The 1,153,433-nt window shown below is 42.3% G+C and overlaps 7 protein-coding genes, 1 non-coding gene and 1 pseudogene across 14 annotated transcripts; 3 read left to right on the plus strand and 6 right to left on the minus strand.

Moving 5' to 3' along the window:
• Window positions 1-37,755: 37,755 nt before the first annotated feature.
• Window positions 37,756-43,169, minus strand: Llph (LLP homolog, long-term synaptic facilitation factor). The gene is made up of 3 exons (XM_057758002.1): window positions 43,094-43,169; window positions 41,790-42,001; window positions 37,756-38,975 (listed from the first exon to the last, which is right to left on the minus strand). Exons 2-3 carry the CDS (start codon window positions 41,992-41,994, stop codon window positions 38,806-38,808), a joined length of 375 nt encoding a protein of 124 aa, XP_057613985.1. The 5' UTR covers window positions 41,995-42,001; window positions 43,094-43,169; the 3' UTR covers window positions 37,756-38,805.
• A 4,322-nt stretch (window positions 43,170-47,491) lies between these two features.
• Tmbim4 (transmembrane BAX inhibitor motif containing 4) lies at window positions 47,492-65,307 on the minus strand. Its single transcript, XM_057757794.1, has 7 exons — window positions 65,139-65,307; window positions 59,168-59,276; window positions 57,803-57,908; window positions 53,662-53,695; window positions 51,266-51,383; window positions 48,748-48,793; window positions 47,492-47,777 (listed from the first exon to the last, which is right to left on the minus strand). The coding sequence occupies exons 1-7, from the start codon at window positions 65,233-65,235 to the stop codon at window positions 47,571-47,573; spliced, it is 717 nt and encodes a 238-aa protein (XP_057613777.1). The 5' UTR covers window positions 65,236-65,307; the 3' UTR covers window positions 47,492-47,570.
• A 6,924-nt stretch (window positions 65,308-72,231) lies between these two features.
• Window positions 72,232-127,647, plus strand: Irak3 (interleukin 1 receptor associated kinase 3). The gene is made up of 12 exons (XM_057757817.1): window positions 72,232-72,436; window positions 87,272-87,454; window positions 93,391-93,506; window positions 94,068-94,122; window positions 95,520-95,671; window positions 99,495-99,559; window positions 102,346-102,460; window positions 103,272-103,390; window positions 122,095-122,293; window positions 122,975-123,037; window positions 123,126-123,290; window positions 125,417-127,647. The coding sequence occupies exons 1-12, from the start codon at window positions 72,304-72,306 to the stop codon at window positions 125,891-125,893; spliced, it is 1,842 nt and encodes a 613-aa protein (XP_057613800.1). The 5' UTR covers window positions 72,232-72,303; the 3' UTR covers window positions 125,894-127,647.
• Window positions 127,648-158,437: 30,790 nt separating this feature from the next.
• Window positions 158,438-190,908, plus strand: Helb (DNA helicase B). The gene is made up of 13 exons (XM_057757639.1): window positions 158,438-158,645; window positions 160,673-161,062; window positions 162,379-162,548; window positions 164,493-165,353; window positions 167,512-167,683; window positions 168,845-168,986; window positions 171,678-171,832; window positions 175,172-175,253; window positions 176,093-176,152; window positions 177,144-177,390; window positions 178,086-178,229; window positions 180,118-180,615; window positions 189,477-190,908. Exons 1-13 carry the CDS (start codon window positions 158,468-158,470, stop codon window positions 189,645-189,647), a joined length of 3,270 nt encoding a protein of 1,089 aa, XP_057613622.1. The 5' UTR covers window positions 158,438-158,467; the 3' UTR covers window positions 189,648-190,908.
• Window positions 190,909-196,732: 5,824 nt separating this feature from the next.
• Window positions 196,733-861,264, minus strand: Grip1 (glutamate receptor interacting protein 1). 7 transcript variants are annotated; one of them, XM_057757634.1, is made up of 25 exons: window positions 861,033-861,264; window positions 410,754-410,834; window positions 372,570-372,705; window positions 370,840-370,985; window positions 362,970-363,053; window positions 358,764-358,839; window positions 356,576-356,721; window positions 297,731-297,878; window positions 295,822-295,991; window positions 289,371-289,526; window positions 288,493-288,645; window positions 278,873-279,059; window positions 278,137-278,282; window positions 266,043-266,123; window positions 256,100-256,169; window positions 254,409-254,554; window positions 238,948-239,092; window positions 236,612-236,751; window positions 236,245-236,439; window positions 226,808-226,964; window positions 225,285-225,396; window positions 225,116-225,160; window positions 221,049-221,282; window positions 200,494-200,640; window positions 196,733-198,430 (listed from the first exon to the last, which is right to left on the minus strand). In XM_057757634.1, exons 1-25 carry the CDS (start codon window positions 861,088-861,090, stop codon window positions 198,203-198,205), a joined length of 3,387 nt encoding a protein of 1,128 aa, XP_057613617.1. In that variant the 5' UTR covers window positions 861,091-861,264; the 3' UTR covers window positions 196,733-198,202. The 7 variants fall into 7 exon arrangements, with proteins under 7 accessions (XP_057613617.1, XP_057613615.1, XP_057613620.1 ...); XM_057757632.1 differs by lacking the exon at window positions 861,033-861,264 and adding an exon at window positions 609,373-609,852; XM_057757637.1 differs by lacking the exon at window positions 410,754-410,834.
• Window positions 506,186-506,288, minus strand: LOC130866683 (U6 spliceosomal RNA). The gene has a single exon (XR_009056372.1). It is a non-coding gene; the product is annotated as a U6 spliceosomal RNA (small nuclear RNA).
• Window positions 861,265-975,706: 114,442 nt separating the features above from the next.
• On the minus strand, window positions 975,707-1,014,706 carry LOC130866217 (glycolipid transfer protein domain-containing protein 2-like; annotated as a pseudogene).
• A 57,499-nt stretch (window positions 1,014,707-1,072,205) lies between these two features.
• Cand1 (cullin associated and neddylation dissociated 1) lies at window positions 1,072,206-1,116,384 on the plus strand. Its single transcript, XM_057757581.1, has 15 exons — window positions 1,072,206-1,072,631; window positions 1,083,460-1,083,603; window positions 1,095,112-1,095,266; window positions 1,095,893-1,096,016; window positions 1,097,416-1,097,672; window positions 1,098,164-1,098,269; window positions 1,099,455-1,099,600; window positions 1,101,842-1,102,134; window positions 1,104,190-1,104,331; window positions 1,104,572-1,106,065; window positions 1,106,787-1,106,882; window positions 1,108,627-1,108,796; window positions 1,108,877-1,109,041; window positions 1,110,073-1,110,180; window positions 1,114,374-1,116,384. The coding sequence occupies exons 1-15, from the start codon at window positions 1,072,564-1,072,566 to the stop codon at window positions 1,114,596-1,114,598; spliced, it is 3,693 nt and encodes a 1,230-aa protein (XP_057613564.1). The 5' UTR covers window positions 1,072,206-1,072,563; the 3' UTR covers window positions 1,114,599-1,116,384.
• A 9,967-nt stretch (window positions 1,116,385-1,126,351) lies between these two features.
• Window positions 1,126,352-1,129,624, minus strand: LOC130866218 (bromodomain-containing protein 4-like). The gene is given in 4 exon segments (XM_057757437.1): window positions 1,126,352-1,126,825; window positions 1,126,828-1,128,122; window positions 1,128,242-1,128,503; window positions 1,129,607-1,129,624. Coding segments are annotated over 4 exon segments (2,049 nt in total).
• Window positions 1,129,625-1,153,433: the final 23,809 nt, after the last annotated feature.

The following is a 1,153,433-nucleotide window of genomic DNA, read 5'->3' on the forward strand; positions in this document are numbered from 1 at the left end:
CGCAGTGATGTAGTCATCCTCCACGAAAGGACTTCTCTCTGCCACAATGTCTTCGTGGCCATAGTGGACTAGAAGATCTTCCTGAAACCACAGACCGAAACAAACCTCTCATCTCTTAAATTGCTTCTGTTAGGTATTTTTTTTTTAATTTTTTTAAGACTTTATTTGTTTATTATGTACACAGTTTTCTGCCTGCATGCATGCCTGCAGGCCAGAAGAGGGCACCAGATCTCATTACAAATGGTTGTGAGCCACCATGTGGTTGCTGGGAATTGAACTCATGACCTCTGGAAGGACAGTCAGTGTTCTTAACCTCTGAGCCATCTCTCCAACACCTTCTGTTAGGTATTTTGGTCACTGTGAGACAAAAGTAACTGATACAGAAAACTGGTAGCAGAGATAAGGGATTGTTGCCTCAAGAAACCAGATCCTGTGCCTCCAAAGCCTTTAACAGTGATTTGTGGGAGAAATATAGAGGATATTAAAAGCTATGGGCTAGGAGAGCCCTAAAATGCTGTAAGTTTACTTCATGGTCAGCTTTGCTAACAGCGAGGAAGATCAGAATGCCGATAAACAGGCCACAGTAATGACTGTGCTCATGAGGCTGTGAGTGGGACATCTCTATTGGGAACTGGGAGGGCCTTTGTGCTACACCCTGCCAAAGACTATGTATCTATTCCATCCTTGCCTTAAAATACTGGGTGATGCTGAGTTCAAAAGTAAAGAACCAATTTCTTTGGTAGAGGACGCGTGCCTTCAGGCTGTGGCGTGGTTACGGATAGCTGCTTTTAACCAGATTTTCAGTGAGAACTGAGCGTGACTGGTAGAGTAGAAAGACATGAGAAACATGCAGGTTAATGAGAAAATTACTTCCAACAAGAAACAAGCCTCAGGTTGCCGACCCAAAAAAGAAAAAAAGGAAGCTCTGATGAAGTGGTTCTCATTATTGAAGACCCCAAGCCCATTAAAGTGAAGTTGGAGCAACAGGAAAGTCCCTTCGAGAGTGAAACTCCTCCCACTAATGGCGCCAGTGTCTAAACACCCAGTCTCTTAAAAGACTTTCATTAAAAAGAAAAAAAAAAACTAATCCATGTGTTGTGTTTGACAGAGAAGTGCCTTCTCACATTTGACTGGGCTCAGGGGCTGCTGCAGCCATGGCCAAGAAAGACGGCTACTTTTCAGGCTGACCAATGCCTTGTTGTCCACACAGAGTTCATTTTCCAAGTGTCAGAATTCAAGAGATACGGGATTATGAGGGCTTACACTAAGATTTTTCTTTTTTTTTTTTTTTCTTTTCAGGAAAGCTAGGTCAGACAGTGTGTAGCCAGACCAAGTCCCTTGCAGTGAGCTTGTGCTGACTAGCTTCATGTCAAATTGACACATACTAATGCCATTTTGGAAGCAAGAACCTGCCTTGAGAGAATGCTCGCGCCAGGCTGAATTGTGGGCAAGGCTGTGGTACATTTTCTTGATTAATGGGTGATGTCAGAGGGCAGCGCCATCTCTGAGCTGGTGGACCTGGGTGCCCTAAGGAAGCAGACCAGGGAAGCAAGCCAGTAAACAGCTCCCTTCCATGGTCTCTGCAGCAGCTCCTACCTCCAGGTCCCTGCCCTGCTTGCCTTCCTATCCTGATTTCCCTCAGTGATGGGCTGTTATCTGGGAGTGTAAGCAAAAAGAAACTTCCTCTCCACGTTGCTTTTGGTTGTGGTGTTTTATCACCTCAAAAGAAAAAAAAAACCCCAAGAAGAAACTTCTGAGTGGGCCATCCATGAAGCTCTGAGGGTAATGTCCATGCTGCGGTGGAGACCATGGGATGATGGATGGGATTGTCAGTAAAAGGAAGTCCCAGGCAGAGTAGCGCTGGCTCAGAAGAGAGGTGTAAGCTGCAGGGCAAGACTGTAGGGACAGGGCTGTCAGATCTATTGGCGCTCCCACGAGGACGCCACACGCCCACGTGCTGAGCATCAAATCACTGGATCCAATGTTGCTCTGGGATTTCAGGCTTGCTTTGGTTTAATCTTTTGCTATCTCTTACAGCTCCTTTGGGAACACAATGTTTACTCTGTGCCTAGCGTGTTGGAAGCAAGTAACTTGGTTTCGTGTTTTATAGGGGCTCACAGTTAAGAAATCGCCTTGAGTCTCAGCAGAGACTTTGGTCCTTAGCTCAGTGTTGCTGCTGTCTAGAACATGGAGAACGCTTGAAGTTGGATTCAGTGCATTTTCATTAGGAGACAATTATGAGCTTTTAGTGGTCTGGAGCAGAGTTTCGTGGTTTGATTCGGAGATGCTACCTTCAGACTTGTCTCTGCACACTTGGTCTGAGCTCAGCATGCTCTTTTGAAGGATTTGGAGCATTTAGGAGGTAGTGCCCAGATCAGTGATATGAGTCCCTAGGAGCCAGTGTTTAAGACCAAACCTGCCCCCTGTCCCGGCACTGTCGCCTTCCTCTTGGTCTCCTGTCGTGACAGGCGCTCCCACATTCTCCCATCATCTCGGTGTTTTCCCCATAGGTTAAATCTTTGAAACCATGAGCCAAAATAAACTTTCCCCCTCTCCTGTTTCTTTCATGGACTTAGGCCATGAATGCAAAAGGAACTGGTACATAGGGACGTGCGAGTTACAAGTCCGTGATCTTGAAGCCTGCTTCTCTGTGCATGTGTTTTGTTCATTTGCTAGCAGTAAATTCTAATGCAAGAGGGACGACGGCACAGAAATTCCTTCCTTACGTGGGTGCTTGAGCAAGCAGAAGTGTTCATGGACTACAAAAGGAGGCAGATGCTGGACCCTGTTACCAGTCGTGTGCCTTCGTCTCTGAGCAGCCCATAGTCACCTTTGGAAGCCCTGAAAGTGGTTTCCAACTCGTTTTATTCAGCCCCAGGGTTCATGTCGAATGTTAATTTTAATATATAAATCTTAATTTACATGTTTCTGGTGCACAGTTTTCATGTAAAAGAGCTCACACCTCAAACCGTGTTTGATCTTTCCACAGATTACCATGAGTTAGTCATCGCTGTCAATATCCCTCATCTCTGCCACTCTCAGCACCACTAAGCCGTTCTCCACAAATCGTGTCAGGGATAAGGGAAGGGTGGACAGAGGGAAGTGACTCAAGCCCATGTTCTCCTGCGAGGGCAAAGCTTTTGTTCCCTTTCGCTTCTGTGGCCACACCTGCAATACGTTCTCCAGCTTAGCGGAGAGGAACAGCAATATCCCATTTTGAAATCAGCTAGCTTATGGTAGTTTTTAAAATGAAATTTTGTGCAGAAAAGCTTTGTGGAGACTTAGGAGTTCCTTTTGAATTGGGAACATGGGAGCGATAGGAAAAAACGCGGGACCCGTTTCTGGAATCTTCAAGACAGTGGGAAATGTAGCTAGTGAGAAGACACAGCGGTTCATTGTCAATCAACAGAACCCTTTCTCCCCCAAGACATGACTAGGATGGATTAGACACTACCAGACTTGCAATTTAGTCATATAATTGACACCTGAAATTAACAAAGGTTTGGGAATGCTTACCACACTAACCAGAAATACGATCCCATCATTCAGGTAATTTCTATAAAAGGTGAGGGGTGGGCGTGGTAAGGTTTTGTGAAGCTCTGTGTATTGATGTCAGTTGCAGGTGAGAACAATTCAAAAGTTCATGTGAGCTGGGCAGAGGTGGCGCACACCTTTAATCCCAGCCCTTGGGAAGTGGAGGCAGATGGATCTCTGTGACTTCAAGGCCAGCCTGGTCTACAGAGTGAGTTCCAGGACAGCCAGGACTGTTGCACAAAGAAACCCTGTCTTGAAAAACAAACAAATAAACAAAAAAAGTTCATGTGAAGTTGAAACAACACTCAAAATTGTCCTTGCTTCCCCACAAATAAATATGAGAACACAAACATGATATTTGCCTTCATAGACCTGGTACTATTGGCATAAAAGAAAAAAATTACTTCAAGACTTCTCTGTGCCCAGCTAATATATACTGATGGGACAGTTTCTGGTGTGTTAAATTGAAAATTCAATCATTTATCCCTAAATGGTATACTTGGCCAATTTTTGTTTCAGTGAGAGACCCTGTCTCAAGGGAATAAGCTGGATAGTGGCAGAACAAGACACCTGATTCCCTCCTCTGGCCTCCACGTGTGTGCATGGGTGTGCATATCAGCACACACTCAAATGTACATAGACAACACATTTGCTCATAACACATGCACATGCACACACGCACACACAGGCACGCCCCCCAGTTACCTACTTTCTTCAAGCTGCCTTCCCATTTCCATCACCTTTCAACGATACTATCAGATTATGAATGCACTGGAGCCCTCAGGATTTAATTGCTCGCTGTTGTGGAATATGGCCCTCTGAGCACAGAAGCCATCACCATTTCAATCAGGGCAGCTGTGACAACCTGCACGCTCGAGACTGTTGATATTCCCTTGTGGAAGACACGGGTATGGAATTCGCTCAAAACTTGACATCACAGCCACTCCTTCGTCTGTGGTTCTGTCCTAAGTGCATGGGAGTGTAGAGTGTGGAAGGTTAACTGAAGCAGGGACTCTATCTTTAGTTATGGAGACCTTGTCATTCATGGAGGGATGAGGCTTTTGATTGAAGGTTAACTGAAGCAGGGACTCTATCTTTAGTTATGGAGACCTTGTCATTCATGGAGGGATGAGGCTTTTGATTTTGGGATCACCCCAAAGCAGTGCATCACCCATGCTATACGAGGAAGCCAAATAAACTCACTGGTTCACCAAGCTAGACTAAGGTTGGAAATGTGACTCCGAGCTGTCATTAGTGTCCTATTAGGGATGAGTACACATTCATCTGTGCCTCCTCGGGCACAACTCACACAATATCGGCCACAGGCTCCTCCCCAACCAGTTGGAAAGTTTTTGTTTGCACATGAGCCTTCAGGGAACATCTCAAGTTCAAATGATAACAATTCCCTATCTTTACACACACATACACACACACATACATATACACACATACACACACAGAGATGGAGACAGAGACAAAGACAGAGGAAAGCACACATATACATAATTAAAAGTTTAAAAATTGTGTCTATTAAACAAGTTTAGGCAGTTGTAGCAAAAAGGAGTAAATATCCTATATTATTATCAGTTGAGATAAATATCAATAAATATTATGCTTAAATAGAATGTTGTATACTGTCTGGAAGTACGTCTGCGCAAGGTCCTGTTATTGTGTGACAAGATGTTTCCTGGGGAGACATGACACACACACATCTACTCACCCCATTGGTAGAGCCCATTACAGACCACAGATACCCTCAAAGTCCAAGGTGATGAACCAATGAATTTTATTGGGGTTACTTACAAAAGTATGGGCGAGGGGTTACTTACAGGGGCAGAAATGACTCAAAGCCAGCTGCATCACCAAAGCCCACCCCAGCATGAGTGACAGCTCACAAAAGCAGCGGACCTGGAACACCCTGCACAGCCTGCAGTCAGCTCAACAGGTTGAAGAGTGTCCCTTAAAAGTGACTCTGAGCCGGGCGGTGGTGGCGCACGCCTTTAATCCCAGCACTTGGGAGGCAGAGGCAGGCGGATCTCTGTGAGTTCGAGACAAGAGCTAGTTCCAGGACAGGCTCCAAAACCACAGAGAAACCCTGTCTCGAAAAACCAAAAAAAAAAAAAAAAAAAAAAAAAAAAAAAGTGACTCTGGTCTGAGCCTCTCCCAGGCTGCCCGCTGGTTTCTGGCAAGGAGGGACCTAGTGAACCTGGTCAGTTTTAGGAACTTCCTGCAGCTATTTTGAGCTCACCTTCCTGTTTCCTCAGCTTCCAGCAGGATGACAAGTTTTAATCTTGGAGGGAACTATTAGGAAACACCTGGAACCCATGGAATAATCAGTACCCCCAAACAAAATTGCTGAGGGCTTTAAATTTCTTCCAAAATATTCGAGCTGTAGTTATTTAACTGCCTCCACTGTTAGCAGAGTGACCACGATGTCATCCAGCCCAGCCTCCTCACCTCCTCCGCCCCGAGTTCATAGGACAGACTGATAAAATAGCTGAGGTTTTATATCTCTAGTGAATGCTATAACAGAATTACTGCCTTGGATGAGAAAAGGACTCTTCAGTATAGAGAGGGACTTGTGGCTCCTGCCATGAGTCCTCTTACATCTTGACCTTGCAATATGAACGCTCCTGTGTTGCTTGGATGGAAATGAGTTCAACAAGTCTGCCTCCACTCTTGTGTCCTCTGCCCAAAGTCCTGCTGCCTCAAGGAATTCGCGAGGATGGCCTTCAGTGAATCACATTAGCGGCTCTTTGTACAACCATTTCATTCACATGCGATGTAGGTTTAAAAAGAATCACAACTACCAACCGTCTCATAAAAGTAGATTTCAAGGGACTTCCATGAAAGAACTCCAGAAGCCCTCTGCATAAAACAGCTACGCCACCAACAGGCCTGGGTCGTTGATTTCCCGCTGATTGGTTGACACTGTCCTGAGTGGAAGTCTGAGCCTCCCTGACCCTTCGGCTCTTTGATCTCTGACTGCCTCCATTACACACTGACCTTCAAAACAACTTTTTATCAAATAAGCAGAACTTTGTCCATGGGGTTTAAAATCATGTTAGCCTTCACCAAAAAATACATCACCTCCTCCAAACTCAGTAAGTTTGGCAGTTGGAATTCAAGATTTTCCTGACCTAAGAAACTTGAGAAAGATAAAGTGCCTTACTGGTAATTAAGCCTGTGGCAGAGTTGTTCAGCCTGGGAAGTACTATATCCCCTGGAAATCAATGCCAGAATGGAGAAAAATGTTGGTAAGTGTCTTGGGTGCTTTGCTTCATACAGCTAATAATCACTAATCGAAATAAATAGTATTGATTCTCTCAAAGATCTAACATGTTGGGGCTGAGAAGACGTTTCAGCTATTAAAGCAATTGCCACATAAGCAAGAGATCCTCAGAACCCATGTAAATGCTGGGTGGTCATGGCTGTCCCCCATAAATCCAGTCTTAGAAGAAAGGGACAGGAAATACTTGGAGCTTCTAAAGCTGACTGCATTTTATTCTGTGTATGTGTGTTTGTGTGTGGTGTGGTGGTGTGTGTGTGTGTGTATGTGTGCAGGGGTAACCATACATGTGATTGTGTGTGATGTGTGTATGTGTGCAGGGGTGTGCATACATGTGCGTGTGTGCAAGAGTGACCATACATGTGATTATGTGTGGTGTGTGTGTGGTGTGTATGTGTGCAGGGGTATGCATACATGTGTGTGTGTGCAAGAGTGACCATACATGTGATTTGTGTGGTGTGTATGTGTGTGGTGTGTATGTGTGCAGGGGTGTGCATACATGTGTGTGTGCAAGAGTGACCATACATGTGATTGTGTGTGGTGTGTATGTGTGCAGGGGTATGCATATATGTGTGTGTGTGCAAGAGTGACCATACATGTGATTGTGTGGTGTGTGTGTGGTGTGTATGTGTGCAGGGGTGTGCATAAATGTGTGTGTGCAGGAGTGTGCATACATGTGTGTGTACAGGGTACAGGGATTTACATATATGTATATACATACATGACAATGGCATGAGACAGCTCTTTCAGTCACTCCCCACCCTGTTTATTTTTTTGAGACCTAGAGCTCACAAGTTAGGCTAGTCTGCCTCTGAACTCTAGGAATCTGCCAAGTCTGCCTCCCCTCCATCTCAGTGCTGGAATTACAGGCACACAGCTCTGCATCTAGCTTTTATGTGGTACTGGGGATCTGAACTCGGGTCCTCCTGCTTGCATGGCAAGCACTTGGGTGACTGAACCATCTCTCCCCATTCCCTATCTTTTTCTATTGACTAGCCTACAAAAATTATGTGTGTCTCATGGGGCATGATGTGATACTTCTAGGAAAAAAAAATATATGTGTGTGTGTATATACACGTATACGCACATATATTTAGGAATATATGTGTATTTTCCTAAAATAAATACATATATTTAATTTTCTGATTAAAATGAACATAATTGACACTACCATCTTATCATTTATCTGTGTTTGAAGCCCAGAGTTATTCCTTATAATTTTTCATAAAATACCATTTGGATTGTTATGACCTCTAACTACTCCTATGTGGTATGAAATGGTAGTATTTAGTCTTTCTATTTCTATCTGGGGACCCATTATCCATCTTCCTGCTACTGCGCCTCCCCCAGTCTTCCCAGTCTCACTGTTTTACCTTCTAATCAAGCAGGCAACTGATCCTGTTTCCTGGTGCCAATTTCAGCGACATCTCCCTGGAATAGGCCTGTCTTCTTAGCTAGAGACTCCTCTGGCTGCCCACATAGAGCCTTGACCACGTGGGCTACGAGCCGCTCTCTCTGCAGCTCCTGTGCGTCACCCTCTCCCAGCCCACTCCTGGAGACATCTTACCAAACCAACTTGCAATCCAAATGGTTAAAATCTCTCCATACTCCCAACACCAGCTCACCTACCCTGGATATTCCCAGGATTCTTCTTCTGCCCCTTGAGGATCAATTTGTCTCAAACGATTTTATTCGCTTTTCTGCTAGGTCAGTGCCAACCATTAAATGTACCGAGAATGAATGATTTAAAGAAAATACTTGTGATTAAAAAGAAACCACTAGTCCTGTCAATGCCTCATACCAAAACGAACAGGAGCCTCTAGGTTGGCAAAGAAGCATCTTTGAAGACTTAACAACAGGCCTTCTATCTTCCACAGAATTATCAGCAACAGGATTCTTGCTAGAAAACCAGCCCTCATCTACCCCGCAGGTTTATTCACCCCACGGGTGCAACCTGACTCAAGTCTTGAAAGTTCCCCGTTTCCCTCCCTTCGTACTCCCTGGAACACTGGTGTGACTCGTTACCATCCTTCTAATCACCAGACCGGAGTTTTCTCTCTGCCTCAAATATGGTTTGGCCATTTGACCCGGATCTCTGATTCTCTTGTCTGTCCATCAGCTTTTGATTGCTCTCTGCCGTGGCCTATATTTTTGCCTGGTAAGAGAATATCCAGAATGACAGAGAAAGACTGCCTTCAGACTTCCCGCCCAGACAGGGACTTTGTAATGAAAGGGAAGCTTCTCCAACGGCTCTGTCTACAAAGTAAAGCTAACGGTCATTCTCTAGTCTAAAACATTTAGCATTAAGATTGGAATGGAATCTGAGCTGGACTGTGTTCTCATATATATTTTTTCTAAGCTTGAATAAATGCTGTACTTTTTGTATGTACTTCTGCACAGAGATGTGAAATTTCAATTTCAAAACGTACCGGGTTTCGTGGCGCATGCCTACAGTTCCCGCACTTGTAAGACAGAGGCAGGAAGATCACTACAGATCTGAGACGAGCCTGTTGTGCACAGCGAGCTGCTGACTAGCCAAGAGTATGTATTCTCAAGAAAACAAGACAAAACAAAATTGGCACTGTCTTTTTAAAATGCACACACAGAATATATCCCACAGAGCTTACAATCCACTCTGTAGGCATGTGCTTCTCTCAGAAGAATGCATAGATTAAGGAAACTGCTCTCCCGGGTTTTACTTAACAACAATATGACTAAATCATACATGAAGAGAACGTTAGCTTCAAGGAGAAATTGAAAATTCTGCCTGCAAATAATCCTGTAAAAGTTTACAGTCGGCCCTAACCATCAAGGATATTTTCCATAACTTTAGGGTCCGATAGTAAAAATACATCTACACACATCTGTGTGTTTCTAATCACAAAGTGCTGAAGTAAAATAAACATGCTTGTCCAAATACGGTTGTGTTTCGGTCAATGTTTTGCTTAATATTTTGAGAAGCGCTTTGTGAAGAGCAGTTCTCACCGCCTTGGACTTTATACAGATGCTCATGGCGCCATCTATTGGCCGTTTGTCGAATAACTCTTGATGGAGAGACCCGGCGGAAGAAATTTTGTTTGGGGCAGATTCAGAGGTATGAAAAGAACGTCCTTGTAATGAGCCGATTTCTTTTCTACAAAGATACATCCAAACTGCTGTTTCAGTTGACCAGCCGTCTTCGAGCAGAGCCGGTCCCCATGGCACAGGTGGGCCTTAGCAAGAGCGGAAGCGCGTTTACCTGCAGTTGGATGCCTTCTGCTGTCAGAATAGCGGAGTGAGGAAGCTGTGATGGACCTAGAGCTGCATCTCTGTGAACATCTCATCTAACCATCAGAGTGACTGGGTGAAGGTGGCGCACACCTTTAATCCCAGCACTCAGGACGCAGAGGCAGGCGGATCTCTGTGAGTTTGAAGCCAGGCTGGTCTACAAAGTGAGCTCCAGGACAGCCGTCTTGGAAAACAAAACAGGAAGAAAGCAAGAAAAAAGGAGGGAGAGAGGGAGGGAGGGAGGGAGGGAGGGAGGGAGGGAGGGAGGGAGGGAGGGAGGGAGGGAAGAAGATGGGAGTGTATTCTCAGCAGAGCGAGTATAATGTGAAAAGAGGCAAGAGTTGCTGATGTCGAATTAGCACCTCTCTACAGAGACTGCAAGGAGGACCTCAGGATCACAGGGCCTCTGCAGCTGCAGGAGATGTGTAGCACCGCAGAGTCTAGCAAGTTCTTTCTTGAGGACCACTCGCAATACCAGGTCCAAAGTCTCCCTCCTTCGTCTTCTCCTCATTCAGCATAAGCTCTTTTCACAGCGTCTTCTTAAACATTCACTTGCTTCCTCACAAGCAAAACTTGCCCCTTCCGTTTATTAATGTTTTCTGTGTCTCAGGCACAAAAGGCCCCTGTGGATGTTTTCCCAGCCACCTCTAACAAGTCCATTTGTCATCCTGCCCCGCCCCTTATGGCCCTCCTCTGAGTTTAGCACTGGGGGGAGGGGGTGCAGGACACTTCACACCTTAAGAATGTAAACCCCGCCTGGCAGTGGTGGCTCACGCCTTAAATCCCAGCACTCAGGGAGACAGACACAGGCAAATCTCTGTTAGTTCGAGGCCAGCCTGGTCTACAAAGCAAGTTCCAGGACAGTCAGAGATACACAGAGAAACCCTGACTTAAACAAAAACAAAAACAAAACGATACAAAAAGGAATGCAAACCCCTTTGACTGCAGAGAGCAAACTAGCTACCCCTGCTGCTGTCTAAGTCAGGAGGGAGCAACTGTGGTCTTTTTGCACACAGGGCTTGTCCACAAATCAGGAAGTTCACCAGAGGGCTCTGAGCAGAGATCACCTGGTTGTGCTTCTGAAATCTCTTTTTTATAGAAGAGGAAGAAGAGAAGAAAGAAAGAAGGAAGAAAGGAACGAAAGAAGAAAGGAGGGAGGAAGGGAGGGAAAGAGGGAGAAAGAGGAAGGAAGGAAGGAAGGAAGGAAGGAAGGAAGGAAGGAAGGAAGGAAGGAAAGAACTCTATGGAGAAATTATTTTTCCCAGAATTATATTAAATTCCAAACCTGGTGTATATGTTGAAGTTAAAATCCAAAATTCTGAGGAAGGAGAGGGTCTCTCTTGAAACAGATATCAGCTTAGCCCCTCGTAAGCACTATTATAATCTGAGGTCTCTAAAATAAAAATGATTGTATAGAGACACTGGGAGCAATTGGGTATCAAAGGTGATTCATACACTTTTGACATCAAATCCAGGATGATTTGCATATCCTTAAATACTCCTGTGACTTGTGAATGCAGTAAGACACTGATGGCTTCAACAGGACGTTGCTCCTTAGCGGTGAGAAGGCACACATGGAAAGGAGAGTCCTGGACCATGACAAAAATCTTCAGTGCGGGTCCTAGGGCCTGCAAGATGGCTGGAGAGGTAAAGGCATTGGTGTGCAAACCTGATGGCCCAGTTTTGATTCCCAGAACCCACATAAAAATGGAAGGAGAGAACCGATTCCTTGAAAGCTTTCCTCTGATTTCTACACGCACAACACGCGCTCCTTTATTCCCACTCTTGTACAAGCATGAGTGGGTGACGTAGGAGTGTCTCTATCTATCTGTTGCTTTCATTGGTTAATTAATAAAGAAAACTGCTTGGCCTGATAGGTCAGAACATAGGTAGGCGGGGAAGACAGAACAGAATTCTGGGAGAAAGAAAGCAGAGTCAGGCAGACGCCATGATTCTCCCACCCAAGAGGGACGCAGGTTAGGATCTTTCCCAGTAAGCCACCACCTCATGGTGCTACACAGATTACTAAATATGAATTAAAGCAAGGTATGAGAGTTAGCTAAGAAGAGGCTAGATATAATGGGCCAGGCAGTGCTTAAATGAATACAGTTTGTGTGTGGTTATTTCCGGGGCTAAGCTAGCCATGCAGGAGCCCGGCGGGATGGAAAGCAGGCCTGCTCGCCTCATCACTACAAGTGGGGATAATAAAACACCATGAATGAAAGCAACTCGGGGAGAAAGGGCTTCATTTAGCTTAGCTTCTACGTCACTGTTCATCATTAAGGGAAGTCAGGACAGGAACTCCAAACAGGGCAGAACTGATGCAGGGTGCTGCTTACTGGTTTGCTCAGCCTGCTTTCTTATAGAACTCAGGACCACCAGCCCAGGGCTGGTCTCACAAACAAGGAGCTGGGCCCTCCCCAGTCAATAACTAAGAAAATGGCCATAGATACCTCTCAGATGACTTTAGCTTGTGGTAAGTTGACTATCCAGGACACTCCATTGTATGAAATTTTTAAAGAATTGCCGGGCAGAGGTGGCGCACGCCTTTAATCCCAGTACTCAGGAGGCAGAGGCAGGCAGATCTCTGTGAGCTCAAGACCAGCCTAGTCTACAAGAGCTAGTTCCAGGACAGGCTCCAAAACCACAGAGAAACCCTGTCTCAAAAAACCAAAAAAAAAAAAAAAAAGAAATTTTCAAAGAATTAATAAAATGTTATATTTTTAAAAGATGGAAGCTTTTTAAGAGTAACAATTAATTCAAATAATAAAAATAGTATTTTTATAAGCATTGTTTTATTTTAATAATAAAATAGTTCCACTGGCAGAGAAGTGAGCTAAGAAGGAAACACACCAAGGCTCTGACTTTCCTCTGACTACCCGCTCCTGTTATAACCCAGGGTTCTGAATCTAAACAGTGAGGCATTTTAAACTCATTGAAGAAATAAAGAAAGTGGCAGGAAACACAAGAGGGCAAAGAACACCCAGAGGTGAGAGATTTTGAGGAGAGAAGGGGACAGAAGCAGGGGATCATGAGCAAAAAGAGCAAAAGGGACAGAGAAAGGAAATTAAAGGGAGGAGGGAGGAGAGGAGAGAACAGAGCAGGAGGGAGAAAGAGAGAAAAAGCCAGGGAGAAAGTATAGGGAGAGGAGCTGGGATGGCATACAGGAGAAGGGAAATTATGGGACAGGAGAAGCCTGCAGAGGCTGAGGATGGAAAATAATAATAATAAAAATAATTATTTGGCTATTTAGAAATTCAGTGGATCAGAGCTGGAGGAAAAAAGCCTAGGACATCTTATCTAAGTGTTTGGAGCAGATTCCAACACAGGAAAAGTAGCGAATAAACAGAGCTAAACAGAGCTCCACACTGCCCGGGAAAAAGGTACACAGAAATAAGACAAACGGACATCTAAGGGTGCCCTGGGAAGAAAGGACACAGAAATAAGACAAACGGACACCTCTAAGGGTGCCCCGGGAAGAAGGTACACAAAAAATAAGACAAACAGACACTTAAGGGTGCCTTTGAAGTAAAACGTTTGGCCAGCAAGACTGTGTCGCAGACTGCTGTCCTGCATTGGTCTTTGTGCCTGGAGTGGACGCGCGGTGTCAGGAAGTGGTCCGGGTCTAGGAAGAATTCGGAAGCGTTGCTGTTCGGCATCCTCTGATGTCATTGCTTGGCTTGAAGCGAATTCCCAGTGCAACTGACAGCTTCATAATCAAATACAAGTATCAAAAACAAAGGAGCAGTAATAACAAAACCTAAGCCCTCTGGTATTTAGAGGAGAATATGAGCCTGAACTCTAGGGTCAAGCCGCCTGCGGTGAGGGGAACCTCTGGACCCCTGGCTGTAGGGCCTGGCAGGAGCATTTCTTCAGTCCAGTTTCCTGGTCTGTAAGTCAAAATGATGAGTATTTCACAACCAGTAGTGTGGAGTAACCTGGGTAGTGTGCTGGGTCCAGGGGCTGGCACCCAAACATCAGTCTGTATGATCCTTGCTGGATTATGGGAGCATCAGTGCTACCCCAGCCTGCTTAAAGCAATGGCCTGTCTACATCATCTTTGTAAGCTTTCAATGGGGAGAAGCTCGTTATGAATGAAGAAAAAGAGACAGTAGGAGGCTGGCATTGGCAACTTCAACCTTCTCTCTTGAGAGCCACTCAACGGAGCTTTCCCAACATTGTTGACTTTTTTTTTTAAGACCTAAATATTTGTTACCAGTCTCAGGAAAGATCAACTTATGAGCAACCGGGCTTGGTTGCAGCCCCACTAAGTGCTGTTTCTAAATGAAGATAGAACATTTAAATGAAAGCCCAGCTTCTTAACTGACTCCTGGAAGACTGACTGCGCTTTTGTCCTTCTGAGGGAGGTGCTGCTCCCTCTGTGGCCACTCTGGTGGCTGTCATGTCACTTCAGAGTGTTCTTTTATGACAGGAAGTGAAGCACATCAGTGGGGAGGCTGATTAGAAGCCCTGTTAGAGCCAAATGGCTAGAAATCAGATTAGGGAATGTGAGCGCAAGTTTAAATCACTGCCCTTGACTGAACCAATTCCACACAAGTTCTGTTCCCAGTTCACAGCAGCGAGCAGAGAGCCAGAAAAACAGGTCCTTGCTCTGAGAGCTGTGAGCTTCTTCAAGACAGGTGTACAGGTACACGCACACACACATGCACACACACACACATGCACACACACATGCACACACACACATGCACACACACGGGTTCACTCTCACACACAGAGAGACACAAAAACAAGCACCCACAGGCTCTCTCTCTCACACACACACACACATACACACTCATAGGCACACACAGGCTCTCCCTCTCTTGCTCCCCCACCACACACACACACACACACACAGAGGCACAAATTGTATGCATGATCTCCCCCCCGCCCCACACGCACGCACGCTGGAAACGTGACATTTTGCATTCACAAACTTCTCCAGATGTCCTTGGGTCCGACTTGCAACAGCAGTATGCTATTGTGGTGAACTTTCTGAACGCCAGGCACTTGGCTGGCAGTTTTACATATGTAATTTCATTTAATTTTCACAGCAAGTGTGTGATGTGGATACTGTTGCCTTTTGTTCAGATGATAAAATGGAGGTCGGGGAATAATGCCAGTCGTAATCACTACATTCGGGGTACTTTGATGGAGGAAGGTCATTTGTCAATAAACAAACTGCCTTGGCCCATTTGATAGGCTACCCCTTAGGTGGGTGGAGTAAACAGAATAGAATGCTGGGAGGAAGAGGAAGTGAGCTCAGATGCAGGGCAGCTCCTCTGAGAAGCAGACGCCATGCTCTCCTCTCCAGAGCAGACGCGATGAAACTCCAACCCAGGATGGATGTAGGCTAGAATCTTCCCGGTAAGCGCACCTGGGGTGCTACATACATGAATAGAAATGGGCCAAGCAGTGTTTAAAAGAATAGAGTTTGTGTGTCATTATTTTGGGGCATAAGCTAGCCAGGCAACCATGAGCCGGGCTGTGGGAAGAGGCCCGCAGCCCCTACTACAGATGGCGCCCACGTGGATAACTGCATCTACAGAAAGCCTGAGAAAGCTTGGGAAAGAATAGAGTAAAGCGTGTTTTCTTGGTAGCAGCAATTTCTCGGGTCTGCTCTGCTTGCTAAAGGCAAGCAAGCGCTCTCATCTAAGAGAGGCTTCCTGACTCAGCTTCAGCTGTGAAACCTTGCAGCTCATTTAAAAGGTCCTGCCACGAAATACTTAAAACGGTATTGGTGAAAAGCTGAAGGCATGCTTTTCGGTTTTCAGCCGTAGCAGGAAAAAAGTTGTGCTGTTTTAAAATGCCGGCTTTGTGGGCCATCCTGCCAGGGCAAACTCTGACTCTTTGAGGCAGGAGGTCAGCTACAGAGAGAGCATTTGAGTGTTGTAGCTTGTGTGCTGGCAAGGACCTTGAAACGCCACAGAGTTGTGGTGATAAACATGGCTACAGCCGGTACCTCCGCCATGAAGCTGGAAAGCTAAGGAATGGCCTGGATTTAGCTGGCAAAGCCACGGCTTTAATCCTACCCATATTGCTCAGTAATTTAAAGGCTCGTGTGGTCAGAAAAAGAGAGAGATACAGTAAAGAGAGATTCAAAGACAAAGAAAATTTCTAAATTGTTTACAGTGTGTTAAAAGTATATGCAGGCTAAAAGTTCTTAAAAAAAATAAGGAAGAAAGCAGTTGGGTGTGGTAGTACACACCTTTAATCCCAACACTTAGGAGACAGAGGGAGATTGACCTCTGTGACTTCAAGGTGTGGTAGCACACGCCTTTAATCCCAGTGCCTAGAAGGTAGAGACAAACTGATCTCTGAGAGTTCAAGGACAGCCTGGCCTAAAGAGTTATTCCAGGACGAAGATATACAGAAAATATAAAATAAAAGTAAAAGTAAACGAAATAGAGGTTAAAATAAAGCTGCACAAAGATGGAAAATACAATGAGAATCTTGATACTGTATGCTATTATGCTCTCTTTGAATTGTTTTAATGCTGAGGAAGGAGCAACAGATGCTAAAAGATATTTGTTTATAAATGCTGCTGAATTAATCCAAGATAGATATTTTCAAAATACCTTGATTTCAGAATTTGGATCTAAGGATATGATACTTTGGAAAAGAGTTTCTTCTTTTGTTTTCACAGAGGATGAGACTCTTTGGATTGCTTCTTCGATCCCAATATGGTATGATAGACCACGTCCTCCTGAAGGGTTGCCGTGAACACCTTCAAAAAATTACTTTGCTCAACTGCCGACTGAGAGGAACCTAGCACACAGGTTATACCATGAAAGACTTGATTAACAGCGCCCCCATTCAGCAGGAAGCAGTTTGGAGAGAAATAACTGCGCCCATATTCCCAAATATTGTTTATAAATGTTCTTTTACATTTCAAGAGGGAGATGATATAGATGTGAATAATTTGCATTGATATGAATCTTGGTTTACTGATATTAATTTAAGGTCAATTTTATTATATGTATATGTATTTCTGATATTGATTAAGGTATTGTGATTGTGTAGTTCACTTAAAAATGTAATGTGTATAGGTTGTTAATGGATAATTATCAATAATAGTCAAGTTTGTAGTCATGTTAGTTAGATTTTCTAGATGTGCATGCATATATTTCAGATAGGCATTCATCATATCTTTCAAAGGCTAGAGAATATGGTATTTTAAATGTTTTAATAACTTAGGGTTTTTCATGACAATGAGACACTCTGCTCCTGGCAGCACCAATCTACTTCAAGAAGGAGATGGGCATCGAAGAGGATCCTTATGGAGTTTGATAGCCATTTGGGCAAGAAACTGCTCTTGCCTGGACTATTGTATAAACTGGACACAAAGAACCCGCAGAGAGAGGACTGCTGAACTTGCCTAAAGGTGAGATGATCTTTCGGGGTTCCTGATTTATGAAAGAGTCTGCGAGACGTTCTGTAGGACACAGCAGATAGTGACTGAACTGCCTTTGAAGTTTCCTGCTTCATGGAAAAGTCTGCTGGAAACTATGGGCCTCTAGGCCGAAGATGGATGCCCCAACGGTACAGAGAAACTTTGGGTGACTGTCCAGGCAGTGAGATGTCTCTGTCATTTCTAGAGTTTAGAAGTTGCTTACTTTTTGTTTGCTTAGGTAATATTATATCCTTCTGGAGTCTTTGAGGGAGTTAAAGAATATATAGATAGTTATTGTTTTCCTTAGTTATGATAAAGATAAAATAGATGTAAATATTGTAATTTTTACTTGATAACTGTTTTGTTATATGTAATTTTGCTATGTTAAAGTTAAAGCCTTCCTTTTTTTTTTTTGTTTAAACAGAAAAAAGGGAAATGATGGAGGAAGGTCATTTGTCAATAAACAAACTGCCTTGGCCCATTTGATAGGCTACCCCTTAGGTGGGTGGAGTAAACAGAATAGAATGCTGGGAGGAAGAGGAAGTGAGCTCAGATGCAGGGCAGCTCCTCTGAGAAGCAGACGCCATGCTCTCCTCTCCAGAGCAGACGCGATGAAACTCCAACCCAGGATGGATGTAGGCTAGAATCTTCCCGGTAAGCGCACCTGGGGTGCTACATACATGAATAGAAATGGGCCAAGCAGTGTTTAAAAGAATAGAGTTTGTGTGTCATTATTTTGGGGCATAAGCTAGCCAGGCAACCATGAGCCGGGCTGTGGGAAGAGGCCCGCAGCCCCTACTACAGTACTTCCACGTGCTAGTGGTTTTATACATGCTATTTCATTTGATCTTTGCAACAGTTTAGTTGGGGGTGTTTGTCCTCATTTCGGAGGTGAGAATATGGTTCATAACCATAAGTAGTTTGCAATAGCTACCACTTTGACACATTGTCTTTTGTAATTATTACAACCTCATGGATTAAATCTTATCCTGTACACTTTACAAGTAAAAAAAAAAAATGAGGGCACAGCAAGGCAGACAACTTGACCAATGTCATTCAAATAAGAAAAGATAGCCAAGATTTTACCCAAGAATTCAGTGGCCTGAGCACCACGTCTACATCAGACTATACCTACTTTCATTCTTTTTTTAAAATTTCTGCCTTTTTTTAAGCATACACCTAATTTTTTACTTAAATTAAACATAAATAGCAAATGCATTTATTTATTTATTTATTGGAGGATGGGGGGAGCTTGGGGGAATGGGATGATTGGGATAAAGGAAGGTGGATATGGGAGCAGGGAAGCATATATCCTAATCAAGGGAGCCATCTTAGGGTTGGCAAGAGACTTGACTCTAGAGGGGTCCCCAGGTGTCCATGGAGATGTCCCCAGTTACTTCCTTGGGCAGCGGAGGAGAGGGAACCTGAAATGACCCTATCCTATAGCCATACTGATGAATATCTTACATATCACCTTAGAACTTTCATCTGGCAATGGATCGAGATAGAGACAGAGACCCACATTGGAGCACCGGACTGAGCTCCCAAGGTCCAAATGAGGAGCAGAAGGAGAGAGAACATGAGCAAGGAACTCGGGACCGCGAGGGGTGCATCCACCCACTGAGACAGTGGGGCTGATCTGTTGGGAGCTCACCAAGGCCAGCTGGACTGGGTCTGAAAAAGCATGGGATAAAACCGGACTCTCTGAACATGGAGGACAATGAAGGCTGATGAGAAGCCAAGGACAATGGCACTGGGTTTTGATCCTACTGCATGAACTGGCTTTGTGGGAGCCTAGACAGTTTGGATGTTCACCTTCCTTGACCTGGATGGAGGGGGGAGGACCCTGGACTTCCCACAGGGCAGGGAACCCTGACTGCTCTTTGGACTGGAGAGGGAGGGAAAGGAATGGGGGGAGGGGTAGAGGGGTAGAGGGAGGGGGGAGGAGTGGGGAAGAGAAAGGGAAATGGGAGGCGGGGAGGAGGCGGAAATTCTTTCAATAAAATTTCTGCCTTTTTAACGGTAGTATAAATGATATAATGACAAAAAAACCCCAAATCTACAAGACATTGATTAAAAACCAATTAGAAAGGGGCTTCCAGCTGTTCAAATACAGCCATTGTGGCTACCCAAAGAAATAATAAGAGTGCCAGGTTATAACCCATTGGATAAATAACAATTCATGAGTCCACACAGATGTGGATGAATAAGAAGAAAAAAGTTGCTCCTTAAAGTGAAAAGCCGGTCAATAAATACGGAAAGAATAACACTATTAGAAAGCCACCATTTGGCAATCTCTAGAGCAATAATTAACTCTAAGAAGTAACCTCAAGGGAAGCCAAAACCAATGGGAGGAATTGGAATAAGATTTTTATAGACTCAACATCCTACAAAATATTTATTAATAACAAGAAAGGAAAGGATTTTATAGGGGAGAGACCAGGCAGGCACACGAGCCTTAATTCAAGAGGCTAAAGCTAACCCTCCAATAACAGGACAGACAGATACCACAGGCCCGCAATAAGACGTGATGTAAAGATGGCAACGCCCATGGTACTTCGTCCGAACTAGCACACTACACTCCAAACACACATTAGAGAAAACGGTGGAAAGGAAAAACTGAGAAACACTGTACAAAACAGCATGTGGAAAATGTTCAAAACGTCAAGTCAAGAAAAGACTGGGGACCTATTCCAAAGGACCCAAGAGACAGTGGAGCACAAGATGTGCCCGGAACTGGGTGTGTTGCTGGGGAGCTGGCAATGTGTGGACAGGATGTCTGGATAGAGTGGATGGCGCCTTTGTCCCACCCTTACAAGCTCTTGTTAAGTTTAAAGTTGGTCAAATCGGAGCATAACTCTGAAAACTCCAATCACTTCCCTTGTGACCTTGGTAGAAGAAACTGAACTTCCCTGCCTTTGTGCTTGGTTCTTTGAAAGGGACTGCAACAGTTTTGTGTGGGTATAAATGAGATACTAAAGCACCTGGCATCGATTAGGCAATCAACACACAGGAATTTCCTTTTGCTTTTCAACCTGCTTATCTACCACTCGGGGTTTGTTTCTTGAGATGAAGAAGTAACAGTGTTACCAACATTCCAGAAGCTTCCATTGTGGTGGTTTACTCGGGTAGCTTTGTAAGATGGCTGGGAACAGTCATTCTTCAAGGCAGGGCTTTTGACCACCAGGATCTAAAGATGTGTTCATGGAATTCTGTATGGTGATTTTGTGTATTCTCACTTAAGTTATAGGCTGCAGGCATCCATACCATGTGTCTGGTAACTGCAGTGCCTTCCCTCTGTGGGCGGAGATGCCATCCACCGAGCTTGGATATATCACCTGTCTTAGCAGAGTTGAAATGCAGAAGCCTGAAGGGGCCTTGCACAGCTAGCTTTAGTTTTGCATTCCTGGCATTTTCCCTGGGAAGTCTCAGTAGCTGCTGTTGTTGGAAGAATTAAAGGCTCAAGAGCACAATGGAAGGCAGCAGGTAGCTCACCATATCTGCCTCACCTAAGCTGAGACTGAATTCCTGTTGAGCATGAGGAGAGGCTGCCTGCTGCCCATCACTTGCTGTGCATTGTTGTTGTAGATGGAGTCTGGGCTGGCTGCTCTGTAGCTGCAAGTGAATGGACTTACCACACAACACCACGGCAACAATAGAAACAGCAAAGTCCCTGGGATCCTTCATAACCCCTGAGAGAAAAGCTTCCCTGTGATTTAGATAAATGCTAACACATTTCTTGCCCCAATATATAATATGACAATTCATTGCAGTGTGCGTGTGTGTGTGTGTGTGTGTGTGTAAGGGGGCGGGAAGATGAGTATTGGAAGTGACAGTGACTATTTTTAATGAACAAAACAATATTCTTTTAAAAATGCATCTGATAAGTCTCCCTGGGAGGCCATTGAAGTGTGGGGCATTTGTTTATAAAGAAGTTTTGAAAGCTGGCTACACTTTGAGATAATCTCTGTAAGGTTTCTCTCACCTAAATTTAAGTTAAGCCACTTGATTTTAGTTAGATAAAATCATGGCGTGCGCCTGAGAAAGTCTCCCCTGTTCCAGAGCTATTGCAGTTATTTGATTTAGTTTAAGAAACATATGAAGGGGCTGGAGAGACAGCTCGGGGATTAAGTGCCCCGGCTGCTCTTACAGAGACCCAGATGCAATTGCCAGCACCCACATAGGGGCTCATAACCATCTCTAACTCCAGATCCAAGGTTCTGACGCCCCCTTCTGGCCTCTGCGGGCACTTGATGCAAAGACTTACATGCAGGTAAAATACCTATACACATAAAATAAACAACTCTTAAAAGAAAAAAAAGAAAGAAACATTATCAACCACTTCTGTGTGAAAGAAAAGAACATATATGTACATGTTTATAAAAGTTCAAAATGCTTCTGAAAGAATACACAGAAGGCTATAAGATTGCATGAGAGAAAGTGGCCAGGGTCTCAGAATGGGAGGAAAGAAACCTACTGTGTATCTGAGGTTATTACATACACCTTTTGCATATTAAATAGAAAGGAAATGCCTCAGTGGGTGAAGTGGCAGGATCAGAAGCATGAGGACCTAGATATGATAACCAGAACCCTCAGAGTAAACCTACAGGGTAGTGTCTGCACCCCCTGCACTATGGGGAAGGGACTCCTGGAGGCTCACTGATCATCCAGCCAAATTGAGGTGTCAGGTTCATTTGGCAGGCCCCGTCTCAGAAAATAAAGGGGATTAATCCCAGCACTCGGGAGGCAGAGGCAGGTGGATCTCTGGGAGTTCGAGACCAGCCTGGTCTACAAGAGCTAGTTCCAGGACAGGCACCAAAGCTACAGAGAAACCCTGTCTCGAAAAACCAAAAAAAAAAAAAAGAAAAAAGAAAAAAAGAAAAAAAGAAAATAAAGGGGAGTTGGCTTAGTGGATAAAGGTGCTCGCTACCAATTATGACAGTCTGGGTTTAATCCCAGGAGTCCATGCGGTAAAAAGTAGACAACCCACTGCTATAAGTTGCCTTTGAACTCTTTTGATCTCCACACATGCGCCGTGGCACATGCAGACATTTATATATATATATATATATATATATATATGATAGATTTTGGATGCATGTGGAGAGCAATACAGGAAAGACACTAGATGCTCACCTGTGGTCTCCATACACAAACACACACCTGCACACAAGTCCACACCCATACATCTACACCAACAAGAATATATACCACACAAATGACATGCATACACTGAAAAAAATTAAAGACAAAAAGAAAGGAGGAGAGATCTCTCTTCTAGCCCCATTTTTAGAAGTGAGTGTCCTTCGCTGACGTGAAATTGATCCAAGCGGCTGAAGATTCTAATCCTTGTGCTAGTGGAAATGTCCTTCAGGTCCATGAACCTCCCTGACCAGCCATCAATCGGCAAGGTAGGGATCACTAACGCAGGCAATGGTCACCCTGGCTATTAATAAGGCCGACCTGGCTTTAAGAACCACTAAAAAGCGAACGGCCGGCAGCCTCTTCTCTGTCTCTGTCACATTCACAGGTTTCAGACAAACCTGGGATACAAAGTACATGATAGCCATGTCACAGGCAAGCAGGTCTTAGCAGAAGATCACAAACCAAGGTCCTAACTGGGGAATTGCCTCGGGACAGGGAATGAAAAGGAGAAGAAGAAGAAAGCTAACTCTGTCTTACTACTTGAAAGTTTGCCATTTAATTTCACTCTTTTATGTCTTGGTGGCTAGAAAATCCCTGGCAGTCTTAATATGGATGATATTTAAATCTCATCTGCTAACACTTTGTAGGAATTAGTTTAAGCAATTAAAATCTTCCCCTAACCCCCCCCCCCAAACACCACCGCCCATAAAACAGAGGGGCTGTGAAGGAGTAGGCCAACTAGTCTCTTCTAGTCTGGATGTAACTTGATGCAGTTTTTAGAAGTAATTGCTTCCTCCAGACCCTTTACTGCCACCTATGGGACATTTACCGGCATTACCACACAGGCTCTGCAGACAGCAAGACAATAGAGAATGGCGGGGAACCCATGGCCTTCAGATTGTGAGCCAAGCCTCCGAACGAGCTTCGGACAAAGGTTCCGAACAAGGGCTGACACTGCTCCCGCTGTCTGCACATCACTGATAAATGGCTGTGCCTTTCAGGTGTGCGTCTTTCCCTCCATAGCCTTCTTTGTAACTTTTGCTGCGTCCGTGGCCCGAGGTGGCGCGTTGCTGCCTGGGCCCAGAATCCATAGTTCGGCAATATCCCGAAGTCCCTGCAGACCGTGACCAGGATCCCTTCGGAAGTGCACGCCCTCCCTAGGGGAAACGGTTTTTAAAGGGTGCGAATTCATCCTTCCATCACTTCTGGTGGCAGGGCCGTAAATTCTAACAGTCGTGGGGGAGGTCCGGTGGAATGCAGCGTCTCAGACAAGCTCCAGCAATGGGAAACAGATCCGAGGAGGTGCCATCAAAGCCCCACAACTGGAGACTCAGCCGAGGTCTGAGGTGCTGGGGCTCAGGGAGAGGAGAGGACAAGAGAGAAATCCTGTGGGGCTCAGGCAGCCGGGCAGCCCCTCATCACAAAAACAGAAACGAGGTTTGGTTTCTTTCTTTGCAGCCCGCTGATTGCTTTATTTCGAATTATCCTAACTACTTAGCATGGTAAATTAAGTTGAAACCCCCAAAAGTTTGTGGAGGATGTCATCTAATCTGATTAAAAGGAATATTCCCCGTCACAGACTCGGGAGGAAATGGAAATTACTCAGAGTGCACTGCTATTAACTAATTTGCATAGACTTGCATATGCTATGCATCAGAAAAGCATATGCTCTTTAGACTTAATGAAATAAGTCCCCTCTCTAAAGACCGCTCCAGTCCCTGTCCTTTGCTATCTGCCTTTCTCCCTTCCCATCTGTCTCTTTTTGAATGTTAAAATTATTTCATGGGAAGGACGCATCAAATATACTAACAATCTTCCTGCTGGCAGGGCTGGGAGGTCCTGAAACTCCATCACCAAACTTCCCAAATGTCCCCCTTGTCAAGCTCACATAATTAAAGGCTCCCTTTGCAGCCCTTAAAAGGTTCAGCTTGCTTCATCTGAGGCTTCCATTGATGAGGGCAGGCGGTTTAAAACCAATCCTTTGCCTCTGCTTTGCATGACCCACAAGGAATAGCATCTGAATCAACAAGGATGTGTGTGTAAAATCTCCATCAATCTCACGCCACCCCAATCAGCGAAGTCTGTGACCCTGCCATTGTGGCTGCACACGCACCGTACCCATGTCTGAAAGGGTTTTGTGCTCCTCTCCTCCTCAAGGTTCAAAACCCTGGACAAACATTGCCTGCTGTTGAAGGGTTGCTCTCGTTTTATCAATGAAGATAAGAAAGTCCAGAGAGATGAGACGATGGGTTAGCGGCCGGAGTCTGGGGAGAGATAGGAAGGTTGAAATCTATCTATGCTTTGTATTCTCTGTGGGTATTCGCTCACTCTTGGTAATATTTTAGCAGATCTCATGTTTAGTTGTAATGTAGCCAACAGAGGAATTCTAGTGAATTCCCCAACAAAATTACATTAGGATCAAATGTGATCGTTATAAACACTATCCAGATGTTGGGGATGGACTGGATATAACTCTTTAAGCCCCAAATTACAGTATAATAAAGCAAGCATGGGGATCTGCCAATACATCTGAGCCTCGTGTCGGAAACCAGGCCTGACCTTAATTTAACTCTATAGGGAACCATGGGTGTCCTCACTGGAATGGGCAGGGCCACATCCCAAGGTCTCCCAGGGCTGCTGTCACAGGTTATAACACTTACTTGAAGAGGGATCGTATCAGATTCTGGAGCCTAGCCAATTCTAATGCGAGCATTTTATTAACACATTTAGAAAGGAAACGGAATCACAACTAGAAATAACTATTGAGGCTATAAAGCAAACCTGTGAGATGAAGGACAACATTAAGATTATATTCGTGCGTTGTAAATCTCGCGGAATTAAGATCCTTCAATAAGCACACATGAAAATATTTTGCACCTTAAACTAAAGGTGCCAACTGCACAGGCACACTGAGAGATAACATTTAGAGAGAAGAAAACGTCACACTCTACCCCTGGAGATCAACAGTTAAAATGAATTGATATATGTGTGTTATAACTTATATCAGCAGTGAGTATACATAATTACAGTATCAGCGGTCACAAGGGAGATACTATTTCAAATATTCCGGTATCAAATGTATTTTAAAAATAGCAGGCAGGTTGCAAAGCTGGAATTGATAGACTAACCAATTTGTTAGGCACTGAACGAAAGCATGGCTATGATCATATTCTGTTAGATGATTCTGGAAGAAACAGAAAGTAAAGGGAAACCTCTCAAGGACTGCCAAGTATGCCTTGAATTCTCTGAGACATGCGTATTCTTTATCTGATTTTAATGTAAGATATACCAAACCATAGAATGGTAGCCTTCCAGAGGAAACTGAAAATACAGTGCCAGGGAGAGGAAACATGCCACCCTTTCCAGTGTCGGAAGTCAAATCATCAGATTGCAAAAGGAGATCAGCATAAAAACGGCACCGACCTTCAGAGGAAGCGCGCGCGTGCGCGTTGCGTGCGGCAGCTGAAAGCAGCTACCAAACGTGAAGTCAATGGCACTGCAGCCATTTACCAAGAATATTTTTAAGGCACCAAAAAAGATCTGAGCCACAGCCAGAGTGTCTGTGAAACTCCCTTTGTCACCCCCCCCCCCCCCCAGTCATTTCTCATCACTGGGCGAATGACTTTGCGGCAGACATCGGGAGAGTTTTGGAAAAGTTTTCTCAGAATGGGGACGTTAGATGAGCTGACACTGGGCTTCTCAAGATGTGCTTAGGAGGACAGCCCAAGCATCCGTCAGCTGATGGAGCAACAATCAAAATGTGGTGTATTCGGGCAGCGGGGTATGATTTGAGGTTAGAAAGCAACGAAGTGTTGGCGTGCTATCAGCTGTCAGCGAGGAGATGGAAGTGAGAAACATGGGCTAAGTGAAAGGAGGCAGGCACAGAGGATGCGCACTACACGACACCTGGACCAGCGCATCTGGACACAGTAAGATTAGTGGGCACTGGCGGGTGAAGGACCGGGGGAAAGGGGAATCAGTGTTATTGGGTGCAGTTTCTCTTTCAGGTAAAGAAAAAGTTCTGGAAGTACATGACAATGATGGCTACACAACACTGTACAGACCTAGTGCCACCAGCTGTAGCCTTAAGTGGGAAAGTTCATTAGAAACATTTTAGCACAAATATATGTGTATATATACACATATATACAAGTGTGTTTATATATACATATATGTAAAAATATGTGGATATGTATACGTATATATTTGTGTGTACGTACAATGTTCATGTATATCTCTGTGTGTGTGTGTGTGTATTTATAGTATGTGTACCAGGCTTTTTTTTCAGGCCATCAAACAGCTCCCAAATCATGGCACAGAGATTTGCCATTAGTTCTGAATGCTCAGCCTAGCTCGGGCACATTTCTGCTAGCTCTTTTAGCTGAAATTAACTTGTTTCTCTTTACCTACATTTTGCTTCAGGATTTTTACCTTTTCTTATTTTCTCACTGTCTCTATTCTGACTGGTTGACAGCTGCCTGGCTTCTGATCGCAGGTGTGTCCCTCATTCCCTCCCCCTTCTTCTCTTGTTCTCTATTCTCGAGCCTAGATTTCTCCTCCTATTTATTATCGCTCCCTGCCAGCCCTGCCTGTCTTTTCTCCTGCCTAGCTATTGGCTGTTCAGCTCTTTATTAAGCCAATCAGGTGCCTTAGGCAGGCAAGGTGAAACAGATGAAACATATCCTTACATCATTAAACAATTGCGGCACAAACAAATGGAACACATCTTTACACAGCTAAAGTAATATTCCACAGCATAAACAAATGGAACACTTCTTTGCCTAGTTAAAATAATATTATAGAACATGTATATATATATGTGTGTGTGTGTGTTTGTATGTATGTTGGTATGTATATATGTATGTGTACAGTATATGTGTATGTCTATATGTGTGTATATATGTAGTGTATATGTCTGTATGTATATATATATATATTGTATGTTTGTGTATATGTGGGTTCCATTCCATGCTCTACTCACTACGCGCTACGGGAACTAGGCTGAAAATTTAAAAACATAAAGACACACAGAGATAGACAGACAGATGGAGCCATGGGGACATCCTTGAGACAAGAATGCCAAGAATGCCCACTTTATTGTGCCCAGGGGCAGCGAATATAGGGCTCTGGCCACGCCCCAGCTCTCGGGATCTTTCAGCTGCAGGCTCATCAGAACCCACTCCCCTGCCATCAGGGTCTCGTGCTCAGAGCAGCTGCAGGCTGCTCAGAGCAGAGGAAAACAAGTTGTTTACAAGAAATTCAGGGTCTGGTGGTCCACAGTTGTGTGTGTGTATGTGTGTAAGTGTACACATGTGTATGTGTGTCTCTCTCTTTGTGTATACCTTCTCAGAGAGAAAGGATTGAGTAGCCACTGCCCTACAGTGCTAACTCTGGAGTTGACCCAGCATAGATAGAGCAGATTTACTTGTAGCAGAAGACAATTCGTGAGAAAGACAATAAAGGGAGTGGGTGAAGTAGTATAGAAACAAGGAGCGAAGCCACAGTCATGCCTTGTGAAAGGGACAGTCCAGCAACCCAGTGACCTCCCTTTGAAGGAAAAGTCTGTTCCTTCTCAGTAGGAAAGGAATCCATCCCTTCTGTGGCTAATGTGGTTAGGAACATTCTGGCGATAAGCAAGGTCAGTCTGTGCACACGCACAGTGAGGCCTAACCTGTCCTTGAAGTGACTTCTGGGGGGGGGACATCCTTGTCGTCCCATCTGTACACCCTGGAGTATAAGGACGTTTAACGTCAACTGCAACAAAACAATCAGGCTAGAGTTTAGTGCAACCCAAGTCCCGTATCTGGGGGGGGTAAAGAAAGTCTAATTCATCTTCTAGTGCAGTTGGTGGGAACCTCTCGTCTTGGTTCAGCAGCAGCAGGAATCTCTATATTTTTTCTTCTCCATGGGTAGAAGCTACGCACGAGGCTGAAGAGGAAGGCCCAGTTCTGAAAAGAATCTGCCCTGTAGGATGCAGGCCCTATCTGTTCATGCTAAACTTGTCAAAGTCAGTGACAGGGCCACAGCCAGAGGAACAGGGTTGGGATGTAAAATTCAAGCAAGGGCATAAAAGGAATCAGAAATATTTGGTGGACAGCACTAATAATTCCCACACACACTACCCTCCAGAGGAGTCTCAATCACGGTACCACCCCCAGCGTGGTACGCAACAGATGAAAAGCAATTCTTACGTCTCTCCTGAGAGCCCCATACATCAAGGTCTCTTTCACTGGCTCCACTTTAAAGCTGGGGAAGCAGGCTCAAAGAAATTGACTTACTCACCCAAGGTCACATACTACTGGTTTCAGGGCTGGGATTTGAACCCCTGTTTCCTGACACTTGATCCCATCAAGGGCTATTTCTTTGAAGCCTCCAGGCGGGCAGATGGGGGCAGATGCCAGATTACAGTGGTTAGGATATCAATTGGAGAAAGGAAAGGAAAGAAAAAAGAATAGGAAGCAAATATATTCTGAAACTTAGGTCTGATTTTGCAGCCCTGGGAGTTGACTATCAAGACAGCACGGTGAGGAGAGGAATGTTTTCCAAGTCTTGACTGACAGCCCTTCAAGAGCGCCCTGATAGGCACTTACATTCCTGCAGGGATTTGGCTTCAGCCTTTCAGGAAACCAGTTTGGCGAAACAGATGAGAACTAAGTGTTCCCCTAGAGCTCTTCCACAAGAACATAAATAAGGATTAGTCTTCTACAGCGGGCTATCCATGTTACAGAGAAGGATTTTAATAGCAAAAATCAAAGACAACTTTAGGAGAAAACGTATGCATTCAAAAGTAGGCAAATAAAACGTACAGTCCCCATTCAAGACGAAACATGATGTAAGTTTTCAAACCAGTGTGTGTGTGTGTGTGTGTGTGTGTGTGTGTGTGTGTGTGTGTGTGCAGGCGCACATATGTGGAGGCCAGAGGAAAACCCCAAGTATTGTTCCATAGGCCCCCTCCACCTTTTCTTCTTCTCTTTTCTCTCTCCTTGAGACAGGGCTTCTCCCTTGCCTGGAGCTGCCAGACAGGCTAGTCTGGCTGGCCCCTTGAGTCTCATGCCTTCTCCACATTCCCCCCAGCACTGGGCTTGCAAACTTGCGCCATTCTGCCGACCAATTCTTAAACCTGGGTTCCGGGGATCGAACATATGTCCTCATGTTCTCAAGGTAACACTGTACGGATGAAGTTATTTCCTCAGCCCTCAGACAAGACTTCTGGAGAATTCCCTGTGGCATGGGGTGGGGATCGGGGGAGATCCTCAGAGTATATTAAGAAAGTGGGATATGAATATATGCAGTCTTAAAACAATCACAGGAGCTTAGACACAGATACACACCTGCAAATGGCTGGATTGCAAATGATTTTATTTCATTTTAGAGTTCTCTGCATTTTTATGTTGTTCGACAACGATATAGATGTGCTACATTTGTGAGAAAAATACCAGAAGTTATAAAAGAAACTGACAGGCAAAAAAGATAAATTGTAGGTAATGAAAAAAAAATTTAGCCTTTTATCTGGAGGCAGAGAGAGAGAGAGAGAGAGAGAGAGAGGTCATTTCTTACTGTTGCTTAGCTTATTTTAATTTCATTCAAATCAAAATCTGTTGTGCTGTCTGTGAGGCAAAGAGGCCAGGCACTTATGGGAAAAGGTCTCCCTGTTAACTGCAAAAAAGATTACTAGGTGCATGGTGCAGTTTCACCCAGGGCTGCTCGTTCTATGGAAACGAACACAATTAACTTTGACACTAGTCACAGTGTTCTTGTTGGTATGACCAGTTGTCACGGATTTATGGTTTCGAAAATGATTGGCCGGAAACTGCAGAGACCGGGGTCTCTGGACTTTCCCATGAACTACTAATATCTTGGGAAAATCAGCTTCCATTTCCCCATCTGTTAAAAAGTACAGGGTTAACATAGGTGATCTCAGAAGCGTTTCAAGCCCTTAGTGCTATGACTACTTTAGTCCATATTAATTTCATGCTAGCGAGAGCAGCCTGTAAGTGAATTTGTGTAAACTATTTCCACAAGACCACCCACTGAATCCGCTGCGTCGGAATGCTGTTACCCGCAACAACGTTCTAGGTGTCGTATTGAATTAAAACAGAGCCCTTCATCTGGCATTTCACATTTTCAAAAATGGTTTGTAAACGTACAGGAAAATTAGCTGTGGGATTTGTGAAAAGCTTACCTGCAAACCCTCTTTGTTGTCTGCTTGCTTAATTCAAAGGCTAAATGAAGTCCAGTCGGAGATGGTAGATGCGAACACGTCTAAACACAAACGCTCCTCGAAGGGCAGCTTCAGGGCCACCTCCTATTGGGTGAGCTTCTTTATCGTTTTCTCTATGGGACGCCTTTGCCTTGAAATAGGAAAGCTGGGCATCTAGGGAAAGGCAGGACTCCAAATGAGGAAAATGCAAGAATGGACACAGAACACATGCCCCACTCACCCCAATTTCCCAATAAGGAATAAAAAATCTTCATTTAATAAACACAGTAACTATTCTAAAGCGGGAATCAGCAAACCCTTTTTTTAAGGGCCAGATTGTAAGGTAAGCCTTACAGCCTACAGGAACGTCTCTATTCCAGCTCTTCAATTATCTTCATAGCACCACAATAGCCATAGATCTTTCTTTACATGAGGAAATGGGGAGCAACCAAGGGCCAATAAAACTTTATTTACAAATGCAGACAGCCAGTCAATTTGCCTACCCTTGTCGGAGTGTGTATTTTCTATTCGTACCGCATCTAGTTAGTGTTAGGAGCTGAGCCCCCTGAAGGAAAGGTAAGAAATAAACAGTGACTCGTGGAGAGATGGCGGTGGAAAGGGAAGTGGGAGTGGGGAAGCTGGGGCGGGGCATGCAACAAGGGCAGCCATTAAAGTACAGCCCAGAAGGGAAGCCGGCAAAGGGAAGGCAGGGCAACACAGCAAGGGGGTGGGGGCCACACAGAAACCAGAAACCTGTTTCCGTCAGGGTCACTGGGCCACGGGAAACAGGCTACGGGATATTTACAAATAAAGATACTTATAACTAAATTTGGTGGCTTAAAAAAAATGTTTGACTTGCAGTTTTACATCTATATTTTTAAAGATTAAAAAAAGCAATGTAAGGGCAACGGACTGAAGGAGGAAAAGGGAGATTAAAGGGATATTTAAAGCAAGGTGAAAATACAGGATCCAATGAGGGTAGAAATGGGCTCGCAATCAAATGCATAACATAAATCAAAGAGATAAATGAAAAGTTCTTGGAGCCCAGCCTTGAACCCTTCCGTCTAGCTGGGGACTTTGCAACAAGCTAAGCCACAACCTGCAGGGACAGAAGTGTTCCCAGACCACAGTAAGCCCCCACTCTAGTCAAGCACGTGGTCTAAGCCCGCCTGGCACAGTTGGTGCTTTGGTGTTTAATAGCAACGGTAGAAAGCGAAGGACAAGGTCATGTCTTCGTCTATTGGTCGCACCTTAGTGCTTCCTTTCAATGAAGCATCAGACGGGACATCCGGACCCGCAGTTCCAGCACGGAATTTCTCAGGACATGTAAAGGCCTCCGTTCCGATTTCTTTAAACTTCATAACCTGAGGTGTGGGTGTGTGAGAAAGGAGACCAGAGCCTCAGAAGCCTCGGGTAGGATTACAGGTGAGCCGTCTGATTAAATGAGGACCGAGCTCACCTTACCCCCCGGCTTCTTTCTCTCATCTTTTGGCATTCCTTCGGAGATAATCCAACTGCCTCTTTTCAAGACATACCTGGCTTTTAGTGGCACTCACGTTCAGAAACTTCTTTATATTTTACCCAAATCCTCTCCGCTCTAGTCGAAACCTGTTTCCTCAGTGGAGATTCGGAACAGCTGGTTCCCATTCCCTTCGTGACAACTCTTCTTAAAGATTCATAGCCTTATAAAGAACATTCACACCAACCTCACCTAAGGCACACATTCCCTTTTCAGGTTTCCCCCAATCACGTTCTCTTTTACACATGGCAATGACCAACTGCCCAGTGCGCAGATACCGGACACGGTGCAGACATCGGTACTCCGGAAAGACAACTGTCCCTATTTAATGACCCGAGGGACGAGGCACAAGGGTGAGTTGTACTATCTGCCTTGTCCGAAGACACTGCTAATTTGAAGTTTGGGGTGGAACAAAGCATGAAACAGCGTGGGGCTGAACAGGAAGTTATGAGGATGGCTGGTCTTTGGCCAACTGCCTCCAGCTCTGTTCGCGATCAGCACCTCTTTGCCAGAGCAAAGGGAGCCATCTTCTTCTTGACAAATAGCACCCCGTGTCGGACTCTTGATGAAATCTCTACCTGTCTTCTCCTCATCACACATCTCAAATGCTTTCTTCTTGAAAGCATTTTATTTTATTTTTTTAAATCTGGAACAATACAAAAAAATCTTCAGCTGACTTTTAAGAGAAAACAGCGTATGTTCCTGAACATCTGGGCCTTCCTGAGCTATTCTTTTTTCTCATTATTGTCAAGGGAAAAGAAGTTAAGTGGAAAGTTTCTCCGTAGGGACACAGGCTATAATACTCCCTGTTGATTACATATAAAAGACACAAAATATTAGTTTATTAAAAGCAGCTTCAAGCACTGCTGTACAAAGCAATCCTCCGATGGAGCAGATTTATGAAGTAACGGCTCAAAGGTATGCAGATCACAGGACCCATGACAAATGTACTTTATTACGCGGATCAGAGATTCCATATGTACTTGCAGTTACTGTACAGTGATACACAACACCCAGCTAAGACCACTCTGAGGTTCTGCTGATATTGCAAACTCTGAAGACGCACCGTGAGGCTGAGAAAGTGTTTCATAAGACAGCAGGATGCCAAGTCAATCCATCGCTTTAGGAGAAGCCAATACCTACGAGCCTAATATATCAGCAAGCTGCTCCCTTCTTCAGGTTAACCTTGGAGAGCCTGCACCCCATCCATTGTTTAAAGCAGATGTTTAGAGTGTTTTCCACACTTTAATTGGGAGCTTAGTTGAATGAGTACCAGATTTAACATTAACAAAATTAAGGAGATTTCAGATTTGTTATTATTATTATTTTTTTTTTACTATAGAGATATTGAAGTCTATAATCATGGAAGGCCAAAAGATGGGAGAGAACAAAATCAGTGTAAAATGTGCTAAGCACAGCTTTTTCCATGGTATTCCTAGGCTGGAAAACAACGGCTTTCAACCTGAAAGTCCAGTGTTTGAATCCTTCAACTACATTCCAGCCAAACAGCCACCCAGCCTCAGCTGGCCATTCATGCCAGGCATCCTAGATACAGACTTCTCAAGAGATGGGATCAGTCTGTCTCTATAATTTTCCATTCTAGATTCTCTACTACTGAGGACAGCATTGTGCTTGAATCTGCTCTAGCATGACTTTGGACGTTTTCTCTCCAAACCGCTCATTTGAAGAGGGACAAAAGTATTAACTTCTCTGCATTGTTTCACAGATCCAGTAAATGCGAGGTTCATTTGGCAGGATACACATTCTTTAAAAGTTTTGTTTTCACTATGATCCTATCAGCTGAGCTGTATTTGCTATCACACTGTAGTTTCCTCTGCTTTAAAGGAAAAGCAAAACTAAATCTTTTTGACAATCAGCTATGTACACATGTGCATGTGTCTGTGTGGTGTGCATGAGCAGAGGCCAGCAGAGGACACTGGGTACCTTGTTTTATCATCCTCTATCTCACTTCCTTGGGATGGGCCTGCCATTGAACATGGACTAGGCTGGCAGCCAGCAAGCCCCAGCTACCCATTGCTGGGCCTGTCTCCCACCCTACTGGGATCAACAGCACGAGACCATGCCTAGCTTTTTACCCAGGTGCCGAGGATTTGAACTCAGATCTTCATGTTTCACAGCAAATGTTCTTACCCATGGAGTCATCTCCCTTTCCGAACAATGTAAATCATATGGTTCCTTTTATAAACAGAACCAAACCTGACCTGACCTCTGTGAACCCTACAGGGTCCTGGGGATGCAGGGTGGTTTTTGATGTCATGTAAGTACCTGAAAGTCCCCTGTCATCTGCAAACATGACTTCTTATAAGAGTGGTGCGTGTCTGCTGCAATGAAGATTTTATGTGCTGGAAAACACAGGAAAAAATATGTGTGGCTAGCACAAGTTTGAATCACTCTGCTGATTGTCCTTCCCTAGTAAGATTAGTCAACAGCATCATATCTGCGTTATAGCTGGGGACGGCCTCCATTAGGCAGTTCTTGAGGTCTTCAGATCCCTGGATGTTCTTTCTGTCTGAGTGTTTCTCAACTCTAAGCTGCCTATCATCCTCTGCTCTCTCCTCCAGGACTTTCAAGGAGTTGAATCTAATCACTTAGAGATAACAAATTTCTCCTCTCCAACTCCTAAAATTCATCTCTCACATGGATATAAATTCTGAAGACACTCAGTTTTTACTTTTGTTTGTTTTTCAAGACAGGGTTTCTCTGTGTAGTCCTGGCTGTCCTGGAACTCGCTCTGTAGCCCAGGCTAGCCTTGAACTCACAGAGATCCTCCTGCCTCGGCCTCCTGAGTGCTGCGATTAAAGGCCTGTGCCACCACCACGTGGCTGCCAGTCAGTGTCTTTACAGTCTCTGTGTATTGGAAGTACTATGTGCACTGATGGGAACTAACGTATATCTGCATTCACGTGGTGTGGCAGCAGTCTAACAAAATGGCCAGTTTTCTGCCATGGTGGTATATGCCTGTGATTTCAGGGCTCCGGAGGCTGAGGCACTACTGCAAGCTTGAGGCCAGCTTGATCTATGATTACCAGACTAACCAGGGCTACAAGACCTTGTCTCAAACAACAAACAAATTAACAAAAGCCCTACTGGATTCTCCCTGAGAGCTTCAGCGGCCAGTCACGCGGCATCTGCTTAGCTGTCTGGTCACTAACAACCTTTGCTGACACATGCATTGGACCAGTAGGCACATTTCCTTAAAGAAATCCAGTCCATCTTCCACCCAGAGGTTTGAGAAGGGCTTTATAAATCATTTGGCTACTCAAGCATGTTCTTTATCTAATCCAAGCCTGCTTCAACCCAATCCCACCATGAATTAAACCAAGTTACAAGCATTCCGTACTAAGATCGCCGTTTCTCGTGGAGAAAGTTTTTGGGCAAGAATCCCTGTGAGGATGCATTCTGTGGAACAACTGTCCTGGTTTTAGCTACATGATCTCTGTGTCTCAGTTTCCTCGAGTACAGATATTAGCAGCAGAGTCATAGGCTCTGAATTAGATGAGCTAATAATATTAAATAATATTATTTAACATCAATAATTAATAATAAAATGTGTATTTTATTAGCCCTTTGTATATTTAATTTCTTTAAGAGCACAAAAATAGTTCCCTTCTGTTTCTCAAGCCTCAGGCTAATTCAAGTGATTCGCCGCTTGTCTTGAGCGCCCCCTGGTGGTATTCCCAGCAATTCTCCTGAAAGCATCAAAGACAAATTTGTACAAAGTTATTTACATGAAAGATTAAAGAACTACACCGTGCTTCTCCGTATATTTAAAGTGACAAAGAACTGATCACATTCCTGAATTGATTTTGGAATTTCATTCTAGATTTCCCGCCAAAATCTGAAATGGACGCAACACAGTCCAGAACTCGGGGGCTCAGGCCCGCTCACAATGGGGGAAGGTAATAATTTCTCTACAGCAGTCACCTATCCAAAAGTCATGATGTCATGACCTACTTGAAATGACTTCCAAGCGTTTTTGGTAAACTGAGGCTGGGGGATGCGGCCTCAACTGGCATTTTTTCGGCGACTGCTCTTTCATGTAACTTCTTTTAAAGGTAAGTCTCTCACTGAACCTAAGCCCACCATTTGCACAGACTGGGTGGCTCCAGCTGCCTGGTAACTGACCTTGGACTACTTACACCTTGGAATCCTCTTCTGTCTCCCCAGGAAGAGGGCACAGGCTCTGGAGCCTGGCTTTTTATGTGGGTGCTGGGAACGCAAATGTGGGTGCCTATACCTTTCTGGTAAGCATTTACCAACAGAGCCATCTCCCAGTCCCTACCTTTTAAGTTAAAACTGGCATGCCCAACTGTAGTGAACAGCCTCATATTGTGGAGAGGCTCTGGACGGGGGGGGCGGTCCCAAGCTTTTATCAGCCGAATCAAATTTGAGTTGTGAGCTGCAGGGAAAATGTGTAGACACCTGGCAGCGATGTCTTCAACTCCAGCAACCCGACAATGCTGCTAAACCAAATGACAATTAAGGGTGCAGCACGGACATGGACAGCGTCCATGAGAGGGCAGCTCTAGTGTCGGTGGCTTCAATGTCTGCAGCATTTTATCCCTTACTTCTGTATCTACTCTCCCCTCATAGTTCCTAACAGCTACGAATAGGAAAGAAAACCTTGAACACGGCCCACCTTCCAACCCTCTTTTCACCGTCAATACTGGGCGCAAACCCTGAGCTTTGTGGATGCTGGAGAGGAGTGCTCTATTCCCGAGCTACAGCCCTAGCCTTCTCTTGCCACCTTCAGAAAAATGTATTTTATTTTGAAATTATTCACTAACCTTCTGATGAACTGAGTAAATGGAGGACCTACTATACTAATTTTAAGCATCCAGCGTTATTTTGTGGCTTACTTGGTAGCACTTGGTCATATTCATGCTCAGCAGAGTGCTTGGCAGTTGATGGTTTCAGAGCCAAGCAATCATATTCTATTCCTTTCTTTCTTTCCATTGAAGTTAAATCTTTTCCTGAGCAGGTGAACGGCTCTCAGCATTCCTAATATTTGCAAAGTTCCTGGTTTTATTCAGCACATAATGCGGTGAATCTGAAGAGTGAAATTTCAGATGGAGGGCTAAACTTAAATGACCGGAATTAACGTAGTATGCTGAGACAGACTCAACCAAAACTCATCTCACTGGTATAGAGTTAGAGTAGTCATGCTAATGGCAGGTCTCTTCATTCTACAACACTAACACTAAGCTAGTTAACACCTATGTTTACATATAAGCCATTTCCCAGATGGATGGATGTGTAGGTGCACACGCGCACGCACTTGTACACACACACACACGCTCAAAACATCCAGAGTAATTGATTCTGAATAACACTTTATTATCTTAAGCTACATGATGTAACACTAAATTACACTGCCTGGTAGCAGTGGCACACACCTTTTATCCCAGCACTGTGGAAGCAGAGGGAGGCAGAGGCAGGTGGAACTCTATTGAGTTCAAGGCCAGCCTGGTTTACAGAGCTGGTTCTAGGCTACCCCATCTCACAATACCAAAAGAAGAAAAAAGCAAAACCTGAAGAACATTTGTTTTCAGAAAAAAACCCGTGCTGTTTTAATCACCTAGAAAGCAGACCACTCAGTACATGATACAGTCCACCTAAATGAGAGACATGGTCTTCTCAGTAGCTGGAAACCTTAAAGAAAATGTCAAACTCTAAGACCTACACATACAATATCTTTTATTACGAATTATAGAAAAAACATAAACAATACACTGCCATCCTTTTTCTCAAGACTTTTTAAAGTTAGATTGTGTGGGGAGCTTGTGCATGAGGGCAGGTGCCTGTGAAGGCCAGAAGAGGGGAACCCCGTGGAACTGGTTCTGAGTGGTTTTGAGCCATTCAACATGAAGCAGGAGTCCTCTGCAAGAGCAGTGTGCGGTCTTAACTGCTGAGCCCCTTGAGACGCTATTTTAAAATATTTCTGTGCAAATTTTGTTCGTATGAGCATGTTTAACCTGAGGCATTGATGATAATTACCACTTTGTAAGATCAAATAATTTTAACCACAGCAATGCTCTCAAGATTGTGGTCTGATAATACTCAAACATCAGGCAGCTTCCAATTTTCTTTTATCACAGAAAATAGTTTATTCAAATTTCCAAAACAAATGAATTATTCTGGTTTTGAATTACAGGTGTAAGATGAAAACAAAGAGCTTCCATTCAGAGAGCTACAATCAGTGAAGACAATCCTAACAACTCAACTTCTTCCATGACTACTTCCCAGTTTGTTTGTTTGGTTTTTGTGGATGTTGGGACAGGGTTTCTCCACATTAGCAGTCCTGGCTGTCCTGGCATCTGCTTTTTAGACCAGGCTGGCCTTGAACTCACAGAGATCCACCTGCCTCTGCCTCCAGAGTAATGGGATTAAAGGCGTGCGCCATCACCGCCAGCCTTCTTTCCAGTTTGTAAGGTCTACCAGGCCAGGCCCTTGGCTGCCTTGGCTCTGTTTTTCCCCCGTTTTTTCTCTCTCTTTGCCTTCAGTCTTTTTCTCTGCCTCTGGTTCATCCATATTGGGTACTGTCCATGTTCGTCTAGAAGAGTCTTTCTGTTTCTCTTAATTTCAGTCTCCATTTTCATGTCATCTAAATTAAAAACAACAAGAAAGTGAAAAGCTATTAGCATTCACACATCAAAACAACCCCATGAAAGCCCACGAATGCAGCATGAACATCCGAATGACAGGAAGTTTGAAATCAGAAGGAGACACTCTGTTACAGCCTTCCTCGGCTCCTCGCAGCAAGTCAGACAGGATCAACACTGCTGCTGCACGTTCCTGAGTCCACCTGAGTGTGCACGTATGCGCGGGTGCCCAGGGAGGAAAGAAGACTGTGCTGTCGGGTCCCCTGGAGCAGAAGTCACAGCAGTTGTGAACCCCTAAAGTAGGTGCTAGGGAATGAACTCTGTAAGAACTCTAAGCGCTGAGCCATCTCTTCAGTCAGGGAAGTTACATTTTAAGTAAGCAAGTGACCGAATCTGATTTGTATTTTTAAAAGATACAAAATGTTGACATATAGAAATAAGAAAGGAGGAAGAGGAGAGGAGAAAGTAAAAAGGCTAGTGTCAAGGATGGGCAAGCACTGTGGCCATGCAGTTCTGGTATAACCAGAAATGCTTTGGCTTAGACACAGGGGATAAAGGAGTCTAAGAAACTGGGTAGGCAGCGGCAAGAGGACACGAAGGGAAACATGTACATGAGGGTAGATGCATCCAGCTTTACTGACAGGTCTATAATAAACAAAGACTCCCCCACCTTCACTTCTATTCCTACTTAGCTTCTGAAATATTACAAAAATGAGTGTATCAACACATTCTCCAGGCAGGAAATGAGAGGCTTCTCCTCTACACCGCCTGGGCTTCTAATCGTGCCAGTGCCTGACTTAAATATCAACAACCCCCCAAGCATGTGAAGAGTGTTAGATAAGCATGAAGGGAAACAAGGGTGGAAGCAAGGGACTCTAAAGAAATAAACAATGCTCAAATTGCCGTTCAAATTCAGGAGCAAACAATACCCCCATGAGATAAAAAATATATCCCCAGTAAGAGCAGAAAGCTATAAAAAATAAGTCAAAATCAAAAATAAAACACGTTTGGAAGAAGAAAAGTGTACAGTATACTAAGATCCCACAAGATCAAATGTAGGGAACAGAGAACGCACACAAAGGAGAGAAAGACAAGGATCACCCCAGGAGTCAGGAGCGCATGGCACCTGATGCCCAGAGTTGAAGAAGAATCGTTTGGCTGGTGCAGAAAATAGCAAAGAATTAACATGACCCAGCATTCCATTTGTAAGTTCATATTCCAAAGCACTGAAAACAGCATTTAAAAAAAATTGGACATGAAGGTTTACTAGCATAAAAGTGATCCTGATGCCAACTAACAGGTATATAAAAAGTGGTATATACAGCACACGAGTATTCATCTTTACAAGTATTAGTATATACTAAAATGTGAAATTCAAAATGTGATACTAAGTTAGAAAAGTGAGGCACAAGATCCCACACTGTATGATTCCACTTACACGCCATAGCTCAAACAAGAAGAAATCTATACAGACAGGAAATCATTAGTGGCTGTCAGTCTTGGGGCTGGAGGGAAAGAGAGAGAAACAACTAAATGGGTACAGCACTTCTTTTTAGAGGGATGAAAATGTTTTGGAGCCAGAGGTGCTGGTTGTAAACATCGTGATTGTACTTAAATGCACTACCACACATATTAAAATGGTCACGGTCATGTAACTAAAACCGTGAAAAGAGCTGACGAGCAGAGGTGTAGACACATGATGGAAGGGACACGGCGCGCTAAACCAGGTTCTCTCAAGGGCAGCTGGAACAAAGCAAGAGAACAAAGAGAAGGGTTTTTTTATCTGGAAGAACAGGATGCGAATATGTAGGGTAAGGAGTATTAAGAACACTGTTCTTCCTGGCCTTGAAAACGGAGATACACCTCTGTCTTTAAGAGTGGCTATGGCGAGTGCCTCATTTAGCCTGCTGCCACACTGGGACATTAAGACCTGAAAAGCAACCAGCCTTTTCTCTGTAGAAACCATCATTATATATAGTTCCCAGATTTAAACCATGATTAAAAACACATAGAGGCCTCTAAAATATATCAACAAAAAGCGGGCATTTGTGATTTTCAGGGTAACAATACAAGTGCAAACAATCCACAGAATCGTTTCAGGCTCTTGTGAGGAACAGTGAAAACCTCTTTTCACCTGCCCAGACCCTTCCAACCTCTCCCAAGCTTGTTCCTATATTTCTGTCAGTTCCCGGGGCATTTGGGCTGCTACATAATTGCTGAAGATCCATTCAATAACCTAGATATGCTTATTCCCAAACACTGACTTAAAAACTGCTTAGCACAGGATCTCTAATAGACATAAAAGCTTTCAAAGAATAAAGATGTGAACATAACAGGTATGTTAGACGTATAAAGTGAGAACATAACCACTCCAAGGTGTGGTTGAAAAGAAATTTTTTATTGTTGATATGAGGGGGAGAAAAGCCAGAGGCATCTGGAAGAATCCAGAGCAGGGAAAGAAAGTAGCAGACTGAAACAGGCCATGAGAGGAGAGAGATGGAGAAAGGAGCAAGAGAACAGAAAGAGAGAGAGAATATGGCTGAAAAGGCAGGGCTCTACAGGAATGAGAAGCTGGGGGAAGGGAAGCCCATGAAGTGGAGAGCTTTAGGGAAGAGAAAGGGGTGAGAAGCCAGGATGCCAGCAAGTGCGCTGTTATCTAATAGGCACCACAGTTAGCCACTTGCCCCCAGTTTCTTTTGGATCTGACACCAGGGAGAAGTAGATATGGAAAGAAGACAGAGGATATAATAATAATAAAGGGGCGTAAGGAAAAGCTGATCCACTTTCTAAGATGAAAACAGAGCACATGAGCTCACCTTTTTCACCCTCCACCGCACACTGCATTTTCTCCTGGCACTGTTTGGGTACCACCACAGTCGCTATTTCTTCAACATCTTTCATTAAAGCATCCCCGTCAACTCTGAGAATACTCTTCAGTCTGTTGAGCTCCCTTGGGGCATTCTTCTTTCTCTTCTCAGCACGCATCTTCCTTTTCCACTTACTCCGTAAGCTTTTAGCCATGCTTTACCTGGTGGGCAACAAAAACACAAGAAGAAAGTTTAACACCAAGGAAATGGCCGGGCAGACGTCTTCAGTACTGGGATGAAGGGAGGCAATCTATGGCATCTTCACGCTTAGCTTATGTGAGGCTCAATGAAGAGCATACACTGGTTAAATATAAGGTCAAGCCCCCAGAGGCCAGTGACAAATTATAAACCAATCCATTCTCACAGCTCCTTCGTAGACACCAAGTTAATAAACCGCCTTCAAATTACCTACTGCTCTCCTGCCTTGCTCCACCTCTCAGCCCTAAATTCTTCACAAAGTGAACTTTACGCTCAGAGCATAGCTCTCTGCCTTTTAAAGAATTCTTTTTTGTAGTTATTGTTTGAGACTGTTTCTCTGCGCAGTCCTGGCTGTCCTGGAACTCACTCTGTAGACCAGGCTGGCCTCCAACTCACAGAGATCCGCCTGCCTCTGCCTCCCGAGCGCTGGGGTTAAAGACGTGCGCCATCACCGCCCAGCTTTTTAAAGACTTCTTGAATGACTTTCCCTCGTGTCTTCAGGTATCAAAGTTGCATCCCGCTACTCCCGAGCCTCCTTCAACTCTCCTCCCACCCCCACCCACAAGCTTCAGTGGCGCCGGCGGAAAGCCCACGCCACGCGCACTTCAGGTCCATCATTCACTGTTCGCTGCCTGGAAACTGCTCTCCCCGAGGCTTCTCTCCTCGGTACTTCACACTCTTCTGTCCCCCGCCCCTGCTCAGCACAGTCTCGCCCTGAAGCTCCTTCAGCTGCTCTCATTCACCGCTGGATCCCTCGAGAGCGCAGGTTGTGCGGACTGGGGGACGCGAGGTGAGCGTCCTGTGGACGCCAGCAATCGTCAGTCGTCTAAGGACCCACACTCCCCGTGGAGGGTCGCGGTGACCCACGCAGCCGGCCGAGCTCGGCCTGGGCTCCGCTAGCCACAGCCCGGGAGAGAGCGGCGCCGCCATCACGATCCCTGGCCTCGCTCTCTCGAGCCCCGCACCGCCAGGCCGACGCCAGGGGCGCGGCGGAGGGTCGATCTGAGACCTGCTCTCCACGCCGCAGAACTAAGCCCGGAGCCCACGCGACTCACCTGAGAAACACGACCGCACTGCACGCGTGGGACGCCAGCCGGAAGTCCCCGTACTTCCGCCTTCCGGCCAAGGCCGGAGAGCGGCATGCCGGGAATCCGGAGAGGCGTGGCGTTTGGAAGCCCGGCGTGGACTTGCTTAGAGAGTCTCTGGGTCTCCAGGTGAAGACGTTGTGCTTGGAGGAAGCAGAAGGAATTTCCTGCCGGGAGTGACAAATTATAAATCAAGCCATTCTCAAGGCCTCGGATAGGCCAAGCCCGGCCGGGGGCCCTGTCTGTGACAACCTCGGGATTGCTCAGCTTACCATCCTAGAACCCTTAGTGAGGTTTTTATTTGCAGCCTAGAAAATTTCTCATTCCGTTGAGGATCCCAGTATGTTCACGTATGTGGGGATATATTAAGTGTACGATTTAAATATAAAGATTGCTGCATGCCAGTTATATTTCTAAGCTGTCAGCCAAAGCAGAAAATAATCCTTCCCTATCCCAAAGAACGTAAAGGGTAACATGATCTGTTTCAACCAATGCTGATTTGTCCGAACAGGTCCATACCCGAGGCAAAGCTAAGGTTAGGATAGTTTTGCCGAGGCTATTGGGGATACACAGGTCTCTTACCATTTGTGACAGATGTGAGTGAGCAGTGGCCTAGGTAGTACCTCATTCACTGATCTTCAGTAGGTGATTAGGCAACACGTTAACTACTCAGTACTATCTGTAAGCAGGGTTTTATACAGATTACAGCATATATCGTTCAGGATTTATTTTGATGGTGTATGAGCGTTTTGTCTGACAGAAATGTGTCGTAGGATTTACTATTGCTGTCAAGAGACACCATGACCACGGCAACTCCCACAAAGAAAACATGTAATTGGGGTGGCTTGCTTACAGTTTCAGAAGTTCAGTCCATTATCATCATGACCCGGAACATGGCGGTGTGCAGCAGATGTGGTGCTGGAGCTGAGAGTCCTACATCTTGCAGGCAATAGGAAGACACACTGACTGAAGCGAGGGAAAAGAGACCTCGAAGCCCGCCCCCACAGTGACACACTTCCTCCAACAAGACCACACCTCCTAATAGTGCCACTTCTTTTGAGGACCATTTTCTTTCGAACCACCACAATATGTGTGTGTGCCACATGTGTGTCTGGTGTCAGGGGAGGCCGGAAGAGGGTATCTCATCCCCTCCAACTGCAGTTACCATGTGAGTCACCACGTGGGTGCTGGGAATCGAACCGAGGTCTTCTGCAAGAGCAGCGGGTACTCTTAATCATAGAACCATGTCTCCAGCCCCAAAAGTTTTATTTAATGATAGCCCATGAAATTCCTGTTTGGTTGCTAGTAGAATTGTGTCTTTTTGTAGAAACCATGCATAGTACAGCAATTTTTGAATTTTTTTTGCCACAGGCAAAACACACATGACCTTAAAAACCAAAGGAAGCAAGTGCACACTGGACTTTAAAGGCCCCCTTCAAGATGGTCTAAGTTGACAGCCTTTTGTTTCATGTACCCAAAGGCTGTGACTTTTGAACAGCAACTTGACAAAAGAAAATGTAGGGGCCTGAGAAAATGCTGAAGACCCAGACTCAAATAGGTTATTAAAGCAAAGAGTATTTACCAGCATGTGAGGTCACCATCTGTACAAAATGGTGACCCGGAACAAGGCCTGCAGGTCCTTTTCAGCACAGCTCGGTAAATTCCAGGAACAACTATGTCCTTTCTTTCTTTCTTTCTTTCTTTCTTTCTTTCTTTCTTTCTTTCTTTCTTTCTTTCTTTCTTTCTTTCCTTCCTTCCTTCCTTCCTTCCTTTCTTTTTCTTTTTCTTTTTCTTTCTTTCTTTTTTTAAAGATTTATTTATTTATTTATACAGTATCCTCCCTGTAGTCCAGAGAGGGCATCAGATCTCATTATAGGTGGTTGTGAGCCACCACGTGGTTGCTGGGAATTGAACTCAGGACCTCTGGAAGAGCAGTCAGTGCTCTTAACCACTGAGCCATCTCTCCAGCCCAACTATAGCATTTCTAACATGATTGCTCAAACAAGCAGCAGTTACATCAATACATTTCTAATTTTTGTTTTTCCATATTTGGCTTTCTTGGGCAAATCTGGGCCTGTATGGGGAGGGGTTACTATCCTTTTTTGGTCATTGCTTGGATATGTTGTGGGGCTGACTCAAGCCTTATAGTGCTCCCTCCCTAGTCCTTGTTATCAGGGGTGTTATTGATTAATAGCCCTTTGTTTAAGACACTGAAACTATGACCCAGCTTGTCAAATGGAAGTTTAGAACTCTCAAAAACAACCTACAATGGTATTAAAATACATTCCACAATTCAGTATTACAACATCCCTTTAAAAACTGAATTGGGAGCCGGGCGGTGGTGGCGCACGCCTTTAATCCCAGCACTCGGGAGGCAGAGGCAGGCAGATCTCTGTGAGTTCAAGTCCAGCCTGGTCTACAAGAGCTAGTTCCAGGACAGGCTCCAAAACCACAGAGAAACCCTGTCTCGAAAAACAACAACAACAAAAAACTGAATTGGGAACTAAATGATTGAAAGTTCTAGAGGGGAAACAGCATGGAGTTTTTTGTTGTTGTTGTTGACTTTGTTCTACATGGACATGGAGTGGCACCTACACACACAATCGCCTGTATACAAACATGCACACACACATAGAAAATCAGAAGAGCTGAACAAGCTTTTGGAACTACATGCACAACCAGGAATGCTGAGTGTTTGACAGGAAAACAACTGGTTTGTCATCTGAAAGGCGTGTGGCACAACTGAACTTGGCAGAAAGCGGGGCTCCAACAGCCAGGTCTTTCCATGGGATTCCTGAGTCCCCAAGAACAGAAAGAGTTCTGCAATTTAGACGGTGACTTCCGGTTCCCAGGATGGCTGAGCTATCAGGACTGTGTACTACAGAGATGAAAGCTGAGGCCTGACTGAAGCTTCCTGCTGATGCTAACCCACAGAAACTACATCAAGTGGACTGAAGCCAGGTCTCAGTTCTGCCGAAAACTTTGCTTTTCTGAGATGGGGTTTCTTTGTATAACAGTTCTGACTGTCCTGGAACCCACTTTGTAGACCAAGCTAGCTTCGAACTCGGAGATCTACTTCCCTCTGCCCCACCCCTCAGTCCTGGGATTAAAGCCATGCACCGCCCGGCCACACTGCACCACTTTGTCCACAAGATTTCAGCCATCAAACGCGCTCTGATCCCTCTGTCTGCCCCTCTTCCTTCCTCTGTCCCATGAATTGCCGTTTCTCTACACCTACTAGTTCTACGCCCTTGTGCACACAGCACAGGCTTACCTGTATGTGATATAAAAAACAATTAAGTTGAACACGTCCCATTCTTTGTGGGTATATTTCCTCTGGAAGCTCTGATTGCTTGGCATAGGCCACATACAGTGATGCGGATACCACTCCAACAGTAAAAACTAAAAACAAAAAGGCCTAACCAGACAAAATGTGCTGCCATTAAGACAAACACCTTTCACTTCTCAAGTAGATTTTCCATGATTTATTTATTTTATGTGTATTGGTGTGAAGGTGTCAGATCTTCTGGAACTGCATTTTCAGACAGTTGTGAGCTGCCATGTGGGTGTTGGGAATTGAACCCGGTTCCTCCGGAAGAGCAGTCAGTGCTCCTAACTGCTGAGCCCTCTCTCCAGCCCTAAACGAGGCATTTTTTTTTTGTTGTTGTTGTTTTTCGAAACAGGGTTTCTCTGTGTCTTTGGAGCCTGTCCTGGAACTAGCTCTGCAGATCAGGCTGGTCTTGAACTCACAGAGATCCGCCTGCCTCTGCCTCCCGCCCGGCTTTTTTTTTTTTTTTTTTTTTCCGAGACAGGGTTTCTCCGTAGCTTTTGGTTCCTGTCCTGGAACTAGCTCTCAGAGATCCGCCTGCCTCTGCCTCCCGAGTGCTGGGATTAAAGGCGTGCGCCACCATCGCCCGGCTTAAACGAGGCATCTTTAAGAGATGAACAACAGGGCAGTTTTCACATCACAACCACTTGTAACTCCAGTTCCGAGTGACACAGCACCTCCTGCGGGCCTCTGCTAACACCAGACATGCACAAAGTGCACATAATACGTGCATGCAAAATACTTATTAAAAGAAAAGCTAAATTTATTTATTATTTTGAATTATAGATGAACTGCTAGTTATGGCTAATTTAGGTCTAAAATATAATAAAGAAGCCAAACATGGTGATATATGCCTGTATTCCCAGAATGTAGGAAGCTGACATAGCAAGATCATGAGTTAGAAGCCACATTAGACTACACAGCGAGACCCTGCCTTAATTTACAAAAAAGTATAAAGCAATTTTAATATCTTGTCAAGAATCTGGAAATAACACAGAGAATAGTAAGATTCTAAAGTAGAGAAGAACACAGAATGCCAAGAAAGATCACAAATGATTTTAATCTCTAAGTGTAATTGACACTTTTCACATCGTAAAGCAGTCTCTGTCTACTGTTTAGTTACTTTTTACTAACTGCTTCCAGAAACCGCAGCAGGTACAGGAACAGGTTGATGACGTCCAAGTAGAGACTGATGGCAGCTAGCACATACTCTTCGGGAGACAGCTGGTACATCAGCGCGTGTGTATCATAGATGATAAAGCCACAGAAAAGAAGGGCGCCTAGGGACGCCAAGACCAATTCCACTGCTTCACTATGGAAAAAAACCTACAAGCAAGGGATGAAAGAAATATGTTCATATTTAGGGGTCATGTTAGATCAGTAGATCAGTATCAATTACTTTTCATACCAACCTACGGCTAGCTGTATGTGTAACAATGGCATACAATGCTGATGTGGAACACTGACGTATGACTCTATGGCTAGTTGCATATGTAAGCATGGCATACAGCACTGATGCATGAATTTTACAGAAAGAAGGCAGGCAGATCTAAAGTCGCGTTTGCTTGACGGAAGCATGTATGGAAAGATACCTTTCTTCCAGTTAAGTTTACTGCTTGACTATGAGTAGCAGCATTCTAGACATCAACTGCTTTAAATGTTACTTCTGTTGTTGTTGTTTGTTTTTTGAGACAGGGCTTCTCTATGTAGTCCTGGACGTCCTGGAACTTGCTCTGTAGCCCAGCCTGGTCTTGAGCTCACAGAAATCCACCTGACTCTGCCTCCTGAGTGCTGGGATTAAAGGCATGCACCACCATGGCCCTGCTAAAATGTTACTTTTTAAGAATGAATTTTTTATGATATTTACTTATTTATCGGAGACTGTGCATAGCACAGCAAGCAAGCAAGAATGTGGAGGTCAGAAGACAACTTTCCAGAGTTGGTCCCCACCTTTCACTCTGTGGGTTTCAGGGACAGAATTCAGGCCATCAGGTGTATAGGCTTTATTCTCATCAGCCCCCTCTTTTTCAGAATTAAATGTGGCACTTGGAGGTTGGCAGCTACAAGGAGGAGACTTTTTGTGTAACTTCATTTATTTGTGCAACCATCTTTTTCTCAATCAGCAATAATGATGAATATAAGACCATGATTTTTACTGAAATTATCCTATAAACCGTATATATAAGTCCTTTAGCTAATTCTAACTGTCCTCTATAGACAACTCTGCAGGAAGTTCAATTGGCTTACGTTGACATAGGCAGAACTGCATTTGAGTTAACTGTCCTAAAACACTTACCTTCAAAAATCCTGCCAAGCACAAAATCCACAAAACAGCAAACAGCCTGGAGAAAGCAAAATGTAAACACTTCACAATCCTGTTCATTATGAAAACACTTTTGTTTGTAAAGTTTATTTTTTTATTTTATGTGTATGAGTGCTCTGCCTGTATGTATGTATGTATGCCTGTATGTATGCCTGTATGTATGCATGTATGCATGTATGTATGCATGTATGTATGCATGTATGCCTGTATGCATGCATGTGTGCCATGCACCTACCTGACACTTGAAGATGTCAGAAGAGGGCATCATGTCCTCTGGAACTGGAAGTAGGGACTGTGGCAGTTTGAATGGCATTGGTCCCCAGAAGCTCATAGGGGACCATAAAAAGTGTGGCATTGTTAGAGCAGATATGACCTTGTTGGAGGAAGTATGTCACTATGTGGGCAGACTTTGAGGTCTCAGATATGCCCAAGCCACATCTAGGGTATCAGACCACTTCCTGTTGCCTACAAGATGTATGACTGTCAATACTTCTCCAGCACCACATCTGCCTGCATGCGGCCATGTCCCACCATGATGATAATGGACTGTAAATGGACCACCCCAATTAAATGTTTTCCTTCATAATAGTTACATGGTCATGGTGTCTCCTCACAGCAATAGACACCCTAATTAAAACAGAAGTTGGTACCAGGGACTGGGGTATTACTGTGACAGGTCTGACCTTGTTTTTGTTTTGTTTTTTTTTAATATTTATTTATTTATTATTTATATAATATTCTGTCTGTGCGTATGTCTGCAGGCCAGAAGAGGGCACTAGACCTCACTACAGATGGTTGTGAGCCACCACGTGGTTGCCGGGAATTGAACTCAGGACCTTTGGAAGAGCAGGCAATGCTCCTAACTGCTGCAGAGCCATCTCTCCAGCCCCCTGACCTTGTTTTTGTTTGAAGGAATCTGGACTTTGGTTGGGACTATGGATTAGAAGAGCTGTTGAAGGCTTTAATTGCCGCCTAATGGGCCGGACTAGTAGGAGCATGGAAAACAGTGGTTGAGTGTGATTTGATGAAGGGGGTGGGGGCACGACTTGCTCAAGAGGTTACAGTAGAGAAGATTAATATGTTGCCTAGAGATCATTCTTGTGATATTTTGGTGAAGAATGTGGCTGCTTTTTGACCTTGTCTGAAGAATCTGCCTGTGGCTAAAATGAAGAGCTTTGGATTAATTCTGTTGGCAGGGGAAACTCAAAATAGCCTAGTATAGACTCTGTTGTGTTGTTACTGGTGTTAACTCTCATGAAGATTTATAATGAAAAGGAGCAAGCTAAGCTGAGCAAATAAAAATACAAAATGTATAGATTGTGAGAAGGAGCACCAGGAAGTGTAACAGAGCTAAATCCTGCCTTCAAGGAGATAAAGGATTAAGAATTAAAATAAAGGGTGTGGTGACTGTAGGGCAAGGTCTCACCAACCTAAGTCTCCAACTTTTGAAAAGAGCTAAAGAAAAGTTTAGAGCCTGGTGTGGTGGTACACATCTTTAATTCCAGCAGAGGCTGGTGGATCTCTGAGTTTGAGGGCAGCCTGGTCTACAGAGCAAGTTCAAGGACAGCTAAGCTTTGGCAGTAAAACTAACAACCAAAAACAGAAAGCTGTTGAAGAGGTAACTGAACGAGGAAGCTACGCTCCAGTCTCAGCAAGCAGCAGAGCTTTGCAGTTCGTGGTTCTGGCTTTAGAGTTAAGGATGGATGAAAGGGTTTATGGAATTTGTGTCCACATCTAAGAAAGCCACCGAGGCCAGGTATGTGTCAGGGATGTCTAGAGAGGCTGTTGTATGAAGCTGTGACGTTGAAACCTGGACTGCCTTGGAGACCCCTGAAATGGTAGCGATGCCAGAGCTTTGGGGTAACTGCTGAGGAGAGCTGCCAACAGGGACTGGAACCAGCCCACGTGAAAGAAGTGTGCTGCAGTCAACAAAGCTGAACGGAATTGAAGATATGAAGAGTGTTTTGACATCAGACATGGAGATGTTGAGTCCGGAGTTTGGAGTTTGCCCAGCTGGTTTTCAGTCTTGCTTTGGTCCAGGGTTTCTTCACCATACTCCCTTCCCTACATTTTGGAATGGTAATACATATCCTGTGCTATGACATGTTGGAAGTATGTGATCTGCTTTTTTATTTTGTTTTAGAGGGGATTATGGTTAAGAGATTGTATGAATCTCAGAAAAGACTTTGAGCTTTGGACTTTTTTAAAAAAGATTTTTATTTATTTATTATGTATACAGTGTTCTATCTGTCTATATGATTGCGGCCAGATCTCATTACAGATGGCTGTGAGCCACCATGTGGTTGCTGGGAATTGAACTCAGAACCTCTGGAAGAGCAGTCAGTGCTCTTAACCTCTGAGCCATCTCTCCAGCCCGAGCTTTGGACTTTTAAACATTGTTGAGACTGTGATAAACTTTGTGGTATGGTGTATCAGAGAGTTGATAAAATCTAACTTAAGGGAAGCATATAAGACAAGACTTAGTACTTACCCTGCTCCAAATCTGCTGAAATCTCTCTTTGACTGTAGAGTATAGGCAGTCAAGCCAAAAAAGACCGCAGTAGTCAGTATAAAAGCTTGCAGAACCAGGTGTACATCATAGAAAGTAACTGTAAAATTAAGGTTGATTAAAACACACACAGACAGTCAATACCAAACAGCCTTGCCTACAGTAACAAAAAGTTTGCTTACATTTTAGCTTTTAAAAATGTTTTTGTTGCATTTACTGATTATATACACACAGTAATGGGCTTCACCGTAGCATTTTCATACATGTTCACAGTAGATTTAACCATGTCATTCCACTGCTCTCCTGTCCCCACTCACTCTCCCTTTCTTCCATTCCATTCACCAATAAAAACAATCAAACTTCTTCACCCAGTCTTAAATATATTGGTTCAGTGAACCCGTACTGATAACAAAATTAAAAGCTCAGAAATAGTTACTCATACAAATAAAGCAGGCCACATTATCTCACAGTTAACCACGTTCTAAAGATGTTCTATAGGCAAACAGGAGCGGCTCATTTGCAATTTATCAGGATCTCTGTAGCAGTCCCTCAGTCACGGATGACAGTGGCCTAGGTGCTGAGTCAGCTGAGCAGCCCACACCAAGGCAGAGGAGCAAGAAAGGGTACTAAGGCTGTCTAACGTCTGCCATTTCCCCACTCTCCAGGGTACAGGAACCAGTCACAGCTTGCTTTACAATTGCATCTGGACTCTCTTAGAGCACACTGCTGTGGGGGTCACCAAACTCCCTTCTGCAACAGAGTAAGGGTCTGAGCAGTGAGGGCCACTGTAATAGATATCTGCTACTCTTTTAACAGAAAGTTAAATTCAGCTTCTTTCAAGGGGATTAAGTGTTTTGAACCCCAACCACTTAAGTAATTCAAAGGCTTTTTTTGTTTTGCTTTTTTAAAAAATAATACAGTTTCTTTTATATTTTTTAAATATTTATTTGTTTACTTATTATGTATACAATATTATGTCTGTGTGTATGCCTGCAGGCCAGAAGAGGGCACCAGACCTCTTTACAGATGGTTGTGAGCCACCATGTGGTTGCAGGGAATTGAACTCAGGACCTCTGGAAGAGCAGGCAATGCTCTTAACTGCTGCAGAGCCATCTCTCCAGCCCAATTCAAAGTTTTTTCCAAGATGAATTGTACTTGTTATTTCTATTAATAAATCATTAAAATATTTACTTATGGCATTACAGAATTTGGCAGGTGAACACAGAAAAATATATAGTCATTTTACTTCTTGTCAATAATTTGGCATTCTGATCACATAGAATAGAATACTGCAATCCATAAGAAAAATAATCTTCTCAGATTACTTCATCTGTGTATTTTAACTCCACTTCTAGTAACCATATTTATTTTCACACTCCTTACAGTAATGGTATGGTGGCCCTGGGGGAGGGACAGATGACAACATTGTCATGACAACCACAAGGAATATTAGTAGCTCAAAGTACAGATAAGCCGATGGCACTTCCTTTCTATGCTGAAAAGCTTCCAGTCCACTTAGTTTGCTATTTCTTAGTATTTATCTGTATTCTGATTCTTCTAAAAAGAGTAGTAGATTACAAAAGATACAGATTCAATGAAACTGGAACCGAATGGATAGCGATAAATGTACTTCTCATAAGGATGAATGACTTGCTGGCCGTCAGTTAATGCTGACCTTTGTGACACACACTGTAAACCACTCAGGAGTTTTATTGTGATTTGCTTAATTTTTAATTTGAGACATTATTAGGGTACATCAGGTGATTACAGTAGCTCTTGGCCTGGAAACACACACACACACACACACACACACGGCATCAGAAATGGAAAAGACTGCGTATCCTGGGGTGCATTTGGGGGAACATGGGGTGAGGCCATCATAGCTCAGTGAGCAGTTTAGGGAGTGTGACAGAAGAGCCCTTGGGAGTGGGGAGATAAACCCCAGTGTCTCGTCTCAGTCACCGGGAAATCATAAATGAAAAGCTATTCTCAATTCCTTCTGCTTCCCTTCAACTTTTCCATGTCCTCTCGGCTCAGCTGAACTATGTAAAGTATAAATATTTGATTTTTGCTTATCAGAAATCTTCACCCTGTGCCACGTTTTTAATATAACATCCTACGATGTTAAACTTTAACCCCAAATACCTTGTTACCTAAAATATTTTTTTTTTTTTTTTTTTTTGGTTTTTCGAGACAGGGTTTCTCTGTGGCTTTGGAGCCTGTCCTGGAACTAGCTCTGTAGACCAGGCTGGTCTCGAACTCACAGAGATCCACCTGCCTCTGCCTCCCAAGTGCTGGGATTAAAGGCTTGCGCCACCATCGCCCGGCTACCTAAAATATTTTATCGACAGTAAAATGGTAACACATGAAAGACTTACCAACAGTTGCCACAGTCAGAGCTTCCAACAGTGTCTAAGAGAACAGACTGTAATTAGTGAACGCGTGAAGAATGGACACTGCCTCACGCACACGCTCACTTCTAGCAGTCCAGCACTGTCTCACGCACACGCTCACTTCTTGCAGTCCAGCACTGTCTCACGCACACGCTCACTTCTAGCAGTCCAGCACTGTCTCACGCACACGCTCACTTCTTGCAGTCCAGCACTGTCTCACGCACACGCTCACTTCTAGCAGTCCAGCACTGTCTGACGCACACGCTCACTTCTTGCAGTCCAGCACTGTCTCACGCACACGCTCACTTCTAGCAGTCCAGCACTGTCTCACGCACACACGCTCACTTCTAGCAGTCCAGTATGGTCCCATGAGAATGGTTCATGTTAGCTTCAGAGAAGCCTTGTGACATACATAGGGCAGGACAATACAATCCTACTCTAACAAAAATGGGCCCTCAATGCATCATGAAGATTTACATTCTCATTGTGGCTCTTTAAGCTTTAACAAGATTTTTCATCTGTAATAGGAAAGTCATAAAGTAGAATTAACAGAAAATTAAATTTTTTCAAGCTAGATAAAAATCAAGAAAATGATACTGTAAACCCTCAATACCTCACAAAATAAACATAAGAAACATAAAATATTTTGTTATGTACTTTGATGAAGTACCTTAAAACAGCCTTGCAATAAAAATGTCTTTCTTCTCCAGCAACAGATTTTGTACCTGGACACCTGGCTGTTCAGATGAAACAGCGTGTTTGTAGCCTCCCTTGCAGCTAGGTCTCACCACGTGACCGTATTCTAAGCCAAACTGACAGAGTGGGTGCACAGTCACTGGACTGTGCTCTAAGAGTACATGCCCCCCCCACACTTTATTCACTTAATTTAAACTGAATGCTATTCGGATAGGGCAACGTGCTATCTTATACTATACAATACTTCAGGAGTGCCTGAACTACACAGCTGGCTGAGCTCAGGATAACTCTCTTGTGTTATTTTGTATTGTTTAAGTCATGTTATAAGTAGCTGAAATCTTGCCAAAACAAAAGATTTGGAGATATTAAGCCTTATATTTTAGGCTCTCCTTGATTATATCATCTCTAGTTAGATTTGATCAACTGTCTGATACACTGTACCACAAAGGCAAAGGCAGAAGAAACAGCAATGGCTGTGTAATTACAATGGTAAGGAAGCAGTCATTGTACTCCATCCTACCTAGAGCCAACAGTCCTCAGACCCAGAAAAGAACAAAGATGCAGAGGCAATGAAACTAGCACCCCGCCTCAGTGGTTGCTAATTCCAAGAACTAAGTAACGGATCCCAGAAATGGAATACACTGTTGATATGTGTGGTTAGGTTGGGGCTGGAGGCTGGGGAGCTACAGTTAGGGTTGGGGTTGGGTTTAGGGTTAGAGTGCAGTGTGCAGTCCTCACATCACAGTGTAGATGCTGACACACTAGTGTGCAGTCCTCATATCACACTGTAGATGCTGACACACTAGAGTGTAATCCTCATATCACAGTATAGGTGACACACTAGTGTGCAGTCCTCACATCACAGTGTAGATGCTGACACACTAGAGTGTAATCCTCATATCACAGTGTAGGTGACACACTAGTGTGCAGTCCTCACATCACACTGTAGATGCTGACACACTAGTGTGCAGTCCTCACATCACAGTGTAGATGCTGACACACTAGTGTGCAGTCCTCACATCACACTGTAGATGCTGACACACTAGTGTGCAGTCCTCATGTCATAGTGTAGATGCTGACACACTAGTGTGCAGTCCTCATATCACAGTGTAGGTGACACACTAGTGTGCAGTCCTCATATCACAGTGTAGGTGACACACTAGTGTGCAGTCCTCACATCACACTGTAAATGCTGACACACTAGTGTGCAGTCCTCACATCACAGTGTAGATGCTGACACACTAGAGTGTAATCCTCATATCACAGTGTAGGTGACACACTAGTGTGCAGTCCTCACATCACACTGTAGATGCTGACACACTAGTGTGCAGTCCTCACATCACAGTGTAGATGCTGACACACTAGTGTGCAGTCCTCACATCACACTGTAGATGCTGACACACTAGTGTGCAGTCCTCATGTCATAGTGTAGATGCTGACACACTAGTGTGCAGTCCTCATATCACAGTGTAGGTGACACACTAGTGTGCAGTCCTCATATCACAGTGTAGGTGACACACTAGTGTGCAGTCCTCACATCATACTGTAAATGCTGACACACTAGTGTGCAGTCCTCACATCACAGTGTAGATGCTGACACACTAGTGTGCAGTCCTCATGTCACAGTGTAGATGCTGACACACTAGTGTGCAGTCCTCACATCACACTGTAAATGCTGACACACTAGAGTGCAGTCCTCATGTCACAGTGTAGATGCTGACACACTAGTGTGCAGTCCTCATGTCACAGTGTAGATGCTGACACACTTATGTGCAGGGTCCAGCCCTTAGGTTAGATTTCAATTTCCGCCTTATCTGCAGCAGGAGACAGGGAGGAGGCAAACACAAACAAACAAATAGAACAAAGCCAGCAAGATAACTCACTCCCTAAAAATGTTTACTGTACAAGTCCTACAACCCACATACAGTAGGAGTGACCCAACTGCACAGTGGTCCTCTGGCCTCCATTGGTATCCTGTGCCATGAACACCTCCACATACACGTATCAGGTACACACATAATAATATGTACAAACAAACAGCTCTGGGTGATGGTTCCGTGGTTGAGAGCACTGGCTACTCCTGTAGAGGATCAGCCATCAGCTCCCGGCACCCACAGGGTAGTTCACAGCTGTTTAAACTCTAGTTCATTTCTAGGGCACCCAACATCCTCTTCTGGTCTCCACATGCACAGGTGCACATACAAAAATAAATACATATAGGAAAACAGTTACACAGTAAGGTTAAAAATAAATCTTGAAAGAAAATTACGTCAATCTTCAAATCTGTTGCAACCCCCTTTCAGAAAGACGGGTGTCTCTGTAGAAAAGGACAGGCCCCTCTTCTGCTCAGCAGTGAGAGCACTCACTAGAAAACATCAGCCGAAGGTTGTTGAGGACCCTGTTCATCATATGCTTAGCTAACATGGTTTAACAAACAAGGAAGTCTGTAAAACACACTTTTGACGCTGGTTTTATTGTTGTAGATGATTTTGCTTTTTCTTTTGTCCTTCTACAGCAAAGTAAGAAAGGAAGGGGATTTTGTGTATACAAGCATGCACTTATATTTTTCAAAAAGCACTACTTCAGAGTGGTGCACTCGTTTCAGTGTGACACTGTGCTCTTCTCGACTGTATACTGTTTCCAGTGTCCTACTTCCTTCCTTATCTGTGAGAAAGATCAGGTACAAAAAGCCCAACTGCTTTGCCAAATGCCACATAAGCAGAAGGTAGACAATCATTAAAGGTTCTAAAAGAGCATATATTTATAAGTAATTTCCTAATATATTTTAGTTAAAACTTCAGGGCTGGGAAGATGGCTCAGTGGGTTAAGTGCTTGCTGTGCCAGCATGAGGACCTGAGTTCTGGTCCCCAGCACCAGATACAATGTCAGTGTGGTGGCACATGTTTGTGTCCCGACGGCTAGACGGCAGAGGATGGTGGATTGCTGCAGCTTACCACTTAGCAAGTCGAGCTGAAATGGCACATTCAAATTCTCAGAGACCTTGTCTCAGAAACTATGATGGGTCTGCATGGTGGTGGCACACGCCTTTAATCCCAGCACTCGGGAGGCAGAGGCAGGCGGATCTCTGTGAGTTTGAGGCCAGCTTGGTCTACAAGAGCTAGTTCCAGGACAGGCTCCAAAGGCACAGAGAAACTCTGTCTCGAAAAACAAAAAACAAACAACAACAACAACAACAACAAACCTAAGGTGGGGAATGAAAAAGAAACCCAGTGCCAAGCTCTGACCCCCATATACTCATGCATAGGCAAACACCTGTGGACACAGCTCGATTTTATTCTCCCATTGTTACACACGTACACACACACACACACATACACACACACACACACACACACATGCACACATTTTAACGAGTATTTTGGAAGCTCAGGTTAAATGCTAATGGCGGAGATAATATCAAAGTACTCACAAATGCAAAAAGCAGGTAGATGTTCAGAGGATGCTTGCGTCTGTGCAAAGTTAACGCGAAAATCAAGCCCAGAGAGCCGAGGGCAAACACCAAAATTAAAGCAGGGCTGAAAGACATAACATTAAAAGTATTTTAAGGTTAAAAATAACAGGGATAATAGTATATAATTTAGTAAAATCTATGATTTTCTATGTTCATAAAAGTACAAGAATAAAGTCTGGATCCATACGAAATAAAAAAAAAACTTACTTTCTATCTGGAAAAGTTGAGATGGGTGTGAGATGGGGAGTGACTTAAGAGAGTGGAAGGTGGTATAAGAGAGTGGGAGGAGCTGTGAGAGAGTGGGAGGGGCTGTGAGAGTGGGAGGGGCAGTAGGGAGTAGGAGGGGCTGTAAGAGAGTGGGAGGGGCCTGTCTATCCATCTTTTGTTTACTGATGTCCTTCACAGTGGAGTAACGTTTACAATTAGCATAGCATTTTATTAACTGAAATACAATAAATGAAACATATTATAGCCCTTTAATAAATCCCCTAAATTTAAATAATTACATCCCAGAGTAGCCAATTAACAGTTTAAGACTCTCCTTTGGTAGGAAGAGGAGAGACAATCTGTTTCTTAGAAAACAGTCACTTTTTAAATTTTTTTCTTTCAAATAAAACAACCATGTTATTTTTAGCCACTTAAATACTTATGCTGAGAGGAAGATCTTTATCAAGTCCTCCAGTTAGGTAGCTAAGTCTAGAGACCTCTCAGTAAAATTATTCTAGCAATGAAACAAGATTATCAGAACCACACATTCTTCACATAACTCTATTTTGCAGATATAGTCTTAGGCTTGGGAGACAATACAGTAACAAATACAACAAAAAAAAGTGACTATGACATATGCAGCAAAGTTCTTTATTTCTTTTCTTTTTTTAAATTGTGTGTGTCGTGGAGGAGGGACAGGAGTGTCTGAGTGCGGGCACACACGTGTGGAGTCAGAGGACAGCTACAGGAGCCAGTTTTTCCTTTCCGCCCGTGGGTCCCATGAGCGCTGGCACGCTTTTCCGGGCTGAGCCATTTCAGCAGCCAACAGTACAAACTCCTAACCCGGGAGATGATGGTTTGACCCTAGAAAACTATAAGCTAAAATGAGGGGAAATAGTGTGTTGTGAAATATTCTCCTTTGTCAAAAAATGAATCCGGCTCCTAGGAGTTAGATGATGGCCTTTTTAAAAGTTAACAGACACAACATCCTCAACAGATGAGCTATCTGGAGATGGCTCCGAACTGCTGCCTTCTCCTACCTGTCATGTTAACAGACACAACATCCTCAACAGATGAGCTATCTGGAGATGGCTCCGAACTGCTGCCTTCTCCTACCTGTCATGGACAAATGTCCGCACAGTCTCGAAGTACAGGAACACGGCAGAGGTCACCGTAGTTAGGAGAACTTGCAGAGAAAGGATGCTGTAGACTTTTCTGAGAAAGGCTGGAAGAGAGAGAAGTAAGACATATGATGATTTTCCAAAATATTTGTTCCCCCGTCAGGACCAAATTGCTTAGAAAAAATTGTTTCTTTTTTTGCATGTTTAGTTGTTTGTTCGGTGGATGAGAGGAGCATGTGCCATGGCTCACATGCAGAGGAGAGGAGACCATGCCAGGGTTAGAGTCCTCCTCCACCATGCCAGTCCAAAGACCTGCCTCACTCAAACAGGCAGGCTTGGTGGCAAACCCTATTACCCAATGAGCTATCATACTGTCTGAAAAACTATGTTTTCACAGACATTTTTCTTTAATCTTAATCTATATGCCTCATAAAGCTGGAAATATTACTTGGCCACTCCCTGATCTATCAGATTGACAGTTCAAAAGGTTTTGTGAAAGGATCTGTGAGGGTGCAAAGAAGGAAACCTCCTAGATTGCCTGCTGGGCAGTCAACGGTGATATCGCCAACCAAATTGAAAGTGCATTTAGCTTATTATTATTATTTGAAGGAAGGATGGTAACTCTCAAGAGATGATGGCGAAATCAATTATGGTGATATACACTACTGAAGATGACCACATTTTACAAGATTGTAATAAAGTGTACAACAGCTATTCTTAGATGTAAGATACAGTAAGTGAGCATATAAAATTGCAATGTGACCTGTGAATAATAAGGTTGTATTCATGAGTGTACAAGATAGTAGTATCTTAATTTTTCCAGGTTGTGCATGGCATACTGATAAGACAGACTAGTTTAACACACTAATATATAGGGGTGCACCACAGTGACTAGTTATATGGACCTACTCCATACTTAAGGTGGATACTACATTCAGAAATTGATTCTCATATAATTTTTCTATTATAACTTTAGGGTTCATTGCTTTCCACCAGTGACCCTGGATTAGAAGTACAGTATTCCAAAAGTATCTTCCAGAAAACGTGTACATTATAAACAGCTACTTTGCTTATATTTAAAGGAAGCATTTTGCTTAGCCTTTTGTTTTTGTCTTTGACATCGATATAGATGGCCCAGTTGGGGTTAGGATAGATAGATATCTATGGAAATTTTCAAAATTACATTTTCGTATTTATATGATTTATTTATTTATTTATTTTTATGTGTGTAAATGTGTGCAGGTTAGGGTGACACAAGGTAGGTAATTACAAAAGGAACAGCTGAGAATCTAATAAACACAGACGCGATCAGGTTCTGTTATCGGCCCAGTCTCCAGGGCTCCTAACTAAGATGTTCCTGCACACTCAGCTAGTCACACAAACACTCAGTACTGTTATAGTCACGTCAGCCACACAGAAGTAAATTAGATATAAAACTATTTTAAAAAACAAAACAGTTAACTTAAACAGAAATTGTGTGGTTCTTCTAGGGATTGTGAAACCTAGTTTCCAGTTCCATCCAAAATCCAGACTTGGTGCTTCTAGCCCAGATTAGAGAAGTTTCTATGTTTAAACACCTCTCTGATTCTTAAAGCATCCTGTTACAGTGCAGCAATTATGTTTACTTTAAAGATAAAGGGATCATAGTGACCAAGAAGCACGACTTTACATATACCAACAGACAGTATTTAATTTTCAGACCCTTCAGCCAAGGCTCTTCCCATGACACTACACTATTTCCTAGCACTGCTTTAAATGGGCACACTTTCCGCTGTGACATTTGGTGAGCGTTCCTAAACAGCTCATCAAAAATCTCCTCTTTCCCCATGAGCTCACCTCACATCTGAAGTGTGGGCACCACGGGATTCCCACTTCCTCTTGAAGCCTCCCCAGGTTATTCCCATTTTCAGACTGTTGAGGCCTCTCAAAAGCCCCTCCAAGTTGGCATTTGGCACATTAGAATTAAGTTATGCTGCCACAAGAAAGCTCTTTCAGGCGCTGGCCAAGTCAATGTTTTAGGACAGCAATGTGGCCTGCGAGACTTTTATTTATCTGCCTTTGTGTCTAGCACAGAGTTGCTGGAGAAAAATCAGGTACATTTATTAAACATACCGCCATGCTTTAAGTCTTTCCTCATGAAGGCCTCTCTACAGACGCTGCACTGACATCAGTACCATCTCTACAGACGCTGCTATAGACATCTCAGTACCATCTCTACAGATGCTGCACTGACATCTCAGTACCATCTCTACAGACGCTGCTATAGACATCTCAGTACCATCTCTACAGACGCTGCACTGACATCAGTACCATCTCTACAGACACTGCACTGACATCTCAGTACCATCTCTACAGATGCTGCACTGACATCAGTACCATCTCTACAGACGCTGCACTGACATCTCAGTACTATCTCTACAGACGCTGCTATAGACATCTCAGTACCATCTCTACAGACGCTGCACTGACATCTCAGTACCATCTCTACAGACGCTGCACTGACATCTCAGTACCATCTCTCCAGGAACTTCACTTCCTGCAATATCTGGCACCTTCTGTCCCTGGCCCTCCCTGAAGTGATCCATTGTCTCATTTTGTCATTTCTGGGACCAGCAGGAAGCTTTCAGTCCTATCCACTCCCAGTATCTGCTACACAGACTGGCTCTCTTCTTACTCCAAACACTTCTGAAAAGGCAGCAATGTCCTGACAGCAAAGTTATAAAGAGCCAACAAAATACAGCACAACCTGCCTGGTGAATACAGAAACAGTATCCCTGAACAACAACAACAACTAGCAAAGAAGATTCAGTGGTATATTAAATGCACTCCACGTGACTAAGTGGGATTTACTCCTGGAATGGCAGGATGGTTCAATACGTGAACACCAATCAAATGCTATATACCACATTTAGGAATGATAGACATGGAGGAAATGCAGTTGTTATTGACAGATACAGAAGATGCATTTGCCAAAATTCTACAATGATTTGTGACTTTAAAAGTTAACTAGGAACCCAAAAAGATAAAGGCCATATATGTAAAGGCCACTGTGTACTGAGAACATGTGAATGTTAAGTGCAAGCATTCTCTCCCCCTCTCCCCATCCCTTTCTCCCCTGAAAGGGACATCTCTTTCAATTCCCCTACCCCCTGCCAAGGCTCAGGAACATTAAAGGAGAGATGGAAAGTATGTAAGAGCGAGCAAGATGGGAGGAATGAATGCCATGGAACATTTTCTCCAGGACACAGCCCTGAAAACGGAGGCTGCTCGCTTGTTTCCCTGCTGCCTAAGCCCAAATAATCATGCAGAAACTATATTGATTACGACGCTGTTTAGCCAATGCCTCAGGAGTATTTCTAACTAGCTCTCTAATCTTAACCCATTTCTATTCATCTCTGTGAGATGAGATTCCTGTGGAGTCTTTCTCCTCTGGCAGCTACACGGCAGAATCTCTTTGACTCCACCTACTCTTCTTTATGTATCTCTGTTCAGATTTATGGTCTGGCTTTGCTCTGCTAAGCCATTGTTTATCAACTAATGAAAGCAACACATACAGAGAAGCACATCCCACATCCCAGCCCAGCTGCTGCACTCAGGAACTCCTAGTGTCTATGGCTCCCTGCATGAGACTTGCAGAAGATCAAGCCGGGCAAAATGGAATGTGGGAGCGAGGGGCTCATTACTGCCTGGCTCCAGTAAATGGCCCCATTCTCATGCAAATGTGGCAGCACTAACTAGATTCAGTAGATTAAAAAACAAAATGACAAGAAGATGAGAAAGGGGTGCTGAGGGTAGTGGGACTGAATAAGATATCGTATATGCATGTATGAAACTGTCAACGAATAAACTAAAAAACTGACTAAAAATGAAATATTGCAATTGAAAAGCAATGATTCAAATGGTGTATCATAGAAGCTACTGGCATTTGATGGCAACTAGGGGAGTGTGGTGGTGTGAATAAGAGTGGCCCACAGGCTCATATATTTTATGCTTAGTCACCAGGGAATGGCACTACCTGAAAGGACCAGAGGATTAGGAGGCGTGTCCTTGCTGGAGGAAGTGATTCACTGGGGGAGAACTTTAAGGTTTCAAAGGTCCGTGCCAGGACCAATGTCTCTCTGCCTATGGATCACTACTGCTCCAGCGCCTGCCTGCGCACTGCCACGCCCCCTGCCATGATAATGGGCCAAGTCTCTGGAACTGTCAGCAAGCCCCAATCAAATGCCTTTTCTTATAAGAGTTGCCTTAGTCATGGTGTCTCTGTGCAGCACTAGAACACGGACTAAGGCAGGGAGCAAGAGTCGGTTTTCTTCAGGGATGTGGCCACCCACGAGTCAGTACAGGCCCTACTCTCACGTACACACAGGAAGCACTTCTGGGTCCAGCGGGTCCTTTTAAAAAGGCACATATGAAGTTGAGAGGTAAAAGGAACCAATGGGGTTGGAAACTGGGGGTAGATTTGATCAAAACACATTATATGAAGGTATGAAACACACATACAATAGAGTATTTTTCCAGTGGGTGCCATCAAGAGAATGAAAGAGCAAGCTACAGACTGTGAGAAAACACTTGCAAAAGATATACCAGGAAGTAAAATAAGTGATGAAAAATCTATTAAAATGACCCAAATCCAAAATACTGACAAAACCAAATTCTAGCTGAGAACGGGAAGAACTTTCATTGTTTGCTGATAGCAAGGCAGGGTCACAGTCTCAGGGTTTCCTACAGTACAAAACACATTCTTGTGTATGGCCCAGCTATCAAGCACCTTGGTACTTATCCAAATGAGTTGAAACTATGTATACACAAAAACCTGCACATGGGTGTCGACCAGACAGTTTTATCTGGAATGGCCCAAACTTACAGGCAGATAAAGAAAGCACACTGGCACTACAGAAAGTGGAAGATGCTTCAGTAGCGAGAGCCAATGAGCTATCAGGCCATGGAAGGGAGGAGGAGGGGAATCAAATACACACTGTGGGACCACACAGGTAATGCCAAGCAGAGGGGTGAAAAAACCCCAATGTATCTTATGATCTCAACTACATGGCATTCTGGAGCAGGCACAAGAGAAAGGAAGAATGAAAGTCGGACAGACACACGCTACATGGATGCGCCCGGAAGACATTATTCCAACAGAAAGATGCCAGTTATGAAGCCGCAACTGTGTGATTTCTTTTTCCTGAGGCATGTCTAATAGTTTTATAAAGACTGGAAGTAAAACGGTGGTTGTCAAGGGCCGAGGAGGTAAGCAACGCCCAGTTATTGAATGGATACAGTTTCACTTTTGCTTTGAAAGACAAGAAAGTTCTGGGCAGGAAACACTTAAGACAACACACAACTTAACACTACGTCGCTGCACCTCAAAAGGGGCTAGGGTGGCATATTTTCTCCCACAAGCACTTTGTCATAATTAATACATTTTAAAAGCTGAGCTCACTTGTCAAAATAGTTTCAAAATTCATTTTAGGAATATCGTGCTAGGTGCCAAGATTCTTGATGCGCCAGAACCACCTTTTTTTTTTTTTTTTTCCAGAACCGGTTTCAGCTGCCCAGGCAGGTTAAATCCGGGACACCTTCTGTAAACAGCTGACCTGTAGTGGACAAGGAATTCCGCTTCCTTACACGACACCCAACAGTTTAAATGAAAAATCATAGCTTTGCAGAGGAAGGCTGCCAGGACATATGCATTGACCTGGGAAACTTCTGAGCCATCATTCAAAGGGATTCTGGGTTCTAGACCCCACGGAGAGAAATTAATGACTGAGGTGATAAAGTCTCGGTTGCCATCAGACAGCGGTTCTCAACCTGTGGGTCTCGACCCGTCGTCGTTGACCCTTCCACGGGAGAAAGTTGAGAAGCAAGCGAAGCACAGGCGACCCGGCCGGCCCGTGGGGACTGCGCTGCGCTCCGGTCACTTGGCAAACTCATTCTCACCCAGGTCCCCCTGGTCACCCGCCTCGTACCCATGCGGATGTGCACGCTGGCCGAGGCCACGCAGCTGCCGTAGTTGAAGTCATCCTCGATGGAGGAGCAGGGATAGCGCGGGTCCGTGTCGGCCATGTCGCCAGCAGCACCCGCACAGCCCGGCCGAGGGAGCCCGCACTGACCACAACCGCCGTCACCCACTTCCGGGATGACCGCCAGACAGAACTAGTCGAACTGCCTCGCCCGGGAGAGCGCCGAAGCAGTCGATCTCCCCCTCTCCCCACCCCGCCCGGAAAAATCCCCATTAGATAACAAGCGGTTGCTTCCCAGTCGGAGGAGATCGGCTGCTCCCTCCTGCGACAACGGAAGGGAAACTTTTCTTGGATTTCCCGCAAAATGTTTCTCTAGGCCTTTCCCAGAACAACTGCAAAACGTGATGGATGGATTCATGTAAGAATTCAGCAACCTCTCTCGTTTATCCTCTTCTTCAGTTATCACGCCAGCAATGCACTTTGATGCAATTATTTTAAAGCAATAATTAGACGTACACTTATTGAGCATTCTTTCAAAATAGACTTTTTGAGGGGCTGGGAGAGATGGCTCGGTAGTTAAGAGCCCTGGCTGCTCTTCCAGAGGACCTGGGTTCAATTCCCAGCATCCATGTGGCAGCTCACAACTGTCTGTAACTACAGTTCCTGGGAATCTGACCACCACACATAGACATGCTTGCAGGTACAACACCAATGCACATAAAAAAAAAAATAAATTATTTTAAAAAATAAAATAGGCCGGGCGGTGGTGGCGCACACCTTTAATCCCAGCACTTGGGAGGCAGAGGCAGGCGGATCTATGTGAGTTCGAGGCCAACCTGGTCTACAAGAGCTAGTTCCAGGACAGGCTCCAAAGCAACACTGAGAAACCCTGTCTCGAAAACCCAAAATAAAGTAACTAACTAAATAAATAAATAAAAATAAAAAATAAAATAGACTTTTTGAGCGAATTATGTTTATCTTGAAAGACAAGCAGGAACCCACAAGCGGGATGTGATGCAGGTTCTCAAAGAGCGGAGAGGTCAAAGTTCACATGGTACTGTAAAGGGACTGGTGCCAAAGAATGAGGCTGGACAGATAAAATAAAAAAAAAGTCCAGACCACCTTAGGCCAAAGGTAGAATTCAGGAAAAAGCCAGGGGGAAGAATGATGAATTAATCTCCAGCAAAGGCGGCAGCAGGAGCGCAGAGATACAAACTATCGTCATTACACTACAGACCTGAGGTGTACAATTGCGAAAAAACATTCCAGGACACCTGTAATTTTATTTATTTTTATTTTTTAAAAGAAAGAGTCTCAATATGTTGCTAAGCTGTCCTGAAACTTGTTGTGCAGACTAGGTGAGTCCTGAACTCACAGAGTTCCACCTGCCTCTGCCTCCTGAGTGCTGGAATTAAAGGCGTGTGCCATGACAAACTTGTAATTTTTAAAAATGGATTTACTTTGATTCATTCATATCCTCCAATTTTTTGTTTTAATAAACTCCCTCACCCCAAGAGTAGGCAAGTAGGGTTAAAAATAATGGAAGAGTAGGGGCTGGAAAGATGGCTCAGAGGTTAAGAGAACTAGCTATTCTTCCAGAGGTCATGAGTTCAATTCCCAACAACCACATGGTGCCTCCCAGGTACCTATAATGAGATCTGGTGTCCTCTTCTGGCATACAGGCATACAGGCATGCAGAACGCTGTATACATAATAAATAAATAAATCTTTAAATAAATAATTGAAGAATAGCCTCTTCTAAAACAAAATACTTAATGTTTTCAGGAATCTTTTCTCAAAAATACTCCATAGTCGCAAGAATAAAAAAATGCTTATCTTTTATTATTTTTAGACATTTTAGAAACATGTTATTCACTTCGATAATGTTGTAAGAATGGTATTTGTCGCAGAGGACACTGGAGATGAGCGGGGAACCTACCTTTGTGTCATCTCAAGCATCGCTAGCCTATCATTCAGAAAGATTAATTCTGGATGGATTGTCCCCTAAATGTGAAAGACAAAACAATAAAACTTAAAGTCATGTAAAATAATCTCTTTATAATTTGAAGTAAAGCAAAAATGTCTGAAAACTGTTAAAATATTATTTAATCTCAGAAGACTGGCAAACTATATGAACATTGAGAACACCTAGAAATTAAAATTTATCATGACCAAACAACAGACTAGGAAATATTTTAATATACATATCTATATAAAGCTCCATTTCATACCACAATAACAATGATCAGAAATCCAGACTCAGCCCCTACGGCAAGCAGCCAACAGAAAATGGGCAAGAGACCGGATTAGGTAGCATATGCCCATAGAATGGAGCCGAATAGGTTGCAGACACATGGGAGATGCTTACTCTCACTAGTGGTCAGAAAACGTGTAGCTAAATGTCAAAAGGAAAATACCGCTAAGCACTTATCCAGTGGTTAAAACTATGGGACTGGCAGTGTCAAGACTGAGGAGTAATGTGAGCTGCAACCGGCATGAGCTTCAAGGTGTTGTCTAGGATACTCAGACACCGCTTCAGATCCTGCAGAGACCATACATTCAGAAGGACCCTACACTTCATTAACTCTCAGTTGTTGCCATTCTAGAATTCTTGCTGGTGTTGCCCCAAGCTTGGGTTTAAAAGTGAACCCTGAAAGGACACTGGAGATGAGAAACTTGCGTGCTCACAGCGGTGGTGTCCGCCGTGTCAACACTTACACTTCAGGATGCCCAACAAGCAGAGAATTCGTTTGTGCCTATAACACGTGGGAGTTAAGCTAGACTCAAACGACGTCTGTTACTGAATACAAGAAGAAGGGAGGACAGTGGCCGGCCCTAGAAGCCAAGTTCTCCTTGCTAGACAGACCTCACTCTGAAAGGAGAGAGACATACATCGTTCTAAAAAATGTAAATAATCTTGTTGTATGCCTTTTTTCCACTGCTGTTCCTTTCTGGTAGCAGAAAAGCACTTACATGGAAGGGAGACACGGAAGGAAAGGGGAAGATAGATGTCTTACTGTGGCACCTCTTCCTGCAGTTCACCAACTCAACCAAGCCAGAGTGGAGAGTATTACTAACAGATCCGCTCAGGCAATAACCCTGGCTTACAGCCCCATATCAAAGAGCACGCCTTTAACAGGCAACTCTAGGGGGCAGGGCAGGGTCACAGCGAAGTTAAGACCTGGATTCCCTTCCCCCCTCCCCTCCCCCCACTTGTTTTGTTTTTGTTTGTTTGGTTTTGGTTTTGGTTTTACAAGACAGGGTTTTTCTGTGTAGCAGCTCCTAGAGCTTGCTTTGTAGACCAGGCTGGGCCTCGAACTCACTGAGATCTGCCTGCCACTGTCTCCTGCATTCTGGGATTAAAGGTGTGTAAAGAGCTAGTTCCAGGACTGGCCCAAAGCTACAGAGAAACTCTGTCTCATAAAATCACAAAATAAAAAGGTCTGTACCACCACATCCAGCCAAGTTCTCTTCTTGAGAAAAGCATAATTCTGCCAGGTGAGAACAATGAATGACTCTGGGTAACAGTATTTGAGAAAGAACAACACAGGAGCTCTTAAAGTAGTTGTACAACATGCAGAATCGTTGCTGTGTGCATCTCCTATGTGCCTTGGTGGCCAGGCTTGCAGTCTTCAGTTTCTGTTTTAATCATTCAAGGCATAACCTAGGGCCAGGACCTGAAGGAGGTTTCTAGATGGCAGCGTATGTGCAACCCGTACACCTAAGGTATACATAAATTAGCAAGATTTTCTATTCAAGCTAGCTTCTCTTTGGGCTTTAGCCAGAGTTGGACATGTGCTCTATTAAAGAGCTTTTTCTTTTATTAATCTCTAATTTTACAGAGTAATTTCTCATTGGAAAGGCATATTAATTCTAGAACAACACAACTAGAAAACACAAGCTTGACATCTGCATTCAATACTAAAAACAGTAAAGATTTAAGATGCAACTATTTTTGCATTTTTTTAGTTTTTTACTTTTTGTTTTCTTTCTCTTCCTTCCCCTCCTGTTCTTACTGCTATTCCTAGTCTTATTATTCTTTCACAGAGTCTCACTGTGTTTGTGTCTCTGTCTAGCCTAGAACTCACTATTCAAAACCACGCTGACTTCAATTCAAACTCACAGATACCTGCCTGCCTCTGCCTTCCGAGTGCTGGTTTAAAGGCATATGTCATCATGCCCAGCTTATATCCTTTTTAAACTTATGGAATTTTGTTGGCAGTTTGGCTTTAATGGGTACAACTGAAACTTTGTAAGACTGGTGGATTACTGTAAAAGCACCCAAACTTTTAGTCCAAGTAAATTCTTTTGTGGGTTTTTTTTGTTTTTTTTTTTTGTTTTTTTTTTTTGTTTTTTTTTTTGTTTTTTTTTTTTGTTTTTTTTTTTTGGTTTTTTGAGACAGGGTTTCTCTGTGGTTTTGGAGCCTGTCCTGGAACTAGCTCTTGTAGACCAGGCTGATCTCGAACTCACAGAGATCCGCCTACCTCTGCCTCCCAAGTGCTGGGATTAAAGGCGTGTGCCACCACCGCCCGGCCCCAAGGTAAATTCTTTAGGCATGAATTTTCTCCAGTGTTTACTAACCATTAGAATGCCCACACACTGGAGTTGCTAGGGAAGTCATAGTGACACTATATAAAGCTCACATATGCTCAGTAAAGGTCCCTCTTCACTGAATGTCACAGGAGAGGTCGGATTTGGTAGCTCTTGAGGAACTGTGACGATTGTCGGGGGAGGGGGGAAGTAAGTTATGAAACAGAGGAAAGAATGAACATAACCATCATAAAACAGACTCCTAAGAACTTTGACCAGTCAGACTCCCTTCTGTAATGGAGAGCTCCCAGTGATTTTTAACATGAATGTGTCTGGAGATAAGAACTGGAAGAAAACTGAGTAGGAAAAGTCCTATAGTTTTGTGGCTCAGTTTATAAAAAACAGTCAGCATTGATGCTTAAGTCCTGAAGTTTTCCTGCAGCTGTGAATGTAGGGTATAATAAACACCGCACCCCCCCCCCCCATTCCTGGGATTTTTGGAATGATTGGATTTTTTGTTGTTTATAATGAGCTCTTCTAATACATTTGAATCCAACTCCAGAGGTGGTCTGTAGTGTAGCAGGCAGTTTGAAAAACATGACAGTCGTGCCTGAAAGATTAAGACAATAACACACTGGAACAACCAACCGCACCCTCCTGCTCTTTAGTCCCATTTCACGCTCAATATCCGACCGAACCTTGGAACTAATCCCTGGCAAAAAATATTGAGGAATGGCTACATGAACCTCTCCTGAGTCTTGTGAATCATCCTAGCGAATCGGAAGATTTGGAGAGTGTGTTGTGTTTATAACTTGATGGAGAGGAGCCAGTAGAGGGACAAACAGTTAAAGTCACAGAGATAAATGATAACAGCCACCCTGGATGGTATTCATGGCGGCAGTCAAAGATGAGATTTAGGTAGGGGGATAGACGGTTCCCCGCTAGAGATGGAAGAAGAGTCTGTTATGTCTTGGACAGGAAGCACTAAAAGCTCACGTGTTGAACTCATGGTTCCCAGCTGGTGGCAGTGTTGAGAGGCTAATTAACTTAAAAGGGATGGATTGCGTCATCGGAGGCGTGACTTTGAAAGGTATATCTTGTCCCCAATCTCTTTCTCCTTGCCTCGTGGTGAATTAGAGGATCTGATGATACCGGTATTTCTGAGTGTTCCTATTATTGTTATGGAGAAGAGTTTAAATGTCCTCTGAAGGCTCATATACTAAAACTTGGTTGCTGGCCTAATAAACCAGGTCTCTTGAAGGGAATTTTGGCACTCTAGTGCTTACACATACACTCTCTCTTTATCTCTCTCCCCCCTCTCTCCAGTCCCCCCTCCCCCTCCCTGCTTTCCAGCTGCCAGGAAGTAAGCATCCTTCTGTACCAATACTCCCATCATAATGCTTTGACTTATCACAGGCTCCCAAAAGACACTGAGGTCAAGCAACCATGGACCGAAACTCTGAGTCCACATGGTGATTTCCTGTCCAGGCACATGCCTTACCCTAGGAAGCCAAAAGGTGCTCAGTACAGTAACTCCCTCTTTCCTCTTGTTGCTCAACATAGTAAGACAGAGACTTTTTTCAGTTTGTAGTTTGATAAAACCGTAGTCGTTAGAAAGAAGAGACCTCAGAAATTTCGCTCCAACCGTTCTAGCTACCAGTTTTCATGTGTGTTTTTACAGAATACTGCTGTTTTTTGAGAATTCACGCAGGGGTATCGCATGCCCCTGCAACACCTCCTCTGAACTCCAGGGGGAGCTGTTCCCAAAGAGGAAGACCTGAGAAGTTGTTTTTCAGTCGAGATGTCACTGTCCTGTCTCCCGCTTCGGAGATGACATTGCCCCCCCCCCCCCCCCAAGACCTCTTTTTTCAGTAGCATCCGTATCGTTCCTGTATAAACGGTTGAATATTTCAAAATAGCAGCCATGGTTACTTAAACTCCCTGTTGCAAGCTCGTTGAAGCACTTTGAGGAAGGAAAAGAAGAACGTAGTAAAATTCAAGTGGCACTGTGGCAGGGCTGCCTTCTGCCGCCGCAAGGATAAGCCGTTTTTGCCCTGGTTTGGCCTGTTTTGTTGTGGTTCAGTGGTTCATCCATCCCCATCCACCCCCACCCCCACCCCCCACCCCCCAGTGTGTACACGTTTTCTTCCGTCTAAATTTATTTGGTTAAAAAAGGAAAGGAAAACGAGTTTCTCAGTAAATCTGTATTTCTTTCCGGACGGGACAAAGAGAAACTTTAAAAGAAGTAACCAAGACCCCCCCATCCTGGCCAGGAGGCCGCCCATCCCGGGGCAGCAGAGGGTGGTGGCTTTCCCGGATTCCCGCCGCTGTCTCCCCCCTTCACTTTCTTGGCTGGTCTCATCGGTCGGTCACATCCCAAGCCGAGGATTGCTGGAACCATTCAAAACACGAGGACAGGAGGCGGGGCGCAGGGCCGGGGGTGGGGTGGTGGCCCAGGTCCTGCAGGGGCATCCCTGGGGAGCGGCTCCCCGCGTCATATGGGACCCGCCCTGCGAGGGCCGGGGCGAGGCGTGTTGCAAGCTCGGGGCAGCGGTCGAAGCGCTGGATTTCCGCGGTTGTGTAAGGAGGTGGCAGCTGCGGCGACAGCCCTGCTTCGCCGCGTGGGGTCCGGGGCTCGGCGATGGCCGGCCTGTGCGGGACCCGTGGCGCGCTGTCCGCGCACATGCTGCTGTTCGACCTGCCGCCCGCGCTGCTGGGCGAGCTGTGCGCGATCCTGGACAGCTGTGACGGTCCGCTGGGCTGGCGCGGCCTGGGTGAGTGCGACCCAGAACTGCCCGTCCTCCCCGCAAGGGACTCAGCTAACCCAGAGACCTGCCCCTCTCTCCTCTTCCCTTTCTGATACCTTGGGCGCTGCAGTATTAAGTTGGGAGTCGGGAAAATCAGATATGGAGAAGGCATCTCGCGCTTGTAAATTATTCCTGTTGCGCTCGCTTTGCAAAGTGCGCATAAATATGCAAATGTTATCACAGGTGAGTGATGTCACCTGGCTCTACAAAATGGCCCAAATTATTTTAATATTCAAACATTTTTAGAGAATTAGAGATGTAACTCAATTGTTAGAGTGATTATCTATGCATGAATGAAGCTGTAGGTTCAATTCCCTGGCATGGAATAAAACAGACCGTGGTGATGCCAACCGTGGACAGGTGAAGTAGGAGGGTCAGATATTCAAGGCCATTCTCTCCTATGTAGAGAGTTCTTGACTGGCTTGGGCAATGTGAGACTCTGTCTCAAAAATAAAAAGCAAACTATACTTTTTTTGAACTTTAAGATATCTATTCTTTGGTGTTTTCTTTTTAAAATTTATTTTCGTTTTATGTTCATTGGTGTTTTGCCTGCATGTATGTCTGGGTGAGGGTGTCAGGTCTCTTGGAACTGAAGTTACAGGTGGTTGTGATCTGCCATGTGGGTGCTGGGAATTGAACCCAGGTCCTCTGGAAGAGCAGCCAGTGCTCTTAACCACCATGCCATTTCTCAAACCCCTTTAGTGTTTTCTTTGCTCTCTCTGGCTCTTTCTGTCGCTCTATCTCCTTCTCTCTGTCTCTCTCCCTCTCTCCTCTCCCCCCCTACCCCCCAGCTCAAGGCGCATATACTCCTGTAGCAGCCAGAGGACAACTTTTGGGAGTCAGTTTTCTCTTCCACCACGGGATCCTGGGATGGAACTCAGGCTTGCAGAGCCTACTTTGGTGTTTTCAATGAGTCTTCAATAATTTACAAGGAAACACTATAGTTCACAGTGAATGTGATTCCCGGTTCTTTTAATTAAATGCATTTTGCTTATTTGCCAAATCTGGTGTAACAAAATTGTAAAGAAAGCCTCTTTATTTTTGACTAGAAAGTTATCTTTAAAAATCCATTTTATGCAGATTGAGCCACTGTGTGTTGGAAGCGGTAAGGTAATGACAAAAATCTCTGCTTTGCTATGGCAAGTGATCTCTTTGGGGTTAGATTTAATACCTCAGGCTGTCACAATTAATGTTAATTGGAAATAAATGTGAGTATTTTTAAACCACTTTAACTGAATCAGTGATTTTTCTTCCCGAGAACAGCAACCCTGTGAGCAGAAGACTTCGTTGTGGTTGGTAAACAGCATGCTTGCAGCCGCTGAAACTCTAGCATCTGTGTGAACTTGCTTTGGGAGTGGGCTAAGGATAGCAACCCAAAAGTAGAATTTGCTTTCTTAGCACGAGGAAGGGCTCGGTTCTGTCCCCAGTATCTACACAATTTATTCAGTGATTTAAAACTATAATTTCATATATATGATGCTCTATCTGCATGTATACCTGCATGCCAGAACTGAGCATCAGATTCCATTATAGATGGCTGTGAGCCATCATGTGGGTGCTGGGAACTGAACTTGGGACTCCTGGAAGAGCTGCCAGTGCTCTTAACTGGAGAGCCATCTCTCCAGTCCTAAACTATAATTTTAAATTAAGATCTTTCGGCAGACATCTCAGAAGAGGATACTTTGGCAAAACAGAGCAATCTCCAGCCTGCCATTGAGAGATAAGATCCCTTCCCTATCAGTTTGTTTCCCTATTTGAGCTAGAACATGGCATAGGCAGCATTTGTATCTATATATTTCTGAGGATTATTGCATTTTGAAAACAATTTTTTTTTGGTCCAGTGGGGCCAGATCATGTCATAGCTAATGAAGGCAGTCAGCGGAGGCCATGAAAATGTAAGAACGTGTGTCCTATTTAAAGGGAACAGTCAGCACTCAGGCCCTGCTTCCCGCTGCTTTTCGGGAAGTCCAGCTCTATGAACTGGCTTCTTTTCTCTCGCCTTCTCCCCACCTTTCTCTATAGCATTAAACTCCAAATAGTCAAACCTCATACCCCCCTCCACCCACCTGTGGCTCAGGTACTGTAGTCATTGCAAGCATTTCTATACATAAGGACACCAGGTTACAAATTTTGAGGTCACTTGCCCATGTCTGTGAGTTCGGAAGTAGCAGAGCCAGGACTCTGGCTAGGGGCGTCTGTATCCAAGGTTCCTGTTCACGTTGTTAACCACAAGTCACCCTGCCCACTTCCACCTGCTGTTATACCCTTCTCTTGTGCATCTCGCAGACCCCTAAAAGAAAGCATTTCTGACTTGGAAAAAAACCTTCAGTGTGCTGTTCACACACAGCTCTTTTACACAGTTCAGTGTGCTGGTTACACACACGGCTCTGTGTCACTGTTCAGTGTGCTGCTTACACACACGGCTCTGTGTTACACTTCAGTGTGCAGCTTATACACACAGTTCACTTTTTGCTCCTCAACTGGGATTTGTCTTTCTCACTGTTAGACTGAGGTTGATTCTGGGGGAGATCACAGAGGCAATGTTTAACCGGGGTCCATACTTCTGGTGTAAATCACCTCTGTCCCATTTACCATGGGCTAAGGCCGTATCTGTTGGGTACCCACATGCTAACGTTTCTCTTGGTCCTCCTCTTTCCACATTGTCCTCTTCAGAAGGAGTCACTGTGTCCTTCCCTTACTTCAGGAACAGCCAATGGGCTTCCCGTCCTGAAGACAGACTGCGGCTTGACATTGACCACTGTATTAACTCCTCCCAGCATGCAAGGCTGCCATTAGATCTCACTTCTACTCTAAGCTACCAACCCACTTATCTCGTCTCCCTCAAAGGGGCTATTTATTCTATTAGTCCATTGCTCTATCCTTTCTTGAACTTTCTCCATTTCAGCTTTCATCCCTCACTGATCCAGATGCTGAACCTCCACAGCATGGCTAAATGCACTGGTTGTCCCCAAGATTTCATCTTACTTGACACATTGGTTTGTCCTTTCTCCACAAAGCACTGTGTATTTATAGAACTGTACTCGGGTCTTATTTTATCCTTTTGTGACAGATGGCTCTTTATCTCTTATGATGCCTCTGGACTGTGCCCATGGCCCACAGCCACTACCTAGGAATTCTATTCAGATGTCACTAATCGCCAAGTTTCTAGCCTGGGTCTCTCTTAAACGTGAGCATCACCTTTCTGTTTACCTACTTGACCGATGTTTTCAAATTCACATTCCTCAAATGTCTCTCCTCTACTCCCCGAAGTTTTCCCATTTTAATAGCAATCTTATCTTTTATTTATTTAGGCCAAAAGATTAATATTTTGTGACTTCTCAGCTTTTTCTCCCCGCAAACGACATCCTGTCTCTAAGCAATTGTTATTATGGACTTTGCCTTTTAGATCTATGTAATAACATAACCACGTACCACGGTGACCACAGCTATCTTCAACCAAACCAACATGAGAGTTTTATGTGGATTATGTACCTGTCTTCTAGGTGAGATTTTCTCACCCTTCTTTTTAAAATGCCTCCAAAAAAGAGCAGTCAGTGGGCTTTTTACACATGAAATATCGCTGCTTCATTCATAACCCTGAGATAGTGTCCCATCTTGCCTCTGGAGCACCCACATAACATTTCTTCCTCCTCTCTCTCTATGTTGACTTTCTGTTTCTTGGACTTACAGGACAGTTGTCCTGCAGACAACCTTGAGGCCTCCCTCTTCACCTACTCTATGCTTTGGCATGCCTTGAAAGCACCTATAAAATTGACAACCCGGTGGGGCAGTCATGGCCCTGAGGCAGAGGTGGACAGATCTCTGAGTCTGAGGCTAGCCTGGACTACAGAGCAAGTTCCAGGGCAGCCAGGGCTACACAGAGAAACCCTGTAAATTGGTACCCTCCTTATGCTCCTTATCTCTCGTGTTTCACTTTCAGCTACACCACTTCCCCATTTTTACCTTCCATATTTGATATTGTTTATTGTCCATCTAGAAATATGCTTCCTACTGACGGTTATTCTTGACTGTCGACTTGATTGACTGGGACGGTGCCTAGGAGATTGGTAGAGCGTCTTCTGGGGGTGCTGAGAGTGTTTCTAGAGAGGGGTGATCATGAGAGGGAGGTTGCACTGAGAGTACACAGCACCGTGCCACAGCCTGGGCCTGGAATGGAATGAAAAAGATGGCGTAGCCCTAGTGCAGATATCCCCACTTGCTCTGCTTCTTGGCACCCCTAAACTTAGCTGCTAGACTCCTCCATATTCTACCACAGTGCTTCTCAATCCTCCTTGTGCTGACCCCAACCATAAAACTGTTTTTGTTAAATTTCATGACTGTGATTTTGCTAGTTATGAATTGTACTGTAAATATCCGTGTTTTCCAGTGGTCTTAGACCCCAAAGGGGTCATGACTCACAGGTTGAGAACCACTGTCCTGCCACAGTGGACTGAAACCTCTGAGCCTGTGAGCCAAAAATGTTTTCTCTCCTTAGGCTGGTTTATGCAGCCTTTTGTCGAAACCTTGCCAAGTCTAACCGACGCACCTCATGAAGGAAGCTATTCGGGTGTTACTGTTTGTTGTTCTTGTTTCTGATCTGCCTGTTTCACACTGATTCCTAGCATCTAAAACTAGAGATGGAACAGAGCCGCCGTTTACACCGTGAATCAGTTAATGAATAGTCAACTGAGACTTTTTTTTAGACATCCAAAATCTTACTAGGTAGAATGTTTAACGAAGACTACACTAGTAAGGTGCTGTAGTAACTGCTTGTAAAGATTCTCTGATTTTATAAAGAGCGAACTTATATAAATGCCCCAAGGAAGACTTTAGTGGGAGAGAGACATAGGGAAACAGTATTGGTCATTTTCAGTGAATGACATTACCACAGACTTTGTTGTTTTTAAGACAAGATCTCGTTGTGTGGTTCTAGTTACACTGGAACTTGCTACAAAGACCAGGCTAGCCTCAAACTGAAAAGGATCCATCTGCTTCTGCCTTCCAAGTACTAAGATTAAAGGCGTGCGCCACCTCACCTGACTGAAAGCTGCCTGGCCTCTAAGTTTAGGACTGAAGTGCTGGTGTTGAGAACAACTTGTTCTCATGCCAACGCCCAAGCGCTGTTAGCTTCAAGTCATTATCTGTGTCCGGGAAACATGTACATTGGGGAACATTTGAGAGATTGTCACAGTTTCTCCCACCCTTACTCTTATTATGTTATAGAAATCTTCCTCAAGTATGGAATAAAGACTTCACATGTGCATAAGTTTAGATAAGTATTATTTCTTGCAAATTGGCTTACTCATGGTGTTACCGCTGTCTAGTATGAGGAATACAGGCAACTTACACCTTTAATTGTGTTTTCTTGCTTTGGAATTTTAAAGTATCCTTCCTCATAAAGGATTTGCTATTGTTCTTGCCTTCTGAAATCAAACCTATTTCTTTTGTGAATTTTGTAGAAAAACAGAAAAGAATCAGCTTAGCTTTCCCATTATGTCACCCAGAAACAAACAGCAGGAGCGATGCCTTAACTTCCTAGGGCTTTGGCATGTGGTCACATGCAAATACAGAGATTGCAAACTGGGGAGTGTTGCGTTATTCTGAAAATCCCCCTCCAGAGACATATTTGCATATGGAGACAAGATTTCTGTCACTGAATTCCCCAGTGGTTAGCACTATCTAGACATTTGACCTGTTCAAAACAGCCTGCAAAGACTTCTGAGCATCTAGAGATATTGTCTGATTGTTACCTTCAGGTCAACAGATTTCTCAACTTCTCAGGTCTCCTTATTTTTAGATTTCTATTGTGAAGAGGTGTCTTTTAGTAAGATTTGCTTTCCAAACAATGTTTTTCTACAATGACAGCCCACTTTTCTTACTTTATCTTTTTATTTTACAGTCCTTTTTAACAATACAGTTAATTATTGGGAACTTTGCTCTTTGATTTATGAAGAAATAAAGCCCTATATTCTGGAAGAGAAAAAAGTAAGGAAAGTACTAGGGGAAACTAAGAATATGAACTGTAGCTAACTGGCCAAGAATTTACATTCCCATTGCACCAAACTGAAGTTATTGTTTTATAGAATTTTATGGTTGCAGATAATTAGTCTTTCTTTAGTGGTATTTCTATTCAAAATGCCTTATCCTTAGGGAAAATCCATTAAGGATGTACAGTGAACCACCAATAGGAGAAAGAGAAAACATTCAATTTCTAGTCCAGGAAGCCACCCACGCACGCAGGCAGTACCAATTCTAAGTGACTATTGGCGAGTCTCTTTCCAAGTTCTGCAGAAAAGCCCTCTCACCTAATCTAGCTTTCCTTCTACTCTTTTGTGCAGATCTGTGTTATGTAGCTAACGCAGCCAGCGCATTCGATGCCTGTCCACTCACACCACAGCTGGATCTCAGAAGTGTGGTTAAGCCGGGCTTCTCCTCCTCTGTAGTCTCTGGGGCACGTGGCAGGAGGGGACAGCACAGTTATGTCCTGCTGAGTTTTGAAAAGGGCAGTCCAGCAGCTGAAAAAAGAGAAAAGAAAAGAGGAAGGAGAATGAGGAATGGAATGTGGGACAGCTGACATCTCTGGGCTTTGGAAAGTTAATTGATTTCGTTAATCATTGCGAGTGGTTCCTTTGCTTCTTGTGAGAACTACGAGCATTAAAACAGTGCTTAGTCTCTGTATGTAAACTATCACCACCGGAGAGACCACCTGAAGCTACCAACTTTGTGCTCCTTTTAGAAGTGTGAGTCCGTCTCATAGCTGCTGGGATGAACTCTCAAGTTCCGTCTCATAGCTGCTGGGATGAACTCTCAAGTTCTTGTAATAAAATCACCGCTGCCGCCCCTCGTGGCACCAGCCTCGGATGGCCCGATTCATGAATGGTAACAACTTGTGCTGGTCCTCAGGGTCTCCGTGTGTCATTTGGCAAATGATCATTGGTGCTGGGTGTGTGACATACAAAGACAAGACGGATTTTCCTGGGCGGCTTCTCTTGAACATGAACCTACATTTGTTTGGTTTTTGTTTTTGTTTTCTGAGACAGGGTTTCTCTGTGTAGCCCTGGCTGTCTTGGAACTCTCTCTGTAGACCAGGCTGGCCTCGAACCCATGGAAACCCGCCTGCCTTCTGAGTGCTGGAATTAAAGGCGTGTGCCACCACTGCCTGGCGGAACCTCCGTTTTAAGGGTTGCCTTTTCTTTTTTTTTCTTTCTTTTTTTTTTTTTTTTTTTTTTGGTTTTTTGAGACAGGGTTTCTCTGTGGCTTTGGAGCCTGCCCTGGAACTAGCTCTTGTAGACCAGGCTGGTCTCGAACTCACAGAGATCCGCCTGCCTCTGCCTCCCGAGTGCTGGGACTAAAGGCGTGCGCCACCACTGCCTGGCTCATGGTTGCCTTTTCTTTACTCTACAATACCCTCCTCCTTTGTAAAACGAGTTTCCATCCCATACCATACACCTTCCCTTCTCCGTCAGTCCCAGCAAACCTTGCCCCTGGCTCAAGTCTGACATTCCCCATCTTCCCTCTCAGCCCCCAGGAAATCATATGTGTAAGGCTTATCCCAAAGATCCGAAGTTCAAAGGAACCAGCCTTATTTATTTAACAAATGCCAAAGCTGTCATGCGTTATAGAGATAATATTATTAATCCGTGTGGTGCATTTCGCCCAATACCCTGAAAATAGTAATAACTAGAAAATGTACTTTCTACTAGAAGAAAGCTAAACTTCCCTTACTGGAGAAAAAGCCCGGTGACACCGAGTGTTCTTTCTGCAGAGTGTGACTTTTGAGGGTAGAAAGTTTCCTAAAGATTAGAAATTGTGGGCTTTGGGGTTTTTGTTTTTTCTTTTTCAGAGCTAGGGACTTATCCCAGGGTCTTGGGTATGTCATACCAACGCTCTACCACTGACCAACAGCTTCAACTTCAAAAGACTAGGGGGATTTGAGAGTCAGTGTTCATTATTGTTAATATTCAGGCATCTGCACTGGCCTGCTTTTGGGATCCTGACAGGATGCTTCCTCAGCTACAGCCACTAAGAGCACCCACTGTGCACATTCGCTGTCGTCTCTCTTAAAAGGTGGTTCTTGCCCACTTCCGGTCTCATTCTCTATCTTTCTGCTTCCCTCCCTCCCTCTCTTCCTCTTTCTCTCCCTTCTTTCCTCCTTCCCTCCCTCCCTCTTTCCCTTCCTCTCTCTCTCTCTCTCTCTCTCTCTCTCTCTCTCTCTCCTTTTCTGCCATTCCTGTCTCCCTCCTCCCCTCCCCACTTTTCCCATTCTCTTTCCCACAAGAAAAAAAAAAACTCCACGTGAGCATTGTTGCAAGGTGTCTTTTTTTCGTGTGCGTCACTTTTTAAATAAATTACAACATTGGGGAAAAGGGAAATTATTCACAGTCTTCTACGCACCTCTCCAGAGGCTAATGGCACAGCCACCACTAAACACTCCTGGTCCTGTGTGAACCCAAGTGCACACAGCCATGCTCTATTTTGATTGGAGACTTTTCTTCCTGCAAGGCGGGATAGTCCGTAGAGTCCACAGTGATTTGTCATGTTTTCACATGGAAACTTCCCAGGACAGAAAACCCTAGCCAAGATGTGTTTAAGCCCTAACCACCATTTAGAAATATTAACTGCTTTAACCTTATATCAGGGGTCCAGAAACTCCGTGTACAGATTCATTCTTGGTGTCCCCATTTTTATTTAGGAACTTGTCTCCATGCCCTGTTCCTCCTTGGAGCCTGAAGTTACTATAAAAAGTTTCACAATGAAAACGTGAAGGAATGTTTAAAGGACAGTAGTTTGCTCTTAAGAACTTGTAAAAGTAGTCAAATAAAGTATTTAGGAAAAAATATACGTTAACCAAAAAGACAAAGTTTGAGAAAGAGATAAATCATCCATCAACTTCTGTATGCAAGATAACTTTGTATTTGTGTGTAAAGTACATAGACTTCTCATAGACTTTACATCGTTTTTAGACTATTAATAATATATAAATCAACACAAATAAGTAGATAATCACATTATATCATTTAGGGAAAGTAATAAGAACACACTGTACATGTTTTAATAGTGAATTTTTGTTGTAGGATTAGGGATCAAACCCAGGGCTTTTGAAAAGTAAGCTAACACTACCACTGGTGTATATCCCCAACTTCTGATAAAATTATTTTTTATTTGAGAATTTTTCAGTTTAGTTTTGTTTTTTTCTAGACAGGGTTTCTCTGTAGCTTTGGAGCCTGTCCTGGAACTCACTCTGTAGACCAGCCGGGCATCTAACTCACAAAGATCCGCCTGCCTCTGCTGCCCAAGTGCTGGTATTAAAGGTGTGTGCTACCACCGCCCGGTTTTTATTTGAGAATTTAATAATGCATATTATGTGTTTTCTTTTACCAAATCCCTCCTAATTTCCTCCTTTCTAATTTCACCCTTATTCCCTTATCCCAATTCCCTCCCAACTTCACGTGGGCTTATTTTTAAACCCAATGAGTTCCCTTACTGCTGTCATTGTACAAGTGGGTGAAGAGCCACCTACTGGTGGCTTCTTAGGGCCGCATCCCTCCCAGGATCCATCAGTTTCCCATAACTCTTCAGCTATGTGTGGGACTTCAGCTATGTGAGCTCCGCACTTGTCCATGCTGGGATTTTGTCTGGCTTGATCTTATGTAAGTCTTAAGCGTGCAGTCACAGCTGCTCTGAATTCTTAAGTTCAACTGCCTCGCTGTGTCCGGAATATAGTTTCACCATAGTTATTCACTATGTGTTACCATCTTCCCACCAGCTCTTCTGCGAAGAGCCCTAAGCCGTGGGAGAAGGGGGTTCACATGATATTAATAGACATTAATAGACACTTAGAGCTGAACAATTTCATAGTCTCTTATTCTTTGCATGTTGACCAATTGTGGTTTCTGTGTTAATCAGCATGTAGTGCACAAAGAAACCTTTCTGGTGGGGGCTGAGAGACATAATAATCTAAGGCTATACAGATAAGAACTTACAAAGTAAGAACTGTATAGATAAGAACTTACCATTATGTTCATTTAACAGAATAATAATAGCATTAGGCTCTTCCCTATGATCTATGGCTTACCCAGCCATGGGGTTCTTGGTCTGTTAATGGTACAAGGCATGAGTTCTGTCTTGTGGAGTGAATGTTAAATCCAATCAGAAACAGATTATTTACCCCTCCCCCCGACCATTCTTGTCACTCTTGATCCAGTAGACATGTCTTGTCACACTTGCTACTGTAGGTTACAAAGTTCCCAGCTGGGTAAGACTGTTGGTTGCTAGTCTGGTAGCATGCTTATCACCTTCCAGCACTGTGAAAGCTAGCTTGTAGGAATGAAGCTTCCAGATAAGCACCAGCTTAAGTCTTTTTAATGTTCTATGACTCAAGTATGGGATATATCAGCAACAGAGTCTTCCCAATGAAGTTATTAACATAGTTTTTAAAAAATATTTTTGTGTTTACTTAGTTGCATTCCTGGGGATGGGGCTCACAGATAGGAAGCGTCAACTGTATATTAAAATAGTATTGCAGCCTCTTGCCAAGAGTTTTGCCTTAAAGGCCTCTTTGTTTTTTGTAGTGGTCATACACCCGAAACACATATTTGGTATCTGTGTAGTTTCATTCTCTTTGTAAGACACTATCCCTTAAAAGACTTGAGGAATACAAACATTATCTGTGAAAGCTGAGAGAAGAAAGGGGAAGACACTTCAGGTCAGTGACGTCAGCTATCGAGTTGTGTATGTTTTCTTCTTGCAGACTATATATACCTCCAAACTGAACGTCTCCGTTACCTGCTCACTTACTATGTGATGACAAAGCTGCCACCACCTTTCACTCTATTTAGAAACAAGATGTCACTTAAACGACAGAAAATTCCAGGTGCAATTCTGTGTGCGTTCATCAGGATAGATGAAGCTATTCTGCAGTAGCAAGCGCTGCCGAAACCTCAATGGCTTGACACAGCACAATTGCTTTGTCCTCCTGAAAAGAGCATGGAGGGGCCATGGCGTGACCCAACATGCCAAGCTGCGTTGACTCTGAGTCACCCCATGTTGACATGTGCTTGTATCGTTCCATCACTGGGATACAATCCTTGTGACTTGTACTCTGGGTCTCCAGCATCTTGGTAGAATTGACATCTGGATGTCCAAGGCAGTGGAATTTACCCTTCAACAATGGAGTAGAGAATTGGGAATGTTGGTTGAGTAGTGTTGATACCTGCAAAGTCAATTTTGACTCAAAGAACAGGGAGGTGTAGTGAGGAGGTGAACAGGCCTGCTTTTCGTCCTGCCCGGCTTCTGCACAGCTAGCTTAGCCCCAGAAATAACACGGAAACTGGATTCTTTTAAACACTGTCTGGGCCATTAGTTCTAGCCTCTTATCGGCTAATTCTCACATCTTGATTAACCCATTTCTAATAATCTGTATAGCACCACGAGGTGGTGGCTTACCAGGAAAGATTCTAGCCTACGTCCGTCTCGGGTTGGAGAATCATCGCAACTGCATGAATCTGCTTCTTTCTCCCAGCATTCTGTTCTGTCTACTTCACCTATCTAAGCTGCTTTCCTATCAAAGGGCCAAGGCAGTTTCTTTATTAACCAATGAAAGTAACACATAGACAGAAGACCCTCCCACATCAGGGAGGCATTGTGGTTTTGCATTATCTCTTTCAACTTTGTGGTTTTACTGAGACTATTAAGATTATAAAACTGAAGTCAACTTTATGTTCTGGCCAAGCCTTACACAACTGGAAATGTGGGGGCAGAGGACGCTGTATTAAAGTAGAAACATCTGTCTTTTTAATATGATTTCAAACACTATAAATGAAAAAACAGCCCCCTAAGAATTTAACAGATCTGAGATTCTGAAGTCAATTTTAAACAGAAGAAAGACCTATACAGTTTACCGTTCTTATCAAATCTGAGCCCCGTTAGCCTTTTGAAGAATATCAGCAGCAGGCAACAGAATCTTTCAGTGGCATTCCCATGGTTCCTGCTGGAGGGTTTAGTCCATTTATTTATTTGAGCGTGGCAGAGGGAAGATGTGCTGAGCTCTAACAGCCAGTCACAGGAGTACACTAGTATTCTAGGGTGCCAATTGACTTATATATAGGACCCTACCGTTTACAGTCTTTCTTGGAGGGAAAGGCGCGGTGGGACGGTACCATGACCATCCATGACCCCCACATACACTGCTTACACTAGAGCTCAGTAGGACCGCTAACCTGGGGTGTTACCACAGGACCAAGTACGTTTTCCCTCTGTCATTGCCTTCTTTTTTCTTTCCTTTGCTTTACAGTGCACATTAACATTTTGTAGTTGTGTAGTGAGATGAGACAAATTTTCATTTGATAAATCCTGTTAACTCAGGCACCACAAAAGTCTTATATAACATTGGTTATATAACATTGGTACCGCTTTTAGGCAATTATACAGGACCCTAAACATTGTCCTGTTTAGTGCAATGAAAAGCCTAGCACCCCACTGACACTATTTTCTGGTCCTCCCCTGTTGTAGGAAGCCGCTTATGCATTTCCTGGCCGCCCAGACTCCGGAAATAATAACACAGAAACTATATTATTTAAAACACTGCTTGGCCAATGACTCTAGCGTATTTCCAGCAAGCTCTTACATATTGAATTAACCCATTTCTATTATTTTACATTTTATCATGAGGCTCATGCCCTACTGGCAATGTTCCAGCTGGCGGCTTGTGTCTTTCTCCTCTGGAGCTCCATGGTAGCTCCCGACTCTGCCTTCTTCCTCCCAGCATTCACTTTAGTTTTCGCTGCCTAGCTCTGTTCTGCCCTGCTATAAGTCCAAAGCAGTTTTTTTATTCATTAAATAATAAAAGCAACACATAGACAGAAGGACTTCATATACCACTACCCACCTATCAGCTTTTAGCTTACTCAAAAATGTTCAACACCAAGACATTACAGAACAAATATTTAAAAAACCATTGGATAAGAATAAGTATAATGTATTACAAATGAGTAATAGCCACAAAAAAAGAGGCAAGGAAGAAAAAAAATTAACCTAAGTGCTTGGTAAACAATGCCTTAACTGGAGGCTCCTAGGCCCAGGGCAGCAAGAACCATTGTACTTCAATTCAATTCATGTGTTTCTCACAAGGGTGGCTCAGCAATTCTGAATGTACTTGATGCTTACAGTAGGACGAAGCAAATAGAAATATTGTCAGTGACAAGAGCAAAATTTCTCACTGTTCAAGAAGAATAAAGTTACAAACGAGGAACAACATGTAACCTGCAATGCTAGATCCAATCCAGAGGCACTAGAATAGACTCTTGGTTTGTGATGTGCACCATGCAGGTTGATAAACACAGACACTGGACCAGCGCACGTGAAGGCATTGCCAGCTGTGCTTGCTTTGGGAGTCTGTAAGTGACGAAGCCTGCGTTCTATCTGGCAACTAGATCTTTGGAAAACCATTTCTGGTACAGAAACTAAAGCTCTTTGAGCAAGTGATTAATTGCAGCCTTGTAGAAGAGGGAAAAAAAAGACAAATAAACCAGAAGTACAATGTAGAGCCAGGAAATTAAGAAGTGCATATATATATATATATATATATATATATATATATATATATATATCTTTTCAAAACACAAGAGCCCACCTAGATGGACACAGCAAAATAACTTTAGCAGCAAAATAACAATATTAGATTTTACCCTTTGGAATAAAATAACCTTAAGTCCATAATGATAGACTCTAAAAGTTGAATGAATAAATAAATAAGAGTGCATGTTCTTTACTACAGAAAAATACTGTTAATAAATACTTAAGGAAAAAGTCATTATTAAGCAAATATATCATAGTAGTAATGGTGATAAACAAAATTCATTGAGTGGTGCAAAATAAATCCGAGCAGAAGAAGGATGGTTCCAGAATCTCCAAGTGTCTTCCCCATTGTAGTTAAAAGGATAACTTGTAGTAGAGAGAGCTTGCAGACAGCCCTGCAGCAAAGCCCTGAAGATAAGCATACACAGCCATCAGACATTTGCACTGCAGATAAGCATACACGGCCATCAGACATTTGCACTGCAGATAAGCACACACGGCCCTCAGACATTTGCACTGCAGATAAGCACACACGGCCATCAGACATTTGCACTGCAGATAAGCACACACGGCCATCAGACATTTGCACTGCAGATAAGCATACACAGCCATCAGACATTTGCACTGCAGATAAGCATACACAGCCATCAGACATTTGCACTGCAGATAAGCACACATGGCCATCAGACATTTGCACTGCAGATAAGCACACACGGCCCTCAGACATTTGCACTGCAGATAAGCACACACGGCCATCAGACATTTGCACTGCAGATAAGCACACATGGCCATCAGACATTTGCACTGCAGATAAGCACACATGGCCATCAGACATTTGCACCAAATCGCTGGACACTGCACACTGAGGACATACTGTTGTTCACCAACTGGAAGGATGAAGGGCCAGAGGGTAGGGCAGACTCAGAGACGAGCAAATGCAGTGCAGAAAGCCTTGGACAGGAGAGAAGACGGATCCACCAGTGAGACAGTTGAGGGAACTAGAGGAAGGCTAAGGTTCTATTGCATCTCATTCTGACACGTTTGTCCTGGTTAGTAATGTGACTATGGATGGAAGGGCAGGGTTTCTGAGAAATTAGCTCAAAATGAAAGAGCTTACAATGAGGTTACAATTCAAATGGTGTAAAATATGCAAGGTGACAAGACCAGTTCCAAGTATCTGAATAAAGGCAAACTATTCTTCTCTTCTTCCTCTTGCATTTTCCATAGCGGAGCGACTTTCAAACAGCTGGCTGGATGTTCGTCACATTGAAAAATACGTAGACCAAGGTAAAAGTGGAACAAGAGAATTGCTGTGGTCCTGGGCACAGAAAAACAAGACCATCGGTGACCTTTTACAGATTCTCCAGGAGATGGGGCATCAACGAGCTATCCATTTAATCACGAACTATGGTGAGTGTGTTCTCAGACTGTGGCTCTCTATCCGTCCTATAGGACTTGTCATTTCTGACTCAGACAGAGGCCTGTCTTGCTGTGGCTTGTGAACTTGACACTTTGTTTCCTCATTGTTTAGCAGTACAAAACATTCCTTGCTACAGCTTTTGCCTTTGTTTTTGAGACAGGAACTGGCTATATAACCTCGACTGACCTGGAACTTGATATGTATACCAGGTTGATATTGTGATGGAGGAAGGTCATTGGCTAATAAAGAAACTGCCTTGGCCCATTTGATTGGCCAGCCTTTAGGTGGGTGGAGTAAACAGAACAGAATGCTGGGAGGAAGAGGAAGTGAGCTCAGATGCAGGGCAGCTCTTCTCAGAGCAGACGCGATGAAGCAAGCCGTAAGGTCAGACATGCTGAATCTTTCCCGGTAAGACTGGTGCTACACAGATTATTAGAGATGGGTTGATCAGGATATGAGAATTAGTCAGTAAGGGCTAGAGCTAATGGGCAAAGCAGTGTTTAAAAGAATACAGTTTGTGTGTTGTTATTTCGGGGCATAAGCTAGCCAGGCAGCCGGGAGCTGGGTGGCAGGAACGCAGCCCGCAGCTCCCCACAACAGTATTGAACCCAGAGATCCGCCTGCTTCTCCCTCCTGAGGGCTGGCATTAAAGATTGAGCCACTCTCCTAGCAATTGTAGAATTTTAACTTTTCATTTAGCAACTAATTGCATCAGCTTCTTGTCTAAAGCTCAGAAGAAGAATCAAAATATTTAAATCAAAACATATAATGTAATTTTTCATTTCTTTATCTTATTGAAAATTAGCAACAACATTGGCTTTCCCAGTTATAGACAGTTATATAATTCGGTCCTCTCTGAATGTAAATTATGACTCCTGAATAAAGTTGTAATTCTCTACTACATTCCATATTACAGGGCTTTAATTATGCCATACTTATCTGTCACTCACTCTAGTTTGTCCTGTCTGTTTCTTTTCGTTCATGCCGCATGCACACAGCAGCACCAGCGTGGTGGTCAGAGGCTAACTTTTAGGAGTTGGTTCTGTTGTTTCTTTTGCGTGTTTCGGGCTAACTAGTATGTAAGCTTCTAGACGGGCTGCTCACTGACTTAGGAGGCAGAGTTCTTACCGAAGTCTCTGCCTGCTGCTTTCAAGACCAGGCTGTGCAGCTAAACGGGTGATCGTTTTTTGCTAACCTTTAACCCTTCTCCTCTTCTGGGCTGGATACTTTTATTTTTACGGTGTGTTCTACCTTTCCTATTTGGACCTCCAAACACCACTTAGATTTGAATTGTCTTTTGAGTCTCAATGAGAAAGGCCAGTTCCTTCCCAGGGACTATTCTGCAAGTCAGAATTCTGTCACTAGGTGGCAACATTACCACCATAAAACAATTCGTTAGAGCTTGCCACATAACCAACCTGTCCAACGAACCTAGTGTTTATTGTCATATTTCCAGCATGCAGATATGAACACACAGAATTTTGCATTTATAGTTTAAGGACCAGTTTGGTTTTATTTTCCTAGTTTTGCTTATCAGGCAAGACTGGATGGTTAGCGAGCTCCAGGGATCTGTCTGTCTGCCTCAGCAATGCTGGGGTTTATACGCATGCCTGTGCTTGACTGTTTGGTTTTTTGGTTGTTTGGGGTTTTCTTTTCTTTTTTTAAAAAAAGTGTTTTTATTGATCTATATTTTTTTCTGCTCCTCTTCCTCTTCTCCCTCCCTTTCTACTTTTTCTATGATCCCCAGGCTCCCAATTTACTCAGGAGATCTTGTCTTTTTCTACTTCCCATGTAGATTAGATCGACGTATATCTCTCTTAGGGTCCTCATTGTTGTCTAGGTTCTCTGGGGTTATAAACTGTAGACTGGCTTTTCTTTGCTTTATGTCTAAAAGCCATTTATGAGTGAGTACATATTATATTTGTCTCACTTAATATGGTGTTTTCTAGATTCATTCATTTGCCTGTAAATTTCAAGATGTCATTATTTTTTCCATTGTGTAAATGTACCACAGTTTCTTTATCCATTCTTCAGTTGAGGGCCATTTAGATTGTTTCCAGGTTCTGGCTCTTACAAATAATGCTGCTAAAAGCATAGTTGAACACATGTCCTTGAGGTATGGTTGAGCATCCTTTGGATATATACCTGAAAGTGGTATTGCTGGGTCTTGAGGAAGGTTGTTTCCTAATTTTCTGAGAAATTGCCACACTAACATCCAAAGGGGCTGTACCAGTTTGTACTCCCACCATCAATACAGGCGTGTTCCCTTTACCCCACATCCTTTTCAGCATAAATTGTCATTAGTGTTTTGGATCTTGGCCATTCTTACAGGTGTAAGATGGAATCTCAGAGTTGTTTTGATTTGCATTTCTCTGACGACTAAGGATGTTGAACATTTCCTTAAGTGCCTTTTTTTTTTTGGTTTTGTTTTGTTTTTTTGTTTTTCGAGACAGGGTTTCTCCGTAGCTTTTGGTTCCTGTCCTGGAACTAGCTCTTATAGACCAGGCTGGCCTTGAACTCACAGAGATTCGCCTGCCTCTGCCTCCCAAGTGCTGGGATTAAAGGCGTGCGCCACCACCGCCCAGCTTTTTAAGTGTCTTTCAGCCATTTTATATTCCTCTGTTGAGAGTTCTCTGTTTATGTCTGTACTCCATTTTTTTAAAAAATTGGATTATTTGTTCTTTTGATGACCAACTTCTTGAATGTATATTTTGGAAATTAGCCCTATGTCTGATTGGGGTTGGTGAAGATCTTTTCCCATTCTGTAGGCTCCCTTTGTGTCTTGTTGACCATGTCTTCTGCTTTACAGAAGCTTCTCAGTTTCAGGAAGTCCCGTGTATTTATTATATCTCTCAGTGTCTGTGCTACTGGGGTTATATTTAAGAAGTGGTCTCCTGTGCCAATGTGTTCAAGTGTACTTCCCACTTTCTCTTCTGTGCGGTTCAGTGTGGCTGGTTTTATGTTGAGGTCTTCGTACGGCTTCTGGGGATCGAACTCAGATCCTTACACTTGTGTAGAAAGCGCTGTTCCAGCTGAGCTAGCTCCCCAAATCAGTGCTTTCTTGTTTTCATTTTTAAGGGGCTTTGATACACAATACACAGCTTTCTACTGGCTTCTTAGAGGAACTATTCTATTTATTTATTTATTTATTGTTTTTTTTTTTTTTTTTTTGAGACAGGCTTTCTCTGTGGCTTTGGATTAAGGGTGTGCTCCACCACTGCCCGGCTTTAGAGAAACCATTTTAAAGCTGTCATTTCCTGACAAGGAAATCTTATCTTTGCTTTCTTTAATAACAAAAGAATGACAATTTTTAACACATTTATAGCTCCCAGACTTGAAACGTTGCATGTGGCAATACCTGATTCAGGGTGTATGCTAGCTCTTTACCTTGTCTGGTTGCTCTGGCTAGAATTCTTGATGTAGTAATGAGCAGATGTGGCCAGATCAAGCAGCCACCCTCTTCTTGACCCAAGGGGCAAACATCCCATCTTTTAGCATTAATTAATTATGACATTAATTATGTTTTTTCCATAGATATCTTATATCAGATTGAGGAAGTTACCTTCTGTTTCTAGGGTTTTTAATTTTGTATTATCATGACAGGGTATTGGAATTTGTCGCTTTATTTTTCACAGTCGTGGGGTGAACATATACTGTTGCATCCTTGATTCTGTTGTGTTGTATTAGTTGATTTTCAATTTTAAGCAAATCTTGGATTTCTAGGATAAATCCAGCTCAGTTGTGACATGTGATACATTGCATATTTGTAGACTTGGTTTGTTGGTGTCTTGTTGAGGATTTTTGCATCTGTATTCATAAGAGTTAGTGGTCTGCACTTTGCTGTGTTTGCTGGCATTGGCATCAATGTTGGTCCCTGGGAGTTCTTCTGTCGTCTTCTGCATTTGAGGAGTCTGTACAGGGTTTGTGTTACACCGTGTGTGGCTGGAAGACTTAATCAATGCCCAACCCTTTCTCTGTTGGAAGTTAGAAAACACTAACTCAATCACTTTTTAAGTTATTATAGGTCCACTTAGATTATCTTTTGAAATAATTTTAGTAGATAGAATCCTAGAAATCTATTCATATCATCTAATTTCTTGTGTATTCTATTTTCTTGATATCATAATATTCTTTTATAACAGTGATGATTCACTGAAATCATAAAATCAGTAGTGATTGCTCCTCTTTTGTTCTTAATTTCAGTAATTTGAGTCTCCTCTCTTCCCTCCTTCCTTCCTTTCTTCCTTCCCCTCCCTCTCCCCTCCCCCTTCTTTTCTACCCTCCCTCCTTCCCTCCCTCTCTCCCTCTTTCCCTTCTTCCTTTCCCCATCCCTTTTATCCTTCTCTCTGTTTCTCTTTCCATCCCTCCCTTCTCCCTATCTCTTCCCTCTCTCCCTCCCTCCGTCCCTCCCTCCCTCCTTCACTTCCTTTGTAATTCTTTCTAAACTGCTGCCAGTTTTGATGATCTTTTCAAAGAGCTGTCCTTGCTTTCTATGAATTTCTCTTTTGGGAAGCCTTCTACTTCCACTCTGACCTGAATTCTTTCCATTTGCTTTTGTCTACATTACCATATTTAATAGTTAATTACAATGAAAATTTGCCACTAGTTTGAGGTATTTTTCCTTCATAAGGTAGACATTTACAGTTAGAGGTTTTCCTCTAACCCCTCCCTACCTTAAGTTTGGTTATTTTAAAAATTTTTGATTCATCTCAAAGTATTTTCTGTGATACTGACACGCTGCCTACTGCACTAAGGAGGTATGTTCAAAGTGTTTTCTAACTTACTTTCTACCGTTGCCTTTGACTCATTAGTCATGATTTTTAACATTCCCGTTTCTGTAAGTTTTCTGAGTTTCCCTTTATAGTTGATTTCGACTTTCATTTCCCAGAGGTCAGAAAATATACTTTGTATGATTCAAACCTTCTAAATCTATTGAGGCTCATTTTATTGCCCAATATATGATCTGTTTTTTAAAAATGTTTGGTGTCTTCTGGAGGAAGATGTGTGAGTTTGTGTTGGGAAAAAAAAGTTCTATAGATTTTTTTTTTTTTTTTTTTTTGGTTTTTCGAGACAGGGTTTCTCTGTAGCTTTGGTGCCTGTCCTGGAACTAGCTCTTGTAGACCAGGCTGGCCTCGAACTCACAGAGATCCGCCTGCCTCTGCCTCCCGAATGCTGGGATTAAAGGCGTGCGCCACCACCGCCCGGCAAAAGTTCTATAGATATTGAGTAGGTTTAGTTGGTTAATAATATTGGTCAACCAGGGTTCTGAAAAATTAATTAATGGTTTTTTGTTGCGAGTTTTGTAAACAAATAATTGGATAAACACTAGAAAAAAAGAGTAACTAGACTACAAAAATAAAAAGTTTTCCAAAAGCTGAATCATAATGTTAGAAAGGACAAGAAAAATGAAAGTGTTTTTGTCTTTTATGGGAAGTTACATAGAACACCTTACTTGTGGCAGCATTCCAAAAGGTAAAATCACAACTTATATTTGGGAAGAGGCGTGAGTATTGGTAATTGATAATATGTGTATATGTGTGTGTGCCCGCAGAGAATTATCTGAGACTTTACTGTAGAAAGAGTGAATATAATAAACCAGCCCAAGGAAGTAAAACCTCACAACCTCGACATTTTACAACACCTGCAGAACCTAGTAATAACATTACATTTGCCTGTAAGCTTTCTGTTTGATGCTATGGTTTTTTTAATGACAACTAAGACTACCTGAAAGTAGCTAGCTGCCTTTTAAGTGGGAACAGGTATGTTTGGATCCTTCCCCCTTAGAAGACATTTCACAGGCGTGAATCCTAACCATTCCAGTTGAACAAAGGTAAACTTTAGAAATGGCCATCACTAGTGGCCTTGGGGTAAATGAACATTCGAGACACGGACATTTCTACATCCTGCTCCCTTACCTCTCTTCCAGGAGCGAGAGCTCATCCTTCAGCGCCTCCTCATCAAGAGCTTCGATTCCCCAACGTATTGCCCAACGCATTGCCCAGCGTACAGCACGTGTGCAAAGGAAACGACCCTGGACCTCTGGTGCAAATACTTTCTAGAGATTGGAATTCTCTGGTGGAAAGATGCTGAATGCACAGGCAGTTTGAAACTAGCGATGCTTTGCCTCTCCCTTTGTCTGTATTTAGTTGAAGTCTGCGAATAGTTGGGGAGTAGTCACTGTCTCCTAGGATCTACCAGAGCAGAGACTGAGAACTCCTAAGGTGCTGCGATTATTCACTCAGCCTAACTCAGTTTTTAATTTCCTTTTTCTAGTTGATGTTTTTATGGAGTTGCTATGTTTTTTATATCACAACGAATCATTAGTGACTCTTTTTTAAAGCATTACAATCCATCTAAAGGTGGCTCTGGCTGCCTGTGCTACTGTTACTTTGCTGTCTCCAGTGGGCATGGAAGCTGTGTCTGTAAGGCAACGAATGCTATTGAGTAGAGTGAGCTGACTTAGATTTACTCTAGCTTTCTTCTAGATCAGACTCTGCTCTGTGGCATTGTATAGCATTAGGGGGAGCGATCGGTGTCTGTCAGCACTCTGTTTTTTTCTAGGTTTATAAAGTAGAATTGCTTAATATACATTTTTTCTTTCAGGAACCAGCCAAAGTCACAGAGGATCATGTTCTTGCTCCTGAACGTAATGAAAAAGGTAACTAAAAAAAGAAAACACAAACAATTACACCACAATTTAATTAAATCACGCTCTAATATGAGTGAGTTTGTGGGAAAAATAATAAATAACCACACTGTTTATATTCCAATTTAATATAACATTTTCATAAGTATTAAATATTTTAAAATTTGATAGACACTTATAGTCATCATAGAGGACCTGTTGTTTTATAAGGATCCATTGGCTGAAGTTGTCTTTATAAAACACAACACTAGTGCATCAATTAAAGAAAAATAAGAAATGAGTTTGCCACAGGGATCCTCTGAAACAGAAGAAGAGGGGCCAGCACCATCACTACCACAATCATCATCTACGTCATCTGTTGACTAGGGAAGACCGTAGAGGGACGTGGTTAGCAGAATTTGCTGTTTCTGTTTACCATAAGAAAACATTTACAAACCTGTGTTGAGTTTTCCATACCTTTTCATAGATGCCCAGACCTTTTGAGATGGTTTTTAGGTAATGCCGAGGTCCCTATGGAAATCCATTTGTATCTCATATTAGCTTCTGGACTTTATCCTTAGACAAAATGATTTAGTTCCGCGTGAGAGTACTTCCGGTAAAATTGAAAGGTTACTGAAGGCCAGTTGGCTGATCATTTCTACCACGTGTGAAGATTCTCTGCTTATGTTGGGAAAGGCAGACCAGGTTTTGAGTCTTTAGCATTGTTATTGAAATTAAACTGTTACATCTGTAGAGAGTGTTTGTAGAAACATAGTTAAATGAAACTCTATTTCAACAATGCTATTTATTTATTTATTAAGGGAGATAGGGTTTGTTGCTTTTTATTTTTTATTTTTCTCCTTTGTAGTTCTGGGGATTGAACTTCTGGAGTAAGCCACACCTCTAGGCTCTCTGTCTTTTCAAATCTGCATTTGCTTATCTTTAAATATTTTTACCTAGCACCTACTCCGGCTGATCTTTTACTGGGTGAAGTATCTTCACTTACTCTGGGGAAACCAGCTAGGTGGGGAGAGCCTGTGGCTAAAGAAAAGCTTCTCTATTAGCAGTGCTTGAGGACACTGCTGAGTCATCCCAAGAGTCCACTAGGTCCAAAGCAAGGCATGACCTGAGGGCAAACAGATTTCTAGAGTCATGGCCTAGGCTAAGCTCTTCGGTTAACCTCTGCGAAGATAGCAATCATGCCACCTTTCAGATATCTGAAAAGCCCCACGCTGTATCGAGGGATGAGAGCCAGACCCAAGCAAATGCCCAGAGAACACGTGTGGGCTTTACCGTTGCCTCCTGGGACTTGCTGTCTCTCAGACCTTCTGCTCTGATGATTTGCTTTCAGAGCGTATGCCCTGCTTGTAACAGTGATGTTGATTCTTCAGAGAGATGGCCCATTGTCTCCGCTTTTTCTCCCTCCCAAGGAGCACTGCATAAACCCTCCATCAGCTTCCAAAGTATCATAGAAGGAACCAAACATTTCCACAAAGACTTCCTGATTGGCGAAGGGGAAATATTTGAAGTATACAGGGTGGAGATTCAAAACCAAACATATGCTGTTAAATTATTTAAACAGGTAAGGAACGAAGTTTTATCACAGACATCAATTCCACTTATTTGCTCCTATTTCATATTAAAATGTGTTATTTTTCATTAACATTGAAAGGGCATATATTTGAAAATAAAATTTTACAAATGGAAATGAGATACATGAGCTTAGGGTCGGGGTGGGGCTGAGAAATGAATAAGACACGAATGCCTGTCTTTAAGGGATGTGGTGAGGATGCAAAATCTCCCACAAGTGCTGCATGAGACAGACTTCTCCAAAAGTCTCTCATGGCCCCAGGAACTTGAAGGAAGATCAGATTGGCATTATTCCCTTAATCTCCACTCTAGGGAGGCAGAGGCAGGCAGATCTCTGTGAGTTAAGAGCTAGCCTGGTCTACAAAGAGATTTCTAGGCAAGCTAAGGCTGCACAGTGTGACCTTTTCTAAAAAACAAAAGAAGGGGGGGATCAGATTGTGCACACTTGCTTAGTTTCCAGCTGTGTCTTCGCCTCACAACCCTGGAGCTATGCTGAGGACTGTTATAGATGATCTTCTGTCAGAGCTCAGGAAGTGAAGAGGAACAGGCTCTGGCAGGACTACGTCAGTTTGCTGTTACCATGGCAGAGATCTGTAAGAGTTAACTGGAAGCAGGAAAGACTGTTTTGGCTACAGTTGGAGGGGTTTCAGTCCATGTTCCATTGGTGCCATTGTGTTCTGGCCTGTGGTGAGACAGAGCATTGCAGCAGAATTGGGCAAATACAGCTACTCAGCTCATGATGGCCAAGAAAGGGGCATAGGAAGAGCAGGGCCAGGGCATAGTCTTCTAGAACTCAGCCTCGGGGGTTTGACAAGGCCCCACAGCCGTGCATGCATGTGTGTGTGTGTATACACACATATTACACATACATATACAATATATATACACAATATATAATGTATACACCGTATATATATTTATGTGTATGTATACACATACTCTCTATCTATCTATCTATATAGATAGATAGATAGAGAGAGAGAGTGTTTGTGTGTGTGTGTGTGTGTGTGCATCTTCCTGAGGAGCTCAGAGGCTTTGTATCCTCCTCCGCTAAAGCTTTCTGCAGCTGTGAGCCGCCCGATGGATATGGACACAGGGAACCGAATCCCAGTCCTCTGAAAAGCAGTATGTGCCCCTAACTGCTAAATGCTTCCTGAGTCTTGAGGCAGCAACTGTTTTGTTGATGTATCCATTGGAACTGGGCTTTGCATTTTGACTGACTGTTTTTCTATAATGGTCCCCATCTGTTGGAAAGAGAAATTTCCTTGATGAGGGGTGAGAACTATACTTAACTGTGTCTGTAAGGATGCATATTTAGAATGTAGCCAAGGACTGTACTGATTTGGTGAAGTGGTGGTTGGAGGTTCTCCTCTAAACTCCAAGACTGCACTAGGTCTGGGCTTTCCAGTGCCAAGCGTGAATTTCCTCTTGTTGAGGTCTTAAGTCCAGTTAGAGAGTGGTTGGTCCCCACCAAGATATGTCTGCCACTACTGTGTCATGCTGGTCATTGTTGAGACACCAAACATTGTTGTAAAAGTTTCCCACATGTACCTGGCGTTGCGAACTGTTACTTAAGCTAAGGCAAAGTCCCTGGGGATGGTAAGAAGGAGCAAAATGCAATGGACCCAACCCAGTTACTGGTAGAGAGGACTGGGAGGTACAGAACGGAAGGAGTCTGAAGTGATTCCTGCTTGCGGCTTGTTTCAGACACTTTTATGTGATTATTAACTGAGTTCTTCAGTGCCCTTAAATTGCATTTTCTTTCAGTAATCTTACACAGATACGTTGAGATCGACTATCTACTAAAGACAATTGGATTGTAAAACCATTTCAACGTCAGAATATTGGCCCTTGGGACCCAGTTGAAGCCAGATGTTTTGTTTGTTTGTTTGTACTATTAACGAGTCCCTGGTCCCATTGGCATCCTCTCTCATGGATGAACCCTAAGACCACCTCCCTGAAGGGTCTCTCTCGTCTTCTCCCTGCAGTCGCTACCAACTGTGCATGCCCTATTGGACTTTGGGATGGCATGCTCTTGCCTCCAGGTTCCCTTTTTCCTCCATTCTTGATTGCATCCTACCGTCTAGCATGGCTTCCGAGACTACAGCATCATTTCCTCATTTCCTTGTCGTGAAGGCTTCAGCTGCATTTCCAACAAGAGGAACAGACTTCTGCTTGAGAACTTCCATTTCTTTGTGCATCCCAGAGCCTGTTACAAGGCTCTCTTTCGTACTTGCTCTATGGGTGTCTGTTGAGTAGTTTAAAGGAAGGCCATGCAGGTCATTTTCAAGAAGTTAGCAGCATGAAGTCCTGTTGTACCTGGTGGCGCTACAGTATAGCTCCCTCTTAAGGCGGGAAGTGGAAGTACATGGCTTTTGCCCCCCCTCTTTTTTTCCCCACCCCTTTTTTACCCAACAACACACACAAGAAAATGGAGGACATAACCATGCCAACACCCCTTAATGAGTTAACTACATACTTTCCTAAAGGAATGCATTCAAACACTGGGCTGATGCCTTTAATAACACTTCTCAAAAGCCTGGAAGTGGAGAATTTTATCAGATGGTCGGATCTGTGCTTCTCAGCTCCCTGTACTTCTAGTGACCGGGACATCATCTTACAATGGCTGATTTGGATTTGGCAGGTCTGGGCAGCAGCTCCGCAGGAGGGCTAGTGTTCCTCAGCAGTGCCCAGCCACATGAAGTCTTTTGTTCACAAATCCCGTTCAAGTTCCAGGTTTACAGAGACACAACCATGAGTCTCTTTGTTTACCAGATTAACCAACAACATACAAACAAAAAGCCTGTGACTGAGAAACAGCAAGTGAAAGGGAGTGATCTCATCTCCCTGAATAGACTTCCAGCACGTAGACGGTAATGAAGCAGTTCTTGTCAATGATTAGCAGGCCGGGTTTATTGGTTTTAATTCAACTTGGACAGTGGTACCCAGAATTCCCCTTGGATTTCAATGATGAGAGGACTCTAAACACTTCATTTTCTAGCAAATTGCAAATGAGGATATTATAGCTAGGACCTAGGAGCGGCTTAATGTAGGTTTTTAATGTTAGAAGCAAGGAGCTTGAGATACGGGGATGTACAGTGTTACAGAATTGAAGACACCAAGAATGTGCCATCTACATCCAAGTGCTCAGTACAATGTTATTGAAGTTATTAATTTATTCAGTACCTGCATCCCTGGATCTTGGCTAGATGATGGGGATGGTGGCTGTGCAGGGTCTTCCTGTGTAGACCCAGGGTGACCTCACACTCACAGAGATGTATCTGCCTCCTGATTGATCCTGAGATTAAAGCCCCACACCACTTTTCTAGATTTTGAGACATTTCAGCAAGAAGCCACAACTTCCTTTGGATAGTAGGCACATCTTTTCAAAATTAATGCCAAAATAAATCTGAATTGACATATGTAAATGAGCCAACTCATAAATGGTAGAAGTTTGCAAAGAATATAGGTACATATTTTGTGTGTGTGAGATGAGTGAGGCATTTCTATCATTGTGGAATTTTCTGTGAATATGTTATATTTTATAATTTATGTGTCTGAAACTGGTGAGTCTGAATATGAGATTTGCAACATGGCAGATTGCAGAAAAACTTTCAGTTCAAGAGTCTTGTAAGTCTTGCTTGGAAGTTAAAATGCTTTTGAAAATCGGATGAATGCTAAGAATTCTCTCCCTGGGGGTTTGCGGTGGGGGGACTCAATCTGTATCAAAAATGGAAACTCCCTAGACAAAGATTCTCAGAAGTAGAGAGCTAGCTCTTAAACCCTTTTCTTTTTCTTTCTTGTATGACATTCAGGAGAAAAAACTGCAATTTAAGAAGCACTGGAAGAGATTTCTATCAGAACTGGAAGTTTTGCTCCTGTGAGTGCATTTGTTTATCTCGGATCTTACAGCTGTGTTTGGCATGGCTGGCACTGAATTAGTGTGGGTTGGATGTTAGAATGTTGTGTATACTTTTGTCATCTGCTTTGGTGTATTCCCTAAAAGAGATTTTAAAATAGAGCCCTCCCTTCCGTGCTTCATTTGGACATCTTGGAACAGGAAAGTGTCTCAAGGAAGTGGGTTAAATTGCGTGTGACTAACACGGCTGAACAGCGATCCTTAGCATCACATGCGTGTCCCCTCTCCTGCCTTGAAGATGTTTCAGCTGAAAGACTTTTTCATCAGGGTGGCTCTCTTCGGAGAGAGAGTTTTAGACAAAGAAATCAAGGGCTTTTGATGTTCATATTATCTTCCAGGGAATTCATTCATGAATCTGGGGGTCCCTGGATGGTAAACTTAAATGGTTTCATTTTTATATGACTTCATAAGTACAGCTGTGCAGCCTTGCTCACTGGAAGCCCCTGACACTGGGGAACCCATCACCTGTCACAAAGAGAAGATGCTTTCCCTGAAGTTCTGGGAACAGATATGTGTGATAGGGTGGTGAGGGAAGTGGGGAGAGAAACGTTATGCTGCATCCTGTCCCTTTAGAGCCAGAGCCAGGGACTAGAATCTTTCAGTCCAGATGTTGTAATAGATTTTTATAGTTTCCCTTGTTTGTTTATTAAGGTCAGTTCCAGACATTTCAATGTCTGAGAAGCACAAAAGGGTAAATTTAGAGAAGCAGTGTCTTCTCCCACTGCCGAGTTGATTAGCAGCTGGGTGTATATATTCTTGGAGGTCTGTTACAGCCGCAGCTGGGTGTATGTATTCTTGGAGGTCTGTTACAGCCGCAGCTGGGTGTATGTATTCTTGGAGGTCTGTTACAGCCGCAGCTGGGTGTATGTATTCTTGGGGGTCTGTTACAGCCGCAGCTGGGTGTATGTATTCTTGGGGGTCTGTTACAGCCGCAGCTGGGTGTATGTATTCTTGGGGGTCTGTTACAGCCGCAGCTGGGTGTATGTATTCTTGGGGGTCTGTTACAGCCGCAGCTGGGTGTATGTATTCTTGGGGGTCTGTTACAGCCGCAGCTGGGTGTATGTATTCTTGGGGGTCTGTTACAGCCGCAGCTGGGTGTATGTATTCTTGGAGATCTGTTACAGCCGCACGAACACATTTGGTGTCTTAGTTTCACCCTTTCACACAAAAGGTAACATAGCACGTGGTTCACTTTGCTTATCCTTCTCCTGTTCTGTTCTGCGCTCTGCTGTTCCTTCCTTTTGTTGAGAGGTTTAAATCTCTAAATTTGTTTAACTCAAGAATCACGCACCATCTCAGGAAAAAAAAAAGGAACATTTCCAGCATTAAAGGAATTTTGTTTTAGGGTCTGTATGCTGCCAGATCTTTTATTTAAGTTTCTGATGCATGGGTCAAGTCAGTGTTATGTTTTTATTTGTGTTTTAAGATTCATTCTTTCCATCCCTCTCTCCTTGGTAAGAAGGGGCTATTTCTTTCCCCATTGTGTATTTTCCACCTCCCAGTCAGGGTTTTAGTCGATGATGTACATACGGATTGGGTTGTCTCTGGAGCCTCTGTTCTGTGCCACCCATCACTGGGACTACTTTCTGCCAATGCCGGCTGATTTGATTACTAAAACATCATGAATCTATAAATCAGGGTTCTGCTTTCTCATGTGACTTTGAATCTTTGAAGTCTTTCAAGGTTTCATATGGGCTTTAGGATTGCTCCTGTAGTGAAAAAAATGTCACAGTTTTGATAAAGATCACATCAAATCTGCAGCTTTCTTTGGGCAGCTTGGGCACTTTGGCAGGATTAATTCTTGCAATGTACGATGCCAGATGTATCTTCCTGTTTGCTTTTGTCTCCAATTCTTTTATCAATGTAGTTTTAAGTGTACAGATCATTTATCTCTGTGGTTAAATTTACACCTTAGGATTTTATTCTCTCTGTTGTCTTGGGAACGGATAATTTTCCTCATTCTTTATTCAGGTAGCTCATGGTGAATGTAGAAAAAAAACATTGATTTTATATGTTGATTTTGTATTGGAAGAATTTAGTGAACTCATCAGTTCTAGCCTTTTGTGTGTGCGTGAAGTCTTTCAGGCTTTCTACGTATGAAGTCATATAACAACCAAACTGGAGCTGGGCCATGGTGGTGCACGCCTTTAATCCTAGCACTTGGGAGGCAGAAGCAGGCGGATCTCTGTGAGTTCGAGACCAGCCTGGTCTACAGAGCTAGTTCCAGGACAGGCTCCAAAGCCACAGAGAAACCCTGTCTCGAAAAACCAAAAAAAAAAAAAAAAACCAACCCAACTGGGACACTTTGACTGTCTCCTTTCTAGCTCACATGCCTTTCTTTCTTCTCTGGCCTCCTTGCTCTAGTTAGCAGTGCTATGCTGCATAGGAGTATGGGCCCCAAGTCTCACTCCCACCCCCTAAGGAAAATACACTTATCATAATGAGTTATGTCATTAGGTAGGAGTTTATCATATGTAGCATTTATTGTACTGAGGTGCATTGTCTCCATAATTTATTGAGCGTTCTATCTTGAAGGGCTTTGACTTTTGATAAAAGCTTTCCCTGCATCTCTTGAGATGATCCCATGACCTTTTTGCCTTCACTAGGATGGTGTGGTGTATATATTATTGGCCTTCACTAGGATAGTGTGGTGTATTATTGGCCTTCACTAGGATAGTGTGGTGTATATATTATTGGCCTTCACTAAGATAGTGTGGATTTGACAGTTTCAAAATTTCTGGTTCAAGGTTCCGTCATCCTCACATACTAGAGTTGGCTGCATATTTCACTGAGATGGAGAAGCTTTGCCTGGTTCATCCGTATATGAGCAACGGGACACTTTTCGACAGACTGCAGTGTGCAGTAAGTCAGGGCTACCATTCCCTTGGATCCTTTGGCTGGGTAAAACCTGAGGTAAAGGGGAGTTGTTAACATTGGAGGGAACTGAGAGGTGGGGTGAGCTCACACATGGGAGATATTCAGGAATGTTTCCTGGGGAAGCAGAGACCCTCTCAAAGGTTGCCGGAACACACGAGTCACTGGGTTCTGTGTAATATTGTCAAATAAACAAGCTAGTTTATAATGTGTCTCAACTTCTCTTAACATGTGGTGTTTAGGTGGGTACAGGGCTGGGCCAACCAAAACCAGGGCCTTATGCATGCTAAGCAAGGATTCTACTGCTGAGCTGTACTCTCAGCCCACTGGCTACAGTTTAACTAAAGTTAAAAATTGTTAGGTATTTCTCTAGACCAGTGGTTCTCAACCTTCCTAATGCTGCGACCCTTTAATACAGTTCCTCGTGCTGTGGTGACCCCCAACTATAAAATTAATTTTCATTGCTACTTCACAACTGTAATTTCACTACTGTTATGAATCGTGTCGCTATCTGATATGCAGGGTATCTGATGTGTGAGCCCTGTGGGGGTCATGACCCAGAGGTTGAGAGACGCAGCTCTAGAAGCACAGAGGAAAACCCATTTGGGATTAAAACTTGGTTGTAGCAATCTGAAATAATGATTCACCTCCCACTCCACCTTGCCGTCTCCCGCTATGTAGCATGCACCCACATAGTGGATATATAGGTAATTTGTACTAAGAATATACCACCAAACCAACCTCTCTCTCTCTGTGTCTCTCTCTCTCTTTCTCTCTCTCTCTCTCCCTCTCTCTCTAGGATAACACGGCCCCACTTTCCTGGCACATTCGGATCAGTGTGTTAATAGGAACATCCAAAGCCATCCGATACTTACACAACACTCAGCCGTGCTCAGTCATTTGTGGCAATATTTCCAGGTAAATGATCTGGGAGTCTGAGGTTCCCCTGTAAGCCCCTTTCAGCGCCGCAGGTGAGTGACTCAAAAAATCCTGTCCTCTTCGGTCAATGCTCTTCCTGGAATGTACATAAGTGTAATGAGAAGTCTCACCTCAGTATTGAAATTCTTTTTTTTTTTTAAAGATTTTTATTTATTATGTATATAGGTTTCTTCCTTCATGTATCCTGCAGTACAGAAGAGGACACCAGATCTTATTACAGATGGTTGTGAGCCACCATGTGGTTGCTGGGAATTGAACTCAGGACCTCTGGAAGAGCAGCCAGTGCTCTATTCCTCTGAGCCATCTCTCCAGCCACCAGTATTGAAATTCTTAACGTTTTTCTCCATGAATATGTGTTGGCCAAGTGGAGACTTTATGTTATCTTTGTGAATTACTGTTGAAAAACCGTGTATTTTATTGTACCGGATATCCAGATGTGAAATTGAATGCATATTTAATCTTCCCACCTCCACCCCCCTTAAACTGAAGTCTAGAAAAGGATCCACGACTTATACAGGGATCCCCAGGAAGACAACAGTAGTGGGGCAAACCCAGGCTTTTGGTCCTCAAGTCACTAGTGTCCTGCCTGCCCGTCAGTCTGTGACGAGCCAAGTGATGAGCCAACGTGGAGTGCTATTTTTGAGACATGAGAAAATTAGAGGCGGTATTTATGTTCTATCTTCCATCTCTAGTTACACACACACACACACAAACGTCCAGAGTGGTCACCTGCAGCAAAATCCCTTGAAGCCTTTCTCCTCGTTCCCCTATGTTGAACTCATCCTGAAAGCCCTGGCCACACTCTTGCTGAATGCCTAGGTCAGCTGGGTTTGAAGGCTGCTGCCTCTTCTGGCCCTTTTCCTTGGTATCTTGAAGGGTTTTAGTGTACTTTTAACATGAACAGAAGTGGAGTGGACGGCTTCCTTTTCTGGAGAAATGAACATGAAACAACTCTAAATTCCTCCTCAGTCCTGGGGGAGCTGGAGAATGGCCAAGAGATGCCTGATCCTGCCGTAGTGTGGAACTGCTTCAGTGGTCAGCAGCTTCTCAGAGCCTGAGCAAAATCAAAGCCCCTCACAGGACCCAGGCGCAGGGCCAGTGATGGCTACAGGGGTCAGCGGAATCACCAGCAGGGTGCATTCCACAAGGCTGAGAAATCATCTTCTTTACCCAGATTATAACCACAAATGAATACAGTGATATTCAAATAGTGTTTTTACTGAGCGGGAGCAGTGTTTAGACTCTTGCTGTATACTTTCTTCACCTACTTTCTTCATCTGGTTTTAAGTAAGTGCTAGCTTATTTTAAACCTCACATGGTAAAACATTAACAGATGGTTCCCTGTGTGTGGTTTACCTCCTCTGTCCCTTTCCTGAAAGCAGGTTTGAAGAACAGATAGGAAAGAAGAAGTTCTTGATGGGCGAGAGGAACATGGGCAGCCATTAACTGCGGCAAAGGTAGTATCAGGGTGGGGAGCACAACAGATGCAGGCCCACCCACTCTCAGGAGATTTCCTTCATGTCTCACTAGGCGAGGTGGCTAGGAGGTGCCTATACAGCGCCTCCCCCACACTGTGGGACAGTCTGGGCAACTTAATGAGACCCTGTGTCTGGATAAACTAAAAAGAAGGCTAGAGATAGAGCTAAAGCATAGAGTACTTGCCCAGCATGTGTGGGCTCCAAAACTCACAGTAGGAATCAAGCATGCCGGTAGAGAAAAGGAGGAAGGCCAAAGTGAGCAGGGGGAGAGGTCCTCAGTCTACTGTTGCTGTTGCAGCCCTGATGTCATGGAAAAATTGCTGAAGCTGTGACTGTTATGCCCACATCCACAAAGTCCCCCCAAAACCAACAAGGAGACCAAGTCCCGTATGTAAAAGCAAAGAGCCTTTATTTTAAACAAGTATGCAAACTCGGTCTCTCCGCGTGTCCAACGTATTGGAACAAACGGAGAGCCCTGAGCTCAGTTAGAGTTGGGTTTTATAGTAGTAAAGGTGGGGGTGAGGGGTATCTGAGGTTCAGGACCCCTGATTGGCTGACATTTGTCTAGGGGTGTCCTGTGTCCTGGTGAATGTGTGCTGGCAGGTGGTCCATGTCCTGTGTTCTGGTGAATGTGTGCTGGCAGGTGGTCCTATCTACAGCGGTTGGAATATTAGGAATTTCCTCTGAATGGTCTGTTCTTGGGTGGAGGTTGGGTAATCTCAGCTTGTGGTTCTTCCTGCAACCAGATATTGCTACAGGGTAAACTACTGAGACTCAGGCCTCCATTTAAACTTTTCGATGGCCAGAGTCCTACTCTGGCAGGTGGTAATGGTTGGAAGTAAAGAACCCCCTTTGGTTGACCTGCCCATGCTTAGCTTGTAATGGCTGACTCCCACAGTGACGACTTTTCAAGACATCTGAACATCAGACAGGGCACGCAGGCGCTGCACTGTGGCCTGGCCTGGAGCAGGGCTGTAATTTGAGTGTTCACCTCCCTTCTACCCTGCACAGTGCCAGATGGGGACACGGTTGTGCTGCTGCGAGCCAGCATCAGCTAACCCTCCACGATAGGGAACAAGAGCATATCTGAGAGCTAGGCGGCAGGGATGGGAACACAGGGGACAGCTACCCAGGTGGTGTCAGCTTGAGGGAGCTCTGAAAAGGAGAGCCAGGAAGGCTTTTCATTCCTCCTCTGTCCTGCCACCTCCCAGCTCAAGCTTCCCTGAGTTTAAATCAGAAAACCTTAGGAACCAGAACTCCCTCTTAAACTGTGAGCCAAAGGGACTCATAAATTCTCTAAGCCTCAGTTTTTCTCTCTGAAAAAGGCTAATAATAGAGTAATAGTTTTGCTTCTTAGGGTTAAATGACATAAGGTATCTTGGTGCTGAGGAGAGGTACACTCATCCAATGCGGACTCCCTGGGGGCTTGGTCCAGAAGTGCTGGGCGTGGCCGCGACAGAGTTGAGTGATGTGAAGGACAGTCAGAATTCTTCCTCATCCCCCTTCCACATACTTCCATTGTCAGTTCTTTGTCTGCAAACAAGCTCTGCTTTGGAAAGAATAAGTGCTGTCTTACTACGTGTTGACTGAACTCCTTGGGAGTCCAATCCTTTTTTTGTTCCATGTTTGTTGTGTGTAAAAAATAATTGAGCCCATAGCGGGGAGACATCTTTTCCCATAAAGTTCAGCTGATTAGAGAGATAGCTCAAACACAAAAAGTATATTATATTAATACACACCCAGTGTGTGGCTGGCTGAGTTAGAGAAAGCTAAGCCACGCCCTAGAGGAAGTGTGTTTTTGACACAGACTGATTGAAAGTATTGGCGAGAATATTTCTGGTAGAGGTAGTAGATTTGCTCAAGGGGTAAAAGCAAAGAACTGCCACACATATAACAAAAGAAGGAAGGGAGGGGAGGGGAAGAGAAGGGAAGGGAAGGAAAAGGAAAGGAAAGGAAAGAAAAGGAAAGGAAAGGAAAGGAAAGGAAAGGAAAAAGGGAAGGGAAGGGAGGGGAAGAGAAGGGAAGGGAAGGGAAGGAAAGGAAAGGAAAAAGGGAAGGGAGGGGAGGGGAAGAGAAGGGAAGGAAAGGGAAGGGAAGGAAAAGGAAAGGAAAGGAAAGGAAAGGAAAAAGGGAAGGGAGGGGAGGGGAAGAGAAGGGAAGGAAAGGGAAGGGAAGGAAAAGGAAAGGAAAGGAAAGGAAAGGAAAGGAAAGGAAAAAGGGAAGGGAGGGGAGGGGAAGAGAAGGGAAGGAAAGGAAAGGAAAGGAAAGGAAAGGAAAAAGGGAAGGGAGGGGAGGGAAGAAAAGGGAAGGGAAGGAAAGGAAAAGAAGGGAAGAAGGAAGAAAGGCAGGCAAGCTGGAGGACAGATGAGGTCTGAAGATAAAATAAAATGAGATTACAAGAAAGGAGAACGTGATGGCTGAGGGCTTGGCGGGTCTTGAGTGACACGTACATTAGAGAACTGGGTTTGATAAGGCAAACCCGATGGAGAGGCTGAGACTTGTCTTGAGGACATGAGGGAGTAGAAGACTCCGGAGTCTCAGAATGTAACAGGAAGCCCAGGTACTTGCCTAGCTATGCAGAACTATAAAGTCATCTAATAGTCTAGCTAGACAGAATCCTCAGTAGGTAACAGACAGACAGACCATGATAAGAGATTGTTAAAGCAAAGTGTCACGGAAGAGGTGACACTTGAGCCAGAAATACAGCTAATCACATATTACTTTTTAGTTGGGGGAGCAGCTGGTGACTGCTCCCTGTCTGGCTGTTAGGGTTTGGATCTTAAGTGTAGCTGAATAAACCTAGCTTGGTGGTGGCTCATCCCAGCACTTGGGAGGCTGAGGCAGGAGGATCGCTATGGGTTTGGGGCCAGTATGAGTTGCAGAATGAGATCCTCTTGAACATCTCCCCAAGCCAGGAGTGGTGGTGCATGCCTCTGATCCCAGCAAAACAGGCCGGCAGAGCTCTGTAATTCAAGGCCAGCCTCATCTACAAAGTGAGGACAGACAAAGCGGTTACACAGAGAAACCCTGTCTCAAAAACCAAACAAAAACAAACAAAACCACTTCCCTCAAATTAGATATTTCTCAAAGGCTCGTATATTGAAGGTGTGGTCCCAACAGTGGTCCTATTAGTAGATGTTGAGACATTTAGGAAGTGGGCTCTGATACAGGAAGTGAGGTCCTTGTGAGCATCTCCTTGAAGGGGATATTAGGACCCTGGACCTTTCTCCTGATCTTTGTTTCTCAGTCCCCATGGGGAGAGAACACATATCTTCTGCGGTACTTTCTCACAATGATGTATTCTCCTGCCACAAACCCAGAGGAATGGGACCAACCAACCGTGGACTGAAGCCCTGAGTCAGAGTAAATCTCTCGTTCTTTCAAATTGTTTCTCTTGGGTACTTTTGCGAGTGAGAGAAAGCTGGCCACCAGGACGGTTTTCTGGAGTCTGAGTATTCTAGTGGAGTCCACCCGTAGACTGCACCTGCAGGGGTCTCTGCCCACCTCCGGGGTCAGCAGAGCAATGGGGTCTCTGTCACCTCCAGGGCCATGACTCATGGGAGGCAGTTCAGTTTGACATGACTAAGGAGCTTCAGGAGTATGACCTGGAGTGTTTGTTTTAGGCATATTTAAGCACAGCACAATTTGGTAAAAGCTTTCCTGGTGGTAATTAATTTGATCTGTGGTGCACCATAAAACATACACAAATCTCCCCGAGGACCATGAGAAACAAAGTAAGCTAAATGAAGATCAGATGTGACTACATTGAACCACTTTGTAAAATATATGTCACATCTTCCGTTAAGATGGGTTCTGAAGATTGACTAAGAAAGTAGCTTATGATAAAGGTCTGGGCGAGGAACTGGTATGGTCTTCTGCCACACAGAGGGTGCAAAGGTCATCGAGTTATTAACCACGTCCGTTCCCAGTCTTCTGGGAGGATTACAGGCTACGCATCCCTTCCTTTGAAGGAACAACCACGTGTCTAACATTCCAGGTTCACCTGGTGCTGATCTGTGTGCACAAGGACCTCCATGCCTTCTACATGCACACACACACACACACACACACACACACACACACACACACACACACACACACATATCCAAGATTGAAATGCCGGGACTGCGGACGTGTACTAGGGAATCACATGGCTTCATCATTGTCCTTGCCGGTTCCACCACAAATTAAGCCCTCTCACAGCCTCTGACTCATAACCCTTCCACTGAACTGTCAGCAAAGATATTAGATAGCACCAACTTCAGCCATAGGCATCTCCCTCTTCTTAGCAATGTGCCCACGCGTGATCTAGGAATCGGAATGAGGCCAGTTCCAGTCATTTGGGCCACCAAGTGTCTGTCTGATGGTAACAGCATCTGTCTGCAGGAGTCTCAGCCAAGTGTGAGTTGGCTGACCTAGGTCACCCTTCCTGCATCTCTGAAGGGGTCCCCCATTCCCTTCACTCACGTCGACCTCTCTGATGCTTAGCCCACTGCTCTTAGGAGGGTCCAAAGTCACTGACTCTTCTGTCTTTGCAATACAGTTTGAAAAGTTATAATTAGGGAAGGCAGCATCTAGCAGGGGGGCCGTATGCATTCTTGACAACAAGCTCAAAGATCAGTGTTGGACAGTATTATTTCCATGAAGAAATCAAGGCTGCATTTTTGCCAGAGGAGTGAAAAATGAACCATCTTCATTTTCTCTTCTGTATTGAACTTCAGACTAATAGACCACAGACTTTATCAGAGACCACTGACCTTAATTAATATTAGTAACATGAAGCAGCCTGGCAGGACAGATGTAAAGTGAGATTAGCCAGAAAAAGCAAAGTCTAAGTATTATGTAGCACATAATTGGAACATTGTAGAACTGCAAATTTATTATTTAAAAAATATTCGCAGCGAAGCCCACCAAACTATCGACAAGGCTTTCTCGCTATGGCTTATTTTTTGTAATGGCTTATGGTTTCTTCCATTTTATCTCTGACATATCTAAGCTAAGGCGAGAAAGATAGCTATGCTATGTTTTCTCTCATATGTTAAATCTATACTTTAAAAAAGTCATGAAAATGCAAGCAAGACTGCTTAGGTAGAGAAAGTCTACTTAGGAAGAGGAAGGGCTAGTAATTGAGGTATATGGGACTGAAGTAGATCATGTGCACCCAGGAAAATTTTGTAATAAATCCAATCTTTTGTAAACTTAATACATTCTAATAAGAACAAGTTACACAGGTATGTAAAAGATGATCTTCACATATATTATATATCATCAGATATCACTACATTTATCACACTATTTATTATATGTGTGTTAGTTAGGGTTTCTATTGCTGCGAAGAGACACCGTGATCACAGCAACTCTTCTGAAGGAAAACATTTAACTGGGGATAGGTCACAGTTTCAGAGGTTCAGTCCATCATCATCACGGCAGGACAAGGCAGCGTGTAGGCAGACGTGGTGATGGAGAAGGAGCTGAGAGTTCTACATCCTGACCTGCAACAAGAAGTGAACTGTCTTCCACACTGGGTGTAGCTGGAGCATAGCAGACCTCAACGCCCGCCACAGTGACACACCTCCTCCAACAAAGCCACACCTCCTAATAGTGCCACTCCCTGTGGGGACCATCTTCTTTCAAACCACCACAATATGATTATACATTTAAAGATTATATATCTATGATTTTAAATATCTAAAGTCCAAGTTCAATACAGTGCTACCAAACCTCTACATGTATAGAGTTCTCTTAAGTTACTATCTGTCCTTGGTAAAAGTTAAAAGTATTGGCTTAAAAGATTCATTTAAAAGTATTTGGCTTTTGTCCAAGCTTTATATGAATATCACACAGACATTAAAATCGCCAAACTGGTATAACTGACCATCTGGGTGTTGAGTAACCATTATTGAAAGGCTATAATGTGGATTGAGGGATTAAAAGAGTATGCCGGTTGGTGGTGGCACACGCGTTTAATTCCCAACACTTGGGAGGAAGAGGCAGGCAGGTCTCAGTGAGTTTGAGGCCAGCCTGGTCTATAAAGTGAGTTCCAGGACAGCCAGGACTGTTACACCGAGAAACCCTGTCTTCAAGAAACAAAGAGACCGGGGGGGGGGGGGAAGGAGGGGGAGAGAGAGAGAGACAGAGAGACAGAGAGACAGAGAAGGAGGGAGGGAAGGAGGGAAGGAGGGGGGGGGAGAGAGAGAGAGAGAGAGAGAGAGAGAGAGAGAGAGAGAGAGAGAGAGAGAGAGAGAATATTTTGCCCTTTAAGCTCAGTTAAGTCCCAAGGGTCTGTGGATCATGAATCATTTGTCCTCTTATTCATGTATGCCACGCAGACCCCACAGGGTGGACTCTAACCAGTGTTCATGTTACAGAGAGGAGGGTCAACACAGGAAAATTCCTTATGCTTCCAAACAAGCCATTGCAAGCACAGCCTTTGACTCGCTTCCACCTAGATGCAACAAAGGTAAAAAGATGGCTAGAAGAGCCAGAGGTTGTTGCCAAGCCTAAGTGACGCCTACAGACCAGTTCTTGACTCACCGTGACAGAAAAAAGGGTATAATCAGAGATAAAATGATTGATTGTTTCCTGTAATTGTCCAAGAAATCACACTCCCAGACATTAGGCTTAAGACTGTAGGGCAGGCCGGGCGGTGGTGGCGCACGCCTTTAATCCCAGCACTCGGGAGGCAGAGGCAGGCAGATCTCCTTGAGTTCGAGACCAGCCTGGTCTACAAGAGCTAGTTCCAGGACAGGCTCCAAAACCACAGAGAAACCCTGTCTCGAAACAAACAAACAAACAAACAAACAAAAAAAAAAGACTGTAGGGCAAGTGACTTAGACAGTTATTCTAATGATATCTTTCTAGATAAGAAAAATGCTGCCCAGATCTAAGACATCACAACCATGGCTCAACTCTGCACTCAGCATCTACCTGAAGGACAGATAGACAAACCCACTGTTGTAACCTAAAACTCAAATGGTAGTTAAATTGCTTCTTTCCCTTCTTCTCTAGAGACCATCTGCAAGGGACGTCATGCTATGATTTTTAAAATGTTTTTGGGAATGAAGAATGGGAGGGTTAGGATCATGGTCTAGAGTCAAAACTTTCATAAAGCCTCCCCAGCAGCTCTCAAAATTGCAAATCATGAAGTCATTGTTCAGCAGCCTGGTGTCCAGTTCCTGTTGTTTAAATGAAACGGACCAGTGTCCACCTAGTTCTTCAGAAGAAAGCCAAGATGATGGGATAGGCAGTACCTGGGACATCCGTGTTCACACTATCTGACCATTTCCCCCACTTCTGCATCTAGTCCCAGCCAAGTTGACTTTTTGCTTTCTATTTCTTTCCCTTTCTCTTTCCCTTTTTAAACTATCTACTTTTTTTTTCTTCTGTGCTCTGCCCACAAACCTGGAGATTGTGAAAGGAGAACGGTATGATCCCATAGTCTTTGAAATCCTCTGGCTCTGTAGTATGAGCAGTTCAGACGGATTGAGAGTGGTACCTCTGTCCTGCTGCCCGCCCCAGAGCCACTCTCGGGGACAGTTCTGAATGCCCGTTTCTACAAGCTCTCCTGTACTTTCCCATGCTCTTCCCCCTTTTTGCAGCCACCCACTGATCTTATTGCTTCTGCTTCTCGTCCCTAGTTAAGAGCGTGTCCTTTTAGGTCACATACCTCTTCCACCCCTTTCTAGTATTGTGACTTTGGGACAGTTCCTTAGTTCCCTAAAGCCTGTCTTCTTGCTCTCTGGAACTGGCCAGGATACCAGTACACTGCCTCCAAGGGTTCTAAGGACAAAGTGAGCTACTAAACAGAAAGGGGCCTACAGCCTGGGAGAAGCTATCACTGTGCGTGCGTGTGTGTGTGTGTGTACATATATCTCTATCTCACTATATATATAAAACATATACTCTATCCATGTGAGACTCAAGACTTCAATGCCCTATGTGCTTCCATCTGACTCACCTTGGACTCTGACTTTCCAGAAGGACCGTGAACTCCTCCGAGTATCAGAAACTTTTATACATTGACTTAAAATCTTGTGTCTTTTGGTTCACACACATATGTGAGTGTGCATGTACACTCTCACACACATAACACACACAGAGAGCACACACACACATAGTAAAAGAAAGAAAATAAAAAGAAAGAGGGAACACTTCATTTTTTCTCCTTGTAATCAACAGACTTTAATTTTCTGTTCATATATTTGAATGAAAAGGTTTTTTTTTTTTCCAGTTAATTGTTGTAAACCAGAACAGCACCCAACAGGGAAATAGGAGGCTAAGTTTTAGTCCTGGTTTACTACTTAGCTCTTTTTCAAATAATAAGTCAAAGAAGCAGTGTGCTATAACAACAATGGCAAGTCAGTTTTATTTCACATTTTATCTTGATTGATTAGCAATGACTTTCTAAGTACAGGGTGGAAAAAGCATCGTGGCTGAGTGCTTTTGGAACTCAATTAATGATGTCTGTCAGCAATATGAAGGACAGCATTTGGGCCATATATTTGTCATTCCCATGCTCAGTAATCTAAAACTACTCAAGAACTTAAAATCCTCTCTGGAAAATGATAAGATAAACAAATGTTTGGTGTCTTCTATGGGCTCAGCACTATGATTGTGTAAACAGAACAAGGTGGACTCAGTTAAGTACCATATGATATATTGTAGGCTCCAGTAGGAACTCAGAAGCATTGGGCTTCAGAGAGATGCAGGGGAAGCTTCATAGCAGAAGTGATTCTGGTGGCAAATAGAGGATCTGGATAAAAATAAGAGGAGGAGCCTTAGGAGGGCACAGCACAAGTTCATCCCGAGATAGTTATAGACAGTTTGTGTAGTTGGTTTCTTATTCTTTTCTATTTTCTCTTTGAGGGCCCACTACCTAGCTCCCAAATAAATACACAGAGACACATTCCTACTTATGAATGCCTGGCCTTAGCTTGGCTTGTTTCTAGTCAGCTTTTCTTAACTTAAATTATCCCATCTACCTTTTGCCTCTGGGATTTTATCTTTTTCTATCTCTATCCCTTTCTTTCCTTCTTACTCCATGGCTGACTGCGTGGCTGGGCCCTGGGATCCCCCTCTCCTCCTTTTCTCACTCCTACCTCTTCTTGTTCTCTTTTCTATTTATTGTCTTTGCCTGCCCACCCCTCCTATCCCTCTCCTGCCTAGTTAACTATTGACAGTTCAGCTCTTTATTAGACGAATCAGGTGTTTTAGGCAGACAAAGTAACACAGCTTCACAGAGTTAAACAAATGCAACATGAAAGAATGCAACCCATCTTTGCACCATTAAACAAATATTCCACAGCATCAAAGAATGTAACACATCTTTTATTTATTTATTTATTTATTTAAGATTTCTGCCTTCTCCCCGCCACCACCTCCCATTTCCCTCCTCCTCCCCCATCAAGTCCCCCTTCCTCCTCATCCCTAAGAGTAATCCGGGTTCCCTGCCCTGTGGGAAGTCCAAGGACCACCCAGCTCCATCCAGGTCTAGTAAGGTGAGCATCCAAACTGCCTAGGCTCCCACAAAGCCAGTACGTGCAGTAGGATCAAAAACCCATTGCCATTGTTCTTGAGTTCTCAATAGTCCTCATTGTCCGCTATGTTCAGCGAGTCCGGTTTTATCCCATGCTTTTTCAGACCCAGGTCAGCTGGCCTTGGTGAGTTCCTGATAGAACATCTCCATTGTCTCAGTGTGTGGGTGCACCCCTCACGGTCCTGAGTTCCTTGCTCGTGCTCTGTCTCCTGCTCTTGATTTGGACCTTGAGATTTCAGTCCGGTGCTCCAATGTGGGTCTTTGTCTCTGTCTAAATGTAACACATCTTTAACTAATATTGCACATCAAGTTTGTCCTATGGCATTGGTAATTAGCTATCCATGAAGGATGGTGGATAGACTACAGGAGGATCATGGTGTCCAGTCAACACGAAGGACGTTGGATCTTGTATGAGCTCCCATGGAAACACTTGCTAATCCTCCACACACCCAAGGGTAGGTGTGATCATTGTCACCTCTGGCCAACAAAAGAAAAGTTGGGGCTAAGAAAGGTCTGTAACTTGCCTGTCACATGGCTACAGATGCAAAAGGGGAGATGTGTTTCCACATCCGTGTATTCCCAATAACCGTGCTCTTGTTAGGGGATTTAAAGACCTGGGATGGCCAGGGACAATTTGGCTTCATCAGCAGACACAGGAATTGAGAAATGCTGATGTTAGATTCTTGAAGGGACAGAAGCAGGCAGCCTGTTTTGGGAGAGAGATTAGGTCCGTACATCTACACAGCCAACCTGGCTGTGCCGACAGAGACAGCGTCTTTCTAAGAAGGACAGTGTCTAGCGTACAGCTGAGGAACAGCCACGGGAGGAAGCAAAGCCCACATTTCTAAGGTATTTTCAGCAAGTCTGGTGGTTCATTTAGCCCAAAAATATCTTAGTAATTTGAACTCTTTAAGAGAATGTTATAAAAACAAAACTCACTGCCAGATGGGAGTTGAGACAGAAAGGATCTAAAGAAAGAATCCGGAGTGTGGTCTGCAGTCTTGGCAAAAGACTCACATTTTCCTTTGGGAAATGAAGCTGTTTTTAAATTACAAGATCTTGTAAAAGTGTCTGAAAGTGACAACCTTGGTATTTCCACCCACCTGTTAGAAGACTTCACTTTACGAAAATCAAAATTTCTCTTAACAATTCTTGTTGCCAACATCATCTTTAGGTACCACGGTGCTTTGAATGTGCAGTGCTCCCCATAGTCTTGGGTGTTCCATCACTGTTATGCATTTTGAGGTGCCCAGCTTGTGATGTTGTTTGCGGATATTTCTGCTGGAGGAAGTGTGTCACGGGGGATGGGTTTTGAGACAGTATTGCTTTATGCTACTTCCTGTTTGCTCGGGATGGAGATGCCATCTCTCAACTTTCTGCTCCTGCCTCTATGCCTGCTACTTGCTTCCAAGTAGCCTCTCACGGCTCTGGAATTTCAACTGCGCTTCTTGGGATTTTAAGATAATGGTAACGAATGGAATGGACAGTGGACAGCCCACATCATTCACGGTGCAGTTGGAGGTCTTCTTTATCTGTAATTCAGCTGGCATTATCTTACCCAGAAGCATCATCAGATCTCTTTATCTGGATGGAAACTGAGGCCCCGGGTGGTTCAGCTCTGCCCTGAAGTTGCATGGTTAGAGATCCAGCCCTGGGCCTTGGTGCAGTATGCCAAGACTCACAAATGAACAAACTTCCATTCCTTTTCTAAGACCTGCACAAATGCAGTGCAGACACAGAGGACTCCACAACGCCATGGGGAAATAGAGCAACCATATCTGACAGAACGGCAAGCATCATACAGCCGGCACAGCTGCTTGACAGAGATCCAGCAAAGCTAAGTCACATGGTGGCCGCTGGACCACTTTTGGTTTTGATCTCCAAGTGTTGCATACTTGGGGGACTTTTAATATTTGTACAAGTTGGTGATATTGGATTGATATTGGGAAATGTCTTATGGATCATTTATGCCCCTCCCAGGAGCATGTCTTCAAAGCTTCCCGGGACAGTCCTGAGCATCCTACCCCTGCCACTGTGAGGGAGATAGCCTTATGCCTGAAGGTCTTCCTTATGCCTTGCAGGTTGCGGCACACATAAAGAAGCGGGAGCTCTCTTTCTGAGGCTCCGAGATATTCTTAAAACATCTGCCCCTCAGGAACAAGATAATCGGAACAGAGTAAACTTTAAAAGGTTACCACGAGTCAGTGGACTGAGGAGTTGGCCGCAGATGAGCGTACAAGCTTCTTTCCGCTGTGCACTCAAGCAATTACGTGACATGGACAGCAACACAGTTAGGTTAGCTGGTCACCTCTGTCCTACACAGGGACTTTCACAGATGAGCAAAGAATGATGTAAAAAGATGATTTTAAAAATGAGGTGTCAGGACCTCCCTCTCTTAGAAAAGTTAGCTCGTGAAGAGCCAGTGCAGTCATGTAACCAAGGAGCGAAAGATTGCCAGGATTAGACATATAAACAAATTCTATAAAGATAAAATATAAACATTCAGTTATGCCAGAAATGGAATGATAATTGCAGCAGCTTTGGCCTAAAGATTTTCTTGGGCCTATTTGGCAGCTGGCACTCTGAGCTCTAACAGTTACTAATACACTGCTCGGGGCATGGCAGTCTGCCCGCTGGCTCACAGATTTTCTTTCTGTCTAGCGTCCTCGAAGCCCCAGAAGCTGGCAGCCTGAGAACCAGCTATCGTGTGCTTCTAGGATCTTAAAATTGGGTTATGAGGTTGATGAGTCAAAATGGCTATAAAAGATAAGTGTTTATTAATGAAGACTAAACTTGAAGGAAAATGATTATAAAAGACAACTCTTTAACACAGTTATCAGTGATGATTAAACTTATGGCCCCAGATGTGCAAGAGAAGAAGTTAAACACGTGTCCGGGAACAAAGACGATCCGATCTGTATTTTGGAACAACATGCTTACTGAGTTCTGTGTAAATGAAGAAGCATTCCAGCTGCTAGTCAGGGCCTCACTCCTATCTTCTCCTTGCCTCTGTTCTGAAACCTCTTAACTAAGGGGCATCACTGGTAGGGAAACACAGTTTGGCCTTGAACCATTCTTAAGTTGGAAGCTATACTTGCTCTGTGTGAGAAGTCTTGAGAGAGCCTACAGCTCTCCCAGAAAGCAGTGAGTCTGGGAAAACTGGGTTTTGCCACATCTGAGGAGGGGATCTGGGGGTTGTAACTGCCATGACAGTACACGTTCTTTGTGAAGGGTTTTGTGGTGAAAGAGTCTCTATGCAATCAGGGCCAAGGAATCCCACAGAAATCACACCACAAGAGATTTAGTGTGGCGATAGGGAGGGGCGCAAAATGACCGCCTTTGAGTGGGCGTGGACAAGAGAGACCAGACCACGGTGGAGAGCTCGCACATAAGCAAAATGGTGACGCCCTTGTGGGGCTTTAGGCACTGAGTCATTGCATGCAGAGGCAGGGAGAGCCTGTTTCAGGAATGTGGGCAGTTCTTGGTTGACTAACGCTTTGATCTTAAGATATCTTCGAGAAGCTCTTGAGTCCTTATGTCTGAGATCAAATGGGTAGAATCCCTGCCTTTCCTGAAGGTGGCCAGACACTTGACTGGGGCTAAATTAAGCCCTTTAAATATATGTAATGAGGGGGCTGGAGAGATGGCTCAGAGGTTAAGAGCATTGCCTGCTCTTCCAAAGGTCCTGAGTTCAATTCCCAGCAACCACATGGTGGCTCACAACCATCTGTAATGAGATCTGATGCCCTCTTCTGGCCTGCAGGCATACACACAGACAGAATATTGTATACATAATAAATAAATATTTAAAAATAAATAAATATATGTAATGTCTTTAACGAAAATTCAAATCCTGCATTTTAATCTATATATCATCTTTGTTTTTAAGACCTAACAGTTTCAACTAAACGAGGATACTTACTGATGAACCGAGAAAGTTGGTTCTCGCTCTAAAGTAGTATTATTTGGGGGAGCCGGTCCCTCAAAAAAAAAGTGTCATGGAAACTTTTCTTAGTACAGATATTAAGTCATTACCTCTAATTGGTACAAATTCACCACCTGTAGAGAATTGTCCCGTGTCCTCAGTCAGGGATCCTTCTATTAGAATTCTCTGAAGTCACGCTGGCCTCAAATACCTGTGAAGAGCATAGACACGAGCCAGGGTATGTGGACCACACCTGCTCCACTGCCCGCCTCTTCAGTGACCACCGTTACCTGCATGCTGCCCTTTCGCATTGCGCTGCTGCCGTTCCGCTCTCATGGAGTCTGGTTTTGCCAGTCCATTCTCACCCTGCAGAATAAACTTCCTCTGTTGACCTGCGTGATGGCCGAAGGCACTTTATGTTTGAAGTTTCCATTTAAAGCTGAAGCAGGGGAAAGAATCAGGGGAGAAATTGATCGTCGAAGGGCTTTTTGCAATCCCTGCTTTGCTAAAACCGAACATTTCTCTCTCTCAGCTCCCGTTAACCTTTCTTTAGAACCAAATAAATCACTCGGTTCAGAATTTATGCACTACTCTAAGGTCTGCCGGTAAGAACGTGCCTTTCCAGCAGAAGTTATTATTCAGTATGTAAGTGCGGTGTCCTCCAATAATCTTGCCTGGTGACCTCCCGCTGACCCCGTGTCCTCAAGGGGTTTATTGGGTAACAGGGTTTGTGGTTGCCCAGCTCATCTCTGCCTACCTCTGGCGGTCATGTGACTCTCCAGTTGCTGTCAGCTTCTACTTGTTCTGCAGCGGGGCAAGTAAATGGCTATGATTATAGGTTGATTGTTCTTGCTGTGTCCCCGCCCCCCCGAGTTCCCTACCGCCACACACACACACACACACACACACACACACACACACGTTCATATGTAGGAGTTCCTATGTGCTGTTTAGATTCAGTTTCAGCTTTGGCATTCTCAAGGCCCTAACATATTGATCAGGATGTCATGCCTTCTCGAGAACTGGGGTGGAGGAAGACATTGAAATGTGCCACTCGGACTTCCTCTGTACCAGGGCATGCAGAAGTGGCTCCCAGAGTAGACGAAACCGGAAGGGCAGTAACTCTTGATGATGGTGGATATCAGGGTTTGCTGGGCTTTTCTGGAGGGGTTTCACCGCCTTATGTCTGGGAACAAGGAACCGTACAGCGACATGTGGATAACAGTAAAGACAGTGTATGAGAAAAAGACCTATTTCCAAGAGAGGAAGCAGACTGGGAGAGGGGAAAGGTCAGTAGCTCCAATGACTGCCATGCAGAGTAGGGCTTTTATGTCATGTGCAATGGGCTGTTTAGCTTATTTGCATACAGTGAGCTTTTTCGGGCATGGTATGCTAATGTGATATAGGTTCATGTAATACATGTTGCTTCAGCATCTTAAATCTCTATCTAGGAGTGTGCATTTTAGTGTTACAGTGAACCACAGGTCACCTTCAGACACACCAGAGGGTCCCTGTGTATGGGCCTGTGCCAGAGATTTACTTGGCATAGGGCAGGGAGTTTCTACCCTTTCCTCTTCCTGTCTGGTTTCTATCATATTCAAATTTGGCAGCTGTTGCCCAAGGGATGCCATACTTCACTCTCTACCCTCCCCTGCCTCACATGAGCCCTGCTGTAAGAGACAGAGACTGTTTTTGCCCCCTTCATCTCCTGTCTGCTTTCATATTCCCCCAAATTCTAAGCGTCAGGGCTGGTCCAAGAGCCTCAGATTTGAGAAAGTGAAGTGTGCACCTTCAGGGGATTTAATTGTGTTTTCCTACGTAGTGCTGGAGAGAAGGTAGGACCTGACACTTGTCTGCTATGCAGTTTCAGAAAGTGGCAGGATGCTCAACGCTGTCCTCTAAGTGAGAAAAGGAAAGAATGGGTAGGGGATGGCACAGAGTTGGGTCATGTGACACATAGGCTGGCTCTGGCAGCCACTGGATGAGACAAGACAAGTGGGGAGAAAGTTAAGGACTATGCTCATTGACAAATCTTAGGGACACAGACATTGGCTTATTCCCCCATAGATGAAAAGATCACACCAAACAGACATGGCATAAGCTTGGCTCTTTGTACTTCACAGTTTTTTTTCCCACTCTGTGGCGCTAAAAGTCAAAGTTTAAAACTCTTTTTATCCTTAAAGGAACCTGGGTTCCTATGTGCTGTTTAGATTAAAGGAATCTTGGATGGCCCTTTATTTTATCTGTTGACAAAGTCTGGATTCAGACCTTAGTTTTGACATGGAACTAATGTGCTCAGATACTTGACATAGGAACGAATCCCAACATGGCCTTGTCTCTTTCTCTAGAGGTTCTCAATTCAGAACTAGCCCCACCTGTTTATGTATTGGTTCTGGGACAGCAGAGACCTTTGGGACATTTGTAAGAGTCGGTGTTTGTCCAGGCTTAAGAGCCTCTCACCCAGTGACTGCTAAGACAGATAACAGTGCACGCTACCACGATCTCTATCTCTCGACATTTGGATGAGTAAGCTAAGTAGAAAATGTTGCAGCTTCAGGACAATTGAAACAAGAGGTCACTTTGTTCATGGTCCTGCTCTCTGAGGACTGATTACCAGTCCCCATCCTTGCTACCCTGTATCAAGCCACTCCAGGCAGCCAATGGAGTTCATCTTCAGTCCCCATCCTTGCTACCCTGTATCAAGCCACTCCAGGGAGCCAATGGAGTTCATCTTCAGTCCCCATCCTTGCTACCCTGTATCTGGCCACTCCAGGCAGCCAATGGAGTTTATCTTCCCAGAGCACAACTACAGTGTTATCCATTCTCCTTGCCTCAAATGCAAGAGCACAGAACTGAAGGTCTCAGAACCAGGAAAAGGGACCCTGCTGTGTGAATTGCAAGTCCCTTTTGGCTTCTCTTTTCCTGTTGTTCCTATGGCGGGGTTTTGAAGCATAAAACACACCAACACTTACTCCCATGCAAGCTGTGACATGATTGTTTTTCATGTGATGGCTCCCTGAGCTGACTCTCTGCATGCTGCCTTTGCTCCTGCAATTGTTCATTCTCCAAAACCAGAAGGAGACCCGGAGAGATGGAACTGTGAGGTGGGACTACCATTAAAGTAGGGGCTACCAAAGACGCCCCAAGACATTCTAGAGTAGGGTCTCTAGTGAGTCTAGCCCTCCACAACACATCCCTCTGCACATAACAATTCCATTACTAGCTACTTAAAGCCAAACTCGTGGTCTCATGGAGAAGAGCACAAGTGAACTGCTGTGCTTGATGTTGGCTCGTCCTGTTGGTTCAACTTCCATGCATGTTTCAAAATCCAAAATAGCCACTGTTTATGGGTCAGGTTTTTATTTTAGGCTTCATATAAATTTTTGTTTATACTTTAATTTTTTATTTCATTTTATGTTCATTGGTGTTTTGCCTGCATGTATGTCAGTGTGAAGGTGTTGGGTCCCCTAGAATTGGAGTTATAGACAGTAGATAGTTGTGAGGCACCATGTGTGTGCTGGGAATTGAATCCAGGTCTTCTGGAAGAGCAAACAGGGCTCCTAACTGCTGAGCCATGTCTCCAACCCATGTTTACACTTTAAAAAAAACCTTTAGAATGCCCACTCATTCATGAATATTTATGTTTGGTTTCATGTTATCAGTGTTCTGAATTAATCAGCCACACTGTATTTCACTAAATGCTTCGGTGACATCTTGTCCTGTTTGTCTTTGATCACACTTTTAGTACAAACATACTTTTGGATGATCAGTTCCAACCCAGACTAACAGATTTTGTCATGGCGCACTTCCGACCTCACCTTGAACATCACAGTTCTACCATAAATACGACCGGCAGCGGCAGGAAACATCTGTGGTACATGCCAGAAGAATATATCAGGCAGGGAAGACTTTCCGTGAAAACCGATGTCTACAGCTTTGGAATTGTGAGTGTCACCTACTGGCTTGCTATGGAAAAGAATTCACTGCCAAGGCAATACTAAATCCCTAGAGAGTGGTTCTGAATCTGTGGGTTGCCACCCCCTGGTATAGGAGGTCCTTCTGTTTATGTATTGCTTTCATTGGTTAATCAATAAAGAAACGGCTTGGCCTGATAGGGCAGAACTTAGGTAGGCGGAGAAGACGGAACTGAATTCTGGGAGGAAGAAAGCAGAGTCAGAGAGCTGCCATGGAGATGCTAGGTCAGACAGGCTAACTCTTTCCCGGTAAGCCTGGAGATGAACGACCCTTTCACAGGCATTTCATATCAGACATCCTGCATATCAGATATTTACATTATGATTCATAACAGTAGCAAAATTACAGTTGCGAAGTAGCAACAAAATAATTTTATAGTTTGGGGAAGTCAACACAACATGAGGAACTGTATTAAAGGGTTGCAACCTTAGGAAGGTTGGGAACCTCTGGCTTAGAGCAAACATTTTAAGAGTTTTAACTTTTATACCTATTGAGTTTTCTGTTACTCGTTATCGATGCATTAACTTTCCATAAAGCAATAAGATACAAGAGCATTAATTTGAATGAAATCCATTGCCGTGTTAAACAGTTTAAACTCATGTTGTATCTGTTCTCACCTCTGTGGCTGACTTTGTGTGTGTTCCTCCGAGGTGATCATGGAAGTTCTGACAGGCTGTAAAGTGGTGCTGGATGACCCCAAACATGTCCAGCTGGTAAGAACCGCTCTCCCGCCAGCACCTGCTTGCCAATGAGCTGCCTGATGGTATTCCAAGAAGTAAGTTCATCTTCTCCTCTTTCTAGCGGGATCTCCTCGTGGAACTGATGGAGAAGAGGGGCCTCGATTCGTGCCTCTCCTTTCTGGACAGGAAAATACAGCCCTGTCCTCGGAACTTCTCAGCCAAGCTCTTCTCTCTGGCAGGCCAGTGTGCAGCAACTCGGGCCAAGTTAAGACCTACAATGGATGAGGTAAGATATACAAGGTTTTGTTCGAAAATGAGTTATAGAAAATCTAAGTCAGGTAATTTGTACATCTAAGTGAATTATTAATTACTGAGACAAATTCAGCCCCCCCCACAGAGAATTCTGGCCTAATAGATAAACTTTCCAGCTTAAAATGAACACCTCACACTATTGTAAAAGTCATTGCTAGGTAGATCCTGATTATTATAAAAATATTGAATACGGAGACAGCAAAGTAGCTTAGTAGGCAAAACAATGTTTGCCATGCAAGTCTGGTGCCCTGAGTTTGATTCCTGGAACTCATGGAAAGAAAATATTGTCCCCTGACCTTCATATGCTCTCGTCAGCACCCTCCAACCACCATCCCTAATAATAAATCAAAAATTAATTTATATCTAATGGGAAGTAGTTTGAAGGAGATATTTTATTCAACACCTATTAAGCTATCTGATCCATTAGAAAGCACACATTTGTTTTTATTGTTTTAACGATGTATTCATTTGTCATAGACGTAATCCATTCATTTATATAAGTCAGTATTAATTCAGTACCCATTTGGGATGCGTATTTGGGGGATACGTAGTGATCAAGACATGGTTCCTCTTCCAAACTTGCCAAGCAAAGAAGTCAGATTGATAGATATGGTACTTTGACCCTATAAACAGGCATGATGACAGTCACAATCCTAGGATGTCAGAACAGAGTGAGGTCGCCAGTCTGCGGCAACCAGGAGGTCCTTGCTGAAGGGGACAGCTTAGGTGCAGATTAGGTGTAGGCAGCAGTGTGGATGGGAGGACATCCTTGAAAGTCATCATCATCCTTAGCCATAAGACTTCGGCAGTCCAGCATCATGGAGTGAGCCGAGGTAAGGAGAGCTGGTGTGGTTAACACTACACACGCTCCCAGGAGATGGAGGGGCACTCACTCTATTCTTGGAGTTGGCTTTAGTCTACTGTAGAGCTGGGGGAGATCTCAACAGGAGTTGGTCTAATCACAGCGTAAGACCACTGGCCTGGGATTCAGGGAGACATAGAGGAGGCCTGACATGACTCTCAGCATAGAATCCTGTTCTAGTAAGGATCCATCAGTGGAGGACCAAGTTGAGATCCAGGAGGTTGAGGGTACAGCAGCAAAGCTTCATCTTTCTAGGTAGTTGTATGGATTTTCTCTTGATCCTCAGCTTTACCTATACAATCAGAATAATGTCATTTGTGGAGATGAAATACATATAAACAAACCACTTTGCAAATACTCAGGTTATTAAGTCATCAGTTTAAATATGACTGCATGTCCCAATCCTGTGTGAAGCTGCTTAAATACCTGGGGTCCCCAATATTTTATTATTTTTATGACTGTCTCTTGGTTATGGACAAGAGATCTATAGTTTTAGAAAGCTCCCCTTTTTGATCCTGGCATTTGAGAATTTTTTTTTATTTATTTTTATTCTTTTTTACTTAAAATTTCCAACTGCTCCCCATTTCCCATTTCCCTCCCCCTCCTCCCACATATTGCCCCCTCCCCCCGCTCCCCTCCCCCTATCCCCACTCCACTTCTCCTCCCCCTAGTCCACTCCCCCTCCCTCTCGATACTGAAGAGCAGTCCAAATTCCCTGCTCTACATGAAGACCAAGGTCCTCCCACTTCTATCTAGGTCCAGGAAGGTGAGCATCCAAACAGGCTACGCTCCCACAAAGCCAGTTCATGTATTAGGATCGAAACCTAGTGCCATTGTCCTTGGCTTCTCATCAGCCTTCATTGTCCGCCTTGTTCAGAGAGTCCAGTTGATGTGCTCCATGAGAATCGTCTACTTTCTGTGGTGGAAAACTCACAAAGACTCATCTGCAGCACAGAATGAGGGGGTGGCCAGTTCATGCCTGGGGCAGCTGTCTTAATAGACTATACTTTTATATTGTCCCTCAAGTCACTTGATGTGGCCCTTGAAATAAAGGGGCTTCTCCAATATCTAATATCCTTTCTAATTCAAAATTTTGTGTTTACACTTATTTTATTTTTTATTTTACTTATTTAGTTTCCTAAATGAAAATGAGAAAATACTCTTCACTAGGTAGAGAGGAAAACGTCAAAGGAAGTGTTGCTCAAGCTTCCCTCCATGTTTGCTTCCTTGCTAACCAGGTCCTGAACTCTCTGGAGAGCGCAGAGCCCAGCTTGTATTTTGCGGAAGACCCTCCCACATCTCTGAAGTCCTTCCGCTGTCCTTCCCCTCTGTTCTTGGACAACGTCCCAAGTATTCCAGTAGAAGATGATGAAAGCCAGAATATTCACCCAGGGCCTCATGAGAGAGCTCTGAGGACAGATAAAGTGACTCAGAGAACCCCTTTTGAGTGCAGTCAGTCTGAGGTGACCTTTCTGGGCTTAGACAGAAACGCGAGGAACGAGAGAGGTGAAGCGATTTGTGATATGCCCAGCTCTTCTTGTGAGGGATGTTGGCTCCCAGAGCTTGCAGTAGCATCCCAGGACTTAAGGCCTACTGAGATCACGTTGGGTTCCTCTTGGGAACTGCCAGACCATTCTTTTGGGAGCAAGCCAGTGGAGAAGAGGTACTCCTCTGGACTCTTCTGCAGTGAGTATGAACAGTCCGAAAAGCAGTAAATTCACTGGAAGATAAAAGAAAAACAAATGTCACGGAAGGCACCTGAATGATGAATGTCACCATGAAAGGATACGAACTCCATGAGCGAGGCCCAGGGAACTACTGGCGGTGAATTTGAGTAGTGAGAATAAGCAGCCAGGCCATTCTGGCTGGGAATTTCCATTTCCCCAAACAGAAGACTCAAAGAAATGTGTTATCAGGATGATGTAGGCAGACTTTTCCATCCTACCAGTCATTCCTAAATAACCACACAGAGACTTAATATTAATTATAAATGCTTGGCCAATAGCTCAGGTTTGTTACTAACTAACTCTCACATTTCAAATTAACTCACAATTCTTATCTACCCTCTGCCATGTGGGGATAACTTCTTTCAACATGACATGTTCATCTTGCTTCTCTCTGTTTGGAACTCCGGACACTCCACCCTTCTCCTTCCCAGCATCCTCCATGTCTGGCTGTCCCACCTATACCACCTACCTAGCTACCAGTCAGTCAGCTCTTTCATTAAACCAATCAGAAGTCACCTTGGCAAAGACACATCTTCACATTGTCCAAAATGATTATTCCATAACAGGGTGACTGCCTCTTGGTCAAACCCAAGCTAAATAGAGCCATTCAGAGTTACTCAAGATCCTGGGTACTGACAATCAGATCCAAACAAAGAGTGGCAGAATCCTGAAGTCCCTCTGTCATCATCCCATTGAGGCCTTGGTGTTGGTAAATTGAGAGTCACCCACATTCCAGAATCAGGTGTATGCCCCCTGCAACCTGCATTCAGTGACTCAATGACAATGGCCATGTCATAGCCAGCCCCAAATTCAACACATTTCCACTGTCACCTGGACTCGCAAGTTCTCCCTATGCACAGATGTCACACTCTTTATAAAGCACTAGGCTTGGTGGTCCCCCCTTTACTTTCCATCCTCACTCGGAAGCAGCCTTTTGTATTTCTCCCCCTGGCCCCATAAATCTCTTACATGAGGTCTCATGATGTGTCCTTGTGGCATTCCTTGGTTCTCCAATCACTGCAAAAGCAAAACAAAACAAAACAAAACAAAACAAAAAAAAACCAAACAAGCAAAAAGCTCACAAAATAAACTTACACGTAGTGCCGCTGTTTCTACTAGGGTTAGTCTATTGGATTCCACCAGCTTCCCCTGGTCATAGGAAATTCTGGAAACATTGTAGTAAATGTCTAATTTGCAAATATTAATGGACGTCTTTTCACTGTGATTGACACTTACTGCTCTTTTGTTCCTTGCTGGTTAACCTGCCTGTCTGGAAGGGAGTCACATTTGCCCTTGCTAGGGCATGATCTGTGTAGAGATCGAATTCTGGTCAAGTCTACATCTCTGTATTTAAACTCTTAGAAGACTTTCTCATATTAATCCAATTGTTATAAAAAATGACATAAAAATTACAGTATTTTGTTGTTGTTTCACTAACTCTGAGACCTACTACTACATCCTACTACATCCTCAGTAGGATGTGGGAAATTTTAATCCATCATTTTGGGTCCTGGGAAAAGAACTGACAACAAGGGTCTGGACCACCTGTTCTTTGGCCCTGCTCTGTGCCTTCCAGGGAAGGTTTCTTCCTGTTCTGTGCCTTCCAGGGTAACCTTTCTTCCTGTTGTTTCCAGAAGCCCCTTTGGAATACCAGGCTCAAGTGTGGGCTCTACAAAGCAGCCCCCCATCCACCTCCCCTTACCCCCTCCCCGTGTCCCCCCACCTTCATCTCCCTGCCCCCTTCCCCCAGCCTCTCTAATTCCCTCAGCAGGAAGGACTCACTGCCTAAATACCTGCTGCTCATCAGGGGCTCCTCACTCTGAATGGCATCAGAGTGGCTTGTGTCACCCTGTCTTTCTGGATTATGAGATCCCCAGTCCCAGTTGTTGCTGTTACAAATGAGCCCAAAGCTGATGGCTGAGCACGACATCATTCCATGCCTCTCCGGGTTAGAAGGCTTGTGTGGTTCCAGGAGAGAATCTGCCTTGTCTCTTTTAACTCCAGAAGTCACCTGCACTCCTGCCCCGCTCCTCTCTGCTTCCCTCTCTGTCACCTCCCTACCTCTTTCCCAAGGTCTTTCTCTTTACCTTTCTCTTACTCAGGACTCCCTGCTTCTTTCTTATAAAGAGCCCGGGAATTGGACTGGACCCATTTAAATGCTGATGAAAATTTCTTATTCTCAGATTATCACCTCCTCCAGCCCCCTGCTCTCATGGATGCCAGATAGGTGCAGGTTTCTGGCCTTTGGGATTTTGACTTCTTTGGGGGCCATTCTCCCGCACACTTCCTGAGTGTTAGGGGCTCTCCTTTCAGGATTTCTCACACTAGCCTCCACACAGCTGCTGTTTTCTTATAAGTTTAATTAAGCTGGGGCTGGAGAGATGGCTCAGCGGTTAAGAGCATTGCCTGCTCTTCCAAAGGTCCTGAGTTCAATTCCCAGCAACCACATGGTGGCTCACAACCATCTGTAATGGAGTCTAGTGCCCTCTTCTGGCCTGCAGGCATATACACAGACAGAATATTGTATACACAATAAATAAATCAAGTTTAATTAAGCTGTATCTACAGATTCACATAATCAAAAATCCAACCATAGTAAGTTAGCAAAGTATAAAGGCTGTTTTTATGGCAATGAATAGAAACACAGAAGAAACCATTTCTGGAAGATTTACAGGATCAGTCCTTCAGAGGATTGGGCGGTGCTTTTCTTTTCTTTTCTTTTTTCTGCCTTGTGACAGTCAGTATTGTTGGGTTTATCAGAGTCATTTTGGAGTCAAGTTTCAAGAGCAACAACTTGAAGAAAGAAGCCATCAGAAATCAGAAACAGGGCAGATAAACAGAGACGGTAAAAAGCGTGGAGCTACCGTTCTCTGAAAAGGTAGGAGTTGTGGTTAAAGCACACGAGAAACTTCAGTCTAATTGACAAGCCTGAACCAGACATCAGGAAGGAAGCTGGAGGAGCCCTTGCTCACGGACTGGTGTGAACAGACCTGGCTGCCCAGAGTACCCAGAGCTGTCTTCCCCACTGGCTTCTAAACTGCGTGAGTGCTAAGACTAGGAACTTTAACCCTTGTGTCTTGTGCTAGTTTAGCACTACAACCCCAAAGTATTGAGAATGAAATCCTGAGCCTGCACATGCTAGGCAAGCTCTCTTGCACATCTTCAGTGTAAGCTTTTATTACACACACACCACTGAGCCTGGTATCACAAGTCTGCAATCAGAGCCATTCAGGAGACGGAGGCCAAAGGACTCCAAAGCTCAAGGGTAGCTGGGGACATGGCTCAGTGGTAGATCACTCGCCCAGCATGTATAAGACTCTGCTCAATCCCCATTACTACCCACTTCCCCACAAGAAGCATCAGAAGCCTTCAGCGTTTGGCTTGTATATTACAAACCATTTTGAGCCTGATTTAGCTTCCCTCGGAGAAGTATGTGAAGGCAGAGAAGCTGAACAGACACAATTAGCCTGCAATTGCGTGAAATCGACACAATTCATGATAGAGCATGAAGAATCAACTCTGCAACAAAAATGACGTCGACTGATGTATTACTATGCCCATAGATTAGTGCTCTCTCAATTCTCCTTAGGGAAGCTTCATCTTGCAGTAGATGGCAGGTGACATAGAGATGGACAACTGGTCGACCTGCAGAGAGCAGGAGGTTGCAGAGTGCTCAGCAATGGGACACTCATATCAGAACCTCCCTTCCGAGGGAGGGGATCATTGTGGAGGAGGCTATGGAGAGATTGCCAGAGGCAGTGAACGGCTGACTACAGAGAAACAGTGGTCTCTGCACATGGCAGGGCAGTCGCACATATGAACTCACGGCAGTTGTGACAACATCCACAAGACCTGCAAAGCTCTAAGCCAGGCATAATCCCATCCCCAGCTGAAGAAACGCTGGTAATAGATGGTTTCTGAAGAGGAAGGGTCAGTTTTCTTTAAGGATGTGACCCAGATCTAACATGTCAACCAAGCTCCAGGGCGATCCTCACACCTCTGAGGAGGATTTGGGCAGCACAAATTGGGTATGTAGGAAAATAAGGGTGGATCTGCGAGGAGTTGGGGGAAGGGGTAAATATGGTCAAAATACAAACATTTCATACATCATCTGAAATTTTCAAAAATGAATAAAATGTTATTTTAAGAAAAAATTAACTATGCTTAAGCTGCTTTTGACTCCTCACCTAGCAATGGAACTACTGAAGAGATTCATCAGCTATCTTCTGGTTTTTTTTTTTTTTTTTGGTTTTTCGAGACAGGGTTTCTCTGTGGTTTTGGAGCCTGTCCTGGAACTAGCTCTTGTAGACCAAGCTGACCTCGAACTCACAGAGATCCGCCTGCCTCTGCCTCCCGAGTGCTGGGATTAAAGGCGTGCGCCACCACCGCCCGGCATCAGCTATCTTCTGAATAAGTTCAGAAAGGACACGTGAAGTTATTCAAGAAGCAAAACCGAGCAACTTGAAATATAAGAGAGCGGGCAGCAGCTAACAGTACGGCTGAGTCTTTTGTGACTGAGTGATAGTTCATTCTGACAGACCTTTTGTAGATGCCATCCAGAGCACGGCTGAGGCTATTGTGACTGAGTGATGGTTGGTTCTGACAGAGCCTTTGTAGATGCCGTCAAAAGTGTGCTTGCAGGTCCACGCTCCAAAGGGTTCCTCATGGCTAAGTGAAGAGAGCTTTGGGGAGATACATGTTCCAGCATAGAGCACCCATTCCTTAGACGTGTTCTCCACTGTCCTTTCTCAGTTGACATGAAATGTTTAGCTTGCTGGATTCAGTAGACTCTGGGCTGAAGTTACCAATCGGAATCAAGCTTACAACAGTCCAGAAGAGCTGTGAGCTCGTACCTTCTGTGCTGCAGGTAGTGATGGGGCCTGGAATATCGCTGATAGAGCCACAGTGGGACGGATGATAGGGGGAAGTGAAAGCTAAATTCCAGAGGAAAAAAAACAAACCTTCTAAGAAGTCCTGTCTGGAGAGCCATTTGTGGACTAAGTTACACAGTGTGAGACTGTGACCCGAACACTTCCTAGCTAAAAGAATAGTGCCTTCTAGTTTTAAAGAGTATAACACAGCCGCAAATTATGTTATTTTTTTCTTAAATGTTTTCATTTATTTTAAAAGCAAATTAACGTACCAGTGCTACTTTTTAACACTGTAACTTTGTAACAGCTTAAGTTGAAAGGGAACTATCCATGATACCCACTGCACCATTAAGTTAAAGATGTCCTCAAAACAGGAGTTAGGGGAACACAATTCATAAAGGCCATGCAAGTAGAAATAGTTTCAAATAGCATGTAGAAGCGGGGAATCAATAAACAGTCTCTGATTATCCTGCCGTGATGATGACAGTTTCATACCATTCTGGAAGTGGATACAGCTAATTCCAGTGGAAATACCAGGCTATCAGATACCGGGTCTGGCCATATTTCTCTTTTATGATTTTGACTTAAGACTTTTAAAAAGAGCTGCACTAACTTCAGCCTAGAGTAAATATTAATCTCTGACCTTTTACGGTTTCTATTTTATATTCCCTTCAGAAAAGATGTAAGATTGCGGTAGGGAACGGGTGTGAAGGCAGTGTGCCTGTTTCTATCATTCCCTGCTGGCGGTGCTGAGGCTGCGGATTGAGACAGGAGGCAGAGCAATTGCTGACATTTTCATTATGCGTTTGTCTCGCACTCTGAAGGCAGGAAAATAATTTCCGTGTTTACTCATAGCCTACATTGGCTATTAAATTGCATTTCCCTAATAAAAGGCAAGCACTGTCTTTTAGAAGGTCTTGCTGGTACTACCCCGTCTTTCTCCCTGCCTCACACCACATCATTGGAACAAACTAATGGAACATTGGAATGAACTAAATGGTACCATTCATTGCTTCACTGAGGACCCCTGATACCTTTCTTCTCCCTCCTATTCTAAATCTTCCTTTGCTGGAGTTGAGGTTTGCATTTGTCTGCATTAGTGGTTGGCCTTTTAAGGAAATAGAACGCCTTTGCAGTAATTCCAACAGGAAATATGAACTTGCCTGGGGACGAATGACCCCAGGAGTTGTTTTCACCTTTAGGGATGAAAGGCAAATTGCAGAACAAAGACCTGGGGACTCTTCTGTTGCTGAGAATATGATGCTGATGCTCCTAGATATTTCTTCTGAGGAGGAAGCAAGGCTCGAGCCGTTCTTTATGTTGCTCCAGTCACCGTGAGGGCTCATCTCAAAGCAGAGAAAGAGAAGGCATCTCCCTCCTCTCCATGTTGGTAAAATTCGCTGACAGGTTCATGCAGGAAATGGAATTTTTTCTTAAACTACAAAAGAAAACAGTACCAGGAATGACTGGAGTTGTGGTGTCCTGTCCTGACCCTGGGAAAAGCTCACAGACTAATTCAATTATAATCAAAGGATTTATTGATTAGCTGCTAGCAGGGTGACGGCCTTGAAGCCAGATCTCAGCATGTTGTGAAGGAGAGAAACAAGGAAGGGCTTTTAAAAGGCAATACCACAAAAGACCTTCAATGTCTAAACAAGCAAGCAAAAGCTGGTCTGTTCTGTCAAGTGAAGTGGTCAAGGTGACCCAAAATCATACTTGGGTGCCTGCATAAGCAAGTTACAGAAGCCAAAGAGGCAGTTGTCATATCGTAACAAGTAGATGGTCATAGTTGTTTAGCGCTGGGTGCGGGTAACTAAGTCTAGATACGGGGAACATATCTTCCAGACCGGGAGTCAGAGACAGATTGCTAGAGGTGCCAAGACGGATGGCTAGCATAAAATGGAGTTCCTTTAGCCACTGCATTTTCCCACCAGCTTTAGATCCTATGAAACAAATCATTGTTTCACACACAGACACACACAGACACAGACACACACAGACACACACAGACACAGACACACACAGACACACACACACACACACACACACGCTGGAATCCAGAAGTAGATTCTGTTGCTAGTTATGGAATGAATTGTGAGAGGGAGGGCAAGGAATAAACGCTTCATTCTTCCTTGTTCTTTGTACTATCTACCACCAGAAGGTGGGGCCCAGATATAAGGGGGGAGGGGTTATCTCATTTCAAGTTATCCACATTTAGGGTGGGTCTTCCTGTCTGGAATGAACCAGTAAAGAAACTGCCTCACAGGTATACCAGTAGCTTGGGTTTCAGTTAATCATAGATGTAGCAAAGCTGACAACCAAGAATAGCCACCACACGAGCCAACAGACAACTCCCCTCTTTAACTACTCAGCGTCCATTCTTGCCTGTCTACCATCTATTTAAACTGCCGGGAATGGTAACAGCATGAAGCAAACATACCTTGAATGAGGAAGAGGCTACCATTACCTTACAATTGGTGATAAGAGAGATGCTCAATAGATAAAAAAAACCTTGTAAACCTGAAGACTTGATTCCAAAATCCTTAAAAATACTTGAAACCCAGGCTGGCATGCTGGCTTCCCTATAATACTACTGGGAGGCAAAGACAGGAAAATCCTGGGCAAGCTGGCAAGCTATATTAGAAAATCAAATTGGGGACATCTGGGCTCAGCCTTAGTAAACAAATCGGAGAGCTTCGAGGAAGACATTCCATGTCAACATGACCTCCATATGCACGCATGTGCAATCATGTACATATAGCCATGTATGGGAACACACATACATACATATACACCACACAGATACACATAACAAATAAAATAAAAAAGAAGTGACATAAATTCCCATCAGTCATAATTTCCATCTCTAGATGGCATTAATTTTTCTTTCATTTTTAGTTACACCCACCCTAAATTTCCTAACAATAAAGATCATCATTTGCTACATTTCTTATATATGTAAAGGAAAAGGAGAAAGAAAAACAAGTTCCAGATTAATTTATGCAGATAAGTACAGGGACAATCAGAAGGGAATATGTATGGCTGGCTGCTATAGAGCATCAGGATGCTGTCATCGGCTGAGATTTACCTTTCCAGCTTGCTCCCTTCATCCTCCTCCCATGCTCCTTCTTGTCCTCAGCTGGAGAATCGATACTGTATTAGCCGGCGTTCTCCTGAGGAGCAGAACTGAGGATGGGATACTGGTACGTAAATAAGAGGAGATTTTTAGGCATTGGCCCCCATGATTAGGAAAGCGAAGAAGCCCCGTTATTTGCCACTGGCAAAGTGAGAAGTAGGAAAGCCAGGGGTTTGGTGGGACACTGAAGTCCGAAGGTGCAGCCCGAAGGCAGGAGAGAAGGCTGGCTGAGTCTGAAGGCGCACCAGGTAGAAATAAATGCCCAGTCCGAAGGCTGGCTGCCCCGCTGAGACAGTACCTTGCCCCTCCTCTTCCTTTCCTTCTGTTCCATCCAGCGCTCAACCTGACGATCATCTGGATTGGTGAGGGAAATCTCCTTTTCCCAGTGTCCTCATTCCGTTCTGGGATCTTCCGGAAATTCCCTCACAGGAGCAGCTGGAGGAGCCTGCCAGGCAGCAGGGGCCCAGCCCACACAAGATCAGCCTTCGCAGTTGTTTCCTCTTCTTCCCCTGTTGAAGGGCACCGACTTTTCTTTCTGAAAGGTCTGAGTGCTTTGTGGGGTGCTACAATTGGTTTTTTAAAATTAATTTCTGCCTTAGTCAGGGCTTCTATGGCCGTGACAAAATACCATGACCAAAAAGCAAGTTGGGGAGGAAAGGGTTTATGCGGCTTACACTTCCGCATTGCTGTTCATCACTGAAGGAAGTCAGGACAGGAACTCAAGCAGACCAGGACCCTGGAGATGGGAGCTGATGCTGAGGCCATGGAGGGATGGTGCCTACTGGCTTCCCTGACTTGCTCAACCTACTTTTTGTAGAACCCAGAGCCAGGCGCCCACCCCCACCCTGTGATCACTAATTGAGAAAATGCCTTACAGCCTCCACTGAGGCTCCTTCCTCTGATCACTCTAGCTTGAGTCAAGTTGACACACACGCGCGCACGCACACATACACACACCAAAACAAAACTAGCCAGTACGGCTTATGTTCCATTGCTGTGATCAAACACGAAAGATCGATGTAAATGACCAAGGCAATTTATGAGAATTTGCTTGGGTTTACAGTTTCAGAGGATTAGAGTCCATGCTGGTAGAGTGAGGCCTGGCAGCAGGAACAGCTGAGAGCTCACATCTCAAACAGCGACCAGGAGGCGGAGAGCATACTGGAAATGGCTCATGTCTTTGAAACCTCTAAGCCTGCCCCCACCCCCCCCACCCCATGTCATACTTTCTCCAAGAAGCCACAGCTTCTATCCCTTCCCAAAGAGTTTCAACCAACTGGGGACTAAGTATCCAAATATATGAGGCTATAACTACATGAACCACCCCCACAATATGCATGACTGTATAAGGAGCTATCATTAGCACCCACATCCCTTATAGATTATAAACTTCAGCATCCTTGGCTCCACCGTGTTCATGAATCTGTCATCTGCTTGGTGACTGGGTTCTGTAGGGATATAGCCCCACCCATTGCGGGCGTGTTCGCCTCGGGCTAATGTTTACGGATAAATCTGCCAGGCGTGAGCCCAGCAGCCCTTTTTTCTCTTGCTCCGCTGTGCTCCGCGGGAACCTGTGGTCCTGTAAGTCTATTTCCTTATTAAAGCTGTGTATATCTATATAATCTGTCTGCATTCATTTGCGCCGCCACAGGGTTCAGTATATAGACCACATAGTAACTTCTCTTCTCAGCTCAGCCCACAACGACAGTCTCTCAGCTTCAGGTTCGTGAAAGAATTCATTATTGTTTTAAAGATTTATTTATTTATTCAGTATACAATGGTCTGCCTGCCTGCATGTCTGCAGGCCAGAAGAGGGCACCAGATCTCATTACAGGTGGTTGTGAATTAAACTGGGAATTAAACTCAGGACCTTTGGAAGAGCAGGCAATGCTCTTAACCACTGAGCCATCTCTCCAGCCCAGAATTCATTTATATATGTACGGATCACCTCTCACTTGAGACCTGGGACCTTTAAATTAGCAGACATCAAAGTTGAAGAGCTGAGGAAGAAATGAGAAAAAATATCCTATCAAGGAAGTGTACTTAAGAGTAAGGGGACCCCATTCCCAAGTGGCCCTCTGACTGTCACACCTGTGTTTTGATCATGAGAGAAATAACTTTGTGAATTGACCTTTGATTTAAAGCCTGTTCCCTCAACGCCTGTGTTGACTCTTAGCTATAGCATAAGTGAACTCTCTGCAGGACATTTCGAAGATGCACAGAGACAGCTCATTGGGATAACGGAACACCTGCACCAGTAAGAATACTGAATTCTCGGGGTAATCATTCCCACAGTCGCCTCACTTATCTTACGGTAAAATGAGTTCTCTATCAAAGATACTATAAACCCACCAAACAGGGTCTTGGACATTGATTTCAGTGAGGGCAAATCATTGTTCCTGCCCTACTTTGAACCCAGATGGTCCAAAGCCATCGATCTCGCACCAGTAGCCAGTTGGAGGGCTCTCCTTACAATGGTGCCAAGTAATGAGCTCAGAACTGACTTGTACTCTGGGCAGCTTAGCCACTAAGCCGTAGGGGAATCACATTCAGCTTCGATGTGGAGAAGCCCACACATCCCTTCAAGCCTATTGCCATGACTACCATTACCACGGATGCCAGAATGGCTCAGACTGGCACGGGATCATGAATTGTTTTAAGAGGCATTGTTTTGTATGCCTTTGTATTCCCTGGTGCCTTGTATGAACATGGGACCTTCACTAAACATTCCATGCTGACCTAGAGGTTTAAGGAAAGGCAGGGCCAGTCCCTAGCGGGCTTCGCAGAGTTGGACAATGCAGAAGCCAAGGAGGTCTGGGTTGTTGATGGTTGGTTGTAGCACAAATTCTAATTGGTCCTGGTAATAAAAATCTGGAGTCAGATACAGGGTAAATGCTGAAATATCAGGTAAGCAGAGAAGCCAGCTACTAGTTCTAACCTAGATCAGATTGAGTAGGCAATTCTATCTCTACAAGTTCTCAGACTGAATGCCCTGATCTCCCGTCTCCTCCCACTTTATATGCCTCTCTCCGCCCAGTCATATTCCTTCCTGTCTTCATCTTCCTAGTGCTGGGATTAAGGGTGTGGGATCCCAAACGCTGGGATTAAAAGGTGAGCCACCACCTCCTGTCTCTGTTTCTCTTTTATATTGGATCAGTCTCGGGTAGCCCAGAGTGGCCTTGAGTCTACATGAGTTAGTTCCAGGACAACTAAAACTGCAGCACAGAGAAACCTTGTCTTGAAAAACAAAACAAACAAAAAAAAAAGAAGAAGAAGAAGGAGGAGGAGGAGGAGGAGGAGGAAGAGGAGGAGGAGGAGGAGGAGGAGGAGGAGGAGGAGGAGGAAGAAGAAGAAGAAGAAGAAGAAGAAGAAGAAGAAGAAGAAGAAGAAGAAGAAGAAGAAAGTGGGTTTAGTGATATCCTCTTTTTTGCTTATCTATACTTTCTACATTCTATATGATTGACATGCATCGCTTCTCCTTAAAATGACTGCCATTACTAGAATAATGTATAATTAATTCTGGTGATATTATTTGAAGGCATTTGAGGAGGCAGTAAGAACCATATTCAAAATCATGAAGCATTTCTCACTTTGTAGCTTTCCGTATAAGAAAGCTGGTTTGGTCTCCCTACTTAATATATTATTAATTCCCATAGTGATGGTCCGTGGCTATAACTCCTTACATTTATTAATTGCTGGTACCTCTAGCCGTAGAACTGCAGACAAGCCTTTTTTTTGTTGTTCTCTGGGAGAGATTATTATAAGATATTGAAGATAATGACCCCCAAGCAAATATTCGAGAAATTAGGCTTAATTTGTCACCGCACTTTCTGCGACAGGATAACCATTATGCCTGGTTCAGCGTGAGAGAGTAGGCTGTGCTTTTGTGCTATTGGGTGCACCTTGCACAGTCAACCTGCCACACACACCGGCCGCCAGCCACATATGCTGCACTGATTAGAACAGAGACTCTTCAAAGTCCTTCCAGGCTAAAGTAGCACTGTTCTGTCTACTAACCGTTAGAGGTCTGGGGAGAGCTTACAAACCCCTCTGCTCCTGTACCATTGATCTCCCACTCAGGAGCTAGGGCTCAGCTTCACATCACCACATCCAGCTCTTACGTGGGTGCTGGAGAACTGAACCTGGGTCCCCACGCTTTCAAAACAAACCCTGTTCCCATTGAGCCGTCTCCCCAACCGCAACCTTTTCTTCAGAGGATTCTGGGGACCCACTCGGTCTTCATGCGTGCAAAGAAAGCTCCTCCTGACACGGCTGTCTCCCTCTGCTTCTTTACTTCTTCCTCTACTGTGCTGCGCACAGAGGTTCGCACGCTCCAGGTGGTCACGTGGGGCTCTGTCCCCTCCCTAAGCTCTCCTCCTTGTCTTTCTTTTATGATTTCATTCTGTTTTGTGATTCTAACGACCTGTTTTCTGATGACTCCTGCAGTGTTGCGCATCTGGCCCATAGAGTCAGGAAGCAATGTGACTTCAGTAGCTCACAAAGCTCCCATTAGATGGACGTGGGAAATTTAATCTCTGTCCCTTCACTTGTACTGTGAGACCAAAGATACATACAGGTTGACTTTGGTTTATCCAACTTCTCTGTCACCATAGCCTTCCAAATAGAAAAAGAAAAAAAAAAGTCTGTTTTTTCAAAAACATGTTTTATTCGTTTTTTGAGAATTTCATCTAAGTAGTGTATGTACATCATTTCTCCCTGACCCCTCCTACCTCCAACTTCTCCTGTGCGCCCCCACCCCACTTCTCAAATGTACGGCCTCTTATTATTTAATTATTATTGTTACACATATGTGTATATAAATTTATGCTTACAATCTGCTGAGTTCAAACAGTCTGCTTTGAAAGTTCCCCGTGTGTAGGGAGTCATGCAAGGGCAATCTGGATGGAATTCTGTGCAGTGCCTGTAGACTCACAAATATCCAAAGGTCACATTTTGAAGAACATTGTTCTACGTGCTAAACCAAATCGAAGGGCCCGCAGATCGGTGGCAGCCCGTTCTTGCCTGTTTCTTGAGCCTTCTCCACTACCGTTAAGGGCTCCGCCTCACCGAATGAAACTGCTGGCCACGCTGGAAAGCACCTGCTTTCTGCACCTCTCTCCAGCCACTGGCACTCCCTCCTCCTTAGCCCATCGTCAAATCAGTTCCTTCCATTTGGTGAGTCTCCGAGGAGACTTTCTACCCTTGCTCACGTAGCAAACACCAGAATTGTCCTCAGTGCCCGGGCAGCACCTAAGCGTGCTGCTGACAGGCTGACTGGAGAAACGCTTCGCCAAAATTCCACCAGGGGGCGCCTTGTCTACGGTTTAAGAAGACACTTGGGCACAGGCATTTGGTGCATCAACTGCAAGAAAAATTCAGCCTCGTGTTTAAATTTTAAACTCATTTGTTGTTTATTTAATGGAAGCTGAAGTTTTGCCATGTCGTACAAGCCTGGAAGCGCTGTATGATTGTCAGCGCTGTCTGATTTTATGGATAATGTCAATACTCATGCTTGAGGAAAAGACAAGATGAAATTGAATGTGGCATTTAGTTTTGAACACTAAGAATTCAGATCACTGCCCACATTGGAAATATTCCATCTTATTTTTAGGTGGCTGCCCTAGATAAGTTAATATTTAATTAAATTAGATGATTGCAAACATATTTGTAGCTTGTCTTAAAGACCTGTTATTTCAAACCTTCATTTTTAGCACTGCCTCTCTTTGAAAGCCAGTAGCAAAATTAATGATATATTGGGACCGCTCATGTAGCTGTGTTTAATACCGTGGAGATCTTAACAAGGGGAGTGGAACAGTGAGGAGTTGATTTTAATAGCCATTAGTAGCCATTTTAATATAGTACAAATATACTTAGCAGAGGGTAATCCTTAACTAGTTTAGTTGCCAGTGCAGATGCAAGATTCTTGCCTGATTTCCAAAGTAGCCATGGCACCGAGATTCTGCTTTTAGGGAAAAGACCATTCTTTTTGACATCATTCTTGAAAAGGCAGAACACTGAGCTTCTCATGACCTGCTTTTTAGTACCAGAAACACTAGCCCATGGTTAAATACGACATAAGAACAAGAGGAGCAACTCCGTAAGGGATGCTTACCAGAATGACTGAGGAAGAGTGTTTCCCAGGGCGTGGGGACTCTCAGGACAGCTGTCTGCCCTCCTCAGAGACCTCCCTCACAACGAACTACGTGATGTCTGTTTGACTCTCCAGAGTGTGTAATGGAAACAATATCATTAAATAAGGGTTTTCTGTGTGAGGGACTTATTTGCGCAGAGACTTTCATAGTAGGGATGTTCTTGCTGCTTTCGGAAAACCTTTGTCTCTTAGATTTTCCTGCCTGCCTCAGAGTCACCAATTCTGGGGAGTTGGAGCCACTGTGAACAGCATGACTCCACTGTGAATTGTTGGAGCCTCTGTGGACAGCGTGAATGCCACGGTAAATTGTTGGAACCTCTGTGGACTGCGTGACTCCACTGTGAATTGTTGGAGCCTCTGTGGACTGAGTGAACACCACTGTGAATTGTTGGAGCCTCTGTGGACTGAGTGAATGCCACTGTGAATTGTTGGAGCCTCTGTGGACTGCGTGACTCCACTGTGAATTGTTGGAGTCTCTGTGGACAGCGTGACTCCACTGTGAATTGTTGGAGCCTCTGTGGACTGCGTGACTCCACTGTGAATTGTTGGAGCCTCTGTGGACTGCGTGACTCCACTGTGAATTGTTGGAGCCTCTGTGGACTGCGTGACTCCACTGTGAATTGTTGGAGCCACTGTGGACTGCGTGAACACCACTGTGAATTGTTGGAGCCACTGTGGACTGCGTGAATGCCACGGTGAATTGTTGGAACCTCTGTGGACTGCGTGACTCCACTGTGAATTGTTGGAGCCTCTGTGGACAGCGTGACTCCACTGTGAATTGTTGGAGCCTCTGTGGACAGCGTGAATGCCACAGTGAATTGTTGGAACCTCTGTGGACTGCGTGACTCCACTGTGAATTGTTGGAGCCTCTGTGGACTGAGTGAACACCACTGTGAATTGTTGGAGCCACTGTGAACAGCATGATTCCACTGTGAATTGTTGGAGCCTCTGTGGACTGAGTGAACACCACAGTGAATTGTTGGAACCTCTGTGGACAGCGTGACTCCACTGTGAATTGTTGGAGCCTCTGTGGACTGAGTGAACACCACTGTGAATTGTTGGAGCCATTGTGGACAGCGTGAACGCCACTGTGAGTTTCTAAGACATGGATTTTCTCACATAACAGGGAAACCATTTGTGTGTCCTGTGCCTGGACCACTCCAGCTGCACATGATAAGGGTCAACTTCCTCTTCCTTCGGACATAAATACAAGGGGAATTGTGTATTTTGGTTCTATCTTTCTTTGAGGTGAGCCTTCCTGTGCCTCTTGGATTAGGGTGAATTTATGGCAAGTACTCCTTCAGATCTGAACACTTTTTCTTTTAACTTTTATTCTTCTCTTGACTGCAGTTTCCCTTCACTCCACTCCTCCCAGTCCCTTCCACCACTTCCCTTCTCCCTCAGATCAACACACTCGTTCTTTGTTTACCTTAAAAAAAATGCAGGTCCTAGGGCTGTCCATCGAACATGGCCTAACAAGATGCAGTAAGACTGGGCACAAATACAATAAGTTGGGTACAAACCCTCATTCCAAGTCTGGACATGGCAATCTAGAAGAAGAAAAAGGGTCCCAAGAACAGGCACAAGAGTCGGAGACACCCCCACTCCCATGGTTGGGAGTCCCACAAGAACACCAAGCTACACAACCGTAAGGTATATGCAGAGGACCTAGCTCAGACCCATACAGAGCCCTGATTAGTTGATTCTGTGGGCTGTGTTCTTGTGGTGTCCTACACCCCTCTGGCTCCTACAGTCCTTCCTCCTCTTCCGTGAGGCAGGTCTGAACACCTTCATCATTCATTGCTTAGTTAGCTTTCCTGGAAACTCGTGGGCTAATGATGGTCCTTCAGACCCAAGTGAAACCCCCCAGAGAATTCCAACTGTAATTTCCAAGAAAGCTCTGGGCATCTTTGCTCACCCTGTGGAGCATCTGGCATGAGGCAGGCATTTAACAAATATTGTTGAATAATGTAAATGCATTGTACCAAAGAATAAATAAGGTATGTCTATGTTCCAACAGTCATGAGCTGTTATGCAGAAGGAAATAATAAATGTTTGCTTTTCACAGCAGGGTACAGTGAGGGGTGTGGGCCAGGGGCTCTGACTGTGAACTCTGCTTAGAGAGACTCACTCCTCAAAACTTCTGCCCATTGTTTCGGAACAGTGCTCCCTACTTGAGACGATAATTGTTCTTTCTCCCTCCTCTCTCTTCTAAACTTCTTTTTGAGACAGGGTCTCACATAGGCTGGGTTGGTTCAAACCTACTATGGACCTGAAATTGATTGTGACCCTCTCATCTTCCTATCTTTACCTCCTAAGTGCTAGGATTGTAGGTACACATCACCAGGATCAAAGCAAGGATGTGTGCATGCTACGTAGAGACTCTATCAATTGAGTCTAGCCCCAGACTGAGTTTAAGGTTCTTTATATTTGTGTGTGAGTGTGTGTGTATGTGTGTGTGTGCATGCATGAATGTGTTGTGTGTGTGCGTGCACGTGGTGTGTGTGTGTGTGTGTTTGTGATGTGTGATGCATGTGTGTGTGTAGCCTGATGACTGAGGTCAGGATGCCCTCCCCCGGGGACCTCTTCTTTTCTGAGGTAGGGTCACTCACTGAGCCTGGAGCCCACCACTTCCACTGAGCAGTGAGCTTTCAGGGTCAGCCCACCTCCACTCCGGTGCTGAGGTTACAAGCTTGAGTTGTCATATCTGTCATTTACAGGGGTGCCGGGGACCCAAACTCAGGTCCTCATTCTTATACAACACAGGCTTTACCCACTGAGCTGCTCCCCAGACCCAAGGACACTTTAGGAGTGCTTTTGTTATGAAACAAAATGTGTAGAAAGCTCCATAAATCACTGCAATAAAATGCCATCCAGAACACTAACTATTACACCTAAAAATACTAGGCAGTTAACAACCCGAGAGTCCCCGAGAGTCCCTTTCCATGCTGACCCCAAAGGAAAGGACTACTCTGTAGTAACTGATGGCTAATTTCAGCAGCTTTATTGAGATACAATTCAGACATCAGACAGTTCATCCGCTGACAGTTCGTAGTTGAGGGTTTCTAGTGTAGATCTGTGCACCCATCACCATGGGCACTGTAGAATATTTCTTTGCCCCTTTTCTTAGTCTGTGTGCTATTGCTGTGAAGAGAAAACATGACCACGACAACTCTTACAAAGAAAAAGATTTTACTGGGGTTGGTTTACAGTTCAGAGGCTTAGTCTGTTATCATCATGGTGGGAAGCACGAGGCACGCAGGCAGGCATGCTGGGAAGGTAGCTGAGAGTTCTACATCCAGACTGGCAGGCAGCGGGAAGACAGAGCGCCTTTGGGCCTGGCTTGAGCATTGGACACACTTCAGCAACAAGGCCACACCTCCTATTAGTGCCACTCCCTATGACCAAGCATTCAAAAATGTAAGCCTATGAGGGCCATTCCTATTCAAATGACCACGCTCCTACAAGAAGCCCTGCACATACTAACAATCACTCTCCAGTGCCTCTAAATCACGCGCAGGGCTGGGGAGCAAATTCCCTACTCTATGCCTAGCAAATTTGCTTATTCTGAGTATTTCACTTGGAATCATGCAGTGGATGATCTTCTGGGATGCCTTCTTCCACTGCGCATAGTTCTTGGTCTATGTTGCAGCATGAATGGGCACTTTATTTCTTCTTATTGCCGAGCAGTCTCTCCTCGCATAGCTGGACCACTATCTAGTCATCAGCTGATGGACACTTGTGTTGCTTTAGCCTTTGAGTGTTACAGGCAAGGCTGAGTTGAACAATCTATGTACAGGTGTTTGTGAGGGTATGTTTTCCATTCTCTCGGGCCTATACTTAGGGATACAGTTGCTGAGTTATCGTATCTCTGTGTTTAGCATTTTAAAGATTGGTCAAGCTGTTTTCATGCTGATTGTATCATTTGCAAACCAACCACCTGTGTGTGAGGGCTCTGGATTTTTGGGGTAGTTATGCTGTGTCTTTTCAAACTGGAGATTTTATTAGGTATGAGATGGCATTTGATTGTAGTTTTGATTGATACTTTCCTGGCCAATGATGTGAACACTTGAAGTGCTTGCTGGCTACTTGCACGTCTCTAGAGAAAGCCTGTTTGAGTCATCTGTCCTCAATCAGGTTATGATTTTTCTATTTTTGAGTTATAAAAATCTTTAGATTATTTGGAATACTAATTCCTTATTGATGACTGTGAAAGTTGTTTTCTCATCTGTTTTTTTTCTTTTTTCTGTTTTCTTGATGATACCTATTGACATTCATGCTTAAATGAGAATGAAGTTCTGTTTTTCTCTTCCTTTGTTTCTGTGTGTGTGTGTGTGCACGCGCGCACGCGCACGTGCAATCAAGGCTTACTTCTGTCTTTGTTCTGTGAGTTTTAAAGCCTCTCACTTTCTGGGTCTGGCCTTTGCACAGTCAAGGTGGCTACCCACAGTGATGGCTCGTTTAGAGCTCAAACAGCATCTTTCTTCCTGCTACCAACGTTCTTGTCTGACAAGAAAACATGAAGCCCTCTGTGCCCAGGGACCACAAAGTTGGATAGCTTGTTGGTGAGAGATTATAGAACAATTCCCTCATGAGATGTCCAGTCCAATATACTTGAGGTCCATGCCTTCAGCACTGTTAAGATGATGCCCCACCGTTGTTTGCAGAACGTGAGTTCTTCACACACATCTTTCAAAATTATTTTAAGAACAAGAAATGAGGCCTTTTCCCTGGAGCGCCAGTGACCAACTATGACCAGGAGAGGGCAGCAAAGGCCAAAAAGTACTCCTTACTGGGTCTAGTTTAAATAGGTAAAATCAAAACCAAAACCACCATGGAATAAAAAGTCAGGGAAACCAGGACATAGCTTGCTGAAGACAAACAAGCAAACAAACCTTGTCGTGTTCAATTCAAAGCACCTATGCCTGAACTCACACTAGTGTCTGCGCAGAAACGCCATGCAGTGACATGGACCCTTGTCAGGAATACGCTAGGACCTTGAAGTGGGTGAGCAATTTTTATTTTTTCTTAAATAAGCTTCCAAAAAGCAAATCTGAATACCTACTACATGAAAGCCTGGCCAACTCAAAGTCAACTGATTACAAAGAATGCTTCTAAGGAAAGACCACACTGAACTCTGAGTTACCAGGGTGACATCTTCCTTGTGACCTCCTATATGAGACAAGTCCCCATCCATGTAACACAATGAACAGCAACCTGAGGAGGAAGACATGTTTGTGATGATGACTGGGACACTGTTCATCCACACACTGGCGGCCATAATGGTATTGGCTCCTCTTACCCTCTCTGAGGAGTGGATGGTGTGGGGAGGGAGGAAGGTGGCGGGAGTGGGAACTGGGATTGGTCAGTAAAATGAGAGAAGCCTCTGCAGCCTCACCTACAACCATAATGCCACCTGTCTGCAGAATCACTGTCTTTCATTCTTCACTTGCTTTCCGTAGGAGCCATCGGCTCACCTGTGACACACGTATTTCTTTCCAGATGCTCCATAGACACCCCCACCTGTCCAAACTAAGTTGGCATATTTCTCACAAACTCTTTTCTCTCCCTGTATGCCACACATTGTATTCCTTCCATATTTAGGGGATCAACGATCCTCCTCAAGCCTTTCTCCCTAACCTTTTCTGAAGCCTCCTCTCTACACACTCTATCTGGGTTAAGGTTAGGACTCCGAGATCTGAATGCCAACAGGAGGTAAATAAAGGAGTAAGGACAGATGGTAAAAGGCAAAAGATTTATACAATCTGAAGCGAAACCAGAGTAAGGACAGAATGGTAAGGTGGTGGCCAACTAGAGCCAGCAGGCTTCATTAATGGAGGCACAGAATACTTAGACCAAACAACCTCTTGCCATGAGGAAGTACTAGCCCCACGTCGCCAGGTGTTCTGTATGTAACAGAGGTCTCCATTTTAAATGTGTAGTCTTCTGATTTTTAAGCTTGACATGTAAGTACACTTAAAAAGCAACAGCCAGTGTGGAATGGGAACAAGGAGGCCTTGCTTGCAGTCCCATGCCCACTGCAGAGCGCACATGCTGATACCCAGGCTCCCTGTTTGTGTGCTTGCAACCCCATGCTCACCGCAGGACACACATGCTGATGCCCAGGTTCCCTGTTTGGTGCTTGCAGCCCCATGCCCACCACAGGACACACATGCTGATGCCCAGACTCCCTGTTCGTGTGCTTGCAGCCCCATGCTCACTGCAGAGCGCACATGCTGATGCCCAGGCTCCTTGTTTGTGTGCTTCCAGTTTACAGTTTCTGCACAGACGCTGCTAATCTCCAGCAGGGAACACTGTGGACGTTTCCCGAATTCTTCATCACGTCACTCCTCTGTCAGGGTGGTCACCAGCATGTATAGTGTCATGATGATGTCTACTGTCGTTCTGACGCAGGGCACTCACTAAATGCCAGCTAGATGAACATCCCCATTGAACTGTCCCAGAGCCCTGTGAGGCACTGTCATCATCACTGAAGAATGTCAGGACAGCAGGTGAAAGGCCCAGAGTCCCGCGCTCAGGTTCATGCTTTGGGACCTTTCTCACCTTATTCTTTCCCTTTGCCTTCCTATGTCCCGTCCAGCGCTTTAAAAGTCTTTGTGAAGCTTTACCCCTTCTTCCCACAGAGAAATCCAGGAAGCTCTTCGCCCAATTCTTATCATGACTCTTTGAAGCGCTTTCCTCAAGTCTCCCAAGTCCCCCTCTAGGTATGGGACTGTCTGAGACTGGCAGTGCCATCTGGATGGGGTGGCTCAAATACGGACTTGAGAGGGTCTTAGTCTCTACCCTCTGGGGTGCTCTCTGACCCTCTGTTCCATGCCCGGGTTGACTAGCTGCTTGGAGAAGTTCTATGAGTCACACTTCTTCTGGGCAGGTTCCAGATCTGAGAGAAGGAACCTTTCAAACTCGCCTCCCCCTGGAAAATGTATTATGTTTTAAATTCACGGTCATATGAGTTGGGTTGTACTGGGTGGCACTCAACATATCGCCTTGGAAAGCTTACATGGTTAAACACAGAGGTCCTATAATTACTAGATATACATGTGGGCCTTACACATCTGAGAACCACCAGGGGAGTGACGTCATAACTGTGATGGCAGTCCTTGGCTGTCAACTTGACAACATCTTCAGTGAACTAAAACCCAAGTGTCAAGGCACACCTGTGAGAGATTATTCTTAATTATTATTTGAAGTGGGAAGATCCACCTTAAGTCCGGATCATTTGAGATTGGAAGGAGCCACCTTAAGTCTGGGTCACACCTTCCGATGGCTGCCCATATAAAGGACTTTTATTCTTTGTCGGCTTGCCCTCCCTCTCTCTGGCAAGTCCAGTCCTCCACTGACATTGGAGTCTACTTCTCTGTGATCCCAGTGTGTACAGAAGACCAGCTGAGACACCCAGCCTCGTGGACTGAACAGCTACTGGATTCTTTGACTTTCCATGGATGGAAAGCCATTGTTGGACTCGCTGGACCACAGCCTGTGTAACATTCCAGTAAATCCCATATATATCTATTCCGTCACTTCTGTTCCTCTAGAGCAGAGGAACAAAAACTTCCTAATGCTACGATCCTTAAATGCAGTTCCTCATGTTGTGGTGCCCCGCCCAACCATGAAGACATAACTGTGATTTTGATACTGCCATGAATCATAATGTAAATATTTTTGGAGATAGAAGTCTGTTGGGAGGTCGTGACCCACAGGTTGAGAACCACTGCTCTGGAGACCCCTGACTAATAACAAGGAGAAAGTCAGCTGACAGGGAAATTTTAGCGGAAGCAGAGCAGCTGTAACTTAGGGATTAGTTAGATGCATTAAGCCCTGCACATCATCTTCCTAGGCGAAGTCTCTGTCCACAGAAGCATCCCTAGCACAGCGGCCCACTTGACAAGGCTGCCACCTGCTGAAGAGATGGCGGGGCTAGGTTTCTGAAGAGCAGCCAAGAAGCATAAGGAATTAGTCCTGCCTAAAGTAGGAAGCCATGGTCAGGTATTTCAGGAGAGGGGCTAGTCAACAATAATCTGTCTAAAACACAGCCAGGCCGCAAAATAGTTGAAAAATAATCATTTCTTCTACAGATATTGATCTACAAACCCCGAGCGTAGACTACTTACAACTAGATCCAATAACTGTAGAAGGTAAGTACCCACATCACAACGGGAGTTATCACTTATTGATAACATGATATTGTGGCGTCTTCATAATTGATTTAAATCTACCTGAAGGTCCCAGAGAGATGCGCTTGTTTGATAAATCTCAAATGAGCAACAACGAAGCAATGTATTTGGAATAATTTATATCGTACTACAGTTCGCACCTCCTTGCAGCCCCTACTGTGCCCGTGGGGCGTGGACCAGCAAATAAACATGGAGCAGAGAGCCAGTGCTCACAGCCAGCCTCCTGGGTTTGACTTCTGCCCTGCTGCTCCAACTCTACACTCATTATTTCCTCGTTAGCAGACTCCTCAGCAATCCGATGGAGACTTGTGAAGAGTGAGTCTGTGGAAGATGCACACGCGCGCAGGCGTGGGTTGAGCGGGACTGCACTTGTCAGCGTGGGCTCATGTGGAGGCCGTAGGCTCCACCTTCGCTAATTCTTTCCGTAGTCTGCTGCTTTTGATGAGTTAGGCAAGATGAGAGAAAGAATTTTCACCTGACTCCTCCAAAATCCTGCATGACCTAAAGATTGATGCGTCTCTTTCTGGAAGCTGGGCCAATGGTCTACGCTGTACTGCGATTTCAATAACAGCACATTTGGTAATAAAGGAGATTCTAGACCTGGTGTCCAAGGAGAAGGTGGTTTGCAGTCACCACGCTTTCCTAGAAACTTACAACAGAACAGGAGTGTAATGACATGGACCAAGCCCGGCAGATACGGTTGCACGAAGAAATACTTTTATATAATTAAAGTTAGCTAATGGAATTGTGGCTGAGGGGAATGAGGCCATTGTTGTGGTTTTAACATTTAGGGGAAAAGCTTAACATTAGTATCAGTGAATTAGTTGCCTTTTATTTTGTGTCGTTTTCCCTTTCTGGTATATCTCTAGTTACAGGCAAGTCTTGATCCTAAGGAATGAATTGGTGCCATAGACATCAGCTCTTTGAGGGGTGGGGCGCAGCTCCTGTGCTCCTCTGATAATGTCTCGGGAGTCTGGCAGGCACTCTCAGCTCCTCAGGTCACTGGCACAATTCACACCTCTGTTCTATTAACTGACAGTATGCACATCTTTTTTTTTTTTTTTTTTTTTTTTTTTTTTGGTTTTTCGAGACAGGGTTTCTCTGTAGCTTTGGTGCCTGTCCCGGAACTAGCTCTTGTAGACCAGGCTGGCCTCAAACTCCCAGAGATCCGCCTGCCTCTGCCTCCCGAGTGCTGGGATTAAAGGCGTGCGCCACCACCGCCCGCCCTCAGTATGCACATCTTAATTAAGTTACAGGAAATTTTTAGCAAGAGCTCCCCCCCCACACCTTTCTGTTTTCATCTCTTGCTGTATTTACCCCCAAAATAAATCTTTACTATAAGACCCGCTATTGTACCAGAAAAGACAGGCTGGGTTCAGATGAGACGAGGAACAGCTCTTCTGTCTGAGTGGATTAATATTTCACGGTGACTCTTGCACTGTCTACCATACGATACCACGGTATCTCACCTCACAGTGCTGAAATCACCTGGCAGAGGACAGTCAGGAGCGGAGGCTTCTCTTCTGAAAGGACTCCTTCCATAGTGAGGCTTCTATTCTGAAAGAATTCCTTCCATTGGCCAAAGGAAGTCCACTGGACTTAAGGGTGCAGATGAAGTACAGGTTCCCTATGTGTTCTAGAAATAGTGGGGAGCCCAATATCGGTGGGCAGTAAAGCTACAAGTCAGAAGTATGTATTTGTTGACTGGCTGCAATCTAACACGTTTCTATTTTGGCTTCTACCCTGGGCATAACTGTCAAGTCTGTCTGGTAATGCTATTATTGACTCATTTCCTGCCTTAACTCTACCGTTCCCCTTTGGACCCCAGTTTCACAAACAAAACAGATGGAACACTTTTTTAAACATTTGTCAAAACAAATTAATTTGAATTGCTTTCAGGACAGCCATGAAGCTGCCATTATCACGGCTTCATCTTAATTGCATCTTACTGTATCACATCCATTAAACGGGGGTCACTAAGCTTATTCCCTCCCCACGCACCGATACAATGCTTAAGTTTTACTAATGATACTTTGACAGTGTTATCTAAGTTGATGCCACTTAGATATACTGCAGGAAGCATATTTAAAACGTCACCACAAAAGACATTATCTAACACAAAAATCTAAATAAAAATTGGAGTGTATTAAACAATTAGGGATTATGGTTCCTGATTCAGAATTGGTTTGTTTGATGGGCATTTCCTGGGATAGATATTTGGTGTGTGTTGTGGGGGAGGGTTTGGTTTTGTTGAGACAGGGTTTCTCTGTGTAACAGTCCTGACTGTCCTGGAATAAGCTCTGGAGACCAAGTTGTCCTTCAACTCACAGAGATCCTCCTGCCTTTATGGGGTAGACTTTAAGGGGACAATGACATCAGGGAATGGTTTATAGGAGATGAGTTGCCATGTTTTCAGAAGAGAATGGCTAAACTTTAAAAGAAGAATCATTTAGTAGCTCCTTACTGGCCCTCATGGCCTCAGACCAGCAAATTCTGGATTCAGCTCACTTCTCTTGAGTCTCGTCTTCATGGACTGCCCACGGGTGTTCTGGGAACCACTCTTGCTTTCTCATTATCTGCCTATGCATGATGTTGACTTCTTGGAAAATCTGAGGCTTTTTTTTTTTCTTTTTTGAGACAGAGTTTCTCTGTGGCTTTGGAGACTGTCCTGGAACTAGCTCTTGTAGACCAGGCTGGCCTCAAACTCACAGAGATCTGCCTGCCTCTGCTTCCTGAGTGCTGGGATTAAAGGCATGTGCTATCACTGCCTGGCCTGAGTCAATTTTTTTTAAAGAGAGTGTTCCATCTTCTACATTAGGTATTGGCAAAACATAGCCTGATTTCATACAGCCTCTGAGCGAAGAATCATTTATATGTTTTAAGGGGGGTGTTCAAAACTGAAGTGAACGAGGGAAATGAAGGAGGGGTCAGAAGAGAAGGGGAATTAGCGAACGCAGCCCATATGTGGTCTGTCCATAAGTGGCCTGCGTTACCTAACGCACGCATTCTCTGGACCGCTGCAGAGCACATTTTCAGAGCTCTGTTCCTGACCTCCTGGACTCTTTTGGGGATCTTTTGGTTAGTATTTATGCTCGATGAGTCTGGGGCCAACTAGACATTATGTTTACAATGTACTGCCCCACACAGAGCTTACTAGCACTTGAAAAGCAAGTGGCTCAAACTGAGGTGTGTCACGGGGGTGTTATACACAATGATTCCAATGTCTGAGGAAGAAGGAAAGGCCATTGCCACTTTTTATGATAAACTCTTAGTTACTTTACTGCTGTAATGAGAAAACACTGTAACCAGGGCAACTTATAAAAGAAAATACTTAACTGAGGGCTCCTGATTCCAGAGGGTTAGAGTCCATGACCATCACTGTGAAGAACGTGACAGCAGGCACAGCACTGGAGGAGCTGATGAGCGTTCACATCTTGATTCCCAAGTGCAAGGCAGAGAGAGGTAACTGGGAATGGAGATGGCTTTGAAAACCACTCCACCAAAGCCACACCTCCTAATCCTTCCCAAACAGTTCCACCAACCGGGGACCAAGCATTCAAACATATGCACCCATGGGTGCCATTCTCATTCAAAACACCACAGTTGATCACTATTTTGAAATAATACTTCAGATATGTGAGGTTAAATAAACAGTATGTATTTGGTTTTTTTGATGTGATCAATAGTAAGTCTTAAACTATCCATGTGATTTATATCATACATTATTAATTGAAGGCGTAAGTCACAAACAATCCCACACCAGTTTGGAATTATGATTAATAGAATGGTTATTTATTTAAGGGGGAAAAACTTACAGATCACCATCCCAGACAACAGCCCTCTGCGCAATCAGGAAGGGAGTCTAGTTGCCGAAAGAGGAGCCAGAAGCCAGAGAGCAAGTGGAAGGCAGTTGCTGCTTTTTTAAATGGAGTGAGACCACACCCCAATGGGCTGGTATCTCAGTGGCTATTGGCTGAAGGAGCCGAAGGAGCTCCTGCAACAATTAATATTCAGCCTCTACTAAAACTAGGCAAAATATTTGGGGTAGTAATGATTCACAGCTGATTTTATGCTCATCATAACTCATCATGGCATGAGATTCACCAACATTTATATCTGATGACTGAAGGCACTTTTAACAGCTTACTAGTTTATACCAGATACAGGTACACATTTTATGTGTGGTAATATTTTACTGTGTGAGATTATTGATTCTTTAAAGACTTTTCAAGTAATGGTCTGGCATCTCTTGGTAAGCCTTTCTTGAAACAATTGTTACACCAGGAATTGCAATTTTGTTTCTACCTTTAGAACTTTTTCTTTCTCAACCTCTCTTCTGCTACCATAAAGCTTAGGGTGTCAGGGTTCCCTGGGCACCCGAGGCCAAGACAGTGATGCCTGTGGGAAGGTCAGTTAGGTCATGGAGATAAACCATTCCCGGGAATAGTACCTGCTTAATTGCTCATAAACAACCACTTACATAGTGGAAGCCAATGAACTGTGACTGGCCAGCCCATTCCCTTGGATTGGATAGTGGGCACTCACACCAGCAATGTCTCTATGTGGAAGAGCACAGTAAAGGAGACAGAGTGTCAATTTATCCACAGGCCAGCTACTGACTCCTCGATCTACTTCAGAATTCGGTGTTCTGAGATCCGGAGCATGGCATGGCATGTTTCTTCTCTAGATGGGCAGTATGCCAAGGCTTTTTTCCTACATTAGGGCATTTCCTCCTACCTCAGGAAACATTTCTGAAGAGCAGGGAAGAATGTAAGAGCCAGAGGAGTGCTATGAGATGCTGATTTCTGGGATTGATCGCGGTGTGACAAGACCTTTCCCTGGGAGACACACCATACAAGTCTCCTCCCTCACTCCAGACAGGGAGCCCTTGACAGACCTGAGTACAGATACACCCAAGCACAACCTGGTGAACCAATGAGATTGGGGGGGGGTGTTATTTACAGAAGTATGAGTGAGGGGTTACTTACAGGGGCAGATATGACTCAAAGCCAGCTGTATCCCCAACATGGGTGACAGCTCACAGAATCTGGGAACCTGGAGCACTTTACATAGCCCATAGGCAGCTCCACAGGTTGGAGAGTTCCCCTTCCAAGTGACTGAGTTGATCTCAACCTTTTCTGGGAATCTTGGCTCTTCCCAGCAGCTGGTCTGGTCTCAGAGTCTTTGCAGTGTGGTTTGCCAGAGAGTGACTCTAGGCTACTTGGGGTATTTACTCTTATGAAGAAACTGAGCCTAATGAGTGTGCTCAGTTTCAGGAACTTCCTGAAGCTATTTTGAATTGTCTACCTTATGTCTTAAGGGGCTTCCCTGTAAGGTGAAATATCATAGTCTTGGAAGAAACCGCTACCAAATATTGACAGGGTCACGGAACTCGTGAACTCACGGCATCCATGATTACCCACACAAGATGAACCCAACCAAATCTAGCCACAGATGAGGAGGTGCACCCCAAGCCCCCATCTCTTTTTTTTTTAAATATTTATTTATTATTTATTATGTATACAATAGTTTATCTGTGTGTATGCCGAAGGCCAGAAGAGGGCACCAGACCTCATTACAGATGGTTGTGAGCCACCATGTGGTTGCTGGGAATTGAACTCAGGACCTTTGGAAGAGCAGGCAATGCTCTTAACCGCTGAGCCATCTCTCCAGCCCAAGCCCCCATCTCTTGCTGAGGTGCTAACAGGTTAGAAGTCCTATGCGTAGGAGATGGATACCTGAGGGTGAGTCTCAGAGTGAAATATGGGGAAACACCAGTGAAGGAGACTGGCCTAGAAGGCTAGGACGAATGAAAACATGAATGGCCAGACAGGCAGGAGGGAAACTCGAGAAGACAAGGGCAGAACTCAGGCAGTCAAGCACTACGTAATAGGGCAGTCACCAATGCCAAATACTGTCGAGGGTTCCGTTAAACACAGGCTAAAACGCATCCTGTGGAAGCCTGATTCTACATAAGGGTGGAAACAGTAACCATGTGTGAAGGAAATGAATGAGGAAAAAAATGAAATAAAAGGAGAATATGACTGCTCCTCAGGTATGGAGAAGATATTTATTGTAGATATAAAGGCGAAAGCAGGCAGAGGGAAGCATCCAGACTGACCACGGATATCAGACTAAAGCAGACATGAGAGGAGAGAAAGGGGGTGTGAGAGAGGAGCTGCCAGATAAGGCCAAATGGCAAAGAGAGGAAAGGGTAGATGAAAAGACCAGGTAATCAAAATGACTGGAGTATATAGGGAAGGGGAAGCTAGCCTCTGGGCTGGAGAAGCTTAGTGTAGGGAGCAGGATACACCAGCCATACCCTGTAAAAAGTAGGGACTGAGGGATGCTGGGAGAACCAGGCAGTGAGGTCCGCTTTGATAAACTAACTAGGAACCTAAGTCTTTTGTACCAGGTTTGAGACCTAACAGGAAGGAATTCAAACTGTGTAGCAGAACCTTGAAACACTGGGCTTCTGTGCCTGGCAATGAAGGTTCCCTTCTGGGAACATTTACCAATTTCTAACCAAGAGGAAGATCAAGTTTAGTTTTTCTCCAGTGACTCTGGCTTCCCCATACCAGAGTGGCTCTGCATTTATGGGGGATTGGTGTTTGACCCCCTCAGATACGATGACATGCACAGTCTCTCTATAAAACAGCACTCTTCATCGACAGTTTACTGCATCCTCCGATTAAAATGTCTCGAGATGATTATGCTTAATACAAGGTAAATGCTATACAGTTTTCTGCATTGCTGAGAGAATGGCAACGAAAATGTCTGAGGGATGGAGAGATGACTCAGCATTTAAGAGCACTGGATGTTCTCCCAGAAGATCCAGGTTCGATTCCGAGTACCCACAAGGTAGCTAACTACGGTCTGTAACTCCAATTCCGGGAAACTTCTGCATTGGGCATACACACAGGGCACAGACATCCATGCAAGCAAATGGTCACACACATTCATTTTTTTTATATATTTTTATTTATTTATTTATTAATTAAATATTTCTGCCTTCTCCCCGCCACCACCTCCCATTTCCCTCCCCCTTCCCCATCAAGTCCCCCTCCCTCATCATCCCTAAGAGTAATCCGGGTTCTCTGCCCTGTGGGAAGTCCAAGGACCACCCAGCTCCATCCAGGTCTAGTAAGGTGAGCATCCAAACTGCCTAGGCTCCCACAAAGCCAGTACGTGCAGTAGGATCAAAAACCCATTGCCATTGTTCTTGAGTTCTCAGTAGTCCTCATTGTCCATTATGTTCAGCAAGTCCGGTTTTATCCCATGCTTTTTCAGACCCAGGCGAGCTGGCCTTGGTGAGTTCCTGATAGAACATCCCCATTGTCTCAGTGTGTGGGTGCACCCCTCGCGGTCCTGAGTTCCTTGCTCGTGCTCTGTCTCCTGCTCTTGATTTGGAACTTGAGATTTCAGTCCGGTGCTCCAATGTGGGTCTTTGTCTCTGTCTCCTTTCATCGCCTAAATGTTTTTCTTTGGGTTCACCTTCTTAATTAGCTTCTCTAGGATCACGCATAATAGGCTCAACGTCCCCTATTCATGGCTAGAAACCAAATATGAGTGAGTACATCCCATGTTCCTCTTTTTGGGTCTGGCTCACCTCACTCAGGATAGTGTTTTCTATTTCCGTCCATTTGCCTGCAAAATTCAGGAAGTCATTGTTTTTTACTGCTGAGTAATACTCTAATATGTATATATTCCATACTTTCTTCATCCATTCTTCCATTGAAGGGCATCTAGTTTGTTTCCAGGTTCTGGCTATTACAAACAATGCTGCTATGAACATAGTTGAACAAATACTTTTGTTGTATGATAGGGCATTTCTTGGGTATATTCCCAAGAGTGGTATTGCTGGGTCCAGGGGTAGATGGATCCCGAAATTCCTGAGAAACCGCCACACTGTTTTCCAAAGTGGTTGCACAAGTTTGCATTCCCACCAGCAATGGATGAGTGTATCCCTTTCTCCACAACCTCTCCAGCAAAGGCTATCATTGGTGTTTTTTATTTTAGCCATTCTGACAGGTGTAAGATGGTATCTTAAAGTTGTCTTGATTTGCATTTCCCTGATCGCTAGGGAAGTTGAGCATGACCTTAAATGTCTTTTGGCCATTCGAACTTCTTCTGTTGAGAATTCTCTGTTCAGCACAGTGCCCCATTTTTTAATTGGGTTGATTAGCCCTTTACGGTCTACTTTCTTGAGTTCTCTATATATTTTGGAGATCAGACCTTTGTCTGTTGCAGGGTTGGTGAAGATCTTCTCCCAGTCAGTGGGTTGCCTTTTTGTCTTAGTGACAGTGTCCTTTGCTTTACAGAAGCTTCTCAGTCTCAGGAGGTCCCATTTATTCAATGATGCCCTTAATGTCTGTGCTGCTGGGGTTGTACGTAGGAAGTGTTCTCCTGTGCCCATGTGTTGTAGAGTACTTCCCACCTTCTCTTCTATCAGGTTCAGTGTGTTCGGACTGATATTGAGGTCTTTAATCCATTTGGACTTGAGTTTTGAGCATGGTGATAGATATGGATCTATTTTCATTCTTCTACAGGCTGACATCCAGTTTTGCCAGCACCATTTGTTAAAGATGCTCTCTTTTTTCCATTGTATACTTTTAGCTCCTTTATCAAAAATCAGGGGTCACACACATTCAAAGATAATAATAAATGAAACCTAAAAGAAATTAGGATGCCTGTACATACGTATTCATTATAAATGGAATTTCGATTAAAAGTGTGTTTGACCTGCTTATGGTTGACCCTATGCATGTAGCATTTGAGTACGACAAACACCTTTATTAGAAACCAACATAACAGTTTTTAGATTTAGTAAATATTGTAGGTTTTAGGATTAACAAAGGGTAATTACATAGTAAACAATACCTGTACAATAAAACAGTATTTGTTAGCGCTTTTTAAAGAACACCATGACTTTTAAATACTATTCCTGCATCGTAGAACTATGACTGCAGTGCATGATTTTAAATCACCCTTGTTCCACCCCTGACAGGCGGATCTCTGTGAGTTCGAGGCCAGCCTGGTTTACAGAGAGAGTTCCAGGACAGGCTCCAAAGCTACAGAGAAACTCTGTCTTGAAAAACCAAGGAAAAAGAAAAAAGAAAACAGGAACTAGCTCAGCTTTAAAAAGTCGGGGACAGTTTGGAAGTGCTTCAAAAGCCATCAAAGCCAAGGGTTTCCAAATCCCGCAGAGCATAAAAATGGACAACCCAGACCATGCATTAAAATAAGAAACTTCCGATTTCTGTGAGTTCGAGGCCAGCCTAATCTACAAGAGCTAGTTCTAGAACAGCTAGTGCTGTTAAACAGAGAAACCTATCTTGGAAAACCAAGAAAGAAAGAGGGAGGGAGGGAGGGAGGGAGGGAGGGAGGGAGGGAGGGAGGGAGGGAGGGAGAGAGAGAGAGAGAGAGAGAGAGAGAGAGAGAGAGAGAGAGAGAGAGAGAGAACAAAACACGCCTTTAATCCCAGCACTCGGGAGGCAGAGGCAGGCGGATCTCTGTCAGTTCGAGACCAGCCTGGTCTACAAGAGCTAGTTCCAGGACAGGAACCAAAACCACAGAGAAACCCTGTCTCGAAAAACAAAAAAACAAAACACAAAACAAAACAAAAATCCCTTAACTTCCAAAGTAGAAGCTGTGGAACGGGACCTAAACACCTCCTTGGATAATTGCCCTAGGTGATGCAAATTCAACTTTTCTGCAGCTCTTTTATGGGTAAGAAGACAAGACCCCAAGTAATCACCACAGGGCTCTCTGGATTGGGGATTCTGGTGTTTTCGGTGGCGCCCCAAGGTCTTTAGAGGCCTCTGCTATATTATTTTTAGGAAGGTGAGTGGCAGATGCTCTGCTTTCCCGGGGTTCTCTGTGTCCAGGAGACGTGACCTTTCTTCGCGTTTCCCTCTCCGCAGGAAACGCCCGGCCCTTCTTCAAAGAGCAGGTCTAAAGTGTCAGCGGCTCGTCCCCAGAGGCACCACTAGGAGTGCACACCCACCAGTTCGCCGGTCCCTCCTCTCCCACTAGCCCTCCCCAGGAAACCAGGGGTGGAGCATCCCTCAGGTCACGCCTCCATGACGCCTCCTCTAGTGTTCCCGGAAGCTGATGTCTTGCCCTGGTGGAGCTGATTGGCTGGTTGCAGTCTTGGGCATTGCGCGGGGATTTCTGGAATTGTTTTGGGCTGAGTTTGCATAAAAGAGCATGGCTGGGCCGTGTCTTCTCCTGCGCGAACTGCAGGGCCCCCTGAACCCCAGTAAAGACGATGAAGAGGAGGACTGTGCGCAGGAGGATGAGGAGGATCAGGATTCGGAATTTGTGGACGCCGAGGAGCTCTGCAGTGGCGGCATCAAGGCGGGCAGCCTCCCTGGGCGCCTCCGCGGTGAGCGAGCGCCAGCTGGGCCGGGTTTACAGGGTTCTTTCGTTTTTCACTGCTCTATGCCCGGCACCAATCGCGGTTGTCAGGTAGACCTGTGGCATCGCTGCTTCGCCGTACTTAACATGAAGTAGTAACAGTGATAATGGCAGTGACTCGGAGCACATACTATGTTAAGCTTGCCTTTTACGTATATGCAATCAGTTAATGTTAACAGTTGTTGGAGGTAGTTCTACAATCGAGGAAATAGATATGGTGCCCGTATCTCCACCCAGAAACAGAATTTTTATTTTTTCCGAGACAGGGTTTATTTGTAGCTTTGGAGCCTGTCCCGGAACTCGCTTGGTAGACCAGGCTGGCCTTGAAGTCACAGAGATCTGCCTACCTCTGCCCCCTAGTGCTGGGATTAAAGGTGTGCGCCACCACTACCCGGCTTTTTTGTTTTGTTTGTTTTTCAAGACTTGGTTTCTCTGTAACTGCCCTGCCTGTCCCAGAACTCACTCTGTAGAACACGCTGGCCTCGAACTCACTGAGATTCACCTGCCTCTGTCTCCCAAGTGCTGGGATTAAAGGTGTGAGCTATCACCACCCGATTCAGAATCTTTTAATTATTATACTGCTCTGCTTGACCCAAAGACGGAGTTGTTCTTTAGTAACTGTGCGAAAACTCACAGCTGTGCATGCACACAAACACACAGACACACACACACAAACATACACTTACATTTATATACATACACTTTCATGCACATGTACACACATATATATGTACGTACATTTATAATACACATATACATATACACAATACACACTTACACCACATACATACACACGTGTCCACACATTCACACATACATATAATTCATATATATACATATCTACTCACATTTACAAATACACATATACATACAACACAATGCACATATACGTGCATACATACATACATGCATACATACATGCATACATACATTCACACATACACATAAACACTCATATACATACATGCACACAGGTATATACACACATTTACACATATACATACACATAATACACACATATATAGACACACATGTCCATATATTTACACATGCATATATATGCATACATATGCACCCATATATACACACACATAAGCACATGCACACACATTCACACATGTATACACACATATACATCACATTCATGCACATTAACCCACATTCATACACACATGCATGTCCATACATTCACACACGTACATTCATACACATACATACACCATACATACACACATATACATGCACACACTATATTTGCATGAACTAGTACATTAATAGCCTCTGATCATGTGTGGCTGCTGAAACACAGCTAGTGTGATCGAGGAGTCGGATTTTAAGTATTACTGAATCTGAATTTAAATGCAAGGGATTTCGTGTTGATAGAAGTGCCCCTGGCTATTCTGGCCAAGCATTTGATCCTGGGATACCCCAGGGAGAGCAAATGATGATGTTGCTGTCTCAGTGGAAACACCACTCACGAATGAGGCAGTGTTCTCTAATCACAGAAGTACCCACACTTAGTACGTAGAAGGAATACCAGACAGTACTTGGAGAAGTGGTAGGCTTGGGCTTCAGAGCAGGTTTGCTAAAGAAGTGAGCTGCACTGAGCTCTGTAGTAAAGGTAGGGACTGCCCAGGAGAGGCAAGCACAGCTGAGGGATCTGAGCCACTCCTCAGAGGGAGGCGCCATGGCCAGTTCTTAGAGATCCACATAAAGGCCGGTAGCGGCTGAGGCGGTGGTGGTAGGTAGACTGGATTTAGAAGAACAAATTTATGGCTTTCCCCGCTCTTGCTTCCAGAATGCATAGTTGGAGAGGTGTCCTGTTGTAGACAGGGAGTCAGAGAAACAGACCGGTAGAATGAAGTGTTGGAGGCAGCAGGAAGATGTCTGTATGGGGGTGCTGCCTGTGTGGATGTGTGAGGGGATTAGAGAGAGGAAAATATTGGGGGAACCATTGCCAATTTCGTGTTATCTTTATCTTCTCCCTTCTTTTAGTTTCTATTCCTGATGAAAATACTGGAGAGAAATGTACCGTGTCTGGACGCTTCCCACTCACAGGTTCATGGTGGCGAGTGAAGGTTCGGGTCGTAAAACCTCCGCGATCCAACATCTACCAAGCTCAAGGGTTTCCATTCTACTATCTGCAATCTGATATGTCGCCTCCAGGCCAAAAACACATCTGTTCACTTTTTCTTAAAGAATGTAACTATGAACGCAGAGATGACTTTATAAAATGGGTAGAGAAAGTGTCAAGCTTTAAAAATCTAAACTTTGAAAATCTGCGGGAAACATTAAGAAATTTCGACAGACAAACTGAACAGAAAAACAAAAAACAATCTACACAGAATGAGCAGGATGCAATGAGATTGCCTGTGGAGGAATCATGTAAGTATGACTTTTATTAGTGAATTTTTGCCTTCCAGACATTGACTGACTGGAAGTTCTGCAGCTGCTGGTTCCTGACGTATCTTTGCATGGCAAAAACTGAGGCTCTTGGATCAGAAAATCTCCATAATATGAAATGCTCTATAATACAAAAGCTTTCTGCGCATGGGCATGATACGATAGGTGATGTTTCTCATCCATATACATGAATGTGATCATCCACAACATTATTATTTTTACAGTGTTATTTTTAGCCTATGTGTTTAAGATGCATATGAAAAATGAATGGGTTGTATATTTAGGCTTGGATTCCATCCCCAAGCTTTCGCATAGGTAAATATTGTAGATTATGGAAAGAAAAAAATCTCCAAATATTTCTCCCAAGCACTTCAGATACAAAATTCAGAAAGCCTAACTCCAGCCTGCAGACTGTATGTGGGCAAGGAGGCTGTGAATGTGGCCCATGGTGACTTAGTGACCTTTCTTAAGACAGGAGGTTTATTTATTTGTTTTTATCTGTAGCTCAGTTATTGGTTTTCAGTTGTGAACTTCTTAGGTGACAATGTGTTGCAGCGTCAAAAGTTTGGACATGCCTATGTCTACTTTGAAGTCAGTTTGATGAAAACATTACATTACATTTGGTGGACTGCCAGGATTCTATTCAGTGATCTACAGGTTTCTGGAGATCCCACCTCGATATTGTGGTTCTGGTTCTTGACTTTTGAGTTTATGGAGAGTACTGAGTCAATAAGATAAAACTCAGCTATTACTCTTTCTAAGAAGACTAAAGAGAAAGGAAAGCTTTGGAATAATCTGTTTTAAAAATATTTCAATTCCAAATGACTTAAAGTAGCTTTACAACGTGGTTTTCTCTGGACATCCATAGACAGAAGGCTTTTCCTTTCTTGGTGAAAGCAGATGAGTTTTGCATCACACCAAAATGGCTCGGAGGACAGAAGAACCCTGGTTACAACTGGGAAAGTAGCGGTAAAGGTTAATGAAGAAATGGTTTATTTTTGTGCTTACTTTTAAATTTACCCTAATAGGATGCATCAGAGGATTTTTAAAAATGATTATATTGTAAACAAAAGACTAAGAAATATTAAGTATATAATAAAGGACAGAAAGTTTGGTGTTGATAACAAAGAAACCATCTTGGTAGGAAGAGTTCTATTAACCTTCTTAGTGATTCAGCTAAATTAAGTAGTCTTTCAGATTTAGGTGTCTTCAGCTGGTTGTGGTAAGAGAAAACTCTCCCAGTTCGTCTTTTGGTCTCACTGCTATGTTTTGCCTTATTCTTTCTCGATCCCCTGCAGTCCCGTTTGTAAGTGTAATGACAGCTTTGCAGTTCCCAAAAGTCATGGAGTTCCTTCCAATGCTTTTTCCTCGACACTTCAGAAAGCTTATCAGCTCAAGTTCCGCAGAAGTGTTACAAAAGATTGACGACGTCTTGGGTACTGAGCCATGGAAGCTTGGGTTCCGTAGAGTAAGTAAGACATTTGTTCAGCATTTAGTAATCTTGTGTAAGGCAGAGTTCTTCCAATGTGGCCATGTTTGAATTTCTTTCTGCTGAGAATATATGTGAATTTAGTGTTGGGTTTTTTTTTCCTTGGTTGTCATAAGTCTACATAAATGTCTTAGTTCTATAATTCTGACACAACTGTGAAGTTAATAAATAATGAAGTCAATTGATTAATAAACAGAAACCAACATAGCAAAATGTATGGCATTCAGATCATCACTATTGATTTAATCATGCAGTGTGTTATGATATAACATGCTTTTCTGTCACTCAGTTGTCATTTGTGTCAGTCTCATTGAAGACAAATGTCCTTTGGGCTTCATTGACTCCATTTGCTCTGCAGTTCAATCTCCCACTTCCCAGTATGACTATTGAAGACTTATATATCCTCAGCGCACATCCCACTGCTATCTGCTTGTTAAACTGGCCCAATAACACCCTTTACAAGTCCATATTTATTCTTACTGTCAGAGAAGAGGAGTTGAAAATGCCGCTTGAAGGCCTGGATGGTGTTAGAATTAAATGTGATTCTTAAAACTTGGTAGCTATGACACGGTTTTCCAAATGAAAACACAACTGATTAAGTTTAACGATCTCCAGCATGGGAATTAAGACATCACTGCCTCCCAAGCCAGCATGAAAGTAGAGCTGTTCTTTGACGGCCTTCTCCAGAAAGGCCTTAGACTTAGTGGCAGCAGAGGAAGGTAAGGCAGGAATTACCCATGATCCATCATCATTCAGCGGGGCTCAGGTCTCTCCTCCCCTTCATGTTAGTATTTAGAAGTCTTAAAGTGATCCAGTCTCTTTTTGGTGGGAAGAGTCCTATCTGGGGAATTTAAGCATAACTTACTTACTCCAGTGTGCTAATCTTTCCTTCCTCAAAGGACACCAATCTTAGGAGCTGCAGACCCATTCTGAGAGTCTCGTTACTGTTATGACATTCTTTGAAAGGCACCATCTCCAGCTGTGTCACTTTCAGGGACAGTGGGGCAGTGTTTGCCTTATGAGGGAACGCTAGCAATGGAGGCCTCAGGAAGGGCGGAGCTGAGAGATCCCATGGTGAAGTGCCCCTCTGCAGTATTTGAGAAGAATTACTGGTAGACAAGAATTATTGGTAGACACGTGGAAAACTGAGCAAGCCAAGAAAATGAGGCAACTGTTCATGTCCCAATATGTGCAAAGGCCCCTACAAAAGTGCTGTCAATACAGACAGCCTCTCCCCTGGGAATCATACTTATATATTACATGATAAACACTGACTTAATTGGACTGATTAACTAGATGTGTGCTACAACTTTTTTCACAGATAAGAAGCCTGTATCAAGGTGATGGCACAAGCTCTTACAAAGCCTTTCCATTGTAGAAATTTAATTTTTTTTTGTGTGTGTGTGTGTTTTTTTGAGACAGGGTTTCTTTGTAGCTTTAGAGACTGTCTTAGAACTAGCTCTTGTAGACCAGGCTGGCCTCGAACTCACAGAGATCCACCTGTCTCTGCCTCCCGAGTGCAGGGATTAAAGGTGAGTGCCACCACCGCCTGGCTTCTTAAAGGGTTTTTTAAAAGTCAAGGAAAAAGGTCAGTGATACATACAACGTGGAAGTCAATTCTGGAAGAAGAAAGTGTTAGTGATGTTGTCTTTAGGAGACTTGGGAAAGAATAAATCAGGGGATTCCTGCGTGTGTAGCATTGCTTGACATTGAAAATGGTGACTTGAAAATTATATAACTGCTTTATTAAAAAAGTTAAAAACACAAGTATGTATGTATGTAACCTTCTCTCCAAACTTTGTGCAAATACTTATTTTCTAGAGCTTGAAAAGGCTTAAGTCAACACAGTTTCAGCCGTAGTTATAATAGCTAACTATCGCTATGTATACCTTGTATAAGGCATCCTTAGCTGTTTCCCTAAAGGTAACCTACCGGGAGATGAAGCTCTTGAGCTGCGAGGCCAGCTGGACCGCATTCAGTCAGTGTCCCTCCCTGCTGCAGCTGATGACTGCGCTGCACAAGAATGCATTGGTCATATATTCTAAGCTGAAGCAGATATGTAGAGAGGACGGGCACACGTGTGTTGAAGTAAAAGACTTGACTTCGGCCGTGTCAGACTACATGCCTTTCCAGGAAGCATGCGATTCTCTGGAGTTCATGAAGAACCTCGACGTGGTGACCTATGAGAAAGACCGTGTCTTTCTTTCCGAACTGTACCAGGCCGAGCAAGGCATTGCCTCCTCCATCTGCGAGCTGATGAACAGACCCCCGTGGCGTTTGCAAGTGGACGTGAAGCACGTCCTGGCGTCGATTTGCAACGGCAAGGCCAAAGATTCAGAAAGCGTGGAGGCCTTGGAAGGAGGTGAACCGGAAGAAGCGGGGTTAGAGGGTCTTTCAGCCCCGCAGGACAGTGGTGACTGTGTTAGGAATGATGAAATGAACGCAGAAATAAACGATGTGCCACTGGATCAAGATCAGGTGGCCGCCCTGGAAATGATTTGTGCCAACGCTGTGACCGTCCTCAGCGGGAAGGGCGGCTGCGGGAAGACCACCATTGTTAGCCATCTTTTCAAGCACGTGGAGCAGTTGGAAGAGAGAGAAGTGTGGCAAGCTTGCAGAGATTTTGAGGAAGACAGGGATGCCTCAGAAGAATGGCTTGCCTTTCCTAAGCAGGGTCCAGCAGCAGAGGACAAGGCTGTAGAAGTTTTGCTCACGGCGCCTACTGGGAAAGCGGCTGGTTTATTGAGGCAGAGAACTGATCTTCCGGCTTACACACTGTATCAGGTAAAACCTTTGACGCCTTTGTGTGTAGATAAAACGTTTCCCTGAAAGCATATTTGCTTCTTATTCAGAGGTAATCAGCTTGTAAGGTTTTTTTTTTTTTTTTTTTTTTTTTCCTTTTTGCTTCCACCGTGTTATAACATACTGCTTGCTGTAACTTGTGCTAGAGACGAAATTCAGGGTCTTGTACCAGTCAGGCAAGCTCTTTACTACTGACTGCCATTCCCAGACTCACGAGTTTGTAGGCCCCTCTCCCACGGGGTTTTTACATTTTATTTGTTAGTACAGTATCCCCCTGCCTCATCCACCCTCTCGCATCCTCTCTTTCCATCATGTCAGGCCCCAGGAGCCTTGCCTTTGCTGCCTGGGTCCTTTAGACTTAGCTAAGCAAAGAGTTTCCCCCCACTGCTTGGACTGTCCTCAAGGTCCCAAAGCGGAGATTTACATCACTGATTTCAGCTGGGCTATAGCCAACCTCTTCCCTGCTGTCCCCTGAGCCTCCCCCAGCTCCTGTTTAGTGAGCACATGCCTCAGATATTTAAACGCCATGTTGGGTACATCCGGCCAGGCTAGTTTCTCCTTCTCTGTATTTCCTCTAAGTTGTGTCTCAGGGTGCTACTTCCTGGACGTGAACGGACTCAGCCCTTCTGTGACTTGCTGACACACTCCTCTTCTCTCTGTGACTTCATTTGGATCAGCTCAGCCATGATCAGGGTGAAATTCTACTGAGAAGGAGGTGCTTAGTGGTTTCAGGCTCCTTTTCTGGCTGTCTGCCCTCTCTCTTACCACCTAGATAGACATAGGTTGTCAAGTTAAACCGCACACTATTGTAAATGACGTCATGCAATCTGACTTTATTTCAGCCAGTCCTGCTGGGGACGGTCACCTTCCTGCAAGGTATCCATGCTCAATAGGCTACCTGCCTGAGTGTCACTTGATGGCCATTTTGGTCATCAGACCATCTTTCGAAGTCCCCCATTACTCATCTACAGGGTTCGATACTCGCCTCAGAACTATTCTCCCATGGCTAATAGGGTTGACTGTTTCTGTTAAATGTCTCCTAGGTCCTTATTGTAGAGTAGCTGATCATTTAGAGCAGGCCCACCCAGGGTGGCCTAACGGTAAACTTCCCAGTTTGCAATGAGAATGGACAGAAGCTCTGAAAGAAAAGCGGGAGACTGTGTCCCTCATTGGCATATCCTTGTCATGAACAAATGCCAGTGGAATCATAGTGTAAATCATTAGATGTAGTTTAACTCCCCGCGCCTGTATTTCTCATGAGGACTGGTTACGCGCATGTCCCTGCTTCCTGGAGTGCTGGAGATGGAAGAAAAAGTCCCCTCTTACAGAATGAGAGTTCCATGGAGCTGAGCACTCTGTTCTCTGCTATACTTCTTTATGTCTTCCGTCTGTTTAGAGATTTGAAATGATTTCATATGTTTGCTAGAATGAGTACTTTACTTGATGAGAGTGTAAAATGTTGAAGGGCAGAGTTCCTAACTGTCATGTTATGTGTGTTATGAAGAAGAACTCTAAAGCGCTTTGGAGGCTCAGGTGAGAAGGGTGTTTTATTTAGGGCAAAGCTCTCCGGATGCACTGGGGAGGGTGCCCATAGTGTGTAGGGGGTTTGGCGTGACTTACTGATTGGAATGTAATCTATGTATTGTAGAATGATTGAAATAAACCTAAGGACAGGGATTTTGAGCTTTAGCGGGTATTTTCCATTATCTCAGAAGTTTGGAATACTTGAAAGGGACTTAGGAGAAAAAGGATTAGAATATTTCAGAAAGTGAAAAGAAATAGAGAAATTTCTCCATGTAGAACAATGGGAGAAGTGGGTTTTTTTCTGTTGTTGTTTTTTGTTTGTTTGTTTCTTTTTCTTTTTTTGCAAGAGAAACTGTGATTGAAACTTATTTATTAAGTTAAACCCTAAGCTCACTGGGAAACTATTTTTTTTTAAAACTGTTTGAGCCTTATACAGTTTGGATTTTTTTAAATTCCCCTTTTTGTTCATTCATCCCTTTATATGGTATGTTCTACCCATTTGCCTTCTCTTTATGTTTTATCCCCCCTCACCTGTCTGTCACAGAAGCTTTGTTTTTGAAACCACATGCTTCCTAATTTCTAACCTGATTTTTTTATATATATACTTTACTTACAGGTCAATTATAGCTACTATTTTTGGAAGAAACTTAAGGCGGACAAGGCATGGAAATTCTCTACAGTTCGTGTTCTGGTTGTGGACGAAGGAAGTTTGGTGTCTGTCGGAATCTTCAAATCAGTTTTGAAGTTATTGTGTGAGCACGCCAAACTTTCTAAACTGATAATCCTTGGTAAGTTAAAACACCGCGAGAGTCTCCACATTCAGAGTGTGCTGTGTCGTGAATGCCATTCCAGGCTTCAGCCTGTTGGCGGCGGCAAGCGAGCTGCCGGTTAGTAAGGCTGCCTGCTGTCCTTCCCAGCCTGGGCGGGTCTTCTGGCCAGTGTCCCAGCCAACTAGGACGAGTGAGAACGGCTGCGATACGTTATTACTCATTGCTTGAGTAATTGCTGTTAAAATAGTAAAAATGTCAGAGTCAGACTAAATCAGGATATAGATCATTTGGAAATAATAAAAAGTCTGAGTTATAGACCACTTTACAGTAATTTTATGTTTCTAAGCTAATAATTCAAATTAGGCTTTGCCAGCCTCTTAATCGGATGAGATTTAGTTAGATTCTGTAGAGGTTTAGTGATCAGTCGATTCTCTGGTTTAATTGTAATGAGCTTGTGTAGAAATACTATTTATTTTCGGTATTTGGGGATGTTTGATAAGCAGATGATTCTGTTAAATCTTTAGCATTCTCCCAGTTATCAATCTATTTTTTCTTTCCTCTAGAGTTTGGTTTTTTGTATCACACTGTGATTTTCAGTAGTCTAAAGCATTGTCATTTGGCGGCTAGGGTTTGTCTATTTTCACATCAATTCGGCTTATGCATTTTCTGTTTAGTAGGCTTGTCTTATGCAGTGAGCCGTGGCTTCCCCAGGTTCTATGTCACGATGAGCCAGACTGAATCAGTGAGCACCTACAAGATGTCTGGGGTTGGATTTTTAAACATATTCTAATGTATATTTTCTTAGTGGTTTTCCTGGGTCACAGTTAGAAAGAAGATCGGTTAAAAATTTGTCACCTTATTGTATATTCACACAGAATTTTATGTCATATTCAACTCAGTTAGGTTAAAAAAATATTTAGTATTTATTTGAATGTGATACTTGTATTGAGAATTCATTTTTAATTTCGTGTATTGCATTTTTATCAATCCTCCATTCTATCTCCTAATCCTCCCAGGATATTTAATATTCTTAAATAATTTTAGATAACGACTTCAGAGACTTTTTTCTACGTTACAAGAAGTCTACAATTATATTCTCAATTGGCAGGAAAAAAATAATTTCCAAATTGTAGAATCCTAGTGAAATCTGATCATCTTTATGCTCCTTCCTCTCTGTAGGTGACATTAGACAGTTACCCAGCATTGAGCCTGGCAACATGCTGCAGGACGTTTTTGAGACTCTTAGGTCAAGAGGGTGTGCCATTGAGTTAAAGACAAACCACAGGACAGAGTCCCAGCTGATTGTGGACAATGCCACCAGGTATGAACTAATGAAGTTCCGGAATTTTGTGTCTGCTGTATTAGCAATAAAGTGTTTGTTTATTTAAAGCCTTTGAATCAGAATGATTTAGTACAATGCTTTATCGTGTCCTTTTAGTAAACCCATTCTGTCCCTTTACCATAGCCTGTTGGCACAGTTAGAAAACCAAAGTCAGTATCTTTCATTCCTGGCCCAGCATAAACTATGGTTAACATTTAGGAGTGGGTATATTTCTTGACTTTAGAAGTACATATGTCTGATTCTTTGTATCTATGGGTTCTATATCTATGTGTGCAACTCACCAGATTAAAACATTTGAAAAAATTGCACGTGCATTGAACATGTACAGATTCTTCGCTGTGTGATCTCCCTGTCGTGATCATTTGTATGGCCTTAGGTATCATAAATCATCTAGCGATGATCTAAAATAAACTGGTAGTATGTACATTATATGAAACTACCATGCCATTTTTCCTTCAATAATTTATTTATTTTTATTTTATGTGCATTGGTGTTTTGCCTGCATGTATGTCTCTATGTGTGAGGGTGTCAGATCTTGGAGTTAAAGGTAGTTGTTAGCTGCCATGTGGGTGCTGGGAATTGAACCCAGGCCGTTTGGAAGAGCAGTCAGTGCTCTTAACCACTGCGCCATCTCTCCAGCCCCCTACCATGCCATTTTATATATGGGCTTAGCATCCACTTATCATCAGAAGATTCTGAAAGGCAATACATGGGGATGGCTGTATGGGAATTAAAGTTGTGTTAAGCCTAGAATCTGGACCTATGCCCAAGGTAACAGAGACTTGGAAATGAGTCTTAAATTCAAAGGAGAGTTGGAAAAGAAATTTCTGATAATTTCTGTGGGAGAAAAAGCCCAAAGCAGAAAAAGCAAATGTAGGTTTTGACTCTGAGATGAGCCCTGGAGGCCCGCAAGGCATGTGCTCCTCAGTGGAAGGACGTTCTCTTCCCCAGTGTTTCTATATAAGCTTTCGGGGTTCCGCTCAGGGCTCGGGTGTTTGCTTTCTCCATATTCAGTATGGTAGAGAATCAGGATTATTACTGTTCTGTGACTTTTAAGAAGATGTTAAAATCTCTAGGTGTAATGGGACCTTGGAATACTAAGAGATGGTTTTGTTCACTGAGTCAAATTTTATCTTTAACTTTTTACTGTTTTATAAATTCTGTTTTTGCTATGTGTACATTTGCTTGGTTGTATGTCACCAGGACCTTGAGCATATCAAAACATTCTTTCGTGTGCTGAACACCCTGAGTAGAATAGTAGGGATAGTAGGATTGGTAGGGATAGGGTAGTTATTGCAGACTTCTGTCAAAACACTAAGAATAATTGGATATTTAGTGTTCTTTTTATATAGCTTTTTTTGCTTCTACCCAAAGGCTACCTCAATCTTGTTAAATCCTTTTAAAGTCTGTCAAATGTTCAGGAAACTGATCAGTTAGAATTTGACTTTCTCTGGTCTTGGGTGCTCTTCTTAGCAACCCGTTCCGTGTTCTTTTCTTCAAGCCGTGCCTATGCCACCGCTTTTAATTTCATTACGTCCTCGAGTATTACTGACCTATGGGTCTCTATGACAACCAGGGGACGTGTGTTACAGGTCCTGGGCCACAAGCCAAGCAGGATTGCTAGAAACTTCCAAACTAACCCTAAGACATGGCCAGCAAGAGCAGCTAACTCCTTCCAGGTTGTTTCAACACTTCCTGGGGTGTGACTGAAGGCACAGAAGAGCATCTCACCTCCACACCTCTGTCTTCCTGGGCGTGGCTAAAAGCACAGAAGGACATCATCTCACCTCCACACCTCTGTCTTCCTGGGCCATGGCTGAGGGTGGCACAAAAGGGCATCTCACTCCCACATCTCTGTCTTCCTGGGGTGTGGCTGAAGGCACAGAAGGACATCATCTCACTTCCACACCTCTGTTAAGTCTGTTCCTAGACTCAGTCAGAGGCTCTGTTGCCGTGAGGCACCCAGACCTTGCCATCTCCTATAATTGGCTGGAAAATACATGACGGAAAGAAAGATGAAGAGGCAGAACCATCAGGCAGATGGGGTGCCTGACTCAGCTGGGAAAATGGGAGCATACATACAATCCACAGAACACCAAACAAAGGACAGGCATGCAGCATAGCATGGAAGGGCTACGTTTAGTGCAAGACGACTTACCTAGAAAGAGATATGCACCACTGCGTGCAGACTTGCATCCCAGGACCCTGAGTTCTGCATATGTGGCCTGGGGAACCCAGGAATCTTGACTCCATCTTGTATTACTTGACTGCATTTCATAAACTTGACTTGGTCTCATATCTCTCCCCTGGGACGCGAGGCAAAGACCTGCTTTATGCTATTTAGTGGTCCAGTTCTCAGCATGGGGCATGGCTCATGGTGTGATCATTTCTTTTCTGATACTTTTAGTTGGCTTGTAGTGGGGGAAGTGATTGATAAATATAGTACTGAAATCTCACAGTATTTGTAGTATATTATAAAATGAATTGACTGCTGTCTGCACCTGCCAGGCTCTCTCTTCCCGTCTTCCACTAACTGGTATGAATTAATGTAAGGGCATTTGGTTGCTTCATACACAAAGACACATTTGTAAGTGATAATGCTTATATATATATACATATATATATATATATATGTATATATATCACCTATATATTTATCTTTAATTTAAGAATCTCCAGGCGCCAGTTTCCCAAATTTGATGCAGAACTAAATATCTGTGATAATCCCACGTTACCCATCTCCATTCAAGATAAGACATTTATTTTTGTCAGACTTCCTGAAGAGGATAGCAGTTCTCAGTCATCGAAAGGTGAACACCGATCTAGTAAGTGTTGATGTAGACTTGCATGTATTTTAGTTTTGTGATATTGTCATTAAATGACTAGTTATGTATTATCGGATGCTAACGGTAGGTATTGCTAGTGAAAGATGGAGCACTGGAAATAGAGCAGCTTAAGGATTGTCAAAAGCAGGCGACTCTAAAGCAGCGGTCTCAGCCTCCCTAACGCTGTGATCGGTTATCTCTGTGATACAGTTCCTCATGCTGTGGGGACCCCCAGCCATAAAATTATTTTTGCTGCTACTTCATAACTGTAATTTTGCTGCTGCTATGAATTGTGGTGTACATGTCTGTTCTCCGATGGTTTTAAGTGAGCCTTGAAAGGGTCAGACGAACCCCAGAGGAGCTGTGACTCAGGTTGAAGACCACTGCTCTGGCCCATTGGGAGGGAGCTCTCGACACCATGTAAGGACTCTCATAAAATACTTGGCGAGCCCCTCAAGTGGCTGGAGATGGTCTTCTTTACTGAGTCTTGGCAATCCAGATCTCTTCAGGAGAAAGTAAGTCTTATTTAATGAAATTTTCCTATTACTTTCTGTGAGTATATTTGTGAAACTGTGGTTACCATTAAACAGATAAATACCACGTGTAATTTTGGGTATTTAATGTCAGCTTGTCAGGGCTGAGAAAGAGCATGGGATGTGGCATCTTCTCCCTTGAGCACATGACCCAAGTCACTTCAACATGCGTGAAATAACAATCAAGATTTGGTGCCTGTGATGCTGCTGGGACATCCATATTAAGAATACTTACGTAAATACTATTAAATATCATTATATTGCATATGGCAAATAATTGTATTTGAATATAGTTCTCTTGGTTGATTTCGTTAACTTGACACAGCCTAGAAGCTCTGAGAAGGGAATTTCAGCTGAGGAATCGCCCAGATCAGTGGCCCGTGGGCGTGTCTGTGGGGGTTTGTCTTGATGTTCATCCATGTGGGAGGGCTCAGCCCACTGTGGGTGGCACAATCCCTACATAGGTAGTCCTGGGCTGTATAAGAAATCTAGCTAAGCAAGAGCCAAGTGAGGCAGCAAGCAGGCTCCTCAATGGTGTCTGCTTGAAGATCCTGTTTGGCTTCCAGCTCTGGATTCCTTCTGTGATGGAATATGTCCTGTGAGCCAGGCACATTCCTTTTTCCCCTAAGTTGCTCACAGCAACAGAGATGAAGGCAGAACAGTAGCGAGGTTCTTCTGGTCTTGATTTAGATTCAAAACCAATTTAGCAAACTTTAGGACTAGCGTATCCTCAGGGCTGGATGAGGAATGATTTAATTGATTCTTCTGAGAACCCACTGTAGCGGGCACAGTTCTCACAGACACACCCTTTACACTCAGTCACCTCCCCTGGCAACCGAGTTGACACGCAGCTTCAAAACATCCAATTCTGTCCGCCATTGTGTGCATAACCAATCCCATCATTCATGTTAGTTTTATATAAATTAGATAATAAGATGTGTATTTTGTTAGCTGGTTTTAATTAAATGTGATAGCTAATGTGTCTTCTCCAAAAGCTTAGCTAACATAGGTACTAGTACAAATGAGGAAAGCAGGTGCTGGCTTTTCCTAACTTGCTTTCTTCGCAGCTCTGTATAGCATATCTCAAGCACTGCTTATCTTGGTACCTGTTCTATATATTAAAGAGAATGTACCTTAGTTTGAGTGAGCCAGGGTCTTGTGTGGTCCAGGCTTCCTCCTGTGTTCACCTTCCTAATCAGGGATTACAGGCCTATGGTGTCATGCCCCACTCAGGAGACCATTCTCTTAAAAGAAAAGCAAGTTGTCCATTTCCAAGTGCTGGCAGAGCTTAGCTGATTGCCCATTTTAATTAAAAGCTTTTGGTGGAAAATTAACCTCTTCTTTCCGAAAATTGGTTAAATATTCCTTGGAGAGGCAAACAGCACTTTCTCATTAATAAGTTATTGAGTAAATTGTACCCACTGTTGCAAAATACAGAGACCCAAGACGGGATCCATAACTGGGCCGGAATTTCGGAGAGGCTAAAAAGTGTTTTAAAAATCAGTAAAATGCACAGTGTATGCGGATATGTGAGACAGGGAGGAGAACGAGGTGCAGATCCGGAGACTTGGAAGTTTCTGCTCTAGCAAGCCAGGCATGACTCGGGGTGGTATGAGGTCAGCTATTTTCTGAAGAGCATTGTTTCTTCACTGGAGAAATGAAGGTCTCTGTGAGCAGTTGGCTTTGTCTTTCTAGAGCTGAGTACCACAGTGCCCCGTGATTCATCTGCTACAAATCCTGCAATGTGCCTGTCCCCCTACCCATCCTTTTTTTTTTTCTTGAGGCAGGGTGTCATGTAGCCTAGGCTGCTATTGAATTTACTATATAGCTGAGGCTAGCTTTGAACTCCCTATCCCCCTGCCTCCCTGCACTAGCATAACGGGCACGTGCCCTATGCCCAGCTCTCTGATCCAGGTGTGGTTTTTCTTTTTGTAGTTGTTGTTTTATAGACTAGGGTCTCATATAGTCCCCAAATCCGTATATATCTTTGAACCTCTGCTCTTCTGTTGGGGATCAGGAGTGGGTCAGCCACCATACCCAGTTCATGTGGTAATAAGGCTCGAACACAGTGCCTTAGAGCTGCTAGACAAACCCTGTAAACTGTATCCCTCGCCCACTACTCCGGGTTTTACTTTCCTGTGAGGCACGGTGACTTTTTTTGTACTGTTGCTGAGAGACGAGAGGAGAGCTGCCTGCCAGTGGACAGTGTGGAAGGGAATAAGTGCAGGACACCACGGTCAACCCTCTGAGCTCCGAAGGAGATGGCCCGCCACCTGCCCCTTTGGAAAATGACTTTCCCAAGCCTTATTTTCGCCCTCTCGGATGAGTGCGGTTAGTGACACATAGCAGCTGGCAGGGTATGAACACCACTAGAGGTCTTCCTGCTTGGGGCTAAGGTGTTAGTGGCTGCATGATGGGAGGGCTGGACATTACAGGAAGGAGAAAGTTGGGGGAAGGTGGGGCAAATGTCCTGTTAGGCTTGTGGCCACTTTGGAGCCGATGTAGAGATACCTGAATATTTTAAGTTGGCGTACACCTGCTAAGACTCAGCACCGAGTATGGTAATACTTTATATGATGTACTATTTAACTTATAGATTTCACACTCCAACTGACTTACCATGTAGTACCTCTGGGGCTTAAGCCTTTCTCATGTTCTTCCCACTGCCATGACGCATGCCGACAGTGACGTAGATGTTCCCACGGTGGCCTTGTATTTCATGTGGTGAGGTGTTTTGTGTGGAACTGCCAGCTGATTTTCCCACAGAAATAGCATTACAATTTGGCCATCTTTTTCTCTTTGCCAGATTTATATTCTGCGATTAAAGCTTTGCTCCAAGGAAAAGACTTTGAAAATGCAAAAACATCACAGTTTATTGCATTTAGAAGGTAAAGCTTTTATACTGCGTTAATATACTCTATTCAGCTTTTAAACATCATCATGTTTTAATGTACATTGTGCTTAGGGGGAGAAACTTGTAATTTTTCGTTTTTAATTCTCATTCTTACTCTGAAGTATCTTTTCGTTAGCCATGTCAGAAGGTATTCATAACAGGGCTGTTTTTTTTATCAAGTGTATTTATACTCTTACAGGAAATGTGAGTGGATCAAAACTTTATGTGGAGATAAAAACTATAAAGCACTTTTTTTTTTTTTTTTTTTTTTTTTGGTTTTTCGAGACAGGGTTTCTCTGTGGTTTTGGAGCCTGTCCTGGAACTAGCTCTTGTAGACCAGGCTGGTCTCGAACTCACAGAGATCCGCCTGCCTCTGCCTCCCGAGTGCTGGGATTAAAGGCGTGCGCCACCATCGCCCGGTCAAAAGCACTTTTTTTTCCAGCTGGGCATGGTGGTGCACGCCTTTAATCTCAGCACTCAGGAGGCTAAGACAGGCGGATCTCTGAGTTTGAGGTCAGCCCGATATACAGAGTGAGTTTTTCAGGATGGCCAGGACTACACAGAGAAACTCTCTCTCAATAAAACAAAAGAGAAACAAACAGAAAAACCAAAATACTTTTTCCTCGATAAAGTTGTGGAACCATCTTAAGGGATGTACTCTAGCAGCAGGGCGTGTGCTAGCATGCTTGCCTAGCTGGTGCAGAGCCCTCACTTCCATTCCCAGTTCACAACAACAGCAATTAAAAACACAGAGGCCCAGGGTACAATTGTCGGTGGACATCAGCCAGTGTGTGACTGTGTCACTGAAGTGACTCTGGGTTTCGTGTGTTTCAGGCAAGACTGTGACCTCATCAATGACTGCTGTGCTAAGCACTACACGGACCATCTCATCAAGTGAGCACCCTCTGACTGACACCCAGGGTACAGGCCTGCCTTGATTTGCTGTTTGTTGCGTACACAGAAGCCATACACTTTTCTCCTGTTTGTGAAGCATGATGGTCTCTTTAATTAGACGGATTATATATATGTCATTAGGAATTGGCCTGAGCACTGAGGAGAATAAGATGAGAAATAAGGAATGGTCGTTTCCCTGTGGTGTCCAGGTTGACAGCCTCCAGCTTCAAGCTCAGTGTGGAGAATAAGGACTTTGTAATGCCGTGTGGATTTCCCAGGGCCTGCCGACAGGCTGTGTGTGGAGAACCCTGTTTGAGTGACCGGAGGAACGGGAGTGTAGCTGAGTCACAGTGCTTACACATTAGCGAGTGAATTCATTTGTGTTTGCCAGCACATGTTCATCACTGGGGTTGTGTAAAATATAGAAACCCCTGTCACAGAAAGCTGTTGGGTGGCCCAGCAGAGGATTCAGAATGTGCTTGGTGGTCAGTCATGGTCCTAGCAACCTTGCCCTCGTCAGGTAATTCTATCTTTCCATTTGTGTAAGCAAAACTGGCTGTACAGAAGGCCCTAAGGGTGGACGAAGAGCAGAATGAAGAATGAACCCAGCGCTTTCGCAGTGACAGGCCGATTGCTGCTCTTCCCACAGAGCGGTGCCGTAATTATTAAAAATGGAAATATGAGCAAGTTCTCTTGCAGAATATATAGAGAGAGTAATTTGCATGAAAAAATAAGGCTTTTGGTTTAGAAAATGGACGGACCAGAGCAGCCACACCAGTGTCTCTAACTGGAGAGAGCTCAATTGGGCCAAAGGGTTTAAGGTGACAAGAGAGTGAACATAAAATAGGCAGGTGACAGCTAGGGCAGATTGACCTCATGACGCAAAGATGTGTGCACGTGACTTTATCAGCTCTGGGAGGAGTGCGTATCTAGGTGAGGCGAAGAGGGACATCTCTAGGTTCTAATGGTGTGTGATTGCTTCCTAATATAGAGACCACAAGAAAAGGCTCATCTTCGCAGTTAATGATAAAATCTGCTGTACCCGGAATGCATACCTCGCAGATTTAATCCCTGGCAAGGTCCAGAAAGCCAATGGGAAAGGTTCCGACGCTGCCCCCTCCGACGCTGCCCCCTCCGATGCTGCCCCTTCTGGTGATCCCCCTTCCGATTTTGAAATCATGCAGGATTTTGAAAATGACGTTCGACTGTGCAATGGGGAAATATTTTTCATCACGAAGGTAGGTCTTAGGTAACAATGTTTGCCAATTAGAGTTTTTTCTAAAGCCTTCGATTTCATTCAGGATTTAATCACATCAGAGATGATATTCTTGTTCAATGTTTCTTAGAAATTTTTATATATCCTCCTTCAAGATGTATATTGGTCTGTAGGGTTTTTTTTTTTTTAAGCAATGTCTTGATCAGAATGCAATGGAATAATTGGAATCATTGGGAATAGTTGAGCTAGAAAGCATTACTTTAACTTTGTTTTAAATGAAAGGTATGGAAGGAAAACTTCTTTGTGGTAAGGTGGAAGTTTGACCAACACAGGTTAACTAGTTGTAACTTCAGTGTAGAAACTTTAGTAACGGTCTGTGCCTCTTCTTGCATAGCCCCCTCCCATGCTTAAAATATCCTGAAAGGGCTGGGAGGGAAAGAGTGTATGAGGTTTCAAGGGCCAGAAGTTTCTATTTCTGCTCATTGAAATACTCAAATGTGAAGGCATTCCATTAAGGATGGATTTGAAGCCTTTTCAAGTCTGTTGTTGTTGCTCCATTCTGGGTATCGAACCCAGAGCCTCACAAGTACTGTCAGCCCCAAGCACCTGGAAATTCTTAATTTGATGTAGAATGCTTGTGTTTGTGTTGCGCCCTAAGACTGTCTTTATCACATACGTGCTTGAATGTACGCAAAGTTTTCTTTGTCTTGGTCCCAGGATAAAACTGATATAACTTTCCGAGCAAAAAGACTTTTGACCATCAGCAATGAGGCTGGTCTGGAAGTGACTGTGGACTTTGACAAACTGGTGAGACACTGTCAGATAAGACACGCCTGGGCGCGGACTGTCCACACTTTCCAGGTGAGAGCAGATGCTCACATAGCCACTCGAGTACCTGCTTGTGTTAGTAAGTTTTTATCATCAGCGTGACAAAGTGCCTGGCGAGAGACGTTGAAGGAGGAGTTTCTTGCGGCTTACAGTTTGAGGGTATGGGCCCTGGTGGCGGGGAAGACAGAGCAGGGGCATGAGGTGGTTGGTGACGTTGCATCCATAGTGAGGAAGCAGAAGATGAAGCTGCTTCTCAGCTCTCTGTCTCCTTCTCATCCAGTCTGGGATCCCAGCCCATTGAATGATTTCCGCCATGCTTAGTTAGAGTGGGTCTTTCCACTTCAGTGAACACAGCCAGAAACTCCCTCATAGATGTCTGGAGATGCGTCTTCTCTGTGTCTCTTGGTCTCGTCAGGGTTAACTATAGCTTCACCACAACACGAAGCCCCCCAGGCTGACAGTCAGGATTAACTATAGCTCAACGCAACATGAAGCCCCTTGTGTTGTTTTCTTTTGTATTTATTTTGCTGTTAACTTTTTCCCACTGTCTTGGTTTCCATTTTGTCGTTTTGCTTCGGTGTCTGAGAGCTGCTTTCCCACGTAGGACATGTACACGACAGGTCGCTGAGCTTCCTTCCTGTAGCCTTCATTTCTGAGCACAGAAACACAGGAAATGCTCGACGCACTTTGTTCTCTTCCGGGCCGCCCTGTGTTTTGAAACTGAACTCAAGTCTCCACGTGTGTGAGGAAGGCATTTTAGCTGGGAGCCATCTCTCAAGCCTTTATAGTCTGTTAATACTCACATTGTCTTTATGTTTGGCAATCAGAGTTCTTGCTTGACTATAATTCAGATCATATATATATATATTTGTGTGTGCACATACGTATGTGTGAATATGTCTCCTGTGCTCGTGTGTGTGTGTCAGGTGCGCTCATGCATGTGTGAGCACATGCGTGTGGTGGGCAGAAGTTAATGTCAGGTGGTCTCACTAGCTCCTCAACTGTCTTTTGAGACCCTAATTAAACCTGAAACTTGCTGATGTGGACAGACTGGCTAGCCCACAAGCCCTGCAGAGTCTCTTGTCTCTGCTTCACTAGTACTGGGGTTACAGGCGTGAACTAATTTATTTATTTATTTTTCTGCATGGGTACTGGGGATCTGGACCAGGGTCTTACGTTTGTGTGACTGGCACTCTACTGATAGAGCCATTCTCTAGCCAATCTGTGTGTATGTGTGGTGTGTGTGTGTGTGTGTGTTTACCTTTGATGAGGGCATACATGGTGTCTATACATATTTATATATTCTCCTGTTATTGGCTATTTTATATATCTTTTTTCTTTGCCATTATTGGTAAACACATTTCTGATGTCACTCCTGAGCTCAGACTCTTGGGCGATGACATACACTCCGGGGTAGACCCTGTGTAACATGTTTATACGTAGGTTTGTATAGTCATTTCAAAGTCTTTGGTCAGGGAAATTGTAGCATTCCGTGTAGTCTTTACAGTTTGTTTTGGTCACCAGAAGCCAGTTGTGACCCCGTGGAACCTAACGTTGGTAACGTATTTAGCAGTCAAGAGTTTTGAGATAATGAATAAAATGGATTCTCCAGGAAGAATGGACCCACTGGCTGGGTAGAAGGACGAGAGAGTACCATAGTATTGTGTATGTATGTTTGTGTGCACCTGCATATTTGTGTATATGAACGCAGGCGTTCTGGTGCCGCTGTGCATATGTGGAGGTCAGAGCAGTCTCGTGTCCTTGGTCACCACTGTTGAGATGGGATCTCCTTGCTTTTCCTGCTGTGCCCGCCAGGCTAGCTAGGTGAGGCTTTTACGAGGCGTCTGGTTATCCAGCCTCGTCCCTGAGCCCACCCCACTGGGTTGCTGTGCTAAGTCTCCCCACTGTTTTTACTTCTCAGGGGTCCGAGGAGAACACAGTCGCCTATGTACTGGGGAAGGCAGGCCGCCAGCACTGGCAACATGTCTACACCGCGGTGACGAGGGGCCGCTCCAGAGTGTATGTCATCGCCCAAGAGTCTGAGCTCAGGAGCGCCATCAGGAAGCGCAGCTTCCCCAGGAAGACATGTCTGAAGCACTTCTTGCAGAAGCAGCTCTCTAGCGCCTGTGCGTCTCCAGCTGATTTCCCATCCCAGTCCTCAAGCCCTGAAGTTGGAGGGACACCCAGCTCACAGCCTCCAGCATCACCCCTCCGGAGAACCCCAGACAAGAGAGCTACTACAAACCACGCCAGGGGTGAAGCATCTGCAGCCAAAGAGAAGTTCACCTTTGATAAAAGATGGCTGTCAACTTTCTTTAATGACATGGATACGGATGAGGAGTCCGAACAGCCTCGGGGCTCCAAAAGAACTGGCGATGGCTTTCCATTTGATGAGGAAAGCCCCAGTAAATTCTGTGTGGTAAGAGCGATGTGTCTTTATGTTCATGCTTCCTTTAAGTCTTGTCATCTGCAGTGTGCCTGGACAGGACCGTGTATTTCCGATAGGGTGTCACTGTGTCTGGACAGGACTGTGTACTTCTGTTAGGGGATCACTGTGTCTGGACAGGACTGTGCACTTCTATTAGGGCGTCACTGTGTCTGGACAGGACTGTGCACTTCTGTTATAGGATATCACTGTGTCTGGACAGGACTGTGCAATTCTGTTAGGGTATCACTGTCTGGACAGGACTGTGTACTTCCATTAGGGCATCACTGTGTCTGGACAGGACTGTGCACTTCTGTTAGTGTATCACTGTCTGGACAGGACTGTGCACTTCTGTTAGGGTATCACTGTCTGGACAGGACTGTGCACTTCTGTTAGGGTATCACTGTCTGGACAGGACTGTGTACTTCCATTAGGGCATCACTGTGTCTGGACAGGACTGTGCACTTCTGTTAGTGTATCACTGTCTGGACAGGACTGTGCACTTCTGTTAGGGTATCACTGTCTGGACAGGACTGTGCACTTCTGTTATAGGGTATCACTGTGTCTGGACAGGACTGTGCACTTCTGTTAGGGTATCACTGTCTGGACAGGACTGTGTACTTCTGTTAGGGGATCACTGTGTCTGGACAGGACTGTGCACTTCTGTTAGGGCATCACTGTGTCTGGACAGGACTGTGTACTTCTATTAGGGCATCACTGTGTCTGGACAGGACTGTGTACTTCTGTTAGTGTATCACTGTGTCTGGACAGGACTGTGTACTTCTGTTAGGGGATCACTGTGTCTGGACAGGACTGTGCACTTCTGTTAGGGTATCACTGTGTCTGGACAGGACTGTGCACTTCTGTTAGGGTATCACTGTGTCTGGACAGGACTGTGCACTTCTGTTAGGGTATCACTGTCTGGACAGGACTGTGCACTTCTGTTAGGGTATCACTGTCTGGACAGGACTGTGCACTTCTGTTAGGGTATCACTGTCTGGACAGGACTGTGCACTTCTGTTAGGGTATCACTGTCTGGACAGGACTGTGTACTTCCATTAGGGCATCACTGTGTCTGGACAGGACTGTGCACTTCTGTTAGTGTATCACTGTCTGGACAGGACTGTGCACTTCTGTTAGGGTATCACTGTCTGGACAGGACTGTGCACTTCTGTTAGGGTATCACTGTCTGGACAGGACTGTGCACTTCTGTTAGGGTATCACTGTGTCTGGACAGGACTGTGCACTTCTGTTAGGGCATCACTGTGTCTGGACAGGACTGTGCACTTCTGTTAGTGTATCACTGTCTGGACAGGACTGTGCACTTCTGTTAGTGTATCACTGTCTGGACAGGACTGTGCACTTCTGTTAGGGTATCACTGTCTGGACAGGACTGTGCACTTCTGTTATAGGGTATCACTGTGTCTGGACAGGACTGTGCACTTCTGTTAGGGTATCACTGTCTGGACAGGACTGTGTACTTCTGTTAGGGGATCACTGTGTCTGGACAGGACTGTGTACTTCCATTAGGGCATCACTGTGTCTGGACAGGACTGTGCACTTCTGTTAGGGTATCACTGTCTGGACAGGACTGTGCACTTCTGTTATAGGGTATCACTGTGTCTGGACAGGACTGTGCACTTCTGTTAGGGTATCACTGTCTGGACAGGACTGTGTACTTCTGTTAGGGGATCACTGTGTCTGGACAGGACTGTGCACTTCCATTAGGGCATCACTGTGTCTGGACAGGACTGTGCACTTCTGTTAGGGTATCACTGTGTCTGGACAGGACTGTGCACTTCTGTTAGGGTGTCACTGTGTCTGGACAGGACTGTGCACTTCTGTTAGGGTATCACTGTCTGGACAGGACTGTGCACTTCTGTTAGGGTATCACTGTCTGGACAGGACTGTGCACTTCTGTTAGGGTATCACTGTCTGGACAGGACTGTGCACTTCTGTTAGGGTATCACTGTCTGGACAGGACTGTGCACTTCTGTTAGGGTATCACTGTCTGGACAGGACTGTGCACTTCTGTTAGGGTATCACTGTGTCTGGACAGGACTGTGCACTTCTGTTAGGGTATCACTGTCTGGACAGGACTGTGTACTTCCGTTAGGGCATCACTGTGTCTGGACAGGACTGTGCACTTCTGTTAGTGTATCACTGTGTCTGGACAGGACTGTGTACTTCTATTAGGGCATCACTGTGTCTGGACAGGACTGTGCACTTCTGTTAGGGTATCACTGTGTCTGGACAGGACTGTGCACTTCTGTTAGGGTATCACTGTGTCTGGACAGGACTGTGTACTTCTGTTAGGGCATCACTGTGTCTGGACAGGACTGTGTACTTCTGTTAGGGCATCACTGTGTCTGGACAGGACTGTGTACTTCTGTTAGGGTATCACTGTCTGGACAGGACTGTGCACTTCTGTTAGGGCATCACTGTGTCTGGACAGGACTGTGTACTTCTGTAGGGCATCACTGTGTCTGGACAGGACTGTGTACTTCTGTTAGGGCATCACTGTGTCTGGACAGGACTGTGTACTTCTGTAGGGCATCACTGTGTCTGGACAGGACTGTGTACTTCTGTTAGGGTATCACTGTCTGGACAGGACTGTGCACTTCTGTTAGGGTATCACTGTCTGGACAGGACTGTGTACTTCCATTAGGGCATCACTGTGTCTGGACAGGACTGTGCACTTCTGTTAGGGTATCACTGTGTCTGGACAGGACTGTGTACTTCTGTTAGGGCATCACTGTGTCTGGACAGGACTGTGTACTTCTGTTAGGGTATCACTGTCTGGACAGGACTGTGCACTTCTGTTAGGGCATCACTGTGTCTGGACAGGACTGTGTACTTCTGTTAGGGCATCACTGTGTCTGGACAGGACTGTGTACTTCTGTTAGGGTATCACTGTCTGGACAGGACTGTGCACTTCTGTTAGGGTATCACTGTCTGGACAGGACTGTGTACTTCCATTAGGGCATCACTGTGTCTGGACAGGACTGTGCACTTCTGTTAGGGTATCACTGTGTCTGGACAGGACTGTGTACTTCTGTTAGGGTATCACTGTGTCTGGACAGGACTGTGTACTTCTGTTAGGGCATCACTGTGTCTGGACAGGACTGTGTACTTCTGTTAGGGTATCACTGTCTGGACAGGACTGTGCACTTCTGTTAGGGCATCACTGTGTCTGGACAGGACTGTGCACTTCCATTAGGGCATCACTGTGTCTGGACAGGACTGTGCACTTCTGTTAGGGTATCACTGTGTCTGGACAGGACTGTGCACTTCTGTTAGGGTATCACTGTGTCTGGACAGGACTGTGTACTTCTGTTAGGGCATCACTGTGTCTGGACAGGACTGTGTACTTCTGTTAGGGTATCACTGTCTGGACAGGACTGTGCACTTCTGTTAGGGCATCACTGTGTCTGGACAGGACTGTGTACTTCTGTTAGGGTATCACTGTCTGGACAGGACTGTGTACTTCCGTTAGGGCATCACTGTGTCTGGACAGGACTGTGCACTTCTGTTATAGGGTATCACTGTGTCTGGACAGGACTGTGCACTTCTGTTAGGGTATCACTGTCTGGACAGGACTGTGCACTTCTGTTAGGGTATCACTGTGTCTGGACAGGACTGTGTACTTCTGTTAGGGTATCACTGTCTGGACAGGACTGTGTACTTCCATTAGGGCATCACTGTGTCTGGACAGGACTGTGCACTTCTGTTAGGGTATCACTGTCTGGACAGGACTGTGCACTTCTGTTAGGGTATCACTGTCTGGACAGGACTGTGCACTTCTGTTAGGGTATCACTGTCTGGACAGGACTGTGCACTTCTGTTAGGGTATCACTGTCTGGACAGGACTGTGCACTTCTGTTAGGGTATCACTGTCTGGACAGGACTGTGCACTTCTGTTAGGGTATCACTGTCTGGACAGGACTGTGCACTTCTGTTAGGGCATCACTGTGTCTGGACAGGACTGTGTACTTCCGTTAGGGTATCACTGTGCTGCAGAACCCTGAGACAGCTGTGCCTCACCTCCTCCAAAGTCTCCCTTCTGTGTCCTCTTGGTGCTGGCCCTTTTCTCACCCTTTCTGAGGCAGCCACACTGGGGCGCTCCCACTGACGGATGGATTGATGGCTGACTGTCATATTCCGTGAGAAAACTTCCCACTCTGTACCTGCCTTCCTGTCCTCCCTGTCAGGCACCTATGGCTTTGCAGGCTGCAATCACATTGTCGCCACAGCTCTCTTACGCTGGTTGCTTCCAGTCTTCTCACACAGTTCTGGAGCCTTTCCTTAGGTCTTGCTCTTGGCCGTTCATAGTTTGAGTGTGGCTACTGGTTCACTGTCTCTTTCTGCTCACGTGACCTTAGTCTGTGCTGACGTGAGAAGTGCCCTCACTACTCCCCTCCATTTCTCCTGCTTTCCTGCCACACACCCCTTAGCTGGGCCATCTCTGAAGGCCTTGAAGATACACTGTTTTCTCACAGTTTCAGTCATCCCCTTCGCCTGGGTGTTTAAGTGGCTGCCATGATGTAGGTGCTGGGAACTCTGGGTAAGCAAGTAGAGATTCTTTTTCACACGTGTGTGGGCTGCAGGCAAGTTAGGAAGTAACTTCATGGCTCACTGAAGAGAGTCCAGGAACCACTTCCTTCGTATCTTTATTCCTAGAAACAGGCATTGTGGAACCATACAGCCTAATGCCTTTCTCTCGATTCTCATTTCAACCCCCTTTCTTCTAGTGTGACTGACACCCCTGAGGTAGCTTTATTGAGAAACGTCCCCGCTCTGCCTAGGTGTGGGTGCTTCTTTCACTGGAGGTGATTGGTTGCTTGCCCCTCCCCCCCCCATTGCCTTCTCACCACATCCCCCACACTCCACTCCCTTTGGTGCTCAGCTCCGTTCCTTGGGGTGAAGGCTCACTGTGCCTTCTTGTGGCTTCTCAGTCTGGACTCGCTCTCCCAGCACCGTGATTTCTTGCTGTCCCTCTCAGCTTCAATCTACTGTTTTTGTTCACCAATTCACACTAAAGGAATCAAAGTTGTTTCTTATCTCTTCCTTTTGGCTTTTATATTTTGGAGATGTAGCTGGTAACCGGCTGACTGGATGGGAGAAGGCAAATAAGAATACTCCCAAAAGTCCCTGTTTTCTGGCTGAAACGGTTTGGGAAATAGCTGCAAATTCATTTACTGAGCTCAAAAAGACCCAAGAAGACCTCACCGGAAATAGCGTGTCTCCTCCGGCAGGCAGTAATAGTTGCTCCGCTTAGAAATGAGGAATCTTAAATGACTTCTAAATATGGGCTCAAGAGAAGCTTACCGATTGATTTATGAACTTGCCACAGATTTGCTGGGTGGGGTTCAGCGGAGTCGAGTTCAGAGTGAGTGCTGATGAACCTGCCCAGGTTCTGCAGGTGACACTCATGTCCCCTGCCTGAAGAAGGCACGGGGCATATAACAGATTCTCTAAGAGTCTGCCTGACAAAGAGTTCAACTGAGAGGAGATAACAGATGATCGGGGGAACAAGGTATGCAGTTGAGAGGTAGTGCTGCAGACCCAGGGCAGTCGGGACGGATGGACGGACCGCAGACCCAGGGCAGTCGGGACGGATGGACGGACCGCAGACCCAGGGCAGTCGGGACGGATGGACGGACCGCAGACCCAGGGCAGTCGGGACGGATGGAGGGACTGCAGACCCAGGGCAGTAAGGACTGCAGACCCAGGGCAGGCGGGACAGATGGACGGACTGCAGACCCAGGGCAGTTGGGACGGATGGACGGACTGCAGACCCAGGGCAGTCGGGACAGATGGACGGACTGCAGACCCAGGGCAGTAAGGACTGCAGACCCAGGGCAGGCGGGACGGATGGACGGACTGTGGACTTGGGGCAGTCAGGACCGATGGATGGACTGCAGACCCAGGGCAGTCGGGACAGATGGATGGACTGTGGACCTGGGGCAGTCAGGACCGATGGATGGACTGCAGACCCAGGGCAGTCGGGACAGATGGACGGACTGTGGACCTGGGGCAGTCAGGACCGATGGATGGACTGCAGACCCAGGGCAGTCGGGACAGATGGATGGACTCTTTAAAAGAAACTGTCTTCCTATTGGAGTGGAGATTCCTGGGATCATTGTAAGTGCTTATGAATTGAAATTCAAGGAGGTGACTTTGGCCTTGGTGTAATGGATGGTGATCAGGGAAAAACTCTTAAGTTTTTGACATCCAAAAACCCTGGGTAGCTGTCAGGTACTTACCACAGGGCAGGAGAGATGCTAAGGGGCTGAGCCGAGTCCTAAAAATGAATCAGGTGTAGCTGGCGTTGGGTCAAGAGTGGCGCGCATGTGTTTGGCCTGGGCATAGGCTCCAGGTATCGTTAGTCGGAATTAGTATAAAGGATAAGCAACAGTTTTGTGGGGAAAGGACAGTCCTTTTTCTTCTGTGGTGACTCTAAGCCTCATCTACACCCCAGTGCAGAGGGGACCTTTGATGCGCCATTTCCATCTTAGTGTGATACCCCTCCCCCAAAGTAAGCTTGCAAAGACCCCGAAGCTAGGCTTCTGACCAGACCAGTAGAGGGACAGTTGTAAAGAAAGAGCCTTCAAAAAAAGTTTCTTGAGTTATATTTCTTCTCACCAACAGTGGGTGGGGGTGGAACAAAGAGAAATTGGCAGTGTTGTTCAGCCCCAGGCCTGAGTCTCCTGGAGCCTCTGACTTTGACCAAGGCCAGTATTGCAGATCTGTGAACATAAGAGTGATTGGGGACTGTTGTGTGCTGGCTCACGTCCCTGCACGATGACATCAGCCCAAAGTGTGCCCGTGGGAGGAGATGATGTTCTTCTTTCTCACAGGCTTTGCCAAAAGTATACAGCATCTACAGGAATCCCTGCAAATGGGGAAACAGAATTCAGAACATTAGGACTGGTAAATTAGACATTTCCGTAACTCTAGAAGAATTTATCATTTTCTTGAAAGAAAAAAAGTGAGAAGGGCTGTCCATATGTCCTTCCTTCAAATTCACATTTTTACCCACGAGCCACACCAGCTTTAAATTCAACACATGAAGACATATACGGCTGTACTACCGAGCCATTGTTGTGCAAATATTGTCAGTGTGCTCACACCCACGTAGGTGCAATAGGAGACACAGTAAGACTGCGTCATATGCTCTTTCCGGGGTAAGAAAGTGTGCGTGGATCACACTCTAAGTCAGTGGTTCGCCACCCCCCTAACGCTGTTGTTGTGATCCCCCAACCATGAAATTATTTTTGTTGCTACTTTATTAATTGTAACTTTGCTACTGTTATAAATTGAAATCTGTACTTTCCAGTGATCTTAGGTGACCCTGTGAAAGGGCCAATCCACCCTCAAAGGGGTTACCGCCCACAAGTTGAGAACTCTAAATTGGTGATAAAAATCAAAGTTGACCATAAAAGCATCAACTAGAAGCATAGCGTGCTGTATTTCCACATTGGCAGGTTTATGTCACTGACTCCACACATCTGTGGTTATAGCCCTGCACGAGGCAACAGGAAACTTTTAGCTCCCTTTTGACCGTAGGGGACTGCTATTATATTATATATAGTTCATCATCGGCCCGAATGTCATTATGGTCTGCATGACATTACTAACGACTGGACCCCTCTTTGCTTCCATGCTTCCTAGTACATTAACAGCTTCGGGTTTTGAAAAAAAAAAAATCCTGAAGGGAAATGTTGACTTGTTATTTTGCCTGCTTCAAAAGTAGAAACAGAAAAATACAATTGTGCTTTTTGATACAAATATCTGAGCCAACACTGCCAAATTTATCAGATAAAACAGTTATTTCCAGAAATATGTTTTTTGTAAAATTCGCAGTGTAATATAAAAAGCAAGCTAGATAAGACAATCATAATGGCCGAGGGAAGATCAGCCCCTGTGTTAGTCAGTTTTTCCAGGAAACAGCCATTTGCATGGTCCATCTGTTGATCCGAGTGTCTGTCCCAGTAGACGGCATCGGAAGAAACCTGTTCAAGTGATTGCGGAGACCTGCAAGGTTGAATTTATAGAACCACATGTAGACAGTGCTGCAGCTTGAGTGTTAAGGCAGGCAGGCAGCCACAGGCTTTCCTCGAGGAACAAGGGTCTTTTTCCTGTTATGGTTTCCAAGCGACTAGACGAGGTCCACCCACCTTGCAGAGGTAATCCACATATCAGAGATTCACCGACTTGAATATTTCATTCAGCTGTGCCTCTGTGGGAATGCCTAGAATAATGTATGGCAAAATCCAGGTTCCAGAAGTTCAGGCAAGTTGGCACAAGTGGTTGAATAACACGCCCAAACTCTAATGTACAGGGATAGCACTGTGGAAACACGTGTTTCTTTTCCTTTTTCTTATGATGGTAAAAACTGAGGACCACGGCAGCCTCGTGGATGCTACTTGGGCATCACTAGGGGCATGAAGGTGTGCAGCCTGGCAGCCATCAGGACTGTGTGCCTAGGGACCCATTTCCATCTTCAGATTCTTAATGTTTGCACAGGGAACCTTCATTGTAATTCTGTGCCTTGCTCCCACATTAGATAGTAAGCCCCATCCCTTGCTTTTAGAACTTGGATGCCTATGTTTAGGCAATGCACAGTTCCTTCTCCATGTCAGACCCTTAGCTGGGTACAGGGGATGCCACAGGGGGCAGGAGAAGACATGATCCTTCAAGAAGCAGAGAGACCATTGGTAGGTAGCTCAAGCCTTCAACGATTGTGAGGAGTGCATTCTTTCTTCTTTAGAAGCAGTCGGGGGGAATGGGAGTGCCTATGGTAGGCAAGGTGTGTTTTTATTAAAATTAACTTTATTTTTATTTCCAAACAGGTTGAAAAACCGTCTCCACAGGTGTCTTCTGTATTTCAGAATTTGAGGTTGAATAACCCAATTCGCAGACAACTTTTCAAACCCACTGACGACCAAGAAATGGTTGAGTCAGATGTGATGGCTTACATCGATAATCCCAGCAGTCAAGAAGCTGACACAGGACAATCTTGAGTTCCAGGCCAGCCTGGGCAACATCACAAGACCGTGATGTTCAGGCAACACCACCAACGAAAACCTCCAGACAGAAAGAATAATTATTTTTCCTTTCAAGGCAAAGTGGCTATTTTAGCCTCAGTGTTTCAAGCCATGAGAAGATAGCTGTAACTGGGATTTTATTTTTGGGCATTTGTATTTGGGGTATTTGCTTCAAAAGAAATTTTTATTTGTATTTTTAAATCTGAATTTAAAAACAGATATTTTAAATTCACCTGATAGCCACAATGATCTCCTCCTCTGTCCTCCTGAGAAGAGTTAACGCTGGATGGAGATTATGGAAAAAGGTGCTGTGTGTTTAGAACTCTCCCGTTTTAGGGATGTCGTATGTTCTGTGATAAGCTGCATGACCACTGTGGATCATCATTGCCAGTACCCCACAGTAGTAGCAAAGGTGGGCTAATTGTACCTGTTGATACTCACACATCCGGGGGTGCCGTGTTTACCACAGAGGTGTCGATACAAGGCCGTCACTCGCTCCATCCCTGCTCCTGGGACTCCGCATCCTTGGGACTTGTTTTTGGATTTGCCTTTTCTCGTTGGGAGTATGTTTTGATTATATCCCATTGTAGGGAACCTTTCTCTTAAAGTAGATTGGTTTTTAAAAAAAATATTTATTGCCAAGCGGTAGGTTTTTAAAAAATATTTATTGCCAAGTGGTGCTGTGGTTTGAATGTGTCTTCCCAAACAAGGGTTTTACAGCAGTAGTGGATGCCTGGTGAAAGTCACTTTTTTGCTGTCCTGAGATCTCTTGTTTTTGTTTTTATTTTTACTTTGTTTTGCCCAGGGATGACAGGTCCCCATTAGAGGTGCACACTGGCTACACACACACCTTGTCTGGCTGCTTCACTGCAGTTCTCATCATGTTAGAAATTGCCACTCAGATCATACAGACACTTCTGGCAACAAAGTATTTAATGTGTGCACATTGCTTTATTTTCACATACTCGGCTGTTTTCCTATTGGATTGCTGGTATAGCGCGGGGATATTTTTCTCTGTTTTTCTTTCATTTTGGGCTGTAAGCAAGTACTTTACTACTAAATTGCAGCTCTAGCCCTAAACTAAGTTTTGTATGTACTGGGAAACAAACAAACAGTAACAATTGTGTCCCTCTTCTGATTGTAACATCCTCTTATGGCTGTAACAATTGTGTCCCTCTTCTGATTGTAACATCCTCTTATTGCTGTTCCGTGGTTCTAGTCATCCGTGTCTCCGAGATACACCTTTGTGAGCAATAAATTTACTCTTTGCTTTAGTAAGTTGCCCAGTCTGGTTTTTGTTTATAATAACACAAGGAACTAAGACGAATGGTAAAATAAAAAGTTAAGTCCTCATTAACTTAATGTTTTTAATAGTGTGTGAACAAATTCTATAGAATTTCCTCACTTAATGAATACAGTTTAGTAGCTTTTAGTGTAGTGAATGAATTGTGAAACTGTCACTATAATCCATTTTAGGGCACTTTCATGACCTCCCAAGCTTATACCCCACTAAGCATAATCTACTCATTTACTCTAGCTAACTGATTTGTCTTTGTAGATTTATCTATACTGTACAGTTCCTGTAAGTGAAGACAATAAGAGGTCCTTTTGAACATGACAATGCTATTCAGATTTTTACCAACATTGTATCAGTAATATATTGGTAATTCAACTCACTCATTACTAAATAATATTCCTTTGTATGGATCTATTGCATGTTGGGTTGACAGGGTGATTTCTACTCTGGCTGTTATAATTAATACTACTCTGATCACTTTGTGTAAACATTTTTTGTGTATAGATAAACGTTTTCGTGTTTTTGGATTATGTCACTAGGTAGGATCGCTGGGTTATATAATAAGTCTGTCTTTAGACTCTTCAGCAGTTAGCATTTTATATTGTCACTGATAGTTATGAAAATTCCAATTTCTCCAGTGTGTGCGTGCATGTGTGTGTGTGTGTGTGTTTGGAGTATGTGGACCTGTGTGTGTTTGGGGGAGGGTGCATGCACCTTATTGAATATGAAGGAAGATGTAGAATGTTCTGCTCCATTACTGCCTTAGGCCCTTATGATGGAGTCTGTCAGTGGTCAGGAACTCTCCTTCTTCTGTTCTGTCTCCTCAGCATTAGGGTTACAGCTATGCATGACCACAGCCTGCATTTTACATGGGTTCTGAGATTTGAACTCATGTCCTTCAGCTGTGTATCAGGTGATCTTGCTCTAAACCACGTACCCTTTGTTTGTTTGTTTTGTTTTGTTTTGTTTTGTTTTTCCGAGATAAGGTTTCTCTAAGTCACAGCCCTAGCTGTCCTGGAACTAACTCTTGAAGACTAGACCTGCCTCAAACTTACAGAGATCCACCTGACTCTGCCTCCCGCGATTAAAGGCTTGTGCTGCCACCAAGGGCCTTTGGAGAAAAAAATCTATTTTTATGTTTTGACTATTAGGTTAATATAAAAATCTGAGAGTTCCTGATACAGTCTACATGTGAGTCCTTTATAAAAAAACAAAACAAAACAAATGACCTGCATTTTCCCCCTCTCATTCTGTGAGGTTTTATGTTGAAGGACATGTTTTGGATTCTAGTGATGTCCACTGTGGGATGTTATTGCTTGCGGTATTTTTGGCGTTATAGCCTGTGCAGAGCCATGAAGATTTAGTTCTGTGTTTTTCTTCTAAGCATCTAACAGTTTTTGGACTTGTTTAGATGTCAGATTCACTTTTAGTTAGCCTTTGCATAAGGTGTGACAAAGGGGTTCATTCTTTTGTAGGTGGCCATCCAAGTGTTTGATCTCTATTAAAGAGATTGTCTTTTCCCCCGTTGGTTGTCTCCGTATCCTTGTCAAAAGTCAGTTGCCCGTGTGAGAGTGTGTTTATGGCTTTCTAGTTGTACCCCACAGATCTGTAAGTTGGCTTGTGTGTAAATACCACAGCATGCTGACTTCAGTACTGTAGACTGTAGTACTGTAAGATTTGAAGTCAAGCACAAGCCTTCTAACTTGACTGTTCTTTTACAAGATTGTTTTAGTTGTTCTGGGTCCCTTGGGGTTTTGTTGTTGTTTTCTTTTTAAGACATGGCCTCACACAAGCCCTGGTTGGCCTGGAACTTGCTATGTAGACCAGGCTGGCCTCCAAGTCAGAGAGATCCTCTTGCCTCTGCCTCAAGAGCGCTGAGATTAAAGGCGTTAGCCATTGTGAACTGGATTCTCCGCATCTCCATATGAATTTTTGCTTCCAGGTTTTGTGAAGAAGGCAGCTGGAAATCTGGTAGGGAGAGTTTTAGGACTGGATCAACCTCATTTTAACTTCGACTCTTAGGAACTACAAGGACACTCTTACATCTCTGTCAGTGCCCTCTTTGGAGTTTAGAGTGTCATATCTAATAATTCTAAATGTATTAGTGACTTTAGGTGAGGTTTACTTTTAAATTTCTATTCTTTTTGATACTATTAAATTGAAATCATTTCCGTGCAGGTTTTTGTCTTTGTGCAGGTGTTCATGCGCACGCACACACGGAGGAGGCCGGAGAGCAGCCTCAGGTGTTCTTCAGGGCCATCCACCTTGATTTTGTTTGGTTTTGAGAAAGGATCTGTTTGTTACCTGCAGATTCCTGGCTTGTCAGGTGTCCAGTGAGCCCCAGGGTTAGCCTGTCTCCTCCTCCCCAACAGTGGGATGACAAACACAGGTTTCTAGCTGGGCTTTGAAAGAAAACCTCAGAGCGCGTGACAAGCATTCACTACGTTGTCTCCTCAGCCTTTGTCATGGTTTTTGGTTGGTTCCTTGTTACTCCACAGAAGCAAATGGTTTTTGTATACTGGCCTTGGTGAACTGGTTGATTCTGGTAGGTTTTGGTGGATTCCTCTGAGTTTTCTGATAAGACATTTCATCTACAGGCAGGCGTCACTTGAATTCTCTCTTTCCAATCTGGGTGCATTTTATGTTGTTGTCTTGCCTAGCTCCCTGGCCAGATGCTCTGCGTGCACCGTTGTAGAGAGGGCACAAATGTGGAGCCTTGCTGTGTTCCTGACATTAAGGCATATTTGTCAGCTGTCACTGTAGTGAATCATGAAGACAAAGCTCATTTGGTTCCCAGTTCCGAAGTCTCTACGTATCTCCAGTGATGGGGACCATCGTTCATCATGGGAGGTTGTGTCATGGTGCAAACTCCTCCCTTTGTGAACCAGGAATCAAGACGAGAAACTAGGCAGGACTGAGCCCCACAATCCTTTTCGAGATCAAAGGATAGCCCCCCAAGGCCTCACATCCTAAGGGTCCACAGCACTTCCCAGTAGGACTACCCTGGAGACCAAACCTTAAACACACAGGCCTTGGGTGAGGGAGAGAGGATTCGGCATGGCCTCCAAATAGCACTGGAGGAAGAATTCAATCTTTTACCATCTCTTCTTAGCAGTGAACTTTTTTTTCATGCTCTTTAAGACCAGGATTTCTCTCTGTTGCTAGTTTGTTGTATGTTTTTATGGAGGGAATTTTTATCAATTGTTTTTTCTGTTTCTACTGCGACGATATAGTTTTAGCCTTCATTACATGGCTATGGTATAATGTGCTGATCGTTTCTTTGGATGTTAACCCAAACAGACTTTCTCTAGGATACAATGAAAGACAAAAAACACTGCTGCTTCAGTTTGCAGGGCCCTGCTGGGGATTTTGTCCCCAACAATCTTAGGTGATGTGAGTGGGTAATTTTCTTGGTCTGGTGTTGACATCAGGGTATGCTGGCCACGAGAACGAATGGAGAAACATTCCACACTCTCTAGTTTGTGAAGAAGTGGTGCTTGATCTTCGTGAAATGCTTGGGGATTCCTAAGTGAAACTGTCTGGATTTGGGCTTTTCCTTGTAGCAAGTTTCAGTAGTCACATCTCCTTGGAACTGTAAGTCAAGACTTCCTAGTCTAGACCTTCTGTTTCAAATCCAGGTCCATTTGTGTTTCAGAGACTCAGTTTTGAGAGTTCGAATCTTGAGGAGTTTGTCTAAGTCATTCGCCACTTGACTGGTGATCAGAATAGTCCTCCGCAATCTGCTGTTTCTGTAAGGCAGGTAGCAGGGCTCGCCTTGTGCTCCTCATTTCAATAACCGAGAGCCCCTTCTCCCGCTGGTGAGTCCAGCTAATAGTTTACAAATATATATAGAATTTAAAGATCTACTTTTACTATATTTGTGTGTGTGTGTATGTGTGTGTGTGCACGTGCGTGCGCATGTAGGAACATGCATATGAGTGCAGATGCCTGAGGAGGCCAGAGGTATTGGATACCCATGGAAGTCGTGAGCTGCCTGACCTGGGTCCTGGGAACCTTTGCAAGTGCAGTATGTGCTCTTAACTGCTGAACCATCTCCCCAGCCCCCGTAATTATATTTTGAAAGTTCTATGGACTGTTTTCTGTTGTTTTTATCATGGAGAATGTGTTGATTTCCACTCTTACTCTCATTTATCCTAGGAAGGGCCATTAGGGAGGGCTGTATTCTAGCTGACATGAGAGTTAGTCAGAGTTCAGGGTCTTGGGAAAGAGTTTGTTATTCTATCAGATTGCCCTGTGGATGACTGACTGTTCAGCTCATCATTTCGGAACAATTGAGAAATAATTAATTGGCTCGGGGATGGGTGGCAGTCTGTGGCTTACTATAGTGATGTGGGAAGGATGGTTCCTGCTGATGCCCATTTTCTGGAGCACAGAGGTTGGTGGGTATAGAGGAGGGAATAGGAACTATCAAACTAGTAGATAGAAAACTTCAACGGTAGCTGTATTCTAAATATAGGACTCACAGCTTCAATGCCATCAAGGTGATATTTAAATCACTCTGCTTTCCTTAAAACACAGTGAAACAAATTATATGTAACTGGGTCTCAACATAGCCCCTGGCTGGCCTGGAAGTCACTCTGTAGATCACAGAAATCTGCCTGTCTCTGCTCCAGAGTCTGGGCCTAAGTGCATGTTCCTCTCCACCTGGCAGGAACTAGCTTTTATACGATGTCTGTACTGTTGGGTCAAAATACACCTAGTTAACCGAACTCAGTATTCTGGCAGCTGTCACTGGAAGGGAGCATCTGGGAGCCTAAAGTTGGGATGTGAAGCAAATGCTGGTTCTTTGCAGCCCATGAAGACTCAAGGGTTCGCTAACGTGGCTGAGCACCTGCTGGCCTCCCTGGATGGCCATAATCACTGTATGACACTGAAACTGGTCACTGTGTTTGGAAACGACTACCTGAGATCTCTGGACTCTCTTTTCATTGTTTCTGACAGTCATTGGCCATTGATTTGTTCTACTTCATCTCAATCTTTCATATGAGGTCATCCCTCATTTTAGTCGACAGGATTGACTCTGGCTATACTTCCTTGCCTTGATTTTCACCTCAAGTTGCTGTACAGACCTTATGCTACAGTTGTTTGGGCTCTATAATAGTAATAATAATAACAATAATTAATAATTAATAATAATACAAATTAAAAAATGGAGCTTCACTTGGGGTCATGTGACTGCCATGTGTTTATAATGTGACCCTGTGCACATTGGATGTAACTTTGTAAAAATTAAAGTGAATTTACAGAGCCTTGTTGAGACTACTGATGTAATTTTTAAAAGATATCATAGTTAAAGCATGCATTTTAATAACTAATGTAAATGTGCCTCCAAGAATGCACGCCGTGTTTCCTAAGGGCAGATGTTGCACCTGTGAATGCCACACTGGTTTCAAAGGCGTTGCTGTGTGCAGGTGTTCTCTGCCCTTTCTTGTATATTTAAAAGCATAGGCTGTAGGCTCTTTGGTATCCCACGTGGGGAAGCCGCTGCCAGGAGGTAAATTCACACCACGTTTTGAGCACTAGCGTTGGCATCCAAACCCAGATCTGATCTCATTCTCTCATTCATCCTTAGTGATTTCCGAGTTGACAGAGACTCTTCCCTCCTTTGGGAAACTGGAAATGAACATTGCAGCGTTCAGGCTGGGACACTGAATTACAGTCAATGCACCAAAAAATGCAGGTCATTTTTTTTTTATTTTGGCTTTTTAAAATCACTGTTTATTCCATTTGGTAGAGGATTTTTTTTTCATACAAATATTTGCAACAATTTTGAATTCCCCAAAACCATACATAGACGATAAATACCATGCTATTAAAGTATTAAATTTGTACAAAAATACTTTACAGTTTAATACTTGTTTGTTACAAACAAAAATACATATTTAAGTGACTCATGATCTTTTTTTTTATTTTTTATTTTTCCTTAACAGGATTCTGTTCTATACTTTCTTGCCCTGGCAGTTCTGAAATGTGTTTGAAATCATGTTTCCTTGCACAGAAAAAGATGAATCATTTTCCTTAAACAAAGGACACAGTGTTTGGATGCTTTGTCTGTGTGGGTGTATTAGTGACCAAAATGAACATGTTTGGAAAATAATTGCTTTGATATTCTACCATCAATATACAGATCTCTATATTTTTTAATATTTACCAAATAACAGTTATTAGTATAGCTATCCAAAATATCTGAACAAATGGCAACAGTTGCCAACGAACATTAAAGCAACTGTCACAGTTATTTTATTGCTTTGGGGAGGATGATTGGCAATGAGATTTTGTGAAGATGTATTTACAAGTTCAGCAAGTGGCATGGCTCAGAACAAAAGGTAGCCCCGTGTCGCTAAGTATGTGTGCTGTGCACCCTCGGTGTGCCGATCTGCAAACGTGAGCTAGATGAGTTCTAGTGGCCTACCCATAAAGTGAACCTCATTTCATTAAACTCTTCATTCATTCTTAAATTCTTTAGTCTTGGGATTTTTAAAATAGGATCATATCACTAATTCTCCGTGTTACTACACATTCTAATTCATTATCAGAGAGTTTCAACTATTTAAAAAAAATGTGTCTTAAAGGGGGGAAAAACAGGTCACAAGACATATCCTGTTTGATCATCCGTTGCATAGGGAGTAGCATACATCTTAGTTAAAATCATTCCTACATTTACCACCACCTATTATGATTTCCGGCGTGCATCGTTGCGGAAACGTTTTAAGAAAACCTAATGCTATACCCGTGCCCCTCCCACTGTGGCAGGCCTAGCGGATCCATCTGCTCCCCTAGCAGAGCCAGCTCTACGTGATTCCACGTTGCTTCTGTTCTTACGTTAATGGCTGTAGAGTAAGAAACGCATCCTTAGGGAAATTATCATAGAGAATATTGTCAAACGGATGTTTCTGTAAAAAGTGACAGGAAGATGAACTGTAAAAATGTTTCCTCTGATCTTAAGTCGTGGGAAGGGGCGGGCTGCTTCCTTTTGATTCTCTACCACTGGGCCTGTCAGAGTAGGGCCTGCCAGTTACTGGAGCAGCCATGGTAAAAGAGACCTCTTCAGGTTGGGAAGGGGTGTGAACATGAGCCATGAGGGACATTTAAAAGACCCCTGTGCTTGCAGTTAATGCCACGCGACTCTCTGTGCCTCAGCTGTCACAGAAATCTTAAAGGGATTTTTAGCACCATGTAGATATTGTCTTTGTCCTGCTTTGTGAAGGTGTTGCTATAATGTGTTAGTGGGTTCTCGGGTCTCTAGATTACCACCGTGGCTGGGCTGTGGGAAGAAAGCACTGTTCTGTCCACTCCAGTCTCCCGGCAGAGCCTGCTGTTCTATTGACTTCTGGGAGGCCAGTGGGTTTCTGCTAATGACCAGGTCCAGCTTGTTGCCAGATTCGGCTATGAGCGGCACGACCAGGCAGCAGTCAAAGTCTCTCGTCCGGACGTGGTTAACCTGCCAGGCCAAGAAGAGCCACTTTCAATGACCGGTGCAGCCACTGCTCCCAAACCCAGAGGCCAGTGGCTGAATCCCGAGGGCGACCACGCCGTTTGGCTACTTAGTTCACTATTTATCCTCTGCCACTGCCTGTTGGGAGCTGAAAAGCAAGGCAACATCCTTCTGTCCCCACACTAAGATCACCCCGGTCAGTCTCCTGTTGCTCAGTGCTACCCCAGTTTACAACAGAAGCAGCTTAGAGTGGGGAGCTGCTTCGCTGTAGACTAGCGGTGGGCAAGGGTTCCAGCGAGGTAGCCGCAGGCAGTCTGGCTGCCACGATGCTTAACTACCTCGGTTAAGAGCAAATCCACGCCCTCCTCAACTGACACATTCTGGATGCACTCCAATTCTCTTTCAACTGTGAACTTGGGAATCGAACCTCGGGGTCACACAACGAGACCAATACTCTCTGATGGAGTTATAGTTCCCACCCCACAGAAGCACTTGTTAAAATCACCTGCATTCAATTCCCAGTCCTGGCTTCCCATTCTCTCCCCTGCTTTTTGAGGACAAGTGTGGGGCACTTTGAAGGACCCAGTTTAAACTCTGGGAACCGAAGCATCCTCAGCTCCTTGGCTGTTGACACTTTACTACTCCAGACATCCACCTGTCCCCTAGTTCTCCTCTGATGTAACAAATGATGGCAAAGGCAAAGATTGCTGCCTGGGCCTGAGAAGAACACCACACCCATGTCTCGAGCTGCTGGCTAGAGACGAACACTTGAGGCATCTTTGCCTCGTCTCTGGCTGCTTCCTGCTTCCACTACTTCCTCAATGGACCACTCAGACATTTGCCCTCCAACTTCAAGTCTCCCAGTACAGACAGCTAGGTGCCACCTCTTCTCTCGTCTTCACTCTTCATTCTAGTCTGTGTGACTTGGGAACAGAGGATTCCCCTACTGGCTCACGGTGCTCTCCCGTCCGGGATCCATTATTGAGCAACACTGAACTATTACAGAAGCACGTTACATTTGCATTCTGCATGTCCAAGGGCTGCCCACCCCCCAAGCCTGGCTTTCTCCCAAAGTAGGTGGGGGACCATACTCAGCATACACTGGACATGGGTTGGACAAGAGCCACCAGGGCCTCCTCTATAAATGTATGTCCCACAGTTATTGAGACAACTGGGAGAATTTGTCTTTAAATCATCACCCAAGTCAAAGATCCAAATCCCTGTCGCTGGTCATTAAACCAGGCTTGCTGGCTACTCTCGTACCTGATGCCCCGTTAAACCTGGGCCCTCGTTTCTCATGGTGCACTCGGCTTCCCTCGGCTTTGATCCTCTGCTGTTTTCTTAGTTCTTCCACGCTCCCCTCCATGCTTCTCTTCCCCTTCTAGCGAGGCATTCACCATGGGTACCTTTGTCTAACCCCTCCTTCCAGAAATCTTTAGCCCTGTCTGGAACACTGTCTTTAAGCAACAGATCAAACTTAGGAACTGTGTTGCATTGGGATGGGCTGAAGTAACGAAAGACTTCGTCCAAAACAGGTAGGTAGCTTTAGCTACACTTCCCTGGTTTCCTCGTAAACACCCACTTCTTCACCATGTCCCTGTTCATTCACACTAATAATGTATTGCTTCTCTCTCTCTCTCTCTCTCTCTCTCTCTCTCTCTCTCTCTCTCTGTGTGTGTGTGTGTGTTGTAGGTACATGTGAATGTGTGTTTGTATGCAGGCAGGTACATGTACCATGGGTGTGGAGGTGAGCGACAGATATCAGGGATTGTGTCCTGGTTTGCTCTCCTCCTTCCTTTCTTTAAGACAGGGCCTCTTACTGACACTGTAGCTTAATGGTTTGGCTAGACTGGCTGGTCAACAAGCCCCAGGGCCGCATCTAGGCTGAGGTTTGAGGAATAAGCATTCAAACGGAAAGGACAGCTCAGTGTCAGAAAACGCAGGAAGTTGAGATAGAATCCTTTACGACAGGAGGAGAGTGGAAGGGTCCAGAGTGTGAAGGAGAATTTGGAGGGCATTGCTGCTTGAAGGTCAGAGGCAAGGATTCAGGACCCCCTCTGAGGTCTTACCTGTAAGAGCCTGTCATAGGGCTTCAGGCCACCAAGATCACCTGGCCCAGCTGGGCGGATATTCTTGACATACACTCCTTTCTCTAGCAGGCCATCTGCCACGCTGAACCCAAAGTCCTCCATGCCAGAGTCCTTGTATAAGGTCACCTGGAAAGTGTGAAAATGTGGAAGTTAGCCGAGCGGGAGCCGTTTGCTGCTGAAGTCTCTTGGGTCAGACACCCACCCCTGCTACTTTGCTCCTATCCCAAGAACATCCTTGGAATCTAAAGTCTCAACCTGAGCAGCCAAAGGAGGACAAATAAGTCACATCTTTCTTTTTATCGTTATTGTTCCTTCTCACTAAAAAAGTGCGTGCATCATTGCTGTAGGAGGTCCTTCTGTCTTTGGGTTGCTTTCATTGGTAAATAAAGAAACATCTTTTGCACTGTTGATAAGGCAGAACTTAGGTAGGTGGGGAAAATTAAGCAGAATGCTGGGAAGAAGAAAGCAGAGTCAGAGAGAAGCCATGAATCTGCCAGAGATAGATGTGCTGAATATTACCGGGTAAGCCACTGCCACGTGGCGATACACAGATTAATAGAAATGGCTTAAATTAAGATGCAAGAATTAGCCAATAAGAAGCTAATGGGCCAAGCAGTGATTTAATTAATAAAGTTTCTGTGTGGTTATTTCATGGCTAAGCTAGCCGGATGGCCGGAATGAACAAGCGGCCCTTTCTTGCAACACATCATGTGTATTCTCTCTCTCCTCTCTCTCTCTCCTCTCTCTCTCTCTCTCTCTCTCTCTCTCTCTCTCTCTCTCTCTCGTGGTTTGCATGCATGTGTGTAGGTCAGAGGACAAAGTCAGGTATCTTGGTACCCTGATCTATCATCCTCAGCTATATTCTCCTGAGATAGGTTCTCTCACTGAACCCAGAGCTTGCTGTTTTCCAGCAAGGCTGACTGGTCATTAAGTCTCATCAATTCTATCCCTTACTGTTCCCCATGTAGTACTGGGGTTACAAGCATGTACTGCCACACATGGCTTTTTCTTGGGGGCTAGGGATCTGAACTCAGGTCCTCAGGCTTGTATAGCAAGAACCACTTTTACCCAGTAATCCACCTCCCCAGACTCCACCTCCTCCTGTCAAATTTCAATCGTTAGGCATAGGACACAGCGGGCAGCTTGATGTCTAATGTCTCCCTGGAGCAGCCCTGGCTGGGAGGGAAGCCAGGGATGAGTGATGTTGAAGGATAACCTTTTCCTGCCTCCTACCAGCCTGGTGCTCTCCTACATACTGTATTCTACACTGCCTCTCCGTTTGAACCCGTGCCACGACGAAACACTGTTGTATTTGCTGAGATGCCCATGTTGCTCATCAACAGAGCTCTTTCTTTTTTTATATATACATATGTTTATTTTAATTTAACTTTTAAAAAAAGATTCATTTATGATTTATACAACATTCTGCCTTGATGTATGACCGCATGCCAGAGAAGGGCACCAGATCTCAGTACAGATGGTTGTGAGCCACCATGTGGTTGCTGGGAATTAAACTCAGGACCTCTGGAAGAGCAGCCAGTGCTCTTAACTTCTGAGCCATCTCTCCAGCCCCTCAGAGCTCTTTCTAAAACATCCCCAGGCAACCTAATAACATGTCACATGGGGATGGGCTAGTTCTGTTCACTTGCCCAGGGTTTTTAGCAGCTCAAGGTGTCTACCCTCCCATGGTGTAGCTGATATCCCGCACTGCACCTGAGGGCAGCTCCCTAAAGCTCTACCCCTCCCCCAGATTCACTTCTCCAAGAGGCAGCCTGAGGTGAAAGAGAAAACCATGTGCACATCCACAAAATGCTTCCTGAACCCCTGACTGTGTTCTAAAGATTGGGCTGAATGCTGGAACAGGAGTAAACAACAGAAACAAGAGTCAAACCCACACTGAATTTCCTCATTCGGCACTTTCCATTCACGTGTGCTATGAGGTGGGTGCTGCTTTATTAAGGTTGATTAGGTGCCCTCCAAAGTCTCATTATATTTCAGCAAGGATCTGGGCTTACTTCACAAACTAATCATTACACACGCACGCATGCACGTACACACACACACATAAACACACATATACATACATGCACACACACATATTCCTGTCAAATAGTAGAAAAAAAGCAAACCCCTCAGAGCTATACAAGGCAAACATGACAGCTAGACCTTTTATAGCAGGTTTAGATTTTTATATCCAGTTATTTGACTGGGGAGAGGTATGGACCACTAAAGGAAACACAAAGGGGTCAGTGTGGGGATTTTATTTCACTGAATAGAAAGCTAAAAGCAAAACAAAACAGAACAAAAAGCAATCAAGCTTCCTGGGTCAATACTACTTACCAGCCCACTCTGTGGTCTGTGGTTATAGTCATTTCAGAGGTGATGGAATTCAATTTTATGGAGGGTAAGCAATCTGCCCGAGACCACAGAGGTAAGGGATGGTGGGGCAGGTCTGTCAGAATCCAGACGCCCAGTGCTTAACCAGCATGCTCCACCGGTGACCAGAATGCTTATTCTGACGCTACGGTGAAGGTGTTTGTAGTTGTTCACATTTTTAAATGCCTTAAATAGGACGGTGTTTTATAATTCATGGCACCTGGGGTCCTGGAATTATCTAAATATCCCATCCTTCTTACCTTCCTAGTCTCTTTTCCCCAGGCACAGCCCCCAATAGGGCTTGGAACTGAATAAGGTCTTTCTCCCCTCCCCCCCCCGCCGTGTGTGTATGTGTGTGTGTGCATCCTAATAAAATCCACACCTCACACACTGGTGATGTGGGGGGGGAGTTAAGTGGCATGACTGAGAGCTTGCCTTTGGCCAAAGTAAATTGCACCATGAGAAAGTCTAAGTTTTGTTAGTGCCCTGGGCTCAGCTATGTGGCATATAACTCCTGCTGCAGCTTCTGCAGAAAGGTAGTGTCTTCTTGTTCACTGCTCTATTTCAAAGCTCTAACCAGGTGCCTGTCACGTGGCAGTATATTGGGCTGAATAGAAGGAAATGGCTTTCTGGCATTCCGTGCTCTGGCTAACTGGTCATACCGAGCCACACGCTTAGAAGCCAGTGCAGAGGTGTGTGAACACGAAGCGGGATTTAATTCTAGGCTCAAAGACCCTCCGCCAAGGCTCTTTGCAGTTAGACACTGCCCAGTGCCATCATGGCTGGACAGGAAGATGCTCGCTGGTGACACTGTATAGCTATGACAAGAGAGCATACTTCTGTTACTGGAGCCAGCCTGCTCCACCTTGTGACTGAGGAACCTTGGATTTGGGGACTGTGAGGGAGACCAACTGGAGGGCCATTGTCATGGAAGCTGAACTACATACTTATAACGTCTGTGACACCTGATGTTTCAACAGGAAAAAAGGATGCTATTGTCTCAACTAAGTGTATGCGTGTGTACGTGAGTGTGTGTGTGTGTGTGCGTGCGTGTATATATGTGAGTGTGTGTGCATGTGTACGTGTATGTATGTGAGTGTATGTGTGTGTGCGTGTGTGAGTGGTGTGTATGTGTGAGTGTGTGCATGTGTGTGTATGTGAGTGTGTGTGCGTGTGAGTGGTGTGTGTGTATGTGTGAGTGTGTCTGTGTGCGCAGCAGGACATTTAGAGAGGAAGTCAGAGAGGGATGGAAACGTATCCAAGGTCAAACAGAAACCAAACAGAGAACTGCTTTAAAACAAGATCTCTGATTGCAAAGCTCTGATCTTTTGACCATATAATGTCTTATTTAATGTATGGTTTCTTCAAAATGCTTTTTTTTTCAATTGGACGGTATATCTCAGTGGTAGACTAGTTACTCAGGATGTCCAAGGCCCTAGGATCCATTCCAACACTGTCAAACCCAACGACCTCATTTCCCAAATCATAAAAACAATATAGAAAAAAATATTTAAGACCTTCTGTAATTATGTTTTTGTCTCAAGCCATAAGATAGGTGATATCTGCATTATTCATTGGAGGAGGTTATTAAGTTTCATTTTATTTTATGTATAGGAATATTTTGCATGTCTATATGTAAGTATGTGCAGCATATGGGTGCCTATTGCCCGCAGAAGCATAGAAAGGGTATTAAGATTTCTAGGAGAAAGAGTTATAGATAGTTACGAGCTGCTCTGTGGGTGCTGGGAATTGAACTTGGGTCCTGTGCAAGAGCCATGAGTACTTTCAATCACTTAGCCACCTCTGACACCCTGGAAGAAGATCACACACACACACACACACACACACACACACACACACACACACACCCCAGCTCGTGTTTAGGCAGTCATGTTGGTGAGCCTCTATCTACATGACAGAGTGGATTTGGAAAAGCCCACGAGGCCTCAGTTCTACAGGAAGAACTGTAGGCAACTGAGAAGAGCGGAGAAGTGCTCTTCCCCAGGGAAGAGTGCAGCAACTGGTGTTCTGTGCCAATGGTCAGCCCTGAAAACATACACACAAGTAAACATTATGTGGGCTGAGTATGTTATATTTGAGAATACATATGTATACATGCATGTGTGAAGTAACAATTAATGAAAGAAGAGGCCATGAATTTGAAGGGGAGGGGAAGGGGTATATGGGAGAATTTGGAGGGAGGAAAGATAGGGGAGAAATGTTCCAATTGAAATAAATAAATAAATAAACTTTAAGTATCTTTTAAAATAAAGATGCCACAGCGCCAGGACTCCCTGGTCCATCACTCAGTGGCGGCACTGTCACAAATTGCATTGAGTTCGGCTGCTCTTGACTTCATTGGGAGAATGCTTGTCTACAAGAGTGTCAGATGGTAGCTTGTGTCCTAAAGAGCTGATCATTTTCTTCTGTATTGACAAAGTTCTCAAATAAAGAGACGTTAACGAGCATCAGAGAACACACAGCCTCACCAATCCCTGGAGATGCAAATTAGAACCAGGATGAGAATTACCTCCAGTTAGAGGTTATTTATTAAAAAAAATGAAAAGAGATGCTGTCAAGGATGCGAGGGCAGAAGAGCCTATCATATACCCTGTTGGGGATGAGGTAAATCAGTTCAACCATTGTATGTAACCTAGGCAAGCTTCTCAAAAACTAAAAGCAGAATTGTGTATGACTCTACAATCTTAAGGCTGGATTTTCCAAAGAAAATGAAGTTATTATATCAAAAATATGCATAGCCCCATGTTTATTCTAGTACTGGACACAACAAGTGAGATGTGAAATCAATGAATAGTCACCACCCCATGAATGAAGAAAGGAAGTGTGAATCTACACCATGGAAGGTTATCCGGCTGCAAGAAATGCAGTCTATCCCTTTAGGTTCCATTGATGGAACTGGAGAACATTATCTTAAATAACGTAAATCAGGCATAAAACAGACAGAAATCTCATGTGAGTGCTCACTGGTGGAGGCTGGAATGTTGATCTGAGGGAAGAAAGAAGAAGAGTGGCCACAGAACAGGGAGGGGACTGGGAAGAGTCAGCAAGGAGGTTATCCAACCACAATGAGACAGAAGCGTTCCGTGGAGCACAGAAAGAATCTACAACAATGTACGGTGTATTTCAAAATATCTGGAAGAATTCACAGATTCTTATCACATAGAAATAATGTTTGAAGCCAGGTGGTGGTGACGCATGCCTTTAATCCCAGCACTCGGGAGGCTGTGAGTTAGAGGCCAGCTTGGTCTACAAGTGCCAGTTCCAGGAAAGGTTCCAAATTTACAGAGAAACCCTGTCTTGAAAAATCAAAAAGAAAAAGGCAAATAATGTATGAAGAGAAAGCAATGCTAGTTACCTCGATTTGATCATCACACACTGAATACATGTATTATAACAGTATCCTCCAAAACATGTAAATAGTATGTGTCAATTACTAAGTATATAATAAAAACTATGCTTGCTATAGAAAATTAGACAAAGCACGCTTGGGTGTAGCTATAGGACAGAAACATACTATGAATTTTATATAGACCCTAGATGTTATTAAACTGATGCAAATCGGCCTTAATTATTTGCTATTCTCCAGCACCTAGTCCGTCATTTCCCAAATGGTCTCAAAAAGTTTTAGTGTGTGTGTGTGTTTGTACATGTATGGGCACCTGCTCGTGTTTCCACGTGTGAATATGGATGTGAATGGACCCAGCACACATGTGCAGCTCAGAGGACTACATCGGTTGTGGATTCTCCTCTTCTACCTTGTTTCTGAGATGGAGTTTCTCTGTGGTTCTCTGCTGTGTTTCCAGGACGTCCAATTCACAAGCTTCTAGGCATTCTCCTGCTACCCTCCTCCCTGTAGGACTAGTGGCATCGCCACGCCTGACTTTATGTGGGTTCTGTGAATTTGAACTCAGGCCCTCACATTTGCATGGCGAGTATGTTACCCTCTGAGGCATCTTACCATCCTCACAAGTTTATGAGATCATCAGGATCCCAACAAGAGCCACTCATTGCCTGTGCTAGACTCCGTATTTTCTCTTGTCTGGGGCATGTTTCCATCCACTCTCCCTAGTGCTACTGACTTACAGTCAGAATTCAAGAAGGACTTCATTCCAAGACTCCATGAGCCCCTGACACCATAGAGACAGCACCAAATACTGTCTACAAGCACATTATTATCCTCACAGTTAACCAGATAAGGTGGTATTTCGGGTTTCTTTTCTGTGGCTGTGATCAAAGCATTCTAACTAAAAGTAACTTGGAGGAGTTAATGTGGATTAAACGTTATAGACATCACGGAGGGAAGCCAGGAAGGGAACTCAAAGCAGGAGCCTGGAGGCCGACATCAAAACAGAGACCATGGCAGAGAATTGCTGGGCTCCTGGGCTCCTGGGCTCCTGCTGAACTATCTTACTTACAAGCTCAGGCCCATATTCCAGGCATGGCATCATCCACAGTGACATGGGACCCTCCCACATCAATCACCATGAGAAAATACACCATATACAGGTCCCCAGGCCAATGTGATGGGGGCAATTCCTCAACTAAGGTTCCCTCGTCCTGGGTGTTTCAAGTTAATGATGAAGATTAGCCTCCCAAAACAACTACCTAATCCCTAAAGGGCAAGATGCATTTGGCATGAATATGCTGAAAAAAGGGAGGAGTCACATCTCCACTGGGCAGGTGTGAGATTTCCTTATGTTACTGAGCATGGGGTAAACTTCACAGGCTGAGGAATGTTTTATGTTTGGATTTTTCCATTTGGTATCTTCAGAGCATAGTTGGCCACAGAAAATTGAAACTGCAAAAAGTAAGAGTGCAGGGAATGGAGAGAGACAGCTGACTGCACAGCCCGCAGCCATGATGGGGAAGACAGCTGACTGCACAGCCGCAGCCGTGATGGGGGAGACAGCTGACTGCACAGCCGCAGCCGTGAAGGGGAGACAGACAGTTGACTGCACAGCCGCAGCTGTGGCTTCTAGCCTGTAGAGTGTTCTACCTCACACACACATTAAACAGAAGTTAGTTCTGATGTTTGATGTAGTCAGTGTATGTGGGGAACACAAATAGATCATATATGTACAGTGGCTTCCTGCACTATCACACCGCCCATTGATCCATGTCCAGGCTCATAGTTCACCCACAGATACCTGTGTCTGAATAATTTCCTCGGGGTTGCAAGGAATAACATCTAGTATAGCCAGTCTTCTATACTGTCTTAGTTAGGGTTTCTGTTGCTGTGACGAGACACCATGACCACGGCAACTCTTATAAAGAAAACATTTAACTGGATAGCTTGCAGTTCAGAGGTCCAGTCCATTACCATCACGGTGGAACATGGCAGCAGGCAGACATGGTGCAGGAGAAAGAGCTAAGAGCTGGACATCTTGCAGGCAACAGGAAGTGGTCTGTCTCACTGGGTGTGGTTTGAGCATCTGAGACCTCAAAGCCTGCCTCCACAATGACACACTTCTTCCAAGGAGACCACACCTACTCCAACAAGGCCATACTTCCTAACAGTGCCACTCCCTTTGGGACCATTTTCTTTCAAACCACCACATCTACTTACTAGCTTGAATTTGTAAAAATTGAATTCTCCTTTTAACTAGTATTGTCTGATTACTTTGATATGCAGTTAGTACAGGAAAGGCTGAAAGACTGAATTTAATTTCAGAGCGGAAAAGTCGTGTGCTCGGTACTTCCAGTAACGTCTTAATGAGACTTTATTTTGCTGTAAAGGATGGGTTTAACCTATGGTGCTTTCCATATGTGTTGTGTTCAACTGTATTAGTATTTCTTTGGATGCTCAAATGCATTTGGACTTGGAAAAGACGGGGTGTCCTTCATGCTGACGCCCCATTTGTTCTGATAGGATCTGTGTTTTCTAGCACACGTTATCATGGACACATCTTGACTATTTCTTGTCCCTCTTCTGGAATCAGCTATCACAGCCAATCCTTGATTAGATGGGAAGTTTCTAGGTTTTATTCTCAAAGAAAGGAAAAGAAGGAGGTGGGAAAGGGGAGAAGGCAAAGAGCCAATAGAATGTCGCTAGACTGACCTGTTTACGGGTAGGTGCAATCTCTATTCTTAAGGTTTCTGCCTGTACACTGTTTCTTGGCTCTGTGGGTATTTTATTTATTAACTCATTTTCTTCTTTATTCTAGCCATGTTATTCATGTGATAAGCAGCATTCCTGTGGCGGGACCATTGCCTCTACTCTTAAGCGGCAGTGTGTTCTTAGTTCTATGTAACTTGAATTTGCTACACTGTGTCCCCGTGGGCTCCCTATGATTGGCTGAATTAGAAAATAGGCATCTGCCCTGAGGTACACTGAATAGGACAAACCAAAGCTCACGGTAGAAATCAGAAGTCCACTTTAGTCTTACAGCTGAGGCCTGTTTTCCAACACCATAACCCAGAGCCCTTGCATAGGAGAATAGACCTGGAGTTATGAGATTCTTCATTGCTCAGCAGGCTTGTGACTCCTAGGTATCTGCTCCACAGGCCAGAACGTGGGAGCAGCTTGTGGTGGTTTGAATGAGAATGGCCCCCATAGGTTCACAGATTTGAGTACTCAGCCACCTGAGAGTGGCACGCACTATTTGAAAGAATTAGGAACTGAGGTCTTGTTGGAGGAAGTGTGTCACTGGGGTGGGTTTTGAGGTTTCAAAAAGCCCATCCCAGCACTGAGGAGGCAGAGGCAGGTGATCTCCGAGTTAAAGGCCGACTTGGTCTACAGAGAAAGTTCTAGGACAGCTAGAGGTACGCAGAGAAATCCTGTCTCAGAAACAAAGCAAAGCAAAACAACAATAAACAACAACAAAATCAACCCTCCCTCTCCCCCCCAAAACCCAACAAAAACAAAAAAGCCCATTCCAAGCCAAGAGTCTCTGTCTTCCTACTGCTTGTGGATCCAGATGTAGAACTCTCAGCTGCTTCTCCAGCACATCTGCCTGCGTGTTACCCTGCTCTCCATCTTGATAACCACAGACCAAACCTCTGAAACTGTAAGCAAGCCCCAATCAAATGTGGATAAGAGTTGTGTGGCCATGGTGTCTCTTCACAGCAACAGAACACTGGACCAAGACAGAGTCAAACAACGAGCGGCACCTACATTGCCAACATCAACACATTGACTGGAGCATGGATGATGAACGCCAACATAGCGGGCTAGCAGATTAGCTTGTGTGGTTCTGGCTAAGCCTCACACAGGATGCATCTCGATGGCAAACTGCTCACGATGAGGGGCTCTTAACTGTTCTAAAATAGAAATCAAGGTTTCTGTGGAAAGATGCGCCAAGGATAGAAGATATGAATATTGATGGCCAGCTCTATCCTTCCTTAGAAATTGCTAAGGAATAGTAAATTAATACAAATGAAGTTAATTATTTTAGAATCACACAAAAGATCCCAGAAATTAATAATCTACTGTCAGGAAACACAGGTTGGCTGCTCTCAAAATAGCCACAATAATTCACACCATGTAGTTCCGCTTGCCTGGAGAACACTAGTGGGGAATTTTTTATTTGTTTCTGGGCTCCCAAAATTTCTAAGGATTCTGAGGTTTTACCCACAGACAAAGTCTTATCCAGGCACTTTCTATAACTCTGTACAGGAAAATCATCCTTTCTTCTAATTAGGTCTCTGAGCCTGGAAGCAGCTGATGGAGGGATTTCTTTGATCTTACTCAAACGCGCTAGGATCCAATCCTGGAGTATGTGACCTCATTTGCTGGGTGTCTTCGACCAAATCATGATTTCTGTTCGCATAAAAAATCCTCTCGCGCCGGGCGGTGGTGGCGCACGTCTTTAATCCCAGCACTTGGGAGGCAGAGGCAGGCGGATCTCTGTGAGTTCGAGGCCAGCCTGGTCTACAAAGGGAGTTCCAGGACAGGCTCCAAAGCTACAGAGAAACCCTGTCTCAAAAAAAAAAAAAAAAAAAAATCCTCTCGCTGGCTAGGCAGCCTTTATTCATTTTCAACTGCTCAACAGAAGATGAATTATGTATCCCATTCTCTGCCATTTTTCCCTCTGTGCCCTCTTGTGGTTACCCAGGAACATCACACAAAATCCTGCTCTCTGAAGACGGACATCTAGAAGCCAGCTGTGTTTGCGGTCTACTCTAGCCCATGTGAGCATAGTTTATCTTGTAGGATCTCTATCAGGAGAGGCCTCTGGGTAAACTGAGGCATTAACACAGTTGATAGGTTTTTTTTTTTTTTCTGTTCTAAAAGAGCCAATCAGCATCTTAAGAATAAAACTGTGAGCATGGGTACAGGTCAGTGGACTTCGGCCCAGTCTGTGCCCCCGCTCTTGATGCAGCTGCTTCAAAGTCTAAGGCCCGAGCAGGAGTTATACCTGTGGTAGGCGGCCGGGGGTGGGGCAGGTGAGGGGCTGGGGGATGGGGGGAGGCTGCTGAGATTCAAATTCAGCCTTGTTTTACGTTTTTCATCCAAATTTCACTGCTTGTCTGAGCCATGTCCTCAGGTAGAGATCAGAAATCAATGCTTGATGCTTTAATCAGAGCCAATTCATCCCCTTTCAAGGGCAACCCAGTGCAGCATCTTGAGCAAGTCACAGTAAGTGACAACCACCCTGGAATCAGTTCCTGAGCCCTGACAGCCTTCTTAAAGCTCCGTCTTTTGTGACAATGAAAGTTCATCTAGCCCTCAAAGACAATGCTGATCTCTGTGGAAGTCAGCAGGCACTTGAGATTGCCCCCGGCACACACTACTGGGGCAGCCACGCTTCCTTTAAGCAAGACGGTTCAAGCAATGCCAGATCTGAGGATGGTCCTACCTTACCTGCAGATCTTAGAGAAGAATAAAATAAAATATAATAAGACTTCATCTTCTAAACCAACTCTGAAGTCCAAGAGGAAGGAAGTGTCTCTCCTTATGTCACTAAAAACTCCTGGATTTCCAAACAAATTGGGCCAAAAAGGCATCTGCTACTTCCATCAGGGGAGTACCCTTGGCAGAGGAGAGAAAGGCCAGCTGCTTCTGATATGGCCTCCTGCTGCTTTTTGGCATCCTGTAGCATCGAGCGCTGGGCTGTAAGATCAGGATCCAGGATGCTAGCTCCGTGCGTTGGCAATGGGGCTGACTTGGTCCTGGAGAACTTAGTTCCCTCTGAGTGAGGGCGACCCTTCAGAAGAACTGTGGTGTATAAACAACTGCTTTTTTTGGTCGCCATAGGGCACCTTCATAATGCATTTACTTCACAGAAAAACCAAGAGTTGAACCCAGCCACGGGAGCTGATGGTCCCCAAGTAATGGCTTGCCATGTCTTTGGACTTTTGTCTTGCCTCAGCTGCTCCTGAGCTGGGTGACTGTGGGCATGGGCACCTGTTCCTCACATCTCTTCTCAGAACTGTCTGATGTTTGCTCATGGTGCTAGCGTTCTGCACTCAGTCTCTGCTTCCTAGGTTCGCGGTCACTCTAGCTTGGTTTCCTGAGCTGTAAGTCCTTTCTTATTCCTCTCCAAGTCACAGATCTCTAATTCCCGTAGACCCACAGGGTCCCCTTGATTCAGGAAGCAACTGTCAGCTCTTGTCAGAGACACACCATCCACTCATACTGCGCTGGTGGGGATTAGAGCTCATGGCTACTGTCGTGTGTGTGTGTATGTGTGTGTGAGTGTGTGTGTGTGCATGAGTGTGTGTGCGTGCATGTGTGTGACAAATTGGAACTCACTAGGCTCCTACTGAGCAATGTACCAACTGTCTTGATTTTATTTCCTCACTGGAGATGGATTCCTGCAGACTGACATTGCAAAGGGCCGCAGACAAGGAAAGATTACATAAATCCCATCTTAAAGGGAGAAAAACCCAAGCCTTGGCTACACTGTTATGCCTTCAAGGACCGTAACACTCCTGGACGAGAGCCATGCTAATGCAATATGGAGGAGCAGAGACAGAAGGCTCGTCCTCCAGAACGTGGAAGCCAGGATAACAGAAAGACCTTCAGGCAACTGACTATTTTAAATGAGCATGTCATAGATGACATAAAATTCTACAACCCATAAATCAATCATAACAGAGATATGCAGGGACATCAGAGAGATGGCTCCATGACAGAAAAGGAATCAGAAATAGCAGCAAGGCGCACTGTCTAGCAAGCCCGTCTCGCAGGACTGCTCAAGGTCATCTGAGACGTGGGGATGTCAGCTCCATTAACTCACCTTCCTTGGACTGTGGACGTGGACAACTCACCAAACATAAGACACCACGTGAGCTCTGCCTGGCGGAGTGCGGATGCTTTGGGCATCACTCTTTGTGAAAGACAGTGTGCCAAAGACAGTCCCTAAGCAGAGTGACGCTGCTGGAGAACTCTTGCTCCAGGAACTGATACAGACACCTCCTGGGTGCTTTTTAAACAAGCTTTGCCATCTGCTGCCATTATTACTGTCATAAGAAACAAGCATTTTGTTTTAAGGTTTAAAAGAACAAACCCACAACTGTGGGGAAGCAGTTTGCCAGGCACGCTATGTAACTGAAACCTGTGACCCAAACTCCCCAGTCCTGGTTGTTTCTTCAACAGTGTCCCCACTATTGTCTGCCCTTGTCACGACAGGGGAGTGTCTGTGTGCCAGGCTGATACAGTGACAGTCAAGGAGCCACTGCCTTCATTCTCTGGGTCTGCTGTTCATCCTCGGTGGCTCCAGGTCTTTGGCACTTACTCAAGTTCGGGCAGTTGACTGAACCTGGGAACACGTGCTGTGTAAGGTCTCTGTCCCCCGTACCAGGTGGCCCTGCTCACAGGTGGTTCTGCTCCCTGCTTGTGAAGTGTGGAAACTCAAATCCACACTCTCTCCACTTCTGCAGAAAGGAGCCCAGCAAGGCAGAGCTACAGATAACAAGTTCATACAGCCACTGAGTTGCTTTTGGCTCCCATTGATTTCTGCAGCGGGCAGTCCTGCACCAGCCCTGGGGAGCTCTTTTGCCTGGCACAGACTCCTGTAATCTTTTGTGGGGCCTTCAAATACTTAGCGAAGAAAGAGCCATGAGCAAGAAAGAGGTACATATTTCATGTGCAAGAAAGAGTTTTATATTTCATGTGCAGGAATGAGATATGTATTTCCCTTTTATTTTTCTCCTAGTGCCAAGCCTGGAGCCTGTTCCTGTCTTGGGGAGAAGGTTACAGAAGAAGCTGCTGTTGACCACAGCACTCTGTCCCTGGAATAAGACAGTGCCACCACACCAGTTCCGCTCCAAGAAAACTCAGCCTGCAAATGCATGATGAACCCGGTTGAGGGAAAGCCAGTGCTTCCTAGGACTGACTCCAATGGCCTGGTGCTGCACCATCAGCACTCTTGAATAAAAGACCCAGGACAAGTATTTTAGAATCCTGCTATAAAAAGATAAATATGAATAGTTGCATATAATTCAGTTGTATACTTCTGCTGAAAATCTTGCATGGTGGGGGAGCAAATGAGGGTCAATATGAATTATTTGTAAAGTTCAGCTGGGCTGAATGTGGGGACCTTGTCACCTTGCAAAAGAGCAGCTTTTGCCTGAAGGTGTGCAGAGCCTGTGATTCAGCTCAGAAATAAATCAAGTGGCCACCAAAGGATGTTTAAGATTTCAAAGAGAAAGCAGGAGGATTATCAATGAGCTGTAGCTAGGACCACACGTTCCTTATCTGCAAAGAGAAAGTGTGTGTATGATAAGCTGCAGCACAAAACAGAACTCATCTGAAAGATAAAAACACAGACACTCCAGGCCTGAAACAGAGCCCTCCTCTCCTCCGCCTGTGGTCTGGGATTTTACTAAAACAGAGCTAGAGAAACTTTTGTGGGTGATTCCCAATCTTTAGTCCTCAAGAGAATTCACTGACAGGGTGGTTAAAATGTAAGTGCTCCTTGCCCTAGTCCCTGAGAACACAGACAGTGTGTACTTTGACAAGCACCCCACAGTGACAGTCATCCCTTCTCTGTAGCTCAACTGTCCATCACTCCTCAGACTGTTGTCTGGGATTAGTAACTCTCAGAATCAATTCAGTGACTGAAGAATGGTGTCTGGGAGAATGTAGCGAAGGCATGGGTAGAAAATGAGGAGGAAACAATGGATTGAGAGGAAATTGAGACATCTGCCTGGGTTTCATGCCACTGTGGCCACTGTAAGGGAGGATGCACTTCAGCTTCCTGTGTCAGTCTTTGGGACTGCGCTGATTCCGGATCTGCAGTGAGGCAGGACATACACAGGGGACCAAAGGCCAGGGATGGAGCTCAGCTCTGGCTGTGTGCTTGTCTAGCATGCATGAAGCCCCCAGTCCCACCCCTAGCACCACATAAAACCAGGAATCACGTGACACACACCTGTAATCCCAGCAATGGTTGGTTAGAACAGGAGGACCAGATATTTCTTTTTTTTTTTCCCCTTGTGGGCAGTGTTTTATTTTTGAGAGGCTACATTGTTTTTTTTTAAATTAATTTATTTATTTATTAAAGATTTCTGCCTCCTCCCCACCACCACCTCCCATTTCCCTCCCCCTCCCCCAATCAAGTCTCCCTCCCTCGTCAGCCCGAAGAGCAATCAGGGTTCCCTGCCCTGTGGGAAGTCCAAGGACCACCCACCTCCATCCCGAGGACCAGATATTTCAGGCTACATGAATTTGAAGCCATCCTGAGCTGTACAAGAACATGTCTTGAAAGAGAAATGTTAGGACCAGATGTGTCCTTCAAAGCCTCATCTGTTTTCTCTAACTAGGTTTCCTCTTCCATGGTCCTACCACCTCCCAAAAACTTATTCAGATTTTGAATCTATGAATAGATTATGCCCATCCATTAAGTCAAAGCCCTCATTATCTGTTTATAGAAATGCCCTGAAACACTCAAAGGTGTGTTTACAAAGATCCCAGGTGTCTCTCAGCTCCATCCAGTTGGTAACCCATCCAGTTGTAAGCTGTAGTTCATAGTTTTACTCTTTTTACATCTTTGGCTCTTTTTGGGGCCTGCCAGCCAGCTCCCAAATAAATCACACAGAAACTTATTCTTTCTTATAAATGTCTGACGTTAGCATGGCTTGTTTTTCTTAAATTATCCATCTATCTTTTCCCCCTAGGCTTTTGTCTTTCTCCATTCTATATACCTTTCTTTACTTCTTACTCTGTGTCTTGCTGTGTAGCTGGGTGGCTGGGTGGCTGGGTGGCTGGGTGGCCGGGAGACTGGGTGTCTGGGTGTCTGGGTGGCTGGGTGTCCTGGTGTCTGGGTGGCTGTGTGGCCAGAGGCTGTGTAGCTGGGTGAATGGGTGGCTGGGTAACCGGGAGACTGGGTGGCTGGATGGCTGGATGATTGGGTGGCTGTGTAGCTGGATGGCTGGTTGGCCAGAGGCTGTGTAGCTGGGTGTCTGGGGGGCTGGGTAGCCGGGAGACTGGGTGGCTGGGTGACTGGGTGGCTGGATGGCTGGGTGGCCGGGAGACTGGATGGCTGGTTGGCCAGAGGCTGTGTAGCTGGGTGGCTGGGTGGCTGGGTGGCTGGATGGCTGGATGATTGGGTGGCTGTGTAGCTGGATGGCTGGTTGGCCAGAGGCTGTGTAGCTGGGTGGCTGGGTAGCCGGGAGACTGGGTGGCTGGGTGACTGGGTGGCTGGATGGCTGGGTGGCTGTGTAGCTGGATGGCTGGTTGGCCAGAGGCTGTGTAGCTGGGTGGCTGGGTGGCTGGGTGGCCGGGAGACTGGGTGGCTGGGTGACTGGGTGGCTGGATGGCTGGGTGGCCGGGAGACTGGATGGCTGGTTGGCCAGAGGCTGTGTAGCTGGGTGGCTGGCCCCTTGCATCCTCCTCTCCTCCTTTTGTCACTCCTTGATCTCTTCTTCCAAGATTTCTCCTCCCATTTATCCTCTCTGCCTGCCAGCCCTGCCTATCCTTTCTCCTGCCTTTCTATTGGCCATTCAGTTCTTTATTAGACCAATCAGATGTTTTAGGCAGGCAAAGTAACACAGTTTCACAGAGTTAAACACAATATAAAGGATGTGACACATCTTTGTATCATTAAACAAATATTCAACAGCATATAAGAGTGTAACACACCTATAACTAATATTCCACAACAGTCCCCCATCACAGTCAAGAAACTAGCAGACAAGTGAACAAGTATGAAGGAGATGTGAACGACCCACCCCCTGAGTTTTTACTTTCCATATCTTTCTTACAATGTGTGTCTATTCATTCATCCTATCTTCATCCAATCTGGACATAAATGGGCCCAAACTTTAGCCAAGTGACAACCACCAGAAAGACTAAAACAGAAAAATAACACCAAGTTTGTTCAGAGCCATTTGTGTCACCTACCCTATTCACTCCGACCTCAATAGCCACTGGGAAATTCCTCTTCTATGACTTTTCAGGGATTGAAAATGAGCATTTGTGCAGACTCTAGCTAGCTGGGTTATCTTCAACCTAAGGAGGGAGGGGAGTTGCCTAATTCTGTGGCTTATTCTCCATGCTGCCACTACATTCTGACAAAGGCTTATGACAGGCAGGCAGGATCCGAAGGAAGGTAACTTTATTCTATCAGTGTTATGGTTTGAATCCACAATGTTCCCCATGACATCACTATTTGAATGATCCCAGATGCTGGCAATATTTTGGAAGGCTGCAGAAACCATAAAAAGTGGTGCCTGGCTGGGAGAAGTAGATTGCTGGTCTGTAGGAACATTTTATTACTGGCTGCCTCCTGAACTGATCTATGCTTTCTGGTCCATGATGAAAAGAGAATATTTCAGACACGCCACACCTACAGGGCTGGGCTTCATCCTCTGAAACCATTGACTGCATTCTCTGACACATGAACAAAACTAAACCTTTCTTTCCACAACCAGTTTCCATCAGACATTCTATCACAGCAATGAGAATGGACTAAAACCATCACCATGTTAGCATGCTTTCCCATGACGCCAGGTACTCAAAGACACACGCATATAAGACAGAGGCACAACCAAGGGTCTTGACTCTGAGGTCAGTCTGTTTGTTAAGATCCATTTCATTCTCAATTACTGGATGGCCTATTGGGGTAACCACATTCACCTGAAGGTACCTGAGATGTTCTCATAAGCTGCCCCAAGAACTCCACAGCATCAGCCCACAGGCCTCATCTCTACTAGATATTCAGGGAGGCCGCATCTTAACTAGATACTCTGGAGGCCGCATCTTAACTAGATACTCTGGAGGCCGCATCTTAACTAGATACTCTGGAGGCCTCATCTTAACTAGATACTCTGGAGGCCACATCTTAACTAGATACTCTGGAGGCCGCATCTTAACTAGATACTCTGGGAGGCTCTAATCTTAGAGCATCACTTAGCTGTAGAGAGCCCCATTTTGTTGGGGACAAGTTTAGAAGAAAGAAAATCAACCAGCAAAATGGACTTCTAACAACTATTGAGGAGAGATGATTGACACAAAGGCGAAAAAGCAACGTTACATTTATGAGGCCACACTGACCCATTTGTGCCCATCATTTCACGACCCCCCCATTTCACACCCTGGTACACAAATGTGCCAACGGACCCACTGCCTTCTGTTACATTAATAAGTGTGTGATACAGTTTTCTTTTTAAATAAGATTTGTGTTTCAGTAGAGCCTCACTAAAAACTCTCAGTTATAACGACATCCACATCCAGTTTACTATCATGATTTTTGCTGAATGCTTTCAGCCCGGGGACGATGGGGAGACAAGACATTTATGTTCCTGGGCCATAAGCAGCTGTCTTTGTAGAGATAGCTTCACTCTGGAAAAAAAAAGTCAATTTCATGGCTGCAACTTATTGTATAAGTGAGACTAATGTGTCAACTCAAAATAGTATGTGTCTATTGTGAGGGTCAGAAATACGCAGCAGATGGACAGAATTCAATAGGTACTTGCATGTTGGTATTTCTTTGAGGCTAAAGAAGAGGAGGTAAACAAACATGGTTTTCTTGGCTTGGGTGGAAGCTGAGAGAAGAGGGAAAGGCAGTGTTCACACACAACCAAGTGAATGAGGAGGGTTGGGTTTCTTCTTGGCATAGCAGAGTTAGCACTGAGCATGTAGCCTTTGCGATTTCCTACAGCATGATGGTATATGTCCATCTTCGAGTTAGGATATGTGAGTTACCAAGGCGATGTATTTAGGACAACCAGACACACAGGCTAAACTGCACAGTGGGCTCACTCTTGATTCTAATAATAAAATGCCAGAAGCATCTTTGCTTTTCTGAAATTCTCCTAATGCAAAGAACCCTGGTCACATGAGAATATTTTCCTGCCCAAAATACACTGTGCTGTTTGATAGCCCTTTGCATATACTTCTTTCTGGGCCTGGAATGTCTCTCCACCTCCATCCCCTCTGCACCGTCAATACGTCTAGGAGGCACTTCCCATTTCCTTCACCTTCTGCACTCCGAGGCTACCCAGGCTTGCTACTGTCATTGGGCTGATCCCACTATCATCCCATTGTTTCCAAGATGTTTTCCCACTAGATTCTGTGCTTCCCACGGATAGACAGTGCATCCTCCGATGGAATGTATACACAGTCTACACAGTCTGTATGTCAAGAGAATGGACCATGTGTGATGGAGGAAGGTCATTGGCTAATAAAGAAACTGCCTTGGCCCATTTGATAGGCCAGCCTTTAGGTGGGCAGAGTAAACAGAACAGAATGCTGGAAGAAAGAGGAAGTGAGCTCAGACTCGATAGCTCTCCTCTCTGGGGCAGGCGCCATGAAGCTCCGACCCAGGATGGACGTAGGCTAGAATCTTCCTGGTAAGCGTGCCTCGTGGTGCTACACACATTAATAGAAATGGGCTAAGCAGTGTTTATATGAATACAGTTTGTGTGTTGTTATTTGGGGCATAAGCTAGCCAGGCAGCCAGGAGCTGGGTGGCAGGAATGCAGCCTGCAGCTCCTTCAACAAATGTGTGGTAAGGAAGCAGAATCAGAGCTCCCATTGCATCATCTTCCCCCATCGTGAACTGTCAGCTACAAAACAGATAGCTCTGCTTTGTAGGGTAGTTAGGGAAACTGAAACCATCAGTGGAAAAGGGAGTAGGGTCCCGTTAATTCCTTTTGACCTGATACGTGAGTATCACTTTATCAGTATCATTTTGAGGGAGCACCTTGGTTCTCATGAAAAGTGGGGTTGTAGTTGTTACTTTTTATATATCCTCATCTACTGGAAAAGCATCAGGTACCGTGGCTAGCTGAATAAGCCAGAGACACCTCCCAACCACCACTGCTCACGCAGGCCAGGGAATTGCCCGCATAATTGCATCACTTGAACTCTGCAGGCAGCTCTGGAGTGTGACTAAATGTGATAATTTTTTCCATGAAGTGGACAATATTGTAATTCACCATGGAACATAACCAGGGTTCACGCTGTCCTGACCCAGATTTCTAACGTTTTGTTGAAAATTTCCCCATCTAATGTAGGCATGTAATTGAGGAGTAAGCCTGCTTACTGATATGGGATGTCTTTCTGTATATATGTTGCTCTTATTAGTTGAAGAATAAAGCTGTTTAGCCAGTGGCTTAGCAGAGTAAAGTCAGGTGGAAAATCAAAACAGAGATAGACAGAGTAGGCGGAGTCAAGGAGACACCTTGTAGCTGCTGAAGGAGAAAGATACCAGAACATTACAGGTAAGCCACAGCCTCATGGTGATACATAGATTAATAGAAATGTATTAATTTGAGATGTAAGAGCTAGCTAGAAATATGCCTGAGCCATTGGCCAAAGCAGCTTCTTCATTAACCAATGGTAATAAAACATATTCACAGCATATAGAAGGGACTCCTGCATCAGCTTACAGAGAACTTTAGGCCTCTTTTCAGTGAAGAGATGAACACAGGATATGTAAAAGCCCATCCACCTTTCAGTGAGCACAGACTAATTCTTCAAAGCTCTATGTAACATTAGAATTTTGTAAGATTTTGATCAAGTTTTTGATAAGCACGTCACCTGAAAAATTAATCTCCCCCACTTTCCAGGTTAATCCTCCCAGGGGACATGTTTGAAGAAGTCAGTCTCCGGGGCTTTGCCTTTCAACTCTGTGGTCTCTCTTTGGCTGAGCCCACAGAAGAAGTCACGGCTGAGCTTGCATCAGAGCAACAGTGCCCTGTAGAATGGCTGGCGACATCAGGGAAGAAGGACGAGAGAGTCTACTGACCTTGTGAAGCTCCACGGGAGTTGGGGACATGATCTCCTTAATTTCTTGCTTCATTTTCCTCAGGGTTACTGACTTCCTGCCCACATCTGAAGGCAGAGTGTTGCTGCGAGTAGTTTGGCTGTAGTGTGGCCGTGAGCTGCTCCGTTCCTGGAAGCTGGCCTGCCGCCCCAGTTGAGTGCGGGCCGTTGGAGCCTCATGATTCAAACTCATGGTGCTCCCCGACATGATTGTTGCCTGTGGCATTGACAATTTTCAGAGACAATTAAACCACAGAAAAGGAAAGGGTTTGCTTGCTCAACGTTAAGCACAATTCTCCCTCTGCCCAGTCAAAATATGGTGTCTTCAGGGCATAACCAAAGGCTGGAGAATGGACGCACTAGCTGAACTATGAAAATCTGGAACATGCTTTGCAATTACATTTAGAACGCACATCTTGAATCCAATGGAAGTACTTAAGCCCTTGAGTTTATTTAATCAAATACCACCCCTAGCAATGCTGAGGCAAACTGAAAAGCTCCAATTCTAACTTAGTGCACACTGCACTTTCATTTTAAGCACCAACTTCGCACCAAGTTGACGGTAAGAGCTTGGGATTCATGAAGCCATCTTCAGTGTGTCTTAGAGAACTGGCCGGAGAGCTTCACAGTGAAGACCAGGCTGCTGCTGTCTGTAATGCTGCCTTTGGCTCCAACAGTAGGCTGGAACGGGATGACTGATTGACGCAGAGGCAAAAGGTCTCCTAGCACTTCCAGCCTGATACTGTTAAGACCATCCTACCTCTGGCCCACTGACTTGCCTTAGAAACTTACAGATGCATCTTTTAATATCCATCAGCATTTGACTTCTACATCTCATGGCATAGATAGTGTTTCTTAGAAATGATCTCTGTGTAATATTCTCAGAGAGGCTTTAAAAAATTACCCTTTTATATAGGATTCAACCATTTGCTCAATTCAATCATTGCTCAACTCTGAGACTTGGATTGGATTTTACCAATGAAAGCGAAGTTTGCTCCGCTTCAAATATATTCCCTGAATAATACATAAGCAATGGCAAGATTGCATCCCTGAATCTCAGAACTAGAACAAAAGAGGGTTTACAAGCAGTATCATGATGGAAATGGGCATTTTTCATGCCAGACAGTGCCAGCACTCTAAAACCAGGACTGTGGCCATCTCTCTATACTTTTTACGAGGCTTATACGAAAGTATGTACTGGTATATGTGCCTGAAATTCTAGAAACAGAAATTATGTCCATACCCATGTGAATAAATAATATGTGGCTTGTTTACATTAATGAAAAAGCCGGAAGCAACAAAAACCTGATCTGTTGAACTCTGTCTCATTCCTTCACAGTGGGAAGAAGAAGCTGGACATATGGGTTCTGGATCTTGTCGTGAGTCTGGTAATGGCAACCCCAGCTGTCTGTTGCAATCTTGCTCCTTGCCTAACTGACTCTGCCTTTCCTGGCCACATAAACTTCCCCTTTGTAGGTAAAAAGTCTCTAATATTTAAGCAAATGTAGGCATCTATAGTATTACATACTTCTGAGAAATACCTTTGTGAGGTTTATTGACGCCTCTATATGGCCAGCTATGTTGGTTTCATGGGAGGCCTTTCATTTGATGGCGCTTACATACATCACTTCTGTCTTTAGTCTGTGGTAACTGACAGAACCTAATGGTTTTTTTTTTTTTTTCTGCAGTGGTGACCGTCTTTCATTGTTCTTTCCTACTTAGAACCTTTATCTGCTTTATTTATATCTATTTTTCCTTCTCATTTTTTGTGAGATCCACAGGAAGCATGTGGGAAATAAATCCATGACTGAGTCTGAGGGCTGACATTCTGGCTTTGATGAGTCTAAGCTGCTGGAGGAGACATTGCCAATGGGTTTTACTAGAGTCCCGTGGCCAAGAGGAGAGGTAAGAACAGCTCCTTGTTCAAGTTTTCAAACCATGAGCCCACTTACACTAAACTCCAAGGGAATTAACAGCATCTAAAAATGATTATAAAAGTTAAAGTACAAATACAATTTAGGTTCAGACATCTGATTAGACTTTTTTCTCTTAAAATAGTTAAAATAGCATTCATTAAGAAATAGCAAACTCAGTACTTGAGTTTTATTGCACTCATTAAACATTAGGTTCTTTATTAACATTATGTCAAATATTAGATCACTATAATTTCTATTTTATTTTGATTTTTCAAGACAGTGTTTCTCTGTGTAGCCCTGGCTGTCCTGGAACGCACTCTGTAAACCAGGCTGGTTTCGAAATCATAGAGATCCACTTGCTTCTGCCTCCCAAGTTGCAATCAGAGGTGTGCAACACCACCGCCTGGCAATTCTTTTCTTTATACAAGCAAAAGCTGGTAAGGGAGGTTTAAAATTGTTCAAAGTCTTAATTTGAGTTTTTAAGCTTCATGGAAGGCTGTATATTTTTCGGTGCTAAAGTTAAACCTAAATTATTGCTAGTAATAATGAAAATAATTAATAAGTTCTCATTTTAATCACAATCAGTTTAGCTAATCCATATTCATAAACTCCGTAGTTTGCTTTTGCTGTTGAAGGTAAATTTCATTGAGAGGACTCTAGCTTCAATAAAAAATATCTAGGGGCTGTCTCAATCAAGAGAACATAATTTATTTAAAAAATGTTTAAAGTTTTTGTAATACTAGTATAAATATGACTCTAATATACGAACCTGGTGGTGCATTCTTCCTAGCTGAAAATGTAACTTCTCCTTGGCTTAAAGCTCAGCCCCTTTCTTCTCTGCACCTGTAATTTCCAGGCCCACACCATGATGCAAAGCTATGAAGGAGGAACCTACAGGCCGTTGTAACACACTTCCATGGCCCGTAGTTTTCATGAGCTAACTCAGAGTCCAGGTAATGGCCCAGGCTCATCGAGTTACCTTTTATAGGACCTTCAATGTGCACAATGTAAAAGAAGCTGCAAGAAGAGTGAGTTCCACAGGAGAAAGGTATCAAAATGGGAAAGGAACGGGAGCCAAAGTAAGTCAGGTGAGGGCATTGGCTCAAGAACTATCAATTGTGTTCCTTATTCAGCCTGTGTCACGCGCCCATTCTACATACACGGGGTGGTAAGAGCTTAAATAAACCAGCTGGCATTTAAGAATTGTGCTCTTTTAGAAAACTGAAATCAATATCTCACAAATTACTTTAAATTTTATAAGTCTATCCATACCCAGGTCCTTTAACTGTGCTCTGAAGCCAAAATTCATGCCACGTCATCTATGGTGTCTATAAATCCAAACTACCACTCTCCTTAGAGTTCGCTTTGCAGATTCACAAACATTAGAATCACATAAAGTATCCACACATGCAGTTGAGAAGCAAAATAATATAAAGATGAATAACCAGTTTAGAATTGCAAGAGTTCCGCCCGGTTGTGCCATTCGCATTCCTTAGAGTGACTTGGGGACCTCATATGACATCAAACAAAAATGGGACTTCCACCACTTTACATTTTACAGCTTAGAAACTTTAAAAGAACATAAAAGGAAACATTCCAGGCCTTCCCAGACTAAGTCTGAATACTGTCAGCAGATTCATGGCTTTAAGAAATTGCCCAGAGTTCAGCTGTTACAATCCAACCTGTTCCTCCTCAGAGTCGGGTGGAGCTAATACAGAATGAAGATTTCCAATGATCAGCAAAAGCAGGGAGTAATCTTTTGCCTGCTTATCACATAGACTGGTCTTTTTAAACAGCCACATGACTAACAACTTAAGGGGAAAACCAAATATAATTGTGTTTCCTCTTATGTTCCTCTTGACGGTCAAATTAATTTCTATACCAGGTACAGATGAAAACATGCCAAAGAAACCTTTCTGAAGCAGCTAGAGAATGAAATGCACCACTGTTGGGAGTCTGGGCTGGCTCCTTAGCGATTTGGTGGGAAACAGGTACAGTCAGGATTAGCAGGGGAGCAATGGCGGAAGCCACAAGTCAGTAAGAACTGCATTGTATAAAATCAAACTGCTGTCTGGAAGGCAAGGGCAGGGGAGGCAGCTTCACAAGCAAAAGTATAAACAGAAAGGGTAGCTACCAAGAGAGTCATGTTTCTCAATGACACACGCCTGTCAGCTTTCTCCTGTGGAAAGGGTTAAAGCTTTTAAATGAACTGCTGTGATCAATGCAAACATAAAAGGACCAAAAACAAAACAAAAACCAAAAATGAATGTAGAAATAAGATTAAGCAGCGGGACCAAGGCTACCTCAAGTTCTCTCAGGATCCCCGACTGGCCACAGGTCTCCAGGTCCTCCAGTGCTTGAGACCAGAAGTTTTCCTCTTGTTCGGCCTCTGCACTGTCTGAGGCCCCTGCGAAGCTGCCAGTAAGAAACACATTCTGGGTTAAGGAAAATGCGTGTGCTTGTGTGTGGGTGCGCACATACACACACAAACACACACAGAGTGTACACATGCATACAAACTTGTACGCATACACACACACACATACACAGAGTGCACACATGCATACAAACTTGCACACACACATGAACATATACTTCTGTACATCAAATATTTCTTCTCACTTTCCACAAAAAGAGGAAAGAAAGGATCCACTTTCACCAGGCTTTCTTTGGATTGTGGCCTCCAACTAAAGGCATCTCTGATATGTTAGAGTGTGAAGTGGCATGCAGAATTAAATGGCCTTCGTCACTACTGCTGGCTTTCAGAGTACCTGTGGCTGCATCAGTGTGGCTGGGCTGGGGCAGATGGCACCATGGGAATATGTTCCATCTATAGGGGAGAACTAAGCTCGCCTAAGAATATATAAAATCATTATAAACAAATACATGCCTTCACTTTTTATGCTTTCTTAAAACTATTTTGATAAGGAACCAACCCTAAGATATACTTCTTTTTAAAATATATTTATTAATTATGTATATAGTGTTTTATCTGCACGTATGCCTGCATGCCAGAAGAAGGCATCAGATCTCATTATAGATGGCTGTGAGCCACCGAGTGGCTGTTGGGAATTGAACTCAGGACCTCTGGAAGAGCAGCCAGTGCTCTTAACCTCTGAGCCATGTCTCCAGCTGAGATATACTTCTTCATTAAGGAAGGACAGAACTTGGGCTGAGGGAATGGCTTAATCAGTCAAGTGCTCGCCCTGGAAGTATGAGCACCCGAGGCTAATACCCAGAACCTATGTGGAAGCACACACTAAATCCCAGCCCTGGGAAGGCAGAGACCAGTGGATCCCAGGGGCTGCTGGCAGTCAATCTAGTCTAAGTAGTGAGCTCTGAGTAGATGGGTTCCTGTGGTTGCGCAGGCACATGTGTGAGTGTACACACACACACACACACACACACACACACACACACCTCTATGGTTCTTTTGTCTGGGACTGGTGGCAGACACCGATGGGAGTCTGTGGCAAAGGGGAGTTTCAGGTGAGCCTGGGGCTCCATGTGAGACTCTGTCTCAAAGCAAGTGTTTCTTACACGTGGCTGTGAAACTGCCTGTGGGAGAAGGGAAAGGAGCTGCTTGCCAAGGAAAGAACACGGCTCCTAGAAGCTGGTGTCCCCCACGGCTACTCCGGGAAACTGCACTGTTGCCTGGCCCTCCTCGGCTATCCATAGGCGGGCACACGTCCTATGTGGCTGATGTGGATGGTTAAAGTGGCGGCTTCACAAGGTCCACTGGGTGCAGAGAGGCGCAGCTCCTCCCACTGAGATCTGGAAGTCACCTCGGACAGCGCCGAAGTGGATGTGGAGGGGGCAACCTTACCCGCTGGCCGTGGACCGATCCCAGTCTTCGTTACTCAGCCCCACATCTGGATAAGTCTGGCTTCGAGGCTTGGGGACCGGGGACAGGCTGCCTCTTTGTTTTGGACTCCTCCAATCATAGGTGTTGAAATTGTATCCTGAAGTCTGAAAAGTGGTACCTGAAACAGAAGCAAGGCATAAGAGCCGGCGTGAGGACTGTTGCATTTGTTGAGCTACGACATCATTGGCCAGAAGAGGGTGGGCTAGTGAGTGCCAGCAGGAACAGCATCAAGCTTGTGGTGGTACTCATCCTGCCTCAGTGCTCTGAGGGCTTTCTTCACAGCCAGCTACGGTACTATGAATATTTGCAATTAAAAGACGAAGTTGAAGGCTTTGTAGTATCTACGCCTTCGGGGGCTTCAAGTCACAGCTTCAGGGGAACCAGTTTTCAGGTCCTCCAGGGCCATACGCACACCTCCATCTTCCCACACTGCCTTGGCTGACACAGCTCTGGACCAACACGTTCTTGTTTCTCACTTCTCTGTTCACAGCCGTCCCACCATGTTTCAGTGACAAGACTCATTTCTCACTTAATTTAAACCCTTGAGGGTGCTTGGCCTGGAGTCTCAGGATCATAGCGTAAGCTGCCAAATCCAGGGCCAGGGTGGAAAAGCCGTGCTCCTGAGGAAAGGGCACCCAGAGGCTGGGTCATAGTTGAACCAGGCAAACTCAGGGGAAGGCATTTATCACTTCATATTGCCCTGCCGTCTGCCTCTCTCTGAAAGTCAGAAGTAAGGACGATATCAGGGAGAGGAAGCTTGAACGTTAGCATGTTTATCTGAATAGCAAAACAAAGATTGTGTTTCCTGGTTGGGGGAGGAGTTAAGTCTAATGAGCCTGATGGGGGGTTGGGGAACAATTAGGTTATGCAATATACATCCCCCTTGAATTTTGGCTAAGTCTGTAACACCGAGATTTTGACAGTAATAGACTTGAAGGGTATTTATAACAAGAGAAATTACATCCTTTGCAATCATGTTGAGGAAAGCATTTAGAGGGCATCTTCACATATGTGGTGGAGTATATAGCTTTTCGGTATACTTGTTGGGGTTCACCTGAGAAATCAAGGGCATTTGCATAGGGCTGACTCCACAGCCTATATGGTAATTATCACACATTTCTTAGTCCATTTTCTCAGGTTGTGTACACACACATATGGCTTAGCAGACGTGTGTCTTACTGTATTTAAGGAATTCAACGTCACGAACAGCCCTCGACCCCTATTTTCACTATTTAGGGGTTAGAACTTGGGTCACAAAAGGGGTCAAAATATGGCCAAATGAGAGCATGAAGTTAGCATGCCAGTACTGGTTAGGTCTAGGGGCTGGGAAGCTGGAAAGAGTAACGGTGAAGACACACTCATAGTAAGGGCTGCGCTTACCCCGAAAGCCATCAATACATTCTCTCTACCTAAGAAGATAATCTGGTCTCTCTTACTACCTACATGTGTTCCTCCCTTCAGGGGGAAGGTAAGTCACCTGATTAGCTACGAGGGACAATCTCTTGACCCATTGCTGTCTCTGTTCATCCTCTCCCACTGCCACTGGGCTGTGTGGTAAGCTGGATATAGTCTGTGAGATGCCCTGACCATTCCCATGGCCAGGAGACTTCTCAGAAGAATCCTTAAAACTCTTATTCCAGGTGTTGGAAATGCAAGTCAAACAGTTGAATCACTGGTAACTATTTGAACCAGGAAATGACCCCTAGGGATAAAAGTGCTAAGTATTTAGAAGCATAGATCTCAAAGCACCACAGAGTTTTATATATACCAGTTTTAATATGTCTATGTCTTTAAAACTGAAATCATGTCACTGTTAGGACTTGGAAAAAGTACCCTGGTTCTGGCTGCAGGATAGGCTTAGCTTCTTTAGCCTGTGCACTCACCTTTGCAGGAACACGCCCGTACACACACACACACTTTAGAGCTAACACCAACATTTACTTCACAACACTTTTTGGGTTGATAAAGAACAGGATGGATTAACATACGCAAATACTAATAGGTTTCAGGATATTTATTATACTAGGGACCAAATTTTACTTAGAGAATAATGAAGAATTTGGGCTGTAACAGAGTAAAGCGCACCCTAGAAAGGTCCAGTTGCAAAGTATTCTATATTGGAAATTCAAGGCCTTTGGCTTTAGTTTGTGACATCAGAGAACCAGCTACAGGGTATTTGGGGGTATTTGAGCGTTTTTTTTTTTTTTTTTTTTTTTGAGAGAGAGTCTATGACTATGACTATATTTGGCTTTTCTAAACAACACTGACAGGACTATGAGATTAGACACTCAAAGACAGAGTTAAGTGAGAACGTAGGCGTGGTGTTCCAGACTTGATGGAGGCTCTGTAACAAAGGCAGCAGTGATGGGTGACACCAGAGATGCTAATCTGTAGAAGCAGTAAGATGCGTGGGCCCTGATGCTACTAAGGCACTGCGTGCCTTCGCCAGGCTCTGGGTCACACTGTGAGTCAATAAATCTGCACCTTGGTGAGATGCAAACATGTTGGTTCTCCCGTATAAGCAGCTGAATGCAACCCCTAAGTGCCTCAGGAGCATGTCAATACTGTGACTTAAAGTGGGGGAATTAGGTGAGTGACAGCCAGCTGTTCCTCACATGTGGGAAGGTAACAAATCCTGAGGAATGATCCTCTACCCTGGGAACAAACTGAAGCTGTTGCAAACGAAAAGTAAACTGTAAAAGATAATTAAATATTGTTTTTATTGAATGGCAGTGCCAGTAAATGCAATTAAAATGCATTTAGGATGTGGGAAACTACATTTGCAGGAGTGTGTGTTTGTGTGTTGGTGAGTTTGTGTGTGAGAATGCACATGCATGTGCATTTTTGTGCATGCCAGAAAGTTAGGTTTAATATCTTCCTCAAAGGCTCTCCACCTGTGTCTTTTAAGGCATGATTTCTCACCAAACCTGGAGCTTGCTGGCTGGCATTTGGCTGGATCTGAAGCCTTAGAACTCCTGCCTTCCCTTCCTCTCCAGTGTAAGGATGCCCCTGACTGCTTTGTTTTAATGTAGGTCTGGAGAGCCCAACTCAGTTCCCTATGCGGAAGACACTTTAGCCGTCGAAGTATCGCCCAGCTTCTGTAAATGGCATTTTAAGTGAAACTTTGATCAAATAAATTGTAAAAATTTATGCTGTAAGTAATCACTGCCTTCAGAACTGGAAACCTTTATCCCTCTCTCTTTATTTTGTCTGCATCTTGGTTTTAATAGCAAGGTTTATAATTTGCGTCGTAATGGGGGTTTAAAATGCAGTTTTGGTTCTTTCTGCTGAGCACCAAGTTTCATTTTATTTATTTGCAGAATGGAAGATAAAGCTTCACAAATGTAGGTGCTTCTAAATCGCACTGGCATGGTGGTTTTCATTTTTAGGGATAATAAATCTGAGATATTTGTAGAGTCCCGACAAACCAACTCAGTCACACTGGCTTTTCTGAGTGTGTTTTCCATCCACGCCCTTCAGTTCCCAGCAGTTCTTCACGGGGAAAGGAAACGAAACGACGCTGGCTCCTACACAGAAAGTTTGAAATGCTCTTGGGGAATTTACTCCCTGAGTCTATAATTTGAGGGCTGTAAGTCTTGCTGTTCCTTGTAGTTTTGGAAACCAATTTTAGCAGAAGAAGGCAAGCCAGACAATCTTGGCCAGATTTCGTTTTCAAAGACCCAGTTTTGTTAAGAACAAGAAAATCAAATCATATGCTTGAGCGGCTATTTGTAGTTGTTCTTGCCAATGAATATTTCACATGTCTGGATGAAAACTGCTTGAAAAATGGCAGACGGAGGAAAGCTCTTTTGACTCTCAGATATCTGACATCTGTGTGTGTATGTGTGTGTGGTATGTGTGGTGTGTTTGTGGTATGTGTGGTGTGCATGTGTGGTGTGTGTGGTATGTGTGGTGTGTATGTATGTATGTTAGTATATGTGTGTGGTGTATGTGATGGTATATGTGTGTGGTGTATATGTGTGGTGGTATGCGTGTGTGTGATGTGTATGTAGTGTGTGTGTGTTGTGTGTGTGTTGTGTGTAGTGGTGTGTATGGTGTGTGTATTATGTGTGTGGTGTGTGTATGGTGTGTGTGTATAGTGTGTGTGGTATGTGTGTGTGGTGTGTGTTATGTGTGTGATGTGTGTGTGTGGTGTGTGTGGTAGTGTGTGTGTTGTGTGTATGTGTGTGGTGGTGTGTGTGTGGCGTGTGTGTGGTGTGTGTGTGGTATGTGTGTGTTATGTTTGTGTGGTGTGTGTGTATGTGTGTGTGGTGTTTGTGTGGTGTGTGTGGTGTGTATGTATGGTGTGTGTTATGCGTGTGTGGTGTGTGTGTGCTGTGTGTGTGTAGTGTGTGTGGTATGTATGGTGTGTGTAGGTGTGTGTTGTGGTGTGTGTATTGGTGTGTGTGTGGTGGTGTGTGTGTGATGGTAGTGTGTGTGGTGTGTGTGGTGGTGTGTGTGTGTGGTATATGTGGTGTGTGTTGTGGTGTGTGTGTGTGTATGTTGGTGCATGCAGTAAGTGTGTGTGTGTGCAGTGGTATGTGTGGCAATGGTGGTGTGTGCGGTGGTATGGGGCTGAGAGAAGTCTCTGGCCAGAGACTTGCAGAGGCCCACTCAGCCAAAACAGAGGCCATGACAGAGAAGAGGCAGCAACGGCTTGCTTAGATCCTTAGGATGCACTGAACCGGCTGGTAGTAGCACAGACCCTGGGCCCTGTCTATCTCCAGGGGAGTCAGGTGAACAGGAAGAGGGCTGAGACAGGTGAGCAGCAGTTCTTGTGTGAGTGCCACAGCTTCTGCTTGCCGCTGGCCGTGAAGCCCTCACCCTGTCACCACCGTGAAGCCCTTGGAGGTGGCTAGCCTAGAACACAGTGGGAGCATGCGGCTTGCTCAGCGTCTAGCAAACGTCCAGCTCAGGGTAGATTCACTCAGTGCGGTGGTGGGTGATAAAAGGACGGTCACAAGCTGTATGCAAAGTTTATTAACAAAAAATTGGGGGGGGGGGCGCTGGGTGATGGCAGAACATGCCTTTAATTCCCAGCAACTGGGAGGCAGAGGCAGGTGGATCACAATGAGTTTGAGGTTAGCCTGGTCTATAAAGCTAGGTCCAGGACAGCTAGACTGTTGTACAGAAAAGCGCTGTCTCCAAAAAACAGACCAAAAAAAAAAAAAAAAGAAAGAAAGAAAGAAAGAAAGAAAGAAAGAAAGAAAGAAAGAAAGAAAAGAGCGGGAAGAGGGGAAGAAAGGAAAGAGGGAGGAAGGGAGGGAGGGAGAGAGGAAAAAAAACCAAATTGTAACAGAAAAAGCCTGTCATAGAGCAAATGCTGAAGGTGACCAAATAGAATATCAAAAAAAATTAAATATACATCAAAGCCATCTTCTATAAAACTAGAGAGCGAAGTAGAAACACCAGAACTTGGTGGAAACTGTGCGAGTTGGTGGAAGCCATATGTGAGCGTGCAGAGACCTGAGGAAAAGTGAAGAGCATCTGAGAAGGCAACACAGGGGGCTGGGTGAGCCTGCACTCACAGGGGGCTGGGCGAGCCTGTGCTCTCAGCACAGGGGGTTGGGCGAGCCTGCACTCACAGGGGGCTGGGCGAGCCTGCGCTCTCAGCACAGGGGGCTGGGCGAGCCTGCACTCACAGGGGGCTGGGCCAGCCTGCGCTCTCAGCACAAGGGGCTGGGCGAGCCTGCACTCACAGGGGGCTGGGCGAGCCTGCACTCACAGGGGGCTGGGCGAGCCTGCACTCACAGGGGGCTGGGCGAGCCTGCGCTCTCAGCACACGAGTTTGCGTCCCTGAACTACATCTTCAGAAAAGACCCAGAGTGGGAATAATAAACACAACGGACAGTTTCTGGGGAAAAAAATAAAGCAAGACACTAATAATCTAATAATGGAAACATTAGTAACACAAATATATTAAGGAATGTATTTTAGGAATGTGTTTAGAAACTGAGAAAACAAAAGAATTAATCAAGAGATTACTTAATTATATGCAAATGTATTTAAACTTGTATTTAAAAAGACTCCTTTTCTAGGGAAAATACAAATGGTAAAAGTGACTTCAAGCAATCAGACAGAATGAGTTGAGAGCCGAGAGTGAAGAGACCACGAGTACATCAACTGCCCTGAGGACGAGAGTTCAGGAGGTGACCATTTACTGTCTCCTTTTAGTGACTCTGGCTATATCCCAGGACAGCCATTAGGGTTTCCTCAGTTAGGAGAAGGAATAATTGAGACCCTAAGGGCCCAAAGATCCAGATCCCGATGAAGGAGACTGGCTTGGAGCATCAGAGAAGGGGAGAGGAGAAGTCACCCCACAGATGGCCGGGAGAAGCTCGTATCCTAGAAGCACTCAGTAACATCAAGAGGGTCCCCCTGCAGCCCCTTTACTCTACAGCCCTTGCGTCTCGCCCATCGTTTCATCTTTCCGTCCTGTGGTTGTTGGTAGTCATCTGTTTACTTGTGAACTCCTGGGTCTTCTAGTGTTGGATCATTTAGACTGAGCCTTAACTCTCTGCTGAACGAGTAAGTGGGACACTTTTGTGGAGTGGCGGGGCACAATGAAGAACGTGTTGACTCAAGCCACCCATTGTTTTGCATCATGGGGGTTCGGCAAACCTGGGACAGCTATAGGCTAAAGGAGACAGAGATGTGTGAGGTCTTTCTGGGTCAGAACAGAATCTGCTGAGTGCAGTAGCTCTCAACCTCCCCAATGCTGCGACCCTTTAATACAGTTCCTCATGTTGTGGTGACCATAAAATTATCTTATTGCTACTTCATAACTGTAATTTTGCTACTGTTATAAATTGTGGCTTAAATGTTATGCAGGATATCTGATATGAGACCTCCCCGCAAAGGGGTCAGGACCCACAGGTTGAGAACTGCAGGGCTAGAGAGACACGTAGGAAAGACTAGCTCAGAGCACGCTCATTAGTAAGAGAAAAATAAGTACATATTATGCTTTGTTTATAAAAAGTCAGTTATAAACAATCAAAAGCTAGCTGGATAGTGGTGGTGCATGCCTTTAATCACTGTACTTGGGAGGCAGAGGCAGGTGGGTCTCTGTGAGCTCACAACTAGCCTGTTCTACAAAAACAAGTTCTTAGACAGCCAAGGCTGTTACAGAGAAACCCTGTCTCAAAAAACCAAAACCAACCAACCAATCAACCAACCAAACAAACAAAAAACCAACCAACCAAACAAACAAAAAACCAAACAAGCCAAACAAAAAAAAAAAACAGTCAAAAGCTAAATCCAAAAAAAAAAAAAAAAGCTAAATCCACCTGGTTTTCACATGATGCCTTAAGAAACCCAGACTCTGAGGTCTTGATGGACAACAAGTTCAAACTGAATGGCTACAAGGAGCAGTCCTAACCCCCATGCTGCGGTGGGTGGCCCTGGCAGGCTCTGCTGTCTCATGAGGACAGGGTAGGCTTGCTGTGCTCTGAGCTGCCACTCGTACAAGGACTAGTTTCTGAGTGCTATGCTTGAGTAAGCACAGAGTTAGAGTTGAGGATAGTGAGAAGAGAGGCCACGAGCCAAAAAAAAAAAAAAAGGCTCAAAAATAGGTTATGTAGAAGAGCCATTAAAGACACTGGGCTATTTTCTTTGAAGAAGGAAAGACTTGGAAGAAGCGATAACATCATCCAGCAACTGAAAGAGCTGCCAAGGGGAAGGGGCTGGAGTCAGTTCTGAATCACCTTGAGACTGTGACTAGGAAGAATTGACAGAAACCAAGGGCAGAACAGATTTCAGCTTTACACAGTCAGGACTTCTGAGCTGTCAGAGCTGCTGGAGAAAGGGAGAGCAGAGAGAGCTTGTCAGCTCGGTGCTCCATAGACCACACCGGATGTCAGGCTAGCTGGACTAGCTGGCTTCTGTATCTTCCCCTCACACTGGAACCCATGACCGACAGTAACCTTCAACTTACCATTTCTTTATGGGGACTGCCTGCGAGCCGTCATGTGAACAGCGAACAGCGTTAGCTAACTCAAGCATTCGACTGATACAAGGCATTGCTACATTTTCAAATGATCTTAACTCTGCCCATCCATCATCACGATCTCCACTTCCCTCTTAACTTCTCTAGCTTTATAAAGATTCTAATGTATCAGTGTTAAATGTAATATTATGACTACCATTCAAATTTTTGAAACGTTTCATTCATAAACTTTTACTAAGGAAGGAGAACCACGTATTTCATATGCCAGTCATGGTCCTGGTGCTCCAGTGCAAATGGCTGAAATAGCTGGGTTTATATGTGTCGCCTTATAGGGCAGACCCCATTGGTATCAATATCAATTTTTCTCACAAAAAGTATGTAAAAATGTTTCCACAATAGTAAAGAGTAAATCAACATACCCACTAATAAATAAGCTCCATTTACTGTGATAAAACTTGACTAGGGCCTTTTATCTGGCATCTTCTTATGTCCCAGGAATTTTCAGGCATTGCAAATGTGCCATTGGGTGACAAGGCTAAGTCACAAAGTATTATGACTCGGAAGAATTGCCAGATAAAAGAAGGGTTAAATTTATTTGTGATGGGGCTGGAGAGATGGCCAGAAGACCAGAGTTTGGTTCCTAGCACTTACATCAGGAGGTTCATGACTGCTTGTCACTCTCCAGGGAGATGGGACACCTCTGGTCTCCTGCACTTCTGTGCTCCTACTCATTACACACACACACACACACACACACGCACATACACACACACACTAATTGATCTTTAACTTTACTTGAGATGTTTGACATATTTTCTCCACCAAATTCCAATGTTGTGACTATGTAATAACAAAAAATATGTCATTTCAATTTTTCCCACCTATTTATGACTTGACAGAGAATGACACAACCAAGGTAGGCTGAGCAAAAGGAACTAGAACTGACAAGAGAGATAGCTGGATATATACTCAGACCTGTTCTCCAACCTGTTTTTGTTAGGGTGTCAGCAGGATGTCTGTGGAGACACATCTGCGACACACCTTCCCATGTCACAACCACATCACCCTAACAATGAGGACTAAGGAAAACTGGGCTTTTGTTCAAGCCAAGCACGCCTAAGAATCAGTGGGGTCACTTTTTAACCCTCTTGTTAACAGGCTCAGATCCTCCTGCCTATTTTTGTGAAATGCTTGCTAAAACCACAACACAACGGGGTCTGGACCTATCTCCATTAGCCCTACCGTTGGTCTGCTTCATATCCACCTAAGCTTTCTACATGGACCACTTGGCCATCAGAAGCCTATTCATGGATGATCAATGCCATGTCTTCCAAGGAGAGAATTCTAGGTTAGCGGGTGGAAGTGCTCAGGTTGTTCAGGGTGGGCACAACTGAAGCAGATATGGGTCAACAAAAGGCACTCTGCACATGCAACGGAGATGAATCTTCCATACCTTGACTCCCATAGCTGGCATCGATTCCAGACCCATCCCAGGAATCCACAGCACTGTCCACGCTGGGCACCGTGGAAGGGTACACGTCGGAGAGTTTGCCAGGCTTCTGTATTGTGGAGGAGTCCTCTTCACCGTCTCCCAGGTCACTCGAGTGGCTGGGGATGGGGAACTTCTTGGGACTTGATGCTGGTTGGGCTTTACAGACAGGGAAAGGGGGGTATGTATCAGTGTAAATTCAAATGAAAAGATCCTCGAATACTCTAGCTAGTGGGTTATTTCCCTAGAAACACATACAGACACTAAGCACATTCTTTTAGGAAAGGAAACACACTGGAAATCCTTAATTGGGACTTCTTGTCTAACTCACCATCTGTCTGTTTCTTGATTTTCAGGGTAACAGTCTCTCCTGCCATCTGGAGCAAGTGGATAGCTTCACTCAGAGGCTTCCCCTTCAAGCTGCTGCTGTTGATGGCTAGGATTCGATCTCCAATATGGATTGCTCCAGTCCTGCAACACCAGACAGGGGTAGGGAAGGTAGACACACCAGACAGGGACAGGGAAGGTAGATTCAATCCCTGTCTGCTTCCTGGGGTAATTTTCCCAATAAGCCTGCACATTAATTATAATAAAGACTTGGGGAGGTCTCTTAACTTCAAACTTAGCTTCCTCCTGGGAAATGCTGTAATGGAATCTGTTGGGAATTATTTTTTCATTTTGAATAAAATTAGAAAACGTGTCTTAATAAGTTTTGAGAATGGTCTTGGATGTTTCTTAAATTCTGAGAAAGCTCAGTTATCTGGTAAATACCTTACAGGTTCCCAGGAATGAGCTCTGCGGAACAACAGATGCAGCAGTGTGCCGCAGGCGACACCCTGATTCCTACAATTTTAAAGTGTTTACTACAGAGAGGTGCTCACCTCGCCATAAGACAAGGACAAGACTGCTGTGTGTAGACAAATTTCGGAAATATCTATCTATCTATCTATCTATCTATCTATCTATCTATCTATCTATCTATCTATCTATCTATCTATCATCTATTTTTCTATCTATTTTCTATCTAGCTATCTAATCTATCTGTCTGTATATATATCATCTATCTTCTCTCTCTGCCTATCTATCTATCTATCTATCTATCTATCTATCTATCTATCTATCTATCTATCTATCTATCTATCTATCTATCTATCTATCTATCTCATCTATCTATATTGATTTTTTATTGTTTAAGGCACAGCCTGTCACTGAAACTGCAGCTTATCAATTTGGCTAAACTGGCTGACACTGAGCTGTGGTAATAGGTACCCACTTCTACCCCTGATGCTTTGGGTGCAAACTCAGCCTCCATGCTGGCTCAGTCAGGTGCTCCGCCAAGGCATCCATCTCCCTAGCCCCAGAAAAGACATTAATTTACTGACGAACACACCAAATAGCCATATATTTAACCTTTCTCTTTTATACCCTCATCCAATCTAAAAAAGTACACTGGAATGTGCAGTTCTGATGTTTACTTTGTCTGTCATTGTTGGGAGCTGGGAAGCATCAGAAAGAACAGGAGAAGACCGTAGATGATTGACAGTAAGATCTTTACCCTTAGATAAGGAGCCAAGCCTAATGTACGAATGCCAGGTCTTGGCTGCACTGGGTCACTTTAAATTCAGATAATGAAGGAATTAAACCTGTTTAGAGGGTTGCAGGGGACGGGGTGGGGTTTGTTCTAGGACCACAGTCTGGGTGATACAGGTGACGCAGTGTCTGCTGGTCAGTAGGGGTTGCTTAACCTGTCTCCTAGTGTCGTTCGAATTATGGAATTTTCCTCTGGGGGGGAACTCTTCTCTAATAAAGAGTATTAGTCAAGAAAAATGTAAGTTGTGAGAGCTGGGTGTAAAGAAACATTTTTCCGACTCCTTTGTTGTCTGACAGAAACAACTAAGATGGCGGGGCACCTGAAGAGCACCCTCTCCCAGGCTGGCTCTTCCAACCCCTCATCTGACAGACTGACCTATCACATGGGCTGATTTCTAAGTAAAGGACGTTGAAGTTCTGAGACTCCACAGTGCTACATCTGCATCTTGCAAACTCCTGCCATCAATAATACCAGCCTGAATGATGCGCCTGAGTGTTGTTGAACTAAGTGACTGAAAAAACAGATTTAGTTACAGCCTATTATGTGCCCAGTAGCATGGCTCAGACAGAACGGGCAGTGGAGGGCAGAGAGCAGGTGGGGCCTGTGCATCACTGTCAAAGGACAAATGGACACGGTTCAACCAGACACTATTGCAAGGGTGACTACACTCTGTGAGCTGTAGTCTTTATTATCCTCCCCCCGATACATAGAAGCTTAGCTCAATACCTGTCAGGCAACAGAAAGCTCAGCAAATGCTTGCAGAATTGATTTGGACAAGCCTTTTAACCTCCCTCAACTTCAGTCTCCTCTTCCCCAAATGGGCCCAGTATAAATCTACCTGCAGCTGACTGTGGTCTCCCAACAAACTTTTTCAGAGAGTAATACCCATGCTAAGCCTGTAAGATGCCCTTCAGTGTCAAGTCAAAGCTCTGCCTGAGAGTTTCCAAGCTTGAAAACCAATCGTCCTTGCAGATTTAAAAGTCAACAGATAAATAGCTAGGAGAAGGGAGAGAGTTTTGTAAGGGAGCAAGCCCCTCTCAGCCACAGGTAATTATGGAAGTTCTTTCAAATTTTACCTTTCAGCTAATCCCCCTTTAGTGAGGCTTGAGATGATTATAGGATCAAACGGTTCTTCAGTTCCTGAAATTGTGATGCCCAGGGGCCCCCCATAGCGCTTCAGTTCCACCGTATAAATAATCGCTCCGGAACTTTCTTGCTCATCTGCAATAAATGCCAAGGAATCATAATTGGTTTCATTGGAAACAGAAAATAATGAATATATATTCCTCCGTAATGCAGGAAATGCAAAACTCCCATGCTGCAACAGTATGACTCAGAAAATAACTATTTGGGGAGGTAGCATTTCCTTAATAGGATCTCACATTCTAATTCAGGGATGAAGTTGTCCTGAGTGTCAGGGATGGGGAACACTATTTAACCAGTGGTGGCCCACTTAACGACGGCCACAGAAACTCCGTGCTATGTTTCTGCTGTGCACAGTCAGTGCTTGGCCAGCCTTTTGCTCCGTTTGTGATCAACGCCCACGGAATAAACACACAGCGGAGTAGATAACACAGAAGAGAATGCCACTCAATAACTCAGAAAAATGGCCACTTCCAGGCTAACAAACACACCACTGCTCAAAATGAGAAAGTTGGTTTTGCTCAGGGTTGGATCATATGATAATTCTTATTTAGGTGGGACCCAGAGAGGTTATCCTGAAGACAATACCAAGAATTTTAGAAAATCTTTGGTATAATTCCATCAACAGTGTCTTAGTCCCATTGACCCACCCAGGGGCATCGTCCAGAGGATCGACTAATGCTCTCTCTGCTATAGAGAGTAAGAACTTATGCAAACTATTCATACACTGCAGGAAACTGCCAGGTTGCCATACGGTCATGTGTTCCCAGGGCCATTTCAGAGTGGTAGGAAAGAAGACATTTCTGTTCTTTTCTGGACATTGGTCAGAAAGCTGGCACAGGCCACTTCCAACATGGTGGATCCTACGACTCCATTTGGGTTGCCTTATGAACTCTCAGGATTCGAAAGATTTCTATTTGCTTATGTTTGAAGTCCCTGACATTTGTTCTATCCGTTGGCCCGAGAGCCATGAATGACTAAGGAGCTGTTTCATTTCTGCACCTCAGGATACAATGAAATGGCCCAGTGACTGCTTGAACCAAATCGTCATTTCTTTACAGTCAGAGGGAGAAGAGTAAGGTATTCACAGAGCCACCCTCTGCAGTAAGCAGCTGTTCATTTACGATATGAAATGCTAAAACAAGGAGGGAAGGAAAAGCTTGAGTTAACAATTCAATTATCTGTGTGCGCGGTGAAGAATTAGGGGGAACATAAAAGGCAAGGTCAGCAGAGTAATGTGTACAGGGACGCGCCCTCTCTTGTCAGCATTTACTTTATTCGTGGTCACAGCCTGAGAGTTCTGGATTACAGCCACACCGCTTCTCACGGACTCTGCTCCTCCCCAGCTCCGCGTGCTGGGAATCATAAGATGCCATGCTGGTCAGAAAAGTACTCGGTGTCTGGTTCAAGCCAGATCCTCCACATCAGGTCTAAGAACTCTGGGAGATGATGGTCCCCAAGTTTCTTCTAGGCTGCTGCTTATGTTCTGGTGAGCAGGCTGGTTATCATAAACTACTGAGGAATCCAGGGAGAAGCATGGGGAGCCGGTTTAGCCAATTCAAGCCCAGAAACCTATATTTTCTAACAGTATAATATTTTGTTACCTGCCAGTTCTGTCTTTGATCTAAATGAATTAGGGATATAGTGAATAGATTACATTTATCTTGCAAGCTGTGTCAATAATTATATTCTGGATAGAATCTGGAACAATTCATTTGATTAGTGACGCTGACATAATTAAATGATAGCTAATATTGTTTATCTCTGGGTTTTCTGTTGTTGATCCCTCTGTTAGGAGGCTTGCTGCTGGGTAAACCTTGACCCTTCTGTGTGCTCCATGTAATCTGCATGTGAGAACAAGCACCGGGCATCCAGATTTAGGCATTGCCTTTCTATAAGATTTGGGGAAATGCAGTTAAAAGCCACTGGAGAACCAGGGATTTGTGGAAGGTTATAGGTGAAGCTTCATTCTAGATGAAAACAAACATTGACTGAGAAGAAGGTGAACTTAGGGGCAGACCCGCTTGCCGAGAGGAGTCGGGAGACCTTCTCCAGTTAGTTCCCCCTTGCTTCACAAAATGACAAATAGCACTGGGGATGGAGTGGATTGGCAAAGGATAGCCGTGGTGTGGGCCAGATTACACATGACATTTTATATTAGCACTTAGGTAGGCACTAAAGACAACTGCTGGGCACTCAGTATGGGACATAGAAACCAAACAAGAAAATGGCAGCATTATACTCGAAACAAATCCTTCAAAGGGTAGTGGTGAGGCAAAAAAGTAGACCTTTGGGGATTCTAATTTAAGCAAACTAGTTGTCTAAAAATTACAACTCAATTCCACCCCCGTTTCTCTCTTGCTCTTTTCTCACTTTCTTGCTTTCTCTCTCTCTGTACATATGTATATTTACACACATATTATATACATATACATGTGTTTATATACATGTACATACTGACAAACCATATTCCTTGGAATCATGAACACTGCTGAGATACACAATGATATTAAGATCACTGCTAGTTATTTTGACTGGGTTTTATTTCCAGGGACCTTCCTTTAGGGATACTGTTGTTATTTACAGGATGGGATGCCTGGGCCTGCTTCCCAACAATTCAGTGGGTGGAGAAACTAGACAGGGAACCAGCTAGCCATGGCTGTCCCGGGAGTTTGCAATGATGGTTCACTTCACTGTTTCTCTGTTTTCTGTGTGGACTTGAGATTTCATAGTTTAAACACTGTCTTTGCACCTGATTTTACTAACAAGGTTAAATAGAAAATAACCCTCCTAGAAATCCTATAGATGCCACAGGTAAACAGGCATTTGAATAGCCTGCCTCTCTTTCATGTGGTCCTACCTAAACCACATGGCCCGTGCAGCTATAAGACACTGGCCCTTGAGGAGGCCCGGCTTGGCTCTGCCTAGTTTTTCACAGTAAGGTTTTCTTCTAAATGGCTTTCCTCTTGGGACCTGGCTTTGCCGTCCTTTCACGTCCGTTCTCACTAGCGCTGTTAACTCATGAGCTTGGTCTTTCCTTCCTGGAACATTTTCAAAACACAGCCCTGACTACATTGCCATCTTAGGTGAAGCCTTCTTATCAGTTCTCCAGCTCCTTAGCAGATGACAACTGAGCCTTGGCGGGACTGAGCTCCAGACGGCCACACTGTCCTCTCCTATTTCAACCCAAGCCCCAGAGCCTCTCCAGGTAGAGTCACAAGTCCTTGCGCAGCCGTCGGATGATGTCCCGTCTGCAGCTTTACTCCCTGTGCACCCAGCTCCTCCCTCTTGTGCTCCTGGGGAATTTCTCCTTCTACCTCAAGACTTGACCCATGTGCCTTATTTTCTAAGGATGCCCTAGTCTCTTAGTTGGGTTTGGTGTGCTTTCCTAGGACATCTCATAGCTTCTGTCCATCACGTTAGTGTTTTCACCTTTCCAACTCCTGGTTTAAGCTTCTCCCTTAACTAAAAAAAGAAAAACATTTAAGTTTTCTTGAATGAAAGAATTAAAGGCTAAGAAATAGGATTCAGCCTGATAAAGAGAAGCTTTGAAGCCCATATGCTATTACAATACAGTACCTAAGAGTCCTTCATCTCAAGGACCAGTTTTTGACAAGATTCATCTTACGGTGTATACTTTTAATTCTGATTATATATTATATATTAAATAATATATATTATATCTTAACTTACATATATATAATTTAATGTATATGGGTGTTTTGCTTGCACGTATGTCTATGCGCCACATGCATGCCTGGTGCTCAAGGAGGCCAGAAGAGGGTTGTGTATACCCTGGAACTGGAGTTACAGATGGCTATGAGCCTCCATGTAGGTGCTGGGAATTAAACATTGGTCCTCGGGAAGAGCAGTAAGTGCTTTAACCAAAGAATCATCTCTCCAGCCCTATCCGTGTTTTTACTGATTTCTCTCATTAGAATAGAATCCCCCCAAACATGGTTTTATCCTCATATCTTCATACTCTAGAACTCTGTCTGGCATCAGGGGGAGTTCAGAAAATTCTCAAGAAGAGCAGCAGGATGGAGGATTGTTAGCATGCAGGCGGATTCCCAGGAAGAGCTCTCTAAAACAGTGACAGCCCACACTGGGCCAAGTCATGTCCCTTCTTCTAGGCAGATGACACAAAGCCAGCGCGGCTCCATCCAATGTGAAGCCAAGACCTCGGTGACCACTAGGGGGCCCCACCGACCCTGAACTTCCTCCCTTCAAGGTTCTGGCGTGTCAGCTCAGCTCCAGACTGAACTTCGGAATCCATCTGCTCTTCTGGGTTTTAGCCCAGCAGGCATCTGAAAGGCCATGTTGCCTGTGAGGACGGCACTAACCGCTATTTGGAAAGCTATATTCAGAGCATTTTGGAGGTGGAAACTCTCCAAGCCTCGGTCCTTGAGGCTGCTCTAACTTCCAAAGCTCAGGAAGGAGCAGCTAGAATCTTCGACTCCGAGAGAAAGGAGCGTATGTGAAGACAGGGTGCCACATCACCAGATAGTTTCAAAGCGAGCCCAAACAGATGCTAATGATATTATAAGCAGTCTTTATATCCCAACAGCAGGTTTACAGCTAATAGCGGGAGGTAAAAAAAGGGGCCAGCCTGCTTATACGTTCAGCGTAGCTCTAGTTAGGGAAATTAATGGGACCACAGAGCAGATGCGAAATGGCTGCATTACTTGTGTGTAATGTTATTTTCTGCCTTCTTGAGTGCTGCCTGTTTAACAAAATGAACACTGTCTGGCTTGAATCCATAACGGCAGCAGCTGCCATGGCCAAAGAGGATGTTCGGATTCAAAGAGGGGTTTTGGAAGGGATACCCGTGCAGGTCAATCAAAGTTCACTTCAACTAAAAAACTGATTGGAAGTAGTCTTGGAGTTGAACTAGCTGAAGAAAACAAGCCATTCAGAGAGCCCCTAGCTGTGCTAAGGCCAGTTTACAGCAAAGCCAGGTACTCGGGGGTATTTGCAGGAGATATGGAAAGTTTATGAGCGGAATTAAATGTCTTTATGAAAGTGATCGTTTCTGAGTCTCAAGCTGTGATTCAAGGACCAGCAACTTTGGCATCATCTGGGAACTGGTTAGAAATGTAAATTCTCTGTGCTTTCCTGGACCTGAAACAACCATAGACTCCAGAGGAGGGGCTCCGTTGGCCATGTGAACAGCCCTGGCGATTATCAGGTGCCCTCAGGTTTGGGTGTCATAACCACAAGAGAGCAAACTCGAGATAGCTAGATCCTTCCAGTGCTCAAAGCACAGCCAGAAGTCATAGAAAGGTATCTCCTCTCCAATCTAGGCTTTCGGGAAAATCCACTTCAAATAACTTAGCTTGGCCTAACACTGAGAAATTGAAAAGAAAACCCCAAAGAAAGCCCAGATAGAATAGATTCAACTAGAAGTCAAGACTAAATTTGCAGAAGATTGTATTGCACACTCAACAAAGACCATGTGTTGTGGGTAGGACAAGCAAAGGCCTGGACATAGTGTTTTCCACACATTTGAGGGCCTGTGAAGAAGGCAAAGTGCTGAATTCACAGACTCTACAAACAAGCTCTCTGGCTGAAGGAAGGTCATTTAAACCAAGAGAAGACACTGCGGCTGCCTGCTTGATGGACAGAGAGGCAGAATCATGATGCAAAGCCTTGAAAACCCGGGTTCCTGGGTATTCTTGCATTATTTGGCACAACCCCCTCCCCCCAAGTCTCGGCCAGCCTTCTCCTTGGGACCTAGCCGTATCTACAGTCTCCTTATTGCTCGGCTTCCTACCAGGCACAGCCAAGGCAAAATGACAAAGTTATTTCAAGAGAGTTCTGTGCATCTCATGGACCTGGGGATAGAGCGGCAGTCCCCGTCCTGGAGCCTGGGACAAGAGCCTTTCCTTTCCCTGCTCAGTTACACTCTTCTGATAACGCACAAGGGCTTCTGAAGGCAAAACAGTAACTGAATCTAGAGGGAAAAAATATTCAAAATTGCAAGTGTTCTTAAGCATTTGGCCATCACAAAATAAAGCTAAAATTAATTTTCTCTAATTGTGGCTGCTAATAGTGCTCACTGGGTTCTTTCTACTAGGTATAAATGTTTTGCTAAGATATAGTAATTACTTCCTTTGATCCTCAAAGCAGCCAGTACTGGAGATATTTAAAGATACAGATCTCTGTAGATGAGGAACCCAATAATCAGGGAAGCTATTTGTGTAATTCCCAGCTTGCCAGCTGCGAAGCCAGTCTGTTTGGTGTTCACGGTCTTTTCATTCTATGGAAATAGCCACAACGCTTATTTCAGACTCACTCAACATGAGTGAAACCAGTGGTCTCTAACCAATTCCTCTGGATTCTTCCCTGTGTGAGGTTCTGTGGTAGCTCCTCCCATGGGCTCTGGGGGCAACTTTAAAGTCCTCACCACCATAGTCTACAAAGCCCACGGTGATGTTCTAGAAAACCTTTCCACCTCATCTCCTATCATATCCTTCACATACTTAATGCTTCAGTATATTAGACCACTGGGACGTGCCACATTTTCTCTCTGTCTCTCTCTCTGTCTCTCTCTGTCTCTGTCTCTGTCTCTCTCTCTCTCTCTCTCTCTCTCTCTCTCTCTCTCTCTCTCTCTCTCTCATAAACCCTTGCCAGTTCAAGGTAGTTGAGTCTTCTGGTGAAAATCGATGCTTCCACGTTCTCTTGCCATCTTGTGCTATATTGGTCACTGTGAGAAAATGCTCATGAGAACAACATCAAGGGAGAATTTATTTTGGCTCGCCATTTCAGAGGGTTCAGCTCCATGCACTCAGGCAGGGAATATCATTGTAATTGTGGTACATGGTTGGGGAGAGTGTGTACCTCATAATAGAATCTTTAAAGGAATTCCTTGATTGACCTACTTCCTCCAACTAAGAGGAAGAGCCCTACATCCTAAACTTTGAAGGACCTTTACAAAGAGTGCTGCCACGGACACATACACAGCCATTTATCCCATTGGTATGTGTATATATGTGTCTGTGTTCATGTGTGTGAATGAATGTGGAAGCCACAGATGGATACACTGTGTCTTCCTCAATCATCCTCCACCACCTTCTCTTTTGAGATATGATTTCTCAAGGAACCCAGGGCTTGGCAATATGACTAGCACTGGCTAGCCAACAAGACCTAGGACTCCTCCTGTCTCTGCCTCCCCAGTTGGTATTACTGGCACACATGCTGTACCCAGCTTTTTACATGGGTGCTGAGAATTGGATTCAGGTCCTCATGCTCGCGCGCCCAACACTTCACCCCCTGAGCCATCTCCTTAGCTCCCTCATCCTATTTTTAAATTACTCATTTTTTAAATTGTTTCTCCTATTTGGTATTGGCAGACTTGAGCATAGAGATTGTATCCTTATTATTTAAGAATTGGCAGTCCTCCAAACACATACCTGGTACCTCACGGACCCTAAAGTGCTGACAGCAGGATTGAGAATCAAAGACTGCAACATTTGAGAATGACTCCAGCATTTCCCTATGTACACCTAGAGCAATGAGCTGGCAACAGGAAGAAAGGCTGATACTGGGAAGTTGCATCTGTTTATCCCAATGCAGCACTGTGCATCTTAGGACGCCAAGTTACGTCATGGGGATCCATGGGGGTAAGCATGAATGAAGGGCAAACAGGAACAGGAAGTTAAAGGAAGAAATGGAAAACATCTGGAGTATGGGAATCCCAGGATTGATTGGTATGAGTAACATTTCGCCCTGAATATTAGGATTCACAAACTTCGGGGGTGAATGGCCGCTAGTCAGTGATAGCTCAATTCATCTGTATGACTTTGGATTAAACAGAACCTCAAACGTTAAAACATCAGTGGCTGGTCTAATGATCAGTGCTTCCCTTCTGCTAAGTTATATGCTGATTGAGGAGCAGAATGGAGGGAAAGGGGTTTTGGGAGATAATTATAATAATAAAAATGGACCCTAGTTTATGGAACATTGACTCTGCCAGTTAGGAAACCACCAAGCAACACTATCTTTGTAAAGTAGGTATGTAGCCTACATGTGCATGCAAATGAAGTCGGGTAGGTATGGAGCTTGCGTGTGCATGCAAATGAAGTCAAACTGCACACAGTGCTCAAAACTTGTCCAGACCCACACAGCTAAAAAGTAGTAGACTTGGACTTCAAACTCAGGCCTGATTTTAAGATGTGTGTGTCATGTCTAAATGGAATGTCTCCATCAAATCTCTTCCCTCACAGCTCAGGGAACGCTGAGGAAGAGGAGGCATAAATAGTGTAAGAGCTCGAGGGGAGAGGGGGCACCAGGAGAACAAGGTCTCCTGAATGGACTGAGCAAATATGAACTCATGCAGACTGAAGCAACGAGCACAGAGCCTCACGGGTGTGCACCAGGGCCCCTGCGCACATAGTGGAGCTTTCAGTTTAGTATTTTTATGGGACTCCTAAGTGTGTGAACGAGTGTGTCTGGTTCGTGTGCCTCCTTTGGGGCTCTTTTCCTTCTGTTGAATCGCCTTTTCCAACTTCAGTGTGATGGGTTTTATTTCATCTTGTTATGTATTTTATTGTTTTGTTGGTAGAAGCCTGTTTCTTTTCTAATGAGAGACAGAAAGGGAGTAGATCTGGATTCAAGGGGAGGAACTGGGAAGAGAAACTGTAATCAAGACATATTATATGAGAAAACAATCTATTTTTAATAAAAGGGGGAATTAATAAACTAAAATATGTGCTCTTTATGATCACATAGGATCTTAAGAACTAATTTTTGACCAAGTATTACATTTGAAATGAGCAGGGCTTTCCTATCTTGTTTTGCTCTTCATATAGAAGAATTCATACTTACTCAAGTTGTATTTTCTTTTCTCATTTATAGTGTGTATATGTGAATACAAGCATGTTTTCTATATGTGTGTGGGCGTATATGTGGATGCCTGTTAACATGCATGTGGAGGCCCAAGGAGGACACAAGGAAACACTTTCAATTGGTCTTCCATGTTTTTCAATGAGGCAGACTCTTTCAGGTGAACCAAGAGAGCCCCCTGATGTGATTAGTCCTGATCAGCAGCTTGGTCTGGGGATGCCTTGTCTCCAACTTCTGAGTCTGGGATTCCGATTGGGCCACTTACACCCATCTGACATTTATGTGTGTTTCTAGAGATCATGAGTCATCTCCCTAGTCTTTAAGTCACACTTGCAATCCTGGGAGGGAAGAGAAGAGAAGGACAATGCCTGTTCTTCCAAGGTGAAATCAGATAATAATTCTGAAATGGTTACCTGCTGTTGGATCACATCTGAATGAGCATGTGTTTTGATATGCCAATTTGAGAAATATGGTTTGAGTGAGTGTATCCCCCACAGTAACATTTATAACCACATTTTGGGTATATATGTGATATTTTCCAGTGAAATTTAGGATCTAAAAGAATTAAAAATAATAAGCACGATGATTACTATAATATTAGGCACAGGGAATATAGGTGAAAAGATGTAAAAGGAGTTGGGGGTAGGCCAAAGGAAATCAGCTGAGATCATGGTGGAGCTCTCCAGCTCTGGGCGGCTGCTTCAGTAAGCCCTGCCAACATATCTGCCTGGCTGGCTCTGAAACCGGACACACTGCCAGCTGCCAGTACCACACACATTCCTCCCTGGGTTGGCTTTCTCCTCTGCAAGGGAGGTAGCTGAAATCTGCTGAGTTGGGCAAATCAGGAGAAGCAGGTTTTTCCACAGGGCTTCGCCTCTTCCTTAGGACAGAACCCAGTTGATGCTAGAAGCTTCAGCCTTGTCATGGAAGAAATTCCCCAAAGAGAGTGCAGTGGAAGCAGGCTCAAAAAAAAAAAAAAAAAAAAAAAAAAAAAAAGGGATGCAAACCAGGCATAGAAAATCAGTGCTTGAGGAAAAACGAGCACAAGCTTGTGCACACTTTAAACTGCTGGTTACAAAATATATTTGGCTATAATCATCATTCCCAATCTACCAATGGATGCAACTACTGTTTTTTTCTTTCACTATGAATAGAAACCTTAAACATATGGCTTGACATGCCTGTGACCTCTATACTTGTTATGATTTAGTTATGAGGAGATTCTAGAACACTGACAATTTTTTACTGGGTGATGTCATGATTCCAATCTTAAGTGTCCCTGAAGACATCCATGTTAAAGGCTACTAATTATAACTGGTTACTAATCTGTGCCACCACTAGGACATAGTGGGACCCTTAGGAGGTGAGGCCCAAAGGAAGAAAGCTAGTTATTAGAGGCACGTCCTTGAAGAGGATGTTGGTTGGCTGGCTTTGTTGTTTCTGGGCCAGCTGACCATGGGCTGAAACCATGGGTGAAAAACAAACAAACAAACAAAAAGCAAAAGCAACCAATCTGTCCTCCTTCTTGTTGGTCTGACCAGATATTCTGTCACAGTGGTGGAAGGATGGACCGACACAAGAAATGGAGGCTTAGACAGAAGGCAGTTGCTGTGACTTCCTCATTTGGCAATGTCTAAGTCTTCGGAAATGACTTGTGGGAGGAACTTGGGAAAAATTGGGGGAAAAAAGCTCAAAAAATGCTTCCAGTTCTGCAAGAAGAGAATGCGAGGTGGTTCTATGGAGAATCCTCAAGACCAGAACGCTGATCGGATCCTCAGCGACTGCTCATGAGGTTCAGATGGATGTGAGGGCACTCTTGGATGAGAGACGGTATATCACATTCTCCAAGGAACACGCCTATGTGTCCCCCTATGACCTGATACTTTGTGAGATGCCACATTTAAAGCTCGTAGGCTAATCTGCTACGAGATAGCAGGTGTGTTGACTGGCGTGGATATCGCTTAATGTTTTCATCTGGATTTATGTTGAGAATCAGGAAGGAAAGGCAGAGCAGAAGGGACTGACTAGCTTGGAGTTTAGGTTTTTAAAACAAGGGGCTCTTTAAGGCTGAAAATAAAAGCTCGCTGAGTAGACCAGCACCATCAAAACCAGCCAAGCACTTTGCATTGGGACAACAAGAAAGATGCTGTCCTAGCATCTCGGGCATTAGCCAGTTCCCATCCATCAGTGGCTCAAGGGTGTAAAGATAGAAAGCCTGTGAAAGCCTTTGATTGGAGATCACTCCAGGGAGCTTTTCACGCACAGGCTGCCAAGGAAAGCGCTTCTCCGAGCTCAGCTAAGAAAAACTCAGAAACTGCTGCCGCTGTGGTCCAGGTGGGTCTAGTTACTGCTCAAGCTGGCCGCGGACCTTAATGCCATTCCGTGACGCCAACTATGCTGCCTTGAGTCTCAGAAGAGAATGAACTTGGACTTTTATGTGATGCTAGCTAGAGGTCTTGGGAATTCTTGGAGATAGACAGAATAGTGTTGTATCTTGAGTTGGACATGAGTCCTCTGGAAATCCGAAGTGGAACGTTTGGTTGGAATATGAAATACACCCCTACTCTGCTATCTCCAGGTTCATGTGTTGAAGGTGTGGACCTCAGCTAGTGGGAGTACTGAGTCATGGGCTAACTGAGTCAATGGGCACATCCGTTGGTAGTTTGTAATGTATGAACTAGTAGGAAGTGGAGCTGAGTGTAGAAAATGGAACTGGGCATCACTTTGGAAGGTATCACTTGTCCCCAATCCCTTTCTGTTTTCATTCCTGTCAACTTAATTCCCCCACACCTCTTTGCCATGATGCTCCACCAGCCAAACATGTATCAAGACCCCTGAAACCATGAATTCAAATATATTCTCCCTTTATTGTTTTTATTAGGTATTTTGTCTCAGAAATGAAAAGCACAGAAGTAACAAAGTATATATTATAGGTATAGTTTAGGGAAACAAAGACTTGAAACTATATTCCATAGAACCACATTCACAGGATGGACCTTAAGCTTATTGGTAAGATTGGCAGCATTTTAAATTAAATCTTTGTGATACAGATTTAAATCAGTTCCTAGAACTTCCATATTAGTGAGTTATTTTAATAAATGCACTTTTCAATAGTTCCAGGTTACTATTGGAAGCAGATAAGAGGGCTTTTACTGCAGAGCTGTTAAAGGCATGTCCCTTGCATTACTGCTAAGAGCTTCGCCTTGAAGCTTAAGAGGAATCCTGGACTCCTCCTGAAGCTGAAGTCCAGGATGTGCGTTTCCAGAGCTCTCCAGGAGACCATGAGCAATGATGGGGTCTGAGAAGCACTGCTTACAGGTCACTGCTCATACATCACTGAGGCCCCTAGACTGGACAGGACCCTTAGAAAACAGGACGGACTGTGTGAGGAATCCCAGTGTTTCTCTTTTATTCTCACGCTGCAATCCTGGTTTTTAGGGAGGTTTGCTAAGGAAATAATTCAAAGGAAGACAGAAATCTGGAGAAAACCCTCTCTGCATGAAGCATTGATGGAGGTGGGTCATCTTTCTATCTGTTGTTTCATTGGTTAAGTAATAAAGAAACTGCCTTGGCCCCTTTAATAGGACAGAAAATTAGGTAGGCGGAGTAGACAGAACAAAATGCTGGGAGAAAGAAGCCGAGTCAGGAGTCGCCATGATTCTCCCACTCCAGACAGACGCAGGTTAAGATCTTTCCTGGTAAGCCAGCTCGTGGTACTACACAGAATATTAGAAATGGGTTAGATCAATATGTAAGAGCTAGCCAATAAGAGGCTGGAACTAATGGGCCAGGCAGTGATCAAAAGAATACAGTTTCCGTGTAATTATTTGGGGGCATAAGCTAGCCATGTGGGCGGCCGGGTGCCGGGGACGCAGCCCTGCCACTCATATTACAACAGAGTGGCACCCGTTGGACTGGGCGGGGCAAGCAGGCAGTACCTGTTTTTGACCTAGGAATGTCACAGCTTAGATTCTTAAGCGCTTAGCGATTTAAAAGCACAAAACAAAGTGCTCCTGGATAATAAAAAAATTACAGATTCACAATAGAACTGATTCAGACACTGTTGGATAAATGTACGTAGGCTTGAGAGAGAAAAAAAAATATATATAAAAAATAAAGTTAATGTTTTAAAAAAGGGTAAAGTCTTTAAAGATACAGAGTACAGATAGTTATAGATTAAAAAAAATAAAGAAAACTAAGCCACGTAAAAATGGAAAATTCACAGAGAGTCTGGATTCTTTGTATTATTGTGTTTTCTTTAAAATTTTTGACTGTAAAGGAGCTAAATACAGAGAGACATTTCATTATATGGGCTGCCAAGCTAAACCAAAATGGATATAAGGGTATTATGATTTCAGAATATGGGTCTAAGGATATGATGCTTTGGAAAGGGTCTTCTTTTGTTTTCACAGAGGATGCGACCCTGTGGATTGTGTCTATCCCAATATGGTATGATAGACCACGCCCTCCTGAAAGGTTACTGTGAACACCCTCAAAAAATTACTTCACTCAACTGCCGACTGAGATGACCCTGACACACAGGTTACACCATGAAAGATCTGAATACAGCGCCCCCATTCAGCAGAAAGCAGTTTGGAGAGAAAAAAACTGCGCCCATATTCCCAAATATTGTTTATGAATATTCTTTTACATTTAAAGGGGGATATGATATAGGTATGAATAATTTGCATTGGTATGGATTTTAAAGTCAATTTTGTTATGTGTATATATATTTCTTATCTTGATTAAGGTATTGTGATTGTATAGTTCATTAAAAAATATAATGTATATAGGTTGTTAATGGATAATCATCAATAGTCAAGCTTGTAGTCATGTTAGATTTTCTAGATATATAGAGATATATTCCAGTTAGATAGACATTCTTCATATCTTTCAAAGACTGTAGAATATGGCATTTAAAATATTTTAATAACTTAGGACTTTTCATGATAATGAGACACGTCTGCTCCTGGCAGCACCAATCTACTTCAAGAGGAAGATGGGCACCAAAGAGGCTCCTTAAGGAGTTTGATAGCCATTTGGGCAAAAAACTGCTCTTGCATGGACTGATGCATAAACTGGATACAAAGAACCCGCAGAGAAAGGACTGCTAAACTTGCCTAAAGGTGAGATGGTCTTTCGGGGTTCCTGACTCATGAAAGAGTCTGCGAGACATTCTACAGGACACAGCAGATAGTGACTAAACTGTCTTTGGAATTTCCTGCTTCATAAAAATGTGTCTGCTGGATACTATGGGCCTGTAGGCCAAAGATGGATGCCCCAACAGTACAAAGAACTTTGGGTGACTGTCCAGGCAATGAGATGTCTCTGTCATTTCTAGAGTTTTGGATTTCTTGTTTACTTAGGTAATATTATATCCTTCTGGAGTCTTTGATGGAGTTGAAAAATGGATAGATAGTTATAGTTTTCCTTAGTTATGATAAAAGATAGATATAAATATTGTAACTGTAATTCTTGCTTGACAACTGTTTTGTTATATGTAATCTTACTATGTTAAAATGAAAGCCATTTTTTGTTTAAACAGAAAAAGGGGAAATGATGGAGGTGGGTCATCTTTCTATCTGTTGTTTCATTGGTTAAGTAATAAAGAAACTGCCTTGGCCCCTTTAATAGGACAGAAAATTAGGTAGGCGGAGTAGACAGAACAAAATGCTGGGAGAAAGAAGCCGAGTCAGGAGTCGCCATGATTCTCCCACTCCAGACAGACGCAGGTTAAGATCTTTCCTGGTAAGCCAGCTCGTGGTACTACACAGAATATTAGAAATGGGTTAGATCAATATGTAAGAGCTAGCCAATAAGAGGCTGGAACTAATGGGCCAGGCAGTGATCAAAAGAATACAGTTTCCGTGTAATTATTTGGGGGCATAAGCTAGCCATGTGGGCGGCCGGGTGCCGGGGACGCAGCCCTGCCACTCATATTACAACAAAGCATGACACTACTCTATGATACTGAAATCACTGAAATAACAAAGAAGTCTTTGAGTTTGTAAACTAGTTAAACATTTATACAGTTAAAAAAGCAGCATTAATCATGATTATATGTTACAAATATCAACAAACTCTCAGGAATGACCAGTTCCATTACCTTAGAGTTGTCTTCATACTTAAAATTATCTTCTTATAATTGTAATTTTATAAAAATATCTTAGTTATAAAAATTGAAAGCATCGCCGGGCAGTGGTGGCGCACGCCTTTAATCCCAGCACTTGGGAGGCAGAGGCAGGCGGATCTCTGTGTGTTCGAGACCAGCCTGGTCTATAAGAGCTAGTTCCAGGACAGACTCCAAAACCACAGAGAAACCCTGTCTCGAAAAACCAAAAAAAAAAAAATAAAATAAAATAAAAAAAAATTGAAAGCATCATTAAAAATTCACTCAACACTCAATGTAAAATTCCAAGATTCTAAAAACCAATAAAACACTGCTATCACGTCACTAGCCAGCTGCCACACGGAAAACATCCAGATTTATTATCTTTTTGACAGATGGGCAGTTAGAAAAGTCAGTTTTAAGTAAGGATGCTGTCAGTACCTGAGTTATCTTCATCTTTGCGGATTTTGAGCTTCACCAGCTCTTCACACTGCTGGAGGATCTGGACTGCGTCCTCCATGGAACAGTTGTCCAGCCGGACGTTATCTATTGCGAGCAGTTTATCCCCGAGTTCCAGAGTTCCGGTCCTGTTGATGAGTGCACAGCACTGCGTGAGTTATGATGAATACTCACGTGGGCCATTTCAAGAGGCACTGAGCACAGCGCAGTGTTCTAGTGGCCTTCACTAGAGCAAAGGTTTCAACTGTTTTTAAACTGTACCATATTGACAAGCTTCCATTTCTTCCCAGTCTTGTTTGGGATGGGGGCTACGGTGTCACACTGCATAAAATCCAAATATTTTCCTTATGCTTTCTTCAATTTAACCCAGGCATTTCCCCAGGAAGTCTAGAGCTCCTTAGCAGGCACTAAATATAAGAGATCCCAGATATCACTGTGTTCCTCCCAACCTAGAGATAATTATTTCCCAATATTTATCCTCTCTTTTCTTCTGCTGGGTCATCTATGATTGATACATAGGTTATCTCAGCAACCTCCAATCTCTTCCCACTTATGGATAGGAAACAGGAATGGCAAGTAGGTGTGATGGTTTCCCAGCTCTGGATTCCCTGCCCACTTTCCACCTGTTACACAAGAAATATTTTTTGTCTTTGTTTGACACATGATATTCATAATTTACTTTTCAACACAGCTGGGCCGGCACTATGTATCTGAACTCTTACTATGTCCTCCACACTTTTTTGTGGTTACTATTTCTTTAATGACACAATTTATCATGACAGGCTGGGTTTTTAAAGTCTTCATTTAAAAAATAATAAGAGAAAAGTTAATATTATGTTGGCATGCTATATTACATAAAATGTACTTTTATCTGTGTAATAGAAAGTACAAGATGATCTTATTTAGATGTACAGAGACCAGGGAGGAGACAGTTCTAATTTAGCTTCAATTGCCAACTTGATACAGCCTAGAGTTATTTAAGAAAGATGTGAGGGTCAAGAGACTGTCCAGATTGCATTGGCCTGTGGAAATGTCTGTGATGGATTCTACTGATTGTTCAGTGGTTTGGGGGTGTCCAGCCCACTATGAGTAACATCATTCCCTAGACAGGTGGTTTTGGACTGAATAAAAAAAAACCTAGCTACTCACGAGCCCATGAGTGAGCCAGCAAGCAGCACTCCTCCCCAGCCTCTGCTGGACCTCCTTGCTTGTGAGCTCTCTGGGCAGAAGGAATGATGTATGTCAGCTAGCAGGTTTACATTCACGTTCTCACTTGAGATTCTGCCCTGATGTCTGTCCATAAAGAACTATGATCTGGAACTATAAGCAAATCAAGTTCTTTCTCTCTTGTGTTGCTCTTGGTCAGATTTCTTTTTTTTTAATGACATCAACAGAAAGGGAAGTAGAACAGAAACATAAACATTACTGGGGGTTCAAAAGTCTTACTTATTCAAAGGGGACACAATAGCATCTAACCCAGCTGTCGCATAAGCTATTAGTCTAGGTGAGGTACTTCTCAGAACTGAAATAACCAGAATATGAAAGATGGAAAATGAGCATGAAGAAATGCTCATGCTGACCCTATGAAAGCCCATAAAGATCACTTTCCGCTCTGGAGTACGGAAATCCACCGACAGGAGGAAGCAGGTAAATGGGAAAAGGCGCATCCTTACCTGTGTGCCACGCTGCCTTTCTTGATATCTGAAATGACAAGAGGGTCCCCAGGTTTTCTACTGGATGGTGCTGTAATAATGAAGACAGAGCGAGACATCACATCTTTATATCCAGGACTCATGTAAGTCTGTACGTTCCTTCCTGACTGATAGTCGCTTTCCACACCAGACAGAGTTTATATGTAAATCAAAGGCAACCAACAGATGGTTGGAAAATATGCATACTAAATCCAAAACCACATTCACATAAAAGTATTTGCATGCTGGAAAGCAAGACGGTCATTTAAATTTGCAATTGGAGAAAGCAGGTGAAGAGCTGACCATCCGGCTTAGGGCAGTGACCTGAAAGGTTGGCTCCTCAACAGGAGAATAATGAAATCAGTCACTTTGGTGATACTGGTGTGAGCCTGTACCCTTTCCTCCACACCTCTCTAGCAAAGAGGCACCACTTCGTTGATGGGCGCTCACCACGTTCCTCAAGTGCCCTGGGAGGGATATAAGCAGTAACTACTGCTTTATTATTCGTGTCGTCTCGATGGAAATCTTTTGGGGTAGACTATACAAATCCTTATGCTCTGCCCACAGATTCTAGAAAACTCAACAGTGTTATGGGATGGGACTGCTTATTTTGTTATGATAGTCAATATTTTACTACTTAACTAAATACATATATGTGCATGTATTATAAGCATATAATATAGACCTTATTAAACCACACATAAAATTATTATCAATCAGAGTGGTCAAACATTTGGAACCTTTAATCTTTTGGGAGGTAGGACTTCCATTTGATAAGAATAAAGACTAAACCATTTGGAAAGGAACTTCCTTGGAATTAACTATAAATATGCATTATTCCCCAGAGAAGCTCAAAGAAACCATCTTTGTGTGTAAAGTTTAAATTTCATTTAGGATATCAACATTTGTGAAAAAAACAAGTGGCCTCTGAGAGAAGATGCTTTGCCAACCTGAAGCCTGTGATGTTTTCCTTTTAGAGAACATTAAGAGGCCCCTGAAGTAAGATTTTATTATAAACAGGCTGATCAACCCATAATAATCACAGAACCATATCATATCCCATAATCCCACCTGAATCCCAGAAAAATGTTTATGCAAAAGAACAGATGGTTTAACAACTCAACATCATATTTAAAGGAAAACCAACACCCCAATACCTTACCCACTATTGCAATTCGTCCTGAGTAAATGATAATGAGATTTCACTTAATCACTAACCTTAGCTTCTAGCAAAGTGTGCAGAACATATTCACTATAATTAACTCATTGTTTAAACCTTCACTCAATGATTGGATATGACTTACCCACAGATGCAAACATCTACCAATTTTACTCATATTCTAAAATAGAAATAGTTCTGGGCATTGGGCATGCACACACACACACACACACACACTAAACTTTCATTACATGTAAGCATTATTATTACTCTTTTAGTATCTGCCAATGGATTTGCGTAGTATCTTGCCAACCTATAGTAACAATGAGATAACATGCAAGAGTTTCCTTTGAACTAAAAAGGCCCACATTTCACTGAAAAGGAAAACCAGCAATTGTAAAAACAAGAAGATACATCAAACTCACCCTTCTTTGCAAGACAGCAAAATGGTATCATGATGTAGAGGACAATGCTAGAAATGCTCTACACATCTGCATGCATAGGGTGGCTATCCTCATCTCTCTACATATCTGCATGCATAGGGTGGCTATCCTCATCTCTCTACACATCTGCATGCATAGGGTGGCTATCCTCATCTCTCTACACATCTGCATGCATAGGGTGGCTATCCTCATCTCTCTACACATCTGCATGCATAGGGTGGCTATCCTCATCTCTCTACACATCTGCATGCATAGGGTGGCTATCCTCATCTCTCTACACATCTACATGCATAGGGTGGCTATCCTCATCTCTCTACACATCTGCATGCGTAGGGTGGCTATCCTCATCTCTCTACACATCTGCATGCATAGGGTGGCTATCCTCATCTCTCTACACATCTGCATGCATAGGGTGGCTATCCTCATCTCTCTACACATCTGCATGCATAGGGTGGCTATCCTCATCTCTCTACACATCTGCATGCATAGGGTGGCTATCCTCATCTCTCTACACATCTGCATGCATAGGGTGGCTATCCTCATCTCTCTACACATCTGCATGCATAGGGTGGCTATCCTCATCTCTCTACACATCTGCATGCATAGGGTGGCTATCCTCATCTCTCTACACATCTGCATGCATAGGGTGGCTATCCTCATCTCTCTACACATCTGCATGCATAGGGTGGCTATCCTCATCTCTCTACACATCTGCATGCATAGGGTGGCTATCCTCATCTCTCTACACATCTACATGCATAGGGTGGCTATCCTCATCTCTCTACACATCTGCATGCATAGGGTGGCTATCCTCATCTCTCTACACATCTGCATGCATAGGGTGGCTATCCTCATCTCTCTACACATCTGCATGCATAGGGTGGCTATCCTCATCTCTCTACACATCTGCATGCATAGGGTGGCTATCCTCATCTCTCTACATTCCCCTTTCTCCTCTATCTACACCCACAACTGAAACCCAAAAGTTCTTGGTGGTGAAGATATTGAACAGAGAAGCGTGTACAGACCTATTTGTCTCTCTGTCACTTCCAGGCACACAGATGTGGTGGTGAATCCTCCAGCGATTACTAGTTGTCGAGACCTCCCTCCCACAATGCTAAGTTCTTCTCTATCTAGAAAATAGCAAGCCAAGCCTATATTGCTAGGCTCATGAGCTCTAAACCTACCAAGAAGGTCACTATTACTAAATGTTAATAGACTTTACATAGACATGTAGCTTTGGTAATAGAAAACCAGTAGGGACAATGTAGTGTAGGGATTGAGAAATGTCACTTGGGGCTGAAGTCATAGCTTTGGCACTTCTAGGTTGATTGCTTGAGGACAAAGTCTTTAGATGACTCAGGTGCTGGATATGATGAATATTCACAATCTTTACCTGAGAGTTTTGCTGAGAGGATTATGAGCCCTCAAAGGCAGAGTGATTAGACAATGCACACAAGACTGCTCTGTCTGCATTGTTTGTTGTTACTGCAATCGAGCCACATCAGATTCATTTCCCTACCCAGTAGAGAAATGGATCCTCCAGTCTTTTTCCATATGATCTTGCCCAGACTTGTGATTCTTCAAGAAATGTCTCATAGTCACTTAACACTTTGGATTTGATTGGAAATTTCCACAGAACCAGGCACTTACTTAGTTCATATTTCCAGAACACCAACTATGAGCTAGGCACATCTTCACTGGGCTCTGGCTGTGGAATCTCAGAGAAGTTGGTTTAAAATAAGTTTAAAAAAGAGAGTCAGGGCTCATTAGATATTATAGGTCATGAGAAATAAAAAGGTTTTCTCCATTCTGAAATAATTTTAATATTATTATTTTATTTATTCATATATAAATATAAGTATTCATATTTATTATAAAATAAAATAATGTTTCTCTATATCACTTCTACTGGAGTACCCAAACCAGTGCTGGGTGGAGGTGGTGGCCTACAGTGTATGGGCTAAGAGACTGACTTACAAAGGTGGTGGTCTACAGTGAATGGGCTAATAATAGACTGACTTACAAAGGCAGTGGTCTACAGTGAACGGGCTAAGAGACTGACTTGCAAAGGTGGTGGTCTACAGTGAATGGGCTAATAATAGACTGACTTACAAGGAAGAACAAGCAAAGATTATGGTGTGAAAGCCAAAGACAAACAATAACAATTCCTTGAAAACTCAATGCACTTGGCCAGAGAAGCAGAACTGAGAAGGGGACAAGAGACCAGCACTGTGAAATTGTGTGCTCCACGATGGAGGTTAGACTTACTAGTGTCTTTCTCAACTTACACTTAATGAGATAATTTGGACTCCAATGCCACTGTGTCTCTAACGTCACTGCTAATGACACATGAGTCATCTAGATGACTCAGAACTCATCACAGCCATCTATTTATGTAGCAGTACAGAGCTGGCCTTCATGTTGCCTATAGGTGCACATTCTTGAACCTCAGAAGATATTATAATGATGCTTTTCATATATATATATACATAATATACATATACATACACACACACACACACACACATATATATATATATACACAGTTTTCTCTGTGTGTGTGTGTGTACCTGCATGTGCTTGTGTCTATGTGAAGGTCAGAGAACAAATTCAGGTGTCACCCTCAGTCATGCCATGCACCTGCTTTGAGACAGGCTTTCTTTTTGACATGGTGTTAACCAATTAACACGGGATGGCTAGCCAGAAAACCCCAGTGATCTCCCTGTTTCTGTCTCCCCAGGCTGGGATTATAAGTGCAATGCTACCACACATAGGGTTTCTACACAGATTCTGAGTACGGAACTCGGGTCCTCATGCTTGGAATTAATTGAATTATTAAAGCATTTATCAACTGAGCCATCTTGACAGCTCCAACTATTTTTGTTAAAAATTCACCTCCATATAATTTAGTTGGAGATTGTGCACAAGCAAGTCTTCAACTTCCTGCTTCTCCAGATGTAAACACAGACAATTCCTGCCTTTAAGTTGATTCATTTATGGTTTTGAAATCTGCTAGGGTGAGAGCAATTTCTTTCAGTAGCTTCCACACTTGGATTTGCTGGCACTAGCACCATGTGGCATGACAGTCTCCGTGATGCTGTTCAAGGGCAGCAAGCCATTGCTTCTCATTGCCCACGAGTCCACAGATAAACAGCCCACACTATGGTGTACTGTATTGCTATGTTGTATGTAGTACTTTACAATCAGTTTATTGGGGACATATCTCCACATTAGTTTGAGGAACACACTCTTTCAACTTCTTTGGTTGATTCCACTTGTGAACTAACATATAACGTCACTATTTTGTTTTTCAGTCTTAGTCATTCTCTGCTTGTATTATGAACCATACGGGTTTGTTCCCTTCCTTCCTAGAGCATCACTACATTCATGTGTCTTTCTTGCCTCTGAAATTCTTTCAACATGGCATATTACAAATAATCTTGCCATGATCATGCTACTCATTTTAGCATGGCCGTGTTATCAGTGTTCAGAAACAAGTCATAAAGAATCCTGTTTCTTTCCTCTTATATAGAATTTAGTTGCATTCTAGGGAGTTCTCTAGTTCATGCTTTTAAATATATAAACACCAAAGCTTCTGAGCGTTTCTGGGAGATACACTTGGTTACACTGAGTGGGAGGAGCTATCCCAGGGACAGACACTTGGTTACACCGAGTAGGAGGAGCTATCCCAGAGACAGACACTTGATTACACTGAGTGAGAGGAGCTAACCCAAGGACAGACACTTGGTTACAGTGAGTGGGAGGAGCTATCCCAGGGATATCTAGACACTTGGTTACAGTGAGTGAGAGGAGCTAACCCAGGGACAGACACTTGGTTACAGTAAATGAGAGGAGCTAACCCAGGGACAGACACTTGGTTACAGTGAATGAGAAGAGCTATCCCAGGGACAGACCCTTGGTTACACCCAGTGGGAGGAGCTATCCCAGGGACAGATACTTGGTTACTCTGAGTGGGAGCTATCCCAGGGACTATTGTAGTGGTTCTTAGCTTTCAACTGCTTTTACTATCTGAGCTATACCATTATTCTTACATATCCCAAATTCTGGGGCCCCCAGTTTCTGGGCTTCTGGGGAATATAAAATGCATGAAGTTCCCTGTCAGAGTCTGCTGCTGTCATCTGTTTTTCTTTTCTTGATCTTCACAGAGGATTTTGCCATTGAAAACTTCACGTTTCTCTTGCCAAGATACCATGTGCTCGTCCACCATCATTTAATTTTAGAAGTGTTACGATCATCAATCACCCTCTCTGGGAGAAATTTATTTTTACAGAAAAGATGAAAATTTGTTGTGCCTGTCATACAGCCCGCTTTGTGATTTTTATAAAGAACAGCAAACTAAGCCTTTGTTCCTGCAGAAAGAAGGCCAAGAAACTAACTACGTGCATAGGACACCACCTTTTGCTTCTCCGATCTAGGCTCTTGGAAGTTCATCAATCAGATGATGACAGGGCTAAATGCACGGGCCCAGGAAAGGCAGCATGCAGGCTGAAAGAATACGCTGCGGTTCTTTCTTTGCCTTTTATTGACTTTGGGCAGTTATGCAGCTGGCCTGTACCATTCTTCTCTATAGAATGTGGCCGTCCTCTCTATAGAATGTGGCCATCCTCTCTATAGAATGTGGCCATCCTCTCTATAGAATGTGGCCATCCCAGGGCTGGCGTGAGGACTCAGGAGGAAAACACACACAGTCACACAGTGCTGTGTCTACTGTCAGGACAAATCCCAGCTGCAAGAGCTCAAAAGGAAATGCCAATGTCAAAAGGCTCCAGTGACAAGGGCAAACACAGGACAGAGACAAGCAAAGTTCTCTGAGTGGACAGGCAGGTGGATTTGTTGGAAGGTAGGAGCCATGATTATGGACTTGTTGGAATAAGAGGGCACTAGAGTGTGGCTATGTTTTAAAACAGTCCTTGTCTATTCGTTCACCCCACTCCACCTCCCCTAATAAATCATTCCATATTACTGCAACATCAATGAAAGTAATGCCTGGCTCTAAAATACCATGAATGTCTCACCAAGAGCCTAAGAAAATTGGGCTAAAACTGTTCACCACATTCAAATTCAGAGGATGCCATTTTTCTTTCAATGAGGACTGCAGTGTGACTGGACACATGAGGGGATGTGAGCCTCTCACCACAGAGCAGTGGTTCTCAACCTTCCTAAAGCTGGGATCCTTTAATACTTCATGCTGTAGTGACCCCCAACCACAAAATTATTTTTGTTGCTACTTTATAACTGTAACTTTGCTGCTGTTATGAATGTGATTTAAGTAGCGGATACTTCTGATAGTCTTGAAGGGGTCATGAGCCACAGGTGGGGAACCCCTGCTACGGAGGGTAACTGGACACACTGTGGACATTAGTGCCTCTCATGGTGAAGGTCCCCTTCTGAACACAGGTTTCGCGAGGAGAAAAAGGCAGAAAGGGGAATTTGTACAAAGATGGTGAAAAAAAATCAATAAACCATAGCAGTCCCTCAGCTTCACTCAGAGCCCATGTATGGTTGATGGCAAGGGGCCTGGATTTCCAGTCTATGTAACACAGCTCTAGTGCACACTAGACTTAAAAAATATATTTTTTAAAATTTATTGTTTGAGAATTTCATACTATGTATTTTGGTGTGATCATTACATTTTTGTTCTCTAGCGATTTGCTTAAAATATTTTAGAAGGCTTTGTGTAAAGTCATGAATGATCACCGTCTTGCTAACGTGTGCTGAAGTTCACAATGTGTTTTATGTGTGTGTATGTGTGTATACATATGTGTATACATACATATTTGTGTATATACACACAGATGTATACATATATTTGTATGTATTTGTGTATGTATTTTACATACATGTTCACACGCATTTAATAGTGCATCCTTTTACAGAGAGTGGCAGTTCGGCCTTTTGGTCGATTGTTTTCCACATCTTTAATCCATGCAATAGTGTGCTCAGCCTTTTGTATTCACCATCTTACTTAAAGGCTTCTTTCCTGGAGGGCATAGTGCTCAGTAGAACATTGTTGATAAAGACGTCTTATCCATGCATGCAACAGATACAGGCATTGAATGAAGACCTAGTGTGTACAGGGAACTGAGAGAGACCTTTGGGAGTTTCCTCTCTCACTGCAATGCACACAACTCCTGGATGGCCTTTTTATTTTTGTTTTGCAGTACCTTATGTTTCTTCGATTTGTCAATCACAAGTATTTTCCAGGAAGAAACACACGCGGCATAGTGATGACTACTTGTGTAAGTGCAGTAGGAGCTCTGATGAGCTGACAAGTGTGTGTGTGTGTGTGTGTGTGAATGAGTGGGAGACACACACACACAAACACACACACACAGAGAGAGAGAGAGAGAGAGAGAGAGAGAGAGAGAGAGAGAGAGAGAGAGAGAGGAGAGAGAGAGAGAGAGAGAGTTGTGCATCCTTTCTCCATCTGGAACAGTGCAACACTCAAAGCTTCACAAGTAACAGTTGCACATGGTGAGCTGAGAGTCAGTACATTCTTGTAGCAGTTTGTGGGCTCACTTGTCAGCCTGCGCAGCCTCATTGGCAAATTCCAGACCACTTAGAGACCCTGTGTCAGAAACAATCCTGGATAGCTCCTGAGGAATGATACCCAAAGTAGACTTCTGCTTTCCACACTCCACACTCCACGCACAGACACACACACACAGACACACACACAGACACATACACACAGACACACACACACATAGGACCTGAGATGTCATTCACACACTGTAACATCTTCGCATTATTCGGACGTTGAATCATTTTCAGTTGTACTACAGGGTGGTGTCTTAGTGCTCTGAGTGTCACTTTATTTGCTGTTGATTGCCCTCTCAGATGGCTACTCAGGGCTGGCGGACAGTGTCAGACAGCTGCCATCTCATCCTTGCAGAGGCTGTGCCATGCGGTAGTCCTCATTTTAGTATGATGGCAGGCGAGTGTGGTTTACCATTAGAAATAAAAGTGCAGTTCTAGTGTTAAATTTATATCATTAAAGTAGAATTGGACAGCCCTATTTCATATTACCCAATTGAGGACGCTTTTTATTTATTTTTGCCATAACCACTGCCATAAACTCTGCCCAGTATGTGCTGAAGCATTTTTATGTTTTCTCATCATTCTTTCTTGAAGGGAAAACCTTGTGGTCAGAATCCCTGCTTCTGTGTCTCCTTGATCCTTATGCATTGACCATATGTTTGATTTGCTTGGGGGCATTTATTGATAAACTCAGTCTGTAGATATTAGGAGTACAGAACCAGCTCTATTTCTGTCCTGTTCTATAGAAAGGATATAGAGGTCCACTGGGGCTGGAATTTTCAAAGTTGTTTTATCAAAGCAGTTATAAAACTAGATCCCTAAGGAGGAAGAGAATTAAGGTCATTTATATATATATATATATATATATATATATATATATATGTAACTTTTCATTTTGGTTTGGTTATTCAGACCAGGTACCATGAGTAATTCAGGAATTTACTAAAAGGCACTGATTGAGTTTTGTAAATTATAGACACAAAATTTACTCACAGAAAGCCTTGAGAATATATAAAAGCATTTTCTGAGTTCTATTATTCTTTCTTGTATTCGTTTAATTAGAGAAAAGCACAGGGCATAAAATGTAGACAATTATATGTGTATTTCTGCTCACCCAGTTACTTAGTCATCTATTTGTGTATTGGCGTGTGAGAAATATTGAGCACTACGACTTGCTGGACAGCATGCAAAGCACAGAGCTGTTGTCTTAAAAGATTTAGCCCCATACTTCATGGAGATCTTGCTTCTATTTATATTGTTTTCTTTTGTCTGAGTGTGCGTGCGTGTGGTGTGTGCAAGCTTGTACACACGCATGTGAATGCCAGAGGCTGGCATCAGTCACTTTCTGCTTTATTTTGTTGAGACAGGCTCTCTCACTGAAGCTGGAGCTCATGGTTTAAGCGAGCCTGCTGTCTGCTGCTTTTCAGTACTGGGACTACAGATGTGTGCTGCTGTGTCCAGCCTTTTTCATGGATGCTTGGGCTATTTCATATTTTCTGCCAGGGCAAGCACTTCACCAAGTGAGCTCTCTTCTGAGCCTTTATGTCCATCTTGTAGAGAAAAACTGAAACAGCAGAGAGAACGTGAAGCTGCTCATCTCCCTCCAAGGCTAAGGTGCTGGCTGTGCAGCTGGCTCCGAAGTGTCCTATGCTGATACTGAAATGGGGGAAGAAAACGCTACACCGGCAAACCCCTTGGCAACAGATTTATATAGAATCTTTAATTATATAGTATTTTAAGAAAGGCCCGTTCCACTTACAGCTGATGGTTATTCCCAGTTCCACGCTGTGCTTCTTAGGCAGTTTTACGTGAAATGTTCCACTACTTGGGATGACAGACTCTGTAATTTCAAAACAGAAGAGAGCGTTTATAGATCTCAGAGGAGACTGGATATTGGGTAGGAATAGTCTTCTGAATTAAAACATTTCTATCCTGGAAAGCTGTTCATTAAGACTAGGGAAGTTCTAACATGAAACATTCCGTTACAGGGGTAGGCTCCTTTAGATTCAGAGGTAAACACTCACAAACCTCAAGAAGTCCCTGAAACTTATAAAATGATCCAGGTCGCTTGACTACTAAAGTTATAAAAAAATATTAAGAACTTCTGGGGAGAGAGAGGACTGATCAGATCCATTGATCTGTGTGACCGTTGTATAGTGAGGTCCTGCGTTACTATCATGAACTGTGATCGCGCTGGGGTAGGCTTCTTCAGTGATTAGCTGTTTCAGAGTTGTCCATGCTCCGATGAGTAACCACTCACCTCTGCTCCTGCACGTAACCCAATAAGTTCGTTAGTTTTCCTAGTTTGAGTTGTCATTGGTGCTCTACCTGGGATCTGTAATGATTACTTTCTGAGCTCATCCACATCGCTACTTTAAGTCCCTGGTGACTCGGATGTAGGCATCCAGCCTCACATCTGCAGCAGAACCTTTCTTCCCAAGACCCTCGGCATCTCTCCGACTTTCCTCTCAAGTAGCTGCATCTTTCTAATCCCCACCTCAGACCTCTGCTGGCAGTCGGTCAGTGGCTCCCTCTCCAACCGCCATTCCACTCTCCTGTCTGAGTAGGTCTTCTTGGAATAAATTCAGTGATACCCTAGGCAAGCACCCTTTATCCAAGACCCTCGTAATAGTACCAAAAGCAAAGGAAACAACAGAAGAGGAGGATCATGGAATGACTAAACTAGCCTACTCTCACTGGTTCATCACCCCCACTAAAGCCTTGCTACTCCCCCCAATAGACAAAGATCCAACTACAAAAGCTGATATGCAGGTGGAACTAGTGAGCTCGCCGGTACCTAGTTCAATTTTTTCACTGCATGTGTAACACATTTTGCACAGCCCGGGCAAAAGTTAGGACTGTCCTCATGGAGAAAGTTAAGAGTCTTAAATTGCTCTTGGCCTTTTGTCCTTTCCCTTGAGAAGTTAAGCAGTAAACTTTTTACAAGCCCAGAATCTGATCTTCCAGGTTCGAAGGTTCACCACAGAGCATTAAAGGAGAGAACACAATAAAAATTTGATTTCCCTCAGCCCCTCCAGGATGCTAGAAAGTCACCTGTGACAAAGACCCCAACTGCCTATCCGGTTCAGGTGTGATCTTGATCCCCAGCATCCTCCCTCCACTCTGCTCTTTCTTCAGAGGGATGAGCAAACCTGCTGACGTTCAGAGTTCCTCTCAGGCTTCTAAAATATTCCTGGCACCAGTCCAGTGTCAAAGACTGACTCAATATCTTGGCCTTCTAATCTCAACGAACACTCTGATGTTCCAGGAAGTGAACCTGCATATTTACTTATCTATCCATTAAGAATTTGCATGTTTCCCATTTCCTAATGATACAGTAAGCACGGAATCTGCCTCTAGGTAGAGACATGCCTTGGACCCCTCTCCTTATAAATTAATTCAGTCTGGCAGGTTGGGAGGTCAAGGGCCTGCATAGGGGGCCACCCCTAGGAAGGCGAGTTCACTTTAAGATAAAGATAATATACTTTCCCTACCCAGAATTCCTGCCCCCTATTGCAGTCTTTGTGAGCTGTCCTGGAGTTCACATGGGTCTGCCTGTATTTCTGTGTTAACAGAAAAACCTGACAATTGCTTTTTTTCTTTTCTCTTTTTTTTCTTAGATGTGAGCCAGAACCTAAGTTTGCCTTAAAACTCCCTAATGCTTAGATTTCATTGCCTCTTTTCTAAAAGTCTTTCTTACCATGGAACCACCTGCCACCAAGCAGCCACTGTCCATGGGACTACCTGCCATTAAGCAGCTACTGTCCATGTCAACTTAACTTCTCCCTCCTTCCATTATAGGAGCTGCAAGATCTAAAGTTTGCTTGCTCTAGAGTTTTCATTTTAAACTCTAGAAAACTGTTTCCACTTTCTATTTTATCCCATTGTTTTTCATTAATGAGATTATGAACACTAAGAGAGGATCCTTAATTTCCCAGTATCAAAAGCTAACTCTCACAAGACTCCCTGAGATTTCTGGCAACATTTCTTTCCTACCTTCGTATCCTTCAATCACTCAAGAATATGAACCATTGTTGCGCTCCTAGACAGCACCGTGAAGATGACTAGAGGCAGACACAATTATCCAGTCAAGCAATGAACTTCAAAAAGACAAACTAATTTTGATGCACTGGGGCAGAAATAGAAATGAAATAACTGATAATTATGACACTTTACTTTCTGATATCACATATATCTGTGCACATTGTAACTATTTTCCAAATATTTCTTCTTTCCGTGCCTTCCCTCTATTCCTTTCCTAAATCTTGATCGTTTAACATTCTAAAAACAGAAGAGACCCCCTTTCCACCCCCTAAGAGAGCATTTAAGACCTTGGAGGTAACAAGGAAACTGAGAGTGCTGGGTTTTAAAAGGTCTGCATTTTGCTCACTTGCACCAAAAGCTGGTCTGCAGAAAGAAGCAAGAAATAAACATGTGTGCACAAGGTGCAAACAGGATTTTGGAGAGTGCCAACGTTAGGCACGTCTGATTGGAGCCCCTCAGGACTGTGAGAGCTCATACTTTCAGACCCCCCCCCTTTCTGCCTAAATCAGCTGGGGTGCATTTCTGATACAACAACTGAAAGATGCAAAGACTGAGGCAATAGAGACAATGGGATGGGGGCACGCGGAAATCTGCCACCCAACTGCTCCCAGGCAGAGCCAGCAGTCTCCATCTGATTGCTTAGATAAAGCTAGCCTGATCAGTAGTCCTTAAGGGTGCATGGAGCGACCCAGACACAAAATAAGCAAGATGTGACTACCTCACTGAAAAAGTTTATTTCTATGATGAATTACATTGATAGATTTTAGTATGTTGAACCAGTCCTGCACCTCTGGGATGAAGTCAACTTGATCACGGTGATATGAGTACATATAAGTGACCCCAAAACCTCTACCAGAGAACTCCTACAGCTGATAAATACCTTCAGTGATGTTGCAAGATACAAGATCAACTAAAAAAAAATCAGTAGCCCTCCTATACACAAATGATAAAGAAGCTGAGAGGGAAATCAGAAAGACAACATCTTTCACAATAGCCACAAATAACATAAAATATTTTGGGGTAACACTAACCAAAGAAGTGAAAGACCTATTTGGCAAGAACTTTAAGTCTTTGAAGAAAAAAACTGAAGAAGACACCAGGAAATGGAAAGATCTCCCATGTTCTTGGATAGGTAGGATCAGCATAGTAAAATGGCAGTCCTACCACAAGCAATCTATACATTCAATGCAATCCCCATCAAAAATCTTCACAGACCTTGAAAGAACAATAACCAACTTAATATGAAAAACAAAAAATTCAGGATAGCCAAAACAATCCTGTACAATAAAGGAACTTCAGGAGGCATCACAATCCCTAACATCAAGCTCTATTACAGAGCTACATTAGAAAACAGCTTGGTATTGGCATAAAAACAGAGAAGTCGACCAATGGAATCAAATTGAAGACCAGGATATTAATCCACACACCCATGAACACCTGATTTTTGACAAATAAGCTAAAATTATACAATGGAAAAAAGAAAGTATCTTCAACAAATGGTACTGGCATAACTGGATGTCAACATGTAGAATTTAAATAGATTCATATCTGTCTCCATGCACAAAACTCAGGTCCAAATGGATTAAAGACTTCAATATAAATCTGACCACACTGAACCTGATAAAAGTGGGAAGTAGTCTTCAATGCATGAGCACAGGAGACCACTTCCTAAATATAACCCCAGTAGCACAGACACTGAGAGCAACAATAAATAAATGGAACCTCATGATACTGAGAAGCTTCTTCAAAGCAAAGAACATGGTGAATAAGAAAATAATGCAGCCTACTGAATGGGAAAAGATCTTTTTTTTTGTTTGTTTGTTTTTGTTTTTTCGAGACAGGGTTTCTCTGTAGCTTTGGTGCCTGTCCCAGAACTAGCTCTTGTAGACCAGGCTGGCCTCAAACTCCCAGAGATCCGCCTGCCTCTGCCTCCCAAGTGCTGGGATTAAAGGCATGTGCCACCACCGCCAGGCTATGGGAAAAGATCTTAACTAACTCCACATCAGAGAGAGGTCTGATCTTCAAAATATAAAAAGAACTCAAGAAATTAGACATTAAAATTCTAAATAACCCAATTAAAAAATAGGATACAGAACTAAACATAGAATTCTCAACAGAAGAATCTCAAATGGCCAAAAGACACTTAAGAAAATGTTCAACATTGTTAGCCATCAGGGAAATGCAAATCGAAACAACTCTGAGATACTATCTTACACCAGACAGAGTAGCTAAGATCAAAAGCACCAATGATAGCTTATGCTGGAGAGGATGTGGAGTAAGGGGAACACTCATCCATTGCTGGTGGGAATGCAAACTTGTACAACCACTTTGGAAATCAGTACTGAGGTTTCTCAGAAATTGGGAATCAACCTACCTCAGGATCCAGCAATACCGATAAAAATAAAAGTGCATGAAGCTCCATTATTTAGTATCCATCTCATATTTATTAGGTTATTTTCATTTCTCTATTTAAACAAAAAAACGTTCTCAGAAAATGAACAGGCGCATAATGCATGTTTATATTTCTGCCTCTGTGGATGAATATAACTCCTACAAATGAGTACTTAGAGTCACAGAACCCAGGAAACACTGACTGAGAATACTTGATACTGCAACTGCAACTGTTACATTCATAACACTAACGTTTTACAATCATTTCTTTGTGTGGCGTTCCTCTCTTCTCCCTCCCTCTTTTCCTCTTCTCTTCTGTTCTCCTTTGCTTCTCTCTCTCTCTCTCTCTCTCTCTCTCTCTCTCTCTCTGTCTCTCTCTCTCTCTCTCTTTATCTCTCATTGTGTGAGTTGGTGGGGGTCATGATACACATGTGGAAGTCAGAGGACAACTTTTGGGAGTTGGTTCTCTCCTTCTACCTTGTAGGCTCTAGATACTGAACTCAAGCTTGGTAGCAAGCGCCTTCATCCACCGAACCATCTGGCCTCCTTGCTTTTGTACAATGTTAATTCAGGGAAATGTGACAATGATTAACACCATTAATGACATCAGAGGACATATTATGACTTCCTGGAAGAGTAATGTATCACTGTTGACTGTGTGTGATTTGAAAAATTCACAAAGGCGTAAGTATCAACTAATGAATCACTTTGATCAAACTGTGGTTTCATTCTAATCTTTATATGCCAGTGCAATTTACTTTATAGTTGGTATTTTCCCTATATAATTATTTGGTTGCTAAAGCAAAGGAATATTTAATTCGGGGTTCGTAAACAAATACGGTTAATGAGGAGAAGGCTCCATTATTTGGACAAACAACAGGTTTAGCGTCAGTGGATGTAATTCTGAAAACAAATGATGTTTATTTTGTAAGACCCCTGTGATTATTTTGCACTTCCCTGGTTTTGCTTCATCTTTGTTAAAACTATAATTAAAAACGCATTTGGGTAAAAAGGTTTCCTCCTTTCCCATTGGTCTGATTTCCTGCCTGCAGCACTCGTTGTCAGCACAGTAAGATAACCGCTACCACATCATTTATCAGCCGAGGCACCCCGTGAGGAGTGTAAATGTTTGACTCTCCCCACTCAGAGAAAAGCACCAGGGCTCTGGTCCATGGCCAACAGCACTTCATATATTTGTGCTGAGACTTCTCATAACAGATACCTTCAGAATGGAAGTGGGAACTTGGAGATCTTGTGGTCTTCGTCATATAGATTATCATTTAAAAGAATTGAATGGGTAAAATAGGAGAAGATGAGGTTCTAACTTCGTAAAATCCTACCTAGGTAAAGGATTCCAGTAAAAGAACTCAAATAGTGATAGTGTTGAGTGTTTTCAACTTTGAATGCCTCTCCCTGTTAAACTCACTAAGGTGCTTGCATAGCCTTGCATTGCTGGTTTAAAAAGACAGACACAGGCAAGAGTGTGTTCGCTTTTAACCACCCCTATGGGGTATTTAAAATATTTATTAAATAGAGATCGCTGAGCACTGAAGCCAAGGGCTGGAACATTCATCTTGATGTGTAAAACATCCTGAGGCAGAACTCTGGAACTTTATGGCTTACATCTGGGCAATTAGGCATGAATCCAGAAGGAGAGGCCAGACTTGACAGAGCCTGCATCCACATATTTTCCATCCAGGTCCCAAGTTCTGAAATGACTGAAAAGGATTTGCTTGGTTCTAAAAGTTTCTAATGATGATTCCAGTAGACAAGGAAGGACCTGGGGGTTTTACGGTTGCATCTGTACCCATCAGGAGAATTAGTGTTATCAATTAGTGATGTCCACCATGAGCAATGGCAGGGGGATAGCAGATGGAACCACATTCCCCACCCCGGCCTATTGTAGATGACCTGAAATATCTATTTCGTGACCTTTATTAAACAAGCTGGGTACTGAATAAAGTAGGCTTAATAGATACAGTTCCTATTTTTCAGGAGCTTAAAGTTATTAAAGTATTAAATCAACAAATATTAAAAATATATATGTAGGCACATTAAGGATGCATGAGACACCAAAAAAATTCTAGGCTATACAAAACAAATACATTTATAACACAAGCAAACACTTAGATACTGTGATAGTCTTTACAAAGACGGCCAAAATGCACTGGCCATTGCACTCCTGAAGTACTGTAGCGTACAGTTGCTGCCAACTGCCCCGTGGTGTCATTACAGTCTTCTCCCCGAATTCCAGGTTTGAGAAGCCTGTTCTAACGGTTTCATAGTGGTGAATCTCTAATATTTCCTGTAATAATTTTATTTAGCAATATTTTTAATCAAAGAGGTGGTAAAGCAATAGAGGGAGAACGGGTTGCAAGTCAATAGATTTAGTGTCTGCCATCTCTATAAGACCTCGAGTTTCCCCGCCAGAACCCCAATTCCCTCTTCATGCTTAAGGCAAAGGTACAGGATTGCAATAATTCTTTTAACACTAATTTTCTGTCACAGTTATTAAGTACACTCTGTGGGGCCACTGGACGGCTTGCTTGTTTGATAACTAAACCTCTTTGCCACTTGACTGATTCTTACAACGTCTTTCTATCCAAGTCATACTGGATCACAGGAATTAGAAGGCACACACTTCAGAAAAAAATGGGTCATCATATAACAAGAAAAAGGCAGATTTTAGAAGAAAGCAGTCCCAAGAGACCAGGACCCCCAGAAAAAGCAGATTTAAACCCAATTTTGACACAAACCAAAATCTCCTCATGGAGCCAAATGTGTTTCATTAATTCCTTCCTTCCCGCATTCACCGTGGACCTACTGAGGTGCTATATTCTAAGCACCATTTGGGTACTAGAAGTGGATTTGCAAACTAAAACCACAAAAATCCCTGATGTCATAGATTTTTCTACTAGAGAAGAGAGAATAAACAAGCAAGAATCCAATAGAACACCAGAATTCTGAACTAGGAAGAACCATATATGCAGGCGTGAGGAGAGTGAAGGCTTTTATGAGCAAAGACCTACGTAAATTAAGCAGAACAAAAACAAAATCAGGCATGCAAAGGCAGCAGGGACGGCTGCTGTAAAGATGGGTGTGAGGTCGTGATTGGCACTCAGGGCTCCACAGCACTCCCATCCTAAAAGCCTTCATTGAGGTGGTGGTGCGTGTCTGTATGCTTTCCCCACTCCCAGATCTCCATCTGAATTCGTCCCCTACTCTGACGAGCCACTTCATCAACTTCATCACCTGCTTGCCCATCTCTGACAGTCTAAATCAACACCTCACTTGGACTTGGCATCAGATTCCTAGCTGCCACTTCTCGTCTGTGCTTCTTCTGACTCTACCCACTTTTCTTCGTCAAGACTCCTTCTTGTAAGTCCCGTTCCTCCCATTTCATCTGGCCAATCCTGTACTGGTTCCCACCATACATCAGCTTACGGTTTGGTGAGCACAGGCTGCCGTAGTTAAGAGAATCAGACTGCTGGTGTTAACATGCCGTCCTCAGCACTAACTCTGTGCCTCAATTTTCTACTGACATAACAATAGTAGCCTCTGCCATTGCAGTTTTTGATTAAATGGTTAAAGACACCCAGCACTTGGCTATGTAACAGGTCAGAGAGCAGGCACTCTGACATCATGAACTACCATGATGTGTGATCAACACAGCTCATCTTCATCTCCTAGCAACAACCTGACCTCCTGGACCGAAGCCCTTCTGCTGAGCTTTCTCTGGAAGTTTCAAACCCTTGTTCAATATGATGATCCATTTCTCTGCTCTTATTCTTCGGTAGTTGAGATTCCTCAAAAACAAACACATCCAGGAGAGTTGGCTCAATGGTGAGAGCACTTGTTATTCTTGCAAAGGATCCAGGTTCGATTCCTAGAGCCCATATGGAGGCTTACCATCTCCTCAGGCACCAGACACACATGTGATATATATATGCAGCCAAAACACTCATACACACAACGTAATAAAATACAAAAATCTTCAAAAAGCAAACAATCAAAACCCACCAATCAGCCAACCAAAGAACAATAGAACTCTACTTTTCCACGAGGGTTGAGTGCTATAGATATAGACACTGAAGACTGCTTGTTGACTCTGTTGACCTCGGGAATTCTGCTCTGTGCTTCAGGCTGGTTTTTACTAATTTTCCCACAGGTTGTTCTAAAACATCTTTGTTCTTTTCAGAGCCCTGAGCTATCAACTCTTCCATGTCTGCCTGCAGCTCTTCTATGAATTGCTTGAGCACAGCTAAGATGGGTTCCTGCTCTCACATTCTATCAGTCAGTTTCACAGGGAGAGAGACCTTTAACCTTCTGCTCCACACAGGTGATCTAGAATATTCTGGATACTTCTTCCCCTTTTATTTCTCCCGGGACCCGATCTGAAGGCTCATATTTCTTTCTCTCCTACTTTTCAAGTCTCCGCCTGCATTAATCTCTCCAGTACCAATAAGGCAAATGTAGCATTCTGTCTGAACTGTGAATCTCCTCCACCAAGCTTCCCATTGTCTGTCTACAGCTAAATCTGACCTTTCCACAACGCTCTAAGTTGAAGAACCTGTGAGGGAACTACTGAATAGAGCACACATACATACACTGCATGCATGTGTGTGTAGAGCCGAAGGCAGTTTATAGGTGGTACATTCCATCGTCTGGGTCTTGGAGATTGAACTGAGCTCATCAGGCTGTCATAGACTTTGCCTGCTGAGCCAGTTCTCTGGCCCCAAACTTTCTTCATCCCCTTTATTGGCATCAATCCACTTTTAGTCTCAGGATTACTTAGGCAGTGCTTATGCCCCTCCCACTTCCAACGTGCTTTCCTCGTGCCTGTTTTCCCCCAGGGGTCACTCTCTATCTCAATGACTTTAGCAATCATCAACACACTGGCCATTCCTTGGTCTTACTCTATACTCAGATAGTATCCCCAATCCTGGGCTCCAAGAGGCACTGTCAACATTTCCCCAGGTACTTCTGCATTCTAATAACTATGCAGTCCTGTGAGTCTTTCCTCTTCTAGCCGTTCTTTCTCTTCTCTAATTGGCTGTGAGCTTCTCCAGAAAATACACAGGTCCTTCCTATTGCCTCTTCCAATAATATGAGCATAGCAGCATCTGGTTTAGTAACTGTGTTCAGTGGTTGTCTTCCGGTTGAAGAAATAAGTAGATTCGTATTTACCCTCTGATGCTATCAGTGGACATGTCACCACCATCTAAAACAGAACTCATACTACTGTTCTGGACGACCTGTTTCCATGCTCTTCTACATCTTTCCTGGTCTCTCATTATTCATCCTCATTCCTCAGGAGTCACTACACGACAAAAGCACAGTCAAGTTTTGAATGTCACTGTGCCACCATCTGCAGAAACCATTGCCATTCCCCATCTCTCCGGTTGCCATCATCTCCAATTGTTTTTTCTCTGTCCTGTACCTTTCAGAAAGCTTCTCAAACATAGCTCAGATTATTTCCTTCTCCTACCAATATGCTCCCTGGCTTCAGTACAACCAACATTCTCTACCAGGATACTGAGTATCTGCTGGACTCTGATATCTCCAAGACCTTCTCTAAGGCCAAACTCAATCCTTGATCTTTTCCCCTACCTCTGTCCTCCAGCAACTGTCTGTGCCGCAAGGTTTCTTCCTCTGGCTCAGGTTCTTCAACCTCACTGCTGCCTCTGCTCGAAGGCCATTCTCCCAGGCCTTCTGCCTTCTTGCCACATTCATCTCAGCTTGAATGTCACTTCTTGAGAGATGTACTCACCAAAACAGCTCCCCCCGCCCTTCTATGGTTCCTGACTTTGCTTTATTTTTATCAGAGAACTTACAGTTAAAATTTTACACTGATAGCTTTTTAAATTAAGTTTCTGTTTCTTTTAAAAGATATATGACAATGGGGACCTTTTACTCTCCTGACTGCCATTACATATACATCGTGCAGGAGAATCGCTGGCCCATGACAAATATTTGTTGGCATATGATCCTTGTGTCTAAAGGTATGCCTTTACCTTTTGGTAAAAGTCGCTGGATATGTAGGCCCATATTTTGCTGTGTGAAGACAATCAATCTTTCCCTTCCCTTCCCTTCTTCCCTTCCTTTCCCTTCCCTTCCCTTCTCTTCCCTCTCTACCTCCATCCCTCCTATTCTCTCTTTCTCCCTCCTTCCTTTTGTCCTTCTTCAGTGATTCTGAGTATCAAACCCAGGGCCATAGTTCATGCTAGACAAGCTTTATACCACCGAGCCACCTTCCCAGCAGACAAACATTTTAGATGGTAACTTGCACCAAATTCTCAAATCTATTAGCTACTGTCTAGAAATCTCTGAGACCCATATTTCACTAGACTCCTCCTCTGAGACTAAGGCATGCAGGGTCCCAGTGTTACTAAGAATTTTCCTGGAAGTTGTGGTATAAGAGAGAGTTAATGGTAAAGGTAGGGAGAAAGAAAGAATATTCCATGTTCTTTGTCATATTTAGAACTTAGATTAAGTCTATCTATCTATCTATCTATCTATCTATCTATCTATCTATCTATCTATCTATCATCTACCTACTTATTTACCTATCTACCATCTATGAATGGCATGGAAACAGTGGGGAATTATTTGGGAGGGAGTGAGATGGGAAAACATAAAATAGGAAGGATAATAGGGTGTGAACACAACCACAGCACACATATAAAAATGAAAACATACAAAATTATTTTGTATATTAACCAAAAAAGCAAAAATAAAAAAGAATACCTCAGAGTCAGGTTGGTAAACATTTGCACCTCCTCCTCTGCCTCTGATACCTAAGGTTTCTCCTAGTATTTTTTTTTGACCCACTGGTTTTTCTCACATTTATCTTGCCCTGCCTTTCTGTATTTAGAGATGGTTTCTATCATCTATTAGATTCAATCCTCTTGACCCTGGTGAAACAATCTTGAGTGGAATCCTCCTTGTCATTCCCGTAAGTGTCCAGTGTGATTTCTCCTTAGACTAAAGACCAAGCACTTGCCTCCTGGCCTTGCATCCATTCACCCCATGAATTTTTACGGCTCCCTACCTAACTGTCACGTGTTCTTTGCAGCTGGACGAGTGAGACAAGGTGTTCTTGTTGCTGAGCCTAAGGAATCTGGTTTCTCTAGCTCAAATGTGCAAAGTTAGAATAAAGGTGGCAAAATTCTCAAAATCACATCCCATGGCGGACATCAAGTGTCTGATTTCATATCAATCTTCAGGTCTTCAGTGGAAATTTAGTGAATGAAATAAACAATGCAAAATGACCGAATAAACCTCTTAAACAAAAACATGTTGGGTATACATACATAAATATATATCTATATCTACACTCCCCTTTCTGCCATGTAGCTGACATAAGTCATGTGCAGCCCTCTCCTGACACTATCACCGACTTGAAGGTCAGATTTTACCTGCAACATCAAACTCAATCTCCAGTGTGACTTTGCTTGTGATGGAAGAGTCTCGCAGGAGCTGATTGGCTTCCTCGAAGGTGCTGTCTTCGGTTGGGATTCCATTAATGGCCATTACTCTGTCTCCAATCTGTAGCACCCCACATCTAGTTCAGGACCACACGAGAGAGGCTGGAGTTAGAGTCAACGATCATGGAGCTGCACTTGCCACTCTACCTCATTTAATCTTTGCAAAATAGCATCACCATTTGATTTTCTAGAGTCAATTCTACTGGCAAGCATGTTAGGTCAACTGCAATGCCCTTCATTCTTGAGTCCCACGGTTACAACTGTGGTCAAGTGGTTTCTTAAAGATTCCAGGGAATTAATAATTTATAACTATGATAGCACTATAATCTGACCGGAACAAACAGATAGTAAAGATGAATGTTCATTCCTGCAATGCAGAGAAATAACTTCAGTTGGATGCTAGCCACTTTTTGTATAGATTTTTCTCCTTTATAATTAATACAGCCTCTAGTTTTCCAGTGGACAAAATCTGCTAAATAAAATCATTGTTCCTCATAATGCTTCTCAAACCTGATGAAGAACATAAAACTTTATCATCACAATGGAGAGTTAACTACATTTTGCTTTTGCTGCACTGAGTGCTGTTCCATTATTTATTAGTTATTCACAGATTGCTGGGGTTAGAAACGCAGAGCAGAAAGACTGCTGGGAAGGGAGAGTACCTCACCTCTCTGCCGGGCTGTCAGCTTCAATATAGGAAATCAGAGGCGGGGAGGAGAGTGTCTCCGTGGCAAACACGCTGCCCTGCAGTTGGAGTCCAAAGCCCGTGACAGGATCAGCTGTCAGGACCACCTCCGTGGTTTCCGTGTGAACAACCTGTCCAGCCAATCCCACAGTGCTAGAGGCTAAAGATACTAGAGGAACAAACATGAAGAGGGTGACTGGAGGTTCAAGCAAGTATCAGCGTTTCCAAAACAGAGTGGTGTGTCTGAAGAGAGGCTCCCAGGCAATGGAGGGAGCTTAAATACTGGCTTTACAGCAGAAAGTTGACTTCCAGCTTAACAGGGTAAATGTATCTCCCAATTTGTAAGATTGGAGTCATGACCAGTGTAGCCACTCCAAGTCCTCGTCCCAGGAACTAGAAAGAGACTGTGAGAACAGGAAAACCCTGGAATCACAGCATGCTGTCTAGTCCTGGGCTGTGCAAGCCTCAACTGAGGAGGACCTTGGGGCAGGTCCTTCCATCCCGGGATGTCTGGATCCCTTTCTCTGGAAAGGAGATCTGGGATGGTGTCTCTAAGTCTTCCTACTTCAATCCTATGTGACATGAGAAAGGCAACTTTTTGTTTTGAGGAAATGATTTCTATGTGGCCCCCAGAATAGTGAGGCTCTCCTGGTTCCTAGTCTTTCTCCAGTACTGGGTGGGTATGATGAGCTATCCAAACTTCATACATTCCACTTGTCCCCACATTCAGTCCCTCCGAGTTTTGTTCTTTCTCTGCCCAGCCTCCAGCCACCTGTTGTCTCCCATTTCATTCACTTCTCCTGTACTCATGCAAGTCTCTAGCCGGACATCTCTGTCTTACTTGCTTTGGCAATGAAAGGGCCATTCCACATCTAGATGCCTCTGGCCCTTGTGCTTGAACACGCCATCAGTCTGCAAGGGTCCTTTTCCCAATGTCATCTTCTCCATGTGTGTCTTTAGCTCACTGCTCTAACTTAAAGTCACTCCAACCCTGCTCCAATCAAAACCCATTTCTTCCTACTCATTTACATGGGACAAATAGAGGTGGTTTTTGTTTGCTTGTTTTTGTTTTTTTGACACTCTTTGCTCATTCACAGTGTTTTCCCTTCTCAAACTGCTATTTAATATTCTGTATTCTATATGTATATTTCTGCTCCCTAATCTTTTAGGCTACTCTTCTACTTTTCCTAATTTCCCCATTTCCTTGCTGACTTCATGTCTTCACTCTCCCATATCGTAACTTTAATGATTCTCTTTCCTGACTGTGCTGACAAACGTCTAACACACTGACTCCATGGCTCTTCTGCTCCCTCAATGTCCTTCACTCACAAATCCATCCTTCTTCAGCTTTCTGTCAACACAGCCCAGGGCTGTGCTCCACCTTCCCTTAAAAGATCCCCAAGACCTTAATATTTGAATCCTCCTTTTACCCCAGATCCTGTGTTAGTGACTTTCCCAGCTCCTATGGTCTCAGTTTCTTCTCTATCTCATTTGTAGTAATATTTCCTGTTGCTTACCTTCATGCTGGCTGCTGTTCAAACCATGTTACATGCGACAGAATTTTCCTCTTTAAGTGAAAGCATCCACAGACATAGCTTTATATTTTAAATATAAACAGAACACCACCAGCTGAAGCAGGGAGGGAGGACTCCAAAGCTCTTCCCACAGCCTCACATGAGACCCCAGGGCTGGTAGTTGGAAAGCCCCCATCATCTGCCTGGTGCCTTCCCTTTCTCTCATTTCTCTCCACACAGCACTTGGAAGCCTGGGGACCCCTTTCACAGAAGTGTCTGTAACTAGCAGAGATTCTTAAAGGCTACATGATTTGCTAATATACTCTGTGTTCTTTGGTAATACCCAGTCAACACTCCATCTATTACTGAATTGTTGAAACCTGCCAGAAAGGAACAGCAGCTCTAAATTCTTATTATGGTCTACTGGGCTCTAGAGTCTTTGTTGGAAATACGTGTGCCCCAAGTTAATTCCTTAAGTATCTATTTTGAATGCCTCCATCCTTACAAATGGTCAAATGTCACTTCCTAAGAGAGTGAGATTTGTCCCTTTGATGAGCATTTCTTAGGTAACATTTCAGCCAGACCTCTTGCGGCTCTGTGCTCCCACCGCTCTCTCTTTTCCTCTTTCCTCCTCTCCCCATTTCGAGGTTAATTCTTTCTTATCTTGCTTTTTTTTTCTCTCTTGAGTCACGGTCTTACGCAGTCTAGACTGGCCACAGGCTTGTTGTCTGTGAAGCTGAAGATAGCCTTGAACTTCTGACCTTCCTAAGAGCTCTGGCCACCTGCGCAATAGGATTGCAGGCATGGACTATCACAGCCCTTCTTAGCAACTTTTTGATTTTCTCCACTGCCTAGCCATTCTGGGATCCTACGCCATGGATGTGTTTCTTGCCACTTCTCCAAGCTTGCCCATTCACTCTCCTAGCTTTTCTGACCTTGCCCTGCAAAATTGCTCTGATTCTGATACGTGTCTCCTTTCAGTCTTTGCTAACACACCACTCTCACTGATGACTTTGATTGCTAAAAACTCAGTGGCCCTATTCACTCTAACTGCTGTCCAGCGGCTGGCTCCAGGGACAGTCCTGTCTTGTAAATTGCTCTTAAGGTGTTGATGAAAATTTGGTATTAGCCTCTTCTGTATCCACCCCGGCTGTGCCTCTTCCACCCTCTGGCCCATGAAACAGATCCCCAGTGCTGAGTTCTCTCGTCCTTGCCCTCACCAGCCCTTACATCCTCAGTGGCATCTTCTCTTATCTCTCTCCCTCTGGCTTCAGTGAGGAACTCTTTTCACCACAGAGACTTTTTCATATACAGACACACCTCAAAGGACTTCAAATTATTTTCTAAATTGGGGAAGTAATCTTGACTTTCTCACTTATTCTCTTATGTTTTAATCTCCTGGTCTTGAAATCTCAAAGCAGCCTCTGACTCATGACTCCCCGTGCTCTCAAATCAATCAGTTGCTCAGTTGTAAGAGCTGTCCAGCTTTCTCCACTTTTCCTTTCCATACCCCAATTTGGGCTTTTATTTCATCCATTCCAATAAGCATATATCTGGGTTCTTTAATGTTCAATGGTTTCGCCATTCTATTGCCAAATGGTATCACCTATATTTTGTACGTCAGTTACTTGATGCTGAGTTGTCATCAAGAATCAACAGTCATTCTTCACCCAAATTCTTCCATCATGGAGATCGTTGGAACTCATGGATAAGGGAGGGAGACTAAAGAAACCCTTTTCCCTAACCTGCCTCTCATCATTCTTTCCCATCTGGACCACAGGTAACATAGCCTTCACTATGTGTGGGAAGGCAGCACTTTGCACAGGTGGTGGATGACCTGAAAGTCTAACATGTGACTTGGCGCCAACATATTTAATTCTGATATGTTATCTAGTCTGATTTTTTACATGTGTGCATTTTGTTTTCTAGAGGATAGGTTTTTTTTTAAATCAATGACACAATACTGGAAGGCACCATGTCCTATTGGTAAGTGAAAGGTCCCTAATTGGGTTCAGGGTGACACTGAGAGATTGTTGGGGGTAAGAAGTTCACAAGAAGAGTTATTTTGTTAACACCATGATCAGACAGACAAGGGCTCTGAGAGTTCGGATGCCAGCGCCACAAACAGACAGCATGGCTGGGGCTTTGAAGACTCAGTTCCCTTTTTACAGCATCTTAAGGAAGAGGGAAGACTGTGGGATCCTACAGCCGGGTTCTCTGATTTCCCAGCTGCAGGCAGGGAAGAGGGTGGGGATTGAGATGTGTGGTCACTTGTACCCCCTGCACATAATTCACCTTCCCGTGGTAGAAATGCAGCTACCCGATGGTACGCTGGCTAGAGGTTTAAGGACTGTGCTCTATAAGGGGCCCAGATCAGTGTCTGTAGGAGCGGTAGGGCTGTGGCAGGCACTGTGATCTGAGCAGTGGTCTGGTATGGATCCCGAAGTTACATAAGGACCTGGATTAGGTTACATAAAGTCTCTGAACTTTGGACAGATTCGCATAATACACTCCCTCATTTGAGATCTCAATTTGATGCAGATATCAGGGACTATTTACCCAGAGCTATGAAGTATGTTTGAAGGCTGGAACGATGGCTCAGCAGTTGAAGGACCTTGGTTCACTTCCCAGCACCCACATAGGACAGTTCATAACCACCTGTAAGTCCAGTTCTAGGGAACCTGACAACCTTTTGGCTTCTCACATATATTCACGCAGTCACAGGCACATACACATAAAGTGATAAACAACCACATCTTTTAAACCCCTTGTGTTTGGGTTGGCCGTTTCTCATCACCATTAAAAAAGAACAAGAAAGAAACAAGCCGAGCCAAGCTGAACAGTAATAGTTGGATTACATTAGACTAAGTGATGCCTTCCACAAAGGAAGGATGAGCTATATGTGCTTTGGCTTAGGGAAGATGGTTGGACGATTTTTATTTAATGTTCAATAATACACATGAAGATCGTTCGATGAGGTTTTCTTTTACCTGTAAGCTCTATTTAGAGAGAGTTGAGGTGAGCTAGGTAGACTAGACCTAGGGTTGAAAATAAATTATGTACTGTACATTGATTTTATAACAATAGGAATTTATAATTCATAACCCAAATATATAATTAGATTAAATAATTTGGGATTTTTCAATTAATCCTCAAAGTTCTCTGACACACTGGGATCTGTCCCCTCAACATGAAAATTTCACCTGCAGTTAGGATACTCACATGTACTAAATCCTTAGGAAGCACTACATTTGAAGAAAGATAAATTATAGACTTAAAGTTCAAAAGCCAAAGGAACACACAACAGCAACCTGGATAAGTTGGCGGATGTTAGCCAGCTTCGTCAAGTGGTTGGCCAGCAAAAGGCAGAAAAGCGGTTTCTACAGTTTGAGATTTGCATGGCAGATTCTCTAGTGCGCTCTCCAGATTCCCTCGCTCTTCCCCATGGCCAGGCCCATAGCTAGATCTGCTCGCAGTTCTGTAGGCTTGCAGGGAACACATTCTTCAGCTATGTCAGTTTCTCTCAATGTAAGAGAGGAAGGCAAGGAAAGGTTTTTAAACTTTTGGCTCTTGAACGTTTATTTTTAATGCATTAATTATAGAGACTGTGAACTTTATTATCAGCTAGAAAAAAACCATTTGAAAAGTTTAGAGAGGAAAAAAAGCCCAGGGGTTTGTTAGGATAATGTGTTTTGTTGTTTGATCCCTGGATTTGAGGCTTCTGCCCACTAAAGCCCCAGGGTTGAGGGTGGCCTGCTGTAGACCCAACAGGCTGTGAATCTTATGACCCAGTTTGGGTGTGGGGAGGAGGATGGCCAGCTCCTTCTCCACAGAGAGCTGGAAGGGTGTTGGGCAGCGTCTAGGCCATTTCATTTCCGACTCCTTGCGTGGCCACTTGTGCAAGCTTACCATGAGCCACATTGCTCTTGTGTCCTTTTCTTAGGGGTCGATGGGAAGGGTGGTGAAGATTATAAGGTTTCTTCATCTCCTATTTTCAGTGCCACCCTCTCTAGCAGCGAGTGACCGTGACCACAGAGACAAAGGACATTCTGCTGTTTGCTATAATCCAGGCCAACTGGGAACAGGCGGGATCGTGCCTCTGTCTCTCTGCAGGGGCAGGAAGGGCCAAGCTAGGTGCGCTGTGTAGTCAAGCCGCTGGCCCAGTAGGTGATGGAGGTCTTTCTGCAGGGGCAGGAAGAGCCAACCTAAGTGCACTGTGTAGTCAAGCCACTGGCCCAGTAGGTGATGGGGGTCTTTCTGCAGGGGCAGGAAGGGCTAAGCTAGATGCACTTTGGTCAAGCCGCTGGCACTATAGATGATGGGGTCTAGAAGAAGCCCTGACCTTGGCGGCTGGACAGGGAGGCCCTGGCAGTGGGGAGGGGCCTGGGAGGTTCCAGAAGCAGGACTGAGTTTCCTCTGTGACATAGCCTGGAGCTGTTCCTGGCCTCTGTGACTCCACCCAAACCCCTGGGCTCACAGAACTCACCACTCCCCCTCAGAAACAAGCACTACACCTTGTGGCTGTCACTAACATATTGCTATAGATTTTTCTGTACCTTCCTCCACGGATGATGAGAGTCTCAATATTTATGTGAGAATATGTCTTTGTTTCCTGGCAATGTCCTTATTTTATCCTGCAAATACATGTAAAAATATTTGTTCTATTTTGTAAACCATGGCCTCATCAACAGTAGAGCAAAGAGACTTTATTATCTTTGTGGCTTTCACTGTGAGTCACCATCCATGAATGGCCTGGTTGCTATAGAAACATAACTATTAGAAACTAGACAGCAAATGTCAGCCCGGAATGAAGACATAAATAAAATAGGGGGAGAAACCAAAGTATATAGTGAGAATGTTAATAAAATTTTTATTTTCATTTACTTGGGGTCTTTACATCCAAAATAGCAATAAAACAGAGAAGAGAAAGTCTTAATTTTCCCCCCAAATTGGAATACTCTCATTTTTCATGCATTTTAAATGGGAACAAAAGTTCACACCATTTGGGCTCTACTGTTTCATTAAGACAGAAAGTATCTGATTTCCTGAGACACTTCTATAAACATCCTGCTATATACATTGTCATTGGGGCCTGAGTGGCTCCCATCTGCAGGAAACATGACCTGGGAATTTTTCAACCCAGGTTTCTGTTTATCTTTTTGGCTACAGTTGAATGATTGCATGTTGAATCAAGAGAGAATCTATGAGTGGGTGAAGGGAAAGGCAGGCCTCACCTCGGCTTTGTTTCTTGTTACAAATATCAAGATGTACAAATAATCTGAGCCAGACAGATGCATTAGCACTCATTTGTATCTGCTAATGACCTTATTCAACACAGCAACCCTTACCTAACAAATGGCTAGCCTTCAAAGCAGAAATTCAAGCATTAATGAATTGATTTTGATGACTCTGTCCAGCTGAGGGATGTAGCCTGTTTCTGTCAGTGATGAGCACTGCACATGAAGATATTATAATATACAGATATGTACATATACATACCTACTTCAAGTCCTGGAGGCATTATATGAAAAACTCAAAACTTGTGTATTGGGGCAATATATAAGTATTAAATCATGAGCCTGTCCCTTTAAAGATGGTGGTCACTACAGAAGGCCAAACTCACAGCCCTAACAAATAAAGCCTCCCTGTAGCTCTCCAATTGGTTGTCCACTGTTTAGTACTACAGTTGTTCCCATTTTCAGCAGGGACATGAAAAGTCTAAGACACTTGCTCAGGGTCCTACTGGGGTGACAGGCTTCCAGTATGCAGAGTCAAGCTCATAATCAGTTTGCTGTGCATCTGCAGCTGATCTAGGCCAAGACTAAATAATTTACTTTAGCCTTAGGAAGCAAGTGGAAATCTAGGTGTTTTTTGTTCTCTTTGACTAAGTTCATTCTTTCACCTTCTTAACTTCAAATCATTCTTAATTTAATTTACTAAAGGTGACAAACCTTATATTTGAACACATATTTTATTTTTAATGTGTGTGTGTGTGTCCATTTTTCTGTCCATGCCTGTTTGTTTTTCTATCTGTGTGAATGCAGGTGCCCACAGAGGCCTGAAGATGGCATAAGATCCCCTGGAACTGGAGTTACCAATGACTTTGAGACACCTGATGTGGATACTGGGCATGGAACCTGGGTCCTCTTGGAAGAGCAGAACACATCCTTAGCCACTGACCTATCTCTACATCCCCCAAGTCCCCAAGTTTTACATTTGAAAGGAACAAGTCAAAATTTATGTGTACATCACCAGGACATTAAAGATGCTGACTGTGTCTCTTATCGTGGTTTTCTTTATACTGAAGACTTCAGCTCCCCACCACTAGAAGAAATGCGTCCTAGAGTGGGTGATAGTTGCTGTCCTCAGTACTAGTGTTACTGAGGGACTCGAGAGTTATTCTTGGGATACAAACTCTTAGACACACAAACTAAAGAGTCAAAAGACCCAACAACCACTCCATCTCTTGTTGGCGCCACCCTTGGGATTGCTGGGTTTGACATCATTGAAGTAACTTACAGATGCCCCTCTACTTCATTCCCATGGCAGACACAGAAGTAGACCCCATCATCTTTAGGTTTCACAGATGCCAAAAAGATACAGGGCACAACATACACTAAACTGTGATTTGGGATCTAGCTGGAACTAGGGGCATTTTCTCCCTTTAAACATGATTAAGATGAAAGATACCCAGATTCTTTAACATAAAAGAAAAAATAGGGGTAGTCTATGGTTCCTCCATATAGAAGTATCCAGCCACTTCTTTCTATACAAATCATGCTGTTTTAAGCAAATGGTCACACTTCCCTAGCTTTTTTTTTTTTTGGTCTATATATGCTTGGCTATCTATTCTAGGAAGTGTTTCAAGAATGAGAATTGAAGTTCTTAGACTTTAGAATGCTTTTGTGAATTTTTGCCTCCTTGTAGTTTTCTTAATTCTATAGTTCTTAAACGGACACAGTACCAAAGTGCCTTCTAAATATGCATCACTACACCATAGTCTAGTGCAGCTCTTGGTCCTCAGGAGAGAAGCATCTTTCTGTGCTAGGTGGAAGTTAATACAGAAATGCGTAACTGCTTAAAGTGAAGAGAGTAAGTGTCTATACATTTATATCAACCCCACACACACCCCAAGGTCCAGGGAGCATCGAGGAAGATGGTGAAGATTGATTCTAGGAGCTAGAGGTAGTGGGTACCTGCAGTGAAACAGTATTTTCCCAACATGACAGGCCACTGAACACACACTCATAGCAGCTGTGACTTTCCGTACTAGACCTATACAAGATCAAACCAGTCAACATTCCAGGAAGAATTGGGAGGGGCACAAAAACCTCCACTTGCCACCAAGGAGCTATTGACAGTCACTGTTCTTCAAGGTTGCAGGCCCTGGGTAGGTTCAAAGTTCTAGTGGATGCCCCATGCATGTATGGGCAGCATTATAGGAAGTTAGGAGAAGAACATGGAAGAATTCCAAAGTAGTTGGAGAGGGGTTGGAGGCATTTATATGGCTAAAATATATTATATGCATGTATGAACTTTTAAAAGAGTAAATGAAAATATTATATTAAAACCAAGAAATACATGCAATAGAGGTGATTCTCAGTAGGATAGAATAATAACAAAACTAAAGGAAGCTTTTGGATGAGAATTTGAAAAGAAATGCTCAAACTTACTGTTTTGAAAGAAGGTCAAGAAATAAAATATGAAATTTATTGGTTAACCAAATCTACAAGACTCATATTTATCACATGAGGGACAGAGTTTGTACAAAACTGCTTTAGAATGAATAAGATACGAGCAATAAATGTTTATGCCTGGAGCTACCCAGAGTAGAAAGGCACCTCAAATTTCATTAAAAGAGAAAAGAAACAAAATTGTTATAGGCAAAGCTGTTGTAGGAAAAGGTAGTGCAAGCTAAATCAGTCTGAAGTTATATTCAGGATACATGTTACCACACAGATCATGGGGTTTCAGTCATGGTCTTTAGCCAGAGCTATCGGCTACACAGTCTCCCTAATTACCCCACCCCTTAGAGTAGGCACACGTTTCCTGGAGACCAATGGGTCGTCTGGTTAGCGTTTCACTTACATGAGCTTTTGAAGTCTTTCTTTTTCAGTCTTCTCCTCATCATGGTTCCTCGTGGGCTGGTGGAGTAGAGGCTTCGAGGTAAAGTCCCCATGTTCAGGGAACTCAGGCTGTATGCACTCATGGAGGTAGGGGAGGACGAGGACACCATTGCCGCTGGAAGAGAGCGAAGACTTGGCACGGAACATTCCTAGGTGGGGCCTGAGCCTGCCACCCTTGCCAACCAGCAACAACCCAAAGAGACACAGGACACAGAGCCACAGTTAGTCAGTACCCACATCTGGACGGAGACCAGGCCCTGGAGCCAGCGCGTTAGAATCTCAGTCACATGAGTTTGTAACTTTTGAGGGACAGGATTCTCCATAGCATGTGGGTGCACACAGACTATGAATTTTACTTTAGACAAAGACAGAGATGGGAACAAAGTCCTCCACTGATAACTTAAGACACCAGTGTACACAGTGCCATTTTGCGGGTATTGTCTGACACGGATGTCTTAAGTGATCCACATACATGGAGAGCTGAGACCACCATACTTCCATGTTCTGCGTTGTCTTCTGAACTGCATATAAAGCCTTCGGAACATTTATACATTTTCTCCCTGCACTGTTTTTGTGGTGCAGGGGATTGAACCCGGGGCCTCACACATGCAAGGCAGGTCACCTATCATCAAGAGACATTACTGTCTCTTGCATCCTGTTTAAATGAATGGAAAAGGAGAGGCGAGAAGCCAGAAATGAGACATGTTGTTAGTACAAAGAACCAACCCGACAAGGGAAAGCAGGCAACACGCATGAACCAGAGATGTGGTGAGTTAGGGGAGGAGGCATAAGGAGAGGAGAATCTAATATAGACCAGGGCGAGAAAGCGTGGAACATTACGGGGACTGTTTGGAGGAGGCGCTTTCGGGAAAGTCAGGGCTGGCACTCTGCAATGGTCTGGGTGGTACGAGTTATGGTGATGGTTGGTGTGAAGGCTGCACGGGTTGCTGGCCCAGGATTCCCAAGGAAGTTGTCTGTTGCTCCTTTGAATTTTCACTGCCCATATGAAGTGATGATGAGGAATAAGAAAACAAAGAACCGAGAAACAGAACAAAATGAAAAACAAAAGAAAAAAAAAGAGGAAAAAGTAACTGAATTGCACAAATTTAAAAAAAGACAAAGAAAAATTGTTAACAAAAATGAAAGCTGCTTGCAAAGGGGCGGGGAATCTATTTGGCTTTGACGTTTTCTCAGCGGTCAGCAAAAGAGATGATTAACACCAGCCATGGAGACTTTTCATCTTCCTGAGAATAATGCGTGTCTTTCTCCCAGTCCATCTTTTCTCTCTTTAAGATGACTACTGAATCAATTTCTAATCTCCCCCTGCGCTTCACTGCAGAGATTAAAAAACATTTTTTTTTAAACTTAAAAGTCACCCCCATAAAGATCTATGGCACACGATAAGTAATTAAAGTTTTGCAAATCTCGGTCAGTTCGGAGCACTTCTTTGAAGAGAAAGAGGAGAAGGAACAGTTTATCATGCTGACTTGTGGTGTGTGGGCTGTAAGAGTCACAGGCACAATTTACTACCCCGATGTTTTAATTACACTACTCTCCATCACGGGCACTTGATTTTCCTCAACAATAAACTGTAGACATCATCTGTGCCTATCAGAATCTTTTCTCTTTCTGATTAATAAGGAGAGAAGTCTCCATATATTTTATGAATTTTTAAAAAGTTTATTCGCATGAGAAACATTTGGTTTCATGTTATTATATTTTATTCATATAGCATCAATATTGTAATGAGTTTAACTTCAAAGTTAGCAAGTTTCCATTCTGGATTTGCTGTCGTTAAGAGTTGAGTTTTCTGGTGGGGATGTGGTGTGATTGGCAGAATGCTCCTTCAGCTTACAGGAGCCCTGGGTTTGGTACTCAGTGTGCATGGCCCAAGCATGGTGGCACATGCCTATAATCCCAGCACTCAAGAGGTGGAGGCAGGAGAACCAAAAGTTTAAGGCCTTCACAAGCTACCTAGCAAATATGAGGTCAACCTGGGCTCTATTTTTTAATTTTAAACTTTATTATTAAAATGTTGCAAAAATGTTCATACCCTGAAGTTAACCAGACCAAAGACTTTGCCTTCAAAAGCAGGAAAAATTAAATTTCTCTCTGGCATTCTGGAAAGTGAGTAGTATTATATCTTTGTCAGTATGTCTGATAGGGACATTTTCACTGAATGATCTCGAAGGGCCAAAAACAGCCGTGAACTCTGATTGGCTTTTATGATTCTACAGCTAAGAATCTGCATGGGTTGCAGTAGTTCCTCCCAGAAAGTGTTTGAAGGCTCTGCATGCATGCAAATGAATGTTCTAAGGTAAGGGCTTGGGAGGGCATCACCAGGCCTTCTCATGAGTCACAGAAAGCGCTCTAGTATGAACAGATCTTCTGGAGTGAGCCTGCCCTGGGCTTCACTGACTCGCCTTTGTCCTCTACATTCTCTTTGATCTTGCCAGCTACTCAGCCTCTCAGTTCCAATGTCCTCAGAGTCACCAATCATGAAAACATCTGTTCCTGCTGTGGGAACACATACATGTTCAGCATGGTGCTGACCCACAGAACACAGCCAAGGAGCTAGGAGAGACAGCACTGTTTCTCCCTACGGTGCCATCTACTTGCCGACAACAAAACGCCATTAAAGGAAATACGCGATCTTTGTCAACAGATTTTACTCTCTTGACACTTAGATTTTAGAAGACTTGTCAAAAGTCTGTAAAAGCAGCCATTTTCACAGCTGCTATAATCTCATGGTCTGGAACGGGACCTATCCTTCTGCAGGAATAGCTGGTTTGGGATCCCTGTGTCTATGTATTCCCTGGGTCTCACCTGCCAACTCCTTCGAGACCAGTGCAGTACCGCCACACTTGGCCCTCTGACCCACATCCTGTACCTGCTTTCCAGGATCTACAACACATGTGGGGGAAACTTTTAAATGTATGCGTTCAGTCATGTCATTCCTGTGTCCATGGCCTATGGTGCAAGAAGAATCAGTCTATACTTTCTAATTTTTTAAAAAAGATTTATTTATTTAATATGTATACATTTATTTATTTAATACGTATACTGCAGGCCAGAAGAGGGCACCGGATCTCATTACAGATGGTTGTGAGCTGCCATGTGGTTGCTGGGAATTGAACTTAGGACCTCTGGAAGAGCAGTCAGTGCTCTTAACCACTGAGCCATCTCTGTAATTTTTTTTTCTTGGATTATTCACCATTTATATCTTCCAGTCACACTGGACTTATGCCTCTTTGAACAAGCCGGCCACCTTCCTTGTTTCATTGTGGCTTCTGTGCCTACTTGGCTCCCTCCAGTTGCCTGTATGGCTAGCTCATTATTGAGGCCTTAGCTCTGGTGCTCTCTCTACCGAAGAACTGATGCTGACCTTGCTGGCTGAAGCAGTTGCCACTGTCATGTTAGCTTCCACTAACTGTGTCCTGCACACCCCTTATTACTGTCTGAAATGGCTCTAACACACAATGCACATTAACAGTCTCTTTATATGCGCACCCTGGAAGAATACAGCTCTGTTCGTCTCGCTTCCTAGAGACTAGAATGGTACCCAGGACATAATGATTGACATCCGTGTGGCAGCAGCTTTTTCCTTGAGATAAAGGAGCATCTTAGGCAAGATTTTAGTGGTTTTTGCCTCCCACTATCTTTGTTTTACTTTGTGGCATAGGACACCTTGTAGCAACATGCAGTGCTGCTAATTTACAATCACAGCCTATTGTCCTCTTTACAAAGGGTTGTCTGTGTTTTTAATGAAGCCAGGCAGGAGTGAATGGATTTCAGAATTCCACACCCACCTCAGCTCTTTACTGAGGACTTCGAAAACTACTGAACGTCTATTTGAACCATCAAGTCAAATTAGTGAGCCCATAAGGAAGGTATTGCCAATCACCTATCGTGTGTTTATCCCCGTGCCAGTTGTGGTAGGCAGACATTCATTCACTTAGCTATGCAATAATAGTTGTACATGTTCATTGAGTCCTCTCTGCATCCCAGATGCTGTGTTAGCTGCCTTTTCATGGAAAGTCTCAGGCAATGCTGCTTCTAGTATTCAGATGAGGTGAACATTACCATAACCCACATTTTATAGATGAAGAACTTGAGATACAGTAAAAAGTTGGGTAGCTTTCTTAAGGTTCCAAGAGGTGACATCAGAATGAGATCTCTGGAAGTCTGCTCTAGAGCCTGGCCCACTGAACTGAACTGACTCTTCCTGTAGAGACTCCTAAAGCCCTTCTTCAGCTGAGACAGCAAGCTGAAAGCACAATGCTTCCTGTGCCAGTGCACTGTGGCATTGCTGCTACTGTCTCAGATGCATACGCTATCCAGGGCTGCTAAGTCTCAGATGGATACATCATCCAGGGCTGCTAAGTCTCAGATGGATACGCCATCCAGGGCTGCTACTGTCTCAGATGGATACGCCATCCAGGGCTGCTACTGTCTCAGATGGATACGCCATCCAGGGCTGCTACTGTCTCAGATGGATACGCCATCCAGGGATGCTACTGTCTCAGATGGATACGCCATCCAGGGATGCTACTGTCTCAGATGGATACGCCATCCAGGGATGCTACTGTCTCAGATGGATACGCCATCCAGGGATGCTACTGTCTCAGATGGATACGCCATCCAGGGATGCTACTGTCTCAGATGGATACGCCATCCAGGGATGCTACTGTCTCAGATGGATACGCCATCCAGGGATGCTACTGTCTCAGATGGATACGCCATCCAGGGATGCTACTGTCTCAGATGCATACGTCATACAGGGCACTCTCTTTGTTTTCCTAATTATGTTCTCTTGCCCTGCCAGGATGTCTGAGAGAATGGGTCACAACTAGTCTGGTGGTTGTCCCTGGAGATCACAGAATGGAATATTCTGCTTTAAACAGATTAAGTCTAGTGACCCTGGCCACCCTTGCTTCCCTACAGCCCTTTTTCATTCAGTCAAGTTTATGTCTCCTAAAGTCCTGCAGTGGGAAAAATTCCAACATCAACGAAACTATTTTTTTAAATTGTATGTTGGGGATGTAACTCAAGGCCATGCACATGCTTAGGCAGGCACGTTCCTCCTGAGCCACACAGCCTTCTCTGAAAAGGCCAGCATTGCAGCATTGCCAGTGTTCTGAACACTGCTGTCTACCAGGGAAAAGGATAGTGGACCTCTTATCCCGAATGGGCTCGGTCTCTCCCACACTGTTTTGGAATTACTGTGATGAATGCTTTGTTGCTAATCAAATTCGGAAAATGTTGGATCTTCATATTTTTATGAGATGAGAGACACAGAGCCAGGCATCACAGACTGGAAAAAGCAATCAGAACTTATATTTTTGGAAAAATGATGAAAATATGTCAGACCGAACTAATACAAAAATAGAAGCTTGAGAATTACAAAGCAATCCCACATTCTCTCCATCATTTCCCCTCAGGACTATGATATAACTATGTCTAAGTGCCATTCTTTATTTCTTTTAGTGTCTGCTTTTAACAAAAAACTTAGGGGAGACACTCATAAGCTAAATAAGGTAGACAGTCAGCTCTAGCCTGCTAGCCTCCTACCGTACACATATGACATCAGCACTTCCAGGAAAAGAAAAAAAATGTGTTCTTGCTCCATACAGCTCAGCATATAAATTCTTCATCTTTTCAAATTATTTTAATATTTCATGAGTTGGAAACTATGTGAACTATTAGGATTTGTATCAGGGTAGAAAAAGTAAAATAATGAGGTTGCTAAAAAATAAAAAAACAGTAAAGTTTTGAAAGGATTTGCTCGCATTTCTGATTTACTGATTTCAGACATGAGGTGCATCTTCCTAAAAAAGTACAGCATGCAATCTTAAGCCTTCTGTGCCCCAAACCTAGTGGTGACTTCATATACACCAAGAAGACATTACACAGTTTAAGACATCCCTGCCTTGAGGGCTTGGGGTGAGACCTGCGTGCGTTTCCACATCCCTAGCCTCAGCATCCTAGAGCCTCCATTTGACTCTGCTGATTTCCAATCCTAACCTGCGTATGTTGCGCCATTTCTCCACTCCAATGTGTCAAATTAAAATCTGATAAGGGCAGCGTGCTCTACTAGAGATTATCATTAGCTCCAGGGCTGTCTAAACTCCATTTAATTAAAAAACATTGCATCCAGCTGACTCAACCAGTAGGAAAATTATTTCATTCTCTTTTTTTTTAATCCCCCCCCCCCCGTAGAGAAATGCAGCGCCTTTTAGAAGGTGAGAAGTGCAATGCAGATGACCTTCCCACAAGCAACATTCCAGTGTTAGAAAACTCAGCTGTCGCTGACTGTAGAAAAGGGCATTCTCCTCTTTCAGTATAACCGGCCCAAACTGGGGAAGCCTTCCTGCTCCCAGGACTGAAAAGGGGCGGTGGCCTGGCCTGTGCTTTGGTAAATAAGTGTGAACGGGAGTATGAAGGAAGACTCCACCAGACACACTGACTTCCTGGATTCGTGACTCCAAGTCTTGTGTTTGTTAAAGATACCCGAGTGGATGGTTTTATGCATCGAGAAAGCTTATCTGGACCCTACGGCCAGACAGTGAGGATGCAGATTCCCATGGCTGACTCTATTTACCGCAAGGGGCCTACTATTCTCATTCCCCTGGCATGAAGTCTGAAGAATGTGTTCTTTATCCTGGGGTATAAATATTCCAGCAAATAGACAAAAAAACAGTAATCAACCCTTCATGCAACTGTCTTTTTCTGATGAAAATTTAATATATTGGCTATTAATATGAATTTGTTTTATTTTACTTTAGGATAGTAAAAACATTTCATTCAGAGACTTAATGATGCCAGGAACAGGCTATAAAGGCCAAGACTATCTGAAGTCCTTGGCAAGGCAGCTCTTCCTGGCCTCCTGGCTGCAAAGCGTGCTTTGGGTTTTACTTTTTTGTTTGTTCGTTTGTTTGTTTTGTGAGTCTTAATGCTTGCTTTCACTGTTCTTTACAGACAATCAAAATTCCCGGTGACCATCAGGAAGTCAAATCATTTTCCTTCTCCTAATACTCAGTTTGCAGCAAAGTTTAAGCAAACACAAAAAAGTCAAATAGTTTGATCCTCAGATTTCAATCTCAGTATTTCTTTCTGTTTTGGGCTTTCCACTGACTATAAATGCTTGTAAAGGAGACCCTGCAGATACAGCAGGGTGAATGAAGCCAATCTAAAGGTATGACAAGGGGAGGAGCATGTGTCTTCCTGACTCTCTGTAAGAAGAAAGCTGCAAGAGTGAGAAAGAGAAAAGGATGCAGAAGGCTCATCTCACCATGGTCAGGTCCCTTCAGGGCCAGGCGGGTCTGATGGTGCGGGAGAATCTCCAGCTTCACCTGGTCGGTGGTGTTGGCCAGGAACTGGGTGGCTTCGGCGAGCGTACAGTACTCCATGCTTGTGCCATCAATGGAGAGGATGTGGTCTCCCACATGCAGCGCCCCACATCTGCGGAGAGGAGGCACAACAACATGGAAAATCCTCCTCTTCAGAATGAGACTTTCATGTTCTCCAGAGTTAGAGCCTTAAGCAATTATCATTACTTTCAAAAATTGAATGTTAGTAGAAAATATTACATGTTATATTTTAGCCATGTCGGGTCTGTGTTGGAATGGAAAATTTTTGTGGAAAAGGCAGAAAAATCTGAAGCAATAATTTTTCTTATTCTCTTATCTTTAAAAATATTTTGTTCTTAAACATTTTGGGGTGGGGATGGGGAAGAAGGCAAGAGAGGTGAGAAGAGAATTTTTTCCTCCCGAGTTTGTTCTCTTTTTTCTCTTAGGCTCTTCTATTCACAGTTACGAGCTGTCGCTCACTTAGCATCTTGAGATGTGCTGCACTGAACTGGCCTGGAGTCTCATGTGTGAGGATGATGAGGAGTCAGTTACTGCTTCCTTCAAATCTTTTAAAAGAGGCTTCAATTTACCAGTTCTTTATTATGGCCCTCTGTTTTTTTTTTTTTTTTTTTAAAATCTGGAGTCAAACATTAATTAGCACAAAATAGAAATTACACAGGACTTAAGAGCAATGAAACCAAACTTACATGGGAGTTGGGGGAATCTAGGGGGAGGGGTCTAGCTGCTACACCTTGCTGAAGAAGACACTGGTTGGTTACTGGATGAACTGAAAGCAGTAGACACAGCAGTCAGCACCCAGGCAAGTGGACAGCTCCCCACATTAGTTACCCACTGTGGAATGAAACCAAAACAAAACAGAGGCAGGCAGCTAAAACACCCTGCGCTAGCAACCTGGAGAAGGTGCCTGCATCAGTGGCCACCACTGTGACTAACTGCACAGAGTGGGCAACAATGGCGCTGTAGAGCACCCACTCCTTGGGTTGCTGTGCAACAGCAGGGCCAAGGGAGAAGGAGGCTAGAAACGTGGACAGCTGAGTCCAGCCAAGGGTTTCCATGGTGACTATCTACTGATCAGGGCAAGAACATTTCTAGACCAACCTTCCATCTGGAAATAGTGGTCTATGGTGACTCACTTCAGGTGCTCGAGCATGGGAAGTGGGGTTTTCTTACCTGGAGCTGTAAAATAATTTTATTACATGAAAAAGCAGTCTTTTTGCTGCTTCTATCTTTATCTTACAAAGATAAAATGTGAATCAGGAAAATGAATTTCATTTTCATCATAACACTGTAATGGTGTCTAAGGGACCCTTGACTTGAGGTTGTGAAGCCATGAAGATTAACAAACTATGACAGTATCAGGCTTGTCTTTAAAAAGCACATTATTCTAAGAATTTTGTATTATCCACTTTTCCGAAAAGGACTCATATCTTCTGACCGCAGGATTTAATTGTTAACGATGCAGAAAAACCCATGACCTCTCTGAACGGGGCTGAATAAAGATCGGTGCTTTAAGCATGTATCAAAACCAGAACTTATTTTTCTGAGGGCACAGTAAATAAATGTGTTTGTTTGTTTTTCTATTGAAAAAGGGCACACCAGAAGTCTGGATGAAGTGACATCTCATAACAAAGTGGCTGATCAGGTAGTTATGATTTTAAGGATAACAACAGAAAGTTGTTTTCTTATGTGAAATTTGTAGAAATTTGCAACAGGGCTCTTTTTTTTCTCTCTGTGTGTAAAACTATGTAAGTGAGCATATTATATGAGTGTGCATGACTTTGCTAAGCACATACACAGTGTTGATCAGCAGATATTTGCCGTGACACTCACCTGTCTGCAATACTTGCAGATTTGATTTTGTCTATGACGATGACCTGTTTGTTACAGCACACTGAGGTAGTTAGGGCAACCCCAAGGCTGGCACCAGGAGTTTTGGCAACTTCAACTAGTAGTGGCCCCGATGCTGTTGCCACAGAATCTGTCAAAGAACACATTTCAGGAAAAAAACAAGATAAAGATAAAGAATGTTTAATCTGGTGTTGGCTTAATCATTTTAATCACTAAATTCAGGTATTTCTCTATTATATCCACACAGCTTGAGGGCATGTTCTCCATGCAGCTGTCAGTGTGTGTGTACACGCCAGTCCCTGGAACTAGATTTCAGTCTTTATGACAGCGAGGATAACATCTCATGGGTCAGTTTGCACTCTACACTGCTTGGAACGGTGCCTGGAACACCCTAGATTTTCTTTAAAATAAATTAATTCAATACATAACCAGAACTTACTATGCATGCACACATTTATGTGTATTGATTCATGGAGGGTAGATGGGTGAATAGATGGATAGAAAGAAGGGGTCGATGGAAAAGAATGGAAAGGGTAACAAAAGAAAGAATGAGAGAAAGATAGAACGAGAGAGGGGGGGTAGAGGGGGAGGGGAAGGGGGAGAGAGGGAGAGGGGGAGAGGGAGAGGGAGGGGGAGGGGGAGAGGGAGAGAGATGGAGAGGGGGGAGAGGGGGAGGGGGAGGGGGAAGGGAAGGGGGAGAGAGGGAGAGGGGGAGGAGGAGAGGGAGAGGGAGAGAGGGAGAGGGAGAGAGGGAGAGGGAGAGACGGAGAGAGAGAGAGAGAGAGTAGATAGATGATATCTCTAAATTGTCAAATAGCAGGCAAACGGGGTATAATTTATAAACACATGGGGCCTGCATTAGGGTTTTCTCCCTCTCAGGAGTGACTTTGCCTTTTTTTTTTTTATTCTGGGCTTCAAGTGCTACTTCAACTCCTACCCATCTTTGGAAATACCTAAATCTCTGGGTGTCTCTTTCCCATTCATGGCCTGGTATGGTACTTCTCATACGTGTTCCGACAACCAGCATTAGTTCTGCTGTTGTAGCACACACTTCCCTGTCAATATGCATGTCTACATGTGATTGCATGCCTTTGTCCCCTGCCTGATGGGAAGCTTACTCCAAAGCAGACACTGTCTTGTCGATCCGCATCATCTCAGTGCCAAGCACTGACTCTGACCAGGATGTTTGTGGTTAGAAGCCGTTACATTAATGAGTAAGTAAAGCGTATTTGATATCATCATTTAATTCTAGTGCTCCAGAGGAGTACCAGGCAGGTGGATCTTCGAGTTCAAGGACAACCTGCTCTACATAGTGAGTTCCAGGGCAGCCAGGGATAAATAGTGAATCCTCTTCCCCCACCAAAGCCTTTGATGCTCTTTAAAGCAAAGGAGAGACAGGTGTTATATTGGAAAGAGCCTGGAAATAGAATTTAAAAGGTTTGCATTTAACCATAATTTTTATTTGAATCACGGTGCCTTACACAAGTTACTAAAACTTCCTAAGTCTGACAGCTTTCCTATAAATTGGAACTTGACTACAGTGTTTACTAAAATCAAATCAGTGCATATAGACTGTTATTACTGCTGATATTTTATGACCTCAAACATTTGAGAGCATCTCATCATATTTGCAGGATTTCATGCTGGTGAATGGCTTTGTGTTCCTGCTGCTCCCGTGTTTGAGATTTCATCAGGTTGCTGCTGTGGTCTTCATCACCGAGGCACAACTCGGCGACTGTGAACTGGGAAGTCTGTGCTTCTGTGGTGGAAACACATGGGTACAAGGCACTGATTTATGAAGCTGGAAAGTTGGCGTGTGACAGCTGTCTCCAGTGTGAGATAAATGAGGTCTCTCTTAAATGAAGCAAACATACATGCCAATGACAAGCAGACTCCAGGCTTAAGGTGTTTTAGTTTTCTTTCATGCAGCGTTGGCTTAACCTTCGCAGCTTCACACAATGGCCTTTCAGAGGCTGCGTACAGGAACACAAACATTGCTACACACAATATGGCCTTGGTTATTCTCTTAAACCATGGAGCCATACTCCTTGACCCACTCAATCTGGCATCTTCCCTACCTGCAAAACCAGTGCCACAGGGACAACCCTGGAAAGCTGTGCTTCCAGCTCAACATGTAGCTCAGTCTTATGGGACCACAGCTGGATTTGCTTCTGCAAGATGCCATGGAGGAAGCTGTTCCTTAGGCAGCTAATTTTGTAGAGGTGGGAGCCCCTTTAGCTTAGTTTTCTTCTTTGAAATGAATTTGGATTTCTCACATGATGGAGATACCAGTGGGTAGGATTTGCCTTCAGGATCAACATTCTATTGTCTCAGGAGAGCACAGGAGGGTGGCCTTCCGTGGCACTGAACACTTTCAACAGTTACAGCTACTGTCTCAGCAACAACCTAAATGCTTTTTCTGTCTTGAAACTTCCCCCATCAAACAAATTAGTCCCTTATCTTTAAATGTAACTCAACTCAGGTTCTCAATGCATAGGTAAAATGAGGCCAGATTTGTGGCCAAAATATTGGACCAAGCGGCCCCTAGTCCTGATAGATTCCTGTTCTTTTGTAAAACCATATAAACTGGCCCCCTACTGTATGCATGTCGCTTGGCATTCTTGCCTTCTGAACTCCCAGGAGAGTGTTCGACTAAGCTTTGCTGATAGCACTCAAAGAATTTCTAACCCTAAGTCCCAAACTCTTTCACATTCTTTCTGAAAACCTGTTACAGACACCTAAGAACCATGATCAGGTTTATTCCAGCAATCACTCCCTATTCTCAGCCTTACTATCAAAAAGAAGCACAAAACATATTGGGGCCATTTGGGTTTTGGAGATAGCACATTCTTCTCTCGGGGGAATTACTTTGACCCATATTCCAAGTGATCTGGAAAGCTGCTAATTTTGAGTGGGACCTAGAATAGGGAAAAGCTCTTCAGCAGATCCTGTCTGCTGTGCAGGCTGCTTTGCTACTTAGGCCATAAGATCCAGCCAAATGGATGCTTCTCACAGTACCATATGTGAGCCACAGCAGAGGTCAAAATTTTAGAGCAAGGCCTAAATGTCTTTTTGAGAGACATCTTCAGGCCTGCTACTGGTCATTAATGGAGCTGAATATTTGACAATTAGCTACTAAGTTATGAGCTCTGAGATCCTATCTTGAGCTATGTATTCTCCGAGTCGCCAAGCCATAAAGTTTGGTGTATGTAACAGCAACCTATCACTGAATAGAATGATTTGATGATGTGTACATGATATGGTCAGAGCATGTCTTGAAGGCACAAACAAGTTACATGAAGAAGTTGCCCAAATGCCTTCTGTCCCCAAGTATGCATCTATAGCCTATAATTGGTGTATTAAAGAAGAGAAGACTAGGACCTAGTTTATGGATGGCTCTGCATTCTATGTAAGAATCACCCATGTAGACATAAGTTTCTGTCCCGCCTGGTGCTGCAGCCATTCAGTAGAAGCTTATATTAATTATAAACTGTTTGGCATATTAGCTCAGGCTTATTATTAACTAGCTCTTACAGCTTAAATTAACCCATAATTCCTATCTATGTTTAGCCATGTGGGTTGGTACCTTTTCTCAGTAAGACATTCTCATCTTACTTCCACTTTGTCTGGCTTGAGACTATATATCTGCCTTTCTTTTTTCCAGAATTCTCTTAGTCTGGCTGCCCTGCTTCCTGCTTGGTTACAGGTCAATCAGTATTTTATTAAAACCAATATGAGTGACAAATCTTTACAGTGTACAAGAGCATTGTCCCACAGCACTCCCAGACATACACAGCTGGAACAAACAGCCCCCTTTGGTGGGTTCCCCTGAAGGACACCAGTGAATGGAAAGCCTCACAGTAGGCAGGACTTCATGTAGCAAACATGGTTGCACATTGCGCTTGGAAGAAGAAGTGCTCAGATATGTGATTATATACTGACTCATGAGCTGTAACCAATGGTTTGGCAGGATGCTTTGAGACCTGAGAGGAAAATGATTGGGAAATGGATGAGAAGGAAATACGTGGATAGATTTCTCCAAATGAGAAAATGAGAACCCTTCTAGGTGGCTGAGGTTCTTGCCAAAGGTGGAAGAAACACAGCAGAGGTTGTAGAGGAATGTTGTTATAAATAGTATCTGGCAAGTTACAGAAATAAAGATTGCAATTACCACAAGAATTTCTGTCTTGTTTGTTCAGAATATGTTTGTGCATAGATACACATGTTTAAGAATATATTTGTTTCCCCCACATTTTTCTACTATTTAATGTAACATTTATTGAGACAATATCAGGGGCCAGCTGTTGCAAATCCATATTATCATATTTAACTTATGGGAGACTGAAAGAATAAGCATTCCTCAGGGGCTTGTGCCACTTACTCTGGGGATGGAAAGTAGTGTGTTTATGTTTATACATCACTAGTTATACAGTATGTCCTGGTTATTTTTTTTTTAACTTGGTATTAGCTAGTGCTATCTGGAAAGAGGATGCCTCAATCAGATTGCATGCAGGAAGCTCCACAGAGCATTTTCTTGATTGATGGCTGGTGTGGGAGGGTCTAGCACACTGGTAGCAGTGCTACTCATAGGCAGCAAGTCCTAGCAGGCATAAGAAAGCAGGCTGAGCCAGACCAGTAAACAGCATCCTTCCAAGGCCTCTGCTTTAGTTTCTGCTCCAGGTGGCGGTTTGGAGCTCCTGTCCTGATTTCCCTTCATGATGGACTCTAAGCTGAAATAAGCCCTTTCCCTGCCCAAGCTGCTTTGGGTCACAGTGTTTTTTATCACAGCAACATAAAGCGAAGTTAAGTATCATGTTAGGTAAGGTTATGTTGTTATTCCCTTCATCTGAAAATTAAGCAGACATACAGAAGTATGACTAAGTAGCAAGTTGATAAGGGGTGGGTTCATGATTGTTAATCTTCCTTGTCAATGTGATTGATCTGAAATCAACTAAACTGAGGACCAAACTGCTGGGTACACCTGTGAGAGAGTTTCTTGATCAAATATTTTGAAAGTGGGAAGCCCATGCTAAATGTGAACAGTACTTGCTACTGTGTGTGTGTGCGTGTGTGTGTATGTGTGTGAAGTATGTGTGTGTATGTGTATGTGTGTGTATGTATGTATGTGTGTGCGTGTGTGTGATGTATGTGTGTTTATGCGTGTATGTATGCGTGTATGTATGTGTGTGTATGTATGTGTTTGTGTGTGTTTGTGTGTGTGTTGTTTATTGTCCTGGAACTTGTTCTGTAGTCCAGAACTGGCCTGGAACTCATAGACATCCCCCTGCCTCTGCTTCCCCAGAGTGGGGATGGGGAGGAGCCCAGATGAAAGAATTCCAAAAGGAAAGGTGAGCTTTCTGCTCCACTGCTTCATATCTCATGGTGACGTCATCTATCCTATTTTACTTCACCTACCCCATGGTTGTTGCCACTGTCTTACGTTTTTTCCCCACTGTTACCAGAATCCAGCTTTGTTAGACTTTCAAGATGGACTAAAGGAAAACCTTTGGCTCTCCAGGAATTCTTACAGTGCCCGCCTGGGACTGCTGAAGTATTCAGCCATGTGAACTGGGAGCTATTGGGTTCTCAGCCTCTTCAGTGTGGGAACAGTCACGGTTGGACTACCCAGACAGTATCATGTGAGTGAATCTAATAAATTCCTCATAAATATATATCCACTCTATTGGCTCTATTCCACTAGAGAACCCTGAATAATGCATAAAAATTCTTGTATGCACCACTTTCCTAAACGCCTAGCAATGTTGAAAGAACTCAGTACTGAAAACTAGCAATATTGAAAAGAACTCAGCAAAGATTTCTCTTCTTTAGGGTCGGTTTCTACTCCTTCCATTTCAGAATTCTTTCTCATTAATACCAGCTGGAAAGATCCAGTGGCCTTCCTCTACCAAAGCAGCTTTGTGGTCCTGAGGCATAATGACTACCTAGAGCCTATTGTTACTTTGCTCGTGAGCCCCACTCTGTGGTGACTGCTACCGCGGGCTAATTTTCCTGGTCTCCTGACATCATGTTGGGTGAGCTAGATTTTTTTTAACATTATCTTTGTAGAATTTTTGACTCATCAATTATTATTTATCAAACCACTTCCTTAACTCTGGGTTTGAAAAAATGGGTCTGTGGGACAGTGATCACTCATACTCTTCTTCACAGCCCTGCTGGACCTGATTATAAGTTTATTTTGCTTTAAAAATGAAAGCAATGAGGCTTTCATGTTATTTATTACTTAATATATTAATTTTTCTACTTGGTACTATAGTGGAAAGTTTCACAACATGAAATGTTTTATGAATGAGTTCATTTTAAAATATTGTAGAAAATTACTTTAAACTGTGTGCATAACATAGAGATGAATCATAAAGGAATTTTATGCTTACTCTTGGGTCTGATCTCTCATCAACTTTACTATGTATATACAAATGCTTTAAAAATCAGAAAAATATTCAGACTGAAAACATTCTTCATCTTACTCCAACTATTTTGGGTAACGGACACTCACAGCCTCTATCAAGATTAAGAATCAGATTTAAAAGAGCCTATCAATAAATAAAAAGTTCTTTATGATCACTTTAGTTAATATTTTTTCCTAGAATACAGATGTGTCAAAATATTGTCATTCATATCCTTGATATATGACTGTTTATAATGTTTTAATTATAATAAAGACTAATAAAGACTAAATGATTAATTTTTTTCTCATAGAAAGAAACAATAGGAACATGGTACCACACATGATTGAGGCAGAAGATACCAGATCCTTTGCCACTATGAATTTAAAGGCAAAGAAAACCACACCACAGCTATTCCCACTATATATAGGTATATAGCTCTACCTAGGTGATTGGAACCTGGAATAAAGGCCTCCCTTCAAGGAGTATTGTTGTTGAGGATTTAGGAGAATAGCATACACAGAATTTGCACTTGAGGGGCATAAATGTAGAAGTAATGGGTCTCTTTTAAAGTAAAACACTTCCAAATCCCGAGCCAAGGAAAGGAAAGTTATTGTAGAGAAAAGAGGCATTGTAGTTCCGGGCTAGTGGCCAAGAGAGTGGTCCGTGCTGAACTCATCACGTGGCTGTGGCCATTGACTGCAGAAGACCCCATGTTCTTTATTCCTAACTTTAGGAGCTATCTATTAAAGCAACCAGTTTACAGAGCAGCAGTGATGCCACATATGTCAAAGACCCCTGGCCATCCAGAGAGAAAAAAATCAAGGAAGGCTGGGAACTAATTTCATAAAACACACAATAGCTAGAATAAACCTCTTCGCTTCCACTAATGAGAAGAGATGAACTGCAGACCGCAAGTGGGATTCTAGACAACTGATGATTCTGAAGACGGGAAAAAAATAGCTCAGGATTAACGTTCTCTTATGGACTTAGAAACATGAACCGACAGTTGGAGGGATGGCGTCCAGTCTTCAGACATACACACCATAACATAGCGTTTTCACATTAAGAGGTTTTCAGATCAGAACTGTAACTTTCTAAGAGATCATATCAGGATGAAATTTTTACCCATGTAGACAAAGAACTGCAAGGAAAAGGGAATAGAGGTCCCACATAAAGATTGCTGGGAATTAGTGACGACAGCAAGCTAGGCAAGAGTTTATTCTCCCGCTCTCCATAATGGCCTATACTTTCACGTGCTGCCGTCACTACTAAGTTGAATTTTCCAACAGACATCTCCGACAAGCTCTCCTGCCATGTAGAGTGGTTCTCCCCTATGCCCTAAGCAGGGCAGCACATGTCCCAACTCGTCTTACATCCCACATCCTCGCATGTGTTCTACCGTCCCAATTCAAAGTGATCTTTCAAAGATGAGCCTTATTTTAGTGCCAGTGGTTAAACCCTTTCCACATGGGAAAGATCGCAATGCGCAGGAGGACCTGTGTGATCTGGATGCTGCTTGTTGTCTCGGCTTTATTTCCACCAATCTGTTCTTGTTCTCTAGTCCCCAGGTCCTGTCTGCTCTTTCAGTTCTTCAAAAATATTATGCACCTTCTGCTTCGTAATCTGCCATATACATCCTTCTCTGTACCTAGGATTTCCCGCTCTCACCTGGTCCATCTTTCCCCCAGTAATTTCCCTTGCTCTGCTCCAATGTCACATCTACAGGGACTCCTGCCTGATCCTACAAACCATTCCAATCTGCCTGCTACACACCCCCAGTGCCTACAAAGCAAGCTCTTACATGATAGGTGTCCACTAATTTATCAATGAAATGAGCTAAAGAATGACTGTCTATTACCTACCCTAGGCAGGAGGCCAATGATCCTGATTATACAGAAGTTGTATTTTGAGGTCATGATGGCTGTTCTTGTACCAGAATGAATACCCATTCAAGGATGACACTAATGATAAGGAGGGTTTTCTTTTTTCAATTTAACTTCAAAGTCTGCACAAAAAATTACAAGCAACACTTCATAATATAAAACTGTGGCCGGGTGGTGGTGGTGCATGCCTTTAATCCCAGCAACTTGGGAGTCAGGGGTAGGCAGATCTCTGTGAGTTCGAGGCCAGCCTGGTCTACAAGAGCTAGTTCCAGGACAGCTAGGGACAGCTAGGGCTGTTATACAGAGAAACCCTGTCTTGAAAAACTAAAAAACATTACAAGCAACACCTCATAATATAAAACCATGAAATACTTAAATTTGTCCAAATAGCTGAAGAATTAATGCATTATACCTTGGAGGAAAAACAGTTTTATTTTCTTCTAGATGGAACTCTAACGTATTTGTATACACGTGAAAAAAGTTCTGTAAACATGCCACCTGCAGGAACATGAACTCTTAACAGATACTAGCATCACACAAAGACTCACAGAGAGGTCCACAAAAGAATGAAGAGATATGAATGCACTGTGAGAAGGGCATTGAACCTTGGAGAATTACCCCAAACAGCCCATCTCCAACTACTTTTTAAACTAATTAACCATTGTGTCAAGAGAATGACAGTGACACCTGAACAAGAATGGGTATGGTTGGGTTGAGCCAAACAGATGAACTAGAATCTAATCTCAGTGTTTCCCAGTTGATTTTCTAGGAATAAGCAATAGGAAAACAAGGGAACCATTTTAGCAAGTGCCCCTTCCCAGAACCACACAAGTGGAAGCTGTTTTCTACATCACAGAAGGAGGCCTACAGGTATTAATGTTTTGATCAATCATTGCAATCACTTTCCACAGTAAACATTTCCCCACGATATCATCAAGATGGTCATACTACTTTGTGGCAGTAACCTATTTCCCTCTGTGCCACCCAATTCCATTCTCACAGGCCCTTCTGAAAAGTAGAGGTCCAGAGTACTGGCTGCATGCCAAGATATCTACGAGATGCATGGGAGAAGCAGGAACAAGCGTGGAAGAGGGAGGTTATACTGTGCAAGAAAGTACAAGATGAGAAATGAGTGTGTAACAGGAGAAAAAGAAACAGAGGGAAACTCAGGAAGAAAAAAAAAACAAGAACCCAACCATAGACAAATGATTAGTTTATTCCATTGTAGTGAAGCAAGGTTGGGGGGAAAATGGATCGTGTGGACATAGATTATTCATGGTTAGAGGTGTCTCAGTAAGATGTCTGCATCAGGATTGAAGCCTTACTGGCTGCATAATTACATGCTACACCGAGGACTGTTTATATGGGAGACACTCTGGGTTTGTCTGTATTTTGTTAGTCAGTTTTCCCGCTTCCTAGATCTGCTTTTCTGTAGGGACATAGCCCCACCCATTGGGGGCGTGTTCGCCTCGGGCTAATGTTTACGGATAAATCTGCCGGGCGTGAGCCCAGCAGCCCTTTTCTTTTGCTCCGCTTTTCCAGTGCTCCGCGGGAACCTGTGGTCCTGTAAGTCTATTTCCTTATTAAAGCTGTATATATCTATATAATCTGTCTGCATTCATTTGCGCCACCACATTTGGCGCCCAACGTGGGGCTATTTTGCCCCCGACCCGGCACAGGGGGGGCGCAAGCTCCACCTTTCCCGGCTAGTTACCTGAGCTCAGGAAGGCGATTTACAGCGCGCTCCCTGCTCGCTTTCCCTTCCCCCACTCCAGGCCACTACAGTCGCAGAGCAGCGACCCCCCCACAGAGCAGTTAATAGCTCCCTGCTTCTTCCAAACCCTCACTGCCTGATTTAAGGGAAGCACCTGCGGTTTTGAAGCAAAAGCCGCCAACCCCTTCCCTTAACAGGCAGTACAATAATTTTTGAGTTAATTGTTTCAGACCGGCTCTGGCTTAGACCACGTGGACTCAGGTGCATTTCTTTAGCCACCACTGGCAGGAAAACTTCATTACAGGTACATAATTTTCTTTTATAAATAAGAAAAATGTCTGAAAACATTACCATTCAAGACTTTAACAGCCTTTTCAGTTGTACCATGTGGGAGATTTTACAAGAAGTGTCTGTCAGCCCACAGATATGGATCTTTCTGGGATTCGTAGTTTTCCTTGGTACTGTATGGTTTGATAATAGAAATATGATAAAGTCTTTACGAGATGAGGTTGAACGCTTAAAAACAATTGAGAATGACAACAATCTTCTCAAAAATCAGTTTGAAGTTCTCCAGGCAGAGAACAGATCTTTGTTTAACACAACTCGACAAACTGAAAAAAATTTAGAAGAGGTACAGGCTGATGTTAAGGAGAAATTCATTACTATGGAAGAGGGAACAGATGATTTGGATCATAAGCTTCAGTCCCTTTCAGTAGGAACTGAAACATTAACGGCTGATATTAAGGAGAAATTCATTACTATGGAAGAAGGAACAGCTGATTTGGATCGTAAGCTTCAGTCCCTTTCAGTAGGAACTGAAACATTAACTGAGAGAATCAAAACTGCTGAATGTGACAATCGGATTTTGTCTAAAGCTTATGACAGATTGACAGAAAGATTATCTATACAAGAAGGCACGGTATATGCTATAAAAATTATGTCCAAAGATGAGACGTTATCTCTAATGGACAAACTTCATACTTTAGAATCCTCAATGAAGGCTTTAGAACATAATTCTGGACAGGAGATTCAGACATTAAAGAAGGCAATGGTGAATAGAATTGAAAAGATTGAGGAATTTCTAAATTCTGAGGAAGAAGAGCAAGAGGTAGAAAGGCAAATTTTAACTAAATCTGTGGGTAAATCCGTCCGGGACAATTCCCACAAAGCTCTACCTACAGTTCTACCTGCCTTTCCAGTTGTAACAACAGAGAAAGTAGTTGGTTCCAGAAACTCTAGGGTCATCAAGGAAGATACATGGGAACCTGTCCGTATGAATGATCTCAAAGAAATTAAACAGGCTGTAATGACTTTTGGAATGAATGCCTCTTTTGTTAAAGAGATGCTAAGATCTTGGGCCACGACAAATAAAGTCACGCCCTCTGACTGGTTTCAACTGAGCTCTGCTGTCCTTGAGAGTGGAACGCAATTGAAATGGAAATGCTTATTCAGGCAAGAGGCTAGACTTTTAGAACAGCAGGAAAGAGCAAAGGGAATTGAGATTTCCATAGATCAAATTTTGGGAGAGGGGCTATTTTCTGAGCCTCAGGAACAAGCTAATTTGGATGAAAACATACTCTCCGTGTGTACTACAGCAGCCTTAAGGGCTTGGGACAGGGTGCAAGACCCAGGACAGAGGATGGAATCATTTGTCAGAGTTAAACAGGGTCAGAGAGAACCCTTTACTGACTTTTTACAAAGAATAACTAAAGCTGTACAAATAGGGATATCTGACCCAGAAGCAAGACGTATAATGATCGGGACTTTGGCTTATGAAAATGCAAATGTGGAATGCAAAAGGATTTTGGGACCTTTAAAGCTCAGATCAGCGTCATTAGAAGAATGGGTCTTGCATACACTAGATGTTGATACATTTGACTATGGCACTGAAGCATGGGTAGAAGAAGCAATTTCCAATGGTAAAAGGAGACATCAGAATACCAAATGTTTTAATTGTGGCAAAATGGGTCATATGAAAAGGAATTGTAGACAACGGATTTTCAGAAATAATAATAATGGATCTTCTAGAAATAACAGAAATAGGAGGACTCAGCCTTCAGGTTTATGTAGAAGATGTGGAAAGGGCAGACACTGGACGAATGAGTGCAGGTCTACAAGAGATAGACAAGGCAACCTGATACAGATGGGAAACGTGAGAGGGGGGGCCTCACAGGCCCCCGTGGCAAACATGGTTCAGTCATGTCCAGTTACTACAGAGAACGTGACTCGTCAGGACAATTAGAAAGCCCCATGCCTACTGTTACAAGCAATAATGATCAGAAAGATGAGTTCCGTGTGTTTTGGCAAACTTCTATAAATGACCAAAGACCAAAGCTGAGAGTGTGTGTAAATGGCATTTTTATTACTGGCCTGCTGGACACAGGTGCGGATGTAAGTATCATTACCCCAGAATCTTGGCACCCATATTGGCCTCTTCAGAATGTAAATGTTCAGCTCCTGGGAATTGGAACCCTATCTCGAGTAAGGCAGAGCACGAGATGGGTTGAATGTATAGGACCAGAGGGACAAATAGGAAAATTAAGGCCATATGTAGCCAATATTGCAATGAATTTATGGGGTCGTGACCTATTACAACAATGGAATACCCAAATTAACATTCCTGCTACTTCTAGAGCCTATATTTCTGGGGACAATATTAAAAGATATTATAAACGGAGAAAACCGGCCATTCGGGCTGTACAACAACAAGCAATTGATGTCCCTTTAGAGATACCAACAGCCTTGCCTTTAAAATGGTTGACTGAGAAACCAGTATGGACAAAGCAATGGCCTTTAGCTGAGGAAAAGTTACAGGCTTTAGAACAGTTGGTACAAGAGCAATTAGATGCTGGACATATAGAAGAATCTACCAGCCCTTGGAATTCTCCTGTATTTGTGATTAAGAAAAAATCAGGTAAATGGAGAATGGTGACAGATCTCAGGGCTATCAACAAGGTTATTCAACCTATGGGCCCTCTGCAATCTGGAATTCCTTTGCCCTCTTTATTGCCAAAAGGATGGCCTCTCATAGTTATTGATTTAAAGGATTGTTTTTTCACTATACCTTTACAAAAAGAAGATAGAGAAAAATTTGCCTTCACAGTGCCTACTTATAATAATTCTCAACCTTCGAGGAGGTACCACTGGGCCGTCCTCCCCCAGGGTATGTTAAATAGCCCCTCCCTGTGCCAATATTTTGTGAATCAACCATTGCAAATAATACGGAAAAAATTTCCCAAATCGATAGTATATCATTACATGGACGACATTTTGTTATCCGATTCAAACATGGATACCTTGAACAGACTGTTTGAATAAATAAAAATACTTTTACCAAAATGGGGATTGCAAATTGCTCCTGAAAAGATTCAGAAGGGAGATTCTGTTAATTATTTAGGTTATAAAATAGGTTTACAAAAAATTAAGACACAAAAGGCACAAATTCGGAGAGATCGCCTACGGACTCTTAATGACTTTCAAAGACTATTAGGGGACATTTCCAGTCTACGGCCAGCTATTGGGATAACACCTGATCTAATAATTCATTTGAATAAAACCTTGGATGGTGACAAAGATTTAAACAGTCCCAGAGAATTAACAGCTGAAGCAGAAAAGGAACTGACGATGATTGAGGAAAAATTACAACAGGCACATGTGGATAGGGTAAATCCAGAGCTCGATTGTATTCTCGTCATACTACCATCAAAAATTTCCCCTACAGGAATTTTAATGCAGAGAGATGATATTATCTTGGAATGGATCTTTTTACCACATAAACCAAGTAAGAAACTGAAAACTTATGTAGAAAAGTCTCTGAGTTAATTATAAAAGGCAAGTTGAGACTTCGTCAACTAGCAGGCATAGACCCAGCAGAAATTATAGTGCCTTTCACTGCTGATGAACTAAAGAAATTATGGGAAGATAATGAACCATGGCAAAGAGCTTGTGCTAATTTCTTGGGAGACATTAATAACAACTATCCAAAAAGCAAGAGGCTTAACTTCATAAAGAGAACTTCTTGGATCCTTCCTCGAATCGTCCATGATACTCCAATAACTGGAGCCCGTACGTTCTATACTGATGCCAATAAATCAGGGAAGGCAGGTTACAAATCAGAAGACTTGGGTAAGGTGGAACAAAGTCCTTATGATTCTGTCCAGAAGGCAGAATTATATGCCATTCTTATGGTGCTAAGGGATTTTAAAGAACCTATTAATATAGTTACTGATTCACAATATGCAGAAAGAGTTATTTTACATATTGAAACTGCTGAATTTATACCTGATGATACAGAACTAACCTCTTTGTTTATCCAGGTGCAAGATTTGATTAGGAACAGGCTTTGCCCTATGTACATAACACACATCCGATCCCATACGGGTCTGCCAGGTCCTCTAGCACAAGGTAATGCAGAAATTGATCAATTATTGATTGGTAGTGTGCTACAAGCCTCTGAATTTCATAAAAAACATCATGTTAATAGCAAAGGTTTGAAGAAAGAGTTTTCTATTACATGGCAACAAGCTAGGGAGATTGTAAAGAAATGCCCTACTTGCTCTTTTTATAACCAAACGCCACTGCCTGCAGGGGCTAATCCAAAGGGCACCCAAAGGAATGAAATCTGGCAGATGGATGTGTTCCACTTTGCAGAATTTGGCAAATTAAAATATGTTCATCACACCATTGACACGTATTCAGGCTTTCAGTGGGCAATGGCTTTAAGTTCAGAAAAAGCTGATTCAGTTATCACTCATTTATTAGAAGTCATGGCTATCATGGGTATACCTACACAAATAAAGACAGATAATGGTCCTGCTTATGTCTCTAGGAAAATGAAACGGGTTTTTGATTATTACAATATCAAGCATGTTACAGGTATAACATACAATCCTACAGGTCAAGCAGTCATAGAAAGATCAAATCGAACTATAAAGGATATGTTGAACAAACAGAAAGGGGTGGAAAACACCCCCAGAAATAGGTTACATAATGCTTTGTTAACCTTGAATTTCCTCAACGCTAATGAGAAGGGAACATTGGCTGCAGAAAGACATTGGATAATGGAAAAGTCTACTGAACTAAATCAACCAGTTTATCTCAAGGATGTGTTGACCTCACAATGGAAGCCAGGAGATGTGCTGCGTTGGGGAAGGGGATTTGCTCTTGTCTCCACAGGTGAGGAAAAATTGTGGATTCCATCAAAATTGATAAAGGTTCGTTTTGATGAAGAGAAGCCAGTTGGGAAAGATAAATAACAATTCAATCACATGGATGGCAATCATACTGATGGTAAGTAATACAGATAGGTTGGGGGCAGGGTTCTCTTCTTATCTCCACAGGAAAATACCCATCTTCAAAGAATTTAAGGTACCCCTAATATTTAATTACTGATGGAGGGACTTGTTCTGTAAGTATTAATTTATATATATATATATATATATATATATATATATATATATATATATGTCTTAAACTTTCTTTGCTTTTCCTCATATCTGTGTCTTTCTTTATATGTCAGTATATGTCCTTGTTGTTAATGTTTAAATTTCCCATAACAAGCAACAAATTTTCCTACAGTAATCTTTGAAGTTTCCAGGATGAAGATGGGGCCCCACAACATCAACTCCATCTGGTTTTTATGACGTCATGAATTTTTTTTTTAAAGCGCTAATATTAGACCTGTTTTTTGGTACCAACTACAAGAGACAATTTCGAATGGTGCACATTTTTGACAACACTCTGGTCGGACCTTCTCAAAACGCTCTGAGACTAGTTACAATTTTCTTAGGTCAAAGGTTAATTTGGGAATTTTACCATCATTTGCTTTCACAGGACCCCCTAAGAAGAACGTCGCCCCCATGTCAGCTAGAAGCAATCTTAGAGGACGACATCCCCTCTCCCAACAGAGTTTGCCCTCAGGGTTGGGGACATCTTTTAATGGTTGGTTTAGGGTTGAGGGGATGGGGTGATATTTTTTTTTGGAAAAAAAAAAGAAGAAGAAGAGGAAGAAGAAGGGGGTAACTGGTTTTTTGGGATGATTGGTATTTGTGAATTACTGTTTATAGAAAATTGTACTGGTACTGTTTCTTGTATATTGATATGTTGAATATTGAATGTGAGTGTTCCTACCTCTATTTTTGTATGAGTATGCTTATAACTTTGTCTATATTGTATTGATACATCTACCATATTACATTGTACATTTCTACCTCTGATACTATGACATTGTTTACAGTTGAAGATCATTGTCTTCATATATTGCACAGTTGTTTATTCTTTTAGTCTTCAAAGTTAGATAGGTATTGAGAATTATATGTTTGTCATATTTATTTTTAAATTAATCAGGTCTTTTAGTTACATAGAGATTATATTTAGTATAGATAGTATGATCTTCAGCCTCTTCGAAGAGCTGTAGAAAATGGCATTTAATCTAACCTAAAATTTCTGTGCCAAAGAGACACAATTACTCCTGCCAACACCACTCTACTCCCGAGAGAATGTTGAGCACCCAAGACACTCCACTGGGAGCTTGTCTTCTTGGCAGAACTGGCCTTTGGGTTAAGAAAAGCCCATACCTCAACTTCTGACAAAGATACAGAACATCCCTAAGTGGATGAAACAGGATTGTCTTATCTTGCCAAGACAGGGTAGGATAGTCCTAAGAAAGTTCCTTGCCTTTAATAATGGTATGCCAGTTATGTTAGGCCTTAGCCAAAGTTGGTTGACTCAACATTGCAAACGAGACTTTGGGTGATTGCCCAGGTAGTCAGTTGTCTCTGTCAATTGTTGCACATTTTGGATATCTCTCGATTGTTAAGTAATATTTATTCCCTTCTCAGATCTTTGACGGAGTTGAAGATTATATAATTGTAGTTACTCTCTATGTTTTTTAGACTCCTTGAGATAGAATGTTTAGCTAAAGTTTTGTTCTCAATATTGTTTGTTATATTTATTATTTGTTATTATTGTATATAGTTGTATTTGGTTTGGTTCTATCTTATTTAGACAAAAGGGGGAGATGTAGGGACATAGCCCCACCCATTGGGGGCGTGTTCGCCTCGGGCTAATGTTTACGGATAAATCTGCCGGGCGTGAGCCCAGCAGCCCTTTTCTTTTGCTCCCCTTTTCCAGTGCTCCGCGGGAACCTGTGGTCCTGTAAGTCTATTTCCTTATTAAAGCTGTATATATCTATATAATCTGTCTGCATTCATTTGCGCCACCACACTTTTCAATGAGTGCAAGTCCTGATTACAACCTCCCAAGCAGAGCAGAAAGTCTCTGCATGTCAAGTTAGCTTTCAGGTAGAAATACCTTCAGTTTACTTATTGGTAAAAAGTATTTTTTTATTGATGCTATGTCATGAAAGTAATACGTCTAGTAATTTCAGTTTCAGTATGGTGGAACTCTAATGAAATATTCTTTTTTTTTTTTTGAAAAAAAATTTTCCGCCTCCTCCCCGCCTCCCATTTCCCTCCCCCTCCTCCCGCCCCTCTCCCCCTCCCCCCACTCGTCTTCTCCTCCCTCTCCAGCCCCAAGAGCAGTCAGTGTTCCCTGCCCTGTGGAAAGTCCAAGGTCCTCCCCACTCCATCCAGGTCTAGGAAGGTGAACATCCAAACTGTCTAGGCTCCCACAAAGCCAGAACATGAAGTAGGATCAAAACCCCGTGCCATTGTCCTTGGCCTCTCATCAGCTCTCATTGTCTGCCATGTTCAGAGAGTCCGGTTTTATCCCATGCTTTTTCAGTCACAGTCCAGCTGGCCTTGGTGAGCTCCCAACAGATCAGACCCACTGTCTCAGTGGATGGGCGCACCCCTCGTGGTCCTGCCTTCTAATGAAATATTCTTAAGCTGTTAGTCTGTGTGCATGTAAGGTTGAGTGTGTGCTCGCTCATGTGTCTTGCTCATGTGACAGCTGGTGTGGTGTGGAGGTCACTGTGTGCGTGTAAGTTTGAGTGTGTGCTCTCTCATGTGTCTTGCTGGCGTGGCAGCGGGCATGGTGTGGTGGTCAGGGTCAGATGTACTCTATTTTTCTCCACAATATTTTTGGAGAGTGTCTCTTATTGACCCTGAAGCTTGCTGATTTGACTACAGTGGCCAGCCAGCAAGCCCCCAGGATCTGCCTGACTCATTTGTCCCTCCTCTCTAGCCCTGTGTCCAGGTTACACATTTATGTTATTGTCACGCACTGAACCGAATGGCTGCTGTGAAAGACTGACCACTACAACCGTATGAAGCAACTAGAATTCTCTTTGCCTGGGCAGAAAGAGAATTCATACAGCTCTCTTTGAAGGCTGTCTTAATTACTTTTCTAATGCAGCAATAAGACACCATGGCCAAGATGTATCCGAGAGAGTGCTTAATTTAAGTGTACGGTTTCAGAGGGTTAGGGTTCATGATGACAGAGCAAAGGCATGGCAGCAGGAGCAGCTGCAAACTCACATTTTGCACCATAGGTAGGAGGCAGAGAGAGAGAGGGGGGAAGGGGAAAAGGGATAGGGAGAGAAAGAGGGAGGGTAGGGGAGAGGAGAGTAGAGAAGAGGCGGAATGGCCATGTCTTTTCAAATCTCAAAGCCCACTCCCAGTAACACCCCTCCTCCAATAAGGACACACTTCCTAATTCTCTCCAAACAGTCTCACCTACTGGGGACCAAGCATTTAAATACATGAGCCTAAGGAGAAGGAGGGGTCATTCTCTCTTAAACCATCACAGATGCCCTCTGACATTACCTGTGAAGGGTAAGCACAGGCCTACCTTATGGCAACCCCATTTATGGTTCCCATAGAAACTTACATACAAGTAAGAAAAGATGGAAAATACCTAAGCGGTAAAATAAACAAACTGCATGCATATTTGCCTTGTGAAACACTACATAACAAAGAGAATAAATTATCAAACCGAACCACAGCCATATGAATCTCACATATATAATATTGAGCATAAGAAGCTAAACTTAGGTTTATTTTGAAGTGCAAAACCAAGCAAGTTAGCTTATTCTGTTAGAAGGCAGACAGATGGCTACCCTTGCGATGGGAGGGTGTATACTAGTGTAGACTAGTGTATACTAGTGTATATTAGTGTATACTAGTGTATACGAGTGCATTATTTTGATGCTGATAAAGTTCCAAATCTGGGTGTGGTTACTTCGATGTGTTCATTTTATGACAATTTATCAAGTGAAAACCCAGGGTTTGTACATTCTCTATATTGCTGGCTTCAGTTAAAAGGTTAAAAAATACCATAAGCAGGATATTAAAAATTCTGCCATATTAAAATAGGAAGTACAGTTATGGCACAGTCAAAGAGACTATCACGACAAACCTGTCACAGGGGCTAAGGTCAGTCACTAAGAATGCTTTATCCAAACTCAAGTTAGCCTTAGGCATGTTGTGAATTTTACTATATTTGGATTCTTCTTCCAGAACAAGAATTGCTGCGATTGTATGGTTTAACTTTCCAGAAAAATTAGGATTTAAGATGTTTATTTGAACATGGAAAGTACACTCTGATGTAGTTTTTAAGCACTCTATTTCTAATAAACAAGCATAAAAATTAGCAATTAAAAAGCTCTAAAAATAAGAGCTGAGGGGGGTGACACAGTGACTAAAGTGTTCTCCGTGCAAGCCTGAGGACCTGAATTTGGATCTTCAACGCCAACACAAAAGCCCCTCGGTTAGTACGTGATGCCGATTTGCATTTCTTTGTTGGCCATTGGACTCTTATGTCAACTGCTCAAGTGCCTTCTGCTGCCTTTTGATTTTCTCTCATGATATCTGACTCACTGGTGTGGAAGTCTTATAAAACACCTATCACAGGTCGGGAGAGTTTGCTCAGATGTGATGAGCACTTAATCCTTTTCCAGGGGACCTGAGTTCACTCCCCAGTACCCATATGGCAGCTTTAAACCATCTTTATCTCCAGTTCCAGGAGCTCCAGCACCCATTTCTGGATTTCATGGACACCAGGAACACGCATGGTGCATAGACAGACATATGTACAAAGCAAGAAAAACACTTGCACATAAAAGATAAAGAAATCCAAAAATTTAAAACCTAATATAGATTGAATCACTGCCAAATACATGGTTTGAAAATAAACTTAGTCCTCCTGTGGTTCATTATTTCTTACTGTTGCTGGTGTGTGTAGATGAAGAGAGCTTACATCTATCTATCTATCTATCTATCTATCTATCTATCTATCTATCTATCTATCTATCTCTATCATCTGTCATCTATCTATCTATCATCTATCTATCAATCATCTATCTATCTCTATCATTTGTCATCTATCTATCTATCTATCTATCTATCATCTATCTATGTATCTATGTATCTATGTATCTATCTATCTATCTATCTATCTATCTATCTATCATCTATCTATCTCTATCATTTGTCATCTATCTATCATCTATCTATCTATCTATCTATCTATCTATCTATCTATCTATCTATCTATCTATCTATCATCCATTTATATCTATCTATCATCTATTTATATCTATCATCTATCTATCTTTTTTTATTATTTATTAACTAATTTATTTAATTATTAAAGATTTCTGCCTCTTCCCCGCCACCACCTCCCATTCCCTCCCCCTCCCCCAATCAAGTCTTCCTCCCTCCTCAGCCCAAAGAGCAAGCAGGTTTCTCTGCCCTGTGGGAGGTCCAAGGACCACCCACCTCCATCCAGGACTATTAAGGTGAGCATCCAAACTACCTGGGCTCCCACAAAGCCATTACGTGCAATAGGATCAAGAACCCATTGCCATTGTTCTTCAGTTCTCAGTAGTCCTCATTGCCCGTTAAGTTCAGCGAGACCGGTTTTGTCCCATGCTTTTACAGACCCCGGCCAGCTGGCCTTGGTGAGTTCCCGATAGAACATCCCCATTGCCTCAGTGTGTGGGTGCACCCCTCGCGGTCCTGAGTTCCTTGCTCGTGCTCACTCTCCTTCTGCTCCTCCTTTGGATCGTGAGACTTCAGTCCAGTGCTCCAATGTTGGTCTCTGTCTCTGTCTTCTTTCATCACCTGATGAAGGTTAATATTCAGGAGGATGCCTATATGTTTTTCTTTGGGTTCACCTTCTTTTTTTTTTTTTTTTTTTTTTTTTTATTTTTCAAGACAGGGTTTCTCTGTGGTTTTGGAGCCTGTCCTGGAACTAGCTCTTGTAGAACAGGCTGGTCTCAACTCACAAAGATTCACCTGCCTCTGCCTCCCAAGTGCTGGGATTAAAGGCGTGTGCCACCACCGCCCGGCTGGGTTCACCTTCTTATTTAGCTTCTCTAGAATCACGAATTATAGTCTCAATATCCTTTATTTATGGCTATAAACCAAATATGAGTGAGTACATCCCATGTTCCTCTTTTTGGGTCTGGCTTACCTCACTCAGGATAGTGTTTTCTATTTCCGTCCATTTGTATGCAAAATTCAAGAAGTCATTGTTTTTTTACTGCTGAGTAGTACTCTAATATGTATATATTCCATACTTTCTTCATCCATTCTTCCATTGAAGGACATCTAGGTTGTTTCCAGGTTCTGGCTATTACGAACAATGCTGCTATGAACATAGTTGAGCATATACTTTTGTTGTATGTTTGGGCATCTCTTGGGTATATTCCCAATAGTGGTATTGCTGGGTCGAGAGGTAGGTTGAACCCGATTTTCCTGAGAAACCGCCACACTGCTTTCCAAAGTGGTTGCACAAGTTTGCATTCCCACCAGCAATGGATGAGAGTGCCCCTTTCTCCACAACCTCTCCAGCAGAGGCTATCATTGGTGTTTTTGATTTTAGCCATTCTGACAGGTGTAAGATGGTATCTTAATGTTGTCTTGATTTGCATTTCCCTGATTGCTAAGGAAGTTGAGCATGATCTTAAGTGTCTTTTGGCCATTTGAACTTCTTCTGTTGAAAAGTCTCTGTTCAGCTCAGTGCCCCATTTTATAATTGGATTGATTAACCTTTTACAGTCTAATTTCTTGAGTTCTTTATATATTTTGGATATCAGACCTTTGTCAGTTGCGGGGTTGGTGAAGATCTTCTCCCAGTCAGTGGGTTGCCTTTCTGTCTTAGTGACAGTGTCCTTTGCTTTACAGAAGCTTCTCAGTCTCAGGAGGTCCCATTTATTCAATGATGTCCTTAGTGTTTGTGCTGCTGGGGTTATACGTAGGAAGTGTTCTCCTGTGCCCATGTGTTGTAGAGTACTTCCCACTTTCTCTTCTATCAGGTTCAGTGTGTTTGGACTGATATTGAGGTCTTTAATCCATTTGGACTTGAGTTTTGTGCATGGTGATAGATATGGATCTATTTTCATTCTTCTACAGATTAACATCCAGTTTTGCCAGCACAATTTGTTGAAGATGCTCTCTTTTTTCCACTGTATACTTTTAGCTCCTTTATCGAAAATCAGGTGTTCATAGGTTTGTGGGCTAAAGTCAGGGTCTTCTATTCGATTCCATTGGTTGACTTCTCTGTTTTTATGCCAGTACCAAGCTGTTTTCAGTACTGTAGCTCTGTAATAGAGTTTGAAGTCAGGGATGGTAATGCCTCCAGACGATCCTTTATTGTATAAGATTGTTTTGGCTATCCTGGGTTTTTTGTTTTTCCATATAAAGTTGATTATTGTCTTCTCCAGATCTGTGAAGAATTTTGATGGGAATTTGATGGGGATTGCGTTGAATCTATAGATTGCTTTTGGTAGAATTGCCATTTTTACTATGTTGATCCTCCCAATCCAAGAGCAAGGGAGGTCCTTCCATTTTCTGGTGTCCTCTTCAATTTCTTTCTTCAAAGACTTAAAGTTCTTTCCAAATAGACCTTTCACTTCCTTGGTCAGAGTTATCCCATATTTTATGCTATTTGTGGCTATCGTGAAAGGTGATGCTTCTCTGATTTCCCTCTCTGCTTCCTTATCCTTAGTGTATAGGAAGGCAACTGATTTTTTGGAGTTGATTTTGTAACCTGCCACATTACCAAAGGTGTTTATCAGCTATAGGAGTTCTTTGGTAGAGTTTTTGGGGTCGCTTATGTATACTGTCATATCATCTGCAAATAATGAAAGCTTAACTTCTTCCTTTCCAATATGGATCCCCTTGATCCCCTTATGTTGTCTTATTGCTATTGCTAGAACTTCAAGCACTATATTGAAGAGGTATGGAGAGAGTGGACATCCTTGTCGTGTTTCTGATTTTAGTGGGATGGCTTTGAGTTTTTCTCCATTTAATTTAATGTTAGCTGTCGGCTTGCTGTAAATAGCTTTTATTATATTTAGGTATGACCCTTGTATCCCTAATCTCTCCAAGACCTTTATCATAAAGGGGTGTTGAATTTTATCGAATGCTTTTTCAGCATCTAATGAAATGATCATATGGTTTTTTTCTTTCAGTTTATTTATATGGTTGATTACATTGATAGATTTGCGTATGTTGAACCAGCCCTGCATCTCTGGAATGAAGCCTACTTGATCATAATGGAAACTTTTCTAATGTGTTCTTGGATTCGGTTTGCCAGTATTTTATTGAGAATTTTTGCGTCGATGTTCATGAGTGAGATAGGCCTGTAATTCTCTTTCTTGGTTGGGTCTTTGTGTCGTTTTGGTATCAGGGTAACTGTAGCTTCATAAAAGGAATTTGGCAATGACTCTTCTGTTTCTATATTGTGAAATACATTAAGAAGTATAGGTATTAGCTCTTCTTGGAAGTTCTGGTAGAATTCTGCATTGAAACCATCTGGTCCTGGGCTTTTTTTGGAAGGGAGATTTTTGATAACTGTTTCTAATTCTTCGCGACTAACGGGTCTATTTAGATCGTTCACCTGGTCTTGGTTTAGGTTTGGTATATGGTACTTATCTAAAAAAGTGTCCATTTCTTTTGCATTTTCCAGTTTTGTGGCATACAGGCTTTTGTAGTAAGATCTAATGATTCTCTGAATTTCCTCTGTGTCTGTGGTTATGTCCCCCTTTTCATTTCTGATCTTATTTATTTGCATGTTCTCTCTCTGTCGTTTAATTAGTTTGGATAGGGGTTTGTCAATCTTGTTGATTTTCTCCAAGAACCAACTTTTTGTTTCATTGATTCTTTGGACTGTTTTCTGTGTTTCTATTTTGTTGATTTCTGCCCTCAGTTTGATTATTTCCAGTCTTCTACTCCTCCTGGGCGCGTCTGCTTCTTTTTTTTCTAGAGCTTTCAGGTGTGCTGTTAAGTCCCCAATGTATGCTTTCTCCGTTCTCTTTAAGTGGGCACTTAGTGCTATGAACTTTCCTCTTAGCACTGCTTTCATCGTGTCCCATAGGTTTGAGTATGTTGTCTCTTTGTTTTCATTAAATTCAAGGAAGACTTTAATTTCTTTCTTAATTTCTTCCTTGACCCAGGTGTGGTTCAGTAGTTGACTGTTCAGTTTCCATGAGTTTGTCAGCTTTCTGGGGGTAGCATTGTTGGTGCCTTCTAACTTTAATCTGTAGTGATCTGATAAGACACAGGTGGACACTGATATTTTTTTGTATCTGTGGAGGTTTCCTTTGTTTCCAAGTATGTGGTCAATTTTCGAGAAGGTTCCATGAGCTGCAGAGTAGAGGGTGTATTCTTTCCTATTTGGGTGGAGTGTTCTATAGATGTCTGTTAAGTCCATTTGATTCATTACCTCCAACAATTCTCTTAATTCTCTATTAGTTTTCTGTCTGATTGACCTGTCCATTGGTGAGAGAGGTGTGTTGAAGTCTCCTACTACTAGTGTGTGTGATTTGATGTCTGCCTTGAGTTTTAGCAATATTTCTTTTACATAAGTGGGTGCTTTTATATTAGGGGCATAGATATTCAGGATTGAGACTTCATCCTGCTGAATTGTTCCTGTTATGAGTATAAAGTGTCCCTCTCGATCTCTTCTGATTGATTTTAGTTTGAAGTCAGTTTTGTTAGAAATTAGTATGGCCACACCTGCTTTTTTCTTAGGACCATTTGCTTGAAAAACCTTTTCCCAACCCTTTACTCTGAGTAGATGCCTGTCTTTGTGGTTGAGATGAGTTTCTTGCAAACAGCAGACTGTTGGATCCTGTTTTTGTATCCAATCTCTTAGCCTGTGCCTTTTTATTGGTGAATTGAGACCATTAATATTAAGTGATATTAATGACCAGTGGTTGTTAGTTCCGGTTATTCTTATTGCTTTTGGTAGAAGAGTTTGTGTGTCTCCCTTCTTTGAGTTGTGCTGTTGAAGGGTCGCTAGATGCCTGGGTTATTGTAGGCAGTGTTGGCAATGTTGGATTCCTTGGGTTGTGATTTTCCTTCTATTACTTTCTGTAGGGCTGGATTTGTGGCAACATATTGTTTAAATTTGTTCTTATCTTGGAATGTCTTGTTTTCTCCATTGATAGTGAACGATAGCTTGGCTGGGTATAGAAGTTTGGGTTTGCATCCATGGTCTCTTAGTTTCTGTAGTACCTCTATCCAGGACCTTCTGGCTTTCATGGTTTCCATAGAGAAGTCAGGTGTAAGTCTGATTGGTTTACCTTTATAAGTTACTTGGCCTTTTTCCTTTGCAGCTCTTAATATTCTTTCTTTAATCTGTATATTTTGTGTTTTGATTATTATATGGCGAGGGGACGGTTTTTTTTGATCCAGTCTGTTTGGTGTTCTGTATGCTTCTTGAATATTCAAAGGAATATCTTTCTTTATGTTGGGGAAGTTTTCTTCCATAATTTTGTTAAAAATGTTTTCTGGACCTTTGAGCTGTGCCTCTTCTCCTTCTTCCATCCCTATTATTCTTAGGTTTGGTCTTTTTATTGTGTCCCATATTTCCTGAATGTTTTGTGATGAGAATTTGTTGGTTTTGGTGTTTTCTTTGATCAGTCCGTTTATTTTCTCTATGGTGTCTTCAGAACCTGAGATTCTTTCTTCTATCTCTTGTATTCTATTGATTATGCTTGTTTCTGTAGTCTCTGCTCGTTGACCTATATTTGCCATATCCAGCTGGTCCTCAGTTTGTGTTTTCTTCCTTGCTTCCATTTCAGTTTTCAATTCTTGAACTGTTTCCATTACCTGTTTGATCGTTTTTTCTTGGCTTCCCAGGGTATCATTTACGTATTTACTCATTTCTTCAAACTTTTTGTTATACTTCTCATCCATTTCTATGAGGGCGTTTTTTACATGTTGTTTAAGGGACTCTATTGCTTTCAAAAAGTCAGTTTTTTCCTCTTCTCCTGTGTTAGGGTGTTCAAGTCCTTGTGTTGTAAGATCATTGGGTTCTGGTGTTTTCATGTTGTTTTTCAGATTGTTGGGTGAATTCTTGCCTTGGCGTCTGCCCATCTCCTCTTACCAATGCTATCTATTGGGTTTGATTTAATTGTAGCGGGGCAATCTGCTCTCAGTGCCGGCTTCACTGTTTCTTGCCCGCACTATCCTGTATCCGGTGCCTCCGCCGCCCGAACTTGCGGGCCTGCCGGTGCCTCCGCCGCCTGGGCCTGCCTGCGCGCCGGTGCTTCCGCCGCCTAGGCTTGCCTGCCGGTGCCTCCGCCACCAGGGCCTGCCTGCCGGTGCCTCTGCCGCCCGGGACTGCCTGCGCTCCGGTGCTTCCGCCGCCTAGGCCTGTCTGCTGGTGCCTCCTATCTATCTATCTTATCTATCTATTTATCTGTCATCTATCTATATATCTGCCTCTCTAGCTATCTACCTGTGTGCAAGCCCACATGCATGTGTGAATGTATGTTTATGCATATAGAAGCCAGAGGAAAGCTTGCAAGGGTTGGTAATCCTCCCACCTTGCAGAGCTGGGGTCTTGCTTATTTCTGCTATACTAAGTAGTTTAGGAAAGTTGGCCTGTGAGCATTCTCCAGTCTCCGCCTCCCATCTTGCCATAGGACTACTGGGATTACAGATACACTGCATGCGGGTTTTTAACTATTTGGGAGCTAAATTTAGGTGATTGGGTAATATAGCAAATGCTTCTACCTATTGATCCAGCCCATTGGCCTATTGGTGCTGTTAGGAGACAAGTTCTCTTATAGTCCAAGCTGGCTTTGAATGTACATAACCCTAAAACTCCCATCTACCTTCCTCCACCTCCTAAATGTTAAACTCTGGTATTCTAAACTCTAAGTATGGGCTTAGGAGTTTTTAATTACTTAATTTTTAATTTTTATTCTACATGACTTTTTTTGAGACAAGGTTTCTTTGTGTAGCTTTGGAACCTATCCTGGAACTCACTCTGTATACCAAGCTGGTCTTGAACTCACAGAGATCCGCCTGCTTCTGCCTCCTGAGTGCTGGGATTAAAGGCATGCACCATCATCGCCTGGAGTTACATAACTTAAAAACAAGAGGTCTTTGTTTCTATAATATCATGGTGATATTCTCCCATATTTTTCTTGCAGTCTTTGATTTAATTTCATGTGTGGATAACCCATCTGGAGTTTATTTCATATTTTAAGTTAATAGAAAGGCATTTTTTTCTCTTGTTGCATTTTATTATTATTATTATTATTATTATTATTATTATTATTATTATTATTTTTGGTTTTTCGAGACAGGGTTTCTCTGTGGTTTTGGAGCCTGTCCTGGAACTAGCTCTTGTAGACCAGGCTGGTCTCAAACTCACAGAGATCTGCCTGCCTCTGCCTCCCAAGTGCTGGGATTAAAGGCGTGCGCCACCATTTTAATACCACCCAAGTTCCATGTCTGATGACTAGTGACTACATATGAGGATTTGCATATTAGTGATTCTGGGTACCGGTTCCTCTGTTTACTGATCCTTTAGCACATCAGGTCAACACTGTCGGGACTGAGTAAAATCTTAAGTGGATGTGTATTATTTGACTTGAATGCAGCCATGTTAAGGGTGTCAAATGCCTCACACCTATGGGGACGGCAAAACTTTTGTCTCAGAGAGATGGTGAAGCCCCTTTCTGAACCAAGTGTGGATGTTGACAATATGTTCACAAACCGTCCACCAAAGCTTTCCTCCCACCCTCCACGTGTAATGGCCTAAGACTGTGCCCCTACAGATGTTCCTGAGATGATGATCTCCACCACCTGTTTACCATTATATCAACCTCCTTGTTCGGCTGGTTGAATAACCCCACTTCCCTGTTTAACTGTATGTGAAGAGGATGCTGAGCTTCCTGGGTGCTGTGGCTTCTCTATCAGAGAGCCAGATCACTGCATCCCACTTCTTTGTGTCTGTGTGTCTGCCATGTCTTCATTCCACCCCATCCTACTTATGTAAATCCCTAGACCATGCATGAACATGACACCATATTGCCTTAATTAATTCAGCTTTTTAATCGATCTTGATAGCTGACATTATGATTTCTATAGTTTTGCGGCTGCAAAGGCTCCCACTTCTCCTGACTTTCTGTAGACTCATGCTTTGTCATGACTTTATTTCGGGGAAATTAGAACTCAGAAACTGAGAGGGGGAGCTGAAGCCCCTGCCAAGGAATAAGATGCAGGAAATAACTATATTGGGGCTTCTATGGCAGGTTTCAGAATTAATTTGACAGGCTGACATAGTTTTTATAGACATTTACACATGCCTTTTGGGAAAGTCGGGCTCCTAACATAAGCTTGGAGGGCATCCATACAGCTAGATGACAAGGACAATTTTAGCTTTAAAAGGAAAGAAGAGAAAGCAGCCCACAACATCTTCTAAAGAGCCCTCCGAGTTCAGGCCTTGCCCCACTCTTAGGTTTCACTGTGCCCCTCTTGCAGGAGTTCTAGAAGGTTCATTTCCATCGTCACTGCTGGTGTCAGGACTCCAGGAGAAACTTTCCAGAGAAGTCAAGGTCATGCCTTCACTTGTTTCAGTGACTGTGAACAGCCGAACTGCTATTTAAAGGAACAAGCACTGGGAAAACAGAAATATTTACCTCCACGGTGAGAAATCCTTGCCTCAACTGCTAAAAAAGATTTGGCATATTACTCATAGCTACGGCCAATCATCACATTCAATCACCATTCTCTAAAAAGTCTGGTTCTTTCTCAGGCTTAACCAGGCACTGCCCGGGTTTCCAGCACTGGGGAAGTGATCCATACAGAAACCCCACCAGTCTCCACCAGGCTCTGCGGACGCGGAGAAGCTGCTTATGGAAGAGGAAGTGTCTGCTGGTCTAGAAACAGTTCTCACGTTCTAGGAATTTCAACCCCTTTCCTGAAAAGGAAGATCAGGTCCTCCAGGAAGAGTTCATGGCTCAGTGACATGGGGAACCCTCTCTGGCATTCTAAGCCACACTCGGCTGTATGTTTATGGTCAGAAATCAGCATGCGGAAGTTCTGAGAGTCAGATCTGAAATAAGACAAATGGGGAACAACCACTTAACTATCCCCAAAGAGAGCTTCCTTGGGAACTGTCGTGTGTGTGTGTGTCCATAGGTGTACACGCAGATGTCTTGCATGGATATATATGTCATAGAGGTCAATCTCGGGTCTTGTTTTTTAATGCACTGTCCACTTTGTCTTTAAAAAAAAAATATTTACTTGTGTGTGTGTATCTGTGTGTGTATGTGTGTGCACCCATAGGTGTACATGCAGATGGCATGCATGAATAGGCACATCACAGATGTCGGCCTCAGGTCTTGTGTTTTGGGGGCACTGCCCACTTTGTCTCTTTTAAAAATATATTTGTTTGAGTGTATGTGTGTGTGTGTGTGTATGTATGTGTGATATTATATGTATACATGTCAGAGGACAACTTGAGGGAGTTGGTTCTTTCCTTCTATCATGTGGGTTCCAGTGATTGAATTCGGTTCTCCAGCTTTTATCTGCTGAGCTCCACTTCCTCTCTTAAGATGGGGTCTCTCACTGGAACCCGGGGGCTAATTAAGTTAGACGGGCTTGCAAGTGAATTCAGGGGATAGCTGGCCTCTGTTCCTTCAGACGTGAATTAAAAGCATGTGCACATAGGGTGTGAGCTTTGGGCCTTTAGCTCATGTCCTAATGTCTGCCTGGCAAATGTTGCTGACTGAGCTCTTCTCCAACTCTCCAAAATACACTTGAAAATATTTACAACTTATTTACTTTTTAAAAAATCACATCTTGAGGGAACTCTGAAGTTCCTCATCCCCCACCCTATACTCCCTGGGCTCCCTGCAGGGGCTCTACACCCTGCATACTGCCTCTCTCTTCTTGTCCCACCCAGCTTGCATCCAGAACCCTTCTTCCTTCTGCCCCCTTTCCTCTTTGGGCACATAACACCATCCAGCTCAGTCTGTCTGGCGCTGGGGGCAAATCCTCAGGGCAAGTAGGCAGGCGAGACTTCCTTTGTCTCTCCAGCCTGCCTGCATCAAGCAAAGTAAGGCCTTTGTTTACAAACTACCCAACCTGCACGGAGATCTGATCTAGGCACCAGGAGAGACAGCAGCGGGGTGAGTTTGTGACCTGACTGGCGGCGGCGGAAGCAGCCCTGGACAGGGAACTCTGAAGTTCCTCATCCCCCACCCTATACTCCCTGGGTTCCCTGCAGGGGCTCTACACCCTGCATACTGCCTCTCTCTTCTTGTCCCACCCAGCTTGCATCCAGAACCCTTCTTCCTTCTGCCCCCTTTCCTCTTTGGGCACATAACACCATCCAGCTCAGTCTGTCTGGCGCTGGGGGCAAATCCTCAGGGCAAGTAGGCAGGCGAGACTTCCTTTGTCTCTCCAGCCTGCCTGCATCAAGCAAGGTAAGGCCTTTGTTTACAAACTACCCAACCTGCATGGAGATCTGATCTAGGCACCAGGAGAGACAGCAGCGGGGTGAGTTTGTGACCTGACTGGCGGCGGCGGAAGCAGCCCTGGACAGGGAACTCTGAAGTTCCTCATCCCCCACCCTATACTCCCTTGCCTCCCTGCAGGGGCTCTACACCCTGCATACTGCCTCTCTCTTCTTGTCCCACCCAGCTTGCATCCAGAACCCTTCTTCCTTCTGCCCCCTTTCCTCTTTGGGCACATAACACCATCCAGCTCAGTCTGTCTGGCGCTGGGGGCAAATCCTCAGGGCAAGTAGGCAGGCGAGGGTTCACTGGCCTGCCTGCACCAAACAAGGTAAGGCCTTTGTTTACGAACTACCCAACCTGCACGGAGATCTGATCTTGGCACCAGGAGAGCCATCAGTGGTAGAGCTAATCTGGGTACCAGGATTGCCGTCTTTGGGCACGGAGATCTGATATTGGTACCAGGAGAGACATCACTGGAGCACAAGGAGAGCTATCACTGCAGGGTGCCATCACTGGGAAAGTACATCAGTAGGCAAGGAGACCTGATCCGGTAAAAGAAGATCCATAGGGGAGCATTCGGAGAAAGAGATGGGCAGGCGCCAATGCAAGAATTCACCCAACAATCTGAAAAACTATATGAAACCACCAGAACTCAGCGACCTCACAACAGGAGGACATGAACACCTTAATCATGAAGAAGTAGATAAAATTGACTTTATGAAAGTGATTGACGCCCTTAAACAGCATGTAAAAATGCCCTTATAGAAATGGATGAGAAGTATAACAGAAAGTTTGAAGAATTGAGTAAATCAGTGAATGATACCCTAGGAAACCAAGGAAAAGCAATCAAACAAATAATGGAAACAGTTCAAGACTTAAAAACTGAAATGGAGGCAAAGAAGAAAACACAAACAGAAGGCCAGCTGGACAGGGAAAATCTAGGTAAACGAATAGAGACTACAGAAACAAGCATAACCAACAGAATACAAGAGATAGAAGAAAGAATCTCAGATTCTGAAGATACCATAGAGAAAATAAACACGCTGATCAAAGAAAACAGCAAGGCCAACAAATTCTCATCACAAAACATTCAGGAAATATGGGACACAATAAAAAGACCAAACCTAAGAATAATAGGAATAGAAGAAGGAGAAGAAGCGCAGCTCAACGGTCCAGAAAATATATTTAATAAAATTATAGAAGAAAACTTTCCCAACCTAAAGAAAGATATACCTATGAAGGTTCAAGAAGCATACAGAACACCGAATAGGCTGGATCAAAAAAAAACATCCTCTCGCCATATAATAATCAAAACACAAAGCATACAGAATAAAGAAAGAATACTAAGAGCAGCAAAGGAAAAAGGCCAAGTTACTTATAAAGGTAAACCTATCAGACTTACACCTGACTTCTCTATGGAAACCATGAAAGCCAGAAGGTCCTGGATAGATGTACTGCAGAAACTAAGAGACCATGGATGCAAGCCCAGACTACTATACCCAGCCAAGCTTTCGTTCACTATAAATGGAGAAAACAAAATTTTCCAGGATAAAAACAAATTTAAACAATATGTAGCCACAAATCCAGCCTTACAGAAAGTAATAGAAGGAAAATCACTAATCAAGGAGTCCAACAATGACCACAGTAACTCAGACATCTAGAAACCCTTTACCAGCACATCTCAAAGAAGGGAAACACACAAAATCTACTACTAAAAAAAAATGACCGGAGTTAACAACCACTGGTCATTAATATCACTTAATGTCAATGGACTCAACTCACCTATAAAAAGGCACAGACTAAGAGATTGGATACGAAAACAGGATCCAACATTCTGCTGTTTACAAGAAACACACCTCAACCACAAAGACAGGCACCTACTCAGAGTAAAGGGCTGGGATAAGGCTTATCAAGTAAATGGACCTAGGAAACAAGCAGGTGTGGCCATACTAATTTCTAACAAAGTTGACTTCAAACTTAAATTAATCAGAAGAGATGGAGAGGGACATTTTCTACTCATAACAGGAACAATTCATCAGGATGAAATCTCAATCCTGAATATCTATGCCCCTAATATAAAAGCACCCACGTACGTAAAAGAAACATTGTTAAAACTCAAGGCAGCCATCAAACCGCACACATTAATAGTAGGAGACTTTAATACTCCTCTCTCACCAATGGACAAGTCAATCAGACAGAAACCTAACAGAGAAATAAGAGAATTAATGGAGGTAATGAATCAAATGGACTTAACAGACATCTATAGAATATTCCACCCAAATAGGAAAGAATATACCTTCTTCTCTGCAGCTCATGGAACCTTCTCAAAAATCGACCACATACTCGGTAACAAAGCAAACATTCACAGTTACAAAAAAATATTAATAACCACCTGTATCTTATCAGATCACCATGGATTAAAGCTAGAATTCAGCAACAATGCTACCCCCAGAAAGCCTACAAACTCATGGAAACTGAATAGTCAACTACTGAACCATACCTGGATTAAGGAAGAAATAAAGAAAGAAATTAAAGTCTTCCTTGAAGACAATGAAAATAAAGAAACAACATACTCAAACCTATGGGACACTATGAAAGCAGTCCTGAGAGGAAAGTTCATAGCACTAACTGCCCACTTAAAGAAAACAGAGAAAGCACACATTGGAGACTTAACAGCCCACCTGAAAGCTCTAGAAAAAAAAGAAGCAGACTCACCTAGAAGGGGTAGAAGACTGGAAATAATCAAACTGAGGGCTGAAATCAACAAAATAGAGACACAGAAAACAATTGAAAGAATCAATAAATCAAAAAGCTGGTTCCTGGAGAAAATCAACAAGATTGATAAACCCCTATCCAAACTAATCAAACGGCAGAGAGAGAATTTGCAAATTAATAAGATCAGAAATGAAAAGGGAGACATAACCACAGACACAGAGGAAATTCAGAGAATCATGAGATCTTACTACAAAAGCCTGTATGCCACAAAACTGGAAAATGTAAAAGAAATGGACACTTTTTTAGATAAATACCATATACCAAAGTTAAACCAGGACCAGGTGAACAACCTAAATAGACCTGTTAGTCGTGAAGAATTAGAAGCAGTTATCAAAAACCTCCCTTCCAAAAAAAGTCCAGGACCAGATGGTTTCAATGCGGAATTCTACCAGAACTTCCAAGAAGACCTAATACCCATACTCCTTAAGGTATTTCACAATATAGAAACAGAAGAGTCATTGCCAAATTCCTTTTATGAAGCTACAGTAACTCTGATACCAAAACCACACAAAGACCCAACCAAGAAAGAAAATTACAGGCCAATCTCACTCATGAACATCGATGCAAAAATCCTCAACAAAATTCTGGCAAACCGAATCCAAGAACACATTAGAAAAATTATCCATTATGATCAAGTAGGCTTCATACCAGAGATGCAGGGCTGGTTTAACATACACAAGTCTATCAATGTAATCCATCATATAAATAAACTGAAAGAAAAAAACCATATGATCGTTTCATTAGACGCTGAAAAAGCATTTGACAAAATTCAACATCCCTTTATGATAAAAGTCTTGGAGAGATTAGGGATACAAGGGTCATACCTAAATTTAATTAAAGCTATATACAGCAAGCCGACAGCTAATATCAAATTAAATGGAGAGAAACTTAAAGCCATCCCACTAAAATCAGGAGCACGCCAAGGCTGTCCACTCTCTCCATACCTCTTCAATATAGTTCTCGAAGTTTTAGCAATAGCAATAAGACAACATAAGGGGATAAAGGGGATTCAAATTGGAAAGGAAGAAGTTAAACTTGCATTATTTGCAGATGATATGATAGTGTACATGAGCGACCCCAAAAACTCCACCAAAGAACTCCTACAGCTGATAAACGCCTTTAGTAATGTGGCAGGATACAAGATCAACTCCAAAAAATCAGTCGCCCTCTTATACACAACGGATATGGAAGCAGAGAGGGAAATAAGAGAATCATCACCTTTCACGATAGCCACAAAAAGCATAAACTATCTTGGGGTAACTCTAACCAAGGAAGTGAAAGATCTATTTGACAAGAACTTTAAGGCATTGAAGAAAGAAATTGAAGAGGATACCAGAAAATGGAAGGATCTCCCTTGCTCCTGGATTGGGAGGATCAACATAGTAAAAATGGCAATTCTACCAAGGGCAATCTATAGATTCAATGCAATCCCCATTAAAATCCCATCAAAATTCTTCACAGATCTTGAAAGGACAATAATCAACTTTATATGGAGAAACAAAAAACCCAGGATAGCCAAACAATCTTATATAATAAAGGAACTTCTGGAGGCATTACCATCCCTGACTTCAAACTCTATTACAAAGCTACAGTAATGAAAACAGCGTGGTACTGGCATAAAAACAGAGCAGTCGACCAATGGAATCGTATAGAAGACCCGGATTTTAACCCACAAACCTATGAACAACTAATTTTCGATAAAGGAGCTAAAAGTATACAATGGAAGAAAGAAAGCATCTTCAACAAATGGTGCTGGCACAATTGGATGTCAACCTGTAGAAGAATGAAAATAGACCCATATCTATCACCATGCACAAAACTGAAGTCCAAATGGATCAAAGACCTCAATATCAATCTGAACACACTCAACCTGATAGAAGAGAAAATGGGAAGTACCCTACAAGATATGGGCACAGGAGATCGCTTCCTATGTATAACCCCAGCAGCACAGACATTAAGGGCAACATTGAATAGATGGGACCTCCTGAAACTGAGAAGCTTCTGTAAAGCAAAGGACACTGTCATTAAGACAAAAAGGCAGCCTACTGACTGGGAGAAGATCTTCACCAACCCCGCAACAGACAAAGGTCTGATCTCCAAAATATATAAAGAACTCAAGAAACTAGACTTTAAAAGGATAATTAACCCAATTAAAAAATGGGGCACTGAACTGAACAGAGAATTCTCATCAGAAGAAGTTAAAATGGCCAAAAGATACTTAAGGTCATGCTCAACCTCCTTAGCGATCAGAGAAATGCAAATCAAAACAACTTTGAGATATCATTTTACACCTGTCAGAATGGCTAAAATCAAAAACACCAAGGATAGCCTTTGCTGGAGAGGTTGTGGAGAAAGGGGTACCCTCATCCATTGCTGGTGGGACTGCAAACTTGTGCAACCACTTTGGAAATCAGTGTGGCGGTTTCTCAGAAAAATTGGGATCAACCTACCCCTGGACCCAGCAATAGCACTCTTGGGAATATACCCAAGAGATGCCCTAGCATATGACAAAAGCATTTGTCCAACTATGTTCATAGCAGCATTATTTGTAATAGCCAGAACCTGGAAGCAACCTAGATGCCCTTCAATAGAAGAATGGATGAAGAAAGTGTGGAATATATATACATTAGAGTACTACTCTGCGGTAAAAAACAATGACTTCTCGAATTTTGCATGCAAATGGATGGAAATAGAAAATACGATCCTGAGTGAGGTAACCCAGACCCAAAAAGAAGATCATGGGATGTACTCACTCATAATTGGTTTCTAGCCATGGATAGGGGCCACTGAGTCTATAATTTGTGATCCTAAAGAAGCTAAACAAGAGGGTAAACCCAAGGAAAAACATATAGATATCCTCCCAGCTATGGGAAATAGACAAGATTGATGGGCAAAAAATGGGAATCTTGGGGGGTGGGGTGGGATGGGGATGAGGGGAGATGGGGAGAGAAAAGTGTGAAGGAGAGGATGAGGGGAACTGGGGGAATCGGGGTGATTGGGGATAAAGGAAGGTTGGATGGGGGAGCAGGGAAACTCATACCTTAGTTAAGGGAGCCACCTAAGGGTTGGCAAGAGACTTGAACCTGGAATGGCTACCAGAAGCCCAGGGCAATGTCCCCAGTTAGTTCATTGGGGCACCTGAGGATAGGGAACCTGAAATGAACCTATCCTATAATCATACTGATGAATATCTTGCATATCGCCATAGAACCTTCATCTAGCGATGGATGGAGATAGAGACAGAGACCCACACTGGAGCACCGGACTGAGCTCCCAAGGTTATAACGAGGAGCAGAAGGAGAGAGAACATGAACAAGGAAGTCAGGACCATGAGGGGTGCACCCAACCACTGAGACAGGGGGGCCGATCTATTGGGAGCTCACCAAGGCCAGCTGGACTGCTACTGAAAAAAACATGGGATAAAACCGGACTCTCTTAATGTGGTAGACAATGAGAGCTGACGAGAGGCCAAGGAGAATGGCACAGGAACTTTCATCTGGCGATGGATCGAGAGAGAGACAGAGACCCAATTTGGATCAACCGTCTGAGCTCTTAAGGTCCAAATGAGGAGCAGAAGGAGGGAGAACATGAGCAAAGAAATCAGGACCACGAGGGGTGCACCCACCCACTGTGACAGTGGAACTGATCTATTGGGAGCTCTCCAAGGCCAGCTGGACTGGGACTGAATAAGCATGGGTTGAAACTGGACTCTCTGAACAAGGCGGACAATGAAGGCTGATGAGAAGCCAAGGACAATGGCACTAGGTTTCGATCCTAATACATGAACTGGCTTTGTGGGAGCGTAGCCTGTTTGGATGCTCACCTTCCTGGACCTAGATAGAAGCGGGAGGACCTTGGTCTTCATGTAGAGCAGGGAATTTGGACTGCTATTCAGTATCGAGAGGGAGGGGGAGTGGACTAGGGGGAGGAGAAGTGGAGTGGGGATAGGGGGAGGGGAGCGGGGGGAGGGGGCAATATGTGGGAGGAGGGGGAGGGAAATGGGAAACGGGGAGCAGTTGGAAATTTTAAGTAAAAAAGAATAAAAAAAAAGAAAATAAAAAAAATAAAAAATAAAACATTTTTTTTTAAAAAGAAAAAAAAATCACATCTTTGTGTGTGTCTAAGAGGGAAACATAAAATCAAACAGCAAGCAAACTTTGGACAAGTATAGATGTTTAAATGCATGGCTAGATCTAATGAAAGAACAACATGGCTGTTGTGTAGTAAAGTAACAATTCATCTGTCAATGAGAAGATAAAGATGACCCAATGCGAGCAAAGGCACAGAGGAGTCCCTAGCTTGGGGCAGTGGGACACCTGGGCAGAAGCAGAAGGCCACAGGCCAGTGCCCCAAATTCTCACATATTGGAGCCTCAGTACACACGTCTTTGCTAACTGTAAAGTTAGTGGAACTTCTAATTATATGAAAATTGCCCTATACTGGGCAGGAATAGGAAATAAGTGAGATGTCAGAATCAAGTAAATTAAGACAGATTGGGATGACTGATTAATATTCAAAATTATTGTTTACTATGCCTTATATTTTAATGGTCATCTATAGCTTACAGAATGCTTTCATGTGTCAAATTTCATTCTCTTGCTCAACAAACCCCTCCGAGAGAGACCTGGGACCTGGGTCAAGGTCAGCCCACACAGGTGTGCCCAGGGGCCCATCTTCTGGATGATTCTAGATTGCATCAAGTTGGCAATCAGCACTAACCACCAAACTTCCTACCCATCTGCATGCTTATACTTCTTTTTGTGAAGTGTTAGGGGACAAACCTTAGGCTTCATCCATATAAGGCAAGTGTTCTACCACAGAGCTGCCTCCTGACCCTTCATGGGCACACTAAAGAACTCGTCTGTAGAAAGATCTGGTGTGTGGCGAGGGGTAGGAAGGACATGTCACCTTACACTATGGGCTTGGTTTGAAGGAAGACATGTCCGAGAAGACATGGCTACGAGGACTGCTGACCCTGGAGAGTGATGAAATATGGCTATGTGGTTAGTATTAATTTCTCCATAGAGCCTTCAAGGACTTAGAAGCTGGTTCTGAACGTGTCTTCACTCACTTGGTAAGACATATCTTCTCCAGGCTTCTGGTTCCCAAGCAGGCTTAGGTATGAAGGGTATTTCAAAAGTATGAAATATTTTATTATATATAAAAAATAGGATATTATGAGGTATACAACCACAAACTATAATTATGAAGTAATTATGAAATAATTCTAAGAGCTAGAGAGGGAAATTGCCCCAAACTGGTCTATATAGCAGAAAGAAAAGCCCACTGGTTTGGGAAATGAAGGCTACGGACTCAAGCTACTTATGCTATGGTTTGGGTGTGTATCTTTCCAATGGTTGATATAGTGAAAGCTTTGGAGCCAATAAGGTGACATGGAAGGGGATGGGACCTTGACAAAGTGGAGTCAGGTGGGAGGTCAGGTCACTAAGTCATTGCAACTGCCACACTCAGAAGGGATGCTAGTTATGAGTGAATTCTCATAAGAGTGAGTATTATGAGTTAGGGAGGGACGTGGCTCAGTGGTAGAGTGTTTGTCTAATATGTATATATGTATATTCATATGTATGTATGAAGCTCTGGGTTTGCTCCATGGCAACGCAGTAAAGTTACAACAGATGGGAGATAATGGGTGTCGGCCTCTGGGCATGTCTGCGGTCTGCGGGGGTTACCTGGATTACACTGAGGGGGAAGACTTGCCTACTGTGGGCGGTACCATTCCCTGGCTGGGATCCTGATCTGCAGCAATGGAGAGGGAGCAGAGCATCAGACTGCATTTATTGCTCTCTGTTCCCGGTTGTGGATGTGATGTGACCAGACACTTCAAACTCCTGCAGCTATCAGTTTCTGATGAACCACACCCTTGAACTGTGAGTGCAAATGCCATAATAATTGGGAAAAACTAAGACAGAAAGACAGATAGAGACAGTGAGTGAGCCTGGCACGGGTCCTGTCTTTGGGTGTCCTGTCTAGCTATGTGATTAGCTGCTCTCACCTCTAAGTCTGCCACGATTTTATTCAGTAGACCCCTACTACACGTCATGCTAATATGGCTGGCGGGACTTATATATAAATCCCTTGATTTCTTTTTAAAGCATCCAGCCCAGGTATTTCTTAATAGTCACAAATGGTCTAATATAACTACAATGTATATTTTGTTCATGCCCACAGAAATAGGGAGGGAACAGGTTTTTACCAAAATGTAAGAGTTAACCTGCTACTTCATTTCAAATCCTTCACTGGAACTGCGAGTGAATATATCATACCAACTCTTACATAAGCACAGGCTCCTCTCCTGGCTCCTTCCTCCCTTCCCAGGCAAGCTGCAGTCCATATTTCTGGGTTTAAATGGTGACCTGAGCTGCGCAGCACTGCCTAGAAATCTGCAAAGATGTCTCTAGGTCTATTTATGACACCGAGAGAATTAAGAAAAAAGAGGTAAGAGAGGATTCCAGGAAAGTCATTCTTCACTCCCTTGAACTGAGTGGATTTACCATAATTTAAATCAATAAAAATGTCACAATGATTAAGTACCAGTAGATGATAATGAATTTATTGTCTCAGTTTCTTCCCTCTAACTCAGAACTTTCTGAGGCATTCAACACTAAGTATTTGATGTTTTATTTTTTTTTAAATAGTGGGAGAGTATGTGCATTCAAAAAATGTACTTAGTCTTAAAACTAAGTTTGAAAATTCGCTTTTATTTATAAATATCTCTATAAGATTATTTTTAGTTTTGAAAAACATTAAACAAACTTCATTAAAAATTGAAAACGTAAGTTTAAAAAATATAAACACATGTCGTAATTCTTGCTCTGTTGACTTCCCGACTTTCATCTGGAATCATAATAATTTATGCATCTGCTATAATTTCTTTTAATATGCTGTGGCTACAGTATCATAATTGTGAAGTCTACCTGGGTCTAATCCTAAATTCAACACTAAATGATTTGTGCAACCTTGGCAGAGCAACTTCATCTGTGGGAAGGAAGGACGTGTGTGTCATGGGTTACTGCAGTAATCACAACTGCTGCACAACAAAGTAATCACAACTGCTACACAACAAAGTAATCACAACTGCTACACAACAGAGTAATCACAACTGCCACACAACAAAGTAATCACAACTGCTACACAACAAAGTAATCACAACTATGCACAACAAAGTAATCACAACTGCTACATAACAAAGTCCCTTGCACAAATCCATACCCGTTCTCTCCTTCTCCTGGGGTTACTACACAGGAGCACCCAGTGACAGCTATGCCACTTACTGGTTAATGTGAAGCAAATGCACCGTCTTTGCTTGGTCAAGAGAAAGAGGGAGCACAGGCTATGAAGCCCAAAACATAAAGGTCTTATTTACACGCTTCGGAACTTCTAGTTAACACCTGTACCTATGTAGCATGGGGTGAGATTGTCCCCCAGGAAAATTACAGCAAAGAGCAGAGAAGGGAGGGGCAAACAGGCTGCACAGCTCCCCTGATGTGGTTCCCCCAGATGGTTTTACACTTCCATGCATAGTTCCACTTACTGAGTTTGTGACTGCTTTCAATATTCCTGCGCTTCTAGATTATCCACAGTGCTCTGGATCTGGGCTTCTCGTAAGGACTCTAAATGCATCCACATGTGGAATATCGAAACCATGCAAATTATGAAAATTAAACTAATTTTTAGTGTTTTTTGCAGGTAGAATACTTAATACTTCCAAATAATTTCCTTATCTTGACTGAACAGACTGAAGCATTTCTTAGGCCCTTATGTTTCTTCCTCAGTCTAAGAATTCTGTACGAAAGGTTATCTGCATTTCCGGGATTTTATTTGGACAGCACGACCTTTGGAGCAATTCCATGATGTACAGAAGCTGCTGGTTGTGGTAACATACACCTTTAATTCCAGCACTGAGATGGAGAGGTAGGAGAATCTCTGTGAGTTCAAGGCTCTATGAGTACCAAGGGCTACATCAAGAGACTCTGTCTTTCAAAACAACCCCTGGCCCCCAAAAGAAACCAAAGCAAAACCCAAACCAAACTGAATCAACTTTTAAGGATCTTATCAGAAAGGTAATGTTAGGGAATCATCACCTCTGGGAAGCAAGAGGTCCTAGAGCCACCCAAACAGGTCTCCACAGCGGGTGACATGTCTCAAGGGCTTGGTAGGGATGTTCCAGAGTCTGAAGCAAACAAGCAGCAGTAAGGAAGCATGGGCAGGACAACACCCATGGGGCTTTCTGGGAGGCCAAGCCACAGCACGGCCTTAGCACTGAGACTTACTTTTATGAACGAAAGAGTGCTTCTCTTTCCTGTGAGCCAAAAATATCACCACACACTGCGCTTGGTCAAAGGTCTGCTGCCACCCTGAAGTCATGGCTGCATGTGTCTAAGGGAGCGTTTCTAGGCACACACAGGGTGGAGGCTCTGGGAAAGGAGCTGTGTCTTATGGCAGAGGGTGAAATTGAGTTGGAATGAGAGTTGCATTCCCCAACACAGCCAAAGCTGTAACAAAGAAACCAGGATACAAAAAAGACCTCCTGGCACACAGAGATTCCATCAACCAACACAGACATCAGGTGACTTCCTGAAGCTGCATCGCTAGGGGCTTCTACCCGAGAGGCTCATATTTGCTGTCTTGCTGAATAAAGATCTGAAAAAGATGCTGGTCTTGGCCTGAGGATTTCATCTATAGCCGAAAAAATGTTTCTTTAAGAGGAGAAGGGAGTGAGCTGGGTGGTGGTGGCGCTTGCCTTTAATCCCAGCACTCGGGAGGCAGAGGCAGGCGGATCTCTGTGAGTTCGGGGCCAGCCTGGTCTACAGAGCTAGTTCCAGGACAGAAATCAAAAAGCTATGGAGAAACCCTGTCTTGAAAAATCAAAAAATCAAAAAATAAATAAATATTAAAAAAAGAGGAGAAGGGAGATGGAGAAGGAAAGGAGACAAATGTGGGTGGGGGTGGGGGTGAGATAGGACAGGACAGAGAGAGGGCAGGGGAGAGCCAAGAAGACAGAAGCGTGACATTCAGTAGGGCGCAAACTGCTGTGTAAGCCGTTCCTGGGTTTCTTACCTCTGGAGTGCTCCAAGAAAGAGTAAATGTTTACTCTCAATTTAGAAGAAACAAGGGGGACAGAACGCTTTTAAGCTGTCTGCATTTAATTCATGTGACAAATATTTAATGTGTGCAGTCTTTGTGTGTGGCAGGCCCATGCTATACATATAGCAGTGTATATGTATGGCTATACATACATATAGATATAATATATGTATTATTATTGTCTCTGAGTTCCTAGGCTTCTCACTTTAGTGAAGGAGAGCAGTGGATTCTCTCGCCAACAAATAAGTATTGTAATTGTGACAATAACCATGAAGGGAAAGTGAAGGTCCCCTGAGAGGGGGATGGGACACCCAGTTTAATGTTCATGGGGAAGAAGTTTCTCAAGTGATGAGGCCTTCAAGGGTATGAGTGGGGGAAGAATGTGTATTTTGATATACATAGGAGTTAGAGAGTAATTTCTTTGGAGGAGAGTATTTGGTGTTATGAAGATAGAGTTCTGACAGGCCAAGGAAGAGAAGTGCTTCGCGACTGGAGGAGCATGATGGGAAGGCCGCTCCAGGGACAGTGCCTTCTGGGAGTTGTAGGCAAGGCTTGGCGCTGGTGATGAGGTAGGACTTATGCTCCCACTCAGGAAGGAGAATTTGAGTGGGAGTGGCTTGAGGGATGGAGGTAGACACAAGGTGAAAGGATGGCACTTCACGGACAGATGGAGTCTAGGAGTGCGCGTGCAAGTGGGTTGTGTAAGGCAACAACCGTGATCAGACAGCAGTGAGGACCACGTGTAAAGAAAGCCCTGTGTGAGCGAGAAAGGGAAGGCTCAGTGTGCCAGGCTTTTCAGCTGGAAACTGCTCCATGGAGGCACTTCTGAAGAAGAGGGAAATGAAAGAATCGGCTCCAGGGAAGGAACAAGAAGAGCTGTTCTACACAGACCGTCAGGATGATCTAGCAGGTGCGGCAGGGAAACTGCTCCAACTGATGAAATTGCTTTTTAAGAGAAAGTTCTGGACACAGGCAGAAAAGTTTGTATTCTGGTTTTCTTACCTTCTTCTTGGGCAAGTCCTTGTACTTCCTCTCAAATGCTGACTTATCTATTTAAGTAGAAATCCAATCTGCTAGCAGTGACATCGTATTAGAGATAGGGTGGAGTTCCGACTACCTCTTAACTGTGTCACCTAGTGTTTCTCTTTCGAAAACTAGCTTAATTTGCGCCTTTCTTATTTCTCGAAGCTCCTAAGGGCAGTGACTGAAGCCTCAACATCTTTGAGATATCTCAGCTTACAGCTCCAACCAGTAAGGATGAGAAGCTGCGCAGGAAAGGCTCTGCCTGATGAGAACAGACGATTTGGAGCGTTTCTAGTCTATGCCCACAGAGCTCTGTGAAAAACAGGTGTGTAAACATATGGAATTTTACATGTGGATTTATTTTAAAATATTGGTACCCCTTGACAGGAGAGCACACACGGCGTGTGCAGATGGCCTGAGTTTTGTTCCCAGCTCCTATGTCAGGTAACTTACTACTGCTTGTGGCTCCAGCTCTGGGAGATCTGAAGCACAAGTCTGGCCTCCGAGGGCATCTTCTCCACTAAGGGAACATACCCACAAGTGGATGCACAGGCATATACACAATTAAAAACAAAATCTTAAAAATAATGGTATTAGAAAAGAAATACAGCATTAGGTAATGCTTAAAGGGAATATTAGGGAATATTCATGAGATATTCGCTGAGAAAAAGCAAAAATTTCCTAAAGATTGTGTACTTTAAGGCTCTTACAATGGCTTCTAGATGTGCACCTTTTAGCACTGGACACTGAATATCTGTGACAGTAAAGCCTATAAAGTCTTGTATGTTTGCGTAGAAAGTAGTGTTTGTAATGCAATAAAAATTTAAAATAGCATGCATATAATATTTGTACACTGCCACAAGAAATAGATACAATATTGATTACTAAATGCACTTGAAATAAAGCTGCCAAAATGGGCAACCAAAAAAGAAAGAAAGAAATTAGTGTTTGTTCACTTTTGCAAATGGACTTACCAGGCATGTGTGAATCTCCCTGTCATGGTAGAAAACACATGGGTCCTCCCAATAGTCAGAGTGTGCCAGACTCTGGTGACTAATACGGTCCTCTTAGCCATTCACCATAGCCAAGGAGGAGCTGATACCTTACCAGGCTATCACAACGGGAAAGCAGAATGAAGCTTGTAAAACTACTGGGAAAACTAGAAACATACGAGAAACTATTTTGAATATTATTGAGTGTGGGAAAAACATACGCTCAATATGAATTATCCTCATTTGTTTCTTTAACCAACTCCAAACTCTACCATCGCTGTTTAGAGGGCCCCACAGAGGACAATATGGGTAAGGAGCCGCCCCGTCCTACAGGAGGAGAGCGCTATGCACAGTTGCAAGACTACTATGCACAAAGGAATGGGAAGTATAGGAAGCATATATCTAGAACACGTTATAGAATTAAGGGATAGAAGGACTCTTTATAGTTAGGTTTATAAAGTCTACCTCCAAAATTAGAACACACTGGAAATATAATACTAGCAAAGTGAGGAAATTCACCTAACAGCAACAATAAAAAAAACAATAAAAATGGGATTTTTTTAACTTCTGTGTGTGCTGGGTATTTTTAATGTATTAAACAAATTTAGTTATCACAGCAACCATGGCAGAGTTCCTTGTACAGTTGAGAGGACATGAGACTTAGGGAGATCACACATCTAGTATGTTGCAGAGTTCAGAATCAAGTGTGAATCCGTTGGATCATTATATGCTAGTGTCCCCAGGTCAGAGGAAGCACGCACGCTGAAACCTGGGCCAGGAATCAGAAGCCAGACAGAGAGAAATCTGGAGAGGAGTTAGGTTGGGTCAGTGTCTGCATTTTATTTCATTTTCCAGCAAATGGACAGATGTTTAGAATGAGACGATTGTGGGAATTGTGGGAATTGCTGTCAAGGTGATGAGGTGCGTGGCAGGTTTTCAAGTGTTCTTATTGTGCTTTCCTTGTTTTAAAATAAAGCAGTTCTGTAGAGGAGGTGGCCTATGTGCACTCGGTCTTTCAATGCTCCTTGTAGATGACTTCTCTGAGGTCACAGCAGTTTAAAGGGGGGACCTCTCTGAGCCACAGATCTCCATAAAGATTAGACAAGAGCCTTCTACCTTGTCCCTTCTCCTACTTTATGGTCACCCACATCTTTTTTTTTTTTTCTTTTTCCTTTTCTTTGGTTTTTCGACACAGGGTTTCTCTGTGGCTTTGGAGCCTGTCCTGGAACTAGCTCTTGTAGGTAGAAAGAACAGGTGCTTCCACAGAAAGAGAATAATTCACATTGGTGTTTCTACCATGGGGACTTCCACCTGCTTCTGAGAACTGAATTCACAGCTGAGAAAAGCCCTTGTGTAGCTGACTAGTAACTGAGAAAGTCCTCACCAAGATGTTCCAACCTCAAGGAAGTTTCAGAGTATATTGTAGGGAGTAGACGGAGTTCTGAGAGATGTGTGCTGTGGACATCAGCATGGTCGTGCCAAGGACCCATGCCTCAGACCCACAGGCGCGGCCAAGTCATCCCCGGGTGAGGGTCAGAGGGCTGGCAAAGCTTTCCCTCCAAGTTCAAGTGTGAATGTTGACAGTGTGTTCAGAAGATGTCCACAACAGCTTTCTTCCCTGGATGTCTATGGTCTGATGACTGCTCCCACACTGAGACTTATTCCAGCAAGATTAGCTAGACCCGTCTCTGATTCAACTGTATACCATAAACCCCACCTCCTTTTTTATTTGTATATAATAACCTGACTCCTTGTTCAGCTGGATGCATTAACCCACCTGCCTGTATATAATCAGCATGCTGATATTCCGGGATGCTGCAGCTTCTCTGCTCGCAGTCCAGATAACCTGACCCTACTTTTTATGCGACCATGTGTCTAGCATTTCTTCACTCCCCCCTCACTACCACTAGTTAAGGTACCAGGACCCAAGATGTTCAAGAAGTAGAATCATGTGTTTCTGATTCTGTCACTATCCCTGTGGTGACAAAGACTAGTCATGTGTAAGTACTGCCACTGGGTACTTCAGTGGGCAGTCCAGGGGCACAGTACCATGGTGGTAAGGCTGACAGTGTTAATGGGGTATGTTAATGTGATATTTGAACAGCCACTGGCATGGAAGAATTAATAAAAATAGGATCCTTTTTACTTATGGCAGACACTGAAGTAAATACTTGTTTGTCAAAGAGAGCCAAAGCATTTGGAAAAGGCATAGAAGAGGGGCATGCCTGACAGGACTCTTTCTGTCTTTGACTTCCTTGAAGGTTACAGCTTACCAAACGTGCAATAGTGTTTCAGGGAAATATTTTTCCCCAGTGATAGACAGTGTGGAACTGGTTTCATGAGCAAAGGAGATACAATTAATTTATCTCCATGAAGGGAATAATCTTGATTAGTACTTTGAAGGCAGACAACAAAATATAGGCCCAGACTGACATTATGATTAATAACCAAGCTTGTCTGCATCTCATTTTTGAAAAGGAAGAGCCAGTTTAGAGTAGATAATACATACACATAACCTCAGAGAAACTTAGCACTTAAAGGGAGAATACCCCTGACTGAGCTACTGCTCATCTTCCTAAACTGTGCTAAAATTGAAGGGCTACTTTGCCCTAAAAGGGGATACTTAATGTTAAAACATCATGTACAATCTGAAAATGAAAGAATTTTGGCCAAGTTTTGGTTAATTTAATAAATGTCTCAGAACACCAAGATCAAATTCTTATAGGCAGGGACCGTATGCTGACCACAGGGGCAAGGGATGCTGAGAGGCATTCCGGGGAATTTGCAACTATTGGCAGCACTACTGGGTCTGAGATAATGACCAATCAATGGCCAACTTTCTTATAGACAGTGAGGTTAACTGTGACCACTTCAATCAGTTTAAACTAATACGAAAAGTTATTTTCAAGTGTAGAAGTTTTAGTTGGGGTTTGTGGTTTCAACAATAAAGGAAGGAGTGGTGACAGGCTTTAGAATATTTAAATTCAAAGATGTCGCTCAGTCGAGGGGTTGGAAGAATCTCTGAGATGACATGGTATAGTCCTAAGTGCAATTATGGAGTAGTGTTTAAAATATGCAGAGACCTTTGTGATTCTCTCACGAAAAATTTCCCCTAAATATGAACTCTTTTTATATTTAGAAATTTAGAGGATGAACTATTAATGTGATACCCTTATTCTGATACTCGTTTATCACCTTAACACTTACTATTCTCAGCTTCTAGAAGGAACTAGTGAGTGACTCTATAGTGTTTCATACCCTCATGTTAATATTACTTACGTATTTAAGACTGTTTATATATACCTTTTACAATAGAGTTAGACTACCAAATTACTTTATGTTCTAGGAGCCAACGACTAATGCATTATGGATGAGGCTTTGAGAGACCAGCATGAGACAGCAGTGTTACCTGGCTGGGAACAGAATAGAGAGCCGTGGTGGCTCACCCACAGGACTGGGAGAATGGACCACACTAGCGCTCAGGAGCCACACTGAGCATTTTTAGTGCTTATTTCTGCCAAATCTTCACATTCCCTTGAAACTACTTGCAGTGGTGGTCTTGTTTCCAAAAGAATCCACAGACTGGGAGCTGCTGGGACTCACCACAGGTCTCTGGTGTAGGAACTTGATTTGAGAATGCCAAAGAGAACATCTGCCATGCAAAAGGCAGTGTGAGATTCAAAACAAGCTGGTCTTTATGCAGAAGGCGCTTAGCACAATAATTAAATGTTAAGAGCATCCAGATATTTAGGTTTATTTTAAAGCAAAAGCCTTTGCTTCCTAGTGTCATAAGATAATCCCAACTCTTCAAGAGCACCCTGAAGACCACAGTATACATCCACGTTGAATACCTGTGTTTTATAATAGTGTACTGTCTCTTTAAGAGGGTTTTTTTTAAAAGTATGGATCATCCTGTTGTATGTAGTGAATAGAGAATAGTGAAATATGCAGGTACTGCAGGGGTTTTCAACCTGTGAGTCATGACTCCTTTGGCAACTATCTCCAAAAATACTTACAATACAATTCATAACAGCAGCAAAATTACAGTTGTGAAGTAGCCACAAAAATATATTTAAATTTGGGGGTCACCACTACATGAGGAACTGTGTTAAAGGGTCACAGCATTAGAAAGGGTGAGATCCACTGAGTTACAGCAGCAAGACAATAAAGTGTTTCAATCTGCAGCATTTACCAGTAGAATGACTCTAAAGGGAATCACGTATGGACCATGGACCAGCCTTTACACCACTGGCTGGAGCATTGCTTGATCTCTACATGACTATGATGGGGGATTTTGGGTGTTAACGTGATTGGAGTAAGAAATGTAACGTGTGGGACTGCTTGTTGGGGTTTCTGTCCTGCCCAGTTTCCACAGTTGTTAGGTCCCAAAGAATCACACAGAAGGTCTCCATAAGTTATAAACTGATTGGCCCATTAGCTCAGGCTTCTTATTATCTCTTATAACTTATATAGCCCATTATTCTACTATATGCTAGCCACATAGCTCAGTACCTTTTTCAGAGGGCATGTCACATCCTGCTTCTTCAGTGTCTGGACAGGACTGCGGAGAAAGCTTCCTTCTTCCCAGAATACTCCTGTTCTCATTGCCCTGCCTCTACTTCCTGTCTGGTTGTCCCACCTACACTTCCTGTCTAGCTATTGGCCAATCAGCGTTTATTTAAAATGCAATTGACAGAATACAGAATTGTCCTGCACCAAAGAAAAGTCTGGACAAAGAATTGGTTCTTCACAAAAATCAACAATATAGACAAAACTTTATCCAAACTAACAAAAATTGCAAAGGAATATGCAAATTAACAAAATTAGAAATGAAAAGGACATAACAACATACATGGAGGAAATTCAAAAAATCATTAGGTCATATTTTGAAAACCTGTACTCCACAAAATTGGAAAGCTTAAAGGAAATGGACAACTTTTTGGATAAATATCACTTAACAAAATTAAATCAAGACCAGATAAGCAAATTAAATAGACCTATAACTGCTAATGAAATAGGAAAAGTCATCAATGTCTCACAATCAGAAAAAGCCCAGGACCACATGGTTTCAGCATAGAATTCTACAAGATTTTCAAAGAAGAACTAATACCAGTATTTCTCAAATTGTTCCACACAATAGAAACAAAATAAACATTGCCAAACTCTTTTTATGAGGCCACAATTACCCTGATACCCAAACCACATAAAGATATTACTAAGAAAGAGAAGTACAGACCAATCTCACTCATGAACATTGATGTAAAAATACTCAACAAAATACTGGCAAATCGAATCCAAGAACACATCAGAAAAATCATCCAGCATGATCAAATCAGTTTCATTCTAGAGATGCAGGGATGGTTTAACATATGAAAATCTGTCAACATAATCCACCATATAAACAAACTGAAAAATAAAAACCACATGATCATCTCATTAGGTGCTGAAAAAGCCTTTAACAAAATACAACATTCCTTCATGATAAAGGTCTTGGACAAAGCTGGGATTCAAGGAACATACCTAAACATAATAAAGGCAATATACAGCAAGCCAACAGCCAACATCAAACTAAATTGAGAGAAAATCACAGCTATCCCACTGAAATCAGGAACAAGACAAGGTTGTCCACTCTCTCCATATCTATTCAATATAGTTCTTGAGGTCCTAGCTAGAGCAATAAAACAACAAAAGGAGATCAGGGGATACAAATCGGAAAAAAGAAGTCAAACTCTCACTGTTTGCTGATAATATGATAGTTTACATAAATGACCCCCAAAATTCTACCAAGGAACTTCTATAACTCATAAGCACTTTCAGTAATGTAGCAGGATACAAGATTAACTCAAAGAAAAAAATCAGTAGCCCTCCTTTACACAGATGATAAATGGGCTGAGAAAGAAATCAGAGAAACAACACCCTTTGCAATAGCCACAGATAGCATAAAATATCTCAGAGTAAATCTAACCAAACAAGTGGAAGACCTGTATGACAAGAACTTTAAATCTTTTAAGAAAGAAATTAAAGAAGACACCAGACAATGGAGAGATCTTTCATGCTCCTGGGTAGGTAGAATTAACATAGTAAAAATGGCAATCTTACCAAAAGCAATCTGCAGATTCAATGCAATACCCATCAAAATTACAGCAAAATTCTTCACAGATCTTGGAAGAACAGTACTCAATTTCATATGGAAGGGCAAAAATCCTAGGATAGCCAAAACAATCCTGTTCAGTAATAGAACTTCTGAAGGCATCACAATCCCTGACTTTAAACTCTACTACAGAGCTACAGTATTGAAAACAGCCTAGTATTGGCATAAAAACAGACAGGAGGACCAATGGAACCAAATCGAAGACTCAGCTATTAATCCACACATCTTCAAACACCTGATTTTTGACAAAGAAGTAAAAAATATAAAATGGAAAAAAGAAAGCATATTCAACAAATGGTGTTGGCATAACTGAATATCAACATGAAGAAGAATGAAAATAGATCCATATCTATCATCATGCACAAACTTCAAGTCCAAATGGATCAAAGACCTCAACATAAAGCCAATCACACTGAACCTTATAGAAAAGAAAGTGGAATGTACACTTGAAGGCATTGGTAAAGGAGACCACTTCCTAAATATAACCCCAGTAGCGTAGACACTGAGAGAAACAATTACTAAATGGGACCTCCTGAAACTGAAAAGCTTCTGTAAAGCAAAAGACCCAGTCAATAAGACAAAATGACAGCCTACAGAATGGGAAAAGATCTTCACCAACCCCACATCACACAGAGGTCTGATCTCCAAAATATGCAAAGAACTCAAGAAATTGGTCATCAAAAGAACAAATAATCCAATTAAAAAATGGAATACAGATATAAACAGAGAATGCTCAACAGAGGAATCTAACATGGCTGAAAGACACTTAAGGAAATGCTCAACATCCTTAGCAATCAGAGAAACAACTCTGAGATTCCACCTTACACCTGTAAGAATGGCCAAAATCAAAAACACTGATGACAACTTATGCTGGAGAGGTTGTGGATTAAAGGGAACAGTCCTGCATTGCTGGTGGGAATGCAAGCTGGTACAGCCCCTTTGGATGTCAATGTGGCAATTTCTCAGAAAATTAGAAAACAACCTTCCTCAAGACCAAGCAATATTACTTTTGAGTATATAGCCATTGGATGCTCGATCGCACCATAAAGACATGTGCTCAACTATGTTCACAGCAGCATTGTTTGTCATAGCAAAAACCTGGAAACAACCTAAATGCCCTTTGACTGAAGAATGGATAAGGAAAATATGGCACATTTACACAGTGGAGTACTTCACAACATAAAAAAATGACATCTTGAGATTTGCAGGCAAAGAGATGGATCTAGAAAACATCATATTGAGTGAGGTAACTCAGACCCAGAAAGACAAATATCATATGTACTCACTCATAAGTGGCTTTTAGACATAAAGCAAAGAAAACCAGCCTGCAATTCACAATCCCAGAGAATCTAGACAACAATGAGGACCTTAAGAGAGACATACATAAACTTAATCTATATGGGAAGTAGAAAAAGACAAGATCTCCTGAGTAAATTGGTAGCATGGGGACCATGGGAGAGAGTAGAAGGGTGGGGAAAGTAATGAAGGGGAGCAGAGAAAAATGCAGAGCTCAATAAAATCAATAAAAAAGGTTTAAAATGTCTGGAGCATTAACAAACATCTCCACAGAGATGTTTGTGAGGGTGTTTCTAGGGAGGACCAGCTGTTGGTGGGGGACAGGGCTAGCCCTAAATGTCGGTGGCACCATTCATTGGGCTGGGATCTAGGACAAACAAGAAAACAAGCATTCTCTTTTCTCTTTTCATAATCCACTGAGCTGCTGTCTCCCACTGCCTCAGGGAGGAGCTATCCCTGTCACCTTGCTTTCCTAGCCATGACGGACTTATAGCCCTCAGCCCCTAACTGTGAGCCAGAATAAACACTTCCTGTCTTACGTTGCTTTTTTCTGGGTATCTGGTCACAGAAACGAGCAAAATAACCAATACAGTGGGCGTAGCAAGGTGACCAACGCCATTGTTATCCATGTACCTGGAGCAGTCATGTAGACCGTGCAAGAGTTCAACATGCTCTTGTCCAATGAACTTGGTTAAAATCTCAAAGTTGGTCTCTGTACACTGCTTCAGAGGGTCACCTTCCATCAACAAGATAGAACACAGAAATAAAAAAAATATTGATGTTCCCTATTCTAGACAAATCTCATATATTATGTATATAGTTTCAAGATACTTTACCCATTTGCTTAAAATATGTACAGAAATGTGATATAATATGCAATATAGCAAGCTATGGAGATGAATGGAAACTCTGAGAGTCACATACTCGCGTATTTGCTCAATAAATATGGCAGAGACCTCACTTTGTGCCTGGTACTTTGCTGGGCACCGGAGTTAGTCTGGTTTCTATTGCTCATCTTTAATTGGCTGTTTTCCTGCTGTATTTCTTTTCTAGTTTGTTTGTAACCATGTTAGCTGTGGTGGACAGTCTTTGCAGGCAAAGCTTATGAACTCACATGCCAAGGATTTCCACACCCAGTTCCCAGATCTAGTGAACGTTGTGTTTCTTCCATGATTTCATTCTGTCACGTCACAGATGACCTTAAAAATAGGGTGGGATGATCTTGGAGGTCTAATGCAATCAAGTGAGTCCTTAGAAGTAGAAAAGCGTCTCACATTAGTAACGAGGAAGTCAGTGGAAGAAATCACTGGGAAGGACCACACATAGCATTCCCCTCTTGTTTGAACCCTTAATAGGGAATGCAGTAGCGAAAATGATAGTATTTCTTATGAGCTCATTTTAAGATGGCCATAGTGTCACGCCTTTAATCCCAGCACTGGTGAGACAGAGACAGATAGATCTCTGTGAGTTTGAGGCTAGCCTCATCTACAAAGCGGGTTCTAGGACATCAGGGCTGTTACAACAAAGAAACCCTGTGTCAACATCCCCACAAAAGAATTCATTTCTAGATAAAATTGTAAAAGACAATATAACTATCAGTTCATAAAAATAACATTCTCAAGAAAAGACTGTTAGCATTTAAAAATTATGTGTGTGTGTTTTATGAAGGATACTCTTGGCTCCTGTTTTGGTATCTTCTAAGAAAATAGAAAAGTATGTCAGTGACAGGCTCACCAAGTGGCACACTGTGACTACTGAAGGAATCCTTGCCATGCTCCATTTTTGGTCAACTGAGGACACATGAGGCAGCAATGGAGACATGAATATTGTCTTTGAATATGAATACTGCCATCATAATTAACACTTATGGATTTGTAGCCGAGAATTCATAGGTTGTATATCCCGATTCTGATATTTCAGAAAAGCAAATGCAATGTCAATAAACCTATGATTTGTGAAGACAAATCCATCATTTTTAAAGGTTTGCAACACCCAAATATATTTCTATTTAAACAGTTGCTCACAAATTGCTATTTGCATTTGCTCAGGATTGAATGCATGTAGGTAAGGACTCTCCGCACGATTGCACAGAGATGTAATGTCCTGGGGTACTTGGAGTGAAACATTAATTTCTCTTCTTATTAATCTTTAGTTCTTCATGCTACTATCATCTAACAGAACATAATATAGGTTTGAATATGAGCATATAAAATGATACCTAGTTTGTCTTTAATCCCAGCACCTGGGAGGCAGAGGTAGGCAGATCTCAGTGAGTTAAAGGCCAGCTGGGTCTACCAAGTTAGTTCTAGGATATCCAGAACCATTACACAGAGAAACCCTGTCTCTCAAAACAAAACAAAAAATTAGTATCTAATGAGAGAGTTAAAGACTTACAGGATTCAGAAAAACATTGTGGGTAGTTTAGGAAGTATTGAGATTCAAAGTTTGTGGATGTTACACTGCATTGTAAGACAAAATCATAGATCACAAAATAACTTCATTTTGAACATGAAGCATAAATATTGATGTTTTGGTACATTCTACAAACACCCACTTAATAATGATTGGTCATAAGGACAGCTAATCTATAAGCAAAATATTGTGGGATCTACAGTTGTCATCAAGAGCCTTCCTTCTATGCATACCTGACTTGCATGCTTTCTTGGTTAATAAGGATTGTCATACCCTGTCTTCAGATTCACAGTCTGATATTTTTTTTGAAACTATATTAACATAGTGTGGGCCCTAAAATTAGTTTGGGGTTGATGGTAAGTAGTACGAGTGGGAGGATGTGAAGGGCTCCCTGTGGGGTGTAATGAGAATAAACAAAGATATGCTTAGTGTTTCCGCCGGTCTATGGAACCCTGTGTCACAACACACACACACACACACACACACACACACACACACACACCCTTCAGGCAAATGTAAATGTAAATACCCCTGGAACGTGTCCGGAAGGGAAGAGAGTGTCGAGTGTCTTCCATTCTCATTCAAAGGGGGAATAAAATGAGAAGATTGAGTCATCCAAATGCATTGCACCAATGAGAAGCTGGGCTTGACCTGAGTCTTGGTGATAAACACTGGGCACAGCCGTGGGAAGGGTCAGGGAAACTGGGAGGAAGACTGTGGTTGACTTTTTCCATCTTTATTATCAACTACAATAATTTGTTGGCTGTATTTGAAATTTACCAGATCTGTAGTCATTATCTACAGTATGGAAAGAAAACGTTTATATAATACAACATGATTTTTTTTTTTTAGCTAGCTAACCAGAGCTCCATGTTCACTGATGACTACCCCCAAATTGTAAAGAAAGCAACTATTAGAGAATCATTAAGTGTTTAAAAATAGCTAAGGTGAGTTCTAACTCACAACAGATTTGGTGAAATCTTTATGCCCTTTGACTCTGTAAAACTGACCTAAACATTGATGCTCAGAATCCTCTTATTTTTAAAATATTTATTTTCATTTTATTTGTATGATTGTTTTGTTGCCATGCATGGAAGTGCACCACATGTCTACAGAGCCCTCAGAGGTCAGAATAGATAAAGGTATTCATGGAACTGGAATTACAGACATCTGGGGACTATAACCTGTGGCTTGGGAACAGAACCGAGGCTCTCATGTTTGAGAACCTTAATGTTCCTCTGAATGTTTGGGTCTCCTCTCCAGCCCCAGCACAATAGCTATGAGATGACTATGCCTTACTTTACTAAAGAATCTAATACCAAAGTTAATTTGCATACTCAGAAATATATTCTGAAAACATTGTCAGCAAAAGCATATGAAAATAAGCACTTGTATAAACTTTTAGAAAATAAAACAACCCAGGCTGTATAATTTCCCAGATAGTCCTTTGAGAAAGGATGACATATTTTCATAAACTAAAGCAAAAGCTGTATTTTAATCCAGGGCAATGAGAGACTTGAGATTCATTTTAGAGACATGGAACACGGAAAACTCAACTTTTATTTCCTCATGGCTAATAATAGTTGGGTTATGGTGAGCACTTTGCATGTATTTGTTGGCTTAATACATTCACCAGCATTTAGAAAAACTATTATTTCCTTGCCTTCCCTATTTAAGACATAACTTTCTAGACCAGCTGGCCTGGAAAGGTGAAATAATTTGTTCTAGGTCAACAGAGGCCAGAACTCAAAACGAGTTCATCCAAAGACTTTGTATTCTGTTAGTGTTAGGGCCTTTTTTTAAAGAAAAATTTTTCCTTCAGTCGCAGGCTTCCCTTGTTATTATATTACTTTTCTAAGTGCAGGACCCTCAGGTTTCTCCTAATCATTGATAATATATTTCAACAACATCAAAACGGAGGGATTTTTTCCTTGTAAATATTTAAAATAAAAGGCATTTATTAAGTACTTTGATGTGTCAAGCACCACATATGCATGGACCATCAGACCAGCTTGCAAATGCGATAGTGGGAATCTCATCATTTTATACAGGATGTGCTTGTCTGAAAGAAAATGTCCCCCAAAGGCCCACAGGAAATGTCACTATTAGGAGGCCTGGCCTTATTGGGGCAGGTGTGGCTTTGTTGGAGGGAGTGTGTCACTAAGGGGATGGGCTTTGAGGTCTCAGATGCTCAAGCCAGCCCTAGTGTGGCTCACTTATTGCTCCTGCTGCCTGCCAATCTGGATGCAGAGCTCTCAGCTCTCTTCCAGCACGATGCCTGTCTGCACACCACTATCCTTCCAGCCATGGAGATAACGGACTAAACCTCTGCACTGTAAGCCACACCAATTAACTCCTTTATAGGAGTTCCATGGTCATGCTGTCTCTTCACAGCAACAGAAACCCTAACTGCGACACCGGAGAAGTGTGGCCTCTATGGTTCTAAACTGCCTAGGTTCACGGTGCCCAGTAATTCACTCGTAGCTCATCTCAGATAATAATATATGTCCCCAATTTAACATTCCAAACTGAATCCTTGCTTTTCCTGAGAGTCGTTCTTTCTACAATCTTGTTTGTTTCATTAAAATGTTAACACAGTCTAAATACCGCTCCAATTAATTAACTTTTTCATCTTCAAAGAATTTTTCAAGTAGGTCACTGAAACTTCCCAAACCTTTTAATCTAAAATTTATTAACAATATATCTGATTCTAAGATGAGATACTGATACCAAAATTGTACACAAACATACACATTTCCTAAGACATGATCTTCCACTGGCAAATGGAAAGGTGCTTTATGTTATCCACCCAGGAAACATGTATTAGATGATGTACAGTGAGCTCCCAAAGCACACACTCTGCAATGAATGGCATGGAAAAGACAAGAATGCCAAGGGCTGGGTGAAGAAGGGAAGCAAGGGAAATCCTCACATGCTTTCATTGGAAATAAAATGTTTTATACCTAATTACATCACAAATGAACACCTATTATTTTCTTTGACTACTAAATATAATCTACTTGGAGAAATAAAAACCTTGCTGGTTTATGTCCACTATGCATATAGTCGATGAACACACTGCCATTCAAGTATCATGCAGTTTGATTATAATCAACCAATATTCTCTCTCAATCCTCCCCTTGGCTATCTCGCTTTTTCTTTTTCCTCTCCCTTTCCCTAAGTAGAACTTTTTCCACTTTAATACACACACACACACACACACACACACACACACACACACACTCTATACATGAGAGGAAGTATATGATACTTTTCTGGGTCTATTTTGCTTATCACAGAGATAGTTACACATCTACATTTTTGTAACATTATTTACAATAGCAAATTAAAGATTCATTGAGTGTAAACAGTCAAGTGGATGAAGAAAATAGATGTATATACACACATGTGCACCGAGTTATTCAGTCATAAAGAAGAATGAAATGATGTTGCTTGTGAGAAAATGGATGGATGTGTGCATTGTGAGAACAAGAGCTGTCCTAGAGAAATATTATTTCCCTGTCTCATTCAGGCAGTCTCGTCTCCCCTACAAGCACAGAGTGGGCCATATTCCTACACACAGTGATTCATGGAGTCGCCAGCATTTACTCTGGGTTATTAAAGTCATTAAGAGAGCCGGGCGGTGGTGGCGCACGCCTTTAATCCCAGCACTTGGGAGGCAGAGGCAGGCGGATCTCTGTGAGTTCGAGACCAGCCTGGTCTACAAGAGCTAGTTCCAGGACAGACTCCAAAACCACAGAGAAACCCTGTCTCAACCCCCCCCCCCCAAAAAATAAATAAATAAAGTCATTAAGAATCTTTGAGGAGAAACTCAGTCCGGCTTCTTTTCTGTCATTTCACTCTCAAGACTTCTGGCTGCTAGGGCTGTCTTGTAATGATATGAAAATAAGAAAGCCAGAACTCAAGTTTTATGATATTGGAGGTAAAAGGTAGTTTACTGCTGTTTTAAAATTTAAAAAATATTAAAAAATTAATTTGTATGGGAGACACGATTGCTAGGTCAAGCCCTGAGAGTACACAGCTTCATAACTAAAACTGTGGACATGAGAACTCTGCATCACTGAAAAGCAGCAGCTACCTCTTCCTGAATGCAGAGTAAAATGCGCACCGTGACACCCCAGCTGCTACGAGGGGGCGGCCAGTCACAGCTACCCCAGGTGACTTTGCAGATGACAGCTGACACAAACTAGAGCTTTAGAGGTCACACCCTGGGGGCTTCCAACATACCCATGATGGAGACATCATATTCCAACATACCCATGACAGAGACATCATATTCCAACATATTCATGACAGAGACATAGTATTCCAATATACCCCTGGTGGAGACATTGTATTCCAACATACCCATGATGGAGACATTGTATTTCAACATACCCATGACGGAGACATCGTATTCTATCAGCAGAGTTGCTTCTTGTCCACACTGTTTAAGAATACTCATGGCCTCAGCATGGGTGCTTCCAAGAAGCCGAATTCCATCCACACTGAGCAACCTGTCTCCAGGTTTGATGGTGCCCTCTCTAGAGAAAGAATAAAGGAGCGGTCTTGAGTAATTCTGCATAATGGGGCCCAGCTTTAATAGCCTCTTAGCCAGCACTATGCTTCCATGCGCATGCTTGCTGCCATCCATCCCATTTGCATTCTTTTCAGCATCAAGAATGACAGTGAGAGTGTAAAGACCCAACCCCGAACAGAAAATTGCTGTAATACAAAAACCAGTAATGAGAAAATAACCACACAGTAGCAAATAACCTGGTCACCCACAGTTAACTTGTGGAGGACAGAAGTACGAGAGGCACATTTTCCTGCTTGTAGGCTTTCACTTGAAGTCTAAAATTGATTTATTGGAGCCCGGGAAATAGCATTCACCTATTTTTCCCCCCAAAGTCAGGTTGAACAGAGAAGCCTTCTAATTTCAGCCCATTTATTAGCCGTGAACCCAAGAGGAATAGGGAGTGTGGGTGAGAATTTCTAGTCTATACATTTCCCTACTGAGTTATAAAGCCATTTAGCAATCATTATGCCAATCCAGCCTCACCTGCCTTAGATGAGGCCAGCCAATAATAGTCTCCCTACTGTGAACACGGAGACTCAAGGCACCAGGAGGTGATGATAAGACATTAGTGACACCATGGGGCAGGGTCAAAGACGCCTCTGCTGGGGGGAAGGGCATGAGGTGAGAAAGCCAAAAAGCAGCCTGACAAATGTGGGATCCAGGGAGGATTGTCTCCAAAACAAACATCGTTCATCTAGATAATTCTAAAGTTTCACATTCCGTGCTCAGGTTTCTTTGGATCCTAATTTCATTTGACAATAATCTGCAGTTTGCTCCTGACGTCCCTGCCAACCCTAAGAGTGAAGATTAATAAGAAATGTGTATACGATTATTTTCTTTAGAAAGAGCAGTCCCCAAGTAGAGCATGGGAAAGGAAAAAGGTGAAGCTCTCTGATATTTGTATTTTGTGCTGTCCTCTGCAAAGGCAAAGAGCAGCTATCTGCTGGCACAGCCGAGAATCCAATAGCTCTTCATGTTCTTATTTTACAGGAAATATTATCTGCCTTAGACAGGAGCTCACGGCATGAGCTCTGGAGGACCATCACACCTGAACATGTGCCCTAGTTCTTTCTAACGTCTGTCTTAGCCATCCTGGGCCGTGGTTTGATCAACTGGGAGAAAATAAGAACGCTTCATTTATAGGGCGATTGTAAGGCTAAAATAATGTGATAGTCACCACACATGTAGTGTACTTTCTGGAATGTCGAAAGTCGCTTCATACATAAATAGTATTTATTGTGGTAACTTATTTCCCAAACATTTAAAAAACTGTCTTGATTCTAAATGGATAGACAGAAGCAGTTAGTGTATCTACTTCCTACCCTTTAGCAGTATCTATGGAAGAAGTTGTGTTCCTCCGTTACTCTTGAGTTCACTTTTGCCATCAGAAAACAACACAGACACAAGCATCTCCAGACACCTAGATTGTGAGTTTACTTGGGACCCAAAAAGGCTCATGAGAAGGCATACACAAGCACTTTTCCTTAATATACTCAAATTCTCAAGGAAGGGAAATCTCTAGAGGTTGACAAAACTTTCATCTGAGTAAATGTCACTCCTCAGTGATGGACCCGGTCACCACCACGAGGTGACGCCACAGCACCCGCCCGTGTCTTCCCATGGAATATGGCAGTGCAGAAGACACAGGCCAACTCTCTGCCTTGGAAGAGCCTGCTTCTTTCCGTAAGTGCTTCTGGTGAGTCTGGCCACCCAACACACCCTTTGCTAAAAGCAAGCAACCCTGAAAGGTTGCCGGTGTTGTCTGTGTCTATGATGAAGGAATTGAGCTCAGACTGCGGACTTGCCAGAGAGAAAGCATAGTAAAGGAAGGAGGAGGAGGAGGAGGCAACACCTTCCTTTCTCTGCTCCCTCAGCTCAAGCCTCACAGCTTCCATATTCTCACATATATACTCGACATCCAGCTGTTACAATTGGTCGTTCTCTCTTTCCGAGTCCCCAGCTGTATCCAGTCTATTCTGGACAAGGATGAAGGAAGATGGAATTTACCTGTCAGCAGGCCCGCCAGGACGGACGCAGGTTATCACAACCGGGCGAGACTTATTTCTGTCATCATGAGCTCCCCCTAGGGCAAAGAAAAAGAAGAAAAGAGGAGGGCATCTTTAAATACTCTCATTGTTACCTTTATAAAGAATTACTTACAAAGCACCAGCGGAGATGTAGCAGTGTACTTATGGATATACGGAGGAGAGGAGGATGTGCAACATGCCCTCTGGCATGGAAAACCCTTAAAGGGCTTATTCAGTTGGGCAGAATGGTTTTGAAGACACTACTTCTCCATCTCTCAATGCGCATAAACAGTAATCATAATGATAGAAGACATTTGATAGCTGGAATGGCATTGGGCTTACTAATTGAAACTACTGGTCCAATGAGGACATCTGCCAGTCATAAACAATGCTCAGGTACGCACACCTTATGCTTAGCATCATGGGATAAAGTAGAGATGAAGAAGCAAGTCTCTGACTACATATGAAAGAAACTCAAGAAAAGTGCCAAGTGGTTAAAGAGAGAAAGAAAGAAAGAAAGACAGAAAGAAAGAAAGAAAGAAAGAAAGAAAGAAAGAAAGAAAGAAAGAAAGAAAGGGAGGGAGGAAGGAAGGAAGAAAGAAAGAAAGAAAGAAAGGAGAGTGTGTTGCTACACATTTATGATACCTGCACTTGGGAAGCTGAGGCAGGAGGAATCCCCATGAGTATGAAGTCAGCCTGGTCAATGGGCCATGTAGTGCATTCTAAGCTTGCCTGGGTAACAGAATATGATCCTGTCTAGAATGAAACAAAGTGGCTCAAATGGCCACTATCAAAGGCATAGCATTCAAAATATCGGGGGAAGACTTGGCAGGGCTTGTTGCACCGAATGCAAATGGGAACTCGAATATTTTGCATAAGATAAATTCCTCTAGGAGTTTGTAGAACTATCACATAGAGCTTTAGGTGGAAATTCCCATAACCCATGGGAAATTTTCCTTTTGATCCAGGACCAGTTTGTACAACTTCCTTTATCTGTGCTCCCCAGCTTGTGCCTGTGCCCCCAGTGACGAACCAACGCTAGGTCGGAGGCAGTCACTCCACATCTGGACAGGACAGAGTTCATAATCTTTTTCGTAGTAGTCAGCTGACACCTTTCAAGTCATACATTGGTCCTTGTTATATAGTCTGGAGTATACACACATACACACACAAACACACACACACACACCTCCTCTTTAATGAGTGTGTGGTATAACAGACTGTTATTTTCCAATCGTGGCATAGAGGAAGTAAATGAAAGGAATCCAGTCCAAGAGAAAAGTACCATTTGCTTTTGCAAGGTATTTCGCAAAGGTCCATTTGCTCTTCTATGACAGAACTGATTTAGAAAAGAGGGCAGGCTGAAGCCAGCGAGAAACCTTCCCGCGATTTTTCTCTGATCCAAATTTAAATATAAAAACACTGAATGCATGTTAATTAAGTTATGAACTTCTTAGTAGGTGACATCTTATCATCTTTGAAATAATGCACTAAATAAGATTCTAGGAGTTTGAGCTTGCAAAGCAAAATCGGCCGCTCAGACCAGCGATGTTCACTGGTTATAATATTTAGCATTATTGGCGATGCTTTAAAAAAATGTTAGAATCTGGGCTGGAATTGGAGTTCAAGGTACAGGAGCTTAGCATGTATGAGACTCCAGGTTCAATATTTAGCCCCAGAAAACAAAGCCAATGCCACCATCACAGTAGAGACCACATGTGAATATCATGCATGTGTTAGAATGAGCAGAACTCTTTACTACTGTCAACACGGGAAGGGATAAGCTTCCTTGTCCAGGGTATCATTGGTGATAATGACGCTCTCTAGAAACAGATTTTGTTCTTTAAACTGTTCAATGTTTTAAGTTGTTTTAGTGTGTACATGTATGTGGAGATGGGAGGATAACTTGCAGAAGTCAGTTCTTCTTTCTACCATGTGGGTTCCTGGGATCCAACTCAGGTCATCGGGCTTGTTGGCAAGCACCATTACTGACTGAGCCATCTTGCTGACCAAGAGAATGTTCTTTGGTTCCAGGAAGGAGCTCTCTAAAGTTCACATGTTTTGTTCTATAGCAAGAATATTTATTCTCGGGAACCAAGATTTTTTTTTTTTTCATTTGAAACAGAATTTCACTCATCTGCTAACAAAGGTCAAAGTTCTATCAGATGAGGGGAAGAATAAACTCTTCATCACTGAATGGACATGTTCTGTCTGCAATGCCCACCTTCATCCTGATTTATCTGGTATTCCCACTGACCCAAATTTAGCTGAAATTGCAGCTATGTCAAAACCATAAGATGGACTAACATTTGCCCATCATAGTGCCTAACTCTGATCAGCCAGTGACCCTTAGTGGGTGGGTTGTGGCTGCTCATTGAACAAAGAAACTTTCTAGAGACGGACCTCAAAATGATTTTAGAAACGCAAAATTATGTAAAACTACAAATTTTTATGTTTAACCAGTGTATCAAGGAAGTTCCTCAAGTCTCTACAGATGTGGCAGTCATCAGCTAAGCCTGGTTCACTACTATAAAGACTTTATTTTTTCAGAATAGTTCCTATAATCATACAAATTCAATGAAAGAACACTCAGTTCATGGTTCACTCATTCCTGCCCGAATGAAGTGCTACCCGAGTATCAGCAAGCGTTTCAGCTTCTAGAGATCTCCTTGTGCGTGTACACACATAAACTTTTGAAATTCCTGAAATCTGTTTGAAGGATATTTTGGGAATATTACATTGGAATTCAGTTGCATCTGTTCACTTTCTTTTGTGATGATGAATTGCTATTGGCTCAGGTCTTTCATTAGCAATTAGATTCGCTATCAATTAATCTTATAGTAACTGTGATGGATATGTACGGCAGCAGTAATCTTGGCTGCAGTTGTTTGATAATTAGAAATTTTGGCATGTGTTTCAAATGCATTTCCCTTATGGTTTTAAGGAAAAGAAGATTTGCATACACCATCCTTTAGCCTACGTACCTTGTAGGGAGAGTTTTTACAATATTTGTCTAATTATTTTTTATAAGAAATTAAAAAATGGTTGTGGTTAATAACCTGGCCTTGGAACCTATTGAGACTCTTAAAGATACAGTCTGGCCAGAAAAGTTTTATAACCAGAACACTGTCGAAACCACCAAGCCAAACCATATAATAAACTCCTAGTTTTGCTCACTTAGTGGAAACTATCAACTTGTGTTTCAAGTTCATTGATCTTAATTCCTTGAGGTAGGGTCTTTGTCTTAAGATGCCACAGAACTTATTGTCTTACTGGCATGTGGATATATGCTTAGTAAATATTTCATTGAGTAATTTGTTTGCTGAATGACTAGACCATATTAGAATTAAACATTCAGAGCTCAGCTATAAAGAAAAGCTTGTCCGAGTGAACAGAACTGTTTTAGTGTCTGGTGCATATATAATTACTAAGATGCATGCTAATATTGGTTAGTCTTTTATCAGTCATGTGGGCAGAAGTCTTACTCTTGTAAAGTGCATTGTTATAGGTCATAATAGCAACAGAAAAATTCCCTCCAAATTTGTGGTGTTAAAATTTCCTGATGCACACATAATTATTGACTCTCATTATCACACTATTGTTTAAGAGCTGATAACATTGCAATAGTCTTTCAGGGGTAAAGTCACTAATAAGAAAAACAGAGCCATAAAAACTTAGAGTCATAGTTCAGAATTAATAGAGTCACTCGAACTCTTCAGTATCAATGCCATTTTATAATGAGATCAGGTGAGCCAACACAGAAGGGTGCCCCAGGGTTAGATTATCATTGGTCCATTTTTAGAAAGCTGCAAGAATAAAGTGCAGGTCAAAAGAAAGTAATATAAACAAAGTTGCTTAATTCCTAAGTATTGAATCAATCTATTCTTATCAATATTTTTTATTCCGTAATACAGACCAGATACAAGGACAAAGAAACATTAGAAAGTGCAGAGTCAGTATGGTCCCGGGGAACTGACCAGGTCCACTAAGAGTAGCTACTTGCACTGTATTACTGAGCTAAGAACAAAATTGAATTTGGAATCTGTTTGAATTTTTTTCATAGTCTTCTTTGCTTGATGATAATTTTACCCTATGGAAAGATCAGATCTTAAGGATGCCTTCTGGTCTCTCACCGAGAAATTCTCCAGGAACATCTGAAGGCCCGCAGTTGCTAACCATCACCTACCTCGTATTACAAAACCAAAAGTGTTGCCTTCTTTGTGCAAAGTGATCTCCACCGTCCGGAACATAACACTCGATCCTTGCACAGCTGCATACGGGAATGAGATGGGAAAGCGTAAGTTTAAGGTTGTAATAACATTTCTATTATAACTTTTCAGTGTGATATAATAGGCTTGAAGTTCTGTTGCAAATAATTTATTTTGAAAACAAGTAATAAATAGTACCAATAAAGTCTATGAAAAAAATAATTGTAATGACATACAGAGACTATGAGTAGTTACCCATATAAATGACCCATATTTTTCCAAGTAGAAACAAAGTCATAGCTAGATTCTTTCCTTGTGATGAGACATATCCTATATAGGGGGTGATAATCATGCTGCTTAAACTCTACAGAGCACGGAAGCCAATCTCCAGCAAACAGAAACATTTTTCTTTGTGGAATACAAAAGTAATATGATTATTGCAAAGCTTATGAAATAATTCCTGCACTCATTTCTAGTTTTGAAGCTGGAAGATGAAGAAAACTCATTCTTCTCAGCTTACAATCAGATTGCCTATGCAAATAGATGTTCTGACACATAGACAGCTGTTCGGCAAACATGCCAGCGGCCCAGATGAAACACGGAGAGCTAAAGAAACCCTAAGCACATTCAAAACGTGACGGGCAAGAAAACAAAGATAGGCTTCAATTTGCCTATTATCACCGTGTTCTGTGGTTTGCCTTTATTGCTCTCATTTCACAAAATGAAATTGTACTGCCAAGCTGCAGTCTCTAATTACATTATACCACACACGCGAGTATCCGTCACGTAAGGTATAGTCAATAAAATATTCCGAGAAAATGCTTTTGGGGAATAGTGAGTGATTCTGATTGTATAATAAACTATTACTACATGAAAAAAAAATTCCCAAATTAGTATTTTAACGTGATGAGTGCTGGAATGACTTTGTTGGTGGACAAAGAAAAACTTGTGTGCTGTACAGAAGTAGATGGTTCCCAATCCTTTAAAAAACCTGTACAGGGGAAGCTGGGAATGGTGGAGCATGCTCGTAACCACAGCTCTTGGGAGGCTGAGGCAGGAGAATTACAAGTTCAAGCCTAGCCTGGGCTAGAGCAATTTAAAGGATAGTCTGGGTGTGAGATCCGATATCAAAAAACATACAATGTCTACAGCCATAATTATTATCAACAACACATTTTATACTGTTATGAGATCTTAACATGTTTCTTACATAAAGCTATCAATACAAAAAGCATGGCTTAGGATGCTTGAGTTAAAACAGGCTGGCTCTACTGTGGTGTGGAATACACTCAGATATGCTTCGCTTTCCCTCTCTGTGGGATATTCAGCAGAGGATACGAGCTAATTGGCATTTAATTTATATAATAAGCCTGTGCTAATGCTTTTACCAAAAAGGAGGCTAATTTAAGTGGCAAGAGTCCATTTCCAGTGGGTCAGGCTGAGACGTTTGGTTAGGATTATTCAAAGGATTGCAACTTCACAACAGTTTCACCTCCAGACGGATGGGTTTCGCAAGACTTAGCTCCATCCAAACTCAAGAAGCATCTTCATATAGACAATTGTAAAGACCCATTAGAAATTACTCTCTTCTTGCCATCTGTACAACAAGCTAGTGATTTAAATTAAACATTAACTGTATTTATTTTTAATGGTCAGAAATTCTAGGTTTAGCATCTAAAGGGGTGCTATAGGAACAATGGCAAAAGTTAAAAATTTAAACTCACAGAATTAGACTGGTACCCAAAGTTGATCTGCCGACTACCAGGCTGGGGCAGAGAGTACAGGAAAAACCTGGATATGCTGACAAACAGCATACATGCACAGTTGAACAAATGTTTTGCTACATGGCTGATTTAATTGAATGCCATTGCCTGGCTTTTCAGGGAATTTTAGTTTAATCAACTAGGGACAGTACAAGTTTTGAATATAATATTTTCATTTTATTGGTGTGAGGAAGGCAAAGACACGGTGAGAAATACCTGACGAGCATTGACTGTGTGCCCAGAACTCAGCAAAGCGGTTTGCAAATATTATCTTATTTAATCGTTACATCATCTTTCAATTACACACAACCAAATTCCAGCTCTGGGCCACCTGTGCGTGTCGGCTGGATGTCTGTCCTGGGAATGTTAAGTACCAGAATTTTAATTTTGTTTTAGCTTTCTATAGCTGACCACAAAATTCTTATAGTCAAATCTCATCTGTATGAAGACTTTGGGATTACCCACAGCTTCAGAACATCCGCATGCTACTTTACGTCATTCACAATGACAGCTGCTACTGTTGGCAACATCTTAATACAATTAACAAAACACATTGGATCTTTATAGCTTTTATTCACACAATTAGCCCTAGCTGATTTTGTTTTCCCACCCAGTGTCAGAACCCTGGTGTTGACCATGTAAATGTTACTCATTATTCCACAGAGATGTAATGAAGAGACTTGGCCAAAGGGTTAGAGGGCTAGGTAAGGTCTCCCTCAGTATTTTAGTTGGACTGTGGCTCCGTGTTTCTGTTTGTGAATGTGCGTGTGTTTCTGGGAAGCTGTTTTACTATGGTAGATAAGACTGCACCAAGTCAAATGTTCCATGTCTCTTCCATCCTCATTGCCTTGGCAGAAGACCAGGAGTTGAGCTGCCTTCCACTTGCCCATGTGCCTCGTTTGTCTCTGAGGCAAGGGGATGCAGGCAGAGGCTGGGAATGCGTGCAAGTGGGTGGGGCCACCTTCTCACCCTCTGCCATTGGGAGAACTCTCGAGAGCACTGCTCCTATCTATAGACTCTGACCCCAGAATGCACTGCATGGAGGAAATCTTCCAATGCCCCTCCAACTTCACCACGCCTACCAGGAGGAGCACAGGGTCAGGACAGATGGCCACACGGTGACCTGCCTTCACCCGTCTATTTGAGTGAAGAAAGGATTCCTTCTGTTGGACAGCTGGGCTCACTCAGCTGGTGATTTAACAGGAACAAAAAGGGCCTGACAGATTTCTCTTTTTAATTATTAAAGAGGGAGAATCTGTAGCTTCAAGGTTTAAACAGAAGCACCATTTAAGTAAATAGATTGTCCCCAAATCACATTCTTTCTCATTATTTAAGCTGATGATAAAATGCTAACTGTCAACCGAAAATGGCCGAGAATTACTTAGCATTTCAAAATTCCATTGGGGCTATGTGAACAAAGTGTGGACGTATTTCTGGGTCAATGTTTAATGCATAAATAGCGAGGATACACTTTGCTCATAATCTCCCCAAGTAGGTCTGCAAGCAGTAGAAAATTTTCAGTTAAAATGAAGTATGGAGCACAGGTCAACCCGTACTCCATTTCCATACGGAAACCGAATCTGAGGAAAAATAAGTGGATTGCCCATCTCTCACATCACAGACATACATACCAAGCTTTCTCTGAGCCCTTGAGTAAGCTGAGACTCAGACAGCTGTGTTCTGGGTGTGCGGTTCTTGGTGTTGGAGGGACAGAGAAAAACTAGCATGGGTGGTAGCTGTGATGACCTGGTTAGTTTCAGTGCTCCAAGCTAAGTACAGGAGAGGCTTGTTAATGCCTTCAACCTTTCTGAACTCCTAGGTCTTATTAATTTTCCAAATGTAAGAAAAATAGATAGAGATTATCCTTGGAGGATAGGCCTCTTCCAACTGAATTCTATCTTGAAAAATACTTTGGTGTTTAAAAGCATATTTTCTTTTTTTCCTGTCAGTTTTATTGCACGGGGAAGACAAATCTATTTCAGCAGCAAGCCTCAGCAGATTTATCACCTAAACATGTTGGGTACCAACCTTCTCTGTAACTCTGTAGATGCTGTATAGGCCAAGGATATCTCCTGTCTTGGAAAACAGTAACAGCATCTGGCCCATAGGTTAGAGGACCTGTTTGGACCTAGTTTCCATTTAGTTTCTAAAATAATAACTTGAAACATGCTGGTCTGACGATATGGTTTTTCAGAATCCCTTAAGGATTGTTCAATACCCACATATTCCATGGGGCCTCACCACTTGATTCCTGTTGCCTCACTGGCTGCTTTCTATCCTGGACATCTTTGCCTTTCATTTCTGCTCTGACAATCCCACCCTGTCCAGCCTGAGGCCACTGTAAGCTCTTACTCTCTCGCTGGACCTCTGCTCAGTTTGCGTCATCCCTTCCCATTCTCCCCTAGCCTTAGCTCTGAATCATTCATGATACTGGACAAAGCCCCACTCTGGGCCTGACCCTATAATCCAGATAGAATTCCTTGAGGAAGGGAAGGTGTTTTACCGATACGCACACCCAGTGGAAGGCAAATGTATAAACGAGAGACGCATCTCTGTAGAGTTGGTTTTCTTAACCTCAGGCGATGCTTTGAGATAACGATTTAAAGGCAAACTGACTTTCATCAAGTTAAAGAAACCACTGTGCCCGTATGATGATGATAATGGCTAATATTTGCCAAGGGTGTAGCAACGGTCTAAGCATGTGGTCTCACTGCTGAATTCCTACAGCGTACACCCAGCAGTGACTGTAGCCAGTTACAGGTGGGCATACCATGGCTCAGAGAACTTGACGTAGCCTGCTGGTTTCACCTGGTCCCTGAGTCTCAAATACCGTTTGTATTACCCTCAATCTCAATTTATAATGAAATCACTTGCCCACATTGCTGGCATCTTCTTTACTATTTCTGTGTACTTGACAAATGCATCTCAAATGTAGTATTCCGTCTTTCCAACACATCAGTTCTCCCTGCAATCTTGCCCAGTTCCGTGGCAACTATATCATTTTAGTTGCTCAGGCTCAAAACCTCGGGATGACCCCGAATCTATTTTTGCACAGCCTGCCTTGGGTTCATTAGGAAACCCTGTAGGCTCCTTATTCAAAGCACACAGGCTTCATTTCCCACCTTCCTCACCACCATTTCTCATGGAGCCTGGCAGTGTTCTCCAAACACGTCTCTTTCCCTTTGTCTCCAGTGGCCATTGCTTCTATTTAAGCCCAGCCACCAGGAAGCCGCTGCAACTGTGAGATTACGCTTTGCCTCAGAAGCCAGGCTTCCTGGGTCATTCAGAGCAGAGCAAGAGTCCTCCCAGCGACCCATGAGATCACTCCAACTTGCATTTCTGACCTTGTCTCTTAATTCTCTTCCTTTTCATTCCACTCTTGCCACACTGGCCTCCATGTTTCTAGAACAACCACCGGCATTGTTGTGCCTTTTGCTCTTCTCCCTGGAGCCTTCCCTTCAGAAATTCATATGGCTGCTCCCCTCACCGCCTTCAAGTTCTGGACCTTGTCACCTTCTCAATTATTGTTCCCCACCTCCCTATTTAACACGGTGGTCTGATTCCGATCCCTCCCCACCCGCAATTACTTCTGATTTATTTTCCTCATATTCTCCCCATCCCTTAGGATACAGCATGATTATCAGGTGTAGTGATATAGCCCCACCCATTGGGGGCGTGTTTGCCTCGGGCTAATGTTTACGGATAAATCTGCCGGGCGTGATCCCAGCAGCCCCCCCCTTTTTTTTGCTCCGCTTTTCCTGTGCTCCGCGGGAACCTGTGGTCCTGTAAGTCTATTTCCTTATTAAAGCTGTATATATCTATATAAAAAAAAAAAGAAGAATAGGAAGAAGAAGGGGGATTAACTGGTTTTTTGGAATGATTGATATTTGTGAATTACTGTTTATAGAAAATTGTATTGGTACTGTTTCTTGTATATTGATATGTTGAATATTGAATGTGAGTGTTCCTACCTCTATTTTTGTATGAGTATGCTTATAACTTTGTCTATATTGTATTGATACATCTACCATATTACATTGTACATTTCTACCTCTGATACTATGACATTGTTTACAGTTGAAGATCATTGTCTTCATATATTGCACAGTTGTTTATTCTTTTAGTCTTCAAAGTTAGATAGGTATTGAGAATTATATGTTTGTCATATTTATTTTTAAGTTAATCAGGTCTTTTAGTTACATAGAGATTATATTTAGTATAGATAGTATGATCTTCAGTCTCTTCGAAGAGCTGTAGAAAATGGCCTTTAATCTAACCTAAAATTTCTGTGCCAAAGAGACACAATTACTCCTGGCAACACCACTCTACTCCCGAGAGAACGTTGAGCACCAAAGACACTCCACTGGGAGCTTGTCTTCTTGGCAGAACTGGCCTTTGGGTTAAGAAAAGCCCATACCTCAATTTCTGACAAAGATACAGAATATCCCTAAGTGGATGAAACAGGATTGTCTTATCTTGCCAAGACAGGGTAGGATAGTCCTAAGAAAGTTCCTTGCCTTTAATAATGGTATGCCAGTTATGTTAGGCCTTAGCCAAAGTTGGTTGACTCAACATTGCAAACGAGACTTTGGGTGATTGCCCAGGTAGTCAGTTGTCTCTGTCAATTGTTGCACATTTTGGATATCTCTAGATTGTTAAGTAATATTTATTCCCTTCTCAGATCTTTGACAGAGTTGAAGATTATATAATTGTAGTTACTCTCTATGTTTTTTAGACTCCTTGAGATAGAATGTTTAGCAAAAGTTTTGTTCTCAATATTGTTTGTTATATTTATTATTTGTTATTATTGTATATAGTTGTATTTGGTTTAGTTCTATCTTATTTAGACAAAAGGGGGAGATGTAGGGATATAGCCCCACCCATTGGGGGCGTGTTCGCCTCGGGCTAATGTTTACGGATAAATCTGCCGGGCGTGATCCCAGCAGCCCTTTTTTCTTTTGCTCCGCTTTTCCTGTGCTCCGCGGGAACCTGTGGTCCTGTAAGTCTATTTCCTTATTAAAGCTGTGTATATCTATATAATCTGTCTGCATTCATTTGCGCCGCCACAATCAGGGCTTTTGCTAGATACTGTCTCACCCTTGCAGAGAGTAATCTCCACTGATGTCATGTTCTTAGAGTGCACTCATGGCCGAGGCACAGCAAATACTTGTCAACTCATTGCTAAACATGGATTATTACCAGCTGTTTATAATAATCTAAGTTCTCACTGGTAGGAAAGAGCAATGAGCTGGCTAGGGCCATATCCCTGGTGACAGCTCACCAAAGGAGATGGGAAACATAGCTTCAATGCAAGGCAGCCATAACCAGCAGAAGCCGTACTTCAAGAGAGTGAGACACACAGGCTGGGTTCAGATATTAACCTGAGAAAGCCTTGCCTTGCACCTTCAAAGACTGAAAAGAACAGACGCCTATCTTGTAGTTTTGATTAGTCGATGTATTATTTATTAAAACTCGTAGAGTGTCAGGCCATGTTTTAAGTGCTTTATTGATGCTAACAGCAATTTCTTGTGGAAAGCAATAATCTTCATTTCGCAGATGGGAAAACTGAGGCATAATACTTAAGCAACCTTCTCAAGGACAGGTGGCAAGCGAAGCCGGATTTAATAAGTTCTCAAAGTCTGTCTACTGCACGTATTATTATTTTCATCATTTAACAATAATTAGATACGATATTATCCTTAATGTTTTCCATGAGCTTATGTACTGAAGAGTCAATATAAAGTACATCAACACGCTTTTCCTAAATCTAAGCACAATATTTGGATATGTAAGGCAAGGATTTAAAAAAATTATGTTAACTGTTTACTAAATAAAGTAACTTAAATGACAACAATATCCACAGATCACTTTTCTAGAACGTGGCTCCTAGATGCCTTCATTGCCAACTGTGCGTTCTTAGTGCTTTCTAAGGAGACGTGTAGCCTCCCATTTCAAGTTACTCTGAAATAGGACGCAGCTGCTCTCTGCCTGCTGTAGTGACATTGACAGGAAAGAGAAAAAGAGAAGCCAGCAGAGGTAGGAAGCTGTGGCCGGCAGTCCTCCCTCCGGGGTCGTCTTCACTTACAGACTGGCGGCAGCTCATACTCGACCTCCAGGACCACTCTCTCCCCCACATTTTTCAGCAAGCTGATGATCTCGTCGTGGCGGAATTTGGCCAGGTTGATCCCGTTCACTGCTTTGATGTAGTCACCCACATCCAGCTGGTCACTTCTGCAAAACAATGCAACCACTACGGTGGACACATTTCCCCCACAGGGCAGTCTTCTATCTTTTTACTTTCCCTCATCTAGCTTAGCAGGGAACATAACAAATACCCAGCTTCCTCTGACTGGAACCTCAAAGGAGTGTGACTGAGCACGGTTGGGAAGTGGTAGAGGTAGCCTACTTACCCTGCCTGTTACGCCCTGCTACACAGTGGTGCCTACCATATTGTCTTTGACCTGTCTCCAATTGTTCCTCAAACCTTTTACCTCTTTTAGTTTTAAAACATCATAAAACAAAACAAAACTTAAAAACATTAGTTGTTTGGCCCCCCAGCATTGCTTCTTTAGGGATCCACCATGATCCTAGAAACTTCAAACCTTTCCATCTTCTTCCCTCTCATTTTTGACACCTGCCCTTTGGACATTTCAGAGCTTTTAATGTCTTTGTTGGGAGTGGGACCAGAGTCAGAGCCAAGGAAATAGCATATTTTGTTTCTTAGTGTTTGCTCTTCAAAAAAAATAAAAGTTGTCCACTTCATCACGACTGATAAAAAGAATATCAAGGAGTGATGTGTGATTCCCCTCTGTATGCTGTGAATACCATTGTTTAATAAAGAAACTGGCTTGGCCTGATAGGGTACAGTAGAGCTAGATGGGGAAAACTAAACTGAATGCTGGGAGAGAGAAGGCAGAGTCAAGGAGAAGACATGTAGCCCAGCAGGAGACAGCCACCAGAACCTGGTAAGCCACAGCCTCGTGGCGATACACGGATTAAAGGAGATGAGTTAGTTTAGCATATAAGACTAAGCCAGAAATACGCTTAAGCTATTGGCCAAACAGTATTGCAAGTAATATGGTTTCTGTGTCGTTATTTTGGTTCTGGGCAGCCAGGAACAAACAAGCAGCTCCTACAACAGAAGAGGAAGAAATTCTAGAGCAAGATGTAACTCTCCAAATCATTCCCATCATCCCTTGTGGCCACAGAACCCCCCATGCTCTGGGCTTTACCTACTAGACAGACTTCCAAACCAAGAGCAGGCAATGAGACCACTGGCTGGGAGTCAAAGTATCTATCACTGGACACAAAGACAAGACGAGCTTCCTGCTCAGTGTTTCCTCTAGGAAACATCTTATATCCTGGTGAGAAAGGAAAGTCTCCTTGCTAGAAAAGTAAATACTCTGCCTAGAAACTGGAGTTGTGCCTCCCTCCCTCGCTCCATCACCAGTTTACATCTTACGGGTCATCTGCTACACATTTAGGAGATCCGAATGTCACTTTTCCTCTGCGGCCCATTTGCTCTCCAGAGGCACAGTCAGACCTTAAGCAATCCTGTCGAAATTAAACCTGCGAGATCTGGGCTGCTCTTGAGGGGACACGCAAGTCCCCAGTGGCTTCAGCACAGCCCAGACAAGCCACTGGCAGAGCTGGGGAGCCTTTCCTGAAGCATACCCGCTGTGCTTCTGTGGGGAGGCGCTGCCTGGCAGACAGCAGCCGTCTTTTCTCTATCAGTGACCTTTTCTGATGAACTCTAATGTTTTGAGTTAATTATACCCCTGTACCCTTTTCTCTATTTCCCAATGAAGCAGTTACCTGGCAGCAATTCCTCCCTGCCGCAAGTTGGACACTCTCGGTTTGCCATCTTTGTCGATTCCTCCTGATACCGTCAAGCCGAGGGTGGTGCCTTCCTTCTTCATCAGCTCCACCACGGTGGAGCCCTTGAATTCCTCTGTAAAAGACACACATTCAGCCCGTTAAATGAGAGAAGAACCAGGGATGCCAGCTGCATGGTTACATGACTCTACTCCCTGCATTTCCCCTACTTCTTCATTTATGAGAAAAGACCTGGTCATTGCAGTGGCTCATGATGTTGGGTGTGCAGATGGCACCATGAAACGCCTTCTGGGAGAGGTGATTAGCCCAGCACCAGTGGGCTAGTCCACTCTGGTTTCACATACATAGTCTCAATCCTCTAGTACCAAAGACTGTATTCTGTGGATTCTACCATTCAGTAGAGAATTGTTTTCTATTTTTATAATTCAAAGTACAGCGCAATGTTGTCTGCTAGAAGGAACAGAAATTTAAATAATCACATAAATGCATAGGACATGGCGGCCAGCTCACTGTTTCCCTTCTTAGCTGAGGAAGCCAACTGCCCAAAGAGTGTTCAATATAGGCTTGAGAGATATTAACAATATTATTTCGTCTTTAAAAACCCAAAGACCATGGCTCAGGTGGCAGTTTCTATCATTTCATAAAGAATATGTCATCACATAGAAAGGCAGCATTGGTTGGTCTACAGGATTTTGGGATAATCGCCATAAAACTTTACTATTGAGGGAACACAATTTTTAAAGTTCATGGATTTTATGGGAATAACATCTATATACTAATCAGGAATTCAAATCTTTTGATTTTAGCCAAAGTAGAAGGTAGGATAACTTTAGAAATGTACTTCTTTTTGGTTGGGATGTATTGCATGAGTGAAGAATCTATTTTCAATGAAAGAGAGAGAGAAAGAGAGAGTCAACATTTAACTATGTGGTGGCTAACTGATAAACTCTGTGCTGGAGGATCCTGCCATGTTATCTTCTCCTGTTACACAAATACATTCTGGATGTGGCTGGGGAAGCCATACGATTTTCCAAATTAAGCTGAATCCAGTTATGAACTTTAGGGGTCATGCACTTCTAGAACACCAAACATACATTAAAATAGAAGGACAGTTTTGTTTTTATTTTTTTTAAAAAAGATTTTTTTATTGTTTTCCCTTTAATTTTACATTACAATTATAATTTCAAAAATCCCTATCAATGCTCATCATATAGATATTTAAACTGTTGCTGATAAATTATCCTATCAAGATATGAAAAAAACATGTTAAGGGAAGAAATAATATCTCATGTCATCTAGTGTGCAGAACAGACTCCCCAGTGAAAGAACACCAGAGGTACAAGGGTGCTAACTTCCTCTGACAGAGAGAAATGCACCCCAATCGGGACTGTCAGGATTGCTTGGTCCTACGACTGTAACGCACAGCCATTCCGGAAGTCAGCTTTTCTATGGCAGCCGCGTGAGGTTGCACTGTATCATTGCATGTTGTTCTTTATCGCAGAGTTTGGGGGAGAAGCTAAGAGTGCACACTGATGTCAGCTTTATCCACAGCATTTCATGTGAAAGAGGAGCTAGGGGCTGAAACTCAAGAACCGACGTTCTGACCAGCGGCACACCTGTCCCAGGCCCTTTATGCTATTTCTCAGAAACTTCTGTACCTAAGTCTGTTAGTATTTGCAAAGCCACTTGTGCCCACCTAAAACAAAATCTACCACGTATACAAGCCATTGATACCAATATGGGTTCAACAGTATGGAAGAAATCAACTTAAGAAATAACCCCACAGTCTTTGCTCATAGAAAGCAATGTTGCAATGTTAAAAAGATAAGTTACTAATGAACTAATATGAAGTAGTAGTTGGTGCCTTTCTACATTACAGTAAATGTAAATATTCCCAAAAACGTTGGTCAACAAAAAAACCTCTTTGTTTTTTGAATATGCAGAGTGGTTGTATACACTTAAACATCTGATTTTGACCTTCAAGTGTTTCTCTGGAAATTTCAGACAGTGTAATTTGATCATACTAATCTTTCTTCATTCTTTCTCTAAGTATTTTTAGATTACTGCCTTTTGCTTCACAACTTCATGTTCTTGGTTGTTTTTTTTTTTCTTTTCTTTTCAAATAAGCTACCCAGTTCACTTTGTGCTGCCCGAATAGGCAAGGGTATGGTTATCCACTGGGACATGTTTAACTTGCCATGGGACACACCCTTAGAGAAAACTCACTCAAGTCGGGCCATGGCGCACACCTCTAATCCCAGCACGCAGGAGGCAGGTGGATCTCTGTGAGTTCAAGGCCCGTTTGGTCTACAAGAGCGAGTTCCAGGACAGCTAGGGCTGTGACACATGTTACATAGAGAAACCCTGAAACGCTGTCTCAAAAAAAACAACCCCCCCAAAAAACCAAAACTGATTTGCTCTTCCCAAGCAGCAGTCAACTGTCAACAGCACCTCAGTTTGGGGTGGGGGATCATGGGCCTTTCCCTTTCTTGTGTTAGAATGTTGACCGACTTGATCTTGTGTAGTGTGTGTGTGTGTGTGTGTGTGTGTGTGTGTGTGTGTGTGAGAGAGAGAGAGAGAGAGAGAGAGAGAGAGAGAGAGGTCCAATTACTTCACAGTCATATTGACCTGCTGTCAGTTTCTGCTGTCCACTGCTAACAATTATCCCCTGCACAGAGACTTCTCTGATGAGGCCTGGGAGCTGCACCAATCTAAGGGTGCAGAGGGTGGTTAGATACTGTGCGCACTTGACAGAATAAGGGTAGCACGTTTATCCCTGGGACCTGTGAACTCCCCAGCTGTGGGGTTCTTGGCCAGATTTCCAGTATCAAGCACGTATTTCCTCCCATGGAGCAGGCCTTAACTGTAATCAGAAAGTGGTGGGTTACTTCATAAAATTCCTGACGTTACTACGCCCAGGGGCACATATTGCCATGCCGATCATTGGTGTAGTTCACCGGGTTCACAACTGGGTAAGATGTTTGGCCAATTCTTCTTCCGCAGGTCTGCACAGTGCCTACCAGGACTGTGAAAGCGAGTCAAAGAGACGAGCCTTCCTGACCAATAAGAACTTAATTTCTGCCTGCTTTGTGACAAAAGGACACATGGAATTTTTATTTATTTATTTATTTTTTGATTTTTTGAGACAGGATTTCTCCATAGCTTTTGGTTCCTGTCCTGGAACTAGCTCTTGTAGACCAGGCTGGCCTTGAACTCACAGAGATCCGCCTGCCTCTGCCTCCCGAGTGCTGGGATTAAAGGCGTGCACCACCACCACCCGGCCGCACGGAATTTTTAAATGGTCGTGTCATGCCTGCCATGTGGGACGTTCCAATTCACTGAAGCTTATTCCTCCTCGCGTCTCCAAGGATGTGCGCACCGCGTGAGAAGGGTTTCTGATCACACCGTGTTCAGTCCTATGGGAGGAAGCCATGTAGGTTTGTCTCTGCGAGGAAACTAGGTGCCAGGTCCTTCTCAGGTTTCTGGATGAATACCAGAAATCATGAAAAACCCAATTCCTTCAATTTAATTTTTTCTTTGGAATATAAATCCATTTATCTGGGTACTTTAAAAGCTGGTAATAGTCAATTACCCTCTCATTTAAAAATATTTTAGGCCTTTCCCTAAGAACTAGTTTTAATACCAAGAAAGAAAACATTCATGTCCCAGTTAATTAAGTAATTTGTACAGTCATTAATTCTGTGCGTCACTGAATGCTGACAATGAGCCGAACAACAGAACTCAAAGATGGAAAATGATCAGGCTATCATCCCAAGATGCTCAGACTAGGCACAGAGGCAAAGCCACAGGGTGGGGTGAGCAAAGGCAGACAGAGGAAATCATTTTGGGAACAAGGTAAACGAGAGTGTGTGTTTCCAAATGCAAGAACCATTTCACAGCGCTGCCTCCCGAACAATCTGCTTGATTTATTGATTAGGATTAGCTGAGCAGCAGCCCAGACCAAAGAAGGAATACAAATTAAGCAAGGCCCAGAAGTAAAGGTGGAATATTCTTGGAAGAAGATGTGCTGAATCACAAGGATGCTGACTACCAATAAGAACCTTTAGTCTCAAAGGAACTAATTCAGTCTGATTCGGGGGTGTTGTCAAAAGGAGCGGGAAAGAAGAGGAAAGAAGAGGGCGGGACCTGCTTCTGGAATTTGCTTCCTGCTAACCTAGAAGCTCTACTCAAACCATCAATCATTTCATGTCTTTTTTGGTGTTTAATGTTTGCATAATGATGCTATGCCAAAGAGGAATGAAGACAGATGCCTTCATTTGCATGAGTTCGCTTATATATCAAGGCTTCCTGAACAAACACGGCAGTGAAACGGGGGTGGGGGTGGGGGACTTGGGCAAGTCAGTCTATACCAGCAGTTTCTTCCCTTTGTGATTTCAACTGCAAATGTCTGCCCACAAGAGAAGACGACCTCATAGCAAATACAGCACACTCAGATTACCAGCAGCCCAGGGAACAGATGATGCCGAGCTGGCAAGGAAGAGATGGCTCAAGACTTGAGGTTGTCCTCATCACCACAATTAATTATCATTCAGGAAAAGAAAGAAAAGAAATGGCAGGTTTACATCTGTGTCACTGGTCAACATACCCCAAATAAGTCTTGCTAATAGCCTGAAATCTAGCTGTTTGCTATTTTTCTTTAGGTTTATAATTCAATATTTTAAGACTAGTAGAAAAGGAGTAGCTATTATAGGGGCCGGATTATGCAGTCCATATTCCTACATTGTATGGCAGTCAGAATTCTGAGCAACCTGGCACGGCACAGTTTGCACCTGCCAGACAGAAGGTGGTCACTTAGCCGTTTGAGATAACCTGATGCCAATTTTGCTGGGTCCAGGGGTAGGTTGATCCCAATTTTTCTGAGAAATCGCCACACTGATTTCCAAAGTGGTTGCACAAGTTTGCAGTCCCACCAGCAATGGATGAGGGTACCCATTTCTCCACAACCTCTCCAGCAAAGGCTATCCTTGGTGTTTTTGATTTTAGCCATTCTGACAGGTGTAAGATGATATCTCAAAGTTGTTTTGATTTGCATTTCTCTGATCGCTAAGGAGGTTGAGCATGACCTTAAGTATCTTTTGGCCATTTGAACTTCTTCTGTTGAGAATTCTCTGTTCAGTTCAGTGCCCCATTTTTTAATTGGGTTAATTATCATTTTAACGTCTAGTTTCTTGAGTTCTTTATATATTTTGGAGATCAGACCTTTGTCTGTTGCGGGGTTGGTGAAGATCTTCTCCCAGTTAGTAGGGTGCCTTTTTGTCTTAGGGACAGTGTCCTTTGCTTTACCCCTGGACCCAGCAATACCACTCTTGGGAATATACCCAAGAGATCCCTTATCATATAACAAAAGCATTTGTTCAACTATGTTCATAGCAGCATTATTTGTAATAGCGAGAACCTGGAAGCATCCTAGGTGTCCTTCAATGGAAGAATGGATGAAGAAAGTGTGGAATATATACACATTAGAGTAATACTCTGCGGTAAAAAACAATGACTTCTCGAATTTTGCATGCAAATGGATGGAAATAGAAAATACTATCCTGAGTGAGGTAACCCAGACCCAAAAAGAAGATCATGGGATGTACTCACTCATAATTGCTTTCTAGCCATGGATAGGGGGCCACTGAGTCTATAATTTGTGGTCCTAAAGAAGCTAAACAAGAGGGCAAACCCAAGGAAAAACATATAGTTATCCTCCTGGCTATGGGAAATAGACAAGATTGCCGGGCAAAAAATTGGAATCTTGGGGGTGGGGTGGGATGGGGGTGAGGGGAGATGGAGAGAGAAAAGTGTGAAGGAGAGGATGAGGAGAACTTGGGGAAACAGGATGATTGGGGATATAGGAAGGTTGGATAGGGGAGCAGGGAAACTCATATCTTAGTTAAGGGAGCCACCTAAGGGTTGGCAAGAGACTTGAACTTGGAGTGGCTACCAGATGCCCAGGGCAATGTCCCCAGTTAGTTCCTTGGGCACCTGACGATAGGGAACCTGAAATGAACCTATCCTATAGCCATACTGATGAATATCTTGCATATCACCATAGAACCTTCAACTAGCAATGGATGGAGATAGAGACAGAGATCCACACTGGAGCACCGGACTGAGCTCCCAAGGTCCTAATGAGGAGCAGAAGGAGGGAGAACATGAACAGGAAGTCAGGACCACGAGGGGTGCACCCACCCACTGTGACAGTGGGGCCGATCTAGTGGGAGCTCACCAAGGCCAGTTGGACTGTGACTGAAAAAGCATGGGATAAAACCGGACTCTCTGAACATGGCGGACAATGAGAGCTGACGAGAGGCCAAGGACAATGGCACGGGGTTTTGATCCTACTTCATGTTCTGGCTTTGTGGGAGCCTAGACAGTTTGGATGTTCACCTTCCTAGACCTGGATGGAAGGGGGAGGACCTTGGACTTTCCACAGGGCAGGGAACCCTGACTGCTCTTGGGACTGGAGAGGGAGGAGAAGAGGAGTGGGAGGAGGGGGAGAGGGGCGGGAGGATGGGGAGTGAAATGGGAGGTGGGGAGGAGGCAGAAAATTTTTTTTTTCAATAAAAAAAATTACAGGCTTTAGGCTCCACCCAGTTAAGAAAATAATTTATTTCATAATTTAGGACTCTAAGACCACAAGGCTCAGTATAGAACAACACTTCCTAAATTTGCTACAGGTTAAAGTCATCTCAACAGGGTACAGAGCACTCCATAAAGACAGCCAATTCCTTTATACAAATTTAGACCCTCAGGTGCTTGAAATAAAGAATAAGAATTTTTAATATTAAAAAAAAGAGAGATAACCTGATGCCATCAAAGCAAGTGGTCAGGATATGCTAATGGAATTCTGCTCCTTCTACTGTAGTTTAGGAGGTTGCCTGGGGAAGAGGTGTTTTTTTTTTTTTTTTTTTTTTTTTTTTGGTTTTTCGAGATAGGGTTTCTCTGTGGCTTTGGAGCCTGTCCTGGAACTAGCTCTTGTAGACCAGGCTGGTCTCGAACTCACAGAGATCCGCCTACCTCTGCCTCCCAAGTGCTGGGATTAAAGGCGTGCGCCACCACCGCCCAGCGGAAGAGGTGTTTTTCAATCTATATGACAGAACAGGCATAGATAGGAAGACAAAATGGGCATAGATAGGTGTGGATGTGACCTAAGACATTCTCCCTGTTACCTAGGAAACAGAATGCTAATGAACTTCCCCCTCAGTTTATGCTTTGATATAAAAGCTTTTTGGAGAATAAACGTGGGTGATTTTTTTAGGATGTGAATTCAAGATCTCATGAAGGATCACTGAAAACTCGCTCCTGATAGAATCACATGGGTTGTGTTTTCATTCCCACACCTCCACTCTGGAACAAGAAATGGTTTGTGTCTGGGCCTGACCCTGACAAGCCATGGTGGAGGAAAGCAAAATGATCATGAAAAAGTTTTTATGAATGATATGAAAATTTAGTAACATAGGTGTTTACAAAAGTAACATAAATGATAATGCACATATAGCTTATGTATGGGTGAGTTTGTGTCTGTGTCTCTGAGTGAATGTGCACATGTGTGTTTGTGCATGTGCTAGCCAGCGGTTGACACTGGTTATTTTCTTCAATTGCTCTCTACCTTATGTTTTATTTAGCACTAAATAAAATCAAAAACAAAAAACAAAACAGGTAAAAGACCTACCATGCATCAGCTAACACTCCAATAGAGAGTACAAGCCACCACAAACGTGTTCATTTTCTCTAAATTAGTCTATAAAGTTGACAGTATCAATAAAAGCACCAATGTGAGCCAGGCGATGGGAGCATATGTGTTTAATCCCAGCACCCGGGAGGCAGAGGCAGGCGGATCTCTGTGAGTTCGAGGCCAGCCTGGTCTACAAGAGCTAGTTCCAGGACAGGAACCAAAAGCTATGGAGAAACCCTGTCTCGAAAAATCAGAAAGCATCAATGTGATGTTTGGAGAATGTGGCAGAGTTTATATAGCTATAGAAACAGAATATGTGTCCTCGTGGCAGTTCTGTGGGAATTTCCCGCAGGATCTAGCTTGTTCTTCAGGATTTCTGGGGGAGAGTAGGAGAAACCCGCCCATCATGTCTCCTTGACAGAGGTCATGGAACTCTGCCTGGATGTCACATGTCCAAAGACAGCTCTCAGAAAGAGGGACCTGGGGTAGAGATTCTGGCGAAGCCCTCAGTGCCTGCCTCCCCAAATTGCCAAGACTCTGCATGCATTTGTATACAAAGAACAAATAAAACAAAACACAAATTAATAAAAATATAACAAAACAACAGAAACGAATAATGGAATAGTGCATTCTGAACCCACAGTGGACCATGTCCTACCTTATTGTGTTCTAAACTGCTTTGCAGAAAGGCATGCATGATAATGTTTTGTTCTGTAAGCCTAGCTTTCTAGATACTCCTATCTCATTGTTTATTCAAAATTAATTATTAAGCTTAGACCAGGAGAAGGGAGTTGGTCTTGACTTTCTGAAAGGGTGCTGAATTTGACCAAATGAAGGAAATTACCAATGTTATGAACATGGCAGAAACTGGGGAAGGGGTGGAAGTGATGCTTGGCTTAGGGCTAGGGTGGTAACCGCCATGACTAGTAAGAGATGATAGTGCTGAAGCCTACGAGGGTCCTGTTCGGTGTGGGAAAGCGGCATTCTGGATGGTTCTGAGAACCTCAGTCTTGGAGGCAGCCCAGGTTGTGGGCTGGAGGCGGGGGAGGGGCTAGAGCCCGAGGCTGCTGGCATGTGCCAATCCTTCCAGCTTCTTAGTTCCACCTGTGCATCAGGGAAACTTTGAAGGTACCAATTCCCAGGTCTTGTCACGAACAATTGAACCGGAACTTCTGCTGATAGGATTGTTTGATATTATATTTCTTTTCCTGGTTAATAAATACATTAATTCAAAAAAATTCTATGTAGAAAATCCAGACACCCACATTGTGACTGGAAAATTACTCAGGGGTCTACGGTGTATCTGTGTCAAGCTTTTAATGATGCTTTGAGATCATTGTTGAGTCACATGCATAGGGAATAATAGTGAGGGCACTGCGCCTAGCATCTTGTAATGTTGTCAGACATCAAACCCAAAACAGCAGCATCAGTGAAATCAAGACACACAAATCTTCTGTTAGCATAAGGGATAAGCACATTGCTTTTCTATAGACATACCCCCTTTCTTAACCTCTGGCCACCTATAATTTCTGTTTTTGTAGCTGTGATGTTTCAAGAATGCTAAATAAGTGGAATCATGCACTGTGAATGGGAAGAAACCCTTCAGGGTTGACCGCCCATCCTCCTCTTCCTCTTCCTGTCTGACATTTAGCATTATTCCCTACCGTTTCATCCAAGCTGGGATTTTTCTCTTTTTTTCTTTTTCTATTTTCTTTTTTCTTTTTTTTTTTTTTTTTGCCTCAGTAATCTGTGAGAACTATTCACAGTTGAAGCTATACTACAGTTTGGGTGACTATTACCTGTTGAAAGTCATCTTGTTTGTTTCAGATCTCGGTTATTATTAAGGAGGTCACTCTAAAGATCCATGTGAAGGTTTCACGTGAACATAAGTATTCATTTTTCTGGAATAAATTCCCAGGAGTATAATCTGTAGGCCATAGAGTAGCTAATATTTAGTTTTCTTACAAACTATTCAACTGCTTTCCAGAGTTCTCACTGTTATGTCTCTATTTGTAGTATATAAATCATTCAATTTCTCTGTGTCTCACCACGTAATTGAGATTGTCACTGATACTTATTTTAGCCCTCGGATAAGCGTATGTGTATTTCTAACTCCTCACTGTTGAGCTGGGGATCACTTGGCTGCTACAGACAGGAACAGTTTGCTCTGCTGAACAGCTGCTTACAGACACTCCCTCACAGGATGGAAACGGTCCAGCTTCTTGATACGGTTTTCTGTGGAGGTAAACACTCCTAATGTAAATAGAGTCCGACTGGTGCACATTTAACAGCATCTGCATTTGTCAACGGTTTTGCTCTTGCTCGACCCACAGTCTCCGAGCTTGCTTTATGGCCAAAATTATGATTTATGTGGAAGTCTTTGACCTAATTGTAGTTAATTTTCATACAGGGATTTTTCATTTTTTTTTTTTGCCTAAAGATGTCCAATTACTCAGTGACATTTTCTAGATGTTCACATTTATGAAGCTGCCTTTGCATCCTGTCAAAAACACGTCAACCTTAGTGACACGGTCCATTTCTTGTACCCTGCTTGCCCCTGTTGCTGATGTGGCCAAGTCCCCATTACTGTCCTCTGGTCTTAGTGCAGCTTTATAATGTATTGAAATTCAGTAGACAGATTGATTCCTCTTATTTTTTTCAGTTTCTTAAATGGTTCTTTTTTTCTATATAATTTTGAAAATAATCCTTTCTATAGTTATAAAAATGATCCTGAGACTTTAATGGGATGTGACAACCTTATTCAAAGATTTGGAAATAATTAAACTCTTTGTTGCCCAGACATTTCTGTTTGGTAAAAGATAACAAATTTATCGAGTTTTTACTTAATTTGTTTCTTTGCTTTCATTCACAAACATTGTCCCAGTTTTGAACATATAAGTTCTATATTGTTTTGCTAGTTTTACATCTAAGCACTCTCTCCAGTTATCATAAATAATATTCTATTACTGAGTTCAATAAACATTGTTCCTTGCTAGGCAATAAGCATATAACTGACATATATATATATACAAAATATAATATACAATATATATAACATAATACACACACACACACACACACATATATATATATTATTTCCTATTATTTGTGGGAGTCGTTTGTGAGTTTTGGGTGAGTTTCCTTAGGGCATTACGATGTGTGTCTTATGCACAAAACTATTTCATGTATAAAACATAGAAAAAAATTTTCTATGTTTTCTTGTTTTCCACATACATGTCCTTATTTTCCTTTCTTGCCTTAAGTTATGGTGAGTTTCTAACTAAATACTGGATTGAAGTATTGAGAACAGTCTTTGGAAGAAAGGCATTTGGGGTTTTATCATTACACTAGCTATAGCTTTTTGTATAGACACTCTATTAAATCGATGAAGTTAATAAATGTTTCTAACTTTCAAAGAGAATTTTAAAGCCATAAGTATGTTATATTTTTTCAATTGTTTTGCACTGACCAATATGATCTTGTAATTTTTAGCTTGATAATATATTGAACTACAGTAAGAAATTTTTCTAGTATTAAGTAAACCTTATATTTCTAAAATGAACACCACTTAGTCATATGTTATAATATTAAAAACAAGTTGTTGAATTCTAATGCTAATATTTGTATTAATAATTACTCTATTCATATTAAGTAGTAATATATGTGTCCTCTTAATTTCTTTTTTGTGTTGTCTTTTGTTAACATCAAAATGGCCTTAGCTTTCTTTCCTTTTTTTTTTTCTGAGACAGAGTTTTGCTTTTGTTGACAGTTTATTATTCTGAAGCTGAGACTTTCATTTATTTATTTATTTATTTGGTGGATGCTATGATCCAAGCAAGATCATGTGAAAATCAGTGTGGAACAGAAAATACGTTTGCAGACATTGATTTGGTTTGAGGGTCTGGGAAGTCATACAATGTGTAGCAAGCACACTGAAATAAACTTTGTTATTTTATGTTTTTCAGATAGTAACTAAGTTGTTGGGAGAAAATATGCATTATATTATTTGAACTTAACTATAGAATCAGTTTTGGAGCTTCATTTGGGTCATGTGACATTACCAAGACTCTAAAGAGTTCATAAAGAGAGAAAGTTTGCAAACTTCTGCCATGGCTTTACTTATCCCAACTGCATCCAACAAATAGAATGAGAAGAGATTTCCTGAAAACCGTCATATTTCAAGGACAGCAGCTCATTTTCAATTCATACCTAACTTCAAAGGAGGCTGAGGACTAGAGTGGAGAGTGTAGAGAAATACCCAGACAGCTCAGTCAGAAGATTCTGGTTCCAGGCGGCTATGCTCCACACAGGCAATGTGAGAACCTGAGGTATTTCAACATTTATGCAGAAGGCACAGGCTTTCGATATACCAATGGAGAGGAATTCCTGAGTTAGAGATGGATTCAGATTGTGAGGAAGAGGAGGCCAAAGAGGACCAGCATTTTCAATTTTTTTTTTAACCTGGTAGATATTGGTATCTGTACCTAAGAAAGGAAATCTAGAAAGTAGGAAATTTTGGTTTCTGGGTGACTGAAGTACAAAGAATCACATATAAGAGAAACTTATGAGACTGAAGTTACGGAGAAAGTTTTAACTCTTTAAAATTTTATCTTATGTATATGGGTGATTGGTCTGCATGCATGTCTGTGCAGCAATGCATGCCTGATGTCTGAGGAGGAAGTCTGAAGACGGCATCCATGCCCCTGGGGCTGGAGTCATAGACAGTGTGAGCTGCCATGTGGGTTCTGGGAATTAAACCTGGATCTTCTAAAAAGTCAACCAGTGTTCTTAATCACCGAGCCAACTCACCATCTCTCTAACCCCGACTCGGGTTATTCTGCTACATCCCAACGTGCTCTATAAGACCCTCATTCTAGCAATAAAAGAGAAGGCATATTGTAAGAGCCCCAGGAAGCGTGTTCGGCAACATAGATGCTGCTGAGGTGCTTTGCCTCTTCAGGTTTCATGAACGGCTTAGATTAAACACAAAGCAACAAAACAAAACCTTGAACAGAGAAAGAAACGCTATTGATGAGAACTCCATATATAGGTCACACATTTGGAAATACTGGGGTCAGAGACTGTTTTTGTTTCCTTCTGTGTACTTACTGTGGGTAACAGTGGCTTATACAGTAGCAGATGTGTCCTGGTACCTGCTGGCTTGTGGCTTACATGATGAAGGAACAGGCAGTTATTTCCCAAGGCTTATATGACTGGATATTATTATTATTATTATTATTATTATTATTATTATTATTATTACAAATGCCTTGGTAATGGGAATTGGGGTTCACATCCCAGCACCACAGACATATCTGTGTGGCTTTTAGAAAGGATGTTATCATTCATGCTATGATTTGATCTGTATATTACTCATAGCAAAGTCACTAGGACACCTATCCCTCTCAGGAACTACGCAGGTGCTTCTTCCAGTATTCATTACAGGCTCTCCCCAGCATCACTGGGTTCAGCAAAACTGCAGGGATCAAAGCTGAGCTGCTGTGATAAACAGCTGCATCTTCAGTTTTAGTTCTTGCCCCAGTCTCGCAGAATAAAGTCTGTTGGCACTTTCCACGTCTGGGTAGTGGCATGAAGAATCATGCCAGAGACTCTCGCACCCTCTAGGAGTCAGAGTATGAAGTAGATTTGTGGATGAGCAGCATACGAATAGCCAGCGCGAGCGTCCGGGTGAGCTACAATTATGCTCAGGGTTGATTTCAGCAGTGATTGGGACAGTCAGATTCATACCTGCATGTTTTTATTCTTGGAGTACTTAAAAAAATGTATGTGTGTGTGTGTGTGTTGATGAGTGTGAGCATGGGTGTGTAAGCACTTCCCTCATTTCAAAAATAGGGATAACAACACTATGTGTCCTATAGGGTGTTTGGAATATTCAGTGGGAAAGTTCTCATGAGCAGTTTACAGCATCTGTCTTATAGAGTTTAATCTCGTGTGTAGAATACAGTGAAAACCGTGGGCCTTCAATCCAAGACAGCTTTAGAGTCGTTTCAGAGGAATTCACTCTTAAACACTTTTCAAAACTTACGTAAGAAATTAGGATCTCTAGAGCAGCAACCTGTGGGTTGCCACCCCTTTGGGGGTTGCATATCAGAGATCCTGGATATCAGATACTTACATTACCATTCATAAAAGTAGCAAAGTTAGAGTTATGAAGCAGCAGTGAAATAATTTTATGGTTGGGGGTCACCTCAACATGAGGTACTAGATTAAAGGGTCACAGCATTAGGAAGGTTGAGAACCACTGCTGTAAGGGTTTGAGCAATGTGTCAATCAAAGAGCATGTCAATTGATAACATGTATGCATGTTAACTACTACAAGTTATAGGCCAGTATGGAGTACCCAAATCTACCAACTGCCTAACAGTCTAAATGGAAATATGTCAGAGACAGGATGAGGTCCATTGATCTCAAACTTCTCCCCTTACCCAGCTCTGTGGATGCTGACTAGACATTTAGCCCTAAGAGTTCATACGGTACAATGGAAAAAAAAAGTCAAGCAAGAGACCCAGTAATTTTACTGGTTGAAAGAGCTCCAAGCAATTTCCCTTTGAGAAAACTCAGCATCCATTACTTTCAGGTCAAAGTGGTTAATACTCTCGGTGAGAGTTGTTGACATGATCGAGGAGTGGGTATTCAGAGTTAAACTCCAGCAATCGGCCAGGCTAGCTTCAAAATTACTCTGGCTCCTCAATGTTCCCCTAAGGAAGGTAACTACACTCTTACAGCTACTTGTGGACTGTTTCAGCCCAGAAAATATTTTTGGAACATCTGTAATTGCCAGCCTCTGTGCCAGCAGCTAACACAACGAAGACTAATAGTTGCCACCTTTACTTTTCTGCAGTTCACGTTCTAAGTGTCTGAGACAAACGTCCCTACCGAGGACATTAGTGAACAGTCAGCAGCATGGCCTGGGAGCCTACCATGGAGCAAGGGTCCGACACGCTGTCCTGGGGAAGAGCTGGCATTAGAGCTCGAGGCTCCTTACACGGGAACAGCAATCTACTTACATTCTCACTCTCATTTCCATGTAAGAGAGAGAGAAAGTGACCAGAACTCGTTCAGCTAATTCATGATGCGTCATTAAAGGAAATAATTTGTTCCACCTATCTGTTTCAATACCCATCTGTTGTGATATCTTGTATCAAATGAACAAATTCTCTGGCCTGAAAGTCCAGTGAGCAATAAGAGATGGAAGATTTGTCTCATTTAGCAGGATAGGTGAGGAGAAGGAACTCTCAGGAGGATGAACCCAAGGTACAGACATGATCGGATATGCAGCACACTTCTGAAAGCCACCTTTGGGGGCTGGGGCAGATGACCTACAACCTGAGAAGGAGGCTGCCTGCACGCCGGGGCTCTCACTTCTTCCAGAACAATGGAAAAAGAAAGGGCTTTGAGATCCCTGACGTCAAAGCAGAGACTCTTCCCATAATCTTTTGCAAGAACTTAATAACACACAGGTTTGGTCTTCTGCTTCCACAGGCACCTAAGAACTCATACATTCCGATCCCTTGATTGAAATGGTACATTTAAAAACACCCCCGATACTTTGAAAGACTATCCAGTATTTTCAAGTAGTTTATGCTCTTTAAGATGTTCCCACACCTACTACCTAATTTAATTCTCAGAACAATCCCAGGAAGAAGATCACAATCCATTTCTGAATCCCAAAAAGCCCCCCCACCCCCCAAAAAAACCCTTAAAAAATCAGCTTTTTTTTGTTGTTGTTGTTTAGCAGAATTTGTATCCATTCTACATATATAGAGAGTTGAAGCTTGACAAAATGGAATGCCAGACATTTTCCGAGTCATCAAATAGCAGATACTAGAATATGTAACCAAAAGGTGATTGGAAAAGAACTGAAAACCAAGGCAGGCTCTGGCTGGCTTCGACCCACCAGGCAGACAGTAAATCAGTCACTTAATCTTGCGACAGATGCCATATGTCAGGGCTGTGGATTTGACTTTCCTTTGTTTATGAGACTCGATCCATTTCAAATAAAGGGACAGATGGAAACTAACAGTGCAGTCACAGCAGATAAACAAGAGGCGGGGCACCCAGGGAGCTCGGTGAGCTCTTCATGGATAAACCCCAAGGCCGCTGCAGACAGGCTGCATTTTATTATAACTCTGCCTAAGACCCACTGGGACTCTGGGCTGGAGGAGCCTGAAGTGGCCATAGCAAGGACAACTCTCATGCCCTACTTTGGACTTCTCCCACACTAACAAGGAGGACACCACTATCTTCTGACCCCCAGCATGGTCCAGTTCTTTTCTCCTGATCCACAAATTCAAAAACAAAGCAAAAGTCTAGATTATTGCTCGTTGTTAGGGTAAACAGCATAGTAACTAACAGATCAGCATTGCTTTGGCTCCATTCTTTAATCCCGACCTCAGCCTCACTCTGCATGCTTCAGCTATCTAAACCCATCTTCCATCATTCCATCTATTCATCCATCCACTCTTCTTCCACCCTCTCCTTGAGTATCTACTGGTCATTTTCTGCATGTCAAATACTTTACTATCAATCCAAAAAGGCAAAGTCCTAGCTTCCAAGAAATTTTTGTTTGAGTAAGAAATATCTTAGAACATTAAAAACCATACTAATCCAATCAATGGTCACTAGCAAATCAGAGGCTTAGCCTGGGGCAAACCAGAGATAGTAACTTGAAACATATTTACCAATGGTTTATTGTATCTCAGGTAAACCATCTACATTGCCTTGAGAGAGTTATTAAGTTCTTATTGTGACTTGACTTCTGAACTATAAAATCAGAAACCTAAATACATGGTTTGAACTCTCACCATAGCTCATTCACTTTAAAATATCACAATGTCTAAAGCAGATACTATGCTGTCAACTAAATTGTAATTTACTGCCTTCTTATTGCTAAAAGTTAAAAAATTTTGTACTTATGAAAGAACTCAAAATACCTACATGAGCAGGAGAAGCAAGTGAAATAAATTAGCTATGGCGTTTCCTGAAAACCTCAGCATTCACTGTCTGAACCAGTGTTTTCTTTACAACATTGTTCTCTGGGCATCACGAACCTGGTGATGTAGCATTGCCCAGGCCAAGCCCAGTTTTTGTTTCTTGGATTTTCTTTCAACCTGATGATATTCACCTTCAAGTTTTAATTCTTATTATTATGGTGAAGTGACCCCAGAAGCTTACATTTTGAGTGTTTTGTCTCCAGTTTTGCGGTGCTTAATTTTAAAATAAAAATGGACATCAGGACTGTGAGGGGTGCACCCACCCACTGAGACGGTGGGGCTGATCTATTGGAAGCTCACCAAGGCCAGATGGACTGGGACTGAAAAAGCATGGGATCAAATCGGACTCTCTGAACATGGCCGACAATGAGGGCTGCTGAGAAGCCAAGGACAATGGCACTGGGTTTTGATCCTACTGCATGTACTGGCTTTGTGGGAGCCTAGCCTGTTTGGATGTTCACCTTCCTAGACCTGGATGGAGGGGGGAGGACCTTGGACTTCCCATGGGGCAGGGAACCCTGACTGCTCTTTGGACTGGAGAGGGAGGGGGAGGGGACTAGGGGGGTGGGGAGCGGAGAGAGGAGGAGGGAAAAAGGAGGCGGGGAGGAGGCAGAAATTTTTAATAAAAGAAAAAAGAAATTATTAAAAAAATGGAAATTTATTTTTGAGACAGAATCTTACTGTGTAGGCAGGGCTGGCCATGAATCTTTGTAGAGCAGACTGGCCTTGAACTCACTGAGATCTGCCTGCCTCTGCCTACCAAGTGCTGGGATCAGCTGATCTTGATAATGAGAGACACGAATACACTGTATTTACATCATTTCCACCCCTCTCCTTTTCCCTTCCAATTCTCCCCTTCCCTCCACTGTTGGATTCATCTCCTTTTATAATTATTGTTGTTATATATCCCCCCCTCTCACACTCACATGTATGCACACATCACACACATGCACACATCACACTAATGCATACATGCAGGCTCACAAACACAGCTACATGCACAGGCAGTGTTGCTCATACGTACATGTGCTTTGGCCTGAGCATGGAACTGGTATCATATCATGGGTTTCATTTCTTTCAGCAGCCACTACCTGTCTATAGTTTTTCAACCAGAGATGGAATCTGGTGAAATTTACCCCCTTGGCATGTCAACTGGTCCAATTAGCATGAAGATCTTGTTTTAGGCAACAACATTATTGACACAACATCTCTGTCATTTCAAGAAAACACTATCTAGTAGCAGGCATCTCTTGATCCTCTCTAACTTTCTGCTTCCCCTTCCTCAATATTCCTGGAGCTGTAGGTATGGAGGTTGTGTTGTAGATCCATTAGCTGTAATTGGGCTCCCTATGGTCCATTATTCCCTAGGTCAGTGGTTCTCAACCTATGGGCCATGATCCCTTTGTGGGGGTCAAATGACCCTTTAAGGGGGGTTGCATATCAGACATCCTGTATATTAGATATTTACATTACAATTCATAAGAGTAGCAAAATTACAGAAAAGAAGTAGCAATGAAAATATTTTTTTATGACTGGGGAACATGAGGAACTATACTATAGTATACTAAAGGGTCATAGCACTAAGAAGGCTAAGAACCACTGCTCTAGGAGCTGCTGAGATTACCCATCGGATGGTAGTTCCCAGAGGCATCATGACCCAAGAGTAATTATACCATCAAGAATTTAATCAAGCTGGGCGATGGTGGCGCACGCCTTTAATCCCAGCACTTGGGAGGCAGAGGCAAGCGGATCTCTGTGAGTTCGAGACCAGCCTGGTCTACAGAGCTAGTTCCAGGACAGGCTCCAAAACCACAGAGAAACCCTGTCTCAAAAAACCAAAAAAAAAAAAAAATTAAAAAAAAAAAAGAATTTAATCACAAAGAGTCTGAACCAAGCCATCTACAGCCAACACTGATGAAATTACAAATGCTAGAGGCTTAAGAACAACCATAGAAATGCTTCATGCTTTCACAGATGTTGAAAAGCATAGGACAGCAACTGGGTGGGTCATGGGATAGCTCGAATATAGTATGTTTTCCCAAATTGTATTTTCAAGTGGAATTTTCAAAGCACCCAGGGAGAAGGAGACCAAATAGATATAACTCTGAGTTTCTGGTCCCAACTTCATCTGTTCTTGCCCATGTTCCCTGCTGTAAGATGCTGTGATACACATACCTATGTGTGTATCCTTGTCCACGGGCAGGTGCAGCCATCCCCAGCTCTGGCATTCTGTAGTCTGTGATAACAATGTACAAGGGAAACAATGCTATAATCCATGTGTGTATCCTTGTCCACGGGCAGGTGCAGTCATCCCCAGCTCTGGCATTCTGCAGTCTATGATAACAACCTACAAGGGAAACCACTGACACACTTCTGAGAATTTCCCTGGCACAGGCACCTTCCAAAGTCCTGGGAAGAATCCATATCTTTGTAAGGTCTTGTTGGATTTTGAAAAGTGTCTATTTTTCGTTCAGATGCCGCAAGGCCTACATCTTCCATTAGTTTGGTTCTCAACCTTCCTAAAGTGACCCTTTAATACAGTTCCTCACGTTGTGGTGACCCCAACCATAAAATTATTTTCACTGCTAATTCATAAGTGTAATTTTGCTACTGTTATGAATTGTAATGTAAATATCTGATATGCAGGATATCTGGTATGTGACCCCAGTGAAAGGGTCATTCAGTCTCAAGGGGTCATGACCCACAGGTTGAGGACCACTGCTTCAGTCATTTCTCATCTGTATAGCACTTAGCATGACCTGGTCAGACATGCATTTGATTCCGATCAACATCCAGGAACTGTTGAAATGCATGAAGATTTCCAAGGACAGATAATTTGCCTAAGGGCCCACATCGGGAAAATCTGTTAGAACTTACAAACATTGGCTGTGATTTAAAATTCCACCTTCTTTCCATGGTGACATTGTCTAACAAGGACTGATCCCACTGTTGATGGGATGTCTTATCAAAAGAAAGCTCTGGGCTCCAGCAAAAACAGTTCTAAGCCTATTTTTCTTCTGCTTCTCGAATGTAGACATGAAACATTAAAACAAATTGCCTTTCCAGTGCGTTTGGTGAAAGTGACTTTCACACAACGGATAAAAGAATATTTGGGGATTTGGAATGAGTTAGCGACTTGTCAGACTCTTGTTTGGAGGTTCACATCAGTTCCGGAGGATAACATTTTGTTTTAAGATTCTGGGAAAACACATTTAAAGAAAGGCAGTTACCTCTTTACTGTTTTAATCTCTGTTCAGTTCAGTGATTGATGTATGCACTGGCGTGTATTTTCTCTTATCTGAAGTCTGGATATATATTTCCTGCAAGTGCATTATTTCTGCCTTCATGTGTTTTCATCTGCACATTTCCCTCTGACAGTCTCACTGTGAGGTCTGAATGTGCTGCCCGCTCTTGTTCCCAAACAGGAAGTGGATGGAGGGCAGCTTCCCTTCAAAACCACGCTGCCTTTAAAATCCATTAAAGGCTATCTCGGGAAGCCTGCAAGAGCATTACAATAATTGCTTCTCTTACCCAGGTGGAAAAAGACATATCTGTCAACCAAAGAAGTGCAAAAGCAATTAACACCTCTATATTCTTCTGGGAAATTGCCTAAATTAAAGAAATAACAGGGTGGTATCACAGTTATTACATGCTTAATATTTCATAATTAGCATAGATGTAGGGGTCCTCAGAGGGTCCCCCATGTGCCCTCCCCAGGCCACCAGAGCCTGGCTAAATATGAACAGGACACAGAGCATATTTGTTTACATATGTGTCACCTGCGATTCTTGGGTTACATTTTTCAAAAACTTAATGCAGACCTGGGATTAGACTATGCACTGATAAACTTAACATGCAGGTCCATATAAGTTTCCAACAAATAACGTCCCATGAACAAGAAGCACACATCTGGATTCTGTGATGCCATCCACAGACGAGCCTTATCGGGCTTCCTCCGGGGCTGCAGTGCCATACAGAAAGTTTACACATTTCAGAGCTTATGTGCACAGAATGGGGGTGCACGAAGGAGTCCGAGAATTAGATGGGTGTGAATGCCCCATAACAGCCGCTGATCTAGTTAGCACAGAGGCTCAATCTTTCAACGTTTCTTTCCCAAAAGATGGCATGTGGTCCTTTTGCATGCAACACAGACAAAGAAATCTGGTTAGAAATTTTGAGACATAGAAATACAGAGCCTTGACAGATCTTTTCCTTAGGAGATAAACCAGCATGTCACAGGAGAGGGAAAAAAGTACTTCTATTTCTTGAGGTATAAAGATAACTCTTGGCATCCTCAGAAACACACACACGCGCACATGCATGCACCATGCTCCAGTTTCCTCTTTGGCAGAGGCTGGCCAGGTAAAGTTGGAACTACGGAGCATACAAAGAAAAGCACTGTTGCTTCTGAAAAGATGCTTCAAGAGTCTGGTGTTCATTCACTTTGCTCCGCAGCAGAACAAAAGTCTCAGGTGACCTCCAGGGCCTGCTGACTCATGACCACCTACACATGCGTGTCTTCCTGTGTGCCTACCGTCACCACCCGTATCGTGTCTGAACAGCTCACTCACTCCCACGTGAGAAACTCATTCAGACATCAGCTCCGATGAATAACTACTAGTTAGGAAGTCCTTTATATGCCTGATTTCATAAGCAGTAGTAGACACAATCTTCTGATTCTCCAGGGTCCATGACTCCTGAGGCCCAACTCCCTGATGCTGTCCCCACACTTGTGGTTTAAATCTGAAATGTCTCTCAATGGGCCTGATTTAGGATGCTCAATTCCCAGGCAGTGGTGCCGCTTGAAATGACGTGGGGCTGTGTTAGCATAGCTAGCTTACCAGGAGTGGGCTTGAGAAAGGACCACATTAACAATGAAAACACTTTTAAACTATAAACTCTTTTCCTCCCTTATGAGGTACCTGATGGGTATTTTGGCTACAGTGATGCTAAAAACCCATCTTGAGGAGATGGGTGTGGCCTGTGACTTGTATCTAACCAGGAGGTTCCAGATGTATGTTACCGAATTTATGTGCTGAATTCAGTGCCCAGCCTCCTGGAGACTTCCTTCCTTTGTGACCAATGCGGTAGTAGAGAGTAATGGGGGCTGAAGGTGACCTCCAGAAAACACAATTAAGGTTTTGTACTTAAGTCTGCCAACAGACGGAGTGAATGAGCTTGGGAATAGATTCCTCTTTCATCAAACCTCAGATAACACTCTGGTTTTGTAAGACCCTAGGGAGGGTAGATAAGCCACATTCAATATCCTAATATACAGAAGCAGAGAGATAATACATGTGTATGGTTTTAAGCTGCTGGATTTGCGGTAATATTGTTAAGCAGAAGTAGACAATTAACATAGATGCTTCGTGTGTATTAACTTGTATAATCCTCATTGTAGTCTCATTTTGCACAGCGGGAATGCTGAAGCATGAAACCTAAGCAACCGGCTTATTTCCACAGAGCAGCAGGTAGGCGGGCTGCTGACACTGGAGCAAAGCAGGGTGGCTCCAGAGCCTGCTTCTAACCTAAGGAGCATGGCCTTAAATCGCCTCCAAATCGCATTTCCCATACTGTATCCAACTAGCATGAGCCAAACATCCAAACAACACGCTAGACATACAAACCGGATGAAGGAACTGTGTGTAACCTGATCGGCCAGCAGAGAGCACGGAATGCAGGAAGAGCAACAGGCGTTGCCTCTAAGTATTTTCTGGCAAAACTAAAACACATCCATGGCTGCCCTGTACCAGGGGAGTAACAGTGGCCGCTAACTGCTTGTGTATGAGCCCGATTTCTGCCTTTAAAAACACACACCCCTATGTTCTTATGAAAGGAAGTATTTAAAAATATCGACAACTTTTGGTTCAAATGGTGTGCTGTTAATTGGCTTAGCGTGGCATCAACTGCATAAATGCCTCCACTCCTCTCTTGTTTCTCCTCTGAAAAACTGAGTGTGATCTGTCCATCAGTATATGGTACTTTCAGGCAGTGCCAATTTATTGATATTATTCCTGTTATGATGTCTGTAGAGATTTACCCTTCGTAAAGATCTCTCTTAACAACCTGGGAGCTGAAAGGTTCGAGCTCTGAGGCGCATTGAGACTGACACCCAAAGCCTTCCTAGGAGAGAGTTGAGGACTTGGGATGGGACGTGGTGCTCGGCTTTCAGCAGAGTGACGCTTGTCATTCTTAACATCTGTTAAGTGTTTGTCAAATTTGTTGCTAATTCTCTGCTAAGTAGAGCCGTATATTGTGCAATAATCAGGAAGACAGTCTACTTCCAAGCTACAGCCTGAGTAAAATAATTTCCAAGTCAGTCTTCTGCTAAGAGATAAGAGAAGACACTTGAGACTACAGGACCACACACACACACACATGCACACGCACACACACGTTGTTATTGAATATAGTTTGAGAGAGCTACTTCAGCCTCTGTGAGCCTTAATTTCTTTATCCATAAGACTGAGTTAATTCTTTTCTTTTTTGATTAAAAAAAAGAGAGGCTAGATTTTTTTTTTTTTATATCATATGGATTCCTAGAAGCTTCTTCTTTCTCTTCTGAAACCTAGATAAATAGCATGGAAATAAATATTCAGGACAACTGAACAAAAGCTGTAGATGGCCTCGCATTATAAGGAGCATGGCTGACAGGAGAAAACCTAGCCTCCAGAAGTCATGAGATCAAGACCTGTGAGTTTTAGCTGACAGTACGATCAATGCAAATATCCCTTCACCTAAAAGTGCAGCCTTAACCTACATCACCAGGCCAGGGAAAGCAATGAGTTGCTCGTACCTTGTTCTCTTCACAAAGCCGTCAAGGGAAGGTATTCAGTTTGGTCACCTCGAATGCTAAAGAGCATTGACAATCTGAGAAAGACTAGCGGAGAGTGGAAATCACATCGCACATAACAAAGGACTTAGGGAGGAATGTGTCTTGCTTGGTTTGAAAGCAACAACAGCAGGAAGAGATGATAAATGCATTCAAGTATGCCCATGAATGGCTGGAAGAGAGAGCGGAATAATTAGAACAGTCAACAAGTGATGGCTTGAGGTGGAAAATTCAGTGCATTGGCACAATATAAATGCTCAATAGGCAGAGATATGAAAAAAGTGGGGACTGCTGTGCAACACAGCCAGATCTGTGTACGCAATCATATTTAAGTCAGACAAATTGAATATAGGATTTTTAATATTGAAAGCAGAATGTAGAAGAAGAGAAAGTGTGTGTTTGACATATAGTCATTAAAGTAGCCTGTTGTAGAATATTCCTTTACATTGCATGACAATATGTCACTATGACTCGTTTAATGAAAAGATAAATGGCCAATAGATAGGCAGGAGTTTGGCTGCAGACAGAAAGTTGGGAAGAAGGGCAGAGAAGCCAGACAGGTAATGAGTTGGACACATAAAATGAGATATGGTTAAAAGTCACATGATAGAATGTAGATTAATAAAAATATGGGTTAATTTAAGTTATAAGAGCCAGTTAGAAACAAGTCTAAGCTATCAGGCGAACTTTCATAATAAGAGATCTCCATGTGGTTATTTGAGAGCTGGCTGGAAGAACAGATAAAGACTTGCTATAAATCTACTTATAGTAGTCTGAATCCTACTTCTACCTCACCCTTTATAAGGAATGATTCATAAAAATTACGGGATCCTAATGCAGACAAAACAAACCCAGACCACACTCAATTGAGAATCCTGTGGTGGTGGTGGGGAACTCAAACTATTTAAATGGCTGGTTTGGGGGGAACTTTTATATTTATTTATTTATTTATTTATTTATTTATTTATTTATTTATTTCTTAAAGATTTCTGCCTCTTCCCCGCTACCGCCTCCTCCCATTTCCCTCCCCCTCCCCCAATTAAATCTCCCTCCCTTGTCAGCCCAAAGAGCAATCAGGGTTCCCTGTCCTGTGGGAAGTCCAAGGACCACCCACCTCCATCCAGGTCTAGTAAGGTGAGCATCCAAACTGCCTAGGCTCCCACAAAGCCAGTACATGCAGTGGGATCAAAAACCCATTGCCATTGTTCTTGAGTTCTCAGTAGTCCTCATTGTCTGCTATGTTCAGCGAGTCCGGTTTTATCCCATGCTTTTTCAGACCCAGGCCACCTGGCCTTGGTGAGTTCCCAATAGAACATCCCCATTGTCTCAGTGTGTGCGTGCACCCCTCACGGTCTTGAGTTCCTTGCTCGTGCTCTATCTCCTTCTGCTCCTGATTTGGACCTTGAGATTTCAGTCTGGTGCTCCAATGTGGGTCTCTGTCTCTGTCTCCTTTCATCGCCTGATGAAGGTTAATATTCAGGAGGATGCTTATATGTTTTACTTTGGGTTCACCTTCTTATTTAGCTTCTCTAGGATCACGAATTATAGGCTCAATGTCCTTTATTTATGGCTAGAAACCAAATATGAGTGAGTACATCCCATGTTCCTCTTTTTGGGTCTGGCTTACCTCACTCAGGATAGTGTTTTCTATTTCCGTCCATTTGTATGCAAAATTCAAAAAGTCATTGTTTTTTACTGCTGAGTAGTACTCTAATATGTATATATTCCATATTTTCTTCATCCATTCTTCTACTGAAGGGCATCTAGGTTGTTTCCAGGTTCTGGCTATTACAAACAATGCTGCTATGAACATAGTTGAGCATATACTTTTGTTGTATGATAGGGCATTTCTTGGGTATATTCCCAAGAGTGGTATTGCTGGGTCCAGGGGTAGGTTGATCCCAAATTTCCTGAGAAACCACCACACTGCTTTCCAAAGTGGTTGCACAAGTTTGCATTCCCACCAGCAATGGATGAGTGTACCCCTTTCTCCACAACCTCTCCAGCAGAGGCTATCATTGGTGTTTTTTTATTTTAGCCATTCTGACAGGTGTAAGATGGTATCTTAATGTTGTCTTGATTTGCATTTCCCTGATTGCTAAGGAAGTTGAGTATGATCTTAAGTGTCTTTTGGCCATTTGAACTTCTTCTGTTGAGAATTCTCTGTTCAGTTCAGTGCCCCACTTTATAATTGGATTGATTAGCCTTTTATGGTCTAGTTTCTTGAGTTCTTTATATATTTTGGAGATCAGACCTTTGTCAGTTGTGGGGTTGGTGAAGATCTTCTCCCAGTCAGTGGGTTGCCTTTTTGTCTTAGTGACAGTGTCCTTTGCTTTACAGAAACTTCTTAGTCTCAGGAGGTCCCATTTATTCAATGATGCCCTTAATGTCTGTATTGCTGGGGTTGTACATAGGAAGTGTTCTCCTGTGCCCATGTGTTGTAGAGTACTTCCCACTTTCTCTTCTATCAGGTTCAGTGTGTTCAGACTGATATTGAGGTCTTTGATCCATTTGGACTTGAGTTTTGTGCATGGTGATAGATATGGATCTATTTTCATTCTTCTACAGATTGCCATCCAGTTTTGCCAGCACAATTTGTTGAAGATGCTCTCTTTTTTCCATTGTATACTTTTAGCTCCTTTATCGAAAATCAGGTGTTCATAGGTTTGTGGGCTAAAGTCAGGGTCTTCTATTCGATTCCATTGGTCGACTTCTCTGTTTTTATGCCAATACCAAGCTGTTTTCAATACTGTAGTTCTGTAATAGAGTTTGAAGTCAGGGATGGTAATGCCTCCAGAAGATCCTTTATTGTATAAGATTGTTTTGGCTATCCTGGGTACTTTGTTTTTCCATATAAAGTTGATTATTGTCTTCTCCAGATCTGTGAAGAATTTTGATGGGATTTTGATGGGGATTGCATTGAATCTATAGATTCTATAAGTTGCCTTGGTCATGGTGCTTTAGCACAACAAAAGAAAACTGACTAATACAATCACCAGAAAGTCCCAAAGATTTCTTACAAAGCATCCTGGGAGCTCATATGAAGAAATAATTGTGGCAAAGGAAACAGTGGGAGTCACCTGCTGAACCAGTGTACAGTATGTGGGGAGGACACGGGTGCAAGGTCAGAAAAGTAAGGCTAGTTCCTCTTTGGATTGGGGAGGTAGGTTTTGTGAGAGAAGGGTTACGCATTCTATACTCTGTGCTGATTCCCTAACATGGCCCAGGAAATCCACTCATCCAGTCTTTGAAATGACATCTCTTCTCCTTGGAAGCTTAGCATGCCTTCCCTTCACACTGCACAAAGGGCTTCACCTCTCCTTTCACACACGTTTTCTAGTAAGGAGCTCTGCTATCCTGCAGCCTCCACGTTGTCTTTCTTCTCAGGGAACTCTGGTCTCTTCACGGGCTGTGAGTTGCTTTAATCCCCACTTGCTCCTGCAGTAACCTCCCACTGAACAGGCAAACCTGACTAGCACACAGATTTTTGTCTTCTTTTCTATTTATACCACTATATATCTGTATTGATCTTTGATGCAGTATTTGACACCTGCCCCAGAGGTCTATGGCCCTTCCTGGGATGTAGCATACCATACTGTCTTAACTTTCTAATGTCTCACTGCTTCTGTTTTTAACATGCCTTCTGTTGAGATCTGTCTCATTGCTCAACCCTGAGACCTGCTACATCCCAGGTTCAACTCAGGATGTTGTCTCCATCTGCCTGAACTACCTAGATGATTTCAGTTACTCCCCAAGGCACAGATTCCACCTCCACACTGACAAACCCAGAGTGTGAATTTCTAGCCTTGATCCCCTCCTCTAAGGTTTTAGGGTTCATTTCTCATGTATCCTGTGCCTCCCACATCTGTTCTTGATTGAGGTATTGTGTTTGTGTAGCTCATTTAGAAATGCAATGTATAATTAGGAAATATAGGTTAATAGATAGTCATCTATAATAGTCAAGCTTGTAGTCATGTTAGTTAGGTTTTCTAGATATACAGAAATATATTTCAGTTATATAGATGTTATTCAAATCTTTCAGAGACCTTCGGAATATGGCATTTAAAATGTTTAAGAATTTAAGACTTTTCATGACAGTGAGACACATCTGCTCTTGGTAACACCAATTACTTCAAGAGGATGAGGGGCATCAAAGAGGCTCTCTATGTTAGCCATTTGGGGAAGAAAGTGCTCTTGCCTGGACTGCTTGATGGTATACTGTGTGAACTGGACATGCAGGACCCACAGAGAAATGACCGCTGAACTTGCCTAAATGTGAGACAGTCCTTCAGTGTTTCTGCTTCATGAAAGAGTCTGCCAGAAATTCTGCAGGACACAGAAGAAAAGTGACTGATAAGTGGCCAATATTGGTGGAACTGTCTTTAAAATTTCCTGCTTCATAGCTAAGTGTGCCAGACACTATGGGCCTATAGGCTCAAGATGGATGCCCCAACATTACAAAGAACTTTGTGACTGTTCAGGCAGCAAGATGTCTCTGTCAATTCTAGAGTTTTGGAAGTTGCTTACAATGCACTTAGGTAATATTATATCCTTCTGGAGTTTGATGGAGTTGAAGAATATATAGTTATAGTTTTCCTTAGTTATGATAAAAAGATAAAGTAGATATAAATATTGTCATTATAATTCTTACTTGATACCTGTTTTATTATATGTGATTTTACTATGTTAAAGTTAAAACCTTCCTTTTTATTTAAACAGAAAAGGGGAGGTGATGTGGGATTTTCCTCTGTATACTGTAAATACCATTGGTTAATAAAGAAGCTCTTTTGGGCCTGTGATAGGGTAGAGTAGAGAGCTAGGCAGGGAAAACTAAACTGAATGCTGGGAGAAAGAAGGCAGACTCAGAGAGAAGCCATGTAGCCCCAAGACAAATTCTGGATGGAACCTTACCTGGTAAGCCACAGTCTCATGATGATACACAGATTAATGGAGATGGGTTAATTTAAGATATGAGAAATACACTTAAGCTATTGGCCAAACAGTATTGCAAATAATATAGTTTCTGTGTGGTTATTTTGGGAGTCTGGGTAGCTTGGAAATGAACAAAAGGCCTCATACTACACTACCTCAACCCCATATTCATGTCTTTCTACTCCCACATTAAAAATATCACCATTTTCACAACTTCTTGACTGGTCTAGGATGTTACCATTGCATGCATGAAATACAACTTCTCATAGGCCTCCCTGCTTCTGTTCTTGCCTACCATGAGGTTAAAAGAAAGAGAAAATTTCGTCAGTTGCTTTAATTGCTACAGGCCTGCAATAGCTTCTGTCAGCAGACCCCACGTCCAGGAGTAGACCATGTATCATACAATACTATCATTTTAGGCCATGAGGGATACTTTTGTTTTCTTCTGTCTTATTTTGTTATTTTTTTGTCCTATTGGTTTTTCTTTTGTTTTATTGAGTGAAATGGGGAGGGTGAAATTGTAAGAGTCTGCTCTTTCATTCCCAGTCACCCAGACCTGAATAATCACACAAAACTATATTCATTACAACACTGTTTAGCCAATATCTTAAGCATATTTCTAGCTAGCTCTTACATATTGAATTTATCCATTTCTATTATTTTATAGGTTTGTGGTTTGTTACCACTTACTTCTTGGACAGCTACATGGCATTTACCTCCTTTGACAGCTACATGGCATCTCTCTAACTTTGCCTACTCTCTCTCTATCCCATCCAGCCTGGCTATATTCTGCTCTGCCATAGGCCAAAGCAGTTTTATTCATTAATCAATAAAAGAAACACATATACAGAAGGACATCCCATATCATGAAATCAGGAAGATTGGTGTGCAGGGCAGTAGGGAGGACCTGGGAGGAGCTGGTGGAGGAGACACATGATCAAAATATACTGCATGAGAAAAATTTTAAGGAAAAATGTCTATGTAGCCAATTTTAATTATTTTCCTTGAGCTGGAAGCTCTGAAAATCACAATACTTTATAATAGCATACTATATTCTATATAAATAGTATATGATACTATATAGTATATTATTAAATGTATTATAGTATTGCGTGATACATGGTATACTACATATAGTATGTAATTTATAAATGCTATAAAACCTATCATTTATATAGCATATATGTAGTATATACCTTTATATATAGCATATAGTTTATATACTATATAATATATAATTTATATGTCATATACACTATATATCGCTACTTAAATTTATTTATTTATATTTAGGGATATATAGTTATGTATTCCTGTACATTTAGAGATATATTGTTATAAATCCCTATATATCTAGGGATATATTCTGTATCTATCTATCTATCTATCTATCTATCTATCTATCTATCTATCTATCTATCTATCACAATAATAAATATAATATAATATTAATATTATAATATTAAATATAATAATGAATATAACAATACATTTACCTCCTCAGTTCTTCTAGGCCTTAATACATGGGAAAAGTATTATATGAGCCCCAGGGTCTCAAGCTATTGCTCATTAGCCCATGTCTAATCACAGCACCCATCACTGAGGACTGAGAAGGATACATGACCTGGACAGACAGGACAAATCTTCATACCCTCTCAGAGCCTCAGAGAAGAAGTTCAGTTGGTCTCTAGAAGACGAAGTCTTATATCTCATTATCAGTAAGAATTCTCTCTACCACCACCATCAACTGCTCGTCGAGACTCTGCTCAAAACTCACAGTAATCTAGAATTTATTCAAGCTTCCTACTTGTAACCTTGTGGCCTTCGACAAGGGACTTTCAGCTGCCAGAACATCAGTTTGGTCATCTCTCCGGAGGATACCTAAACTTACTCTGAGATGCCCAGAAGAAATGAAGTGCGGTGGGGCTGCGTCAGCACTTAGAACACAGCAAGTGGTGAGTGGCAAGTCCTCCTGCACTGCCCACTGCTGGTCCACCTGTTCTCTGTCTCGGGATCAGGCTGGACTGAGGTCACTTCATTCTTTTAAGTCCCTATGCTTGGGGTTCACTTTGCGCAGGATCCTCTTTCTCATTCTGTGTTTCTTTTCCTCTTTAGGCAGAAGCCCCACAGGCACTCCATGTCCATGTAGTGACCTTTTCGGTGCCATAAATCAGCTGCCCACTTCTGTACCAACGAAATGCCAAGTATTAGGAGTCTCAAAGTCACTTCTTGGAAGACTCTCATTCCAAGCTACTGTCTCCTAAAGTATGTGGTATAAAAACACTGGTGGATCCCAGGTGCTTTAAGGGGGGGAATATATAAACTTTTGTTTAAATTTGTAGCTGGAAATTTATTTATATTATAAAAATAAAATTGGTATATCAAACCCAGATATCAACGTGTAAGAGAAAACCAAGAGAAGAATCAGTTCAAAAGTACTTGAAAATTACAGTAATTAAGTTGGTTTTATACCATTTTTAACTGTTAAGTCTTTAAACTATCCTAGAATGAAATTACAAACTTCAGGTGGTTTTTAAGAAGTTTTGCTTGACCTTGCTTACGCCCTTCCCCCAAATCATCTTACAAAGCGCTGTTAAATAGTGACAGCCTCCAGAACCTCTCATTTTGTTTTGGGCTCTCTGCCTCTTTCATGATGCTACAGCAATGCTTGGGAAAGGCATGGGATGTGGAAAACAAGGCTTATTTCATCATTTGAACACATCAGAACTAAATATATTATGTATGTAAATAAAAAAACTCAGAGTTTCCAAAGTGGATATAATTTGCGCAGCCCGGTGTTTGATATCTAGATACGCAATTTTGCCCGTGTACAGTCCTTACGGAGATCTGACCCCATCCGCCTTTACGAACAGTTAGACATGTCAGTCAATCTAGATTAAAAGGTAAAAGCAAATCCCACCTCCATTTACTCTTTGCACTTAAGTTTCATTCAATATCAAAGGCAGAAATTGAAGGCCTTCGTGGTGTCTGGATTTTAAAGAGCAAAATAACAAAAACACTCAGCTTCAGTTTTCCTTTCCTTGTTTTCTTGAAAGAGGCTGGATTCCCCTCTCTGCAGAAGTATGAAAAAGCGAGAGCCCTGACTTATGCCTCTCCTCAGGCTTCACTGATGAGGAGCATTTCAAAATAAGTGGGCATGTTTCGTTTGTTTCTTTCTTTCTGATACAGAGTTTCAACTATCCCAGGTTAGCCTCAACCTAGCTACGTATCTGGGGATATCCTGAATTTCGATCTTCCTCCTTCCATCTCCCAAGTGCCACCATGCTAGGCACTCACTATACTCAGTTTATGCGGTGTCAGGGGTTGAACCCAGAGATTTGTGCACACAAAGCAACTTTCAATTAACTGAGCTTCTCCTTATGTTTTACTCAGTAGCTCAGGATGACCTCACACTTGGGGTGATCTTCCTGCCTCAGTCACCCAGTTGCCAAAATTGCAGGCATAATTCACCGAACTCAGATCAAAGTAAAATATTTTATTTTATTTTATTGATTTTTGTTGAGCTCTACATTTTTCTCTGCTCTCCTCCCTGCCTCTCCCCTCCCCTTCAACCCTCTCCCAAGGTCCGCATGCTCTCAATTTACTCAGGAGATCTTGTCTTTTTCTATTACCCATGTAGATTAGGTCTATGAATGTCCAATTCAAAAAGTGAAGAAACTAATGGAGAATAAAATAATTTGATAATTTAAAAAAAATTACAGTAATTATACCACAAGCAGAGCTGACTGATATAAGAAAATGTGCCAAGCGAGAGCCTGAACAGGAAGCGGTCTGTCATTTAAGGCTGATGGATAAACATGGAGTATCCATGGCCCCAGGGCTCCGAGCTATAGTAAATTACAGAAAGTTCTTCTGTACTCTTCTCACATGCTGGTCAAGAAACATAGCTTTCGCATCCCTGATTTTCTATAATCACTTCATTTTAAACCCTGAATTGGAGGTCCCTCTGACTTGACGAATGGGACTATTGATTTTTCCTTCGATGCAAGAGCTTTAGAGAGAAAAGAATTCCCTCTAGTTCTTAGATGCACATCCCTTACACAGTGTTTCTCAGACACTGCAACGCTGCACTAGTTGTGGTGGTCAAAACCAGTCCTTCTGACCCCTGTGCATACCTAGAACACGGCATTGCCCAAACACCATCACCCCGATAGCACAGGAGATTCAGGAAACATCACGGTAAAACAGGAAGTCCCTATAAATAATCTCCTCTTAAATTGCATGCAGGGGAAGCATTATTGGGGAATCACTCGCTGCATATGCACCATTTTGCTGCAGTTCAGCCACGTTTATTCACTGGTAGGCCCGGGAGACGTTCAAACACAAGAGGCTGACATTTCTGAATTGCTAAGGAAGGCTCCAGCGCTGAGCACACAAATCAAACTGCTCCTTTCACTAGGTGCTACTTGAGAATTCAGTCTGCATCCCAGTCACACACAGCAAACTGGATCAGCTCTCTGGGAGAAATCTCTAATATTTACCGGCCATGATAAGTAATGATTCTCTTCTGCACGATTCTCTTCATAAACTCTAGAATTTTTTTTACACGCATGTTAGCCCTTTTCTACACTGTAATAGTGAAAAGAATCATTGTCATCTAGTCAATTTTATTGTGAGATGAATTTAAATGGTTTCCTCAGGTGGAGGAGGGCTGTACGGATCTATTCTGCCCCACAGGAACAAATGGGCCAAGGGAGAGACCGTTAGAAGTCTTTGGTTTCTAGTTGATCGATATTTCATTCATTAGTTTTGGGAGGTGATTTCCTTAGAGATTCCATATTTGGTGCACACTCAAGACCAGTGTGAATATTTGCTGCAGATTAAAAGCATCAGTAAGTGTGACAACAGAGACTGTTGCACACTTTAGTAGGCCAAATGCCATGGACTCAGTCTTTGCAGAGATGGCGGCCTCAGAGTCTTTGCCCATTTTGACATTCTCTAAACACCAACTGACTACCTACTGCCTGTAAAGTCCCGTTCTGCTCACTAGCGATCAGATGGAATACCTATCTAATGTCACTTGCACTTCATTGAGGGCCTGAGAAGGAAAACAGTAATACATTTAACAATTGGTTTCAGACAGTGCTGAGTACTATGGCGGGAAAATCGGTAAGGGTAGACTTGGGAATGGCATTGCTGTCAACACTCTTGGCTATCATCTTGAAGCTTATTTAAAAGTAAACGAGACATTTTAGCTAACTTTGTGAATAATCAGTGGTGAAGGTGCATCTGCAGCACCAGGCATTTCCTGCATGGCATTGCGTGCTTGCAAGCTGAGCAGACTTCCATTTCCATTCTGGTAAGATTCACTCATTGTTTGGAGAGTTTCACTGATAGAACTAAGGAGCTGAAGTGACCTGATGCCCCACTCTGAGCAAACGGCCTTTGCATGCCTGAACACTGGCACAGCTCCGCAATCCTGGCGTCAAATCACACTAGATATTTGCTGCAATAATGAAAATGTGGATCGATGAAGCATCAAATTGTGTGGACAGCAACAGGAAAATGCTAAACAGAGACATAGAGACCTTCCACGTTTAGAACTGTCCTCTCTCCATAATTCAAGGCTGCCAGCTCTCCACGATGTCAAGGCATGATAACAAATGTAACTTGGACTGGAGGACTGAAAACTGGTCAACGAGCCAGTCAGTATCTTTTTAATATTCCACAAAGGAAAAAGCCGCCCCCCACAACTTTTTGTGACCCAAGTTTAGATATAGATCGAGACGATTTTTCTGGGTGCACTGAAGTTTTTGGAAAGATAATAGAGATGATATTTCTTAGCTCTCCACATTTGTCAGTAAGTAGTGCGGGTTCCTTGTGACGACCACTAGGGCCAAGGAAAGACCCTCTTTGGACAGGGAGAGAAGCCCAATCAATACAGCGCTAACTCCAGGACGTGGAGGCTGATGCAGGTTCCATCTCTTCCCTTTGCACGCAATAGACAGATATGATTAAAATACTTTCTTTAAGTTGGAAAAACACAAGCTATTTCAAAATCTGCCGAATCCAAAATGTGAGCAGATTTTAACTAATTTGCATGGCCCTTTAATCAACCTAAATCCACTTCCCCAGTAATCTGCCAATTTACGGGGCCTCTGATCGAAAGCTTTTTAATAAAACTAGATGTCACTTAGCTCTGAAAACCTTTGAACTTGGAACTCATCTTATCTTTGAAATAAGATTAAGACTTTGCTTCATTATTTATTATTATTTTCTTATTGAAGGTTATCCTTAAATTTTGTCCTTTATTGTCACAGGGCCAGTCACAACATCTTTTACTACCTTCACTGAAATTCACAAAAGCTTGTGAAAGTCTTAAAGAATCTTTTTATTTTATATTTTATGCTACAATAGACATGATTAAAATTAGGAGTATCCAAATAATATTAATAATGCATTTTCTCTTATCCAAAGCAAATGCATTTTGTTCCTAAGATATTTTTAATACATTGCTTTTTTTGGAAATGAAAGGAGGGGGATGTAAAGTGTTTAATGGAAGATACATATTTGACTTGTGATTATAAAGTAATTGCTATACTAATTTTGAGTTTACATGGAGATACTGGGTTTTGAAGTAAATGGAAAGCAAATTCTATTTCTGTTCAAACATCCAAAGTAACCCCTTTGGTACAGAGCTGCTGGAAGATGCTGTCTGCTAGGCCATGAAAATTGTGCAGCCACGTTATGGAAACCTCCCTATGTACTAGGTCTGTATTTATAAAATAACGTTCAAAGGCTCAATTGTCATAAACCTTTCACAGACAATCTTAAGATACCTTTACCTACCTCATCCTCCCCTTCCACCCATCAAAGAAAAGGCTAACAAGAATAGTTAAATTCGATCATTATTTTTGGATGATCAGGTGTACAACTTTGCAGGCACACACGGAATATGCTTGCTCTTTGAAGGTTTCTGTCTCCTTATGTTGTCTCTCTCTGCAGGAGCTAGCCAGGTTAAAAGGCTCCAGGACAGCGCCTGCCTTGGGAGGTCTCTCTCTGCAAAGATCAGAAGCTGTCTGAGGAGCCAAGACTGCCTTCTCACTGACTCACTGTTGGCTGAAAACTTGCTCTGCTCAGAGGGTGGAAACAATGCCTCCAGGGAGGTGAGATTGGAAGGTGAGCACAGGAGAGAGAGGGAAAAGCTGCAAGATTGGACCCAGTTTAGTCCACAGAAAACCATGAACATGTGTTTACAGTCTTCTTGTCCTGTCTGTTTTCTGTCCTGGACTATGCAAGAGCAAATTCGGCAGGAGAACTGGTGGGAAAAAAGGCAGGAGAATTATGAAGATTCCTTGATGCTGGTTTATACCACTAAGTGATTACTTGCTAAAACTCTGGGGCTCTGCTGGTTTATCCACTAAGTGACTTCTTGCTAGGGCTCTGCCTGGGACTCTGCTGGTTTATCCGCTAAGTGACTTCTTGCTAAGGCTCCTGGGTTCTGCTGGTTTATCCGCTAAGTGACTTCTTGCTAAGGCTCTGTCTGAGGCTCTGCTGGTTTATCCACTAAGTGACTTCTTGCTATAAGGCTCTGTCTGGGGCTCTGCTGGTTTATCCACTAAGTGACTTCTTGCTAAGACTCTGTCTGGGGCTCTGCTGGTTTATCCGCTAAGTGACTACTTGCTAAGGTTCCAGGGCTGTGCCTTTCTTTTCCCCAAACAGCAGTTTACAGTGGCTGTGAAATGAGAGACCAGAGCAGCTGCAGAATTTCAAGAGTGTTTAGTTGGGATGGAGTTTGGGCAGAGTTCATTTTCTGTGTAAGTGGCAGGAAGGAACCACACCAAACATCTAGGTTCACAGCCCTCTGACTAGTGTATCTTTTTTCTCTTGAATTGTTTTGAAAATAGAGAAGATTTTGAAGACCTGTTCTCTCTGGCCCCTACTCTATGAGGGATGAGCACAGAGAAGTTTCTTTGTGGCCTACTTCCATGAGAATAACCAATGAAGCCTACAAGAAAATAATTTTAGTGACTTTACACACACCTGGGAGAACAACAATTCTGTAATGGAGAATCGCTTGTGTGATGTGAAGTACAGTTCTGATTTAATAATCTAACCCAATGTGTCAGGTGAAAACATGGCTCAGGGACTTTAAGAAAACATCTGTCCATTCAAGTTAGTTATAATAGTATGTGACATTAGCAAATCCTTGGAAGGAAATCATGGATAATAGCTTATGATATTTGTCATTGTGTTCACATACCAGAGATAACACCAGGGGGAAGAGGACTATGTTTTGACTTCTAGCTTCAGAGGTCTTAGTCTGTAGTAAGTTGGATTCATTTGTTTTAAGCTCATGGTAAGGAATCCAAGTGCAGAAAATCAAATGTTTGACATTCTTATCAAATATGGTAACCACAGTGTCATTCTTCAGTGGGCAAGGGCAATGGGAAGTCTCTCATCTCTTCCTAACAGAGAAATGCCAGGTATCAGCAAAGGTACAGAAGTCAAGGAAGCCAATGATATAGAGCTGACATTATTGACCTTGAGATACTGGGCACCACTCCCAGCCCAGAACACAACTTAGAGATGGAGCCGATAGTTCTTCTAAATGTGACCAGCACTAAGAATGATATTTCACAGAATGGAATAGAAATCTTGGCACTGGGTGATGCCAACCAATTCCGGAACTTAAATTACTTCAGAATCTTCAAAGCAGCAAAATAAAGAGACAGATGCATGTCTCTTTATAAGCCATGAATTTCCTAATAACCCTAAAGCTTCAAACAGGATGTAAACACAATCACAGGCAACTCTTAAAATACCAGACAGGAACCATGAGCCAAGTTTCCCACAAACTAGACTCATCTTGTTCTTATTCAAATGCAATACCTCCCTTTCATCAACTGATTGGCCAACCTATTCAACTTAATGTAGGAAATGCTGCTCTGTAACTCCCTAACTGCCAAAATTACTCTCATCCAAAGTCCTATAGATTATCTTTAGCTGTGCTTCATGAAATATATACACATTTTAAATGGCTTTTAAATCCTATTAATGCTTTTAACCCAGCTCTTACACACAGGTGTTCTCATCAATGCTTTTCTAATTATCAAGTTGAGATAGTATTTTGCATTTCCTTCCCTTTTTAATTTGACAGTGTACATTCTTTTCTGCCATTCTCAAATCCAAAACTTCAAAATACTGGCTTTGAGGTAGAGACATTTTAATATATTGCTCACAAATGTTTTGTGTGAAAAATGTCATTCATTGTATCACAAGAAACCGAACCATCTTCCCAGGGACACAAAGTCCCAGAGTTTTACAAGAGTCATCCAACAGAAGCCAAACTAAGTTGGAAGAGATGAGAAGAAAGGAGTCTCTGGTCTACCCACACCATCGGCATATGGTTCTGTTGTGCCCGGCACTTCAGTAAAGACACAGATGCTGCCGTGAAAGTTATCCTGCTGAAACCAGAGGTCAAGACTAGCAAAAGACAGAGCTGATATCAATTCAAGACATTTTACAAAGAGTTTTGCTGTAGCAGGCTTCAAGATGAATCCTCATAGGCCATGAGGTTTCCTGACCTCGTTTTTGTTTATTGTTTGTACAAGTCGTGTAGAATGCAGTCCGTGCTCTAGGAGAAACATGGGTACCAAGTTGGAACTATTTAGGACCACCAAATAACAGGGTTTCGCAAATAAGTAAAACAGCTGAAATATCCAACAGTCTGGTCTAACCTGGGATGCTCAGTCTCCTCACAGCCAATGCTCCATCAGGCGGCTTTGTCTGGCTGGCAGATTTAGTGTAGGGACTCTCATCTGCAACGGTACAATGAAGGGTTTGGTTAATTTCCATCCATTTTCCAGTGTAGTGAAGATCTGTAACGGATCACATCCTTCTGAGAGAGAGAGAGAGAGGGAGAGGGAGAGAGAGAGAGAGAGAGTAGTGAAGGGCAGGAGGAAGAGTTGATGATCTGAGCCCTACATTTGGGTAAGTTTTAGGATGAGTGGATGTCCTAAACATCACTTTCTTCTTGAGAAAGAGGGACATAGTTCTCATGTACCCTCATAGGGTAAGGATTGAAAGCTAAAATGTACATGGAGACATTTTAAAAGTGTTAAGAAGGGTGCTAGTAGGCACAGCAATCCTCCGCTGGTTGTCTACACCTACCCATAAACAGTGAATAGGTGGGACAGGAAGATAAAGACTGAACAAAATGGCTCAGCGGAACAAAGGAGAGAGATGCAGTATTTCAGAGAAGCGGATGAAAGAGCGTTAGTACCGCAAGAGAATCAAGACAACAGTTAGTAGGTTCTTCTTGGGAACACGAACCAGCATTCAGGGTAAAGCAGAAGGGTGGGGTCATTCCAGAGGTAAGATTGCAGAGGCTGAGAAATGGGGAGGAAGGATGGCTTGGCAAAAGGAGATGTGCATTGCAAAGGGCCGTAAGTTCTCGTTAAGAATGAGTTAAAAAAACAAAACAAAACAAAACAAAAAACCCACCTCCAGCAGAGCAATACAGAGAGCAACTGAGAAGACAGAGGGTCCAAAGCATCAGATGTGTAAGCGGTAGGGAAGAATCTGGGTGATGGCGATACTAGGTGTCAAGATCATGGAGGAGGTGGGCCCACCAGACTGTAAGTAAAGTGATTGGCCGAGGGTTTTCTGTGAGTAGGGAATGTGACCAGTGGTACAGGGAGGCTCATGGTAAGGGTTAGAAGAGTAAGGAGCAATGCTTCCAGTTAAGGATGGAAGCATCTGCATGAATGGGAAAGGAAATGATGGCGGGAGCAAAACCCTTAAGCATCTCAGGAATGGGATTGATATGGCTTGAGGAAAAGAAATCCTGTCAGACAGTTCCCCAGCACGCTCAGTCATCTGGGTGACACAAGAACACACCATCCCACCCTGAAGCCCGTTCACTCTGCTGTCATTGTTCTAACTGCGAATCGTTAAAGGATTAAAAGGAATCATATTGCACATGGCAGACTATTAAAGACAACAAGCATTTAATTCAGTAGCAAGGTTTATCATCTGAGGGCTGTGCCCATTAATTCTCCCAGCTCTGTTGTGTGTGTTTCTGCAGCAAAGTGCTCATTTCTTCTCGACGATGTGTTTTTCCTGTAAACGGTTCAGGATTTCTTTATGAAACGAGCAATGTCTCTATAAGCAACAACAAAAGGAAAGATTAACACTGCTGTAATGGCAATTAATTTGAAAAACGGCAGGCACCGTCGCTTCATGTTCACATGCCATTTATCACACAATTCTGTTCATTTTTCCAACCATAACAAAGCTATTGACTTTAGGGTACCGAAACGATCAACATCATTCATGCTGCTTCTGAAATAGCAACGTAAGTCTTCGACTCTTCTCATTGCAAACACGGTGTTGACAAATAAATTTCACAAAACAAATCTAAGCATTCGATCATGAAAGTGGCCATTTGTCCCACCACCCATCTTCCCCCTACCGAAGAGGCAAGTGAGTATTCCACGGTGTTAGTGTAATAACCAGACATCCACTTCATACAACTGTCATACAAACAGGCTGCTTCTGTGCAAAAATCTGAGACTCATAAGGCTGCTCCAATATTGTGTTTCCTTTCTTTAGCCACGATTTGGCAACAGTTCACCTATAAAGACACTGAGCCAAGGGATGTCAATTACACACCCAGGTCCAGGAACTGCAACTTAAGGCTTCTTCAGTTTTCAATTCGTCAGTTAGGCCCTGGGTTGAGTGTAATGCTGGGGTTTCTTAAAGAGCACCAGAGATTTTCCCAGGGGACTCTTGGGTTACCTTCTTTTCGTGTATTATTTCAAGGAGACCATTTTTTAAAAAAAAAAACAAAATTCACCTAGTTGGCATTATAGAAGCAGTCAGCCCCGTTAAATTGTTTTCTCATTTATATTTGAGAGTGACTTCCTTACTTTAGGCCTGAGATCCTCTGGTAAAAAGGTTGAAATTGAATTATAGATGGTCACCTGACCAACACCTGTATCACCATTCCCGTGCCACACTTCCCTCCCAGAAGCACGTACATCCTTCCCAGGCGCATGGGAAAGAAAAAGCTTAGCCAGCAACCGGAAGCTGTGTCGGCCAAATAATCACATGGGAAAAGCTCAATATCAGCTAAGAATAGCTTGCTAAAGATGCAAGGGTGATGGCTACAATGCCTGATGGGAGTGAGGCAGGCATGAGTAGAGGAGATGCCTGGTACAACCTAATGGAGTTACTAGGAGACGTCGCGAAACACTGGCTCTTCATTGTTTCCAGAATGGTCCTAAAAGAGCCTTTGGATTTCTTTTAAGAAACATATTAATACTTTTATTTCGTTTCATTAGGGAGGGAACCACTTTCACACAGAAAAGAAACATAGATCAAATAATGACATATCTGAGTCATAGCAATTCTAGAACAGCACAGCACATGCAATAGGCGTTCAGTAATATTTTGTTGATAGACTATGGTATTATAAAAAAGTACATGAGCATATTTCCTCCCACCTCTGTTTTTCTCTTTTCTTTTTGGGTGTGGAAGGATTCAGGTTTATAGACTATCCCTGTTAACGTCACATCATAACCCAACTGTTGAGAACTGACAGCCTAAACCACTTTATATGATTTTGTGGTTAGTACCATGGCAAGCTAGAAATATGTAACTATTTATAAAATTGGTATAAATATTCATTTTCTTTTGCATTTATTCATATTTTTAAAACAATTTGTCAAACAATTGTCAATTTATTTGCTTCCTGAAACAGGGTCTCACATACCCACATTGCTTTTGAATATGCTAGGTAATTAAGATGACGTTTAACTCTCGATGTTTCTGCCTCACCACCTAAGGACTGGCATTACAGATGTGCACCACCAGCCAGAAAACAAATCTTTCAGAGCATTCCTCTGAATAGAGTCTGACTTTCAAGTCACACGCAACTTGGTTACTGACAGTCCATTCCATTCACAAAGGGGTCCTCTCAAAAGTCACCTTGGAGGCCAAACAGACATTCAGCTGGTGAGCCACTGCTCTCTGCCTCAGTGACAGAACATGTTGTCTAGGGTGTCAGAACAGCCAGGCATCTCTGCAGCTAGACAATCACTGTCTTAATTGATGTCCCCCCTCTCGCCGATGGACTCCAAGACCTGTGTCAAGTTGACAGCACCCTAGCCTGCCCCTATTTGGCCAGAGCATTCACTTGCAAAGCACAGGAAGCAAAAACCTGTTTTTCTGGTTTGATCACTTATTCCAGGTGAAGAATCTATCAATTTAAAGACAGGAGTCATCTGACTGTGCACCATAGCCACAAGCCTACACCGGACCTGGGAGAATCACAAGGTGAGGAGTGGGCTCAGGTCCCTCCTGTTATCATACCCTTCAGGGGTTCCTGATTGCCTTTCAAACAAAGCCATTCCCAGGATCTGAGCTTCTCAGCCCTGGATGTGACCATGGTTCAGGACTACTCTGACTGTCTTCAGGGCTTTGTTGAAGAAAATAAAATTTAATTTCCTTTAGCTGAGACTAATCAGCCCAGGCTAAACAATTCCTAGCAACTAATTATGCAGAGTGGATTTACCTGCTAAGCCAGCAGATCTCTAAACTCCTTGATTAGGGAAAAAGAAAAAAGATATTTGGCGCACTTAAACGTTATGACCACTTCTTAGCAGTAGGAGACAGGCGTCTCATGCGACAAGGCTCCCATGTGCCATTACAGACGCAGAAGAAAACACTGCTTTCCACAAGGAACACAATGAAACCCACTGCAAAGAGAGTAACCTGTCCCTTGGATCCAATTAGCACTCACGAATGTTAGCGTCTACTACGTGCACACTGAGAATGGAAAAGAATAAAAGATAATGGAAGCATAGGAAGATTGGCATCGGCAGAGTTCCTTTTACCTCACAGGCTCCACTTGCAGAGTGGAATATGGTGCTTGATTCTCCTCAGGGGGAAACTAAGCCTGTGCTCGAGGGAGCTGGTTAGATGGGGCCTGGTAGGACAGGGAGAGCCACCATCACGGCTGGAAAGAGAATATTGTGATCTGGAAAAAAACCAAATTCATCTTTTGCCTACATGCAATGTTTTCTAAGCTTTGGCTCTGTAGATGTCACTCCTGTTCCACTTGAATCTACTATGGCCGCTTCCTTCTCCCGGGCCTCCACCTTCCAATTCAGGGCAGTGCCATGGTGGCTTGATGAGGTACTCGAACTTCTAAGAAAGATTCCTTGAAGATAACTTGGAAAAAGTCTTGGTGACAGAAGGGACTTGCATCTTTCTCTTCTCGTTAAGGTGATGTGTATGGTGAAGCCACCATATGGTGAAGTTCAAGCTCAAAGAGACACTCTCAATTCTCTCCCCAGTTCTCACCCATTCTTCATTCCCAGCTAAACTAATCCTGTTTTGCTTGGGACACGTCAAAGCTACACGGTGCATCTTCCGCTGGACAGAATGGTCTGCAGTTTTCTGAGTTTGCACAGGTTTGAGCAATATCGCTTAAACATGTGGAGCCTACAGCCAAGGATACCTACTGACAATGTACCATTAAAAAGTGAGTTAATCGCATCTCCTTCACTAACCCGATTAAGCAGTCCACACAGCTAGTTTTAAAGCAGAAGGGGACGGTGATGAGATGAGTTTGATGGTAGGGGTGAGGTAGGAATCTGCCCCATCACAGTCTTTCCTATTAAGAAGAGATTTTCTCTCTCCATCCACCTCTTCTCTCTCACTATCTATTTTACATCTGCATGACATTAATGTCTATCCTGAGTTGGCAGGTTTCATTATAGTTTCGTAATTCAGAGACAGATGTGCTTTATAGTCTTATGGGACCAGGGTTTATAGTTTTAGACATTAAAAAAGTCTTCAAACAGCACAGCTTCATCTTAAAAACAAAGGTACCACTAGACAGGGAAAAGCCCAAATGAGGCCTCAACGCTACACAAAAAAACTATGAGCAAACAAGTAAAGCTAGGAGCAGGAGATGAGAATTCTCCCCAGGGAAGAGCACAGCGATCTGGTGTCCTGTGACAAATGCTGCCCGAGAACATACAGGTAGCATTATAGAGACTTAATAGGCTATATTGGGAACATATGATGATACATATACATCACATACACACACAAACACACACACATGTTGAAACAATGAAAAAAGAGGCCATAAAGTTGAAGAGATCAGAGAGAAGTGTATGAAAGGGTTTGGAGGGAAGACATGGAAGGGAGATATGTTGTAATTAAATAATCTCAAAAATTAAAAAATGGAAAAAAATTGGTGTGAAAAATTCTTCATAATGCTAGAGTGTCTTCTAAGCTGTGTTACTCTTAACCATATAGTCACTTGTATGATTTAATGTGACATGTGCCCCATGGACTCACACACTGGGGAAATGACTACTGCTTTCCTGGCTATAGGGAAGTGACTGGATCCTGACAAGGCTGACCGATCACTGGATAATCCTTTGCTAAGTTCATGCGATGGTCCCATGACTGGAAGGAGATAAAAATAGCAAGTGTGGCCTTACTAGAGCTAGGAGGTCACTGGGAGATGGCAAATCTTTCTGCTCCATGTCTTGCTTCCTGCCAGCCATAAACTGAGCTGCTTTGCTCCACCATGTGTTCCAGGTACCGTGGTGTTCTGCTCAAGCACACAGGACCACATACAATGCACTAAAACCATGAACCCAGACAAGCATTTCCTCCACTAAAATGGTTTCTCCCAAGTATTTGTTATGCCAAAGCTAACACTACTCCTACTAACACGACTAGGGACATAGGGTAAAAGCACTGTCTCCTTCACCTCTTGCCCTCCTGTGCATAATCAGATCAGTATTATCCAACATACATCCCAATCTCAGAATGGCATACATGGGCAAAGAAGATGGTTGTCGCCCTGGACATCTGGTAGACCTCATGGAAGGGGTCTGTGGTAACTCTGCTCCTTAGTGTTTGCAGGCCTTCTGGAAGAGGGGCCAGATTAATTTGTAAATCCTCTCTAAAATTAATGAGCATGAAATTGCATATTTTCTGCCACTGGCATTCCCACTGCTAATGTGTCTGAGGCACAAATGAGAACTCCCTGCTGCTTAACTCCCCAGTAAGGAGAGAACCATAGTTGTGCCTTTGCAGGCCTGTCTCAGCACAGAATCAACATCTACAGAAGGCTGCATTCTTTCCCATAAGATCCATTTTCTTTAATATATCAATTCTTTCTTTAATATCTTAAAGTCAATACTTAGTCACCGTCCTTTGTAGGAAGGACTTTATAGACACTTCAAACCTTGACTTATCTGTTACAGGATCCCAGGTGACATGCTCAGGATTCCCCACAGTTGATGAATACACAGAGTCAAAGGAGTCACATTAGAAGGATGAGTGGATGGGAAATGGAATTGCCTCAGGGTAGCCAGTGTGGGCTAGTTAAAACTGCATTTTAAATTTATGTTTAAGAAGTACACCACTGTTTAGGAAAAGAGGTATGCATTTATATTGATACAAACAGGTTTGACCCAGCTGGTGAGATGACTCAGTGGGTAAAGGCCTGGCTGCCAAGTCTGACACCCTAAGTTTGAGTCTGGAAACCCACATGCACATACAGCAGGTCCCCTTCCCCAACAAATAAGTAAATAAATTTAATAAAAAAAACCTATAAAAACATTAGGCACTCACTATATACCAGCACAAATCTAAAACCTTTGTATGAAATTGAGTTTTTATTTTTGGCCATGAGAACTCAATTCAATTTCAAACTGTGAAATATATAAATTAATTTCACCAAAGAAATGCTTGGCTTAAGGAATAACTTGTCATCATTTATCCTAAATTGTGCATGACTTGGCGACTTTGACAGGAAGCTACTCTTATATCAACTGCTAGGGCAGTGTGGGTATATCCTCTCAGCACTTAGGATTTCATCAATACTCCAAACAATGTTTGGCATGGGTACAGCTGCACTGCTTGACATCTGAAGACATGGAGCTTACACGGATAAAATGTTGTGCCCAAATTTACTATGAGGCGAAGAACAGAAACAAGGCTTTTTACATACATGGCTTATGGATTTTACACATGCTTTTTTTGAGGGGGGGGATTCTTTCTGTGTGAATAAAGAGATGCACACCTTCACATGGTAGCAACCACTGTGAGTATTGTGTGTCACTAAGTGTCGCAGATACAGGCACCTGGAACAGTGTTTGACGATCTCTTGAAATTTTAATTCAGGAAGGGAAAAAAAAGCAATCTCACTAAGCTTTGGGATCTTACATCTTGTCACAAAGTCCTGATTTAATTTATGATACAAGAGTCAAGGATCTTTCAGGACATAAGCAAACCTCTTGAAAGAATACCTGTTAGCCGAGAGGCTCAAGGAATTCTAAGAGATGAAATCTGTCTAGATTTACTCCTCCTGCTCTGTGTCTGCTATTCTCTACTGATGGAGCATTGATGAACTGTTTCCCACAAGTGAATAAATACGAGGGCACTCTCTTTTCTCCTTTGTTATTCTAGATGCTGCCCATAGCCTTTTAACTACAATATTTCAAACCTTTCACAAGAGCTCCTGAAGTCAGAAGTGTAAATAAATCTTAGGCCAGGTGTTATCTACTAATGGCATGGATAGCTTGGACAGGGAGATGTGGTCTGCCTGTCCTGTCTAATCTCAAGGGCCAGGACCGGAGCAGGAGGACTGTCGCCTAGCCCGAGACTCAGGAGTCATGCATGCAGCTGAATCACTGAGCAGATCACCCTGAACTCCAGCAGGCAACATCTGCACAGATCGTTAACACCTGAGGTGGTCATTTTACCCCCAAATTGTCTTGCCTGTTGGTTTTGGACAATTGCAGGACTCATTTCTAAATTTATTTTTGGTTCTAAATTTTTTTTTAAATATGATTTGGAGCTAGAGATGGCTCTGCTGCTCTTACGGAGGGCCTGAGTTCCATTCTCAGCATCCACATGGCGGATCACAACTGTCTGTAACTCCAGCTCCAGGGGATCTGATGCCCTCTTCTGCCTTCCTCAAGCACCAGGCACACACGTCATGCACTTATGTACATGTGGGCAAAGCTCTCATACATATAAAATAAGTCAAGCTTTAAAATAAGAAGAAAACCCCCAAACTGAAGGCTAGTTTCTAAGTGTGTGTCTGTGTCGCTGCATCTGCTTGCCCAGGACCAGCGAACGGGGCAGAGATCGCAGCAAATGCCTGGAGAAGAACGCGTTCCACACAGCCAGGAACTGTCACGTCGTTTTCTTTGCTAATTCATCTCTAGGTCAAGCCAGGGCAGACGATGGCTTATCCAACAGATGACATGTGTCTTTAATGCACGGTTAAAGCAGGATTTACTCGTCTGTCAGAATCCAGGCAGTCTGGTTTCTGTTATCTAAAGCTTGACTTTGGATACCCTCTGGTTTTACAGTAAGAGACAGTGATTATACAGATAAAACTTCACAAGGGTGTGAAATAAGTTTTTTATGGGAGACTCAAAAGCCATTTATAATTTAATAGAATTTCCTTGTAGTGCAATAGTGTGGGTTGCTCCGTGTGTGGTCTTACGTGAGTTTCTAGTTCTTCAGGAGCTTCAGCTGCCCCACTTAGTAAACGCTGACGTCACAGAGAATTGATTAGAATAGTCTCAATAATCTACCCAGATTTTTAACTACCACTTAGTAAACGCTGACATCACAGAGAATTGATTAGAATAGCATCAATAATGTACCCAGATGTCAATCACCACTGCCCAAAGGATAAAAGACCCTTTCCAGTGGAAAAGGAACCAGAGTGACCAGCAGGGCCCAGTGGCATTCTGTTATAGCCACAAATATCTTTTCTGAACACTACCTTGTAATGTGAACTCTTTGAGAGTGTGGATTTAACTTTATATTCATAACTATTATTGTGTAGTCATAAGTATTATAACAAGCCCCAGTTATTGAACATGAGAAAAATTTAACCTCTGGGAAATTAAAAACCTACCAGAGGTCAAACAGCTATGAATCCAAGGCTAGATTTGAACTCAGCTCTGCCCAACTACAAAGACTATTGTTTTCTCAAAGCTGCCATGATGAATCATTATAATGAATTCACATGACAAACAATGCTTGCAGAATAGAAAAAAGGTGGAATATTACAACTGTAGACTAATTTTCATGCTGCCCAATTCAGTACCTCTACATTCCATCTTGAAAATGAAGATATATGATATATATATTTAATGCTATGGGCAAACTGCTTGCTGAATTTTTAGCTGGAAAATTCATTCGATATTAAATGGTCTATTGTAACTCAATTTGTCAGTAGCAATGTAAAAAATTAAAATCCAGGTACCTGGATTTAATAGCCCAAAAAATTTCAAATTATCTTCATTTGCTTCTGAGACAAATTATTCAGATAGACAATTTCCCTCACGAATTACTTGCTTGTCTGATTTTCCTTGGGTTATGTCTACCTCATCAGCTTCACTGTTTCTTTCCATAAATCTTGCCCAAACAAAGATTTAGCTTTTATACTTAATTAGGATGACCGGGAAAAATGCATTCCAATGCCACTGAATGTGAGTGTTTAGTTCGGAACTGATTCTGCCGCATTATTTCCAGTAGCACCCTTCCAGGTTTCCAATTAACAGACTACCAACAATAGCAGACATGCAGAATAAAGACCCTTTGTGCTCATCATTCCTTGTCAGTTTCACTACTGGGCTCTGAGTCTGCTTTGGGACACTTCAATTATGAAAGCAATCATGTACAACTCTATCGAATTCTATTAGCAGGGATACCTCAGAGGAGGGTCCATTTGTGAGCACTGAAACTTCCCTGACTCAATCTCATATGCCCTGTCACCTGCCTTGAGGCGTTTCAAAATTACAAAGTCAAACTTTACAAGAGTGCGCCTGCGCATGTAAATTCCAGTCACGTTCTAGTACGAAATCAAGAAACTGCTCTTTTTAAATAGCAGACAATGTTGACAGGCGAATCATCCGGTGCCTTTGGCGCAAACATTGTTTACACTTGGCAATAAGTCGTGCATCAGTGTCATGTGAGAACTGCGGGAAGGGAAGAATACATTATAGATGTGTGCACATGTGCACATAAAACAGATACAAATCACGCCTAAACAGCTCCATACATATATATATATATATACATATATATGCATATTTAGTATAGATTTAGTATAGCCATCTACATATCTCTCTATTTTCAGGCAGTACTAAGAAAAGTAGAGTGGAGTAGAGGATTCAGGAAGGGCTCTGAACTCCGATATATTCCTATTGCCCCCTTTTAACAGGACAAGGCACAATGGGCGGAAACTGAAAACCACCATCTTCATCCTGATGGCTTCTTGGAGTCCTGCAGTAGGGAGTTCAAAGCAATCAGCAGGAGACTGTGACCTCCCATGGTATTCTAAGAACTCCCAAGTGGCAGAAAACATATGAGAAATTTACATTGTAACTTACATAAAGCAAAGGCATTGGCATTCTGCATGTAATATTTCCACATGATATCCCGAGATGCTCCATTAAAAAAAAAATTCAGCTTAGCTTAGGGTGCAAGCCCTCTGAAATGAAAGTTGTGCAGCAGGGAACGGTTATGCGAGGAATCAGCATCTCGGTGACCAGATGAACAACTGAAGTACAAACACAGCAGGTGCTGTAGAGAGGGGGGCATGACTCTCCCATGGAATGTTCCTCCCCACTACACAGGAGTAGCTAGAAAGGGTACGCATTTGTATGTTGCCCTGCTGAACAGTTTGGGTACTGCTTTAAACGTTGCCCTGCCTCCACTTCTCTCCAATAGAAAACTGCAGCCTTTATTGACTTCTATTTTGCTTAAGACAAGTTTAAGAAAACGTTCAGTATTTATTGCGGTAGAAAGAGTAAACACCATATAATGGCTAATGTAGGCACAGTAAAGTTCAGATATCGGCTTCTTTGACAATTAGAGATGTGTTTGCCCATTATCTGAGAACTGCCACACTGATGTAATAGATGTCATAAAGCTGACACAGGTAAGGAGCATTGGCGCTGTTCTGCCAGTGCCGTCCTGGAGGAGGTAATTCCCAGGCATATCCCTTTATTTCTGTTTCTTTTTTTTTTACTGTAACTAGCAGAAATTTTAACTAAAATCAGTTAGGCTAAAAAAAAATCTTGTAGAAAAGAGTAGAAAGCTCTGACATCTTTGTTAAATATTTACAAACAGAGTAAAAATAAAGGATGTTAAACATGACAGAAATATGAGAAAGCCTGAAGCAACTTGCAGAATTAAACCATCCTTTTCCATTTCCTTTAGTTCCTAATTCTGACCCTAGATCTTCCTCCTTGCTCCACAGGCATGCGCAGCAGAGACGGGCTAAGACAAAAGCTGTCTGTGCATCCTAGAGGTGCCCAGAGCAGCACTAGCTGTTCTGGGAAGGACCCGGGATCACATGCGCACCCACAGTGCGATCTCTTCTCATTTAGATTGCCAGGTATATACAGCTAACACAGATGCCACACAGCAAGGCCGCGTGCTCACCACATGTACTTTTTCCTGCCACCAGTGTCGGTGAGCGAATCGGAGATACGCGAGAGAAGTAGTTCCTTATTTCACACATGTCTGATTTCATGGCATTGCACCAACAAGGTGCAAGTGTGTGTTATATACCATGTGTAAGCACTGTCTAACGTTCCTCAGCTATCTCAGTCTAGACTGCCTGCAGACAGTTTGAAGTAAGAATATTATCTCTTTCAGAGAGAGCCAAAACCCAAACAGGAGAAGGCACATGTGCCTTAAGTTCATAACTTTTTCTAAACTGTTCTCTCCTTTTACAATGCTAACAATTTTCTAAGCCTCAATTTTCTCAACTTTCAAATGGGATAATAATGTGTAGTTTTATACTAGTGGGAGCTAATCAGGGCAATATGTGCCAGGCCTTGACATACGCTATTGGTTACTAAATGCTAACAACTCCATGATGCCTTCATCAGTTGACAGGTGAATTAATCATATTTGGTAGAAACTTAAACCATTCAAATGGAGGTCTTTTTTTTTTAAGCCTAGAGTTTTCTTTTGCTTAAGTTTTTATCTTCTGATAAGGGAAATACAGAACCTTGATGGCAGAAGAAAACAATTTCTTACACATGATAACTAGAATGAATTAGAGTTTTGGAGAGACTAAAAATTACTCCTTCCAAAGTGATGTGGGAGTCTTCTGTTTTGTGTTGATTTCATTGGTTAAATAAAGAAACTGCTTAGCCTTTGATAGGCCAGCCCTTAGGTGGGTGAAGTAGACAGAACAGAATGCTGGGAGAAAGAAGCCGAGTCAGGCAGTCGCCATGATTCTCCTACCAGACACAGATGCAGGTTAAGATCTTTCCTGGTAAGCGCACCTCGTGGTGTTACACAGATTATTAAATATGGGTTAAAGCAAGATGTGAGAATTAGCCAATAAGAGGCTAGAACTAATGGGCCAGGCAGTATTTAAAAGAATACAGTTTCCGTGTAATTATTTTGGGTAAAGCTAGACGTGCAGGAGCTGGGTGGCGGGAAGCGACCCGCTGCTCCTCACTATACCAAAGACATTTAAATAACCCCACCCAATACATAAGAAAACTTATTAAGCATAAAACAGATCTCTAGCATATGATGTGGTAAATCCTCCCATGGGTATAACTTATTCCCTGAAAGCAGGCCCATCAGACGGGCAATGCCAATTCTTTCATGGTACGAGGAGACCATTTATTAAATTACCACTTTAATTGGGCTCTGGTGATCCCAGAGCTAATGTCCCTTGCAAAAATTTAAGTTAGAATGAGGGAAAAATTTGTTCACCTGGTCTTTTATGCATAATTATCACTAATTACACAAATCTGATTTGTCTCTTTCATTAAATACTTCCAAAGATGTTTTCTGTGTCAAGCCGGACTCTAAAATGCACAGTGGCTGCTCAGATTCCCTGCGTGTTCCAATGTGGTTCAACATTCTAACTGGGCAGAACAAGAGGCAGTTGAATCACGAGAACCTGCAACCTTTACACACTGGCGGTACGCCGCTCTTCCCGCTTTCCAAGACGAGCAAGGACAAACGACAGGCTGCTGCCATTACCCAGTTTGGACACAACTGCTTTTTATTTATTTGTTTAAAGGAAGTTCCTAATTCGTTTCTATAAATTTTTATTTTAAAAGGTGAAATATGGCAAAAGGCAAGTAAGTCCTCCTGGGTACCATCAATCATCTCCCAGCGAGCTTGAGAATCTCTGGGAAGGCTGCCCAGGGCACACCGATTTGTTCTCTTTTCCTTCAAATCAATGTTAAGGTGCAATTTCTTTTTTTATTGAATTATGTTTATTCTGGACAAATATAAAATAAAATGCCACTGCACCCTGGAGTGTAAAACCACAAAAGTAGCAGGCCCCTGAAACCCAGCGGAGGCAGCACTCACGTCTAGCCACAAGCTTCTGCAGGAAACATGCCCAGGAACACATCATCTTTAATGTTGTTTGAAAAGCTACGCTGATCTTCACGCTCAATATTTCAGCAGAATGGCAGAGTTGATTCTCTTCTGCTTGGCTTGGGGTTCTCCACATGCCTCTAGCCCACTGACAATACTTCAGCCAAATTGTCTGTGCCTCCTTGGCCATCTCCTTGTTTGCAGACTTGCAAATAGTGACATACATCAGGACTTGGCCCTCTTCTCTCGCCTATACTCCTCATTTCCAGGCTAAATGTCTGCCATTAGGACTTTCCCCATAAACTCTAGACATGGAATATATACCCTGTGCATGTGGTCTACCTGCTTCAATATTCACACAATGGTATGGACACCCACAAGGCACATCTACAGTCTCAGTATGTCCAAAACAGCTTTGGATTTCCCCAACACCACCACTCAGACCCAAAGCATCTTCATTAAGCTTAGGTTAAAATTCTTGAGTTATCTTTGAACCATTAAGCTATATATTTGATAACCCATGTGTAATTCTGCTGGTACTTTCTTATAATACACAAGAAATCCTTCGACTTTTTCTTGATTTTTGATGGACTATTGCCCAATTATACTATTGGACAATTATTTCTAATTTGTCCTACTGTCTAAGTTGTCTATTATAAACTTATTTCAAATTTCAAATGCACTGGGGAATAGCTCATTGGTAAAGTGCTGCTTTGCAATACTAAAGCAGCAAAGGCTTGCAGTTCCATGACTGGGGAGGCAGAGAGGGATAGATCCCTTGGATTTGCCTGGACATCAGCCTATCCCATTTGATGTGTTCTAGACAGTGAGAGACAGACACTGTCTCAAAAAAGGAAGAAGAGGAGGATGGTGATGGTGGTGGATCCTGAGGTCAGAGAAACAACAACCCAAGTTTTCCTCTGGCCTCTCTATACACATGCATACACAGCTGTATGTGCACACCCACCCCACAAACGTACACACATATTGAATGAAGATGCACACACATATATACATTCTTGAGTTGACAAGAGATTGCAATGGCAACTTCCTTGCACTAGCTTCAAAGGCATCCAAAAAGCCCAAATAATCGCCACACAGACCCAGGCATTTATGACAGGGGAAGAGTCCCTTCAAAGGAGACTCCGAGAAAGCTATTTTAAAAAGATTGGGTTGAAGCCTAAGCTACCATGGAGACCACAGAAAGTTGAAATCAGTAACATGGAAAGAGCTACAGCCAGTTCGGGAGAGAGACTGTTTAGGATTGAAATGAGAAAATGGGTAGACTTGCTCAAACTCTTCTGAGCTCATCTGAAGTCACCAAGAAATGTGGGATTATTTATTAAGATGTCTTTTCCTGACCCAGTGGCCCTTATTTTGTCACCCACAGTCCTGCATATTTGGCTTCCTTTGCTTTCTGCCTCAGTTCTTCTTCAAGTAAGCAGAGTGGGGACAGAATGATGAGGACGGGGAGATCTTGGGTACTGAAAGTCAACACTGAAGTTGAGATAGTTTAGGGATTGAAAACCAATCATCCATCCAACCGATCATAAAACAATAGCAAACCCAACAATGAGATTATCCTGCCCTTCATCCATCTCCTCTCCACTTCTTTGGAGTAGTGTTCGGGAGTCACAGAAACCACGTCCCGACATGTGCCTATCTCAGGTATGGCCGGAAGCCAAACGGAATTATCTGTGTGATAGAGCAAATCTGACAGTTTTCCAAAGTTTGCAGGTATTTGTTCTGAACGATCTGTTTCCAGGAGTCATAAAAGGAGAAGACAAAAACACAGCATCTCTTTCCCTCACTTTGGGGAACAGCTTGATAAGCCATGTGTGGAGCACACAGAGAGGCGGCGGTGGTGAAGGTATGGGCAACTTATGGCTCCTTTCTACTTCAGTAAATCATCCCCGCAGTTGGACTGTGAAATAGCAGCTTTAATTATCCAAAGAGACGCCATTGCAGGTCTGGCTACTTCAGCCACATAGCCAGAGACAAAGAGCTGCGTGTTAATTGCTACAATTCTGGCCGTATTCATCTTTTTTAAGACACTGCCTATCTAACAAGTTCTAGTTCTTAATTATTTTTACAAGAATGATGTTTAATCAAAGATAATGATATCAAGGCACTTGATTCTCTACAAGAATTAATTCAGCAATAGAAATGCTCCGTCACATTCTTTCTTCACTTTTTCCAATATTAAATAGAATCATTTCCCCAAGAAATTAGAATTCCCAGGGATGGTCAGGACACGCACTCTTCTACCCACAGCCCAGTCAACCACAGAGACACTGACTTTGGTTAAAGATTAGTTATTAGGGATTCATTTAATCAAGGATATTTGCATATTATAACTTAATGTAAGCCAAAGTCCAATAAATAGGCTTGTGGTATGATTATAAAAAAATCACAGAATTGGAAATAAAATGCTTTTTCTAAGACAAAGTCTTATTACATAGTCCAAGTTGACCTTGAAGTTCAAATTAGATTTATAGGCATTCAGCCCCAGGACCAGTTACAAATTACCCTTAAAACTAAACCGTTTATCTCTGTATATGAAGAATGCAAACTAAGGTATGATGAAGTCCTACCCCCCTCCCAGATTAACAAAAGTCTGCAAATTGGCTGACTCAGATTTTCAAAGGTGTGGTGAGACGGGCTCTCACACAAAGCAGGCAGAATTTGAACCAGAATAATCTTTAAAGGGGGCAATTTGTCACCAGTTATCAGTGTCGTCAGTGTGTATCCCCTTTGTCACCAGTTATCAGTGTCATCCGTGTGTTTATGCCCTTTGGCCCAGAGCTGCATGACTTTATCTTTTAAAGATACACTTTTGAGTCTTGTGATGGTTAATGCTGATTATCAACACAGACTAGGAGATAAACATCAGGGCACATCCCTGAGGGATTTTTAGATTAGGTTAACAGAGGTAAAGAGCCCCACCCTAACTGTAGGCAGCAGCACTCTGTGGGCAGGGTAAAGACTGAATGAAAAGGAAAAGGCAGGCTGAGCAAGAGCATTCATTTCTGCTTCCTTCACTCACTTGACCAACTGTCTCCTGTTATTATGATGTCTCTGCCATAAATGATTATACTCTGAACTGTGACCTAAAATAAATCCTTCCTTCTTTAAGTAACTTTTGATAAATATTTCTTTCATAGAAATAAAAAAACTAATCAGCATCTCTATGATAATACATGTAATTTCCTAATAGGAAAATATTGAGAATAACCTAATTTTATGAATAATGATTGGTGATGACTCATATATTCGCAAAATGCGAGATTCTTTAATAAGCATGAGTATACAAAGCACATCATGCAGACACAAATTACGTTGAACCGTCTGTTTGGTCAATCTCGAAATCTCTCTAAGGCCTTTCCAGCAAAAAAGCCCTGAGTAGAACGGTCACACGATGCTGTACTTTGTAAGAAATTTTTACTTGTTTACATTTACTTAGGAACATCTGGAGGAATTCTCAGGAACTAGTGGACTTGGTATTCATCTCACGTATGGAGTGGAGGGAGGATGGGTGGAGGCTGGGGAAGGAAGGGGATCTTAGACGCTGCCTCTCCTGAAGCTGCCTATTAAAAAAATGTAAAACAGATAGCATGACTGATTAGGGTGCCCCCATTTCTGAATTGTCCTGGACATGCTGTGTAGTAATAAGAGCGGCAGGGCTGCGTCTCCGGCACCCGGCCGCCCACATGGCTAGCTTATGCCCTGAAATAATTACATGGAAACTGTATTCTTTTAATCACTGTCTGGCCCATTAGTTCCGGCCTCTTATTGGCTAGCTCTTACATATTGATCTAACCCATTTCTAATATTCTGTGTAGCCCCACAAGCTGGCTTACCAGGGAGATCTTAACCTGCGTCTGTCTGGAGTGGGAGAATCATGGCGACTCCTGACTCAGCTTCTTTCTCCCAGCATCCTGTCTGTTTACTCCACCCACCTAAGGGCTGGCCTATAAATGGGCCAAGGCAGTTTCTTTATTAGTTAACCAATGACCTTCCTCCATCATTGCTGTATATTTATTACTGAATACACATTCTTTTCCCTCAGTAACTTTTCTGGCTAAAGAAGGCTCACAGCTGTGGAAGGCAAACACTGAAAGGCATTTCACAAAAGCACATGCCCAATGAGACCCTGACAGAGACCCACTAGCATACACAGAGAAGTAGGCTTCCCCCAAATTAACATGGATTAACTGTCATACTGCAAAACTAGGAAGTAAAACTCATTGGATGGAGTCAATAAAGTCGCTGAGAAGAGACAGTCTCTATTACCATCTAGAGTGACAGAAAAAATCTAGGGTGTTCAGGACCCAGCGTAGATAATCCCAGGAGAAAAAAATAAGAAAAAAAAAAGATATATCTGTATTACCCAGAAATTCAAATCACTATGCACCCATTGCCATCTAAAATGATATTCAGACAAAAGACAGCCAGGATATCCATGATATGAATAGATGATATGGGCTAGGGGATCGTTCAGTCAGTAAAATTCCACACACTAGCATGCAACACCTGAGTTAGCATTTTTAGGACCAGTTAAAAGAAAGTGGGTGCAAGCCTGCAATTCTAGTTTGGGGAGGCAGAGACAAGAGGATCCTTTGTGTTCACTATCTAGGAAGTCCGGCCAAAGGGGTGAGTTTTAGGTCCAGTGATATACCTTTGTGCCTTAAAAACAGATAGATAGACAGACTGATAGATGACAAATGGCAGATGAGAGACAGACAGACAGACAGACAGACAGACAGACAGACTGATAGATGATTGATGGAAGGTGAGAGACAGACAGACAGACTGATAGATGATAGATGGAAGATGAGAGACAGAGAGACAGACAGATGGATGGATGGACAGTTAGACTGACAGATAGATGCATAATACAGTGGACAAGCAATTGAGGACACACAGCATGAACATACACAGTGTAAGATTGGCTATAGATATTTTGTTATTATTATTGTAGACCCCATTATTAGGCTCTTCCTTAGGTAATAACAATGCAAAGAAAAAAAAGCCCAAGGCGCTAAGATCAAAACACAAAACAAAATAGAATGGATGTGCACACACTGAATAGGGAAACATTTGAGGAGCCACGTGTAGACAAGTAAGTTGTACTTGAACAAAGAGGTTTATTGTTTTTTCAAAGAGGGAGCAGAACTTGTGTACAAAGCATTTGGAGATGGGTACCTAATGCTCACAGTTCAAAATTTAGAAAGTGTACGCTGAAATCTAGATACTACATTGTAAGAGTTGGGCAATCTTAGAATCAAAATGGGAACAAACAGAGAAAGAGATGCTGTAGGTTGTTTTCCTTCAACCTCCTGACTATGTAGCAGGGAATTCTTATTTTCTTTTTGGTGACATCTTTGCAAAATTATTATCACAATCTTTATGATATAAGTTTATGACATAGAGATTGTGGCAGTGGGCTTCCTGTGTTCATCATGAGTCCGGAGAAAAGATGGCTCTTATCATCATGAACACTGAATGGCTCAACAGAGTCTACATAATGATGGATTTACTGGACACTTCCAGCTTATTACTTCTGCAAGAAAGCCAGTGGGGAAAATGAAAGAAGTACAAGGGCAAGTATTGATGGAGGAAGGTCATTGGTTAAATAATAAAGAAACTGCCTAGGCCCTTTGATAGGCCAACCCTTAGGTGGGTGGAGTAAACAGAAGAGATTGCTGGGAAAAAGAAGCCGAGTCAGGAGTCGCCATGATTCTCCCACTCCAGACAGACGCAGGTTAAGATCTTTCCTGGTAAGCCAGCTCATGGTACTACACAGAATATTAGAAATGGGTTAGATCAATATGTAAGAGCTAGCCAATAAGAGGCTGGAACTAATGGGCTAGGCAGTGTTCAAAAGAATAGTTTCCGTGTAATTATTTCGGGGCATAAGCTAGCCATGTGGGCGGCTTGGTGCCGGGGACGCAGCCCTGCCGCTCATATTACTACAAAGTATGGAGTGAGGTCATCTAAAAATGGTTGTAAGAGAAGGTGACTACATACTGTTCATCCATTTTGATCCTTCAGTGACCCAGCAACTTCCAAAGAAAGCTGTGTGTGTATAGAGCACTGTGTGTATAGAGCACTGATGTGTATAGAGCACTGTGTGTATAGAGCACTGTGTGTATAGAGCACTGTGTGTGTATAGAGCAGTGTGTGTGTAGAGCACTGTGTGTGTAGAGCACTGTGTGTATAGAGCAGTGTGTGTGTAAAGAGCAGTGTGTGTGTAGAGCACTGTGTGTGTAGAGCACTGTGTGTGTAGAGCACTGTGTGTATAGAGCAGTGTGTGTGTAAAGAGCAGTGTGTGTGTAGAGCACTGTGTGTGTAGAGCACTGTGTGTGTAGAGCACTGTGTGTGTAGAGCACTATGTGTATAGAGCACTGTGTGTGTATAGAGCACTGTGTGTGTATAGAGCACTGTGTGTATAGAGCACTGTGTGTGTATAGAGCACTGTGTGTATAGAGCACTGTGTGTATAGAGCACTGTGTGTGTATAGAGCACTGTGTGTATAGAGCACTGTGTGTGTATATTCAGAAACGACATCGGAAAATAACCTCCCTGGTAGATGGCTTTGACTGCTGGATGGGGGCTGGGGTGGGTAGAGTAATCAATTGGGGTTGAATGTCTGTCTTTTACACATTTCTAAGAGAAACTCTTACTTAGAAGCTCTCTACAGTGTTGGGAGAAATGCACATCTATAATTTCACTTGCAGATCATCCCTAAAATACACACAGTGTATGGAGTCGATGTACAACACTATACACCTGTTCAGATCACACAGATCAAAGGCACTGATGCAGAGTCTCAAGCCCAGTTCATGACACTGCAGATTCTATTTTCCTGGTTCCACAGAACCTAAAGAACATGAATATGTGCAGGAAACAATACCCCAACTGCCTCAGAAAAACATAATCGCCAGTATCCAAGCACCCTGACAGATTCCCTGTGAGTTTGCCATCAAGGCTAGGGGTATAGGTCAGGGCTAGAGTGCTTGCCTGGGGTCCGGCACGCATGAGGTCTAGAGTTACCATGGAAAATAATGAAATTTCTAGAAACTTTAAAACTGATGATATCCAGTTCCGTTTCTTACTTTCAGTGCCTCTGGTCTGAGTGTCATGGGTGGGAAATCATTACAGCAATCCCTTCTGAATAACGTGGGTACCCCTTCTACGCAGAATCGATGTGTCCCTCTACAAATCACCCTGACTTCAAATCAACTCCAAACAAACCAAACTCGCTCCTCTGAAGTGACAGCCTAAAATGGTGTCTTAATGCTGAGTCCTTCTAGTGCTATTTCACTTGTATTTTAATAAATAAAGCTCGCCCGAAGATCAGAGAGTAAAACAGCCTCACTGGCCAGCCTTACAGACCAGGCAGCAATGACACACACCTTTAAGCCCAGTCACCACATTAGTTGCCATAGAAACCAGGTGGCAGTGGTGCACGCCCTTAACCCCAGAACTACAAAGGAGTATAAAACGGGAGGAGACAGCTCTCAGACACAGTCTCATTCTGAGATTCCTGGATGCAGGATCTCGCCATTTTAGACTGAGGTAGAGGTAAGAGCCAGTGGCTGGCTGTTTTGCTTTTCTGACCTTCTGGTTGAACCCCAATTTTTGTCTCTGAGTTTTTATTAGTCATGCTTCAAGCTCCTTCAGAGAAAATCTGCAGCATGGATTTTCTTTCCCAATGGGACCTCCCGACTTTGTTGGCCTCGTTCTCCCTTGCCATCCAGCTCCTTGAGTCTTGTTCTCTGAGGCACCCTACACAGGCCCAGCTCTCTGCCTTCCTCCTGTGTATGCTTTGACTCTCGGATCCGTATTCCCCTCTGCCAGGAAGACTTCATGTTCTGTCCCCTTCACACCCAATATCCAGCCCTACGAGGTTGATGGTTAGCTCTGGGCCTAGAGGTATCCATGTGTGGTACCCCGCCATGATATGCCACCCAGAACTGTTCAGTATTCTAATCTCGTCGGCTCCCCCTCTAAATTTTGAATTCTCTGAGGACATCAACTATGACTCTAATCACTGTATCCCAGGTTTCTGGAATGATTCCTGAGGAAAGAGTAGCTGGTCAGGAAACACCACTGGGGGGAATGGATGAGTGAGACTGGAAACATTCTGATGCAGAGGTCTGAGTTTTATACGGTAAAGCAGTTAAAGGCAATGTTTTCTGGGAGAGGCATTACATTTGGAAATCTGACCCAGATTTCCCTGCTTCCTCTTACCTGGCCTGTGAAGCTTCCTTAACAAGTCTCTGATTAAAGTGGTATCCTAAGCACTTCACAAGCAATGGGCTGGTGGAACGTTAATCTTCAGCGTCAAGGAGACGGAAGCAGCGATGTGCAGAGACTGCGGATGCCCACACAGTTGGCACGGGAGCTGGGCCTGGACCTACCTGTCTTCGCTTGCACAGTGAAACACACACCCGAACGTTTCTGAATTATAAGAATGGCAAAGTCCATGGTATTTGTGACTTTTTGGTGACATCAGGGATTGAACCCAAGTCCTTGGGATTGTCTGGCAAGCTCTCTACCACAGAGCTTCGTGACCTGTGCCAAATTTAGTTTCTAAACTTGGCACACATCACCACAGATTTAGTCTTTTTCCTCGTTTGCAGCCCAGGTTTACTAACTGCTGCTGACATACCCTTTATCTCCTGAGTAGTTTCCTAGCTCAGAACCTTATCTCAGCCCCCCCCCCCGTTACTTCTGAAAGCCCCACTATAAAGTGACCCGTGTCTTCTTGTGAACACAGAGTGTTTCCATCTAACTCTCCAATAGCTGTTTGCCTTCACATTTATAGTCAGAAGATCACCTAAAATGACCCTTAGGTCTTGTCTCAGTCTTAGTTGGTAGCAGCCCAGCATATCAATCTAAAGCATATTTGAAATTTTCCTTTAAAATGTGTTACTTTTTTGGTCATCTTCAGTCAAAGTCAATCTTTGCCACATCCGTCCAATTGTAGAAGCAAGCATCTGCTTCAACACAGCTTCATCCTCCCTGCTCCCTGCTTGCAGGCCTTCCTTCCTTGCTTCTTCCTAATTAATCAATGAATTCAAATACATATTCAATAAGGTCAAGGTGCACAGTGATAGGACAGTCAGTAACAGTACGGTTTGACGCCCCAGCACTCAATGTCATCCATCTAAACTCTCCTCTGTTGTCATGGAAACACAGCACTATTTGGATTTTGGATAGGCAAGAGACTTTATAAGAGAAAAATATTTTACTAGTTCCTCTTTTCCCATCTTTATATTCACCCTCTCCGAAATATCGAGATTACATTGCATATGGGTCAGTGGCATTACTTTGACTTGAATAATTAAGCAAAACGCCTTATTTCAGATGTGTGGTACGTGACTGACAATTTTAAGTCAAAACTCTGTAATAGGTTGCTATAGTTACGTGCTAATCCCCAAAGACAGGGCAAAATTGCAGCCAAGTAATATTCTAAAGCAAAATGGATATATGAGAAATTCACCATCGCATAGATGATAAAATGTCTCTTGCCTCTGCATAATAAACATAATTTATTGATTCTCTCTGAATATATTAGAGAAATAATACATTTAAAATAATCATTTATGCTAAGGATATACAACACAGAATCAAAATCGCTCTCTGTAGCACGCGTTGGGCTGACAGCTAATAGCACACACATTCATTTTCATACTCTTGCTCTTTTTCATATATCCCTGAGGAAAGACATCATTCGGTTTTCCGCACACGAAATTTCTCATACAATAGAGCAAACGTTTAAAAGTTACGCGGAAAGTACATTTTTCTTTTGAGATTCTCATTTGTAGCGAAGCATGCTCGTGGGTATATTTCATTTACTACAGACAACATCCGCAAGTCAACTCGTTCCAGAGAACCTAACATTTACAGCTAATTTCTGACATAACATTTAGAAATAGCTCAAAGTGAAAACCTATTATCGGTTTTCGCTGTCTTTATGAGCCAAATGCAAAGGAAAGAAGCCGATCTACTGCATTTTACTTGTAGATCATACACTTTATCCTTTCCGGAAATGTGAGCTCAGTGTAGGTAGGGGGCCTGTAGTGCCATTGTCTGTTTAAAACAAAAGCTCATGGCCAGGCAGGGATGGCACACACCTTTAATCCCAGCACTTGGGAGGCAGAAGCAGGAGGATCTCAGAGAGTCTGAGGCCAGCCTGGTCTACAAAATGAGTTCAAGGACAGCCAGGACTGTCTCACAGAGAAACCCTGTCTCAAAAAAAATCCCACAAAAAGGAACAAACAAAAAGCACAAAAGTCTGAAGAAGAAAGGTGCACGGCTTGATCTCTGTCACGATCCTTCACGCAACAGTGTGCAGGTGGAGACAGGTCTTCAGATGCCTGGGTGGCTTGCTGTGGTCTCCGCTACACACTCTGTATCATAACAGCTTCATTTTCTTTTGCCCAGTTAGGTATGATTTGTATGAAAAACGCCCCTATAGGTTTCTGGGTGTAAACACTTGGTACCCAAATATTGGCCCTGTTCTTGGAGTTGTGGAGCGTAGTGGGAGGAAGAGGGTCACTTGGGGATTGGCCTTGAAGTATACTGCTGGGCTGTGGTTCCAGCCCAGTCTCTGTGCTTCCTGACCCACTGAGAGGCAGGCAGTTCCAGCCACACACACAGACACACAGATGCACAGACACATGGGCACACATACACAGTGTTCTCTCATATGACCTGGTAACCAGTGGCTCTCCAAGCATGCTTCTATGAACGTACAATGCTGTGTGATTACACCAAACTGTGAAGGAAGTCACAATAAAATATCGACAGGTTAGACTAGGACACAGCCATGTATGCTATTGCACAGAAAATCATACTTGGTGTTGTTTTTAGTACTAGTACCCTTAAAAATCTGCAACAAATTAAAATAAATCAAAATTATGAAAGTAACACTGAGGTGTGAGCCAATATAAATAGTTTTAAATGGGGCCTCTAGGAAGGATGAAGTACAAGTTCATCTAACCCATGGATAGGAAATTAGATATGAAAATCTCCAGCAATAGTAGCATAAAATACACAGAGATATTTGCAAATATCTTTCCTACAGGGTCAATCCTGCCACTTATTATTTTCGGATACTGGGATTTCTAATTAGGAGGGAAGATGAAGTAGGAAAGGACCTGCAGATGTGACAAGGACTGGGACCTAAACAAGAAGGACTCAGCTCGATCCTTGGGAGGTGTGGTCTAGGCAGAGGCAAGAGACGCACAATAAAAGTAGATCCATTGTAAAATCAGAAGCTCGAAGACTCAAACAAAAGTTCAACTACTTATTAATGCATTATTATTATATATCTGTGTGTTCTGAATATGAAAACTAAATATGGGTACATGGATAAACAGAATTTCTTTTTTTTTCTTTATTATTTTTTTTTTTTTTTTTTTGGTTTTTTGAGACAGGGTTTCTCTGTAGCTTTGGTGCCTGTCCCGGAACTAGCTCTTGTAGACCAGGCTGGCCTCGAACTCCCAGAGATCCACCTGCCTCTGCCTCCCGAGTGCTGGGATTAAAGGCGTGCGCCACTACCACCCGGCTAAACAGAATTTCTTTAGAGAAACTTGCTCTTTCTTAAGTTTTGAATATAAATTAGTAAAAGTCAGGAATGCCTGTACATACAACTGAGACCCTAAAGACCCCTTCCAACTCCTCTTGGTAAATCTGCCTGTTCTTCCTTTCTTCCTGCCCATGTGTTACATTTTATGTCTGTCCTAGGGGAGCTGGAGGAGGCAAGAGGAGCTTACTAAGAGGTGCAGAACATGTTACAACCCCACACTCTACACCTGGAAGTGAGCACAAGATGCTGAGGAGAAAGACCTTCTCTCCGACACAGGTGACTCCGCAGGTGTCGGGAAGAAAGGGCATTGAGCTGGTACATGTAGGAACACGGCGTTGAGGTGATTCGGTCAGGATTCACGCCTTTGTGCTCCTGGACTCTCTGCCTGGTTGAAATAGCTCATTTGCATGAGCATTAAGCTACAAATGGTACCACACTCGGTGCTTTCCCCGTTCCTAACCACAGGTGCTTACGGATCAGGCTGAACCTGGCACTGGCAGCCGCTCCATCACAGCCCCACAGAGCACCAGAAGGGATGTAGTTCCCTCTGATGGAAAATCCCAGCATCCATTCTCATCACTCACGATGTGGCTCATCTTAGGAAGACTACTGCGTCTTTGGGAGGGGATTTCCTTGCAGCAGACAGGGCTGTTTTGCTCCACGACGTCATGCTTCGGTAACGCAAAGGAGACCGCAATCCTGAACTTTGCCACAACAACCAAATTAACCAGACCTCTGGCTTATAACCAAAAGATTCCTAACTAATCTTCCTAACCCTCCTTCATTTCATCAGAGTTTGAGCTACAAAACAAAAGGAAGCTAACTGCATTTCTTCCTTCATGCATGAGTTTAGCAGCTGCCCATAGTATTTACTGGATGTTTTCCATGAATCAAGCACATACCCGGCAACTGGGAAGTCAGCTGCAGCCAGGGTCGCGCTGTAGCAGGGGCAGGTTCAATACTGTCAGAGATGTGGGAGGCAGCCATGTCTAACTAGAAGTTGTTCTTGTTTTCGTCTTGTTCTTGTTTTTATATTTTTTTATTTCTGGATTACCTGGGAAATATCTCTGCTTCATATCCTGAATCTGTGCCATCTAAGTGGGGTTAATTCTGTGTATTTGGAGAGGGCCTTGCTGAGGCCTAATTCTAGCCAATCAGATTCCAGTGTGTCTTGTAGGCACAGTACCAGTCCACGAAGGGTCTTGTTGGGAATGGAAGAAAGGATGAAGTATATACAAGACTATGGTCATGACAAACAAAGGACCATGCTCTGTGCCTGAGTATGTAGTATGACTTCAACAAAACAGCCAGAGTGCGTCCATGTACTGTCTGCACAGGAAGCATGAGATTGTTCATAGGGCAGCAGGGCTTCTCTGCCCTAAAGGGGATCCCACACATAATACAAACAGAGAGCCCACAGAAAGAAACCTGTGTTGTGTGGAGCGGCGGGCTGCGTCCCGCCACCCCGGCTCCCGCATTGGCTAGCTTATGCCCCGAAATAATTACATGGAAACTGTATTCTCTTAAACACTGCTTGGCCCATTAGCACTCCCACATCAAACCTGAGACAGCTCATTCCTTTTCTCAGTCCCTGGCCCCCTGTTCCCAGTCTACAGTCAGACTGCAACACAGTGCCCCCACGCTTCTTATGGAACAGTTTTCTCAGCTTAGGTTTGATTTGCTTGTTCTGTGCTCTGAAACTGCCTGAAGTTTTGTTTTGGGGGGGGGGACATCTGATAGCACCCTGGATATTTTTGATTGTCACAACTGGGTGGGCGCTTGGTGTCTGCATCTTGTGGGTAGAGGTCAGAAATGTTTAATATTCTATAATGCACAGAAAGCACCATCCATTGAAAACTCATCCGGTTTAAATGTCAAAGGGGCCTAGTCAAAAGTTATATGGACTATAATAATTTAGAACTAGTCATCTATTTTTGTCATTTAAAATATTTTCAATACCTTTATTTATTAAGTGTGTGCATGTGCACAGATGCGCGGTGATATTTTGTTTGTGATCTAACAAATAAAGCTTGCCTGAAGTTCAGAGTGCAGAGCTAAGCCACTAGAGGCCAGACAGTGGTACCACACACCTTTAATCCCAGCACTCTGGAGTCATAGGCGATCTCTGTGAGTTCAAGGTGAGCCTGGTCTACATGAGATTGAATCCATCTAAAAGAGAACTAAAAGAGAAACAGAGTCAAGTAGTGGTAGTTCCCACTTTCAATCCTAGCACTAGGGAGATAGAGACAGGAAGTGATGTGGCTGGGCAGAGAGAGGAATATAACGTGGGAGGAGACAGGAGCTCAGGATTCAGTCTGAGGTTTCGTAGAGATGGCATTCAGTCTGAGGACAGAATATCCCATTTGGTCTGAGGATTTCACAGAGATAAGAACTCTAGTGACTGGCTTCTCTGCTTCTCTGACCTTTCTGTTTTCACCCCCTAATATCTGACTCCGGGTTTTTATTATTAAGACCAATTAGAAATCATGCTACATAGATGTGTTGGTTTTCTCCTTCTCCCATGTGAGTTCCAAACATCGAACTCAGACCCACAGGTTGGCAGCAGATACCTTTACCTGCTAAGCCATCTCATCAACCCCCATTTTTTAAAAAAAAAAATTCTTTCCTACCACTAAACCGAGGCAGCTTTCCACTGTTAGATTCCCAGGAACACCTAGTAGGGACCCAGTAGTCATTTGCCGAATGTCATCATTTAGAAAATGCTAGAGCAACTCTGACAGAAGACAGCGTCCGAGTCTCTGCTCCTCCTTTATTCCACACATATGCACCAGCAAACACAATTTAACTCCGTGTCCATTTTTCATATTCTACAAGCAAACATTCAGGGTTGCACGGTAGTATTTTGGCCTATATGAGGCAGCTTACTCCATACGGAAATATTGGCCTTAGGATATCATCAGAATGCCCACACAAATTCTTAGACGGCCCACTGAAGTCCCTCCCACTCTGAGCTGGCATTGCTGACAGGCCTGGGTGACACAGCTGGGTGAAGCTGAAGCCACTGAGGAGCTGCCTTCTCTCACGGGAGCTACTAAGAATGGCCCTGCTGAGTTCTGCCCAGGGCCACAGAGGACAGAGGTTCCACCACAGCAGGCTGCCTTCCCTCCTCACACGAGTTTGAATTCCTCTAGGCTGTGTCTTTAGTCACTAGGACTTCTTAATTATAATCTTCAGTCATAATATTTGCTTTGAAGCTTTAATTCAAGTGAACATCCAGCTAGAATCTTTTTATATGGGAGACACTTTCCGGAAAAGAGCTGCAATGTTAAGAGGGAAAAAAAATGCACGTTGGGAAACTGCCACAGTTAATTATTAATCCAAATCTGAAACAATGCTCTAAAATGTATTTCTTATAAACAATGAAAAGCACTTGACTTATAGGCTGAAAGCAAATCCTGAAGAGCTAGTTACTAAGCCACGCCAGGACTATTTTCATCTAGAAACGCTGACCTTCTTGCACGAGGCAGCGAATGCTTTAAATATACATGGAGCCTCCACTTAAAAGCTTGCAAATTCATTCATCTTTTATATTCCTCCATTGAAATTCCACGTGGACGATGCTCTAAGATTATCACTGCATACAGTGCAGCTTAGGTTTAATTTAGAGTGCTTGTCCCTCCAAAGTCCTTCAGTTTTCGCCTCTTACTCTGTCAAAACATAGGCAGTGTTTGTAGAGCTTTGGACACATTTCTTCTCTCTCTCTCTCTCTCTCTCTCTCTCTCTCTCTCTCTCTCTCTCTCTCTCTCTCTCTCTCTCTCCATTAATTTGGTGACTATGCCTATTGGCTAGGTACTGAGGAGGATACAAACACTTCAGAATCCATCTTCTCCAACCCAGCTTCTCTGGGATTTCCCTTCTAGTCTCTTGATTCAAAGAACAGAAATGCTTGTGATATAGGAAAACACAGACTTTGGATCTTAGGCCAAATAAAATATGTGTGAGCAAGTGAATGAATTCCATGTGATGGATGAAAGGCGAGGCCCCAAGAAGTCAGTTGGAAGCAGAATGACAGACGCCTTCCTGAGCTCCCTGGGAGTAAGCACCCTAAATATAGCTGGGCGTAGCTGTGGCACCGCACAAGCCATGAGAGTACGTGGAAGAGAGCCTTGGAATGGTCTGGTAACTTTCAAAGCATACACCAAAAACTGCTTAGAATCCCATCACTCCGTTAATGTGGCTACTGGATGCTCTCAGATAGGAGAAATAAATGCCTACTCTAAAGATTTTGTAAGAATTACTCTAGAGAAGAAAGTGCCTAAAATGCTTCTCCAAAATAAAAGCCCCATACATGTGGGAGATGTTTGCTGGGATAATTCTAGGAGTAAACGGAAGACCTTCTATTGCTGTCATGGAGTAGTTGAAATTTCCGTGGGCACTGAATTGACTGGGAAATCACCAGATCTGGGTTATTTCTCATTCACCTTTCTCTCATCAAGCATCTTACATCTCAGAGGTGCTTAACAAGTATTTTCTCATTGATGCTGCCTACTGTCCCGATAAAAGATATTAGGGGTGGTTTTCAGATAGGACCCAGAAGCTCATTGACAAGGAAGAAATTTCATCTCTCTCTACAGTCTTTGTAGTGACTCTAATAGTCAGATCAAAGGCATCGATAGAGTATAATTGCTTTTGTTGTTACAATTGCTTCCCCCATTGACTAAGCCCTAGAGAACACACTTCTCTCTATTGTTAAAACAATGCTCGAGTATAATGGGCATTTGATTTTCAATGTCACAAAGGAAAAGGGGCATGCAATAATATCATTACTTCAGAAGAATGGACCCACTGTGTGAACCAGCTGATTCTGAACTTCCTATGACAATGCAAAGGGTGACTGTTTGAAGTGATAGCATGAAAGCCAAGCACATCAACCCAGATGATATGCACTGGGCTATAAAGTATGTCCCATGTCTTGTTTTATCTCATCCTATGCAATCTTCGGAGGCAGGCTTGAAATGAAAATAGAAGGGCAGTTCTGTGAGTCTCTCAGGAGTCTCTCTCCTGTCAGGACTTCCAAAGTGACTTTCAGTATCACAGTGACTTTTAACCATGGCTCTCGGATCAAGAACCCATTGCCGTTGTTCTTCAGTTCTCAGTAGTCCTCATTGTCCATTATGTTCAGCGAGACCGGTTTTGTCCCATGCTTTTTCAGTCCCCGGCCAGCTGGCCTTGGTGAGTTCCCGATAGAACATCCCCATTGCCTCAGTGTGTGGGAGCACCCCTCGCAGTCCTGAGTTCCTTGCTCGTGCTCACTCTCCTTCTGTTCCTCCTTTGGATCGTGAGACTTCAGTCCAGTGCTCCAATGTTGGTCTCTCGTAATGGCTTTGTGGGAGCCCAGGTAGTTTGGATGCTCACCTTAATAGACCTGGATGGAGGTGGGTGGTCCTTGGACCTCCCACAGGGCAGAGAAATCTGCTTGCTCTTTGGGCTGAGGAGGAAGGAAGACTTGATTGGGGGAGGGGGAGGGAATGGGAGGTGGTGGTGGGGAAGAGGCAGAAATCTTTAATAATTAAATAAATTAATTAATAAAAAAACTATATACACTAGGAACAAATATCAAGTATAATTAGAATTACAACCAGATTAAACAATATTAAGCAAAGAATGTATGCTAAATGTTTTAATAAACATTCTATCCTAAGGAAAAAAAAAAAAACCATGGCTCTCATTCTGGTCCTCTGCTTGCCTGTGTGGGAACTTGGGTTGTCAGCACACCAAGAGTGTTCCATTTATAGGAGGTGAGAAATGTATCAGAGAGCTGAGAGAACCAGTGCCCAAGGATGCTGATGCAGGAACAGCCTTGTTGTTACAGGTCCAAGGATAATTGCATTGACAGACAAGACATGCTCACAGCTTCATGGGTAATGAGCAGATGAATATAATGGGAACCTTAGGGGTGGTGATACCACTGGGGTTAAATGCTAAGATGTCCTCTCCCCTGGGAGGTGCCTAGAGCCACATCTGTCCCCTCCCTCCTTGACTGCTTCTGGGGAGAATGAACCCCATGCTGATAAACACTATCCACATTAAAACACTGGGTCAGATGTTACTCAAGCCACAAACTGCTGTGAGAGAGTTCTGAAAGATGAGGATTTATGGAGGAAAGCACACACACAAACAGTTATGTGTAGTTTGAAGTGATTTTAAGATTCCAGGAAATACACAGTCAAATCCAAGGTCCCAAACTTTGACATAACTGCATATCCCTGCTCTTATCAGTTAACGCATGGATAAAGTTTAACACACATGGTCTATGAAGGGACCTATGCTACTTATGAACTGACACCGATTCATTTTATACACAAGGAAACTGAAGTTCAGAAAGTTTAAGGAACAAGTTCAAATAGCCCCTAAAAGGCAAAGTAAAATCAATGCTTCTCTATAATGGAAATAAGCTATATTAATGTTTAAGATCACTTTTAAGACTGAAAAATTCTGTGTCCCAGCAGAATTCTTCACAGACTCGAAAGAACGGTACTCAACTTCATATGGAAAAGCAAAAAAATATCCAGGATGGCAAAAACAATCTTATACAATAAAGGATCTTCTGGAGGCATCACAATCCCTGACTTCAGACTCTACTACAGAGCTACAGTACTGAAAACAGCAAGGTATTGGCATAAAAACAGACAGGAGGACAAATGGAACAGAATCAAAGACCTGGATATTAATATACACACCTGATTTTTTACAAAGAAGCAAAAACTATCAAATGAAAAAAAGAAAGCATATTCAACAAATGGTGCTGGCATTGATAGCCATTGGCAAATGGATATCAACATGTAGAAGAATGAAAATAGATTCATATCATTCACAATGCACAAAACTCAAATCCAAATGGATCAAAGACCTCAACATAAAACCAGCCACACTAAACCTCATAGAAAGTGGGAAGTATACTTGAACACATTGGCACAGGAGACTACTTCCTAAATATAACCCCAGCAGCACAGACACTGAGAGAAACAATTAATAAATGAAACCTCCTGGAACTGAAAAGCTTCTGTAAAGCAAAGGACACAGTCAACAATACAAAACTGCAGCCTACAGAATGGGAAAAGATCTTCACCAACCCCACATCAGACAGATGTCTGATCTCCAAAATATACAAAGAACTCAAGAAATTGGTCACCAAAAGAACACATAATCCAATTTAAAAAAAATGGAATACAGACTGAAACAGAAAACTCTCAACAGAGGAATATAAAATGGCTGAAAGACACTTAAGGAAATGTTCAACATCCTTAGCCATCAGAGAAATGCAAATCAAAACAACTCTGAGATTTCATCTTACACGTATAAGAATGGCCAAGATCTAAAACACTGATGACAATTTATGCTGGAGAGGTTGTGGGGAAAGGGAACACTTCTGCATTGCTGGTGCAGTATGGCGATTTCTCAGAAAAGTAGGAAACAACCTTCCTCAAGACCCTGCAATACCACCTTTGGGTATATATTCAAAGGATGCTCAACTGTGCCACATAGAAGCATTGTTTGTCATAGCCAGAACCTGGAATCAACCTAAATGCCCCTCAACTGAAGAATGGATAAGGAAAATGTGGTACACAATGGAGTACTACACAGCAGGAAAAAAAATAAAGACATCTTGAAATTTGTGGGCAAATGGATGGATCTAGAAAACATCATACTGAGTGAGGTGACGCAGACCCAGAAAGACAATTATCATATGTGCTCACTCATAAGTGGATTCTAAACATAAAGCAAAGAAAACCAGCCTATAAATCACAATTTCAGAGAACCTAAACAACAATGAGGACTCTAAGAGAGACATACATGGATCTAATCTACATGTGAAGTAGAAAAAGACAGGATCTCCTGAGTAAATTGGGAGCACGGGGACCTTGGAAGAGGGTTGAAGGAGAGGGAAGAGACAGGGAGGGGAGCAGAGAAAAATGTAGAACTCAATTAAATCAATAAAAAAGAAAAGACTGAAAATTCTAGCATAGTAATAATAAAGAACAATTTTTCTAAAAAAAACACATATTTTTATTTATTATTTGGGAATTTCATACACACATTCCACATCTTTTGATTATGCTTGCCCCAATTTTCTACCCTTCAACTCACACCCCTAAGTCCCTCACTCAAGTTCATGTCCTAGAAGGATAAAAAGTTCTTGATGCTAAAGACATCGCTGCCATTTCTAAAGCTGCCTTGACGGAATGAGATTTGAACTCAGGAATCTGAGACACTGGGTTCCATGGGTGATGTCCTTACCGTCTCTTCAGTGTGGCCTTTGACCACAATTTACACAATCTCAGTCTTCCTCCATCTCAGCAAGACGATCCCCAAATGATGCTCTAAGCACTTTATCTGAAGAGCTTGAACTTACGTTCAAGAATGTCAAAGCTCAGGGCCACCCTCAGAGGAATGAAAGGCACATACACGATTCATATGCGTTCATTCAGGGTTTCAGGAGGATGTGAAATGGTTTAAGTTTGACTTTAAAAATGGGCCGTCTTTGCATTTCCCCTCCGCGTTCTGCTACATTCCATTAAGTAGGAACGGCTTCTCCGTTTCCTCTCCTGGTAACAGGGAGTGATGAATCACAATCACCTGCCACCCTTAATTTAAGATTCATCCCATGAAAAGATTTCCACATGCTCCAAGGTAGAAATTTACATTTTAATATCCATAGATAAAGGGCTATGGCAGTTCGCGTTACATTTCCCCCACTAGGAAAACCGTCTCCAGGAATTTAGACTGTTAAGTAATCGTTCTTTTTATGAGACCAGCGTTAAAGATACATATAAATTCTGAAATCTATAGTATTACTTAGCAATTCGAGTGCTTTGCTCTCTGTAGCCAACCATGAAAGGCTGGCTTCACAGCCTTCTCCGCAGAGTCATCCGAGTTAGAGCGAGAGCCTTCACAAATGGCTCTCCATTTACAAGTGCTTTGGTTGGAATCTGAAGTTGGTTTTATTTGAAATGATGAAAAATGACTCTTTCTGGGCCATAGACTTAAGAATCAGGTTCAGAAGTGAATTATGCTCTTTTGTCTTTAAGAAAATTTTAATGTATCATCTTCTTTGATTTTGAGTTGTCTTTCTTGAGAGATTTAATATAGCGAAACCTTTCAGATGCTCAGAATCATGGGACGTTTTTAAGATGAAGGGTGCATGCAAGTTATCGTATTTACTGCACATTCTCAGCTGGCAGCTACAATGATCCTCACCCAGTTTTCAGAACTTCTGATAGATTTAGGCTGGGAACTCCTATCTGTGGGACCTCTTGTCTCTGAGTCACACTTTGCTGACAAGTGTGTATTATCATTTACTTCTGACATAATCCATGCAGGGGCGAGACTTCTCAATTCTCCAAAACAAGACTTTCTTTTTCCTACCCAATCATGGCCTTTAGTCAAGCAGATATGATAACATTCATTCACTTGGTCATTCGTCTTTCTCCACCATAGACTGTATGTTCCATGAAGCAGTGATGAATCTAACAGTATTGGGCACGTCACATAGCATAACCCAAGAAATCAGTGTTAAATGAATTTCCAAGTTGAACATTAAACACTCTCGTGTTCTTTGACTCTTATTAAATGGCCATGTCTGCTTTAACTGGGGATTAAAAATATATCTCGGGGGAGGAGAGGTGGCTCAGTGCTGAAGAACACTGGCTGCTCTTTCAGAGGACAACAGTTGAGACATCTAGGAAGGTAAGAGAAGCCAATCATAAAAACAGAGGCCCCATATGATTTAAAGGAGGGTTTTAAGAAAATATATGTACAATGGTGTTCATAGATGAATTACTTACAGCAGCCAATCATGGAAGAAATGTTTCAGGGCTAGCTTAATAGATGTAGAGTTTGAAATGGAATGACAGTAGAATATTATTCAGATTAAAAATGGATGGCCCTTGTAGACCATAGGCTAAGTGAAATTTCCCAGGCACTAAGCAACAAATATCACATGATTATTTATTTTGTCATAAAAAATAGTTAAATCCATAGAGACAAAAAGCAGGGAAGGAATAGTCTATAGTCTACGCGCTTCAGTTTGAGAAGATTAAGCAGTTTGAACACAGACTGTGGGGAGAGCCACACAACAATGTATGTGTGTCTAAATGCTATTGGATTAGAAACATAATCAGTTCAATGACAAACTATTTATAGTATTATAATGAAAGACAAAGCAAATCAAAGCGAACCTCCAGCAGTTGCAAGTACTTGCAATTGATGTGGACTGAACTGTGCCTCCCCCAAACCCTAAATTCATATATTGGCAGTCTACCAGCCCCACCCTTCCATGTGGTTACACTGGAGTTAGAACCTTTGAGAAGCTGACTAAAATTAAATGAACCCACCAACATGGTGTCTGACCAAAGAGAATCTTTGCGCTCATAAAAGACAAGCACCAGAGACTTCTGCCTCTTGAACACATGAAGAGAAGGTGATCTTCTCATGAGTCAGGAACAGAAGTGGTCTTGCTAGAACTTGATCTTGGACTTTCCAGCATCCAGAACTGTGTGAAATAAATCTGTTGTTTAGCCACCCGTTTGATGGACTTTTCCCACGGCAACATGAGCAGAGTAAAAGCTAAGAGTGGCCCAATGCTGATGCTGAGAAATCGCTGTGCAAGCTGGAGGAGCGGCATTAGCTGTTCCAGCACCTATGGGGACACTCATGTCTGTGATTTCATCTGGGGTGGAAGACACGGACAGTTCTCTGGAGTTCACTGATTAGCCAGTCTAGCCAAGTTGAGCTCCAACTTCAGTGAGAGACTCGGTCTCAAGAAATAGGGTGGAGAGAGACAAAAGTAGACCAGACATCGACTTCTGACCTTCACACATCTGCTCATACATGTGTCACTGAACCCGTCAGACATGTCATGTGCATACCTAAAGAGCAAAGAGACAGCAACCACGTACTGTTGAAGAGTGTGCACAGAATACAAGCAAAGCCACAGAGATCACACCCACCCAGCAAGGCCACCGTGTGGTATGTGCCCTGGAGAAAAACTCTACGGCACAACAGATAAACAGTGAATTTAAGAGCAGAATGCAAATAGTTGGGGAGCTAAAAGCGGATGAAATCCTTGAGAACTACAGGAGGGCTTCACCTGCTTATCAACAGCATAGATTTAGAGTTGGGTGCAGGTTCACTAATATCCTATTAGTCTTTAAAGTACGTATAAGCACCTGTATATAATAATACGTTAACAATCAAAAGTTAAATTGACGGCAATATCTGAAGTTTATATTTCCCTTGTTTTGTTCATCACACTTCAGCACTTTCTGCTAACAACCTCAAACCTTTCTTCCTGTGCTCTTAGGAGTTTTTGAAAAATTATATAAAAGGTGGGAGAGTAAGTAATTTCTTTTAATTTAATGATACCCCACTTTTATTTTTCCATTAAAAGCCAAGGCCCCTGGGAACCAACTTTCTAGCAGGGCCTTGGAAGTCTCTGTGCATCTCTTGAGCTCTCCTGGTCCTATTAGCTTCTTCATGCAATCTCCCAAAGTAAACAAATGTCTATCATATGACAATGCAGAACAGAGAGGAATAGGAAGAACAAAGAGTGTAAAATTTCAAGTTTCAGCTGTAACTGGGATAGATAATTAAGCCAAATTCGGACACAATACATAACTTGTACTGCCTCAGAGAGTGGATACATAAATCATAACGTCACTAGAAGTACGACACATCCCATGTCAGTATAAACGCACTGTGAACAGTAACAATATTGTGTTGTGTAGTGCAACCAGTGTTCTTCATTGTATAGGTTAGGTCTTAGGGCCACGTAGGCCCATGCTGCGCCCGATATAGACGGTTTTCCCAATACTTGCGATGAGGAGTTGTCCTTATGAAAACATAGTTGTAGGGGGCTGGAGGAATGGCTCAGTGGTTAAGAGCACTAACTGCTCTTCCAGAGGACCCGGGTTCAATTCCCAGCACCCACATGGCAGCTCACAACTGTCTGAAGATCCAGTTGCAGGGGATCTGACACCTTCACACCAATGTACATAAAATAAAGTTAAATAAACCATAAAAATATTAAAAAAGAAAACATAGTCGTAATTGTTATAGAATTGAGGGAGAGGAAATAGTTTTAAAAACATCCAAAGTCACTAAGAAATGCTGTATATTACATTTTATTCCACCAGGTGAACAGATAATTCTGGGGAAGGTGATGACGTCACACGTACCATTCTGAGTGTGTTCACATAGATCATTTAATTTGCAGCACATCATCCTTGACTGTTACTACTTTCTCTGCTTCATATGAGAAGAGAGAGCGAGACACTAAGCCAGCTGGCTGGAGTTACCAGGCAGGCAGAGTGTGGGAACAAACCCAGGTTAGTTCTCACTCAGAGTCCAGTGTCCTGAGAGCTGCCCTGTGTCTGTGTCCTTCTTTCCTGTCTTAAAGGTTATTTCAATAATAATAATGTTCTCAATAGTTGCCAATGCCAGAGTTACTCAGCCAGTTCCTTGCTGTTCCCTACAGTTTAAAGGCTTTTCTTCTTATTATTTTTTTTTGGCTCAGCTCCTGGTCCTTAATTGAATTTTATTAAGATAAACCAAGGATTAAGACATGGCTTTGAGTCTGTCCACTTGTGACCATCTTTGAAACTCAGATAATCACGTCTACAATGAGTCTCAGGGTATTTTCTCTCTGTCTAGTGTTGGCCAGAGTAGGCACAGAGAAGTTGGAGTAAAACCAAGGGGATTATCTGTAGCTGAGTGCTTCTTGGCATTTTATATATCGCCTCTCCTTGGAGTTTCTCTGTAAACTTAGAGGTAACACCTCACAGTTTGGTTGTGGGAAGAAAATGGCACAATGTGGACTTAATACACAGTAGTTCCCTGACACACAATAGGAGTGAGACAGAGCTATTAGCGTTATATGACTAGGCATGTAATATACATGATATTTTATGATATGCAGAGATGGCAGTATGCAGAGAATTGGCAGTAGGCAATTGTATTGGCTAGATTTGGGTCAATTTGACACCATCTATAAAGGAGGAAATCTCAACTCAGAAAATGTCTCCAGAAGACAGGGCCATAAGCAGGCAAGATTGTAGGCTTATGCTTTATTAATTAACATAAATTACATTTTCTTAATTAGCGATTGATAGGGGATAGCCCAGTCCATGGTAGGTGGTGCCATCCCTCAGATGGTGGTTCTGGGTTCTATCAGAAAGCAGGCTGAGCAAGCAATAAGGAGCAAGCCAGTGAGCAGCACCCCTCCATGGCCTCTGCATCAGCTCCTGCCTCCAGGTTCCTGCCTTAGCTCAGTTCCTGTCCTGACATGATGAGCCAAAATACCCTTTCCTCCCTAAGCAGCCTTAGGGAACTTAACTAAGGCGGCACTGAGGCCATCACTACCAGGAGAGGACACCGCTATAAGGATACTTGGGTAGCATGGCAGGGTGTTAAGCGTGGAGGAAGAAAAAAAGTTGGAAGGTCTCTCAGGAGGCTGAGCTTTGCGTTTTGAAGGGTGATATGCAATCTGGGCAAGGAGGGAGAATTCCAGGAAGTGGGCATGGAGTTAGTGAGGGCACAGCATGTGAGAGCAGGACCTGCAGCACAGATGGAGTGGCGGGAGAATAGTGGCACGGGCCCACAGGAGCTCCTGCACAGTGGTGGAGCCCAGCTGAAAGGGCCAAGAAGGACTGGTGGCGAGCTGAAAGTGACTTTTGCCATTAGCAAGGCCATGGAAAGCTTCAGCCAGGATTCTGGAAGTTAGAAGAATCCATAGGAAAAGAGTGATCAATAACCCAGTCCAAACTGCCCACATGAAGAATTCTCAAATTCTTACCTATTTTTGTTTAACACTTGCATCTTCTAATATGAGAGCCTAAGGTGTCCGAGATCAAGTGTATAAGAAACATCGGCAGCCAATGTCCTTGTGGCTAGCTTTTCTACTAAAAACTCATGAAAACAAGCAAAACTGTGCAAGAAACTGGGTGAATATAGAAGTAGACTAATATTAGCAGAATTAAAATAGAAGTTGAAACAGCCTTTCAGGAGACAGGAATAAGCACCTCCTACTTTCTGCCCATCTTCTGTCATTACCATCCTCTTGTGTGTGTGCACGCATGATGGCTTCTCTGTGTTATGCTTTTGTGTGTGTGTGCTGGCTTCTTTATGTCACACTCTTGTGTGTGAGTGTGTGTCAGATTCTCCATGTCACGCTCTTGTGTGTGTTTCTGTTTGTGTGTGTGTTGATTTCTCTATGTCATGCTCTTGTGTGTGTGTATGTGTGTATATGTGCGCGCGCACACGCATGTGTGTGTCATTGCTGGCCTCCTCTGTCATGCATCTCTCCCGGGAATGCTTGCATCCATTATCTTTTAGCATGCCATCTTCTACTTGGCTTTCACATTATGGCAGGACTCATGTATATATGTATATATATGGAGTTTCCCACTCTGCATCCTGGTGCCGGTCTCCGGCTCCAGAAACCCCTCATATGTTTCCCTGCTGGTATTTACTACACTACAATGTATGTATGTTATGACTGTATCTGTCATGTTTACTTAAAATTTCCTCAAACCATGAGGTCTTCGAAGTCAGGGATCATGGCTGTTCAGAACAAAGACCATGATTGCCTGTAAGTCCACACCTGTTACTTAGTATTCCTTAGCTGTTACATCCAGGGGGCTTGTCAGTTCAGCCTCAAGGGAGCGTAGGCTGGAAGTTAATGTATCATCTTTAGAATAATAAGATGACTTAAGAACAGACTCTATTTCTAAACCACAAAACTGCAAATAGGTTACAGGACAGATTGCCCCGGAGCTATGAAAAGTAGCATGAAAGGCTCAAACAGACTCACAGCTGGTTTTAAGAAACGCAAAAACGTTTTTTTCTATACATCCATTGACTCCCTATTTTGGCTTGCACATCAGTATACCTTCAAGTCGATAGTTATTTTTATTATTGTGGAACAAGAACAACCTTCTCATCCTCACAACAGGCTGCTAAAGCACTGTTGGATCATTTTCTTCGGGCAAGAGCAAAAATGCTCAGGGAGGAGGATTCAAGAGATTAATGTTTCAGGTAAAAGGCGCTCACAGTTTACCACAATCTTCTGAGAGACTCCTCCTTCTAGATCTCGCAAAGCACAATTTTCCAGCAAAGGAAAATCATTTTACTTCTAAGAAAAGCAGACAAAACGTTCCCAGAAAAAGTATGCAAAACCCTTGATGGTGTCGGAAGAAAGTTCCTCAGACAAGACAAGGACATGACAATGAATGAAGATGATGAAACTTCAAGATAAGTGTATCTGACTTCTTCCCAGCAGAAGCCCCAAATTTCTATGCAATACTTGCAATATGTCATGAGAAGCCAGTCACTAGGTGCTCACAGTAGACACAGTAATTAAAGTCCATGTTTTAGACAAACACAGCCTTATCTGTCACAGCAAGAGATTAATCCTTCAGGGTAATCTGCCAGTTTAGTTCCACTACTTAGTTACACCAGCTTGTGGGAGTGTTAATAACTGAGACACTGGGGGTGACTCATGAAAAGACAAAGTAAAAAAAGACATAGAGATCAAATGTGGGACATGCGAATATTTGTGAAGATGTTCACAGAGTACCAGTAGGGAGGTCAGAACTAGTGGGGCTGGTCTTTAGAGATGGCTGAAAGGGTTACTTTTCTTGTACCTTAGTAAGATACCTCAGCAAGACACCATGACCATGGCAACTTATAAAAAAAACCCATGTATCCAGGTGGTGGTGGTGCATGCCTTAAATCCCAGCACTTGGGAAGCAGAGGCAGGTAGATCTGTAGGTTCAAGGCCAGTCTACAGGGTGAGTTCTGGGACAGCCAGGACTACAAAACACAGTAAAACCCTGTCTTGAAAAAAACAGAAAAGAAAAAGACAACATCTATTGCTACTCACAGTTCCAGAGGATTACAGTTCATGGTCAACATGGAAGCATCATGAATGGGAACATGGCAGCAAGCAGACAGGCATGGCATTGGAGAAGTAGCTGAGAGTTTATATCCTGATCCACAGGCACAAGTCAGAAAGATAACTGGGAATAGCCTGGCCTTTTGAAACCTTAAAGTCCACCCTCAGTGAACGGACACGCCTCCTAATCCTTCCCAAACATTTCCACCAAATGGAGATCAAGCATTTGAACATAGGAGACTATGGGAGCCAGCCTCATTAAACCACCATAGACATCAGATCAAGGGAAGGGGAGCTGGGCATAGACTTATGAGAAGCTGATTTGAGGAAACCCTAAGAGAAGTGTTTCAGGAAGAACTGAGGGTGTTCCCATTCTCCCTCATCAGTGTCACTTTGGAGATACCTGAGAATGTCCTCAGCTTCAGCATCTGGCACCGAGCAGACCATGTTGGCTCAGAGAAGTACAAGTACAGAATAAGTAAGTCAAAATATACCAGCAATTTAAACAATGCAGAGGAAAGTGAACATTTTTTTTAAACAGTATTTTTATTTAGTCTTTGAAATTGTCATATGTGCACCCCCACTACCTCCTTCCAATTCACCACTGGGTCTCATTAACCCATCTCCGTCATGACTTCATGTCCCCTTTTATTACTATTATTACTGTTCATGGCTTCCGAGTGGAGAGCAATAGTTATTACAGAAATACTTTGGTAGAAATGCGAGTACCAATTGAAGGGGAAGAGAAACCAACAAATTTGTGTGGCTGTAGACACAGCAACACGGCATGGGAACATCGCTCCATTCTTCACCCAGAACTGACCGTGCTACCCCAGGGCCAGTCCTACGAAGCAGCAAAACAAACAAGCAGTTCCAACAAAACTGGGAGCTTGATGGCCCCATCACTCCACTGAGGGAGACAAGCCAGTGACTAGGCTCTTATAATTCAGTGTTAAATGCCATTCTATGAGGTGTTACAGGCACTAAGGGGAGGCATGGGCATAGCAGGAGCAATAAACTAGACATTGCAGGGAGGAGAGAGGTGTCGGGGAAAGTGACATCTAAATTGAGGTGGAAAAGAAGACTGCTAGAGATTGGGGGGGATGGGAGAAGAGCACTCTAGCCAACAAAAACATGAGACAGACAGACAGACAGACAGACAGACAGACAGACAGATGGGCACCTTGTATCTGGTGTATCCCATTGGCTAGATGCAGCTTAGTATGGAAAAGAGTCTCGTGTGTGTGTGAGTGTATGCATGCATATGTGTATGTATGCATGTATATGTGTGTGCTCATGCGTGTGTGTATGCATGTATATGTGTGTATGCATGTATATGTGTGTATGCATGCATATGTGTATGTATGCATGTATATGTGTGTGCGCACGCGTGTGTGTGCACGTGTGTATGCATGTATATGTGTGTATGTATGTATATGTGTGTGTGCAAGTGTGTGTGTGTGTGTATGTATTTCTGTAACTGAGAGAATATGAAGTGGACTGTTAAGCAGGAGCTAAAGCCAAGTCTTACATGGAAGACAGTGGATTATTACTCACAGAAATGCTGCAGATTTAGGCTTAGCGAGTTCTCCCCAGCTGAAGGAAAAAGAACTGGGTTGGAGCAATGTTGGAGGGGATCAAGACAGGGCCCATGGGATCTAACAGAAGGAACTCAGAAACCAGTCTTTGAAAGTTGCAAAGAATGGTTTCAACGTCCATTTGCAAGAATTAGTGAATATGTAAGACTCCCAAAACTGGCAGTCCAGTAACCAACTAAGATATTCAACAGTTACTGTAATTAAAATAATGAGGATAGCGCAGAAATGATACATACAGATCATGGGATAAAAATTCAGGCTCTAGGACTGAGGGTAATGGGGCTTTGGAATTTGATAACAGAGGTCACTGCAATTATTTTGCAAAGTAGTTAAGGAGCCGCCACATCTATTGACAACTTAATTCTGGATGAATTAAGGGTTTCAGGGCATAAGCATCAAGTGAGACTAATATTAGGCATGGACAAAAGACTAAAAGCAAGATGCTAAGCAAACATAGTGACAAAATTTACTCAGTGAACTGTCAGGAAGTAAAGGGGCTCGTGGCATCTATGGAGGTGGGAATGGGGAATTATCTGTGGAGGTGGGTATGGGGAATTAAAGTCCCTTTCATTCTTGATCAGAACAAATAACAATAGGTTTGTTTGTCCTTTCTGGGAAACAATTTGACAAAATAAATCTAATCATTGAAATGTACAGTCTTTTTGGTTCAGAAACTTAATTCTTAGAAGTTTACCTGAAGAAAGTACCTTGACAGCTTCATGAGCATGTAAAACAATAACAATGTGTAAAACAACCACGTTCTCAGGGAAAGAAGAGACAGTTCAGTGGTTAGGAACACTGCTGCTATCCAGAAGGCCAGGGCTCAACTCCCAGCACGTACATGGCCACCAGTGTTTAATAACTTGAGGCCCAGGGAACTCAACATGGTCTCTGGCCTCCACAGGTACTGCATACACATGGTGCACAGATACACATGCAGGCAAAACACTGTACATGTAAAAATGGAAATAAATCAAATCTCACAGACCGTCCTGTCAGGTACAATATAATACTATCTTAATAATATGAATCATAAGCATAAAAACAGATTGGTAGGGGAAGTAATAATAAGGAGATTCTATTACACATTTGAATGCCAAAGGGAGCAAATTGCAGAGAGCTATTGACAGTAGTTCTCACTAGCATGGGAATTATACTCATTTCTGTTTTGGGAGATTTTCTTATAATGAATCTACTTTCCACGTTTTCAGGAGAGCAGGAGGCAGGAATTGCATTTTCCTTCACAATGCAGTGTGAAGGCAATGAAACCCATGGAGCTAATAGCTCAGGAGCACCTAGAGAAGACGAGCTGCCTGGGAGAAGCCCTAAGCAAGTGCCAGCTACCCAAGCTCTTCACACCATTCAAGGAGAAGAACTGACACCGAAAACTCTCTCTACCAGAAACTTCAAGAAAAGGACAGGAAAATCCTTGGAAAGAAAAGCAGCAGGGTTGCTGAATAAATTACAATATATTTTGCAATTCAATGGCATAGATAATATAGACACTTAACCATGCTTTCACACTCAATCTCCATGTCATTTCTCCCCACTTATGAGACCATGTCAAATACTATAATCAGAGAGTTAGCATAAAGAAATGTAGTTCCTTGTTGTGTAGGACCATGTCTCCCCTTGTGCATCCTCCCTGAAAAACATCAGGACACCGGTTTATCTGTTCTAACTTTGCAAAGCTCAGGGTGCAATAAATGGCAAATCTTTCCTTAATGGTCTAAAACCGTTAAGAGGTGACAATAAATACCACCTTATTTTGGTAATCAAAATGTTTTGCATAACGTTCTGTCATTCTTTTGGGCATACTGACTCATGGTCTTTAAAATACTGGATTGGAGGAAGAACAGACATTTTTCCCTATCAGTGGCATTATTGCTGTTTCTATTCATAAAGATAAAGAAGCCGGGGCTGGAGAGATGGCTCAGTGGTTAAGAGCATTGCCTGCTCTTTCAAAGGTCCTGAGTTCAATTCTCAGCAACCACATGATGGCTCACAACCATCTGTAATGAGGTCTGGTGCCCTCTTCTGGCCTGCAGGCATATATTGTATACACAATAAATAAATATTTTAAAAAAGATAAGAGCAGTCAAATACTGAGAACTTTATTTCCCTAGTTCCTTCAAAGCCAACCGCACATTTAGAGTCACACTTGGGTTTAATGTCATGACAGAGTTTTGTTATCTTCTTCAAATGCCACTTTTAAATGAGAAAGGTTGATATACTGGAGGAGACCCATGTGATTTTCCTGCCATCTACATAATATAGCTTCAAAATTATGGCACTCATAATGTCCAACGTACTCATCTTATTGACAAGAAAACTAAAAGCAGGGCTTGAAAGGCACTCTTCTTGACCTAGCTACCATCAGCAGGGTGGAAACCAACCCTTGAGGTCACCGGACCTCTGTGACAGCTTCCTCTTTTCAGCATCTGCCAGAAAAAAAGTCAACAGTAGTGTAGTGTTTCACCCTTCCCTTAGGTCCCTCCACAATCAGGGAAGTACAAGTTATGACAAAGGAGACAATTTACACAGCTAACATTTCAGTCACAGGGCCCAAGGATTCAGGCTCTAGAGGAAGAGCTTCGCCTGTCTACAGCTAACACTGCTGTGGAGCCTTGTCCTCTGTGGACGGCATGGACCACCAGCTGCTATGATTACCCAAAGGAGCACTGCACAAGATTGGGTTCATTATTTTTCTGTCATACAGGGGTGGAGGACTCAAGGGTCACTGGAAGAGTGACCTCAAGAGTCACAGGAAGTTAAACCTGCTGGGGGAGGAAGTCGCTAGACCACTCCCCTACTGGGAAGTCACTGTTGCTGGAGGGGAAGAGAGATTTCCCTTACCAGTGGTATAGCTGCTCTGAGCTGCCCATGCTCCGACTAATCCTGGACCCGGGCTCCCATCAGTTGCCCTCATTGCACTAAACGTTCACCAAGCCAGACTTGTGTGGCATCGCATCTTTGGCCTGTCCTTGGTTCACTACCTGCAGTGAGATGTGTGTTTACTTCCCCAGGAAAAGTTCATACAATAAAGGCATTGATTTATTTACTGTAGCAACTCTCAAACCAAAAGAACCCAGTGCTGGAGAAGCTTGGAAACTGTTAAGATTTTCCCGACAGCTTTACAAAAAGAATGACAAATTGTGAACAGGGGAGGACCCTTCAGAGACTAGACCCGCGTGAAGCATCGGCTTGCTATAGGAACTTAAAACCGAACTCTGAGAATAATGAAAGCTTACCATTGTTGGGCTTAGCCCGTAATTCAAGAGGGCTCTGATCCGCATTAACCTTTGTGTCATTAAGGTCAGGAAGCTCACAGCTTAAGTAAAAGTCATCAATGTAAGCACCTAGGGCCTCAGATGCAGAGAAATAGGACTTTTCTTTATATTGGATGGACCCGTCGGCATTAAAGATGATGCTCCTCATGATCCAAGCTGCTGGAGCAGAAGGCGCAGGAGGGCTAAACTGATGCTCCCAACAGACCTTGCCACGGCTTTCTTAAAATGAGCGGCTATGTCCATTCATCTTTCCAAAAGCGCTAAAGACAAAGACAGGCACACAAGGCTTCAGTTAGCAGGAGCAGGTGGCGATCCTCAGGACTCTCGCTCATTTCTCATCATGCATTATAGTTTGTAAAGTCAAACTACTCTTTCTCCCTTTTTAGGTGCTGTGTATACTGAGCTTTCAAGCGGTGTTTGTCGACTGAATAGTTTCATTGGCATAGCTATGGATTAAGCCGTATTTAGAATATTATTATGGGATTCCAAATATGAGCCTCGTGAGTAAGTCATGGAGATGCTTCTTGCCTTTGCTTTTGGTTTTACAGGGTTGTCTGGGTAGTTCTGGAGGCCTGAGATGTTTTTGCTTGCTACGTTAAAACAAGGAAAGTCTCCTGAATCTTCACCCCCTTCCTATACCTGCTCTCACTCCATTGGTGGGATAGGGAAAATAATATATACGACAGGGAATTCAGAAGAAGAGCAAGGTCCCTGTGGTAGCAGTGATGGCAGAGGCAGGAGAGCAGGAAGGAAACACTAGAAACGTTCAGTGGAAACGCATGGCCCTCTGACTCATGGGTGTGAGAACTGAGCAGCTATGGGCCTCCTCTTCACCTTCATGCTCTTCACACATCCATGTCCCCAGCCAAGAAAACTGTGGGACATGGAGATGGACCTAGCCAAAGCAACAGGATAAGCAAGCAATGGCCGAGCCTGAACCTTGGACCTCAGTCATGAACTTGACCTTAACCACTACACCTGGCATGGGTACCTGGGTGCTGATCCATGACCTGTGACTTCTAAACGTTTGCCACAGCTGACATGCCAGCTACACTAGCTAAAGCTGGCTGCCTAGCTTCCGTGGGACTCTAGTTTGCATAAACTGCTTAGAGTGTTCACTGATACAGGGAAAGGAGAACACCACCCATTGGATAATGACACATATCTAAGTGCTGAAAAGCAAATACTCACTGTTTACATCTTTTGAGACTCAAGTGGGTGTGATGTTTTCAGAATGTTGCATTTTATGACATCATAATATCCCTGAATATACTTCTCTAGAATACCTTTAGTTCCTTTAATATAATAGAACTGTATAAAAGTCTTGGAAAATTAGGGGAAAACCTTTGATTTACTTTCCTATGCACATGGACCTGGATAGACACGGAGTGGATTCTGATTCCTGAAATGCAGTTGTGGTCCCTGGGCATCTAAATCTTAGATCAGGAACTTCTTCTGGAACAAATATATTTTTGAAGGTGTGAAAAGAGAGGTAGGGACAATACAGTAAGCAGAAAAAGAACAGAAGAGTTTTTATCAGGAATTAAACTAAATTCACATATGTATGAAAATATTAAAGAGCTTTTGATGTGTGTGTGTGTGGGGGGGGTCAAACCCAGGTACCTACAAATACTAGGCAAGTCACACACGAACATATTTGATGTTAAAGACCCAACTTCTCATCCATCTTTTTTTGAATGGTTAATAAGAATTAGTTGTTGTTACCCAAGAGAGACAATGGGTTTGGATGGAGGGAGACAAGAGTTAATAGGGTTCAGTGTTTTGGAGCTCAGTGCCTCAGTCCCTTCTACTATTTGACATCTTCATTTTAAATGCTGTTTAATGATGCACAGCTCGGGAGACGCCAGGCTTGATCCCTGGCTTCCTTGCAGAAGGAAGGATCTACCAGGGGAAGTGATACTAAAAGTACTTTCCAAACTGCTTGCAAAAAGGAGTCCTTCACCTGCTCCCCACTCTTCCACCACTGCCATTTTGTTGCCCAAGTCAAGGCTTGTCTCTCTTCCCAAAGCCCTCACATCTGCTCATGATCCAGCTGCTGTCTGCAGGAGCCTTCCCAGACCACAGGTAAGGCCAGTTTGGTCCAGTGCCAGGCCCTTCAGCCTGGTAAATATCTTGAATATTGTCCCTGATAACACACGGTCTGCAGTAAGTGCTGAGTCCTCCTTTTCCTTGGCTTTCCATGCTCTGAGCCACTCTGAGAATCTGTCATGGGTTAACCTAACATGATCACTGGCTACATTTCCCCTTCCCTCTTTAAACTCAAAACAAAACAAAACAGAAGTAAAACCAGGAATAGATGAATGAGTTTCTTCACTGTCCAGCCTGTGGCAGTTGCTCTATAAGTTGCCAAGCTGAATTCTGCTAAAATGTTCCACTTTCTTTACAAAGTATCCCAATGTGGGGGTATAGCTCAGTGGTAGAGCATTTGACTGCAAAGTATCCCAATGTGATTATGGCAGCCATTCTGAAGGTTGAATCTTTTGAGTTTCTTAGCTCTTGAGAAGGATCAAAAGAACTGAATACAGTAACACATTCAAGTCAAGGATTCAGAGAATGACTGAGCACGCCTAATAAAAAGTTGACGAAAGTCAGCGAGACCCTCACCCACACTTGTAATAATTTGATGGCCCATTTACAGCAAACCTTTGGCACCAGACCATGCAATGTGTAGCTGCAGTCCATATATTTGAACATGCTTCTGCAACTACCTAGTTGCATTTGGAAAATAGCATAAAGGAAAGTTAGTAATGAAAGATTTATAAAACAATCTAGGAAATCAGTATGGGAAGTACACCAGTGGTTCTAAAAATTGAACACTATATATATATATGAGAATTTTGTGATTTTATTGTATTATACTCACAGAAAATGCAAATTTTATTTTATTATACTCACAGCAAAATGCAAATGGTTTTTCACGATGTAGGCTCACAGAGGGCTAAACAAAGAGAACAAACTCTCCTCTGGTTTACAGAGAAAGAAAATCATATTTAATGACTAGGAAGAAAGTCAATACAAGTCCTAAGTGTAAATCAAACCATGGACTGTTTGGATATTTCCCCTTGCAATTTCATCTTTGAAGTTGGTCTGGCTTGATTGTCTTTGATAGTGCTTTTAAAAATGTATTCAATCTCTAGAGTCCTCACGGTGGACCATCTAGTAGGAGGCAACCTGATTCATGAAGGATACACAGTTCAGCAATAGGAGGACCAGGAAAAGCAATCCGTTCTCTTCCACTCTTAACATATTAGTCGATGCCAACCTCAGGCCTGGCTGGAGAGAAAATTCCAGAAATTTGCGCAAAGTTCAATCTCTCTCTCTCCGATTCGGTTCAACTAAGCACAGAACTGTTGGCTCCCAGTGTGTGCGAAACCACAGTAAGTACCATCCTGGGAAACCAGACAGACAGTCATCGTTCTGCTCAGCAGGAGCCTGGAGCACAGTAGGAAGGATCAAAGTAACACATGACACAACCCAGGCAGGACACGGTCAGCGGTCTACAGAGGTCCCAGAGTGTCTGGAACACAAAGAGAAATGATGATGGTGGTCGGACTGGGGGAGGTTTCATCTTAGGCATTTAAACTAGATCTGGACAGAGAGGTTCCAGGCACACAGAAATGGGGAAAATGGTTGTGTCAGGAAGAAGGAATGCAAGGCATTAAAGAACAAAAGCACACACGTTAACTCTGTGGAGACCTCAGGTTTCCTTGAGTCAGCATGTGCTGAGAGATGCTGCCAGAGGGGCTTCGCTGTGAAACAGTGGCGTTGTTAGAGCTGTGTGTTTGTTCTGTCCTACAGAAGAGGAGGTGAGGGCTGTAGAGAGATAACAAGGAGATCTACAAGGATGTGTACAGTGAGTAATAGAACACACCTCACCACCCCTCCGCATCTCAGCTCTGCTTGTCATTCTCTGATGAAGCAAGTATCCTTCCTTCCTCCTTCTTTAACTCTGTGGTGGGAAACTCCGGACCAATGTCAGGGTTATCGAGCCCACCTGCGCAACTCTCAAAACTCTGCAGCTCATTTTAAACCATTGATAGAATGATCCTCTTGAAGACCCCTGGAGACATCTGGCCAATGGAATTTCTGACCGGCCCAGATCCATCTTTACCAGTGTTAGCCAGATCTCAGGTACTGTTTACTCATATCTAGGAAAATCAATTAGAGAGGAAAGATTTATTTCACAGTTTTGGATGCTTCAACACATTGTTTCCAGACTCTGGGGTAAGCAGGAAGTCATGATGGGGAACAGCGGACTGAACCAAGTAATTTTCAGCTCGCTGATGCCAGGAAATGAGAGAGAGGAAGAAGGCCTAATGTCCTAATACTTCCTTTAAGGAGATGCTCCAATGACAACTTCCTTCCATTAGGTTGTATCTGTAAAGGTCCCATCAGCTCTCAATAGCACCAGGAGCTGGGGTCCAAGCTTCAATATGATATTCACTACCCATCCCTAAAGCAGTCTTGCTAATAACACCCAACATATGGGCGTAGTTGCAGGATTAAAAGGGTTAATATGTGTAACATGCTTAGAACAATGCCTAACACGTAAGGAAAGCACCTGACAGTTAGTAGTTATATGTGAAAGCCTTCCCTTCCCAGCACCTGCTAGGACATTTCTAGGGAATTATGTGCTTGCAAGTTAAAAGGCAACATTTCACCTTGGCAATATTAGCACCAAAAAAAAAAAAAAAAAATCTAGAATTTTATTCATTGTCTTGCTAATCTCCTTAAATTCACATTCCAGAGATAAAGAATTATTCTGAAGCAGGATCAATACTTGGTACAGTTCCCATCCCAGAAGTTCCTTTAGCGCCCAGGAAAGCCCGAGGCTGCAGAAGAAGCATCAGCAAAATGTAAATTATTTGTAAGTCTTGAGCTTCAGGAGTCATTGTGTTCTCCGGTAGGGATGCATTTCTCCCCGTGTCATTTAGCATTTTCCTCAACATTCTCAATATCTCTTTATTTCCAAGTCCAAATGCTCACAATCACCGTTCCTCTAATGCGGAAACAAGCATTTCAGCAGAAATAGCTACCGGAAGATGTTAAGCGATTTCATTCACTTTAATACGCTGTGACTAATTGGGAAAGCAGCAAACAGCACGTTGGGATTGTGTGTGAGACTGTAACCACTCACTGGCATTGTGGCAGCACACGTTAGATAGAATTTTAAAATATTGGATACTGAGGGGGAGAAAGTTCCTTTGCTTGATGAAATCTCTACGGACATAGTTTAAGGGAGGAATGGGGGAGACTTTATCCACTATTTCTAAGTGGCTGACCATTTCTGAATCTACTTTCTCGTTAAGAAAAATGAGTAGTGTCAGGAAGGAATGCATAGGTTTCCCAAACCCATTTCCTACCATAAGGTATGTAATATTTTAAGAGCTTTCTTAGCAAAGGTGGTAGCACCTAGAAATTAATGTGAGGAGAGTTTAAATACAAGGAAACGACCAATGCCCTGCACCACGTGTCTTCCTTCTTTACAGTGCTGAAAACTGAACCTAGGGTTTTGTGCAGACTGCGCAAACAATCTTATGTTCACGGGCTCCCCATTCATTAGTGCTCATGACAGATCTCTAAGGTTTGCCTCAAACTTGTGCTCCTCCTGTTTCTCATTTGGGAGCAGGCATGCACCACCAGGCCCTGCTGAATATGTTTAATTCAACAATGGAAAGTACCCATCTCCTAAGAAAGGCAAAAAGGTTTTCTTAAGAAATGTCAGATGATATGAAATCGGTCCCTTCTTTATGTGAAGTCCCACAATGAAAACTTTAGGGACAAACACAGAGATGTAGCGCAAGCACTCTGCTTCTAGGGAGATTCCAATGCATGAAGGAACGGGAAAACATGAGTGAAAGGGTCTGTAGCCTGGGCTATTAGACAGCAGGAGTCGATGAGGGGCTGTTAGTGTGGGGAGGCTTTGTGTGGCTCTGCATGGATCTGCGTGGCTCTGCGTGGATCTGCGTGGCTCTGTGTGGCTCTGCATGGCTCTGTGTGGCTTTGCATGGCTTTGCGTGGACCGTGCATCTCTCCCACTACCATGTACCCTCCCTCCTAGATGAACAAGGCTGATTCAAAAACCAAGACATCTAGCATTTTCTTCTAGACAGAATAGTTCCCCAGCCCCAAAGGCTTCTGTCTGAGGCTTTCGTTGGGGATACTGCATACAAGGAATGTGACGGAAAGATCCAGAGCAGAATTAGGGACAGGCTGTAGGTATCCACCTCTGGACCGTCTGAACCAGTGAGGACGAATGTCATCTTACTTGAAAAGTGACAGAAAAACAGAAGACACTGGTTATTCTAGGATAACTCTTCTACTGATGACCAGATTGAACTAAGAAATCAAGGTTCATCAAATGGCTTTGCCGTTCTACATAAAGCCTAAGCCCCTGGATTCTTTGCTTCTGACGTGTTCGGGACCTCAGATTCTCTCTTCTGCATCTAATTTTCACCAAACTACTCCCACAGTTGTTAATATGCAACTGAAACAATGACTACTTCATTAGAACATTATATATATATATATATATATATATATATATATATTCCCTTTTGGGGAAAGTAACAAATAAAACTAAGACTTGGCTCGTTGTAAACTCTGGGTGCCCTTCGAAGCTCAGCTGCTCACGTATTAGCGGAATATTGGATGGTGTCGTACTACAACCCTTCCCCCATGAAAATTTCACATGGACTGGCAATAATTTGGGAAATATAAACAATATATCTAAAATCATTTGATTAGAAAATTCTCCACTCAACTGATTTAGTAGAATAAATGTTTTGCCCTAAAATTGCTCTTCCTTCAGGTTCTCACAATACCTGTATGTGGCAAGACAGGATTTCTGTCACTATGAGGAGATATAGAAGCCAAGGGACCAGTGATATTTGCTAGCTCAGGGAGAAAGTACTTACTGTGGGAAGCTGTGGGATCTACCATGAACCCCACCCAAGAGAATGGCTTGCCTCAGTTGATGGAGGATACAACGGAATCCAGCAATCCCGCCTTTGAAGGTGGTGGCTTGAGTCTACCCAGTATACACCACACACTAGCTGGTCATGCTAAGCACAGAGTAACAAAAACTGGTAGGGACATCATGGAGACAAAGACACCTAGCTACAGGACAGACATGTTTGGCAACAAAGTTCTGAGGTGGAGTGTAGGCACTGGACAGACACCGGGCTGATGCAACCACTGTGCTCAGTAGTCTCAGCAATCCTGAGGCTACTGAGCGATCCTGAGGCTACTGAGCATGCGCAGGCCCAGAAGGAGCCAACAGTAAAAGCCCTTCTCATGCAGACACCGCCGGTTAAAGGACAGTGTGGAAATGAGTCTGGAGGAAAAACAAAAATAATCTACTGAAGTTACATTTTTGTCTTTTTTTCTAATTTGTGATAACTATTTCTTTTATTCTTCTCTCATGCATTATATCTCGGGTACAGCCTCCCTTCCCTCCACTCCTCCCAGTTCTCCCTCGACTTTCCCTCTCCCCCAGATCTATTCCTCCTCTGTTCCCCCCCCCCAAAAAAAAAAGAGCAGGTCTTCCAGGAATACCAACTGAACATGGCATAACAACTTACAAAAAGACTAGGCACAAACCCTCATATCAAGGCTGAACAAGGCAACCCAGCAGAAGCAAAAGGGTCTCAAGAGTAGGTAAAAGAGTCAGAGACACCCCAACTCCCACTGTTAGGAGTCCCAGAAGGACACCGAGCTACACAATCATAAAGTATATCAGAGGACCTAGCTCGGACTCAGAGGATCTGCGATTGTTGCTTCTGTCTTTGTGAGCTCCTATGAGCCCTGAGCAGTTGATTTGGTGGGCCTTGTTCTCCTGGTATTCTTGACTCTCCAGGCTCCTCCAGTCCTCCCTCTCCTCTTCCGCTGGGTGCCCTTCCTTGGCTATGCCTAGAGTTTGCTGTTCACTGTTTTAACTCTTGTAAGCAGGAACATTGAGAAAACATGAGAAGTCTAAGTATGCATCACTGAGATGTCAAAGGACTTACGTTGTCAAGATTATAGCAGAGTTTTTCCCAAAGAAAAAGTATTTCAGATATGCATTAACTTTCATCTCATACCCATTCATCCTCTGTCTGGGGTTAAGCAGGATTATCACCTAACTGCGCTAACATTACCTAGTAGTAGTTTTTATGTTTTCCTCAATTTTGGCTCATACCCAAGGAGGCAAGCAGAAGGTGTTGGATCCCCTAAGAATGGAGTTACAGATGGCTGTGAGATGTCAAGTGGATGCTGGGAATCTAGTCCAGGCCATCTGGAAGAGCAGTCAGAGTCTTAACCACTTAGCCATCTCTCTGTCACTATAAGTTTTCATGAACAACAATTTAAGTTCACAATAAATGAAGAACAATGTAGAGTGATGTCCTTTCTGCTCCTTGCCCCTAAACAAGCACAGCCTCCCCCATGACCAGCATCCTTCTCTAGAGACTTACATTTCTTATAACTGATAACCTGCAGTGACACATGTCCACCCCACAGAGACAGATGAGAGTCTGTGGGTATCGATTTAAAACCTTTAAACAAAGGCTTCCATGGACATTCTACACAGATGGAAAACTGGAAGCAACAGGAGACATTTGAACTACAGGCACATTTTGCTAAATGATAGAGGTTTTCATTCTTTTATTTTTATTTCAAGATTCAGATCATTCCTCTTCAACAAAGGATACCTGATGACACCGGACTTGTATTTCAGCCCAGGAAGAACTAAAGCAGATGTAGCTGGCTTCAGAGAGACCATGCACGTGCAGCTTGTTACCTCTCTTCCCACTGCAACAGTCAGGACCAAATGCCACAGTGAACTCTTGTCACACAGCTGTCTTACACAATGTAGGAGATGCTGCACTGTATCCAGTCTCTAAGATGGAGGGGACCAATATGAAGACTGACTGGCGGGATCAATGAGTGTTCCATGCAAAGCTGTGAAGAATATTGATTTGAAAACTTGATGGCTGCCTATGTAAGGGCTTAATATGCAGTTTTCCTATGTAAGACTCTCTAGCATGCAGAGACAGCGTCTATGTGTTTATTAAATAAGCAAAGGAAGTCTGATCCTGTGAGCCATTTTTGTTTGCAAGAAAATCTCTTCTTCTAAAATACTTTTAGAAATGCAATCTTTACCTGACCTTCAAGATGGGAACTCTCTCTCCTCAGCGTTTTACCACCCATTGTCTAGTTTTTAATCCCTGTGGAAAAACCTCTCTAGACACCTGAGGGCTTTCTAATCACCATCTTGTTAGGTGGTTCAACAGGACTGGTGCCAACTCTGGCAGAACTTATTACACACACACACAACGCTCCTAGAAGTTGGCATTAGTCTTCTTTTGATTTAAATAAGAAAGAATAGGTAGGGTTCATCCTGATACTAACACTAGCACATCTATAGAGAATTAAGGGCCGATTTGCTTCCCTAAACTGTTCCTGTTAATGATCCAAGTCAGCTCCCTGAATGATTATTTCCCAATCAAAGATTGTTTATCAGCAAGAGTCCTACAAGGAAGAAGACAGCAAGATGCACCTGTTACTCTAGGCTGTAGCCCTTAGGCAAAGTCACCCTTAGGCTTTAGGAAGACATCCAAATGCTGACTAGCTTCCATCTTTGGGAGGGAAGATTGAAGCTTTGGTTCACAGCCAGATAAAATGTTCTCAGCCCTTATGGGCAGATGCAATGTTCTTGACCCTCACAGCCAGATGATATGCCCTCGATGCTCACACTCATCTGCAATGTTGTCGATCATCACTGGCAGATGTGCTCTGGGATAATGTTCTTGTACCCTGTAAAGATTTGTCACTTGTATTGGTTTAATAAAATGATGATTGGCCAGTATCTAGTCAGGAAGTATATGGTGGGGAACAGACCAGGAGAATTCTGGGAAGAGGAAAGGCTCAGTCTGCAGTCACCAGCCAGATGCAGAGGAAGTAAGATGATAATGCCTCACAGAGAAAAGGTACCAAATCACATGGCTAAACATAGATAAGAACTATGGGTTAATTTAAGTTGTAAGAACTAGTTAATAATAAGTCTGAGCTAATAGGACAAACAGTTTATAATTAATATAAGCCTCTGTTTCTTTGGACCTGAAAAGCTAGGGGATCAGGTGGGGCAAAAACATTTATTTACATAGATGCAATGTTCTTGGCCCTCTCAACTAGATGCAATGACAATTAGAAAATGTGGTAGGTGTGTCTTTATGTCCAAAACATGATGTCTAGTCAAGCTTTACTCCAATATTCTGCTTAAATAACACAGATCCTCTGATCTTTTATCTTAGCACATTATCTTTACTGAGGAAAATGGTGAATAGGGCATGTTTATTAGACATAGAAGTGGGGAAAGGAGTGTTACTGGAAATAAAATCCTATGCATTTGGACAGTGGATTTTGACCTACAAAAGGCTCTGTCTCACTATAATTTACAATTTCCCTCTACACCCAGACTCTCATGAGAATATGATGATGTATTCAAGGCAAAATGCCTGTGTCCTAACTGTCATGAGAGGGAAAGTGCAAACTCTACGCTGAAACATCCAAAGACTTAATGTAAATATTATCTACTCCAGAAACACGAGTGACAATAAACAGCTTACATTCTCTAACTCTTAGGGGGCATCTCCTTTCTGATAAACTCAAGATTAACATAAATGTACACAGTTGGTTCAGTAAACAATTATTTGTAATTGGTAAACAATATATGAAATGAAGAATGTTTCTCCAGCCACGTGTTCATGTAAAGACAAGTACAAAGAAACCAACAAGATCAAGGCAAACATGCATGAGATGCTCCATACAATTGCCCTTACTGTGGCCTGGGATGAGGGCTCTCTACAGCTACGGAAGATCTGTGCACGTGTGAGTTAGCGTTTATATTAAGTAAATGTGTAGTGTTAAGATCCACATTTTGGGACTTGCAGTAATGACTGCACTTGTTCATAGGAACAGTCCATAAACATCTCCCAGGGAGCAACAGCTCCTGGACCTAGCATTGCTCACACTGCTCCATCAACAGCATCCCAGGACATTCTTTCCACACCATGCTTGTTTCCATGCTTTTGCACATGTTCTTCACAGCACCGTCTTCCTGTAGATACGTGGGTGCCTTCCACCCATGGTCACATCCCAGGCTGTCTCTGACCACTCCAGCTCAGTTCATGCTTCCACTCCACTCTGCGGCCCCACGACTCCTTTTGTATGCATAACCCAGAGTGTGTTTCCTTTAATATTGCTGGCCTCGCTTGCCCTTAGAAATAAACTTGCACAGATGCAGACAGTGTCTGGTTTGTCTGCTTCTGTATAACCCTCCTCAGTCCAGAGCTTTATGTCACTCACAGTATCAGGAGCCCAATATGTGAAAATGAATAACTGAAGCTGTCATTGTGTGACTTGCTACTACTTCCTACAAGACAGAGCATTTAACAGCTACATCTCCACCTGAATGTGGCATACTGTGACATACCTTACGGATGGATCATACTTGCTCTTGGAAGCTATGTAAGGAGAATACATGTACCAGTCTCCACACAAATTTTAATTTAACATCAAGTACAAATACAAGTGCCACAGTGTTACAGAACAGCATTTTCCCTTTCAAAGAGTTTTATCCTGACATGCATCTAGTGTGTCTTTGCAACATGGATATTTAAAAGATATATTCTTTGAAACACTCAGCTTTGTACCACATACCCACCAGAGGCTCAATAACTGTTAACTCCTGGTGAATTGTGTCTTGCAATTCTCCTGTAAACCTTTTCTAGTAGAAAAGAAAAAGAAGTCCTACCTTGCTTTTAGACCAGAAAAAAAATGATCATATACATTGTAAATTCCACAGATATATCTCAGGCTAACATACAGGTTTATACATACAAAATAAGCAAAAGATTGTTTTTCTATTAAAATGATTCTGTTTGCTCTACCAAGGCAGCAATCAAAACAAATCAATGCTGATACTTTTCTAGAGAGAAAAATGGAACTATTTTCTCTTCCCTGGGATTCTCCTGGTGATGTCTAAGCTACATGAGATGCATCACAGCATAAATATTCTCTAGGAAGCTGTTAGCCATGTTTGAAGTTAGAGAATCAATCCAGTATTAGTGTTAGAATTTTCATAATCTATATTTGTCTTTATTTGGCTATTCAGATATCATATCTATCCCACAACAATACCTAAGTATTAAATATTATAATCAATAATACAATATAACATACTTCCCATTATAAGGATACATCTCAATACTCAAATGAATGACAATATTCCAATACTAAAAAAGAAATTTATCAACTTGTTCACATTGTGTTCCATCCACGCATTCACTGCAGTCTAATAAAAGGAAAAATGATTTCTTCCTACAATTTATGCTAAACTGAGAATGTAGCCCTCAGCTAGTGAGCTCCTATCATTAGTTATTATTAGTCTTGGGTATATTATTAAAACAATAGATGATTGCATGATTTTACTATTTCAACTGCAATGTTTGTTTACAAAGCAATTTCATCAGCTGTCATTGCTCACTGCCTCACATGTGACGCCGGCCAACATGTTTCTGGTTTCTCAAGTGACATACAATTTATGCTAAACTGAGAATGTAGCCCTCAGCTAGTGAGCTCCTATCATTAGTTATTATTAGTCTTGGGTCTATTATTAAAACAATAGATTGCATGATTTTACTATTCATCAGCTGTCATTGCTCACTGGCTCATATGTGACGCCGGCTGACACGTTTCTGGTTTCTCAAGTGACATGCAAAGCTACGTCACTTGTTTGATGATTACCGATTCAGTTCCGATTCGGTGGCCATAATTTAGTGATGGTCTACTATAAAATAGGTGTTGAAAATATGAGCTATGAGCATCAGAGTAGTGGTGATGTAAGTGTGGAAAAAATAAATATTTCTGCACGGAATTTAATAAATATGTATATGTGTAAATGTTCATATATGTACACACAGTGAACATTCAGCGTGTAAATTATCACACAAAGACACATACACATGCCTTATATAACTACAAATTATTTTGCTACATTTTTATAAACACATGAATTTTCTATCATATAAGTCACATGTTATACGCTAAGCATTGGTAAATACTCAAATTGACATAGGCAATTATATCAACAATTTTTAGGAAAATGAATACTTAATATAGTGATAGGCTTTGGCATTCCTAGAGACGTTAAAAATACATCCAACTCTACAGCTAATAAATAGAGACTGAATGATTTCTGAGTAAATTACTCGAAAAGTGGTAATGTAGAAGCAGCATTATCAGAGCAGGAAGCATCCTTCCTAAATAAACTGATCTTTTGTTATTACTAATTTTAATCTAATTTATTTGTTTTTTTGTATGTCTGTTGTTTTATATTGAGAAGACAGAGAAAGAAGGCATGGAGTTGGTTGGGTGAGGGGGTGGAGAGTCTGGGAGGAGCTGCGGTGGGGGGGATGCCATTATCAGAATATATTGCATGAAAAAAATATTTGCAATAAAAACAACAAGAACAAGAATTCTCTTACTGGGGCCAGAGACTTGGTTTGAAAGGACAGGTATTAGCCATACACATTAGAACCTTCAAAAGTGGGAGTGAACCAACTCCATACTGCTGTCCTCTGAACATCACATACATGCTGTGGCAGGTATACCCTCACACATTTATCAAGCACACATACATTCACACACACATTCTCACACACATTGACACCCACACAAACATGTAAATATTTTTAAAACTCTCTAAGGTACTGAAGAAAGAGCTCATAAAACTCCTTGTTCTGCCAGAGTAATTGTGATTCTAAGCCCCCTTTCTTCATCAAAATAGAATGGTCGGCCAGAGTGGCTCAATCTAATGGTGTGTGCTAATGAATCTCTGTTGAGTACTGCCCCCCATCACAGCAAGTGAATGTTAGGCACACCTTCATGTTCACTGATCATTTTGCCTTTGATGCTACAAACAGGAATTATCTGTGAGTCAAACTGTATGATCTTGGACTGAAGCCCAGGCTATTAATGCGCTCTCTCTCTCTCTCTCTCTCTCTCTCTCTCTCTCTGTCTCTCTCTCTCTGTCTCTCTCTGTCTCTCTCTCTCTCTCTCTCTCTGTGTCTCATTTTATGTGCATTGGTGTTTTGCTATGGGTGTCGGGTCCCCTGGAACTAGAATTACAGACAGCTGTGAGCTGCCATATGGGTCCTGGGAATTGAACCTGGGTTCTCTGGAAGAGTAGTCAGTGTTCTTAACCACAGAGCCATCTCTCCAGCCCTATTCATGCTTTTTCAAAAGGTGTGCCATCATACTCCTGTCAGAACTGGAGAAGAATGCTTGTCTGGCCGACCAAGTTCTAATTACTAAAGGATGGTAACCCCTCTTGTTCACCTTCATCAAGGCCACAGGCCAGTCATTTGAAATCAATTAGGATAAGGTCCCCAGGCTCCACCAAACTGAAAGATGACTATCACCAATGCCACGGTTTCACTATCAGAATGTATTGATTAATTATTGTCCTAAAGAACTAAGCAGAAGACTAACTATACAAATATTTCTATTTGACAAGCGTTCTGTGATATAGAAATGAAACGCTGGACTTTGCCTGAAGTCTTGTATCTCACCTGGGTGTGGGTACCATGTAAAGAACTCTATTAGCCAGGTGCTTCAGGGAGCTGTTGATCTTGGAGGTGGACGCCAGCTGAGGGTCATCTACATCTTTCATAACTGCAGGGATTAGGTATGATAGCCGCCCTTTAAATGCTGCGAAGTCAAATCACCTCTATTGTGATTTATGGGAAAGAACCGAAGGGGAAAGAAGTTGAAATGATTGGGCGGGCGGGCAGGCTCACAATGCAGAGAGCCCGGAACTTTGGAGGCCATGCTGTACGAAGGGGGTGTGGCCAAGTGTCGGCATTGCTGCAGTTGAAATGATTGGGCGGGTGGGCTCACAATGCAGAGAGCCCCACACTTCGGGGCCATGCTGTGCGGAGGGGGTGTGGCCAAGTGTGGGCATTGCTGCAGTTTATCCCCTTGTGGATGCATGGGGGGACGCTTTGCCTAGGGACGACTTTGCCAGACTTTCACACCTTTTGTAACCATGCACACCTTGCCTTTCATACATCTTGACTCTAAATCACATGAGCCCAAATTTATAAACAATACCAGTGAATGTTGGCGTTAGAGGTTATTGACAAAATTTAATTGTGATTTTTCCATTGTTCAGGTCTTGTATATCTGAAAATTCTGGTGTAGATGATTTACCAGGGCAAGATCTGCTAATGACTGGTACATTGATTTTCCAGAAGTTCTGACATGCATGGAAATAAACTAATGATGCTTAAAATCTGGCTTCTGTTGTGCTAGTCGGAATTACTTGGAAAACAGACCAGTCACCAAATACAATAGGAACATGCTGCACGAAATGAAATTAATTTGCTTCATTTTCCACTTTTACGTGTCTTTAATGTGTAAGATGCTCATAAAATTTTGGATCTGTACAAAGTATACAGTTGGCTATGCATCCCAAAAATGAGCTGCCCAGCTCATTTTTAAAGGAGGAACTAATAACATCTAGCAGAAGTAGTTTTAGAAAGGGCAGAGGCTAGGAAAGGCTGAGGCAGAGCTCCAGAAATCAATACCCCAGACTCTGCCATCTGCATTTCCTGCCTTGCACAAGGTCTGTGATGCCGTAGTGATAGTGCCTTGCACATGGCTCTGTGATGTCGTACTGATAGTGCCTTGCACATGGCTCTGTGATGTCGTACTGATAGTGCCTTGCACATGGCTCTGTGATGTCGTACTGATAGTGCCTTGCACATGGCTCTGTGATGTCATAGTGATAGTGCCTTGCACATGGCTCTGTGACGCCGTAGTGATAGTGCCTTGCACATGGCTCTGTGATGTCATAGTGATAGTGCCTTGCACATGGCTCTGTGATGTCATAGTGATAGTGCCTTGCACATGGCTCTGTGATGTCATAGTGATAGTGCCTTGCACATGGCTCTGTGATGCCGTAGTGATAGTGCCTTGCACATGGCTCTGTGATGTCGTACTGATAGTGCCTTGCACACACTGCCATCAGTATTAATAGTCAGCATGTCTTTTAGACTTCACTGCTGGGCAAGGATAATGAACTCTTTCAGCTTCTAAAGGGGGAATGAGACGGAAAACAGAATGAGACGGTCAGAGCGGCAGCTCAACACATAAAGGTGCTTGCCTCCAAGCCTGACAGCCCGGTGCTGTCCCTAGGAGCTACATGACAGAATAAGAAAAACCAACCCTGGTGAGTTGTTCTCTGACCTCCATAGGTTTGGTGCGCTGCCGCGCCAGCACAGCAACTGTCGTTCTGAGCAAGGGACATCGGAATTAACACGCAACACAACTTCAGGTTCTGCAGACAAGCCTTTTATTCCACTTTCTCACAAGTATATATAGCCCTCAGCAGGGGAGGCTGAGCCAGCAAAAGCAGGAAGCTCATCACCGTAACTTAATGGATTAGGGGTAAACATCCTTAGAAACATTGCTGAAAAGAACAGATTGTTCCTGTTTTTGTTCCTGTTTTCAACCAACTGCAAGAGTGCAAAACAGATCAAGTTGGGGTGCAAAGGCCTATCCTCTAGGGACCCAACAGTGCGCGTGCATGCACACACGCTCACACAATTACTAAAGTGTAATAAGGTTTTTAAACAAACACCATGAAAACAGCCCTTCCCCAATGCACTCTGGCTACTGGTGAATTCAAATGCAAACTTGCTTAAAACCATGAAAACTTTTTCCTGAATAATTTTTTATCCTCCTTATTATAACTGGGAGTCTTGGTGTTTATCTCCCTTATCATTAGAGCTGGGTTAATAAGCGCCTTCTTAATAAACGTGGAGAATCATACGAGGTGTGAAGATTTAATTGAGATAAGTAAGACAGAATATTCAATTTGGCACCTCGGTGGTGGCAGGCTGGAAGAAGAGGTGGCTATTGTTGGTGGCAGAAATAACATCCCCTGTTGTTTCCTTCTCCCCGATTTCTATCCCTCATTATGAAAATTCTTTACTGTTCTGGTTTCAAACCTTAGAAAAAATTTTAAAATAAATGCTATAATTTATCCATTTTAAATTGTGTTTGTCCAATGGAAGAAAATGTTTCATTTATATAATCTGTCAGTTCTGGTAGGTATAAAATCTTCTCATGGCTGTGCTGATAAAATGAAAATAATAACCCAAAGACTTACTTATTTATTTAATATATTTTCTTGTTCTTGTTGCTCAGGCTGACTGTAAAATCCCTCTGGAGCCTAGGCTGGCTTTGAACTTCAGTTCTTTCTGCCACTTTTCCCAAATAACAGGTGAGCACTTCAAGTCATGTGTGCCTTCCTAAGGATATCATTTTTATCTAAACTTTTGACTTAAAAAATCCTTTGATTTAAACATAGTACACATATGCAAAGGCACACAGACCAAGAGTGAGAACCCGAGTCACTTTCAGAAACCAAATACACCCAGCATGGGAATCACAGATCAGATTAGGATATAGATTCGAATCTGCGTGCCTCAATGCTCCCTCTTCTCGCCTCTCTAAGGTCAGTAGCTATCCCAACTTGCATTCCTACAAATTAGGTTTGATGTCTTTGAACCTTTAAAGAAACTAAATCATATACATTTTTGTGTGTAGCTCCCTTGACTCAATATTATATTTCATAGTCACTTTTTGCTGTATGTAGCAGTTAGGGTTTTTTAATTCTACAGAGCATGCCGTTAAATATTAAGATGTGCTTGTTCCTTCTTACAAACAAGAGGAGAAAACTGGATAAATTCACACATAAAAACAACAGCAAGACAAAAGAGTTAGATTGAAAGACCTGGATAAATCCACACCTCCCCAGCAGGAAGAAAAGAGCCAAAAATCCAAGCAGGAAAAGAAGAATCAGAAATCTAGGATTAGCCCGTTCGTGACTGTGTTTCAGGAACTAGCTGAAGATAAAGGTAGATTGTGATCTTGAGAATAATCTTGAGAAGCAGGGAGTTTCCCCCTTGTGATTGTCATTGTAATGTGTTTTAAGAACTAGCTAATTATGACCTTGGGAGTGGTCCTGAGAGGCAGGGGATTGCCCCCTTGTGATCTCCACTGGTATTTTCAGAATTTTCTGTGACACACTCCCTGCCAATTCCGGATCACTGGGCTGTGGTTTCTTCCCTTAAAAATCGTTTCTCCCGGTCACTCGGGGTCGAGCTCTCCCCCTGCGTGGGTTATGAGTCTCGGCCCCAGTGCACTGGTTCCCGTCTCATCTCCATCATTAAAGCCTCGTGTGACTGCAGCAAGGACGGTCTCTCGTGAATTACTGGGGGGGTCATGTTATCCCGAGACTTGAGTGAGAGTCTCCCCAGCACTGGGGGTCTTTCAAGATCGTAGATTAGTGAGCACAGGTTACAATGCACGGGTTTCTTGATCAATCTTTCCTAGAAATGGCAAGCAGGGTCAGGTCTTATTGGAGGGTCTCGGGCAGCCCACAGGTCACAATGTAAGCAGGTTACACATTTGCCTGTCCATCACAGACCACCAGAACAGATGTTCTCCAGAGGGTTTTTCTGTGGGGGTCACCATTTCTGAGACTGTCCTTCTAAATATGATTATGGAATATCATGGAGGGTGAGGAAGGGTGGCATTTAACTTCCCAACCTGCTCCTTCCTTAAAAACAACCTGACCCTCCATCTTCTTCTCCGAGTTGCTGTGCTCCTCTATTTAGACAAGCTTTGCAGCTTGTCTATTGCTCCACTGCTAATTCTTTCTCCCTAGGTAATTTTTCTTATGTTCATTCTGGGCACCTGCTTATATCTTCTCAAAGTCTCTGGATACTTTGTGTCTTGTAGTTTCAGAACCAACATTTTTCCTTCCACATTGTCAAGGAGGTAAACCAAGCAATTGTGGTCAGAGTACCTCTGGTGGTTAACTCACATACAGATTTTAACATTGGAGAGGCGGGCGATTAAATCAAACAAATAAGCAGCACCCTACAAAATACATATGAGGATATCAGGAATTAATCACTCTCAGAAACTGAATTGATTTATATACCGGAATCTTCACAGTTTATGAACCAAATTTATCCACCAACCATAAGAAAACAAGGGCACCAAATGAAGCTGACTCCTGGTCTGTATAAGTCACCTTGCTCGGCAGAAGAGAGAAGACTCAATTCAATCAGAAACTCTGTGGGGCCCTAAGTATTCCTCAGATTGAATTCAATCGGGAATTTTGTCATGCAGAATCTAACAATAGTTTGTCCTTCAGCCTCCAGCTCCCTGGTGCTCCTGGACTTCTGCCAGACCCTTCCTCCAGACAGCTTGAGCAGACATGAAGAGGAGGAGGGGAAGAAGGAGGAGAAGCAACACCCTGCTAGTTAAAGGGAAATTGGCAGGGGTAGGGAGATGGGCGCCATCATGTGATCCTTGGGAGTTTATTCCTCCACTGATAACAAAACCTGAAACGCCACTTTAAAAAAAAAATCACGTGACGTTCATTGGGTGGCACAGACCATATAATGCGAGCCAGATGAGAGGCAAATTTGGGGGAAGTTGCATTTTTTTCCCCTTAAATAGAACATCAAAATGGAAAGAGAAACGTAATAGGAGGGAGATGGGAGGATGAGAAAGTTCTCCACACAGTCTACCAGAGGCTTTGCCACCTGCCTTTCAGCTGGTCACTCTCACTCCCTCTAGCCCCGCCCCCATCTTTCTCTCTCCTCCTCTTCTTTTCATCCTCCCCCCCCCATACTTTTTGAGAAAGGCCTCCTGTGGCCCAGTCTTGCCTTGAACTCACTATGTTGTCAAGGTGAGCTTTGAACTCCTCAAACTTCCTGTCTCTACTGGAAGAGTCTTGGATTATAGCCCTGCATTACCACACCTGTCTTTGGCTACTATCTCTTTCAAGAACTTCCTGGGTAAGGAAACAAGAAGTCAGTGGGCCCTAAAATAGTAAAAACAGAAATATCAAACGACAATAAAACATTCCTTCCCAGAGCTTTCTGGACAGTTCTTCTGGTTTATGACTGCCAGGCGTTGACGACTTTGCCAGTGGACCACGTAACAAGGGGAGCACGGGAATCACTAAAGCAGCCCTGCCCTGATCACACAGAACCCAGGGATCACTTGGCTGATGCTCAGCTGTGGTTCCAGCTGTGTTCCCAGAAACACGACTCAGGAGTGGACATGAGAGTGCGTCAATCACGATTTAAAACTAGATCTTGCAAACACATACTACAGTGTCTATAGGTAAAGGTGATAACGCACAGCACACTTCTCTGCCATGTCTACATGCCAGTGTGATAATACATTGCATAGGTGTTTTTTTTTTTTTTTTTTTTGGTTTTTCGAGACAGGGTTTCTCTGTAGCTTTGGTGCCCGTCCCGGAACTAGCTCTTGTAGACCAGGCTGGCCTCAAACTCCCAGAGATCCACCTGCCTCTGCCTCCCAAGTGCTGGGATTAAAGGCGTGCGCCACCACCGCCCGGCTGCATAGGTTTTTGTACACATGTATTAGATATATGGGTGCATCGATTAAAGAGTCCTCTCACTCCCTCCCTTCCAATTCTTCCCTCTAACGGTTTTTCCCAACCAATTCCATGTGTTCATTCTGAAAAACAAAAGCCCACTATGTTGCCACTATGTGTATGCATGCAGGACCAACTACAGATGCATGGTAATCTCTCGGGGGCTGTACCCTTGAAGCAAACGGACTTTTTCTCCCTCAGAAGCCATGGGTTACAATAGCCCCCCCCCAAAAGGTGGGCTCATCAATCCTTCAGCCCATCCATGCTGGAATTTTGCCTGACTTGATCTGGCGCACGCAGTCGCAGGCCCCGTGGACATGCCGACAAAGGCCCCGGCGTGTCTGGAAAACACTTTGGCCCACCCCTCTACAGAGATGATCCTTCAGCCTTGGCTCAATATAGATAATATATATTTAAATGGGGCTATGATATAGATGCCCCATTTAAAGCCAATATTCCATAGTCTCTTATTCTCCATCTGCCATCTAGTGCAAAAAGAAGTTTCTCTGATGTGGGTTGAGAAGTGTACCAATCCGTGCTTATGATGAAAAGTATGAAGGGAGGGGTTTAGCAGAATAATAGTAGATGGGTTTTCCCTGGTGCCTGTGGCCTATGGAGTACTCTCAGTCCAGTTAACGGTGCCAGTCCAGAACTCCATCTTGTACAGCAGGCCTTAAATCAAACAGGTTGGTTCTTCCCATAACATTTGTGCCACTGTTACATCAGTGGGATACACTGTCACGCCAGTCATACATCAGTGGGATATACTGTTACGCCAGTCATACATCAGTGGGATACACTGTCACGCCAGTCATACATCAGTGGGATACACTGTCACGCCAGTCATACATCAGTGGGATACACTGTCACGCCAGTCATACATCAGTGGGATACACTGTCACGCCAGTCATACATCAGTGGGATACACTGTCACGCCAGTCATACATCAGTGGGATACACTGTCACGCCAGTCATACATCAGTGGGATACACTGTCACGCCAGTCATACATCAGTGGGATACACTGTCACGCCAGTCATACATCAGTGGGATATACTGTCACGCCAGTCATACATCAGTGGGATATACTGTCACGCCAGTCATACATCAGTGGGATATACTGTCACGCCAGTCATACATCAGCAGCCATATATCGCCACGCCAGTCATTTTTATAGATTTCAGCATTTGTACCTGGGTAAGGTTGGTAATTACTTTTCTGCTGCTACTGTGTGTAGTGCCTTCCGGCTCTGTGGACGCTGGTCAGTGGGAACAGAGCGCCCAGGTTGGTAGCAGCTTGATTTCTCCATCTGCTGAGACTCAAAAATGTACTTTGCTCAGCAGCAGGTTCTGAAGCGCAACCAAAAGCGACAGTGATGGCTTGAGATGACTGGTGGAGGGGTTTAAGGGAACAGTCTGATAAACAGGTCACAAAGAGGAAACCCATACCTGGCACTGGGGTTTTTTATTGGTAGCCTATGGTATCTGGCAGGAGCATTGCCCTCTCTTCTCCCACCACCATTCTAGGGTAACTCCATATACACCCATTTTAACTGGGCAAATGGGCACGTGCTTTTAATCCCAACACGTAGGAGGCAGAAGCAGGTGGATCTCTGAGTTTGAGGTCACCTGGTCTACAGAGTGAGGTCTGGGACACCAGAAGCTCATAGTGAAACCCTGTCTCAAAAAAGCAACACACACACACACACACACACACACACCATTTTGCATATGCGCACATATAATATACATTTCAGGAAGCTTCTACAACAGTAGTTTCCATATGTCTTTTTCAAAGGCCTCTGATGTTAGTTGTCCCTCCGCATGCTCAGTCCTCTCATTGCTCTCCCATCCGCCGTCATTACGGCTTCACGCTGAGACTTCAGCAGCTTCACTCATCTCTTCTGCTTCTCCATTTTGACTCCGTTTAAATCTGGGCTCCAGGCAGCTCCAGTGGTCGTATGCATCCTACTTCCTCCTCCTAACAGTTAGGGTCCTGGGCTTCTGGCTGAAGTAAACCAGTTCCAAAGACTATGTCTACACTAAGACGCCTCAAAAGTTAGGTCAGGGCTTCCAAACGCCACACAATTAACATCAGCTGAGGAATTCTGCTAGCAATCTAAAGTATAGTCTACTACCCAGTCAATCAAATCATAATCTCCAGACAGCATTACATTTTAAGGTCTTGGGTAATTTCAATACAGAGGAATATTTAGGAACTCTTGTATTAAGGTTTTATAGACATACAAGTTTGGGGACTCAGAATTTACCAATAAAGTTAGTGAATACCCTTCATGTGTACCTGAAGTAGTCCCAAGCTGCCCTGGCCTATCTTGCCTCTGCCTGCATCCTGGTCCTCCCTGTCACCCTCACCTGGCTTGCATTGTTCTAGGAACTATCACTCCTCAGTTTGGACCTTCTATTTTGTCCTTATTCTACCTCTTTCCCCCGAATGAAGCAACAAACAAACAGAAGAGTCAAATCCTTCCTATCCCAGGACAACGTTCTCTAGTCTCGGGGACCCTATCATCTACTGCCTCACTGCCACCAGCCCAGGCTTCCACTCTCAGCCTTGCTAGGATGATGCCATGGCCGAGCCACTTAGGCTGTACCTAAAATCCTCACCGCTTGTCCTGGGCAGGGTTTGCCTGCTGAAGCTGTTCTCTCTCAGGTCAGTAGTGGCCTGCTTATGAAACTCCTCTCCTTGTGTGCCCCCCTCCTTGGTCTTTGGATGGTCTGGCTTCCAAACACTATTCCTCTCACTGTGTACAACCTTTGGTGTCTAGAGAAACAGTGAACAAAGGTGTAGGTTACGCCTCCCATCGTCCCTTAGGAGTTAGGTATCAGGACGACGAAAGCGAGACCACACAGATGTCCCTCTCTGCAGCACGAGTGGATGCTTTGGGGACATCCACACCCTTTATTAGTGTGGAAGAGTGGAAATGCCCCGGAGACGTGCATCATAGTGTGATGCAGCCTAACGAAATGGCGCACCACAGAGATGATCAGAGCGCATGCTGACATGCACAGGAAGGAACATGGAAGAGTATGGGAATATTGAGGCAAAACCATACTTAAATAGTTAGCTTAGTTTTAACTCTTACTCAAAATCACATGGATTTTTCACATTCCCACACACGCGGCACACAGGATAAACTGTAAATCTGTCTGTTCCACTTCCCTTTTGACCTTTACCATTTAAACCCAACTTTAGTGAAATTAGATATCTTCCTTTCCTTCTTAAGTCACACTTATTTTGAGAATGAAATTAAAGTTTACTCAGAGTATTTATTGTACTCTTAACACATTCAGTTATTAATCTGACTTGAGTCAGAATTAATATTAGTTAATTAATTAATCAGAATTCTTCCAGTTTCTAATAGCCCAGGAAACTTTGCTGAAGGTCCTATTGATCCAGAGAGCTCAGAACGGATTATTGCCCCTCTTGTAAAGCATTGGAGGGGTGAGCTAGCATTCTCTAGGATGCTGTGTGGAACTCACATCTGAGGGGTGTCTTTTCTCTGGGTTAAATATAATACTGAACCTTTAGCTTAGCTACAAAAGAAACTTGACAAACTGATTCCTTCTGTCTATAGAATAAAGCATAGACTTAATTTTATAATAAACATCTAAATCCTCATGTATATGGGGACAATATTGTTTAGAGATTAAAGGAGAACATGGAATCCAAATATGACCACTCTCCTTTTTAACACTAAAATAATTCAGAATGCAAGTTTTTTTTCTAGAAGAAAGCACCCATTTTCTCTCAAAATTTCAAAATTACCAAAACATATATTTCTCCTAGAAGGAAGTAAGTTTTACTAAGATAAATGTTAAAAGTGAATTAACAACAATATTGATACAGTTAATGAGCCTGTAGTCAAATAGAATAGTTTTCGTGTGTGTGTGTGTGTGTGTGTGTGAGCGCGTGCGCGTGCACTTGCTCTGGGACAGTATTACTATGTAGTTGCAGACCTGTACCCTTGACTTCTCCTGACTTGGCCTCCGACATGCTGAACTTACAGACCTGCTTCATCACATACAACAACCAACAATATCTACACATCATTTTTATGTTCAGATGAGAAACAGATTTGTGTGGATGATTGGCAGGTTCTATCATGTCTTGGCACCGAGAGTCAGATGGGCTCATATGTCTTATTCTCATATATATTCCATCTCCCGATACCATGTAGAACTGGGGAGGGGGTCCTGAAGCAATGCTTTGGTTGGTTTCCTTTGTGGTTCTCCTTAGTAAGTCCATTGTTCCCCTTCCCTTCAGGAGAAAAGATAATAGATACTGGGGTGTGGGTTCTTAACTCCACATCTCCTCCATACCTTGCAGTCTTGGAGACATCCTTCTCGTCCTCTGACTGCTGATTTCTCAGTGTCCGGTGGAGAAACAATAGCATTGCTATGTGTGACAGCTGTGTTCCTTTGCAGGAGGTGACTAGAGTAGTAACTGTCAGGCAGTAGGTACTCAGCAAGTATGAGCTAATATGACTTTTATTCTTCCTCTTAATCGTTTCTCTAAATGATATAAATAGCTGGAATACTGTTTTGTAGCAATCCACCCGTGTTAAGGTGGCTTGCCTTGTTGCAGTAATGAACCGAGTTTGTCATCCCCACCAGCTACAATCCTCTTAGAAGGAACTGAAATCCTTTTGCTCATTCGCAGAGAATTTCCTATAATGCATAACTGAACATTGCACATGATAGATGGGTGCTGAGTGGAAAGAGGAAAGCATTTCCAGTGTGCAGTTCCTATTCAGAAGATGGAGGCAAGATAGACACACTACTATGCGAAGCCTTAGCCTGCTTTATAGAAGAAAAATCTCCAAGCACTAGGGAATACAGTCGGCCAAGCCCTGTTCAATCCAAACATCCCAGCGACTAGTCAGAAGCTCAGCAAGATGTGTGAGAACAAAAACCCCTGACCAGGACTCTATTTCAGATTCTCCTGTCCAGGCGAGGTCTCTACTCGTGCGCCTTGTGCCCTAGCGAGAGCTCAAACACCAACTGCATAATGCATCTTATTTTCTGAAACATTTTAAAGTGAGTATACGTCTTTTAAAGTTTGTAAGACAGAATGAAAAACAAGTTAATAAATTCCCTTTACAATTGTGTGTTTAGGTAGGTGTGCACATTGTTCCTGCTTGTGGACGAGAATGCAAATGTGTGTGCATGGCTTTAGGTCTGAGGTAGATGACAGGTGTCTGACTTCATTATTCTCCACCTTAATTTTTGGATAGCTCCTTGAATCTGGAGCTCACTAGATTAGACTAGGTTAGACTAGCTGGCGAGTAAACTCTAGGTATTCTCCCATCTCTCCTTAGTACTGGGGCTATTAAAACAGACCCAGCTTCTATATGTATACTGGGGATCTGAACTCAGGTCCTCAAGCCTACTTGGCAAACACTTTCCCAATGGAACCATCTCCCATCCTGTAAACCACTTTTGATAGCCAAGGGGAGAGGTAACCGAGAAAGGCTGCGTTATCAGGTGAGATTTGAAAAGGGCTGGAAAATTAATGAGGTGGAGAAATTCAGTCAAGCTGTTCCAAATGGCAGGGTCTGACAGACAGGCCAGGAAGGCTTAGCAGAGGGATGGGCATGGGCAGACAGGAGAAATGAGATCCAGCAGAGAGGCAGCATTCTCTGCCCTGATGATAATCAATTCTGAATCTTATCACAGAGTAGGAGAGAGACCATTAAAGGAGAATGCAGAAGGAGTCATGAGACCAGGCGCAGATAGATGGAGAAGTGCAAAGGGATCTGCACGGAAAATTTGAGCCCATCATAAAAGAAGCAATCCCATGGAGAACAATGCCACTGCGCTCAATGACTGATTTGGTACAGCCTTGTTTGGAACAAGAGGCTCCACAGTTAAGAAGCCACTAAAAAATGTTTTCTTTCTTCAAGAAAAAAAATTTAAATGAATTATTATCTTTGATTGAGGTGAGACGCAGAAAATTAATTTCTTATTAAGGGTGTTTAAACACTGGATAAGGGTCAAAGCATCTCAGAGTCTAAAGAGACTCAGAGGTCGCCTGAATAATACTTCAAAAGATAAGCAGGGACGCCTCTGTGAGCCTGTCCTTGCAGGAGAGAATTAAGAAGAAGATTGCTGGCTATCTGAGGCAGTGGAGTTTCAGGTCTCCCTGGAGACAGGGCCTAGATTAATGTCTGACCTTACCTTTCAAGCACAGTCATTCCATGCCTGGGGCAGGCGTGCAGAGCAGAGGTGGGGACGAAGAGAACCCGAGTGTGGTCACAACACTCTATGTTTTGTTCAGAGCCAGTGGTCCAGGCAACAGGAAGGAAGGATTTTGAGAAGATAGACAATGAGGAAGAGAGAAATCAGAATACATGTCAGGGGAGAGCTGGACTCAGATGCCGTGTTGGTTCCCAGAGATGCCTGTGATCTGTTAATGGGACAGAGACTGACACCATTCATTCTATCCAAATCACAGGTGTATTTGTGAAGCGAGAGGAAGTGAAATCAAACTGAAGATAAAATAGCACTTAGGTCAGATGAAATGAAAAAAACAACATTGGAATCTGTGCATGAAGGCAGAGGTTCTGGACATGAGTTTTGGACTAAGAAGAATACAGAGATGGGCAATGGATGGCCACGAAAGCAGAGGAACAACTGAAAGGTGTCCAGAGCCATGTGTCCTGTGGAGTGTCAATAGATATGATTCTGCTGACGTTTACCTTGATTGAGTAAAACATGGGACTAGGACATGCCATGGTCAGCAGGACACCGAAGTTCAGGACTCTGAATAACAAACAGTGGCACCCGGGAAGGAAGTAGCATCAGACTAGTCACACACAGAATTGCACACATACCAGGCCAGAGGATGTCAAGGGAGAATGAAAACATATTCACGACAAGAAGACACGAGCACCCTCTTCTCAGAACACAGCCCCTTTGGAGGCACCCCGTGCCCCTTCCCTAAGAGCACCCTCTTCTCAGAACACAGCCCCTTTGGAGGCACCCCGTGACCCTTCCCTAAGAGCACCCTCTCCTCATAACACACCCCCTTTGGAGGCGCCCCGTGCCGCTTCCCTAAGAGCACCCTCTTCTCAGACCACACCCCCTCTGGAGGCACCCCGTGCCCCTTCCCTAAGAGCACCCTCTTCTCAGAACACAGCCCCTTTGGAGGCACCCCGTGACCCTTCCCTAAGAGCACCCTCTCCTCATAACACACCCCCTTTGGAGGCACCCCGTGCCGCTTCCCTAAGAGCACCCTCTTCTCAGACCACACCCCCTCTGGAGGCACCCCGTGCCCCTTCCCTAAGAGCACCCTCTTCTCAGAACACACCCCCTTTGGAGGCACCCCGTGCCTCTTGCCTAAGAGTCGCACTCCCAGGGAAGCAGCTGAGTAGGTGGACGCCTGCAAACCCTGTTGTCTCAATTAAGAAAATTCCTTTGCCACAGGTCTCTGGAAAGCTGAGAAAATGTTATTTTGGGATTTGGCTCCGAGGCTAGGGATTGAGTAGGCTCACTGCAGAGGGAGGGAGAAGGAAAAGATGGCATGCCTCCTCTAGATTTCAATATTAGGTGCCAGACTACACAGACAGTGGCTGGTCCTGTAGTGAGTCAATGTTCCTGTCACAATGCAGTGGCAGGTTTCGGGGTCAAAGGTTATTTTATTTGTTGATGGGGCATGAAAAGGCAATTACATCCATTTGTATTCGTTGTTTGAAGCCTTAATTAAAAAAAAAAGATTTAATGTCCAGATCCAAGAAGATCACTTGAAATATGTACCCCACTAAAGATTGTGGGGTCCTCATATATTATGTCTATGTGGGTAACTCAAAGATCTATCTGGAAGATAAATATAAGATTAATAAGTATATATTATAACACAAAGGGAGGAAAACTAGTTGTTACTCAATAATATGTTGGCTACAAGCGCTTGATACAGTCCGGGTTCTACTATAAAAACATCAGTTCTAGACAAAATCTAAGTTTCTGAATAGATACTTGCTAACTGGTCAACAGGCAGAAAAAATTGTAAAGATGAAACCAAGCACTAAGAATGTGGTGTATCCATATGGAAATTTTTCATTGAATTACACCCCTTTCTCCTTAAGAGGATTAAGAAAACATACAGGCGCCATAATTTCTTTTTGTCTGAGTGGGTCACCCATACATACCAAGGTAGCTTTAGAAACATCAGGCAAACCTGCTGCCGCAGGGATCTAGGTAGGCTGTACGAGGATCTAGCTATACGAGGTTTAATAAAGCTCTTTACGCATTTCCTAAGAATACCCAGAAAACTCAATGTTCTACCTCTTTCAAACAGACACATCTAACTCTTTAGAACAGACAGTTTTTAAGTATCTCCTATATACAGGGCTAAGCATCAGGGAAAGAAAGGATTGTGTACAGTCCTCAGTGGGAACAAGGCATGCATCCATTTGGGTACTGAGTGAGAGTCATGTGGATAGAGAGAGCGGGCAGGAAAGCAACCCCACCTGTACCTCCAAATATACAAAAGGGGGAATTTAAGGTTATAGCTCTATGTGTTTCTTTATTTTATTATGATAACCCAAGAGACAGTTGGGTTCAGGAACTCACTGAGTCATTTTTGAACAACAGGTAGCATTGTTGAGACTTGAACTTTGACAAGGCCACACATGACTGGGAAGGCAAAGAATTACGTTACTCGGGAGTCTTTTATTTTTGCAAGCATTTGAATGGATATCCAGCTAAACACAGAGAACAGCCTCATTATGGCAAGGTGAAACCCAGTAGAGATTTTCATGATGTATTGGATGTTGCCCACTAAATGTCAAATAGAGTATATATGAAGATATTTTGAGAAAGTATGAAGTAGTTCCTAGAAAAAGGGGGGATCTATATGTTGTTCCCCAATTGTCTAGGTATTTATCAACTATCTTGGAAAACAATTTAAATCTCTTTTCAATGCAGCAGACTAATGCTTCTGTAAGACTGGGGAAAAAAACGTGTAGAAAAAAATCAAGAGTTAAAAATGATTTGGATTCACTTCCTTCCTTGAATGCAGAACATTTAAGAAAATTTTTGATACATAGGAATAGAAATATTGCTTCATCATTTTAAGATCATTAACCTCTCAATAGCAAGATAAATAAGTGCCCAATTAGGAAAAGAACTTTTAAGAATAAGATGCCTGTCTTTAAGAATCTTAGCCAAGCTTCTAACACAAATGATAACCTTTTAATTATGATTTACAAACAAGAATTGTAAGTTTGAACCAACTGGAAAGGATAAAGTCAAAGATAATTTACAATCTTATGCTAACAGCCTTATTTGAAAGGGATGGCTTTCCCCTTCCTAAGGACCATTCTGCTAGCCACACAATTTTCAAATGCACCCAGTAAGTTAGTACGCAGTATTTATTCTCTTTCCTGTTATTGATGCCTGGTCTATTTGTCACTATTTGCTTTATGCTCATTCTTCTGCCAAATAAAATATTAATTGCATTTTTAGCTGCACTGCCGGTGATCAAAGAACTCTGATATGTCAAGCTAAACTGATAGAAATAGCATCCATTAACATATTTATAGGTTCAGGGCTTCTACAACATAATTACATCCATTAATTACTTGGCAGTACTCGATTACAGACTGAAAATGAAAGGCATTTCCAGCCACGTCTTTCTACACAGACCAAAGTTTCTTCTTCAGTAATGTTTTCTCTAAGATGTATCCAAGGGAAACAAGACAAGAGAAACTTGTCCTTCTCCACGTTTAGAAGGCCAAATTATTAAAAAAAAAATTCACTAACTTTGAAATAGAAAGTGTGCAAGGCAAACCAGAGGGTACAGCAAGGCTGATGTAAAGAAACGTGCGTTTGAAGTGTTGCACAGATATTTATACATTAGAGTTCTAAGAGAGACAATTTCAAGCTGATAAATTTCAATGTTAAGATATGAAGCCATGATTGTATTTTTACTTTCAAGTAAACTTCTTCAAATATCACACAGGACCAAATAATTTTGAATCGTCTACATACTTGAACATGTACTTCTAACACATACACACACACACACACACACGCAGAGGATGGGGAGAGAGGAAGGGAGAGAGAGAGAAAGAGAGAGAGAGAGAGGTGCAATTAAAACTATCTTGGGAAAAAGCTCATGAGATTTAAGAAATTAATAAACAATTATCCTGTGGACTGAGCAGCTGTGCAGGTCGCAAAGCTGCCAGGTGCATTTAGTATGTGTACCACAGAAAGGACAGCTATGCATACTCGACTCCTCTCGACCAGTTAATCGGCATGCAAAATGACGGTTTCCCGTAATAACTTCAGACCCAGACCCAGACACGTTTGCTTTTCAGCAAGGAATGAAGTCATTTTTTTAAAAATCACAGTAGTTTTTTTTTTTTCTTCCCCAATTTCAGCAGGAACCCAGGCAGGAAAGACCTGCAGGAAGCACAGACCTGGGAGTCTACCTCACAGAGAGATCTGCACAGATTTCTCCGAGTTCTTTGTTGCCCGACAATAAACTGTAAAAGGCAGTCATATTTGAAAGTAAAACCATTCGGCTGTGGTTCTGGGATGCAGACGCAGACACCCCGAGCGAATAAGAAGGAAAGCACAGTACCTTTGGTAAGTCGCCTTAGGATCTGACAGCGGCATTTAAAAGAGACAGCTATCATTCTCCCTCCCTGCTCTCTGGCAAAGTGTACTCGGGGCTCTGCTCTGGTGGCTGCGGCGGCGGCGGCAAGCAGCAGCATGTGAATTCCTTGCGCACATACCAGGAGAAAGGTAGTCCCAGTGGGGAGTGACACAGCTTAATTCCTCTAGGCTGATGCAGAGGTCCGCTCCATGTCATCTGGCAGAGCTGTGTCATTCACTACTACTACCACCGCCGCCACCACTGCCCGGCACAGCCTCCTCCCCCTGCTCCATCACAATGGCTTAGAAAGTAAGGCTGTTTCGATAGCAACACAGCACCAGATAGGAGCAGAGCGGGGGACAAGGCTGGGAGAGGAGCCGTTCCATAAATCTAATACTAAGCACGGTGCAATGCATTTAGTGGAGGGTACATTCCAGCCAGGGCAGGTCCCTCCACCCCCTTGCTTCTCGGCAGCAAGTCAATATCCTTTAGGAGCCTCATGCAATGTGAAAGCAAAGACGAGAGATGCTGTGCTCTGACTTTACAAGGAAATGTGTGTATCATACACTATATTCTCCCAGCAGTGGCATACAGGGAGGCATAGGAGCAGGGCAGCCTCAGTGAGGATTCAGGAGAGCATCCTGGTTTTGCCTACAGCTGAGAGGCAGACCTTGGATGTGCCTGGGAAGGTCTACTGGGCACTTCTCAGATCTCAGAGGGACAAGGCGGTGCTGGTTTGTGGATTTGGAATAGAAGAGAGTCTAAGGGAAGGATTCGAGCGAGTGGAGTTCAAGCCGATGGAGTCCCAAGTCCTTTCATCACTCTTACCAAAACAATGTCCTGGCGGAGGGCAGCAGAGTCAAGGCTGTTTCTAAAGATACCAGGATCAAAAGCAAACACGACTGAGCACTGCTATTTTCAATGTACCTTATTATCCTGTTTCTCAGACTGCCCTCCCCTCAGTCATTCTTCTCAACATGCCAATCAAACTGCCTTGCTACCCAGCAGATGTGGGAGAGGCTCTGCTCCGTCGACGAGGAAACCAAAAATCCCTTCACAGCCCATCCACAAAGTGACAAGAGGTGGAGCCCATTTCCTCATCTCCAACACCAGTCCACTCCCGACAGTCACCACAAACCGAAATCTGCTGTGGAATTTCCATCAGAATTTAGACATCTCTCCCAGGAGTTAACACAGACCTGAGGGAGACCCAGACAGCCAGTCGGAAACTTCAACAACAGAAGTTAGTCAGCCACTCTGAAAAAAAGACATCGATGTTTGTTTAAGCTGCTTCACTAATATTTCCAGGATGTGAATTGTTCATCTAATCTTATTCTCTACTCTTCAGTCCCCCTCCCCCACTCAAATAGATGATTTAAGGGTCAGCGAGATGGCTGGGTGTGTGAATGTGCTTGCTGCATGGGCCTGGCCACCTGGGCAACATCTTCAGGGCCATCATGGCCGAAAGAAGAAAACCTACTCCTGAGCTCCTGAGTGCTGTTTTCTGACACACACACACACACACACACACACACACACACACACACGCACGCACACGCGCATGCGTGCATTTCAATAATGTTTAAGTCTGTAGAGCTGGATTCCAAAATAACTTCTACTCTTTCAAACCCAGCAATCACATCTTCTCTTCATTCATAAAACCCATATCATCTAAAGCACTTCCCATTCATCAGTAGGGAATGCAAACACCTGCCTTTTGGAGGTCAATAGAAAAACAGCCTGTGTAAGGAAAACAGCTGAAAGGAACAGGATTCCTTATCACAGATGGTCCACCCAAAGCCATCTTACCAATAACCAACGGGAATGGCAAAGTTAAGAGAACTGTGGGACTCCTACATTTTAAAGAGCTTAATACCATAATTTTCAAAAGAATGATCCCTTTCTCACCTTTGTTCCTTTAAGGCCATCTCTAGGAATATTTTAACTTCCCTTATATTTTTTCTTCAGAAATAAACCTAGTTGCCTGAGGCTTGGATTATTAGTTAATGTGAGGTGAATATTTCTAGCTATCTCTTCTCCTGATCCTCTCTGGAATCTAACACCTTCCCCAAACCCAGGCCCTCAGAATACACAGCTGTCAAATGGTATTAACACAGTCTTGCTTGGGGAACATTGCTACTTTGGTCCCTTTTATTAATGTCTATTCAGATAAATCTCAAGATCTTACAGACTCTCTTGTCCCTCCTGCTACCACACAGCTTCAAATCAAGTTTGCTTCTTCTTTAAGGCTAACATGGTCAAAGAGTTCCCATGTTTACCGGCACAGCCAGGTTGTTTGTTTGTTTCCGTCCTCTAGTCCCAAGAAAGATCTTTGAAACTATTAAACTACTGGGGGCTGGAGGAATCGCTCAGTTGTTAAGAGCGCTGGCTGCTCTTCCAGAGGACCCAGGTTCAGTTCCCACCACCCACATGGCAGTTCACAACTGTCTGTAACTCCAGTTCCAGGGGATCTGGCACCTTTATACCATATGCACATAAAATAAAGTTAAATATAAAAAAATTAACTATCCAGTTTTCTTGGAGGAGAAACAGCTCATCCTGGAGCAGTCTGGGAGCCTCAGGCTCTCCACCTTAAGGGCTATCTTCTTGTTATGCTAATCCTAGCAGTCAGCTCAGGTTCTACACCGGATATGAGCCCCTTGAGAAAGCCATCTCCTGGACATAAGGGAATCTCCTACATTCTTACTCCAGAGATTCCCTGGAACAATTCCCAGATCGGTACATCTACACCAGTTAGGCACTCTGTCCTTTCCGACTGGTACAACCGAGCCTAGGGTAGTGAACTCCTGCACCAGCAGAGCCTCCCCAAGACAAACTTGTTCTGTCTCACAGCGTCTGTCTCAGGGACCTAGGCATTCTGGTAGACTCGTCCACAGCCTCCTCCCAGGAGCCTGCAAGACAGAGTGGCCCACATTTCTTGCATGCAAGTTTAAATATAGCTATGCATCTTTGAACCTAGTAAGCATTTGGTCACCTGGAGTGGCTCACCCTTACAGGTCGCTTGGATTTTACGAAATGCTTTGCTCCCTGAAGGGCACCAAGTAGTGGCTAAAATATTATAAAGCATCTAAATGGTATCCAATGTGTATCTGATGATGCTGTAGGATAATCTGGAGACGACTTTGTCAGCTCAGGAGTACTGCTGCCTTTAAAACAATAGCAAACCAAGCAAATGAACAAATGAACCCCCAAGCCCCAATATATAAAGACACGGGCTTGCCGGATTTGGAGCAGATTCATCCCTTGGAATGATAACTTCTTTCAGGGTTTCTATAAATGTCAGCTTTCTTCAGGCATAATGCAAGGGTATTACATTTACAGAGAGTTTAAAGCATCACCGGGGTGGCTGTGTTCAGGTTTTTATTTCAGGTACGGACTGGGTTCTCAGACAGATGACTCAGCTGGTGTACATTTAAGAGCAAGAAAACCCAAAATTCCTCACCCCTGCCGCCATCGCTCTCCACAGACGGAACCTAGAGGTTTGCATACGATAGGCAAGTCATCTTTTCCCAAGCTACATCCGGCCCTGGGTAGTCTTTCTATTTATAGTTTTCTTACTATTTCTCCTCTAACAGAAAATGGGAAGACCCTTTAAGGACTGCTACACATTACATCCGGCAGGGGGCGCCAAGAGACTGTTTCTCTTAGGCCTTCGGGTGCCCACTCCTGCCCGTGCCCACGTCAGAGCCACGACAGCCACAACCAGGTGTCTGTGGAGGTAAACACATTTCAGTGGGAGATCGTTGTAGGCCAAGTGTTACCGCAGTTGTACCTTCAGTCTGGCTTGTACCTTTTGTCACGATATTTTAAAATATTTTAATAGCACTGACTTCATAAGATGAGGTGGCAAGCGATAGTCAAAAATCAAAACAAAACAAGATTTTCAAGCTTGCTTATGGATGCCAGCGTTATTAAAATTAAAGTGACCATAACACATCAGAATGTGGACACAGAGACTGTATATGTTTTGTTGATTAAATTTTCACATCTCTTTATTTTTCTATGTCAAAATAATTTTTGTGTTTACGGATTCTTTGGATAACTGACAAGGAAGGGTCTCTAGTTTCTTTCCATATATATACACCTGGAAATTTTTTTTAAAAATTAAATAAAAAATGAGATCAACTATAGATAAATACCCCATTCTTTGATATCATTAGAATCAAGTTATAATTAGATTACAATATTCTCTCCTTCCTTTCAAGTGATTTCATAAATCTGATAGAAAACACAATTGAAAGATCTCACTTGTTTACTTGACAACTGACTTTTGTATTCCTCAAAGGCAATTGCCTCAACATGCCCAAAACATTCAGGTTATCTTCTAAACAGCGTAGGGCATTCTCAGCTGGCTCACAATGAGTACCCTGATTTCTTCCCCTCACAGCTAATAATGGTTGGCCCCAACGATACCCTTTAGGAAGCGTTATTCAGACAATTTATATTTTAAGATGGTAGCCCCAAGAGCCAGCCCTTGCGCCATTTGCTAACCTAGTCCAGACCCTCGTGCTCTTCACTGAGACAAAGGAATAATATTACTACATTTATCACGAGGAAGATGGGAACCCCAGAGTTAGGACTGCAGTGTCTTCCGCTAAAAGTGCATGGTGGGACATGTTCAGCAACGGACACGTGCGAATTAGGGAGGGCAATAGAAGAGGAGATAGGCTGGAAGCAAGTCACTCTTCCAATAGTCCAGGGTCAGTGTCACTCTTCCTGGAGGCACCGTGTCAAGAAGGGATGGGGAGCAGCCAGAAGGCACCGGCTGCCTGTGTGCCCTGGGAAGTCACTCCTCTGCTGTGTGATCATGTGAACAGCTAACAGTGACCGACTTCACCTGTGTCCTCAGGTCCAGAGAGCAGCGCCAGGCTCTAGACCAACCATGTGTTCTGTAGAAAGGAAATGACGCAGTCCAGCATTTGGTCACAGAACACACCTTCTTTCCTGTGGCTCTGGGTGAGAAGATGGATGGTCTCCCCAGCCAAATCACAGGGAAGTGGGAGCTAGGGCTTACAATACTGGCCCCTCCTCTTCTTTCTCTTAACCTTCCACGGTAGAATTCTCCCAAGCTGTGTCCTAACCTTGTAGGGAATTAACATTGTTTTAATTCTTCAGCAATTAATCCATTCCCAGGCTCTGGAAAAGACTCTTCCTTTTTGCTTATCAACCCAAATTTGATTTCTTATTCTGAAACCATCTTCTTTGATTCTTGATACTAGCATCTGTGGGCACCCATCACAGACATCTCAAATTAGACTCGAGTCACCTCAAGCTTTTTGTTTGTTCCTGAGCAGGAAAGCTGCTTTCCTATACGACACCATCACCAACTTCCTCCGTAGGCTGACACTATTGTATGAACTCCTCACCCCCACCCGACCCCTGCCTAGTTATGGTTTCTATGGCTGGGATGAAACACCAGGACCAAAGCAACTTGGAGGAAAGGGTTTATTCCAGTTTACACTCCCGGGTTACAGTCCATCACTGAGGAAAATCAGGGTAGAAACCTGGAGGCAGAAGCAAATGCAGAGGTCAGTAGGGGTGCTACTTTCTGGCTTGCTCCCCATGGCTTGTTCAGTCTGTTTTCTTATAGAATCCAGGACCACCAGCCCAGGGAAGACATTAGCCACCATGGACTGGGCCCTCCACATCAATCACTAAGTAATAAATGCCCTACAGGCTTGGATACAGCTCTGTCATGGAGGCATTTTCTCAACTGAGGCTCCCTCCTCTCCAGTGTCAACTCTCAAGTTGACAAAAAACTAGCCAGCAAGCCCTCGAAACACATTCCATTTATGACTGCCAAAATCCTAGGCCAGACCTGCACATTCACTGTATAGCTGAGGTTTGTTTTTCTTAGAAAGAAAGAACTGTGCGCTTGGTTCAGCAATTGCCTTATTCTAGCCCCCAGTATATGTGCACTGAGCAGGGGAGAACCCTCCTGTCTCAGGGTACAATCATGGACCAACACTCATGGCAATTTATATGAGTGTCCAAGCTACTACTTGAGCAGAGCATAACTCTTTGGGTCTTGTAATAATACTCAAAATTCTTTCTTTGTGCCCCATATGGGCTAAGTTAGAAGATGCTTTCCTAGAAGTAACCTCACTTGTTTTGGGTCAAGACCACAGCCTGAGTTGTGCTCTGTACTGTGACCTTGTGATGCTTGCTTGGCAGATAAGCCCATGATGGAGGAATAAAGAAAAGGAGGGCTAGCAAGAAACCCGACAACAGGAAAACTCCCAGGAAACCACAGGATGACCCCGGTTAAGATTCTAAGCAATAGTGGAGAGGACGCCTTCACTGCCCTTCCCCTGTAATCAGATTGATGACTACCTTAATTGTCATCATAGAACCTTCATCCAGCAGCTGACGGAAGCAGACGCAGAGATCCAAAGGGAAGCAGATGTAGAGATCCACAGGAAAGCACTGGGCTGAGATCCTGGAGTCCAGTCGTAGAGAGGGAGGAGCGATAACATGAGCAAAGGGGTCAAGACCATGATGGGGACACCCACAGAAACAGCTGACCCAAGCTAGTGGGAGCTCACTGACTCCAGGCCGACAGCTGGGGAACCTGCATAGGACCAAACTAGGCCCTCTGAACGTGGGTAACAGTAGTGTGTCTTGGGCAGTTTTGGGGGCCACTGGCCCTGGAATCAGTAATTATCCCTAGTGCATGAACTGACTTGGAGCCCGCTCCCTGTGGAGGGATACCTTACTCACTCTAGATACAGGAGGAGGGCCTAGGTCCTCCCTCAAGAGAAATGATTTTATTGATTCCCCACTCCTCTCTGAGCAGTGGATGGAAGTGGAACGGGGGAGAAGGTGTGGGGAGTGGGAGGAGGGGAAAGAGAGGCAATTGGGATTGGTATATAAAATAAAAAGATGGTTTGAAAAAATAAAATAAAACTGGAAACATCTTTTTTAAAAAAAGGAAAGTAGAAGATCTGATAAGAAAAAGATCCATAGCTCTTAAAATAAAATTCCTACAGACAAAATGAAACAATGATAGAGGCAGAGAGAAAAGCTGGCCCATGCATTTTCTGTACCCAGAGTGTGACGGTGGCCTTGTGTCCCAGGAAGAAGGCTGGAAACATGCCTGTTTACAGCGCCTAGCTAATGAGGAGCCACTGTGTGCAGGGAAACCAGGCCAGGTCAGGTGGGATCTCCGGAAAAGAATCCAGTGAGGCAGATCCTTCAAGATCTGCCTGTGCCCTTGGCCGTCAGACCGCCATTCCCTGCTTATTCCCTCCACATCAGTAGACACTATCCACCACACTACTTCAGTAATTGATTTGCTTACAGCTTCTCCCCACTCCCAACAAGGTTTTATGTTTTAATAAGGGAAAGACTTTTGGGGAAAAGTGTCTGTTTTATTCATTGCATAGACTCGCACATAACATATAGCCCATACTCAAGAAATTTACTTTAAACAAGTTACCGGAGGCTTCCTTTAGAATGGCCTGATTTTATAGACACTAGTTCTAAAGCTTGTATATAAGAGATATAGTGAAAAAATGACTTTAAATGTGAAACCAGAACCTCTCCACTGTGAGCAGAAAGCACCACACATATCTAAAGGAGTCTGTGTGTTGCCTGTTTGTGGAGGAAAGGGGCATGATGCACCCTGCGTGCCCCTCAGATTTATCTCTGGTGCTCCTGACAAGATGATACATCAGGGTTCTGCTGCTGCCCACTGTGAGGAAACTCGCAAGCCAGCTTGTTTTTCCCTGCTCTGAGGCAGCAAGAGCAACCAAGAGAAAGATGACCAAGGCACAAACCCACATTCACGCTCAGTTGGGCTCTGGCCTAGCATGTGCACTTACAGGCTGTTACGGCACTAATGCAACGGAACAGTAATTCCTGTCTGCTTTAAGACCGTCTCTTTGTGAAGCATGTGAATGCACCACTTAGTCATCCCACCTGCTCCAGCTCCGAACTGACCTCCTTGCTGCTTTTCTAGCGACTGTGATGGTCTGCATCCTGTAGGCCAGGAGCTAAGGTGTCCCCCGCCTCCAGTCAGAACACATGCACCCCAAGAACAAAGTACAGGGAGGCAGCTCATTTCAGAATACGTTAATATAGCCTCTAGATAGGCCAGAATCTAAAACTTAAGTAAAGGAGGGAAAGGTAAGTCTTAGAGCTACTGCTTCTGATCCAGGGAAGTGTACACACCCCACTGTTCCTCGGAGCAGGGCAAACCAGGGGTTGATACGACACATGCAATTCGGAGGCAAACGTTAAGTCACACGGATGACCATGAGGGGAGAGGTCAGGAGTCGGGGAGGTTGAATGTGGGACTAAGAAGACAATGGGAAAGGGATCGAAGGACGCACAAGTCCCAGTGGCAGGCTCCTAACACCATCTTGTGTGGCCATGACAACGAGCCTCCAGAAACAAGCAGAGAGTCCATTGACGGTGGAGACATTCTAACTCAGAACACAAAGTGCAGACCTAAATTCTACTTAATAAACGAAAGCCTGGCTCTGGCCAAACTGCCATTTCCAGCACATGCATTGGGTCAGTTGAGTATCATCGAGTCTCCTCTTCTCTTCTTTGAAGAAAACAGTGCTTTGGTTTACTCTGTCACAGCAATGAGCCAACGACCAGCAGAGGATTGTGCTAGCGTGCATGTGCGCCTTTGTATGTGCGTGTGTGTGTGGGAAGAGGCTTCAGTGCTGGTATGTAAGATGCACAGAAACATAAACAAGGAAAGGAAATGGCTCACTCGTGGGCCTCTCTGAAGAGATCTACATCTCATCACGTTGTAAAGGATTCTGTGAACCATTTCTTCTGTTTCTGAGTTCATTATCACAACTTAAATAAATGTCATCTCTTCCTCACTTAAACACTAGTGCCCATATATTTCACTTTGCTTTCCCTGAAAATAAACGAACTGCTCCTCGGAGATGTTCCGCAAACACTTCCAGTCACTGACCCCTGCCTGAGAAAACGAGGCGCAGACGGACGGCAGCCCTCTTTAACAGCGCCTTCAGGAAAGGGAAAGCTGAGAGTTCATAAAATCAGAAGAGCTGGAGAAATTAGGGGAAAGAGAAAAGCAGTCAAATTGTAGACATATCCTAGAATGAGATTACCCCCGTCTTAGATGTCTTAGCAACCGTGTGAGCCCCTGAAGCCAGCAAGGGCAGGCCATCTTGTGTACTGGGACCTCGTCAGGGTGGGCAAGTATCCGAGGGCAGCTGAGGATCAGAAGGAGTCCAGGACAGAGGTGCCCTGGCTGAGTTCCCATCTGATGACCAAACGCAGCCAGACCCCTAGAGATGGACTAAGCCACCTTCTCATCATAAAGCAGGGAGGATTAGCCTGCAGGAGCTCTCCACCCAGCGTGGTGATTAGCAATGACAAAGCCTGTGTCCAGAGCCGGGCGATGGTGGCACACGCCTTTAATCCCAGCACTCGGGAGGCAGAGGCAGGCGGATCTCTGCGAGTTCGAGACCAGCCTGGTCTACAAGAGCTAGTTCCAGGACAGGCTCCAAAGCCACAGAGAAACCCTGTCTCGAAAAACCAAAAAAAAAAAAAAAAAAAAAAGCCTGTGTCCACCCAAGAATTCAACAGAGAATCCAAGTGATGGGACCCGAGGCAGGCAATAGCCAAATTCACAGGTGAATGAGGAGGTGAAGAGCGGCCAAAGTGAGAAAAAAAAATAATAAAAGAAAAAAAAAACCAAAAAACTGGTGAGATGGGGGAGCTTGGATTCTGGTAAGAATTTGGGGAACCCACTAGGTCATGGTGCTGTTCCCCCACCCTGTGTTTATTGTTAATGCTGTCATCATCACATGTCTTGCATTTCCACAGAAGTCCCAAGTGCTGAGTACAGACTGGGGAAATTCATATTTTCTCACTGAATTCTCACAATAAAACTTTAGGCAAAAGGGCCCTCTTTCTAGGTTTACTAAGGTAAAAATGGTAAGCAAGATACATGCATATGTTCGAAAGACCAGCACTGATGGAGGTAGGTCATCTTTCTATCTGTTGTTTCATTGGTTAAGTAATAAAGAAACTGCCTTGGCCCCTTTAATAGGACAGAAAATTAGGTAGGCGGAGTAGACAGAACAGAATGCTGGGAGAAAGAAGCAGAGTCAGGAGTCGCCATGATTCACCCACCAGACACAGACGCAGGTTAAGATCTCCCTGGTAAGCCACCAGATCGTGGTGGTGCTACACAGAATATTAGAAATGGGTTAATCTAGATATGAGAGCTAGCCAGTAAGAGGCTGGAACTAATGGGCCAGACAGTGATTAAAAGAATACAGTTTCCGTGTAATTATTTTGGTGCATAAGCTCGCCATGTGGGCGGCTGGGTGCTGGGGACACAGCCCTGCCGCTCATATTACAACACAGCACCATGAGTTGGTTTGCAAACACACACGTCTTGTGAGATGTTTGGTAGGATGAATTGGCATATCCTCGGCTGCCCCGGTTACCTGGTAGGCTGATGACATTCAGCATCCACACTCCCCACAATACAGTGTTATCCTTGGGTCTTAGTCCTCTTGGGTTTTTACTCTTTACCAACATCCCATTTGTCTCCCAGGCCCTGGAGCCCACTGTCTGCTTTCTGCTTCCACGAGGTAGACTTTTTAGACTCCACAGACGAGCAGGGGCATAGATTACTCATCTTTATAAATTTTCCTCATTACACTTCCCGTAAAAATTTGAATATTGGCTGTACCACAAAGGTCCAAATATCAAAGGCCCGAACCCCAAGATGGCAATATTAGAAGTGGCGAAACTTCTGAAAGGTAGATCCTAAGGACGTGTGTCCTCAGTGGAACCAGAGACACCGGTCTCTTCTCTCTTTTCCACACACTTGCTGTCCACCCCTCTTTTTCTTTCTTATTTATCTGGATTGAGAACAAATCTAGCTCTTCCCATGCTAGGCGAGTGCTTGGCTTAAGCTGTATCCCTTTAGCTCCTCCACCCCCCGGTGTGCTACTAACTGCAGCTCAGAGCAGGAGACACATGATCACGTGTAAGAATATCCATCACTACTACAGCAGACCGTTCATGCTATGTCATTACAGACACAGAAAGTTTGGCACAATGGCCTTCAGCTTCCTTCGATTCCAGTGCATAGAGTGCACCTTCCACATCAGCTCACTTATCAATGGACAGTTAGGATGATTCTACATCCCGCCTCTTGTCAATCACACTGCAATGAACATGGCTTGTCTCTCACACTGCTTTCCTTTGTCCATGTAATTAGATGTGGAATGACCGGATTGTATGGTAGTCTGGGAACTTCTATGCTATTTTGAATAATCATACCATTTTCCATTTCCACACACAGCGTCAAGGATTTCTCTTTTCTTCCATATTCCTCTCTTTACCTGAACTAGTTTTATTGAAAGACATTCAGGAGCTTGCTTTATCCAAAGGGCATCCCAGAACGATGAAGCATTGTGCCCAAACACAGGCTAATGAAGAAAACCAGCCTGTTAAACACTACTTACAGGAGGAAACACACACACACACACACACACACTTGTGAACAGCGAAAAGCTGCAAAGTAATGGCCCAATTTCCCCCTGAAATACAATAAAATATCTTTTAAGTGGAATATTAGAGAACTTCTTGACATAACTCACAGCACAGGACATCTTCGGAGTAAATTTACACCCTGTCCTACCCCACCTTCTCTCCTTGGGTGTTCCATTATCAATCTCTCAGCAGGGTTTGGATCTCAGCACTGGCTTTCTCGAACAGAATTGGAAAGGATGGCACTCTGCAAATCCCTGCATGTTCCTCCGTCACCATCCCCTTCTCCCACACCAGACACGGATTTCTCAGGACTGCCGCAGATTAAAGTTAATTCTCTGTCGTTACTGCTGCAATCTATCACCTCTGTGTGTTTCTCTTGTCTAAATCTTTAGGACGCCTAAGGGGAGTTCAGACTCTGAGTGGAGAATCAAACTGTTGCTTTTTTTTCTTTTAGGTGCTTCCTGGGAAACAGCCCCCTTTGACTGCTGTGAAGACAGCCAGGGTCAAGCTTGTCAGGGGACAAAAGACAAGGCCATTTTTCACCATTATTTGGAAATCTCATTTAGCAAAGGATTTATGATCTGCTGGGTTCAGCGGAGATTAAAAAAATAAAACAGAGATTGAATAGATCATGCTTGCTGGTGCATAAAGATGAGTCGGATTTCACAGAAGACCCCAGGCAGATGGCGTCTGGTCAGAAGTGCCACGAACACACCAGTGCTAAGTGCCACACCAGGGGTCACTTAAACAGCACCCCACCTCTTGTGCATCTGATTTTGATAGGAGAGGGGGACAAGAATGTTAGGGCTGAAGAACAAGATTCTTAGAGGCAACAGTCTAGGATAAAAGCTGGACAGTATGGCGGCGTTGTGCCTCAGTTTCCTGAGTATTTCATAGGAGTTTTTAGGATCTTGAGTCAATATATAAACCTAGAAAACCCTGATTAGAAGGTAACTAATGTTCAGTAAATGCAAAGTTGGTGCCTCAAAATCCACAAATGATCTACCCTCATTCAACTGGTAAGAAGGCTAGAGAAGTTACTAAGAATATTCACAATAGTCCTCAATACAGGGGGGATGCTAGAGTGTGACTCACCACATCTGTTGCCGTGGCAACAATAATATCTCTTTAGTAGCTGTTACAGAGAGCCAGGTCTTGAACATGACATGTGAGCCTGATGTCTTAACTGGTCATCAAACTGGTGGCTTAAGGGACACTAGTGACCTATAAGTGCTCCGGTTTCACCCGAGAGGATGTTAGAAATGACAACTTAGCTACATAGTTCAAAAATACCCTGTACCTCTTTTTAAAGACCCTCTTGTGACGTTATCTTAGAGAATCACAGTCTCAACTCACCTAGGTCCTACAGTTTCATAATTCTCAGGAGGACTGAGCAGGACCCTCTTTTCCAAATGTGGAAATATATATGTTCCAGATCCCCCAGTCCTTAGCAAGTTTCTTACACTTGTTGTAACCTGCTTGGACTCAAGGGGTTCAAACTTTTTGTCCTCTTTCTACAAATTACTTTTAGGCTTTTTCAGGTGTTATACCCTTCTGATACCCACTCCCCCAACACACAACACCCTCCCCAACCCCTCCCAGAACCACCCCTAAGCCGTCTAATGGTGCCTTTTTAAAATTCCATCAAGTGTAGCTTGTGCTGCCCACACTCATGGACACGTGGCCTTCACTGCCCAACCCACCTGGGGCTATACTTTTGGTTTATTTGTTTGTTTGTTTGGTTTTGGTTTTTTGAGACAGGGTTTCTTTGTAGCTTTGGAACTTAGCCTGGAACTAACTCTTGTAGATCAGGCTGACCTCAAACTCACGGAGATCCACCTGACTCTGCCTTCCAAGAGCTGGGATTAAAGGTGTGTACCACCACTGCTTGGCCTTTCTCTTTAAAGTTGTTTTTTGGGGGGCTACACACTTAAAGAAAACTGGTTTGCCCTCTTGCAGCAGTTACCAATTGCCGATAGTTCCTTAGAAAGGGGTGGAAGTTCACACCCTCTTCTCCCCATTCTAGAATTTCGTCTGGCTTGAGCTTGGGTAGACCTTGTGCATGTTTTAACTGCTGCGAATCCACACATGAAACTGCCCCCACTGTGTCCAGAAAATGGTTGCTTCTGACCCGCTTACAATCTTCCCTTCCCCTTCCAGTGCATCTGCCAACCTCGCCAGAGATGCTCCCTTTTGTACTAGACATAACCATCAGAGAAACCCACAGCTGCCCAAGGTACAGAGGCCAGGTGACTGGGAAGTGCTTGGCCCTGAAGGAGGTACCTGTGTGAGAAGCCCTCCTCCCATGGCTCAGGGATCATCATGGGTGAAGAGCCAGAAAGAATGGAAAGAGTCAAACACAGTTTTTAAAAACTTCAGACTAACCTGAGGACCTGGCAAATGATAGAAGAGCTCTTTCTGGTAAAATGCTCACAAGTTCATGGCCTCGCTGTGTACAAAAATACCAGAGGAACCATAGATTTGCTAAAAATCTTACACAAAATGCTTCTTGCTTTGTGGGTTTAATCATGGACAGGGAAAGTCCTCCTCTTCCTCCGAATGTATCTCTCATTGTTACGGAGGTTCCACAGTTCATAAATACGTACCACGCTGCAGAAAACGAAATGATTAGGAGAAGTGGTGACAGATGTGAGGATTGGTGGCCCACTTCTTCAGAGAACACAAGCCCCTGCTATCTACTGCCAGGCCCTCAACTACCGTCCTTCCTCCACATTTCTGGCTCCCCCGGTGGCAGCACTGTGAGCATTAGAGAATGTCCCCTGTCATTCCACTGCCATCTGCTGGAAGAAAAGTGCCATGCTCGCTTTGACTGACTCATGAATGGCACCTTTAGGCTCTCTGCTCTGAGTAGACTACACCCAATACCCCCTGAGCCAGTCTGAGCGCTGCCCAGAGAAGTCACAGAAAGGAATTTCAATGAGCTCCCTTGTTTTGAAGAAAGAAAGGAAAAATAATTTAAGAATTACTTTTAGACTCAAAACAGAATGGAGTTTCTGCAAATTAATTATCTCTTCCCCAAGGAGGCTTCGTTCTGTGACTGTGAAAACCAAGGTTTGGATTCTGTTCTGACATGGTGTGTGAGATGGACCCCAGAACAGCTAGCAGTAAATGCTTGATATGGCTATGATTTTATTGTCGTGAGTATCTGCTAGAACCAGTTACTTCCACTGAAAATGAAGATAACAGGCGATACCTAGCGGCAAATCTTGTATTAATTACAGGGTGAGTGTTTGGTGCCACGCAATCAACAGTGATATTAACTGCTGTTGACTCCAGAGGTGATAACAATTATTAATGTTGCTTCTGTGATCTCATGTTCTTCCCAATCCACAGAAAGACTGCTATTCTAATTTTCTGTGTGTAAGTCTTATAATCGCTACTTTTGAGATATTTATATGTCACAGAGGTAAAGCAGATTCTGGATCACATAGGCACCCCAGTGAACAGGTACTCTGTGGGTGAGCGCAGAGCCAGTTCTAGGCTGAGGTATGGTTTAAACTTGTCACGACATTATACTTTTACACCCAAACTCAGCCTGATGTCACTCTGCAAGTCTAATAGATGGTCATTGATGCTACTGTATTAATGCCATAAAGGAATGGAAAAATCTTAGAATAAGGATAAACAGAAAGGTTTCTTACTCCTTCGTTTGGATCTCTGTCCTACTGACATCTTGGTGATTTCAACAGGAGAAATGAGCAGCTAAGAGTCAGCTTGTGGAATCGGCTGGGTTGTCTGAATGGAGAAAGGCACGGAGCATATGGGCAGAAGAGCTGTGCACCCTGGAAAAGGCTTCTCTACGCACTGCACACAGGACTGACACAGCCAGCAACCTAAGCCTTTTCTATCCAGCATCTGTTTATACAAACTGTGACCAGGTGGTAAACCCTTCCCCTCTGCTCTGGAGCAACCGGACATAGGACAGGGAACACCTGCTGCAAAAATGCACCGATTAACTGCAAGTTGGCAGGTATAGATAGCATGGCTCAGGGCCACACTTGAGGAGATGATCCTGCCGCCTTGTCAGCCATTGGCTCTGCTCCTGATCTTGGCTCTAGTCCACATCCATGGCTAATGGGATTGATCCAAGGGCATAAATCTCAAATCTCTGTCTGGCAAGTGAGAGGTTATCTTACTCAAGGCCACTGCAGGCTACTGCTACTCTCTAAGAGCAAATGTTTCCAAATGGAATAGGGTACTGGATACATAGGCATGGGTGTGATGCGCTTCACCCTCAAGCAGCCTCCAGGAAAAAGTGGCCCACTGCAAGTACCAGTCAGCGAATGCATGTTTCATAATGCCATTGATATATGTAGGGTTGCTTGAAGAAGGTAACCATAAGCGAGTTGGTGTGTGTTCCTTGGATGAATAAAGGCAAAAATCCAGGAGAATCTTAGGGGAGCAAATGCAAAAGAGTAGGCCATGAGGGACCCGTGGGAGAGCACCCTGGAGGAGGGAAATCTGCAGGAGGATCTTGGTGGCTGAACAGGAGTCTGTGCAGCAGAGAAGAGGTAGAAGCCCCACTGAGGATAAACAGCGTGCAGCATGGGACACTGAAGATGACGTCTGAAGGAAAAGGACAGAACTCAGTGAAGAAGGGAAGGGAGAATCAAGTCACCATGAAACTCATCAATGTGGGCGGACCTAATGAGATACAGGTTTATCATGGAAAAACCCCAATAAGGCAACACATCAAAGCTCTCATGGTTTTAAAGCTCCTTGTGGTGTCTCAACCATGGTCCCTCAACTTGACAGACGCACACATATGGGCAAGTCCATTTAGCTTTCTAATAATAGGAAAATTCTCACCCAGAATGCTGTCATGTTAATATGCTTCCTGACCAGCAAGCTGTCAGCCTAAACCAACCTAAACACAATTTACAACCGTCGTATAAAGGAAATTCCACGTGTTTTCTGTTCCTTATAAAAGTTAGAGGCCAGCATGAACATAAGTTGAAAGCAGAGAGAATACAGTCAAACATGATAAAGATGTTTAGAAAATAGTTCAAGACTGTTAGAACCAAGAAGGGATGCTAGGAAGCTTACAACCAATAGAATTTGGTGTGTGCTCAAAAAAGGCTCCCTGAATGAAGGTATTAATGAATGTTCTAATTTCAATGGGTCGTAAAGTACACTTCCTAGAGGTGGCTCTGGATTTTGTGTGGCAATTTCGGCTCTGAAACGAAGAGTCAACCTGTTGTGAGCGTGAGCACAAATGTGGTTCTAGTTCACTGAGCATGCATGATGCCCTGTTCACGGAGGAATGCAAGAATAAGCAAGATATCAATGAAGAGGATAATGAATGACTCAAACTTTAATAAAGTTTAAAGACATATTCATCTTCATTCTATGTGCCCAAACATTTAGCCTGTAGGCGTATATGTGCAGCATGCTCGTCTAGCGCCTGCAGAGCCCAGAAAAGGAAGGCAGAGCCCTAGGAACTGGGGTTATAGAATTGACTTTTCACATGGGTTCTAGAAACCAAATTTGATCTTCTACAAGAGTAGCAAGTATTCTTAACTCTTGAGCCCCAGAAATGAATTTTAAAGGCAAAAACAACAAAAAGCTAACTTTTCTCTTGACCTTCCTATATCTTATTTTCCTTGCACCAAGAGAATCATAAAAATGTCAGTGACCTTTGGCTGACTTCCAAAGGATGTGGAAAAGGATAACTATGTTTGGGTGTGCAAAGCTTCTGGAGTTCCTTGGGGAGGAAGTGCAGGTTTTAATTTCATGATCATAAGCTACCTATAAAGCAGTCTCACCTCCTAACGAACACTTGTGATGGCATCTTCAGTATCTTCAGATGGAGGAAGGGCAGGTCATGTGTCCATCGGCAAACTTCTGTCAATTCATCTGTCCTTTAGACTGGTGACCTCTGGGGCTTAGTGTGGGCAAATACAGAATCGAGTTTAATTAGGTTGTGTGGTGTGAGCTGGAGGGGCGTCTTCCTGCAGGGAACTGAACAGAGGCAGAATGGCACTGACATCGTCTTTCTCTGTCCTTTCAAAGCCCTGTGACTTGTATTAGACTCCAGTATAGAAGGAGGAAGGAAGACAGAAGACAGTGGATACGAAGCCTTTTCAAGCTTGTTATCTTTTTGCAGGAAGTTCTGACATTTTTAACACCAAACTTTTCATGTCACCATTGCAAACATACTGCTCTAATTAGAAAATGCAAATTAAGACCCCCCCAACCTCAATAAAGGGAAGCGGAATAAGAATAGAAGCTATTGATTGATTCTGTTGTTATTGATCCAGACAATCTATCTAGATTTGCCTGGAGTCTAGACATAGACACGTCTTCTGCACACACAGTTAAATATAGAAAGTAATATCTAAAACGTTTACTGCGATATGCAAAATAACTAGCGAGTAGGCACTGAAAACAGACACGCATTACTAAATGGGATGATGCAGCCTCATGATAGCTGTCACTATTTTTTAATTATTACACTGCCAATGTACACCTAGACCTGAGCATACACTGGGAGGAGCACATGAGAGAGATGACTGGCATGAGCAAAGAAACTAAAACCATAACTCACATAGATTAGATGCCAGGCTGTACCTAGGAACAATAGCATTTTTATTATATGAGGATATCCCATGCTTTTAAAATACTATTTCTCTTTTAAGAGAAGCTGCATCTGTGTTGAGTCATGGTCTTGTGCAGGGGCCACGCTAATCTTCTCTGTACCGTTCCAATTTTAGTACACGTGCTGCCAAAGCAAGCACATGCTACCGAAATGAGCACAAGTCATATTCTTATTTGCATGCACGGCACCAACACATGGAAGTCCTATGATCTCTGGTTCTGAATGACTCAATTACTTCTTCCCAGGATGGTTCTTCTTCGCCTGTTCTCACTTTGTCAATGTAGACACCAAACTGTTAGTCTCCTAAGCTCAAATCTCGGAGACATTTCTTCCTTCTCTTGCTTTCATCCTCGAGACCAGACCAGGTCCTCATTAGAATTGGGGGAAGAAGATATATTATTTACTTACAAAAAGTAGCTTTCAAAAGGTGAGGTTACTATGACTGGAGGTTGGAAGGGATACAGTCCACCATGAGAAAGAAGGCATTCAGGTAGGTGACTCCATGGTGGTAGGAGTGGACCAGGAAACAGCCTAGAGGGATGGCTCTCAGCTGGCTTTTTCCTTTTTCCCTTTTGATTCAGCCTGGGGCCCATGGGATAGTTTCACTGAGATTCAGGGCTGATCTTTCCATCTCACTCAATCCTCGTTGGAAAAGCACCCCCCCACACACACCCTAAGGTGTGCCTCATTATCACCTTAGACACACAAGTTGACAATCAAATTTCACCATCACAGGAGACACTGAGCTTCATTCGGGGGTAGTCCCTTTAACTTCTGAGCCTTGTTTCTCCATCCCTCCCTTAGTCGGCTCCAGAGAACCTTTCTACTTTGTCCTCCGGTGGCTTAATCTGAATCCAAGTTCTACCGAAGCTCAGGACATTCAAGAAAGACTAGAAGGTCACACTATCCACATCCTCTATTTACCATTTGTGTAGAAGTTCCTTCTGTTTGAGCATTGCTTTCATTGGTTAATGAATAAAGAAACTGCCTTGGCCTAGTTGATAGGACGGAACTTAGGCAGGGAAGACAGAACTGAATGCTGGGAGGAAGAAAGGCGGAGTCAGGAGAGCCGCCATGGAGCCGCCAGAGTCAGACATGCTGAATCTTTCCCACATGGCGATATACAGATGAATAGAAATGGGTTAAATCAAGATGTGAGAGTTAGCCAATAAGAGGCTACAGCTAATGGGCCAAGCAGTGATTTAATTAATACAGTTTCTGTGTGGTTATTTTGGGGCTAAGCTAGCTGGGCGGTAGGGATGAGCAAATGGGCCCTCCTCCAACATACCATGATAAACTTAATTCTTTATTTATTTAAAAAAAAATAAGGCACAGTTTTTGGAGTAGGACTGCCTGGGGTGAAACCCTAGAACAAGTATTTCTACTGTGTGACCATGGCTAAAGGCAAGTTTTTATAAATGTGTAAAGTTGTAACACCTAACTTTGAGTGGATGAGGCTGCTCTGAGGTGGCTCTGCAAATGGTGGCTGTTACATACTGATTATTCCTTCTGTCCCTATTCTCTTTATAAGGCTATCTCAGGATCACATCACTCTAGACCATCATAAACCTAAATAAGCCAACTCTCCCCCTTGATTCAGCAGTCTTTCCCTTGGATAAAAAATTATACTTACGATCTTGGAAGGAGTTAGAGAGGGGAGATGAATATGATCAAAATATGTTGTATGAAATGCTCAAGGAATAAATAAAAATAATATTTATTTAAAAAGAAACAATTTTTTGCTCTTAAGAATGTAAGTCCAATGTCTATAGATAATTACAACACAAAAGTGGAACAAGGTCGTACTGATGAGCCCTGGGTCATCTTATGACATTTCTTTCTCCTTGTACAAGACTAAGGACAACAGAGAGGGGTAGCAGAAAGGCAGAGAGTAAGCATAGTGCTTGCTGTCTATTATTACATGCTGGTGACATCAGACTTGCACTGCCAGGTTACACACTGTCATCAACAACTGCAGCCCTCTGTGGGAAGCCTGGGCCTCCTGTAGGACATAGGGTGTGAAGGAGTCAAAAGAGGAGGGGAGAGAGCTGAACCTTGTGAGATAAAGAAGACCTAACCACCCACCTCCTAAGAAAGGCAAGTCAGCAGGGAAGGTTGGAGCATATCTCTTTTCTTGCTCAAAGACATCAGCACAGAGAACTGTGCAGGGCAAGCAAATGCATAGTCCAGGCTGCGGCAGAATCCAGGAGCTAGAGAAGGACTCCCCAAGGGGCTTTCCAGGACAGACAAGAGAAAGGAAGAGAGAAAATGAAGAGGTTGTTGGCAGAGAGAAGAGCACTGACCAAGGTCAACAGCATAATCTGGGACCAATGGTGCTTTGATGCTGTCAGGGTTTTCAGTTCTATGAATTCAATGTGGAAGTTCCCAGGCCCAGTTCTGGGAGCTAGGCAGAAAAGGATTGGGTGCCCAGGGTTCCTGGGCCTTTATCTTTGGCAATTAGGAGCTTTTAATCTGTGTTTTCAATTGTTCATGTGGCTGAGAAGGAGATAATTGAGGAAGGTATTCTGATGCTTCAGATAAAGCCAGCAGGAGGTTGAGTCTCATGTCAGAGGCTAACAGAGTGGATGGAGTTGAGAAGGATTTTGGAAGTCTGACAGCCAAAGGCAGGAAATGCTGTGCTGTTGCCTGGGGCTTCCTCCCTCTTTATGAGCCACACTGAACCCTCTTGTTCTACCTAAAGTCTCACCATGTGCTAGGCATCACACAGTGTGCTGGATCTACATGTCCATTTGAAGAGTCTCCCCACAAGGCAGGTAGCTAAACTGTGGTTCAGAGACTGTGTGTCTAAGAAGGTCCAGTGAGCAGGTGACAAGAGTTAGTAAGAAGGTGAACCCAAAGAAAAACATATAAGCATCCTCCTGAATATTAACCTTCATCAGGCGATGAAAGAAGACAGAGACAGAGACCAACATTGGAGCACTGGACTGAAGTCTCACGATCCAAAGGAGGAGCAGAAGGAGAGAGAGCACGAGCAAGGAACTCAGGACCGCCAGGGGTGCACCCACACACTGAGGCAATGGGGATGTTCTATCGGGAACTCACCAAGGCCAGCTGGCCGGGGTCTAAAAAAGCATGGGACAAAACCGGTCTCGCTGAACATAACGGACAATGAGGACTACTGAGAACTGAAGAACAATGGCAATGGGTTCTTGATCCTATTGCACGTAATGGCTTTGTGGGAGCCCAGGTAGTTTGGATGCTCACCTTAATAGACCTGGATGGAGGTGGGTGGTCCTTGGACCTCCCACAGGGCAGGGAAACCTGCTTGCTCTTTGGGCTGAGGAGGGAGGAAGACTTGATTGGGGGAGGGGGGAATGGGAGGTGGTGGCGGGGAAGAGGCAGAAATCTTTAATAATTAAATAAATTAATTAATTAATAAAAAAAAGAAAAAGAAAAAAAAAGAATTCATGTCTAGACAACCTGACTCCAAAACCCTAGCAACTAAGATGGCCTCTCTTTACTGAAGGCCTCCATGTGGTCCTGTGCTATTGCTTCCCAGTATATCCCATCCTTAATACTGATGCTCTGAGCACTTCTGTCTTTCTGTAGTCTCCCCTCTTTCTTCCTCCATCACTACCTCTCCACAATTGCTGACTCAGCCGCTTTTCGATCACATAGTTCCCAAGTCGCACACCTTAATAACACATTTTTATTTTGTTTTAATTTTGTCAACAAAAAACACATGGATGAGACAAAAATCCAAATAATCTGAACATAAAGACAGTATTGTGTAGACCTTTCTGGGACCATTTCTCCAAAGGCAATGAGTGTTATGAGATGCTGGGCAAGAGAGATACAAGTCTAAGGAGTTACATACTATTCAGGTGACCCACAGGAAGAATTCTCACCTTCACTCCTCTAGAGTTTTACCATAATGCAGTGGTTCAGAATTGATCACAAAATTCATTCAAATTATTTTATAAGTGGTGGCTTGTATTACTGAGTGCAATGGATTTTCCATGTCCATCAATGTCCTAGACACATAGTATTCAATAAGTACCTGCAGATTAATTAAGGCTTGAATTAATCCATACTAGGTTAACTGGCACAATTCATGCAAACCTTGAATAGAGCCCTTGAGTACCACTTTTACATGGTTAGTTTTGCAATAGCATCTACTTAGTTGCTCATCAGTCTCTTTCTAGAACTCAGTAAAAACAGCTGAAAAGGATACCGCAATAGATGCTGACATTCTAATAACAGAGTCACTGAAAATTCAAATGCTCAAGATATTCAAGTCTCATTGCGCTGGTCATACAATGCAAATTTGAGGAGTCTGGGCATAATTGATGGGAACAGACAGTGCACATTTTTCCTGCATGGCCCTATTATTTCTGACATTTCCACCTATTTATGTGAGGTTATATACACATTTGAGCCAAATCTTAAATATTGGCTTTATTCCATTTGTAATATTTCATGAAAATGTAACCACCAAGACACTTCTAACTTTCAGGGGAATGAATCTCAAGTCATCTCCTAGGGAAGAAACAAATGCTTTTTCACATCACAACACAATCTTCGTTTAATAATGACATGGAGTTACATTTCCTCCTTCTGATTTGGCATCTCTTACGCTGAATTCATTTCTTTTGTTCTCCTGAGGGTTTCCAGTCATGATTTAAATGCCCGGAGTTCGGCTTTCAGGGCAGTAGCTTTTGATCTTTATTTGTAATGGCAGAAAAAGTTCTGTGAAAGAGTTCATGTTTGCCTCACGCATTTTCCAAGCTCAAAGAAAACCCACATTTCAGAGAAGGTACATAGCCAATTACTAGGAAATGGGTTATAACAAAGTGGTCTGGGTGCAATAAAGACAAGCTCAATTAACAGTCACCATAACGAGGCAAAAAGGAGGCAGTGCGATGCGCACTAATGGTCCATTCCAACGTGAAGGGTGCTGGGAAAGAGCGACCTCTTCCCTAAACAAGCCACTGAATCATTCTGTTTAACAAGAGGATGAGGAGAGGCAAAGGGTCTCAGCTGAGGTCAATAAAAAGTAACATTGTGAAAAATCACTTTAGAAAATTTTGTCCACTTCCATCATTCTTAAAGAAAGACTAAATGAATGAAGTGTGCCCGGGAATATCTGCTGTACCGTGTAGTGTGGGCTGTGAAGTAAACTGCCTCATCATAGACATCTTAGAGAGATTATTTAGTTGCACTGCAGCAGTATGACTTCTCTAAGATGCAGGAGGTAACAGTGCAGGGAGGACTACTAGCTCAAGGTAGTGGGGAAGTAGGTCAGGAGACATTTCTAGGCATAAGCAAAGACAGAGCACCATGACCAGGATTGAGAAACTGTCAGTGTGAATGTAAGCCAGTGTAAATGGACCATAAACTTGCCGGCAGTGTACGTCCATGAGTGTAAATGCACAGACCTGTGTAACTGTGTGTGTGTGTGTGTGTGTGTGGTAAGTGGAAAGCGAGTAGAGACTAGAGGAGCCAGAGCGGCAGAGGACCAGCAGGACAAGGGAATGGCAGACAAGAGAGAAAAATGTCAGAGAATCTGGGATGATAGTGTCATGGTTACTCTGGATGGCTAACTTGCTTGGATGGAGATCCACCTAGGAGAGACACCTCTGAGCATGTCTATGAACGCAGTAACAGACTGGCCTCAGTGTAGGAGGAAAGGAAGACCCACCCAGAAAGCAGGCAGGATGACTCTGGACTGTTTCCTCGACTGATCACCGAGGAATCTGAAACACCAGATTCGTCTGTTTCTTTACTAGAGGTGCCGTATGTGCCTAAAACCATAGCCAAGATCTCTCCACTGCACTTTCCCTCCACAACAGACTATAGCCTCAAACTATGAACCCAAACAAAACAAACTCTACCTTCCTTAAGTTGCTTTTGTGAGATATTTTTCAATGAGAGAAGAAACAATACTAATGCCAACCTTGGGTGATTGGGCAGTGATAGAGCCATGACTCCCAGCATCTCAGATAAACTAGGAGAAGCATTTAAAACAATGCCACAGTTCTCTATAAAAAGAAATATCTCAGGTGACGGAAATGCCAATTACTCTTGTCAAAACTGCAATCATTACTCATTTCCTACATGTATTAAAAGTGTCATGTTGTGCTCCAAAGATATGCAATCTTAGTATGTGCCAATTAAAAAGTAAAAACCATATTCAAACTAAAATAAAAGAACACTGTACTCACGTACAAACAATTACAGGAATAGACTTTGTGAGAGAGCTGTAGGTTGGGTGGCAGTAATTACATCAGGTGTTCACAAGTGCATTGTGATTTCAATCACTGTGAGGCTTGGGGTTATTTCTTGATATGTAAGGGGTTTCATTTGGTCATGCATAGTGTTGATGGTTCTATAACATCGTGGTAAACATACATGGTGTTACTGAACCATGGTTAAATAGCTGTAAAGGCAAAGTTACAAAAGGAAAGAAAGAAAAAGAAACAATCCACGTGCCAAAGACGTAAGGATATAAAGATGTATGAGCAAAGAGGAGACAGAATGAAGGAAGGTACCAGTATGCGGAAGGGTCTAGTAAGTGACAAAGGAATTATATACAAATACTGAATGTGCAGAGAGGAAAATCAGCTAAATTCTCCCCAAATAATCCAGACAATCTAGATATGTCACACGGACATCCCAATAAACTCCATTTGGATCGTATTATATGTAAAGAAATAGAACACAAAATTTAAAAGATCTGGGAAACCATTTAGGTAAACATAGCATTTGCTGATGGAAAATCTTCAAAGTGAAAACAATGATGGAAATACAGGGCCTTTTATGCTTAAAAATCTTAATGCTAAAAGAGATGATATAATCAGAAATGTAAAAAAAAACTAAACAAATATGGGAAAGTCCAGTATTATTCTCTAGAGAGTGTTTGGGGATCAATAACGAGGCCAATAAGATGTAAGTCTAGGAATTGATACATGGGGAAAGACATGAGCACCAAGGACCAGCATGAGGCTAGGGAGTTGACTTACTCTGCAAGGAGCTTGCCTCACAAGGACCTGAGTTCAGTTTCCAGCACCTAAGCAAAATGGCAAGTGTGGTGGTCTATGGCTGTATTTCAAAGCTGGGGGAGGGGGACAAGAACAGCAAAATTGTAGGAACTTTTCAGTCACTCAGTCTAGCAGAATCAACGAGAAACCTTGTCTCAAGAAATAAAGTGATGAGTATGTTTGAGGAATGCAGAAAAATCAATATCTGGCTTATACACACACACACACATCTGTGCAAACACATGAACGTGTATACATACATATCAAGAACCAGGGCAAACAATAAATAAATCCATGAAATATTTAGCATCAAACACATCAGACAGCTGCAAACCATAACAATGAGGAATGAGGGCTGGAGAGATGGCTCAGAGGTTAAGAGCATTGCCTGCTCTTCCAAAGGTCCTGAGTTCAATTCCCAGCAACCACATGGTGACTCACAAACATCTGTAAAGGGGTCTGGTGCCCTCTTCTGGCCTGCAGACACACACACAGACAGAATATTGTATACAAAATAAATAAATAAATAAATAAATAAATAAATAAATAAATAAATAAATATTTAAAAAAAAACAATGAGGAATGATTTCATCTACTTGGTGTTCAGTGTTCCCACCCCAGCACCCTGCACACTGCCTCTGCAGAGATACAACTGAGCACCGCTTCCCCACAGAACTCCATGAGGATTTGCATCAAGAGCCTTGCACACAGTTCTGTCCTGTGATACAGTGATTGCAAGGGAGGGATCTATCCTAAAGACATTTTCAGACAGGCGCGTCATCATAGCCTACTTAACGATATGCCAATGACACTCCCATGTCTCCCACGATGGCTCCATGTACTCCTTCTTCTCCTGCAGTGCTCAGCTGTCTCTAAACTCCAGCCACACTGCCATCCCTGGTACACACTGCCACACCATCTTACTTCCTCCCAGATAAGGTTCATGATGCTGATACCCTCTGCACTGCCCAGGTATCTTGTCTAGCTCGTCATCACCCTGAAGGTCTCTGGCACATACCCATCCCTCAAAGAGTCTTTAACCCGAAGTACTTATTGAATAAATACACAGATGAGTCAACAAATGAACGACTGCGGAGAAAAATACTGCACCTTTTTGTTTCTTTTTTCCTTTATATCCTAAAATTCCAAAATGATTTTCCTGGACATTTTCATACAGGAAGACTATAATAAATGCAATTAAAAAGTAGTTTCATTTTCTGCAGTTCATCTACTGAGTTAAAAATCAATGCTTCAAACTGTGAAATGCTTACTCTGTAGGATTTAAAACTAACAAACCACAGTCTTTTAAGACTTGTTTTCAATTATTTATTACAGGAAACTAAACTGAACCAAGCGACAGCAGTGAGCTGGCTCCCTGCATGTAAGTGGCCCAAGTGTGCTCCACTCTGCCCCAAAGTCAGTATGTTCTGGGAGATTTCCAAAAGCAGTGCTTTCGAGACCCAAAGCCATGACTTCTAAACCACAGCTGTTGCTATCAGAGTTTTCTAATTCTCTTTTAAATAGTGAATAAATAGTAAATAGCAATAATTATATATAGTATAAACAAACAGCATATAATTAATAATAATTACTACTATTATATTACTGCCGATTTACACATTGATTTTGATTAGTTAAAAATGCCAGGTAAAGCATGGGAGCTAAAGATGGTGTTCATGCCTGTAAGCCAAGAACATGGAGACTGAGGGAGGAGGATTGTTGCCAGTTCAAGGCTAGTATAGGTTACATAACCAGTTCCAAACTAATCTTGACTACAGCATGAGGTCCTGTCTCAAAATGAAAAGAAGAAACCCATAGAAAAACTAAAATCTAACAGGTAAAGGTAGGCTGTGCTGTCCCCGAGAAATAGGTCAGAGGACATTAAGATTCCAGCGATCTGCACATCTGCCACCACCAGGCAAACTTCCGTCTCCCTACTTGCTACAACCAGTGGTTTTCTTGATGAGTGATCCTTTTCACTGTAGTAGTCTAAGCTACAAAAGCCATAGGGTCTTCTGCCACCACACTTTCCTCTGCCAAGAACATTTTCCCTCTATCTCTTTCCCCATTTTCCTTTTTAAAGATGCCTTCTGTGTATTCTATCAATGAATGAAGCCGTCCCGTATTTATAAGGCAGCTTTGCTACCTGCCTGTCCCTGTCTAAATTCCTGAGTCACAGTGGATGTAATCCCACCTTGTGGTTTGGCTCTAAATTCTGGCTCCTGGCAGCCCCCATTTTAGCCTGGGTGAAATTTGTCTCCCAAATCATATCATCCACATGAACTCTTCAGTTGTCCCTCAGTCTGTCTTGAGAAGAAAACCTCGCTTGTTCTCAGTCTTAATTAAAAATAATAAGCAGTATTTGTTTTTGAAAACAGAAGCACGAACTTGCAAATTCTCTGCCTGAGTCAATCACTGCCTGAGAAGTGAAAGGATCTGAAAACTTCCTCTGGCCCTTTAGAGACCAACCACGTTGTGTCCCAGTCTGACACCAGGAAATCTCTCGGTTGGGCAAATGAGGGAAGGAATGCGGACTGCCTACTTCTTCTACCTCCTTCCTGCCTTGTTCTCGCAAAATTCAAACCTAGTAAAAGTCCTTAGAATTCAATCATTCCTGAAATTCTTTTTCATGCCCTCTAATGCTGTGCATTGACAATCTAAATGTTTTTTTCCCAAGATCAATCATCTATTAATATTATGATGTTATACTTTACAGTTAGACTTCAGGGTAAAAAAATGAATTTCTACTGATATCACAAGTCCATCAGAAATAGTGAACTACATCAGATTAAGACAAAGAAAGAAGGCTGGCCTGATGGAATTACTTGCAATCCTGTGTGTTGCGTCAGGGCCCAGCTTGGCTGGGAGAGGTTACTTGCAATGTTTAAAATAAAAGAGAAGAAAGGAGTGCACAGCACAGTGACAGTGGAGCTCCCTGTCTAAAGGGCACCCTCAGAGGACCCTCTAATGTCCTTTAAGGTGGGGTGCATCATATGGGCTCCGTGGCTCCCAGCAGAATGGCATGTCTGGGGACACAGAGCACACACAGTGCTCACACAGTAGGACACAGGCACAAGGCAACTCCAAGCCTTTTCACTCGATACTGGATAAACAGAACAGCATGCTGCACCCCAAAGACTACCTAGGCTGCAAGTTAAAGGTAATAACTCCGGTTCCTACCTAAAACGTTACTGCTTACATCTCTGGCATCTAAGGGAAGGGGTGCAATTTCCCAGCTATTAATTTGAGGTAGTGCTGAGGGTTTATGGTGGTTGGGTTCTAATTGGTAAGGGAATGTCTAATCTGCCATGCCTTCCTTCTGGGTCAGACCTTGCTACATCAAGGCTAATCCAGTATATCCCACTGCTGGACAAATACATTACTTAGAAAATAAAGCCAACTCCTCAAATATGCAAACTTCTGTCTCGTTTAATCCTCTCAGACCTTACCAGACAAAAGCATCCACCATCACTACAGTTCACTGGGCAGAAGAGCAGCCTACAGCTGGAGTGGGCACTGTTGCATAAAAGGGCAGAGGTGAAGAGGCTGGGTATGTGGCATAAGAAATTAAAACAGTCCGTCAAGCAGGTGGCACAGAGTAGATTTTTACAGTCCATCTGCCTACTGGGGTGGATGAACTTCTGACCTGGAACCAAGCATGTGCTTTGGACTTCCCTGACGCCCAGGTTTGCTACTGAAACCGTTCATATGTATCAGTGCAGCAAAATCAAACAGACGAACCATGAGGAGGAGCAGGGGCAGTGAGGCAAAGCCGGAAGAGCTGCTGGCTGATCCCTAAGTGCCAGGGCCTTCCTCCTGCAGGCACCAGCCCGCTTAAGAGCCATGAACATTTTTTTCATCTTAAGATTTCATAATAATTTCTTGGACAATGATGTCATAGGTTTAAAATTAAAACTTGATATGATTATAATGTAGGGTTTCTTTAGAAAATTAAAGGTTGTTTGTTTTACTTAATACCTCTTAAAATTAAGCATGTTTCTGTTTAGTAGATATCCCTGGGAGCCTGCTCTTTTATTTACTTATAGTTTTGAAGGGAAACAGAGGAGGAGTGGATCTCAGGGAGAGGGGAGGTGTGGGAGTGGAAAATGGGAGAAGTGGAGGTAAGGGAAACTGTGCTCAGGAAGTAACATATACAAAGAATAAAAATAAAATCAAATAATAAACATGTTTCAAGTTCATTTATGCCCACATCCCTTTAATGGAAATTAAAACAGCTAGTTAGGTAGGTAAACACAAGAATACAGATTATTATTATATGTTTATGCAACTAAAAATCTTTGTAGTCTCTCCACAAAGAGAGACTTAGGTTGTACTGAGGTTTACATTACGTGCGCACATTTACGAATTGTACACTTATGCATCTTGAATCCACGAAATGAAATCTGTATTTCTTTTGCTTTAACTACCTCTCCTGACTACATTTGGTTGCACCTGACTCCCTCTACTGGATAAAAACGATATTTTTAAAAATGAAAAGCCTACATTTTTTTCTTCAGATTTTGATACATGAAATAAAGATAATTTTTAAAATTTCTGACACATTAATTTCATCAAAACCAGAGGGAAAAGAAGTTTAACAAAAGACATAACACTAAGAATCATAATGGGTGAAAATAGGGAATGCAATTCCTGAGTATCATCCAACACTAAAAAAAAGATAATATTCAAAACAAGGCATTTTGAAACTAATTTTAATGCTTATACAAGTGTTCGGCAGTTGTCAACTTCCAGAATATACATGATTTTTAAATGAATGAAAAACAAAACAATGCAGAATGCGGTTTGAAGTCTAAGAGGCCAGTGACTTGAAAGATTTCTGAAGTATATTTATAAAGATAAAATGTTCCCATGCTGGAAATAAATGGCTTAGGACTCCAAATGGCCTTATTACGATGGCACAGTGGCAATGGGCAAGCTAAGGGACATCTTACCCAGAGTTCCTTGAAACCATTTTAATGGTCAAACCTGACCAGAGCTGAAGATGGGACCTGTCAACCTCTTTCTATCTTACAGGTTATGAATATTCATAAACTCCACAATAGTGATTAATTAATTGTGTGATTGCAGGCACAGTAATTAGTTGTGAGATTCCGTGACGCTGTTCCTGAATGCTTCTGGGTTGGAGTTGCCTTTTATGAATGCACAGGAAATATGAATAGGGGGTGTGCTATTTTGTAAAGGCTTAGAATCCAGGATTCCATTCTGCATTAAGGACTTCTCATAAGTGACGGTGAACAAGTACCACCACCATTTTAAAGGAAAGCAAATGTCGGTGTGTGGCTATGTGCAATATTTATATTAGATTAGAATGAGCTGTCTTCCCACTCCTTACCTGGTCATTTGATACAAGGTGTATTAGATCTTTACAGCAATGTAGAAAATAAAACACTACTGTCATTTTATACATGAGAAAACTGAGACTCAGTGTGACTTATGGCTGTTGTGAGCACAACCAGGACTTGAACTTGAGCCCTGATTTTGCAGAAGTCCCAAACCCAGTGGGACAGAAGCTGAGTCACCTTAATGACGTCAGAATAACAGGAAAGTGTTGCTAGGCAACAGGTTTTGCTGAGATGAGGGTAAGCACCAGATGCACACACAGGTGACTTTATGTCTAACAGCTAACTTATAATAGTGACATCAGTATGAATTCAGATTCAGTGCAAGGTAAGGAGGCCTTGCTTAATTTTCAGAGACTGCAAGTTCCACAAGGGTGGGGATACTGGTTTGTGCTCTTCATCAATACAACCCACGTGGTCGTCTCCACCAAAATTATACTGTCAAGTCATTATCAAAACGAATATTGAATTAACGAATGAGCTGATCGGGAAAGTAAGGCAGTGAGCCCCATGACCTTGGCTGCTTCTTGGATGCTGTGTGCAGCCTTGTATGTTCTCCTCTAGGGTTGGTGGAGCTCTCTAAACCAGGACTGCGCCATCGTTTTATTCCCAGCATTTTCTTTCATCAGTAGCACAGAACAGATGTTTGCAAATGGCAGGGAATGACTAAGGAAATAAATCTTAAGTGTTCTTCAAACTCTCTGTAGATTTACTTCTTGGTCTAGAGATAGAAATTGAGACATCTAGGGCTCAGACAGAACATCACCATGCAAGAATGATGGTGATTGTGTTATGTAGTGTACTAATTCTGAACAGCTAGACATGTGTCTAATGTTGAGATGAATCCCAAGAAATCTAACACATATAGTATACTTCTAAGGACACAGTGCTTATAAATGAGTTTCATGTGCACAGTTTAAAAACTGAATACAATCTTTATTCTAGAATAGTTTTTATAAAACTTGATGAATAAAAGACTAGGAGTTCCAAAACACTCTGCATAAGTCTGCCCTTCTGCTACTTACTACCTTCTGAGCAAGTGACAGCTTTGTCAGAATAATGAATGGGTGCTGATGCATTATTAATAAACTCCAGGCTCCTAACAGTTCCTTAGCGTTCACATTTAGTCTCTTTGGTCCCAGGGTTTCTCACTGCACACCATCACCATGTCTCCAGGTCCTCCCCTATCACAATTGCTCCAACATGCCTTGATCTTGAGAGTCTTGGACTATCCTCCTCAACTAGAATTTACCTGATGTTCAGCCATGAATAAGTGAAGATTATAAGTTGCTGGAAGGGAGGAACAGAGAGAAATGTCATTTCTACTGTACTATATCCAGGATGCAGATGCAGCCTCAGTTTCTGAGCAGCTGGATACAGAGGCGTTTGCCAGGTTTCTCTGTTGCAGTCTCCTCGCAGCTTCTGCTCTCTGCCCTGTGACTTTGGAAGGAGGTCCGTATCTGTGACTCCCTGGCGGAGCAGAGGCTTATGCTATAACTCTCTATAATGCTTTCCAGAAAAGCAGAGGGCCCAATTATGCCATACGTGAGAAAAGAATGCACTCTTCCCTGAAAACCGACTCTGGGAGCTCTGAAGAAAGAAGGATGGACGGCAAGAAGAACGAAGAGGAGGAGGAGGAGGTGATGGAGGTGGGTCATCTTTTTATCTGTTGTTTTATTGGTTAAGTAATAAAGAAACTGCCTTGGCCCCTTTAATAGGACAAAAAATTAGGTGGGTGGAGTAAACAGATAAAATGCTAAAAAAAAGAAGCTGAGTGAGGAGTCGCCATGATTCGCCCACCAGACACAGACGCAGGTTAAGATCTCCCTGGTAAGCCACCAGATCATGGTGCTACACAAAATATTAAAAATGGGTTAGATCAATATGTAAGAGCTAGCCAATAAGAGGCTGGAGCTAATGGGCCAAGCAGTGTTTAAAAGAATACAGTTTCGGTGTAATTATTTCGGAACATAAGCTGGCCATGTGGGCGGCTGGGTGCCGGGGACGCAGCCCCGCCGCTCCTTATAACAACAAGGAGGAGGAGGAGGAGGAGGAGGAGGAGGAGGAAGAGCATCACTGTCTAGCACATTTTCATCAGCTATACATCCTGTAGTTTTGCTTTCCAGTAAAGACAATGCGTCAATCATCTCTTAGATATATGTCTTGCTCTCAAGGTAAGTTCATTTTTATTTGCTTATATCTTTGGGTGTGACATTTATAAGCCCAAAGAATTTATTTCCTTTCTAAATATTAATCTCATACCTATAGGCAATATGGAGAAACCCCTGCGTGCCTTCCCTGAGAATTAACACTGCCTTGGCCCCTGTGTTAATGACATTAAATACAAAGGAGAAATTCACACACCCCCCCACTCTGTCATGTACTTTGCAAGACTTTTATGATTAAGGACAATCTTAGCATAAATAATGCACGATCAATAATGTAGCAAACCAAATTGCATTTAAAATATTAATGTCAGTTCTTCTTTATAAAGAAAACTACAAATTGTCATCCAGACTGTGGCTTCTGAAGGTAAGGGGGACAATATATGAATGAGCCTGACTACTTCACTCCCCTCTCTGAAATGAATTTATACAGGAAACTTCTGCAGGCTTCCCTGGCCTTTCTGGATTACCACAGCACCATTTGTCGTAGTAGAGCAAAACGTGATGCTTCTGCAAATATGAGCTAAGCTACTGGGCTTGGCACACACAGGGCGGAGTTGTATTTGTTGCGTCTGTCGTGATTTTATGGAAGATAACTTCTCCTTCATCCTTCAACTATAGTGAGATAATTTACTAGTGCAGTAAAGTGGCTTCCAGTATTGATCTAGAACTCAGGTAACTTGATTTAGGACCTGCTTGCGCAAATCCCCGCTTTGAGAAAAAGAATTATGAAAATCATTTGATTAAAATTGAAATGAACAACCAAGCAATGAGACCAAGGGATTTTAATGAAGGGTATTTTTAAGAGTTTGAGCGGGAGAAGTCAAACTGGCTAAAATGGATTCTGAATTGATGCATCTCAGCTGCCATTAGCAAATGCATCTCGTAAATATACCTTCACATGCCCTGGCCCAAATTAGAAATACCTAAGGATTTATGAACATAATTAAGTCATCAAGAAAGTTTTCTGAGCATAGAAATCTTATCTGACCATAGATCAACAAAAGGTTTTATATCAAGAAAATTAAATTTTCTTAAGCCTTGTCATATATCAATAAAACAAAATTCACTTTGGCAATTACATACATTGATACTTGGTACTATAGAAGTAGAAAAATATCTTATCTTAGGAATCATTAAACATAATTATATTTCTGTCAAAGGAAATGTAGTGTGGTAAGAGACAAAGCCTTTGAAACTGTAATTTTACATACTTGCAGTCGAACTCCAGTCTCCTCCTTCCTATTATGTAACCTGTTGCAAATCAGGTTCATCTTAAATCATCGGTTCACCTATGAAATCTTCACCTCTTAAGCTGTTAGGAGCTAGTGGTGTGACAGCAGGGAAGAGCTTGGCTTGGTGTGATCACTAGCCATGTAGAGCTTGGCTTGGTGTGATCACTGGCCATGTAGAGCTTGGCTTGGTGTGATCACCATGTAGAGAGACTGGCTCGGTGTGATCACTAGCCATGTCAAGCTTGGCTTGGTGTGATCACCATGTAGAGCTTGGCTCTGTTTGATCACTAGCCATGTAGAGCTTGGCTTGGTGTGATCGCCATGTAGAGCTTGGCTTGGTGTGATCACCATGTAGAACCTGGCTTGGTGTGATTGCCATGCAGAGTCTGGCTTACTGTGATTTGCCATGCAGAGCCTGGCTTGGTGTGATCACCATGCACAGTAACAAACTTTGCTTGCTCACCTTTAATGTTAGTGTGAGCTCACCAAGGACAGTGTGCATTCTTTGAAATCTATGGGTCATAGGACAATATCACCAGACTGAGTTCAGAACCAATGATATCTAAAGAGTCATGAATGAACAGTGGATATGCAGAAAGTTAAAAATATTTTCATAGACCACTTCTCATCTATATAAGCCTTTGAACTAGAAAAGAAATGGATAGTCCAACAGACTTCTTTCTCATCTTCTAAAATAAAAATACATCCCTCAAATTTCCCTTCACTAACTTGCCTTACAGCAGCCATTTTTTCAAATTAGGACAGGGTAGCATAAATATATCTATGCAAATCCAAATCAGAACCTACCTAAGGAATAGGATAGCGACTGCCTACTACACAGGGCTATCAGCCAGTGGCCTCATTACTCAGTCTGTATTTATTGGTCATGTGAGTCCAGCAGTATGCACATCATGGAAAACATAGATAATGAAATCAGTCTCCAGTCATGGCGTTTAAAACGCGGGAGCCACTGTGGTACATTGAAGTCTGTGCGCCCTGGGAATCTTGGCTTTCCCATCAGAGAGAATACCCAAAAAGGGGCAGAAGCTGAAAAGTTTGTCTCCCGAGAGTCACACTTCTAATAGCACTACCTACTCTGTCCATGGCCCATGTTACCATGAGGGACCATGCATGTTGAAGTCTGCGGGCTCTGCTGAGCTGGCCCTGCCCTTCACCGGCCTGGGATAGCTGGCCCTACTCCACACTGGACACTGGAGCAGGAGAGCTGGCCCCGTTCCTCGGGGAAGAGCTGCTCCACTCCCACCCTGCACAGGCTACCACGCATAGGCTACCACATTCCTTGCTCATCCTTCACAGGCTTTCAGTGCTTCCTCTCTGGTAACTTCCCTGGGTGTTTCTTCCCTCTCCCAAAGCTAATTTACCACAGGCACATCTCTATCACGAACAAATGCCCCATATTATCAGGTAATCTGTTGATTTACATGTCTGCTTCCCTTACCAGTTGTATTAGACTTCATCTCATTGACATAAATGATGTATGGGCATTAGTTGCAACTCACAAGCCACTACGTAGTCTGTTCACATGCTCTAGTTCTCTTTGCGCATGCGCTAAGACCCCTTTAAAAGCGCGTTCCACCTGTTAACCCTTCTTTTTTCCACTGCTTCTCCAAAGAGGCAGGTAAGCCTTTACACCTCTCCCTTCCAATACTTTCTCCTTTTTTTCCCAATAAACCTCCAACATGAGAGTTTGTTGTATGATGTGATTCGTCCCTGCCACCATTTTAAAAACTATAGCAGTGGAGGGGAGGTTAAATATTTGCTTTAATTCAGAAATTTCAGTCTATAGTCCTTGGTCTATGGCTTCTGGGCTTGTGTGAGGCAGAAGCTCACTGTGGTATAAGCATGTGATACAGACCAAGAGAACGAATGAATGGTCTAGGGAGAGGAACTGTTCCCATGACATGTTCCTAGTGATTTAGTTCCTCCAACCAGGTGCCACCTCCTAATTTTCCTAGAACCACTCACTTATTATACACCCATTATGGGATTAATCCATTAAATAGACCACAGCCCTCGGAATACGATCACTTTTCCCAAAGTCACTATTTGACAACTACGGTCCCAGAACATGCACCTCTGTGGTACAATTCATCTTCACACCATAACACCAGTCAAAGGGCTCATGAACCTCTGCACAGCTCTGCATCTGCTGCCTGTATGTATAGTCAGGAATCACTCATTAAATTATCAAAGTTAAAATTGACAGAAATGGCTGGGGATTTCCTTAGAAAAAGATGATCTACTTAAAACTATCATTTAACTCTATAGCTCCCATGCCCTCACTGGCTCCTCCCACCAACAGCTCCAGTGTGCTTCCCAGGTGAGGTACATGGCTGTGGTAAGGGGTGGAGGATTAGGGAGGAGGGGAAGGAGGTAGAGGATGGGCAGGCAGCTGTACCCTGAGGAGCGGAGGAAGTTCTCCCAGGGCTGTGAAGGGTGGGGCCGGCTCAGCTCAGCCCTTGAACACCAACAGCAATGGTTTATGACCCCTGTGGTAATATGGTTCATGGACATTAACACACACCTGCAGCAGGACCATGGACAGAGACATGGCCCATGGCAGTGTTCCAGTTGGTCCACAGGTCACCCAGATCAGAATGGTCCTGGCAGCAGCATGGCTTTGCACACCAGCATGATCTCAGGTGTCTGACCAGACCCTAGGCATCTGCATGGCCTTCGGCAGAAACCCTTGCCTGGATGACTTCACGACCCCTGGTGTCAGCTTGGTTATTCGGATCAGCACAGCTATGGTGGCGGCACAGCTGTCAGACACCCACATAGCCACGGGTTGCGGCCTAGGCCCTGGGCATCTATGTGGCCTTTGGCAGCAACATTGTGCACAGACATCAATAGACCCCAGCTGTAGTAGGATCACAGATCCAGACAGAGTTCCAGGCAGCAGCCTGGGTTCTGATGTCACCCTGGCCACTCGGATCAGCATGGCCCCCATGAAGGCAGCAGGGCCATCAGACACTAACATGGCCCCAGGGCGTGGCCAGACTCCTGACCTCGGCATGGCCTTTGATGGTATCAGGAGCTACAGACAGCAACACAGCCCTTGACTGCAGTAGGGCTATGGAACCAGACATGGCCCTTGGCATCTGTCTTGTCAAGGATATGACACCGTGGCCCCAAGTGATACTACTGGCCACTTAAATTGGCAGAACTCCAGCAAGGGCACAGTCCTCGGACACCACATGGTCTCAGGTTGCAGCCTCGGCATCTATGTGGCCTTTGGTTGCAATGTGGGCCACTGAACATCAACATAGACCCCAGCCGTGATAGGCATGGACCAAGACATGGTCCTTGGAAGTAGCCTGGGCCCAGATGTGCCATGGTCCCAGGTGGCAGGGCAGGGCACTCAGTTTAGCATAGCTTCCATGGCAACGTGGTCCTGGACACATGGCCCCAGGAGGTGGCCAGACTACAGGCCTTTGCATGACAGGAGGAGTCACAGACATCAACACAGGCCCCCATGGCTGCTTTGGGGCCTTGGACCAAGACTTGCTTCTTAGTAGTAGGCTAGGCCTGGACATCTCCTGGACTGGACAAGTGGGCCACCCATGCATGTCAGCCTGTTCCTAACCACCCTCGCATCTTCAGATCGGCCTTTCTACCTCTTTCTTCCATTTCCCCACCCTGTACTGACTCACAATAATGATGCCCGACCACCTGACACCTGAGGGTGTGAGAGCAGCAGCCTGACCCTGCCTACTCTTGCTTGCCATGTGGTGGCATGGGTGAAGGGAAGATACCCTCCCCGCTCCTGCCTCTTGGTACCTGCGATAGGCAAGAGAGCAGGATCCAGAATCACGAGAGACTGAGAACCTGCTCTGCCCCTCACCAGCTGCAGCACACAGAAGAGCAGGCCCTGAACCCTGCCTGGGCAACACACTAGACCTAACACTGCTGTTGGGGATGCAGCTAAGCCAGCCCTGAGGGTGTGAAAGCAGGAGAGCTGACCCTACCCCTTTGTTGTATACCTCCTACAGCAATCGGAAGAGAGGGCTCTCATCTCGCCTTAGCAAAACAGTAGAGATGCCCCTGGTGGTATTAGTGACAGTAAGCCCAACCTGAGGACCTGAGGGGAGAATTGGCCCTGCTCCTCGCTGCAGGCTGCATTGGCTGAGCTACACTAAGCTATGCTGGAGAGCACCCCCTGGTAGAGATTATGAGGGAAAGCTGACCAACACAGCTATCACCAGGCCCAGAACTAGGACTAAGAGTTGGTCCACCCCAACATCCGTCTCATCTATGAACTGTTGAAGCATGTGAAGGGGACAAACCTACAGATCTGAAGCTGCAGCATCTCCAGGACACAGGACAACAACAGAACATCCAAGAGGAGCCCCAGTGAGAGCTCAGTATAGCAGAAGCCAGAGGCCTAGAACCAGACCAAAGGCTCATTGCAATGACACTAGTAAAGATGAATGGACTAAAGAGAAAACTGACTCACAGGGGCACACTACAGCTTCCACGATGAGACAATGAAGTTTCTGGTTTTGTAAGGGAGGTTGCAAATGTAGAGGGAGGAGGTGGGGGGAATGAGTGGCATCAGGATGCACGGTGAGAAATCTGCAAAGAATCAATAAAAGCTAAAAAATAAAACAGATAAACAAACAAAAACTATCATTTAAATTCACTCTATCAATTCATTCAGTAGCCCAGCACAGTTCAATCCTACACTCTAATGGGTTATTTTCACAAGACATAGAATTTTATTTTATTAAAACTTCCTACCTGTTTCCAGTTGTAATTTTTAAGTCCAATAGTTGTCATTCTAACCTCATCTGAAAAATTACATTTGCTGTACTTTCTAAATCGAATCATTCAGTTTGATCTGATTTGAGCCTAATAAGCACTTTTTAAAAAAAATCAAATAAAATTAGAATACAGTTTACAATTTAAGGGTTTGATGTAGTCCGAATGTAAATATTTGAAGGAAAAAAATCTTCTATTCACACTGTATTTTATTAAAATTGATCATTTAACTCTGAGATTCTTAGTATTCAAGAGATCAGAACTGGGGCCTATACAAGATCAGTAAACAGATCACAAAATCTCAACTTCTCCATAATTGTCCATTTACCTCTTCAAATAAGACCAGCAAAAACATCTTTGAAACTTTAGAAATATTAAAACATAATCATTAAATAAACACTGCCGGAAGATCTCTGCCACCGAGTCCTCTTTGCTGAACACTGCTAGCACAACTTCTTTAATATTGTTAGACATTATAACACTGTGAACAGTGTCCACATCTTTCAGGTGGGCAGTAAATTACTTTGAATTTTTCCCTCATCATCCACCCGCTCACCCACTGGTCAAATCTAGGTCCAATAGATCATAGCCACTAGAAGTCTCTGGAGACTCCCTCCTCTTTTCTGTCTGACTCGACTACTATGATGCAAGCCCTCAGTTTACCTCCCTCAAATGAAGCCAGTGAGTCTTATAAAGTCCTATATGACATGTTCTTGCCTTAGTTAGGGTTTCTATTGCTGTGAAGAGACACCATAAGCATGGCAACTCTTATAAGAAAAACATGTAACTGGGGTGGCTGGCTTACAGTGTCAGAGGTTCAGTCCTAATATCATCATGGCAGAGAGGGTGGTGCATGTGTGCAGGCAGGCATGGTGTTGGAGCTGAGAGTCCTATATCTTGCAGGCAACAGGAAGTCAACAGAGACACTGGGTGGTATCTTGAGCAGAGGAAACCTCAATGCCCACCCCATAGTGACACACTTCCTTCAACAAGGACACACCCACTCCAACAAAGCCACACCTCCTAATAGAGCTGCTCCCCATGAGATGATGGGGCCGGTTACACTTAAACTGCCACACCTCTACCAGTTTCTATGGCTAAGGTTATAAACACAGCCTTCAGCAAGGTACAGGGGGTTTTCATGATCAACTGCAAAGGCTGACTTTCTATTTGGCTCTGACCCATCAGATAGTACTTGCTACATTACTTGTACTTTCTAGAACTCATTGTGTGGATTGCTCTTCCTTAAACAGGCCTTCCTCCTGCCGTGGCCCCCCCCCCCCGGACCCTCTCCTTACATGGTGGGCTGCTACACCCCTATTTCCTCCATCAGATTTCACCCCCAACATTCAAAAACTTTAGAATGGCTGTCAGTCCATCTGTCTCCCTTCTAGATAAAACACTGTTAGTAGGAAGAGTTCTTTTCCTCTTTGTTACCCTGTGTCAAAGGTCTGCCTGGACTAAGGCAGACAACCACTCCTTAGAAGTTTAATAAATGAACGCTTGGTTACCTATCCCTAAGACTGATTTTTAGAAGAATAATGACTGGAAACTGTGCAGACGTACAACAAGTGGGCAGACAGGCACAGTTACAAAGATCTCCATCAATGGTTCTCAACATGTGAGTTGTGACCTCTTTAGGAGTTGAACAACCCTTTCACAGGGATCCCCCTAAGACCATCAGAACATACAGATATTTACATTATGATTCATAACAGCAGCAAACTTACAGTTATGAAGTAGCAACAAAAGTAATTTTATGGTTGGGCTCACAGCAACATGAGGAACTGTATTAAAAGGTCGCAGCATAGGGAGGTTGAGAACCACACCTAGATTAAGAACAGGGTTGCTGCTGCCTCCCTCGTCCTCTTCTCTCCTTTAATCTGTCTTCACCAGCTCTGCAGGGGGAACTTAGTTGAAGTTACTTTGGATCTACAAGTTTAGGAGTTTGCACTACTTGAAATAATTTAAAAGCGTGTTCCCTAAGAGGGACATACACTCAGGTTAGCCAGTCTCTGGGTAGTCCTTGGGCCGAAAGGAACAGCATTTACCCAGTGTAAATATTTCACCTGGCCATCTATGTCATTGCACAGATGGTGTTTCCTAGAGTTATTTATACCTGCTCCTGTGAAGTAGGATTACTCTAGTTGATATATGTAAGCTTACAGTAATTTCCTGTGAGAAAGGAAATACCCTTATTTTTCTTATATCAGTTCCTTTATCTAACACAATTAAAACCTCCCTCACCTTTCTGTGTTAAATAGATCAATGAAAATTACTTTGACAGGTAAAAACAAAAGCATAAAAGCCAAGTTCTTTTTTAATATTTATCCCAAGTCCACATGAATACACTCAATTTGCATTTGTTCTTTGTCAAGTATACACAGTTTGAAGATGCAGCTTGTAATCAGAAAAGAAGATGCTCTAATATTTTGGTGATTGATTTCCCATCTGATTACTTTTTACAATCTCCTGGGAATGGACAGCACCCTGGCCCACTGTAGGTAGGTGGGTATATGGAGGTCCCGGAGGCAGCTCTGGGAAACTGTATGGGGAACATTCATGAAGGAAGCTGGATATCAAGCAATCTGAACATTACCATTTCAGGCTTACCAGCCTATAAAAAAACAGTCTTCCAAATGAGTGTGTGGGTTAGAAGCACATGCATTTAGGTCTTAGAAGAACTGAATTAAATTCCAAAGGCCCCTGTCCACCCAGAATTCTGCAAATAGGACCATGTTTAGGAGCACCACGCAGCAGGAGGAGATTTATAGGAAAGGTGTAGATTTTACCTCTTGACACACTTTTGATAGCATCATGTATCTCCTGCCAGAGACTCTCACGACAGGAAGGAGATCCCAGGTTGGGCGCCCTGCTGGTCTCCCTTCTTCAGGCTTCCCACAGGCTAACACACACACCTTGGTGGGAATTGGATCAGATTATGAAAATGTGATAAGAACAGATTATAAAACTGTAATTCACAGTTATATAACTCTGTTCTATGATGGAATAAGTTCTAAATTCTCAAAACCCTAGTCCTGAGTGATCTTTCGATGTCTTAACTTATTTGGGGTTTAAAACAGTCTTGATTACCCCCAGAAAGAAGGATCCAGCAAGTTACAGATTATAAATATCCACAACAACCTGTTCTCATTCCTCGAAAATTCAGGGCAGCAAATGATATGTCTTGAATTCTGCAGACAGAGGGCAGTGTGCACAAGCCAACTGTGCAAGCTACAGTGTGTGCGCCAATTTAACAGGGAAGACTTTATGTGAGACATCTGTGTGCAACGTGACTCTGAAGCATCAAAACTTCATGGGGACAATTATAGAGGCCTGGTATTTTCGGTCATTGTAAGGAAAAAAATCACTATGTGTCTCAGGGAAGTGTTTATTCCCTGATTTCAGAGGATGCATGCATCTGATGTCATCGTGGACTTGGAAGCGGTGAGCACACAGATGTGAGGAGGAGAAGAGCGCCAGAAAGCTCAGTCGTCAAAAATGTAACCAAGCTTGTCAGGCTGGGTCGTGATGCAAATGCAAGAAATCTATTGCCAAAGTGATTTATATTAGTGCATTGCGAGAGACTGAAAATAAAATCTTCAGCAGATCATCCTAAAAATTACCCATGCGTTAAAATGGTGATCTGCATGTCAGTCTGTTCTTTAAATGTTCGTGGTATCGCACAGAAATACAACATGCAAACATGGATAAATGAAATTAATTCATTGGAGCTTAGATATTGACTTTAAATATCTTTGGGTATTTGGGAAGAAGCATGCTACCCATTTGAACATCTTGCTTTAGAAGACAATCAGTAGTTTCTGTGTAGGAGGCAATTGCTGAATGGTGCACCCTGCTTCCTGCAACACTATGTTTACCGGCATAGGAGCGCTGATCGAATCAGTGTTTCCCAGGGCCATCACAGTACAGTTTCCATGGAGACATCTCTCTGACACCAGACTTCAGCAACTGCCCTGCAATTTTCTTTAAACCTGTAACTGGTTTCCAGATGCGGATTCTTTCCAGTGTTCAGGAAGGGGCTAGCTGGCCTCCTACAACCACACAATCCACTAACACTGAAGGTTTCTTCCCACCTCAGATGGCCACTGCTTCTGAGTCATCACAGGAGAAGTGAGACACGGGATGAAAAGGATTCCAGTAAGAAAATAAAGAAGATTTATTTCTGTATTTTTTTCAATTTGTTTAGCCTAAGAATCCACTCAAACTCCACCATTTATAGACAGAACACCAAAGTAGTTAATGCTCAAGCTTTTCTTTCTAATGAGGGATGGCGATAATTAAAACTTAAGTCTTCCAAGCTATTTTTCTGAAATTAAATTCCTTACTGTGTTCCTCAACAACTGGTGTCTCGATAAGCTCAGAAAGGAGGTAGATAAACACAGCGAGGCAGGATCCCCCCCCCCCGCCCATGTAAATTCTCACTACATTCTTTGTAGCTTCACGGGAAGGAAGATGTGTGTATAAATTTTTGATCTTTCTAATAGAGCACCCTGAAGATCTATAAATCTTCAGGAAAAACTTTCCACATCCTATAATAGAGACAAAGGATGGTGACATAATTTATTGTCCAATTAGGAAAAAATTCACAATGAAAGGAGTTGCCGCTAACAGCGATGGCTGGGAAAGAGGCATGCTGGGACTCTCTGGTGCTGTTATTGTCGCAGTATAGAGACATAAAACAAAATAAAACACTTTGAGAGTTAAAGATAATAGAAAAATCGACATAACACTGATTTCCACACTTGCAGATTATAACACATAAGGACGATGGATATTATCTTGTGTTTCTCTAGAAGGTTATAATGATAACAACAGGAAATTACATTAAAGATATTTTTTCCACTATGAAAATGAATCTTATGGCAATTGGATAAATTCAAAATCACTATTGTTTTATTTGTAAGATTTGGGCTTTCTCCTCCATCCTCACAGACCAATGCTAAGCAGTGACAAATGCAACATGAAGTAGAAGCAAGTGACTTCTTGGAACCAACAAGCACTATCTGGGCTCCACGTAACTAATCGGAACTTAGAAGCACAAAGACACTGATGTGGTGGAGGCCAAGGGGACATAACTCTTCCCAGGCAGACATCAAATGCTTTCTATTTATCATAGGAACTACCACCACACAACACAAGGCCAAAACTGAGTGACTGAGTTCCACATGCATTAAACCCCATTGGAAAACACATTGCCATAGCCTTAGCCTCTGAATATGCTTTGACATATATATATATTAAAAATTAGTGTTCAGAAGCAGTGATGTGGAAATAAAACAGAAGACCTAGGTAGATTCGAAGAGCAACAGAAGGATAAAGCAGAGAGGGGTGTTGGAGGTCATTCCTGTTCAGTCAGCTCACTTCCCAAAAGGCTGCAGACCTCTGGATTCAAAGTCTCTTCCTTAACAGCCCTCTATAAGTTAGGCACCAAGTTGAAATTAGAGTCTAAGTGGTAAAAACAGAGAAAGCGAAACTATTTCACTAAATCTCACATAGGAAAAACAATTTGAACTGATTGGAAATGCTGGGTTATTTAATGTTAGTTATATATGTATATACAGACATACAGCTCTGTGTATGTATGTGTGTATGTGTGTATGCATGTGCGTGTGTGTGCACATGTTCATGTAGGCCCTGGAATAAATTCCAACTCTTCTTTTACTTTGAGATTTACTATCACAATGTGATAATCTTGATGATAAACACTAAAGTGAGTGTTTTTTTTTTTTTTAAAAAACAAGGATGTTACATAGTAATCCAGCAACAAAACATGTCACTGCATGGGTGAGGTGAGATGGGAGATGAACCAATTAAGCCCAAACAGCGACAGGAGGGAGACCAGCAATTCTAATCCCAACCATGATGCTTGAGAATGGGACAATGTGCTTTCCTTGTGCTTGCCTGGCTCCTATAAGAAGTTCACTTTTGCCAAAGGTATTTCAGGACATTGAAACACTTTCTGAGAAGAAAATAAGAATGATAACAAAGTGGAAAAAAATCCCCCAGAAAACCCTGCGGGTCTTTAACTCACTCTTCACTAAACTACTGGGTCAACACATGTGAGAGTATAAACAAAGAGTTTTGTGCACACACACACACACACACACAGACACAAACATGGCAGCCACTATAAATACTATAAAAACAAATAACAAGTTTTTCTGTGTCAAAACAACCTCAGATACAAGGACAAGTAAGGGATTAAATACAAGATCAAAACGAAGATAGATTTAGTACCAAAACCTCAGGGGGACAATTTCATCTAATTAGCAGCCGCCAGTTGGAGAGTCATTTCACAGGCACACAGGGGATGAACAAAACACAATGACTAGATGAGGTGGACAGTTCTTTCATCAGGCTGGCAAATAACAGATCAAGCTGCAAAACAGCAGGAGAAACAACAGGTTAGGAAGCAAACACATAGCAAACCAACAAACCACACAAATGGTGTTTTTCATAAATGATAGGTGGAGGCGCCGTGTCCCCCCCTTTCCCCGCCTCAACATTCCTCCAGCCACAGCAGTGGTCTGGGAGCTAAACTGATCCACTGCTTTGCTCAAGAAACTGGAGATTCACAAGTGAAATAGTGTACATAGGTTTCCATGTGGTTCTGCTAAGTTTGAAGTCACTTCTGGAAAGTCGGTTCTTCCCCACCCCCAAAGAAAATTCTGACGTCTCCAAAATATGGTGACAGCCATTTCATGAGACACAGCAACAGAAGTTTTAGTAAAGTAACATTTTCACAGAAGGGGAACAAATGGGCATGCCACTGATCCCTTCCAGAAACCTAGCGTAAGACCTTTTAGGGTCAAAGTCAAGACAGGGTTTAGAGGTAAAACTACCTGGCTAGTAAATTTGGGGAGTGTTACCCGGTAGCTGCCTTTTTCTCCTGCTGTAATGATCTAGAAGTCACACATGGTAGAGAGGGTTATATGACAAGGGGGAAGTTGTCTGTGTCATGATGAGCCTCAAGTACCCACATTGGATTCCTAAAAATCCTGCCCTGGTGAAAGGAAAAATGAAGCTGATCTGGCATGATGCCCACATTCTTTCCAGTGTGTGCAGCAGATAAGGGAAATATGGAACATCATAAAGTCATGATATCTATCCACCCCATAGAGTGATAACTTCACATAATGACAGCGCTGAGCTGTTAGGCCTTCCTAACAAGTGCCTGCAGTAATTTGAGCTTTATGTACTTGAGGAAACTGATAGAAACTCTGCTTACAAAAATCGTAAAACTGAGGGAATTGAGATGGATCATAAGCAAGCTATTGTATTATTTCCCCTATAGGAAATGCTTGGCATTTTCTCTAGATCCAGTAACTTGTGGTCTTTAGCTGCAAGGGAGCCGGAAAGGGCATAGAACTGACAGGCAGACCATGATCACCACACGTCTCTCCCACGAAGGATGCCAGGATTATTAGAAACTGACTAACTGGAATGACTCACATTAATTCAGATTCCTCTGCTTTAGTATAAAAATGCAACATAAATAGTGTTTGTTTTTACAAAATTGGTCTGAGGGTAAAACCAAGAATGTTATGAAAAGCTTATTAACCATTTATAATCGATCTGACCTCAAAGGGCCACCAAAGTAAGCTGTCATAAGGCTATAATATTTTGTTTCCAGAGGCCCTAAACTATATTGCAATCATACAGAGAAAAGACACTCAATTGTTCAGGCTATTTTTAGCTCAGGTCTCAAAGCAGCACTGAGCTGGAAGAATCCAAGGTGGGAAAGCAAACCACTATCTTCATTTTGTCCATCAAGTCAGATCAGCCTAAGAGTGACACAGTTATGAGAGACAACTGCGATATCCTGCAGTGACCTATTTGGCCCCTCAGGGTAGTAATCAATACTGCCTGGGCATTTGAAACTAGTCACACGCATACAACACACAGTTCAGTGAAGTCACCAAGCCCTTTGTACAATGGCAATATAAAACAGAAAAATCTCTTTCTACACTGCAACCATCAAGAAATTCTTCTAACACATTGCTCAAACCTCTTAATGTAGTATACTCCTGGATTTGAAAGCCAAGATCAAACAATTCTGTGTGTGCCTGCCAGACTGCAAGCACATGGGTGTGATGGATATCAAAAGGACACGTGTCCACTCCTAACCAAAGGCAGAAGGAAGCAATGCCATGAAGACTTTTGGGGTCTGGAATAGGATGTGCGTTCTTTGTCTTGTGATGTTTGCACCGTCTCTGGATGGAATTGGTAGAGGAGACATCCTATATAGTCAGGGTTGTCTAGAGTCATAGAATTTATGGAATGAATCTCTCTCTCTCTCCACACACATATACAAACACACCTACACATATATACATGTACGTATATATAGTTTTCCATATAAATAAATATATATGAATGAATTTATTGGAATGACTTAAGGCTGCAGTCCAACAATGACTAGTTGTAAATGGAAAGTCCAAGAATCTAGTAGCTGCTCAGTCCCATGAGGCTGGGTGTCTCACTTGTCTGCTGGGATCCCAAAGAGGGATTGGATGTGTTGACAAGGCGAGGGCATACATGTGAAGAACGAGCCCTTCCTTCTTCCATTGCCTTTATGGAGAGGCCCAGCAGAAGGTATGGCCCAGATTAAAGGTGTGCCTTCCAGCCTCAAGGTACGGATTAAAGGCATGTGTCATCTAGCTTCAAGATCTGGGTAAAAGGCATGTTGTATTCCTGCCTCCAGATCCTGATCACAAGTGTACCCTTCATTTCTGAATTATAGTTCATTCCAGATATAGCCAAGATGACAACCAAGAATAGCCATCACACACCCATCTCTCTGACATTCTCTGGGGGACTCTGGCCCATGACAGAGACATGGGAACATAAGAAGCAGCACATTCTTCTGCTCAGCCCTCTTCTGCCATGTGCTAATGAGGGAACATGGGCTGATCAGCTGATCAGCTGTCGCTGCAGAGTGAGAGACACATGGAGTAGACCTATAGCCAACTAGCACCTGAAACTAAGCTGGCCCAGAACAGCTACAGGCCCCAGGTATGCAGAATAAATGGAACTGAACTAAGATGTTGGAGTTATCAGTTATGTTGTGTTAATAGAGCAAAATGGACAATGAAGAAACAGGATGCTTGCATGTTATGTCCCCAACCACTGCCTACTCTCCTTGTTTTAAATACATGGATGGCCTCCAGACAAAACCATGGAAAGGGAACAGAAACACTACCCAAATGAGGTGGTGGGAGACAAACACCTGCAGATGGATGAAATGGATGAAATGAATTTGTCCGTCTGTACACAAATTCTGGGGGCTCGTAATATTCTCAGAGAAGGTTGGGAAAGTCTATAAAGTGAAGAGGTGAGCTTCCCTAACAACATGGATAAAAAGAAAGGCATTATGGTTTTTGTTTTTCCTGTGCTGTTCTTGATGATGCTAAATCTGCACCTCAGAAAAGTCGCGAATTCAGGAAGGTTAATTAATATTTGTAGGTGTTAATATGATTTTATAGAAGAGATCTCAGATTTTCAGAAAAAAAAACAATGCTATAGCGCACTGCAAAGATAAAAGATCCATGTTGAAGTCTTTTGTGATTTTAAGGAAAAATGGATTAGACTTCTGATGTAGTCTATGTTCTACTCCCTCAAAGAAACAGGGATGGAAAGATGGCTCAGAGGGTACAGCACTTGCTAGAAAACAAAGCTCAGTGCGCCAGGATTACATAAAGGCCAGGTGGGTGCCATGCATACCCTATTTGTTTTCTCAGTGGCCGGGAGTTGAGACAAGGGAGTCTCAGTGTGAGCTGGCCAGTCAGACTAGACAAATTTATGAATCCTGGGTTCAGGTGAGTGATCTTGTCTCAATATATAAGGTGGATAGCGGTAATATATAAGGCAGATAGCAGTCTATGAGTCAGCCAGCATTAACCTGGGGCCTCCACATGCGTGTGCACACAAATGGAAGCACACAACACATTAGTGGACACACACACACATGCACACCATACAGACATGAACAAAGAAAAGGAAAGATTTTTAAAAGTTCTCATCCTACTTTTAATTTTTAGATTAGGTGCCTACTACGCCATGTGCGTTCTCTCTCATGGGAGAGTTTAGAGGTGATCAATGCATGGCTAGGATGAGGTCTCACAACAACAGATGAGGACCTTCCTATCTAGTTGGTCCACAATTCTGAGCAGATGGTTCTTGGTCTTCCTTAAGTTCTAGACTGTTTGTCTGATACCAAGTTATGAATTTCATATTATGAAAGCAGTAATGAGAAAAAGACAAAGGGAATGATACAGTTAGCAAGGGCACTTTCTAGACAGTCCACATGACATTTCAGTCTGCATCATTATAGTCAGAACAGAGACTCACATATAGATTCATATGTAATTTTGAGGTTATGCAGCCATGTTAAAGATGGAGAGCAGGGTTGGGTTTTTCAAGACAGGAAAAAACAGGTGAGCAAAAATAATTGATACTCGCAACGTGTCTGGAACCATGCTATGGACTTGACATCAGGAGCCTTAACATCTAGAACAGTGGCTCTCAACAGTTGAATGACTGCTTCACAGGGGCCACCACATATGACCCCTGGAAAACACAAATATTTACGTTATGACATAACAGTAGCATAATTACAGTTATGAAGTAGCAATGGAAATAATTTTATGGTTGGGGTCAGCACTACAAAAGGAACCATGTTAAAGGGTCACGGCATTCGGAAGGTTGAGAACCACTGGGCTACAAAGGACAGGGGTATTTTCCAATTTACATAATGGAGGCTAAAGTAGGTAATTAATTTGAGTACAGGATGGGCACTGAGACCAGAAACTCAAGTTTCTGATGTTATGCCTCAAGACTGATCATGTTTGGCTGGATTGCAGCAGTTATATTACAGAAAACCACATACACTTTGGAGACAGACACTTTCTTTATACACATACATTTCCACTTTGCCATTTCTATCTAAATAAATATTTCAAAAACTCTGCCTCTAATTAACCATAACATAGGCACACAGACTCATATATATTATATATAACTAATATATAATTATTATATATAACATGTAGTCATATATATGTAATGACTATAGAATAAAGTATAAAGTTAGTACATTTAATAGTAATTGTATTTTAATTCACTTTTTAACACACTTGTACCACAAAAATGATTTTTCTTTTACTATTACATACACTTTTACTATTTCTCATCACCCCATACAATTTCAACAGTCTAAATTTTTGTTACAAGATCTCATCTACTACTAATGGCTGACAGTGGTTTGTAAAATACTGAAAATTATTTCACAAATAGCTTTGATTGCAAATAAGAGAACTGTGTAATGCAACTTACTGGAATATTCCAAGAGCAGAGACAATGATCAGGAAACACATTATTTATTGTTTAAGATCAAATTTACAATTTGATGCTAACCTAAAGATCAATAGCAATCTCCTGAGTTTATAAAAGTTAGAAGTATCTGCACCCAAAGGCTCAAATTTCAAATTACATAGGGATCATACATCCTTTTAAAACTAAGTCAGTCAAACAAGATACAAGTGGCTAATCTAGGAAAAGCTTATTCATAACCTAGGGTGTGACTGAACACTAGTCCAAAAACAGGTTGCCAATAGTCATCTACAAAGACATGTATCTCCGATGTGATACTTTCTATATCAATTGTATAGAGCAAGGCACCAGAACATAGCACTGAGTTGGAATGCAGGAAATGGACTAATTTCCAGTTTGCTTGTATATGCACCTGATAGCTAATCTTGGTAGTCAACCTGACCTACCTAGTAAGACGGAACCTCGGCTGAGGAAATGCCTCTACCAGACTGTCATGTGGACATGTCTGTGGATCACCTGTTGACTGCTAACTGATGCAAGAAGGTCAAGCTCACTGTGGGTAGCACCATAAGGGAAGAAACGAGTCTGGGCTATATAAGAAAAGCAGCTGAGTAAGCCAAGAGAAACAAGCAAAAATGTAAACGGTATTCCTTCTTGGTTCCTATCTTAGATTCCCTCAACTAGCTGTAACCTATGAACCAAATAAACCCTTTCTTCCTGAATTACTTTGTTCATGGTGCTTACCACAGCCACAGAAAGCACTGAGTACATTAAATAATCTCCTTACCTTCCTGCCTCTAGTCACACTGTCTGTCACTAAAAATTTAACCTGATCATGTCTGTGTGGGATATGCGGTCCTATTGGGAAGTAAAGTCCCTGAGCCAATATGGAGAGCATGCTTATGAACATGAAAATTAAAGGAATTTTTACCCTTGTTGGCTGTGGTGGTTTGATTGGAATGGTTCTCACAGACTCAGGTGTTTGAATGCTTGGTCCATAGAAAGCGGCAATATTAGTAGGTGTACCTTGTTGGTGGAAGTGTGTCACTGTGGGCCTGGGCTTTTGAGTTCTCATATGCCCAAGATACACCCAGTGTAGCACAGTCTCTCCTCCTGTTGCCTGTGATCAAGACGTAGAATTCCCAGCTCCTTCTCCAGTACCATATCTGCCTGCATGCTGCCATGCTTCTGGCCATGACAATGTGGACTAAACCTCTGAAACCAGAAGTCAGCCTCCATGAAATATTTCCCTTTATAAGAGTTCCTGTGCTCATGCTGTCGGTTCACAGCAATAAAGACCCCAACTAAGACACTGGCTAAGTGACAAAGAGGGTTGAGCCTCCTGCTCTACCTTCAAGTCAGTGGTGAGTTCAGTAGGTCTCCTAGTCTCATATTTATTCTAAGATCTCACAGATATTTTCTCTGCTGACGGATTTCATTATTTTAGGGAAAACCACTTAATTGTCAAATTAGAAATGAGTAGGTCTCAAGAAATGAAACAGGGTATAAAAATGAAAGTTAAAATTACCTTGAAAAGATTAAAACTGAGAAACAGTGTAGGACTATTATTATTATGGAACATTGAACCCCCAAAGGATAGTTCATATCATAAAACTTATTTTTGGCCTTTGGAAGTTTATATGTAGTAAATTTAGTGTTAAGGACCATGTGGTGAAAACATTCTGTGTAAGCTCACTCATGTACTGTGTGTGGAATAGATAATTCAAATAGAAAGTTGTCCAGTACAGTCACTGATAAAGTATTTGCCACAAATTTAATCATCTGAATCGCATTTAAAATGCTGAGAATATGATTGCCTGATCCATTCTGTCATACAGAATATGACAATCCTTCCACAGGAGCGTGTGCACGACTGACCAATACTGTGGTAGTTTGAATGAGAGCAGCCCCATCACCTCAAATATTTGAATGCTTAGTCAGTTGGTTGGTGGAACTGTTTAGGAAGGATTGAGATTTGTGGTGTTGTTGAAAGAGATGTGTCACTAATGGTGTGCTCTGAGATTTCAAAAGCCCACATCAGACTCCATGTAAATCTCTCAGCTACTGCTCTAGCACATACCTGCTTCCTGCCATGATGATCATGGACCAACCCTCTAAGCAAGCCCCCAGTTAAATGTTTACATTTATAAGAGTGCCTTGGTTGTAGAGTCTCTTCACATCAACAGACAGTGACGAAGACAGAAGGTCAGGAGACTAGTTGGACACCACAGGGAAGAGGGTTTCACGATGGGGAGAAAGAAGACAGGTTATCACCTGTGAAGGGGAGAAGGGACATCATAGAGCTGTAAAGATGAAGTGGGGAAGCCAATGGAGAGACCCCTGAAGATGCTCTATGGAAATCTATTGGGGTGGAAGCCTCCACAAACGCACGTACACATATAAGATGATATTAAATGGAGTTGTGTAATAACAGAGGACAATGCCTTGTTGCCACACTCCCAGTCATGATGTCTATGGACTAACTTTCTGCAACTGTAAGCAAGTTCCCAATTAAATACTTTATTTTATAAGTAGCCTTGGTCATGGTATCTCCTCACAGAACAATAACTAAGGCAAAAACTTAGGGTAAAACTCTATGGTAGACAAGAGAAAATTAGGTCGTAATAGTGAAATTTAAAGGTGGTGGGAGAGTTACACAATTCTGAGGCTACTTAGGTAAAACTTATAATGGCATATTAAAGTTGTTAACATAGTAAATTTCATAGTACATATGTTCTACCATAATTTCTAAAAATCTTGAAAGAGTTTTTCATGCAAAATAGACCCACTAAGTGAATCAATTTGTATTCGAAAATGTAATGTATTGAGGATCTAACAATTTTAAAATCATGTCTCCATCATATTTAAGATTTCTATTTGCTTACATTAAGAAATTGAAAACTATAGTATCTGATGAGAAATATTCCTTTTGTGACTGATCTCCAAGTATTCTTTTTTGTTTTGTTTTGTTTTGTTTTGAGACAGGGTTTCTCTGTAGCATTGGAGCCTGTCCTGGAACTAGCTCTTGTAGACCAGGCTGGCCTTGAATTCACAGAAATCCACTTGCCTTTGCCTCTCGAGTGCTGGGATTAAAGGTGTGCACCACCACTGCCTGGCGATATCCAAGTATTCTATCCAAATGTGCCTATATCAAATATTTAAAGCATTAAAATCACATGAAAATAATACTTAAAAATGGGATATTCAGTGAGCCATAAGATAGATACTAGGTCTATTTCTTACAATGATTTGGAGAAATTCTGTTATAAATAAGAAAAACTTGGAACTTTCTGATTTTTATATGCGGAGGAGTCATCTCTCTCTAAATATACTGAAAAAAACTAAAATGTTTGGGTGCCTCAAACCTCCTATATAAAGTGGCAATAGTTGCATATAACCTATGCATATACTTCCAGATATTTTAAGACATCGCTAGCTCACAACCTTTTACACTGTGGGTCACAAACCATATGGGATTACATAACTGAATATCCCAGGACAGGGCAGCACAAAATTTAGCAATCAAGGGTTTTCTGATACTGCCCTAGCAAAAATGAATAAAATTCCAAATGCAGAATGAATCCAGCAGCTTTCTGGCAGAGCTCACCCATGGTGCACTGCATGACTTCACGGAGGCTTTAGGTTCTGAAGACAGACTCACCTTGTGCCCGGCATCACACCACAGAACACTAGTCTGCCAGCGCAGATTCGTGACTAGAGATTAAGAGTTGTAGTGTTTCTACTGCATCCAGAAAGCTAACAGTTTAATTACAGAACACAAAGACTTTCAATATCTCCCTAGCATCACTCCTTCACATGAATGCATCAAATTGTTATATATTTGGGTGGTAGTGAACTAGAATTCTTGATTTGGGAAATTGAAGTTTGAGTTGCTTTCTTAAGTCTCAAAAATCATTATGTGGATTGAGTTGGGATTAAAACGGGATCTCCAGCAATCTCTAAAATGACCCTAAATATACTTCTGACATTTGGCTTCACATAAATAAGTAAAGTGACAACCATAACATCAATATTTTCAAAAATCAAAGTATCAGTCAACCCCCAAAATATTTGCAATACTCTAGATCATTCCATATAATATTCAGCCATTCTTAATACTTTGTATAAAAATAATGGACATCTCCCTCATTAATATGTACATATTCTTTTTCTTTCATGATTAGTGAAATCATACTTTACAAAGGGATTTTTGAAAAATCTTTAGAATGTATTGCCAGTGTTTGATTTGTATTCCTATTTAGATACCTTCACACCACTGCATTTTTCAGATTGCATGCACTTTTCAGACAAGAGAGAGTCACAAATGAAACAGTTGACCCTGCATAGCCTTGCCTGCAATAAGTAATGAACTATAAACATAGTGGAAACACTTGTCATATATATTGTCTAAAGAATAACCATAAGACAACTAAGTCTGTATGCATCAGTACAGTGCAGGGGGTTGTGTTCCTGAATATGTTTAGTTCATGTTTGGCTTGACTTCAATGGCAAAGAACTCAACCAATAAGAAGGAACAACTTCATTTATGGTGGGAAAATAGTATAATTCTAAGACAGCCTGAATTTGCTTCTTATTCTCACTATAGCATATGCCATCAGGCAAAGCAGAGACAGCTAAGTGCTAAACCAACATCCCTTTTCTCCTTCCTTGAGATAGATGTTTCAGAGACATGACAGTGTACTTTGTTTACACATCGTTGTCCACATTTCAAAGTTCAAGCCAAGGACTTATATATGCACACTTTGCGGTTAAATATGTAGGGATAGGTTCTTCAAAACAGAAGTGATATGTCTGGGATGTGAGTCTTCTCCTTGCCCTTCTTCCTCTCAAGGACCAGGCTGCCTGCTGCTCCCCCAGGCAACAACTACATGTTAACAATGTCAGATAGCAAAAACATGAGGTTTCTGGGCCCCACTAGAGATCAGCAACTCCATGTGTGGGCAACAAACTTAAGCCTTATCATAGGAGAGAAAGAGAAAGGATCCTGTCAAAGCCGCTATCTCTGGCCTTTTGAATCCCGGCTGATTTGGTGTCTAACCTATCCATCAGGTAAAGAAGGGGCAGCGGGATGGATATGCCATACCCTGAAATGAGAGATTCTTCTTCAAACTTTAATCAGCAAGACTTGTAGATTTTTAACCTCATTGGGCAACACATGAAAGTTTTACCGGGGGGAAATCAAAGGAGAGAGGCGCTCCTTCCTGACACTTCTGAAGGAAGCCTGCAGAAAGCCAAAGCGTCATCGCTGCGGGGCGTCATTCGAAGCACAGATGCTTATTGCTTTTTGCCAGGAGAGAGGTGGTTTTGTACACAAGCTACAACTAGGAGAGGCACAAAGGAAGTGTGCGGCCCACACAGCAAGAGCAGCAGGCGTCAAAGTTGCTTGCTTTGTAAATCTTGCGATGCGAATGGTGCACAGGCTGGGCTCTCGGAGGTCTAGCATAATAAAATCCCTGCTTTAATTACAGCAGCACACTTAAAACACTATCATTAACGTTGTGTCAGCAATTACTTTTTTACAACCTTATTTTCTAGAGAATAATAAAAATGTGTTTGGGACTGATACCTTGGGCTGAAAAGTTGGCACGCAGCTCTCAATCCACAGGCTTCTCTTTGCTTCCAGCAAATTGGGAGAGTCTGAACTGTGTTTCCTTGAAATTCACGGAGATAAAATTCTAAAGGAACAGGCCTTCGAATTGCATTGCCTCCGATTGTCTGAGATTCAGGTCTGTGAACTGTCAGGAGTGATTACAGCTGTCACGTTTCAGATGAGAAACTGGGTTTCCATGGTAACAACAGTGACCATGATTAGTGCTTAAAAATTACAATCACCTCCCTGAACTGTACTAGAAAAGGGAGGACTCAGAAGCCAGATGGTAAAGCATTTGTGTGTGAGGAGCAAAGCAGAGGTTTAAAGCTAGGATGGACTCCATTCAGAGTTCCAGGAAGGTGATTTTAGAAGAGGATTCTCTCTGGATGAATGGAATAAACACCTAAACGTTTACAAACGATAGACACCTGCGGCTAAGAAGCTGACTTATCTGGTTAAGTATTCACCGCACAATCATGTGGACCTGGGTTCTAGCCCCTGCACCCAAGTAAAAATCCAGCATGGTGGAATGCGCTCCTGACCCCGGAGCTGTGGGGGTGGAGGGAGACAGAAGATCCCTGGGACCTGTGGACCAGGTAGTCTTGCTGAGTCCATGAGCTCCAGATTGAGTGAGACCCTGTCTCAAAAATGCAATAGCATGTTATAGAGGAAGACACTTCATACTGACCTCCAGCCTCTAAGCACACACAATAGACAACTCTACTGACCTCCAGTGCCCATGCACACACATCAACAGACAACTCTACTGACCTCCAGCCTCTAAGCACACACAATAGACAACTCTACTGACCTCTAGTCCACACATGCACACACACACACACACACACACACACACATCAATAGACAACTCTACTGACCTCCAGTCCACACATGCACACACATCAACAGACAACTCTACTGACCTCCAGTCCACACATGCACACACACATCAGAAGTCAACTCTACTGACTGACCTCCAGCCCACACATCTGCGCGCGCGCGCACACACACACACACACACCAATAAATAGTGGTAAAAAGAAGACATAACTAAGAAGAAGTGCCAGAAAAACTGAGGCTTAAAAATGAGCTGCTGTATATCAGAGACTGATCACATGCTGAAGTTTATTGATTATATCATTTCAATAATAATAATAATAATAACAATAATAATAATAATTACTGAGCTTCAGCTGTGAACAGCAATTTTATTTTTACATGGATGGCGGTTTGGCTATTTCATTTCTAAGAGTGAAGACTAGGGTAAAGAAGTGTTCAGATATCTTCAGGACAGTGCTGGCTAGTAAGGAATAAAGCCTCCTTTCTTCATTCCTGTGCTATTTGAAGGAGCACGGATGAGCAATCTGTGTGTGAACTCAGTGAACAGTGATGCTCACTGTGACAGACATGAACTTATAGATAAAAGATACACAGATTTTAAAATACACAAACAGAAAGTAAAAATAACATCTAGTATGAAGAAACAAAGGCTAGAAAGGGTTTTCTGCGGCACGGGGAAAATACAAAGAAGGAGAAAGGCATTTTGGGGAAAAGCAGTTATAGGTACTAAGTCACCAAAAAGGAGTGTAAGTCAGGAATGAAGACTCTCAGAAGCCCAGTGGCAGTGATGGCAGGAGACTCTGCAAGGATAAAAAGTCCCCACTCTCCAGACATAAAATCCCACCTTGCTCCTTACTGCCTACAGTCATCCTGAGACACTTTCAAGACAAAAGAGAAAATCTGATCAAACTTGGTAGGAAGATGAAAAGTTTAAATGGCAACAGGAGAGGAAAAGAGGAAGGAAAGAGAAGAAAGCAGAAAAGCTGACAGTAAAGGCACAGGAGGGGAGGGTGCAGGGGGGTGCCGGGAGAGATGCCATCAAGAGCTGTCGAGAAAATAGGCCAAATAAGGAGAACAATGGATCACAGGTGGCTGGACTCCCAGATACTAAGGCAAATCTCCTCGTTATCTGGCCTCCCTTCCTTTCTAGCAAGACTCTGTCCTACAGGGAAGGTGGCACTGCCATCAGACCACAGGATCACTCCTCACAGGTGAGCAGAGATGGCCCTGGGAGTCTCTCATCTTTTAGAAGGGGAGAGGTGTAGGAGGGGAAGGATGCAGAAGGGAGAGACGCAGAGGTGAAGGCGTGAGAGGCTAGGGCTCGCAGAAAGCATTCAGAAGGGAAACATGTACTCTGACCTTCCCAGTCAGTGCTGCTGTGATGTGGAAAGCCCTTGAAAACACTGGCATGAAAAGTTTAGAGATAGTGGGAAAGGGATTTGCTAAGTAGACGAATTTGTGTCATAAGATACATCGGCATCCGATAAGATCCATTATGGCACTTCCTGGAAGAGAAAGTCTACAAGCTGAATACACATCAGCTCTTGATTTGGCATGCAGCTACTTCATGGCATGAGCATGCGTGGTGTGTGTGTGTGTGTGTGTGTGTGTGTGAACACAAATTGCTTACATTCGCTGGGCTGTGCAGGCTGACCAGTACTCATAGTGGACTCTCAGGTTCAGCTGCAAAGCAGCGAGAAGACTCATGTTGGAAGAGCTGGCAGAGACACGTGTGTATCCGGGTGTCTTAAATGCAGCATGGGTCTAGACAAGGAGTTCCCTCTGGCACAAGAATGTTCCTGTGTCGGAACCCTATACTGCACGAGGTGCTGTTGCTATTTCATGGTGGCTTTTTTCCTTCTAGCTTCTACTAATGACCCTGTTTCACCTCCAGTAAGTCCCAAGGTACTTTCTGTTTCCTGTATCCCTCATCTCATAAAACCATCTCCTTACTCCTTACTCTCTAGCTTCTCTCCATAACCATTATCTTCTTCTTCCTCTCCCCTCAACCCAATATTTGAACACTTTTTAAAAATAAAGTTAGGAATTTTATGACATATCTTTGCTCGTCTTAGACTTACTCTCTTCTTTTTTTATGCCCATTCTTTCCACAGATGTATTTAAGAGGGAGGGAGGGTTTATGGAGGGAGAGAGGAAGAGAGAGAGATAAAGAGAGAGAGAGAGAGAGAGAGAGAAAGAGAGAGAGAGAGAAAGAGAGAGAGAGCATGTGTCCATGTTCCTGCAGACACATATTGTGTGGCGGGCAGAGATCAATATTAGTTATCTTCCATTGCTCTCCATAAACTCACAACTCACCTTTTGGAGACAAGGTCTTTCCCTAAACTAGAGCTTGCTGCTTTGGCTAGACTGGGTGGCTTGTGAACTCTGGAATTCAGGGGTCAGCGTGTCTCTGTCCCTCACCACCCACCTTACACCACCCCAGCCCCCGAGCTCCAGGCTTGCACCACCACACTAAGCTATTTATTTTTTTCTTTTTTTATCTTTCTTTTTTTTATTATTGAAAAAATTTCCGCCTCTTCCCCCCTCCCATTTCCCTCCCCCTCCTCCACTCCTCTTCCCCTCCCCCCACTCCTTTCCCCCTCCCTCTCCAGTCTGAAGAGCAGTCAGGGTTCCCTGCCCTGTGGGAAGTCCAAGGTCCTCCCCCCTCCATCCAGGTCTAGGAAGGTGAGCATCCAAACAGCCTAGGCTCCCACAAAGCCAGTTCATGCAGTAGGATCGAAACCCAGTGCCATTGTCCTTGGCTTCTCATCAGCCCTCATTGTCCGCCATATTCAGAGAGACCAGTTTTATCCCATGCTTTTTTAGTCCCAGTCCAGCTGGCCTTGGTGAGCTCCCAATAGATTAGCCCCCCTGTCTCAGTGGGTGGGTGCACCCCTCGTGGTCCTGATTTCCTTGCTCATGTTCTCCCTCCTTTTGCTCCTCATTGGGACCTTGGGAGCTCAGTCCAGTGCTCCAATGTGGGTCTCTGTCTCTATCTCCATCCATCACCAGATGAAGGTTCTAAGGTGATATGCAAGATATTCATCAATATGGCTATAGGATAGGGTCATTTCAGGTTCCCTCTCCTCAGCTGCCCAAGGAACTAACTGGGGACATCTCCCTGAACACCTGGGATTCTTTTTGAAGCCCTAGTGGTGGAGATCTTGACTCGGGTCCTAACGCATATGGAACGACCACTTCAAACTGAGCCATCTCCCTGGCCTCTCTTTCCATAAATATTATACCACTCACCATGTAACATGCCATGATGGCTCTTTCAGAGCCCACAAGAAACAACGTGCACTGATTTTATGGTCTTGGTGGAGAGAAGTCAATTACTAGACTGGTGACTAACTCAGAGAAAGGGCACTAGAGAAGACTGGCAAAGTGTAGAGATGGTCATACCAATGGGCACTAACCAGATAAAAGAAATCAAGAAGGACTTAAAGAAGCATGAAAGCAAGGGAGGGGGTGGCAGAGATTCATTGCTGATGTCTAATCCATTTTGCTGGAAGGCGTCAAGGCTGAGCACACATAAAAGACCGAGGACTGGGAACAAGAGAGAGTGGCTGAAGGGGAGCAGCGCAGAGAGGTGGTCAGGTTCCGTGGGGTCACAGTGAGGGAGCCTGGGAAGTCTGGGAAGCACTTCCGCCCTTCCCATGAGAGCAGTGTGAGACCACTGAATGACCGGCCCAGCAGGAAAGGGAGCTGAAGGCCATCGTGTGCTTCAGTGAAGATCATTTCTGTGACCTGATGAGGCTGGAGCAAGCCAGAGACTGGCTAGGAAGCCAAAGTGAATTCGGGAAAGATAGAGGATGGGAGGTTCCCTGAGTGTGCCAGCAGTAAGGATGGACAGACACAGGTGGAACTATGGGGCAGCAGGTGAGAAGAGGAAAGGGGACTAACAAGCATGGCCTTGTTTTCTCCTTGTGCAATACCCTAAAGGCATGAGTATGCCACCCATCCACATGGGCAGTTGCCTTGCCACTCCGCCTCTGCTAGTGTGCCGGGAACTTTCCTGCCTGACCCCACTCCCCTTTGCGGTACTGTGAGATGTACCCTGTCCTTCACTAAGAGCTCCCTTAGGAACTCTCCTTCTTGACCAGGCATGCCTTAAATATTTGCTAAAAGTATTTCATGATTCAAAAATTTGTCCATTTTTTCAATAGTGTCTAAAGACGCTGGGTCTACAGTTTTCTTTGGTCATAATAAAGCTCTGAGTGAAAAGGATTGTGTATTAAAGTCAGCAAACAAGTATATGGTCCACTGAGCTAGAGAGTGGAAGTAGTCTTTATAATAGTTACTGATGTGCACAGGTGTGCCAGCTTGTCTAGACTGATGATCTAATTTCAACTGCACAGCACTCCCAAGAAAGTGGGTCCTTTTATTTATGCCTGTCTTGCATTTGTAGGAACTAAAGCTTAGGACTGCAGAGTTACCCAGTACACAGTGGCATGCTTCAGGCTGCAGTATGACTTGGCAGTTGACTTGTTTACAGGCTAAGGTAAGACACATCCCACAGGAAGATCCTTTGCCTCCCACAGAGGAACCGGTGGCTCCGAGCCCCAGGCAAGTGGGCTGGTACTGTCTGCAGCTTTTCTACGGTCTCAGTGGCAGATACACCTGCTCAACTGCCCATTGGTGCTGCCATAAAGTGTCGACTTCTGTCTTCATTCTCTTCCTCTAGCAAGGGAGAGAAACATGGATTAGTCTCTGTCCAAACCCCACTTCTCAGTCTGCAAATCTAGTCTCCCTTTGTGTGTTCAACACAGGCAAGAGAAGGTGAAGGAGCGGTGATGTATCAACAGTTTTGAGGGCAAGCACAGAACTAATTTTGCTGGGCCAGCACTGGGGAGGCAGAGGCAAACGAATCTCAGAGACTGCGAGGCCAGCCTCATTTACAAAGCGAGTTTCCAGGATAGGCTCCAAAGCTATGCAGAGAAACCCTGTCTCAAACAAAACAACTAATTTTGCCGAATGTATATCAAGGCCCAGTTATCAAAACAAGCCTGGAACCACCGATGGCCCTGTCTCCCTCACCCATAATTCCATCAACGAGTCAGGAGGCCGAGATCCTCCCCAGTACACCCACACAAGTGATGTGACTTCTGCCAGTGCCGGCTACAGCCCTACATCCTGTCATTTCTATCCGAGCTCTTTGACAGACAGACGCCCCTGATGTGGACCCATAGATACTCCAGGCTGAAAGGCCCAGAAGCCAAGAGTCTTCTGACAATCAGAAATCTCCATCACTATGACATTTATGTTAGCTCTCTAATGATGAATATAGGTAATCATGTTGTCAAAATTCAATTCTTTGTTCATCCAGAGTTCCCAGCCCCACCTGCATTCTGTCATGACTCAGCGTGGATGTGAGATCATGTCTCGTCTGCTGATTCCACGCTGTGAGACTGATGGGGGTACTCAGTCTGCTGTGACTGAGGCACGGCTGACACAGCTGTCAGGTTTAGCACTGACGTGAGGCTGGGCACTTCAGTGCTCAGATACTATGACTCCCTCAAGCTTCTTTCCCATAAGCCAGCAGTCCTGTCTGGCTCCTGGCCCATGGCCTAGATTAGTTGATATTTGAGCTCCAATGCCAAGAGCGCTTTTAATCCATTAAAAATGTTAGAAAAATCACTTTGGCTTCTGTCAGTTCACCCCATTAGAACAATAAGGGCTTCAACTATGGGAAGGTAAATGAAAATTGTTTTCAGAATCAATGGTGTGTCTATAAACTAGCTCATATGTACTGAAACCAAAGGTGTGTCTATAAACCAGCTCACATGTACTGAAACAAAGGTGTCAGGAGCTGTGCCGAGCCCCTCAGACAAGAGCCTCACTTTATCTCCACAACAATGCAAGGAGCACTTGCCTCATAACCGAAATGTTAGATTTGAAAAATCAGACTGAAGGAAATTGAATGATTTAGCAAGGTCACAGAGCTAGGGCCCACTGTAAGGAGGAGCCACCCAAAACTTTCTCGGTCTTGGATAGATGGGTTCTCACCTTCTCTCAGAATAATCAGATACATACATGGTATGTGCACATATGTGTTGAATATAAGTGAAGTTAGAAAGGTAAAGAAAAAAAACTCCAATCAGCTCTTCTTAGGTGATAAGGGTGTTCAAAGTTTTAAGAATTATTCAAAGTTCTCTTTTTCAAAAAGATAACACATCAGTTCTACTATTAGGAGCAAAAGCAGTATTCAGTCAATAAATTCTTCCAGGTGCTTCTTTATGGCATGTTTATCAATAAAGGAACATTGGTGGTTCTCTCTAAAATTACATAAGGGGTTGGAGAGACATTTTAGTGGTTACAAGCACTTGCTGCTCTCCCAGAAGACATGAGCTTGGTTCTCAGCACCCACCCAAGTTGGAGAACTCACATTGCTTGTAAGAGCAACTTCAGGAACAAATAGGACTCTCTTCTGGCCTCTGTGGGCAACAAACACACAAACACAGACTCTCTCTTACACACATGTACACACACACAGAGGGGAGAAATGATAGACTGATAATAAATAAATAACGTGGAAAATCCTTTATTTCCAATGAATGTCTCTTAGACCTGTCCATAAACAAATAATAATTTCTTAATTATGCTGTGAATTTTGTTTATTTATATCCACTTCCCATTTTAAAAATCCAACTTTCAAAACAGATAAAGGGAGTATTTAACTAAAATTATTCACGGAAAGTGTGAGGACAAAGTCAAGTCACATACAGCTGCGCTAACTTGTGAGACAGAGCAAGGACAGGCCAGCACTGCCTAACAAAAAGAGAGGGGAGCACACTTGTTAAAGTCTCTGGGGTCTGGAGAGCAGCTCACGGGTCATGTAAATGCTTCCTGTTCATTCAGAATTCTGAGATCTCCTTTGGGTGGTTCACAATCACCTCTAACTCCAGATCCAAGGGATGTGATACAGTCTCCTGAGTTCCCTGGACACTGACAGACACTGGAACACACATGCACGTGCACACACAGAGACAAAAATAATAGTTTAAATAAAACAAATTTTCTAAAATTAAATTTAAAAACTTAAAAATAAATTAAGTGAATCAAATTCCATAACATAATTAATAAAACCTAATACACAAAAGCTTCCATTATACCATGAAATTAACCTAGAAGCTAGTAAAATATTCTGTTTTGGGACATGCTAGGACATGGACTCTGGTACGTATCTGCCCTAAACACATCTCAATTGGAAGCACCCACCTTTAACTATTCCACAGCCACACGTTCAGCTACTGCAGCTGCGTTGCCCCTTAGAGGTATGTGAATATTCTTCACGTTTTGAGAACACCTTGGCTTCATAGATTCAGAAAATAGTTAACTCATACTTTGTCCTAGTCTTTGCCAGGGTCATTTCTGCTCTGGGAAACCATCTTCTCTACCCATCTCTACTTGATTCATATTAGAGAAAGCAATTTTTTATTGATAAATCAGAAAATTGAAGTGTCAAAGTTGCATCATGATACTTTCCCCTCACTGCCCTGTACTGTCTGTGGTTTGAGTTCTCTCCTCATTATTTGGTGTCCTACTGTGGCGCTGATTCACAAGGGACTGTGAGTTCCCAAGCTTTACTACTGAAGCCTCATAAAGTTCCTTCCATGAGAAGCCTGATCCCTGTGAAGTTAACAGTCTGTCTGTTTGCATTTTTACTGGAAGCTGCTTTATTTCAGCTTTCCCTGCAAAGAAGTTGGTTTTTCCTTTTAGCAATGGTAGGGATTGAATTTCTGGCGTCAAACATAATCCACATGTGCTCTACCTCTGAGTCATATTCCCATACTAATTTTGGCTATTTGGTGTCATAGTTTGGATCCACAATGTCTTGCACAGGCTCATGTTTGGACACTTGGTCCTCAGGTGGGGCATGGCTATCTGCGGTGGGTGACTGCAGTAGGCTACAAAGCCATGCTTGCTTCTGGTTTTGGCCCTAGGTCTATGCATCCTTGTCCACTCTACTGCTAGAGTGGTTCTGTTTCCCCACAATGCTATGTCATACAGCTGAATGAGTTTCCTTATAGGAGGAGGAGGGAAGGGAAAAAGGAGGGGCTGAGACAAACACAGAGAGAAACACAAGATAGAAAATGGTGGGAGGGACAGAAGAAAAACCAAGAACCAAGAGCTAGGAAGAAACTGACCTTGGACCTTGGAATCATCTAGGAATTGGTACAAAGTTGCCAGAAGCAGTTCTGCTGTCCAATGGATGTGCCAGAACCCCACTGACACCTCTAAAGGCACAATATATAATCAGGAAGGTGGTTAGGATGCCACAAAAGAACAGCATTTCCAGGTTCATCTTGAAGAAAGGTTAATTGGAAATTAGCTGATGTATGGATTCTCATTATTTGGATGAGCTGGGTCCGTCGTCACACTGCACACATTTTACTCAGAAAACCTCCAAGATTGCATTGGAATGTTGTTCCAATTGAGACTGAATGGGAGGCAGTGAACAATTACATCTGAAGAAAGGGCTGTTATTTCCCCAGATGGTAATATGAATTAGTCAACCGAGAGAAGAAAAGGGCAAATGAAACATGATGAGGCAATAAAAAATGAAAGGAAAATGTTATTCAAGTTTACTGTCTATATTTTAACAAGTAAAAGTAGTAGTTAACTCAAGGCAGACAATGACCAGCAAAAGAGGTGAAAACACGTGACAGTGAAATTCATGCTGCACAAAAGAGCATTGCATAACTCTCTTGACAGAATAGCTGATAATTTCATAATATCTTTATGATAAAGAACTTTCCAATTCATCACAAGGCCATTGCCTTTTCTAATTGGGTGTTGTTAATGCACAATCCAATAACACGTATTTCTGGAAGCCGGGTAAGGATGCCCCTCCAAAGCCAGCCATCAGGATAGCATGCTGGATGGGCAAGAGCTGCTCTAAAGCCAGAGCTAGTGCCCTGGCTTTGACCCCTTCCATCCATCCCAAGTCTTGGTAGAGTGCCTGGCAAGGAGAACGTGCTGAAACATGCTAGAAAGTCTTCTAGGGACTAGCTGCAGCTTTAGGTTGTTGGACATATAATTCTATCCTGAAATGCTGGAACAGAAAAAGAATACTGAGACCCAGTTGGTTTAAGACAACCTCTTCCATAATAGATGGGTCACAGTGGGTGGCGGCAGGGACACCTGCTCTTGTCTGGACTGTTGGAGTGACCAAGGGTTCTTTAATATGAATCCTAGTCAGAATCATGAGAAGAAACTGCCAGAAACTGTGGAATGGCAGGGTCAACAAGATCAAGCCACAGAGCAGAAGCCAGGCATTTGAAAGAAGATTCTTCTGTATGTTTGTTTTAGGTGGCCATATTTTCCATGGGGAAGTTAAGTAATATGGACGGAGACCGTGCTTTCGTTTCCTGATTACCCAAACCCAGAATATTCACACAGAAACTATATTAATTACAACACTGTTTGACCAATGGCTCAGGAGTATTTCTAGCTAGCTCTCACATCTTAAATTAAGTCATTTCTATTAGTCTATGTATTGCCATGTGGCCGTGGCATTACCTCGTTTTCTGCATGTCTTGATTCCTTTGCAGCTGGCTGGCATCTGCTTGACTCCACCTACTCTCTCTATATATCTCTGCTCAGATTTACCACCTGGCTTTACTCTGCTAAGTCATTGGCTGAAACAGCTTTATTCATCAACCAACAAAAGTAACATATACAAAAGAACATCCCATATCAGAGTAACATACATATAAGTTACATAGGCTTTTTGGGTCTGTAACGGGACCTTTTCTAGACTCCTCTCCCCTGGAGTATCTATGATGATGTGTGAGTCCAAAGTAGGGAGTAAGAAAGAAATTTAGCTGTATGCAGTAAAAACAGAAAAAGCTAATGGCAGCAAGAGTAGGGTACCAATAAGTGAAACACTCTTCTCTTGAAATCTCTGGCCTCAGGGGACTGCCACGGGGCCATGCACACAGAAATCTGAACATCTGCACACATGACTCTCCGTTAGTATGTGTTTAGGTTGACAGTGGCCAATTCTCCTTTACAGTATCTATGTGCCGCTCACAGTGGCAAATGTTGTGCCCATGCAGGAATTTCTTTACTAGGTTCCTTCATTGCCTTTCCATTATACTTCCTACAACACAGCTAAAACACAACCTTCACTTCATATGCATGCCATCTCGGATGTACCTACCACCTGTTCTCCCAGGTGTTGGCAATAGAAACTTAACAGGAGGAAACAGAATAAATTAAGAAAAGAATTGTAAAATAAAGCAGCACTGTCCAAATCTACCATCATTTATGCCTATCTCTCCCTTATTCCTCATCAGTACCCTTAACAAGATAACTCTGTATTCCTAAAAACTTAATATATTTGGGGGAGTTTCTTTAGAAATCATCAAATATTTGTCCATTTTTTCTCTATAACATTTTGGAACAGATACCTGTAAAATTGAAAAACAAAAACAAAAAAGCCATGACTCTCATCTCATCTATGAAGCCCCTGGGATAGATTACTACTGTCTGATGTGTCTGAATCTAGATCCCACTGTACATTCTGAACCCCAACATTCTGAAAGAGAGCCCCAAGTTGCAAAGCACTTGAACCCCTTGCTAAGCAGGGCCCCTGGAGGTTTGGACCACCACCATCCATGCTCCCAGTTTTAGACTTCAGTCAAACCATGGTTATTTCAGTCTCAATACCTACAATGAAATCCAGTACGTCATGGCCTCTGATGCTATATTCAGTCAACTTCCTTTGCTTCTGGAACAATTCATCTGACATAATTTAGTTTCAAACATAAAAAACTTACCCAATTACATTATAAATGGATTTGTTAGTACTGTCAACAGTTACTAAGTACAGATTATTGTGTGACTGTTAATACATAGTCAGCAGGGGATTAATGTGTCAGGTTAAGCATCCGATGAAAGGCCAAAGGGACAAAGCGGAGCACTATATTGCAGGGCTTACTTGAATGTCAGGTGCAAAGCATTTCATGCGTCACACAACATGTGTGACAGAAAAGATCCCTACACCACATGAGGCCTAAATACAGCAAGCCATGGGACAATGCTGCTAGGGTTCCCGGGTGGCAAATGTGTCAAATACTTCTCCATCATGACTGTACCATTCACACAGTGGTCAATAAAAAGACTCTGTGCCACACACACAATCGGCATGCAGGAACAATGAGCAAACCTGTATGAAATGCAGAAGTGGATCACAATAATTCATATAGATATGACCAAAGAGCTCATTGGTTTTGCCAAGACTGCTGATAAATTAAAGCAGAAGAAAGACAATTGACATGCATAAAACTAAATTAGAAATCATATAGAGTATTGTACCAGGGAACAAATGCCTTTGCGATAGCTAATTGATCTTTGATTGGATTAGAGTGCTATATGGTTGTGCAGGCCATAGGCTGAGTAGGGAGATATGTTGCTGAACCCTAAATGGACATGTTGTCAAAATTCCTTCTAAATATCCATGTTTATACTTATAGACTAGTGCTGCTTCTCATCCTGGGGCAGAGAAGTTCCCCTTTAAAGGGTGACAATAATGCAGACACATCTGGTCTAAGGGCTGATGATAAGTGGTTCTGGAGTTCTTCATCCTAAACGGGCTATTTATGTCACCCTCACAGCCTTAATGAATATCATGGAAGAAGGGGAAGAAAGAATGAAAAAGTTAGAGCCAGGAGTGGCACAGAACGCTGTGACCCAGCTATGTCAGAGCTATGGCCATCATGAGCACACAGCAGAAATGAATACCTGTACAAGACTGGGAACCTTCAATGCTCCATAACTGATGGAGGTGTCCACAGGGCTTCACCCCTTCCTGAAGAGCTGTTGGTTTAATGGGAGCTCTAAAAGTGGGTGTTATATTCTTGAGTCACAGACCCATGGGGACTAGTGAGGAAGAAGGGGTCAAAGGGAAAGAAATGACAGATGGTAACATGGCACGAATATAATCACATCATGTCATATATTTATATATGTATATAAAACTGTCAAAAACAAAAATAAAATAAATTATAGAGAACAAATAATAAGAAAACCCAAGCTGATCAATAAATGTAGTCATTCATTCAACATATATTTTTATGAAATACACTCCAAATAATAAACTAGTAGTTCTAAACATAAAAATGTACAAAAATATTTTTGATCTTTAGCAGCTTATAATTCAGTGGATAAGAAAAATACTTAAATAAAAGATTTCACTACAGGGCTGGGTGCCAAGTTAAGTGATCTGAAGCACTTAACAGAGGGGAGGGGACAGGACCATCAAGAACAAGTGGAAGTAGTCTTTAAGTAATGTGATAGGGAATCAGAGTGTAATGTGGAGGAGATGGAAGAGAAGGATGAGGGGGAAAGGGATGGAGGGATGAGGGAGGGAAGCAGAGAGTAGAGACAAACAATCAAGTACCATGCCCTGGAAAGAACCACTGAAGAGCGAGACCTGGGCATACCAGCAAAGCAGAGATGTTCAATGAGCAGCATGCTCTGCACACTGGCAGTATGAGGGGGAAGAGAACATTATCTTGGACTTAGTTCTCAAATAAATAAGTTTATAACATTTCTCAAATAGATATCCCACGAAGGACCTGCCCAGCCACAAGAGAAAAAAAAATCTGCCTTGGTATTATTTGCCAGCAATGACCTCAAACAAAAACAGGATAGATGAAGGGGAAAGAGTTGAGAATTCTTGTTGGTTGAAAAGAATAAACGCAGTGGAGATGCAGACTTCTGCAAGAAGATGCAGAAGGAACGGGTGTCAGCAGATGGCCTCTGTTGTGCCAGGGGAAGAAAGATCATTCCACGGCTGTAAATGAGTGCAGCTGCCAGCCCATAGGAGACAGGAGAGGACAGGAGAGGATGCTGCTATTAGCATGCTGCTGGCATCTTATGGACCTTTTACCTTGTGCCTTTCTCACAAGGAAATTTTACATCTTACAAGTGTCTAACTTGAATACTAACCGTAGCATCTATAGCATCCTGCCTATGTAGTCTGAGGGGCAGTTGTGTATAAGGAAGAATAGATTTCTGTAGACATTTCTAAAACCAAAGAAGCTACATCTTTTCTTCACGACATTCCAATGTTTAAATTATCCCCAAGAACATGAAGTGAAAGAAGCATTTCTTCCTAAGCACTCTTGTTGGGCAGATACATAGGTGAGTTTTAAGAGGGAAAAACATGAAACAGCTTCAAAGAAAAAATTTCATCCCAAAGTCCTTATTTTGGCTTGAACTTTGCATATGATTCTCCCACCCCCTTATAAACGTTCCTGTTTTGTCCATACATTATGTATTAATTTGTTTGCCGTTTTAAATACTAAGACTGTATCATTCTATAAAATATTTGTTCTGAAAGGAAAAATTCCATCCTAAAAACCTCATGTATGAGCCCCCAGGTTTTCATATACAGATGTATAGATGAAATAAATTGATGCATGATAGATGATAGGTAGATAGATATATGATAGATAGATAGATAGATAGATAGATAGATAGATAGATAGATAGATGATAGATTCTACACCCTAGGCAGAGATACACCTGTGAGTCACTTTATAAACATTTTAAGTAAATTATTTAATATATTCATTTTATTAGAGATTGCAAAAATGCCATAGTACATCTGCCCTTCCAATTTTATTCCCTTTATAGAACTATTCATATTATCTGAGTGTCTTATGTTTTTAAATTGAATATTTTCTCCTTTATAAAAGGTGAGTTTCTCACCAACCACCATGATCAAGGAGGCTTCATCTTATAGATGAAGGGATGGTTCAACATATGAAAATCTGTCAATGTAATCCACCATATAAACAAACTGAAAAATAAAAACCACATGATCATCTCATTAGATGCTGAAAAAGCTTTTGACAAAATACAACATCCCTTCATGATAAAAATGTTGGAGAGAACAGGGATATAAGGAACATACCTAAACATAAGGCAATATACAGCAAGCCAACAGCCAACATCAAACTAAATGGAGAGAAACTCACAGCAATTTCACTGAAATCAGGAACAAGACAAAGTTGTCCACTCTCTCCATATCTATTCAATATAGTTCTTGAGATCCTAGCTAAAGCAATAAGACAACAAAAGCAGATCAAGGGGATACAAATCGGAAAAGAAGAAATCAAACTCTCACTATTTGCTGATGATATGATAGTTTATATAAGCAACCCCAAAAAATTCTACCAAGGAACTTCTACAACTCATAAACACTTTCAATAATGTAGCAAGATATAAGATTAACTCACAAAATCAGTATCCCTCCTTTAAACAGATGATAAATGGACTGAGAAAGAAATCAGAGAAACATCACCCTTCACAATAGCCACAAATACCATAACATATCTCTAAGTAACTGTAACTAAATAAGTGAAAAACCTGTATGACAAGAGCTTTAAATCTTTGAAGAAAGAAATTGAAGAAGATCAGAAAGTGGAAAGGTCTCCTATGCTTTTGGGCAGGTAGAATTAACATAGTAAAAATGGCAATCTTACCAAAAGCAATCTACAGATTCAATGCGATGCCCATCAAAATCTCAGCAAAATTCTTCACAGACCTAGAAAGAATGGTACTCAAATTCATATGGAAAAGCAAAAAACCCAGGATAGCCAAAACAATCCTGTACAATAAAGAAACTTCTGGAGGCATCACAATCCATGACTTCAAACTATACTACAAAGCTATGGTACTGAAAACATCTTGCTATTGCCACAAAAACAGACAGGAGGACCAATAAAACTGAATCAAAGACCCAGATATTAATATACACAGTCCTATGAACACCTGGTTTTCGACAAAGAACCAAAAAATATCAAAAGGAAAAAAGAAAGCATATTTAACAAATGGTGCTTGCATAACTGGATATCAACATGTAGAAGAATGAAAATAGATCCATATCTATTACCATGCACAAAACTCAGGTCCAAATGGATCAAAGACCTCAACATAAAACCAGCCGCACTGAACCTCATAGAAGAGGATGTGGGAAGTACACATGAATGCATTGGCACAGGAGACCACTTCCTAAATATTGCTGTAGAAAATCCTACCGCCAGTAGCCTTTAAGTTACTTGCCCACTTGGGTCTGGCCTCTTATACTATTTATGCTGACGTAAAGTGCGCATCAGGCCTCTTTTCCAGCTGCAGGATTCGGTTTCTGTTCTCTGTTCTAGCAGAGGACTGATTTGTGAGTCTATCCCTAAATAAATAACTCTCTATTATTCTCAATTCTTAGCTAATGTGGGATTTCTTTTAAGTGTTCTTCTTCATAAATATAGCCCTAGTAGCACAAACACTGAGAGAAACAATTAATAAATGGGACCTCCTAAAACTGAATAGCTTCTGTAAAGCAAAGGACACAGTCAATAAGACAAAAGGGCAGCCTACAGGATGGGAAAAGATTTTCACCAACCCCACATCAAACAGAGGACTGATCTCCAAAATATACAAAGAACGCAAGAAATTGGTCATCAAAAGAACAAATTATCCAATAAAAAATGGAATACAGACCTAAACAGAGAACTCTCAACAAAGGAATCTAAAATGGCTGAAAGACAATTAAGGAAATGCTCAACATCCTTAGTCATCAGAAAAACGCAAATCAAAACAACTCCTGAGATTCCATCTTACACCTGTAAAAATGGCCAAGATCAAAAACACTGATGACAACTTACACTGGAGAGGATGTGGGGGAAAGGGAACACTCCTGCATTGCTGGTGGGAGTGCAAGCTGGTACAGCCCCTTTGGATGTCAGTGTGGTGATCTCACAGAAAATTAGGAAAAAACCTTCCTCAAGACCCAGCAATACAATTTTTGGGTATATATTCAAAGGATGTTCAGTCATGCCACAAGGACATGTGATCAGCTATGTTCATAGCAGCATTGTTTGTCATAACCAGAACCTTGAAACAACCTAAATGCCCCTCGACTGAGGAATGGATAAGGAAAGTGTGGTACATTTACACAATGGAGTACTACACAGGAGAAAAAAATAACTACATCTTGAAATTTTCAGGCAAATGAATGGAGCTAGAAAACATCATATTGAGTGAGAAAATTGAGACCCAAAAGGAGAAATATCATAAGTACTCACTCAAAAGTGGCTTTTAGACATAAAGGAAAGAAAACCAGCCTACAAATCATAATCCCAGAGAACCTAGACAACAATGAGGACACTAAGAGAACATACATAGATCTAATCTACAGGGGAAGTAGAAAAAGCCAAGATCTCCTGAGTAAATGAGGAACATGGGAACCTTGGGGAAGGGCTCAAGGGGAGGGGAGAGGAAGGGAGTGGAGCAGAGAAAAATGTAGAGGTCAATAAAAATCAATAAAAAAAGAATTGTGAAATAAAAACAAAAGCAAAAAAAAATGTGAATTTCTAAAAAATCAAAGTTTTATCCAATACCATTTTTTGGTATTTTGAACATACTCTCTGTCACTGAGAAGGCAAAAGGGAGTAAATGCTAAAAAGATGTAATCAATCATTTATTGATCTGTTTTTCACCTTGTTTACATAATATAATTTATGAAAGAGAAAACAAATTTCAGTTCTTAGTAGCTCCTGCCATTCTGTTACCCCAGACCATTTAATCTCTCCAGCTGTGTCTAAGGCAAAGACTCATCAAGAGCAAACTGATGAAGTTATTTTTTTGTTCTGTAAATACGGCTTTGGCAGGTAATTTATATCTTTTCCTGGTGCACATTACTGATTCTTGCTAAATGCCGATTTAGTAAAACTGTAATCCTTTTTAGTAACCAGTATCTAGCTGCCAGACTTCCTGTGGAGGTAATTTGGCAGTTTTACTGCCTGGCGATAAAGTAGGGATGACTTCATTTCCCAGTCACCCCTGCAATAACTGAATGTGAACAGAATCGATGTGCAGAAATTTGGAAGCACCTGCTCTCCCTCTGTCTTCCTGCTGTCTGAAGTGATGATGATGGGGCATTTTGAATAAAGAAAATACCTTGGAGATGGCAAAGCAACAGGACAAAAGGAGCCCAGGACCCTGTTACGACGAACTCCTCAAGTCTGTATTGTTATACAAGAAATATATCCGTTCCTCATTCCATGCCTAAACAAATTTGGAGGCAGGTTGTTTTACCCTGTCATCCTCCTCATGCTTCTCTTCGTTTGGGGCCTGAAAGCCAAGTACCAGCATCCCAATACTGCTGTAATGTCAACTTGCTCAACTAGAGACAATGCAGAGCATTCCAATACTGCTGTAACGTCAACGTCCTTAACTAGAGACAATGCAGAGCATCCCAATACTTCCATAAAGTCAACCCCCTAGACACAACACAGAAGGATCCCAATACCACTGTAACATCAACTCCTCAACTAGAGACAACAGAGAAGCATACCAATACTGCCATAACGTTAACATTCTCAACTAGAGAAAATGCATGCTGAGAGAAACAAATCTGGCATTTGCCATAGCCTGCTTCCTCACCTTTTATAATCTCCCAACAGGAAGTGATTACACTGAATTCCTTCCTTGCCAGTGCTACATACTTAGTGTATCCCTCTGACCAAAGACCTTGGCTTGGGAGGAGTTCTACAGCATCCCTTGACAGCTCGAGAATTGGCCTTATTAGAAAATGTTATATAAGTCAACACTTCCCTCAATCTTCCCATCACTTTCCAGAGAAGCTCTGGAGAGTTCTGGGGCCGGAGCAGCTGCTGTGAGTCTGGGGGAGACAGACTGATGATCCCAGACTCCTGTGAGGCTCCCTACTACTGGCAATACGGGAAGCTTCAAGTCGCAAAATGAGTGTCCATTTCCAGGCTACTTCAAGGAGTGGCTGCTGTTTATGCCAACTACGAGAGACAGTCAAGAACTGAAGAGCTTTGTAGACACAGAGGAAGCTACTGGTCCTGAAGAAAACTGAACTATAGTGGGACCTCTACAAGGGGAGGCGACCCAGTCCGTTCCACTGCTACATGGTTTAGTCCACTCAACCTCAGGACAACAGAGCCAGCCTGATACTCTGCGCTGTTGATAGGACATACAGTGCTCTTAATTAACAACTTTAAATGCACCCATTAAATCAGAGCAGGATGTCCAAATAAGGACCACAGAGAAAATACAGAGAGAAATCCAGTCTAAGTGATGACTTCTAACACCAGTGAGCTTCTCACATGAGCTTCCTGGTGCGCTAGGGGTTAAGTACCCAAACTAAGGTTATCAAAGAGAATTTAAAATCAATCCTTGACATGTGATTAAGACAGAATAGGCAATGAGCTGTAATCATCTCCTAAAGTAACAGGAAGAAGGATTTAAACCAATACAGACGGAAATCTTTTAAGATTGTTATTCTCTTTCATCTTCATAGATTTATTACGGCCATCTGCTTCTGGGAAGACAGCGTGGATTTTAAAAAATGTTTTAAGTTAAAGTAAAAAAAAATATAGTCCAGTAGAGTAACTAAGAGAAAATAATATAGTTTATGGAACCTCATAGCATTCTAACTAATCAGACTCCTAAGTTAAGGACATTGGAGAAGTGACTCCCATTCTTGAGATCCAGTCAGTGAACAAGTCTGCCATAACAGCTCTGAATGTAATAGGGAAGAGAGAGCAGAATAATAAGAGATTAGGAAAACTGAGGCAAACCAAGGAGGGAGGCATGCGCAGAGCTAAGAGGGTACGAACGCCAACATATCCAGAGGACTGGTGTGAGGGAAGCAGCAGCAGAACCAGAAAAGTTTTCTTCCGACCTTCAGCTTCTAAGCCAGGGTGCAGCCTCCGGGCAGTAAAGATAAAAAGGTGTTCAGAATTATTCTTTCATGAAACAAAGTGGAGCCCAGGGAGTTACTCAGAATTCCTGGTTCATTGTGTTTCAGTGCTAACCTGACTCCACACCAGGGACTCCTCCCTGGAGGACTCCTTTTCCCACCTCGGGTGGAATTAGGTCACCTTCTTAGTATTCAGGACCAGGTTATAGGGTAGATACTCCATGGGTGAGCACAGAATTAAACATTTTTACAGATTTACACTGGTATCTTCATTGTCCCCAATGAGAAACACTCCACAGTTTAACTAAATTAAATAGATTCACATTTTGTATCAATTCACCCCATGTATAAATTTGACAATTTTGCCTTTTAAGTTCCACATGTAATGCAAAGGAGCAGACACACGTGTCACAGGCTTAATGTGACATTATGATCGGGTGATAGGCACTGAGATCTAAAATGGCTCCTATAACCCTGTTTCCAATTTCAAACTAAGGCAGAGGCAGAGCCACACTAAGTAATTCGCTCAGGGGATCCAAGTCACAGAGCCTGTGACAGACAAGGGAGGGAGCACCAGGCTGCCCTCTTTCCTGCAGACCCTCAGTTTAGCCCTTAACAAATCACTAATGCAAATGAAAACAGAAAGAATTGCTTGCCCCATCTAACCATAACAGAGCCCAGCAGAGCAGTTGGTTATGGTTACAAGTGACCATTTAAGCTACAAATGAGGCTAAGCACCAGAGAGCAGAATAAATGAAATGTATTGACTGAGTATCAAGCATGCTGATTAAAGACCTACAAACTGCCCAATCAGAGAATTCAACTAGTTTAGTTTTCAGGGGGACTTAATGCCCATGTGTATTTAAAATGTTTCTTTGCTTGACTCACAAAATGGCATTTAGTTTTTTAACAAATTAAAGCAAATATATTCTGATATAGACATGAACAGAATGTGCCCTGAAATGTCACATTTTTCAAGGACAGGCATATATTTTGTTTGAGAATCGAAATACAAAAAACATGCTACAGGGAGTGGAGAGATGGCTCAGCAATGAAGAACACTTACTTCTCTTTCAGAGGACCCATGTTTGGTTCCCAGGATCTATGCTTGGCAGCTCACAATAGACCATAACTCTAGCTCAGGGGAACTGATACCCAGTTTTGGTCCTTATGGCCACCCACATACACATGGTATGCCCACATATGCCTTCCCATCCCATAAATAAGAATAAATCTTAAAAAGGCTCATCTTCATTATAATGTCCAGCTCAAAACCTTGTGCATATGTATACATGTACCATATGTCTACACACGCATATATACATATATATGCATATATATCCGTGATTATGAATATCCAAATATACATGCCAATAGCCAGGAATCAAGTGTTCAAACATGTAAGTCTCTGGAGGAACATTTCCCATTCAACCCACACCAGTAGACAAGCCAGGGTCCCTAACTCTCTCTGTGACAATAACTTTCCACCATTGCTAACCTAATTGGGTTTATGACATGACAGATTTTGAAGTTTGCTGATGTGATATTTTGGAAGAAAATGAGGGGCTGACACTATTGGGAGGTGTGGCCTTGTTGGAGTAGGTGTGGTCTTTTTGGAGGAAGAATGTCACTGTGGGGGCATGTTTTGAGGTCTTTTTCTCAAGTTTCACTGAGTATGACAGCCAGTTGACTTCCTGCTGCCTTCTGGTCAAGGTGTAGCCAACACCACATCTGCCCACATGCTGCCATGCCACGTGTCATGGTGATAATAGATAGAACCTCTGAAACTGTAAGCCGCCACCTTCAATTAAATGTTTCCATGGTTTCAGTTAAAGAGTTTCCATGGTCATGGTGTCTCTTCACAGTAATGAAAACCCGAACCCAAAAATAAGACAGGTGGTGATAGCAGCTAGCAATATTTCCACAACGAATATGTCCACTTATCCCTTACTCGTAGATCAAAGTATGTCTCTCCTACCCCTTCAGACAGAATTCATCACCCTCTTCATTGTGTTCTCAGAGCAATTATTATGTATAGTTATCATTTATTGGTGTTTGATCATCTGTGAGCTCTCTGAGATTACATGGTTCTCATCTGTTATCTTAAGCACCCAGCACGCAGGACCCAGCAAATGTAACTGAAAAGTTTGGAATGATTGACAGAATTTGAAAAGTTGTATTGATTGCACAGAAAGCTTAGGCATGAATTTTTCATTTTAATGGTTAGTACTTGATAAAATAACACATTCAGTCTTTGCTTGAATGCAACAATTAAGCAGTATTTCCTTAGATAAACACAGTTTATTTTAAATTTTTCTCTAGTGTTTAGCAATGTGCATCGTCAACATAACAACCATGAATGTATCTCCTCTCTGACTCTTAATAGCCCCTCAGTCCTTAAGTAGCAAACCTGCTGGCAAATAATTATGATCCACTGTGATTTTTCAAATTAGTTTTTATTTTTTCTTTGAACAGAAGAAAATGAACCGATGGAAGCATGCATCTGGTAGCCACAAATAATGTCTTAAAAATGAGAGTGTCCCAGTTAGCTCTAACTGCCAGCCTGGCACAGCCTAGAGTCATCCCCTGGAAAGAAGGCTCTAAAGGAGGGATCGCTCAGATTGGAATGTGGGCACGCCTATAGCGGATTCTCTTGTTGGCTGATTGATGCAGGAGGATCCCCTCCCGATCATGGTGGGTAATACTATTTTCTCAGCAGGTTACTCTGGGCTTTATGAAGAAGCTGGCTACCAGAGCAAGGCCTGAGCTACTTAGCCACAGTGTTCCCCATTGTTTTCCATTTTCTGTTCACAAGGTCCGCCTTGAGTTCCTGCCCCGACTTTACACAATGGTGAACTATAACCTGCAAGGTGAACTTTCCTCCCTAAGTTTATCTGAGTCAGAATGTTTTATCTCAGCCACAGAAGGCCAACTACAGCATGAGAATCTACAAGACCAATGTGAACACAAAACTGAAAATGAACCAGCATCCAAATGTCTACCATGTCCAAAGTGGGGGAAAAAAACCCACCACGTTCTCCACTGCTGGTTTCCTGGGCTTTTTACCTGGAAGGGAGTAGCCTCCTGTGCACATGCTCATACATCTATACACAGAGTAAGAATGAACTAAGCCCTTGTTAAAAAAGCAGACAGGATATTGTATCTCTGTAAAGTGTCTATATAAGGCCTGTTAGCAAGCGTCCCTACACTCTCTATTCGAGGTTGGGGCAGATAATATCTGAGCATAATTTTCCACTAAATTACTATTTCAGAGGAAGTAAAACTAACATGGGATTCTCTTGATTCTTAAACAGAAATCAGGCTCAAGAATGCTTCCTCTTCCTGTGGAGAAATGGGAAGTATACCACAGGAGGTAGCAGAGGGTAGGAAGTTCAGATATCTCCAGGAATAACTCTACAATCCTGTGCTTGCTGGTGCTAGCTTTTTCCAGAGCAGCAGTCCTCGTTCTGATGACCTTTCATGTACTAGGGCCACCATATGCATTTGGTGGGAATGCAAGACCAAAACTTCATTGCTCTACATGTAAAATGAGGCAACTATTTTGAAGAGGCAAATGAGTCTAAATTTTATATTTTCTAAAATACCATTCTATTTTCCTCCCTAGGAAACAGTGATCTGATTTTCCAAATAGTTTAATGACTCTACTCAAAGAAACAATACGGTTGGACAAAAGACTAAATGAAACTACCATCTTTACTAGGACTTTGGGGAAAGGAAGAGAGAGAGGGAGAGAGAGAGAGAAAGATTGACAGCACATTGTTACAGTGATCCTTGCTAATATTTGAAAATTTGAAAGTTTATGAAAAAATGAGCCTTTAATATTTTGTTGAAAATATGAAATCTCAGGAGAGTGAGACGGCTCAGCAAATAAAAGGCACCTGCTGCCTAGCCTGATAACCTAAGCCTCATCTCAGGGACCCTCAGGATGGAAGGAGAAAGCACCTTCTGCAGGTTGTCCTCTGACCTACACACACACACACACACACACACACACACACACACACTTTAAAATCACGGTCTGTTCCCACCCCATCAATTATGCAGTAGTTGTGGGAGACTCCCTAACGAAAGGTTGAACACAGCAGCGACGGCTTCACCAGCACTGGGAGCAGTAGTGGAACTTAGTGAATATTAACCTTTTATGCCATTCGATTCCCGAGGCCACATTGATTCCAGGGGCACTAAGTTCCCCGCAGGAACATCACCCCCACTGGAGTGCTGTCTCTTCTCATGCAGCTGCTGCTGGCTACCCTGGCGTTCCTGGTTGCTCCTTCTACCCATAGATGTATGAACTGGCATCCTGTGTCGCAGCTGGAGAGCCCAGTGCAGCTTAGAAAAGGAAAGGAATTCAATCCAGATGGGCAACTTCTGATCTGTGAAATAAGGGCGGGCGAGTGCCAGCTCATGTTCTCCTGCCTGGAGAAGGAGCTCCACACTCCAGTGACTACAGCAGCCAACAGCTGGCTGTGCCGCTGGCGGTGTTGCGGAAGCTATGCCATTCAGAACCATCTCTTTATACCTCCTCTTCCCCATGTTCTCAAACTGCGGTAAAATACACACAGAACAAGTAAAATTCCCAGCCCAGCGGTGTTACATGGATTACCATTGCCGTGCATCAGATCTCGCGAGCATTGTCCTCTTGCAAAACTGAAACTGCACGCCCACCAAACACAACTTCCTCCACCCAAATCCTCAGCAAACATTGGGCCTCTTGCTGTGTGCGAGATCTTGACTCTCATATGTAGGTCATGGGTATCTAGAAGTAGAGTAATGCACTTCCTATGTGGCTGCCTATTTTCCTGACTTCATTAACCTGGGTTTGAAAATACCAAATAAATGATTGGCACTTCAGTTCTTCCTTTAACTAATCTCTAGAGAACTCTGGCGGGAACCCAGTATCCTGTAGAACTTGCGGTTGATAGCTAGTTAGCGACTTTCTACTATAGGGCTCCCTTTTCAGCGATGTGTCTTTTCTATATCACAGCTCTTGGGGACACTACAGTAAACCAGCAACAAGAGCCTCAATAATGGCAGTCAGTAATGGTGCTGGTGGTGACACTGTCAGCAGCAGCCATGTGATAATAGCACAAGTGGTGAACTAACTCTCATTGTACTTTTATAGCCAGACTCTAGACATTCTTCCTCTTAATCCGGACTGCAGCTAGCTAAGTCTCTATTGCTATCCATGTGTCTGTCCACACACACATCATATACAACTGCATACAAATAGACATCCACATCACCAAGTAACTAGCAATTTTCAAGGCTAGTGAAGGACTTGGCTGAATCTGCCTAGGCTTACACCTGTGCCTTTGCCCTCAGCCTGCTAGTTAGCTAGTTATGTTATAATCTGCTTCTATCACACACAGACAGATAAATATGAGTCTTCCTGTGGGCCAGGAACTTTCTGCAGTTGCTTTATGTGCATCTTCAAGTTACTGCTAACCCCATAAAACAGTTCTATAAAATGAAAAAGACCCATTCATAAAAGTCCCTATGATTTTCTGTAAGTATAGCAAGAAGACAAAAATTACCCATATATTTCATTAAATGAATAAAGCCAAAAATTTATGAAAACATGATTCGTATTTGCAAAATGAATTTGGTTTGGGAATATAAAGTAAGAAACACTCCTAATATCTGAGGGGTATTGTGACATTTATTTGGGGTTAAAATAATATACAATATCAATTCTTAACACTTCTCCAAGGTGCCAGGTGCCAGAATTATCACCCTCCTGCACTAAATGTGCTGTCTGCTTTTCTTTGATCCTCTCCTTGTTGGAACTGGGCCTCTTCTTTGGTACTAGATAAGGTCTCCCTCCTGCATCTAACGCTGCTTGGGGCACGTGGGTTACACTGTCTCGCTCAGTCTAAATTACCCCCACATCTGAGTTTGACCTGCAACTGTTTCAGTGTCTGTGTTAAGCTCTCTCAGGGAATGTCTTTGTTTCCACTCTAAGTAGCCTGTGTATCTTTTGGACTCACAAAGGATGGACAGGGTGTAATGTACAAGATGCCCTGAGCTCCCAAGAACTGAATTAGCATTTAGTATAGAAGGCCATGGCATGCTATTCAGTTTCTTCAGACTCGTTCAGCGATGCCCCCTCAACTGACATGCTAAGATGTCTTAGCTTGCTTGTGTTTGTGCTTTGTAAGCACAGTCGGTCCCTTATGCTCAGCAGCCGCTTCTTTTCCCGTTGTCTTCATCTCATGCCCTTCTACTTGACAACTCTGTGACAGAGCCACCCCTACACTGTCTTTCCTCAGCCTAAGCGAGAAAACAGACAGGTTTCCTAAGTAGAACCCATTTGCCTGCTCAGAGATTTCCATGGATTCCCTGTCTTCTCAGTATGCATGAGGCCATACCCATGGCTGCCAGGGGCTCTTCCATAAGCTCTCTGCTATCTTCTTTCTCCATCTGTGTCGATCTTTTCTTGTGGCTAAAATGAAGCTCTCACTGGTTCATCCCCCAAAGGCTTACCAATTCTTCAGAACCCCATTCCAAAGCTCCAGGTTCCACAGTGGTCTTTGATCTTTGATTCCTTCCCTCACTGGATTGGGTTTCTTCTAGAGATTAGATTAGACCTGCCATACACACTACCTCATACCTTAGGAAAAGCTTCTCCCAAGAGGTGTGACATACTTATTGTTTCCTTTTGTCTGGGCTATTACAAATATCTGGTTTCACTAACTGTGCATTGAATGTATACAGAGGCTTCAAGAGAGCTATCTCCAGGTCTGGTGGTATATACAAACTGCATTTTGAAGGAATCTTCTGGCTACAAATGTAGTCTCATCTAGAAGGACGGACTGTCTGGATCAAATCCTGGCTCTCAAGCAGTCCAGTTATAAAACACCCTTATCTGCAACTTACTTTATATCTCTCTGCTGCAGTTCTTCACCGATAAAATGGGGATAACACTGCCTCCCCTGCAGGGTTGTTATGAAACATGAAGGGTATGTATGTGTGTGTCTAGTGCCTAACTCATTACTGGCACACGAAGAACAAAAATAGTAAAACTATGTCTCCAAGTTCTGGCTCCATGTTAAGGACACTGCAGATGCAGTTTTTTTTTTCCTGCTGATATGTAATAGTTAAGTATGCACACTTATTTAAATGTTACAGCCTAATGACTAACAAGGAGATTGTAGGATCCAGGCAGTGGCAAGGACTGGGAGCAGCTTCCTGTTTTGACTGTATTAGTGTTTTATTTTCCTCTGAGCAGAGGAGGCTGATGGAGGAGGGTATCTGTCTATCTGTTGCTTTCATTGGTTAATTAATAAAGAAAACTGCTTGGCCTGATAGGTCAGAACATAGGTAGGCAGGGAAGACAGAACAGAATTGTGGGAGAGAGAAGACAGTAAAGCAGACGCCATAGCTCTCCTCTCCGAGATGGATGCAGGTTAGGATCTTTCCAGTAAGCCACCACCTCGTGGTGCTACACATATTAATAGAAATGGGATAATCAAGATGTGAGAGTTAGCCAATAAGAGGATAAAGCTAATGGGCCAAACAGTGTTTAAAAGAATACAGGAATACAGCCCACCATTCCAACTACAGGAGGCTCAGAGCAGAGGCCTCAGCTCTCAATCAGAAGAGCCTACATGAAGTGAATGAGAAAGGCCTGCAGGGCTGAAGTCTACTGCTGTCCTCATTTCCCTAATCCCTGCTCTGTATCTCCTCCTACTTTTCCCAAGCCATTAGTTTCTCAAGGCATGCAGCACAACTTGCAATTGGTATGAAAGTCGATTTAAATCCTTTAAAACACCAGATGTGAACTTTGGTTGAATCTGATTCTCCAAACACCAGTAGCACCAGGCTCATCATTCTGGGAGATGGAAGAGAAAGGAGGCGATCTCTCTTCTCCCTCCAGAAATTAATTCATTTGGCGGACTCAGGCATGAGAACACGCAGCTGCAACACAATGGGCCAGATGCCATAGCAGGAACATAAACAGTGTGCAGTGGTTACATTGACTGATTCTGCCCTGGGGACTGGATTTATGAAAACATCTCACGAATTAATAAGCAATACCGGTCGATTTCAGTTTGCCACTTCCTGTCTTTAATGTGTTTTGCACACCAGGCTGTTGCCAGAGCCTGTGGAACTGATGCTAAAGAGACCATGAACATCACACACTGAATCTATTTGTTAAAGCCACGCCCATACAGTTTGCTCTGCTATAACAAAATGCAAACAAATGTGGAGTGGGATTCTGTTTTCTCTTCTGTTGTAGATTTAAACGGCACAATTGGATCCCGAGTCAATCCCTGCTATGGGCAGAGCAGAACCCAGGACTCTTGTTTCCACTTGTCTTCCTCCCATCAGGTTCAAACCATGACCTTTTCACTGTGACTGCCTCTGACTACAGCCTCAAATCCTGGCGCCGCTCCAGAGGAACCCGGCAATCCACTCTTTTCTCCCAGGCTTCCTTCAAATCAGCTAGTCATTTGCAGCTTGAATAGATGCTCCATCTCGCCTAGCCCTGTGCAAGCTATCTGGTCTTTAGAAACAAGCTCCAGCTCAGAAATGTTTTCTGTTGTCAAATGACAAGCAGCCATCACTCTGACCACAGTCGATAATCCCCCAGGACTCAGCTTGACAAGCAGAGAGGATGAAGTGGAAGAAAACTAGATGCTTGCCAGCATGACTATTAAACGTCACTATTTGGGAGTTTATCCCCACATGAGATATTTCTTTTGTACTGGAGGACGACCACTGAGAGGGAAAACACACATGTGTGCACGCGCACACACATGACAGCATAATAAAACCACAGAAGACAACCCTATCATTACTGGTGCAGGAAATAAAGCGCTGATTAATGTCACCAAAGCGCATGTCAGGAGGGATAATAATGATGTATACAAGTAAATTTTCCCATCCTGGACAAAGAACTTAAGTACCCCCTAAAACTGAGTAATAATTATATACGAATCACCGATGACAGTGCTGGCTGCTAAGCATGTATTATGCTCTCGCATTTTCAAAGGGTTTGTTTGATATTTTTCTCTGAAATTTTTCTTAGCGTCTTCCCACTTGGATTCAAGCGACACAAATGACAAAGCCGTGTGGTGAGCCTCCTGCATTGCCTAACGAGGCAAGAAAGGCCTGCCAAGGACAGGCACGGGATACCAGGCTCTCCCCACTACTACCCAGTGTGCCAAGAGGACTGCAGCTGGGGAAAGAAGTCAAGATGGTGTGGAGCATGCAGAGACACACGGCTGTCCAAATCCACGCTGGCTAGAAGCAACATTCAGAAAATCAGGTTCCATTTGTAGTTGTGGCGACTGGAAAGTGGGAAGAGTGAGAAATATAAACTAGTAGACACCAGAGCCCAGTCACTGGCCAGTAAGGAAGCTATACTCCAGTTTGAATACAGAAGATAGAAGAAGTTGGAATTCCATCATTCGGCTCTAGGCTGCGACCATCACATGATTAACTGTGCTCTCAATGCCGCTTGGCTATAAGACTGGCACACTCGAATCAGCCAACTGTGATCTCATGGTAACTCAAGGAAAACGTAACAAATGACAGACACATGTTTCTACTGGTTACCACTTTCTTTGTGTGAATGCATCGACCAAAATTTAACTGCCACTTTTCAGTGACGGTCTAGTCTATAGTCAGAAGTTTCCCTATAGTTGAGAGAACAATAACAGGTGACCAATTATGAATTCTCCACCTGTAATGTTCTAGCTATGGATAAATTCTAGAAGACAACTATCACATTTTAGAGCATTTAAAAGAATGAAAGGTGAAGAATGGAGTTAAATTTTCTTTCTTTTCTTGATCTTTTCTTCTGTTGCAATAAAGTAGAATGAAGGCACAGATGATATCATCACGGTCACTCAAAGCCTGCACCCTCCTGCCTCAGTTGCTGAAAATATTGTTTCCCAAGAAAAGAAGAAAGACTAGCTTGTGTAGTAAAAAACATATACCAAGAGCAATACTCCTGATATCAGCCATGGCTTATTCTGTGTCTCCTGTGTTCCAGACATGTCCTAAGGATTTTATGTGAACTCATGTCCATAACCCTTACAACACGTTATAAAGTAGTCTTTATTACATTTATTTGGTAAATAAAGGAATGGAGGAAATTGAACCTTTTCTCATAAATGTTACTTCTTTGTAATTTCAGTCACTGCAGACCTAGAAAAGAAAGTACTCCTTCATCTCACTAACACATCACCTTCAGGGAAAATGCCTTGAGTTGGTCTTCCTTACTGATCAGACAGGCCCTTGGTCATGGCCTGTTCATCTGTTTGGTAGCAATCCTTCTCAAAAGCATGTAAAATTAAAAAGAGATTTCAGGGTCATTTGGGAGAATGCACAATTCTTGGATGGATTTGTTTCTAGATCAGCAGCTCTTAACCTGTGGGTCTCGACATCAGAGAACACACACTTCCCATAGTCTTAGGATCTCAGACACTGCTTAGTAGCAAAGTTACAGTTATGAAGCAGCAACGAAGTAAATTATGTTTGGGGTTCCTAAGACCACCAGAAATATGTTTTCTGACGGTTGAAAGCCGCAGGGTAAGAACTGCTGCTTTAGTTGAACAACACCTGCCAAGTTTCGTGGAGATTTCTTGATGCCAATCAACTAAGAATGGTTCCTCCTTTATCATCCAAGATCTTTAGCAATGCTATTTAAATGAAAATGTCAAGAGCAGTGGAATGGGGTTTGCTCTGATATCACAGACTTCCCTGTAAAGCAGTGAAGGAGGCTGTCCTCATGGTAAACTGAGTCATCTAATCATCATTCCCCTAGCCAAGCTCTCCCTGCTTCAGCCTCCCGAGTATCTCCCTCTGGCTTCTCTATCACTGTATTGTCCAAGTGAGAACACACAAGAAAGTGGGATGTTTGTGGAGTTCCTTCTAGACATGGTGGAAAAATTCACTTTCCTCATTCTATTTCATTGGAAGAAACAGACACTGGTTTGGAAGAGACAGGAGGAGAAAAATTAAGACAGTAGGAAATGGGGGGATAGAGTGGAGGGGGAAATGAGCATAAAACTTAGATGAACAGTTCATAGAAGACTTGATTTTGAGAATTCATGGACCACTGTTCTGCTACAGGTTGAAAACTTCTTAACTAAAATCTGGGTAATCGGAACCTTTTTAAAGCCTGAAATTTTTGGATTTAGAAATAGTTGCATATACATAATGAGCTGTCTTGGAGATAAGACCCAAATGCAAACATGAAGTTCATTTATAGTTTTATATTTATACACATAAATTATCTTATTGGAAGCGGACATCAGGTCCTGTTCAGCTAAGGACCCTTTGCTTTGTTGATTAGTTGGCTTATACTTTAAGACAGAGTCACACTATATAGCCCAATCTGGCCTCTAACTAGTGGTTCTCCTGCCTCCACCTACCAACAGCTAGGATTACTGATGTGTATTCATTTATCTGGACTCAGCACTACTATTAAGCAGGTGGAACTACTTGGCCCTTGGAATGTCTCTGCTTCAGAGGTCTTACTGTTAGGGAGGATGCATTTAGAGTGGTTCTCTGGGTATTAGCAAGTTCCAGATTTACAGATCATCAATGTGGGGCTAAGAATAGCTAAAGCTTTCATTACATTATGAATATGTTAAAGGTTTATTTGTGACTGCCATTTAAGGTTTGCCCAATTTGTTCTCCAAATGTCCATCCATTCACATTCTCAGTTAATAAGGATTGAAGATTACCTACTAAAGACTATCTACTGCTAAGCAGTGGGTGAACAAAATAAGGCTTTTTTAATATAGGTATAAATAAAATTACTATTTTAAGATTAACAATACCCTAAATCTATTTAATAATGAGTAGAGGGTAAAAATACAGTTTTATCCTTCATTAGAGGGAAGATACAACCATGATAGCAAACATACTCCCATTACATAAAGAATGTTGGTTTTTAAATCAAATAGCATTAGGGAAAGTTGTGCTTTCCCTATCAAGACCATGTCATGAGTCTTAAAGCTTCTGGGAGGAAAGATTGTAGGAGTGAGAGGGGTGAAGGACATCAGAAGAACATGACCTAACAACCTCAGGGCTCATATAGGCTCACAGACTGAAGTGGCACGAACAGGGCCTGCAGGTAGCTGTCCCAGGTCCTCTGCATACGGTAGCTTGGTATTTTGAGGGACTCCTAACAGTGGCACCAGGTATATTTCTGACTCCTTTGCCTGCTCTTGGAACTCTTTTCTTCCTATTGTCTTGCCTGTCCAGCCTTGATATGAGGCTTTTGCCTTGTCCTACCTACTGTATCTTGCTTTATCCTGATTGGTTGTTGTCTCTTTTCTGAAGATAAGACAGAGAAGAGGGGGTGATCCTGGGGGAGGAGAAGCTGGGGGGAATGGGAGGAGTGGAGAGAGGGAAAATTGCTTGGGATATGTTGCATAAGAGAAGAATCTATTTTCAATAAAACAAACAAACAAACAAAAACCACTTCTATTTCTTAAGGGATGAAATGGGCCCAAACAAAATCACCTAGCAACACTGAGCCCAGAAACAGGTCCCTGAACATATGTGAGTCAGCTTTTCTGCGAACTGGGCAACCTATGAACAAAATCAATTATGGGCAATGCATAATCTAGAAAATGACTACGTAGACACCCTTCACTAAAACTTTCCTGTGCGTCCAGACAACAAAAGCAACACAGAGGTTTGAAGGTTAACCAGGCTGCTTTCTGTGCCTTGACTCCAGCTGTTTCCACCTAACCAGTGTTACATCTTAGAAGTCTGAGTGACCCTCTTGAATACAAATGGTTTGACTAGGTTTACTCTGAAAATCCAAATATGGGCAGGTGTTCCTGTGTGTACACATGTGTGGAGGACGTATATACATGCATGTATGCATGTGGATGCCAGAGCACGGTCTTAGGTCTTAATCTTAGGAATACATGATCTATCCTTGGCCTGGAGCTCAACAATTAGACTAGATTAGTTGTTGTCTAGTGAGCCCCAAGGATCCTCCCGTCTCCATGTCCCCAGTGCTTGGATTACAGATATAATTACCATACCTGGCCTTTTTTTATTTTTATTTTTTCAACCTGGGTACTGACTTAGTCTTCTCCACAGCCCTTTAAATACTTTTTGTTCAGGCCGGGCGATGGTGGCGCACGCCTTTAATCCCAGCACTCGGGAGGCAGAGGCAGGCGGATCTCTGTGAGTTCGAGACCAGCCTGGTCTACAGAGCTAGTTCCAGGACAGGCTCCAAAGCCACAGAGAAACCCTGTCTCGAAAAACCAAAAAAAAAAAAAAATACTTTTTGTTCACTAAAATTAACTTTAAATTTCACTTTTCTTTCTATAAAAGTATTTAGAAAAACAATTCAAGTTTCAAGATGCCAATCACCTCAGAGAGATAACAAAGGGGAGGGGGTGTTTTTCTAAGTACCTAAGATCCAGGGATTAAAGGGTGAAAAGAGACACAATGTTTTCATTATTTACACCCTCTACATTTCCAGTTATTTCAATAGGAAGGTCGGGGCAGGATTAAAGACACTGGAGTGTTCTGATACATCTAATTAGACAGCGAAAGTAGCAGCCTGCCTTCCACCACCCTTTCCGCATTCCCAGCAAGCAGCCAGCTCCATGTGGAAAAACAGCTTTAATCATTGTAACTGACCTTTGACAGAATTAACAGGCTACCAGGCGTGATTTCTCACTGTAGGCTGAAGAAACTGCAACTAACTCCAGCGAAAATTACATAATCATTGGAGCGAAAGACAGGCAAATCAGTTAGACACGAGGCGATTGAGATGGAGTGGCCCTGCCTGTCAGCTTGTCTCCCTTTAGCTTTGTCTCTGGACATGTAACATACATGTTTGGGTCCCAGAATGAGGCAATGCTTAATCCTGAGAGAATAGCCCCATTTTTCTCCTGTTTGAACAATACTGAGGTGCCTTGTTAAACAACCGCAACCTGCATCAGAGGAAAAGGGGAGGGTTAAGACTCAAAGACATCCCGTCATCCCGATACCCTGCATGTCTATAGAAGGTAGGATCAATTGGCTTCAGCAATGAGTCCTCTTTGTCCTTGAAGAAGCACTTTGAGAAATGTCAGAATCACGGAACTATACAACCAATGACACTGATTAAATGCTCTATTTGCCATATATTTTATTGGAGGTGGAGGTGAGGCAGCTGGTTAATATTGCTGGGGGGGGGGGGGGGTCGGGCAGGGCATCTTCCCTTAGGAAACACTGCTCAAACTTCACACCTCCTGTGAGCTCCACTGCAGTCGGTATTTTATGTAACCCTAGTTTAGCAGACACCCTCTGCCCCAGATCACCTCTTTACCATCAGTCCTGTTGACTAGTGGGCTCTTTACTAACACATGCTCACGTGTACAGCCACGTACAGCCAGAGAGGCTGCAACTTATTCCCTCACCAGTGGCTGCCATGGCAATAAGGACTAGAAATGGCCACACAGAGGATGGTGCATCTAGGGGAACGGAGGAAGCCAATGAGGGAAGAATTTGTGTGACCCAGGGGACTGGCCAACAGGCCTAAAGAGGAAAGCCGTAAGAGTGTGGTTTCTTTTCAGCCTCCCCTGACATTCCCAAGGGACTAGAAGGGAGTTAAGGGGGTTCCCTTCTATGCTCTTGTCAGTATAGAAGAGCACACTGGGAAAACCAGCCTGTAGGCTACAATGTTTCTATTATGTTTAGCCTTCTGTCCTTGCTTAATGATACAAGGCCATTTCACTGTTAGAGCATGGGGAAGAATGTTTGCATCCAACTCTGTGCTCTGGTTTCCATGTTCATGCACACTTGCACACATGCTCATCTCCACACACTGCATGTGCACACACATGCATGCACGCACACACACACACCACACTAAATTTTTTTTTTTATTTTAAAAACCGCTAACCTCACTAACAGAGAAAAGAATTTGAGAAACTTGGCAATCTTAAAAAATTACTCCAAGTCTACCAATTCAGACTCTCTGAGCAGGTGACCTAGATTTTAAACCCCTGGGTAACTGCAGTATGTTGTCACTTTTGAAAAGCCAATGGCATGAAATTCTACAACTGCCTGAAGGCACGAGGATCCCCCAGAGCCATCCTTGAAGGGCGGTTTCCTGGACCACAGCTCCAGTTTCTGACTCAGTCTGTTTGGACTGCCATTCCTAACGAGCTCCTGGGTGATGCTGAGAAAGCAGAGGAGCCAATAGGAAGCACACAGGAGCACGGCTTGCCTCAGTTGTGTTTAGCGGAAGGAAGGACTCGAATTGGAAAGCCTTTTTTATTTTTGCTATTCTGAAGACGTCTTCCTTGAATCACTGTCACCAAGGTACCCAGGTCTCACCCTCAGATGTACCAGGTCAGGGTCACAACAGATGAGGATACCCTGCTGCTAGCCCATCCACACCAGGATTCTGCTCTCAGAAGTAAGAGAACCACAGCTTTGTCTTCTCTTCTTCTGGGTTTTCCACAGTTCTCAACTCTACACTAACCAAAATGATTCAGGCAAAAGGAAAACAGAAAGACCACTGTGCCTCTCCCTGAGAAGTGGGGACTAAATTCCCCGCAGAGATAGCTCTTTAGTACATTATCCTGTGGCCAGGGGCCTGGGACACAGGTGACATTTTCAGATAACAGTAATCAGTCAATTCAGTTGTGAAAGGTCTCCAGCGTACTGATCACACACCCCTTAGTATCTGCAGTACTGTGCAAATATATCTCCCTTTCTAGAGAGTTCACTGTAGCACACAGTAGGTGTCTTTTAAATAAAATATGCTTTTATGTATTTAGGGCTGTTCTAACTCCCATTGCTGGGTCCACCAAAAGAAATAAAAGAAAATGCTTCTTTCATATTTTTGCTTGTACTTGGGTTTAACAAATGGAAAGTTAATGCTAAAATATTTAATTTGCTTATAATTTTTAAATTATTTTGGTAATTGCCTTGAAGGATGACTTACAGCTATTCAAATATGAAATTGCACCCCAATTATGTCATGTACTAGCTATTGGCTTTAGGAGAAATTAAATAGTCACTGGTGCCTCAATTTTCTCCCGTGTAAAGTATGGATAATGATGATCCCCAGCTCATGGGAATAAACTCACACAGGCAAACACTCAGCTCAGTGCCTACAACATAACAAGTCTTCTCTAAAGGGGAGCCTTTGTCTCACCGTTAGTGGACATTTAGTCAATGCTAAAGAATATAATAAGTCAATAAACAATGAACCAAGGAGTCATTAAGAAAGGAAACCCGTTCTACCATTCTTCAAAGTCTGGAGTTGTTATCCAGTGTCTAAAAGTTAAATTTTGGGGTTACAGAGTGGGGTTCACTGTAAGTGTGAGCTAGAATTATTGGGCTGTTACTGCTTTAGCTCTGTTCAATTGTCCTGGGTTTGTTCTGTCCTCCCTCCCTCCCTCCCTCCCTTCCTCCCTCCCTCCCTCCCTCCTTCCCTCCTTTCTTCTCCCTCCCTCCCTCCCTCCCTCCCTCCTTCCCTACTACTCAATGTTAATATAATAATAAAATGCATCATTAAGTTTTAGCTATACTTAAGTGTATATCTTGAGTATAAGTATCTAAGATCTTGCACATACTTATAGAGATAGCACCTGCTAGACAAAAAAACTAACTAATATCAAGGCCTTGCATATATCATAAGACCCATTCATTGCTTTTTACATATATGGAATATATGTAAAAGGTAAGCTAAATTCGGGGTTCATTTTGGTCCAAGGAGATTTAAACTCAAATAATATTTGGGGCAAATCTCAGTGAAAAGGAGTGTCAAAGAACCAATAATTTCCTAGGCTCATTCAAATCTGCTGAGTTCTAGAACTGACCTAGATTTTAAACAGTTAAATGATTTAAAGGGTTAATTCGGAGGCTATATCCACAGAGACTTGTAATACATGCCATAATTTACAGAAGAGCCTCCAATTTACTAGGACTTGCATGTATAAAGCACTCATAAAATTGGCTGAAAACTGTAATGATATTTTGTTTGTGCTCTAACAATATGGTAATAACAATGGCGAGAACCAACAAGCTGAGACTTGTTGAGAACTTGTCTTTCAGAATCAGTGCGGACATTGTGCTTGGCTGTCACACTTCTGACCGCCCCATTAGAGACGTGTCCCACCCACTTGATAGCTGAGAGAGCTGAAGCTTGCTGAGGGTCTGGGTGACAGATCCAAATGTCAACCTAACTCAGTGATGACCAGAACTGGAGCCTGGCATCCTAACCTGACCAGACTTTCCAAAAAGCACAACCAGGCCACGAACTCCGTGGTGGGTTTAGATTTAAAAAAATCAAAATTTATGAAAACAGAAACCAAGAAAAAGTCCACACACAATTAAGAAAGAACACTAAACTACAGCCCTAATGGAGAATAGCAAGAAGGGCTAAAGCTTCCAGTAAGTCAGATTCTTTGAATACTGCTGAAGACATCATGAAGGGTATTAGGTTGATGGGGTGAAAGATACGTCAATCATGGAGGCTTCAAGCTCCAGCCTCAGCCGAGCTAATGGAAAGATGTAACAGAGCGATGAGAAACCACCAAGGACTAATATGTGCCAAGTGGAAAGCCTTCTATCCCCATGAAGGCTAGGTCTAGAAGGATCAAGGCATCCTGTCAGAGGGATGCCTGATGTTGTGTTCACTAGTGTTTATCACCTTCTGGGAACTGGAGAGAGAAAAACACTCTCTCCTTAAGCCCCCTGGGAAAGCACTGAGCAGCTCAGTTGTAAGGCCCTTGTGACAAACTACAGGAGGAGAGGGAGAAAGAGCTGTTTCCACTCCTGCCTCTTGAAACTGCTGGGACTCGAGTTAGGTCTATGCACAAGTGAGTTGTCATAGCCAAGCCCATTAGAGTCGGTAGCGGGGTGGGGGTGGGGGACACAGGAAGACAGGAGACCGTCCTTGAACATAGTGCTGGGAAGCAGGATTTCCTAGACCGGGGAGGCAGGGCACTTCCAAAGGAAGTCAGAGTGCTGGTGTGCTAAGATTTCAGAGCAGAAGTAAAAGGCAATGAGAGGAAGCATCCAGAGATGATACTGGGTTCACCGCGGGTCAGGGAGATGCCTCAAGCTGAGGTCATTTATGCTAGGTCTAATCTAGCAACAACCAAGAAAGAGATCAAATCACTGGTTTTGCTTTGGGGATTTCAAATGCTCTAATGCAATGTATGTGTGTAGCTGAAGCAAACCCAGAACCCTGAACTCCTCTTTTTATTCTTTTTTGTGACTGGGAACACCTAATGGGAGAAATGTATGCATGAAACCTTGTAATGCTTTGGTTTGAAAATGCTCAGGTACTCCACCACAACTGGTCACATGAGAAAACATAAAACATAGGAATGGGATCTAACAATGATTGTAGCTAATCTCGGCACCGTCATGGAAAACTGAATAGCGTCTGGAGATGGGAGCAAATGAATGTTTGCTTAACAAGTAGGGAACGGTAAACTTGAGAAAAATAGTGGAATATTGTCATGTAATAAACAGAGGACGGACACACATGATTAATGAGTGGCACTGTAAAACCAGAAGTGTCCTCCCTGCTCCTTTCTCATCATCACATGTATGGAAGCTCCCATCACCCAGCAGTCCATCTCCAAGGGTGGAGGGAAGCCTCCCCAGTTAAAACAGTCTTTGTACTCATGAGCATGCTAAGAACACTGCATCTCTTCAGGCGGCCACCTCACCATCCATGCAAAGATACAGCAGTAAAGCCAGCTCATCATGAAGGTGACACACTGGTGTTGAAAGGAGCATTTTGAAGCCGGGGCAGTGGTGGCGCACGCCTTTAATCCTAGCACTTGGCAGGCAGAGGCAGGTGGACCTCTGTGAGTTCAAGGCCAACTTGGTCTATAGAGTGAGTTCCAGGACAGCCAGAGCTATACAGAGAAACCCTGTTTCAAAAAACCAGAAAAAAACACGTTCAGTTGGAGCAAAGACAAGTGATCAAAGTTCCAAACAGTTAATTTACAGGTACACTTTTAAAAAACAGATCATTAACACAGTGGGGGCAGGACATGATAATCTTGGTATTTGGGCCCACATATCTTGCAGTTACCCCACCTCCAGCCTGTGTTTCTTATTTCACAAGATTTGCTTGCTCTCTCAAAAGATGATCTGGAAAGATGGGAAGAAATTAGCATATTGATTTCCCAGCACTCTCGAGGCCAAAAGCAGCACACACACACGGTCATATTTCAGATGACGGAATGTGAAATTAAATTAAGGGATGCATCTGCGCGCAGCCCCTAATTGCCAGCCTAGTAAGTGACTTTAAGGAGCAGAGGGAGAGAGAATGAGGAAAGGGGGAGCAAGGAGGGTTCATGAGCTAGGCAGACAAACGAAAGAGAGTTGCCGAAGGAACTCGTGTCCGGAAGCAAATAGCAGTGTTTCGCGATACATCCAGGTGCAGCCAGCAGTGGGCACTGCGAGAGGCAGAAGTTTTAGATACGTCGCTCCGGAAACATATCAGAGAGCTACACATCTAAAGTAGTTTAACTTGGGACACCCGCTGGATTTATTTCTTTTTAAAGCACCACGTTGTCCAATACCGGTTCCTGGGCTTAAGCATATTTCTAAATTCTCATGATACGCTTTCTGATGGGTCCTAGGGCGCAGTTTGTTTTTAAAATGATCGATCACTAAATAAAAGATTTCATTCATTGGTGCCATATGTCTTCGTCCTGCCACCCATAGTCAAGTCTGTAACAGCACATCTCCCTCTCCCTTGATACAAATTTAAAATATATGATAACTATTTATAAACTTATATAATTCACCACTTCTGGTACAAAATGGTAAACAGAACCACACCTTGTTTTTCTCCAGTTCTGTTCTGCACAAAACTGATAATAAGTATTGATAGGTGTTAGTAGGGAAAAAATTCTCCATGGCTGAATCAATTTGAGAAACACTAGCATCAGGTGTTTCCTTGGCTTTGGGGCTTTTTTGAAACCCTCCGTATGCTTATGCATGCAGGAGAGATCAGGATAGTGTTTCCAAAATGGGCTGTTTGTCATCCTCTCCAGGGACCCCACAGTGCTGGGAAATGCTACATCCTCCTGACCCAGCCCACATTCATCTGTCCAAATCCAGTCTCAAATCACATTTTCAATGTTCTCAGATCTAAGTGATGGTGTAATGTTGGCCTAACGACCTCAGAAGCCAGATGCCCAAGGCTGCAGACTACAGACTGCTGTTCTGTTGCAAGATAATAAACCAGATAGAAACAGCAGATAGAGTCACATGCAGGAGCCTAGTTTAAGTGTGTACTGCTGCCTACGTAGCATTCCAATTCAGAACTATGAGGGTTTTGTATATTTGAAAAAACAGTTCCTTTGAAGATGAGAAGTAAGTTGAACAATGGGATTTTCCATCCTATATGTTTCAGATGGAATGCTGATTGCTCCCAGCCGGCAGTCAAATTCTATAATCCCATAAATCAGAATTTCCATGATGGTTATGGCTGTTGTTTTAATTATTAAACTAATAACACAGGTATAAGTTTACATAGATAATTCAAACATAGTTGAACCATTTACTTGTTAGCTGGCAGATGGTATAATAATTTCTTGTTGTGTGCTGAAGGGAGTTCTAGTCACCAAGGGAGGATGCTTCAATAGGAACTTAGGCTCTGAGAACCTTGCAATACTGTGAGACATCAGAGCACATGCAACATTCTCGGGAAGACTAGGCAGAGTCCACATTGCTACATGATTGAGGGCAGAGAGGGGCTGCTCAAACCTGGTGCAAATGGGGAACCCTTTCTCTGACAGGAACAAAATAGTGCTCATAGGCTGCTTCAGAGCACAGGGAAAGCACTGCTCATACACTCAGGATGAAACATGAATTTGCATCACCTTTCTAGAACGTAATTGTGTGAAACCTAGAAAAAGGGTTGATTTTCAAGTCAGAATTTGGGGCAGCCTAATCTGTGACATTATATTCTCTATGTAAATAGATTTTCAAAAGATTTTATTTTATGTGTCTGGGTTGTCTATGTACTAAATGAATGCCAAGTACCTTAGGAAGCCCAAGGAGGACATTGGGTCTGCCGGAGCTGGAGTACAGAGGATTGTGCACTGCCATTGGGTGTTTGCTGGGAACGAAACCTGGGTCCTCTGGAAGAGCAGCAAGCACCTTTTCTCTAGAGCCATAGATAGAAGTTCATAAAGCCTGGGTGAAGTTGCTCAGCAGTGAAAACTCTCATAGGAACAGGGATGAAACCATTTAACCAGGAACTGAGGAGCTTGTCCCAGTACTGTATAGACTGGACAGGTACAGAAGTCAGGAGGACGGAGCAGGATCTAATAACTTCCAACCAGAGAGACAGCCAGGAAATGAGGATGAGAGCCAGCCTAGGGGAGATCAAGAGCAGAGAAAGTCATCTGCCTACACAGCTTTAGAAGCATCCTTGCCAGACAGAGACTCCTCAGAGACGCAGGAGAGGCAAAGAGAAACTCGTTTCTTCCCTCAAGATGTGCTCCCCTGAAGACAATGTCTTAGTTAACATATAATCTCAAGGGAACAGTGAAAACCAGATTTAAGTCACCAAGGGCAGTCTGCCTTTCCTAGTCCAGGTCATCGTGCAAGTTTTCAAATTAAACTGGACTCTGCTATACACCAAACCACCCAGGCATTGGGGGATATGGAGAACATGGTGAAAATAAAAGCTTGTGTACTGTAATGTAGCATTTATTTGAGCGGCTGGATTTATTGCAATGGCTTTAAAAATGATTTCAGTTCGATAGTCAAGGAAACATTAAGAGGTCACTTAAATTTTTCAGCTATACTTTGCTGCACTTTACAAAAGAACCTATGTTGCAGCATTTGCGACGCTGTGGCTATAAGAAAGCCCCCGGGCATATTCTTCACGCGCGCAGGGATCTACTACGGCAAAGAATGTTAGCGGAAGGATGGCCCTTAGTAAACTGAGGTCCACAGGAGAAAGTAGCCTAGGGATCATCACGACCGTCACTCAGTCAGGGAACCTGGACAGGCCCTGGGCTCTCTGTCACTCATCCCTTCATTCAGCTTCTCCTGAGTGCCAGACATTAAGGTCCCTTACGTGACACTGTTTGTCTTGGGGAAGGGTGCTAATAAACAAACAAAGAATATCCTGTAATGACAAGTGCAGGTAAAAACAAAACAGAATTGTGTAATAGTAAGCGGCTGAGAATACATTCTACACAGAGAAGTCCTCTATTTGAGAACATGGCATTTAAAATACACACTTAAGAAAAAATGGTAGACCTGACCTGTTCAGGGCTGTCAAGGAAGGTTAGTGTGGGAGGGCTCACTGAGGCAGAGAGCTGGTAGGGAGGCAGACAGAGGCAGCCATGGAGTCCAGACGTGCAGAACGCTAAAGCACAGAAGGCAATGGGCTGTGCTTTAGGCACAACAGCAGGGCTCTCCACTGTGAAGAGGAGCTCCTAGGAGATACGATGGCAGCTTGGATTTGCATCCTCCCAGCTCCCTACCTAGAAACAGATAGGGAAGATGGCCAAGGCCCAGATTTGACCAGTCTAGGAGACAATGTGTCTCAGAAACTTCATACTACAAGCATATGAGCTCAAAGCACTAACAACAGACAAACAAACAAAAAGTTGATTTAGTAGAAAGCCAAGAGAAGCAGAGATGAGGCTGAGGGGTCTGAGGAGGGCGAGGGCTCTCAGGAGTCGGCAGCATTTCACAGAACACCGCATGGAGGTTAGATGCAGATAAGTGAGCCCACACGGTGCTCAGTCCTGGGCAGGACCCGGCAATGCTCTAACCCCAGGAACTTTTGAATCTTTACCAGCAAGGGGTCCCTTTCAAGGACAAGCCAAGGAGAAACTTCCAGGTGTGGAATCAAACTGAACAGGAAGGTAAGAAGTGTGAAGAAGGACATAAGGGACCCAGTAATAGAGGGTTCTCACGTAAGGCCATGCCGGCATCCTTCCCCATCATAAGGCCATGCCCGCATCCTTCCCCATCATAAGGCCATGCCCGCACCCTTCCCCATCATAAGGCCATGTCCCGCATCCTTCCCCATCATAAGGCCATGTCCTGCATCCTTCCCCATCATAAGGCCATGTCCCGCATCCTTCCCCATCATAAGGCCATGCCCGCATCCTTCCCCATCCTACATCCTTTTCACTCCTGCCATCGAGTGATGAGGGTTAGTGTCCTCAGCCCAGAATCTTCTAAACTTTTGTGATTTGATGATCAGAACATGATACAAGTGAGTTTCCAGGTCAGATGAAAGTGTCCCCTGTTTCTACCTGGCCTCCTTAGACTTCTCACTCTTCAAGAACAGCTACAGTTTTTTGAGGGATCCCAAATGAAAAGAAGGCACATGTAGAAATGCTATGTGGTAGTTGAGGGATGTCTAAGACCTAGACCTCAGTGAGTACTGACCTGCTACCTCTGGGGAGCTCTAGATGAACCTTTGGCTCACAAAACTCAAGGCCATGATAAAGCAGCTATTCACCAGTGGTATCTGTGGGGGTTTATTACCCAGCAATAAAAGCAGAGATAATATGGTCTTGAATATTTGATCTCTAGCAAGATTTATAAAGTATATGTATTTTTAAAATCATCTATTATTTTGGCAAATTATAAAGCAAAATCAATGCCAGTGGGCAGGTTCCCCCTTCAAAAGAGTAGTTTAACTACTTGTGTGGCATAATCAAGTAGCTCTTGCTTTTGATAGCATCTCCTGCTATCAAACCCCCTAAATGCTCTATCAGGGGGCATCTGGCTCCTCTATCACATCACACAGAGAAAGCTGTCAGGTTTGTTTATCTCTCTCCTTTTATTCAATCTAAAACTTTATTTGCAAATGGTAGGAATTGGAAAATAAGGAAGAACACATAATTTATCATACAAACTAGGATAAGTTTTAAAAAACCGCTTCGTCGAGAGAGTTTACAGACCATGAGGTTTGTCTGTGGGGAGTACATTCTCCTAGAACAATCGAAAGGAATCAGAAACCAATGTAATCTAACATCAGAACTTTTCAGTTCCATCTAAGCCCAGAACAATTTGAAAATTAAAGGGCACTTGTAAGAGCTACACAGGACAATAGGCATAAATCTGCCCGACTCTGAGCAAATCACAGTGAACCATCACTTGGGGTACAAGTTACTTGTAGGATACGTGTATAACATAATCCAGCATAGGTTTCTACTTGAAAAACTGGTTTTAAAACAGGTAATCAGAAGCTGTATGCTCATCGAAGCCTTCCAGAGTTAAAGGAGGGATATGTAAACTGTCTTCTCCATTAGAGTCAGATACAGATATCCTCTGTGGACAATAGTGTCATTCCCACATTCACAGCCAACACACAACCTTGTTTATAACTAATCTTATTCATATAGATTTCAAAAACATGCAAAAGTAATCTCATGTCACATCAAATGGTAGTTTACCTCTAGTAGGAGTCGGGGACTAAAATGAGCATTTGGGGAATTTTGAGGTGTTGCTGAGGTCCTGACCCTTGGTGTGGATGCTGATTGTACAGGCAGATTTGTGTCTAATAGATTGATCAAGTGGTACATTTGAAGTCATGTGTTTTTCTATCTGAGCATTGGGTAAAATTTGCACTTGATAGAAGGAGATGAAGAGTCGGAATCAAGCAGGGTTTGCAAACCCATGAACAGGGAAGGTAATTAAGAGCAGTTAGTGTTCACAAGGTAACAGGTAAGTGTTAATTCCTCCTTAGCGCCTATCCCTGGAATCAGCTGAGGAGAATTCCTAGAGAGACAGAGTTGGGGAAGAAAAAAAGATCACTCTCCCACACAGAGGAGTGTCTAAGTAAAGACGGAAATAATCACCTGTCAGTTACAATCAGTAAAGCCTTTTGTTGTAGTGTGTATGGGTAAATGCTTCTGCTGACCGGGAGTCCATTTCAAGAATAATTCTAGGTCATCTGATGAATTCCTTTCACCCCAGTCAAAGAATTAAGGTATGGAAAGCTGATATTATTAGCCATAAAGTGCATAGCTAATTAGTATTTAAGCAGGCATCTCGACTCACAGGATATCTCTCCTGTTCACAATGGCGGTTTCTCTTCCTGCTCACCAAGAAGCACTCTCCTCAATCAAGGCATCCTTATTGATCTTATCTGATGTCCACACGGAACCACAGGTCATGCATACTGTACAGAGCTGGAAACTAGAGATGCTCAGGAAAGTTAACATACTTTGACAAGGTTAAAAATCAATGAAGTAGAGGTGCCAGCATTCCAATAAAGTGCTTACTCTAGAGTCTAATATTTGTAACCAAGGGGCAGTACCCATCTCCCCCTTTCACTCAATACTGTGTTGCTGTTTCAAAGCTAGAGAGTTAGCAAACACATAAAAGTTATTTCTCGATTATTAAAATATCATGGAAAGAAAAAATTGAGTCATCTATTTCTAGGCTATAATCTGGTTGGTCTCATTTATATCAGAGGAAAAGTCATACATTAGGTAGGCCAAGGCTCTCCTGTGCGGGTGGCAGCCTCTTCCTCCTTTCGGTAGCAACGAGTCAGTGAGTGCCTGTGTATACAAGTCCAGAAGTGACACAGTGCTCAGAGAGACATCCTTGCAGATGCTTCCTCTTTTAGTGATGGACTTCTATCTCCTTGGCAACCTATAATAACAGGGTTAAAGATTCATGGCCAACACATCAATTTCACATTTTTCTTCCTAAGTATCCATGAATATTTAAGAGCAGATTTTGCAAATGGAGTCTAAATAACCACTTGTGCCCTGAAGTACTGAAAAAAAAACCTGTTTTTTCTCTTCAATACAAACATAATAAAAATACACTCAAATAAGGAATATTCTATTTGGCAAAGTGCAGCCCATTTTAAGACTTGATTTTGCTCATATTCTTTCTGAATATCTAATCCTAAGAACTGAGACATTCGGGATGTTTTTGCACATTGGTAAGGCATCACAGAGTAGGATTTTTTCAATTTAATTCATAATATATGAATACCAAAGTCAACAGAACAGTGGGACAACAATGATATTTGTTTTCCATATAGTTCTTATAATTCTGAAGTTCTAATATATAAACAGGAATAGTGGAATAAAAGGGAAATTGTAAGGTGAAGCCCCAATTTAAATCAATATTTCCTCTAGTTTATTTTTCTTTAAGTGTGTGTGTGTGTGTGTGTGTGTGTGTGTGTGTGTGTGTGTTTATAGGCCAGTGGTCAACTTTAGGCATGATTTTTCAGGACCTATCCACCTTGTCTTTTGAGACAAGATTTCTCACTAGGAGTTGGGTCTCAAAGATTAGGCTAGACTGGCCACGCAATCCTCCTGTCTCTGCTTCCTCAGTCCCCAATGCTGTGATTTCAAATACAGACCACTTAGCTTTCCATGTCATTGCTAGAGATAAAACTAAGATTGAGATTAAAAATTCTCAAGTGGCAAGTGCTTTACTGACCAAACTATATCCCCAGTCTTGTCTAGTTTAGCTTTTAAGTAAATAGACAATAGTTAATATTAAAAGTGAGTTGGGCATAAATAATTATTTTGTGTAACTGTACTCCAAAGAAGATAACTATGTGACTTATTTCCATCCTTATTGGAATAATCACAAATTTTTAAAAGCCCACTGATCTACAAAAGATACATGCCCATGAGTTTATACTTTCATCAAATAAAACTGATCACGTAAAGTGCACAAAGTATTCGATGTGCACCATCTCATGCTTCAGTGTCACCGTGTCCTGGGATGGGCACGATTATGCTTCTCCTTTCAGAGATGATGCCACCATGAGTCAGAGATGAAGTCAGGCAATTAGAAGTGGCTGAGATAACAACAAAGTCAAATTCATTCCCCTCCAGTGTCCATGCTCATAATGACAGCACACTGCACCGAGATCAGATCTTAGCCCTTTCTATTACAATCAGCACATAATAAATACCAGAGGTACTTAACACTGTGGTCCATTTGGCTATTTTCCTTCTCTGGCATCAGCAACAGTGGTCACAAGAAAGATGCATTACTGCTTTCAGGAAATTTCCTACTTGGGTCTCAACCTTGCTTTTAAAACCCACATCAAACTAATTTAGGCTGCATATAGTAGCACCCCACCCCCAAGCTCTCTGTTAGTACCTTCTGTTCTTTCATTCAGGCTATAGGTACCTTTCCCATGTATGGTAGTGCTAGCTTGTCCACATCACCCTGGAGCAAAGGACAGAGTAGAAGAGACTACCTAGGGCACGGTAGGATTGTCCCTACCTTCCAAATTCTGGCTCTCTTTGCTGTCACACCTGAGGCTTGACTTTTCTTCACTTATTTATTTATTTATTATTAATTGATCATGTACTAGGAATTAAAACCCGAGTTTTTGCATAAAACAAGGCAAATGTTCTGAGACTGATCTACATCGCCAGTCCCGAAGACTGACTTTCATACTAATTTTCTTTCTTTTTTTTTTTTTTTTCTTTTTTGAGACAAGGTTTCTCTCTAGTGTTTTGGTTCCTGTCCTGGAACTAGCTCTTGTAGACCAGGCTGGTCTCGAACTCACAGTGATCCGCCTGCCTCTGCCTCCCGAGTGCTGGGATTAAAGACGTGCGCCACCACCGACCGGCCTAATTTTCTAACTCTAGTAATGTACACTGGCTATTCAATACCCTAAACAAGCAGAAGTGTCAATCAATCTCCAAATAATGAGCTAGACCTGGCATAAGGAAGAGAAAGCAGAAGCAGCTAGAGATGTACTTAAAGCAAGAAGGTTAATGGGGAGGCATCTCTCCCAAACTCATGCTGTCACGTCTTGTTAGTGGAGGTGTGGCTGAGTCAGTCCCAAAGTTGTGAGCAGGGAAGAGCTGTCCCCACTACTCATCTGTCAAGTGGTAACATGGACTCGGGAGAGATGATCCTTCCCACTGCCCATCAGCACCTGAGGCAGGTAGGTGGTTAATCAATAAAGAAACTGCTTGGCCTGATAGGGCAGAACTTAGATAGGTGGAGAATACAGAACTGTATTCTGGGAGGAAGAAACAGCAGATCGAGCCAAACCGCCATGAAGATTATTAGAATTATTAGAAATGGGTTGAATCAAGATGTGAGAGTTAGCCAATAAGAGGCTAGAGCTTATGGCCCAAGCAGTAGTTTAATTAATACAGATTTCTGTGTGGTTATTTCGGGGATTAAGCTAGCCGGGTGACCGGCTCCTCCTTACTACAGGTCAGAGAGCTGGCCCTGAAATCATCAGAGTAGGAGAGCTGTCACTGTCCCTCATCAGCACCTGAGGCAGGTGAATGGGAGAGCTGTCACTGTCCCTCATCAGCACCTGAGGCAGGTGAATGGGAGAGCTGTCACTGTCCCTCATCAGCACCTGAGGCAGGTGAGTAGGAGAGCTGTCACTGTCCCTCATCAGCACCTGAGGCAGGTGAGTAGGAGAGCTGTCACTGTCCCTCATCAGCACCTGAGGCAGGTGAGTAGGAGAGCTGTCACTGTCCCTCATCAGCACCTGAGGCAGGTGAATGGGAGAGCTGGCGCTGTCCCTCATCAGCACCTGAGGCAGGTGAATGGGAGAGCTGGCGCTGTCCCTCATCAGCACCTGAGGCAGGTGAGTAGGAGAGCTGGCGCTGTCCCTCATCAGCACCTGAGGCAGGTGAATGGGAGAGCTGTCGCTGTCCCTCATCAGCACCTGAGGCAGGTGAATGGGAGAGCTGTCGCTGTCCCTCATCAGCACCTGAGGCAGGTGAGTAGGAGAGCTGTCGCTGTCCCTCATCAGCACCTGAGGCAGGTGAGTAGGAGAGCTGGCGCTGTCCCTCATCAGCACCTGAGGCAGGTGAGTAGGAGAGCTGTCGCTGTCCCTCATCAGCACCTGAGGCAGGTGAGTAGGAGAGCTGTCGCTGTCCCTCATCAGCACCTGAGGCAGGTGAGTGGGAGAGCTGGCGCTGTCCCTCATCAGCACCTGAGGCAGGTGAGTGGGAGAGCTGGCGCTGTCCCTCATCAGCACCTGAGGCAGGTGAATGGGAGAGCTGTCACTGTCCCTCATCAGCACCTGAGGCAGGTGAATGGGAGAGCTGTCGCTGTCCCTCATCAGCACCTGAGGCAGGTGAATGGGAGAGCTGTCGCTGTCCCTCATCAGCACCTGAGGCAGGTGAATGGGAGAGCTGTCGCTGTCCCTCATCAGCACCTGAGGCAGGTGAATGGGAGAGCTGTCGCTGTCCCTCATCAGCACCTGAGGCAGGTGAATGGGAGAGCTGTCGCTGTCCCTCATCAGCACCTGAGGCAGGTGAATGGGAGAGCTGTCGCTGTCCCTCATCAGCACCTGAGGCAGGTGAATGGGAGAGCTGTCGCTGTCCCTCATCAGCACCTGAGGCAGGTGAGTAGGAGAGCTGGCGCTGTCCCTCATCAGCACCTGAGGCAGGTGAGTGGGAGAGCTGGCGCTGCCCCTCATCAGCTGCAGCAGGCAGGAAACTGACCCCTACACCTCACCTGGGCAACACAGTAGAGCTGGTCCCGAAGGTGGAGATGTGGGAGAACAAACCCAGAGGACAAGAAAGCAGAACTGGCCCCACCCCTTGCTCATCATTACAAGGGGTGGACTAGTCAGGGCAATGCAGGAGAGCACACCCTGCTGGTAAAGACAAGCAAGCGCTGGCAGGTTGACCAACCCCGCAGCTGCCCAGGTCCAGAACCAGGGCTATGTGTTGAACCACCCAACAGCCAGCCCATCTGTGATCTCCTGGCGCACATGAAGCGACCCACCCTGCAGACCCAGAGCTGCAGGATCTACACACACAGGATAACAACAGGATAACCCAGAGGAGTCCCAGTGGGGGCCCAGCATCAACAGTGTAGCAGAAACCAGAGGTCTCAAACCAGACCAATGACTCCTTGCAATGAACACTTGCCCGTAAAGATGCATGAATAAAAGGGTTTACCACGTGACTCGCTGTGTTATGCTACAGCTTCCATGATGACACTGATTTTTTTTTTCTTTAAATTTTATTTATCTGTGGAGAAGGTCGCACGAGCAGGGGGCAGATGCTGAGGAAGGAGGAATGTGCGGGATAGAGAGGCATGATGTGAAAGACACAACAGAATAAAAAGGAAGGTAGAAAAAGAAGAAAGAAGGACAAAGTGGCAGGAATACTTCTACCAAACAAGGTTGCATGTAACCTGGGATAAAGTAGTTTTGTATCTATAAAATTAACGAAATCGAGAAAGGCTGAACCAGTCCAAAACTCTTTCATGTTCATCCCCAAAACCCTTTGTTCAGAGATCCATTAGGGTTAGTAAGCAACACAAGACATCCCCCAAACCCCGCGTTTAGAGATCTGTTAGGGTTAGTAAGCAACATCAGACACACCATTGAATCTCAGTGACTCAGGATAATAGATAATCAAATAGCATGCATGAGTGTTTAAAAACATTTTTAAAAGATTCATCCATCCACCCATTCATTATTTTATGTATCTGTGTGTTCCTGTGGGAGTCAGTATGCACCAGTGCATTTGGGTGTCTCACAAAGCCAAAAGGGGACTAGAGTGCCATGTTGGATCTCCTAGAACTGAAAACATAAGCAGCTCTGAGTCTTCTGGTGTGAGTTCTGGAAACCTGGTCTGCTGCGGGCAAAAGCATGCGATGTCACCCCGAGTCACCTATCCTGCTCCATCTTTAGGGCCTCGAAATAAGAAACCCATTTGGTTTAGTGAGCGGCACTAGAAGCAGATCACACTGAACCATAGAGAAGAAAACTGCGCCAAGATCTGACAAATGATTTGTGGTTTTGGAATTGACCACACACAATTTGATTTCATCGCGAAGCAATCCAACAATTCTATTTTCTCTCTGAGAAAGCTAGATCTGACCCCCAGGTCTGATCTTTTAGATACTTAAAATGGGGTGGGGGCATAATAAGCTATCAACAAGCCAACTGCAATAAAGCTGTGGCTACAGCTTATTAGTTTAATTTTACGCATGAGTGACCTTGGACACCTAGTATTTGACCCCTAAATGGCCCCAGCTGATCCTAATTACTATCTGTGTGCGCATGTGCACGCACGCACCTATATTTTCTACAAGCCAACACATTAATAAGGCTTTGTTTTCATGCTGAAAGTCAGTTCACACAGATGACTGACTATAGTCCTAAGGATGTGTTCTGCTAATACTGGTCACACTAAAACGCTTGTAAGACATTTTTTTTTGTCCATAGGATGCACATGAATTGCAAAACTACAGTTTACTCTTTGCTATTGATTCCAAAAAAATCATTTTATATGACATCTTTTGTTAAGGAGTACGGTTACCTTCACAACAAAATAATACATGTTCATCTTTAGGTCCATCACTAGGTCTAGATAGGCATGTCACTGCCCAAACTCATGGTAAAACCTGTTTTAAGTCAACAGTATTAACAAGTGAGGCTTTGGTGTTGGTGAGAGCACAAGCAAACCTCATGAGCTGTATTAGTTTCTTCCTAAAAGGAACTCCCGCAGAGCCGCCTGCAACTTTCTTCCAGCAAGCTGGTCACACGAAGTTGTAGATGCCACCTGGGAGAAACAGATCCTTGGCAGATTCCAAGTTGACTGGGACCTTGATTTTAGACTTTTAGCCACCACAACAGTGAGAAATTTCTGGTCTTTATAAGATGCAATCAATGGGATTTTGTTATTACAGTTTACATGGATTAAAACGGCCAAAAAGACATGGTGGCCTATACGAATTAGACTCAGTAGGGCCATAAAGCAGACAGATATGTGCAAGTAGTTTATATGATGTTGTTGTCTGCTCTAGGCAATTTCTCCCGCACTCAGGGATAAGTGGCCTGGAAGTCACGAAGTTGGGTCATTGCTACATTCCACAGGGATCACCGTGAAGCTCAACGGGGAAAAAAAAATCCATTCTAACACTAGGTGGCTCAGGGGTTAAGAGCATTGCCTGCTCTTCCAAAGGTCCTGAGTTCAATTCCCAGCAACCACATGGTGGCTCACAACCATCTGCAAAGAGGTCTGGCGCCCTCTTCTGGCCTTCAGGCATACACACAGAATATTGTATACATAATAAATAAATAAATATTAAAAAAAAAAAGAGTTGGGTACCATAACAGAATTATGTGGAACCTAGTGACAAGATTATCCTGTGACTTCTTTCTTAAAGAAACTAAGCAAGCCACCCTCAATTAAATGTTTCCTTCATAAGAGTTGCTGGTCATGGTCATAAGAGTGCATCAACAGTAAACACTAAGACACTATGGGAGGCCTGACCTTTTCTGAATAGAAATGGAGGAGTGAATGGAGAGGAATAGAGAAGTGGGGAGGGGAGGAGGGACTGGAGTCAGGATGCAAAATGAATAAATGAATGAATGAATAAAAAAAGATTCTTTAAGAGAGATTGAGGGTTCAAATTCCACTCCATTTCTACCACGCTATTTCATGAACATGCGTGTACTGAGTCCTCACAGTGCTTTAGGCACAGGTGACTAAAGAGAAGAATCAGCGTGTTGTTGCAATTAGCTTGAAATCCATTTGAGAGACAAGAAAACCCATAAGCATGTGGAAGCTGGTGAATCAAAATAAGATCCTCTTTCTCATAGGTTTGTGGCACTAGTGGCACCATTTAATTTCCCCAAGCTTTTGGCATCCCCATCAATGACATCACGCTTATGGACTAGACGAAAGACGACATCATCAGAAGAGGGAGGAGTTTTCAGTGTCTTCCCCCCCCCCGTAGGAAATGGCTGAACAGGAAAAGGAGAGAGAGGGAGGGAATGAGGGAGGGAAGGAGGGAGGGAAGGAGGGAGGGAGGGAGGGAGCGAAGGAGGGAGGGAGGTAGACAGGGAGGGAGGGAGGGAGGGAAGGAGGGAGGGAGGGAAGTAGACAGGGAAGGAGGGAGGGAGGGAGGGAAGGAGGGAGGGAGGGAAGTAGACAGGGAAGAAGGGAGAGAGGGAGGGAGGGAGGTAGACAGGGAAGGAGGGAGGGAGGGAGGGAGGTAGACAGGGAGGGAGGGAAGGAGGGGGGAGGGAGGTAGACAGGGAAGGAGGGAGGTAGACAGAGAAGGAGGGATGGAGGGAGGTAGACAGGGAGGGAAGGAGGTAGACAGGGAGGGAGGGAGGAAGGATGGAGGGAGGGAGGGAGGGAGGGAGGGAGACAGGAAGGCAGGGAAGGAGGGTGGGAGGGAGGGAAGGAGGGAGGGAGGTAGACAGGGAAGGAGGTAGACAGGGAGGGAGGGAGGGAGGGGGGAGGGAGGGAGGGAGGGAGGGATGCCACTACAGCTGGCTGACTTCTAGGAGCGCTACTAAAGGAAAATGTGCACTAAAGTGGTGTGACTTTCTTTTTTTTTTTTTTTTTTTTTGGTTTTTTGAGACAGGGTTTCTCTGTGGTTTTGGAGCCTGTCCTGGAACTAGCTCTTGTAGACCAGGCTGGTCTTGAACTCACAGAGATCCACCTGCCTCTGCCTCCCAAGTGCTAGGATTAAAGGCGTGCGCCACCACCGCCCGGCAGTAGTGTGACTTTCTAAAATCAAAACTAGGATTATTGTCATGCTCATCCCCAAACCTACACTAAGCAGGCTTTGGTACCGAAAGAGAGAAGAAGTAAGTGATGGTTCATTTGCTGTTTACTGGCTGAAGGGGAAAGATTTCCTCTATTGGCTTAAACATGCCCTGAAATTTGAACTCTGTAACCCAAGGTAACTGTTTCTGTTACACCTTTTAAGACCGGCAACCAGAATGGGTTCTCTGAACGGAAATGAACCTTTGACTCACCCATCTGAATTTACTCCTTTCCAGAGAGTTGCGGCATTTGTAGAAAAATTGCGTTCAGATTGCAAGGACATGACAACCTTAAGTGTTTCGGCCAATTAACAACTTTTGTAACAGCAAAGACCATGCTCTGTGAAAAGAGGATTTTCTTTGGCAATTAAGTTTAAACAGCGTTTAAAGCCACTATTTCGAATCAATTAAATGTTCTTACTACATCTACTGCCTCCTTTACTGCTTCCTCTGATATTCTTGGTGAATCATTAAGTTAACAATTTGTGATCACTGAAAATACTTTATTTTTCATATTTTCAATATGTCACTGCACTTCAACTCAATATTCCAGTCCAAATAGCAGATCTCTTAATAAAGCACACAAGTAAGAGTAATTAACTTCCCTTTAGGGCAAAGATATCAACAATATGCTGCTGTGGACTAAACAATCAATTATTATTGAATTCCAGGCACCAGGCTAATATTTCCAGCTACGCAGGTCCTTGAGACTCAAGCTGCCCATTTTGCTTTTAACAAACAAGGTCAAAATCACGAATTGAAATACTGTGACTCTGAGAGCACACTTTACACCTCAGGAAAAAAAATGCAGAGGCACTGCGAACTGCTAAGTATCTTTCCAGTAGGCCTAAATATTAATAGACACATCAAAGATAGACAGATAGATCTATCCCTTGCAATCAAATCCTATTCTAGTTGTCTAGACTTTGGTGTGACATAAAATATAATTAAAACATTTATTAAGCTCTAACTCTGGGCTAGCCTGGGTGCAGAGGGAATACAAAGTATAAAGGAGAGAAAGGAGAACAAGCTGAAATAGAAAAATTTAGAGGACATAGGGTAAGGAATGAATTTGTAAGTTCTAGTTTGTCTAAATTCAATCAGGCGATGCCTTCCGCTTCAAAAGATGTGGAGAGAACACGAGTAGACTATAGACAAAGTGTTTAATTTAGTTTGGGACACATTGAAATCTGAGATGATGGAACACCCAGAGATGGTCAGAAACACAGACTGTGAGCTCAGTTGTGGTGTCCAGGCTGAAATGAAGAAAAGGAGATTGGCCTGAATTTCGGAGCAGCACAAGAGTCAACATGGGAGGAGATTCGGGCAGTGATCAGAGAAGTAGAACCATGGAACAGGCGAGGCACACATAAAAGACGGGAAAGACTAAAGACCAAAGCGACGCATCACCTTCAATGAGTAGAGCAACGTGAAGACATCAAGGAAGTCTTCAATATCACTAAACTCAGAATCAGGGCACGCTGGTGGTCTTTGCTGGAAGACTTTCAATGGAATGGCAGCTAGGGGAGACAAAGAGTCATAGCCAACATTCAATCATAATCATTTGAATATTACCTGGGAACACCAACTGAGCGCTGGAGATTAGAAAGTAAGAGCTGTGCATTTGCAACATTAAGAAAATGAGAAGAGAGAAAGTAGGAAATTTGAATAACGAGAACCCAGGAATATATCTTCAGCTGAGAATTTGTGGAGTGAGAGGAGGAGAAGAAAGCTGCATTTTGGGAAAAGAGAAGACTGTGAGTAGAGATAAAGGCAGAAGATTGATGGCCAGGGTTGAGAGGCCAGATAAGGCTGGGACACATAAGTTTGTCACATAGCGAACCACAGTTACGCAGCCTTTTCTGTCCCACAATGTCAGCCGCATGAATGGAGGTGTGAAGACCAGAGAATGTCAGCTGGAGTTAAGAGTGAAGGGTGCCAATCTGTGAGGCTAAAGTTTCAGGGGAGACAGATAGTTGGGGGACCTGGCGATATTAGGGAAACAGATGTCCAAAGAAAACAATCAAAGACATTCTGACATACAGAGAGGGTGGATGAGGTTGGAAGAATTTGTTAATATTAATTCAAGGTCAATGGTTAGAAAAATGTGGGAACATGGGATATGTGAAGGAAAGAACCAAACAAAATTCAGAGTCATTTAGTGTCTTAACAGACGGATTCCCCAAAGAGACAAGAAGAGAGACACAATGTTAAATATTCCAAGTCACACCAAATAATTTCTAAAGGTATCTCTCATATCTGAAAGTAAGAGATCACTACCACATCAATAAAGTATGGCTAGTTTTGATAACTTGGGAAATATTCAACCTTAAGAAGGAAAATGAAAAGACTAAAAACCAGAAGCCCTCCAAATGTAGAAAGGTGTGTGGCTAACTGATTGACTGAGACAAACGAGACACTCTAAGTAGGGCATTTGGGCAAAGACAAGGTCAGCAGTCATAGTGCAAATGACATGCACTGACACAAACAGTCCCTTGATCAAATTTGTTACGATTCACAATTGTATTCACTCAAAATGCTTATGCCTCCTGTGAATAATTTCATTCCATTTGAGATATATGTCCTATCAGTAAATTTGATATGTGGGTGTTTATTCTGCTTGAGGGTGGGAAGAACATGATTCATATAACTTAGTAACAGGGAATATGAATGAATGAAGAAAATTAGCTTCTATGTGGCTTTCCTATTCTTGTAAACTCTAGGATTTGTGACTCTTAAGAGAACTCTTCCTGAGACAGATTTATGTCACAGTCTAATTTTTGTTCATACAGATGCATGGGTCTTACCATATTTAACCTTTAATAATTGAGTGTTGGGTGCCACTGACATGAAGCTAGACATCAAAAATTAGACGTCCACAGTTAGACAAAGTTAGATGCTCAGGTGATGACCCAGTTCCTGGCTCTGTATTGCCAGAGTATTATACAAAAGCCTATCAAGGTTTCCACTTTAGGGCTGATCAATTGATCATACTGATGAAAAGTCCCAATCTCCACCAAATATGTTGTGGATTAGAGATTTCAGTTTCTTATTTCTAACTCAGCATTAAACATGATGTCATGTAAAAATGTAAAATGTAAAAATGGGATGAATACGGTCCTGTACACGGCATAACTTGAAATAACTGAAGGAGCAAGGCTGAACAGAAAGGATGATCTTGTCACAAAATGATGAGGACAGACAGCAGCTGCGTGTTCTGCCTCTTCCGCTTCCAGACACACGGAATTATTTCTGAGCTGACTTAGCGCCCCATACCTGGTGGTTTGAGGTTGCAAGCATGAAGGAGCCCTTGAACAGTGCCACGGGGCAGAAAGACATGGGCACTGCCATTAGGAGCTATGGTGAAATAGGGGGACACTATTATCAGAATAATGCAGGTGGCAGATCTCCTTCTTCCAGTCAGAGCACCATTGTCTAAGCCTTTCTAGTCATTGTGGGTATGGGAACAGTGACTGTATGCAGTGGTAACACAGTTTCTGTATGGTCAGGGCACATGCGTTCAACTCTACAACTCCACTGACAAGAAACATCTACTGATGGTGAGTCACTGTCCTTGGTGCTTAAGTATGAAAAGTCACAAGAAAGGTAGTTGTAGAAGTGTGTGTGTGTTTGTGTGTGTGTGTGTGGTGTGTGCGCGTGAAGCAATGCAGTATGTTCAATGCACTTACACAAACACACACTGAAGTCCCAAATCCACCCCTTTGGAAGAGGGAGCTGTATGTAGAGAGCTTCAACTACAAGTAGTCACTGAAGCCATGAGGTGGGCATGGCGGATGATGAGGTTACAAATCCTCCATGTTTATAGACTTAACTGCTTGCTTCAAGTCTATTCCTAGCTCACTATGTAATCCTGAGTTCTGTTTTTCCTTGAAGTCTTAAAAACACAATTGCTGAGCAAACACTGTATCATTGGGATTAACTGCAAAATCAGAGGGCTGGGCTTCTAGGTCCAATACTTCTTCCTTCTAAGATTTCTTTAATGCCTGTATCTGAAAAATGGTCCTAGGAAGACCATTACCTCCGATGCTCTGGGACTTTTCAGTATAAGGGTGGTATTTAGTTTTGTAAGTTATAAAAGTTGGACATGGATAGATAAGACCAGCCATAAACAATAGTTCCCTCGTGCTATGAATTCCCCCATTCTACATCATAGTTGAAGGCATACAAATCCAAACAGGAAATTACCACCAACTGCTAAGCACCCAGACAGGTCACCCCAACTTTTGGTTGCTCTCCCCTTAAAATGATCACAGCTATAGGCAGGGGAAACAAGGGGCAACTACTTTCAGAGCCTCACGTTTTTAAAGGACACTTGCTGAGTTAACTCATTTGCACGCAGATCAGTTTATCCAAAAGTGGAATCATTTATAAAAACTTTCACTGAAGCTATTTGTCCAGCTGCATCCAATTTTAGGGATTACCAACATCATGTCACTGTTGGCCTCACATTATATTCCGGCAGTGTGGGGCATGAGCCAATCTTGATGCTACACACAGGCCTCATCTGAGACTTAGGTCTGGTTTTATCTCCAAAGCGGGGCTTCAAAAATCAGCCGCCACTTTTTACAGCTGAAAATTTATGAGCCACATAGCACAGCCGAGAGGAACACAACACAAAATCACAGCGCTGTCCTGGTGATAACCAGCAGCACCTGTTATACCAAACATTGGCCATGGCACTGAAGTTGGGCATAAATTTTAAGTTTGTTGCTTAGACACACATTTCAGGAAAACAGTTTAGATGATCAACAGGAAACAAAAATATGTTTTCATCTTATGTTGGATACATTTTAAAATAGGAAAGATGAATCATATTTAACAAATGAGTAGCTACTGACTTGGGAAAATAATTAATATCCCAGTAAGCAACAGATTTCTCTACTGATACCTATTACTCGAGATAAAATAAACAAGGGCCAATTTCCCATTACACACAGAGAATGGAGATGGGGTGGGCTCCAATACCTGGCTTTGTGTCTGGAAACAAACATGCCCATTACACACATAAACCTTAAAATTTTCCATAGTGTGATGAATTTCAAAGACTAGGGGGGAGCTGATATGTGTGTTTAATATAAAACAAATAAAACAATCAAACAGTATTCTCTAATTCTGTGGCATGGGCAGATTTTTGGCTAAGCCTTGTGCTTAATGATATTGAGAATTCAAGTTTAATTCTATGATGTCATTATTAAGGCGGAGCCAACCATTCTCTCATTTCTGAAAAGCACATCTCTGCTGTGACTCCAAACTTTGCAAAGCTGGACAAACAGACCATGAGCAACAGCTACAGAACTCCTCTCTCTGTAAAACAAAAGCTTTGTCTGTAAGTTGTGTCCCCTTTGGCCACTTCATTATTCCTGCTAGTGAGCTGGTTTAGAGGCTTGTATGATCAGGCCTGACTTTGAGTTTATATTTCTTCCATTCCTAATCTACTATGCCTAGGAAGAGATGCATTCTCAATTTCAAACCACTGGCTTTCCAAATAATCATTAAGAAAATAACCCATTCAGAAGATGAGGAAGAGGAGGAGAAAAAGAAATAAGCATTTCTTATTTATGCTATTTAAAATATGATTAAAGAATGCATTCATCCTTAACTCATAAAACTATAGAATCAAAGAATTTTTATAACATACATCTGCATAGGTTTAGTATTTAAAATGAACCTAAATTTTATTTTTATGAATCTTTAGGCATAGCTGATATTCAGTTTTAATCAACAGATTCAAATAGCTGGATTCTATGGATGAGTTCTTCAAGGATTCTTTTTGACTTTGAGATTATGTAATAGTTGAGAGAGCAGAACAGAATTCTATCACTTCTATTACAGATTCAAAATTGCCAATGCGATTGGGTCCCCGCCCACACCCCAACTTCAGAGTGAGTTAGGTGGGGGAAGCCTGTGTGTAGTACTTGTATGATTCCTTCTAAGCAGGATTCAACTCTTAAGGGAAAGTGGAGACAGGGAATGGTAAATAGACAAGAGGCTAAATGAAAATACCATCTGCCTAAACATGCCCCCTCCGTATCCTCTTTGTGTAGCTGTGTGGGCTGTGCGCAGTTTTGAGAAACGTGGGCTATTGGCTAGACTCCTAAGTAAACCCGCTGTCCTGGGCCTTCAGGGTACTGCACCAGGACCCTGCAGCAGGAGCTTGTACCCCGTTGAACAAATGAGACACTGAGCAGCATAAAGACCCTGTGGATTCATCTTAGGCCACCGTTGCTCAGCCTCATTAAGATTTCCATCTTTAGAAGGAAGGGGTTTTCGTGAAAAACACATAGTAGTTTTTAGCTCTGGCACTTCTTGCTATTAAATGAAAATAATCATATTTTCAAACTAAAAAACAATCCTACACTACCAGATCAAAATTAACCAGTATAAGCTTTGTTTCTGGGTCTAATCCTTTCTCACTCCAGGAACTCTGGGCAGCTTGGGTGTCCTGGAGACCTTATAGTGTAGACATCCCCTTTAACTTCCCATCCACCTTGTGTGGTTGCTACTTCACTCTCCTGGTCTCTGACCAGTGGCTCCTCCCTACATCATGACCTCTGGACAAATTACAGATTCCCAAGTGCTGATCCTGGCCTGCATGATGTGTCGAAGCCTAAACCAATCCCCAAAGGATGAACAGTGCATACTACAATCAAGACAGATTTGATCAATCAATAATGACAGAATTATAGCAGAAACAGCAGTATTTTAAATATGAAGACAGCTCTTTTCCAAAGCAGAAAAGCAGTTTCTAGGAAAACAATAAGATGCCCACCACACCATACCAACAGAGAACATTAAAGCAAGCTTTTCATTTTTCATTAAACACATGAAAAGCTTGGTCATCTTTCAGTAATAAACATAAAAAAGGAATTAAAAAAAAGGAATGAATTTTTTTTTTAAAAAAAAAATGCCACATGGGATATGGGCCCAATATGGGCAATCTTTTGAGTTTGTATAGTTAAGACCAAAATAGCACCGAAGGAGTCACTCACCTCCATATGCCATATGTTCCATCAGTGACTAGAGAACGCAGGCAGAGAGAAGACACGGAATCTGAGCGCACTACGTTCACTACAATCTAGAGTTATTTGGGTGGGAATAAAGACTTTACTTGTAATGCTTTATCAGACTATGCCAGCAACCGACCATGTAATTTAGCACCTGTGTAGAAGAAGCATTGCTTTCAACATTGTTTCTTCCTTGCCTGGAATCGAGGATGTTCACATCGGAAAGTTTTAACTAAAGTTGCCTGTCCTCCTTACGGTAGGATGCCGGGGAAAGGTTTTCTACGCCAGACAACAGACCTTATAACCAAACTCGGGCTAATTCTATTATTCTCAGAGTAACTGCGCATGCCCCACAGATGTAGTCAGTGACAAAGCAGCTGGATTTGCAAAGCACAGGACAGATGGGAAGTGACGCAGAATGTAGGTCTTTGACTCACTGATAATCAGTCATCAATATCACCTATAAATAAAACATATTGAATTAACTTATAATTTGAAATTAGTAGTTAGATGACTCAGAATTAAAAATAAATTATTATGGAAAGTATCCCATTCATATGTATATAAAACTTAGATCATAAGTATTAGCAAAAGCCAAACTGTACATACAGGGCATCAGACAGGAGAATGAGACCCAGGAACAGAATACTTTCTCATCCCAGTTTCGTGATGATCACATATTCAGTTGGGTCTTCACAAATCACTTAACTTGCTGTGTGTTTGAGTTATTTATCATCAAAGAAATATACAGGTCAAACAACACAGATTCTAAAGTACCTTCAAGTTTAGTATTCCTTTAAATTATTTCATGCAGAAAGAAATACAGCTCAGGATAATAAAGCTGGTGATATAAAATACCCAACAAATGGAATATGCCAGCCAATCAATTTTCAGTCAAACAAATGCACTGCAGATGGAAAGCAATTCTTTCAAAAGAAAAATGAAGGGGACGGTAATAAAACAGGCAAAATGCCTCCACCACGTAACCAAGCCTGTTTCTTTATAATTGTTGTTTCTTTAAATCCTCCAGGGACTTCTTGAGTCAAACCAAGTGCAGCGAAGGCTTGAATCATCCAGGATCTTACACCCAAGGCCTGTCAGTTTGATGATCCCTGTCTCTTCTACAGAAACAAATGGCCACTGTGTGTCAGCACTGAAGATGGAAAGGGGGCTAAGCTTTCTTGCCCCCCCTCCACTCCTCATTCCTCCCCTACCGGCCAAGGAACCCAAGCACACTACTTATTCAGCTTCTGCACGTATTATAGTAGGGGCTAAGCATCTTTTCAAAGTATATGTCACAATTCTCAATCTATCCTTCTGGCATATTTATCAAGAGAGAGAACAGAGGACAGTGGTTCAGTGGGGACAGGGAATTGTTACATCGATTTACAGAATAAACAAATAATAGATAAATGAAAATTAATCACCCACATCACTGCCCAAAAATGCCCTCACTGTAAGCACCCTCCACCAAGCTTGCTTTATGCCCTAAGAAGAATAATACACAGTACTTTTTCAATTAAATAAAAGTAATATATTAAATATTCTTAAAATGAAGCCTAAGTTACCTGAGCGGGACTTTCAAATGCATATACCACTTTAAAATAACTCAGCTATAATGTTTTAATATACACACATGTACACCCCTCCTGAGAATTACAGCTTAGCATAAGCAAACAGCAACAAATGAAAATAATTTGTTGATACAAATGGTCTTTCTTTGAAAGACAGCTGTGTTCTCCTCCTCACCCCGGTTCACTCGAAGTGACCTCAGGGGGAAAGGCTAAGGGTCACTGCAGACTGCCAGCTACTGTTTTCATACACAGCTCTGGAGTCGTTACCGTGGAGGAGCTCATACCTAGTGCAATACCATAATGCACCGGCAAAAGGTGCCAGGGCTGTGGTTGGGAAGAGACAAACAGCAATAATTCAGCAAAATAGATTGTGGCCAGTCAGGACTTTTATCACAGCCAAGAGCGATCCAAAAAGAAAGGAGATGACACATTATCTGCTTTATACCTTGAATATTATCCACTGTGAATTAAGAAATCATGTAACAACAGAAGTAGACATTTAAATCTGTATGACAGATAAAAAAAGCCTGACTAGTAAGAGCCTTAAAAACTCACAATAATCCAATATTTAGCGGGGGGATAGGTAGTGAGCATAATAAAACTGCATTTTAGGGTCCAGCTCTAGTCTAGATTTATGATAGGTTTGTAATCCACTCAGGCTTTTGTCGGGGGGCGGGGGGAACACTCGATGAATCATCTATGCAAGAATTTCAAGAGAAGGCAGTGCTCCCTGGTAGGTGCAATTTAAACAAGATCTCTAAGATTTAGCAATATATTTAGACCTCTGCTGGAATATCAAAACTCTCCCAAGTTCCTTAATAGTCAATGATAAATCATGGTTTTAAATAAAAGGAACACCCTTTCTGAAAGTTCCTAATCAAAATGAATTCACTAGCGAATTAGATAGTCCCTTTAAGATAGTCAAGGAGATTATTTGGTTTAAACAGCAGATAGAATCCTTTGTCTAATTCTTTATCTAAGTCACTATCGCGATAGCTACCTTTAGTACCAGTTCTTCAAGAGGCTGGAGCAGAGAGTGCAGTACTGGAGATAGCACTGAGCAATAGAGCAAGATGCTGGAGCTCCTGCCTCCCTCCCTGACTACCACTGTTTTGTTTTTTGTTTTACCTGAATTGATATAAAAATTGAAATATAAAATTATAATTTTGTACTTAGAAAAATCCTTAGATTTTAAGACACCCTGTGTCACATTTTATGAACTAAATTCCGGAAGTATGTGGTGATTTGCCTAAGGCTTCTGTCTTGTTTGCTTAAATTCCAACTCTAGAATGAGGAGAGAATGGATAAGTGACAAAGGCAGTTTTGTATACATTATTTCATTCTGCCTCTTGTACATAGTTGCATATGTTGATTCTAAAAAATGTGAAAAGATTTTTCTTAAAAACATAAAACAAAACAAAGCAATCAGTCTATTACTGTTAAAACCCAGTTCTGACAGGGTTGTAGAGAAACCAGCCATTTCTAGGACAATCATTATACCACAGCATCTGGTCCTGGTAGCATCTTAATTTTGTCTTTGGCATTTAATATGATAGCTGAGGGGCATCTAAAATAAAGGAAAAGATCATAAACGTCTCATTTATATCCCAGAAAAGAATAAACACTACTTAGAATAAAATAAAGTATTAGAAAACCCTTGAAAGAGAGAGAAGAATTTGGGGTGTATTTTCTGGGAATCCCTTATTAACTCAATTTTCCATTATCAGATGATCAATTTCTTATGATGAACTAATAGAAAACTTACATGGCAGAGTTAAGTTTCAGAAAAGGAAAGAAAAACACTGGAGACAAAGAATAATGATTTTTTTTAAATCAATGGCATCATTAAATAAGACATAAATATCATCAATAAATTCTACCACACTCTCAGCCTTAATATAAATGGAATTTCTCCACATGTGATGAGATACAAGGGGTATAAACTTCCAAATTATACCAAAGACTAGTTAAAATAGATACACAGTGGATGTAATTAAATTTGGCTGCATTACCCATCTGAGAAGATTAGCTTTAAGAGTCAGGCTTGCTGTGTACACTTTACTATAGCAGTTAAATACAAGTGGAATCTCCTCTGTTCAGCCCAAAGATGTCCCATGAGGTCACTGCACTATGTGATGGGTCTTCTGCAAAATCTCAGACTATTTAATATTTCATGAAATGCCAAACGCCAGACGTCAGTTCACTCTAACACATTCCATTCAAGATGTAGAATTTTGAAGTTGGGGACCCAAGAGCCAGCTAAGTCTACAAGTTTTCAAGTGCATCACATAAAGAAAGGGTGCTTCCCGAAAAACAAGCGAGCAAGCAAACAAAAACACCACTGGATCTTATTTTCCGGTGGAAAGGCAAACACTCAGGCCGGTTAGCATCTCATTCTTAGAGCAACCATGAAGAATCTGATAAAGCATGATTTTCCCCGAGTTTTTCTCTGAACTTAAAGATAACGATTATTACCCTCATCATACTCTCTTTCTAGTCTATTCCTGGAAAGCACTTTTCCTGCTGATGTGTTTTTTTTTTCTTTCAACAAATTTATTTAAAAAAAAAAACTCAGCAAAACACGTAGAATGCAGGCATTTGAGAGATTTTGTTTGAGTCAATTTGTAGACACATTCATCACAACAGAAATCACAGAGGGTGTGAGTTAGGCTCTAGACTCCCTGTGTATTGACTGCAAGAAATGTCTTCAAGGAATAGCAGGCCAAGCGGTGTTCTTCAGCTCCCCCACCCCACTTCCTACATTTCAGAATTACTTCTCATGCAAGCTGGCAGTATATTTTTTTATGTGTGCCACAAATCCTAGTTAAATTTGAGAATACATCAAGGAAGCTAAATTTAGGAAACATAGACTGTCACTACATTAGAATAGATTATTCATGAAAAAGCACAATAACATGGAAACAGCTCTGAAACTCGGAGAACACTCTGTAAAAACATTAATAGCAATACAGTTCAGGCAAATATCAAAGAATTACAATTAGCATTATTGTGTTATTGCCACTACCTAAGTTTTCAGCCCTCAGCCTTCATCAATCACAGTGGGTTTGGTCATGTGGAAATAATTCCCATGGCTTTCACTGCCACAGAAATTGGGATCTAAATTATTTATTAGTTAATGCTCAAAGGGTAGAAATGGAATACATTCATGGTTATACTTCACAGGGTAGAAGAAAAAAATAGGCTTCAGGTACAAGTTCATAAAGATTCTTGCTCAAGAAGACAAGAAATAATTTTAAATTTTTAAAATGTAGATCACACATAGCTGTCATCTCCCTCCCCTTCATTTGGGCACATAAACTCAGTGATTTTGGCAAGGAGATGCTTTCTCTCCACACCCTGAGGCATTTCTGGATTTTAAATCTATTGGGACCTGTCTAAGCCTCACCAGGAACTCAAAGCACTGGCAGGTACAAGAAAATTTCTAGTTCTCTATTTTAAAGTCAATTTACAAATGTCTTTATGTGGGTATTTTTTTATTCTACAGGTATTGCTGCTGCTAGCTGACAGCAAACAAGTTCCCCTAACCTAATAACAAAATTATGAACATGCATCAAAGAAAAGCATTTCAACTTCCTTGTACAAAAAGCACGTTTCATCACAGATAACTGTCCAGAAGTCGGGACTGTGAGCGTTAATCATGAACACCAACTCCAATATAGACAATTACTTTCAAACAAGCCAACCTTCTCTGTCTTGAAAGGAAGAAAAATACACACACATATTGGAAAAATAACAACTACAATAGAACATATTCTAGCCACCTACACGACAGATTTTTTTAACAGCTGCTTAAAATAAGAGAATCAATTACATCTACAATATTAACCTGTGTGCAGACCCGGACTGGCAATAGCGTCCAGACCTGATGTGGTGGCGATATTCACAACAAATCAAGCACATCACACAACACCACCTGGTAAATCTTTTGCATCCAAGAGTAAAGAAACATGCAAGGTTAATTGTTAGCCCTGGCATGTGAGGACCAGAAGACGAGGGTGGAGGGAAGCGCTTACTTCGAAAATGCTCGGAAGCGTAGTAATAGACATCCTCATAGCCCTCTTGGTAATCCTCTTCCGGACGGTACTTTTTCCCTTTTCTTCTCCTAGATCTCCGAATCTGTTTGACGAATCCCAGGAAGCGGTCCATGCCTGGCTCCCGGGGAGGCGCTGCGCAGCCAGCAGCAAAGCGGACAGCTCAGCTGCTCTGCAAGTCGGTGGAGCATGAATGACCCTCAGGAAGCCCGGGGACCTGGACACATTACCCTCCAGCCTTGCTCCTCCTGCCCATCAGGGCCGAGAGTTGAGCTGCAGAAGGGGAAAACATAACCGCGATCTGGGAGTACCTTGATGAGACCTTCTCATTTAGCCCAAGAAACTGTCAGATCTGCTGTTTTTTCTTTAAGGATGGGTGGGGCAAAGATGATAATAAAAGTAAGATAATAATAATTAAAGAGAAAACAAACAGCGAAGCTGTGGGCTTCAACTTGTTTTCACACCAAACAAAAGTTGAGGATTTTCAGCTGAAGCAAGAGGCATCCCAGCACTAAAATGTAACTACCCGACACCTCCATCACCAGGGCGGGTGGGGAAGCTCGTTAGTCACTGGACTGAACCAAAGCTAGGGACGGGCTTGGCTTTCCCCAGCAGCCAATTCTTCCCACTCGTATTAACATTCCTATGCTCAAAGCTCAGCAGGCACGTGAAAACTTCCTAGAAAGCTACAGTTTGGGAAAAGAGAGGCTGGTTAACTCTTTGCGCTCTTGGCAAGCCACTCTAGGGATCTGGGAAGTGGTTTCATCCATATGCACAGCCCTCTTGCTGACTGAGTGTGCTGTATGTGTTAATTGGAGCAGCAGGGGGAAGGCTCAGCAGCTGCTTTCAAAGGACAAATTTACCCCACTGGGCATTAATGTATTCCAATCGCTGTTTGATCTAAATATTAAAATGTGCTTCTCAGAGAAGCTTCTCACAGGCTTAGTAACAGCGCTCCACAATCTGCAAAGAAAGGAAACTGCATGCTTTTCAGAGGAGCGGAGCACAAATAATCCAACTTTGAGTGCATGAAATTCAAGTAGAACTCAGGCTGAGCGGTCACGCTGTTTAACAATAAAAGAAGCTATTTAAAGGACAAGCGAAACTGAATTAAAAGAAGAACGTTTTTAAAATGTGTCTATACCTTGTTTATGTTAATCTTTAAGAATCACAAACAATTTAAAAAACAACAACGACAAAACCCAAAACCTCTGGCTATCAAAAATACGTGAGGTCAAAGGGCAGAAACCCGCTAGAGGTGAACTGAGTAAGCAGGAATCCTATGTAACCATCCCCACTCCAGGCTCTTTTTCATGGATCTCTACACAGATGGGGATTTCTAACACCAGGAACAAGCCCTCAACTCACAGCCTAATTCATCATGCATGTCAGCATATTACCTAGGAAAGTAATGATATTCCACAGCCCCTTGTTTCCAGAAATGTAATTTAGAGAAATGTGTCTGACTGAATGATGGTTGTTCAATAACAATATCATAACAAGTTTGCACAGGCGTCCCGGGGGAGCTGGCTGTGCTCACAATACCTGTTGTTTGGTGCACAGGCAACCCGTCTCTTTTCTACACTGAGGCAGATCTCTGTTTTCAGCTATAGACTGCTCATGATGAAGTAGGGACAATTTTATTGAGGAAGTCAAATATTTACTAACCAAGAGCATTTCAGCTCTGAAGTGTGTGGAGTTACATTCAACAGTTCCATGAAATCCCCCGTGCTCGGAGGTTTCTCATTTTGTGTGCTGGAGGAGAGGGCTTGCGGAAAAAATACAAACTTAATGATGCTGACAAAAAGATGCTATAAAATGTGTCATGAGCATCTTTTAAACACCAACAAAATTCACTGTCCTTAGGTCCTGAGTCCTTTCGTTATTATTGTGCCTTCCTCAACCAAAACAAACCAGAACAATTAAAAACAATTAAGCAGAATCTTGAAGATCTGGAGTCTAGACTTTGAATAACAAACAGTAAATGAGTGGCAATAACAGCACATGGCCTCTTCAGTCAGCCAAAGAGCATGCTCACAAGGGTTTGCAGCCCTCCATGGAAAAGAAAAGAAGGTTCAAACCATTTCCATGGCTCCAGGTTATCAACTCAACACTGTAGGGCCAGCGAATAGAACACAATTTGGTACTAATTTAGAGATTATCTTGCCTGCTCAAAAGCTACTTGCATAAAAATCCAAGTCTTTTCTATGTGATTGTTCTTGAAATAGAGTGTGCTGGAGAGGTTCGTGTCAACTTGACACAAACTAGTCATCTGAGGGAAGCTCAATTGAGAAAAAGCCTCCATCGGATCAGGCTGTAGGCGAGCGCGCAGGCGCTTTCTTAACTGGTGACTGCTGAGGGCGGACAGCAGAGTCCTGACAGTGGTTTCATGGTTTTAGAGTTCTGGATGCATTTCAGGCTCCACCTCAAAGTTTTCCTGTCTCGCACTCGAAGACCAAGGCTGACGTTTATAGTAGTCCTGGACAACTGTCAAGTTAGTGAAACGTGGCTGTGTTCTTCTCAGGAAGGCGGTACATCTCCACAGAAACAGCCCCACCCTGCAGCTCCAAGAAGGCAGCACAGGTCTTGTCACTCCAGCCAGTGGTCCTCCCTGATGCCTGCCTCCACAGGATGAGCGCAGAGGCTGCTAACAGCAACTGTGGGGACAGTCATCTCCCACAGTCACGCTTGATTTGGCTTAGCTGAGTGTTTGGCGTTTGTTTTACTTAAAACTGGGTCAACATATGAAAGTCAGACGATTACACAAAATAAGCAGGTATTCAATGTTTTCCTTAAAGTATGGGAAGACCTCGTAGCTCTGGACCCAGTTCCATATAGTTACTGTAGAGAAGAGCTGAGAAAGACTGTCACCCACCAATAACTCTCTGCTTCTCACTATCTATAGCCCTTTCTCCCAGACTCAAACCTCTCACTCAGTCACCTCTGGGCCCTGCAGGCATTTGTGCCTGTGGGACATGGTGGGGATCTATTTGAGTAGCTAGTTCCCAAACACTAACTACTTGTAAAGCAATGGCAACACACTTCTCTCCTGTAGAGAAAGCTAACTATTAACAAGTGGGCTTTAGTGGAGCTAAAGGGTCACTAAAGCGTAGTATTAAATTCCTAAGACAAAAAAAAAAAAAGTGTTCTAGCCGGGCGGTGGTGGCGCACGCCTTTAATCCCAGCACTCGGGAGGCAGAGGCAGGCGGATCTCTGGGAGTTCGAGGCCAGCCTGGTCTACAAGAGCTAGTTCCGGGACGGGCACCAAAGCTACAGAGAAACCCTGTCTCGAAAAACCAAAAAGAAAAGAAAAGAAAAAAAAAAAGTGTTCTCATGAGAAAACCAAACAGCTTGAATTATTCAACAAAATGTACTTCAACCAAGGATAGCTAATACATATTAACATACACACAGACACACACACAAACACACACAGACACACACATACAGAGAGAGAGAGAGAGAGAGAGAGAGAGAGAGAGAGAGAGAGAGAGAGAGAGAGAGAGAAGTGCTCATTATTTTCCTCCTGGGAAGTAGGCAATTGACTATAAAGCACTTGTATGGTTTCTATATTCTTCTGAATTAGGTTCCCCATCTGCTTTCATTAAAAGAGTAGGCCAACTATTAAGTCTTTAACCTACAAAATCTCCTAAGTTGCTTATTAAAGGATATCCTTCCTTGCACATTTACATTAAATGATGGTTAGAGTATCTTCTAAGATGTATTATGGAACACACAGTCTATCTGACAAATATTTAACATGCTAAAAAATCTAGCCCTTTGAGATGCTGAGGTGTCTGCATGTAAGGTCAAGAACTACAGACCCCAGGACAGACACTGCACCACCCTGGAGAGGGCCGAGCAGGAGGGAGGAAGGACCACAGTCCTGGGACCCCAGGACAGACACCGCGCCACCTTGGAGAGGGCAGCACGGGAGAGAGGAAATACTCATCTTCAGGAGTGATGACATGGCATTCTCACCACTGAAACAAGCTTTATAGTGGAAGTGATTTATCTCATGCTCTTTGCTAAATGAAATCCATAGATTATGTGTCTCATGCATACATAATTTTAACATAAAACACCTTAATAATGTTCTATTTAAATATCTTTAGCAGTATTGAGTAAGTGCATTTAAGGGTCTGACTACAATAGAAGACGAAGTTTTATCTTTGCAATCACTTATAGTATTATTTTTAATTTAAGATGTGATCAAAAACCACTCCATGCATCAAATAGTAAATAAGATGGTAACAAAATGAACACCAGAATAAATGTCTGTATGGTCCTTGTGCATCAAAGCTGCAAACAGTATGACAATGTGCCTCTATAACCATGTTAGACTCATGAACTGAAATAATTAGGAACAAATTTTGTCTTACAAACATATTTATCATATGGAGATGTGAGAGCTGAGCTGAACACAGAACAAATTTCTGGTTTGTAAACATTTTTTTTTAACCTAACTTCAGTACTGTTTGCACGGTGGGCTACTGTCTCTAACGTGCTGGCAAACTCTATTTATACTACACCCTGTTCAGCACTATGTCAAGCCAATACATGGGGGGAAAGATGAACAAGCAAACAAAAAAGAAAAGAACACTTATTTTCAAAAAGCTTTTCCGAGTCATTCCTAAATGAATAGTTAATCTGATCCCATCTGATCACTTATTGTTGGGGTTGTTTATTAAATAATGCAGAGTCGGTACCTAAACAGTAATGTGAAGCAAATTTTCTGGTCTGTAAATCGAAGTGGATGAACTAAGCTAATTCATCCATCTGTGAGGTATTTCAAGGTCAACTCTCCACTGCCAACAAGATTTTAGTTAAAAAGACAGTGCAGGACAGTGCTTAGCATCTGAAACTGTTTGCTTACTGAGCGTGAAATGAAATTTAACTGTGGTATGTCTGCATTTGTAGATTTATTATGGCTGTTTAGACTTCTTGCAAAATGAAATGTCAGGCAGTCATTCTGAGGTTCTGACTATTTTAGGCTTCAAAGGTCTCACATGACTTTGAGGCTATTCTTTCAGTTTTTAAGCCTCACTTTTCCTTTGCATCCCCCACTTTGTAGAATTAACTAATATTTTTGTTTACTGCCTAGATATGAAATAAGCACAAGAGAGTGAAAATGAATGTTTAAAAATAATTTTCAAATTTGCCTTGTTTAACGTACTATCTTAACATGGTAAGAGCTTTAAAAAGATTCTATGTGTGGAAATTCACAGATTTTTCCCCATTGAAGGTATAAAATATATTATTAGGAGAAAGATTTAGACTAGAACGTCTGTTGCAGCTACAATATGGTATTGCATTCATACAAGATGCTTTCAAGTGATGAAAAACATACTGTTGGCTATGGAGTCTTTTAAGGTACTTGTGAAAGTTCACAAGGGGCATTTAAGCCCCATACAGTAGATCTAAAAATTGTCTAATGTCTTCTGATTCCTAGAAATCCATACATGCTCTCTGTCCCCACTTCTCCACGCCCCCTTCCTCTCCACAACTTGTCTTCCTAAATCACTTAGAGAGCAGGAAAAAAAATCTACCTTGAAATAGTACGATTTACTTATTTATTTGTTTTGGGGGTGATTATTTTTATCAAACTATGAAATTTCAAAAAATATTTTCTAATTGATTTATTTGACTATAGAAATATTTTCTTGTAGTCTGATGGGTTTTAGGGGGTTGTAAAGACTAGCCTAATTATATTTTTTAGTTTCTTCTAGGTGTTTCCCCATCTTTTTGAACTTTTTCTCTTGTAACCAGTTCTCAAACCCCTAACCTAGTCCTGTTAACAGCAATACTTTCTTTGTTTGTTATTAGATCTCTCCCGTGACATCTACATTTTAAGAACTTCTTGTCAAAAGTTCTCTATCTAAAATGACCAGGGTTCCTGCTTCTCCTCTCACTTTGCTGTTGAACTTCAGCTGCCTCGTCTATTTGGCTGCTTCCTTGTCATCCACTTAATTGCTCCTCACATGTATTGTAAATCAATATTTATTACACAGTGGGTGTACAACTGGAGACGGTGAGAAACACTAAACCATCCTTCTTGATGGTAGCTGTATGTACAAGTTAAGAGTTTAAATCCATTAATGGAAATGGGGCTTTTGGAATGTCTATGGCTTTAGGGGCTCACTTATTCACTCTATAAAGTATGTTTAGTGCCTCTGACATGTTATATCCTTGATCCATGCATGCTCTCACCAACCGTTACAATGCGTCCTATTTTAAAGCCCTGCTAGCTCATTTTGGTGTTTGACACACGTTTTAGGAAGACCCCTGTGGAATTAAATAGTATGCTTCCGTGAGCCATGAACAATGTGTGTTTGGCTCATGCTCAACCAGATCCATTCACTGGACAAGTGTTCACCATTTGTCAGGGATGCCAGGCACTGTCCCAGCAATGAAGACAGAGTCATGTGCAGAGGGCAGAGGGCAGAGCTCCCTGCCCTTGGGTGTCGCACACCTGATCAAGGGGCACATAACATATTGGGAAGCACAGCCTATGGTTCTGGAAGTGGTCCACAAGGTGACGATGACAGAACCTGACAGTGGGACATCTGGGAAGGCTTTCCAAGAGGAGAGAGAATTTCAGCAGAAGGTAAACAAGACAAAAACATTCAGCCACACAAAAGACTAAACAGCACACCCAGCAGGAACACACAAGAAAGACCAAGAGTCTGGCACTGGACCAGGGACAGGAAGAAAGTCACTACAGTGTAATGTAAGAAGCTACAGTGGCAGTCAGGAGTGCCTCAACCTGAACTCTACAGACTGGGGACAATGTTCTACATTAACGAGAGGCCCACAGAACACTCTCTGGAGTTTTAAGATAAATAGACCCGTGTCCTGATTTATCACTCATCACCTTATTTCCTTGAGAACAGGGTGTCTTGAGGCTATTCTTTCAGTTTTTAAGCATCACTATTTCTTTGCATCCCCCACTTTGTAGAATTAACTAATATTTTTGTTTACTTCCTAGATATGAAATAAGCACAAGAGAGTGAAAATGAATGTTTGAAAATAATTTTCAAATTTGCCTTGCTTAATGTACTATCTTAACATGGTAAGAGTCTCTCTGAGCGTGGCTGACAATGAGGGCTGACTGAGAAGCCAAGGACAATGGCACTGGGTTTTGATTCTACTGCATGTATTGCCTTTGCGGGAGCCTAGTCTGTTTGGATGCTCACCTTCCTAGACCTGGATGGAGGGGGGAGGACCTTGGACAAGATTTCTTTTCTCAGAAAAACAGAATTTTACCCGAGAGTTTGAGAAACAAGTTAGACCAAACCCTGAGTTGGAAGCCCCAGAATCCATGTAAAAAGCTGAGTATGTTTGCATATAAGTCTGTAACCCCAGCCTTGTGGAGGAGGGAGACAGAAGGATCTCTGTGGTTAATTGGCTCGTGGTTCCACAAGACACCCTGTTCTCAAGGAAATAAGGTGGTGAGTGATAAATCAGGAACCCATGTATTTCCCTGGCTCATGTGTACTTGTGCAATTATTCATGTCTGAACATATATATGGGCATAAAATAGAAGCCCATGATACATGATACACACAGACAACACCCCCCAAAAGGAATCTAAAGCTAGATATAGACTTTATACCTTTGATAAACATTGACTTGAAATAGATCATATACATAAATGCAGAATGCAAAGGAAAAGTGCAAAGCTACGAAGCAAAGATGGCATAAGAAAATCTTGATGACTTCATGATGATGACATTTATATCTAACATGTGAGGAGCAGCTCATGAAAACAAAACTGATAATCTGAACTTCACTGAAAATATGCTATATGCTGTGAAAAGATCATCTGTGCACAAAATGAAGACATGCAAAACACAATCACAGGCTATTATATAAAATATGCAAAAGAGCTTGAAAAAGTCAAGAGTCAGAAAATGTGCAACTTGATGTTTGAGATAGATGTAAAACCCCTGAATATATAAATCAGCAAGGAAGAATCCAGAGACAACAAACACACACATGCAAAGATGCTCGGCATGACAGGAATTCAGGACAACGGAACAAGATACCACGAGTGCCTTCCAAACAACCGACAGTATCAGGCACCAATGAGAAGGTGCAGTGAGGGGGTTCTCGCTTGTTGCTGGTTAAATAGAAAAGGGTACAGCTACTGAAGACAATGCTTCAAATTTCTTATAGAACTAAACATATCTTTACTATTTGATCTCACAATCATTCTCCTTGGACATGCTCAAAGAAGTTGAACTTACATCTTCCACAAGAACCTGCACAGCTGGCCACTTATATCAGCTTCATGCATAATCAGAAAAGCTTGTAAGCAACCAAGATGCACATTGGTAGACAGGAGGATAACTGGTGGTACATCTACATGAATGGAATTGCAGTGAACCCTTGAAGAAATCAATCATTGGGAGACGTAAAACCAAAATGCCTGTGCTAAGTCACGGAAACCACTCTGGAAAGGCTACATGCTGACTGATTCCCACTGCATACCATTTATTCCACAGACAGTAAGAGGATTAGGCATTGCCAGAGGTTGGCAAGAAGGGAGATAAAAGGGTTGTTACACAGGGATTTTTATTTTTTTAGGGAGGTGGTAGGATTGTGAATGATACCATAATAACGGGCACTTGACGTAACATATTTACCAAAGTTTAGAAAAAACAGCAACAGTAAGAATGAGCTCTCATGTAAACCAACTGAACTTCAGGTGAGATGATGTCACTGTAGCCCCATCAGTCCTAGCAGGTGCCTCAGTTCTCTGAAGGATGCTGTCAGTGAAGGAGGATGTGCGTTTACTGATGCAAAAGAATATGCAAACTTTGTGGAAGTGTTTGCTGTTATTCTGCATCTGACCTGAACCTATAAACCACATTAAAGAAAACAGATTCAGCCTAGTCTTTCTCTAGCAGGGACAGAAAAACTATAGATCTTATAAAAGGAAATAAAATTGACTGAGAAATTTTGTTTTGGGAGCCAGGTATAATAGCATATATCTTTAATTCTAGCATTCAGGGGGTAGAGGCAGGTGGACCTCTGTGAGTTTGAGGCCAGCCTGGTTTACAAAAGCCAGTTCCAGGAGAGCTAGGGAAACCTTGTCTGTGTAATATCATTAGGACAGTGAAATGAGAGAAAAGATTACATCTCAGCAGATACACAGGATGCTTTAGATGATTAACTCCACAATATCTGCTATAATTTTATAGATGCCATGAGCACTCAATGCAGAACCACCAGGGAGGGCATACGCATGTGTGGCAGTTCTCCCTAGCATATGATATTCTGACTTAAAATCTGAAGGTAATTCTTTTACATTCTATTTGGAATTTTGTGGGTTAGGTTGAGTAAAAGTCAAACAACTCCTACCTGTAAAGACAAAACAAGCAAAACCAACAACACAGTTTTGTCAAAATGATACTTTAGTTTTTTGCAGCATTAAACTAGTTTCCCTAGAGATACTGAGGCAACAGTAATTAGAAAACACTCTCTTGCGCACACGTTCTCATTTTTCTGGCTTTGGAAAATGAATGAACCACTGTGACCATCAGTAACTGTCTTTCTCCCTTGTCCGGCAGAAGGAAATGGCTCACTGGGAAGCTGCAGGGCTGACTGTGAGATTTAGAACTCCATCACCAGGACGAGCGCACCCTGGGTTGCTTTAATCCACTGACAGAGCAGTGGAGCTGATGTAATCAGGTCGTGATTTAGGAGCCTTGAACACCAGACCCTTGGCCAATCACTTCAATCCACACACCTGATGATAATCATCTCTTACTTTGGAGCAAAATAGACGAGAGGAAGAGAGGCAAGTGACATGTCGCCACAAGTGTGTCTGAATATAGTAACCCAATTTATGTGTCTCATTTTGGTTTATTTTATGTGAAATTCAGAAAGTGTCACACAATTCGATTTTGTAGATAGATTAGAGAGACACAAAAGAGCCAAATGTGGTCTACAAAGCCCAGAGGCCATACCATGACTCGCACAGAGTGGACTAGCTAACGGAACGTAGCCATGTTCTCGTGAGTTCTTATTTTCACCTCGTGTTTCAAGGCCAATAAAACTGTACACTTTCTCAGCACATCTGTCAAGGGTGCAAAGACCAACTTATCATTCCGTCTAGAAAGCCAAAGCCAGTCATGCAGGACTTGTTCTCTCGCTGAAGAAAGCCTGAGATTCCTGCCAGCAGAGCCTGCAAGCTGCAGAGCCTTGCTCACCTCATCCAACCTGAAGAATTTCTGCTCATAAATGAAGGGATTGAACAGCACGTTGCCTTGTGTGTTTGGAAGAGCTACAGTGTTATATGTACTTCACTATATGTTCTTATATCTACTAAAACCATATCAACATTTCCTAGGGTATTAAGAGTATTGGAAAGGGTTTTCCTTTCTTTTGTTTTGATTTTTTATAATTATGCGTTCAATGGTACAAGCTAATAATGGTTCTCAAGTTGCCGCCTTTGTATTTGTTTTGGGAAATTAAAATTCCTTGAATTTGGAAATCTCTTGATTGCTATGTGGCTAAATTACCCCCAAAATATCAAGCCAAGTGATTTGTACATTAACATTTTCACTACAAAACAGATTGATCAATGATCATTTAAATCTTCTCTTGCCAAAGTATTAGTTTTGAGAAAATAACACCTCCATTAATGTTTATTTTCTCATCAGTTTTTAGTGTATTTATACTCTAGTGCCTAAGATGTCCCATATACATACAATGTAAATGATTTGCTACCTTTATTAATTTTTTAAGTTAGAGAAATTTAAGAAAAGCAATTTTGGAAATGTGGTATTTACACAAACATTACCTGCAATGCTTACGACCCTCCCTCCCATTCTCATCACAGACACCCACACATACAATGCACAATCTTTTTGCCATACTTGAACTGAAATTCTTATCTACTAGACCTTATGCAAGACAGAGCATCTAATGCCACCTTCATGCTGTCACACATCGAGTTTGATGATCCCCGGTGCCACCAGTGCTCACTCTGCTAATGGCTCTGTCCTTCCCAGGACTGCACACAGAAACACGCATCAACTGTCATAAGGACATGGCGTTCCATTCTTTGAACAAGCTCATTCGGTTTCAAATGTTAGTAGAATTAGGAATGATAAAATGTAACCATGACAAAGGTTCCTCAAGTAGGCTGGGACTTGAAAAAAAAAAAAAGTAGGTAAAGAAAGGTCCCTAAACCCAAGACATTTAGAATAAGGCGTTTTAATCCAGCAAAGAAATTCAGACACAATAGCAACAATCCACCACCACCGTAAACCCCAACAAGAATACGGCACAGTGCTTGAGGGGCAAACGAATGTTGTTACAGCTTAGATCTAAGGTAAGGCAAATCTGCCAGGGATGCAGCATTCGGCCAGCCATTCTTTGAATGATGTTTCACAGATACTGAGTACCACTGGGCTTTTCAGGGCTGTTTGTGAATAGACACAGGTCAGAAGATTTCATGGGACTTCGGCATCACAAGTGGCCACATGGGTCACGGGGCCCACACAGCTCCCTCTCTACCGAGTTGATGACCCTATGCCTGAGAGGCAGGAGTGGTTGCCACTTTTCTCCTTCAGTATAGCCAGCGATGAACAACACATTGTTTAGGCTTAAATCACTATGTTTAGTCTCTTTGGGAAGCACAGAAAAATCCCTTCATAACAGAAGTTGCAAGCCATACAGTAGTATAGAAACAGACAAGAAGTCTGAAGAAAAATGAACAAGAAGACAGAAGCACTTATTTTATTCTTTAGAAGAAAGGGCATTATTTTTAATTTTTGGAGATGCATACAAAAAGTTTACATTTTAACCTCCTTTGTTCATATTTGGCTTGAGTGGCCCAGTCTAAAACATTTGTGTGACAGTTTCCGAGAGCTTTTTGATGTCCCCGAGGCCTGCTTTAATCACTCGATGCTGAAGTCTGCTTCTTTTGATGTGTCTATATCATCACTCTCCTTGCTTGATTTTCATCTGCAATGTCTAACTAGCCTAAATCTATCTTCAGAGTTGAGCAGTTTGTCCGCATGTCTTCATCAGTCTCGTAAAACTCAGCAAATCTCACAACATTCCCTTTCAAACTCTCCCGCCTTGCCAAGGAGTGAAATGAGAATATTTCCACTTCTTTTCCCCATACAGGAGACCAATCAAACAAGGCTGACACAGATGAGTAGAGAAAACCCAGGTATCATGTTTATGGGATTCATTTTTAAAATACACAGTTCATGCCAGCAAGATGGCCCAGTGTGAAAGGGTGCTTACCCTGTAGGCCTCTCTCTGGAAGACACATAAAGGTGGAAGGAGAGAACTGATCCCACAGAGTCATTCTCGGACGATCACATGCTTGGAGATACACACATATCAACACACAAACAACCAGTAAAATAAGGTTTACCTGTAAAAAGAACACCCAGTTCATCAGGGAACTGTTCTCTTCGTATAACAAGCTTTTGTTTGTCACTAATTTGTCAGAGAACTCTTGTGACATGACAACTCCTTTACTCTTTCAAAATATTCATGGGGTATATTTTGTGCTTGCTGTTAAATTTTATCTTTGTGCGTCCAAGTCTGTGTGTGCATATATACACATGAATGTGTGTGTGATGTATGCATGTGGAACACACATGCTTTTCCAAGTGTGCGGAGGTCAGAGGAAACTTTGTGGAGGGTTCTTTCCTTCTCCCTTCACGTTGGTTCCTGAGATTGAAGTCAGGAATATTCTCTTACCGGCTTTGTCATCTCAATAGCCCTTTGTTTCTGGAAAATGCATCAAAGAGAGTGTAAAGGAAGTTAATATATAAATAATATCTACCATAAATACATATAAGGCAGCACAAAGTGATTAGCAGTTTTTTGAATACCTATGGCATTGATGATTTACCTTTCTCCCTTAAGACAAGCCCTTACGGGTAGAGGAAAATTAAAAGACCTTGTATTAGCATCTGCTGTTACTTAACAACATTATCAAAACTTAGAAGCATAAGAACACACAGTTCTTATCTTCCAGTCCCTGTGGGTCAGGAATTTTGGTGATGCTCATGGGGTTTTCTGCTCTGACGCTCACATGAATGCAACTAAGAAGCTACGTTCTTATCAGTAACCCAGCTGAAGGGTCTGCTTCTAGGCTAAGCATGCCAGTAGAATCCAGTTTGCAGAAGAAGGACTGGAAGCTTCAGTTTGTGTTGGCTATCAGCTGGAGGCTGCCTTGATTTGTATGCATGCCTCAACGCCAGCAAAGGAGAAAGAGATGGAGATGAGGCCTCAGGAACATGGTTGTTACACATCTGAATGTGGTTGCAGGGATCCAGTCCTGCTGGCCGGAAGGCAGGCACAAGGCCTGTCCACACAGAGGGAAGAGGACCACATCAAGGCGACATTACAAGAAGGCAGGATGAATACAGACCACCTTACTAAATGCCTGCAACACTTAACTTCCAGCAGATCTATTAGTGGTGAAAAGAATGATCTTATTTAGTTGAAAGGCCTGGAAAAAAAATCGACACTCTAAATTTACCTTGTTTCATCCTCAATAACGAACATGGGTCCTTTTGATGTATCCTTTTAAAATTATCTTGGAAGTCAGGCATGCCAAGTACAGGTATTTTCCTTCTCATATAACATGTCCTCATTATTCAGCCAGTACAGAATCTGGGTGTCCGCAAGGCTTGGTGAGAAGTTGGAAGCTGCTGAGCAGAAAGCATGGCATTGTCGCACCCCGGGGATTTCACTGAGAAACACTCCAGATGCCATCACAAGGCACTGCTGCCACATCTTGTACTTGACTCAAACTGGGACCTATATTCCTGATGGTCCCCAAGGTAACACACTCTTCCGGCTTTGTGTGAAGGCAATTAGCTCATTTTAGTTTAAAATTCGTACACATTACCTTTTTCTGTGTGCTTCAGTATATTCTGTAAGTAGTTGTGAGGGTGGAAGGAGACAGGACAGAATGGCCAGAGCAATGCTGATGTGACTGACAGTGCATGGCTCACAGGGCTGCCCAATGACAGTGCATGGCTCACAGGGCTGCCCAATGACAGTGCACGGCTCATAGAGCTGCGCAAGGCTGTGCTTAGAAAACCCAACAGGTAGTCATGAGGCCTGCATTCTTGACATGGACTTCCCCTGCAAAATTTCAGAGCAAACCACTTACTCATTTCCTGCCCAACTGATAAGCAGGAGTTAGACTGCATGATTAATACATACCACTCAGGTCTCTGTGGCTTTTACATTTTCAGAGCACATCCATAGCTATTATCTCATTTTACATAAGTAGAAATAAAAGAGTCAACCTATGCCAGGCTTTTTCTTTTAGGCCACCAAGCAGCTCTCAATTCACGACACAGAGACTTATTATTAGTTATGAATGCTTGACCTGGCTAATAGTGTTTCTAGCTAGTATTTTTAACTTAAATTAACCTGTTTCTCTTTATCTACCTTATGCCTTGGGGCTTTTTACCTTTTCTTACTTCCTTATTGTCTCTAAGCCTGGCTGAGTTCTGGCCCTGGGCTTCTCCCTCATTCCCTCCTCTTCCTTCTCTCATTCCTCTCTTCTCTCGTTTTTCTCCCTCTCAAGCCCTCATTTCTCCTTCTATTTATTCTCTCTCCCTGCCAGCCCCACTTATCCTTTTTCCTGCCTAGCTATTGGCCATTTAGCTCTTTATTAGACCATTCAGGTACTTTAGGCAGGCAAGATGAAATAGATGTAACATATCTTTACATAATTAAACACACAACCTTAAAACATTAAACAAACTCAGTGTAAACAAAAGTAACACACCTTTACGCAGCTAAAGTAATATTCTTCAGCATGAACAAATGTAACACATCATTGCCTAGTTAAAATAATATTCCCCAACATCTACCTAAACCTAGCGGCTCAAGTCTGGATTCTCGGCTTCTCGGGAGATAAAGCAGAAGGAACGTGGGGCAGCCTGGGCTACAGAGTCAGTTCAAGGCCAAATTGGGAACTACGGAGACCCTGTCTCAAAAATAAAAATACAAAATGGTTCAAGTGTTTCTCAGTGGTAGAAGGCTGGCCTAGCATGTACCAGGTATGGTGTGGATTTCGAGTTTGGTGCGGAGGCCCTGAGAGGCACTCTGCCACGACCACAGCTCTGCCTCGCACCCCTCTGAAGATCTCCCTGCTATTCTGCCTTTTACTTAGAGGTTTCGGTTGTTTTCAGATGTGTTTTCTGTTTAATTTGCTGGGAATGGAAACCTGTATTAGTCAGCTTTCATTATAATGACCAAAGACTTGAGAGAATCAACTTAAATGAACGGGATTTATTTTAGCTTCAGGTTTCAGTCCAACACCACTTGGCCGCACGGCTTTGAGCCTGTGAGGAGGTGAACAGCACGGAGGCAAATGAGGGATAAAATGAAGTTGCCTCTCAGGCAGCTGGGAAGCAAAGGCAGAGAGGAGGGTACTGGGTCTTTATACCTTCTACGAAGGCACAACCCCAAGACTTCCTTCCAATGAGCCACACCTCCTCAAGCTGTCACCCCTCACACCAGTTTAGCACACCATAATGGCATCCAAGCCTTCAGTACGCAGGTCTTTGTGGGATGTTGAAATTCCCTCATGAAGGGAAGGGATGTCAATCATTGTTATTTTTGTTTGGGGTTGCTCCAGCAATGCCTCATTAATACTTGCATTCAGAGAAGCATTCAAAGAAAACCAGAGATGCTCTGATAAACCAGCTGCTAACAGAAGATCCTTGGTTATCTCTGAAAGGCAACACCCACTTCCCCATCTTCCTGAGGAGCTGAAAACGTCCCCACCCCACCCCACATCAAGGTACATTCACCTGTTTTTAATCTTCAGAACTAGGGGTGTTACTTTATATAGCATGAGGATGAAGATCATCTCCTACGGTTCAGTCTGATGAAGCTAAGGGTCTGGGTTATGCAGCTGGGTCCTAAGGGCTACTGATGAGAGAGACAGGGTTCTGAGACAGATGACAAGGAGGAAATGTATCTGGAGGCAGACTGGCCACAAGTCAAGGGATGTCAACCACTACCAAAAGCTCTGAGGGGATTCAGGCCCAGAGTCTCCCTAATGGGCCCCAGGAAGACATGGCCCAGCTGACACTTTGATTTCAACTCGAAGTGATTTGTATTTTTATATTTGTATTACATGGAGACAAAAGAGATTAAATATATTGTCCAAGTCACCCAGTTTGTAGTGATTTGTTACTGTTCCAGGAAACTGATATATACAACTAAGGTCCTTACCTTTCTAGTGATATTCCTAACTTATTAGTGCTAAGGAATTCATCCAGCATCCTTATTTCCAAGCTGTATGACCCTACAACCTTAATGAGAAGCAAACAAATAACACAATTGATGTCAGCCTAAGGCATTTGAAAGCAAAAGGTTCCTGAAGCCCTTAGGATTTTGTCATCCTTAACATGTCAGGTTCCCAGAGGAAGATGCTTGCCGAACCTCCCTAATCGTCATTGCTACAACAAGGGACACAGCGTATTTACCTAAAAGATGCAGAAAATGGACCTCAGAGAGGCAGTTTTTTGTCCAGAGGCACATGGGCCCATTTCCTATGTGTCTGACCCATTCTGCACCCGTGCCACAGGCTGGAATAGGGATATCTTATTGCCAATGTCAAACTCAACTACAATTTTAATTACAAATATTTAGTACATATTATGCCAGATTTCATTTTGATTTTGTTATAGTCATTAACATTTTAGTCTCTGTAGTCAACTAGATAGATACCCTGAGGTGAAACCTGTGAATACATAGGATGTCTGTGACGATTTGCTGCTTCACATGACAGAAAGGACCGTGCTTGAGCCAGGACCTAGAAATGCGAAGATTACCATGGATGATCCAGATGTATCCCCTTCAAAGGTTTATTATATGAAGAGAGCAGGAAGGTCAAATGAGAAGATGTCATTAAGAAAGCCAACTATCAGAGGCAAGAAAACATAAGAACACTCTTTCTGGACCAGTGATAGAGGAGGTGCCTCACAACAAGGAATGTAGACAAGGGCTGAGCAGGGCAAGGTCTCTCCAGGAGCTATAGAGGGAGTGGGGTCTTGGCTTTGGCTGTTGATGACAAAATCTGTTTCAGACTTCGGACCACTAGACCTGAAGGGCGGGCAAGTCATGTTGTTTCTCCACTACGGTACTCCACTTGTAGTACAGTTGTGGCAGGAGTGTGAAACTGAAACCATCACGCTGTTTTATGAATGAAGCACACGGAGAGCTAAAATAGTGTTCTAAAAACACAACACAGTCACTCATTGACAGCTCTAGGATTCAAAGCCAGGTGCCGCTCTCCAGAGTCCAGAACTAGCCCCCTTTCTATCTGTTCCATCTGGGGGTCCTTCCTCCTCCTCATCTTGTATTCCAGTCCCCGGTTACTGGTACTCATGTTACGGGACTGTTTAAATTAAGTTGTTCATGGTCTATATAAATAAACCAAAGCATATTTTCTGCAATGTGATTTCTAAACTCGTCTTCAAAACCGAATTCTCTTTTTCAGTCTCTCATATAAGAAGTCAAAGCAGTTTTGTTTGTATAAAGAGGGTGGTATGGGAGTGAATTATGAGAGCCAAAGTTCCGAGTTTTCATTACTGTGCCTAAGAGATCCATAAAACAAAATGCCTCTTGTTCATAAGGCCCTTGTCTAAGGACTGAGGTGCTGGAGGCTGTTGTTGATATAAGACACCGAGCCATGTCTCCACTTCCCTGCAGTGGTTGGTTGGCCCAACTGTACCAGCTGTGCTTGAGGCATGGCCCTGGCCAGAGTCCATCATCCTGGCCAATATTTAATTAAACCTTGCTTCAAGTTTAACTCTAAATTGTGACAGTGGTTATATTCTTGCCCAAGGTGTTTAAGAGAGCAGTCTAGCCTGCTTGCTTCCCTACCTGCCCTCCACTCCCAACCCAAGGACCCTAATCAGGGGCCTCCGAAACATGCAAAACTTTCCTTCCATAAGAAGTACTTCTGAGTCTCTTTGCTACCAAACTAGCCAGGAGTCAGCCACATAGACAGGTCCAGACATGCACAGTAGCTGCTGCGTTACCTCCACAAGGTCAAATTTCCCTGCTTTTCCAACAGGGTTGATCAGATCAACTGGTTCCTTCATGCTAGCATTATGTTAATAATATCGATGTATTCAAGGACCCTGAAACACCTTACATTAGCAATTTCTCTCCAGAATGTCAAGAGGGAAGATGAGCTGTCACCGTCACCCCAAGTCTCAAAATGCCACAAGTTGACCCTATCAAGTTTCCCGGGTACGTTTCAAAATTAGGACAGCTAATGAGTATCTGTTTTGTGTGACTCTGCCAGCTACATTTCTGCCTTCCATTTGCAGATTTAAAACCAGAGAGAGACAGAGACATACAGAGATGCAGAGAGAGACAGGAAGGAAAGGACTTTGATGTGGTCACATAGCTGAGATCTGATCAATGTGCCTCTAAGACGTACGTGCGCTTTTAAGGTTGGACACAAGGAGGTACACAAGGCCATTAGGAGGAGCATGTTTTAAAATCTAAACTTTCCTCACTTGCCAAGTTAGTGAAGCACTTGAAGCTGTGGTTCCTCGTGTACTAAAATTAGGGTAACAGTCCCTATCGGCGGGCTGCAGTGATCACAAGCAGGTTGCTCATACCAGGCTGCTGGAACAAAGAAAACCCATGTGTGCTTCCAGCCGTGATTGCTCGTAGAAACTAGAACAGGGAGACTTTCCTCAGCCTTCATGAACCTTTGGTCTAGGCAGACTCATATTCAGAGAAAGTTTAGAACGTTACAGAGGTAAGTTGTGAATGGAGACCAGGGACTTCTGAGATCACAGTGAGGAAGGTAAGTTGTGAATGGAGACCAGGGACTTCTGAGATCACAGTGGGGAAGATAAGTTGTGAATGGAGACCAGGGACTTCTGAGATCACAGTGGGGAAGGTAAGTTGTGAATGGAGACCAGGGACTTCTGAGATCACAGTGGGGAAGGTAAGTTGTGAATGGAGACCAGGGACTTCTGAGATCACAGTGGGGAAGGTAAGTTGTGAATGGAGACCAGGGACTTCTGAGATCACAGTGGGGAAGGTAAGTTGTGAATGGAGACCAGGGACTTCTGAGATCACAGTGGGGCTTCTAAGTCACTTACTGACACCGAATCATTTGAGACTTAGAATGTATCAGGTAATTTTAATCATCACACTGAGTCCGGGTCCATCCTGAAACTATCATCCTCAGATTCAGGCGCCTCCAGAGGAAGAGATCACATGATTTTCTGTGATAATTGATTGAATGACAGTCTTGGATAGACCCACAGTCATGAGCATTGGGCCTTCTGTTTTATATTTGATATATAGGAGCTAAGGACCTAATAGAAGACCAAATATGACAAGATCCTTCCACTGTCCTGGTATGTCTCAAGACTGATGTGACGTCTCAAAAGCAACAATAGTGCATCCCTGCAGTTAGTAATGTCATCCATAGCTCACCATTTCTGTGCTTAGCGGGAATCAAGGTGGAGAAAATCCACAACCTTCTCTGGCTCCCACACTTCGTGTGCCTTTATCTACAGCCCTTTTATATGAGTCTGCTACTAGTTAATGGGACCTTTCAAGCAGTGACATAGTGGCAATTACATTAGCATGCACTTCTATACATCTTTTAACCAGGCCTCGGCTCTGGGAACAGAAATGCCATTAGGAGAACCTCTAGCTTCTCCCACGCACAGACACCAGCACCGCTTCCCCTCAAATCAATTTCACTAAATTTAGAAAGAAAATACAAGGGCATTTTTTTTCTGCTCATGAATCTCTGTTTTAAGCGCACACACCTTTTAACCTGTAAACAATGGGATAGGGAGAGGCCATGCATTAGGAAGATGAGAGACTGGCATTGACATGACCGCCTCCATTAATAAGGCGGATTGATGGCCAGCAGCAGGGCACTCTGGTCCTTTCGTGCTGCTCACATTCACAGGCTTGAGATGAGGAATGTTGGTAATCGGCCTCATTTGCAAGCTGGCAGCAGGTTGTCCCACCCAGAACATGACTGATGATTCCTTTATTTGAAGGGGAGAGAACGTAGTGCCCACAGCCAACTAGCTGGGCCGTCAAAGAATCAGGCTGATCTCTCAAAGAAAACAGGCTGCATCCACTTTGCTTATTTCTCCTCAAAGTCCTTCTATCAAATGGAAGGAGAGGAGAAAACAAATGCTTCTGTCTAAATCATGACTGCTGTCATAGGCAGAGTTTGGAATCATCTCCACTCTTCACCAAGCACCAGAATCTGTCACATCTAAGCAAGTGGGCTGTATGCAAAAATATAAAAGAGGCTGGAGCATCAGCCAGGACCAGGGAATGGAAGTGCATATGAAGGAGTTCACAATTTATTCTAAAGCCAACAAAAGGCCACGGGAAAGAAAACATGGGTGCATGGGCTTCCGGGAAAAAACAGCTTGCTGCAGTGAGGGAGTGGGCAGATGAAAGAAGGGCTGTAGGGAGAAAGACATCAGCTGCCATGTCCAGCTCTCCCCAGGCGAAAACATCAGCAGGAGAGATGGAAAGACCAAAGGTTTCAAACCTTCTCACAGTGGAGGAGGCATCGGGGTGGTGGCTCCAGCGTCCAGCCTGGGCTATTTGATAATGTGCATAGAGAATGCAGCAGGAGATCCACATGGGGCAAGAAAGGCAGTGAGTTCAGCCTTTCCAGAGCAGCAGGACTGAGAGACCTGGATGAACAGATGGCTTGGCTGCTAAAGGCGTTCGCCATTAAGACCAACACCTGAGTTTGATTCTGTACATGACAGGACAGAGTAGACACCAGAAAGAAAGTTGTGTTTGGTGGTCTCTTCTACTTCACTCAAATATAGCAAATATATGTAAGTATGTGGCTATACTCTATATCTATTAATATTAATATATTTATGTTTCAGAGGCAGGCAAGCCTAGGATAGTGTTTAGTGCCCTTTGCTTTGGTCACGTACACACACACACACACACACACACACGCAAGCATAGCCTATATTCCTACTTGCATGTACTATGTATACATACCCCTCTTCAAACCATGCATCAATGACTCTGAGAACCCTCTCTGCTTCACACTGCAGCAGCTATGGGCACATCCAACTCTTAACAACAGTTTAGTTTCCTATGCCAGTAATGATAAAATTCTGAGTGTTCCTGTTCACATGTATTCTCAGCATGTTCAGATATATAAAGAAGAGAAAGGAATACTTGGTCTGAACTAGTTTTGGCACCCGTATAGTAAGGCAGAACTATTTCCTCTAGTTGCCTTTTAGGGTGAATCCCCGATTTTATTTTACCTCTATGCATATTTCGGCATGCATAGTAGGAATGAATGACCTAATCTAGCCTAGCAATCAAAGTAGAGAAACACCCAAACTATGCTCCTTGGAAACCAGACCCCCCCTTTTCTCCGACTCCACAAGAAGCCCCAACAACGACCAGGGTCCTTGAGAATCTTCGCTCCCCTTACCCACAGTCAGTATTGACAGTGTATCCCTCTTGAATGTGTACCCACAGTCAGAACTGACAGTGTATCCCTCTTGACTGTGTACCCACAGTCAGAACTGACAGTGTATCCCTCTTGACTGTGTGCCCACAGTCAGAACTGATAGTGTATCCCTCTTGACTGTGTGCCCACAGTCAGAACTGACAGTGTATCCCTCTTGACTGTGTGCCCACAGTCAGAACTGATAGTGTATCCCTCTTGACTGTGTACAATGCCTATCCACATAAACTATCTTCTTTTGAATATCTGCTAGAACCCTTATTTTTGTTTCTTTGACTAAAAGGCCTAGAACCTGGAAACATCTGGCCCCCGACCTGGATAGAATGTGTTACACTCCTAGGCTGGTTAGAGCATGCCCCTTCCTTTTCTTTCAGACAGGTTTTTATGTATCCCATCCTCAAACTATCTAAGTAACTTAGGATGGCTGTGAGCTTCTAATCTCCCTGTATCCATCTCAGTAGTGCATGCTGGGATACAGCATTTGCTACCATGCCTGGTTTTATGCAGTGCTAGAGCTTGAAGTCAGGGCTTCATGCTTGCTAGGCAAGCACACAGCATCCATTCTAAAAACTTTTGAAATGCTTCAAATGGTTCTGAATACAAAGGCTTATGGGTAATGGGTAAAAGAGTTAGCAGATGGACGAGGCTGAGACATCAGCATTGCACCAATGAGACAGGACTCTGCCTGCCTTGAGAGGACACAGAAGACATACAAGTCTGATTAGACAAGCATCCTGCCTGGGGCAGAGACCGGCATCCACTCAAGCACAGGAACAAATCAACTCAGACACAATAGAGCCAAGGAATTTGATTGGGAATGTTGGGGTCAAGGAATGGGGCGAAGTGACAGCTGAGGACAGGACAAGGGTAGAGCCTCCCCAGATAAGGAGGTGGGGTGTCTTTGATTTGGATTGATAAAAACAGGTGAGCAAGACAGGTGATTCTGGTCCGGTAACAGTGAGGACTGGGATAGTGAGAAAATGCAAGGTTAGCCACAGAGAAGCTGCTGAAGAAAACGGAATGACCAAACGAAGCTTACGGATCACAGAACTGCCAGGGTACAATACTGGAGTCAGAGGGAAGGGCCATCCCAAATGCATAAAGCCAATTTTAAACTTAGCAGAGAGCGAGCATTTTAAAGGGCATGCCAGTGGAGGCAGAAGCAATCAATGCCTCAGTCAAAAACACGGAGAGAGCTCTACTGCAGATCGGAATGGGTTACAGCGCATAGCAAAGAGGCACTCAGTGCCTGTTGCCACAATGAGAATTACTGTAATATGACTATTGCCGAGAAAGGAAATGACACTCATTTGGATTTAATCCTCAACTGACTCGTATCTAGGGTAACATTACAGAAAGAAACTTAGCAAAAAGTAGAACTTCCATTTGCTGAAATACAGGAATCAGCCCATTTGCTGTTCCTGAGTAATGGACACTTGGGATTGTTGGCTAGGCAAAACTGTCAAATCAGTGGCCCTAATGGGGCTGTCAGGGGCAAGGCTGAGAGTTGCACATAGACCCTGGGTTTTGCCTGGGTACGAGGTCAAAACCTGTCATAGATTCAGTTCCGTGAGATGAAGGTTTTCAAGGGATTAATTCTTCAACTTAATTGCACGTAACACTCATCTGTGAATTTATTTTAAATACACAACTGCATCTACACAGTAATGCCTCAGTCTATGAATATATGTATGAAAAGGAGATGAACAAGCAAGAAACACCTGAAGTGCTCAACTCAATTAACCGCTAGATTCAGCAGCGGAGGAGAAACGAAGAAAGGTAGCCCCAGAGGGAACACACAGGCTTCGGAGGAAGAAGGAAGTCATAACATGATGGGATCTGGAGAGGATAGCGACAAAGACCCGCAGAGGGGCTTACTCGTGAGAGAGTGCATCTCCTCTGGCTAGATGGCAGGAGGGGACAAGTTCAGTGTCTGACCTGCATTTAGTCAATGTAAGGAACTCTCCACACCAAGTGCTTCAGATTAACAGAGAGCCATGCGGAGTCCCACCCACTGACCCTCTATCCCAATCCGCTCTCTCTTTTCTACGTTACAAACCATTCTGTGTGGCCAAGAACGTCCATCAGCAGCTAACAAATGTAATCCAGAGGGCTGAAAAACTCACACAACTTAATCTATGACCGAAATGGCAAATTACTTTAATTTAGACTTTTTTTTTTTATTTGCAGGTTTTGATCTTGCACGCTCTTTCCCATTCAAGCCCATAAATAGCTCAGGTTGTAGTTACCCCAGCACAGAGGCTAAACGCCCCTCAATCTCTAGTGAAATGAAAATTTCTACTATCAGGACATTTAAAGTAATAACAGCAGCAATGATAATAATAAGAGGCTGTTGATATTGATGCCCGCTGAAGCAAACATGAAGGACTCTCAATCTCTAAAGTCATTATTTTCAATAGAAAGGGATGAAGGGTGTTCTTATTTAGGAGCGATAATTAGCTTCAAATTTGGGGTGGTGGCATTTATTACTAGCGAGAGTGTGCAAACGCAGCATTGAAGGTTAATCTGGAGGCATAACCAAGGACTGATGTGAGAGGTGGGGCTAATGACCTAGACAGGATCGGGGACAGCACGCCGCCCTCAGCAATGGCAGGAAGGGCTGCACTGTTAATGAGCCATATGTAAAATTTTTCCTATCTGATTGGTTGACATTTTTCTTGCCATTAATGTTATTATTCACCTTGTAAAATGAATTCAACTCCTACCAGGGCATAGCATTAATTCGGAGATGCCTAAGATTTCTTGGACTGCTAAAGTTGGTTTAGAATGAAAGCTACTGAGCTGGTACCAAAGAGCAGCCTGGCTGGAACAAGAGCCTTGAGCCTTGAATTAGACCCAGGGGTGGGGGTGAGCGGCAGAAGAGGTTCAGGATCTTGGTACCCTTTTGTCCTTCACTCCCGAGTGTGGGACAGTGGTCTGTATTCTGTTAATTATATTTTAAATAAACGCTGATTGGCCAGTAGTCAGGCAAAAAGTATAGGCGGGACAACCAGACAGGAAGTAGAGGCAGGTCAACAGGTAATGCTGGGAAGAAGGAAGTCCTAGGCTACAGTCCTGACCCAGCCACAGAAGAAGTAAGATGTAACTGACTTGCTGAATAAGGTACAGAGCCACGTGGCTAACACAGACAAGAATAATAGGCTAATATAAGAGTTACTAAGAAGCCTGAGCTAATGGGTCAATCAGTTTATAACTAATATAGACTTCTGTGTGATTTCTTTGGGACTTAACAATTGTGGGAACCAAGCAGAACAGAAACCCCAACAACACCTGAGAACATGAGACCTCAAACACAAATACCTACCCCATGCATTTCTGAAAAAAAAAACAAAACAAAACAAAAATGCATTCAGTCACGGTTTTTTATGATATTAAAAAATATATTTAGTTTTAGTTGCCTCTCCCCTCATGCCCAGCCCCTCCCTGATGAACTGCCCCCATCAAACCCTTTCATTCCTGACATTACCTTTCCCACTTTCAAATCCCAAATCTCTATCAAACCCCCAAAGTCTTTGTTTCCCTCTCCTGGGCTCCCTTCTGGTTCCCTGGTCCCATATGCAGTCATCCCAGAATTAATAAATATAAGCAACATTTAGAGGCTATAGTCCACCTCTGAGAAAGGTCATTCAGCGTTTGTCTTTCTGAGCCTGAATAAAATATGGAAGACATAATTTTCAAAATTAAAAAAAAAGCTTCCATGTGAAGTTCAGGACACTAATTACAATTAGAATTTCATACAAGAGTTATTGGTTTAATATAAGCAGCTCCCAAACACTGCCTGAGATTTACTTCCTTTAAAAATGGTTAGCTTTCTTGAAACTCAAAATTTTACTGTGCATCTGTATTTATAACTGTAAACTGTGGTAGAGAAGAGTCCTCAGGAATATAAAAGAAATCCTCCAGGAGGGGTGGGAAGCCCAAAGGAATGAAAACTGTCAGTTAAAGAGCGGGCTCAAGGTGGATGCTCCCTGTGTGGTGTAGAACTCTAGTGGCAATTGCTCCCTAAGACAGACTGATGCTGCTTCTCCTCTCCCTCCCTTCTTTTCTTGTCTCTCTGCTTGCCCATGCTGGGAGTGTGTGTTCTAGTGGCAGTGAGCACACTGCCGATATATAGTTCTGAAACAAGACATGTCATCATAGTTCAGAAGTTGAATTTCCACATGAGGCCATTCACACAAGAGGTTCAGATCAAGGAAACTCATAGACAGAAATCAGAGGAATTGGGAAGGGAGACAGGGATGTGGGGTTGTTTAATGAGGGATGAGCTTCCATTACATGAAGAGAGCTGAACAGATTAGGTGCTGAATAGCAGAACACTTTAAGATGGTTAAGATGGCTTTTTTTTTTCCATTCAATTAAAAAGGAAGAAAGATGTAACACAAGCAAAAGTGTTGAAGGATAAATCCAGGGTCACCCCACCATATATACTTCCTGACCTTAATGTCTGGGCTCTGCTTTTCTCGCTTTAAATCATTCTATAAGTTTAGTTAGCCATTCCAACAAAATTCTGATTCCAGAGGACAGTGGACTAGGTTGTGTGATTTGAGCTCATGATATACTTACGAAAAATCTTCAGTAGCTGGCTGAATTAAAATTAACATAATACTATTTGGTTAATCTTCTTGGAGGCCTCAAACATTAAAACCCTCTGTTCTCACTGAGTCTAATCAGTAGGCTGGAAAGACTCTTTGTTCTGCAGGAGAATCTACTTTAGATGACAGGAAAGTCTGAACAAGAGGGACTCTCTTAAGCTCTGTTAATGAGGTGCCCAGAGGACTACTGACACTTGATTGGTCCCCAACAGTCCTGCTAGAGCCAGTGGCTTGGGAAGCCAGCTGAATGGAGCCTGCTCCTGCTTACTCTCACCCTCTACCTTGTTAGCCGGTGAGCTTCTCTTAAAACTTGACTCTTCATCAAGAAAATACGCAGCACCCACGGCCAATGGATGCTGCCTTATTTAGGATTTCTATTGCTTTGAAAAGACACCATGACCACAGCAAGTCCTGTAAAGGAAAACATTTATTTGTGGCTAGCTTACAGTCCAGAAGGTTAGTCCACGATTATCATGGCGGGAAGCATGGCGGCATGCAGGCAGACATGGTGCTGAGGAGGTAGCTGAGAGTTCTACATCTGGATCTACGGTCAGCAAGGGAGACCGCCACAAGAGGCCTAGCGTGAGCAGGTAAGACTTCAGTGCCGGCCCCACAGTAACACATTTCCTGCATCAAGGCCACGAGTACCCGAACAAAGCCACACCTCCTAATAGTGCCACTCCCCATGTGTGTCATTTTCTTTCAAACCACACCACACATGTCAAGTCTGTTCACTACTTATCTCACCCGAAGGAAAAGCTTCGCCTGCCCCCCTGTGAGAAGTATTTCCTATGAAGGGCTTTCAGAAACATCTTCTCTCTGGTGATTAAATTATTTAGATATGATATTGCCAACAGATCAGCGGGTGACCATCATTGAAAAAACAGTTTGTCTTACTAGTGATGGGTATGTTTATTACCTTGGCCACGGTGCTGGGATCACAAGTATATGAACACATCCAAATTCACTCCCTTGTATAAATAAACAGGCACTTTTCGTAGATCAGGGTTTATTCACATGGTAACCAAGCAAGGGGCTCTGTTGCACGAGATAGGACCACGTGAAGAACCATTAGACTCCTTCAGAGGTAGTAGAGGAAAGAACCCAGTAGGCAAGATCCAAGGACCACGGGCCAAGAGTCATGACTATGCTTTCCACAGGAAGGAATGAAGGAGGCTTAGGATTGGCTACTTTGAATGACCCCATGAATTTGGGGCCTTTTGTGCTATTTTCCTGTCATTACTGGGTAGTTACGGGGTAGGTGGATAGTGGTCCACACCGTAAGAACAAGAGGGAGAAAGATGCCAGTGTGACTGTCATCAGCCATGCCCAAAAGGAACCGGGCAGCTCTATCCAAGGATGCAAACTTGAGTCAAGAAAATATTTTACAAACTATGGTCCCTACTCCAGTTTGGCTGGTGATGTCGGCTGCCTTCCAAAGGTTCACCAGCAGCTGCTCCCTTCTGCCTCCAACACAGTGGTTCTCAACTTTCCTACCGCTGGGACCCTTTAGTATAGTTCCTCGTTCTTCAATGACCCCCAACCATACAATTGCTTCATATTGCTTTATAACTGTAATTTTGCTACTGTTGTAAGTCATAATGTGAATATCTGATATGCAGGATATCTGATATTTTGTTCTCAAAGGGGCTGAGACCCACAGGTTGAGAACTGCTGATCTAATGCCTTGACCTATGTCTGAAACCTTTTGGGGAGTTCCTGTTTCCTTAACAGAGAGATAATAAAGTCTCCAAACCTGCTCTAGAAAACCCTGAATAACCTAGCTCATTACTACTCAACCTGCACTGTTCCTTACTTCCTCATTCCCCATGCCTTAGCTCTTCCCTCTCTCTCTCTCTCTCTCTCTCTCTCTCTCTCTCTCTCTCTCTCTCTCTCACACACACACACACACACACACACATATTAATAACATAGATGATAGAGAGATAGTAGATGGATAGATTTTTTTTCTTTTTGAGATAAAGTCTCACAGATCCACCTCTGTCTCTGCTTCCTGAGTGCTGGGATTGAAGGCGCACATCACCATACTTGGGATTCCTTTTTGTTTTCTCCTTTCAGGAAGAGGTGCTTCCTAAGGAGAAAACAGCAGTTGTAAGACCCCTCATAAGCATCTGGTAGCAGTTTGTCACATGATTTAATTTATTTGGCAAAGTATAGAATACTACTTGCTTTACTTAATGTTGCTATCCATTAAAATACTTATCTGCAGAATTGTGAAGGCTGACATAAAGTAGTTGAATTTATTTCAATTTATTGACAGCTTAATTTGATTATTGAGCCTTGTAATGAAAATGTTTTATTAATAAACTGTGTTCCCAGAGCTAGAGCCACTCAGCCCTGTTTTGCTTTAGAGTATGCCAGCACACACAGCAGACCCATTCACCCCTCCAAACTCTCACTGCCGGCATGCTAAAGACTAGCATCGAGATGAAATTTATCCTATGACATTTAAATTCCAGAAATAGACTATTAATACCTTTTAATTCCTTTTTTGATGAATTATCATTGTTTTAGAGGCATCTATTTAACGGGCAGCAAAGGGAGTTTACTTGAACTCAGATTTACCACAATTTTTACTCATTAACGTGGAAATTTTGATTTATGTCACTAGAAAGAAAAACAGTCATAAGTGATATGAATCGCACCACATATGACTTTCCAAAGCCAGTACGCCAGCGTCAGTTAAATCAATATTAATGAGGCCTTGTGCAAAGACACATGAAGCCACGTTGAAAACAAAGTTCTTTTATAAACCACGAATCTACCATTGCAGCCAGCCAGAGAGTCAGCGGCTGGGTAGGCACTGGGCACTGGCAGACTGTGCCCTGGCCACAGGGTGTAAACATTGAGCAGCAAGGGCAGAAAGTGGCGTGGTCTGTAGGCATTTGCAGTACAGGGGATAAACAAGCCTCCAGTGATTTCCCCGCAGCGTGGCAGTGTCCGCAGAAATGTAAGGAGGTACCGTGATGGCACACGAGGAAAAATTAATCAGAAGCGAAGAGTCACAGGAGACTTTTTGGATGAAGTATCATCTGGTCAGAGCAAAGAATTAACCAAACAACTTCCCTCCATTTCAGTGTATCTAACCAAATCTTTGAAGTTTAAATAAACAATCGAACCATTGCCCTTTCTTATCAACAATTTTCCATTGGCATGTTGGATACATCCAACTGGTACTCCATCTTCACTATCAACCACCTCTGAAGTTTTAAAGTAACCCTAGAGGACAGAACCCCAGGATTCCAGCCCCATTGCTGACTCCATTAACTCCCCCAGTTCGTGCTGAGGAAGCTGCATCGGCTCTCTCAGTTCCAAGTCTACACCAGGGGATTTCGCTGGACAAACCATCTCCACAAACAGCTTCACATTTTCAGCTTCTGGATCTTCCTAATCCATTCTATCCATCACTTTCACAAGCCTCGTTTCTCTTGAATTCAATCCGTTCTGTGAAGAAGGCACAATTTGTCTTGGCTTAGTTACTATTCTATTGCTTTGATGAAACACATAAGCAAGTCACCTTACACAAGAAAGGATTTCATATGGGGGCTCACAGTTGTAGAAGGTTGTAGAGGGTTAGCGTTCATGACCATCATGGTGGGGAGTACAGCATCAGGCAGACAAGCCTATCTCACTGGAGCAGGAGCGGAGAGCTCATATCTGATCCACAAGCACAAGGCAGAAAGAGCTAACGAGAAATAGGACAGACTTCTAAAACCAAGAATCAGTGACACATCTCCTTCAACAATGCCACAGCTCCTAATCCTTCCCAAATAGTTCTACCAACTGGGATTCAAGCACTATACTGGTTTATAGAAGTCAACACAAACCTGACACTGAACAATGCTGCATCTAGAACCAAACTCTTAAGACCCAGACCACATGCTGAGACATTCAAAATACACCTTTAAAATGCATTCATTTCCAAATAAGTATCTGACAACATGTCAATATATAGAATATCTAAATATACCTATATACTTGCCTAACATAAATATTCCTATTATACATAGATGATATGCTCTTCTTATTAATAAGAAATAAATGTAACTTCTCTTCTGATAATGATATCTTCCCCTTTGGGCTTATTTAATTTGCAATTCTTCTCCCTTGCATATTTAACAGTTTGGGGTCTTGATTTACTTAGCAATTACTAACATAGGCAAGATGGCCAGTCTGATACCTGAAAAGTGCTGTGGATTTGCTTATTTGTTCTGGCCTCGGGCACTGTGAGGAGAGTCCCTCAGACAATAAGATCTGTATCAGGGTCCCCTCCCCTCCCCTCCCCCTCCTCTCCATCTCAATGGCTTCTCTTTCTCTTAAGAATGAAGGGCAAGCTGAAACCCAGGGAGATTTGGGAAGAGAGTCCAGGAGATAAAGTCACAAGCATTAGCTTTTCCCTTTAAAGGGCTTCAGTGTTGAAAGAACAACTCCCTCATAAGTTCTTCAGTGCCTACACAGACATCTGGAAGGAGAAACAGGATGCTGTCCTCTAAAAGCAGGAACATCATTAAGTGCTTAACGAAAGGCCAGTGCAGGGAAGCTAGTGTTTTCATGAAAGCAGCTGACATCCCAATCTCAGCAGTCCCAAGACAAATGGACGATTGTTATAATTACACTTGATATTTTGGGGAGTTTGAATACTGTAGACAACTAACCAAGTCATCACTGTGTAAGCCTCATGCCTGATTTGTGACACTTTGACATTGAGGACTTTCAGGAAAGTGAAGACAATGTCATAGAAATTACATGATGATGCAAGAAGCAGGGCAGGAGCCATTTATTGACCTGGGATTAGCCAGCTTCACTTAGACTTCTTCATGTGTAAAACCGGCTGATGTAAGAAGTCTCCCATTCTACTCTAGAGTTCATATTTCTCAAGACAAAAGCTTCATAACACACCCTTATCTCTGACAGCTTATGGCTCCCAGGGTCTTAGGTTCTGGCTTCTCCATCTCTGAAATGCTGTTCCTTTCTATGAATTTTTTTCCTTACTGTAAACTTTCTCTGTTGTTCATTGCATTGACAATATATAAATAGATGGAACAACTTTTTCAAATGAAAATTTCAATCGTATTTTGCTTATTTGAAGTTTAAATAAAACCAGCTAGAAACTACTCAGAAATACTGGGTTATGGGAATCATATTTCACATTAGCTGTACCCAAGATATTACCCCCAAGGGAAATTCATCACCTTTACAAAAGTATGTATGATTGGCTTAATTCAGGAAAGAGGTCAAGGTTTGCCTGGGGTACCTAGTTACCCCTCTCAAAATGTTAAACCTGAATTAGTGAGCTGGTTCCATGATAAAGGCACTTGTGTAAACCCAAGGACCTCAGTTCAATTCCAATCCCAAAATGTAAGGGGAGAGTCAACTCTATGAAGTTGTCCTCCTGCCTCCACATGTACACTGTGGCATGGACTCATACATATAACACACATACACACACACACACACACAAGTTAAAATTTTTAAATCTGATGTCAATGAAATAAAATGCCATTTACAACAAACTATATTAGAGAATAATCTCTTAGTATGCTAATGTTTAGGTGACCTTATAAATTACTCCAAACAAGAACAAAAATGATACATACAATATATGTGTGATATATATGATATTACATCCTCAAAAGATACTGAATTACTCTGAGGCTGTATAAATTAATATAACTTTGATAGATGTTATTTGATAAATAGAACTTATTTTTCAAATGCCAGTTAAATAGAGATATCAACTCTAATTATTTAGAAACGTTTACTTGTTGCATTATTAATGAGAAATCTGGGCCAATTCCCATGAATTTCTCCTAATGCCCAAAGTTATAAAATAATTCTATTTATAATTCAAAGCATGGAGTCACTGCAAGTAAAACAGTTTTACCGTTAAATATTGCAAATCATTAGTACTATCAGTATATTTGCCTTTGGAGAATAGACTTGCAAACCTAACAGGGGCTGGTCTCCATCTATTGCCAGTGTAAACGTGAGAAAACAGGCCACACCAGACTAACACACCTTAACCCTCTCAGGCACTGCCTCTCATCACCGCTTCCCTAGATAGCAGGAATGTGAAGGACACCAGGATGCCCTTATCTTAGAGTTTACATCTCATGCACTAAATGTGTGTGTGTGTGGTGGCGGGGTTGGGGTGTTGTGACTAGGAGAGTTCCCAAGCCAGCACAAGAGGATTCTTCATATGAAGGACAGGAAAAGGAGGTTCAGGATCTCTTGGTTGCTGAGGAGCTTGGGGACTTTGAAGATGCTCCAAGTTCTGTAAACATCTTTGAGTCTTTCTCACGTTGGGCATGATTTTCCCCCTTTGTTCCTGCCTGTCAGCTGCAAGTGACACATCCAACATTTGTTCCTGGAACAAACGTAGAAGTCGTCCCCAAATGAATTACAGAGCGCCTGACAGTGCAAACTGTTTGACTGAACTTCATTTTTGAAATTTATCAGGTTTTCTCCTCCTTACATAATCAAAAACTCAAGTGGCTGACAGGATGAATTTAATAACTCTGCTTTTAAGTAATAATTAAAGCTGCTACCTACAAGTTTTATGTCTTTGCAAATGTCAACTCCATTTCAAAGAATCCGTGCTTCCCTCAACAGCTCTAACAACACATCCACGGAAAGATGAAATATTTAACGATCTTTTTCTCACTTCTGCAAATCACCAACCCAAGGTAAACCCTCAAGTGAACCATACACCTCCCATTAACTCTTAAACCAACAACACTAACATGTCTGGTCATAACAAAAAAATTACCAAATTGATGTGTAAAGACCTTGTTACCAGGAGCGGGTTGCAGCCAATTTACTTATCTGTTGTTCAATTGTATAGGACAGAATTTAACAACCATGAATAGAATTGCTTCTTGTCAATGAATATGTTTAAACTTATACACAATGACCTTAAAAAAAAATAGGCACTAAAATGTAGGTTATTTTCTCAGTCACAAAATTATTTAAAAGCCTGTCTCTATTAGGATGCAAAAACAATGATAAATCATTTTACTCTCTGTCTGTTGACAGGCAAAAGGTGGAAAACTAAGTAAGAGAGAATCCATGTGTGGATAATTTATTGAGCATTTGTTCTATGTCTGTAACCCTGCTGCGGGGTGCACAGCATATTCCCAGCCCACAGGTGAGAGACCTGCAACCCATGAAGAGAATGCACAGGTACTTTCATGGAGCTCGTGAATGTCGGGCTTGAGGCTCATGGATCCAAGCCAGTTGATTCATGTCTCCTTTGCTTCAGAAGTGTAAAACCTAATTAATACTATATTTGCATTCATAGGTCAAAGCATTTACAAGAAATTAGAGAAAGCTGTCATTTCCACATGTCTCTAATTGGAAGCTGTCATGTAGATTATCTCATCATTCTAAGAGCAAAAAGAAAAGACCGTTTTCCTCATTGCTCTCCATGTTAGTAACCAACCAGAAATATATGAAGAACAGTATGCTGGAGGCATGAACGAAATGACCCCAAACTTGCTCTAGCCTCATTCCTCAGAGTGAGTTTTGGGACAAACTAATATCACGAGCTACCCATTGTCCCAGTAAGTGTGTGAATCGCTAAATATTTTATTCTCTTCATGTAGGCTCCTAATACCCTCAAGCAGACAAAAGATTTAACATCTTGTGAGTTATTTAAAATCACTTTTTCCCCAAAATAATAGAAGGCCATACAGCAAACAAGATAGAAATTCAGTGTTAAAGTGTTAGGAAACTTTACAGTTTTAAAAATCAATTCCAATAGAAAAAAAACAAAGTTAGTCTAAAATAAGGATTTCAATGTGATTTTCACTCAATGGTATAAATGAAAATCATTCTCAGGTTAAAAGCCAATAAAGGCCACAGGTGTTTTCCTGATCAGCGGCAGCCAGGATTTGAAAGGAATGTTTAAATCATGATGCATTTGTCCCAAATTGTCTGAAATATCGTGTTCAGAAGCACGGTGGGGGTCATGGCTAGTTTTGGACAGAAATAGCAAAAGACTGATGTGAATATCTGACTCAGATACAGAAATGAACAGTGAAGTGCTGTATGCCTTGGCTTTCCATCCAAGAACTGGACAATGAAGGTTTACTAGTAAACACAACATGGCTCCCGACTTAAAGGAGTTCATTTCGCTCTGAGGTGGCCATGGAACATGTGGTCATGTAAATTCAACACAGAGCAATACGAGAAGAGGCGCCTATCACAGAGAGCAGAAGAGCAGACATCAGTTGGTGAAAACCTGAGACTTGAGCTGGTCCTAAAGGACAAGTTTAAGTGCCTGGAGTACGCAGAGCGTGCTAGGATCAGTAGCTCCCTTGGGGAGAAGGGACATCAGTGTGGAAGGAAGACAGGTGTATTCATTCATGAGGCTCCGAGGATCTCAGTCTTGCTGGAGCATCGGGTCTGTTAGGAAACACTCTCAGGAGAGGGGTGAGTCATGCATTTTTTTCTTTGCTTCTAGCATGATGAAGAGATTCAGTATGTTAAAGGGATGGATGTTCTGTGAAGTTAAATGATGCTGTTAGTAGGGGACTGCTGTACAGAGGAGAGCACTGTTGCTCCAATTTTCAAAATGGTCCCTGTGTTCGTCTTATCTAAACAAGCCCGGCAGACTCCATGATGCCCTGCACTCTCATTGCTCCTTGATCCCCGTTGTGTTTCCTAACTCTAAGACACGCCTGTCTAAGACATTAAGATGGAAATGAATCTACTATATGAAGTATTCCAAAACTGTTCTTTAAAATACCAGCTCCTCAGACTGATTTGGCTTTTCCTGGCTTTATTTGTTGGTGGTGAGGGGATGGGGAGGGATCTCATGAAGACTGTAGCTACTAAAGTTGCCCACTAACGGAAATACTGACTATCTGTTTACTGTTATTCTGGCAAGCATTTCGTTCTCCAATGGGGAAATATGGGTATAAAATGAAATGGTCACAGGTTCATTCCTGAAAGTGCTTCAAGACTAAACACAAGCCAAGGGACCTCTATTTCCACCTCTGTTTCTTTTTATATAAAGAAAATTCTGTACTCTACAAAGGAGTATTATTAATCCAAAGGATTAAGAATAAAAGATGAGTCTGTGGTCTTAGGGGTTAGGTATGAGGGATATTTGTACTGGAATGGAGGAAACAGTAGAAAAAAGAGATCCATTGGTTTTGAAATTTGCATGTCTCCTTTGTTTCTGACAATAGGGAAGTTTTGTTGTTAGGGTTCAACTATTTAAAACTGAGATGACCCTATGTTAATGAGTTACGTCCATGTCCGTTTTCCATGGGTACAGGATCATGCACTAGAGCCCACTTCCCTGAAGAAAACTAACTCTCCAGCCAGCAGCCTTCAGGAACCGACACTGATTGCCAGAAGTGGGGTTTTATGAGCTCCTCTCCTATCTATGCTGGAACTTTCACTCAAAGGAAAGCCATTATTAAAATATTCTAGAATACTGAACACATCAAACTGCCTGGAAATAGCAAAACAAAGTGTAAAAGACTAAATATTCCCAGCACTATTCTGGAAAAATACCAACCTATGCCGTGACTGACGCACAGGAAATTTAATTATTATACCACTGGTGCAGGACCCTTCATTCCCACCAGAAGCATGCTCGTTTCTGGCCACTATGCACATCTCTGATTCTGAGTCACTTATCCAAACTTCAATGCTCGGTCTGTCCTGCTTCCAGACACACACACACACACTGTGAACTATAAACAACAATACAATAGGAATAAAACCTCAGAAAACTTTCCTTGGAGAAATAAAGGGCTGCATCAGCATTTCTGACAACAGATCATGGGAACCCCCAGCTTCCCGGAGGCCACATATGACAAGCTCAGAAGGCGGACACAGGTGTGCTGATGTAAATGATTGTGTAGGGCTTTGTCTTTTGGGTGATTTTGCACAATGCAACCGAGCACACATATGCCCTTGAGTATGATCCCTCTGTCTGCACCTGCCTTGCCGAATCTATGCTGCTCCCTGCCCTACCCCCCCCCCCCCGTCTCTAAGCGCCCTGACAGGTGGTATTCTCATTTTTATATCTTTGTAACCCAAGACATAGGTGGGCACACTGCTTGACCTATCTTAGTCTCTCAAAATCTTGAAATTGAAGAAGGAAAGCTGATTTCTGACCACTGATCCTTAGGTCCATCTGTGCATTAATCACATGAGAATCTTACTTATGGGAACAACAGCGTGAGCCTATTCCACCTTGTCTGAAGGTCAGAGAGTTTGAGTTTATGTTTTGTTCTTTCAAAGTTGTTGGCAATTTTGAAAAAAGCCTGGTATTGTGGACAATAAGACAGCCCACAGAGGTAGTTCCCTTCCACCCTGACCAAAGGCCAGAGAATTCATGCATACTCTGCTTCTTCTTTTGAAATGGGAGGTTTGAGGTAGGGAGTGGCTGCCAGCAGGATACTTGATCTCGGATGTTTTCACTACCCCAGACACCAAATGCTTTTCTCAGGAATTAATGGCTTGATGTCTCATGTATGGGAGCAAGTAACTGTTCTGGTTGTCCTCTGTATCATGTTGAAGCAGTCTTGTGCCTTCTCCCCCCTTTTGTATCGGGATATGAAAGTGTATGGGAAATTAAACAGAAGCAAACTCAGAACTCAGAAATTTAGCATTTAATATTCACTGAGTTGCCCTCCTAGCACTGCCTTGTGCTTGGTTTTGTTTTTTTAAATCTCTGTGTTTTCTATCTAACATTTCTAATCCTCACACCCCTATGCTGGAATGTACGAACCCACCATGGAAGGACCATGGCAGAAGTCACCCCAAAAAGGTGGCTGCTGACAGTTATTACAGTGCATGTCCTGATAAGTGAAGTCTGGGGTGGGTCTCAAGACACTGAACGTTGGCAAAGTATTGGGGAACCCATGCTGCTAGGCCCAGACACTGAGTAACCATGTACCATTTCGATATTACATAAAGTGGCATTGGTGAGTGGTTTGGCTGGTTTTGGGCTACTTTATACAGTGCCCACCCATGCTCTTTCCTCAGCATAACATACAGGGCAAGGGTGCTCATTTGAAAACGCGTGTGGAGATGTTTTGCTAATATGTTTTGTGTGTTATTAGGATGGACTATTAAGCGAGCTCTACCACTAATAGGCACAAAAATAAAAGGGTCCTTAAGGAGCCATCATCACCCCGCTATACTTCTAGGATGGTAATAATACATAATGACATTCCGGCATATCATACAGATGGATAAACCACCAAGAGAAATGCTTCATGTCTCCAAAAGAAGCATCAGTTTCTCCACTGTAATATTAGCAGTTCGTTAACATGCATGACAGAATTAGCAAATCAGAACAAAATAATGACACAGAGATACAAAAATGCCATAATGAAACCCATTCATTTGTAGACTAACTTTAAAAATTAATTTTATAAAATGTGCATGCAAGAAATGCACCCAGCTGCAGTTCCAAAAGAAATCTGCCATCTGGTGACCCTGCACCGCCATCTGCTGGCCAGCTGCTGGTGTGCAGAGGAAACCACTAGATGCCCTCTGGGAAATAGAATATGAAATTTTCTGCAGCTTTTCAGATTTTTCACAAACTAAGGCTTGAGAGTCGTTTAATGGGCTGTTTGGAAAAAGGAAACTTTTTATGGCTTGCATTCTCTCTTGCCTAAGAAAGTAGAATCATTTTACACAGATAAGCACTTTGGCTCAGAACTCGAGGCTGAGGTCCCACAAGACAAGAAAGAACAAAGAGCTGTTTCTGCTTCAAAAAAGAAAATATTCTGTGGATGACGTGAGCTTTCACGTGTCTTCATTAATAAAATATCAGGACATTCTATCTTATAGAAACCCCACACAAACGATTGAACAATAAACAAACAGAATGTGTAAATATCCTGTTCATTTGTAAACATAAATTCTCTTTGAATCACAAAACTGGTCAAAATTCTTCATCCCAGGTAACAAGAACAGTAAATGGGAAAGAAACAGGTGTATGTACGTCCTCCTCGCTGGTGTCGCGGGACAAATCCACTGGGGTACCCTGGCCATGGCAAGATTCTGAAATGATTCATTGGTTTCCCGAAATAGCACTCCATCCAGTTCCAAGCGCGATTCCTTCAGGTCTTAAACAGCCTTCAATTTTTAGGGAAGTTAAGCAGATGTGTGCCTTAGCAATGACTGGGACTAGGAAGTGAGGGGAAGATAAGTCACCAAGGCCTTCCCAGCCACTTGCCATGGAAGAGCTCAGGGCCTCGCCAGCATTCCCAGCAATGGCCGCGGAGCGGCTGTGCAGAGACATCCTGAGATCCAGGAGTGGAAGGCAGGAAGAACACATGGATCAATAATGTATCTTACAGGTACTTTAGAGGGGCATTAAGTACATTGCCGTGGACTGCAGCATCCTAATGGTGAGGGGGGAAAAAGACCCTGGGACTTCCAGAGTCTGAAAACACCTTAAACACTTCCTTGTAGGGATTCCATCTTGGGGGCCAAGTTCATAATTAATTTAAACAGCTTTCTGGGGTGTATTAATTATGTAAGCTGTAGTGGCTTATTCCAAAAGGAGCAACTGGCTCCCACACTTTCATGAGTGGGAATACGTATGGGCCAACAAAGTGACAGGAAAGCCACGTGGAAGGAAATGGCAGCTGAGCAAGGGGGAGGGGAAGAAGGAAGGGGAGGCCCAGGGCTGGTGGGATCTCTCAGTGGTCTGGGAAAAATGACCTTTTTCTCAGACTGTCAAGTCCTCTCCCTCTCTAGGCCTTGCCCTCCCGGGAAAGGAAGGTTTCTCTTTTTAAAAAATCCAAGAGCTGAAGGAGGCTGAAGCTTTATCTGTGGTGAAGGAGATTCAACAATCCAGACTGCATTTCTAGGACTGGATAGGGCAGTGTGGCCTGGCCTTTCCGCATCCTGCCGACGGTGGTTCTCAACCTTCCTAATGCCTTTAATACAGCCCCCCATGTTGTGGTGACCCCAACCATAAAATTATTTGTGTTGCTACTTCATGACTGTAATCTTGCTACCGTTATGAATCATAATGTAAGTACACATGTTCTCTGAAGGTCTTGGGTGACCCCTGCAAAGGGTCTTTTGGTCCCAGGGGTCACGACCCACAGGGGGAGAAGCACTGTCCTAAGAAGACCCAGGGTGCTGCAGTTTGATGGGAGCTCAAGCAGAAGTTTCTGAGCTAATTTTTACAACACATTCATGCTGAAAATTAAAATGCAGAATGGAGTAGCAAGACAGAAATGCCTCATGGGAACAAGGGGGTGAGTGTGGCTGGCCAAGGGTGCTGGGTGCGAGAGTCTAGCTGAGCAGGTCTGGGAAGTGGGGGATGATTTTATTCTATTTGCTCAAACCCCAAACTAAACTATGGTCCTACCCACTTGAGCCAAACAAACTGCAGCTGACTTTATTCTCATTAATTTTCTAACAAAATCAAGTTGGGGTTCTTTAATTTCCTTCTTGTGTTTGAGCCTCCATGCCTATCACCCCTTCCCATGTGCATTCACTAAGCAAACATTTATGAAAATTGATTATAAATCATGCACCATTCTGGGTGCTAGTATCAGAGTTGAAGATAATCAAGTGCCTGTTCTGGCAAGTTGCTTTCTAGAAAGGTGAGACAACCAATCAGTAAATATCACAAATTAATAATTTATAAGAAGGAAAAAAAAGTAAGGATAAGGGGGTGAAGTTGGTGTGTATCTAAGTTGTCAGGGCAACCATTGTTGATGAGATGACAACTGACAGCGACGGGGAGGAAGCAGTGACCCCGAGGGCCACGTTCCTGGCAGGGATGCAGATGAAAAGGCAGCTGCACAGGAGGAGAGGGTAAGTGCATGGGAGCATGAGGGACAGCTAAGGGGCATGTGCAGCAGTAGCAGCAGGAAGAGGATGCAAGTGCTAAGTACGAAAGCCTGAAGATGGACAGGGAGGATGGCAAATGTCTGTGTTCTCTGCTCCCGTCTGTAGAGACACAACCTCTGACACTGGATAAGTTCTCATCCATTTACCAGAACTACCCTGCAGTTGTTAGGGACAGCAGGCACCTCCTGCAATACCAGCCCGGTTCCCTTATATCACCAACCCAATCACAGAATGCGCATATGCTATACTGTGTGTGTGTGTGTGTGTGTGTGTGTGTGTGGTGTGTTCGTGCATGCATAGACCAGCTCTGCAGTCTATAAACTCCTACACACCAGATACTGCTTTCCAAATCATTACGCTTACTATGTTCACCTTATCATAAATGCTTTTGAGTGCCACCGACAACAGTTTTCAGTCACATGAACTGACTTCATACAGTGATTTCTCAAGGCCCATTTTCAGTGTTTTGGAAAGTGCCGGTCTTTATCAAGTTCCTTGTTACTCTGTATAAAATTCATAAAATTATTTCTGCTTCAAAAACTTTAGTAGTTTTAATTTTGATCAGTGGTATATCCCTTCACATACTCAGTTTGTTTGCTGGAACTGTTACCGTCATATAGCAATGGAGATCTCTTTCCTAACAAAATTGACTGCAATGCAATTTGACCTAGAGTGCAAAAAATTTAAACGCTCCCTTAAAAAGTTAGTGGCCAGGAAAACGTATTGAGCGTAGCTATCCCAGACCTACAGTTAATTTTCCAATTAAAAGTAATGATCTGTTGTGTTCAATGAGTAAGAGAATAATTAAACATCTGGATTAGGAAACTAAACGTTACAGACCCAACAGCCAGTTGCAAATTTGGCTTTCACTGTCTTACCTCCAAGACACATGTTGGAAGTCGGGTGCTCCTAGTCCAGTATGAAAAGCTTACATTGCTCCTAACTCTGTTTTCACCTCACCGACAGACAGTGTTGAGGATACATTTTGGAATGTGTATAGCTTCACACTGAATTGAGATTTATCTAAACAAAATCCTGATAAGAGAAGAAACAGTTTCCAAAAATAAAATGTTATTTTTTTCTCAAATTTTACTCTCTCCTTTATAAGGAAAAACAAAATATCATTAAAGTAGGAAGATAATAAGATGGACTCTGTAGATCAGCTAAATCTTGCTCTAATGTTTTTATAGACATAAAGGTGTTTTTTTTCTGCAAAAGGACAGTCTAATCTCACACATACAGTTTTTGCAAGTCAATAGCACACTATTTGATTATATCCATCCATCCATCCATCCATCCATCCATCCATCCATCAACCTACCCATCCATAAATGCATACATACATCCACTTATGCATCCATCCACCCATGCATCCATCCATGCATGCATTCATGTATGCATCTATCCATCCATCAGCGTAGCCATTCATCCATGCATTCATCCATCCATTCATCCATACATACATACATACATACATACATACATACATACATACATACATCATAATGTGGCTCCCCTTCTCCTTGCTTTACTCTGAATGTGAGACAATAATCTTTTTCTCTAACAGGGAAAGTTTTTTAAAGTGATTTATTTTTAATGATGTGTATTGTGTGAGTCTGTGTGCATGAATGCAGAAGCCCAAGAAGCCAGAGGTATTGAATGCCCTGGAGCTGGAGTCACAGTGTTTGTAAGCTGCCCCAGCATAGGAGCCAAGTTCAAGTCCTCTGTAAGAGCAATTCACTCTTGTCTGCTGCATGTATCTCTCTTATCTGCCGAGCCAACTGTCCAGGCCCTTAAGCCTTAAAGCAAAGTTCTACACATCTCCATGCTCATCTTTCTGAGTTCCCTGGGCGCTCATCTTCCTTAGTTCCTAGGTGTTTGTCTTCCTTGGTTCCTAGGTGTTTATCTTCCTGAGTTCCTGGGTACTTGTCTTCCTGAGGTCCCGGATGTTCATCTTCCTGAGTTCCTAGGTGTTTGTCTTCCTTGGTTCCTGGGAGTTCATCTTCCTGAGTTTCTGCTGTTCATCTTCCTGGGTTCCTCATTATTCATCTTCCTGAGTCCCCAGATGCTCACCTTTCTGAGTTCCAAGATGTTCATCTTCCTTCACCAATTTGGCTGTTTATTTTTCCCTCAAACCTAACCTTCATATCTCTCTAATTTTAATCTTTTCAAAAAATACTGGTCTCCCTTTTTCAAGAAAGGAAACTTAAATAAATTGCACGACTTGTTCTGAGATGTTTGTATAAAGCAACAAGAGAACAGGGAAGTAAAGATCCCTTTGCCAGGTTTTTCTGAGCCACTTCTGGACCGGGGGCTTTCACGAGTCTTTTCAACCTGGCTGCTTTTGTGTCAGCACTTGGATCAGAATGAAATGGACAGAAGGGACTTAAACAATTGATCTGAAATCTATAAGAAATAAGAGAAATCATCACCCCAAAATGATTTTTAAATAAAATGGCAATCATTTCATACTGTGGGGAAAAAACAGATGGCTAAAATCTGTCCTCCCTTGGCCCAAACGGTCAACTCTTGACTGAAGTGACGCCATGCCAGGAAAGCAGGGGATTTTGACTTAGTGTCATTGCACTCATTGTGAATTTCTAAATACATGAAATTTGACCCATTAGCTGTCATCTCTATGCAAAGAAGGACACTGAACAGGGAAGGGACACACGGGGGCTTTCAAATGTCTGAGGTCTGCTTCCCAAACTGGCTGTTGCACACATAGTGTTACTTTATCATTTATATTTTATTGCATATACATCTACATGTTATATATACCAATTAAATTACTAAATCACGCACTTAGAAAAATTATGGTCAATAGTGCTATCTATTTAGAAAAGGCATAGTCCTTTTAGACAGGATATTTTGATTAAAATGAAGCCCACCATAAATCCATATATTGTTTCAATAAACGCTTGATTATTACATAACTTCTTGTAGCACCATAAGTTAGTGACTGCTACGGCACTTATTATATGGCTTCACATGTAGCAGGTTCTCAATGAATGTTCATGAAGAGAAGTCAGAACAATCAGACAACCTTCTGTAAGTACACATGCAGAAAATAGTTTGGCATCAAGCCATACTGAATTTCCATCTTCATATGTAAGGAAGAAGATGGTCCTTTTTCCTGTATCCCTATATGTAAACATAAGCACAGGGATGACAATGGGATCTGTATCATCTCTGTTGAACAGAATGAAAAAAGACTGATTAAAAATCCAACCTGGGATTTATTTGAATTTAGGCAAAGATAAATGATAAACTATGGCGCTAATTAAATGTTTATATGAAGCATACCTTAACAGAAGATGTGCAGAGAAAACCAGGAAATGAAGGAAGGGAGAGGGGGCCAATGGTAAATGTGAAGCCGCCTGCTGAAATGGAAGAGCCAGGCGGGTTCCTTACAGAATTGTCACTGAGCCACGGAGATAAATTAGGAGGGAGAAGAAACACTGGGACCATCCATGCTGGCTAGAATTTATGTCAGCTTGACAGAAAGTATACTCATCTGCCTCCGTAAGACATCAAGCCTTTGGCCATGATGCAAGAGGGCGCAGTCCATTGCTGCAGGTGATACTCTTGGGCTGATGGTCTTGGGTGCTACATATTTATAAAAATAAATCAAGCCAGTAGGCAGTCACCCTTCCATCAACTTCTGCCCCAGGTTCCTGCCCTGCTCCTCAGTGATAGGCTGTTTATTACATGGAAATGGAAACAAAATTACCCCCCGCCCCCGCCTGTCATAGTGTTTCTATTGTTGTGAAGAGACACTGTGCTCATGAAAACTCTTTTAAAGAAAAAACATTTAATTGGGGTTACATTTTCAGAGGTTTAGTCATTATGGTGGGACATGGTGGTGTGAAGGCACACATGGTGCTGGCGAAGGGTCTGAGAGACCTACATCTTGACCCACAGGCAACAGAAAGTGATCTGAGACACTGGGTGTGGCTTGAGTATATGAGACCTCAAAGCCCACCTCCACAGTGACACACTTCCTCCAACAAAGCCACACCTCCTCCAACAAGGCCACACCTCCTCCAACAAGGCCACACCTCCTCCAACAAGGCCACACCTCCTCCAACAAGGCCACACCTCCTCCAACAAGGCCACACCTCCTCCAACAAGGCCACACCTCCTAATAGTGAGACTCCCTCTGAGATTATGGGGGCCAATGACATTCAAATCTCCACACCTTTCCAGTCTTCTTTAGGTCATGCAACAGGGACCCTAATTAAGACATCACCTCACTTTCCCAAATGTGGATATTACTATTCTGTCTATACTAAAAAGAAAATAAAAATTCCATAAAGTTAAAATGGCTATCAAAGCAGAAAAAAAAAGTCATAAATTTCATTCAAATTCATGTATGTTTGACCCTAAAGTCTAGAATATTTCTATCCTACAACCCCACCAATAGCAAAGGTAGCAGTATCACTCAGGGTGGAAGGAAGAGAAAATGGTCATCTAACTCTAAGAAGTTGTAAAATCGAGAGAAACTAAACACAAGGTTTTATTTGCATCCTTATGGAAGCCATTAGGAGGGAAATCTGAAATCTAAGATCACATTTAAAATAGAGAGATGAAATCAATGTCAAGAAAAACTAATGTCTGTGTCTGACTGAAATCATACACACAAGAACTTCAGATGGAGACGGTGAAACATGGCCCAGCAGGAACAACCGGTTTATCAAGTTCTCCACAGGCATAGCACCTGGAAGGTAACTGGCTTGTCTAACAATGAGCATGGGCCTGAGAGGTCTGGTTTAGTAATGTGAGCTTCCATGGACAGTTTGAGGAGGGCTCTGCAAATGCGATGCTCCAGCCGCATCAAAACCCTGACTCTGGTGGATGCCTCTCCAAAATGCACACTGAGATTCTTTGTGTGCATCTCACACCGCCTCTGAGCGGATCTTGGCTGCTTAGCAAGGGGAATTTGTTTTCCACATGTATTTGCTGGCAGCCTGGCATAATGAGCCATACTTAGTAGCTATCCAACAGCGCTTGTATTCTACCAACCCCTGACCATACAAGCAAGCACCACAGCTGGTCAGAAAGACAGCTGTAGTCTCTGTTGGGGACAATACCACTTCGGTGATGGACTGCAGTTCTTCAAGAGACTGGAATCAGTTTGTGATCAAGGGAACTTGTGAAAACACCTTGCAGGATTAATTACCAAGTGATTGGGAAAATATTTTCACAAGGGAAGAAAGCAGGTTCAAAGTTATCAACAAAAAGCGAAGCCGAGTATTTCGTTTCTCCAAATGAAGGCGGTAACAAGGTTGTCACTGCAGTTGCCCTTAATTTACATCTTTGAAAATATAAATTCTGTGTCTGGTCATAAACTATTCCAGATCATGGCTAAGAAAATATCCATCGATGAATATAAATGATAAAAAAAAATGAGGGAAAGCGGAATCAAGAGATAGGTGTACACTATTGAAGATACTTGCATACCCATAAAATACAAAAGAACCATCCAGAACCAGGGGCTCTGAGTATTTGTTTTGTTTTGTTTGTTTTATGGGACAGGGTTTCTCTGTGTAGCCATAGAGGTCCTGGAATTCACTCTATAGACCAGGCTGCCCTCAAACTCAGAGATCTCTTGGCCCTGCCACCGGAATGCTGGGATTAAAGGTGTGTGACACCCTGCCCAGCAGCTCTTGGTGTTTGTAAAGAAGGAGGGTAAGTGCAGTATTTTCTGGAGCTATGGGCTTAAAACTTTTGAGCTTGGGCAGGCAGCGCTCAGAAAGACAAAAGGCATTATTTTCCAGTTGCATCAAATTCAGTTTCTGCAAATGTGTCTGATGACAGCCACCCGGCACAAGAAAGCATCCAGAGACACACCTGAAGTGTCGCTCTTGACCTGCCGCTGTGTGCCAGCTACAATCCCATTGCAGGTGAAGACGGCCTGCTGCATTGCAGAGTGCATGGCCTCATCATGGCTTCCTCCCACTAGATGCCAGCAGAACCCTTCTGTTTGTCTCTCCAGACACTGCCAAATGTTCCCCGCTTGGGGCGAGATCATCTGATTTGAGACCCACTGCTTTAAAGAAATCCTAAATCCCTGCAGTTGGAGATCAAAGCTGATAAACCTAAAACCAAAGTAAACATTCCTTGAGAGAATTAGTACGAATAAGCGCGTATATGCCAAATTCTAAAACTGAGGGTAGAGACGAGCATATTTTTAAAGAAATTATGGGGATTGCTGGACAGAGGCAAACACATTCATTTGATTCCATCTCAGGCTGTGAATCAAGGGGAAAAAGGTCTAAGAATATCTGACAAAGTCATGCACAGACACAAGTCCCTTTAAAAAAATATTTTAATCTCTTTGACAGCTAGGTGCCCTCATTATAGGTTATGTAGTTTGATGCAGTGTAAGAGTTCTAAAATGTTGGAATGAGTATAAGTTGCTGCATTTAGTTCTAATTTTTAATTGTCCCCTCCAATAAAGTCTGAGTTTTACCAAATGCACCTCATCTCAGTGTAGAAAGTGCAGCTCCTGTGAAGTTGGCTAAACGTAGCCGTGGACATGAAAATTAAAGACATGGAGACTGGTTTGGAAAGACCATGGACAACATGAACTCGTAGGTAAAATGGGCATTTGGGTGCATAAAAAGCAGCAGGCTGGGTGGGATCCAGGCCACACTTCAGAAGGAAGCATCCCTTTTCCAAAGACTGCATGGCATTCATTCAGTCAGACTTGGCTTTGGAGTTGTGTCCCACTAGGCTGAACTATTGTGTTTTGCTGGAAATCTTAGCAGGAGTGCTTGAGAATATGGGATTTGCTCTCAAAGCTTTTACTGTTTATGGTCTGCGTGGCCTTGACTATAAAACATAACCCGTTTGCAGCTATTTTCATGTGCAAAATGAAGGTATTAATGGCCATTGTCTCAGCACTGAGATAAGATTAAACAAGACAACAGGTTGGGAAGCTGCTCCTGACTTTGCATCAGCACCGGGCCGACAGCATGACCTTCTGAAGGATAGGACACTGTTGCAGTTTTCCTGCGCTGTGATCATTTTCTCCACGTTTATCTTTCCCTTTTCTTCATTAACACACGAGAGCCATGCACGTCTGACACCCTGAGAGACTGAGGGAAAGCATCACCAATGTAGAAGATTCTCCAACAATGATAAAGGAGACCTAGTGTCAGGGGAACTTCATGTGAATTCCAGCACCGCCACTCCATAGCTCTGTGGACAGTTGGGGCTTCAGTTTGTTCATGAATAAGATAATAACATTATTCACAGGACTAAAGAGGGATGGATCTCTGTGATTAAGTCAGGTTAATTAAACAGGTGTGGAAGATAAAGAACACTCACAGTACAGAACGGGGCTGCATTCCTGCTGCTGCTTCAGCTGCTGATCCTCCCGTTCCCAAGAGTGATCAGGGAGGTCTGGGGAAGGCCACCACTGCCACTAACAGTGAGCCCTTTGTAGTCCAAAAGAGGGTCCTTTGCCCCATCCTGGCCTTTTATTCGGGGCATTCTGGTCCTGTAATCCCAGAGAAGACCACACCCATTGAACCAAGCTGCCCTAATAAAATTGACTGTTGGATCGAAATCTCAGAACACTTGACTATTAAAAATATTTAAGAAATAAAAAACTATGACATATGTTAGCACATAATAAGCACTTAGTTAATGCTGGAACCATCGCTACGATATCTACTACCACCATTATCATTTTTGATCAAGATCATCCTATGCCAAGATATTGGTTTTCTCTTAATGAATCCCACCTTATGTTATGTTATGTTTTTAGCTACCCAGCACCTTTTGTATTTGGAAAAACTTCAGCCTTATAAAGCAAGCTTAATAAGGGCAGAATCCAGAAAATTCTACCTTCCAGAGTACTTTGCAATTGGAAAAAGAGCACCTGGGCAAGGTTTTCCCAATCAGCCACAGGTTACTGATTCTCTAGTTTAGAAACCAGCATCCTGCCAAGGCAAGATTTGGGAGAAGCCCATCTTGCTGGCACTGTGTCAGCAGAGGCATCCAAGAACCAGGAGCAGGTAGCATAAGGGTTTCCGGTCTGGTGCAGCTTCCTTATCAGGCCAGTTCCAGTGCATGATGGTGACTGCAAGCTTAGACTCAACCGTCCTGAAAGGCACAGGCTCCAGGGCTCCTCAAAATTCTGTTGTCAGACCAGAATCCTTTCTTAATGAAATCCTCTTCTGCTTAACTAACCTGCGTTGATTTGACTTTCTTCTACATACGGTTAAACTGAGAACATTCCAGGAAGTCACAGCACTGTATCTAATAACATAAGGGAGCCAGGTACATATATGTGAGGTGTGTGTGTGTGTGTGTGTGTGTGAGAGAGAGGAGGGGGGTGGGGGGAGAGGAGAGTGGGGATGCCTATTTATGGCGGTTGTCTATTCTAAATTTGCAATGTTTTTCTTCAATAAATATTGCTCCCGCAGAGAAAGGCTCTACTCTGGCATTATTGTGTAGTCGATAATAATGCCTCATCATTACAATATCATTTGCCCTATCAATGATTTTGCCAGTTTAAGTCTCTGAGTTGTATGATTTCTCTGCAAAATAGTTCACAGTCTCTTTACAAAGCCTGTGTTTGCCTTTAGAGCACTGTCATGATTATAAAACCCCCTTGAGAGCAGGATTTTTATGATGCTCGTGTATTTCCTCTAGTTTTATGGATGGAAGATGATGTTGATAATGGCACGGTAATTTATACCATCCTTCCTGAGCACATCACTGCACACTGCGGCTGATTCCTCTGAAAAATCCGATGACATTACTTCGCATTATAACACCTCTCCCGAAAGACGCTCTGAAATCATCCCTGATTCCTTTTGAAGCAAAAACAAGCTATAAGATTCTTGAAGGACAGTTCTCCTCCTCAATATGTGATCAGGTAGCAATTAACCCATTTTGAGACAGGACAGGAATCAGTCATTTTTTGGTAAGTTTAAACATTTTGCTATTTGATTTAACACCTGAAATCTCTTCCTCTGAAAGTACCAGTCCTTGCAGAAGATAACAGAGATACCTTTCTTAATGAAATGTGCATTTTCCCTTCAGGTTAGAGGTGGTTCTTACCCATTAGTCCCTAGCACAGATTGTTTATATAAATGCTATTCAACAAATCTCTAATTTCAATAATATATGCATATACATTGTGTTCATGGATGTCTAGTTCATGTACAATGCTGATTCTTTTAGACTGGCTAAGGTTTTAGCATTTTAAGTTACCAGTGGTTTATGTTCCATTAGAATGGCATGACCTTCATGTTATATCTCTGGCAGAAATACCTTGTCTGAATGTCACAAAAGTTAACCCCGGCGAGCTCAGTCAGATGGTGCATTTGATGATACTCAATATGTTCTTGCAGAGGACTCCAGTGAGTGATTGAATGATAAAATAGAATTCTTTCTATCTGCCTAATTCATTATTTCAGGGACTTGGCCAGTTTCTTCCTATATATAACATGAGTAGTATCCAAATGGTCATAAAAACTGATTTTAGCATCTTTGGGAAATAATTCTCATGTTATGCTGTCATCATAAAAAGTATATTTCTCACTACCAAAATATATCAATGTGGGCTAAGTTTTCAGGAATGCCTGTAGCACCAAGCAGCAGGATGTCCTGCGCTGATGTCTGTTTCGAGCGACCCAGGTGTGGTTTTAGAACTATAAGAATTTCATCTTGGCTCAAGTGCTGGTGGGGTGGCAAGGACTCAACTGTTCCACAAGCTCCCTCACTAACACTGCACACCCACCATCAAAATGAAACCTTGGCATTGCCGCTACTTAGTCAGTAATTAAATTCCACATGCATACAGAAGTTTGCTTGTATGTGTGTTTAATTATGAGGCTTTCTCTGAAGCTTTTGAAAGGCACTGGAAGCCTTTACTGCTTAACCAAAGCCTGCCAGTTATCTCTTCCCTTTGCCATTTTACTAGGATCAATCATCCGTCATATTGTGGTGCTGGAGCTTCAGCTGGTTACAAATTAAACAGGAAAAGCAATAAGAAAAGAAAACTAATTTTCCTAGACTATCCTAATCCTGCCAAGCATAAAAATGCACTTAACTCAGAAAACTGCTGAGAGATTAATATAGAATTTGTGTGCTAGTAAAGAAACCATTACAGCAGCTAAGTTCTTGGAATACAGCCTCTGCAAAAGGGAGAGGAAGTATTTCATTCAAAAATAGTGATGCAATAAAACATAGATATTTATTCTCTACAAATGTAAAATGACTTTATTAGTATAACTTCATTTAAAGTCACATATACAAATCGTCAGGGAATCAATGGAGAAAAGACGTAAACTTTACTATTAGCTAACATGTGGAGAATGAGCGCTTAAATCTGTAAGAACGGTAATAAGGATTAACCCGGGTGCAAAAGGGAAGGGGCGGAGGAGGGAGTAGGCACACTAGAAGCTTAAGGAAACATTTCTAGTTGCATTATATTAGAAAAAAATTTTTACAAGCCATGCAATTCTCTGCTGCTGCCAGGACTATCATTGCCAACATCATCATCATTGCTAACACGTGTTCGAAGCTTTCTTTATTCCATCACTGCTGGCTTGTAATCAAAGCTTGCTTTATATTATACTGCTTTAATTTAATCTTTAATCCAAAAGTTTAAATTAGATTTTATTATGACTTGTGGTTTACTGGTGAAGAAACTGAGGCTAAAAAAGATCAACTAACACGAACTATTTGCCAACGCCTAGGAAGCGGCAGGTCAACCCCAGGTAGTCCAATTACACACTGCCTCAGGGTCCTCATACGTAGCGGTTTTTGACAGTGGGTCTGATGGCCAGTGTGGCGCCAGACAGAAAAGTCGTCCAGCACTCACGAGCCTCATGAACATGAACTAATCTCAAGTAACTGCAACTTTTCAGATCTTCAAATCCCTCAAAGAGGTGGTATGACTGGAACAGAGGTCCACACTGGGCCTCCACGCACAGGGAGGAGAGTGGACATTCAAGAGGGGTGAGAGCACAATGACCGCATCCCAGTATGGTGGATCTCCTGTGGCCCGTGCTCAGCGTGAGTTCCAAGCACTCCTCCAGCATTCTGGTAGCCAATGAACCTCTGCACAGCCGTCAAAGCCTAGATGGTTACTACTTTTTAACATGTAGTATCAAAAAAAAAATGCTTCCTGCTATTTTTATTTTCAGTCTTGCCTAGGATTGAAAGTTCAATTCATGGGACATCATGTGTAATGTACGAGACATTATTTATGGGACATCATGTGTAATGTACGAGTTGGAAAAATAATACATTTGTTTCCAACATCATTCATGGTTGTCCCATCCATGGTAATTTCATTGTACACAGGTAAGTACCTTAATTCTTCCCTCGTGTCTTCAGGGAGAATCATGCTGAGACTTCTATATACTGATAATGACATGAAGATGGATGGATGGATGGATGGATGGATGGATGGATGGATGGATGGATGGGTGGATGGATGGATGCAGAGATGGATGCATGGATTGACAGAGACAGAGATAAATAGATATATACATCTTTATATATTACTTATATAATATATATAGTTTTGTATACCACATATAATTATATATAAAGGCTTGATATGGGCTGCCTTATTGTTACTTTGTATTTTAGTCAAGTTGTTAAATGGATTTTTAAAATCCATATATGCTTATTATATTATTAGTCAAATTTACCATACACCATTAAAAGCAGCATTGCTAAATATTTCTATGAAGAAGGTATAGCACTTTTGTTACTAATTTGTGAACACTACCCAGCTATTAATCCATGCCAAAGAGGCTCCCTACCTAGGCAGCAAGACTCAAAATACTGTGCTCAAGACTACTACCATTATTTCAAACCACCAGTGCATCTCCAGGAGTAAGAAGTAAACAACTGAGCTGAAAAACTAGAACTGTGAAAGAAAATAGAAAACAGAAGTAACAAACCCAAGGTCAGGGGAATGGAGTGAATGGGACCAGTTCTGAGATCTGCTCACTCACACACGTTTTTAATGGTTCAACTCTAACTGTACATTTATTGAAACTTATTATCAGGCATTACTTTACCATCAGTATAAGAGAATAGAAGTGGGTATATAGGCCTGGGAAAGAAAAACGGATTAATGCTACTCTTTAGGGATACCTAAAGGTTATATGAGCCATATGTAAGCCCCACACTTCAGAACCAACTGTAGTGTAGAGAAAGCCAACTAAACAAAGATTAGAGCAGTCAGGAAAGACATTGTTCATGATCTTTATATCAGGAGCCAATGGAATAAATGCAAGTTTTTAAGATATGGAGAAGAAAAGAAGAAATGAGACCAGCTAAATGTTGGAGTAGAAAGGACACACAGTTTAAAACAAAGCAGTTTATGATAAAACTCAGAAAGAAGAACAGTAGAGTTGCTCTGGTTTGCAAAAGAAGTAGGGGTTTAGGGACAACTATAATCAGGAGAGATTTGACTGCTCGTGGAAGAGAGAAAATGAATCTGAGAAGTTCTGTTGCAGAGGATTGTGTATGACAAACCCTGCTGAAGAAGAGATAAAGATGGGCAAAACTATAGGATACAGACAGTAAGAAATAGCTCTGGTTAATTCAGTAACCATGAGATTATGAGGGAACAAGGAAGAAATAAATCTTGACAAAACTGATGAGGGAGGTTAGATGCCTTGCGTTGGTCAACACTCTCATGAGGCAGCATCACAGTTGGGTCCCCCCATCCTGTCTCCACTTGAGTATGGAATCAGAGACATTGAAAGCTCAGCCAGGAGATGAAGGGAACCACAGTGGATATGGATCTTTTGTCTATTTTTAAAATGAAATATAAGGATTCAATACCTGGTATTACATAACATAGATTCTGTTGCTTTCAACTCAGAGAATTTATCCTGGAACTGGAACAAAGTAAAAACAAAAGAAGGAAAACCCCGGCTAAGAAAACATTCAGTGGACACATGACAATATGTAGAGAAAATTAGGAGGAGCCACAAGCTCGTCAAGCGAATTCACAAAGACTAGACACTAGTGAGAGCCCTGTAATGTTGCACAGGTAAACTTTTATTAACCTGACCCTTGCAAATGTTTCTCATATTAATTAAGCATGCAATCTTTATGAATGACCCTTCCAAGGAAGAATTGAAGTACGCAAGAGAATGCTAGTTTTCCCCATGGGTGCTCACCGGGGACAGAATTTCTGTTGTTTTACTTTAGAGAGTGGGTATCTCACTCAGGTAAGGTAGGAAAAGAGAACTAAAGGGGGTTACTTTTTTATTATCTTTTTGTGTGTCCATTCCTGCAGAAATGGCTGTGGACAGACTACTGAATGAATGAGAAAGTTCATTTACAGGGAGAGGCACTACAGCAGGGGAGAGAAAGAAGAAAACACACAAGGCTGTGTATGGCAGTGGGGAGGGGACAACGAGAGCAGCACTTCCTCTTGTCACAAAGCAGAGGTCATCTTTCAGCAGAGCCCTGAAGATTTGACAAGGAAGGGAAAAGGGCTGTGAGCCCAACTGCAGGAGCTGCAGCTGCTAATTGGCTCTAATGATCTGAATGCAAATTAATAAATCTCTGTGCTAAAAATTACACGCATATATAATTGTGACTTTCATAATGTTAAGAGCTCTGCTTAACCCGTTCTGCTGTGTCCTTCTCGAGAGCTAGTGGGAACAGAACCCTTTCTGCTTTTCTTAACCCCCTTCCTTCCTCGTCTCGTCCATCATAGGCACCGTTGAGCTTTACAGCCTGCAGAGGGAGGGCTCTGCGGAGGCATCCGAGGGTGGCAGGAAGGAAACGTGCAAGCATCACCACATGGGAGAGGGGAACAAATCACAGGACTGTGGGTGGCCAAGCAGCTTGAAAACTCCCAACAACATTATCTACCTAGGAGCCCTTGGCTTCAGCAAGTTGAAACACCTGAACCCTCAATGGGTCAGCTGACAGATACAAAGACACATAAGAACACAGCTCTAATAACACGATCACACCGTACTTAATGAGTACAGTAGTGAATATTAACTGAGATATCTGATCATAAGTGACCCAAGAAGATGCCCGGACCCCAGCCAATAAGGAAAGCATACCCTTTCCCTCATCTGCTAGACAGGTGCCAGTTTCTTTCCCAAGATGGGTGTGCTGGGAAGAGGCCACAGACCTTTTAAGAGGTGGAGGCTCGTAATGGTTCTTCATGCCATTGAGGCTGCACTCTCTGAAGTGGGGAGTTGAACCCGGATTTCTTCCTCTATTTTACATGGCTGACATGAGATGAGTGGCCTTGCTGTGCCACATGCTTGCCTGGGTGCTCTGCCTCCAAACAATGGGCCCACCTAAACACAGACTAGGACTTGCCAACTGTAATTGAAAGCCAGCCTTTGTTCCCTTAAGTCAGCGTTCTCTGGTCTTTACTGTAGGGAGGACCGGCCAGACACACCTTCTTCTCTCCTGCTTGTCCTTCTGTCATAGCCAACGAACATCCATAGCAGAAAGAACAGAGTATACTTGGCACTAAACCTCCAACAGAAGTCCCAAACCATTCTTGTCTTTGTATCTGCTTCCCCCTCCCCACGTGTAAACAGAGTCTGCCCTCATTTAGAAGATCATTCTTCTATTGGCACAGGCATTAGAACATCTGAACCAATATAGTGGGAGTCATAAATTAAAAGGAAATTTTGCCTAGCCGACAGGAATGTACACGCAAGCAATAAGCTTTCAAGCTAACCTCAGGAAAACCTGCCCACTGGCTACTGGCTATATCATCTGTGGAATCTGACAAGAGTGTCATAGGATGGAGAAAAAAAAGAGGTAAGGGGATCCAAGAGACCTGGACAAAAGCCCATTCTATTTGATTGCATAGCTGTGACCTTGGATCACTGCCTAACTACTTCTGTATGTCTCAATTTTCTTAGGGACAAAATGAGATTACTATGAGAATTAAATTGGCCAATAAATCTGTCGTGTTGAAAGCTGCCAGTATCCCATGATGTTACAAATAAAGCCCTAGCTGCTGTATCATGGCCACCATCACCCTTTCATTGGAAGAGAGTCTAAACTGAACCTGATAATTCTGACTTGTTTTATAGTTTGCTTCTCAATTCTAAGAGCCCCTTTCTCAAGCCCAGTGGGTCAGGAGGGTTGCTTCATTTTCATGGACAAAGCATCAGACCCGTGGTCTAGAATTCTCTGTGAGGTTTGTCCCTAAAGAAACACTTTTCCTGCAGTATAGAAATGAGGAAGAGAATCAGATAGAGGAACAGAACCTGGGAGACACGGCCGTTCTCTCTTATCCCTTACTTCCCATCACCCATGGGGTCAAGCCCATTCTCCCTCGCTATTTATTCCTCCTCATGCTCAGCACCACCATCATAGTCAGTTCTCGCCTGGACACTTGGGATTGCTGACTAATGTTTATCCGGCTCTCCTGCTGTCTGCCCTTCACGGCAGTTCTCCTCACGAACTCCCATCATGTTGCAGCCCCAAGAGACTCTTCCAGTCACAGGTCTGTCACATCTACGAACTCCGGTCTCTTTATAGCTCTGTCCACCCGCTTCTTTAACGGCTGCCTTCGGTCCTCACACTACAAAGGAATTCTTTTGAAGGTGCACACTGGTTTCTTTTCTTTTCCAGTCTTCATGTTTGCAGTAGCCACCAAAACATCCAACTTAAGACAAATTCAGTAAGTGCATGACCAGATCAACTGACACCTACAACTTAAGAAGAGGGGATTTGGGGTCCAGATGGCCGGGTACAGAATGTGGTGTCAGTATCCATGCCTGTGGTTTCCTCTTGTGAACAGTGGCTCTGCCTTAGAGATGAGGGCTTTCCTGCCTTCGGGCCTGGGTCTTGGGAAGGACCAGGGTCTCAGTGGTATTACTGCCATTGAAAGTTTCCACTGAGAGGGTTTACAATGAGGGTGAACATACAGTACTGTTTTCACAAGAAAAGCCCAGTTTACAGCTATGATCCAATGAAAAAGGACAGCAACATCTCATCTACTCTCAGGGACATCTTAGTTTAGATAAAATATCCATGGTAGAGAAGAGGGGAAACAATTACTTGGCACTCTTGTCTTTTAGTTGCATGGCTTTAATTTGCTCAGCTTTTATGATTTCCTACTATTCCATCTGCAAAATGGATATGTGATGGAGGAAGGTCATTGGTTAAAAATAAAGAAACTGCTTGGCCCTCATAGGTTAGAACATAGGTGGGTGGAGTAAACAGAACAGAATGCTGGGAGGAAGAGGAAGTGAGCTCAGATGCAGGGCAGCTCCTCTGAGAGACAGATGCCATGCTCTCCTCTCCAGAGCAGATGCGATGAAGCTCTGACCCAGGATGGACGTAGGCTAGAATCTTCCCCGTAAGCGCACCTTGGGGTGCTACACACATGAACAGAAATGGGCCAAGCAGTGTTTAAATGAATAGAGTTTGTGTGTTGTTATTTTGGGGCATAAGCTAGCCATGCAACCAGGGGCTGGGGCGGCATGAACACAGCCAGCAGCTCCCCACTACAGGTATGTACTTCACAGGACTGGGACAGCTAAATGAGACAGACTCTACAAACCGGCTGGTATGATCACTGGCACAGATTCCAGAGACATTTTCTATACTACTGTTGACAGGGATGTTTGACCGCGTACGAGCGTACAAATGTAGGAACAGAAAATGTACAACTCCCGAGCACTAGTTCCCAGACACAATCCAGGAACAAACTGATCAAGTTTTCAACTCAAACCAAGTATGAGTGGATGTTTGGTTTCACACAAACAAGGCAACGAGGAGGCAGGACAAGGGTCTGCATGCTTCACCTGTGCAGCCCATCAATAATTTAAGCGACAGTATCTAGAACCTTGCTAACAGAGCCACACACCTCACTGCTGCATCAAGACTCCGGCCAGCCACAAGGACAGGGAGCTTGTGAGAAGTTGCCTTCCTCTGGCTGCTAGGAATCTCGCGAAGTGTACCATGAGCATCTATAACTGGTAGGAAGTGGTATGTCATGGATAGCTTTAACTGGTACAGAAGACTAAGGCTAGAAAATGAGACAACCACTCTGCAGAATCTTCTTAGGATAAATACTGTATTTCTGTTAGAGGAGTAAGCCTAGAAGCAGAAAGGAATGAAAGCTAGACAGTAACAAGATTCTTTGCATGCCTATGCTGCCTAAAAGACTATTACGTGCCAGAAGTTGCCAGTTTCACGTAGCTAAAGCCTGGTCTAGACTCAGACCTTCCTTGTGAATAACCCAGGAACTAGTGGACAAAAACAAAAGCACACAAATAAATTTAGATGGTAAAATAGCAATAAATAAATAATTGCACGGGCATAAAAGTATTTTGAAATGTATCGAAATACATGCCATTTTTGGCAAGCCTTTTTTTTCGTAAATTTCTATGAATTTTGTTCTTTGGCTATTTCACACCTGTGTACAATGCGTTCTAAGTGTCCCCACCATCATCCTACTCCTGTTGTCTCTCAACGGCCTCTCCTGTTTGAAACCGAATTATCATTACCTGAAGGCGTCCAAGCAAGGAAAAGAAAGTCAATGTGTGTGTATCTTGGGTCCAATCATGATTAATCTTTCTAATGCTGCAACCCTTTAATATAGTTCCTCAAGTTGTGGTGACCCCCAACAATAAAATTATTTTTGTTGCAACTTCATAACTATAATTTTAATACTGTTATGAATCATAATGTAAATATTTTTGGAGATATAGGTTTGCCAAAGAGGCCACAACCCACAGTTTGAGAACCACTGGGCACTTCAGAAGAGGTGAGCACTCCAAAACTATGTTTCAAGTATCAACATTAGCCTTAACAATGAATATAAAATTCCACCGTTGGCCTGGCCACTGAGATCAAAACTCCATGGAGGGTCATGGGCCCTTTAAGGAACTAAGTCTCCCAAAGTGGGGCTTATGTTCATGTTTTCAAGAGAACTCAGCCATGCTACAGGCTACTCCTTCAGGAAGGTAGGGGACCAGTGGAAAGGACAGATACAGATGTTGACCCCAAAGGGCATGCTCCTCCTCCTTCTCTGCACACCCACAGTGTTCCCTTGTGTATAATCAGAGCAGGAAGGAGCAGCGCCATGTTGTGGCCTCACTGTAGGACTAAGAATGTGGGTAGGAGATACCATTCTGTGTGCTCTCAGAGACAAAGAATCTGTAACCAGTGTTCTGAACTGAACCATGTCAGGAATGGCTTGGAGGCACGTCGGACTCTTCAGAGAGCTTCAGAAACATCTTCAGAAGAACAGCAAGACAAGGTCCCCAGAGAAGGAACTTGACCGAAATCAAATCATGGTCAATTAAGTAGTAGATGCAGCAATGGCAGAGACTGGCCCTCACAGGCCTGGTAGAGGAGAGGCCTCAGAGGGAGCAGGAAAAGGTGGAAGACAGCCAGTATACCAGACACACTACTCTTCCGGGCCTTCCCAACAGCCCTGCCACTGAGAAAGGAGGGGGTCTTAGAGGCTGTCCACAAACAAAAGGGGTGATTGAGTAAGAACTTTTTTTTTACCTTGAATGAACAAAATTATGAGGAGAAGAGAGACCCATATTCAAGAACTATATAATGTCCAGATAATAAAAATAAAGTTATTTTATGTGACTCAGAAAAAGATTCTACAGTGTAGATATGGTGGTCTGAGAGAAAATGGCTCCCAGAGGGAGGGGCACTCTTAGGAGGCGTGGCTTTGTTGGAGGAAGTGTGTCACTGTGGGGGCGGGCTTTGAGGGCTCTATGCTCAAAGTAAGCTCAGCATGTGGTACACAGACTCCTTCTGCTGCCTGCTGATCAAAACAGAACTCTCAGCTCCATCTTCAGCACCGTATTTGCCTGCACACTGCTCTCCTTCTTGCCAGTGACTAACCTCTGAAACTGTGAGCTGCCACCCCAACTAAATGTTTTCTGTTATAAGAGTTGCCATGGTCACGGTGTCTCTTTACAGCAACAGAAACCCTAAGACAGTAGTTTATGCCCAATCTACAGATAAAACTGGCCCCATCCTTTTTTTTTTTTTTATCATCATCAAGGCTATTAGGATTGAGATTTGATGCAGACCAAACAGTTATCCCTCTGTCCTTAAAACCAGCTGAGCTTCACCTCTAGGAATTTGTGGGAGATGCAGACAGGACACTGGGGAATGCTGGAGGAAGGAACATAAAATGCACAGAGAATTATTTATACCCCTGATATCACACGACACTATTCAGTACACACTGACACAACACGAACGCTGCAGTCCTGACCTGTGAAGAAGACAGGGGATCATCAGAATGGAGGCACTCATAGAAGGTCATACAGCTGATATGGAACAAAACCCAAGTTCAAACCCTCCTGCCATGACTCCCCAGGACTCATCATCTGAGAACTAGATGCTGAAGACTAAGGGACAGAACAGGTCTTCCCATGGGAACGGGAGCACATGGCCATCAACTCAGAGCACGATTTCTGAAGACTGGGAGTTCTGAAACATAATGAGGCACATATTGGAAATAGTAATTTTTGCTTATGAGGTTTAGAATTTGCTACCTCGAGTGTTGTATGCAAATATTTAGCTTGTACAAGCATAAAGCAATGTTGTTACGATTTAAGCATGAATTCTTTCAAACGAAGCAAAGGCACACAAAGGTAAAGCAAGCTGGGGTTCTCATGATTGAATACAAACTTTGATATGGAATTATGTTGGAAAGATTACCATCAAATCTTATATAATAGAGGCCTTTAAGGTAAAAATGTTCTCTGTAAATTATACAAAATGAACGGAACCTTTTCTGTTGTGCACTGCACCTTTGTGTGTGTGTGTGTGTGTGTCTGTGTGTGTGTGTGTGTCTGTGTGTGTGTGTCTGCGTGTGTGTGTGTCTGTGTGTGTCTGTGTGTCTGTGTGTGTGTCTGTGTGTGTGTGTGTCTGTGTGTGTCTGTGTGTCTGTGTGTGTGTGTCTGTGTGTGTGTGTCTGTGTGTGTCTGTGTGTCTGTGTGTGTGTCTGTGTGTGTGTGTGTGTGTGTGTGTCTGTGTGTGTGTGTGTGTGTGTGTGTGCCAGACGTTAGTACTGGGTGACTTCTTCAGTTGTTTTCCACGTTATTTTTAAGGTAAGGTCTCTCATTGAACCTGCAGTTCACTCCTGATCTATACTGGCTAAGCAGCAAGCCCCAAGAATTTGCCCTTCTATGCCTCCCTAGTGCTGGAATTATAGGAGCGCTTGATCACAACCAGGGTTTTTTTCTTCTTTAATATGTATTCTGGATATCAAGTTTAGATCCTTGTGTTGTGGATGGAGTTTCTCATTGGAACCATGGGTCAGGGCTCCGTTCTGCCAGGTGGCTCCAAAACAAACATAGATGTATTATTAATTATAAATGCTCAGTCAATATCTTGGGCTTGTTACTAACTAGCTCTTACATCTTAAATTAACCCATATTTCTTATCTACTCTCTACACCACATGGTAGTACCTCTCCTCAGTATGGCATGGTCATCTCCTGCTTCTGCTTCTGGAGGGGACACCCCTTGACTCTGCCCTCACTTTCTTTTTCCGGCTGTAAATCCCACCTAACCTATTCCTGCCTAGTTATTGGCCATTAACTCTTTAATAATCCAATCAGAAGGAGCCTTTGCAAAGACGCATCTTCATGGTGTACAAAAAGATCATTTCATAACTTTGAACTTCTGTGCAAAACATTTTACTCACTGAGCCATCTCCCTAGGCCCCAAAGAGCTGATTTTATGAATGAAATTGTGTGTGCTTGAACTGGTAGATTGAGAAGGAGCTAAGTCCTGGGATGGTTTTGGGTTTTCAATGTGTGCTAATTCCTAAAGCTAATAATGAAACTAGTAAAATAATCCTGCACTTTCTTCATTTTTTTCTCCTTTTTGCAGTCACACTTCCTTTCTGGAGAACAAATCTAACTAAGAGGTTTCCCTGGAGAACATACACCCAGGTTCTCCCATGTAAACCTTGTTTAAAATCCCAGGCAGGTCCCTGAGCTTGGCTGCTCTCTGCATCCTTCATTCATCTATTTCCCATCTGCTCTGCACACATGAAGCCACTTTCACTTATGGGCAACAATAAGAAGGAAAATAATAGCAATGGCAGTGATAATCAAGTAAGAATAAGAACCAAAGCAGCCAAGGACACATCATCTTTGAGCAGAAAGCACATCGACAGATGCTCTCTTTGTTCATGGTAAAGATCCTATGAAGAAGCTGTGGCAAGATGCTGCATTTGTTATAATTATATAACGTAATTACTGTTATCATCACTACCACCACCCATGCCTGTTTATAAGCATGTTCACTCTCAAAAAGTCTGGGGTTTTTTACAAGATATCCCACCCAAGCAAGAGCTAAACTTGAAGTATCTCTGTGCTCTTGGCACAGGGCATCACTATCTCCCAGGATCACTCTCCAGATATTAAATGAATTTCAAATCTTGAAACTTGGGGAATTGAGAAAGCAAAGCAATTAAAATTGTGGTGGATGAACTACTTGATCTTATCCTTTGCTCTTCTGGCTTTATTAACTAAATCGGCATAGTAGATTCAATTGTTTGAAGAGCTGCCTTCTGGCTCTGCCTTAGGAGTGAGGCATAGTTTAATGAAAGTCTGTGTTTCAAACTCTAGCATGGTTTAGAAGTAGCCGAGTCTGCTGAAGCGTACAATTTTTGAGGGGAAAAAAGCTCACAATTAAAATCATTATGACTAATTTATTAAGTAAAATTTTTCACCATTCTTTAATAGGTAAAATGAAGATATGGGACACTTTCAAGACTGAATGAGCTCTTGCCCTCCGTGGCATTTAGAACCCTCCAATGGGGCCACAGCGCTGGCTCAAGGGTTTGATTCCCAGATTCCACTTTGGATGAGTCACCTGTGACTCCAGCACCAGGAGCTTTGATACCTCTCCTGCCCCCTTAAACACGAATAAGCACAATGGAGTCTATTCACGTCAAGTGGCAGCATCATTTTTAATGACAGAGTGGAAACCCATAAATATTTTTCAGCTCTGTTTTTTCTACAGATTACCTTCATCAAATATCTTAAGCGTTTACTTTTAATTAGGTATTATATGGAAGAGGAGGAGGTGTGAGCTTACGTGTGCATGTGCCCAAGGAGGCCAGAAGAGGGTAATGAATTCCCCTAGAGCTGGAGTTTCAGTTGGTTGTGAGCTGCCCACTGTGGACAATAGGAACCAAGCTCAGGTCTTCTGCAATGAAAATATGCATTCAACCCTGCTGAGTCATCTTTCCAGACCCCAATTTATTTGTTTTCTAAGTAATCTGAAAACAATAGCTATGCTTCGTTAGTGTGGTCACACTGTTTTATTTTCTGAATGACAACTGGAAGATAAAAATTCTTCAGAAACAAAAGACATGGTCACGTTTATATTTTTCTTTGTAAACTTTCAACTCGTGTGAGTAGAGGAAACAAAGGTAGTTGCGTGTCAAATTGTTTTGCTTCACCAAAGAAAGGTATTTATTCCCAGATGTCCCACTCCACCAGAGAAGAAAAAAAAATGCTACTGTAATTAAAAGTTAATTTAATTTAGATAAGCAAAGACCCAAATTAACAGTCCATAGTCTGCTGTGTACATAAAAATCATCGAGGGTCCAAGAGCTTTTCAACAAACACAGAAGCCAAGTTCTCACCCTGGTGGTTAATTCAACTGGACAAGGTGGGCGCTGAGAACTGATGGTTTTAAAACCCTATTTCTGATAAGAATTGTGGACTCGGGATAAAGAACTAGCAACGTGAAAAGTGTCAGGTTATTTTGCTAAGAGGTCGTGATGTGTTTTCCATAAAAGTCCTAGCGGCTTTCATCAAATTGCACAAACGACACTTAAACCAACCAACAATCTCAGTCTTTAAAACAAAGGAAATGCATTGCGATTTGAGGATGAGTACCCTAGCAACACTCAAACTTCACATTTGAATAAAGGAAGACTAGAGTCTTCTGTAATCATAATATCAAAAAAGTAACTCTAGAAAATACTGACAATCAGAAAAGGAATCTAAGCCGTAAGAAGCTATGTGATCTGTCTAAAGTATTGGTTCTCAGCTTCTGGATCACGAGCCCTTTGACGGGGCAGAACAACCCTTTCACAGAGCCGCCTAAGACCATCAGAAAGCACAGGTATTTACATTACAATCATAACAGTAAAAGTATTACAGTTATGAAGGAGCAATGAAAATAGTTTTATGGGGGGCAGGGACACCACACATGAGGAATTGTATAAAAGGTTGAAACATTAGGGAGGTTGAGAACCAATCCAGTTTTAGACTCTGCCCCATCTTGTCATACTTTTCTCTGTCTAGCTGCTTGTATATGGTTGATTTGCACACAGATGTTCTTTTCTCATGGATTCACTGACTTACAGAATTTGATCTAACATTACATACTACTACATGCTGTATATATATGTATGTGTATATGTGTGTCTGTGTTATATATAATGCTATAGGATGTGTATAAAGTCTAAACAACCAAAATAACCTAAAATACATCCTTTGCTTCTGATCAAAGCAAACAGAGCTAATTGCCAATCTAATTTTAAAGAAAGATAAATAATTATTTTCTTAATTTTAAAATTTATTCTACTTTCTTAATTGTTAAGGCTTAAATGTATAATTCAAACCTCATCCTGTGTTATAATTCCTCATATTTCATGTCATTAAATTTGGGACTTCATTTATATCAATAAAATAATTGTTACTTGCTGAACACCAATTATACACCACATATAACATTTTGACATATATAAACTGAATTAGATTTATTAAAGTAAATTTCATAGATAAGTAAGCTCCATCTCAGAGATCTTATAGTGCTCATGAATAATGTAATAAAATAAAAATTCAACTTCAGGTAACCGTTTTTTTTTTCTAGTTTTTGTTTGTAAGACAGTGTTGCACTGTGTAACCCAGGCTGTATTTAAACTCATGATCTCCCTGTCTCAACCTCCCAAGTGCTGGGGATATAGGCATGTGCCATTGCACCAGGCTTCCAAAGCACAAATTATTTGATCTTGCAGTGATAAATTTGAAAATTAAGTCTTGATTTTGTTGAACATAAAATTAAACTTTGACACCTTGAAGTTTTATAGAACTTAGGCAGCTGTCTATGTCAACAATCAGGCTACGAATACAGGCAAAGGTGAACACAGTAAAAGAGAATACAGGGGCTGGAGGGATGGCTCAGCAGTTAAGAGCACTTAATGCTCTTGCAGAGGACCTGGGTTCTGTTCCCAACACCCGTATGAAGGCTAACGACCATCATTAACCCCAGTGCCTGAAATCTCTACGGGCACTAGGCACATACTAGTGCACTTACGTAGCATAAAAAGAGCATAAAATAAATAACTACATTTAAGTGACTGTCACTTTGCAGTAGAACCTTCTTGTTAGCCGGCGTGAGAAACGAAGAAGACACAGCCTTCAGAAGCAATGCATCTACAACTCAACGCTGTTCTCTGCTCTGTCTGTGAGCGTGAGCACTTGGGAATGTAAAATTAAAAGGAGAAAAAAAAGACAGAGTAGCATTTAATAAATGCAAATTTTTCAGATGACAGTAGCTAGAATACAAATGAGTTTATTACACATATTAGTGGATTGACCACCTTTCGATCTGAAAAGGGAATTACATGACTAAAGATAAATGCTACTGGGGGGGGGGATGTGACAGGGAAACAGAAGCAACTGATCTTTTCGAAATGGATGCCCTTCTTGGTCAGGATCACCAGTGGACGTTCTGTGATGTGTTTCCCAGACTTGAAGAAGACCACAGGAAAGCATGAATTTTCAAGGAAAAGAGGAACAGACAAAGTGCTGCTATATTGTAATGTCTAAAATTCTGTAATTGGTTTACTAATAGCAATTTTCTGATTGCTCTAAAGTGCTTAGAATGCATATGCATGCTGATAAAGAATTTGTTGAAATGAAAAATGAAAATAAAAACTCAGAGTGAGTGAAAGCTTTTCTTCTTGTTTCATGAAGGTCTTAGTCTATCTCTGGAAAGTGCCTAGGAAAGTCCCTACCATTTTCCTGAGATAATGCCAATGGTGATTCAGAATTCATACAAGGCTTTGCATAGCCTTGCTAAGAAGCAGGCTGCAGCTGTGACTCAGTGGGCCAGAACCACTCAAGAGCTTAATGTAAATTTTTGTATCAGGGACCCAGCAGAGACAGAAAAGCCTTTACGTCTGAATAGCCACGGTATCATCAACAAATGCTTCCAGCAGGAAGGGACAGTAGACAGCCTGTCTGCAGCCAAAAGTCCCCAGAAGGGATCTGCTTCGGGCCAGAAGGATGCAGAGTATGGACTGAGGTGCTAAGGTTAGGAAGGACACTGAAGAGATGGCTGCCGAGGTGCGGAATTGAGCAGAGAGATGATTCCACATCACTGAGGGCAGAAGCCGGGAGAGTGAGCCTCTGCCTGATGCTCTGCTGCAGGTCATTGAGTAGGCATATTCCTGAAAGAAGGGGAGCCTGAGTGCCATAGATGGAACCCACTGAAGGGGAAATGCTTTGACACTCAGGTTTCCCCCTTCTCCACATGAAAACGGGCCAGATCCAGCTGAAAATTCCAGCTCAAACTACACTGAATGTGTGACCGCCTCCTTCCTCATGGGGAGCAGAGGAAATAAAGCCCAGAGAGTGGAGTCACAGACCCTGAAGTCACAGGGAAAGCCTTGGCCTTACCAATGAATAGTGCCAACTTGCTTGAGTCACGGTGGTTGAAAGAGATACCAAGGTGGACACCAGGTACAAGGCTGGACGCAGATGGTGACAGGGTGACAGTGGTCAGGAGAGTTCGGCTACTCTGCAACTGGCTCATGAGAGCCTAGAAGGGCCAGCAGCAGCTCCTAACTCTTGTGTCTCAGCCTGTGGGTGGCGACCCCTTCACAGGGTCACGAAAGGACATTGTAAAACACAGATACTCACATTATGATTCACAACAGTGGTAAAATTAGTTATGAAGTAGCAACGAAAATAATTTTATGGTTGGGGTCCCCACTGTGTTAAAGCATTAGGAAGGTTCTGGATCCCCCTGGACTCTTTACTGTGAAGTCTATATACATGCTAAAGAGGGTTTTCTTCTTAAAGAAATGTGTCATTTAAGATTAATTTTAGACTCACAAGAAAATTATAAAAACAGAGGAATTCTACATGTCCTCACAATTCCCAACAATGAAGCACTCTTTGTAACCCTGTTTCATGGACAAACAAGAGAAATGACTCTGGCACAGGGCTATCAGCGGTAATGTAAGATTATTATTAGAATTGGGACTTTATGTTTTTATCCAGATACCCATTTAAGGTATAATTTTAGTGTATAGCCATACATACATCACACAAGGAGCTATGGGCAGCTATCATGACAGTCAGGATACAACTCTGTTTTACAAATAACAAAATTCCCTTTTATTCTTGAGCAACATCCATCTGTGTTAACACATCAAATATTGTCCTCCCATTCAGCCACGGAGCACAGAGGGAGATCTCAACAGTTTCCAGGGATTTGTTGTCACAAATACAGCTGCTACAAGTAACAATGTATAAAACAATGTATCAGTGAGTTCAATAAAATCCATGGGTTTGAAATGTGGGCCACCTTTTCCTTTCACATTGCAAGGGTGGACACAGCACTCATTCTGTCTGTCTACACACAGGAGGAAACCATAACTCACAGTGTGTACAGGAGAGTGTCTTGTGCTCACTGGTCCTGCACTATCCTCCCATCTTTGCTTTTTCTGTGCCTCATGGGTCAAAGCCTGATACAGTTCTGAGACAGTCAAGACATCAAGAGTTATATCAGAAGACTCGGGCTGCCTCTCAGGCACAGACCTGGAAACTTAATAAATATTCAATGAGAGCCTGTAAGAGCCAAGCGGTAAGCATCCTCTAGGTGTTAGAATAGCTTTATTTTTTCCTACTTACTATGCTGAAATAAATTTTTATTCCCTTCCCAGATATCCTGATTAAGTAGCTAGGACCCTTCTAAGACGGAAATGTTGGTCATGGGCTTAGCTTTTACTGCCATCCTCTGTATTCTGCTATAAAGGGACAGGTTCCTCTGATGAGGTTCTGACGGCCCTGACTTTACCTCCTGTGTTTCCCAGAAGACCCCAGTACCAATTCATTTGCTAGAATCCAACTGTTTCAACAAACTAAATATCTTCCCATGCACTCACGGAGCATTGAGGGACAATCTGCATTGTACCCAATGTTTAGTTATTACAGAAGCAGCGGCTATAAGCAATAATGTATAAGGCTTTGTGAAAATATGAGGCTCACACCTGTAGGTAACATGCCTAGGAGCGTGGTTGTCAGATCCAATGGAGAGTGTGTGTGCGGTGAACTTCGTTGAGAACTGTTCAAGCAGTGGGTGGCAGGGCTGCACTTGTCCGTCCTCTGGCTATAACCAGCCATCATGGGCTCCTGTGGCCTCAGCCTTCCCTCTCCTTGTCTCTGCCTGAGCCCTGCATGTCTCAGGCTCATTGTGAGCTGGAGTAGAAAGTAAAAATGGGGTCTGATTACCAATCATTGCCTCATTCAGGATTTGTCCCCAAAGGTAAGGGAAGTCTCAAATCTGCAGTTAACAAGCGTGCGACTGCCTTTCCTTCCCATCAGTGTGTATCAACCAGGAAGCAGGAACTCATACCCACTTTATAGTCCTCTGAGTCCCTTTATCATGTGTCTTAATTATAATATTAACAGGCATGGGTTGCTAGCCCAGTCTAGCAAATAAATGTACTTAAAACTCAAACCAAGTACAGCTACTTCTAAAGGATGTGTCAAATACTTCATCATTGAGGATAAATATGCTCTCTCTCTCTCTCTCTCTCTCTCTCACTCTCTCTCGCTCGCTCGCTCGCTTGCTCTCTCTCTTTTAATTTCAGGATTTAAACAAAGGTGAAGAGAGGAGACACGGGTTGAGAGGAGGTTGAGACCCCAGGTCACTGACAATTCTGCTATTATATGAAAGCATAAAGGATCGTTTCATTCAAGAAGACTTTCCTGAATCCATTGACAAAGTCAGACATGAGGGTAAATGCGGGGAATTGCCATCTAGACAAATCTGGATAAAAGACAGAATGCCCGAATTTAAAATATAGCAAGAACTGGAGTGTCCCACAAGAGATGGCCTGAGAACACACCCCTGTAGACAAATGATTGGGGGACACACAGAAACAGAAATCATCACATGGTTTAAGGCTGTGCTTGCTAACTGTCCCGCTATGTCACTCACACAATAAAACTATTTAATAATTTAAGTTACCTTCTATCATTAAGTAATTATGATTAAAAACTCCTTGACATGTAACCTGCTGGGAACTTGGGATGGGGACAGGAAAAGGACAATATGGGGCCAAAGAACTCGAGACAGAACTGCCCATATGGGAACTACCTCTGAGATAACTAGGAAGAAATAAACAGCATCTTTGGTGGCCCCGTCTTTCCTAGCACAGTGAGACAGAGCAGAGGGCATATGTCAGTGCTTTGTGGCTCTCCGAGCTGCCACTGTTGGGGTGCATTCCATGTGAGCAGAAACCCCCTCTCAGAGGGGGAGAGAGTGGAGAGTTAACATTAGCAGGACACGAAGGGGAGGTTACAACGTGGCTCAAAAAAAACCTCCCACTGACAGAATAAGAAGTCAAGAAGCTGTTTTGCAACTCAGGAGAGTTCCAAGGTAACCACCGTAATAAATTCTCTATTTGAAGCTAAAATGTCACCAAATACAGATTAAGAAAATAGTGTGACAGCTTTCTGGTTCCAGGATTTCAAAATCATTCCCACAACAAAAGAACAAGCAATTAGAATCTGTCATGGTATATTCGAGATGCTGTTCCTCCAGCCCTGCAGCAATGCAGAGAGATGCACTGTGGATGCTGTTCCTCCAGCCCTGCAGCAATGCAGAGAGATGCACTGTGGATGCTGTTCCTCCAGCCTTGCAGCAATGCAGAGAGATGCACTGTAGATGCTGTTCCTCCAGCCCTGCAGCAATGCAGAGAGATGCACTGTAGATGCTCTTCCTCCAGCCCTGCAGCAATGCAGAGAGATGCACTGTAGATGCTCTTCCTCCAGCCTTGCAGCAATGCAGACAGAGGCAGCCCTGCACATCGTAGCACAAGTAGACTCTGCCGCTGACTGACCTGCTCCAAAGCCAGCTCAGCTACCTGCCTACTGTGCAGTCCTAGCCATGGTACCTATATCTCCTACACAGGCCTAGTGGGAAGATGACAGGGTTCACAACTCACAGGGCACTGGGAGTGGCCCTGGTACTCAAGGCGTGCTGGCAGGTGGTCATGCTCTGTAAGCTGTACATACAGCTGCATGGGAGCTCAAACAACTTCAGAAGTCCTGCTGTGATAGCCACAGACCAGTAAGGGAACGATCCCAGTTGGCGACTCTTGGAGTTGGTCATAGTGATCGATCCCAGTTGGCGACTCTTGGAGTTGGTCATAGTGATCAGGGTGTAGGCAACAGTTCCTAGGGTTTCTGCCCCCTCCTCATCGGCCTCTGGCCATCCAGGAAACAGACACTAATTTAACAGCTGCTCTAGCTTGTCCACCATGCAGGTAAGTAAAATGGCCCGAAAATGAAGACACAGAGTTACAGACAGGGCTGGTACACAGATAATTTATAACCTGTATTTAAACACATGGGTGCATGGCCGAGGCTGATGATGGGCAGATGAAAGTAAAGTGATCAGATGAAGGTTTACACACTGTAAGAATTTTCACTAACAAACCTGGTAATATGAACAGAAACATAGCTAAACAGGAAAAAAAAAATTCCATGTTCCAGGCATACAGAGCTTGAACCGGAGGGTCCCTTTCTTTTTTGTAAATGAAAATATTTGTCTTGACCTTGATGTCAAAAGACCTTTTATATATCACTTTGCAAGAATGAACATACACACACTGTTTAGCTCCGTGAAACAGAGGAATAATAACTACCTGCCACAAAATAGTAGGCTCCATTTTACTGCAAAAGTCAAATCCCTGGGTATATACTCAAAGGATGCTGTGGTAACAAGGACATGTGATCAACTGTATTTATAGAAGCATTATTTGTAATAACAAGAACCTGTAAACAACCTAGATGTCCCTCAACAAAAGAATGGATAAAGAAAATGTGGTACACTTACACAATGGAGTATTACACAGTGGAAAAAAATAATGACATCTTGAAATTTTCGGGCAAATGCATGGATCTAGAAAACATCATACTGAGTGAGGTAACTCAGATTTACAAAGACAAATATAATATGTACTCACTCATAAGTGACTTTTAGACATAAAGCAAAGAAAAAACAGCCTACAAATCACAATTCCAGAAAATCTAGACAACAAAGAGGACATGGATCTAATCTACATAGGAAGTAGAAAAAGACAAGATCTCATGAGTAATTTGGGAGCATGGGAACCACGAGAAAGGGTAGGAGGGGAGGGGAGAGGCAGGGAGGGGAGTAGAGAAAAATGTAAGCTCAATAAAAACAATAAAAAGAAAGCTAAGCACTGACGAGGTTATCAGGGCCTCTTATGGCATCAGCTCCCCTGGAAAATGCTCCCGCGTTACTGAGTTGCTCCTCTGGTGATTGCTTCAATTACATGACACCTTCCTCTGTGGGCACAGTAAGTTAGGACAGATATATCCCTGAATAACAACAACTATACATGTATGTAAAGTTATGGTTTTAATATATTAATAGCTACATGTGAGAATAAATGAAGGACATTTAATTTGAAAATGTTAGGAATGCTAATGCATTTAGCCAATGGTTCGACATTGGATGAACAAAACGAAAAAGAATAAAGGCAAGGATCAGTCCTGGGCGGAATACACTGTGGAGCCTGTGGACCTGTATAAGGTCCAGAAGTTAAGGTGAAATTATCGCCCATCAGCTGGATCACCTCAGTCCTTATCCAAACACTCTCAGCCTCCAAGAGTCTTCAGGGGTAGCTGAATGTTTGGAGCCCTTGTGTTCACGCTGAGGTGAGACCTGAGAGTCAGTACTGTTCCCCTGTTATTTCACAGCCTGTTCTGTGCAGTCCAGTAGGAGCCTGAGACTTGGGCTTCCAACACGCCCCAGGAACTGGGCAACACTGGTGACATTTCTCCCTTAACATGATTTATTTTCAAGAAATGTTTTGCAACATGGCATCTAAGTCCCTCCTGCTTCCAAGTTAAACAATTCCTTTATGTCCACTTGTGTGGGAAAGGAACACTTATCAGTGTCGTCCTTAACACAGCTCTTTAGAGTTACTAAATCACTCCCACTCCAGGCGAAAAGCATCCAACAGCTGTAACCTTTTGTTGAAGGCCTGCTTTTCTGAACTATTGAAAACTACATTTGCTCTTCTCTGGCTCTCTTCCAAACTCTAGATGTTACTCTCAGAATGTCACAGACAACTCCTTTTACTATAGAAAAGCTGTCAAGTAAAGCTGAGATAATCCCCTACAGGTTCAAATGTACACACACAAAGAGAATAAACACACACACACCACACACACATCACACATCATTCACAAACACACATCACATCACACACACAACAGAGAAAGGCAGCGGTTTTAAAAATCTGATAATTAGCTTTATCTTGTTAGAATATTCATTATCGACTTACAACACATTATCGTTACAAATTTCTCCTTTATGACACTCTTTCCTAGCCCAGCTTGTGCCCAATGTACTGTGTTTAATGGCAACAATTCCACCCTCCCCCTGAAATTACTCTCCATGAGCATATCTGCCGCACTATCGCCTGGAGGGATGATGGGATGTGCTCAGAGGGACTTGGTGGCTGAGCAGGAAAGTTTAGGCAAAGTTTTGATACCAAGAATCCTTATCGTACTTGGGAAAAACAGAACAATGTGATTTAGCATGCGTGTGACATTCTCACAAGGTAACGTGGCATAAAGACAAAGGAGGTGCGGATGTAGGCATTGTAACCTCCCAAATTCCTGAGACATGGGGTCTTTGGAAAAGCATTGGGGTCATGGAGTGTGGCCCTTATGTATGGGATTACTGCCCCTCTAAGAAAGCCCACAAAAGCTGGCTAGCTTTCTCTGTTATATGAAGAAACAGGAAGAAAACCACCATCATGAAACAGACAGCAAATATGCCGCCCTCTTGATCTTTGACTTCCCAACTACGAGAACTGTGAGGAAACTTGATGTTATTTGTATGATAACATCAAGAAGCAGCCTGCCTCCATTTTAGCCATCTTATAGTAAAGACAAAGTAGGCTCTCTTTTGTTTATGATTAAACCTCTGTCTTCCAAGGATTGGGCTATGCTGCCCTTTAACTACAAATGGTTTTGTACTGCCTATTCCAGGAATGGCAAGAATGTTTTTATTTCAAAAAGTTGTTTAAAATCATCTTGCAACGCTACCTTTGTTTTCAAAAGGTTCTATGGCCACCTATGATTGCCTTGCTAGGAGTACCTGCTGTGTGACTGCCTGGTTATGCCCACCTTGCTATCACGTCTTTCAGGAGGACTAACTTGTTATGCCTATGCTTTGCTCCTGTAACCCTGTCTATTCTGCCCGCCACATCCCTCATTTGGAAATCCCTAAGCTATAAAGTCCTGTCTTCCTCACATCCAATGCTGACCTCTCAAACTCAGCCTTAGGGAGAGGCAGCCTGTGAACATGAATTTAAAAAAAAAAAAAAAAAGCTTGTTTTAATTAATCATTTACTTGAATTAATTTGGCCATGATGATTTGGGTCAGTGGTTTTCCTCCTCCCATATTTGGGATGAACACTTAGTCCTTACTGAAATGAAAACAAAATTAGATACTGCAACAGCAGACACAAAGCCATCAGGCATCTCAGACACTATCTCTCTACATGGCTTCCATCCTTGAGGCCAAAGGTGCAAGACTGAATGCTTTATTTCCAGCAAAATTTAGAGGAGAGGGGAAGCGGTCAGAAAGTCTGCCTCACTGCTGAGTCAGCACCCAAGGACTTGGGCTTAATCTCATTGACTACCCAAGGGAGCCAGGAAATACAAGTGTTTATGTAGGCATGCAGCCAGTTGGCCAAAACTCAAGTTACTCTGTGTAGAGGAGAATGACTATTGGATAGGTAAGTAGCAGTCTCCATGCTAAATCTAAGAGAAAATATTCTTGAGCTTGGCTGGGAAATGCTGTGTGTTTGAAAGCAAGAATGGAGCACCTCACTAATCCCTAATCCTCCACTCTTCCAGTGGGGGCGAGGATGAAAATGCGCCAGGATATTTAAATCAGCTGCACAAATCTTCTAGATTCTTTCTAAGATGAAAGGAATCTCAATTATATGAGTGAAATGACTTTCTCACATTAGAGGAGCTATTCGAGCTCTCTGAGCTGAGATGCAGTGCTTCGTCTTCAAAACAAAAACCATCCATTAGAGAGCTAGTCGGTTCCACGGAAGGAAAAACTCCACTAGCAAAGGTCTGGAATTTCTGATGGTTGGGGTGAGGCTCAAAACAATTCTATTAAGAAACAGACAGAGGGAAAGTGAAAGCAGAATGTGACCCCAGACTTGTCACTCACTGGCAGAAGGGACAGCGTCACAAAACTACATGTGTGACACACTGGTCATCAGGGAGACCCTCAGTATATACATGTGAGTCACGCGTGCTGCCTGAGACCCTGACACGACAGGAGACAGAAGCTAAATGTCTTCTTTCTGCAAAGCCACACTAGCAGGCATTTGATATATATATATATATATGTGTGTGTGTGTGTGTGTGTGTTTTTCATTTTTTGAAATATCAAGAAAATTACAAATCTATCTTCTTTTCTTGTTCTTTTTGAAATACAGACTTATTTTTCATTCACTGTGTCACACATATATGTATAAACGTATATATTCCTAAATACATGAATAACAACCTACTCAGTCTGCATAGCATTACTTGTATGTATGTTTTCAGCGCTGTAATTTGGTATCAGACACTCAATTTTGTGCTCTTCCCCGAGGGAGATGACTTCGCCTGCTCTCAAGACTCTTTAGTTGCCTGTAGCTCTTTGTATAAAGTTGAGATTTCATGGGTTTTCCCCTGTACACGTCAGTGTGTCTACTTCAGCTCATGTTTATGTCGCCAGTGTTGGTGAGATTATACTGGGTGTAGCTTCTGGCAGGAGACAGGGCAATAGGATGAAGACAGACCTGGTCCTATTTCCTCCCTGATTCATCTTCCACCATGAACTGATGATCTGTCAAAGTTCAAACATACCGCAATATTTTGGGACCACTGCCTTTCCAGAGATGTAATCAACAGCAACAAAAAGATGATCCTATGTGTGTGTGTGTACACTAAAAGGATGAACTTTGAAGCAGAAAATTGTAGTAGGGAATCTAGGATCTAAGAATCACTGAGCAAGGGTACCAGAGGGAAAGAACTACAAAACTGGGAAGTGCTTCCTAAGAACAAAGCTCCCATGACTCAGAGACCCAACACATGGAGCTCCTGGCACCTCCCAGGTACAAATGTCAGATTCTCTCCTTCTCTTTCTCAGAAATTCATACTTTTAATTATAAGTTACAATGTTTTACATAGATTGGTCCCAATGCCCTGAGCCATGTAAAACACCAGGCCACGGGGGGCGGGGGGGGGGCGGGGAAGTAGGTAGTAGAAACCTAGCCAGAGTGAGAAGCTCCAGGTCTGTAAGAGACCCTGTCCAGATAAAAGAGAAAGAGAAAGCAAGTCAGACACCAAATGTCAAGTTGTCTAGACTATAACCCTCACACATGTATATGTATATACATGTATAGTGCATACACACTCACTCACACACACATGCATATACATGTATAATGTACACATATACATATACATACATAGTGTACCCACACATATACATGTATAGTATACACACATACATGCATATACATGTATAATGTATAAGGCTATTTTGAAACACTGCAAGAAAGATCCAGAGAGAAATCATGTGACCCTAAATCTTCTGCATTGATGTGGACAGTCTTCCAGCAAACTAATTTAGAAATTATATCCCCTTAAACATGCATTCTTGCTAATCCTGTTAAATTATTTAGCTCTAAGCACACAGGTTCTGTTTGAAATACCCCTTCCTTCAATGGTTCAGGATAGGGGAAGGTTCACACCTATGTGAAAAAGTAATAGGAAATTTTAATTTTTCTTTTTGATAGATTTTAACTCACTTATTGTGAAAAGAGCATGGGACTCTGGCCACCTGCAAATGATATGTAGGTATGTCACACCAGTCCATCTGTCCTCACATTGGCAGACAGAAGCCTTTTAATGGGGCCTTCACAGGGCCTGAACACCACTGGGAGCCTTGAGCTGGAACTGTGGCCACAGTCATCATCTGAATCGGCTTTGGTTGGCAGAGCTTGCGACTGTCGGTCATGGATCTTTGAAACTCCTTCCCAAGCTCACTAGGGCTGGGGCCCTGCAGCATCTTGGACTTAACTGCCTTAGGCTCCCCAAGACCTTGCTGGCCCTGCATGTTCACAAATTACCTTCGTATTTGCTTGCGTCTTCTTTAGACTTTTCTTGTAATTCTTGGTAAAGCACATGTTCCTCAGGAACTTGGGGTCAATCCCCTTAGGATAGTTATTATATCAAGGTTTCCTGATGTCTTTCCAGTGCCGTTTGCAGGACTAGTTATGTGTGGCGTGGTTCTTGGACTTGGCCAGGTCTGGCATGCCAGCCCGCAGCTCCTGAAGTGTCTGGAACCAGGCACAAAAACTAAATTTTACTTTTCAGACCATGGAGTTCTTGGCTGTGCATCTTCGAACACAAAACAGTTCTTTCTTAGAGTGAGAACAAGAGAATGTATGGAATGAAATAATCGCGCAGATTCTAAAATAAGCACAAGATATTCTTTTAAATACTAACTTTTAATTTGCATTTAATAGCAGGGGGATTCTCTGCTGATTATTATGCTATATAAATCAACAAGCAAGAAACCATGAAAAAATTCAGAGTGCAGCACCACAATCTACAGTTATCGTTTATTGTGACGCCCGAGTTCTGCTTTAATTATTCATTGCGGCACTTTATGGCTGAGCACACGTGTGTCACACTGCATTCTTCTACGGTAAGCTATGCGCTTCAGTGTCTCTGGGAGTCTTTACCCCCACATTAAACGCTCTCAGTATTCAAGGGGAGCCATCTTTGTGACAAAGTCTCAGATTATTTAGTAACACAACAGGATAAAATATGCCTTAGTATTGTTTTAAAAACACACAATAAACATATGAACATTCTGGGGATGACTAGAAAGACCAGAGGGGAAAGGAGTTTGCTGCCAAGTCTGGTGTCCCAAATTCTATCTCCAGGACCCACATGATGAAGGAGAGACCGAACTCCTGCAAATTGTCTTCTAACCTCTACACATGCATGTATGTCCACCCACCCCCACCAAATAAACAAATAAATTTATTTTTTAACTCTGATGAAATACAATATAGGTCTTGTTTACTGAAATCTGTGGTGCTAGGTTTTTCGTTTTTAAAGATTTCTCTATAAAAGAGACAAGATGAAGGAAATCACTGATATCAAGTAACAGGAGAAGGAATCCAGGAATTATTGATTTTTTGGTTTCTTTTGTTTTTTGTTTGTTTGTTTTTTGATACAGGGTTTCTCTGTTTAACAGCCCTGGCCATCCTGGAACTAGCTCATGAAGACCAGGCTGGGCTTGAACTCAGAGAGATCCACCTGCCTCTGCCTATGAAGTGCTTTGATTTTACTTTTTAATTATCTTTGTTCAATTTAAATTAACATGGGCAAAAGGCTTATATGAACAGGTTTTTTCTTTCTCAAAATGTTCTGAAATGAAGGCAGGCAAGGTAGAACAATGGATAAAGGCACCTGCCGTGCAACTCTGACCCTCGAACCCACTTAAAGGCAGAAGGAAAGAATTGACCCCCAAAAGTTGCCCTTGGCCTCCAAACTCACACTGTGGCAATCCTCTCCTGCACACATCCCTGTCACACATACATACATCTACACACACGTACAGAAGAGGGGAGAGAGACGGTGAGGTAGATAATAGTCAGGGACTGATAACTACCTAACAGTAAGGGTACCTTCTTGCCACAATCCAGGACTGGTTTATGAACTTCAGCTTTTAAAGGGGCTATGGGGAGAAAAATGGAAAACTGAGCTTCTGTCTGCCATTGTTCAATCAACCCCAGAGCCTCAGACTTAGGCGTGCAGCATTTCGACATCTGCTGAACACAGGAAGACTGGGTATTTTTCCTCCTGCCAAACCACACTAAGGAAGCAGCACATCTACCATTAAAATAAAAAAAAAAAAAAAAAAAAGAACACGGAGGAAATACTCAGGCGATATTATCACCCTTTATATGGGTAACATAACAAATAATATATAACGGATAATCAGCAGAAGGGAGGGAAATGCTTCTTTCTGCTGTATAGCCTAGAGGGCACTGTAACATAATCTTAGTAGAAACATCTGCAACCTAATAACCCAGACTTTTGCACATTAATTACTGAATGCATATTTCACGACGCTACCTGGTACAGATGTCCCGTTCTCTGACCAACATTTAAATTTAGAGAGAGAGAGAGAGAGAGAGAGAGAGAGAGAGGCTGTGTTGAAGAAGGAATGCTTATTTATTTCCTTTCACCTCATTTTTGTTGCTGTTTCATAAAATTTCATGTCAAGATGGAAGTCATGAAAATATTGATGCGTCATGATGAGAAGCAAGCATCACTGACAGAAATTCCTTGATCTGACAGCTGGGTGGTGACTTGTTCAATTATGAATTAAAATAATAAAAGAAAGAAGCATATATGAAATGTTCAGAGTTTATAGTTTATTATGTTTAAAGATTAGTTTCTTAGGAATTCTGACATATACAGTTCTCTGTGCATGTTTCCATCTCCCTTCAAATGTAGAGAGCTTGAAAAATGTTCACTTGCTTTTGTTCACTATTTGAAAAATAAAGCAAAAGACAGCTTAGAATGTAGACCGGTTCTGAGGTGTGCTCAAGAAAGAAGTCCACGGCTGGGCATGGCACATGCCTTAAATCCCAGGACTCAGGAGACACATAACTCAAAGAATTCAAGACTAGCCTGATCTACATATTAAGTTCTAGGCTAACCAGAGCTACATAGTAAGACTCCGCCTTTAAAAAAGAATAAAAAGACGAAGAAGAGAGACCTTAGCTACACCAGTGTTTCTGAGCTGATACCCTCGCTGGCCTTGTGTATGTGCTCCTTTCGGGTACTCAGCAGACATTCCCAATATAAGAAGTAGGTCCTCTCGGTTTCCTTTTCTTCCTTGGGTGCAGTTTAAATTCCTGCATGCAGTCATCTGAATTTTATACTAAGAGGACAAAGCTTAACAAAATGCTTCCTTCCTCCTCTTCCACTGTAAAACCCAGGCTCCCAGATCTCTACAATAAGGTCTGCATTTCCATGTGTGCACGTTTGTGTTCCGGAGGTGTGAGTAGATGCCACAGAAGTGCACAGTGAGGAAGCCCTGCGGAACAGAAACGCTGTAGGGAAGTATTCAGAGACACAGACTAAGCAGGCAAAAGGGGCTTTTATTTGCTGAGACTCCCTTTCCTCTGCTGTTCCATTAGACCAGTGGTTCTTAACCTGTGGGTCGCAACCCCTTGGAGGGGTCGAACTTTAGAAATCATGCACATCAGATATTTACATTATTATTTATAACAGTAGCAAATTACAATTATAAAGTAGAAAGAAAATAATTTTGTGGTTCTACACATGACGAATTGGATTAAAGACTGTATATTTAGGAGGGTTGGGAACCACAACAGCAGACCAAATGGCAGTTCAGTTGTAACTGAGATGGGATAAAAACTTCCTGCTTTGATAGGAAGTACCAGCAATGATTTCATTCATGAGCGATAGAAGAATAACGAGACAGACCCTCAATTTCTCTGAAAGATTTGATTTCAGAAAGTCTTCCTCAAATGTTTGACTGTTAAAAAGGTCTTACTTCTTATTAATTATACGAATCATTATACAGTCATTTGAAAAGATTAAGTTGAAAATCATCTTGGAAATGCTCATGGACATTTACAAAGGTTTCTTAAATTTTATTTTTTATATGTTTCCCTAATAAAAGTTAGGGTATTTTAGATTTCTATCACTGCGCACTAGGACAATGACATCCATTTATGTTTAAAAATTTTTAGCGGGACATTTTCTGTACACAAAACTGAGATAAGATACCATTAACGAGAATGTGGCCAGTGCTTAGTATACAATATATACGCTGTACTCATGTATATTAAAAATTGACAAAGATGTTCAATTAGAAATATAACTAGGATATCCTGAGAGTTACACATCAATAAAAAAATAAATAAATTCAAACTCAACATATATACCATGCGTAACCAAGGCAGGCAGAGGACATCTCCATTTTAGATGACTTTTTCTAGATTTTTTTTTAAAGTCTACTCTCAATCCAGAAGAAAGCAAATTCCCAGCACACAACAAGAGCACAGCACCCTGTCTCTGCTGCCTGCAGGAAAGCGCTGGCCTCCACAGCGCACCCGCTCTGGGAGCAGGCGTCCCCATGAGGAGCAAGGCTGTTGCTAGGTGCAGCAGGAAGGGAATGGGGACAACACAGCCTGCAAGGAGTCAAACTGGGAGCAAGCAAGGGCAAAAGAACCTGGTGCTTATCGCATACCTGCTAGGCTAACATTATTAGGGGCTTGGAATCCAAACCTTCAGACATACTCTCTTTATGTACAAGCTCAAAATTGACTTTTCCTTTTGTTCTTTCATTTTGAAAAACTGTCCATTGCTGAGGAAAGTTTGAGGAAATTGTACAAAATGGTTCCACTAAGCATTCAATAAGCTTGCCCTAATGTCAATATCACATAACAACATCATCAAAGCTAAGAAGCTGACCCGGACACAGGGCTATTAGTGACACTCACGTGCTTACTTACGCCTCTGGTCTGGACTGACTCAGAATCTGCACCACGCTTAGTTATCTCTCTATTCTCATCCATCCTTGTCTATCATGACCTTGTCATTCCTGTTAGTCAGATACTAAGCAATCAGCATAGAAGCATGCCCTAAGAATACAGCATATTTTGATGGATAGGAGCGCTTAACAGAAAGATGACAACTGAATTTGACTGGGGTGGGAGTAGCATATTTCCCCTATTTATAGCTCACTAATCCAACATCCTTTTGTAGTGGTTTGAAGAATGTTAGGTATTAGGAATGCAGTCTTAAATAAATGCCGAAATGGCCTGTGCTCCTACGGGTTTTCTGAGATAGCAGATAAGCCATGGTGTTGATCACGGACAACTACAAAGAGGAGACAATGGGGACTGGGTAGCAGGGAACAGGCACAGCTCACCTGCTGGCCGAGGTCTCAGAAGGTTCCTAGAGAAAACAGCATCAAGCTAAGAGCTCAGTGGTAAGCTGGCTTTGTCAGGGAAGAAGACATGGGCGCTCCAGGAAGAAGACCAGCATCCACAAAGGTCGCGAGCCAGGAGCATGGGCTGTATTTCACCAGTTACACCATCAAGAACATCTGACTGAATACATCGCATGGAAACAGGAGACCCGATGACACTGGAGGAAGTAACCACAGCTGCACAGGATGAGTAAGACCTCACATAAGAATAAAGAAAGAAGAAAAAGTACAATATTCAAAATCCTACATCAGCTGCAAACATGTGGTTCCGTTCATGTTCCCAGTTACTTACGGGTAATATGGCGGGATTGGGAAGAAGTCATGCTGACCTCAACTAGGATCCATAAAGGATTGGAGATGTGTAGGGATAGCAACAGCGTTGGGTGACCTTCAAGATGATGGAGGCGAGGCCATCAGGAGAAATGGGGAACCAAAAGTAAGAAAACCGGCAATCTGAAAGATATATTTATTCTTTCCCTTAACAACTTCGGCACCATGGAGTTTAAACAAATTGTTCAACTTCCACCTGCTTTCGTGGGTCAGTGTTGTTATTGCTTTCAGCGCAAGGCTTGAACTTAGGGTTTGGTACATGCTAGGCAAGCATCCTGCCACTGAGTTAAATCTCGTCAGTGTTCTGAGACTGGCTCTGCCTTGTATACAGCCCAGGCAGACCTGGAACTCACGATCTTCCTGTCTCAGCCTCCCGAGGAGAAGAATGTAGAGAGACATGTACCACCATATATAGTTGCAGAATTATTTTTGTCGTTAATGTCACCGAAAAAATACATCTTAAGGATTTAAGGCTTCTATATGCTCTTGTTTTAACTAAAAATATAGGTGCTGGTGGTATTTTGGCTTACCCCATCCCCCACTCCTATCTTCAAGAACATGAGACAGAGAAGAAAGTACATGGCCAAGTCTAGTGGCAGAGAATGGAAATGGATGCACAGGGCTATGCGCAGGGCAAGGTAGACATCCAGGAAGACCTAAAATTTGTGGATCCAGAAGATGGTAGGCGCTCTGAGAAGGGAAAAGCAGGTCATGAGGAGCATAAAGGAGAGACTGTCAAAGAGGCATTCCTTCCCACAGAGAAGTGAAATAGTGGCTAGTCCCTCTGAATGTGGTTGACAGTTGAGGTAGACTAAGGGGCCAAGGACAATGGCACTGGGATTTGTCTGTACTCCATGTACTGGCTTTTGGGGATCCTATTCTCTTTGGTTGTATACCTTGCTCAACCTGGAAATAGTGGGGAGGGCCTTGGACTTCCCACAGGGCAGGGTGCCTTGCCCTCTCTTAAGACTGGAGGGGGATTAGGGGGAGTATATGGAGGGAATGGGAGGAGAGGAGGAAGTGGAAATTTGAATTGGTATTTTTAAAAAGTAATATAATAATAATAATAATAAAAGAGATTCCTAGACTCAAGCTTTGCTCAGGGTAGCTGACATGGCTGACCATGACAAATGTGATTTCAGAACAAAAATTTATTCAATAAACTGGGGAGCGAATGGGACCTGAGGAGACAGTGCTATGACCGGAAAACCCCTTCAAACGTTGTCCACGTCCCGCGAACACATCCACAATGTGTTCCTAGGCTCAGCGGAAGAGAGCAAGGTGGAACTCTACTGAGAAGGGTGCACACTTCTGCGGGGATCTTACAGTGGGGAGGAAACAGAAGTAATTTTTAGCTGTGAAGATGTCTTCACTGCACGTCAGAGATAGATGCAAAATATCTGCCTGGAGACAGATGAACCCTTTGCCCTGAGACAACTGGGCCAAAGGGAAGCCCAGAGTGCCAAGGAGAATGTCTCTGACTGTAACTGCTTCTCCCACGCCCAAGTGCAGACCTTAACTGCTCCCTCCCCATGCGCATGCGGCAAACTTTACAGTCCCTTATCAGTCTTTTTGTTGTTGATTCTCCTTTTCATTTTGCTTGTCTTGACCTTTGTATTGATTTATTTATTTTTTTGTCTTGCTAACTGACCTTGTGTTTTGATCTCCCACCCCACCTCTTTCTTTCCTATCATTCACCTCCTTTGCTAACATTTGATAACGCCTTAGCTGCTAGTGACAGAAACTCCTGTGTCATCTGTCACCCCTCACCAGTACTCTCGGTATAGAAGGAGCAAAGTTCATGTGCTGAGAGACAGGTGGGCACCTTGGATTGCATCCTGAACTGAGGATGCTTCAAACAGTTTACTTACCTGTACCAGACCCATAAGGATTTTGATTCTGAAAAAAATTATTCCAATATAAATCCTGTTTCTACCAGAATGTTTTATCAGCGCACAAGGCCACCGTGAAGCTGGTTTTCTTTCCTAACCTTATTGCTAGGGTCAAAGTCAGGTTCACACTTACTTTTCTAGTTCTTGGCTGCCTCTATCGAGTTAAGACTTAGCGTGGGTAATAATTGCCTTTGTTCAGTCTCCCATGCGTGCACACAGATACTGCTCAGAGGTGTAGATGGTGTGCGGGGACAGGACTAAAATGATAGACCCATCCCTTTTCCTTTCACTTTGTTCCTTCCCTCTCTCTCCCCAGACTATTCTCTTCTCATAGATCTAAAACACCATTTCCATTAACCAAACTGTTTCTGTTACAACATATCTAAAATGTTATCACTAGCTACTGACTGAGGGTAACAAAACACTGCCTACTATTTCAACAAACTATAAAATCCACAGGAAACACAATTTAAAAATCTTTCATAAATGAACAGTATCCAAAAAATATCCCAACCCACAATCTCAGAGCCTTACCCCATCAGAGAAAAACACAGTCACAATATTCTCTGATATCTGGTCAATGCGTTTAATGAAAGTCTTTTAGCAAATGAATTTGGGATGGCTATCAACTAGGAACACACAGGAGTAGCACACACAACTCCAGGCATAGCATGAAGTATGACTCTCCCAAATCTCTCCTTTCCTTCCCCCATTTTATTCCCTCAGTCTTTCTGGTCTGTTTGTTGACAGAAAACCCTCACTAGCATCACCCCCAAGCCTCATGCTCTCCCGCCGAAAGACAGAAGATGAATATTGAGAATTGAGGGACACACACACACATTTATTTACATCGTCATGGTTGAGTTTTCTCTTTGCTTGTGCTCTTGGGGTCTAGGAAATGCATTTTCGTATTTAGGAATCAGGAAATGAGTCACAGGCCTACAAAGTGAGTGTTCCTGTTGTCTACAGTGAGGAGAAGACGCCAGAGCTCTGAAATTATAATATTACCAGAATACTAAAACTGTTTAGTCGAGACCAAGGAAGGTGTCTGACATCTTGATTTCCAGCTGTAAAATTGAGGATCTGAGGGTCATACGAGTTCGAGTGTCTGCCATGTACCCTCTGGCTTTGAGCCTCAGAAAAGATCTTAAGGGAAAGTGGGGGAAAGAGAAGGGAGAGGAAGAAGGTCAACAAACTAGATATGAGTGGGTGACAAAACATTAGAAATCACAAAGCGAGAGTCACAGGTGTAGTCCCAACACTAAGAAAGTTCAGACAAGGACATTTTGATTTCAACCCACTCATCCCAATGACACAGCAAGACTCTCTCTCAAAAGACAGCACAATAGTTGTTTTTTTTTTTTAAAAAAAAAATAAAGAAATGGCCAACTAAAGAAGTCTTTCAAACTCAGCTTTGGAACCCAGTGATTCTACAAACATCTCTCTAAGTCCCTAGAGATGTGTGAAGGACAGGTGCAGGTCTCAGGCCTTAAGATACCAGGTAACCAGAGTTTCTCTTGTTAGTTTTTCTTCACCTGGACATCAAAGCCCTATTTAAAGTGCAGTCACTGTCTCTTGAAGATTTAATAAGCATCACACGGCGCGATGGGAGAGACAAGATTCTGGAGCTCTTCCTGAGATGGGGAAACAGGCAAAAAGTAGAGGCCATAGTGCCAGTGGCTGCATCTGGGAGGAAAGTCTTACAGGTTTTCACATCTAGAAACCACAGTTGTTTAGTAAAGAACTCTTCATCTAGCTTCCAGCAAGGTGTCCAACCGTTTCCCACTGTGACATGACCTTGCCTGCAAATACGTTGGACGGCATTCATAGATACCCTAGGGCGATGTACCCCATGGGCTACATGTGGGAAATAAATTGTAGGAAGTGACTGAAATCCTGAATATAGTTCTGAGTGAATGTGTATTGCTTGGCATGGGCACTGCCAGGCAGGCCTTTCCCTTTGGTTGAGCAGAGTGCAGAAAAACTAGCGATGCATTTTCCTCCTCCCAGATAGTTACAGCCTGAAACCTCCTGCCTAAGAGAAAAGCTAGCCCCTCCCCTCCTGGTGTTTGTAATAAATACACCAGGGTTCTGGGTGGGTGCAGTTCCACCACTGACTAGGGTGGGTCTATCAGAGTGAGTGCAGCTCACCTGATTCTAGCTTTTCTGCGCTCTCTAGACCCAAGACTCACAGGTCTGGACAGTCTACAAGGTTGTTGGCTCCCTATGCAGCCCTCTCTGGCCTGGAACTGGCTATGTAGGTAGCTGGCTTCAAACTCAGAGATCCACCTGCCTCTGTCTCCCAAGCTCTGGGATTAAAGGTAACTTCTATTTTTAACATATCTAATTATCAAATGTTTTAGGGTTAAAATCCATGTCATTGTGCTTCCTGCCCATCAGCTCAAGCTTTGCTCCTGAGAGTGTGGAGAGTGAATCCATTAACCTTTTCTACTAAATTAGTTAAGACTTTAATTTAATTCAGCCATCATTTTCTTCTTTAAATGTTCTCCTCCCCAGAAACACTGCCTCCCTTTATATCAGGTACATTATGAACAAGAATTTATGAAGAAAGGAGGCTTGAAGGAATGGTCCTTCTACATGAAAACGTTACTGGCTATAATTATAACAGCAGTCTTACAGCCCTCAAGGAATCAAAAGTATATATCTGAAGAAAGACACAATAAAGGTGACCACAGACCACTGAAGCTTATTTTTCCTCATTAGTGGTATTTGAAAATTGGTAGAAGTCAGTGCAACAGGTAAAAACATAAACAGCCATCCATAAAATGGCTTACTGATGTTGAATCATAATACATGGCAGACTCTGTGTTCATCCTCATTAACAACATACAAATTCAGTGCACTGAGCAAGATGCAAGTGAACCTTATACACTATACGCTACCAGTTCCCGCCCACCCACACGGTCAGAGGCAGGTAGCAGGTAACGATGCGCTTTTTTCTATACTTTAGAAAGAAATTAATGTATTTGTTAAAAACTAATGTCACCTGCATTTCTACATTTCATATCTACTACCTGCTTTGTTTTTAAATTACTACAAGTTTTAGAAAACTGTCTTTCCTCAATAATGTTCCAGAATTCTTTGCATATCAAAATTTTATAAAATATTTGAGTATTTTTCATTGTGATTTCCACACAAGAGAATTCAGCAATAGAATGGATTGAAAAGCTATAAAGCCCAGTATGAAATTTAACATGCATATAATTTTATTTCAAGGAAAATAGTGTCAGTTAAAGTGTTTGAAGGTGAATATTCTGAACACAGGCTTTTCATAAGGAGTATGCTTCAGTTTTAACATAAAATTTAAGTACCACCTGCTTTAAAGAGATTTGAAATAATATATAAGTCCGTTTCTTTAAACATTTGCAAAGGTATATTTAATATACTATAATGTATATTAAATTTGACTTTGGTTTCACTGGCAGCCAAGATAGGAATGAAAAAAAAAATGGAGGAAGACTTAATTTTATTTTATTCATCTGATAAGATAAAATACCTGTGTTCTTTTAGAAAAAACAAACTTTTTGCTACTAAGTTCTGAACAAAGTTTATCACGTTATTAATCGAGGAAATTTAAACAGTGGGCACTTAACAATATCATGTCTTCAATAAAGCCTGCAGCAGAAAACGGAACAACAATCCTAACAAGGTTGGGTATTGCTGAGACATCCAATAAGATACTAGAAAATGTCACAAACTCCTTGCAGTGTGAGTGCCTCATCGGGGAATGCCCTAAAGATGACAGAGCACACAGAAGTTCCACGGCCACTAGTTTCTGAGCACAGTTTCAAAGAGCAGGAAACGCGTGTCTACTATTTTCTTTATCCTCACCTCAGCTGTCTCTGTAGGAAGTTCCTCTCACACCAGCAAGCTGCCTGACACAGGGACCTTCTGTTCATGTCTGAAGAAAGAAATGCCCACACCAAACACAGCAATACAGGATTCGTGCTCCATTGTGTGTGCTGAAAACTTAGGTAGGAGATGACTGTGTGCGTCAATTACAGCAGCAGCAGGGCTCCATACTGGCTCCACCATCAGCTTCTGATCCACTCCGCAGCTGAAGGAGCTTCTCATCCAAAGCTCCAGAAGACTTTTCCAAGGAAACTGACTCTCCACATATTGCTTTACTCTAAAACTTCTCAGAGCTTTGGGATAGCTAACACAACATGACCTTGTATGTTAGTTATTGGGTAGGGAATGTGCAATCAGCTTGCCTAACCACAATGCCCCCAATTCATGGAGCATCCAATGCAACAGATTTGGAAAGATTGCTAAAATGGGCACAACCTCAGTTTCTTTAGGAACAGGTTTCACCTCCTCAAACAATAGACAAGTTTGACATCACTGAAAAGCTGTTTTCAGCAACATTCACTCTTCAAAGAACTTCCAGAGAAAATTAATCTACAAGATGTTTCCCGCACCTGGATGAAGCAGGAGGCTGTTGCCCATCAGTGGTGAGCAATGTGTGTATTAGTAAGAAATAACAATGTCTCCGTGTCTCCGGCTTCACATGAAGCTAGCTGTTCATTGAGATAAAATGATAAGAGCAACAGCATCAGGAAAATTCACTGTCTCCATCCAAGAGAGGAATGTTTCCTATTCAGTTATATCAGGAGGTCATCCAAGCTATAAATACAAGAGTTTAATAAAGATAAAGTCAAATGAAAGGGCATGCAAACGTTTATTTTTATTTATAGCATTTGATATTGAAAACTACTCTGCTAGTAGACAATTCCTTTTCATTGCTGATCAGAGGAATTCCACAATGCTAAGAGGGCAGCTTATCACACTATACGTCATGGTACACCCACGTTACATCCTTGAATTCTAATCATCATCCGATGAAATAGTCTAAGTGTTGTTCCTGTTTACCCGGGGAGCAAGGGTCTGTTTGGAAGAATGTTTTGTCTCTAGATTCAGTCACTTTTCTAACTGCAGAAATAGTGAATTCTGAGAGGCCCATTGCTTTTAATTCAATCTTAGAGATTTACATCAAGGCACTGTCAGAAAAAAAAAATCACTAACACTGTATCACTGGCCTCAGGAATAAGACAAGCCCTTGAAGATGCTTTTTGTTAACAGCTAGGGTGAGGCCTTCGAAGCCTCTTGGTCAGGCATTTGCTCCATTGCCTGAAGGTATCCATACCCATGATGCATTTTCTGTGTGACATCTTCCACAGATGAGACTCCCATAGTTCCAAAACTCTAGGCTATTTTTTATAAAGCCCAATTGTGATAAAATTAGTATGTCACAGAAGTATTCCTACGGGCATGTATGCCAGTGCTTTGTCCAGGTAGGGCCATGAGGTTATAAATATAAAGACCTTCAGTTTTGTAATTTACTTGAGACATGTGTGTCTGTGTACTTGGTTACTATAATTCCAAACAGCTTTTTTTTTTTTTTTTTTTTTTTTTGGATTTTCGAGACAGGGTTTCTCTGTCGCTTTTTTTGGTTCCTGTCCTGGAACTTATAGACCAGGCCGGCCTCGAACTCACAGAGATCCGCCTGCCTCTGCCTCCCGAGTGCTGGGATTAAAGGCGTGCGCCACCACCGCCCGGCCCAAACAGCTTTTATGTTAGTCTCTTTTCTAGATGCTATTCCATGGGTGAAGTTAAATGACTAAAGCCACACATTACTGAAGAATATAAGAACATGATATTCTATTATTTCAAATTGCAGTTCATAGAATTTAGAGGCTTGCAAACCACATAGCAAATTTGACATGTATCATCTTTTCTGCTTTATTGCGCTAATCATGACTTCAATATAAATATTAACAGGTTTGTCAATCACTGAAGCATGTATTTGTGTAATAAATAATCAGTAATAACCAGAGTGGTCTGGCCATTCTTGGTGTAGTAGGTCAATACTCCCTCCTTTCTTCCATAAGAGCACACCTACCACAAGCAAATGGGGATAGGCTTGGACTCTTTTAGGATATTAAGCATGCCACAGAACTGTATGGCAACAGGTTGCAGGAGACAAGAAAACTGTCCTTAACTAGACTAGTTCTTAGTCCAAGACTTCCAAGTTAATCTTCCTTTGGTGAGAAGCTGGCATTTCAAAGAGCGTGGGAGGTTTTTAATTCATGAACCTGAGACCTGAGTGAAGAGTCTGTGCACACCTTTGCAGCAGAGGAATAAAAATGGAGACACAGTGGGAACCTAATAGGAAAGCAAATGAAGATTAGGCTAACGCCACGGATGGACACGAGGGCAACTACTTAATCAGAAATCATCCACTGGGCAGCCCCATTGTACTTCCAAATTACCTGACTCTAAAGGAACCTTAAAGGACTCTTGAAAGTAAATAAAATCCATATTGGATGTAGAGTCCAATAGGAACCCCAGCAGACCAGAATCTGATCTGTGAAAAGTTTTTATTAACGAAATCAGAAAAGTCACTAAGTGAGGGAAATGCCATCATGTTCTTTTTGGCAAATGTCTACTTATCTGGCAAATGCCTATTAGCAAGAAATTCCATGAGTCAGAGAGGCATCGTGTCCACACACCCTGGGGTGGTGGTTGGAAAATCGAAGGGCTTCGCAGACAAACCCATCTGGAGATGAAGCTGGAGTTGTCGTCACAAGCAGGCAGCTAGTGCTAGAGACTAGTGGATTTGACAAAGGACACTTGCACATTCGGTATTCGCAGCAGTCGCTTGGTGTGGGTAGGAACCAGACAGCATGACAGAACGGATACAGCCATCCGTCATTAGTCACTGAGAACTTCTGCCAGGCAGAAGATGGGACAGAGCTCCAACTGTGGGGCTTCTGCACAGTGGGTTCAGAGGGGAAGGCACTAAGTGGGAGGAACTAGGGTGGGGCCCATCCATCTATGCTGAAAAATAAGTTGGCAAGAACTCAAAGAACTCAAGCCTGGTTCTTCAGGAATGCTTGCTGCTACTCTCTGAACCAGTCTGATGAGCTCTGAGTATGGGCCAGACATTCAGTTAGCCACTGAAGGTGAGACCCAGTAAATGGAAAACACACACACACTCACATATACACACACACATACACACACACACATACATACACACACATACACATACACACGTACATACACATACACATATACACATATACATACACACACATACACACACACACACACACACACACTTCCTGAGGAAACCAGCACAGACGAGTTATAGACCTCTGCGGAGTTGGCAGGCCACTACGGCATCTTGCACACACCAAAGGACATGTTGTACAGTTTGTGAGTCCTGGGAGTGCCCACATCTGCATGAACATGAGAGGAGTTTATACGAAAGCACGGTGAAAGCAAAAATCATGAATGTTTTTAATTCAAAATTCAACTATGTCATGTCCGCCTTGACCCTACAGGTTGTAGTCCCTACAGAGAGCAAGAGGTACCTGTATACCCTCCCTCCCAGGCTATACTGCTGCTAGGAACCCTGAGAGAGACCCTGTGTTCTCTCTCCACCCACACACTGTTTACACTGAATTGGGTTTCAGCATGTTCGACTGAGGCCCCCTGGGAAGTGGTGATCCCGTGCAGGCAACAGTTTCTTTATCTGCTGTCTCCCATCCCTTTCTGACTCACTCTGGTGGTGCTGGAGAGTGTGTCAGGCAGGCTCTAGTGCGGACATACACGTATGGACATATACATGCAGGTAACAATGACTGATGAAAAGAGGTCATGGATTGGAAAGAGAGCCAGAAGGGGTACATGGGGGGTGGAGAGAGGAAAGGGAAGGGGAGACTGATATAATATCTTCTCAAGAAAAAAGAAAGAATGATAAGTTATAAAAAAAAATTTAAAAACTTAAAACATGTGTTTTGAAAAAGTAAAAATGTCCTTACTATTAGCTCATAAATTCTCGCATCCCAACATGATTCTCAAAGAATTAAAAAAGAGTATTGGCTTCTGCTTCATGGTAAGAGAAACATAGGAAAAAGAGAAAGATCCAGGAGCTAAAGCCCCTTAGTGTCTTGGTGCCTAGGAATGAAAGGCTCTCACCTAGGAAGCTGCTTGGTATGCTTTTTCTTTTAATCTAAATGTTTTGATACAACACATGTGAAGAATTTAATTCCTTATGGTGTTGCAAGTGTGGAGAGCTGGTCTCACTCAAGTTTCTAGGACGTGCGCCTAACTGAGGAAAGCAGATCGTGCAGGGGTGAATGTTGAGGGTAAAACCTGGTCCCCAACTCCTTCCTGGCTGGAGATGTGAACTGCTGTCCTCCAGATGGTTTGTCCCCACCCCGAGGGACAGAAACCTCTGAAGCCATGAGCACAGACACCTCTCTCCCTCTCTCTTCTAGTCAGTTGTTCGGTTGAAGTGCTTTGTCTCGCAAAGACTAACTTAGGACTAATGCCCTACTGTGTGGTCTGAAACTTCACGCCGCATATCGAAAGTGTGTTAAAAGTCCTTTATCTCATAGTTTGCCTGTGTGTGGCTTTCCCTTCTCTGCTTGTACCAAAACAGCCATAATGTAGGATGTGTTCACATCTGGTCCATAACCAAAACAACAAAACCAATCGTCAGGATTCCCTAGGCCTTCTTAATACATTTTCTCCAAATGCAGCTCATGCAACATGGCAGCAGAAAGGAGTAGGTTTCAAACACTGCCAAGGCATTTTCCTGCACCCAAGAAGACATGCGGGCCAAGAACTACAGGGGTCCAGCCTGAACAGTCCCAGGTAAAGGATGTCACAGTGCACAGACACAGTGAGCTCGTGTTTAAGTGTATTTCCATATTAAAAATTAATATGGCATTAACTAAGAAGGTAAGAACGATTTTGTTGTATGCTATGTGTACCTCTTCACTTTAATCATTGTTCCTCTAACACCTAAAATGTGCCAGAGGAGGAAATTACCACATTAATTTTAATCATGAGACATTTTAAAGAATGCCCTGAAACACTTGAAAAATATTATCTGCCTCGTCTGTTGAAAGAATCATTCTTCCTAAATCAGATCTCCTAAAAAGCACTAAAGCTGACAAGTGAACTCATTTGTACGTTCCCTCTTGTGCTCGCAATTTCCAAAACAGTTACGCTCCATCATGCTTCTCTTCTCTCTATTTCTCTAAACCAAAACTATTTAATCCAACAACATTAATTGGGGTTCTCCAGAGAAATAACAGGATTTGAGTGTACACACACACACAAACACACACACCATGCAGGAAATTTGTTTACATATGTGGAAGCTAACAGTTTCAAAGACCTTCAAGGAGACTTGGCATCTGGAGAGCCAGGAAAACAGACCCTTGAGTATCACCACGTAAATCCACGGATATGAGAACCAGGAGACTAGGTTGTACCACCACAGCCCCAAACCAGCAGGCAACCGGAGCAGCAAGAGCTAGAATTTCAGACAGCACCTGCACAGACATTCCTTCCTGGAGGCAGAGGTGGGAAAGGGTGCACCTGCAGGGATGGGAGCAGCTGGCAGCTGGCATGTGCGTTCAGAACAGAACAAAGATCTTATTGCCTTCCTTTGGGGAATCCAAATGCTCCAAGCCTCAGAACTGCCCTTCTCTTCCTTGGGGATATTTTTGTGTACAGAGAATGATGACTTACTAATAATCAGAACATCTGCCCTCTGGGCAGTGCTGGAGAAACACCAAATTCTTTCATGTAACCGCCCTCCCCCCCCTTCCCCCCTAGAGTACCCAGAAGCTTGCTTACACCTGTCATGACATCATCCTCCCTTCCTTTAGCTTACGTAAGACTGCTGTCTCCTTCCTAATGATGTAAGGGAGACATCTCAAGGACACCGTGAAATGATGAAACAAGAATGTGTCCGGGTACCGACTGTTACCTCCAGATCGTCACCTTGTTTATCCACTTAACAAGAGAAACCAGAACGTCAGCCATTGTTACTGGGCAGCTGTGATACATACAGTGAGCAAGCACAACCTGTGGAGGAAAACGTTCACCTTCTCTTACTCTTGGTGAGACAGGTGGACAGGAGGGCAAAGCAGGAACCTAGCATCAGGAACTGAAGAAGGGGCCATGGAGGAATGATGCTTATTAGCGTGATGCCAGGTTCATGGTCAACTAGGTCCGTATACAGCTCAGGCCTATCTGCCAAGGGATAATAGTGTCCAGTGTGGGACGGGTGCTACGTTATTAGCAATTAACAAAAGGTCCTAAAAACATGCCCAAAGGTCAGAATAATGGAAAAAATTCTTAAGATGAGATTTCTCTCTTGCCAGGTATGTCAAAAAAATGCATTGTACTGTTTACTGATCCTAGACACTTACATGGGATAAAAGTAAACATCCGGAAAATGAATTGTAGATATGAAAAAAATTAAAGTTTTTGAATCCATATATAAATCATTTAATAATTTTTTAACCTTAAGTTTCTAGCATTTCTAGAGAGGAACCCCAATATATATTGAATATAATGTATGTTTTATAATACAAATTAACAAGAAATATTTTAAAAAAAAACAATTACCCAAAATATAAATCTAATGGAGATGAAATTTTTCAATTACATCAAGAACATTGATGTAAAGAATAGATTGTCAATACATTCAGTTTTAGCAACTATAAGTTAAGTACGTAAATCATAAAATATCAAGATTATGAAGATTACAATTTCACAATATGAATCTGCTACAAAAGATGGTCTCATAGCTAGGGAGGAGGAAGGGAAATAAGAACATGTTGGCTAAATGCATGAAGTTACGGTTAGATAGGACAAGTAAGGCCTGGACTTCTATAGCGCAGAAGAGTGACTACAGGCGACAACTTATTGAATATTTCAAAATAGACAGGAGAAAAACTTGAATAACCCTAACTCAGAAACATATTTTGGGGTGAAGGACATAATATTTATTCTAACTTGTTCAATATATATTGTGTGCATACATGGAAATCACACATATCCCATACATGTGTATAATTATTATGTAATTGATAAAAGTTTTAGTTTTAGAATGAGGCAAGAAAAGTAAAAATATAAAAACTTCCAGATGTTGATTAATCTGTATTAACTATAAAATCCTCAGCTGTTCAACATTGCTGAGCCGTGTTCTCTTCCATTTAAGTTGACGCAGAGTGTCAGGGGCTCACTAACTTCCACGTGTGTGCACTTAACTTCTTCCCTGGAGAGGAATTATACAATCTACAGTGATGAAATCGGGGTGACTGTCATATCCCTCACCTCAAAAACTATCCTTTTAGTGGTGAGATCATTTGAAATTTTCCCATCTAGCTACCCTGAAGCAAGCAATAAGCTATTAGATCATTCTCCTCTGCTGATCCCATCACCTTGACTAAAATGACAATCATTTGATTACACCCATACTTGTTTTCTTGGGAATACACTGTCTTCCGTTTGTCTGTCTGTCTGTCTCTCTCTCTCTCTCTCTGACATGAAGCTAACGTCACGAGGTCAGGACTCACGGCACACACACACATACACACACACACACACAAACACGAGGACAGGATGCAGGGCAACTTCCAAAGAAGAGTCCCACTGCACAGTGGGGTTTACAGAAGAGCTGCCCATGCGACAAACATAACCAGGGGAGCAACAGAAGGAACCTGAGGATTCAAGAGAGCTTGGTGATCTGGATGAAAAACCTCCCACATTCACTCCTTCTCCAGCTCTCCCATTCCTCACCCACCTAACTTTGTGCCCTCTGAAGAAAACTTTTAAAAAGAAATTGTTTCCAAATATTTTGGATACCACTGACCAATATTTTTATGAACCTAGGCTCAAAGTTTATAGAAGTATATGTAAGTATTACTAGACATAAATGACCTTGATCAAGCCTTCACTTCTGAAAGTTTTTCTAGAAAATGGTAGACTCTTGAGGAAGGCGGTCTGTCTAATCAGCAGCGTCTTCTCCATCCTTTAGTTACCTGAGCTGTAATCTTAGGGCTTCTGACAACATAAATGCTTCTGTCAGGATCAGTGAGGACCACTACTGTGCTGCAAGGACTCCCCGGGATGTTAAGGAGAAGATACTCCACCTCCTCACCATGTCCTATTCTACACACATGAAAGGGATGCCAGAAATGTGACTTGGTTGTAAGATCAGGGAAAAGAAAGGATTCATCTGACTACTCTCACAAGATTATAACACCAGGCCAGGACACCCTGTCACTCCTTCTCAGTTGGGATGGCACTGGGAATATGGCCATCCCAATGACAAGAAGCTAACGTCACACTAATGAAAAATGAGGAGCCCTGATGTTACCACTAAAGGCATGTGATCTGTGAGTCTCAGTTAGCTGTCATGACACATTATTTCCTACCCAGAGGGAATAATAGACAACCTCAAACCCTTTCAGCTCAGAGAACTGTTAATAAGAGTAAAGAAAACACTAGGGTAACCTCTAACCTGCTGTGTCATTCTGGAAGACAGAAAAAGAAAATAAAAACCAGCAAAGAAACTCATTTCCCATAAATCCTACCTGTGTCCACATAAAATGTTACATCTGGGGAATCTCTTTAGCTTCGTGCTTCCTGACTCCTCTGTACTATCAAACCAAAACAGAGGAATAAAACCCCACTGGCTCTTCTGAGGTTGCCTAGGTTTTGAGACACAGTTAACATGGGTTTGGTCTTCACTTCTAGTTCTCAGGGGAGCCAACCTTCTTTCCAGTGCCCACTCTATTTCCTTGGAAAGCCAGGCTAGGGCAAAGACCCAGCATGGGGTGCCCACCACTCACTGAACCAGTTCGCCCACTGGTACCTTGGATAGGACATCAATATCAACAAGCAAACAGCTAGGACCCGTCACAACTTGGAGGTTGTTTCTATCTGGTGCTACTCAAAGCCACGAGAGAAGTCAGAATGTCCATCAGGAAGCAGAGAAGCGACTGGAGAGTTTTGTCTATAGAGTGAAGGGCGCTGACCTTTATCCCAAATGTACCTCTTTCGCATGACCTTGAGGACTGAGACACCTTTAGCTTCTTTTGTCATGATAAAGCACCTCAGGGGCCTTGCAAATCTCTTCACTGCCCTTCTGTTCCCCAGGAAAAATAGTAAGAAGACAAGACCACTGTTTCCACGAGAATTATTACTATTTATCGTACCTCGTCATTTATGGTTTATATTTCACTTAGAAAGTGAGTTCTTATAAGAAGAACCAGCAGCTGTAAAGTTCGCATTGGGAAAGAATAAAGAAAATCAATTAGTAAATATACCAAGCAATCAGCTGTGCACACTCTCATTGATGTTTCTGGTTTTCCTGCTTGAAGAACACATCCATAACACTGAACCATCTTTCCTGGGGTAAAACTTTTCCCAGGAACACAAAAAAGCTGAGTCATGTGACTTCCCCTAAAATCACATCCCAAACTCGCAGGTCATCTCTGAGGGGGCAACTCCAGCAGCTGTTCCCATTGTAAACTGGCGAGATAAAGACAGGGAACAATTCTTTGTGGTCGGATTTTCACCGGTTTCCAAATGTTAGATGCTCCACAGAAGGTGTGTGAAGAAAAACATTTCACAAAAAAAAGTAACTGCCATTACGACTGCTTAATCCCTGTCCATTTTTTTTTTGAAGTTGGCCTCTAGTGTGTGAGGTGGCAATATGACTGAGCTATAAATAGACATGTCAACTAATCATTGCCCCGGGATTTCCAAATTGCCCTGTATTGAGCAGTATCCAAAAAGACTTGGGCACACATGGTAAGAGCTTCGACATGAGCTGACTCAGCTATGGGCAGCCCTTAGGCTTTTCTTCTTTTCTCTCTTGAGCTGTGTGGATGGCAGGCATGCTGGCCAGGACTGCAATGGCTATCTTTTGATTTTGAAGTAGCACTAAGGATGGAAAGGGTGGCCTAAAAGGAGTTGACCAAGAAAACAGAAACAGACTGGGCCAAGGATGACTGGATAGATTGCATGCAAACCCTTCCCACTTACTTCATGATTCCTTTCACACGAGACAAACAGGACCCTATATTTTGAACTACTAGTATCAGGTCCCTAGCAGGTGGTCCCAATGACATGTTACACCAATAGTTATTAAATTTTTTTTGACTTCTTTGAAAACTTTTCTCCTCCTTCAATGTTGTATATTCAACCATCTGATATCCACTACTTGACAGTCCACATACCAGCTGATTCACTGCAGATGCCTGGCAGGGTCTCTTGGCCCCCAAGTTAAGTGCCTTCATCAAGAGTTCCATCTGGACTCTGCACCAACTTCCACTGACCCAACTTTGAGCAGAAGATTCCTTTAAAAACAATTACATCATTCCTACCTCCCCTTTCTCCTTCCAATCCCCCCATGTATTTCCCATCTGGTTTCCTCTCTTACTCAATGCTTCTTTTCCTTTGTTGCGCGCACACACACACACACACGCACATGCATACACACACATGCACATGCACACACAACCTGCTCAGTCAGTCTAGTGTTAACTGAGTCTGTCTATCTTCAAGACTAGCCATTCTTTCTACCCCATCCTGCCTTAGGTGTCTTCTTAACTACAGGCTTCGTGGGATTTTGAAAGGACTAATTAAGATAATTTTTTTGACATATGTTAGCGGGATGCTTGAGACATAGAAAGGATGAAGCCTGCAATGTATCTGTTACAACGGTCACAGTGTAGAGTACCTGCCACAGAGCAGACACACAGCAAACATTTGCTGAATGAACTAAGTTTAACCAATTCTACTTAAAAATCTGAAACATCACTAGGGAAGTGTGTGTGTGTGTGTGTGTGTGTGAATGTATACCTATTCATAGGTAAGGAGGACAAGATGCTCTTGTGGAACTTCTCAAGAGTCACACTCTCAGCTCAAAAAGGCAATCACATCCCCTGAACTCACTTTGTCTGATCCATGAACAACAACACAGAAGAACAGAATTCCTGAACGTGTGGCACACAAGATGTGGTGATTTTAACAGTATCTTGTACTGGACTAGCTCAGTAAGGGGCTCACAGAACAAATGGCATTTAGATCATAAGCGAAGCCAGATAAAAATAAACATTGGAAAAGAAAACCCCTCTCTCTCAAAATATAAATGTTACATATGACACTTCATTTTAAAAGCAATAATGTAGCTCTTCTAACAAATTTGAGTACTTGGGGAAATACCATTCCCAGGAACGAATTTGAAATGGTAATAAATAAACCAATACATGAGAGCTGGAAAAGTACTTAAAAAGCAATGCCAAATGAATTTGTTAATTGCCATCCATAACAAAGACGGATGTTTTATTTTAAATGATTAACCAAAGATCCACACATTCACACTCATGCCTACCAGTGCAATTGAATGTGGAACTACCAATGAAGTGTGGCTGGGCAAGTTGCCAAGAAGTGTGCAAACTGTGCACACTTTGAAAGCAGTAAGTATATTGAAAAAGGAAAACAATACTCCAGAATGTGTGGCCTATGAGAAGTGTGCTAAAGCAAGAACTTAGATTACATTTGTAACACACACACACACACACACAAAACTATATTCAGATTCGTTTTTTGAAATCATATGGCAACAATTCAAATGACATATATGATAATTAAAACATTACCAAAAACTTATAAACAATATCAACAGTGTGAAATTGAAAATTAATATATAGGCAAAGTCCACTAGCCATACTGACACAGGATTAACAGACATAGCAGTTTAAAGAAGTGAGTTGATAGATATTTCTCAGCACAGGAAGGTAGAGCTAGGCAGCATTAGTAGAGTTGGCTAAGTTATTATCCATCAGAGAACTTCAGAAGTTATCCCTGGATGCTGTTTAAAAATTATGTTGAGTGTTTTGCAGATAATGCTGTCAGTTCCTGGGAAAATAGCTTCTGTTATTTTTTTACATTGTTGACTTTTATGTCTAGGAGTGAGCTGAATGTTTTTAAGCATACCAAATGCATTTGTGGTACTTGTGGAGGCTAGAAGAAGGTGTCAGATCCCCTGGAACTGGATTACATGAGACTGTGAGCTGCCATGTAGGGTGCTAGAAACTGAACCCAGGTTCTCTGCAAGATCCGCAAATGCTCTTAACCACTGAGCCATTACTACAGCCCCGTGGTTTTAGTTTTTTACATGTAATAATGTTCCTACCTCCTAAGAAGATTGTTAATTTATTGTTTTTCTTTTCCACATTGTCCATTAGTGACATAAAGGTCTATTCAAGATTTATATGACCACCATAGCAGGAATTCAGCTGTTAATCTAAAATTCAACTTTCAAAATAAGTCTGTTGCTCTTAACTACTCTTGATTCCTGCACATGGTTGAAGAACTGAAAAATGAAATTAAGGAGAAGAACCAGGCTTGCAGTTCTACCTCGACCAGTCCCACACTGAACCCACTGAGCATGGCCCTGCTTCTCTAGGTTTGTGTTCTCCCATCTACAAAAGAAGACTGTCAGGTTAGATGGCTTTCAAGTCCTTCAGCAATTCGCTAGACAATTCCATTTGACTTTAATTGTCAATTTGTGTATTTGGTGAGTTAGCCTTGAAGCTATTTCCTTTCAGAGCCCAGGAGCAACTGTGCTAAAGAAAATCTCGATGCCTGCGTCCTCCAAAGATGCTGCTGGCTTTTGTTCGGCGTGCAATACTGAACCAAGGCACATTTCACTGGGGTACATTTCCCCATAAGAAATATCGCTTTCCATTAAAATAACAAAGCACTAATATTATCACAAATCACACCACTAAAAGCAAAGAAAAAAGTAATGAACGTAGGCACAGTGGAACATAAACTATTTAATCTAATCATAATATCCTCCAAATCTAATTAGGGAGCTCGCCATTCATTCATTCATCAATTGTTTATGGAATGTGTACTACATGTTAGGTGCTGGGCTAAATATTCTCATAGGATAAAAAAAGCCTTCTAAGACATAGACGCCACTTCAACCTGTCATAGTCTATCAAAATCTCATACAGTTCTTCTGACATCAGCTTTTTATTAGCTGCTTGCTGCTTTTAGGTGGGAAGATATTAATTTACTGGCTCAGCCTTCTTACCTTATGAAACTGTCCAAGTATTCAAAACTACTCTCACGCATGGCTCATTTCATTAAAAGTCACTAATGACTTTCCCTCTCAGAAACGGTATTTTAATAAATATTTTGGTGTATTGAGTATTGTGCCAGGCAGTGGGTTAGTCTGTGATTAGTCAATTGAGGGATACAGTGAACAAAGGAGTTTGGGGGGGTTCCCAGTTTTATAGAGCTTTTCATTCCATCCCAGTAGGACTGCATGCTGGGAAACAGCTTCAAAGCTGGTACCTACAGATATGAGAACCACATAGCAGCAAGTGGGGTCGATTCGACGAGGCAAATGTGGAGGACAAAAGACAGGAGGAGCTTGGGAAAAGACAGAGGGAGTAATGGAAGATATTCACTTATTACCTGAGAAATATGTTTAAGTACTTTCCATGTTTGAATTCCCAACTTTGGATCTTATGTCTAGGAAGAAAGGAACTTTCTAGAAGGGAGAGGAATGTGAGACACCACGGCCCTACAGCTGGTACTGTTCAATCAATGATCATACTCTCAGATATTTGATTACAGTTATAGCTGAATTTCTACTCTTGGCTCTTCTGATTCCTATACAAAGATGACAAGAATCATTTGGAGGGAGTACTAATCGTTGGGGTTAGAATATACTTTGCCTGTTCTTAGCATTCCCAGTATTATGTTCAGAATATTGGGTGACTTATTTACCCCACCGGGTTTCAGTTCTCTGATCTGTGACATGAGGCTAATGGTTTATGCTGTATGCTTACACTTGGGTAAACATGCCATCTGTCCCTGGGGATATACAGTAATATGCCAGGGAGGTCAACCCAGAGACACAGGATAAATAGACAAGTGAACTTAGGACAATAATTTGGAAAATTTATGTTTAAATATTTTGCCTTAGAATGTAGAATTCTTTTGCATTTTTTAAGATTAAAAAGTCAAATGCCTAGATATTTCATGCTTTTGATAAGCTACATTCATGAAAGCACTTCCCATGTGAATTTCCAAGGAAAAGTTTTAAAAGAACTAACTAGACAATCTCATAGCTACTCCACCCAGGGCCATGTGTCTGGGGCCCATGATTCTTCTAATGGCTCTTCATTCCTGTGTCATTTAGTCCTTAGTTTTACCTCTCTCTATGAATGAATTATCCAAAGTAGATTGTTCCATGTTGCTTTCAATTCAACATAACTTTTCCAATTCAAAGAAATAACTTTAAAAAAAAGTACTTATAAAATTTCTGATAAATACTAAACGGTAGTTTTTTGAGGGGGGAGAGGAGAGAAAGGAGGGGGGAGATTAGTGTTCAACACATCTCCTTAGCATTCTTTTCTTCTGTGCCTCAGTTTTCCTCAAGGTAGATATACTTCTCTTTGTCACAAGAAAACGGCTACCAATGGCAACTGGGGTCCTTGTCTTAAGAAAGAGCTGAGGAGACAGCTCAGTTTGGTGCTTCCTATTCTAGAACGATCACTGGAGTTTGATGGAGAAAGTAGGAGACAGGTGGATTCCAGGGATTTTTCTGGCTAACCATCCCAGATTACTTGGCAAATTACGGGCTACTGAGAGACCCTGTCTCAAAGAAACAAGCAGAAAGTAGTCAAGGAGTAACACCAGAGTTTGTCCTTTTACCTCTATACATAGACACACAGACAGACACACACACAAAGATGACAGACAGACAGAAAGACAGACAGATGCATATATGTGTTCAAGGGCATGAGGAAAAGTAGAGCTTGACCGGAAGAAACATCTTTGGAAGCATAGATGCTGCAGCACTGGCCCAGCCCTTCCCGCTTTCGCTTCCTGGACACTCTGAGGTGAGTCAGCTCTACTCCAACCTGTTTTATGCCACCAGAGCCCAAAGCAACAGAGCCAAGCCACTAGTGACAGAAATCTTTGTGTGAGACAAACTGAATCTTTCCCCTTAAGTCCATTGTGTAAAATATCCACCACTGTGCTAGAAAGCTAACTCGGCATTCAGAGCTGGCAGCTGACTAGCTTGTGAGGATGTCAGAAGCACAAACTTGACTCTCCTGTGCCTGTATTCCAGATCCGGACACAGGTGAGCAGCGATCCCATCCCGCTCCTCTCCCGCCTTCTCATCCCAGTGCCCTTTCCGCGATGACCGAGAAAACATTTTCTTTTCAGTTCCCCTCACGTTTCTATTATGTCCATCCCATGCCCAGGCAACGCTTGTCACTTCACCATTCCCTGAGCTTTCCTTGTCACCCAGGTCCTTGTTCTACTTCAAGAATCTTTTCCTTTAGTCCTTTGCTCATTCGTTGGGACTTTGCTTCCTTTCGTGCGCATTTTGCTCATTTAGAATGCATAAGTTATTTGAAACCACACAGACTGTCCCGGTAGAAATTCTACAAGGAAAGACTTGTGAAAAATACCCTCCCCTCCCCCAATGGTCTTTAAGCTTCATGCTTCCTTCCCTGACCTTTTTATGAACCCTAGATTTAGAGGGTTATTTTTTTCTCCACTCAGTTCCAATAAAAGGCACTGAAGCCCTACCTGATCTCATGTGTTGACCAAAAAGAGGATTCAGAGAGCTACTAGAACAACTTTGCCAGAAAACAGGTTGAATTCTAAACTTAAAGCAAGGAAAAGTTGGTATAGCAACTTTGCCTTAACCCCTAGATTCTGGTCTAATGTAGGACAGTGCGATCTTGTCCTCAACTTTATCCCATCCTCAGAGTCATTCTCCAACTTCTAGACCTTTCATTTCACAAACGAAATGTTCCCTAACACGCAATGCATCTAGACCCTGATTATTGTACAGGATACAACAGTGCGCCCCTCCTCAGCTCCCTCACTGCGCTCTGCGAGTTCCTGTCTGGATTTGTTGATTCATATGGATGCGGAAAGTCAAAGAACAGAGGCAAAGCATCTTCACATCTTCACAGGAAGCAAAGGGAAAAGGGAAAAGCAAGAGACCAAGAGCAAAACATTAAACACTGGCAACCATGAGAACCAGAGGAAGAGAGAGAACAGAGAGAGCATCGGAGCTAGAAAGACACTGCCTCATAAGGGGACCTGAGGCAGAGGCGGGCTGAAATCTACACAGAGGTGGTGTTATTCAATGTCAATGATTTCACCAGAAAAAAAATTAATAAATGAAATCTGCAAGATCAGGAGGCTGCGGAGACGCTTAGAATTGTCAAAGCAGGGTAACAAAGAATCCTTCTGGCAGGTGATTATGAGTAGAACAAAGACAAAATGGCCCTAGATTGACAGAGAAATACAGCCAGAAACTGACAGTAGGTGCCCATTAAACAGAAGACCTATGAAAATCTACAAGCACTACTTAAATTCCTAAGCAAAATCGCAAGTATAATTATGCCTGTTAAGTCTGGGAATGTGACTGCATGTTTAGAAAGGATGGCCACTGTGTGAATCCTCTTTTAAACAGAAGGATGCGACTCCATGAGTTCAAAAATCAATATATGAATTCTGAAAATAAAAAGTAACAAAGAAGAAATATATTGTATTGGCATTTTCCAACACTGTATCCAAATATTTCTTCCTTAACATGGATAAATGACTACCAAGAAGCTTTGGATCTCTCAAACATTTATTAAATTGTTATATAATACCATATATTGTCTATGCCATATTCTAAAAGCTTCTTCTCTCCAAATAAAAGAGTCTGTTTGTATGTTTTGCTGGCTAAAAATATGTCATTCTTGTTATTTAAAAAGTATAATGTCACCTAGAGGATTATATGTAAAGTCAGTAGCCACTGTGGGAAGTGGATGGGACCTCAGTAGGAGCAGTTAGGTCATTTGGGACTGACCAGTGTCCCAAATCTCTAAAATCATGAGCTGAAACAGTCCATTTTTCCTCTGAATTGTTAATTATGAAACAAAGACAGATATTTGACTAACCTGACGCTCACTGAACATGAAGGATTCAGAAGGGAAGTAAAATTATCAGGAGTGGTAAACATATAGATGTATTTATAGGTGATGGAATGTGATTAAATATTCCTTCTTTATTCTATAAGCCAAAGACAGAAAAGGCCTACTATTACTAACCACAGTGCAGCAATTATATAGATAAGGCTACCAGCCAAAATTTGCTAAAGGCAATGGGACCAAGAAGATACAGTTTGTCATTTTAAAAGCCCACGAACATTCCACCTATGCAGGCATCACCAACAGACATTACCCACTATCCCACCATCCTTTATTCCTTAAGGGTTTTATTGTTTTATCTTCTAATTGTCTGGGAAAGGTGGCAAACTGGAAACTCTACTACTCAAAGAACCCATTCCTGTACTGAAAAGAAATCAGCAAGAGCGTTCACCAATAGCCTCAACTAATTCTTAAGAAGCCAAGCAGAGCTCCAAGACAGGCAGCACTCGGCTGATGCTCTCAGGCACTGGGCATTGACACTTGGCTTATGCTCTCAGACAATAATTGGAACAGCAGGATAAAGATTTTGCATAGGAAACAACATGAGTGCATTTACCACTGGTTACCAGTGAGGCTTCCTGATAATGAACCTGGGATGAAAGAATCCCAACAGCCAGGCACATGGACTTTTACTAGCCATCTTTCCTAAAGGTGATATCTTTTAGTGTAGGGTCAGTTTTTCTCCTGGATACTGAACTGAGTGGCTGAGCATAAGATTCTAGAGCAAACTAACTGCTGGTAAAGGGATCTAATCCTTCTCTGGAATTCTGTTGGCAGTGGAAATGAGGCTGATACCACGTTTCCATGTTTTCTGGCAATCCATACACATGGCTGAGTACTGACCCTCTTCCCAGAGGACCCACACGGGAGTTCAGGATCATCAACACATTGATTCTCCAGAGAAATCAAAGTAAACAATGAGGTCACCTCTGCATAATCACACTAAAAATAAACTCCATCTTGTATGGAAACCACTGTGGACACTTTCTGTAAACATAACTCTGGTCTCAGGGAAGTAAAATGAACTGAGGATTTTGTTAATTTTCAAATGCATCTTCCCTTCTGAATGCATCTTATCTGACATTGAACTTCATCCTCAAAACATTTTAACAAGAATGCACACCTTAGCTATATCACTCAGCAAATAATAATTGAGGAAGAACCCTATACCAGCCGCTGATCTTGAATCTGGGGGCACAACAATGAACTACAAGAAGAAAGGGGGCTCTCCACCCCTCTTATGATGCACATAAACCTTTCCACTCTCACCCATGTATCTATATCTGCCACGTGCACACACAAGGCAAACGATACCTGCTTTCCTCCTTAACTATTCTAACAGAGTCTGCCATCCACAGTCACTAACTTTGATGATGTAAAATTGCAACACAAAACTGAATCACTTAGTAATCTGTGAGCCATTGATGGTTTTATCTATAACAGGTTCTTCATTGAATGATACACTGTTATCTTGCAGGTAGAGAGAAAAATACCCTCTCAGAATTCACATTTTTATGCACCTTGCTTCAAATGTCATCTTTTTCTTGCCCTTGACCTGTTGTAAGAGACCTCCAAGGTCTACTAATGTAACATTCACTATGAGGCTCACTCCTTACCTTTGGAGGGGAGGGTCACATTTCACAGATCACAATTGCATAGGATTGCTTCCACCATGTGGCCACAGCATGCTGCAGAGTCCACTCTTCCCCACAGAACCTGCTTCTGTTTCACACACTGCCTAGAACTGTCTTTGTCCATATTCTCTGTTCAGACACGGTACCTTTGACACTGACTTCGGATGATGTTGCCTCCCCAGAACGTGCCCTGACCCTTGGATCTGAATGCCTAAGCAGTCATTAACCTTTCCCTTTCTTGGTGTTCCCACAAGGCCTAACAAAGAACCACATTGATTAAACTTCCCAGATCTATTTCTCCATCTGAAAGGAGAGATGAAATCCTGGCCAATTTTGTTAAGATGGTCTTACACAGTTCCCTTAATGTGAAAAACACTCAGAAATATCTGAAGAACAAATACTTGAAAGAATTTCACGACACAACTCAATAAATCATAACAAAAACAAGGCAAGTGACAGAAACTTAAGAAATTACCAAGCTCTTCTAACCATAAAAATATTGCTTAGCACAATACTTCATTTTCAACCATTTTAATGTTATTTATTTATCTCCTTGTTGTAGCAAGTTATCAAACACAAGTGCTTGTTTAAACTTGAAAAATCCTACAGGGATCATGGAAGAAGATGGAGGAAACACAGTAAGCAACTGAGCAAATATGTGTTGTGAGATTTACCCTCTGCCCAGGAGACACCAGAAAGAACTTCATTAGCTAAGATCTTCTTTCATCTATGAGGTAATGAAAGGGGAATTGGCAAAGCCCTCAAGCAAGGGAGTGGGTGACATCAACTTTATCCTGAGCAATTTAAGTCTATTTACAATGCCATGCCCTCCAGAAAATGATTCAGTAAAAAGATGAGTTAATTATTCATTTAATTTATCACTCATTTATATCCTAAACAGCTGCCCCTTTAGCAAAGGCATGAACTTGAACTCTGAATGTGGGAACTCTCTAAAGAGTCAGGAGGTTTGGCCTCAATTAGTTGTTACTTTCCTGTTCTGAACCAGCTGTCTCATAATAAAAATCATAAGGCAGACAGTTTGGAAATTTCTCTGTTGCATAAATAATGGGTCTTGTCTTTGTCTCAGGTTCCAAAAGTTAAATCTTTAGTGTTTCCCAGGAGATAAAAGTATCTTTTTTATTTGTGTTAAGATCTCAGACCACACATAAATTTCTGCTTATGGAAGAATTCCCAGTGGGTACTACTTTGTTTTCATATCTAACTGAGCCAGGAAGACAAACTATGCAATTAGAGAGGACTTTGAGCCAAGAGATATCCACTGACTTCTGGAGAAAGAAGAGGGGATAAGGACTTAGGTCAAGGATACAGCTAACGCAAACACATTTGAGTAATAGAGACCCCATAGTTCTTCTGAACATTGGCCACTGAGGTCCTGGGAGGTCCTTGCCAGGGAAGTGAACACACTGGTGTGTCCAGAGGGTAACATGTCACGATTGCAGTGGAACACTTGGAAATTCTAGACACTCAAGCACTTCTAGACTTGCCAGGGAAGTAAACACACTGGTGTGTCCAGAAGGTAACACGTCATGTTTCCAGTGGAACACTTGGAAATTCTAGATACTCAAGCACTTCTAGACTTGGCTCTATGTACCTCTTCGTTCTATTGGCTCTTGTTTACAGCCATGTTGTAAGATGGTAATAGACATAGTGCTGTCCTGAGATTTGTGGGACATTCTCATGAAACCAGACCTGTAAGGTGGGAGAACTTTCAAACTCATAATCAGTTGAGAACACCGCTCACCTGAGGACATGAGATGGGGTTGTTGGGAACTCTTCAATTCACTTCTGGAATCTGTGCTAACACTGAGAGGAGGGGCGGCCCTCAGCAGGACTGTAGCGGATCATTACACTGCCCCGACAGCAGAGCATGCCCGTTCGGCATGAATAAAACACGGCAGGTCTGGAATAGCGGAATGTGTATCTAGCACTACCTTCAGTTACTTTCCCATTGCTCTGCCTGACAAAAGCAGCTGAAGGCAGGAAGTGTTTACTGCGGCTTTTGTTTTCAGAGGGATACAGGCAATCATGATGGGGAAGACAGGGCATCAGTCAGAGAGGATGTGGCAGCTGAAACACAAGGCTACCAGGCCACATTATATCTGTCTTCAGAAAGCCAAGAGCGAACAGGAATGGTGGTTGAATTGTATAACACCTCAAGACCTGTTCCTAGCCACCCACTTCCTTTATCAAGGCTCCACCTCTTAAAAATTCCATGATGTTCTCAAATCAGCTGAGGACCGTATTCAAACATGTGAACCCGTGAAGGCCACTTCACATTCAAATTGTAACTGGAGCCAAACCTGTCGTTTTATACATACGACCTAAAACAAGCAACACAACAGAGTGTCTGTTCTCTCACCCTTGCTCTGTAGCTCCTGCTATGTCCTGTCTTCATACGGCTGTCATAGTTCTCAGTGTGCTTCCCACCCTCTGGGTCCTGACCCCTCTGGGAGTCAAATGACCCTTTCACATCAGATATCCTGCATATCAGATATTTACATTATGATTCATAAAGTAGCAAAATTACAGTTATGAAGTAGCAACAAAATAATTTTCTGGTTGGTGTTTACCATGACGTGAGGGGCTGTATTAAAGAGTCTCAGCATTAGAAAGGTTGAGAGCCACTGCTCTAGACATAAGCTTCTCTGGCTTCCTTTATTAGCAATGGCAAGAAGACAACTATAAAAGCCCAACCACTGTTGTTGTTCTATCTAAGACACCCTTCCCTCAGTGGGCCTACTAATTTCATCTAAGCTTTGTAAAAAAACAAAACAAAACAAAAAACTCATTTTTTGTTGATCTTCATTGGCCTAGACTTGCTTTCTGCTTTAATATCAACCCCCATCCCTTACATGTGGCCATCTTCTTTGAATTCCCCAATAGAATGCTAACTTTCTGAAGGCAGAAAATGATAGCTCTTAGCCAACGACTTACCTTCAGCATTTAGAGAAGCACATGATAAATAAATAAGAGGCTTTTACTAAACTGGGTATATGGATCGGTGATTCATTTTCCTGAAATCTGGTAGGCTAGGAAGCTTCGTTAAGAAATCTACATGACATTTCCTGTAAAAACTCTAAAAAAATGATTACCCCAAAATCCAAAAGAGAAGCAAAAGAAAGGTTAAAGAGACAGGTAACAGAATGCCAGGGATTGTAGCCAGATGAAGGACCTGCAGAGTGTTGAGGATAGCAAAGATGGAAGAATGAAGGTGTTGGTAAGAAGTGAAGAGACACAAGAGAAAGACCATTGATGTTAGAATTCTCAGCCACAAGACAGGAGATGGCAATGTCTATTAGCAAGTGTTACACTCATTCAGAAAAGGGAAAAGTTACCCTGCCCGTCATAGCAAAGATAACAGGAAATAAGTCCTACAAAACAAATCTCAGAAATGTTGGGAAATTGCAGAGAAACAATGGTTTGAAACAACTGACCCTGACCTGTCCAGAAACCACCAGACCATAAAGAAAATTAAGTCCCTGAAAACTGGCTAGTTTGAGACCAGCTGTGTTATGAACATCTAAGAAGCATCCTGGATATCAAAGATGAAGGACAAATAGCATTCCACAGCTCGTTAATAGTTTTATATTAATTACACTTTGAAATGGCCATTTAATTTTGGATGCGTTAGGCTAAGCACATCGTATAATTAAATTTTATCTCATGTGTTTCAATTTATTTGTCCATGTGGTCAACAGACTATTTAAATGACACATGGATGCTATCACAGCATCTCTGTGAGTTTTATTCATACACAAAAACTGTGAATGTGTAAAGAGTTCCGCCCATTTGATTCTAGCCCTCAGGAGAAGGACAATGAAAAAAGGTGCTCCCCTCAGAGAAAGAAATAACTAAGAAAAAAATGGTTTTGACATCAGGAAAGAGGTAAAAACACATTGAAAAAAAGTTGTGAGAGGCAGGTTGATAGGATACATTAGCAGGAAAAGTAACCACTCTGCAGTTTCTCTACTTCATGCCAGCTTAAAAGCTAAGAGCCATTAAGTCAGTTAAAACTGACTACAATTTCGTAGGAGGAGAGCGAATGAAAGAACCGTCCAATGACGATACAGTGATTCCCCAAGCATCTATGGGAAACGTCATGTTTCCTAGGCACTAGAGATCTACAAATGGATAATTTGCTGCCCTCATTAACCTCAGTAAGAGAGGTAATTCTGTAAAAGTAGATAGAGTCCAATACATATCTTCAAATATACTGTAAGTTTTGAGGTCACCGCTGAGGGTGAAGCCTACGCACTTGACATCGTGTGTGCCACATTCCAGCTGGGGCTTCTGCTAAGAAAATAGTCTACACAGCACACTTTTGGTTCTTGTTACAAAAAAAGTCATTTTCTCACTGAAGAGCTTCTATTCTAAGAAAACACATTATGTTGGGTAATTTTCAGGGTCATTCAGTAAGAGGACCTCTCACTGTCTCCGTAAGACCTGACTTGCCCGTAGGCAAATGTGTGGTGCATCCCCGCTCTCTCTCCCTCTCTCTACGGATTTTTTTTTTTTTTGAGACAAGGTCTCGCTACATATCTTTGACTGTCATAAAACTTAGTAAGTAGACAAGGCTAGCCTTGAACTCAGAGATCTGCTTGCCTCTGCCTCTGGAGTGTTGGACTTAGAGGTGTGCACCACCATGCCAGGCTTTGTAGTGAATTTTCTTGATTAATGGATTACATAGGCAGGCCCAGCACACTGTAGGTATTACCACCAATGGGCAGGTGGTCTTGGAGGATATAAGAACGCCAGCTGAGCCAGCCACAGGGAGAGAACCAGGAAGCAGCATTCCTCCGTGGCTTCTGCTTCAGTTCCTGCCCTAACATGCTTTGACAGTGGACTATGATTGGAACTATAAACCAAATAAACTCCTTTCTCCCTAATTGATTTTGGACATTGTGTTTTATTACATCAATAGAAACCCTAACTAAGAAATGTTTTCAAGGGAAAACGTTTGTAAGAATCAAGTAAAATAAAAGTTTGCAAATCTAGGTAGCTAGCTAGCTATCCCCCACCCATTTCAACTACAACTATGGGCCATCCAAATGTAGCAAATATCAGATTATGGGGATGCAGGTCAGTGGGGGCAGTGTCACATAAGTGTGCACAAAGTTCTGGGGGTTCATGCCTAGCACCATAAGAAAAATAATAACACTGTATAGTCTCTTATTATTTTAGATGTATTTATATAAAGCAAGTGGCACACAGTACCTGTTTTCACTATATTTAAGATCCCACATGATTACCAAGGAGACTAATATATCATTCATTCTCTTGATGCTTTTAAAATTATTTTGGGGGGACCTAAAGAAGAGACTAATATTTCACATATTTTCTGAGTATTAGTTTGACTTTTATTCATTCTAGATTTTTGTTTTATTTTTAATTATATAAATATGCTTAATTTATATTTAAAAGAAAATTCTTAGCATATGACTTTTAGGTTCTTCTTTCTTTTGCAGGCACCAAGCAAAAGTGAAGAGAATGATGATGACTTGCATCTGTGTAGAGTGGACACACACAGAAAGGTTTGAGCTGAGAATGAATTGTCTTGGGTTCCTTCTAGTCAGAAAGGCCCTGGACAGAAAGAAACATAAGGCATTAAAATTGGAGGTACCTAAATCCAAATCTAACTTTCATCACTAATTATGGCATTGTGAATCAGATTCTTAGATCTTCAGTTTAATCACTAAGAAAATGTTGGCAGCAGGCTGCCCATGTCCAGTATTATCAAAACTGAGTGAGAATTCCAGAACTAGGTAAATATTGCTTGGTAACAATTGCCCTCGGACCCTCCTCTTTACCCTAAACCACCCTCTGCTACCCCCACATGGCTTTGCTGCCTGCCTCCTCCCTCCTCCAACAGTGACTAAATTACACCAGCCTATAGACCCTCCATGATATCATCTCATAGTTAATCACTTCTATAGCGCTAAGAAGCAAGTGATAGAAAATTTTTTATATATAAAAATTTTATTTATTTATTTTTAATTTTACTTAAAAATAAAATTTCCACCCCCTCCCCTCCTCCTACTTCCCTCCCCCTCCCCCCATCCTCTTTCCCTCCCCCCTCCTCCTGTCCAAAGAGCAGTCAGGGTTCCCTGCCCTGTGGAAGTCCAAGGTCCTCCCCCCTCCATCCAGGTCTAGGAAGGTGAGCATCCAGACAAACTAGGCTCCCACAAAGCTAGTACATGCAGTAGGATCAAAACCCAGTGCCACAAGAACTTTAAATCTTTGAAGAAAGAAATTGAAAAGGATACCAAAAAATGGAAGGATCTCCCTTGCTCTTGTATTGGGAGGATCAACATAGTAAAAATGGCAATTTTACCAAAAGCAATCTATAGATTCAATGCAATCCCCATCAAAATCCCAACAAAATTCTTCACAGACCTTGAGAGAACAATAATCAACTTTATATGGAAAAACAAAAAACCCAGGATAGCCAAAACAATCCTATACAATAAAGGTACTTCCGGAGACACTACCATCCCTGACTTCAAACTCTATTACAGAGCTACAGTAATGAAAACAGCTTGGTATTGGCATAAAAACAGAGAAGTCGACCAATGGAATCATATAGAAGACCCAGATTTTAACCCACAAACCTATGAACACCTGATTTTCGACAAAGGAGCTAAAAGTATACAATGAAAGAAAGAAAGCATCTTCAACAAATGGTGCTGGCATAACTGGATGTCAACCTGTAGAAGAATGAAAATAGACCCATATCTATCACCATGCACAAAACTCAAGTCCAAATGGATCAAAGACCTCAATATCAATCTGAACACACTGAACCTGATAGAAGAGAAAGTGGGAAGTACTCTACAACACATGGGCACAGGAGACCACTTCCTACATATAACCCCAGCAGCACAGACATTAAGGGCAACTTTGAATAAATGGGACCTCCTAAAACTGAGAAGCTTCTGTAAAGCAAAGGACATTGTCATTAAGACAAAAAGGCAACTTACTGACTGGGAGAAGATATCCACCAACCCCGCAACAGACAAAGGTCTGATTTCCAAAATATACAAAGAACTCAAGAAACTAGACCTGAAAATGCTAATTAACCCAATTAAAAAATGGGGCACTGAACTGAACAGAGAATTCTCAACAGAAGAAGTTCAAATGGCCAAAAGACACTTAAGGTGATAGAAAGCATTAATGATGCCGCTGTGATTATCGGCATGAGAAAAGGTGCATAAATGTCACCCACTAAATCCCAACAAGCTAAATTCTAGTAGACTAGTATGTTCTAAGATCCTTACCTGATATTTTGTCTTTATCAGAAAAAAAATTTATCTTGTATTGAAAGAAGTGAAATATCAATTAAAATTTTTACTTTGTCAAGTGTTCTAATGTTGCTATTGGTCTGTTTTATTTGAGAAAATATAAATTTTTTACCAAAAAGTTGCTAAATTAAGTGTATTTTATTAAAATAAAGAATACATGGGAAAAACAGTTAACAAGACCACACAATATAATTCACTGGATTTCAAAGAATCTATTCAGGACAACTTAGTATTTTATACGAATTTATGGTTCAAGATGTTCTTAGGAGGATGACTGCATAGGCTCTTTTTCTCTATTTGACCAAGCTCACCCTGGAACCCCAACCAATTGGCTTCCTCACATGCAACAAGGTCTCCATCAGAAGACAGAAGATGGCAAGTGCCAGGGAGGGTGTGAAGAAGGGAGAACCAACCCTTCATATTGGCGAAAAGACTATAAATAAAGCTACGCCAAAAGCAGGGTGGAGGCTTCTACAAAGTTATAATAAAACTACCATATTCCCAGCAATCCTACTCGTACACAGAGCCAAAGCAAACGAACACAGTTAGAGAGACATGTGCATCCCCGCCGTCATCGGACCACTGCTCACAGTGGCCAGGAAATGGAAACATGCTGAAGAAATCTGGGATGGCTTGTGTAATGAAGGTATAAAGAGAATGTGGTGCGCGCGCGCACACACACACACACACACACAAATCCTGTTAGGGATTTCAGTTAGGTTAGGATTATAGTTAGTATATACACACACACACACACTGAAACTGAAATCAAGTTAGGGTTAGGGATTAGGGTTAGGGATAGCACACACACGGGATAGTACACACATACACACACACACACACACTCTAAAATTCTGTCAGTTGTGAAAAGGATAAAACTGGAAATCACTATGCTAAGTGAAATAAGCCAAGCATAGGAAGAGCGGCTGGAGCAAGCAGGAGGATGACAGGAGGAAACACTGACCCAGGATACAGAGGTGGCAATCACACCAGAGTGGAAAGTTCTGATGCACTTCTATGTAAACAGAAACAGCAGAACAATTACTGTGCGTTTCTAACAACTAGAAGGTTGGACTTTGAAAGTTCTTACCATAAAGAAATCGTCTGAAGAGTTTGGTGTGCTTAACTCATACATTACAGAACACCTATGAACAACACATGTTTCTCCATCAGTTTGTGTATTTCTTATATTTCGTATGTTGGTTAAGAGCTAAATGGACATATTTAAAAGAAAGCATGAGCTCCTGCTGCTGAAGCACCTCAGGCAGTTGTTCGGAGCTCGCCTGGAGCTCACATAACGTGGTTATTTAGTCTCCACTTAATGGCCCAATGATTCACCCCTTTTATAAGGTCACTGCTGCCATTACTAAAGCGTCTTCTTTACAGGGAATCTAAATCTTCCTTCAAATCTTCCTTCCAGTTGTTTTTATGTAGTTCAGTCTAGAACCACGAAAGCATAAACCCAACCCCTCCCACAAAAGAGCTGGTCCCTTAAAAGCTGCTCTCTGTCCGCATCATCTCCAGTGTGGTTTTTCCATGAAGTAAATGTTGTTTGGGATAGCAGCAAGGGAGTATGTCTGGAAATCCTTCCCTATTTCTTCCTTCTCGTTACCTAATATTACCTTTTGATTTTCATTTCATACCATCACAGTGGTATCCAAAACAAAATCATAAATATATAGGTAACTTAAAAGACATAAAATGAAATGGCAACCAGTCACAAACCCATGAGCGTTCTGAATTATTAATCATTCTGAGGTATCTAACACAATCATTAGATTACTTACAATCCATGGATGTAAGGGCCAAAGAAGTTATCAGATCTCTTCACCTTTTATATTCAAAACCAGTATTCATCCAATCAGACATCACATCTTTACTGACCACCAACGTACTATGTCACTTGGAGGACCCAAGGCAGGCCCTACCTACTCTTAGAAGACTGGGTGGAGAGCTTGCTTTTTCCTGTGAAGTTGCTTCAATTTAGAATAAAAACAAAGGAAAGAAAGGCAGGGAGCATCTGTTAAAAACTCCTCAGTGGAAGTAAGATCACAGCAAGTCCACGGCAGATCATCCTACTTCAGTGGAAGTTAAGACACAGGAAGACCACAGCAGATCATTCTACCTGGGAGCACATGGCACCAGACTACTCTTTATTTTTAACCTTACAGAACATTTAGAAGCACTTTGGCTGCTTTGTCGGTTTTTATTAAATAATAAGACAAGGTTTGTGATTACACAAATGTGATATCACTAAACATCGACTGCATCACCGGGAGTTTGATTCAGTATCTTTGACTCACTGTGATCTTACGGTTTACTCTGTATCCAATGGAAGGAAACAGCAGAGTTCAACTTAGTATTCTCTTAAGTACATTCAGAAGTCACTTCTGACCCAAGTTAGAGATTATAACCTCTGATCTCTTTAATACTCGAATAATCATTAACTGCGGCTTGCAGGTGTTACAGGGCAGACAGAACGGACTGCACTGCCATGGAGGCCCCTGGGAAAGCCGTAGAGACTAATGGCTCTGATTCCTCCCTTACCTTTCTTAGTATTTTTGGCAGCAAGGACAGCGAGAGGCCCAGGGCACCGCAGAAGGGCACTCACTCCAGCAGGGTCAACACATTTACCTGCCCAGCTCTTGGTCTGTTAGACATGGGACTCTAAAACCCCAGGTCCTCTCTGCTCTTCCATTCTTCAAGTCTGTGAATCATGATGACTTGGTTTCTTTCCATTCGTACAGCATGACCTAACCCTGAGGCAACTATAAAAATCCATCTTCGGTGTAAATTCCTGTTATGTAAATGTGATGTGCAGCTAGAACTTCAAGGTGATGAAGGGGGTCCTGATGGGTTTGAGTTGGAGCAGTTCTGGTTTTGACAGGCACTTGGATAACAGAGTGCCCATGCAGTCACTCCCAGGCACGAGGGAAGTGGGACTCCCAGAGCAGGAATGGAGAACTCTGCTCTGTGAGCAAGTCCTCGGTCAGATGAGCTTACAAGACAGGGAGGAAGTAACTCAAAGGTCTGGAAGAGAAAGGGCACCACATTTCCACAGTACTACTGGGCCCAGGAATCTCACAGGAGCTTCTTCCAGGACCCTTCTACCCTTCTGTCAACAGAACTTTGAAAGACAATGCATGTGGGCTTCTAAGATTAAACACAGTTGGCTTTCACAAGACAACAACTTTCACTAAAAACATTCATCTAGCTGTGATCATTAACAGGGAAGACAAATGCCAGCGCCAACCACTTGACACCCCAAGCCTCCAGTCTGCTAAACCCCAGGGTGAAGCATCTTCCACCTCTCACCATGCGCCCCATTCTTCCTGCTAAAGCCATTACAACTTTACCCTCAGCGGACTTTAAAAGAAGGCTGCAAGATTACTACACAATCAACAGCTTAATCTTTCCTTAAAAGATGTTTCTTTTGGTCTCAAATATCAGGTCTCTCTTCCTAGGCTTCTCATTATTTGCTTGCTCCTCTCCACTGGCTCCCCAGCTCCCACAATAACCAAGTACATTTAGAGTAATTACTATTACTTACAGGACTGGGTATTCTGCACGCCTACCTTACTTATAAAATAGTTTCTGGCCAACGTTTGTTACTCAGTTCCAATAGGAAGCATGAGGTGATAGACTTTCCTGAAAACCATGGACAAAGGCTGGGATAACAGCTCAGGCAGTAATGTGTTCATTCCATTCCCGGAAAGCAAGAATACAGGTGTGGCTGTGCATCCCGGCACTAGGGAGGCAGAGACAGGACGTTCCTGGGGCTCAATGGCTGGCCAGTCTAGGATAATTGGTGAGCTCCAGACCACTGAGAAACATTGCCTCAGCTTTTCTTATACTCAAGGTTGTCCCAAGGAACCATAAGGAAAGTTACCTGAGGTCGCCCTCTGACATCCATCCACATGCATGCACGCGCACACACACACACACACACACACACACACACACACACACATGATGGAAAATACTTCGGAAGTAATTGTAGCGATTAATACTATTATCCTACTGAAACTACTTTCTCTAAATTGATGAACATCAATTCTAAAGAACGATTAACCTAAATGTATCACCATGACTTCACAGACTGGACACCATGCATGTATTACTCTTATATGCTCTGATGCAGTTGCTCTCACGTGTTAGCCAGCATCATAAAGAGCTGGAAAGCTGAGAAAGACACAGGCCCGTGGACCGTACATCCAAGACTTCCGTTGACAATAGATTTGAGCATCTGTACTACAAGCGTGTGCCCAGTATGCCCAGTATCCCCAAGTCCTGTGTCCCTTTAAGATGTAACGCTTTAACAGAAGTCTAAAGAGGGTAGGAAGAACATCTCAGTGCTGTTGCTCACACGGTGACTGGTGATCTCCGCTGAGGGTGTAGGTAGCAGATATTCTCACCTGTCCCCTCCAGCCCACACACGGTGATGAATCATGTTGTTCCCACAGATTCCACTTCTCTTTCCTGTAAGATCGGAGTGAGAGCTGCTGCGGTCTGCATATTAATCATCCCTCCCAGACCCTGTCATTACAGTAGCCGTGAGGACAGAAATGGGGAACATTTAAAAAAGACGGTGCTCTTTTCCCAGCCCACGGTCTCCCCTTAATCATCGCCATTGTTGCTGATTGCTCCTGAACGCGATCTGGAAAGAATACGCAGAGAGGGAGAAGTTTGCAGGAGATGAAAACGGACGAGATGGTGTTCGAACAGCTTTGAGATGTGACAATTCTTGAACTCCCCTGAGCAGGTGACAGATGGGTGACTCGGGGCATAAAAATGACTGATGCTCTGACTACATGGTTGCTACCACCCCACTACTGCCAAAGTCTAGAGATGGGGACTGTAACTGAAACCGCAGTCCCTGTTTGCATCCTCCCCTGGGCAAGATTTCTCTGCGGTGTCTACAAGATTCTGTAAACGTAACAAACTCATCAATAATCGGGTCTAGGGCACAAAGCAAATGCACAGGGGTGGGCTCTGTAAACTGAAATCCAGAGTCTGTTACCACTTTTCAGTGTAGAAAGGGTAGATGTCCTGCACCCCACCTCCTCTTGTTTAGTCATTGCGGAGCCATCTCTGAACATGTAGAACTCTCTGTAGGTCAGACAACTTTATGGGCTCACCTGCTCAGGGTGGCAGGATACATTTACATCGGAAATACAGGATACTGTATCGCAAATGTTTAAACCAAAAGTTAGATGCTTATTCCCAAAACTGGGGTATAATTAATGTTTATATCAAGAGAATTGTTACTGTTGTTGTTTTTATTATTATTAATTGGGGAGAGTTTGAGACAGGGCTTCTCTGTGTAGCCCTGTTTGTACTGGAACTTGCTCTTGTAAACCAGGCTGGCCTCGAACTCAAAGTTCCACCTGCCTCTGCCTGCTGATTGCTGGGATTAAAGGCATCAAAAGAATTATTAAAATATCCATGTTTTTTATGTATTAGAACTGTTCCAACATTTTGCTATTCAATATCCTTCTTGAGCAGGGACTTTAAGATGCGTCCTCAATTTTTTTTATTCTGCTTCTCAAGCATGAAGCTGTCAGATAACTATTTGTTCTCTGTATTTAACTAAATGAGTGGCAACATGACCACACTGTAGAACTGCTGGCATGGGCATTTACTGTCCTATCTGAGTCCAAAGGATAGTGATGTGCAAGAAGGGCTCTGAAATGAATTAATGACGATGCAAATGTGTCCCGAAGAGGCTCATACTCATAAAGGACAGGGACAGACATGAGACCAGACGGAAGGCTGTGAGGCAGGGTGCAGAGAGCAAAGGGTAAGTCCAGGATCTAGGAACATGGGGTACACAACCTCGGCCTGGAAAATGGAGAACTCCAAAGGGGGCTTTAAGTTTGATCTCCCAGGATTCATGAGTGGATAAAATCAGAGGACACGGATGAGGCAGGATTTCTACAGATCTCTTTGCTTCCCTTTGCATCCAGGACAAATGCAAACTTCCAACCACAGGCAGCTGGAACTGGAGAATTTTGTTTGCTATCCACTTTCACTTCCATCTAAACTAATAGTAAAGAATTTCAGTTACAGATTACTGAAGACACTTGCAGCTAAAAGCACATAGTTGAGCCACAGGGAGAAGAGCACAGGACCCAGAATACCAATGCTGTTATTTCCAACTTTACTCACAAAATTAAATCTAATTTAACTACTTTGATTAAAAAGCAATTACTTAAGTTTTTTCGAAAATATTTGTTAAAAGGATCTTTGGCTAGTTATGAAAATAATGTAAAGATAGAATTATGGATGGCTATTCTCTAAATAATTGCAAAAAACTATTAGAAAAACAAAATGTGCATTAATTTATGTGTATCAGGTTCCTAGGGAAGGGTCTTAAGAGTTTTCTATAAAGGGAGAAAATGAAAGAACAAGGATAATGTGTTCTTCTGATGGGGAGATGTGCAAGCCAAATGAGAAGCGTGTACAATTGCCACTGCTAGCTGTCTGACCTGATGTGAATGAAGTCTACAGCTATGATAGAGCAACTCAGCCCCAAAACTGATAGACACAAGAAGCAAAAAAAAAAAAAATTGGCAAGACGGGTGTTTTGTACTTTTAAGACGTTTTCAAAAATAATGATTTTTCTTACTATTCATCTTGCTGACAACTTCTCTCTCTCATTCCAAGGGGAGGGGGGCATAAAAATGCATCTACGTTTGTCACCCATTTCTGTGGCCGTGACATGCCCCTGTCAGCTCTGGGGTGGTAACTACACGTTGATTCCCCAGCATCCGTAGCCACCGGGCCCTGGAACCCCACTCTTGGGTGAGCAGAGACATAGGGACTTGCTTGCCATCCAGCCTAGCCAAAAAGTAAAGTTTAGTTTCCGTGAGAAATGTTGTTTCAATGGAATAGGCAGAGAGCACTAGAACCAGACCCCTGACACCCTGGCTTCCCCCTGGGCACACACACATATGCCTGCACTCAGGCATACTGATAATATTTGCTTGTTAAAGTATTTCTACAAAATTAATCCTGTACACTGATCACAGTTACACACCTGCTCCTTCCTCTGAGTTTGTGTAATTCCCGTTTGTCTCCCTCAATCCAAACTTCAAGTCTTTATTGTACCTTGTTTTAGATAGAAAAAAAAGGAAATAAAGAAACAAAGAAAGGGCCATAAGAGTCAACATAAAAATACTCAGCATAGCTACTGTGGTGACTTCTGTGTCCAGCTCTACTTTAGACAGTCACTGTGTCAGACACTGACATCATGATCCTTGCCATCATGGAGCTCACTGTCTAGGAAACACTAACAAAAATAAGTACTTGTGTGAGGCATAACAACAGCTGTGTCAGAATGAATTTGATTTGGGGGGTAAGTGGGGTTTTTGCATAAGATACTTTGAGAGCAGGACATATATCTTTGAAAAATCATTTCTCTCAGGATATATATATATATAATATATAATAATTTTAAAGACATATTTTAAATATTTTGCATAAGAGAAATGGGTATGAATTATAAGGTATTTTATATAGTCAAATTTGTATATTTGTGGATTCTGCATCTGTGGATTTAATTGTTATGGAATATATATATATCAAATATACAATAATATATACTATAGACCATATATGTACAGTATTTTGTTCGTCTTAACAGTATATCATTAGTGTTAAGCTCCCTGAGAAACTGACATTTTAAACTGAAATCTTAAGGATGAGACCTAGCAGCTAAATGGTGTGATGAGAAGAATAATTCCAGGCAAGGTGGTGGGTTGTGGTACATACGTCCTGAGACAGCAGTCAGCAGGGCGCATCGTCATGCAGGAAGGAGGCAGGGAGGATCAAGAAAGTGATCCTTGACCCTGAGGACCAAGAAAGTGATTGTAGCAAATATGAGGACTCTTTGGGAAGAGTGGGGGAGAAAGGGGAAACAAGATGAAGGGAGGTGAATCTGTCTGGTGCTCAACACACTTGAATGGAAATGTCTTTAAGAAACCAACCACTATGTATAGTGTACGCTAATAAGTGCAAAATCTAAAGAGAACTGTTATATCATCAAAGCGCAAAGTTTGTCTAGTGTGCTAAGTTTCAAAACTCAAGAATATGAATAGAAATTATAATGTAAAATTATCTACAGATGACCTATTAAGGAAATCCAGAAAGAGGGTGAACTGCAATCCATTTTCACAAGGAAGGAGCAAACACCACAATTGGTTCATATCGTTCCGTGATTGGTTATATGATCTGCTCTTGGCTATAGTAAAATGGGACTGAAATTAAAATATGAACAGCAGTTGAACATTTACCTTTCTTTTTAATAAAAAGCAAATGCTTTATCTCAATAGTGTTGAAATTTCTGTGACAAGACACTCAATATTTTTCATGGCACAATTCCATCTGATTTGACATCTTATTAAAAAACCTTCTCCATCTGTGGCTGGAAGAAGGAGTTACTAATGGCATACGTGATCCGGGCCTCAGCGTTCTGAAAGGAGCGTGATTCTGATAAGGAAACAGATGCCACTTCCAGCTCATCTGTGTTGTGCCCACTTGTGAAGTTCTTCACGTTTCTGATTGCAGGGGCAGGAGGACTTCTATAAATACTCCGTAGAGCTTGACTGCAGCACAGAGATTCAGATTTCAAAGCTAGTTGAACAGAGCCACTCACAAATCAGAAGGCACTACACAGGAGCTGATTTTCAAAGCACAGAAATTATGCCACCTCTCCAAAGAAGCTAGTCTGCCAGCAACAAGTAAAGAATGGCCTTTTCTGCTCTTAATAATGCCTTTTCATTAAAAATAAAAAATGCGAAATAGTCAAGCAGTCAATGACTTATTTTGTCATTATTATTGTATGCTTTCTGTTGGAGAGAAGCCACAGGTGTGACCAGGATTCATAATCCTCTTGAAAGGAAAACTAGACTCAAGGGGGGCTATGGTGGAGAGGATCTTGGAGTAAGAGGGGTTTGGATAGTCTGGGGAGGCAGGATGATGAAGCTGGTGAAGACGACACCAGCCACTGGCATTAATGTAGCACTGCGGCCTGTACCATGCTCAGAAGACACACCCACAAGGACTATGATGCCTGCCCCTGTCAGTAACCTTCTGAATGTCCTATCTAGCAATGTCCATATCTTGATTTTAAGATAATAATATAGGGGTGTTTGGTGTTGCTGGATTTTAGCATAGATCATATTGTTCACAGTGTTTATCCTGAGACATTAAAGAATTTTTGAAATTTTAATGCTGCTCAGTAAAATAATAAAGAGGCGAGGCTTTAAGAAATGTTGGAGAGATAGCTCAGTGGTTAAGAACACTGGTTGCTCTTTCAGAGGTCCTGAGTTCAGTTCCCAGCACAGTAATGCTGGGACTCACAATAATCTATAGTGGGATCCGATACCCTCTTCTGACATAAAGTTGATAGAGCATACATATACATATTTTTTTTAAAAAATGTGACCAACCTGTGGGCACCATATCTAAACCATAGCAATACTTTCAACTGCCAGTGGTGGTAATGGTGCATGCCTTTAATCCCAGCACTTGGGAGGCAGAAGCAGGTGAATCTCTGTGAATTTAAGGCCAGCCTGGTCTAGTTCCAGGACAGGCTCCAAAAGCTACAGTGAAACCCTATCACAAAAAAAAAAAAGAGAAGAAGAAGAAGAAGAGGAGGAGGAGGAGGAGGAGGAGGAGGAGGAGGAGGAGGAGGAGGAGAAGAAGAAGAAGAAGAAGAAGAAGAAGAAGAAGAAGAAGAAGAAGAAGAAGAAGAAGAAGAAGAAGAAGAAGAAGAAGAAGAAGAAGATATTCCAGCCTCACCAAAGATAACAGAGACCAAGCAGCACTGGATAACCCTGATCAGTTGCTAAAAACTGCACGAAATACACACACACACACACGTACTCACACAACACACACATGCACACTCACACATGCATGCACACACACTCACGCACATCACACACATGCACACATGCACACGCACACCACGCACACATACGCACATGCACGCACACTCACACACACACTCACACATTCAAACACATACACACCACACGCACAGGCACACACACATCATGCATGTCGCACCACATGCAGCCTAGATGAGGGTTTGGCCTGATTACACTGCACTTCTGCAGTGAAAGTTCACACTCAGAGCCCCAGCTCAGCAGACCACAAGAGCTCTTCACAACCCCCCAGCTGTTTAAAAACATGGCCCCAACCTACCTCCCTTGCCACTGTGGAAGTCCCCCATACAAAGTTCCCATTTATGCCGCTGGCGCTCAGGACCCCGTGACTCACGCAGGCTTGGCCTGTCACACCTCTCCACTTGGTTAGCCGCTGTCTGTGAACCCACTTGCTCAGCTAAGTTCCTTCTGCCTCATCCTTGCCCTCAGATTTTTTTTTTCTTTATGACACCTTCTCGGGTGTCCTTCTGCTAAGAACAATTTTGCAGCCTGTAACTGCTAGGCTCAGCACCGAAAGGTGGCTGCAGAGTTCAGCAATATTTGAGGAAACAAACTCAGTGTGACAGAAAGGCACAGAAAAAAAAAAAAAAAAACACATTTCAAGTTCTTTGATGCTACAAAGACTTCTGGGGATGAAATGTCTCCCAGTATCTCCCTTTTTGAATGAAGCTCCGAGGAAAATGTTGAGTACTGGAGGTAGCTAGGATGTGGCCCTTTCTTGCCTCAGCCAAGGCAGGGCTGGGTAGCTGTGGACATAATTAGATTGTGCAGCCCAATTATGGAAGCTCCTACGTCAAAGTAGATATGCCCAACTCGTAAACTGCCCATAGCAGAGACCTTGTAGCCCCCTCTTATTAGATATGCCCAACTCGTAAACTGCCTATAGCAGAGACCTTGTAGCCCCCTTATTAGGCAGTACTATCAACAGTTCTTTGTTTAAAAAAAAAACATGTTTCACACAACTGTCTGTGCCAAGCATGGATTTTTGAATCTGGATTCAGCAGTAAATAATAAAATCCCCTTTCCTTGAGAAATTGCAACAGGGGAAACTGGCATTAAAATGCACACAGTAAATATATAAAACCAAGCTTATTAGGAGATGAATGCAGCTGGAGGGAGAGAAATGGAGTTGCAGGTGGCAAGCCATTTAAAGTGTAAGAGAAGGTACAAGAAGGTCTGGTTGATACATTATCATTTAAAGTGAGGGTGGCTGGTGGAGAAGGTATCTCAAGCAGCTGGTGGAACTATCTGGTTTTGACTGGTACCATTTGCTGACACATTGGTTTGGGTTGCTGACATATAACACCATCTAAGGGTCATATTGCTATTCTTTGCATTTTAGAAATACGAATGCTAGGGTTTGAGGGCTGGGGGGATAACTCAGTTGCTAAAGTGTCTTGCATGCTAGCATAAAGACCTGAGTTGGGACCTCCAGCACCCACACACAAATCTGTGGTAGCGGTAGTCATCTGTAACTCCTAAGCTAGCCAGGAAGAGAAGCAGAGAGGCAGGTGAATATCTGGAGCTCAGTGGCTCGCCATAGTGCAGCTGATGAGCTTCACGTTTGCACATGGACACACCTCCACCCACCTCCACATACACACACACACACACACACACACACACACACGTGAAGCCCATGATTTGGAGGAAAGGAGGCAGCTGGAGAACTTTGGGAAACACGGTTACCAAAATTCTCTCATTGATAAAAGTGAGGTGCAACTTCGGGAATTTGTATCTCTACCAAGATCCCAGGCCATGCAGTGGCTTCCCTCCCACGGTTATATCCAGAGAGCTAATGGTTTAGGGGGGCATGCAGTGGCTGTCCCGCCCACACTGATATCCAGAGAGCTAATGGTTTAGGGGGTCATGCAGTGGCTGTCCCACCCACACTGACATCCAGAGAGCTAATGGTTTAGGGGGGCATGCAGTGGCTGTCCCACCCACACTGATATCCAGAGAGCTAATGGTTTAGGGGGTCATGCAGTGGCTGTCCCGCCCACACTGACATCCAGAGAGCTAATGGTTTAGGGGGGCATGCAGTGGCTGTCCCGCCCACACTGATATCCAGAGAGCTAATGGTTTAGGGAGCTGTCTCCAAACCTGTGTGCCAGTCTGAACCAAATACTTCACCTTTTGAGTATTAACAACATCATCCATATATTTTCACGTATCCTTCAATTAAACAGTAGAAACATGACCCTATATGAAGGTGACATACTGACTTTAAGACACTTTTGAAGGAACTAGCCGGATGTTTTCAGAGGGTATTCTTCGGTTTGCAGTTCATTTTCATCAGTGGATAGAGTTATGGACTTAGGGGAAGAATAAATAATGAGGAGAAACAATCTTTCACATTATTGCATGAGGGACTTGCTGTCAGTGGCTGTGGCCTCGAGCCTGAGCAGAAGGTGAAGTGGTAACCATTAGATTTCTCGACTGTAAAGTTCCCGGTCTTTCTTTCCCTCCGAGCACACACTGAAGACAAAGAGAAATGGGTTCCAACTGCCAGCGTGCAAGCAGCATTCCTGAGCATGTTAGAGTTGCCACACTGATTCATTGCTGAATAGATCAGAAGTAGAGATCAGAAGTAGGGAGATGCTTTCTAGCTATGTACATAGCCTGCCTCTACAAGCTCGCTCCCTGGCTGACCCTACCTTTCTCCCAACTCACTCTTTTTTTTTTAATAAGGGCTCACTATTGGGGTTTTAAAATCTATGTTTGGCTCATTGTGTACTGCACATATTAGCCATTTTGAAACCATACAGAATATATTTACTTCCTTATAATACCCTTTGACCCTCTTTTTTGTTTATTTTTTTAACTGTTTTTATCGAACTATATATTTTTCTCTGCTCCCCTCTCTTTTTCTCCCCTCCTTGCCTACCCTCACCCATGGTCCCCATGGTCCCCATTTACTCAAGAGATCTTGTCTTTTTCTACTTCCCATGTAGATTAGATCCATGCGTGTCTCTCTTAGGGTCCTCATTGATGTCTAGGTTCTTTGGGACTGTGATTTGTAGGCTGGTTTTCTTTGCTTTATGTCTAAAAGCCACTAATGAATGAGTACATATGGTATTTCTCTTTCTGGGTCTGGGTTACCTCACCCAATATGATGTTTTCTAGAACCATCCATTTGCCTGCAAATTTCAAGATGTCTTTTTTTCTGGTGTAGAGTACTCCATTATGTAAATGTACCACAGTTTCCTAATCCATTCTTCGGTCGAGGGGCATTTAAGTTGTTTCCAGGTTCTGGCTATAACGAACAAAGCTGCTATGAACATAGTTGAGCACATGTCCTTGTGGTACGATTGAGCATCCTTTGGATAGATACCCAAAAGTGGTATTGCTGGGTCTACCAGTAGAGGTAGAGCTGCTGTATAAATCATTTGGAGGTTGGTGGGATGGCTCAACAGGTAAGTGTACTTGCTGCTGAACCTGAAGACCTGAATTCAATCCTTGGAACAGACACAGGAGAGAACCTCCTCCAACCAGACAATCTCTGGCCTCCGGATGCACACTGCAGCATGCACATACACATTTGTACACTCAGGAAATAAACCAAAGGTAGTCTCTGAAAATCTAAAGACAAGAGAAATTTATTTGGAATTTTTATGTATATAAAATTCAACTCTTTTCTTCTATTCAATCATTTGGTACGTTTTAATATTAACATATAGTAAGCAGTGTTTGTTTTGTGGATTGTATTATAATCTAATGTTATTTTGATATTCAGGGTGTCCCAGTTTTGGCATTGGGATCTAGGTCGCTTTGAATAAAAAGAGACATTATTGTGAGTTTAGAATGTGGGTGTTTTTTAATACTTCTTACTTTGAGGCATGTTATATCTTTGTTAACTAGCCTGAGAATCTGTTGTTCCTCCAAGCTTGTTCCTTTTGTTGACGGATAATATGAGGTCTCAGGATCTGGAACCTCGGTCTGTTTAGGCATTTGACTATAGGATAGTGTGAGGACCCAGTATCTGGAACCTCCATCTGTCCTAGGCATTTGACTACAGGATAGTGTGAGGACCAGTATCCGGAACCTCGGTCTGTCCTAGGCATTTGATTATAGGATAGTGTGAGGACCCAGGATCTGGAACCTTGTTATGTCCTACACATTTGACTATAGGAGAGTGTGAGGACCAGGATCTGGAACCTTGTTATGTCCTACACATTTGACTATAGGATAGTGTGAGGACCCAGGATCTGGAACCTTGTTATGTCCTACACATTTGACTATAGGATAGTGTGAGGACCAGGATCTGGAACCTTGTTATGTCTTACACATTTGACTATAGGATAGTGTGAAGACCAGAATCTGGAACCTTGTTATGACCTACACATTTGAATATAGGATAGTGTGAGGACCAGGATCTGGAACCTCGGTCTGTCCTAGGCATTTGACTATAGGAGAGTGTGAGGACCAGGATCTGGAACCTTGTTATGTCTTACACATTTGACTATAGGATAGTGTGAGGACCAGGATCTGGAACCTCGGTCTGTCCTAGGCATTTGACTATAGGAGAGTGTGAAGACCAGGATCTGGAACCTTGTTATGACCTACACATTTGAATATAGGATAGTGTGAGGACCAGGATCTGGAACTTTGGTCTGTCCTAGGCATTTGACTAAAGGATAGTGTGAGGACCAGGATCTGGAACCTCAGTATGTCCTAGGCAATTAAATTAATAATCCATCATAAACATTTTCTCTGTGTGAATAAGTAGCCTAAATGATCACCTTTAAAACTGTCTATTTCACTGTGCATATCCTTTGCATAGACTGCGGAAAACCCACTCACTGGCAGGCACCAACCCGGACTCCAAGCTTTGATGGGATACAGAACATTGGGGTAAACCTTCTGATACAGAATCACTGCACTCAAGGGGATCACCCTAGGTTAATCCATAGAATGGGAATCATGAGTTCAAGGCTTTTCATACATGAAATGAAAGAAGTTTTCAGAACCTGCTGACAGAGGATGCATGACCACCGCCTCACAAGCTCTCTATCACCGGGTCTGTGCTATTATATCTATCTATAAGCATGACCTCCTGTCTCTACAGTTCACGGTGCCCTGAACTGTGTTTGAAATGTGTTCATCCAATGAATTCTCATCTTAAAATATATTGCCTCACCAGTAAACTCCACAGTACACGTTTTAAAAAATTAGGAGAATGTATATGAAATATACATATGAAATATGTGAAATGAATTCTTAATAGAGATTATATTCTATTATTTTCTCTAATTTGACTTATTTGGTCTGTTTCTTTTTAAATAATAAATTTCTAAATTCCATACTCTAAAACTTAAATTATTTATTTTTACCTAAGCCATATTTATATTTTACTGCTCTGTTCTTGTGCTAAAATGCATTTATTTTCACATTCCTTACATTGTATGAGCCAACCTAAAAAAGAACTGATGATGTATTATTGATTCTGACATAGTCATGAAAGCATATATTATGCTTCTATTAAAAGTTATGTCTTATGACAGGTTTGTCAGATTTAATTTATGACTCACACACGTCTCTAGCTTAGTAGCCACAAATTATCTGCCTCTGAATCTTTATCATGCAGTATATTTTCTTACCAGAGCAGTTTTTCAAGCATATTTCTATATTGTAAAATAATTAAAGATTGATAAATAGAAAATATTTTTCAAAGCAATTTCATATATACCTACATACATAAATGTACAGATAATTCAGTCTCTAACTTATTTCTTGTTCCACTTTTGTATTTCTAAAAACATGTTTCCCAGTTCAAGAAAAAGTGTTGTCGTGTTTAATTTCCTGAATCCAAGAAGTAAACGCATCTATCCATCCCCAGCAGCGGGGAAGAGCAAGGTGAGTAGGTGGAGCGGTAGCTAACGTCTGTTCTTGTAGAGAGACCTGGGGGTTAGAGGATACATGGCACGGTCAGGAAAGTAGCGGGGCAGCAATCCCAACTCAATCACACAGACCACGTAGTCTCACTGACTGAGTCCTTGGCCTGAAAGCAGCTGCGTGTGCACGTTAGTAACTTTTGGAATGTATTGCATTACAAGACACTCTGAGTTGGGCAGAGAATGAATCGAAGGGAAGTCAAACTTCCTGTTGTCTGGTGTGCAGGCTCACTGGTGATGCGGGCCGTGAGAGCAACATCTTCAAACACGAAGAGAAGAGAATGGCCGTGGGGTGGAGCTGGAATACAAGATCATTAGCACTCCAAAATGCACCAGAAGCTGAGAGTGAAGGAGATGGGAGAGTGGCTGTGGCTCACCGTGTGCCCAGAGACTATGGAGCAGTTGCCTGGTAAGAGCCCTAACATTTGCACTTTTGGTTTTAAGACTCTTTGAAACATCCAAAAACCATCCCACAAGAGCTCAAAAACCAGGGCTGACCAGAGGCTCTGGGATGAGCGTGATTAGCAAGTAGGTCACAGCTGGATTCTTGAGAGAGGACAGCATTGCTTAGGGACAGAGTATAAAACAGTGATTCTCAGAGTTGAGGGAGTTATGTGGCCCCGTGGGGGGGGACATCTGACAATGTCTGAAGACATTTTTGGTTGCCACAAATAAGGTCATGTAGCAAAGGGCGGCAAGAGATGCCCCCAAACAGCCCACAACATACAACTCAGAGCTCATACCAAAAGGTACTTATGTCCCAATCGTCAGTCCTGCAATGTAGAGAAGCTGGGTACAGGAAGTGATGAAAAGAGACAACTGGTAAACCACCTGAAAATCACAGTTGGGTCAGGAATGGATGGAGAAATATCAGTCACAGAATTACAGATAATCACCAAAGGCAGTTTGCACAGCAGTACGCGGGTGCTGACACTGCCCATGAAAACGTCTGGCACTCAATGTGTCCAAGAGCTAATTCCAACCAACAAAAATCGGCTTTTCAAAATGTCCCCTAACGTGTTTGGTAACCTCTGCTGTTTTAAAGCAGGACACAGAGTAAGCAACCACTTACAGACTCCAGGAGGAAACTGTGTCAACCCTACTAACTCCTGACTCAGTCACCTTCCTAGTTTCTCAGCGGTTGACCCCTGAGAGGGAGCTGGCGACTGACTGAGGGAGTAGGGGTTCCTAAATCAGGGACTGTGTGGAGGGAAAAGAATAGATGAGTTTCTGTGAGAAGAGCAAGCCCTGCTTGTGAATGTAAAGCACGCCGAATGATCATTTAGAGTCCATTTGGAACACTGTGTGTGAAATTCCAGAGACAATGCCCCCAGGAAGCGGTGAAGAGAAAACTATAAAAGCTGGGGTGACTTGGAAATCCTTTACCAGGGAGGACAACAAAGAAAGCTCAGCCCAAACTGGAGAAGTGCTTTGGTTCAGAAGACTCGGGAATTTGAGAAGTGCAGACTACACATTCCTCTTCCGTCTTCCTTTCCTCTTCAGTTTAGCTTTTCCATCATTTACTCTCTGTTTGGTTTCGTTGTGGACAAGGTCTCGCTATGTAGCCCAGGTTGGCCTTGAACTTGCGGTCCTGTTGCCTCACCTCCCAGGTGACTTATTCGCTGACTGATATGGCTTCCTTTTTCTTAGGAGCAGCTTCAGGTCCCAGTTTTGCAAACCTCATTTTCTCACCCAGTATTGATGAATATTTGCACGGGCATTTGTCTAACATCTGCTCCCTCAATGAATACCAAGCTACAAGGAAACAGACACCACATTCTACTCTATTCACGGCAAAAAGCTAAGAAACTACCACTACCGCCTGGCATCGGAAAACCAGTAACTGATTAACAATTCATGAGGAAAGAAGACGTGAGTAGCTGTAGCTACATTTTTCAAATTACTCTTGTTTACCCTAATGTATTTCAGAAGATGCATTTATACGTGGGATTACCCTATAAATTTATTTATTTATTTATTTATAGTAACATAGCCTGGTAGTGTGGAGAATCAAATTTTGAATCATAAAGGTCACCCATAAATAGGATAGTCCTGCCTGAGAGCCTACTCTGAGGCTAGGCTCACCCACGTGATAATATATACACATACACATATACATACACACATATACAAACACATATGTTCCAATTACATATTTATAATTACATGGTATTTTCCCTTTAGAATATTAAAACATCTATATTTCTGCCACAGCTATAACAGTGCTGGTTGGAAACATAGCCCAAGCTGGCAGTGTTAAATTAGAAAGGCAACAGTCTATTTCCTTCCATTATAAAAGGAAGCGTTCAGAAGAGGAAAGTTTTTGAAACGTACAGAAGCCTAGTAACAGGATTAATGTCTTATCATCAACAACTTTATGCAAAGGAACTTCCACACTGGACTTCAAAGAGGGAAAGAATTAAGAGGAAAAGTGGGTCAAATGGAGAGGACTTCTCTGATGGGAAAGACAGTCTCTGGGGAGCCTTACAGAGCGTTCAAGCATGAGGCCTTTGGAGCAAGCCTTGCTTACGGTTAAACACGGCCATTGATGCTGAGGAGTATATTAAAGACAGAAAGCAGTCTCTTTGCAGAGAACAGACAGGGAGCTCCCATAAAAATCTGCCCCAGCAAGATACAGACTAAAGCAGTAGTTCTCAGCCTATGAGTTGTAACCCTTTGGGGGGGTCGCATATCAGATCTCCCACATATCAGATATTTACAACTCATAACAGAAGCAAATTTACAGTTATGAAGTACCAATGAAATAATTTTATGACTGTAAGGTCACCACCACATGGGGAACTGTATTAAAGGGCCTGGCATTAGGGAGGCTGAGAACCACTAGATTAAAGAGAGCAATAGATAAAACTGCAAACGCATTTAAGTGTCTCTGGGTCCAGGACGTCTAGGCACTCAGGCACCGACACAGACCTCCACCTTAGGAAGGAGAAAGCAGGAAAATATTAACACAATGAAGAGCCAGCCAATGACACGTGGTTTACCCGGCAGTTTCTATTTTATTAGATGGCTGTTTTAAAGTTCCCATCGTGCGGTTTACAACTTATAATCAGCAGGTAGACTGATAATTTAACATTAATTAAATTTTACTGTGTATTTTAATCATCATCCACAATTATCACAAACATACCCTAAAGGAGCGCTCGGTCTCACTAAACAGGCCCCACCCACAGAAACCCGCAGTGGATCTTGGGAACCACATACACTAACGTGCTCAGCTGGGAACTTCACAAGCAAAATTTATAATTAGGCTTAAGTACTAAAGGTTAAAGGCAATAACTGAGCAATATAATAGGGGCTGGAGAGATGGCTCAGCGACTGAGAGAACGTAGAGCTTTTGCAGAAGGCACTGGGCGGCTCACAGCCATGATCTACCCCAGTTCCGGGGGATCGAATGCCTCTGGCCCCATGAGCGCCTGCACTCACAGGTACATACCCATGCAGAGACACGCACACACCTGCACACAGTTGAAAACAACAAAAATAGACTGGGGGTGGGGGAGGGGCTGGCAGGAAAAGAGGGAGGGGGAACTGCAGCCAGGATCTATGATAAATACATTTTTCAGAAGTATAGTAATAGGCAAAAGTTATTTACTGTTCATTATCCACTGAGGTCTTCATGTCCATTTTATCCAGCCTCCAGCACAAACTGATAATAAAGAAGTATGCTATAACCAAGGCCACTTTTCTATTTTACTAAAATATTTTAATAGACTCTTTTCTCATTTTATAACTCTCCCATTCCCATGCTTTCCCGTCCTCCTGCCCCAGCTCCATCCATTCCACAGAAAGGGTATGGCTTCCCATGGGGAGTCAACGATGTCTGACACTTCACTTCATGGCAGGACCAGTTCAAGCACTAGGAATAAACCATGGTCCCACTGCCAGAGGCCCACAGACTGCCCGAGTCTCACGACTGTCCCCACAGTCAGTGGACCTCGTTTGGTCCTACGCAGGTTTCCCTACTATCAGCCCAGAGTCTGTCTCTGTGGGTGTCCCCATCATGGTCTTGACCCCTTTGCTCCTATTATCGCTCCTCCTGCTCTTAGGCTGGTCTCTGGTGGCTCAGCCCAGTGCGTCGCTGTAGATCTCTGTATCTGCTTCCATCATTTTCTGGATGAAGGTTCTATGATGACAATTAAGGTAGTCATCAGTCTGATTACAGGGGAAGGCCAGTTTAGGCCCCCTCTCCACTGTTGCTTAGAGCCTTAGCTGGGGTCACCCTTGTGGATTCCTGGGAATTTCTCACAGGTACTTTTCCAGAGTGAATCTATGATGTTGAAAAAATAAAAATGCCTCTACAGTCCCAAACCAAAAACCAACTATTTATATATATTTAAGCATATATTATTTATTATATCATTCATTAATATAAATGTTAGCATATATCTTATAGAATGCAACAATGTGTCTATATTTGTAAAAGTGAAGCCTTTGAAAGGGTGCGAACGCTAAGTGGCAGTATTTCGATCAAACTTAGTCAAACTGTCTGATACCCTTCCCTGAGGAAGAGACCCACCAGAGATGCACATCAGAGAACGTACTGTGGCAGGACAAAGGGCAGGGAGTCTTTCCAAGCCAAGGAGTGAAACCATATCTGCTAATACATTGGTCTTAGATTTTGTAGCCTCTGGAACAGTGGAAAGACATTTCGGTTAAAATCTGAGAAGCATGTAGTGTTTTGTTATAGCAACTATACCGTACTAATGCTGGACTTTCTCAAAACCAGAGCACTTACTTTTGGGGGAGGTAGGAATGCAGGACACCCAAGAGGTGGAGAGACTTGTTCTCACCAGATGAACTGCCAAAGGCCACTGTTGCTTGAGGTCAAGCCAATGGATTGAACCTTCAATAAAATTGGCTAAATAAAGTTTTTGTTGTTGTTTGCTTGCTTGTTTCCATGTAGACTGTATCAAGAATCTCACTCTAGTGCTACAATGTTCACTCACACACCCATGCAGAACACGTGGGGGTAACAAGCAAGAGAGTGCATCTCAACAGAGCAGAGAAAGGAAATGGCCAGGCCATTCTTGGTCTCAACAACAGTCTGAAAAAAACTACCAAAGGGTCACAAAAGTCTTCACACCCCAAAGGCCTACTCTCTCCACCTCTCAGATGTCCTGCATTCATACACCCCTCCCTCAATAATGCCACAGTACAGCCCAAGATGCCAATCACAATGGACGTGTACATAACACAAACCATATTCAAATCATGGTAATGTGTAAATGTTAGGTGTGCAATGAGGCTAGCTGATTTTCAAGGTTCATTTTGAGAATCCATGCCCTAATTCCATGTGCTACCAGTGAGACCTAAGCACTCTTTTCCTTCTCATTCGTGTTGCCCTTCAATAGTGTCTTCACATCCCCAAACAGCTCCATGGCAACACGCTCCTCTGTCAGGAGGAGAAATGGGCAAAGCTCGTTCTCTTAATGCATGAATGAACCAGGAAGACTTCTGAATAACAGATCTCCCCAGAGTTTGGTTGGCACCATTGCAGAATACAGCTCTCCAGCTTCTGCCAGTCTGGTTTCAAGATGACACTTTCGCCATAATGGTTGCTCATACATGATGATAAAATGAAGAGAGAGTGGAAGGCGTGGCCCTGCTTTATTGCCCATTTATGGCTCTACATATTTAATCTTTAAAGAGCACTGTAAAATGATAATGGATAATATAGGCATTGAAAATATATGGGAGACATAGAATTTTGACATTTTGTTGTGACAAATGTTTCTAGAGGAAAAAAATTAAAAAGAATTGCTATATTCCAGAAACAAACTAGATGTCACACATACCAAAAGCTTTATTTAGCAGAAAATTTGAAACTGGGACAGTTGGCATGGAAATATTTCTACAAGTGAAAAAATGTAAAAGTATACCTGCATTAAGTTTTAAACTAAAATACATTTTAAAGGAGTTACAGCTGTGAAGAAAAATTACAAATACAGTGAGTTTCAAGAATCCATAATTCCAGTTTGCCTCTTGTTATCATCCCAAATCAGTGGACTAATGCTGATACATTTTTATTGAGCAACATCTGTCTTAGTCAGATGTTTCTGTTGTGTTTGGGGTGTTGTGTTTTGGGCTAGGGTCTCATGTAGCCCGCATCAGCCCCAAACTCATTAATAGCTGATGCTGGCTTTGAACTCCTGATCCTCCTGCCTTTATCGCCAAGTGTTGTGAGTACAAGAATACAAGCTAACATTTTCTGCAGTACTGGATATCAAGTCCAGGGCTTAGGGATACTATGCAAGCATTCTACCAGCTGACCTATACCCACAGCGGGACCTTTATTCAGACTGTCTGAATTTTCACTGACTGTTTCCTGCTCTAGTTCCCAGCCATGTGGTCATTGTTCTGCTTCTCATGCTTATCTGTACCTATTTTTTAAAATTCCCCGATTCGATGATTCTGAGAATTCTACAGAAAACTCAGACTTGCGGAATGCTCCTCACCTGAGCTCTGTTTGGGTTTTATGTATGTTTGGTTAGCTGGTTGGTTTTGTTTTTAATTTTAAAAATTACTTTTATCTTTGAGCATTTCCTACATTATATTTTGATCGTACTCACACAGGCCTCTCTTAGATCCAACTCCTTGCTGTGTTCACACAAAGTTTTACTTTCATTATTTTTCTAAACCCATGGATTTCAAGCACAATGTGATATACTCAGAGGTATGGAGCCGTTCACCGGAATGTGGGAATGTGGTCACCCCCTTAAAGCAAACGAAGTCTCCCTGCCACAGCAGCTAGCAATTACCAATAGAGGAGTAGTGGTTCTCATGCAGGAATTGTGTCAGGCGTGAGTTTGTATGCGATGCAGTAGTGGCGCCAATGCCATGGGAGTAACAACCACTCCACTCGCGGCTTGACTACAGTCTCACCCACAAGAAGACACTCATACCTGAAAGCGGCATCTGGCAAGAACCTGTTGCCAGACAAGGTAGAAGCCGTAGGGGAGAAGCTACTAATGTCCCTCTGCTAAATGGACTTAGTAATGAACGGACTTCCAATGACTTATCTTTATCACAGATTATTGCATCTCCAAATTCATCAGAGAAGCTTTGTTTTGTAATAGAGAGCAAGTACCACAGAGCCTCACAACTGGTCAGGGTTCAAAGAAAAAAGACTTTGGAGTTCAGTTCTAAATGGGACAGTTACACTGCACCGCCTCTTGGCAAGGCCCGGAATCATCATGGAAGGGGAGGAAGATTGACATTCCTTTGCATGATGAAACAGGGACTGTATGTTTGAGGCAGCAAGACCATGGATGCAATGACTCATGTTTGTCACATTATGCATGATATCACACTGTCACTGACGTCAGCCTTTATCCTCCGAAGTATGTCCGTAGCTACTCTGGCTCCTTTGAATAACAATGGTAAAGTTATTTCCTTCTCCTTTCTTACCCTATACTGTTTGGAACAAAGTCATTATATGCAATCTAGACTAGGGAATAGAAAAATCGCAATCCTCGGGCCTGAGGGCGAAGAAGATACATCAGTTATTTAGATGCAAGGGCTGGTGCCTCTTCTCCAAGGTTGTGGGATTGTATGGATGCTCCACACAGTGCACCAATCCAGCTGCACATTGAAAGGCATCTGCTTGCTTCATTCTTTCCTCTTTGAATGCATACATTGAATACTGTAGGTTCTTCTCATCACTGCTATACGTATATCCCACCATTTTATGGAATTTCACATTTTCTTTTATTCAAATACTTTGATTGATCTTATAACTTCTGATTCTTTTTTTTACTTAGAAGAGTACCATTTAATACCCATATATTTGAGAGTTTTCCAAATCTCTTTCTACTGCAACTTCTAGTTTTAGCCCATTATCACCTGAGTATGTTTTTATATGATATTAGTCTTTTAAATTTGATAAAGGAAATTCTATGGGTCAGTTTGTTTACTGCTGGTTAATGTCCACACAAAGCTTGAGAAGAATGATTCTGCTGTTGCTGGAGTGTTCTATAATTGTTGATTAGATCAAGCTAACTGAGAGCGCTATCTTCTCAACTGTGTGCTTCTGATTTTCCGCTCAATTGATCTGCTCCTTACTAGAGGACAGATGTTGATTTCTGAAGCCCCTCTAGTAGATGTATTTCTCCTGGCCTTCAGTTTTCACCTCACATGTTCTGGTGCATTCACATTGCTATTCTTTCTTGGACAGCTAACTTCTTTATCATTATCAAATGTCCCTCTTTGTCCCTGGGGGTGAAATCTACTTTGGCTGAAATTGACATCAAGATGGTGAATTTTGCTTTTTAAAAGCACTGTTGTAAATGCATATGCGTCCTTCCCTATTCTTTAAGACATGAAGATTTAGAATCAAATAATTTTTTTAATCAGTCCAATGCTATATTTTAGTTAGTTGAATTGTATATTTAAATCAATTATGTTTAAAGTAATCATTTACATAGTTGGATTAATACCTACCATGTTGGCAAATTTTCTATTTATTGCATTATTTGTGTGCCCCCTGCCATTTTGTCTCATTTTACTTTGCGCATTTTGCATTACACAGCCATTTCACAGACTCTGTACACATATCAATTATACTCATAAATTTTAGTAGTTCTATAAGGATTTGCAATGTGCAATTTAAACTAATTCAAGTTCAGTTCCAAAGAACAGAATTCCAGTTCATGCCCAGTTCAAGAATCACACAGCTGAGTACTGTTTATCTCTCTGCTCTTCCTATGACATTGTTGTCATTTATTTTATTACTCACATGTTGTGATTATCTGATACAGTCTTACAATTATTTCTTTAAGTCAGTTTTTTTACACAAGTAATGGGAAAAAAACAAAGGTTTTCACTTTACTTGAATTTCTTTCTCTTTTTCTCCCCCCACACTTTATTTGTTCAGACCCAAGATTCCGAGTTTACTAAATCATTTTCTTTTGCTACAAAAAACTTAGTTCAGTGTTTTGTGTAGGGCAAATGTACTGGCCATGAAACCTTCAGCTTTGTTTGCCAGAGAAAGTGTTGGTTTCCCCTTCACTTTTGAAAGATAATTTCCCTGGATATGAACGGGAAGGTTGCTCTGCATTTCTCTTCTCGCACTTTAAATCACGAACACCACGTGCATGGTTGCGCACAGGCTGCTCACTGTAGCTCCCATTCCTTTTCTTGTATAGGTTAGCCCAACTCATAACTTCTTTCCAAACATCCTCTCTGCTTCCCAGACATGGACATTGCTTATCTATGGGGAACAGCTTGGCATTTTTATCTCTCTTAGTGTTCTCTGGATTTCCTCATGTTTGGGAAAAATAAATCATCATTACGACAAATGTTTCTTCTATACCTCTCCTTCTTTCAATGTTTTTTTTTTCCTTCTGACCTTTAATTCTATGTACGCTTTGCCTATTGATACTGCGTCACCGACCTTGAGCATTTGTGTTTTCCCCCCTATAACCCTGAATCCTTGAACTTAACTTCAGGTCAGGTTCAGCCGGCGCAGTCCCCCAGGGAGATCCCTCCACCATGCTTTCATTCCTGGCGATATACACAGATTTCTACCCATTTCTTTTTTAAATTCTTTCTTGGATGCTTCCCTCTTTTCTTACTTTGCCCATCTGTTCATGCATACTATCTAGTTTTGCTGTTAGACCCCTTCACAGTGAACCTCGGTGGCCCGAAGGCATCATTTGGAGGATTCCACGCTCTCTATCAGACCTCAGTCTGCTCCAACACTTCATTCTTTTGCCTTTTCTAGATTGGTTTCCCTTGCCTTGTAACATGACTTGTTACTTTTTTTAAAAATGAGAGTTATAGATGATGTCATGGATAATGGGAACCAAAGTAAACATTCTTCAGTGTGAGGGGTTGTGGGAATCTGGCTAGTGTCGAGCTGTTTAATGTCTGCTATAGATGGAGATGGCAGAGCTTCAAGCTCCTCTAGAGTTCCCTTCTCCCCCTCCCGGTACAGTTTCTGCACCCGACAACTCTTGCAGCTGTAATCCTCACAGTGGCACAGGGGCCACGTCACAGTGCTAGGAAGAATGGAGTATCTCCTTGTTAGTAGTAAAGAAAATCTAGAGGCCTTGAGTAGAGAAATGTGTCTTCAAGAGGGATGGGATTCTGGGCGAGCTATTTCCCTTGGAGGCCCTTGTTGAAAGGCTTATGGCGGGTACACCACAGTGGCTATTTTCCCTTTCCCCTTTCTGAGCCAGCAGGATCTTTCCTGGGTTTTCTCTGTGAAAACCTCATGGTCTTGGAGGTTGGTTCAGGTCAGTGTGAGTCACCACCACCCTCACCACCCCAGTCTTCCGTGCTCAACAACTTCTCACTCTAACCTTAGCCAGTGCATAGTTCCTTCAGGCTCTCACTCTTCCTGCTGCATAGAAGGAAACTTAGCTCTGTCTGAATTTACCTTTCTCCCGAGATTTATATGGGGAGGTACTGCTCCGAGATCACAGAAGAGTCTAAGAAAGTTGCCTATTTCTGTTTGTTCAACTTCTCCTATTACTAGTATAGAATTGGTCACTTCTAAATTCTTTATATGGTAGGGAAACTTACACACTTATTATCTGTTAATAATTAATTGCATTTATTTGCATATTCATTCATTTGGCATGGATGGGTTCATGCCATGCATGTGGGGGTCAGAGGACAACCTACAGGTATCAGTTCTCTTCTTCAAGTATGTGAGACCAAAGGATCCAACTCAGGTTCGGGCTTGGTAGCGAGCACGCATTCTTTCCCACTAAACCATCATTGTTTCTTCCTATTTATCTTTTAATGCTTACTTTTATAGAAATGTACATGTTTGCCTACAGCAATGCTAAGAACCCTTTGCCAGCTCAGCATAATACTGGGCACATTGAAGAAAACAGTTCCATGCACTCAGGCAATAATTACTTTACTAGGTATCTACTATGGTTGGAGACCATATTCCACACAGTAGGTATGGTGACAGAGGAGGTGGCGGTGGGCTCTGCCTCACACAACTTTTATGTTCTGATGAGGAAACCAGAAAAGGAATATATGCACAAAAACAGGAATCTTGGCATTCAAGACACTCATAAGAGACAAGGGTGTTAAAGGGTGTATATATTTGAGCACTTCATGGTAAGGGACTTCAGCAACCGGAAGGAATGGTATAGGTCTGAATATCCTGGGATTTGGGTAGAAGTCAGAAAGAAGGTGGTAAAGAAATGACACTTTGATAGAGTTCAGAAACAGTGAAGACTTAGAGACGAGAATGCCAGTTGAGCTGCAGCTTAGCTTCTACTGCAGAACAATGGAAGGGGACAGTGTGAATGTGGGTGTGGTGGTTTGAATTAAGCACCTGCCCATGTATAGGTGCAAACATTTGAATGCTTAGTCACCAGGGAGCTGGACTATTTGAAAGGACTAAGAGGTGTGGCCTTATTGGAGGGGGTGTGGCTTTGTTGAAGGAAGTATGTCACTGGGGATGGGCTTTGAGGTTTCAAACACATGTACCATGTACCGGGCCCAGACGTGTGCGCGTGCACACACACACACTCACACGCACCCTTTCTCTCTCTGCCTGTGGATCAGGATGCATCTCTCAGCTCCAAGTCCAGTGTCTGCCTACATGCCACCATGCTTCCTGTCATGATGATCATGGGCTAAACCTCTAAAACTGTATGCCAGCCCCCAGTTAAATGCTTTCTTTCATAAGAGTTACCTCGGTAATGGTGTCTCTTCACAGACAATGGGCGTGGGGCAGGGAGGGTTTAAAGCATAATCAGAAATGCTGTTCAACAAGAACCTCAAAAAACTCATTATTGTGAAAACATTAAAGGCAAGACCACTGAAGTGGGCTTTGTAAGGACAGCTCGCCTTTCCCACTAACGACTTATGAGCACTAGGATCGAAGTGTAGCCGCGAGTCTGTGTCCTCTTTGTTAGCAAAAGAAACATTGACTGCAGAGTCATCCTCCCAGATAAATGCCTTACTACTCTCTGCAGAATTTCTACATCATTTGGAATAGGTAGGAATCATCTCTGTGTGAGTCCTCCAAATGACAGAAAGCTCTCTATGCTGTGAGGCAGCCAGTTCAACAGAACAGGCGCGAGCTGGCTAAACGTGATACAGTGCTTCTGGCCACAGTGAGACAAAGTCTGACTTTCCATAATTCACTCCATTTAAAAGCCCCAATTTTAGAGTAACTCTGCTCAAAAAAAAAAAAAAAAACTGTCTAACAAGGATGACATATATTTTTGCTGTCTAATTCACAAGTCATTAGCGCACTCTGTCACTCAGTGCTTGAAAACCCCTTTCCGTGAATAGGGAACTGAATTCATTAACTACGGAACAGCATGTGGCCAGTGGCTATGGTGTAGGACTATCGCCTCTGAAACAATCCAAAGCATCTCTTTCCATACAGAAACTCCTCTGACCTGTCCATCAAGCTGCACTTTTTACCTGCTGATCACAGCTCCCCCCACAAACACACACCCCTGACTCTCTCTCTCTCTCTCTCTCTCTCTCTCTCTCTCTCTCTCTCTCTCTCTAATTAGTGCTCCCATGGCATGACACACCCTCATTCACTCACACTCAGATGAGGCTCCCCAGATGGATTACTGAAAACATGAGACCCCCCCTGAACTTTTATGCAAATATTCTGTGCATGCACACATAGGTTTGAGGGAAAAGCTTTCAGGGCTTCATTCAGATCCTCAAAAGAATTCCTGACCCCCTAAATGGAGGCTGGGGTGAGAAGGGAAGATAAAAGGAAATGAGGCACAATGCCAGCATTAAAGTGAGCTCTGAAATGTCCCAGGGCAAACGAAAGGCTGAGATGAAAGCAGACCTGACAACCCCACAGCCAGCTCAGGCTTCCTCAAAACTGCCTATACATTTACACACACACAGCCCGCTCAGGCTTCCTCAATACTGCCTATACACACACACACACACATACACACATACACACACACACACACACACACAGCCGGCTCAGGTTTCCTCAAAACTGCCTATATATTTACACACACACACACACACACACAGCCCGCTCAGGCTTCCTCAATACTGCCTATACACACACACACACATACACATATACACACACACACACACACGTTGCCTCAGTTTCCCTCTAAATCATAGCCATTCTTTTTCTACAGACATAATAACTTAATTTTGCATATCCTGTATATCATGTAGTTAAATTCTTTCCAGTGTAACCATGCTTGAAATTTTTTTCTATCTATGTGTATGTCTATATGCCTGCACAAAAGCTGTACAGTGAAAGTAAATAAAAATATGCTGTGTAGATTATTTAAGGGCTCAAGGTAGATTTTTTTTTTTTGCTCCCCTTAAATTATTTTCTCTTTTGACATGACAACTAAAAGGAAAAGAAAAAGGAGAAGGAAGAGGGAAGTGCACTTCAGGACACTTCCTTTTGTTCATGCCATTTCTAATTCCCCTGGTTCAGACCCTGCTGCCTCCATAGAGAAGAATAGACTTTAAAGAACACTGAATGAATTCGCCTTACTAAATCAGAGGATGCATGTGGGGTCAAGTAATCTGACCTCCATTGGCCTAAATCAAAACATTTCAGCATGGCCAGCACCATTTTATCCAATCTTTAAAGAACTCCAGGAAGGGTAATTCTGTTACCTGAAATGGCAATTCATCCCAATGTCATTCAACAAAGGACCAGGTATAACCCTACATGAAAACGAATTTGCAGGTATGATATTGCTTTTTCCAAGAGTACACACATCGGGTAAAAAGCTGTTTGATAGTTGTGGCTTCTCCTAATACATCTTAATGTGATTCAAGCATTAAAATTGCAAGAGAAGACCCTTAGGCATATTGAATATTCAATGCTTGAGTCTTCTAAATTCCAGAGTTTTATAACACTCTAATCTATTCCTATTTCATCCACTTCTTTCTCCTTTTCAACATTAAACATTCACATCAAATCTCTCTCTCTCTCTCTCTCTCACACACACACACACACACACACACACATTCAAGAAAGAACATTTTCATCTTGACATATAGTTACTCAAACCTACAAAGTTACTTATGTAACAACAAAAAGACAAAGGAATGGAGGATGCAACTTTTCAACCTAGTTTCTTACAACTGTTCTTTCTGGATAAATTTCAAAACATTTATTTTAATTTTCCCAGTTCTAAAGGACGAAACCACCACTGTCCCATCTCCCTATTCCAAGTCATGTTCTTCTTTTTTCAACCCAAAAAAGCCAGAGGGAGACTTTTTAACTGTAAGTCAGGTCATGTTAACACGACTCAACATCCGTGCCATAGCCCAGGTGTTTCCAAACTCACAAAAAGGAAAGCTCCCGTCTCAACACTGCCACAGTGCCGTCGCAGATTCCTTCAGGTCAATGCCACCTTCTCCCTGGGAGACCCATCTAAAGGCTCAATCCCGCTTTTAAGCTCAGACTTTCTCACCTTTTCACCCCGTTTCCCTGAACATTTATATCTAAAATGCTGTAGACCTTACGTCTATATTTTATTTGTTGACTTGTTTCATATGTCCTGCACCAAGAATGCAAAATTCATGCCTGTTCTTGTCTTATAGCTATCCTACTTTGCAGTCATCCTGCTTTGTAGATGTCCTATCTTATAGATATCCTGTTTTCCTCTCACGAGAGCAGGCTAGCTGCTGATCCTGAGAATCTTTCAAGCAAACAGGACGTTCTCCCGGGGAGCCTGCTAGCTGCGGGTTCTGAGGAGGGGGTCTGTAGGGTATTTCAATAAGATGTGAAGATCTAGAATACTACATAGCATTCAGTAAGTTAGTGCAGAAATTTAATAAACATATTCATAAAAGAGAACTGAAAAGGCAAAAATGGCCATGTTTTTTACTTGTCTAAATTATAATTCTTATTTTAAGACTGACATTATTCACTAGCATTTTGGATTTTTTTTATTACAATGTAGCCGAGTCTTAAACACCTAACCACTAACATCAGAAATAGGAAAGAGTGTAATTCAACTAGAGTGCTTGCCTAGTGTTGGAGAAGCCTTGGACTCAACCCAGCACTGCATAAACTGCATGCAGGTACACATACCTGTAATCCTAGCATTTAGGGCATTGGAGGTAAGACTTGAAATACAGTGGGAAATGGGAGTGACGAGATGGCTCAGAGGTGAAGAGCACTTGTTGTCCATGTGGAGGACCATGGTTTTGTTCCCAGCATCCACATGAAGTGTTGCAAGCATTTGTAACTCTGGTTCCTGGGGGTATTGATGCTCTCTTCTGACTTTTGTGGGCACCAGTCATGCACACGGTGCGCAGACAAACATGAAAGCAAAGGACTCATACACAGAGGGAGAAAGGAGAAATAAGGATCCACTCATTGGCCCTGCCAGAGGACTTAGTTGTCTTTCCTTTCTCTTTGTAGTAAACAATATAAAAATCAAAAAAATATTTAAAAAGAACAATATAAAATCACTGTAAAATGGAAAGGCAATTCAGTGGTAACCAGGTTAACAGAAGAAATAAATTACCTTACAGAACTACCCACTACAAACAAGAGCAAGGCAGCTACCCCAGTCACCCATGAGCGACCACTGAGATTTAGATCAGGGCATTTCTAGCAGTCAAGCTGCAAACAGGCCTTGGTCTTTTGAGATGAAAAGACAGACACGAATAGTCTGTCGGGGCATCAGAGCACAGCTGTTCGCGGCCTGGCCCTGGAGTCCGGCTGCCTTGTGCTTGCTCTTGATGAGTTTCTGCTGTTTGTTCTAGTTATCAACTTGCAAAGAAATGTGATGTTTTTCTCAAACTCATTACGCTCAAACTTAAGTCTTACCTTTGGCATTCCACTCCTTCTTTTAAAGAACTTAGGACTCACTGATTCTATATGGTCTCTGGCCGTGGAGTAGGATGCTTTAAATCACAATCCAGCTGTTTAAGTTGCCACTGGCAATAGTATATCAATCAGCTGGTACCCATAAAGCTTTAGCAACAGTGATTATCAGCATTTATTCTTGATTGGGTCAGTATGACAGTAATCTGTGATCACTACTAGTACAACACAGATTTTTATATATGTATTGGGCAAGTTAAATTTATTTTCTTTCTTTCTATTTTTTCAAGAGATAGTTTGCCTTTGTAATGGCTCTGGCTGTCCTGGAACTCACAGAGATGCACTTGCCTCTGCCCCCCGAGTGCTGGGATTAAAGGTGTGCGCCACCACCACCCTGCTAATAACTTTATAATAGTTTATCCCAGTTCATTCACTGTTTCCCACAGAAAGGTGGAGCTTCAGGACTGACAAGCAAACATATGCACACAGGTCAAGTTCGGCAGACGAACGTCAGTTAATACCAAAAGTGTTAATAAACCAAACACACACATTCTGTTTAAAAGCAAAACAGAGACCAGTTAGAGGCTACTCCAGTGACCCTTAAGAGACACCAGAGAAAAACTTAGGCTAGGACATTCTCATTCAATGAGTATGACTTTTGCACACATCCCCAATGATCTTACACATATATTTTCATTTAAATATTTTACCTATAAATGACTTGGTTATTCAACCAGAGAGTAAGTTCTTGCTGGGAGAAAACATAACATATTAAATCTATCTCATTACATTCCTCATGAAGCACTCAGGCAAAGGCAATTTAAATAGGTGAAATCTGGAACAAAATCTAAATTCTTTATATCCTCTAATAATTATTCAACAGTCTAAATCCATTCCATCAACTGGGATTCAACACAGGTGGCCAATGTAAAGTGAGGTGTGTGGCCCAAACAGCATTCCTTCATCCTACTTTTGATTTCATATAGAAGACTCCTGTCTTCTAATGTTGTATCAATACCCGTTGCCACATACCCCTCCTAAGACTCTACACAACACCCTCCTTTCTTATTTTTCTTTTGTCCAGGTCTCAGATTCCTAAAACTTATAAACATAATATTAACTGCCAAGGAATGAGGAAATCTGATAAACAAGCTCTTTATTCTAAATGAATATAAATTACAGCTAGTCCTGCCCCCAAGAGGGCTTTGGAATACATTTATATAGCTGAAAATATAATTTTAGAAACAAAAGTAGTTATTAATTATGGGGAACATCAATGCAAGGTCCCAGAGAAACATTTAGCAATTTGGCATAAATAATTTTCTTAATTTTATGTGTGTGGATATATTCCCAAATCTGCCTTAAATAACATCAAGATAAATTTAATAACATACATCAATAACTGTACAAAAACCAAATTTTTCAGGATAAGATTATCTTAAGAAAATATATAAGTCCCCATTAAACTCTACTAACAGCGGCTTTTAATTATTTCAATATAAAAGTTGCAAAAAGTAAACAGATTATAAGTCTATAGCTTGATAAATTTCATTCCATTAAGATGAACAAACATATTGAAATCATCAGTTCCCAGATTGTGAACTGAACATTATCAGAGTCCCAGCATGCCTTCTCCCAAATCATGATCTCTACACACAGTCCATCACATCCACCTCTTAACACTGTAGGCTAGCTATGCTGTGTGTGTGCGTGTGTGTGTGTATGGGTGTTATATACATATGTGTGTATGTATGCTTGTGTGTATATATGTGTATACGTGTGTGTATATATGTGTGTGTATGGGTGTTATATACATATGTGTGTATGTATGCTTGTGTGTATATATATATGTGTGTGTATAATATGTATGGGCGTCCTGGATGAATTCATGTCTGTACATCACATATGTCTTTGGTGCCTGAGGAGGCCAAAAGAGAGCATCAGATCCCCTGAAACTGGAATTACAGGTGGTCGTGAATGAGTTACCATCTGGGTTCTGGAAATAGAACCGTAGTCCTCTGGAAGAGCAACCAGTGCTCCTAACTGCTGAGCCATCTCTCCAGCCCCTGAACACATCACAGTATATGTTTTCTTTATATCTGGCTTCCTTGTCTTATATTTTGGTTGCTGTCTATGAGAATAATAGTTAGCACCTACAACAGATTAGTAAAGTAGACCTTCCCTCCATTGCTCTGATTAGTTCCAGAACTGGGCCCTTCTTTCCATAAAGCCCTGAAGTTTAAACTTTCAGTCCAAATCAAGAAACTGGATCAATGTAAGTTAACACACTGATTCAGACATCATCACTAGTAGAATGACTTTTTAATAAAAATGTAACTATCATCCATTACACTAATAAATTAATAATGATGATGAACTCCATGTTGTAACTCTTCGACATTTAAATTTAAAACACCATTTAAGCTGGGAACAACTAGAATTATAAACTGTAATATATAAAGTATATAAATTATAATGCATATCTATCAAAATATAAGTACACAGTCGCTTTATCTAGGGTTTTTCTTTGCATGTTTGTATGTGGCACACATGTGTGATTACACATGCACATAAAGACCACAGGTTGACACAGATGAAGTCATCTGAGGTCCTTGACCACCCTCCACCTTGTATATTGAGACAGGTTCTCTTGCGTGATATCAGAGCATCCAGCTCAGCTTATAACTAGCCAGCTTATCCTGAAACACCCGTCTCTGCTCCCAGACAGTGAGACTGCAGGTAGGCTACCATGCATGTCTCAGATTAACATGACTGCGTGGGATCCAGACTCAGGCACTCACACATGTGCAAAGAGTACTTCACCCACTGAGCCATCTCCCTAGCCCACGCCATCTAGCTTTCACTGTATTGTTGGACAGGACCACTCTCTTGGGCCCCAACTCTCTATCCTGAAACTCTTAGCAATGCCTCAAATGGCCCTGTTTCCCAAGTAGGAGTACCTCCGTATAGGAGACAGACAGTGTTTCATGCAAGAGCTTTGGCATTTCTTCCAGACTTAGGAAAGTTGGTTTCTTCTTTATTCCCTCTCAAAAACTAGTCATTACTAGATTACAGCCAAAAAGAAGCACTGGCTTCAAAAGCTAAGACAAAGACCAAACTAAAATAACCAGAGAGTGGGGATACAAAGCATTATTTTAAAAATACTACATTTCCTGAGACTATAATTCGTGATTCTAGAGAAGCTAAATAAGAAGGTGAACCCAAAGAAAAACATATAAGCATCCCCCTGAATATTAACCTTCATCAGGCGATGAAAGAAGACAGAGACAGAGACCAACATTGGAGCACTGGACTGAAGTCTCACGATCCAAAGGAGGAGCAGAAGGAGAGTGAGCACGAGCAAGGAACTCAGGACTGCGAGGGGTGCACCCACACACTGAGGCAATGGGGATGTTCTATCGGGAACTCACCAAGGCCAGCTGGCCGGGGTCTGAAAAAGCATGGGACAAAACCGGTCTCACTAAACATAATGGACAATGAGGACTACTGAGAACTGAAGAACAATGGCAATGGGTTCTTGATCCTATTGCACGTAATGGCTTTGTGGGAGCCCAGGTAGTTTGGATGCTCACCTTAATAGACCTGGATGGAGGTGGTGGTCCTTGGACCTCCCACAGGGCAGAGAAACCTGCTTGCTCTTTGGGCTGAGGAGGAAGGAAGACTTGATTGGGGGAGGGGGAGGGATTGGGAGGTGGTGGCGGGGAAGAGGCAGAAATCTTTAATAATTAAATAAATTAATTAATAAAAAAAATAAAAAAAATAAACTAAAAAAAAATACTACATTTCCACTAGTTTGTTCATTTTTCTTTTGTGCAATGACATTTCCATTTTCTTTGCTTGATATGACTTCTAACCAAGTTCATTCTTAAATTTCAGGCAGCTAAGCCTTTAAAAGTCTTATCTGCTGCTTTCAGGATCCACAGAGACAAATGGCAGAGTTGTGGACCATGACACAGCCTCAGCTCTCGAAGCTAGTAAGGACCAGGCTGTCTGCCCTCAGCAGCATCTTGGCTAAGCTACATCAGCAGCTTTTCATCGTCTGGACTTCTCCCCAGGTTATGTGATTTACTGAGCCCACTGAGTTCTCCCAAGGAATCAAACAGAAAATACATGGCTTGCCCCAGTACAATAATAAATTCTAAACTGCTGTTGACCCAGAATTCATTAATAGAACCAGGGATAAAAATGACTCAGCAGCCAGGTCAGCCATACTAGAAACTACTCAAAAGTTACTCAGAACACTTCTGCCCCCATCCCCACATACTCATCAAAGCATCTGCTAGTCTCTCCTGGAGCCTTAAGCCTCCTCAGTGCTAAGAGACAGCATTTAATGATGAATTATTTCTCACACACATATATATATATATATATATATATATACATGCATGCACGCAAAAACATGCACGCACACACATATATATTATATATATATTATTACATATATATAATTATATACACACACAAACACACACACACACACACACCTATAATGGGAATATGGCCTTATCAGGAAATAAGGTCTTTACAGTAGTCAAATTAAGATGAAGACATCATTATGATAACCAAATAAGATAGCGGCATCAGTGCACGCCCTAGTCCAATATGGCTGCTATCCTTTGTGAGATGAAGATGCTATGGGAAATTTTAGACATAAAAGAATGGCCTCAGATAACTGAAGAAGACGTGGGGATGCTGTCAGCCAAGGATACAGAGTATGAGCAACACCAGAAGCTAGGGAGAAACGGGGAGGACAGGTTGCTACCTCCTTGACTTGGAACCTCTGCCTCTGGCAATGTGAACCAAGAACTTCCCATTGTCTTGCAACAGCCACGTATTTCCTGGTTCGCTGTGGTAAACAGGGGCACACTGCAATAACTGTACAGAGAATAGAGTACTAGAATAGCTTCCTTGATACACTTTCGTTCATAAAACTTCACATTTCAGGATCAGAAGAGGCTAATCTAGTACAGTGTGCTGAATTTCTTAAGTTCTCCATTATCCAGGAAAAGACAATAAGCAATTCATGAATCCGCCTTTGAAAAAGCTTTTTTTACTCCACTCCTATCTAAATGTAAGAGACTGTCATCTTGGGAATGCATCACACTTCAAACAACTGTAAGAGAGCCGGGCGATGGTGGCGCATGCCTTTAATCCCAGCACTCGGGAGGCAGAGGCAGGTGGATCTCTGTGAGTTCGAGACCAGCCTGGTCTACAGAGCTAGTTCCAGGACAGGAACTAAAACCACAGAGAAACCCTGTCTCGAAAAACCAAAAAAAAAAAAAACAACTGTAAGAGCTAAAACACATGGAGTGTTTACTATGCACCAGGCTCCTCTCTGAGGAGCCCTACATATTACCTCATTTCTTTCTTACGGCTGTGAAACCAGCATCCTTGTAACGCAGAAACAAGAGGATGCCTGCTCACCCAAAGATAAAGCAGACAGTCTCAGTCCAGTTTCTTCGCAACCACGCGAGAGCTGTGACCGAGACACCTTCGCGAGTTTGACGCTGCTGCTTGTCCTGTTCCTGCTCAGTGCCTTCTGCCTTCACCTCATGGATCTTCCATCTTAGACACTGGCCCGACTATTGCGTGTGGATATAAAAGACCCGCATTCAGCAGGGCTGAGTCCTATCTGCCATGGTGGTGTTTCCTATTTTCCTACGGCAGGTGGATTAAGCATTCTGATTTAAAAGGCCTTCTATTGAATGATCGCATACAACAGTGTCAACCACACACTTGAGCAGGAAGGGTGACAAAGTCAGCAAACTTTCCTTAAAAATGTTTAATTGCCTAATCGATATTCAGAAGCTGGCCATGCTCTAGAGTGAATTTTTTCCTGATTTACAAGCTTGAAGTGGTCCCCTCCTCTCTAATCCCCCTTAGCAACCAGTGTTTCCAGTAATACTTATAGGAAACGACCCCCTCCCCAGTTTGAGTTACTGCTGTTCACAGAATTACCTCTTTCACGTCCACTCTGCATCTCTGGACAGCAACTTCCTCGGCACCTTGGCCAGGCAGGTGTTCAAATCAAATGTGTTGAATGAAGATAGGACAGATACATGATGATCATAATATAAGTGGGACTCTAGAAACAATATCCAGTCTACTCAAAGGTATGTAGTAAAGGAATTTCATCTAAGAAACTTCAGCTCTTGTCTATTACAAAACTGTAATTTATACTTAAAGTAAAAATGAAGAGAAAAAAATCTAATTGTTCCTTTGTAGCAAGATCCTAACATATCTTTATGTAACTCAAAGACAGACCTAAAATATAAGGCCTCCACTTAAAGAGCAACAGGTTTTCAAAACCAAAGTAATCAGATGGTTGTGTTGGCACAGGTGTTCTAACAGCCTAGCTGCACAGCTCTGTGCTGTGCACGGCTGCTTGACCTTTGCCGAGGCGGTTGTGGAGATGCCTTTCAAAATGGTGGTAACTTATAAAGGAAGCCAGTTATCTAGATGTTGGGCTTCTACAATGGGTCTCAGAAATTCTACATCGCGGCTATATTATACTGTGTTAAGGAAAATCTGCCATTTTGTTCGGGAGCTGGACTCTAATAATAGACAAACTACAGGTGACGGAGAGCTCACAACACAGGCCTTCATGCTTCCTTTTCTCCTGCGATTCAGATAATAACTTTGTGACTTTGTTGAGAGCACAGAGGGTCAAAGATGTCAGTCAAATCATTGAGAAGGTGGCACATCTAGCATTCAACCCTGGTTCCTACCATCTTCACACTTGTGCCTTTCTTCATTCTGTACGAACAATGGCTGACTGCACACGTCACATCATCCACTGTCCTCTTTCAGGGCTTTGTGGGTCAGTAACACGCACTTAGAGGATTTGTCTTCCTTCATGTGGTAGAAAACTTGCAAGATGGCTCTTAAAGATCCTACCTTCTGTGTGCCCATGGCCTATACAGTCACGCCCACTGAGACCTCCTGTTATGCATAAAAACAGAATCATGGAAGAGTGTAATGGTGTCACTTTCAAAGTAAAACAAAACCAAACTGTGAAGCATTGCATAGTGGCTCACACCTAAAATACCAGCACTTGGGAGGCTGAGGTAGGAGAATCATTGTAAGTCTGAGGTCAGCCTAGGCCAGAGAGTAAGACCCTGTCCCATACAACTCCTTTATTACAGTAACAACAACAAAATTAAAAGATTGTGGCCACTGTGTTTTCTCTGCTTCTTTTACTCTTATTTGTTCTAAGACAAGCTGAGTATGATGTTGTGACATGCACCCACAGGAGGCTTCATGAGAAGGAACAGAAGAACTCTAATCAGGAGCCTGCGCATTAACTAAAGCCAACATTACCAACCCAACTGGCACTGAATGCGGCCATCCTGTGAGGGAGAGAGTATCCCTCTCCACTTTGCAGGTGGAACTGCAATCTCATGCCTGTCTGCACTTTGGTCACCCTTTATGAGAATCTGGGAACAGAGGGACCAGCAAGGCTGCCACTGGGTTACTGACACACAGGCATGTTGGGAGTTAGGTATCGTGGTAGGGTAATTTGTTACACAGCAGCAGATAGCTAAGATAAGCTTTATTGTTAGATGTCATGTGACTCTCTATTAACAGGAAGTCCAATAAACAGGGCAGCTGAAAGACACTGTTTTCTTGAATTTAAAGGATAAAATAAATCTGTTGTGAGCTGTTGCTCCTTCTCCCTTCCCCTTCTTCTCTCCTGGAATGTAGAATTCATGCCTAAAGGTAGAGCTGGCCCAAGCCTGAGCCCACAGGTGGCCATGGACTGCCACTGGAACACCAGTCACTTTCATGATGCCTCAACCCTATTCTTTTCAGAAAACATCATTGATCCTGTGATTACAGCCAAATGCAACTTAAATCAGTCCCTTTCCAGTTTGTCTGGAGCTTCAGGTTTCTCTACAAGGTGAAAGGCATGCGACACCTTCCTCCTCAAAGATGTGAAGCTTATGTTCTTCTGAAATCAATACCCAAAATGTGCAACGCAAACATAAAGCTTCATTGTTACTTTTTCCTTAGTAATCCAAAGCACTGAGTTGAAATGGCAAGATAAAGTGCTATCACTGACTGTGAATGGAACCTCAGCAATATTTTCATAAACAAATCTCCAATAAGAGAGACAAACTCCTTATGTGTTCTCTCATATGAATATACATATATACTAGAGAGTCATGAAACTAGAAGGAAGAAAGAATATTTTGAGAAGAGCAAGACTAAGAGAAGGGAGAAAAGAGGGCAAAGGGAATACACATTGCATGGAAGCCATTGTGGGACTGCTTTATCACATTCATTCTGAGAAGAGAAAGGCTGAGTCTGCAGTTGTCACCCAGATGAGGAGGAAGCAAGATGAGAATGCCAAGGTACCAAGACACGTGGCTAACACAGACAAGAATTATGGGTTAATTTAAGATGTAAGAGTTAGTTTAAAAAACCATGACTAAACTATTGGCCAAAGGGTGCTGTAATTAATATAGTTGCTGTGTTATTATTTGGGTCTGGGTGGCCGGGAAATGAACAAACAATCTCCGTTTACAGAAGCAGAAGAGGATTCTCTGGAAGAAGGAAAGGAACCATCCAGGGAATAGGAGAGGGCTTTGAAGAAGAACGCATGAAGACAAAGGGCAATGGAACACATGTGTGGAAATGTCATAAAGAATCAAATGGCCAAGACACTTAAGGTCATGCTCAACCTCCTTAGCGATCAGGGAAATGCTAATCAAAACAACTTTGAGATATCACCTTACACCTGTCAGAATGGCTAAAATCAAAAACACCAATGATAGCCTTTGCTGGAGAAGTTGTGGAGGAAGGGGTACCCTCATCCATTGCTGGTGGGAATGCAAACTTGTGCAACCACTTTGGAAATCAGTGTGGCGGTTTCTCAGGAAATTCGGGATCAACCTACCCCAGGATCCAGCAATACCACTCTTGGGAATATACCCAAAAGATGCCCTATCATATTACAGAACCATTTGTTCAACTATGTTCATAGCAGCATTATTTGTAATAGCCAGAACCTGGAAACAACCTAGATGTCCTTCAGTGGAAGAATGGATGAAGAAAGTGTGGAATATATACACACATTAGAGTACTACTCAGCGGTAAAAAACAATGACTTCTCGAATTTTGCATACAAATGGATGGAAATAGAAAACACTATCCTGAGTGAGGTAACCCAGACCCAAAAAGATGAACATGGGATGTATTCACTCATAATTGGTTTCTAGCCATAAATAAAGGTCATTGAGTCTATAATTTGTGATCCTAAAGAACCTAAATGAGAAGGTGAACCCAAAGAAAAACATATAGTTATCCTCCTGGATATTGGAATTAGACAAGACTGCCGGGCAAAAAATTGGGATCTTGGGGGTGGGGTGGGATGGGCGTAAGGGGAGATGGGGAGAGAAAAGTGAGAAGGGGAGGATGGGGGGAACTTGGGGAATTGGGATGGTTGGGATAAAGAAAGGATAGTTATGGGAGCAGGGAAGCATATATCTTAATTAAGGGAGCCATCTTAAGGTTGGCAAGAGACTGGAACCTAGAGGGGCTTCCAGGTGCCCAAGGGGATGTCCCCAGTTAGTTCCTTGGGCAGCTGAGGATAGGGAACCTGAAATGGCCCTATCTTATAGCCATACTGATGAATATCTTGCATATCACCATAGAATCTTCATCTGGCGATGGATGGAGATAGAGACAGAGTCCCACATTGGAGCACCCGAACAAGCTCCCAAGGTCCCAATGAGGAGCAGAAGGAAGGAGAACATGAGCAAGGAAGTCAGGACCGTGAGGGGTGCACCCCACCACTGAGACAGTGGAGCTGATCTATTGGGAGTTCACCAAGACCAGCTGAATTGTGACTGAAAAAGAATGAGATAAAACAGGACTCTCTGAACATGGCGGACAATGAGGGCTGATGAGAAGCCAAGGACTGGGTTTTGATCCTACTTCATGTTCTGGCTTTGTGGGAGCCTAGCCAGTTTGGATGCTCACCTTCCTAGACCTGGATGGAGGGGGGAGGACCTTGGACTTTCCACAGGGTAGGGAACCCTGACTGCTCTTTGGACTGGAGAGGGAGGGGGAGAGGAGATGGGGGAGGGAGAGAGAAAGGGGAGGAGGGGGAGGGAAATGGGAGGCTGGGAGGCGGCGGAAATTTTTTTTTCAATAAAAAAAAAAAGAATCCATCACATTGTATACTAACCTAAATACTGAAAGAATAAGGCTTGTGGGGATTAGAGAGGTACCTTAGTTGGTAAGGTGCTTGCCACACAATCATGAGGACTTGAGTTTAAACTCAGTACAAAAAAAAAAAAAAAAAAAAAAAAAAAAAGCTGGGCATGGTGGTCCACACTTGAGAGGCAGAGACATGCAGGTCCTTCATAGCTACTGGCCAAGCTTAAGGCCAGTACAGACCCTGTCTCAAAAAAACAAGGGAGACAACACTTGAGAAATGAGGTTGTCCTTCCACACGCATACATGTGTGTATGCTGAACAGGCATACACATGCACACAGACAAAAGAAACATACATTTTTTTGTAAGAATTAACTTTTGACTCAGCAATATAATAAATGTTTTAAATATTTCCCTGTGCCATGTTAATTCGAAGGCATTGTGTGTTTTCAAGACAATTCTGGAAATCTAAATATAAGCCCATTAATAGCAAGATGAATGCAATGCCCACACTGCATCAGCTAGTGGCATCTGTAAACTAGGAGGGACTGCACAGGCTCTGGGGTGCTGTTACTGAGCATGCACTTAGTGCTTCACCCAGGAAGTATTAGGGTATCTATTTTGCACAACTGTGTATCTACTTTCAAACTAGACTCAAGGCAGGAAGTACCTCTCCCCACCAAGGAGATTTAAAGCCTTCTTCTATCTTCACAAGACACAGAAGATAGCACTTACAGCAAAGACAACACAGATGAAGATGTTCCGGTTAGAGATACATTATGTGACCACAGAAAGCCATTTGCAAAAAACTCAAGAAAGGAAGCCATACTTAGAAATGCACAGATAAATTAAGCCTCTGCTCTCTACTTAAAAATTGAAATTCAGAAGCAAAGAGGAAGTCGTATTTATAAAGAGCCTTCAACAAAATGCAGACATCCTCACAGCTGCAAAAATGCCAGGAGGATCAAGTCTGGAGCAAAATTATCTCAGTGTCCCTGCAGGTTAATGACTGTCATCAGCACAGGTCACTTTGTTGACACCTGAGAGCTGGATGGGAATACACTGCATGGCTTGGCCACACCACGGTTCATCGTTCACAAGAATGTACAGAAAACTACGGAATAATCATTATCGGGTTTGAGTTCTTTTACTCGTGACCAATGACTGAATTGCACTCCTAAGGCATCAGGGTTATATTGCTACTACTAACAACATCCATCCTCCATTCCCTGCTTGCTTTGTACCTAGTATTGTCCTACGATTTAACATGTACTAAGTCACTTGACCTTCTGAAATTCTAGATTAAGGGTATTTGTACTACCCCCATTCTGTGGATGATAGGAATAAGCAACTTGTCCACCAGCTAATGTATGACAGAGTTGTATACAGTCTCACTTAAAACCACACCACCAAATGTACATTGAAACTAATGGGGTACAACAAGTGGGGCTATTTCATGGCTTTGACTTAGTTGTGCGAGTCAAGATCTCATCCTTTAGTGTGGATAAACTAAGTATGTAGCTCCTCTTTAAAACATGATCATGAGGCAGATGTAGCTTAACATATGCTAGCAACTTCCTCTCATTGCCTTCTGCTGTGAAATGAATGATCCCAAACTCAAAGACTTGAAAGGATAACTCTTTCGTTCAGTAATGAATCATCAGTCAGAAGAGGGCTGCTATCTGGAAGACATGTTATCAGCTGGGGTGGCTGAGAAGCTGGAGGTGGACTCACTCTGTGCCTGCAGGCTATCTGCACCTCATGAGTTGTCAGGTAGGACCTTGTTTGGGCAGCAAGCCAATATACCTCGATGTTTACTCACAGGTAGATGGATGGTTTCCAAGAGCAAACATCCCAAAAAAAAATAAGGTGGAAGCACATGACAATTTTGTGACTTCGCTTCCGAACTCAAATGCATCACTTCCAGGTCCTTGTCAGGCAACCCAGATTCGAAGAGGAAAAGGATGTAGGTATTCTAAAGAGAATGTGCTATGATATGAAATCCACTGAAGCAGGCTACTCTATGGCATCACAACAAGACAATGAGGGCATTACAACATCTAAGAAAAATAGACCTAACACAACAAATAATAAAATTAAATGTCAACCATATCCTACTATAATTAACTATCTTCTGAGTTATTTTAAGAATAAAATATGCACTATATAAATTTATTCTATTATAGGATTCAAAGACATTTTGATTTATAATGTCATTGTATCTGATTCAATTTCAACCTCCTCGGAATCAAATGTGAGGCCAAATCACCTTTCTAATGGGAATAGTTAGGGAAATAGGGGCTGGTATTGTTAAAGATTAGATTTTTCCATCAGCATGTTAAAGGAGAAAAATGAGCACTGCCATTCAGGCTTTCAAAGATAAAATGTCATTTTCAGTAACACCTACTACCTTTGAGACATTTCATCTCTCCCTAAAAAAAGCACCGTAAATCAAAATCTTGTTTCACTTCACCAAGATGGCATGTCATTTGTAGATCGTTCTCTGAGGGCCCTAGAAAACAACTTCATCACAGTAGCCCCTGTGTCTCCGCTCAGTATCCAGAAACAGCATTGATTTCCCTCTGATGACAAGCACTCAGTAGCGCCCATGTCGAAAATCCAGGTCATCTTTGTAAATGTCTGGATGCTCTTCTCCTCTTTGCCCTTCTTACCTGTGGACACTGTTCCCAGCTGAAATGCCCTTTCCCTAGCTGACCTACATCCTAGATGTTACTTCACCCAAATGCAAATCTTGGCTCCTATACTCCCTCTGGATTTACCCCCAAAGCCCCAGAAATTGATATAGTGGTGTTGGAAAATAATCGTGGGTAAAAACTGTCTGAAGGCATTTGAAATAACAAACGGGAAGTCCACGAAACTCGAGGTCAGAGAAATGCAAAAAGACTGCATAGGAGTCCCAGCCACTTAGGATCTACTGAGCAAATAAACAATTCAAGGGATTACAGGGACCATCTTGGCATAGAGAAAAGCTTACCATAGGTTGGAGAAGGTGAAGCATGTAATAATCGAGCGGAATTCCTGGTTGTTTCTAGATGAGTGGGATGCAAGGATGAACAAATCAGTATATCAAAGCAGCAGGTGAGAAATAAGAGATATAATTTATTTTTTTCCCCATGAGAATGAAGGCAGCGTGCAGACAAGTTCTTATTCTCTCCCATAGCTCTACCATTTAGAAGAGTTTGTGTCTGCGAGGAGTAATTGCCAGATGCAGATGAGCGATACTGCAAAGTGTGAAAAATCTTCAAGACAAAACAGGGAAGCATTAAGGGTCCAGCCTCACTCTTCTAAGAGGCCCCTTCTCTAGAACTCAGTCTTCTTGTCAAGGCACCCACTCTCCTGCAGCCCGCTCTTGGCGAGAGGAGAACTCAAGTGCAGACCTGGGTCTCCACCACATAAGTGAAAGAGCACAGCTGCCCGAAAAATATCTGCCCATACCAATTTGATTGCTCACTGTCCAGTTCCTCCCCTTCTGGAAACAGACATGACCTACAGCCTGGACTGTTCCACAGCTTGTTGAACTGATGCCTCACTAAGAGGATCCTAAGTCCCAAAGTCATCACCGAAGAAAACCGTTTCACTCTCAGCCTCACGGGCCCACTAAAAACTAACATAGACCATGTCTGTCCTTCATGGGAATTCTTTTTTTCCGTGAGAAAACATTTCTTGCAAAGACCCCTTCTCTCTACCAGTCCTGCCCACCACCTTGTTTTAAATACCCACTCAATAACGCTGATGGGAATAGCCCGGGAGAGCCAGGGATGAACTCCTTATGCCCTGCATCGGCCTGGACTTCTAGCCTCACTTCACTCATTAACCTGCTTTCTATGGTCCAATCACTTAAGTCTCAGAGCTTCTGTCTCCTCATTCATAAAACTAGAGGTCAGGAGTAGAAAAATGAACTAGCCTCTTACAATTACAAAGTCTCCAAATCAATAAGTAATTAAGAAAAAACTCCAAACAGTAATCTTCCTCAATGTTGCAAAATAATGTAGAAAGTTAGTTCTTTCTTGCAATTGAATGGTGCTGCTTACTTCTTGGACTAATAATTAAGTAAATATTTAAAATCTCTCACTATACGCAAGGTACTGTGTCACTTCGCTGATGTTTCCAAATGTGTATTTTTGAATAATATCTGTTTGAGTTTAGATCAGTGTTCAGGAATCTTTAGATTATTGTTCCAGACCCTGAAAGAACTTTTGGTTTGTTTACTTATCCAGTTATTCAAGAGAGATAAGAATGTAAGTGGTTCTTAATATACTCTGGGTCAGGAGAACCTGACTTCCTTGCCTTGCAGTAGAAGGTGCTGCCTTCATGTGATTGGCTAGCACGGCTAAATTGAAGACCTTGAAGGATGGAGAGAGGAGGAGTAATCGTAGCTAATATTATATACATCTTTCTAGAAACTAAACGGTACCTTAACTAACACATGTATGTGCTTGCTATGGTCCAATTCAAAGTCCCAGCTTGACAACCAGTCACTAAGAAAGGCATTATTTGTCCCATAAACAGATTACAAGAGAGAGAAGAGGCTGTAGGAGATGCTGTGAATCACCAACTTCTGGCTTCAAAGCTGTCATTACCAGAGGGCCTAGCAATTTCTAAACATATTTTAACATTTCTGTCTCTGGGTGAATCTGCACATAGATCTGTACGGCTTCAGTATACATGCATCCATTCACTGCTATTCCTTTTCTGTTCTTCCTCGAGGTAAAGAGCCACAGGCCAGCCCAGAAAGATGCGACTGAACGAATGCAAGGAACTTCTCTCTCATCGGGAAGCAGCGAACCTGAGAGTTGTCACAGTGACAATCAGAGAGTCCTTTGGAGGGAGACATGCCCGCGCACATCTTCTTCCCCAAGCAATTAAAGGGTATCTGGTCTGTTTGCCTCCAGGGTTTGGAGCAAGACCCATCTGTTTGTGCACTTACAGAAGTGGTCTGATGACAAAATTACCTTCAGTTCCTCAGATGAATACAGCCAAACAGGCTATTAATCATCATTAAACAAAACCTTTGTCTCATTCTTAGATGCCATGTGTAAAGCCAAATATGGTCAGATTAATTTACAACATTCCAAAGCTAATCTCTAAACTGGCTTTGGAAGCCCAGTAAACACTGCCGCTGTGTAAGAAAGAAACTAATGGATGATATTAGTTGTTGGTGGGAACAAACATGACAAGGCTGGCAGCACTCAGCCCTGTAATGGAGCGTGAGTTAGAGCTGAAGGAATGGATCTGATCGGCTCTATTGACTGCTGCAGAGACAAAGCTGGGAGGAAAAGGATATGTGATTAAAAAGCAAGCGTAAAGTCCCAGGGAGAACAGGCCAAACTGCGCGGTTGTATTTATTTTTATGATTTCAGAGAATTCAGATAAATAATAATGCTAGTTTTAGGATCCCCATAGTATTCCTATTCTTAACTAGCACCATATCAAATATAACTCCTTAACAGGCGATGTCATAACAAGGGTAAAACTAATGACTGCCTACAATGTTTAAAAGTTGTAAATTTAGGGAAGTAGGAAATTTTTGTTGTTGTTGTACTTGGGAAAGGAAATCAAAGTTGTTGGGGAGAAAAAGTTCTGACCACATTCTAGGCTTAAGTCAGGTTTGAAGAACACAGATGTAATTCATATAAAACTAATATTTAAAGAGATCATCTCAAGGATGAGAATGGAGCTGGGCAGAATGTTTGATTACTGCCCTGATAAAGGAAAACACTGAGCTCATCTGCCACTGGGAAAGAACGGGAGGAAAGGGGGAAGCTGGTGCTACTGGGAACTGGTCTGTGGATCAGGCACCTACTAGGTGCTTCACAGCCATGAGGATCCTTAACACTCATGACTGCCCACAGATGGCTGCCCTGTTCCTACCTCACATGATGCCTACCAGAGCTCGGGGAAATTGCACGCTTGCTCAATCAAGATCACTCACTAATGTAATTAAACCGAGAGTGAAAATCATTATATCTATCCTTTCTACTACACAAGTATGTCTAAATATAACACAAAACAGTCCTCGAGATGGGGTTTCTTAAAGACAAACTATCGTAATGAGTAATCAGATTTCAACTCAAGTTATGTAGACTCTACAGAAAGTCTATAATGGAAATGATCAATTAGTGATGATTAGGGACGTGACTTCTTTTGCAAATTAGGTAAAATAATACATTCTGTCACACAGAGTGGGGAGGAAAGAAATATTTCTCTCATATAGCTGAGTACTTATCAAATCAAGTGGTTATCGGGAAGGCTCACACAATCAACTAAAGTGGGCTCACAGAGACTGAACCCACAACCAGGGAGCCTGCGTGGGACTGACCTAGGCACTCAGCATATATGTGACAGGCGCTTAGCTTGCTCAGACTCCCAGTGGAACAGGGGCTGTCTCAGACTCCTTTACTGGCTTTAAGGCTCCTACTACTCATACTGGGGCTCCTTGCCCAGCCTTACGACATTGGGAGGTGCTCAGTCTTACTGAAACTTGCTAAGTCATGTTTTATTGACACTCATAGGAGACCTGTCCTTTCCTGGACAGAAACAGATGAGGAGGGGATTGTAGGGGTTGGAAGGGGGGATAGGGGAGAAGGACTGGGAGGAGAGGATGCAGAGTGGAGGCTGTGGCCAGGACATAAAATAGATGAATAAAAAAGTCAAGTGGTTATACATATATTAATTTGAAGAGTAAAAGTAAAATAAAAAATTACTCATAAGAAGTTTATTCATGTCAGCATATAATCACCATTTCTAAGTGAAAGAGCACCAGGAAAATATATTGGACAAAACAACTTCTTCAACAATGGAAAAGGCACTCACAAGTTTTGTAAACGCTAAATGATTCATAATAATGGCACTGGAATAAAGCCAGCTAGATATTTAATGGTGATCTAATGCAGCACAGAAAAAAATTCAACCCACCCCCAAAATACACTTAGTGGTATAAGCATAATTTAATCCATAGCAACTGTGTCGATGAGAAGCCTGCTATTTCTCAAACAGAACAATTCTTGAGTTCTCCAGGGTGTATTCAGCCAGAGACCATCTCAATTTGGATCCCAGTTAACAACACTAGTGGGAGACGTTGGCCTCGATTCCAGCAGTTGCATGAATAAGAACATGCTTTGACAAAATGGGATGTCTCCAAACACCGCCCAAAACTGAATTTAAAGGATGCACATTTCAAAGAACGGTGGAAATACTTCTGTCTTCAAATTTACAAGTGTGGAGATACAGCCATAGTCTGCAGTCATTGGGTCTTGAATTCTGTCCTCTTGAAGGGCATTCCACAGCTAACATAGACAACTAGGGATGTAGGAATATAAAGATGATTCAGATTCACAGGGATCCGTGGATCTCTTTAAGCCTGTGAACTTGTTCTCTTTGTTCTCTATGGGTCTCTGGGGGCCAGTAGTTCTACTGAGTTGAATACAACTCAGTATAAGAACATAAGTAATCAGGTTATATTTGATACTCACACTCACTAGACATGTGAGACCCACATTCTAGGAAAATGACATTAAAGCTTATTAAGAATTTTCATGTTGTTTTGCTTTTCTGCATGTGTGTGTGTGTGTGTGGTATGCGTGTATATTTCATTACATAGGGATATATATATATATATTCATACGTCAATTTGACACCCTATGTCTTTCTCAAGCATTCTCCTCTTGATTTATTAAGATGGAGTCTCTTGCTGAACCTGGAGCTCTCCAACTTGGCTAGTCTGGCTAGCCAGCTCGCCCCAGAGAGCCCCTGTCTCCAGTCTCTAAATTCTGGAAACATAGGCAGCCACCATCCCTGCTAGGAATGCAAACTCCTTACACTTACACAGGATACACTTTATCTACTGAGCCCTTGCTTTGTTATTAATATAATTTAATTCCTTTGCCTTTGAACGAATATCAGTTCTGAGTACAATGAAACAGGCAGTGCTCTTTTAGAGAACTGAAAATACCAACAAGTATAGATTAAATATCTTGGTAAATCTGTTGTTAATCAACAAAAATTTAAGGTTAGACATTTGTTACAAACCAAAGCCTAACACACAGAGCACTCCAACACACAGCAATCAGAGTACATCCTTCTCAAGCACTCACGGCTCATTCCTTAAATAGACCCAATGGTAAGCCATCAAATAAGCATACACACACACACACACACACACACACAAAGGAACTGATGGTATACAGAGTCTGTTTTATGAGAAGAATGAAATAAAAAATGAAATCAGGCCGTGGTGGCGCACGCCTTTAATCCCAGCACTCGGGAGGCAGAGGCAGGCGGATCTCTGTGAGTTCGAGGCCAGCCTGGTCTACAAGAGCTAGTTCCGGGACAGGCACCAAAGTTACAGAGAAACCCTGTCTCGAAAAAAAAAAATGAAATCAGTAGCAAAAAGAAATCAAGACACTTGACAGATATGCAGATAAAAATGCATTAAGGAAGGCATCACAAAAATACCAATAAACACTAACGTGCATGCAAATGAAAATCAAACACAGGGAATTTGACAAGATGCAGCAAAAGTAGTACTTGCAGGGAAGTTTCTAGCTAGAAAAGTCTATCTCATGGAAACACTGAGGCAACCCTCTCATTTAAGACTTGAAAAAAGAAAAGATCTCTAGTAAACAGAAGGAAAATGATAATTATTAGAACAGAAATAAAAAAATCAACAAAACAAGAAGGCTAGATCTTTGAAAATGTCTGCAAAATAAATTTTTAATGGCTGACCAAGTGGGTACAAAAGAGAGGACTCAAGTTCGCTAAGCTCAACACTGAATGAGGAGATGCTACCATCAGCTGGATAGAAATTAAGAGGATTATAAGAGAATTCTCTCGTCTGATCCCATGGCTTGAGAAGCCTACTTTCTTTCACAACTCAGGACCACCTGCCCGGAGTGGCACTGCCCACAGTGGGCTTGGCTCTCCCACATCAATCGTTAATCAAGAAAGTGAACCACAGACACACCCTCAGGTCAGCGTGACAGAGCAGTATCTCAGCTGAGGCTCCTTCTCCCTAGCTGAGTCTGGATGGTGTCAAGTTGACAAAACTTAACCGACACAAATACAAATTATCAAAGCCAGTTCGATAAGGAATAAAATCTAAATAGGACCCCCCAAACAAGAAATTGGATCAGTATTTTTTGGGGGAAACCAATGTAAATGCACAGAAATTATTCAAAGCCAGAGCATTTAGGAGTTCACTCTTTGAGGCCAGTATGGAGAAAATATGAGAATCAGACAACTTAAAAAACATCAGAAATTGTTATCAAAAACTATAGGCTCTTATTTCTTAAAGAAATACAAGCAAAAATCTCCAACTGAACAACAAACATGTTCTAAAAATATACATTTTTAAAAAGTATATGTAACAATCAAGTGATATTCATCCCAGGAATGCAAGGTTGATTCAATATCTGAAAGTCAACGAATCTAATCTACCATATCAACAGAACAATGGACTAAATCACATGTGATAATATTAACAGAAACAGAGTGACATTTAACAATATGAAACATCTAGCTGGGGCTGCGGGGGCACACAGCTTTAAACCCAGCACTTGGGAGACAGAGGCAGGTGAATCTCTGTGAGTTCAAGGCCAACCTCGTCTGTACAGTAATTTCCAGGAAAGCCAGGACTGTCTCGAAAAACATATATATGAAACACCTTTCATGGTTAACAAATTAATTAAAGTTGGAATACAAAATTTATCAATCAAAAAAGCACATCTATGAAGAAGCTCCATAATTGTGAGACTTATGTTCTTTCTCTAAGAGATGAGGAGATGACAATGGCATCCTCCACTCTCCCCAGTTCTGTGTACTACAGGGTCCTCCACCCTCCCCAGTTCTGTGTACTACAGGGTTCCCCACTCTTTCCAGTTCTATGTACTATAGGGTCCTCCACTCTCCCCAGTTCTGTGTACTACAGGGTCCTCCACCCTCCCCAGTTCTGTGTACTATAGGGTCTCCCAATCTCCCTAGTTCTAGGTACTGTAGGGTTCCCCACTCTCCCCAGTTCTGTGTACTACAGGGTCCTTCACTCTCCCCAATTCTATGTACTATAGGGTCCCCCACTCTCCCCAGTTCTATGTATTATAGGATTCCCCACTCTCCCCAGTTCTGTGTACTACAGGATACTTTATTCTCCCCAATTCTATGTACTATAGGGTCCCCCACTCTCCCTAGTTCTACATTCTCTAGGTTCCCCCAATCTCCCCAGTTCTATATACTATAGGGTCTCTCACTCTCCCCAGTTCTATGTACTATAGGGTCTCCCAATCTCCCCAGTTCTGTGTACTACAGGGTCCCCCATTTCCCTAGTTCTATGTACTATAGCGTCCCCCACTCTCCCCAGTTCTATGTACCATAGGTTTCCCCAATCTCCCTCGTTCTATGTACTACAGGGTCCCCCATTTCCCCAGTTCTAGATACTATAGGGTCCCCACTCTCCATAGTTCTATGTACTATAGGGTTCCCCACTCTCCCCAGTTCTATATTATATAGGTTATCCAATCTCCCCAGTTCTATATACTGTAGGGTCCCCCATTTCCCTAGTTCTATGTACTATAGGCTCCCCACTCTCCCTAGTTCTATGTACTATAGGGTTCAACCAGCACAGGCAGCATAAAGAAATAAAAGGCACATAGACCAGAAGCAAAAGGTGTGTATATATGATCTCCAAAATATATAAAGAACTCAAGAAATTAGACCGTAAAAGGTTAATCAATCCAATTATAAAATGGGGCACTGAGCTGAACAGAGACTTTTCAACAGAAGAAGTTCAAATGGCCAAAAGACACTTAAGATCGTGCTCAACTTCCTTAGCAATCAGGGAAATGCAAATCAAGACAACATTAAGATACCATCTTACACCGGTCAGAATGGCTAAAATCAAAAACACCAATGATAGCCTCTGCTGGAGAGGTTGTGGAGAAAGGGGCACTCTCATCCATTGCTGATGGGAATGCAAACTTGTGCAACCACTTTGGAAAGCAGTGTGGCGGTTTCTCAGGAAAGTCGGGTTCAACCTACCTCTCGACCCAGCAATACCACTATTGGGAATTTACCCAAGAGATGCCCTAACATACAACAAAAGTATATGCTCAACTATGTTCATAGCAGCATTGTTTGTAATAGCCAGAACCTGGAAACAACCTAGATGCCCTTCAATGGAAGAATGGATGAAGAAAGTATGGAATATATACATATTAGAGTACTACTCAGCAGTAAAAAACAATGACTTCTTGAATTTTGCATACAAATGGACGGAAATAGAAAACACTATCCTGAGTGAGGTGAGCCAGACCCAAAAAGAGGAACATGGGATGTACTCACTCATATTTGGTTTCTAGCCATAAATAAAGGACATTGAGACTATAATTCGTGATTCTAGAGAAGCCAAATAAGAAGGTGAACCCAAAGAAAAACATATAAGCATCCTCCTGAATATTAACCTTCATCAGGCGATGAAAGAAGACAGAGACAGAGACCAACATTGGAGCACTGGACTGAAGTCTCACGATCCAAAGGAGGAGCAGAAGGAGAGAGAGCACGAGCAAGGAACTCAGGACCGCGAGGGGTGCACCCCACACTGAGGCAATGGGGATGTTCTATCGGGAACTCACCAAGGCCAGCTGGCCGGGGTCTGAAAAAGCATGGGACAAAACCGGTCTCGCTGAACATAATGGACAATGAGGACTACTGAGAACTGAAGAACAATGGCAATGGGTTCTTGATCCTATTGCACGTAATGGCTTTGTGGGAGCCCAGGTAGTTTGGATGCTTACCTTAATAGACCTGGATGGAGGTGGGTGGTCCTTGGACCTCCCACAGGGCAGAGAAACCTGCTTGCTCTTTGGGCTAAGGAGGAAGAAAGACTTGATTGGGGGAGGGGGAGGGAATGGGAGGTGGTGGCGGGGAAGAGGCAGAAATCTTTAATAATTAAATAAATTAATTAATAAAAATAAATAAATAAATAAATAAATAAAAGAAAAAAATAATTTTAATTTTAAAATGAAAATGTTTCTCTTGGATGGGGAGACATTTTCAATTGTTTTAAAATGTCCTCAATAATAAGGTGATAATAACATAGCTATGCACCAATTTTAAAATAAATTTACTAATTAAAAAAAAGGTGTGTATATAAATAAAAGTTCCATATTTGCAGATGGGATAACCTTATATATTAGAAATCCTGAGATTTGTTTTAAAGAAATATTCAAATAAATGAATGAGCTCAACAAAGTGACAAGGTGTAATATAAATACTCAGAAATCAACTCATGTATACATTTTTGTTAAATATAATTCAATTTATAATGGCTTTGATTTTGGATTTTTTGTTTTGTTTTGTTTTGTTTTCTTTTTCGAGACACGGTTTCTCTGTGGTTTTGGAGCCTGTCCTGGAACTAGCTCTTGTAGACCAGGCTGGTCTCGAACTCACAGAGATCCGCTTGCCTCTGCCTCCCAAGTGCTGGGATTAAAGGCGTGTGTCACCACCGCCTGGCTTATGATGGCTTTGAAAAGGAAAAAAAATACATAGGAATAATTTTAAGAAAAGATACACAAAACTGACAATTGAATACTACAAAACATTGTTGAAATGAAAGACAACTTACAAAAATGGAAAGATAAACCATATTCATAAGTCAGATGACTTCAAATCATTATAACTACAACAACTTTTTCAGCCAGCAGTGCTTGTACACTCTCTGTCAAAACCTCAGCTCTATGTTTTAAGCTGATCTTAAATTTTTCATTGAAATTCAAGAGACTCAAAATGGCCATTTTAACTGAACAAACTTAGAGAAATAAAACTTTTATTCCAAAATTACAATAATCAAGTCAATACAACTCTAACTTAAAGATAGGCACATAGCTTAATGGGATGGAGTAAATATTCTAGAAATAGAACCCTAAACTATCAGTAAATGAAAATCAACCACCTATACAATAAAAAATTAAAATTATATATATTAGGGACTAGTGTTCAAATAAAGAACTACTTTAACTCAATGACAGAATGACCAATAAAAGTGAAAATAGGCAAATGATTTGAGTCGTTCTTCATAAAAAGTCCACAAAGGGATGCTCACCATCATCCACTGTCAAGAAAGCTGCAATGAGATAGCAACTGATCTCTACAAGAATGGTAGATAGCAAAGACAGGCGCTAATGTGTTAGATATACCAGGGACGCACACATGTCAAGGAAGGATAGAAAACAGTAGTGCGGGCTTTGTGAAACATTCTGGCCCTTGTTCAGATCTACAACCACAGAGTTACTATATGATCCAGCAATTTCACTGCTAAATTACACTCAAGAGAAATGAAAGCCTGTCTAAGAAAAACCAGAAAGGACCATTCCAGCAATATTCATTAGCAAAGAGTAGAAGCAAGCCCAAATGTCCACCAACTGAATAATGAATAAGCACAACAAACCATATCCATATCATGGAATCCCTGTTGCCGATAAAAATAAAGGGCTGATACAATTAACCGTGTAGATGAACCTCAAAAACATGCTAAGCAAAAGAAGCCAAGTCACGAATGACCATATATTGATCAAATACATGTATGTAAAATGGCTCTAGCAGGCAAATCCATAAATATAGCTGATTAGCAGTTTCCAAGGGTATCGTATGCTTGGGGCTTTATCCATATGGTTTCTGTTGGTGTATCAATAAAAATGTCCCTCAAAAATGTGATGGAGAAGCTCAACCAATCACATCTGGTTAGGGTATGGCCGCCTGGAGCCCAGGTAGAAAAACCGGGGTAGGTAGGTACGTGCTCTCTCTACGCAGTGCTCGCCGACCCTTCTGGATTTCGGACCTCCCACTCCTGTAGTGTGAGTTCCCCCCTTTTTCAATTATTAAATTATATCTGTTGTTCTTGAGCTGGTCTGGTTATTTATTGTACCAACCGAATATGCCAACACGTACAAAAATGAGTTGGGATTAATCACTACGTAATTCTGAATATACTAAAAGCCACTGCGTGGGATCTTTTTTAAAAAAGTACATTTAAGTGATATGTTTCAAAATAAGCAAAGTGTGGGATAGGAGAATTTTACTTCAGTAAAATTGTTAGAAATGTAGATCAAAGCTCTGAAACACACATTTTAAGAAGAAAGAAATAAAACCAACACTGGGTACGGGAAGGAGGGATTGAAATCTGAAGGTCAGCTCTCCTAAGACACCCCACGTCACCAGTCTCCACTCCACTCCCCTGTCACAGGAAGAAAACAAAACAATCAAGCCAGACAAACACCCCCTATTCCCTGACAACGAGGACAGCAGTGTATAGAGGAAACAGGAACTTGTGCCCAGCAGAAAGAGACTTACTCATTCTGAAAGACAACAAAAGGATGGTAGAACACCAAACTACACACACATATGCACACACACACACACACACAATCACACTACACTACCCACAGTTTCCATTTTCATGACAGTATTTAAGAACAGAGGTGAAACTTTACCAACAACCTGCCTACCAACCCCCACACCTCATTTCAACCTAAGCAAAGGTGTTCTACCTCACCAGTAGGATCCGCTGCAACCTCATATAAAAGGAAGAAGGTAGAGACAGTTACTAACCTGTCAAGCCTCAGGAATTGTGGCAATGGTTCATCAAACAGCCTCCTACTAAAGACCTAAGACGAGACACTTGGCAAATCCTGGATAGAACAATGATCAAAAAAAAAAAAAAAAAAGTGACCCCTTACTATTCAACACTGGATGTAGTGATCTGTCTATAGAGAATATAGAGAAGAATTTCAAAGAAGAATTCCCACGCAAAGCTGGAACTCAAAGGGGCATTGCCCTGGAGTTCTAAACCAATCCTTTCCTAGACTTGTCTGACAACAGGGCATCAGCCATGCAGCATGTGGATCTTTGTCGAAGCTGCCAAGATTCTAGAACATATTGTCTCTACCAAATGAGAAGAGGCAGAAGAAAAGAAACGGGCAGAAACAAAAAGCCAAGGTGAAAAATGAACTCTGTGCCAGAGCAACACAAAATACTTTCACACTGCAGAAAAGAGTAAGGATGAAAAACAAACATGAAAAGATACACAGAAACAGAAATGTAGACTGGAAAGAGCTAGGGCTGAAGGCAACCACGGTGAAGCTCTGACCAGAGGTCCTGTTGACGAGTAACAGGCATCTGCAAAGAAGAAATGACAAATGAACCAAGCACTTAAGGGAGAGTGGGTCCTTTAGTGACAGAGTATTGCAATCTTGGAGTAAATAATTCTTCAAGACAGAAGGGTATTTTTCAAAGACCACATAATTGACAGTCTCTGGGATGGAGCTCCAAACCCGTGGCATAGCTTCTAAATGATTTTATTAATCACGAAACCTCTAAAATACAGCCATACTAGTAGAAGCCTCCCCAAACCCTAGAGACTGCCAAGTGATCAACAAGTTCCCTCTAAAAACAAATCTCGTAGTCATTCCCACAATTTGCAAAACAAATTTCTAACAACAAAATAACGAGGTTTGGATTCTTCTCTCCAGTAACAAATGTCATGAAGCAACAGGGCAGTGAATACAGTGGTTAAACAAAACAATCGCTACTAGCCATATGTGGTGCTTTAAACAAAGAAAGCAAATCAAATGAAACTTTCGGCTTCTCGGAGGCGCTAGCTTTGTTTCCAGAGTTCAAAACCCACAAGTAGCCACTGGCCACTGTGCAGAACAAAGATACAGAACCTTTTAATTCTTCCAGGGTTCTGCAGAAAAGGTTAAAGCATGAAGTCTTTAATTTAGTTTGCGGGTTGGGGTCATTGTCATTCCGTAGGGAGGATGGTTTCATTTCTCCTGCCTCAATATCACAAGTATTTACAGGTATACACCAGCACATACGGCTTAATAAGAATTACTAGGTAATTACATAGGCAACTTGGAATTTCTGATTTAAAAGTGAGAATATATTATACACACATCACAGGAAATATACACCAATGTACCTTTTGGGGAGGTGCTATTTTAGGCATGCAACTCAGATGACTAGTCTCATTTTAAATTCATGACCACAAATCCCAAAGAGGCACTACGAATTGCCTGGAATCCCACTGCTGATCCCTGACAAGTTCATTTCACACAACCATTTCTCTACTCAAACTTTCAAGCTAGTATCGCCCCCGGCCTCCAGCTATCCCCACCTCTCTCCTAATCCTACAGACATTATTATTGTAATAAGACGCTCTCTTATTCTTCAAAGGGAAAATAAAACAACAGGCTAGGAACCACTCCCACCACATCAGGTTATCCTCCCTCCCTTTATAAACGAAAGGTGCCACATTCTGACAAAGACCAGCTCCCTCATGTGGAAGAGGACCCTCTGTTTATGCCCAAGCGCCTGCTGCTGCCATTAGCTCTTCTGTGCTAGTAACATCAGCACCTCTCCTCTTCTGGGTCAAGTCCGCAAAAGTAACAAAACATGTTGCAATGCATTTTTACAAAAAGGTGGGCATATTTCATATCCTTAAGCTCTAACCCCAATTTCACGGCTCTTCTTCAGGCTGCTGATCTTTGGTCCTGTTTGAGGACACTCACACAAAGGCGTCCACGTTTCCTGTCATCAGCGTCTGTCACATGAGGGCTTTTCCTCATAGCAGAACTGTAGAAGAAAACAGTCCCAAGATGGTACAGACGGTGTGTGTTTATACCACACATCCTGAATGTAACAAGTAACAGTAGTAATGATAATGATTTATCTACAGTAATTCAAATTTTGGATTATCTTGGTCAATTTTCATAGGAATTCACTTTTAATATATTATCTTAAAGTTTCAAAAACAAGACAAAAGAAAGTTATGTCTTTCCCAAGGCCGCCCAACCAAGGAGTGGTATAGCCAGAAAGGAGCCAAGCAGGCTCTCAGGTGCTACAGTTTCTCCATATAACATGCATTCACAGACATTTTTGTTTCTTTATTCAAGGAAGGTTTGGCCAGGCTACTAAGAAGCAAAACAAAGGCATAGCTTGAAATGTTCAGTCCTTAATGGGGCATCCACACCACACTCCCTCTCCCCCAAACACAGAGGGGGCAGAAGGAAGATGATCAGAGACAGAGGTTGGTAGACCTGCTGTAAAACAGTGTTTTCTGAAAACAAAAGCCCCAGTGCATACACAAGAGCTCACAAGTGCTAAGGCCGAATGCACAGACCTGCAGAAGATCAAGCCAGTTCAAATTTCAACTTATGCTAAAGAAGGACTCAAGAAACCCTACCCCATGCTGAGGAGCTATTGGCAGTTGATGGCCATTGAGGGAGGAAGCATTTTCCTCATGGCTGCAGCCCTAGGTAGGTTGCCTATGGTCACGTGGATGGCTCTCTACCCATGCAACAACTGAACTCAGTGGTTTGAAACGATGAAGTACATCAAATTGTGAGAGGGATATAGTTGGGGAAGAAGTTGAAAGAGTTGGAGGGTAGGGACTGGAGGTGAGATTTGATCAAAACATACTACACACTTGGCATAAAATTCTCAAAAGAACACCCACTTTAAGATTAAGAAAGTGAATTCTGAAACCAACTAAATATCATACAGGTAATGACAGAGAACACTGAAATTAGACAGCCTAGAACTGTCTCATCAACACAGATATGAAGGAAAAAAAGGGAAAGCTAAGAGGTAAAAGGTAAACGATCGTTTCTATGATAGACAGTAAACAGAAGAACAGGAAAAAGTGAAGGGAAGACGCGCCCTGGTGTGCACTCAGTGTCTGCCGAGTGGCACATCGGAACCAGATGCCCACAGTGCTGCACTGGGAACCCACTCCTCTGCACATGTGAGTGTGGCTTCTTCCACCCACAGCTTTTTCTCATTGTAAAGCCCCCAAAGTTTCTTCTTCCCTCGTTCCCATAAAGTCCTCGTGGATTCGGAAGCTCAAAGACATCTTTCTTTTGTTCATTTCAAAATCTATGTTCCAACGAACGAAGAAGCAAGCCACGGGACAGCACTTGTTCATGGCTTTATTTCTTTTATCTCTCCCAAGTTTACTGCCACACTGAGCCAGTCTGGAACCTTCTGAGGAAGATAATTCTATCCTGTGGTGCTTTTTGTCTTTCAGTTCTGTGTGTTATAAATAAATTAAGTAACTATAAAAAGCACAAACAATACCACAAATAATAAAGTGCCAAACACCAGGGCAGTGCCATACGAAATTAAAATATCACAATTCTATGAACACACACTATTAGGAGCTTGTCATGTTTTCCCCATCTTTATTTCATCCCGAGACAAACAGACATACTGTAGCCATCATTCACACAACCATTTTCCACTACTGCATGTCTGCTAAATGTCTGCTAAAAACGTCTCGTGAAGACATTTCTGCCTGCCACAGGAGCAACCTTAAATATGCCATCTAGTCCTTCAGTGAGCCTTCAGCCAATTATAGACATCTGAACTACATTTTTCCGGTGACATTTCATATTAGCTCTGCACACCATCTAGCCTGGACCACTTTCCCACCTGTACTCTTCACGGAGAACATGGGTAACTTAAGATAGGCCATGAGATGATGTCAACCTTTGACAATCCAACTGCGGTTGGAAGAATTCACTATATCTTTTTTCTCTTCTGACTTGCAGATTATGAATATTCTGGGATGGAATGAATTTTGCCCAGTCTCCTGGTCTGTGGTTGTCAGATTTAGAAAACTTAAACATAGGATGTTCGCTTTTCTTTGAATTTTATATAAACAGTGAGTAATGTTTTAGTATAAGGTTGCCCCATTCAGGATTTTATCCTTGATTATATCCAAGAATTATTTGCCTGAAATTCACATTCATTTTATTTTGATAAGGTATTACATAGCCCAGGCTAGCCTAAAACTCCCTATGTAGGGAAGGATGATCTTTGTACTAAGATTTGTTTTTATTGGTGTGTGGACACACACACATGCACATATGTATGTCACATGTGTGGGGATACCTACAGAGCCCAAAAGAAGGCAATGGATCCCTTGGATCAAGCAGCTGTGAGCCACCAACACCTGTGCCAGAATCTGAACTTGGGTCCTCTGGAAACACTCTTAACTGCTGAGCCATCTCTCTAGCCCGGGAGGGTGATATTGAACTTCTAATCCTCTTGTTTCCAGCTCTCAGATCCTAAGATTGAAGACAGAGGAGCTGTAGTTTATATGGTGTGGAGGATCCAATGCAGGGCTTCCTCCATGCTGGGTAGTCACTCTACCAACTGAACTACATCCATAGCCATGCCCTGCATTTCATCTGGCATCCAGGACAGAAATCAGGCTTCTCATATTCCTGGACCACAGTCACTACACCACATAGTCACTGATTCCAGGCTGCCTCAGCCTGGGCAGTTGTGAAATGCTTCCTGGCTAATCTCACACCCCCCCCCCCCTTCTCTCCAGGTCCTTACCCCAGCTCTCTTCCTCCTGGGCTCTTTGAAATGACTTCTGATTATCTCTAGACTTTGCTTAGCTCTTTACCTTCAAAGAACCTTCGGCTAGGGTTTCCCACATAAGTTATTCTGGGAGCTTGTGAACATTCCAAACTGTCTTCCACAGGCTCCAGGAGAAACTGAATTGGGACATCATTATACGTGAACAGTCACCAAAAAGAAGGTGACCAAAGCAAGGCGATGGCTCCTGTGAAACCCACAAGCCTGCATTATTTGACTTAAACACTGTAATCTTTTGTAGCCTTTTAATTTGTGTTTCAATTAATTACGCACACTAAATAATCAGATTATTACCTGAAACCATTCTCCGGTCAGTCTCTGGAGTACGTGACCACCTGACTGCCACATACATGTGCCACATACTGTGCGGGAACTAGAATCTGGGGCTGAGCAGCCGCTGCTGCCGCCAACAGCCAGCGTGTGTGTATTCCTTCCAGGTCCCCAACCACCACACACTGGCTACTGTCTCATCTGCACCCACTGTACACACAGAAACCTTGGAGCTTGTGATTCCGTCATGCCAACTTTGCACACGTCCACACCATCAGCCACTCTGGTCCCCTGCTCTTATCTGTAGATGTATCAGGAGATGATCAAGCATATCGCACCTACCAGACCCAAGCTTCCATTATCAGTGCTAGCCACTGTACACTGTCAACGCTGGACAGATGAATATGTTTGCCTGGTTGTAAAATAAAGCTGACTCCAATACAGCACAGTATTTATGTATACAGATAAAGGAAAAATATCCTGAGGAAAGCACATCCTAGATGATAAATCAAGAGAGTCATATGAGGCGTAGAACACTGGAAGTCCTGCATAGCAAATGAACAGCATTAGATTCAGACTCAACAGAACACATGCAGCACTTCCGCTATTATTAGAACCATGATAGATGCAGTCAATTCTCCTCACTCAAAAGAATTGAAACACAACTACTTTTTTCCTGCTCAAAACATAGCATTTGTGAATTGTACAATCTGTCAAAAATGGAGTCTACCCGAAGCAAAGCCACTTAAATCAACAAATCTTCAAGTTGAAATTCACTGACCTAAATATTAAAGAATACAGATGAGACGTGGCTGCAAATGACTGATGGGAGAAAAATGCTAAGCACCGCACCTCAGCCTCTGAGCTCGTGTGAATGGGGAGCTCCGCTTGCCTCGTATCCGCTTGCCTCAATGCCTCACAAAGGCTGCTATTCTAGGCGCTAGATGGAGGGGAAGCTGGCCTTTTCCACGAAGCATTCATTCCACATGGTAAAACAAAGTTCTAGCTTGTTCAGAGGAACAAAACTAATTATGATCTTTTATTACAAAAGCCACACATGATTAATGGGCTCGCAATTTGGGATATGTGAATGGGGGTGGATTCTGTGTTCTGTTCCCGGTTCTGATGGTCATGACTTAGAGCTTAGGGCAACCAACCATACCCCAGTGAGCTTCCCAGAGCTGGGATTCTCTCCTCTTTTGCTTTTCTAGTGGTTTTTTTCCTCTCTTCTAATATTCAATGCCAGAGGTTTTTTTTTTCTAAGTGAAAAAGTGAAAATCCCCTCAACCACCAGGAGAATTGATGAGGGCACATCTGGCTTTCTCCATCAAGGAAGAAAATGCAAAGAAGAGATGAGTGAGTCACCACTGTGACTTTCTGTCCCCATCCGCGCTGGGGTCTCTCTGAACTGAGAACAGCAGGCAGCAGGTGCCTCTGCACAGCAAGCCAATGGAGGAAGGATCTGCAAGGGTCCACATACAACTTAGAGTGCTAGAATCTCACGTCCACCCCGCTCTCCCGGCACTTCCCAATCATCTCATCCTTGTTCCGCCTGCAACTTCTGCTCCCTGCCCCACCCCGCATCCGTTAGCTTAATCAGCTTCACATCTCAAGTACCAACGTAGGACCAAAGAAAAGCACGCTAAGGTTCAAACACTGCATTTCATTGCTTATATTGATTCTTATGCAACTAACTTTTCACATATGCAGCTTAATGTTGTTAATTCTATAAACCAATGACAACTATCATCATTTTAGTTTTTCCTCATTTCTCTGTCTCTGTCTTCCTGTCTCCGTCTCTCCCTGTATCTGTCTCAGTCTCTCTGTCTCCTTGTCTGTCTCCATCTCTCTGTCTGTCTCTGTCTTCGTCTCTGTCTCCATCTCTCTGTCTGTCTGTCTCTGTCTTCGTCTCTGTCTCCATCTCTCTGTCTGTCTGTCTCTGTCTTTGTCTCTGTCTCCATCTCTGTCTCCTTCTTTGTCTCCTTCTCTCTGTCTGTCTGTCTCTGTCTCCGTCTCTGTCTCCGTCTCTCTGTCTGTCTGTCTCTGTCTGTCTCTTTGTCTCTATAGCTCTTTGTCTCCCTTTCTCTGTGTTTTCATATATGTGTGTACTTACTAGATACACACACTCATGCTTGTGCAAACACAAGTGGAGGCTGCAGTTCAATGTGTACTTATTAGGTGCACATGCACACAAATGTGTGCACACACGTGAAGGTAGGGGATAATGCTAGCTTTCTTTCCTCAGAAACTCTCCACATTATGTCTTAAATTTTTATGTATATCGCTGTTTTGTCTGTGTGTTTTGTCCATGCATGTCTGGAGACCCAGAAATGCCAGAAAAGGGTGTCACATCTCCTGAATCTGAAGTTACAGATAGTTATGAGCTACCTCGTGGGTGACAGGAATTGAGCCCTCTGGAAGAACAGCTATGGCTCTAAACGCCTGGTCCATCTCTGCAGCCCCACCTTTCATTTTTTTCCTAAGCTCATCAGTTCATTATCCAATAGCCTCAAAGACTCGCTTTTCCCCCCTCCCAGTCCCTCCTGCTGCTCAGCCTGGAGCTACACCTCGTGCAGATTTTAACGTGGGTTCTGGAGGCCCAACTCAAGTCCTCATGCGTTAGTGGTAGACACGTTCCCTAGCAGACCATCCGCGGCCCTCCTCGCTTATCCTTACATGCTGGTACAGAGAGAGGAAAGGCTTTTCCTGGTGGTGCTCTAATAAAATCACCACACGTGTGGGGAGTTGAATAACAGAAACGCACTCTTTTGGAGATCTAGTGTTTAGAATTCAGAAGTCACGCAGGCCACGGTGCCCAGGAGGACCCTAGTTAGGACTCTTCCTTGCTGCTTATGATCCGAGTATCTTGGCACACCAGGCTTAAGGCTGCATGCTTCTGGTCTTTACATCACCTTCTCTCCGCTCTGTGTAGTCTCTCTCTGAAGCTCTCTTAGAAGGACACTTGGACTAGCACATGGGCTCACTGAATAATCCTGGGTACCTGCCACCTCTCCTTATCCCTAACTTGAGCATACATTGTAGCTCAGTGGTCCTTCACTTACCCAGCAGAGGCAAAGCCCTGGGATCCATCCCAGTACTCAAAAGTCGTAGTAATGACAGTCTCACTGACTTACACACGTGTGTGAAGTCCCTTTGCCCAAATACTATAACATTTTGAAATTACAATACTAACACTTGGTCACTTTGGGTGGCCCTCCTTTAACCTACCACGATAATACCACAGTAAGTAAAGACACTTTAGTCCACCAAAAAGCAGCAGCCAGTGGCCTGCTCTATTTTAATTGCATAATAAAGAAGCTACAGTCGTGCTGAACAGACCCCAGCCACGACAGATTTCCTTAGCACTTTGTAGCTCAAAGATTCAAAAGCCTTAATCTGGAAAACCACCTGGACAGCATAGCTAATGCAATTCAATTAAGAAATTATTCAGAGAGTAAACCAGCCTTCTTAGAACTTAGAGGTCGTCTTAGAAGGTAACGAACGGGATGAAGGTTTATCAACACAAGACCAAACACACGGCCAGGGTGAGAAGGAGAGCACAATACGCTGCAATAAAAACCACTCTTTGCCTTGGTTAAAAAGACAAGAGGGGCAAATATTTCATGGGGCAGCAAGGGGAACTTGAACACTGAACATCACAGAGAGCAAAACAAACGATAAATAACTGGTTTTATTGATTAATTAATTGTATTTCACTATACTTGGTTACTTATGCAATTTTCATATAAGCATGCTTGAGAATATTCCCCTCCCATAAGCCACTGCTCTCTCCTTTCCTACTCCTCAACCCCTCCATTGGTCCCTTCTATCCTAGACAGGTTCCCTTCTGGCTTGACATCGTCTGGACAAGTATGATCTTACGCAGCTATACATAATCTGAGACCCACTATGCATGTGTGTTCTTCTGACCATGGCTTAATAATTCACATGATATGGTTATCTCCACTCATAACCATTTGCCTGTAATGGCTATAATTTATGAGCTTTAAGGGGAAAAATAGAGGAGGAGTGGATTTGGGTAATGAGATTTGGTTTTGACAAGATTAAATGACAAGGAGTATATGGCTAATCTGGTAAGGCTTTACCTAAAGTCCAGGACTGGTGAGTTGGCTCAGCAATTAAGAGCATTTGCTGATCTTGCAGAGGACCCAGGTTAGGGTCCCAGTACCTCATGGTGGTTCACAACCATCTATAACTCCTGTTCCAGAGGACCCAACACCCTCTTCTGGCCTCTGCAAGCACCAGGTATATGTATGGTGCACATACATGCATGCAGGCAAAAACACTCATACACATTCAATAAAGCTTTTTTTTTTTTAATTACCTAAAAATCAAGTGCAAATGATAGGGACCAAGTTAAAGATCTGAAACATGCGTGTAAGAGACCGGCACTGAATACATTCTGAAAGGAACAAAGGCAGTGGAGAGAAACTGCCTGCCTACCAGACCTGGAGGTCTGCATTAAAGGCTGCACACTGACCCCATGCCACTAACATAAATAAACAAAATATGAGCTTGTATCCTTGCTGTGGACAGGGGACATGGAAGCATGAGTTACGCTAAATAAGAGATGGGATATTCTTCTCATCGCAAAGGAAGTTGCCAGGGCAACTTGCTGGCCTCTCCCTTTCAAAATGTATCTACGGAAAACAAAGGAAAACGTTACAGAAACTGATTTTCTACACCGTCAGCTGAATCTATAGCTAATCTAAATTTGGATCATTCAAAAAGAATAATTAGGTGGTAACACGTTTAGACACAGACAGGATGCTGATTCAAGGTAGGCACCACTAAAGTTCAGAAATACAAAGACCATCTGAGTGTTCATTCTTCTCCATGTTAAGCACTTGCATTAAGTTCTTCAATCTTCACAAACATCTAATAATAAAAATACTATTTTCATGAAAATTTTTCAATATTAGAAAATGGAGTCAAGATTCCCAGATGAGAAGTAACAAAAGGAAGGTGATTGCATTCCGTGGACTCCCATGCATTACTCCTGCTGGGGACAGCTCCTACCATGCAGAGGATGCACACTTCCAGTTGGGCACTGCTAAAACATCTCATGCAGAGGAAGATCCCCACAGTCTTCCTGGGAGGGATATACTGTGACTAAACCTAGCTAAGGAGAGAATCACAAATAAAGATTAAGTTGCCTGTAGTCACACATATTAGTTGAGTGTAGTTCAACATTTTCCCGCAGCAAAGAATACTCAAACAACCAAACCAAAGATAAAGATAATAGATCCTGAATATAATGCTCTCTGATCAGATACAAAAAGGGAGGCATCTAATCTGCCCTTTGGAAGATGGCTACTGGAAACTTCCATCTCCCATGACTTTCATGCATTCTTCATGCCTATTCCACAGCCTACAAATGGCAAGAATTAGGTAGTGCTATAATTAGACTATGAAGTGTTCCTCCAAAAGTTCTGGGGACCAACTTTGAGGACATTTTTGAAATTTTGGGAGGTACTCTCTAACGAGGCTAGGTAGGTTATGGGGCACATTCATTTAAAGGTCAAGCCTGATCCCTAGTACCTTCCTTGTATCCACAAAAGAAGCTTCTAGAACTCATGCTTCTAGAACCAGTATGGCCTTGTGCAAAAGTACATATGCCAAGCCACCATGCACTGAAACTTCTGAAACCATTAGACAAAATAAAGTTTTTCCTTCTCATTTATTTCAGGAATGGTCACAATGTATTGCCATCACTTTAAATGTATTTAATAGAGAAAACAGCCAATTCTCTAAGGGTCTGGAACACTAAAGGTAAAGATAAATGGAGAAATTACTAGAAAGGGGCATTTTAAAAATATGCCTGGGGAACATTGCAGAAGAGGAGGTGCAAAAATAATAAGAGACAGAGGATTGGAGAATTTCCTATGAAGATTTTGTCTTCTAGTAATGTCAGAAGCTACATGCATAAAAACACGAGCGAACAAGGACTATGACAATGGCATGTTAAAGTGGACAGGGGGACTCTCACGAGGACTCAGTCCGACACAAAGAACTACAGGCAACTAAGGAAAGCTGGAATCGGGAGAGGTGGTTTCCCCAGGGAAGACCACGCCAACTCAGTATTCAATACCAAACGGCCAGCCCTGAAAGCATAGGTACACCAGCATATGTACCACACAGACTGAGCAGGTTATCTTTAAGAATGCATATGTATATGCTTATAGATCTGTGCATATACATATGTACATGTAACAACAATCAATGAAAAAAGAGACCTTGAATCTGAAAGAGAGCAAGGAGGAGCATACAGGGCAGTCTGGAGGGGGAAAGGGGAGAAATTATATCATTATAATCTCAAAAATAAAAGAAAAATGGAAAATAATAAAAAAGAGTAATAATAGATAATTAAAATTTAAATTTAAAATTATAAAAAAGTAAAAATATATGAGCACCAAAAGCTAAGGCCAACTCAGTTCCCCACAGCTGCCCCAGTCCAGTCAAACTGGCACTGACTTAGAGCACTACGGCGCTTCGGCCGTTAGGACTCTCCAGTTTGTTTCTAAAAGCTGTTAGTTGGATAAACACAAAGAGAAGCTAAAGTAGTTCACAGAGGAAGAAGCACAGTATGTAATTTGGCCCAACTCAGAAATAAACAACAAAAAAGGAGATTTTGTGTGTGCATTCTTTTTGTCTTTCCCATGTTGAACTTCTTAAAGATGATCAGTTTTCTAGATTTAAAGAACAAGTGAACACAGGCAGAGCTTCTTGTGAATTCATAGGTGGAATAAAAGTCAAACCAAGCACTGCGCACCTCCAGCTTCCTCTGATGTTGAAATGGGAAATTCAAGTCTTACAGAGGAGCGAGTGGTGAGTGAGTGGGCAAGCAAGAGGGTGCAAAATACCTTAGTCAGCCCCGTGTTGTACACACACAATCCCAGGCACTTGGAGGCAGAAGCAGACGGATCTCTGAGTTCCAGGCCAGCCTGGTTTATAGAATGAGTTCCAGGACAGTCAGGGCTACACACAAAAAAAAACATGTCTGAAAGAAAGAAAAGAAAAGAAAAGAAAAGAAAAGAAAGGAAGGAAGAGAGAAAGAAAGAAAGAAAGAAAGAAAGAAAGAAAGAAAGAAAGAAAGAAAGAAAGAAAGAAAGAAAGAAAGAGGGGAGGAGAGGGGAGGGAGGGAAGGGAGGGAGGGAGGGAGGGAGGGAGGGAGGAAGGAAGGAAGGAAGGAAGGAAGGAAGGAAGGAAGGAAGGAAGGAAGGAAGATGTCTTAGATTAGGATGATCTTCCTTACACACATCTATGTGCACAAGCACATTACACATGCACATATATAATAAACATACAAGCATATACACACACATTCATTCTATACCAATGTTCAGCACAATTTCTGCCAAAGTTCAGGACAAGATTAGAACAGGGGAACTGAAAGAAGCCATCCAGATTTATTCACCAAAGTGGGATCCCCAAATGTGCTACCAGCATCCTAGCATAACCCTCAATAATCCACAATTGCTGACCTTTACAGTTTTGAACTTGAAATTTCTTCCTTAAATTTTAGTGTTCCATTGCATTTACTATCTGACAGAAAGCAATGCAAACAGGCTCCGCCTCCTGCCAAAAGCAGGGCAAAGAAAATCAGAAGGATGGGCTAAAGTGATGAGGTATTCAGAATGCAATCTGTAATTACTTTAATGACTACAGACTGCTTAGAAGTTCATTACAGAGATGCATTTACTACCAGTCCCTTGTTCCTCATCACCACTGTCAGTCAAGTGTCATTTATTTCCAGTGTCTTTTCCACCACCAGCTCTGCCACAACCAGAAAATTAGGGACATAACAGGATCACAGTTTGGCCATGTGTGTCAAAGACAGCATTTTCTCGCAGAGTCAGTGGGTGCTTTTGATATCTTTGCTACCAACTCATGGGAATTTAACTGCTGCCAACAGTCATTAAATTTTACAAACAGCTGTGTTCTGGGCCTACAGCATGCATCAACATCTCAGAAATAATATTGTCTATATAAGGATAAATTTAACAAAAAAAATGAAATCATAGCATATTCAGCTGAGGAAAATGAAATAGGAACCCACAGAGTTTTTGCAGAAATAACTCATGAATAAAACATCTGCATAGTATGCTGTTCTAAAGAATCAATCATAATAAAGGTTTCCATGACACAGGATAATATGCATGTATTTAAACTTTTCTTTCTGAGAAATGACTCAACACCATCAAATCCTTCCATATTCAATGAAAAGTTACTGCCAGTCTCAAAGCTGACAGCTCCCCATGCCTCTGCCTATGTGCGGTAAAGGAACAAGAATAAAGGGCATTGTCACTCGACATACAATCTTACACACCAAAAAGAAGGAAAAAACTGAGATCTGCAGAAGCAGCCATCACTTTTTGCCATAAACAAAAATGTGTGTGCAAACACTAGTCTAAAGTTCATTGGCCATACATGTGTGTGTACTAGTCTGAAGTCCGTTGGCCATACGTGTGTGCATACACTAGTCTGAAGTCTGCTGGTCATATGTGTGTGCGTACACTAGTCTGAAGTTCATTGGCCATATATGTGAGTGTGTGTGTATACTAGTCTGAAGTCCGTTGAATGTGTGTGTGTATACTAGTCTGAAGTCCGTTGAATGTGTATGTGTATACTAGTCTGAAGTTCGTTGGCCATATGTGTGTGCATACACTAGTCTGAAGTCCGTTGAATGTGTATGTGTATACTAGTCTGAAGTTCGTTGGCCATATGTGTGTGCATACACTAGTCTGAAGTCCGTTGGCCATTTGTGTGTGTGTACACTAGTTTGAAGTCCGTTGGCCATACTGTTCAGAGTCAACAAATTTGAAGACTACCAAGTCTGCGAGTTCATCTTCACATAAGCCTACTCAATACATCATTATTTACTTTCTGCTTAGGAAACTGACTTTGGCTTAATATGCAATAAAAACACATCAAATTCGAGTTGATAAGACAGCAATTGGGCAGCGCAGTTACAAACCCAGACTTCCATCTGAAATAACCCAACAAGTAAAACTGTTACCTTCATCATTATTTTTGTTTTAAAAGACTCCATACTCTTGTGTTCCCAGATTGAATTAGCTATGAATTGTTTCCTTTAAGAATCGTGGAAAATGTAATTTATTTGGTATTGTTTATCTAATTGCTGAAGATTTTGACATAGGGGATTATTTCCCTTTCTCTTTGAGAGTAATTAGCTACTGGCTTCACTTGATTGGCTAACTACCTGGAGGAAGATGTTTATCTTTCAATTAACTTTGACAGAGGGCACACATGCATCTCACCAAAAGCTGTGCTTCCTTCCTCAGTGCTGTGAGAGGCGAGGATGCCTGAAGCCAGTGCCTACTCCTGTTACTGCGGATTGGAATCTATGCCACAAAGAGCAGACTTCCTCCCACGAACACTCAGAAAGTGGTCTTGTGTGAAGAAGTGACCCAGGCTGGGTTCTAGTTGGTCCTAAAATCTGTCCTGTTTATAGAGTCAAAGACTGACATGGGAGATTAGTCAGTGCTGCGGACATCCTCCGTGGATCCTGAACATCAATGTCACAACACACACAATCTGTTGATCCTCAGGGGAGAGAGACAGGGGTTCCAGGGAATGCTACTCAATGAAGACCAGACATTTCAAAAGAGCACCTAGCACAAAGCTATCTGTGTAACAGGGAAATCCCAGAAATGACCCTCTTTGAAAACGGGCCATACTTTCCATACAGGCTGAGGGCCTCTAGTTCAGGAAGAGATCAAGGATGATGTTACTTTTCCTGCTGCTGTGATAAAAATGCCCCAATAAAAGCAATTTAAGGAAGAAAGCATTCACTTTGGCTGACAAAGGTATGGTACTCTATAGTGGGGCGTCCTAGTAGAAAGAGCTTCCTGCTTAGGAAGCAAAGGATTTTAAATGCCTGTACTTGGCTGAACTTCTCCTGTTTATTTCCTGGGACCATAGCCCACGGAACATGCCATCCACAGTTAAGGTGGGTCTTCCACCTTAAACTACATTCAGCTACATAATCCCTCCGAGCTCTGCCTGGAGGCTTGTCTTCTAGGCTATTACACAAACATGTATTTGACATTGTCTATCTAGTTGCTGAAGATTCTGACAGGGGAAGATTATTAAGTTAAACATCACAGAGGTGATGATATGGACAACACTTCAGCAGTTCATAGGACACCCAGTGCACTCTTTTTTACTGTCAGATAACATCTCTACATTGAACTTTTACTAAAACAGAGAGGCATGACTGCAAATACTACATTCTCGGGAGTTACTACTGAAGATGAGGTTTAAGTTGTGTTTCAAACTAAACAGGGTTTCACTGGCCATGCCACTGATTTTCCTCAGTCTCTCCACAATCTGTTTCTTTAATAGTGATATAGATGGTAAGGGCAAAGATACAGTTATGATGCCTGTCAATGATAGGAAGCTAAAACAACAAAATTAAAGACCACAAGAGTTTAGGTGAACGAGCCGAAGTGTATCAGATTCAATTTAATTGTTCAAACTATCTTCAAAAAACTTGAACACACAAGTGTAATATTTGACCTAACAGCTATTGTGTTCAAAAAAAAAAAAAAAAAGGGAAAGACCTTGGTGTTTGAACTGCCTTCAAGCTAAATATGAGTCAACAGTATTACAGTTTTCCCTTAGAACTAAAGCAATCTAAAGTTGCATTTACAAAGAATAATACCTAAAGCAAAAACATAAAGCACAAGAAAACATAATAGTGCTTTTCTATTCTGTACAGCTAGAACTATTCCAAGAATTGATGTGTTCAGAAGGTCATCGGCTAGCTGGAATACACATTGGGACGGTGACAAGAATGTCAAGTAGTTTCAAAATCAGATATGAGAAAGGACAGCAAGGTGATCAGTCAGGAGCAAAACCGTTGTAAGAAGGGGCCAGGGTCTTGGGCTTACCTCATGGTGGCTAAGCTAAGAGCCAGGTGCAGGCATGAGTGTAGTCGTTTTTCTTTTTTTACTCCTTTGGCTTTTTGTCTTTAGTTTTTTGGGGCACCCACCACCCAGATTCCAAGTAAATACACAAGGAAGCTTATGCTTTCCTATAAATGCTCTTAGCTTATCTTGTTGCCAGCCAGCTTTCCTGAAATTACCCCATCTCTCTTTTGTCTCTGGGCTTCTATCTTTCTCTATTTCTATATACCTTTCTTTACCTCTTTCTCTGTGGCTTGCTGTGTAGATGGGTGATGGGCCCCTGGTGTCCTCCTCTCCCTGTTCTCTCTTACTCCTTTCTTGTCTTCCAGATTTCTCCTTCCATTTATCCTCTCTGCCTGCCAGACCCACCTATCCTCTCTCCCTCACTATTGGCCTTTCAGCTCTTTATTAGAACATCAGGTGTTTTAGACAGGAGGCAAAGAATCATAGCTTCGCAGAGTTAAACAAATGGAGCATAAAACAAAACACCACATTCTTTACATCATTAAACAAATGTTCCTCAGTATAAACAAATGTAACACACCTTAAAGTAATTTTCCACAACACATGAGGAACAATAGAGCCTCAGACTCTAGTTCTGGAGCCTGTCACCCCAACAATAGCTGAACCATGTTATATCCTAGTGACTCCCCTCTAGGAGAATACTAAGATCAAATGCACCAGCGTGGCTCAAAGCTTTATCTGTTGCTGCTCACAGTCCCCCCGCCACCTTCTGACCATAGCTGCAATGGCCCAATCACTCTTCTCTCCAATCTCCCAGTTTCCATATAGTCTCTTGAAGGCTGCCCCTCTCCAGAGGGTTTCTTGTGGTGTGACTTCATACAACTTCTCAAGCAGAACACCGTCCCCATGTGTATTCCAGCTAGCCGATGACCTTCTGAACACATCAGTTCTTGGAATGGTTCTAGCTGTAGAGAATAGAAAAGCACTATCTAGATCTAAAGATTGGTGAGAGAGTGGAGGATTTGCCTTGACTAATCTTTACATGTTCTCTTGTTTAAAGCAAGACAAAAACAAAAAGCAAATCCAATCACAGATTAACCTTGTTTTTTACTCCACAGAACACAGAAGCTCCCATCCCCCTGTTGGACATTCCTTCAGCTCTCCTCCTGAGAGCTTAGGGGAGAACCTACCCGCAGCAAGCCTACCCGCAGCTTAGGGGCAAGCCTACCCGCAGCTTAGGGGCAAGTCTACCCGCAGTTTAGGGGCAAGCCTACCCGCAGCTTAGGGGCAAGCCTACCCGCAGCTTAGGGGCAAGCCTACCCGCAGCTTAGGGGCAAGCCTACCCGCAGCAAGCCTACCCGCAGCAAGCCTACCCGCAGCTTAGGGGCAAGCCTACCCGCAGCTTCGGGGCAAGTCTACCCACAGCTTAGGAGCAAGCCTACCCGCAGCTTAGGGGCAAGCCTACCCGCAGGTTAGGGGCAAGCCTACCCGCAGCAAGCCTACCCACAGCAATGGCCGTCTTGATGATTCACCTCCTTATTACAAAAGCAAACAAACAAACATGGCATCCGTGCTCTATAGAAACCAGCACTTCCACGTGACTCACGATCCTTCCCTTCCACTCTAGTGTTCCGAGAGGTTCCGTTATCCTTCAGTTCTTGTCTCCCAAATGCCATTCAAACATCTAAAAGAAGTTTCCTCCGTGATCTCTCCTCTCTCCCATCCTTCACAGGCAAGTGTCTTAGGGAAAAATAATCTCATATATATGTGTGTCTCATGGTCCTGCCATGTTATATTAATCTAGTATCTGCCCTGACTACTTGGTGAATCTGGTTTTGCTCAGATTACCCCTGTACATGGACTTCAATCCTAGTGGACACGTCTATGCTTCAGAGAGCAGCAGCATGGACCATGTGAAATCTGGCCTCAAGGGAACATTCTCCCCCAAACACAGAAACAATGTTTCTCTAGATTCTTCCTGTTCTTCTGGCTGCTCCTTCTCAGACTCCATAGAATTCTCACCTCCTCTTCCATACAGAGTACCAACTTCTGAGCCCACGGCCTCCAACCTAATTAATACTTTCATCTGAGGACCATAAGCAATCTCACTGACCAACACAGCTTCAAAGAGCTGGAAATGCTGACAACTTCAAATGAGCCCTTCCTCCGACTGGCCCTTTTGCTATTTTTACTTTGACATCTTATTTGTGTCTCAAGACCAACATCCCAAATCTTGCATCACTGATGCTCATTACACTGCTCCTTCCCCAGGATGCTCCACTTTACAAAAGGCAACTGCTTTTAATTCATGGCTTCCAGCAGCTGCCTGCGAGTTGCTCTGAATGGTTTCCTCTCTGCACCCACACACTTGGAAGCACGTGGCTCAACAAACAGCTAAAGCAATGTCTTTCTTCCACTTCTATGTGGCCATGTCAATCAAGTCACCTGAATACTCACGGTGTTGATAGTAGGCTCACTGACCTGGCCTCTACTCTGAGTCTGACTATGCACCTTCCTCCTGACTTGACCCCACCTACACTGGATTGGCTTCTGGACAACTTGATGCACACTGTCCCTCTGTCTGCTTGCTTTTCTCATCCTTGGAGGAGACTTCTAGCACCTTCTTTGTACTTGAAGGGTCATACTGTATGTTACTTGCTGCCCAATCTAACTTACGTTATCTGTGTTATTCTTTCATGGAGCAATAAAAAAAAATTGAACTGAAGTTTTTATTAATGTACTCAAGAATTTAATACTGACCTCATCCACAAGACCAGGGATCAGAAAAGGTTTTCTGTGAAGGGACCGTCTTAGTTAGGGTTACTATTGCTGGGATGAAACACCACGACCAAACAGCAAGTTGAGGAGGAGAGGGTTTATTTAGCTTACATTTCCATCATTGGAGGAGTCAGAACAGGAACCCAAACAGGGTTGGAATCTGGAGGCAGAAACTGATGCAGAGGCCATGGAGGGGTTCTGCTTACTGGCTTGTTTCCCCTGGTTACTCAGCCTGCTTTCTTGTAGAACCCAGGACAACCAGCCCAGGGATGTCACCACCCCCCATGGGCTGGGCCCTTCCTCACTGATCACTAATTGAGAAAATGCCTTACAGCTGGATGTCATGGAGGCATTTCCTCTTGATGACTCTAGCTTGAGTCAAGTTGACACATGAAATTAGCCAGTCCAGGAGCAGAAAAATAAGTATGGCAGCCTTTGTAGAATGCCCAGTTTCTGTTGCAACTACTCAGCTTAGCTGACACAGCAAATAGCAAGTGAGTCTGGCTAGGCCCAAATAAAACTTTATTTACAAAAGCAGGCGGTAGGCAGGGTTTGAGTTAAGGCATGGACTCTGTACATTTCCACACTAGACAGGAATTTCCAGACAGGCACAGACAAGGTTTATTTATCCTCACCTCTGTATCTGTTGCTTTGACATGCTTGGTATTCTACATAAACAGCCATCGAGTTGATGTGGTCTGAAGGGGCCCATCAGAATAAAATTTCTTGCCTGCATTTCTCCACGTAGTAAGTACAAATTTTAAAACATTTGTGTTCATGGTAAGAACGACCTTCCTAAAGGTTTAACATATGAGATAAATTAACAGATGTGAATTCATTTTGTAAATTCTAAATAAAACTGCATGCTGTAATTAAGACTTAACTGACCAAATGATGTACAGGCTACCTGCTGATACCAGAGTCCCCACCGAACTACTTACTGACATGTGGAAGGGCCGTCTTCCAGGAGGGCTCTCGAACAGCTGCTGACTGAGCTGGGGCTGCACCGGGAGCCCCACATTTCACAGTGTAAGTCCACCTAGTGCCCATTCATTCAGGGCAGTGGCGTAGTCACCAAGTCCTCCCCTAAGATAAGAGTTTTATATGACATGATTCATTTAATTTCGGAAAGCCCCTCCCACTTAGATGTCATTATGTTCACTTTGCAGATAAAGAAGCTGAGTTCAGAGATTAGGACTGTGATTGTCCTCTTATCACAAATCCACAACTCCCCCTAAACACGCCCTCCCTGTGAAGTGCAGCATCCAAGCATCAGATCAGATTCCTAGCAGGTTCCTGCAAAAGACTTCCAGAAATGACACCATAAAATATGACACTCTCAAGTCAGAGGGCGGGCACGTGGCCACCAGCAGAAGCAGAATGCAAAGAGCGCTCTCTCTCTCTCTCTCTCTCTCTCTCTCTCTCTCTCTCTCTCTCCATTCCCTGTGTAGAAACAGTCTCTAAAAGGAACTCGGTTGTCGAGTGCCCTGCAGTCTGCAGAACAGCATCACAGGCAGACTGATATGGACATCAAGTGATTCTGGTGGTCATTCATCTATTGCCCAAATCATTTGTTCTCCTCCAAACTGGCTACACTCCCCTGGCCCCGCGCTTGTCAACAAGGTGAATAGACTTTGGGTCTTTACTGGGATTTGAGGGACTCACTTTTCTTTCATGTGATGTCTCCATGTTCAAAAGAAATTTAAAAATCTTTCTCCTATTAATCTACCCACTGTCAGTTTATGTCATACACTCAACTACTGAACCTCAGGAGAAGGAAAAGGTTTTCCTCTCCTTTATCTTTGTGGTTAGGATTAAAAGATAAACTCCTCAGAAACTAATTTGCATCAAATTCTTTATGAGTCTAATGGAATGATGAAGAAATACTTGTCTTTAAAGAGTCAGTTTGGGGGAACTTTCAGGGAAGAATCTTTTGTTTTATTTGGGTGTTTGGGATATTATTGAGAGGGGGTACATTTTGGCTTGTTTTGAGATAGTGTCTTGTACTCCAGGCTTTCCTGAAGTTTCCTCTGTCACAAAGAATGACTTTGAACTTCTGATCCTTCTGGAATACTGGGATTACATCTGTGCACCACTATGCCTAGTGTATTCATTACTAGGAGGACTTGAACTCATGGCTTCACCTTTGCTGAGTAAGCACTGAGCTCTGTACTCTTCAAAATAATCATTTTTCAAAACAACTTGCATTTCACCCATGCTAAATATAACAATTATGTAAATAGAAGTAATTTATGCCTAAGAAAAATAATTTTACCTTTGAAAAAAACTATTATTTTTTGATGTGTATTTCAGAGAAGGAAAGCAGGCAGATGAAATATTGGTCTGGTAATATTATAAAGTATTAAATCATGTAATTTGAGCATCATTTGTTGGGAAAAAGGAAATAGGTACAAGACAATATAAACACTGCTCTGTTGGGCCGGTGAGATGGCTCGGTGGCCCTGCTGCTCTTCCAGAGGTCCCGAGTTCAATTCCCAGCAGCCACATGGTGGCTCCGAACCCATCTACAATGGGATCTGATGTCCTCTTCTGACCTTAGGTATCTATGAAAATACAGCACTCATAAACAGAAATAAATAAATGTCTTTTTTAAAAAAATACTGCTCTGACTGGTTTTCAAAGACAGTTCCTTTACCACACATAAATGCTTATACAATAAACAGGCCAGTTTGTTTTTTCAGAAGGTCAAAACTAATCTGGTTATACAATCAGAGCTGTGGATTACAAGTACTCATTACTACCTTCAAGCTGCTTATCAATCTTTTCTAAATTTTAATAATGAACATACTTTACTTAACAAAATAATCAAAACCAATAGGATTAAGAATGACTTAATATTTTCTCGGCAACTTTATTCTAGCTTCATTTCTGTTGCTATGGTAAAACACTGTGACTAGGAGAAAGGTGCACTGTGGATAAAAGCACATTCTGTTCTTGCAAAGGACCTGAGGGTACAGTTCCCAGCACCTACAGTATGTAGTTCACAGCCACCTGAACTCCAGCCCCAGTGGGACCCAAATATGCCCTCTCTGGCCTTTGTGGGTACCTGCGTTTATGTTCACAAGCACAAAGTCACACGCATTTATACCTAAGTAAAAATAAAATAATATCTTCACTAAAGGCAACTTTGGGGAGCATAATATTGCTTGATAATAATACCACATCTAAAGTCAAGAGCAAAAAGATAATAAATGTGTCCTTGCTTCCTTGCTCTCGGCAAGCATTTTTCACTCCTTTAGAGTTCAGGGTCCACCCCATGAAATGGCACTACCCATAGAGGGCTCCATTTTCCTACATCAATTAACAATCAACACAGTCCCCTACAGACAACCCCAGGGAGCAACTTGAAGACAAAGTCTTATTAGATTCTCTTCTCTGAAGGCTCTCAGCTCTGTTGAGTTGACAGCTAAAACTAACCAGAACAAATTTATTGGCCAAATCCTTCTTCATTACTCCATTCATGGACTGCTCGGTTATTTGTCTTCCATGGTCAAGAACACAACTGAGAATTAGAAAAAAAAAAAAAAGGCAAAAACTACTCTTAAGCAACTCTAGCAGATATGACAAACCAAATATTCAAGAATACTTGTTAGAATAAGTCTTGAGCACTTATTATTTTACAGGGAATTCTAATAACCCTGGATCGATGCTTGCCACGCCAGAGCTTAGAAACAAAGAAGAGGGGCAATCTATTACACAATAAGGTTGACAGACACATTAATCCTCCAAATGGAACAACCATTCTGTCTGGGTGGAACAAGGACAGTCTTGGGCAGCCATGGTGATAACACGACAACCCAACCTTTCTTGCACATTAATTATGCAACATGCCCAGGCCAGTAAGGACTTGGAAGTCAAGCCAGTTATGCCTTGGAGATTGGTTCAGAAACTGCCCAATCATCTCTTCTCTGGATTTCTGAAGATGACAAACTACGCAACACAGGAAGTAGGATACAATACGAAAAGGCTACTCGAGCTTAGTGTCATCACACAGAACTACAGAAGGGAAACCAACCCAGGGATCCACAACAACGAAGCCAGAGCCTTGACTAGACCTCATCAGAAGCCACAGATTTCTTGGCGCTTTCCAGTTACCATATAAAATGCTCACACAGATTAAGACAGCTTGTTTGTAGATTTATGCTAACCATGCAACCCATGTTTGCCTTGGAGAGTCAGTTTACATATATACGTGTATATATACACACATACATACATATACAGGTGCATATACGCATGTATACACACACATATATACAGTTTACATATATATGCATACAGGAGCACAGTTTACACACACACACACAGGTACACAGTCTACATACACACACACTAGTACACAGTATACATATATACAGGTGCACCTACTAATCAAACTACCTTTCCCTTCTAAGCGTGTTCTGGTTTGAGAACTCAAATGGTCTGAGTTGCTCCATGATAACTGATGTAAGGTAATCTGGGGGTTCTCGTCACTTAGAAGTGAAAACATTCACAACGTCAAGTGAAACATGTTAACATACACTAATATTTGACAAATATAAGGTGTGAACAGAAATGGGGGTCGTGTTTATTTCTTATGTGGACAAAGCATGCCACTACATGTGTTGATGTTAAAGGATAAGTTGGGAGAATTGGCTTTCTTCTTCCAGTCCCTAAATTTCTACAGCAGCCAAAGCCCCATCAAACGCGCCCACACACAGTGATGGGGCTAGAGGGTACCACGGGGAAGCAGCCAGTTCTCAACCTGCGGGTCGCAACCCTTGGGGGAGGTCACGTACTAGATATTTATAAAATGAATCACAACTGTAGCAAAATTATAATTATGAAGTAGCAATGAAAATAATTTTGTGACTGGAGGTCACCACAATATGAGGAACTGTATGAAGGGTCACAGCACTGGGAAGGTTAAGAACAACTGACTTAAGGACTCACTACTAGTGGCACAAATACATATGGAATTCTCCGGTCAATTGTGTTCAGGAAAAAATAAATTCTATAATTCCTTGTTGAATTAAATCTTGACATAATACAGTATTCTTTGGAAGCAAAAAAGTAAAGAATATTGCTTAATTTTGTTCACTCACTATTACAGTACCTTTCCTGATGCCATGACAATCGCCCTCACAAAAACCATTTAAGGAGGAAAGAGTAGTCTGGCTTACAGTATAAAGGTTCGCTCCATCATGGTAGGCCTGTAAGGGGGACAGGAACTGGAGAAGAGACAGACAAATGTTCTCCTGGTGGTCAGCTAACTTCCTCCTTTGTATATAACCCAGGCCCCAAGCCTAGGGAATGGCGCAGCCTGCGTCATCATCAAACAAGCCCTTCTAGGCACGCCAAAGCTAACCTATCCGAAAGACTCTCATAGACGTGATTAGTTTGTCTCCTGTGTGAGTCTAGAGCCTGTCAAGCTGACAGTCAGTATTGACTGTCACAAGCAGAATTTAGACAACCACGTACTTTGGTAACAGAAGCCAACAGCCATTTAGCGGATACCAGCTTGGGAAAAGCTGCGTGAGGATAATAAGGACTCAGTCAATGGAATAGTAGGAAATTTAGTGTCTTTCACATAAAATGAAAGTAATGAATCTACTCTAAAAAAATATTCTAGAATATTTAAATCTTTTGGTGTTAAGTAATCAAGTATGTAAGTTAAAAGAAAAAGAAAGACAAACAAAAAAACCAGGACTTTGGAAGATGACATGATCCCAAAGTGCCAGGAACACAGGCATGAGGAGAAGAGTCTGCATCCCAAGGACCAACACCAAAAGGCTGGGATGGTTGCCCAGGTCTGTAACCCTAACCTGGAGCATAGGATGAAGGAATGAAGACGGCAGATCCACAAACCTTGCTGAGCAGTCGGTCTAGCTGATTGGAAAGCTCCAGGATCAGTGAAAGAATGAGGTAGAGAGTAACTGAGGAAGACATGAGACCTATTCATAGACAGGCATGCACACATGGGCATACACACCTGAGTATACACATACACTATGCAAAAAAAGTAATTTTAAATTTAAATTGAAAAAGCTCCACATTCTTAATAATTAAAGTCACAGATAATTAAAAGCATCTCTATTGTGTAAGGAAAACGGCATTTTTGAAGGCTGCAAATCTGATTCTACAGGACAGCAATAAAGGGCTAGAAAATTAGCATACATGTAGGGCAGCAATTAGACCTACACAGAGCGCTTCGGGATGTACATTACCCAGAGGTCGTATCAACCATAATGACTTTACAAGGGACTTGAGAAATTGCAGCCTTTGCTATATAAATTCTTAGCGAGCTAAGGGGGCTCTTTCATGCTGAAATACAAACATGCGCTCAGGAGAAGTGGGCCAGGGCGTATTTCACTGTCCCCAAGGGGTGTGCTCTTGACTCTGAGCAGAATAAAACACAAAGCTGTAGAGCTGCCCTAAAATAAATCCTGTTTACAGAAACAAGACTGGCATCTTCACTCCTACTTGAGCTGGTGAGTTCTGATTCGGGAGTCCTCAGAGCTCTGCTGAAGTACTCTAAAAGCAATTTGAACAGAAATTCCATGCTGGGCATGTGAAATTGAAAGACAGAAGAGAATGTGTGGATGTCTACAACATCAGCTGGCCAAAGTTACACTAGAAGGAAACAGCCTTGGGGAGAATCCTGAGTGCCTACAAGCCTGTATCAAGGCTCCTGGGCTCCTGGAGGAAGCATTTCCCTTCAGCTTCTCCAGGATGGAAGCACAGGACACATCTCACAGCTGTTGACAGCACAACAGCTGGGGAAAGAGGAGATTCTGAGACAGCGTTACTCTCACCAACAGGTACCAGCCAAGCTGCATTAGAATAGAGCCTGAGGTAGAAATGCCCCTTTATGATTACCCACCCAAGGCACCACCAATTACATCCGCTTCCACTGAGTGATCAGATGCCTAGAGCAAGGATTTCAGGACACAAAAGCATTTTACTGAACTAGAAGGGTTGCACGTCTAAGGACCTTCATAGCATTTATACTCCAACAGATGCAGTTGTTTGGATGATGCTATTGTCGGGGACTCGAAGGACAACATTGTCTGGCTTCATAACAAATAAACATAAGAAATTGAGCTGGAATAGCTTTTTGTGAAGATAGAAGGAAATCAAACATTTCAGAATTTCAAGCATTGATATATACAAAACAAGTTAGAATATCTGTTACAATAACTCCAAACAAATATTAGTACTTATATACTAGCACAAGAATATGCAACCATATATATGTATGTGTATATATATATATATATGTGTGTGTGTGTGTGTATATATATATATATATATATATATATATATTCAAAAGGATGAAAGAATGAGTAATAAAATACCGAACATGAGGTCAAAGAACAAGAAAGTATTCTGAAGCCATCCCCTGGCTTCATGACCCTCTTTGCTTACTTCAGAAGGGTTTTTCATAGGCATTTAACCTAAGTCCAACTCTATGCCCTGGGACAGATTACAGGTGTGACCTCACTTAACAGATGAGGAAACTAATTCAGAGAAATACCAAGTGACTTGGTCATAGAGCATATGTCCTGGTTACTCTTGAACCCTCTCTTGACCACTTTAACTTAAGTCAAATTAAGAATGGTAGGGAAAGAGAATTAAAATCTAAACTCCAAACAGCCAAAGAAAGTCCCCTGAACACACAATTGCTGTCTTTTTTAAACAACAAATACATTGAAACGATACTGTTGCCTGTATTTACAGAGGAACTGCCACATATAATATTCCAAAGTGGTTTTGTACGCATCGTTTCCTTTGGCCTCACAATATCCCTAAGTGGAAGGTTCCTCATCAGGGTCAGGTCATGGGGTGAGGGGTAGTAGCGTTTGAATGAGAGAGTTCCCCATGGTCTCAGGCATTTGAATACTCAGTCTCTGGTTAGTGAGGCTGTTTTGGGAAGTGTGCCCTTCCTGGAGGAAGAATGTCACTGGAGGTGAACTTTGAAAGTTTAAGGGTTCATGTCTGCTGTCTCAGCCCTGCCATTATGAACTCTAAAACCTCTAGAACTGCCAGACCAAATAAATAATTTCTTTCCTAAGTTGTCGTGGTCAGGGTGTTTCGTAAATGCACACGGTGCCTGTGCCCGTGTGTGCGAGTGTCCGTGGGGGCCAGAAGCCAACATCAGGCGTTTCCCTCAACTGTTTTCCACCTGATTTCCTGAAGAGTCTCTCACCGAAACTACACCTTACAAATTAGCTGGATTATCAGAACTACACGTCCCTGGGAGCCTTCTGTCTGCCTCTCTCCTGTGGTGCTGCGAGAGGCACACACAGTCACGCCTGGCTTTTTAATGTGGGTGCTGGAAGGCATACTCGGACTCGCGTGTGCGTGCAGCAAGTGCATTAGTCGCGGGGCCAGCACCCAGCTCAATTTTTCTCATGTTTGAAAAGAAGAAACTGAGATGCCTACATGCAAAGACGCATGTCCAAGACTCTATAGGGGTTTATTACAGAAAGAGACGCCGACTAGGTGTTAGGTGGGGTGGCAGCCATCAATTCTCTAAGGTATTTAGAATGGCTTATCAGAGTTGGTATCCCTGTTTTTTCTCTTCTACTCCCGTCAGGGTTGACTATGCCAAATGCTCTGGAAAAGACAAACAGGAGAGCGAGTGTGTTTGCTTTCTAGGACTTCATAATGTAAGACAACGTTGACATTGACAACTTATTCTCACTCAAAATACCAGGAACAGTTAAATGTGCAGAGATTTGAACAAATTCATCAGAAGGGAAAGAAGACTGGTGAGCAGAGATGGCAGAGGACCGTTAGAAACAGCTACTGGGCACCCTCACTTGCCAGGGACAACCCGTTTGCACCTGTTTTCCTTCCGTAGCCTCTTTAACTGCCCAAGGGTCCCCATGTGTATGAAGAATTCCATGATCAGCCTTGTCATGACGGCGGTACACAGGGTTGGGTGGGTGAGGCACATTTTGGTGTGTGGAGATCTAAGCAGAGACTAGGAATAGAGGGAGCTATAACAGCCAGAGAGGCGCCAGCACAGCAAGTGAAACCAGGCAGATAATGGACAAGCTGGTTGCCACCGACTCTCCTTCCCATCAGTCAGTGGTTCTCAGCCTTCCTAACCATGACTCTCTAACACAGTTCCTCACGCTGTGCTGGCCTCCAGCCATAAAATTACTTTCACTGCTACTTCATCGCTGTAATTTTGCTACTGCTCTGAAGCATCATGTAAATATCTAATATGTGACCTCCCCCAAGGGTTCACGACCCACAGGTTGAGAACGGCTGCTATAAGTGAATGCTGCTACATCCAGGTTGGATGTCTATATTTCAGAGGCAACCAGAAGCAGGTGGTTTAAAGTGTGGCCCAGAGACCTCCTAAAAGGTCCGTGGGAATCACAGGGGCAGACTAACTCATTGCCGCACAGAATGGTCTCAGAGTACCAAGTGTGTATCCCTTCTCCAAAAACTCTTTCCAGAGCCTGAAACCTATCCAAAGAGAGAAAAGCTTCCCCCTCTGTGCTCACGAGACTGAGGATAAAATGTACAATCCATGCGGAAGTTAACTTAAATTCACATTTATTGGAGCTTGTAACATTTCCCCCCTCTCAGAGCAGATGTGCTAAAAAGAACAGAAGACAAGAAAGTGCGAGAATGGAGCCGTCTGAGGGTGGGGCTTAGTGCCGTTCAATGGTTAAGGGCCTAACATGAGCAAGAACCTGGGCTCCATCAGAGAAGGTAGTGGAGGAAGCACGCATAGGGACAGAGGAATGGCTTCACAAATGGTCGGTTAGGTATAAAAGGCGATTCATAATCTTACCCTGAGCTGGCACAGCATGTGTGTACATACACACACACACACAGAGAGAGAGAGAGAGAGAGAGAGAGAGAGAGAGAGAGAGAGAGAGAGAGAGAGAGAGAGAATCTGCTTAGAAACCACACAAGGAGGGCTGAGTAAGGACCAGATATAAACACAGACGCATCCTTCTCACTCCAGCAGGCAGGCCGGGGACCGCGTGGACAGCTGCTCCTGCCCTTAGCTGGCTCTGGTCACACAGAGCTGGCAGGAGGATAAACAGTGAGAAGAAAGGAAACAGGTTAAAAACAGACGCCCTGTAAAACAGGCACTGGGAGATGCCAGGAACGAGAACAGTAGGAACGCAAAGGCTTTCCAGAAAGAACCCCCAGTTCCTCGGCTCCTCATGAATCATGGAAGGAAACTCTTCACGCAGAGAGAAATAACTTGTAAAAAAATAAATAAAAAATGCTAATGCCCCTATGCCCAGAGGTTGTGCTGTAATTTCAAGCGAGGTGACTAGGCCAGAAATGACATTTACCAACTTTCAAATCTGGTCTCAGGCCAATAGGCTCAGAAGAAGAATAAATGCAGAAGCCAATTCTCCTGGAATCCTTGGCATGTAATTATTACAGTGAAGGCAGGTTGTTCATGATGATGTCGCAGGTATATGAAAACTATTGCAGGGAGCTGAAGTGAGAAAGTACTATTATTTCTGCAGAAGGGACTTGTCTGTTCTCTCTCATGGTTCCTCACCTTCTCACACCCCGTAGATCTGAGCATCCAAATATGAATTCTTACAAAATGCCATGCTCTCTTTGGTGGATACTTCAAAGATGAAACCCAAAGTCGGTATTTAATACAGACTGGAAGATGAAGATAGGAAACAGTTTTCTATGTCCACAAAAAGCATGGCAGGACTAGGCATACCGTGGTGTTTGTGCAGATCAAGTCCCAACTCAACAATCATTCTCGCTGTGTTTTCTCGCATTGCCCACAAAACTGGGGTCTTCAATGTTTGCCTCAGAGTTTTGAGCCACATGTAACATTTAAAGTGAAAAGCAAAAGAAACAAAACAACAAAACAAAAAACTTACTTCTGGAAATTATCAACTTAAACTGACAGAAAATGTTAACTGAGCAACAAACATTCACTAGAAAATAGCATTTTATGCCAATGACCGTCATCCTGTACTTATGAACTAAACTTGTTTTAATATTGTGAAGCATTAGTGACATAAAGAACAACTACAATTTAAAACACAGAACTGATGGGGCTGGAGAGACGTCTCAGCAGGTTCAGTTCCAGCACCCACACATCACCCACATGCTAATTTCCTGTTGTTTTATTCTAGCTTATGGTTCAAGAGAAATGGAGTCCATCAAGACAGGTAAAGTGATGAAAATGGTGGGGAAGGCAAGGACGCGGGAGCTTGATGATCACATTTGCATCCACACATAGGAAGATAAGATAAAGAACAGGAAGTGGCGGAAAGCCATAAACCCTCAAAACAAACCCACTTCTGTGACATACTGACATACTTCTTTCATCAGGTTCCAAAACCTTCCCAAACAGAGCTACTAACTGGGGACGGAGTATTAAACATCAAGCCATGGGAGGCACTTGTCATTCTAAGCACCAGTGACCTTTCGTTCAAGGCCAGCTCCTGGTCACCCTTCTTAGCTCTGTTCTTTTCTCCACAGGGATTATAAACCCCTCTCCTGTCTCCCTTCCCTTTCCACGATCAAAGCCACCACCTTCCAGCCAGAGTTCAATGTTCCATAGCTATCTGTCCGCTTCGGTCCTCATTCAGGGGCGTTTTTTGGACAAATAGTCAGAATTGATCAAAGCTAATAATGCTTTCCCCTTCTCCTTATTTATCTCCCATTACTCCTGGGAGGGGCAGCACAGAATGAGCATCACCATGATGGCATGTGAAGGACCGGGGGCTCCTCTATACTGATGGGGCAAAGCAGTGCTGAAGGAATCTACCGACAGAAATGACTAATGCATTGCACTTCAAGCAAAAGACTTTTTCTGCAATAATAGATTTTTCACAATTTCTCCTGATGTCAGTAGCTCCACCACAGAAAGTGTTCAAAAATTTATTACAATTTAAAGAACTCATGGAGCTGGGGAAATGGTTCACTTGGGAAAGTGCTTACCGAATAAGCATGAAGATGAGTTTCACCCCCAGTGCTAACATTAAAGTATTATCTACTGTGATGGGGAACCTCCTTTAGCCAATGGCCTTTAGGAGGCTGGACCAGGTTGGGGCGTGACTTTAGCTACCAAAAAAGCCACCATTCCATCTCACTCGGTCTCTAATTCCCAAGAACCCCACCTGCATGTCAGACTCCATTCCTATTTCCTCACTGGGATCTGTGAGTTCCCTTTTAATAAAGAAAACCCTTAAAATACCCTATTCAGAGTTAGCTGGGAATTATTTGACTCACATCCCTCCCCCCATTTGACGCATTCTGCATCACTAGTGCACCTCTGTGATTCTAGCCTTGGAGAATAGACACAGGAAGATCCCTGGGGCTTGCTGGACAATGAATCTATTAAATTCAGCCAGGTATCCATGAGACCCGATTCCAAAAACTAAGGTGGCAAGTGATTGAAAAAGACACAGAACATCAAGCTGTGTGGTAGAGAACCCATGCCAACATCTTTAAGACCATGTCTACTGGCTCTAATGAAATATGAAATGCCCTCTTCTAACATCTCACAACCTGAGGGAACTAAAACAACAATTCACAAAACAGAAACTATTATTTTAAAAAACCAAGAAAATAAAACATTGTACATTTTCCACATTTATGATTTCATGTTCTAGTTCCATAAAAACAAGAAGGAATAGTGATGTGTTGAAAGCCAGTGAGTGCTGGGGCTCTCAAGACCTTTACCTTTAGTTTCTCCTGCAGGTCCACACCCGCCACCAGGTGGTACCCTGGGTCATGGTGTGAGTTTCCCCCAGATGGGAAAAATCAGCAAAATAGATCCAAGCAATTACACACATTCAATGGGAAGTATATCATTTGCTAAAATTACATGCATAAATAATTAACCATTATTTATGTTTGGTTGGTTGGTTTTTGCAGACAGGGTTTCTCTGTGTAGCCCTGGGTGTGCTGGAACTCGCTCTGTAGACCAGGCTGGCTTCAGACTCAGAGATCCACCTGCCTCTGCCTCCTGAGTTCTGGGTTTAAAGCTATGCACCACCAGCAGCCCTTGGCTTATGAACCAGCTCTTGATGACCTTATGTAATAGTACACTTTCATCTGAATTTCCAAAAGATCCTTTTATAGGTATTTTTATAGGTATATATGTTTCCTCAGAGGCCAAGGGTCATCAGATCACCTGGAACTACAGACAGTTATTGAGTAACCATGTGGATGCTAGGATGTGAAAGCCAAGCCTCTGCAAGAGCAGCAAATGCTCTTACCCACTGAACCACCTCTCCAGAACCAATTTCCAAAATATTCTTAACCAGTGCATGTTTTTCCCCTGGTATGTTTTCCCCCTTGTTTTAGTGTAGTCTCATGTTGTTTCTTTTGGGGGGGGCATGAAACATGAGGACTGGCTTGCTGGTTTCCTGTCCCACCCGGTTCCCCACAGCTGTTTAACCCCAAATGTCACACAGAGATCTCTATAAGTTATAAAGCTGATTGTCCCATTAACTCAGGCTACATATTAGCTCTTGTAACTTATATTAACCCATTGTTCTTATCTATGCTAGCCAGATGGTTCAGTACCTCTCTCAGCAGGGCAGCTCACATCTTGCTTCCTAGGTGGTCTGCGCAGGACTGGGAGTAATCACCTTCCTTCTTTCCAGAATTTTCCTGTTCTCATTGCATCATTTCTACTTCCTGTCTGGTTTTCCCGCCTATACTTCCTGCCTGGCCAATCAGCATTTATTTAAAACATGATTGACAGAATACTGACAATTCTCCCGCAACAGGGGGAGGGTTGTTTGACTTTGTTTTGTCTGTGGTTTGGCTGTTTGAATTTGGTTTGGTTTGGCCTGAGTTTATTTAGTTTTGTCTTGTGTCTCACCTGAAGAACCCAAAGTGCAGCTAGAGGGCTTCACAATAGAGCAGTGCACACCCTCTCTTCTATTTTCCTAATGACCAGGTTTACTTCCTGCCTCAAATCCTGATGACTCCCTAGACACTGTTTCTGATGAAACTTAATTTTCCCAGAATAATGATTACTCATTGAGAATGTTAGGTGTTCTCTGTCAACTGTTACCCTTTATTAAAAGAACAATGGTTTTCAAATGTCCTATTTTAAAATGCTGGAAAGGATAAAAAAGAAACAAGATCCATGCCTAGTCCACCACCCATAGATAATAACACTATCAGAGGCCACTATAATTTCCTACCATTCTTGTGTTCTACGTTTTCACCCATTTTCTCTTGTTTGGAGAATTTTTTTTTGTCTCATTTGTTTTCTCCTTTACCATTTTGATCTGTCAAAGTATTTCATTTTCCATTCACTTCTCTACAAAGGTTTTCTAAATGAGGTTCAAATATTTCCTTCAGAGGACTACCCTACCATTAAGGATAAATGATTTAAAATTTGTTCTGGACCCTCAGAACAATGCTAGACATCTGACATGATTGATGCCAGTTCTTAAGTCCACCGAAGTTGCCCCATGTGTTTTTGTCACCATGCTGTCTTTCTGCAGCTTACCTGGCCACAGCAGCACACATGCAAGAGCCTCTCTGGTGTTGCTGAATGCAGAATGAAGGATTTTATATGACCACCATGCAGAAAACTATTACACAGGGGAAAAAACTGCTGAGAAGCCTTGGAGAATGGTGGGCTCTTTCCCTCCAACTACAGCGTTCTGCTGATATTTTGTTTTCTGATACAATGATACTAGCAGGTCCTGAGATGTTCTCTGGCTGTTTCTGGTGGATTCCCATTCAAAACATTCTCAGAGACACAGCCAACTCTGCATGGTGGAGAAAATAGCCAGGTGAGGGACAGGCAGAGGACAGAGGCAAAGACTGCTCATAAAAACACCCAGGGGCCTGTGAGACAAAAAAGAACCAGAGAGCTTCTGGTGTGGCTGATACACCAAGAGCAGCCTACAAAACTGGGCCACCACTGTAAATGCCCTCCACAACATCAAGGAATCCCTATACAACAGTGGAAATCCAAGTATTGCCAGTCATCAACCCATCCTTCCTGTCATCCATCTACACCTTCAATGTTTACCAAAGATTTCTACCTGCTGTGTGCTGTAGGAATTCCTACTGCCTGTATTCTTTAAATTACCCACCCACTTGGGTGTGGTCTCTTATACTATTTATGGCAATGTAAAACTTGCTTCCAGCCTCTTTTCTGGCTGCGGGATTTGATTGCTGTTCTCCGTTCCAGCAGAGGATTGTGACTTGTCAGTCTATGCCTAAATAAATAACCCTCTATTATTCTCAATTCTGAGCTAGTGTGGGATATCTAGTAAGCATCCTTCTTCATCTGACACCCCACAGAGATTCAGACTCCACACCTACTGGGTAGAAAGCCTGAGGACCTAACCAGTCCACAGCCCAGAAAGTCTCCCAACCCTGCCCACTTGGCTTGCTTTTACCTAGATGCTAGACAAGTACTTACTGAATCTCTAGATTTTGAAAATGCAAGCTTAGAATGCAAGAAGATACTTAGGCCTTTAAAGGTTAGATCAGCAGCTATGGATGAATGGATCCTGCATAAAATGAATATTGAGACATTTGAGTATAATACTGAATCTTGGGTAGGAGAAGTAATTTCCAAAGGAATGAGGAGATATCAAAATGCCAAATGTTTTAATTGTGGTAGAATAAGATATCTGAGAAGGGATTGTAGAAAAGGAATTCCTAGGAATAATAATACTGAGGAGATTCAGTCAATTATGTAGGTTATAAAATAGACATACAAAAAATTAGAACACAAAAGGTACAAATTAGAAGAGACTGGTTGCAGATTTTTAATGACTTTCAAAGATTGTTAGGAGACATTTCCAGTCTACAACTGGCTGTTGGGATAACATCTGATCTAATGATTCATTTAAACAAAACCTTAGATGGCGATAAAAACTTGAATAGTCCCAGAGAATTAACAGCTGAAGCAGAAAAGGAATTGACAATTGTTGAGGAGAAATTACGGGAGGCACATGTGGATAGGGTGAATTCGAATCTTAATAGTATTCTAGTCATATTGCCTTCCAGAACTTCTCCTACAGAGATTTTAATGCAGAGGGATGATATTATCTTAGAATGGATCTTTTTACCACATAAATCAAATAAAAATTAAAAACTTGTGTGGAAAAAGTCTCTGTATTAATTATAAAAGGTAAATTGAGACTTCTTCAATTAGCAGGTATATACCCAGCAGAGATTATAGTGCCTTTCACTACTGATGAAATAAAAAAGTTATGGGAAGACAATGAACCATGACAAAGAGCTTGTGCTAATTTTTTGGGGAGAAATTAATAGAAATTATCCCAAAAGCAAGTCTTAACCTTATAAAGAGAACTTCTTTGAATCTTCCCTGAATTGTACATGATGCTCCAATAACTGGAGCCCATACATTTTATCCTAATGCAAATAAATCAGGGAAGGCAGGTTACAAATCAGAAAAAGTAAGGTAGAACAAAGCCCTTATAATTCTGTCCAAAAGGCAGAATTATTTGCCATTCTTATGGTGCTAATGGATTTTAAAAAACCACTCAATATAGTTACTGATTCACAATATGCAGAAAGAGTTGTCTTGCCTATTGATACCACTGAATTTATACCAAATGATACAGAATTGACTTCATTATTTATCCAGGTGCAAGACATAATCAGGAATAGGCTTTGTCCTATGTACATAACACACATCCAATCCCATACAGGTCTGCAAGGTCCTCTAGCACCAGGTAATGAAGAAATTGATCAACTGTTGATTGTGTTGCAGGACTCAGAATTTCATAAGAAACATCATGTCAATAGCAAAGGTTTAAATGTAGAGTTTTCTATTACATGGCAACAAGCTAAGGAGATTATAAAGAGATGTTCTACTTGCTCTTTCTATAACCAAACACCACAACCTGCAGGGAGGAACCCAAAGGGTACTCTAAGAAGTGAAATCTAGCAGATGGATGTGTTCCACTTTGCATAATTTGGAAAATTAAAATATATACACCACACCATTGACACTTATTCAGGTTTTCAGTGAACAACTGCTTTAAGTTCCGAAAAGGCTGATTCAGTAATCAAACATTTATTAGCAGTCATGGCCATCATGGGTATACCTGAACAAATAAAGACAGATAATGATAATGTCTTAAAAAATAAAACAGTTTCTTTGCTTATTATAATATTAAACATATTACAGGTATACCACACTATCCTACAGGTCAGGGAGTTATAGAAAGATCAAATCAGGCTATAAAGGATACGTTAAACAAACAGAAAGGGGTATAAAATACCCCCAGAAATAGATTACATAATGCTTTATTAAGGTTGAATTTTCTTAACGATAATGAGAAAGGGACAACAGCAGAAGGGAGACAATGGATAATAGAAAAGTCTTCTGAATTAAATCACCAGTGTAATTCAAGGATGTGTTGACTTCACAATGAAAACCAGGAAATGTGCTACACTGGGGAAGGGGTTTTGCTCTTGTTTCCACAGAAGAAAAACATGGATACCATCAAAATTAATAAAGATTCAGTTTGAAAAGGAGAAACCTCTTGACAAGGAGAAATGACAGCTCATCCACAACAGTAACAACCATACAGGTGGTAAGAAAACCTCATTAGGGTTGGGGCAGGTTTCTGTTCTTGTCTTTGCAGAAAAATATTCATCTTCAAAAGGTCAAGAGACCCTGGACATCTATATGCCTAAAGAGGAAAATATAAAAATCCAGATAGGATCTCCAAGCAAAGAGAATTATAACTTATGAGGACATGTCATTTGAGAATCTCAAAAACATAAACTAAAATATTAATCATGATTCACTTGAAAATCAAAGTTGGCTTTGAAGTTGGACACTGGCTCTGTTCTTCTCTAAATCCAAGCATGTTGTTAAAATAAAAATTCAGAATTTCTGTCTCATGTCATATGGGACAGAAAGAAAAAAGAAGTTTAGAAAAAAATTTACTGTTCTTCATACCTATTTTTATCTCTATTGTACCTTTCATTGAATATATATGTCTATATAAATAATGTTTAAGTTTTTCACAATGCACAATGAATTTTCCTGCAGTAATCTTTAAAGTTTCCAGGAAGATGGGGCCCCACAACAACAACTCCACCTGGTTGATATGGCATCATGATGTTGATAGCACTACTATAAGACCTGTTTGGGGTACCAGCTGTTCAAGATGGTTCCAACTTGGTTAGCTAAAATGGTGCACTTTTTAATGACATTCTGGCCAGAATTCCAAATAGGGACCTATGAAAAATCCCACCAATACTCAAAGACTATTTACAATTATACCAGACAGTCATCTTGGAAATTAACCATCATTTACTTTAACAGGATCCCATAGAAAGAATATTGCCCCCAAGACAGCTGGAAGTAATTCTAGATGACCTCACCTCTCCCAACAAAGTTTGTCCTCAGATCTAGGGACATCATTTAGGGGTTGATTATAATTGGTATAAGGTTGGGGGTTGGGGAGAAATTTTTTAGGCACTGAGATCTCTTTGAAAAAAAGGGGGAAATTGGATGGGATAATAGTGTGAGCTTACTCACACTAATAATAATAATAATAGTAAATAATAGAGTGAATACTTGTAAGCTATTATTTATAGGCAATTTACATTGGTGTAGATTCTTGTATGTTGATACAAATTTAAGTATACTGAATATATTCCTATTTTCATCGACAATATATATCTAGGCAAAGTTACTTTGGATTATTATTTGCATAAATGCTTCTACTTCTGCTTAAAACATTTTTGTATATTGATACAATTTTAGGATAGATTTATCATATTGAAATGTACATTTCAACCTTTGATCAAGATACTCATACATTGTTTACATTTTTTGGTCATTGTCCTCATTTGTTGCACAGCTGTTTATTGTATAATATTCTAATTATAAATCAATAGTCATCTATGTTTGTCATACTTATAGTTAGACTAATCGGGTTCTTTAGATACACAGAGATTGTATTCTGCATAGATAGGTAATCTTCAGCCACTTCAAAGAGCTGTAGAACGTGGCATTTAAATAACTTAGGGTTCTGTTGACATGAGACACGGATGCTCCTGGCAGCACTGATCTATTCCCAAGAGAATGTTGAGCATTGAAGACACTCCACTTGGAGCTTGTGTTCTTCTTGGCAAAACTAGTCTTTGGGCAAGGAACTGCCCGTGCATTGACCACTGACAAAATGCAAAATGTCTGGACAGGACAAATAGGATACAAGAAAAAAGACTGTCAAATCTTACCTAGACAGGGTAAGACAGTTTTGAAATTTTTCTTGCCTCTGAGAATAGTCTGTCAGTTGCTTTAGGGCTTAGCCAAAGTTGGTTGCTACAATGTTGCAAAGAGACTTTGGGTGATTGCTCACTTAGTCAGTTGTCTCTGTTATATTTTGCTCATTTTGGGAGCTGCTTGATTGCACTTCCTGCTTCCTCAAGTAATATTATTTCCCTTCTCGGATCTTCAATGGGGTTGAAGACTAAATAGTTTTAGTTACTTTCCTTTCATGACTTGGCCAAGTTATTTATTATACAAGACTTAAACTCATTAGGATAGTATAATTATTGAAACATTTATCATGTTTCTTGCTTGATATATTTGTTTTTATTGTATATGATTTTGTATTAGGCTTAGCATTCTTTTATTTAAATAAAAGGGGGAGGTGTTGTAGGAATTCCTACTGCCAGTAGCCTTTAAGTTACCTGCCCACTTGGGCGTGGCTTCTTTTACTATTTATAATGATGTAAAGAGTGTATCTGGCCTCCAAATGCTCCATCTCTCTGGTTACCCCTTATTTCCTGAACTCACTACAATCTGAAGGGAAGACACCTGAGCAAGTCCTTGGGTTGTGATTCACAGAACAAATTTTTACTTCCAACCACGAGGACTGTGTCCTTACTCCAGCTGTGCTGTGGTAATGTTTCTGCTTTCGGTCAGCCACTCTGCTAAAACTGACAGAGAACCATGACCAAACAGTTCAAGTATTAACTTGTTAAACTGAACACTAGGGCCTCAGTGGCAGAGCTCTATCATGTCCAGGGTGGGCGAGCAGACAGGGACACACACACACACCAAAACAACAACCATCGGGCAGACTTCTACCATGTATGGTGTGGGCACACACCAAAACAACAACCCTAGGGCAGAGTTCTACCATGTATGGTGTGGGCATGTGTGACCGTGCAAACACACATGCACACACACACACCACCACCACCACCATCAACAACAACAACAAAGCAACAACAGAACCCCATCTGAACATTCAAATTTAAAATGCAAGTACTGTACATGAATAGAATCATATGTAAATAGAGAAGATAGGCAATGTCTAGTGTTGTCACTTGATAGGTGTATTTTGGGTTACATGTTTACTTGGTATTTTTTATGTCTGTGTGTCTCTCTATGTGGATATATGTCACATGTCTGAAAGTGGCTGAGGAGGTCAAAAGAGGGCACCAGATTCTCCAATAGCTGGAGTTGTAGGCAGTTGTGAGCTACTCACTGCAATCCAAACTGGGTTCCTCTGGAAGAACATAAGTAGCCTTAACCATTGAGTCATGGCTCCAGCCCAAAATGTTTTATTTGCAATTATATAAATTTTCAGTGTTTACATAAATAGAACTTTCAAGATAATTTCTGGCAATGGAGATACATCTACAACCCTGTTACTGCGCAGGAAGATATAGTTAGTACTGCCTGTAGATATACTTCTTTTTTGTTTGTTTGTTTGGTTGGTTGGTTGATTGATTTGGGTTTTCTTTTTTTCTTTTTTCTTTTTTTTAAAGATTTATTTATTTATTATGTTTACAACATTTTGCCTCCATGTATCCCTGCAGGCCAGAAGAGGGCACCAGATCTCAGTACAGATGGTTGTGAGCCACCATATGGTTGCTGGGAATTGAACTCAGGACCTCTGGAAGAGCAGTCAGTGCTCTTAACCACTGAGCTATCTCTCCAGCCCTGATTTGGGTTTTCAAGACAGGGTTTCTCTGTAGCTTTGGAGCCTGTCCTGGAACTAACTCTTGTAGACCAGGCTTCCCTTGAACTCACAGAGATCCGCCTGTCTCTGCCTCCTAAGAGCTGGGATTAAAGTTGTGTACCACCACCGTTCAGCTATGATAAACTTTTTAAGAACTCTTGTAATTTAATTTATCTCGCTTCATTAATAAATGTTATTAATAAGCTTCAATGCTATGAGCCCCTTCCCATTTTGCCCAAACAGTGTTTTTAATGTCAGTGGTTGAAGAGGGTCACATATCCCAAAAGCAAACAGGAAGGACCACTCAGAGAAATCCCTGAGCTGTGTTTCCATAGTCCCTAAAAACTGTATTTTATACCTTCTCCCATGCCAGTGCTTTAAAATCGGCTTTTAAATTAATTAGTTAGCAGCATTTGTGAAGAGCATTTGTTATAGGATTTTAATAATTGTTACTTATTGCCACCACTAAGTTAACACCGGAGACTTAATCACCGTGAAGTTGGCAATGAGATTCAGCATTAACCACACTTTATAAACATGGAATCTTGGGCTTAAATATTAAATAGGTTTCCATAAAATTTAATCAAGACCAAGCAATGAATCAACATGACGTTGCTTTGACTTTTTCCACCTACTCTAGAATACGAGGTCCTCAGGAGCAGCCGCTGATAAGCGCCAGATGCACTGAACGAAGCCCAAACTATTGCTGTTGCTGGTAACCGCACCAGTGCTCTTCTGACTCTTGTGTCTCCTGCAATTTGTATTTTAAAGTATCCCAAGTTCTGCAAGTGTGAATAATTTCCCACCTTTAATCTATTCTCAATAAAAAAGTAATAGAAAAAACAAAACTCTTCCCTTGCCTATTATCGTAAGTTCCCCTAAAACATCAGAAACAGGATTTTTGTAGAGAAATAAAAATTGTCACCAATTACAAAATTATCACCATAAGAAAGTAAGTTGTTGTCAGTAACACTCTATCGAAAAGGAGACCTCAGGGTAAGATGGAAATGCCTATTGATCCAGTCCTTACTGGGAAGCACACAGAGCCTTGTGGTCCTTAACAGCAAGCCTGCAGCCTGTGCAAGAAAGGCCAGAAAGCAAACAGTAAAAAGTTTCCAACTGTGTAGATGAAAGTTTCTGTCACACATGGTCTCTCAGTTATTTAGTACCAAAGAAACACACAGAGACTTATATTAATTATAAATTGTTTGGCCTACTGCCTCAGGCTTATTATTAACTAGCTCTTACATATTGAGTTAACCCATAATTCTTATATAAATTTAGCCACGTGGCTTGGTACCTTGTCTCAGGAAAGCATTCTAATGCTATGGGATAATGCTCTTGTACACTGTAAAGATTTGTCACTCTGAATTTGGTTTAATAAAATGCTGATTTGGCCAGTAGCCAGGCAAGAAGTATAGGTGAGGTGACAGAGACGCAGTCATTAGTCAGGTGCAGGGAAAGCAAGATGAGAATGTCTTACTGAGAAAATGTATCGAGAATTATGGGTTAATTTAAGTTGTAAGAGCTAGTTAATAATAATCCTGAGCTAAAATTCCAGTTTATAATTTAACATAAGCCTCTGTGTGTTTCTTTGGGACTGAATGGCCAAGGAACCAGGTGGGACAGAAACTTCCATCTATAAACTGAAAAATATATTTTAAAACTATTATTTTCCCTTTCTGGTTTATAAAACTATACTCATCTATTTCCCAGTTTCCTTCCATCATAAACATTAAAATGAGGCAATTACATAAGAATTCACCAAACTTTCTGAAAAGAGCAAACAAAATGTAAAAATTAAATTACTTTTTTCATAACTAGAAAAATTTCATCAAGGAAATATTTAGTTTTAGTCTCCCATCATTTCTATTTCATATTATCTTACCAGAATCATTCTCTTCATCCTAACTAAGCTAACAAAAAGTAGAATAGATTTGGTCCCTTGTCGAAGACAGCAGTCTACAAGGTGGTCAGAGCTTGGAAGGAAACAAGTGAATAATAAGATCGAAGTTAGGAGAATGTCCAAAAAAAAAAAAAAAAAGTAAACCAGTGGTTCTCAACCTTCCTAGTCTGCGACCCTTTAACATGGTCCCTCATGTTGTATTGACCTCTCCCAACCATAAAAATATTTTCATTGCTACTTCATAACGGTAATTTTGCTACTGTTATGAATCATAATGTAAACATACATATTTTCCCCTGGTATTACATGGCCCCCTGTGAAGAGGGTCATTCAACATTCAAAGGGTTGCAACGCACAGGTTGAGAATAGATGCTCTAATCTCAGATTTCTTTGTAAGGAGTAACCAGCCACAAAATGGCAGATAAAATAATGGATTTGTGCTTAATGACTATCTGGTGAAGGAATGAAAGATCCAAGAGAATTAATGACACAACATTAATTACCGTTCTGCCCAACAGAGGCTTGTAGGTCAGCCCATGTACATCAGAAACAACAACTTTGCCATACCCTCAACTTCAGTCCACCCTAGTAACTGGACAATATTAACATCACTCTAACCATAAAATCAAAAAAACCTAAATACATCTTGGCTCTACCATCCAATGGGCCATTCCCAGTAGACATGTCTTTGAACCCCAAAATTTTGTTCCTGTGCCCTTGTCCATAGTTACATAGTCCTAATCTCTTGGCTGAAGTTTTACTCCTATCACCTAAACAGAGTCATACTTATGGCTGTTTCCTGACCCTTTCACTGACAGTGTTTCGCTGGAATAGCATTAGTAATCACTTTACATGAGATGGCTACAAAATATTCCCTCTCTTGGCCTACAGATCTGGTTCTAGGAACAGCCTCACACTCTCCATCACCTGGATGGACAAAATACCATTCACCACAAATGCAGCAACCCATTGTCAATACCCTTCATCTTTTCCATGATTGTCAAATCAATCCATCCTCCCGGCCTCTCTGTTCTCAGGCACACAAGCCAAATATCCAGGATCCTCTTTAGTTCTCATCTACGTATATGGCATCAATTGCCCAGAGCACACATTGTTGCTTGTTTTGGTTCTACCTAACCAAACTATTATAAATGATCTCCATTATTAGGTTTTCTTTGCTTAGTGTTTATTTTTATTTTTCAGTCTCATTATAACTTTGTGTCACTGAAATTTTAATTATTAGCTAGCTTAATATGAAGTATTTGCATGTACATCTTACATCTTGCTTCCTGTCTTTGACCTTTTATGCCTTTCCACAATCTTCAAGGATTATCCTCTTACTCATCTTTAGTAATATATCTCAAATATGGGTTCTTTGAAACCCATAGGATTTGAGCTGTCATTTCTCCCACAGCTACCTTCCCAACACTATATGAAAATGCATGATACACTTGCCGTGCCACCTCATGCTGGCCTCGAGGCTTTGTGAAGGTAAGAATCATACTTCCTTTTTGTTTTCTTTGTAGAAGCTTTGCATACAGTCAAAATACAGTATTTGTATATATTTACATATATGCATTTATCTTCCCACATTTATTTCTAAGACAGTTTGCAGCCCTTCAGTGAATATTTGTTAAAAAGATTGAGGAGACCTGTTGAGGTTTGTTTCCGTGGTAACCATCTACAGCCTCCCATTACTTGATGGTGGAAGATACAAAATAATCCCACACTAGTTCAGAATTACATATAATATAGGGTTATTTATTTAAGCAAAACTTACAGATCACTGTCCTAGATCACAGTTCTCTGCACAAACAGGAAACAGGAACAGACACTAGCTCCCAGAAGTGAGAGCCAGAAGCAAGACAGCGAGCTTAAGCTTTCATTTATAGTATAAGAGACCACGCCCAAGTGGGCTGGTATCTAAAAGGTTATTGGCTGAAGGAGCGGAAGGAGCTCCCACAGCACCTCCCACCTTTGTTTAAATAAGAGAATTCCAAATCCAATACAAAACTATATACACTAGGAACAGATATCGAGTATAAGATTAGAATTACAACCAGCATAAACAATATTAAGCACAGAATGTATACTAAATGTTTTAATAGACATTCTATCCTAAGGAATCTAAGTCCTGTATGGGAAATGGCTTGGCTAGATCATAAGAGGAAGTGCAATCAAACAGCTTCCAAAATGTTCAGTAGATGACAGAGACAACTAGCTGCCTGAGGAATCACCCAAAGTCTCATTTGCAATGTTAAAGCAAGGCCTAGAGTAACTGACAGACCATTTTCAGAGGCAGGAAATTTTTCAAAACTGTCTTATTCTGTCTTGGCAAGATTTGTCAGTCTTTTTTCTTGTATCCTGCTTGTCCAGTCTGAACATCATGCACTTTGTCAATGGTCGAGGCATGGGTAGTTTCTTACCCAAAGGGCAGTTGTGCCAAGAAGAAGACAAATTCCAAGTGGAATGTCTTTGGTGCTCAACACTCTCTTGGGAATAGATCAGTGCTGCCAGGAGCATTCATGTCTCATGTCAACAGAATCCTAAGTTATTTAATGCCATATTCTACAGATCTTTGAAGTGGTTGAAGACTACCTATCTATGCAGAATACAATCTCTATGTATCTAAAGAACCTAATTAGTCTGACTAAAAGTATAACAAACATGAATGACTATTGACATATAAGGCTTAATACCTATATAACTTAAAGATTAAGACTTCATATCAGAATATTAAACAATCTTTAAACAACTGTGCAGTAAATGAGGACAATGACATCAAAATGTAAACAATGTATAAATATCTTAATCAGAGGTAGAAATATATAATGCAATATGGTAAATATATCCTAAAATTGTATCAATATACAAAATGTCTTAAACAGAGGTAGAAACATGTATACATACAAAATGACAAATAACTTCACTTAGGTGTACAAATATTGTAAACAGAAATAACAAATATAATTTGAACTTGTATCAGTATACAAGAAACTATGCCAGTGTAAATTGTCCATAAATATCTCACAAGTATTTACTCTATTACTGATTATTATTATTATTGTGAATAAGTTCACACTAGATTACCTATTATCCCATTCAATCTTCCTTTTTTTTTCTGAGATCTCTGGGCCAACATATTTTCCACCCCAACCCCCAACCCTATGCAATTAATAATCAACCCCTTAATGGTATCTCTAACCATAAGGACAAACTTTGTTGGGAGAGGGGATGTCAGTTTCTAGAATTGCTTCCTGCTGTCATGGGGGCAATGTTTTTTCAATGGGATTCCATAAAAGTGAAATGATGATTAAGTTTCAAGATTGCTCTTTTGTATAATTACAAATGGTTCCTGAGTAGTCAATAGGGTTTTTCTGAAGTTCTTATTTGGAGTTCAAGCCAGAACATTGTAAGAAGGTGCAACATTTCCACAGCTGGTACCCAAAAACCAGTCTCACAGTACTGTTATCAGCATCATGGCATCACATCAACCAGGTGGAGTCATTGTTGTGAGGCCCCATCTTCTTCCTGGAGGCTTCAAAGATTACAGCAGGAAAATCTACTGTTCATTGTGGAAAACTTAAGCATTATTCATATAAACATATATTCAATAAAAGATATGATATAAACAAAATGGACATGGAAAAAAGTAAAATATTTCCTGAAAAATCTATCTTCTTTCTGTCCCATACCAGATGACTCCTGACAAAAAGCAGAAATTTTGAAGTTTTCTTTTAATAACATGCTTGGATTTAGAGAAGGATAGCCATTGACCAACTTCAAAGCCAGCTCTTATTTTTTTAAGATTTTTATTTATTTATTTATTACATATACAGTATTCTATTCACATAGATGCCTGCAGGCCAGAATAGAGCACCAGATCTCATTACAGATGGTTGTGAACCACCATGTGGATTCTGGGAATTGAACTCAGGACCTCTGGAAGAGCAGCAGCCAGTTTTCCTAACCACTGGACCATCTCACGAGCCCCAGCCAGCTCCTATTTTTAAGTAGAGATTTATTCGTGTCCAAATAATCAGACTTTACCATACAGCTCCTAATTCTACAACCTTAGTTAATCTTTGTAGGAAGTCAGTAAAGGGCCTATTTAACGCTAATATATGACTCAGCCCTCTTTCCTAGTTCCTGAATCCTGTCCCAAGCATTTACAGCTGCTGCGCTTATATAGGGACAAAGTGTATTCATCATAGCCAGCCTGTTCCCTGAGAGTCAGAGTAATGACCTTCACCAAGAATTTGATATTCAGAAGTCTCAAATCCTTTTGCTTTTCCCTGTTGCTCTAAAAATTTTTGCCTCTTCTCTCCAGTAACACTTGCAAAGCAGCTGAGGTCCATTTTCTAGGACTGCTGAGCTCAACTGAAGCCAAATATGTAGAGTGACCTTAGCGCTTGAAGTCCACGTTTTCACCATTTCCCTGACAAATGGTGAATGTAGCCCAGAAGAAACTATTGCTTGTTTTATTTCTTTTAGATCACTCATATGTATTGGTTCCCATGAATATTTTTTGACTACCTTAGGGTATTTTGTGCCAGATGGTCCTTCTGAGAAAATTACTGGATATGCAGTTAAAACACTGTGTAAGTCATCCTGGGGTCTGGCATGTACTGATGAGGCTAAATCCTGTCTTTGTCCCTTCTGTCCCTGTTCATCAATCTCAATAAATTCATAAATCTTTTCAAATCTGCCGGGCAGTGGTGGCGCACGCCTTTAATCCCAGCACTCGGGAGGCAGAGGCAGGCGGATCTCTGTGAGTTCGAGACCAGCCTGGTCTACAAGAGCTAGTTCCAGGACAGGCTCCAAAACCACAGAGAAACCCTGTCTCAAAAAACCAAAAAAAAAAAAATCTTTTCAAATCTTTTTACTACTGCCTTTATAAAAGTCTGAATCTCCTGTACAGTGTTCTGTTCTAATGTCCTCACTGAGGATTCCAACTGGTTCAGAAAAGATAATGTCTCATCCTTGGACATATCATAACTTTTCAACAGATTCTGACAGACTCAACAGCTCAAATTCTTTCAGAAAATTTTGTCAAATTCATGCTATACGTCTCTGTAGTATTGAACCATTCTTTTTAATGAAATAATATTGAAAACAAAGCTAATTTCTGGAATCAAATAAAGGGAAGGAAAATAGAGTAAGTCTTGCAGAATATCTTCTACAATATAAGCAAAATAATTATTGAACTCCTGGATGTTATCAGTCATTTTTTGTAGTTTTTTAGATCTTACCTGTCATAAAGTAATTACAATGAATTGAAGTAGGTGTAATAATCATTATTGGCCAGCAGGTGTCACAGTTGCAGCCACATGGCCAAGAGACACTAGCAACAGCAAACAGCTTGTGTTGCTTAATTAGGTACTGAAAAATATGCTTTGTTTAACAAATTAAGAACAGTTATTAAGGTAATCAAACAATTCCAAGAGTTGGGACCCAGGATAAAGAGAAAATCCAAAGTTTTCTATCAGTGTGAGTTGCAGGCTGTGTGCACCATGTGCATTGCAGCCAGCAGTGTATGCATGTAGGTTGTGAGCTGGATAGTGCTGAGCAGCATCCTGCTGCATCTGAGGGCCAGATAAAGCCACAGGCAGGAGAGTCAGTGCCCAACATGCCATGTGGCTGGCGGATGAATACCAAGAAGTGTGGACTGGTCCCCATGTTCAGGTTCCAGATGATGGCGGAAGATACAAAATAATCCCACACTAGTTCAGAATTATGTATAATAAAGGGTTATTTATTTAGGGGGTACTTACAGATCACAGTCCTCTGCACGAATGGGGAACAGAAACAGGGTCTAGTAGCCGGAAGTGAGAACCAGATGCAAGAGAGCAAGTACAGGCTTTACAGCCGCATTTATAGTATAAGAAACCACGCCCAAGTGGGCTGGCATCTTAAAGGCTATTGGCTGAAGGAGTGGAAGCTCTCACAGCAAGTACTGGCTGTAGTAACCCTTCAGTAATGTTGCTAGTTACATATTCGTTTAAATACAACCTAATGAAGCTTTACTTCCTAATTTTTCTATGCCTCCTTTCTATATCATCTATACTGGGAAACTGGGGAAATAATGCCTTATGCATTTCAGAATTTATAACCTTGTCTGCAGCCACTACCCACCAGGCACACCGACTGCTCTCAACCATTACACATGTTGCTCATCACATAGACTTTTAGATGAATTAAGAAAGAAGTCATGCAAGGAGGTATAGACCTCAAATCCCAATTTCTCAGGCTGAGCTCAAAAACTTGAAGCCAGCCTAGGCAAGATCACAAGATCATTTCAAAAGAAAAAATAACATAAAAGTTAAAATACTAAGCTATTTTAACATATTTTTATTTAACTCCACATACTCAAAATACCATCTCAACAAGTAATCAATAGGAAAATTTACTAGTGAAATACTTTCGGCTCTTTTTTTATTAGTCTTTGAAATCCAGAGTGTATTTTAGGCAGGCAGCACTAATCACATTGCAATGTCTTTCCTGCAGGTGCTAGTAGCCCCTTGTTCAAACCTTTAGGATCTAGACAGTTCTCACTAGACTGAAAGCTCATTTTTAGAGGCAAAAAAAAAAATCCTTTCTTCTTGCTCCATAATTATTCGTGCCTATAATCAAATATAGCAAAGTTCAACATCAGATGAACTCAGAAAACTTCAAAGCAGATGATGATATGAGAACTGGGATAAGAGCGGAGATCTTAGGAAAGAAGAAACTTCAAGTAAAGGTTAGCAGATAATTCTAGCCCAGGCCTTGAGTCACCATGTCCTGCGGACATGCTCTGCATTCATCCCACATCTCTACCCCAGGACCATACAGATCTATCCATCCTACAGTAAGAGCTTCCTTGGTGTACAGAGAAGCAAAGCCTTCTTCATTAAATATTGATTTCATTCACATTTCCCTGGGGCCGTGCATTATGGAGGAAGAGAGTAACATTCTCCACTTTGACTTTACAAATGAAGAAACTGAAATCTAGGCAGACATAGAAGTTACCTTATGATTCTGTGCTCACTGCAAGCAAAGCCAGAACTCAAGTTCTATGAGTCCCGATCTTTTGTCCTCCTCCCTCTGCTGTACAATACTCAGTTTTCAACCATGGCTTTCGCATCTAACATGATAGCCACATTTTACAAGAATTACTTTAAATGAATTCATCTATGTAAAAATACTGTGTGCTGCATGTATTCAGTCTGAAAGGGGTGGCGTCTAGGAAGGAAACGAAGATTTATTTAGTCCATTCTTGCACCTTAGGGGTATGATACCTAATTCTCAATATTGGTGAAAATTTGTGTAGCTACTGAAAGTCTTCAAAGAAAATATTGTTAGTGGATGTATGTGTGCACGTGCCCATGTGTGAGTGTATGTGTGTGTGTTCTCTCACACATTTCAATAAGAGACAATTCTCAGAATTAACCAGTTTTCTACAAGTCTACATTTTTCATTATGATGGGAATCAAAGAGCTCATTAGCTTCAGTCCACCTAAAGCTGGGTAGAGTCTTCCATAGGGTTCATGCCACAAGAAGTTCCACATGTTAGATATTTTTATTCCTTAACTGCTTGGTTAGCATTACAGCCTGTTTCCTGAGCTGAAGCTGAACGTGGTAAAGAAGAGGGTATCTATCTCCTAAATAACACATCCTTACTGCCATGGATAACAGAGACACCAACTTAAAAAAAAAAAAGTGTTCTTTCTTAATAAAAAGCATCATAGAAACCTTCCAACAACTAGAATGAGCCATCATTTTCCATGTGATAACAATGAAAAGGTATTCTTTATCTTTGGAAATTTTGTATATCAATTTTCTGAACCTGGTAGAAAGACTGGCATTTTAATGATACCTTGTAGCAATATCCTGCTGTATTTTGTTGCAATGTGAACTGAGTTAGTTTACCTCTGGGTGAGAAAGAAGTGCAGGCACAGTTGCCAGGAGTGTGTGTGTGCCATACATGTGGCGCACACACAGACACACACACACACACACACACACGTTTTTCCCTCCATGCAGTCCTCTAAGTCTTTAGTTTTGCGGAGTTTCATTTATTCAAAAAACCTTTGAATTAGACACTTCCTGCCTGTGCCTCCCCTCAGTGGGAAGCTTGTGGGGGCGGGTTTGCAGTTTGGAATTCAGGCCCTCCAGTTAGAGAACAAAGTCTCAAACTGCCTGTCCTTCAGGACACAATGAAACAGCCAGCTGTTTGCTTAGACATTTGTCTGAGCAAAGCTTTATCAGGCTATTATTAGTTTTAATGCTGTAATTAGATGCGCAAATGTACCCTGAGGTATGTTTGGATGGGAACATCATACAAATCAGAATTGACAATAATGAACACAGCTGCATTTCTGCCAATGATTAGGCATTTAAATAAGTGCTCATGCTGTGTTTTCTGGAATATGAGATCCCACAGAGAGGAGAGGTTAGCAGTGGCGTGAGGCTGCCAACGGGGCATCAAAAACATCGGAAAAACAAAGGACAGACTTGGAAACTGGATATTAACTTCTCTTGCAGCACCATCCAGACAGCGCATCCTCTTCCCTTCTCAACGCGCCTCATCTTCACTTCGGTGAATTACCTACACATATGCATTGGGAATGCATGCATGGTGCCCTTCCTTCCCATCAGACTACATGTTCTGAGAGCACTGAAAAAGAGCTGTGTCTGCAGCATCAAAACATCATCCAGTTCTCCTCCAACTGATAATAAATAGAAAGATAGGAATTGTGATACACACTGGAGGCATTTTGTGCAAATACGACTTCAGACCACCTAAAATTTTCATGAGTCATTTAGAGCCGTGCAAGACAAAGGTCAACACTCCCATTGCACCAGTGGGACCAGAAGCTGGAGTAAGATTGTCACCTGCTTAAGATTTATTAGCCTGGACTCAAAATAAATATAAAATAAAAAACTTAGCAGCCAGCTTTGCATTTTACCATTAACACTTACTTTATGAGAGCAGCCAGCCTGAGGCGGTTAGTACATTTTCCTACTCTGCCTACTATGCTGAGATGGTTACAATAATGGGAAATACAGATACAACAATGCTTTTGTAATTTCACAGCACTCCCATGGGGCATAACCATTAAATCGCTTACATCTACTCTGCCCTCTAAAGCCCCCTCTTCCTGTAGCTCCCTAGATCCTATAGATCACTAAATCAGCTCATCTGGGATCCACTCCTCTTCCTGTTCCCAAGACTTGACTGCTCCCCAACGGTCTCAAGCTGTCCCCGAAGATCTCTGGCTCCAGTATACTTCTTCCAACTTATAAAAATATAAATCCAAAGACATTAACACCTTGAGTCGACGCTGTATCTATTTCTGGAGGCTGGGAAATCCCTGTGGAATCTCTGACAAGTGTGCGAGCCTGTGTGGTCTGAGAACTTTCTGGCAAAGTTGAAAGGCCTCCCTGATGGTCTAGGAGTGAAACAGACAAATTCTGAACTTATGCCAACCTGCTATGTCTTCCCTTTGGGTCAGAAGCAAGTCCTTTCAGTGCTTGAGTGACATTTGAAACACGCATTCTCTATGCGCATTGCTACAGAATGAAAATGATTGTATAGGTTCTTGGATGTATATCATTTTGACAAAAGAAAGTTACGAAGGTCATCATGCCGAAGCAAAAACAGATTTAAAGAAGATGAGTTGTATTTCCAGCATGGAGAGTTAAATGAGAATTTGCCATCTATATAAATTTAAGAGTAAGCAATTCTAGGTTGTAAAGCACTAAAAGTATGACCGGATTTTGTAAGCTGGATCAACCAAACGCTCGCTCAGGTTCAACTTTACTTCGTGCTGTGTTTCAGGAAATCCATGAAGCACTAGCTTTGACTGCAGCCGATTGGTCTGCATTGCTAACCATTATGTCATCAACAACTTAAAACGGGTTTCTACTTAATCTTTGTACTGAGGAGGGATTTATCACCATTAGAACTATGATAAACTATATACTAACCTGCGTCCAGGGAAACTGTCAAAAGCTACTCTTCAATTACAAACACTTAGGCTGACAGCAAACACAAACTCATGAATACAGCGTGCGCTGGCCTCTTCTTCCCGATTGTCTGCCTATCCAGTCCTGAGCTCTGTCCATGAAGAACTAGCTAGTGAGGGCTGTGGCTTTCACCCTTGTCACTGAAGGGTTTTCAATAAGCCATTAAAAGACAACAGGGAAGAAACTGATCAAAGACACAAGAGAGGCAGAAACAAGGATGTGTAGAAAGGACTGGTTCCACCCAGATCCACCCATTCTCTCGTTTAGAGCTCATGAGATGACCCAGAATCCTTATGATGAATTCTCATTCTCTCTCTCAAAATCAATTTCAGTTGTATTTTTGAATAAAATTCTTTAAGTAGGAAATGCTTGCTTGCCTGCTATTTAGAATTTTGTGATATTATTAATATAAGACATCAGATCCCAGAGCAGTTAAAAACATGGCACACCAGAAGGATTTTTCTGGGTATAAAATCTAAGGGCCTTTGGGTTCGTGATCCAGAGAGTCTGTCTCAAAAAAACAAAAAAACAAACAAAAAAATGATGTGCACATAACTATAAGCTTGCTCAATGCTGGGCGGTGGTGGCGCACGCCTTTAATCCCAGCACTCGGGAGGCAGAGGCAGGCGGATCTCTGTGAGTTCGAGACCAGCCTGGTCTACAAGAGCTAGTTCCAGGACAGGCTCCAAAGCCAAAGAGAAACCCTGTCTCAAAAAAACAAAAAAACAAAAAAAACAAAAAAAAAAAAAAAAAAAAGCTTGCTCAATGCGTTTTCTCAACCAGAGCATTTGACCTCAGTATATGATGGAAGGCAAAAGCTAGAGGATAAAATCCCAGGAATTTGCCTCAGGCTTCTGCTCATTCTACCTTGTAAAGACAGAGTCTACAAGATCACAAGGGCCTCTTCCTCCTTGGAATTAGCTCAATTGCCACAAATGCACATTTTATCTTAGATGATCCAATACTGACCTTTAAAAGTATGATCAATCGATACTCTAATGTAGCATGACTCTGAATTCCCTGCCAATCAATACACATGCTCTTACACATGCTCTGAAGTGCCCAGCAAAACTTAACTATGTGCAACATGACTGGCCTCATCCTCAAACCCCTACAAACATGCCACAAGAAACAGCTACAAACCACACACACACACCCACACACACAAAAAAAAACACTGATTCACAATATTATTAACAGTATTAAGATGGAGAAAAACAGAGATCTTGAACATTTAAAGTTATAAATAATCTTATTGAAAGCCAAGAATCACATGAATATTGTATTTTATTTAGGTCAGTGTATTTATATATACTTTTTTTACTGTTTGAAGCAGTTCGGAGCACAAGTGGTGAACATGCCATTGGACTTGCTATACTTTAAATACCATGCTTACCTTCAGACATCTGAGAAACAAATTTAGACAAAAGGAAACCATTCCTTTTGATTTTTTTAACATGTCAAATAATACCAGAAATGGCTACAAAAACAGATTCTAAAAAGTGACTCTTCCATTACCAGCATATAAAATAATAATAAAAAAAATCTGTATCCAGCAGGATGAAAGGCAGTCGGTTTATCTGAAGCACCGAGAGGACTTGGTGAATTCTGCACCGTGGCGTTCTCTAACAGAGCTCCAAAGTTCTCATTCCACCCTGACCTTGCAGCGGAGTCAGGGGCCCAGGCAGGCTGACTTACAATCCACCCATCTTAATGGCATCCACAGCCTTTGCCAGTATTCTCGTGTGACCCCCTGACTCACAGGTGGGTGAGAGGTGACTAATGTCCACCGAGGACTTAGTCCACCCATGACCTTTCCAATAAGCTGCTGAGCCTTGCTGGACAGTTCTCCCACACGAACCCCCTGCAACGGCTCTCGTGGAAACAGTCACAATTTCAGCAACTAACAAAACCATATGAACCGGAGAGTGGAAAAGGGGAAAGAGGAAGAGAGAGAGAAAGAAAGGAAAGAAGGGAGGGAGGGAGGGAGGGAGGGAGGGAGGGAGGGAGGGAGGGAGGGAGGAAGGAAGGAAGGAAGGAAGGAAGGAAGGAAGGAAGGAAGGAAGGAAGGAAGGAAGGAAGGAAGGAAAAAGACATCTGAGCCCCAGCTCTAGTATTTGCTACCTGAGTGGCCTGTTGAACTTATCCACTTCCTCCCTAGAGCTTCCTTGATATGGAATAGACACACGAACTTGACACATACAAACTCCTTCAGGGGAGCTTGGTAGGGGCCTGGCCCTCAGGATATTCTCAGGCAAGACTCTCAGGGGTAGCGACGGTACACAAAAAGCTTGGTCAACCATTTCTCTAGGTATTTCAGTGAGTGTAGGATTTTGGCTGAGACTGACAGATTTGGGTAAAGTTCTCATAGAGTTGAAGGTTTCGATCAAACATAGATAGACACATGCACCCCAAATAAGAAAGATTTTTACTCCCACGCTGAAGCTCTTTCCAAACATCCAGTTTGCTGCTCTACACCACAAGATTTTTGGGTCCACAAGCCACCAAGCATCCACAATCCTCACCCACCCCCTCGTACCAGGCTTTTGTGCCACAACGAGCTCCCAAATCATGACATGGAGAGTTATTATTAGTTATGAATGAACAGTCTAGCTTAGGTATGCTTCTGGCTAGCTCTTTTAACTGAAATTGACCTGTTTCTCTGTATCTACCTTTTGCTTGAGGGCTTTTTTACTTTTTTTCTTCCTGTGTGTCTTAAGTATAGTGCTTGTGTCTACTAGCTGGAGGCTGCTGGCTGCTGGCTGGAGGCTGCCTGACTGGAGGCTTCTTGCTCTAGATGCCTAACTCATTTTCTCTTCTCTTCTCTAGAGACCAGATTTTTCCTCCTGTTTATTCTCTCCACCCGCCAGTCCTGCCCATCCTTTCTCCCTGCTTAGTCACTGACTATTCAGCTCTTTATTAGACCAATCAAGTACCTTGGACAGGCAAGATGGAACCCATCTTAATATAAACACAGATCCTTACATCATTAAACAAATGCAGCATAAACAAAAGCACCACATCTTTATACAGCTAAAGCAACATTCCACAGCATAAACAAAGGGAGCACATCTCTGCCTAGCTAAATATTTCACAACTTTCTCTTTCGTTCACACACACCCTATTGAGTTTGTTACGCAGGAGAACTGTACACAGTATGTTATTATTTTATTATTGGTAATCATCATTATTCAAGTATATATTATATTCTTACATAGGAAGAAAACCATCATTCTTCTCACCCTTCTTCGATCAAAAGAAATGCGATCCTCTGCAGACCCCATTGTGGTCTGTATGTCAGACAAACATGTCATGAAAACATCAAAATAACGCCTCAAGCCATTCCCACTGAGTATTTTAATTTTTCCATTTTTCATCTTAAAAAAAACACAAAAAATGAAGACTTACAACTTTCAAATTAATTATTATCTTGTGTATATATTAGAATGTAAACTGTGGGGAGATGTATGCAATGCTTGTAGATTTATAGCAAAACCCACAGTAGTCATGGCCACAGGATTACTGTCTACTGTCTGGCTATTTTTACTTTGAAGGAGGAGAAGGTTTAAGGTACTTGTAGGGACATTTTGCTGCTATTTATTTATTTATTTTTGAGACAGTCTCATATAGACAATGCTTGCCTTGAACTTCCTACATAACCAAACCTGGCCTCTAGCTCATAAACACTGGGATTGTAAGTATGCCATACCACACCCGGCACCTCCCGGATTTTTCAAGTGCTTACCATCCTAAAACAAAACGGGTCTTTCTGTGTGCGGTAATAAAGAAACAGCATGTCTCTGAAGTATGAAGCTGGCCACAGTCTCTTTCCATATTTCTCTTTAGCAGAAGGTCAAGGTGATCTGCAAACCTGGTGATTTTATTCTGTTTCAACTCCGAGGATATAAATATCCATATTTCTCTGCCAGGCGCGTTCTTTGCTTGGCCATCTCTTGAAGGGTATGTGTCCTGAATGTCCTGTCTCTTACCTGCCACTTGGCTTTAAATACCTGTCCTTTAGTCACCAGAAAGATGGTTCCACATGGCTAAAGGCCAGGACCAGGGACAACTGTTAATAACTTCAAAACAGCAGAGACCAAAGGGACGGGTCTCATGGGGAAGGGTGTGTTGTGACCACAACTCAGGAAGAGAGGAGAGCACCTGTGTCACAGGAATGGGGAGAGAATGCAGTGTGAGAGTTTAGACTCTAACAGGAGCCAGAAGGAGTAACAGTCCGGGTCCAGCCGAAAAGCCAGGGCTGGAGCTGAGGGCGCCTCTCATAAAAGCTACATGGAAGGAGGCAGAGAAGGTCCTCACAGGGGACAGAAAGACTTGTTCACATGACAGCACAATTTGGAATGACAGAGGATCCCGGGGCAATGCCATCTGCCTGCTGTCCCACCTTTAAATGGCCTGAGCCATGTGGGTAAATGCCTGCTGGCAGGTGCAAGCCATTTCAGGGCAGCTGCCAAAGCTGGCTCTGCAGGTGTGAGTGGCTCCAGTCACTGGAACAGGTCCACGACCATTCCTGAAACGGTAGAGCCTGTGTCTCCCCTCCGCTCAGCATCCTCGTAAGTGCCGCAGATCAAGTGCTCATCTCTATTCTATAGGATTGTGCTCTGAAGTCTACTGCGAAGAGGAAAAGCCCTGTACTCTCCTGTGGGGACTTGGGGGAAAACAGAAAATCCTTCCAGTTTCACGAACGCTGTAACTGTCCAGCTCCGCAATAACTTCTCAGAAAACAAAAATGAGACCCAACGCTCTCACAGCTAACAGACTCTGGGTATGAAGCAAGAACGCTGTTCCCAGTTGCTCCAAGACCCTGAAAGCAAGTGTGGGCCCGGAACACAAGCTCACAGTGACACTGTGTTTCCAGCCACCCAGCTCACCTTTTACAGGCCCCATCCTCACCAATGAGCCACTGCCTTCTGCACCATAAGCCCTTCTTCCCTGTCAATAGTTTTAAAGCCACCCCAAAAGCCTCACAATGTGCCAGGTGTGGTGGCACATGCCCTTCATCCAGGCACTCAGGAGGCAGAGGCAGGAGCATCTCTGTGAGTTCAAGGCCAGCCGGGTCTACACAGAGAGTTCCAGGACAGCCAGGACTGCTACACAAAGAAATCCTGTCTCAAAAAACCAAACCAAACCAAAAGCTCATAATGCTCGCTCGGCATGGCTTCTACACTCCCTGGCCCATTCTTGTTAAGTCATTCACATGGCCACATGTCACTAAACACAATACTGCCTGAGATATGTGGCTTTGTAGAGAATATGTGAAAGATAAAATTGATTTTAAAAAGTAGAATAAAAGAGACTCTCTAATGTGAGATTTCAATGAGTAGTTAAAGAAGCCATTGGGAAGGAATTAGAAGGCATTTCTCAGCCTCTGAATGAAAATAAATCACTTAGGGCCCACTCCACCCACGGGCAAGGCTGACCCTGACAGAACCCCTCATAACAGCACAGTGTGTTTTAATCCTGAGAGATCTACCTATTAATTCTGAGTGTTCAACTCAGAAGAAACTAGGAAAACGCACCAGTGCTGGGGAAAAAGCTAATGATGCTTCCAGTTCCTCCCAGGAGCACTCCTCACCACTTCCTCCCTGGAAGACAGTTGTGTGTATGTTCAAGGCATCTCTTCTCCCAGCTAAATGTCTTTGCAGAAGGAAGGCATGCTACATTCACCTAAGGGACTAATCCAAAGAGCTTTCCCCTAAATTTCACATGCAAATTGCTCCATCCTGAGAGAACTGGGATTTGTATGTACAAAGAGCAAATCAGAAATTAAGCCGCTCGGATTTGCCACTTATTGATCTTGTATTAGTCCCCAAGGAAGCGTTATTCAACCATTTTCTTGCCCAATTTTACATTTTATAGAATATAGGATTGATTTTAAAAACAAACTTCTTACAGATTTTCTAAGTGGCTATACGTTCATCTGATAAGTCTTTGGACTGAAAAGGGCTGCTGGGAAAATCTCACAACTGTTGCCATAGTCATAATCACTGTAAAGTTCCTGTTGCGTCCCAGGGTGCTTTCCCCATCACAAGTGCTCTCTATCTCACTCTGCAGTGCTCAGACTGACACGAGCTCCTTGCGATTCTCCAGCAGTGGCTGCCACGATGTTTCTGCTGTAGACACTAAACAGACTTTAATCCAAGTCAGATGATGTAACAACTCTGCTTCAAGGTGGTATAAAAAGAGCAACCCAGAGAGTCGCTGATCAAAACGCATGGCCTGAGTAGCTTCCCTAGCTCTTCCAATGAATTCCTCAGTCCAGACGGGGAGACTGAGCTGGACAACAGCACAGCTGTAGAGATGCTCACCCCAGCCCAGCTCAGACTAACACTAGTGAGCAGAGGAACAGGAGCCTCCAAGGCTTCCCTTCCGTCACACAGCTAAGAAATGGCCATTTTCAGTCTGTCCTCCCCCAGCCCTGCCTTAATGACACCTAAGAAAATAAAACACACAGCTCAGCACAGAGGAGACATAGTCGTGTGGCTGAGGAAAAGTTACCATTCTCTCGTAAACACATCTGGAAGGATCGGCATGATATTTTTTCTTTTTGTTGTTGTTTAAGTAATTAATTTAACAGCAAACAGAATGCTGTGGATTCCCTTTCAAAGAAGAGAGACAAGGATAGAGGCAGGGCCAGGATGAGGCAGGACTGGGGTAGAGATAAGGAAACGTGTGGAGAACAAAATCCTGTATGGAAGCAAGCACAACTCTAAAGAAGTAAGAAAATCCTAACTGCTCTCCAGAACCCAAAGAAGCTAGCGGGAAACGCGGTGTTACTTGAGAAAGATGTTTTCTGCTGAGGTGGTCTTCCATCTTGACAGCTGTCACAGGATGCAATTCCCATGAGGCCATGAGGTAAGAGGACGTTTTCACACACTGTCACAACATGGGCAGTAAAGATCAGCCAGTGGGAGACCTGCTGGAATTTTGAAGTCAGAAAAGAATCCCGAGTACCAGCTCACAACTGGCTGCTCCATGAGGAGGAAGATGAAGCACAGAGGTGTTAACTCTCTGTGGCGGCAGTGGGGCAGGACAGATGCCGTGCTGGAGACCACAGACAGTGCTGTCAGCAATGGCCTAAAAACGATCAGGCTCACAGCAATAGAGAGGGAGGTGTGCATTTCGAAGGCTGGTTTGGAAGTGGAAGACTCCACAAAAGGCAACAAGAACCTGGGATGCGTACAGCAAACCTGATTTGTGGGCACACTCCTGATATCAAAAGTTCAGGGCAGAGATGAAAATGCCTTTTCTGAAACATCCTTACATCACTTGGGTGAGCGTGCAAACAACTTCCTTTGTTTCTGGAGAAAACAACAAATGGAGCAACCTGAGTCCCCTTCATGTGACATGCGCACTGCCCACAAAGAGCTCTCCTCCAGTCCCTGGGGCAGGGGCAGAGGAAAGCCAATGGATTCTCCTGTGACATGCGCACTGCCCACAAAGAGCTCTCTTCCAGTCCCTGGGGCAGGGGCAGAGGAAAGCCAATGGATTCTCCTGTGACATGCGCACTGCCCACAAAGAGCTCTCCTCCAGTCCCTGGGGCAGGGGCAGAGGAAAGCCAATGGATTCTCCTGTGACATGCGCACTGCCCACAAAGAGCTCACCTCTAGTCTCTGGGGCAGGGGCATAGGAAAGCCAATGGATTCTCCTGCTCAGCATTTCCCTGTGTGTAACCAGACTCTGGAAAACTCAAGGATCCCTTGTAGGAATTTCACATGAAGAGCGACTCTCCTCACACCCAATGGAGAATCTGGCACTTGTGATTCCCTGGCATCCCAGAATTTCTCGGGCTGACTTGACTCTCACGTGGCAATTTCATGTTAACTGTAATCATTTTTAGCTTGGATTTTAAGTACATTCACATAGTCCATAACCACTCCCGATACAACCAAAACAGGGTTTCTGACCTATGGTGAACATTTCAAAGTGTTACCAAAATCTTTTATGATATTATACTATCTAAAAAAATATAAAAATAAAAATCCTCCATTTTGATTCAATTTTCAAACACAGCATGTAGAGTTTCTAAACTTGAAAGTACTATCCACACATCAAAACATGACTCAATTACACAAAATAAATTTGCACGTAAGTGTGTAATATAATTAAAGCTTACATAGAATGGCAGAAGTGGGATCTTTCGCTGTGGGAAATCATGCTTCGGTAGAAATTTAAATTCCCTCATCTTACTTTAAAAGAGGAAGGGGGAACCCCATTATCTTCAACAGCCATTTTCACAATTTTAATTATATTACCGCACTCTTCGTGGAATGAAAAAAAAAGCCTAAAGAATTACTAGGCTATTAATTGTGCATTTGCCTAATCAAACTGGCATTGTTGGACTTTTTGATTTGTTGGATGTAAGTTTTTATCTGTTCGATATACAATTACCATTTACTACGGGAGTTTTAATGAAAGCAATGTCTTAAAAGCCTTAAACATATCAGTAAAACCAAAGACATTTTAGGAGCATGATAAAATCCCAAATCCTGGTATTCTAAATTGAGCTACTAAATTTTCTGAATGGCTTGGACATAAGATTTTCCTACATAAAGAGAATGCTGTAAACACTCAATAAGTAATGGAAATTACATTTTATGTTTACTTTTCTCACCAAAAGAGCCACATATTTTTGATAACAAAAATTAGGAAACACAGCAAAGATATTTTTTAAAAGATAGCCCACGATGTAATTGCACCAGGATACTTCCAGGCACTTCCTGCCAGCTCTTCTGTCTCACTTCACTCAATGTCCCTATGTCTGTGTGACATGAGTGTGGCTGCATCTGTACATGCAGGTATGTGTGCGCACATGCGTGTGGCATCACGTCTTCTTCAGTTGCTCTCTGTCTTTAAAGAGCATCTCTCTCCCTAAGTGTGAACTCACGGATTAGGCTGGACTCACTGGTTGCTGTGTGCTGAGAATCTGCCCCGCTTCACTCCCCAAGCACTAGGGTGACCACCGAGTGCCATCATGCTACACCTTCAATGGCCACCAGGAATCCAAAATCAGGTCTTCGGGACTGTTAGCACCTTAGCCACCTCCCCAGCCCCTCTACTTTTCAGGCCGTTGAAATCAATATATATATATATATATATATATATATATATATATATATATATATGATTTAATACTCTGTTATTGAAAATATTTTATTTTGCAGTCATCTTTTAAAAGATTACCCTTGTGGGAGAGACTGTTCATTGCCGTCTCCATAGCACCTGAAACACCGCCTGCTGGCCCAGGTGCTCTCTGTCTATTTGTTGGCTAATTCATCAACAGGCAATTTATTGCATCATTGATTATGACAGGAACACCGGTGCTTAGGTTATGTTCAACTCTCCACAATCACAGGCAATCCTATATATCTTGGAGGATAAACCTTAACTGGTATATAGAATTATTTGTAGAGGATCAAATTCTAGAAGGTGGATTATTGGAGCAATGTTAATACACATGACTCTAAGACTCTTAACATCTACCATCCAACTACTTCTACCCAAGCAGGACCTATGGAGTGCCTGTTTCAGCACACCTTCCACAACACTGGGAAGCCTTTAAAAAGAAAAAAAGAAAACCTACATGAAGGACCAGAGAGATGGCTCAGCAGTTAAGATCACTGGGTGCTTTTCTAGAGAACCCGGGTTCAATTCCCAGCACTCACATGGCAGTTCACAACTGTCTGTAGCTCCTGTTACAGATGATCCCATACCCTCACACAGACATACATGTAGGTGAAACACCAATACACATTTTAAAAAAGGGAAAGGAAAATCAGATGCATAAATAAAAATCTCTCTAATCACACATAAACAGGAAATAGTTATCTGAATCTTTAAATACTAATATTGAGCACAATTCTAAATATGCACTAAGTATTCAGGTGTCCTGTTTTCTGGCCCTATCACTCTGCACTCTCATTCCCTCAACACATGCTACTCTGTTATCTGGTCACACTTCTCCATAAAACATGTGCTATGTTCACATATACAAAGCTGATAACACTAATAATATTTTCTGTGGATAGCATGTATGTTTAAGGTATATATGCATGTCTCTAAGTGTGTGTGTGTGGTGTGTATGTCCGTATCTCTGTGTGTCTCTGTGTGTGGTGTGTATGTCTGTGTGTCTCTGTGTGTATGTGTGTGTGGTGTGTATGTCTATGTGTCTTTGTGTATGTGTGTGCATGTGTGTGTGTGGTCATGTGTATTCATGGCTGAATGCCACTGCATGTTTGCAGCTGTCTGTGGAGCCCAGAGACCAACATCACTTGTCTTCCTCAACGGTTTCTACTTCATAATGTGAGACGGGGTCTCACCAATTTTAGTATGGACAGCCACCAAGATCTGGAGATCCCCTATCTCTGCTCCCACCCCAACACTAGAGTGACAGATACGTGTCACCAGGCCCAGATTTTACAATTTCTAGGGATCCAAACTCATGTCCTCCGCAAGCACCTTACTCACTGAGTCACTTCCTCGGCCCAAGTTTGAGAATATTTCAAATGTTACTTACAGCACTATATGATCCATGCATTTATATGTGTGCACATGTATATTCATGTCCATGCATATATGTGTACACATACATACACACTGAAGGAGCGTGAGAAAGTTCAGGCTAAGGAGAGAGGAAGAGAATAGTTCGGTTCAGTGGTAGGGAACCTGCTTTGCATACAGTATCAAAAGACAGGGAAAAGAGAAAAGGGCCATCCAAATTCTCAGACTTTATGGCTAAGTACTGCCCTCCCCCAGCACACATCAATGCTCTGTGTACACGCTATGTTTGGAAGACAACACGTGGAATGTTTTGTATGAACATACTACTGTGTTCTTCAGCTTCATTCCATATCATCAAATCTCCTCCAGGACGCTTCGAACACAGAAGGATACTGTGGTGGGTAAGGGAATGGACGGTGTAGCCAGACAAGGATGGGACCAGATCTAACCTCCAGTGTCCTTGATGATTCTGCTTCTTGAAGTCCTGTGCTTATGGACAAACTGAAGGCAACAGTATCAACTGCAGATGAAGGACTATTTAAATTAAATGAATTAATATCAATTATTAATAAAATGATGATAAAAGAGTCTAAAAGTATTTTCCAATAAGGTAAAAAGTTACTGTGCTTCTTATTTTTATGACGTGTGTGTGTGTGTATGCGTGTGTGTGTGTATACCTGGGTGTGATGTGGCCTGTGTCACAGGTTCACATCTTTTTATTTTATTCTACTGGTGAGGCTGAATTCCTTATTGCTTTTATTTCATTCATTCATTCATTCATTCATTGGCCCAATGACTTATTAAGTGCCACTATGTGCTTGTTTTATACGAGATATTGAATTTTTGTCTTTTACATTCCTTCTAGTTTACCATTTGCCTTTTAATTCTGTTTATGGAAAGTGTCAACATATAAGACTATTAAATTTTCATGTAACTTATGCTATTTTCTGTCACACACATGCCTTTTTAAAATGTACTCACAACTTCCTTCTTTACCTGTAGGGGTCCTTTTACTATTTGGAGTGGAAAGAGAATAAATCCCTATTAAATATGTTTTAGGCCTAAGATGGGAAGAAATGATAACTGGCTTCATATAGTCAACATTATAAAATGTTCACTGTACAGTGTGGTAGACTTCTCAAGGTCAGCGCTGGCTGATTTCTTTCTGGCGAGTACCACAGCAGAGGACGCATAGTTGGCCCTCAATAACTGCTAAATTTGCTCAATTAGAGAAAACGGTGCTGTCAGGACAGGCACAGGGCTTCGGAGCAGAGAATCGAGACTTTGATTGGACTGGCACCACAGGAACACAGAGGAATCACTGAGAAGGCTCAGAATAAACCTTTCCGCAGAACTGGCGCTCTGGGTGAAGAGGATCAACGGGTGCTCTTACTATTGCTTTTCGAGACCCAAATCCCACCATCTACTACTGTACGTGGCGATGTTTCTTCAAGCATCTTCAGAGCTGCATGCTGGAGCAGGATGCCTCAGCTGCAAAGGAGATTTGTGATGAAATTAGCTGCCCAACCTGACTTTATCTTTCTCCCAAAAACCTGCTTGCCAGAGTTTGGTGGCGCCAGTTTTCACAGACAATATAATGGAAGCTAGGGACAGAGCTTGACTGGAGTGCTCAGACAGATAGTGGGGAACTAGAAAAGATGTCAATCATAGGAAGATAAATGAATAAATAAATAAAATGAAAATAAGTCAGCATTCTGGCTTCCAGGGCAAATACTGATTGGACAAGGTTTGCTTTTAAGGTACAGAAGAAATTCCAATGTCTGGAGGGGTCAAGAAGCAGGTAGGAAATATTCGTGCATATTGAGAGGGCTTGGGCTGAGGATGGTAGGGGCAAAAACTTAATGATGCTGGAAAATGATGGGCCAGGAACAGTAAGTGGAAGGGCGAGCAGAGCCTGTTGGTACAACAGCATGACTTGGCACCAATGCCAAACACCAAAAGCTGAGGCAGCACACAGCACCTGGGACCCTGCAGATGGTGATCACCTGCTGCCTCAAAGCCTTGCTCATTGGACACTAGTTTATTACTAGGTGCTTGGCAAAGCCCTCTGCAGCAGGATGTTTAAACATTCCACTAAATGTCTGCATGCTGTGGTAAAAAGAACTAACTCGCACCATAATTCCAACGATTTCAATGACGTGTAGAATTCGCATGGACCGGCAGCAGGCTCCTTAATCTGGCTGTGATTGTGACTGAGTGTCCGCTGAGCAAGGTGGTCAGCTCTGACCTCAGGAGCAAATTCAGGGCTCCCAGACAAGCATCCCTGAGCAAGGTGGTCAGCTCTGACCTCAGGAGAAAACCCAGGGCTCCCAGGCAAGCATCCCTATTTCTTCGTGCTCAGGGACTCAGCTCAGACGAGCTCGCCATGGATCACAGAGAGGTCGGAGACACAGACTTTACTGTCAGTGGTTCAGGGAGCAATGAAGTTGCTAATGACTATAAATAATAAATGATATCGGTAGCCCAGGGAATCTGAACAGGCACAAGGGCTCTCCCAGACCTCAGCTCAGACAGCAGTTGTGCCAGATTTCCTGTTTCCTAGATTAGTTTTTGCCTCATGTTGTTTTTATCTGGAAACATTAATTGAAATGTTGAAATAAGATCCCAATCTCCGCATCTTTGCGGGTCCTCTACTGCTCATTTGGCACCTTTACTGTCCTGTTTCACTATCGATGGAAAGCCCCTGCAGCTTTCGCTCCATACCAGCGACAGGAGTAACAGAACTGGAGAACTGAATGGAGAGCTTGGTGTCAGGCTGAGCCACTTAGCAGCAGCAGGATATGCAGAGCATGTAAAAACAGCCCTTTTATTCACGTGTGCATTATTCTACGGTGTTGAGGGCCCTCGAGCTTCACGCAAAGTAACTTAGGTAAGTTTCTGAGTTATATTCATAATCATTCTATTAGTTGCTCTTAACGAATGGTTCCTTCATTGTCAAACGTCCACTTTAGCAAGAGAGATTGGGGAACATCTCCCTCCTTCCTGATGAGATACTAGCGTGAGTGAACACTCTGGAACCTACTGTAAGCAGTCTTGAGGTCATTGCACCACCCACAATCCTGGGCTACCTAGTCCACTGCTGTATACAGTATTGAACCAGTGCGCACACGTCCGCTTCCAGTCTTCCACAGTTCCCCACCTTTGCTGAGGACCAACCACGGGCAGGAGTTTTTACTGTAAAGACAGAGATGTGCACTCCTACAGGTCATCTGTGCAAGAAGAACTCAAAAGATCAAAGGGTTGCCCGAGGCCACAGAGTTAGTATTCAAACCCAAGTCCATGATAAAAGCCAGAGCCTTTGTCCTGCAGTAGAGCCAAGTTTCTTCCCCATCACAAAAAGTAAAAATTTGCTCAGGGGATACGTCCTCATCTACTGCATGCAATCTAAACCTAACTGACTGGTTGCATGAGGAAGAATCCATGAAAGGCATGTGATTCCCCCAGGAGACGGCCTCGGTGAGTATCTGCAGGGAACGGATGTAGATGGTTATTAGATTAATAAGTCAACAAGTGTAGTAAAGAAAGCCTGAGACCTGCTGGGCAGGAATAGGCATCGAACCCATTACAGGGAGCTGAAGGAAAAAAAACCAAGCAGATACCATGGAACTTGGAAAGAAAGGGGATAGGAAATTGAGAAAACATGATGAAGGACTTCAGACAGTAAAGGAACACTAATATGCATCCAAAACAATGACAGCATACATGTGCTGGGAGCCTGGGAAACCTTGTTAGAGATACGCTCTGATGGAGAAAAAAGCTATCCAATTAAGCTGACACCTTAATCTAAGTAAGATTTATGATTACACTGAAATTTGAGATTATCCACCATGTAATCAACTGTATCTAAATAGAAAAATGGTGTGACTAAAAATGTATAAACATATGAACCACAGCCTTCAAATGAAGGCTAATGCTATGCAACATTCTAAACCACATAGATGTTGTATACATATATTACATATAGATCACTTTACAGATACTCTAATAGGTTTCTCTATAACTAGGCTTTAAGCAAAGAAGTTGATTAAATACTTATTTCCTGTGTTTGATGTTCAACAAACAAACAAACAGCACAATAAATTATTCAATTAAAGGCCATTTCTATTTCACTCCAGAGTGAATAGAGCATGTTGAATTCGCTTAGAAAAAAAACAGCACAAACTACACTAATCTTCATTTTCCTGGCATGTTATTATACGCTAGTAAAGCGAACCTGAGCGCCAGAGGAGGCTGTTAGAGAGATAATGCCTGCAGCTAACTTCTAAGATGGAAGAATGCAACACCAACAGTCGCGTGAAGAAATGTGTAAACTACTTTAGCTCTGCTTTTAAAGCCATCTTGCTTTCGGCCTAGTTTTCAAGTCCTATGGGTAATATCAACCAATATTTTCTCCTTAATCAATTAGATAATAATTAATTAGTTTATTGGTAATGTTCCCCATATATGCTCTACCCTTGACTTTACATCATTTTCTCTCCATGCATGGGAAGAAGATGAAGCCTGTTCCTTTCCCGCCACCACTTTGCATAATGCCTGCTCATTTCATCTCATTTTCTATTCACCTAGTAAAGGCTAAGCATCCCTACTGTGCCCTGCACTGTGAGAGGTGGGCCACAGAGACGTAAATCCGGAGACTGTGACATCATCACTGACACAGCAATCCTCTCTCAGAGTAAACGTCAAGAGGAAGCCTTCGCCTGCTGAGCACTCCTCCCATCAGCCACACCGTTAACAGAGGTACATTTTAGCGGAAGTCTTTGCTGCTTTCATCATCAAGGGGCATTTTCTAAAGACCAATGCATGGTTCAACAACGGTGAATAAGATACCCCCTGCTCATCTGCCCCTCCCAATTGGGCAAAGGAGATGTTGGTGTAGGGTTTATTTAGCTTCCCAATTCTTCCTCAAATGTGGAAGGAGGGTTGCAGTTTCATTCATTCTATTGCTGTGGTAAAATATGCTGGAAAAGATAACTTCTGGGAGAGAGAGTTCATTTGGCTTATTGCTCCAGGTTACAGTCCGTTATTGGGAATAAGGCAAAGCCTGAACTCAAATCAAGCAGGGAGTCCCGTCCCATCCCCAGTCAAAGGCAGAGAGCAAGCAATGGCTCCATCACTGGCTTTCCTCGCTCTTTCACAGTTCCCAGCCATGAAGTGATGTTGCACGCACTTAGCCTAGGCCTTTACAATAATTAACAATCAAGACAATCTCCCCACAGGCATAGCCACGGGCCCAATTGATCTAGATAATTCCTCATCAGGGTTCTGTTCCCTGATGATTCTATGTCAGGTCAAATTGACAATCCAAACTAACTAGCACATGAAGTAAGAATGATACAGTACCAAAATCGGTCCTGGTCATCTTCCACTGGAATCAAGATGCTTAAGAGTTCAAATGCAAACTGTAGAATAATGGAAGCATACCTATGAGCACGCTCACCCTGGCATCTGAAGATCCTTCTCTTCCCTTCGTGATACCACTGGACACATTCTATGGCCCCAGTGGCCTTAGGAAGACCCAAGTTGTTTCTCACCTCTCCAAATATCCTCAACATTTCACTACCTTAGACCTTCCCTTGTTTGAATGAGGAGCTGGAACACTGCCTCTTATCTCTGGGACTTTAATATTTCACTCATTGGACAGATGCTTGCTGAGCATATTCTATGGACTTACTAAGAACTATTCTGAATGATGAAAATTCCACAGTAACAAAACTAATACAAAAAAGAAAACAACCCAACCCTGCCCTCAGCTTCAATTAGTGATAAACATGAGTGCGTGCAGCCCACAGATGCATGAGAAACATTAGCGGGCTAGCTCACGGTCCTGCTCCTGTGGAAATTCATCAGAGATGCACAAAGAAGCAGTGATTGCAGTGAGGTACGTGGTGGGAGGGGCGGTGGATTTGAGCTTCTACAGGATTGGAAGAGGATCGGAGTCAGGAAAAGAAAGACTGTTACTTACTGAGAACAGGACAGCTGAAAACAAGATGAGAGAACAGAGCTCTGGACGACGACAAGCTCGAGGACATCAGTTTTGACGCTCTACGCAGACGACTCTAAAGTACTAAGAACCCACACAGACTAACTTTTTATTATCTCAATTGTAAATATTTGGCATGATGGAGATTATTAAAATAGAAACATCTGATATGCAAGCATCTACATGTACAACTCTGCTGCCAGAACAAAAGTGTCCCTATAAGCCATATGTCCCCATAATCCATAGTATACAACTCATGACACAACCCACATGCAAAGGCAACAGGGTCGATGCTGGTAAGGAAATGCTTTGACCTCACACCTTCTAAAAGGCATTTAGAAAGACATTCCGAGACTACAGGGCTGCCTCTGAGAACTGACGGCCCAAAATGTGGCCACAGACATGAGTAACTTACCTACAGGGTGGCTGTAAGAAGAAGGACAATGAGACATGAATGAAGGAGAAACCATGGAGGAGAAAGACTGAGCCTGAGTGAGAGCACTGTTTACATTAGAGCAAGACTGAGAAGGGAAGCTAACCGAGGAGGCTGGGGTTCAGAGGATTCTGTTCAGGACAGTGGGGAAGCTGAGCAGCAGCTGCCTGTGGACAGAGATGTGAACATCTCCCCAACACTCACAGGTCAGAACTGCATGTGGACAGGGATGCGAACATCTCCCCAACACTCACAGGTCGGAACTGCATGTGGACAGGAATGCGAACATCTCTCCAACACTCACCCAGTATGACATTATTAAAATATGGACCCCTGGTAAATAATTAAGTCACGCGGACTCTGCTGTCATGAGTCCTATTATGCAGGGGTTCGGACTGATCACCCCAGTGCTTTCTGCCGTCCCATGTGCAGTCGTATGTGGACACAGCAACAATTGCCACCTCGGAAGCAGGAAACAGTCCTCACCAGCTCTGACTTTGATCTTAAACTTCCCAGCCTGCAAGGAAGTGTAAGACAGAAGGCTGCATTTCTACCATCCACATTTTACTCAACCTAAGTGACACCTAAATTATATTTGCATGAGCTGACTGCTAGAAATAGAGTCCCCAGATAGGGGCTCCCCAATATCAGCTCTAGTATCCCTGCTACACAACAAATCTCACCAAAATGGAACTGCCATCTTCCAGAGCTCAGAGGTTGGATAGGCCAGGGCTAAAGAGAGATGGCTGCAAAAATGGCTAGTGCCCAACGTCCAAAACTGTAGTCAGAGACTCTATTTTTGTTTCCCAGCCTCTTAGACCTGAATAATCACACAGAAACTATATTAATCACAACACTGTTTGGCTGATGGGTCAGGTGTATTTCTAGCTAGCTCTTATGTATCTTAAATTAACCCATTTCTATTAATCTTTGTATTGCTACGAGGCTATGACTTACCAGTAAGGTTCTGGCATCTTTCTCCTTCAGTAGCTACATAGCATCTCCCTGACTTTTTTCCTGCCTACTTATATTCTACCCTGCCATAAACCACAGTAGCTTCTTTATTAACCAATGGTAGTAAAACATATTCATAGCATACGAAGGTGAATCCCACAGCACAGAACCTCCATATGAAGACCAATACCTGAGGTGACTCAACAACCAGGGATCCCAATCCCTCTAAAGACTCACTGACACCTGGCCTAGTACCTGGCCTCAGGAGACAGAATCCAGAACTGCCACCTGGAGATAATGCAATTTGCCCATGCAAAAGGGATTCCTCCCAGCATGGTGGCTCCATGAGGTCCAGATAATAAGGGGAAGCCCCACCAGCTTCTGAATCCTGACCACAGGGATCACAGATCACCAATCCTAGGAGGGGGATAGGTGCACAATGAGAAAAAACATCAATAAAAAATATGAGAAGCCAGAGTTAGGGAGATGACTTAGGGGTTAAAATACTTGTAAACAAAAAGCAAGTGTGAAAGCCAGAGTTCTAATCCTGGGTAGGCAGGCAGAGAAGGGATCCATCCCTGAAACAACCTAGCTAGCAAGACTAACCATATTAATGAGCTCCAAGTTCAACTGAGAGACCTTCCTTCAGCAAATACAGCAGAGAGAGACAGAGGAAGACTCACACATCAGCCTTGGCCTCCACACACACAAGTCTATCCACACACATATGAGCACACTCATGCACACATTCACACACACACCCTCCCCTCATCCACCCCCACACACACATCAAACAAGCATGAAAAAAGAGAACAGAGGTCACATTTTTAAAACCAGATACATTCGTTCAAAATTAGTAGTAGCTTGCAGACATTGAGAGATAAAATTTACAGAAACATAATAAAAACCACTGACTAATCTTCTGTTCCTGCTCATTGCTGTCTGAGTATCTGTATTCACTCAAAATCCACACACATGCTTAACCCTCTAGTGTGGCTTTATTCGGGATGCAGTCTCTAAGAAGGGAATTAAGGCTAAGCGGAGTTTTAAGAATGGGACGCTGATCTAATAGGATCAATGTCCTCCTAAGAAGACACACAAGAGACTGAGTCTTAAATCAGAGTCAGTCCCTCCCTTCCCCTCCACCCCTAGCCTCTCCATTGCTTCCATTTATAATAAACTCAACCTCACGATCTGTAAAGAAATTCATTTCTACTGCTTAACTTACCCAGTCTACCAGCCATGGCATTTTGTTAGAGCACCCTGGTCAAACTAATACATTGCCCCCTCTTCTTCTTTTTTCAGTAGGATTATTACTGGGACAGAGTTTGAGTCAGTGCAGTCGCTGACTTCACATGGCTGTGGGTGGGAGAGAACAGGTTACACTTTTATGGAAGGGCTCTCCTCTGTACAGCCACACACAAGCTCGCTGGCAAAGCCAGCGATTCGTTCCTGGCAGCGGCAGCTCTACGGGCGTCTGATTCTAGCCTCGTGCATTCCCTCTCATAACTCAAATGACAGGGGGAAAGTGAAACACTGACAAAGAAGCTAAATTTATATTGCCTTGTTCGAGAGTTCCATTTGATGAAAATGGGCTCCCATACTGGAAAATTATACATTGAGAAGGAAACACTTAAATCTGCAAAAAACCCAGTTTTGAATGCCACTCTTTTAGTTAATAATCCTGAAGCTTCTGAAAAGGACAAGGTAGAAATTCCTGTAACTAATTTTGTCTTCTTGAGGCGAGCCATGCATTCCTCTCAATCTTTCTAGGTGGAATTTGTGAACATCAGTAAGATATAAACACTAGACATCATGAGATAGCAAGAAGGGAAAGAATTCACAGGTTCAACACAGAATAAACAAAGGGCATCTGCCATGTCACTGTGTAAAATTTTTACCTACATTATTTTCTTATGGTTTGTTGCCATTTTAAAGTGAACCAATAGGTAAAAACCACATTCTTTATATTTTGTTTAAATGATGAATTGAACCAAAAACCACCTAAATTGTCCTGTCAAACTGTATACAAGGTTTTCATATGGCCTGATAATATTCTGTATTCAAAAACTAGGGAAATAAAAGACAATAACCCTTGAATAGTCTAAGAAGTAGGAGGAGAAGGAAGAAGAAAGGGAGGGAGGGAGGGGAAGGAGGGATGAAAGAGAAGGAAGAGTGAGGGAGAGAAGGAAAAGGGGAGGAGGAAGAGGGGGAAGAAAAGGAAGAGGAAGAAGAAGAAGGAGGTGGAGGAGGAGGAGGAGGAAAGAAAGAAAAAGAGGAAGAAGAAAAAGATGATATTGATTGATTGATTGATTGATTGATTGATTGATTGATTGATTTTTTAAACCCATACAAGAAAAAATCTGGAGGATATCTGGTGACTTATTCAGTAAGTCTTCATTTGAAATTTAAGGGGAGCCTTTTATAAACAGCATTGCTATCAAACCAAGTATGGTGGTTTTTATCTGTAAGACCAGCACTTGGGAGGCTAAGGCAGGAGGATTACTGCAAGTTCCTAGAGAGTCTAGACTACAGAGTGAGACTCTTATCTCAGAACAAAATATCAGTCTTTATTAGGAGTCCCACAGTGCTAACTCTGAGGTGAAACATGTCTGTACTTCTATGCCTATGTCTGCTGGAGAAATACAGAGGGCAGATTTCTCGCAGATCAAGAAAGGGTGGTGTGCAAGGTTGGCCAGCAAAATGTACTGAGGGGGACCGTTTTCCAGCTCCAAGTTACATCATCTCTGGGCTGCTGGTCCATTGTCTCTATTTCTGTTGGCTCTTCAGAGAAGAGGTCACTTTACACAGAAACAGGAACTTCTTTCCTTTCACCATTCCTTCACCCTTTTGCTCCCTGTCTCCTCCAGTTGAAGTTTTCAAGTCACTTAGATCACTCCAGACCCAAGGCAGGAAAGAAAGAAAAGGTGGGAGCTGGTAGATCAGACGTTATACATCCTAAAAGCTTCTAATTTTCTTCACAGGTGGGAAAGGAAAGACAAACCAATTCCTGCATGAATCTGAGCATATTAGAGAACGCAGTGGCCAAAGATACCGCCATCTAGCATGAAGGTCTCCTATTGGACACGTGCACTATCCAATGTGGCAATGGGTTCAAAGAGCAGTGACATTTATAGAAAGCAGCTCAGGCATATATGGGCTGGTGACACCTCTAAACAGTGATGCCCTGGGTCCCCAGAGGCAGACAGAAATGCTGACAGGAAAGGCATGCAGGAAGGTGCGGAAGGCCACAGACTATCAGATCTCCCAAGCAGACACAATGATAAGGTCCAGGAAGAACAAATCAGCTGCAGGGTGACATCCAAAAGAATAAGAGGGAAGAGACTCAACTCAGTAGACACCAGGGCACAATGCCCAGGTTCCCAGCATGCCAACATCAGAGCATCGGACACAGTGAGGGTCAAGCAGTGAAGGGATGAAGTGCCCTTCTCCCAGTATCACAGGACACTGAGCTGTCCCCTTCACACGGGCACCATCTTGGGACAGAGAGAGGGACAGCACTGAGGAGTGAGGGAAACTAGAGAAGAGTTTGTAAGCAGGGCTGGTGTGCTCTTTATTGGCGGGTTTGGATCCCGTTTTCAACAGCAACAGGGCTTACAGATGAGTCAAAAGCAGTTGCCAAAACTGTTTCATTCTTCTCCCTTCAGAGTAGTGTGTACATTTTATGCAGGCTCCTCCCAATGCCACTGATCTCAGGATCTCCACTGTGTACAGGTGCTATAACAGAGTCTTATTTTAAGTGTGGTCTGTGGCCAGGGTACGTGTTACCTGCTCCTGTTTAGATAAGTAGGTGGAAGTGAACACTGCTGAGGAGATTCCTGCTGCCATGGAAAATGATCTCATGCTGATCTGTGATTGGTGGACGCATCTCAGCAAATGGGGAAGAGACAGGGATAGGCAGGCCCAGCGGGTGACTTGCCCCACAATTCATTGTGCTGCTTGACAACAGTTCAGCCAACCTTGGCTGACTAAAATAGTCCCTCACCACAGACCGTTTAAGAAGGACAAAGGTAGATCAAAAAGGACAACAGGAGTGTGCAGTCCCAATGTGACACCAATCTCGAAGTTAAATTTGGGTGTTATATTTAGGATTGTCACCAAGGACATTCCACGTAAATGATGTGCTTATGACCTAAATAAATAAATAAATAAAAGGCAGTGTATCACAGACTCAGATAGAAAAAAATAAAAAGTAGTGACATTATTTTCTGCAATAACAAGGACAGCATTTGCACTGCAGAGGGAATTTAGTCTCAGCCAAATATCGAAGTGTGTGTAGCGGATGTTGCTCCTTTTGATGTGACCAATTTCAAAGGGTAGTATTTGTGCTATCTTCTTGACTCTGTAGTCACAGTGCCGTAAGCACCAGGAGTCTGGGTCTTGTTTTATATTGTATATGTTTAAACAATATCATAAAAAAAGAAGGCAGTAGCAGCAGAGATCAGCAAAAACTTTTTCCTTGTTTAAAAGCGTTACCAGCATGGTTTCAATTTGATGGTGATGGGAGAGTGGACTAAGGCCAAGGGACCTTACTAGACAGAACTGGAATCAGCGGTAGGAAGCAGCGCGCTTTCAGCACTTGAGCTGGACTTTCCCCTGCAGCCGAGGATGCAGCGGTCGGAGAGTTAAACACATGTACTGCATCTTAGATGCGCAGGCTGCATAAGTTGTCAGACACATGCCATTCTCTGACGCTGCTACCACAGTTATAAGGCTCAAGAGAAAAATTTTTGTTTGTTTTTTATTTGTTTTTTGGAGCTAGGGTTTCTCTGTGTAGCTCTAGCTACCCTGGAAATCACTTTGTAGACCAGACTGACCTTGAACTCTTGAACTCACAGAGTTCCACCTCCCTCTGTGTCCCGAGTACTGGGATTAAAGGCAAGTGCCACCACTACTTGGCCTCGTTTTGGAAGACTAATATTTTAGCTTTTTAATGAAGTTTTTCTTTTTATTATGTTTTATGAGACAAAGGTAACTCAAATAATACCCCCATTTCAAGATGGTCTACTAATATACAAATGTCTGTCAAGAGCCTGAGTCTTTGCCAACTTCCCACCACATGATATCCAGTCCTTCACCTCTGGACACCACCCGAGACGTAAATATGCCTTACTTTACAGACGAGAAAGATCAGAAGTACCAGGGGCTGTCTGCTCAGGACAAGGCTGAAAAATAACCTATTGACCCTGAGTCCAGAGTAAGCAGTAAGCTAGAACTACTCCTAGATCCGTCAGATATTTTCCGAGTCTAACAGTCCTAGCAGCTAGTGCTACCGGGAAGGAAGGGACTTTGGTAAAATATGCTGCTATCGGCCTTTTCTCTCAGTGGCACAAAGTCACCTAAATCTCAAGTTAGTTTTAAGATACACATACAGAACAGTAGCTATTTTTCATTGATGATCAGACAGTATGTGAATTTTATATAATAAAAGGAGCGAAAATGGCAATCCCTGGTATACTATACACAGACTGGTGAATAGCCGCATTGGTGGTCCTTCATTGTCACAGTCTTGGACCAGGCTTCATTAAGTCTACCCGGAAAGAACACTGGGTCCCCAATAGAGACAGGGTTGAAGGCAGCTAGAGCTACATGGAGAGATCTTATCTCAGACAGAGGTGGGGATAGGGAGAGGGACAGAGAAACAGACGGAGGGGGTTAGAGAGAGGGAGGAAAGGAAGTTGGAGAGAAAGAGAGGAGTGATATGGAGAGGTACAGAGAAAAGGAGGATGGAGAGAAAGAGAGAGGAGGGAGAGGAGAAACAGAGAGAAAGATCACCAAATCAAGGCAGCAGCCTGCTCATTCCCCTGACTCTTACAAGACCCTACCCCTTCACAGTTTCCCTCTGTGTTCTCCAGGGAACCTTTCTAAGAGATGAATAGAATCTAATCACTCATTCTTGGACAACTCCACATATCAGATGAACAGTTTGAACTTTCTCCTGGCATAGGAAATCCTACATCTTGCCTTCTCCAGTCTCCTGCTCCCCTCCTCCACTGTGGGAGGAAACTCCTACTCTCTTGTCCACACACATGGCCACTATCTACACGTCAGTCCCTTGAGAATTCCCTAGCAGTCCCTGGGATCTCCTATTCAAGGATGCTCAGAAACACACCGAACCTCCCATCCCCTCCCAATCTTCTGAAGCCTCTTCCTCCTTTCGAGTTGTCCTACCCTTCCTTCCTACCACCTCCACTGGCTTCTGCCCTCATAGCATCTTCCTTCCCTGGTCCAACACAATCGCTCTCCCTTAAGTCTTCCTTGGCACCAGCATGCACAGGGGCAAAAAGAGATGGCTGTGGCCATAGGTCCTACCCCGGACGCCACGCCCCAGGATCCACAACTGTACTTAATAATCTCAAACAAAACAAAACAAAAAACATGATTTTCTCATTTACACATCCATCATGGCAGCTAGTGCCCAAGAAGCTTCTGCAGGAGGATGGAGCATGGTCTACTTCTGCAGGAGGATGCATCATGGTCCACATCTGCAGGGGATGAAGCACGGTCTACTTCTGCAGGGGATGGAGCATGGTCTGCATCTGCAGGGGATGGAGCATGGTCTACTTCTGCAGGGGAATGAAGCATGGTCTACTTCTGCAGGGGATGGAGCATGGTCTACTTCTGCAGGGGATGAAGCATGGTCTACTTCTGCAGGGGATGGAGCATGGTCTACTTCTGCAGGGGATGGTCTACTTCTGCAGGGGATGGAGCATGGTCTACTTCTGCAGGGGATGAAGCATGGTCTACTTCTGCAGAGGAATGATGCATGGTCTACTTCTGCAGGGAGATGGAGCATGGTCCTGGGCTTGTTTCTCCACTGAGTTTTTCATGAAAGAATCAGATTAGGCAACATCAAAGAACCCAGCATGGGAAAGTGCTGCTTCACTGACGCTTCCAACAAAACACTGATCTACTCCCCACTGCCAGCTTATGATGTGTGTAAAGAATTTAAAAAAAAAAAATCATATCATCTCACTATCTAGGCAACCTAAGGGACTAGGTTTATGGACCTTCTACTTCAAGACACATACAAATAGTGAAAGTCACCATTAATGAACCTGGATGGAGGTGACATACTACGCGGAACTCTTAATTTTGTTAGTATTATTTCATTATTACATAAGAGAGATGTCACTTGTCACAGTGGGTTCGCACTTTGATGTCACTTCTTTTCAAATTCCTTGCTGTCTACCACGGTGCTGAAGTCAGGGACTCGACCAAGGACATGAGTCACACCTTCTCCACAGTCCTCACTGGGTGCCTTCAGGTTAAACACTGCTGAAATGAAGGATGGTGGGATATTAAATCTGATCCATTTTAATTGCTGGATATATTTAGACAGCATTCACCTTCCTGTAAAGCTAACAGCACTTCCATCACTCAGGGCGTCTTCACAGAGGACCCTGCATCAACAGGTTTCTCATGGTCACACTTAAGAAATGCCAGCATGAACATAGCGGACAATGAGGGCTGCTGAGAAGCCAAGGACAATGGCACTGGGTTTTGATCCTACTGCACGTACTGGCTTTGTGGGAGCCTAGGCTGTTTGGATGCTCACCTTCCTAGTCCTGGAAGGAGGTGGGAGATCCTTGGACTTCCCACAAGACGGGGAACCCTGACTGCTCTTCGGGCTGCTGAGGGAGGGGGAGTTGATTGGAGGAGGGGGAGGGAAATGGGAGGCGGTGGCGGGGAGGAGACAGAAATCTAAAATAAATAGATAGATAGATAGATAGATAGATAGATAGATAGATAGATAGATAGATAGATAGATAGATAGATAGATAAGAAATGCCAGCATTTCAGAAAGTGTAAGTTTGGTGAGATTGGAGCCCAGAATCGGCTCTGTCTTTCAGAGTCAATGGCAGCAAGACAGGTGGATTTCTATTGCTGCTGCTCTTATATTTGGTATTACTAACTGCTCTTGCAAGTTAATGGAAAACAAATAATTCTCAAATGCCTTAAACTGTCTGCCACTGTAGAGCACTTAGCACAACAATATTAAATTCCATGGGATTCAGTTCTCAATTTCCTTCACTGGTATGAACTGATATTACCTTTTCTCTGTATAAGAAGTCAATCAGGTTGCTTCAGAAGAAAGCATGACCCGAGGAGATCCGTTTGTTTGGCCACTGGTAGCCAGACTAAGAGTTCAGATATATGGCTTTAATTACATAATACGTTTGGCAACAAAGCAAGGGTACAATGGCCACTACAATGCAGTCATTTACCAGCTCACAACAGAAAAACAACACCTTGTTTTCTTTAATTCTTGCCTTCATGACTAAGACACTCCGAAGATAAAGAAAATGGTAATAATGTCGAAACCTTGGTGGAAAAAAACTGTTCACCTAAATGAGCTACTTTAAGCTTGTCAAATAATTCTAAGAAACATGTTGAGCCAAGTGTGGTGGCGCACACATGTAAATCCTATCACTTGGGGGCTGAAGCCAGGTAGAGAGCTCCAGGACGACCTGGATCACACGGAGAAACTAAGTAAATAGGGCCTGAGAGGTGTCTCAATACACCAATCCTGGCCATCTGAGTTTGATGCTTGATGCTCCTATGCTAAGAAAGAAGTGGATCCCACTGGTTGTCTTCTGATTGCCATACCCAGGCTGTGGCAAGACATCCACCCCGTCTACAAAATAAATAAAGGTAACAAGAAGAAATAAACACATGCATTCATGCTGCCATCTTTACTACTGAAGTTACTATGTCTACCTTCCAAAGTCAGTGTACAGAAAGCACACCATTAACCCTGACGAGCGCTTTCCCATGTGTGTAACTTATAAAAACTACCTCATGAGTTCACAGTGAGAGATTTGCCGCCAGTGGTTTTGAGAGGAACAGTGCAAGATGTTATACTGTGTGAATAAAATGCTACAAAGTTTCTCTAAGGAATTGTAACTTAACTTCTTTTTTAATTATCTCTTTTAGAAATTAGTATTCAGGGGATTGACTTTGTAACTGGAAGCAACTGTGTTGATTCTGGGCCACAACTTCTTCATATGACAATTGTACCTACCTTCCTGGAACCACAGACTTCACAAAGCCATACCTGTGAAGCATTCAGCAGTGTCTAACACATCGTGGACTCCAGATCTCTTTACTTTCTTCCCTTCTCCCACACAAAGCTCACCAGTCAAAACTCAAATGTCAAGCTGGCATTTTATTACACACACATAGTGTGATGTCACCAGGTCTCTATACGACATAAAAATAAAATAGACCAAGGGTGTGGTAAGGGCACACTCTTTAACCCTCCCCCTCCTTTCTCATCGATGCTTTATAAAAACATATAACACATAAAAGCATCTACATCTCTCATTTGCTAAAATCCACACAAAAACTCTAAGCAGTAACTTCTGTAACTAAAATGCTAAGGGACATTCTCAAGTTCATGTATAGACCTCCAAAACCTACAATAAAAAAATTAAAATGGCAAAGGAATGAAGGAATACAAAAAAAATGGCAAGCATAGATGGCCATATAAATGCAGTTAGAGCATCTTTAGAAGAGAATGATACTTGAACATTCCATTAAGCCTAAATTCCAAATTTAAAGAAAATGCCAGTTAGTATTGTTTCATGTTGCAAAGTAAACTAGAAAGTGGCACATTTACAATAGAAAGATGCCCGTCTTCCTGAGCAGCACATTTGGTCTTGAGTGCTCACTACACATTGCTCGACTATGATAAGCAGCCACTACCCCAAGTCTCCCAGTCAGAGGAAAGCCACAAGGCACAAGAACGGCACTGTTAATTACAGAGGCACCTATCCCAGTGTGCTGGGGTTCTTCTCAGCAACGACATCCCTATTGCAAAGGAACAGCTCAGAAGCAGATGTGAAACAACCAATAAACTGCTTAATTTAATTTGATTGGAAGGGATATTAAAGAGAACATCATACTCTTTCTTCCTCGCCTAAAACATTTACCCGAAAGTCTATCTGATGGCTTCTAAATGGATTGGGTTTCGCAGCTGAAGCAGAAAATGGGGGAGGGGAGGGAGGACAGAGAAATGTGTTCTGAATTTTAATAGTATGTCACCCCACATGGGTGAGTCTTCACGTGTTATCTTGGAAGTGACTGCATGGACTGCAACAACCGATATGGTGCAGTTTCTCTGCTCAACCCTGCATGTGATTGCAGTAGCTCCATTCAATATTGTCTTGACAGGGGCCTTCAAGGCAAACCCCAGCTAGGAACGTCGGTACGACACAAAAATTACATAGATTAATCAAATCGTTCTAGCATGTGATAATACCATAAACGTATACCCCCTAAATTTTTGTGTGTTGATGCATCGTCATTCCTCAATTGCTCCTCTGCCTTAAGACGGTGTTTCTAACTGAACCCAGAGTTCACCAGCTCAGCTGGCCTGGCTACCTTGCAAGCCCTAGTAAACCACCTCCCCCACACTAGCATCAAAGGCACTGATACACCTGGCTTTTTTAACATGGGTTTTGGGGATTGGAACTTGGATCCTCACACTTGCAAGGACACTGACTAAGCCATCTCCCCAGTTCCTCCCATCCATCTGTGAACTGAGATTAGCATCTTAAACAAGTAATGCTGAGATATAGACCTTGAGGAAGGTAGCATCTCATATAAAGTTGGGCTACAGTCAACAGCAAAAGAGATTTAACTAAATAAAACATACACTGAACAAAGTTGTACTAGCGCAGTCTCGAAAAGGCAGCAAGCATGGCCCCCTTAGGATTTAATACAAGATACTAGAAACAGGCCTTTTGGTTGATTGTACCATCAGACAACATTAAAAATGTACGCATGCCATATTCATTATTTTTCTGTCAGCTTAATCCTTCTGTTTATATTTCAAAGGTACCTAATTCAGTATATTTGAATTACTTAAAATCTCAGGAGTAGGGGGAACTCTATACAATGTTATTCAAATACAAACAGAAAACATCAACTACTCAATACTTTATAATAAAATTTTGAAAAAGGTGTAAGCCAAGCTCAAACAATGTCCTCTGACAGAAAGTCATGTAAGCATCTTGACTCATTATATATGCACAATACATTCCTATACACAAATTCTAGGTTTGTATGCAGTATTTAAAGAACAAAACCAAAAACATTTGTACATTCTCAATAAGGCAGGAAGGACCTCAAAGGAGATATACACACACACACACACACACACATGCGTGAGCCTCTAACACTTGTTGTTTAGAAAAGTATCTTATATGCAAGGAATAAGAATCATTAAAGGGGGGTGGCACCAAAGTTGCACACATTCCCTGTTTTCTCCTGTTGGAGGAGCTAAGACAGTCCAATTTTTCTGATTCAGATTTTTTTGTACTGGAGGAATTCCGGTCTTATCTCAGCCAAGCAGATTAGATGATCAGCTTTCAAAGTTACCATATATTTCTAAAAGACATACAAGCACATTTTGTTACAATAAAAAAAAAAAAACTACCCACTTCAGCATTCTGATAAAACCTGAGGGCAGCGCTGTGATTTTTTTTTTTAATCAAACGAATGCTCTTAACATCAGGTGCGTTGCAGCGTGCAGCTGATAGGACAGACAGTGTGTGCCTGACACAATGCTTTCTTTCAGTGCTTTCACCTCGTGATAAATTTGGTTAAGCAAAGACAGATGTATTTCTGAAGCAGGGGTACCATTGGGGAGGGGTAAATACATGGTCCCATGCCAAAAAGTGTACTGGAAACGAATGCACAAATCTAATAAGGAAGTGCTTTTCAAGGGGACAAATTCCCTGAGTCATTAAACAGGCTATCAACCAAAGACACGCTGTGCCACCTAGAGAAAAACTGGAAATTGTACATTGGTTCTTCCACTCTAAGCATTATTACAAGAGTCTGAAACTTTTGGCATGACCAATAACTCAGCCACAGTCCATACCAGCTCCCCACGCTGCAGAATCAAGATCTTTTGAAAAAACAAACAAACCCTGCCTTTTCTGCACAGCAGACTGGCTTCCTGCTTCCCTTGCTACCCACCCATGCAGCACCATTTAACCTCCAGCACCAGCTGGTAGGCACACTCAGGAAGACCCTGCATCCCAAAAGCCACTCGCTTCTAAAGGATCTTCCTTGAACAAGCCAGGGCAGGCTGGAGCAGAAGAAACAGGAGACTATAAACCCTGGTGGACCTTGACAGCCAGGAAGCCCTCTGGATCTGCACACCCCACAGCCCCATGGGGCCTTGTAGGAAATTTTGGTGCACGCAGAGAACATCATATCCAGGTTACAGAGCTGAACTCCTGGCCAAACACTGCACAAACCAAACACCATAAAATGACAACAGAGCCAAGCATTTAGGTGCAAAAGGCCTTCAACTTTCCTCTCCGCGAGTCAATTGAAAGCAACGTGCCCAGTACACTTGTCAGGACGAAGCATAAAAGGTCTGCAAAGCACCTGGCACCGAGTGCCATCTCTTAGAAAAAAAATAGACGGTAATTATGAAAAGCCCGCAGTCCTGCGGTATTAACAAGAAAGCCGGGACTGCGCTGGGGCATAACTCATTTCCTAGGCAGTCACTACCAGTCCCAGACCCCTTTGCCTGCGGACAGTCCTCTCCGTCTCCCTTCCCCCCTCCAGTGACCCACGGCAGCGCCCCCTTTTCACCCCCACACTCTTCCCCCTTTTCTTCTTTTTCCTCCTCCTTTAAGAATCTCCAGCAACTTCGGGCTTGGCAGCACCACCATAGCCCAGCCAGAGGCGGGGACATCTCAAAGGCGGCCGCGGCAGGAGTAGGAAAGTTTGAAAAGTCACTTAAAACACTGCAAGATTCCCCCCCCCCCCAACCCCGCACCCGAAGCGCCCACCGCACAGACAGGAGCCCGGGCTCCACGTGCGAGCGGGCCCGGGAGCTGCTGGAGTTCCTCTAGGTCCTCGCCAGGAAAAGAAAAAAAAAATCTTTCCCCAAGCGAAAAGTTGCTTGCTGCAGCACCGTTTCCCTGCTCCCCTCGGCTTCCCCCCCAAGACCCCAAAATCCCCTCTCGGAATTCGCAAGGTGCCACCTGGTCGGGAGCGCCCCCCCGCCGAGGGCTCGGCACCCCTCCCTTGCCGGCCCGAGGACAGGTCTCGAGAAGCTGGAGGACCGAGAGGCACCGGGGGCGCCCGACTCGGCCGCCAGGCTCGGCCGCCAGGCTCACCTCTCTCCTGCTCCTCCGCCTGCAAGCAGATGGGGATGTTCTTCTTCCAGCCCGGCATGGTGTCTGCTCCCTGAGCTTGCTCCGGGGTTCGCTCGCTCTCTAGCTCGCTCGCTCGCTCTGTGGTCGCCGGCTGCGGGGCTCGCCGCGCCTCCTGGCTCACGCCCTCCGGCCGGTCGCAACACGCCCGGGGCTGCTCAGCGGGGCTGGGGCGCCGAGGCGACTCCCCGACACATGGAGGCGACGCCGAGCGCCCCGCTGCTCGCCTCCAAGTCGCCGGAGCTCCCCGGGGTGGCAGTGGCGGTGGCTGGCGGCCGGGCCCGGCCGCGCGATACGCGGGCAGAGCGGGAGGGGCGGGAGGGGGGGGTGTCTGCAGCCGCGGTGGCGCGGTGTGGCCGCGAGGCCGGGGGACCCGAGCAGGCCGGTGCAGGACCGCCGAGCCCCCGGAGGTGGGCGCCGGCGGGAGCTCAGGGCTGGCGCCGCCTCGCTCCGCTCCTCCTCCTCCTCGCCTCCTTCCCCTTCCTCGTCCCTCCGCCGCCAGCAGGTGGGACTCGGAGCCGCCGCGGCCGCACAAAGCTCCTCAGGGCGGGCGGGACCGAGCTGCGGGCTCCCGGGGCGCCTGTCGCCGGAGCCTCTCCCCCGAGACGCGCGCGGGGCTGGGCGAGCACGGAGGGGCGCGCGCGCTCACACCCTCCACGCCCCGGCCGCCGGCCTGCGAGGCTCACCCGGCCCGCCAGGTACGGAGCCTGGCACCCCGCCGCGGCTGCGGAGCCCTCGCCCGCCCCTCCCGGGCCTCCCGCCCCTGAGCCCGACCGGCCGCTCAGGCGATTTCGGCGATGACCTCGATGAAGCAGGGGGCAGTGTCCTTCCCTCAAGTCCCTCCTTCTCGCCGCTCCCCACCGCACCCCGCCCTGCCTGTCGCCCCCTCCCCCAAGTTGAGACTCGCAGCTTCGGATTCGCTAACTTCGCCCTCAACATAGGGCAGTGACAACTTTCGGGATGGTCAGCGCTGGTCCCAGGGGTGGGGACGGTGGGAACGGGGAGTCCCTTTTGTTTTCAAGGATGCAAGCAGACCTTTGCTGAGTGAATATTTAATAGCTGTCTTCAAGTATAGGACGGATTTTATGATCAGGTTTTATGATTAGTTTCTTCCTCTTGTCATAGGCTAGCAGTAAAACCAGTGGAAATGAATAAAGGAGAGAGGGAGATGGCTTTGTATTGGAGCTTGAAGGATTCTGCCCAAGCATGTGGGCTCTTCCTCGGGGTTTCAGTGGTGCCAGGGGAGGGACAATTGGCAGCAGTCTTGCACAGGGATGGCATCCACCTCCTCAAGTCTGGGTCTCTGCCTGGAAAACGACCATGCCCCCACCTCCTATCTGATATGTCCCGAAGAATCTGGAGCTCCAGCGACTGCACCTATGGCGTTTGATTTGGAGTGGGGTTGGGTGGGGGGGTCTCCTCTGCGTTTTATTTTGGCCTCTGAAGGAACTGTGGTTCCTCTCCTTAAATGAGGGCATTGGCTCATGCCAACTTCCCCTCTCTCCTCTTTTGGAAGCATAATAGCACTGCCAGAGAAATAACAATCACACAACACTAAGCGATAAGGTCTCTCCTGCCGCCTTAGCAGGCTTATCAGGCAGGCAGGGCTTGCACCTGCAGTTGCTCCTTGCATGAGTGGTTGGCTGTCATTGCAGAACTGCCCAGTGGCCAAAAAACAGTGGTTATTTCTCCTAAGGAAAGGAAGCACTCAGGGCCAGAGCTTCAGCACCGAGGATCGAAGGGGTAAGTAGAGATAGAGTCTCCACATCGTGGGAGCTCCTCCTCAGAAATCCTTCTGAGCTTGCTCAGACCTTCTTTGTCATACTCTTGGCAAAGTCTAGAAAACAGAATGGTACATTTGTCACTTTTAAATGGCCCATCATGAGGAGTCTTAGGATAACTTTGGTCTTGATCTAAGTTTGTTTTGGAGTTTAGTTCTCCAACTGAGTGTAAAGAAAAGAGTGTGTCATTAGTTTCCGAGAAAGAACAAAAGCCATCCAGTGATGGCCAGACTGGCTATGAGTACAGGTACACACTCAGCTTCCAACCACACACACACACACACACACACACACACACACACCAGTGCAGCATTTTATGTAATATTTACTTGTGGGTGATTATTCTAACAAGTGTAATTCTGGGGGACTACCCAATAAACATCTAAATGAATCGACCCCCACGCGTAGGTTTTGTCGCAACCTTACTAGTATGACTGTCCCACCATGTAAGTTACAGCTTGGGGTTGGCAGAGTTCTAACGCATACCTACTGGCTATATTTTAATGCTGACAAAAGTCCCACTAGGTGTTGGACTCTTTGAGAAAAGCTAGGCATACAAGAAAAAAAAATTTACTTTAGTAGTGATTCAAATTAGCACATCTTTGGGATTAGGGTCAGTTATTATCTTGTGAGTTTATACAGCTGCAAGAGGTAAACCCATCCAGTCATAGCTCCCCCACCTCAGGCTTTTTATTGGTTAAATATCTGTTCACTAATATCAAACATCTTGCATTGTCTTTACAGATAAGGCCATCATCAACTAAGCCCTCAGCTATATCAGGATCAGGTACAACTTTTTTCCTCTTTGTACCTCTAGTGGCAAAGGAAATAAGTTCAATGGTGGTTATGGTGGTGGTATTTGCCCTCTCTGGTCTACCCGTGGTGTTTCTTGTAGGGAAACAGTGTCTTCATGAATCCTTCTCATTATATTATTCACTTGACAAAAAGTGTTAGAAACAGAGCTAGATCATTTAAATTGAGTCTGATGGACTCGGCTTCATTTCCATTGTTCCAAGTGGTCTCACAGTCAAAAGATTGTAACGAATTGTAGCATTGCCTTGATCTTTAGTAAAAGGAAGAGAAAAACGACTGGAGAACAAACAGCTAGGTGGGTATAAGGCTTTTTTTTCCTACTAAGTTTAACAGGTTAACTTCAGAGAAGCTTCACCCCACAATGATGGAAACCACCGATGCAGGGACCTACAGCCAAATGCTAGGCGGAGCTCTGGGAATCCTGTGGAAGAAGGGAAGGAAGGATTGTAGAAACCAGGAAAGTAAAGGACACCACAAGAAAACCCAGAATCTAACTCTGTAGCATGCCTTTTCTTTTGGGTCACCAACAAACTACCAAAAATCACGACAGGGAGACTTATGAGTTAGGGATGCTCAGTCTTGTCTTAGCTCTTATTTTAATGTTTCTCTTTTTCTACGTTTTGCCTTGTCTTTTTTTTTACCTTTCTTTCTTTCTTTCTTTCTTTCTTTCTTTCTTTCTTTCTTTCTTTCTTTCTTTCTTTCTTTCTGTATGTCCTGCTTTCTTACTTTTCATGTCTGGCTGGCAAACTCCTGGCTTCTCCCTGGGCATGTCCTTCTTTTTCCCTTGAGCCTAGATTTCTCCTCCTACTTAATCTCTTTGCCCAGCAACCCCACCTATCCCTCTACTTCCTACCTATTGGCCACTCAGTTTTTATCAGACCTTAGACAGGCCAGGTGAAACAAATGTAACACATCTTTGCATATTCAACAACATAAGCTGGGCTCACAGGGGCTCACAGACACTGAACTGACAACCCGGAACCCTGCGTGGGTCTGACCTAGACCCTAAGCACATATGTGACAATTGTGTAGCTTGGTCGTCTTTGTAGGACCCCTAATAGTGGGAACTCCTGTTAGTCAATGTCTGTGTTACCTGCTTTGGGGACCCTTTCCTCAGTCTGGGTTGCCTCGTCCAGGCTTAAGATGAGAGGAGGTGCCTAGTCTCACTGCAGCCTGACGAACCACGGCTAGCTGATGTTCCTAGGAGGCCTGCCCCTTTCTGAAGAGAAAGGGGGGTTGGAGAGTTGAAGTGTTAGAGGAGAGGTGGGGGAAGGAACTTGGGGGGGAAAGAAGGAGAGAGGGGAAACTGTGATCAGGGTGAGAATTAATTAATTAATAATAAAAAGAATGGGCAATTACAATTAGTCAAAAAAGGCTATGAATTTGAAAAAGTGGGGATGGAGGCTATATATATAGGAGAGTTTGGAGGAGGAAGGGAAGAGAGAAATGTTTTAATTAAATTTTAATTTTGTAATTTCAAAAATAAAAAAATATGAGAGATTGTACCTATAGCTGTAGCCATTGTTTCTAGACAAGACCTCAAAGTTGTGGAATTTCTTTGAATATAAATTCTTCTGAGTAGGTGATAGAGTCTGAGTTTGTGGAATTCAAAGTGAATTTGATTTACCTTAACCAAATTACACAGACTATAGTACATATTCCTAAAGGTGACTTTCCTTGGTCTCCATTTTTTAGTTTTCTAAATAAAAAGAAAAAAGACAAAAGGCATGTTCTCTCATTTCTAGTGATTCCTTTACCTGGAAAGAGAAATATTCTGGGCTGAGTGATGGTGGCCCATCTCAGTACATGGGAGGCAGAGGCAGGCAGATCTCTGAGTACAAAACCAGTCTGGTCTACAGAGTGAGTTATGGGACAGCCAGGGTTACACAGAGAAACCCTGCCTCAAAAGAAAGAAAGAAAAGAAAAAAACTGAAAGCTTTAATTGTATTATTCGATCACAGTTTTCAAACATGCAGGAATGAATAACGAGTTCTTGGTGGTTGAGGGAACAGAACATTTGTGTCTCTCTCATCTCCCCGTATTCTGATACCAGAGCCTTCCAGTCAGTCTCTTGCTCATGCAGCCTTCACTCTAAGGACAGTATGAGTTTGGGATACTTGGTTTCGGGGGTTCAAGGAGTTCCCCCTAAGAGAGGTAAAATCCCATCTGTCATTTTGGATTTGCTCCAAAGCCTAGGATCATCCACTATGTATTTTTTAAACTGTGCACTGATCCTTCTCACAGATACCTACAGCATATTAAGCGAACCTAGAAGTCTCCTATGTCCTACAGAAAGGCAGCCCTTGCTTGTTCTGAAAACTCCTTCGATGCCCATCTCTCCTCCTCATGGGCATCATGCATTCTTTTAGATGTCGCTAAATCACTTCTACCCGAAAGTCTTCTTTGAACATTTGAAATGAAAGACGCTTCTTCGGTAGTTTGTCTTCTTGTGGGAAAAAGAAGTAGACAAGACAGCAGAAAACAAACAGAATAAGCCCCTGTTGATTCCTATTTAAAAATCTTGCGTTATGAGACTGTAAAAGTCAGAGTGTGCTGTAAAATGACAGAAGAGAACACAGAAGTTCCAGTCAAATTAGGTTAATTTTGTGTCAACACGACTGGACCACCAGGCAACCAGACTTTTAGAAAAACTAACCCAGACCAATTCACACGCCCACCATCAGCATCTAAGTGTCCTTTCCTTTCTCAAATCCTCATTAGTACTCTTGGCTGTACAATGAAGGAAGCCCATGAGAGCCCAGAATAATGGATAACAAATACTTATTTGGGAAAAAAAAAACTCACAACAAGAGTAGAGAGCTGTGGTCCTCTGCTCTGTGGGTGCTGGATGCTGAAAACAGAGCTCCGACCACCACCCAAAGGAACACATACTTTCCTCTGCGGTCCCCAGGTAGTACCTCAGACCACACCCTAATGGGCCTATACCAAAAGGCTATTGGCTGAATGAATTCCCATAATACTTCCCCCTATAGTCTAAATAAAAGGGTTCTAAACCTAATATGAAACCATATACAATAAGAACAAAGATCGTGTATTGTCCAGGAGAAAGAAAAGGCAAAAATACACAAAAATAGAATTACAACCAACATTCATGAACAACATCAACAAGAGCCACATGCTAAATGCCCAGTCTAGGATAATAAGCAAATAACAGATTATTTCAATAGTTGTCCCATACTGAACAGTCTAAGTCTTATACTAAAGTGTTTTTAACTAAGTTATAAGAGGAAAGTAGCTATGACTAGCTAGTCTTCAACCCCATCAAAGACCTGAGAATGAAACTATTACCTGATTAAGCAGTAAATGCAAGGAAGCAACTTCTAAAAGGTGCAAGAAATGACAGAAACAGCTGACTACCTGAATAATCACCCAAAGTCCCCTTTTCCACATTGGAGCAAACAACTTTGGCTAGGCATAGAGTATCTGACAGACCATTTTCAGAAACAGAAAAATTTGAAAGACTATTGTACCCTGTCCTGGCAAGGTTCAGCAGTTATCTTTCCTTGTATTATGCTTGTTCATTTTGGACAGCATGTATGATGTTAGTAGTCAAGGTAAGAGCAGTTCTTTGCCCAAAAATCAGTTTTGCAAAGGAGAAAACAAGCTCCAAGTGGAATGTCTTTGGTGCCTAACATTCTCTCGGATGTAAATCATTGCTGCCAGGAAAAATCGTGTCTCACATCAACAGAATCCTGAGTTATTTAAATGCCATATTTTATAGTTCTTTGAAGTGTTTGAAGATTACCAATCTATGTGGAATACAATCTCTGTGCATCTAGAGAACCTGACTAGCCATGACAAACATGGCTGACTATTGACCTATAATTCTTAATACCTATATAGCTCAAAGACTAAGGCTTCACATTATAAAAATAAACAATCCTTAAACAGATGTGCAGCAAATGAGGACAATGACCTTGAAACACAAACAATATGTATATGTGTGTGTATCTTGATCAGAGATATATATGTACAGTATGATATAATATATATATATCCTACAATTGCATCAATATAAAAAATATCTTAAAGAAAGGTAGAAACATGCATACATACAATATGACAAAAAAACTTTGCATATATACACAATTATTGTAAGCAGAAATAGGAACATACACAATATAACAAATATAATTTGAATTTAAATCAATATAAAAATTGTCTTAGATAGAAATATAAGGACAGTTTTATGTATGTATCTACAAGAATCTATACCAATGTAAATTATATATAACAATAGTTTACAAGTAATATACTGATCTATCCATTATCCCATCCCATCCATTCCGTCTTTTTTGCTTTCCTAAAGAGATTTCTGAGTCTACTTCATTTTTCACCTCCAATCCTATACAACTTATAACCAACCCTTAACTGACGACTATTATCCCTAACCCTGAGGAGAATTCTGATGGGAGAGGGAGGTTGTATTCTAGAATTACTTCCAGCTGTCATGGGAGCAATGATATTTATCTGGGATCCTGTACAAACCAAAACATTGTTTAAGTCTCAAGAATGTTGTCTGGTACGATGGGAAACAGTCTCTGAGTAGTAGTTAGGGGTTTTTGTTTGGGAGTTTTTTGTCGTTGTTGTTGTTGTTTTGTTTTGTTTTGAAGTTCTTATTAGAAGTTCTGGCCAAAGTGTTTAAGAAGCTAGCTAAGCTAAGTTGGAATCATCTTGAGCAGTTTGTAGGTAAAACCTGATCTTTGAGTGGTGTTTATTGGCTCAATGGTATGAACCAGGTTTAATCATTGTTGTGGGGCCCCATCTTCTTTCTTGAGTCTTTAGAGATTACTATAGGAAAATGTATTGTTCACTTTAGAGAACTTAAACATTATTAATATTAAAGTGGAAAATTTCAACTTTTATAGAGAAATATCCAAAAAAAGGTACCATAGAGACAAAAGTTGGGACACACCTGACATATGCCAGATCTCAGCAGTTTTGCTTAGTCATGGAAAGAGATTCCATAACCCCTTTATTCAGTCCATGACTCTGAAGTCAGAACCATGTCACCAATGTTACCAAGTTCTGCCGCTTGCTAGGGCTAGAATATGCCCCCTCTTGTTCAGTTACATCTTCATCTGCTTTATGCTTTTGATAGTTTCCTTTGCTGCCTAAGCCTGGCTGTCCTGGACACACTCTGTAGACTAGGCTGGTGTCAAGCCCAGAGATCCGCCTGCCACTGCTTTCTGAGTGTTGGGGGTTAAAGGTATGCAGTCCCATGTCTGGACCTAAGCTGTTCTTTAATTCCTTTCCACAAGCTGGAAGCTTGGTTGGTTGTGATCTTGTCCTGAGGTCACCACTTTCTTTGTTCCTTTTAATGTCAGGCTTCACACCAGTCTCTTTATTTCCTTGAATACAGGATTTAGCCACATTCCACTTCCCAGTGGTGCCCCCTTTCTCCTCAGTCTGTACATTTTGTATTTTTCCTTGTTCATCTTTCTCCTTTTCATTTACACGTCTTCATAAATGTATAAATTTCATGAGAGTGAACGCTAATAACCACATAACAGAGTCAATGCTAGGTGTTTTGAGATTTCATCTGCCAGCAGAATTAATCCAAATTTCTTCATTTTAGCCTCAGACAGAGTTTTCAGACAAGGGCAAAAAGTAGCCGCATTCTTTGCCAAAATACAGCAAGAACATTCTCTAGGCCACATACATGTATCTCTCTCCTCTGAAACCTCGAGCCAGGCCCCCACAGTGCAAACCACCCTTAGTGGCTCTGTCTTCCGTGCTCCTGCTAGGATGACTCATTAAGCCCCACTTAAAGCATCCAACTGCTTTTCTAATCCAAAGTCCACACCCCTCTAAACAAAAGCATGATCTCTCCTATCACAGCAATACTCCAGTCCCTGGTTCCAACTTCTGTCTAGGGTTTTACTGCTGTGAAGAAACACTGTATAACTCTTATAAAGGAAAATGTCTAAATTGGGACTGGCTTATGCTTTCAGAAGTTTAGTTCATTATGGTCATGGTGGTACATGGTAGCATGCAGGCAGACATGGTGCTGGAGAAGGAGCTGAGAATTCTACATCTTGATCCACAGGCAGCAGAAAGACACTGTTTGCCACACTGGGCATAGCTTGAGCATATCACTGATATGCTCTTCCTCAACAAGGTCACATCCACTCTAATAAGGCCACGTCTCCTAATAGCTATGGGCCAAGCATTAAAACACATGAGTTTATGGGGGCCGTTCCTATTCAAATGACCACAAATAGATAGATAGACACGTAGATGATAGATGATAGATAGATAATAGATAGATAGATAGATAGATAATAGATAGATAGAATAAATAGATAGGATAGATTAAATAGAGAGATAGATAATAGATAATAGATAGATGATAGATAGGTAGATAGATAGATAGATAGATAGATAGATAGATAGATAGATAGATAGATAATAAATAGATAGATAGACAGATAGATAGATATAATAAATAGATAGGATAGATTAAATAAAGAGATAGATATTAGATAATAGATAGATGATAGATAATAGATAGATAGATAGATAGATATAATAAATAGATAGGATAGATTAAATAGAGAAATAGATAATAGATGCTAGATAGATAGATGATAGATAGATAGATGATGATAGATAGATAGATAGATAGATTATAGATAGATAGATGATAGATAGATAGATAGATAGATAGATAGATAGATAGATAGATGATAGGAAAGAAGGAAGGAAATGGAAATCCCATCACATCATTTTGGCGATAGAACTGAATAGCAGGTTGAGTGAAATAATCCAGACTCAGGTAAGTATCTTGTGTGTTCTCTCACATGTGGAGTGTAGAGAAAGAGATAACTGCCAGAAGTGGAAGAATGAGTAAGAAAGAAGAAACAGAGCATAGGAGAGAGAAATGGGGGTGAGTATGATCTGCTATATGTATGTTTAAAGCTGTAACGATGCAATCTGTTATTTCGTACAATTAATACACATCAATAAAAATAAAAACATTACTTTGGATGTCTCTGGTAGGATTGTTTTCGAGAGAAGCAAACTTTTCAGTTACTGAAGAGGATAAGGCAGACTGTTTTCCCCAGCATGAGCAGACCCTACCCAGTCAGTTGAAGGTGTGGCTGGCACAAAAAGCTAACCTCTCTGTGAATACAGCTCGCTTCCCACCAACTACCCTGGAATAGAACCCCGGTGCTTCTTCCTGTGTGTAAACAGGAGCTGAAGTCACCTCTGCCTGGATACCAAACCTGTTGCCCAGAGGGGAGCTACACTTGACTGTCTGATTCTCAGACTGAAAATGTGTCATCACGTCTCCTGGGTCTCCAGCTCATTGGCACATTCTTCCCTGCCTGAAGCTCATCAACATGTATAGTGAAGAGCCAATTCCTCTAAATCAATCTCTTTGTCTCAGGAGAATACTAACATAGAGACCTATGTTCAGGTTCTGGTTCTACCACATTCTAGCTCTGTGAACCTTCCCAAGTCGAACACTGTATTCTTCTGTGTCTGTAATGGAAAGTCAACATGGTCATGTCGAGGAAGAATGATACGTACTAATACAGATCAGATTCTTAGTTCAGTCTCTGAGAGGTCTTTAATTGTGGCTTGGAAATATTAATAATTTGACTAATAAAAGAAGCCATACAGAATACAGTAGAGGGCTGCCAAAAATACAAAAAGTCCCTACAAATGAATGCAAAAGTGTGTGTTAATGATCATAGCCATTCTAAATAATAATAATGATAAAAAAAATCCACAGCTTTCATCATGTTCTCAGAAGAATATGTAGTTCAGAGAGAGTATAAACATCCCTGATAAGCGTGGGAAGAAGACTCCATTGTGTATAACTCTGGCGTTGACTTGAAAGAGGAGGTACATGGCAAAGAACTTTACCTGCCTCGTGGAGCCTTTGGAATACTGACACCAAAACACTCTGCCCCCTCACCCTTCCACTCAAACTTTTCACAAAGTCACCTATCCTGCTGACAGCCAAAGATTTGATTCTGATTCACACCTAAGCCATCTCCAACTTGCAGTTACATGGCTGCTGGCCCTGGGGCAGAAAAGGATAGAACATTTTGACTCAATCCCAAATCCCCCATTGGTTACCAAATTCTTTCAAATTTACTTTTGGTGTGACTTTTAAATCTCTATCTCTTCTCTTGACATTGCCCGGATCTGTGCCTTTCATTGCCTGTTACTTGGATAACCCCGCCAGCCTGCTCTCGACTCGCTTCCTCCTTGGGGGCACCACTGCCAACCTTGCTTTCCCTGAAGTCAAACACCTGGCGGTCTCCCTGCTCACCCTTACTCTTCATCAAGGCCCGCCGAGTCCTGACAGCTCCATGTGCCCATAGCCACAGTTGCTCTTTGTATGTGTGTGTCTGCACTTCCTCCCCTCCCTATTCTCCTTCCTTCCTTCAGCTGCCCCTGAAGCCCCTTTAAGCCATCCCGCATGGTTTCCATTCCTTAAACCTAAATGTTTCTATACACACGCTCATTAGAACTAAAATAACTTGAGTGCCTGAGGCAAAGAGAAATTGTTTTACCACAAATACGTGCTAGATCCAGAATTTAAACTCGGGCTCTTATCTTTCAGCCCACCTTGAAGAACCCACTTTCATTTCTATCTAATTTATTCTACCTTACCTTTAGGTCCTGATTTTCCTCGTTTCCCCAAGACCTCCACTACTGTAGCTTCTGGTTTATGTCGATATGATCTGACCACTATACAGAGGTGTGTGTCTGTAAAGCTGAGTTCTGAAGTGGCCTAGATTCAAACCCACTGCTCCACTCAGAGTTCCTGTGTTTCCATCCACCTTAGTTTCCTTGTCTGTAAACTGGGAGTAACGCTAGCCCACTGTCATGTCATCCTTGAGCCAATTAAATCAATGATTACATGCAAACATTTAGAGCTGGCTCTGATACATAGATACATAGATTGTCGTTATTATTATTATTAATACTGTGTCAGAAGTGTGCTTTGAGCTGATGGGATTGTCCCTGATATCAGTCATTGCACCTTATGAGTTGTGTGTGCCCAATGGCTGCTTGCTAAGAGGGTGAATTTTAAGAATAGTCTCTTTCCCTACATAAACCTGCAGTGTGATCAGGACAACACAGCCCGTAAATGACAGAAATCTCATTTGTTTTTAAAATTAAAAGCCTCTTTTTTCTCAAAATAGGTTTCTCTGTGTAGCCCTGGCTGTCCTGGAACTCACTCTACAGACCAGATTGTCCTGAACTCAGAGATCTGCCTGCCTCTGCCTCCTGAGTACTGGAATTAAAGGTGTGCACCCCCACCACCCTGTGCCTAACAATATTTCTAAGAGAATGCTTTTAGCCCAAATGGAGAGCAGTAACTGTGTCACAACGGTGGTGATTGCAGCAGTGACTGGCAGGAGCACATGCTGCTAGCAGACTAGAAGACTAGCCATAAATAAGCATTTCATCAGAACATTAAATAGGTGATCCTTACCTTCCTGGATTGGGGCAGAGGGTTACTAATAATGGATGTAGGTTTAGTCCCCTGAGTGTCTGAAAAAGTAGAACGAAGGAGTGACTGTGGGCACTAACTCCAGAGAGACCCACAGCAGCTGCTGCCGCCAGTGTAGACTGACAGAGGCTTGGTGGAAACTCAGAGCGCGAGGCCAGAAACACAACCAGGGGAAGTAAGGACTATTATGATTGCAGGGGACAAACAAGAAGAGCGGTAAGGTCTAATATGTAAACGATTTTCTTAAGTAGGAAGGACAATTGCACAGAAATGCTTGGAGCACACTCATGCCCACACTGACATGACCACTTTGGGAAACAACCTGACAACAAATACAGTCTGCTGATTCCATGTTTTGCCCACTTCAGCTATAGTTGGAAGTATTTCCCAAAAACCAGTCAAAGATAAGGCCAAGAGTTTATGTACCAAGATGTTTATTGCATCTTTATTTCATGGCAAGAAGCTGCAGATGGTTCAGAATGTCCATTAACATGGAATTGTTTGCATACATTACACTGAATCTTGTAAAAACCTTAAATATCATCAATTTAAAGGCCAACTATCAATTCTTATAATACATAATTGAGCAAAGAGGTTACATATAGGTTTCCTAGATTTCAGGATGCTTAGTTTTAACCGTGTTTACTTCACTGGACTCAGGGAGAGTCATGAGTCTTGCATTATCATTGTAGGTGTTTCCGTAGGAAGACTTGTGGGTGGGAGGCATCAGCCTGACGACAAGTTCTACAGGGAAGAGCAAGACACGGCTTCAAGAGCCAGGAGAAGATAGTTAATGCAAAACTACAACCTTCAAGAAGTCTGAATTGTTCAGTGAGTCATGAACGTGGATGTGGAAAAGTTTTAGGAATGCCTAGCTGGCTTGTCGCATTTATATTGTACTTATGTAAGTGAAAGTTATAGGGCAGAATCTGTGTTTAAAGGAGGGGTTCGTTGTCTTTCTTTTGAATTCTTAAATGTGTACATTGTGTGCGTTTGTGCACAGTTGTCTGCATGGCAGGGGACAACTTGCAAGAGCCAGTTCTCTTCTCCCTTTCCATGGATTCAGGGGAACAAATTCTGGCTGCCATCCTCATGTATCCAGTGCCTTTTACTGGATGAAGCATCCTGTCAAGCACTGGGTTTTGAGACAAGCTTTCACTAGGCAGCAAGGACAGTGAGACTAGCCTGAAACTCTCTATGTAGTCTGTAACATGAGGGCCGGGATCATTGGGGTTTCTGTCCCACCCAGTCCCTCACAGCTGGCAATCCCCAAAGAAAATCACACAGAGATCTCCATTAGATTATAAATTGATTGGCCCATCAGCTCAGGCTTCTATTGCTAACTCTTATAACTTACATCAACCCATTATTCTTATCTATGTTAGTCACATGGCTCAATACCTTTCTCAGCGGGGCAGGTCACATCTTGCTTCTTCGGTGTCTGGGGAGGACTGCAGAGGAATGGTCTTCCTCCTTCCCAGAATTCTCCTATTCTCATCGCCCCGCTTCTACTTCCTGTCTGGTTGACCTGCCTATACTTCCTGTCTGGCCAATCAGCATTTATTTAAAACATGATTGACATAATACAGACAATTCTCCCGCACCATTGTCTGGACTGGCTTCCCACACACAATCCTCCTGTTTCAGCCTCCCAATTGTAGGATTACAGCTGTGCATCACCAAACATATCCTTCCTAATAAGCATAAAACAATGGTGCTTGTCAATATAGACAATTTCCAAGGTTAATAAGAAGCAAAATGTGAAAGAAAATGCTTCTAAAGGGGTTATGAAATACCTCAATATGTTCTTTCTTGCTATTGGCGTTGTTTGTCTGTTTTATTATTCTCTTTTCAAACATTTTTTTAAAATTTTTAATTTTCTTTAAAATCACTTGCTTAATGATGGAAATTTGTTTTGAGAAAAAAAATCATGAGCTGATTTTTTGTGCAAGTATCAGAGGGTGTTTGCACAAACCTAGGTGGGGTACTCTGATAACTACCAAGTATGTGTGTATTTGAGCACGTGTGTGTGGACATGTGTGTACCATGTCCTATTGCCCCTAGAGCTAGGAAGAAGAATAAGTTTAAATCTAACATCAGAGAGAATGATGCGCTCAAGAGACTCGGAAAGTCAGAGATGTCTGAGTCTAGGACCTGCATAACTCACCGAACTGTCTTCATTAGACAAGCAAATGGAGAAAACTGTGACATAACGGTAAGGAACGGGGTGTAGCTCAGTGGCAGAGCACTCACTTGGCATCCCAGAGATGCTAGGTTCAGTCTCCAGTCTGAACAAAAACAATATAAAACACAGAGGAATAAGGACACAAAACACTAACTGCTCTGTCGTTGCCGAGAGTGACACCGCATACCTAACAATGTGCAGTACGAGTTTTTGTGGCTGGCAGCACAGAAAGTGTGCTGACACCAGCAGTACCACAAACAGAACCTGCACACCCCTCTTCCGATGGCTGCAGTGTGACGAGGTGACACAGGGCTGCCCAGTCCTCTAGGCAGACAGTGGAACTCATAACTCTATCTTGTTTAAAAGAAGGTTTTAGTAACTTGGTTTTTTTTTTTTTTTTAAAAAAAAAAGTAGCAAGAACAAACGACTTGAGATGTTTGAACGCCACTCTGGAATGGATGTATCTAGCTGTGACTTTGCAGTAAGAAGGCTTAGAGTTGAAGTGGAGTAGTCAGTCAAACTCTTGCTTCTGTCAACATGGCCATTGACAAAGCTGGGCTCTTCCAGAATTTTCCTTTCCGGTTGTGTCAAAATACCCAATAATGTCCAATTTCCAGCTTCAAAGTAACAGTGACTGAACATCTGGAATGAGACAGAGTATGTCGTGAGTGCAGGGCGTCTCAGCAGAGTACAAACAAAGCTTTGTGAAGACAAGTACGCTTCCCCTTTAACATATGGCTAGGCTCCATTCATTTCCACACATTGTGGGGTCCTGACCAGCCAATCTATTGAAATCTCCAGGAACACAAACCTCAGATCCAGTTTATGTCTAATGTAGCAAAAGATTTTTTCTTTAATCCCTTAGGAACTTGTAAGCTTATTTATTATTACAGTCCATGGACTCAGGCTCAGCAACGAATGCAAAGTGCTTGACACATATGTATTATGCATGTGTGAGCATTTATCTATATTCTCTTTGACTTCTTCAAATCTGTTCAATGAGCCTTTTTATTCCGTACTTATTATATACGATGTTTCATTAAGATCCATGGTGGGAGTCACTCCGAATTTGTATTTACATTATTTAAGCACCGCAAGTGATGCTTGCTACCAGTTATGTAAATGGAAAATAACTTAGAAGATTTATGACATGATTAGCTTTCTTGCACTTGGTGACTCGGTTGCCTCTTGATTTTTATTTATGTCATGAATGATGAGCAGTCTTTCCATCTGCCCACCCACACAGTCACCTGATCTTTAGATACCGCTGGGAATAAAGGCAGTATAATACGACAGCATACACTTCAGAATGGCAATAGTGAGTCTAGACAGCAGGAGGTGGACGTAGGTCAGCTTCCTGGAGGAACTGGAAACCTGCTCTGGGGGAGGGAAGCTGTCCTCAGCCTGCTGCAGAAGCTAATGGGGTGCTGTCCCATGCAGCTCTGTGGGGGCCAAGGAAAGACCTATGCCACAGAAAGAAAGGCTTGTAACTCATTAACAGGCAGACAATGCAGTGATTCAAAATTGTAAGAAACAGTAGATAGGCACTAAAACAATGTAATTATCAACAGCTGCCTTGAAACAGAACAGAAAAGCAGGGCAAGTGGCAAGTGTGCCTGAGATTGAAAGTGCTCTTCCTGAGGATCGCGACAGATCTAGTCCCGGGAGAAAACCACCATCCCTTCCTCCCAGCTATTAGTCAGCTCTTCTAATATCACCACATGAAAAGCCAGAGCAGAACATCCAAAACTATACCAGAAACAGAGCAAAAGCCTTAAACAGGTCCTGTGTGAGGTCCAAACGTGGGGTTTTCACCAAGTTTTTTTCCACCAAGTTTTCGCCAAGATTTTATCAAGCAAGAGTCCTACCTACACTTCTGCTTCAGCAAGTGCAGTCCGCGTTCACTTAAGGGAACTTACAGTAGCCTAGGCATCAACTTAAGGAACTTACAGTACCCTACGCATCTACCTGCAATTTACTTCTATTTTTACCTCAGCTCAACATCCCAATTATCCAGTGTTTTGGTCTTAGTCATATTCAGAACAGCCTGAAATAAAATTCTCTTTGAAGCTCCCTGTAGCCTTTTCAAATTCAAAGTCTCCTCAGCCTCTTTTCTACCACCACCATCACCACCACCACCACCACCCCCGCCCCCTCCACCGCACCCAGGCTGCCACAGGGTCTTTTCAAGACACAGGCCTTTCCACCTCTTCCCCACCTTCCCTGAACTGTACTTGCTCCACTGGAAATGTCTCTGCTTTCTAAAGAGAATCAATTAGCATGACAGAATGCACGCTAAGGCCTGTGGGTCCCTAGTGAAGCAGATGCTGGGTTTTCTATCTTCTGTTTCCTTCTGGGGATTTTTACTTTGAACAAACATCTCAAAGACATGGAATTGGCAGAGAGAATTTTAGGTAAAGATGTTAAATCTCTCTCCCTCTCTCCGTGTGTGTGTGTGTGTGTGTGTGTGTGTGTGTGTAGGGTGTGTGTGTGTGTATAGGGTGTTTGTGTGTGTGTGTAGGGTGTTTGTGTGTGTGTGTGTAGGGTGTGTGTGTAGGGTGTTTGTGTGTGTGTGTAGGGTGTGTGTGTGTAGGGTGTTTGTGTGTGTGTGTGTAGGGTGTTTGTGTTTGTGTGTGTGTGTGTGTTGGGTGTGTGTGTGTGTATGTTGAAGTGTGGGAATAGAAAGGCTTTATTCTTGCTGCTCAAACCTCAGCTCTTAGTGTTAGAAAGGTAATAGCTGATGTTTCTGAACTTTGAGAAGATTTGAGAAGTTATGTTGAGAGCTGCTGTGGACTCAGCATTAGGTTGAACCCTAAGGGGGGAAAATGTCCTTTCAAGTGGCTTGCAATTTAGTGTCTATAGTAAAGGTTAAAACACTTGAACTCCCTTTTTAATTGGTCTATATTTTAACTTTGCATGTAGTGGTATGAGAAAGATCTTTTTTTGGCATTAAACTGCTAGTGTGTGGAAACTAAGCGTCTGAGATTTTATTAAAATAGTAGTCTGATTTTGACAGAGTTGAACTACTGTGGAAATTAATTGATTGTCTCTCACTTGGGAAAGTCATTAAGGTTTTTATGGTTTATGGAAAATTGAGAATTGAAGTGTGCTAGAATCAATGTGTTGTCTGATGCTCAAAGAAAATGGCCCTTCAGATAGAAGAGCCTCCACAACAACTCAGACATCGTCCTCTGTTCTCCAGCTTTGACGGGCATCTTTACATACAGCTTCTATATTTACTTGGATTCAGAAGTCCTTAGTCAGTTGTTTCATTGTGATGCTCGCTGTGAGAACAAAATAATGAGGCCTGAGAAATGAGCCGCTGCACATTAGAATCTATTCCTTACTGAGAATTAAAAAAAAATGAGGACATAATCTAAAAGACAAGAAATGATCCAGTACAGCTGAATATTTTGAAAAAAAAGGTTGAAATTGCCTTAACATGGCAGTCGTCCCCCCTCAAAAAACACTTAAATATTCTATATTGGGCATATATATATATATTATACATATATATTATGCATGTATATTATACATATATATACATATATTATGGAGAAAATCATGGAGCCTTATACAAATAATAAGCAATGAGTTGGGGCTAGCTGGTGCTACCAGGATTTCCAAGCTTTATCCGAATCTTAGACTAGGTAACACTGTGGTCACAGAGAAGATCATCTTGTACTTTGTTTTCATTTTCTCTTCTCCATATATTCTCTCTGAGTCTTTCCCTCATTTTAAATGTTTGCTTAAAGGCTTTACCCCAGCCCCCTGGCATTCATTTTTGGAATGTTGGGCAGAAAGTTCCATTTCAAAGCTCCCTCCCCTGCGAGTTGCCTCAGTCCAAAATCCACCTTCAAGAATGCTCACCAAATGGTGACCCCTCCCCAGGAAGGGTCAAGACAACTCCCACAGACTATTTAAACTGTCCCCCAAAGAATGAACACGTGGTCTCCCAGTTTTCCATGGTCTTTCCCTCTCCATGTTTTCCTGGGAGGCCACCAGCAGTGTTGCTATCCATCAAACCTGGGTGTCTTCGAATTCAGTCTGTTCTGGTCCGCTTGGGATTATTTGCATCAGCAGAGAAGTTTGTCGGCTAAGGAAAAGTAGTTAGCAATAACCACTAGTAACCCTGCAAGAACTTGATCTTATCTAGTGTTTTCTAAATAACAGATGGGCTGGGAATTTTAAGGGTAGCCACTTCTGCCGCTGTTCATTTCTGTCACGTCTATTCCAAAGGGAAAATTGTATTTTAGCTTTCCAAGCCCCACCCCCAGCTGTAGACTGACCCTTTCCTCTGTTGGGTAGGTAAGATCTCTCCCAGGTCACCAGTCTTCAGGACTGAAGGTGAACTTGCCATGGGAAGTTGGCTAGGAGGAGCCTTTATTCAGGAGCACATTAACTAGCCCTGTGTGTAGCAGATTGGTTATCTTAGTTATCATTACCATCTACAAATTAGATGTTTGTCTAAAAAAAGTTGACTGTAGAGGGGGTATTTTTCCAGTTATTGGGGAGCAAGTAAGGCTCATCAAGTTAACACCGGACATCCCCATGCAGAGTCCTCAAGTGAGCACACTTTGTAGTACCCGGCATCCATCTTCGGAAGCTCCCTCCCCCTGGGAGTGGCCTTGATCTGGACTCCATCTCTGGGAAAGCCTGCCAGGTGCTGACCCCTCCCCAGGGAGGGCCAGCCACTCCCACATGTTATTTAGGCTGCTGCCCTTAGGAACATGTGGACTCTGGGTTTTGTGTGGTCGCCCCCCCATGCTCTTCCGGCCCCCCAGGAGCGCTGCAGTAAACATGGGCATCTTTTATTCGTTCTAATTTGATCTGATTGGAATTATTTGCTTCGGCGGAGAGGCTTGTCTTCAGGATATTCCTAACACACTTTATCATCTTTTATCTAATCAAGCTGACCATTGTTTTCTCTGTTGTGAAATTAAGAATGTCAAAAGACTATACTTTGAATAGAGAAGTTTTGAATCTCCCTCATAAATTGTATCTTATTTCAAAATTAATTTTTGATTATTGGTAGCTTTATTATCCAAGTCAGGAGAAAATTCATGAACCCATTGTGAAATCAGCACACACCCGGAAGGAGGCAGGATGCCAGTATATCTTATGCTTGTCAGCCTGGTATGGAGGCCTTCCCTTGGCTTTACACCACCAACCTCCGAATGACTAATTCCCGCCTTCTCCCACAGTCAGTTTATCCTATTATGTTCCCCTGACAGACATCTCAGAACATGTTCTAACAACTTGTTCAGAGGAAAGGTTTCAGTTGAAATGGAAGACTAGCAGTTTTTACTGCTCTGGTGGTTGCTCATAAGAATATAATGTATTAATCTATATCTACTAAAGCATTTTCTCCACCTCTCTTCCTTATGCAACTCTCAAGCCACACATTGATACACCAAAAACACCCAAACAAAGCCAAACTTAGGGGATGGAATCCGCTCGGAGTGACCGCTCCCTGGGAATCATCTTGACTAGCCTACCCTAAGGTAAGAGGGCAGAAGGAAACAACACACATATGATCACATAGTCTTGCTTCCATGGGGGGAACAATTCCTTTTCTTTCAACCGGAAGGCTAGAACTGGCTGCCTCTAGGATGGGCCACCTGGGAACTATTTGTTTCATGGTTCAAAAGTTTGTACATTGAGTTTTCTCCCCGATCATGATCTAAATGCCAGTTTTACCTTTGCCGTCAACGGTAAGTCCAACTTTAATTCTTTCAGGAACTGCGTTGCAAGAGGACAAAAATGACCATAGCGCTGATCCGTGAGAAAGCAGTTTCTCTCTTTGGAATGGTTAACCTTATCTCTGGTTAAAGCAGCATTTCGTGGGACACACACACACACACAAAACTACCATCACCATTAGTACCTTATCCTATCCACCACCATTAGCACCTTAATCTATTCTTTTGTGTATTTGTCTTTCTGGACAAAAGCAGGAGAGATGGCCATTCAAACAATTAGAAACTCTTTGTCTAAATCAGATCAGTTAGTGTTTCCATACCCCCTTTACCAGGACAAAAAAAAAAAAAAATTCCCAAGAGCAAAGGGTTCCAAACGAACCCTTTGTGTGGCTACAGAGTAACTCAAGATTTCAGAGGCATGCTAACAGTTGTAAAATGTTTGCAAACTTGAGGGGCTGGAGAGATGGCTCAGAGGTTAAGAGCATTGCCTGCTCTTCCAAAGGTCCTGAGTTCAATTCCCAGCAACCACATGGTGGCTCACAACCATCTGTAATAGGGTCTGGTGCCCTCTACTGGCCTGCAGGTATGCACACAGACAGAATATTGTATACATAATAAATAAATAAATAAATAAATAAATAAATAAATAAAATGTTTGCAAACTTGACTGACGGTATCCCAGCACTCATCTTGTGTGACTATACAGCTAGGGATGTGCTCAATTAGATAGAGTAATGCCTAGCATGCCCAAAGCCCTGAATTTGATTCAAAGGGCTGGATAAACCTGACTGTGGTGGCACGTGCTTGTGGAAGGTAGAAGCAGGAGTTCAACATCCTAGGTTACATAGTGTCCAGCCTGGGCTACATGAGATCCTGTCTCAATATCACTATGCTGGTGTGAAAATGACTTCAGAATTATCAGCTATTGTCATTCCCACGAGACATTTAAAAATATTGTTTACATTAAAATAAGAACAACAAGCCAGGTACATGCCTTTAATCCTAGCACTTGGGAGACAGAGGCAGGTGGATCTTTGTGAGTTTGAGGCCAGCCTGGTCTACAACAGCTAGGACAGGCTCCAAAGCTACAAAGAAAGCCTGTCTCAGGGGGAAAAAAACCTAGACATTCAGATTTTGACTCTTGGTACTGTTTAAGGTTTTTGACTTAAACTTTCAACACAAAAAGCAAGCCCTATCATCTGATCGACGTAAGCCCACCACTGTCTACACAAGATTTTAGTGATATAATCAACCTACCGCAAGGGCAAAGGCCCCCTTAAGAATAAATAGGGTTGAGAAATGGCCCAGTCTTTAAAGAATTTGCCTTCCAATCTTGAGGATCAAGTTTAGTGCCCCCCAAACTCACATTAAAAAGCCAAGCAAGGTGACATGGTTTTGTAACCACAGTGCAGAATCTTGGGCTAATGCTGGCTGGGAAGCACAGCAAAATGTGGATTGTTCCCGAGCAACAAGCAATAGCCAAGGCTTTCAAACCTTGCCTCTGCATTAGTGTGTGCAGTTGTACACACACACACACACACACACACGGAACAAATTTTGGGCAGGAGGTAATTACTGAATTCTGTACTTGTGCTCCACAAGGAAGGATGGTAGACAATCTCCCGTTTCCCCAAACGTGAAGAAGGCCTCTTACAAGGAAAGTCTATAATGGTCATGTCTTATGTTTGTTTTTCTTGTTAAATTTTATTACTAAAACTCATTCATACTTTTTATATGCCCAGAAGGCAGAGGAGCTTCCTGGCCTATGTTGAATTTGTTCATCTTAACCTCAACTTTTCTTTTTAATAGAATGAGAATTTTGACCTAATATTTTCATTTAAAATGATAACTCTATGACCTTTAAGCTCTTTTCTACTCTATAACCTCTACTTTTATTAAGCCTTCCCTTAAAATGAATGGTTGGAAATTCCTTTATAATAATAGTTAAGCAATACTTACTGTGATAGCCACTTAAGACTATAGGAATATTTACCTGAGTAACGGCAGGGATAATACAGGCCCTGTGAAACCTCCTAGGACGTTTTCCTTGTGTCCTTGAATTGCTGCCTGAGAAAAGAAAAATTTTTTCTCTAAAATTTATATTCTTCAACTCAAGACCCTCCACTGTCCTTCCCCCGATTCTTACTCCCCTCTTGTTCTGGGAACACCTCCGAAGGAGATCCATGGCTGAGAAGCCCAAAGCAGCAAGAGTGGGTGCCTCTTACCACACACACTGTAAAGACCTGGTCCACGTAGCGATGCCCAGTGTTTTCACTTAGGTAGTTCACTGTGGTGGAACTCCTAACTCCAAAGCTGCCCCTCCAGACTCGCTGCTGGGCTTCCTGCCTCATAGTCTTCCTTTCCACCCCGAGATCATTCAGTCCTTTGCCTTTGACTCCCTTCTTGGCCCCTATTTCCAGTTAAAGGGCCCTGGCTGTGGCTGCCTCCCATCTGCCCCTGCGGTCTGTCCTTCATTCACTAGCCCTCCTTGGCTCCTGAGAGGCAACTCTGTGTGGCCAGCTCTCATCTGTGCTTCCTCTCTATTTGAAGTTTGCCGGTGTTTGTAGCTGCTGATCACTGTGTTGAGGTTGAAGATGGATCCCAAGCCTTCCCCCAGCTCAGCACACGCTCAACCGTCACATCCAAACACCTCTTGACCATTTTTGTTTCTTAATTACATTTCTACCAACTGTTGTTGTTGATTTTACTCTTTGTTCCTTTGGCTTTTTATGAATCACACACAGAGTCTTATAAATGCCCAGCCTTCTCTTGGCTTGTTTCTAGTAAATTATCTCACCTATCTTTTGCCTCTGGGCTTTTACCTTTCTCTTACTTCTGTATACCTTACTTTCACTTTTGCTCCATGGCTGACTGTGTGACTAGGTGGCTGGGTGGCTGGGTGACTGGGTGGCTGGGTGGCTGGGTGGCTGGGTGGCCAGGTGGCTGGGTGGCTGGGTGACTGGGTGGCTGGGTGACTGGGTGGCTGGGTGGCTGGGTGACTGGGTGGTTGGGTGGCTGTGTGGCTGTGTGGCTGGGTAGCAGGGTGGCCGGGTGGCCGGGTGACTGGGTGGCTGCGTGGCTGCGTGACTGGGTGGCTGGGTGGCTGGGTGACTGGGTGGTTGGGTGGCTGTGTGGCTGGGTGACTGGGTGGCTGGGTGGCTGGGTGACTGGGTGGCTGGGTGACTGGGTGGCTGGGTGGCTGTGTGGCTGGGTGGCTGGGTGGCAGGGTGGCCGGTGGCCGGGTGACTGGGTGGCTGCGTGGCTGCGTGACTGGGTGGTTGGGTGACTGGGTGGCTGGGTGACTGGGTGGTTGGGTGGCTGTGTGGCTGGGTGGCTGGGTGACTGGGTGGCCGGGTGGCTGGGTGACTGGGTGACTGCGTGGCTGGGTGACTGGGTGGCTGCGTGGCTGGGTGACTGGGTGGCTGCGTGGCTGGGTGACTGGGTGGCTGGGTGATTGGGTGGCTGGGTGACAGGGTGGCAGGGTGGTTGGGTGGCAGGGTGGCTGGGTGACTGGGTGGCAGGGTGACTGGGTGACTGGGTGGCAGGGTGGCTGGGTGACTGCATGGCTGGGTCTAGCATTCTCCTCCCCTTGTTATCTCACTCCTTTTTTTAATTAATTAATTAATTTAATTATTAAAGATTTCTGCCTCTTCCCCGCCACCACCTCCCATTCCCCCCCTCCCCCAATCAAGTCTTCCTCCCTCCTCAGCCCAAAGAGCAAGCAGGTTTCCCTGCCCTGTGGGAGGTCCAAGGACCACCCACCTCTATCCAGGTCTATTAAGGTGAGCATCCAAACTACCTGGGCTCCCACAAAGCCATAACGTGCAATAGGATCAAGAACCCATTGCCATTGTTCTTCAGTTCTCAGTAGTCCTCATTGTCCATTATGTTCAGCGAGACCGGTTTTGTCCCATGCTTTTTCAGACCCCGGCCAGCTGGCCTTGGTGAGTTCCCTATAGAACATCTCACTCCTTTTTATCTTCCCAGATTTCTCCTCCTGTTTATCCTCTCCACCTGCCAGCCCCGCCTACTCTTGCTCCTGCCTCGCTATTGGCCATTCAGCTCTTTATTAGAGCAATCAGGTTTTAGACAGGCACAGTAACAGCTTCAAGAGTTAAACAAATGAAACAGAGAAGGATGCAGCACATCTTTGTATTATTAACACAGATGTTCCACCATGCCGGGCGGTGGTGGGGCACGCCTTTAATCCCAGCACTCGGGAGGCAGAGGCAGGCGGATCTCTGGGAGTTCAAGGCCAGCCTGGTCTGCAAGAGCTAGTTCCGGGACGGGCGCCAAAACTACAGAGAAACTATGTCTCGAAAAACCAAAAATAAATAATAATAATAATAATAATATTCTGCAACAACCAACTGCCTTTAAGATTGTTCCTGATTTAAGTTAGCATGTGGAGTTTGTCTTTCTGCTGTCTGTGTTTACATATCGAAAATTAAAGTCTGAAGTATGATATCTATAGAGAAGCATTAGCATTCACCATGAAGAAATGAATTAAATATGTTAAGATACATGAGTTCATAATGATATTTAAAATACTTGAGCCAGACATGATGGCACATGCCTGGAATTCAAGTACTAAGACAAACAAGTCCCTCATACTCCCCCAAACAAGCCCCCACATGCTCGCCAAAACAGGTCCCCTTCATACTCCCCAAAATAAGTCCCTCTTACTCCCCCAAACAAGTCCCCTCATACTTCTCAAGACAAGTCCCTCATACTCCCCAAAACAAGCCCCCCATACTCCCCAAAGCAAGTCCCTCATACTCCCCAAAGCAAGTCCCTCATACTCCCCAAAAGAAGTCCATCATACTCCCCAAAACAAGTCCCTCATACTCCCCAAAACAAGTCCCCTTATACTCCCCCAAAAAACTTCCCTCATACTCCCCAAAACAAGTTCCTCATATTCCCCAAAACAGGTCCCTCATACTCCCCAAAACAAGTCCATCATACTCCCCAAAACAAGTCCCCTCTACTCCCCCAAATAAGTGCCCTAATACTCCCCAAAACAAGTCCTTCATACACCCCAAACAAGTCTCCTCATACTCACTCAAAACAAGAACCCTCTTACTCCCCAAAACAAGTCCCCTCATACTCCCCAAAACAAGTCCCCTCATACTCCCCAAAGCAAGCCTCTCATACTCCCCAAAGCAAGCCTCTCATACTCCCCCAAACAAGTCCCCTCATACTCCCCAAAGCAAGTCCCTCATACTCCCCAAAACAAGCCCCCTTATACTTCTCATACTTCAGAAAACAGGATACTTCCTGTCAGAATGCAGACCGTTCGTCAACAAAAAAGGGAAGGGATGTGTCTACTGTTAGTTTTAGGGGGTACCAAGGTGTCTTGTGAGGAATACAGTGATCCAGGCTGAAGGCCCCACTATCTAGGTGTACTAAGGGATTTGAATGACACCCACAGGACTCCAGCAAGACCACTGACATGAGCTGGGGATTCCTTATCAAGCCACGTGCTGGTGGCTCCCTCCTGGGACTGCAGGCAGGTGGGGCACAATCTGCTGCTGCAGGGCAGGGGTATAGGCCTGAGAAGAGGCTAGCAATGTGCAGTGCATGTTGGGAGATCAGGACAAGGCAAGTGCAGTTCCAGTCCTGACCAAAGTCACAGGATGGGGCCAGTAGCTTGCAAAGAGAAGCTACTACAAAACTCCCTGAGTTTGATAGGGCTAGGAGAGAGGTATTGAGAGTCTTTTTCTGTCCTGCCAGCCAGCTCCCAAATAATGACATGGAGACTTATTATTAATTATTAAAGGTTGGTTTTTAGCTTATGCTTGTTTTTTAGCTAGTTCTTATAGCTTAAATTAAGCCATGTTTGTATTAATCTACGTTCTACCCTGTGACTTTTACCTCTATCCCATTCTGTGTGTCTGACTAGTTCCACCATCTTGATAGCATCTCTAACATGCCTAGATTCATCTAGAGTTTCCTCTCTCTAGAAGTCCTGCCTATCTCTCCTGCTTAGCTATTGGTCATTTAGCTGTTTATTAAACCAATCAGATGATGCCTTAGGCAGAAAAACATCTTTACAGTGTAAACAAATATCTGGCAACAGCACACTGATACTCAGCATGCTTTGCAGTATAGGGTCCACACTTGGGAGGATGAAGCAACAGTGGATTTAGTGAAAAGTCTGGGACCTCCTGACTATGTGGCTTGGTTGGAGTCACATCCCATATATAATCACATGGGCACAGGCAGGGGACTTCAAGTTCTCACGTGGAGATGGAATTTGAACGCTGGTTTGAGTTCTCACTTGGCTTTTCCACTGTGCACTCCATCTCCTGTTGATGAGTGTTAAGAGATACTTTACCAAACACTTCTATCTATCTGCTTAGAGATGTTTTCGTCATGGCTCTCCTCCTCCCAAGTCCACCTCAAATGCTAATCCCTTGCTTGGGAAGCCTTAGAGAAGAGAGAGAAGAGCCAACAACATATAAAAGGAGAAAGAAAGCAGAGCCAATTGAAAGCCTGGACCATGGGGCAATTCACCTAGGTCCATTTCTTCCCGGTTTGCTGGTTCTGGGCAGAGTTCCCATTCTTTTAGAGTGTTTGTTTTGTCATTTGCAAAACAAGAATTATCTATCTGCACTTATTGTTACAAAAATGGAACTGAAAAAGGACTGTGACAACATAATACTAGAGAATCCAGGAGCACCTGCTCCTTCAAAACAAAAACAAAAATTAATTTTGGCCACTGGGCTTCTGAAGTCCATTGAAGCCAGGTAGTTGAAGGATAGAAGATTTTAGATTTGTTTTTAATGGCATGACACAAATGAAAGTTGTGTCATGCACCTGTCTGAACTTGATTGAGGAAGAGCAGTTTTTATAAAATTATATGAGTCAATTTTTTACAGAACCAGTCCAGGCTCTTCCTTGTAGCAAACCCTTCCTGTCGTGGCTGAAATGTAGGGCTGTTCTGAGTCTCCTGATAAGAATACACAGTTCAAAAGACGTTTGCTTCTCTGTTTTCTACCAGTAGATTAGGCATCACACTCCCAAGATGCTAGTAGCTTAGACCACATGTATCAAAAGAAGTTCTTCCCTTTGGGCTGGAGCAAGGACATCATTCTAAAACAATTATCTGGAGAACTGTGTCAGGAATAGCTCATGGAGCTTTTCCAATGAAATCAAAAATTACAGAGGATTAGGGACTAGTGTAATGTGTCTGGGGTTTGTTTTGCTCAGCAATACAGTCCATGAATGAGCAGCTCAGTTTGAGGGCTGGCTCAGACTAAGCGAGATTTAGTTTGTGCAGATAGCTGTACATTATGGGAGAATCGGACAGAGTGCAAAGTACCTTAGTGTTCCAGTGCTGTGCAGAGACATTGCGACAAAGGCAACTCTTGTAAAAGAAAGCATTTAACTGGGAGTTTGTTTTCAGTCTTAAAGGGTTAGTCCATGAACATCATTGTGAGATGTGGACAGGCACTGTGCTGGAGCAGTAATGGGGAGCTTTCCATCCTAATCTGAAGGGAGAGAGAGAGGGAAGGGCGACAGAGAGAGACAGAGATAGAGAGAGGGAGAGAGAAAAGGGAGACAGAAAGGGAGACAGAGAGAGGGACAGAGAAAGGGAAAGAGAGAGAAAGACTGGGCCTGGTATAAACTTTTTAACCTCAAAGCCCACCCCTGGTGACACACCTCCTCCTATAAGAACACACCTCCTAATCCTTCCCAAACAGTTCCACTCCCTGGTAACTACATTTAAATAATCAAACCACCATACAAAAGAAGCTTGCTTATCTATTATAAAGGTTTTTCTGCCTCTTAATACTATTTCTGAAAATAAGAACATTGCTCACAAAACGTGACCTCCTCTAATTCCAACGTCACATCCCATAACAGTGTGTTTGGGATGGCCAGAACTTTTGTACAATCATTTTAAAGGAAATTAAATTTGAAAATAAAGTATTCAAGTTGCTGCTATTCAAGCAGCTTTACTTATTTTCTAGAAGACTCTCTAGGTGTGTTGCTGATTTTGAACCATGAGATGGTATTTATTTGTATTTAATATTATGCATATACAGCTGTATTTATGTGGGGGTCTGTCCCTCAGAAGCTATCAGATCCTCTGGATCCTGAGTCATGGGTGCTTGTGACCCACCTGACGTGGGAACTGGGAACTGAACTCTTCTGAAGAGTGTCAAAGGTTCTTAACCACTGAGCCATCTCACATCTGTGCTTAGTTTTAAAAAGCATCACTTCAATAATTTTTATCAGACTACATATTTAGGATTAAATTTAGTTTCAAACTCCTTTTTTGATGAATTTCAACTAACTAAAAAATGTTAGTAATGAATAATGGTATTGGAATTTAAGCAATTATGGAAAATATACATCCAGCTCAGAAACCACTTACATACCTTCCCCATGACCATGTCTGGTCAACAGTCAATGCTGTAATTTTGCTCATTTCAAACTAGGTTGCTCAAGCTATTTCTTCTATCTTTGGAAATCAATTTACAAATACTTTGGGTTACCAAAAGACTATTACAGATTCTTTTCTAACACTAATCTTTTGAAGCCATTCTCTGGTAAAAAAAAAAAAATTAATTTTTTTCCTAGGCTCATCAAAATTATTTTAGATTTAATAAACAGCTTTTATTATGATTATATGGGGTTTGTTCCAGAATTATTTAAATATTTAAATATAAAATCCATGCATTATATTTTCCCACTGTTTACATGACCCTAAAACATTCATATGAATAAAGAAAATTATCTGTTATCTGGACAAAATACCTGATAAATATATCACCTGGAATATTAAGTTTTCCACCTCTTACCTAGTAGTTGATGCCTGTCAACAAAATGAAAAGCAAAGCTGAAAGCCTCGTGCTAGTTTTCCTGAATTCTGGGCAATGTCCCAAGATTGAAATGAATTGTTCTTGGAGCTGTGGGGAGTGGGTATCTGAAATCGCTCTTTTAAAAGCCGTAGGAGGCTTAGGAACTATGAAACAGTAAAATGTCAACTTGCAGGAAATTAAAGGCTTTAAGTCCTGAGTGTGACCTTGGAGCAAGGTTGATTTCTCAACTGCTGTAGGAGAACCACAGGCACAGAGGAGCAGGCAGAAAGGTCTGCCTGGAGCCTACAGCCCAAGAGCTCCCCCGAACAGCAGGATTCCGAGCTGAGAAAGAATGGGAAAATAGACTTAGTTCCATCATTGCTGCTTCTTGGTCACTTAAATTCCCTAAAAGCCATTGAGCCAATGTAATGGTTGGTTTAGCACCCAGGCTGAGGAGGCAGATTGTCTAGGACCAGAGCGGTGGTTTCCATCACTTGCCACTGGATAAACTTGAGCACTACAAACCTTCTAAGCCCCATTCGTAAAATGAGCATGAAGTAGAACTTGGCTCTTAGAGCTGCTGTGAGGAACCGGGGAAGGAGTGAAGGCCCACATGGTACAGTCAAGGTCCAATTGTAGAGCTTCCATAAGCAATTGGAGAAGACCCTAGATAAAGATGCAAGCAAGCTGTGATGGCAAAAAGAGCCCCATGAACTCCAGAGAGAGCTGGGTTGTTTGGTTTTTAGTAAGTCCTGTCTTCTCAATATATCGGATGTCTAGATGAAATCACAAGCCCCACTGGGAAAGAGGAGGACTCTTTTTAAGTCCTGGTAAGTACCCACTAGTGATGGCTGATTTTGATGGTCATCATGATGGCATTAAGGATTCCCAGCAGGTAAGTGAAACCCACTTCTGGGTGTGTCTGTGAGACTTTTCCAGAGATGAGCAGCATGCAGCTGAGGGGTGGTAGCAAGGGGAGAAGACCTGTCCCAGATCCAACAGGCTGAGGGCCTGGGTGAAAGAAATGTAGACTGGAGAAGATAGTCAAAGCATGAACACTTGATGGCTTCCTGAACAGGTGTGTGACTATCATTGCTGCCATCACTCACGGGCTCCAACCTCTCCAGCCTTCCACAATTGATTCCCAGCAGCAAACCAAGAGAGATAGTCTTCAGTCTAGGACTGGGGCTACATCACTATTCTCCTCTGTTCTGAAGCTCCTAGATTCTTGAATTGAGCAACTACTGGTCTTCCTGGATATATGTTCTACAGACAGCTATTATGGGGGACCACTCAGCTTCAGCTCACATAAGCCAGTCTACTAAGTCAGTCTCTGATTGTGAACGTCAAGTTGGTAAGTCTGATATACATACATATGTGCCTGCACACACACACACAAACACACACGCATTCTCTCTCTCTCTCTCTCTCTCTCTCTCTCTCTCTCTCTCTCTCTCTCCTTGGTTCTAGTCCTCTACAGAATTTTGACTAGAACACTGTAACTCGTTTTCAGAATTTTATTTGCTCTCCCCATGTATGCTGCATGTCTGGTTTGTTGGTGTTCTGGACTAGTGGTAATTTCTTCTCCTAATGAAGCATGGGTCCATCTCTTGCCCTTGGAAGAGAGAGGTGCAAAGCGGGCAGAAAGGAGGTGTCTGTGACCCTCTTTTCTTTCTTATCCTGCTGGATCCTTCGAACTTCCTGGGTTCCTGACTAATAGGTTCACCACTCCCTGAGTAACTATACATGGTCATACATCCCCTGCTTGCACCATAGCACCCCAGTCAGAAGTTACAAAAACCAACCTTTCCATTGGCCTAGATTGACCTTGGAAAAGAGGACGTGGATCCTTAACTGGGTGGCTTAAGTGAAAACGAAATGGATTCTGCTGCTTGAGGGAGATTCTTGGAAGAAAACAAAATTCTTGGGGGGGTGGGGAACCAGTGTCCTAAACATTGCTTCTTGCTGTGGGGGTATAGAACAGAGTGACAGAAAGAGCTTATCATTTGAAAAGATGTTCCAAGTCCTATGCTATCAGAAGCCCAGGACTTTTGATACTCAATAGAAATCCTATTAGAAGGCAAACCTTCCTCCCATGCTCACCATCACAGAGCTCAGACCAAAATACCACTTTAGAAATAAGTTTTCTGAAGGAAATGACACACAGAGTTGCTACAGTTAGCAAAATACATGTTTTGGAAAATGCCTTTGGAGCCAAGCTCCGGTTTTAGAGGAAAGGAACACAGCAATCAATACTGTTCAGTGGTAGGGTTCTGTAAACTTGAGAACAAACTTCCCTTTTTCTAACAAGGAAGAGTCTTGCAAAAATATTGCCACCGATGCAAGTAAGCATTTACGAAGTGGCTATTCAACCAACCATCAATTTACACTGTCTGCATCTTTACAAAAACCCTTTTTGAATTTTTCAGGGAAACCTCACTAACAGGGCTTTTTTTTTTTTTTTTTTTTTTTTTTTTTTTGTCTTGTTTTGTTGCTATGTTGCTCTGGCTGTTCTGTAAGTCTGTATACCCGGCTGACCTTGAACTCACAGAGATCCACCTACCTGAGCATGCACCACCATGCCTGGTTACAAAGGGGCATTCGGGGTATCGTACTCTTCAGAGAGAGTTGAAGAGGTCTCTCTGGCCTTTCTTGCTCCCGTGTGAATTCGTTGGGAACAGAGGGTTAGAGAGCATGGAGCTGGATTGAATATTTGGTATGGGCAAACACAGCTAATGCTGTATTTAATGCTGGGACCAGTGAATGCAGATCAACAAGGGACCAACAAAGTAACCCTTTGCCACCAGGAAATGCTTTGGGGAGCCTCTTGCAAGCCCCCATGTCAAAGTTAGTTCAGTTATTCCCTGTCACTGTGGGATTGGGCGACAGGGCTCTGACTCAGCACAAATGGCTATCACTGGAAGTCCAGAGAAGGCAAATGTAAACAGTGATGTCATCTGTTATACAGCTATTTCTAGTAGAGTCGCTTTTGTGTTGTGTACTTCTGTATAAACATGACCTTGAAATCACAGGCCTTCACTTTCGCCAGTCGGCCTGTGTGTCTTTCCTGTGTGCTACGGAGCATGTTTCTGTGCCCAGCTGGGGGCAGCCATTATGAACTATCATGTACCTGGGTGCCTGAAGGCATCTGCCTACCCAGTGGCCTGAGTTCTGGTAAACAAAATGTGTTGGACCTGCCTGCTATTCCCAGACCCTCTGCAACCATCTGGAACTGTCCTCCTTTTCTGGCTTTGAAGCTTGGACCTCGCCACACTCTCAAGTAAAACTTGCAAAGATTCTGAACCACACCTCCGATAATCCTCTGAAGGAGAAAAGATGAGGGATGGGGAAAGTCCTGGCTGTGTTTTGGGGAGGGTGCTTTATTCTACCTTTCCATCCTCTGCCATCCCCCAGGACCACAGCACAGGTGAAGACAGTGGGTAGAGAAAACCTGTGGATAGTAATACATTTGTACCTGTTTACAAAGCAGTGGGAAAAGTGTATTTGATTATGAATTGCAGTAATTAAAGCAAGCATGATAGTCCTTAGTGCCTCCACTCCAGGAAGAGCTGAGCATCGCCTCGTGAAGGAACAAATCGGCATTGCCGAACTGTGAGGTCTCTCCTGTGCAATTACATTTAGCCTCCTCTGGAATCATCAAAACGAAGTACGCAGCAGGAAAGCAAGGCTGGAGAGCAATTTGGCGGTGCATCACAGTGATTACTAGTTTATCATCTTTGAGGTAGAAATGACTAATTGTTGACCAAATTAATTCTCCTCTTCCTCGGGGTTACACAGCATCAGTGAGGTGGAGAATCCCTCCCTGACTCTGGGGATCAGGCATGAGTATGAGGTCAAACATCACAATCAGGTTGTGCGCAGGAGGCGACCATAGCTCCTTGGTCAGTTCTGAACATGAAATAAATGCGCCAGACCTGCTCTGTCTTTGTCTCTCACTGTCTTTCTCTGTCTGTCTGTCTGTCTGTATGTCTGTCTGTCTGTCTGTCTGTGTCTCTCTCTCTCTCACACACACACACCACACTCATGAGTGAGTTCAGGTAAGATGAAAAGAGTTCCTTTAGGGATGACCTTGATAACAAAATGAGTCAAAAGTGATCACCTGACTGTTTAAGAACATTTGGAAACTAAACTCACCTGGAACTTTGGGCCTGCCCTACTTCCCTCAGGACTGTAATGACAGAGGGGCATGCATTCCCGTGCCTTGGATAATTCTCTAATTTTGCATTTTTGGATTAACCAAAGAAAGCATATATGTAGCCTATTATGAGAAACATCATTTCATATAATATGGTCTTTTAAATTACTTTTATTTTCTATACCTATACATCAAATTACAACATGCTGAGGGGAAAAACATAAGCTTATTATCATGTATTTTGCAGAGCCTGTTCAGATAGGATCTCCCCTCAGAATTCTCCACACAGGTACTGAGGGGGTTAGCCGGGACTGCTAACTCATGTGAGGTTAGTGTTTCCCAAACCCACGTGTCTAAGACCCAGTGTTTTCTGTGTTGCTGAAGAGTAGGGTGAGGTCCCCACTTTCTTGTTAACTGTGAGCCAGTGACTATTCAGTTTTCAGTAGCTGTTTTTAGCTCTACTTCATGTGGATCTGGAGGTACTTGACACCATGCCTGCTACTTCTTGATCCATCTCTGGCTTTCTTCCCTGCAGACAATGCTCTGCTTTGAAAGGGCTCATTTAGTTATAGAAGGCCTACCATGGAAAATCTCTCTTTGGTAGTATAACTGTAGGGAAGATATGCTATCATATTTACAAGTTTACACACTCTGGGGAGGGGATTCACCAAGACTTGTAACAAGGTAGTGTGACCTTTTAAGAGTCATTTAAGAAGTGTGCCTGAGTAGGGCTTGTAAGCTGAAGATAACACCTGCACAATTCATTGAGCATAGAGAAGTTGAGCTGGTGCCCTTCTAGAGCCCTCACCCCTACATACTAGAGTTAATGGTGCTGGAAGGTACCCTGCACGCTACACAAGGAAAAAGCTAAATACCAAACCAGCTGCAAGTTCTTCAATCTACACTGACGATCCGCCTGCAAGATACAGTAGGACAATAGTGGCACAAACTTGTGGAAGTAACCAACCAATATCTGGATTTTAGGCCCATTCCAAGAGATGGAACCTCTCACTGATGCTTCTTGAGTGACCTAAGACTAGACAGGGACCTAGGTGAAAACCAAATACTACTGTTCTACTAAAGGAACACAGCCCTAAAATGACTCCTAATGACATTCTGTAATACTCGCAGATCCGTGCCTTGCCCAGCCATCGTCAGAGTAGCTTACTCCTGCAGAAGATTGGAACAAATATAGAGACTAATAGTCAGACAATGTGCTGAGAGTAAGAGACCTTAGAACATAGATTCTAATGGTATGTCTCCACCAAATTCATCCCTCAGGGCTCAGGGAACTTTGTAAAGAGGAGGCAGAAAGACTGTAAGAGCCATGGGGGGGGGGGTGCGTGGAGAACACCAAGGAAACAATGTCTTTTAAATAGAGTAAGATCAATACACATATAAACTCAAAGAGACTGTGGCAGCATGCACAGGGTCCACGCGGGTCTACAACAGATGGTGTTCCGGAGCTGAGTGGAAGCGGACACAAGTCCACATCTCTAACCCAAACCCTATCTCCAACAGACAACCACTCACAAACAAAAAATTAGTGGCACTTATGTCTTGGGAGTAGCCAAGAGTTGTCTACTTTGATTTAAGACCAACTTAATAGGCAAGAACTCATGCATAGCACTATAAATCTAGCCAACTATTTGTGGCTTGTGATATCTTAAACCCTAGAGAATAATGCATTACTTCCACGTTTCTAAACCTTTATAATCTCGAACTGAATTCTGAACACTTAACGTTATATTCACAGGGAAGTGTAGCTCTCAACCGTCATTAAAGAAGCTTCTTCTAACAGCAGAGGGAAACTGTTACAGAAATCTACAAGAGGTCAAAATGCAGAGAACCATGGGTTGCCTAACCCCAGCTGATACATCTACAACACAGCCCTATCTATGCCTAGGGCTCAGAGAACATCATGGATGAAGGGGCAGAACGTCTGCAGGAACCAGAGGACCAGGATGTCTGTGGTGTGATGGTGTCTTCTATATATGATGTGCAGCTTTGACAACCAATCTGCATGCATGAAATCTCAAAGATATGGTCCCTAAAACAAGCCCTGCACAGTGACAACAGTAGTTGACATGCCAGGATGGATGGAGGACATCTCACAGGCCCTACCCCTAGATGAAGAATTACAGGGAATTAATGGCTGTTCATAGATGAAGAATTGGGCTTCTCCAGGTGTGAGTCTGCTGGCAGGTTATTCAGTCCTGAGGTCATCCATAAGAACATACACATAGAAGCAACGCTCACTGAACTCATTATGTGTTTATATGTAAAAGGATTAAAGAAGGGGCCATGAATTTGAGAGGGGGAGCATGCAAGGAATTGGAGGGGGTGAAGAAGGGATAGAAATGTTGTAAATACAGTACCTGTGTATGGAATTTTCAAGATACATAAATTAATTTCCTTTTTAAAATATCCGTATGTGATATATAATATAGTTACAAATTAATAATGGTTACCACCAAACATTTGTTATAACCAGGAATTTAGAAACATATTAGTATATATTTCATCAATGAAACTTTGAGGAAAACCTGTGAAAAATAACATTTTGATGCCTGTTTAACAGATTATGGAGGTAAGGTTTAGAAAGGCATACAACTTGGAAGCGATCAAGTATGGATTATGCCCACATCTTTCTGCAGATGGCATGAACTTTAGCATGAGATATGCAGGTTACACCAGCTGTTAGCACCTATACTTCAATATCACTTGTCAGAGCCCCAACTAAACAAGGACTGTGAGTTAAACTGGCTGCGTCTGTCTTTAGATGTTGTTATCATCTCCACCATCCTCACCACCATCACCATCACCATCACCACCATCACCATCCTCATCACCATCATCATCATCACCACCATCACCATCCTCATCACCACCATCACCATCCTCATCACCATCATCATCACCATCATCACCATCCTCATCACCATCCTCATCACCATCATCACCATCACCACCACCATCACCATCATCATCACCATCACCATCCTCATCACCATCATCATCACCACCATCACCATCTTATCACCATCATCATCATCATCACCACCACCACCATCACCATCATCATCATCACCATCACTATCATCATCACAACCACCATCATAGTCATTATTACCTCCACAATCATCATCACCGCCATCACCATCACCATCATCTCCACCACCACCACCATCATCACCATCATCATCATCATCATCTCCACCACTACCATCATCACCACCACTACCATCATCATCACCATTATCACCATCATCATCACCATCATCATCATCATCACCATCATCATCACCATCATCATCACCACCATCATCATATGGAGAGAGCCAGCTCCATCTTGTAATTTACCTACAAGGACTGGAGAACCTGAGTTGCAGTGATTATGCCAGTACAGAATCACTGTCATCTCTAAAGAGCTGATTGCTCAAAGTGCCTTAGGAGCTCATTCATGTCACTCGGTCTCTAAGTGAGGGTTTTAAGATCACTGTGACAACTCTAGTTACTCCATCTAAGTCATAGCTGGAAGAAAGAGAAGGGATTGAAATTGCCATTTCTGTCAGATTCTAGTCAGAAAACTTATATTCTTGGGCCATAAATGTGTTGCTTGCAACTCTAATCTGTGTGAGTTAATGAGAAGGTGAAATTTTCTGCACTCCAAGTTGGAGACTTGTGGAGTGGCTGGTAAGCCACAGTGTCTCCAATAAGGAGGGCTTGTGTCTGCTGTGTCCATTCTGCTTTAGTACCCAACTCAGTGGCTTGTACACAGTAGGCTTTTACCTAATATTGAACCAATGTCTGTTAAATAATGTACACAAGACTGTCAAGATGAGTCAGTGGGTGAAGCCCTTGCCACACAAGCCTGAAGACCTGATTTCAATCCTCAGATCCAATGTGGGAAGGGGAGAACCAACTCAGAAAAGTTATCCTCTGACCTTCATACACAGTGCTCAGCTTACACACACACACACACACACACACACACACCCCACAAGCACTCATAATGTTTAGATGTGTGTACACAAAATGCTTAGCATTGTGCTTAGTCAACTAATGGCCACACTGGTAACTACACTTCCTAGTAATCCCACACTGTGCGTGCATGCAGCAGATGGGTGCTACCTGCTGCTGCTCCGGTTGATTCAAGGCTAAGCATTGACAGCTGGTGGCTCTGCGGGCCTCATTAGCCAGGAAAGGGCCTGAATAGGGTTTGCTGTAGGGTGGGGAAGTGGGAAATGATGAATTCTCCTTCAACCCCAGCTGGTGCTTTGCAGGCTAAGGGTGGCCAGAGGGGCCAACTGTAGCAATCACTTAACTGCCACCAGATCCATGCCGCTCAGCAGGGAGGATGGATGCTTAAAACTTCCTTCCTCATGGTAAAGAGAAAACGATTATTTTTCTACAATGGGAAGACTCCCGGTGCTGTGTGGAGGAGGGGCAAGAACTTGAAACCTCTTGACAGTCACCCACTGCTGCGGCCACCCCCCCTTCTCCTCACCTTTTCAGCCACTTCGCTGGTCCCTCTTTCCCTCCCTCCCTTCAGGCCCCTATGCACCCCCCTCCTTCTCTGTCTACCTCCTGCTGGGCATTTTCTTTCTTCACTCTGTGAGATGAACATGTTTAAACTCTGGGACCCTAGCAAGACCGGGCACCTGAGAACATAGTGAATGGAAGGAGAACACCAGGAACTGCTTACAGGCTGCCTGCTCCTCCCTGAGCACCTCGCCCTCACCCTCATCCCTCGTGGTGGGTGAGCTGCCCTTGTTTGCTAGAGCTGGGGAACAAAGCTCAACCAGGGGCTTAAGCCACAGGAGGCTCAAAGGCCCAGATCAAGGTGCCAGAGATTTGTTCCCTTCTCAAGCTGGGAGCGAGCTCCATTACATGTAGGCCTTCAAGTTTCTGATCGTTTTGACCACCTTGGCCATTCCTTGTCAGGTAGAGATAACAGTCCTGTCCCTCCTGCCTTCACCTGCACATGGCATACACATATGTGTGTCTGTGTCTAAATTGATCCCTTTTTGTAAGAACCCAGTGGTACTGAAGTGCAGCCTACCCTGATGGCTGCATCCTAACTTAATTCTCTCTCTACAAAGACCCTAATTCGCAATAAAGTCACATTCACGAGTCCTGGGGATTGGGATTTAACATTTTCTGAGGGCTGCAATTTAACCAATAGCAGCTTGAAACTATTACACACATCACCTAACAACGATCAAGAGCGATCTTTAAGTCTCCTGAATGTCAGGATGATTTCTAGGTTCTCAGACAAAGCTCAGGCCTTAGAACAAAGATTTAGTAACTTGGATATTTTTATATATGAATATATCCTGCATGACCCTGTTTCTACGTAATGTTTTCCAATAAGAATAATGGACCAACATGATTAAAAGAGTTTGAGCTTTGTAATTTTTTTTTTTTTTGAAAATCCCAAAAGAAATACATTTGACACATAAGGAAAAGTAACACCCTGATACAGTTAAGGCTTACAGTAGAGTGTACATCAGCATGTATAGGCCATGGGGGGTGGGAATTGTTGCTTGTACAGCGAGCCACCATCTCAGGTTGCACCCCTAGTGATACTGTACATTGAATACCAACAGCCTTGTTTCGTTATAAAACATTCCAGAGTAAGTTAAGGTAGGGAGAGGTAGGCCCAGGATTCCAACTGATTCCAGAGCTATTTGAGAACCTGCTTAGACTATGTACTGGAAAATACAATCTCCACCCTTTTATGTTTCAAGTCAGTTTTTACAAATCACAGTGACTCCTTGTAAACAAAATAGGACAAACTAAATGTCCTGTCCAGTTTTATATCAACTTGACACAAGCTAAAGTCATTTGAGAGGAAAAAAAACAACAAAAACAAAACCCTCAATAAGCAAAATAAAACAAAACAAAAACAAACCAACAAAAACTTTCTGTATGATTAGGAAAGCAAACCCATGCAGTGTTTTCCTAGTTAGCAATTGATAGGGAAGTGTCCAGCCCATCATGGGTGGTGCCATCCCTGGGTTGGTGGCTGGGGTCCTATAAGAAAGCAGATGGAGCAAGTCAGTAAACAGGTCCCATTCATAGCCTCTGCATCAGCTCCTGCCCCAAGGTTCCGCCCTGTTTGAGTTCCTGTCTGACTTTGTTCAGTGATGAACTGTGTGCTATGGAAAAGTAAACTAAATAGCCCCTTTCCTTCCCAAGTTCCTTCTGATCATGGTGTCTCATCACAGCATTCAAAACCTTAAACAAGACATTAGAATTTTAATTTAAAAACAAATGAACAAAAAACCTACCACCCACAGCACTGAAAAGAAACTTCTTTGATTCTCTAATGTTCACTCTCATCAAATTCACTGTATTTATCTCTGAGGGAAGCAAGTGTCTGCAGCTTCAACTCTTGTGAGGAAAACCACAGGCTGCTGTTTAAACAACATTCGGAGTGTATTCAGGTGTGGGAGTTTTGCCCTTGGAGGGCACCTGAGGGTAAAGGTAGGAAAACCTAAGTCCTTGTCTCCATCACTGCCCGAGCCACTTTAAGAAGATAAGGACATAGTTGAGAGACTGATAATAGAGATTATAAAATTTACTATTTTAAATACAACTTTTTTCTTATTCTTGTTTTGTTTTGAGACAGGGTTTTTCCTATGTAGTCTTGGGGGTCCTGAAACTCACTCTGTAGACCAGGCTGGCCTCGAACTCATAGAGATCTGTCTGCCTCTGCTTCCTGAATGCTGGGATTAAAGGTGTGTGCCACCACCACTCAACTCAAATGATTCTTGTGATCTAAAAAAAGAAAAAAAAATGCAGATTTCTCATCAAAATATTTAATAGAAATCATCTTGACATACAGGTTAAGTCACATTAAAGAGAAGACATGAAAATCTGTTTAAATCACTTTGCTGTAATAGTATTTTGTAGATAAGAGCCTAATTTAAAATAAATGGGACACTGACTAGATATAGACATTTCCGTCGTACAAATTTCTAGTCTGAATCTATTTGCAGTAATGGGATTTGGACGACTGTCAAATGGTCAATTGTTTTAGACATTGTACCTCTCTTTGTGTAGGTCTAATAACTGATGAGCAACTTCTAGAAGTTTCATTAATGACAGTGAAGACAGACTTTAGCATAGATGTGAGACTTGCTTACGTACCAACCCCTCAAATAATTTCTGCTCAGGGGATTCAATGCAGAAAGCTTGAGGATTCATTCAACACATGTGTGCTAAACACTTAGGTAGCCAAGGCATGGTTCTCATATTTCAGACACATCTCTAGATACGTAGACAGAAATAGGCAGCAAACAATGCACATGCTAAATAATCAGATCTGTTTGAATAAATAAGAGAGTGATAAAGAGACTTCGCCACGAGAAAAGGGAAAAGGAGAGCTGGGTAAAAGCCAGGGGCGGCCTTAACAGGTGACACTTCATCCCAGTGAAGGCAGCAACAAAATCTTGCACCAGAGCTTTGAAGCCAGGTTCTGGTTAAGATGAAACTGAGCAGAAACATGCAGGATACCCTGTGTGTACCCCGCACACACAGGTCCAGGTTCTCGGGGGATCCAGCTAAGGCTCAGCTAAGAGGGATTCTGGACAACAACATATTCCATTCTTTCTACTGTCGTCCAAGTTAATCTTATATTTTAAATCAAGAAGCACACAGGGAAAGGAGCTGAGAAGTCATGTTTGTTTTTGTTTTGTTTTCTTGTTGCTAGGAAAGAAGACGCTTAGCATGGAGGTCAATGGCAATGGCAGCTTGTACGCTGGGGTAATAAATTCTCAGAGATGGAGTTGGATGTTCTTTGTTCTTGCGAAGAGATAGTCAGGAACAACCTAAGCGGGGAAGGTTCGCTTTGGCATGTGGTTTCAGAGGACTCTGCCCATTGTCTGACTCCGTGTGCTTCATTGCCATGGTGAAGAAGGCGAGTGGCAGAAGCTGTTCATATCACGGTGGACAGAAAGCAGAGACACTAGCAAGAAGGGGCAAGGATAAGCTCCCTGTAGGGTTGTCCAGCTAGGCCCAATTCCCACGTAGGCCCAATCTCCTAAAGTTTCTTGAATCTCCAAGTATAGCACTATCAGCTAGCAACCAAGGTTTTAAAACATAAACCCGTCCGGGAGAATTTCATATTTAAGTCTCAATGGGGTTAGTGCCCTAAAGTCAGCCTGAGAACAAAAGACGGAGGTTCAAAGTGAGCCTTGAAAACTCCTCTGGAAGGTGCTGGTGAGTATCAGCAAGGCTCATCTCTGAAGATTCATCCAGACAGGTTTACATTTGACACAGGTCTGGCATGCTTTCGATGGGCAGCAGAAAAAATAGTTGACTTCATTGTAGGGGAGGACAACAAGAGGCTCACAGAGGAGCTGAGGTAGACTTAGCTCATGACAGATTCCTGTCTCTTGTCCCGCACCTTGGGAGATGGTCACCGACAGCATTATTTTAACATCTATTTCTTCCCCAAGCAAATACTGTTGAGTTTTAAAATTATTTTAATGATTATTTGATGAAAGGCTACTCACCAGCAAGAAGCATTGAATCACCGATGTGCCTGCTGGGTGCGCCGTCAGTGCGCCTTCAGCTTGTTGTGTCTGCGTCTCTGCGTTGTCATCTCCCTTGTGTTCTGATGCCAGCGAAAGCTTCTGAAGGTTAAGGTGCTGAGTAAACACGCTTTCTCGCTATTGAAAGGGCTCTGCCCACTAAGCAACAGGAAGCTGCCTGGATGCTTTCCCGTAGGTCCATTTCAGTCCAAATTAAGTTAAACTACAGAAAAAGCTTGTGCAAGACAGCTCATTTCTGTACACATACTTCAAGATCCCAAATTAAGAGGAAAAAGAACTGCTGGAGACAGCGAGTGGGTGTGAGGTAAGTTCAGGCCATCACGAAGCAAATTGACCCCTGGGTTAGTTATTAGCCAGGATTTTTCTGATTACGCATGCAGACTCTTTTCCTTGGGATAAGAAATAAGAAGATTATGCTTTCTTTGTCTAAGCAACATATTACAAGCTTACCCAAGATTAGCCACATTATAACAATGAAGATTATGCATTCATGACTCTAGCTATTTGATTTAAATATCTCACAAATTGAGTGGACTGCTTAAAGTGCCCCAAACTAAAAATCAAGTAAACACTAATGAAATACAGTTCTGAACATGTCTTCCTCTCTCTTCCCGTCTTTGGAGGACTATAAAGGATAGAGCACGTAGAGATTGAAATCCGTGTTGACCCTCTTGTAGTGTTCCTAATGTGACTTGCAAACACATTTGAAAGTATTTATGTCACCTCAAATTTCCATTGTGACCACGACGAGAATAACACCAGTGCCTTCAGGTAGACCTTTGGGAAATCCTCAGCTTAGAAACGGTAATCGAGTTTGTTTCAAAGTTGAAGTGAGTCTTGAAATGTATGGCTCCATTCTGGCTGGTAGCCAGGTCTCTCTACAATTCTCTAGCTATTTTTTAATAAATAGAATGAAATGGCACTTAGCTTAAACTAGGTAATCCTGTCCAATAGCTTAATAGCAAGGGTTAGTTACTTGAATAATTTAAAGTATTTTAGTTGACAATTAAAATTAAATTGACCATTCTAACTGTATAGAAGTTCATTAAATGGCATATACTTTGGGTTTTGTTCATTGTGGTGGATGATTTTTTTGAAATTAAATTGAAGGGTTTTTATATAGTAAAATGTATTAAAAATAAACAAATAAATAAATACTTTAAAAATAAATATTGAGGAATGAAATAGCTTTCCAAAAGCAATCTATGATAAAACCTGAAGACTGCAAAGCTACCTGTAACACAGATGTGGATGGTGAGAGCAGGGTGTGACCACTGAGCAAACAGCAGGTATGCTCAGACGCATGCTCACTGTTTCAAATGGCCAACGGGAGCTGACATGTAGCAGGGTTCTAGGGTGACATCTACCGTCTCGGAGGCCTCTGCAAATCCTGATACATGTTCACACCACATCAGAAAACCATATCTGGGAGGCCTCTGTAAATTCTGATGCATGTTCGCACCATGTCAGAGGATCACATCTGGCACAGTTTGGTCCTGGGAACCTGGCTGGGGTGAAGATGAAATGAAGAAAGGACAGACAAACATTGGTATGTAAAAGCTGGGATCAGGTAAACCGTGTGCACCCTGATGGGGACCCACCCATTGAGGAACAACCTGGAAGGAACCTCAACCCAATTTTTACATACAGCATAGGAAAAGAGTGCTGGCTGGTCTTGGTGGGGTCTTTCTGCAGGCAAGCAGTCTCAAGCTGAAGACACCCAGGAGGAGGAAGCTGTGGTCGCTAGCTTTTGTACACGCTGGTCTATCATTTGTTAACACTTGTACTTCAACCACAGGAAGGTGTGTCCGATTCCTGTGGGTTCAAATCAATGGGATCCTTGATATGGCTGTGCCCATGTCACCAATACACATTCACTCAGGATTTCGCCTGCTCCCCACACAAGAGGTGCCGATGGCTTCATGGGAAGGGATCTAGAAGTAGGTGGAGCTGTGCACACTCAGTTCAAGAGTAATGAGTCACGGCCAGAGCAAAGGCAGCCCTGAAGTTAGTGAAGTCCAAGGTCATATTACTCATCTCTGGCTTTAGTTGCACCCAGAGCTCAGGGCCAGGTGCCCAGAGAGAGCATCTGATAAAAAGCTGAACCCAGGCAGTGAGACACAGAGAAGACAGCATTGCTCTGTGGCCTGAAACAGAGATGAGACATTGGCTACATCCCTTCAGCTAAGCCTAAAGGCAGTTGGCACTGCACAAAACAATAGCAACCAAGACCAGACACCTGGGATCCCCGTAAGTGCTATGGCCATGGTCCCCTGGTTCTATGGTGTCATGGCAGTGTGACACCATAATAAGTAAGGGGGAGGGCCCTCTGCAGGTGGAAAGAAGGTCCAGTAGATGCCCCTTCTGGGGATTCCCTTCACTACTCCAGGAACCTGGGGTGGGGAGGAGTTGGGGAGACTGGAACTTCCCAGAGTTCATGGGGCAAGACTGACAGGCATCCTTTTGCTGATTCTGCAGCATCCCAGCTCCCCGAGTCTCCCAAGGCTGCTGTGGCCTGGGAAACACAGGTTCTGACGAGAGTGCCTTTAATTCAGAAAGCCCAGCTCTCCTCCACTGTCCTCCCATTCCTCTCGCACAAGTGATAATGCTTGAGAGGTCCTCACAGGAGTCAGGGCAAATGCCAGCAACACTGAAAGATGCTTTTCTTTTGCTGCTTAAGCCAGCTAGGGATGGACAGCGTCCATCAAGGAGTACAACTTCAGATAAGAGCGCCTCACAGCTTCGTTGTTATAATGAGCAACCTACTCACGTCATCCTGGACAGGCGTCTTACAAGACATGATACAATAAAAGCATTGGATATAAATATATTTCTGTTTCTACCTGTAACAAAATAAAACCCCAACCCCTCCACTGCAGCCCTTCTAGCTGCAGGCCAGATATATCTCTATGTGTACACAGACAGACCCCACCCCCAACACACACAACATAAAAAAGAGAGTTGTCTGAAGTGGACAAGGTCATTGAGGGGTACTTCCGGCAAGTCTCTGGAGTCCAGTTCACATCCCATAGCTTCCCCCGGAGATGACAGTAATATATAATACTATATAATATAGTAATAGCTATAAAAACTGTAAGTGCTCACGCTGGTGTCTCCTGGGCACCGTGTAGAGGGAAACAGGCCCCTGATTGCTTCAAAATCTGTTTCGTACAAGCAGAGCTCCAAGGAGGTAGAGCCTGAAGCAGCCTCACTGAGTGAGTCAGCTTGAAACACGAGTTTTCCTCATGGGGTCCTTCAGAAAGCACGGATCTTTTCTCTCAATTTGAATTCTCAACTATATAATCGGAATCACAACACTCATTGTAAAGAACCATAAAAAGGATGGGCTAAGTTAAGCCCAGCAAGGGACCAGGCATATGGAAGCGCTCAAAGCGTTGCGCCTACATTTCCACATACTAACAGCTGTCTCCCTTACTACAGGGTACTAGGAAAGACAGCCGACTGTGGTTCTAGGAAACACAGCGGTCAGAGAAGTCAGCAGTTCCTACCTGTGCCCAGAACAGGCATCTGGACCCTGTCCATCACCCTCCTTGCTCCATCTCAAAACCCTTTGGTTTTCTTTTGAATCCAGGGACAAGTCTTTGGTTCTTCCTGAAGCAGCCCAGAGCTGATTTCAAAGGTCTGTTTGCTGAAGGATATCCTCAGGAGTCAGGGAGCAATGGTTACCGCTCAACCTTTGGACGCCTCCTTTTTGGGTTTTGTCAGCACGGCTGATTCTCTAAAGCTGGGGTCTGTTGTCCCTGCTTTTCTGTCTCATTTCTCTTAAGGTCACTTTCAAGTATTTCTTCCAGTTCTGGACCTGGGCCTAGAGCTGGTCAGGGTTGGATAGGAACGAGGATGTACTGCTGCCTGTGTTGGCCTGGCCTCTCCAGGAACTCAAAACCCAGGGTTATGGCATTGGTGCCACTTCTCTTGCCGGTGGGGTTCCTTGGTTACTCCAGCCTTTTTATTTCTTCCAAGGAAAAAATGTGTATTTCTAATTAAAGTAGAGAAAATTCTAGGAAATTTGCATCATCCAACCCTCTGTCCCACAAACCTTTAATGATGCTTTGAGATCATTTGACCATACCCTCTGATCCATGAGTAGCATTGGAAGGCGGAAATTGTCCAGTGCTCCTAAGTTTCCATTATTCTATAATTACAGATACTACTCTTGATGGACACCAGACATGGATACTATTCAATGTTCCTTTATTTCCATGACTGTAAGACGATAGAAAGAACTTTCAATGGACAAAGAGCGTTACAGTGCATTTTGTCTCTACAATGTCTTAAAGGTAGTTAATATGCAGGAAGTACTTGGTTATGACTTACTGAACATGTCAGCGCCCGAATGAATACTTAGTGTACGCAGCAGGCAGTAACGAAGCCACTGCATGTGAACAAAGGCACATCACATCCGTAATGTCAGGAGCCTGTTGCTCAGGCATGCAGGAGGTCCCAGATAATTCTGCAGATGGGGCTGGGCAGCTGAGTCGTTGGCCATGATGACAGTCCCAGCCTAGGAGACAATGTGAATCAAAGGCCAGCGTTAAGACAGGGATGGATTTTGCATTAGGCTTGGACGTGAACCAATGACAAGAAAAGAGGAGATTACAGCAGGCAGGCGCTCACATGTGTGGGTAAGTAGTTCAAGAGAGTTCAAACAGAAATGGAGCAAGGATGCTGAACATCAGAGAGGAATCGGAACGCGTCATATTACCTGTGTGAGGGAAAGGGAACTAATGGATGGTTATAAGAACAGGAAATGAAAGAAAATTCTCATCAAAAGGATTCCATTCCTTCATGTACAATACAAAGACAAGTTAGACTCCCCCTGAGCACATGGCAGAGCCTCCTTTCTCTCCACACCTTAGCAACAGCTTTAGAAAACGCCGAGTGTTTCCCACTAACAGGCATCTGCTGTAAGTGTTAAATTACAGGGTCAAAGGGGGTCAGGAAAAGATCTGGAAATCTAAGCAAGGTGGGAACAAAGAAAGCACCATGCTATCTCTGGTTACTGACAGCTGTGTGTCCTGCAGCTCCACGCCATTGTGTAACATTACAGCTCTTCCATAAATCCACCAGGACACCTGGGTTTGCCAAATCCCACCCTCACAACACTGCCTGACTTCATGAACCTGTGTCTAATAGGGGACAGAGTGGAATGTGACCATCTCTGTACCTTATTACAAATAAGACACACATGCACACACGCTTCCAGGGAAATAAAAGGGCACTACATTAACCAGCACAATTAGTTGTATAGCAGTATATAACTAGATACTGCATTTCCTAGCTACCTAACAGAATTCTATAATCCCAGTCCCCAAATATTTATGAGGGAGATATTCATTCATAGCCTCTTCATGTGTCAATAACTAGGTTGGGTAATTTTTTACTTTTATTACTGCCAATTTAGAAAAATATATTCTAATGTCACAGTTCTTTGTTAGCAGTGGTGTGCAAAATTTTAGGAGAATACAACAAATCTGGGAACTGTCTCACCAGCTGCCTTTTATGAATGAGCGGTAAGATTTTATTGTAGTTCAAGTATTTTTTAAAGAGGAGGATGACCTTCAATTCTCTCTGAATTAATTATATCATTAGCCTCTGTCATTAATGTTTTCATTACAGTGGCATATCATAGGTTTTATTTAATCCTCATTAATGTCGGTTATTTTGTCAAATCAGCAGGAAATCTAATTTTTCCTTAACACATATACTTCACTCTTCTTTATCAATTGTATCATCAAACAATACCCAAATGTTTTCTATTAATTGTATTCAACACATATGTTTTCTTATGAATGAAGTTTTACTTTTTATTGCTAGAATAACTTCTACATATTTTATCAACTTTGTCTCATGTTTCCTATTTTATTTATATCTATATACCTCACATATATAGATATAGTGTGTGTGTGTCTATGTGTGTGCCATGGTGTATGTATAGAGGTCACAGGACAACCAAGGTGAGTTGGTTCTGTCCTTCTATGCAGGTTCTATCCTTCTATGACAAACCCAGGTTGTCAGACTTGGTAGCTTGCATGTTTACCCACTTAGCAATCTTGTTAGCATGTTTCATTTGATATGAATATCTTATTTTTCTTTAATAAACAGACTTAAATATAACAAAAGGAGAAAACTTTTATGTATTTAAATCAGAAATCTATATTTCTCATTTGTTCTACTAAAATGGTCATAGGTGATTGGATATACATAGGTGTGACTTTTTTTAACTCAATGTGTGGATAACCCCTCTACATCTTCTTTGTATCTTTGTTGTGTAAGTAGACAGGCAAAATCGCAACAGCAAGACAAAATAAAATCCACGTTGCTATGTGTATTTAAATATCTGAAGTAGGAGAGAAAACATAACTTACAAAATATTAATGCAGCCTCAAGAGCAGTTGGACTAACTTTCCCTCTATCAGCATCATAGGATAACACACAGTGCATTCTGCAAGCTAATTAATAATCTTGATAATAAGATCTTTGCTGCTGTCCTTTTAAACAGCTGGTTGTCACAACCTTTGGTGGCAAATGTATAGGAACAGGTGCAGCAAAGATTTGTTTCACATAGGCAAGGACAGTCATTCGAGTGCCTTCCTTTTTATATAATATAATATAATATAATATAACATAATATAATATAATATAACATAACATAATATAATATATATGTCCCCCTCTAGCTAAAGCAAATATAACTCTAACTTCTTGGCCCCTACTTTGCCACTCAACACAAGATGACTTGTGACAGAGAGCTACAGTAAAGACAGAGCATCTTTAAATGTTCTCATGGTTACAGTCATCTTATCTTTGTACGTTTATGGGAATGCAGGTGATCTTATTATATAAAACTGAAAAGTCCCTCCTTTCGTACCTTCCTTCCTCTCTCCATATTTCCTATATAAATTAGTCCCTGGTCAAGTCATTAGGACAAGCAAGGATAGTATCTAGGAGGTTAATAGCAACGTCCTATCATGGGGTAGACATGGAGTAGAATGGACCATGGAGACATGATTATGTGTGGATTGTCAAGACTAAGAAATATGGCAAGACTGGCCATGAAGTGAGAGAATAGACTAGAAAAAAGCAGTCTGGGTATGAGGCAAGATGGAACACGTTAATGGTTGCCCAGAATATGGTATCAAAGAGCAAGGAAGGTAAGAAGAAAGACAATACATGGCTCAGTACATGTTGGAAGAAGGGAGCTTGTTGCTTCTGAGCCGCCCAGCTAGCTTAGACACAAATTAAATCACTGCTTGGCCCATTAGCTCTAACTTCGTGTTGGCTAACTCTTACATCTTAATTTAGCCCATTTCTATTAATCTGCGTATGGCCACGTGGCTGTAGCTTACCAGTTGAAGTTTCGGCATGTCTGACTCTGGCAGTTCCATGGCTTCTCTCTGATTCCACCTCCTATCTCCCAGCAGTCCAGCTAGTTTTTCCCACCTAGTTCTGTTCTGCCCTTGCCATAGGCTCAAAGCAGTTCTTTATTCATTAACCAATAAAAGCAACATATAGACAGAAGGACCTCCCACACCAAGTGCACATAGACAAGGGGCCAGGTGTGGGGAAAGTGCCTATGCACTGGGGTTAGAGGGTGGTGGCAGAGAATGAAAACTGGTCACATAAAGGGTAAAACTGATCCAATGAGTAGATAAACTGAAGCTTTGGTAGTCAGGGTCCCAGTTGTCTCAGCACAGAATTATGGTAGGGCAAGAAGACAACTGAAAGGAACAGTATAGTGCTCGATAGTGCGGAACTGGAATTAGAAGCACCGTGAACTCACACGTAGGAGATAAAATGCAGAGTGGGTATATGCACACATATTCTTTTCTCTGTCCTGGGACCAGCAATACCCCAAAAGGAGTGAGTGCATGTATTGTCAAGATCTTGGTTTCTTGGTTCCACCTCAGGTTTGATTGAAGTTAGCATAGTTAGTAAGGCCAAGGAAAGCCACACATAGATAGAATGAGCACAGCGCTACCTCTAGAATCCTACTCAAAACTGAGTAGCCGAGTTTAGCCATGAGGAAACACCAGATGGACTCAAACTGAAGGACATTTTATAAAATACTTTGTGGTTTTCAAAAGACTGAAGTATGAATGAACAACCAGGAAAGACAGAGACAGTTTCAGTGTAAATGGACAAAACAAACAACACAAACTGGAAACACCTCTTACAGGAGGTTCATGCCCAGGAAGCTCCTCGGTGTTCAGCTCGGCTCTCGGGATTTCCTGCCAGCAGCACAGTTCATGTTTAAATTGGTTTTCAGCTACATCCACAGTCACGGTACATGAACCCGAAGAGGTCCATAAGCCTGACGAACTTTGTGATAAATCAAGCCAGGTGTGGCACACATCTGTAACCCCAGCACGTGGGCGGGGCAGGCACCAGGGTCAGTTTAATGGCAGCCTTAGCTGTATAGCGGGTTCCAGTCAAAACAGGCCTCAAGTGGCTCTGACTCAAAAAAAAAAAAAAAAAAACCAGTAAATAAATAAATGAACCTGTTTCTGCCTGAAGTACACAGGCATAGTACACAGTCTTAGTAGTGAAAACACGAATTAAGCCTGTGTGTTTTTGCTATATAAACAGCATATTTACAGCAATATGCTCTGACTACTTTTTTTTCCAACTCTAAGAGCTGTGGGCACAATTCACACATCTTCCAACTTAAATGATGGTGACCGGGTCAGCATCTCTGCAGTGGTGTTCGTGGTGCATCTCACGTACCAATCCCTAGTTACTAAATTGTTTCTACTATTTGATTTTTCCATGATCACCTTGGAGATAACCTTGAACTTGCTGAGTACCTGCATTCTTAAGTCCATGAGTTATTTCTCCTTCCTTCCTTAAGGTCTGACCAGTAATGTAACCACCTCTCATTAGTTAGCTATCACAAGTTCAACCTGTCTGTTGCACCATACAACCAAATGACAGAAAGAAAATCATAGTGGGATAGGCCATGTGTATCTCAGAATAGACCCAATTTAGGAAAGTACAATGAAATATCATTGGCTGAAGGCGTCGGGCAGCTTTTGTAACAAGGAGAAATGATGTTAACAGCATCTGGCAATATGTTATCAAAGCAGAAATCACGAAATTCAGAGTTGCATGGGTGAGCCTGAAATGATTTGGTCTGAGTGGCTAGTATGTATGGGGTAGTGAGAGGTTGCTTGGAGGTCAGCGTACCAAGCCTTTTGATTGGCATGCCTAGGAGGTTAATTGTATTCTGCTGCTGTTGTCCCTGTAGATCAAAGTCGTGCTTAAGAAAGGGTTATGTGGAGACAGGGCTGAATGTGATGTGTGCAGAGATGAGGGAGCAGAAACAGAGCTCATATGGTATCCAGGCAGCATTAGAGCTGGCCAATGGCAGGAGTAGCTGGCAGGTTGGCTAAGTGTTTCTCAGACTGATAATAAGGGTTCTGTGTCCTATTGAATATGCCAACAGATACGAGAAAACAACTTTAGATCACTGGTTGCTGACTTGAAAGCTTGGGGGAATGGTCATAGAGATGGTGAAGACCCTATTAGCTGACCCTATTGACACAATCATATGCCACATAGGACATTGTCTTGTTGCCTCCCAATAGAGTTTTTCCCCAGGTAACAAAGCTCCAAGTACACTGGAAATGACACTGACCAACCTTTTTGTAATATGAGCAGAAATCTTGCTGAGATATTAAGAAAGTATTAAAACTTTGGGAAGGATGTGAGAAGGGAGGAGCCCCTATTCAGTGCTGGTGCAGTGTGAACTGGTGGAAATCAGTGTGAAGTGTGAAGATTTCTCACAGCATGTCTTAGTTTGGCTACTATTGCTGTAGTGAAACACCATGACCAAAGTAAACTGAGGAGGAAGGGGCTTAGTTGGCGTACACTTCTGCATTATAGTTCATTGTTGAATGAAGTCAGGACAGCAACTCAAACAGGGCCGAACCTGGAGGCAGGAGCTGATGCAGGTGCCATGGAGGAGTGGTCTTTACTGACTTGCTCCTCGTGGCTTACTCAGTATACCTTCTTGTAGAATCCAGGACCACCAGCCCAGGAATGGCACCATCCACAATGGGCAGGACCCACTCCCATCAATTACTAATTAAGGCTTGCCTATAGCCTGATCTAATGAAGGCATTTTCTCAACTGAAGTTCTGTCCTTTCGGATGACTTTAGCTTGTGTCAAGTTGACATAAAACTAGCCAGCACACAGAACTAAAAGTGGGGCTTCCGTATGGCCCAGCTAGGTCGCTTCTGCTTACAGATCCAAACAACACGCCAACATTCCACAGTGAAATCTGCAGGTCATGTGCATTGCCTCACTATCCACAATAGAAAAAAAATAGAAATATCCTAGACAGCCACCCACAGATAGCTAGAAAAACATGTGGTTCATATGCACAATGGAATTTTATTTAGTCATAAAGAGGAATGAAATCATGACATTTGCAGGAAAATGGAAAGAACTACAGGTCATTATGCGGCAGATAAGCCAAATGTTTTCTCTTAGGTGCAGACCCTAGAGCACGGCGCTGTATGTCAGTGTGAGAACAGATAATAAAACCAGAAAGGGGCATAGGAGGGAAATGGTGGATTAGCATGGGGGAAAATAACTGTAGAATGTATGTGACAGGAAAGCAGGAAGTAGGGGTACCTGAGAGAGTAAGGAGACCAGCAAATGCAGGCAGGGGGACAGGGCAAGGGGCCTGGGGGACAGGGCAAGGGGCCTGGGGGACAGGGCAGGGGGCCTGGGGGACAGGGCAAGGGGCCTGGGGGACAGGGCAAGGGGCCTGGGGGACAGGGCAAGGGGCCTGGGGGAAGACACCCACAACAAAAGGCATATACAGAAACTCCGTAACAAACCGTGTTTCTTTGCATGCCAATGAATAAACTAACAAAATGGAAAGCAATAAAGATTTTTAAAGATATAAAGAGAGGCAGGGTTTACATCCTTGGTCCTGCTTTCTAACGCTGCTGCCTAGAATTCGGCTGCAATGGGCATGTGGGACTGTGGTAGGGAAGGCGGGTGCAAGGGACAAAGAGCTTGGCGTGAACATGGCTTCCTCTTTTCTTCCCGGAGCTCGTACCTGCTCCACTGGCTTGTCTGCCCCTGGATTCCTCTACACATTTGAATTTGATTCGTAGCTTTATACATACTAATCAAATCTAATCATCATCATCAACTGTCTCTTCTTTTAGCAGAACCCTGACTCTACTCAGACACACACCTTTGTCGAGGCAACTCTGTGTTGCCAGGCAGTCAGACTTGGCACAGTGGGCCTTCCGTTTTCTAGGATGTGATTTTGGAAAGTACATGTGATACAATTCCAGTCAATGGCTGAGAGAGGGAAGCTCGGGGGAAGCTTTACTCTGTGGATGAGAAGAGACCCAGGGAAGAAACAGCCCCTACCTTCTTCTAGGACACTGTGGTCCCTGGCACTTGCATAGCTGCCTAGCCGCTAGCATGCGGTTCAAGCCATGGACTGAAAATAACAAAAAGCATAAGGAAAAAAAAAGCTTCAATCCTGCTTGATACCCTTTGCCTTCTGAACCGACTAATCAAGGGGCTGGACTATTTCCCAAACACTCATTCTATAAAATAACGCAATTTTGCTTACTGTTAAAACTGATTGAGTTTCATGTTAGAATTAAAACTTCTCACTGATAGTTTGCTGACTTCCAAAATAAAGAAAGAGTTTAGTGGTGAATGACACTGTGAGGAGGGTTTTATTTTAAAGATGTTGACATAGATTATTGCTGTGAATAGCAGAAAACTTGAAATGGAGCTGAGGCAGAACACTGCAGCCAGAGGGATAGAGTTGGACCATGGTTTAGAGCAGTTGGGCAGCATATGAAGAAGGGCGCGGATGGATGCCTGGAAAGCTGTTTTGCACACGGTGAGAACAAATGAAAGACCAGAGGAAGGGACAGCGAGAGAGCAGGCAAAGGCAAGGGGGGAAGTCAACAAAGGGTGGTGGTTTCAGAAAACAAGAGGGGGAATTGGAAGGAGAAATTGCCACCAAGGAGGGGCTGTTTGTCAGGTGTGGACTTTGCTCATGCTTTTTGGTGTCGGAGTCTTAATAAAGGGCAAGAGCGGGAACTTTCTATAGTATACAGGGACTGGGCAGAGTGGGTGCTTTAGCTAGCTCTGTGCTTCCCAACCCTTACAGCCATGAGCTTTAGTAAAAAAGAAAAACAAGAGGTTAGAGAAGTGATTATGTGGTGAAGAGCACCGACTGACCTTCCAGAGGACCCAGGTTCAGGGCCCAGCACCCACACGGCAGCTCACGACCACTGTGTCTCTGGTTCCAGGGCATCTGATGCCCTGTCCGACCTCTTTAGGTTGTGTGCAGATGCTATCAGAAAATATATCAATACAGATAAAATAAAAATAAATAAAATTTCCAAGGAAAGAAAAAACAAAAAACAGGGATATAGTACTTCAGAGATCTCTATTCTAAACAAAGCCACAAGTAACTGGTGTGCACTGTGCACTTGCAGGAACTAGGAGTCCTGTCCACTGTTTAAGAAAGGAAGGGAAAGGGGATGGTAACCAGGAGCCAGGCAGAGACGGAGGACAACATTGGGGTGGGAATCACCCAGCATGATTGAAAGGAATGGGCAGCTACCAATAATAAGTGATAATAAGTGGTGATGCTTATGGTATACGGTGTGGATGCGTGCATTGGTAGCAAACACTGAATAATTCTCCAAGAAAGAAAAGAGGTAGACAGACAATCAAGTGACCTTGTTCATTTGAGTTACTATAACAAAACCCCACAGACTATGTGGAGTATAAACTGCAGCAATTTGTTTTTTAGATTTCTGGAAGCTGACACAAGAATAAGATGCCAGCAAACGTGATGTCTGTTGAAGGCACATTTCCTGATTCTTAGATGCTTCCCTTTTGCTGAGTCCTTCCATGGTAGAAGGGATTTAAAGAGACTCCACAGGACCTCCTTAAGAAGGTCATTAATCCTAACTCTGAAGTCAAGGTCTCAAGATCTGCTCACTTTCCCCACTGGCCCACCTCCCGGGACCCTCACTCTACAGGTAAAGATTTGTTATGGGTTAACATTCTGACCATAGCAAAGGGGTAAAGTTATCCACTCCTGAAAACCTCTAGCTCGGCTTTCATGCTTCTCCATACACTTTTCCTCCTGTCTTTGGAAACCTTTACCACGATTCTTAAATAGTCTTTGTAATTTCTCATCCTCAGTAAATGAGTGAACAAAGGTGGAAAAGAGCAGTTAACAGGTTTTTATTAAATATAGAACAACTTGAATTGATGCAATCAAAAGATTAAGGAAACTGATTATTTCTGGGGGTTATGAATTTCTGACTTTTGAAGATTTCAAGCAGAGATGGGAAAACAGCCCTGACAAATGTTGCAGTCAGACCAAAGAATGGTTTATAATCCAATGAGTTCACCATGCTTTCCAGCTCTGCAATTCTAGGGTGCTGAGTCTAATAGGGATGGATGATCCTTCATGGGAATACACAAAAAAACAAGTGGAAGGCAGAGCTGAGAAAAAGTGAGGATCCATGACATGAGACTCCTAGGGAAACACAAAAAGAGAAGGCAAGAGAGCATTCAAAGACGGCTGTGAGTTTTGTTGTGTGACGGCTCATACTTTTCTCTGAGCTAAAGTCTGGTACACATTCCAAGTTGAATTATGAGACCACCCCAGGTTGTCTGTATGTAAGGTTTGTACCGAATGCAATTTTTTCAATTTATCACGGAGGTTGATCCTGTGTGAATAAATTATTGTGTGTGGCGTGAAAATGATGATCAAATGCTGACTTTAGACTTCCGGCTTTCCATCAGCAGAAATGGGTAAGAAAAATTCTCAGCAACCATTGTACTCAAATGTGGCAGAGACTAGAAATTACTGGGTGGGAGAAAGTGAACCTTAAAAGTAAAGAAATCTATTTGGTGACTAATAATAATTAATGCACTGCTTTTTCTCCCACGAGTGAAGTATGTATGTTGATTGTTGTAAATAGCAGACTAAATGCCAACAATAAAAAAAAGAACAGACAAAAGAGGTGCTCTATTCATTGTGGAAGAAAAAAATTGTTGAGATCTACTAATTATATTAATTAATTGAAATGAATAATGTATCAGGAAAAGAGGCTGATTGATATCAGTAGTAATGAATTTCAATCACAGAACAAGCTTTTCAAGACACATGTCGGATTTCACAGTCACACTTTTAGCCACATCCTTCCCTGTAGCTATCAATTTCCAGTTCATAATGGGAAAGCAAGTGTGGGTGGACAAGTGACTTGTGACAGGTCACACAGCAAATGGCTGACAGAATCTGAGCTCAAAAAAAAGTTCAACGACTGTCCTATGTAATCCTTCAAGTGTCAATTTGTATCTCAAGCTATTTTCAGAAAGGATTATACCATACCATTGGAAGAATATCAAGCAATAGCTAAAAAAGGAGTGATGGAAATGCTGGAAAGGACTTGACAGTGGCTGACTGACTGGCTCACTGACTGACTGATAGGGCCAGTTTCCTGGTGGAGGGACTTGTTGAAGTAGGGTTGGAAGCACTTGGTTCAACTTGTCACTCATCATGAATGGTGTGTAGCACAAGTGTGTGATGGGCACAGGTGGCCTCAGTCTACTTATGCACCCATGCTTAACTTTACAGAAAAGGACCTCTGTGGTATTCCTGGGATATGTTTCACAACCTGTAACATCCATTTCTATTGCTGTAGGTTTCAAACACCACCAGATGGATTACCATGAAGTAAATGCTTGAAGTCTAGAGGCAGCAGATGAGTTACTTTGAAGAAGGCTGTGGATTGATGAGAATGTCCCCCACAGGCTCACATGTTTGTGTACTTGGCCCTCGGTCAAAAGACTTACGTCATTCCTAGTGTCTCTCTCTGCCTCATGGTTGTGGATCAAGATGTGAACTCCCAGCTGTTCCGTTGCTTCACCATCATAGACTCCAACCCTCTGAAATTAAAATTAAAGCCAAATTAAATGTTTTCTTTTACAGGCCATCATAGTCATAGTGTTGTACCACAGCAATATGAAGGAGTCACATTAGTCAGGATAAATACGGCTCCAAATTTTGTAGGTAGAACAGAAAACAAAGCTTCTCTCTCTGAAATTAGTTGAAGCATACATGACCCAGCAATAGGAAGCAGATGGGGGTTTCAGATATCGTTTGTCATTTGGAGAAGATAGGTATTTTGTCACATCAAAGAGTGGATTCAACACAGAAGTGAGAACACACTGTTTGAAGAGTAATTTGAACAGGAGGAGTAGAAAGCACAAGCCAAAATCCCAAACCCAGAAAACACCATAGGTGGAGGATGAATTTGGAAGATATGAAAGAAAAGGTTTGCCCTTCATTTCTTCTATTGGGCTTCTTTGATCTTCTTAGACTGGGTTAAATTCTCTTTAGTAAACACTCTAAAACAGTCCTTATAGTCTATATGGTCTATATAGTCCTTCTTACATCTGATGATTTCCCCATTATTTTCAAATTTTCTAAGAGAAATAACTTTGTCAGTCATGCACACTTTCCTCACCAATCACCCCTCAAAAGCTCTGGTGTTAGAGCTGGAGAGGTGGCTCGTGGTTACAAGAATAGTAATACTCTTGTAATAGTAGTAATATTACTCTTGTAAAGGATATGAGTTCTCATAATTGCTCGCAACTTTGACTCCAGGGACTCCAACACTCTCCTCTAGTCTCTTAGACACCTACACACATGCACCATGCACTCATGCAGATACACATACACAAAAAATAAATAATAAGAAAGGCTATGGCTACTGTGAGCATTCAATATATTTATTAAATAAATGACCGACTCAATGGACATTGGGTGGCTACTGGTGGTCTCTCATTTGAGAATCGTGGTTTAGAAGCATTGAGTGCCAAGAAGAATAGAACACCATAGCAACCAAATCCAAGCATGTCTTCCCCTTAACTGTACCAGGTGCTGGGCAGTGTGGTGACTTACCTGGATCCAAGCCACTGGTACCTGTGCTTAGCTTTTAAGTGGCTGTGAGATTTAAAGGAATAAGAGAAAGTTACTAGGTATACTTCTCCCATCTCCTCTGCATGAGGAACTTTATTATGTTAAAACCAGAGGAGTGTTTGGTTTCCAGAAGGCTACACGATCTGAGTAAAGCAGAGTGAGAATACAGTCCAGCTCCCCAGATGTCTATCCGAGGGATGCACGTATTACAGCTTCATGTGATTGTTTAGGAAGATTCTTTTCACTGGATTATTTTTAAGGATGTGTCCAGGTTGAGCCTGGACAGTATTAGCTCCAAGTGACTTGTGTTGAGGTCCCTGTAAAGGTAGTTACCATGTAAACAGAAGGAATGAGACAATGGCTTCGAGAGGTTTTGTAAGAAGCAAGTGTATTGTTTTGACATCACATTCAGAAGACAGGTTTGAGGAATAAAATGGGTGAAGCTGGATGTCCTTGTAAGTTTGAGTCAAGATGGGTGCTGCTTCAGTCCAATACCATTACCCAACAATGATAACCGTGGAGATTTCTGTCGAAACAAGGCCGTGAAATGTCAACTCCACTGGAATTAGAAGAGGAGAAGGAGGAATGGGAGATAGCAGAGTGAGTCAAAGTGCCAGTGAGGGGCAGAGATGTTTTTGGTAGTCATGTCCAGATAGCATCTCCCTGTTCTCATTTAGTAGCAGAATTCTCAGTTTTAGCCAAGCACATTATTATACAACTAAAAATAAATTTCCCAGTGTTGTGCGTGCAATGCTATTTCTCCAGAAACATGAACAATTGTATACTCACCCTAAATAGGGAGCCAAGGAAAGACTGGCATTAAGTTTACCACCAAAGCCCAACTTGCTGGGGAAAAATGAGTAAAGACAACACTTACATCTCTCTCAGCTCTATCTTATTGGGTATTTGTTTGATCATTTTCTTTGCTCTTGGCATCATATTCCACCATTTGACCATCATTATCATTTAATATTGTTCTTTAGGTGATGAGAGCAGCGAATACTTAGACATGCAATGAATGTCAAATTATAATTTCTAATAAAAGACAAATGCCTTCTGAATATTAATAAATCAATTTAAGTTGTTAGATCTTTAACCTTCAGTCCTATCAGGGTTGCAAAACTAATCAAACACCGTATGAGACTAGCTCTGATTCAGCCATACCTAGAAGGACATTCTTCACAAGAGGCAAGGAAATGGGTGAAGGGGAAAAGACCCTTCGAGAAGCTATGGGAAATGTAACTTTAGTAGAATAAATTGATGTATAATGTTTTACTTATGTCAAGGGTGAGCATAGTAGATGTTCAAGGAGAAAGCAGAGCACATTTTCAGCCATGATTATGTTTTCATATATAATATTTAAAAAAAATCTCAAAATAGGTGTTCATTCAGAAAATAATCAAGAGATAACACTAATACCATGTTGGTGTACCTCGTCCTGGTTTTTATGTGTGTGTTATGATTCTCTTCTTTATTTATCTCATAAAATTTTATACCCCTCTTCCACTGACCATGCATCATAAGCACGTTCTCATTTTATTATATGAACTGTCAAGACCTGATTTAAAGTTTACACGATACTCTATTAAGAGAAAATACTGATAGTTAATTTTCATCAGCGCTATGTGCCAGACACTGCTTATTCAGTGCACCATCGCCACATCATGCTAACACTCCAGGCAATAACTATGTTCTCTTAGGACGGTGTCTCTCACCCTTCCTAATTCTGAGACCCCCCCAACCATAAAATAATTTCATTGCTACTTCATAACTGTAATTTTGCTTCTGCTGTGAATCATAATGTAAATGTCTATGCTTTATGATGGTCTTAGATTCCTGTGATAAAGTCATTTGACCCCCAAGGGGGTCACAACCCATAAGTTGAGAACCACCACTTCGGACTTGCTCAAGCCTGGAAAGGGAAGAAATGGAAGACTCAGATTTAAATGTAACCAGAGTCTGTATTCTTAGCTACTATGTCAGTCATAGGGTTTCTCTTATTGCAGGAATTTATCAAAATGTATTCTATCACTCTCCCCATGCTGTTTCCAGATAACTTATTCAATTGTGATTGCTTGAAGAAGACATAGTCACTCCTGATGTATTTTCTTGGAACTCTTGAAACTACACATTTTTATAATGCATTTAGCATTATGGCAAACCTCCACCTCCCCCCCCCCCGCCTTGTAGTGCTATGCAGCTCTGTAGCCTGCTTTCCCGTAATTCTGCATCCTCCCCAGAATAACTCTCTAAAACAACAAGGTCAATGCCTTTCTTGTTTTCCGTCCACCTGACAATGTTTTGTTGAAACTCACAAGTGGTAGAGGCCTTGATTTCCAGATTTCGGTCCTTGGAGAAAATCAGGGAAGGACTCTTCTCATCAGAGCCCTGCTTGTTACCATGGACGCAGGTAAGTGGACTGGCACTGGGTGCTGTGAGGACGTGGGGGTTGTGATACTCACAAGAAGCCCAAGCTTTTGAAATTTTTATATTTTTTGTTTTGTTCTTGTTTTTCTGTAGCTTTGGGAAATTTCCCATTTTTCAGCATATCTGAGCTTGACTTTAATATATAATATGAAATAAGTCTCTGACTTTGTGTGAATGTCCTTTCAAAGCAACAACGTATTGGCCCAATTATTTTAAATGCTATGTTTTCATCTGCTAAATTTTGTACTTATACATGCATCCATGTGAGTCCATCACACACACACGCACACACACGCACACACACATGCACACACACATGCACACACGCACACGCACACACACATGCACATACACACACATACACACGCACACACATGTGCACACACACTCACAGACACACACATGCACACACGCACACACACGCACACACACACGCACACACACGCACATACACGCGTGCGAACACACACACACGCACACACACAAATTTTTCTATTAGTCTTTTCTACTGTCAGTCTTGTGCCACTTTCTAGTTGTTTTCAATATTATAGTTTTGAAATATTTTAATATAAGGTCATACTGTTTTATCACCATCTGTGAAAGCAATCAATTTATTGCTTCTCATCTCCAAATTCACTCTTCATCAAGCGCTTAGGGAAAAGAGAGTTGTGTCTTTTAACTTTGTTTTGTTGGTTAGTTTCTTCCTCCAGACAGAATTTCTCTGTGTAGACCTGGCTGTCCTGGAACTCACTCTGTAGACCAAATGGGCCTCAAACTCAGAGGTCGCCTGTCTCTGCCTCCCACGTACTGAAATTAAAGATACGTGCCACCACTGCCCAGCTCCTTTACCATTGGTGGGTAGAGAATGCTGCAGAGACCTTGTAAAGGAGTCTCTAATGCTTTGCTCGTGTTATGCACGGTGGGCTGCAGCTCTCAGGAGCTGAGGATTTTCCCTAGCAGTGTGGAATTCTGAGGCTCCATCGCAGTGGTTGCTCCAGAGTGGACCGTAGTCACGTTTCAGTGGGAAGAGGGAGTGCTTTCCGCTAGGAGACCCAGATGTGTGGCTTAGTGTGTGTGTGAGTTTTTCACATTCTCCTCTCTTCTCACTGGGGAGTCCTTTCTTCTCTATCCTCTGCTCATGGTTTGCCTCTACATCTCTTCTCTGTGTTGGTTGGTTAAGGCTTCCTCAAAGGTTGCTGAACAGCCTTGAAAGTCACTTAAGATCACCTCTTCTGTATTTTAGTCAATGAAGAGTCCAAGAGTGTACGCTTCTTAAAGAGTAAGGGAACAGACTAAATAGGCTGTGTATATATTAGGGTGTGTGAAGGTTCTGGATGAACATACAAGATTTAAAAAAAATGCTGTGACTATTTTTGGAACAGAATTTTCTTGAACATCAAATAATATCAGAGGGAAAGCAGATATGTTGAGGTATAATAAAGAATGAGGTATAAAACAATAAAAATAAAATAAAACAAAAGACGGAGATGGTGGTAGAATGAGGAAGGTTGTTTTATTTTTATTATAATCACAGTTATAAACTTAGTGAGGTAGGAAATACTGATTTAAATTAAGTGATTAAATGATTGCTAAGATGCAAATTCTTGGAGCCAGGGTAACTACCCATGTGCTGAACAAATGACCACGCTAGATTTCAGGTGCTATTCTAGAACTGATGGGCAGTATTAAATCACACACTGTGTTACCATTTCAGTTTCCGTAAGATTCCTCAATAACTGCTGTGTATCTGAACAGAGAATCCCTGAAAGGAGAAATAAAACCGGCCAGTAAACATTTTAAGCATTGTTTGGCCCCCATTAGCCACCAGATAGATGTAAATGGAAACTGCTTTGAGGTTCTATCTCACTCCAGTAAGAATGGCTATCATCAATGATTAGGTGTATGGGACATGATGGAGTATGTCTTTAACCCCAGTACTCCCGAAACAACAGCGGGTGGATGGATATTTGTGTGTCTGAGGCCAGCAAGGTTTATACAGCAAGTTCCAGGACAGCCAGAGCTACAGTGAGACCTTGTCCAAAAATAACTTTTTAAGCAGAACAGAGAAATTAAATGACAACAAATGCAAGTGAGAATGTGAGGAAAGAGGAACTGTGTCCCCTGTAGGTGGGAGTGCAAAATGGCTCAGGTACTCAGGGCATTATTGTGGGTGTCACCCAAAGTCTCAACTATTCCCCTCCTGGACATATAACCAACGAGTCCTATATCCTGCTCTATTCTAAAGATGCTTGTTCATCTATACTCATTGCTGCTCCAGTCACAAAATCTAGGAACTGGAATAAGTGGAAATAGCCAAGAACTGATTATTGGAAATGAAATATAGTGCATTTATACAATAAAGTTTTATCTATGTGGAACAAAAAATGTAATTATGAAATTTGTAACTAAATAGAACTATATTAAGTGGGGGTCACAAAACGAACACCACACATTTTCCTTTACATATGAATATGAATACTAGCCTTATTTTGTGTTCAATTTGGAGTACCTGTAGAAAAGTATAAAGAGCCCACTGGGGGGAGTGTGGTAGCTTGAGAGGAAATGACACCATATGGAGAGGCACTATTAGCTTTGTTGAAGGAAATGTGCCACTGTGGGGCTGAGCTTTGAGGTCTCTTCTACTCAAGCTATGCCTGGTGACACAGTTCACTTCCTGTTGTCTGCAGACCAAGATATTGACTCTCAGCTCCTTCTCCAGAACCATGTCTGCCTGCACTCCACCATGTTCCGCCATGAGGATAATGGATAAACCTCTTAAACTAAAAACCAGCCCAACTAAATGCTTTATTTATAAGAGTTGCTTTGCTCATGGTGCCTCTTCACAACAATAGAAACCCTGACTAAGACAAGAAGGAGGTGCTTCAAGGGAAGGGAATAGCAGAGCATAGGTAATATGAAAGTAGAGACGGGATCCTGGGGATCAAAAGGTGTAATTAGGGAGGAGCAGAGGATAGAACAAATAAATAGGTTTAGCTAAATAGATATAGCACCAACCTGCCTTATAAATATTTCTGTTTATACCGATGGTCACATGCTACTCTCATCCTCAATCAGAGAAGTCTCTTTCCAGTGAGTGGTGATCAATACAGAGACACATGGGCATACACAGTGCTGAGAATAACTGACACGTGAATATTCAGCCTTGAATAAGACATTTATACCATCACCATTATTGCTCGGTGAACACTGCTGAAGAAGGGATGAAGAATGTAAGAACTCAGTGATAGGGAGAAAGGCTGCATAATATCATATTTTGGGCAAGACACAGCCATTGAAGTCATGATTTCACAATAGCATAAAAGCTGAGGGTGGCTACACTGGATCTTGCACTAGAATGGGCCTATCAATAGCCAGGTGGAGCAGTAACTCAGTGCCCCTCCATTGCTGAACTATTGTTATGGATAGATTCAGGGATAGGAAAATTATTGCCTTCAACTGTGAACCCACTGATGACATCTTTAGGCTCTAATGGATAGTTCTAATACTAAGGTAGCCCTACTTCAGCTAAATGTCTAACAAAACAAACCCAAAAGCTAAGCATCTGAGAAAGAAACTGGTAGGGATTAAGGTGAATTGGTAATGGGTATGGAGGGAATCTAAGAAAGAGAAAATACTCAGAATGTATTCTATGCCTGTTCGAGATTATCAAATAACAAAATTACTAAAAATTAATATGGTGAATAACTGAAGATGACACCAGATGTCAATCTGTTGGCTTCACACACACATGTCTTTACACACATGAGTACATACACATATGTATGTCAAACATATATAGCAAAAAAAGCTGGAGAATGGTGATCAATAGGAGGGATAATGAAGAATGTCTTTAGGGTTTCTATTGCTGTGATAAAACACCATGACCCAAAGCCACATGGGGAGGAAAGGTTTCTTTCAGTTCACTGTTTGATCATAGTCAATCATGAAGAGAAGTCAGGGCAAGAGTTCAAGGCAGGAACCTGGAGGCAGGAACTGAAGCAGAAGCCATGGAGGAACACTACGTACTGGTTATTCCCCCACGGCCTCCTCAGACTGCATTCATATACAGCTCAGGACCACCTGTTCAGGAGTGATCCTGCTCAGGTGTGAGCTGTGCCCATCCTCATTGGTCAGTAGCTAAGCCCATATATTAAAAAAAATGGCCCACACTCTTGCCCACAAATCAGTCTGGTGGGAGCATTTTCTCAAATGAGTTTCCCACTTTTCAGATGACGGCAGCTAATGTCGGGCTGGCATTACAAGTAGCCAGCACAAATGCCTTTGTCTTTCCACTGCTTGAAAAGAGAAGGCTGTGTTCAGCCATTACTGAAATTGGTACTTGGTTCATGTTGTAACTTTGAGCAAGTGCCTGCCTGGTCACATTTGTTAAGATGTTATTTTTATCTTAAATCAGATCAAAATGCTTTTTAGCATTCGTGAAGGTTGTTATCATTCTTTAACCTTTCAATGTGGATATTTTGTGTTAGTAGATTTCTTAACATAAAATTACATTTGCAATAAGCTTGATTTGGTCTCGGTGCCTTTTCTTGTACTGAATTCAATCAGATAGTAATAACCCTCTGCATACAGATCTTGAAGCATCCCATGTATTTTAACATAGAGTGTTCTCATTATTTTCTATAATAACATTATTTTCTTTTCCCAAAATTATTTTGGAGAGGTTCTAAAGTTATTAGTTATTATCAAGCAGTGATGATGCTTTTAAATTCTACTACTACAATTTAGGTGTCAAGAGAATATACTTTTTGAAAAGGAAAAAAAAGCTGCACTTATTTCAGAGTGTTAGTCATGGTAGACAGGGTTAACTGCATTAACAAGCTAGTGCTAAGATCTTGATGATTTTACATAACACACTAATTCTTGTTCTCAGTAAGTATTGAATGCAGTTTGAGAAAAGTCTCCCCAGGATTCAGGTTAATGGAATGTCCATACTTGCTTGATACTGCTGTCTCAACTTGCATTGGAACTACTCTGTAACACCAAGAAAGTGAATGAGGATTTCACTCTTTCTTTGAAGCTCTGAACCCAAAGTAAAGCATGTCAGTTCCATTCATAGCCCATCCATTGCAGACAGTTGCACAGCCCTGCCTAACTACAAGACTGCGTGAGCCAGTAAAGGAAAACCACAGGATAGTAAAGATCTGAAAAAAAATACTAGAAACCATATTAGAACTAGTTTAGAGTATAACCCTAATACTATAATGAGCTTATGTTAGACACTAGCTGAACATTTGCAGAAAAGCTTTGTGAAAGGCGAGGAGATCTCTAAAATGATCAATGTGAATATGGAGAAATTTATTTGTTGAACTGAAACAATTACCTACAACAAACTGGTGCACCAATGTGGGGCACTAAATCCATGTTAAACCTGAGAAAACTTAAAAAGGAATCCTAGAGTGCTGGAGAGATGGCTCAGTGGTTAAGAGCACTGGCTGCTCTTCCAGAGGTCCTGAGTTCAATTCCCAGCAACCACATGGTGGCTCACAACCATCTGTAATGAGATCTGGCGCCTTCCTCTGGCGTGTGGGCATACATGGAGACAGAACATTGTATACATAATAAATAAATAAATCTTAAAAAAAAAAAGGAATCCTAGACACAAAAGAACAGAGCTAAGCATGGTCTGGTAGTGGCATTTTATTGGGTGAGCTCAGTTTGTTAGAAGCAAGCAGAGGCATGGCTCTTTTAAGAGAGGTTTTTCTGATTCAGTGGCAGCAGCTTCCTGGTTCGTCAGCATGAAAAGCTCTGACTCTTTTGGGAGGTCCAGCTATGGAGCATTTAAATAATGTTTGTGAATAGAGTGTTACAGCTTGCTTAATGACAACATAGACTGACTGTTGTTGGGGCAGTGTGTGTGGCTCAGAGGCAGTGAACAGACCACTTCCAGCATGTTGGACTGGGTGGAGGAAGCAGGCAAGGCCATATTTCCCCTAGCAATGCCGCAGCTTAAGTTTTTAAGAAGCGCTTAGCATTTAAGAAGCACTCGTGGACAGTACATAATTACAGATACACAATAGGACAGATTCAGACAGAAAAGACCTCTAAATGGGTCATAGTGTTGGATAAATGTACATAGGCTTGGGAGAAAGAAGAAAATAATATAGATAGTTATAAATAGAAGTAAAGCAAAGCAAAGTCTTTAAAGATACAGGCTACAGATAGTTATAGATTAAAGGAGTAAAAAGAATATATTAAAAAGTAATAGAATAAAAACAAATAAGTCATGTAGAGATGGAAAATTCACAAAGAGTCTGGATTATGTATAATATTGTGTTTTCTTTGAAATTTTTGACTGTAAAGGAGCTAAGTAACCAACATACATACTTTAAGTGTATTTTGTCTTCAAAATTTGGATCTAAGGATATGTTGCTTTTGGAAAAGAGGTTCTTCTTTTGTTTCCACAAAGGATGAGAATCTGTGGAATCCTCCCAGACTAATGTGGTTTGATGGACCAAAATCCCCTGAAAAGTCATCTTGAATATCCCTCAAAAAATTACTTCACTCAATAAACAGCAGGAAGCCATTTGAAGAGAACTATGCCCATATCCTTAAATAATTGTTTATAAATGTTTGTTTACATTTAAATGGGGATATACCATAGAAATTTGCATTGATATGGATCTTGGTTTATTGATACAAATTTAAGGTCAATTTTGTATTTCTGATCATGATTAAGTATTGTGTTTGTTCAGTTCATTTAAAAATGTAATGTATAATCAATAAATATAGGTTAATAGATAAACATCGATAACAGTCAAGCTTGTGGTCATGTTAGTTAGATTTTCTGTCTCTATGTATAGAGATATATTTCAATTAGATAGGTGTTCTTCAAGACCTACAGAATATGGTATTTAAATGTTTTAAGAAGTTAGGACTTTTCATGTCAGTGAGACACATCTGCTCCTGGTAGCACCAATCTACTTCAAGAGAAAGATGGGCATCAAAGAGGCTCCTCATGGAGTTTGTTAGCCATTTGGGCAAGTGCCTGCTCTTGCCTAGACTGCTTGATAAACTGGGCATGCAGGACCCACAGAAGAATGACTGCTGAACTTGCCTAAAGGTGAGACCATCCTTCAGGGTTTCTGCTTCATGAAAGAGTCTGCCAGACATTCTGCAGGACACAGAAGAAGGTGACTGACAAACTGCCAATATAGGCGGAACTGTCTTTGAAGTTTACTGCTTCATGGAAAAGTCTGCTGGATACAATGGGCAGGTAGACTGAAGATGGATGCCCAATGGTACAGAAGAATTTGGGCAATTGTCCAGGCAGTGAGATGTTTCTGTCAATTCTAGTTTTGGAAGTTGCTTGCAATGCACTTCCTCTTTTCTTAGATAATGCCATATCCTTCTGGAGTCTTTGATGGAGTTGAAGAATAGATAGTAATAATATAATTTTCCTTAGTTATGATAAAAGATAAAATATATATAAATATTATAACTGTAATTCTTGCTTGATACCTGTTTTGTTATATGTATTTTTTTCTGTGTTAAAGTTAAAACCTTCCTTATTATTTAAACAGAAAATGGGAGATGATATGGGATTCCCTTCTGTATGCTGTGAATACCATTAGTGAATAAAGAAACTGTCATGGCCTATTGATAGGGCAAAACTTAGGTAGGCAGGGAAAACTAAACTGAATGCTGGGAGAAAGAAGGCAGAGTCAATTGAGAAGCCATGGGGCCGCTGCCAGAGACAGACATGCTGAAACTTTGCTGGTAGGCCATAACCTCATGGTGATGCACAGATTAATGGAGATGGGTTAAATTAAGGTGTAAGAGTTAACAAATAAGCAGCTAGAGATTTTCACTAAGGCTACCAACCCAGAGCAGTGAGTCCCTGACCAGAGGGTAGGCCTCAAGGTCCCCGCCAGGGAAAGCGGGCCCCTGCTGCTGGGGCTGCAGTCTCTGCTGTGATCTGCTGGACCTGCTCTGCCTGCGCCCTACTTCCATTAGTCCCTGGCTCATTGGGGCATCCAGGAGTTCCTGTGTAGGTGCCGAGAAGTTTCATCGGGACGGGTGAGTGTGTGCTATCCTGGGGCGGACTGTCCCGGTAGAGAGCACAAACACCCCTCCCCCAGCTCCTGCTGCAGGGCTTGCTCTCCTACACACCCGCCCCCACCCCCACCCCCAAACCTGCCTTGTATGCAAGGTCCTTAGCTGTGGAACAGTTTCCTGCCATTTCACTAAGGCTACCAACCCAGAGCAGTGAGTCCCTGACTAGAGGGCAGGCCTCAAGGTCCCCGCCAGGGAAAGCGGGCCCCTGCTGCTGGGGCTGCAGTCTCTGCTGTGATCTGCTGGACCTGCTCTGCCTGCGCCCTACTTCCATTAGTCCCTGGCTCATTGGGGCATCCAGGAGTTCCTGTGTAGGTGCCGAGAAATTTCATCGGGACGGGTGAGTGTGTGCTATCCTGGGGCGGACTGTCCCGGTAGAGAGCACAAACACCCCTCCCCCAGCTCCTGCTGCAGGGCTTGCTCTCCTACACACCCGCCCCCACCCCCACCCCCAAACCTGCCTTGTATGCAAGGTCCTTAGCTGTGGAACAGTTTCCTGCCATTTCACTAAGGCTACCAACCCAGAGCAGTGAGTCCCTGACTAGAGGGCAGGCCTCAAGGTCCCCGCCAGGGAAAGCGGGCCCCTGCTGCTGGGGCTGCAGTCTCTGCTGTGATCTGCTGGACCTGCTCTGCCTGCGCCCTACTTCCATTAGTCCCTGGCTCATTGGGGCATCCAGGAGTTCCTGTGTAGGTGCCGAGAAGTTTCATCGGGACGGGTGAGTGTGTGCTATCCTGGGGCGGACGGTCCCGGTAGAGAGCACAAACGCCCCTACACTAAGGCTACCCAACCAGAGCAGCGGGCAGGCCTCAGCAACCCCCAAAAGGGAGCGCAGGCACATCCAGCTTGTACTGCAGTGTCGCCTGTGTTCTACTGGACCCCGCCCGACCCCTTGCATTCGGCCTTCTTTACGCGGGTCATTGGAATACCACGCATCCATGTTTTGGTGTTGAGGAGTTCACCTGGAAGGGAACGGTTCCTGCCCCTACACTGAGGAGATACACCTAGAGAGTTAGTCACAGCAAAGACTGGTCCAAGACATCAGGCCTCTCCTGGCTCCATTTGAAGGAAAAGATGGGCAGGCGCCAATGCAAGAATTCCCCCAACAACTTGAAAGGCAACGTGACATCACCAGGATCCAGGAATCCCGAAATGAGAAGTCTAAACCCTAATACAGAAGAATTAGAAGAATTCGACTCAAAAGTGAATTTTATGAAAATAATAGAGGACCTTAAACAGGAAGTGAAAAACTGCCACAACCAATTAGAGATTACAAACAAAAAGGTAGAGGAAATGAATAAATATCTCAAAGATACCCAAGAAAACCAAGAGAAACAAGAAAAAGTAATCAAACAGATAAGGGAAACGGTTCAAGACTTGAAGAACGAAGTGGAAGTAATAAAGAAAACACAAACCGAGGGAAGGATGGAGATGGAAAATTTGAATAAACGAACAGGAACTACAGAGACAAGTACCACCAACAGATTACAAGAGATAGAAGAAAGAATCTCAGACACTGAAGATACCATAGAGAAAATAAACACTCTCATCAAAGAAAACAGCATAACCAACAAATTCTCATCACAAAACATTCAGGAAATCTGGGACACAATAAAAAGACCAAACCTAAGAATAATAGGGATAGAAGAAGGAGAAGAAGTACAGCTCAATGGTCCAGAAAATATATTTAATAAAATTATAGAAGAAAACTTTCCCAACCTTAAGAAAGATATTCCTTTGAAGGTCCAAGAAGCATACAGAACACCAAATCGACTGGATCAAAAAAAAACATCTCCTCGTCATATAATAATCAAAACACAAAACATACAGAATAAAGAAAGAATATTAAGAGCTGCAAAGGAAAAAGGTCAAGTTACCTATAAAGGTAAACCTATCAGACTTACACCTGATTTCTCTATGGAAACCATGAAAGCCAGAAGGTCCTGGATAGATATACTGCAGAAACTACGAGACCATGGATGCAAGCCCAGACTACTATACCCAGCCAAGCTTTCGTTCACTATAAATGGAGAAAACAAAGTTTTCCAGGATAAAAACAAATTTAAACAATACGTAGCCACAAATCCAGCCCTTCAGAAAGTAATTGAAGGAAAATCACAAACCAAGGAGTCCAACAATGCCCACAATAACTCAGACATCTAAAGACCCTTCACCAGCACAACTTGAAGAAGGGAAACACACAAACTCTACTACCAAAGAAAAGAAAGAAAGAAAGGAAAAATGACCGGAGTTAACAACCACTGGTCATTAATATCACTTAATATCAATGGACTCAACTCACCTATAAAGAGGCACAGGCTAAGAGATTGGATACGAAAACAGGATCCAACATTCTGCTGCTTACAAGAAACACACCTCAACCACAAAGACAGACATCTACTCAGAGTAAAGGGCTGGGAAAAGGTTTATCAAGCAAACGGACCTAAGAAACAAGCAGGTGTGGCCATACTAATTTCTAAGAAAGTTGACTTCAAACTAAAATCAATCAAAAGAGATGGAGATGGACATTTTTTACTCATAACAGGAACAATTCACCAGGATGAAATCTCAATCCTGAATATATATGCCCCTAATATAAAAGCACCCACTTATGTAAAAGAAACGTTACTAAAACTCAAGGCAGTCATCAAACCACACACACTAATAGTAGGAGATTTCAACACTCCTCTCTCACCAATGGACAGGTCAATCAAACAGAAACCTAACAGAGAAATAAGAGGATTAAGGGAGGTAATGAATCAAATGGACTTAACAGACATCTATAGAACATTCCACCCAAATAGGAAAGAATATACCTTCTTCTCTGCAGCTCATGGAACCTTCTCGAAAATAGACCACATACTCGGTAACAAAGCAAACTTACACAGTTACAAAAAAATATCGGTAACCACCTGTGTCTTATCAGATCACCATGGATTAAAGTTAGAATTCAACAACAATGCTATCCCCAGAAAGCCTATGAACTCATGGAAACTGGACAGTCAACTACTGAACCTCACCTGGATCAAGGAAGAAATAAAGAAAGAAATTAAAGTCTTTCTTGAATTCAATGAAAACGAAGACTCAACATACTCAAACCTATGGGACACTATGAAAGCAGTGCTAAGAGGAAAATTCATAGCATTAAGTGCCCACTTAAAGAAAACGGAGAAAGCACACATTGGAGACTTAATAGCCCACCTGAAAGCTTTAGAAAAAAAAGAAGCAGACTCACCTAGGAGAAGTAGAAGACTGGAAATAATCAAATTGAGGGCTGAAATCAACAAAATAGAAACACAGAAAACAATCCAAAGAATCAATGAAACAAAAAGCTGGTTCATGGAGAAAATCAATAAGATTGATAAACCCCTATCCAAACTAATCAAACGGCGGAGAGAGAATACGCAAATTAACAAAATCAGAAACGAAAAGGGAGACATAACCACAGACTCAGAGGAAATTCAGAGAATCATTAGATCTTACTACAAAAATCTGTATGCCACAAAATTGGAAAATGTTATAGAAATGGACACTTTTTTAGATAAGTACCATATACCAAAGTTAAACCAGGACCAGGTGAACAATCTAAATAGACCTGTTAGTCGCGAAGAATTAGAAGTTGTTATAAAAAACCTCCCCACCAAAAAAAGCCCAGGTCCAGATGGCTTCAATGCAGAATTCTACCAGAACTTCCAAGAAGACCTAATACCTATACTCCTTAATGTATTTCACAATATTGAAACAGAGAAGTCATTGCCAAATTCCTTTTATGAAGCTGAAGTTACTCTGATACCAAAACCACACAAAGACACAACCAAGAAAGAGAACTACAGGCCAATCTCACTCATGAACATCGACGCAAAAATACTCAATAAAATACTGGCAAACCGAATCCAAGAACACATCAGAAAAATTATCCATTATGATCAAGTAGGCTTCATCCCAGAGATGCAGGGCTGGTTCAACATACGAAAATCTATCAATGTAATCCATCATATAAATAAACTGAAAGAAAAAAACCATATGATCATATCATTAGATGCTGAAAAAGCATTTGACAAAATTCAACATCCCTTTATGATAAAGGTCTTAGAGAGATTAGGAATACAAGGGTCGTTCCTAACTATAATAAAAGCTATTTATAGCAAGCCGTCAGCTAACATCAAATTAAATGGAGAGAAACTCAAAGCTATACCACTAAAATCAGGAACACGACAAGGTTGTCCACTCTCTCCATACCTCTTTAATATAGTACTTGAAATTCTAGCAATAGCAATAAGACAACATAAGGGGATCAAAGGGATTCAAATCGGAAAGGAAGAAGTTAAACTTTCATTATTTGCAGACGATATGATAGTGTACATAAGCGACCCCAAAAACTCCAGCAAAGAACTCCTTCAGCTGATAAACACCTTTAGTAGCGTTGCAGGATACAAGATCAATTCCAAAAAATCAGTTGCCCTCCTATACACAAAGGATAAGGAAGCAGAGATGGAAATCAGAGAAGCATCACCCTTCACGATAGCCACAAATAGCATAAAATATCTTGGGGTAACTCTAACCAAGGAAGTAAAGGATCTATTTGACAAGAACTTTAAGTCAATGAAGAAAGAAATTGAGGAGGATACCAGAAAATGGAAGGATCTCCCTTGCTCTTGGATAGGGAGGATCAACATAGTAAAAATGGCAATTCTACCAAGGGCAATTTATAGATTCAATGCAATCCCCATCAAAATCCCATCAAAATTCTTCACAGATCTTGAGAGGACAATAGTCAACTTTATATGGAGAAACAAAAAACCCAGGATAGCCAAAACAATCTTATATAATAAAGGATCGTCTGGAGGCATTACCATCCCTGACCTCAAACTCTATTACAGAGCCTCAGTATTGAAAACAGTTTGGTATTGGCATAAAAACAGAGAAGTCGACCAATGGAACCGAGTAGAAGACCCTGATTTTAACCCACAAACTTATGAACACCTAATTTTTGATAAAGGAGCTAAAAGTATTCAATGGAAAAAAGAGAGCATCTTCAACAAATGGTGCTGGCAGAACTGGTTGTCAACGTGTAGAAGAATGAAAATAGATCCATATCTATCACCATGCACAAAACTCAAGTCCAAATGGATTAAAGACCTCAATATTAGTCTGAACACACTGAACCTGATAGAAGAAAAAGTTGGAAGTACTCTACAACATATGGGTACAGGAAATCACTTCCTACGTTTATCCCCAGCAGCACAGACATTAAGGGCAACATTGAATAAATGGGACCTCCTGAAACTGAGTAGCTTCTGTAAAGCAAAGGACACTGTCACTAAGACAAAAAGGCAACCCACTGACTGGGAGAAGATCTTCACCAACCCTGCAACAGACAAAGGTCTGATCACCAAAATATATAAAGAACTCAAGAAACTAAACTTTAAAATGCTAATGAACCCAATAAAAAAATGGGGCACTGATCTGAACAGAGAATTCTCAACAGAAGAAATTCAAATGGCCAAAAGACACTTAAGGTCATGCTCAACCTCCTTAGCGATAAGGGAAATGCAAATTAAAACAACTTTGAGATACCATCTTACACCTGTCAGAATGGCTAAAATCAAGAACACCAATGATAGCCTTTGCTGGAGAGGTTGTGGAGAAAGAGGCACACTCATTCATTGCTGGTGGGAATGCAAACTTGTGCAACCACTTTGGAAATCAGTGTGGCGATTTCTCAGGAAATTTGGGATCAACCTACCCCAGAACCCAGCAATACCACTCTTGGGAATATACCCAAGAGATGCCACATCAAATGACAAAAGTATCTGTTCAACTATGTTCATAGCAGCATTGTTTGTAATAGCCAAAACCTGGAAACAACCTAGATGCCCTTCAATGGAGGAATGGATGAAGAAAGTGTGGAATATATACATATTAGAGTACTACTCAGCAGTAAAAAACAATGACTTCTCGAATTTTGTGTGCAAATGGATGGAAATAGAAAACACTATCCTGAGTGAGGTATCCCAGACTCAAAAAGAGGAACATGGGATGTACTCACTCATAATCGGTTTCTAGCCATAAAATAAAAGACATTAAGCATATAATGTGTGATCCTATAGAAGCTAAATAAGAAAGTGAACCCAAAGAAAATCATATAGTCATCCGCATGGAGAGGGGGAAGTAGACAAGATTCCAGGGCAAAAACTGGGAACTTGCGGGTGAGGTGGCATGGGGCAAAGGGGAAATGGGATGAGAAATATGAGAAGGGGAGGATGGGAGGAGCTCGGAGGATTGGGATGGTTGGGATATAGGAAGGATGGATACGGGAGCAGCGAAGTATATATCCTATCTAAGGGAGCCATCTTAGGGTTGGCAAGAGACTTGACTCTTGAGGGGTTCGCAGGTGTCCAGGAATATGTCCCCAGCTGATACCCTGGGCAACTAAGGAGAGGGAACCTGAAATGACCCTATCCTATACTGATGAATATCTTGCATATCACCTTAGAACCTTCATCTGGCGATGGATCGAGGTAGAGACAGAGTCTCAATTTGGAGCAACGGTCTGAGCTCTTAAGGTCCAAATGAGGAGCAGAAGGAGGGAGAACATGAGCAAAAAATCAGGACCACGAGGGATGCACCCACCCACTGTGACAGCGGAACTGATTTATTGGGAGCCCACCAAGGCCAGCTGGTCTGGGACTGAATAAGCATGGGTTGATTCCGGACTCTCTGAGCATGGCGGTCAATGAAGACTGATGAGAAGCCAAGGACAATGGCACTAGGTTTCGATCCTAATACATGAACTGGCTTTGTGGGAGCTTAGCCTGTTTGGACGCTCACCTTTCTGGACGTAGATAGAAGGACCTTGGTCTTCCCGCAGGGCAGGGAATTTGGACTGCTCTTCAGTATCGAGAGGGAGGGGGAATGGAGTGGGGGGAGGAGAAGAGGAGTGGGGATAGGGGGAGGGAAGTGGGGGGAGGGCAATATTTGGGAGGAGGGGAGGGAAATGGGGAGCAGGTGGAAATTTTAATTAAAAAAGAATAAAAATAAATAAATAAGTAAAAAAAAAAAAAACAAAAACAAAAAAAAAAAAAAAAAAAAAAAAAAAAGCAGCTAGAGCTAATGGGCCAAGCAGTAATTATAATAATATAGTTTCTGTGTGATTATTTTGGGGCTGAGTAGCCAGGAAATGAACAAGCAACCCTCTCACTACAGATAATTGAAAATAAAAAATTAAACTACAAAGCTGAAGAATGGAGTGAAAGATGCAGAACTGTTCTTTTCTGTGAAAGAACCCAACAAGTGGACAAAATACATGGGAAAAAAGCATTTTAAAAATTGGACCACAGTGAGCTAAGGATGGTGATCCATGAAAAACAGATGGAGACTGCTATAATTACAGTTACCCACTAGCTACTTCCTGGAGAGAATTTCCAAAATGTAGTTCAAGGGAAACCATATCAAAGATGGAATGGGCAAACATAGGTGAGGATTTGAGAGAATCCTCTTTAAAACCTACGATGTTCCGAAAAACCAAGTTCCAGAGAGGAGAGATCAGTCCAGAGATTGAACTGGACATGTCTGCAGTGATTTCTCCTCCAAATATTCTGCAGAGTATAGACCAGCACATGCTCATGCAGAACTTCTCTCAAGCTGAAGAAACATTTAGAAGGACTAGAGACTGACGTGTGCTTGGCTGGGATGGTGAAATGTCACCAGCCAGAATGGGAATCCTTATGTAAGTCAAGGACGGAGCATTCAGAAGGGTTTGTTTGCACAAGGAATAGCTGACCCCAGACTAACTGTGGCTCTGCTGCTACCTAAGACATTTCAAAAGACAAGATCCAAATTGTCAAATTTTTCCCAAGCATCTTAGCTGTATCCGATAAGGCTCAGAAAATTGTTATAAGTATACAAAAATATCTAGCTTCCAACAAGGTGAAATTCACAATGCCTAGAATGCAGTGGGTGGAGAAGAATTATCAGACAAGAAAATGAAATGACAGGAAAAGGGAGGGAATGAAGGAAGAGACCTCTACCAAAACAGTCATGACTGACTTCAGCATTGGCTTGAAAAAACTGGATCTCTGTGTTAACTAAGATCTGCCTTTAAAAGGAGGGAGAGAAAAAAGAGACAGGTGAAAGAGGCAAACAGCATTGCATGATGTCAAAGCTATGACTAACATATGTCTCAAGTGTCTAGTCCAAGATGATGTATGCATAGATAATTAAACTAGTAATGTATATATTTGTAAAACTGGATTAGAGTAGAAAAACATGGTTAAAAACACATGTTTTATTAAGTTCTGAATGTTTCTTCCATCATTTCTATATTGTTTTAAACTTGATAGATTTATACCTATCTATCTAAATAAATAAATTATTTTATTTAAATAAAAATAAATATGCAATAGGATTTAAATAAATATGCAATAGGAATTTAATCTAATTTATAATTCTTTATAATATTAATGTTAATTATTAACAATTCTATGGTATGTAAATTTTACAGAGTCTTGTATATGCCACTGATTAATTTCTTACGATCAATTGTGTGACAGGGCAGAGACATAGGTATAGATCAAGTGTTTCCTTCTGGCAAAATTGTTTCCTATTGCAAGATCTTTCTGTCTTCACGCCTAGAGCTGCTACTCAACTCCACTCTTAAAGGTAAATGTGCATCCATTGCTCTAATGGAGCTGATGGCTTGATAGCCATTGAAATGAACCAGGGATTCTCATATTTGGTGCAAATTTGTATTTTTATTCATACATTACCTACCTGATGCCTTCTGCCTAAGTAAAATAATAAAGAAGTAATGTAAAGAAGCAAATATAAAAAGTGGAACACATTAAAAACATAGTTGGACGAAAGCATGTGATTAAAAGGTAAATGACCAGGAATAATTGGATCTTATGAAATGAATAAAGGATTTATTAGATCTAACTTAAAGTATTTTACTGTATATTTTTGTGATAGAGATTGATGGCTAGTACATAAATACAGATTAGATATTGACAAAGAAAAATTGAAGTTCCACATAGATCAAGACTTACCAGAGAACCTTCTTTCATGTTAATTTCCCAATCTGGGTCTCACTAAATTGTCAATGTAGTGCTGACTTTAGAGAATCCTATAGAAGAGAAGATTATGAACATAGATACCTTGTAATGTTGCTTAGATATTTAAAGAAAGGTGGTGGGCAGTACACTTTTTCTGTGGGCATAAGGACAAATGCTTATAGATTGTTGTTAGGGATTGTGGTGGTTTAGTCAATTACTAGTTATAGATTCTCTTCTAATAACCGTGACTTCACTAGCTCTAAGTAATTAGGTTTCCAGTCCCAGGCATGGTTTCCAAGGAAACTTCTCTTTGCAGCATAGGAAGACAACTGCAGAAATCCACAACCAATCAAACTTCAGTGTCATGGAGCCCAGTCCCAATGGATACATCTACAAAAGAACCCCATATGTAAGGCTCAGGGAACCTTGAAGAAGAGGGGGTGGAAAGATTCTAAGAGTTGGAGAGTCAAGGAGTTTGCCGTGAGATTGTGTCTCCTCATCAAGTCAGAAGCCATGCCCATAAACTCTTATCAACATTACTAAACAAACAAGAGCTGAATGAGGATGACACCAGCAGACAGACGAAAGTGGAAGGGGAAGAGCCCGTGAAGCCTCAGTGCTGCACAAAGAACAATAGACACCCGAGAAAAGTGGGAGTGGAGACCTAGTCTTCTCCAGAGAATATAACACCAATTGTTCTCTGCCGAAAAGTCCTGGAAACATGCAATTAGCACCATCTGGGTGGAGCAGGTCATATGTAAGAATCTATATGCATATGCATGTATGAATAACAAAATAGCTAGTGGAAGATGAGGTCATGGATTTGAAGGAGAGCAGAGAGAGGGCCTGTGGGAAAGAGTGAAGGGAGGAAAGCGGAGGGAGAAATGCTGTACTGTAATTTCCAAAAATACAAAAAAGGAAGGAAGGAAGGAAGGAAGGAAGGAAGGAAGGAAGGAAGGAAGGAAGGAAGGAAGGGTGGAACCTTCATGAGTCATGCTGTGTCAGCGAACAAAATACACACACACACATTCCTTCTTAATTAAATGGGTCACTCCAAATGCTGGTGTCAGTTGGACCTGGTTCTCCCTTTATTATGTGCAGATGAAGGGCTGCAAATTAACAAAGTTAATGGGAACACCAGCAAATGGAAAGAAATCATTAAAAAAAATAAGAGTTATTCACATCCAGGACTAGAGTTAATATGCAACCAGTATGCTTTATAACAATATGGCAGAGATTGTTTAAAATAGCAAAAGAAATATTTTAAAAATCAATTTTAGAGCTACAGATAAACAATTTCTCTTTAGAGCAGGAAGGGACTGGCAAGATTATCTTGTCTAAGCCTTCATTTTACAGTTGTCAAAACAGATATCAAAACAGGTAAAGTGCTCTCCCCAGCCTCCCAGCAAGTTGGCGGCATGATTTAATTCTCCATCATCTGTCACACCGGCGTTCCCTCTCTCCCTCTTGATTACTGTCTCTCACGCTCCATTCTTCCAGGAAAAGTAAGGTTCCCTCTGCAGAATGTAATTGCCTTTTCCAATGGGCAAAGAATGTGGGAATCTTGGATTGAAACATGGATTTCCAAGTGGATTAGAGATTACTGGGGGAAGAGACCTATATCAATAGTTGACATCACTTGGCTGCACACTGACGCACTCGGTCCACTGTGACAGAGGAAGATTATTGTCTTGGCAGCCAATATCTATCGCATCCTAATGCGATCCTCACAGCCTGGCTCGGCAATTTGACCTCATATGTAGCGGTTCCATGCACTGACTTGTGCTGACCCAGGCACTCACTGTCTTCCTCAAACAAATGGAGACAGCTCAGAAAACCCTTTCTTCAGGCATGCTGCTTGCTTCTTTGCCTGATGTTCTGCCATCAGGTGTTTGACCCTTTGTCCAGATATTCCAATGTAGCCAACATTTCTCCGGGGGGGGGGGGAGTTCCTATTCCTGTATACAATTTCGTCTTTAGTATATAGGCCAGGCTTATAAAACTACAGTTAAACATGAATATAAAACATGACTATGTAGAGATGTGATAGATGGGTGCACTCTCTGTAAGGACACTGTGACTAATATTACTTGCCTGCCTATCTCATGAAGGCAACAGTCTCATTGCTGGCATTTCTTAGTATTTTCTCTGTGTGTCTCTCTCTATATATATCTCTCTATCTCACACACACACACATTTATTTATTCATGTATATGAGTACTCTGTCTTTATGTGCATCAGAAGAAGGACTCAGATCTCCTTTTAGATGGTTGTGAGCCACCATGTGGTTGACGGGAATTGAACCCAGGACCTCTGGAAAAGCGTTCAAGTTCTCTTAACCTCTGAGCCATCTCTCCAACCTCCCACAGTGTTCTCTTAAGTTTACAAACAATTAAACATGAAATATTTATGATGAGATTTTATAAAAGTGCAGTCTTCATGCATTTGTATTTATGACATATTTTCCTAAGTTTCAGAGTCTTGACTGTGTTCAAAATGATGGATTTCCCAGTGTTATTTGCTTACCATGTTATTTTAGATGCAATTGTGTGTTTCTATTTTCCAATGATGACTCAGCTCAGTACTCACACATGACATGCACTGTTGTGGGGCAAGCTGAGAGCTGAATAGTCCCACCACCCTCTACTACCCATCCCGAGAGCAGAGCCCAGCTATGCCCAAAGGCCAGTGCCCTGAATGAACAGGGAGAAGGAAAACCACATGAGCTTTGGGATTCTCGGCATTGTTAGAGACCATGAAATGCTCACTTAACTTCAAGGTTTTAGCTTCCTCCTCCATAAATGGATAATGATAGCCCCTGCCTGTACCAGAAGGTTGTTCTGAGTATCAAAAGAGATAATGATGGTGAAAGTGGTCCATTAACTACTTTATAAGTAGATGTGTGCAGAGCAGGCAGACCTGGCTGCCTCTGCAAAGGGCAGTGGGTTAAGGATCCACACCACTTGGGAGAGGCAGTGAAGCAACATCAGTGCCAGGAAGCTATTCAGTTAATGATACCTTCTCCTTGCCAGATATGCATATGTGCATGTGTGTGTGTGTGCACATGTTTGTGTATCACAAATCTCGTTGCATTGCTCTCACAAAAGTACTATATAATGACAACACATGAATAATGGAAATTAATTTCCCACAATTCTTATGGTTTGAAAGTCTAAGATCATGTCACTGACTGACAGTTGTTAAGGTCTGTGTTTATTCCAAATAGTTTGACTAGCAACATTCTTGATTTTTTTGGTATATTTATTCAGCTATTGTATTTATTTGATTTTTATAATGTTAAGATTTGTTTCATTTTTAATTATGGGTCATCACATATGTCTCTGTAGAGGTCTGTGCACGTGAGAGCAGATGTCTGCAGAGGCCAGAAGAGACTGTCGGGTGCCCCAGAAGTGGAGTTAAAGGTGCTTGTGAACCATGTACATGGGTGCTAGGAATCGAAATCAGGTCCTCTGCAAGAGGCGAAGGCAGGTCTCCAAACCCTAATTTTTGTTCATGTGTATGCATGCATGTTTGTATGAATGTCTGCCATGTGTGTACGTATGTGTCTGTGAGAATCTGTGTGTGTGTTTATGTGAGTATCTGTGTTTATATGAGTGTCTGCTGTGTGTGTCTATGTGTGTCTTTGTGTTTGCCACGTATGTCTGAGTGTCTCTGTGTGTGTGTTTATCAGTGTCTGCCATGTTTGCATGCATGAGTGTCTGGCATGGTGTGGAGTGATGGTGGAGTCCAGAGGGTGCTGGTGTTGCTGAAGCTGAAGATCAGATAGTTCGGAATCTCCTAATATCAGTGCTAAGAACTGAACTTGGGTTCAGTGGAGAACAAATACTCACAGCGACCGAGCCATCTCTTCAGGTCTCATTCATTTATTTTCGTCATAATTTTGGAACTAAATGTTTGAATCACAGAAGATAGATATAGGACTCAAATTTTGGTGATGTTGCCAAATGGTCTTCTGAATAACTGAATTTCCAGTTTCCAATCTAGAAGTGCATGGACACCACAATTGCTCCTCATCCTTGACAATACTTTTTTTGTTTTGTGTTTTATTTGTGCCCTTTCTGCGGGTGTCTTAACTTTCTATAGCTATATCATAAGTTGACACAAACTGACAGGCTTAAACCAATGCACATTCATCTCACAGTCTATGTGTCTTAGAGTACATTTTCTCTAGGATTTCCTCTCGGAGTCTTAGAAGGCATGATGAAGACAGTATCAGCAACGTCCTCACCTGGCATCCTTCCTAGACCCAAATCTGTCCCTCGGGTCATCCGGGTTGTTGACTGAATTCATTTTAGCATTGCTGGATGACAGACGGCCCCAGGGTGTTCCCTGATGGATGACAGATGCCGCAGTAAAGTCCTTGAAGCCGGCTGTAGCCTAGGATTCTGTCTCTCTCTCCTCGCTGCATGCTCAGACCACAAGTGCTGCCAACTTCATGAGGATCAATCTGTATCTCCCAGTATACGCAGAGTGTAGGAAACGTCACTCCTAATGGGAATAGCAACCATTATCCCTGCCATGTTCTATCGGTGAGGAACAAATGAATAAGAGGAGTCTCTACAGAGGTGAAGACACCAGGAGGCTGAGGTCACTGTGGGTGGCTGTTAGAATTTGTCCCTCACGGTAACTGGATCAGACTGGAATTTGAGGTACAGTGAATGACTATTTTCTCTTTGGAACTAATGGAAGGAAAAAACCCATTTAGCTAGTTAATTTGTTCTGAAATATCCAGATCATTTTTTTTTGTCCATCATGTGAATAATGTTTTTCTCTTTTGCTTTGCCCATCTAACTGTGGGCTGTACATACACCTTTCAGCTTTCATGTCCTAGGGAAGTCCTCCTATTTCTATAGGCTTTGTATTCTGCCTTCTCAAGTGGGTGTTATTTTAATTGAACAACAAAGACACAAACTTGAATCATAGTCTAAGGTCGTCCAGAAATTTTGGATACACTGATGAAATACAAGGGTTTCTTGTTCATCTGCCTGGAGGTGTGACTCAGCCTTTTCTTTCTTACTCTCTTCCTCTGAACAGCAGGAAGCATCGCTTTGTGTTATTAAGCCTTGGCAATTTCACCTCAGGACACACAGCCTTTCAGGAGCCCATGCTGTGATTGCAGGTTTGTTGATCACTTCTCCTAGCTGCAGAGAGTGTTTGGAACCTTCCCAAGGAAGAGAGTCACTATTAAATGTCACCTGGCCAATGTGTCCGTGGGATCGCGGATTACAGTGGAATCTTCCATATTGATTACAAGAAAACATGATGGGTATTATTCCTTCAGCCTGGAACAGGAAACGTCACCCAGCTAGACAAACACTGCATTTCCCAATGTGTCATTCACCTCAGTAAACACTATCACAGATGGCACAACGCAACTGCAGGCAGCCACACACAGTATAGTTTAAGACCTAATGTAGACCAAGGAAATTTGAAAACAATAATTGTTTGGGTGAGCTTCTGAATTCACTGGTTCCCTAAACCCAGGAAGTACAAAAGATTCTCTTATAATTTTTTTTACCTCAAATGATATTTTAATCTTCTGACAACCCTATTAACAGAAATATAGGAAAGAAATTTGCATGACGGGAAATAAATTTCCAAATATAGCAACATATTCATAGGAGAGTGATTGCATTTAACACGGAAAATGTCACACGGATAATTCCACCTGGTGCATCTTTGAACTGTGTTTATAATAAGACTAAAGAGAAACTCCTTCAGGTCTGACTTCCCTTGCAAGGAAGCGGGAAATGTATGCCAAAATATTCAGAACTCTGAAAGAAACACCTGAAAATTATTTATAGCGAATAAAATCCAACTATCATGAGCAGTGAATTTTAATTTCTGCTGAACAGGGAAAATGATTATTCCTTAAATGTGGTTTTGTAAGTAAAAGTCACAGGTAATTGAATATTTATGCAACACGCTGAAAGAGTCCTGAGCGATGATCAAGGTATTTTATGTTTATTAAAACTCAAGATGTTAATCTATTTTCTTTTTCTTTCTTTCTACTGGCTTTGTTGTTTTTGTTTTGGGTTTTTTGTTTTTTGTTGTTTTGTCTTGTTTGTTTGTTGTGGTTCTCCTACACAGCCCTGACTATCCTGGTACTCACTACATAGACCAGGCCAGCCTTGAACTCATAGAAAGCCACCTGTTTCTGCCTCCGGAGTGCTGAGATTAAAGGCGTGTGCCACCCTGGCCAGTGATTTTATCTAATTTAATTGCGTGTTTTGGTGTTTTAATAATTTTTTTCATTTTACAAGAAAAAGAATCCTTGGAAAGAATTTTAAGAAGCATCTCTTCTATTATATATGCCCATTTCTAAAATTTTCCTTTGAAACAATGTTCTGTAGTGAAGGCTGTCAGTTTTGAATTACTTAAATAAAGGTCATACCTCTGAAGAGTGATGTGAATCATAGCCAGCCAGTGGTAAGTCCCTCCTTGTAAAACAATGATAACTTTTACCAACTCTGGCATAGGACACGAAAGCATCCCATCTTTGGGATGTATCAATAGGAAATGACGACTGGGAATTTGAATCCCCTCACTTTCAAGTCAGAGGCAAACAAGTACTGCAGACCATCCTATGTGCAAGGGTGATATATATGTTCATGTGTATAGGTAGACACAATTATAATATACTTCAAGGATACTACAAGACAGTGGTATTGTGCATGTAATAGCTATTATTGTCTCCACTTGCTAGCGGAACAAGGCTTGGAAAGTTCCAGAGGCAACACAACCAGGCAATGACAGACTTGGAAGTCAATCTTTGGTGAGCCCGGTTCTGTGGCCAAGGAAGTTCCTCGTTCTATTTGTATGTATCATGTAACATTCCTCTGACTTGTGTTTTCTACTCCTTTACCAGAAGCCCCTATGACTGGTTCAAATGCACAAATCCAAACTCCAACAGTGTTAATAAAGCAGAGTAGAATAAGCACATGCCTATGAGGTTCATGAGACTGAAAGCTGTGCTGGCAGGAGACATCCCAACAACCCCAAACTGGCACTTCGAACTGCATTGACATTCAGCTCCAGCGTCTCGCCCCTATTCCAACAGTCTGCCATCAGCTAGCGTTAGAATACCAACACTATATCCTGCCTCTCAATGCTTTTGGTTCTCCCTTCCTTAACTTCTAAAACAATGCCCCAAATCTATCCAAAGGACAAAAGAAGACATGAAGACACAATACAGCATTCCCTTTTAACTAATTTTAACCTTTGTTATTGTAGTTTGATTATGAATGGGCTACTATGTAACCTTACTTTATAGCTATGCTATATGTGTAGATTATGTGTTTGTCTCTAGGCTTCTTCGGTTCATGTATTTTTGTTTATTCTCCACTCCAGGGATTCCACAGCATTATTTCTCTAAGCACCGCTTTGCCACAGCTCTTCTCTTTCCTCTGCACAGGACTGGAATTGCATGAATCATAAGTGTTCTGCCTTACTCTTGCATTTTAAAAGACAGTCTTGTTACATTGTCCAGGACAGCTTGGAATTCTCTGGGACGCCCTAGCTGGCCTCAGACTTATAATTCTTTTGCCTCAACCTCCTAGCTGCTGGGGTTATAGGCATGCACCACCTTGTCCAGCTTCCCATATCTCTTAGACTCTCCTATATTATATATTTAATATTATACAATCTCTTTTTGTTTTATTTTTGATATCAAAGTTTTTTTGAAAGTATACTGTCTTTTGCTGTCTATGCTATACTTAAAAAAATCAATTCACCTTTACCGTACAACTTACATACATTAATGTACCCATTTAAGTGTGTGGAATGGCTGAGAAGAGAAAGCAGACAAACAGAGTCTAAGGACCTTGCAAGCTATGCTCCAAAGCATAGGTGGGTAGGATGGACGCTGACTGGCATGGTGGACCAGCAAGGAATCCTGTCATGGGCCCCACCTGTTCTCCCAAGTTTGTCTCTTGGGAGACAAACTTGCTGACCCACAGAAGCTTCTCCTTTCCAGGCAAAGCACACGTAAACATATCTAAACATGTCTCTACCTCTGCCATCTTTCAACAAAAGACTTCCCCCCAAATTTCTCTCTTCCAAAGATGTCAGGTTACTAGTGAACCTGATAGTTGATTCCCACTAGTGTATCAGTCGCTAGTCTGCTCCAGGGTATGTAGATCATTGAGGTAGAATGTTCCTGGAGATGCAGTATCATAGCTCACAGTTTCTCAAAGGAAGATTAACGAGCCTTTCTCCTATACACACTCAGTCTTGGGTGTCCCTCCAGGGCTACTGAATAAAAATCTAAGAAAGTGAGACTCAGAATCTTCAGCATCCCAGAAGCTTCTCACAGCTGTAGAGTTACAGAATCAAAGCCTTAGCTCATAAATCTCAAATATCTCTTGGTAAGACTTCAAGTGCAAGCCAGACTGACACCAAGTAATTAAAGAGGTCTCCAAGGGACTCAATCATGCCTTTCTAACTGCACCTTGGTACCCCAACTATTTCAATTTCAAGGAAAAGCAACCTAGTTTTAAGTAAATGAATATTTATACAGTATATGCAGGAAGTCCGACATTTTATAGGCTCCTTGGGGAGAGATAGAAAAGCAAATGAAGATGGTCATTTTCATTTGAGAGATAGAAAAAAAATTTGCAAGACCAGACTTCTGCTCTGAGCCACAACAGATATGGAGGGCACTTTGGAAGTGGCTAATTTAAACTGACACAATCCGTTTTGAGTTTCAGCCGGGTGCATTGATGCGGTGACTGGAAAGTCATCATGGCTCTGGCTGTGAGTCAGGCTGGACCAAGACAGCTGATCTCTGAGCGCCAGAAGATTTTCTTACGCTGTTCCTTAATCTTAGTAAGTATGACCTCCTCAGTCACTAACCCTTGCTTAGATTGCTATGGTCCGGATGTATGTGGGGCATGTTTGTATGTGGTTGGAAAGGCTTTACAAAGGCAAGGTAGCATATCTTCTAGCTACACTGGTCAGACCTCTGGGTCAGAATTAGCAACTGTGTCGCCAGTCTTTGCTGATGCCCTGCCTCTTGCTTCCTGTGTCTTGGCAAATTGGCTCTTCAGTTTCTGAAGAGATAAACCCTTTGCACACGTTGTTAATAAGATAGTAGTTGGGAAATAATGGAAAACCACTACTGCTGAAAATGTTTTCCTAATTTACTCATAAAACTCATGGCTCAGACAGTGTAATATAGACAGTGCAATCTGAAAAGGAATACATTAAGCCTCTTATGGGGAAAAATAGGATAATGTATTTATGATTGTGGGAAGAGTTGAAAATTTCAGCAGGACACAGAATGCCTAACTGATAAAAGAATAGCTGAATAAAATGCATCACATCCCAATCTGAGCCTTCGAATGATAAAATCTTACCGTAAACAAAGACAAATGACAGACCAAGAGAAGGTATTTTCAACATGTAAAGACAGGTTGAACATCGAGAGAACATAAAGACTGCATACCATTTGGCAACCGAAAGAAAAGAAACCCAATGGAAAATGTCGAAAAGCTACTACCAAAAATTCAGAGAACACAAATGGTGAACCACCCATGAGTGAGTGCTTAGATGCAATTGTAGCAGGAAATTTGTTCTATAAACTGTAAGATTCATTGCACATTCCTCAGATTAGGAGGAGTGAAAACACCCAGATGATTAGACAAGGTTCTGAAGTTGGGGTCTGTAGATGTCAACCACAGGAAAAGTAGGAAAGAGTATGCACGGAATCATCACAGCTAATGCTTTCTGCTTGTGTTAGGTACAGTTCCAAATGTACCATGGGTATTTGCTCCACTTACCATTCTCAATGCTACAGGGTAGATACAGCTAATTTTTTACATGTAGTAGAGGAAGAAGAGGCTCTGAATGGTAAATTTGCCCAAGGTCGCATGTCGCATGGCTAGTTTGTGAAATGACAATGATTTAGACTATCACCAAGCAGCCTTATTTGTAAAGTGCACCTTCTTGCAGCCACACTCAGCCATCAGAAACCTTGCAGTCTACAGAAGAACCAGATGCCATACCCAAAGTCACACCATTTAACACCAGCAAAACACCACAAACACCAGAAATCTGGCCTGGTTTGAGACCTTTTGTCTCTGAGATTTTGGGAAATGGAAATCTCTGCTTCCAACAAGCATGGGTTCCAAGAAGTACCACTTCCTTTTAGTTAGGGCCACTGCCTTTTATTCATGATTGTTTTGGCAGAGCCTAAGGTACAGAGAGAATATGATGTTGAAAGGAGAGATAAGCACTCAATTGGAAAGTTTTCCAATTTGTAGCAAAGTGATAAATAGCTAAAAAGAACGGCAAATGGTGGCCGCAGTGACAATACCATACCACATGCTAAAAGGGACATAGAGAGACAATATCTCTTGCAGCTGGTACAATAGCCAATACATATGAAGTCAGCTCAACATGTATGTTTCTGAAGAAACTCCAGCACACATTCACAAGATGAACAGAAAGGACAGTAACTGTGGAAGCATTAAAAATTCCATATCATCATCATGCCAGAGAAAATGACCTACTTATCCAATCGCTAACCCAGTAAATTATGCCATTAAACAAAACAATACATGCCAATGAAAGAGAATGATAGAGATACATATTTCAACATGTTTATCCCCAATAATACCATGATCAAAAAAAGTTGACTTCAGAAATGTGAGAATTCTTCAGAGAATCACAAGTCTATACAATTATAGAAGAAGAAATTTACTTGGGAAGTGACTGTGAAAACCGACAACAGGACACATGCAGGGTGGGATCCCTGATGTGTGAGTAGTATCCAAGTTCAAAGTCCTCAGAACTAAAGAAGCTGGTGGCATAGTTATTGATCCAAAGACAAAAGCTTAAGAACTTAGAGAAGGCTTCACCTGTGTATATTAAGAACCCATAAACGAAGGCTAGTGAGACAGCTCAGTGGGTGCTGCTACAAAGCTTGACAACCTGAGCTTCATCCTTGATGCCCATAGAGTAGAAGATGAGAACTCTTATGCAAATTGTTCTCTGATCTCCACACCCCCACCTTGGCATGAACCCCCATAACTATATAAAGCATAATAAAAAAGAACTATAAAAAATGGGAAAGTGTGAGTGACAGACAGGCAAGGAAAGAGAATAACATCCCAGCTTCCAAGGATGGAGGCTGGGAAGTGAAAAAACCAATGGGGTTCTGTCTTTGTTTTCTACAGGGATCCAAATAGTTGAATGGTGCTTGCCCCACACTCAGGGTGAGTCTTCCTCAGCTAGTCTATTCAGGCTTACTTGCTAATCACCTGTGAAAAAGCCCTTATAGACATAACCAAAATAATGCATTTTCAGGTGAGTTGACATCAAAAATTAACCATCAGGTGCCTGAGTCTAGGACTGCTGAGGAACTAGGCCTGAGCCAGGACCTCTGCCAATCTGGGTATGAATCTGGGACCTCCACGGGAATAGGCAGGAGCCAGAGATCTCTGTGGGGCCAGGCATGGGTCTGGGACCTCAGAGGGAGTAGGGCTGAGCCAGGACTTCTGTGGGTCCCTGTGTTGGTCTGGGACATCAAAGGTAATTGTCAGGAACCTGAAGCCTCTGTGGGTCTGAACATGAATCTTGGACCTATGACGGGATAAGCCTGAGTCAGGCCCTCTGTAGTTCCGGGCACACCCGAGCCTGGGAACTCTGAGGCCATATACCAGAGCCAGAGACCTTTGCAGGACCAACTCCAAGCCAGGGACCTCTGTAGGAATGGATCCAGATAAGGATTTACAGAAACAGGTAAAGCCAGTAGCCTAGGCCAAAGTAGGCCTGAGGCAGCAAACTCCAAGGGAGTGGAGCAATGCACAGGAGCACTGAACTACCTCCAGAAACAGGAATAACCAACGGGGTAACTAGAACTTGACACTGACTGTACCATGAGGAACAACCACCTGAGCTTTGGATTCACTGGTACCTAGAAGATTATTCATTCAACAGACTCTCAAACAGCCTCAACCACACATATTAGAGGAAAAGATGAGTAGAAAAGGTAAGATCACACACTACACCACAAAGAGCAATACACCAGTAAAACCTCAAGACCCTATAACAGCAAGAACTGAACAACCAAATATAGATGAAGCAGAAGAAATTGACCTAAAAAATAACTTCAGGAGAATGTTTGAAACTCTTAAAGAGGAATAAGAAATTCCATCAAAGAGATGGAGGAAAAGACAAACAAAAAATTGGAAGACATCACCAAATCCCTTAAAAGAAAAAACCAAGAAAAAGAAACCAAACATATGAAAGTAATGATTCAAGACTTGAAAACTGAAATAGAGACAATAAAAAAAACACAAGTCAAGGGAATTACAGAAACAGAAATTAAGAGAAAATGATCATGAACCACAAATGCAAGCATGAACAGCAGAATACAAGAGATGGAAGAGAGAATCTCAAGCGCTGAAGATACAATAGAGGAAATAGACTCATCAGTTAAAGAAAACATTAAGTCTAACAAAAGCTTAACACAAAATATCCGAGAAATATGGGACACCATGAAAAGACCAAATCTAAGAATAATAGCTATAGAAAAAGGAGAAGTTCAACTCAAAAGCACAGAAAATAGATTTAAAAAAAATCATAGAAGAAAACTTTCCCAACCTATAAAGAGATATACCTATGAAGATACAAGAAGTGTACAGAACATCAAATAGACTGGATCCAAAAAATAGTCCCCTAGCCACATGATAATCAAAACACAACATACAGAGTAAAGAAAGAATATTAAAAGCTGCAAAGGAAAAAGGCCAAGTAACATATAAAGGTAGACCTATCAGAATTACACCTGATTTCTCACTGGAGACAATGAAAGCCAGAAGGTCATGGTCAAATGTTATGCAGACGTTAAGAGACCACGGATGCCAGCCCAGACTACTATACCCAACAAAACTTTCAATCACCATAGAAGGATAAAACAGGATATTCCATGACAAAACTAGATTTCACCAATACCTAGCCACAAACCCAGCCCTACACAAAATACTAATAGAAAAACTTCAACCTAAGGAAGTTGGGTACACCAAAAAAACACAGACAATTAATGGTCTCATAGCACCAAGTTTCAAAGAAGGGGAAAATGCACAAATTAAACATCACCAACAATGACAACTAAATTAACAGGAGATAGCAATCACTGGTCATTAATATCCGTTAATATAAATGTACTCAACTTACCTATAAAAAGGCACAGGCTAACAGATTGGATACAAAAACAATCCATCATTCTTCTGCATGTAAGAAACACATCTCAACCACAAAGACAGACATCATCTCAGAGTAAAGGGTTGGGAAAAAATATTCCAGTCAAATGGACCTAAGAAACAACCAGGTGTAGCTATCCTATCTAACAAAATAGACTTCAAGCTAAAATAAATCAAAAGAGACAAAGAAGGTTATTTCATATGAGTCATAGGAAAAATCTATCAAAAGGAAATCTCAATACTTAACATTTATGCCCCAAATACAAGGGCACCCTCATATGAAAAAAAAAACACTTCTAAAGCTTAAATCATACATTAAACTCCACACATTAATAGTGGGAGACTTCAATACTCCCCTCTCACCACTGGATAGGTCAGTCAGACAAAAAATGAACAAAGAAATAAGGGAACTAACAGATGTTATGACTCAAATGGACTTAACAGACATCTATAGAATATTCCATCCAAACAGAGGTGCTTCTTCTCAGCACCTCGTGGAACCTTCTAAAAAATTGACCACATACTTGGAAACAAAACAAACTTCAAAAAATACAAAAAGAAAATTGGAATAATCCAATGTACCTTAGTAGATCACTATGGTTTAAGACTAGAAGTCAACAGCAATACTAATTCCAGAAAGCCCACACACACAAGGAAGAAATAAAAGTTGAAATTAAAGACTTCAAAAAATTCAATGAAAATGACCACACAACTTACCCAAATTTATGGGACACAATGAAAACAGTGTTAAGGGAAAGTTCATAGTGCTTAATGCCTACATAAAGAAGCTGGAAAAATCCCACACTATGACTTAACAGAACATTTGAAAACTTTATAACAAAAAGAACCAAACTCACCTAACAGAACTAGATGGCAGGAAATGATCAAATTGAGAGCTGAAATCAACAAAATAGAAACAAAGAAAGCAATACAAAGAATCAATGAGAAAAAGAGTTGATACTTTGAGATAATCAGCAAAATAGAGAAACCTTTATCCAAATGAACCAAAGGCAGGGAGAGAATATCCAAATTAACAAAATCAGAAATGAAAACAGGGACAAAACAACAGACATGGAGGAAATACAGAGAAACATCAGGTCATAATTCGAAAACCTGTACTCTGCAAAATTGGAAAACTTAAAGGAAATGGAAAATTTTCTGGATATATCTTACTTACCAAAATTAAATCAAGACCAGATAAGCAAATTAAACAGACGTATTACTGATGAAGAAATATAAACAGTCATCAAAAGTCTCCCAACCAAAAAAGCCCAGAACCAGATGGTTTCAGTTCAGAATTCTACAAGATATTCAGAGAAGAACGAATACCAATACTTCTCAAATTATTCCCCACAATAGAAACCGAAGTAACATTGCCAAACTCTTTTTATGAGGCTACAATTACTCTGATACCCAAACCACACAAATACATTACTGACAAAGAGAATTACAGACCAATCTTACTTATGAAACTGATGCAAAAAATATTAAATAAAATACTGGCAAATTGAATCGAAGAACACATCAGAACCATCATCCACAATGGTCAAGTCAGCTTCATCCCACAGTTGCAGGGATGGTTCAACATACAAAAATCTGTCAATGAATTCCACCATATAAACAAACAGAAAAGTAAACACTACATGATCATCAAAAAGCTTTTGACACAATACAATATCCCTTCATGATAAAAGTCTTGAAGTGAGCAGGGATACAAGAAACATACCTAAACATAGTAAAGGCAACATACGACAAGCCAACAGCCAACATCAAACTAAATGGAGAGAAACTCCCAGTGATTCCACTGAAATCAAGACCAAGACAAGGTTGTCCACTCTCTCCATATCTATTTAATATAGTTCTTGAGGTCCTAGCTAGAGCAATAAGACACCAAAAGGAGATCAAGGGGATACAATTCAGAAAAGAAGATGTCAAACTCTCACTGTTTGCTGATGATATGATAGTTAGCGTAAGTGATCCCAAAAATTCTATCAAAGAACTTCTACAACTCATAAACACTTTCAGTAATGTAGCAGGATACCAGATAAACTCAAAAGATATCAGTAGCCCTCCTGTATACAGATGATAAAAGGGCTGGGAAAGAAATCAGAGAAACAACACTCTTCACAATAGCTACAAATAACATAAAATATCTTTGAGTAACTCTAACCAAACAAGTAGAAGACTTGTATGACAAGAACTTTAAATCTTTGAAGAAAGAAATTGAAGAAGACACCAGAAACTGGAAAGATCTCCCATGCTCTTGGGTAGGTAGAATTAGCATAGTAAAATTGGCAATTTTACCAAAAGCAATCTACAGATTCAATGCAATGCCCAGCAAAATCCCAGCATAATTCTTCACAGACCTTGAAATAATTCAACTTCATATGGAAAAGAAAAAAGGAAATCCAGGATAGTCAAAACAATCCTGTACAGTAAAAGAACTTCTGGAGGCATCACAATTCCTGACTTCAAACTCTACTACAGAGGTACAGTATGGAAAGCAGCCTGGTATTGTCATAAGAACAGACAGGAGGACAATTGAAACAAAATAGAAAACCCGGATATTAATCCATACTTCTTCAAACACCTGATTTTTGACAAAGAAGCAAAAAAATCAAATGGAATGAAGAAAGCATATTTAACAAGTGCTGCTGGCATAATTGGATATCAACATGTAGAAGAATGGAAATAGATCCATATCTATCACCATGCATAAAACTCAAGTTCAAATGGATCAAAGATTTCAACATAAAGTCAGCCACACTGAACCTTATAGAAAAGAAAGTGGGAAGTACACTTGATCGCATTGGCACAGGGAAGGACTTCCTAAATATAACCCCAGTAGCACAGACACTGAGAGAAACAATTAATAAATGGGACCTCCTGAAACTGAAAAGCTTCTGTAAAGCAAAGAACACTGTCAACAAGACAAAACAGAGTGGGAAAAGATCTTCACTAACCCCATATCAGACAGAGGTCTGATCTCCAAAATATACAAAGAACTCAAGAAATTGGTCATCAAAAGAACAAATAATTCAATTAAAAAATAGGGTATAGACCTGAACAGAGAACTCTCAACAGAGGAATTTCAAATGCTTTAATTTTAATTGTCTTCCAATTAAAGAAATTCTCAACATCCTTAGCCGTCAGAGAATGCAAATCAAAACAACTCTGAGATTCCATCTTACACCTGTAAGAATGGCCAAGATCAAAAACACTGATGACAGTTTACGCTCAAGAGGTTGTGGGGAAAAGGGAACACTTCTTCATTACTGATGGGATTGCAAGCTGGTACAGCCCCTTTGGATGTCAGTGTGGTGATTTCACAGAAAATTAGGAAACAATCTTCCTCAAGACCCAGGAATACCACTTTTGGGTATACATCCAAAGGATGCTCAATCATGCCACAAGGACATGTGCTCAACTATGTTCATAGCAGCTTTGATTGCCATAGCCAGAACCTGGAAACAACCTAAATGCCCCTGTTCTGAAGAATGGATAAGGAAAATGTGATACATTTACACAGTGGAGTACTACACAGCAGAAAAAAATAATGACATCTTGAATTTTTCAGGAAAATTAATGGAGCTAGAAAACATTATTTTGAGTGATGTAACCCAGACACAGAAAGACAATTATCATATGTACTCACTCATAAGTGGTTTTTAAACATACAGAAAAGAAAACCAGCCTACAAATCACAATCCCAGAGAACTTAGACAACAACGAGGATGGTAAGAGAGATTTATATAGATCTAATCTACATGGGAAGTAGAAAAAGACAAGATCTCCTGAGTAAATTGGGAATGTATGAACTTTTGGGGGAGGTTTAAAGGGGGAGGGGAAAGGCAGGGAGGCGAGCAGAGAAAAACATAGAGCTCGATAAAAAATCTATTAAAAGATAGGGATTAATAAAAAACTGAAAAAAATTAGCCATCAAGGTCAAACAAAAATACATAAATGTATTGAATATAAAAACACAAGTGCATGGTTTTATATCATATTTCCAAATCACCAATGTATGAGATGTCTTTGGGAAGGAAGAGAAAATTTGAAATTACAACAAAAATATCAAAGTGTGAACATCATTTGTTGATTTTCACAATAATTGATTAATTATTTTCTTTATTTTAATTTTTTAATAAGATCTAGAAAAGTAATGATGATTGAACTACAACTTTATTTGAGTTTTGAGTTCTTGGTAATTTAATTGGTTTTTCCAGGAATGTTTTATTATATTTCACAGGCTTCTCCTTTTGACAAATAAAGGGCACAATTTCATTACTAGAACTGAAGCTATATAATTCTCTTGATTAGTATTCCATTTGGAGGTCTATAGAGATTTGTACGTTTTCCAGGATATTTGATACTGAAGGCTCAGATATAATCTTTCTGAAGGGTATGATTTATATTTATCTTCTTTCATTTTTGTATAACTTGTCAAAAGTGACTTATCATTGGCTTTCCTCTAATGAAGATAGACTCCATTGGGGAGGAATACTAAAATTATTTTTCTTTAATCTATGGGAAAAAATCTTTTGGAATCAGTTTCATTTCTTGTACAACAATACAGAAAGCAAACATTATTTCATTGATGGATCCATTTTAAGCATCAGAAAGTTGAGAACATTTGCTTCTAAAGTATACTCCCAGAACACCCTTGAAGCCATAGTGTTGAATCTCAACAATATTGAGATCCTTACGACCTTCCTATATATTTATTTTATTGATCAAATCCTTTAAAGCATCTGATATTTTAGTTGAATCAACAGTCCATGATACTGGGAAAACTCAGTTCTTTTTGTCTAGCTTTGACACAGACATTGTGCTATGTGTGAAGTCACTTTGGGGATATTCACATTTATAACTGCCAGATACAGCTCAGATATTAACCTATTAATAGACTTCCAGGATCATAGAGACATGGGGGAAATTTAATATTCTTGAGGGAAACGCAGAATACCAAAAGAGTAAGCATCACCTGAGGTATTGGGAAGTGATTATTGATCTCAGGGCTCAAACATTCTGAAAGGAAGACACAACATGAGCATATTTCATTACCTGCCTAGTAGGTACTTGTGGAGATTTTGAGCACAGCTTCAAATTTATACGAAGGGATCGCATAAGAATATGAAGGTCAATAATCTCCACTTGGCAGGGGTCAGCTCTCAAGTGTCTTCAAAGGTAATAGTAAGAATGAAGTTGAACATAATAAATGCCATCCAGTGAAGAGCTGGAAAACAACTCAGAACTATTTCTTAGACCAAATCTCCTCATAAAATCTTCTCAGAACAAGATAGACAGTTCCCACCTCTAGAAAGCAGGGGCAGCATAAAGGTTAAGACTCATCTTTGGTGACATAAAACACAGTAGAATGTCAAATAGTGATTATCATTGCATGCATCCCTCAGAGACTGCTTCTCGGGGGTGTCAGGCAGATGATGCAGATGGTGATAGAAATGCGCGTGTGTTGTTTCAGCCTAGTGATGCTCTCCCTGCATATCATTTGCCTGGGATGCTTTATATTCATCTTTAAAAGGAAGGGCATTTTGAAGTCCGGGAAGATTTGTGTTCTGTTCTGAACATGAGACTTCCGTAAGGAGAGGTTTAGACGGAACTAAAGAGCACTTAAGCAAGAGTAACTGACCTGCTCCTCAGCCTCTGGATCCGAGGTCGGGAAAGTTGAAAGGTCAGAGAGATTTAGAGAAGACACGAGAGAGGAGGTGGAGACATGACAAAGGCCAAATGCATTTCAATTTCAATGCTATACCAAAACTAACATATGACCATAGAGATTAATACACACGCAGCTTAATAGAATCAGTGTAAGGCAGAGCTTTCCTGAGATGGAATGGTGGATGTTTTCATAGTGGTCTTGTGGAAGCTTGACTCTCTGACATGATAGTCATAGCAGAAATCCAAGCAAAATTGAACCCTAGGGCTTTGTATTAAAACCAATTCTTAGTCAGTGGCAAGCGTTATACATTATCCATCAACCAGATCAGCACCTTCCTCTTTGAGGAGGTTGTTTATGGTTGGCTAACATGATCATTAACACAATGATTAGGTCTGAAAATGTGATTCTGTGTTAAATTTATTTATTTTATTTTGTGTGTGAGTGTTTTGCCTACATGTATGTCTGTGCTGGCACCATGTGCATGCTTTGTGCCCAAAGAGGTCAGAAGAGGGCATTGGACCTGAAATTACATGTAGATGGTTGTGAGCTAGTATGTGGGTACTGGGAATTAAACCCAGGTCCTCTGAGGGAGCAGCCAGTGCTCTTGACTGCTGTGCCATCTCTTCAGCTTGAAATGTGATTCTGGTATCATTGACATAATTAATAATTGGAGAGAAACATCAAAATCTTTGTTCCATGATTACTCTAAGAGGCTATCAGGTTATACAGAGTCAAATAAAATCTAGAAAATATAATGAATTGTTGATTAGAATGGATAAAATTACTATTAAAAGTTTATCATTTCAGGCATATGAAACAACAGATTTTTATTAATTTTTAATGATAATCCAGTTGGTCTGAGGAATGCACTTTTAAGAACCATTAGATTAGACAAAGGGAAGGTAACTGGCTATAAAATCTGAGAAACAACATGCAATCAGAACATGTCTAGGATAATTCAGAGCTCTTGACTTTGTGACATACTCCCCTAGCGAAACTGTAAGCCCTTGCTTTGCTGCCATTGGATCCTCTGGTTTAGGCAAAACACGAGCATCCTTATTTCCCTAACACAGACCTTCTCAACGCTCATTTCTCATATTTGGCCAGGAGGTGGCACTATGGCAAATAGCCTTATCAGCTACATTCATTGGAGGTCACACATATCAGATGATTTTATCATTTAGAAAGTCAAAGACGTCCCATTTATGACTCATTAAAATATAACAGCGATACTGGATCGGAGAGACACGAGTAAGTCTCCAAACGGAGTGAAGTGTTTCTGGACGGCTGTCATCATATTTCACCCTTTGTGCCTCATCCAAGTTACAGAATCTCTGTGAAGTCTGACTTTGTTAAGTACTACGTGTCACAGAACTGGCTCACAGGAGGGGTTGATAAGGGCCTCCCATCAGTTTAAATGGCTGTGAGGTTAGAATGTAGTAGTTGCGAGGGCGTGCAAGGTCCTTCTGAGAGTCGGTGGAGGGCTTGAGGAAATGCCACAACGAATGCTTTTGGACTTGCAGTCGACCTCGGCTTTGCCCGAAGAGAGAGAATGTCCACCTTCTTGGCACTCAGCTGCTAAGTCAGGTGAGTTCGGCTGATCACTGGATCTCACCACCAAAGAGTAGGTGCTTGGCCTCTAGGCTGCAAACTTAGAGAGGTTTGGATGAGTGAAACAGTCTTAAAGAGGGTCCACACGGGCTTGTGGGAGAATTTTGTGGTAAGGAGGATGATGTGGAGGACTTGACTCATCAGTGACTTACCGAACACTGCAAGCTCTTCTTGCTCCAGAAGCTAAGAACAAACCAACCAAAACCCCTACCTGAAAGGTAGAGATTCAAGTGAGGAAAGGCTGGAGATAATGACCAGAGGACTCTATTAGTCTCTTGATGTCTTGACAGGATACCCAGTATGCATTTTAGTGGACAATGGTTACCCATGTATGCAGTAGTGGCACCGATTTTAACATTCCCAATTCCATGAAAAGTGACATGATTCATGACGCTGCATAATGTCCCTGCATAAAATAACATTCTTTTCCTGGTGGTAGGAAGAGCTGGGATTGAATCAACTGAAACACAAAAGTCCCCTTTCCCCAAGGGACTCAAAGTGGACTTAGGGAGGGAGACCACAGCATTGATCAGGGCTAGAGAGGAGGAACACAGTGACGGAGGGCAAAGGCCGCTGCACTCAAGACATGCAAATGCATACCCAGCACGAAAAGTCAGAGAAGAAAGTAGCACTCAAGAACGGGTCTGGGGAGTGCCTGAAGGAAGCTGCAAAGGGAGATGACAGTAAAGGTTTGTGTATGAGAAGGAGAATGCCGGGCTGTGTTCGGGAGGGATTCCAAAGGAAAGAGCCACAGCCAATTTCATAAGCTTTTAGTGCATTCATGCTTGAGGAGGTAGGATCCCTGTAAAGAGGACAGAATGAAGAAAAATTCTCTAAACATATGCTTGGCATAAAAGCAAGCAGAAGTAAAGTCACAGAAAAGAAAAGGATGTTTAGCTATTACCCTGAGAAACAGAACGGAGGTACATTCATTGAGAATTATGTGCCTAGATTGCATGATGCCTTAGCTCATTCAGTCCTCTCAGCTACATAGAAGCTTAGGGTGTGACTTTTGACAAAGAAGCAAAAAATATCAAATGGTCCTGGCGTAACTGGATATCAACATGTAGAAGAATGGAAATAGATTCATATCTATTGCCATGCACAAAACCCAAGTTCAAATGGATCAAAAACCTCAACATAAAGCCAGCCACACTAAACCTTATAGAAGAGAAAGTGAGAAGTACACTTGAACACATTGGCACAAGGAACCATTTCCTAAATATAACCCCAGCAGCGCAGACACTGAGAGCAACAATTAATAAACGGGACCTCCTGAAACTGAAAAGCTTCTGTAAAGCAAAGGACACGGTCACCAAGGCAAAACGACAGCCTACAGAATGGGAAAAGATCTTCACTAACCCCACATCAGACAGAGGTCTGATCTCCAAAATATACAAAGAATGCAGGAAATTGGTCATCAAAAGAACAAATAATCCAATAAAAATAGTGGAGTACAGACCTAAACAGAGAACTCTCAACAGAGGAATCTAAAATAACTGAAAGACACTTAAGGAAATGTTCAACATCCTTGGTCATCAGAGAAATGCAAATCAAAACAACTCCGAGATTCCATCTTACACCTGGAAAATTGGCCAAGATCAAAAACACTAATGACAACTTATGCTGGAGAGGATGTGGGGTAAAGGGAACACTCCTGCATTGCTGGTGGGAGTACAAGCTGGTACAGCCCCTTTGGATGTCAGTGTGGTGATCTCACAGAAAATTAGGAAACAATCTTCCTCAAGACCCAGTAATACCATTTTTGGCTATATATCCAAGAAATGCTCAATCGTGCCACAAGAACATGTGCTCAACTATGTTCATAGCAGCTTTGATTGCCATAACCAGAACCTGGAAACAACCTAAATGCCCCTGTACTGAAGAATGGATAAGGAAAATGTGGTACATTTACACAATGAAGTATTACACAGCAGAAAAAATAATGACATCTTAAATTTTACAGGAAAATTAATGGAGCTAGAAAACATTATTTTGAGTGATGTAACCCAGACCCAGAAAGACAATTATAATATGTATTCACTTATAGGTGGTTCTTAAACATAAATCAAAGAAAATCAGCCTACAAACCACAATTCCAGAGAACTTAGACAACAATGAGGATACTAAGAAAGACTTACATAGATCTAATCTACATGGGAAGTAGAAAGTAGAAAAAGACAAGATCTCCTGAGTAAATTGGGAGCATGGGGACCTTGGGGAAGGATTGAAGGGGAAGGGGAGTGGCAAGGAAGGGAGTAGAGAAAAATGTAGAGCTCATTAAAAATCAATAAAAAAAGGAGGAAAAGAAGTTATCTTCCTGGAAAACTCAAAGAAAAAGAAGCTTAGGACGACTGTGTGTGTGTGTGTAGTGACTGTATATTTTTGTATTAGTTAGGCTAGTAATAGAAAAGATAAAATAAACTTTAAGAAATGGAAAATTATTGAGTGTGTGAATGCTTACTTCAATTGCTGTACTCTAGAGCCTAAGCTTGGAGGACTGCCAATTCAAGGTCAACCTAAACTACAGTACAAACCCTTTTCTCATCTCATGCCTCCCTTCACGCTAAAATGAAAAGTGATTTAAATACACTAAAAATTAGGGTTTTTTTCCTCACTCATGTATAAATTCAAAGCAAGGTTCTTGACCAGCAACTATACTTCTTACCATTTGTCCCATCATTCTCTAAGCCTTTATATTAATCATCTACATGGGTGTTTCTCAACTTGTGGGTCATACCCGTCAGAAGACACATATTTCTGATGGTCTTAAGAACCTTCATGCAGAGTTGTTTTGATTTGCATTCCCTGATGGCTAAGGACGTTGAACATTTCATTAAGTGTCTCTTGGTCACTTGAGATTCTTCTGTTGAGAATTCTCTATTTAGCTGTGTACCCCATTTTTCAACTGGATTATTTTCTATTCTGGTGTATAGTTTCTTGAGTTCTTTATATATTTTGGAGATCAGTCCTTTGTCTGATGTGGGGTTGGTGAAAATCTTTTCCCATTCAGTAGGCTGCCTTTTTGTCTTCTTGACTATGTCCTTGGCTTTGCATAAGCTTCTCAGTTTCAGGAGGTCCCATTTATTTATTGTTGCTCTCAGTGTCTGTGCCACCATCTTACACCTGTCAGAATGGCTAAGATAAAAAACATCAATGATAGCTTATGCTGGAGAGGATGTGGAGTAAGGGGAAAACTCATCCATTGCTGGTGGAAATGCAAACTTGTACAATCACTTTGGAAATCAGTGTGGCGGTTTCTCAGAAAACTGTCAATCAACCTACTTCAGGATCCAATCTTGGGCATATACCCAAAAGGTGCTCAATCATACTACAAAGGCATTTGTTCAACTATGTTCATAGCAGCATTATTTGTAATAGCCAGAACCTGGAAACAACCTAGATGCCCCTCAACAGAAGAATGGATAAAGAAAATGTGGTACATTTACACATTAGAGTACTGCTCAGTGGTCAAAAAACAATGACATCTGAATTTTGCATGCAAATGGATGGAATTAGAAAACACTATCCTTAGTGAGGTAACCTAGACCCAAAAAAATAAATATGGTATGTACTCACTCCTAAGTGGATACTAGCTATAAATAAAAGACACTGAGCCTATAGTTCACTATCCTAGAGAAGCTAAGTAATAAGGTGAACCCAAAGAAAAACATATACAGACCCACCTGGGAATTGGAAACAGACAAGATCACCTGACAAAATTGGGATCAAGGGGGTTGGGAGAGAAAGAAGGGTGGAAGGAGAAGAGGAGGGGAGAAGGGGAGGGGTGAGGAGAACTTGAGGGAATGGGATAGTCAAGATGGAGGAAGGACAGAGATGAGAGCAAGGAAAGAGATATCGTGATTGAGGGAGCCATTATAGAGTTAGCAAAAACCTGGCTCTAGAGAAATTCCCAGGAATCCACAAGGATAACCCCAGCTAAACAATAGAGGATATGGAACCTGACCTTGACTTGCCCTGTAGTCAGACTGATGAATATATTAAATATCACCATAGAACTTTCGTCCAACAATAGATGGAAACAGAGGCAGAGACCCACACTGGAGCACTGGACTGAGCTCCCAAAGTCCTTTGTCTGCACTCTGGCTCGAAGTGTCTGCGCCATCTCTTTTTCCACACATTTTACACTTGGCTTCCTTTAGAGCAGCAGTTCTCAGCTCCCTGACGCTGCGACCCTTTAATACAGTTCCTCACGCTGTGGTCACCCCCACCATAAAATTTCATTGCTACTTCATAACTGCGATTTTATTATTGTTGTGAATCATAATGTAAATATCTGACATTTTTAACAGCCTTAGGTGACCCCTGTGAAAGTGTCATTTGACCCTCCCCAAAATGGTCGAGAATCATAGACTGAGGACAGATGCTTGAGAGGACCAAGTAGAAGCAGTAATCACTTTCTGCAACAAACTCAAGCATCACCGTATCTGGTGGAGGTGTGCCACGTCTGCAGGTTCTTCTTTTGATCTAGCAACAGCACACTGAAAGATAAAAAGTGGAGTACTGAACAAGACAGGATGCACACAACAAGAGCCTTATTGAGATGATGAGACAACAGGAAGCACGCAGCAGAGGACCACAATAGTGTGAAATTCTACTAGGGCAGCACTGACAAAACTGGCGCTTGTGGGATCATCGGAGTTCCTTACTTAGACCCTGCATTTGTCTTCAGGAGGAACTCCTATGTTCACATAGGGTTCTTTCTTCCAGAAAGTCTTTTGGGATCTTCTTTGTGCACTGAAATATGGCTCTGTCCAGTCCCTGCATCCCTATTCTTACTCATATAAAGCCTGGCATTAAAAAAAAAGATATTCCATTGTGGGTTTGGGATCAGAGATACAATTTCTTTATGTTAGTCGCTATTGTTCACTTTGCTACCTAATAAGCAGCCCCCAAATCTCAATGGTTTACAACAAGAAAAGTTCATTTTCTGTTCACACTAAATATCGGTTGAGGGTTGACAGCAGTTTCTTTGGTGGTTTCTCTGTTCTGGGGTCACACGAAAGATTAACTCCCACTTCTGAGCTGACTTAGCAGAGCCATGGAGTGGCTACTGAAGTGTACGGAAGATGGGATGGCATTCCTTCTCAAATGTCACCGTGCCAAGTCTCCGTCGTACATCATAGTGATAAAACCATGGGCAGATGTGGATAAAGCATTTTACAAGGGGTGAGATAACATCTCTTCTTGGCAACATGGAGACCTCAGAAACTTAGTGGGATTTGATCTATTTGCTTGCAGACTGGTCCATATGAAAACAAACCCAAGTTCTTTGCTGGACACAGCTCTCCAGACCAGAGGTTTCATCACTTTCTTCCCAATGTCCTGCTCAGTTTGAGATCCACTAAGGCCACCATCCGAGGTGAGAGAGCCATGTTCATGTGCGTGTCTTTGCTGCAGGCCTGAGTCACTTTATTTGCCTGGAAGCTGTTCCTGGACACTCAAGGACTGCTTCAGTCTTTGGTTTTCTTTTCTTTTATTTAAGATCCAGATGCATTCCTCAAACTGGCAAGCCCCGCCTCTCTGGACTATTTCCAGTGTCTTACCCCCTCCTTTTTTTGCCTAAGCAGACTGTCTTTGCCTGAACTCATCACTTTCTTGCAATGTCTTGCTTGCTAAATGAAGTCACCAAGCAATTGGAAGCAATTGGGATTCTGTTTTTTTCCAGTCTCCCTTCCCCCCTGTCCTTCCACAGAAAGAGCTACAGACTCACTGAGCGCTTCACCTTTCTGAGCTGTGGCAAATTGTGATTTTACTATATCTTTTATCCATTATCCCATCTTTAAATCTCTCCTCAACATTTACCATCCATCCATCTGCCCTTAAGTTAATATCATACATGTAGGTTCTGTTCTGTTGCTGATTTGTATCACATTCTCACTTACTCTGTGTGTGTGTGTTTGTGTGTGTGTGTGTGTGTGTGTGTTTGGATAGAATGATAGTACATACTACAACAAATAATGCTTTTTAAAAAGTTAAGTATTAACTTAGTGATATTGGAATTCATTTCTCGTGTGAGTACCTGGCTAAAGTAGGCTTATTGTTTCTTGGAGAAACACAGAGACTTGGAGCCTTTCAATCAGTGACTTTATCACCCTTCAGGATAAAGTTTCGCTAACACAGTCTGTAGGCCAAGTTTGGCCTGGTGACTATTCCTGAAAATAAAATCTTACTGAAACAAAGTCATGTCCATATTTCTGTTGGTCTGGGCTTGCAATAAAATGGCAGTGTTGTGGAAATTCTCTTCAGTTTTTGCTACCTCAGTGAGGAGAATCCAGATGCACACACTCAGAGAGCAGGGGGAAGGTTGCAGCCCACAAACTAATCACTCGCAGAGGCATAGGTAGAACATCCCTGAGGAGATGGGCCCTCATGCTTCGTCTCGTCTTCCTAGTTCATTCTACATGACATTGTTTCTCCTCTCCTCTCATGAGCAGATACAAATACATTTTCCTTACCCTATATCTTGGCTCAGAATTGCTTTGAACTAGAAGTCATTTGTTCCTTCGTGAGATCTGTCAAGGTGGCATCATTGGTGCCACTACTGCCTGCTCACTAAATCATCTTACTGTCGCAAGGTAAGGAGGGAGCTACTATGAGAGCCAACACCAGAACCTCTCGTTGGGCAGTGCAGAGCTGCACAAACAAAGGAGGGAGAACCACCTCGTGGGGACTCCTTTCCCTGGCTGAACCATCTCATAGGGATTCCTTTCCCTGGCTCCACAGCTCATCTGGAAAATTCTGTCCAATAGTAGGAATTTAAAAAATGGTTACGCGTAGTTGCCAACTCAACTGGCTTTAGACTTACTCATGTAACACTTCCGGACATCATGTGTGTAAACAGAAGTCTCTGTCCTACTAGCTACCCCCAAATAAACACACTGAAGCTTAATATTACTTATAAGTGCTTGGCTCAAGCTTGTTACTAGCTAACTCTGACACTTGAATTAACCCATAACTCTTATCAGTGTTTAACCGTGTGGCTTGGGGTCTTTTCTCAGTACAGCATTCACATCTTGCTTCTCTGCATTTGCAGGCGGCTCTCTAACTCCACCCCTCCTCTTCCCAGAACTCTGTTTGGTCGCCCCACCTATACTTCCTGCCTGGCTACTAGTCAATCAGCGTTTTATTAAACCAGTTCAGAGGGATAAATCTTTATAGTGTGCAATGTGTGATGGTGTGTGTGTGTATGTGGTATGCATGTGTATGGGTACACTTGTCCTATGGAAATAACTAATACAACAGGAATAGTGTAACAGACCTATCATAATCTATAGAGCTTAAATTATTTGTCTGGATTTTTACAGAAAACTTTACAGTCTTTAACTATTAACTATATAAGTCTGCACAGGAGAACCGAGAGACAGACAATGGAGGAGGACCAGAGCGCTGAGCTGTAAGAGCCCCACAGACTAATTCCATTATCCTCATGACTCAGCTGCAATGTGGAGTAAGAAGTGTAGTTCACAGCTAAGCAACTATGATGCTGTTTCTCAAGACACCTTCTTCTGCAATGGGATTAAGATTTTTACGAGACAGTTGGTCATCTCCAGTGCAATGCCCCTTGTGTGGATTTACTTTCTAAAAAGCCTATTCAAGTTTGTAACTTGCCTGAATTAAAGAATCTATCAAACCACTCCGCAATTTTGCCTCTAGAACCAGTAAGGCCCAAGTTTGAAAGTGAAGCTCAATAAAGGGTATTGCTGTGTTCTTGTCTTCAGGGCAGTAGAAATTCTTGCTAGAGATGCAAATATTTACCTCCCAATCTGTAGTCTAAAAGTCACAACATTCCAGCCTGCAGGCTTTTTTCAGTTCCTTCCAACTCAGCAAGACTTTCATGGCATTCTTTTTTTTTTCATCGCTACTGTGTGCTTTCGACTATGTAAGGTGGAAGAGACAGAGAGTAAGGCAAGCCCCACTGATGAGGTGTTTTCAGTCTGAAGGGAAAGCAGATATGAATCCAGGGCTTTGCCTAACACCAGTTGTGTGTCCTTGGAGGCCCGAAGAGGGTGTTGTATGCCCTGGAACTGGAGTTGCAGACAAGACCCACTACATGGTTGCTAGAAATTAAACCCAGATCCCCTGAAACAGCAGCCAGTGCTCTTAACTACTGAGCCATCTCTCCAGGCCCCTGATTTTCGGTGCTGCTTGGGGGTTTTGTTTGTTTAATTAAAAATTATTGTAAATTGATCATTTAGTCTAGGGAATTTTTAAATACCCCAAATCTTTTAAAAATTTCATTCATCTCCTTTCCTGTACTAGGCTCTAAATCAAAATTTGAGAAATGAATGAGCAGAGCTAGGAGTATTCTGCAGAGACTCTGATTTAGGCTAAGGTTTTAACTTTATAGTATATTTTTAAAAAATTACTAATAAACTTTAAAAAGACGTAACATGCCTTGTGAAGCTAACACTTAAGAATGTGTTTATACCTATGACCTTGTTTGTACCAAATGGCATTGTAGCAGTTTCAGCATCTTGAGGGAAATGTGGTGGAGGAACTGGTCATGATGAGGACTGTACTGACACTGGCAAACAGAAGTAAAAACACAGAAAGAGGCCTACTATGACACCTAGTATGTTCCTTCTCCAAGTTTCTGTGTTGCTTAGACTCCAAGCATGAGTAACTGATCAGCAGTCAATATGAAGTATTCGTTGCTTTAATAGTCATATTAAATAACTCTACACAGAGCTTTTAAATGGTATAATGTTAAACTTGAAACAATTCATAGGTAGAGCTTCACGGAATTATTTTAGGGTCATTATTCATTTAGTCTTGATTTTATTGCAAAACTGTTTGTGGAACTAGGAAATGAAATGCTGAAACAAACACACTACTTTTGTTGTTGGAAAAGTCAAGCTACACAAATGGATGATATATAGACCCTGACATGAGGCTGCATCCTTATGTATTAAACCCTATGTCAGCAAGAGAGTTCCTGTAAAACAATATCATGCATTACATTTAATTAATGCTGTTAATTTGAATTTTAATGGTTTTGCCTTTCTGCTGGTGTTTAATTTGTAAATTGCTTTGGCTTTGTAGTTTGATAAGAAATGTGAGCACATATTTCTTTTTAATTTACGGGGAAAATGTGCTTATTCATCTTGTATTAGAATAAAATGGGGTGATAGAACACACAAAAAGGGGGCCTACTGTGAGATGGTCCTTCCCTTTAGAGGAAGAATACACATTATTCAAGTTAAAATAGCTCCTTGAGCAAGCATCACTCTCAAGAGTTCAACAGTTTCAGTCTTTGAAAGAAAAAAGACTTTGAGTGAAAACTTGATGTGCAAAATGAGGAGGATAAGGACATCATCATCCGGGATACTTAGTGATACATTGTGGATACATGATGCTGCATTGAAAGAAATCACCATTAACTGGTCTCAGTTTTCTCAATGATTTAAGATTATCCAATGTGTGACCATAGGAGGCTTTACTTGATAAAAAAAAAAATTATTGAGAACCTTTTCTAGGGTTAGGGAAATGCCTCAGTGGTCAAGTGCTTGCCATATAAGAAGACAGGAGTAGAAATCTCCAGAACCCGTAGAAATGCCTGGTGGTGTGTGATGGTTCCTCTGTAATTTCAGCCTTGGATGGCAGACAAGGGCATCCCTGGAACAAGCAGACTACTGCAGCCAGTGGTATCTGCAGGCTCTGTGTTTGATTAAGAGGACCCTGCCTCAAAAGAAAAACAAGGAGGAGCTATCGAGAAAGACTCTGGACATCAACTTTCATGCTCCCACGAGCACACTGCACACATGCACACCAACACCACACACACACACACTTACATGCACATCACCCACACAAACACACAAAAGGAGAAAAAAGGAACCTTTTCTAGTTCAAGATGTTAAAGAGCTGAACTCCCCCACCCCAAGCTCTAGGCAACTTCAGAGGGTGAGCCCACGACCATCGTGACAAGGAGCACAGAAACAGCAGATGCACAAGCAGTGGCTAGGAGCTCATATCTGATTCCCAAGATGGAGGCAGAGAGTAAGATTGGGCCTAATATGAAGCTGTTGAAATAAGAGCGGCAGGGCTGAGTCCCCGGCACCCGGCCGCCCGCATGGCTTAGCTTACGCCCAGAAATAATTACACGGAAACTGTATTTTTTTTAAACACTGTTTTGCCCATTAGTTTTAGCCTCCTATTGGCTAGCTCTTACATATTGATCTAACCCATTTCTGATATTCTGGTGTAGCACCACGATCTGGTGGCTTACCAGGGAGATCTTAACCTGCGTCTGTGTCTGGTGGGCGAATCATGGCGACTCCTCACTCGGCTTCTTTCTCCCAGCATTCTGTCTGTTTACTCCACCCACCTAAGGGCTGGCCTATAAATGGGCCAAGACAATTTCTTTATTAAATGAAAGTAACTCCTCCATCATGAAGCCACTCCCAGGGACATGCCTCCTCCCCCAAGGTCGTGTCTCCTAAGGCTTCCTAAACAATTTGCCAGCTGGGAATCAAGCATTCAAACAGTTGAACCAATGGGGTCTATTATCATCCAAACTACCAGACTATAGCACACTGACATCCTGATCTTCAGTCTCCAAATCTGGCCTCTGGGTTCATTAGCTTGTTTCAGAACATACAGAGACTTGTAAATTAGTAATCACACACTAGACTTTCTTTTTATAATTGGGACTGGGTGTTCAGTAATAGAAATAAAACAAAGTAGAACTGGGAGATAAAGCAGGATACACAAATGCTATAATTAAATTTCCCTATTTAACACAAACAAATGTACTTTAATTTACCTGTAATTTCATGTAGAGTTGCTAAAAGATGAGCCCTCCACTTGAGTATAAATCACACTCTGTTTCAAGTTGTTTCAAGTGGAGGTTCTCGTGGCATTTGCGATTGAGCTACATGCAGAGTCCTGTCCACTTTCTACAGTGTCTGTCCTCAATCTTTCTCCTTCTCCTTCTTTGCAATAGTGTCACCTCTACCTAGCTCAGCAGTTTTTAGTAGCTTGGTTTTATTAGTAATTTCTAAACCATTTCATCTTTTTCATAAAGTAGCTCATTTTTCTTCTATATTTTATTAGTTCTATAATATTTGGAGTACGTAATTGTGTTAACAAAGACTCTTGTATGAGAGTCTGGGAGACACCCTACCTGGTTCTTGCTAAGCAAACAGTTCCACTGATCTGATGCATCTGTGGGCATAATGAAGAGCTAAGGCTCTTTGGGCAGTAAGCATCCTCAACAACTATCAGCATGTTTTACAGAACGAATAGTGCGTTTGTTCTTCAGCAACATGGTTAAATGAATGTTGGCTAAAGAATAAATAAATGCCCGGGTAGTAGTGACACTCACCTTTAATCCCAGCATTCGGGAGGCAGAGAGGCAGGTGGATCTTTGTGAGTTCGAGCCCAGCCTAGTCTACAAAGGGTGATCTAGGACAGGCAGGGCTATACAGAGAAACCTTGTTTTGAAAAACAAACAAACAAACAAAAGAAGATAAACGAATTTCTACTGCACAACGTAATGAGTGCAAAACCAATGAGAAATGTCATAAAGCCTTAAGAAATAAGTGACAGTGGGGGCTGGTAAGATGGCTCAGTGGTTAAGAAGGCATATTGGTCTTACAAAAGAGTTTGATTTGCAGCACCCACCATAGGTGGCCAACCATCTCCAAGAGCTTCAGGGAATCTGACGCACTCATGTGTGCATGCCCACATACAGCCACATGTGTGTGCACATAATTAAAAACATCTTTGAAAAAAGACCAATGACTGTGTATATTCTAGATCTCCTCAAATATATATTACAAAATTATAGATAAAATATTTACTAATAAAATATTAGCAGGCTATTTCAACACAGAAGGCTAATATGGATTTATAATTTTCCTTTAGATTTGAGGAATAACTAATAATGCTCTTGCAACATTGTAATGACTTTGCTAACGACAGTACCTGCTGTGTCAGTTCTTGTTTTTCATGATTTGAGACCCCATATTTTAAAGAGTTAGAGTTCTCAGCAGAAGATACTTTTACTGTTATCTTTATTTATTTGATTTTCTAAACAGGTATGTGCAGATCCTCAAACTCCTTATATTGAAGCAAAATGCATCAGATGGGGGAACATGAATCAAATAATCCCACACTCACTCCAAATAAGGTATACTAACATTTTCTTTATTAAAAGGGAAACTCACGGATCACAATGAGGAAACAGGAGAAACGGGATCCAACATCCAGGTGTGGCGAGCAGGAAGAGACTGAGAGGTGGTCCTGCTGGCCTTTTGGTACCCAAAGCCATGCCCTACATGGTCAAGCCTCTCCAAGGCCAATGACTGAAAGAGGTTCCCCATCACCTCCCTGTTTTGTCTAAATAAGAGAGTTCCAAACCTAATAAAAACAGATATCAAGTATAAAAATTAAAATTACAACCAGTATAAACAATATTAGGCAAGGAACATATGCTAAATGTTTCAAACGTTATTCTATTTTAAGGAGTCTAAGTCTTGTATTAGAAATGGCTTGGCTAAGTTATAAGAGGAAGGTAACTACGACTATCTAATCTTCAACCCCATCGAAGGCCTGAGAAGGGAGATGATATTACTTGACTAGGCATGAAGTGCAATCAAGCAGCTTCTAAAGTATGCAGTAGATGATGGAGACAACTGGCTGCCTGGGCAATCACCCAAAGTCTCATTGCAACATTGGAGCAACCAACTTTGGCTAAGGCCTAGAGTAACTGACAGACCAGTTTCAGAGAAAGGAAAAATCTTCAAAACCATCTTACCCTGTCTTGGCAAAGTTTGGCAGTCTTTTTTTTCTTGTATCCTACATGTCCAGTTGAGACACTGTGAATTTTGTCAGTGGTTGAGGCAGGGGCAGTTCTTTGCCCAAAGTCCAGTTTTGCCAAGAAGATAATAAGCTCCAAATTCTCTTGGGAATAGATTGGTTCTGCCAGGAGCAATTGTGTCTCATGTCAACAGAACCCTAAGTTATTTAAATGTCATGTTCTACAGATCTTTGAAGTAGTTGAAGATTACCTATCTATGCAAAATACAATCTCTATGTATCTAAAGAACCTGATTAGTTTAAGTATGACAAACATGGATGACTATTGACCTATAATTCTTAATATTTGTATAACTTAAAGACTAAGATTTTATGTTAGAATATTAAACAATCTTTAAACAACTGTGAAGCAAATAAGGATAATGATCTGATCTCAAAATGTAAACAATGTATAAGTATCTTGATCAGAGGTAGAAATGTATAATACAATATGATAAATATATCCTGAAATTATACCAATATATGAAATGTCTTAAACAGAGGTAGAAACATGGATGCATAATATTAGACAAAATAACTTTGCATTGGTGTAAAAATATTGTAAACAGAAATAGGAGCAGATTGAATATAACAAATACAATTGGAATTTGTATCAATATACAAGAATCTACACCAATGTAAATTGTCTAAAAGTAATAGCTTACAAGTATTCACTCTATTATTCACTGTTATTATTAGTATGAGTAAGATTACGCTAATCTACTTATTATCCCTTTCAATTTCTCTTTTTAAAAAGAGATCTCTGAGCCTACATGATTTCCACCCCAACCCCCAACCATATCCCAGTAAAAATCAACCCCTAAATGGTGTCCCCAACCCCAAGGACAGACTTTTTTGGGAGAATGGCTGTCATCTTCTTACATTCCTCCAGCTGTCATGGGGTAATTTTTTATGGGATCCTGTAAAACTAAAAGGATGGTTAAGTTTTAAGACTACTGTCTGGTATAATTGCAAATAGTCTCTGAGTAGTTGATAGGGTTTTTCTTAAATTCTTATTTGGAGTTCTGCTGTGGGACAATGGTCTTATACTCTGTAAGGTTTATCAGTTGTACTGGTTTAATAAAGTGCTGATTGGCCAGTAGCCAGGCAGAAAGTATAGGTGGAGTGACCAAAACAGGAGAATTCTGTAAAAAGGGAAGGTTCAGTTTACATTCATCACCCAGATGCAGAGGAAGCAGGATGAGAATGTCTCACTGATAAAGGTACCACGCCATGTGGCTGACACAGACAAGACTTATGGGTTCATGTAGAATGTAAGACTTAATAAGAAACCTAGCTAATAAGTCAATCAGTTTATGATTAATATATTCTTCTGTGTGTTTCTTTGGGACTGAGTGGCTGTGAGACTGGGCAGGGCAGAAAACCTCTGTCAACAGAGTTCTGGCCAGAACATTGTAAGAAGGTGAACCATCTTGACCTGCTGGTACCCAAAACTGGTCTGATAGTAGTGCTGTCAGCATCATGATGTCATACCAACCAGGTGGAGTCATTGTTGTGAGCCCAATCTTCTTTATGGAAACTTCAAAGATTAGTACAGGAAAATCTATTGTTCAGTGTAGAAAGCTAAAACATGATTTATATAGACATATATTCAACAAAAGATACAATATAGGTAAAATAGGTGTGGAGAAAGACACAATTTTTCCTAAAATCTTTCTTTTTTCTGTCCCATATCAGATGGCTCCTGATGTGAGACAGAAACTCTGAATTTTTCTTTTAATAACATGTTTGGATTTAGAGATGGATAGCCATTGTCTAACTCCAAAGCCAGCTTTGATTTTTAGGTGAGTTTATAATTCTACTGGAAAGTAGATATAAATGTATATATCTATAGAGAGGGAGTGAAATTTTACCTTGCAGATGACCTGTCCTCATAAGTCATATTCCTCTTTGTTTGGTAGTTTCTGGATAGTTATCTTTTCCTCTTTAAGCATCCAAATTTGTAGGGTATCTTGACTTTTTGAAGATGAGTATTTTCCAGCAAAGACAAGAATCCTGCCCCAACCCTTTTGAGGTTTTCTTACCACCTGTATAATTGTCACCTCTATAGATGAGCTGTCATTTCTCTTCTTCAAGAGATTTCTCCTCTTCAAATCAAATCTTTACTCATTTTGATGGTATCCATAGCTTTTCATCTCCTGTGGAAACAAGAGAAAAACCCCTTTCCCAACATAGCACATCTCCTGGTTTTCATTCTGAGGTCAGCAATCCTTGAAATACACCGTGGAAAACATCTATCTGCCAGATTTCATTCTTTTGAGTACCCTTTGGGTTATTCCTTGCAGGTAGCAGTGTTTGGTTATAGAAAGAGCAAGCAGGACACCTTTATAAAAAAAATCTTCTTAACTCATTGCCATGTAATAGAAAACTTTCTTTAAACCTTTGCTATTAACATGATGTTTTTATGAAATTCTGAGGCTAGTCTCAGATTCACAATCCTCTTGCCTTGCCTTTCCAAGTGTTGGGATTACAAGATGTGATGCCCTTGAAGTTTTCTAGGATGGTTTTGAGGTCTCACAGAGAGGGTAAATTCTAGGTTGGAATACACAAGACTCCTGCAAGGAGCTTCTCCAGCTTGGGCATACAAAAATACCATCCTTCCACTCACCATCCTTGGTTTGCATCCAGCCTTGCCGTCACCATGATCTCTCCTTCTCCCATCATCAGTGCTAGCTGCTGTCCCCTTTCCCAGAACACCCAGAGGATGAGGATGTTTAAGGACATCCTAACTGTTACCACACACTCTCCTGTCTATGAGGTGTCTCAAAACAGACTACAGGTCTCTTCAAAGCAAACTATGTTGTCTATGTCATCTTTCTGTTCATGAGGTCTCTATCCACAAGTACAGATAATTGTTCCTTGAATTGAATTGAGGCAACTAGCAGATCAGAAGCTCCCCCAGAGGTACAGGCATATCTAACCCACTGCCTAGACTTTCCTGAGCAATAATAGTTTTATTCTCCAGTAGATGCCCTAAAAGATAGGCATAATGGTATGGCCCTTTACCCTATTACCCCCAACCCACCAGTTCTACCTGAAGGCTCCCTGATTAATTACTTCTCTCATCATTGGGTCAAATCAGCTAACCAAAGCATCCAATGGGAAGAAGGATGTATTATAATTGTAATGGGCAGTTTGGCAGTGAGGAGTCATGACAGATGAACTTCAGCAATGTGTCAGGAATATATGTATGTATGTATGTATGGTTAAATTGTGTATTTATGTGTATAATCATATGTATATACATATACTGAGTAAATGGGGATATATCATGATGCTAGAAAAAGCACTATTGGGGGGAGGAAATTTTATGGAGATGGGATACATATGGCATGAAAGGAGAAGAAAGATTTAAAGAGGATGAAAGAGACTAACAGGCAGGAGACAGAGAGATGAGGGAGGGAATGGGACAAGAGGGTAAACAAGAACAAACTACACAGGGAAATGTCATATAAAACACTACTCGTACTTTAACTCAAAAAATTAAAGACTAAAAAGACACAAACAAGCAGAACCCTCAGCCTGGCTATAACCCACAATAACCCACACTTTCCCACAACTCCTTTCTCTGGCTGAGCTTCACCTCCCCATGGCTCTACCTCTCCAAACAACACTACCCGCTGAAGGTCAAGTGTTTACATATGAGCCTGCGAAGACAGTTCACATCCACACCCTGACAGAGGAGTCAGATAAGCACAAACACACAAACAAATCAGCCCAGATGCTTCCTCTATCCACCATCCTAAGTTAAGCACTGAAAAAGCATTGGCAGAAGCTCTACTGTGTAAGCAAATGTAAGGAAGGCCACATTTTCTTATTCAGTTAGAAAAATGCCTGACACACACACAAATCCTCCCATAAAAATGATTTACTATCTGCTGTCATCGTCAGCACCACAAACATAAACGAGGGCTTCACGGTCTGAGCTGATTATTCATTTCTCCATCAATGGCGAGAACTGTCACACGAGGATTTCGGATTCACAGGAACAAAGGAGCTAAATAAAAATTTCACATTGAGACATTCTCTTCAGCAATCCGTTCTCCATCTGTTTCATTTACTCGGTAAAAGGAGAAGGATTTCCCTCTCAGCTCTTCCATCACTTCCTATTTTCCCTTTCAGCCACAGTTTTCTTCTGAGAATGCTGTAACATCGTGTGGTGTGTCTGTGAGTCGAACACCAATGTGATGGGATCTTCCTTTTATTCCTCTTCTCGCTGTTGCTCGGTGACATCGTCTCTATTTGTGGAACCATTTCTGCGGACAGTCAGCTTGTCATTGCTTGTGTGCGCTAACTCAAAAAGACCCAGGTGAGCCACTACAAGAGGAGGAAACACACATTTCATTTATTCTGATTTTCCTTATTTGGGGTTTCATAAAACAGTATATGAATTTTATTTCTGATGACAGGACAAAGCTTGGAACTTTAGTGTATCAACCAGGATATCTCTGGAGAAAGCATTCTAATTAGCCTTTGGAGCAACTGAGGCACTAATCCTGTGGGAATGAGGTGACGTTTTTAAGGGAGAAACTGATGTAGTAGAATAGAGGGGACAGTGCTCACTATCAAGTTGCTCTCAGTGCTGATGAGAAGGGGCCTTTCCTGATTGGAAAGACTTATCAGCAACTCAGCAAGCTAAAAGGGATGACATACAGGTGAATGAACACAGTGCACAAGCAGGACGTGTTGATGAAGGGGCCTCTTTAACCTTGACAGGAGGCTTAGCAAGCAAGGCTCATATACACACAGAAAAGAGAAGCCTGTTCAGAGCCATGGTGAGTGATTCACAGGCTTGGTCCTGCACTATGAGCTTTCTGTTGCTGATTACAGGCCTGTTCAGGAATCTCTGGGTGGTGACTTCTCTTTTCCACCTGCTTTATAATGCCCCTATTCCATGGTTCTCTAAGGTTGTTATATTCTGTAGCGTAGGATTTCCAAAACAAAAGTAGAGTCAGTAGTGTGGGGTATCTCTCTGTGTGTATTTGATGGACTTTTTAAAATATGAAGAATAATTTCCTATGGCAGTAGAGCTTTATATGTCTCTGGTTCCGGGTTCTGCAGGGTTACTTAGGAGGCTGGAGACACTGGAGAGCTAACTGCTTAAGTCCAGTCTAAAGACTTGAGAGCCAGAGGAACTCACAATATAATGCCTGTTCAAGGTCCTGAATAGGTTTGAGACCTGGAAAGAAATGTTTCAAGTCCAAGTTCATGAAGAAAGCCAAAGTCCCAATTCACTCGCAGGCTGGCAGACAATTGTAACCTCTTTTCAGGATGATCAACATCATTTTGTTTCTACATAGACTTTTGTCTGGTTGCATGGCCTTCCCCTACTCTATTCCCTCCACATGCTAAGAAGACCACTATCTATTTTATTCAGGCTAGCAATTATATATCAATCTCATCTAGAAACAACCTCTGCCCCCAAGAGACACAGCCAGATACAGTTCAGTCATGGTGATGCATAGTCTTAATTGGCACATTACCTTGGACACACACACAGAATGGTGGGGAAAACATATTTTCCTTAACGAAGGAAGGAAAATATCATCATTGGAAGCTGAAGTTTCCAGGGCCTGACCGCAAGCACCCCATTGTTGTAGCTCAGATTCTGAAAGTGAGTTACTGTGCTGAATATCTATGAGGACACCCTCTTGGATCCATATGTATGGACACAAAGAAAGAGAAGATCTGAACAAGAAAAGATGAGCTCTGGTCTGGGATACAGCTTAAGCAGAGCCTTTGCTTGCCCAACTAAGAATGATGTGACCAAGTGCCACAGCTGATTTTGTCAGTCACTAGATGTGGGTTCCACATCGGTGGTGACCTTAGATGAGGTAGTCATGTGTAGCTTAGCTGTTCCTGAGAAAACAAACACTGATGACTCTGTGGACAGTGTTCCCATCTGTCCTTGGAGGGCTCTGTAGAGTTCTCCTGCATTCATATCATCCCAAGTCTTGTTCTTTACACTGACTTCTTTGATCCTCAATTTTGTTCTTATTTCTAGAAATAAAGTCATTTTCATTACTTGAAATTCTCATAAAAGTTTCTTATTGATTTTTCTATTTGGAGCCATTGTTCTTAGTGCCGCAAAGATACTGCTCTCTTTGTAAGAAGTATTTGTACAGACACATTCCATTCCAATAAAAGATTGTGCAAACTCTTTCGAAGAAACCACACCATCTTTTATGATTTCAGTGAGGTTGCTTGGTAAAAGTGTTTCTGAACTGATTCCTAAAATATACATTTCTGCCACACTGTACCTTCAGACTAAGCTAAAGATTATTGTCATTAGAACAAACTTCTTTATTCTCAATATTTGATGCTATGCAGACACATCTGTTTATCGCTTCATGTTCCATTGGTTCATCAACTTTTTCTTTAGGTTCATAGGCATGTTAAGAAGGCTGTTCTTTTATTTGCAAACTGACTTCAAGAATTTCCAGAGTGGAAACACTTCACCACCATCATCATTATCATCATCATCATCATCATCACCATCATCACCATCACAACCATCACCACCACCATCATCATTACCACCTCTGCCACTAAAATCATCACCATCATCACTATCATCATCACCATCATCACCACCATCATTATCATCATCACCATCACAATCACAACCATCACCACCACCATAATCACCATCACCACCACCTCCATCATCACCATCATAAACATCACCACCACCATCACAACCATCACCACCACCATCATCACCATCACAACCATCACCACCACCACCATCATCATCACCTCTCCCACCACCATCACCACCATCACTATCATCACCACCACCATCATGATCATCACCACCACCACCACCACCATACACCATCATCACCATCATCATCACCACCACCATCCACCCTAAACCCCAAATCTTTGTAAACAATTCTAGTGGAACCAATCTTTGTACTTCAGTCTTGCTCTACAGACCATATAGAACCAGTTTACTTAAGCTATATTCTGTAAACTCAGGCATACGCCCCTCAAAGTAAGTACAATCTAACTGGGAACCAGATTTCCTGACAGAGCTCTTGTTGTGGAAATTAGGTCAGCCAAAGCTTCTGGGGTATTGGACTTAGGGGCTTGGTTTTCTGCCTACGGACATGATTGCTTTTAAGAGCGAGGAGGGCTCTCATGCTCTTGGGTGGTGGTCGAAGATCTGATTGCAGCTTCCAGCATCCATAGAGGACCACAGTGGCTCTCTACTTTGTTGTTCGGGAGTATTCCTCAATAAATATTTGATACCCTCCTTATTTTGGGCTCTCTTCGATTCTCTTTTCACGCTTACAAGTTCTGCAGTCAGAATAACTAGCCGGTAAATAGTGGGGGGTCCATATGATTATAACCAGCAATATACAGCCCGACACCATATGGTCTCTAGCCATACTGTTGTGCTGGGATCTGGGTCTTGTTTCTAATTAGAGACACAAGAGGAGACTCAGGAAGTGGTCTGTTAGAGAAAAATGTGTGATCCACGCACTCCTGGAACATAAAATTGTGTAACAATCCAGCATCAGCAGTCAGCCCCCGCAGGTGAGATGCGCACAAAGCTGTTAATGCAGAACGTGATCCTGCGGGCCGCAAAGTTCTGACCCCTCCCTCCCGTCATTATGACCAAAGCTGCACGGGTTCTGTTTTGGCTTCTAACTGAACCTTGCTGAAGGGTAAATTTAGCTCCATGAATCCCACCCAGATGGCCCCCAAAATGACATCATCGACACAGTGGTTGGTTGTGAAGCAGAGATATGAAATGGACCTAGCTGGGAGTCTTCTACAAAGCTCTAAGTCAATGAGTTTAAACAAATTTTAAAATTATACCTTAAAACAAAAGGTTTTGCACACATTAGTGGAGTGCCAACGGCATTTCAAAGGCTTCTGTATAAAAGACAGAAAGGAAAAATGAAACATTTGCAATTTCTCTTTAAAGTCTTTAAAGAATCTTGGCCAGATTCTTGCCAAGGTATGATAAACATTCCTGTTTAAAACTGTTTTCTTTTATTATATATTGACAACTTCATATATATATATATATATATATATATATATATTTGTGAATTCAAATTACAACAAAGGGATGCTGTAAATTCTTTAATATGAAATGAGCTAATTAGATCAACTTTCAGTAGCTACCGCCTCAAATGCTCATCTAATTTCTGTGGTGGGAACATTTGAAAATTAACCTATTACAATTCTGAAATGCACAACGCCCTGTTATTAACTGCAGCTGCCACAGCTGGCAATCAAAAGAAAGCCGTATCTTGCTGTCAAGCTGAGGTTCGCGTGTCTTCGACCAGCATCTACTCATGACCGCAGGAGAAGGGAAAGGTGCACTTACAAGGTGAAAGCCGGGCAAAGGCCAGTCGTTCAAAGTTCCGTGGAAAATTATCTTCTTTTAAAGTGTGAAGGTAACTTTGCTAAAGCCTTATTCCTTTTATGTTGTTTACTCTTCGAGTTCTTATTTGTGAATCTCCGAGTTGGCTAGATTTTCATCCAAAACTATGAAAGAATTTAAGTTAGTGTGTTTACTTTACAGCCTGTGGCAAGGCTGAGGGTCAAGGTAAAAATCTCTCCATCCTAGATAGAAATCTAATCTCTTGAAAGAGTCACCTAACCCTAATGCCAGCATTAACTTGAATCATGCTCAGACTTGATAAAGGTTTCAATTTCAGATATCTTGCTTAGTAGCAAGGAAAAAATATATATAAGGGGAGTATTGCGAGATCAGCCAGTTGAATTACATTTTAATATTTCCTATCCATATTGAATACATTGAGTCTAAAAGCAGGACATAAAAACCCAGCTCAGCTGAAATATGAAGCACCATTTGTTATTATCAATGCTGTGTGTCATCATTACCAGCCTCATATTTCAAGAGGACAGCTGGCGCTTCCAAGGTCAATGACAGTTTTATATAAAAAAAAAGCCCCAAATGAAAGAACGACAGAGATCAAAGATTTGAGACAATCATAAAGAGAAAGGCCACCGTATGCTAGCTCATCCATTCCAAAAACTGGACTTTTATTCTTGATACCTAAGATGAAAGGATGGGAAGGGACTGAAAATGAGAATTTAATAAGAGCCATAGAGATGGCATCCTAGTCGAAAATAAGTTAAATATCCTACAGGAAAAGTCACCAAAGAGATGTGAACACAGTTAATTGTTATGACTGTGTGTGTGCTCCCTGATGGAGAATTCATTTTGAGAAGGCTTGGTGTTAATATGAGCCAGGTCAATTATACAGCAGGACAGTAATGATCACAGAAGTACACAAAAACAAATCAGACTTGGCTAAGCGGTAGCAAGGAATAGACTTGGACTTGCAGTGCCAGGTTTTTGATAACTTTAGTGTATTTACATTAGTGGCATGGCGTGGACATGTTTTAATGCTTTTGCATTTTTAGAACAAAGCAGTAATCAAATTGTGGCTGGTATATGTCAAGGGGTTACTATAAAAATGTAATTATCTATCTATGGTTTTCAGCCAGTTGATGCAGCATCCATTTTAGTGGTAATGATCTTGCCTGTGATTGAGGTAGAATGGCCTAGGCTTTAGGGGGAGCCCTGGGAAGAAGCACACTCCCCTAATTGTTTCTAATTTAGCTTTTCTTCTCATACTTGCCTTCGTTTCAAAGCCATGAGTTGGAGCTTTTTGGAGAATGTTGTGGAGGCAAAGAATGACTGAGCCAAAAAAAGGGAGAACTTTGCCAGAACCAAAGAAACACACAGAACAAGCAAAGTTTAGTGTCAGAAAATTTTCTTTGGCATATATTCTGGTCTCTAATCCCTGCTCCTGTCTCGGCTTTATCGGTCTCTGTTCTGTGAAGATTCTTCTCTTTGTTAGCAAGTTACATGCTCCGGTTTGCTAGGGAATGGGAGGGACCTGTATGCATAGAAATCTGTTTTATTCTGAAAGAACCGGAAACTCGTGGTTTCCCTGCCCATCTGAGTTCACTCTGAATTGTAGATACTACATTACTGAGGCAGTGACAGTCCCAAGTAGTTATGGGTTTTATGAATTCACAGCAGGAATTAAGAGTAGTCTTCTGTCATGGACAGACTGGTTGTGTCTGTCCATAACCTATATGCTGAAATTCTGATTCTCAAGGTGATGGGATGAAGAAGTGGCTTTGAGGAGGTGGTTAGGCCATGAAGTTAGATTGGCCTCCTCATTGGAAAGATTCCTGCCCTTAAAAATCAGACCCGAGGAGGCCAGGGAGACATAGGGGGTGATGTGCTTCTGTGCAAGTGTAAGGATGTGAGTATGGATTTGCAGATCCCATCCCCCCCAAAACAGATTTCACTTATTAATTCAGTAGTATGCATGTGCAATTCCAGCACCCCTCTATGTAGATGATAGATGCAGACAGATGACTTCCCGGTAGGTTGGCTAACTTATCATACATAGTGGGAGACAACCAGAGAAACTGTCTCCCACACATACATCTGTACTCACACAGAACATAAGCACATGCACACACACCACAAACACACACACACATACAGACATCATGTATGTGCACACACATAAATACTCTAATAAATAAACTTATTTTTTAAAACTTTAAAAATAATTTCGTAATTTTAACATATATTAAAATTATTTGCCTTTATGGCTTTAATATTTATATACAGATAAATAAATCTTTGTCTTTCCAAACACCATGAAGATCCTCTCTTATGTTTATTCTTTAAAATGTACTCTCATCTATAGACCTTCTACTTTCTGTGTGCTGTGGAAACTCGATTCTTTGTAGCTCATTGGCTCATCTCATCATGTATTCTCTGCCCACCAATTCACAGCACCATTTACTGTAAGTTAGGCATGGATGCTCACTCGCAGCTGCCTTGAGTCTGCTCTGGTCCGCTAGTCTACGGACCTTCCTACCTTCCCAGGGCCTTCTGTATATTCTGCTCTCCAATAGCACCTCTTCCATTGCTTTCTTCTGTTATGTGTGAGGACTTTTACTCTTATATGTCATACGCATCTTACAGCAGTTCATAAAATTTCCTATATACACCAAGTTCTTTCAGGGTGTGATCATGGGCAGTCATGCTACTCAGGGTGTGATCATGGGTAGTTATGCTATTCAGGGTGTGATCATAGGTAGTTATGCTACTCAGGGTGTGATCATGGGCAGTTATGCTACTCAGGGTGTTATCATGGGTAGTTATGCTATTCAGGGTGTGATCATGGGCAGTTATGCTATTCAGGGTTGTGATTGTGGGTAGTTATGCAACTCAGAGCTTCCCCAATGTCCCTTCTTAAAATGTTACAATTTTTCTCCTTAGGTGTATTTATAACTCTCTTTAGTTGTGTTTATTCTAGATGCCTGAAAACTAAAGACTTAATTCCTCATTCTTTTTGTTTGTTTTGTTGTTGTTGTTGTTGTTGTTTTTGAGACACCATTTCTCTGTGTATCTCTGACTGTCCTGGAACTTAGTCTGTATACCAAACTGGCCTCAATCTCAGGGAGATCTGTATGCCTCTGCCCCCTGAGGGCTGGGATTAAAGGCATGCACCACCACCACAACCTGGCACTTAGTTCTCATTCTTAATGCTGGTCCTTTTATGGCTTATATGTAAACTATAATTCAGTTTTCATGTTCTACATAGAAAACCTAGTGGCCAGTATTACTGATCTTAATAATTTATGGATAGATTGTTTATTATTGTTTATATGTCTAGAAATAATAGCTTTGAAAATTACCATGTTCTAATTATTATTATTATTATTTTTTTGTTTTTTTTTTTTGTTTTTTTGTTTTTCGAGACAGGGTTTCTCTGTGGTTTTGGAGCCTGTCCTGGAACTAGCTCTGTAGACCAGGCTGGTCTCGAACTCACAGAGATCCGCCTGCCTCTGCCTCCCAAGTGCTGGGATTAAAGGCGTGCGCCACCACCGCCCGGCTAATTATTTTTATATTGTTATGATGAAAACCTTCACAGCAACCACGATGAAGTGGAGTGGTAGCAAGTCTCTTTGCCTTGTGGCTAATATCAAAGCTGGGCTTGTAAAGATCTGATCCAGTGTAATCCATGAAGTGGATACTTATGAATCTCTCATTTGATTAACAGACTACCTTTGTTTTTAGGCTATTATGAATCTCTATTATGAAAAGATGTTAAACTTATTAAAAACATTTTCTGTTCTTTGAAGAGGTGAAACAATGAATTTTTAGATATTTCTTGATTTCATTCGATAATATTTAGAAGTTCTGCATACATATTCATGAATTAAATTGGTTTGTAATTTTTCTTAGCTTTTTATGTTCCAGGATCAGGGTTTTACTGGCTTCATAAGCAAATTGGGAAATATTCTCTCTTATGGTTTTTATAAGACTGAACTTTTTCCCTTATGTGTTTGATAGAACTTATTAATGAAATAATCTGGTCCTGACAGATTTTACTTTTGGGGGAAATTTTGATTATAGGTTGAATTTATTTGATAGTAATAGAATAGAGAGCATTTCTCATCTCTTGTGAAGTCTGTTTTTGGTGAATTCTATTTTTACTGGAAATTTATTAACTTTGGTATAGAGTTCTATATTAAATTCAATTTATTGTTTGGCCATCTCAGACTTCTCTATGCCTCTCAGCTTTTTATTCATAATACCAATTAATAGCACATCCTTGACTATTTTTGATGGTTTTATAATTAAACAATTCTTTCCAGAAAATAATGTTGACTTGCTGTGCCTCTCTACTGTGTGCTTATTCATAATCTCATACATCTCTACTATTTTGAAAATAATATGCATTCATGTGTTATGGTTTGTTTGTGGTTATGTATACATGAGTGCAGGTGCTCATAGAGGCCAGAAGGGGGCATTGGAACCTCTGCAATTGGAGTTACATATAGTTATAAACTATCCCACATGGGTGATGGAAGCCGGACTCAAGTCCTTTGCAGGAGCAGTGCAATCTCCTAAACACTGAGCCACCTCTCTAGCTGCATTCTGCTGCTCAACTTATTGTTGCTTTTTTTCCTTTGGAGAGTATTTTAATCTTTTTCAAATGAAATTTCTTGTACCACATTTTCTTTATCCATTCTTCAGTTGATGGGCATCAAAGTTGTTTCCAGGTTCTGGCTATTATGAATAATGCTGCTATGAACATAGTTGAGCACATGTCTTTGTGGTATGAATGAGCTTCCTTTGGGTATATACCCAACAGTGGTATTGCTGGTTCTTGAAGTAGGTTGTTTCTTAATTTTCTGAGAAATTGCCATACTTATTTTCAAAGTGGTTGTACGAGTTTTCACTCCATTTTTCCCACAACCTCTCCAGCATAAGTTGTCATCAGTGTTTTTTATTGTGGCCATTGTGACAGGAATGGAATCTCAGAGTTGTTTTGATTTGCATTTCTCTGATGGTTAAGGATGTTGAGCATTTCCTTAAGTGTCTTTCAGCCATTTGAAATTCATCTGTTAAGAGTTCTCTTTTTAGGTCTATACCCCATTTTTCAAAATGGATTATTTGTTCTTTTGATGTCAAGTTTCTTGCATTCTTTGTATATTTTGGAAATGAGTCCTCTGATGTGGGGTTGGTAAGGATCTTTTCCCATTCTGAAGGTTGCTGTTTTGTCTTGTTGACCATATCTTTTGCTTTAGAGAAATTTCTTAGTTTCAGGAGGTCCCATTTATTAATTGTTGCTCTCAGTATCTGTGCTACTGTGGTTATATTTAGGAAGCAATCTCCTATGTTGGTGCTTTCAAGTGTATTTCCCACTTTCTCTTTTATGGGGTTCAGTATGGTTGGTTTTATGTTGAGGTCTTTGATCCATTTGGACACAATGGAGTACTACACAGTGGTAAAAATAATAATGACATTATGAAATTTGCAAACCATATTGATATTGATAAACTTGTTAATTCAATAATCCATTTTATAAACTTTCCTAGCATATATTCAGCAGCTGTTGATGCTGTGTTCTAAATATGGCCATTCCTAAGTTCAAATAAAATCATCGTATTGTTCAGATTTATCTCTATGCTCAACTCTCATTTCCTCATCAAATAAAAGAACAAAAGAAGAATGATACAACATTTCTACCGTGAGTCTTATCTATATTTTCTGTTTAGATGTATCAGGTTTGACTCATGAATTTTAATACACCATTATCATTTTACACACATTTGAAATAGCTGTACTTCTGCTATAATATCATCTTAATTTTAAGTATTGCTTCTTTGTTTGAATTCCAGTCTGTCTCATATTATCTCATGATACCAGCTTTGTCAGGATATCATTTACCAACTCATTTTTAACCATTCAACAAGCTTATGTTTGGGCTACATCCCTAGTAAACTGCAAGTAGCTTCAGAATATTCTAGGCCACCTTTGCCCGTTTTTATATTTATTGGTATCTTTATATTTATATTTAAACATTATTCTTTCTCTTATTGAGAAGTGGTTGCACTCTTTAGCACAGGCTGGCCTTGAACTCATAGCAATCCTCCTGCTTCAGTCTCTTAAGTTCTAGGATTAAAGGCATGCACTACCATATTGGGCTGACCTTAATATTTCTGAAGGTATCCTGCCTGTCTTTTTTTTCTACATTGTTTAATTTTACTTCATCTCTTTCCTATAATATCATAAACTTATTTACTATTTCTATTATTTTAGTTATTAAGACCAAGTTGGACCAGCATAAATGCTTTCAAGTCTAAAATTTTTCCTTTGCTGTTAAACACCAAGACATCAATTCTCTTGGCCCCCATGTGATTCTCATTGTCTCTTTTTTCATGCATTGTAATGCTGTATTTTTATTCAATCCCCTTAAACATTATGCTGTTGTTTATAGCATTCAATAAGTAAATGAGCACCACATTTACCACTTCCTTGCTCTTCACTTATCTCTTACGTCAGACCTTCCCTCTGAGGGTCTTCTCCTTTACTCTAATACCTTACAGCATTTTCTTCAAGGAGCTCCAGTTTGCACACTCACTCTGACTATTGTTTTGTTTATGACAACACACATCTCTATTCTGCCTTTGTTCCCAAAACCCATTTTATTATGTGCACAGTGTTATCTCTTTCAGTGCCTCCAACTCATTTTCCTGTCATCTGGCCTGATGTATTCTTGAGTTGTTTGTAAATGTAACTGATGGTAATCTCACTTTTTTATTTGCTTATTGTATATGGATTTCTTCTGCTTTTACTCTGCTGTATTCAGATGGAATTTTTAAATGTACCACTCTTGGGAATCACAGGTTCTAAGGGTAGGTTGGCCTCTGTTTTCCACCTCTACAAAACACATAAATACTTCCTATTCACATGTGTCTTCTGAGAAGTCATCTTACCCAGGAGAAGGCATATTCCTATACAGGTTGTACATATGGAGTTTGACCCTTAGCTAGAACCAACTGGAGAATAGGATTCAGGCATCCACCTTTCTAGATATCTCTAGTAGTTGGAATGCTTGTTTTGGAGTACAGTTAATGGGCTTCATGATAGAGAAAGTCACCTCTTTTGTTTACCCACATGGTAGAGAAAGGAGCCAAATAGAATCTTCCTGACATGTAGGCTCTTTTTAGGCTTTCCCTTTTATCTCCTGGGCAGCAGTAGAGGACAAGGCAGTGCTGGCACAGGATGCTGACATGGTAACTCCAAGCAAGCTTGAAGGATGAAGCCTGCTCTGGTATAGGAGTAGAAAATGTGAAGGATTTTTTACCCTCTCCTTCAATTGAACCCTAAGTAATCAGGAAGGCTCCAACTCACCCTGTGAGCAATGTGCACACTTTAGTGGTTATAACCCCAGATGTCAATAATTGTTCTTCTCTTTAAGATGGCAGACTTGCAAGATTTTTAAACTCTTTTTTCTTTTCCTTTTTTTATATATAGTTTCTAGATTTTTTTCTATAACAAATATACATTCATTGTATAATAATAAAAAATTACTTTGGGCATTACACTTCTATTAACAACCAATTTTATATAACCTAAAATATTCATTGATTTTTAAGAATCACATTTTAATTTATTAGCAACTTCCTTCACTATTCAAAGGCATAAATACATTCTCTATTTTATTTTATCTTTGTACATTCAAATTTCAAGTCCCATCACTGCATTTTATTGTGATTTTCAACCCACATGTTTTGCTGCTCTAAGTCTGGTGATTGGACCTGGTACATTGCACATGCTTAGGCAAGAATTGTATCCCTGAGCTACATATATAACCTCAACTCACACTTTAATGAGAAGTTCTACTTTAGGGGATAAAAAGGAATAGAATACCTAAGAGTAAATCAAATGTTGCACTTAATCTCCAACTTAACATGAAATGCCTCTTTCTAGACAAATGATAGGTGGAAATGATCACTGTGTGCCAGACATTCTAAAAAAAATTGAAATAAGCACATGTAAGTTTCTGAGATGCCAGCTCAACCTCTGCTTTTCAGAGGTAGAAAGAAACTCACTGGCATCAAAACAGAGTTTCTTAGATGAAATTGAACAGATTCTATGGTCAGTAAAGGAGACAGAGAACTTGGAAATGGTTCTTGTCCAGCCTTGTGTTTTTCAATCACATTCCTGGCTAGCTATGTGTTCTTTCCAGTTGGATTTTTTTTTTTTGTCCCAGTAACATCAGGTTCACCAGGCAGGGACTTTTAGTGAGATGAAACTCTATATTAAATATCTGTTGGACTTTCTATTCCAGTGTCCTGACTTAATCAAAGCAAAAACAGGTTTCAATTCCATAAGAAAAAGAAATCCATTTATTAGGCTTTCTCCCTACATCCTGTTCTGCATCACATGCCATGGAGATGGGAAATGAAAGTCTGAGCTGTGCTCATTCTGAGCAAGCTCTTATTTATCTTTATGGTAGTGTGGATGTAACTGGCTCCCATAAGCTCACAGGGAGTGGTGCTATTAGGAGGTGTGGCTTTGTTGGGGTACACAAGACCTTGTTGGAGGAAGTATGTCGCTGTTGGGGGTGAGCTTTGAGATCTCATATATACTTAAGCCATGCCAAGTGTTTCAATTGCCATGTACTGCCATGATGATGATGGACTAACCTCTGAACTATAAGCCACCCCAATTAAATATTTTTCCTTCATAAGAGTTTCTATGGCCATGGTGTCTCTTCACAGCAATAGAAACCCTAACTAAGACAGTTTTGCAAACTATGATCCCATTTGGACCTTCCTTAACTATGTTCCAAGTATCCCAAGAAAGCAGTGACTAAGTTTACAAATGATAAAATTTCCACATATTGAACAGCAGAATGCAGGTTATGAAGGAAATTATTCAGTGCCAGATAGGGAAGTAGATAGTTGTCAGCTTCGGTTAGTAAGAATTAAAAAGCACCAAAAATGGGAGAAGTTACCACAGACTGAAGAAATCTAATGAACTTTGGAAGTTGAATGGATGTGGGTAGACAAGCTGAGGACAGTGAGAAGCATGAAGTCACTAGGAGTTAGCACAGAGCAGGCAGTCTGCACACAGGATGACCAGGTCTGACACCAATGGAGAAGCAAGGCAGAAAGCCAGGATGAAACAATTTAAATATTTATATATGGAGTATGTGATATAAAAACATTTGTCAACTACGTGGGAACAGGTGAATGTGAGTATTTTCATTTGTACTTGTGTGTGTTTACGATTAAATCTTATGAATAGTATAAAAAACATCATAAGACATATATATGAATATTTGATGTACATGCCAATTTTTATAAGTAGCAATCATATGGATTGTTGATAAAGGAAATGGAAAATGTGAATTAAGCATTACAAGTTTTCTTCTTATATTAAAAGTAGTTGAAAGGTAGTCAGTCAGTCCCAGCCAGGCAGTGGTGATAGACACCTTTAATCCCAGCACTTGGCAGGGAGGCAGAGGCAGGTAAATCTCTGAGTTCAAGGCTAGCCTGGTCTAGAGAATGAGTTCTAGGACAGCCAGGGCTACACAGAGAAATCCTGTATCAAATAAACCAAAACCAAACAAACAAATCCACGGCAGCAGATGTTCAAACTTCTCTGTTCATTGGTTTCTTGATCATTTTATGGTCGCAGAATGAGCAGAATAGCTACAGCCATCACACTTACAATTCAGGAGAGAGGAGAAAGAAGCTGAAATGTAGAGAGCACCGCTCCTATCTGCGATTTCTGAACTCCACTCTCCTCTCTCAAAGGAAGGGTGGGAAATTTATTTTTAACTGAGCATTTTCTGGCATTGATAATACAAAGGTCTGTGTTATTACATAAATGGATGAGAGTATATAAGGGCTAGTGAGCTATCAGTGTCTAATCTTAGTGCCATCGTATATTTGAGGGAACTGACCCTCTGAAGCCCCAAGTAAAGTACTTCAAGTTACATGACTAAGTCCTAAGCACCATTCCTTGCACGATTCTGGTAGTGCTCGAACCTCAGATTCTGTGTCCCTGACATCCGCTTGCTAGTTGACTAGCCAATATACTCTTACCCACCCCTGTAATAACAGAATCCTCACATTGTCAGGACCAGAAAATGCTCAACTAAGAACAAGTTGCTCATCCTTCCTTTGAGGTGGTCGCAAGATCATGGCTTAGAAATCACAGTTGGAAAGATCTTCCTCTTTTGAAAGTCCAACTATAGGTCTCCTCTCAGAAAGACGCTTTCCTAAGACCCTACAGTGAGGAGTACTGGGAATCAGGACTGAACACAATCCTATGTGCATGTACGGGAATGAGTCTTGCTAGAGTGGATGCTTTTCTGGGTGAAGCTCGGGAAGGTTCGAGAGTTACAGCTTGGACACCAGTGGTTGTCAACTGATGGGTCATGATTCCTTTGGGGGCGGGGTCAGACGGCCCTTTCACAAGGATCACTAAGACCATTTCCATAGGTGATATTTACATCGTGATTTATAACAGTAACAAAATTACAGTTATGAAGAAGCAATGAAATAATTTTAAGGTTGGGATCACCACAATATGATGAACTGTATTAAAGAGCCCGAGCACTAGGAAGGTTGAGAACCCCTGTTCATGACTGCTATTGTATGTACCTCATTGCAGTCCTGCTGATCTAGAATCCCTTATCTTCTCCAATATACCACTTATCTACTTGCACTCCTTTCCGAGCACCCATACTTCTTCCTTTTCTGGGTCTGACACACCAGTCACTAACTGCATACTCAAGAGAAATACAAGCAGACAGAGCAGTGTGTTGCCTGGCCTATGCCCTTAGGACACACAGGAATTTTTGAATACTGGACCAGGCAGGTTTTCCTGTCTTGTTATGTAACACAAATGTCTAACCTATGTCCAATACAACTCATTCTCCCTAACCTTGGATTCTTCTTCTGTATGTATTGAGATGGATCAGGCCCTGGGTCTTCCCTTTCTTCTGTAGCCTTTCATATAAATATATAGGTTCCTTTATCACTGCCATTTATAAAAGAGAAAATGGACCTGACAGTATTCTACTTATGAGTTGACTTTTACTGATTCTACCAAAAAGTATAGTGGGAAAACATATGGATAAAATCCCTAAGTTATGACTTTTGATTACTGAATGACTATCTAGAAAGACAAGCCAGAGATGACCAGACATGTTATAGGTATGAACCATAGACACATGCGGCATCAAGGGGGCTCTGTGTCCATTTTCAGCTGTATCTGTTTTCCTGAAATTTCTGTGGAGCTCTTGATTCTGTGAAGAGGATTAAGCGAGGAGATGAGCAGTAGATTCTTTTCTCAATAGTCAAGTCTTTAAAGAAGAGACTTGATGTCCTGTTCAGAGTCACTCAGCTATTTGGGGATTTCAAGTGCCTTGTACCCTAACTCAAACAGGCTCAAAACAAGAAAGGAACTGAATAGATCATACCCAGAAACAACTTATTAGCTCTCACACACAAAACAAGGAAACAAACTCATAGAATTATGTAGGTTTAAGTTTCTGTCCTGCCTGATCCCACAGCCATTCAGTCCCAAATAAACACACAGAGGCTTATATTAATTATAAATGGATTGACCTATTGTTCAGGTGTATTATTAACTACCTCTTACAACTTAAATTAGCTCATACTTTTTATCTATGTTTATCCCTGTGACTCGGTACTTTTTCTCAGTACTGCATTCTCATCTTGCTTTTTCTGCTTCTGGCTTGGTACTGTGTCTCTGCCTTTCCTCTTCCCAGAATTCTCCTAGTCTGATCTCCTTGCCTATACTTCCTCCCTGACTACTGGTCAATCAGTGTTTTATCAAACCAATACAAATGACAAATCTTTACAGTGTACAAGAGCACTATCCAGCAGCATTCCTCCCCTTTTTTTCTTTTCAAAACAAGAATTCTATATCTAATCTCCTTTGTTTAGCCTTTTTTCCCCTAACCATTATCTATAACCAACACTCTAAACAAAGACAAAATTCATAATCCAATTTTGGGAATGTGGGGGTAGTTTTCTAGGCTACTCCTGTTAATTGGGGGTGCAGGATCATATTGGTTTCAACATGGACCAGAGGGATGTCTTCAGGATACTGCTCTTTTTATCTCTGAAGTCTTTTCCTACCATGTTTTGTTAACTTTTATACTCTCATAGCGGGTCATTGGCAACTTCAAGTTTTGATGTATAAGCCCAGAGTGAGCACATGTCTCATCTCAAAGTCACAGCCAAACTTCCTCTGCTGGACAACAGGTCTGGAAGTATGCTTGACTCCAATTCTGTGATCAATACTCCTCAGTGGAGCTATTGTTAAGCTGGTGCCACTCAAAGACATGACACCTCACCAGATGAATGGATCCTTGGTGGGTAGGGGTGTGACATACAATTACAATTTTACCCTCCAAGATGATCATCATAGTGACCATTGTCCCCATCTTCAGCATCCCAGCACCACTATCAAGATATTTGCACCTAATATCCTCCAACAGAACTTAGTCCACAGCTTCAATGTAGGCTGATTTAGGGAGGAATATGGATAGTTAGTCTTCATAGAGTATCTGTTCCATGCCAAGGAATTTAATATCACTTCTTTTTTTAAATTGTATTGATTATTATTGAGCTCTACATTTTTCTCTGCTCCTCTCCCTGCCCCTCCCCTCTCCTTCAACTCTCTCCCAAGGTCCCCATGCTCCCAATTTACTTAGGAGATCTTGTCTTTTTCTACTTCTCTTATAGATTAGATCTATGTATGTCTCTCTTAGGGTCCTCATTATTGTCTAGGTTCGCTGGGATTATGATTTGTAGGCTGGTTTTCTTTGCTTTATGTTTAAAAACCACTTATGAGTGAGTCCATGTGATATTGTCTTTCTGGGTCTGGGTTCAAAAACACTGAGTACAACTTATGCTAGAGAGGTTGTGGGATAAAGAGAACATCCTGAATTGGTGGTGGGAATGCAAGCTGGTACAGTCCCTTTGGATGTCAGTATGGCGATTTCACAGAAAATTAAGAAACAACCTTCCTCAAGACCCAATAATACCACTTTTGAGTATATATCCAAAGAATGCTCACTCATTGTGGTAACAAGGACATGTGCTCAACTATGTTCATAGCAGCATTATTTGTCATAGCCAGAACCTGGAAACAATCTAAATGTCCCTCTACCGAAAAATGGATAAGGAAAATGTGGTACATTTACACAATGGAGTACTACACAGCAGAAAAGAATAACAACATCTTGAATTTTGCAGGAAAATGGATGGAGCTAGAAAACATCATTTTGAGTAATATCACTTCTAATAATTCATTTTCATAATAGCCATTTGAAATAGACATATTCTTACTGTGAATAAAAATACTTCAAGTAAGTTAAATGTCTCATGCAAGATGATGACTTGAACTCCCAGTCCTGATCTTCAGCTTGCTCCTTGGTAAAATAAGGGCTATTGGGAAAGTAAATTATTTCACAGTGAAGCATAAGAAAATGGAAAGCAAATCACAGTTCATATGTTTGCTTGTTTACAAATAGGTAAAATAATGTCACACCCCATGATTTCTATTCCATGAGAGAAGCTGATAGAGCCTAGCATCAGGTTGGCATGAAGATGTCATGAAATGATGTAAGACTATCGTCATGACTAAAGCCACATGACTGAAAGCCAATGATAACTGCAGAGCAGCCATTCTTTTGTCATGGTGACTGGAGGGTGGGCACACACAACTACAGGCAAGTGTTTCTGAAAACTTCATCTTTGGAGGTTTGGTTTGTTGTTTAGGCCATGGAGATGCACCTGAGTGTCACTGCCCTTCACAGTGTTGTTTCCAGCTTGTGACAGCAGTGTCTTTCCTTTCTCCCATTCCCAATTTTCAGATTTGCTTCCATAGCACCACATCTTCTCAAACCTACTTGAATCATCCACATTGGCTTTTCCTTTCTTTTGAAAGGTAAAGTTGTAGATAGTCACTTAGTGTCACACAGATACAGTGCACAGCACACTCTGGTTTTTCTCATTCATCACACTCAATTGATAGAAATGGTTTTTACAAATAGATCCACTCAAAACCCTCAGCATCATCTCTTCATAACAAAAAAAAAAAAAGCATCACAGTGGGTAGCTTCACAGCTTGAGGAGTTTGAGGTAGAAATTTATCTTTGTTTAGAATAGCTGCTATGGTTTCCTCTATGAAGAAACCAAGTCTGATTGAATTCAGATGTAAGCTTAAATAGGCACACTATCAAACTAAGCCAGGTTTTATTGATTTTTGAGACAAATTTCTATAGTTTTTCTTCTTCCTATTCAAAGTATAACTTTGAAAGGCATAATATTCTAGAGAAAATAAAGAATTCATGAAAATACATTGTTTTTATTTCCAAGACATTCCAAAATATTTGTCTATAGATCTGAAATCAAAATAGATGATATCTTGACTGATATTTTTACTAAAAATTCACATCTCTATATATTATTCTTCTATTCATCATCTTTCCTCTCATTTTTCAGAATGTCTATAAAATGATGGGTTATTATTTCCGCCACTTCAGATAGTGTTTATGCCAGCAGGAGGAAAATTATTTTATTATTTTTAGAGAATAGGAGCTATTTCTTGAACCAGGAAATTGAACCTACTATTAAAAAAAATAAAGCAAAAATCTTGTTCTCATCAATCGCTACTTGATTTCCTTTGGGATGCCTTCTCCCTTCCTAAAACAACCCCTGCTACACACATAGACACGGGGGGAGGGGTGCTTTTCATCACACACCATGAAAATCTCACATACATCCCATGTTACTTTGATGCCTGTCTCTGTCTTCCTTTTGGATCAGGTGCTCATTGGGGACAGGGACTGTGGCCATTTCATTGTTATACAGTCTTTGTCTAGAGCACCAAATAAGAAAGTATCTTAAACATCAAAAAGCAGTCTATCTTGGATGTACTCCTGGGGCTCTGGGGATAACTGTGCACTCGGTTTCATGATAACCTTTACCCATTGGGTAGGAAGGAGCCTCACCTAGGGAACTTTTGGTTCCTTGGAGCTGCATCTGCAAAGTTGCACACACCACTTTGGGTAATAATCTGCCCAAGACACTTCCAAACGCATATTTACTTACTACTCCGCTGGGCTAGGGAAGAAACCAATCCCAAATTGCTTCCTCAGCTGAAAGCTCTGTGCTAACAATACAGTTTAATTTCTGCAGCTGTAGTTCTCAAATCAATAGGCTGCAGAGTGGGTGGCAGAATTTCAGCTCTGGGTTTTGAATACTAAGCAGGTCAGAAGGTGCATTATTTAAGATTCAATTTACTGCGTTCTTAAAGATGGTTTTGGAAAATCAGCTCCATGATTTATAATATTTTAATAGTAATGTAAATCTTCAGAATTAAAAAATAAGGTCTGATCATGGATCACCATATTTATTACATGAATATCAGAGGTTTTGAGGATTTATTACTTCAAAAGAAGACTTATAAAGGCAAGTGTGGCACTTTGGGTTTGTAATCCCAGCACTAGGGAGGTGGAAGCAAGGATGACCAAGCTACTAGACTTAGAAGAGCACAAATAAGGGAAGGACTGCAGGAAAGGGAGAGATAAATAAGAGAAAGCAGATTTTGTTTGAAGAATAAATGTCATCACAAAACCTGACTCTTTAAATTAAAAAAATCAATTAATTAATTAATCATTTTTAAGTTAGCCTCAGCTACATAGTTGAGTTCAAGGTCATCATGGGCTATAGTATACCCTGTCTCAAGTAAACATATCAAATTCATAAATGAATAAATATATAAAATTTATAAATGATAGATATTAATTTCCTTTGGATAATTGGATGTTCTTATATAACTGGACATTGTTCTTACATTTCCTCTGTGCTTTATTTTAAAAATAAACCAAGCCATTTAGGTAGTCTTTAAATTATGCTAAGATTCACTGGGCTTGCCTTTTGTCAGGATTTATTATAGATTCTGAGCATTCTGTGATAAGTACTGGTCATGCTATTGCTATAAAGATTTTACATAGATGTTCTTTCCACACATGTGTTGTCCTGCCTCATAATGAATCACGCTTAAAGTCTGGGGTTCAGCAATAATAAGTCATGAATGTTTTTTATAACCAAGAAGATGAATTTGACAATTAAATTTAGAGTGGAAGTAAATTACTATATCCTTATGAGAAAAAAAATTATCCTAAATTTCCCCAAGGTTCTCAATACCTCACATTCCCTTCAATCAAGTATTGGGGTCTAGGTTCCCTCCTATCTGATTTCCTATAGTGTGGTTGTTTATGCAAAGGTCTTTGGGTATTCTGAAACAGCAGGTAGGAGTTCTCAGCATTCTGAAGGCCTCTAAAATAAAGATGGTTGATATTTAGAAGGGAAACATGGAGAAGACAGCAAGAGGATGAGAATTTGGAGCATAGGGAGTCAGGACCACAGACAGTCCTCCCTGGTTTACTCACTGCTGACCTAGGGAAGTGTGGAGCCTCTCATTCAGGAACTCTCCGTCTCATTGGGCTGTGAAGTTTAAGTGGAATAGGTTCTATAATTTAAGCTCTTTCTTTTATTGGAGAGTAGGTAGCATGGAAATAATTCCATCTTTAAGACTCATGGTAAAAGTCAAGGATTTGGTCTGACTGCAGCTTCAGTCCTATGAAGAAAATATTGTGTCCGCTCTAATGGGTGGAAACTGAAGACCAGTGTTCTCAGTCCTCCTAATGTAGACCAGTGTTCCCAACCAACCTAATGTAGACCAGTGTTCCCAACCATCCTAATGTAGACCAGTGTTCTCAATCATCCTAATGTAGACCAGTGTTCCCAACCATCCTAATGTAGACCAGTGTTCCCAACCATCCTAATGTAGACCAGTGTTCCCAACCATCCTAATGTAGACCAGTGTTCCCAACCATCCTAATGTAGACCAGTGTTCTCAACCATCCTAATGTAGACCAGTGTTCCCAACCATCCTAATGTAGACCAGTGTTCCCAACCATCCTAATGTAGACCAGTGTTCCCAACCATCCTAATGTAGACCAGTGTTCTCAACCATCCTAATGTAGACCAGTGTTCCCAACCATCCTAATGTAGACCAGTGTTCCCAACCATCCTAATGTAGACCAGTGTTTCCAACCATCCTAATGTTGTGACCGTTTGATGCAGTTCTTCATGCTGTGGCCACCTCCAACCATAAAATAGTTTCGTTGTTACTTCATGGAATGTTGCCACTGTTTTGAATTATAATGTATATATCTGATATTCAGGATGGTCTCAGGCAACCCTTGTAAAAGGGTCATTTGATCCCCCAAAGGGGTTATGACACCATAGGCTGGGAACCACCACTGTAGACCAACCCCACACTTGTATTTTCTCTATACAGAGGTAGAGACTGGGGCTGGAACAGTCTAAGGATATGGAGAGAGAAGGCTATGTCTCGTTCAGTTTGTGGGAGATCCTGAAGTGATCCAGCAGAACACTTATTTTTCATTCACTGACAGAGTAAAACCACAAGTTTTCTCTTTGTAATAATTTCATGGAATTAATCTCTGGGTTTTCAGATATCATGAATACTAATAAATTCTTGTAATCTTCTAGGAATAACCCACAGATTATTCAAGCCATGAATTTCTCTTCCAGTGTTTTAAATACAATATTCCTTTCCAAAGTAATTGTATTCTGTAGATGGTTCAAATGACCTTCTGGATTTTTATCTTTTCTCATCTCCTATTTTTTTTTCTGTTTTGTGATCAAAAATACTGTGAGCCTTAGTCAATTATGTTCCTTGTCACTTGTCACTTATCCTCATGCCTACATTTCAGATTCACCATATAATTTGATCTCCACATTCTGTGCTAAATTCAGTGCTACTAATTGATGTTTCAGTCAATTATATAAGCTCCGGTTCTTTTCCTGAGTGTATTAATTAAGCTACAATCTTGGTCCATGAAATAGTCAATAACTTAATTTCTAATTTAAAATAAAACTGAAATTTGAGAAATGGTCAAGTATTATATTTGATATGAATCCCTAAATGCATACCTCCTGCTCTTCATTCATTGAAACAGACTTTATTTACACTAAGGTTATTAACTCAAAAGCATTTATACACCTGTCCTCTAAAATGTACCAAATGGAAATGGATTAATTTTAAATTTATGAATGTTTGCATTCTGACATTTCATTAAATGACTTTAAACCATTTACCTCTTTCAACAAAAGGTTAATTCTGATACTAATTAATACAAGACTAACCTAAAAGTTACCAGCCTAAAAAACAGAATTAATGAAGGAGAAAGGAGAAAGGAAATGAAGAACAGGTTGCTAGGATGCTTCAGTTCAAGGCCACTATGTGACTTTTCCTTGCAGATTATATTAGGACCATTACTTTGTGTTTTAGCAAACTTGTGGCATCTTCTTTCTCACTCTTATCAAACCGTTCACTTTGATGTGACCATGTTGGTACCTTAGTTCCTCTGACCACGTCAGACAGATACAGCCCCAGGGGTTTGTCAGAAATCTAAGGTTGCTCTTCCACTAAGGTGTCACTAGGCTTTTAAGACTGTAGAAACACTATTTTAATACATTCTACTCAAAAACTCATTTCTTGCCATATTCAAGTGACTTTCATTCAGGGACATTCAGATCAAAAAAAAATTGCATTGATTACCAGGAAAAAGAAAGTCAAAAGAATAAACAAAACTGTTCACTATTCATAAAGTAATATACAAAATATCAGCATCCAAGATCCTAGGAAAAGAAGATGCTTTCTGTAGACAAAGTCCATCCATCTCTTGTCAGCTCAAAGATTAAAATAATTTTGAAAATTCTGTGTCTCCTACTCAGAATAAATCTGGGTCACGGCAGCACTTGTCTAAACCATCTGGGATCTTTCGTAGCCTCTTTCTTCTTCCTCTTTTTTTTTTTTTTTGCCAGCACCCTTATTCCAAGGAGATTTTAATGACAGCATTACATCTAGACTCTAGAGAGGCAACCAAGTGGCAAACACACCTAATTTTCACAAGCCACATCAGATGGTGTTTGTTATTTGTTTAGAAGACTATGTACCAATTGCGTTCTGCTGTAGTAAGCAAGGCAGCTAGATCTCGGGCTCAGACATTTATAATTTAAAACCATTAATAAAGACAAACATGATGAACTATGTGTCAACAAGTGAGGAACTGCATAATAGATCTAGAGCTGGAAGCGAGAGACAAACGTCTAAAGAAAACTGTATCTATCATTTCGGAATTAAAGAACACGCTGCCTTCTCTTTTCAGAGGGGTGGGAAGATGGATTTGAGTGCACGGAGCATTCTAAGGTGTGAAGAGGCACATGATGGTCACCGGTGCTTCTCATCCACCCTTTCTGAGGCCTGACATCTGCTAATTCTTCAGACATAAATTGACATCTTTTCTCTGTCCTTTTCTATCCTAATTGAATCAGCGCAGTAATTTATATCTTAGGGTTCATTTTATTCCTCAAAGCTGTCTCTTTAAAAGGGAGAGTATCTTTTAACTTTCAGCTCTTTTGGTGCATGGAAGACCTCACTACTGCTCACTGAAATTGGAATGCCAGTAAATAAACAAGAGACACGGGAATGTTCGAGGAATAAGCATAAGCCTTTCTGAACCATGGAGATTGTGGCACATAGACACACTTTTGCTTGTAAGATCATTTTTTCTTAAAGTTGTCTGGTGAGTGCTTTTCTTGATGTTTTATAGGTATCTGAGTAAACCTGACAGTGTGATATTACCAGTGATAATTGTAGTGGCAATGATAATAATTATCCTAATTGCTTAGAGCATCTGCAGGTAAAGAATTCTGAAGTTCACTTTCTTTCAGAGAAGCATGACATGCAAAGACCTCACCTAAGCACATAGAGCAGTGCTCAAATGAAGAAATATCAGAAAACTGTCAGGGAGGCTGGGTGAGAACCTTGGCAACACTTCAGCAACATTTTTTGTTTTTAAGTATGAATAATAACAAAGGGAAGAGGCATCCTAATAACTCAATTTTTAAAAGTTGGGTTTCATTAAGCCTCTACTTCTCTGTCTGCAGAATGGGAATAGTAAAACCCAGTACACACAAGTTTGATGGGACTAAGAAGCTGAATTCTGAGCAATGGAGCAGGTTCTCAATCTTCTAATGCTGAGACCCTTTAATACAGTTCCTCATGTTGTGCTGATCCCAAACCATAAAATGGTAGAAGTAGGACTTCAGTTTAAAGGACCTGCTTGGCATATCCACTTACACATCCTTCAGGCACATCCAGACTACCAAAAGCAGATATACCATTACCTTCTTTTCTTCAAACTTGACCCTCTTCCTGTATTCTCCTCTCTGTTGGCCTCACAGTGAGGTGACCTAGGCTCAGACAAAAATCACATTTCTCTCTTCTATGCAAATCCAAACTTTTAATGTTTGATGTACTTAAATAATGGGTCGTGAGAATGTATATTGGTAGGCTTCCATGAGGAAGAAAGAAGTATGGAGAATCAGGGAGGCAACAGTCACATGTGAGTGAAGGTTGACAGGAGGGCATTGGGGTGATAGAGCACAAGGTGGGGGAACACAGAAGAGGCAGAAAGAAACACGACAAACATTTGTTTGAAATGCTACAATGGAACAATTCTTTATGAACTAGTAAGAAATTTTTTAAAAACTAAAGTGAATTCCTCTCAAGAAAAACTCTCCGTGTGTAGAAATATGTCACAAAACTCGGCATCTTCTTCTTTTCCTTTCTTTACTTTTTTCTTTTTTGATGTAATCTAGAGAATATTTTAAAACACAATTCTTTATTCTTTGGTAATTTCACATTATCCCAATCCCTCCATATTTCCCCCCCTCGTCCCTGCAGCATGCCTCCCCAAAACATTCATTAAAAACAAAAGAAACAAAGAACCATTCCACCTTGTTCCTCCATCTTTCAACACCTCTTCGTTCATCCTAGTGGTACTGGGAGCTGCGGTGTGCCATGCAGTACACCCATTTGTCCAATCATCCCCATCAGCAAAATGTTCATTGCAGTGAGTCATTGGTCTGGCCCAAAGTCTCTGGTTTCTAATGCACCATCATCACTGGGTCCTCACCAAAACTCCTCTCTGATATCCTGCTATTGCCTTGAGTCACGGGGATCCTACTGTTATTGTTCCACGGGACCAGTCCCTCCACACACTCCAGCAGGTCATAGATGGGGTAGATACTAGGGTGGGCCAAACCAAGGTCCAGGATGTGGGTCTAGGTGGTAGCTGAGCTGATTGGCCTGGACCACTGGGACTGCCCCCTCAAGTGAGGGACAGACCCAGCTTTCCTAGGCTCATGCCGTGAGGCCAACTTTCCCATACCATTGGTGGGGGTGGAGCCATTTCTCTGGAGTGCAGGGGGTGGAAGGCTTCTCTCCCATGGGATGCAGGGTTAGCTCTCCTGCTGTGGTATCTAGCAAGGGACAGGGACAGGTATCCCAGGGCCAGTGATGGATAGAGTGGGCTCAACATGGCCCTCTGGTTTCAACATGCATGGCTCCTATGACCCTCTGTGGTAACATAGGCCATGGATAGTATCTTCTAACAGAAGCCCAGGGGTGTTGGCGAACATTTCATGCAACAAATTGTCTAGCAAGATACAGATCAAGTCATGGTTTCCCACGCATGAGAAAAGTGGAAGTTTTGCTACTCAAACTCTGTGCTTGTAATATCTCTTTTTGGACTTCCCATTTGATTTTCAGACTGTTGACAAGTGAATAACACACATTGCCTCCAGGAGACCTGGAGTGATTCTGGGAAGTCTAAGTAAGATATTCCCTTGGCTTTCGCCAGAATGGCGTCACTGTAAACCTGAAGGCATTAGGTCATAAAGCAGTTGCAATCTGTGGTTGGATTTTCATGGGCTGATATTTTCATTACTCATTACTAGCCCTTTTCATAAGTCATTGCTCATTTTTCCATGAATACTTAATAATAAAAGTTATTGGGAGAGATGCCGAGGGGCAGAACACTTCATAAAAATTATATGTGGCATACAGGTGACCAAGACCCTAGCCAGGAACAGTTACTATGTGAATGTCTGCTTCTTTGAACTACAGGTCTTGATGCAGACAGCATAAGAGTGCTGTGTGGAAGAACTGAATCTTTTCCCCAAGTCGTGGACGCCATGACTCTCGTGACTCACTATGCGTTTGGGACACAGTGAACTTTTAATCTGTAAACTCCTGTATCTCCCACGCCATACATAGTGGTTGAATCAACTCTCCCAACGACAGCCACTAAACCTATCTTTTAATGTTATAGATTTCCCCACATTCATAATTGTTCTAAGTTCCCTTCTCAGCTCACTTTTGCTTCATGGCTTCATGAGGTCGAAAAATTGCTACTCATCAATTGAGTCCTCTTCAGAAAATTTTACCTCAGAACATTGACATCAGGCTAGATTGGGACATTTCTGAACCTTCTGTGACATGAAGATGCTCTAACAGTCTAGCATTCAGTTCCTTGGAATGAAGCAGAGAAAGGAAGAGAGATGGAGGAGAAGAGCTAAGAATACAGCTCCAGCAGAGGAGTGATTTCTTAGCACTGGAATCAAGAAATGTATCACAAATAAGAAAAACGCAGCTGTAGCTGGCATCGGGAGTGACTCAGCCCTTCATCCTGGCAGGCTTTTTACGTTGTCAGCGTGAATTGGACCTGAAAGCTTTGGCTTCTGATTTTCATTTAGTCCCACCAGCAAGAAAATTTAGCCGGGAGCAACCAGCACGCTGATTTTGTTAATTCCCTCAAATGTGTCCCTTCTCTAAATCATCAGTGATGAAACATTCTTGACGTCTTTGCTTTCTTACTGTGCCCCTAACACATCAGGTGACCATGGCGGAAGCCAGAATAAAATCTTTCTGGAGTAATGTGAGGTGTTTTAAAAAACATGTTGATACCCTTTAAGCAATTAAATCTTAGCCATAAGAGAACATCCACAGGGGTCCGTCAGACCACAGCCTTTACCTACTGCAAGCCTGGCCTTCTGCATCACCCACATTGGATGGGTTGCATTGCTACCACAAAAGATCCTGTGGAAATAGTAATTTTGACTGTGATCACAGATTTTTTTTACACCTAACCTTGTCAGAAATAATATTCAAAATCATTCCCAACCTTTGTTTCCTGTTTCACTAATTATAGAAATCATATATGATTAGGGGCTGGAGAGACAGCTCAGCCGTTAAGAGCACTGACTGCTCTTCCAGAGGTCCTGAGTTAATTCCCAACAAACCACAAGGTGGCTCACAACCATCTGTAGTGAGATCTGGCGCCCTCTTCTGGCCTTCAGGTGTACATGCAGACAGAACACTGTATACATAGTAAATAAATCTTTAAAATAAAAGAAAAAAAAAAGAAGAAACCATATATATGATCATGAGATCACTGTCCAAAAAACACGTAGGCATATACAGCTGTAGGGTTAACTGAAGTTCATTTTTGTATGAGTGTACATATGTGTTTATGTGTGTGAACATGCGTGTAGTGTCTGTCAATATCTGCGAGTATGCTTGTGGGTGTCAGAGGTTGATTCAGGGCATCTTCCTCAATCATTCTCCACTTCAGGTTTTTTTTTCTTTTGGTTAGTTTGTTTCCGTTTGTTTGTTTGTGTTTTGAGACTAAGTCTCACTGAATCTGGAACTCTCTGGTTCTGCTAGAATAACTGGGCAGCAAGTCCCAGAGATCCCCATCTCTGCCTCTCATGCAATGGAATGACACGTGTGTCTGGTTATTTACATGGGTGTTAGAGATTAACCCCAAGTCCTGTGTTTCTGCAGCGAACACTCTGTCTGTGTCACCTCCCCTCCCCTAAAGTTATTTGTTACTGTGCTGCTTTCAACATGATGAAACTTGGACTTTCTGAAGTTCTTCGTGGGAGCTCAACAGGAAGAAAACTGCAACAATAGCTATTGCTTGCCCCCTCCCACCTGACAACCCACCAAGCTTGTCCATTGTATTAGGACAGGAAATGATCACATTCTCTCGGATACTTCTCTCGGATACTTCAGAAGTTGCCTCGCTCTGGAAGCTAAGAAAGGCTCACCACCAATTGTGTGACCTTGGGAAGGACATAGAAGAGGATCTTGGGTTTATATTTTACTGCATGGATTTCCTCATTCTGTCAGGATTATCTTTCTGGGACACATTGCTAGGACTTTGAATGGGTTGCTCAATAGTGATTTAATTCAGATATCACTTGAACACTAACTGGAATAAAAGCCAAGTAGTAAGTCATCCTTTTATATCTGCTAAGAATGTTTCTATTTTTAGGGGTTTTGATTCGTTGCCTACAGGAATAAATACATTTAGCTAGGTCTGAAGGTGTTACTCAGTGGTAGAGAAGTTGGCTAACGTGTGTGGAAGCATGGTTTTGGGTTCCAAATCAGCACAGTTTTAAAAATTAACTAAAATAACACACCAGTCTAAATCAGCAGTTCTCAACTTGTGGGTTGCAGCCCCCAAAGGGGCTGACTGCATATCATATACTTACATTATGAGTAATAACAGTAGCAAAATTACTGCTACGAAATAGCAGCAAAAGTAATTTTATGGTTGGGGTCACCACAACATGAGGAACTGCGTAAAAGGATTGTAGTGTTAGATTGTTGAGAACAACTGCATAAATGACTTTTTTATAGTTATGCACATGTGTCTGTTTGTGCTTCTGTACATCTGCCACTTGTGTGGGTGCCTGCAGAGGCCAGAAAATGTGTTGAATCCTCTTGGACTGTCATCTAACATAAGTTCTGGGAAGTGAACAGCCAGCACTCTTAACCTCTGGGCCATCTCTCCATCATCACTCACCGATTCCCTCATCAATCTTATGTATGAAGCTATTACTCATTTTAGAACCAAAGACAGAGAAGGTCTAAGTGTTAAAAGATTTGTTTCTGTTTACCATTGACCTCCTTCAGGTGTTAAGTCAGTCACCTAAAGCCTCCTAAGCATGGAAGGGAGGGAGGGAGAGAGGGAGGGAGGGAGGGAGGGAGGGAGGGAGGGAGGGAGGGAGGGAGGGAGGGAGGGAGGGAGAAGAAAGATGGAGGGAGGAAGAGTAAGAAGAAGCAAGAGAACATTGACTTCTGGCATGTCTTTTACTCTTGGTACCCCCCTGCCTTCCCCTCTCCCACTCATTCTCCTTCTTCTCAGAAGTCTCCCTACTTTTTCTTTCATGTTACATGTATTCTATTTGAAATTTATAATCCCCCACCCCCTCTGTAAGATCTTTTTGCCCTTTCAAGGATGGATTTTTATATATTTGTTTGTTTGTTTTTAAAAACTATCTTTTCTCATTTTACGTACCAATCTCAGTTCCTACTCTCTCCCCTCCTCCTGCTTCCTGCAGCTTCCTTTCCATCCCACCCCCCCATCCACTCCTCAGAGAGTGCAAGACTTCCCACAGGAAGTCAACAAAGTCTAGCACATTTCTCTGAGGCAGGACCAAGGCAATTCCCACTATATATAGGCTGAGCAAGGTATCCCTGCAAAGAGAATTTTGCTACTGTTATTACTCGCAATGTAAATATCTGATATGCAGCCAGCCCCCACAAGTTGAGAACTGCTGATTTAGACTGGTGTGTTATTTTAGTTAATTTTTAAAACAGTGCTGAATTGGAGCCCCAAACCATGCTTCCACACACATTAACCAACTTCTTTACCACTGAGTAACACCTTCAGACCTAGCTAAATGTATTTATTCCTGTAGGCAACAAATCAAACCCCCTAAAAATAGAAACATTCTTAGCAGATATAAAAGGATGATTTACTACCTTGCTCATCTTTCTGGGTCTGGGCTACCTCACTCAGGATGTTTTGTTTTTTGTTTTTTGTTTTTTTTTTTCCTAGTTCCATCCATTTGCGAGCAAAATTCAAGATGTCATTGCTTTTAGCCATTGAGTACTATTCCACTGTGTAAATGTACCACATTTTCTTTATTCATTTTTCAGATGAGGGACATTTAGGACATTTAGGTTGTTTCCAGGTTCTGGCTTTCATGAATAATGCTGCTATGAACATAGTTGTCTTTACAGTATGATTGAGGGTCCTTTGGGCACATGCCCAAGAGTGGTATTGCTGGGTCTTGGGGTAGGTTGGTTCCCAATTTTCTGAGGAACTGCCATACTGATTTCCAAAGTGGATGTAAAAGTTTGCACTCCCACCAATGAAGAAGTGTTCCCCTTACTCCACATGCTCTCCAGCGTAAGCTATCAAAAGTGGTTTTGGCCTTAGCCATTCTGACTGGTGTAAGATAGTATCTCAGATTTGTTTTGCTTTGCATTTCCCTGATGTCTAAGGATGTTGAACATTTCCTTAAATGTCTTTCAGTCGCTTGAAACTCTTCTGTTGCGAATTCTTTGTTTAGATCTGTACCCCATTTTTAAGTTGGATCTTGTGGTATTTTGATGTCTAGTTTCTTGAGTTCTTTATATAATTTGGGTATCAGTCCTCTATCTGATGTGGGGTTGGTGAAGATCTTTTCCCATTCAATAGACTGCCCTTTGTCTTATTAACTGTGTCCTTTGCTTTATATAGAAGCTTCTCAGTTTCAGGTGGTCCCATTTATTTATTGTTTCTCTCCGTGTCTGTGATACTGGGGTTATATTTAGGAAGTGGACTGCTGTGCCCATGCATTGAAGGTTACTTCCCACTTTTTCTTCTATCAGGGTCAGTGTGGCTGGATTTATATTAACATCTTTAATCTACTTGGGCTTGAGTTTTGTGCATGCTAATAGATATGGATCTATTTGCATTCTCCTACACGCTGATACCCAGTTATGCCAGCACCATTTGTTCAAGATTCTTTTTCCCCATTGTATAACTTTAGCTTATCAAAAATCAGGTGTTAATATGTGTATGGATTAATATCCAGGTCTTCAATTCAATTCCATCAGTCCACCTGTCTGTTTTATGGCCAATATCAAGTGTTTTCATTACTGCAGCTCTGTAATAGAGCTTGATATCAGGGATGGTGATGCCTTCAGAAGTTCCTTTATTGTATAGGATTATTTTGTCTATCCTGGGTTTTTTCTTTTTCCCTATGAAGTTGAGTATTCTTCTTTCCATGTCTGTGAAGAATTGTGTTTGGATTTTGATGGGGATTGCATTGAATCTGTAGATTGCATTTGGTAGGATTGCCATTTTTATTATGTTGATCCAACCTATCTAGGAGCATGGGAGATCTTTCCATTTTCTGATATCTTCTTCAATTTCTTTCTTCAAAGACTTAAAGTTCTTGCTGAACAGGTCTTTCACTTCTTTGGTTAGTGTTAGCCCAAGATATGCTATGTTATTTATGGCTATTGTGAGAGGTGATATTTCCCCGATTTCTTTCTCAGCTTCTTTATCATTTGTATATAGGAGGGTTGCTAATTTTTTTAGTTGATCTTGTATCATGCCACATTATTGAAAGCATTTATCATCTGTAGGAGTTCCCTGGTAGAATTTTTGGGGGTTTCTTATGTATACTATTGTATCATCTGCAAATAGCAAAAGTTTGACTTCTTCCTTTCCAATTTGTATCCTGTTGATCTCCTTTTGTTGTTTTATTGCTCTGGCCAGAACTTCAAGAATTATGCTGAATAGATATGGAGAGAGTGGATAGCCTTGTCTTGTTCTTGATTTTAGTGGAATTGCTTTGAGTTTCTCTCCATTTAATTTGATGTTGTCTTCAGCTTGCTGCATATTACTTTTATTATGTTTAGATATGTTCCTTGTATCTGTGATATCTCTAAGACCTATATCATGAAGGGGTGTTAGATTTTGTCAAATGCTTTTTTAAGCATCTAATGAGATGATCATAAGATTTTTTTTTCTTTCAGTTTATTTATATAGGGGATTACATTGATAGTTTTCATATGTTGAACTATCCCTGCATCTCTGGGATGAAGCTGACTTGATCATGGTGGATGAATTTTTTGATGTGTTCTTAGATTTGGTTTGCCAGTATTTTACTGAGTATTTTTGAATCTATGTTCATGAGTGATAGTGGTCTGTAATTCTCTGTCTTGGTTGAGTCTTTGTGTGGTTTCAGTATCAGGGTAACTGTAGCTTCATAAAGAGTTTGGAAACATTACTTCTGTTTCTATTATGTGGAACAATTTGAGAAGTATAGACATTAGCTCTTCTTTGAAGTTCTGGTAGAATTCTGCACTGAAACCTGGACTTTTTTTCTTTGGGAGGCTTTTGATGACAGCTTCTATTTCCTTGCAGGTTATAGGTCTATTCAAATTGTTTAATTGGTCTTGATTTAATTTTGGTATGTGGAACCTATCCACATAATTCTCCACTTCTTTTACATTTTTCCAATTTTGTGGAGTACAGGTTTTCATAGTATGACCTAATGATTCTCTGGATATCCTCAGTGCTTGTTGTCATGTCCCCCCTTTTCATTTCTTATTTTGTTAATTTGGATGTTCTCTCTCTGCCTTTTGATTAGTTTGGATAAGGGTTTGTCTATCTAGTTGATTTTCTCAAAGAACTTTCTCTTTGTTTCATTGATTCTTTGTATTCTTTGTTTCTATTTTATTGATTTCAGCCCTCAATTTGATTACTTCCTGTCATCTACTCCTCCTAGGTGAGTCTGCTTCTTTTTGTTATAGAGCTTTCAGGTGTGCTATTAAGTCACTAGAGTGAGATTTCTCCACCTTTTTTTTTAAAATATAGGCACTTAGTGCTATGAACTTTCCTCTTAGAACTGCTTTCATAACGTCCCATAGGTTTGAGTACTGTGTGCCTTCATTTTTGTTAAATTTTGGGAAATTTTAAATTTCTTTCTTTATTTCTTCCTTGACCCAGGGGTGATGCAATTGAGCACTGTTCAATTTCTATGAGTTTGTAGGCTTTCTGCAATTAGTGCTGTTGTTGAATTCTAACTTTAAACCATGGTAATCCAATAAGATATAGGAGGTTATTTCAATTTTTTGTATCTGTTGAGGTTTGCTTTGCTACTGAGTATGTGCTCAATTTTAGAGAAGGTTCCATGAGGTGCTAAGAAGAAGGTATGTTCTTTTGTATTTGGGTGAAATGTTCTATAGGTGTCTGTTAAGTCCATTTGTGCCATGACATCTGTTAGTTCTCCCATTTCTCTGTTAAGTTTCTAGCCGGTTGATCTGTCCATTGGGGAGAGTGGGGTGTTAAAGTCTCCTATTATTAGTGTGTGGGGTTTGACGTACAATTTAAGCTTTAGTAATGTTTCTTTTACATATGTGGGTATTCTTGTATTTGGGGCATAAATGTTCAGGATTAAGACTTCATCTTGATCCTATAATGAATATGAAATGTCCTTCTCCATCTCTTCTGATTGATTTTACTTTTAAGTCTATTTTGATAAATATTATGATAGCTACACCCACTTGTTTCTTAAGTCCATTTGATTGGAAAATCTTTTCCCACCCCTTCACTCTTTGAGATTTACCCCTTTGTCTTTGAGATTGAGGTGTGTTTTTTGTATACGGTAGAAGGATGGATCTTGCTTTCATATCCATTCTCTTAGCCTGTGGCTTTTTATAGGTAAATTGAATCCATTGATATTAAGAGATTTTAATGAACAATGATTGTTAATTCCTGTTATTTTTTGGGAGGTAGTGCTTATGTGTTTCCCTTCTTTGGGGTTTGCTGTTGTGATGTTATCTGTTGCCCTTGTTTTTGTAGATTCAGCTGTGGGTTGGAGTTTTCCTTCTATACTTTCTGTAAGGCTGGGTTTGTGAATAGATATTGTTCAAATCTGGTTTTGTCAAGGAATATCTTGTTTTCTTCATCGATGGTAATTGAAAACTTTGTTGGGTATAGTAGTCTGGACATGTATCCATGGTCTCTTAGTGTCTGAAGCACATCTGACCAGAACCTTCTGGCTTCAGGATTTCCATTGAGATATCGAGTATAATTCTTATAGGTCCGTCTTTATATGTTACTTGTACTTTTTCCTTTGCAGCTCTTCATATTCTTTCTTTATTCTGTATGTTTGTGTTTTGATTATTATATGGTGAAGAGATTTTTTTTTTATCTAGTCTATTTGCTGTTCTGTAAGCTTCTTGTACCTCCATAGGCATATCCTTCTTTAGGTTGGGAAAGTTATTTTCTATGATTTTGTTGAATATACTTTCTGTGCCTTTTATCTGGAGTTCTTCTCCTTCTATCCCTATCATTCTTAGGTTTGGTCTTTTCATGGTGTCCCAGATTTCCTGAATGTTTTGTGCTAAGAATTTGTTGGATTTAACATTTTCTTTAACCAACAAATCTATTTTTCTCTATTATATTTTCAATGCCTGAGATTTTCTCTTCCATTTCTTATATTCTGTTAGTTATGTTTGTATTGGTAGTTCTTGTTCGCCTACCCAGATTTTCCATTTCCAGAATTCCCTCAGTTTGTGTTTTCTTTATTGCCTCTATTTCAGTTTTCAAGTCTGGAACTGTTTGAACTTTTTTCTTCACCTGTTTTTTTTTTTCAAGGTTTTCTTGAGTTTCTTGAAGAGATTTATTGATTTCTTCCAATTTTTGGTTTGTCTTTTCCTCCTTTTTTTAAGAGAATTTTTCATTTCCTCTTTAAGGGTCTCTATCATCTTCAGAAATTTATATTTATGATTGTTTTTTTTTTCTGCTTCTTATGGGTTAGAATGATCAGGTCTTCCTATGATATGACCACTGGGTTCTGGTGTTGCCATGTTACTTTTTAGGTTGTTGAATGAATTCTTGTATTGGCACCTACCCATCTCTTTCTCCAATTGGTGCCGGTAGTGTCTTTGCCTCTTGGTCAGATCCATGTAGTCATTGTCTGTGTCTCAGGGATCTTCTCTTGGACCGATTGTTGCAATTGCTGTCTGTGTCTTGATGTGGGAGTGTCATATATCAATCTGTTGATTTCATTGGTTAAGTAATAAAAAAACTGCTTGGCCCTCATAGGTTAAAACATAGGTGGGTGGAGTAAACAGAACAGAATGCTGGGAGGAAGAGGAAGTGAGCTCAGACTCAACAGCTCTGCTCTCAGGAGCAGAAGCCATACTCCCCTCTCCCCGGCAGACGCAATAAAGCTCCGACCCAGGATGGACGTAGGCTAGAATCTTCCCGGTAAGCACACCTTGGGGTGCTACACACATGAATAGAAATGGGCCAAGCAGTGTTGAAAAGAATACAGTTTATGTGTTGTTATTTCGGGGCATAAGCTAGCTAGGCAGCCATGAGCCGGGCTGTGGGAAGAGGCCCACAGCTCCTACTACAGTGTCTCAGGGATTCGCTGAGGTCTCTCTTGGTCAGCTCTCTTGGTCTGCTCTGTGCAGTCACAGTCTCTTGGTCCACTCTGTTCAGTCACAGTCTGTGCTTCAGAGTTCTTCTGAGGTCGCGGAGGATGGGTGGGTTTGGGGGTGGAGTGGGACTTATGCTTTACAGGGCCCAATAGATAGGGGTAGTTGGGGCAACCTACCTGCAGGAAGCTTGCCTGCTGACTGGCTAGTGAAGCTGAGGCAGGTTCCATGCCCCCACCAAGGGCCTAGAGAGTAGGGTACCCAGCTGAGTAGCTGATCACTAACCTCTTGGTTCATTCTGTCAGCCACAGTCTGTGCTTCAGAGTTCCTCTGATGTCGTGGGGAAATGGGTTGGGTTTGGGGACAGAGTGGTACTTGTAGCTCACAGGGTCTGATCAATCTCAAGGATTGATTTTTTTTTTAACATTTTCCTGTGTGATTTTTTTTAAACAAATGTGTACCTTGGAATTATTCAGCTATTTAAGATTCTCTTGGTAAATCGAAGCAAATGCAAATAAAAATCATTTGGGGAACAATGCCCAAGAAAGGATATCAGAAAATGTTAAATTTTTCAAAATAACTAATACTGAAAGCTTGTTCCTCTGAGCTTTGTTATTGACAATGTAAATACCTCATGATTTGGAAAACTCTAACATCAGCTTACAGGTTTCCATGACAACAGCTATCACCATTACCAGTCTACCTGAGAGGATCCAAAAGTAAGGGAGTAATTTAAAAGTCTTTCACTGACCATGACTTCTGAAATGGCAAATGTTTCTTCTTCATGCTGCCTTCTCCTTCACTGAAGGCCACCCACTCTGTATTTCCCATCCTCAGAGCTACATAGTTCCATTGCTTGACAATGCAGGACATTGCACTTTTTCTACCGTATTACATCTAAAATAGATTATGAAATTCAGGGGCGATGGGGTCTCTCAGCTTTGATTCTCAATGCTTATTCTAATGACGTAGAAGTTGTTTGATTTGTACAGACTTTGGGACTGTTTAACTTTGGTGTGTGACGTTTTAAATACTTGCAATCTTATTTAATAATAGAGTTAATACAAATTCAATAAACAAATGAAATCATGAAAGTTTAACAAAGAAAGAAGTTCTCAGACTAAATTAATTGTACTAATAAATATGTATTAAAATACATGTCAGTTGCATTCCAGTAAAATGGCAAAGTATCATGACAAAGAGAAACACCTCCAAACAAAAACAAAAATAAAATTATAGATTTCTATCAGCAATAAACAAATTTCCTAAGAGAAATGGATTCACAGCTGCAAAGTTATGAAGAGAAGACAAATGTGCTCTCATCCCAGAGTCAGGAATGCTGCGATGGTGAGGCCATTTGGAGTCACACAGACATATGTAAAGGAAGGTCACAGGCTGGGAGTACAGGTCAGTGGTAGGGCATTTACCTAGCGTGTGCCAAACCCTGGCTTCAGCCTTCAGCACAGCAAAAATAAACAGAGCTAAAGAACATTAGATGAACTTTGGAAATAAGTAGATTTATAGCATAGAAGTAAGGGGCACGTTTAACAGTGAGCAAGGAACCAGGAAAATGTACAGAAATTAAAAATGGATGTTGTTTGTAAACAAAAACAAAATTATGTTTATGCTTGATTACATGGTATATCTAAAATCGTAGGCAAAAAAGAACTGTAACACAAACAGGTGCCTGCTTGTTATTGGGGTTTTTGTCCCACCCGGTACCCCACAACTGTTTAGCCCCAAAGAAAATCACACATAGGTCTCCATAAATTATAAGCTAATTGGCCCATTAGCTCTAGCCTCTCACAAGCTAACTCTCACGTCTTGATTAACCCATTTTTCTGATCTATGTTAGCCATGTGGCTCAGTACCTTTTTCAGTGAGGCAGATCACATCCTGCTGCTTAGGTGGTCTGGGCAGGAGTGGGAGGAATCAACTTCCTCCTTCCCAGAATTCTCCTGTTCTCATTACATCATTTCTACTTTCTGTCTGGTTTTCCCCCCTGTATTTCCTGCCTGGCCAATCAGCGTTTATTTATAACATGATTGACAGAATACAGACAATTCTCCCAACCAAAATCCTGATTATGTGACTACACTTTATTGTAGTCTGTGGCCTAAAGGTTTCATTTGGTGAAAGACCGTAGAACAGTATGATAGCTCAGACCGTCTTTGGTGACACTTCGTGACTATCATGACATTGACACTGAGTGGTGTATTTATAACACAGCTATCCCAATGAGACAGCTGATGCCTCGTGAGATTCGAGTTGCTTGTGAACTTGTGAGCTCGAGGCCAGCCTAGTCTACCAGAGCTGGTATTTTAAAACTGCAGCTTCTCTGAAACGCTTTACTCTAGTCTTTCCCAAGCTTTCTCAGGCTTTTTGTGGATGCAGCTATCCATGTGGGCGCCATTCTGTAACATGAATGGGGGCCAGGCCTGCTTGTTTGGGTTTCTGTCCTGCCCGGTACCCCACAACTGTTTAGCGCCAAAGAAAATCACACATAGGTCTCCACAAATTATAAGCTGATTGGCCCATTAGCTGTAGGTGTGCCCGCACTGGACCTCCGAGTGTTCCTGTCTCCACTCTGTGGAGGCAGAGCTGGAACCAGCTCAGCGTGCGGTGCAGCAAAAGCAGCCTTCAAGAACCCGAGGCCCTGGCTGGTTCCCGGGATGTGGTCCCTGGTAGCTCCAGTAGTCCTGCTTGCCGCTGCCACGTCGCCATAGTAGCCAGCCACGCCTTGTGCAAAGCATCTGGGCCGGACATGCAAGCCTCGAGGGCGGTCACCTTGACGAAGGCCTCACTGGTGGCCAAGGCGAAAACAGAGCCAAGCGGGGTTAGGAACCTGTTTGGTGGTGGAAAGGTGGAGATGACTTGAGAAAGAGCAATCAGTCCTTTGGAAGATGGCTTTGGGGAAGGAGACCACTCACCTGAGTAGTTCCCTCCATCCTGCCAGATACTGAGACAACTCCACAACCCCTTCGGGGCTCAAACAGGCCAAGAAGGGGCTCATCATGCGACCCAGCACCCCTTGAGGCCCCAGACAGGGAGGCTCTTCCTTCCCCGGAACCACCACGGCTGTCAACTCTGGACCGATCTGGAAGGTGGACATAAGAGAGATGGGTGAAAAGTTCCTAACCTGCTCGGCCTACTCTTGGGTTCTGAAAAAATCGTCCCTCTGGTTTAGCCGGGTTTCCTCCTGGTTCTTCTTATCATCTGAAGGGAGAGGAGACCAGAGAGGAGCCTCCTTTCCTTAGCTTCTCAGTCTGGGACCCCTCAGACTCTGGCCTTAACTCAAAGGAACCTGGGAAGGTAGCAGTCCCTCTGGGTTGCAAGACTGCAACCCCGGCCTGCAGCCTGTCAGGATACCAGAGGTGATCTGAAGCAAGGCAGTAAGGGCTGGAGAAGGAGAAGGGGGCTCGAGTTCCCACAGGCTGGACTGCTGACTTCTCTGAGCCGGTAACACAAGAGGCCACTCATGAAAGATCGCACACTGGTGTGAAGAAATAACAGCGTGAGGATAGCGAAAGGAATCGCACGGCAGGACCAGCGTCCCGGGGCTGGGGATGTCAGTGAGACCCCCATGACCTTTGCTGGCACACGTCACCTAGCTGGGTGGTGGCTTTTGCCTCCCGTGATGTCCTGAGGTGCAGATGGTTAATAATTAATCTATTAAGGCCCCCTGCCCTGTGTCCTTTGCCCCAGAGGTCAGAGCCTGGCAAGAGAAACCTAATGAAGATCTGGGGGATTTGGCATGTGACATGTTACCTTTACATGTGGGACTAACCTGTAATAAGAGGAAGCCTCTCATGGGTCCTACTTTAACCCTGGACACGAATTCATTAGAACCTGAGGATGACGGGTCTTTGTAAACCTAATGTGGGGCCCGAGTAATAATACTGTGAGTGGAAAAGCTGATCCCAATTGCACAATAACTCTTCCTGGGAGGGGCGATAGCAGCGCTCTTCTTTTATAGTCTTATGATTTAATTTTTTTTTTTTGAGACAGGGTTTCTCTGTGTAGCTTAGGAGCCTGTCCTGGAGCTCACTTTGTAGACCAGGCTGGTCTCGAACTCACGGAGATCCACCTGCCTCTGCCTCCCAAGTGCTGGGTCTAAAGGCGTGCGCCACCACCTCCTGGCATGATTTCATTTTTAAGCTCCACATTAACTTTTCCTTCACTAAAACAATCTTTACTCTCTACTACCATGGCAGGCCCTATACTAGATTCCCCAGAATATAAAAGTGTTTTCACGGCTGGCCATGGTGGCCTAGGCCTTCGTGTAACCTTAGGTATTTGGGAGGCTGAAGTAGGAGCATCAAAAGCACAAGGTCAGCCTGCGTAACTTATCCACACTCTGTCTTAAAAATTTTTAAAGTGTGAAAAGGGCCGTTCCTACTCCAATAGCAATGTTTAGAGATGCTCACAACGGCCCAGCGTTTGACATACCATTATAGGTCTCTCTAAAATACAGACTAACGAAAATGGCTATCTGGAACTCCTGGTAACAGAATTGTTGATCTTTATTCCAAGAAGCTTGAAAAGGCACCAAAATCCATATGTGGTGTGTTTCCAAGCAGACTTTGAGGAGTTTGTGCTCTGAGACCTAAAGTCCTCATGACATTTCCTTCAACCACAACGCAAGCATGGTATAGGGTGATTCCGCTTGTGGTAAATGTGTTCATGACAGGATCTAGTGAATGTTCCTTATTGAGGAGCAAAAAACCATTGTTGAAGGCACAAATACAGGTCAGAAAGCTAAGTAAATATTATGCCTTTTTGTTTGTTTTTTTGAGACACATTTCTCTCTGTAGTTTTGGCTGTCCTGGAACTCATTCTGTAGACCAGGCTAGCCTCGATCTCACAGAGATCTTCCTGAGATCCTACTTCTGCCTCCTGAGTGCTGGTATTTAAGGCGTGCGCCACCACTGCCCAACTAATATTAAACTTTTTAAGATAATAAAAATCAAACCTTGTTCTGTGAAAAAACATTCAAAATAGTTTAAAATTTAAAAAAACGTATGAAAAGGATTAGGAGTTAGGTCAGTGGTAGAGCGTCTTTCTAGTGTGTGCAAGACTCTAGTTCAACCCCCAGTACTATGTGTGTGCGTGTGAGTGTGTATGTGTGTGCATGTGTGTGCGTGTGTAGCACAGCTCGAGCTGCACTGGGAGCATCTTCTGTCTTCCCCACTGGAATGCGAGCTTAGATGAAGACAGGTGCCTTCTCCCTCTGTGTATTCTGAAGACTGAACCCGTGACTTTGCGTGTGCCAGGGAAGCACTTAGCCTTGAGCTGTAGCATCTTCAAATCCCACGTTTTCCCCCTTTGCCTTTTTATTTTGAGACAAGGTCTAAACTGAGCAGGTTGATTCCTTTTATTTATTTGCTTCTTTGAGACAGGGTCTCTTTGAGACAGGGTCTCTGTATGTACGCCTGGCTTATTGATTTATTTGAGACAGTGTCTCTGTATAGCCCTGACTGTCCTAGAACTCACTCAATAGATCAGGCTGTTCTTAAACTCACAGAGATCTGCCTGCCTCCGCTTCCTGAATGCTGGCAGTAAAGGTGTGTATCACTATGTCTACATCTCAGGTTGGTTCTGAACTTTCTATCCTAAGCTTTCTGAGCCGCTGTGATCACACACAGGCTGGAGCCACTAGGCCTGGTCAGGCACCTTACTTTTCCTGGTCATTTTAGGCATTTGGAATATTGTTTGTGTCAAATGCATTAAAAATAAATAAATAAATATTCATTAAGGAGAGCAATGTGTCCAGGCTAGTCTCGGCTACACAGTAACTAACCCCTGTCTTAAAGAATATCAGAAGCAGAGGAAGAGCAGCCCCATTTGTTCAGTTACCTCAGTCCCTGTTCTTAAAGTCTTAGAATTATTCCCAGCTCACTGGATATGGTGCCCCCTGCTGCTAATCCTAGCACTTGGAAGGTCTAGACAGAAAGATTCTGGAGAAGTTCAGTTTAAGGCAACCGTGCTCGGGCAACCTTGCTCAGTGTTTTATGTTAACAAACTACAGAGGAGGGAATCTCAATTTTAAAAAGTCTCAGCTGGGCGTTGGTGGCACAGGCCTTTAATCCCAGTACTCAGAAAGCAGAGGACGGAGGATATCTGTGAGTTCAAGGTCAGCCTGATCTACAGAGGGAGAGAAAGTTAAAGGACAGGCTCCAAAGCTACACAGAGTAAGTAGAAGTAAGTAAGTGGAAGTAAGGAGGAAGAAGAAGAGGAGGAAGAGGAGGAAGTAGAGAAGGAAAAAGAGGAACTAGGAGACAAAGTAGAGGAGGAAGAAGAGGAGAAAGAAGAGGAAGTAAAGAAAGAAAAAGGAAGTAGAAGAAAAAGTAGAGGAGGAAGAAGAAGAAGTAAAGAATATGCATGGGATTGTCTGAGATGGGGCTCAAGGAAGAATTTGAGTGAGAGATGTTTGTCTTGGTTGGATCTTTTTGGATGGCTCTGGTTTATTAGCTAGATTTATGCATTTGTCAATTTTTGTTTGCTTGTTTGTTTTTGAGACAGGGTTTCTTTGTATGGCCCTGACTGTCCTGGAACTCACTATGTCTCTTTGTGCAGCTTGGGTTGGCCTGGAACTTGCTCTGTAGACCAGGCTGACTTCAAATTTTTACAGACATCCACCTGTCTCTTTGAGTCCTGGGATTAAAGGCATGTGCCACCACATCCTGGTTTGTAGTGGTTGTGTTTTAATATTTATTAAGCAAGAAGCATATGTCTAAACTTACTATAAAAATAGGCAATATCAAATAGCAGGAAAAGAAAAGATGATTAAACAAATATAAAATTGCTTGACAATTTAAAAGAATATCAAAGTTCTGCCTAGACAATGCCGCATACCAAAATAAATGTTCAGAAAAGCAAAATGAAATGTACATATTTAGTTATTTTTAAAATTTTAATGGTGTGTGTGCGTGCGTGCATGTGTGTGTGTGTGATGCTTATAAGTGAGGCTGCATGTATCATGGCTGAGGGACAGAGAACAGCTTTCAGAAATCAGTGACTTTCGGGAACCGAGCTCAGCACATCAGATGGCACAGCATGTGTTCCTATCCCTTGAGCCATAGCATAACCTGAGTTTCTGAATATGGCATCAATTTTTGTCTATGTTTTTAAAAGAAATACTGTTACATCACTGCCCCTTCCCTCACTTTCCTCCCTCTAGTCCCTTCCAGCTACCCTTATTGACGGGCTGTCTTAGCACAACTTTTTCCAAGAATAGAAAGTGTTAATCAATATTTCTCTAATCTTTTCTTCTAAACGCAGGGGACTTTTAAACTTGAAATTGATGGAAGAAGTCATAAACAAGAAGGTGGCGGCATTTTCATCTTAAAACTGAAATCTGTATTTCAGAAATGCCATAAATCAAGTGTATGCAATATAATTAACTTGAAAAAGAGTATACAATATCCAATTTATGTGGTTAATAGTCACACAGAGAATCTAAACTGTAAACTCTTCTTGGAAATAGATGAAACCCAAAGATGCCCTGCATAAGTGAGCAAACATATTAGCATGCAGAGCAAACAAATGTGTTTTAAAAAGGTTGATTTCCTTAGCAAAATCAAACATGAACCAAAGCAAAGCATTTTGTCTGTTAAATTAGAACAAACACTGTAACTAGTATAATCACAATGTCAAAATTGCACTAAAATGAAAATTTTGCTGAGCATTGTGGCACAGGAAATAGCGCAGCAATTCTTCATTCAATAACAAGTGGTCAGCCCTGAGAACATGTATTCAAGTAACATTCTATGGACTGGGCAGGTTATACTTTAGAATACACATGCAAATACATATATGCATATAAGGACAATCAATGGGAAGGAATCTGGATGAGATAAGGAGGAATATATGAGAGGGTTTGGAGTAACGGAAGGGAAGGAGAAATGCTGCAATTATATTGTAATCTCAAAAATAAAAGAAATAATGAAAAAAGATTATATCGCTCCTATTTGTGTGTCAGTTTACAGAGTTGTGTGTGTTGTGAGGTATCCACTGGAGACCACTTGGATGTGGTCTTTATGTGCCTGCCAGCAACTACACTAGGTGTTCAGAACCCAAGTACAGTCCAAGCCTTTCTCAGGGTGAATGTTTAAGCACAAAAACCACATCTTGGCATGCCACGCCTCAATTCGCAAGAACAGCTAGCCAGAAGAGGAACACAGGAGCCAAAAAGCAAGGTTAGTTAGTACTGTTCGGGCTTTCCCCACAACCATGGGCTTTGGTGGGCTAGATCGCTGTCTCCTTTCTGCAGGTGGTGCTGCCTGCATGCTGGGTTCCGAGGCCTGAATGCTCCTCCCATCATGGTGTCTGTTGTGCTCAGGTCTCAGGGCCTGTTACATGTAACAAGAGTGTTGAGAGTCAGGAAGAAATTGCCTATCTTGAAAGGCAGAAGCAGGAGGATTTCTGTGAGTTCAAGATGAGCCAGGGATACATCATGAGAGTTTGTCTCTCGTAAATAAAAAAGTAAAAAAAAAAAAAAAAAATCTAAATTTTTATAGACCACGGGTGATAGAATAAATTAATACAAAGTAAAGAAATAGCACACCTGAACTTCTGCTATATCTATTGATAGTGGCTTATTCACATTAGAGACTATTATCTAGTCTTTAAAATAATTTACATAAATATTTTCTATAATATAGAATATTTTAGAATAAAGTCATAACAGCAAATGCATAAATATTATCTATTTTAAGGAAAGGGAAAAATGTAGAGCAAAACAGGCGGAAAGAAACACGCCAATATATGAAAATATGACAACTCTGACAGGGAGGCACATAGGCTTATGGATTTTCTTTTTTTTTTTTAGAATTTTTAAAGTTTCTATTCTGGGTATATAATCAGAAAGATAAATTTAAACTTACTCCACATCCCTATTACATGGACCGAGTTAGGTCGGTGAAGGCGGTTTTTTAAGTTGCCAAGCGGTGGGGTGATGAGATGTTCAGAGTCCATGTTTCCTACCGTGTGCTTCTTGGGCCTATAAGGCACAGGGCAGGGTATCCCAAGGGACTGTAGGGCTGAAAAGAGCTGCAGGAGGGGTGGAGAATCCCCGAGACAGGCGGTTTCTCCAGATGCTCTCAAAGTACACCTCTGTAAACCAACCGCATCGCGCCTAGCTTTTGAGATGAAATCATGCTGCATGATCCAGGCCACCTGTGGATCTGTCGTTCTCCGGCTTCTGCCTCTGTCTAGCTGGCATTATGGATGGTGTCAATCACGGCAGCTTTACTTTCTGTTTCTTAGACCGTCTGAGCTGCAGGACCTTGAGCAAACTGGGAAGAGTTAGCTGCGTGATGATTGGCTCGCAGAAGCAGCTCGCCCTATGACTCTGTCACCAGGGATATAGCTATGAAGATCTTTCCACGGACAGACTGCAAGGCTCTAGTTCCAAGACAAGATTCCTTTTTAATTCCCCAATCCCATAAAATTTCATTGTTGCCAAGAAGACTGAGAGAGTAGCGGGGGCCGCTTGAATTTGAATGCCATGGGAGAGATTTAGAAACAAGTGAAGGATGAGGATGAAATTAGTTCTAGGGAAATGTTTAAAAAGAGTTTTCTAGGTCCAAGAGCAACTCTGTTGTATAGGTAAATGAATTTACAGTACAATTAGCAATATTTCAGTCTTTTGTGATCTACACAAAAACTTTTCTTGACATTCCCCATTCAGACTTTCATTTTGTTTGCCAAGCGTGTGAGATTATAAAATTCCCAGCACAGTTCCCCCTCTTTTAAGTAATTATGTATCTGTCATCTGTGCACATAAATCCATGACCGGGCAAGCATTGTTTGACAGATCTATCAAATTATATACACATGAGTTATGAATGAGTTTGCTTAACAGGTCCAAAATTTACACATGTCCTTGGGGCTGAGAAATTCTAGTGGAGGGAGTCTCTGCCACACAACTGCTTCTTGTGTGAAATTCCCTCAAACGGGAGAAGGAGTTATTTTATCATCCCTGTACTTTTCTCTACCATTCAATGTAGCAACATTTCATTTGTATTTTAATAGATAAAGTTTGCCCAAAGTTTAGAAAGTAAAACAGCCACACTGATCAGCTTTTCAAAACCAGGCAGTGGTGACACACATCTTTCATCCCAGTAGCCACGTCAGTTTGCCATAGAAATCAGGCGGCAGTGGTGCATGCCTTTAATATCAGCACTAGAGAGGAGTATAAAACAGGACGAGACAGCTCTCAGACACAATCTCATTCTGAAATTCCTGGAGTCAGGGTCACCATTTTTGTCTGAGGTAGAGGTAAGAGGCAGTGACTGGCTATTTTGCTTTTCTGACCTTCAGGTTGAATCCCAATTTCTCTCTTTGGGTTTTTATTAATTGTGCTAAATCCAACAGTAAGCCCTTGCTGCAGTGGCTTCAAATTCAAGAGAAGAAAATGGATAAAAGTGACATTCTCATTCCGCAGACACTTGCTTTTCTCTGATACATAGAAAAACAAACATATGCATACTAAAATATTGAGGCAATGCTAAGAAGTTGAACAGATAATTGAAGGACTTGAAGGGGATATAGGATTATTTGGAGCATATACTGAAAGGTTCCTAGTGTCAATGGCTTATATAAAAGGAAAAAAAGAACTCCTTTTTTTTTTTTTGGTCTAAGTTCAAATGAAAGAACTCCTTTTTATAGGCAAAATTATTTCAGATCCATTTGTGAAAGTAATAAAAATGATTTGGTTTCACGAATGGAGAGATTGCCCAGTGGTTAAGACCCAGCACTGGTTTTTGGAGAGGATTCAAGTTTGGTTCCCAGCAGCCAAAGTCAGGCAGCCCATAATTTTCTCTAACTCCACATGTTCTCCACAATGACCGGGAATGACTGCAAGAGGCCCTTCCAAGGGGTTTCCCAATGGTATCAGGTTGCCTTGTTTGTCTTTTGTTGATCTATATTCATTGGTTCAGTGTCCACCTTTGTCAATCTTCTACATAACCCAGAAGATTGAGAACTTTTATTTTTGTCATTCCCAGAGGAGACATTATTTCTAGGAATTCCTCGTCTACAATCCCTTCTCGGGTGTCCTATTTTATCACAATTAAAACATTTGGCATTTTGATGTCTCCTTTTACCTTTGGAAATTGCTTCTCCTAACCAAGCATTAGTATTATAGACGACTGTCTCAACATCCATTGTATGTAGGATCCATTCATCCATTGGTGCTGATCTAACCTTTAATTGCCTCTAAGTTGGCATTTTCTAAAGCCAGAGACTCATTAAGTACTTGTCTAGCTTCTGGGTCTGTTACTTCTATTTGTATAGCCCTAGTTAATCTTTGCAAAAAGTCATTAATGGGTTCTATTTGACCTTATTTAACTCTAGTCAATGATTCGATTCTTTTTTTCTTGTTCTTGAACCCTGTTTAAAGCATTTAAGGTGGCTATGTGACATAGGGACAAGATATGTTCATCATAAAGAGCTTGTTCCTATGGGTCAGCATAAGTGCCCTTGCCAAGAATTTGATCTCAAATCCTTTTGCTCTTCCCTGTTATTCTAATAGTTTTGACTCTTCTTACTAGTAGCATTTCCATAGTAGTTATGGCCTGTCTTCCAGGACCCCTAAAATTAATTGTAGCCAACTGTGTGGGGTAACCTTATTGCTAGAAACCCATGACTTTACAATCTTGCCAACAAATGGTGAATACAAGCCAATTAGATACTATTCTTGCTTAATTTCTTTTAGATCACTCAAACCTATAGGTTTCCTTCTATATTCTTTGGATCCTTTCAGGCATTTAGTACTTGATGGTTTGTCAGAGGTGATTATGGAGTAAGTAAGTCGCTAAAACCTTTGGTAAGTCAACTCTGACACTGACACATACTGGTGATGATAAGTCCTGTCCTTGTACCTTTTCTCCCTGCTCATCAGTTCCAATAATTTCCCCAATCATTTCAAATTTTTTGCCACTGTCTTTTGTAAAGTCTGAATGCCTTGACTTGTGAATATTTCTAATGATTTCATTAATGCACATAACCTCTGGCCCTCATTCTGCACATATGATTCCAAGGTATGACATTTTTCCATTAAGGAAAACTTCTTATCCTTGGATATTATTTGGATGGTGTGCAGCTTGCCTTCTTGGAGAGATAGTCTATCTGCCAACTTATCATAACTTCTTAACAGATTTTGATTGTCAAATTCAACCGTATGAATTCTTTTCAGATAATTTCTTAGCACCTTTTGACATGGATTGATTTTTGTCTGTCAAATTAATGTTATCCTTTTAATGGTATTAATTTTTTCAGTTAACTTTTGATTTTTGATTGTATTAATCCTATCAGATACCTGTTCATTATTAGTCTGTAAATACTGTATCATTTCTAAAAGTGCCTCATTCTTGGCTCTGTTATCAAACCATTTTCTATTTTTATTTTTATTACTCAAAAAATACCAATCCAAGTTCACACTCCTTCCACAGACCCCTCCACCCCACTCCTTCAATCCTAAGAGAGGGGCACCCCAGCCTGCGGAAAGTCCAACGCCCTCCCTACTACATCTACGTTGAGCAAGGTATACATTCAAAGAGAGTAAGATTCCAAGAAGCCGGTATATTCAGTAGAGACACATCCCAGCGTCACTATCAGTGGCCCTTCAGTCTGCCCCAACTGTCAACACCCTTTGGAGGGACTTGTTTGGCCCCCATGCTTGTTCATTCCCAGTCCGGCTGGAGTTGGTGAGATACCATTAGCTTAGGCAAACTCAGTGGATGAACCCCTCATGGTCCTGAATTCCTTGCTCATACTCTCACTCCTTCCACTCTTCATCTGGATCTTGGGAGCTCAGTCCAGTGCTCTGATGTGAATCATTACCTGTGTTTCCATCTGTTGTTGGATGAAGGTTCTATGGTGATATTTGAGATAATCATCAGTCTGACTACAGGGTGAGGCTAGTTCAGACACCCTCTCCTCTATTGCTTAGGGCCTTAGCTGGGGTCATCTCTGTGGATTTTGGGCATTTTTCTAGAGCCAGGTTTCTTGTTAACCCTATAATGTCACCCTCAATTGGGATATTTCTTTCCTTGCTCTCTCATCTGTCCTCCTTCATCTTGACTATCCCAGTCCCTCAAGTTTTCCTCAACCCCGTCAAACCATTGTCTTAAGAATATAATATGAAAAACAAAGCTAAGTCCCAATAGCAAATAAATGGATGTATAAGAAAAACCATGCTGCAAAAGAAGCGGTGAGCCACTTCCCGCTGCCCGGCTCTCCAGTTAGCTTTGTACCTGAAATAACAACACACAAATTGTATTCATTTAAACACTGCCTGGCCCATTAGCTGTAGCATCTTACTGGCTAACTCTCATATCTTGCTTTAACCCATATCTAGTAATCTGTGTAGCACCATGAGGTGGTCGCTTACCAAGAAGATTCTAACCTACATCCATCTTGCACTGGAGCTTCATGGCGACTGCCTCATTGCCTTCTTCCCAGCATTCTGTTCTGACTTCCCCACCTAACTATGTTCTGACCTATCAGGCCAAGCAGTTTTCTTTATTAATTAACCAATGAAAGCAACAGATAGATAGAAGACACTCCTACATCACCTGAGTGGTGATATTGTCTGCAATTATATAACTTTATAACTTTTGATTTATTTATTGATCAAACGAACTTACCTTCAGTACGAGATTTCAGTAAATTTTGTTGTAGATGCAAATGTCTTTATTGGACAGCAGGTGTTATGGTTGTGGCCACATAGTGGAGAAACAGGACCAGCAGTGGTGTGAACAGTCCCACTCAGTTCTGTGTTGGTGCCTGCTTAAATACTGACAGGTATGCTTTGCATGACAAATTAAGAGTAATTAAATGGATTCTATACACTGAGAGAATCTTTTGGTGACCAAAATATCAAGGAACCCAGAGCTTGGGAGCCAGAAATACAAACCAGAAGCTGCACAAGTTGCTACTTGGCAGGGAAAACAGGAGGGGGGCCATGTATGAGCCCAGAAAATTGACAAGTTGCTTTCTGGGCCGTGGACCTTGGGGCCACAAACCTGGTAGGCTTGGAATTGGGATTCACGTGGGGTACCAGATATATATGGATGCTATAATATAGTCCCACACTAGCTCAGAATTGAGTATAATAAAGGTTTTTTATTTAGTGATAGACTCACAGATAACAGTCCTCTGCATGAGCAGGTAACAGGAACTGAATCCAGCAACAGAGAGAGAGAGAGAGAGCACTTGCATATGCAAGCTTTACATCAACATTTATAGTACAAGAGGCCACACCCACATGGACTGGTATCTTCAAGGCTATTGGCTGAAGGAGTTTGCACAGCAGGAGCAAGTCAGACAAAAGCCTTTATGGGGATCTGAGCAGTCCTATGGGCCATGGGGAGGCCAAAGTATGTGAGCTTGAAGACAACAGGGAAGAACTTGATAACCCAACAAGGTCAAAGATAAAATAAGAAAACATCACCAGGTAGTGGTAGTGCATGCCTTTAATCCCAGGACTTGGGAGGCAGAGGCAGGTAGATTTCTGGGAGTTCAAGATCGTACTAGTCTATAGAATGAGTTCCAGGAAAGCCAGGGCTACACAGAGGAAACCCTATTTCAAAAAACCAAAATTACAAAAAAAAAGAAAAAACATTCCACAGGAGCAGTACTGAGACAGTGAGCTGGGGCAGAGCAGGCCTGAGGCAGTGAACTCCATAGGAGCAAGACTGAGCCAGCAACCTGGGCCAGAGCAGACCTGAGACAGCAAACTCCACAGGAGCAGGTACAGGGGAGCAACTGCTGAGTAAGTGGGCCAGAACCAGAGACCACTGCAGTCCCGGTATGAATCTGGGACCTTTGGGAGCCAGAAACTCTGTGGGTCTGGGCATGATTCTAGGCCTGAGCCAAGACTTCTGTGGGTCTGAGCATGAGTCTGGGACCTCTGAGCAAGTAAGCCTGAGCCAGGTCCTCAGTGGATCTGGGCACACCTGAGCCTAGAACCTCCAAGGGAGTAGATCAGAGCCAGAGACCATTGCAGGAACAACCCCAAGCCATGGACCTCTGCAGGAGTGGAGCCAGACCAGGGACAGTTACAGAAACAGGTCTGAGCCATCAACCTAGGCCAGGGCAGGCCTGAGACAGCAAACTCCAAGGGAGCCGAGCAAAGCCCAGGAATACTGAGCAACCTCCAGGAACAGGCAGTGACCAACAGGGTAACCCAGACACAGAAAGACAACTATCACATGTACTCAGTCATAGGTAGTTTTTAAACATACAGCAAAGAGCCGGGCGGTGGTGGCGCACGCCTTTAATCCCAGCACTCGGGAGGCAGAGGCAGGCGGATCTCTGTGAGTTCGAGACCAGCCTGGTCTACTAGAGCTAGTTCCAGGACAGGCTCCAAAACCACAGAGAAACCCTGTCTCGAAAAAACAAAAAAAAAAAAAAAAGAAAGAAAGAAAAAAAAAGAAAAAAGAAAAACATACAGCAAAGAAAACAAACCTACAAACCATACCAGAGAACTTAGACAACAATGAGGATACTAAGAGAGATACATAGATCTAATCTACATGGGAAGTAGAAAAAGCCAAGATCTCCTGAGAAATTGGGAGCATGCAGACCTTGAAAGAGGGTTGAAGGGGAGGGGAGAGACAGAGAGGGGAACAGAGAAAAATGTAGAGCTCAATAAAAATTGATAAAAATTTTTTTAAAAGGGATAAAAAGAAAAATAGAAAATATCAGTGAGAAAGACAAGACTCTGGAAAGACAAAACTTAAGCATTATATGCATAGAAATATATGAAGAATCTTGTTCTAAAGTCACAAAAATATTTTTAAAGAATAATTATCAAAAATTTCCCAGAGTTAGGGAAAGAGATGCCAGCATAGATATAGGAGGCACTTATGACACCAAATACCTCATCATATTATAATTAAAATACTAAATATACAGAATATAGAAAGTATATTGAAAATGGCAAGAAAGAACACCAAGCCACATATAAAGGCAAGCCTATCAGAATAGTATAAACTTAATTCAACTGAAATTTTAAAGGTGAGTGTGTTTAGAATGATGTATTTCAAATTCCAAAAGATAACAACTCCCAGCCCCTAATACTATCCCAGAAATATCCATCACAACTGAAAAAAATAAAACTTTTCCCATGTAACAATAGACTAAAGAATTTATGAACACTAAGCCATCTCTAACCTTAAGTAAGTCCAATACTTGCAAGCTTATTAAAAATATAATTAACAAAAAAAAGTTTGAACACAGGTACACTGCATAAGTGGACAATGCTTCTCCCAGAATCCATGGGTTATTAAATGAAAATCACAGTGTCCAGTGTGGGACACCTTCCTATAATGTAGTGGTCAGTGTATTAGTTAGGGTTTCTATTGCTGCAATCAAACACCATAACCAAAAAGCAAGTTGGGAAGGAAAGGGTTCATTTGATTTACACATCCATATTGCTATTCATACTGAAGGATGTCAGGACAGGAATTCAAGCAGCACAGTATCCTGGAGGCAGAAGCTGACACAGAGGCCATGGATGGGTACTTACTGCTTGACTTCTCCTGGCTTGTTCAGCTTGCTTTCTTATAGAACCCAGAATCACCAGGGATGTCATCACTCACAATTAGTTGAGCCCTCCCCCATTGATCAGTAATTGAGAAAATGCCTTACAGATGGATCTCATGGAGGCATTTCCTCAGCTGAGGCTCCTTCTTCTGAAGACCCTAGCTTGTGTCAAGGTGACACATAAAACCACCCAGTACAGCTGACCTCTTGTCAACTTGACGCACAAACACACCACTATTATGCCACAACAACCCTTCCCTCCTTATTCATCCCCAAGATCTCACATTAAAATCATAAGCAGTTTTAAAAGTCCCACAGTCGTTATGTATTCAAACACAAAATTTCAGTCTCCTTAAAATATTTAATCTCTTTTAGAAGTTCAAGTCTTTCATCTGCTGGCTCCTTTAAAAATCAAAATTAAATACCTTCCTCAAGAGAGAAAAACCAGGGCACCATCAGAATCTGAACCAAGCAAAACCAGACTCCAACCATATAAATAACTCAATGTCCAATTGTCTGGAACTTATTCATGATCTTCTGGAATCCTCCAAAGGGCTTGGATCTCCTCTCTGGCTCTGCCCTCTGCAACACACACAGCTTGTCTTCTGGGATCCAGTTGGTTCCACTCCACTGCTACTGTTCTTGGTGGCCTTCCCATGGTAATGGCATCTCCAAAATTCTGGGCTCCCTTGCTGCAACTGGGCTGCACTTTCACCGATAGCCTCTCATGGGTTCTCTTTATGGTGCCTCAACTTCTTAGCAGGACCCCTTCAGTCCTGAGCCTTCAACTGCCACTGAGGCTGCACCTTCACCAATGGCCTTTCCAGGTCTCACAGTGTCAGGCTTCAGCTTCTCTCCATGACCCCTTCACGCCTTCAAAACCAGTACCACCTGGGTGACTCATACATTACCAAATCCGGCTGCCAGCACAAGGTACAACCTTGGTTGTGTATGGAACACAGCTTCTCTGTGCTCTTTCTTTCTTCTTTATTTCCTCTTCTACTTCCTCCTCCACTTCCTCTTCTTCCTCCTCTACTTCTTCTTCATCTTCTTTCACTTCCTCTTCTACTTCCTCCTCTACTTCCTCTCTTTCTTTATTTTCGCTACTTTAGTTCTTCCACTTCCTACTCCACTTCCTTTCTTTCTTCTTTATTTCCTCTTTCCTTCCTCTTCTACTTTCTCCTCTTCTTCCTCCTTTAATTCCTCTACTTCTTCCTCTCCTTCCTCTTCCTCCTCTTTTTACTGCCTCCTCCACTTCCTCTTCCTCCTTTTTATTATGTGTACAATATTCTGTCTGTATGTATGTTTGCAGGACAGAAGAGGGCACCAGACCCCATTACAGATGGTTGTGAGCCACCATGTGGTTGCTGGGAATTGAACTCAGGACCTTTGGAAGAGCAGGCAATGCTCTTAACCTCTGAGCCATCTCTCCAGCCCTTCGCTTTGGGAATCAAGTCAGGGTTTCTCTGTGTAGCTTTGGAGCCTGTCCTTTAACTTTCTCTCCTTCTGTAGACCAGGCTGACCTCGAACTCACAGATATCCACCGTCCTCTGCTTTCTAGTCCTGGGATTAAAGGCCTGCACCACCACCACCCAGCTGAGACTTTTTAAAATTGAGATTCCCTCCTCTTTAGTTTGTTAACGTAAAACACTGAGCAAGGTTGCCCGAGCACGGTTGCCTTAAGCTGACCTTCTCCAGAATCTTCCTGTCTAGACCTCCCAAGTGCTAGGATTAGCAGCAGGGGGCACCATATCCAGTGAGCTGGGAATAATTCTAAGACTTTAAGAACAGGAACTGAGGTAACTGAACAAATGGGGCTGCTCTTCCTCTGCTTCTGATATTCTTTAAGACTGGGGTTAGTTACTGTGTAGCCGAGACTAGCCTGGACACATTGCTCTCCTTAATGAATATTTATTTATTTTTAATGCATTTGACACAAATAATATTCCAAATGCCTAAAATGACCAGGAAAAGTAAGGTGCCTGACCAGGTCTAGTGGCTCCAGCCTGTGTGTGATCACAGTGGCTCAGAAAGCTTAGGATAGAAAGTTTAGAACCAACCTGAGATGTGGACCATAGTGATACATGCCTTTACTGCCAGCATTCAGGAAGCAGAGGCAGGCAGATCTCTGTGAGTTTAAGAACAGCCTGATCTATTGAGTAAGTTCCAGGACAGTCAGGGCTATAGAGAGACACTGTCTCAAATAAATCAATAAGCCAGGCGTACATACAGAGACCCTGTCTCAAAGAAGCAAATAAATAAAAGGAATCAACCTGCTCAGTTTAGACCTTGTCTCAAAATAAAAAGGGAAAGGGGGAAAACGTGGGATTTGAAGATGCTACAGCTCAAGACTAAGTGCTTCCCTGGCACACGCAAAGTCACGGGTTCAGTCTTCAGAATACACAGAGGGAGAAGGCACCTGTCTTCTTCTAAGCTTGCATTCCAGTGAGGAAGACAGAAGATGCTCCCAGTGCAGCTCGAGCTGTGCTACACACACACACACACACACACACATGCATACACGTACACACTCACATGCACACACAGAGTACTGGGGGTTGAACTGGAGTCTTGCACACACTAGAAAGACGTTCTACCACTGACCTAACTCCTAATCCTTTTCATACGTTTTTTTAAATTTTAAACTATTTTGAATGTTTTTTTCACAGAACAAGGTTTGATTTTTATTATTTTAAAAAGTTTAATATTAGTTGGGCAGTGGTGGCGCACGCCTTAAATACCAGCACTCAGGAGGCAGACGTAGGATCTCAGGAAGATCTCTGTGAGATCGAGGCTAGCCTGGTCTACAGAGTGAGTTCCAGGACAGTCAAAACTACAGAGAGAAATCCTGTCTCAAAAAACAAACAAAAAAAAGCATAACATTTACTTAGCTTTCTGACCTGTATTTGTGCCTTCAACAATGGTTTTTTGCTCCTCAATAAGGAACATTCACTAGATCCTGTCATGAACACATTTACCACAAGCGGAATCATCCCATGCCCTGCTAGTGTTGTTGTTGTAAGAAATGTCATGAGGACTTTAGGTCTCAGAGCACAAACTCCTCAAAGTCTGCTTGGACACACACCACATATGGATTTTGGTGCCTTTTCAAGCTTCTTGGAATAAAGATCAACAATTCTGTTACCAGGAGTTCCAGATAGCCATTTTCGTTAGTCTGTATTTTAGAGAGACCTATAATGGTATGTCAAACGCTGGGCCGTTGTGAGCATCTCTAAACATTGCTATTGGAGTAGGAACGGCCCTTTTCACACTTTAAAATTTTTTAAGACAGAGTGTGGATAAGTTACGCAGGGTGGCCTTGTGCTTTTGATACTCCTACTTCAGCCTCCCAAATACCTAAGGTTACACGAAGGCCTAGGCCACCATGGCCAATCGTGAAAACACTTTTATATTCTGGGGAATCTAGTATAGGGCCTGCCATGGTAGTAGAGAGTAAAGATTGTTTTAGTGAAGGAAAAGTTAATGTGGAGCTTAAAAATGAAATCATGCCAGGAGGTGGTGGCGCACGCCTTTAGACCCAGCACTCGGGAGGCAGAGGCAGGTGGATCTCCGTGAGTTCGAGACCAGCCTGGTCTACAAAGTGAGCTCCAGGACAGGCTCCTAAGCTACACAGAGAAACCCTGTCTCAAAAAAAAAATTAAATCATAAGAATGTAGAAGAAGAGCGCTGCTATCGCCCCCCAGCAAGAGTTATTGTGCAATTGGGATCAGCTTTTCCACTCACAGTGTTATTACTCGGGCCCCACATGATATTTACAAAGACCCATTATCCTCAGGTTCTAATGAATTCGTGCCCAGGGTTAAAGTAGGACCTATGAGAGGCTTCCTCTTATTACAGGTTAGTCCCACATGTAAAGGTAACATGTCACATGCCAAATCCCCCACCTTTTAAACTATGAAAACTACCCACTCAACAGAAAGTTTTTTGATCAGTCCTAAGCAAAGGCATAGGCTAAAGCATCTTAGCCTAAGCCTTTAGCCAAAGCATCTTAGAGAAGGTAGGGAGACATGATGGCAAGCAAGCAAGGCAACATGATCCAGAAGCTGAAAACTCACATCCGTGACTGCAAGCTGGAAGCAAGAAGAGAACTGGAAATAGGGTGACGCTACATACTTTAAAAACCTTCCCCAGTGAAGTCATTCCTCCAGCAAGGTCACACCTCTTAAACACCAACACCACCTGGGGACCAAGTGTTCAAATACTTGAGCCTATGGAGGATATTTCTCATTCACATCACTATATAAACACACATAAATTGCTCTAAAAATTATGGATAGTATACTGAATGGTTGCTTTTCTTGCATGAGTAGGTTCTCAGTTGCTTCGTTAATAGATATCTAAATAAAACATATTATCAATTGTCAGAGAAACATAAATTAGAACCACATGAGATATTACTTTATTCCAATCAGTTTTCTTTTGTTTTTTAAATATTCTTTGTGGAGTCAAATAAAATTAATCTTTACTTACTCAATAAAGGATAAAATTGCATCTATTCATTGGGTAAATATAGTACTTTAATACATATATACTTTGCACAATGTTTAAGTCAGGTAAAAAATATCTCTCTCCTTAAGTGTTTATCATTAAATTCATTAGGAAAGAACTCAAAGTCCTTTCTTCTAGATCTTTAAAATACATTGCTATTGACTTAGTTCTCATTGAACAAACTTTGTTCATCTTTGCCTCCCCCTTCTATGAGAGCAGCGCTTTCATGCAGGAGTGGGGACCTATGATGCCTGCATCTCTGTGCTTCACTGGCTTCATTGAACAGTGATGTTAGTTCCATCTGCGTCACTGCAATTGCCAGGATGTCATTATCTTTATAGCCTGGTAGTATCCCATTGTGTGACCGTGTCACGTTTTAAAGTCCATGCATCAGTTAATGGATCCGTAGGTTGTTCCCATGTCTTGGCTGCTGTGAACAGCATGGCCGTGAACATGGGAGTGTAGATGTCTTCAGCACACTAATTTACATCCTTGGATATTCAGTTACTAGTGGAACTGCCAGGTCTTTTGATTACAATTTTTTGAGGAACCATAAGCTTTTTTTCCATAAAGGTAGTAACATTTATGTTTTTGTCAGAAAGAGTTCCCCATTGTCCACATTTGCACCAACACTTGCTTCTCTCATATGTCAAAATAATGATGATGATGACGGTGACTCAGAGTAATATTACTAGAAAGCCTTTCTAACTGGGGAAGGTAATAGCATCATGGCTGTGAATCATACTTCTCCAGTGATTTGGCTCTGAGAACATCCCCCTGAGAGTCATTTGTGTGTCTTTTTTCAAGTAAAGCCTGCTCATGCCTCTTCCCCCTTGTACTATCAGATCATTTAGGTTTGACTCTTGACTTGTAGTTCTTCACACATTCTGTATGTTAAGCTCTTGTCAGATGCATAGTGTGTAAGAACTTTCTTCTGTACCATCGCTTTCTCCTTTCATGATTGTTTTCTGCTGTGTCCTTCTTAATTGAGGATAATGCTACATGTCTACTTTTGGATTTTGTCTTTTGTGATTTGAAGCCTTACTAAAAAAGTCCTTGCCTGCCCTTAGGCCTTGGCGCAGTTCCACCATATTTTCTTCTAGTACAGTCATAACTTGAGTCTTACGTGTAAATCTTTGCCCATTTTGAGGTGATTTTTTCCATTGCTGAGAGACTAGCTTCATATTTCTGCATAGATATATGCTATGTCACTAGAACTTAGCACCATTTATTCAAAGAATGATTTTCTTGAATGTGTCTTCTTAGCATCTTCCTCAAAAAAATCAGTTGAACATTGGTCTATGTATATCACCAACCTCGAGTTTTTCCCACATTATCTGTATGTTTCAAGAGCAATAATTAAACTGTAATAAACCGGAGATCATCGTTCCCGCATCATTTATGTCTTTTGTAAAGACACAAATCGCTGCAGTTTCTCTTAAGTTGTGTTGCTTCTAATTTACTAACTTGGCAAAAGGTAGTAGTAACTTCAAGAAGTATCACTTGGCTGTTGTTAGCATTCTCGTCCTTCCTTACAAGTCTAATGTTCAATAAAAAGTGGCTTTTATCTATAATATTTATTCTAATTACATAGTCAGCGTAATGGAAACTAACTACAAAATGGATCTAAGGATTCATTGACTTCCATAGAATGTTCTAGAGCCAAGATCCCATTTATCAAAAACCCTACAGAGATGATTCTTTAGATTAACTGTCAGGAAGATAACCTTTCCATCTCAGTGGAGAGCTGTCCTGGGGAAAAAGCCAGGAGCCTCTTGGGGAAAAGATTGGAGAAATATAAAGCTGTGACGACACTGTAGACGCCTCCTCGAGGCCGCGTGTCATTTCAATTAGTTGCCTTTTAATAAGTAAACAAGTTGAGATCTGGAAAATAAGTGGAAAGAATGCATTTTTTCTTATTATAATGACTAATTACAGACCCTCATCCATGGTTGCTACTTAAGAAAATATTGTTATTGTTACACAAATCATAACATCTTAACTCACTAGTCTTCTACCTTAACCTTAGAAATACTGGGATCCAATAGCCACCCTAGTCACCTCCACTGTATCCCTGTGGATCAAAGCAATGTGGCTGGCACTCTGCTGTTTATTACAAAAATAAGCAATGATTTTTGTCAAAGCCAGAGAAATTTTGAGAGGCACAGAATACAGACCAGAGGATCCATTTTCTCCTCTCCTCCAGACTCTCAGTATGTGCCTAGTGTAAGAAGCCCAAGGGGAAACTGGCCTGTGAGCATCACAAAACAAAGCCCAGTAAAGTGGGGTTGGATCAAAGAAGGAACAGCTTCATAACCAGCACGGCAGCTCCTCCAACTATCACAGTGCCGCTAGTATAGGTAGACGAGCTTGCCACCCCATTCTGACCAGTACCAACTGGCATCCGATTAGAGAGAAAACAATTTCAAATTCATATATGGATGCTTCTACAATTGAGAGTTATCCCTGATTTTAAGTCTGAGTTCCTCAGAGTGGATAGACCGAGTCATACATTTATATGTTGCTGTGTTGCCCAAGAGTATAGGAAAACAGGAGTAAGGAAAAATGGGAAAGAGGAAGAGAGCGCCAACACAAGGTATATTACTAAGTAGGGGGCAATCTTGTACCACAGATGGGACTTTATCTGCCAGGATCCTAAGAACATGTGACTACTGTTTCTAGATACCCTGGAAATGGAGGGCTAAAGAAAAGGAGGACCATTTCCTGCTGCACACACCCCATTGTTCTAAGGTAGAAGCTCAGTGATTTGTTGAGATTCACTTCTGCCTTACTGATTTGAATGGCTGGACCCTCAATGTGTCTTAGGGCATCTCAAGCTTCAGTAGCAACAGGGATGCCTTAGGACAGGAAGCAGAAGCACAGAATCTGGGCAAAGTACAAGGCACTGTCTGACTAGGATGACTCTGATCCCTTCCTGGTGGTCCTCACGGTGATGCTCAGGAGAAAAAGTGAAAAGACCCTGGTGGGCCTGAAAGATGCAACTTTCATCTGTTAAAAAACAGCATTTTATACTAACAAAAGATGGAAAGCAACCCAGAAGTCTATAAAAGAAGAATAACTGAATAAAATACAAATACTATATGTGACCTCAGAAAAACACCTATAAATCATTTTCTTTGCTTGTTCTGGCTGGTTTTGTGTCAACTTGACACAAACTAGAGTCATCTGAGCGAAAGGAGCCTACACTGAGAAAATGTCTTCATAAGATCAGGCTGTAGGCAAGTGTGAAGGGCATATGCTTAATTAGTGATTGATGGGGAGGGCACAGCCCATGATGGGTGGTGTCATCCCTGGGCTGGCGGTCCTAGGTTCTATGAGAAAGCAGGCCAAGCAAGCCATGGGCAGCAGGTCAGTAAGCAGTGCTTCCCCTTGGTCTCTACATCTCCTCCTGTCCCCAAGTCCCTGCCCTGTTTGAGTTCCTATCCCTGACTTCATGAACGGGTAGTGCTGTAGAAGTGTAAGGTAAAAAAAAAAAACCTCTTCCCCAAGTTGCTTTTGGTCTTTGTGTTTTATCAAACCAACAAAAATTCTAAGACAGTGCTGTTATGAGAAGTCTATAAATATGTTACCACACCAAAAAGAAGGATGCAGGTGAACGTGTATAATATGCAGACTTTCAACAAGATCTCAGAAAATGAGTCAGACATAGTGTGTGTGTCTTTAATCTTATCACTCGGGAGGCAGAGGCAGGGTAATCTCCATGAGTTTGAGGCCAGCATAGCAACTTCCAGGCCAGTGGGAAATGAATGCAGGAATAACCAACAAATGCTAATGAATGGTAGCCTTTGGGGTTGGGGTGTGAATATTGTGAACAATACACGGCAATGGTTTTCTTTGTCTGTTGAGTTATGTATGTGCGCTTGTTACATTATTGTCCTTACCTTTTTACAAACATGAGCAATGACTATACTACTAGTCAAGAGCATAAGCAGCCAGGTGTCGTGACTCACACCTTTCATCACATTTCTGTGAGTTCAAGATCAGCCTGGCTCATAAATCGAGTCCCAGGACAGCCAGGGCTGTTACACAGAGAAACTGTCTCAACAAACAAACAAACAAAAACAAAAACAAAAAGAATATAAGCACAAGAGCCTCATCAGTTGGGTTAAGATTCCATCTTTACTGCTTGGAAGGTGGGTGATTTGAGTTGTATCTAACCACTCCAGCCTTCAGTTCCTATTCTGTAATATAATGGCAATGCTTCATATCTCATGAAGATAAACTGAATAACGCATGCAAAGTACTTGACGCAAGTGTAATGAATGTGTCTTACTTATTTCATGCTACTGACCTCAACAGAAGATTCTACTTTGAGCAAAACAGCCATAACAGCCCTCCGTGGCATGACTAGATCCTGATTGTGTCTTAGTGAACACAGAGTGGAAGGCAGGAATGTGTAAGCCTTGAGTCTTGCTTGCACCACTTCCTAGAACTAAGCAGTATAGAACAGAAAGAGCAAATGCATACACCTTCTTCTTGAGGGGTATCTAACCCAGTAATGGGTGTAGACACTTAGACAAATTATAATGCAATATGAAAAGGTTGGCACTAGGAAGAGCACTGAGAGAGGCGTGGTAAAATATCTGACACATCCAAGAGTCATTGTTCAAAACCCATACTGTGCCAAACTTAGAATAAAGAGTAAATCTTAGTTTCCCTGCCCTTTCCTGAAGTCCATGGACAGTAGCTACAGAGAGAGAGAGAGAGAAAGAGAGAGAGAGTGAGACAGAGAGAAATAAAGGGGGAAGAAATTAAACTAATGATTGGTAAGTTTCTAAGAATTGGTTGTTATTATAATAATAATAACTATTATTATTATTATTTTGGTTTTTGAGACAGGGTTTCTCTGTGTAGCTTTGGCTGTCCTGGAACTAGCTCTGTAGCCTATGCTGATCTTGAACTACAGAGATCCACCTACATCTGCCTTCCAAGGGTTGGGATTAATGGCATACACCACCATTGCCCGGCTTCTAAAAGTTAATTTTTATTTAAGAATACTAAGAATTAATATAAGCTATTAAAAAGAGGCTTAATTATTTTTTTCATCATTTAAAAATCAAAAAAGAAAATCCTGATCCCAAGTGGAGGCCCTTGCTGTTTTATTGATTATCAAATGTTAAACTCAACCTAACAAAGTACAAAATCATGTCTGGCCAACTCTATGGTTATATTTAGCATCTCAATATAAACCAAGAAATTATTTTTAGGTCCACTATGCTTCATACAAATCATTACCTAAATACACACATTTTAAATCTTCTGTGTCCTTTGCTCAATACATGAGCAAAGAAAGATTTGTTGTGACTGATTTTGTACTTTGTTAGGTTGAGCTTAAAGTTTGATAAGACCACATAACCAGTTATAGAAACAAAAATTTTAATTGGCATAAGTGTTTTCTGTCCTATATTGTTAAGATTGCATGTGTACAGGTATTTGTGTTTTCTTTTCTCAATTTTTCATCACAGACTATTGATGTGGGATGTCCTTCTGTATATGTGTTGCTTTATTGGTTTATAAATAAAGTTGTTTTGGCCAATGGCTTAGCAGAGTAAAGCCAGGCTTGGATATCTGAACAGAGATATAGAGAGAAATTAGGCAGAAACAAGGAGACCTCATGTAGCCCTCAAAGGAGACAGATGCTGGATCCTTACCAGTAAGCCACAGCCTCATGCAGATACACAGATTAATAGAAATGGGTTAATTTAAGATGTAAGAGTTAGTTAATAAGAAGCCTGAGCTAGTAGGCTAACCAGTATTGTAATTAATGTAGTTTCTATGTGATTATTCAGGTTTGGGCAGTTAAGTAATGGAAAAGCAGCCTGCACTTACAGAATATAACATCAATTAAGACAATATCAGTGGCTGTCATGTTTAAGTTTGAGATACTAAAAGAATGTTCCACATGGGACATTGCTACCTTTTTAAATTTATAATGCATTTGTGCTTGCTGAAGGGATACTTAAACAATATTAGGCATAATTATGACCTGGATAAATATCTAATGTATTTGCAGTTATACATGGGATACTTTTATCATGTTTTGGTATTATTTTGACCTGGTTATTGTTTTCATTTGGAAATTAATCACAGCATAAAGAACTATGATTGTGTGTCAAGTTGACAAGGAGTGGACTTGTGATGGCTCCTCTTGGTTGTCAATTGACTACATCTGGATTAACTAAAATCCAAAACTGGAGGGCACACCTGTGAAGGATTTTTGCTTAATTTGAAGTAGAAAGATCTACCTCTAATCTAGAGCTATGAGGTAGGAAGACACACCTTTAATCCAGATGTTTTGAGCTACTAAAACTAATCTTTAATCTGGGCCACACTATCTGTTGGAAGCCTATATGAGGACATAGAAGAAGGAAACTTTTGCTTTTTGACTACTTGCTCTTACCTTGATAGCAAGTACATTCCTTCACTGGCATTAGGGCCAACTCTTTAGAATCTCAGAGTACACTGAAGACCAGCTGAGACATCTAGTCTTGTGGACTGAGCAACTGCTTGGTTCTTGGACTTTAGCCAGCTATTCATAGCCTGTCATTGTTGAATTAGCTAGACCATAGCCTGTAACTCATTTTAATAACTCCCCCATATAGATAGATAGATAGATAGATAGATAGATAGATAGATAGATGATAGATAGATAGATAGATAGATAGATAGATAGATAGATAGATAGATGATACTCATCCTATAAGTTCTGTTACTCTAGAGAACCCTGACTAATACATACATCTTTGGCAAAGCTGATCTAAGACTCAAGTAAATCCCAGAGGAATGCAACTCTCACAGACAGTTCTGGAAAATCAGTGAGAATGGGCTGTGAAGCCATACTGCTTCAGAAAGCATCCTGGTGGTGTGTCTCACTGCCAGAAGAACTATGGGAAAATCTGTGAACGTCTGCAAACCTTCTTCACACGTAAACCGGCATGATAACAATGCTTGTCTTTTATTGATACCATTATTTGGTGAGTTAGCGTCCGAAAAAAGTCTGTGTTATTGCATCCTTTAAATGCAAATTAAATAACAAATTTATCAACCAATGTTATGTCACTGCTGGTTGACAGATTAACTCATAATCACTGATAAGTAGAAGCATTAGAGGCTAATCAGACAGTGGTGGATTATTAGGCCAGCAGCTGGATAGTAGATGGAGATAGATATGTGTAATTCAGGTACATATTCTATTGTCACTCTTTCTGGATACAGCCTATCAGAGCTCTAGGGCATGTGATTTAGGGCTGACTTTGCCCTGGCACTATTGCAGCAGAAATAGCTCAGAGAAATCTTTGAAAGCTGAAAATAAAATCAGAGTCCAAGTCCCGAAAGCAATGGGGAACACTGCTACTTCTCCTTAAAGAGGGGTGTCCTCTTTGCATAGGAATAAGATAGAAGCAAACCAGTCGACAGAGGAGAGAGAAGTAGCATTATTTGTCTTCAGAGCATTTCTGTAAACAAATTTCCAACAGAACGGCTGGAAAACCACGAAAGCTAACAAACTGTGTGAGGTATAAGTTAGACAGCAGAAAGAAAACAAAAGAAAGAAAATTAGATAGATAGATAGATAGATAGATAGATAGATAGATAGATAGATGATACATAGATACATAGATACATAGATACATAGATAGATACATAGATAGATACATAGATAGATAGATAGATAGATAGATAGATAGATAGATGATAGATAGATAGATAGATGATAGATAGATAGATAGATAGATAGATAGATAGATAGATATAGATGATAGATAGATAGATAGATAGATGATAGATAGATAGATAGATAGATAGATAGATAGATAGATAGATAGATAGATAGATAGATAGATTCCCACACAATTACTAGTGTGGGTTGTGCCCACTTCTGGGAAGGTGAATAAGCAAGCTGAGTGGCCATGGAGAGCCAGCCAGTAAACAGCAGTCCTTCCTGCCTCCATGTTTCCAGTGCTTGAATTCTTCTCTTGGCTTCCCTCAGTGATGGACTGTACAATGTAAGAATAAATAATCCATTTCTTCCCCAAGTAGCTTTTGGTTACGGTGTTTATCAAAGCAACAGAAAGTAAACTAAGATAAATACAAAATATAGAGAAAAATAATGGAATCAGGGGCAGATATCTTGAATAAAGCATAGATATATAGCATAAATTTGTGGATGAAAACATGAGAGAAGGGGAAAAAGACAAGGAACAGAGTAAAAATGCCTAACATATATGGAATTGATACCCCCAAAAAAGTGAAGATAAAAATGACACAAAATATTATCTAGAAAAATCGAGCTGTGTTTTTTCCAACCTGCAAAATACATCAGGCTAAATGTTTACAAAGCCCAATGAATCAATGAAAAATAAAAAATTCATACCGGATACATCACAGTTAAACTCATAAGTGGGAAAAATCTTAGAAGGAGCAAAAGAGAAAAATTACAGATTATCTTGAAAAGGCTTCCATTCTATTGACAATTGATTTCTCATGACAGAAGTCGGAGGACAGCGAGACATCATCAAAGGGGTAAAAGATGAAGACTGATGTTCTAAAATTCCCCTCAGGAAAAGTGCCCTTCACCAATGTAGAGGAAATCAAATCGCTTGTAGAAAAACAAAAAGCCGGGTAATCAGTCACCAACATTTCCACTGGAATGGAAATACAATGGAGATTTTCCAGGCCGAACAACCAAGTAAGCAAACAGAACCCTGGAAACTCGGATGGATAGAAAACTTAGAGTCAGGCAAGTGGAAAATTTATAGGCAAATATAAGTAACTATCAACCATATAAAATAGCAACAGTGAAGTCTTGACATAGAAAATTAAAATACTTAGCAATCACATTAGAGGAATTAAGTCCTGTGTCTTCCAGGGAAAGGCAAAAAGCATTGAGTTATGTATGTCATGGACACACTTGCAGTAATCTGTATCACTGTAAGATTATTGAGGGTATGCACCCTTATTAGTTTAGTAAATACAAACAAAGCTTATTAGTTTAATAAATACGATAAAAACTTCATTGACAAGAGTCAGACTGAAAATAGAGACATGAAGCTGAGGATTCTGTTCTCTGTGTATCCAGAAGAAATAGTCCACATACGTTTTGAAGGTTTAATACAAGGAATATTTAAGTGGGGAAGGGGGTAGAGGGATGGCTCGATGGTCAACAGCGCGTGTTACTCTTTCAGAGGACCTGTTTTTAACTCCTAGTACCCAGATAACTGCTCACAACCATGTGCAATTCCACTTCCAAGGGATCTGATGCCCTCCTTGGCCTCCATGGACACTGCATGCACATGACGTACTTACAGATGTGTAGGCAAGCATTCGTACACATAGAATTAAATAAGTTAGTCATCACTCTCAAGAGGATATTTAAATAAGTAATCAATAAATACCTGTGTAAAGGTAAGAAGAAGTGTTCAGACTGCAGGGTATCCTCCTCTGCCTCCCTCTGCGCGAGATTAGTCACCCAGAGCAGAATGAATCTGAAAGCTCTCCTTTGTCCCAGCAATGAAATCTACATCTTGTTTTGTTGCTCATGGGACAATGAGACGTTTGCTCATAATTTAATGGCCAGACTCGCTGACGGTTAACCTCATTGGTTTACCAAGCCAGGATTGGATGGACACAGTCCTTAGATTCGTCATTATTACTCTCTCTGCAGGTGAATAGCTGTTTAGTCACATCTTCCCTGGGAGAGGAATACAACTGGGGGGGCGCAGTTATATTTCATTTACATTTCTATTTTAGTTATAGGGAGGTATATTAAAATATATATATTCTAAATTTGGAACTATGTCTGGCATTTAATTGTTGCCCGTACTTTAGATATTGAACTGGGGTGTGGAGAGTTAAATGCTTCTTTTGCAGCGGTACAGAAGTAGGACTTGCAAGCCCAGGTGTTCTTAGTCCGCACTCCATCGGGCATGCCACGTCTGCCTCTCCACAGTTCTGCAACAGACAGAAGTTCTCTGCGATTTTGGTCCCCACTACGCACAGCTAAATGAAAAACCTATTTCCAGCTACACAGGCTGGAAATAGATTTCCGCTATAAATAAGACTAGAATGCTGTTTTTAAAATGTCTTGACTGCAGAGTCTGCAGACAGTAGACAAGGTGGGATTTGCTTGCCCTTCACAACTGTGTTATAAGTGACTTCAAGCAAGAGCTCAGTCCGATAGTATTTTTGGAAGCTTAAAGACAAAACTGTCTGTGTATCTTTAAGGACTTTGAACATCTCCTGTATCCCACAGCATGTTGAACTAGTCTCTCAGAATGTAGCAAGGAAGTAATGATGCAAATATTATTTGAAGATAGCTAAGTGAACCTCAAGCCCACAACCTGGACGTATTTGTCTCCATGGAGTGCAATAACTTGGGTCTGGCAAATACTCTAAAGGCCCATATGTTAGACTACAATATATATATATATATACATATATATGTATATATATATGTATATATATATGTATGTATGTATGTATGTATTACAAGACTCACATTAACAACCTGTATTTGTGTGCTCTCTTTTGTGATAATCCAAGCTGAGAGCAAATCAATCCTCGTATAGCTGGAGTAACAGGTGTCACTCCCACCTGTATGGCTTAGTTCATCTGAATCAGTAACTTGAGAGGCGGCCAGGAGCTGAAGGAGAGGCAGCTGATGAGCAGGTGCTAGCCTGCTGTGATGTCATTAGGTGAAGAGTCAAATAACAAACGCTCTACAGTGTGCTTTTGATCTGCTCCAAAGGCCACAAAATACGAAACCCCATCACGTCTTCTCATACCAATTCTTAGTCACCACAACCCCCGTTGCTTTGGTGTTTCCTGTTTCTATAGCTCACATACGACAGAGGTAAGTTTCATTTCATATACAAAAGGAGCATCAGCTCAGAGGACTTCTCTTTAGGTTAACTCTTGGATGTGTGGGAAAGAACTCTTTAATCATCTTAAAAACAAACAAAATAAAAAACAAAAAACAGACTATCCTGCAGCAATCCTGCTGTAACAGATTGTACGCAAGTACCACTGGGCAAACTGACTCTCCTAGCACATGCACAAGCCACAGGTACGCGTGATGACGAGCTACAGGAAGTGCTGAGGCAGAGATAGATGGGAGTAAAGGGTCTGTTGTCAACACAAGCTGGCTAGGGCTCTCTGTCATTTCATGGAGTCATGTCAGAATAAACAACTGCCCAGTCAAATCCCAGACCAAGGAAGACTGACAGAAAGGCAGCAAGATCTGAATTTGTTGACTGATTCACAGGTCATCGATGACCTGCAAGCAGCATGACCTTTATTCTGTGGTAATGAAGGCAATAAAACTTTAACCCATTTCTTCACTGATGGCTAAATATTGACACCAAGAGTAAACCTTTAGAAGCTTTGTGTGTTAACATGTGAACAGTACTTCAAATTCCATAATCTCTCTCTGGCTCATGAAGAGGGGTGAGCTACCCCATTTTGAAGATTGGTTATGACTTAGCACAGCCTCCCTGGTAACAGCTCTCTCTAACAGAGCACTTAACAATGTACCTGGTTCTGAGCAAGTCTTTATACGTGAAGGTTTCTGATTGCTTTACAAGTAACTTATCCACTCCCTCCCCCAGGGTCTAGCCTGGTATGTGTAGTCCTTACTCTTCATCAAGACAACTTCTCTTTGAAACAGATGGAGACCACCACAGAAAGCCACAACCGGTCAAAATCCGGGGCTGTAGAGCCCTGTCCCAATGGATACATTTACAATCCAGAACCAAAGGATAAGAGAACATTTCAGAAGGGGGGGGGGAGACTGTGGGAGTCGGAGGACCAGGGAGTTTACTGTGAGATTGTGTCTCCCAGCAATATCAGGAGATGCACACATAAAGTGTCACTAATCCGACTGCCCAAGTGTCAACTGAACAAGGATGGCATCAATGGACAAGCAAAGTGGAAGGGAGGAGCCCATGAGGCTTCAACCCTACAGAAAGATGAAGAAGCCCCAAGGACATCTGGGAGTGGGAGAGATGCTCTTCCCCAGGGAAGAGCACACCAAATGGCCATCTAGTGATAAATAATCAGCTCTGAAAACATTCACACAAGTAGCTTTATATGGACTGAACATATATGTGTTTGTATATACAAATATATGTATATATACAAACGCATGAAACAACAGTGAAAAAAGTGTCTGTGAGTTTGAAGGAAGGCATGGAGGGATATAAGGGAGATTTTGGAAGGAGAGACATGATTAAATTATAGTCCCAAAAATAACAATAAAAAATAATTTATGCCAGGTGGTGGTGGTGCACATCTTTAGTCCCAGCAGTTGGGAGGCAGAGGCAGGCGGAGGCCTGATTGTTCTATAAAGTCAGTTCCAGGACTTTATATTGTTGTCTTGAAAAACAACAATAACAACAACTTAAAGAACAGTGTTTATATCTCAAACCGTGAAACTCTCACATGTGGTTATGTCCATCTGGTACACATAGCTGTTATTTACTGGCTGTGCAAAACACATACATTTTGTGGCTCAACATCTTTATGAAGCAACTCATATACTTGTATCATCATACTTGTGCCAATTCTTAAAAAAAAGACTATTAAGTAATCTGTTCAGGTTGTGTTTGGGAGCGTTCTTCAAAAAAATAATTTTAGGAGGGATAAGGTGATACAGTAGCATGCAGGCAGTCTCAACATGGTACAGTAACACGCAGGCAGTCTCAAACTGGTACAGTAGCATGCAGGCAGTCTCAGTGTGGTACAGTAGCATGCAGGCAGTCTCAGTGTGGTACAATAGCATGCAGGCAGTCTCAGTGTGGTACAGTAGCATGCAGGTAGTCTCAACATGGTACAGTAGCATTCAGGCAGTCTCAACATGGTACAGTAGCATGCAGGCAGTCTCAGTGTGGTACAGTAGCATGCAGGCAGTCTCAGTGTGGTACAGTAGCATGCAGGCAGTCTCAGAGTGGTACAGTAGCATACAGGGAGTCTCAGTGTGGTACAATAGCATGCAGGTAGTCTCAGTGTGCCTATGGAGAGATTGGAAGCAGAGACAGGAGAATCTTCAGAAGACAAGGGAATGCCCACTTGTCATTTGGCATAGTGGACAACAGAAGACCCTGCTTCAAAAAGGCTAAACCAAGATTGTCCTCTGACCTTTACAATGCACTAAGGCACGTGTGGCTGATACTCATGTATGAACACTCACACACATAACAAACACATCTACACATCCACACATACTGTAAAAAGAAATGATTTTGAAAATGAGTAGCCCCAGCCAGTCACAGCCATGCCATAACCACTAAAATTACAACTTCAGAGTCTACCTTTTAAGGCACAAACAATTCTTTTTGGAAAGAAAAAAACAATGTTGGCAGGTGTCATAAAAACCAAGAACCAATGTCAGCAGGTACTGTGTGAGTACTGAGTGCTGTGTGGGTGGACAGGGAAACAAGGCCTTTCATCGTCTTCGAGATTATGTGTGTCTGAGAAGTAGGCTCACCACAGAAAATAGAGCTGACATGTGTTTATAGAAATTGGAAATTTGGAAGAACATGAGTTTCCTTTACACCTTGAGTTTCCAAGCACTTACAGCTTGTAAGCTCTAATTTCTACATTATGAAAGTCCTACCCTTTGTGATGAAAAGAATCTGAGAAACAGTCTTGGAGTCCTCAATACCACACTTCCAAAGAAAACATTGGAGAACAGATTGGGGGAACAATAAATGTTTCATTAAGCTAGATCACTGACTCTCCTGGGATTTATTCTTCAAAGTGTTGGTCATTCAGAAAAGTACTTAAAGTAAAACCAAAGCTAATGGGTCCCCCTTGAGCAGTCAACTAGAGCCCTCAGTTTAATCAAGGTGACCTGACAGTGCCCTGCTTTTAGAGAAGGAGGGATGATGAGAATATGAAATCAAAGGCTGGAGAGATGGCTCCAGGGTTAAGAGCCCTGGTTACTCTTCCAGAGGTCCTGAGTTCAATGTCCAGCAATCACGTGGTGACTCAGAACATCTATAATGGGATCTGATTCTCTATTCTGACCTGCTTATGAACATGAAGAAAGCATGTTCATATAAATAAATAAACCTTTTTGAAAAAAGAATATAAAATCAACTTAAATATTTTATGAACTTGATTTCTAATTATACTTCCTGGAAGTGAGTACAGATGTTCAGTTACCTACTACTGTAGTCCCAGCTATTGGAATTTGGTGTAGTGAATGGTGGGAGGCTATCGTGATGGTGCTACGTTTGGCTGTCCTTTACCACCATAAAGTTCATTGTGCAAGATGCTTAATATCCAGTGTGGTCATACAGAGATCAGGGCAACCCAGAAGGGGGGACCCAGTGGGAGGAGATAAGTCATGTAGGCACCACTCTTATAAAGAATCAGTAGCAACCACCCATTATCGAATGTTCATTACTCGGATGTTCGTGATTGGATCAGTTCTCTGCCCAGGTTGCTATGAAACACCCATGTGCATGACTGCCACATAGGGCTCTTTTCTTTTCTGCTTTTCCATTCTTTAGTACCCGTACCACATGCAGGCACTGTGCCAGTTGAACTTTACAGCCACCAACATAGCGAATAAACTTAATTTCTTATCAATTTCCAGGATTTTTATTCTCTGTGTGTGTGTGTGTGTGTCCATGTATGTGCACAGGTAAATGTGTTTGGGGGTACAGCTGTAAATTTTTTTCTTTATTGAGCTCTACATTTTTCTTTGCTTCCCTCTCTGCCTCTCCCCTCCCCTCTTTAGCCTTCCCTCAAGGTCCCCATTACTCAGGAGATCTTGTCTTTTTTACTTTCTACTTCCCATGTAGATGTAAGTCTCTCTTAGTGTCTCTGTTGTTGTCTAAGTTCTCTGGGATTGTGGTTTGTAGGCTGGTTTTCTTTGTTGTGTGTTTAAAAACCACATATGAGTAAGTACATGTGATAATTGTCTTTCTGAGTCTGGGTTACCTCACTCAAAATAATGTTTTCTAGCTCTATCCATTTTCCTGCAAAATTCAAGGTTTCATTATTTGTTTCTGCTGTGTATTACTCCATTGTGTAAATGTACCAAATTTTTCTTATCCATTCTTCGGTCGAGGGGCATTTAGGTTGTTTCGAGGTTCTGGTTATGACAAACAATGCTGCTGTGAACATAGTTAAACACATGTCCTTGTGGCACAATTGAGCATTCTTTGGATATATACCCAAAAGTGGTATTACTGGGTCTTGAGGAAGGTTGTTTCCTAATTTTCTGTGAAATCGCCACACTGACATCCAAAGAGGCTATACCAGCTTGCATTCCCAACAACAATGCAGAAGTGTTCCCTTTTCCCCACAACCTCTCCAGCATAAGTTGTCATCGGTGTTTTTGATCTTGGCCATTCTTACAGGTATAAGATGGAATCTCAGAGTTGTCTTGATTTGCATTTCTATAATTACTAAGGATGTTGAACATTTCCTTAAGTGTCAGCCATTTAGATTCCTCTGTTGAGAGTTCTCTGTTTAGGTCTGTACTCCATTTTTTTTTTATTGGATTATGTGTTCTTTTGGTGACCAATTTCTTGAGTTCTTTGTATATTTTGGAGATGAAATCTCTGTCTGATGTGGGGTTAGTGATGATCTTTTCCCATTCTGTAGGCTGTTGTTTTGTCTTGTTGACCATGTCCTTTGCTTTACAGAAGCTTTTCAGTTTCAGGAGGTCCCATTTATTAATTGTTTCTAACAGTGTATTGCTGCTGGGGTTATATTTAGGAAATGGTTCCCTGTGCCAATGTGTTCAAGTGTACTTACCACTTTCTCTTCTATAAGGTTCAGTGTGTCTGGCTTTATGTTGAGGTTTTTGATCCATTTGGACTTGAGTTTTGTGCATGGTGATAGATATGGGTCTAATTTCATTCTTTTACATGTTGATATCCAGTTATGTCAGCACCACTTGTTAAATATGCTTTCTTTTTTCCATTTGATATTTTTTGCTTCTTTGTCAAAAGTCAGGTGTTCGAAGCTGTGTGGATTGGTATCCGGATCTTCTATTCAGTTGCATTGGTCCTCCTGTCTGTTCTTATGCCAATACCAGGTTGTTTTCAGTACTGCAGCTCTGTAGTAGAGTTTGAAGTCAGGGATTGTGAAAATCTTTTATTGTACAGGATTGTTTTGGCTCTCCTGGGTTTTTTGCTTTTCCATATGAAGTTGAGTACCGTTCTTTTGAGGTCTTTGAAGAATTTTTCTGGGATTTTGATTGCATTAAATCTGTAGATTGCTTTTGGTAAGATTGTCATTTTTACTATGTTAATTCTACCTACCCAAGAGCATGGGAGATCTTTCTACTTTCTGGTGTGTTCTTCAATTTCTTTCTTCAAAGATTTAAAGTTCTTGTCATACAAGTCTTCCACTTGTTTGGTTAGAGTTACTCCGAGATATTTTATGCTATATGTAGCTATTGTGAAGGGTGTTGATTCTCTGATTTCTTCCTCAACCCTTTTATCCTCTGTGTACAAGAGAGCTACTAATTTTTTTGAGTTAATCTTGTATCCTGCTACATTACTGAAAGTGTTTATGAGCGGTAGAAGTTCTTTGATAGAATTTTTGGGATCACTTATGTAAACTATCATATCATCAGCAAACAGTGGGAGTTTGACTTCTTTTCCAATTTGTATCCCCTTGATCTCCTTTTGGTGTCTTATAGTTCTAGCTAGGACCTCAATTGAATAGATAGGGAGAGAGTGGAAAACCTTGTCTTATTCCTGATTTCAGTGGAATCACTGGGAGTTTCTCTTTTAGTTTGATGTTGGGTTTTGGCTTGCTGTATATTGCCTTTATTATGTTTAGATATGTTCGTGTATCTCTGCTTTCTCTAAGACCTTTATCATGGAAGATGTTGTATTTTGTCAGAAGCTTTTTTTCGACATCTAGTGAGATGATCATGTGGTTTTTATTTTTCAGCTTGTTTATATGGTGGATTGCGTTGACAGATTTTTGTATGTTGAACCATCCCTGCATCTCTAGGATGAAGCTGACTTGATCATGGTGGATGATGGTTCTGATGTGTTCTTGGACTTGATTTGCCAGTATTTTATTTAGTATTTTTGCATCAATGTTCATAAGTGATATTGGCCTGTAATTCTCTTTCTTAGTAATGTTTTTCTGTGGTTTGTGTATCAGGGTAATTGTAGCCTCATGAAAAGATTTTGGTGATGTTCCTTCTGTTTCTATTGTGTGGAATAATTTGAGGAATATTGGTATTAGTTCTTCTTTGAAAATCTTGTAGAATTCTGTAGCTGCACATTTGTGCAGAGGTGTACCCACACATGTGGAGGCCAAAGGTCATTCCTTGGTAAAGAACCACCTTGTTTTGTGATCTAGTATCTCTCCCTGGAACCTAGAACTTATCAATTAGACCAGAATTGCAGTCTACCTCCTAAACTCTAGGATTATAAGTGTGTGCAAACGTACCCATCTTTGTTACATAGATACTGAGGATTACACTTGGGTCCCACTTTACTGACTGAATTTTAGCCTCAGTTTTAAGTTTGTTTGTTTTTGATAGCAACACAAAAGTGACTAAGGAGTTACCCTAGATCCAGACAAGAATCCTTTATCAGGGAAGTGCGCTGTAATGAAGTCCTTGACAACACCCAAAGTCTTTTGCTAATGCAAGGAAATGCTGGCTCAAGTGATATTTAGATTAATTAAAATTTGCTCAGAAAAAAAACAAACAAACAACCAAAGCTTCCCTGTGCAAGACAGTCTCCCTTTATAGGCTTCCCCCCGCCCCATTTTCTCCTTCTGGAGCTCCAGCAGGCAAAATAAATATTGTCACTCTTAACCATTATTTTTCCTATGAGATCCCAAATTATGTCATACATGACAGTGGGATGTCTACTGTCATTATGAGGCTGCTATTAATTACTATTCATTGTTAACTTTAAGCTGATGAACCAAAACAGCTCAGTGATGCCTTCTAGAATCAGGGCTAAGGGATGTAGTACATTTATAAAAACTGCAATGAAGAAGCAAACATAAAACTCCAGATCTGCTTCATCCCTGCACCTTTCTCTGATGGGAACTGCGACAAATGATGCTGTGGGCTAGCCTCACTTTTGCTTTGTAACTATGTCTGGCATGGTGCTCAGGGGGCAAGACCCAGTGGAGTACTGGCATTCCCTGTGCAGAATTTCAGGGCCATGGCAAGTTTCCGGCAACTCTATGTGCCTGGTACTTGTACCCCATAGAATGAGAAAAAAACAGACTTTGTTCTGGACATAGCAGGAAGAGGCAAGGAGTGGGGAGCCACTCCTGTTGCCACTTCAGACCAATGGTTTCAAATATTATTAGTTACTCACACATGCATAATAGTTCAAATAATTTAACACATCTGTTCATATATTGTAATTTATTTAAATAAAATTGCATATGTATTATACTAAAAATTTTCAAAACAAAAGAAGCAAAACTTCTTGCATTTTCTTGCTCAACATTAATGGATTTCTTGAGCAGTCCTTGGAGTGCCCCGCCCCACAATTTAGTTCACTGCTGGTCTAGGTTTGACAGGTACTAGCTGCCCTAGTTCTTTTTGAGTTCACAGGTCCTGTGATGGACAGCTGTTTTAATTTTTCCTTAGTCTCATGAGACACATAACATTGGCTGTTTATGAACTATGGAGATATTTATTTAGCTAATGGCTCTTGGAAGCTCCATCCAAGATAAAAATAACGTACACTGTAGAATTAGGGGACGTGCTTCATGTCACAAAGTGGAAAAAGACTAGGAAAAGGAGGAGGAAGGAAGAAAATAAGGAAGCAAGAAGGGAGGAAAGGAGAGGGGAGAGAGATTGGAGGTCCTCCAGTGTCCTTCAAAGACACACCCCCAAAGACTCAATAAGGATGCCCTTCTAAAAGGTCCTTGCCCAACCTAGTACTGCCATTTAGAAGACCAAGGCTTCCCACAGCTTCCAGTGAGGAACAGTCTTCCAAACCAGGCAGCAATCTTATTGTATTTAGTTTTTAGAAACAAGATCAAGGAACAATTGAGAAATGATTGCTATGGTTATTCCACATCTGGAGACACTGTATTCAATTGTGAACAAGAATTTACCAGGTATCAAAGTTGTTAGTCATACTGTGAAATGAAGTTAAACCCAGTTTGAGAAAAAGCAATAAAATAGATTTAGGTTCTGCAATATAAATTTGAATATATATTTAGAGAAAACAATGTTAAAATTGAGTTCAATAAAAGAGTCTAATACATAGAATCTCTTGATTGTTTATTTTAAAAATCACCCTTGTTAACTACAGAGAGCAATACATGGGAACTGCATATCCTCTGGACTATACGCCATCATTCCACTCTCTCAGAATGCTCACTTGGTGTTTCAGAAGTCAGAAACAACAGAAGCACCTTGTATTAAAACATAAAAATAGCAGTTGTGTTGACTGAATGCTTACAACAAATGATAAATGGCAGGTGCTTTTAAAATTTGCATGTTTTATTTATAAACCATGTAGTGATTTTTTTAAGATTAAACAAAATTTATTCAGAGAAAAATTTTCAGCCAAAGCATCTTTCACTCCCCTTGGTGAGGGGACAGTCTCTCCTCGAGAGTTTTTATTTTTCTTTTCATTTTGGGGGACCTGGAAAGGTCTGAGTATCTTTCAGTTTCTTTTTCTCTAGCCACTGCCTAAGCTCCACTTTCTACAGAACTTCATTTCCTTCTCAAGAGTATTTGAGTGCATCCTAAGAACCAGTCACTTTCCCATCATTTTATTATCATCCCTAATAATAATAATCACAATAATCATAATAATACACAGCTATACAACATCAACATCTACATCCCTACTCCATCTTATGAATTATGGTGAATAATATAATTTGGGATCCCCAAAGGCTAAAACAGTCTCACAGAAATTACCATGGCATCAATGAGAGGTGGATAATCCCAAATGTTCAATAATGTGAATTTACGGGTGGAAAGTGGTTAGCCTGATTATTTGTGTGTTACTATGCACTGTAATAGGTTGCTTTTATAGACTCTTAAAACTTATTGGGGTATTCAAATACACTTTGAGGGGTTCGTTTTGTTTTGTTTTTGGGGACAGGGTTTCTCTATGTAGTTCCAGGATCTCTCTCTGCAGATCAGGCTGGCCTTGAACTCGGGTATCTGCCCGCCTCTGCTTCCTAAGTGCTGGGATTAAAGGTGTGTGCCATCACTGGGTTTCCATTTTGAGTTTTTTAAGGAAATGGATTTGAAAAGGATCATGAGAAGAAAATGAGTGAATTTTACAATATTCTATTCTAAATATTCAAAGGCAAGAGAATAATGTTTAAGTGAAAACATTTACTAAGAACAAGTTAATTGCTAGGGGAATGAGCTCATCTTACAACTTTCATCTACATTTTAACACTACTTGATTTCTTTCACAATTCACAATAGACAGTCCACAATTTGCACTGAAAATAGAGGATAATTCCACAGAGGAAACTGAGAGCTTCTTCTCAAGAGCTCTAAGATGTCAGAACCAGACACCAGAAAGCCTGCTAGATTGATGTCTCCCAGGATAAGATCTCCAGATTCTATCATCCACAGGACTGAGAACGCTGGTGAAGGGAAGGAGGCTTCAGTCTCTGGGAGCTTGCATGAGCCCTGCTTAGCTGATTCTGTGAGTCATGTTTTCCTGGTGTCCTTGATCCCTTGGGCTCCCTAATCAACTTCTTAAACAAGTAACTTCCATCTTTTCTGTGAAAGTTGATGGTCACCTGGAAGGAGGAAAATATGAAGAAGAAGAAAAAATGGAGCCAGGTGGTGATGGCACGTGCCTTTAATCCCAGCACTCAGGAGACAGAGACAGGCAGATCTCTGAGTTCAAGGCTAACCTGGGCAACAGAGTGAGTTTCAGGACAGCCAGGGCTATACAGAGAAACCTTGTCTCAAAAAAAAAAAAAATCAGAAAAAGAAATGGGAGATGAGGGGTGTAAAATGGCAAAGAATGTCCACCTCCAAGTTATCCCAGGGTCTGAACAGACAGTATCTCAAATACCAAAAGATACCAGCAATTTGATCTACCAAAAGCTATTGGCTATAGATAATCTTTGAGAATTTAGAGAGAACTGAAAAGATGCTTAAAATTTAGAGCTGGAAAAATAAATTTTCCATTTAAAACCGAGACGCTACACATGATGAGACTGAGAGCTACACCTAAGCCTCTAGGATGAGCTGTTGAGCCTTCAATAAGAGCCGAAGAGGGAAATGTGATCAGGAACAAACAGAATGAGTTTACCAAAGACTATCCTTCCCGATAAGCTTCATAATTTTAGGTAAGAGTATATAATATATATCTTGATCTTAGAAAGTGACCTGACATGTTCTTTTTCTTTGTAGAAGATTTATGAGGGATGATGTTATAGATGAAGAAATATCATCAAGTGCAATTATGTGGATTTGTAATTAGAGTACTTGATTAATGGCATTTCCCAACGTGTTGATTAATGAATTAATGAGAAGGTGTAGTGAATTCTCCAGGATGCCACTGTCTTATTCTGTTTCTTTAATAAATAATTTAGGTAAAGGTGTCACTGACATAATGCCTCAATCTGCACATGCCCAGTAGTGGCAAGAAGCTAGCATGCTTTGATTTAAACTGTGTCTGGAAAGATCATCGGAAACAAAATCCTACAATTAGATGGAGGGGGAAAAGTGTGGTAAAAAAGAGCCCAAAGCAAGCAAACGAACAAACAAGAAGCTAGACTGCAGTTCTTGATGTCATTTGTTGCTGGTTATAAATACCTAGGGAGATTTCATCCCATCCTCAACCGATGTGTTCGAGGTCAAACACGGGGCTTTGTATATTCTAGGCAAGCCCTCTATCAACTGTGCTACATATCTAACCCCAAGTTCTTGGAGGAAACCTGAGCATACATATTTCTTTAAATAATTATCCTGGATTGACCTGGATTAAATCTGAATTGGATTCTGAAGGGGCATGTTTACCAGGCTTTGTTGATACATGAGGAGGGTTTGAGGAAGTACTTAGGTCACTATTCTTTCACCTTTTCAGTGGGTAGTCCTTCCAGGGAGTCATAGTTGAATGGGTTGTTAGGAGGTGGTATACACTGTTATGTATTGTCCCTGGTTAGAAGAGGTAGATCCCCAGGGTTAATGTAAGTAACTTGGGTAACTCATACAGCTTGTTGAGTTTTATTATCTCTCACAAAAATAGAGTAAATGTGAGGAGAACAACAGAATCCAGAATTTACTTGGCAGCAATTTTTAACTAAAAAAAATTGTGTAAAATAATGTGATTCTGGTTAGAGATAGGGTTCAGCAGTAAATAATTGGTGTAGAAGAGTCTTCTTTTTATGTGTTGCTTTCATTGGTTGAATAAAGAAGCTGCCTAGGCCTTTTGATAGGGCAGCCCTTAGATGGGCGTGGTAGACAGAACAAAATTCTGGGAGGAAGAAGGCAGTGTGGCAGACGCCATGGCTCTCCTCTCTGAGATGGACGCTGGTTAGACTCATGCTGGTAAGCCACAGTCAAGTGGTGACGCACACTAATGGAGATGCGATAAATGAATATGTAAGAGTTAGCCAACAAGAGGTTGGAACTAATGGGCCAGGCAGTGTTTAAATGAATTTAGTTTCTGTGTAATTATTTTAGGGGCTAAGCTAACTGGGCAGCAGGATGCAGCCCACCGCTCCTCACTTACAACAAATAATTTGTTCAGCTCATCTAGAAGACCTGGGTTTGGTTCCCAGTATCTACATCAGGCAGCTCACAACCACTACAGCTCACAACCACTAACCTGTAATTCAGTCCCAGAGGTTTTGATGCCTTCTTCTGGCCTCTGAAGGCACCTGGACTCAGGTGCACAAACCAGAACACAAGACACGTACACAAATACACATAACTAAGAATAAAAATAAATCTTAAAAATAATGTAGATAATTAAAGAAATACAAATCTTAAGTATTTCCCCAATAGTTCCTATATTAAGACATTGGAATTTTTGTAGATCTATGAGGAAAAAATATGCTACTAAAGAGATTTTTGGAGAAAATTGAATTTTTAATAACAAAATAAAGTACTTACTTTTTGCCAAGTGTTTTATAATTGTTTCCATTAAACCCCAAATAATTCTATGAAGTAAATACAGCTAATGTTATTTTCATTTAGAGATATTGCCCATGAATCCATATAAGTGTTCTTATCGGGATTTAAATGCAGATCTAAATGATTTAGAGGAGGCACTTTGTATCACCCTGAACTATAACAAGCTTAAGGTGGCTACAAGAACCAGGCAGAAACACACTACAAAAGCTGAGAATATAGCTAGAACATAGACAAAGCAATTAACTTAACTTTATGTTCAAGTTGTTGATATTAAAAATATACCTGTTAAGTAAATTTAACTAGTCACCAATGACTCATTTACTTTAAAGACTTTTCTTTGCATTGGAGATCAAACTCCACACTAGGCTAAGCAAACATTCTCCTTTGCTACATCCCAGACCTGGTAATGCTTTACTCCTATGTCATACATCACATACTCTCTTCTGGGAGAAGTCCATAAAAGAAAATCAAAGCCACCTTGACACTTAAAGTCTGAGTAACTATGGTTTTCAGTAATATGTTTTCACTTTTATTATGTCTGACTGCGTTATTGAAACACAATTAACATCCAATAAGCAATACACTTTTTACAGTATATGTGTTGATGAGTTTTGACATCTGTATACACATGTGCAATCACTACCAAATTAAAGTGTAAACACTTCTATCATTCCCAGCTAGCTATCCTGGAGATATTTAATAATTAGTCCCTTTCTCCACCCTCACTCCTAGACAACCACTGAGGTACCTTGTGTCCCTATAGATTAGGGTGCAGTTTCTGCAATCATCTACAATCAGTGAGTAGATTCATAGGTGATTTTTCCCTTTCACCTGACTTGCTTCACTAAAGATTATTTTGAGATTCATCTACTGTTGTTCATTCTACCCATGGTTCATCCCTCTTTAGTGCAGCAAAGTATCCACTGCATAGACATGATATAATTTATTTATGCATTGCTCTATTGGTGGGTTATTTATAATTTGAGACTATTATTGATAGATTATTATGAATGTTCAATACTGTGGTGATTCAACCAATGGACCCTCTACAGTATGGAATTCCTTTGACTTCCCTATTGCCTAAAGGATGGCCTCTTATAGTTATTCATTTAAAAGATTGTTTCTTCACTACACCTTTACAAGAAAAAGACAGAGAAAAATTTGCCTTCACAGTACCTACTTATAATAATTCTCAGCCTAGTAAGTGATATAAAAGGAGGGTCATCTCACAAGGATGTTAATTAGTCCTACCCTGTGATAATGTTTTGTAAGTCAGTCATTGGAAATAATATATAAGCAGTTTCCTAAATCTATAGTTTACTATTATATGGATGACATTTTGCTATCTGATTCAAATGTAGATCTTTTAGAAAAAATGTTTGAAGAAGTAAAGAAAGTTTTTGCGTAATTGAGGATTACAAATTGCTCCTGGAAAAATACAAAGAGGAGAGTCTAACAATTATCTAGGTTTATTGAAAATTAGGACGCAAAAAACACAATTTAGGAGAGATCAGACATAGGAGACATTTCCAATCTATGGCCCACTTCTGGGATAAAACCTGATCTAATAATTCATTTGAACAAAACCTTAGATGGTGACAAAGACATTTAATAGTCCCAGGGAATTAACAGTTGAATCTAAGAAAGAATTAACTTTGAAGAGGAAATTACAGAAGGCACATGTGGATCATGTAGTTCCAAATATTAACTGCATTCTGGTCATATTACTCTCCAAATATTCCACTACAAGAATTTTAATGCAGAGGAAAGATATTATCTTAGAATGAATCTTTTTACTGCATAAACTGAGTAAAAAAAAATTAAACCTTATGTGGAAAAGGTCTCTGAATTGATTATAAAAGGAAAATTGAGACTTTATCAATTACCAGGAATAGACTCAATAGATATTATAGCATCTTTTACTAATGTTGAAATTAAAAAAATATAGGAAGATAATGAACCCTGGCAAAGAGTTTACGCTGATTTTTTGGAGATGAATCACAACTATCCCCAAAGCAATAGAATTAACTGTATAAAGAGAGATAATTGGATCCTTTCCCACATTGTATGGGACACACCAAGAACTGGAGCCCCTCCATTCTATATTGATGCAAATAAGTGAGAAAAGGCAGGTTACAAATCTGAAGATTTAAGTAAAGTGAAACAAAGCCCTTATAATTCTCTCCAAAAGTCAGAATTATATGCTGTTCTCATGGCACTAAGGGATTTTAAAGAAACTCTCAGTTTAGTTGCTGATCCACAATATGCAGAAAGAGTTGTTCTGCATATTGAAACTGCTGAATTTATACCAGATGATACAGAATTTACTTCATTATTATTCAGGTTCAAGATATAATCAGGAATAGGCTTTGCCATATATACATAACACACATCCAATCCCATACAGGTCTGCAAAGTCCTCCAATACAAGGTAATGCAGAAATTGATTTATTATTGATTGGAAATGTGCTGAAGACCTCAGAATTTCATAAAAAAAAATCATGTCAATAGCAAATGTTTAAAAGATAAGTTTTCTACTACATGGCAACAAGCTAAGGAGATTATAAGGAGATGTTCTTCTTGTTCTTTATAACCAAACACGTGCAGGGAGTAACTTAAAAAGTTACTGAAAGGAATGAAATCAGGCAGATGGATGTGTTTCACTTTATAGAATCTGAAAAATTAAAATATGTACACCACACCATTGACACCTACTCAGGTTTCCAATGGTAACTGCCTTGAGCTCAGGAAAGGCTGCTTTGGTAATTACATATCTACTAGAAGTCATGGCCATCATGGGTATACCTGCACAAATAAAAACAGACAATGGTCCAGCATATGCCTCTAAGAAAGTGAAATCTTTTTTTTGTTTATTATAATATAAAGCATATTATAAGTATACCACACAATTCTACAGATCAAGCAGCTTTAGAAAGATCAAATTTTTAACTAGAGCCGGGCGGTGGTGGCGCACGCCTTTAATTCCAGCACTTGGGAGGCAGAGGTAGGCGGATCTCTGTGAGTTCGAGACCAGCCTGGTCTACAAGAGCTAGTTCCAGGACAGGCTCCAAAGCCACAGAGAAACCCTGTCTCGAAAAACCAAAAAAAAAAAAAAAAAAAAAAAATTTTAACTAGAAAGGATATGATAAACAAACAGTGATGAAACATATCTCCAGAAATAAATTGCATAATGCTTTATTAACCTTGAATTTTCTTAATGCTAATGAGAAAGGAACAATGGCAGCAAAGAGACATTGGATAATAGAAAAAAAGTCTCAATTAAATCAGTCAGTATATTTCAAGGATGTGTTGACCTCAGCATGGAAATCAGGAGATGTTTTATGTTTGGGAAGGGGCTTCACTCTTGTTTCCACAGGAAAAGAAAGCTATAGATACTATCAGAATTAAAAAAGATTTTGTTTGAAAAAGAGAAAACTCTTGAGAAAGAAAAATAACAGCTCATCCACAGAGGTGACAACCATATAGGTAGTAAGGAACCTCACAAGGGTTGGGGCAGGGTTCTGGTCTTAGCAGGAAAGTACCCATCTTCAAAAAGTCAAGAGACCTTGGACATCAAGATGCCTAAAGAAGAAAAGATAGCTATCCAAAAAGAATCACCAAGCAAAGAGATATCTGATTTATGGTACCCATATTTCTGTAGGGTAAAATTTCACTTACCGAACATACATATTGCCCTACTTTTCAGTATAATGATAGCAGCAACTCACTTCAAAATCAAAACCAGCTTGGGAGTTGGACAGTGGCTCTCCTTCTCTAAATCTAAGCATATTGTTAGAAGGAAGAAAAAAATTTAGGGACTTTTTTTTTTTTTTTTTTTTTTTAGCAAAACTCTGATTTCAAAAAATTTTGCTTCTCCCCATACTTATATTTGTCCCTATGGTACCTTTTGTTGAATATATGTCTATATGAATAATGTTTAAGTTTTCCATAATGAACAATAAATTTTCCTGCAGTAATCTATGGAATTTCCAGGAAGAAGATGGGGCCTTACAACAATGACTCCACCTGTTTTATATGATGTCATTATGCTGATAGCACCACTTTAAGTTTGGTTTTGGGTGACAAATTGCTCAAGATAACTTCAACTTGGCTAGCTAAAATGATGCACCTTCTTACAATGTTCTGGCCAGAACTTCAAATAAGAACTTCAGCAAAACCCTACCAGTAATCTTGAAATTTAACCATCATTTTAGCTTTTACAGGATCCCATAGAAATAATATTGCTCCATAACAGCTGGAAGTAATTCTAGAAAATGACATCCCCTCTCTACAACGTTTGTCCTCAGGGGTAGGGCTTCGTTATAAGAGTTATAAGAATGGAGGTGGAAATTAAGTAGACACGGGGATATCTTTTGAAAAAAATAAAAGGATTGGATGGAATAATAGGGAGATTAGTGTGAGCTTACACACACTAATAATAATAGTGAGTAGTAGTGAGAATACTTGTGAGCTATTATTTATAGACAATTTACATTAATATGATGGAGGAGTTACTTTCATTGGTTAATAAAGAAACTGCCTTGTCCCATTTGATAGGCCAACCCTTAGGTGGGTGGAGTAAACAGAATAGAATGCTGGGAGAAAGAAACCGAGTCAGGCAGTCGCCATGATTCTCCCACTCCAGACAGACGCAGGTTAAGATCTTCCCTGGTAAGCCAGCTCGTGGTGCTACACAGAATATTAGAAATGGGTTAGATCAATATGTAAGAGCTAGCCAATAAAAGGTTAAAACTAATGGGCCAAGCAGTGTTTAAAAGAATACAGTTTCTGTGTAATTATTTCAGGTAAAGCTAGCCAGGCGGCTGGGAGCCGGGTGGAACGCAGCCCACCGATTCCTCACAACATTAATATAGATTCTTGTATATTGATACAAATTCAAATTATACTTGTTATATTGAATATGCTCCTATTTCTGTTTATAATATTTGTGCACTCATGCAAAGTTATTTTGTCATATTGTGTGCATGAATATTTCTTAAGATATTTTGTATATTGAGGCAATTTTAGGATATATTTATCATATTACACTATACATTTCTACTTTTGGACAAGATACTTACATATTGTTTACATTTTAAGATCATTGTTCTCATTTGCTGCACATTTGTTTAAAGATTATTTAATAGTTTAATATAAAACTTTAGTCTTTAAGCTATATAGATATTAAGAATTATAGGTCAATAGTCATACATGTTTGTCATATACTTATAGCTAGACTAATCAGGTACTTAGATGCATAGAGATTGTATTCTGCATAGATGGGTATTTTTCAACCACTTCAAAGAACTGTAGAATATGACATTTATATAACTTAGGGTTCTGTTGACGTGAGACACGATTGCTCCTGACAGCACTGATCTATTTCCGAGAGAACGTTGGGCACTGAAGACACTCCACTTGCAGCTTGTTTTCTTCTTTGTAAAACTGGCCTTTGGGCAAAGACTGCTCCTCCTCAACCACTGACAAAATACGCCTTATTTACAATGGACAAGCAAGATACAAGCAAAAAGACTGCCAAATCTTGCCAAGACAGAGTAAGACAGTTTTTCAAATTTTCCTGCTTCTGAAAAGGGTCTGCCAGTTACTCTAGGCCTTAGTCAAAGTTGGTTGCCCCAACATTGCAAATGAGACTTTGGGTGATTGCCCAGGTAGCCGGCTGTCTGTCATTTCTTTCACTTTTTGGAAGTTACTTGATTGTACTTCCTGTTTACTCAAGTAATATTATTTCCCTTCTCAGGTCTTTGATGGGATAAGAGACTAGATATTTTGTTCTCATGACTTTGCCAAGCCATTTCTAATATAAGACTTAGATTTCTTAAGATAGATAACTATTGAAACGTTTAGCATATGTTTCTTGCTTGATGTTGTTCGTGTTGGGTGTAATTCTAATTTTAATACTTGATATTCATTCTTATTGTATATAATTTTGTATTGGGCTTAGAACTATCTTATTTAGACAAAAGAGCGAGATGCTATGGTAACTCGTTTAGCAAATAGCTTTTCAGATACTGGTCCACTTTGGGTGTGGTCTCACAAACTATAAATGCAGACATAAAGTGTGCATAGGCCCCTTTTTGGCTGCTGGATTCCAGTTCTCGATGCACACAGAGGACTTCGGAAAACTGCTCTTTCTGTGAGTTTACCCCCAATAAATAAACCTTTGTTTTACTCCATTCCAGGCTAGTATGGAACTCTTTTATACCACGACAGCCCACTTGTATTTCTTGGTATGAACATATGCTTTCGTTTCTCTTAACTATCCGTGAATGAAATGGTAGATTATATGGTAGATGCATCTTTAACTTTTAAAGAAATTACTAAACTTTTCTACAGTCTATATGGGTTCCAATCATCCTATTTGTTTTTATGAAGTTTGTATATTTAACCTTTAAATTTAGCTGTTCTAAGAAGTATATATTAGCATCCCATAAAAATTTACTTGCCCGCCATGTTCAGAGAGTCCAGTTTTATCCCATGCTTTTTCAGTCCCAGTCCAGCTGGCCTTGGTGAGTCCCGTCTCAGTGGGTGGGTGCACCCCTTGAGGTCCTAACTTCCTTGTTCATGTTCTCCCTCCTTCTGCTCCTCATTTGGACCTTGGGAGCTCAGTCCGGTGCTCCAATGTGGGTCTCTGTCTCTATCTCCACCCATCACCAGATGAAGGTTCTATGGTGATATGCAAGATATTCATTAGTATAGCTATAGGATCAATGAGGGCTGCTGAGAAGCCAAGGACAATGGCACTGGGTTTTGATCTTACTGTATGTACTGGCTTTGTGAGAGCCTGGCCTGTTTGGATGCTCACTTTCCTAGACCTGAATGGAGGGAGGAGGACTTTGAACTTCCCACAGGGCAGAGAACACTGAAGGCTCTTTGGACTGGAGAGGGAGGAGGAGGGGAGTTGGAGGTGGGGAGTGGGGGGAGGGGGAGGGAAAAGGGAGGTGGGGGGGGGCAGAAATTTTTAATAAAAATATGAATTAAAAAAATTACTTGCCTCTTATAGCTTCTTTGTTGACACATCCAACCAAATATATTTCACATCTTAACAACCAGGATTTGCATATTATTGTTTAGTTGTATATACTGTTTGCATGTTATGAAATCTAGACTTTTTCAAATATACTTTGCAGGTATTTTCCTTACTAAAGTGATAAAAGTAGTTGTTCAACCAATAAATATTTTCTTCTGCACTGACCCTAGATAGTGACATGGCTTAATATTGAAAACAGATTATAGCAAACTAATGATTTTTTTTGGAAATTGACATATGCTTATGGCCTTTTTCATGGTATGTAAAAAGATGTTACATATAATGTTTTTCATAGCCCATATAGGAAAGGTAAGTGTTTGTTTTCTAATGTGACTTATCTAGATAGTTGCTGATGAGGTTTATACCAGCTTGACACAAGTCATTTGAGAAAACGGGAGCCTCAAAATTCCCTCACCGGATAGGTCTAATTGGGACAGGTTTCTAATCAGTGATAGTTGTGGGAGGACCTAGCCCATTGCGGGAGTGCCACCCCTGGGTATTATCCTGTGGATATCTAAGGAAGCAAACTGAGAAAGTCATGCAGAACAAGCCAATAAGCAGCACTCTGTCTTGGCCCCTGTATCAGTCCCTGCTTCATTTCCTGTCCTGACTTCCTTTCTTGATGAAATTTTCAGAGAAATTTTGAAGATTTTTTCAAAGAACTGTGTATGTGGTGTGTGTGTGTGTGTGTGTGTGTGTGTGAGAGAGAGAGAGAGAGAGAGAGAGACCGTGTGTGCATGTGTGTGTGTGGTGTGTATGTGCACATGTGTGTGCACACACGTAAATGCTCACTGGTGTTTTGCCTGCATGGATGCTTGTGTAAGAGTGTCAGATCCTCTGGAACTTGAGTTACAGACAGTATGTACTACTGTGTGGTGCTGGGAATTGAACCCCGGTCCTCTGGAAGAGAAACCAATGTTTTTAACCACTGAACCATCTCTCCAGCCCACGAGATTTTTGAGTATTTTAAGGAGACTTTAGATTTTCAAGTGTTTGAAATTTTAAAGACTGTAGGATTTTTAAAAGTCTGAATGCTTTATATTGTGATACTGATATTGATGTGAGCTCTTTGGGTATGAACGAGAAAGGAAAGAGTACGGCTTGGCAGTGCTGTGTGTGTGTCAGACTGACAGAGGTCAACTGCAGTGGGTTTTGGTCACAGCAACAGAAACCCTAACTAAGACACACAGCACAGTAAAAGCACAGCTTTACCATCAGCAGGTTTTCCTAGAAAGCGATGGCTTTTACTTAACCTATAAGTAGTGATTATGTACTGATATTATTTCATAATGCCTAAAACAATCTCTCTCTCTCTTCCTTCCTTTCTTCTTCTTCCTCCTCCTTCCCCTCTTTCTTTTTTCTTCTTGTTCTTCTTCTTTTAGAAATAAGGCTTTACTTTGTCTCATAGTTAAAAATATAGTTCATCATGGTAAGAGAAGCTGTAGAAACAGGGGCTTGAGGCAGCTGGTTACATTATGTCTGCAACCAGAAAGCAGGGAGAGAGAGAGAGAGAGAGAGAGAGAGAGAGAGAGAGAGAGAGAGACTCAATTTCTTTAGTATTTCTTTACGTTTACTTTGATTAAACTACTATTTCCCAGCCTCACTTGCTTTAAGTTTTAAAAATTACTGATCTGCGGGTTCATGACTTCTCTAGTACCCCTGGACACTTTTTCTCAAAAGTCAGAATTTATATTTCGCAGTGAGAGGAATGTATTTTAACAGTAGCACGAGGCATCATCAACATGATATCTATATTTAAAGAAATATAGTGTTTGGGGGATCTAGCACTTTCTTCTGCTTCCTTATGCCCCAAACAATGGCAAGTTTGACATTGACTACAATCATAATTGCATTGGCCCCAAAAGTCCTGGAACAACTCTCTTAGCAATTCACATCAGAAATGCATGGTGTTTCTTTTATTGCCAATACCGATATAAAAGTCAGACACAAAATGGGAATGTCAGGCATTCCAATGGAGCACCTCAGTGAGGTAACTAATCTCTCTGCTTTTCACGAATATGCTGCACATGTATTTCTAACTCTAAGAGAATAATTCCTTCACAGAACAGCAATTACATTTGATTTAGAGGACCACTAAAAATTAACCAAGTACTTCTAGCAGTTGTTTAGTAGAGAATAGATCATCGGAAAAACTAGCTGTTGGGTTGTTTCTCATCAGCTTGAAATAAATTTCGAGATTAGTCTTACATGCATTTTCTTCCTTTGGCATCTGGGTTGAAGTTGGTATTGATAAATGATCCATAACAGGAAGCATTTGTGTCTATTTGAGTGTGAAGCTGTCTGCTCCCAAACACAAATCAGAACTGCCCTTTTCCTTCTCTATTAACATATCTGCCTTGACAATCAAACAGACGTCCTCACGTCTTGGAAATGAATGACTAGTTTAACAAATAGAGCTCTCTTTTCTTTAACGCAACTCACAACAAATGTAGGAATTAATCACAGCCAAACTTACTTGGCAGAAGATTAATTTTGAAATATATTTTGAATTAGTTTTCTCCCAAGGATCTCCTATCCATCATAATTTAGCAATCGATTTAGAGAAAAATATCAAGGAAACAATGTTTCCCAAACTGAATTTCATGGCGTGTTCATTCCTTGAGATGGTAAAAGGCTACAGTTTTAAATTCTGTGCCCAAATCACAAAATGCCCATCACCTTGCATCTAGGTGCCATTTAACCCTCTTTGGGATACATGTTTGTATATTAAATGTTCTGAAACACTCCATCGGTAAGAAAATAGTTTTCTAAGTTTTAAAAAGAATGTGTATGGGTGGGGGTACCCATGCATGTCACACACGCATACAAAGGTCAGAGGAGTGTGCTCTTACCTTCCACACCTGGGTCACAGGGATAGAGCTCCGCCCAACTCCTCTGCCCACTGAGCCATCTTGTCGGTGCAGTCATTTCAGTTTTGATCACTGCTCTGCCACCACCAACAACACGTATTGCAGGACACAAACGTCAGCATGTATTCCAAGGCACAAATGTGGTTTTAGTTTGGTTTCTCAAGGTTGGAGAATGAACCCAGGGCCAAGAGAATCAGTTGTATTCACATTTTATAAAACTTGTTCACTATGGTTCCATTTGGGAAATGAAGCAGTCCCTCATTTCTCCTGCCATATTAGGGATGCTTTTGTGAAAAACTTGTGGCCTTTAATTAGACGTACCTTTATTTTACCTCCCTTGTCTCTAGCTGGGGTATTGGTGAACAATCAAATGGCTGCTGGGGAAGATAAGCAAATGAGATTATTTGGAAGTTGGACACTAGGTAGTTAAATAAATTCAGTTCTAACACTTTTCTTAAAATTATTGCTAATATCGATATCATTATATGTTCATATTCCATACTTCCTCCACACGTGTTTAAAATGAGTCAATTTTAAAAGTTTCAGGGCTAGCCGGGCATGGCATTGACACCTTTAATTCCAGCATTTGAGAGGCAGAGGCAGGCAGATCTCTATGGGTTTGAGGTTTCCTGGTCTACAGAGTGAATTCTAGGACAGCCTGGGCTGTTTACATAGAGGAACCCTGTCTCAAGAAAACAAAAATAACAATAAATCAATAAACAAACAAACAAACAAAGGCCCAGGGTTGGAGATACTACATTACATGTATCTTCTCTTTCTATTTTTAAAACCATTCTAGTCACTCAACCTGCCTCCCCCCAATGCTCTCCAGTCCTCACAGCTTCCATGGTGAAAGTGGATGCTAGAAGAAATGGGGGACCTATTGAAAGTGTTGGGTCTTTCCCCCTATTCATTACATAATAATGACAACAACAATAATACAGTACTAATGACAATAACAGACAGTGGATAAAATAAAAAAAAACTCTTTAAGAAATGAAGATTCAAGGGAGATTTCTGGTCAGTCCAGAAGTCATTAAGGGTGGTAAAAAAAAAAAAAAAAAAAAAAAAAAAAGGTTGTGAATGATGGTCGGAAAGACAGAATAACAAAGAAAGCATTTGTGTTGGTAAGCATCGCTGCTTCCTTATTCTTTGATTGGCCACATCAGCGTATATTTAAGGAAAGCAGAGGAGAACTGCACAGACCTGGGGGGTGGAGAGGGCCCGACTCTCAGTGCTCTGCGCTCCTTCCGTTACAGTACGGATGTTTTAGTGCAGACCTGGAACACATCCTCTGAAATTAGCTGGGCTCCAGTGCTCCAGAGTTTCCTAAGAGTGCTGTTGCCACCTGGAGGCCTTAGATGCTCTCAGACCTATTCCAACTTGGAAAACATGCAGTGGGTGATCTCTGCGGCAATCTAAACAATGCATAACCTCGGACCTCACAAGAGCAGCATTTGGGTATTTGCCAAAGATAGCATTAACAGCAAGGATAGACTTAGACCATGCAAATAAGGAATCTTTATTTCCCTTGCCTTCTCTTCCTTTGCAGTCTACCCTCCACCCCACAGGATCTAGAAGCAGAAGGAAATGTCTGTATGATTATTGGATTAAATCAGTATCTAGGTTGGTTTTCTGCTGCTCTAACACAATACTATAGACTGGGAAAATTTTAAGCCATAGAAGTCTATTTGATTTGTGGTTCAGGAAGGTAGGAATTCCTAAACTGTGGCTTCAGCATGTGGCAGGGCTTTGTCTCAAAACATGGTGAAGAGACCAGTGAGAATACGTGAGACAGAGGAGAGAGCTACACAAACTCATCTCTCCAACACGATCTCACTCCCAGAACGATGGCACTAGCCCATTCGTGAGGACAGAGGACGTGTGACATAATCATCACTTAAAGATCCCATCCGTAGCTCAGGGGTAGAGTTCTTATTTATTATGTCTAAGCAATGACAGCACACACACACACACACTCATGCATGCACGCACACACACATGATACACAGACAAGGTGGCGGATGGAATATGAGAGGTTCTACCTTTTGAATTTATCATAGTGATAATAAATTCCAACAGGATTTTGAGCGGGACATTTATTTTCTTTAGTTTGTAATCATATTTATTTACAGAAAACTTAGCAGGTACATTTAACCCGGTTTAGTGACAAGTTCTTTGGCCTTTGCCTCTTCCAGCTTGGCAATTCAAGTCACAGATTTAGGACCCAGGACATTGCCTCCCAGTGGTGGCGGATCTCATCATATCTGTCACTGTAATTGGTTCTAATAGTTTCCAGCAGCTGAGCCAGAGCAGCTTCTGAGCTAACCTGTGGGAAGGCAGCAGTGGTACAGGACTTCCTGTGGACCAGCCGCCCCGGCATGGCCTTCCCCTTGATGATGCAGTAGAGGACCCCCGACACAGGGCAGGCAGGAAGACCACCAGCCTAATGGGGTCTACGTCATGGGCAATCACCACTAGCTGGGTCTTCTTATTCTCCACCAAGGTATTGACCACGCTCAAAGGACTGGTGGTCACTTGGTTGGGACAGCCCTTTACCAGCAGTTTTCTTCTCAGGATATTTAAACCCCTGCCACTAGATTGGAGTTTTGGTTTTGGTTTTGGTTTTTTTGGTTTTTCGAGACAGCGTTTCCAAGTAGTTATGGAGCCAGTACTGTCACTTGTTCTGCAGACCAAGCTGGCCTTGAACTCACAAACAGCCATCTGCCTCAGCCTCCCAAGTGCTGAGATTAAAGGTTTGTGCCATCACTGCCTGATTGGATTTTTAACACCTCCAAAAGTCTGGAAATCTATGGTGCCCCCAGGAGGTCATTAAACAGCATTGACAATATTTTACACATGTGTCTGTAATAACGGAACAGATTACGCTGATACATTGACTCTTCAGTTAATGAATTATATGATGTTTCCATTGCTGTCCCAGTCATTCATCTTTTAAAGCCCTTCCCAGTCCTGTCGTATTTAAACACGTTAAGTCAATGTTAAGTTCTGTTCTTCACTCCAAATACGTACTAGAAAGCTGTCTTGATTCTATTCTAATGCTGAGATCCTTTTCTAAATTTTGCCTAATGTATATGTGTTTGTGTGGATGCATTTTTGTCTGGGTAGTTAGTTGCAAGTGTATGCCTAAACATGGAGACCGGAGGTCGGCATCTGGTTTCCTTCCACATTTGTTTCTGTCTTAACTTTTTAAAAGATTTATTTATTTATTTATTTATTTATTTATTTATTTATTTATGTTTGTAGCTGTTTTTCTGCATGTACATCTGCACAATAGAAGAGGGCATCCGAATTCATGGGACTACAATTATAGACAGTGTGGACCATGTGGTACTAGCTATTGTACTCAGGACCTTTGGAATAAGCAGCCAGAGCTCTTAATTAATGGTCGAGTCATCTCTCTCGCCCATTGATTCCTAATTTTTAAGACACAGTCTCCCGCTAACCTTGTGCTGTGTGGCAAAACTTTTCCTGGGAGGAACACACACACACACACACACACACACACACACACACACACACACACCTACTCACCCCAGACAGGGATCCCATGGGTAAGAGATTACTTCAGGAGAAGAAAGGACTCAAGGACAGCTGCATCACCAAGGCCCATCCAGCATGAGTGACTCACCCGAACCTGGGAAACCTGGAGCACATTACACAGCCTGCAGGCAGCTTATTGGTTGGCATTTTTAACCCCTTCCAGGCATCTCTGTGGTTTCCTCTTCCAGGCATCTAGTCTAGTCTCAGAGAGGCTTCTTTGAGATTTTTCTCATCTCAGTTTTTTCTCTGCTGCTCATCTGCCTTCCTTCTGAGTGGGATTCTCAGCTTTTATTGCTTACTGTGGACGGGTGGGTGGGTGGGGTGGGCGGTGCTGCTAACAAACCTGTTCAGTTTCAGGGACTTCTTGAAGCTACTTTGAGTTGCTCGCTTTTCCACTTAAGAAGTTTCCACGGGATTGAATATTTTGATCTGAGGAAGCTGGTGCACATTTGCAGCTCACAGACTCATTTAGATTGACTGCTAGTGAGCTCCAGGAATCCTCCTGTCTCCGTTTTCCCAGGGCTGGATTACGAGCCCACACTGCCAAGACCAACCTAGCTTATAAGAATTTTCTATGAAATTTATGCATGCACCACGACGAGTGTTCAGGTTTAACGAACAGGTCTTGTGTGTTTTTGGGTCACCACACTCCACTGCAGAGCTTGTCACAGTGTAGCTGCACCAGACGTGTGCCAACTACGCTAAACTGTTCCTTAGTGCTGGAGAATGTCCACCACCTTCTCAGGTTTCCCATCCAAACCTTCTCTTCTGATCACTGTCTAGCAGTGAAATTCTGAGTTTAGCTTAATCTAGACTTACTTTCTGCAGCTAAGGTTAATTTGACAGAGGGATCTTTACTGTTCCAAAGAGATATTCCATGTTTGCAACAGTTGTGTTAGTTTCCATGCTGGTCACAAAATACTTGCGATAAGCAACTTCAAAGTAAAGAACTATTTACTTTGGCTCATGGTGATAGAGTTGGGAAGAGAGAGCACGCCAGTCTTCAAGAGCATCCCCAGTGACACTTCATAGTCCCTACCAGCCACACCTGTTCCACTTCCAAGAGCGCTAGTTACTACCTTGCACGCTCTCCATAGTCCAGACAAGCTGGAACCTGAGGTTTTCCTACCTGGGACTCCCAAATGACTGAGATCATGGGCCCGTGCCACCACGTCTGACTCTAATTTAAATTTTAACCCTATGGTGTCCATACTCTAAAGGTCATCATTTTTCCACAAAGAAACTGAGGCTTGGGGAGGTCAGAATGAATGGCCTAAGACACATAGTTAGCGGCAGGAATCGGCGCCTATATCCATGGTGTCTGGCTGTAAACGATGAAGCCTGTTGGGAACTGACTGAAGAGTTGCACACCTAAAGACAAACCATTATCCAGTGTCTTCCTGGATACACACGAAAGGAGGCCTATTACCAAATAACTGACCTTTCCAGTTTTCAGATTTACATGAGAAAAGTGACCTGTTTGTGTTTACATTAACTACTGTGTAAAAGATACTCATAGATGAAGAAACCTGGAGTTGAAATGGTTAAGTTTGAAGAGCCCAAATAGTGGTAGTTAGAGGAAAGGAGATGTAAGGCAGTAAAGCAAAGAAAAAAAACAAAACAAAACAAAAAACGATACCAACCCTTTTAATGGGAAAGAAAGTATGGGGGTCAACAAACTCAGCATGAGGAAATGGAGACCTACGCAGTGAACCCAAATCACATTTAAACTAATAGTAGTTAATAACTTAAGTACTATTTTGTAACAGTTCATTCGATACTGTTATTTGATGAATGTACCAAAAAGAAAACAAAATCAGGTAGCATGGCTGGGATTTGAAGTATTTGGATGCAGTGAGCTGTTTAAAGATTTACTGTTGAGTCCAGACAGAAATCCAAGCCTTTCAATTCTTCCCTGGGCTCTTTGACACGTTGGCTAGTTAGTGAAGCGGTTGGCTGTTTCACCTCTGACCTCTGATGGTTGTGTTAGTCATTTATTTATTTATTTATTTACAGCCCTGGCCGTTTCACCTCTGACCTCTGATGGTTGTTTTATTTAATTAATTAATTAATTAATTAATTTATATGCAGCCCTGGCCGGCCCGAGACTCGCTTTGTAGACCAGGCTGGTTTTGTACTCAAGACCCAGGCGCCTCTCTTGACCTGCCTCTAGAGTCCAGGGATTAGAGGCGTGCACCGCCTCCAGTTAGCCTTAGGAAGGTATTCTTTTTTTTTTTTTTCAGGGAAGCAATCTTTTTTTTTTATTAATTAATTTATTTAATTATTAAAGATTTCTGCCTCTTCCCCGCCACCACCTCCCATTCCCTCCTCCTCCCCCAATCAAGTCTTCCTCCCTCCTCAGCCCAAAGAGCAAGCAGGTTTCTCTGCCCTGTGGGAGGTCCAAGGACCACCCACCTCCATCCAGGTCTATTAAGGTGAGCATCCAAACTACCTGGGCTCCCACAAAGCCATTACGTGCAATAGGATCAAGAACCCATTGCCATTGTTCTTGAGTTCTCAGCAGTCCTCATTGTCCATTATGTTCAGCGAGACCGGTTTTGTCCCATGCTTTTTCAGACCCCGGCCAGCTGGCCTTGGTGAGCCAGCTTCCTGACTCCAGCTAGATAGTATTCTTATTAGAACCTAGCTGGAGTCAGGAAGCTGGCTCTAAACTGACTGAAGGGAGCGTGTTCAGCCACAAGTACCCGGGCCCTGATGCCTTTTAGCTAAAAAGGTTGGACTAGGACCCTGCCCAAACAACTGAGGCAATGCGCTTGTCCGCAATGACAGCAGAACATGGTGGGCGGTGGGGGTTCAGAGAAATAAACACTCAGGAGAGGTAGAGAGAGCCGGTGCGAAGGCTTTTATTTAGCAAAACCGCGTCGCCGGCCTGCAAATCCCAGCATTCTCTCCGGCCCTGGGAACCAATGAGCAACCTTCAGGCCAAGCAGCCAATCCTGCCCTTCGCCTGTCACCGGCTGAACTGTGGGAATTGTGGTTTTCACGTGGCAATCGCACAGCATGGTTGTCAGGGCGCAGGGTCGGCCACGCGTACCGATCGGAAGGAAAGCTCATTTTACAGTGCTCCCGTTGGCCTCCAGGTCAGCTGTAGGCATCGCCACTCACGAGCCTCCCGCGCCTTAAAACACATAAGTCATCTCCTCTCCTCCCAATGTCCTCCGGGGAAGAGCACGCAAGCTACTGCATGAGCATTCCGGCCTGCTACGCTCCCGGCCCGTCCTTTAACCGTCGCTCTAAGGTCTCGCGAGACCAGGCCCTAGAGGCGTTGTCATTCCCCCTGAAAGGCGGTCCGCGCGGAGACTGGCGTCGGGCGCCACCAACGGGAGCGCCTCTCTGAGCGGCGCCTGCGCAGAGCGCTCGGGACCGCCTCGGTGACCTCCGACCCCGCCTCCCGCAGCGCCTCGCGTCGGCCGCCCCCGCCCTCCCCGCGAAGGAGGCGGGCTCTGGCCTCTGGCCCTGGGGAGCGAGACGGCCCGGTCGCGAGTGTCTGGCTTCCCGGCGAGGCCCAGCCGCCCGTCCCGCCGCCCATGAGCTCGTCGCTCCGCGAGCAGCTCCGTCGTTAGGCCGTCCCCGCCAGTCTCTCGTCCTGCCCCGGCCCCCCGGGACCGGCACCCCCCCAGCCCCGTCTGCCCGGGCCCCGCACGTCGTGTCGAAGCGCCTTCCCCGGTCCGCGTCGCGCTGCGACCCTGGAAGCGGGCGCCGCCGCCAACGAGAGGAGGAGCCCCGGCCGCGGGCCCCAACAGCCACCGAGCCAGCAGGCGGCATCGAGGCCGGCAACATGGCGAGCGCTTCGTACCACATTTCCAACCTGCTGGAAAAAATGACATCCAGCGACAAGGACTTTAGGTGAGACTGAAATCCGACCCACACGCTGCCTCGGGGAGGTGGGGGGGGACAGCCGCCGCCGCCGCCCGGGCCTCGCAGCAGGCCCGGCCCCACCCCTCGGTCCGCGGGTCTCCAGCCACCCCCTCCCCCATCTTTCGTCCAGGCCGTTGTCCGCTGTGGCCCCCGGGTCCCTTCGGCGTCCCGGCGTCCCTATCGCATCCTTTGTCCACCCCTAGGGACACGATGCTAGCGTCCCAGGTAACGCCGTGGGCCGAAGGCACCCTCTCCGGTGGGGAAGGAGTCTTTCCCGGGCGGGAGGCGAGCGGCCAGGCCTAGTCCCCGGCTCTCCGGAGACACCAGGCCGTCCTGCCGCCGGGGACAAGCTGCTGCTCACCAGCCACGCAGCAGCCGCCTGCTTTTCCCGCGGATGGGAATGGGTGCAACGATCAACTTTTTTTCGAGGCTTCCGCTGATTGGATTATATACTTTTTTTCTTCGTGTATTCTTGTTTGAGAAAGGTGGGAAGAAGAGAGAGGGGAGCCGGGGGAGGGGGGAACAAAACTTGGCCTGCAGGATTTTTCCCGCCAGCATCGCTGTCACTTTCCCAGGTCAGGTGAAACCCCATTCAGGATCTCCTGGTTTCTGCCTCGTACAAAATCAAGGCCAGAGGGCAGAATTGCCGAGACTCTTGCCAGGCAAACGAGTCTTCTTGGAAAGAGGGGCTGATGAGCCGTGAAGCTTAATCATGGAGCTGTGTTCTGGGAGACCTGGACTATGGGTTCTTCTTTCCGGTGCACTTGAAGGTGTCACAGTTTTACGGATTAGCTTAGTCAGTTTTTTTCCACGCTACACTGATTGTTCCTTCCTGATTACTATCCCTTCACAAATAAACAAGCAAGCCCTCTGTCAAAAAGAAAAGAAAATAACTATTACATTGACACGTGACTTTTGTCTGCAGTGCTTTGGGAGGTATCGTTTTATGGATGTTTAAAAAGAACAAATAATCTTTGGTTGAAACGAGCCTAGGAGCTTGGGTTTTACTGTGTGAGCTGTTTTAACACCTGAAGATTTGTCTAAATCCTATCAGGGACAATTTTCCAATCAGTGAAAGGAGAACCCTGGGGAAAGTAATGCCTTTGTTCCTAGATAAAGTCATTAAAGTGGTCAGTGACATACCAGGTCGTTTCTGTGACACAAAAACCACTAATACCTTAATTTTTTTTTCCTTTTCTACTTTGAGATCTAAGTCTTAAATTTCCATTTGAAGAAATAAAGATTTCCCGAAGATTTCAGTGTTGTGATGTGGGGAAAAGAGAGAGCGACTTATTGAAGCATTTTGAATTTTTAGATTTGTTTTTTTCTAGGACCCAAATTGAAGATTGAAGGTCTTGTTGTTGGACTGTTTAGGATCAGAATGACTTTGGTTACTTCTGGTTCTTTGCTTACTCACAGTTGAAGTCTTGAGATTTGAGTAAATGAATGAAACACACATGCAAACCCAATTCTGAGGTGTGTGTGTGTGTGGTTCCCTCTTTATGTCCTGTAGGCACTTCCTATAGAAGTACTGAGTTTCACTCTGAATTTTTGCTAGGATCATATAATTTTGTTCATTTGCAGGCTCATGGATGAATATGTTTTGACAGACTGCAGAGCGTGTGACTATTGATTGAAGTGATTTCCTGTAAAAGAATGTGTACACACTTGGATTTTTCTTTTGTTTTGAAAACAAACTGCTCTGAAAGAAAAAAGCTTCACCGATTTTCTGCGTTTAGATTGGAGTGAATCAAAACATTGACAAAACTATTAGCCGTAGTTCTAGAATTTGATAGATGTTTTCTTTAGTAACAACAGCTTCCTTTAATTTAACAATATTACAGTTTTTGGTATTTTTACTCTTTTTTGGGGGGTAGGTGGGTTTGAGGCTAGGTTTCTCTGCAACAGCCCCAGCTGTCCTGGACCTTGCTCTATAGACGCTGACCTAGAACTCACAGAAATCCGCCTGCCTCTGCTTCCCAGTGATAGGATTAAAGACTTGTGCCACCATCACCCAGCTCTTAACTCTTTTTTAAGGAATTTTTTCCTTTTTAAACTAAATTTTAGCCATTTTCTTAACATATCTTCGGGGCTGAAGCTCTCTATACAGTAGTATCGAGCATTTTTGAAAGTTAACACATTGAGCTCAGGTCTTTTTTGAAGAGTTTTTTATATTTTTGTTATGTAAACACATAGCTTTTTAAGGTCGTGCTTGGTTCTCATTAGAAGTTTAGTTGTTTAGGTAAGTACCAAGATTTGTCGCTAAATATTTTTAAATACTTGATTGGCAGAAGATTTGAAGGCAGGCTAAGCAGCATTATGTAATGCCCGCCTGTAGAAAGCTCCTTGGCAGCCTTGAGCTCCAGGACAGCTATAGGGTTTGGCCCAATAGAATTGTGAGGTGAGATTTTTTTTGAGGTTTTATGTATATAACTGTTGTGCGACTCTCTAGGATGAAGTTAGTGACAGTGTCGTATCACAATGTCAAAAGCTTAGACATGCTTGTAAGGAAGGGTGACAATGTTTCTAGAAGGAGGAAAAAGCTATGTTCTCATGGTTTACCAGGTCTGGGTTCTAGTCCCATGAGATTCTTAACTATAAATTGTGAGGTTCAAAAGCCTTCAGTGTGTGTGGTTACAAACTCTCACGGATAGCTGTTTTCAGACAGCAGTGCAGTGCATTAAGGCAGAAAGGGCATAAACTTGAGCATAAACTTTAGGATGTTTTTAAAGATCCGTTTGTGGAATTTAAATTGTAAGCTCATCTTATTGTTTATTTATTTAAAAAAACCCTCTCCTATGTCTTTAATTTCAGTGTTTTGAAGGTTGGTACTGGTGTTGCGGATAAAGCAAGTATAAGAGGTGAAAAACGAACTTGGAAGCTAATGAGAGGGGACATTTGTGTCACCCAGTGTCTAGGATGGGTAGTGCCTGTCACCTACTTTGATTTGGGGAAAGATTATTTTTAAAATGATTGCTAATTCAAGTAACCCTTTAGAAGAAAAATGGAAAGACATCACTCATTGCCAGTGTACCTTAGAGCAGTACTCACTACTTCTTGCGCCCCTCCCCCCAAAAAAACCCACTTAAGTGTGCTCAGACACCCCTCCCCCAAAAGACCTTTATATCAATAGTTACTCGGGTTCATAGACCTTTAGAGGTGTGTTCAAGAACCAAAGAGCGGATAGAGTAGCAGTCAGCAGATTCTATAGATAACAAGGAAAGCTTTGGGGTAGATGAATGTTGAGTCCTCCTTTATGAATATTAATAGTAGATATCTGGTGGTTGTGATAACTTAGAAGCTTTATCCACTTGATTTTATTTATCCTTGTCTGTGGTAAAGTGGATAATAAGAACCTCTATTTTGGAAACTGGGATTGATTGAATAAGGATTTGCTGGAAGTCAGCTAGTAAAGCTGGAATTTCTCTTTATTTACAAGTGCCTGGTTATGTATTCTTGGGATTTTAAATTATGGACATTCTGATTCAGGTTTTAAATTTCAGTTGCTTCTAAAACTAGGTTCATGGAATGTTTTGTTCTGGAAGATAGCTTAATTCCTTTAGCAGAGCTTTAAGAAGTGGGCTTCACTGTTTATCCCTGGTAAATCTGCTTTTTGGATGGTTAAAACTTTACTGTAGAGGTGTGTAATCTCTGCAGTATGTAGGTGTCTGGTAAGAAGTGACAGAGGATTTAAGCAAGGAGATATCATGTCTGTGGTGATCTTACTGAAGTCTTGCTAATAAAGTTCTCAATAGAGAAAAGTATGAAAACACATGGCACAAAACATTGGGGGAAAGGGAGAAGATGATTTTGTCCTATAACTGGACAGTCATTGGTTCCACAGAGTCCTTAAGAATAAGGACTTGATTTTTTAAAAATAACTATGTTATTTTTACTTTGTATGAATGTTTTGCCCACATGTATGTATATGCACCATGTATGTGCCTGGGACTCTGGGGTCAGAAGAGGACACTGGATCCCAGGAACTGGAGTTCTGATGTTTGTGAGCCACTATGTTAAGTGCTGGGGAGTGCACCCAAGTTCTAAGAGCAACAAGTACTCTTTAACCTTGGAGCTGTCTCTTCAGGGATCTGGTCTTAACTCTCTTATTCAGTTCATTGGACAGCTGGCTTCCACGAGAACTTGTAGTACTTGAATTGCATGGAAGGAAAAAGGCATGCAAGCATTTTGAGACATCTCAAGAAACCATTGTAAAACAATTCCATGCTGCTTGATACAATCTTAAAATAATATATGATGTTGATAGTTTGTTTTTTTTTTTTTTTTTTTTGGTTTGTCTATTTTTGCTTTGAATGTTAGCGGATGCTTTTTCTTTGGAAACTTCGTTAGTAAAAATCTAAGCCTGTAAAGAAATCACAGTGGGAAGGGAGTTGGAGAGTTTGTTGACTTTGAGCTGCAAGTGTGAGTTTGCACATTGACATAGAAAGAAGCATAAGCATCACCATCTTCATTGCCTTTTCTTGAGCAGCTTTAAAAAGACCTTTGTGGTGATTAAGAGGTGACTTGAGATACTTTGTATGTACTCTAAGGCAGATGGTGGTTACAGCTTGCTTGATGTCCCTGAATGCCAACATGGGCAGACAGATCAGCAGCAGTGAAAGTTCAGTACTGAAAAGGGAAAGAAAGAAGTTATAGAAGGAACTTGTCTGTGTAGATAGATGATCCCAGGCTTACTCATAGCTCTAGGAGATGCATCAGGAAAAGGTGGTTTGTGCATAAAATATTTGAATGATAATTGCTGAATGGTGCATTCTGGCCAAGTCACCTAGATTTCTGCTGTAGTCAAAAGTCAAGTTGTGTTTATGTATGAGGGGAGGTGGGGAAAGTACTTTGTACATTTCTGCTCCTCTGTACTGAATTTACCTGAAATAAATAAATTTTCTCCCCAGGAAGCTCTCAGCAAGAGTAAGTCAGGTGTGTAGGGTCTGGATTCTGACTGTCTTGTAACTCAGTATCTGAAGAGCTTCCCCTGAGTTCATACCGATGCCTCCACCAGCACCCCGCCCCCAAATACTTGCTAACTGTGTAAGGCATCTTGCCTGCAGATTGGTTCCACCTTAGAACTGCATAGTAGGCTGAATTTAGCAGTGAGGATTTTATCTCCCTCTTCCATATTAAATCTCCTTTGTCCCCAGTTTAGCTTATTAAATTAATGTTTGCTGGAAATTGCCAAGTAGAACACCACCTGGATGCAACTCTTTTCCAGCCTTCTAGTAAAGACCTCAGACTTCTCAGTTAGTCTCCTGTTAGACTTCTCAGTTAGTCTTCCGATGACTCAGTCACTCTGTCAATTAGAATTTCCCCTAAAAATCATCTCTGGTTCTTTTTTTACTCCTTTTTTGATTCTGATTGGCGACAAGAAAAACTCCAAAGCCCTTAGCTGGTATCTCAGCTTATTAAAGCCCCTCTTCCTAACATCCCTAACAGTCTTCCCCATGTAATAGACTTTAGTGTATGTCTTCTGTGTTGCATGTAAGCACTGTTAGCACACTTGGATTTTTCTTAAGTGGCATCCCAGATGTCATTTGATATCTCCAAAAGCTGTGACTGTCTCAGTAAGAGGCTGTTGGAAGGAACCTGTTTGAGGCGTGTTTAGAAGGGCATAAGGAAGCAGTTTTGCTTAAATTGGATCTTGTCAGGAAGTCATGATTGTGTCCCAATAATCTTTTGGGGAGAATATGCCTAAACAGTGGAAACATTGAATCACTAGCAAGTGTTCACTCCTTTAACAAGAAGGGGGTTAAGTGATAGTTTTTGTTCTTATAACCTTCTCTACACTGGATGTTCTTGTTTAAGTTCAAGGAAATAACAGGCTTTTGATGGGAGCATCTCATCAGATTGTAGTAACTGAGGTTTGGGTGTGGGCCTCAGATTAGTTTCCTTCCTTCCTTCCTTCCTTCCTTCCTTCCTTCCTTCCTTCCTTCCTTCCTTCCTTCCTTCCTTCCCTCCCTCCCTCCCTCCCTCCCTCCCTCCCTCCCTCCCTCTCTCTCCCTCTCTTGATCAGGAACCTCTCCTGAAACTTGCTGTTGTCTGGCCTTGAACTCATAAAGAAAGATCCACTTACCTCTGCCTCCTGAGTGCTGGGGTTAATAGCATGGACTACTGTGTTTTGTTTGTTTTTTAATTTTTTCAGCCCCTACTTCTGGCTAGTAGCAAAGTTAAACTATAGAATATTAATCTGTGATGTTCATGTCCTCATATCTGCTCACTTCTGTTGCTTAAGATCAGAGGCATACCCAGTCAGTACAGTTTGTAGTTCCTTGTCGTGGTGGGGTGAAATGAGTGCTTTAGCCTCTTGATTTAAAAAAAAAAATTCTTGCTTAATATTTTTTAAAACAATCTTTTCTCATTTTACATACCGATCCCAATTCTACTCCCTCCCCTCTTCCCGCTCCCTCCACACACACACACACACACACACACACACCCCCGTGCATTCCTCCATGAAGGTAAGGTTTCCCATGGAGAGTCAACAAAGTCACTTTGAGACAGGACCAATGCCTGCTCCCTACATCAGGGCTGAACAAGGTATCCCTCCATAGAGAATGAACTCCAAAAAGCGAGTTCAGACATGGAGCCTCTGATGTTAACAGTGGCTGCTCCATCACATTGAGCCCCCACTCCCTGGCCTTTGTTCTTCCTCACTGACATTGGGTGCCTGGATAATGAGTCTTAGGTTTCTTCTACTTCTTTCTTCTAGCTCTGTCCCTGTCTGTGATCCCTGTCTTCTTTACTCCCTGTTCCTGTATGTAAGATTCTAAAATGCTGTTAATTTTACCCCTTAAATTCAAGTGCAAGGAGTTGGCCCTTATTGTTTGTAGCATTTTTTTCTGGAAAATTCTCTCAAATCTGAATTAGCAGGTATTGAACCCTGAATCATTGATTGCTTTTAAGGAGATTATGAAGTTTGGTTCCTGTGATTCCCCTAACTCCTGCATTTTTATTAGTTGAGATGTTAATTTGTTTTATGTCTACTTGCATTTAAAAGCACTTTATTTAAACGGTCGATTAGGCATGAGTGAAGCTTGTTTAACACGTGTTTTTTCCGGAAGGCACGCCACAGCCCTTTGTATATGGGAATGCTAGACAGTTCTTCACATTATGCATGGGGCCACGTTAGGCAGCAAAACCATCAGCAGAAAGTGTAAATGTGGACCACAGAATGCTAAATAACCCTGCCGAGGATTAGTTCTCTGAGGTGTGAGGTTGGAACCATGAGGCAGAGCCCCACTGCAATAAAGAGTGTGTGTTGGAGGACTCGAATTTGTTATCACCTTGGAGCTGTTGGCAAGTGGTTTCAAAGGGGAAGATTTGAGTTGGACTTACTCATTTTTTAACAAGTCAGTTGACAGGTGTAGGCCTTGAGTAATAAGGACTGACTGTGTTACCCTTGCCCATTCGTCAGTCACTCGGTCTGCGTTGTCTTTCTTATGCTTTGGTGGTTCTCCTAGTGTGCCTCTAGTCCAGCCAACCAATGAGTGACTTTCTGAATGAAGTGTTGTAATGGTTCTCTGGAAGGGAAGTCTAGTCATTTCTCAGCCTAACTGTGCCCCATGTGTATTTGGTAGCTTCCTGGTGCTCCTGATCTAAGCCTGAAGTCTGGTATAGTCTGTAGGACTCATTCATCCCCAGCCCCTGCTTTCCTGGCACCAGCTGTTTCCCCTTCCCAGAATAATTGTGTCTTCTCATCATACCTCACTTTTCCCTAATATGGAGCCCCTGTTCCTGTTTGCTGCGCGTCTTATCAGGGCATGTTAGCATCTGGGGATGGCGTGTCCTGTAGAGGCTAGAATAAGGAATCAGACCCCATGGAAGTAGAGTTAACAGTTGGGAGCCACTGAGTGTAAGTGCTAGGACCCAAAGTCTGCTCCTTAGGATTCTTAACTACTTAACCATCTCTCCATCTGCAGTTTCCTTGATGAGATTTTGCTTTGCTTTGTAGTGTTTATCTCAGGTCATAATTTTCCAAGTACTTCACATACGAAACCTTAAAAGTATTCCCTTTACTGGATTGTAATGTAAATTCTGAAACAACGGTATTTGGATCTACTTCAGCTAGTCCTTGTAACCTTAGCAGTTTGTAGAATGCCTGGTGTGTTGATTTCTTAGGACATGATTAGTGAATACCTGGGACCATTTTCCCGCTTCACTTTAGTCTGCATTTCCATTTTCTCTGGTTAAATTTTCCCCCACTTGGTTTCTGTGCTTCAGCTACACTAAACATCTAGGCAGTCCTTTATTCTGAGCTGCTCTGTGGTTCCCTCCACCACCCTTACCAAAACAGAAAGATAAAGTCCCAGGACAGACAGCTTCCCCATGATCTCAGCTAGCAGGCACTTTGCCTGACACTTTGTCTGACGGGATTGTTTGGATGGTCTCAGTAACAGGAGCTGGAGTACCTTTGTTTAGCCTCAAGTCTTTTAGCTGAGTCTGACCTTCTGCCTGCACCTCTCAAGTACTGGAATTATAGGTGTACACACCATGCCAGGGTGCCTTTTAGTATTAGAAATTTGTAATAAATATATAAATGACAATTTTAAAAGAGATGACTATATTTGCAACTTTAGATGAAACTAATAAATTTTTGGAAAAAAATTGGAAGAATGAGATTTGTCTATTTATGTCTGTCCCATTAGATGAGAAAGAACAGACTAAGTGTGTGTGTTGTCTCTGCCTTAGAACCTAGAATAGTAGAATATACTGAAGAGGCTTCTAAACTACCTTTTCAACTTGTTTGAGGGCAGCATTCAAACTGGCTGAAAAGCTTTCTTCCTTCTGAGAGTATTTATTATACAGGTTTTTATATGGGACTCGAAAGAAACTTCAGAACTGTCTGTTTCAGCCTCACCACTGAGAGGTTATTTTGGGATTATGGAGCTTTCATCCAATTTTTTAAAATATTTATTTATTTATTATGTATACAATATTCTGTCTGTGTGTATGCCTGAAGGCAAGAAGAGGGCGCCAGACCTCTTTACAGATGGTTGTGAGCCACCATGTGGTTGCTGGGAATTGAACTCAGGACCTTTGGAAGAGCAGGCAATGCTCTTAACCACTGAGCCATCTCTCCAGCCCTTTCTGATGCTGAAAAATACTGTGGATAATTTTGCTGGTACTCATTTCAGCCTTAAAGTTTATTTAGTTGTTAATTACTGGGGTTTTGGATATCAATATGCTTCTTTATTACATGCTTTTGATGTCAAAGCAGAGGCTGGTTGATCCTTTGCTTGTGTTTAGCTTAGTCTTGCTTTTCTAGCTTAATAGATTAGAGAATATGCCCATTCTTGTACCAGAACTATCAAACACCTTGTTATTGGGATTGTTTATTTTATTGTTTTTTAGCTTAAATTGATTATTGTTACTGGACCTGACAATTGGCATTACATAGACGATGAGGGATTGTAAACCCTGGAGTATTTAATGTGTTTTACTTAGGGAAAGCACATTAAAATGTTTTCAGTGCTTTGTGTGGTGGTTGGAATAAGGATGGCCCCCATTGGGGTGCCATACTTGAATACCTAGTCACCAGGGAGCAGAACTGTTTGAAAGGATCATGAGGATTAGGCCTTGTTTGCTGTGTCACCCTGGGTAGCTTTGAGGCTGCAAAAGCCCATTCCAGTCCCAGTCTCCCTTTTCTCCTGTGGATCAGGGTCAAGCTCTCAGTTACTGCTTCAGTGCCAGCCTGCATGCCAGCTCCCTTCGTGGTAAGGGACTCACCCCGTGAAATTGTACGCCAGCCCCCAGTTAAATGCTTCTTTTTCATAAGAGCTACCTTGGTCATGGTGTCTTCATAGGAATGGAATAGTGACTAAGACATTTGTAGACCTTCATTAATATATTTCCCCATTTCAGAATATTAATCAAAACTTTGATTTTATTATTGTTTTAGTTTATTATTTATTTATTTTATTATTGTTTTGAGGATCGTCAAAAAGTGCCTAATTTATTTCCTATTGCTCAATGTGAACAGAAGTTTTTCTTTAGCAGTTTTATGGAACTTGATAAAAATTGAATTATGGGTTTTTATGCGGTTTAAAACTGACATTGATGTTAAATGGTTATTGATTCCTAATTATTGGAATTATCCTTGAAATTACCTTATACTAGTCACGTACTAAATTAAATTGTCATGCAAGCCATCACCACAGCTTATTAATCACATTGCTAGATTACTGCTATAGTAGTTTAGTTTTCAGTTTAAACATGGATTTTGGCATTTCTGTATGAAAAAGTTTTCTTTTCACCTGGGTCTTGTTCAACTATTAAGTATTTGTTATTTCAGTTGAACTATTTTAATGGTTGAGAGCCAGGAATTAGGGAAGTGTTCATTTGGCTTTTAACAGCTCTTAATGCTTTATTTGCATGGGATCAACCCATATCCAGTGACATTAATTTTAAACAATTTCCTCTTAACCTGTATGGGGGAAGGAGATCTAACACTTATACCTCCCTTTACTGAATGTTCATCCTGTTTATTAAACCTGAGGTCACATGATAGATCTGGCTTTTTTTCCCAGTCTGTTTGATTTTAAACCTTCTTTTGTCTGTGGTTCACAAGTTTCTGTATATTTTTGATTTTTATGTGTATGAGTGTTTGCTTCATGGGGTGAGGAGTTTTGAGATAGGGTTTCTCTGTGTAGCCATGGCTTTCCTGGAACTCAACTCTGTAGACCAGGCTGGCTTTGAACTCATAGAGATCCACCTGCCTCTGCTTTCCAAGTGCTAGGATTAAAGGTGTATACTACCACTGCCTGACGAAATTGTTTTGGTTAAGAACTTTTTCCATTTGTACTAGGTTTATGGCTACGAATGATTTGATGACAGAGCTGCAGAAGGATTCCATCAAGCTGGACGACGACAGCGAGAGGAAGGTGGTGAAGATGATCTTGAAGCTGCTGGAAGATAAGAATGGGGAAGTGCAGAACCTGGCTGTCAAGTGGTGAGTTGGGACTGCTTGCTCACTTGAAAACTGGTACTTAAGTCTGATGCTGTCTTCCTTTTCTAGAAAGTTTCTTTTTAGAATTTTTAGGTTGCTGGTAACTGTGATTGCATGTGATTAATTCAGGATATTTCATTATAGATTCTTAATTCGTTAGTGTAGACTTTCATGGGATTATACAACTTTCATGGGAAGTGCATGGAGAGAAATCAAGAAACACTGATTTTTGTGTGATCATTGCCTATTTTTGTTTTATTTTGATTTGTTGGTCTGCATTTGAAAGTTCTACTCTAGTTGAGGTGAAAAACAAAACTTAAATCTTAGAAAGTTACAGCACTAAAGACTGCATGTGCATTCCTGATGTCACAGGAGGCCAACTAGCAAGGGTTAGTTAGAGAGCTCCTTTCTCACAAAAGGGAGGGGGAGACAAAGAAGCGAGGGGAACTAAACGGCAGACAGTTAAAACCAGAGTGAGGTTGATGTGATCATGTGACGACAAGAATCTGCTTGAAATCGCAGGGATTCCAGTTGTCTTTTAGTTGCCTCTAGTAAGCACTTTTTACTAGTTAGGGTCTTGGCAGATGTATTTATTATTCTTAGAGTATAGAATTTGAGTTCTTAGTAAATTCATTTTGAACCAATTTAAGCCTTGCATGTAAGGCTGAAGCAAGGGGGTCTCCAGACTCAAGGCCTACTGTTAGTAAGGCCTGGCTCGAAATAAGAAAGTGGAACGAGAGCTGGAAGAAGGGCTCAGTGGGTGAGGGTCTGCTGAGCATGCTTGGGGGTTTGCTGAGATGTGTGATATCCTTCCTTCTTCCTCAGTGCCGCGAACGATAAACAAGTTAGTAAGTCAGCTTGATTTGTGGGTGCTAAATCTTAGACGCTAGTGGATAAAAGAAGGCAGTTTCATCTATGAAATTCTGTGTCATTGTGTACATCAGTCAGTATCAGTTTACAGCCTTGTCCCATTACTGCCCTATTGGATTTATATAAATCTTTCAAGTTAGTTTTCGCCTCGTCATTTAGATTTCTGTCTATAAGAAAAACCTGTAAAAGGTTAGAATTTCTATCATTGGTTGACATAGGAATTTCTAGAACGACGTGGAGTGCAGGTTTATAAGTTTAAAATAAAACAGACCAAGTGCTTTATCCTTGGCGGTGTGGCTCAGCAGGTAAAGGCTCTTGCCAAGTCGGAAGATTTGAATGCAATCTCCAGATCCCACATAGTGGAAAGGGAGAAGGAATTCCCACCATTTATCTCCCGACTTTCTTACATGTACTCCTCTGAACATAATGACAGAGAATTTAAAGTGGTATAAAACATGCAAATATTTGTATAAGAATCTTTTGATCTTTTTATTTGTTTTGTTTTTAGAAACAGGGTTTCACTGTGTATCTCTAGCTGTTCTGGAACTCTCTCTGTAGACCATGCTGGCCTCAAACTGGGGATCCGCCTGCCTCTGCCTCCTGAGTGCTGGGAATCTTTGGCTCTTTTAATGATCTCTTTTGTGTTTAGATTTATAATTAAAGAGATTGGGGGCTAAAGATACAGCTTGGTTTTAGAGTTCTTGCTTAGCATATGTGAGTTACTAGTTGATCCCTAGCACTGTTAACAAAATGGGGAGGAAACGTTCTGTTATATTCCAAAAGGACTTGGGATAAAGCAGATAGGACTGCTCAGTTAGCTTTTCTAGTGTAGGGATAAATCACTAGCCAAAGGCAACTTAAGAAGGATTTTATTTCATGTTATAGGTTATAGTCCACCATGGGGCAAAGCCAAAACAGAAACTCAAGCAAGGCAGGAGTCTGAAGCAGAAACTGCAGACAAAACCGCTTCACTGGGTTTCTCTCAGGGTTACATTCAGCTGCTTTTCTTACTCAGCCCAGGCCACGGTGGGCTGGGCCCTTCAAATCAATTGACAATCAAGAAAATTCCCCGATATACCTACCCACGGCCAGTCTGATGAAGGCAGTTCTTCTGTTGAGGTTCCTTCTTTATTCTGTCCAGTTCACAAGATCAGCCATCTTTGCAAGGATAAAAATCATGGTCATGACTAAGTAATAATAACTGATTCTCAAGGGAAAATGGCTTATGCATAAATGACTAAATTCTTGTGAAGAAATCAAAAAATTATCAAAGAATTTGATTGCCACCCCCCAAATAAAGGTTGAAAAATCTTCCACAAATCCCTGTGAAACCTGAAAGAGTAGATCTAGTACAATTATGAAATGCAGAACACATCTGAGAACATGGCAGACTTAAACCAATTATTCTAATCAATAATAAAACAGCTGACTAAAGGTAACACTAAAAAGGGAAACCAGAGGTCAGACTGCATTAAATATTTAAACTAAAAGGTGTTACTATCGTAAGGGCGATGCCCCCACGAATGTGAGAATGAGCAGTAGAATATTGTATGCTCACTTAGGTTCTACTGGTGTTAACTGGTCATGCATCTTGTTAATTGTGAAGACATTAGGATTCCACATTGGCTTGTGGCTACTTAGAATTACAAATGAAAGCATGCCTTCCGTTAAGCAGCACCAGACTCACTGTCAGTAATGTGAAAATAGACCACAGAGGCCTTCTTCCCTCTTGACAGAATTTGCTGTCTGTTTCAGTAAGACATTTACAAGTCCGGGAATTGATGGGTTCTTCTTGTTCAGAGGATCTAGCTGGGGAGCTCAGCTATTTCTATACCCCTGACTGGAAGACTCAGTCCTTCTTTATTTGCGGAAGTTGTCCTTTTCAGCCAAGCCCTAGAAGCTTTGGGAGGACACACCCCTTGCTAGCCAGATTAGGCAAATCAGCCCTGGCTGGTTTGGGTCAGTGGGGTGATCCTTACATCTGATAGGTTCTTAACATTGAAAGTGAAAACAGCTCATATAATGAGTACAAGGTACACTCACACTCACAGACTAAGCCTGTGCTTTCTTCTGAGGGAGTAAACCACTGTAACACAAGGAAAAGAGTATCTTCAGAAGAATCTAAAAAAAAAGTATTCAGAAAAGAAGAATGATAATTCAGTGAGGTAACAAAATGTATACCGTGCACAGTGAGTGGCTTTTCTGTTCTCATAAAACCAGCTTTATGAAAAAAACTGTTTATAGTCTGGAAGAAGATAACCTGCTTATTCCAGTGTCCAAAGGACAAGAAGTGTTAAGGTGGTGACCTTGAACAGAGCCCATTAGGATTTACAGAAGGTTACACTCTGTTTCCCAACCCTAAGGAGGAGAAGGACCTAAGTGATAGTGTTGTTGCAGGTGCTATATCCTGTATCAGCCATGTGGGATGGGGCTGGGAGAGAGGATCCTTATCTTGTCCTTGTCAGTTTCAGCAATTCCAATTTCCAGTTGATGTTGACAGTATTAATGTATATTAAGCACTGTTGCAGTTTTTTTCTTTTTTCCGTATAATGAATTCGTTTATTTCCTACTATCCTTTCAAGACAACATTTTATAAGAATACGAATATGTCAGAAGGAGCTGGAGAAATTGTTTAATCATTAAGAACACTGGCTCCTCTTTCAAAGGACACAGGTTCGATTTTTAGCCCCTATATTGTGGTGCATAACCTTCTCTAACTCCAGTTCCAGGGGCTCCGACACCTTCTGTCCTCCATGGTACATGCATGCAGGCCAAGCACCTATACACAGTGTAGTAGAATATTAACGGAGCCATTGCACGTGGTGTTTATTCTGAAGTGATGGCCATTTAGGCCTTAAAATAATATCTTGTAAATATCAGTAATTGTTATCTGAGATTTATGTGCTGCCCTTTCTTGGAAATTTCAGAATTTTAACATAGCCTCAGACATAAAACATTCCTGGCAATTAACTGTGAATTCTCAGCTTATAGCTTAGGCTTGTTTCTACGAAGTTCTTTTAACTTAAATTAACCCCCATCTTCTAATCTGCATTCTTTTATGTGACTCAGTTGCCTTTACTTTATAAAGCCAACGCTGCTTGCTCAGTGTCCATGGTATCTCCTCTCAACTCCCTCTTCTTCCCAGCATTCTCTGTTCAGAAGTCCCTGCTGTACTTCCTGCCTAGCTCTTGGCTGTGTACCTTTTAATAAAACCAATCACAGTGATGTATCTTCAACAGTGTAAAGGAATATCCCACAAGTCCATTGAGTCTGATTCCCCCTGCTGCTTTTGGAAAGCCTACATTCATTGTGCAGTGTCTCTTTCTTTGATCCATGTCCATACCTCAGAATATCAGCAACAGGTAAAAATAAATCTTAAAAAAAAAAAAAAAAAAAAAAAAAAAAAAAAAGAAGAATATAGGTGTTAGAATCAGACCACAATGGGTTCAAAGTCTAGCTTCACTTCCTGATTCTGGAACCGACTGCTGAAGTTGAAGGTTTAGCATTCTCAGTTCTCTCTGTGGGGTGTGTGGGCCGTATTTGGAAACTTAATGAGACTCTTTATGAGGTGAATTTTTATGGTGGAAAATAGGGAGTTATTGGTTTTATTTTGATACATGTATGAAAGAAATGTTAATTGATAACAAAGAAAAGACATCACCTGTGTGGTTAGAAGATGTCCAAGTGGAGTGTCCTTTGGAAAGTAAAGTTATGGGTTATTTTACACTGCAAGAAGAAAAGGGAAAAAGAAGGCTCAGCATGGAGTCTTAATACAGTGGTAGCAAAGCTTCCTTGTCCTTAGGAAGCAAGGTGAAAAAGGAGAAGTAGCACAAGACATGGGAGTCATAAATGAGTCACATGTTCTGGCCAGTAGTAGAATTGTTCACTACGTATTCCTACATCTGTGAATTGCTTCTTGGGTATGCCTGTACGAGACCAGATAATAGTCTCTACCACCCGTGCACCTCTTGTAGCTGGTCTTCATGGTCATTTTAGTATCATTTGTTCAGGGTTTCTCAAGTGTGTATAGATCTGTTTTTCAAAAAAGTAAAGGGGTTATTTTATTTTACAATATAAAATACAATAATCAGAAAGGAAAGCCGTCATCAAACTTGGACAGGCCAAGCCAACCAGAGTGCCAAGAGAAAGAATGAGAATCCAAGACCCACGAGTTTACCCATTCAGGAGTCCCATAAAAGAACGAAACTGAAAGTTGTAGTATGTATGCAACAGACCTGCTGCAGGCCCCGTGATAGCTGCTTCAGTCTCTGAGTTCATGGTCTTTGTCTCATTCTAGGAGCTGTTTCGTCTTAAGTTTGCGTACCATTTGGCCAGAGTGTGGCTGTTTATTTAGTTACAGACTTTTCCAGCTTTTAGAATTGGGTTTATCTTTATTATCAAGTTGTAGGAATTTTAAAGTATATTTTTTATTCTTTTTTTTTAATTTTTAAAACAATCTTATTTTATATACCAATCCCAATTCCCTCTCCCTCCCGTCCTAAAATATATTTTTATATCAATCCATTTATGCATTTATTTTGTAAAAATCTTTTAATTTGGTCTTTGGTTGTTAATTTTAATTTTTGAGTTTATTTTAATTTAACTTATAAAGTATCTGTTTTGTGGCTATTGTTCAGGTCCTAAGAAATATTTGATTTGGTTTACAAAGATTTTCTCCTATTTGCGGTTTTTGTTTTTATTTTTAGTTCTATGATCTGTGTGGAACTGATTTTGTGGAAAGTATAAGGTTGGAGCTGTTCGCTTCTTCCCATATGGTTGGGCAGCTGTTGCAAGCTCTGTGTGTGGAAAAGACCTTCCTTTCCCCCAATGAATTGAATTTAGAATTTACCTGGCATCTTTGAAAAAAAAAAATCAATGGAGTACAAAAGTGTGTGTTTTAGTCTTTTGTGCTCTATCGACCCATCAGTCCTTACAGCAGTGCTATCTTGTTATATTGTCATTGTTCGGGAACTTTCCACCCTGGTCCTGCTAAAATTTTAGACCAGATGAGTCTAAATTGAGTGGGGGAGCTATTATGTCCACGAAGCAGCATCTCCCTGCCCATTCTCACTGTTGGCCAATACGCCTCTACTTTCCAGATGACAGTGATATTGTGTCAGGATGATACCTCCCGAGGGCAAAGCTTCCCCTTTGGTGCTGTGGTATATAGGAAGTCTGGATTAACCTAACTCACGCTGACTAGCTTAATTTTTACCATTTCTTGAGACTATATTGTTTCTTTAAAAGCCCTTATTATTTTAATCACTGTCAATTTCTGTGTTTAAAATAATTATGCCGAAGCTGGAGGAATGTCTGAGAAGAGCCCACGTGCTACTACTGTGCTCAGTCTTTCAATTACGAGCCAGTTTCTCATATCTGTTAGTTACATGAATTTGTGTTAAATCCTTGGAGTTTTGTACCTAACAGTCACTTCAGTGATGAATCTGTTGAAATCCTCATTATTAAGTGAGGCTATTTGTTGTGGGAGACTGCTTGGCCACTTGTTCATTTCCCGGCTGCCCAGATTCCTGAAATAACCACACAGAAACTATTAATTAAATCACTGCTTTGCCCATTAGCTCTAGCTTTTTATTGGCTAACTTTTACATCTTAATTTAAACCATTCCTATTAATCTGTGTATCACCATGAGGCTTACCGGGTAAGTTGTGGCTTCTGTGGAGCTACGTGGCTTCTCCTCACTCTACCTTTTTCCTCCCAGCATTCAGTTTAGTTTTCCCAGCCTAGCTCTGTTCTCCCCTGCTAAAGGTCCCAAGCAGTTTCTTTATTCATTAATGGTAATCACAGCATACAGAGGGGACTCCCACATCACCTCCCCTTTTCTGTTTAAATAAAAAAGAATATTTTAATTTTAACATAGTAAAATTACATATAACAAAACAGTTATCAAGCAAGAATTATAGTTACAATATTTATATCTATTTTATCTTTTATCGTGACTAAGGAAAACTATATCCTTCAACTCCATCAGAGACTCCAGAAAGATACAATATTACCTAAGTAAACAGGAAGTGCATTGTAAACCACTTCCAAAACTCTGGAATTGACAGAGACGTCTTGCTACTTGTACAGTTACCCAGAGTTCTGTAACGTTGGAGCATTCATCTTCAGCCTACAGTGCCATAGTATTGGCAGACTTTTTCATGAAGCAGGAAATCTCAAAGACAGTTCCACCTGTATTGGCAGACTGTCAGTCACTTTTTTCTGTGTCCTGTAGAATGTCTGGCAGACTTTTTCAGGAAGCAGGAACCCCAAAAGACCATCTCATCTTTAGGCAAATTCAGCAGTCATTTCTCTGTGGGTCCTGCATGTTCAGTTCATACAGTATACCATCAAGCAGTCCAGGCAAGAGCAGTTTTTTGCCCAAGTGACTAACAAACTCCATAAGGAGCCTCTTTGATGCCCATCTTTCTCTTGAAGTAGATAGGTGTTGCCAGGAGCAGATGTGACTCATTGTCATGATAAGTCCTAAATTCTTAAAGCATTTTAAATGCCATATTCTATAGTCTTTGAAAGGTTCAAAGAACACCTATCTATCTGAAATACATCTCTGTACATCTAGAAAATCTAACATGACTACAAGATTGACTATTATAGATGATTATCTATTAACCTATTCTTAATTACACATTGCATTTTTAAATGAGCTGTACAAACAATACCTTAATCAAGAACAGAAATATACATATAACAAAATTGCCTTAAATTTGTATCAATAGAGCAAGAGCCATACTAATGGAAAGTATCCATCTCTATAGCAAGTCCCTCTTTAAATGTAAAGAAATATTTACAAACAGTATTTGGGAATATGGGCATAGTTCTTTCCAAACTGCTTCCTGCTGTTTATTGAGCTAAGTAATTTTTTGAGGGATGTTCAAGGAGACCTTTAAGGGGTTTAGTCCATCAAACCGCATAAATCTTGCATTAATCCACAGGTTCTCATCTTCTGTGGAAACAAAAGCAGAACCTCTTTTCCAAAGCAGCATATCCTTAGACTCAAATTCTGAAGTCAAGATACCTTTATGTTGGTTTAACTTAGCAGCCCATACAAAGAAATGTGTCTTTATACTTAAATCCTTCACAGTCAAAAAATTCAAAGAAAACACAATACTATTCATAATCCAGACTCTGTGTATTTTCCATCTTTACATGACTTATTATTTTTTTACTCTACTACTTTTTAATACTTAATATCTATGACTGTATTCTTTTATATTACACTTACTATCTCTTTACTTTTTCTTCTCTCTCCAAAGCCTACGTATATTTTTTTAAACACTGTGTCTCGTTTAGAGGTCTTTTATGTCTGAATTTGTCTTATTGTGCCTCTGCAATTCTTTTCTGTCCAAGAGTGCTTCTTAAAATGTTGAACAGCGACTAAAGCTGCTTTGTCTCTTGGCTCCACCCAGTTCAACATGGTGGGGCAGACCTCTGTTAAAGGAGCTGTGGCACGCCGCCAGCAAGCAAAGCCCATTTTTAATAAAATGTGGCTAAATTTTGTTTTTTAGTGTCTAGAATTCCTTTCCAAACCCTCTAAGGTTTTTTGTGAATTTAGTCGACCACATTGGAGCACCAGTTTGTAATAGGAAGCCTCTTGTTTGTTTTCCTGGCCGCCCAGACTCCTGAAATAATCACACAGAAACTATATTATTTAAATCACTGCTTGGCCCATAAGCTCTAGCTTCTTATTGGCTAACTATTATATATTAATTTAACCCATCTCCATTAATCTGTGCATCACCACAAGGCCGTGGCCTACCAGCAAAGTTTCAGCATGTCTGTCTCCATTGGCAGCTCCATGGCTTTACCTCACTCTGCGTTCCTTCTCCCAGCATTCAGTTTAGTTTTCCTCACCAAGCTCTGTTCTGCCCTGCTGTAAGTCCAAAGCAGTTTCTTTATTCATTAATGGTAATCACAGCATACAGAGGGGAATCCCACATCAACTATTGGCGATAGATCTTCTCTGGTGTTTGGTTTGAATAATCTATTGACTGAGAGGGATCTTAAGATTTCTAATACTGTTTTGTTGTTTCTTTTTAGTAATACCAGTTTTCTTTGCATGCATTTTAAAAGTGCATGTTGTTAAAGATGAAACTATTGATACGTGTTTAAACATTAAGGAAGCCTTCATTCAAACTCAGCAGTTAGTTGTGATAAGTGCAAGATTGTTGGAATAAGGAGAAAGATTAGATTTGCCTGAATAAAAGGACAAGTGGGAATTATACCCAAAAAGCAGATGGGGAAATTAGGAAATGGAAAATAACCCAGGAGGATTCATGAGTAAGGGAATTCTTAACTCACTGCTTGCTTTGCGTGTTTATCCAACGAAGATGGAAGCAGAATCATCTTTATCAGTGATTAGGCATACATGTGTTTAGTTGCTATCACCTAATATTTGACTGTTTCATAGCACGGGAGTCTTTATTAATGTTTTGTAAATGTTGATGTAGTTGGATTTGTAGAAGTTGCTTTTTTTTTTTCTGCTTGATTTTCACCCACCCCACTCCTTTAGATTACTTAAAAGATCTGGGTATGTTGTAATATGAGCGGCGGCGGGGCTGCGTCCCCGGCACCCGGCCGCCCACATGGCTTACTTATGCCCCGAAATAATTACACGGAAACTGTATTCTTTTGATCACTGCCTAGCCCATTAGTTCCAGCCTCTTATTGGCTAGCTCTTACATATTGATCTAACCCATTTCTAATATTCTGTGTAGCACCATGAGCTGGCTTACCAGGAAAGATCTTAACCTGCGTCTGTCTGGAATGGGAGAATCATGGCGACTCCTCACTCGGCTTCTTTTTCCCAGCATTCTCTTTTGTCTACTCCACCCACCTAAGGGTTGGCCAATCAAATGGGCCAAGGCAGTTTCTTTATTAGTTAACCAATGACACAACAGATAGAAAGATGACCCACCTCCATCATGGGTACATTCTGAAAGTCCACTGAAAGGTTCAGAGTGTCACTGAACTGTTGAGGACTTGTTTTTTCCTTGGATTTTGATGTTTTCATCAGTACACAACAATTATCCAGAGACCACATGACATGTGCTTCCATAACAAATTGAATGCAAAACTACACATTGTTGAAAGAGCTGCAGGCTGCGTTCCTGCCGCCCGGCTCCCAGCCACCAGCTAGCTTTACCTGAAATAACAACACACAAACTGTATTCATATAAACACTGCTTGGCCCATTTCTATTCATGTGTGTAGCACCACGAGGTGGTGACTTATCTTTCCTAGCCCATATTTAGTAATCTGTGTAGCACCAGTCTTACTGGGAAAGATTCAGCATGTCTGACCTGGCAGCTTGCTTCATCGCGTCTGCCCTGGAGAGGGGAGGCATAGCGTCTGCCTCACTTCCTCTTTCTCCCAGCATTCTGTTCTGTTTACTCCACCCACCTATGTTCTAACCTGTCAGGACAAGCAGTTTCTTTATTAACCAATGGCCTTCCTCCATCAACACATAGAAATTTTTTTTTTTTAATTTCAAACATTAAGAAATTTACAGAATAGTACTCTTTACTATTTTTTAGGATATAATTTGTTGTATATGTTTGTAGTGTATGTACACATTTGTGTGTGTGCACGCACATATACTTAAGGAAAGCTTCACTAGTCGAGCCATCTCTCCAGCCTCCGTTTCATTTTTTTTTTTTTTCAGTATGCATTCCATTTATTTTAGTTTCTGGTCTTACTTCTCCATTAGAAATGGTTGTCTTTTTTTTCTTTTCCTTGTTTATATTTTAACATCCTTTCCCCACTAAGTCTTATGACTTTGGTGAGCCTTGTATTTGATTAGGGTTGTTTACCAAAGTGAGAGTTTTGAAATAGTTTTTCTTTCTAACTGTTTATCTCTTGAGAACCTACTACCAAAAAACATTATACTTTAAGTCTGCCAATAATATTGAATGTGAAAGTTTTGGGAAATTGTAAATTTCATAGTTATATGAATTTCTTACCTCATAAGCTTTATAGTAAATCCTCTATTTTAGGGCTTATGTGTTCTTTATCAGGAATCTTGTCTAGCAGTCGTTTCTTGACGAATATTCATATACCAAACATGCCTGCTATATACTCCAGAACATACAGAAAGGACTTCTATCCTCATGGGGAGGGTTCAACTAGCAAGAGTAATAGAAACAGAACTATATAAAAGAGATGTGCAGCGTGCTTTGAGAACATATAATAGGACTGGTGGTTTTCATTGTGCTTTTAGAATTTAGACAGGAAATTAAAAGAAACTAGAACAATAACAAGAAAGAGTCAGAGTTAGCAATGTAGCATCATATGGGACTTTTCTTGCAGCTGAAGCTTGTTGGGAGCAGATCCCTAACTATTAACACTTTTGTTTGCTTGTGTTTGAGTGCTTGAAGGGTTAGCATGCAGGATGGAAATCTTCATTTTCTTGTTACTCTGCTGGAAATCAGTGGGGGAAAATTGGGAACCAACTACAGGAGTTCTGTCAGTCAGTTCCCCTTCATCTTTATGTGTCATTTATGATACGGACATCCATGGTTAAAATTGACATTTACTAGGCAAGATTTCTATTTGTGCTTACTTTTTCTGTTTATTTTTGTTTTTATCTAGTTGCTAAAAGAACTTCCTTCTTTCTGTTGCAGTCTTGGCCCTTTAGTGAGTAAAGTCAAAGAATACCAAGTAGAGACAATTGTAGACACCCTCTGCACAAACATGCTTTCTGATAAGGAGCAGCTTCGGGATATTTCCAGTATTGGCCTTAAAACAGTAATTGGGGAACTTCCTCCAGCTTCCAGTGGTAAGCAAGAATGTTTTTTCTTATTTTCTTTCTACATGGAGATACACCTTCCCTGCATTCCAAGGGAAAGAGCTAATTTGAAGCCTTATTTTTCTTAAACACAAATGTAACTTTTCAGTAAGTGGATTTTAAATGTATAGACTCAGTTATATTGAAGCAGGGTGGTGTTTGTGTGTGTCTGTCTACATGCACATGAGCAACATCTCCATTTGGTGTGAAGTAACTACATTGGAGCTTAAATGTGTTACTTTTTTCTTTTTAGAAATTGTTTAATTTGCAGTGCAAATGCATCAGAACATAAATGGCATTTGCTAGAAAGAATTCAAGAGCAGCAAACCCTTGATACATTTCAATCTAGACATTTGTTTGCCACAAGCACTACAGGCTTCTAGTCAAGATTCAATAATTGCCCAGATAGTGATAGTTGTTACATTTCCCGTACCCCTTGACAGTTAAGATTTTTGATTATTGGTTAGGTATAATAAGCTATTATTTTTACGGATTTTTTTTCCTTAGCAAGGCTCTCTTAAGTGTCTTGAACAAGGTTAGTCTGTTGAATATTTGGTAACCAGTACAGATATCAGATAGATTTGACATATTTGAATTTTTATTTACTCCCCCTGTAGGCTCTGCACTAGCTGCTAATGTATGTAAGAAGATTACCGGTCGCCTCACCAGCGCAATAGCAAAGCAGGAAGATGTCTCTGTCCAGCTGGAGGCCTTGGATATTATGGCAGATATGCTGAGCAGGTAAATGTGCGTTATACCTGTAATAAAACTCAGTGGTTGGGGGTAAAGGAAATGTAGGCTAGTATGCATCACAGATGTTTCATGATTCTGAAAAATCTTAAGTTTGTGATTGCACATTTTTAGCAGTTTGTTATTATTGTGTTCTTGTTCACTGGTCTGCTGACATGAGGAGATGCTTTAGTGGAAGTCACAAATCTGCAGGTGAACAACCGTGTTCACACTGCATGTCTGCAACGGGGGGTTGAATTTTATTCACTTGTTGCTTTCCTACTTTTTGTGGCAGGCAGGCAGGCTTAGGAATAAATAAGGCAGTTCTTAGAAAAATGAACTTTATAGGGCATTTCACTTTCAGTGTATCCTTGTTTCTAACAATTATTAGTTATTCATTATTTGTGACTAGTATTATGGTTAATTTGGTTTAATATAAAAATAGTTGAGGGTTTTGATAGAGAAAATTGTGCGTTTATTAAATAATGTAATGAGGGGCTATGATTGCCCTGTCACACAGAGCTCTCTTACTTTTATCTAGGAGGTAAGAAGGGAGATGGCCAAAAAGCCAAGGGAGTCCAGACTAAGTGGGACTGTGCTCAGTGAAGCTTTGAATGGGCGAATGTGAGGAATAGGCGGCACTCGGGTGATGAGCTGCAAAGGTGTAGAATATGTGGATAAGGATAGCGAAGACAAAGGCAGCAGGAGTCCTTGGTGGACTGGGGTCCTGCCAGCCGGGCGGGAATGGATGCTTCATTGTTAAGCAGTGATAACCCAGTCTTTTTGTCCCCTGTGTGATTTGCAGACTGGCACTGTTGGCACATGATAGTATATACTTTGGTGTGTGTGTGTGTGTGTATACATACATACATACATACATACATACATACATACATACATACAAAATATAATTTAACTGTCTGCATGTTGAGAGATTGGGAAACACAATATTGGGAGCAAATGAACCAATAAAACTGAGCATGAGGTAGACAGAGAAAAGAAGGGAGAAAGTGAAGAGACATACGGGTTTTTAGTGTCGTGAGTACTCAAAAAAAACACAACTAAGTAGATAAAATACTTTGAACGAGGGATGCGACAAGATCATTGTGCCTTTTGTTTTGTTTGGTGTTTTGCCAACAATTGGTTAGCCAGTTTATATAGTAGGTAACAGGCCTCACAGGATTTATTTGGTGAAACATCTCCATATACATTTAGCTTGGAGTTTTCAGATGCATCGATACTGGCAGTGAAAATTTATTTAGCTTTTCTTTTACTCTGAGTTTCAATTTGTCTCAACCTAATTTGTATCCCAAATACGTACACTGAGTTCAGAGTCTAGACATATTAGTAGTGCTCTGGCATGTTGAATTGATTTTTCTTTCTGTTTTTCTCTCTTTCGTTTTTTTTTAAGGCAAGGAGGACTTCTTGTAAATTTCCATCCTTCAATTCTGAGCTGTCTGCTCCCCCAGCTGACGAGTCCTAGACTTGCAGTGCGGAAAAGAACCATCATTGCTCTTGGCCATCTAGTAATGAGCTGTGGGAATATAGTCTTTGTAGATCTTATTGAACATCTGTTGTCAGAGTTGTCCAAAAATGACTCCATGTCAACAACAAGGACCTACATCCAATGTATTGCTGCTATTAGTAGGCAGGCTGGCCATAGAATAGGTAAGACCTTTTTAAAGTTTCAAAGTTGGTTTGGTTTTTTTTCCCCCACATGTTTGTATGTTGTTTGTGCATGGTGTGTGTGTGACTCAATGCTCATGTGAGGTCAGATATCAACTCTGCAGTCAGTTCTCTGCGTCCACCTGTACATGGGGATCAAAGCCAGGCCCAGCCTGTGCAGGAGGCACCTTTACCCTCTGAGCCTACTCGCTGGCTGGCCCCCTAAAATTGTTTTTTTTTTTTAAACCCTAGGATTTTTTTTTTAATTTATTTATTATGTATACAATATTCTGTCTGTGTGTATGCCTGCAGGCCAGAAGAGGGCACCAGACCCCATTACAGATGGTTGTGAGCCACCATGTGGTTGCTGGGAATTGACCTTTGGAAGAGCAGGCAATGCTCTTAACCTCTGAGCCATCTCTCCCGCCCCCCCAAAATTGTTTTTTAAATTTTGTTAAAGTGTTTGGTTTTAAAAAACAATATGCTTTTCTTAGGTGAATACCTTGAGAAGATAATTCCTTTGGTGGTAAAATTTTGTAATGTAGATGATGATGAATTAAGAGAATACTGCATTCAAGCTTTTGAATCATTTGTGAGAAGGTAAGTTTTTCAGATCTCTGTATTTTTTTTTAAGTCTTTGTATTTAAAAAAGTTTTCTCCTTAAGATTGAAATAGTCATTTTAAGATTAGGTAAATAAAGAGAAATAGCATATGTAATTCTTCATAAATAGTAATTGATTGCAAATAGAATATTTGTAGCAAATGTCATCTTACTATTATAAAATCTAGTATTTCCGTTTACTTTGAAAATACTTATTGTTATAACTTAAAACACTCATACAGTATTCACTTATACCGGGAGAAATGTTGCGTATTATAGTCTGTTTCCAGAATAACAGGGTGGGATTTCCAAAGAGAAATATAGTAGGTTGCCCTTCTTTTCAACCTTTATGTTTCAGACAGTATTGGCTAAAAATTGTGTGAGAACAGTATTAGCTGAATGTTTGTCTTTGACTAATATAGTTTGTTTGGATGTCTTGATTCTAACTAGTTTTGGTCTGTACTTTGCCCTTTTGCCTCATGGTTTAGGGAGCACTTTTATAGTGCTGCCAGTTTAAAAGTAATTTATTATTACTGTTGTCTTTTGATGTTTTAATCTGTGTGGGTGTTTGGGCTCTGTGCGTGCCTGCACCCTGTACACGCCTGGCACTCATGGAAACCAGAAGGAAGTATTGGATCCCCTGGCACTGGAATTCACAGGTGTGCGCTTCCATGTGAATGCTAGGATTGAATCAAGGTTCTTTGCAAGAGCCACCAGGGCTCCTGACCCCTAAATTGTCTCAAGCCTCCATACCATATTTTGAAAATTAGTAGTGGTGAGGTTCATTTTATTAAGAACCATGAATTGCTCCTTTAATTTTGACTCTGTGAGCATATGTATATTTTTTATTGATAATTAGTATGCAGGGAGAGAAGACCATGATGCTAAGTGAATATTCACTAACAATTTTACAGGTGCCATTGATAAATATCTATATTGCTCCGCCTTGAACCATGTAGTTTATACATATACATATATATGTATATGTATATATATGATATTTGTGTGGGGTCACACATCCTAAAACTGAATATCATTTGAAAGGGAAATTTTTTCAAACATGAAGCTCATGGAACAAAAATTAAGTAGTCAGAAACTATTTTGCTGGTACTGCTAATAATTGAACAGGGAGAAAAGTATGGTGTGTGTGTGTGTTTTAAAACAGCTCTTGTCTTTATATTCAGATGTCCTAAGGAAGTTTATCCTCATGTTTCTACCATTATAAACATTTGTCTAAAATATCTTACCTATGATCCAAATTACAATTATGATGATGAAGATGAAGATGACAATGCTATGGATGCTGATGGTGGAGATGATGATGATCAAGGTATTTCAAATTATATAGAAGGAATCTGTGTGTTACCTCAAAAGAAGCCAATATCCCAAATGGAACATTGGTTCATAACTGCAAATTGTACCATAGTTTTGTGGTGCTCAAGTCTTAAGCATAGTGGTGAATAACCACTCTATTCTTTATAAACCCAGTCCAGGGTGTTTATACTACTATTTTTTTTTTTTTCTTGAAACAGGGTTTCCCTTTGTAGCCCTGTATGTCCTGGAACTCTGTCTGTAGACCAGGCTGGCCTTGAACTCAGAGATCCACCTGTTTTGCCTTCTGAGTGATTTTAAAGGCAATTTATACTTTTTAAAAAACAAAAACAAAGCTTTTGTGCAAGATAAGTAATTGTTTTTGAAAAATGAATCTAAATATATACATATTCGGGTAGTTTGGTTGGTATTGAAAAATTCTAAATATTGTTTGAGATCTTGTTTAATGTTCATAATGTAAACATTTTTATTGAATCTGGGCTGGTTTGTGGTAGTGCTTCAGGGACAGCGATTGCTGGTGTTGGTTTTGAAGAATTATAATAGAGATGTTTAAATAGATAAATTACCAAGTCCATGGGTTAGTAGGTTTTCTGTTACTTTTATAGTAATTTTTAGTTATATTTTGTGAACTTATGCGATAAATTTCTTAGAAAATCTGTGATTTAACCCATCTAAAAAGCAAGTACAACCTCCCCAACTCCATCTCCTCCTCCAGCAGGTACTGCCCCATCCATCTTCTCTACAGCAGCTCTCCTCGAACCAGTGCTGTTAAGTTCTTTTCTTCCTCTTCTGTCTTGAGTGCAGTTCCAGCTATGGACAAAATTGCAATGCCCCAAAAATGTTTACTCCCTTAGCTATCATCCAGTGACTAGGATATCACACCTCTCTGTCTCCTGGTTCTTAGTCATCTCTAACCACTAAATAGGGATGTGCCTGAGCTAAATCTTTTACTAATCTGTAACACTCTTAGTTTTCCTTTGGATCTTCCCTCGTCTTCTGAGTTTAGTATCAGTATTAATTAGCTCAACTCTACACCTTTCCTGCAAATCTGGTTTTGTACATAACTGTTTAATTGATGTTACTGATTGTTTAACTAAAATATCTATCTCATCCCTGCCTCTTCAGCCTCTGCTTCTTCTTTAATCTCTTCCATCTTAGAATGGCTCCTTCATACCTCGCACCCTAGAGCTTTCCCTCATTTGACACTACTTTTTACCCCTTTAGCCTTTTTATTGTAGCAATAATCATTTTTGTGCATATTGTAATTGATTACCACTCACCTATTAGAATGCAGTATTCCTGAAGACTAGAAAATTTAACCTTGATTGCTTTGCTTTTAGTGTGGTGATTAGGATAATACTTGGCCCATAGTAGTCACTTGATAAATATGTTATATTAATGGGGAGGAACTTCGGGAGTAAAATGTATATTCCGGGTTTTGAGTTAGTATCATGCTAAATAATCCAAGTCCTTCTGCTACTTTAAAATGAGATGGGCTAAATATAAGAAATATTACTCAGCCACAGCATTTCAGTTTCCGTGATTAAGACATTTATTAACTTTCTATTAAACATTATTTCTAGGATGTAGTTTTCCAGATGTGTTATAGAAGAAAGAATTTGGTTTATTTTCTGTTAAATAGATTAAGTCTTACCTTGGTGCTACCTTGTAAATTTTAAATAGGTATTGTTAAATGAATCTAATGCCTTTTATTTTAGCACTATTTGGTTGAGTTTTCTTATGAAGGATAGATGTCCAATCTCTTAGATCATGTCTTTGTTCCAGTAGCACAGAGAAGGCTCAGGGAGGAGCTCTGTGAGACCGCAACAGTAGCCTTCTTGCTGAAAACCGGTCATAGCTGTCCTCTTTACTGATCTATAGCCAAACCTGGGCCACAGTTCATCTGATAAATGCCCATTGATTGTTTTTTTTTTTTTTTTTTTCTTCTACTGAGTCTTGAATTTGGTTCAAAGACTGGGAAATGTATGAGTTTCTAAGCATTTGCTGTATTAATGAAAGGGTTGTAAACTAAGTTTGTCATCTTCAAACAAGATGGGGCGTGGTTGTAATGAGTTCCGTATCTGTTTTGCAATCTATTCTGCCTAAGCCACCTGTTGCTTATACGTTAAGAAGCTACATTAACTAGTTGTCTTCACTGAAACACCAGTTCACGTTCTGTGTTAAAACATGTACTTTCTCTACCATTAATAGCCTGTTCACCATTGCCACTTCCCTCTAGGGAGTGACGATGAATACAGTGACGATGACGACATGAGCTGGAAAGTGAGACGCGCAGCTGCTAAGTGCCTAGATGCCGTGGTTAGCACACGGCATGAAATGCTTCCAGAATTCTACAAGACCGTCTCTCCTGCGCTGATATCCAGATTTAAAGAGCGTGAAGAGAATGTAAAGGCAGATGTTTTTCATGCGTACCTTTCTCTTTTGAAGCAAACTCGTCCTGTGCAGAGTTGGCTGTGTGACCCTGATGCAATGGAACAGGGAGAAACCCCCTTAACAATGCTTCAGAGTCAGGTCAGTGTGTGCTTGTGCTAACAGTCACTGGCGGGAAAGGAGTGCCTGGATGACTGAGAGAAGCACCGAGATAATGGGTGTGGTGCTCATACTTGGAAACCATTGGTTGTCATTTAAATAGACCTTAAGATTCAGGAAATTATCTCTGATATTAAAGGAGAACTCAAAGCTGTGAGATCATATGGCCAGCTTCACTTGTAATTTGTGTGACCTTAGACAAGTTAGTCATTTTTATTAAGCCTTGCTTTTAGTTCTTTGTAATAGGATTTACTTAGAAATAGCTACCAGGGTTGTTACGGATGAAATGGCCCGTGTAGTTCTAGTGTCTGGTTTGCTGCCTAGTGACTTTCACCACCACCACCACCACTCTATTTACTGAATATTTGTCCATACGGGCCTTTTCCTGTCTATATGTAACTTACAGCAGCTCTAGGCGTTTTTGTGTTTTTGTTGCTGGTTTTTTTGTGTTTTTTTAGATGATTCCATGCTATGGCCCAAGCTTGGAGTCCTTTTGCCAGTGCCCCTAAGTGCTAAGATTGCAGGCATGATCTGCCATGCCTTGTATTTCCATCTGTATTTCATAGATCACAATGCAGTTGTTGAGAGATTAAACCAGAAGAGAATAAATACTGTTTCTCTGCATTCCCCCCTCCCCTTTCTAAGACAGGGTCTCACTATACAGCTCTGGCTCCCCTGGAACTCACTCTGTAGACTAGGCTGGCCTTAGAGAGATGTATCCACCTGCTTCTGCCTCTCAAGGACTGGGATTAAAGGCTCATGCCACCACTGTCTGGCCGTCTGTCCTATCTTTAAGTAATGCAAATACATTTTGAGCTGAACTTGTAAATAGAAGTGAACTTGGAGATTAACTATGAGAGAGGATATTTTGAAATAGAGGATAAATTAGATAGTTAGATAATAAAAGAACCATAAGAAATTCTGAGAATATATTGTTTTTATTTCTTGATCAGTTTTATTTATGAGCTTTATGTTAGAGAGAGGGTGTTTTATTCTCTCTACTTAGTTACTGTGTGAATGTTAGGAGCCGGAAAGGAAATCCCTGTCTATAGCCAGTAAAGAACACACCAAAGTTCGCTAAACATTAGAAAGTTTTGATCAGATGTCTCTGAATTTTACCTCTACTGTTTGTTCCTTTGAGGTATGAAGTCTTTTGTAATAGCAAACTAAGAAAGAGAAAGGGGATATCAATTTGAGGGTATTTTTCTATTTTTTAAATTATATACTTCAGTTTTTGGTTGGAAATGATTCTGGTCATTGAAGACTTGTTGCTTGTTAGGAGGCTTTTCTCCACTTCTTGATGTTACTGACTGAGCAAGTATAGTTACAGTAAGTATGTCTAGGATATGAATTACCTAAACTTGGCTCCTGTATAATACAGTGTTGGGGAACTGTATTTGAAACACGATAGAAAAGATAGATTCTTTTGCTCATTTCCTGTAAGTCATATTAAGTATATGGAGGCACTGGAGAGATGGCCCAGAGGTTAAGAGCACTAGCTATTCTTCCAGAGGTCCTGAGTTCAGTTCCCAGCAACCACATGGTGGCTCACAGTGATCTACAATGAGATGTGGTGCCCTTTTCTGGCATGCAGGCAGAACATTGTATCTTACAATAAATAATTTTTTTAAATATTTATTTATTATGTATACAATATTCTGTCTGTGTGTATGCCTGCAGGCCAGAAGAGGGCACCAGACCTCATTCCAGATGGTTGTGAGCCACCATGTGGTTGCTGGGAATTGAACTCAGGACCTTTGGAAGAGCAGGCAATGTTCTTAACCTCTGAGCCATCTTTCCAGCCCCAATAAATAGATTTTAAAAATTAAATTAAAAAATTAACTGGGTGGTGGTGGTGCATGTCTTTAATTCCAACACTTAGTTCAAGGTCAGCCTGCACTACAGAGTTTGTTTCAGGACAGCCAGCGCTACACATAGAAAAACCCAGTCTTGAAAAAACCAAAAAACAACAACAAAAAAAGTATGTGGAGGCAGTACCTTTGGATCAGCTAGCTAATGAATGTGTGATGATTGCAGGTTCCCAACATCGTTAAGGCTCTGCACAAACAGATGAAAGAAAAAAGTGTAAAGACCCGACAGTGTTGTTTTAACATGTTAACTGAACTGGTAAATGTATTACCTGGGGCACTAACACAACACATTCCTGTACTTGTACCAGGTATGTAAGGAACAATCTCTTTGGATACTTATTAAGCACTTTTATTTTAGCACTTAAAGTTTATGAAAATTTGTACCTACAACTTTTTAATCTGTTTGAACACCTGTAAGTAAGGGGGGTTTAATATTTTCTATAGATTGTAAAGTACCTGCCATTTTAGAGATTATATGCAGCAGGAAATTTTAAGTCTTTCTGAAAACTACATAGAAACGATTAGATATTTTTCTTGGCCTTTTTCAGGAATTATTTTCTCACTGAATGATAAGTCCAGCTCATCGAATTTGAAGATTGATGCCTTGTCGTGCCTGTACGTGATCCTCTGTAACCACTCTCCTCAAGTCTTCCACCCTCACGTTCAGGCATTGGTCCCTCCAGTGGTGGCTTGTGTTGGAGACCCATTTTACAAGATCACGTCAGAAGCTCTTCTCGTCACTCAGCAGCTGGTCAAAGTCATCCGGCCTCTAGAGCAGCCTTCCTCCTTCGATGCAACTCCTTACATCAAAGATCTGTTTACCTGTACAATTAAGAGGTTAAAAGCAGCTGATATTGATCAGGAAGTCAAGGAAAGGGCTATTTCCTGTATGGGACAAATTATTTGCAACCTTGGAGACAATTTGGGTCCTGACTTATCAAATACACTTCAGATATTCTTGGAGAGACTCAAGAATGAAATTACCCGGTTAACTACAGTGAAAGCTTTGACACTGATTGCTGGGTCACCGTTGAAGATAGATTTGAGACCTGTCCTGGGAGAAGGAGTGCCTATCCTTGCTTCATTTCTCAGGAAAAATCAGAGAGCTTTGAAACTGGGTACCCTTTCTGCCCTAGATATTCTAATTAAAAACTATAGCGACAGCTTGACTGCTGCCATGATTGACGCGGTCCTGGATGAGCTCCCTCCTCTCATCAGCGAGAGTGATATGCATGTTTCACAGATGGCGATCAGCTTTCTTACTACCCTGGCAAAAGTCTACCCCTCCTCCCTTTCAAAGATAAGTGGCTCCATTCTCAATGAACTGATTGGTCTTGTGAGATCACCTCTCCTGCAGGGAGGAGCTCTCAGTGCCATGCTGGACTTTTTCCAAGCTCTGGTTGTCACTGGAACAAACAACCTGGGCTACATGGATTTGTTGCGCATGCTGACTGGTCCAGTTTACTCTCAGAGCACAGCTCTCACTCATAAGCAGTCTTATTATTCCATTGCCAAATGTGTAGCTGCCCTTACCAGAGCATGCCCTAAGGAGGGACCTGCTGTAGTAGGTCAGTTTATTCAAGATGTCAAGAACTCAAGGTCTACAGACTCCATTCGTCTCTTAGCACTCCTTTCTCTTGGAGAAGTTGGACATCATATTGACTTAAGTGGGCAGTTGGAATTAAAATCTGTAATATTAGAGGCTTTTTCATCTCCTAGTGAAGAAGTTAAATCAGCTGCGTCATACGCACTAGGCAGCATTAGTGTAGGCAACCTTCCTGAGTATCTGCCCTTTGTACTACAGGAAATAACCAGTCAGCCCAAAAGGCAGTATCTTCTGCTTCATTCCTTGAAGGAGATCATCAGCTCTGCATCGGTGGCAGGCCTTAAGCCATATGTTGAGAACATCTGGGCCTTGCTGCTAAAGCACTGTGAATGTGCAGAGGAAGGCACCAGAAACGTTGTCGCTGAATGTCTAGGGAAGCTCACTCTTATAGATCCTGAAACGCTCCTCCCGCGGCTGAAAGGGTATTTGATATCAGGTGGGTGTCTAGGCCTATCAGCTGTTCTCACTTCCAAGTTTGTTGACTTATTGTTGAACAATGCCAGTTGAGGAACTAAAACCATCTGCTTTTTGTTTTAATGTGTTAAAGTCACATATGTGATGAAAATGTGTTATGTGCATGGTATGTGTTGTAATGTGAAGTGATATTCAAAGGGACTTTGTTTCTGAGAAGAATAAAGCTTGATTGGGCAGTTTCTTAACTAGTGTAATCTAGTTCTTTATGCCGACTACATTTTATTGTTATTTGGAATTAGAATATAGAGAAGACAGCTCTTGAATTTAATATGAAGACCTTGGTAGTACTTATTCTATTAAAATTGCAGAAATTACTGCGTTTAAATATAAGAAATTAGAAGAGATTTTGATTTATCAGTGTTTACCTAGTTAGAAAAATAAGTGATTAATGCTATTCAGTCTTAAAATATTGTTACTTAAAAATTTCATGAACTGTAGATTTATCTAGTCCCTTCATGGATTTAACAGTTCCTTTTGTGAGGGCTACGTCCTCTGTTGCTTGCTCCTTCATAGCAGACAAGTTTTCTTCTAAAATCCAGTAAGATTGTTCCTTTAAGGTAGGAAACTTGATTTAGTATCTTGAGAGCGAGAAGACAGCCTTTGGGGACAGTGATGGTTTTTACAATGTCACTCATGGACATTAGTGGAGTGCATGCTGATGGACTTCAATTTGTTTTTATTAGGGTCATCATATGCTCGGAGCTCAGTGGTTACGGCTGTGAAGTTTACTATTTCTGATCATCCTCAGCCTATTGATCCACTATTGAAGAACTGTATAGGTAAGTGGAGACAACAGGTACTGCTGAGCTGCTTGGGAAAGTGCAGCGTTTCACGGGTGCTGTTGCTTCAATAGCCTTATTACTAGGGAAGTGAAACGCACCAAGGTAATTGTTTCATTATAAAGATTATTCATAATATATAGTTTTACAAGTTTAGCAGTTATATAGGCATTTCTTTATCAGAACTACCAAATGATTTGCTTATAACAGAAGTCGCCAAATATGGCAGCCTATAGTTACATTCCTTGATCACCACATTTTGGTGATGGCCTAAAATGGCTGTAATGAGTAAAGCAGATAGAAGAACAGCCAGTCCTTTAACCACTGGGCCAGCTCTCCAGCCCCGTGTAAAGGAATCTTACTGGTGTTGTTAGAGCCTCAATTTTTGATGATTTCTTGGAACCCGCTAACTCAGGATTCATAGAGAAGTTCCCATATAAGGTGACGCAAACCTAAGAACAAAAAGGCGAAAGCTTGGGTGGTCTGATTCTCAGAAGTATCGAGAGGAAAACCCAGGAAACAGTAGAGCCATCCCTATTTTTGTTAAGATAGTTTCTGGAATTAGACTTTTATAGCTTCCTATGTTTTAATGTTTTCCTCCTTGGTTGCGCTAATGCTAATAGTAGTTCAAACTCCTCAGGTGTAATCTGGTGTCTTCTTAAGGACAAATGACAGTGGCACAAGGAATGGCTACGTCGATTTCTCAGGTGCAGGAAAGGGGTCAGTTTAGACTTAGGTGATAGAGATACAAATGTTACCTAGAAGATACCTGTTCCTCCCTATAGAAGCATGTATTTAGACATTTGCGTTGTGAACTATAGTATGCGGGGAAGATGCTGCCAGATTCAGGACCTATAGTCTGTGGTCCCCCTCACTTAATCAGTTTGCTCCACTTGAAATTGATCGTGCAGTTTTGCATCATCTTGACTTCGTTTCTCTATACTGAAAGATTGTTGATGATAGAGTTGAGATTGTATAGAGGAAGTTATTATCTGCCGGATGCTGTTGAACACTGCGTGCTTTCGCTCTGCTCAGGATCCTGAAAGCATTATCTCCATATACTGATTGGGAAATTGGGCTCTTAAAGTACCTGCCCAGAGCTTCACAGTTAATATGGGAAATGATGTGTGATCTCAAGGAAGTTTTCATCTTAATTTCTTTCTGCACATTTTCATAATAGAAGACTTTAAAATGTGTGTAAGCAGTAGCTGGATATTTGACATTTATCCTGGTAGGTCGCACTCTTGAGCTTTTGTTAATTCCTGTAATTCCCAGTGAAGACAGATGGCGTTAGGAGGTGCAGTTCTCTGTCCTTTGATGATCTGTATTTCTGCTGAGTCTGGTTAGCTTACCTTCTTGCTGCTTCTAGTAAAGTGTAAGGAATTTTAAGGTTATGTTTGCTGGCTACTGGTTCCATTGCTTCTGAACAACTCATCTGTTTATAAAGTATTTATAAAAAGTAGTAAATGATGGATCTTAGGTGCTGTTTTATATGTCCTCTGCTTTTTAGGTGCCAAACGTAAGTTATCAATGGAAAATGTACACACATTCATCAATGATGTTTTGTTTTCATGCTGCTGAAATAAACTTAATGGCTGTCTTAATCTTATATCTGTTTCTCTGTGGCCCTCATTGAAGAAATAGCAGTGAGACCCACAATAGCTAAGGCAGTTTAGAAAAAATAATGTGTAAATTGTGTTCTAAGCTTACCACAAATATGTTGTTTCTCTTAACAATTTTTCAGGTGATTTTCTAAAAACTTTGGAAGACCCAGATTTGAATGTAAGAAGAGTGGCCTTGGTCACATTCAATTCTGCAGCCCACAACAAACCGTCGCTGATAAGGGACCTTCTGGACTCTGTCCTTCCTCATCTTTACAATGAGACAAAAGTTAGAAAGGAACTCATAAGAGAGGTAAGTGAGCTAGATCCCATCTGTTACCTGCACGTGTCTTTAATTGTCGCCTGCTTGCATGTTCCTTCTTGTTCTTACAGGTAGAAATGGGTCCATTTAAACACACGGTTGATGATGGTCTGGACATCAGAAAAGCGGCTTTTGAGTGTATGTATACACTTCTGGACAGCTGTCTTGATAGACTGGATATCTTTGAATTTCTAAATCATGTTGAAGATGGTTTGAAGGACCATTATGATATTAAGGTAAGATGTTTGTGAGTATCTATGGAAGGATTTATTTAATCGACTTTGATGTAACAACTTTTGTGTGTATAATTTACTTAGACGTATATAAATAAGAAAAATTAAGCCATGTATCAAGACACATAGACAGCAGTTGCAGAGTGTTTGGAGGAGTCAGTCTGCCTTTCAGGTTTAGGGCTTCTGTGTCTCGTCCTGTTTATCCTATTAGTCATTTGTGTCGTTTGTGTCTCCTTCAGTGTCAGTAAATGAGTGATTTAAAAACAATCAAGTAAATGAATCATATTCTTTTTGTGATATTCTTTAGCAGGGACCTTTGGCCTGGTAGAGCAAAGGTGACTACTGAGCCATGGTACCAGAATTTCAGCTTTTATGATAAAATCGTAGGCCTTTATAGTCCAAGGAAGAAAGAATATTTTAATATAGATTTTTCAGGTTTTGTATGGACTCATTTAAGTGATCATCTGCCCTCCCAAACTCTACTGAGAAAGTAGAAATTTCTATAAAGTTTTGCATCCAGTTGAACACATATCTAATTCAGTGAATTTTATTCACATTGCATGTGAATGAGTTTGCAGCCTTCTGCAGATGCGGTAACCCTCGCTAAGGAGTGGGTGTTTTCACCCAGGTGATTCAGCTGTGCAGTCAAAACTGAGAGCAGAGCTGGGCGGTGGTGGCGCACGCCTTTAATCCCAGCACTTGGGAGGCAAAGGCAGGCGGATCTCTGTGAGTTCGAGACCAGCCTGGTCTACAAGAGCTAGTTCCAGGACAGGCTCCAAAGCCACAGAGAAACCCTGTCTCGAAAAACCAAAAAAAAAAAAAAAAAAACTGAGCGCAGCTTTCAAGTTTTGTATTGTAGGACACATGGAAGCTGCATTTCCCTTACATTTCACCTCAGATAAGGTGTGCTATGAATCTCATTCTGAGTGGCCGACTAAACTACAGTGATGCTTTAATTTGCATATAGTTTTCTATTTAAAAAGTGTGTCAGAAGGTATCATTAGAAAAATTGAATCTTTTTTTATTCCTTATAGATGCTAACATTTCTAATGTTGGTGCGGCTCTCTACCCTTTGTCCGAGTGCGGTACTACAAAGGCTGGACCGACTGGTCGAGCCCCTGCGTGCTACGTGCACAACTAAGGTAATCCTTGCCCTTAAGGCATCAACGTAGGCTACATTTGGCATAGGAATTATGGGGTGTGGAAAAGAATTGTGTTAAGATAAAAATGTTAAAATTTTGTGACCATAAATTTTTTTAAATTCTTAATATATGCAATTTACATAGTGTGGATGTGTATTCTGAGGCAGAATCCTGTGTTTTAGTTAGGATGGCTTCCAACTCTGCAACTTATCTCAGGCTCCCAAATGCTGGGATTACAGGCATATGCCTACTGTTTTGTTTCATAAAATTAATTTTAAAACAAATAAACAAAAAAGTCAGGTGGTGGCGCACACGTCTTTAATTCCAAACAGTCAGAATGCAGAGGCAGATAGATGTCTGTGAGTTTGAGGCCAGCCTGGACTAGTGAATTCTACGACACCCACGACTACACTGAGAAACCCTGTCTCAGAAAAAGAAGATAAAAGCTTTTCTTTTTTATCTTTATTCTTTTTTCAAAGAAAAGTTTTTATCTTTTCTTTTTTCGATACTTTAAAAACTACAGATTCCTAGCTTACTATTTTTTCTCACTTTTCAAATTTAATTTTGTTCTTTATCTGTTTCATGAAACCCTTTGGGGAACACTAGTGTTTCTTCAAGGGTCTGATAGAATTCAGAAGTTCGTCTCTTCAGTCTTAGGGTTGCCTTTTTTAGGAAATTCTTTATTACTGCTTCAACCTCATTGCATTTTAATTTGCTTTCTGTTTGGTGTGATAAAGACTGTGACCAAAGCAGCTTGGGAAGGAAAGGGCTTATTTCATGTTACAGCTTGTTGACTACCAGACAGGGAATGTAGGGCAGGAATTGGTGCAGAGGCCAAGGAGTGCTGCTTACTGACGGCATCTCTTGTGTAGTGATGAGCGGCGGGGCTGTGTCCCCGCCACCCAGCTCCTGCACGGCTAGCTTTACCCGGAATAATTACATGGAAACTGTATTTTTTCAAACACTGCTTGGCCCATTAGTTTTAACCTCTTATTGGCTAGCTCTTACATATTGATCTAACCCATTTCTAATATTCTGTGTAGCACCACGAGCTGGCTTACCAGGAAAGATCTTAACCTGCGTCTGTGTCAAGTGGGAGAATCATGGCGACTCACTGACTCGGCTTCTTTCTCCCAGCATTCTGTTCTATTTACTCCGCCTATCTTAATTCTACCCTATCAGAGGCCAAGCAGTTTTCTTTATTAATTAACCAATGAAAGCAACAGATAAATACAAGACCCACCTCCATCACTCTTGACTTACTCATTTGCTTCATTTACTCCAGTACCCTGCTCAGGGACAGCACCACCCACAGTGGGCTGGGCCCTTCTAAGTATCAGTTAAGAAAATGCCCGCACAGGCTACCTATAGTACAGTCTGATGGACAGTTAACTCAGTGGCCCTTCTCTGTTCTCATAACACCAGATTGTGTCGAGTTGACAAAAGCTTACCCCCACAGTTCTGCATGTCTTCTTGGTTCAGGTTTCTTTTATTTGGGAGGCGGGTGGGGGTGGTTTTGAGACAGGATTTCTCTGTGCAGCCATGGCTGTTCTGGAACTTGTTTTGTAGACCAAGCTGGCCTCACACTCACAGAGATCTGCCTGCTTCTGCCTTCCACATGCTGGGATTAAAAGTATGTACCACCACTGCCCGGCTTGGTTCAGTTTTATAGGTCAAATATATCCATAACTTAGAATTTTCCATTTATTTGTATATATATTTTTACAGTATTCCATAATGCTCTTTTTGGATTTCAGTGCTGTTTAATATTTCTTATTCCGTATCAAGTCTAATTAACTTGGCTCTTATCTCTTTCTCTTGAAAATAGTTTTGTCAGTTTTATCTATTCAAAAAAGCATCTCTGCTAGCTTATTAATTTTTTGTGTGGTTGGGAATCTCTTGATTTCTGCCTCACTGATTTCAACTTTGACATTTATTGTTTCTTACTTTCTGCTTTCCAGGTTTTGTATATTATTGTTTTTCTAAATCTTTAGGATATTTGAGGTATAATCTCGCAAGTTTAGCACAAACTGACCTGAAACTTTTGGTGTAGCCCAGGTTGGCCTCTACATCTTGATTTTTGAAGTACATCATTAGCTTATCGGAAATTTCTGAGGTTTTTTTTTTTTTTCCATTGTAGATATTCTTAGCTATGGATTTGTATCTTATATTGGACTCTGCTGTATTCCACATATTGTAGACAAGGTAGAAGCCTTCTTAAGTAAGAGCAGTGTTAATTCTGCTATTAGAACCAGATACAGACAACAAAAATAAAACTGTCGACAGTTTTCTCAGTGATCCTAGAACCAGAAATTCTCATCCACTTGGGAGAATTAAGCAACACATTTAAAAAAAAAGTCAAGTTGATTTTATTATAGACTATAAAGACAAATAATATACACAGATCAATAAATGTAATGTTGCACATAAATAAAAAGAAAAACAAATACATAACTACTTCAGTAGATGCAGGAAAAAGTCTTTTACAAAACTAAGCATCCCTTTGTGATGAAAGTCCTGTAGAACTGGAAACCAAAGGATCATTCTGCACTCTAATAAGGCAGTATGCAGCAGCTTGATAGCATTACACTTACTGGGAAAACATAAAGCATTTCCTTCTAAATAAAATATAAGACACGAAACAAAACAATGGGGTGAAGAGATAGCATGTAGAACAGAAGGAAACCTTTACCTGTTGTTCACGTGATGTGGGCTTGGTACCCAGAATATGAACAAACCAACAAAGCAGATAATTTCATATATAAATGAGTAATGAACTGGACAGGTACTTTACAGATGAATTTTTACAAGTGATCAATGAGTAATAAAAATGTCATTAAGGAAATACAAATCAAAACTGTATTGAGATTTCCATCTCACATTCTCAAAATCAAACATCGAGAAGCAAACTAGTAAGGATGCAAGGAAAAGGGAATTCTGGTAGTGCTGATAGGTATGTAAGTAAGTTTAGCTACTATGGAAATCAGTCTTGCTGATTTTCAAGAACAGTTAAAGTGACATGAACTTCCATGACCTATAGTACAAATGCATACATACCATGTTTATTGTAACACTGTTCACAGTAGCCAACTATGGAATCAGTATAGGTGCTGATGAGATGAATGGATTTTAAAGTGTGGTACGTAGTATATATGTACTATACAGATACAAGCAGACACACACACAGTGCAGAATAGCAGTAATGTATATATTTTTTGAGACAGGTTTTTTCTTTGTAGCCCTAACTGTCCTAGAACTAGTTTTTTGTTGTTGGTGGTTTTTTTTTTTTTTTTTTTTTTTTTTTTTTGGTTTTTCAAGACACGGTTTCTCTGTAGCTTTGGAGCCTGGCCTGGAACTAGCTCTTGTAGACCAGGCTGGCCTCGAACTCCCAGAGATCCGCCTGCCTCTGCCTCCCGAGTGCTGGGATTAAAGGCGTGCGCCACCACCGCCCAGCCTAGAACTAGTTTTGTAGACCAGACTAGCCTTGAACTCACAGAGATCCACCTGTTTCTACCCCTTAACCAAGTGTTGGGATTAAAGCATGCACCACCACTGCCCAGCCAATTATATACGTTTCTAGGGAAATGAGTAGACTTTGAGATAATCATGGTTTACAAAATAAGCTAGACTCAGAAGAATGTTTTTCTCCTTTGTATGTGAATTTAGGCAAAACATAAAACAGAAAAAAATACAAAAAAAAGATACAAAAGTAAAAAGTGGATGAAGTTATATTAGTGTGGGATAAGATACGATTAAGCTTCAAAAAATGAAGCATTTAGTTGTTACTAGAGAGGGATTCATAACTGACACATAATGAAATGAATCTTGGAGAATGAGGACTTTGAACCTTGAAGATGAAACAAGTTTAGTGTTTTAATCAAGGTAAAAATAAAGGCATGCATGGAAATGTTATTTGGTGTTCAAAGGAGATGAATATTAAGTATTTGTTTTCTTGGTAGGGCCAAAGTTGTTCTCTCGTTCTATAGGGCCGAATTTTTCAGTCTTTTTGTATTAGGGCTTGTGTCCCGTACTAGGACAGGTAGTGCCTCAAGGAGATTTGTTGCGTGCTGTACTGAGTGCAGTGTGCCTTCTGGACTATGAGGGCGTGGCTTTACGTTATGGACCAGGAGTTCTTGTCTGCATACGTTTTGTTAGTGTTATAACATGTGATCTAATTTTACTTTGTATTGCAGGTAAAGGCAAACTCTGTCAAGCAGGAGTTTGAAAAGCAAGATGAGTTAAAACGATCCGCTATGAGGGCAGTGGCAGCGTTGCTAACCATTCCAGAGGCAGAGAAGAGCCCGCTCATGAGTGAATTCCAGTCACAGATCAGCTCTAACCCTGAGCTGGCAGCCATCTTTGAAAGTATCCAAAAAGATTCTTCATCCTCTAATTTGGAATCAATGGACACCAGTTAGATGTGTGTTACACGTGGGGACCATTCCATTTGACCGCACAGTGCACTGAGCTGACAAGTTGACCATTGACACGGAAGAGAAGTGTCCAGAAGCTTCGGGATGTTCCATTTGTTTTCCTCCATGGAGAGTTTGTTCAGCTTTCTTCCATTTTTGTTTTTATAGCATTTACTTCAGAAATCTGTATTTCCATAATCCAGAGGTTATAAAACCACTAATGTTTTTAGTGGTTAGAGCAACATTTGAAATGGGAACTAAAGTTAGGATTTATGAAATGTGGAGATAGGGTCCAGTATCTCTTTGCCATGTAATGTGTAGGATTAAAATGTTAAAATTTTGTGACCATGGATTTCTTGTTTTATAAATTCTCATTTAAAATCAGTTCTGCAACACAAAAACCATGTTTGTTTTCTTATATATCCTCTTTCAGCAGCGTAAGTTGATTTTTAACTGGCAGATAAGAATGTCCATTTAAGATGTTATATTTCAGAGATTGGCATCTTAGCAAAGATAAAGTATCACTCTTAAGTATAAGGCTTAACAATATCCCCTTGTGCACACTGATCTTGCATGAACAGGTTTACAAATACGTATTATCTGTAACACAGCATGTACAGATTATTCACAGTGCCAGTTCAAATAAGCATCAAATGCAGTGTTCAGACACGTTTGCACAGAAACCGTCACCTGCTGAGAGGGGAGTTAATGTTGAAAATGGCTTTTTAACCGCCAGTGTGAACTTACAGATGTGTTCCGCAAATCAAGTCACGGCATTTGCAACCCTATCCTTTTTGAAATTATCTTACACATTTAAGTACTTAGATTTTCTTAGTTCCATGTTGGTGTGTGTGTTTTGTTTCTACCGAGCAGTTCTCAAAGCCAGACTGTTGCTCCGTTTGGGTTCTGCCTTTGTTACTGGAGGATATAAACCTCACCTGCGCTTTCAGGTTTCGTTTGTAGGGAATTCTGAGCTGCCCATTAGTCATTCTGTTAGCTGGAGCTTTCTCGTAGTGGAGTTACAGCCCCCTCCCTAGCCTGTGTCTTGTCCTAAGCGCCGTATTGTCTTTGCTAAGTGCTGGCTGTTGGCTGGGGGAGTACAGCTTTTGCAGTTTTTCTGTTGTAGTTGCGGTCTTACCTAACATTCCTCTATAGCCTCCTCCTCCAGGTCGTGGTGCTCTTGTTGACAGTGAGAGCTATTCTGAAATAAAGACATCTCTTCATGCCGTGCAGATGATGTTTACATGCCTTGAAGGGGGGCAGTTTCTAGATGGGGCAGTCAGTGTCAATCAGCCTGAAAGCTGCACCGTGAGCTGTAAAGCTGTGAATTAAAACACGTTTCCAGTTGTTGGACCCATGTACTGTAACAGGTGAATAAGAGAACAACTTGGCACTCTGAATGCCAGCTGCTGCAGAAGGCATTGGTACGATTTCCATTATACATTGGTTTGGAACATTATATGAAGTTGGTGCCCTGTCAAAATAGAGTAGGTAACAATTTTATGTCGTAACTTGCATAAAACTCATTTAGTAGATTACACTGTGCATTACTGTGGTATAGATGAGGATGTAGTTAAGATTTGGGTTATTGCTTTCATCAGGCTCTAGGTCTGGACATTTTGACGGTCATGTGTTCTGTGACTGTCTTAATTACCTGAAGTTAAGCCCATATACTTTCATTGGTTTTTTCCCCCTTGGTTAGTCTTGAATTTAAGGTACATGTTATGTTTTTGTTTGTCTGTTTTGAGTCTTGCAAGTCAACTCATTTTCCTACGTTGATAAATTCTTTTCTGGAGACAATACTGCTTTAATGGCTATTTTATATATAGTGTCACAGTTCCTATCCATACAGAGCAGAGGAATCAGGAATGCTCAGGGTTGAAGTGCTGAGCCACACTAACGTAGTGATGTGCTCTAGATCTGAGGTGGGAGTAGACGGGAATGGAGTCCAGATGCGAGGGAAGGGAGGCCCCCAGACCTCGGTAGTGTGAGAGTAAGCTCTTGGCAGTTTTTATGAATAGATTGCAGTTAGCTTAAATCTATTTGGAATTTTTTAAAAGAAAGCTCAATATGCATTGAGTTTTGGGTTTAGACTGTCTTAAAAAATTTAGGCAGGAAAAAGTCTAACAAGAGTTATTTATAAGTTTAGTAGGATTGACTGCTACTATTTAATCATATTTTATTAGTGATACCTAAAAGCTGCTGCTTTACTAGCAGTTATAATTCTTAAAAGATTGGAATATGATAGCTTTGTTCAGTATTTGTATATTTACATAAATTAATCATAACTGAGCAACCAAATGAGTCCATTTTAATCCACACAGTCCTTGCATAAACAATAACAGCACAAGGGCATACACAATTAACTTATATAGGATGTTTTAATATTTTTGTATCTAGCTCAGCCTTGGATAAGAAGTCATGATTGAAGTTGAACATGTTGACATCCATAAAATTCTTAGCTGCTGAAGCTTTCTTTAATTTGGTCATGAGTCTTCAGAGCCACTTTGCTTACGTGAGCAAGTGTATAGTGATGCTTTGTAACTGAAGGTGTGGTTTCTGCCTCACTTTAGCTGAGAAGCAGGGCGGTGGAAGCACACACCTTTAATCCCAGTACTTGGGATGCAGAGGCAGGTGGATCTCTGAGTTTGAGGTCAGCCTGGTTTACATCACTCTGTTCTAGAACAGCCAAGGATGCCTAGAGAGACCCTGTCTTGAAAAACAGAAACCAAAAAAAAAAAAAAAAAGGAAAGAAAATTTAAAGTTGTGAAAATTTGATTTTAGATATGAAAGCTTTCAAGAAAAATTCAAATTGTAGATTTTCCTGAATTTCATTTTCACTAAGTTACAGTCTTTAACTAAACTCTGTGGAGTGGAAAATTGATGTTTGGTTGAAAAATGGAACACAATAGAAGTGTGCCAGCAGCTACCCAGAGCTCACAGGTAAAGCTGCTTTCTTAGGAAAAACACAAAGGGAAATTATTTGTTTTTCCCTTTTCAGAAAAAAAGTAGCTTGTTTTCCTGGTAATACTAATAACGATTTGGGGAAGACCTGTATTATAGTTTAGGCCATTCGGGTTTCAGTAGCATGGTTTTGTTCTATGTTGGAAAAGTAGTGTGGTATCCCAAAGGACATTTAGTTTCCTTGGGCATTTTACCAACCAACTCTGAAAATGACCAAGAGGTGATGTATAGACTTGTTTTCTGCTAGACCTACAGTATCAATGAGACAGAATCTGAAAGATTTTATTTAGTAGATTAAAGTTCTATGTTGGATCCTTCAGACCTTTAATATCAGGTCTCTGGGGTGGTTTTGGAATGTTTTGCTCAGGTCTTCGAGAGAGAGAGAGTAGGAAGAAAACTTATTTGAAACAAAATCCTTTACAAATGAAGGAATGTTGGGATTAGCATATTTAGCCACTTGGGAATACTTGATGCTCATGAGTGACATGGGAATGCTCACACATGGCTGAAAAGCTATAGAGTTGTACTCTGAATGATACCATGGCAGCCCCGTGTTTACTAACTTGTAATAAGCTATTACTCTGAAAAGTTACTTTGCTTGTTTCACAGATTTTTTTTCCACATTTAAACAAAACTGCAACTGCTTGCTTAGGTGAGGACAGCTAAATGTGTATGTACCTGTACGCCTAGTGTAAGACATGTATTTGCTTGCAATCATCGCCATATGTAAACCAAGAAAGGCTTTCCTAAGAGATTTGGAAATAAACTCCTGGTTCCTTATTCTAGAAATAAAATCCATGTTTTCCTTCAGACTTTATACTGCAGTAGACCAGAAATATTACTTGAGATAAAGATTTTGGTTGTTGACCCTGTTAAGAGTTTACATTTGTTGAGTGTGTATTGAAGCTGCTGCCTTCTCGAGGCCGGCAGAGATTGCTCCCAAGTCCCCAGAGGAGGGGATACTGCATTGTCTCAGTTGAGATCCATTCTTTTTGAGAAAGAATTTTCTCATCTCTAGCCACTATATCTGGCAGCAGTTAAAAAGGTGTCTCTTTGAAAAAGGTGAACTTCTCTTCTTTACTAAGAGTTCTTCCTGTGTATGAAGTTTTCATCTTACTATACAGTTAGTTGTTGCTTATAATCAACTGATTGTGCCATTTAGCATGGTTCAGTGAAAACAGCTTTCTCTTACACAGCAGTGTCCAGTGTTTTAAATCAACGGTCTTTAGGAAGTCATGTAATTTCCTCCAGATATAACATGGCATATTTAACAGAAATATGATTATCAAGGGCTGGTAGTATAATGTGCTTGAAACAGTTGAAATTGGTGTGCAGCGTGTACGCTCTGGTGACCAAAAGGGTTTAATGCACTTGAGTTCTTAATAACACCCAAGCCCAAGAAATAGATTTTCTTTTTGTTTGTTTTTTTTTTTTTGTTTTGTTTTTCAAGACAGGGTTTCTCTGTAGCTTTAGAGCCTGTCCTGGAACTAGCTCTTGTAGACCAGGCCTCGAACTTGCAGGGGTACACCTGCCTCTACCTCCTGAGTGCTGGGATTAAGCCACCATTGCCCAGCCAAGAAAGAAATTTAAAATCAAAAACCTTTTCATAAATTTGCTCATTAATTTGCTTCCTAGTCAATATGGGTAACTTCCTGTTTGTGCCAAGTTGGTATCTTTTTCAGGCTTCCAAAGCACATATGACAACAGTGAAATCAGATTGACTATAACAGGTTTTTGCTATTTTTCCAGAACTAGCTCAGGATCAGAGAGAAAGTGATTTAGTATGAATCTTGATATTCCTTGGAATTTTTGAAGACTAAAGATGGTAGGGCAAAATGGCTGAAGAACTGCCACAAATTATCTTTGAAATAAGATCACTGAATGAGTGAGTTTTGAGACTTAATTTGCTTGGAAGAAATAGCATCAGCAATGATAATTTAATTACTTTTTTGCACAGTAACGAAATATTAATGAGGTTAATTTATCCAGGAATTTGACAGCAGAATGGTAACTGGGCTTGGTAACCTTGAATACTTTTTTGCATAGAGGATTTCTGTGTTGAAATATACATTTAGGGATGCCAGATGGCTCACTGGGTAAAGGCCTGCTGAGTTTAATTCTTGGGATGGGTCCACGTGTTGGAAAGAGAAACAGTTCCTGCTCACTGTCTTCTGCCCCCACATGCATACCCCCCATAAAATAAATGTAACAAATTATAAAAATAAAATCTACACTTAAAACTTTAAACACTTTGTTTTCCAACATCAGATCTCTACAAAATGAGAAGCCGGAAGTCAGATGAGCTTACTAGGCTGCCCAGATGCGCACTGCTCCTGAGAAATGTGCTGCAGGGAGGGGCTCTTACACAACCTGCGTGCACACTGACAATCACAGGGGAGCAGGCAACACAAAGTAAATAAAGGCCTGTTCCGAAAGAAAACCCCCTTGCTGTTGCTCCTGTGGACCATCAGGTGAACGGCTCAGCCACAAAAAGGTGCTAGTAAATAGCGTGGTAGTGGGGCAAGTATAAAATTGGGTATGGTTTAGGGCAGAGAAGCTCTATTCTGGAGCTAGGGATACACAAGAGAAATCTGCATGTAGCAGGACATTGGCAAAAGCATAGAGGCATGTCTGCATGGCAGGTTAAAGAACAGTGTGACTAGTTTAGATGGGGGTGTAGTGAAAGTGGGATGGGCAGGGGTTAAAGACCTTGAGTTTGCAGGGACATGGCAAACCAGGAAAAGGATGCCAAGCTAGTCATTTGCATTTGCAAGATGAGTTGTGGTTTAGAAAATGGACTAGAAAGAATGCAAGGCATTGCTGAGAAGGCAGGACATTGCTGGAGAAATGTAGGGCAGCATAAACTAAACTAATATAGTTTGGACTTTAGAACAAGCATGCTTTCTTCTAGGAACGCTGGTGTTGACAGCGTGGAAGCAGGAGGGATCTGTTCCCAGCACACTTGGGACCCAGGATAACCAAAAACGCCATTTTGAGACATGCTGGTTTCTGCAGTAGAGGCAAGTGAGAAATGAATCACATACTCTTTACTTTGACTTGAAATGACAGCACTTCTGACCACATTTTAGTAGGTGAGCACATCATGCTGCCATCCAGTAGCTCATTCGCAAGGTTGGTTAAAAACAGATGGCAGTTGAGTGAGGGAGAAGGGTTAGATCAGTTGTACACTCTAGTAGAGTGTCAAGTGCCCCTCACAAATCCCTTTCAGCCAATCACCTGCCACTAACAGGTCATGCTTTGCCTGGTCCCCTCCCTCTACCTCTCCATCACTATAGACTAAGCCACCCTCTCCCCTCCTTCCAAGACAACCTTACCAGTTTCATGACTGTCTCCCTGAGAGGACTGGCATTTCACGTGTTCTAGCATGCTTAGGTGCCTTCATTTTGCATTTCATACCCTTGACTCTTACATTAATCTCTGTCTACAAGAGTAGACAAAGATTGCTCATTTGTTTCCCGGATGCCCAAACCTGAATAATAACACAAAAACTATATTAATTACAACACTGGCCAATAGCTTGGGCATGTTTCTAGATAATTCTTACATCTTAAATTAACCCATTAATCTGTGTATTGCCATGAGGCTGTGGCCTACCGGTAATGTTCTGACTGGCGGTTGGTGTCTTTTTCCTTTGGCAGCTACATGGCATCTCCCTGACTCTGCCTACTTTCTATATCTCTTCAGATTTCCCACCTGACTTTACTAAGTCACTGGCCAAAACTTATTTAATAACCAATGGTAATAACACATTCATAGCATACAGAGAGGAATCCCACATGAAATCTTTACCTTATTTTTTCCTAATTTTGTAAATTTTATATCATAAATTGACAAATTAGAATGGAATATATTAATGCTTCCCAAAGTATGTGTGTGTGTGTGTGTATGTGTGTGTGTATGTGTGTGTGTGTACCAAAGTGATTAAAGCTAGCACATCTAATACATCAAATACTTTTTGGAGGGAATTTTTGTCTTAAGTTTGAAAGGTAACTACAGTCATCATGTACTGTAGATCTCAAACACTTCTAACTGAAACCACCCACTGTTTCAACGGATCACTACAAGCCGTATTGGACTTTTCCATCTGATTATTTGAACTGTTTTAACTCCAAGATCTTTCTTGTAGTGGTTTTGATGAAAGTTGCCATGATGTTTTATATCAACAGGAGAGAGTTAACTAGTACATTCTTCTAGCCATCAAGTTCTGTGAGCCTCAGTCAGTGAAACATCACAGAGGCCTGCAGTCCATTTCCTTTTCCTGCCTAGCTTCTTCCTGATGTTTTAGTAACTTATTTGTGCAGTTCCTGTTCTCTTTCTGGATTTCGGCTGCTTCCTTAAGTGTTACTACTTAACCCTTGCTCCATACTCAGCCAAACCCAGTAACCTCATCACTTCACCAATGCAGTTACAGCCTTAACTCTGGTACTGTGGGGAGTAGAGAAAGCCCTGAGCGAAGCTGATGACGTCCTGAATGGATGTATTATTGACAAGGACCCCAATGCCTAAGACCCTTGGGAACTGGCAAAGCCTCCCTCAGGTAGGGTCAGGGAAGTGACTCATTGGCGATGTGTACAAAAGTTACACCTGCAGTTTCTCCCTCCTGAATGACTAGCCTGAGACCGCTTCATGATACAGACCTCTCACCAAGTCTTGCTAACCCAACCTATGCAGTGCATAATAAAATATGCACTGAGTTTCCATTTATGAGTGGTTGGCACTGGTTCCTGCTTGAGAATTAACTAAATAGGTCTGGATCTATAATACCAGTTCTGCCTTCCACAGTCAAATCTACCATAAGACTAAAGGAACTGAAAGATGGGTAGAAGCACTATGACTGATAAATCCATCCCTAGCCTATAATCAGGTTTGTTCATGGGACAACAATGGCAAGGACTTTCTGCTGCTGGAATATAGCATCTGTCCATGCTCTTTGGTCTGTTGTAAACTCATAAATGCTGCTCGTTTCTCAGACACATCTCCATTCTTACAGTTCATGTCTTGATTTTAAGCAGTACTTTAGTTTTATGTGTCTAGGTGTTTTGTTTTGCATCTATGTGCACCATATGTGTGCCTGGTACCGACAGAGCCAGAAGTGAATATTGGATTCTCTGGACTGGAATTAAGGACTATTGTTCAGGTGGGTACTGGGAACCCAGCTCCTCTACAAGAGCAGCAAGTGCTCTCAACCTCTGAGCCTTCTTTTCAGTCCATGTGTTGTTACTTTCTTAATCTATTCTACAGGAACAGAACCAATAGAATGAATATATATTGAAAAGTATTTTAGGTAGGCTTAATTGATATGGTCTAGGTAGTTTAACAATGACTGTCTTCACACTAGACAGGATGAAAACTTAGGAGCTGCTCTGTCCATGAGGATGGTTTCCTCAACAGTATCAATGTGGTGGTGAAGGTCCAGAAGATTCCTAAAGAGTCACTGATCTTTGGTCTATATTGTAAAGTCAAAATCCGCTTTCTAATGGGAGCAAAGGATTGAAGCAGTGGCAGTGGCAGAAACAGATGAACTTGCCAACAAGATGGGAAGTAAAACAGGCAAAAGACAAAAGCTTTTCCCTTGGTCCTTCTTATGTCTGGCGTGTAGAAGCCAGACCAACCTAAAACTGTCAGAGGCTCTGCTGAAACGATGCTGGGCCTCCAGGGGAGTGCTGCCCATGCTTAAGGTAGGGCCTCCTATTTCAGTTAACCTAATTATGAAAATCTTGCCAGGCAGTGGTGCTCACGCTTTTAATCATAGCACTCAAGAGGCAGAAGCAGGTGGATCTCTATGAGTTCGAGATCAGCCTGGTCTACAAAGTGAGTTCCAAGACAGGCTCCAAAGATACACAGAGAAACCCTGTCTCAAACAAATGAAAGAAAGAAAGAAAGAAAGAAAGAAAGAAAGAAGGAAGAATCTTCTTATGGGTATACCCTCTTAATCAAGACCAGATCCAATCGGTTGACAACCAAATTTAACCATCTCAGACAGTTATGCACAGCTAGTTGGTAGCAATTTGTGCTTCTAGACAATGACTAAGACTTGGGGAATTCTGTCTACTCTGAGTCCATGGCTTCCAAGACCTGAAGAAAGACTCCTCAGCTTTTCGGGAGGTGGGAAAACATGATCCTGGACAAAGAATGAGAAACAGTACTCCTTGTTATGATTCTAGCCAACCAACATGGCTGGCACTTCTAGGTTCCAGGGCCACACATGTGCAGACAAGCCCTCAGGATACCTAGCCACCCCGGGTACCTTAAAAGGTCCTGCATGACCCATGTGCGGCATGGTTGCATCACCTATGTATGGCACAGCTACATAAGCCCTATGCGCATGCGTAAACTCCATCATCTGCATACGGCATGGCTATGTCTTCCCCCTGTGCGCATGTGCTAGGCAGCATTTAAAAGCTGGACACACCATCTTAAGCACTCTTTCTGCACACCGACTTCACCAGGCCTGTACACATCTCCTCTAATAAACTCCTAAGAAGGTTTGTTGCATAGTTCATGCTTTTTTCTCACTCGCGCCAGGTAATTTCATTGGTGCCATGAGACTCAGTAGGCCCTCTGGCCCCTCTCCCAGGGTCGGGATCTGGAACCGGGTATTTTTCTCACAACAACCACGTGTTCCATCTGCCTGAGCACGGCCTCTACACACACCACCAGCTTCAGTTGGTGGGTTTCCCCATTCTTGTCAGCTTAACCATTTCTCCAAACCCGAGAAATTGACCGTTGAGCTCCAGGAAATCTTCTGGTGTTCCTAGAAACAGGCGGAAAGCCGCCAACCACAGCCTTCATGGCTACAATTGAGCCCTTTGCTGACATTCATCTCTGGTTGCTTCCCATAGCTAAAACTGAAAGACCCTCAAAGAGTGTCTTCCCTCTGAGGAGACCCTTCCCCAAGGAACAGCGAGACCACCAGTGCGGATGCAATCAGCAAGAGGTTTATTCAGATACACGGGTACCCGGGGCGACAAAGTCTCTCAGAAGACTTGCGCGCCTCCCGGTTGGGGCAGTGGGTTTATATAGGGTTGGGGAGCAAAAAGCGCGGCTACAGAAGCGAGATGCATGGTTACAGGGTTCTGATTGGGTCATTTAAATGTGGCGAGGCTTAAACTAGGTTCGAACTGAGGACATGTTCCCCATTACATGGAAATCAGATAAGCCGCTGAGTTGGCACAGTCTAGGGGCCCTGAGTTGTTTTTCTAGGTACTTTCCGTTCCTCCCGGGACCAGATGTTCAACCACAGATACCCTGTTTTGGCGGGCTTGCCTGTCTCAGAATTGACCCTTCCAGCCCTCCTGCTATTATGAGGTTCTAGCCTTGCAAATGGCGTTACAAATGCTAGCTGTTTGGGCGATAAGCTCGGGGTGAGGATCTTTCATTCCCCCATTTTCTTATGAGGAACCGAATGGAATCTTCCATTCGGCCTCAGACGACTCCCTCTGAGTCAAACTGTCTTTCCCGTCGAGGTCTGGACAGCCCCTCGAGGTGACTATAAATGTATTCAGGCTCATGGTATGTAACCTTGGGCCAGAGTTCGATTAATACACAATAGTCGGAGCTGCTATTTAGGACCGAGGCAGACACGCAGGGTGTTAGTCCTGTATTATTTCTCCGCTCTGGGACTGGATCTGCCAGGTTAGGGAATATATCTGGTGTGGGCTTTCCTCTCCGGCCATCATTTCTAACCCCAGCAGGATATACAGAAGTAGGACTAAGCCTAAGCCTCCCCCCGCGTAAGTCTTAGCTTTAGTGGGTTTTGGGTACGCTGGACTCTCCATGGCTGCTCTTTCTCAACCGGGTGTTCTGCCTTGACGTGGGAAGCGTGGACCCAGGAGGCAATTCCGTCTACCTTGATCGCCGTCGGGGTGGTCAGCAGAACTGTGTAAGGCCCCTTCCACCGAGGTTCCAAGTTCTTAGTCTGGTGTCTGCGGACCCAAACGATGTCTCCGACTTGAAAGGGATGGGGAACTACCGGTTTGTTCAGTTGTTCTCGATAGGCTGCGGCCAGGGGCTTCCAGACCTCTCTCTGGACCAGTTGGAGTGCCTGTAAGTGAGCTTCCAGAGAGGGGCTATTAGCATAATCAGAAATGTTTGAGTCAAAGAAGTTTATGAAGGGGGTTGGAGCCCCATACATGATTTCGAAGGGCGTGAGTCCATGGGGACCCGGGGTGTTACGGGCCCGATATAGGGCTAGGGGGAGTAGGAGCACCCAGTCTCTTGAGCCAGTTGCAAGCGTTAATTTAGATAAAGTCTCCTTAATGATTCTGTTCATGCGTTCTACCTGTCCTGAGCTTTGGGGTCGGTAAGCACAATGTAATTTCCAATCAATCCCCAATAGCCTGGCCACCAACTGACTTACCTGAGAGATGAAGGCTGGCCCGTTGTCAGTGCCCAATACCTGGGGCATCCCATATCTAGGGAAGATCTCTTCCAGGAGTTTTTTAGTCACAACCCTAGCTGTTTCATGTTTGGTGGGGAAAGCCTCAACCCATCCTGAGAAGGTGTCTATGAACACCAGCAGATATTTATATCCATATAGTCCAGGTTTTACCTCAGTAAAATCAACTTCCCAGTGGATACCAGGTCGATGCCCTCTTATCCGGACCCCTGGTCCTATTTTTGTCCTCCGGGCATTCACCTGGGCGCAGGCCTTACATTGTTCAGCCACAGTCTGTAAGATGTCATCTCTTCCCAACAGATAGTGGATGCCTTCTTCCCAGTCCAGGAGAGTTTTCATCTTTTTGGGGCTAAGATGGGTCAGCTTATGCAGGTAGTTAATTAGTTCGTAAGTCTGCTTCATGGGCAAGACAGGCTTGCCTCGATATAAGCCAAGTGTCCAAGTCTGTGGGCCCCTGAGTCTCATGGTCATGTTCATACAGTCGATATTCTTCTTCCAATTGTAAAGTTAATACCTGTAGGGGGCCCCCGTTTGGCCCTGCCACTTGAAATTTTTTCCCTTCAAAATGAATTTGGGCCTTTAATTTGGTGAGTAAATCTCGCCCCAACAGTGGATATGGACAGTCTGGAACATGCAGGAAGGAATGGGTTACTTTACCATTCGCCAGCTGCACCTTCCGTTCGGTGGTCCAATGATATCGCTTTCCACCCGTGGCACCTTGTACCCAGGCAGTTCGCTCACTGAGTGGTCCTGCAGACTGGGTGAGGACTGAATGCTGAGCTCCTGTATCGACTAGGAAGGTGACTGGTTGCCCCCCAACATTGAGTGTTACCCGGGGCTCGGGGGGGGGGGCTCCTGGCCCTGACTTCCCTACTCGTCATCTAGGGAAAGGAGCGAGACCTGTGGCTTGGGGCCCCTAGGTTTGCGAGGCTTCTTGGGACATTCTCTCGCCCAGTGTCCTCTTTCCTTGCAGTAAGCACATTGATCTCTGTCGACCCGAGGTCCCTTCCTTCCATCTCTCTCCTGCCTGTCTTGTCTCTGTCCTGATACTACGGTGGCCAGCAACCGACTGAATTCCTGATTTCTTTTTCGTTCCCTCTTGTTATCCCTTTCTTCTACCTCCTTTCTAAGCCTTTCATCCCTCTCCTCTGTTTCCTTCTTGAGTCTCTCGTCCCTCTCTTCCTGGGTTTCCCTCTTGTTGAAAATTCGCTCCGCTTCCTTAAGCAAGTCCTGAATTGTCTGCTCCTTGAGATTATCTAATCTTTCAAGCTTCTTTCTAATATCTGGTGCCGACTGCCAGATGAAGGACATGGCCAGGTTACATCCTGGATCCTCGGGGTCATAAGGAGTATATATGCGGTATGCCTCCTTAAGACGCTCTAAGAAAGCTGAGGGAGTCTCTTCCGGTCCCTGTATTACCTGTTTCACCTGTGCCAGATTGGTGGGGCGTCGGGCAGCCCCATGGAGACCCGCTATGAGCAACTGGCGGTAGAGACATAGGTGGGTCCTACCTTCAGGAGTGTGGAAGTCCCAGTTGGGTCGTTCCAAGGGGAACGCAGCCTCAATCTCGTTGGGTAGCTGCGTAGGGCGACCGTTTTCGCCCGGCACATTTTTCCGAGCCTCCAAGAACATTCTCTGCTTTTCTTCGGAGGTCAGCAGCGCTTGCAGCAGCTGCTGACAGTCGTCCCAGGTGGGTTGATGAGTGACTAGGATGGACTCAATCAAAGAGGTTAGCATAGAGGGATCCTTAGAAAAGGGAGGATTATTATGTTTCCAGTTATATAGATCAGAGGCTGAAAACGGCCAGTATTGCTGTTGACCGCCTGGCCCGGTTCGCAGGGGCAAGGCATGTGAGGTGGAATCGGGTGGGGGCTCCCGGTGACCCCGGAGGCGCCCAGCCATGGGTGATGGGGCTGGTTCCTCCGGAGCGGGGGCCTCCGGGGCTGCTTCAGCAGCCTCAGGGGTGGGTCCCGCATCCTGGTATGGCGGGGGGTCCTCGGTGAGGAGGTCGACCAAAAGATCCCCTCCTGGCGGGAGGACTTTGGGCTTCTGCTTCTTCGAGTCTTTTTCCTGCGAAGACTTGGTGAGAGTTGGGTATAGAGAGGATCGGGCTGGGGTAGGGAGAAGGGGGGTTGGGAGAGCAGGGGCTGACGGAGTCAAAGGAGAGGGAACGTAACAGATTGACCCATTATCTCATAAACTGCATTTGTTAACAACAAACAAGAAAACAACACCGACAAGACAAATACAGATAGTTTCGCGGCACGGCTTCGGCGTAAAACCGAAAGCAAAAACTCAGACGGAGACTTAGTCGAGGGTCCGGATCCCTCGTCTCCAACCAGGACAACGTACCCCTCGGACACGGGTGGGGCCCCGAATAGTCCGACTCTGGACGTTGTTTCAGACAGATGAGCACCGAAAAATCGGGCTCCAGACACCCTTGGAACGTCTTCCAGGGCTGCGAGGGGGAAGTGCGAGCTCGTCAGCTCCTTCCGGGCTCGCCAGATACAGATGCACTCAGCTGAATGCTACAGATTCAGAATTCGCAGCGCAGACACACGGACAACATTAAGACAAACGCTGGCCAGCTTACCTCCCGATAGTGGGTCGGTGGTCCCTGGGCAGGGGTCTCCAAATCCCGGACGAGCCCCCAATGAAAGACCCTCAAAGAGTGTCTTCCCTCTGAGGAGACCCTTCCCCAAGGAACAGCGAGACCACCAGTGCGGATGCAATCAGCAAGAGGTTTATTCAGATACACGGGTACCCGGGGCGACAAAGTCTCTCAGAAGACTTGCGCGCCTCCCGGTTGGGGCAGTGGGTTTATATAGGGTTGGGGAGCAAAAAGCGCGGCTACAGAAGCGAGATGCATGGTTACAGGGTTCTGATTGGGTCATTTAAATGTGGCGAGGCTTAGACTAGGTTCGAACTGAGGACATGTTCCCCATTACATGGAAATCAGATAAGCCGCTGAGTTGGCACAGTCTAGGGGCCCTGAGTTGTTTTTCTAGGTACTTTCCGTTCCTCCCGGGACCAGATGTTCAACCACAGATATCCTGTTTTGGCAGGCTTGCCTGTCTCAGAATTGACCCTTCCAGCCCTCCTGCTATTATGAGGTTCTAGCCTTGCAAATGGCGTTACAAATGCTAGCTGTTTGGGCGATAAGCTCGGGGTGAGGGTCTTTCAAAACCATATCGGATAACCCAGGGTAGTCCTCCCATGCTAGCACTGCATACGCCGAGCAGTGCGTTCACCTTGGGGCTCAGGGTGATCGGATTTTTCTCTTTTTCTTTTTCTTTTCTTTTGGACCACTACTCAGTGGTCCTGCTGTGGCAGACTGCTCAGAGGGGCCTCTAGCTTCTCTGGCTTCTGAGTCACCCAGAACAGAGCCAGTCAGGCTTCAACACCCCGCCTGTAGAGAAGAGACATCTTCCTATAGTCTTTGTGGTGTTGCTGTTTTACACAGCACCTATAGAGAGGAGGCGTTCTCCCATAAGCCTTGTGATGTCACTGTTCTGGTGGGTTTTCATGGTTTCAGCTATGAGCAACAAGTCCTCAAAGACCATCAATCCAACCTCCCCCTTGGGATGCCTTTTAGAGGCCCTAAAACCCCAGGACTTAATGCCCTACTTACAGACTTACACTTGTCCATCTTTGTTCAAAAAAATGGCCTCCTTACCATTTAGGTAACAATCTAAAGTGGCGGCCTAATGGCACCTTTGATTCCAATATTCTGTGGGAGCTTTCTAACTACTGTCAGTGCACAGGCATAGGGAAGGAGTTTCCCTATATCCAAGTCTTTTTCTATCTAAGTTCTAAGTCTAGGCCCTCTATCCTTGCAAATTTTTCACCTGCTCACATGTTCCTGGCTATGCCATCTGAGATGGAAGAACCCTCCACTTCTGCTCTGGACCCAGCTAATGAACCCCCACCTTTCCCACCTCAGCAGACAGATACATCCACTTCTTCACCTCCCGCTGGCTCGCTGCCTGCCTTGCCACCTCTCTCTGCCCACACCCGTGCCATGCAGGCTGCACTGCCCTCTTCAGCTCTTCCCCCTCCACTAACTACCCCATTATCCCTGCTGGATCATTCTTCCTCTCTGGTGCCAGGCTGCAGCAGCCGCCCAGCTCTAGCACCCACCTTTACCCCTCCTCTCACGTGCTCACATGCTGCTGTGGAACCCAACCCTGACCAAGCCAAGCCGGCTCCCATTGCGAGAGGTGGCCGGCATAGATGGATGGGTTAGGGTACACGTTCCCTTCTCCCTCTCAAAACTCTCCCATATAGGACAAAAACTGGGGTCCTATAAGTCTAATTCTACCTCTTTCAAAAAAAAATTCCAACACATTACTCAGTCTTATAGTCTCACCTTTCATGATATCTATATGATCCTATCTAATAACCTACTTTCTGAAGAGTGCTGCTGAGTTTGGGAGCAGGCCAGACTACATGCAGATGAGATTCACTAAATTCATGCAACCCACCCTCCAGGGACAGAGGCAATCCCCCAGCGGGAACCACACTGAGATTATAATACCCCAGGTGGAATTTTAGCTTGGAACCGGTTTTTTACTTGCCTTCTGCCAGGTCTCTGTAAGGCTGCCCTCAAGCCAGTAAACTATAATAAGCTCTCAGAGGCTATTCAAGATACGAAGGAAAATCCTTCCACATTTTGGAATGCCTCACTAAAGCTCTATTACAATATACTAACTTAGATCCAGAAACCACAGAAGGTAAACAGTTACTCATGACTCATTTTTTTTTCAGCGCTACCCTGACATTAAGGCTAAACTTAAATGTTTGGAGAAAGACCCCTTGACCCCATAGACAGAAGTCTTAGAGTTGGCTTTGAAGGTGTACCATGCAAGGGATGACAAAGCCCGTAATCATCACAGTCACATGTGAGCCATGGCTCCCCAACTGGCCGAGGTGGCAGACCACCTGATTCATGCTGTCCATGCTGCTCCCTTGCCCCTGGGGCTCGAGAATCACCAGGCCTGTGTTTCAAATGTGGTAAAACTGGTCACTGGGCCCAAGCATGCCTTAATCCTTATATTGGTCCCATGAGACCTTGTCAAAGATGCCATAGGGAAGGACATTGGGCAGTAGATTGTCCTCATGCACATTGTGGCACAGAGACATCAAACCCAGAAAATTCCCAAGTTGACCTTCTAGGTCCGGCCATGAATGAGTGAGGCTGCCCAGCCTCTTTTGACTCAAACACAACCACCATCTGTAACAGGGAGCCATGGGTAAATATCATGGTATCAGGACAGCCCATCTTCTTTCTCTTGGACACTGGAGCCACATACTCGGTACTGAGGGAATTCTGGGGGCCACCTCTCCTTCTTGTTTCCCTATTGTTGGGGTCGGGGGACAGTCTTATCTACCTCAGCAGATCCCACCACTTAACTGTGCTTTTAGGGGTATTTATCTCATTCATTTTTAGTCATGCCAATCTGCCGGTACTTCTTATGGGAAGAGATTTTTTTTCTTTTAGCAAAAGTAGAAGCTTCAGTTTTGTTTGCTCCTTCCATTCACCTTATCCCAGATTTACCAGCAGCTCCCCTCCACCTCCTTCTAGCCTCTCAACCTCCCAGCTCCAATGGGTGTTTTCCTCTATCAGCCTTTCAGGTGGACCCCAAGTCTGGGACACCCCAAACCCCTCTGTTGTTAAACACCATTTCCCCATCATTATCCAATTATAAGATCCTACTAAGTACATTACCCAAGCTCAGTATCCCTCCCTCTCCAGAGCCTTAGGGGACTTAAGTCTATTATCTCTGACCTTCTAAGAAAAAAGCTATTTCACCCCACCTCCTATCCCTTTAACACTCCTATACTTGCTGTTAAAAAAATCTAATGGAACCTATCACCTGGTTCAAGATCTCCAGCTCATTAACTCCACAGTGGTCCCTCTTCATCCTGTAGTGCCTAACCCTTACACACTTCTTTCCACTATCCTCCAGGAACCTCCCACTTCTCAGTTCTAAACCTCAAGGATGCTTTTTTTTCTCTATTCCTCTCAGCTCTCAATCTCAAAATACCTTTGCCTTCACCTGGCCTAACCCTGACCCTCACCTCTCCACACAGCTCATCTGGACTGTCCTTCCCCAGGGATTCCGGAACAGCCCACACCTATTTGGTCAGGCTTTAGCTTCTGATCTTTTCTCACTGTCTCTCCTTAAATTTAAACTCATACCGTACATAGATGATATTTTATTTTCAGTCCATCCCTAGAGATTAGCAAAACTGATATCTTTGTTCTTTTAAATTCCTTGTCCAAAAAGTGCTATAGAGTCTCACCTTCTAAGGTCCAACTATCTACCTCTCAGATCATTTACCTGAGATTAACTATTACCCCAACCCAAAAAGCTATTACTCTAGACAGGAAAAAGCTGATTCAGTCCTTTGCAGTTTCTTCTACAAAAGAAGAGGTTTTATCATTTCTAGAAATAGCTGGCTTCCTACGTTCCTGGATCTCCTCTTTTTCTCTCCTCACCTACCCCTTATATGAGGCAGCTCTCAGCTCTCTGCATGAGCCCCTTCCCTAAACCCTCTCAGAGACTCCAGCAAGCCCTTATCCAGGCTCCCGCTCTTCATCTCCCAGATTTAACTTGTCCTTTCTCCCTCTATGTAACAGAGAAGGAGGGATATACCCTTGGGGTTCTAGGACATCAGCTGGGACCTTGATTTGCACCTGAAGTGTACCTATCAAAGAAGCTGGACCTCACCACTCAGGACTGGGAACCCTGCATATGTACTTTTGCAGCTGCTGAGTTTCTTATTTGTGAGTCAAATAAACTAACCTTTGGGTCACCCACCACAATCAGTCCCATCTCTTAACTTACAAAGGCTTACAAACCTTACCTCCTTCCCGAGTTCTTTCCCTCCAGGTGACACTAACAGAAGATGCCACAGTCACTTTCCAATCCTGTCCACCTCTTAATATCTCAAATCTCCTACCTCAACCTAACATTAATTATTTCCCATCTCAATCCTTCATAGAAACCTTAGAGGATCTACTGCCCCACCCCTCACATATACAGAAGCGCAAACTGTCCCAGGTCACTTATACCTGGTACACAGATGGTAGCTCCTTTTTATGTGAGGGGACCCATAGAGCAGGCTATGCCATAGTGTCAGATTCTGGGGTGGTGGAGGCACAGGTACTCCCTGCCCATACAACTAATCAGCAGGCTGAATTAATAGCCCTTACCTGTGCCGTCCAGTTAGCAAAAGAAACAATATTTAAATGTTTACACACTAGTTCCAGGACAGGCTCCAAAATCACAGAGAAACCCTGTCTCAAAAAACAAACAAACAAACAAACAAAAAAAACAAAAAACAAAAAACAAAATAAATGTTTACACAGACTCTAAATATGCCTTTCATATCTTCCTGTCCCACACAGCTATCTGAAAGGAGTGTGGGCTTCTTACAGTGAAAAGAGGATCCATAACTAACTTAAGTTACATTATGGACTTGTTAAAAGTCTCCCATCTCCCCAAAACTATAGGAATTATTCACTGTTGGTCTCATCAGACTGACAGCTCCATTATTTTCAAGAACAACAGCATTCCAGAGCCCAAACTTACCTCAATCACCTCAGGGGCTTCATACAGTACAGCCCACATTCTCACAGACACTCCCTAACATCCAGAAAATTTGATTCTACCTACATCAGCTCTTTCATCCTAATAGCAAAGCTCTGTTTCATTTTGTCAATGCTCACCTCCAACCCACCTCTGAGGATTTAGAGTTCTTAAAATCTATCACTGCCTCTTGTAAAATCTGTCAAAAGTCAAATCCCAAGACCAAATATCATAGCTTCCCTTTTTTTACTCAACAGGCTAGGGGTTCCCCTCCAGGAACTGACTGGCAGCTTGAGTTTACTCATATGCCCACAGTCAGATGAGTTAAATATCTCCTGGTTTTGGTGGACACCATGTCTGGGTGGATTGAAGCATTTCCCACCACTAACAAGAGGGCCCAGTTTCCAGTGTTCTTCTCCAAGAAATTATCCCCCAGTCTGGAATTCCAACCTCTCCTCAGTCGGATAGTAGCCCAGAGTTTACCTCCCAGATCTCTCAAACTTTATCTAAGGCTCTTAACATTTCCTAGCATTTTCATATCCCATACCATCCTCAGTCTTCAGGAAAGGTAGAACAAACTAACTGCTCCTTAAAAAATGTTCTTGTTAAGATGTCATAGGAGCTTCACCTTGACTGGGTAAAACTTTTGCCTCTGGCCCTTCTTAGGCTTAGGGCTCTCCCCCAAAGCCCCCTTTCCATCTCATCCTTTGAACGCATGTATGGGCGGCCAGTTTTAACTCCTGGCCTCTCCCCTAAAACCTCTCCCCTTCCTGATCACCTGCTTACTCTGCTGTTATCCCATCTTCACTTCCTATTATGGGATTTTACCAAGTACTCATTACTTCAACCATGTGCCAATCTATGCCCACCACCAATTAAACTAGAAGATCAGGTACTATTCTCCCTTCCACAAGACCAACACCCCTTACCCCTAAATGGTAGGTCCCCTTTAAAGTAATTCTTGCAACTCCCACAGCTACCAAGCTCGAGGGACTCCCTCATTGGATCCACCTGTTGCATCTTAACCCTTTTACTCTTCCAGCTCAAGATACTTCCTCAAATAATCAAACAGGGCCCTGCTTCCTTAAGTTCCAGAGGCCACCAAAGATCAGTCACTTTTTCTCCAGTTCCAGAAAAATAAAAGTCTCATCACCTTACTCAACTCTCCTGTGCCAAAAACTCTATATACTCTCCTTCTTCCTCTTTCTCCTATTTGCTTTACCAATTTCTCTATATCTCTAATGTCATACTTAAATTTCCAGTTAACCAATCAGCTGCTATTACAGGGACCATTATTAAACATAGAGCCAGAGGTACAAAGATTACCAAAAGCCCAGGTAGTAAGAAACAATAACAAGTTTGGGGACATTCACAGCCCCAGACTCCAAAAAATTCACAAAACAGACTTTAACATAACAGGTTTGTCACTGACTGCAGCAGTGTCTCCAGGATGTTGAGGTAATACCATGGTGCTAAAGAGAACAAGTGCCTTGAGATTTGCTTCAGGTAAAACACTGAGGGGTCTAATATTCCCCTTTCTAATAATTCCCCCTTCTTTTCCTTCCCCCTCCCCACCATCTTCTATTCCAACACCATACTATTGCAATCATAAGCTTTTAATATGTCTAAAATTTATTTCTTTTCAAACATTTTTTCATAAGCTCCAGGGAGCCAATTGGACCTATCTAAATGGACCAGACTTGCCCAGAATAAGTATCATTTAATTCTTCCCTTATCATTCCTGGTCTTGAGAATCTCTATGAAACTCCCTCCTCTACCCCCTCAAAATCCCCTCCATCTTCCATCTTGGGACTCCCCTCCCTTAATCACCAGGATCTAAATTTTTTTCCAAACATAATCTTCTGCCTTTCCAGCATCTTGCGAGTTCCAAGCTGCCAGCCAGCCAGTTTCACAGAGCCCTAAATAAAAACACAAAAGTAATCAGCCATCCCAAGATGTTGTCAAGCACCTCAACTCTCAATGTGGGGACTAGCCATGATAATCTAAGTCTGGGCAGGTCACCCAAAGGAAGTTCTTTACTTCCAACCATTATCACCTGGGACTCTGGCCATCGATAAATTTAAATAAGAGGCCTGAGTCTCAGTAGTTTACCCTGAGACAATGCCTGGTAGCAGAAAAACACCACAAGCTGAGATTACCCAACCCCCACCCAAGAGCAGACCATTCAAAAGAAACCCCTGACATTCCAACCACTGTAGATAGGATCACCTGCCAGCTGCACCTCACCAGGACACACATAGAAAAATGTCAGCCAATCAGGGGTCCTTAACCTCAGAGACCCCTCATCCCCACCTTTACTACTATAAAAACCCGATTCTAATTGAGCTCGGGGCTCTTCAGTTATTCCAATATGTTGGACATGCAGAGAGACCAAGTTTGCAAACTTGATTAAAATAAAGGCTCTTTCCTTTTATGTATGGGACTCAGTCTCCTTTGTTGGCTTTTGTGGGGACCCCGTGGATTTTTGCATAACATCCAACACCCACAAAATCAGCAAAAAGCAGTCTCAAGAGACCTGATGATGCCCACAAAATCAGCAGGAAGCAGCCACAATATATTCATCAGTATGGCTATAGGATAGGGTCATTTCAGGTTCCCTTTCCTCAGTTGCCCAAGGTACTAGCTGTGGACATCTCCCTGGACACCTGCTAGCCCCTCTAGAGACAAGTCTCTTGCCAACCCTAAGATGGCTCCCTTAACTAGGATATATATTTCTCTGCTCCCGTATCCACCCTTCCTATATCCCAACCATCCTATTCCCCCAAGCTCCCCCCATCCTCCCCTTCTCACGTTTCGCACCTCATTTCCCCTTAGCCCCATGCCACCTCACCCGCAAGTTCCCAGCTTTTGCCCGGCAATCTTGTCTACTTCCCCTATCCAGGCGGATGACTATACGTTTTTCTTTGGGTTTACTTTCTTATTTAGCTTCTCTAGGATCACAAATTATATGCTCAATGTCCTTTATTTATGGCTAGAAACCAATTATGAGTGAGTACATCCCATGTTCATCTTTTTGGGTCTGGGATACCTCACTCAGGATACTGTTTTCTATTTCCATCCATTTGCATGCAAAATTCATGATGTCATTGTTTTTTACCACTGAGTAGTACTCTAATATGTATATATTCCACACTTTCTTCATCCATTCTTCCATTGAAGGGCATCTAGGTTGTTTCCAGGTTCTGGCTATTACAAACAATGCTGCTATGAACATAGTTGAACAAATGCTTTTGTCATATGATAGGGCATCTCTTAGGTATATTCCCAAGAGTGGTATTACTGGATCTTGGAGTAAGTTGAGTACCTTGGGCAACTGAGGAAAGGGAACCTGAAATGACCCTATCCTATAGCCATACTGATGAATATCTTGCATATCACCTTAGAACCTTCATCTGGCGATGGATTGAGATAGAGACAGAGACCCAATTTGGAGCAACGGACTGAGCTCTTAAGGTCCAAATGAGGAGCAGAAGGAGGGAGAACATGAGCAAGGAAGTCAGGACCACGAGGGGTGCACCCACCCACTGTGACAGTGGAACTGATCTATTCGGAGCTCACCAAGGCAAACTGGACTGGGACTGAATAAGCATAGGATGAAACCAGACTCTCTGAATATGGCGGACAATGAAGGCTGATGAGACGCCAAGGACAATGGCACTAGGTTTTGATCCTAATACATGAACTGGCTTTGCGGGAGCCTAGCCTGTTTGGATGCTTACCTTCCTGGACATAGATAGAAGTGGGAGGACCTTGGACTTCCCGCAGGGCAGGGAATTTGGACTGCTCTTCAGTACCTAGAGGGAGGGGGAATGGAGTGGGGAGAGGGGGAGAGGAATGGGGAGAGGGGGAGGGGAGTGGGGGAGGGGCTATGTGTGGGAGGAAGGGGAGGGAAATGGGAAACGGGGAGGAGGCAGAAATTTTAATTAAAAAAATAAAATAAAATAAAAATAAAAAATTCAAAAAAAGGCATAGCATGATTAGACTATCAAATTAAATAAAAAAACTAAAAAAAAATCAGCAGGAAGCAGCCACAAGAGACCTGATGATGCTCCATTCCCACCCATTAAAGACCCCAGACTCCCCAAATTTTTATAATAAACAAAAGGGTGGAATGTAATGATTCTAGCCAACTAGCATGGCTGGCACTTCCAGGTACCAGGGCCATGCATGTGCAAACAAGCCTTCAGGCAAAAATACCTAACTGCCACAGGGACCTTAAAAGGCCCTGTGTGACTCACATGCAGCGTGGTTGCCTCGCCTATGTATGGTGCAGCTATGTAAGCCCTTGCACACATGCTTGAGCTCCATCATCTGCGTATGACATGATTATGTCATCCCCCTGTGCGCATATGCTAGGCAGCCTTTAAAAGCTGGATGTACCATCTTCAGCTCTCTCTGCACACTGACTTCATCAGGTCTGTACACATCTTCTCTAATAAACTCCTAAGCAGGTTTGTTGTGTGTTTTGTGCTTTCTTCTCCCTCGTGCCAGGTAATTTCACTTCTCCTTGTCTGCTTCCATTAATGACAATGAGACTGAATACCACGCCACTTTAAACAATGATGTTATGCCCAGATAACAGAGTCCCACAAAGCCAACCAGGATATTGAGTCCTGTATGTAAAAGCAAAGAGTCTTTATTCTTATTCAAACTGAAGTAAAAAGAAACTTGACATCTTTAGAATTTTGGGGGAAGTTAATTTTTCTATGATTTGAGAGAGAAAAATGAGGAAAAGAAATAGCAAAGGAATAGAAAAGAGGGATAAAATTTTATTGGAGAATAACATACAGAGCGTAGAGTTTATCAAAAAGTGAATGCATTGTGACACCACCACTTTGGTCAGAAGAGATCTTGCTTGGTCCTTGTTGCTCATAACATTTTCTTATTAGTGTTTAAGTACAAGGATCAAGGCTTTTGGTCTCATACTCCATTTGTGGGCTGGTCAGCTCCTAATAATTAACATATGTCTTGCTGTGCCTGTGTCATGGAATCCCCAAGCAATATCACCACAGAGTTGGTATTTGATGCAAACATAATGGTTACAAGTTAGCTAACGTGGACTGTAATCCAACACTCCGACACAGTGGGTGAAAGAGAATGGCCCCAAGTGACCTGGTAAAAGGAAAATGGCACCATTCCCTGACTGGCAGAGGTGGGCCATGAAGGCAGTTGGTCCCAGTCCCAGGCAGAGACCATTAGACATGCCATGCAGAGAAAGTGGGTATTTATTTAGTGGGTTCTGGAGCAGAAAGAGAAAGGGGAGAAGAGAGAAGAGGAGAGAGAGAAAGAGAGAGAGAGAGAGAGAGAGAGAGAGAGAGAGGAGGGGGAAAGAGGAGAAGTGGGGAGAAGGGAAAGAGGCAGAAGACAAAAAGGGAGAAACTAAGGCTGGAAGCAGAAGGAAGATCTGCTTGCCTCAGTAGACAGAGAAGGGAGTGGGCATGGCTTTTCCCTTAAAGGGACAGGATAGACCTTTACATTCCCATCTCTTTTTATAATAAAAAGGTAGGAGGTTAGGCACAACAGGTTAAAGAAATTGGGATGGCAGATCTCAAGATTGCTTCCTGCTTATTTGTGGGCATCGTCTTTAGGGGAAGAACCTGATAAAGTTGGGTGCTGGTCACATCCTGGGGTAGCTGGTCTCTTTGTTCCTGTCTGATGTTTTTGGTATGGGAATGTCTGATGTCTCTTATACCTGTTTAAGGTATTGGCAGAACAGAGGACAAAGTTAAGCTTAGGGAAAATATTTTTAGGACCAGGAAATTGAGAGGGGAGTGTCTGACCTGTTTAAGGTGGATCCTTCAACTTAGCACCCTGGAACTCACAAGAATTTTTGAGTTTGTAAAAACATAAGTTTTAAACAGTAGCACATTTATATCAGAATGATTGTCACAGATATATGTGCATAATGAAAAGTATCTTTAAGACTATGAAAGGAAGTGTGAGAGAAAAATTTGAGAGCTTGCACTTGTTCTTACAACTTTATAACTTGCAGGTACACACCCTAATAACTTGTATTTGTATTTTGCTGAAATCTTTTGGTGAGGTTTTCCTTTTAAACTGACAAAACTTCTCAGCTGTCAAACTGCATCAGATATCTTTGAGAAGGATAAAATTTTACTTGAGTTAATGATTAAAAAATAACAGAGAACTTACTTGGTTGGAACCCAGAGCTACTCCTCAGGGTCCTCCATGGTCACTGGGGGTTGTACTTTTCTTTTGCTGTTTAGCACAGGGCCTGCCAGGCTTCAGAAGATACTGTGGGTGAAGAATTAACCACTTAAATGCCATATTCCTTAGATCTCTGAGCAATTGAGGGCTGTTTACTGGGTTTAGATGAGTTATAGAATCTGCCTGGAGAGCTGGGTTCAAGCTTGACTGTACTGGCTCTCAACTTAACAGGTAATATTTATACTTGTGAAAAACAAAGAAGGAAAAAACTGTTTGCAATGAAGCTTAAGGTGGAACTAAAGATAGTAGAGAACAGCTTACTATATTACATATAAAGTATTTTTGTAAGAGACTTAAAAGTACATACCAGTTTAAAACATGAGACTTATTGTTTTTGTAGTCTGGAATGAGATACAATCGATTGACAATTATAACATTTAATAGTAAACATAAGCGGATTTAAATCTCAAGTATGTACACACACAGTGAGGAGGAATTGGGCAAAGTGGATGCTCTTAGTGGGCTTTACTAAAGGCATTCCACTGCACAAAACACACATGTAACAGAGTCACCACCTGGTGACCAGGCAGAGAATACCTCAGTAAAGATGGTGGGACTTGGTCACATGATCTGACCCTCAGTTAAGATGGCAGTGAAGTCATCTGACCTCAGTTAAGATGGCAGTAAGGTCACCCGACCTCAGTCAAAATTGTGGTGGTCATGTAATGCATGGAGAAGCCACATTTTTTTGAGCTGTGGGAGTTTTAAATATAATAACAAAAGAAACCTAGAGTTATTATCCACCCTGTCTCTGATCACCATGCCACAAGATGTAGCAGGAAGGCTGGAATTGAAAACAGCTGCCTCGTGGATCCAACTAATCTTGTTTTTGCAGGACTAGTGGTAGTGGTGGCAGGAATAGTTTGAGGAAAAGCAGAGCCAGCAGGACACTGGTAGAGCATTTGCAGGTGGGTGACTGATAGTTTGAGTGTTTATACCAAAGCTGAAAATGTGAGAACCTACAAAACCAGTGAGCAAACACTACAGGGCCTATAGAATGTCTCCTCTCTAAAGACAGGGTGTTAATGAAACAGTGACACCATAAAGCCTATAGGAAAACATCTCTTCTCTACAGAAGTGTGTTGATGAAGCCTGACTAGCTCCTGGTCCAGGTGACTAGAGGTCCCTCTGAGCTGTCTTTCACAGTGGGGATCACTTCCAAGTGGTAGAAAAGAAAAAAGAAAGAAAAAAGAAAGAAAAATCTGAGGGACCCCAGACCCCAAATTGAATGCACAGCACAGTGCATGCAGTGCTAGTGCAGGAGGACTAACCCTGGGTAGTCCAGTCATGTTTTTAGCTGTGGGAAGCAACCAGAGACCAATGTCAGTTAAGGGCTCAACCATAGCTGTGAAGGCTGGGGCCGGAGGCTGGAAGGGGAAACTCAGCACCAAAGTGACTGGCGAGTGTAGAGATCAGTGTTCAGGCAGATAGAACACAGACCTGTTGTAAAAAAACCTGATTCTTGAGCCCAGAATTCCACATGTCTTCTTCCAGCCCACCTGCGGGTGGGAGGGAACGTGGAGAGAGGCTGGCTGAGTCACGGGCACCAAATTCATAGTAAAAATAAAACAGCACTGTTCCCTGAGTGAAGGTAGTGGGCAGCAGGCCATGAGACCACAGCGGGCCACGATACCACAGTGGCCACAAAGGCAGCTGGTCCCAGACAGGGACCTATTAGGCACACCATTCAGAGAAAGTGAGTATTTAGTGGGTTATGGAGGGAAAAGGCGAAGCAGAGAAGGGAGAAGAGCAGAGAGAGAGGCAGAGAGAGAGAGAGAGAGAGAGAGAGAGAGAGAGAGAGAGAGAGAGAGGATAGGGGAAGGGGAGAAAGGAGAGAGGCAGAAGCTGTCTCTTTGGGACAGAGACGGAAAGGAAGAAACTCAGGCTGGAAGTGGAAGGAAGATCTGCTTGCCTCAGTGAATGGAGGAGGGACTGGGTGGTGCTTGTCTCTTAAAGGGACAGGACATATCATTACACCAAGGCTTCAGGGTAAGGGAATTTCAAAAGAAAAAACCCTCAGCAGGGGTGGCACAAGCCTTGACGTGTCACAATTGGATAAAAGTATACAATTTTTTGCATTCTTTGATTGGAGTATATGGGAATTTTAAAACAGTGACTGTCAGCAGAGAAGAATTTCAAAACAGCAGTCAATCAGATACTTACAAGGATGTTTGAAGCAAGCAGATGTTGTTTGGACACCATGGTGGATCACTTTGACTAAGGCTGGCACAGTTCATACAAGATTGATCTTGTATATCCAATTGCTTAGTTGATATCATCATATCAACATCATACAAGCATCTCCAATTTAATGATATACAACTAATTCTTGACTCTTCCTTTGTAACTTCTCACCCCAGAGGGTCCTTCATACAGTAAATATGATAGCGTTATTTTCTAATTACAAGTCTGGAGGCTTCAAGTCATCATCAATTCCCTTTGTCCTCTAACATAACATATACAATTTATGAATCATTCTTTTTTTTGTAGGAATGTTCCACCATTCTGATAACTTTTCTGTATCTTTCCTGATACCAGTCTAGTTAGTTTTAACCACATTTGGTTTGCCTGGGTTTTGGTAATTATTTTTCAGTTTTTCTAGTGCTCTTTTGCTCACTCTCCTATAAGAGTGTTGAACACACTGGATGAGAATAAGACCACTATCACAGTTTTTGAGCCAAATTTGAAGCAATCTTTATTAAACACTGGCCGGGGTGATGGACACTAGCCAAGTCCATACCCGGGATTCCCAGAGAATGACCATGATGATATTAGTTTGGTGCTTATAAAGGCAATACCCTCAAGGCTACATACTTCCTACCTCTGTCCAATGGGGAGTGGAGCATACATCCTGAAGTACTTCCTGCCTATGTGTGATCAAGCAGATTCTGGGCAGTTGGGGTAACCCTCCTTGTTTACAGAAGTGAAAATGAGTGACTTGTTGTCTTACATGAGCATCAATCCCCAGAATTCCAGGAAGCTGTTTGTCCTTGGGCAGGGGGTTTTACAGATTAGAGGCATTTTTGTTTTGCAGATCTCTTAAACTCAGTCATTTAAACTTAACCCTCACAACTAGTCTCAGCCAAGAAATTAGAGTGGTCTTCTAGAAAGTGAATCTAATCATACCACTACATAATCTAGAGCTTTTCATTATACTTAGAAAAGCAAAACTTTCCATATTGTTGTGGGACCCCGGGCAACCTGGCCACATATAATGGGGCCCAGACCATGTGGGGCCCAGGGCAGGTTGGTCACACATGGGGCCCAGGCCACACAGGTGCCATAGTAGGCAGCACCGGGTTCCAAGTCATGAACTGGCTCCACCCAGGAACAGACCATCCCAAGGAAATTTCTAACATTCCAACCATTGTAGATAGGATCACCTGCTAGCACATACCCATTGCTTTTCACAGGGCACCCACAGACAAATGTCAGCCAATCTGGGGTCCAGAACTTTAGAAATCTCTCATGCCTATCTTTGTTACTATAAAAACCCCACCCCAACTGAGCTTGGGGTTCTATGATCACTCCAATTCATTGGACACATGGAAAGTCTGAGTTTGCAAACTTGTATAAGAATAAATGCTTTTTGCTTTTATATACAGGACTTGATCTAGTTGGTTTTTGGGGGACTCCACGATCTGGGCATAACATAGCCTTTACCCTCCAGGATCTAACTGTCCATTATATTTCTGACTTCAGCTATTCTCCACCTGGCTGCATCTCTTTAGCCTCCTTCTTATGACCCTATGTGCCACCTCAAGACATTTGCACTGGCTCTTCCTTCTGCCTAGAACACTGTCTTCCAAAGTGCAACGTCTCATCCAGATAACCACTTTGATCATTTGTCCTAATTTATGTGTATCTTTTCAAGCTAATCTTTTCATTTCTCGATCTTGTTACTGCCCTATTTATTACACAACAACCTTAACCACCTTATAATGCACAACATTATCTATGATTGTGTATCACTTCCCTGTGTCTTCCCTAGAAAACAAAACTGCTTTGTCCAGTAGTGCAAGAGCTAAAATGTGCAATTCCTTGAAGAAAAGAGCAATCACTACAGGGAGACACACAGACTCTGAATTTGTTTTACTGAGAAATGAGAAAAACTTTGTCTTACAATTTGGTGTATTTCAAGGACAGAGTAGGGGGTGATGTTGTGGGGAGGGTACTGGATGGTTAAGAAGGGAGGATTACTGGGAGTGGTAAATCTTATCTGGAGCTTTATAGGTCATAAAGGCTCAAAGCTACCTTGTGAAGATACTTCCCCAAAAGACACACCTAAAGGCATTTTTCCCCTCAGGTTAGCAGCTCATCTAGCAGTTTTCTGAAAAGACATTTGCTCTCCAAGGGGAGGATTAACTGAGTCACAGTTGCCCTGAATTTAGGTTTGCCCTTGAAATCTTTACACACCATCTATATAGCAACACAAAGCCTCCAAGTGGGCAGAAGGTTTTAAGCACTGAGTTGTTGTAACATCAGCATATAAGGCATGCATGATAATATGTTCCACAAATCCATAAATGCTTAGTGAAGAGATGGTTTGAAAGCATGAACAAATATCTTCTGTATCTCTAGATGATTATAGATGGTGGTGTCATGTGGACAAAGATGTGTTAATTTCACATGAATTGTGGCAGCTCCATTTGAGACTCTATTTTTACAAGGGAAATTTTTATTTGGGATTTCACTGTTCTTTTAAATTGGTAATCACTTCATAGCAGAAAGTTCTAAAAGTAAACATTTAGAAAGGATATCTAATAGAAAAGCGAATCTCTCTTCTGTATTGATTTCCAATTTTTCCTCTTATCCTTGGGGAATTGCTCTTGACTCTAGTGAAGTGGTTTTCAACCTGGGGGTCATGACCTCTTTGGTGGGTTATATATCAGATATCCTGCATATCATATATTTACATTACAATTCATAACAGTAGAAATGTTACTGTCATGAAGTAGCAATGAAAATAATTTTATGGTTGGTGGTCACAACAGCATAAGGATCTGTATTAAAGGGTCACAGCATTAGGAAGATTGAAAACCACTGCCCTAGTGTGTCATGCCAAAGATTGTTTAGACATATATAAGTTTATCTTTCTTGCCTACTTGATAGCATGTATCATCTTGATTTTTAAAATTTATTAATGGAGCTTAAAAAAATCTCACATATTAGTAGTAGTATCATGTGGGATTCCTTTCTGTATGCTCTGATTACCATTAATGAATAAAGAAAACTGGCTTGGCCTGATAGGGTAGAACAGAGTTAGGCAGGGAAAACTAAACTGAATCCTGGGAGAAAGAAGGAGGAGTTAGAGAGAAGCCATGTAGCCCTGCTGGAACCGGACAGAACTTTACCAGGTAAGGTACAGCCATGTGACAATACACAGATTACTAGAAATTGGTTAAATTAAGATGTAAGAGTTATCCAATAGGAAGCTAGAGCTAATGGGCCAAACAGTGATTTAATTAATACAGTTTCTGTGTGATTATTTTGGGGCTAAGCGCCCAGAAGCCAACTAGTGGCCTTCTTTCAATAATAGTACATGTGCTTCATGTTTTGAAAGTACTCTAGTAATCTATAGTATAAATTCACCATAAGAGAAGATTTGGAAAATAACACAATTTTATGAAAGTGTCTCTTGACCTCCAAAGGACTGAACTGTTGTTAGACTTGGCAGCCATGTTAGTAACATACTTTGAGCTCACTCAGGACTTCACTTGCTGTTCTACTGTGTACTCAGCTTGTTAAAGTCCAACTTGCCTTTAGGAAAACAATGTAAGAATCAGCTTTACTGCGTTTTGGATATCCCGTGCAATCATCTTTTAAAACCTAGGCCAATGCAAAGTTTTAATTTTGAGTATTCATCCATATCCTTGACCCAGAATAATGTATGTGTATATGTGTGTCTTATTTAAGGTTTCTATTGGTGTGACAAAACACTCTTCCCCAACATGCTTTTGGTCATAGTGCGGTGTAGGACAATTCTATATTCTGTCAATTATGTTTTAAATAAACACTGATTGATCATTAGCCAGGCAGGATGTATAGGTGTGAAAACCATACAGGAAGTAGAGGCAGGGCAATGAGAACAGGAGAATTATGGGGAGAAGGAAGCTTTTTCTGCAGTCCTGCCCAGATCACCAAAGAAGCAGGATGTGACCTGCCCCACGGAAAAAGGTACTGAGCCATGTGGCTAACATAGATAAGACTAATGGGTTAATATAAGCTACAAGAGCTAATAAGTAGCCTGAGCTAATGGACCAATCAGTTTATAATCTTATCGAGCCCTCTGTGTGATTTTCTTTGGGGCTAAACAACTGTGGGAACCAGGCAGGACAGAAACCCTGACAAGCAGGCCCTCATGTTACAATGGTGCTTAGCTTGTATTCTTCTTCAGTGTCAGCTGCTATCAGGTCATCCACATCTTGCATGAGAGTGACCTGTGGGTGTGTCCTCCAGTATTCCCTGAGGTTCTCATGTAAGGCTTCATCAAAGATGGTTAGGGAGTTTTCAAACTCTTAGGGGAACCTGGCCCAAATCAGCTGTCCATTGTGTCCCTTTTCAAAGTCATGTCAATCAAAGGCAAAGAAGGAATGGCTATTTGGGGCTAAAGGCAGGCTGAATAAAGCATCTTTGAGATCTAATATGTTATACCAGGCTTGGGTGGGAGGAAATGAGCTCGAAAGGGTGTATGGATCTGGCACAGTGGGGCAAATGTCCATAACCCTGTGATTGACCTCCTTAATGTCATGCATAGGCCCATAATCATTTGAGTTTGGCTTTCTAATGGGGAACAGGGAGTATTCCAGGCTGACTGCCAATGGACCAGTATTCCCAGTTCCATGAGGCACCTGATATGAGGGGTGATTCCCTCCTTTGCCTCCTGAGATTTGGGGTATTGCCATGTTCACATGGAGGTGGCATCAGGCTTGAGCTCAGTGAGTACTGGGGTATGATGTTTCACCAAGTTAATTCCCCCAGTCTCTGCAAATGCCTCAGGATACTGGCTATCCTTATGGTCATGTCCTGAGGGGGAGGTGGCAGTTCCTGGTGTAATCTATATTCATCCCCAAGCTGGAGGGGGAGGAATTTGATCAGTTGTCCCTCCTGACTTGTAATTGAGACTCTATTTTTATTAAATATGATCTGAGCTCCAACCTTAGTAGTCTCTTCCTAGTAAGGGGTAGGGGCACTTAGGTAGAACCAGGAATATATGGCCTATTTCAAGATCCACTGTTCTTTGGGTAGTTCATAAATATTGACTCATATCTGTAGTTCCCTTTACCCAAGACTTTTTTTCAGAGAGGTTTCCTTAGGGTTTGGTCAATACCGAATGTTGAGCTCCAGTATCTACTACATAATTTGTAGATTTCCCTTCCACTCTGAGAGTTACCCTGGGCTTGGGGAGGGGTTCCAAACCCTGTCTTCCCTAGCCACTGAGGTCTCCTGATTCTGCAACCAGCACATTGCAGGAGTCACATCCCAGGTTATAGTCTGTATGTTTGGACTTCTTCGGGCTCTATTTAGCCCAGTGTCCCACACCCTTGCAATAAGCACTTTGGTTTTTCTGCAGCCTGGGGTGCTCCCTTGAGCAGGAGTCTCTGACTAGGCATCTCAGCTAATACTTATTTTCATCTGGATCTCCTGTAGTGGCTGCTAGGAGAATTCTTACCATATTTTGAGTCTGCTTTGCATTGTCTGCAACAGTGGCCCTCATATGTCTATCTTCTGAGGTTTCTTGATTGTTGTACACAGTATTCTGAGCTACTGCTAATAGCTCCTGGATACTCTTATCTGTAAGACCTTCGGTCTTCTATAACTTGTGCCTAATATCAGGCTTGGCCTGATTAACAAAGGCCATGATCATGGCTGACCTATTCTCCTTGGCCTCAGTGTCTACAGGGGAGTATGTCCTAAAGACTTCCATAATCCATTCTAAGAAGTTCGATGGAGACTCTGTCTTTTCTTGTTGTACATTACTGACTGGTCAAATTAATGGGCTGATGAGCGGCCACATGGAGACCTCTCATTAGAACCTGGTGGTAGACCTGGAGCCTCTCCTTACCTTCTGCCAAGTTGAAAATCCAGTTAGAACAGGTCACTGAGAAGCCTTGGTTTAATAGGGCAGTGTTGACAGTTGGGTTTCCATCAGGTCCCAGGACCAATTTTTGGGCCTCTGTCAGAATTCTTTCTTTCTTCTGTGGTAAACAGAACCTGCAAAAGCTGTTGGCAACTGTCCCAAGTAAGCTGATGAGTGAATATAACAGAATCTAAAAGGTTAATAAGGGCCCTTGGATTGCCTGAGAAACTGGGTGAAATGGATTAATTAAAAATGATGCAGATCCCCAGTGGCTGCAGTGGGCAGCGGGCCATGAGACCTTGCTGCAGGTCCCAAAGCAGTGGCCAGCAGAAGGCCATGTGGTGGCAGGAAGTGGGCAGTAGGTCCAGAGAGCAGTCAATCCCAGGGAGGGACGGTGCATGAGGCTACGCAGCAGGTCTCTGAAGGTGGGTGGTCCTGGGCGGAGAGCCACGTGGCAGCAGCGGGCAAGAAACAGACAGATAGGCATGCCATGCAGAGTGAGGTCGGATATTTATTTAGTGGGTTATGGAAGTATGGAAGAGAAGGGGGAGAAGGAGAAGAGGAGAGAGAAAAGAGGGAGAAACAGAAGCTGCCTCGTAAAGAGGGAGACAGAAAAGGTAGAGACTCAGGCTGCAAGCAGGAAGGAAGATCTGCCTGCCTAAGTGGATGGGGGAGGCAGTGGGTATGGTTTGTCTCTTAAAGAGACAGATCATTACATTCCCATCTCTTTTTTATAATAAAAGGTGGGAGGTTAGGCACCACAGATTAAAGGAATTGGGGCAGCAGACTCTCAAGACTGCTTCCTGCTTATTTGTGGGCATCATCTTTGGGGAAAACCTGAGAAGGCTGAGCACTGGTCACATCCTGGCATAGCTGGTCTCTTTGCTCTTGTCTAGTGTCTCTTATACCTGTTTAAGGTATTGGCAGAACAGAGGACAAAGTTAAGTTTAGGAAAGAAAATTTAGGATCAGGGAATTAAGGGGAAGTGTATCTGGCCTGTTTAAAGTGGATCCTTCAATTTGGCTCCCTTGAACTCACAAGAATTCTTTGGGCTTGTGAAAACAGAAGCTTTAGACATATACATTGTATAAACAGTAGCATATTTATGCCAGAATGACTGTGGCAGATATTTTTGCACAATGAAAAGTATTTTTAAGACTATGGGAGGCAGTGTGAGAGAGAAATTGGATAACTTACTTGGTTGGCACCTAGAGCTACTCTTTTGATCCTCCATGGTCACTGAAGGTCATATTTGCCTTTTGTTGTTTAGTGCAGGTCCTGTGAGGCTCCAGAAGATCCTGTGGGCTAAGAAATCTGTAGGAAGCCAAGCCTACCTTGACCTGAGCAGCTAGGCTGTCGATTCCAGTCATTCTGTCCACTGTCTAGAGATCTTAAGTTTAGATAAAAGGCAGTTTTGCCCAATGGTCAGCACTTGGCAGTTGAAGTAAATTGTGGATGGACATTGTTCTGTGTCCATTTGTCTTCTGTCTTCTTTGGAGGAAGTAGAGAGCTGCTAAGAGCCAAACTGTCTTTTTTTGTTATGAAAAGGCTTTTTAAAAATAAATATTTAATTGCCATATTCCTTAGATCTCTGGGCAGTTGAGGGCTGTTTATCAAGTGTAACTATAATATAAAATCTACCTATAGAGGTTCCAAGCTTTACTGGTTCTTAACTTAACAGGTAAGATTTATACTTGTAAAAAGACAGAAAGAAGAAAAAAATCTGCTTGCAACAGAAAGTTAATGACAGAACTGGCAAGAGTAGAGAACATCTTAATATTTTTTAAATAAAGTTTGGACTAAATATGAAGTATTTTTGTAAGAGATTTAAAAGTACATACCAGTTTAAGACATGAGATGCAATGAACAGACAGTTATAATGTTTAACAGTAAACATAGGTACATTTAAGTTACATGTATGAACACACATACACACAAAGTGAACAGGAATTGGTTGAAGTGGATGTTTTTGGTGGGCCATATCAAAGGCATGCCACTGCATAAAACACACATGCAACAAAGCCAACAGGAGGAATTTAGAGACAGAAACATGTTGAAGGGAGCTGCGGGCTGTGTTCCTGCTGCCCCAGCTCCTGGTCGCCTAGCTAGCTTATGCCCCGAAATAACAACACACAAACTGTATTCATTTAAACACTGCTTGGCCCATTTCTATTCATGTGTGTAGCACCCCAAGGTGTGCTTACTGGGAAGATTCTAGCCTACATCCATCCTGGGTCGGAGCTTCATTGCGTCTGCCCTGGAGAGCAGCGGCCTGGCATCTGTCTCTCAGAGGAGCTGCCATGCATCCGAGCTCACTTCCTCTTCCTCCCAGCATTCTGTTCTGTTTACTCCACCCACCTATGTTCTAACCTATGAGGGCCAAGCAGTTTCTTTATTTTTTAACCAATGACCTTCCTCCATCATTTCCCCTTTTTCTGTTTAAACAAAAAAAAAAGGAAGGCTTTAACTTTAACATAGCAAAATTACATATAACAAAACAGTTATCAAGTAAAAATTACAGTTACATTATTTACATCTATTTTATCTTTTATCATAACAAAGAAAAACAACTATAAATATCTATCTATTCTTCAACTTTATCAAAGACTCCAGAAGGATATAATATTACCTAAGTAAACAAGAAGTAAGAAACTTCCAAAAATTTAGAAGTCACAGAGACATCTCGCTGCCTGGACAGTCACCCAAAGTTCCTCTGTACCGTTGGGGCATCCGTCTTCGGCCTACAGGCCCATAGTTTCCAGCAGACATTTCCATGAAGCAGGAAATTTCAAAGGCAGTTCAGTCACTATCTGCTGTGTCCTGCAGAATGTCTCACAGACTCTTTCATGAATCAGGAACCCCGAAAGATCATCTCACCTTTAAGCAAGTTCAGCAGTCCTTTCTCTGCAGGTTATTTGTGTCCAGTTTATACAACAGTCCAGGCAAGAACAGTTTCTTGCCCAAATGGCTATCAAACTCCATAAGGATCCTCTTCGATGCCCATCTTCTTCTTGAAGTAGATTGGTGCTGCCAGGAGCAGAGTGTCTCATTGTCATGAAAAGTCCTAAGTTATTAAAACACTTAAAATTGCCATATTTTATAATCTTTGAAAGATATGAAGAATGCCTATCTAAAATATATCTATGTACATCTAGAAAATATTAACTAACATGACTACAAACTTGACTATTATAGATAACTATTCATTAACAACTTATATACATAACATTTATTGAGTGTGAGCTACACAATCACAATACCTTAATCAATATCAGAAATACACATACATATAACAAAATTGACCTTAAATTTAAATCACTAAAGCAAAATCCATATCAATGCAAATTATTCATACCTATATCATATCCCCCTTTAAATGTAAAAGAACATTTATAAACAATATTTGGGAATATGGACATAGTTATTTCTCTCCAAACTGCTTCCTGCTGAATGGGGGTGCTGTTAATCAGATATTTCAGGGTATAACCTGTGTGCTAGGTTCATCTCAGTCATCAATTGAGTGAAGTAATTTTTTGAAGGTGTTCACAGCAACCTTTCAGGAGGACATGGTCTATCATACCATATTGTGATAGAAGCAATCCGCAGGGTGTCATTGTCTGTGAAAACAAAAGAAGAATCTCTTTTCCAAAGTATCATATCCTTAGATCCAAATTCTGAAGTCAAGGTATTTTCAAAATATCTATGTTGGATTAGTTCAGTAGCATTTATAAACAAATATCTTTTAGCAGCTGTTGCTCCTTCCTCAGCATTCAAACAATTCAAAGAGAGCATAATAGCATACAGTATCAAGATTTTCTGTGTATTTTCCATCTTTGTGCGGCTTTATTTTAACCTCTATTTCGTTTATTTTTACTTTTATTTTATATTCTCTGTATATATTTGTCCTGGAATAACTCTGTAGACCAGACTGTCCTTGAACTCTCAGAGATCCTTCTGTCTCTGTCTTCCAGGCATTGGGATTAAAGGCATGTGCTACCACACCTTGAAGTCAAAGAGGTCAATCTCCTTCTGCCTCCCAAGTGTTGGGATTAAAGGTGTGTACTACCACACCCAACTACTTTCTTCCTTCCTTTTTTTTTTTACTTTTAAAAACTTTAACTTTTAGCCTGCATACATTTTTAACACACTGTAAATCATTTAGAAGTTTTCTTTGTTTTTGATGCTCTGCTCTCTTTACTGTATCTCTCTCTGTTTTTCTGACCACATGAGTCTTTAATTTACCAAGCAATATAGGTAGGATTAAAGCCGTGACTTTGGCAGCTGGATCCAGCCCATTCCTTAGCTTTCTGCCATTCCAGTCTTGTGGCTGAAGTACCCACCAGAGCCCTGTTCATCGCCACAACTCTACAATGTTTCAAGGTCTTTGCCAGCAAGCAAGCTGCAATAGTATTAAGTAACACTCAAAAGCTCCTTAGTCAGGACCGCCTGCTTGAAAGTCAGAGTTTGCCCTGGCCGGACAGGCCACAAAGCCGGCATTTTAAAACAGCACAACTTTTTTCCTGCTATGGCTGAAAACAAACAAGCATGCAGTCAGCTTTTATCAATACCATTTAAGTGTTTCGTGGCAGGACCTCTTAATGAGCTGCAGGGTTTTGCAGCTAAAGCTGAGTCAGGAAGCCTCTCTTAGATGAGAGCGCTTGCTTGCCTCTAGCAAGCAGAGCAGACCCAAGAAATTGCTGCTACCAAGAAAACATGCTTTACTCTATTCTTTCCCAAGCTTTCTCAGGCTTTCTGTAGATTCAGTGCCCCATGTCTGGGCGCCATCTGTTGAAGGGAGCTGCGGGCTGTGTACCTGCTGCCCCAGCTCCTGGTCGCCTAGCTAGCTTATGCCCCGAAATAACAACACACAAACTGTATTCATTTAAACACTGCTTGGCCCATTTCTATTCATGTGTGTAGCACCCCAAGGTGCGCTTACCGGGAAGATTCTAGCCTACGTCCATCCTGGGTCAGAGCTTCATCGCGTCTGTCCTGGAGAGGAGAGCATGGCGTCTGTCTCTCAGAGGAGCTGCCCTGCATCTGAGCTCACTTCCTCTTCCTCCCAGCATTCTGTTCTGTTTACTCCACCCACCTATGTTCTAACCTATGAGGGCCAAGCAGTTTCTTTATTTTTTAACCAATGACCTTCCTCCATCAGAAACATATGTAAATCAGGGGACCAGGTAGAGTATACCTCAGTAAAGATGGCAGAACTTGGTCACCTGACCCAACTCTCAGCCAAGATGGAGGTGAAGTCACCTGACCTCAGTCAAAATGGCAGCAGTCACATGTTGTATGGAAAAGCTGCAGGAAATTTAAGGTTAATAATACGGGAGACTTAGAGCCATTATCTGTCCTGTTGCTGAGCCGCCATGCCACAAGCTGTGGTGGAGAGCAAAAGGCTGGAACTGGAAAAAGCTACCTCGTGGATCTGACCAATCTTGTTGACAGTAGTGGCAGGGACAGTTTGAGGATACTCTTTCCATTTTCCTGTGTGCTAACAGTAGCTAGAAAGCCCCCATAAAAGTAGAGCT

This window comes from Chionomys nivalis, chromosome 25, assembly GCF_950005125.1.
Source record: "Chionomys nivalis chromosome 25, mChiNiv1.1, whole genome shotgun sequence".
NCBI classification, from domain to species: domain Eukaryota; kingdom Metazoa; phylum Chordata; class Mammalia; order Rodentia; family Cricetidae; genus Chionomys; species Chionomys nivalis.

Coding starts and splice junctions, on each gene's coding strand:
- Llph (XM_057758002.1), bottom strand. CDS start 41,994: ATGGCTAAAAGCTTACGGAGTAAGTGGAAAAGGAAGATGCGTGCTGAG. Junction 38,976..41,789: donor TGCGGTGGAGGGTGAAAAAG/GTGAGCTCATGT, acceptor TTTTTAATTTAG/ATGACATGAAAATGGAGACT.
- Irak3 (XM_057757817.1), top strand. CDS start 72,304: ATGGCCGGCCTGTGCGGGACCCGTGGCGCGCTGTCCGCGCACATGCTG. Junction 87,455..93,390: donor CCATTTAATCACGAACTATG/GTGAGTGTGTTC, acceptor CCTCTCTTCCAG/GAGCGAGAGCTCATCCTTCA. Junction 93,507..94,067: donor GAAACGACCCTGGACCTCTG/GTGCAAATACTT, acceptor TTTTTCTTTCAG/GAACCAGCCAAAGTCACAGA.
- Helb (XM_057757639.1), top strand. CDS start 158,468: ATGGCTGGGCCGTGTCTTCTCCTGCGCGAACTGCAGGGCCCCCTGAAC. Junction 158,646..160,672: donor CCTCCCTGGGCGCCTCCGCG/GTGAGCGAGCGC, acceptor CCCTTCTTTTAG/TTTCTATTCCTGATGAAAAT. Junction 167,684..168,844: donor TTCTAAACTGATAATCCTTG/GTAAGTTAAAAC, acceptor TCCTCTCTGTAG/GTGACATTAGACAGTTACCC.
- Grip1 (XM_057757632.1), bottom strand. CDS start 609,505: ATGGACCGCTTCCTGGGATTCGTCAAACAGATTCGGAGATCTAGGAGA. Junction 410,835..609,372: donor CGCTTCCGAGCATTTTCGAA/GTAAGCGCTTCC, acceptor GTACCGTTGCAG/ATGAGAGTCCCTACACTAAA. Junction 256,170..266,042: donor ACTGGGAATAACCATCAGCT/GTAAGTGGAACG, acceptor TCATTATTACAG/CACCATCCAGTAGAAAACCT.
- Cand1 (XM_057757581.1), top strand. CDS start 1,072,564: ATGGCGAGCGCTTCGTACCACATTTCCAACCTGCTGGAAAAAATGACA. Junction 1,072,632..1,083,459: donor TCCAGCGACAAGGACTTTAG/GTGAGACTGAAA, acceptor CATTTGTACTAG/GTTTATGGCTACGAATGATT. Junction 1,097,673..1,098,163: donor GCAGGCTGGCCATAGAATAG/GTAAGACCTTTT, acceptor TGCTTTTCTTAG/GTGAATACCTTGAGAAGATA.
- Tmbim4 (XM_057757794.1), bottom strand. CDS start 65,235: ATGGCCGACACGGACCCGCGCTATCCCTGCTCCTCCATCGAGGATGAC. Junction 51,384..53,661: donor TCTGACTGTGGCAACTGTTG/GTAAGTCTTTCA, acceptor TTAATTTTACAG/TTACTTTCTATGATGTACAC. Junction 48,794..51,265: donor TTCAGCAGATTTGGAGCAGG/GTAAGTACTAAG, acceptor TGCTTTCTCCAG/GCTGTTTGCTGTTTTGTGGA.